Genomic DNA, 1153433 nt, shown 5'->3' with positions numbered 1-1153433 from the left:
GAAAAAGTGCCCTTTTCCGGAGGCTCTTATTCCTACTTCAAAGGAATAAGTAGGAATTCAAAGTAGGAATTCAAAGTAGGAATAAGAACCTCCGGAAAAGGGCACTTTTTCCGGAGGATCGGAACCAGTCTAGACGCTCTTTTCCGGCTTTTTTAAAAGCCGGAAAAAAGCGGCGGACATTTTTATTTAAATGCCGCGGGGGATATTTAAATCCCCCGCGGATTTCCCTACGACGACTCGTGAAATTTACATGCCCCTTCCGGAAGAGGGGCCAGTGTAGACGTAGCCCTGTTGTATACAAAACATATTTTGGAAGCTCAAAACAAAACAGTATTAAATCATGAAGGGTGCTACTTTTAAACAGAACTGTGGAAGCACACGCTTCAGCAAGTCAATTTGGTTCTTGTTCTCTCTGAGCCCATTTCTTCCAAATTCTATTTAGTTTAACTTTAGCTGTTCCCAATTACATAAGTGTCCCAATTAGCGTGTAAATTTCAAGGTCAAACTGAGGTTAAACTGTTGCTGTGGGAAATATAATAAGACACCACTATGCATTATCATATTATACCTCTTTTTTTAAATACCTGCTGAAATTCTCAGTTCAAATCTTAGCTGAAAAGAACTTTTTTCCCTTTCAAACACCTTGGAATATTTTTCCCTGTGTGTTCTATTTCTCTAATTTTATTTTTTGCCTCTGAAAAAAAACATTTTGGATGATGGTTTGAATGAAAGTCATACAAAATTAAGCTGCCATTATACACACAGAGTATAGTTTATGTTGGGTATTCAGAAGCACTCTCCAAATAATACTTCCACCTCTTGTAAACAGGTAGGTTTGGCACTTTGTTGATTAGACCTGCCCTGAGCACAAGGAGACAAGATATAAAACACAAAGCAAGAGAGCTGCATGGAGAAAGGTAATTCCATTTTGCAGTTCATTTCAATATTTGGCTTAGCTGTGTTATGATCAAACTCCAGCAATCTGAAGAGTCTCTTAGCACTGCCTTAGCACTGTGATGTCTTTAGTCTGCCTTAGCACTGTGGATGCCCTAAGATCCTTAACTCTGACACACAGAGCCCTGCATAGATATAAAATTTTTATCCATATCCACATCTATATCTGCAAAAATGAGCTGCGATATTTGCAGATTTGCAGGGCTCTAGTGATGCAGTCTAGTAGATGGGCTGCTGAAGAGCCACGAAAGTGAGCTGGCAGGAAAGTAGGCACGTTTTGAAACATACTTGGCAGGCTGAGTTCAATCAGACCACTGCCTGAGTTCCACCAGAACTTTTGCCTATATTGCATAGTCTCCATAAAACAGTTCAACTTTGACAAATCAGAAAACAAAGGAGTCCTCAGAATTTTTTTCAGAATCATCCATATTCTTTTTACATTTGTGCTACCATCAAGTGCAGCAGCAAAGCAACAGTGGATTTCCCCAAAAATGCGACCACAAGTTGCCTCTGAGAAGAGTGAGCTGAGACACCTCTCTCAACATAGGCCTTCCTCTGATAAGGTTCATTCCTCCTGCACTGCAGTCACTCAGACACATTCAGTTTGACATATGACTGAAATAATTTGGGAAGAGTGGAAAGTTGTAATCCAAGGGTGTGTCTAGACTACATGCCTCCTTCGACGGAGGCATGTAGATTAGCCAGATCGGAAGAGGGAAATGAAGCCGCGATTAAAATAATCGCGGCTTCATTTAAATTTAAATGGCTGCCCCGATCTGCCGATCAGCTGTTTGTCGGCAGATCGGGGGAGTCTGGACACGATGCCCCGACAAAGAAGCCTTTCTTCATCGACACAGGTAAACCTGGTTTCACGAGGCTTACCTGTGTCGATGAAGAAAGGCTTCTTTGTCGGGGCATCGCGTCCAGACTCCCCCGATCTGCCGACAAACAGCTGATCGGCAGATCGGGGCAGCCATTTAAATTTAAATGAAGCCGCGATTATTTTAATCGCGGCTTCATTTCCCTCTTCCGATCTGGCTAATCTACATGCCTCCGTCGAAGGAGGCATGTAGTCTAGACACACCCCAAGTGTCAGAAATGAAGCTTCCTGCTATTTATATACAAATTATGTATATTTCATTAATCACTATTATATCTAGCTGCCAAATATGAAGGAACTTATTTTCTCCTGCCATGTACCTTCTGGAGTCATTTATTCTGGTGCAGCTAGTGTGTAAAAGATTATCAAATCAGCATTTGTGTGTAAGCTTTTTTATATTAATTTTAGTCAGACAAGGGGCAATTTGGGGAGAAGCAAGACCAAGGATGATTAACATCAATATCATCCTCCTTAGATTAAATTCTTTATAGCCCCCTCAGAGTGAATGTCTTTCACTAATATGTCTCTGTCCCCACAAGGTGTTATCTATGGGAAAGTCTAAAATAGAAAAAACCTGTTTTCAGGCAATAGTGCAGCTGCACCTACACTAACACTGCTGTAGATTAGACTTCAGGCTTTCTAGTCTTTATAATGTTGTGCTGAAAATGCCTGAGCCTGGACACTAAAATCTATATAGCTGCAGTAGTGCTGGAAAATGGGTAGGAAGTTCTGCTGTGCAGGCCACCATTAGAAAAGAGAGGGAGCTTATTAGCCAGATTGCACAAATCTTCCCTTGCAGAAACAGAGACAAACAGAGGTGAGGTGCACTGTGCTTTTGAAGGGATCAAAGCACGGTTTTCATGCTGACCTTGTCCAGCAGAGCTGCAGGAGCAAGTATGCAAGCCTCATATTCAATCCTGCCAGATGCATCTTACCTGTTGGTCCCCATATTTTTGAATTTAAGGAGAGGGAAAAGCAGCACTGACACAGTCAAACCTCAGCTCATTTAAGAACTTTGAAGATAAGTGCCAGGACTTTTTACTAGATTCAATATTCAGTTGGAAATATGATGCAGAGCATCATAACATTTATATTGGATCCCAGACACTTTCTGTTGTCAACTTATGGGCATTAATAAATTATGACAGTACAACACACATTCTCCTGATTCCACTGTCTAATACTTACATTAAAACTACGGAGAAAGTGTTGGATGATGTATTGCTGCATATATCATGCTTCCTTAAGGAACATATAATTTCACAATACATTAGCTAACATGAATCACATTCAGGAAAAAAAATCAGACCAAGGACCAAAATGGTTAGTTGCCTTAGAAACACAGAGTGACAGAAGGGCACAGTTTTTCCCACTTTTGTAGGGCAAGTTAATTAATCTGTACTTACAATATCTATTTAAAAATGTGGCAGTAATTGTAATTCCATTCTTATTTACTTATCTGGTGTTATTATTATAAGGAAATTATAACAGAGTCCCATATCCCCTGATTATGCACAAAACTGGTAACTACAACTCTTCCTGCTCTCCGAAAACTACTTTTAGGCCCAGTCTATGCTACTATTTTCACCAAGGGTGCGTCTAGACTGACAAGATTTTGCACTAAAGCAGCCGCATTTGCGCAAAATCTTGCTGCCTGTCTACACTGGCCGCGAGTATTTGTGCAAGAATACTGACTTTGTACTGTAGAAAATCAGTGGTTCTTGCGCAAATATTCCAACGCTCCCGCTCAGAGATAAGCCCTCTTGCGCAAGTATTCTTGCGCAAGAGGGCCAGTGTAGACAGCCAAGTTAATTTCTTGCGCAAGAAAGCCCGATGGCTAAAATGGCCATCAGAGCTTTCTTGCGCAAGAGTGTCTATACCGGCACTGATGCTTTTGCGCAAAAGCAAATCTTTTGCGGAAAGGCACATGCCAGTATAGATGCTCTCTTTCGCAAATACTTTTAACGGAAAAACTTTTCCGTTAAAAGAATTTGCGCAAAATCATGCCAGTCTAAATGCACCCTAAGGGTGTAATCAGTTCCTAGCATACTTAATGCTGTTATGTTGGAGGGTGTTAGTGTCTGCTAGCAAGCATGTGTTATCTATGAGCCCTCCTGAAGCAGTCCTCCACTAAGGCTAAATAAGAGAGCAATTAAAAACCCCTTTGTTTACAGATAGCTGAAAAAACAGAGGCCACCACCTAAGTCACTAGCCCACAAGGGATAATAAAAAGTGTTTCCTTGGGACTAAGTGCAAATGCAGGGCTGGGACATTGATTGGTAAAGTTGTCTGTCTGTCAAAACCACACAGGAGAACACCAGGGAACTGTGAGTTTGACCCTGGAAGGAAATCAAGAGATAATTCTATGACCAAAAGAACCTAATTGGAAAATAAACTTGGATTTCTGAACAAGGAAAGTATCTCCTCTTATTGGATTCTTACTGGCTGCATCTAGACTGGCAAGTTTTTCTGCAAAAGTCAGTGTTCTTGAGCAAATACAATTACTCTCCTGTTTGGGAAAAAGCCCTCTTGTGCAAATGCTTTTGCGCAAGAGGGCCAGTGTAGACAACTGAGAACTGTTTTGCACAAAAAAACCCCGATGGCGAAAACGGGGCTTTCTTGCGCAAAACCGCGTCTATATTGGCACGGACGCTTTTCCGCAAAAAAGTGCTTTTGCACAAAAGCATCCGTGCCCATCTAGGTGTTCTTTTTCGCAAATGCTGTTAACAGAAAAACTTTTCCGTTAAAAGCATTTGCGGAAAATCATGCCAGTCTAGACGTAGCCACTGTGTTCGGGAAAACAGGACTTTGTGTACTTTCTAAATCAACAGGACTGCACCAAAGGAACACCTGACTCTCTTCATTTTCTCCTTTCAATAAAAGCAACCCAACAAGGCAACAAATATTGGCTAACTGCTCTGACTTGGGGGCAGCAATCCACAATAACCATGAGAACTAGCCATGTTTCACCTTAGATTGACAAATGGTTCAAAACTCTTTTTCCCCATTTGTACAATATAGATAGGATTTCCCCACAGTCTGTGGTCAGCCAGGCCTCATATTCAGAGCCTGTCAAGTCTATTCCCCAGTCTGGCACTCTGAGTGCAGAAGGTGGGGGCCCGCAAGGCCTATACTCTTGCCTGTATAGGCTTCTGCTTAAAAATCTCCCCTTAAAAATCTTTTCACAGATTCCTTGGCTTTGGGAGATAGGCTGCCATATCAAGTGAAAACCCCCTTCTTCTTCGACCCAAGAAGAAAGCACCTGAATTTCTTCCAGATGGGTACCCGAAAGCTCTTTTACCACAAGAGAGCTTGGGGGAGGGGGAGAGAAGAGAAAACAATCTGCAATCTCTGATATCTGACCTCTCAGGCCTAAGCATGCACACACAGACCTCCTATTACATTCCAGGACACAAGAATCAAATCATTGCCTTAAAAAGGTGGATTTTGTTTTTAACAAAACAAAAATACATACTTGGTAAAGCATACTAAGTTGCTAGGTGTTACAGAGCCACTGAGAAAATAACAGATTAAAACACAGAGAATTGTATCTTTGGGATTCAGCTTAATTCGGTATATGGGAGAGGGGAGGAACATGGACTTAGCACAGAGAAGTTTAATCAAACTACAAAACAAAACAAAGAACCTGATCACGTCTAAATAGACATTTCATTCCCTATCTACTTAGAGATTCGTGCTTTAAAATCCAGTCCATTTCCATGCCCAGTATTTCTTGTAAGCATGGTAGTTCTACCTGGTTCAATTCATCTTGCTTCAGAGGGGTATTCACAAAGGTCTGATGAATAACCACATTGGCTAGATGGCCCACTACATTCCACATCCTAATGACATAAAAAAACAAACAATGGGTACTTAAGAACAATTTGCACCTTCTCCATCAGCTTCATGTTGCATGGATATTCCAACTGACTATTTCTTTCCCTCCTTTTTTAACTTCTTTTTCTCCCATCCCCCACTCCTCGCATCCCCTATTTATTTAGAAACTGGACCTTTAATAACTCCATTCAGCTGAAGAAGTGCCCACAAAAGCTCATGATACCATCTACAAGTTTTGTTAATCTTTAAGGTGCTGCAAGTCAATTCATTTTGTTTCCCCAGCTCCTGGCTTAAAACTCACACAAAGGAAAACAGCAGGCAGGTATATCTTCTAATTTAAATTTCAACACCTTCTCCCATTGGTTCCCCTGGCTCCCTGCCAACATCCCCTCGCTACCTGAGTTTAACCCTTTAGTCAGCAAAAGCTGGCCAGCCCTCCTCATATCCATCACAGAGCCAGAGTTCACATCCACAAGACAGGAGTTAAGAGTTGCCTGGGTCAGGGTATTAGAAGATCAGATGCAGTTGATGACCTGGAACTAAGAATCACAAGTCAAGAACCTGAGTCAGGCTGGTTAGAATACCAGAGGGTCAGAGGTAGGATACAAACTAGTGATTGGGAACCACAAGGCAGATGCTGAGAGTCAATCCAGGAAAGCAGGCGCCTCTAACTACATCTATGAAATCTATTGCTCACTCTTCCTTCCTCCCAACTGTGTGCGCATTATTAGTGTGGATCTAGGATGAAAGGTTTGGGGTGCAGGAGAGAGTTCTGGGCTGGCCCAGGAGTTTGGGGTATAGAAGGCAATGAAGGATGCAAGCTCTGGGAGGGAATTTAAGTACTGAAGGGAGCTCAGTGCTGGGGTAAGGATGAGGAGTACCAGAGAAAGTTTGGGGCCCCTGCTGCCCTTACTGCAGCTCCCAGGAAGCAGCTGCTAGGTCCCTGTGGCCCCTAGGCAAACGGGCGGCCACGGAGGCTCTGTACGTGGCCTTTGCATCCATAGGCACTATCCCTGCAGCTCCCATTCATCATGGTCCCCAGCCAATCGGAGTTGCCGAGCCAGCATTGGGGGAATGAGCAGCATGTGGAGGCTCCATGGCCATCCATTCGCTTAAGTGCAGCTTCTTCCAGGAGCGATGCAGTCTCAGGACAGAGAAAGAGCCTGCCTTAACCCTGAGCCCCTACTTCACTGCTGAATAGACTTTTAATGGCCCAGTCGGCAATGCCGTTTAGGAGGCTATCAAGAACCAGCACTGCATCTGCCCTTCTGTTCCTGCTCAGAGCCGCCCCTGGAAGCCTCCTACCTGTTGTGCAGGGTAGGGGAGACAGAGGCAGGGAGCACTGATGTCACTCTAGCCCCCTTTCCTATAGCCCATCTTCACAGTGAGGAGGGCAGGGCCTCAGCAAAGCGGTGGAGCAGCGGCCAGGCCTTGGAGAAGGGGTAGGGCAGCGATATTTGGGTTTGAGGTAGATCCTGGACTGACTTAAATTCAAAAAGTGATCTTGTGCTTAAAAAGGTTGGAGACCACAGTGGTAAGGAAACACTCTGGCAGCAACCTGTGGCAGAGAATGGCTCTAGGAGTAGGGAGCTGATGGAGCCTTTCCCAGCTGTTGGAGTCCTTCTCTGAGATAGGGGAAAGGCTCTGGCAGCTTGACGCTATGCTGCTAAATACAGCAGGGTCGACAGGCGGAAGCACTGTTTGAGCGCAGAGAGAGCCATGTGCATTATATGCCTTAAGATTGTAGCATGTCTGTATCCTATTCACTTAAGCAGTGTCTCGTGGTATATACACTGGTATTTATACCCAAACTAGGGGTGTCTACAGTGTCTTTAGGGTACATACCACCATCAATATATCAGAGGGGCAGCCGTGTTAGTCCGGATCTGCAAAAGTGATAAGGAGTCCTGTGGCACCTTACAGACCAACAGATGTATTGGAGCATAAGCTTTCATGGGCAAAGACCACGAAAGCTTATGCTGCAATACATCTGTTAGTCTATAAGGTGCCACAGGACTCCTTGTCACCATCAATATAGACATAGCCAAAGATGCAGACACAAAAACATGGTTGAGATACATGTGCAAGGCAGTAAAGATGGCTCACAGAAGTCAAACTGTGTGTTTTGTTAGAAAAAAATTCACAAACTTCAACTTGTAACAATCACAGTTGTACTGTAGTGCAGAATAGGATCTTTGGGACTTGAGTATATCCCCACACCCTCTCTCTCCCTCCCTCTCTCTCTCTCTCTCACATGAAAACAGCCAAACATATTCAACTTCCAAACAGGATGTTATCAGGAGGGTTGAGTCTTTCTATATATACACACATGCTTTCAAAATAAAACTACATTAATTCGATTATGATCCCAAGTGCAGCCAGAATTCATTTAAAACAGTAAACAAAAAACCACAAAACCCTTTCTTCATTGTTTACAAAAGCATGTCATAAAGATTATAAATTTAAGTTACTGCAGATTTATTATCTTTGAGCAACTATACACAATTTAATTTTCCTCTTCATCTTTAAACTTTCATATTTCCTGTCAGCATCAACTTTTCCCAGTGCTAAAAGTCACTGTAAAACTGCATCTTTTCTGAAAGCAAGAGAAGGTGAGATCTCTTGGATAGCATATCCAAAAGATTCTATTGTGAATATGCTCTTATGAGAATACAATTCCAAAAGGTTTATTCTATAAATTAGAAGTAATTTGGGAAGCAAAAGACATAACAGAATGAAAAACATTTCCTGTAAGAGAAATATTTTTAGCTCTTTCAGAGAGAGAGAGAAAGGGACCGGCAAATAAAAACTGAAGAGAATGCTCATGACTGGTTTCTCACAAAATTACTCTAAAAAAAGAGAAAATAAACTGAAATAATCTTTCAGAGATACAAAAGGCCAGTGCTGCAAACAACTGTTTAATAAAATAATGGCTGAACACACACTGATAACTAAACATTAAAAACTAAAAATAACGTAGGAAAAGTGGCTTGAAACATTACAGCCTCTATTTTATAGCTATATTTATGCTGGTTCAGTCATTGTGACACCACCGTGGACAGGGTCCAACAAATAAGTTGCATGTTTTGGAGTTGCATGATCTTTGGGCTCAAATGAAAGATTATACCATTTTTAATTGAATTTAACTCTGCAAACATTTATTTACACCTTTGGAGTATATTCTAAATTTCTGAACAAATGTTCATCCATATGAGCTACACATTTATATCCTCATACACCACATTGACATTCAAATGTATCCCTTCATGACAGTCAAGGAAATCTGACAATGTAAAAGTTAGGAAACAATGTGGGTGAGGTAATATCTTTTATTAGACCAACTTCTGTTAGTGAAAGAGACATGTTTTCCAACTCTTTCTGCTCTGGGAAAGCTCTGTGGAGTTTGAAAGCTTGTCTCTCTCACCAAAGAGAAGTTGGTCCAATAGAAAATATTATTTCACCTCCTTTGTCTTCAGGTGGGTGATACAAAACAGAACACCTGATGAGGACTCTGATGCTTGAAGGGGAATGTAGGCTGACCATGAAGATAACACAGGGAGAACCAGAACTAGTTTGATGGTTCCCTAGTCAATTGGACTGCAGGTTCCCAGAGTTGAGGGGTGTCAGAAACAGAGCCACCACCTCGAGTGTGTGCCTAGAGAGACAGAGCTAGAATTGCAGTGTCTAAAAAATTTGCCTAGCCCCAGTAAACCAAGAACTACTGAGGATTTGTTGTTGTGTTGTACTAGATCCAAACACATCCAAAAAACATCCAGCAGGGGAAGCTCTCAGAGTTGCAATAAGACTCAAAGGCAGCATTATCTGCCCAATTATTTAACACCCCTTTCTCTCAGACATAGTGGAACATACATCTACTTTGCAGGAGATATTGTTGGAAAAGTTGAAGTCACATGAAAAATTAGTTCCTGCAGTTCCTGTATTTGTATAGACATTAACCATGGTGAAGGGGGGGGGGGGGGGGGACAGAACCACAGTAATCATTTAGAAGATATGTAATTGAAAGAAATTAACAAAAATGTATTTTTTTCAAATATCTGTGTCTTCAGTGGGATTACTAACTTGCTTAAAGTAAAGCACAGCCTTGAGTGCTTTGCTAGTTTGAAAGAGTGCTCTACACCTTGCAAAATTGAGCCTTGAATATCAGCTTCTGGTTAATAAGGGTCTTGTAATTTGAATCTCAGTTTGCCTTCTTTGCCCCTCCTTTAGTTACTGTTAAGCAGGAGGAGCATTTGGTTTCCTCTCCTCCCATCCCCTGGTTCAGCCCAAATGAATGTAACTCAGGAAGCGCAAGAATTACATTTCAAAAGAGCAGCTTTGTTCCAATCACAACACACATTCTTTACGTTCTTGGATATTACACTATATGTTAAAAGAGAAAGTAAAGAAAGTATAAAAAAAGGTGGACTTGTACTTTTTTTGCACCAAGTTTTTTATAATTAGGAGAACTGAAAAGCTTGTGACAGAAGTGTTAAAGGGTTTTGTTGTTTGTTTTACAATAAAAATTCAGGTCTGCTACACCATGGCAACTGGAGAATGATTATTATTGAGACTCTATAGGAGCCTGAATGAAAAGTAGCTGAGGAAATTCTGACCTGCAGAGGATTTCTACAGCGACAACCTAGGGACCATTACCTCTTCAGTTCTGGCTTTAGCCATCTCTCCCAGTTCTATCCTTGATGTGGCTACCAAGAGGAAGGCTGTCATGTTAACATCTTTCCAATTCTAATGCCGGATGAAAACTTTGGAGAAAGAATGCCTTTGCTACAGATTAAATAACCCATCTTTGATTTTTTCAGAATAAGGAAGCTTCAGAATATTTAAGACACAAACATACTGCTTTCAGATCTTCTTTATACATTACTAGATTTACCTCACGTTGCTTGAGTCCTTAACTCAAATAATTTTTGTTTTTCTCTGGAGTGGGACTGGAGATGAGGGGTTCAATATGCAAGCTGCCCTGGGGAAAGCCCTTTCTCACCACAGCAGCTTGGGGCCAGGTGATAAGCACTTGTCCATGGCCGCTGCAGCTATAGTGGGGCACAGACGGAGAAGGGGTGTATGTCCCCTGGCTGGGGGACAGACACACACAAACAAACTTTTACAAATATATAATAGATAGCCCTGTCCCTTTCTCCACCCCTGTCTCCCCAATGGATTTATAGGTGCCCCAGTCCCCATCTCTGGCTCTTTCCTGCCCCCCTGTGGTCATTATACAATATAACTGTCCCTGTTACCAGAGCCCTTCCTTTCCATTTGATGAGAATCACATTCCAGGCACATACCACTGTCCTGTCACAATCAAATCCTGACCTTGCTTTAAATTAGGATAAGAAGCTGCATACTGAATGTGGTGGTCCTAGCTCTTGCCCTTTAGGAGTTCTTGAACAAATAGACTCATAGACAGATGCTCAAACTCCTGAGCACTAAGCTTAAAAATACCATTCCCTAACCATCAAAGTGAGTAAAAAAATGCTGGAAAGTGAGGGGACAATTAGGGGCTGATGTCATCACTGTCAACAGAATTAAGTTTTTAGATATTAAGAGATGGATTTTCAGAGGTGCAGAGCTCCCACTAACTTCAACTGGATTTGTGGGAGTCAAGTCTTCTAAAAATCATGTCTTGAGTTATCAGCCCTTATGATTAATTATTTCACAATTTCTTGAAAACTAATGCAGTGTTGTCCTCCCGAGTGTATAGATAGGCAGTTCCAGTGCCCCTAGTTTTGTTCATAGTTTTGCCTATGTTTTTTGCTATGGTTCTTTTCAGAATCCGACAGGCATCAGGAAAACTGGCAAAAATAATACCTGTTTTCACTGTGTTGCTGCTTTAAAAAGCTCTAAACCGCAGTAGAGTACACTGGAGGTATTCATTAGGGAGGGCCATCCACAATGAGGCCTGGTCTACACTGGGAGTTTAGGTCAAACTTAGCTGGATTAGGTCAATTTTCTAAAGAATAAGTCCACCCCGCCAACTCCACTGCATCGATTAAGGGCCATTAAAAGTGGATTTCTGCACTTCTGCTTTAATGAGGAGTGACGCTAAATTTGACCATGCATGGTCAACTTTACTGTAGTGCAGACGTAGGGCTGTGAAAGCTGATGTTCTTGGCCTCTGGAAGGTGTCCCACAGTACCCCACGGTGACTGCTCTGGCCAGGATTTTCAATATTACTGTTCTCCAGGTAAATAGGAAAAGCCCCAGGAAATTTTTAATTTAATTTCCTGTGTGGCCAGTGTGGTGAGCAGACCTCAGAGCAGGCAGCACACCTGACCATAGTTTCCAGGGTCACGGATAAGCACCAACATGGAGGAGATCCTGGACCTCTGTGATGTGTGGGGAGAGGAATTTGTTCTTGCAGAACTATGAACAAGCAAAAGGAATGCAAATATATATGCCAAGAACCAAAAGCGTGGAGGAGAAAGGATATGCCAGGGATGTCCAGCAGTGCTGCATGAAAATAAAGGAACCGAGGCAGTTGTACCAGAAGACAAAAGAGGATGACAGACAGTCTGGATCATCGCTGCAAACATGCCACTTCTATGAGCATCTGCATGCGATCCTTGGGGAGAGCAGGGGGGGGAACCCGACCAGCTTCCATAGCCAGTGCTTGGATTCCTCCCAAGACACTCCTCTAGCAGCCATGGGCATCAGTTTGGATAAGGGGGAGGAAGAGAGTGTTCAACAGGTGAGCAAGCTAACCTATGTCACCAACAGCCATGACCTTTTAATAACTTTGGAGCCAATACCCTCCTCCCAGGACATCTTGCAGCTGGGCACTGATCCCAGGGATGGCTCTTCTAGTGAATTCACATTTTTCATCATGCTACAAGTGTGATCCGAGGTGGCCACTCTGCCTACACGTGTATGGAGAAGGAACAGGAATCCTCCCTGCACATCTCCATAAGCTCTCCTAGAGGAACTCTTTCATCCTTCTCACAAGGTGTCTGGGGAGGGCTGCCTTATTCCATCCTCCACAGTTGGACACCTTTGCACGCCACGCCAGCAGTAAGGGGTCTGGTGTCATTGCAGCACAAAGCTTTGCAGCATAAGGTCCACTTTTCTGGCCAGTCAAACAGCATCTGCTCCCTATCACTCTGTGTGATTCAGAGAAGACTGATATCACGCATGGCAACCTGGAAGAAGCAGGGAAAGCTATTAGCTGATGCCTCCGCAGTAAACCTCCATTTGCTCATCCCCAAGGAAGCCAGGAGCTTCTGTCCTGCCCTGCTGCCACGCCCAGGACCCCTCCAAGGTCCTGCAGGAAGGGAAAGTTGCACTCTCCCAGCAAACGGGTGGGTGCCTAACACATGGGTGCTAGGGGAGCCCATGCCCTGCTGCCACAACTGGATCCTTATCCTCCTCCCACCTGCATGGTCCTGCAGAAAGGGAAAGTTGCATTCCCCCAGAAATCAGAGGGGGTACCAAACACATGACCCTGTCACCATGCCTGGACTCTTTCCTCCCTCCCATCTGTATGGCCCTCCAGGAAGGGAATGTCGTACTCTCCTGGCAAATGGGGGTTGCTAAACACAAGGGCACTATGGGAGCCCCTGCCCAGCCTCAATGCTCAGACCTCCTGTTCCCACAAGCTCAAGCCCTAGCCTGCCCCCTACCATGCATGCCACCAAACTGAATACAGCCGCTCCCCTAAGAACCCTGAGGTATATCTGCTGCACAGTGGTCACTTAAAAGCATAACCATACCTTGTACATAACCCATCCTTATTGTATCTAGACAGAAGACTTCCCTTTTATGCCAACAGATTAGAATTTACACTGCACAGTGCATTGCCTGTAAAGTCTGCCCTTCACTTTTCATTAGAGCAGGAACAGCAGCAACCATGCTGTGCACTCCCCACAGCCTGCCAGCTGTCCAGCTGGCACAAAGCGACAGGCAAAAATGAATGAGGGATGACATGTTCAAGGATCAAACACAATCCATCCACCTGAGCAGGAAACGCATAAGCAACTGAAGAAATATGATGCACACAGAGAGTGAGGATAGGAGATCGTGCAGGGAACTGGACAAGTACCAGGCTGGAAGACCATGGAGGATGTGATGGATTGCACGGCAGCTTTCCAGGATGCCTGCGTGCCCAGGCACCCCCTTCAGCTCTTGTAGACCAACGTTCCCTCCTCACCAAGTTCCATAGCCTCCTCTCCTAAGGGCCCTAGAAGGAGAGGGGTGGGGAGTAAGGTCAAGAGCACTTAACCTCCAGGAATGCGTCCCAAAGCAAAAGGCTGTCTTTCTGACACTTGTGATCCTCTCCTCCCCAACTCCCAACATGTATTTCTTTTTCTGTTCCTGCTGCGTTCCCTAAATAAAAAATGCATGATTTCTGAACAATAGTCTCTTTATTGCTTGTATTGAAGGGTAGGGGAAGGTTACAGGCAAGCACACTGAATGCAGGGGCACCTCACTGAGAGCAACATGCATGACTCTCAAAGCTGGCCATTCATAAAACTCTTTCAAAGCCTCTCCGATTTGCACTGTCCTTCGCTTTGCTCTCCTTTCCCCCCCTGGTGTCTGAATGCTCAAGATCCCTGGTTAGGTGCTGTGCCTCAATTCCTCACCCTGCTATATAACTTACTTCTTACCTTCATAAATATTATGAGTCCACAGCAGGCTGTCGCTGAGGTCTAACCTAGTCACTAGACTGCAGAACCCTCCCTTTAAATGCCCCAAAGTACATTCCATCACCATTCTGCACTTGTTCAGCCTATAGTTCAACTGCTCCTTACTGTGATCCCAGCTGCTCGTATACAGCTTCATGAACCACAGAAGCAAGGGGTAGGCTGGATCGTCAAGGATCACTATTGGCATTTCAATGCCTGCGATGGTAATTTTCCAGTCTGGGAAGAAAGTTCCAGCTTGCAGCTTTCTGAAGAAGCAAAAGTTCCTAAAGATGTGCATGTCATGAACCTTTCCTGACCATCCCACACTGATGTCAGTGAAATAGCCCTAGTGATCCACCAGCGCTTGCAGAACCATCAAGAATTACCCCTTTGTGATTTATGTACTCTTTGGCAAGGTGGCCGGGTGCTAAGATAGGGATGTGCATTCCATCTATTGTGCCACCATAGTTAGGAAACCCCATTGTGGCAAACCCCTCCACTACGTCCTCCAAGTCTCCCAAAAGACACTGTTTGCCATTGCTTTCAAGCAGAGGAGGAAGGAGGAGATGAGTACATTATGGGAAGCTGATGTTGCATTATGATGACGTGTGCCCAGAATCACCCACTGTACATGCTCCAAAGCACAAGGGTACTGACTGCCTTCAATCACAACAGCCCCCCAATGAAAATTTCCCCACTCCAAACTGATTCCCAACTGACTGGCATTCCCAACTGACTGAATGGCTGTCTGGCATTGCAAGCTTCCACTGGGCTATTGCCACTCGCTTCTCTACTGTCAAAGCTGGTCTCATTCTGGTATTTTTGTGTTTCAGGGCAGGGGCAAGCAACTCACAAACGTCCAGGAAAGTGGCCTCACACATGCAAAAGTTCTGCAGACACTGCATAACTATGCAGTCGCACAGTCTGTGATTGTCCCATGGCACCAGAACCAGCATTCCACTCTGCTTCAGAGGTTCCAATGCTGGTGGCATTTGCCAGTTGCTCAAGTGCTTCACAGAAGAGTATGCTCATAGGCTCCCACGATTCTTCCTTGTTCCAGCAGACCCTGGATATGCTCTGGATATACTCCAGCATAAGGTGCACCATGGTTAATATTATCATCATAATGCTTTGACGCTCAATGGGATCCACAATGGGGTCCATGCTTACGCTGCTGGGATTGCAAAGAGACTGTTTACCATTGCTTTCAAGCAGGGGAGGAGGGAGGAGACGAGTGCACTATGGGAAGCTGACGACATGTACTCATTACAGGGTTATAAATAATTACCTCATGTTTACCCAGGTCATTCTACTCTAATTTGTCAACCACTTTATTTTGTCCCAGAAATGGTGTTGCATGGTAAAAGCAGCATTCTTTATTTCCCAGCCTAGGGATACATCTTTAATAAAGAACAGGTAAGAAATAATTCATAAATCCTCTATTTATTAAAACAATTTTCTGATGGGACTAGAATTGAATACCCATTACAAGAATTGCCTGTAAATAGAAGTTTACTAATTTAGTTAAAGATATAAAATGTATGTTTTAATTATTGCTAAATTTATGAGTGGGTAATTAATGCTTGCACAGCACCTTGACAATATAAAATGCTCTATTACCGCCAAGTATTAGTAGTGTACAGGAATGGTGTCCTATATCTCGGCAATCTCATTCACTTCAGTTTTCACATTCAAACTCCATGCCAACATGCTTATTAAATACATATATTATCTTTACATAAATCATATATCTACATATCAGCATACATCTGTAGCAAATGCTATGGTGAAATGAAACTCCATCATTCAAGGGTTTCACATTAGGGATGTAATAGTTTAGTTGATTAACGAGTAAGCAAAAGCTTATAGGTTAATGGTATAGACCACACACATTTCCCCCACCCCTCACCCACCAGTAATTTTTTTTAGCAGGCTGCCCAGCAACCTGGCTCAGTCCCGGCTTGGGCCAGGTCCCAGACGTACCCCACTGTGGCTCTGCATTTAAAATGCATTAGGAGGCAGGCAGCCCAGTTCGCTCCAGTTTGTGCTAGGTCCGGGAGCTCAGCGCCCCACTGGATCCCGACATGGACCAGCTTCCTATTGGCACCCCACGCTCCTGCCTCTGTATTAGAGGCAGCAATGCAGAGTGGCAGAGGGCTCCTCAGAAGTAAAGCTGGAGCACACTGGCTGCTGGCCCCAGACCTAGGGACTATAGAATAGTTGAGTAACCAGTAAGAATTCATGAGATTAATCAACTATTCAATTAACCGATATTTAACATCCCTATTTCACATAGATTCTGACACCCTCACAGAGATCTAGTAAGCCTTATGTGTCTTCTCAGGAGGGCAGACATGTATTTTCTTAAAGAAATGGGGCCTATACTTGCATTTTGAACAGCTGGAAGCTTCCTCAAACCTCTTCATTTGCACTGAAATTTCATGCATATTGTCTCAGCCTTATAAAGTGTATCATTAAACACATATGTAATCTGTTTCTCTAACAAACTGTTCTTGCCAAAATGACTTCCTCCTAATGTAGGAGATTAGTTATGAACATACTCATTAGTTTCTTTTACCTTACAAATGACAGTTATAGAGTATTCAAATTTCATGGAATCAAATTGCAACCTGTAAAATAACAGTATTAAATCCAACTGAGTTGTAAAAACTCACATGACCAGCAGCTAATGAAGGAAAATAGGATTATTTTTAAAAAGCTGGATATACACCCAACACAGTCAATCCCCCTTTCTCTTTAGCTTGTAGACTAAAGCCACATCTTCACTAATCAAAAGATTAACGCTGCCACGATAGATCTTCTGGAGTTCGATTTAGTGAGTTTGGTTAAGACTCATTCAAAATCAAACTCAGAGGGTGCTCCCGTTGACAGCCAGTACTCCTGCTTCTACAAGGAGCAAGGAATGCCAGTGGGGAAACTTGAAACAAGGTATGTCGACTCCAGCTAATTAATGTAACTGAAGTTGCATATCTTGATTCAATGTTCTCTGTTAGTGTAGACCTGGCCAAAGGAATACATCTAGTGCAATGAAGTTTCACTGTAAGTTATCTCCATCCTACAAAGAACTCCATGCAAACATCCTCCAGCCACATAAAGCCCCACTGATTTCACTACGGCTTGGTAGGGATGCAAAGATCTACCTATCTAGAACTCCATGGAGATCCATGGTCTGACTAAATCTTGGACCAGATTAAACAATTATGGAATGAAAATCACATGCACCTTAATTATCCTAGAAAGTGTTATTTCCCAGTTCAGAAATCATCATGAGAGGGCACATGCACTTCTACCCTTAACTTAGTACATGTAAAGTCCAGATTACCTTGTCCAGTGTCTCATTATTAGTGTTTTTGCTAACTGGTACTCCTATACATTTTCTTTGAGGTCTGTTTAATATAACTTCTAAATTATTTAACATGAGAACACATCTAGAAAATTCTGGATCAAAATTCTGATCAAAACTTTCAATGTTTCTATTTTCCAAACCATCTATAAAATCGCTACGCTCCTCTTCATCCAAGTGGACAGCTCTTGATCACCATACAGCACTGACAAATGTTGAGACCTTTTATGTTTACTGTTATATTCTGTTCTTATAATTATCCTCTATTCCTCTGTCGTAATAGTTTTCAGGTTCATTTTGAACCACAAATTATACCCACACATTACACATTTTACTTAAGAATTCTACATCAGTACCAGACTGATAGATGAGATTTCACTAGCTGCAATCGAAATGGTCATGTATAGTGGAAGAATGTCTCCCTATTTGCTCTGGTCTGAAATAACTCCCTTATTTTGCAATAAGCAGCAGAGCATCCACAATACCAACCCCGTTATTTCGAAATAAGGGGATGGTTATTTCAAAATCTGTACTCCTGCTTTCCTCGGGGAATAAAGCTTATTTCAAAATAGTGTTAGTGTGGTCTGCTGCTGCTGTTTCAAAATAACTACTCCCCAGAGTAATTCGAAATAACTACTCCCCCGTGTTTCCTGGGGCTCTAAGTCAAGATAGCACGTCCACATTAACGGAGCCTGCTTCTGAGTAATTTTGAGGCTCTCCTGTAGTGGGGACACTCTATTTTGATTTTCTTATTTTGGGATTTATTATTTTGAAATAATTTTCCTAATATAGACATGCCCTTAAAGAGACAAGGTGGGGAGGTAGTATTTTTTAATTAAACCAACTTCTAATGGTGACAGAGACAAGCTTTCCAGCTCACACAAAGCTCTTTTTCAAAAGTGGGAAATGTTCCTTAACTCTCCACCTTATTGTTCTTATAGAAATAGGCTACTTTCTAATTGTGGTTTGAATGCATGAAAAACTATTAACACAAATAGTTAAGGAAATATAAACTAAGTACCAAAAACAGAAGGGAGAACTTGTGCCACATCTAAAACTCAAGGGCTATGTCTACACTCGTGGCTTCTTGCATGAGTAATATGCAAATGAGGCTAAGCGTGGAATATCGCCGAGTCTCATTTGCATACCTAATGAGCCACCATTTTTTCAGAAGAGGCTCTTAAGCATGAAGAAGTGTCTACATTGCCCCTTCTTGAGCAAGAAAAACTCTCTTGCGCAATGCCATTCTTCCTGAAAAGTAATAGGTGTAACGGCTTTGCACAAGAAGGTTTTTCTTGCGCAAGAAGGGGCAGTGTAGACGCTTCTTGCGCAAGAGCCTCTTCTGAAAAAAAATGGTGACTTATTAGGTATGCAAATGAAGCCCGGCAATATTCCACACTTAGCCTCATTTGCATATTACTCGCACAAGAAGCCGCAAGTGTAGACATAGACAAGTAATTTACAGCTATACTTAATCTTCAAACCAGTTACAATCAGCTAATAACATCCTTGTCAACCAATTATGATAACTATAGCACATAAGACATCTAAACTAAATCAAGAAATATATTGTTAAACTAGATTTGTTTTGGAATGCAGTGGCTCCTTATGTGGCCCTAACACATCTATGGGTGTGTCTAAACTACATAGCTCCATCGATGGAGCCATGTAGATTAGGCTGATCGGCAAAGGGAAATGAAGCTGCGATTTAAATAATCACAGCTTCATTTAAATTTAAATGGCTGCTGAGCTGAGCCGACAAACAGCTAATTAGCTGTTTGTTGGCTCAGTGCACTAGTCTGGACACTCCCGCCGACCTGAAAGCCCTTTATCGACCTCCCCGTTATGCCTCGTAGGATGAGGTTTACCAGGGAGGTCGATAAAGAGCTTTCATGTCTGCAGGGGAGCGTCCAGACTGTCTCCATCTGCCGACAAACAGCTGATCGGCAGAGCGGGGCAGCCATTTAAATTTAAATGAAGCCGCTATTATTTAAATCGCGGCTTCATTTCCCTTTGCCGAACAAACAAATCTACATGGCTCCGTCGACGGAGCCATGTAGTTTAGACGTACTCTATGTTATCAGATAAACTGAGATCAGTGGGTGTGCACATTATCTTTGTGTCCATCTTGTTAGTAGCCATTATATATTAAAGTTTATGAGGTGTTACAGTGGGAGGGGAGAGTTGTATGTGCCCAATACAACTATATATGGAATGAAGCTTAGAGACATTAAACAAAAGTTTACCCTGCCAACAACCCAGATCAACTAAGTTTAATTCTTTAAAGAAATATCTATGAAACGGCACCTGTGGTTCTTTGAAGAGCGTAGAACAGTTAATATTCTGTGTGTATGTGCTGGATCGTTGTTTGGTTCAACTACAAACATGAACAAGAGAAATATACTAGGAACAGACTTCAAATGTTGTGACTGACCACATAGCTCAGTTCTGAAGGAACACACAGCAAGACGCATATGCGCTACCCCCCGATCTTTTCCGGACTCAGCCAAGGCTGAAAACGTCGCGTATAGCCACTCACAACTCTCCTTGAGCGCTCAAGATGCACTCACTCTATCGGCCAAACCTGTCCAGTGCCCAGCCTCACTGACAGATCAAGAAGGGAACCTGCTACAGACTCCAACCAGGGAGACCACAGTCTCCTCATTCACCCAATTCATTCCCCCTTCGACCTCTAACAGCAGCCAAAGCAGGAGCCAAATGCCCCTCTCCCCCAAATCTGAACAACGCAAACGCGGAGCTCTGGGCTAACTCAGCACCCCGTGAAGAGGGAGAGGAGCAGAGAGCTTCTCCCAATAAGAGGGAGCAGGACAGCCCCTGGGGCGAAGGGAGACCCGCCCCGCAGGACCCCCGCAGCCTGTCATCAGACAGAAGGGATCCGAGGAAGTTGGGGGTGCTCAGAAAGCCCAAGCTCATGGGGAGGGTCCCTCCTGCTGCCTCTCCGGCACAGCGGCTGGCCTGGGCGGGAAGGGGGCGTCCTACCTGGGATTTCCATACGATGTAGGCGGAGGGGTGGCTGCTGGGCGCCTGCTGACCCTTCCTCTGCTGGAGCCACTTTCGGGGGGAGGAAAAGAGGCTGTTGGGGCCGCCGCCGGGGGCGCTGAGAGCGGAGGCGGAGGGCGTGCGCGCCAGGAAGGGCAGCTCCCAGGCCGTGTTCCTCTTGCCCCGCGGGCTCGACTCGTACTCGAAGTGGAAGCTGCCCGAGGGGGACTTCTCCAGCGGGGTGCTGGGAGTGGAGAGCGAGCCGCAGAGCGCGCCGCCCCCCGGGCGCAGCAGGGCGCGGGAGGAGAAGGCGGCGAGGCACTCTGCCGAGGGGCCGCCCGCTGCCCTGGCTCGGGGCGTCCTGGCCGGGCCGTCCCCCTCCTCCCGGCTGCAGCTGCCGATGATGGCCGGGTCCAGGCTGCGGGTCTGGCGGAGCCTCCGCTTGGAGAGGCTCTTGGAGGAGGTAGCGGCCGGGGAGGAGCAGGAGAAGACGCTGTTCAAGAGGCTCTGGGCGGACATGCTGGCGGCGGGCGGGCGCCCCGGGGAATGTGTGTGCGGGGCGAGGGGGCGGGTGTCCTTCCCCTCTCCGCCGCCCCACTGGAGCGAGCGCCGACTCCGAGACTGGCAGCGGGGCGCTCAGCGGGTGCCCGCGCCGCGCCGGGCTGCTGCCGCTGTGGAGCCCGCAGGGGCTGGTCCCGGCACAGGCAGCGGGAGGCTCATGCTGGCCGCAGGGCGCCCTGGGTGCGCTGGGGCTGGGCAGCCGCTGCGGTCACTTCGCCGGGGGGCGGGGGGGAGAGGGTGAGCCGAGAAAAGGGGAGGGAAGGAGGCAGCCGCCGCGGGAGCTTTTAGCGCAGCGCTCCCGAGCCTGTCAGAGTCTCTCCCCCGCGGCAGCGAGATCTGCCCAGTCCCCTCCGTGCGCGGCGGCAGAGGAGGGTGTCCGGGGCTGCCTCCCCGCACCCCCCAGCGAACTACTGCAGGGCGGAGGGGGTTGGAGGGGGTCTCCAAAGGCGGCTGAAACTTCCCCGGGCATGTGACCGTCAGGGAAGTACGGGCATGGTCCTCCCCCAGTGAACCCTGCCCGTCTGAATAAGGGAACGAGCGGAGGTGTTCGTAATGCCCCCTCCCGCCCAGGGGGCCAGCGTCCCTATGGCACAGCTCTTGGGTTTCCTGGCCGGGCGATCTGTGCGTACAATGGAGGAGGGCTTGCGCCGCCCTGGGCTTGCTTTGCACGTGTTTTCGGGAAGAGGCGGTTTTATCCCCCGGCTTGCGATACACCTGCGGTTCTAACGCATGTGAGGAGGGATGGGGATGGCTCCCGAGAGAGGGGAGCTAACCCCAAGGCGGGGCCAGGAGTGAATTAGCAGCAGGTGCCCTGAACTTTCCACACCCTCCTGTCCGTCCCCGCCCCCCCCCCCCCCCCCAAGCTGTCCCGGCTGCCCCTGCCCCGATTGCCGGGTTGCTCTCGTGTGTGGGATTTCCACTGGCTGACCCTCTCGCTGAGTTATACTCCGCCTGGCAAACGCCCAGGCCAGTGGTTTCCCCAGAATAACGTTTGTGGCGTTGGTGTTTACCACTTATCTTCCACGGAACCTGTTGTTACTTCGGGAGGAGTAAAATGACATAAAAGGAAACGTTTCACTCCAGTGCTCTATTTGCTAGAATTTTGTTGTAGTGGAAGGTTCATTTGCTTCCAAAAGTTGTTAGCGGATATTTCAAAACTTTCCTTTTACTTAGTGGCGAAGAGTCCTGTGGTACCTTATAGACTAACCGAAGTGTTGGAGCATAAGCTTTCCTGGGCAAAGACCCACTTCGTTAGATGCGTGGTCTTTGCCCATGAAAGCTTATGCTCCAACACTTCTGTTAGTCTATAAAGTGCCACATTACTCCTTGCCGCTTTTGCAGATTCAGACTAAAAGGGCTACCCCTCTGATACTCCTTTTACCTTATTGCCTCAAATGCCGGACAGGATAAAGCCCAGTAAATCATCCATATCAAATCACTCGGCTCATTCCCACCTCTTATAAATGCTATAGAACCTAATTTTGCAATGTAAGTGACCTCTGTTCTCCTTAATTATACTTTTCCATTAGCATGCTGCCTCCTTCAGCTTGATGTTTTCAAAGAAAGCTAATGGCCTTGGAATAGCTACAATAGGCAAAGTGCCTTCTACATATCATTCTCAACTGGTGTAAATCCTCCACTTTGGAGTATGTCTACACAGCAATGTTATTTCAAAATAACTTAGTCTGAGTCTACATAGCAGTGAGTTATTTTGAAATACTGTCAAGCTGGAAGACTTCTTACTCTGACTCCTGTAACCCTCATTGTAGTAAGGGAAGTTGGAGGAAGAGTGCTCTATTTCAAAATAAGTGCTGTGGAGATGCTCCCAATTTTGAAATAAGCTATTTTGAAATAAGTTATGCAATTGACATAGCTCAATTTTCATAGCTTATTTTGAGTTAAGCCCTGCTGTGTAGATGCACCCTTTTTGTTATATTGTACCAACTAACAGCAATTCTGGGCCCCTGGGCAGAAAAGTCAATGGTACTCACACACATAAGATGCACCTGTGAAGACAGTCCTGTACCTACAGTGGCTGGTGCCCAGTGGGCTGCCAGTTGTGCTGTTGTGATAGAAATGTAGCCGTGTTAGTCTTGGGTAGTTGAAGCAAAATGCAGGACAATGTAGCACTTTAAAGACTAACAAGATGGTTTATTAGATGATGAGCTTTCGTGGGCCAGACCCACTTCCTCAGATCAAATAGTGGAAGAAAGTAGTCACAACCATATATACCAAAGGATACAATTAAAAAAAAAAGGAACAAATATGAAAAGGACAAATCACATTGCAGAACAGAAGGGGGTTGCGGGGGGGGGGGGGGGGGGGAGAAGGGGAGGAAGGAAGGTAAGTGTCTGTGAATTGCTGATATTAAAGGTAGGGAGAGTGGGATGTTTGTGAGTTAATGGTATTACAGGTGATAATTGGGGAAACTGTCTTGGTAATGGGTGAGAAAGTTCAAATTCTTGTTAAGTCCTTGTGCTGTTGTGTGTGCAATTCTGGCACAGCTGGAAAGGATTGTCAAGTGTCTAGTTCCTGCAAACCCAAAGACCTTTATTCTGCCACTTCCCTGAGGCAGTGCCCCTGCTCTGTCCTGCAAGGCCCTGCCCCTGCTCACTTCACACACACCCTTCCATCACTTGGTGTCCCTGATCCTCACTTACTTTAACCAGGCTGGGTCAGGAAGTTTGGTGCAGGCTGTGGGAGTAAATTTGGGTGTGGGGGGAGTGTAAAATGCAAACTGTGGATGGGAATTTGGGTGCAGGAGGCAGTTTGCATGTGGGAGGGAAGCCCGGGTCTGAGAGGAAGTTTGGATGCAGAGTGTAGGGGATTGGAGTGCAGGAGGGGGTGCAGTGTGTGAGCTCTGGGCTGAGACAGGGTTGAGTGTATAGGGGGGGTGAGGGTGTGTACTCTGAGAGGCAGTTTGGGGGGGGCAAGGGGTGCTTACCTTGAGTGATTCCTGAAAGTGACCAGCACATCTCTCTGGCAGTGGCTCCTGGGAGGTGGTGTTAAGGGGGTTTCTTCATATCGCTGTCTGCAGGCACCATCCCTGCAACTCCCATTGGCTACATTTCCCAGCCAATTGGAGCTGTGGAGTTGGTGCTCAGGGCTGGAGGAGCATGTGGAGACTCCCTGCAGGGGAGGTGCCAGCCTGCCTTAGACCCGCTGCACTTCCAGTGGTGACCAAAGGCCCCCAGGCCCTTTTAAATTGCCCAGGCCTCTAGGCAGTTGCCTCCTGTTTTGTTTAACCAATAAGAAAAAAGTATAGGGTGCAGACTTTGCTTCCTCTCACTGACGATGTCCAATGGAATAACACCCCTCAGAAGAAGCATTTGACAAGAGTTCACAAGGATGACGGGTAATAGCAATAAGCCTGAAAGCATTATTATAGTAATCAAAATAAAGACATACAGGCTATGTCTACATTGCTCTCTCTTGCACAAGAACATATGCAAATGAGGCGTGGTGATGAATATCGCCGCACCTCATTTGCACACTTAATGAGCTGTCATTTTTGCGCAAGGGGCTTTTGAGCAAGAGCCGTTCTGCCTGAAAATAAGCAGCAGAATGGCTCTTGTGCAATAGCCCCTTGAACAAAAATGGTGGCTCATTAAGTATGCAAATGAAGCATCGCTGTGGCTCATTTGTATACGTTCTTGCGCAAGAGAGTGCAATGTAGACATAGCGATAGATATTTTTCCACGGGTAGCAACAAAAAAAGGCCGGGTTCAATTTAACTAGGGCAGGGGTGGGCAAAAAAAGGCTTCTGTGGGCTGGATCTGGGCCACCAAACAGATGGATCCAGCCCACGGAAGCCCTGCAGCTCCCCTGCCCCCAGGCCAATTAGAGTCTGGGGATGGGAGAGCATCCAAAGCCTTCTCCGTTCTGGCCCTGCCCTGCGAGCAACACATGGCACTTAATTGGTCTGGGGATGGGGGAGTACTCAAAGCCTCCTCCCGCCCTGCCAGGAGCACGTGGCACTTTGAAGCGCCGCATGCTGCTCACGGAGGGGCTGGGGGGGGGGAGGAGGAGGGCTTCGGGGTAGGGGAGATGCGTGAAGCTTCCTTCACCCTGGCCCAGCCCTGCGAGCAGCCGGTGGCACTTCAAAGTGCCACGTGCTCTTCACAGGGCGGGAGGAGGCTTCCCACGCTCCCCCACCCTCAGGCCCTGATTGGCCTGGGGTAGGATTGCCAGATGGTTTCAACAAAAATACTGGACACACTTGACATTACATCACAATCTACATTACATCTTATTTAGAAAATACCGGACATTTATATTTTCTCAATTTGTTTCCTGAACAGAAAGCTCAAATACTGGACTGTCCGGTTCAAAACCGGACACCTGGCAACCCTAGCCTGGGAATGGGGGAGTGTGCCAAGCCTCTTCCAGGGCACCCTGGGGTGGCCCAGGGCTACTTAAAATTTTTTGGAAGTGGCCTCAGGCAAAAATCATTGCCCACCTCTGATCTAGGGTCACTCTTGACAAATAACCAAATAATTAACCCAACCCAAAAACCTGGGGAAACCAAACACTCTCTTCACAGGCAGTAACTCCACACTCCCAGGCTACGTCTAGACTGGCATGATTTTCCGCAAATGCTTTTAACTGAAAAGTTTTTCTGTTAAAAGCATTTGCGGAAAAGAGCGTCTAGATTGGAACGTACAAATCAACAATGGAAAATTAGACACCACTCTCTACAGAAAACCCACCGACTCATACAGTTACCTACATGCATCCAGCTCCCATCCAGAACACACCACACGATCCATCGTCTATAGCCACGCCCTTCGATACAACCGCATCTGCTCTAACACCATTGACAGAGACCAGAAGCTTCAGGATCTCTACCAAGCATTTATAAATCTCAACTACCCACCCAGAGAAACAAAAAAGCAAATTGAAAGAGCCAGACGAATACCTAGAAACCATCTACTTCAAGACAGACCCAAGAAAACCAACAATAGAACACCACTTGTCATCACCTACAACCCCCAACTTAAACCTGTCCAACACATCATCAATAAACTACAGCCTATATTGGAACAGGATACCATACTCAAAGAGGCTCTGGGAGACAGACCCATAGTCTCCTATAGACAACCACCTAACCTCAAGATGATTCTTACCAACCACCACAGGACATACCACACTAATACCAACCCTGGTACCTTCCCTTGCAACAAACCCCGTTGCCAGCTTTGTCCACATATTCATTCTGCTGATACCATTATTGGACCTAACCAAGTGAGTTATAAGATCAAGAACACATATTCCTGCGCATCCAGAAATATAATCTACGCTATCATGTGCCGAAAGTGTCCGTCTGCTATGTACATTGGACAAACATCTCAGACACTTCGCCAAAGGATTAATGCCCACAAAACAGATATCAGACAAGATCACAAAGAGAAAACAGTTTCTTGCCACTTTAACCAGAAAGGACACTCTCTAAATGACTTAGCCACCTGCATTCTGCTACAAAGACCTTTTACATCTGCACTTGAAAGGGAATCCTCTGAACTGTCATTCATGTTAAAATTCGACACTTACCAACAAGGACTTAACAAGTCTTTGAACTTTCTCACCCATTACCAAGACAGTTTCCCCAATTATCACCTGTAATACCATTAACTCACAAACATCCCACTCTCCCTACCTTTAATATCAGCTATTCACAGACACTTACCTTCCTTCCTCCCCCTTCCCACCCCCCCGCATTCCCCTTCTGTTCTGCAATGTGATTTGTCCTTTTCATATTTGTTCATTTTTTTTAATTGTATCCTTTGGTATATATGGTTGTGACTACTTTCTTCCACTATTTGATCTGAGGAAGTGGGTCTGGCCCACGAAAGCTCATCATCTAATAAACCATCTTGTTAGTCTTTAAAGTGCTACATTGTCCTGCATTTTGCTTCAACTACCCCAGACTAACACGGTACATTTCTATCACTATTCTAGATTGGAACGGACGCTTTTCCGCAAAAGTGCTTTTTGCGGAAAAGCGTCCATGCCAATCTGGATGTGGTTTTGTGCAAGAAAGCCCCAATCGCCATTTTCGCCATCGGGGCTTTTTTGCGCAAAACAGTTTTTAGCTGTCTACGCTGGCCCTCTTGCACAAAAACATTTCCGGAAAAGGGCTTTTGCCCGAATGGGAACATCAAAGCATTTGTGCAAGAAGCACTGATTTCAGACAGTAGAACGTCAGTGCTTTTGCGCAAAATCAAGTGGCCAGTGTAGATAGCTGGCAAGTTTTTGCACAAAAGCGGCTACTTTTGTGGAAAAACTTGCCAGTCTAGATGCAGCCCCAGTGTTTGTACAAAGAAGGACATCTTTATTAGGAGAAAGAGAACACACTCATACCCTTGGAAAAACACAGCAATATAACATATAAACATATACACACATATGGCAATAAAGAGTAAAATACACTCTTGCTTCAGCAATCCCTAACTCCCATCCCAACCACCATTGAGAATACAGGCAGTCCCCGGGTTACATGGATCCGACTTACATTGGATCCCTACTTACAAACGGGGTGAGGCAACCCTGCACTAGCTGCTTCCCCCCAGCAGACCAGGGAGATGTGGAGCAGCTTTTCTCAGCAGACACCTCAGCTTGAGAATAAAGGACTGAGGGAAGTGAGGTGTGGGAGAATAAAACTGAGCTCTGGAGAAATGTTTGGCTAGAGTTTCCCCTACAATATGTACCAGTTCCGACCTACATACAAATTCAACTTAAGAACAAACCTACAGTCCCTATCTTGTACGTAACCCGGGGACTGCCTGTATATCATCATGGATATTAACAATGTTTTGACCATATTACCACACTCATCACCAAACCCCACTCCTAGCTGGGATCAAAGAGTAGCAGAAAAGAGTTTGCATATTTCTCTCTTGTCCTAGGAAAGCTGCTTACTGGAACCATGCCTGCATATCCCAAATTAGTGATTCAGCTTTATTAAGGTACTAGAAATGGAGGACCTCATGGGAGCAAACTCAACTCTTCTGCCGTGCTCTATATTTTCTCTCAACATAGTAATCAACTGCATCACCACTTTCAGCAAGACCCCAGAAGAGGGGAGCCAAGGGCACTTATGACTTCAGGGTAGAATTCTAACTATTTGTATGTTAGCTGTTTGCTCTCTCAAGCTTCTCTGGGAGCCCACATCCTACAAAATATAAGTTCACGTATAATTATGGTAACTAGAGGAATTTTCCCTTTTCGGCAATAGAGGGAGTAGAGAGCTCTCTCCCCTCTGAAGCTTTCCGCCACTGGGAGAGACATCTGCATTCAAATTAAGGATTCTCTCTACATTGGTTTTCAAGTGCTTTGTCAATTTTTAAAAAAGTTTTAAGAACTACCTCCCCCCACTTCTCATGAGAGACTGTTTAATTATTGGGCTATGCTAGTTACTCCATATTTAACGTTGCAATTAAGGTGCTATATAAAGCTAAATGTTGCATTCTAATTAGTGATTTCAGTGAGGTCTCATGCAGGTACAAGCCAACATTTGAAATGAGCTCTCCGTTGTCACCTGGTGATGAACTGAGGTGTGGCAGGTTGACAAATTCCTGTAATATACTACAAAATCAGTGGTCTTCAAGCATTTTATGCCCATGATCACTTTTTAAATGTCAGAACAAGCCAAAATCTACCCCATCCTTCCCCCAAGACCTCACCCCTTCCTTGAAGCCCCACCCTCTCTATTCTCCTCTCCTCTCCTCTCCAGGGTTGCTATCCCCAGCCCTTATACACTCTCAGTGTATGGCTACACTGCTGCTTTTTTCAGATTCTTCTGTAAGAAGAAGTTTTCTCAACATTTGGCCTGTCTAGATTGGGCCAAATGTCAGAAAAACTCCTTCTTTCAGAAGCCCCCTTATTCCTCATGAAATGAGGAATACAGGGGCTGCCGAAAGAGTAAACATGTTTTTCCGCTAAAAAAAGCGGAAGAACAAATGAGTCCCTGGACGTGGAAGAATTTTTCTGGGATACCTCTGGTATACCGGAAAAATTCTTGTAATCTAGCCGTACCCTCACTGGGTTGAGACAGGAGGTGCAGGCTCTGGGAAAGGGTGGCAGAAGACTGAGGATGTGGGGGTGCAGGAGTTTGGGGATGTGAGAGGCTCAGGACAAGGGGTTCCAGTGTATGATAGGCTCAGATTTGGGGTCGGGGGTGGTACAGGAGTGTTATGATGCTGTGGCCAGATGGAGGCTTGGCCCCAATTGGGGGTTTGTTGGCCAGGCTTCATTTTTAAATAAAATATGTCAAACACAAAAAGTTTCAGCATTGTCTTTATTTATGAGAGTGGCAGGGAACCTGTTTTGAGTCAGGGGTCACTGACCCACAGAAAAGTTAGCTGAGGCCACACAAGTGATATGCAAAAAAAAAAAAAAAAAAACTCCTCCAACCCCCCCCTCCCAACTAATGTGGCCCCAACTGTGATGGTGGGGGCAGGGAACATGGTGCTCGGGAAGGGTGCTAGTGGCTGCTGGGGCAGGTGGCAGGGTGCTGGTCGGGGTAGGGGACAGAGTGTTGGTGGGTGGTGTAGCTGGAGACAGAGTGTTGCGGCAGGTGGCAGGCTGCCGGTGGGTGCTGGGATGGGGGACAGGGTGCAGGGTGCTGCAGCAGGGGACAGGGTGTTGGGGGGGCCAGGGAACAGGGTGTTGGTGGGAGCAGGAGACAAGGAGTCCCCGGAACACGCCTCCTCCCCGGACTCTGATTTCCCCTTCTGCCCCCCATGCAGGGGAAGGAAGCCCCTGGCACGTGCCTCCTCCTGGGTCTCCTTCTCCCCCCCCCCCCCCAGGGAAGGAAGTCCCAGTGTGCGCCTCCTCCAGGGACTCCTACACTCCCACCCTGCAGGGGAAGGAAGTCCTGGAGTATGCCTTCTCCTGGGACTCCTACCCCCTCTCCTCCCCACAAAGGAAGGAAGTCCCAGTGTGTGTCTCCTCCAGGGACTCCTACCTTCCCCCCCCCCCCCATTCAGGAAGTCTCTGGCATGTCACAGATCTGGGTTCTGGTACTGCACCAGCTGTTTGGGGGTGGGGGGAGCAGCCAGCGCATTTCCTGAAACCCCAGAAGTGGCACGCAGCTATGGGACTTCCATCCACCCTGCAGGAAGATGGAACTATCTCCATTGTTGCTGAAGGTAGCATTAGTGGGGCTTCTTGGGGGTGGGGGAAAATGGAGGCACGCTGAATGCCTCGCGATCAACTGGTTGAGTCCTCCCGGTCGACCAGTCAATCGCGATCAACGGGTTGGTGACCACAGTATTAAATGAACTTTACTAAATTAAATTTGATTGGACTGGGTTAACAGATTTGGGGTCCACTGTATTAAAATGCAGATGTGTTATAGTTTGTATTCCCAAGGGAAGGGTAAATAGAACAGCAAAGGGTGATTAAGCAAATTCATACAGATTGTAACCTCTCTGGAAAAAACTGCTTCCATGGAAATATATACAGGTGCTTGTTCGAACTGGTTTCTCCAGGGATCAACAGACAAAGCAAAGACTTTTTGGATAAATAGCTTCATTTTAAACTAGTTCATGGCCTTCTTCCGGAGGCAGCAAACAGAACTCAAAGTAGGGTTTGGAAGGACTGGGCCTGCTAGAATCCATATTAGGGTTGGAGTTAATTCAGGTAAGTTTATTGGCATGCATGTAGGCTCTTTTTATTGTTTTTATATGTTTTCTCTGTAAGGCTTTTTATCTTAAGAATAAACTAAGCTTGCATAGAAAGAGCTGTGGTGTTACTTATAACTGTAGCAATTCTCCCTGTTAACCATCTCTGAGGAGAACGCAACCAGGTGTGCTGAAGCAAGACTGTCTCTGCTGGGAAACACACAGTGAAGGCAGGGAACAGTGCAGTCTGAAAAAACCTTGATCAGAAGGGAGAGAGGTAAGGATCTCCACCAGAGAGAGGTGATAGCCAGGAGAGCTGGAAGCCTGAGAATGGGTGCCCTTACTGGACCACAAAGGGGAAATACACATTGCTTAATTTGTAATGAAAGAAGTGCTGGGTCTCAAGCAATTGTTTTACTTTTATAATTTCTGTGGCAATCCCACAGGTGCCAAAGTTATGAACTGCCAAGCTTTGAAGCGCTGGAGCTCAGACTTGGCATGCTCTTGTGATACCAGCACAAAATTCTCTTTGTTCGCACACGGTAGGAGCACCCACCCTTACCTGTTCCTAGGACTCAGGTGTAATCCGCTCAGTATAGGCAGCCACCCTCACCCTTCTATGGGCTCAGGCGTAACCTCCTCACTCTGCAGGTTTGTGGAGTCTTTTTACCAGTGAAAGAGCCTGTCATAACCATGAGAGATGGCCAGCAGCCTGGGGACTAAGGGTTAACTATGTTCCTGTACCTAGCCAGGTATCTGCTCAGCCAATAGAAATGCAGATAGGGATTTCAAACTGAGACAAAAGAATTTTGGGGTTTTCCCTCCTTTGTCTCTTGAGCCAGAGTTTGCTCTCTAGATACCAAGGGAGAAAGAAGACATGTCTCTCTCTCAAACAAAAAAAAAACCTCTTCACTATGTATAAGTTGGGTAAAGTCTAGATAAATCCGTCAGGTTTTATTGTTTTCTGGTTTGGGAATTTGGATCTGATGTCTATGCTGTTAGAAATGGTTTTTCCTCTCTTTTGCAACTAAGTCCTGAGCCCATGGGAATCCTACATGAGTATATTAATTGGTGGCTCTCACCATCTAGCCATTCCAACTATGCTTGTAACTGGGGTATTGTTTTAATAATAAAAGTTCTTTCTTTTTTTAATTAACCTGGTATTGGTTCATTTCTGTGTCCTGGAAAATCTGTGGGATCTGCATACCTCTGACGAAGGGACAGTAATCACAGACAGCAGCTTGGATTTTTTTCTCTTTTCTTTTCAAGCTCTTTTTAGAAAAGTGCTTGGGGTTGGTTTCAAGTGTCCACACCTGATTGTGAGTTCCCTCGCCCTTCTATGGGCTCAGGCCTCCTCACTCTGGGGTCTTTTTACCAGTGAAAGAGCCTTATACAGTCATATCCTACTTAATCACTTTATTAACAATCACCCAAAAAAACCCAGAATGTGCACACTAAACATATAATGCTCATCACTACTAATAAAACAGATGAACTTGTCTTGATGGCTCCTCAGGATCAGGTCCACCTGGGAGACTCCAGTTTCTGCACTGTGTCATTAGCACAGGATTGAGGTCTGGCAGCTCTGAACTTGGAGTTGATTCCCAAAGAACTTCCTTTAGGACCCTAGTTTATATAGTAAAACGTGAGTCCTGGTTAGCTATACAGTACCCAATTATTTTACTAACATTTTATTAACCAATCCTAACATACTGTAACAGAATTATCTGACCAATCATACTCACCACCTTAATTGATTTACACTTAGCAGAATTAATTATGCAGCAGATAGAAACCATTCAAAACCAGACAGAGATCATACAAACAACAGGAAAGTGGGGACCAAACATTAAAGGAATTAGGATTTCACATTCCCATTTACAGTAAACTTCTGATAATCTAGCACCTTTAGGACCCAGGGGGTGCTGGATTATCAAATATGCTGGACTATAGGAAGGGGGGGCTATGAGAGGGGTGCAGTGGGATGGGGGGGTGGCACTGCGGGGACCAACCCGGCAGCACCCAAGCTGCTCTGCCCCAGGCGTCCCCAAGTCAGCCGCTCCTGAAACTGACCAGCGGCTGACTCGGGGAAGCCCGGGGCAGAGCAGCTCCAATTGTCCGGCTGCCTGGAGCACTTCCAGGTTCCAAGTGGTGACGGACTAGCAGGAGTGCCGGACCACTGGATGCCGGACAACTGGAATTTTACTGTATTGATCTAGAGCTTTTAGTAAAGTATGAACAACAGCACAGACAATGGAGCACCAATTCATATTTGAATGCTATCTTAATATTTTAAAAATGAAAGCTCAAATAAACTCCAGCTGGAAGGTTTACTATTTGTCCTATCTTAACATGTGAAGTAATCTTGTTACTATCTCATTCAACAGTTGACCAACCACTCTGAATTTGAAGGTACTTCCTTCAAGTTTGAAAATGTATATTTAAAAAAAAGGTAATAGGATTAATTTGGATTACTAAAGCAATTGAAATGAGCAAGAAATTGAGTGGTGAAATAAGTTGAATATTATGACTTCTTTCTTTCCACTCATCACTTTCATTCTGCATCAGTTTCCATTCCCACAAATGGAATTTAACCCTGGGCCATGATGAGGACAAATATAAAAAAACACCATCCTCCTGCTTAACTAAAAGATTTATTTTCTCAAGGCCCTTTGGCTACTATAATTCTTGCCTGCACATGCCACTGGATCACAGAGTTTGCCAATTCTAAGCCATATGTGAGCTCTACTGACATAAAAATATATCTTAAACTAGTAAGTTACTATTTTTTTAAAAAAACGTGTATTACTTAGACCCTGCCAAAGCTAATATAAAAATGTATTACTCTGGCAATTTATTACTTAAAACTAACTTTGAAAAGGAGTTTCTCAAATACGAATGAGAAAAGATCTGGACTAAAGCAAGGACAAATCTCCAGAAATCTTTAAAGAGTCAGTATAAATACTATACAGACCCTACTATGTTCCCTATTGTGCTAGCAGGCTGCTCATGCAAGTTTTAGAGGAATTATTGCTCTATTCAAAACTTTAAATAAATTCTGATAAGATTAATGCTAGAGTTTGGTTAATCCACAGTTAGTAATAGATTGTTGGAGAGTTTTTTTATTTTAAGTTACTTGAGAGGAAATTAAAAACAAAATGTTTTAAAACTCATCAATTGAATTGCACCTGCTTTTAACAGCAGTAATTTTTGCTCGCAGAAGCTACAGAAAATCAATGAAAAGTCATTACAAAATTAGAATTAAATATAGATCCTTGTTCTATTTTGACTAAAACCTTGTTAAGTGAATTGGAAAGCAAAATAAAAAGGGTTGCACCTCTATTATTGCTATAGGACATATCAAAATGGGCTCAAGTATAATTTAAAATATATAGTTACATTATATTTTCCTGGGGTTTTGTTTGTTTGTTTTTTTACATTGGAAATGTCAGGTCTCAAATTAATGTTTTGACAGAAGATTGTTTGGAGGACTGCAGATTTTAAATAAAACAGCGATGTCACAATAGGCTGATACCTAAGATAGAGCTTACCTAGACCTCAGTTGAAGAAAGAAGGGTTGCTAAATCTGTGACAGAGGCCTTGTCTACATGCCAGTGTAAGTAGCAGCATATGCCAGAATAATGGTGTTTTTACCACCATGTTGTCTAACCCTGTTCAAAACTGCTACCTGACAGGGATGTGCTGTGAAAATAAGTCTGCAGAATTATGTTCCAGTTGGCAAGTAGAGGAACATAATGTCCATGCAGGGTAGTAACTGTGCTCCTCAAAGGCTCTTAACCTAAATTTTCTCTAAGTTACATGGTCACCCAACAAGCTATCAAGGGCTGCATAGGCATACAGCTGCAGAAGGGGGGGGGGAGAGTGTAGGGCTACTGCTGGAAGAGGTGCCTTTCTCCTGGCCCCAACCTTACAGCCGCCATCGTGGGAAGAGGCACCTTCCCCCCAGCTCTGGAACTGTTGCTGTGAGGAAAGGCACCTCTCCCCAGACTGCAGCATCAAGAGGGGACTGAGGAGAATCCTCTCTCTCTGGCACAACATGCACCCCAAACTGCTCATCTCCAGCATCTGTACCTTCACTCGGAGCTCTCACCACATGCTTACACTCCAATCCTCTGCCTAGCCCTCAACCTCTTCCCATCCCTTGGTCCCACCCCTATCTCAAATGACCTCCATATTAGTGCACAAAACAAAATTCATTATGGACATGACTAAAAGCATAGGGGACATTACATAAACACATAACAATGGCCATAGTGGGCCAGACCAAATGTCCATCTAGATGCCCTGGAGAGGCATAAGGATCTTGCAGGAAAAGGTTTTTTTGCGCAAAAAGTTAGTGGCTACACTGCTTCTTTTTGCACAAAAACCCCTTGCACAAAAAGAAATGGAAGAAAATATGCTAATGATATTGCAACTTATGCTAATGAGTCCCTCATTAGCATATATTCTGTAGACGTAGCCAAAGTGATCCCTCTCCTGTCATACATTTCCAGCCTCTGACAAACAGAGGCTAGAGACACCATTCCAACCCATCCTGGCTAATAGCCATTGATGGATCTAATCTCCATGAATTTGCTGGTTCTTTTTTAACCCTGTTAAAGTCCTGGTCTTCACAACATCCTCTGGCAGTGAGTTCAAATAGCGACTGTGTGTTGCGTGAAAAAAACTTCCTTTTGTTTGTTTTAAATCTGCTGCTTATTAATTTCATTTGGTGACCCCTAGTTCTTATGTTATGGGAACAAGTAAATAACTTTTCCTTATTCACTTTTTCCACACCAGTCATGATTTTATAGACCTCTATCATATCCCCTCTTTGTCTGCTCTTTTCTAAGATTAAAAGTCCTAGTCTTTTTAATCTCTTTTCATATGGGACCCATTCCAAACCCCTAATGATTTTTGTTGCCCTTTTCTGAACCTTTTCCAATGCCAATATGTCTTTTCTTGAGATGAAGCGACCACATCTGTACACAGTATTCAAGATGTGGGTGTACCATGATTTTATATAGCGGCAATAAGATGTTCTCTGTCTTATTCTCTAGCCCTTTTTTTAATGATTCCTAATATTGTTTGCTTTTTTAACTGCCGCTGCACATTGAGTGGATGTTTTCAGAGAACTATCCACAAACATTCCAAGATCTCTCTCTTGAGTAGTTACAGCTAAATTAGTCCCCATCATTTTGTATGTATAGTTGGGATAATTTTTTTTCCAATATGTATTACTTTACATTTATCAACATTAAATTAATTTGCCATTATGTTGCCCAATCGCTTAGTTTTGTGAGATCTTTTTTAAGCTCTTCACAGTCTGCTTTGGTCTTAACTTCCACTAGGAGTTATCTGATTAAATACCTTTGACCATCTAGGCTCAAATACTTTTTAGTTTTGTTAAAGACTTCACTCCTCACCTGGCTCAGCTCTCAGCAGATAAATTGCTATGGAACCCCTAAGGTCAGCAGACTTCACTCAGGGTGCATCTACACAGCAAGGCTTAGCTCAATTTGCATAGCTTATTTGAGTCAATGGCATAGCTTATTTCAAAATTGGGAGTGTCTACACAACACTTATCTTAAAATAGAGCACCCTTCCTCCAACTTTCCTTACTCCTCTTACAATAAGCCTATGTCTAGACTGGCATGATTTTCCGCAAATGCTTTTAACGGAAAAGTTTTCCGTTAAAAGCATTTGCGGAAAAGAGTGTCTAGGCTGGCACAGACGCTTTTCTGCAAAAGCACTTTTTGCGGAAAAGCGTCTGTGCGAATCTAGACGCGCTTTTACGCAAAAAAGCCCCAATCACCATTTTCGCAATCGGGACTTTTTTGTGCAAAACAAATCTGAGCTGTCTACACTGGCCCTTTTGCACAAATGCTTTTGCACAAAAGGACTTTTTCCCGAACGGGAGCAGCATAGTATTTCCGCAAGAAGCACTGATTTCTTACATGAGATTATCAGTGTTCTTGTGGAAATTCAAGCGGCCAGTGTAGACAGCTGGCAAGTTTTTCCGCAAAAGCAGTTGCTTTTGCGGAAAAACTTGCCAGTCTAGACACAGCCTGAGAGTTACAGGAGTCCTCCAGCTTGACATCATTTTAAAATAACTGCCCGGTGTGTGGATGCGGACTAAGCTATTTCAAAATAACCCTAGTTATTTCGAAATAACGTTGCTGTGTAGCCATGCCCTCAGACTAGCATCTCCTTATCTGTCAGAGCCTGGTTCATGAGGTCATTACATTTAAAAACACAAATTATTTTTAAGCAGAGAAACAAATTAATATTTAAAAGACATAAATAAGGAACTGGAAATGACTCTGGATTAGATATAGTTTTTCAGTAACTTGGTTTAATCTCCAAATCAGACACTCACAACATATTATAATATTCAGTCAAAATGGTTCAGATGGGCGGAGAATTCTAACAAGAAATGAAGTAAAAAAACCCAACCAAAGGAAACTTCAAATTACAAACTCATGGCTATGTTTCTCTCAAATGCTGTTTATTGTGAAGTGTTCTCTCAATCACTGGCAGCATGCACAGTTGTACATCACACACATGAAACTCTTTGGCTATAAAAGAATAGTCCCTACTCATGATATCATATCATAAAAGAATAGTCCCTACTCACGATCTGCCCCCTCCCTTAAAAAGGTCATCGTTGTGTGATTAGACCAAAGCAGCCTGCAACCCAGCTAAAATTGATTCTACTTTAACTAAGTTAGGCTCTCACCTATACAGGGTAAGCAACTATCTTTAACTGCAGTTTTAGTTATAACAGATTTTGCTGGAGAGGCCAAACTGCGTTTAATCAGGTTTTTAAACGATGCGCTAGCTCAGGTACATATCCAATTCACATATGCCAGGCATGTCCAAAGTCCGGCCTGCGGGCCAATTGCGGCCCGTGTTCCGGTTTAATACGGCCCCCCAGGTAATTTGGCAATATCTATCTTTTATGGCCCCCAACAAATCCATATGTATTGAGATGAATACATTGTAAAATCTCAGTTAATGTCAAATTGGTCTAAATCAATTATAAATATATTTGGACACAACATGTACACTTGGTGTTCAGCTTCCTGGATTTTTTTTTCATCTGGCCTTCAGATATGAAAGGCAGAGTGATTTAACACCTGTTTAGATTTGTCATCCATGTGATGAAATGAAAAGTATGCCGTTTGCAATAAACTTTGCATAAAATAGTTAATTTGCATTTAATTTTAATGGTTCAAAGAATGTCAGGCAAAATGGTCGGCCCTCACGCATGTTCACTTCATCAAATCTGGCCCTCTTTGAAAAAAGTTTGGACACCCCTGACATACGCACTGTCCATGTGAATACCCAATTATGTTTTAGCCCAGAATCTCAGTCCCAGTCACATCTGAACTAAACACACAGCGGGTTGGTGTACACGGGACCGCAGCTAACCTGGCCGGTTGGATGATCAGTCTGGCCACAGTTAAACTAAGTTCAGCTAGCACCTGCCTCCCGAAGCGGGCTCCTAGAATAGCCCCTCGCTGCAACAACACGCAGCCCGTGGGGAGGGGGCCGCTTACACCCCTGCAGCCCGACTGCCAGGGGGAGCTACCCGGGCAGGGGGTGGCGGCGATGTGCGTGCAGCGGGGGGGCATCCTGGGGACACCACGCTCAGGGCGGCTGCCTCGCGGCGGGAGCCGGGCGCACAGATGCCGCGAATCCCTCCGGGGGGCGGGGAGGTGGAGCCGCGGCGGGGGAATCCCGGCTGGGGCCGCAGGACGGCGCGGAGCCTCTGTCACGGGGGCGGGGCCCTTCCTTGTTCCGGGCCGCCGCCGCCGCCGCAGCAGACGCGGGAGTGCCTGGGCCTGGCCGGCTGCGGGGCCCGGCGAGCAGCGACCGGCCGGCGGCCCAGCGCGGGACCGGGGGGCTGCCTCCCGCCCCCGCCGCGCCCATGCCACGTGGGAGGCGGAGGAGCCGCCGCCGGCGCCGGCTGGGAGCCCCGGGGCCGCCCCTGGCGCAGGGGGCGCCGCTGGCCGGGCACCGAGAGGCGGGGGGCCCCCGGGAGCGGGCGGGGCCCGGGCTGCCCCGCTGGGCCCCGCGGGAGGGGGCGCTCGGCTGCGGCCAGGGGGAGCTGGGCCTAGCGGGGCTGGTGCCGGCCCTGCCCGGCAGCGCGGCGGGGCCTGCCGGCCTCTCCCACCCGTGGGCCGCCCCCACCCCGCTCCTGGCCCCGCCGGCCCCCCGGGCGCTGGGCAGCGGCCTGCCCGCCGCGCTGGGCATCTTCCGCGAGCTGGCCGGGCTGGCGCGGGAGCCGGGGCCCGGGAGCAGCCGGGCGGGGGCGGCGCCGCGGCTGAGGACCGTGTACGTGAACCCCCGCTGGCTGGAGCGGCAGGCGGCCTTGGCGGCGGCCCCGGAAGCCCTGGCCGGGCCGCAGGGCCCGGAGGCCGCGAGCGGCTCGCCGGGGCCACCGCCCGCCAGCCAGGGGGACCCCTGCCCGGAGGCAGCCAGTCCCTACGTGGGGCTGCGGAGACCCCTGGGCTACCAGCTGGCCAAGGCCACCAAGGAGCGGATCTGGAGGGGGGAGTTCATTGACCTGTTCTCCTTGCTCCACACAGAGCTGGCCCCGGAGCACGAGCCTGGCCAGGGGCTGGGGGACACGCTGGACCAGTGGGTCTCCGCCTTCCTGGTGTACGCCAGCGTGCTGTGCGAGAAGCACCCCAACAGGTGCGGGGCCATGTTCAAATACCTGGATGTCATCCGCAAATTCCACGCCACCTATGGCGGCACTTCTTGGCTGCACTATGACGAGGACTTCAGGCGGCTGGCGGCCAAGGACCCCACCATGGCTTGGGGGGATGTGGACTTGAAGCTCTGGATGAAGTGGATGGCCCCATTGAAGCCATCGTCAAACAGGCAACCGCAAGCTGCGGGTGACCAGCAGGCCCCACTGCGGTCTCAGACTTCTAGGACGGATGATAAAAGTCAGGTGTGCCGAACTTGCAACAGTGGCACATGTTCCCATGTTGCCTCTGCATTAAAGCAGAAATGTACAAAGTGCCAGGGGCATCAGTGTGCTGCCCATACATGCTGTGCATCCAAAGGGGAAGAGGAAGGAGGGGACACTGAAAAACCACGGAAAACAGAAGAGCAGCAATGCTCAGAATGTCCCTCGAGCTGAGACAGGGCCTCGCTCCTAATAGGCTATAGATTTTCAAACGGATGCAGATTATTTGGCTAAAAGTCAACTATGGATTCTTAGTTGACTGATGTGCCATGGTGTAGGGTCTAAACATAACTGCAGTAGGTTAGTCCAGAACACTTATTACAAAATGTGTTCCCTACTTTTATTAGTATTATTTTTTTGCAACATGCTCCTCCCTAGCAGAAATTAATTATTGATACTGTTACTATGTCAAGGCCCCACAACAGTCTGTTTTTTTCTCTTTTTGTAATTAATATGTTGCTTCCCACAAAATCAAAGGGTGGAATGGCTTTTCTAATTGTCTTAAACTAAAAATAAATGTTTCTATTGATAGTTACTCATATACAAAAATGTGCATGAGATCTTGCTGTTGTCGTTTTGGGTGGATTTGGCAACTGCAGCAGGGTGAAAGATAAAAGCTGGACAAGGATGCATGTCAATGCAAGTAAGAGAAATCAGAGTTTTAGTAGGCACAGTTTGCACCACTGCTAAGGAATATAGCCGTGGTCACCAACCAGTAGATCGCGATCTACCGGTAGATCTCGGAGGCTCTAAGAGTAGCTCTTGAGCCCTCTCTGAACCGCGCACCTTCGCAGTACATTTACATTAGATTTCCTCATTTGAGGAGCAGCTACTCACCGAGCAACAGCACAGGTGAGTAGCTGCGAGGAATGGTGGGAATTTTTTTTTAAAGTAACAGTATAAGGATTGGGGATAGCAAGTGATGGAGAGGAGGAGAATAGAGAGGGCGGAGCTTCAAGGAAAGGGCGGGGCGGTAGATCTTGGCTTAGTCTGTCACTTAAAAAGCGATCTTGGGTGTAAAACGGTTGGAGACCACTGGAATATAGGATTCAGGTCAAATTCAGGATTCAAATAGATTGAATTCACAAAGTGTTTTAGCCTTGTGCAAAAGTACAAAAAGAAGGCCTTGTCTACGTTAATCATTTGCCATTATTACAGTCATCAGTGTAACTGGACTAATGCAACCCCTAAGGTACACAGGCCGACTGCCTGGTGGAGGTAATTCCATTTTGAGCAGGGATGAGCTCTTTCACTAGTACACACAGCAGCCCCTGTTTATGTTATGACTTGTACCTGTCCCATTATTACTAAAAACTGCAATGAAAGCAATTCCCCATTATATAGGTCAAAGACTGAATATTGAGTTTCCTATCAAATATATGTTAGTTGAAAGGCTTGTTAATACACTGACTATTCTTACTTTTTAAAATTGTTTTGAGGACCCTAGAAGGCAAACTAATTTTTTATGCAAATGTTTGGATTCCTTGCTATTCTATAAAATATTATCTAGTGCTTGGCACAGAACTGTTAAAGGGTTGGACTGTACTAGCATGATCTGGAAATAGATAACTTTTCTGAGAGGGTTGCTAGTATTTAATCAGTCACACTGAGTTCTGTGTTTTGTACCATATCAAAACTGGTTTGTCTGAGTCAACTGCAAAAACAGTGGAAATGAGTGCCATGCAATGTGTATCAAATAACAAATACTATAATAGCTTCCAGTACAGCTATTGTGGCATTACTACATTTTGTAATAGTACTTTATGCTTACGCAATTTGTTCTGACATCTCTTTAGACTTCTGTTTTCTGAAATGTAGCAGATCAGTTTTTACTTCACTGCAGATCTTACCATGTGAGTATTCTAAATATAATGTTAGACATTTTTCATCCTGTTAGAGATTGGATTTGCAGTTTGTAATCTTAATCAGACTCTTAATTCTGTTATAGATTATTCTAACTATTAGTACTAAGTATGGAACAGCGGTTGTATTAAGCACCAGAAGGCTTGATACTCTTCCTATTGAAGACAGTTGAAAAACTCCCTTTGATTTCAGCAAGAATAGGATTCGACTCAAATTTGTGAGATGTTCTTAAGAATTGGAAAAAGCTTTCAGAATTTACTAGTGTATACAAAGGTTTTAAATGTGTGTGGAGAGGTTATTTTAAATGGCTTCATTTAAACCGTTTGTGTATTAGACTAAAAGCTTGTGGAAAACAGTTTTTATTTTAGACGTTTAATAGTGGTTAAAGCATATAGCTGCCCCTGGCATGGATGCAGTTGTATTGCATAAAAGGGCTTTTTACCAGTGTAGCTTCTCATAAATGAATAATCACTTTTATACCACTATAACTACATCCACAGTATAGCATATACTGGTGTAACTATTTCAGTATTAAAAAAATTAGCACTCCTGAAACTGTAGTATACACCAGACAGACCCAAGTAAAGGTGTGAAATCCATGGCAGGACACTGAAGGAAAGGAAGCACAAAAGTGTGGGTGGAGTTGCTTTCCTTGTAGGTGACTTGCAAAGATAAACATTTATTTTCTGTGGTATTTATTGCTCTTTTATGATGTATAAAGATGGCCTCCAAGAAATACAAATTGTGTTGTCTGTTCATGCTAAAGACTATAGAAGTAAATGCAATAGTAACATGACATTGAGGTTAAATCTTTTCCATTCTTGAATGAGAGGAGGGGAATGCAGTCTTCACACAGGGAGTTTTTCTGACAGCTGTTTGTTTGAATATTTCTTCATTGTTTTATTTCTTAAAAACAAAACAAAATTTTCAGTTTCAAGTGTTGCGACTAAACTTTCCTTTTGCAAATAAAGGTTGTGAAGAATACATCTTAAATTTCAGTCTCTTGTAATGCTGTTATTCTACATAGTTCTCTTGTCCTATAGTGTTGATCAAGATATTTCTAATGTAAAAATGAGTAGAACTTAAAAAAACTAAAACACTTGCGGCATTCTTTACTTCATAACAGTTTTTAAGGGCTACAGTGAGAAATGATATTTTGGTTTTGATAGTTGACATCAGTACAATCAACAGACAAATTCTTGCAACTTTTATGTCTAAGTTATTTTTAGGGAATTTTCTAAAATTTTGTATACTACATTCAAGGAGAAAACTAGTTGGAAGGGCAGTCCAACTAAATTGGTGAGTTATGTACTATAACTGACTGACTAAATTTTATGTGTGCGCACATTTGTTAAATACAGAATTTTTTATAGGTACCAACAGCCTGACTCCGTTGTTGTCTAAGGGGAGCTCAGGTATTCTAATGCATCCATTTCTCTGCTTTTGCTGCATTGTATGCTGTGCTAAAGAAGACATTGGAGATTGATTTTACCCAACCAACAGTTGTAGCAATGGACTACAATCAAAACAGTTTGTTGGACAGTAGCAATACTTGCAGTGCAGCATTTGGCACAGACTATCCAAAAGGGGCAGAGATTTAGGAGAGTAAATGATTGAACCGCCATTGAAAGATGTCTGAAACAACTTCCGGAATGGGAATCCTACTCTAAATCCTACATTGAAAAAAGAAGTTAAAGTGATTATTGTAATTACCAGATTGTTCACTCGCATTCAAGCAAACTATTTTGTGCTGTTCTGGGTCCTTAAAAGATCACATTTGAACATTTCAAAATCTATGTAGCACACTCATTTAGAAGTTTTTTAATATTTTGTCTTTATTAACTTTGCCATTTCATGAAAAAATCTGCCACAACATGTATTGAGTTAAAGTAATTTCCTTCATTCAATATATTGGAGGCTATTGACAATTCTTCTGTAAGATTCACACAATAGTTCCTCTTTTTCTGAGGGAAAAATGAAGCATTAGCTTCCATTGGCACCTTCAAAAAAGCTATATGATGTTCAGACATACTTCTTCACCGCACATAGAGATGACATAAGTTATTCTTCCATGCATCCCAATAGCACCCAATACACTTCCCAGTAGCATATCGAGCATTGTAAATATCAGGTTGTGAATAGTTATTGTCTGGTGTCAATGAAAGTTAGATTAAATAGATCATGATTTTATTATTTTGTTGTTTCAGTGTTCTGTTTTTCTCTTCCCCTTCACATACTAGGACATATGATCAAGGTGATAGTATTAGGTTTCAGAAAATCGACCATTATCTGCTCTATTTTCCCATTCTTGTTCATCACAACAATATTATGCACTAACTTGAAATGTTTGTAAATTCATATTTAAAATGTTTGAGACCTCATCTAAATAAATTTGTATATAAAAATGCTGTGTTTAACTTTTTGCCTTAGACTCATTTTTGTTCTTTTCTAGTGCGGCCATGTCACTTTAATTTTCCACCTGCTTTCCATGTCTTTTTACTGAGTCTTGCACTATGCCTCTTGGATCACTTGTGGGTTTGGGTTTTTTTTCTTTCTTTGTAATGGTGCAGCATAATCTTTTTATGCATGGAAACATTTTTTACTAGGATCATCTAGAGAAAATACTTTGGATTTGTAGTTGCTTGTTTATTTTGAAGTTGGCTGTGTGTGATATGTTTTACAAGGGTTTTGCTAGTGCCGTAACTGTTATGGGGCCAAATCCTCAGCTGGTGTAAATTCTCTTTCCATTTACTTAAGTAGAGCTATGATAGTTTACACTGCCTGTCAATCTGCCTCCTATTATACAGAAGTTGGTATGCCTTACAGTTGTGCTTTGATAATTCATGATGTACTTTTAAGTTTATTCTTTAAAGTCCCAAAAGTACAAGTACTCCATTTATCAGTGGCCTGCCTAGTATAGCAAAATGTGATTTGTAATTTTATAGCTCTGAGACTGAACAGGCTTGCTTTATTGACTGCATTGTCCAGATGATGAGGAAGGATGGCTTTGAACTTCATGGTTTTTTGTTCTCTACCTTCCTTTTCTTCCTGCTTGTGTTATGATTGCTGAGTGCAGGAATTTATGTTGTCTCCCACCCATAACTATTTCTGCAGTGCTGACCAGTAAAATGGTTAGCATTAATGCCATCATAAGTGGTACTCTATTTTTGTTGGAGAAGCATTGGGTAAGAAGCACTGGTGTTCCCTCCAGGGTCTGTGGAAAACACTTAGCTTTACCACCGCCTCTGAACTTAATTGCCCTCCAGTAGATTTTCCCTGAACTTTCTCAACTCAGCCCTAGACATCCTTCTGCTATCCTCAGCAGTGAGTTACTTATGGCTCACCTTGATGAGCATGATCTGGTATTCTCTGGCAGACAGGCAGATAATGACACTTATAACCATAGGAATGACTGGCTTTTTCCCCAATGAACACTGAAGTCATAGTGTCCTTATTTAGTAGTAATCCCTGTTGCGTGCATTGCACTTTTTCTTTGCCAAGTTTCACAAACATGAAGGAGTCTCTAGTTGGAAATACTTTAAAATGCTCAGAACCCTAAGGGCATGTCTAGACTACATCCCTCTTTTGAAAGAGGGATGTACATTAGATGGAAATTGCAAATGAAGCCGGGATTTGAATTTCCTGTGCTTCATTTGCATAATGGCGTCCATGTGTTCTTTTGAAAACTGGTATTTCAAAAGTAAAACTGCTGTCTAGATGTAGTTCTTTTGGGGAAAAAACCCTTTTTTGAAAGATCCTGAAAACCTCGTTTTTTGAGTACAGGATCTTTTGAGAGAGGGTTTTTTTCCCAAACGAACCGTGTCTAGATAGCAGTTTCACTTTCGAAATACCCATTTTCGAAAGAACATGTGGCCATCGTTATGCAAATGAGCATAGGAAATTCAAATCCCGGCTTCATTTACAATTTTGATCTGTGTAATTTACATCCCTCTTTTGAAAGAGGGATGTAGTCTAGACATAGCCTTAGTTTGCATTAGCTGCCTTGCTTGGAAGAATCTACACCATTAAAGAATAATGGGATTCTGAAGTAGTCAAGCAGGCCCCAGTCTATGTACTTCTTGAGCTAACTCCAGATACAGTGTTATTTCTGATTTCTAGCAAGACAGAAAACTTGTTTCTCAGATGTACTTTTCAGTGTTCTGGTTTGACATTGATGGTTATTTTCACTGTGCCCTTTGCAACACTGAAAATAGAAAAAGTGCCAGATGCAACAACTCTGACAATACCAAGCGTGTTGCCTCTTCTGTAGAATGAGATAGACAAGAATTAAGGTATCCAAAGGGATTTGCCAAATAGCTGGTGGTGTCAAATGGCTAAAAGAGTGAGGATATAGTACAGACAGTACCAATTGAATGGAGTTTCTTCACTATAAAAACACTTCGGATAATTTCACATATTCTGGGTAGAAATTAATTTTGAGCATTTGAAAAATAAAATTGACATTATCAGTCAGGTCAGGATAATGTCAAACTTCTCTTATCACCCTTTCTAGCTGATTGAGCTATATCTAGGGAAACCTCTGTTGTCCAAACACTTGACTGTAGCACAGTGATAACCTTTGAGCTCTTGTATGCAGGGGTGGGGAGAGTATCATACATGATCTGGATGTGGCTTCAACTGCTACTTTAAAGTCCTCCCCTGCCCCCTTCATACTGGAACATTTGGCTAGTTTTCTGTCAGGGCTAGCAGTTCAGGTATTGTCTGAAAAGGTGCCAAGTCAGCTTGCATATCTCTGCAGGGACTGTAGCAAGTAGTACTTTGAGATAGCTCAACTATGAGTGATGTTCTTATTGTATTTTTTCCTGTAAGATCTAGACCTTGCATGACACGACTTTGCCAGTCGGAGTAGAAAAGCATATATAAGACTACATTTTGTTCCTCCTGGCATAAGTGTTTGTAGGTTTGGACTTCACTAAAGCAAAGCCTACAAAGCATTAATCAAGTCAAATCATCCATCTTTAGTATATGGACAGATATCATGCTAATTACTGGTGGGCATTCCACATTTCTGTTTTTTTCTTCTGGAAAACATTGTTTATTGCAGAACTAAATAGTACCTTGCTGTCCTGCACACTAATGGGTATTTAGCAATGGACTTCTTAAATAATTAAAACTGAATATTGTTTAAATTGGGGTGTGTTCTATTTTTACTTTGTTTAATTAACACTTTTTCTTATTCCCAGGCACAATATTGCAGTATTAGAATTTCTAGCATAGCAGGGGAATGTTTACATCCCAACAAGAATTTGGGGAAAGGAGGAAAGAATTTAATTACAAGCAGTTGTAGCCAAAGTATGCTTTCCATTTATTTCAACCACTGTTTAATTTGATTCTCCATTTTAATTCCATGTAAAACCTCTGAAATGAAATAATCTGTGTTTAAATTTAAAAAAAGACTTCCTCTTTGTTGAGGTGAATTGTTTTAAAATAGTACTGGTGGTAGGGATGTGAACGACTAGTGGACTACCAGATAAGCAAATGCTTGTCGGATAGTCGATCCTGCCCCCCCCCCCCCCCCCGCACCTTGCTGCCTCTATCAGAAAGAGGCAGCAAAGGAGGGGAGGGGAGGAGGAAGTGGTTCAAAGCGGCAGTACCACATGGAACCTGAGGCCAGACCTTGGGATCCACCTGGTGCTGCCTCTTTGAAATTCTGCCTGCAGCCCAAGGCCAGCTGGGAAGTCTCTAGCTGGCCCCGGGCTGCATGGGCGTTTCAAGCAACAGGGCCATGTGAAGCCCAGGGTCAGCTGTGGACTCAGTCCTCAGCTGACCCCGGGCTATATTCATTGCTGCTGATTTGAAACGCCACATGCTGCCCCACGCCAGTGGGGGGCTACTTGAGTCCCTGTGCTCCCCATAGTGCTTTCGCCTTATCAACTATTTGATTAGCTGATTAATCTAAATGTAACATCCCTAATTGGTGGATAGTTCAGTCAGGATGTAGAAAATGTCATGATGAACTAACAAATGAGGTACCAAAATTCTAGAGATTAAACATAAGTAACCTGTGTAGTAACACAATTAAAAGTTGTGGTTCTGATGTTTGTTCTGGGGCAAAAATAACTGGCATTCCCACCTGCAATCCAGAGCAGTTGTACCAGCAGTTGTTCTGTTATACCAATAAAAGCAAGCAGGATCTTATGAGGGGGATAAGGCAAAAAGCCACATTTATTGTAAAGATAATAAAAAAATAAAGAAAAGATAGAAGCAAACAACGTTGTTTAACTACTTAACCCTTATACATATAAACATTCATTCATTCAGGTTCTGTGGCCAGGTACTCTGTACACAAGTGATGGTAGTGGGGAGCGAAGTCCTGATCAGATGCGCATCTGAAGCTCCTGGTGGGCTGGCAGCAGAACCTTGGACTCCGATTCCATAGTTTTTTAGTCCAGTTCTTATAGGAATTTTTTCCTATGCCAGTCTATGGAAATTGCTGCATCATGCTGATGTCTTCAGGGTGGCTGCCAGGTGCTCGTCAGTGATTTCATCGGGTGGACCTCCAGTACTTGGTTTTCTCCACTTGACACCTTTTGGTTGCACTGGCACCTGACGCCTTCTTCAGCCCTTTGTTGCTGTAGTCTCAGGCTGGCACCTCTCAGAACCATTCATTCATCATACAAGCACTCTCTCTCTTACATACATTCCCTAATTAATGTTTCCCATACAGTATTTTGTATAATAATAAAAGTTGTAGTTACAAAAGTTTCTGGGTGGTATTGCTTAAAACATTCTCTGAGTGCTGAGTAAAGTTACAATGTTTTAAAGAGAACAGGCGTCAATTATGTAACAATGCCCTTAGTCAATTACAGGGCTTGGCTCCCATAGCAGAGTTAGTGTCTTGACAATGCACTGTTACAATGTATCTCTGCAATGTCAATTTCAAGCAGCCCCTTGCACAAGCTTGAGCATGCCCTGGGACACAGGGGCGGGGGGCTGTTTCTGGCTACATAGATTATATTCTTAACAGTTCTAAGTTACATGACCTAATACATTATATTCTAAAGGGGCAATAATAAATCTAAACATTTAACAATCTTAACAAATAATAATAATTAATAATAAATCTAAACACTTTAAGTTGTGGGGAACAAATTATGGGGAGTCACTTCCATTTGGGGCATCATTTTCAATACATTAATATGTTATCCCTACAGTTCTGCAACTTGGGGTGCCTCACAGGGCTTTGTTCCTGTAACTCCTAACCTGTGCTCCTCACAAACAGCAAACCTTAATGTCTGTGTATAACCCAAGTCCTGCTTTGCTCGTTCAGAAACTAGCAGCTTGTCGGCAAACCAGCCATGCTCTTGCTTACAGCTGCCTTGGATACTATTTGCAGAGTGATCCGCAACTCACTCCTGTTTTTGATTTTCCTCAGAAAGTATATTCTGGACTATTCTAAGTTTTGTTGCCTTTCTCAGGGAATTAACATAAAAGAGTTTGCCATCTGGTGTGAAGTTACACAAACAATTCATGATGCTGGATAGTTCCAATTAAAGAATAAAGCCAGTTTAACTGTGAAGAGACAGATTTTAAGTGAGTGCAAGTAATGAGGCATTAAAGAATAAAGATGAAACACTTCTTAAGAAGCTATAGTTGCTATAAAATGAAATCCTTACCTGTTTTAATTGCTCTCCAAACTCATAGGCCACAATTTCCTACCATGGTCTAGTGCCTGTTTCTCTTGTCATATTAGGTGAAAAAGAGAGATGGTGTCACTGAGGTGGAGGGGAGCCACTGGGCCCTGCACCCCCACCTGCAATCAAATGTGACCCTCAGCCAGCAAGAGGCATAGAAGGTTTATTTGTTGACAGGGACACAGTGTAGTACAGAGATGTTAGAGGAGACAGGAGCATGCAGTACAATCCAACTGTGGGAGAAAGAGACCTGGGCTGTTCTCCCTCCTGCTCCAAGCCTCCTCTCCTCCCCCCAAGCCCATGGTGACTGACTCATCTGCCCAGGCCCAAGTATCCCGCCTGGAGTCAGCCCCACCTACTCCTTTGTTCCCCTTCCCGGGCCAAAGGTGTTACCTGTGGTCACTTAGTCCTCAGGATGTGAGAAACCGCACATGCTCCCGCAGTGAGTCATGCCCAACCTTCCTCAATCAAGCAGTGTTGCAGTGCTCATGGAAACTGAGGTGCACACACACAATTATTACAGAATAGCACAGGACAATAGAATCACATACAATACCACAAGGCAAACAGAGTGAAGACAGTCCCCACTATGTCACAGATGGATGGGAGAGATGAATGGATGGATGTTCTCCCCCCCCCCCCTCTCATTTTTATAGTCCCATCACCTTTTGAAAAGCATTTTCCTGAGTATGACCACTTGTTAAAGATTTTCCAGCTAAGAACAAGGAACCATAAAGTCTGGTTGAAGAAGGAAGTTTGCTAAGATGCAGTTTCGTATGTTCTCTGCCAAAGGATGGTCATTTGATAGGTAATTGACCAGCAGCTATGATGATACCTTTGTTTAAGACCTGCTTGACCAGTTTGCCTAACTGGGCTACATGAGTTTGAACGTGCACCACCATCATCTTGGGAGAATTCATAACTTTACATATATTGCAACGTTCATTGTAGCTTGGTATTATTGACTGGCAAATTACTAGTTTTCAAATGATACCTCACAAGATGTATATGACAAGTTAGGCCCCCTAGGGTGCCATCTGATGTCCCGAAGATACCATGGAGCCTGTCTTTTTTTTGCCAGCCTGGTTCCCTTTTACCTGGCTTTACTGGACTAGGCTCACAGCCTGTTCCAGCCAAGCACAGAGGCCAGCTGCAAAATGACACATACTGACTTGGCACAGTACCCAAATGTCCACCACCAAAATCATATGAAATTTCCCTTCTCTGTCAATGTAGACAAAGGTATGCACAACTTCCTGCACTCCCCACTCCCCCCAGGTTTGAGATTACATAAACTGGGTTATATTACAAATGAGAAATAAAATGTATTTGTTTAAGTGGTTAAAGGGGCAGCAAACTGAGCAAAGCAGATTACTAAGAAAATAAAGCAAAACACACAAATTAAGCTAGATTTGCTAAAGAAACTGAATGCAAATAATTCCTCATTCTGGTTATGTTTTAGGTAGAGTCCCTCACTGGCCCGAGATGAAACTCTAGCTTGGGTCCGGCAGTTCTTCTCCGCCCCCTTCCCTTTGAATCCTTTTGTTTCCAGGGGAGGCGGAGGTGAAGCAAACTGAAGACACAAATTGTTTTCCTCCCCTGCCTTATATAGAATTTCCATTAAGCGGGAATCCTTTGTTTGATTCCCCTTTGCCCCCAGTGGAAAAATTCAGCACTCTAAAGTGGTGTTTAGTATCCAGTGACTAGCTCACCTAATTCTGTAGCATCACAATGTCCATGAGACAGTGACAGTATGGAGGGTCCATGGGAATGCCAAGCCTTTTCACAGTCCATTGTCCTTGCTGATGGACCACTAGCCCTGTCTAGCTTTTTCATTGTAGTACATGAAGTGTTAGCACCCAAAAGTAGCATAGCTGGAATATAGACACACAGTATTTCAGTATGAAAAATAAGTGGGTTTCCCTCTCCCTTGCCTTAACTAAGCATTAGTAGCTGTGGGAACGATCACACAAACTATTCTGTATAGCTGTGAGGAGTTGAGAACATCATGCTTTGATATCTTCCTTTCCCTCTCTCAAATATAGAGGACTATACATTGTTTAAATACACTTTTTTATTATCTGAGCAAAAAGTCTGAATAATTTTCTTAATATCCAAAAAACTGTTTTTCCTGTATATGTAACAGAGAAAGGTCCCAGTGGAGTTTCCTCATATTTTGTTCCCACAGTAATATCCGAGCTAAATGCCATTTACAGTTTCTGTGCAAAAGGCAGCCTCCCTTGATGCCAGACTCTTAAGGGCATGTCTACACTAGGAAATTATTTCAAAATAAGTTATTTTGAAAGAATAACTCCAGAAATAACTATTTTGAAATAGCACGTTCAAACTATGAGGCACCATCAAAATAGCACAGAATTATTTCAAAATAGTGCATCCACACACATTGAAGCCCCTGGAAGAACTCCGGAGAGTTCACCAGGAGAGCAGCCACTTCCTGTAGCTGTTTCCAGAGGGTAGCTGAGACTCATACTTACAGGGGCTACTCTCTACAGCCACGTATCACACACAACTTCTCCACTGACTATCCCCTTGAGGGACACAGAGGACTTCTATCCCTGCCCGCTGAAGATGAGGGGGTGTGTTGCGGGAGGTGTGCATGAGCAGCAGTGGCAACTTGCTAGAGAGAGTGCTACTGGGGTCCTCACCTCTTCTTCCCCCTGGCAGATTCCCATGCAGGGGTTCGGTCTCCTCCGCATTGCCACACTTGACCAGGAGCGGAGGCTGCCTGAGTGCGGGCATGAACCTGTGCTGTGTGCAGCGCTGCTGTGTGTTTCCATGACCCCAGACTCCATAGTGGTGGCTTGCCGAGGGAAGGTGTCCCACCACAGAGGCCAGAGTAAGGCCGTCCTGTGCAGGAACCTTGTGAGAAAGAGTGAGGGGTTCCTTTGTGAGAGCATCATGAGAGTGAGGGCTCCAGCCTGGTGCTTCATGTGCACCTACGTGCACAGGTTGTTGTGCAAGCCCCAGGCCAAGAAGGCCGAGCAAGGAATATGCAACCCCTCACAACCCACTGCCTACTCCCACATATGTATAGGGAAAGTGATGGAACTGATCTGAAGTGCTTTCCCTGGGATCAGCTGAGCCTTGAGAGACATCCTGGGAGTGGGGGACCGGCTCCAGGTTTATGATGACCTCCTGGCTGGCAGGCATGATGTCCTGGCTAGCCTGTTCCTCCTTGTCGTCGTCGTCCTCCTCCACAGCCCTGCCCTCATGGAGGCTGACGCCAGGCATGTCCTGGCCAGAGTCAACAATGTGAAGGATGGAGGTGACTGGCCTCCCTCCCAGAATGGTATCCATCAGCTCATAAAAGCGGCAGATGTAGTGCTGCCCCAGAGTGGGAACTTTGCTTCCAGGCCTTTGTGTAGGCTTGCCAATGCTCCTTAATGTTCATTCGGATCTGGTCCAGGATCCTGGTGTGCCCTTTGTCCTCAAGGCTGGCAGCCGTCTGGCTGTAGACCTCGGCATTGTGCCTCTTGATGCGGAGATCCTGGATTTTGGCCTCCTTTCTCCAGCCCTCGATGAGATCTAAGATCTCTGCACCAGTCCAGGCCGGTGTTCTCTTTCTCCCCTGGCCAGAGGCATCAGAGGGTGCCGTGGGTGTGCTGGCCATCAACAGGGGTACAGACAGAGTGCTGGGGTCTGACATGGCTCCTGAAAAGCAGGGTGCTGTGTGCAAAAGGGCTGGTAGGGCTTGCCTGGTGCCACAAGCTCTTTCCCTTCTTCCTGCAGCTTTAAAGTCTACAGGAGAAGGGGCATAGTGGAGTTGCATAGAGGGGTGTGGCCAAAGTTATTTCAAAATAACAGCTGAGCATCCACACTAATGCTATTTTGAAATAACAATTTCAAAATAAGCATTATTCCTCATGACAAGCAGGAGTTATTATTTTGAAATAACAAGCCCGTTATTTCAAAATAACGTACTTGGGAGTGTGGATGCTCTGCTTGTTATTTTGAAATAAGGGGAGTTATTTTGAAATAACTTCTTAGTGTAGACCAGAGCTAAGTGGGCATAGGATGCATTGTGTGAGCCAGTTGCGTTAATAGTCTCAGGTCTTCAGTCTTAAATTATATTTGGGGCAAGTGCTTTATGTCATTCTAATATCTCAGAAAGACTTTCCACTGCCAGAAAAATGTTTATTGCATTTTAAAACAGGATATATCTTTCTAATTGTGTGTGCTCACATTGGTATTAGTTTTCTACATACTAAATATAAACCTTTCTTACCTGAAAGGTAGCAAAAGTCATCATATCCTGCTGAAACAATATAACTTCTCATTTGCCACTGTTAGATCTCATAATGCACTGTAGCTCAAAATAAATATTGAGTGCTTTTATTGTGCAGAATTTTTGTGTTAGGAAAACTCCAGCATGTTAGATTGTCATTCTAGCCAAAAAAATTAGTTGGAACTTACTGCAAATTTGAATTGGGAGAATTTTATCTGAGAATAGTCATCTCCCATGGGAAAAAAAAACAGGAAGCAATAAATTAAATAAGTAATGGAAGGGAAATCATGAGTTATCAGCAACCCAAAGTGGAAAGTGGAATGCAACTGCTTATCTTAGAATGCATGCATGCAGTAAACATACATCTCAAATCTAGAGAGAGCATACATACAATTTGTCCATTCTTTCCATCAGTTACCTTTATGACATTATCTAACTAAAACAATTAACATTTGTATTTTCAGATAGCATAAATACTTCAATAGGGTAACATACTTTGTACTATATAGCTAATGAGAGAAACTGTAGAGAATTACTTACGTGGTTAAATTCGATGGATTGCTATTTGGACAACCCCTCCCAAGTACATCTTGTACACTGACTAGTTCATTTCATTGTCCACTGGAAAATATACAAACTGTTTGATTTAATTCCTAATTTAATAAATTCACCGTTACAGTTAAATAATACATAGAGGCTGTATCTAGACTGCATCCCTTTTTCGTAAAAGGGATGCAAATTAGACATATCGCAATTGCAAATGAAGCGGGGATTTAAATCTCCCCCGCTTCATTAGCATAAAAATGGCTGCCGCTTTTTTCCGGCTCGGAGCTTTGCCGGAAAAAAGCGCCAGTCTAGACGCAGATCTTTTGGAAAATAAAGCCTTTTCCGAAGGATCCCTTATCCCTCATTTTAATGGACTCCTAAGGCTTTTAAGAGAACCAGATGATATTCAAGCTATCATGTGATCCCTTGTCTCATAGTATCAGATGGAAGGTTGATGGTGGGCAGTAATGCCAGGTTATACCCGACTAGGACAGTCACCCTGTGACAGTAACATTGAAGCATAGATGGCTTTTACACTGCAGCCCAAATTTCTGAGTATCTACAACACTTGAATGCCAGAAGTAGTTAGTGTCACATGAAATGGGAATCATGTCAACCTTCACTAACATGGATGGGCATAGTTCTCATCACTTAAATGTCTCCTTCTTATCTTGTCTTTGATAGCTTGATTGGCCCTGACCAAAAAGGTTAGAGAACTTTGGTCCAGATAAAAATTAAGTGTGGAATGGCTCAAACTACGCAACACTTACTAACTAAGGCATTGCTTTCCCTACAAACACTTAGATAAATACTTATCTTTAAACATGTGAGTAGTTCCCTTGAAGTCATAGGAATGACTTGTGTACTTAAGGTTAAGAAGTTACTTAAGTGTTTACAGAAGATGTGTGTAATCAATTTTCAATACAATACCGTCTAACTATAAAAACTAGAGTGAAGGGGCATTTGCATATCCTCTCTGAAAGCACAAGAGGCATGGAAAGATTAGCTATAGAAAGAGGGGCCACAAGTCCCTTTTACTAATAGGACTCCATAGATTCAGGCATGTCTACTCTACGTTGGCCAAACATAAGTTATGTCAGTGTACAGCTGTTGCAATTAATATATCACCTGTGTGCTTGCATGTCTAACTGATTGCACTGGTGCTTTGTGTACTCTCTAGGAGTGCTTGTGTTGATGCAAAGTGCAGTGCATCATGTGTAGGTACATCCCAATGTGCAGGGCTCACCGAACCGCGGCAAGCCCCGCTCGACAGCCGTGCTGTCCGGAGATCTGCGCATGCGCAGATCGTTCTGCGCATGCGCAGATCACCTGAACCTGGCTCGCCATGGGTGAGTAGATTGCATTATTTGTCGAGCCCTGCCAATGTGTCACACGCCACCCTTCAGCTCAATGTCTTTTCGAGAATTTTTGCAGTGTGTTGGGGCATACATAAATCTGGTGTGGGAGTGGAGAGCTGGGAGCAAGGGGTCAAAGTCTTCATTTCATAGTGCCATCTATGCATGTATGATACTCACATCTTTAAGAACACAGGACTGCTCAGAAAGCTACAAGCCAGGAGACTTTTTTTTCCTGACTTGGATGACCAATGGTGATGTTGAAATGCCAATAGCGATCCTGGGTTATGCAGCTTATCCCTTACTTCTTTTTTCTATAAAGCTGTTCACTGGCCACCTTGACAGCACTAAGGAAAAAACTAATGATCAGGTCAGCAGGTGAAGAATGACAGTTAAATATGCTATAAGCAGAGTGAATGAATGCTGGTAGTCTCCAGTCTTATGAGTAAACACCATCCCAGTGGTTATAGTTATCTGTTGTGTGCTGCCTAATATCTGTGGGGCAAAAGTTGCCAGTAGGATGGAGAGTGTAGGTAGAGAGCCTATCTGCTGAGTTATCCCACTTATCCCAGTGGGAGACAAATATGAATGTAGACACATGCACATATATGTTGACTCAGTGCAACTTATGTCAGACTAACTTTGTAGTGCAGACCAGGCCTCAATGTCATGGGATCATACTCATCCAGCTCCAATGGACACTGATTCCAAAAAAGCGGCGAGGAGTCCTGTGGCACCTTATAGACTAAGGCTATGTCCACACTCGCGGCTTCTTGTGAGAGTAATATGCAAATGAGGCTAAGCGTGGAATATTGTTGAGCCTCATTTGCATACCTAATAAGCCACCATTTTTTTCAGAAGAGGCTCTTGTACAAGAAGGAGCATCTACAGTGCTCCTTTTTGTGAAAGAAAAACCCTCTCGCACAATGCCGTTCTTCCTGAAAAGTAATAGGTGTAACGGTATTGCGCGAGAGGGTTTTTCTTGCGCAAGAAGGGGCAGTGTAGACGCTCCTTCTTGCACAAGAGCCTCTTCTGAAAAAAATGGTGGCTTATTAGGTATGCAAATGAGGCTCGACAATATTCCACGCTTAGCCTCATTTGCATATTACTCGCGCAAGAAGCTGCAAGTGTAGACATAGCGCAACAGAAGTGTTGGAGAATAAGCTTTCGTGGGCAAAGACCCACTTCGTCAGATGCATCTGACAAAGTGGGTCTTTGCCCACGAAAGCTTATGCTCCAACACTTCTGTAAGTCTATAAGGTGCCACAGGACTCCTCGCCGCTTTTGCAGATTCAGACTATCACGGTTACCCCACTGATACTTGCTTCCAAAAAGGCTCCTGCAGGTCAGTAGCATCAGAAGTGTACTTGGAGATATACAGAGGCCGCCCTATAAGAGAATATATTTTGTTGTTAAAAAAAAAAAAAAGAGACACTGTCAATCTCTTTGCTAGCAGCTCTTTCAATGTAAGAAGGCAAGTGTCAGGTTGGCATTGGCCTCTACAAAATAAAGGTTTTCTTGCAAATTATTCTCACAAGAAATCAAATATTTACAAAACAAATGTTAGCTTAGTTACAAGAACATCAGTTATTCAGAGATGGTTCCCAGAAACTGGGACTCTTACTGAAAGTTTAAATGGCATACTAAAAGCAACAAAGTGCTTTCTATGTGAGTGAATATATATACTGGGAAATGATAATGATGGCAGATGGTGCGCTCACCCCTGCTTTGTAAGTGGGTTAATTAGTATCTTATACAGTGTTTGATTATCTTTCTATACTCACTAGAAACAACTTCAAAGAAGTCACAGGGAAATGATTCAGCCACAAGTCATGCTATAAATCAGATATTTAAATTCTTCTAAAAAGTCAACACATTTTGAAGATGAGGAGAGACTCATTTTCATAACAATGGCAGAATACTTGACAGACCCTGGAAAGGCTTTGGAACAAATATTCTGCAATGAGCTAAAACTCACAGGCTACATCTACACTGCAAACTTTTTGTGCAAAAAATGGCTGTTTTTGCACAAAAACCTGCAGAGCGTCCACACCTCAAATGTGCTTTTGCGCAAGTAAATCAGCAGTAAAACTGCAGAACGGAGGGCTTTTGCCAGTGTAGGTAAACCTCCTTCTACGAGGCATAATTTCCTTTTGCACTACAACTATTGTGCAAAAAGGCAAGTATAGACGCTCCAGAGGGGTTTCTTGCACAAGAAACCCCTCTGGGAAAAAGCACAGGTGCAGTTTGGATGCTCTCTTGTGCTAAAGCATATCACTTTTGCGATGTGCTTTGAGGTGTGGATGTGCTCTTGCACAAGAAGTTTTTGCGCAAAAACTCTTGCGCAAAAGGCTTCTTGTGCAAGAAGCCTGCAGTGTAGACTTAGCCACAGTGAAGCAGGAGAGGAAAGTATCCATTGCTTATCAAGCAATCTGTGTCCAGCGCTTGTTTCTGCCACTGTCTTCATCCCTGATCTTGGAGAAATTACCTCTCATGTAATAATTCTGAGTTTTAACTTTTATCAGCAGAGAATGTTAGCACACTGTAGCCTAATCAACTGGTACTTTGTCTGCCTCAAGTTAGTGCCATCTTGGTGAACACTTTCAGAACGATCCACATTTTGTGCATCCTGTTATAATTCAAGTCATTGGGCAGCCTTCTTCATGACAAACCAAGGAATGAGACCATATTGAAAAGGAAATTGCAGTATGACCTAACAATGGTTTTGTTGCAGGAGAGGCCCTGGACGAGCTGCCAGCAACTGGCGCCCTAGGCGAAATGCGCAATCAGTGCACGTTCGGCGCCCCCACCTCCAAAGCCCTCAACGACCGTTTATCTTAGTGCCCTAGGCGACGGCCTAGTTGGCCTGTATTGGCGGGCCACCACTGTTTGGTTGTAACTATGGTAGCTAAGAAGCAGTAGAAGGAAGCTCTCCTCACTTTCCCCATTTGTAGTTGACCTGCAGGCTTCAATTTCTAGAGTTCTGAAGACCAAAGCTTCAAGCCCACAAAGCAGATAATGAAATAAATCACACTATTCCCTGTTATTTACTATGTTAAAAACAAAATTTTAAGTTCTCTTAAATCACACTATGCATATTTATCAATAAACATGTTAGTGGTGAAGTGTTTGGCTGGCCTGAGGCCCATTTTAAGTGTTTGAAATCACATCTCTGTATGTAGCTGTGAGGTATTCATTGGCTTTGGTAATTCATTGACCTGTGTGCAGACTGGTGGTATTTCTGTTCCGTTTCCACCTTTTAAATCATCACAGAAATCACGTTTGCCTCCCATTTGGCTTTCCTAGAATCTCAGCATGAGCACATCAGTCATCTTTTCAAGTATGTCCCTGCCCTGCTAATGAGTGAAGCTGTGCCAGAGTTTGTAAATATCCCTCTCCAAAGTGTGATGAAGTCAGACCTGACAACTACAATGAGTGATGGAAGTCAGGAATATTAGCCCTAGAAACTCCTTTCCCCACATGAACAGAAAAGAGGTTACTTCAGGTTAACTGGAGACACCTGAGTTCAGTTAAGGGCTGCCAGTGATTTTTAAAACCCTGTGAGAGAGAAGAGGGATGAGAAAAACTATGGTCTTGAGAAGAGGGTTCTGTTAGGCTAAGCCTATACTTTCACTTTACTTCATTGTATCATTCTCGCTGAGGAGTGTGAAAAAACAACACCACTGCCCCAAATGCAGCATGTCACAGTGCTGTAAAGCACAAATATAAATGAGCTCCCTGAGCTAACTACTCCCCTCATAGAGGTGATTTACCTACAGCTCTGGGAGAGCTCTCTCCTAGGGCTCCTCCCATGAACATTTTCACTCTATAGCACTGCCCTGATAGCGCTGCCTTGTCTGAGTTTTAATTTTAGAAGTGTAGACAAAGCCTCAGGTCAGGGGTCAGCAACCTTTCAGAAGTGGTGTGCCGAGATTTACCTTATTCACCTATATGTATGGGTCCAAGTGCTGGTGATATGTTTTTAAGTCAATAATAGTCCTATTTACAGCAGCTTCACTAATAAATAAATGAAGCTGCAGACCTTACTGGTTAGTGTGATCCTTGGCCTTGCTTTGTCTTGCTGAGTTCTCCAATCCCGGGCTTGTAGTTTGATAATTTAAGCAGCACACAAGCCTCTGAGAGTTCAGTCAGACATTCCAAATAAACTGTCCCCTGCTTCCGCCTCACCACACAAATGCCAGCACCCACCCACCCATCCCGTTTTCCTCCCACCCACTCCTGTTGAATCTGCTCCCCCCAGCCAGGTCGGGGCTGGGATAAAATCCTGCTTCCCAAAGTAGCAGGCACCAGCAATCTGCCCTATCCTAACTCCAAGCTAAAGCACAAATTATCCACGCTTCCCCCCACCTCACACCACAAACAAACTACCTCCCTGCCTCCACCTCACCCCAATGCCAGCACCCACCCCGTCTTTCCCGCACCTACCCCCTCCAGTCACACACATGCTGTCCCTGTCCCCAGCTGGAATGCTGGGCTGCCTCTGCCCCACTACCACGGCTCCATTATTTTGTGGGGCTGCTCCTTGCTGCCAAGCCAGCACACATGTGTTGCCCCAGTCCTCAGCTTGGTTGCTGGGCTGCCTCTGCCCCACTATCATGGCTCTATTACTGGGGGAGCAGCCCAAGTCCTGATCCTGGCCACCCAAGAGCAGCCCCTTCTTCCCCCCGCCCCGGTTTCAGCCCCGCTGCCGAAGCAGCAGCCCATATGGCCCAAGCCCCAGCCACTGGAGCTTGCCCAGCTGAGCCCCAACACTCCCACCACCACCACCACCAGGAGCAGCTCACCTGCTTTTAGCAGCTCACTGCTGCTTCCACCAGATCTCTTCTGTAATGGAGTTGGGTGGGCAGAAAAGGAGGAGAGCATCAACCAATGGCTGGCACAGAGCCCAGTCTGCAGCCTCTCCGCCTGACCCCCGGAGCTGGTGCTACAGCTGCGTGCCGGCACGCCAACAACCCAATCAGCAGCCTCCCCGGCTGGCCCCTGGAGCTGGTTGTGTGGCTGCACACCAACCACAAGCCTCAAGTGGCAGCATAGGCTCTCACTGTGCGAGGGAGGAGGAGCGGGGCTGAGCTCCCACCCAGCATGCCAGTAAAAATCAGCTCGCATGCTGCCTGTGGCACATGTGCCAGGGGTTGCCGACTCCTGTAGGTGGATAGCTATTCTTCTCCCTGTAAATAAACGATGAACTTTACTTCTGTTTACATGGCCCTAGGGAGGTAACAAATGTATTTCAAGGAAATGTATTTATTTTGTGTTGTGAGGTTTTGTTTGTTTGTTTGTCTGTTTGTTTTTGCTTAAGAGAACTACTTGGGCCTACCCTGAGGCCTATCTTGTACATATTTAAAAAAAGCAAAACAAAACAAAACAAATGTGAAGAATTCAAAACCATCTGTAGAGGGATTGGTTTACTTCCCCCAGCATCAGAGAGAAGAAACTCTCAGGCTGGCAAATTGTGTATTTTAATCCCTTCTTAGACCCCTAGCTTTTATTCTTTTTGTAACCCTTCTGCCAGGTAGCGCCGGCAGCAGCCGGGGCTGGGTTCAATATCTAGGGGTCCCTTTTTATCCATCTCACACACAACCGACTCGAGCACCCACAGCCACAGCATGCAGGCAGTCCATCTACCTGAGCAGTGCTGCTGCATTTTGGGGCCTCCTCTCCATCATTGGGTGCTCGGTGCCACTGCATAATGTGTTTCATGGTAAATCCACTCCTGTCTGTGAGGTATTTAGGTATTAAAAATATTCTACAGATGAGGAAATTGAGACAGATATGTGGGTTGGCTTGCTCAAGTTTGATGCAGGAACCAGACAAGTAATTAGAGGTAAAATTCTGATCTTTCTGATGTCAACAGAAGTTTTGCATTTCATCAGCCCTGGAGTTCCACCCCATATTTCTTGATACTAAAGTCTATGCTTTAAGAATTAGTAATTCTTTAACTTCTTCATTTATTTATGGGACAACTTTTAAAAGAGAAAGATCCTCTCTTAGGCCCGCCTTCCCTCCCAACATCCAATCTCTCACTGTGTAGTTTTCAAGCTCATTTTTTTCAGGAAGAATGGCTCTTGCTCAAGAGAGGGGTTTGCACAAAAAGGAGCTGTTAAATACGCAAAAGTGGCTGCTAATTCATTATGCAAATGAAGCGTGGCAATATTCCATGCCACGCTTCATTTGCATAAGCTTTTCCGCAAGAAGGCTACAGAGTAGACGTAGCCTGTGTGTGGACTACCAGGGAGGATTTCATATTTTGTTGGTAAGCAGCCATGGCAACCTGATGGAAAAAGGCTGTCTTCAAAGCAGAGACTAGTTTGAACAGTGAGAGAAAACCAGAAAAACAGTCAGCTCTACACTAGAGAGAGAATTTTAGGTACAGTTTTCTCCCATATCCACACCAAGTGCTATATCACTTCAGTTGCACTGCTCTGTGTGCACTTATGTTACAGTGCCGGCACATATATTTTGTGAAAGATAAGGCGGCTGGGAATCAGAAAGCAATGTGTCCAATTTCCATATTTGTCTGGGAAACTTCCATAATTCTGCAGAAACCAACACCTTTTTCAATTATTTTTGCTCAAGATGGAAGCTAGGATGAATGCCTTAGCATTCTTTGTTCACCAAGAAAGGCTGTAGCTTTTGAAAAATAGTCACACTATATCATGGCAATATATAATATTCAGTAAGGTAGAGGGCTTCACTACAGCAGTACCTGCAAAGAGCCAGAGGCCAAGACCAGCAAAGAGTTATTACTGCAGCAATCATGCCAACCTCAGTCTCTGGCATAGTTGGATATGTAGTCAAACACTGGAATAAATTGCCCAGGGAGGTTGTGGAATCCCCATGTCTGGAGATATTTAAGAGTGGGTTAGATAAATGTCTATCAGGGATGGTCTAGACAGTGTTTGGTCCTGCCATGGGGGCAGGAGACTGGACTCAATGATCTCTCGTGGTCCCTTCCAGTCCTAGTATTCTATGATTCTATCGGCATTTTTAAAATAATGTTCACTAGATGGCGTGCTGCTTTTGGTTCAGGATCACAACCATTATTGGATCTAACCAAGTGAGTTATAAGATCAAGATCACATATTCCTGCTCATCCAGAAATATAATTTATGCTATCATGTGCCGAAAGTGTCCATCTGCTATGTACATTAGACAAATGTCTCAGACACTTTGCCAAAGAATCAATGCCCACAAAACAGATATTAGACAGGATCACAAAGAAAAAATAGTTTCTTGCCATTTCAACCAGAAAGGACATTGTCTCAACGACTTGATTACCTGCATCCTGCTTCAAAGGCCTTTTAAGACTAAACTTGAAAGAGAATCCTCTGAACTGTCATTCATGCTTAAATTCGACACTTTACACCTAAGCTTAAACAAAGACATCAATTATCTTGCCCATTACAAAGATAGCTTCCCCAATTATCACCTCTAATATCATTAGCTCACAGACATTTACCTTCCCCCCCATCCTCTTCTGTTCTGAAATTTGATTTGTCCTTTTCATATGTGTTCATTTTTTAAATTGTATCCTTTGGTATACATATGGTTGTGACAATTTTCTTCCACTATTAGATCTGAGGAAGTGGGTCTGGCCCATGAAAGCTCATCACCTAATAAACCATCTTGTTAGTCTTTAAAGTGCTACATAGTCCTGTTTTTTGTTTCAGCTACACCAGACTAACACGGCTACATTTCTATCACTGTTAGGACCTACGTTGAGACCCAGGATGAACATTAGTACCTGCATAACTACTGACTGAGAAAGGAGACATTTCCATGACCCTGGGGTGTATTGCAACATCAAAGTACAAAGTTTGAGTGTTCGGCTTGCTTTGTGGAGCTTGAGTGGAGAATAACCAATTCTAAGGGAAACTATCACCTTGAATAATTACTAGTTTGGGACTAGGGAGCCCAACTACTTATTTTAAAAAAATCATTCTTGCATGAATATTTGTAAATAAAAACATTTTATTTGTGATATTAGATTAGGCTTGCCAGATGCTAGGTGAGGAGGATGGGGCAGGCACTGTGGGCTCCGGGGATGGGGCTAATGCTGGGGGAATCTGGAGTCACAAGGCTGGGACTAGGGGCTGGGCTAGTGCTGGGGGGGCTCTTGGGATTGGGGCTGGCACTGAGAGGGCTCTGAGGCTAAGAGGCTGGCACAAGGGTTTTGGGAACAGTGAGGCTCTGGAAACAGGTGGCTGGCACTGGGGGTCTGGTGGTGGCTCTAAGGGATGGGGGGCTGGCACTAGAGGGGTTGGGTGTAGGAGACTCTGAGGCCAGTGGCTGGCACTGGGGGATAGTGGGGAAATGGGAGAGTGGGGGTCTAGGAGTTAGGGCTGACACTGGGGGACTCTGGAGGCCAGGGCTTTTGGTGGACTGGTAACATTTTAAATAGCATATTCATTATTTGCATAATGAATATTCAAATATGCAAATAAATCGTTACCAGTCTGCCAAAAGTTTGTGAAGGGAGGTATCAAAAAGGTTGGCAACCACTGAAATAGTGTCATATTAGGCAGTTAGAAGGAGATCTTGTCCTAATGGCACCCATTATCACGAGATAAAGAAATAGATCTCAAGATGGGTAAAGACAATTGAGCTAAACAGCATTTTATCTGGCAAGAAACTGTTGAGGTTGTGGTGTCCTCATTCTATGATCATGGTCCTCATTTTCCTATTGTTTTTCTGTATGATCTCTGTCTGGTTTTTAATTGTTTGTCTGATGTTTAATTAATTTTGCAAGGTGTACATCAACTAAGGTGGTAGGGTACGATTGGTTAGGTAATTCTGGGTATGTCTACACTACCCCGCTAGTTCGAACTAGGAGGGTAATGTAGGCATACCGCACTTGCAAATGAAGCCCGGGATTTGAATTTCCTGGGCTTCATTTGCATAAGCGGGGAGCCGCCACTTTTAAAACCCCGCTGGTTCGAACCCCGTGCAGCGCGGCTACATGGGGCTCGAACTAGGTAGTTCGGACTAGGATTCCTATTCCGAACTACCGGTACACCTCGTGGAATCCTAGTCCGAACTACCTAGTTCGAGCCCCATGTAGCCGCGCTGCACGGGGTTCGAACCAGCGGGGTTTTAAAAATGGCGGCTCCCCGCTTATGCAAATGAAGCCCAGGAAATTCAAATCCCGGGCTTCATTTGCAAGTGCGGTATGCCTACATTGCCCTCCTAGTTCGAGCTAGGAGGGTAGTGTAGACATACCCTCTGTTAGGCTACGTCTACACTGGCCCCTTCTTCGGAATAGGCATGCTAATTTCAAACTTTGGAATAGGGAAATGCGTGGTGCGATCCTCCGGAATAAAGCCCTATTCCGGAGGATCTCTTATTCCTACTTGAAGTAGGGACTAGGGAGGAATAAGAGATCCACTTGAAGTAGGAATAAGAGATTCTCCGGAATAGGGCTTTATTCCGTCAGTCTGGATGCTCTTTTCCGGCTTTTCCCCATGTTTATTTAAATCCCGCGGGCTTTATTCCGGAGGATCGCACCACGCATTTCCCTATTCCAAAGTTTGAAATTAGCATGCCTATTCCGAAGAAGGGGCCAGTGTAGACGCAGCCTTACAGTATGTTATTGATCAGTAAAATTATTCTAAAATAATTAGTTCCAGTATAGCTAATTAGGACTCAAGTTTCACTATATAAAATGGGGTCCAAGTAGGAGACCAGCAAGAAAGAAAGAAAGAAAGAAAGAAAGAAAGAAAAAGAAGAAGGAGGAGGAAAGACCTAGAAGAAGACTCACCTCCAAGTCACAGCCTAAGACTAGAGCTGCCAGAACTCCTCTCAGTCCAGAGAGACTGACCTTGCCTGGTGAACGGGAAGTCTGCCTGCCTTGATCAGGACTGGTGAGCATGACATTGTATGCTTAACATGTATATTCTGCTTGCTTGGTAATTGTCAATAAATTATAAAATAAGAATATTACTGTTTAAGGCCCTTTTAGTAGCAAAAGATCCTGCACATCTGCAGGAAGTTACACCCTGAGCCCTAAGAATTGGGTAAAGGTGTGTGTCCCCACAGTGTGAGGAAGGGATAAGGCAATTTGTGCAGGTAACAGGGAGGCACTCAGGATAATAAATAACAGTGCTGAACTATTCTATTTCTGTAGAATAATTGTTTTTGCTGCACATGCACACACACACACACACGCGCGCGCACACACACTCTTTCTTTCCAAGTCTGGCATATTCAGAATCAAGCATCTGTATGCCAGACATACACAGTGGTATTTCAGCTGAATCTGCAGTACACACCACAAGCTAATTGTTTGACTTAGGGTGAATTACGAGAAGAGGTTACTGAGACAGAATGGGGGAAAAATGAGGGTAAAGAAAGTTCACAGCTCAGTTAAGAAATCATTGCGTGAACATTCTTTGCACAGCTCTTATCTCCCTCCTTCTCATGTTTCTGTGTTTTTTCCCAGATATAACATAAAAGTTGTGCCAAGTGGTAATGAGAACACTTGGTTGTAATCCCAGGCAATCATTTTTCAAGAACATTTCTTGTTTTAATTTCACTCATCATCTCATGCTTTTATATTTAAAGGTAGATTACATTGGAATATTTTTATGGCTCGGGTATTTAAATTCTTGTACATTTTGAGCAGTCTATTTAGATATAAGATTTACAAATAGAAATATGATTTAAATTGGAAGTTGTCCCTTTAAACTTCCTGGCAAGATTTTATGTGATTTATGCTAATCAATTGACTTGACTGAGTCCACAGGTCAACCTTAATAGGCATAGTCCAACTTTCTCTTTCTAGTTCACAGCTATTAATACAAATAAAATAAAAGCACAGGTAAAAAGACTGAGCTCTACAGGAATACTATTCAGCACTTTTCTTTCCACTACGCTGGTCAAAACTCTATTTTCTCTGTTTTGTTTTGTTGCCAATTTTTATTCTGTCCCATGGTCCAAGGAGGATCCCTGCTGTTTTTTGTTTAACTGGTCCATTAAATGGAACCATACCAAAGCCTTTCTGAAAATCTAGATCAACTATGTTGTATTTATTTCTCATTACTGCATTTGTCTTTAAATTCCTCCAAAAATTCATATGCATTTAAAACAAAGAGGTTAGTTAGACTGGATCTTCCGATTTAATTTGCATATTTTTCTTAATCTTTAGGCCCTGATTAAGCAAAGTATTTAAGCAGAGTTTAGTGTTAAGCAGACACTAATCTTTCAGGTTGTGCTTAAGTGCTTTGCTGAATAGGGATGGACTTAAGCACACATTGAGCTTTTAAAAATGTTATCTTAAAATGTTCTTAAATGCTTTGCTGAATTCTTGAGGCCTTATTATCTTCCAGCAAAGCAACTCTTGGAAGTCTGTTTACTTTTGGTTCTGGACATCCAACGCTCTGTTCATCTGAAGAAGTGGGTTGTGCCCACGAAAACTCATGATACCATCTACATGTTTTGTTAGTCTTTAAAGTGCTACCAGACTATTTGTTGTTTTTTAAGTTTATCCTATACAGACTAACTCGGCTACCCCTCTGATCCATTTACTGTACAATGTTCTTCTTGTAGCCACACAAATTTCCTTATTGCTTCCATACTTTAGTTGTAATTGCAAACAACTCCTTTGTAAGCAAAAACAAATGCATTGCATGGTGTTTCCTTTTTTTAAACAGGAGTAACAGTAGTATTTTTCATCTGTTTAAGACCTCACACTAGAGCAGCAGTCTCCAACCTTTTTATGCGCAAGATCACTTTTCCAATTTAAGTCAAGACCGGATCTATCTCAAACCCTAATACCTTTGTCCTACCTCCTTCCTTACCCCTATTCCAAGGCCTAACCCTGCTCATTCTGTGGAGATGGGGGTACAGAGGTGGGGAGAAGAGAACACCCTGACATCAGTGGCCCCTCTCTTCTGCCTCCCTGACCATCAAACAGAAGCCCTCTCGGGGCCAGTTCCAAGGCAGTGCCCAGGAAAAGACAACAGTGGGGGGAAAGGCAGCTGAAGTACTCTAGCTCCAAGTCAAACCAGTCAGGATCATCAGTCAGAGGCTCCAAGATCTACCAGTAGATCCCAATCTACACTGCACTAGAGCAGGGCTACTCAACTTTGGAAGCCCTGGGGGCCACAGTGATACCTTGCAGCACATGCCAAAGGCTGCAACTTAAGTGTGGTTGCATATACATGCAAATATCTATGCAAATATATACAAATAGCTTCTTTCATACTGACAGGCCTGAATACAAAGATTAAGGCAAGACTACACAACACACAGGCCCCATTTAAGTTAGTTCTGCTGGTATTAATAAAATGCAATATTTGCCCAATTTCCACTCATATGACAGCACTTTCAATCAGCAATAACAGTCCAGGAATTTAACTACTAAAATACATATCAACAGAAGACCATTATATTGACTACTTTTTTGTTTTGGCTCCCACTCGTGGGCCACATGTTGAGCCCCACGTAAACCCAAACTGCGCCTCAGGCCGCCAACAAACAGGCTGCAACCATCCCATTGGCCGCATGTTGAGTGGCCATGCACTAGAGGGTAGGCATGTAAAATCCCATTTAATCAGTTAATTGGTTAAACGTGATGTTAAACCAGATAATTGCTTAAATGAGGACAGGCGGGGGAACCACACCAGCCCAGCAGCTACAGGCAAGGGATGCTCCAGAGAGGCTGAAGTGCCTCTATCCACGATGCGCTGCTCTGGCCAAGCTAGAGCAGCCTCCAGAGGGCAGACCCACTGATTAACCATTCACATCCCTACTATAGAGGATGAAGAGATTTAACTAAATCAGTTTGCATACCCTTTTATTTAAACTGGTACACAAATTGAGTGTATATAAGACTTTAAAACTGGAATGTCAAACTCATTTGCAGAGAGTCAATGTTTAAATGTGATTCAGGTGATAGATGTAATTTCAGGACTTCATGGGTCCCTCACTCAGCAGTAAATTTCCCACTCATATCACTAAGTTTGTTCTGAAGTTAGAAAGATAATACAGTCTAAACTTTTTATATGTCTTCAATAACATTTCATTCAGCATCACTAAAACTCACTTTTAGGCCACTGCTGTTTCTGACTTTTGTTTCTTTCCTTATTTGTTAATAGTGCTATCTGTAGGGTAGTATGGGAGAATGAAGACAGACAGCGGAGGGGGGGGGGCAAAAGGAGCAGCTTGAGGAGAAAACTTCAGTTTGAAACTTTCTCTGCTCCCACCAATTGCCAAGTTCCCCTTTCAGCCACTTTTTATGGTATAAAACATGTTGTAAATTGCACTGCTGTTGGCATTTTTCTGCAATAGCAATTCCATTGAAATGGAAGGATAAAGAGGATGGGTTTCCACTCTGCAAATGTGTAAGTTTGCTGCTCTCTGTGTGAATACAGAGTATCTTCTACATGAGGTCTGCTATTCTCCACACCAATTCCTTGTCGTCTCTGGAGAGCTTGGCTTCTGCAGGAACCAGGCTGCCAGCTCTACCTCTGATTCATGTTTCCTCCAGAATCTATTTCACACTGTAGCATTCAGGGTGAATTAATGTTAAGATGCTACAGACTTTCTGTTGGCAGTAACTTGCCCCAACTTCTCTCACAGATTTGAACTGAGTTGAGGAGAAAGTGGTGGAGACTTGCCAACCCTCAACACTTCACCACACTCTGGTCTGTCCCTTTCAAAATCATAAAAATAGAATCTGATGTGCTGCAGTGGGGGGCTTTCTGTAGATATGAGGGTCAGGGAGAAGGATATTTGCCATGGAAGTGTCACTTCCATTCCAAGCTTGGATCTATGGACACAAGATCCCTTCTGCACTTATGTGATGGGGACCATATGGTGACAGCCTTTCTGATTTCAAAACCAAGTTTTTATTGACCAATTAAAAGAACTTTTTTCCCATTCACAACTAAGTGCATGCCAAGTTGCAGTGTTTAAAACCAAATTAGTTTAGGGTTAGCCAAACCAGAAAGGGAGGGATCTGAAAAAACAAACAAACTAAACAAAAACATGTTTTAATGTTTACACAATTCAGAAGAGGCCTAAAAGACTTTTGTGAAACTTTCTACAAGAAAAAGTCATGTAATCTTTTTTGGCTAAATGAAACATGCTGTCAAATCCCTTATGACAACATTTTAAGCCATTGAAAATGGGGATTTAGTATGACAATGTCATCTCAACCGTAACTCTAAAAAAAATATAAAGCATATTTCAATGGTACTGTAATCATGATTTTTGTTAGTATCCTTCGAGGCCAAAAGAACAATGGAAGTACTGATTGGGTGACCCCCCTCCCTCCCCTCAACAGCATAAAAATAAATATACAATAAAATGTTAATTTAAAAGTATCTTTGGATGGTCTTTTCTACTTTACTACTCTGGATTAAGCACCTGGTTATATGGGGTGGAGCCCAGGGTCTCAATAGAAATAAAAGAAAAAGAAAGTCTCAGGTTTAATTTCTAAGTTAAAGCTGCCCCATGATGATTTGATCATGTCTCTCTGTAGATATCTAGGTGACTTTACCAGAGAATACTTGATGCCTAAGGATTTCCGGTGCCTACAGAGTTAGGCATCCACTGACCTGTGCTTTTATAAATGTCAGTGGCACCAGGATGTTGGCAGAGCTGTCCCATCCATAGGATGGCTTGGGGCAGCCACCCCAGACCTCAAGCTTTGGGGGGCCTGGTGGTAGCCACCTTTCCTGTCCTATTGATGGGTCCCAGGGCATCCTAGGGGATTACTGGGGGGGGGGGGGGAGGCAGCAAGGGCTGGGGCCCCCTGCATTCACCGCCACAGCAGGAGCCGGAATGACCAGGCAGTCTGCTCCACTCCACCCTACTGTCTTCTCCCAGCCTTCTGTGCTTGGCTTTAACAAGAAGCTGCTGGGAGGGTGGTGGGACAGAGCACAGCAGGCTACTGGATTGTTCCCTGCTCCCACTGCAGTGATGAGTGCAGGGGAGGAGGGCAGCTCCTGCTGCAGTCCCTTCCCCCCCAGTAATCATCTGGCTCATTCTGAGGGGGAGGGAGCTTCTGTAAGGGGATGGGGCAGGGACTGGCTGGGGGCCAGAGCTTGGAGAAGGGGTGGGGTGGGGGCAGAGCAGGACTGTAGCAGAGATGGGGTAGATGCAGGGCCTGTGATGTGGAAAAGTTGTCCCAGGCCCCGTGCCCCTCTAGAAACAGCCCTGGATGTTGAACTTGGGTGCCCAAAGGAGCAATTAGATGCCTATGTCCCCCTTATGAATCCAGCTCTCAGACACTACAGTAATAGTGTCTATCTCTAATGTAGAACATTTGTATATAGCTCTTTACAAAGGGAGGTAAGTAATATTAGCCCTGATTTACAGAGAACAGAGGCACAAGGGTGAAGTGTCTTGTCTGAGGTATAGCAATTGTGAGGGTGCCCAGGACTGTAAGACATTTTGTTACCCCCCTGTCACCAGCGTGAATAAGACTCAAGATCAGCACCTCATTTAAAACTGCAATCCTGAGCTATAATTATAGTGAAAACAGGAATAAGTTTACTATCCAAGATTCAATAATTATTGAGTAAGGATAATAGAAACAAAGTGTTCAGAGGAGTAGCCGTGTTAGTCTGTAATTAAAAAAACTTTAAAAACAATGGTCCTGTGGCACCTTAGGAACTAACACAAACATACAAATAGTATCATGGAGAAGTGGATTGTGCTCATGAAAGCTCATAATACTATTTATATATTTTTTGTTAGTCTCTAAAGGTACCTCTACACTTGCCCCCTTCTTCGAAGTACAATGAGAAGTACAGTTAATTTGAAGTTCGGGGTTTTCCCTTGGAGTACCGTGTCTACACACGGCGAGTTAATTCGGGCTAGTCAATTTCCAACATGGCGACCAGACGCGACTATGCTAATCAAGCACGGGATATTTAAATCCTGCGCTTGATTTGCAACTTCGGTCGCCTTCATTTGCCTCCCTACTTCAAAGAAGGGGGCAAGTGTAGATGTACCCTCAGGTGCTACAGGAACTTTGTTGTTTTTTAAGGTTTTTTTTTAAAACAAAGAGCTTACATACAAAATCATAACATGCTTTCTAGAGACTAAACTTAGCTGAACACGCAAACCTCCAGTCAAAAGCAGTTTCTCACCCCAGATGTCTTCCTGTTGCGTTTTCAACCAAGCCTAAGTAACCTCCCATTTTCATGAATGCAAATTGTACTGCCTATTTATTTCTTAGGCTCACAATGAGGGGAAGATGGGGGGGGGGGTATTCCTTGCCCTCTACTTATAACCCCTAACATTCAGTATCTATACTAAAACAGTGCAACTTCTTTGACATGCTTTCCTGTGTACTGCTGCCCCATTGAGTTCATGTTCCTTTGATAATTTTGAATATAAATATGCAACCATTGTGTTAGCTTATATAACTTAACATCCAGCAAAGAGATGAGTGAATAAACATCTCGGCTATATCTACACTGCAAGCTTTTTGCGCAAAAACTTGTGGAGCATCTACACTGCACACACGTTCTTGCGCAAGTAAATTTACAGTAAAGCATCAGAACAGAGGGCTTCTTGCGCAAGAATTATTCTTCTTCCCAGGGGAGGAATAAGCCCTCTTGCGCAAGTGCTCTTGCACAGGAAGGCAGTGTGGATGGGCAACAGGGGTTTCTTGTGCAAGAAACCCCTCCAGCTAAAATGGCCATCAGAGCTTTCTCTTGTGCAAAAGCACATGGCAGTGTGGACCTGCCTCTGCGCAAGACCTTGTGCAAGAAGCCTGCAGTGTAGACATAACCCCGTCTGACTGAAATCCTTTTTCTTCACCTCTGCTGTCATATGGAATCTAAGAACACACTTTCAGTAAACACGCATAATTCCTTACCTACCATGCTACAGGTTTGACCTCTTTGGTCTGGCACACTTGGGACCTGACTAGTCCCGGATTAGGGTTTGCTGGATCAGGGAAGGTCATTTCTGCCCCCCCCCCCCAATCACTGGTCCCGCAGCCATGGCCTCACTGCCAGCCACTAAGTGTAGCTGCCTATGCCTAAGGCGCGCTGTCCGCAGGGGATTGTGAGGGGACCCCAGGGGAAGAGGAGGAAGGACTCATCAGCTGCAGGGGACGCTCAATGGCACTTTTTGTGCAAACCCCCCCGTCCCCGTCCCCCGCTAAGTGATTTGCCTCGCGCATGTCAATCATGCGGCTGCACCGCACGGGGGCCGCGAGGCTCAGGCACCCCCGCCCCCTCCGCATCGGGGTCCCCGGGGCGGGAGGCGGGGCTAGCTGCGGCCCCTCCCCTCCCGGCGTGGGGGGCGGGGCTTCTCTCCTCTTCGCCATGACGAACAAATGACCGCGCGGGGAATGAGATTGAAGTTCCAGCGAGGCGAGCGCGTTCTCTGCTTCGAGCCCGACCCCACCAAGGCCCAAGTGCTCTATGATGCCAAGGTCAGGCCCGGCCGCGCGCGCCGCTCCTCCCCCCGCCCCTCCCCACCGCCCGCGGGGCCCAGCCCGGCCGCGCGGGTGACGGAGAGAAAGAGGCCCCGCCCCATCCGCCCGCCGGCCGCGGTCTGGCCTAAGGGGCTCCTGCCCCGCCCACCTCAGCAACCGCCACCCCAACCCCCGCCAACCGCCTTCGGGCGGAGCTCAGCGGCTCCGACCCTCACGCGGGCCCGGGCGCCCCGTTCCCCTGGGGCCCGGCCGGCAGCGACGCCTCGCGCCCGCTCCGGGTGATGGTCCTCCCGGCTTTGTCGCCTCGCCCGGTGCGGCAGCCGCCGGGGTAGTAACCGCTGTGAGCGGGGCCGGCCCCCGGCAGGGCAAGGCTCGGCCCGGCAGCGAGCGGGCCTGGGCCGGACACGCCTCCGCCCTCGGTTCCCCCTTGTATCCCTGAGCTCTGCATAGCAGCCGCCTCCAGCCCAGAGCTCAGTGCTGCCGCCCTGCCTGCTCCCGGCCAGTGGTGCTGGGGAGCCCTCCCGGGGCACCTGAGCTTGGGGCTGCCAGTGACAGAGTGAAGGAGAAGCAGGTGGGGCGAAGGGGCTGGCTAAGGGCGCGTCCACACAGCACCCTAAACTCGAAATAAGAGACGCACTGTGCGCATCTCAACTGGAATCTCATTCGAAATAGCTTATTTTGTAATTTGGCGCATCTACCCAGTGTTAGATTTTGAAATAACCTGCTATTTCGAGCCATCCCTTATCCCGCATGCAGCTAGGTTTACCAGGATGGCAAAATAGCACGCCTGTTATTTCAAAAAAATTTTTAATATAACCGGCGGCTTGTAGATGCAGGGTAGCTATTTTGGGATACCTCAGGTATTCAGCAATAACTGCAATGTCGATGTACCCTAAGTGCTTAATTTCTTGTGCAGTAAAGGGGTTAATTTCTCAGCATTATAAGCAGGTGAAAGTAAGCTGGAGCATCCCCAGCTCAATCAAGAGCTGGCTGAACTGTGGCAAAAGCCAGCAGGAAGATGTTTAAAAAATGAGCTGGCAGGGGCCCGGGTTGCAATAGGACAGTACCTGTAAGACATTTAAGTTCATTTTACCCCCTGTTCATAACTTTTTTTTAAAGAAAGGTGTGGAGTTTTTAGAAAAAAGTGTGGAAGAAAGATGAGTTACTTTAACTTGGTCAACCAGAATTTCCAGTCCACAGAAAATCGAGGGTTTTTTTAATCCCAAATATGGATGAAGAGACTAACAATTTATTTTTCATGAAATGGAATGTTCTAAATCTGAAACATTTTGGACATGTCTCAAAAATTCTCTTTTGTGAATTAACACTTTTCATTTTGGCTTTGTTCAGTGTTAAACTGCATCTGACTTTGTTGGTACATTGCTTAATGAGAGTTGTTGTTCTGGAACTTCGTACCCATTCTCTTCTGTAGTCTTGGATTCCTAGTTGGACCACAAATCTTATGCTGCACTGAGTTGATTCAATTGGTGATGAGGTAGTCTGGCCCGTAAAAGAGAGTGGGAGCGTGACACACTTGAAATATTAGTCCCATCAAGCTTAGTTCCACAAACCAAAATATTTTTTAAATGAAACTAAAAACAGTTGAGGGGACTGAGCTCCCGGACCCGGCGTGAGCCATAACTGACCCAAGCTGCCTGCCCACCCGGCTCCTAATATGCTTTAAATGCAGAGCCGCAGCGGAAGTAGGTCTAGGACCCAGTGCGAGCTAGGACTTAGCCGGGCTGCTGGCCAGCCTGCTAAAAAAATTACTGAGAAGGGTGGGGAGAAATCGTGTGGTCTATAACAGTGTTTCTGAAAGTGTTCCGCAAGATCACTTCGAGAAACACACAAATTGGCTGCCCTGGTTTGTTTATTTACCAGCGCCACAGCCACAGCGCCTCGCTGCTCCCATTGGCTCTGTTTTGCTCTTTCGGGGAAGCGTTGTGGGCTGATAAATAAACCAACCAGGGTGGCCAGTTAATGTGTTTCTCAAAGTGGAGCACTTTCAGAAACACTGGTCTACAGAATTAACCTATAAGCTTTTGCTTATCAGTTAATTGACTACACCATCCGTGGCCAACCCATGGCTCGTGAGCCGCATGTGGCTCTTCCCCCCCCCCCCCCGGGTCTGGCTCGCGAAGTTGACCCTGAAATGGTTCCTGGCTCCCTGTGTTCACCAGGGCAGGGGAGCCATCTGGCGCGGCCATTAAAAATGGCATATTCCAGATGGCGTCAGCCATCGGGAGCCTGATGTGATGAAAAAGCCTCTAAATGTGTTTCTTAAAGGGGCAGTCCTCTTTTTTTGTTTGTTTGACAACTGTTCCCCCTCCAGCTCTTTGCTCTATATTCACAACTATTTTGGCTCTTTGCCTGTAATGGGTTGGCTGCCCCTGGACTGCACTATTAGGGTGTGTCTAGACTACATGCCTCCGTCGATGGAGGCATGTAGATTAGACAGATAGGCAAAGGGAAATGAAGCCGCGATTTTAATAATTGCGGCTTCATTTACATTTAAATGGCTGCCGCGCTGAGCCGACAAACAGCTGATCAGCTGTTTGTCGGCTCAGTGCGCTAGTCTGGATGCTCCACACCGACCTGAAAGCCTTTTATCGACCTCCCCGTTATGCCTCGTAGGACGAGGTTTACCGGGGATGTCGATAAAAAGCTTTCATTTCGACAGGGGAGTGTCCACACTAGCGTGCTGAGCTGACAAACAGATGATCAGCTGTTTGTCGGCTCAGCGCGGCAGCCATTTAAATTGAAATGAAGCCGCGATTATTAAAATCGTGGCTTCATTTCCCTTTGCCAAATAAACACATCTACATGGCTCCGTCGACGGAGCCATGTAGTTTAGACGTACCCTTACATCCTTAATGCAAACTTTGTCATCTTTGCTGTTCTTAATACTCCTTGGGCTCTGGACTGAGCGCATTTCCTACCATATGGATGCTCAGAGGCAATACGCTAGTTTTCCATTTACTCTTAAGTGTACATTCTTTTTTGCACCCCCAAACCCATTCCCTAAATACTAATTTCTATAGAAAGTTCACTGTAGTCTTTCTTATGACAGACTCATTGTTTTTGGTTTCAGATTGTTGATATTATTGTTGGAAAAGATGAGAAGGGCAGAAAAATTCCAGAATATCTGATTCATTTTAATGGTTGGAACAGAAGGTGAGAATATATGTTGCATCTTTATGTTTAAACAAGCTTTTGTATTTACACTATCTTTTCAGTTGTGTTTTGTAGACTACTAGATGGCACAGGGTAAGAAATAAGTAGGAGTTAGGGCTGTCTACACTACAAAATTAGATCAATTTTATTTAAATTGTTTTAAAATCATATTTTAATCATCTTGATTTAACGAATGCAATTTTGGATGTCCCATTAGGTGGCTGCGGTTGACCAAGCATATCCTCGCTGCCAAGGGTTGCATTGACTCAAGAAGTGATGCACTGGGGGTTCGCTATCCCACAGTCCTTCAATCAGATCAGAATTCTGGGCTAGGGTCCCAATGCCTCATGGGATGACAGCATTGTGGTGGGTGGTTATGGGAGCATGTTGTCTGCCTCCCATGTCTGTGGCTCAGAACCAGCCTTGTCCTGTGACACATTTGTCTAAGAGCCTTTATTTTCATGTCATTGCTGTGTGTCCCTGTTGTAGCCCTTATCCACCAAGCCCAGTGCAATTTTGGTATAGTTTCTTTTGCTGGTTTGGAGTATCTCTGCACAGACTCCTCCACCCCACCTCCTCACAGCAATAAGATCCACCGTCTCTTGAATGCTCCATGCTGGAAGTGTTTGAGACCCTGGGCATGCATGACTGCTTCTGTAGGAAATGAATATTTTAAATTCCTCCAGGATTTTCCTGCTCACCAGGCTGAAGAGTAGTGGAGATCAGAGTGCTCACTTGAGTGTTCGCAAGGGAGTGCTCTGGATCACCACCCAGCAGCTAGTAACTCCGAATTACAGTACACTATGTTTACACTGCCCTTAGTTCGACGTGGGCGTGTCACCTGAGGTTTTTCTCCACTTATTCAGGTGGAATATAGGGGTTTAAAAGCCTTTTAGGTAGACTGGAGTGACTTGGCAGTGCAAACACTCATTGGAAATTTGTGTAGACTAGCCCTCAGGTTTGGGGACTATGGGTAGGTTTACATTGCCACAGTAAGTCAATCTAAGGTACACAACTCCAGCTATGTGAATAATGTAGCTAGAGTCAACTTACCTTATGTAGCATTACTGTAAGTTTCTGCACCATGTGGGGGTCTATGCAAGACACTTTCCCACTGACTTAACTTACTCTTCTCATGGGGTAAATGGATTTATTGGAGAGCAATTTGCACTTGATTTGGTGGGTCTTCACAAGACCTGCTAAATTGACTGTCAGTGCATTGATCTCAGCGCCTCAATCTGAACTGTAGTGTAGATGTAGCCTTACTTAGCCCAAGTGTAGAGGAATATAGGAAATAGAAGTTGTTAGTGTTATGGGGAAGTAAGAGGCTGGGCAAAAGCCAGAGTTACGTTACCATTATATTTTGGATGCATGTGTTTTGAGCAAAGTTTTTAATGAGTGCTTTTAAAAATTGTGAACGTTTTATTAAAATGCTTTTTATATTGAAAGTACGTGAAGGACATTGATGCAGATATTTATTTAAATGATGTGTAACAGAAAAGAGAAAATATGAAGGTGGTAGGAATATGGTTATTGTATAGGGCAGTTTAAAGTTAATTAGTTGTAGCCTTGCTAAATTGCAGGAGGCCGCCTATTAACATCAAAAGGCTACTGTTAGGTTCCAGGACTTTAAGTCTGTACTTCAACCTGTTGATACACTACAGGCAGTCCCCGGGATACGTACAAGATAGGGACTGTAGGTTTGTTCTTAAGTTGAATCTGTATGTAAGTCGGAACTGATCAGTTTCAACAGCGGCTGAATCTGAACGCCAGTTCTGACTTACATACAGATTCAACTTAAGAACCCCAGGCATCCCCAAGTCAGCTGCTGCTGAAACTGATCAGCAGCTGATTCCAGGAAGCCCGGGGCAGGGGCTTCCTGTAGTCAGCCACTGGTCAGTTTCAGCAGCGGCTGACTTGGGGACACCTGGGGCAGAGCAGCTGGGGTGCTGATGGGTTGGTCCAGTGGCGCCCAGAGCGGCGCTACGGGACCAACCGGCAGCGCCCCAGCTGCTGTACCACAGGCGTCCAGAGCAAAGCAGCGGAGCACGGGGGTAGCGGGACAGCCCAGACGCGCCGTGGCTATCATGCTGCCCTCGGGCTTCGTGGCTTTGCTCTGCTTTGCTCCCCGTCCCCCTGGTCTGCAGACCAGGGGGACGGGGAGCAAAGCGGTGGAACACGCAGGCAGCGGACAGCCCAGACACGTCTGGGCTGTCCGCTGGCCACGTGCTCCGCAGCTTTGCTCTGCTCCCCGTCCCCCTGGTCTGCAGACCAGGGGGACGGGGAGCAGAGCAGAGCAAAGCGGCGGAACACGCGGCCAGTGGACAGCCCAGACACTTCTGGGCTGTCAGCTGGCCGCGTGCTCCGCGGCTTTGCTCTGTTCTGCTCTCCGTCCCCCTGGTCTGCAGACTGTCCGCTGACTGACGCGTCTGGGCTGTCCGCTGCGCGCGTGTTCCGCCGCTTTGCTTCCTCTCCCTGGTCTGCTGGAGACCAGGGAGAGGGAGGGCCCTGTTCGTAACTGCGGATCCGACGTAAGTCGGATCCGCGTAACTCGGGGACTGCCTGTATTTTCATCTTTGAGTGTAATTATAAAACATTCAAGTTATATCTGGTAATTGCTTGCCTGTTTGCTTAACTAATCATTTTTCTTTCATATTAGGTTGCGTTTTATCATTCAAAATGTGGCTTAGTGGTCCTCTTAAATTTCTGTAACTGATCTAGAAGCTTTAATAATTTAACAATCTTCTCTTTAACAATTTTATATGAAGTGGGAACACTTCAATAGAAAGATTACAGTGCCTTCATAGGAAGAAATAATTCTATAATGGAGGATTTCAGTAATTTTTATTTTGTGAATACTTTTTACATATATTTTCTGAGAGACTAATTCATTCATGTTGACATATGTTTGTGGCTCCTGTGTTTGGAAAGTTAAACTCTGTGTTGGTAAACTAAATTGCTTGATGGTAAAGGCTGGAAACATTCTAATGTTGAAAGGATATTCCTTACCATTCTCTCAGTGCTTCAAATACTTCATAACTTCTAAAGTTAAGGAGAAATGGCTTTATTTTTCTTAAAAAACAAAAAAAAACCCCAAAAAACCCAAACCCAAGGATGATGTCAAAAGATGCAAATCTGTCATAGCACCATTTAATTCCAGATTGTTCTTCTGAAGAGCATTACAATATTACTTTGTAGATAAATGTAAATCTGTTGTTTAGTATTTATTAGTAAAGTCAGTTTCTGATTTTTAACACTTTTTTTTTTTTTGGCCCCATATTTAGCTGGGATAGATGGGCAGCTGAAGATCATGTACTTCGTGATACAGACGAAAACCGCAGATTACAACGTAAATTGGCAAGAAAAGCTGTGGCTCGCATGTAAGGATTTTGTTTATCTCTACTTCTGGTGGCTTTCATTCAGATTAACTATGTATCAGTTCTTAAAGAGAAGACTTAGTGTTAAAAAAATTCATATGTACTGGAACCACATCCTTTCAAAGAAACATCGCTGAAAAGTGCTTTGGGAAGTCTTGATTCAGGGCTCTTTTTGGGAAAAGAAAGATCTATCTTCAATGCTAGCTAGCCTTTTATGGCTACAGAGAAGAACAGGGTATGTAAAAACATTGATGTGTCCACCATCAAATATAGTCCCTTGAGTAAATTAATTTTGACACCTATATAATCACAAACATTCATCATCTGTGCTTATATTTTTCTTGCTTTTGCATATAGCACTGCTGCTTATACTATGATGGCAGTAATAAACAAATGGAGTAATGACAGATTGAACATTTCACTCAAATTCTTTATTAGGAGAAGAAAGGGAAGGAAGAAGAGACGTTGTCGGTTGCCTGGTGTTGACTCTGTGTTAAAAAGCCTTCCAGCTGAGGAAAATGATGAAAGTAGTGATAATTGTGAGTTGTTTTCTGTTAGTTTGACAACACTTACATCTTTCTCTTTATGGAATTGTTAACTTACTAAACTACAGTAGCATCTCAATTTTACAAATTCCACTTTTATGATGAACTAGATATGTGACAATTTTTCCTGAGTAGATGAAAGGGTTGGACATATAATGAACATTGACATCGCTGCACATTCTTATACCTTCATTGTGTTGGCTAACACTGTAGTAATTTGAAGAACAAAAAGAAAATCATGCAAAGCATCATATTGTACCTTGTATCTACCGAGAGATTGTTTTCTTAACTCAATTCTCCATTCATAAAAAAAGCATTTTACTGTAACTGCAAATTGAACAATTTGACTTGCCACTGGGTTTGGTGTTATAAGCAGTAATTATTGGCTAGAGCGTTAATATAACATGAAATATATTTTTGTTTAAAAAATGAGCAGATATTACACCAAGAACCCTTGTCTTCTCCATATCCTAGAGGCAGACAATACTCTTTTTTGTTTCTCCTTCACTCAGCTCTTCTGGTCACTCTGGCCCAGATTTTTAAAATCTATTCAGGTGTTGTTGCTCTGTATGTAAACAGCTAATTTATGAGCTTAAATCTCATTCAGCAAGAATTTAGGCACATAGTTGTTGCAACACTGAGAACAGTAATGCCGTAAGTACCATTGATCTGTGACTAGTATTGCTCTGTCTGGCCCCAGCTTCCCTTATCATCTTTGACTGGTGGGCAAGAAACTTGATGCTTGCTCTTTTACCACTTCTGCTTGCCGTGAACTTCTAGTGGTCAATAAGCTCTTTTCCCCACCTGCGTGTTAAAGAGGTCTTTTCTTGTCTTCAGTGTGCTGGTAGTAATTTTTGGTCTTTTTCCTCTATCAATGTGTAGGCTTGTATGGCCATCCCTCAGCATCTGTGTCTGAGAGGAGCCATGCCTCCTCACTACAACTTTCCTAGGTCTGCACTAGAGCAGAGGAATTAGTAGTCTACATGGGTAGGAGACTTACCCAAAATCAGGTTATGAGAGGTTATATGAAGTGATACTGGTTTATTTAAAAGCCTTTTCTTTCAACCTTCTTAAGTTCAGTACCCTAACCTTTTGCTCACAACTAGAATGCAGTGAAAATTAAAAAGAGCTACTGGTTGTTTAAAAATGTTGTGAATTTGCATATATTAGTGATTATATTAAAATTGATCATAGGAAGCTCAAACAGAGTTTCCAAACTCCTGTATGATAAAATACTTAAAATATGCTTTCAGCATTCCTAGTTTATACTTCCAGCACACACACACGACCCCTTTCTTCTCCCCCGCCCCAAAAAAACCCACCTCTCTTGCAGCCTTGAATTAAATGTTAAAGTAAAAATTTGTTGGATATGAAACTGTGTCCAATGTAATATGCAGAATAAATTTGTGAGATATCAAATATAACTCTTTTCTCTCTCAAACAGCTATAAGTAGTTCTTCTTCTGACGACAGTGATGAAGGAACAGATGAAGAAATAAAAAGTGAAGAAAGTGACATTGAAGAGAGGACAGAAATGGTATATTCCTATGAGCTCCCTTAATTTTAATAATGCTTAATACTTTACTTGTTTCAAGCACTGGAAAAATTAAAACAGGATAAATGAATTAATTTGCTCAAAGCCATGCAGCATGTAGTCATAGGGCCATGACTAAAATTTATGATTTCTGGTTGTATTTAATAAAGTTATTGTGGTTGAGTTATTCAAAACCATATAACTTTTGTACTCCCTTAGATGGCATTAGTCTCAATCCAAAATGTGTTACCTTCGACTTGTTCCTCTCATTTTATTCCCACTCGAGTTTTGCCAGGGAACAGCACTACCCAGATTTATAGTTAGTATAAAATGTTACTAGTCTCTTCAGGGGAAGCAGATCTTAATGCCATCAGTATTTTAATGGCTTATATACACCGTTTCTTTAAAGAGAGACTGCTGACTTTTATATTAGACTAACATTTAGACCTATTTTTAAGAATCTAAGACTAGTAAAAGTATTTCTGCTGTATAAAAACTTCAGTGGAATCAGGTGCACCTGAGTTGTTTATAATCTAAGCACTGCAATAGAGATCAATTGAAAGTGAAATTAGATATAAACAAATGGAAAACCAGCCCCAATTGATGATTTTAATAATAAGCAAATTTAACATGAAAGAGGAAAAAGCAGATAGGCAAACCAGTAAAAAATAAGTGAATTTTTAAAGCAGAACTTTTAAATAAATTGCAGATATTATTGGTTAGGAACTATATTATGTGTACTGTCCATCTACATTCACTCACTATACTGTTATATGTATTTTAGCCTACATGTAGTTAAGAGTCAATTCCTGTTTCTTATAAATGTTAATATTTGATGGAGTTTTACCTCTTGCAGTAATCAATGACACTTTTATTTTTTTCTTACACTGTTTTCGGCTGTTGCAGAAAGAAGAACAAGAGATTCACACTAAAAGGGACATGGAAGAAAGAGCAATAAGCATAGAAATTCCTGAAGTCTTGAAAAAAAAGCTTGAAGAAGACTGTTATTACATTAACAGGAGGAAACGGGTATGATTAATTACATGAGGGAGAAGATAAGAAAAAATACCTGAAGGCTATCAAGTCACACTTGCATGTGGTGATTTCCATTATTTTAGCTAACTTGCTTATGTAGCGCAAAAAAAAAAAAGTTTTCTTGAAGACTATAGGGGATATCCTTAAAACTAGACAGATAAATGATTCAGCTATAATTTAAGGAACAACTTTGAAATATACGTATAAAGTTTTGCTGAGTAGAGATTAATTAATTAGGCATGGTAATGTGGGTTATTGCTTAAATCCATAACTGCATTATTTGACTGTCACCAAATTACCTTTTCAGCTAGTGAAATTGCCTTGTCAGAGAAATATAATAACTATCTTGGAGTCGTATGTGAAGCATTTTGCCATTAATGCAGCATTCTCAGCCAATGAAAGATCTCGGCACCATCAAATGACTTCACATGTCAACATGAACCTTCATTATGTCCCACCAGAGAAGAAGTAAGTAATGTTTGCCATTTGTTTAGGTGTTGAGGTTTGAATTTCAAGCCTAGATTTTAGATGATGTATTCTTTTGTGGCCATCCATAGATGGTGACTCATACTCCAATGTGAAAGTCAACACACCAGTATCAAGAAAACTTGAGAGAGGAGAAAATTACTATTATCCAGAGAGTTAATGTTGGAATTGATAGTAATAATACAGGGATATTAACTCAATACTGATGTATTCATAAATTTCTTTAAGTCCAAAGGCCAAATGGTACTTCATACAATTGCTCTAAAAGTATCTAACGGTGCAAAGAATGAGCAGTTATTCCGCCCAATACTGCAGTGGTACTTATACCTCAGCGATTTAGGAGCGAAATTAGTGATCACCATTACCCAAAAGAGTCACAACAATATGAATTCATTGCTTTATTTATTATACAGGCAGTCCCCGACTTACGCGGATCCGACTTATGTCGGATCCACAGTTACGAATGGGGCTTTTCTTGCCCCGGAGGACACGGACTGCGGGACCTCGCGGTCCCGCCGCCTGTGTACTCTGGGGCAAGAAAAGCTGCTCCGCGTCTCCCTGGTCTGCAGACCAGGAAGACGCGGAGCAAAGCCGCGGAGGGGCTCGGGCAGCGGGGCAGCCCAGGCGCGCCTGGGCTGTCCCGCTGCCGGCTTCCCCCGAGGCTTTGCATGGCCGCGGAGGGGCTGGGGCAGCCCAGGCGCGCCTGGGCTGCCCGCTGCCCCAGCCCCTCCGCGGCTTTGCAAAGCCTCGGGGGAAGCCGGCAGCGGGACAGCCCAGAAGCGCCTGGGCTGTCCCGCTTCCCAAGCCCCTCCGCGGCTTTGCTCCTCGTCTTCCTGGAGACCCTCCAGCAGACCAGGGAGACACGGAGCAAAGCCTGGGAGGATGCGGGCGGGACTGCGGCACATATCCGCGGTCCCGCCGTCGGGGTTTCTCTGGTCTGCTGGGGGGCGCAGCTAGTGCGCCCCCCAGCAGACCAGGCTTTTCTTGCCTGGGGTAGAGCAGCTGGGGCTCTGGGTTGGTCCTGCAGCGCCGCTCCTCGGCGCTACTGGACCAACCGGGAAGCACCCCAGCTGCTCTTCCCCAGGTGTCCCCAAGTCCGCTGCTGCTTAAACTGATCAGCGGCTGACTACAGGAAGGCCGAGGCAGAGTTGCTCTGCCCTGGGCTGCCTGGAATCAGCCGCTGATCAATTTCAGCAGCGGCTGACTTGGGGACACCTGGGGCAGAGCAGCTGGGGTGCTGCCCGGTTGGTCCCCGCTGCCCCGCCCCTGTGGGGAACCTACCTGGTAGCGCCCCAGCTGCTCTGTCCTAGACGTCCAGATTCAGCTGCTGTTGAAACTGATCAGCGCCTGATTCCAGGCAGCCCAGGGCAGAGCAACTCTGCCTCGGCCTTCCTGTAGTCAGCCGCTGGTCAGTTTCAGCAGCGGCTGAATCTGGAAGCCAGTTCCGACTTACATACAAATTCAACTTAAGAACAAAACTACAGTCCCTATCTTGTACGTAGCCCGGGGACTGCCTGTATATGATTCTCACAGTAAAATGACTGATCAAGTATTATTTTCTCAACTACAGTTGGTTAATTGTGTAGTAAAGGCATTCTGATTTGCTGTGAATTACATCATAAAGCGTTTTAATGTGCTGCAAATAGACATAGGAGAAACCTTAAAGAGCGGCTTGTGGATTGCAAAACTGGGCGTCACTTCAGTACAGCAACAAAATATTGAGAAGCATGTAATCGTTATATTTACTCACATGCCAAATGTAAGGGAGACTCACTCATTGTTCTCCAGTATGGTCAGATAGGGCCGTGGTCCCCAACACGGTGCCCGCGGGCACATGGTGCATGGTGAGCGCCGTTCCCGGGAACGCCGCGGATTGGCCACCCGTGCTCTGGGCGCGCGGTGCTTGGGGGGGGGGGGGCGCGCGGGGGGGCCGCGCCGGGCGCGCGGCGGGGGGGGGGGGGGCCCCGGGCGCGCGGCGCTTGGCGGGGGGGGGGGGGAGCGCCGGCCCCGGGCGCGCGGCGCTTGGTGGGGGGGGGAGAGAGCTCCGGCCCTGGCGCGTGGCTATGGGGGGGCCCCGGCCCCGGGAGCATAAGTGTCCCCACCCCCTGGCGCCCGGCGGGCGAATGGCCTCGCCCCCTGGTGCCCGGCAACCTCTAATGGTTGGGGACCACTGAGGTAGGGTCTAACAAAGAACCCTCAAATTTTTAACTCTTGTTGGTTGATGAGTATAAAAAAAGTCATAGTCATTACTATTTTAGCCCCCTAACACTTTGAGACAGTTCACACGTTTACTTCCAGTTTTAATCCAAACAAGATTCATAATCTTTCTCCTCAACACCTCTCTTGGTAGTGACCTGTTGCTTTTTTGTTGCATCTGGATTAATATAGGGCTTTACTTTTTAGTCATAGTAGTATGTGGGATGGTAAGCTCCATCCTGGTTCCTTTTTTTGACAGAGTCTTTCTTCTTTAAACCATCTGCAGTCACCCCTTTTGTTCAGAGGCCCTCTTCTTAGAGATTTCACCTTACCTTATTATTGTTTGAATCAACATCCTCTCTAGTTCATTCCTTTTGGCCTTATTGCTTTTAGGTCGATCTTCTACTTGCTAGTTAGAGCCTTTTTTACAACATATATTTCCTTAACTGAATTTAAACTAATTCTGTAATTTTGTATTTATTTTACACTTGCATTATGATAAATGATCACCCTGCCCTTCTTTCACAAACTGAGGCTTCTTATCAGGGTTTTAGTCACTCTTAAAAATTTCTGTATATATGCGGCATTTTCAGCCTTTCATGACAGGAATCTTGAGCACTAAAAAACTTCTTTTCCATTCCAAGGGCTGGTGCAAGAGACCCCCCCCTGCCTAGTAAAGTTAAACTTAGAGGTCCATGAGTTGACCTCTTGTCAGTTTATAGGCGCACGAATTCCAAAAGTGCAGGTGTATTACAAAATAGCTTTATAGGCCACCAGTTACAGGCAAGTCATTTTCTTGTATGATTAGGCTGCCAAATGCTCTTGATCTGAAGCATCACTATTCAGTGAAGATACGTGTGTATAGTGATAAAACTGTCTATTCATGCCTTTTTGTGATTAAAGCATATGATCCTTTCTGCTTAGGGGATAACACCTCTTAAAGTAGCAGTGTTCATAGATTGGCTGTCCTATTTCAGCTTAATATTGGAATGGAGTTGTTAATCCTTTAAAAGAAAATAGATTTTATTTAGTTGTGTACTATGCCATTTCAGCAGTTCATAATTGTTTAATTTCTTGCCATGTCTCAGTTTGTACCATGATAGATCAGTCACTATTTTGATAGGATAACAATATTGGTTATGTTTGCAGTATAGTTTCCCAAATCAGTGCTTATTATGAGACATCAGAAATGGGAATAGAGCAGTAGTCACCAGCCAGTAGATTGGGATCTACTGGTAGATCTTGGAGCCTCTGACAGGTGATCTTTACTGGTTTGGCTGGGAGGCTATCCCCTCCCCACAGTGCCCTGCTCCTGCTCCTGCTCAGAGCTGTCCCCTGGGAGCCTCCTGCTTGTTGTGCAGACTAGGGGAGACAGAGGCAGGGGGGCATTGATGTCACTCTGACCCCCCTCCCCGTGTACCCCATCTTCACAGGGTGGGGCCTTGGCGAAACGGGCAGAGCAGGAGTATTTGGGTTTGAGGTAGATCTTGGACTGACTTAATTTCAAAAAGTGATCTTGTGCTTAAAAAGGTTAGAGACCACTGGAATAGAGAACTTCATGTAATTTTTAATGAATTTAAACTAGTGCAGTGGTTCTCAAAATGTTTGGCCTGTGGTCCACCCCATGCATTACACACTTTTCCACAGACCACCAGTCAGCTACACATGATGACAAAATGAGTACAGGAGTGGACTGTGGATGTGAAGGTCTGCTGGCTAGGAGAGAGGGTTCAATAGTGGGGTCTGGCCAGGAAAGAGGTGCGGGAGGGAGGTTCTGGCTGGGAGGGGAGGGTACAGAAGTGGGCAGGGGGTGGGGAGGTCTGGCCAGGGGTAGGCATGAGAGGGAGGGGGGCTCTATGTCTGGGGACGGGGGGGGGGAGGGATCGCTTAACTCAAGGGGAGCAGGACTTAGTTTCTCCTTCCTCCCCGCCCAGGGTGAAGAGACTTGGTCTTTAGTCTGCCTTCCAGGGCTCATGTAACTCTTTTTGGCAGACCAGGGTTACAAGTGAAATTAAGTTTGAAAACTCTGATCTAATTTCATTAATGCATTTCTCTATTCTTAGGGAGATTTAATGGGACACTTAAATTATATGGGATCAAAATGCGGATGCATTTCTTCATGCAGCATTACTTAAATCCAGTTTCTTGCATTCCTCACTCTGGCTGGAGAGCACAGAGGGCAGACAAACCTCCCTACACTTTGTGCACATGACTTGTAGACTTCATCTTTCTTTTGCTCTTAATGTATTTAACCTTTTATTGTATTTTAGGTCCTTTGCTAAGTGTAACTCATTAGATGTCTTATCACTTTTGATTTTATTCCTACATGCTTGTGCCATTCTTTTGTATTCTCCATAGTATTCTGTACACACTTCCACTTGTAAGATTCTTTTTTAATTTTCAGGTCATTAAGGGGCTCTGAATGGAGCTGTATAGGCCTCTTACCATTTTTCTTGTCTGATCTTTACATCAGAATAGTTTGCAGTTGTGCCTTTAATATAGTCTCCTTGAGAAACTGCCAGCTATTCTGAACTCTTTGCCCCCCCCCCCTTTGGATTTTCTTTTCATGGGACCTTAACAGTCAGCTTTCTTTTTAGTCTTCTTTTTTAGTCTGCTTCTTTCTTTCCTTAGATTCACAAAATCTGTCATTTCATGGTTACTGTCATCCAGATTGCCTTCCATCTTCACATTGACTATTGACGTCTCCCTGTTGGTCAAAATCAAGTCTAAAATGGGTGCCCCCTTGGTTACTTCCTTCAGTTTCTGGAACAAAAAGTCATCGCCAGTACATTTTAGAAACTTAATGGAAATGTTTTGCTAGAATTGAAGTTCCACAATACTATCAATAGTTCTTCTATTGTTCCAGAAATGCCTCCCTCACCTCCTCTTCCTGATTTGGTGGTCTGTAGTAAGCCCCACTGTGATGTCACTATTCTTTTTAACCCTTTTATCTCTACCTAGTCTGCCACTCCTCATCTCCCAACCCTCATTCTTTCACATCCCACATTACCAGCCCCCTGTACTGAACGACCTGGGCAACATTGGGTAACTCTTCTAGTTACGATCAGTTGTGACTTAGGGACTGTACTTTCAGTTCTTGCTGTTTACTTCCCATACTATTTGCATTTCTCTCTACTCAGATGAGATGCTGAGCAGATTCTGTCACTGATTTCCCTCTAGCTGCTTTTGTGACCTTTCTTAGTTGTCCATATTCCCCCAGAATCTCTTTATTAAGATTCTTTTATACTTGTACATTTTTGTCAGATTCCCCCTTTGAACCTAGTTTATTCTCACTAGGGTTAGTGCATTAAGATGCTCTTCGCCTCAGGACCATCTGTCCTCCCAATTTAAGCCCTAATAATTGGAATGTTCAAAATGTGCCATGTTAAGCATATAAATCTTGCAGGATTGGGGTGTTAGCTTATAACTTCATTGCAGCAGTTATATTGTTGTCTTCAGTGCATGTAAAGTGTCATGTTTATTCATGACATTGTATAAGAAAACCCAGGTCTGGAAAAAATCCTTTCCTCTTCTGATTTAACTTTTATGAGAACTTCTAACATACTAAAGTAAATCACTTAAATTTAATTTTCCCTGACAGTCAGTCAACATGATTCTATAACTCAGTGGTTCCCAAACTTTTCAGCATGTCTATTGATGCCTTTTTGTGATTAAAGCATATGACCCTTTCTGCTTAGGGGCCCCCCTTTTTGATTTTTGAAAAACCCTCGCCTCTTTCCCCACCCCCCAAAATAGCAGCAAAACTTGTTGAGCAAAAAAAAGGAACTGATTGGAGCAGCAAAACTTGATGGGGGAACGGGGGAGGCTAGGTTGCCTCGCAAGCCCCCCCCCCCCCCCGAAATTTCTTCATGCCCCCCAGTTTGGGAATCCATGCTATAACTCCTCTAAACTCTGTCTCTTTGCTTAGGAAGAAAATCTAAAAGTTGAGGTAAAAATCAGTGATTTTTTTTTTTTTAACATGGTGGGGTTTTATAATAACAAACACCATACTATATAGCTTAGGGTATGTCTACACTAGCCACCCTAGTTCAAACTAGGGTGGCTAATGTAGTCATTCGAACTTGCAAATGAAGCCCGGGATTAAAATATCCCGGGCTTTATTTGCATGTTCCCGGGCGCTGCCATTTTTAAATGCCCGGTAGTTCGAACTCCCTGCCCGCGGCTACACGTGGCACTAGCTAGGTAGTTCAAATTAAAGCTCCTAATTCGAACTACCATTACTCCTCATTGCTTTGTTTTAGGAAATGCTAACTGAATTTAGTTTGTATTTTAACTTAACAACAGTTGTTAGTTTTAAACTTTAAAATTCAGGTATCGCTTTTTACCTCTGTAACAAAACATTGAATTTGGGCATGGATACTGCTTGACTATCTCTGTGGTCTGTTTTTAAAGATGTTTTCCTATAATTACATCAGGAAATCTTAACGTGCAACTTTGGACTTCATAACCTAGAATCAAATCCTCCTCTCCCTCTTTTTCAATCTTTTCTGTAGTGTAGAGTTATGTAAAGAAATGGTGGATGGACTAAGGATAACCTTTGACTTCATTCTTCCATTGATCTTGCTGTATCCCTATGAGCAAGCACAGTTCAAGAAGGTGACTTCATCCAAATTCTTTCTTCCAATCAAAGAAAATGCAGCAAATACTAATAGGTACGTTGAATAAATTATGATTTGTGTGTCTGCTCTCATGAGGCAACAAACACTTTATTTTGTTGAGCACTGGAACACAATTTTAAAGAGGGTGATAATTCTAATATGTTGATTTTTGTGTTTCAAAATTGGTTTTTATAAAGTCTTGAACTCTTTCTTCTAAGACTTGTTTTGATGGAGTTTTTTGTCCTGGTTTGGAATTTTTATTGCAAACAGAAGATTAACTTAACCTTAGAAAACAACTAATAGTCTTTTGGTACGCATGAGCTTTTGTGGGCAAAACCCACTTCTGCAGATTACATGATCTTCAGTCTTGGACTACTTGTTTTTTAAAGTTACAGACTAACATGACTACCCCTCTGAGACTTTTAATCTTGGAAAGACATTAGGGTAGAACTAAGTGATATAGAAGAAAACTGAAATCTTCAGAACAGATTAAGATTTACATTTCTGTTTAGTTGCTGTAAGGTGCTTCAGCATTTGAACAGTAAATGCTTACTAGAGTGCCCTCTGCTCGCTATGCTTGCCAAGCATTCTGCCTCTAGAGGTAAGCAACCTCTAGGGATAAGATGCTCTCCCCTGGCCACAGAGGAGGGCCAGGTCAAGGTGTGGCAGTCCTGGCATATCCCCCACCCCCTCTGGCCATTGGGCAGGGCTGGGGTAGGGCCGAGGCCAGGCCAGCCCCATGTCCCCATCAGGCAGGGCTCCCCCCTTCTGCAGCTGATACTTCAATTTGATTACCCTGCCTCCATTCCTGCACTCACCATCCTCTGTAACTGCTTCCCCTGTTCACTCCACACAGCCTATCCCTACCCCCACCTTCTTCCTCCATTCCTACACCCTCATCCTTCCCTAACCCCTCTCCTTACCCCTCTCCCACTACCCATCCCCCTGCCTCCATTCCTATATCCCCCTTAACCCCACCAATCCCTCCTTGCCACACTGACCATCCTCACATACACCCTGTCCCCTTTCCTCTCTCCCTACACACACCCTGTCCCTCCCATGAATTTGTTGAGTTGCACACTCCTCCCGCCCCAGGAGCACCACCAGACCGGGCAGCACAGCCCCAACCAGCTCAGCAGCAATCCCAGCCCGCCCCCAGTCCAGCCTTCCCGTATGGGCCTGTTGGGGCAGCTTTGCTCTATGGCAAGCCCAGGGAGCCTGCAGCGCAGAGAAGCCGCTTTGGAGAGCTGGGGAAGCGGCCACAGTGCAAGACCTGCCTGGAGAGCGCTCCTGAGCCTGGGCCTGCACAGAGCTAAACTGTGCGGTACGCACATGGGCCGGGCAGGCTGGGGGTGGGGCCCAGAGGCAGGTGGATGCTGGTCCAGGGGCATGTAGAGATGGAGCCACCATCTCCTCCCCATTTCACAGAGCTATCATGTGGTCAGGGCTCCTGGAGATGCAGGGTGAGGGGCTGACTTGACTCTGTCGTCCTGCAGGAAAAGTTTTCTTAACTATATAGAGAGATCTATGAGGAATACAAGAAGTTTTAGAAAGGAGGCTTTAGCTCTGATTTGGATAATTATTTAGCTAGATCCATGAAGATGGATTTAAAAAAAATCTGGAAATCTGTTCTCGTTGTTATGAGATTTTTCTCTTCATTTCCTAGAAACCAGGAGGAGCTATCCCCAAGCCCACCTCTGTTGAATCCACCAACTCCTCAATCCACAGACAGTCAGCCTACAACAGGGGAGCCAGCAACACCAAAGAGGCGAAAAGCTGAGCCTGAAGCATTACAGTCTCTGAGGCGTTCTACACGTCATACATCGAACTGTGACAGGTTGTCAGAAAGTAGTGCATCCCCACAACCTAAAAGACGGCATCTTGATACACCTGCTTCAATGCCTAAACTGTTTTTGCATCTGGAAAAGAGTAGGTTGTAGTTTTATAATATTACTATGGATCAAATCATCTTTTTGGGCCATGGAACAACTTAAATGGTTCCTTATTGTCAGAGCAACCTCTTGCCTCTAATTTTTTTGTTTACAAAGGGGAAATCTGTAGCTACTGGATTAGGAGGAAGAGTTTTATGAAGTAATGGAAACTGGACAGAGGATAGTTTTCATGAGAATCTGGAAAGACTTGGAAGTAGGTAGGACTAGTAGTGGACAGGTGAGATTGTGGTAAAGGGGGAACTAACTAAATGAGAGGACCCTGAATAGTAACTGGCCCGCTGCCACCCACAGGATGCGGCTGTGACACATGGCAGAGAAAAGGAGATACAGCAACATTTTGTGGGTGTAAAGAGAGAATTTTTTTAGGGAATGAAGGGAAAAGAGCTGGCTAGGATGTTCCATTTATTTAGTTGAGGGGCAAAGAACCACTGACGTACTTGTTAGAAAGTTGTTTCAATGTGATGAATTATATGTACTCTTCCCAATATAATTGCTTTATTCACAGAACAGTTATTGTTGTGAAACGTATGTTTCCCACATATTATGCAGCATCCATGGAAGGATCCTGCATTATGGTTCTCCCTCCCATCTTCCCTTAAAAAATGTATTTTTTATATATATATCCATTAAGCTTTCTGGTCAGAAATAGGAACTGTAAAATGAGTTAGAAGAAAATCTTTTTAAACTTCTCTATCGTGGTCACGAATTCCTTTTGTCCTTTTTAACAAAAAACTTCTTCTAAATTCTGCATGACTTCTAAACAAATAGTAGGCATGCCTCATTTTATGCCTCTGTGTGAGCAACAAATGTTTTTTATTTGTTCACACTAGGGATATAAAATCCCATTTAATTGGTTAACCTGTTACAATTTTTGTTTAATTGGTTAACTGATTAATGGGGTTGGGGGCTCCAGTCCAGCTGGAGTGGCTTCCCTTTCCCTGCCCGCTAGTGGGCTGGGCTGGGCTGGAGCAGCTCCCCTGCTTGTAGGCAGGGCTTGCAACAGCCCAGCCAGAGTGTCCCCCCTACTTGCAGGTAGGTGGGGAATTGATCCAGCCCCCACTGGTTAACCTTAACTGGTTAAACATTCACATCCCTACTTCACACTTGCACTAGTAGAGGTGATCTCATAGCTCATGAAACTTGATAGATGTCTTGCTTTTCTTGTAGGCCGTCCCAGGTAAATGCTCATCTCACTGATGTGTGTGGGAGCCCTCGGGACTACATATGTGAATGGTTAACCATTAAGCCTCATCCTTAATAGGTGAGGTTTACTGGTTCCAGTTAATGAGTAGGGGCTGGAGGAGCTCCCACCCACCAGCTAACTACCCCTTTAATCAGTTAACCTGATAAATATAATGTTCAACTGGTTGACCAATTAAATGGGTTTTTACATCCCTACTTGAGACCTAGTGTTCTCAAACTAGCCAAAATCTGCTGAGAATTTGGGGGAAGAAGCATTGCAGACCAATACCTGCCCATTGTTTTGACGTTTCTGCTGGCTGGCTGTAGGGTTAGGTGCTCTGAGGGTCTGGGCATGTCACAGGCAGCCACAGATGGTTGTGCACTGAGCACATGGGCATTTGGGGCCAGTTTCACTCCAGAAGAAAAGTTTTAAAAGGATTTGTCTGAAGTGGTTGAATTAAAAACCGGTTGCCTGACTTTCACATGATGAACAGCAGCTCTGAAAATCAGGCCTAATGTTTTCAGTTGAGCTTTCTGATGGTTGAGTGGCACTCACAAGATCAGCTCTTTTTAACTCGTCTGCACAAATTGTACCATTCGTGTTGTCCACAAGCATGTTCTGATTTTGTTAATTCATTTAATTCAAACCTTTAAGTGAGATTTGATCATCTGGAAAAATTACACTAAAAATGGATTCCATGTTGATGTCTGTCCCAAAGCAAAATCAGGGAACAGGATCACATAGTAATAGTTTTTCAGAATACAAAAAAATGTGGTTAAAAAAATTGAAAAGACTAATCTTCAGAGTTCTTGTATATGTTCAGTCTAAGTAGCGAGTAAATGACAAATTGTGTACTCGATACAATTTGTATCGAGTACACAGTTAGTTGATAAGGCTCCTACTACATTGAAACTGCAGAGCTGCAGCAGGGGTAGGTCTGGGACCTGGCACAAGCTGGGACTGAAGTAGTCCCGACTCGCACTGGGTCCAGACAGTTATGGCTTTCATAACTCTCCAATATCAGTTTTACAAAGACATTTGTTTTTCTAGCATAGAGCATCTTTTAAAATGTTGCAAGGGTGTTTCAGGTCTGAAGGCTGAAAAGCCAATGGGATGGCTGTGGAGGATTGGACCAGCCATGGCCTCCTCTTACTTAAACCTATCTTCCCCCATTTGGCCTACCTCTTGATAACTTTATACAAAAACTGCAGATTTTACTGATGATGCTGTTCAGATCTGAAGGGACAATGGTGCTTTTTCTTGTTTTTTGTGAGGCAGATTTGATGTGACAGGTGCTTTGGATATTATTATTTGTTCCTATGCTTAAGTTTAAAGGTTTTAGCCAAAGGCTTTGATTCTGTTTTAATAGCTGCATATGAAATTGCCCTCTTTAGCAGAATGAAATAAACACCACATTTAATGGATCTTTGTGTAAAGCATTTATCTATTTACTTTTTGAAGAAACACCAGTCCATAGTGGGTCGTCATCACCTATCACTCTGACTCCTAGTAAAGAAGGTAGTGCAGTATTTGCTGGCTTTGAAGGTAGAAGAAACAACGAATTGAATGAGGTAACATCTAGGCTGAAAGGTCAACATAATTGGTGCCATACACTGATGTTAGATTTATGTGTAAAAACTTAAGGTCCTGTAAAATTCAATGTTTTTTAGTAGAGCAGGACAGTAGCATTTCTATAATTCACAAAAAGTAGCTTCATTATATATTGGTTTATAAATTTGCTTTCCAGTCCACCCATCATCCTGAAGATGTCTTTTCTGTTCTTTGGCTAGGTTGGTTTTTTGTCTGTTGAAAATTTACTTTAAAAATTGATGTCACCTTGAAGTGTATGTGTGTATACACACAGTAAAACCTTTAAGAAAAATACTTTGAGAAATTAATGTGGCTGGTTAAATTGGAGCTTTTGTTCCGCCCCTCCTGTGGGGTCAAGAGGGTGTATCAGTCCAGCGGTGGGCTGCCTCCCCATTTGTCCATCCCCTTTAATCGATTAACTGGGTAAACATATTCTTTAACTGGCTAGCCAATTAAATGGGATTTTACGTCCCTATTCTGTAGCGCTAGTTACATAAAAATATGCACATTGTGCTGTCATTGGTTGGATAGATTAATTGACAAGCAGTCAGGAGATTTTTTTTTTCGGGGGTATGGACTAAGAGTTTAACACAGTATTGTAGTGTGTATAGTGAAGCTCCTAATTGTGTTAAAACAGCATTTTAAACTTCATAGTTAACAAAAGGAGAAATGTAAAAAAATTGAAATCTGATTATCTTCTAATCTAGATCTCTTTGTGAATTAAATCAGGCTATAGGTTATACTGTTCTGTTGTATTTAGGTGTTATCTTGGAAACTCATGCCAGAGAACTATCCCCAAAGTGATCACCCACCCCCTCCCTCGTACATCTATGGATCTCAGCATTTGTTGCGGATGTTTGGTAAGACATAATCCTTGTTTTATTACTACACTGTGTATGTTGTACATCTAAATTGATGGTTCACATTCCTGCTTGAACTTTCTTAGAAGAGTGGCCTCAGACTTCCTACTATCAAGTACATTTGGTTTATAATTTAAAACTCTTAAGTTTGATGTGCATTTACAAGGAAGCCATTTAAGAAAAATATGGTATGCCTTACACTGGTATCACACCATTGTAAAATAAGAAAAAAAAACCCGGACTATGTAGCACTTTAAAGACTAACATGATGGTTTATTAGATGCTGAGCTTTCGTGGGCCAGACCCACTTCCTCAGATGAAATAGTGGAAGAAAATTGTCACAACCATATATACCAAAGGATACAATTAAAAAAATGAACACCTATGAAAAGGACAAATCAAATTTCAGAACAGAAGGGGGCCAGAGGGAAGGTAAATGTCTGTGAGCTAATATACATTGGACAAACGTCTCAGACACTTCGCCAAAGGATCAATGCCCACAAAATAGATATTAGACAGGATCACAAAGAAAAAACAGTTCCTTGCCATTTCAACCAGAAAGGACATTGTCTCAACGACTTGATTACCTGCATCCTGCTTCAAAGGCCTTTTAAGACTACCCTTGAAAGAGAATCCTCTGAACTGTCATTCATGCTTAAATTTGACACTTTACACCTGAGTTTGAATAAAGCTTCCCCAGTTATCACCTCTAATATCATTAGCTCACAGACATTTACTCCTCCCCCCCCCCACCCCAAATCTCCCTTCTGTTCTGAAATTTGATTTGTCCTTTTCATAGGTGTTCATTTTTTTAATTGTATCCTTTGGTATATATGGTTGTGACAATTTTCTTCCACTATTTCATCTGAGGAAGTGGATCTGGCCCACGAAAGCTCATCACCTAATAAACCATCTTGTTATACTTTAAAGTGCTACATAGTCCTGTTTTTTGTTTCAGCTACACCAGACTAACACGGCTACATTTCTATCACCATTGTAAAATATATTTTTTTGTCTTTTTAACACCGTTGTCTAGTTGCAGTAAAATATTTTGAAGAAAATGCATTAGATTTTAAATACATTTTTAAAAAATTGCTCTTTATGACAGCATTTAAAATCTGTGTGCTGAAGCCAAAGAGTTCTGAACTCACTTTGCTAGCTCTGCAGCAGTTAATTATTAATATATATAATTTCCAGTGCATGTTGAGAAACAGAAGTAACACTATTAACTTCCTCATATTTCTAATGGACATTAAAGGTTCAGTGGTGGTGATTATAAATACTTTCTAGAGAGAAGAGAAGCTGCTAGGGGAAAGATTTTTATGTTCTTCATAGTTCTGTGAGTATTAAATCAAATATTGGGCAAAAGCAATTCAATTGTTTAAATTGTAGACTAAGTTTTGTTTTTCTCTGTTTATTTACAGTTAAACTTCCAGAGATACTAGGGAAGATGTGCTTTTCTGACAAAAATCTAAAAGCTTTGGTGAAGCATTTTGAACTGTTCTTGAGGTAATTTGACGACATATATTACATGTAAATGATGAGGTTCCCAGAACTTTTGTTAAAGATGTTAAAAGAAAATAACCATCTTGTATTTTAGGCCCCAAGACACATTTGCCATGGTTTATAGCTATAAAAAAATCTTGTAAACAGAATTTATTTCATCAAGATGGCATTGAAAGAAAACAAAAAACCAAAACAAACCTTTTTAATGTTACTTAAAGTAGGCACACATTGAAGTTAATATATCAGAAGTAGTTTATGAGCATATGAAACAATTGTTGCTTTGTTGACTGTTTATTGAAAACAAACAAAATACTAAGTGTTAAAGTGTAAAATTCTAGTGAGTCGTTTTTTGATCACTTTTATTTTATGAGACCTTCCAACAGTAATCAATATTTACTTACCATAATAATCACAGGATTACCATTCATCAGCAGTTGGGCATGGTTTTTCTTGGATTGAATATTATTTGACATTTAGCAGATCCAACGGGTTAGTTCATCATCAGATCGCTAAACTCAGTTACCTGTGACTGGATGACAAATTGCACATATTATGGAAATGAGAAATCTTCATTTTGTTGGATAGTAACCTTTAAGGATTATCACGAACACTTACCAGCCATAATACCCGTGTACATTTTTTTTTGCCCCATGGCAAGGATATGCAAAGCTATTTTATCCAAGTTGTAGAAAAGGAAAAAAATGCATTTCACAAATGAATAACTAGAATACATACCTCTTAGACATTAAAAAAATTATTATGCTGAAATTTCTACTCTTAATCACTAACATATCTAAATTATAGATGTTGCAGATTGTTTATAGTTTTAACATATAAAAATACATTTTCTTTTTGTCTTGTAGTGATGGCTGAGCATAGCTTAATATTTCTTTGACCTCCCCTTTCTCTCGTATTGCATAGTTTCTGCCTCTATCCCACTTAGTATATGGTCTCAGTCATCAACATTTCTAAGCACCTCATCACTGTTTTAAAAGAGAAAAATAATGTCCTTGAACGTATGCGCTTATTTGAAAAGTTTGGGCACTATATTGATATCAAATGGGTATTTTTGTCCTGTATCAAGAGCATCTTTCTATCATCCCTAGACTACTGGTAGTCTGAAACCTTGTGATTTTATATATTGATAGTGCAGTAGCCTATGTTTTTAATGCTATTTCATTGATATAGTGGATTGCTCCTGAAAATCCTTTCAATTTGCTCTCAGTCCAAGTCCCTATTAACTTGTCTTTTTATATTTTAAAGCACTAAATGGTTATGGACTTCATAAATGATGGAGCTTTTATCATATATTGAGGTTTGAACCAGCAAGCCACTGTCACAATCAAATGTTAAGTTAGAATCTTAGAAAAAGTCCTCTAACTACCTTCCTTGATTATGAAACTTTATTCTTAATACTGTTCCTTACAGTACAAGATTTTTAAAGAGAACTAATTGTTTCATGGCACTTATGAAAAAAAATTTGTCAAGTGCTTCCCAAACCATGGAGACTGATGCTTTTTTAGACCTGTCCCTTTCTTATTCTGAGTTACTATTTATATGCTTGTAGACCATCAAAAGTGTTTATTTTTTAATTTGTGGGCCCCTCTAAAGGAAAGTTTCTAAATGTAGCTCTTGATATAGGAGGCACTTATTCCTGTTTTCTGTGGATTGCTGACAATTTCTCTAAAATAGATTCTGAACATATGCTGTAGGAATATAATTTACAAAAATGAAGAGCTTCAGAATCTTAATTTTAATGGTAAAAATAACTTTTAAAAAAACTGTCAAATTAATCCTTAGCAAAGGAAAAGTTGGATCAAAAGAACATAACTCTTCAGTTTAGCTTTCTTCTCTTATCGCATATGCTGTTATTGTTCATGTTGGGAAGAAAGATGGCTAGCGAATATGCAGTAAGGAATCCGTTCTTTCCCCTGCACTTTGAGTGAAATTACTTTCCCCTTTAGGAAATGGGAGCTGAATTTGTTGGAGACAAGCAACCTATTCATATGAGCATAATTCATTGAACAGCTCTGTGAGAAGTTGCACAGTTCACTGTGCAAGCTGAAATTCTCTTCCTTTCCTTTAAATTGTGGCTGATCAAAGCATGGAGATGTAGGCTGACCATATCAATATAATAGTGTCGCTTTTTTTGCTCTTTTTAACAAGCCAGTGTAGACCAGGTGTAAGTGGTCTGCTATTATAGTGGTGGCATAAATCATGTTTAAATTTAAGAAAAGAGTGTTAAACATTGTGTGATCTATAGTGTAGACAGCGATTTAATCTCTGAATTTTAGAGACATGAGTTTAGTGTTTAAATTTATAGTTTCATTTAAGTCTTTGGGCTCTTGCAGTCTATCTTGGATTGAGAAGCTTTCTTTGATATACCACTTTTGTCTGGAAGCTTATTTTACACGACACTTACTCACTGCTTGGTGGATGTTTTAAATGAAGTACTACTCTGTATTATTTCTTAGTCAAACTTCAAATTGCTTCTGGACATGATTTATTTCATTTTTCCAGAACAAATATATTGTAGCAAGAAATATAAAAAATGTACAATATCAGTTTTTTATTAAATGAACTCCATACCCATTGTGCTCACCACAAGTCTTATAGACTGTAGTGCGCATTTTTTCATGTACTGCTGAGAAATGAATTTTGAAGACAGAATTCTTTTTGAAGATATTCAAATTAAAATCAGTGAGAGAACACTGATCCTATCCAGTCCTGAAGCAGTTCAAACCGTTTTCTATAAGAAGATAAATCTGGGTTGCCATTTATCTACTATTGCCTAATTTGCTATTTCTTGGTTGTGAGAATGAGAGTAATCTACCAATAATCCATTCCCATTTATGGTTTTATGATTCTGCACAGCTTGAGTGAAAGCGATCATGAAATGGTAGAGTTCATGATTCCAAGGAATGGTAGACAGGAAAAACAGCACAATAAAGACAATAGATTTCAAGAAGGCAGACTTTAGCAAATCCAGTGAGTTGGTAGAGAAGAGTCCATGGGAAGCAAGGGGAAAAACATTTTGAGATTTGGCAGTTTCTCAGAGACATCATTAAGGGCATGAGCAAATTGTCCCATTGCACGGGAAAGCTAGGATGTATGGTGAGAGATTACCCTGACTTAATCAGGAAATCTTCAATGTTCTAAAACTTAAAAAAAAACAACACTTTTCACAAAAAGTGGAAATGAGAGCAAATAATGAAAGGGGGGAAAAAACAAAAACCCATAAGCTTGTAGGGATGAAATTAGAAAGGCCAAGGCACAGAATGTGATTAAACTAAGCTAGAAATATGAAGGGTAACAAGAAAACGTTCTACAAATACACTAGAAGCAAGAGGAAGTCAAAAGGCGCAGGGTAGATCTGTTACTCAATGAGAGGGGCAATGGAAGTGCTAAATATGTTTTCTGTTAGTTGCCATTGGATGCTTTACATAGGGAATGCCGGTGAAAATGTGGTAGGATCTGAGGTTAAAATAGGCAAAGATGGCTTTATATCATCAGCGCCTAATGAAATACATCCTGGAATATTCAAGGATATGACTGAGAGGATATCTGAGCCATTAGCAGTTATCTTTGAAAAATCATGGAATATGTGAGAGATTCCAGAGGATTGGAAGAGGGCAAATATAGGGCCAATGTATAAAGGGTATAAAGACAACCCAGGGAATTATAGAACAGTTATCTTAATTTCAGTACCTTGGCTGGGGTGATCTAGTTTAGGGTTGGTCCTGCTTTAGGCAGGGTGTTGGACTTGATGAGCTTCTGAGATCTCTCCAGCCCTAAGATTCTATGACCTTCAATTGCGTTCTTTCAAAAGAAAATCAAAAGAACGCAGGGGTTTTTCTGACTTTGGTAAACCTCATTCTATGAGAGAGAAGCTTCAGAGGCTAGCAGAGAGAGTTTATAAAGTGCTACCAGATCTTTTGTTGTTTTTTAAGTTTATCCTGTACAGACTCACAAAACATGTAGATGGTAGTATGAGCTTTCATGGGTACAGCCCGGTCATGTGAAGAAATGGGCTGTGCCCACGAAAGCTCATCCCATTTACATGTCTTGTTCGTCTATAAAGTGCTACCAGACCATTTGTTGTTTTTTAAGTTTATTCTATGAGGAAGAACGCATTTTTCGGAAAAAGGCACGTGTGGACGCGGAAGAGGGAGTTTTTTCGAAAGAGGGCTCCAGGAAAAAGCACAGATGCCCTGGTGGCCACTCGGTCCACAGTAATCACAGCTTAAATTCACATTCTTTCCTCGTACATTCTTGATATCTGTCATTTAAGGGTACCGGTTGTTACTAGTCTTCAATGTTGTGGACCTCTTTCTCTCCTGGAAATGGCCTTTTGGTTAAATCTTTTTATTTCATGTAGACTCTTGAATAGCTGCCAGAAATAGCTAGCTATTCATCATTTCTCTTCTTTGCTACTTTTGTTCTGTTTTTCATTGGGATTTAGAGAAAAGTATGTTAAACTTTCTAAAATTATGTTCAAATAAATTTATCTTGGTGAGTCCAACATGTGGCTTTTCAGATTATAGGAAAGTGCTTTCCTACTAGTCAATAGCTTTTTCTGTAAGAAGCTAATAATCTTATTAAAACGCTCAGTAAATTCTGTAGGCTGGCTATTTCATTGCATCTCTTAACTTTATTTTAAAAAGTACTTTAAAGCAGCTTACCTCCTATGCTGCCAATCTCAGACCTTCTGAATTTTGGCAGTAAAAAAAAAATAAAAAATTCTTTTATACTTTGAATGTTTTCCAAGCAGGGTATCAGATCAGTATTTGACGAAAGTATACAGGAGTTTAATCTTTTGAGACACCTAAGAAGTCTAGATGGTTGTGATTTTCTGTTGAAAATCAAAGTCATCGTAGAAGATGTGACTTTAAGGAAAAATGTCCACTGGATTCTGCAGCCATACTATTTGTGGGAGTAGTAAGTAATTTTTGTTACTCATTGTAGTAGTGAGTTCTGGCCACTAGTCTGTGCTAATGTGCAGTTTATGTTAAGCAGTTAAGCTACTGGTAGCTTTATGAGTATGTGCTAATATGACAGATTTTAGAGACTTGGGTGATAAAATATATATATTCCACTCAACATTTTATATATTTTAAGAAAAGATGTTTCCTAATGAGCTGGGAAGATGAGGTGAGCTGAAACATTGTGAGAGAAAAGCTGGTTGAAAGTGTTATCCAACAAATGTGAATGAACTGTGGCAGGAGCCTGGTTCTGTTGTTGTTTGTCATGTTGAGCAGTGCTTTACTTTTGGTGAACAGTCCCTTCAATTTCAGTGCAAAGACTCTGATTCAAACAAGTATTCTTACTCAGGACATTAATTGATCACATACTTAAGAGCTTTTCTGAATCAGGACCTAAATGTGGCAGAATCAGAACTCAATGAAGGATTAGAATTCTAATTAAACAGAAGTCAAGGCACTGATAGATGGGATAGACCACATAGTAAAGCTTCTAAATTGACCCTCTAGAATGTGTCAGCCAAGCTGGTACCCCTCCTAGATGCTCCCATTTTATTAAAGTATCTTCTGCTTCACCCTAGGACAGTGGTTCTCAAAGTGTGGTCCTTAGATCACTAGAGGTCCGTGGTTGTCTTGCAGGTAGGCCGCAGGTTCAGGGCTTACCCCTCTCCCTCATCCCTGCAGCGGGGAGCCTACGGTGGTGCTCCAGCCTTGCGGCCTTTCCTGTGAGGTTGGAGCACCATTGCCAGCTTCTTGCTGTGGCCTCACAGAATGTATTCAGCTTGCCAGAAATTAAAGCAGCTCCATGCACTGCCACTTCTCCTCTCCCCAGCTGGGGGAATGGCAGCTCAGTAAACCACTCCCCTGGAGGCTTTCTCCACTGCTCACATTGGCCAGAATCAGTGCAACCCCTCCCACCAAGCTCCTGCACCTTGTGCAACCCCTATATTCCTCATGCAACTCTTCCCACTGAGACTGCACCCCCATCTGCTCTGCACCCTTCCTTCCTCCAGACTCTCATTCTCAGTTGTTTCCTGCACTCAAATTTCAGCCTAGACCCCTCCTCCTCAGCCCACTGTTACACCCAACCTCCTAGTCATACACTGCACACCCACTCTTACCTGCACCCATTTTGTCATCATGGATGGTTGGCTGCTGGTCCACCAAAAGTTGAATGCGATGGGCCTCAGGCCAAAAAGTTTGAGAACTGTTGCCCTAGGATCTGCCTCTTGGTGCTAGGATCAGAGAATGTCACTTATATTAGAAACTAGGAGAAATACCTGGCGTCACCTGGGGAAAATATAGTAAAAGGTGTGATGAATGAACTATGTCAATGACATAAAGATAGCATATGTTATTGGAAATACGTTTTTCTTGTATATTACTTTAAGAAATTAACATAGCTAGTATTTTTTCTGTTATCATAGGGAAAGGATCTCATAGTTGCAGTTTGTGACACGCTTAACAGAAGAGTCCAGCAAATGCCTATGATCAGGCTCTACTAAAAGCTAATTAGTGGCCCAATTGGGGCTGTGGGGAAAGCGATTTTGAGATATAACCAATCCAGTTATTTAAGTTAGGGAATCAGTAGTATCCGTGCCAAATTTGGTGTTTCTAGCTCTCACTGTTTCGGAGATCTTTCAGGACAAACTAACTAACTAACTTCTGGAAATATTTATAAGATGTGCTTTGTTTGTAGACTGTACACTTAATTGTTCTTTGATAAATTCAGAATTAGAGCTGAAGGGCTCTTATTAGCTCTGTTCTGTTTAAGTGCTTCATACCAACTCTTTTACTCAGTCCACTTACTCCAGGAACAGAGAAAAGCTTAGCCAAGCACAGTAATATTTTATCATTCAGCATTCCTTGCATTAAAATGACTATATTTGTAATAGGTTTTTAGTGTTTCCATAAAGTAAAACAAATGCACAGTTCATATGACTGACAATTTCTATGGGAGCAGGGAGTTTTTTGTTGACTCTCTAAATGGACTTTCCTAAAGGAATGCCATTGTGTGCCATGTTGCGTATTGCATAAAGTCTCTGTTTATCAGGTTGCACAGCCAATCAGATTGGCGTGTACATTGTCTAATGATCCATTAAGGTGGTGTGGTGAAGACCTAGATTACACAAACTTTCATAACTGCATAGAATTCTGGTTCTATATTAGTTTTTATTCAGCAATAAAAGTGTTCCCTCTCTTTATTCACCTTGGCAACTTACAAAATACTGTACTATAAAACCCATTTATAGTCACTATAAAATATCTTCAGTTCCTTTGATTTGTGAAAAACAGCCTTTTATTCTTTCAGGACCAGATACATAAGGAACCACCATCATTTCTCTGAATAGCAAGCTGTAATAATACAGCTGTAGCTCTGCAGAACCATTTAATATAATTTCTTAACTTCAGTTGAAGGTAATTTTCATAGAAGTCGTCAATCCTATTTATCAGCCCCCTATTTATATATGCAAGTCTTTCTTGCTTTGAGCTAGTCTGCTACGTACTGAGCAGAATCTTTTGATAGCTTTTGCAGAACCAGTGTGAAACCAGCGATATGTGCATATTATATTACATATAGAAATCTAAGATAAGAACACAAAGTGCATAGTGAAGTATTCATAAGCTAGGAAATGCCAGATTGAAGATTGCTCTTCAATTTGTCCCTTCTACACAGACTTTGTTAGTCTTGCCCAGCATCAGTCTGTGACACACTCTAGAATCCTTTCTTTAAACACAAAGGAAATCTTTTTTTCCCACCCAGCAGTCTTCTTGCTCAAATACATAATGCCAGAATTAAGATAACTTGGCTATTTTAGAGTTCTTGTAATGTAATGTAGTTTTCTATATGTAGCTTCCTAAGCAACTCCCTTCCATGCCCCAAAGTACAATTCTGCACTTGGAAACCTATTGTCTCCCCTCCCTCGCTTTATTGGCCCATCAAGAAGATTTAAATTGTCCAATACAGAGCTCTACCAGCCTCATGGTTAACTTGCTGTAATTAATATGCATGAAAATGAATGAAATTTCATAGGATGGCATAGCCCACACTGAACAAATGAGGATGAAAGAAATGTTTATTAGGTAAAATATCTGTATCTCTTTCCACTTTCATTTTTATTTTTTTATAAACATTTAAGTAGTGATCTTATTATGCAAAATCAGAAAAATAACGTTTGACAGCCTGGTCTGAATTAAATTTTAAATGCAGGTGTTGAGGAGTACACCTTTGCATGGTTGCTGTAGTGTGTTTCTGTTTAATATAAAGGACAAGTTTATGATTTTTTAACAATCAATGTATTTCTGTTTAAATTTTGATTGTCTTATGTGTAGAATCTTCTTTTTCAGTGTTCTTTGCTGCTTTATTTTGTTCTATATACAAGAGCAAAATAAATATTTAAAGGAGTGTAGTGAGAAATAAAACTGAAGAAATGTACAGGGTGGGTTTTTTTTTGGGAGGGGTACATTACATATAAAGTTGTCTGTAGTCACAGAGGTCATGACAGTCATGCTTTCTGCAACTTAACTAGATTGCTATGTCTTCTTCAGCTGTTAGCATCTGAAGTCAGGGCTGGACTCTACGCCGTGCCCTTCGACTGGGTCTGGATGGCTGGAACCTGGATGGCCAGCAGCCCCTGCACTGTGGCTGGGGGACTTGAAGCCAGGCTGTGCGCTAGGGATGTGAAGGACTAATCGACTATCCAATAAGCATTTGCAACAGGGCTAGTCAACTAGTCGCTTCCTCCCCCTTGCTGCCTCGATCAGAAAGCGGCAGTGCATGGAGAGGAGAGGGTATTTCAGCGTGTCAGCACCGCCTGGAGCCTGGGCCCAGACCCCAGGTTCCATACAGCGCTGCTGCTTTGAAATGCCACTTGCAGCCCAGGGCCAGCTGGGGTATCTCCAGATTACAATGGGGTGCTGCCGCTTTGAAATGCAGCGAGGAGCCTAACGCTGGGCACCCCGCAGTATTGCAAAACAGCAGCACCACATGGAGCCTGGGTTCAGTGGGCTGGGCTTCACGCAGCACTTTTGCTTTTGAAGCGTAGCAACAGCCCTTAGGCTGTTGCTACACTTCAGAGGTGGAGGTGCCCTATCAACTAATTGAATGGTTGATACAAAATTCATCAACTATTTGATTAGTCAATTACTTGCAGTTTAACATCCCTACTGTGCACCTCGGTCTAGCAGTTGTGCCCAGCTCCAGAATGGGGGCTTTGTACTCCCTTTGGCTGTGCTCTTCATCTGTGTTCCAGCCCTGCAGTTTCTGCCAGGCCTGCCTTGTGACTGGGGCTGCATGTCCTAGTCCTGTGGCTTCTGCCAGGGCCACGTGCTCCAGCTCATGGTGGGGGCTGCAGTAGAAGCTGTGCATTCCATTGTAGAGTCACAGAGTTGTCTGGACACCAGTTTCCCCTCCCTCTCCCTCCAGCTGTCATGCACTCTTATCCCAGTGGGGATTGCATACCCTCTCCTTCTGCTACTTCGGCCAGAGGCTGCAGCAGGGCTGGACTGCAGGTGGGGACCTGTGCCGCAGCCATGGAGTTTCCACTGGGGGCTGCTTGCCCAGAGGCTCCAGCGGGGCTGCATATCCGCCTTCATGGCTTTCCAGGGCTCCCATTGGAATTTGGCAAGGGCTGCAGCTGAGACCACGCCCCTCCCCATCCCACAGCTGCAGCCAGCTGCAGAGAGGGGCCACTGCGCCCTACGCTGTGGCTGCTGGAGCCAGGGCTCTATGCTAATCTCTTACCCTCATTCAGAAGAAAAACATCCATATTAAGTTTTGATTAAAAACAAAACAATTAGCAACAACTTTACTTCAGTTTGTTCTTTATATTTTACTGACTGACTGGAGAATCCTTACCCCTTGTATACTCATGAGGGGCATGGCTGCCAATATTTAGGAGATTTAAGGAAATTGTAGTTCTCAAAGTCAGCTAGGTTCCATGACCTTCTGCAAAGGTCCAGAACAGTGTAGCAGGTTAATTTTTCACTCATTTACATATAGAATATTTGAAACGTTTTATTTCAAATATTTTATTTTCCCTTTTGTTGCTAACAACAAAAGCAACACCTCTGGAGCCTGGCACCCTGCTTGTGTCGCCTGACCTAAAATCAAGTCCCGTGTGGGATTGGTGGGACAGTGTGTGTGAATTAAGAATCTATAAAAGGAGGGCACTGCTCCTCGCAGGAGGACAGAAAATCGGATTGTAGTTACTTTCACCAGACCTTTTGTTGTTTAAGTTTTTCAAGAGTAAGTAGATTGTTAGCTTTTTATTGGATCTCCAATAGAAGTTATCTGTGTAGAACTACATATTCAGTTTTAAATAAATAAGAATGAAAGTACACACTAGGCATGGGTAGTGTATCTTGCAGGTGAAGATGCAAAAACATTGCTGCGGTATTTCCTTTTTTGTATGCTTATTTCCTGTAACTTTTTTTCTCACTGAAATTTTCCGTATGTAGCCCATAAATATCCCAGCCTTTTTTTGTTGTTGTTGTTGTTGACGCAAACTCCTTCCATCTCCTTTAGATTTTAAAGTATGAAGGGAAAGGCTATGTTCTTCACTGTGTGTAAGACTTTAGCACCTTTTACACTTGGAAACTTGTGCATGCAGGACTGAATACATAAGCATATGGTTTGCTAAGCTTAAATGCTTTGGGAATTGCACAGCTTGTTTTTACTGTATCTTTAAACTAAGCCTTTTTATTCTTTGTCTGATTTCAATCTATTGTGTGCTTTCTTGTCAGGTTTCTCGCAGAATACCATGATGACTTCTTCCCAGAGTCTGCTTATGTAGCTGCATGTGAGGCTTACTATAGCACCAAGAATCCTCGGGCAATCTACTGAAGCTTTTAGAGAACAATAACTCCTACTGTACATAGCCCATGGTGTATTGCTACTTCACCTCATAGCAACAAAATGGAATTTGAATGTCCTTTTTCAGATAGGAAAAAGGAAGTTGCTTCCATGACTGCTGGATTTGTTAGGAGAGATGGACCACTTCTTGTTTCGGAGCTGTGCAAATATTACATTCTGAATTTCTCCAAATGCTGCTTGTAAGCTTCACTTCTAGATGTAAGAAGAAGCCCTGCACTGATTTCTAATGCATAGGACTGCATATAGTTCTTAAGAAGTGTGTGTATGGGGGGGAAGCAGGTGCATTAGCAGTGGGACATTTTCATGAAAACAAATACCTCATGCTGTCTTTCATTTTAACATGAACAGTTTTCAGCATGGAAAGTAAAACTGGCTTCACTCTCATGTAAGGAGAATGACTGTTATCCTATGGATTTCGTTTCACACACAGAACCCACACTTCATTTTGTGAAACGGTCATGGCAGGAAAGAACGCTGCATATAGAGGAAGAATTGCATAGTTATTGTATTGGCATGATCTCTGCCTCAAGCAAGTAGATTTCTGTGGCTTAATGAAAAAGGTTGCTTGCTTTTAATTTTAAAAGGTATCCGTCTTCTTCCCATGGTAGGTTGCCACAGTTACCAGTGCAGATCTCACCAGTGATTCATCTTATCCACGTTGGTAAATGATTCTTAAAGGCATTAAAGAACAGGATGTTCTTAACAGGTTCTCAGAGAGTGAGCATAGAATGTATAAAGTGACAGCAATTACTTTGACAAACTTTTTTCTTAATAAAGAAACAGTGGTTGGTAATTGAAGGTGTGATATTTGGGTAGTTGAGCTTTAAACGTGGAGGTTTGTTTGGGCTTTCATGGTATATTTTCCCTAAATATTACTATTTAGAGAATGGGGTGTGGGAGTAGATATTGTAAAATGGCACCTTTTCATGTACAATTCTGCTTTCTGTCCTTAAGCAGAGCCACATCTTAGATTTATACTGACAAATTTGATTCTCTTTAGCACTGCAAAACTCATGCTGGTATGTGAGAATGAGCTAAATTCTGCTATCCCTCTGAGTGCCTCATAATCATTTATGTATTTGTTCTTATAACACTCCTGTGAGGTAAAGAAGTGCAGTTCACCCCATTTTTCAGATGGGGAGCCTGAAATACAGAGAAGCAAGTGACTTGTCCAAAGACACAGGAAACCTGAGCAGAAAATTTAACATACGTTTCCCAAGTCCTGGACTAGCATTCCAACCACTGGCAAGTCTTCCTTCCCTGGAAGCACTTCAATTATAGAAGGTTTGCCTGTGATTCGGCTGCCAAAAAAAACCCACTTGAACTTTCAGGTCTTGCAGTTAGGTAAAACCATTGAATTACATGTAAGTCACAAATGTATTCTGAAGCTTGAAAGCTTCTTTCTCAGCCCAACAGAAGTTAGGCCAATTACATATATTACTTCCTAGTATCCTGGGACCAGCATTGCTACAATAGCACTGAATTATCAGTTAATGTCACTTGTCAAGAGTGGAAGGCATGTTAAAGCCTTTGAACTGAAAATATAGAGATGACTTGGTTTTAGTGAATGAGACACTGCAAAAAGAAGAGCTTCTACATAGTCTGAATGTCAAGGTAGCTGCACTAATCTTGGATCCATACCAAACTGAGATTTGGAGACCCTAATTTAGTGGTGCTGTTTTTGTTTTTTTTAAACTGTATTCCTTTTCCACCAAGTGTTCCAAGCTATAGTCTCCATTCCAAAACTTGTACAGTTTCTGAATCTACAGTACAAGCTGAGTAGTTCACAATCCTCTTTTAATATGGGACACTCCTAAACTTGGTACAGCATGCAAAAAATACCATTCAAATATTAACAAACATTTAACAAAACATTAAGCTTAGAATATTGTGAAATTGCATCTTTAATCCTCTGTGTCAGAGCATTGCAGTGCATATAGTAGGTCAAATCACTTTTCCCTTTCAATGCATAAGTGTAAGAGGGCAGGTTGAGAACAGAATTTAACCTTTATTGCATGGTTATGTTGAACTGTAAAAGTGACAGTGTGTGCATGCCATAATTATGTATTAATGTCTGTATTCAGTTTGCTTAGTTGAGAAGTCAAAATGATTCTTCTGACCTCCTTCATTTTAAGTTGAAATCTAAGAATCCAGACATTTCTGCATTTGCCATGAACAATACATTCTGTTGAGTTTACTTGTAAACTTATCAGTGCATATAGAAGACAATAACATAGTTTATTTTGAGAGTAGACTAATTTTTAATAATGAATTATGGATTTAATATGCTCAAGTGAGGAGAGTAGTTAGCTGAGAAGTCACATTTTTGGCAGGTCTGTGTTTCTAAACTGTAATCACAAGTTTGAAAAACTTAATCATCAAACAGCTGTAAGACTTTAGTTTAGAAGGATACTATCATTTTGAGATTTAATCCATTTTAAAAGCTTAAAAATTAGTTTCCAATATAGCAACTGCTATAGATTCACTCTACCGGGGTAGTCTTTTACAATCCATTTTCTTATTTTTGTTCTTCGGTGTGATGTGTGAAGCACCAATACAAAGGTCTTGTATAGATTAAGTAACAATGTTTTGGTTACTCTTGTTTGAAACATCACTTAGCACTTAGTGCAGATGTATTTCATTTCTTTTAAATTATGTCCTAAAGACTCCTCTACATAATCCCATGGGGAGTTAAATTAATAACTACAGCAGCATAATTATGCTAGTATAGTATATACATACCAGAATATTACCACTTAATAGTGGAAAATTTCCCAGGGTAGTCAAGCCCCAGTGCTCCTGGCTAGGATAGACCTTCAGTATCAGTATTTAATTCTGTTTTAAAGATATTTAGCTGCATCTCCATGTAATGCTGCTAAGTGGTTTTTCAAATAAAGCTGGGTTAACTTAATTAAAAAAACCCACCTTTTTTTGTAGTCTAGCTGGGGGCTGAGTGGAAACTGGAAGTGTCTGGATATAAAATGCTTTCAAATGCATAGTATAAACTAAAAGAAAAATCGAACAAACCCCATGCCATTCAATTTTATTAGTAATCCTGGTTTCTGCTTTTAACCCCTAATAGGTTTAAAACAACCCTACAAAAATGGGATCCTCTTAAAGTTGATAAACTTTTAACATCTTGCACTTTGGTTACTTCACACATTTCATGTGTTTAATCTTAGATCTGTTTTCATTTTGTTACAGTATTGATAAGTATTTTTCAGTATTGCATTTTTCTGTTCTACAGCTTGGGTCTTTGCACTGTCATCAGTTGTTGGGTGTGTCACAGAAGGGAATGTTGTAGAATTGAGCAAGTGCTGCCTTCACGTTAGTCTGTTCTGTGCAGTGATATAATTGTAACTTCTAGCTAAACACAGTTAAATAAAGCAAAGCAGAGCAAAAATGGTTAGAGTAGAAAAGGGAGAAGAAAAGCTTGTTTCTTTCTAAGCACTTTTTGATGATCATGTTTGGAATGATCTTGTAATCAAATGCCTGAGCAGAGGTTGGAAATGGTTTTTGAAGAAGTACAGCTACTTTTTAAAACATGCTTATAGTTTACCTGAAATTAACTTTTACCCTGTCCTTGGGATGGTGTTGGATGTGCAGCATTAAAAGTTGGGGGAGGGGGAAGGCAAGAAACCTAAAACTTCTATATGAAGTAGGAGCTACCAGTTAATAAAAACAAGTTTTTATATTACAGTAACACCTAGGAAATCCAATCTTGAGCAAGGATCCCATTGTGCTAGGCACTGTACATAGACAGTCTCAACCCTAAAAAGCTTACAATTTAAGTGAGTGTTCCTACTTTCAGTGCTTCAGTTGGGGCATTTATTAGGACCATAGATAAGATGGCTTTACACTTAGCCAAGTCTGAAAATTTTAGGCTCATCTTGTTTAGCTGATGCTTTTACACGTTTGAAAGGATTTCTGAAAAAATGTAATGCGCACTGTCTTCTGTTCATCTTTTAATTAGTCCAATTCAATGGTTTAATGAATTATCTCTCTACTTTCAAAGATATCAGTGTACCTCTGGCATCTACGTGACAAGTGAATGAGAGCTGCTGGATTGAGTAGTTGTTTGACCATATTAAAAATATCTATTCATAATAGAGTATACGTGAGAACTTGCCTAGTATATGCAGGAATGACTAGTCCAGGTTTTATTTGTGATACGTTGGCAGTGATGTGAGAAGAAGCTTAGGTAGCACCTATATGCATTGTGGTGGTTCAAACCAGTAGTATGAGCAATTCATAGCCACTTTTCTTACTTCTAGGTATAAAATCAGTTCTTGCATCCTATCAATCTGCTGCACCATGTCTGAGCCTGGTTGAGGTATTCATTGATTTGTGTTAACTATAACAAGGTAACCTGCATGTCGTCTTATAGAATTTTTTCATCTGGAGCAATATGTGACATGTCCTTAGTTGTCAGATTGAGGACTATTCATTAAATTACCAGATATTCCTCAAATGGGGCAGAGAGGCTTACAAGGTTTTTTATATATCTATGGTTTCTTTGAGTGGCCTTGTGGGTGCTCCACTCTAGGTGTCAGGTCCATCCCTGCGCCGCTGGTCGGAAGATTTCAGAGCCATCTTCGGCTGGTCTGCGCATGCCCCCTGCAGCGCGCGGCTTTCGCGCCTTTGATCTCGAGCGCAAACCGGACCCCCGGCCAGTTCCTCTCAACTGTTCTAGGTTGCTGGTGGAGCTTTGCGATCTCCTCAGACGCAGAACAAATCCTGTCAGAAAAATTTTTAAAATAGTTAATCTTTGTTCAGTAGTTAGTTTCCTATTAATTAATTAGTTTTGAAAGAAAAAAAAGAGACATCATTCTAGTCAATTTCTGCCAGTTCGGCAGTTTCTCTAGTCAGTTTCATCATGCCTGGGACACCGGGATTCAAACGGTGTTCCAAGTGCAAAGAGGCTATGCCAGCCTCAGATGGGCATGCAGTCTATGTCCATTGTTTGGGAGAAACTCATGTACCCCAAAATGCGCTCATTGTTTGAAATTAACCCCTCGAGCACGTAGAGACAGGGATCTCCATCTCAAGTTACTTGTGTGCGATAAGGCTCTTCAGCCTGTGCAAACTTCACCCCAGGAGCAATTACCTGCTCCAAAGAGAAGAGCGCTATCACTGGGAGTGCCTAAAACAAAAAAGAAAAAGGCTTCTCCCGCCTGCTCCCTCCCCGCCGTCCCCCTGCCGCGAGTGAGTCAGGACAAGCTGGGCACAGCAGCAGCAGGCAGTCAACCGGCATTCAAATCAGTTTCACGGTCAGTGGCAGGATCAGCTAAGCCGCGAATGGCTTCGGCTCCGTCACCAGCTTCCCCTCCTTATAGGGAGCATACGCGAGCCAGAACCCCTTCGGGGGATAAGCTGGCCGAAACACTAATGCCACCAACGATGCTGCCTGAGACGGAACCGTCCCCGCAGCAGCGGGACGAGTCAGGAGCGGCGCCAGAGTCTGCACTGCTGAGGGCACCCCCCACCCTCCACAGGAGCGAGCACCGGCTGCTCCAGAGAAGAGACAGCTGCACCAGGAGACCAGGGCTCACCATGCCGCAGAAACTGTGTCGGCAGGTACCGAGTGAGGTCATTCGCTCGGTGCCGAGAGCTGCTCAATCCTCCTAGTTATCGGCACCGAGATCACAGACAGCCTCTCTGCCGCCACTACACTCTCAGCCAGCACGTGCTGAGGGTAGCCATAGTAACTCAGCAGGAGACCTGACAGCTGCACCGGAGCCCCAGGCAGCTGTTCCTACTAAGGTAGCAAAGAAATCAGCTCCTAAAAATCATTCCATGTCACCTTCACCATGTTTCTCGCCTAAACCTTCTCCACCTGCATACCATTCAGACGGGGGGGGGGGGGGCTGTATACCTCTGCATATGGCAATTCTCATCTGCACTCCTGCTCGAGTCATTCATATAGATATGGTCGTGTATCTCCACATAGATCTCACTCTCCAACGTACTCTCCTCCCAGATCATATTGGAGCAGGCACGGGAGCAGATACTCATCAAGGAGATCATCTCCTGAATATGATTATCATGGTCACAGGAGTTCTTCTTCGAGTGGCCCCGTGGGTGCTCCACTCCAGGTGTCAGGTCCCGTCCCGGCGCCGTGAATCGGAGAGCTATCAGAGCCGTGGTCCGCCAGACCGCGCATGCGTGGCTGCCCGAGGCGGCGTTCGCGCCTTTGTGTTGTGTGCGGTCCGGCTTGCTCAGTTCCTCTCAGCCGCCCTCGGTCGCGGACGAGAGCTTCTTCTTGTCAGTTTCATTCCAACGGTTTTCTCTCAGAGTCTTCACGTTTGGTGAATAGTTCAGAAATCTTCCTTCCTTACTTTTGCGTTAAATTGACCAGTTCTTAAAAAAACAAAAACAAAAAAACCACAGTTTTTCTACAGACTTTGGACAGTTTCTGCGGCGGCCTGAGGGGGACGGGCGTAGGAGAGATTGTACGTGTCAAATTCTCTCTCCCCACTACTTCAGTATGCCGGCGTCCCCCGGTTTTAAAAAATGCTCAGTCTGCTGAGAACCCATGCCAGCATCTGATGGGCATGATTCTTGCGTCAGGTGTTTGGGTGAGATGCATGTCCCCCAGAAATGCATCCACTGCAGCAAACTGACGGCGAGGGCTCGAAAGGATCGGGACTTGCGCCTGAAGCTGATCCTTTATGGAAAGGCGCTAGAGTCTGATGCCACCCCTGCCTCCGGCACAGCAGCCCAGAAATGGCGGGCAACGTCTCCCGGGACAGCAGTTACAAAAAAGACTAAGGCGTCCCCAGCTCGATCGTTGCCAGACACCACCAAAATGAGATGCCCTGACGAGGCATCTGGGTCAGCAGCCCCAGGGCAGAAACGGGCTCCTGGACAGACGAGACCGGCACCGGCTCCAAAAACCGCGCAGAAGCCGGCATCGGCAGGAGCGCGAAAGCCGGCACCGCCAACTGCCGCCCAAGCGGCACCGGCAGCGGCGATTTTAAACCCCTCGGTGCCGAGCCGCCAAGTCTCTCAGGCGGCACCGCGGGCTGATCTGCCGGCACCGGGCTCTTCCTCGGCACCATCAACGCTGCCCCCATGTGGCGATACAGAGGCATTACAGCCACGTGTGGCACCGAGCTCTCCTCCAACAGAAGAAATTGACAAGGCTTCACTGCCTTGCAAAGCCGCAGAGAAAGAAACTTACAGGGCGCTTTCCCCATCGCCTACCTTCTCTCCAGGACCGTCTCCTTCTCCACCCAGGTACCGAAGGCACCGGGACTATAGCCTTTCTCCATCTTATCTAGTGCTTAGAGGACCTTCCCATAGGGACATGGTCTATATAGAAACAAGATGCCCCCTATCACGTTCTCGCTCCCCAAGGGGGTCATCAAGGCATAGATCACCTAGGCGATCGCCACGACGGATCTACTACATCCGCAGTTCAGGATCCTCCAGATACTCCTCACCAGCACGGTCTGACCGTTATTATGGCCGCTACCATAGGGCTGAATATGATCGCCCCCACCCTGGTCATGCTACTCTATCTTATAGGGGTTCTTCATGTACTCGTCTTATCACCCAGTGCGCAGCACTTACCAGAGCGTCCGTCTTACTACAGATGATCTTTACCATCTGCTTCAGAATACCAAAGACCTCAGTCACTCCCCACAGCCACTCCCCACAGCCCCCTCAGTATCAATCCTTTCTGACCTGGAGGAGGGTCATATTTTGGATACGGACGAGCACACGCCTGCAGCTTCCCCTGGGGATGTTAAGTCGTTCTCCCCAGATGACGTGGTGTTGTGGCGGATCCTTCACCACCGGCCGATGTCCGTGAATTTCAAGACCTCTTCAAGAGGGTGACACAGTCGCAGGAAGTGCAATTAGTGGACGTGCAGGCTAAACAACATAAGCTGCGGAAGAATTTGTGCCCTAGACATCAGTCTAGAGTGGCATTACCGCTAGACGAGGCCATTCTAGAGTTGGCTTCAGAGATCTGGAACACACTGGCTTCAGTTACCCCAGCTTGTAAAAGAGCTGAGAGAAGATATTTTGTAGCAGTAAAAGATGTGGCGTTCTTGTTCACGCACCCTCAGCCCAATTCATTGGTGGTGGAGGCAGCTTTACAGAGAGCAAAGAGCCCACAGGTCAGAAATTCAGCAGCTGACAAAGATGCAAAGAAGCTGGACATTTTTGGACAGAAGGTGTATTCATCATCCACACTTCTCCTATGTATCGCTAATTATGTGGCACTCCTGTCCAATCATAGCTTCGATAACATCACTAGATTAACGGAAATTGTTCAACAAATCTCCGAGGCCGATAGGGTTCTCTTCCGAGAGAGAATTCAAAAAGGTTATGCATGTGCCAGAGCAGGCCTGCAGATAGCCAGCGACATGGCTGACACAGAAGCATGGACGGTAGCTACAGCAGTATCCATGTGAAGAGCCTCATGGCTAACAACGGCTGCAGTACTTACAGAGCTACAATCCAAGGTGGAGGATCTCCCATTTGATAGGATTAAGCTCTTCGCGGAAAAAACAGATGACATACTCCATACAGGGAAGGACTCGCAAACAACCTTACGCACTCTCGGAATGTACGTCCCACCTTTCTGCCGCAGATGATATTTTCCGTTCCAAAAAAGTTATGACTTATAAATTCCGGAGACAGCAAAACCGTCCTTATGATCAAGGTCGTTCGAAGCAGAGGCCACAGCACAGATGTCCTCACCCGGCTAGAGTGAACAATGCCGGGATGCCCAAACAGCAGGTTTGACTTCCATGTCGAGGGTGCGCTGAACACCCCAGTTGTTGCTAGAGATGCCAAGCCCATTTTTCATCACAGACTGCAACCCTATTACCATCAATGGGTTGCTATAACATCAGACAAATGGGTATTGGAGGTGATAAGATCCAGTCTCACCATCCCATTCACATCCCTCCCTCCTACCACTCCACCATCCCCTCCCTTTTCAGGGACCCATCTCACGAGGACCTTCTGTGACCAAAGGAAAAGGGTTCACATTCTTTCCTAATGCAAAAGAAAACGGGGAATGGAGACCTATTCTGGATCTCCGCCAGTTGAATCGCTACCTTCGAAAACAACGATTCAAAATGGTGACGCTCACTACGATCATCCCAGCTCTGGACAACAACAATTGGTTTGCAGTCCTCGACCTACAAGACGCTTATTTTCATATAGCAATACATCCTATTGAAGAAGAAACGTCCCTCATGGTCACAACGGTCAGACAAGTGTTCGACTCTCTTGGACTGATTGTAAATGAGTCGAAATCGACCCTCACTCCAACACAGAACATACAGTTCATAGGGGCAGTTGTTGACTCAAGGATGGCAAGAGCTTATCTACCGAAGGACAGATTCCAGGCAATAAAGGACTTGGTCAGTCTACTCGGCAAGGGCCCAGTAGTCTCAGTACATACCTGTCTGCGTCTCCTGGGCCACATGGCTGCAGCCACATTTGTCGTTCCCCACGCTCGCCTCCACCTCAGAAACCTGCAATACTGGCTGTCAACTGTGTATGTTCTGGAACATGACATTCACAAGCAAGTTTCTCCTCTGCTCCACGTTCACATGTCTCTGCGCTGGTGGACCAAGGCATCAAACATTTTGACGGGAATGCCTTTCCAGAGACTGATTCTATCAGCACAGCTGACGTCGGACGCCTCCCTTATCGGATGGGGTGCGCACATGGGCGACGAACGCATGCAGGGTTGCTGGTCTCCTGCCGAGAGGCGTCTACATATCAACAGAGTGGAGTTGCGTGGCATGCCAGGAATATGGAAGCACTTCCTCCCTCACCTGTGAGGCAAGACAGAGTGCTTACGGACAACGTGGCGGCGATGTATTATCTAATCAGATAAGGCGGAACAAGGTCACGTTCCCTATGCACAGAAGCAGTATGGTGCTGGAACTGGTGCATAAAGAACAATATCACCATAGCAGCATCCTACTTACCTGGTATAGCCAATGTCCTTGACGACTCCCTAAGCAGACGCTTTCCCGTCGACCACGAGTGGGAGATAAGGCAGGATGTGATTCAGGACGTCTTCAGCAGATGGGGTACACCCCTGGTAGATCTGTTTGCAACAGCCTCCAACAAGAAGTGTCGCCTTTCTGTTCCAGAGCAGGGATCAGCAAGGGATCCCTAGGCAATGCACTACTATCAAAATGGAAAAAAATCACTACTGTACGTGTTTCCTCCGATAGTTCTCATTCCCAGAACACTGGAGAAGATGAGAACGGAGGCAGCAACGGTGATACTGATAGCACCAGCTTGGCCCAGACAAGCTGGGTATCCGTTCTTGCACAGGATGTTTCTACGGCCTCCATGACCTCTGCCTTTACAACAGAACCTTCTCTCTCAAGAATGGGATTCTCTTTTACATCCCAAGCTAGAAACGTTACATCTGACAGCATGGCTCCTGACCGGCTCGAATGAGATGAGAACCTTTGCTCACAGAAGGTCAAGTCCATTCTGATTCACAGTAGAAAAGATTCGACAAGACGTACTTACCTCGCTAAATGGCGCAGATATTCATCTTGGTGCCTCCAAAACAACATCCGACCACTCTCTGCTCCATTACACCAGGTCTTCGAGTACATTTCACTTGCCGACTTCGAAACTTTCGTTGGCATCCCTTCGAGTTCATCTATCAGCCATCAGTGCTTTTCATTATCCGATACAGGGTTTCTCATTGTTTTCACACCAGACCACCAAGCGATTCTTCAACGGTCTGAATAATATAAGTCCACCTCGGAGACCTCCTCCACCGTCATGGAATTTGGACTTAGTACTCGAAACGCTTATTTTTCCCCCCTTTGAACCACTGGCATCCGTAGCACTACAGATGATAACTATGAAGACTGTTTTCCTGCTTGCAGTTACGTCAGCGCGCAGTCAGTGAGCTAGGAGCGAAGATGTCGACTCCCCCAATCACATTGTTTTCAAAAGAAGCAGTGTACGATTGCACCCAGCGTTCACTCCCAAGATCTCCTCATAGTTTCACATCAACGAGCCAATTGTACTTCCTTCTTTTTACCCAAAGCCACATGCCTCAAATAAGGAGGCTATGCTTCATACGCTGGATGTTAAATGTGCCCTTGCCGTCTACATAGACAGAACCAGACAGTGGTGCCAAACAGATAAACTTTTGGTATCAACAGTGCAGCGATCCAAAGGGCAGGCGCTTTCCACTCAACGCATAGCTAAGCTTATCTCCCTCTCCATAACCATGTGTCACTCTATTCGTAACAGACCATTGCCCTCTTATCCACGGGCACATTCGACTAGGGCAGTAGCAACTTCTACGGCCTTTGCCAGGGGAGTTCCCCTAGCGGATATTTGTAGAGCCGCCATGTGGGCTTCAAGTACTTCTTTTATGACATACTATGCCATAGGGCAAAGATGGGCGTCGGACCACGCGGTGGCTTCTGCAGTCCTGTCTTCTATGGGTAATAATTAATTGACCCGGAGCACTGGTGTTCCGGTTACTGCTATACAGTCACCTAGAGTGGAGCACCCTCAGGGCCACTCGAAGAAGAACAAGAACAAGTTACTCACCCTGTGTAGTAACGGTGGTTCTTTGAGATGTGCCGCATGGGTGCTCCATGACCTGCCCTCCTCCCTGCTCCTGGTCTCTCCCTTTGATTTATCGTTTCAGGGACTAAGCGGTGAGAGGAACTGGCGGGAGGGGCCAGTCTGCGCTCGTGATCAAAGGTGCAAAAGCCGCATGCTGCAGGGTGCATGCGCAGACCGGCCGAAGATGGTTCTGAAATCTTCCGACCAGCGGCGCCGGGATAGATCCAACACCTAGAGTGGAGCACCCACAGGGCACATCTCGAAGAACCACTGTTACTACACAGGGTGAGTAACTTGTTCTTAATTGTAGTGGTACTAAAGATGCTGCTGTAGGTGAAGATTAGTGAGAACTTGGAGTATTTATAATCTTATGTTTTGTAGGCTGCTTGTCTTTAAAAAAGAAAAATCCTAACAAATTCTTTGGCTACGTTTATATCTTGTGTGGCTGAGTAGGCAGTAGTTTTTACTAATTTGTTTTTAATCTAAGTTTTATGTGGATTTTATACTTTTTATTGTGGGTAAGTGACTAATGCACAGTTATTTAGTTATTCTGATATATCTGCTGTTTTTAATCAAATTTTTTGAAATGTAGAGTTGATATAAACAACAACTAACGGCATATTTTGTATGGATTTTACTCACTGGACAGATGGATGGCATGACACATATATGCAGTATTGCCAATCCCATTTTGAAATCATGAGTCATGCCCCTAAAAGTCATAAGATTGGCTTAAAAATCATGATGTTTATCTTTTTTTTTTTTTTTTTTTTTAGTCTCTAGGGTGTAGATGGGTCAAGTTTTCAGGTTTTTCTCTAACTACCAGGGTTAGACATATTTTTTTTAAATTAGAGTTGAGATTCTCGGCTAATCACAGGCCTCCAAGAGCTGGGACCTTAGGAGAATGTCAAAGATTGACAATAAAATTGTGAGTTGTCAGTTCCTTGTTGCAGGATGTCATTAAATTCAACACACACTTCAGTTTGTCTCATGCAAACAGATGTGAGACATAACTGTTTCTAATAGTGGGGTTTTCAGGTAAGAAATAGTTGCTTATTGTACTTTATGAAATGGACTTCCTGTGCCAAAGGGATACATTTATAGTTTTATTTTTGAGCAAATATATCTTAAAGTTGCTTGCAATTAATATTAATCTCTACAGGAAAATGTCTAAGTAAACATCATATCAGCATGAAATTACACTTCTGTAGAAAGAAATTAGATGACGCTGCCCAATCCCAGATAAAGTAGTAACATTGTTAACACTTTTCCTGTCCCCCTGCTGAATATTTCAATTTCCTTTGCTTATAAGGAAACCAGATAGTTTTACTTTAATATTCTTATTGCTGAACCCAGAAGAGATAGGAACTAACTTGTTCTTTCTTTGACTTTCCAAGCACACACTTATGTTTTGTAGGTCCAACAATTCAAGAAGACTTGAGGTACTGTAGTTGTTTGTGGCTAAAGGTATTGGGCTCCTCTGTTACTTACAAAGCCCCACTAATAACAGATCCCTCCTCTGCCTTTATATGAAACTTGTTATCACAGGTGCCCATTTACATCGCCATATTATTAAACAAAAAAAACCCACAGACAACCTAACTAGATGCCTCTAACCACATCTTGCTGTGAACTTGTAAAGATTATGGCTGGTATTTCAAACTAACAGGCTTGGAGGACCATCAAATGTAAAAGGTGCCTGCTGGTAGAATTTTTTCAGGAGCTGGATGGGAAAGCTACAGGAGGAGGTGGCTAGGCTGAGGAGCATCTGTGTCCATGAGTAATTACTTGAGTATTCCTATGGAAATATCCAAGACTGAGGAAGCTATCCTGCTGCGCAGGATTGCTGTCATAACACCGGGAAGGAAATTGAGAACTGTTATGCTGCCTTTACAATGGTGAGGAATCACACTCCCCTTCCCCTCCTCCCCTGAAGTGGAGATGGGGAAGTTGTGTACCTGAAAGGCTGGGAGGCCTGCAACCATCTCTCCCAGGAGGAAACATATGGTAATGGAGGTCTTCTGAGGGGACCGAGGCACCCATCTGTCACCCTGACATGGCATCCCAGGAGGTATATTGGCTGCAAGGGGCCCTCATCCAAGATGCTGCAGAGAGATTGTTGAGTATCGTCCAGGCCTCTGACTACTACACTATGCTACTCATCCATGTGGGCACTAGTGATATTGCAAGGAATGACCCTCAGCAGATCAGAAGTGACTACAGGGCTCTAGAAGTATGGGTGAAGGCTTTTGGACTGCAGGTGGTGTCTTATTTCATCCTTCAGGTCAAGGGTTGGGTTCCAAACAAAGACAGATGCATGCTGGAGGTGAATGCCTGGTTGTGAAGATAAAGTCACAAGGAGGGCTTTGGCCACAGGATGTTTCCTATTGAGGAAGGGGAAGCGCATATTTGAATACAGACTCCCCAACCTAATGAGAAGGGCTTTCAATTGGTTTTGAAGGGGGCAGGTGACCAGATCACACAGTTAAGTCATAAACATGGAGACCTGCGCGAAGGGTCAGAATTTTGGGAAGAGATGGCTGTAATAGTAGGGATAAAGAAGAGATAAGACAAAACCAGAGAAGTGAGGAAGAATCAAAGTTGTTTATTAAATGTCTTATTTCCCATATTTCTCATATTGGTATAAAGCAAGAAGAACTAATGCTAATAAATAAACATAACTATGACATAACTGGCATCACAGGGACTTGATGGAATAGTGTGCATGACTCGAATATTGGTACAGTTTGCTCAGGAAGGGCAGAACTGGACTCTCCGGTGGCTCAGAAGTAAGGATGTTAATGTACCTTGAAATCCCCCGTAATTCCCTTTTGGGTCAGCACACCTGTTGGAAAAGAAACAGGTGACCCAGGAGTGGATGGGGTAAATGGAACTGCTTATCTTGGACATTCAACACAACATATGAGTGGCAACAAATTGGCATTAGTCATATCCTTTTATCTATTTTAGTATGTTAATTCATATGTCTATCACTACTTTCCCATAAACCTTCTTTAGTAATGTTAACTCCCATAAAATGAATATTAATAAGCAAACAACTAATATAATTATACCCACCCCAACTACTATTTACATAACTTCTAATTAAATCAACACTTTCTATACTACAAACTTTCTAAATGAGCAGGTTACTGAGATTACAAGGAATTTGACCCTGAAGATGTGATCTACAGAGCCAATGAGGATAAACAAGAGACTTAACAAAATAAAGCAACTCCATACTTATCTGTTTTCTTAGGCTACAAGAACAAAGAAAAAGAACATGTTTATACATCAGAAAGGATAATGCCGGTTTTGACTGGACTCTTCCCAAACTACAAAAAAGAAAAAGCATGTTTAAAGGGTAATGCTGTGACTGACCCCTGAACCACTAATGTAGAGCAATTTCAGACTATTAATTTTTTACATATCCCAGTATCTGTTACTCGTTTTTGATGGCCATGAATTTGAAAGGGCCCTACTTAGATATTAAAATGTATACACTTGTACTGAGGTTGAAACAGACTTGTTGAAAGTCTCTGAGTAAGGATAAAAGAAACTACACTGGCTTAAAATTATCTAAAAATTAAAAGAGGCTGACAAGTGGATACAAATTACAAAGGATGAATATAAACAAAACAAGTATAAGAGGGAAAATTAGAATAGCCAAGGCACAAAAGATCAAAGTAGCTGGAGACGTACAAGGTAACAAGACAAAATTCTACAAACAAATTAGAAACAAGGGGAAGAAGGACAAAGAAGGGCCAGTACTGAATAAAGAGGAAAAAACTGTAACAGAAAATGTAAAAATGACAGAGGCATTAAACTTCCTTGTTTCAGTTTTCAACAAGAAGGTTGGTGACAAGTGGATGCTTAACAGAGAATGCCAGTGAAAATGGGTTAGGATCAGAAGCTAAAATAGGGAAAGATTTAAAAATTACTAAGTAGTTTAAAAATTAGTAAGTTTAAAAATTACTTAAACAAGTTAGATAACTTCAGGTCACCGGAGCCTGATTAAATTCATCCTAGAATATTCAAGGAGATGACTGAGATATCTGAGCCATTAGCTATTATCTTTGAAAAGTTATGAAAGACCAGAGAGATTCCAGAGGACTGGAAAAGGACAAATATAGTCCCATCAGTAAAGAGGGAAACAAGGAATTGCAGACTGGTCAGCTTAACTTCTGTATCAGGAAAGATAATGGAGTAACCAATCTGAGAGAGAGAAATTATGTATTAAATGTTAATCTGTGAGTATGTGGAAAGGATTAAGATGGTAGTGAAAGAAAAATATCGAGACTTCTCCTTTTATCATCAGTTGGGATAAATGATACAGCCAAAGGTTCACATGGTACAAAATCTATTGAAGACTGCTGTACAACTAATAGTCATTTTTATTATTAACCATAGATAATGTCTGACTTGGGGACAGACACATGTATTTCCAGTCCTTCTGAGAGTGAAAAGGGACTCATGGCCATATTCAAAGTGCTGAAATTCACGTTGTACCAAAGATCTTGAGCCTCCCTGCCCTTTTAAAGATAGTCCCTGGCTAAGCAGTAGTTTTTAACTCTTTAGTTTAAAGTTGTTTTTGATATTGGGTTAGAACATAACAGTAAGAAGTTACTGCTGTAAAAACAGTAAGGAGTAGTCTATGCCAGCAAATGTCAAAACACCAGTTCAGCTTTCTCAGGGAGCATCTTCACTGCAGCTTGGAGAAGCCTCCCAGCCCAGATAGGGTGACTTGCTCTGACAGTGTACGGGGAGATTTTGGCAAATCCAGTCATGTGCCTGAACCACTGTTGCTTACTGCTTAAACTTTAGCAACCAAGCTAACAGGCCCAAATTAGACCTAGACTGGAACTTCCGCATGACCACAGTCAGGGAGGGAAGGGGGAGTTTGGGTGCCACAGAGAGGGCTGCTTGACCCTGCGTCCTTCCTGAGGCCCAAATCTCTAGTGAAATTGCTGAGCTATACGTTAAGAAAAACAGGAAGTTTGTCTAAATGCCCTAAGACGTATATCTATGAGGGCCCCTGAGCATTAAGTCTTTGAAAAAGAAAAAAACGCATCTGGTAAAAGTGATGATCAGAAGAAAACCTCTTGCCTACCCTTTAAAAAGTGCTTGCCTAACAAGTTTTTGAGTAACATGTTATTGTAATACCAATGGATAAATAGGGAAGGAAAGTTTGAGTTAGGGGGGACAATTTTGGGAACACTTGGAGGGATGCCTCGAGGACTCCTTGAGGACTCTTCACTTCTGGACGCATGTTCAGCCACACTGGCAGATGGAAGACTTGGCCATCAGAAGCCTGCCAGACTCAGAGAGCCACACTCAACTTCGGTAATTATTGAGGGTGAGGGTGTTTTACTAACCTGTTGCAGATGTGTGTAAGTGCTTGAGACTAAATAAAGTCTAGCTTTAAGTGAAAGCACTCTTGTGTTGTCCTGTTTGTACCATCCATCTATTGGTTGGATGACTGTGTCTCCCCTGAATTATTTCCTGACACCACTTCACAGAGTAAAAGTTACTGAGAGGTTTGGGTTGAACCCCCAGGTAACAACAGGGCTCAAGCTAAATTGCTTAAAAATAGAAGTGTGGGCATTGTGGCTTGGGCTCGGAAGTCTGGGTGAGAGCTGGGTTCAGGATACACCATTTAGGGCATGTCTACACTAGGAAATTATTTTGAAATATCTTATTTTGAAATAAGTCCTGAAATAAGTATTTCAAAATAGTGCATTCAACTACAGGGAAGCCTTGAAATTAGTCCTAGGCAGGCTCCCTAAATGTGGATGTGCTACCTCGACTTAGGGTCCCAGGAAGCACTGGGGAGTAATTACTTTAAATTTCTCTGGGGAGTAGTTATTTCAAAATAGCAGTAGTGGAGCATCCGTACTACCACTATTACAAAACAAATAAGCATTATTCCTTGTGGCAAGCACAGGAGTTATTTCAAAATAATGAACTTGGTAGTGTGGATGCTCCTCTTATTTCAAAATATGGAGAGATTTTGAAATCATTCTGTAGTGTAGAATGGCTTACGTAGCTATTTTAGAGTGTTAGCACAAATCTGCTAATCTGGGCTGTGGGGGCTTCCTCCCTGCAACAGTATAGACATGGCATTACAGGCCAAGTTAATTCGGGGCTTGTCAGCTGGAGAAGATGAAGAAATGGTGGCAGCCAAGATGAAACTGAACTAGTGAGTCAAAGGAAATGTAAATTATATCTACATGTGAGGGGAAGAGAGAGATGAAAACTTGACTGACAATGACAACAAAATTGCTGGGGGAAAGGCCCTTCGCTGTTCAGAAATGCAGTGGCCATATCTGTAAACCCCACATGTAAAAGATGAGTTCCAAGTGGAGATGACGGAGGCCTCCCTGCTGCTTCTGACAAAATGTCAGAATCACCCATTGGAACAGGATAATTTTCTGGGATGGTGAAACTGCTGCTGTTCTAACATAAATGTAGAGGGAGAGTAGGGTTTCCACTTGACATTTGGACTCCTAAGTAAAAGATAAAATTGAACCCCAAATGGTGTTTAATCTGTATTCAGTGTGAGCTGGCGAAAGCAAAGAGTGCTTCTTGTTTCATAGGCAATAATCAATTTGCAGGTCAGTAAAGAGGAGTGAATTCTAAGTCCCCTCAAACTAGTAGCTGTTTTTATTACTATGAAAATGGAGGTGAATGACTGTAAATGAAAGAATGAGTGTTTCCAAAGGGACTGGTCAAGTGTTGAGAAGGAAATAGTTCAACCTACTCTAAATAATAATTTTTCAACACAGCAGTTCTCAACTTCATTGCATCATCACTCACTGACAGCCGACGGTCAGGGCAGTGTGTGTGTGTATGCTTCCGAGAAAAGGTTTAACGTCCGTGTCTTTACTGCTAAGACCGGGGTCCCGTCGCAGAGGGTGGCCAGCAGGCAAACAGACGCCCCGTTATATAGGAAGAGCTTATTACACCTTAGATTTTAACTGCTAGAACACAAAGTTCCTTCGCAGCGGGCAGCCTGGGAAAGGCTGGAAAGGTGCCCCAACGGATCTTGTCACCTGGGAGTGACACAGATCCAAACGCCTAAGCTCTTCCTATGTCTGTCCCTTTATGACCGGCTGAGGTTCTTTTAAATTGTGCTTGGTTCTGTTACAGCAACTGAAGGAGTCAGGTTAAAGCTTAAACAGTTACAGGTTTATTAAAAGACTTATAAAAGCATATGGTTACAATGGCTATTGCTCTATTTCTTAAATGCTAACAAATACAGATTTTAAAAATGGTTACAAAGAAAATAAAGATAGAAAATAGAAATAATGGTACCAAGTGACAGCTTAATCTTTAAAGAGCTCTAAGTCTATGTATATATATACTTAAACAAAGGACCACATCCAGGTACAATTTTTACCCCTTTCTGTGCCTCGACTCCAGCATGTCAGGCCATGGCCGGTCTCTCAATTCCTAGGAAAGACGAATACGAGGTGGGCGTCCCCTCTGGAACCTCGGGAGATCAAACACCTAACCCGACCAGCAGATAGATGGTAGATTGACACTCAGAGAAAATGCGCTGCTGGACCTATCTTTATACCCTTGGGGGCCCGTATTCTCTTTATCTAAGATGCCGAATTGTACTGGTCCGTTTTGTGGTGCCAGTTCTTACAAGCAAGTTTCAAGTTAATTTACACTTGCAAGAGAGAGAACTAAATTGTGAGCACTAGACATTTTTTACTGGGCGAGAGATTCCTCCCCCCGCGGATGGATGTGTGTTCGTATCAGTATGGGTTTGAGTCAAGGGCACTCCTTGGCAGCCTCTTGGTCAGCAATTGGCGTATCTCTGTTTACAGCCATTCACGGTCACACAGCCTGGGCCTTCTGCTCTGTGTGCCCTGGATGCTCCAGGCAAGCAAAAATGGATGTTACAAGGGGGTTCCTGTCTGGCTACACTCACTTCTGAACCAAATTCCTGCGTGATCCTTAACAGGGAAAGAAGAGACCAGAGACCAAGCCCTGCCACCCTCCCAGGTGGGGGTGAAACTCCAGCTCCAGCTTCAGCCTCAGTACCATATCCCAGTAAATGTAATGCTGGCCCTGGCAACCCCATTAAAATGGAGTCCCTACCTCTTTGCAGTCCTGACCCACAATTTGAGAACCACCAGTTTGTCCATATTGCATAAAAAGATCTGAAAACCAAAACACCCTTTTGGACCTTTCTTACCTTGTCTCTATTTTAAGGCAGAATTGGGAGGGAGCTACATGTATTGCAACACCACAAGCCTTGCTAATTTCCAGAGGGTGGCAGGCATAACATAGAGGCTGGAAGTTAGGTCCAGGTTGCAAAACCATTTCCCTTTCACCAGTCTGAGAACCCTATTTTCTTGAATTTTTGGTAGCTATTTTTTTCTAACATTGAATGCCTTTTCTGCCTTTGTTGAGGAATCTAAGGGTGAAGTTGATTAGGCCAGGCCTACATTATAAAATTAGATTGACTTAGCTGTGTCACTGAGGGCCTGATAGATCCATACTGCTGACTGACATAGTTAAGCTGGTCTAGCCCTTGGTGTAGATTGATGGAAGAATTCTTCTGTCAGACTAGCTATCACCTCTTGGGGAGATGCATTAACAAAAGTGATGGGAGAACCTCTCCCTATACTGAACAGAGAGCTCTACAGCAGGCTGTGTTGTTGCTGGCAAGTAACTTGAAAGGTATGAGCACAGGAGTCATTTGGACATGAGGAAATACAGTAGCCAACCAGAATAGAAAGATGTGCAAATCCAAATATTTTGACTGTTGTGATTGTCTGGTTGGAGTAGAGAGATTTATGTACTGTATGGTTACTGAGAAATAACAGCATAAAAGTGATGCAAACTGGACACCAATAGATGAATAACTTGAACAATGTCACCTAATAGATTTGTGCAGCCATGCATTAATAATTGTATTGTACAGTGTTTCTGCGCCCTGATGGAGACCAAAATTCTATTTTAGTATAATAATAGTCTAATGGAAAGAAGATGTATGTGGTCAACCTATGATGTATAGCTTGATGTTGATATCTTAATGTCTGTTATGCTATGATAAAATATTCCTATGTTTAGAATAACTGTGGGCGGATGTGTGCCTAGAAGATTTGAGACAAAGTGAATTTATTTTTTATTTATTATGTTTATGAGCTGCAGATAAGTTACTACTTCTGTTTCAAATTTTTATAATATAGCGTGAACATTCAGGTGTTGAAATTTCTCTTTCCTACTCTGGAAACAAATTTCTGTTGGTAAAACTGTTGTGTTCATATCTACTTAATATGCAAAAGCATGCAGTTGTCATTTATAGTGAGTCAATAATCAACACAATGTCATGCTCTATCTGAGCTGTATCATTGCTTTTAATAGTTTAAAACATTTTTAGAAGACCAATTTGGGAGTTCAAAATATTTCCAGCCAGTGAGACTGAGCTCTATGACTGTAAAATACTTTAATAAGGTAATCGTGTTATAGGTACTTGGAGGCACTTGAGTTGTAGGCAACATGAGTTCATAAACAGTATGTGCCAAACTTCATTGCTTTCTTTGATTCATTTACAATTTCAGAGGTAATGGACATAAACTAGCTAGATTTCTGTACAGGTTCAATGGGTTATCAAATGGGAGTCTAATTCAAATGAAATTATATTGTTTAAATAAACATTATAATTTGGTGTTAATGCAAAATTGGCTGAAAAACAATGAACAGAGAACAATTCTCAATGGTAAAATAGCAAAATGGGGCTCAGCAGGGATCTGTATTTGGAACTAGTACTGTTAAATATCTGTATAAGTGATTTGGAATAACAAGTAAAAACTATACATTAATCAGATTCACAGATGCTGCAATATAACAAGTGATTTCAAAGCGGTTATTAGAGACAAAGTATGGACTGTGTTAATGCAACTTAAGAGAAATGTGAGACGATTTTTGAGAAAAGCAAGGTAATTTTGTAAACTAAAATAACACTAATATAAGTAGCCATGGGAGTTGATTTTTTGATATTATTTTTGCCAGCTGACAAGAATAAGTCTTCTATAGCTTTGCCTCATATCATGTAATAGGCCAAATAATTCAGCTCAAGATTTAACAGCAATCTTGCATGTCATACTCTCTTTCTCAGAAGTAGAGCTAGTTGGAAGGCAACAATTAAAGAAAGCAATTTTTGTAATTTGTTTCCATGCTGCATTGTAACAGTGAAATCTTTTCAATATTTGAACAAAACAGAATTGTGTTGAAATGTTTGTTTTCATGTTACCAGATCAGGTTTCCAATTTGTGTGGTGGTGTTTCTCTGTCTCTCTGTAAGTGACCAAGTTGTCCACCCTGTACCTCAGACCTTCCCATTGAAAATTTTGTCAAATTGATTCAGATCTGACAAAAAGAGTAAATGGAACATTCTGAATCGCTCAGTGTACAAAAGGACTTTGCACAGAACTAGAGGAGAAGGTTACTGTGCTTCCAAATTTTCTGAAAAGTGATACTGCAGATAGACAAGGAGAAATCCTCCACATTGATGTATGTGGCAGATGACAGCAATATATTGTGCACAAAGAGTAAATCAAGCTGCTAAACAAATCCATCCAAAGCTTTTGAAATTTTGATCCATGAAATAGTGTCACTTTATAAGAAACCATTTGACAAGGATGTCACATAAAAGTCATATGTGGGTCATATGGAGCTTAGCAGGCCCATGATGGAAGTTTCTATCCCTGCAGTACCCAGCTTAGCATAGCCTGGGATCCTGCAAGCCCAAACAGCAACTGGGCTTTATCAGTTTTATCACCTTGAGCTGGGAAACTGCTGAGCAGTAAACAAGTTTGACCTCGGTCTCAGCTCATAAAAGTGATAAGACTGGCATTGAGCCAGGTACATGCACACCTGGTAAACAACTGTAGTATAACTAGGGTAGGGAGTCCTGTGCTCATTGAGTCTCACCAGGGACCTACACCTCAAAGGGTGTCCTAGATCCCTCCAGCTGGAGCCACATCCACTGTGGCGTGATGTGAGGTGACCAGAACAGGACTCTCTGCAGACTGAAGAGGTGTAAGAATTTCCAAGTGCCTGTTACTTTTATGCATTGCTCTGCGTATGCTTATTGGCATATTACTTTTCAGTAACTGTGTAACCATCTGGCAGTATTAATCCTGTAATAATAGTGAGATTAATAAAAGCAACTATCCCTAATCAACTCTGTCTTGAAGCCAATCCACAACCCTTTTGGGCCCTGCCGCTGTGAGTTGACAAAGGATAACCACTGACCATTATTTGGGTAAGTCTCTTAAAATCTGTGCCTCAATCCATTTGCACAATGGGGATAATTCCTTACCTTTCTTAAGATTGTCAAGTGCTCGATCAGCATGGTGTGGGTGTGTGAGAGGAGCCATATGTATATAGTAGATAGTTCGATACTTTCCCAAATTAAATGGATAGCGCGCAGTGAAAGAACTGAAGTGCATGTACAAATGTGTGGCAAGGCTTTAAGATAAAAAGGACCCCCAACTCCACTTGACGGTTCACGCATGGAGGCCAAGAAGTGAATTAACACAGAATGAGTTAGCCTCTAAAAGTGGTTGCTTTCAGTGCAGAGCTGGGAACACATTGATGGATGAGAGAAAGGATCTTGCACATTTTGTTCTGTTTTTCACCACAATATTTTCTTTTTCACTTGCTGTTTATATTTTCTGATTTTTTGCCCCACATCTCTTGATGAATGTCATATGCAAATGAACCATGGGTGGGGAACTCACTTGTACAGCCTGGATCCTCAGGGATGGGGCAGTTCACAGGGTATACAAAACTTCTAATAATCAGGCTCTTTAGTTAACATTTCTAAATTCAAAGTTAGATGCCAACTTTAGCTTCCACCTCTCCCCTTTTTTTTTTGAAAATGTCTGCCAATATACTTAAGCTGTATGTAGTTTTGTTCATAATTGAATACACAACTCCTAATATAATGGTAGAATATTCTTTAATCAGTAGACTGTAAACAATAAAAAATGTGAAATGGAACATATTACATTTGGCATATAAATTTGTGTGGGATTGTAATTGTTCTTTGTTCTATGCAGGAATGTAGCCATGGGGGGCCTGGGTTGACTGTGGGCAGTCACGACTATCTAACTCTGAGGATGGTGTAATGCTGATAGCTGTAGTCCAAGCAATTGCTAATCATTAAACAGTAATGATTTCCTACAAATTACCACCTGTCTACCTTGCAAGATTTTGGGAATCTACCACAGAGATTCCCAAAGAGTCCCAGAGAGCAACTGGAATTAAAGAGAATTAAAAAAACCAATGCTGGATTACACATCTCCAAATTATATGGGAGAGGAAAAAGAGGCACAATACAGACTGGAAGGTAAGAGGCAAGTCAGTGAAGGGAGGAGGAGATGGTAGTACAGGAAATGAAGTATCTTGAATAAGCATTCTACAAGTCTTAATTGTAGAAATGTTCATAATAGTGAAATAATATGGGATAGTGCATTGGAGAACCCTCCAAAAAGACATGACCAGAAATGTGAATTTGAGACCTTGAAGGCCTTAATTTGGACACCTGCTCTCAAGACGTCTGCCAATTAAGGACGAAAATATTGATACAGAACTTAAGCATTGGTAGTGGGCATTTTTGTAAATTAATAAACAGATACCCCAAAATGTAAACTAAAACCTCATCCAAAATGAACACCAAGAAAACAGGTTTGTGACACTGTCCACAGCATCACTTCTGCTAAACGCTTTTGGAAATAAATCACTAGTATTTCATCTGAACTTCTTAAGAGTAGAGATCTAGATTTAGTTCAATGGCTTCATAGAATTGTCTTAAAAGTGTGGGAAATTGGTCACATCCCAGAAGATTGGCAAAGAGGCTGCATCATCACTTTTTAAAAAAATGGAGAGAGATCAACTTGCACAAATCACAGGGAATTTAAAACTGCTGTCTGTCCTAGGGTAAGTGTTTGTGACCATCCCACTTGAACCAACTGAAATATTGTCTTAACTCAAAAAGGAGAAAAGTGCAATGTGGTTTCTGCACAGGTTGATCTATAATCCATGCAATATGTGCTCCGTGGAATATTAGTGAAAAGCATAACAAAATGGAGTTAATAGACTTTGTTTATAGACTTTGCAGCTCCTTTTAACTCCATGCATCAAATAGTACCATGGATACTGCTATACCGATATGGGGTGTCTGAGGGTATGTCTACACAGCAGCGTTATTTTGGAATAACTAATGTTATTCCAAAATAACAAAGAGCGCATCTACACAGCAAGCCATTATTTTGAAATAATGTCAAGCTGGAGGATTTTTTGTAAAATGAGGGTTACAGGAGTTGGAGTAAGGGAAGTCAAAGGAAGAGTGTTCTTCCTTTGACTTCTTGATGTGTAGTCAGCTGAATTTGGCTCTTAGCACTAATTCAACTTCAGCTACGCAGTTGACACAGCTGAAGTTGCATAGCTTAATTCAGCTTTTGCCCTGCTGTATAGACACATCCTGAGATACTAGTGGAGGAAAGTATGTTTACTTGTATGTGGGTCAATGGATATATTTGGCCGCCTTTCAGCATAAGCAGGAGTACTCCAGGGATGTGTTGTTTAATACTCTATTAGCTATCTGATGAGAGCTGATTGAGGCCAAAATAGGAGGTGTGAAATTCTGAGATTTGTCTTTTAGAAGATCTTATGTAAGTATTGCTTGATTCTGGGAGGCTATTGACCAATTAGAGCTAAATGCTGAAAGAGCTGTGATAAACTGCAGAATCCGTGGGACTTAAAATCACCGGTGATGAAACAAAGAGATTCATGTCTCTCATAAAACAGAAATCAATGAGCAGCCAGCACTGCACATGGATGGTAATGACATTGAGCGGGTGAACAGTATCTACGTAGTAAATAGTCAGTAAACAACAGGAGGTTCTATAACTGAAGAAATCATGTCAGATTGGTCTTGCACTGGTGTCATTGCAGAATCTTCACATGCTTCTATTTAGGTGGTGGGATGTCTGTGTGACAACCAAGACATGAGCATTCAGCATGGTAGTGATGACAGCTGTTTATATGAAGCAGAAAGATAGCCGTTAAAAGGAGCTGAGGAGAGAAAACTAAACCGCTTTTACAGTCCGAAGTTATGGTGTATCTTTAACATTCATTGGTTTGATTTCCTCACAAATGAACGGTTTCTTAGATGCAAGTTGCAGTCCTGCATCCATTGAGAACATGACAACTGCAACGGTGGGCTCATGTCCAATGTGCGGAAGAAGGTACGCTTTGACAGAAGCCATCTGGGTCTGAAACCTGAAGGAAATAGAGAATAAGCCAACCACAAATGAAGTTGGAAGATGCAATTTTGAGGGATTTAAGAAGCCTAAATCCTCCCTTATAGACTCTTATAAAAGGAAGACTTTCAATGGATCATTCAAGGTGTTAGTCAGTTCTACATGCCAACATCTGTTCTACTCCATAGCCTCGTGAATATGCTGCTATGGCTACTATAATACTGCCAGGTACTCTTGAGCATTTCTCAGACCCTGAAATCCAGGATGGATTGACACTTTGGCACATCAGAAAGCTGTGTTCCAGCAGCTCTGCCTTGTCATTTGAACCTTCCTCTGCATGTGCCCAGTTAGGCAAGTGATGCCCTACTTCCAGCGGCACCGTTGCCAAAAAAAAAAAAGGACAGGTGTCAGTTGTGTGCAGTTGTGTTGGGTTTCTCCCAATTGGCAAGTGGTTAGATTTAATGGGCTAGACCAGGGAAGTAGGCTCAGCCTTGGGGGACAGGAATACTGCTATGTGGTGAATGCTTGGCACTTGCTTCTCAGTTTTCCTCTCCCCTGAACCTTCCTTTCTGTAGGGGCCTCACATCCCCCCTCAAAGAGTGAGCTTGTCCTGCATGCACATGGGGAGGGGAGGTGCCTCCCCACCTTCAGAACCAGGACAGCCCTTCCCCTTAGAACTCCTTCATCATTTTCCCCATTTTCCCCCACCCTGCTACAGCACTACCCTCAGAGAGAATTGACACAACCCCCCTTCTTCCCTTTAGGGTGTTGGGACAGCTCCTTTGTCTTATGGGGCCCATGGCTAATTTTGCACTCCTGTAGCTGTCTGTACCAGGGGCAGGCACCTCTTCTAGGCATAAGTTTGTCTTGCTTCTTCCCAGCCTTAGATCCAGAGAGTAGGGTGGTCTTGTGCTCAAGTGGCTAGTCTGTGCTGCAGCATCCACACAACTATTTTTAGCACACTAGTTTAAACAGGACTACTGTGAGACTGTCATTTACCAGCCACCATATGTAAAGGTCCACCCAAGTTACTATTCCTTGCTGCACCACTGATTCTATGTTGTAGGTAATATTTTACAGCACATTTTAAAAAAGAATCTAAAGTAATCACTATATTTTTGGCCTGCTACAAAAGAAATTAACATTTTTCACCCCCTCCTTCTTTAATGTATGGGTAACAGGGCTATGTACTGTGTTTCCACAAGCCTCTCAGAACAAAGCTGTTGGTTATTTTTGTTTGTTTAAATATCTAGGATTGGATGACCTGTGTTTAATATATTTTGTTAAAATTATAAAAAAGTTTGGCTGCTGATTAACTGTGGTCAATAAGGGTCTTTTAATGTAACTTCTAGTGTCTTGCTTGAATTGCAGTTTCACCTCTAGTTATAAAAGATTGCTTCTTGGACTGTCAGTTTGAGTAATTTCATGTGCTTTTTAGGCCTGCAGCTGTTAATGGACTTCAAGATCACCAGTTTGATAAATAATTCATCCTTGAGCCGTTTTTATTGCAGCTTCATTTTTCATATTTTGCTTCTCTGTAGCAATTGTATCAAATCTAAGTCTGCTTTAAATTTAATTAAATGTCTGGGTTTGGCAGGGCAACATGGTTTCCTAACCTTTAGGAATCTTACAATACAACAAAAAAGCTTAATTCATACACTTGCTGTAAAAAAAAAAATCAGATTTCTTTGAGCTGAAATGACAGGCTTTCTGTATTTTGAGACAAGCTTTAAATGACTGACTTAAAAGTTTAACTTAATTGTATGAATAAAGAAACTATAAATGTCCAATTACTTTATCAGCACTATGAAATGTACTTCACATTTTATAACTCCTTTTGCTAACTTATTGGATTCTCATCTAAAATAGCAGTTAAAATGGGATGACCAGATGAATGCTTAATCCAGTTTAGGTAATACAGTATCTGTAATTTTCAGAAGAACTACAGTATTATATTTTTTTAAATAAGCTGTAGCCTCATTTTTAGCATTGTAGTTACTGGAAGCCAGAAATCCATGTCTACAGTTCCATCAAGAGAAAAAGATATTGCAGTGTATCACGGGTAAAATCATGACCCCAGGATATAGTTTTCTCTATCCTAAATTCTAAGGGCTTCCAACTACATTTCAATGCATTTTTCAGCTGCCCCTTAAACTTTGTGCTTGTCATCTCTGCCGGAAAGCTTAGATCCTACACTGCTCACCAGTCTTGATGGACTGTCATTATGGCCTCAGGAAACAAGCACTGAATGATGGGATTAGATTGTGATGCAGAGGTGGGATGATGACCACTGGTTGCATAACTTTGATATGTGCAAAGCCACCTTTCTTCAGCTGTGTGCAGAGCTTGCCTCTGAGGTTCAAGGATACCAAAATGAGAGCTGCCCTTCCCAGGAAAAAGCCTGTAGCCATCTCATTGTGAAAGCTGATAATTTAAGACCACCACTGATCTGTCTTGAATAAGCTTGGACTTGGGAAGTCCACTGTGGGAGTTGCAGTGATGTAAGTGTTTGGACTTTAATCTCCTTCTACTACTGACCGTGACTCGTGGCTTTGTGGCAATGGGATTCCCTAAATGTGGTGAGGTAATAAGTGGTGCACACATCCCCTTTTTTGGCTCCAAACTATCTTGCAATGGACTACATTAACAGGAAGGGCTATTTTCCTATGGTATTTCGCGTGCTGGTGGATCACTAGAGTCACTTCAGTGGCATCAGCGTGGGGGGGTGTAAGCCGCCGGTCAAGGCAGTGTGTGTGTGTGTGTGTGTGTGTTTCTGAGAAAAGGTTTAACATCCGTGTCTTTACTGCTAGGACCGGGGTCCCATCGCAGAGGGTGGCCAGCAGGCCAACAGACGCCCCTTTATATAGGAAGAGCTTATTACACCTTAGATTTTAGCTGCTAGAACACAAAGTTCCTTTGCAGCGGGCAGCCTAGGAAAGGCTGATAGGTGCCCCAATGGATCTGTCACCTGGGAGTGACATAGATCCAAAAGCCCAAGCTCTTCCTATGACTGTTCCTTTATGACCAGCTGAAGCTCTTTTAAATTGTGCTTGGTTCTATTACAGCAACTGAAGGAGTCAGGTTAAAGCTTAAACAGTTACAGGTTTATTAAAGAAGCTTATAAATCATATTGTTACAATGGCTATTGCTCTATTTCTTAAATGCTAGCAAATATATGTCTTAAAAAATAGTTACAGGAAAAAGGTAAAGATAGAAAATAGAAATAATGGTACCAAGTGACAGCTTAATCTTTAAAGAGCTCTAACACTATGTGTATATATATACTTAAACAAAGGACCACATCCAGGTATAATTTTTACCCCCTTCTGTGCCTCTCGACTCCAGCATGTCAGGCCAGAGTCGGTGCCTCAATTCCTTGGAAAGACGGATACGAGGTGGGCGTCCCCTCTGGAACCTCGGGAGGTCAAACACCACACCCGACCAGCAGATAGGTGGTAGATTGACACACAAAGTAGGTGTGCTGCTGGACTCATCTTTATACCCCTGGAATTGAACTGGTCCGTTTTGTGGCGCCAGTTCTTACAAGCAAGTTTCAAGTTAATTTACACTTGTAAGAGAGGAAGATAGCTAAATTAGGAGTGCCGGATGTTCTTGTTGGGCGGGAGATTCCTTCCCCCACGGACTGCTGTGTGTTCGTATCAATATGGGTTAAGTCAAGGGCACTTTTGTGCAGCCTCTTAGTTTGACCACCCTCTTATCTCTGCTTACAGTTGTCCATGGTCACTGAGCCAGCATATCTGAACCTCCTGCTCCAAGGTTTTCAAAGATCATGCTGTTTTTCTGCTTTGTGTGCCCTGCATGCTTTCAAGCAGACAAAAATGGATGTTAAAATGGGGGTTCACGTCTGGCTACAGGGGGTCTGGAAAGATCCATGAGGCATGCATCTTTATATATAGAGAACAGCAAGCAGGGACTTTCTTTCCGGAATAGAAGATTCCAATGGGATGTGGAATTTCCCATAGTGATCCTGAGAGACCCAGCCTACTGCTTACTCCATTAGCTCATGAAGCATTCTACCAGAAACCTTGAAGCAGCAAGAAGCACTTCAACCATAGGCCCAGTAGGTGCAGAATAACCACAGAATGTTAATTTGACAAACAAAAGGTTTGCTGGTGTGGCCTTTTTGACACGCTAGACCTCAATGGGGAAAATATTGGGAACCAGCCAATAGGAACTGGGGAGGGGGAGAAGTGCCCGTGGGTAAGAGCAGTATGCAGAGCCACTTGTACACCTCCATATAGGAGATGGACCTGTTTCTTTCTGTTTCTGGGGAGTGGCATTGTTTGTGGGCCAGGACAGGCAGGAAACTTGCCTTAGCACCCCTCCCCCCACTATACCACTGGAGAGAACCCTGTGCCCAGACACTGAACACCAACCCCCTTCCCTAGCCAGCCACAAAGCTCTGCAAACCCAGAACCCTTTCCTGAATTCCAAACATCTCACCCACACCCACACCCCAAAGCCTGCACCCAACCCCTCAGCCCAAAATTCGTCCCCCACACTGAAGTCCTCTGCCTCACCCTCCCAGCCTGGAACCCCTTTCTGTACCCTCAGATGGATCCCTCACCTCCCCTCCTGCATACATCATCCTACACCCCAAGCTCCTCATCCCCATTCCCACCCCACAGCCTGCACACTGGTTAAATGATATAATTGTTAGGTTATGGCATCAACAATTTTACTTAATTGGGTCACAAGAAAAAAGTGTGAAAACCACTGGCCTATTCCCTCTGATGGGTTAGCCAACTTTACCTAAAAGTACCAATGCACTTGAGCTATGGAATTTTGTGGGTGGTGGGAGTTGAATGAGCAATGAGGAGTAACAGTTAATTCAAGGGAAGGGTTTTGGATCGGACTACCGCGTCTACATGTGGCGAGTTAATTCGGGCTACCAGCTTTTTAAAATGGTGACCGGCCGCGAATATGCTAATCAAGCACAGGATATTTAAATCCCGCGCTTCATTAGCAACTTCGGTATGCTTCATTTGCCTCCCTAGTTCGAACTAGGGGGCAAGTGTAGACATACCCTTAAAGAATAACAGCCTAATGATCTGTAGGTGTGACCAACTCATCTGAGACCAGGAGAAGATGATCTACTACAAAGAGATGTAAAAGTTTATCCAGAAGAACACAGTGAGTTGGCAGTATCTCTTGTACTAGAATGGTTTGTCATTAAAGTGCATGGGAGAATGGGATGGTGCCAAAGTGGTGTTGGTGGCATAAAAACAATACGTTTTCAATGAACTTTCATATATCCTCAAGGCACAGTGTATATTTTCTTTTTTGATGGAATTGTAGTCATGGATTTCCAGCATCCAGTAACTACAAATGTTGAACAAAAAGATAATCCCAAACAATGAAGTCATGACAAAGATGTGCTGCTAAATTTAAATCCATAAACACCTATTTATAAAAGCAAGATAAATAAGACAGGAAGAAATTGATTTGAATGATGGGAATTGGCAGACTTATTCTGTAAAGTGCCATAATGAATGAGAACTGCCACTAAAAAGAGAGAGCAATCAAGCAGATAATTTAATGCCCACTTTACTAGTCCTGGGGCCAGTGGCTTTGCTTTTCACTTTCACACAATGCTAAAATGTTTAATACCACATATTGAGTGCTTTCCCGAAATGCTATGATAGCTCCTAAGTAGTGAAAAGAACTTGTCCTGTTTGCACAACTTGGCTTACACACTTGCATCCCTGGGAAATTATTTTACACATACATAGTTTTGCAAAAAGGAAATTATGCAGGGTCAAAGTTTAGTTTAGCTACATGGGGAGCTGTATTTGCAAGAGTTCATCTATGGTTAATCTATGTGCTCTTAGCTATCTTTCTTGCAAGCAAAAGCTTCTATTTTTGCATAGTATTCTACATATTGTTACATCCTGTTGTCATTCCATTTTTATTTATATAATATTTGCACCTCGGACAATACCACACTATGAAAGATAAACTAGGAAGAAATTATCTCCTCATCATTTCAAGATCTGTCTTTGATCCTTAAATTTGTGTCTTTTGCTTTGTCATAAATTTCCAAAGCCTATTTTGCAATTAAATTCATGGCAAATCAAGAACTTCTGATGTTATTTTTAAATATTGCATTGTGCTTCCTCCTTGTGAGTGACCTACAAAATGGTTTGAAGCCCTCTTGCCTGCCTTTGTTCAGAAAAACAAACAAACAAGATGTATCACAACATTTTTATTTCCTCTGTGATCTGACCTCAAGTCTTGGGTGGTATATACATTGGCTATTTTTGTAAAATCGCCTAGTGCTGCACCATAACAGAGCAGCTGCCTTGATAGCAGGAATGTTGAACACTAATGTAGACAGGATTTGGTCATTCTTGTCACTGGCTCTACAAGTCTGGCTTTGATTAGGGTTAGTCAATACACTAATAACATATAATTCCTGTCCACAGTAGTGCACCAATCTTGCTACTGCCCAGGAAACTCTACAAGCGGTAAAGGAATGGTGGGAGCTTTCCTGGAATATACTCATGTAAAGGCAGCTTTTGAGGCCTATGCGATGGCTTGCTGGGTTCCCAGCACTGAGATACCTTGTTACCCCTACCTCCAATATTAGGGAGTTTTGCATGTGGGGGATGACAGCATTAGCCTTTCAGCCACTGAAAATCTCCTGTGGGCTATGCGAGCCCAAATCCATATGACAAATCCCAGATCCTCTACTCTCAAATAAGAATGCCTCAGTTTACCAAATGCATTTTAAACCACATGTCACTTATAGGGAAACACAAATAGATTCTTTTAAGAAGAACTAAACTAGAAATAAGAGAACTTGGTAGAAACAAATAGAAAAACTGCAGAAAACAAATTTTGGGTCCCTGCTTGGGAATAATCTCCTTTTCTAGCTAATAAAATAGCTATCCCCCACTGTCAGGGCTATTCCCCACTCTAGCACTCCAAGGTTATGCCTACACGCGCAGCTTCTTGCATGAGAAATATGCAAATGAGCAGGGCTTGACAGACCCTGGCGAGAGCTACTTGCCAGCCCCGTACCGCACATGCTCCAGACTGGCACTGTACATGCACAAAACACCAGTGAATGGGGCACACGTAGCGACCGGCTGAAATCTACCCGCCACGGATGAGTAGATTCAGTGGTTTGTCGAGCCCTGCAAATGAGGCTAAGTGTGGAATATTGCTGAGCCTCATTTGCATATCTAATAAGCTACCATTTTTTCAGAAGAGGCTTTTGCGCCAGAAGGAGCTGTCTACACTGCCCTTTCTTGTGCAAGAAAACCCTCTTGAGCAATGCTGTTATTCCTGAAAATAATTGGCGTAGTGGCATTGTGCAAGAGGTGTTTTCTTGTGCAAGAAGGGGCAGTGTAGACAGCTACTTCTGGCGCAAGAGCCTTTTCTGCAAAAATGGTGGCTCATTAGGTATGAAAATGAGGCTCGGCGATATTCCACGCTTAGCCTCATTTGCTTACTTCTCACGCAAGAAACCACGAGTGTAGACATAGCCCAAGTGCAGAAGGTAGGGGCCCACAAGAGAGCTGCAAAACCTTGCCTCTACAGGCAGTGGCTACAAAAAAACTTGCCCCCAGAATCATAATACACAGATATTGGGGAATTGATGCCACCATCAAGTGCTTTTTTTTTAATACCTAAAAACCAAGGTGAACACTTGAAATCACTCCCGGGATACCCCAAACTCTTTTGCTGCAAAAGAGCTTCAAAAACAGAAAAACAAGATGCAGTCTCCAGTAGCTGACCCTTCAGTCAGAGGTGTGCTCATACACACAGACAGACCTTCCAGGACATAAGAATCAAATAGTCAACTTTAAAATGGTGATATTTATTACAAAACAAATGAGAAACTTGCAAAAGCATACTTGGTTGCTAGATGTTACATAGCAACTAAGGAAAACAAACTAAAATACAGTCAAAATCTGTGGGAACAGTGCTTAGATGGTAATTGAGGCGGGGAGGCAGAGACTCACACAGAGCAGTTCAAACCAAACCACCAAATAAAGAAAAATTACCCTGAACACAACAGGATTCACTTTCCCTTTTATTTACTTCTAATTTTCTCTTTGTTTGGTCCGCTTCCATGCCATGAATTTATTGAAGGCATGGTAGTTCTGCCTGGGTTTACATTATTCTGTGTCTCAACTCCTGGTTTATCTCTCCCATGTAAAGAAAGCAAACAGGAGAACCTATATCCTATTTAAATTTCAACCCTCTATTTCGATTGGTTCTCCCAGCCTCCTGGCAAATGCCTTTGCTAGCCACCTGAGTTTAACCCCTTAGTCACCGGTTGCTGGACAGCGCTTCTCCTGTCCATTACACCTGCAAAGTTCAGTCTGTTTCAGGGTTGGCTTGTTTTGCAAAAACCAGAATCCAAATATTTATGAAAAGATCTCTGCTCCACAAGGGTTTCCTTGGTGAATGGATTCAGAGGGTTTCTCTTCTTTATTTACACTTCAGTAGTCTTTTGTGCTTATTTATATAGGGGGGAGGGGACCTGTCTATTTTCCTTTCTTCCCTTTAAGTGGGTTCAGTTGTTTGCAGTTGTCTTTGATGGGTTTCCATTGAGAATCTTAGTATTGTGCAAGGTTAAGCAATTGAGCCTTACATTGCATCTCACTCTGTTTAGCCAGCATTTACAACTTCCCCCCTGCCTTAGCGGGACACACAATTCCCTGATGATTAACTTTTACTCCAAGTCCATAAAACGTATTTTCAATATATACATATTATTCCTTAAATACTACCCATACGTGCATCTTACAATGATTATGCATCTTGACAAACTTTAAGTAATGTGTATTTCTCTTTAAGGATAGTATCAGAGGGGTAGCCGTGTTAGTCTGGATCCGCAAAAGCGACATGGAGTCCAGTAGTACCTTATAGACTAACAGATGTATTGGAGCATAAGCTTTCGTAGGCAAAGACCCACTTCATCAGATGCATGTAGTGAAAATTTCCAGAGGCAAGTATAAAATGCAGACCAGAATAAGGCTAGAGATAACAGAGTTAATTCAGTCAGGGAGGATGAGGCCCACTTCTAGTAGCTGATCTGGAGGTGTGAACACCAAGGCTATGTCCAGACTGCAGGCTTCTTTCGAAAGAGGCTCTTTCGAAAGCATCTTTCGAAAGAGCCTCTTTCGAAAGATCGCGTCTAGACTGCAGGCGGATCTTTCGAAAGAGCAATCCGCTTTTTCGAAAGAGAGCACCCAGCGAGTCTGGATGCTCTCTTTCGAGGAAGCCCTATTTACATTGAAGAACGCCTTCTTTCGAAAGAGGAACTTTCGAAAGAAGGCGTTCTTCCTCGTGAAACGAGGTTTACCGCCATCGAAAGAAAAGCCGCGTTTTTGAAATAATTTCGAAAGAACGCGGCTTGAGTCTGGACGCAGGGGAAGTTTTTTCGGGAAAAGGCTACTTTTCCTGAAAAAAACCCTGAGTCTGGACACAGCCCAAGAGAGGAGAAGCTGCTTTTGTAGTTGTCTAGCCATTCACAGTCTTTGTTTAATCCTAAACTGATGGTGTCAAATTTGCAGATGAACTGCAGCTCAGCAGTTTCTCTTTGAAGTCTGGTCTTGAAGTTTTTTTGCTGCAGGATGACTACCTTTAAATCTGCTACTGTGTCTCCAGGGAGATTGAAGTGTTCTCCTACAGGTTTTTGTATATTGCCATTCCTAATATCTGATTTATACATCCTATCCTTTGATGTAGTAAATTAGTTTGTTCTGAGGTTAGAGTTGTTTGTAAAGGAGCCGCGGTGTCACAGCCTGTCATTTTCTCTCACTTTGAGCAGCATTCAGGAATGTCAATCACAAGCTATTAAGATCAAAGAGCAAGAGGGAATAATTCTTTGTTTGTTTGATGGGAACAAAGGAACAGCAAATTTAAATTGTTCCTGGAAGACTGAGCAGTCTGGCTGGTAAATTACATCAATAGCTTCTCCCATCGAAAATGATGGAAAACAGATCACGTGAATTACAACGAAAGACACTAAAAGGTAGGTATGTGACAATAACTATTAAGACTTGTGTTTCATGATGGTATCTGGTAGATTCCTTTTAGGTTTAGGAAGCCTTTGTGCTATGCAAAGACACAGGAAGGCAGGGACCTGACCCTAAAAGATAGTGGACGACTGGTCTGATTGACCAGAATTCTTATGCTTCTGTAAATCTTTTTTTAGGAAGTTCAGGTCAGCAGAGTTTGAAAATGACTGTAAAATAACTGCTTTAGAAAAATGGTCTCTGAGAAAATGAGAATGGATTGTTCCTATTTTACCCTTTTCTGCCATCTTCAGCATCAAAGCCAAGTTGTATTACACAAATGATCTATTGCAGCAAAAGTAACTTTATATAGCTTGGGGAGAGAGGAGTTGGCATGCCTGGCTTTGGTGCTGGTTTAATAATGACATGTTTTTATTCATCATTAATTGTTCTGGTCTGAACAGACTTCATGTTTGGATCAAACACCTGACATTTGAGAATCTGAATATAACTTGTTGTTTTTCAATATAATTTTATTTTAAGCCCCAGATTGCTGTGAAGTAAACCTTTAGCCTTGAACAGGCTGACAATACCCCTATAGCTTCTCAGGTCTATACTATGTGCAACTAATTCTTCCCAAATCTTTTGTCGACAAATGAGAAAAAATATTGGAAGCTGAGTTTTAGAGACAGTGAAGATGTATTCCATTTTAATTGGCCTACTGTAGTCAATGATTTATCTGTGAAATCCCATTGGGACAGAAGGAAAGCTATACACATCATGAAGACTCTAACCAAGGTAAATGTTTTATCACATTAACACATGGATAATGAAAACCATAGAAAAACACACAAAGGAAATTTAATTCTATGGCTGTGAAGCTATTGAAGATTTAGTGCCATAGAACAAGTAGCTAGAAAAGAAAATTCTCAGGCATTGTCATGTACAAAGAAAGGTCAGTGCTCTAGCTTTTACTTTAAGCTTTATGAGTTACCAGTATTGTTTCTTGATTCTTTATAGTCCATATAGAAAATGATTCTTTTCTTGTCCATTCTCCTTTTAACCTTCAGCTGGGTCGGCACAAGGCCTTTCCCTTTGAAAATTGGTGCTGCACATTATATGAGTCAAATACAATCTTTTAGTTCATGAAGATGAGTTTTTCCTTCTAATTAGTTTACTAAGGCCAATATTTTCAAAAGTAATTAATGATTTGGGGGGGTCTTCAATTTTTGCAGTGCCCTAAAGGGACCTGATAAGAAAGTCAGAAAGAAAGGAAACGATGGGCATCTGAAAATCAGGTGTGGGTGAAGGGTCTAATTTTGGGCAGCCAAAAATGGAGACACTCAATCTCCATTGCTTTTTCAAAATCTTGGTTTGTACTTATGGAATTTTGTATGACTAGTGCAACCAGAGTCAAGGAGTGTATGAATTAAGCCATCTGCTGCACAGGTGTAGCTTCAAATGATGATGAAAATCCCCTGCTTAACTGTGTTCTATTCTTTGGCCTTGTTAAGATTAATAAAAAGAGAGAGAGTTGCACTGGCTGTATAATGCATTGCTACAGTAACTCCAACCTGACAGAGGTTAGACCTGGGGATGTGCAGAAATGTAAAAGCCTCAGTTTAGATAAATGCTGCACTTACACACAACAATGCTTTCAACAATAATGCTATTTGAAAATGATAGCAAACACTTAGGGAAAGACACAGGTTTATGAAGTATATGAATCATCTGTCTTTTGGAGAGCTAGCTTGCAGCTTCCTTCTGCTGATTCTGCTCTAATATACTGATTTAATTTCTTACCTCTCCTCTGAGGAGAGGGTTTAATAATCTCAGCTTTGAGAGGGCAATGTAAGTGTTTAAAATGGACACACAGGCAGTGAGCAATCAGATCAGACTGTTTCCCCATCACTGAAAGCATCCTTTGTGTTAATCTAGGGTAGCCGAACTGTCAGCCATATTGGCATCTAGAGTGGACCTGCCAAAGCAGCTAAGGCCAGGGATTTCATTTGGGGAACTTGTTGTCCAAGGGGAAAGTAGTAGGTGAATGCCTTATGGCTAATCTTGATTATTATAGTCTGGCCTCTGCCAAGGTCCTTGGCACACAATTCAGTCTGTATATGTGTGTGAAGAGACCAAAGTGTTGGATGTAATCTAACGGGTTAAAGGTCCCTTATGTGCTTCATGACTTTATGAATAGAATAACTTGTGACTGCCACAGATACTCTAATTTTTATCTGTAGATAGGGGCAGGGCCAGCCTGAGCCATTCGTGCACCCTGGGAGTGTGGAGCATGCGTTGCCCCGCCCCTGGGCACTCAGCACCCCTGGGCACCCAACGCATGCACGGCCCCACCCCCGCCTGGTCCAGCAGCCCTGTAGCTTGGGCTGGCTCTGGACAGGGGTAGTGTTGCCAAGTTGCTTTCTTAACCCAGTTGAAATTTTGTCACCTGGTTCTCTAAAGGCTAGTCAGGCTTATCTGTCCATCTATCGTTTTGTGTTGCATTTGTTTAAATTATTGTCATAATGGCTTTTCTATGAGTTTTTGTACTCTGCTTTAAATCCTGACTGGAAGTAGGTCATGTTGACTTCTCATTGACATTGAATCATTTTTAAAGACATGTTGGTTTCTTTTCCAATGATGTTGTAAAAACAGTCAATTTGATATTAAAAGTTATTTCATATTTTATTATTTACCATACACTGGTTGGACCTCTCTCTTCTGGCACCCTGGGGACCTGATTGGTCCTGAACGAGGGGATTTGCTGGACCAGGGAAGGTCCCTCCCAACATGGTCCATGTTGCCTTGCTGCCCCTCAGCTACAGCTTCAGCCTGGCCCCACTGCTGCCTGCCCAGTCATGTCTCCCCAGGCTCTGCAGCTGCCACTGGTGCCAGAGCTCTGTGGCTGTTGCTGCTGCCTCTGTCACCCCCAAACTCTGCCGCTGCTGTCCCTGAGCTCCGCTGCTGAGGCTGGTGCTCCGTGGCTGCTGCTGCTGGCCCCCTGCTACTGCTCAGCTGCAGACTCTAGAATTCCCTGCTGTGCCACCTGCCCTTCCGTGTCCCCCCATCTCCCTCGCACCGGGCTCCCAGCAGAGTTGTCAGCCCTCCCTTTTGCTCCTGTCCCATGGCCCGAGATCTTTATATCTAGGCTCTGTGGTCCAGGAACATCCATGATCCTGCCAGACCACAGATGTTGCCAGACCAGAGAGTCCCAGTTAAGGGAGGTACAACCTGTACTGTTTCTCCAAGGTAAGCAAAATGACGAGCAATGAAAATAGCTCAATTGCTTTCACTTTTTGGTTCCCAAGAATTAGCAAAATCCTGCAATGTTTGGGTAGCATATGCTATTGTGGAGGGAATAAATAAATCTTAACATTGCTGGCACTTTCATGCAGTCCTTAATTTTATTTACAATGTCAGGGCATACAAGGATGTGACCAGACAACATGATCTCTGAAAACTGGGTGACCAGGCAGCAAAATGGCAGATAAAATTAAATGTTGATAAAGACAAAGTAATGCACATTAGAAAACATAATCCCAACTCTACATATAAAATGATGGGATCTAAATGAGCTGACAAACGAGATCTTGGCATCCTGGATAGTTGGGCAGTGGCAGCCACAAAAAGCTAACAGAATGTTTGGAATCGTTAGGAAAGTGATAGTATTCAAGATCTGGGCATAATCTATGTGCAGATCTGGTTGCCTCATCTTAAAAAAGATCTATTGGAACTGGAAGTGGTTCAGAAAAGAGGTGCAATTAAGAAGGCTGAGAGATTTCAGCATGGAAAAGAAATGACTAATGGAACATGTGATAGCTGCCTATTAAATCATGACTGGTGTGGAGAAAGTAGATAAGGAAGTGCTATATTCTCCCTATCGCACACAAAGTAGGGGTCACCAAATTAAACTAATAGATAGAAAATTTAAAACAAAAGGAAGTATTTCTTCAAACAATGAACAGTCAATTTGAAGAACTCTTTGCAGGAGGATGTTGTGAAGACCAAGACTATAGCATGGTTCAGAAAGGAACTAAGGAAGTTCATTTAACCTCTGTATGCCAGAATGAGCATCTGGGAATGAGCTACTGAGGACATCTCACTTGGGCTACACCTACATTGCTGTGCTATTTTGAGATACCAAAGGTATCCCAAAATAGCCATTCCACGTCTTTTGAGCATGCCCATTATTTCAAAACATAAAGGGCTCGCTATTCCAATGTCCCTGTAAACCTCATTCCACAAGGAGTAAGGGACATTTTGGAATAGCAATTTATTTTGAAATAAGTGCTGTGTAGACAATGCCAAGTTTTGAAACAAGCTATTTCAAAATTAACTCGAAATAAATTACACAATTTGCATAGCTCAAATTGCATAGCTTATTTCGAGCTTCGGGTGCAGTGTAGATGCACCCTTAATGATTACCTGTTCTGTTCATTCCTTCTAGAACACACAGCATTAGTCGCTGTCAAAAGACAGAATACTGGGCTAGATGGCCCTTTGGTCTGACTGTCTGGTCATTCTTATGAAATTAGGGACATTTTATTATAGAAAAATTGAACGCAGCAATGATATATGTATTTGAATGACAAATAATTTTCCATAGTGACCAATGCACCAACAAATGTGCCATTGTGGCTAAACAATAAAGTAAAAGAAGCAGTTAGGGGCAAAAAGGCATCCTTTAAAAATTGGAAGATAAAACCTATTGAGGAAGATAAAAGGAAGCATAAACTCTGGCAAGCAAAGTAAAAGAAATAATTAGGAGGGCCAAAAAGCCCAACCAAAACTAACTCCACAAAGAACTCAAGACTCAAAAATTAATAGCAAAAAAAGTTAAGTATTGTCACCCCCTGGGTCCAGTCTGGGAGCCATTGGAACTACTGCACTCCTTTAACCAACCAGTTGGGCTGGCCCTCTTCTCACACTGCTTGGATAGAGACACAGCCAGCCTCACCAGGCCCTGTTATCACCCATCACAACAGTACCTAGTGCCACACCCCCAAACTGAGCTACCTCAGTATGTACCTTAGACACTCAAAGAGAGTGTAATGGAATGCACTCAGGTAGTCACAACCACCTACATACTATTGAAATGATCTTTGTATAAGATACGTCAAGTATCATTTGAAAACTCATAATTTGCTAGTCAATATTGGCCTAATAAAATATACAGCAATACTGTATATGAAGTTATAAGATTCCTCTGTATTATGTCAAGTGCATCTTCAAAAATCAAGCACCAAACTGATCAAACAGGCCCGACTTGAACAAAGGAGTGTATGGTTCCCTTCATTTGTCTTTAACAGAATCAGCAGAAAGGAGAGGAAAACAATGGAGTCTCAAACAGGTAGGAAAATACAGCTGGGAATAGCTTTCCACATAGACTCTCGTTATCCTAGTTCCCAGCTGGCAATGTTTTTTGTTCAAGAAACACCCCGAGAAACCCTACACCCGGAGTCTGCCTCTGGCTTTGAACCTAGGAAGACAGAGGAAAATAACCATTGGACTTTTGGAGTAAGGATTATGACTTGAAGATGTTCGATCAGTAGCCTTTCTGGAAATATAGAATAGAAATTTTGCTTGAATCTGATATAGTTTAAGCATTAGTAAGTGTTTTATCTTTATTTTTCTTGTAACCCTTTCTGACTTTTTGTCATTTATTACTTGTACTAACTTAAAATCTCTCTTTGTAGTTGATAAACTTGTTTTACTGATTTATATATTTTTCTGTGTTCAAGAGAAAGTGTCTTAGGTAATCTCATTTAAGAAAATAAACTGCCATCTCATTCCTTAATATATTTGCCTTGTGCAGGAGAGGGCTTGTCAGTACAGGACATTCATTTTTGGAGGAATATTTGGAGTTGGGGTTGTGTTGGGGGTCTCTCTGAAATATAACCAAGGTCGGTAGGAGCTAGGGTATGATCAGCAGGCTGAAATTACACACAGACACTTGGAATGTGGCTTGCATGCTAGAAGTGTGTCTCTGAAGAGGAGCTACTTTATCAAGGCATCATAAGGCACCCAAAGATGCAGGGCTGGGATGACACAGCTCCCCACTAGTCCCCACTTGAGCCCGCTATCTCAAATTCATGGTAAGTATTTGGCCATCTTAAGTGCCAGCTAGGGCTCAAGTAGTGTGCCTTAATTTTAAAGCAAGTCCTAGCTCTTTGAATCTGAGTATTGTCGACACTCACTTGCAGATGGATTACACATGTCAGGTATTATATTTCTAAAATGCCAAACCAATATGAATGAATCTAACTTCCCCACCTGTAAAGGGATATTGTGAGAGCTATATCTTTTGTCTAAGGTATAAGCCAGTGGCAGAGGTAGGGGTTATTTTTTAGGAGTGCTTGGATCACAGTCTTTCTGTCCAATCTACCAGAGCCACACTGCATCTTCTATGCCAGATCCTTGTACTGACAAAGCTGGCAGATTTACCTTGGCAGGAAGGGGATAAAAATGGCCTTTATCAATTCATTCTTTCTGCACTAACAAAGGAAGTTGTAGATTCCATCAACTGAATCATTCCACAAAGAAAAATTGGTCTCTTAGCTCCTGCCAGCTACTTACTAAAAATAAACTATTCATAGCTGTTTATTAAAATGCAATCATGAAATGCTGCCTTCTGTTCTGTGCTTCCACATTAATAAGCAAGATATTTACTAAATCAACTGCCTTTCTACATTGTGAGAGCTAGCTAATGAATATGAAATTCCTTTTGCAACAAAATGTGAAAGATTATACAAAATAGTGAATACATCTAGAGAATAGTAGAACGAAGCTGTTTGTACCAGCATTTTGTTAGCACAGATGTACTTGGCAATTTGTGTAAAAAAAAAAAAAAAAAAAAAAAAAAAAAAAAATCTTTATTCGTTGTCCGGTGTCTCTGAAAATGGATGCTTTAGAAATCTGCTCAAGGGCTTGCATGCATGGTAATTTCTTTTTTCTTTCTAAATATGGTATTATAGATAGTTTTGTTATGTTTATCTAAGGTAGAATTCACTGTGCATGACATGTAAATGTGTGTGTTTTAGAAATGTCTAAGTAGTTTGAGGGTCCCAACTCAAGAATGCATTCAAACGCCATCTCCAACCGACTCCTCTATTCTTCTACCTCTACACTCTGTCTTTGGAACTCTCCTTCATAAATAGAACTTTAATTAGCATCTGCACACTAACGACTTTCAGATTTATCTCCTTTGGAGATCTACCTGTGGACACGTCTCCTTCTGCTCAAATTAAAATGCCAGCTTGCCTTCTCAATATCTCCTCATGAATGTCCAACCATCAGTTACGCCGGACATCGCCAGAATGGCATTATTATTACTTCCATACTCCCTACTCTGTCACAGTGGACAATGCCACCATCCTTACTCTTATTAGCCTCATAACCTGGATCTCTCTTTTGACTCAGCTCTCTCTCCAGAGTCTCACATCCAGGCTACGTCTACATCTTGCTGCTATTCTGTGTAACCAAGACTGGCTTTTCCCTATCTACACTGCTAAATCTTTTGTCCAGGTCTCCTCTTATATTACAACTATTGCAGTCTCCTACTCTTTTTGATCTTGGCAAATAGCCCCTTTTTTATACTATTTATTTGCATTCCAAGTGCTGCAACAAAGATCATTTTCATAAATTCCAAGGCCAGAAGGCACCATTGTGATCAGCTAGTTCAGTGGCCACCAACTGGTCAATCATGATCAACTGGTCAGTCCTGGGGACTCTCCCAGTAGATTGTGATCTCCCTCTGGGACCCGAAGCCCTGCCTCCACCCTGCCTCCCTTCATAACCAGCACCCCAGACACCCTGCTCCAGCCCAGAGCCCCCTCCTACACCCAAACTCCCTAGTAGAGCTTGCACCCATCACCCCCTTCTGCCCCTCAACCACCACCCAGGCTTAGAAATGTCTCCCACCCACCCCCTGCAAACCCTTCAGCTCCAGCCCAGAGCCCACACCTACTCCCAAGCCCCAACTCCTTGCCCCAGCCCAGTTAAAGTGAGTGACGATAGCACAGAACAAGCAACTGAGAGAGGGGAGATGAAGCGAATTGGGTGAGGCTTTGAGAAAGGGGCATGGTAGATACTGGGTTGCCCTTTGTCAGAGCTGTTCCCCACTCTGGCACTCCAAGGGCAGAAGGTGGGGGCCCACAAGAGACCTTAAATACCTTGCCTTTATAGGCTTTGTGTACAAAAAGTCACAGATTCACTGACTTTGGGAGGAAGCTGCCACTATGAAGTGATTTAATCCCTTTAAAAAAAAAAGGAAAAAACACTTGAAATTCTTCACAAGGGGTACCCCAAGCTCTTTTGCCACAAGAGAGCTTGAAAAAGAAAACAAACTGGCTATGCCTACGCTCACAGCTTCTTGCGCGAGAAATATGCAAATGAGGCTAAGTGTGGGCTATCGCCAAGCCTCATTTGCATACATAATGAGCCGCCATTTTGCAGAAGAGGCTCTTGCGCCAGAAGGAGCGGTCTACACTGTCCCTTCTTGCTCAGCAAAAACCCTCTTACGCAATGCCGTTCTTCCTGAAAAGTAATCGGCCAGCTGTCGCTCCTTCTGGCGCAAGAGCCTCTTCTGCAAAATGGCGGCTCATTAGGTATGCCACGCTTAGCCTCATTTGCATATTTCTCACGCAAGAAGCTGAGAGTGTAGGCATCGCCACGATGTCCCTGATAGCTGACCTCTCAGGCAAGGCAGGCACACACACAGATGTCCTGTTACCTTCCAGGACGCAAGAATCAAATCATCACCTTAAAAATGATTTTATTAACAAAAGATAAAAGATAGACTTGATAAAGCATACTTGGTTGCTAGATGTTACAGAGAAACTGAGAAAAGAATAGATTAAAACACAGAGGAAAATGAAATCTCTGGGCTGTAGCTTTAATGTGGTGAATGGAGGAGGGAAGGCATGAATTCACACAGAGAAATTTAACCAACAACCCAAACAAAGAAAAATACCCTGATTGTGATGAAATATACATTTCCCTTATTTATTCATGCTCCCTTCATGGTCCAGTTCACTTCCATACCCCGAATACCTTGGCGGCATGGTAGTGCTGCCCTGACTCTAAATTATTCTTTCTCCCAACTTCTGGCTTAAAACTCTCCAAAGAGAAAACGCAGCAGGTATAGATTTGCAACTTAAATTTTATCACTGTATCTGATTGGTTCTTCTGGCTTCCTGCCAACAACACCTTTAGTTATGAGTTTAACCCTTTAGTCACCAAGTGCTGGTCAGCACTCCTCCTATCCATCACACCTTTAAATTCAAAAAGTGATAGAAATGTAGCTGTGTTAGTCTGGTGTAGCTGAAACAAAAAAAAGGACTATGTAGCACTTTAAAGACTAACAAGATGGTTTATTAGGTGATGAGCTTTCGTGGGCCAGACCCACTTCCTCAGATCAAATAGTGGACAATTTTCTTCCACTATTTGATCTGAGGAAGTGGGTCTGGCCCACGAAAGCTCATCACCTAATAAACCATCTTGTTAAAGTGCTACATAGTCCTGTTTTAAATTCAAAAAGTGATTTTTGGGCATAAGTTGGGAGATCACTGATCTAGTCTGACCTCTAGTCTGACCTCATGTACAACACAGGACATAGAACTTACCCCAAATAATTTCTGGAGCAGATCTTTCAGGAAATCATCCAGGAAAATGATCTTATCAGTAATAATTTTGCTTTCTTCCCTGTCCTTAATAAAAATGTTAAATGGCATGGGGCCAACACCCAGTCCCTGAGGGACCCTGCTGTAAACACACCCACTCAGTGATGATTCCCCATTTACAGTTATTTTGAGACCTATCATTTAATCTGTTTTAAATTCATGTTATGTATGCTGTTTCATTTTATAGCTCTCTAGCTTTTTAACCAAAATGTTGTGCAATATCAAGTCAAACACCTTAAAGAAGTCTAAATATATTACTATTACCTTTAGCAACCAAATTTATAATCTCATTAAAAAGATACGTTAGTTTGACAGGATTTATTTTTCATTAATTCATCTTTAGTCGCTTGAATTATATTTCTCTCTTTTAATTCTTTATTGAGTACTGTACCAACCCCTCCATTATCTTACCCAGGAATTATGTCAGGCTGACAGACTTATAATTATCAGGGTCATCCATTTGTGTGTTTGTGTGTGTGTTTTTAAATATTGACAGATCCACTTTCTTCCAGTCACCTGGAAGTTCTCCAAGACTTATTGAAAATAAATATAAATAGTCCAGATTGTACCATTTCACCCTCTCTTTGCATCCCTCCATAGGCTACACCTCCTCTGCTGCATTAATAACAAATCACTTGTTTTCACCTTCAAGCCCTTTCATGGTCTATCCCTGTTCTAGCTGTCATCTCTTATACAGTAGCGAGATACTGAGCCCATCTGCGTTCTGCATGTGATGCCAGTTTTGATTACCTGTTTAAATATTTTTCCAACAAACACCTTTGCATTTTCTCTCCTGCTGCCCCTTTTTGTCCAGCAGAAATGTCCTTTAATTATCTCCAAGGCCAACTCATTCTCCTCTCTCAAATATTTATTTTAAACTCTTCTCTTCCATGATGCCTGTAGGGGAAAAAAAATCTCAACAAGGGGTAAGCAGCTGATGTGCTGTGACTATTTCCCTCCTCCATCAAATTTATTTGTTTATATCCAGCTATTGCAAATAGTATTACACTTTGATTGTACACTCTGCAGGGCAGCCATTGTTTCTTTGTTACATGTTTGTACAGCATACAGCACAGTGGGGCCCTGGCGTCTAGTGGCTAACTCAAGACAAATAATAATTATTCCCTTTTCAGGAAAGTATTCAAACACATCCTTAACTTTAAACTTGTGTTTAATTCCCATTGAAGTCAATGGGATGTAAAGCTAAGCATGTGCTTTCTTGAATCTGGGCCATAGATTGTAGCCTCACAATCTAACAAACTAATCAGATGATGAACATCAGTACAGACATTGGGATAGCATGGATTACACAATATTATCAAGAATATTGCTATTCAAAGAGCATCGACATTTATGTGCCACTTGCTCTTGTAGTGTGATTATCCATCATAACTCTTTGCATTTCTATAGCATCTTTTATCCTCCAGTCTCTGAGTGCTTTGCAGACATAAGAGCCCATTCTATGAGAGGCTGCAAATTTTGGGCGCTGCAGAATTAAGCACCAAATAATTACTTATCGTTTATTTAAAAGACTTGGTTTGCCTGTTAACAGAGTTACATTTGAGTTGGGAACAGATTTCAGGTTTGTTCCATTTGTGAAATTTATGATCACTTTTTGTTCCTAATTTCTGAAAACAGAGGTAGGTTGGCTGGCATCCTGATACTGCCTGATTCACGTATCCCAGCACTGACATTTCATGAAACTGAAGTTCTATTTTGGAGGTGTGTTCCTTCTCATTTGTGAACAGCACTTGATACAGCTGAATGGCTGCTACAGATAGAGCAACATACTGCTAATGTCTTACTGTCACGTGATTGTTCTGCAGTAGTTCTAGGGCTATGCTAGTAGGTGCTGTGCATATGCACAGTAAAGACTGTCCTTGCCCTTTTATAAACAGACAAGATGGACAAAGAAAGCATATCTCTGTTTTATGGTTGAGGAAGTAAGACACAGAAAATGGTGTATGTCTACACTGCCCTGCTGTTTGGACTACAGGTGTATGAATAGAGCACCTCGAATGATATTAGAGGTGATAATTGGGAAAGCTATCTTTGTAATGGGTAAAATAATTAGAGTCTTTATTCAAACTTAGATGTAAAGTGTCGAATTTAAGCATGAATGACAGTTCAGAGGATTCTCATTAGCTCACAGACTTCCCTTCCCCCCCATCTCCCTTCTATTCTGAAATGTGATTTGTCCTTTTCATATGTGTTCATTTTTTTAATTGTATCCTTTGGTATATATGGCTGTGACAATTTTCTTCCACTATTTGATCTGAGGAAGTGGGTCTGGCCCACGAAAGCTCATCACCTAATAAACCATCTTGTTAGTCTTTAAAGTGCTACATAGTCCTGTTTTTTGTTTCAAGAGTTCTGGGAGAGCTTTCCCTGTGCTTTAGCCTGTTTACAGTGGTGCTTTGCAGCACTGTAATTTGCTGCACTTGGAGGGTGGTTTTTCACACCTGTGAGTGAGATCATTACAGTACAGTTAACAGGCAGTGTAGACAAGCTCAAAGGTATGCTCACACTAGTTTTCAAAGATGTTTTATTTGGGACATTGGGTATGTAGCGATTGATTTAAGTATATAGAAAGAATTGCCTTGTTGAATGTCATTCATCTTTTCCTTTTTTTAAAAAAAAAAGGTAACTATGGGCAATAAAAATGTTCTATTCTTTCCTTGGAGACAAATCAATTCCATAAACTGTATTTTAAAATGCTTGTCAATTTCTGTGATTAGCTTCTGCAATTGGAAAGCTATGCAATGCAGGGATTGGTACATATTAGGAAAATGACAGCCCGGGTTTCTTAATACACAGTTTGTGGGGGGAATATATTTTGCTTTGTATTGAAATACTTTTATCTTTCTAAGGAAGCCAATGCCAGAACTAGAATGTTTTTGGTTTAATTCTGTAAAATTCATATGTTGTTTAATTTTTCCAAAGGGAAATGCAATGTATGTTCTTTTATGTAGTGCATTAGGAATAAAGGGTACTTACAGTATGAGAGAAACCAAGAGGGAAGTTACTGGCTAAGCAGTTTACCCCCTATCCATCAACTCTTTTGTTTGTCAAACACAGTGGCTGTGTCTAGACTGGCCAGTTTTTCCGGAAAATCAGCCGCTTTTCCGGGAAAAACTTGCCAGCTGTCTACACTGGCCGCTTGAATTTCCGCAAAAGCACTGACTTCCTACAGTAAGAAATCAGTGCTTCTTGCGGAAATACTATTCTGCTCCCGTTCAGGCAAAAGTCCCTTTTGCGCAAAGCTTTTGCGCAAAAGGGCCAGTGTAGACAGCTCAGATCGGTTTTCCGCAAAAAAGCCCCGATCGTGAAAATGGCGATCGGGGCTTTTTTGTGGAGAAGTGCCTCTAGATTGGCACAGACACTTTTCCGCAAAAGCACGCCAATCTAGACGCTCTGTTCTGAAAATGCTTTTAACAGAAAAGTTTTCCGTTAAAGGCATTTCTGGAAAATCATGCCAATCTAGATGCAGCCAGTATGTTTTCAGATCAGTTCATTTGTTCTGTGCTTCAGTAATGTTATCTATCACTTTTCAGTGTCGTTCACATATTTTATGTGAATTACCTATTTACATGTGCTAACCTCACGCTGAGAAAAATCAGTTTAACAAATATTCCTTAGTTCCTTATATGAAATCTTTATCATAAGGTGAAAAATCAGTGTTACTTTAGAGGGAAAAGGACAACAGTCATCTTACTTTCATATGAAAAAAGCTCATTTTTTTCCTTTAATCTTAAAAGGTTTATGGATCTTTGATAGATAAATTAGAAGTTGAAATGTGTTTATTACCTCCTTTTTTCTTGATCATACTACCTTGATTTACTTATTTTCTCTTTTAGATCAAATTCTTCGTGAACAAATGAAGTCCTTGAAAAAAATTCTGATGTGAGCTGAAGTAACTTTGTAAAATGCTTTTTATTGAGGAGTTCTTTTACATATATTTTCTTATGATGAAGAGATGGGGGCATTGCTGCTGATTAAGAATCAGATTTTGGTCTCCTTATTTAATTTGACTAATACATTGATGGAATAGTTGTTTTGTTTTCAATAGAGCTATTCAAGAAGTAAATTATTACTCATCATGAGTGAAGGGAGCTTCATCTGTCCTTCTTAAAGACGTTTTTATGAAAACTACATTTTTGCAATGTAGGAATCCATCTTTTTCACTCCTCATTTAACTGTATACAGCATGATCATTATCTCAATAATAATAATAATGATAAACTGATGTTGTAAGCAGAGGATGATGACTTCAGCTGAGGAGTGTCAGATTAACTCTTCTGAAACTAAGCTCTTGTTTAATAAGTACAGGCAGTCCCCGAGTTATGCGGATCTTGCCTCCGGGGCGAGAAAAGCTGCCCCACGTCTCCCTGGTCTGCTGGGCGGGGGAGTCCCCCCAGCAGACCAGGGAGATGCTGAGCAAAGCCACGGAACACGTAGGCAGCGGGAAAGCCCAGATGCGCCGCGGCTGTCTTTGCTCCCCGTCTCCCGGTCTGCTGGAGACAGCAGACCAGGGAGACGGGGAGCAAAGCCTCAGAGGACGCCGACAGCGGGACAGCCATGGCGCGTCTGGGCTGTCCCGCTGCCCGTGTGCTCTGCGGCTTTGCTCCCCGTCTACCTGGTCTGCTGGTCTCCAGCAGACCACGGAGACGCGGAGCAAAGCCGCGGAGGACCCGGGCGGCGGGACTGTGGTGCGTCTCGGTCCACCGCCCGTGTCTCCCTGGTCTGCTGGGGGGGGGGGCCGCAGCTAGTGCGCCCCCCCCCCAGCAGACCAGGCTTTTCTCCGGACGCCTGTGGTAGAGCAGCTGGGGCGCTACCGGTTGGTCCCGCAGCACAACTCTGGGTGCTACTGGACCAACCCGGCAGCACCCCAGCTGCTCTGCCCCGGGCTTCCTGGAATCAGCCGCTGATCAGTTTCAGCAGCAGCTGACTTGGGGACGCCTGGGGTTCTTAAGTTGAATCTGTATGTAAGTCGGAACTGGCGTCCAGATTCAGCCTGTTGAAACTGATCTGCGGCTGATTCCAGGAAGCCCGGGGCAGAGCAACTCTGCCTCTGGCTTCCTGTAGTCAGCCGCTGGTCAGTTTCAGCAGCAGCTGAATCTGGATGCCAGTTCCGACTTACATACAGATTCAGCTTAAGAACAAACCTACAGTCCCTATCTTGTATGTAACCCGGGGACTGCCTGTATCCATATTCCCACAAAAGTGGGTGAAGAGATACAGAAAATACAACATAAACAGGACTTATAGCCTATTCACATTAATTACCACTTTGCTATACCTGAACACTTTCCAACCTACACAAAAGGGCTTGTGGCCAATCCCCACTTATTAAAGATTTAGCAGAGTATGTTCTAATGTGGTTATCTGTTACTAAGATCCCATTACTGCTACAAAATATGCAACATTACATTGGTAAACTATTATTCAACCTAAGTTGAGCAAAGTGTACTTATGAGGCATCCTGCTTAGCCACTGAAGGGTATAGTTTTGCCCCCACTATATGAAATGTGGCGCATTGCTTTCTGAGTAATCAGCTTGAGTGAGGATGACAAAGCGAGGCAGTGAATCACAGCTTCAGGAGCTGAAAATGGGACTGCCAGTCTGGCAATATTGCAAATCAGCCAGGTGCTTTAGTGTTTCTAAAATTAAAATAGTCTAGGTTTTCAAGTATGTTTTAGTGAATCTTTATGAAAAGCATTTTTTCTGCATTATTGACTCAAAGATGCTAATTTAGGGCTAGGCTGTGACTTTGCCACAAGACTTGCATGGGAGCAGCATGCTGCTGTACTATTCCATGAACTGGTTAAGAATTAGATCATGACTTGGAAACAGTATGTATCCTACTCCCCTGTTTGTTCTGGGATGAGGAAGGAGCCGAGAGAAGGTCTATAATAAATCACATAGCACAAGATTACCTCTTCCTCCTTACCAACTCACCTCCATAGGCAATTCAGAGTCCCGGCTTGATCCCCTTCTTGTTCAATTGTTTGGGGAGGGCAGGGAGTAGAGACCACACAGATACGGCTCTTTCCACAGTGTTGTGATCCATGATATAGAGAGCCCTGGAAGGGTAATAAAAGCTAACGCTTGTGAACAGTCACCTTTTAAACATCACAGTGTGCTGTCCATGGTGCTACAGCGAACGTCGTGCTAATGTTCACATGATTGATGGGTGTTCAGGCTTGGCTCTCACTTGCTATTTTGGGCACAGACTTGGTATATAAAGTCTTAATTTGTCATGCAGGTTTTAAATGCTAGATGTGGGAACTAAAATTGTCAAATATAAGTGCTGGATTCCTCCCTTCCCTCACAAATTCAAGGGAAGGGATAACTTCTCCATATTCTCACTGATGTAATTTGACCACATAACTCAGAGAGAGAAACGTAACCTCAATTCTGGTGCAGTTATGTGTTCAATTTGTTTCCAGAGCAGATAGAATCATGTATCCCTTAGTTGCTTCATTGATTTTTGCTCTACATTGTATACTCTATAGCCTGTCCCGGATCAGGAGAACAAATGTCTTCTATCAACAATGCTATTGAGAAATTCAGGTAGTAGTTCAAACTGGAGGAATGTTTTTTGTTCTTTGGAGGTGTCCTGTGAGGTTTGTAATTGAACTCATGTAAACTGTGGTTGATTTTAACTGATGAGCTAAGAGAGATGTGGGTTCTAGTCCTGGGCCTTGCTTTGTCACTGGACAAATCATCACTCCTCTGTCTTATTTCTCCCACCCTGTTTGCACTGGTCAATTAGATAGCACTCTCTGTGGGGCACAAACTGTATAGTATCTACCCCAGTAGGGCCCCAATATCGGTACTGTAATTCAAATACCAAACAAGGAGAGAACTCAAAAGGCACTGAACTTTTCTCACCAGACTAGCACAGTTAAAAAGATGTAAAAATGAAACTGTATATCACTAGCATAATGCAGATGTTCTGACCTGCACTCCTCAGTAATTCCCATAAGAACCCATAAATATGATGAGCAGGATGGGTGACTCTAAGGGACTAAGTTACAGAGACTTGAAGTGCTGAAAATATCCCTGGGCCCACTTACCTGTTCTCTGGAGTTCCCCACCACCCTGCCCTGCTGAGCCAGATCCTCTGGTTTCCCCCAGCAATGGCACAGAGTCAGGGTCATAGTCCACAGCAGAACAACACAGACACTGAGATCAGGTGCATAGCCAGCAGTTCTCCTCCACCCCTCTCATTACAGGCCTTTTGTTTCTGGGTGTTTTCATGTATCCTCTAGTGATGGGGAGGCAGTCCGTAGAGCCAGCTGAAGACACTATTCATTTACTTCTCTTACCTTACGTAGAATTTCCATATGGTGGGGAAACTTTTGTTCAGTTCCACACACCTGTGTGGAAAAGTACAACATTCAAGATGGATTCCAGCATCAGGTGACATGGGCACATCTCTTTGTAGCACACCTGTAGGGAGACAGTTCTCTTCCACTCAATTGTCTCTTGCTAATGGGCTATGCTCTTCGTGTCTGTCTTCTCCACTGTCATTCCTGATGGGTTGGCAATAGGCTTTACCCAACATGAACACAATGATAATAAATCTACAGTCGCTATTGCTAATTTCAGATACAGAAATGGTATATGCTTACAAATGGAATATACAGATTCCGTGTATTGCAAGCTTTCAAAAGATTTGTGAAATATTTTGCATAAAGCATATTCGAGTTTTGTCTTATTCCTGTCCATAAGCATATTTCCTAAAGAATATGGGGTGAAATGACCCTATGACCTATTAAATGCCAGCTGACAAAAGGCCACTGTTCTGCAACAGCAACTCCTATCAGGACTGGTAACGTTACTATCCCAGACACACTGCTTTCATAATATTTACCTTAACGGGTCATATGAGTGTCTAATGAAAGCTTAAGTCCTGCCAATCCTCCTAGTTATCAATGATATTTAAGAAGTTGTGTGTTTGCTGTGGAAACGTATTTACGATCTGTGTCCCAGGCAGGCTTAGCAAGCTGGTTTTGCCAAACAAAGGGATGTGGAATCACCTGCTATGGGTCATGTGTAAATTAAGCATTATAAAGTCAACATGAAGAGAGCCCCGTTTACACGTCAATGTCAACAGGAAAAGCAGGTTGATGTGGCGATGTGAAACAGGAGTAATAGATACATCTTGGAGCCAGACCCCGTGGAAAGAAACCTCAGAGGTCATCTTGATTCTTGGGACAAAAACTTTGGACTGGGTAATTGGGCAATGAGGTTATCCCCATGAAAACAGGATCTCAATCAATCTTCATTCAAATACTGCAAGAAAGTTCTTGGGTAATATATTGTGTTAGACAAGTTTAGCTTGTTAAGTCTTAGTCTAGCAGGAACATTTTATATTCTTTGTTTTATTTTTAAACTATTCTTATAGTTCTTGCTCACTATCTCTTAAAATCTTAACCTTCTAGTGCTTCATTGAGCATCACAGGCTGAAAAGTAAGCAGAGAAGACCTTAGAAACTAGACAGTGCTTTCTGGAAAATGATTTCCTGATCTTTTAATTAGAAAAATAACCTTATTTCCCTCCTTTTAAATAACCAGACACAATATGGACTCTTTCTTAAGTTCTCTGAAACTAAGAAAACAAGTTTTTGAAGGCTACCTGTGAATGGAAAACTCCTTAATTTACTGGTGACCTTCTAAATCCTGACTATCATCAGAAAAGCATTTCAATGCATAAAAATAATTTGAGAAACATTTCCCATTTGATTTATTTTTTAAAAGAAAACTGCACAACCAGTTTGACTAATTAAAAATGTATTTTCTTTTCTTCTTTATCTGTGAAGAAAAGATAGGAGTTCTTTCTGCATTTTGTTCCATGTTGTTGCATAATATAAAAGGTAAAGTTATTCTAATGTGTCAGGTATATGATCCCTTTTGTTTCCCCCTTTCATTCACAAATGGTACTCCTCTTTTGTTCACAAAAATAATGGAAATATAGATAAGAGTACAGATAATGAACATTGTACCAGAAGTAAATTCAAATTTATTCTTTGAAGACTGCATCCACTGGCACCAACTTTAACTTTTTTTAAATAAAAAAACTCGACAATACATAGATTTGAGTTAACTGGCATTTTTGGGGGCTCATTACCTTAGTGTTTGTCATGCTTAATATTATAAAAGTTACCTCTTGAGACAACTTTTTTGAATTTTTTTTGAAAGTGGTCTCTGACCTTGAAAGCATGTTGATGGAAGGTGTCATCAATGCAGTTTAAACAGGAGTATTTGTTTCAGCAAATCTTTCTATTGGTAAAGAGGTGGGTTCAGTCTGTTATCCTGAAGGGCTTGTTCCAGGACTGAATTGGCCTAGTTTAGTACTGGTGCTCCACTTGATAAGTTAACTCCCTTCTTTTCATGTGCTAATATACTTATGCCTACCTCTGTAATTTCCACTCCATACATCTGACAAACTGGGTCTTTGCCCAATGAAAGCTTATGCCCAAATACATCTGTTAGTCTTTAAAGTGCCAGAGGACTCCTCACTGTTTTAGCAAACTCCAAAGCAATAGAAATCATATCTAGCAAGTCATCATGTATTTCTGATTATTTAGGAGCTCTATAAAACATTATAAAAACTCACTGGTGGGCCGAGGAATATTCTATGAATGGAGAAATTGGTTTCAGCTCATTTTTCAGTGCTTCTACCCAGCATCACTTGTGTCTAAAATGAAAGCAACAAAGTTATTCTGAGGTGGCAGGTATAGAATGCCCGTTTTCCCCTTTCCTTCACAAAGCGTACAGGCAGTCCCCGGGTTACGTACAAGATAGGGACTGTAGGTTTGTTTTTAAGTTGAATCTGTATGTAAGTACTGGCGTCCAGATTCAGACACTGCTGAAACTGACCGCCAGTTCTGACTTACATACAGAATCAACTTAAGAACCCCAGGCGTCCCCAAGTCAGCTGCTGCTGAAACTGATCAGCAGCTGATTCCAGGAAGCCCGGGGCAGAGCAACTCTGCCTGGGGCTTCCTGTAGTCAGCGCTGGTCAGTTTCAGCAGAAGCTGACTTGGGGACGCCTGGGGCAGAGCAGCTGGGGTGCTACTGGACCAACCCAGCAGCACCCCATCTGCTCTGCCCCAGACGTCCTGATTCAGCCGCTGCTGAAACTGACCAGCAGCGGCTGAATCAGGACCTGGGGCAGAGCAGCTGGGGTGCTGCGGGGTTGGTCCAGTAGTGCCCACGGGCGCTGCAGGACCAATCGGCAGCGCCCCAGCTGCTCTGCCCCAGAGTCCAAAACAAAAGCCTGGTCTGCTGGGGGGGGGAGCACACTAGCTGCGCCCCCCCCCAGCAGACCAGGGACACGGGGAGCAGAGCCGCAGCGGCAGCGGGGTGCCGCGCCTCTGAGGCTTTGCCAGAGCAAAGCCTCAGAGGCGAGGGACCCCGCCACGGCTGCGGCTTCAGTCTGGGTGCCTGTGGTCTGCTGGGGACGGTCCCCAGCAGACCACAGGCACCCTGACTGAAGCCGCAGCCGCGGGGGGGGGGGTCCCGTGCCTCTGAGGCTTTGCCAGAGCAAAGCCTCAGAGGCGCGGGGAACCGCCGCTGCTGCCGCTCCAGTCTGGGTGCCTGTGGTCTGCTGGGGACGGTCCCCAGCAGACCACAGGCCCCCGGACTGAAGCCGCAGCCGCGGGGGGGTCCCGCGCCTCTGAGGCTTTGCCAGAGCAAAGCCTCAGAGGCGCGGGGAACCGCCGCTGCTGCCGCTCCAGTCTGGGTGCCTGTGGTCTGCTGGGGACCGTCCCCAGCAGACCACAGGCACCGGGTCTCAAGGGGCAGCAGCAGCGGGAACCCGCCCGGTGCCCCTGGTCTGCTGGAGACGGTCTCCAGCAGACCAGGGGCACCGGAGCAGCTTACGAACGGGGCTTTCTCGCCCCGACTTCCGGGGCGAGAAAGCTCCGTTCGTAAGTGCGGATCCGACGTAAGTCGGATCCGCGTAAGTCGGGGACTGCCTGTACTCTTTTATTTTGTTCACAAAAGATAATGGGATGAGTCAGGTTACTCTTCATTCTGACCCTGCTCTACTCGGATGTTCTGTTTTCCTCTAATAATTATTAGATGAATCACATTGTTCACACTGATTATGAAAGTGCTGCAAAGGTGAATGTTGTCCATATGCTATTGGCACCCAGGACAGTAGTTGTACCACACAATGTGCTGTCTACTCTACAATCAGGAGGTGAGTACAGCACATTAGGCCTATCCAATCTAGCTTCGATCAAGCTGGTGCACTTAAAATCTCAGCTGCAGACGCATATCCTCTCAGGCTCCCAGATGGCAGGTATCCTGTGCTCTTAGCTGTTACACTGCAGCTTCATTGTCACTTCTAATTTAGTGAACTAGCTCAAGCAAACAAGCTCAGGTGTCTCTATGTGCTGCACTAACACCTCCTGACTGCAGTGAGGACATACCCCTCAGAGGCCACATTTAGATGTTGAACAGGAAAGCTAATAGGAGTGATCCATTCAGGACTCCAGGGGCTCTTGGAGGGGATTGGCCATAGGTATTGTATTTTCTCCACTGTAATTATTTTTCATACATAATATTGCTGAAATTGCAATCAGCAGAGATGATGAGTTGTGCTTAAATAAAAAGGAGGGTTTGGCAGGGTGTCCTGTGAGAGCCCTGAAAATTTTACTGAATTCAATCTGGCCCAGTCTGAAAACAGCCTGAAGTTGCTGCTCTTGCAGCTATCCTTCAAAACCTATATTTCATCAAGCTTCTGGGAAAGAGAAGGCACATAGGTAAGAGTTGGTAGCGTTCTGGAGGATGAAGTATTTTAACGCCTCCTTCCATTGGTTAGTTTGCTATGTGGTGGGGGAGCAGAGATAAGCAATGAGCTGAAATTGTATTTACGGTGGTATGTAAGGTTTTGCATAAGGTTCGTCTAATGTGAGAGCTATTTTTTCCTTGTCAATTATTTAAAAAAGATACATCATTTATTGACAGTTGTTTTCCTTGTATCAGCACAATGTATGAAAAATACACATAGGGTCTGATCTCATAGCCATGTGGTATGTGAAATTTAATTGGAAATTCACAAAGGCTGTGTCTACACTGGCATGAATTTCTGGAACTGCTTAAAACGGAATACTATTCCGTTTTCAGTTTTTCCGGAAAAGGAGCGTCTACTTTGGCAGGCTGCTTTTCCGGAAAATCCCTTTTTCCGGAAAAGCGTTTGTGGCCAATGTCAATGTGCTTTTCTGGAAAAGAGCCCCGATCGCCATTTTCGCGATCGGGGCTTTTTTCCGGAAAAGACTACTGGGCTGTCTATACTGGCCCTTTTCCGGAACAGTGTTCTGGAATAAGGACTTAGGCCCGAGTGGGAGCAGAATAGTTTTTCCGGAATAGCGGCTGATTTTGTACAGTAGAGCATCGTTGCTTTTCCGGAAATTCAAGGGCCAGTGTAGACAGCTCGCAACTTATTCCTGAAAAGCGTCTGATTTTCCGGAATAAGTGGCCCAGTGTAGACACAGCCACAGAGTACAGCCATAGGAGAATGCCCCCCAAATTCTGGTCAATTAAAATATATGCAGATTTACAAAGAATGGGCCTCCTTCCACAAACACAGAAATATGCATGTAACTTTACTCATACAACAATTTCCATGGACTTCAGTGGGATTACTTGTGTAAGTAAAATCACACACATGTATACTTTTCCAGGATGGGATTTTGGCCTATTATTAGAGGGCTTGACTACATAATGGAAATTGATCATTACCCAAAATCATTTTCTGTATTGTTAACAATAATACTATATTTTTAAGTAAGGGGGAGATTTTTGGAAAGCTCAAAGAAAAGTTAGGCATCAACTCTTTTTTGCACCTCAGAAAAATCTCCTAAATCATCTCTCATAGATCTAGTGCTTATTTCCTGTTGCAGACAAAACCAAACTACACTAAATAAAGAATCCAATCATATACCCAATGAAGTGAATAGGAGTTTCATTATTTATCTCCAGGGGACAAGGATTGGATCCAAAGGAGCAGAATATCTGGTAAGATGAGAAATCATGTCTGTAGAGAATCAATGATTTTTTTCATATTCTTCAAACAAAATAGGCTTTATCTAAGAAGACTCTTAAGTGTGCTGTAGCATTTAAAAATAAACAGCCCTCAAATGGATAAGTTACTCTCAATTTGGCATACATGTCAGTTCAGTTCTTTCCCAAATTGTATGGTCTTATTTTAAATCCTTTCTTCAAATAAAGAAGGCCCTAAATAGGAGAGAGGTTTAAGTGCATTGAAAATGAAATGAAGTTTTTGGTTATCCTTGACTTCTTCCATTTGGAATACACACAGGCAGGCACAATTATTTGTACTTTCACCAGACTCTGGTGTTCATCAGTATGATGCAGTAGGAATTTTGGGTACACTGGAAGTGCATCATTTGCATAAGAGGTGACTGAAATAGTAGCTTGGTTACACTCCTGGCACCCTAAGAACCTGTCAGTGACCTGTTGGATAACTGACAATTTGAATAGTGTATGGAGCCTGAAATATGCTGGCAGTGTCCCCAGCCCATAGAGGACCCATGTTCACACCCAGAATTTCTTTACAGAGGGTATTTTTTTGCTCCAAACAGAGGTAAATAGTTTTCCTGCCCATCCTGGGTTATAGCTTGAACGGCTGCCCATCTTGAGCAATACCTTGCAGGGTTTTTCTTCCTGTTTACTTTTCTGTCTTGCTCTGTTCACTGAGCACTGCCACCCAAGGCTTTTCTCCCTGGAGGTTCTTTTCCCTATCTGGTTCCCACTGCCTCTGTTCATAGGGAACTCTGGCAGTCACTTCCCGGGAAATTCTTGCTTCTGTCCTGTTACCTTATTCCCATAGCATGGACACTGAGGCTAGACTGCAAGCTCCTCACGCAAGAAGCCTTTATCGGAAGAGATCTTCCACAAAAACATCTTCCGCAAGAACACATCCACATTGCAAAAGTGCATAGAAATAGCAATGTGCTTTTGTGAAAGAGCATCCAGACTGCACGGACGCTCTCTTGAAAGTAAGCTCTGATTGCTATGCACAGAATGGCCACCAGGGCACCTGTGCTTTCCTCTTTTTGCGCAAAACGTCCCTCTTCCTCATCCACACATGCCTTTTTGCCAAAGAGCTCTTTCGCAAAAAGGTGTTCTTCCTCATAGAATGAGGAATACCTATGTCAGAAAACCCCCTCTCTTCTTTTGCTTATTTTTTTGTGCAAAAATGCGCTCGAGGTGTGGACAGTCCAAGTTTTTCTGGAAAAACTCTATAGTGTAGATAGACCCTGAGAGCCCCATGTCAACCCACTCGAGCTCTTCCCAACTGCCTCTCAGATGTGATTCACCCAGGCTTCCCTCTAAAGCCCCAGGGCCTTCTTGTTTAGCCAGCTGGGTATGAGCCCTTGCTGTTTCTTGAAGGGCCACTGCAACTCTATGACAGAGCTCTTTGCTAAATTAAATAGCTAACATAAGAAAAGGTTCTGGATCAAGTTCAATTAAATAAGACAATTAGAGGTGTTTTACTCCAGATAATTTGTAAACTGGCTTTTCCACCTTGAATCTTCCAAGATAGATTTTTCAGTAGGATCTACCACTGTCAATTGGAGTACTCCATGAATGGAATGAATACGTCTTTAATGAGGAAGGAGTTTTGGGAGGCTTTGGAAAAAATAAGTCTAAATATTTTTCCCCATCTGTTCTTGCTTGATACACTAAGATTTGCTTTAATATAAATAGTATAATACTTTCATAAATAATAGAAAAGCCATAAAGTGTTTGCTGAAATACTCATATTTATTTTGACTTTCAATAGATAAAATGTCAAAGTAGATGCAATGGGCTTATTTTAGATGTGGTCTGAAGAGAGAACACCAACTGCAGACAAATTTTTTCAGGTAGAGAACTTTAGGCACCCATTTAGGCTGAAGTGGTGAAGGACAGGACTTTAGATAAGGAACAGGGCAGTGGGAAGGAGGATAAAGATGACATTGTCATTTTTACATATTCTGGAGATGAGATCAGCCCCCAGTGTAATTTTTAATAGGCCCTGGGGCTCTACTGCAGGAGTTCTTTCATAGCATACATTAACTAGAGTACAGTAGAGACTGATTGCTCCTTTACTATTTGGATTTCCCAGATGCTATGGGCCCATGTCATGGATTGGGACTCCCCCAAAAGGCAATAGTTACCCCAAGGAGTTTACAATCTAAGTTTTAAATAAATAACAGCTGGTTCTAAATAATTGATAGGCAGGTCCAGAAAACAATGAGACCTCAGTCACCATGATAGGTTTTGCAATAATTGGACTACAGCCTCTCATTCTCGTAGAGTCAGATTAAAAAGAAAAGGCTTTGCAGTGGGTCACTTTCCATCCTGGAAAGAAAGACTGATGAGACAGACCTAGGATAATTTCTGTTGTAAAACTATTTACAGAATATACATAAGGCCTGTTTATCTCGGAGAGCAGGTTACACTTTCACTGATAGTAACACCACTGAATCAAACTCTGTTGCCAAGAAGCAGACCCTGTTCTCTCCCCCATAATCTCTGCTGCCTTTCTTTTTGCACACTAGCAGGGGATAGACACTCAGTCACAGTGCCTCCTGCTGGTAGCTCTGAGAATTACCTCATCACTAGGGTGCCTCCCTCTGGCTCGCATCTCCCCATGTGCTCACTCTACATTCTAATTCTGGGGGTGGCATCACTCTCCAGGGCCACAGTGATCCTTTCAAGACAGTGCCTGCTGGCAGTCCACTCCAGTCTCTTGGCTCCCTTCCAGGGGGTGTTTAATCAGTCTCTGCACTCTGAGGTCCTCCCCTCCCCGGGAACTCCCAATTCCCCTATACCCACCTTGCCTCAGTGACCCGCTGCCTGTCTTCACCTTGCCCTTTACCTCAGGGGAAAACTGCAGTCTGAAATGGCCACTTATCATTGGCAAGGGGATGTGGACCTGCTGCCTTTTTCTACCCTAGCTGCTCCTCTGCATCCCTAGTACTCTCAGGCTTTGCTTTAGGCCCTGTAGCCTGGGAGGGAGGCAAGGCCAGAGCTCTCCAGCACTGCTCTGTGTTGGGAAGCTTCCTTAGCAACCCAGTCCTTCCTGCTCCCCAGCTAGAGCAAGTGTGTCTCCCTTCCTCTCTCTGGGAGCCCTTATTTATACAGCCCCCAGCTGGGCCTTAATTGTCAGTACCTGCCTCAGCTGCAGGCTTTGCTCTCAGACCTCTCCCTGGACTGGGTTTTACCCTTAAAGGACCAGTGCAGGGCAGGTGCCCTGTCACATGCACTCTGTTCCTTTCTCCTGCCTGTGCCCTATTCTCCCAAGAAACCATTTAATGATCTCTGACTCTTTGCTCCAAGTCACTAGCCATGGGTCACATGGACTAGGGTTGGTGTTAGCCCTTCTTTTGCACAACTGCTTGGTGATGCGAAGAAACCACAGCAAGGTTTTACTACACAAAGTGTTTCATCAGCTAGGACCCACCTACCCAACAGAAGATGCATAACCAATACAGTTTGCTTAACATCTGTCCTTTGTAGTTGTGCTGTATGGGAGAGGTGATGGGGGTGGGGGAGTGGGTGTTCTGAGGACAATCTCTTCCTCTAGAAGAACTGGAAAATTTCCATCTCCCTCCCTTTATTTGTTTATTCATGGATCTCTATTTTTCCAGGGCCTAAGAAAATGTTGTCCTTCCTCTCCCCACAGCTGGCAGTCCCGTGCCTGTTATGCATTATGGTCTCAGCAGCATCAAGTGCTTTTCATACTTCCCCCTCAATCTTGAAAGGAGATGGATTCATAGTTTACATCCTGTCTGTTTTTTTAAACAGACATACTCTGCCACAGTCAAAGGTTCTTGTGACAGGATCTGGCTATAGGGCTAGATTAGAAGGGGAGAGAGGCAGCTCTAACAAGAAGAAATGGCCCTGGCTAGTCAGGGGAAGTCTACCATATATCTATTAGGGACAGCTGATCTCACTAGAAGCTGCCACAGGGCCTTTCAAAAAGCCTTCCCTGCTGGTGGTGGGGGGGGAATGGGCAGGAAGGTGGAGACAGTAGGAAAGGAGGTTGGAGTAAGGCGGAGACTATACCAGCTAAGGAGAGAATCAGAAAAACTGAGAAGGGGAACAACAGCGGTGCCAGAGACAGCAAAGGGTGAGGTGAGGAGCTCTGACAAGGAGGATGTGTCTATACTGGCCAGTTTTTCCGGAAAATCAGCCACTTTTCTGGAAAAACTTGCCAGCTGTCTACACTGGCCGCTTGAATTTCCGCAAAAGCACTGACTTCCTACTGTAAGAAATCAGTGCTTCTTGCGGAAATACTATGCTGCTCCCATTTGGGCAAAAGTCCCTTTTGCTCAAAAGGGCCAGTGTAGACAGCTGAGATTTGTTTTCTGCAAAAAAGCCCCGATCGTGAAAATGGTGATCGGGGCTTTTTTGCGCAAAAGCGCATCTAGATTGGCCATGGACGCTTTTCCGCAAAAAGTGCTTTTGCGGAAAAGCATCCATGCCAATCTAGACGCTCTTTTCCGAAAATGCTTTTAACGGAAAACTTTTCCGTTAAAAGCATTTCCGGAAAATCATTCCAGTCTAGACGTAGCCGGAGTGTTTTGGCTCCTTTCTCCCAGGTAGCTTTGAGAGTTCACCTGGTAGATGGGGAGGATTGTTTACCCAGCTGCAGCTGATCAGTGGGTGCCTACCCCAATGCCCTTTTAGCCAAAGGACTGAAGCCAAAACCCCAGCAAGGGCAAGTGGGACCCCTTTTACTCAGTACCTAAACTGTGAGACTGTGAACTGAACAGGGGTCTGGGACTGACCCTGCCACAGCCATGTCCATATATTCAATATAAACAGATATCTTTTCTACTTTAGAAGTCATCTGGATCTGCAAATCATTGTTATTGATGTCACAGGATCTGAAGATAACTCTCCCCTGGAAAAAACCTTACTTTTCATCTTCTTTGAAAGAAGGTTAAAAGAATGTTTTGGGACTGAAAAAAAAGTGCATGCTTGTCTTTGACCAGTTTTAAAAATCTTTCTGTCCTCCACAGTGCTGAGTAAGAACTGTTAGAAGGTGCCGTTCCTTGTGTTTTCTTATAAATGGTATACCATGTATGTATTGTAAGAGGTTGGGTGTTAATGCTCATGAGCAGTGTTTCTCAACCTTTTTTATAAAGTATCCCTTTTTAAAAAAAAAAAAAAGTACCCCCAGTACCTATAGTTTTCAGACACACAATTTTTTCCCCCGCCATTGCAACATATTTGTTTAAACAACTTAATCATTGCCAGGCGGGCAATGAAATTTTTGGGTGTAAAAAGTACAAAAATAATAAAGTACTGTAAAACATAAAACAAAAATTTCAGTTGTGTTGACCACTGCTTGAGAAACACTGCTCATGGCAATGAAAGACTGATAGCCATAGCTAAGGGTAAGTAGTGTGTAGATTAACATTGTGAAATACTTTCCCCTTGGCTCTCCAGCAATCTCATTTCTACCCTGCTGTTCTAATCTTGGGATTTTTTTCTGAACAGAGGCTAGCAATCTGTTTGGTAGCCCTGTGATGTGATCAAACCCACCAGGTGCTTGGGTGAAGCCATCAAATTCACTTCACTTTTCTCAATTAAAAAACAAGGCACGTATTCTGTCATGACCATGTGATCTGCGTGTTGGTGTGTTAGCATACACAGGCATAGTGCTGTGATAGCAACACTGGTACAAGATGAATAAACCAAATAAACATTGATTTTTATTACTGGAAAAGGACACAGAGGCAGGTCCGTGGGCAGTGGGCGAATGTCCAGGTGGGGAAGGCAAGCCCCAGCCCTGCCTCTTCCACTCGAGCCCCCACCACTTCCACAATCTTCCCTCCCCCGCCTCCACACACACATAAGTGCCAAGCACTGCCCCCAGGACAGCAGCCCAGCTCCTGCCCCAAATATTCCCAAACCTCTTAGTCTCACCCATCCCGGCAGGTGGCACAAACCCACCCTCCCAGCTGACTGGTGTTTCTAGCAGCCAGAGACCTGAACAGCTGCACCACATTCCAATCTTTCCTGGCTGGCCAGAGGACCAGGCAGCTGTGTGGTAGCCCTGGCCCTCCTAGATGGCTGGAGAACCAGGTGGCAAGAACATGGGCAATTTTGAGAAGGCAATGCCTTCCCTTGCCTATATTACCTGCTGTCCATGGTCCTCTTTTGCTGTTACCAAAGCTTTTTCCTTCCTACTACAGGTAGGCTGAATAGACACAGCTGGGATATGAAAATTCCTTCCTGAGATGTGAGAGTAACCATTCAGGGTTGTGTGTGCAAACCAACACACACCCTCTCATTCCATCAGTACAGTACATGAGTATGGTTTCCTTCTAGTGTAAGCAAATCCCACAGACCAAGACAGTGCAGAAAACAATTGTTGGAAAGGTATCTCAGTGTTTAGGGCATTAGTCTGGGACTATGGAGGTTGGGGTTCAATTTTTTGTTCTATCACAGCCTTTTTGCATGAGCTTGGAAAAGTCACTTAGGCTATGTCTACACTGTGACCTAGGGCAGTGATTTCCCTGATTGTATACAGATGGTGAAAATAAATAGCAGCAGAGCTGCAGTAGTAGGCACAGCAGCAGCAGAGGCATGGTTGAATTGTGCTGAGTAAAAACCTGCCTGAAACTGGTGGGCATGTTCTCGGCACAGCTCAGCCATGTGTCTGCTCGGCCATTTATACTCATAATTAGGGCCCCGGGTATTGAGAAAACCTAAGTGTGACAGCAACCCAGGCCTGGGACACTCTTAAGAGTACCCTAGTAAGCTATGTGTCTCATGTTGGCACACTATCAGGCCAGTGTGATTACTTGTTAAAACACACACACACACACACACACACACACACACACACACACACACACACACACACACAAAAACTTTTCAATGTGAAATTCAAATAGTAAGCTTGAGTAGCCCCTGTGTTGGAGCAGAGATGCTGTGGCAGAGCTAATCACTGATCCCTACTTCTTAGCTGTCCTACCTCAGCATAAGTTTAACCTGTGGCAGGGCCTCTTAATTTACATTAATACTGTCAGGTCTCTCAAAGTCCTAACCCTATTGCAGAACTGAGGGAAGAGGAGTCTTGCTCTGTCATGAGCCGTCCTTTCCCCTGGAATTTCCCTTCATTCCCCTTACATCAGGAAATGGGGATCCATCACAGGAAATGATGGAATTGCCTCTGCCAGCTTTATGCCAGCAAAGATTTCCCCCTGTGAAGTACAAATTTTTCAGGGGTAGCCGCCAGCCAGCCTCTTTAAGTTGGTTTTGTGCCAGATAAGTGCAAAATTAATTAGCAGATTGGAAAATCCAGACCAATATATTGACAGACTGTTCAAGGGACACAGATTCTATTATTTAAAATAGCTCATCTGAATTTACGGTATTCCTTCAAATCATTCAATAATTCAGTCCGTAATCACAGAATCCCAGGCTATTTGGGCTTTTGGCCTGCTCTCGTATTCTTATTTCTGTCATTTGGTTTGTGATACTGTGAATACCTGAACTACTCTAACATTCTCCTTGAAAGAATCCTATAGACCCTCGAAATATGAGGTTATGCATATCCTGGCCTAAGTTCCCTGTAAACTGCACAGCCACGCAGCAGCCCATTAAGTGCCATGCAGGCAGGGAGAAGCACCTGTCCTCCAGCACAGGCCTGCCAGAGTTGTGCAGCTGTGGAGAGGCAGGCTCCCTTGGCCCAGCTGTGCCAGAACTACTGTGGCCATGGAGAGACATCCCTCCCTCAGCCTAGCCCCGCTGGAGCTGCCACATCCGGGAAGAGGCCTGTCTTGCCACACCCCAGCCCTACTGGAGCTACTGCACCCATGAGGAGGATCCTGTCTGATGACGAGCTTGGTGAATTAGGAGGTTGCTTGAAGACCAGAAGAGGGGGTTCAGGAAAGATTTATGGTGGTCCCCATTGAGGAGGGGTGGCTATTGTTTGATATGCCCTCTCTGGCATAGGGTGATAGGTGACAACTAGGAGTTTGTGGTCAGAGAGCGGTGATTTCTGAACTGAAGCAAGTATGAGTATTTGGTTGATACATTCCATGACGTGATCTACTTGTCTGGTGGAGTGTTCCAGTTCAGTGAAGGCAGCTTTAAGTATGTCAATGTATGTATTCTGGACTTCTTTCTTATAGCTGTGACACCCTGAGTACCTTTCCCAGACTGAGAGAAGCAGCTCAGGGTACCTTGCAAACTTGTTTCTTCTACCAGCAAAATGTGCCCAATAACAGATATTACCTCACCCACTTTGTCTCTGTAAAGAAATACACGTTTTGTTTCCTGTATGGTATAATGTTTCCACATAGTGATATCTATATACAGTTAAACTGAAGGCTGCTACTGCTGCTGCACCTTTCCTGGGTGGAGACACTTGGAAATACAATGTATACATGCCATGTGCCCTTTCCTTATTCCTGTAGTAAGAAAAGAAAAGAAAAGCAAAGAAAAGAAAAATTGATTTTCCTTATTTGGTATGAGTATTAGATTAGGGTTCTACTAACTACTTTGGAGAGTCTTCAAGGATGCTATAGAAAGGGATAAATCCTAAGCTTTAATAAACTTGGGGGAAAAGTAACATCTTGGGGCTTTTAAAATACTTTTATATATATTTACGTGATTCAATATTTTTGACACTGTCCTGGATATTTGATGGGAAGTCTACAAGCCTGACTGTCAGGCTGAATATCAATACAGAGCCTGCTTCTGTTAGAGAGAAAACCTCATATGGCTCCTCTGATAGCCATTGCCTCTGTAAATCACTCAGGGCACATGACTTCTTAAGCATATCTTGTTTCTAACTAGCAGAATGATGAAATGTGATTGGCCTCCTAGCACTTACTGCCACTCTCCTCCCAGTCTCTTACACAAACACACAATCCTTTTTCTAGCTTTTTCCCTCCTCTCCTGTTTTCGCACTGACAAAGTAAGACTAGCTTGCCCCATCATCCTTCTGAAAACAACGAAAACAAGGACTGCTTTCTTGGTAACAGAAAGAATAGTGCTACTCTTGGAAAGAACAAGTTTATTCCCGTTCTTTATCATGGAGAGGGACTTTGGTGAAGAGAGAAATGAGCAGACCCTCTGTATTTCCTGGGACATCAGCAAGGTCACATATGAAGAGGAGGAGGAGCAGTTTTGCCCGTGAGTAATAACAATTCATTCTCTAGTCTGCTTTTTTATGCTTTTCACAGGATTTACAATATACTGAAAACATGTTAGCAGATCAGAGAACCATTCCTGAGTTAAATAAGGGAACAACAAAGTGCATTTGACACTTGGCATTTAAATATGTAAGTATACTAAATGGTCAAGAGCGCAGTTAGAGGATAATCTCAGCAGAGGAGAACAATGGACCATGTATATATCTCGGACGGTCTCTTCATTTGTAAACATGCAAACTTTCCAAAGAAATGTAAAATGTTAAAAAGTAACTTAGAATGTAAGAAGATAAAGCTAGATACTACAGCTATTGAAATAGCAGATAGAACCGCTACAAGGTATATTATTTTCTGGATACAGATTTTTTTAAGGATTGAAAAATACAGATTTTTTTTTAAGGATTGGAAAGTTAATTTTTTCAAAAGATTCATGCAATCCTGCCATATAGGCTAGTTAAAAATAACTGTTTTTACTGAAATACTATATCGTTCAATATTAAACACCAAAATATGAACTTGTGTGTGTGTGTGTGTGTGAGAGAGAGAGAGAGGATGTTGACAGTATGATAACAGCCTGATGTAATGGCAAAGTCAAGTTTTTCTCATGTTTTAATCTTGATAAAATGAGCAATCTTAAACAGAATTTGAGTAGTAATTGGTTATGTCTCTTATGATCAGTATAAAAGTATTGGACTCACAACATCTTCTAAAGCTACTTGACAATACACAATCATATTCAAATGCTCTTTAAAAATCAATAAATATGCATATTAATGGATACAGCTGTTAACTAATGTAGACATCTTTCAGATAGAAAAGAGTTCACACGAAATCAAGTATTTCAAAGCTCTGCTAATGGTGCCATCTATTTTCTAGAGACATGTCCAGCCCTCCCTTACCCCTGATGGGCACTGGAGGCCTGGAACAAAGCAGAACTACGACAGCTTCACTTAGAGTAATGAGGTTTGGGGAACAAGGAACCTGTGCAAGGAATCTGCACCATCTATAGCATCTGGGACAGAGCTCAGTGGTGTCTCCCTCTGACCTAGAGGGAATAAGGGGAGCTGGTTTATCTGCTGTTATATGTATCCAGCAGCCAATGCCCACACCCTTTCAGAGGAGAAGGATACTGCAGCCCCGAGGTTTCAGTATTCACTGCAAAGCAGCACTGCAATGATTCAACCATCTTTGTGGAGGAGAAGTTTTTCATCTCCTGTCATTCAGTGCCATCCCTTGTGACAAGATTGTGTATTCAAACTGGATATTAGAACTAGAGTATACCCTTCTGCATTTATGGCTATAAGCCTCTTTATAATCCTCTGATCCTTGGTACTGGCTTGGTTCCAGTTTGCTCTTAGACCTGCTCAGAGTCCTAAATTGCACCAATTGTAAGGAATCTTTCCAGTAATCGATCACCAGAGCTTGAGCTCTTCAGCCATGTCCCTTCCTCCTACTACAGCCTGTATGCAGGGAGCCGTGAGAGATGTTGGTATGGACCTGCAGGATTCCTCTCCTCCCCGCCGCCGGAGGAATTCTCAACTGGCTGGATAAGACGTCTCTAAGGCAGCTTTTAATTGTTCAACAGGGCTCAGTGTCTGGTCTTTGGATTAAGAATACTGAGTACTGAACGCTCACAAAAAACAAACAAACACACACACAAAAAAACCCAATCAAGATCAACCCATATTGTGTGTTTAAAAAGAATTTGAGAGTATCATCACTCTTTACTATAAAAAAAAAAAAAAAAGCTGATCTCACTGAGTAAATAATTTGGGCAAATTATTATCTCTCATACTGTTATGCATATGTTTAGTCATTTACTTTAGAAGAAAAAGAAGGGAAACTTTTAACAGGAAGAAATTTTAAATTCAAACAATCATCATACCAACTTTCTGCCTCAGATTTTCTCTACACAGAGAGCAAACCACAAACCTTCACTAGATGACTTTAGATATAGGAGAAGACAGCAAAAGAAGGAGGAAAAAAATTTATAATCTCAGACAGCGTCTGACTCCATAAAATCCTCGGTCTCTACTATTTTTATCACTCAGCAGAAACACTTTGTAAATTTAGGAAATGCATTACACAGGCCCTATACTTACGTATCCAGTCAGAGACCACCCTTCCCTATAGGGTCCTCCAAAAATGTTACTAATGATCTAATGAGGTGAAGGACCTTGATAGGTTATGTAATAACCCATTGATGCCCCTGAGGCATCCAGGGGCACTAGAAGTGGGGAGACCTGCTGCCCACAGCAGACCTCCAGCCCCCCTGCACTCACTGGCAGTGGCAGGGAAAGTGGAGCAATGTGCACCAGTTCACTCTACCCCCCAGGTACATTGCTCAGGGGAGGAGTGGCAGGAAGCAGAGCGATGCAGTTGGGGCAGCAAAGCGAGCTAGGGCTGCATTGCTGTGCTTCCCCTGCCACTGCCAGTGAGTGCGGAGGCCGGACTGCCACTGCTGGTGCTGGACCCCTGACCCCACTAATCGCCTGCCCTGCATTGATTGGGACAGGGGGTTGGAGAAGAGGCAGCGAGAAGGAAGAGGAGGGACGGGGTGGGGGCAGGGAGAAGTGGAACCTGGAGTGGAAGGGCATTGTCCCAGACCTTCTCTGGGTTGCAGGAGGGTGGGGGGGGTCAAGTGGCTGGTGGTCCCCCATTTCCCATCCTGACCAGTCACCCCTGCTTGGCACCAAAGTATAAAATGTGCTGATATATATATATATTGTTGGAGTGGAGTTCTCTTTGACATGGAACTATAGTTCTGCCCATATTGAACCAACTTTATTGTGTTTTGAAGCCCACAATAGAAGAGGCCACAAAATTTGAGGTTAGAATTAGAAGGTTTTTGAGGTTAGAAGGACTATAAGTTCATTCTTCTTCTTCTTTCTTTTTCAAGTGAGCTTGTATATGGTGCACCTGAACTATTTGGGATGGAGTATTTGTCTCCCTGTTCCACAGAGTTTGCACCTTTCCAACATAAATAATGTTTTAAATATTTTTATCTTTACATTTATTCTATTGTATTTTTGAGGTGACTTTTAACAGGAATATTTCCATGACTTGGTGAGGGCACTGCTTGTTAGATGAATTCCAGTGGGACTGTGGGCTTTGCTTTTTTTCCAATTAATCTTGATTTTATTCACTTTGTACATGGATGGAAATTCAATAGCTATCTGACTTTTCTATGGTTATTTATACTTGTTAACTACTCAGATTGATTATAATTTGTTTACATGGTAAAGATGTCGTTTTTACCTCACATATATTCATAGTTTCCCATGATTATAATTAAATTAGAAAAAAAATGAAGTGCTGGAAAAAGAACAGTTTTCCATTACATGCAAAGGGAGGGGCTGTTGTGCAGAGGGATGTGAGATGAGAGTGGCCGCTGGGGGCAGCCGTACCACCAACGGAGTAGCCAGCAGGGATGGGGCTCTGCCATCTTGCCAGCCGCCAGATCAATAAGTGGGGGCCTCTCTGCCCATGAGACAGCTCCTGCCACTTTCCACTCTGGGAGGAGCCAGGAGGAAAGGAAAGGCTAAGGGGAGGTAGAGAGCCACCTCAGTGCCCCATGAGAGACCACAAAGAGTGGGGGGAGGAGAGAGCTGCTGCCGGCCTGGGGATAAGCCAGTGGGTGCTGTGTGCAGTCCCTGCTGCCGTGGGCCACCCCCAGGGATAAGCCAGTGGCCACCCCACCTGCTGCCCTGACTCTTGCCCTCTCACCCCTTGCCCTGCGCCCCTCCTCACCCCCAGCCCTCATTCTCACACCCCTCCCATGCCCCCAGTTTCCTGCCATGAGCCCCCCCCATCCCGAAAGCCCTGCCCTGATTCCTCCACACCACCATCCGCCTGCCCTGAAGAAACTGGGCAACATTAGTTAAGTCTTCTAGTAGGGAATAACTGACTAGGTGGTAGTACTGCTGAAAAGGATCTGGAGGTGACGGGGATCACAAATTAAATGAGTCAGCAATGTGATGTGATTGTAAAAATAAACTAATACCATTCTAGTATGTATTAATAGATATCAGTAGTCAGTAGAGAAGGACAGTTAAGGTATTGCTATATTGTGTCCAGTTCTGGGCATCACACTTTAGGGAAGATGTGGAAAAATTTGGAGAGCATAAAGTAAAATAAGATTTAAAAAACCTGACCTATGAGGACATGTTAAAAGAAAAGTGGGCATGTTTAATCTTGAGAAAAGACCTAGAAGTGGATCAGAAAATCTTCAAATATGTAGTGTTGTTATAAAAAGAATGGTGATCAATTGTTCTCCATCGATACTGATTTTTTTTAAGGCCGTAGCCCCCTTAAATTTTTTTGTGATCCATATTTGTCATAGTGTTGCCTTTTCTTTCCTTAAAATGTGGTTAGTTACCTTATTCATGGAGTTACTCTACAGCAAGAGAGATTTAGATTGGGTAAAGGTTGGACCTCCCTCAACCAATACCCTCGGGACGTGACGACTGGCCCAGAACAAGGGGACTTGCCGAAAGAGAGAAGGTCCTTCCCAACATGGCTCATGCTGCCCCCGGGCTAGAGATCCAGCTTGACTCCGCTGCTGCCTGCCTGGACGTGGATCCCCAGGCCAGAGCTCCAGCAGCTGTCGCTGCTGACCCTCTGCTACTACCCAGCTGCAGAAGCCAGAACTCCCTGCTGTGCCATCCACCCCTCCATGTCTTCCTCCCCCCATCACGAGGCTCCTGGTTAAAGTTTTTGCCTTTCCCCACCCCACCCACCGTTCCTGCCCTGAGGCTCAACCTCCTTATAACTGGGCTCTGTGGTCCAGGAACATCTTGACAAACCACAGTTGTTGCCAGACCATAAAGCCTCGGTTAAGGGAGATACAGCCTCTTCTGGGGAAAAAAAATGTCACGGTAAGTGTAGGTAAGCTTTGGACTAGGCTTTTGAGGGAGGTCATGCATCCCCGTCACTGGCTGTTTTTCAAGTACAGGTTGGACAAACACTTGTCAGAGATGGTCCAAGTTTACCTGATGGTGCCTCAGTGCACAGGGCTAAATTTTATGACTTCTTGAGGTCCAACCCTTTCTATGATTCTATGATTTTTTTAAGGCTGCAGCCCCCTTAAAAACATTTTGATCCATATTTGTCATAGTGTTGCCTTTTCTTTCCTTAAAATGTGGTTGGTTACCTCATGCAGACAACTTTGCTTTTGTCTGCAAAGTTGATTTTTGCTACAAGACGGTGCTTGATCTTGTGGGAGGTATTGTATGGGTGTCTTTCTGTGGCTGTGACAATTGTATTTGTTTCTTGGCATGAAACAAATATGCCAAGAAGATACAGTAATCCTTCATGCAGGAGTGTCGACTATGAAGGACCTGGTATGTTTATTCCAGAATCCATGCCTGCCAGTCTCTGGAGAGAAAGGCCCTGTGCAATGTGGTGTCCAGCACTCTCTCCTCCCCATATGTTCAATTGACTGTCTAGATGTAATCCACACACCTAGGCTATGTCTACACTCGTGGCTTCTTGCACAAGTACGGCCGTTCTTGCACAAGAATCTGCAGAGCGTCCACACTGCCCGCCCACTCTTGCGCAAGGAAATTTACAGTACGGCGTGGTAAGAGAAGGCTCCTTGCGCAAGAGCTATGCTCTTTTTTATCAGGTGTAAGCCCTCTTGCGCAGGAGCTCTTGCACAAGAGGGCAGTGTGGATGCTCAGCAGGGATTTCTTGTGCAAGAAAGCCCTATGGCTAAAATGGCCATTGGAGTTTTCTTATGCAAGAGAGTGTCCACACTGCCATGGGAGCTCTTGCGCAAAAGCACAGTGTGCACATGGCAGTGTGGACGTATTCTTGCGCAAGACTTCTTGCACAAGAACCCTTGCGCAAGATGTTCTTGAGCAAGTAGCTGCCAGTGTAGACATAGCTCCAGTGTAGTTACTGAGCAATGCAAGTGGTACCTAGACCACAGCAACAGTTAAGACCAAGAGACCTCTACAGCATGGTCTGGGAGCCAGCTGGATTTTAGCTCAGAGGGTAGAGGTTCCTATACTCAGCTCCCGAGGTTCCAGGTTCAAATCCGGTGGCAGTTACAAGAGGGGGCTCGTCCGGGACACTCTTCCTCACCTAGGGGAAGTATGTAACCCACACACCTAGGCTATGTCTACGCTGGTGGGTTCTTGTGCAACAATGGCCGTTACTGTGCAAGAATCTGCAGTGTTCACGCTGCCTGCCTGCTCTTGTGCAAGAAGATTTACAGTAGAGTGTGGTAAGAGAGGGCTTCTTGCACAAGAGGTATGCTCTTTTTTAACAGGTGTAAGCCCTCTTGCACAGGAGTTCTTGCTCAAGAGGGCAGTGTGGACACTCAGCAGGGATTTCTTGTGCAAGAAAGCACTATGGCTAAAATGACCATCAGAGCTTTCTTGTGCAAGAGAGCATCCACACAGCCATGGGCGTTCTTGCACAAAAGCACAGCTCGCACATGGCAGTGTGGATGTTTTCTTGCGCAAGACCTCTTGCACAAGAACCCTTGCATAAGATGCTGCCAGTATAGACATAGCCCCAGTGTGGTTACTGAGCAATGCAAGTGGTACCTAGACCTCAGCAACAGTTAAGATCAAGAGATCTCTACGGTATGGGCTGGGAGCCAGCTGGCTTTTAGCTCAGAGGAAGAAGGCTCCTATACTCAACTCCAGAGATCCCAGATTCAAATCCACCTAGTGGTGGTTACATAGACACTAGCTGGCTTTTTTGTGATTGATTATATACCTATGTGTAATGGGGTTGGTGCCCACCTAACACAAGTGCCTCCATCTGTCCAAGCGTGAGTTCCCACACTCTGTATGATGCCGAAAGCCCCTTCAGCAACTCAGCCCTCAGGCCAAGTCACTCTTGATGAATCTCAAACCCTTCTGGAATACACCTCTGTCAGACGACCATCCTGGTGCCCTCTGTAGAGTATCTCTTAGTTCAGTCCATTCTCTCAGTTCATTCTCCCCACCCCAATCAAGAGTGGTACATCCAGGACTTCCCCTACCGGAGACAACTCTCTTGCCCTTATCTTAAGAATTTATCTTCAAGTCTATCAGGCTCTCAGCACCTCTCCACTGGGAGCTATCCATGGTGCTGCTGCTTCTTCAGGGCTCCACTGCAACTGAATTTGAGATGGGCGTGCCATCTCAGTTTGAATTAGCATGTCTTCACTAGACCCACTAATTCAAACCCTGGCAGCCTTGATTTACTCTGTAGTGCAGACAATCCCTCAGGGAGTAATCATGTGAGAGCTGGAATCCACCGTAGGACTTGGATTCTAAGATGTATTTGGGAGTGAAAACCAAACACAAGTGAGCTAAAATATAGAAAAAGAAATAGAAGAAGAATTGGCATATACATCCGAATTGGACTTTTTGCTCTGTGGATCAGTTAGATTAAATCATAAGGGGACAATGTTGCACACAGACATGAAATTCCATTGGAGAGTAAGATGCCAATGCTCCTAGCCCCTGTCCTGACCATGGCACAGCAACTATAACCTGTATATCTTTTTAAATTAGAAGTGTTCTTGACTCTCACATGCAGTTTGAATTGCCCACTGACTTGATGGCATAGAATCATAGAATCATAGAATAATAGGACTGGAAGGGACCTCGAGAGGTCATCGAGTCCAGCCCCCCGCCCTCAAGGCAGGATCAAGCTCCGTCTACACTATCCCTGACAGATGTCTATCCAACCTGTTCTTAAATATCTCCAGAGAGGGAGATTCCACCACCTCCCTTGGCAATTTATTCCAATATTTGATGACCCTGACAGTTAGGAATTTTTTCCTAATGTCCAATCTAAACCTCCCCTGCTGCACTTTAAGCCCATTACTCCTTGTCCTGTCCTCAGAAACCAAGAGGAACAAATTTTTGCCTTCCTCCTTGTGACACCCTTTTAGATATTTGAAAACCGCTATCATGTCCCCCCTTAATCTTCTTTTTTCCAAACTAAACAAGCCCAGTTCATGAAGCCTGGCTTCATAGGTCATGTTCTCTAGACCTTTAATCATTCTTGTCGCTCTTCTCTGTACCCTTTCCAATTTCTCCACATCTTTCTTGAAATGTGGTGCCCAGAACTGGACACAGTACTCCAGCTGAGGCCTAACTAGTGCAGAGTAGAGCGGCAGAATGACTTCACGAGTTTTGCTTACAACACACCTGTTGATACAACCTAGAATCATATTTGCTTTTTTTGCAACAGCATCACACTGTTGACTCATATTCAACTTGTGGTCCACTATGACCCCTAGATCCCTTTCCGCCATGCTCCTTCCTAGACAGTCGCTTCCCATCTTGTATGTATGGAACTGATTGTTCCTTCCTAAGTGGAGCACTTTGCATTTCTCTTTATTAAACCTCATCCTGTTTACCTCTGACCATTTCTCTAACTTGCTAAGGTCATTTTGAATTATGTCCCTATCCTCCAAAGAAGTTGCAACCCCACCCAGTTTGGTATCATCTGCAAACTTAATAAGCGTACTCTCTATCCCAATATCTACATCATTGATGAAGATATTGAACAGTACGGGTCCCAAAACAGACCCTTGAGGAACTCCACTTGTTATCCCTTTCCAGCAGGATTTAGAACCGTTAACAACAACTCTCTGACTACGGTTATCCAGCCAATTATGCACCCACCTTATCGTGGCCCTCTCTAAGTTATATTTGCCTAGTTTATCAATGAGAATATCATGCGAGACCGTATCAAATGCCTTACTAAAGTCTAGGTATATAACATCCACCGCTTCTCCCTTATCCACAAGGCTTGTTATCCTATCAAAGAAAGCTATCAGATTAGTTTGGCATGACTTGTTCTTCACAAACCCATGCTGGCTATTCCCTATCACTTTATTACCTTCCAAGTGTTTGCATATGATTTCCTTAATTACCTGCTCCATTATCTTCCCTGGGACAGATGTTAAACTGACCGGTCTGTAGTTTCCTGGGTTGTTCTTATTCCCCTTTTTATAGATGGGCACAATATTTGCCCTTTTCCAGTCTTCTGGAATCTCCCCTGTCTGCCATGATTTTTCAAAGATCATAGCTAAAGGCTCAGATACCTCCTCTATCAGCTCCTTGAGTATCCTGGGATGCATTTCATCAGGACCTGGTGACTTGCTGACATCTAACTTTCCTAAGTGATTTTTAACTTGTTCTTTGTGTATCCTATCTTCTAAACTTACCCTCTCTCTGCTTGTATTCACTACGTTAGGCACACCTCCAGACTTCTCGGTGAAGACCGAAACAAAGAAGTCATTGAGCATCTCCGCCATTTCCAAGTTCCCTGTTACTGCTTCTCCCTCCTCACTAAGCAGTGGGCCTACCCTGTCCTTGGTCTTCCTCTTGCTTTTAATGTATTTATAAAAGGTCTTCTTGTTTCCCTTTATGCCTGTAGCTAGTTTGATCTCATTTTGTGCCTTTGCCTTTCTAATCTTGCCCCTGCATTCCCGTGTTGCTTGCCTATATTCCTCCTTTGTTAGTTGTCCTAGTTTCCATTTTTTATATGACTCCTTTTTTATTTTGAGATCATGCATGATTTCTCATTTCTCCCTGTTTTGTTTTGCACTCCTATGCTTGGTCACACTAGGCCACAATAAAGATGGTGAATAGTGGTAAACTCAAACTAAAACAAATGCTAAGGGTTTTGATCACTGCTGTATTCATAACTTTGCCAGATTTTCTGTATGAGTCTGTGGTTTTATGGTTTACACCTTTCCCCGACCACCTAACATACATTAAAAAGACCCTTCAGCTAAAGTGATTACATTCTGACCTTTTAAATCTTACTTTCAGAGTAAAGATTTTTATCCTGTATTACAGATAATTGCTGACTGAGCTTAATAAGATCCTCCCAGTGCGCTGAAAGTGAAGGGTCTGAGATTTCTGTAATTTGATAGATCAAGTATCTTGCCTGGTATAAGAGAGGGGGAGGGGAAGCCTGTGGTAACTGAATCTTTGCTATTTGCTGGACTTTAAAGTTTCCTACCTAGGTGCACTGGGTAACTTCTGCTCACAAGACAGGATTGATCACTTTTGATTATATCTGTGTCTATGATGTATGCTAAGAGATCAAAAGTCAAAGGCAGATTTAGGATTTTAGGGGAAGAAAGGCTGGCTGCCCATTAACTTTTTATTCAGTCAATGAGATTAGAGAAAGAATAGAAGGTGCATTAACCCCATACACCAATCTCTATGTAAAAGCCTTTTCCCAGTAGCTACACCATGCATGTCTCAGCAGGTGTTTCAAAATGTAAAATAAATTTGATGGAAACCATGGCACATTGATCTGCCTATTGCAAGTCTCTTGGAGCACTGTAAGATAATGTACTCACCACCCTATGTCACCCACTGTTTCATCCTGGAAAAGGAGTGCTCCCCTATAGTTGTGATGGGAATCCTCTTTTATAGGGATTTTTTTTCTTCCCAGACCTCTCTCAGCTGATTTTTTTAACAGGCACCCTCCCTATTCCTTAACCAAAGTGTAGATGAGGGTACTCCCTCCTGGTTTCCTCTCATCTTGCTTACCCAGTCGTAGCTCTGTGTCTCCTTACTCCATCCAGAAAAATCCATGATGGGGACATCACATCTGCATGTTCTCCATGTACAAATTGCTCCCCCACTCCAATTCCCAAAGGACAATTCTTGTCTCCAGCACCTCAGCCCCTCCCTCCCCCAATTCTCTGTCCCCCCACTTCTGTCCCCTAGCACACACAACCCAAACCCTCTGTCTTCCTACTGCACACATACCCCTCTCAAACTCTGCACCCCAGTCCCCTGCCCCAGATCACAACCCAAACCCCTGCATCCCTTCCAACACCCCAGTTCACAATGTCCTTCTTCACCTAAACTCCTTCCTAGATCCCATACTCTTTCCTGCACCCCAATCCCTTACCCCAAGATGTCTTCTGCATCCAACCTCCATTCCAGGCCCTACATCTCCTGCATTAATATCATGGAAGAGTGCGGCCTTTGACGACTTTCCAAATTCTTGGAGTAGCCCCCTATCAAAAATTATTTCCCACCTCTGTGCAAAACAATGGTGTTTTAAAAGCACGAGATTTAGTATAAACCAACAGAAGCCAGCGCATTCAGAGTTAAACCTTCAGAGATAGCAAGGTTGTGAGACATAGATTTTTAGATCCTGTCTTGTTTATTTCCTTCCTACTTTATTACAAAGGACTTCCACATTAAAATATGCTTGACAGATAATCTGCTTGTGCCGATGATTCCTGCCCCTGCCAGCCAAGGAAGGAGAACAGAGATATTAATTGATTTATTCTCTATAGAAATCCTGCCAGTATTTCTCAGAGGGCTGATAAGGGAAGCACATTCTGGAGCTTACCTTGCTGCTGCTCTGAACAGGAAGAATGTGTACCTTGGCTGTTAGTGGTTGGCTGGGCATCAGGAAAGCTCTTTTCTCCCCACACACAGAACCACACTCTAGGCTCCATTTGATTGTGGTCCTTTCTTGGTGCTTATGCAGCACGGGGAAAATTGTGACTACCGCATCTCTTCCTCTGCAGTGCCCTACTATAAAAGGATTTGTCCCTGGGACGACGCATGAGAAATAAGTAGATGAATTTAAAACACTTGTGAAGTCATGATAATGTTACTGATGCCAAGGCTGAGCCAGATCAGATGAATTACAAAAAATTGTCAGCTGTGACAAACTGATCCCAACATTTTTGAAATTCAAGAAGTCTGATTTTTTTTAATGTTTAATTTCCTTTAGTTTTGTATTTCTCAAACAGAGAGAATGAAATGGGATGATGAAGAAGAGGCAGGAAAGGAGTATCTCAGTAAATGTTAGTGCTCAGAGAAGGTGCTGTATTGAAAGCCCTTGAGAGGGAAGCTTTCTGCTAATCCACTCAACAGCAAAAGCTGCAGTGTAAGGGTGTCTCTACACAGCACCCTTACTTCACACTAAGCTACACAATTTGCGCTAAGTTACACAATATGCGCTGTCTACATAGTGCCAAATTTCAAAAGAAAGTGTTATTCTGATAAATCCCTAACCCTCATGGAACAAAGGTTACAGGGATGCCAGAATAGCAAGCCTGTTATTTCAAAATAACGGGCACTTTTAACAGTGTTGTCTTTCAAGTCATCATTGTCAAGTCCAAGTTGAGTCTCAAGTCCCTAAAGTCACTTTTGAGTCAAGTCCCAAGTCGAGTCTCAGGCCTTAATTTAAAAAATGTCAAGTCACTTTTGTACAAGCCATCAATATCAGCATTTTCGGACAATTTTTTCACTAAGTCCATTTAACAAAATTAGCAAGTCTCAAGTTGAGTCTCAAGTCACAAACAAGGAACCCGAGTCGAGTCTCAAGTTGAGTCACCTAGGTGACTTAAGTGGGATTTGAGTTCAAGTCGTGGGACTCAAGTCAACAACTCTGACATTTAAAAACATGTGTAGACCGTAGTCCCTGCACCATGCCATCAACATACCAGTCCTGTGTCAAAGGAATCACTCCAAGGAAGCAGGTGATAGTTTATTTATGCCCATTTATTTCTTTGCCCACTCTTTGCTGAGATTACTAACATGCATTCTAGTTATGATGGTGATTTTAAAAAAATGGACCTGTGGCTAGATAGACAGCTGATTTTATAGGATCTCCAACTAGCCATCACATAGTAACCACCCTTATTCAATGCCAGCCTGGACTGGATTTGTATTAACAACCTAGTGTGGAAAGGCCGTGTGTCCTGTTTCTCACCAGGCTCCTGAGCTGTTCCATTCCCAGACAATTTTTCTTTGTTCACTCCTTGGCTTCCATCGGACCCTCAATATTTGTTTTAATAATATTTTGTCTTTAATTTACATTTTGCTTCTGGCATCCATCCTTCCCATGTATTCTCTAAAAAGAATAGTAGCCAGATGAATGTTAAAAGCAAACATTTTAGCGGCACTCCCACACAGTTTTCAGAGGCTGAACTTTTGTTTCATCTATGCTGTTATACAACCCCTATTTCCATGACAAATGTACAGCCACAGGCATGGTCTATTTAGTTAAATTGTCAAGCCATATAAATGCCACATGCATTTTCCTATACTCTATAAATGTATTTTTAAAACTCTGCTCACATTAGGTCTGGATTTTGGGCACTTCAATGGATGTATTCAGCATCAAAGAGCGATTCTTGCCTGGCTTTTCATAAATAAGAATACATAGTTCAAAAACAATCACTGTATCCTTTAATGTTTTTTCCCTTTCTTTTATAATCCTCCATTATATGTGGTATTTGTTCCCTTCCACCCATCCATGCTTATTATATATCCAGAAGCTGTTTCTATTGGAATATATCAGGGACATGTCGTTCACACACCTGTGTGCGGTTGTAGGTAGAATAACAACATTTTATCAGTGGGGCTTCTGTAGTTGTGTAGCCATCAGCTTCCCTCAACTCTGCAGCACTCAATAGGGCAGTCAGGTATGCACATAGCCATTGTACAGGTGGGGTGACAGGGATGTGTCTAAAGAGAGGAAAGGAAACCTTCTGCATGATGAAGTGACAGAGTCAATAGAAGGCAGGTACTGATGACATTTGATGTCCCTAGTACCTAGAAGAAGCACCAGGCAGAGGAAGGGACAAAGAGAGCATCAAAAAAAGAAGCATTAAGGTATAGGAACCATAAGCCCATTCTTGAGACTCTAGCACTTAGAACTGATAAAAATGGGTTTGGTTTTTTTCCCCATGGAAAACTTCAACTTTTGGCAGAAATTTAAAATTCTGAAATATTTTGTCTGAAAACAAATATCTCAACTTGGAAATGCTGCCACTTCAGTAGTCCCTGGCCGTTCTGTACCTGTCAGCAATGATGTTAGCCACTTGTCACACTTGCAATTGCAGGGGACCCAAGGCCATGAGAGTATCACCCACCCCCAAGGCTTTATGAAAGTCAGGCTATGTCTAGACTGCAGAGTTTTTGCACAAAACCAGTTGGTTTTGCACAAAACTTGCGGAGCGTCCACACCTCAAGCACATTTTTGCACAAGTAAATCAACAGAATGGAGAGGGTTTTGCTCAAGAGTTATTCCTCCTTCTATGAGGAATAACCCCTTTTTGCGCAAGAACTCTTTTTGTGCAAAAAACCCCTATAGAAAAAAGCACAGGTGCCCTGGTGGCCATTCTGTGAATAGCTATCCGTGCTTTCTTTTGAGAGAAGCATCCATGCAGTCTGGACGCTCTCTTGAGCAAAAGCGCATCACTTTTTTGATGTGCTTTTGTAGTGTGGATGCTCTCTTGTGCAAGAAGTTTTTGCGGAAGGCCTCTTTCGCAAAACTTCCTACACAAGAAGCCTGTAGTGTAGACATAGCCTCAGAGTATGAAGATGAAAAGGCTTAACTCAACAATGCTTAAGGCAAAATGTATCATGTGATCTATCATTTTAAAAGTTACAATCTGAATGTGTACGTTCTATTTCTGTGCCTATATCATTCTTGTATGTGAAGTTAGAAATATGGAGTGTAGTGATCTGTAGATTGGTTTGTTTTTCCTGTAAGCCCAAACTGTGGTTTGTCCTACAAAGATATGTGACCATATATGTGGTGCTGTAATCCATCTTGAATCTGGTATTTTCCCCAGGGAAAGGGGAAGTATAAAACAAAGGATTCCTGCCTGTATGAAAGTCTGTTTAAGGAATGGAAAGCAAACAATCTTTTGTCTTCAGCTTACTTTTGAAATTGCCTCCCCTTCTTAAGAAGATACACACGAAGAAATCTGAAAACAAACAACTCTAAAGACAATAAGAGCTGTAGATCCAGGCCAGAGAAAAAGATCAACTTTGTCTTGAAAGATTTTACCTGGAATAAGGGCATCCTGGCAAACCCTCTACCAAATTTCAAGTCCTTGCTCTAGAGCCTGTTAATTAAATAGTTTCCACAAGTTTTTCAGCATTGACACAAACCCCCTAATCTTATTCTCAGAAATAGCTGCATGGTTTTAGCAGAAACTGTCAAGTAAAACTCTGAAGGCAGTTACCCTGCATGGAAAGCTTCTCCTGAGCAGTTTAAGTTCAGCAAAGTTATATACAGCTGAAAGGTGTCTTATAATGGCAAGCATTGGGCATCTAAGCTACTAGTGCTACCAGCTTTGCTTATCATAATAAAGGTCATACAGCCTGCTAGTGACAGAGCAAGAAAGACGTGTATGGAGTCCTGATTCCAAGTTTCTTATGCTGATGACTAGATTAAATGACACAGACATACTTATGTAATCTGGGGAGATGGTGTTTAAAGATACATACAAAATTAGAGATTGGCCTAAACTGAAATTTTGGATTTGAACTCCCCCACCTCACAAACTTGAGGAAATACCCACTTAGAACCAGAGCCAAACTTCATTGCTTGTGTCTTTCTTTAGTTCAATAAAAAAAAATTAGGAGGTTGATATGGGAGCATGCACTAAGCTGTATTATGCAAGACAGAACAAAACTGAAGAGAAAGTGGCAGTGAAAATAGAGCAGGGAAGCAAGAAAGCTTTTTAATATTGCCACGAGTGTAGACTTTCTGGTTAATAATCCACATCTTCACTTACCAAAAGCAGAGCTACTAGCATGTGGTGCTTTGCAGATGGTGACACTGCAGTGGCATTCCTACAGCTGTATACATAGTAAGGGGTAGACAGCTGTTCAATGTATTGTTCTGCCAGCTAGCTAGCATCTTTGGGGAATCTCCAACTTTTATTGTGCGGTGCGGGGGGTTAGGGAGGGAGGGAGAGCGAGAGAGTTTTAATTATCCTCATTTCTTCCCTGCTAAGCCTTGTTCTTTGCAGCTGAGACAGTCAATCAATTATCTTTACGTACCCTTTGCTGCCTGCTCTTATAGGCAGTCCCCAATCACGAGGGCTGCATGAATACTGGAGGGATGGGAGAGAAGCTGGGAAAATGTCACAAATATTTCATGAATTCTAATGTGCCATTTGATGAGACCATGATTTATATAAAAATCCTTTTCATTTATGTTCTCACAAACTTTTATACTCGGACAGCTTGCTTTGTCTGAATGTTTCTGGAGAATATTAGATTTACTTTGTGTACTGTCTGTCCCAAGTGTCAGCTCCTGAGTGCTGAGGCCAGACTGGTAGATCTCTGTGGCTACATCTACACTACAAGGTTTTTGCGCAAAACCAGCTGGTTTTGGGCAAAAAACCAATGGAGCGTCCACACCTCAAGCGCATTTTGTGCAAGTAAATCAGCAGAACAGAGGGCTTTTGCAGGTAGAGTTATTCCTCTCCCCACATCTCTTGTGCAAAAAGGCAGGCGTGGATGCTCCAGAGGGGTTTTTGTGCAAGAAACCCCTATCGGCAAAAGAACAGGTGCTCTGATGACCATTCTGTGAATGGCAATCAGAGCTTTCTTGTGCAAAAGTGTCCTTTCAGTGTGAACTTGTGCAAAAGCACATTGCTTTTGCGATGCACTTTGAGGTCTGGATGTGCTTTTGCACAAGACATTTTTGTGGAAGTTCTCTTCCACAAAAGGCTTCTTGTGCAGAAACCTTGCAATGTAGATGAAGCCTATGTGAGCATCCATATATGCGCACCTACATAACTAATTGAAATAAAATGGGTTTTGGAAAAGGATACCCTATGTTCTTTCTAGAAATAAGTCAGTGACTCACATTCATGTTATGAAGAACAAACATGTTAGTTCTGAAAGAATTCATCCATATTATGCTTCTTTCTATCCTGTTTTTGCCACCATTACTACCATGTGTTCTGGCATTTGGCAATCAAAGAGTAGTTCATTCATTTAAATGAAGAACATCCTTCCAGTACTGGTTGAACTTCTCTAGTCCAGCATCCTTGGGACCTGACCAGTGCCAAACCAGAGAATTTTCCGAATTATGGGAGGTCAATATTGTCTAGCAGCATTCCCAACACTTCCACTGCTTACTGGGCTGTTAGAGGACAGGTAGGGGTAAATTAGAGCTAAATAACAGCACAGAACACTGAGATCCTGGACTGGTGGCTGAAAACAAGCCTTATTAGACCATGGGAAACTAGGCCACACCCGTGATAAATGGATATCCGGTTAACTAAAATCATGTCAGGCTATGGATGTTGCCAGACCAGAGAGTTCTGGACGAGAAGTTTAACCCATATCACAATATATGGAGAGGCAGATAGGGTTTCTACAAACAGACTAACATATAATTTCAAACTCTGCCTGGGGATTTAGTAGTGTGACTCCCCATTAAATTAATGGGATTGAAATCTCATGTAAGCTTTTGAAAATGGAGAGACCTGTATTCACCTCCATACTGGGGAAAAATAAGAACTCCTAGTTTTATGCCTTGGGTGAGTGGAGGTTCAGTAAATTGGTTTCAGGGAACCTGAAGTCCCTCTGGCTCAATCCCAGAGCCCCAAGTCCAGACATATTCCACAGGACTGAAACTCCCAGCCCTGGCACTCCTGCAAGGCTCAAACCTAATACTCTAATGCAACCTGTGGGCCCAAGTCCTGAGCCCAGGTGCCTCCCTGCATGTGGCTGAAGCCCCAACAGCTCTGCATCATACCAGGAGCCTGGAGCCCTGAATGGGAGCAGTGAATATAGGGCGGGTGAATAAAGTGAGTAAAGGGAGAGGCGGGATAAAAAGCGCCCTGAAAATAGGGCGGGGCAGTGGGTTTGAGCCCCGCCCCCTTGTGAAGTGGTTATGGTAGTTATCATGTGACTTCCATAAGGGATAGAAATAATGTCTCTGTCAGCATGGCTTTGATGTAGCTGGGGCTTGATTCCCTGCTAATACATAGTACAGGACAGAGTAAGTTGGATAAAGACCACAAATACTTGCCAAGTCAAGTTTCCTAATCTTAAAATAAATCAAAGGTCTTCTGGGATACGTATAGATTTTAAGCATGGATATAGCCTTCTATTAAAATAAACATAGATCAATTCACTGCTTTCCTTGCTTTAAAATTCATTCTTTGTATGCAGTATTTAAACAAGACAAACATAGTTAATGTAAGCCTCCCAATCCTTTAATAGCACATTAGCAGTCAAGAAATTTAATTCAAGAGGACAAGACATATTGACCAAATTGGTAATAAGCTTCCAGTGTTCACATTCTTCATTCCATCTTATATGAGCCAATATCCTCATGCCTAACATATTCATGTCCAGCATACTTTGTTTTCAGAAATCTTTTATTCATGTAGCATGTAGAATTTTAGTTTAAAGAATTTTTCCTGACTTTTGCCATGATTGCTTAGCCATAGATTTAAGAACACTTTAGTACTGCTATACTTATTGGCAGCATTATATTTGAATTATTTATCTGAAGTGCTGTTTAAATCCCTCTTATTGACTTTATTTTCCCCCTGTTTAATTTGGCTATTTGTTTTTTATTTCAGAAACCTTCCATATTTGATGGTATGAAACCCCAGAGCTGAAAACTCAGTTTTGGTATTTGCATACTCAGCTACCTAATTTTCAATCGCAAATAACTGCACATGAAAACAGACACACAGTGGCTGCAAAATGTGATAGATTCAAATAATTGTCTCTAAGTTTAGAAAGCTGGAAAATGTTTATTTCTTAGATTATAAATACTAAAGCAGGAGCTGGCAACTTTTGGCATGTGGCCCATCTGGGTAATCTGGTGGTGGGTTAGGAGACAGTTTGTTTACATTGACCTTCCACAGGCACAGCTGCTATCCTTCACCTCCCGCAGCTTCCTGTGGCCACGGTTCACCGTTCCCAGCCAATGGGAGCTGTGGGAAGCGGTAGCCCACATGTTCCTGTGGCTTGCACCATTTTCTGCAGCTTCCACTGGCTGGGAGCTACAGCCACTGAGAGTGTGGAGAACTGTGCAAGCAGACAGTTGATGTAAACAAACTGCCTTGTGGCCCACCGGCAGATTACCCTGATCGGCAGTAGTGATGTAAAATCCCATTTAATTAGTTTGTTTAATCAGTTAACCAATTAAAGGGCTGTGCGGGGGGAGGGGGGGTCAGAAGGAAGGCTGCTTCAGCCAGGCTAGGCTGGAGCACACCCCACCACAGCAGGGCTGGTGCTTACCCCCTCCCATAATGGGCAAGGGCCGTACCTCACCTGTGGCAGGCCTGTGGGACTGGAACAGCCCCCTGCTCATGATGGGCAGGAAGCCACTCCAACCAGTTAACTAATTGAGAAGACTCATTCAGTTAACAATTCACAGTCCTAATGGGCAGTGTTCCAAAGGGTACTGACCCCAGTACTAAAGCATTATGTAAGTCAGAACAGCTGGTATAAACTTCTGTGTCCTTATGCTTACTATGGTCACGCTCACTGCATTTTTTTCTAAAAAAGAGTATGTCGTATAGGCATCAATGAATATTATGTACCCCCAATTCTACCTTCATTTCCAGAATAAGCAGACAGGGCATCTTGTTTCACGTAGTGTAAAATAACTAACAACTCTTCCCCAGTAATGTAGTTTCTTCTCAAGCCTTTTTCTTGGGCAAGGAGGGTAATACTTTTTTTCATGAAATAGTTATAAACTATGTATAAATATTTTCCTCAGGATTGTAAATACAAACTATACTTTGGGTTACCATCTTTGACTGATCACTACCTCAGGAAGCATCTTGCTAGCATGGTATGGATTTGGAACATGCATACATTGTTTTAAAAGCTATATGTTCAAACACTAGTACTACTTTAAATACCCTGCACCCTCTCCTTCTCCTCTCCCCTATGCCAGAATCATCTCCTGCGCCCAATCCCTTGTTCACAAGTCATAACCCGGATCCTGCACCTCAATCCCGTGTTCGCAAGTCATAACCTCCTCCTTCACCCAAACTCACTTTCAGACCGCATACCCCCTCATACACCATAGTCTCCTACCCCAAACTCCCTTCTGCACCCAAATTCTGTCCCAAGCCCCTCTCCATAGAAAAGTGTGGCCCTTTGCCACTTACCGAAATCTTCTAGTGCCCCCAGCAAAATTATTGCCCACCCCTATGTTAAACCCTTCTGTGCCTGAAGCTTTTTTTTTTTTTAAATTGAAGTAAGTAGAATCAAGAAACACATACATTGCAGGTTTTCTTCCTTTGTTGCTTGCCTTTTTTAAAAATAATCATTAGTTTGTGTTCCAAACAGCAGTATAGGTTAAAGCAATTAGGTACACCTTTAAGTTTCAGAGTCAGTTATTACACAGGAGTCTGCATTGCTGTGTAGGATCTAAGTTTTTTAAAAGCAGGTGCTTCATGGTTTCTCAGTGTTCTAATACATCCATTGGAATTCTACTGACATCACATGACATCCCCCACATGCAACAAAAGTAAAATGTAAAAAGAGAAGGACAAATAACATCATCATCATCATCATCCTGCATTGAGCTTCTACAGGTTGGACTTCCCCGGGCCAGAGCCTTCAGGACCCGAGTGGTCCTGAACCAGGAAGTTTTCTTGACCAGGGGAGGTCAAGGCTCTCCTTCCAGCCATCAGCCCTGCTTCCAGGTGCTAGTCCCAGCCACTGAGCTTCACTCCAAGTCCTGCTTGGGGCTGCACTCCCTGCCCCCAGCCCTGCTGCCTCCAGTCCTGGCGGGGCTGCACTCCCCACTGCTGGCTGGGGCTATGCCCCCAGCCTTTTGCCCCACTGCCACTGGCTTGGGCTGCACTGTTGCTGGACCAAAGAATACCAGATTTTAGAGTTTCAACCTGTATGAGCATTACAAACCTTATCACTGGAGTCTGCTCTCAAGGTGTTGCATCTCAATATTGAGGGAATCTCAGGGCAGGTCTACACTACTGCTTAAGTTGATTTAACTTACACTACTCTTGGGTGTGAAAAAGATACTCCTCTCTCCACCTCCCCTTCAGGATGTACCTAGGTTGGTATGAGACCCAGGATAGCAGTGACAAATTTCTGGGACACCTGTACCAGCCCATGGGGCCCCTCAAAGCACGAAGCTTGGTGCAGTCATCCTGATTCACCAGACCCTAGGGACAGCTCTGCCCAGCAGAGTGAGCAAGTTACAGCTGTCTAAGCACTGTCCATACTAGCAGTATGATGTGTGGGAGACACTCTCCCACTGACAGCTTCCACCTCTTGCAGAGGTAGAGTTCTTATTCTGACAGGAAATCATTGTCTCACTGGCCTAGAGCACCATCACTAGATGTGCTACAATGGTGCAGCTGCAGGAGCGCAGCTGTGCCAATGTAGCACCTCTAGTGTAGACCTGCCCTCGGTGGCCAAGCGGGATGTCTTCTTCCAGCTAGCCATAGAACATGAAACACATGTCAACCTGCTTTAAGAAACACACTCTTTGTTACAGGCTGGGGACTGAATGACTAAGTAGCAGTTCAGCAGAAAAGGACCTGGGGATTACAGTGGATGAGAAGCTGGATATGAGTCAACACTGTGCCCTTGTAGCCAAGAAGGCTAATGACATATTAGGGTGCATTAGGAGGAACATTGCCAGCAGATCCAGAGAAGTGATTATTCCCTCTTATTCTGCTCTGGTGAGGCCACATCTGGAATATTGTGTCCAGTTCTGGGCCCCCCACTATAAAAAGGATGTGGACGCATTGGAGAGGGTCCAGTGGAGGGCGACTAAAATGATTAGGGGGCTGGAGCGCATGACCTATGAGGAGAGACTGAGGGGTTTGGGTTTGTTTAGTCTGCAGAAGAGAAGAGTGAGGGGGGATTTGATAGCAGCCTTCAACTTCATGAAGGAAGGTTCTAAAGAGGCTGGAGAAAGGCTGTTCACAGTAGTGACGGATGGCAGAACAAGGAGCAATGGGCTCAAGTTACAGTGGGAGAAGTCTAGGTTGGACATTAGGAAAAACTATTTCACTAGGAGGGTGGTAAAGCACTGGAATGGGTTACCTAGGGAGGTGGTGGAATCTCCATCCCTAGAGGTGTTTAAGTCTCGGCTTGACAAAACCCTGGCTGAGCTGATTTAGTTGGGATTGGTCCTGCCTTGGGCAGGGGACTGGACTTGATGACCTGAGGTCTCTTCCAGCTCTATGATTCTATAAGTCTACTACAGATGCTCAGCTATCAGTTCCTGTTGTACCTCATCTCCATCATATGCAATAGAGGATGCAATCCAATGTCGAGGAAATAATTCCAGCATTTCTAGCATCACTGTCAGGTCCATATGATTACTGAATGGCAGACTGTGAAAGTGAAGGATCTGACTCTTAACAAATCTCTATTTTTCCAGCCAACTGACTCCTGTCTTCCCATCTTCTCAGGACCCTTAGTCTTCTGTGGCAATTTTAATTCACACCATTCCTCTTGGGAATACCCTGGTAATGTGGGTGGAATAAGACTAAAGGATTGGTTGGGCATTGACAAGTCAACCTAGAGCTTCTATAGGATCCTAAGCAGCCACGCCCTTCATGGCAAAAGGCAGACTCCGGTTTCTTCTACAGACCTCACCTTTTCTACAACTGGGCAACCACCTTTCGATGGTCATAGACATAAAATACTTTCTATGTTTCCTAGATCCGAGCATCAGCTATGCCTGATCCCAATGAGAATCCAAATTTCAACTATATATGGCCTCCAGAAAACTCTGCAGAATGGTGGGATCAGGTCCAGTTTGAACTGGAGCCTCTTGAGGGTAAAGACTTGAAATCAGATATTAGAAACAATACTAGTTCTGTCTTCCAAAGTTTCTTGTAATAAAGTTCTGGCTATTGCAAAGAAAACTACACCTCAGGTATGCCATCAACAATTATTTTCTGGACAATGATCCAGTACAACCAGACCATAGCAGGAATTTAATCCACTAAGAACAAATGGTTTTTGTCAGAAGTAGAGAACTTTTCCGCCTTCTGTATCAAACCAAGCAAGAGCAACTGAAGGAAATCATTATCAAATTGCACTTCACACAATCCAGCGACAGGGGCTGCCAAGCTATTACTAGATCATGGAGATTCTCGTCTGGGCAAGAGGGCATACCCAGTCACAGCAAACTCCACTGCATCCTTGCTAGTGGCCCAAGGCAAGGCTCCTAATCAAGGTAAAGTTTTCAATCATGGCTTCTGAGAGATGGCAGGCTCCAAGTGCAGACATGAACCTGATGGCTCCTTATAATGATCAGGAGCTTGACTTGATTATATGCCATAACAAGGGCCCAGATTTAGATAACAGCCACGATCCATTTCTCTCATTCTGGCTCAGTCAAGCAAGTCAGCAAAGCACCTCTGACTGCTTTGATTTCTGAATTGTTGTACTCAGGATTGCAGCATCTCAAAAGCTGGACGCAGAGCAAGCACTGTAGCTGTTCCCAAACCCAGGAAACTATTGAGAGACCAAAGAGCTACTGAAAATGAAAATCTCTTCCTATACTGCCTTGATATGAAAAGTGTTGGGAACCTTCCAAGCAGCAGACCCTTAAATCTTTTGGACACTTTTATTGGTCTTTGCATGGGTTTCAGCTGAATACTGCTTTGCAGCCTGGTGCGGGGGCAGCTGCCACACTCAGCTTATTGAATTCAGCTACGTGTATTATTAATGTCTGCTTGAATTATACCCCAACCTCCAGTTTGTGTGTGCCTATGCACACAGCTCTGCCACAGCTTTGACAAGATGCCTGCACTATTACATCTGCCTGGAGAGCTGTGACAGCTGAATACAAGCTATTACAATCCTGGGTGGTTGATGCCCCGTTTTCAGCCAAAAACAGCACTAGCACCCACTGGAAGGTCTGATTATATTCTGGGAGGAATCCCACTCCTGCAAACCATAGTCATGCTTTCCTGGACAAGAAGGCTACTGGCCTTTGCCACCACTAGGGAGGAGTGGAAGGATCTGTGGGATAGAGAAGCTCACAAAGTCAATTCAGGAGTCCATTGTTACACTTGATCACTGATCCTGGACTTGGCTCATCAGGTTACTCCCCTGATTTGTCCAGGGTTGTCGCAACTATGCAGCAGCTTGACCTGCGTTCTTCTCCACAGTGTGACTATGGGACAGCATCACAGATAACTCGTGGTGGAGAGTACCCAATTTGAGAGCTGGTGGGCAGTGTGCAATACCTAGTCTCCCTTGATGCAGAGGTTGTGGAGCTGGGACATTGAGCTCTGACATCTTGCCCACGTGCTCAGGGTCTAGCTGATTGCCATAAATGGGGTCTAGAAGGATTTCTACCCTGAGTCAAATTGCCAGAGATCCTGGGGGGCAGGGGAGTTCACTTTCCTTTGCAGCATGGGGCACAGGTCATCTGACAACGTAAAGGCTACGTCTACACTGGCAGCTTCTTGCACAAGAACTCTTTTGTGGAAGAGTTCTTGTGCAAAAAGTCTTCCACAAGAGTGTGTTTACACTACCATGTGCTTTTGCACAAGAGCATCCATGGCAGTGTAAACACTCTCTTGCACAAGAAAGCTCTGATGGCCATTTTAACCATAGGGGCTTCTTGCGCAAGAAATTCACATTGCCTGTCTACACTGGCCTCTTCTGGAAGAGCTCTTGCACAAGAAGGCTTCTTCCTGAGAGGGAGCGTCAGAGTTCTCGCACAAGAAGCCCTGATTTTCTACAGTACAACGTCAGTTTACTTGTTCAAGAACACATGGCCAGTGTAGACAGGCGGCATGTTTTTGCGCAAGAGTGGCCATTTTTGCACAAGAACGCGCCAGTGTAGACACAGCCAGACTACTGTATTGGAAATGGTGGATTCTCTTTAAAACATGATTTGAGCACTTCAGTCACTCAGGCAGTGGTTAGGGGTCTATTACAGAATGGGGAGAGTGAGGTTCTGTGGCCTGCCGTGTGCAGATCAGGCTGTATGATCATCATGCTCCCTTTTTATCTTTAAAGTATATGAGTCTAAGAACAGCAATTGTTACACTGGAGCAGGTTACACCAGTGTTTCTGGTACAGTAATGTGCCAATACATACACCAAAATTGGCTGAGCACTGTTATATTAGTACATGTATACAAGTAATTGGTTTAACATTTATGGCTGTTTGCCATACCATACTCTAACAGAAATGCTTGTTTGGAACAATATTGTTATATACAAGGCTACATCTGCCAGCATCTTTTTTGGGGGAGCAAATTGGATGTTTTCTTTTCCAGGAATGACTCTCCCATGGATGCTATGTCATGGAAGAATATTCAGGGTCTCCCAGTGGGATTTTAGGCTTACCCCAAAGTAAGGAGATCAGAAAACATATATGTGCTATCAACATGAATACATTTTACAGTTCCTCCATTGGAACATGGTCGTATCCCAAAGGAAGTCATTAGGTATTTTTCCCCATCTTAAATGACAGTGATATGAGTCATTCCTAAACTGTAAATTAATTTTAAAAGCTTTTCAGATCCCCAATCAGTGATGTTCTATAAACTAACAATTCAGAAGATCATCCTGACCTATGAGTCCTTTGAAAGAAGACTGTGCAGGTCAGCTGCAGAACACAGTCTCTCTCTATATTAATTGTGTGTCAGCTCAAGCATAGGCCTATGAAATAGATTTCTGGGGCCAGGTGGAACCATGTGTACTGATAAGGAAACAAAAATATAAAGCAACAAATTGTGCTGCTGTTTGAATTCATGCCTCTTTATGGAACTTGAATGTGTCCATTTTAATTATAAAATATCACTCCACATCAATGAATAGGACATGCTTCATAGCCATTTTCACATGTTCGCCCCTGCAGCACCTTTCCCTCTTTCTTTCTCTCTGCAATCGGTGCTCTGGAAACTGACACGAATGCAGTCGTTCCAGCATTGTGTTAGCTTCCTTCTTGTGCTTTCACACTCCTCTCAAATATCATCCCTGCCAGCCTATCCTCTGTCTGCCAAACTAGCATTGCTTCTAGGCTTATTTTTGTCTTTCCCTACTGCCCTGCCCCACAGCGGACCCTCAGCTGATTAAAGGAGCTATGGCTAATTGCACCAGCTGAGGATCTGCACCCTGCAATTGAACCTTCTTGTTATGAACAATCAGTTCAGCAAAGATTAGGGAAAGCAGACATGCTGCTCTAAAGAACAGGGGACTGTGTGGCTAGGGACCTAGTCCTGCCATTCTGAGATCATTTACAGCACTGTACCATTCCCTTACTGTTATTATTTTATTCATTATTTGTCTTGGGGTAGCAAGGTGTCATGGCCTGCTCTGAGGATTAGCTCCACCCAATCTGACACTATTTCTTGACTCTCGTTCACACATCCCATATCCTCCCCCTCAACTCAGGGTTGTTCCATCGCTTTTCCCCTTATGGGGTATCAAAATCCCACTGAATCATCTGTCCTCATTTGTGCCAGACTGTCTTCCAAGCCAAAGCTAGGTCCTGTACCACATTTCCAGCAGCTGGAAGGGAAAGCTAGGCCTCCTCAATACTCTAGGTTTCAGTCCTGAAACACTGTCTAACAACTCCAGTCAACTTGCTCCCAGACACTATTGCTATTTCCCTAGACTTGTTCCTACTTCTCTGTTCCATCTTCTGGCCCCAACTCCCTCCTCCTACAAACTGGTCTTCCCATGTGGTGTCCCATCTACAGCTAGGACTAAATCTCTGTTGCTCCCAAGGAAGGCTAAAAATAAAAATAAAACAAACTAACCCCTTTCACCACTCCAGAATATATTTGGGCAATTGTGCATTTGGGGATGGTGAAGAGTGGATCCTTGCTGATCCCTGCAGGTAACTAGTTGAAGCCCTGAAGCATGGGATTTGATTTTAGTCATTTTCTTAATGCAGCACTGCCTGTATTTTGAGAGCATCGAGGACAAAGGCAGCAACCCTGTTCTCCCCCAGGTACATGAAGGACAGGAGGACTCAGATTCCTGGATTAGAAGACCAAAAGGGACCATCACGACCATCCAGCATGACTCCTACTACTTCCACTTTCTCCACACACAGAAGCTCCAGAATTTCTCCCAGAAGTGCTAGATTAAAGCATGTCTTCTAGAAAAAAAAATCTAATCTCATTTTAAAGGTGCCAAATGATTGTGAGCCTACTGTGTCTGCTGCTAAACTGTTCCAAAGTTTAATTACTCTCACAGCTAGAAAATTACAGTTTATTCAAAGGTTGGACATAACTAGCTTCAGCTTCCAGACTCTGGGATTTTATTATGCCTATATCAGCAAGGATGAAACCTGCCCTCACTAACAGCTATCTTTTCCACAGCGATCACTTCCACCTTATCTACTATATATTTGAGAGAGTTTGTCTAACAGTAAGAGTTAGGAAGAGTAAGCAGCTTCCTTTTATCCTAACTTAAAGCAAAGTAAGGGTTTGGTTGTGCCAGGATAATGGGATGTATCTGGAATATGATTGTTTGCCATTTATACTGTATAATAACCACAGGGGCACAGCAAAGGGTCAGAGATGGGGACCAGGACAGTTATAACCCAACTGGGCCAGCAGAAGGCAGGGTGGAAGTAAGCTTCTCACCCGCTGGCCGGGCAGCATGGCCCCCACCATGGCCAGCCCTGAGGAGCTGCTGCCCAGACTGTGCTGTCCCCATCATGGCCAGCCCCAAGGAATCACCACCCAGCCAGCATGGCCCCTGCTGGCTCCTGCACCTTACACAACTGCAGCCTCCTCCCCGTAGTCCCTCCTTGTCCTCTAACCCTGAGTCCTGTACCCCCTGACACATACCCAGCCCTAAGCCCCTCCTCATCCCTGAACCCTGAGTCCAGCACTCCCCCCACACCCCCATTCCCCTGCCCAGAGCTGCTCCTCACCCCGAACCCTGAGTCCAGCATGTCCCCACATAACCCCCAGCTCTGAGCCCCTTCGCTCCCCCAACCCTGACTATAGCAACCCCTACACACAACAACCTCCCATCCTGAGCCCCTCCTCACCCAACCCTGACTCCTGCAGTCCCCACACCCAAGCTCCCCACAGCCTCAGGCCCCAGCCCTGGCTCCCACACTCCCAGCCCCCTGCCCTGAAGCACCCAAGCAAAGCCAGGTAAATGTAATGTTTGATAAACTGAATAAATTAAACTTCTTACACCTTCCATCATATGCCATGTTTTCCAGCCCTGGATCATTTTGGTGGTCTCCTTTGAATGTTGTCTAGCAGTTCCACTTTCATTCTTGATGCACAGACACCGGAACTAGACACTGCATTCTTGTAGCAATCCTACCAATGCTACAAAATCACAAATAGTTCCCTGGTTATACATCCCTGGATTGTATCAGCCCTTTATGCTACTGCATTGCATTGAAAGCTCCTGTTGAGATGCTTATCTACAATGCCCCCTGAGTCTTTCTCCGAGCCACTGATTTTCAAAGCATAATCTCCCATTGAGTAGATATATCTGCAGTCTTTGTTTCCAGATGTGTTACCTTGCATGTGGCTATATTAAAATGCCCTTTGTTGGATTGTGATCATGTAACCAGGTGACACAGATCACTCTGTAATGGTAATCCGCCCTGATCATTATTTAGTACACCACTAATCTTTGTGTCACCTGTAAACTTTACCAGTAAAGATTTTATATCAGTATTTAAATAGCATTGGACCAAGAACCAGTCCTTGCGCAATCTGGCTAGAAATGGCCCCATGCACTGATATTTCCCTATTAATAGCTCCATTTTGAGAACTGTCAGTGAGCTAGAGTGCGCTGTTAATTCCAGATATAGCAAGTTTATTAATCCAGATGTCATTTGATATAAAGTCAAAACCCTTGGAGAAAAATCAAAATATACTATATCAACCCACATGCCTTTAGCAACCATGTCTGTAACCTTGTCCCCCCCCCAAAAAAGAACAAGTTTGTTTGACAAGAGCTACTTCTGTCTAAACAGTGTGGTCTTTTGGTTACTGAAAGAGCTATAACATAACTATTTTTAATCACCTGAAAGCATATTCCCCTTTCCCAAGATTTCAGTTTATACACAGTAAACATTTTGAACCTGTGGAAAGAACATTCTTCTTTGGAGTACTATTAAGCTATTTTTCATCTACTAGTACTGAGAAAAATAAAGAAATGAGAAATAAAGAAAGGAAACATTTATTAGGGGATATATATTCCTTCTGTGCATTATAATGCCTGACTAAAAGAAGGAACTTAGCAAATGTTTCTTTCTTATTATGAGAAAAACACTTTAGTTTCTAATAAAATAATTGTGGTCCTAGGCCCACAAGCACTACTGGAATATCGTTTATAATTTATATAGGTGGAGGTAATTCAACCAATAAAAAAAAACTCAAAGCCTAGACACTAACATTTTTAGATAGTCTAATGAGTCTGGACTTTAATGGCAATTGATGATTAATGTTAACATTTTTACTGAAATGTCTGGGATATTACGACAAGTAATGTCCAATCAGCTGTAACTGCATTGCGGAGCTCTAATAAATCACTTTCCCTATTGGCAAGCAGAACTAACCTGGCCCTGCAAAGCTTGGGAGCTTCAGCACATCGGGGTTCGGTTGTTTTGCTCAGTTTTTGGGATGAGGAATCCTGCTGGCTAAATTGATTAAATATGGTGAGAAATAGAGGAAGAAGCCAGTGAAGAGTTGTGGGACTGATGCTAAAGTGCAAAATAGTTATTTGCTCCTGAGGTGTATCAGGTTATAGAAGGGGAGCTCAAAACAATAATCTGTTAGTGAACTTTGGTTTTAATCTTAGAGATCACACACTTTAAACACAACTTGGTGTGAAGTACTAGAATTGGCTTTAAAGAAGCTTTGGGTGAGGAGATGGAGGAAGGGCTATTAAGAATTATAATCTGCCCCTCCCCCCCCCCCCACACACACACACCATGAGTGGCAGGTATGATAGACAGGGAAAGGCAATGCCTCACCTGGCACTGCCCATGCTCCACTGGAGCCAGCCAGGCTCCCTGCCTTGCCAGAGGCTCAGCTGGCAAGGGGGCTTTCTGTAGGAATCCAGCAGGCCCAGCACGGGGAGGACGTTGCCATGCCTCCTGACTCTCGTCTCCAGTGTTCTGGGGCCAGCAGACCCTGGAGCTGCAATGCCCGCTGGAGCTCTGAAGCAGGAGCCAGCTGCAGCTGTGCCTCTCACTGGCTCCCCAAAACTCCAGGGCTAGAGCAGTCTACAGCCACACTGCTTGCTGGCTCTCCAGAGCTCCGGGGACATGCTATACCAGGGTGGGGTTCAGTGGCCCCATGAAGGGGTGTAGCTGGGCAAAGACCAGCAGTGCCCTCCGTGGGCAGGTGGGGCCTCAGACAAAAGGGATGGGACTGAGGCCTTACCTGCCCAAGCTAGCGAGTCCCCTCTCACCGGAGCTCCCCACCCACTAGCTGAATGTTTGTTATGCTCCAATCCTTCCCATACACCAAATAAAGGAAATGGCCCACAACAGTTACTGCATGGAAGAAGAGCCAATGCTAGTTATAGTCACTTAATTTGTTGTGGAGATGCTTGTCCTTCTTACAGTAGTAATGCATTTTAGGATATGTCTGCACTGCAATCCGTGGTCTGACTGCAGTGCGTGGTGAACTGCCTGAGCTAGCTGGAATAATGCTAGCAGTCAAGCAACAGCACCATGGACAGCAGCACAGGTTAGCCACTCACATGCACACCCTGGGTCCCAGGCTTGAGCTGCTGTAGCTTCACTGATACTGTTGTTTGAGCTAGCTAGTTCAAAGGTAGCTCGCGTATGTGGTCACATGCTTCAGACATACCTCTGATTCATTGTGAATGTGGGTGCACCGCTAGCAAGTAACAGGAGAGCATCTCATGGGACACAGGCAGCAACACAGGGAAAGGCAGTTCATATTGTCAAGGGATCATTCAGTGCAACCAGAATAAAAACTACCCACAGACTTGCAAGCTGAAAATTGCTGCCTTTGTTCAACAGCCTCAAGGACAATGGGTGGGATAGAGAACACCCAATGACAAGCCAAAAAGAGGGGAGGAATAGAAGGAAAATGGCTCCATCTTCTAATACTCTGGTAGGGTTGCCCACCCTTCCAGATTGGTCCAGAATCTACCAGAGTCAGGCTCAATCCAGGAGATTTTTAATAGGCCAAAAGTCTGGTTGATGGCACAGTAAGCTAAGGCAGGCTCTCTCCCTGCCCTGACTCTGTGTGACTCCTCGAAGACACCAATGTGTCCGATGTGCCCCAGGCACTGACTCCATTGGCCACTGTTCCTAACTACCTAGGAGTCAGACATGCCAGTCATTTCCAGGAACCACCCAAGATAACTGCCCAGAGCCTGCACCTCAAACCCCTCCAGCACTCCCAACCCCTTGATCCAGCCCTGATCTCCTCCTGCACCCAAACTCTCTCCCATAGCCCACGCTCCCTCTCACATTCAATCCCCCATCCTAGCCCTGAGTCCCCTCCCAATCCAAAACTCCCTCCCAGAGCCTGCACCCCAAACCTGTGCACCAGGCTTAGTCCAAAGCCCTCTTCCACACTGTGAAACCCTTGGCTCCAGCTCAGAGTCCGCCCCAGTGGCAAAGCCAGAAGGGACCCCTGGGTGGGTGGGGAATGCTGGGGAGGTGGTGGGGTTAAGCCTCAGCACCCTGACCCCATTCCCTGGCTGCAGCTCCCCACCCTCCGTTCCTGGGCTGGAGCTTTGGGTAGAGCAGGATAAGCCCTGGCGCCTCACTCCTTGGCTGTGGCACCAGAAGGGCTGGTGGGGAAGGGGGGGTGCCTAGAAGCAAAGTGGGTGGGGCACAGCCACACAGGCCCACTTGTGGCTATGTCCCTGGTCCACATGCACAACCCCCTGTCCCAGCCCAGTGAAAGTGAGTAAGAGTGGAGGAGAGCAAGCAATGGAGGAAAGAGGGGATGGAGACATCAGGGGGTGGGACCTTAGGGAAAGGGTAGGAGGGCCTCAAGGAAGGTGTGGAGAAGGGAATAGAGCAAAGGTGTTTGGGTTTGTGCAACTAGACAGTTGGCAGTCCTATACTCTGAGTAATTTAGTTAACCCCATGATGACCACTTTACTACAGCACAGGGCATGAAGAACTGAGGAGCATTCATAACAGAACTTGGCTCCTATTTCTCAGTTTAAGTGTCTGAAGTGTTTTCAGGCCTAATAATTAAGCCATGTTTTATAATTCAGCAATGAAATGCAAATTAATGCAGCTTTTTGGCGGAGACTTTAAATACACGGCAATCAGGAAACTCAAAATCCTTGGCTCCTTCCATGAATTTGCTACTAACAAGCAAGAGCAAGTCTATATTACCACTCTGCCCTGGTGCAACTGTACTGACGCAGCTGCATGACTGAAGCACATCTGGTGAAGATGCACGCAGTCAGTTGGAGGGTGTTACTTCACCAGTGCAAGCAGCAGAAGCTAAGTCAGCAGAGTGGACAGCACATAAGTCAATGTAAGCTTTATCTCTCAAGGGAATGAAGGGGGAGGGGGTATATCTTTTTCACACCCGAGGGTATGTCTACATTGCAGAGTGTTTCCAGAAAAACGGCTGTTTTTCCAAACAAACTACACTTACGTCCACCCTGCAATTGCGTTCTTTTGACAGAAAGTCGAAAGAACACAGGGGGTTGTCCCACAGCAGTAAACCTCTTTCTATGAGGAAGAAGCCTTTTTCTGAAAGAGCTCTTTCAGAAAAAGGCGTGTGTGGACAGGGAAGGGGGGGACTTTGAAAGAAGAGGCCTCCAGGAAAAAGCACAGATGCCCAGGTGGCCACTCCATCCATAGTAATCACAACTTAAATGTGAGATAGCATCCATTCAGTGTGGACACTATCTTTCAAAAAAGCAGATCGATTTTTTGATGCACTTTTGCCGTGTGAATGCTTTCTTTCAAAAGAAGTTTTTCCAGAAGATCTTTTCTGGAAAAGCTTCTTCCAAAAGAAGTCTGCAGTCTAGACATAGCCTGAGTGATGTAAGTTACATTGACTTAAGTGGTAGTGTAAGCCTGTGCAAAGGAAGTAATATATACAGTTTAACTCAATAAACCCCACACAAGACAGGTGTATTTCACTACTTCATATACAAAAATATATAAAGTCATCATAGTTCCCAAATGTAAGTTCTTATTTATAGTAGTTGTTGTAGTTATGCTGGGAGATCTAGAATCCAATAACAGCTCACAAGGATGCTTTCCTGGTGTTATGATCCCAAAGCTGAGCATGGCCCTATCTCCTGCTCTGAGTATCATGAGATTTCTTTGATAAATTTAGATTCGGAAATCCTTGTAAAATTCTGACTTTGGAGATTAAAAATGATCTTTTATATCTTTTATTGACTAAATCCAGATTTGGCACATATGACATAAGAAACTTCTGTAATACTATTTTTTTTACCCAATAAACCTAGTTCTCTACTGATAGCCCCTCCCGCCCCCGTTCTGTTAATGACAAGAAAAGCGTCTGGAGTGGAATGGGATTACTTGTTCTGCTCCATTAGTTTTGTTTTGGTCCCGGTATAATGCTGATATTGATGTGTTTTACATAAGACCATAATTATCACATTGAAAGAGACCAATGATCCATGTAGTTCAGTACCTTCTCTCTGGCACTTGATGATACAGGATATTTCTGAAGGCATTAAACACCTGTAATAGACTTAAATGTGAAAGGAGTACATCTTTACAATAACAGGTGATCTGTTTACACCCTGCATCATGAAAATAAAAAGTCTTTATATTAACTAAAATAATTTAAAACTGCATGTGCGATTCTTGTTCATATATATCAAGGACGGGCAATAATTTTTGAAGGATGGCTACTTCACAAATTTTGCAAGTGGTTGCAGAAGGGGCAGTGCCAGGAGACTTTGCGTGCTCCCCTGCCCACAGACCCTGCTTGGCCTGGGGATGGGGGGAGCGCATGAAGTCTTTGTCCCTGCCCTGCCAGGGGCACATGGGCTATGTCTAGACTGCATCCTTCTGTCGACAGAGGGATGCAACTCAAGCACGTCTAAATCGCTAATGAAGCAGGGATTTAAATATCCCAGCAGTCTAGACGTGGATCTGTAAAAATAAACCCTTTTTTGACAGATCCTATATTCCTCAAAAAACGAGGTTTACAGGATCTGTCAAAAAAGGGTTTATTTTTGACAGATCCGCGTCTAGACTGCTGGGTTTTTTTCTAAAAAGTTCCTTGTCAAAAAAAAGTGGCAGCCATGTTTATGCTAATGAAGTGCAGGATATTTAAATCCCTGCTTCATTAGCAATTTCGATGTGCCTAATCTACATCTCTCTGTCGACAAAGAGGTTTAGTCTAGACACATCCACAGTGTCTAGAGAGAGCTGCCAGCTCTTTTGAATAGCTGGTGGTTCCCTCTAGGCACCATGCACCCCTGGTAATGAGAGGAGTCTTCGCACACTCCTTTGCACACAGGACAATCAAGACCTGGAGGCGGAGGAGTGCTTGAAGTCTTTGCCCACTGCCCCCGCCCTGCCAGGGGCACATGGCGCCTAGGCAGAACCACCAGCTTGGAACAGCTGGCGGTTCCCTCTAGGCCCTATGTGTTCTTGGCAGCAGGATGAGACTTCACATGCTTCCCCCTCCCTCCCCCCCCGTTGACCAATCAGGGCCTGGGGCGGTGGAGTATGCAAAGTCTCTCGCCCCTTGCCCCTGCCCTGCCAGGGGCATGTGGTGCTTAAAGGGAACTGCCAGCTGTTTTGAACAGCTGGCAATTGGAGGAGACTTCACATGGTCCCTTGTCCCCTGGTCTTGATTGGCCTGGGGGCAGAGGAGCGGCAGGGTGGCCACAGGCTGGATCAACAAGCTTGGCGTGCCAGATCCAGACTGCAGAAGCTGTCTTGCCTACCCCTGATATATATACACATCTGCTTTTTTAAAACATAGCCCATGTCTACATATATAAATTGCACTGATTTAACTTCAATCAGATTAAAAACTGATTTGGTTAAATTGGTACACCTTGAGGTGTTTTATATAGATTTTATGTTTATTACTTTATATTGCAAGTCCTAGTCAAACCAGTACAGGTGATGTTTAAATCGGTGTAAGGATGTTCACACAGAAAATTGCTTTGGTTAAATTAAATTAGTTTAAATTCACACCTGTGAATCCCACAGTGAGCTGGACGGGGTAAAGGACAGTACGGGGTCCAGGTAGCCGAGCCCTGCAGAACATGCTCCAACTGAAGAGGGTGTTGCAAAGAGAGGAACCCAGTTCAGAAAGCAGAGGATGGGGAGGAAGACAACCCTATCTTGAAGGCACCTAACAAGAGTGCTGGAGAAGTTGCTGGGAGGGAATAAGACTATGCTGATCCTGGTAGGGACTGATGGTTTGTTTACCTTTACCTTACAGCTGAGAGCTGTAAGCTGAGAGAGGAATGCAGTAGTAGTATACAGCCCAGGGAGGGAAGCTCAGAAGGCATCTTTGGGGGCCAGATACTTTTGACCCTCCTAGGGCATGGGTTGGAGCTTAGTGGGCCCACACTCTGCCCCAAGGACAGCAGAAGCTCAAGCCACCTGTACTTCTCACTGCCTCTGAGTAGAAGAGGATTGTAACTGTAAATCTGAAACACCTATGATGATCAACAACGTCGGGTCTCCAAAGACACTTTCTGAGGGTATGTCTACACTACAATGTTAGTTCGAATTAACGGATGTTAGTTCGAACTAACATTCATAGGCACTACACTAGCACTCCGCTAGTTCGAATTTAAATCGAACTAGCGGAGCGCTTAGTTCGAACTAGGAAAACCTCATTTTACGAGGATTAAGCCTAGTTCAGTGTGTAGCCCCTTAATTTGAACTAGTGGGAGGCTAGCCCTCCCCAGGTTTCCCTGGTGGCCACTCTGGCCAACACCAGGGAAACTCGTCTGCCCCCCTCCTGGCCCCGGACCTCTTAAAGGGGCACGGGCTGGCTACGGTGCCCGTGCCAGGTGCAAGCCTGCCAGCACCCAGCCAGCAGACCCTGCACCTGGCACGGCACAGAGCCACCCACCCGATGTCCTCCAGCCCACCTCCTCTTCCCAGGACCAGGCTGGCGGCTCCTGGGAGCTGGCCCGGGACCGCAAGAGGCGGGCACCTTCCTGGGCTAGTGCAGACATCGTGGACCTCGTCCACGATCTCCGCACTAGGCAGAGGAAAGTGGCCGTCTAGGGCAGGAGAGCTGCCAGCCTGGCCACCCAGGAGCAGGTGTGCATGAAAATCAAGGGGGTCCACTGAGACCCCCGACCCTGAGCCCTGAGCTTACAATGGCCATACTGGGTCAGACCAAAGGTCCATCTAGCCCAGTAGCCTGTCTGCTGACAGCGGCCAACACTAGGGACCCTGGAGGGGATGGACCGAAGACAGTGACCAAGCCATTTGTCTCGTGCCATCCCTCTCCAGCCTTCCACAAACTTTGGGCAGAGACACCACTCCTACCCCCTGGCTAATACCACTCCATGGACCCAACCTCCATGACTTTATCTCACTTCTCTTTAAACTCTGTTCTAGTTCTAGCCTTCACAGCCTCCTGCAGCAAGGAGTTCCACAGGTTAACTATTTGCTTTGTGAACAACAACTTTCTCTTACTAGTTTGAAGCCTGCTACCCATTCCTTTCCTTTCCTTTGGTGTCCTCTAGTCCTTCTTTATGGGAACTCATGAAGAACTTTTCTGAATGCACCCTCTCCACCCAACCCCTGCTTTTAGAGACCTCTATCCTGTCCCCGCTCCATCTCCTCTTTTCTAAGCTGAACAGTCCCAGTCTCTGTAGCCTCTCTTCATATGGGACCTGTTCCCAACCCCTGATCGTGTTAGTTGCCCTCCCCTCTCCCAGCCTTTCTCTTCCCCTCTCCCACCTCCTTTTCCCAGTCTCCCCCACTTTTGTTCAATAAAGACAGAGTCAATGTTGGAAGAAATGTTATCGTTATTTTGTACATCAGGAAGGGGGGTTAGGGAAGGGTAAGTGGAAGGGGGTGAGGGAGGAATGGGGTACGAGCCCCCGATGGGGAGGACTGGGCTGGCTCTGCGGGCTTCTGGGGGTGGAAGCTCTCCTGCAGCCCCCCAATTGCCCTCTCTCCCCAGATGGCAGCCTGCGGCAAGTGCAGCCGGGCTGATGGCCGAGTGCTGTGATGTGCCTAGTGTGGGCACTCCGGGCACTCCAAGCCAGGACTGCTTTGCAAGCGGGACACCCCTGAGAACTGTCTGTCCGGGGTGGGGGTCGGGTCCCTTTAAGCGCAGCCCTCAGCTAGCCTGAGACAGCATCTCCACGCTCTAAGTCCTCCTCTGATGCCCTGCCGGCACTGCTTCCGGCCATCCTTAAGCCCTGTTCAGGGTCCACTCAATGTGGACATGCTAGTTCAAATTAGCAAAACGCTAATTCGAACTAGTTTTTAGTTCTAGACGCGTTAGTTCGAATTAGCTTAGTTCGAATTAACTAATTCGAACTAAGTTAGTTCGAACTAACTCTGTAGTGTAGACATACCCAGAGTTACCCTCCTTGGGTTGCTTCCTACCCCTGATTCCTCTCTCAGCTTACAGCCATTGCTACAATGAAAAGAAAAGATAAACAAACCATCAGCCCCAACCAGGCTCAGCATACAGCATACTGAATTTCACCTCATAGAATACAGCGAGAGTTACAGGATCACTCCCACTTCTGTGGGCTATGTTTTATTGTTAAAAACCCTGGACAATTTCAACATTTGTTTTTGAAATTAACATCCAGCCTGTGAGAACAAAGGTTACTTATGGCACCAGCTTAGCAATATACTCCGTGGAAAGTAAATGGTTTCTTCTGGGTTTTTTTTCTATAGTCTCACAGACAGGCTTCACAGCTGAGTATTACGACAAATACCATATGTTCACCTTCAGGCCACTGTTATTTGCTGGTAACTGCATTTCTTGATGTTGTAGTTATGCTGTGAAATCTAGATGTGCTATGCCATTTTCTCTCAACAGTGGGCTACCGTCAGTTTGTATTTATAGGCAATTTTCTCAAGTCAATGCCCTATGAAATGGGTAGAAATGCATGTAAATTCATTGTTCAAAACTGCAAAAAATGAGGAATGTTTGAATGTTTTAAGGCAATGACAAATAGCCAATTCATAAAATTGCCTGCTAAAAATTCAATACCTCTCTGTCATTATTCATTCATTTCAGATTATAGTGCTTATGAGGCTACTGTGCCACTAGGCAAGAATCTCATTTCAGTATGAAATGGATCACTGGAATGGACCACATATCCAACGTCATAAGAAATATAGACTATTGCCATAAAGGATGTTGCTTGATATGTTTATCCACTGGTCTCTAATATACATATGTTGTTCATGAATCGTATTTTGAGTCTGAAATGATGGAAAGTTTGCTATGGCCTTTCTTGCAATTGTCCTGTTCTAAAGTTTCAGTTTTTAAATGCTCATGCATTTCCCTCGTTAGGGTTTATTGGCTTTGATTATTATTATGTCCTCATTCGTTAATGATTATTCTTTGTGCTATGTGTTTCTGATATCTGAATACTCTAGGGCATATTATATAATAGCATATTATATTATATTATAGCAAGCCTTTGTTGCCCATGCATCAAAATTGATTCCAATAGGAGTTTAGAATTCTACAGAATGGGACCTTACACTTCCTCTTCCTCATTCTAACAGTGCAATCCACAGAGTCTTGATCCTCATGGGGAAAGATGCCACCCAGAAAGCTGATGAGAATTTCATGATTTGCATTGGCTTGCCAAAGGATGCCTTTCTTAAAGATTTGTAAGGAGTTTTATAGGTCCTTCCTACCTTTAATTTTGAACGCGTTGTATAGCCTGTGACTCCACACACACAAAGCCTGCACTTTGCTTTGGATCACTGAATTGTATGCTTAACCATATATGCCAAATGGGCTATTCACTTGCCTAGTCTCTGAAGGTAGGATTATGGTCTGGACTTTGTGCTATCATGGAGAACTTTAATTTTTTTGTCTTACCTTTCCCCACTGCCACTGACTCAGTCTTCTCTCCTGTATCAACATACTTCAGCAGCTACCGCATCCTAAAGGAGTGCTCACCTTGTTAACTTTATGGCTGAGCAAAAGAGTCTTTCTGGGGCTACCTGAGTAACAGTTCCCTGCTACCCCAGTCTGCTTGCTACCCTTGGCAAACTTCATAAGATTCTGCCAGCCTTTATTTTGTACTGCATGAATGTTAAGAGTTTTAAACCAGACTTTGTCCTTTTGGATAACTTAAGCATTATCGCCAGATATAGACACTCTTTCCTTATCCTGTGTAGTAGATAGTTATAACGTTAGTTTTCACGTCTGCTCTGCATATCCCTAGGCCTCTGATTGCTTGAAGCTAGAATTGGATCCCTCAGTAATTGCCCTGTCCCGTTCATTCCCTCTGAAGCATCTGGCACTGGCCACGGTCAGAACCTGGATACTTTGTTAGATGGACCATTAAACTGATCTGCTATAGTCAGTCTTATGCTCTAATTGCCAAGTCTGGTGCCGCCAAAGAGGTAGTATACACACTAGCTTACTTGATTCAACTAAGAATTCACCATTATGCTAAAGATGTTTATTAACAATAGAGATATTAAAATGTGTGTAATTAAGTAACTGTAACCATGAGTTTACATGCGGGCTGGCAGTTGGCTCCCAGCTCCAGCCTGCCACCCCACACTGCTATCTCTGTATCAGAGGCAGCAGCATGGGGCGGCAGGTGACTCCCCAGGAGCCAGTGTGCACTGGAAGTCAGCTTTTAAGCTAGTTCTCCGCGCATACCAGGAGCCTACGTGTAACTGTGAATGTTGACTGATCATTGGTTAACCGTGTACTCGGCTTCACTTTCACATCCCTAATTAACAAAGAGAGTCAACTGATACTGAGTAAGGGTAGTAGAAACAGATATGGTTACAAATGAAAGAAAAGTATAGCAGAAGGCAAAGAGCCTAAACATATCCTTATTAGGCTATAATCCTTGCACAGAGAAGTAACTCACTTACAGTAGCCTCTCAACATCACCAACCCCCTGGGCCAGGATCCAGCTTTCATGGACACAAAAAGCATTCCCCTTTGCTTGCTGAGTGAAGGCCTCTCACGGTTCTCTTGCCTCCCTTTTATAGTCCAGAAAACCTTCAAAATGTATTCGTTAGCAGTGTACCCCCAACGTTCTTCTCCCCTGCTGATTGCAGACATCAGGCATTCCGTGCTGCTTTTCTCATCCTTCTGTCAATTTGCATTCCTGTTGACACTATGCAAATGAAACTCGCTTTGTGTTGGCTTCTCTCACGTTCTATTTGCATCAGAGTAAGCAGGAAAATCTACACTTCTTTGTCAATGAAAACCCTGTTTCGCAATGCCGCCTGGTTTTCTTGGTTTATACGTGTTAGACCTCTGTGGGCTGGCACCCTCAGGACCTGACTGGTCCTGGATGAGGGATTTTGCCAGACTAAGGGAGGTCATTTCTGGCCCCTCTGCTGCCAGCCCCACTTCTTATCCTGCTCCTCCCTCCATGGGCTTCTTGGCTCCCCCCACAACTCATCTGAGTTGTATGCTGGCTCCTGCCCCCCCGCCTCCCACAGCCCAGCTAAGTCATGTGCTAGCTCCCAACCCCCTCCTCTCTGCAGACCAGCAGAGTTGTGCATTGCCCCCTCCTGCATTGCGCTGGGTTCCTGGCCCCCCACCCCTCGCAGCGCACTGGGACTCTCTGATCCTGGAACAGCTGAGATTCTTCCGGACCACAGATATTGCCGGACCAGAGAGTTCCAGTTTATAAAAGTGCAGTATTTTCAGTATAAATGTACAACTTTGGAATTGTTACCTGTACAGATATCAGACAATGGTTATGGATGACCAATATAAGTTTACATTCAATACCTTACATTGTTCACAGACAAATACCATTACATCAGTGTGTTTGGTGTAGTGAGTTTGTCAGGCCCGATAGGAGCTGCTGTTACATGTCAGTCAGTGAATCCTTTGCCAATTATCACTGAGCAAGGCTGAGGAGAGACTTTTCTGGGCCCTGGGGGAGCCAGCTCTGGACCCTCTGGAATGGGTGGGGACTCCAGTGGACTGGCCAGAGCTGGGGAAGTAGTGTCCCCCAGCCAGATCTTCAACGCTGTCAGGACAGCAGGGCGAATGTCACCGGGGGCTCTGGCAACGATTTAAAGGACACAGGGCTCCAGCTACTGCAACTGCCAAGTTGCAGTGGTGGCAGCAGCTGGGAGCCCTGCGGCCTGTGCAGTCTACCTTTGCCCCTCCCTCCACCCCTGTCAGCGGCCCTGGCCCTGAGGGATTCTTAGGGCCACAATTAGACATGCACACTTCCAATGGAGCATAGACCACTTTCAGCAAAGTCAAACTATATGAAAAAGTCTGTGATGTATAAGAAGGGAAAATGTGCATCATGGATGTGAAGGTCCATCTTGATTTATAGCTTTCTGGGGATCGTGTGCCTGGGGGGTAGCTGGATGAAATCCAAAATTCTGGATAATATGTCATGGAGCTGTCTGCATTTATACAGTGTGTAGAAAATCCCTGGAGTAGTTTCCATATTGCTCCATCTCACAGAAAAATGTGATGTAGGAGGTACACACTCAGCGTTGTGCTTTTAAGTATTTACAGTGGCACTATACACATTCCTGGGCAGTTGTATGTTAACATTGCCAGTAATAGAAACTGAAGTGCATCAAGCATAAACCCTTAAACAAAACTAAGGGTCACATTCTGCTACTGCTCTTCTCGCTAAATAATACCTATTCCACAAGTAATTCCATTAATTTTCAATAGGGCAAGTCATGGAGTAAATTACTGCTCAACACAAGTGAAATTGGCGGAAATCCAGCCCAAGAAATAAACTTAGGGTGAAAGCCTAGCGCTATTGAACTCTCCTGAGGCTAGGATTTCAGGCATTTATTTATATGCTGCTTGTTGCAGGTACTTGGCAGTCCTGAAAATCCTGAAATCCTGGTTTTATTGAAGTCAGTGAAAAAAATTTCCCATTGACTTCAATAGGGTCAGAATTTTTCTCTTGATGTTTTGGTCAACTGACATATTGTAAAGGAATGTGGACCTTATTCCTTAGCCTTTTCTGTTTGTGCTCTGTGCTTTGCAGCATCTTAAGCTTTACTTCCCTCCTCACCTGAGGAAAAACAGTAAAATATTTGAACGGTTTGTAATTAGGTTCATTTTGATGGTTAGCAATGTTGGAAATATCCACATTTATCTATCTAAGATATTTGTGGCTCCATTACCATAGGATCTTCACACCTGCAATATTTAATGTATTTGTTCTCAAAGCAGCTCTTTGAGGAAGAGACGTGCTGTTGTGACCCACACACATTCTGGGTGTGGTGTACTGTGCAGTGTTAGTCTATTCTACAGTACCTTATGACAAGACCCCTTAAAATTAATTGGATTCTAACCTAAATGAAACCGATAGCATTGAACATAAACTATAGCAAGTAAAATGTAAGCGGGAAGGCTAAAAAAATAATTTGATGAGTAGGTAGCCAAAAATAGAAAAACCTCTAATAAAACATTCCCTAAGTGTAGCAGAAGTACCTGTGACAGAATTAGTGGGTTTGTTGGACCATTAGAGAGTCAAGGGAACAAAAAGGGAGGCTAAAGACATTGCAGAGAAGCTAAATTATTTATTTGCATTAATTTTCGCCACAGAAGATGTTGGGAGATGGCTCATTTTCCTGCTAATAAAGATGAATCATCGTGAGACTGAAGTGTCCAAAGAAGACATACTGAAACCAATTGCTATATTAAGCAATAATAAATGAAAGAGGAAAACTCGATAATATTCACTCTAGAGTGTTTTAAATCCTTACTTCTTCCATCCCAGTATTGGAACATATCCATCCCTGATCAGGATCCAACCTCTACAGCAGGGTTTTGCAAGAACTTTGGCATGAAGTTGATGGGTTACTAACAAATCCATGCAATATTATTAAATCAATTGACTGTATAAGAGCAAATACAGGAAATCTTGTAAGAGAGGCATGGAGACATAATTATGGAAATTATAGACTAGCAAATCTTATCTCAGTACCAGGTAAATAGGCTGAAATGATGATTAAAGGGCATTATAAAATATCTACAAGAAACTTGAGCTAAGATAGGCAAAAATCAGCATGGTCTGTGCAAAGGAAAATCATGCTTCCAACCTAATAATATTTTGTTGAATGTGTCAACAAAGTAGCAGATAAAGATTTGGCCAACACAGATGAGGCTATTACGTAGTCACAGGATGAGAGTTAAATCACTGTAGAAGACTGGAAACTAGCCAACAGTTAGAAAACAAGAGGTAGAAATAAATGCTCTATTTTCATCATGGCAAAAAGGCGAACAGGGGGATGATTCAAGTATCCATAGCAAGAACAGCATTTAATACATTTATCATGGGGGGCAAAATTTACAGATGACAGAAAATTATATACATTCCTCCAAACTCAAAGCTTACCATCAAGACTCGACCTCAGCACTGTCATGTATGGTGAGGAAACAGGGGCAACCTATGCTTATCAGTAACTCTTTATATTTAAAACATGGGCATAAGTTTCTAAGCTGTGCTTGCAATGTATCTAAACCAGAGTTCTCAGGCCTCTATACTCTAGCTTATAGTACTAATACTGAACTGAATGGCTACGTCTACACTGGCCCCTTTTCCGGAAGGGGCATGTAAATTTCATGAGTCGTCGTAGGGAAATCCGCGGGGGATTTAAATATCCCCTGCGGCATTTAAATAAAAATGTCCGCCGCTTTTTTCCGGCTTTTAAAAAAGCCGGAAAAGAGCGTCTAGACTGGCCCCGATCCTCCGGAAAAAGTGCCCTTCAAAGTAGGAATAAGAGCCTCCGGAAAAGGGCACTTTTTCCGGAGGATCGGGGCCAGTCTAGACGCTCTTTTCCGGCTTTTTTAAAAGCCGGAAAAAAGCGGCGGACATTTTTATTTAAATGCCGCGGGGGATATTTAAATCCCCCGCGGATTTCCCTACGACGACTCATGAAATTTACATGCCCCTTCCGGAAAAGGGGCCAGTGTAGACGTAGCCATTCAGTTCAGTATTAGTACTATAAGCTAGAGTATAGAGGCCTGAGAACTCTGGTTTAGATACATTGCAAGCACAGCTTAGAAACTTATGCCCATGTTTTAAATATAAAGAGTTAGTGTAGCAATAGTGACTTCCTGGAATAAAAGGCAGAGCTCCCCCAATAAATTTCCTTAAAATGGGTCTCCAGACTTTGAAAAGTAGACTAGATCCTACTAACCATGTATCTCATAAGTGTTTCACAAAGATTTGCTGGTTTCATTTCCATGTTTCCCAAACTAGGAGAGCTTTGTCTTTTTGGAGATTTCAAGGCAAAGGGTCTGTGCAAGTCTAGTTCCTGAATAATTGCTTCTTCCAAATCCTAGGACAAATTCTTTCTTGGTGCAGCTTCTTAGTAGTCCATGGAGTTCTACCAGGGAAGAAGTCACACCTTTTAAATTACAACAAAGACCCATGGCAAATGTTACAATTTAACTTTAATTTTCATTACAAAGCACTTGGAGATTTTCAAACAATTAAATCAATGGCCACAGTGCACATGCAGTTTAGGGCATGAAAATGAATACTATATTAATCCAGAATACTAGAGATGTGCAAGGGGACCAAGTTACAGTTGCTACGGGAACCATAACTTTGAATTACTTTTCTTTTGTGTAGTTAAAATCTCAGCATCAATGTTGCATCTTGGTTTCTTGCTCTGAATGTAGAATGTGTTTTAACTAACATATCACTTGCCTTGTTAATGAGCATTTTGGTCTGAAAAGTGCTGTCGATATGTGTATTTGCAAACAGAAAAGAAGCTTTTAATTGTCTCTGATTTTAATAGTAAAATTTCTTTTTTTTTAACTTTCTTTCCCTTAGCAACAGTAACCTTCCCAAAATGATCTTTATTGTTAACTGTAAGAATAACAAATGGCTTACAGTCATTCAATGGCAGAAAATAAAGTAAAATATTGGTACAGATGGTGTCACCAGGTGACCAGATTCTTTTTCTTGGTTTGCAATTAAGAGGCCAATCTTGGGAAGACATGCTGTCTGATTAGTTTTTAGCTATGCAAGGTTTTGGGAGAAGCAGATCATGGGTTGAAGGAACTGTCTGAAGAGCACAAGAGTTTATTCTCTGCTTTGCTGTCTGACAGGAGTTGCTGAGGTAGTGTTGCTCTCTGGGAACCATGCACTGGGTGAGTTGAAATGTCGGAAAAAAGGAATTGCATGCATATTGTTTCAGCTCCTCAGTCCCAGGACTAGAATATGGAATAGTAGAATATTTTAATTAGATACGATGTCATTGATTTCTCCTGCATTAAAAGCTGACTTCAAAGCCTTAAGTGTGCTACTTCTCAGCAGAAGGTTGATGCTGGCTTCAGACTGAGACACTGCTGTCAGAAGAATGGGCAGCCATACAATATCCTGTGTGCAACATAATCTAGTACAGGGGGCCAAAACTCAGAAGACATTCTGCTTTTGGTTTTACTGGTTCATTGCATGACCTTGGACAAATAATTTCCACTTTGCTTCTATTTCCCTGTCTTTCTGTGTATGCATATATGTTACAGCACTGGGATTTTGAAAATGCGGGCTACCCCCTACGTTGCCTACTCATCCCTTACTCACAGCTGTAGTTCATAGTAAGATGGCTAGGGATGTGGGACTGAATGTTTATGTAGCAGCCAGGCAGTTGTGTAGGGCGATAGGAGATGGCATGTTATGGTTTCCTAGGAGTATGCTATCAGAGAGATGTAGACCCTGCTGTTGGAAATCAACAGGCACAAAATTATGTACTTTGGTCACCTTATGCATATAGAGGACAATAACCTTGAAAAAGTTATCATGGAAAGAATGGTGGAGGGTCATTGTATCAGGACTACTACTGAAGCAATGAATGGATGGTGTATAGCAGATCACCAGGAAGCCATCTTCTGACTAGAGAGGAGACTTCTGAAAATTCTTCTGAGATACCACAATATTCAGACAGGAATAAATGGATTTTACTTAGGGCACATCTACATTGCAGTGTTATTCCGAAGTAACAAGGTGAGTGTCCACACAGCAAGCCCATTATTTTGAAATTACAGGCTCCAGAATAATAAACCCTGATTTCATTAGGAATAACATCTATTTTGAAATAGTTATTTTGAAATAGGGTGTGTGGGATGGAGCAGCTGAGGTTATTTTGAAATAATTGGCTTTCAGAGTTTCTCATAGCTGCTGTGGCGTGATCGGGCCCCCGGCCCTTTCGCCTCTATTCTCCCCCGCAGTCTCGGCACCCCGAGTCTGGTGCCTCTTGCTCGGGCCCTGGGTTGTTGATTGCCCCGCCCGGGCTTTCGCTCAGCCTGGGAATGCGGGCTGGCCCCCGGCTCTCAATCCCGCTCACGGCTCTGCGACAGGGGCTGGTCCTCCGTCGGGCTCAGCCGTCGGTTCGCTGGGCGTGCGGCCGTCCGCTGGCGGCTCCGGTCCCCGGTGCCCCCGGCCAGGGGGTCTCGCTGCCCCGGGCAAGGGCTGCGTGGGTCCAGAGTCCCTCCTCCGTCCCGCTGGCTCCTCCCGCGTCTCTCTCCTGGCTGCCTGCCAAGAGAAAATGAGTGCCGGCCGCCCCCCGTCCTTCCGGCCCCTCCCCCTTTTGAGCCGGCACGCACGGGGCGTGCTGCTCACCCTGGCGTCTCTGCCCCTCCTCCTCCTGGGTCCTGCCGCCTTCCTCGCCCGCCGCGCCGGTGGCTGCGCGCCCTCTCCCCCCTCCCCGGGGGCTTTCCCCTGGGCTCCGCTCCGCCGCGCCGCTCGACGCTCCTCCGGTGGAGGGGCTGTCAGTGCGGGGAGTTTCTTCCCCGTCACTGCTCCGCTCCGCCGCGCCTCTCAGCGCTTCTCCGGGGGAGGGGCTGTCAGTGCGGGGAGTTTCTTCCCCGTCACAGCTGCCCTGGTGGCCACTCTGTCTTCTCTATAGTTTTCCTTGTCTTGCATCCTTTAAAGCTGCAGCCACAGGGAAAACAGCTTGTGGCACAAGGAAGGCCCTGACAGCCCTGTGTCACACAACAATGCCCTGCTCTGCGTTCACTGCTGCAATGGCAGACCCCCATGCTCCCACCGAACTCCCAATGGCTCCAAGTGAGCTGGCAGCCAACTCAGAAGCCCCTGCCCGGGATGGAAGAAGAGGGCCCCTTCCTGGTCTGGTGCAGAGATTCTAGATCTCATTGAGGTCTGGGGACCTCCAGGATCTCCACATCAGATGTCTATGGCTGGATAGCCACCAACCTCGGCCAGAAAAGCCATATACACACCCAGGAGCAGATATGCATGAAAATTAAAGAACATAGGCAGATGTACATGAAGGCCAGGGAGCAGCATTCCTGCTCAGGGGTGGCACCCCAGTCATGCTGCTAGTATGAGCAACTGAACTGCATCCTGGCGGGGGGGGGGGTGTCAGTCTCTTCCTCCCCCCTTGTTGTTGACTCTGTCCTGTAGATGCCCATCATGATCCTCCTGGAGGGCAGGCCCATGGATGAGAAGGAGGAAGATGAGATCAGCATGGGCATGATGTCTGCCAGCCAGGAGCTCATCCTGTCCCTGGAACTGGAACCCTCCTCCCAGGATGTCACCCAGCCAGGGAAGGCTCATCAGGTGAGTTCTATTACTATCCCTAGACACACATAGGGGAAAGTAGCTTATTTCAAAATTTGGCACTATCTACACAGCGCTTAGTTCTTAATAAATCACTATTCCGAAACACCCCTTACTCCTCATGGAATGAGGTTTACAGGGATGTTGGAACAGTGAGCCCATTATATTTCAAAATAGCAGGTGCACTCAAAAGACACAGAATAGTGTTGACATAGCCTACGTGAACATGCAGCTTATGTACCAATGTGCCTCGGTGGCTGTCTCTTATCTTTTGCTCTCTTGGGAGTCCACCTGGATTAGCACCTCTTGACTTGCATCTGCCAGATCCTTGAGAAGATTGTGGTCCCCTAAGACAACCTGAGCTGCCCTCACCTAATCTGAAAATAGGCCATAGATGCTGATCCTTCGTGCCACTCCCATGTCCCATCCTTTTCCATGTGCTCTCTTCCTTTGGTAATAACACTCTTGGCACTCATTCAGCCCACCTCATTTGAAAATCTCATGCACACCTCACTCATATCTCACTTATGCCCTGGAACAAGCACTCCTGGCTATTTTCCCACTTACAAGCGGTAGAAAACAAACCCCTCTGTGTTCAAATCAAACTTATGTTCTTGTTGGCTGTAACTAAGGTTTCATTACTGTAATATTAATGCATGCCAGAAGCTGTACTTCACTCTTTTCCAGGCAAAGATGTAGTTTTAAAGGAGAATTCAGCATGGAAGAGATTTCCAGCCATCATATGTAAAGTAAGTCAAAAGAAGCCATTTCTTTTGATGCAGCATGCTTTTCCCCTGAAGGTTTGATCAGTTAACTGGTTGCATGAATTGTTTCTCACAGTAGGAAGAGATACTAAAAACTTCTGCCTGCCAATTCATGCAGCTATATAGCGTAATCTAAAAAAGCAGGTGCAGTAACTGACAGCAATGAATACTGAAACAGATGAAAATCGTGAATAATTCAATAAAGTGAGAAAAATCACAACTGAAGTTAGTTCACAGGTTGTCCTATTCACACCTCCTATAAAGGAGAAGAATTCATTACAACTAGAACTTTTCCTATGAGTTTCCACTTAATTAGGGTAAAGCAAAGGCTGATGGTGAGATCACAAATGCCTAAGAGCAATTGTACCTTTGAAATCTTTAAATATAACATCCAGTGACTGGGAAAGAAAACCCACTAACATGACATCTCTGTCATTGAAAAGCAAATATTTGTTCTCTGAAGTATATAGTAAACTTGAGAGAAAGTGATTGCTTTGCCACAGAAGCTGAAATGCAAAACAGATGCTACTGCAAGACTAAACAGTCTGGTTAGCTCAGCAAGGGCCTGGTGCAATGACAGCTAAAGTCCAATGTAAAGAATCCCAGTAACTTCAGTGGATGACAGATCTTGCTACAGACTTGCTCTTCATGCATTTCTTGTTACTAGTGTAACCCTTCTGCTGGGTAGGCCTGGCAGTAACCAGGGCTGGGTTCAATATCTTGGGGTCCATCTCATACAGAACCGGCTCGAGCCCCCACCCAGTAACCTGGGAAATTCACACCCCTCTGGGTGCCTCTGAGAGGCACTGCTTCCCCACTCTCAAGCACAGAGTCTGAATATAGAAAGAAACATTTAATGAAACAGAGAGAGAAGTCATACGGCATTAACTTGGGAAAATACCACAAACAGAGTTCATAACCCAAACATGAGCTAAGCCCCCCCGTCCCCAGCCAAGAATCACCCGAAGTCCCAAAGTCCAACACCCCAAAAGTCTCTGTCCCTGGTCAGTGCTACCCAGAGTCCAAAAGTTCACCCGTAGGGTTTCACCTCCCAACCTGGGTAGAAATGGGGGTGGGGAGATAGATAGGGGCACCTCGAGTCACTCCGCCACGCTCCACCAGCTGTCTCGTTCCATGCCACCGGACGCGCTGCTGGTCATCTGCCGCCGCTCCTCACCTGCCGCCGCTCCTACCAGCCGCGTCACGCTGCTGGTCACCACTTCTTGCCTGCCGCCGCTCCACGCCACATCGCTGGTTGCCGCTCCTCGCCTGCCGCCACTCTGCGCCACACTGCTGGTTGCCGCTCCGTGCCTGCTGCCACTCCGCACCATGCCACTGGTCACTGCACCTCGCCACCCGCTGCTCTGCACCATGCCGCTGGTCGCCGGGCCTCGCCTGCTGCCACTCCACGCCTGCCGCCGCTCCACGCCATGCCGCTGGTCGCTGCTTCTCACCTGCCACCGCTCCACACCACTGGTTGCCACTCCTCGCTGGCTGCAATGGGTCTGGCTCCCAGCCAAACCAGTGATTTCAGCTCTTAGTGATTTCAACTCTTTAGCCACCACCTGGACTGTCAAAGGATTCCAGCTTCCACTGGACTAGCAAAAAGACTCCTTATGGAGTCTGCTTTAGGTCTGTCCTTAAAACAAAGGGGATGCATCTAGACTGGCTGTGAGTATTTGTGCAAGAACACTGACTTTGTACTGTACAAAATCAGTGGTTCTTGAGCAAATAGTCCGACGCTCCCGCTCAGGGATAAGCCCTCTTGCGCAAGTATTCTTGTGCAAGAGGGTCAGTGTAGACAGACAAGTTAATTTCTTGCACAAGAAAGCCCGATGGCTAAAATGGCCATCGGAGCTTTCTTGCGCAAGAGAGTATCTACACTGGGCACAGATGCTTTTGCGCAAAAGCAAATCTTTTGTGCAAAGGCATATGCCAGTATAGATGCTCTCTTGCACAAATACTTTTAACTGAAAAACTTTTCCGTTAAAAGTATTTGCGCAAAATCATGCCAGTCTAGACATAGCTAGGGGGAAAGGGGCAGTTTGGGCCAGTCTTACAGCTCACACCTGGCAGGTGAGAAGCAGGCTGACTCAAGCCCTTTAACCCTTCCCTCCAGCTCAGTTCACTCAACTCTGGAAGGGGAGAGGCTTGTTCCTTGGAGACTTCTTACAATGATGGTGGTGTATCTCCTGCAAGCACTGGTGGCATGTTTTACAGTTCCCACATTTAGGGGTAGCATGATTTGTGACCCCCACAATACCCCCAAATTATTTACAATACACCACATTCCATTCCAACACTGATCCTCCATCAGCCCTGGCTGAATTGGATTTACATAGCCACACCTCGTATTTCTTCCCCATCCTGGCATGAGCTGTATTAATATATCAACAGTTAACAGTTAATTATCGTGCACAGCTAAACAATTGTAGTGGGCACATTCACCCCAGGACAACTCTCTCCTTTTAGCTGGCTGATAGCAAGCAGCAGTTCAGCCCCTGCTTACACTAATAATGTTATGAAGAGGAAATATCAACTTAATAACTCAGGTTCAAGCCAATTTCCACGGGGTAGTCCTATATTAATCTTACCCCCCCCCCCCCCAAACTTTGACTGAGAAAATCAATTTGGTGGGAAAATTATTCTATTAGTTTTTAAAAGCTTGAAGGCAGTTTGTCAAATTGGTTTTGAAGTTCAGGTCATCAAAAATACCCTGATTTGAAAATGTTATTTATGTGCAATTTCTCTGTTCTTCAAGCATACAGCTACTTAATGTCCAAATCTTTCAAATAGTAAAATCTTCTTGAAAACTTATATATCAGCCATAGCTATGAAAGCAGGCTTAAAAAATTAATAGAATATTTTTGCTCTGTCTAGGCTGGGACCCGATCCTGCTCTTATTGATAGCAGGAACAATTTTTTGCTAGTGACTTCATAGTTTTCAGGATCTGGCTTTCAGGATCTATGTGTGTGCGTGCATGCATGAGAGAGAGAGAGAGAGAGCTTAGAATACTGTCTGCTGTCTGTCCTTTTCATTTTTGCCAGAGCATGCTAACATAGGTCTGTACTTGGCAGAGAGGAGATGTGCCAGTTTGACATATTAACCCAATCACCCAGACACCTTGACCTCCACCTGAAACCTGGTCAAATTCAGAAACCTAGCTTTTGGATTAGACAAGGAAAATAAATTAAAATAAAATGAGCTTGGAGCTAGCATTTTGTGCAGTAATGTCCAAAGCTTTGGAAACACCCATAGTAGCTTCAATTAGGAAATAGACAGGAGATTTTCAACGTGTCTGAGAAAAGGCTATAGGACTAAGTCCTGGTAATGTAGGTTGGTTTTCCGGGAGAGACAATCCATGATACGCTATGATGATCCAAAGAATGCTGTAACTACTTACTCAAGCCATTAGCAGAGAGATTGTCATACAGTAATTACTCTTAGCTGCACCCTGCTTAATACTGAAAGGGGGGAAATTATTAATATTGTAGAAAAAAATGTAGGCTGCTAATATAAAGCTGGCATGACTATCTTAGGCCTATATCAGGGGTCTCCAAACTTTTCAGCCCGAAGGCCGCATTAACTATCAAACAGCAGTTCGGGGGCCGACTACACACTTGAGGTCCAAATAAAAAACAATCAAAACATGGATGTTGTTTTTAATTATTTATTTAATATTATTTTATTCAGTTATTATTTAATAACACATTGATACACTACACATGAACACCTGTATTAGTGTGAATGGTGAAATTGTTTCCTGGATGCCAAAATAGCAGACATTTCTGGCTTTAGATTTGTTGTCCCTAACATCAACAGTGACCTGAGATTATCATCGGACAAGTTTGTTCTCAAATTGTTCTTCACATATTTCATTCTTGAAAATGTTTGTTCACACAGGTATGTTGTTCCAAAGATTGAAAGGTACCTTGATGCAAAAGTTTTGACATTAGGAAAGTCTTCCTTTGGCAAAAACTGGTAAAAACCCACCAGTCCTATTTTGAACTTGTCCCTAAGGAGGTCATTTGCTTGCAACTCAATGACTTCCAGCTGCAGTTCATCTGGGCAACTGGCCACATCTGCTTCAAATGGGTTTTGAAACAATCTCACTTCTTCTGCCTTTGAATCCAAGTCAGAAAACCGCTGCTGAAACTGCAGCTGGAGGTCTTTGATGATCTCGCATGCAAATGACGTGGGGAACTCAGCTGTTGCTTCAGCCATGAAGACCTTGCACTGCTGAAAGTGCGTCAAGTTGTTGGCCTGTACTTGTTCCAAAAACAAGACAAGTTTGGATCTGAAGGCCTTTAGGTGGGTGTATAGATCAGAAACTAGATTTTGCTCTCCTTGTAGTTTTAGGTTCAGAAAATTTAAATGACTAGTTATATCTGCAGCAAAAGCCAATTTCCATACCCACTCTTCATCAGACAGTAATGGCTGTGGCTTGCCTTTACTTTCCAGGAAGTCACCTATTTCCTTTCTTAACTTAAATACTCTGCTCAGAACTTTCTCACAACTTAGCCATCTTACTGCTGTGTAATATGGTAAATCTTGCGATTCTGTGTCTGTATCTTTCAACATGTCTCTGAACTGTCTATGGTTGAGCCCATGTGACCTTATTAAATTCACCATCTTCACCACAGGATTCAGTACACTGCTAATGTCCACATATTTAGCACACAAAGCTTGCTGGTGAATAATACAGTGCAGGAACATTGGTTGTATAATGTTTTTCTCATTACACATCTGCTTCACTTGTCCAACCAAGCCTTTCTTTATGCCACTCATGTTCTTTCCTCCATCAACAGTCAGGCAACTGAGGTTAGTCCAGTCCAAGTTATAATCAGCAAATGTTTTTTTCAACTCATTGAATATATCCTCTCCGGTAACAGTGCCATACATGCTATGTAGGGAAGCCAGCTCTTGTGTTATGTTCATGTCTTCATCCACACCTCTAATGAACACAAGCAGTTGAGAGGTGGAGCAGCTGTCCAGCGATTCATCCATTGCAATTGAAAAATGGCGAAACTTGCTTGCATTTTTCGCTATTTGAGTCACAATGTTTTCACCCATGTCTGCAACACGGCGGGCAATGGTATTCACACCCAAAGCTACATTTTCAAATTGTTTTGACTTTTCTGGGTAAAGTTCCTCAGCCACTTCCAACAAACATTCCTTCACTGCTTCACCATCTGTAAAGGGTTTGCCACTTTTAGCCAGGACGTAGGCAACTTTATAACTGGCCTTAGTTAAGGATTCATTTTCATTTGAGGATTTACTGAACAATGTCCTCTGAGATGTGAGTTGATTTTGTAATTTAGAATATTTTTCAGCACGGACTTTACCCTTCAACTGTACATATTTCTCCTGATGTTTGCTTTGATGATGACGGCGCAGGTTGTATTCTTTCATCACAGCCACGGTTTCGTTGCAAATCACACACAATGCTTTCTCGCCGGATTTGATGAAGAAGTATTTCAAACTCCATTCTTCTTGAAATTGCCGACACTCATCGTCTATTTTTCTTTTCCTCTTCTCGGCCATCGCTGGGCACTAAAATAAAGTGAATTCAACATGAATAAATAATGAAACTGAAAGTATCTTGCACACAATATCACTCAAAAAACCTGATTATGCGAACTAATTTTGTCGCAATAATAGCTGCAAATGACCCGAAACAATTTTTAAAAATTCTTATGATTTCTTAAGTTAAACTTACCTGAATATAGTGTGCAAATATATCCACTTATGGTAGAGAGATTGTTGCTTTTAATGTTTCCTCTTCAGAATATTCGCCTGCGAATCCGTTTCTCCCGGAAGGGGGGGGGGGCTTTTCCCCCTGCTCTCCCCTTCCTCTGCACGCTGTCCTCCCCTCCTGCTTGCCACCGCTCACTCCTTCCCCCCCCGGGCGGAAGGGGTCACCTTTTTAAAGTTCCCGCCGGGGTTCACGTTCCCCCGCACGTCGCCGGGCGGGCGTCACCACCACCGCCCATCCTGCTCCCTGATTGGCCGGCTGCCCTGTCAGTCTGGGCGGGGGAACGCCGCCCGTGCTAACCCCCGCCCCCTGCGCCGTTTGCCGCCGCGCGGCCGCTTGTCAGTGGAGCGGCCCGCTTCTCCTGCCCCGGCGCGGCGTGAGTACACGCCGCACACCCCTGACAGGGCCCCCCCGCGGCAAGAAGGGCCCGTTCGGCGGCACCCCAGGGACGGTCTCCACGGGACGGATGAGAGGGCCTCGCGGGCCGCATCCGGCCCGCGGGCCGTAGTTTGGAGACCCCTGGCCTATATTGATACACTTACTCATACTGAACAGTACCTGACTCCTAAAATACTCCCAGTGAAATCAATAAGATTGCTTTCCCTCAGTCTGAAAAAAGAGTCTCACAATCTAGCCCCCAAAGCGGCACTAAGGATAAGCAGCCAAAGCAATTATTTAAGATCTCAGACAGCTCCAGGGAGCCCTATGAGTTATTAGTATGTGGTGGTAGTTTGTATGTGGGGGGGGGGGTATTCCTACTACATGCCCCTAATGGGTTAGTACTGCACTGCTAGTCCCTAATATTTTTGTATGAACTAAACGGAAAGGAATGTGTTTAGTGGGGGGGGGGGAGGGAGGGTTAAATGAAAAAATAGAACAATCTTCATTTTGGAAAGAGTTATTGTGCAACTCTCTTTTCAGTGACTTAACACTCAGTAAGAGCTGAAATGTAACCAAGAAAATAGAACATGACAGCCTTTGGTGGTGGAGCAGCTGACACTATAAATCGTGCAGTTGAGGTAGGCAAAGGAGTCAGTCAGGCTGGAGCTCCGGTTTATGAAGGAGTTGTAGACAATCTTTGGTACTTTCAGACTGAGGCTTCTTTTGACCTTTTTTCCCAGCCACTAGCGGAAGGTTAATTAAAGAGACGTTCTCATAATGCAGTTTCCATTTCCTGATGTGCATTCTTGACTGTACTTGGCCTAAATGGTACAAGTTAGCCATTAAATGTGCAAGAGTTTGCCCATAAAGTGCACTTTCCACAAGCACAGTAGACATGCTTTGTTAAACAAATGAACTATTTCACAGACATAGAAAAGCACCTGCTTGTCACATACTGTGTAGTCAAGACTCATCCTGGGAAGCTTTCAGTAATATGGCATTGAATACTGTGCAGTAGAAAGTTCAAGGAACAGAAAAAATAGGCTTCATTAGAAGAATACAGAGTACCTTGATCATTGCAATGAAAAAGAACAGCACCAGATATCTAAATGGAATGATGATTTTTTTTTCTTGCTCAGAAAGCATTACTGGCATTTGTGTTCTATGCCATAATGTAACAGAAAAACAAGTTCTAAAAGTCTGACACTGAGGCCATGTCTACACTTATTCAGAATTGATGCTGCTGTGATTGATGCAAAAGGGTTAGATTTAGCGGGTCTGGCAAAGATCCACTAAATCAATTGCAAAGTGTTCTCCAGTCAGCCGTGGTACCCAAGAGAACGAGATGAGTAAAGTGACAGCATCTCACATTGACCCAGCATGGTCAAGATATTCACATAGGTGGAGTAGCGTCACGTAGATCAACTTACTCTGGTAGTGTAGGCAAGGTCTGAGATGCTGCCCATGAAGGCTCTTTGGATAGTGTCCTATTTCCCCTCACTTGCCTCATATCTACTCTCAATAGCCCTCTTCTCTAACTCATCTTGCCTGTGTATATTCATATGTTAATGCTTCAAAGAGCTGCTGTGCTGCCTCTGGCTTTGTTGTACTGCTTCCTTCACTAGTGTGTGTCATTGTGTATGTTTGTCATTGAATAGGCTATGACTCAGTGCTGTGGAGAGAATAGAATTGGCATGCTAATATTATGGTGCACTGAGCTAGAGCAAAGAGTTATCTTTTTAATTAAAATTCAGCACATAATGATGGTTAACGTTATTATTCATTTGCGGTTCTAATTACTTAAGCATCTCCACGGCCTTGGGTTTTTTTGGCTCTTCCGTATGTACATAGATCTTTGTGTAACTTCTAATTGTGAGGATACTGAATATTTTGAATATATGTAAGTATTTCTAAGCACAAATAAGGTAATGCTTTGCAAACCCAAAAGGAATGCAGCCTAATGGGATAGGATTTGGTTCAGTGTAGTTTTCAATCAAAGAATCTGCACTTTCATTTCAGTAGAGAATGAGAAACTGTTATTTTGGAAAAACAAGGAACGTACGTAAATGAATATTGAGAACACTCTTCTTTCCATTTATTTCTGTATTCAGATCTGGAACATCTACTTAGTGTAGCTGAATTTTGGATGATTGGACAATATCTCCCCTAATTAGCACCTTTCAAAATTAATTATTACTATTCTATTATAAAAAAAGATTAAACTTATGTAAAGTAAGTCACCAGTTTCCTTAGTTACAGTATATCTAATGGTTTTCAGTTTAAAAAAAAACTTAATTTACGATATCTGGAAATCTCTTGAATTATAGGGAGAAAGAGGATTAAAATACAAAATAATTTTATTGTGTAATCTGCTAAATATGCATTTTATTTAGTAGCTAACCCTTTACCTATTTTCCTCACCAGTCATTGTCTGACTTTTTAGGCAGCCTATGGTTTTTTCATATGTGACTAATTAAAAATAATCTGAAAATGCTAAGTTATTTCCATTTTAGTCATTTTAAAATTGAAAATCAGTTGTAAATTGTATAACAAGAGCCTTTATAACTCTTAGATAAAGTGGAAATGGTAACATGTCCCCACTTTCACACACACTCAGAATCTGATCAGTAGCTTTTCCATCTGTGCATCTTGGATCTTTAGAGATTTCCCTCCACCCTGTCATTTTGTAGTACATTTAACTACAGTTTCCTCCCACTCTGTTGATTTGAAGTACACAAAACATTCCAGTATCCACAGAAAGGTTATTACTGTAGCTCTATACAAGTTCTGTCCCTCCTCCTGTAAAACACAATTGATGTTGCTCTATGAAATACCTGACAGATATGTCGTGTGTGTCACACACCTTGTCTATTTTGAACTATAATGTCCATGATTAATCAGAGAGAAACCAGAGCATAAAACTGCAAGGGTGACCAGTCTTCCAGTTCTCTTGTTGGTCATCAGGATGTGAATGTTTTTCTTTGAATGAAGATTCTAAAGTCAATGCAATTGGTTTAGATGTAATTCCCTGAATATATAAAATATTATTTTAAATGGTGGGCAATTCATCTAAGTCACTTAAATTGACTTTAGACTCTCCATCCACATTAAAACATGTATGTCCTTACAACTGACAAGAGGACTGGTAGAGCTGGTGGAGTAATAGCAAGAACAATAGGTTATCGTTCTAATTATGGCTTTGGCATTGGTTTGCTGCATGACGCTTCATAAATCAGTTATGCCAAGATTTTGAAAGTGGGCTGTGATTTTTGGTGCCTCAGTTTGACGCACCTTGAGCCTAATTTTTCAGAGGTGCTGAGTTCCTGCAAGTCCCATTGACATGTATCATTATGGTTGAACTCTTGCCACCTGGCTTTACTCGTCTCAAGCAAGGCACCCAAAATCAGAGATTATTTTAGAAAAATTTGACTTAAACTTCTCTTTGCCACCTTTACCCATCTACAAAATGGGTATTACAGTCCTAATCTTATAGAAGTGTTTTGTGACTTTAATGTAAATGTAGCCCTCTTCAGCTTTGGAGTTACTATTAGACTATTTAAGGTAGAAACCTTTTAATGTTCTGCAACGTGAACAGCCTCAAACCATGTGCATTAAAGTTCAGTGCATTAAAGATGTGCCTGAATCACATTTTAGCTCCAGATTTGAAGTCTGAATGCGTCTAGATATGGGGTTCTGGTCTAAGCCCATTTCTGATTAAAATATTTTGAAAATCATTCACACAATTAAAAAATGGTAAAAACGCTACACTTTTCTTTGGTGAGAACTTATTCCTTGAACTAGTTTGACCAACATAGAGTTGTAAATTTATAAAACTCAAATTCCTTACGTTTGAGAGCCCCCTCCACTTCCCTTCAGAAAGTATCTCTTCTCACACAGATACTTAATATTAAATAGAGGTCTGTTTACTATTACAAATCTAATCAATGTCCTGTAGGCCCTACAGCCTTCAAATCACTTCCCAGTGCACAGAATGAAAAAGAAGTCAATCTTCAGTGGTTTCTGCTGACTGCACTGATTTGCAACCTGTGTGAAAATTTTTGGGGGTTCTTTTTAGAGCCCCGGACCAATGTTCTGCTCTTGGGGACTATAGATTCAATTCCGTGAAGCAGAGGTGAAAAACAGCATAGAGGTTTTAGGCTGGTTGTACAAAGTATAATGGACCAGAGGAAGTGCAAGCCATTTGGGACTTTGGAAGGAGGAGATGGAGAGGAAAGAGAGGATATTTTGGGTATGGAAGTGAAAGCAGCACAGGGAACAGACACGAACAGAAGATACTATCCATAGGAAATATGGCAATAAAAAGAGTGGGTTGGGAGTATCTGATGCATTAATGTTGAAAAGGCAATTATATAATTGTTTACTATGGGGACACATCTTCTTGGCCACCATCAGAGATGGGACATTGGACTAAACTGATCATTAGTTTGATCCAGTTTGACAATACATGGTGTGCATTCTTTTAGTCGTATTTTGAAATCAGACTTCTAATTCCTTCTCAGAATTCTGGCGCTTATGTAAGCCGGGGTTCTCAAACTTCCTTGCATTGTGGCTGCCATCTGATGACCAACCTACCAAGTGACCCTGGGAGAGGGCAACAGCCCCAACACCAACCACCTGGGTTGGGGCAGAGCTCAGGTTTCAGCCCCAGGTGCCAACAAATCTAATGCTGGCCCCATTGACCACTTTTGGGTCCCAATCCACAATTTGAGAACTGTTGGTTTAAGCAAATCTAACAGTTTTATCAATGTGTAAAAGGAAAATGGTAGAAGGAACAAATTGTACTGGTCTAGTAAACAGAATTGTGTTCAGTTGATTGAGCTGGTACCTTGTCACAGGCATACATGTGTCAGTGTGCCTGTAGCGCCTATGGGCCACTAGTACATGCTTTGTCAGCAATACACCTGTCCAAGCACTTTCGTTACCAAACCGAACCTATCATCTTTCTTTACAAATAACATTATGGTCTGGTAAATCAGCAAGTTGCACTCTCTGCTAGGATCTAGTATGCAGGAACTCCTGAAACCAGCAGCACTAGCAGCAAAACCAATCTTCCATTCAGCAGCACAAACAACATACATCTCAGACCCCATATGTATCTCAAACCCATGTTACTGGTGAATGAAGATACCTTAAGATAAGGGACTTAAACTAGACATCAAAAGGGCACTCAAGAGAAACTCTATTTACAGCGTGATTTTGCATCTTTAAGTAATATCCCACATTAGAGTAATCAGTGGCACTTAATTTTTTTAGAGAAAGATTTTTAGTGTAACATGGAGAAAGCAGAAAGGAGATGTTGCAAACTGATTGATTTAAAATGAATCCTGAAAAAGTTAATAACCAATTTAAATGTTACTGTAACTCTTTTCTTTTTAAGATATGATAGATATCGGACAGCTTTAATGTCCCCTTTAACTAAAATAATTTTGCCTTCAAGAGAATAGTTTCTATTAAGGTCTCTTTCACACTCCATATCTTACAGGAATCTCAGAATTTTAATTACATTGTTAAACAAGGGAGGGATAGCTCAGTGGTTTGAGCATTAGCCTGCTAAACCTCAGGTTGTGAGTTCAATCCTTGTGGAGGCAATTTGGGGCAAAAATGCATCAGGGATGGTACTTGGTCCTACTGTGAAGGCAGGGGACTGGACTCAATGACCTTTCAAGGTCCCCTCCAGTTCTAGGAGATATGCAACCTCCTTTAATTTAACAGGTAAAGTAACTGAGTAATTCCACTTAAAAGGCCTACTTTCCTTTCAAGTCAATGGTAGACTAGCCACTAGCAGATTGATTTCCAGTCACATTTTTACAACATCCTTATCACTGTAGTACCTAACACCATCCAGAAGTAAAGGTCACACGAGCGAGTCTTTTAATGGAAATAATAGTGATGAGGTTGATGGTGCTACTTCATTCATTCCAGAGTCTAGAACTGGTTCTCAAGAAGTTTTTTCACCATTGAACACTACCCTGACAATGGATGGTTCCATTGTGCTTGAGAACTGTTTTCATCCTGGAGCTTTAGGTGAGCTTTTAGATGCTCTGGATCTGCTGAAAATCTTGAAGGTAAGGATTAAGACTTTGAATATGTGTTCTATTCTATAGGAAGCCAGTATAGGGAGCAGAGGAAAGGTCTGATGTACTTGCTATAGCTCTCATTGATGAGGAGACATGCTGCAGCATTCTGTGCTAGCTGGTGTTTGCTAAGGGTTGATGGCTTCATGCCCTGTAGGTTGCTGTATGGCAAAGAGGTAACTAAGGTGTATATGGTGAAACCAGGTAACCATCCACCATTTTGGGATGACATTTCTTCCTCACAGATGACAATAATGTCTAGAAGTAACATGTGCTATTGTGGGGGGGAGGCACTCATAAATTGTGGATTGACATGACTAGTTGTTACCTACATGCATCTTCATTCAAATAAGATTGCAGTCTGGCTGCAAGTTCCTCAAAGTGTTTTCTTTTGCCAACCAGCATAATCTGTATTTTAATCAGGTTCTGATTAAATCAGCTATTCTTCATCTATGAGCTGAACTTGTCCAACTACTAAGGGCATGTTTACCATGAAGCTGGAAGGTGTAAATTCTAGCTCCATGAGACATACCCACACTAGCTCTGATCAATTTGGCACACTAAAAACAGAAGAGTTGCTGTGGTAGCAAGACTAGTGAAAAAAGCCTAGGATGGAGTTTGTACCTTCCAGCTCTAGGGTAGACATATTCTGTGGCAGATTAGTGATCATGTTGTACTATGTGAATAACTATGAGCTGCGACTATGAGTGACAATAAATAGTCACTGTGGTAGGAAAGGAGAGTAAGAATGATTCTATTACCTGGTGGCTAGAGTACACACCTAGGAAGTGGAGGTTAAATTCACGCATAGTTTCCAGTCAGCTGAAGCTGCATATTTGGCAAATAAATTATTTATCTGCAAAGTTTTGCCCACCTGTATTCATAGACTTTTGGCAGACTCTCTTTTAGTGTCCAATACATTTTCAAGTATGTCTGACCCAAACTCCAGGAAAAAAGGTTGGCTGTTTGATAGCCAACTTAAGGAGATCAGTTCCATGCAGCTTGACAAGTGATTCCATATGTGGTTACTTAGGCCTCAATCCTACAAGTTAACATGGCTGCAGCAGTTCACCTGTGCACTCAGTATCAATGGCAGGATCAGAGGCTAAATTAGCTAGCTAATTTGAAAAAATGCTTTAAAATAATGGTAGACGTAGAAAATAATAAATGACAATAAGAATGTTTTGGTAACGTATCCCAGTTAATACTCAGTACATTGATACCTTCCTCATTAAACAATCACTAATAATTAGACACTTAATTAAAATGTTAATCTTGTGTAATGGAAAAAAATAGTTGGATCTGATTGCCATCAGTAGCTGGTATTTTTCTTACCAATTTACTCACACCCAACGCAGTCACTTTTATGGTGTGCTGCATATTGTTAAAATGATCTTTCTAACTTGTATTAGTCAATGTTTCCTTTATTCAGTGCAGTATGGGCTTACTTTAAAAAAATATGCTAAAACCAGTCCTGTTCATATTGTCTTTGTAAGCAATGGTGATCACTAACAAAATCCCTCCTCACTTCTTGTGACAAGAAAGCAAAGTGAGCAATTAATGTAATGAGCAATATTATTGCTCTCATTAAAACCTGCTGCAGTGTAATTTACACAGACCTAACAAAATGTTTTTTTCATTTTTTTTTTTGGTAAATATAACATAGTGCCTTTTGTATCGCTCAAAAGGAACTACTGTTGACAAAGCTATTTTCTGCACTTGTGTGGCATTTAGTGAGTATATAGAATACACTATAGTTTGAAAAGTGCTGACTGTAAATGAGAAAAGTTTCTAAGAATCTGAACTCCTATGTACGCTTCTTTTCTTGTTCCTTGCTTTGTAATTTACAGCACCGTGTTTCTGAGACTTCCATTAAAATACCAATACTAGTAACAGGTTTTTCATTTCAGGCTAGATACAGCTGAAAAGAATATGTATATATTCTTTTCAGCTTATCTAGTATACACTTTCACCCTTGGGAGGAAGGACGGAAGGAAGACCAAAGACAAGTGTCTTTTTGTGGAAAGAATCTGAAAAAAGCCCTACTTCCTATTAGTGAAAATACTTCATTTCATCATGCTTTGCCAGACATGCAGAGTAACACCTGGAACAACATGATCTTCAGACATTTGTTAGTTTGATTAATATGGAAGAAAGTATTATTTGCTTACTTTCCTTTACATAGATATCAGTACATGTCAATAAAGAGTTGCCTGAAACTGTCATTCAAGAAGGTCATCTCTTTGGCTCTGGCTTTCAGCCTTTTCTCCCTACCATGTCCACAGAGATGTCCAGCTCCATTTTATATTTCTGTCAAACTATACTGCCCATCAAAGGACTTAATCAAAGAAAATGGTTCTGAGGATGTGGCAAGGACATATTATGAACTGAAGAGGAAGTCTGAGCACCTTGGCCTCTGATTTTGGGCCTCTTGTAAGAAAATTATCAGCCTCCAAATTCGTCCAAACTTAGGACAATTATATTATGTAATATGCAATTATTAAATAAATTAATGTTTCATTATTCATATTGTAATGTAACTAATAGGGATGTTAGGAAATGTACAGATGCCTTCATAACAGAAAGTTATTTTGACAAGACTGGAAAGGCTTTTATTAGCTGCCTATTGATCACTATATGTCATCCTTAGGATGTAGATATTTGAAGAGATTTATTCTTCCAAATACAACAGGATAAAACCTTTCATTGGAATTGGAAGCTTGGCAAATACTTTAAATGAATAATGTATGTTTGGTACTGTATATCCAGCATGTGATAACTTCAGATATACGTCCTTATCAGCTGTGTGATTTTGCTTTTAATTATCAAGGTGTCCTCATCTGAAAACAGCATTGACCTTTCCAAGTAGAACCCAGTCTTTAGGGATCCTTATAACAGTGGTTCAGATTGAGATACGCCACATGGAAACAATATTAATCATGGTACTCTAACATAGTCTCAAGACAACAAATAGAGGCCAGCCTGATATTAATATCCTTATTGATATCACTAGAGCTGTCTGAAGTAGAACTGGTTTAATTGAAAATTTGATTTTTTCCCCTGTTGAAATCATAACAAATTTAAACCGAAATTGAGGTGGGCTGTGAGAACATACTGGCTTCAGTCAGCGATATGCTCGACATCTCATTTTTAACAAACGCAGTCAGAGCTGTTTCCTAATGCCGGGCAGAAATAAGGATCTGGACTACTTCAAGGCTGGACTATTTCATTGTTCAGTATATGTGGCTAACCCTGACAGCCATTTAGAAGTTTCATCTGGTATAACATGTGACTTCCAACCTCTTAGTCTTAACTTTAAACACATGCTTAAATCATTTTCTGAACAGGAATCTTTTCTGAACTAAGGCATTGGTGTTGTGTGGTTTGATTTGTTTTAGATCCAAGGGAAACCAGGACACTCCAGAAAGACTTAACCACTTTCTTATTTCTTGCAAGCTTTAAGCAATTAATATAATTATTTAAATATTACAAGCTTTAAAAACAATTACTATACAATTTAAACCTCAAATACTGTAAATTCTAAAGCAATTAATACAGCTCAAAGCAATGCAAAAGTAATTAATAGAAGATTATTATAATACAGTAATTAAGCCTAGTTCACTTACACTTCAACCGTATGCCATCTACCGTACCAGGCAGGAGGTCGTGGTCCCTTTGATTGCCATCTGTTGGGATGCCATGCACTGGTGTGAAGGGCCTATTTACTTCTAGTTACAATGAGCAGGACCTGTGGCTCAACCCTGCTCACTGACTCCCATCAATTCTTCTTACTAAGTCTATTTTATAGCAAAGTGAGACTTGGTCATCCTAATAATATTTACCAATTGATTACATATTGCGTAAGATACCTAAAATGCCCAATACCCTTATTTGGGGTAAATCCTGCTACTCTGGATGATTCAAAAACTATGTGCATGTTTATGTTTTATGGCTGCAACTGTAATTTTTGCTGATCAGAAACAGAAGTACCAGTACAAGGTTAATTATTGTGTGTTCTTGTCGTGGTGTCACGTACCACATTTAATCTGCAAACATTCCTGCCTCTCAAAGCTTCCACCACAAGCCTTGCCTGTGTGCTTATGTGCACCAGACTTGAGATGGGCCTCGGTTTTGCTTATTAGAGATCTGCACTTTGGTCAAGTCAGACATTATCATTTATTGTCAAGGCAGGGCAGCCCAGGCTCCCCTACAATTGGTACACTGCATTCTTCTGAATGAGGGTTGCTCAAATATCCAGGTATGGTATTGGGTCATGTGTCTTCTTTTTGGATGAGAAATTTAAAAATCAAGATGCTGATTACTTGTTCAGTGGCAGGTTTGTTTTGTTTTGTTTTGTTTTGTTTTGTTTTGTTTTGTTTTAAGACTTATGGGTGATATTTGAGTAACTACATTCTGTGGCTTTAAAGTCTGCCTGTACTTTCAGTCAGATGTGATATTATGCACTCTGAAACTGCTGAGAGTTGTTAGCTGCTGTTGCTCTCCAAAGGAGGCACCTCTTTGGAACTGAGTGAAGTGATTCCTGATTGTAAAACTCTTTGGGCTGATCCAGAATGAAAGGAATTATTATTATAAAGGAAATGGACATAAAATGCTGCAGACAAAATTAAGGTGGAACTAGAACTTGGTTTGTTTTAGAGATTTTTCATTGACAATTTTATCTTGTTTGAACTTAGTGCTATAATGGATCAAAGTCATATAAACCTCTTTAAGGCCTGATCCTAGTCCCAATGATATCAATAGTAAAACTTGACTTTAATTAATGAAAGTAACATTAAGTAATGTTATGGAAAACAGTCCCATTCCTGGCATGTCCTGATTTCTTGCACAACCAAACCCTGACACTTGCTTTAAGTTAGAAGAAGAGGCAGCTGCATACAAAATTTGGTGGTTCTAGCTCTAACCGTTTAGGAGGAGTTCTTGAACAAACAGGTTCACAGACTCATAGACTCATAGAACACTAGAACTGGAAGGGACCTCAAGAGAACATCACAATCTCCCCTCATGGCAGGACCAAGCTGAACAGGTGGACAGAGAGTTAGCCAGAGAGCCAGATGCACATTTCTAAAATATAGAGACAGAGAAGAAGATTTATCTGGTGCTGCTCAAGTCCTTAACTCAAGTAATTTTTTTAAATGAAAATATACCTACTTCATTTAAATCATTGCTCTGGAGTGGGGCTGAGGATGAGGGGTTCAGTACGCAGACTGCCCTGGGGACAGAGGACTATCCCAGCCTTCTCTCACTTCAGCAGCTTGAGGCCAGGGAAAAAGTACCTTTCTACGGCCGCAGCAACTCCAGCGGGCACAGTCAGGTGAGGGTGCATGTCCCCCAGATGGGGCAGGTCCAGGTTTGTCTGCCCTTACACTTCCCAGCTGAGCGAGGAATGCAGCAAACTGCACTTTTCCTTCTCTCCCTGGTGAAGGGGAAGAGCCAGCAATGTCCCTTTATGAAATGGTGGTAGCTTCATTCCTCCTGGCCTCCCTAAAGAGCACATGGGGGAGGAGGGAAGAGTCCAGGATCAGAGCAGGCTTGCCCCCAGCCAGTCCTTTTCACCTCCCTGGTGATTCTGTCTTTTTTCTGTATGGTTTCTGAGAAGCAATCCCATTCCAGACACATCCCAAACACCAAACCCTTACTTTGGCACAACCAAACCCTTACTTTGCTTTAAGGAAACTGCATACCAAATTTGATGGCCCTTGCTCTTATCATTAGGAGGAGTTCTTGAACAAATGGACAGACACTTTCTCAAATATATAATAATATAATAACACATTTAACATATTAATGGTTCACTATATCCAAAGTGAGTTAGTGCCGAATACTTCAGAAGGAAGATGTCAACTCCATACACAGCTATGGAGTGCTGTACCACAGGGAACCCCCCCCCCCCCCCCCCCCCACGACCACATTAGTCCATGTTTGATTACATGGACTAATGTAGTTCACAGTTACAAGTTTACAGTTAGTCAAATTTTCAGTGATTTTGCTTTTTAGTTTTGCAAACCCACTTAAATAACTTTAAAGAAATATACTGTTCTCAGTTGTCTGTGTGACAAAAATCAAATGCAAAGGCTTTTGTTTTGGTTTTTACAAAATATTTCTAAAGAAACATTTGAGTTAATGGAAAGAAAAGGATATAGCTATGAATAATTATCAAGACTGTGATACAAAATCTAAACCTTCTCACAACATTCTGTAAAGAATTTTTTACAAGTAAAAAGCCCTAGCATACATATTTTAATAGTTTTTTTTATAACTTTTATAAACCTAATAGACAAATTCTTTGTGGGAAAGCTGCAATTTCATTGTATTTTCCATTCATCTTACTCTGTACTTCTACTCAGATGTTAATTCAACTTTTATAACTATTCAAACTAACACCCAAATATCCCTATACAAGAGTGGCTTACATACAGCCTTCAGGCTATATTTGGCGCAAATCCAGAATGGCTCTAAGCCTAATCTTATGATCCAGCTATTGACTTTTCTCAACTCCTTCTTCCTTCATTTCCATTATCCTTTTGTCCCCGTCCAATTTTGTCCTTTGATGCAACTGATATTTTATGCTCTGTTTTCCTGTAAACAACTTTACTAGTTATTTTAATAGTAACATGTTCAGCAACTTGCTACATTTAGACAGACTTCATTGAAGATGCACTAGCAATGAGTTTACCCCTTTGACTTGTGGTTCTATGTGGCCTGTGATCAACAGACTGGTTGTGGACTCATGTCTAAACATGTATGTAGCTAGTCTTTGAAGCTAGATGGTGTAGTTATCTTCATAGAGCTTGAAAATCCTATTTATTTTAATTGTGCTTTCTAGATGTGTAGGCTAGTGACAGACAAAAACAGATACAAACCTTTGGAAGAGAGGAAGTACTCAGCTAGGACTTAAAGGCTTAAAGGCATGTGGGAGCCAAGGGTCAGGTCCAATACATCAGCTTGATGTCTGACCAAAAGGGGGAGCTTAGTCAATGCTGAAACAATTTATATTAAAAAAAATAAATTTCCAATTATCTGAATTAAAATTAGAGTCTTATGGTAGTGAAATGTTGTATGAGGGTTAGGGATATTAACTAAATCCTTGAGACCTGAATTCAATTTGATCATATTGAATCACAGGGTGAGATAAGGCAAATGGTTTCAAATGCAAGTAAGAAATGAAACAGTCAGTTGACAAATTCTGGATTGGCAGCCACTTTACATCATTTTAATATAGTCAGCTTAATTATAGCTATTTCAGAGAAAGCTTATTCAGTCATTAGCACTCTGTTATTCAGCCCAAGTAAAGCTGTACTGCTAGTAACTGACAATAATATCTCTGGTGGTCAGCATACATTATTTGTAAGGAAAAAATTTTCTGGATATCAGAAGTCTTGCCATCTATTTTACAATGATCTTTTTATTGAGACTATCTTTAGAGGCAAACAACTTCAAATTTACTGCTTTATAGTTATAGACTCACTACAAGAAGCATCAAGAAATTCCAAATTATGTTTTGAATATGATAGAGCAAAATCTTTAGACGCAAAATTCATATTGATGTCAATATTTATCTCTGAAACTGTGCTTAGCAAAATTTGTAGAAAAAAAAGAGCGAGTATTGGGATACCTATTGGCCAAAAGCTATTGGGAGCTTGTGATGGGGTGTACCAACCCCGCACTAGCCTGGGAGGGGTTAACCAGGCCTGCTGGGCTAAGAAGGCTGCTCCCCACAGGCCTGCTGGGCATGCTCCAACTGCAGGCCCAGTATAAAACCCAGAGGAGCAGCTCAGTTGGGGCTGACCATGGGAGGGGAAGGTGCTCCTGTTGGAACTCAGGAGTGGCTGCCCCCACTGGCCTAGCAGCCACAGCCACAGCCACAGCCACAGCCACAGCTGCAGCCATCGCTGTAGTTGCAGCAACCGTGGCAAGTGGATGACCTGGAGAGCCACTAAGCGGGAGGATGCTGGGGGGGAATACTCCAGCTGGTGGGCCGGGGTAAGAAGTATCCCAGAGCAGGGAGCTGTAGGCTTCCCAGTGAAGTCGGCATATTTTGAGCAGATTCCCTGCCAAGATAGTGGTGGGAAACACCTACCACTGGCAGGGCCCTGGGCTGGGGCCTGATGGAGAGAGAGGGCCCAGCCCCTGCTACTTCCCACCTCCCATGACCCCCAGTGGGGATGCAAACCAATTGTGAGATGGACTAGGCCTCTGGGACTTAATGCCCAGACAATAGAGGCTCGAGCTGAATCCAGAACGCAGGGGAAGGCACTTTGCCTCACAGCAGGGATGGGCCACCCACCCTGTGACAGAGCTGCATTTTAAAACTCATTGAATCCTATTTCCTACCAGGAATAGACCATTAAATGTACACAGTAAGGGTATGTCTGCACAGCTGGGCAAAAGCTGAATTAAGATATGCCACTTCAACTATGACAATTGTGTAGCTGAAGCTGAAATAGCTTAATTTGGCTTTTGGTGCTGTCTATACATCAGGAAGTTGAAAGAAGAACACTCTTTCTTTGTCTTCCTTTACTCCTTGTAAAATGAGGGTTACAGGAGTTGGAGTAAAAAGTTCTCCAGCTCGACATTATTTTGAAAGAATGGCTTGCTGTGTAGATGTACATTTTGTTATTTTGAAATAATGTAAGTTATTCCAAAATTACGCTACTGTGTAGGCCAATGGTCCCCAACCTTTTGGGGCTGATGGGTGCCCAGGGATGGGGCCGCGCATGTGCCGAGCGCAGGGCTTGATTAAGGGGGCAGCTAGCCAGGCAGCTGCCCAGGGCGCCAACCTATGGAGAGTACTTGATGGCAGCTGTAAGAGGCGCCACACGCCCAGCCACGCAGCGTCCCTTAGAGCTGCCATCAGGCACCGCATGCCTGGGATTTGGGGCTGCACGGTGCCCCTTAGAGCTGAAATCAGGCGCTGCATGCTTGATTGTAGCTGTAAGGTGCGCAGCGTACCGCGTGCCCGGGACTCGGGGTGCAAGAATGGCTTAGGCCAGCCCTGGTCACTCAGCGGGTGCACATAAATGCCCCGTTGGGCACCATGGCGCCTGCGGGCACCGTGTTGGGGACCACTGGTGTAGGCATACCCTAAGAGTCCTGAAGCATAAAGCAGCTGATTATTGTGATCTGTTTTCTTAGATTGGGGGGGGGGGGGCGGTATCAGACAGGGTACTTGACATTTTAATTTTTATGACAGTGTAGGTATTAATTCTGGAATCTGACACACTTCAGTTTTGATATATTTCCAAGACAGTTGTATAAACCTGGCATTTGACATAGGAAGTTAAAGAAGAAGGCAAAATTATAATATTTTGCTTACTCCTGGTAAGTTGCATGAAGTTATAAATAGCAGAATGTGGAGGGATATTTCTCCCTCTTGTCTTCATTCATTTTTGTAAAGATTAATGATGAAGGATTTAGCAGCGCCTCATTAAGTGCCCCCCCAAAAATGACATATATGTTAACATCCCTTTGGGATCTGTGGCTTTGACTCCAAGAAATTAATTTACAACTCATTTTAATATGCTTGAGACTCCTTAATGTTTTTTCTTTCATGTACAAGACTGGTATTAGATATAAAATCGTACAAAAATGCAATAAATAAGATCAAGCTGTTCCCTACATCCTATAGTAGAGATACTGTGGGATTATTTCTTCTCTTGTTTCTTCTGACACTTTCGTTTTGCTTAAAATATACAGCAACAGGGTTTGCCAATTCGGGTATAAATACCCTCGTGATTGTATCATATAATTAAAACTGGATTTCTATTGTTTTACTACACTAATTTATAAAGATTCTACTTGAATTTGAAGAAGGAAAAACACATCTGGGTTCTATGGCTTGGTGTGAGCTACTGCAACACAAATTAGACTAAAATAATTAACATTTCTTATGCAATATCGTATTCTGCTTCATGTGAAGAGGTCACAACAATCATTCAGTGACACCTTTCCCCCAATCATTGCAGTAGCATACCTGTTTTGGTCCATTACTGAGGATATTGTTGCAATTTTTTATTAAAAGCAGGAACTCTTTTTCTGTTCCAATTTATGTGACTATAATTTAAAAACAAAACAACATAACGACTGCAACATGCAGTATACATAGGAGACATATTTTTAAATAAAACCTTGTCTTACTTTCCTAGAGTATGCAGGATCTATCTATTTACCTATCTACCTATTGAAGACACCATCACAAAACATTTATACAGTGTCCTTGACAAGATCCACAAGGGTGCTTGACAATAAAAATAATCAAAATGATCAATATTTAAGAACCGTTAAAAGCAGTCACAAACATATTTCTTTAATGTAGATCTAAATGGTGAACAGACTGGGCAGTTTAAAGTAGAGATAGAGAGTAAGTTTAACCATCGACCAACATAATTAGAAAAAGCTCTCGCTCTCAATATGGCAAGGTTTAAGTAAGACAAACTAAGTAGCCATCTGAGTCTGACCTCAGACTTCAAACACATCATAGTAAGTGTCAGGTAAATTGGCCTGTTGAAATTAAAGGTCAAATCCTCATGTCAGTGCAAGCTTGAGTAAACAGACTGAATGCAGGCAGAAATGGAGAAGTCATCTCTTTCTCAGCTTGAGGAGTACTAATGGAGCTGCACTAGGGCTACCTGTGCAACTTCCCCTGTCCTGATCCTGTTCTCCAAAAGCTCCTGCAAAATACAGCTCTAATACACAGTGGTTTTGGTCTTGGCTCCCACCGTTTGCCCTGTCCCAACTCACAGCCACCCAATGTGTTTCACCATACAGTAAAACAGCAGCACCAGGTTACTGCATTCAAGGCCTTCAGTGGTTGAGCAATCCATGGAATTTATCCTTCAGCATCTTGTAGGTTAATAAAATAATGTCTATATCCCTAAGAAATGTTACAGGAAGCTAACACAAAAATTTGGAAATGGGAGTAATACAATGAGCCAACTATAAACACTGGCACAAATTGTTGATCGAGGCTGAGCTCCATTCAGTGTTCTGGGGCAGCACTAATTCACACCAGCTGGAATTGGTCACTAAGGAACCAATCACCATTTGGAGAAATCTGGGGAGCAACGTGCAGTGGGGGAGTTGTATTGGAGCTAAGCAGTACAGGCAGTCCCCGGGTTACGTACAAGATAGGGACTGTAGGTTTGTTGTTAAGTTGAATCTGTATGTAAGTCGGAACTGGCGACCAGATTCAGCCGCTGCTGAAACTGACCAGTGGCTGACTACAGGAAGCCCGAGGCAGAGTTGCTCTGCCCCGGGCTTCCTGGAATCAGCCTCTGATCAGTTTCAACAGGCTGAATCTGGACGCCAGTTCCGACTTACATACAGATTCAACTTAAGAACCCCAGGTATCCCCAAGTCAGCTGCTGCTGAAACTGATCAGTGGCTGATTCCAGTAAGCCCAGGGCAGAGCAACTCTGCCTCGGGCTTCCTGTAGTCAGCGCTGGTCAGTTTCAGCAGCGGCTGACTTGGGGATGCCTGGGGCAGAGCAGCTGGGGTGCTCCTGGGTTGCTCCAGTAGCGCCCAGAGCAGTGCTGCTGGACCAACCGGCAACGCCCCAGCTGTTCTACGACAGGCATCCGGAGAAAAGCCTGGACTGCTGGGGGGGCGTACTAGTTGTGTCCCCCCCCCCCACAGCAGACCAGGGAGACACAGGCGGGGGACCGAGACGCACTGCGGTCCTCCGTGGCTTTGCTCTGCGTCTCCCTGGTCTGCTGGTCTGCTGGAGACCAGCAGACCAAGGAGATGGGGAGCAAAGCCCCGGAGCACGCCGGCAGCGGGACAGCCGTGGCACGTCTGGGCTGTCCGCTGCCCGCGTGCTCCCCGGCTTTGCTCCCCGTCTCCCTGGTCTGTTGGTCTCCAGCAGACCAGGGAGACGGGGAGCAAAGCCGCAGAACACGCCGGCAGCGGGACAGCCGCGGCATGTCTGGGCTGTCTGCTGCCCGCGTGCTCCACGGCTTTGCTCCCGGTGTCCCTGGTCTGCTGGAGACAGTCCCCAGCAAACCAGGGACACCCGGAGCAAAGCCGGGGAGGCAGCTTTTCTCGCCCTGGAGGTCGAGGTGGCAGGACCGCTGCGCTCTGGGCGGTCCCGCTGCCTGCAAGCTCCGGGGTGAGAAATCCCCGTTCGTAAGTGCGGATCCGACATAAGTCGGATCCGCGTAACTCGGGGACTGCCTGTACTGTGAAAATTAAACTTCGCTGGGGAATCTGGCATTTCAGAATCAAAATTGTTTCATTTTCAGCATTTTAGTATTCAGGTTTTTGTTGCAAATGGGAATTTTCTATAGAAAGCAGATTTTAAAAAAATGTGGCTAGTCAAAAACCCATTTTGGGGGGTTGAAAAACAATTTTAACTGAAAACTTGACCAGCCTACTGAGTTCCAGTTGCATAGCCAGTCAGCTGTGCAAACTTATTGAAGAGAGGGAAGATGGCCATGAGATGAAGTCAAAAGTGGGCAATAATTTTGGATGGGGGTCACCCCAAGATTCTGGCAAGTGGTCAAGGGCCATACTCTTCCATGAAATTAATGGAGGAGGTGAGGGGTCTGGGATGGAGGTTGGGTGCATAAAGGAGCTAGGGTCAGGGATTTGGGTTCAGGAGGGAGCATGGGATCTTGGAGGGACTTTGGATGAAGAAGGAGGTTGTGACCTGGGGCAGGAGATTGGGGTACAGGAAGGGATGCAGGGCTTTGGGGGAGGGGATTGGGCTGCAGGGTCTGGGAGGGGTTATAGGACTGTGACCCTGGGGTCTTGGTACTTTTCCTTTTTTATTTTACTGGCTACAAAAAAGTAGATTATAACATCTGGAGAACTGTTCTTGTTGAACTTTAACAGCTCTAATCTTAAAATAGTCATATAACTTTATTTGTTTTTGAATTAACTCCCGTTTCTTTGTATTCCGTGTAATTAGTTTGTTACGCACTAGCAATTTATGGGGTTCATTAAAGTACAATTAAAACAAGACTAAAAAGAGAAGCCAGGATAATAAGCTGTGAGAAATAATTTACTCTCTGATCCAACAAAATCTATTTTACACCTGGGAGTAATTTTTATGCTCTTGTGTTATAATTTGCATATTTACCATATCACATTGCAAACAGTTACTTCTTTTTAAAATGATCAAAAGATCTAGCCACTAATCTTTCCTGTATGCATGTGTCCAAGTTTCTGCCAAATTTCTGGCCATCAAGCACAGAAAGAATTGCAAAAATGACTTAGTTTATAAATATAAGGACTCTTGAGGCCACTACATTGCAGTTGACTTCAGTAGGAACAAGATAAGATTCATGATTAATGCATAACACGCTAATTTATTATGTATCGCTCTGGTCCTGATCCAAAGACTGTAGAAGTCAATAGAAAGATAGCCATGGGTTTTCAATGGATTTTGGATCAAACCCTCCTTGAAGAAAAAAATAATAATTCTGTGAGTGAAAAAAAAGAACATTACAATTGTATCTTTTATTACCCAGCTGTTAAAAAGTAAATCACTTCACAAATGATGTACCAGAAAGTAAGGCTATTGTTATGTATATGAATGTGTACTTCTGCTTTCATGATTATTCCTCTTTGTTTTTATTAATATAATGGAAGTGAATCTTTAGAAAGTGGTTTTGTAATTCAGTCTCTAATACTGTAGGGGCTCATCTAAACTACATCCCTCTGTCAAAAGAGGGATGTAAATTAGGCAGACCGAAAGTGCAAATGAAGTGCGGATTTAAATATCCCATGCTTCATTTGCATATTCGCGTTGGATCGCTGTTTTGAAAAAGGGTATTTCGAAAGTGAAACTGCAGTCTAGACGTGGGTCTTTAAAAAAAAAAAACTTTTTTGAAAGATCCTGTACTCATTTTTTCAGAAGTATGGGATCTTTCGAAAAAGGTTGGGGTTTTTTTTTTTCAAAAGAGCCAAATCTAGATTGCAGTTTCACCTTTGAAATACCCTTTTTCGAAACAGCGATCGGACGCGAATATGCAAATGAATCATGGCATATTTAAATCCATGGTTTATTTTCACTTTCAATCTGCCTAATTTACATCTCTCTTTCGAAAGAGGGATGTAGTCTAGACAGAGCCTAGGTAATATACTTTAACTGCTCTTTTATGTGACACTTTTGATGTTATTTAAATTATATTAAGGATCTCAGAGATGACAACTGTGCTTCTTTGCTCCCAATAATTTTGGCAATGTCTTTGCTAAAAGAAAAGTTAATATAGTGTGTAGCACTTCTAATGAACATTTGATCAAATCTGGATTATCATGCAACCTTTACAGACCACAAGCATTTAGGACCTTATTCAAAGATCATTTAAATCATACAATGCTTTTTCATTAACTTAAATGGTTTTGATGTGGCAATTACAATTATACACCTGCAGTTTTAAAAGTTTTTGCAATATTTGGATTTATCTGCACTGATATGGAGAATTTTGTAGAGGTGACAAAAATACTTTTCACTTACATGCACCCTTAACAAAAGTCTTCACAAATTACAAATAATTTATTTAGCTATAAAATATCTTTGTGATATCCAGTAGGTGAACAATATTTCCAGTTTAGAGATAAGTAAGTTAAGACTCAGAGGATCTGAGGAATCCTATATTCACACAGACCATCGTTGGCAGAGTCGAGACTAGAAACTAACAGTCCATCTGGACTAATTCTTTAAACAACATCCTTCTTGATAGTGTTATATCATCCTGGTACTGAGTTGTTTGAAGAACCCACACAGAAGGTTTTCTATCTGTATTATTTCACAGTTATCTGTCATTTTTATGCCATTACAGTAATCGAATACAGGTATATTGATATTTTGATTTATTATTCGTTTTTAAAACCTTTCCACATCAGGTGCTAAGATAGAGGAAAGAGGAAACATACAACCTTGTATTGTGTATATATAAAGCTAAATTTTGAAAAGGTCCATGATAAATGCCATTTAACTGCAGGTGTCTGCCCACATTAAAGTATGTGCTTGGAGAAATGCTGTGCAGCAAATTAAAAAAGATGATAAATAACTTAGCAAACAGTATGCACCTGCAATAGAGTTTTGTCACACTGAATAGAAATATTAACAGAAATCCCATGTACCGTTGATCATCACTTGAAGCTATGATGTTCCTAATTTATGTGAATCTCTTCAAGGAAGGCACTGACTATGAACTGGTTTAACTTGCTGACAGTAGAGAAAGAAGAGGTCTAATGAGCTTCCGGTAGAATGCAAAGAGATTTAAAGCAGACATATAACCAGGCGGAAATAAATCCCCTGTCATTTAACACTTAACAGATTGAAAGTGATAAAAATACTGGTCTGTAGAAAATTGCAAATGCTCTATAAAACAGGTTCAAATGAAATCTGAAAGGTTTTGTGACAGACCTTGTAATAGAATACACAATGTGTCTTTAAAATAAAGTCTATGCCTTCTCCCTTCCACTAAATTATTGTTTTTTTCTGAGCTCAAAGCAGAGCATCTTGGATTCACTGGAGTGCAAATCAACAATCTGATGTCAGACTAAACTAATCTATTCTTAACTTATGTGCAGAGCACAGTGAGATGAGGCAATGATATTCAAATGAGGCCAGTGGTTTACTAGAGGAATTTAATTATTTCTGGTTTGTTTTTTGCCCTAGAGGCTACTTTTTGGTGAAAGAAATTCAATATTAGTACTTGGATGACTTGCAATATACAAACAGCACTGCTGAGAGCATAGCAAAAGCTATGCTCAATTATAGCTCAGCTAAGACAGTAAGGACAATGAGGTTACATCTGTTATTCACAACCTTCAGCAAAGAAAACTAGGTTACACATAAACTAGGAATAATGAAGATGTTGAGAGTAAATACACTTATATGGCTCTTTGGAGACCTACAGCCTCGGAGTGGTGTTCTCATATAATCACTCTGGGAAAAGGTCGAAAGCTTCAATTTTCAAGAGACTAGAGTGAATTTTAAGTCATGTTGAAGGTGCCTGGATGTCCAGAAAGCAGGTGCTATAATTTTTTTTCTAAGTCAGACCCCAAAATTAAAGTTCCCCAAAATACTGGTCACTTCTGCAAATTTACTTTGAAAAATTACTCTAATGATAAGAATGCAATGGAGTCACCACAAGATTTTGGGTCTAGCTCAGTAACAGGCGGGAAAGCAAAGTAAGAATTCCTGTGACCTGTATTTTTATCCCTTTTTTTTCTTCAAGAGTCATTGCACTGATTTTTTTTTCTGCAGAACTGTTAGAGCAGGCGTGGGGGAACCTCAGGCCTGGGGGCTGGACATGGCCCTTGGCTTGCCTGGATCCAGCCCCCAAGGCTCAGGGTCCCTCCAGCACTGGGGAGCCTGAACTGTCACTCCATTCTCCCCACTGCTCCCCCCCCCCCCCTGGGGCTGGAGCATACAAAATCTTCTAGGCTGGGGCCCCCTAGGCTCTGGCGTGTGAGGGGAATATGGGGAGGGTCTTTCTCTTTCTCATTTGGGAGCTACAGTAACTTTTTTCCCATTTCTTACTTGCATGCAGCCCCCGACTGATTTTTCTGTGGGTCAGTGCCCCCCCACACTCAAAAAAGGTTCCCCACCCCTGTGTTAGAGGAAGAGAGCAAAATTAATACAAATTAGTTCTGTCCAGTAAGTTATCCCTAAGTGTGAGTAAAGGACTTGTCATGCAATAGTAGTGGACTTTCTTTATGTACACAGACTGAACTAGGTGATGAAATGGTCACAGTCCCTGCTCCAGTTCATTTCATCCCAGTACCAGTCCACCTTCACTTTGAGTCTAGACCCCATGAAAATAGAACATGCACCACACAGGGAAAACCTAGCCTAGGAGTCCTTGGGTGCTTTCATCAGTCTTTCTTTACAGTCTTAGCTTAGCTATACGTGGACATAGCTTTTGGTAACCCTCTCTAGGACAGCACATGTAGCTTCTCTGGACAAGCAGGAGACTCACCCCACTGCAATTACCCCAGCACTCCCTCGTATCCTGGGTACCAACCTAGCAACTAGCGCCTGGCAGCCCCACCCCACGCAGCCTCCTTCAGAGCCTGTGAGCAGGGACCGTGCTGAAATCAGTCTGGGGAAGGGTAGGAGGGCAGAGGGACTCAGGCAGCTGGAGGGGCCTGTGGCAGAGGGACCACTCAGTTGGGGGGAATGCGGCAACAGGAGGGACCATTGAGCCACACAGTGGGTATGTCTACACTACCACCCTAGTTCGAACTAGGGTGGTTAATGTAGGCAACCGGAGTTGCAAATGAAGCCTGGGATTTGAATTTCCCGGGCTTCATTTCCATATTGCCGGGCGCCGCCATTTTTAAATGTCCGCTAGTGCGGACTCCGTGCCCCGCGGCTACACGCGGCACGGACTAGGCAGTTCGGATTAGGCTTCCTATTCCGAACTACCGTTACTCCTTGTTCGAGTAGCGGTTGTTCGGAATAGGAAGCCTAGTCCGAACTACCTAGTCCGTGCCGCGTGTAGCCGCGGGGCACGGAGTCCACACTAGCCGACATTTAAAAATGGCGGCGCCCGGCAATATGGAAATGAAGCCCGGGAAATTCAAATCCTGGGCTTCATTTGCAACTCCGGTTGCCTACATTACCACCCTAGTTCGAACTAGGGTGGTAGTGTAGACATACCCACAGAGATGAGTGGTTTGAAGGGGAGCTCAACTGGGCTCACCTTAGGCTTTCCCTGAACCTTTAAGTCATTATATTGTCACTCAGGTGTCTGTGCCCATCAGCTCTGCATGCATGTTTCCAACTAAAGGCCCAAGCTTTACACATTTCAGTTTTTTATCAGAAGTGCTTGCCCATTCCCAGCCCACAGGAAAATAACAAACATGTATTGCATTCAGCAGTTCTCGCCCAGAAAGACTTGCATTCAGGAAGTGAGGATGCTGCTGGAAATGGTTGCTTGTTTTTCTGCTGCGTGCACTGGCGGTGTGAGGCTTTTCACTGCTGATGCAGCACCTCTGTGTTCAAGCTCCATCAGCAACATTTAACAAGGTGTAGCCTCTTTCTGTGTGAGGCTGCTATGTCACCCCAGCCCTTCACATTCACCTCCACAATGCAAGTGACTCTTCAAGCATTGTAGATGCTTCTCTGAAGCAAACTCCTCAGTAAAAAAAAATTCAGTGTCCACTGAATATGACAGATTCAGTGAATGATTTCCCTCCTCCCCCACTCTGTATCCAGAAAGCATTTGGCTTGCCAGTCACTAGGAAACTATGTGTGAGCAGTTTAACCTTGACTATAATTTGTTTCATATTGGTTGCCAGGATATCTCTGTGTCAGAGTGACAATTTAGAACTGATAGCAATCTGCAGTTGGCACATGCCTTCCTGGGTCTCAATTGTATGAATGCCTAGCGTTCACCTACAGTAAGTGTCACTTTCTATTTAGTAGATTAAGAAAGGGCTATGATACTGCTAACTGTGCTTTATCATTTGCATACATCTTATTTTAGAAGAGAGAAAAACAGTGTTTATCCAGGCTTAGGTTTTCCTCTTTGGTACATCAGCACTGCAGCTGCTAACGGCATAACTGGGATCCTAGGTATATGCTCAGCCCAAGCCCCACTTGGCCACACTGCTATTTTTGCCTTTTACCTTGAGCACAGCTACCAAGTGCATATCTACCCAAACTGGGAATTATGCTTCCTAGCTGCAGCATACACGTACCATTCTATCCATTATGCATTCCACTAATCAAAGGACAGATTCTGCTACCTTTACTCACTGTGAATAGTACCTTCCTCTGTGATTGTTCCCAGATTGGTAGAATTCAGCATGAGGACAGATAGAAGAATATGATTCCTAATATTTGAAAGAAAATTGCCATATTTCTTTTCCATTACCCACTAATCTAAAAATGCATTACCCATTACAAATGTGCAATATATCTGAAAATCAGGTTAATTATTTTTAATATTCTAATTCTTGGTTTTATTATAAGAAATTGTAAAATATGCATATTTCTAAGCATGTCAAATGCTTTACATATCTTTGCAGAGGTAAAATCTGTGGGGAGGGAAAGAGAAAGAGAGAGAGAAAGATCACAAATATCAATAACAGGAAGCTAAGCATAAGTTAAATACTAAATAAATACCATTAATACTAATCAAAGCTAACAGAGGCTTCACTGGAATAGATTTTGGGATATGCTACAAACCCCCAGAATCCAATCTGGACATAGATAGAGATCTCTTCAGTATTTTAATGAAATAAATACTAGTGGAAATTGTGTGATTATGGGAGACTTTAATTTCCCAGCAATAGATTGTAAGAGAAATGGTACCAATAATGGTAGGACCCAGATATTCCTGGATGTCATAGCTGACAGACTTCTGCATCAAATAGTCACTGAACCAACAAAAGATGATGCCATTTTACACTTAATATGGGTAGGGAGTGAGGCCCTCATGGAAGAACAGGTTGGAGAGGACACTATTGGTTTAAACAATCATGAGCTAATTCAATTTTAACTAAATGGAAAGATAAACAAAAATAGGTCTGCAACTAGGATCCTTTATTTCAAAAAGGCAAAGTTTGAAAATATGAATGGAATTGGTTAGGGAAGTGGACTGGTCCTTAATGTGAAAGAAGTTTGGAATTACCTTGTCAAAATTGCAGAAATTATCTGAAGCTTGGGAGAAAAATTCATAGGGAAGGTAGGCAGACCAAACTGCATGAAAAAGCGTCTCAAACAGATGATTAAGAAAAAGTAGAAAGTCTACAAAGAATGTAATCAGCAAGGAAAGCCACCTCTTGAAGTTTAGAAAGTATTTGGAAAAAGTGAGACCTGCCAACCAGCCCTGGATTTGCAAAGGAAATTACAAGAAATAGTAAATGTTTACTTTGCTATATACAATAAAAGACAACAAGAAAATAAGAAGTGGGACTACTAAACATTGAGACTGGTGTAGAGATAAAAAAATAATCTAGGCATAACCCAGACCTAAACAAATACTTTGACTCAATTTTTAGTAAGGGTAGTGAGGACTTAGAGGAACTGGCAGGGTGGGTAATAGAAACAAGGATCTGTAAGTAAAAATTATCAAAAATAAGATAGAGGTCAAACTCAAACAGCTTAATGGGAACAAACCATGAGGCCTGCTTAATCTCTACCCAGGAATAAAGTTTGAACAAACATCAAGTCTGGCAACATCCATGGCCTGGCAACATCTGTGACCCAGTGTGATTTTAGTTAGCTGGATGTCCACTTATTATGAATGTGGCCACGTTTCTCATGGACCCATAACCACTGGTCCTGACTCTCAGTGTTCTGTGCTGTTATTTAACTCTAATATATCCCTAAATGTCCTCTAACACCCCAGTAAGCAGTGGAAGTGTTGGTAGACAATATTGACTTCCCATGATTCAGCCAATTCTCTAGTTCATCACTGGTCAGGTCCTGAGGGTGCCGGACAGAGAGGTTCAAACTACAGTAAAGAAACCACCACATAAAATTGCAAGTCTGCTCAGAAACATTTTCCATAAGTTGGCAGTCTCCCTCCCCCCCAAAGATCCCATACTCTCTCAATTGTACGCAAGGACTTGGAACAAAAGTTGGAAGAGAAAGTAGTTAAGGGCATAAAGGTAAATGGTTATTGAGATAAAATACAACATAGTTTTGTAAAAGGTAGGTCACTTTCTTTGAGAAAATAACTGATCTTTTAGATAATGGAAATGTAGTAGATCTAATCTATCTGGATTTTAGTAAAGCATTTGATATAGTATGACATGGGAAATCATTAGCTACATTTGAGGATAGGAATTAATACAAGAATTGAAAGGTGGGTAAGGAATTGGTTAAAGAGGACACTACATACTGAAAGATGAACTGCCAGGAGGGAAGTTACTAGTGCAGTTCCTTAGGGATCAGTTTTGAAACAAATCTTATTTAATATTTTCATTATTGGTCTTGACACAAAAAGTGAGAATGTGTTAATAAAATTTATGCATGATGCAAAGTTTAGAAGTATTGCCAATATGGAGGCAGACTGAAACATCATACATTGGATGAACTTGAAAACTAGAGTATTAAAAAAGGGCAGAAATGTAATAGCACAGAGTGAAAGGTCATGAATTTAGAGACTAACACCACATTTTTTGTATATAAGCTGTGGATTTATCAGTTGGAAACAAAAGATTAGAAAGACCAGTGTGTATTGGTTGATCACAGGGTGACTATGAAAATCCTAAAATGCATCACATGAGATATTCCCTATAGAGAGAAGACAATTTTAGTACCATTGTAAATGACACTGGTGAGAGCTCATCTAGAATACTGCGTGCAATTCTAGTCTCCTATGTTTTAAGAAAGATGAATTCAAATGGAAACAGGTGCAGAAAAAGACTCCCAGGATGATCCAATGAATGGAAAACCTACCTTATGAGAGGAGACTCAAAGAGCTTGGCTTGTTTTAGCCTAACCAAAAGAAGGTTGAGGGAAGATTGCTCTGTATAAATACATCAGAGAGATAAATACCAGAGAGACAGAGGAGATAGTTAAGTGCCAATGTGAACACAAGAACAAATGGATATGAACTTGCCACCAATGAGGTTAGGCTTGAAATTAGTTGAAGGTGTCTAACTATCAGAGTGTATGTCTACACTACAAAGTTAATTCGAACTAACCGACGTTAGTTCGAATTAACTTTGATAGGCGCTACACTAGCGCTCTGCTAGTTCGAACTTAATTCGAACTAGCGGAGCGCTTAGTTCAAATTAGGTAAACCTCATTTCACGAGGACTAACGCCTAGTTCGAACTTACGAGTTCGAACTAAGGGCTGTGTAGCCCTTTAGTTCGAACTAGTGGGAGGCTAGCCCTTCCCAGCTTGCCCTGCTGGCCACTCTGGCCAACACCAGGCAAACTCTACTGCCCCCCTCCCGGCCCCGGAGACCTTATAGGGCCACGGGCTGGCTACAGTGTTTGTGCCAGTTGCAAGGCTGCCAGCACCATGCCAGCAGACCCTGCACCTGACACCCCATGAGCCAGCCACCCGATGCCCCCCAGCCCTCCCCCTCTTCCCGGGACCAGCCTGGCGGCTCCCAGGAGCCTACCCAGGGCTGCAAGAGGAGGGCGCCCGCGTGGTCTAGTGCGGAGATCGTGGACCTCATCCAGGTTTGGGGGGAAGCCTCCAATGTCCACGATCTCCGCACTAGCCACAGGAACGCGTCCGTCTATGGCTGCATAGCTGCCAGCCTGGCTGCCAGAGGCCACCACCGCAGCAGGGCGCAGGTCCGCTGCAAGATTAAGGACCTGCGGCAGTCCTACTCCCGGGCCTGCCTGCCAGGGGCCAACCCGGAGGCCTGCCCCCACTTTCTGGCTCTGGACCGCATCCTGGGGGCTCATGCCGTCCCTGCCCCCGAGAGGTGATTGACCCCGAGGGGGACCACTCCCTGACACGGAGGAGGAGGAGGAGGACACCGAGAGCCAGGAGCCTGCCAGCAGCCTGCCCAGGACCCAGGATCCCCGAGGCACCCCACTGAGCCGCTCGCCTGTGTCATCCGAGGCCGGGGAGGCCTCCACATGTGAGTACCATCATGCTCCCCTTATGTGTACGGAGGGCTGGGGTGAGAGGGAGCCCAGGGACCGTGCGCCTGGGCCTTGCCCACCACGGAGCAGCAGCTGGATGTCATGCAGGGGCCCTGGCCTTGTAGAGGCTGGGCTGAGTTTCACCCACCTGGGCCCCAGGGAGAATTGACCGCTGCTCTTGTTTCACCACAGCCGCAGCACCTGGGCCTGCAGAGCGCACCACCCCACCTGCAGCAGCCACCCGCGCCTGGGCCAGCAGGAGATCCAGGAACCAGGAGGAGTACCAGCGGCGGCACCATCACTTCCTGGATCACCAGCTCCACATCCAGGACCACTGGGTCCAGGAGGACCTGAGGCTGCGCTAGCGGAGCTTGGAGGCGCTGGAGGAGCAGGGCCGTGCCCTCAGAGGCCACCTCCAGGGCCTCCTTGACCGGTTCCCGCTTCCTCCTGCTCCTGCTCCTGCTCCCCCTGCTCCCCCTGCTCCTGCTTCCTCCCTAGCCCCCGTCCCTCCTGCCCCAACCTCCACACCCATTTCCCCCCAAGGCCCCCGCACCCGCAGTGCTTCAAGATGGGAGAGGCAGCCGGACCCCCACCTCTGAGCTTTCCATTCCCTTCCTCCCTTCCCTCCCCTTCCAGCTCCCTCCTCCCAGGTTTCCCCCTCCCCTCTCCCACCCTCACTCCTTCGTCCCCCCACCCCACTTATGTTAAATAAAATGAGAGGTTGTTTGCCAAAACAGGTGTCTTTATTTGACATTAGGAAGGGTGGTTAGGAAGGGGAAAGGGGAAGGGGGGGAGGGTGGAAGAAGGCCCCAGTGGGGCATGCAGGGAGAGGTCAGTCCTCCTCCTCCTCCACCAGGAAGCTCTCCTGCAGGGTTTCCCGGATCCGGACGGCCCCCCGCTGGGCTTCCCGGATGGCGGCGGTGCGGGGCTGAGCGTAGTGGCCAGCCATGCAGTCAGCCTCAGTCATCCAGGCTGGCAGGAAAGCCTCCCCCTTTCTCTCACACAAATTGTGCAGCACAGAACATGCCGCAACTACAGGAGGTATATTGTGCTCGGCGAGGTCCAGGCGGGTGAGGAGGCATCGAAAGCAGGCTTTCAGTTGCCCGAAGGCCCCCTCCACCACAATGCAGGCCCTGGTGAGCCTGGCATTGAAGGCCTGGCGGGAGGGATTGAGGTGCCCCTTGTAGGGCTTCATCAGCCAGGGCTGTAGGGGGTAGGCGGCATCCCCCACCAGGCAGACGGGCATGTCCACATCCCCGACCCTGATGTGGCGGTCGGAGAAGAAGGTCCCGGCCTGCAGCCTCTGGCACACGGAGGAGTTGCGGTACACCCGTGCGTCGTGTGCCTTGCTTTACCAGCCCACATTAATGTCCGTGAACTGTCCCCGGTGGTCACACACGGCCTGCAGGAGGACGGAGAAGTACCCCTTGCGGTTGACGTACCGGGAGGCCTGGTGTTCCAGGGCACGGATGGGGATGTGCGTCCCGTCGATGGCCCCCCCCACAGTTGGGAAAGCCCAGGGCGCCGAAGCCCCGGATGATGGCGTCCAGGTCAGCGAGGCGGACCACCGTGCGGAGCAGCACCCGGTTGATGGCCCTGACCACCTGCGGAGAGACACAGCAAAGCGCGAATCAGTGGGGCGCCCGGGTGGCTGGGAGTGTTCGTGCCCTGGCAGTGCCCCGCGCCCCACTCCCGGAAGCAACCCCCCCGGGCGGCGTGTAGTATGGCCGGGAGAGACCGGTGCGGGGCACTTTCACCTCCTCCCTCCCCCCCCTTTTTCCCTGGGGCGGCCCATCCCCTCCTTGCAGCCCCCTCCACCCCCGGTCCAGTGGCCGGCGAGTGCCGTACCTGCATGAGCACTGCTCCGACAGTGGAGCTCCTCATGCCGAACTGGTTCCCGACGGATCGGTAGCTGCCCAGCGTGGAGAGCTTCCAGAGGACGATGGCCACACGCTTCTGGAGGGGGATGGCGGGCCTCATGCGAGTGTCCCTTCTTTGCAGGGCAGGGGCGAGCCACTCGCAGAGCTCCAGGAAGGTGTCCCTCCTCATCCTGAAATTCTGGGTCCACTGTCGGTCTTCCCAGCGCTCCAGGACGATGCGGTCCCACCAGTCGGTGCTGGTGTCCAGACGCCAGACGCGGTGGGGTACGCCGGTGTCCGGGCGCTGCCACGGCTCCTCCACAGCCCCCAGGGCAGCCAGGCGGAGAGGCAGGGGGCTGACATGCACCAGGTGGTGCCAGGCAGCCTCCAGCCATTGCTGGCAGGCTTGCAGCAGCAAGTCCAGAAAGTGCACCAGAAGGTGCAGGGCGAGCTCTGGCTCCATGTTGCCACCTGCGGCGGCGTCCCCGAAGGGAAGCACCGACACAGACGGGCACAGAGACCAACGCTTTGCTGTCCCTCGGCGAGGTTGGCAAGCAAGCAGGAAAAGCTGAGAACCGGCTGTCCGGGGGGGGTCCCTTTAAGCATGAGCCTCAGATAACCTCAGACAGCAGCCACACAAGGCAACTACTGACCTGATGCCCTGCCAGAACCGGTTTCAGGTGCCCTTAAATGCGCCCCTGCATCCAATCAGTGTGGACACGCTAGTTCGAATTAGAAAAACGCTAATTCGAACTAGTTTTTAGGTCTAGCTGCGTTAGTTCGAATTAGCTTAGTTCGAATTAACTAATTCGAACTAAGTTAGTTCGAATTAGCGCTGTAGTGTAGACATACCCAGAGTGAAGTTCTAGAAAACATTCCAAGGAGAACAATGGGTCCAAAAAACTAATTGGCTTCAGGACTGAGCTTAATAAGTTTATGGATGCAATAGTCTGGTGAAATTGCCTGCAATGGCCCATCTGTGACTAATAGTATCAAATATCTCCAATGGCTGGAGATGGAACACTAGATGAGGATGGCTCTGAGTTACTTCAGTCAGTTCTCTCCCAGGTATCTGGCTGGTGGGTCTCACTGACATCCTTAGGGTCTAACTTACTGCCTGATTGGGGAATAGGATGGAATTTTCCCCCAAGTTACATTGCCAGAGACTTTGAGGAGTTTTCTTCTTCCTCTGAAGCATGGGGCCTAGGTCATTTGCTGGTTTGAACTAGACTAAATGATGGAGTCTCTGGAACTTTAAATAATTAAATCATGATTTGCAGAATTCAATACTTTAGCCAGAGTTACTATTATAGGCTAGTGTAGGTGGCTGAGATTCTAGAAGTCCAACTAGACGATCACAATGATCCCTTCTGGCCTAAAGTCAATGCATCTAATATTTCAGAAAGAGTCATCTAACTGCAATACTTAGGAGAAAGAAGTAATGTGGCATTAATTTGGGAAAACATCACAAAAAAGGTTCATAACCAAAATCACAAGGTAACATCCCAGCTCAAGTAGGTTGGGCAATGTCCTTTTCCTCTCAAGCTCTCAAGTCCAGCAATGTAAATGTCCCCTTCACATGCCCAACCCTTCTCTGCAACCCACTAGGGATGTAATAGTGTAGCTGGTTAACCAATTAGCCGATAAGCAAAAGCGTATAGGTTAATGCTATAGACTACACGCATTCCTCCTCCCTTGCCAGTAAATTTTTTAGCAGGCTGGCCATCAGCCCAGCTCAGTCCTGGCTTGTGCCAAGTCTGGGACTGTGACGGGGCAGCAGAGCACCACACTCCTGGTGAAGTGGCTCTTATGGGCAGCCTGAGACCTGCTGAGGAGGGGGAGTGGCGGCGTTCCACCCATCGTGCATGCGCGGAGCACGAGGCGGGTGCCTCACAGGAGCTGTGATGCCCCGCTGGGAGCGCATATGCGGAGTGCGAGGCAGGTGCCTCTATGCTGGAAGGCCGGGGGCGGCACTGGTGCGATGCAGGGCAGCCCCTAGAAAGGGCACGCCATGCAGAGGGAGGGGGAACAGCAGGTTCAGGGAGCCGGAGAGTGCTACAGGAGTCTCTAGCCCAAACGGAGCCAGTAGGTCAGAGACACCCCCCTCCTTTGGGGCAACAGGGAAGAAGGAAGTGGCCCAGGGAGGGGCTGAGTGGACACTCACAGGTTGGCGATTTTCGGGGACACACCCCGCCAACCAGGTCGGGGAAGGTTTTCCCCACCTTTAGGGCCCTGGGCTGGGACCTGGAAAGAGAGAGGGCCCAGGTCCCCCTTCCTCCAGCACCGAACTGACCAGTGGAAAGCATCTTCCTTTGAAAGGGGCATTTGGCCGGGGAGGATAGACTGAAGCCGATTGAATAGTGACTGGGGACTCCAGTGGGAGGGTAAGCCCCAGGATATTTGAGGGGCAAGATTGTTAATAAAAGGTGACCTCCTGCGAACATTTGGAGTGTCAGAGGGTGTCATTGGGGTGGGAAGGTCAGAAATGTTGGGGACGCGGCCGGGGTGCTACCTGACCGCATGACAGGGACCTACCCCTGCTGTGGCTCTGCATTTAAAGTGTATTAGGAGCCAGGTAGGCAGGCAGCCTGGCTCAGTACCAGCTCGTGCCAGGTCCGGGAGCTCAGTCCCCCCCACCCCAGACAGGGGCAGTTGCCACCCCATGTTGCTGGGGCAATAGGCAGCTGGTCCACAAGGGAAGCAGTGTGGGGTGGCAAAAGGCTCCTCGGGAGTAGAGCCAGAGCTCACGGGCTGCCAGCCCCAGCCCCGGGAACTATAGAATAGTTGAGTAAATTATACGAATTCATGAAGTTAATTGACTATTCAATTAAGTGATGTTTGACATCCCTACATCCCACTCACAGTCGCTGTCCTTGGTCAGGGCAGACCAGAGTTCAGAGGTGATCTGCAGAGTTCACCTCCCATCCTGAATGGTGGTGGAGGGGTGGGAGGCATCTCACCCTCTTTGCTGGTCACTCACCTTCCACCTGTTGGCTGCTTTCTGGCACCGCTCTACTGGCCATTTGCCACCCTTCGCTGCTCCTCACTCTTCTCCATCACCACCTTATTGGCTGCTCATCTGATCTTCTGCTGGCTTCTGGTGGATTTGGCTCTGGACCAAACATAGTGATTTCAGCTCTTGGCCCAAAGCACAGTCCAGCCACAAGAGAGTCCAGCATCCACTTAAGTAAATTTACATACAAAAGAAACTCCTTATGGAGCCTTTCTTTAACTCTATCATTGAAACAGTGGAGGGAAACAGCCTAACCAGTCTTACAGCTCATACCTGTCCCTCCCCAGCTTAATCTATAGGATTCTGGAAGATGAGCCTCTGTCCATCCAAGTGTATTTACACTGACAGTTTCTCTCCTTTGAACTGAGTTGAACATTGTCTGACTTTTCTGCATTCTCCCAGTAATGGCAAGCATTGCTGGTCATATCTTAAAATTCCTGCATTTAGTGTTAACACAGCTTGTGACCCCAAATTGGTTACAATGTGGGCAAACCATCCTCTAACAGTTGAATATGTATCAGGCCTAAGCAAACTGAGTAAACTGTATTTACATAATCACACCCAGGATTTCCTTCCCATTCCAGTTGGCTGTGATGGAAGCATTGATTCAGACCCTACTTATATCTGTATATTTTTGTTAGTCTCTAGTGCAGTGGTCAGCAACCTTTTGGAAGTGGCGTGCCAAGATTTAACTTGTTCAGTTCAGTCTACAGATCTGTGTGCTATTGATACTTTGTGAAGTCAATAATAGTCCTACTTACATTTTAGCAGCTTCATTGTTTAAATGTATTGTTCATTAATACATTAATTAATTTAACTTACCGTTTAGTGTGATCCTTGGCCTTGCTTTCCCTTGCTGAGTTCTCCAATCTCGAGCTCATAGTTTGATACTTTAAGCAGCACACAAGCCTCTGTCTCCAGTGCCACTCTGCCGGTGATGATGGCAGAAAAATGGCAACCTGAGCCCCTGCCACAGCAGCAGCCACTGCAACAGCAGCTCCCCAGCACTCCCATGCCACACCACAGCCCCAGGTCCAGTCCCAGCAGCCACCTCACAGCCTGCTCCAGGAACATCTACCAGCTGGCCCAAGCCCAGCTCCAGCTCCACCCCTTTCCCAGGGCTGAAGCTAGGATCCCAGCCATGTGGTGACTTCCCAGCTGTCCTGGGTGGCAGCCCTGGCCATCTGAGGAGCAGCTGCCAATGCAGCTACCATGCAGCCCTGGCCCTGGCTCCGGCTGCCAGAGGAACTGCTGCTGTGGTCACATGGCCATGCAGCTCCAGACCGGCTCCAGACACTGGAGGAAGCATTGCCATGGCCATGCAGTCCCACACTAGCCCCAGCCACCGGAGGAGCAGCTGCTGTGGCTACACAGTCCTGGGCTAGCCCTGGACCCCAGAGGAGCCATTGCTGTGGCTACACAGTCCTGAGCCAGCCCCAGAGGCCAGAGGAGCTTTTACCTCAGCCCCAGTGCTGCCTCCTACCACTGCCACCGGGTGCAGCACAGCCTAACCTGCTGCCAGGGAAGGGGGAGGGCACTGGCCATTCGCGCACTATGAGAGCCCCATGCAGCTCAATCTGCAGCCTCCCTGCCTGCCCCCCGGAGCTGGGGCTTCAGTCTCATGGTTGCGCATTGGCTACAAGGCTCCAGCAGCATCACAGGCTCCCTGCTGTGTCGTGGGGGAAGAGTGAGGGCTGAGCTCCTGCTGCAGACCATGCATGTGCCACTCAAAATGGGCTTGTGTGCAACTTATGGCACATGCACCATATGTTGCTGACACCTGCTCTTGGGTACATATACACAGCAGCATTATTTCAGAATAACTGTGTGACAGACTGCTGGCTAAGCCAGAGCTCTGCCACTGTAGCCTGGCTGAAGAGGATGATGGCAAACAGCTGAGCAAGCCCAGGCCTGAAGGACTATTAGATACAGCTGTGGGCTTCACGAGGAAAGGCTATTTAAGGCAGCAAGAGGGGAAGTGAGAGGAGCTAAGAGGAGGAGCCAGGAGCCAAGATGTGGCTGAGTGTGCGCCCAGACAGATGGAGGCGCTGGCTGAATTTGCTGTAAGCTTTGTAAATAGAAGGTGGTGGGAACCGACAATAAAAGGCACAGGTGACTGCCCCAGAAGGTCTCTGGATGATTTGTGGACCAGAGGGTGTCCAAGGGCAAGGGGCCTGAGTAAGGAACTTGCAACAAACTGATGTTCTTCTGAAAGAACAAAGAGCGCATCTACACTACAAGCCTTTATTTTGATATGATGGTGAGCTGGAGAACTTCTTACTCTGACTCCTGTAACCCTAGTTTCATGAGGGATAAGGGAAGTCAAAAGAAGAGTGTTCTTCCTTCGACTTCCTGCTGTGTAGACAGAGCCTAAAGCTCAGTTGAGCTATTTCAACTTAAGCTACGCAATTGATGTAGCTGAAGTTGTGTAGCTCAATTTGACTTTAGCCCTGATGTGTAGACGTACCCTAGGGAGCCACAGGATTACTCATTTTCAATGTATTGTAACATGCTACGCATCAAGCCACCGATCCATTATTTAATGTGTCTGTGTGTGAGGGTCTTCTGTGGGTTGGTTGTTTCTCTGTTTTGCTCAGATCCATTGATTGTCAATGTATCTTTTTTTAATGTAACTGCTGCTAAGAATATAAATTTTAATATGTTAAATCAGGGCTACTCAATGCAGCCCGCAGCTTGTTTGTTTGCAGCCTGCAGTGCAGTTTGATTTTACGCAGGGCTCAAAACGTGGCCCAGGGGTGGGATCCTTTGAACATGGTGAGGCATCTCCTAGGCAGGGTAAGCATTGAAAAATGCAAGTGGACAGGCTGGCTGGAACAGACGGGTACAGGGTGTCAGCATTTCTAGCCCCCCGAGTGGAGGTTCCAGGAGAGGTAGGGCATTGTGGAAAATGCTTTGTATTCATGCCCGTCAGTATGAAAGAAGCTCTTTGCATACATTTGCATATATAAACAACCACACTTAAGTTGCAGCCCTCGGCATGTGCTGTGAATATCATTTGAAGCCCTGGTGGCCACAAAGTTGAGTAGCCCTGCTTTAAATGTTTGCAGCAAGCACTGGCATTTCTGAAGGTCCCCATTTTGCTAACAGGACTACTCACAACAGTCCGCGTTATTTTCAGTAGTGTTTCCTGTATCAGAAATTGTAGCACTGACAGCATTGAAGCACTGGTTTAAGTCTGTAAGCCAATTTCCGTCTTGTATAAAGGTAGTTTAACATAATGGCACCCTTTGAGGGCGTAAAGTTTGGTATAAAAATCTAGACAGAGTGGCTGTTGTCTGAAGACATTAATATAAACTATACTTGTAGGCTACGTCTACACTGGCACCCTTTTCCGGAAATGCTTACGCCGGAACAGTTTTCCGTTATAAGTATTTCCAGAAAAAGCATGTCTACATTGGCAGGATGCTTTTACGGAAAAGCACTTTTTCCGGAAAAGCGTCCATGGCCAATGTAGACGCGCTTTTCCGGAAAAAAGCCCCAATCGTCATTTTCACGATCGGGGCTTTTTTGCGGAAAAGACTACTGTGCTGTCTACACTGGCCCTTTTCCGGAACAGTTTTTCCGGAAAAGGACTTTTGCCCGAACGGGAGCAGCATAGTTTTTCTGGAAAAACACTGACAATTTTACAGTAGATCGTCATTGCTTTTCCGGAAAAGAAAGCGGCCAGTGTAGACAGCTCGCAGCTTATTCCGGAAAAGCGACTGCTTTTCCGGAATAAGTGGCCCAGTGTAGACACAGCCGTACTGTATATCGGTTACCTTGTAATATATATACCACAAATGATAAAACATTACCAATCTGAACTGCAGCACATCCCTAAGAAATGCAGAGATCAAATACAGTTAGCAAACTGTGACTCAGTTTTGATAAGTTGCTGTACAGCAACATGCAGCCATTCGCTGTTATCCTAACTAGCTTTGGCTGTGGCAGTATTATGTTATTTTTCTAAACAGTGTTTTTCCATCAAACTGCTTAATAATTGCCCTGGCTATTGTCTGTGATCAAACTATTTCTGAAAAGAAACTACTGTCTATGGGAATGTTTGATGGCCTGTATCATCAACACTGTGAGCTAATGCTTGGTATCCTTATTAGTTTCTGAAAAGCAGTGGTGTGCTTGCTTTACAGCTCCAAAGGTCACATTGGCAATTGCCCAGCAGCCAGAGGGCTGCAAGAAATGTACACACTATTTTAATCAGGGATCACTTCTGCTATTGTTTTATTTACTGTTATGCATACACAGTTCTTTAAGTATAAACACTGTTTTACAAAATTATAGGGAATCCTTATCCTTAGATATCAGAGGGGTAGCCGTGTTAGTCTGAATCTGCAAAAGCGACGAGGAGTCCTGTGGCACCTTATAGACTAACTGAAGTGTAGGAGCATAAGCTTTCATGGGCAAAGACCCGCTTTGTCACATGCATCTGACGAAGTGGGTCTTTGCCCACGAAAGCTTATGCTCCTACACTTCAGTTAGTCTATAAGGTGCCACAGGACTCCTTATCCTTAGAAGCTTTATTGAAGGGTGGCCATTTTGAACTCTGTTGTTCTCCACAGCACACCTCCGACGGGTTTAAAGTGATAAAGTCTTACATTTTCAGATGTGGTCACTGCTCTCAGGGGTCTAATTTGAGATACATTGTGTCTGATTTGGTGCTGAGTGCCCTCATCTCCGCTAATCTACCGTGCTTTGCCCTTTTGAAAACCCTGCCCAATATTTCTTAAGTTCAGATACAAAAATCAGTTTCCACTCTTGAATAACTATCTGCTCATGATCTGCCCAAAGACACACATCAAGTCATTATAAAAGCTAGGACTAGAATTCAGGTATTGCTGTCATCCAGTCTCATATTTAGTCCATAGTGCTTCTCTGAGGTGGAATCTTTCACTCTTTTATCACTGGGACAAACCAAGTGCAAGAGGATAGCATCTGAATGGGGCTATTTGGCCTACATGTAATGAATTGTTGCTAGTGGAGGGTTGTCTCTAGGGAAAAAAAACACCCCTATTTGCATCAACACCTTTGTGGCAGTCTTAGCAGAGAACTAAATGGGGACAGAAACCGAACTACCTTCTCATGTTATGATGGTCCTTCCAGGCCATGGCATTTTGAGGAATCTTTCTCTGCTGAAGCTTTTACATGTATCCTACAAATTAAGTCTCTGGTGCTCTGTCTGGTGTTAGATTTACATTTGTAAAGAATCCACATCATTCTGGATTTGTAATTTCTCCATTTATGAGATCCTTAGAACAATAAAAATCCAGTAGGATGTCAATGTCCATGTATTTTTAATGAGTCTTCCCCATAGTGTTGTGTAGCTTTTCCCTCACCTTTCCAGCTTTTTCCTCACCTTTCCAGCAACACATATTCCTTCTTCTGGTGTGCTGCTTGCACTTGGATTTTGTGTCAATAAAGTTTCTTTGGCCTCGCCTACGATTCTTTTGTTGAATTAAGCTTTACTAGAGCTTATTTTCAACAATTGTAGCATAACGGTAATTACACTACAGCTGTCTGCAGCAATCTGGTTCCATTATTGGGATAAACGACTCAGACTTGTAGTTTAGTTGCTCATGTTCATGATTATACCACCTCGTAAAACAGCATGGTGGTAGTTCCTTTCAGGAGCATTTGACTCACTGATATATTCTGTTACCAGAATTGTTTCATTGGAATTCAGTTTTCATATGGCATCACCAGGGAATGAGTGGGCTATTCCTTCAGTTGTATTACTCTTATTGCAATATGTCTTAAACTGAATATCATTGTATCAGTTCAGTCAGGGAGGAAATAACTGCAAGTTCTAAATTTGATTTATTTATCCTAGATAATCCTCATCATGTAGGCTAAGATTTTAAAAATTGACTTGATTTTGGATCAGCATCCACTGTCTGAAATCAAGCCTCTTTATGACACTCCAGATTCCTAATAACTTTTGAAAATCTTGCTAATTCCTCACTGGTTCATACTGTGATATTCATTTCACAAAGATTCTTTGTCTTACAGTGAGGTTTGTTTTGTGCAGTCATGAAAACACTTTTCTTGGATTACAGAGGATAACATTTTATTTTATTTATATATATAAATATATATAACCATTAATCCATTCAGAAGTAGGGACATTTTAAAAAAAAAAACATAGTTCCAATATTACAACCATCAGACACCACCCGTGTATCATTAATATTAATCTGAAAGCACAATGAAAATGACGATTGCTGTTTTATCAAAAGAGGTGTGTTATACTGTGCTGCTAATGCATATTAAAACTATGTTTATTCAGGTTAATCTCAGCACACGTTCCAAGGTTAAGCTCCAAAGTAGTTTTAAAATTGTCATTAAATCATTATGGCATGGGACAGCGGTTTTCCCATTGATCCCCCTTTGTCTGTTTTATCGACATGGGATGTAATGTGTGCGTGTCACCATAGTAGAAAAGGCAGCAGTTGCTTTGATTTTTAAGTAACAAATGCAACATTAACAGTTTAGTTGTTAATCTGGTTTGGAGCACTGAACAGGGTAAATCCCAAGCAAAAGTTACTCAACAGGATTCTGAGACAGAGAGAGACAAAAGGCAAAGATTTCGAGCCCCCAGGAGTTCCAGTCCTCATTGCTGATATCTTTAATCTATTTTAAATACAATGGACATTTATGATAATCCATTGGGAATCTTTACTGTGATTCAGTGAGTAATCTAATATATTTGTACTTCATATTTTAAGTTAATGAGAATATAAATATTTAAATATGCTTACTTTGCAAGGGCAATATATTTTAAAGTATCTATACTCCTGTGCACTTAATGACAAACATATTTTGAAATTAGTTATTTAAATATTGAGAAAGGTTTGACCTTCGAATTGAAGTCATGTAAACAGAGCTTCTCCAAAATGATAGTATGGACAGACTGTCTAATTTGCTGAAAATGTTGTAGCACTGCGGAAAACTTCTGAATTTCTCTTTCTAGTGTGCACTTATAAGAAACTTGTTATAATGCTAATGTTGCTATACACTGTTTCTCTTTCTTAATATGTCTGACCCAAAAGACGTATTCATTTAATTGCTCTATCAATTATTTTGTATGCATAGTTAGGATTATGTTAGGATTATGTTTTCCACTGTGCATTACTTTGTTATGTATCAAAATTGAATTTAATCTGCCATTTTGTTGCCCAGATGTTCAGTTTTATGAGATTTCTTTGGAACTGTCATCCATCAGCTTTGGACTTAATTATCTTGAGCAATTTTGTATAATCTGCAAACTATGCCACCTCACTATTTACTTTTTTCCTAGATCATTTATGAATATATTGAACAGCACTTGTCCCAGTACAGATCCTTTCAGGACCCCATTATTTACCAGATTCCAGATGAAAACTCACCATTGTTTCCTACCTTTTAACCCACTAGTGATCCATGAAAGGACCTTTCACCTGTCCCATGACTGTTTACTTAATGTTTGTGGCCATGTTCCAGTTTGGAGCAGCTGTAAGATGACTGAGTCTGCAAATGGCTCTATGCTCCAAAGATTATTTCCCTGTAGGATTGACCTGCAGAGAATACATTCTTCTTTGCGTCTTTTTTTAATGTGTTTATTAATTACATAACCATTTAGTGCCTCAGTTAACTCATCTATAAAATACTTATTAACCCAGAGCCAATGCGATACTAACCACCCGATATATCTATGTGCCTTCACTGAGTAACTGTATGTTAACAATTTTGAGTAACCTTCTCCCACAATCTACTATACTGTTCATTGCCTCCACTTGTCAAGCCACGTCTTCAATTTAGATTGTGAACTCTTTGGGCATGGCCAAGTCTTTCTAGGTCGTCTTTGAAGTGTCTAGCATATTTTGGATATAGTAGACTGGGGTGGAGAACCTAAGGCCCGGGGGCCAAATGCACCCCCCAGCTTGCCTGGATCCGGCCCCGAGGCTTGGGGCTCCACCCCCTAGCATTAGAGAGCCCATGCTGGTGCTACAGCTCCCCCTCCCACCATCCCCACCGCAGGGCTGGAGCACACAAAATCTACTATGCTGGGCTCCTCTAGGTTCTGGTGTGCAAGGGGAATGTGGGGAGTGTCTTTCTTCTTCTTTGTCGAGGGCCACATCGGTGAGGGGTTTTTTGTTTTGTTGCTTCTCACTGGTGTGTGGCCCCCAACTGATTTTTCTATGGGTCAGCAATCCCTGACCCAAATAAGGTTCCCCACCCCTGTATTAGACAAATAAACAGCATAGGGCTAAATCATCGTTTTCTCAATTCAGACCCCTTTTCCAAGGGCAGATCTCCCCACTCTGAGATACGAGAGGGGGACTGGCCACTTCTTTCATGCTCTCTCTTTCTTTGGCTCCTTCAGAGGGCATTTAGATAAGCCAGAGCAAAAAGGAGTGACTGGCCAGGAATAGAAAGGGGAACCATTCATATCTGCCTTTGTCCCCATAGAAAAATCCTGAAATAAATAACAGAGCTGGTGGTTCCTTCCTTCTTTCAGGGTGGTGGGAGGCGGAGGAGGGGAGAGGGCAGGAAGTGCTACAGATAAAGAGATAATGTGGCTCTGGGATAATGGCCTCCCATTGATAATTGGGAATCGACTAGGTTTGGAGACTCCATGGTCTAGAACACAATGCAGGGCAAACCCTACTGCTGCAAGGGAACAATGTGATGGAAATTACAAGGAGATCCCTGCAGAAATGTATTGAGGGGTTTCATTTGCACATCACAGTGATATTAAGTGTAATTCTTGTCTAATGAATATTTTGTAAAATGGTTAGACACCCCTCCACCTCAGTTAAGCACTAGATACAATAAGTGTAGGTTATTATTGCACTTTGTCCTAAAATATGTAAGACTGGGTGAGACATGATAGTTAAATGTCTTTTTAGGTGTCATTCTTTTAGTACGCCTTTCTGAACAAAAGATACATGGGCAACACAAGGATTTGTTACAGGGGCTCTGCAGTGCAGCTGTGGCTCTGCCAGAGAGCATGCTTATCATGCAAGTTCTTCTCCAGATTTTAAATAAGCTTGCAAACCTTGCACAAGCTCAATTAAAGCCAACCAGCAATTTAAGGGAGAACCAGCACATGAGATTGGAAAGAAATACATTATTCAGAAATAATGTTATACCCTGGAGGAACATGATACTTGGTATCAGCAGTCAAGATATGGGGCAAGCCAAGGATAAAGAATAAGGAAATGAAGGCTCTTGAGAGGACAGCATGTCCTTGGGCCACTTACCAGAACTGAGTCATTAGAGATGTAGGATGAGATTTTCAAAAGCTCTCCGCACTGGCCGGCCTAACGCTGCTCTCACTAAAGCCAGTGTCGATATCAGCATCCAACTCTGCATCAGCATGTTTTTCAGGTTTTATTTTGGCACACTCTTAACTGCATGCTCAACAGGCTGACTGGGAAGCGAGCTTGCGAAAGGAGGGCTGAAGTCTGTTTCATGAGAAAAGACCACTTGTGGATTCTATGCCTTGGTGACCATTAACACCTCCCCTACTCAGTCACTGAGTGCTGAGTGGTCCGCTCCTCCCTCCTGTGGCACTGTAAAAGCACCATTCCCTCAAGTCATGCAAGGAGGACGACAAACACCAACAATGATAGACAGCGCTGATTATGCTTTGAGAGCTAGTTACTAGCCTCTCTGTGCTCTCGGAAAGGCTCTCAGAAACCAGCCAGGCTTGAAGGGAGTTAATTAGTTCTGCTGATTTTTTTTTAACTTTTGAAAAATGCAAGAAACATGTTGCCCAAATTAAACTGTGACCCATCTGACAGGCCTCACTTTGTAACATAAAGGAGGCATAGCATCCTTATAGTCCATAACACGTGAGAAATAAACAAAAGACCATATCGCTATGACTCAACTGGACATGGGCTCCATCCTTTGTTTAACATGCTCTCATTTAACTGTTTCAGGAGAAGGAAAGTGGTAAAAGACTTAATGATGTGCTGGTTAATTCCACAATTAGAAACTTGTTCCCAGAGAAGCTCACATGACTTGTTAGGGCCACGACCAAGCCTGAAATAGTGAAAAGGCACATCATGCTTACAAAGCTAGGCTGGCATTGAGCCACATCAGCAATTTTCTTGCCAGTCTTTGTTTAACTTGCATTGTGTTTACTATGATCAGGTGCCTACCTGGCAAGCTGTGATGGCAATGCAGGGGACATTTAATGCAGTTTTTGCCCCATTTAATACTGGCTTTCAAAATATGTGCTCTGTTGGCCATAAAGCCTATTTTTGCTACTAGTTAATATCTCACCTATTTAGGCTTTTATATTGTGCTCATTACCATTATGTAGAAGGCTGTGCAGAGGTTGGAATGACATTGGCTCTAGTGGGTGCAGTTAAGCTCTCCATCACAGGCCATGGATGTGGTTGCACAGCTTGCACAAGTACTAAAACTGCTCTGTTGGACAGCTCATTTAGGGGATGTTGTTGAATTTGTGACCTTCTCAAACTTGTGAATCTTAGCTGCTCAATAGGCATTCTAAACAGCAGCCATCTGGTTAGGGTCAAATAACCCACTTGTAAGTAATTTTGTCATGTTTACTGGGAGGGAAACATTCTGACTAATTGATTTTGTCACTGTACTTTTATTGAATGCGGCCACAGGCTATCAGTATTGATAATCTTCTCACACATTTTAATTCAATGTATGGTGGCTGCCCTTAAGCTGTGATCTCTGCTGTCTGCTCATCTGTTATATGTCTGTGGTAACTCAGCTTTTGAAATAATTCTTGTAGATTTCAGAAAAATAATGATCAAAAGGAAACTTGGAAAGCAGGCAGGAAGTTTAGCAAATTGTTCTACAAGGGGAAAAATGAGTAAGACAACAGCAGGTTAGAATTTGAGATTCATATTGAATTTGCTACAAGCATTAGTGAAATAGTAAAAGGCAGTTCAAATCTAGCCAAGGCTGTTGTAACTAAGTGTTGTTACCATCTGCCCATAGTTTAGTAACCTGTATAAAATGAATTGGTGATCCCAAACACAGCCCACCAAACTGCTAGATGGTAACATCATGGTGACCTTTGAACTGGTGACTCGGACGTGATCGTCTCAAAGAGGACACAAAAGGACTATTACAGTTGGTACTAATTTCGACAGGGATCAACAACTGAAAGACTCACGTTGCATAAGACACGCTATATCATACACTGCACATGTTGTGAAGGGAACCACTGTATAACAAAATATTCACATGAATACATAGTGCCAGATTTTTCTGTTTCAGATGTAACACTTACGTAGTATTATAAAAAGGAGTGTACAAACATCAGGAGTTTTTAATGAATATTACCTTTTCTTCTGTTTTTGAATACCATAATATTAAATTGATCCATTTTTTAAATTCTGCTAATAATTCTTGGTTTGTATCTGATATGTAAGCTATTCCTTACAAGTGTTTGATAATTGAAATTCAAGCTTTGTTTGGAGACATGTGGTATTGTTTCTGTTTTCTGAGTGGAGACTTCTGGTATGAACACAAATTTGAAATTAACTTTCCATAAATATTGTAGAATATTCAATTCAAATTTATATTTGCATGGACTTTCCTGCCAATAAATTGAAGTGCTAGAATATTCATAGAAAGCAAGCTCTGTGGAACAAATTCATTAAAAAATTCAATTGCTTCTAAAAAGTGCATTTTAGTATTTGTCCAGCTGTAATGATTAAAAGAAATCTGGCATTTATTTGCACATATGCTAAAGGTTATCTTTTGCATCACAATTTGCTTATGGTTTTCTCTAAGAAAGCTGTTAGCCTCTATAGCAGTAGTGACCTTCAGGCCCTTCGTCTTTCCCAGATGGACAGAAGGAGGCTAATTATCCTTGAACTGAACTTCAGGTTAAAACCTTGATAGCAATTTAGAGACACAGTACAACATTTCCCCCATTTAAACTGACCTCTGTTCAACCAACACTGGCATCTTGATAAGTTCCACTGATAGAAGCATATTATATAGCGCTCATCCATTTACATGAACCCACTTATCCACAGGCTTTGAGTTACAGCTGTGAGAAATGAGCACCGTGTGGTCCAAAAGCGTTGCTTGATTTGTGCTCTTTTATGGACTTGGACAGGTTTGCAGGTGTTTTTTTGGCAACTCTAGCTGTATTTGGACAAACCCAGGAAGAATCTTATAAATATTTCTGAAAGTCTGTCTGTCATTGCTTGGTGTTTGTTTGTCCCAAAAGATCTCTGAAAAGGTAAGAACATAAGAACGACCGTACTGGGTCAGACCAAAGGTCCATCTAGCCCAGTATCCTGTCTGCCGACAGTGGCCCGCACCAGGTGCCCCAGAGAGGGTGGACCGAAGACAATGATCAAGCGATTTGTCTCCTGCCATCCCTCTCCAGCCTCTGACAAACAGAGGCCAGGGACATCAATTCTATCCCCTGGCTAATAGCCTTTTATGGACCTAACCTGCAGGAAATTATCTAGCTTCTCTTTAAACTCTATTATAGTCCTAGCTCTCACAGCCTCCTCTGGCAAGGAGTTCCACAGGTTGACTACATGCTGTGTGAAGAAGAACTTTCTTTTATTAGTTTTAAACCTGCTACCCATTAATTTCATTGGGTGTCCTCTAGTTCTTCTATTATGGGAACTAATGAAGAACTTCTCTTTATCGGCCCTCTCCATACCACTCATGATTTTATAGACCTCTATATAAAAGCTAGAAACACCAAATTTTGCATAGATGCTGTTTCCCTAACTTAAATAACTGGATTGGTTATATCTCAAAATCAGTTCCCCCAGAGGCCTAATTGGGCCCACTGATAATTAGCTTTTAGTAGCGACCAAGCATAGGCATTTACTGGACTCTTCTGTTAGCATGTCTCTCAAACTGCAACTACGAGATCCTAGAGGATAAAGCATGTGGGCACCTGCAGCCCATGGGGGAGAGGCTGCAGTGGGGCAGAGAATCAGAAACCTCCCCTATACTAGGGCACCAGCAGGTCTCCAGGACAGACCCAAATGTGGCTGATGCTGGCTGGGGTCTAGCCTTGCTAATTGTGGCTGGGAGAAGCCTCCAGCTGTCACAGCCTCTCAACATTTTCACGTAGCCGGGCTCTGACTGACCCCCTCCTGGAAATTCAAGTTGCTTCCCTCCCCTCACACCCAAACGAGCCATCCTACTACTCACCCTCCTTTGGGCTGCGTGCGTTCTCCTGGCAGGGCTGTGTGCGTTATCAGCAAGTACCACGGGCATTATGCACTTTGTAGGATTCAGCTTACAGTACAAAGAGGAGGTGGGTAGGAGGACAAGGTTTTGAGCACCGTGGAGCCTGAGGAGGACACGGTACACTCAGAACAGCCTATTCTCATTAGAACAGGTACGTTCAGGTGCTGCATGTTCTGATCTAGATATCACTCACTGCACCTGGTCTGAAGGTCTTTCGCTTTGTCTGATCAATGCAACTGGTCCAGCTACTGCTAGTAGGAAGTCCATTCAGGTTTCCCCGTGGAGTGTAGCTACTTGGGGCTCATCTAGACTATATGGAACAGTCAAAAGAAGATATGCAAATTCCACAGGATAGTAATTAAGATGTGGCTTTTTCAGCGAACCTCTCCCCTTGTTGAAAAGCTGCGTAAACCTCCTTTGAGGAAAAGCGGCTTTTCGATGAAGGGGGAGGTTCGCCGAAAAAGCTGCATCTTAATTACTTTTACTTTCGAAAGTGCGATCGGAAGAAGATATGCAAATTCCCATGGAATTTGCATATCCTCTTTCAACCTTTCCACGTAGTCTAGATATGCCCTTGGGGAGCAGTGATTTGCTGCTGCTGCAGAGCCCAGGAGACATCCCCTCCATTTCTCAGGGTTTCTGGCAAGGAGGCTGCAGGCATTGGTTTGCATAGAGTGTTTAAGGGAAGATGGGCCTTCCTGATTTATGGGGATTGAGAAAAGAGACCATATGGGATTTGTCATTTTGTAAGCACATTGCTAGCTATGTTAATTTCTTAAAGTGACATAGCAGAGAAAAGTATTTCCAATAAAATATGCTATGTTAATGTAATTGACATAGTTCATTCATCACACCTTTTACTATATTTTCCCCAGGTGACACCGGGTATTTCTGCTAGTTTAAAATAAAACCCTGCTCTGTCTTTCAGATACCACCCTCCTTCCAAGGGTCCATCAGTTCTTCCTGATTTAACCTTAACCTTCCTGGTTAAGGTCCTTTTTACCCCCAATCATATAAGATGGCTAGCAGTACTTAGTTACTTACCCCAGTCCCAGGGCCATCTTGAGGGGGATGCAGGGTTTGGGGTAACTCCCCAACCCAGTGCCCCAGTTGTGGGGCCCAGGGCAACTCCACTCACCACAGGCCCTGCCCCTTTCCCAAGCTATGCCCCCACTCTACCCCGAACCTTCTCCCCCTCAAGCAACACAGTCCAGGGGATTCATAGAACCATAGAATACTAGAACTGGAAGAGACCTAGAGAAGTCAAGTCCACTCCCTTGCCCACACAGCAGGGCCAAGCACCATCTAGATCATCCCTGGTAGATGTCTATCTAACCTGCTCTTAAATATCTCCAGAGATGGAGATTCCACAACCTCCCTAGGCAACTTATTCCAGTGTTTAACCACCCTGACAGTTAGGAAGTTTTTCCTAATGTCCAACCTAAACCTCCCTTGCTGCAATTTAAGCCCATTGCTTCTTGTCCTTTCCTCAGAGGTTAAGGAGAATGATTTTTCTCCCTCCTCTTTGTAACACCCTTTTAGGTACTTGAAAGCTGCTATCATGTCCCCTCTTAGTCTTCTCTTTTCTAAGCTAAATAAACCCAATTATTTTAGTCTTTCCTAGTAAGTCATGTTCTCTAAACCTTTAATAATTTTTGTTGTTCTTCTCTAGACCTTCTCCAATTTCTGCAAACCTTTCTTGAAATGTGGTGCCCAGATCTGGACACAATACACTAGTTGAGGCCTAATCAGCACAGAGAAGAGAGGAAGAATTGTGTTTTGTGTCTTGCTCCAAGAATCATGTTTGCTTTTTTTGCATCTGTGTCACACTGTTGACATATTTATCTTGTGGTCCACTATGACCCCTAGATCCTTTTTTGCAGTACTCCTTCCTAGACAGTCACCTCCCATTTTGTATGTGTGAAACTGATTGTTCCTCCCTAAGTGAATTACTTTGCATTTGTCCTTATTGAACTTCATCCTGCTTACCTCAAACCATTTTTCCAGTTTGTCCAGATAATTTTGAATTATGACCCTATCCTCCAAAGCACTTGCAACCCTTCCCAGCTTGGTGTCATCTGCAAACTTTATAAATGTATTCTGTGCCATTATATAAATTGGTGATGAAGATATTGAACAGAACCAGTCCCAAAACTGATTCCCACAGAACCCCACTTATTATGCCCTTCCAGCATGATTGTAAAAAGTGATAACTACTCTGAGAGTGGTTATTCAACTACTTACGGTAGCCCCATGTACATTGTATTTCCTTAGATTATATATAAGAAGGTCATGTGAGACCATATCAGATGTTTTACTAAAGTCTAGGTATACCATGACCACCACTTCTCTCATCCACAAGGCTTATCCTATTTAAGAAAGATATCAGGTTGGTTTGACATGATTTGTTCTAGACAGATCCATGCTGTTACTTATTACCTTATTATCTTCCAGATGTTTGCAGGTGGATTCCTTAGTTATTTGCTCCATTATATTTCCTGGCACAGAAGCTAAGCTGACTGGTCTGAAGTTTCCTGGGTTGTTCCCACTTCCCTGTTTATAGATGGGCACTATATCTGCCCTTTTCCAATCTTTTGAAATCTTTCCCAACTTCCATATCTTTTCAAAGATGATAGCTAATGGCTCAGATATGTCCTCAGTCAACTCCTTGAAAGTTCTAGGATACATTTCATCAGGCCCTGGTGACTTGAAGACATCTAACTTTTCTAAGTAATTTTAACTTGCTCTTTTCCTATTTTTAACTTCTGAATCTATCCGATTTTCACTGGCTTTCACTATGTTCAGTATCCAATTGCCACGAACCTTCTTGGTGAAAACTGACACAAAGAAGTCATTAAGCACCTTTGTCATTTCCACATTTTCTGTTGTTTCTCCCTCTTCACTGAGCAATGGGCCTACCCTGTCCTTAGTCTTCCTCCTTCTAATATATTTGTAGAATGTTTTCTTGATTACAGGGCTGTGGTGAGGTGCAGTGGCAGCAGGAGTCATGCCCTACCCCTCACCACCTAGTTGGCGGGAGCCAGAGCCGCTTGGCAGTCTGATCCACCCCACCTGCTTGCAGCGTGCTACACCCCACTTCTCCATGGTGAAAGGAAGCTGAGTGCAGCAGGCCCGGAGGGAGGCTGAGAAGAGCTGAGAAGGCTGCTTGGCTACTCTGTCTCCCACTGCCTGAGTGGTAAGTGCAGAAAGGGCAACCTCTGCTGTCACCCCATGCCAGTTCCCATAATCTCCTAGGCTGTTTTGCAGATGGGAGCACCCAATTCATCCTATGGATGGGATGGCTCTGCCCAATACTACACCAGGAAAGTGCAGCTCCATCTGTGGTAGCTTGAGTCAAAGTGCTAGTGTAACAATGACAGAATTGAATCTGGGACCTCTGGAGCTTAGTGCAAGAGCCTTTACCACATGAGCTAAAAACCAGCTGGCTCTCATCTGAGGCTGTAGAGCAGACTCTTTATTCTCTTTGTAAGTGGCCTCGTTGCCCCTAGTTGGGTCAATGCACAACACCCAGAAGGTATGTGGGTTACATACTTCCCACTAACTGAGGAAGAGTGTCCAAAGCCTCTCTTCTCAATTGAAATCCCAAATGAGCTACTTGTAGCGCTGATAAATGGAATAAAATCTGGGACCACTAAGGGTGTGTCTACACAGCAAAGTTATTTCCGAATAATGGCCATTATTCTGAAATAACTATGTGAACATCTACACAGCAATTCCCTTATTTTGAAATTACAGACAGCTTATTCCAACTTCTGTAAACCTCATTTTACAAAAAATAAGGCCTATTCTGAAATAGCTATTTCAAAATAAGGTGTGTGTAGATGCTCCACTTCTGCTATTTTGAAATAGAATAGCCCTGATGAGGGGCTAAGTTATTCTTCCTGGGGCTCTAAATTGAGATAGCACGTCTACATTAGAGAAGCCTGCCTTGGAGTATTTTTGAGGCTTCCCTGCAGTGTAGACATATTATTTCGAAATAAGCTATTTTGGAATAACTCTTCTGAAATAGCTTATTCCACAATAACTATGCAGTGTAGACATACCCTTGCTAGAGTTTAGTGCGTGAGCCTCTACATCTTGAGGTAAAAACCAGGCCTTGGGGGGAGTGAAATTTTTCTTAGTGTTGTACGTACACAGATCAGAAGATATATAAGGCCAAATGGAATTGTGCTTATTTACACCTCTGAGAAGATGGCCAGTGGTGGCTTGAACTGAGCTCCAGAGAGGGGGAGTAAGATAAAATTAAATATGTTGTGTTTGATTGAAACAGTTGTTTAAAAGGAAGAAATACAAAAGGATCTTGGAGAGATTTGTTTGGCTTGTATTTGTATTTGGAAGGATGAGGAAAATGTCTTCTAGTGTATTTCAAATTTCAAGAAATCTTTTTGTGTCCGCCCCCACCCCCTCCAATGACACTTTGGCCTTAACTGTAAGGATGAGAGTCACTGCTGAAACACTCCGTATTATTTTTTTTCTTAATACATGCCGAATCTAGTGCACCACAGATTAATCATGATGACCTGTGGAGAAAAAGGACAGGAACCACTGTGATCTGCCCCACCTGTGCAGTTTCACCTGCTGTTGCAGAAATAAGTGGGATACATGTACCAGATGCTAATAGATAATCTCTGCTCAGTAATCTAGAGCAAGAGACACAACAACTACCCTGCTAAGAACCCTGCTTATATGAGACAGAAAAAAAATCCCTTAAAGGCTATTGTTTCAACCCATAAGCAAGCAGAAAAAATTACTGCAGTGCATTGTCATAATGATAATACATTATTAGTTTAACTAGTTTCTAAGTACAATTGACAAGCAAATCATTAATTTGAATAGATACATATAATATGTTGTAGTGGATAAATTGGATGCTACGAGAAATTTCGTAACCTTTTTCTGTAGAAGAGAAATGTTTTGCAATCTGGCATCAGGCATACATGCCAGAACTACGGACGTGCGGGTGTTGCTGCAACCCTTGGCTTGAAGTGGATTTCATTATTTACAGGATTTACAGTTTGGTTCAATAGCTCTTAACACTCCTCCCCCACATAAAAATGTTGCGTGTTCCAGCTCTCCTGGCACCAGGAAGAAGAGTATCATGTGTATTTTGTATCAGTTGCTCTCACATTCATACTAATCCAAAAGCCTACATTTTGAATAGGCCTGTCTTGGTTTTGGTTTGTTTTATTTATGTATTTTAAGAACAATAATTAAGGAATCAATTGATTCAAAAAGATCTATGATTTTCATTGCTATAGGGCCTGCATTTTGAATCTTGACTCAGTTGAGCTAGTCAGTGGAAGCATTTTCAAAAAAATTCTTCAGTAAGTATATCCATACAAAAGTGAATGCTACATATAAATTAATTTCCCTTTTCCCTGAGAAGCGTTTTTTTTTATTCATAAGGGTCACAAAAGGTCTCTCTCATGAAAACAATTTAGAAAATTCAAAGGTAATCCAGTTCTAGGCTTTGTGCCATCCAAATGCCTATACTCAGGAGGAAAAAAAAATCTCCTTAATCCTTTATTGTTTTTATAAGTACCTGTTTGCCAGGAGCCTTCTTTTTTTGTTTGTTTGTTCTGAAGGCACTTCATCTTATTGAAACTTTATTTTTCCCTTACTTTTAGAATGTTAATTTCTCTAAGGTCTCTATTAACAATAAAGTTTGCTTGATTAATCTCTGAGGTTTTCTTTATCCCCAGCAATGGCAGCCAAAATGTCATTCTTTATGTATCTTTTGGTCGTAGGTAAAAGTATCTGAGGGCAGTGGGTGAAGTGGCAAAATAGGCAACCTGAATACCTTCTTTAGGCATGGACTACACTAGACCAGGCAGGTTGCATTAAGGCACGCCACCCAGCTACACAAAATGGCTTTCTGGATTGGGTTTACCTTAAGCCGAGCCACTTCAGTGTCTACACTGTGGGGCTATGTCTAGACTACACTTTATTTTCCCACAGAATTTGCATATCCTCTTTCAAAAATAAAGCGTAGTTTAGATGTACCCTGGGAGGCCAACAGAAGCACACACTCCCCCCGCTTCCTTTTATTCCTTACAGAATGAGGAGTACACAACGCCAGTGCGGGCGGCCCTCAACATTTGACTACACTAGGCCCGCTAAATTGAATGCTAGAAGATCGACCTTCAGAGGGTTGATCTCATAGTATAGACATGGCCTCAGTGTGGTGAATGCTAAAGCCTTTTAGATAGGTTTACTTGCATGTTCTGAATCAGGAAGCTTTTCTACCTGGTCTTCTAATAAGATAAATTCCCAGAAATTCACTTTTTATGCAACAATGATTGTCAGGAAAGGCATGTATTAGCAGTAACCAGTGGCTGGTCACTCACCTAGCTGGTCAGTCAGTAATTGGAAACATCTGACCTGAAAATAATTTCTTCTTCAAAATTCTATTTAATTATAATTTTTATTTACTGTATGTGTTGCATCTCAAACTGTATGCTGATACTGATGCAATTTGTTTTTCTATATTGGACTTTTTGCTAGATAGTACCTGACTGGTATTGAAATAAATGAGAGAAGGTTTATTACAATTATAATATCACAATGGTTGCTTTTGTCTTTGTTTACTTGCACTGGAGGTGTTAGAGGGGGCACAATTTGTTCCATGGAATGTAATCTTAGACGAACAAAAGACATCAAATAAACTAACTGATAACAGAAAACATATCCACAAGTAGGTTTTAATCTTCCAGTTAACCCATTAGTACCAAATTCTCTCATAATCCAAGTGGATTGGGTATCGAATCTATGTATTTTGCTCATGTATGACACTTTAGATAGCTATTATTTTATCATTGCCATGCTTTAGTACTTCATTACAAGAGTGGTTATCATCACTGAAAACCCAAGGTATCTGAGGTACACAATTTTTTTCCTATTTAGAATAGGACAATACTGCTGTCTTTCAGATAGCACCATTGAATAACAGTTAATAAACACTTAGGGTATGTCTACACTTGCAGCCTATTTCAGAAGAGGGCTGCAAATGTAGGCATTCAGAATTGAAATCAAGCCCGGGATTTAAATATTCCGTGTTTGATTTGCATCTTCCCGGCCGGGCGCCATTTTTTGAAATTTACAAGCCCAGAATAACTGCCCGCGTCTACACGTGTCAGTGAAATGGGTGTTCGAAATTAAGCCCTATTTTGAACTACCTGTTAAACCTCATTGCAGGAGGAATTACAGGTAGTTCAAAATAGAGCTTTATTTTGAACCCCCGTTTCACTGCCACGTGTAGACGCAGGCAGTTATTCTGGGCTTGTAAATTTCAAAAATGGCACCCAGCCGGGAAGATGCAAATCAAGCACGGGATATTTAAATCCCGGGCTTGATTTGCAATTCCGAATGCCTACATTTGCAGCCCTATTCCAAAACAGGCTGCAAGTGTAGACATACCCTTAGCTATTAATAAGGCTTTCTTCATAACATCATCTAATTTGGTCACATCAGGATTACAAAGAGTATGGTTAATTCAGTTATATGGTGTCCACATCCAATTACAGTGAGTTAATTTGAATCTTTTAATACACTAATTGAGAAGAAAGTATAACACAAATTTACATTATGCTGTTAATATCATCTGTAAACAAACCGCTACCTTGATGTTTTAGTAACAGAGGCTGTACCAACGTGAGTGAATGATTTGAGTTTATTAATATTTGTTCACATTTTTAAAGAGATCATTTCTGGTTATATGCATCAGAACTGCTTTTTTGCTAATAGATGGTCCCACCTCCCTGATAAATGGGCAAAGGCAGTTTAGCCTTTTATGAGCCTAGTGTACAGATTTGTACAGATTTTATATGTAGATGTCTGCAGAGAGAGAGACAGAAAAAAACAGACAGAAATGTACCTGGATCTAGATATATATAAAAGTAGTGCTTATTACAATGCTGACTACTGCATTTTAGGGCTCTTTTTGTAACACAGGTAAGATTTTTCTTTCAATAGTGGAAATCAGTTTTAAAAAATTGACTAGCCATTTAGTTAATCTGAGTTGCCCATGAGTCTTGGATCCTTCTGAACCAATTACACTCAAATCATAATCCCTGCTGCTGCATATTCCACATTTTAGATTGGTGATGTACTGGAATGCCCCCAGCTGGCACTGTAAAGGTAATACTAATGCGTAAAAAAGCTTATATGCCTGTAATATATGCACAAATATTCTTATGACACTAATAGCAGTATTTTTAACCAAATCTGTACTGTAGATTGTACATGTGTTTGGGATAAAACATTAAATATATAAGATAATGTATATTATAATAGGATTGTTTTATCAAATTCTTTAAATCACGCATACTTTCTGAACATTAGTATGCTTTACTGAGGCTGTTTTAAAAATAAGACTCAATATAATAGAGGAGAGGTATAGTGTTTGTGGAGTGGGAAAAGATGGATCACCATGAACAAAAAGGTTGTGGAGGAAGGATTATATCTGTGATACAGTAACTAAAGAACTGTGGCACAGGACAAAGCAAATTACAATTTACTGGAAATAATGGTAGTGTTCAAGCTGGATTTGATGGATGGGGAATTGGTAATGGAATCAAGAGCATTTCACCTCAAGGTCACCTTTTGAATTCAACTCAGATCAGCACAAGCTGTTACCACCTGATGACTCTTGAGTGTTATGGGGTATCTGCACCCCACAAGCCCTGAGTGGGTTAATGTGTGACAGAAGAGGCCAATTAATCTTATATGCTGTACCTGGAGGGGGACCAGTGCTCGATAAGGCAGATGGAGCTGGATTATAAATCAGGAAATGAGAGAAGGAAGGAGCTGCCAGGAAGAGGTTGGCAGTCATTCCTCAGGGGGGAGTGAGAGAAGACCCAGAGGAGGCCCTGATGCAGACGACGAGAGTTTAATAAGAGGCTAAGAAGGATGAAGCAAAGGAGTCCCTGGTGTCAAACTCAGAAATAAGCCAGGGCATAGAGGCATGTTAGAGCAGGAAAACAACAACAGGAGCTGAAACTAAGCACACTTAGGGTACATCTACACTACAGCACTAATTCGAACTAACTTAGTTCAAATTAGTTAATTTGAACTAAGCTAATGCGAATTAGCGCATCTAGACTTAAACTAATTCGAATTAGCATTTTGCTAATTCGAACTAGTGCGTCCACACTGATTGGACGCTGGGTCGCATTTAAGGGCAGCTGAAACGGGTTCCAGCAGGGCATCAGGTCAGTAGTTGCTTTGTGTGGTTGCTGTCTGAGGCTATCTGAAGCTCGTGCTTAAAGGGACCCCCCTGGACAGCCAGTTCTCCGCTTTTCCGCTTGCTTGCCGAGGGACAGCAAAGCAGTTTTCTCATCGCCTGCCTGTGTTCCATTGGGGAAGCTGCCGCAGTTGGCAACATGGAGCCAGAGCTCACCCTGGGCATGCTGCTCCAGTTTTTGGACTTGCTGCTGCAAGCCTGCCAGCAATGGCTGGAGGCTGCCTGGCACCACCTGGTGCACATCAGCCCCCTGCCTCTCCCCCTGGCCTCCCCGGGGGTCGTGGAGGAGCGGCAGCAGCGCCCAGATGCCAGCGTGCTCCACCACATCTGGCGTTTGGACACCAGCAGCGACTGGTGGGACCGCATCGTCCTGGAGCACTGGGGCGATAGACAGTGGACCCAGAACTTCTGGATGAAGAAGGACACCTTCCTGGAGCTCTGCAAGTGGCTCGCCCCTGCTCTGCGGTGACAGGACACTCACATGAGGCCCGCCATCCCCCTCCAGAAGCATGAGATGAATGGTCATTTCAGTCTTCATTTGGCATATGGATACTTTTGGTGTAAAACCCACTGCTACATCTGGTATTTGTTAGTCACCTTGTTAGCAGTCTGACAGGAGGAACTTGAGAGAGAATGGGCATGAAATCAAGACTGTCACCTCAGGCACTGGAAGAAAGAGCATCAGTCCTGACTGGGGACAAGGTGGATAATAAGGGTATGTCTACACTGGCAAATGGCCATTACAATGTTCCTCAGGGCGCACTGCAGGGAAACCACTGTTGCTTGTCCATATTGTGCCCCTCGTGACAATGGAGCACATCCACATTAGCAGCTCTTGTCATGCCACACACAGCAGCGTGTTGGGGTGGCTGTTACACAGTGCAACTGGCCACAGAAAGCTTTGGGAAGGGTTTGCAATGGTGTATGGACAGTCAATGTCACATGATGTGGTTTTCCCAGTCCCATAGTTCCATGTTCATCCTATTACATTGATAGCTGCTATTCATCTGAAGTACCAGGGGACAAGAGGGAGGGAAAATGTGAGTGTGAGATTTGGAGGATGTCAATATGTAAGTTCAGACAGCAGCAGGAAACAACACGACCTGAGGCCAGGAAAGGGAAAAACACTGACATCAGCTTCTTCTCCCCACTTTCCTCCCCAGCTCTTTCCACAGCAATCTCTCTTTCTTACCCTCTCTCACACACACAGGGAGATGCCAGCCTCTGTGTTCAACAGTGTGAACATTCCACCTGAATGGTTTGTTCTGTGTCCTGGAGCAGACTGTCCAAAAGGGAGCTCTGAAAGAGGACAGGTGCATGCCTACAGGGCACCCAGACGAGTTCAAAACAATTAGCAGAGTGACCATTGGAGGGATTATGGGACACTTCTGGAGGACAGTTATAATGCCACAAACAATTGAAGTGGCACTTCAAAGAAAGCTCTATGCTCACTAAGGGTATGTCTACACTACCCCCTTAGTTCAAACTAGGGGGGTTAATGTAGTCATACAGAGTTGCAAATGAAGCCCAGGATTTGAATTTCCCGGGCTTCATTTGCATGATCCCGGCCGGCACCATTTAGGCTTCCAAACTAGCTAGTTCGTGCCGCGTGTAGCCACGCGGCATGCAGTCCGAACTAGCCGGCATTTAAAAATGGCGCCGGCTGGGATCATGCAAATAAAGCCCGGGAAATTCAAATCCTGGGTTTCATTTGCAATTCCGTATGACTACATTAACCCCCCTAGTTCGAACTAAGGGGGTAGTGTAGACATACCCTAAGTGCCTTGCTAGTGTTGACACCTCAGGAGTTACAGGGCAGAAACTCAACTCCTAGTGATGTAATTTGCTAGTGTAGACAACAGCTAAGGATCATGGGCCAGTCTCTTCATAAATAAAGAAAAAGTGAACCCTTGGATCTATGTTATAATTAAACCAAAATGCTGGCTATATAAGTGCTTTATTGGATTTGAGCCTTCAGGTGTAGTTTTCAAAAATGGTCTTAAGTCCCATTGAAAGTCAGTGGAATTTATGGTCATAAATCACTTAGGCTTATTTGAAAATATCTCTAACTTCCAACTGCTTCCTCTATTAGAGCTCTGTGCAGATAGACACGTCTACCTGCGGATGAGGATAGCCATGGATGGGCATCAGGATAGGCAGAGCTGCAGGGTTCTACTCCCAAGAGCCACGGAGGGGAGCATGGTCCTGTAGTACCTGGGAGATAGCGCTTTGCACAGGCAGCTCCTCCTGGCAGCATGGCTGCACCGCAACCAGACGTGACATCTCCTGTTTGGGTTCGGACAGCCCCACTGGGGGTGAGGGTGAAAGTGGTGCAGTTGTACTGCTGGGAGGAGGTGCCAGCACAATGGGCTTGCTCTCTGGTGAGACAGGAATCAAATGCCTCTCCATTGGCCACAGTGGCTCTTGGGAGTAGAGCCAGGGCCAACCCGAGCTATTTGTGCGCTCTGGGCTCGGGAGCGCGGCGCTGCCCCAGGAGTGTGACGCATGCGCAGCCCCGCTCCCGGGCGCACAGTGCCCCCGCCTCTGGGTGCCCAGCACATGTGCAGCCCCACCCCGGGCAGGTGGCGTATGCGGGGCCCTGCCCCTGAGCACCCAGCGCATGCGTGGCGCCACCTCAGGTGCATGGAGCATGCGCGGTGCCACCCCTGCCCGGCCCGGCAGCCCAACATGGCACCCCCTACAATGGGGCACCCCGGGTGGTCGCCCAGTTGGCCCGCCTGGGCGGCTCTGAGTAGAGCCCTCTTCTGGCTGCTGCCACTGCTACTGTGGCAGTAGTAGTGGTGAGAGGCGTAGGCCCTGTAAATCATCATTGGAGCACCGGACAGTGTGCTTCAGATGGCACTGTGGGCTAGGGGGAGGCACACCATGGTTTGGGCAGCTCTGAGGACTGGCTGCTCCAGCCCTGTCCCTTCCATCTGAGACCCTTCCCTTTCCAGGGGAGTGTGGAGCCGCTCCCCTCTCCCCCCGCTTCTCCGGCCTTGCTCTCTGATGTAATGGAAGATAATTTTTTTTAATGTTGATCCTATAGAATGTTTAGTTAGTGGACTAGAAAACATTAAAGCCTGATCTACACTACATGGGAAGGTCAAAGTGAGATACACAACTCCAGCTACAGAAATTACGTAGCTGGAGTTGATGTATCTTAAATCCCCATCCACACAGCAGGAGGTTGATGAGAGCAAACACTCCCGTCAGCATCTCTTACACCTTGTGAAGAGCAGGAGTACTGGTACCAATGGGGGCGCCCTCTGAGTTCAATCTAGTGGGTGTATACTACACCTGCTAAATGGAATCCCAGATCAACTGCAGCAGCATCAATCTTCCATGTAGAGTAGATGTGCCCTATGGAGGTCTCAGCAGAGAAAGCAGGAGAAGCTAGTAATAAAAAAGTGATGTAAATTATAGCGAAATATGCTTGGGTTCCCTTAATTCCTATTATTTAGACAGTATTGCTTAGTGGATGATGCACTGGTCTGGGAGTCTGAAGAGCAGGATTCTGTTCTCGACTCTGACAATAACCTTGGGTATATGACTTTTCTTTTCTGTACCTCCATTCGTCCTCCTGCAAAATGGGGATAATGATACTGACTTCCTTTGTAAACTTTTGGAGGTCTCTTGGTGTAAAACTCTATGCAACAGCTTAATACTATTACTATTATTATTCATAATTGCATTTACACACTACTGTGCAAGGGAAGGATAGCTCCAGAGAGAGAAAAATAATGTGATAGCAGGGAGCAAACAGGATTTGACAAATCATCTAATTAAATATTAATACAAAAATTCTTTCAGCGTTTGCTTCATTCTTTATACTAAATGATCCATATAAATGTTTATAGTCCCCCGTTTAGCTCTTAAATGTAATTATTCTTCTTTCTAAGCTTGATAATATAAATAATTATGAATTATACAGGATTAAAAATGGAAGTCTCTGAATATTAGTTTGACAATGAGTTAAGAGAGGCAATATATAAAAATTACTCCGTAAATCTAAATTATTGGCACTTATGAAAAATTATTTCCATTTGTTTTGTGGTGTTGTATAATATGTTTTATTGAAGGCCAGACTAGTGTTAACTTGTGATGGTTCTAAATGGCAATAGACGATTAGGTCATTTGCTATATAAATGGGTAGGGTCAAATCCTAGGAGCTACTAAGCTTCTCAGATTTTCACGGAAATGCAGCGTAGTCTTAAATGTGCAGCATCTACTAGGATCTTACATTTATGTTTTTGGATAAACCTCCCCTTTATTTTATTCCATTACTGGAAAAATTAACTGGAAATGATTTTTCTACTTAAGGGTTATAATAGAGGAAAAATGTATGAATATATTTCTACCACATAAGATGGTTTTGCACATAAATCTAATTCATGCCAACAATGTCATGGTGGGAAAAAGCCTCAGAGGGGTATCTTTCTTAGTTTATAACTTTATAAACAATGAATAGTACTGTGACACCTTAGGGCATGTTTACACTGCAGCCTTATTTTGAAATAACTCACATTGTTTCGAAATAACAAGGTGAGTGTCTACACAGCAAGCCCATTATTTCAAAATAATTTCAAAATCATGGGCTTCTTATTCCAAAATCAGTAACACTTTGAAATAATCAGGGCTCAACAAATCATGTGGGTGAGTAGAGGAGAAGCCGGCATAGCCGGCGCAGCGCAATCTGCGCATGCACAGCTCGCAGAACAGTACGGCTAGCAAGCAGGGCTCACCGCCACTTGGCAAGCCCTGGAAATAAGTGCCCCCTACAGCTTCTCATTGCTGTCCTGGCGGCTGCTCTGTCCACACTCATCAGAACTCTACAGTTCCCCTTCCCCTGCAGCCCTTAAAGGTGCAGCCACAGGGGAAAGGTCTTGTGGGATGACGTGAGATCTGCTAGTCCCATGCTACACAGCAGCACCCTGCTCTGCCTTCCTTGCTGCCATGGCAGAACCCAGTGCTCACACTGAGCCCACCACAGCTGCTGCCAGATCCCAAGCCCCTAAAGGGTTTGAAAGAGGAGGGCCCCATCCTGGCTGGTGCATCGATCCTGGATCTCACTGAGGTCAAAGCAAACCTCCCGGATCTCTGTACCAGGTGCAGGAATGCTGACATCTACAGCTGGATGGCCAACAGACTGGGCCAGAAGGTCCATATGTAGATGCAATAACAGGTGGCAGGCCTACACCAAGGCCAGGGGGTGCAGCTCCTGCTCAGTGGCAGCACCCCCACTCCTGCCCCTATTTCAACCAGCTCCACTGCATCCTGGGAGAGGGGAGGTCAGTCCAATCCCCCACTTGTTGTAGACTCTGGGCTCAAAATGCTTGTCGTCAGCCTCCTGGAGGGTATGGCTATGGATGAGGAGGAGGACGAGGAGGTGCAGGAGGAAGATGAGGAGATAGCCTAGACACAATGCCTGCCAACTAGGAGCTCAGTCTGGCCCTGGAGCTGGTACACCCCTCCCAAGATGTCACCCAGGAATCGGACTAAGCCAGGGAAGGCCCATCAGGTCAGGCTGGCCAGCAGTCTGACTCAGTCCTGGCTTGCACCAGGTGCAGGACCTACCCCTACTGCAGCTCTGCATTTTATGTGTATTAGTAGCTGTCAGCCAATGGTCAGGGCAGTGCGTGTGTGTGTGTGTGTGTGTGTGTGTTATACACCCGAGTCTTCAACTGCTAGGACACTAGATCCTGTCCCAGCAGGTGGCCTTAGGGGAGGCTGACGGGTGCCCCGAGAAGTTTTACGTCCGTGTCTTTGACCGCTAGGACTGGGGTCCCTTTGCAGCCGGCAGCCACCAGGCTGACAGATGCCCCAAAGTTTGCAGGGAGAGCTTATTACACCCGTGTCTTTAGCTGCTAGGACCGGAGTCCCTCTGCAGTGGGCAGCCTATGGAAGGCTGACGGATGCCCCAATGGATCTGCCCCGTGGAGGCGACACGATCCAAAACGCCCAGCTCTGCCTGTGTCTGCCCCTGTGACCGGCTGGAGTTCTTTTAAATTGTGCCTGGTTCTGTTACAGCAACTGAAGGAGTCAGGTTAAAGCTTAAACAGTTACAGGTTTATTAAAGAAGCTTATAAATCATATGGTTACAATGACTATTGCTCTATTTCTTAACTGCTACCAAATATAGATCTTAAAAATGGTTACAAAGAAAATAAAGATAGAAAATAGAAATAATAGAACCAAGTGACAGCTTAATCTTTAAAGAGCTCTAAGTTTATGTGTACACTTAAGACAAAGGATCCAGGTACAATTTTTACCCCCTTCTGTGCCTCTCGACTCCAGTGTATCAGGCCAGGGCCTGTCCCTCAATTCCTAGGAAAGACGAATACGAGGTGTGCGTCCCCGTGGAACCTCGGGAGGCCAATCACCTAACCCGACCAGCAGATAGATGGTAGATTGACACTCAGAGTAAGTGTGCTGCTGGACCCATCTTTATACCCATACGGGCCCGTATCCTCTTTCTTATCTAAGATGCCAAATTGTGTTGGTCCGTCTTTGTGACACCAGTTCTTACAAGGGAGTTTCAACTTAATTTATATTTGCAAGAGAGAGAACTAAATTGTAAGTACTGGACATTCTTTACTGGATGGGAGATTTCTCCCCCCACGGATGGCTGTGTGTTCATATCAATATAGGTGCCAGCCAAGGCAGTTCTCGCAGCCTCGAAGTCAACAATTGGCGAATCTCTGTTTACAGCCATCCAGGGTCACTGTGAGCTAGCATATCCGGGCCTCCTGTCAAGGCTTCAAAGACTATGCTGATTTTACTGCTCTGTGTGTGCCCTGTATGCTCCAGGCAAGCAAGATGGATGTTAGAGGTGGGGGTTCCTGTCTGGCTACAGGAGCCAGGTGGGCAGGCAGTCCAGATCAGTTCCAGCTCACGGAGTGTCTGGGAGCTCAGACCCCCCCTGCCACAGGACAGGGCCTGCTGCTGCCTCTGAATCAGAGGCATCAGCATGGGGTGACAGGCAACCGGTCCGTGAGGGGAGCTGGGTTTTAAACTGGCTCCCCTCACGGATCAGCTCCCACCTGCTATCCTACAGGTGGTACAGAGGCAGCAGTACAGAATGGCAGGGTGCTCCTGAGGAGTGGGGCTGGAGCGCACTGGCTGCCAGTGGGGACTATAAAATAGTCAACTAACCGATAAGAATTCATGAGGTTAATTGACTATTCAATTAACTGATATTTAATATCTCCAGTGCAGACTGATGCACACTGTAAAAAAAATCTCGGGAAGTTTCTCATTTGAAAGAGCAGTTGATATATACTGCACTGGGTGCCAAATTTGGATTTTTAAAAATTTGGATCTCTGGATTCATGGAAGTAAAAATCTTCTGGATTTCATGATTTTTAAAAGCTTTACATGTTTGCCATTTGATCATGTCACTTGTGAGTGAACATAGTAGTGGATGGTTGAAAGGACTTCACCAAGAGCCTTGACAGCTGCAAAATCCAATCTTAGGCCCCATGGCATGTGAGAGGAGAAAGGGAACAAGTACGAGCTCAACTACAAGCCATGAAGACACTTACTGAATAGGCTAAACATGTCAGATTACTAATAAATTGCACACCTGTAATGTCTTCCATCCAAGGAGCTCAAAATCTTTTGTACATATCTCTGTGAGGGAGGTGAGAATTACTGTTTTCATTTTACAGGTGGGGAAAAACAGAAGCACAAAGTATGGTTAATAATGCCTCCAATTAGTGACTGCATGGGGTATTGTGAAGATAAACTAACATTTAATACGAGTGTTGGGACTGTAAAGTGCTGTAGTGCCTGTAAATTAAGTGATTAACATAAATTGTCTCAAAGTCAGTGGCAAAGCTAAAGTAGATCACAGAGCTCCTTGCTCACATTCCTGTATTTAAGTACAACACCAAGCATCTGCTTCAAAAGATGCATCACAGAATGCAGCTGAAAAAAAGCGAAACTGTTTTTTCTTGAAAACCTTAAAAAACAACCAGTAGACTAGTAACACCGTAAAGACTAACAAAATATGTCAATGGTATCATGAGCTTTTGTGGGCACAACTTACTTCTTCAGATGACAGGAGAGTTGGAAGTCCAGATCCAAGAATAAATAAGTGGAGGAGGCGAGAAGAAAAAAAATGGAGAGGAGAAAGAAAAACGAGACAGTGAGTATATACGCTTCAGAGGGATAGCAGAGATCTGTAACAGGAAAAACTTAAATAGTCTAGTAGCAACTTAAAGAGCAAATAGTTATAGGAGGCTGATAAAAACCATTAGCTTGCGCTTGGAAAAGAAGATGACCAACACCAGATTCTACACAGACATCAAGAACCATTAGCACCTTCATTGGTTGATTGGTTGGTTAAGTCATTAAGATGTGGAAGATGATGAGTGAGCCATCAGATATCCCTGTTCATACCATTTGCATAAGGATTAAACTTGTGAATGAAGTTAAGTTCCAACCTTTCTCTGTGTATTTGGCTTGTGGAATTGGTCTGAAACAAAATGGCGACTTGGAGATCCATTCATGGGTATCCAGGAAGTCTTGCTGTTTGTTGTCTGCCTTGGGTTCTATTTTGGGTGTCTTGGACCATTAGGGTTTTTTTAAAGGTCTGACTGATATTTGCTGAAATTTGTACTCCAGTTACTGATAAAAACTGAATTAAAATGATTATTTAGAAAAATAAGTAAATAAAGCCCAGACTGGCAAACTGCCCTTAATTCCTGAGGCTCTCTGCTACCTTATTTTCAAAATGGGGGATGGGAGAGCTCAGGAGCTCTTTCCTGTCTTCTAGGGCATGTCTTCACTAGGAAATTATTTCAAAATAACTTATTTTGAAATAACTCCTGAAAAAATATTTTTTGAAATAGCATGTCTATACTATGGGGAAGCCACAAAATTAGTCCAAGACAGCTCTGTTAATGTGCATGTACTCCCTCGACTTAGAGCCCCAGGAAGCACTAGGAGTAATTAGTTTGAATTAGTCAGGGAGTAATTATTTTGAAATAGCAGCAATGGAGTGTCCACACCACCACTACTTCAAAGTAACTATTTCAAAATTAGTGTTATTCTTTGTGGAAAGCAGAAGGTTCAAAATAACCAGCCCCTTATTTCAAAATAACAAGCTTGGTAATGTGGACACTCCACTTGTTATTTCAAAATAAGGGGATATTTCGAAATAACTCCCTAGTGTAGGTCAGGGTCTAGGAAGGGCTTCATGAATTTAACCAACATGTGCAGTGAATTGCATGGAAATTTTAAATAGTATTTACAGATGAGATTTGAACTACTCATCTCTGCTTTCTCCTAGACAGTATGGGTATTTAAGAAGATGATCTCTCTCTCAAAGTGCGTCATCATGCTCATTCCAATTTGGCAAATTTGTTTTCAGATTACAATTGATTGGGCTCCCCTTGGTGTACACATCCTCCATTATGTGAGAGTGAACAGCTACAAAATAAGAGTTACAAAATGCTTTATAGACAAAGACTCCATATGTATGACTTATTTCAGGAACCGGCACATGAGGAGTTGCAGGTGCTGCCAAAGGAGAAGGCCCAGAGTGTTTTAGAAGTTTTGCAAAAGAAGCACAAAGAAAGGTGAAGCAAGTCAGTGAAAAATTGCCAAAAGTAGTGATTTCTAAGGTTTTATTATTCTCTCTGTATCCATTATTTTTTTTACACCAACCCTCATGAAAAATTCAAATATAACCCAAAATTTAGTTCTGTGCTTTGGTTTTTGCCACTTCAGTGGGATTTTTACAAAGTAAAGCTTTAAGGCTTCTTGTAAAACTGAACATTGCAACACTACCTTATCTATAGAGCTTTTACTGCACCACAATATCCCAGAGCAGACCAACTTCAGCAGTAATAAATGTACAAAGATTTTGTTGCATTATTTATTTTAACTAACATTGTTGTGGAGGCTATTGCTCCCCTGAATCTTCCACAAGAACTGTTACTCTCTTCTAGCCCACAAATAACAAGCCAAGATGTTCAAATGTGATTAGTGAATTTAGTTGTCCTAGTTTTTGGATGTCCAATGTGAGACACTTAAAAAGGGCCTGACTTTCAGAAGATGAGTACTCAGCACAGGCTCCCAAACCGCAAGTTACTTTTGAAAATCTTGGCCAGTCTATTTGTTTATCTTTGTTTCTCCTCCTCCTGATAAGAATATTCTTAATGGCTGCTTGTAAGACAGTTAGCCCAAGATCATTGATTGCTGGCATTAGGACACATGTTCTCTTAAACTTAAATGCCTTATGGAATGGAGTGGTTGAGGTTAATAGTGCAAACACTTACCTCACCTACACTGTCTCCATCAGGCTAATGGTGAGAGCTGTTCATCTCATTTGTCTGAGATGGTGAATGTAGGAGGACAATTGTATGGTTGTAGCACCTTGTCTTTTACAGACTATACCTATAATATCTAACTCTCGGAGAAAAGCTCTGTAGGAGTAGGTGTTAAAAATTATTTATGTAGGTGTTGTGATTTATAGCTCAGTGGCAGAAGAGCTCTCTTCTTTGATTTCCCTTTTCTTTCTGGTTTAAACTCCTGGAATTCCCCTTAAACACAAATTATACATCATACAAACTGGCATCTGTGTGGCCTTCTGGCTGCATAATTCACAGCCTTGTGTTCTAGTCATGTTCACCAACACAGCCCATGTCTATGCGCTGTTGACCAGCATTGTAACAGCAGCTTTCTGTACATTTTGACATATCATTCAACTCATTTCAGTGGGAAAGGGGTGCTCTGAATATCAGGTTTCAAAATTTCACTTTGACAAATTGTGCAACCATAAAAGACCCATAACCTATTTTCACATCCCTCTAAATTCCTTGATTTTTGAAAGATAGGTCCAAGCTGTGTATCCATATATTATCATAGCAGTGTGTGTGTGTATATGTGTGTCAGTGCACATATGCATATGGGTACGGAAAGGATACATAATGACATAGCATGACTTCCAGACTTTAAAACTACATCTATGCTGCAGGCTTCTTTTTGCATTGCTTTTGTGATGCACTTTTGTGCAAGAGAGCATCCACACTGTATGGACGCTCTTGCGCAAGGAAGCTCTAATGGCTGTGCTTTTTTGGATAGGCTCTTTTTGCACAAGAAACCCTTGTAGAGCGTCCGCACTTGCCTTTTTGTGCAATAGCTGTAACTCAAAAAGGAGTTATGCCTAGTAAAAGGAGGTTTATCTACACCGGCAAAAGCCCTCTGTTCTGCCATTTTACTGCCGATTTATTTGCACAAAAGTGCATTTAAGGTGTGGACGCTCTGCAGGTTTTTGCGCAAAAACGGCCATTTTTGCACAAAAAACTTGCAGTCTAGATGTAGCCTAACAGTGTAAGTTTGTGATAGAAATATAGCCGTGTTAGTCTAGGGTAGCTGAAACAAAATACAGGACTATGTAGCACTTTAAAGACTAGCAAGATGGTTTATTAGATGATGAGCTTTCGTGGGCCAGACCCACTTCCTCAGATCAAATAGTGGAAGAAAATAGTCACAACCATATATACCAAAGGATACAATTAAAAAAAAAGAACACATATGAAAAGGACAAGTTCTGAAATTTGATTTGTCCTTTTCATATGTGTTCTTTCTTTTTTTAAAAAAATTGTATCCTTTGGTATATATGGTTGTGACTATTTTCTTCCACTATTTGATCTGAGGAAGTGGGTCTGGCCCACGAAAGCTCATAATCTAATAAAACATCTTGTTAGTCTTTAAAGTGCTCCATAGTCCTGTATTTTGTTTCAGTGTAAGTTTGTGTTAGTCTTGTTACTATAGTGTCCATGAATTAGTTATGCAGGCCTTCCCAAAGCTCTGCTATAAAACTTTGATGTCACTCCATCCCATCGTGTGTTCATTATTTACTACACTTTACAGAATAATTATTTTAGCTGTGTTTCAGAAAATGTAATCAAATCTTTCAAGCTAATTCTTCACTGACCTATCTTTTGTGCAGTTATCTATATCAGTGCAAATGTTACCAGTTTAAAATGCTACCATTCAGAATGATGCAAATAACAGCGCAAGGTGCAAAGTAATAGTGAATCACTTCTTTGCATCCCTTTGTCTGCAAAGCTAAATTTAGGTTTTATAATGGAGAGATTTTGATATTTTAAAATTTGGTTTCATGACAAATCAGACAACCCACATTTTCCTAAATTTCTTGTCAATAGTAAAGCCTGAAAAAAATTGAAACACCAAGGCATGATAATTACAAAACAAAATGTGCTCTTCCTGACTTGCAGCTGCTAACAGAAATTGACAATCTTATCAGTTTCATTGCCGTAACTGTCAATTTCAATCAACAACTGCTGGGGCAGCAGGGCTTCAAGAGTTTTGTCTCAGAAGCACTCCTTCCACATGGACGGTCTCTGGGCTGAGGATACCCAGGCTAATTCAGGAATTAGCAGCATGGTGAGCCAATGGCTTTAGACTCAGACCTGGGAAACCTTATTTTAGGACATCCAAGCTCCACAGCAAGGAGTCTGGAAGCCTGGCATAGCAGGATTGAGCCAGAGATGCTGGGTTCCCTGGCTCCTAAGGAATCCATGTGGCAAGGCTGCCACAGAGTAGGGGGCTTTGGAAGTCTGGACTTAGGCTACACTGCTGCGGCTACACTGGAATCCTGGCAGGCAGGATTTGGTCAGAGACCTACTTGCAGTTTGACAAGAGTTTGTCAAACCTCACTTGCTTTTCATGAGACATTTTAGGCCCCAAACGTCTAAAAGTACCTAAAATAGTCCTTCCATATGTTATAATGTCATAATTATACCGTCTGATATAATGGAACCTACAGTTTTGTTAGTCTATAAAGTGCTACCAGACCATTTGCTTGCTGTTTTCAAAAAACACTGTGTATCATATTGGAAAATTGGGACTCACCCATTTTCAATGCAACGTAACCCTTTTTTTTTACCTGAATAGGTTGTGAGATAGATTGTTTTATCTGTCACTAATCCAGGCATATATATTGCTTATTCCAAGTCTGAGGTCAGTATACTTCAGAGAGAACAAAGTAAAATATTTTGGACAGGAGGTATTTGGGGGAAAAAAGAACCTTTAAAACAGAAGCACTTGTAAGTCACACAGGTGCCTGGAATGTTACAATAAATTATTATGGAGATGGAACAAGGGGAGAGTGTAGCTGAAATGGTCAAAGGTGCACACCTGAATAGCAATTTATCAAATAGATATTACCACTATATATGAGGTGTCTGGCTGCTCTAAGAGTGAAGTGCTGAATGAAAAAGTTCAGGGCAGTCTTGGGTTTGAACACAAATAATGTTCTGTAACTAAAGTTTTATTGCAGATATTAACTTGGCAAAAATCCTCAGACACATTTCTTTCCATGCAGTCTTACAAGCAATAAACTAAAAAAATTAAAGCAAAATACAAATTGAGCAGGGTAGAGCCTTTGTTTACCAGCGCTTACTGCCCTGGTTCCTGGTGATTACAAGTTTGATTTTTCTATACTCTAGGGGGACATCTTCACTTGTCGCACTGGAGATTGATGTTCTGGCATTTGATTTACCAAGTCTTGTATAGACCTGCTAAATTGAATGCTGAAGGCAGTTCCAGCTAGCACCTGTACTCCTTGCAGTCACAAGGAGTAAAAGAAGCCAATAGGGGTGTTTGCTCCTGTCGGCCTCCCACTGTACATATGCTGCCAAGCTTGGCTTAAGGTAAGATGACTCCAGCAACATGTATTACATAGCTGGAGCTGGGTACCTTAAGCCAAGATTCCAGGTCTAGTGTAGACCTGGCCTATGAGTCAAACCATTCCTCTTTTACATATCCTCACTCTGTGTGTGTGTGTGTGTGCTTTATTTTTTAACTTTAATGTTGATTGCCAACATTTTTTTGCAATTTAGAGAAAATCTGAAAATGTACAGTGAAGGCCATAAGCTAAACATTGAGCCATTCCCCTTTGCTTTGTGGTTTAAAATAGCCTCTATATTTTATTAATTGATAAATAATTATACATTCTCAAATTGTAATTGCATAACACAGAATGCAATAAGCTACACTGAAAGTATTGATCTGACATAGCTTAAGTCACATTGTGATCTATAAAACAAGCTAAGTATGAAGAAGAAATATTTTTTCTGCTTTCAGTATACAGGCAGTCCCTGGGTTACGTACAAGATAGGGACTGTAGGTTTGTTCTTAAGTTGAAATTGTATGTAAGTCGGAACTGGTACATATTGTAGGGGAAACTCTAGCCAAACATTTTTTTTAGTTTTGGATAGCATAGGGAAAGGTTAACTCCCCTCTAATGTTTGTTTTGCTGTCTGTTCCCCTGTTCAGAAGATTTCACATCTATTTCTGTCCCTGTGACAAACTCAGGACTAAAGGAGTAACTCATCAAATACCAAACAGCTCTGCACCATGCTTTGAGCTAATAGCTTTATTTCCACACACCACCCAGGGTTCTAGGAGGAGGGTCCTTTTTTTGCTAACACAATGAGGCCAGCACTTTGTTTGTTTTGGTGGAGTCTTTGTTTGCCCAGGGAGCCCAGCATGTATAGGGGGAGGAGGGGCGGAGAGGCTGCTTTTGTCTGCTGTTCGGCAGCCTGTTGCTCAGGGGAGGGGGCAGCCTGTTGCTGGCAGGGGGGAGGGGGGAGGCGTGCAGGATGCGAGGCGGGGGGGGGGCAGCGGGCGTGGGGAGGCACTTTTCCTCTGCCCAGCAGCTCTGCGGGACCCCAGTCGGAGTCGGCCCGAGGAGGAGGAGGATCCTAGGACCCAGGTGAGCGAGCCCCGGGAATGCTGCTGCGCATGTGCGGGAGTTGCCTCACCCCGTTCGTATCTAGGGATCCACGTAAGTCGGGGACTGCCTGTACTAGAAATGCTGAAGAGTTGTTCTGACTATACTTCCAACTCTGATTGAAAGCAAAAATATCTAAAATCATGATGCACTTGTCAAGTTTTCAGCTCTGAGAAACTCAAAGTGTTTGTATAGTCTGCAGACATTTCTGGGAATCATCTGAACTTTTCTATGCTTATTCAAACTGAATCTAAATTTGATCTTTGTGAGATTCATCTGTCACTGATGATAACACAATGAATCACAATTCAAAAGAAAAATGCCAAAGTATCCTTCTATAGATGAAATGTTGAGGGGAAATGTGTTAGCAGAATTTACCTAAGACCAAGATGTGAGCTAACAGAGAAATGAACAAATAATTTAGTACCTTTCCCATTATTCTTCTGTGCTTCTTGTTGAAAATATATCCCTTTTGTACTGTGTACAGAAAGGCAGATACTGTTCAGAACCAAACAATTGCACATGTCAGGTCAAATTATTCATAGACCAGCAATACCTCATTTCATGCTCTTTAACCCTTTTCTCTCTATCACTCTTTTGTTGTGACTCAGATATTGGCTTCATAGCCACCCTGAGAGTAACCACATAATACTCCCCTTTCAGGCTTGCCTTCTTTTTATATACATCCAGCCAAGTTCAACACCAGAACTCTCCAGCCCTCCATGGCAGATGGCATATGCTCACTGTGACCTGCTTATGTAAGAAACAGTCAAAGTAATAACAAGAGGGGGAACATTGTTTCAAGACCAAAGCAGATTACATTAATCCCAACCCCGCTGCAATGTCAATCATAATTCTTTTTTATTATTATCTGTTTAATCATTTCTAAAACTAAAATAGCTAGTCTAAATACAATTACTTTTAACCTTAGGGAACAATTCTCCATTGTGTGTGTTTGTTTCTTCCCCTGCTCCACCCATTTTCTATTTTAAATTCATATGTTCACATACAGCATAAGACTTCTTGCAAATACTTACTACTCATATTAAAATATTTTCTCTTATAGCTAGATCTGGCCTGTATGTAGCTACTCCAGATAGCTGTTACTCCAAAGTAAGGCAGAAATGTATGATTATTGCATTTTTCCATGAAGCTCTGTATTTCCACCTCGTCTCCCTTTTCAGGCTAATTAAGTGTCAACTGTCAAAAGAAAACTTTTCCCCACATACTATATAGATATAGAGAGATATTGATATACTGCAGTGTCTCAGTCATGTCTCAGATTTATTTCTTTGAACTACAGGCAGTCCCCGACTTACGCGGATCCAACTTACGTCGGATCCGCAGTTACGAACGGGGCTGCCCCAGAGTACACGGACTGCGGGACCTCGTGGTCCTGCCGCCCGTGTACTCCGGGGCTTTCTCCGCGTCTCCCTGGTCTGCAGGCCAGGAAGACGCGGAGCAAAGCCCCGGAGGGGCCCAGGGAGCGGAGCAGCCCAGGCACGCATGGGCTGCCCTGCTGCCCGAGCCCCCCCCCCCCCAGGCTTTGCAAAGCCGCGGGGAAGCCGGCAGTGGGGCAGCCCAGGTGCGCCTGGGTTGCCTCGCTGCCCTCCCCCCTCCCCCCCCCGTGGCTTTGCAAAGCCACGGGGAAGCCGGCAGCGGAGCAGTCCAGGCGCAACTGGGCTGCCCCGCTGCCCGAGCCCCCCCGCGGCTTTACAAAGCCACGGGGGGGGGGGGCTCGGGCAGCGAGGCAACCCAGGCGCACCTAGGCTGCCCCACTGCCGGCTTCCCCGAGGCTTTGCAAAGCCGCGGGTGGGGGGGGGGGGGCTCGGGCAGCGGGGCACCCCAGGCGCGCCTGGGCTGCTCCGCTGCCAGCTTCCCCGAGGCTTTGCAAAGCCGCGGGGGAAGCCGGCAGTGGGACAGCCCAGACACACCTCGGCTGTCCCGCTGCCGGCATCCTCAGAGGCTTTGCTCCCCTTCTCCCTGGTCTGCTGGTCTCCAGCAGACCAGAGAGACTGGGAGCAAAGCCGCAGAGGACCCAGGCGGCGGGACCGCGGTGCATCTCGGTCCACTGCCCGTGTCTTCCTGGTCTGCTGGGGTGGAGGGGGGAGGGGAGGCGCAGCTAGTATGCCCCTCCCCCCCCCCCAGCAGACTAGGCTTTTCTCCGGACGCCTGTGGCAGAGCAGCTGGGGCGCTGCCGGTTGGTCCTGCAGCGCCGCTCTGGGCGCTACTGGACCAACCCAGCAGCACCCCAGCTGCTCTGGTCCTGATTCAGCCGCTGCTGGTCAGTTTCAGCAGCGGCTGAATCAGGACGCATGGGGCAGAGCAGATGGGGTGCTGCTGGGTTGGTCCAGTAGCGCCGAGGAGCGGTGCTACTGGAGCAACACAGCAGCACCCCAGCTGCTCTGCCCCAGGCATCCCCAAGTCACCTGCTGCTGAAACTGACCAGCGCTGACTACAGGAAGCCCGAGGCAGAGTTGCTCTGCCCCGGGCTTCCTGGAATCAGCTGCTGATCAGTTTCAGCAGCAGCTGACTTGGGGACGCTTGGGGTTCTTAAGTTGATTCTGTATGTAAGTCAGAACTGGCGGTCAGTTTCAGCAGCGGCTGAATCTGGACGCCAGTTCCGACTTACATACAGATTCAACTTAAGAACAAACCTACAGTCCCTATCTTGTACGTAACCCGGGGACTGCCTGTACATTGTAATACAACAGGAGCAACTCTAGAGTATCACTTTCTTAAAATAAAACAAAATTCAATCACTGTTGTTGTTTACATACTACTCCCTTGACCCCAAAAACCTGAAGGGGTAAATGAGGCCAATTAAGCTATCAGTCACACTAGGTGGAAAGCCAAAGTGTATTGAGGCCTAGCTTGATGAAGACCAACAGGGGGAGGAGCTGGGATAGATAATAAAGCCAGGAGACTGGCAACAGAAAAGGGCTGCAGGGAAACAATCTTCAGTCATTATCTATAAGAAGAGAAGTGTGTTTGGGGCTATAGAGATAAACCTATGGTTGGTTACCCCTTGCAAGGAGGGAGTTTGAGCTGATACCCCGAAAGAAGGAGAGAGGGAATCCCAGAAACTGTAGGAAAAAAGCCCAGAGAAGAGGCAGCAAATTGAGGGAGAGCAGACCATATCTGAAAGGTCCCTACAGTGGAACCTGGAGTAGTGGATAGGCTACTCCAGCAGTGTTCCTTCTGGAGTGCTAGCTAGCCACAAGGCTACTAGCGACAAGGGAAGTGGCACTGTCAGAGCAGGAGAAGAACGTTGTCTGATACTGTTTGTGTGGAAGGACTTTGGATAACCCCTGGAAGAGGAAAATACATAGTAACCTGGCCAAAAAGTTGAGTCACAAAAAGGAGGCTGAAGTTCCTGGAGTGGAAGGGTTCTGCAGAACAAGAAGACCACAGGAGGAACACTGCTAGAGGAGGGACAATACCTGTAGTCAATCGCTGAAGCAACCAAGAGGAGATGCCACCTGTATGGATCCAGTCACAAAGACTAAATGTTAAGATTCTTCAATTTAAAAATTGGAATAATATCAGAGAATCATAGAATACTAGAACTAGAAGGGACCTCGAGAGATCATCGAGTCCAAACCCCTGCCCTTACAGCAGGACCAAGTACTGTCTAGATCATCCCTGACAGATGTCTATCTAACCTGCTCTTAAATATCTCATCCTGGTATGGGTGCTTTCAATAACTTTTATTAAATGAGGAGTGTCAATGGGGATTTTGATATTTTTAAAGAGGCAATTTTATTATTAATACATATAAAGATAGTCAAGTGATAAGTTCCCAATACTTAGAAAAATTTGTTGACATTTTCTGTGTCCTCTTGGCAATAGAGTCAGATAAACACTGTAAGGATTTTGTTAGAAATAGCTTTGATTCTGTGACATAGACACAATTCATCCTACAACAATAAATGATTTATGGTGTTGAAAAAGTGGCAGTAGGTTTCACCCAAGTTTCTCCATCATAGAGGCTAGGTCTATACTGCAAAGATAAGTTCGAAAAAGAAACACAATTTGCATATCTTTTTCCACTTTACTGTCGAAAGAGGCTTTTCCAAAATTTGGTGTATCTACATGGTGCCAAATTTTAGAAAAAAGTCCTTTTTTGACACATCCCTTCTTTCTCGTAAAACGAGGTTTATAGATATGGCGAAAGAGCACGTCTGCTTTTTTTAAAATTTTTCTGAAAAAGTGGACGCTTTCCTTGGACATGGCAGTGCTGCAGTCTAGAAATAGCCAGACTCTCTTGACCATCAGTGGAGTCTGGGGAAGCTCTCATCCCCAGGAACAGGTGTGACTAAAATAATGTAGCACTGTTTTTATTAAAACCCACCTTTTTACATGAATTTTCATTTTCCAGAATTCGCATTAAAATGAAAAATTTTCCTGAAAGACAGTAACCACCAGGTTTTGATAATGATGTATCACCTGATATATCTAGGAATCTCAAAATGTTTAAATAATATTAATTAATCTCATAGTACCGTACAAAGGATTAATATGTCTGTTACAGATGGAAGAACTAAAGCACAGGGAAGATACGTGATTTGCCTTCATTTGCCACATTCAATTACTGACTGAGCCTGGAATACTCCCATGTTCCAGTTGTAGCCATAAGACTACACTCCAATACCTTTATAAAAAGACATTTATGTTCTTAAAAGAAACATGGGAAATCAATGCTCTGTTACTTCATTGCACTTAGTCCCCTTATCTAAAGCAAACTAACGACTGATCTATCTTGGTTCTTGTCAAGTGCTTTTCACCACAGTATTTGAGTGCCTCCAAAAACTAGAACTAATGGAAGGCTAAGTTACCATAGTGCACTCACATCCAACACATGCACTATATATCCCCCTCCTCCTTAAAGAGTTGCTAGAACACCTTTCCTCCTGCCTTCCTTTTTTTCTTCTTTATATGTGTGTGAGGATAGGCTGACCAGATGTCCCAATTGTATAGGGAAAAGTCCTGATATTTGGGGCTTTTTCTTATATAGGAGCCTATTTCTCCACATCCCTTGTCCCAGTTTTTCACATTTTCTATCTGGTCACCCTATGTGAGAAAAAAAGGGAGACTATCTTCTCTATCGTCTTTTCCATAGAAGTAGTAGTAGCTATTGTTGCTTTTGGGGACATCTAGGCTAAAAAAAGTCTCATATTTAGTTGTGAAGGCAATGAAGTCTATATGTTCTTACCTGTCTTGAAAGGAGTTCCAAGTTTTTCAGTCAGTTGCTGAAGAATCCTTGACAATCTCCTTGTTCCTATGGTACATAACTGCTAAGGTAGGTTTTGCTTCTCTAGAGAGAAGTGCTGTTTTAGGAAACATGCCCTATAATATGCATGGGAGGTCTTAAAGATGAGGAAATCCATCTTGAAATTTGGTATTCTATGGGGAGCCAGAAACACCTGGGTGATGTGCACCTCGTGAAACACTTGGGTGATGTACACCTCGTGTTTCTCAAGAATCAGCTTCTGCATTTTGTACACATGGTTGCTCTTTTCAGGTCAGCATGCTCACTCCCAGGCATAGTGAAGAGCAGTAGCTCATCTTGGAAATCTTAAAGGCACAGACCACTGTGGTCTGGTCGTTATCCAAGAGTACAGAGCTCAGATTTTCTGCCAGTAAAGGATGAAGGAGGGCATCTGTTCCTGTGTATGTGACCAGAAAACATGAGGAATACAGAACAAAACTTCCAGGCAACAGACTGACTTGCTTAAGGTGAAAACAGAGTCCCTCAATAATGGCGGATGGTGTTTCTGTGTTCTCATGAGCATTGCTTCTGTCTTGGTTGGAGTAAGTTGCTGTCATTTGCCTTCCACCCCTGTTCTGATCTTGGTCAAAAGCTGACATTGTTGGGTAACAGTGCTATTCGCCCTGGAAGAAAACATACTTTTGGCATTTGAGAGCATGATGTTTCATGATTTCTTATCTCCTTAAATGGATGCTAAACAGGATGAGTAATGGGATAGAATCTTGAAGACCCTGACAGGCCTTGTGGCAAAGGAGAAGCTTACCACTAACACTCCCTGCCCTGGTCTACCCTAGGGAGTTATTTCAAAATAACTCCCCTTATTGTGAAATAACAAGTGGAACGTCCACACTATGAAGCCCATTATTTCAAAATAATAACCCCTGCTTTCCATGAGGAATAACGCTTATTCCAAAATAGTTATTTCTAAATAGTGGTAGTGTGGATGCTCCACTGCTGCTATTTCTAAATAACTACTTCCCAGAGTCATTCAAAGTAATTACTCCCGAGTGCTTCCTGGGGCTCTAAACTGAGATAGCGTGTCCACAGGAGGAGCTTGTCTCAGACTAATTTTGAGGCTTCCCTGTAGTGTGGGCACACTATTTTGAAATAGTTATTTAGAAATAATTTTCTAGTGTAGACATGCCCCTTGACCACTAGTCCCAGGGAAGGATCTCTTCCAGCTCAGGACTTAATCATTAACTCTTTCTGCTCTTTCCAGGCAACATAACAGAATATTTATATGATTAGTACTGAATGCTGCAGAAAAGTCTAGTAATTTGTCGATGGATAAGTGGAGGTCATCCATCAATGCAACCAATGCTTTTTCTATTACATGTTCTACCCCCTCAAGGCCATAAAGTACAAAAGATTCAGAGAAGAAAGAAGCTGGACACCAGGGAGCCAGAGAGACAAAGTCAGAGAGGGGGGGGTATGGAAGTTTATAACCACCCAAAGTAAGAGGGTGAACATTCTACATGTCTGAAGATAGATAAGGATGGGTAGGCTATAGCCACTAGAAAGAAGAGGACCTGTAAGGATTCACCACAACTAGAAATTTCTTCTCTAAACCAGATCCTCAACATGGAAACTGTGGAAAATCCCTTGGATCAGATGAATCTGAAGAAGTAATAGAGCGATGTATGGGACACACTTTTGGATGACAAGTTGGTCAAACTTTAAGAAAATCAAACTTACCCACAAAGAGTTCTCCAGTTATCCAAGGAATACATATAATCCTTTACTGGGCAGTTAATCCTCAGAAGAATAGAAAAAGCATTCTACAAGAGACAGGTGGACAACAGGACATCGTGCTGCCTTGCTGGAGCCAAGGCATGGGATGTTGCTCTTAGATTAGGGAGGCTTTTGGAGTAAATGGGTAAGGATCCATTGGTGATGGTTCATACTGGCATTAATGACGCCGTTGCGGAATATATCACAGAGAGTAGATGACTTCAGCAAACTTGGAAGCACACTGAAGAAGAATGTCCAAGCATAGGTGGCTCATGTTAGTACTCAGGAGGTGGACCACCCCTATGGGCCCTGACAAAATTCCAATAGCTAAGCGGGGTGTCTCCTCATATCCCCTCTCTGTTCTTCTGAGTGCCTCCCCTGCTATCTCTGTGGGCACTTGTTACCTGTGTGAACAAGTGATCTCCTGAGAGCCATCCAGTCCCACAAGTGAAAGAAGACAAAAGATTCTGGAAGTAAACTGCTAGGTAAGTAATTTGGTGGAAAGCTTTCATTTTGTGGAACACTGATCTATTTTATAGAGGGAGAGGTATAACTTTTAGTCACTCCATCTCAGTAGAAGCAGGAACAATCTTCCTGTGGACAGGATGACTAATGTAATCAGGAAAGCACTAAACCATTTACAAAAGGAGAAGGTAAAAAAAGGGAAGGTAGGAGAATTCAGCACACAATTGAGTTGCTGAGAACACAATTAATGAAGGCACCAAAGAACACAAAGAGAAACAATTCTTTGTGGTTTATACACCAATTCTAGGTCCCTGGGTAATAATCAGGAGCAACTGAAATTGTTCATTTATGAGCATGATTTTGATTTAGTTGGTATTACTGAAACATGATGGGATAATTCAATTGGTAAGAATATTCAAAAGGAGAGGGGGAGTATCACTCTATGTAAAAATGGCATTACTTGTTTCTGAGTCTCTAATAAGCATTCAGGATCACTTTCTTTCATGTTATCGATCAATGTTCTAATACAGGGGTGGGGAACCTTTTTTGGGTCAGGGGTCATACTTAAGTAAGAAGTAAAAAAAAATTCCCTAAAACAAAAACAAACAAAAAAACCCATAAAACAACAACAAAAACTAAAACAAAACAAAAAAACCCACAGTGATGTGGCCCCTGTGACTGAGAAGGAAAAAGACCTTCCCATCCACACCATAGCCTTGGTGGGCCTAGGCTAGTAGATTCTATGTGTTCCAGCCCAATGGAATCAGGGGGCCTGAAGCACCAGTGCAGGTTCCCCAATGCTGGGAAGGGGGGAGCCCCAAGCCTCAGGGGCCAGATCTAGGAAAGCCTCATCCAACCCACAGGCCTTAGGTTCCCCACCCCTGTTCTAATCACAGCTGATTCAAACCAGGAAGTGAGCTCCAGGACACATTAGTTCAAACCAAATGATTAAAGGTTTAGAGAACATGACCTATGAAGCCAGGCTTCATGAACTGGGCTTGTTTAGTTTGGAAAAAAGAAGATTAAGGGGGGACATGATAGCGGTTTTCAAATACCTAAAAGGGTGTCACAAGGAGGAAGGCAAAAATTTGTTCCTCTTGGTTTCTGAGGACAGGACAAGGAGTAATGGGCTTAAAGTGCAGCAGGGGAGGTTTAGATTGGACATTAGGAAAAAATTCCTAACTGTCAGGGTGGTCAAATATTGGAATAAATTGCCAAGGGAGGTGGTGGAATCTCCCTCTCTGGAGATATTTAAGAACAGGTTAGATAGACATCTGTCAGGGATGGTGTAGACAGAGCTTGATCCTGCCTTGAGGGCGGGGGGCTGGACTCGATGACCTCTCGAGGTCCCTTCCAGTCCTATTATTCTATGATTCTATGATCTCTGAAGGATATTAAACAGCAGCTACTAAAGTTAGACATTTTAAAATTAAGAGGTCTGGAAAACAGGCATCCAAGAGCTTTTAAAAAGCTAGCCGAGGACACTCTGGATCATTAATACTGACTTTCAATATGTCTTCAAGTTTGAGAAGACTGAAAGAAATCTAATGTGTCAATATTTGAAAAGGGTAGACTGGCTGACCCAGGCAATTATAGATTGCTCAGTATGACATCAATCCTGGGCAAGATAATGGTAGGCTAATATGGAACTTGATTAATAAAGAATTGAAGGTGGGTAACATAATTAACGTCAATCAACATAGGCTTATGGAGAATAGAACCTGTCTTCCTTGATATCTTTTTATGATGAAATTGCAAGTTTGGTTGATAAAGATAATACTGTTAAGGAAATATACTTAGCCTTCTGCAAGGCATTTGACTTGATACTGCCTGTCATTTTGATTAAAAAACTGCAAAGTATAAAATTGGCATGTCACATTAAATGCATTAAGAGCTAGCTAACTGGTAAATCTTAAAATGTAATTGTAAATGGGGAATCATCACTGAATGGGCATATTTCCAATGAAAAACTACAGGGATCGGTTCTTGGCCTTACTCTTTTTAACATTTTATTAATGACCTGGAATAAAAGGTAAAAAAAAATCACAGATAAGGTTAGAAGGGGACCCAAAAAATTGGGCAAGTGGTAAATGATTAAGAGAATAGGACATTGATGCAGACCAAACAAGACTGCTTGATAAGTTGGGCACAAGCAAATAATACAGATTTTTAATATGGCTAAATGTATATATCTAGGAACACATAATGTAGGCCATAGTTAACAACATGGGACTCTATCCTGCGGACAATGACTGAAACAGATTTTGGGGTTTTGGTAGATAATTAGCTGAACATGAGTGCCCAGTGGCTAAAAATGCTAATGTGATATTTAGATGAATAACTGGAGGAATCTTGCATAGCGGTAGAAATGATACTTTACCTCTCTATTTTGATTGGTACTACTGCTACTGGAATACTATGCCCAGTTCTGGGGGCCTACAATTCAGGAAAGATATTGATTAATTTTGGGAGTGTTCAGAGAAAAGCCATAAGAATGATTAGAAAACCTGCCTTATAGTCCCAGGTGCCAACATTCATTTTTCTAGGTGATGTTCCACCCTTGCTTTGCCCCGAGGCCTTCCCCCTTCCACCCTTTCCCCCAAAGTCCTGCCATCTCTCCATTTCTTCTCATCCTGCCCCCATCCCTTTCTCTTAGTATCTCCTAGCTGTTGCCAAAGAGCTGGTTGGCAGAGCCTCCTGAACAGCTGGTCACTTTTTTTTCTCTGTGGGTGCACCAACCCCAGAGAACCTATGGAATTGGCAACTGGGCTCACAGTGATTCACGCAAAGAGCTCAATTTATGTCTCTTAACAAAGAGATGATTAAAAGGTGACTTGACTAAGTAATAAATCTGGCATGAAGAACAAATATTTTTTATAATTTTATTTTATTTTATTTTATTTATTTATTTAAATATTTTTACCCCACCTTTCTATTTAAAATATTCAAGGTGACTAGGCTGCATCTAGACTGGCAAGTTTTTCCGCAAAAGCACTTGCTTTTGCGGAAAAACTTGCCAGCTGTCTACACTAGCTGCTTGAATTTCCACAAGAACACTGACTTCCTACTGTAAGAAATCAGTGCTTCTTGTGGAAATGCTGTGCTGCTCCCGTTCGGGCAAAAGCCCTCTTGTGCAAATGCTTTTGTGCAAGAGGGCCGGTGTAGACAAGGCGGTATTGTTTTGCACAAAAAAGCCCCAATGGCGAAAATAGCGATCGGGGCTTTCTTGTGCAAAACCACGTCTAGATTGGCACAGACGCTTTTCCGCAAAAAGTGCTTTTGCGAAAAGCGTCCGTGCCAATCTAGACGCTCTTTTCCACAAATGCTTTTAACGGAAAGCTTTTCCATTAAAAGCATTTGCGGAAAATCATGCCCATGTAGACGTAGGCATAGAGAGGAGGAACACACACATACAGACTGAAACATTAATAAAAGCATGAGTAAAAAGGGTGGCTTTAGCCTGATGCCGAAGCAACGCTAGCGTTGGTGCTATGCAAATATCTCGAGGAAGAGAATTCCATAGCCTGCGAGCAAAAGCTGAGAATGCCCTGTTCCACGTAGATGTTAATCTTATCTCCACATAATGGGCTCTTTCTTCTAATAGAGAAAAGCGTAACACCATCCAGTGACTAGGACATGATGCTAGACAAATTCAGGCTGGAAATAAGGCACATATTTTTAGCAGTGAGGGTAATTAACCATTGGAACAGCTTACCATGGAGCATGGGGGATTCTCCATCATTGACAAATTTTAAAACAAGATTGGATGTTTGTCTAAAAGTTCTGCTCTAGGTATTATTTGGGGGAAAATTCTATGGCCTGTGTTATGCAAGAAATCAGACTGGATGATCACAGTAGTCCCATCTAGCCATGAACTATATGAAAATAAAAGCCACAAAAAAGCCTCATTTTATATGAGTATAAATATACAGGCGTAAGAAAAGAGTACCAATCAAGACCAGTGGTCGTTTAAAGTCTGATATGATATGAATCATTTAGTGCTAGAAGCAGATGCTGCATTCCAAGTTAGGTGTGGCACAGTATAAAATATTTGATTCTAGCTCTAGCAAATGGTGAGATATCAGACTATAAACCTGATTCATCCTGATTTATAGAAAAGCTATTGTAGATATTTTTAGCAGTTTTAAAAATTTATAAATACTACTTTTTCTATCATTTCAAGGGCTGTACTTGGTAACTAAGGCAACCAGTGTTATAGAGAGAGACTTAAAAGAAATAGTTCCAATGAAAACCCTTTAAAACTCCTGCAAAAAAAAAATTAGAATAATTATTCTGCTCAAACTTTTCCAGTCATGCCCCCTTCACGGGGGGGGGGGGGGGGCAACATCCTCTCCAGGACCCTTGGCAAGGTGGGGGGTCCAGACTTCATGCTCCTGGAAGAAGCAGGGCCATGGCAGAAGGGGCGGGGTCAGGGCAGAAAGCCTGGAGCATGCCACGAGAAGTTCCAGTAGCAATTTAAAAGGCCTAGGGCTCCAGGTGCCACTGCTGCTGCAGTAGCAGTGGGGGCAGCTGGGAGCCCCAGACTCTTTGGAATTGCCAGGTCCCAGGGCAGTTGCCCCTTTTGTCCCCTCATTGGTAGGCCTGACCCTCCATAGTAGTAATAGAATCTGTCCAAGGCTCCCCCTCCTTTACTACACAACCAAGGCTTCCTCAGTGGTACAACTAGGGCTGAAGATGGAGCTGGGAGTGAGGAGGAGCTTGGGCTAGAAGCTACGTTGGTATGTGGACAGAGAGGGAATGAGAGCTGGGCTAGAGCCAGAGGCCAATGTGGAGTGACACTTCGAGTGGGGTCAGAGCTGCTCTGGGGACAGAAAGGGAATGAGGGCAGAGCTGGGCCTTGAGGCAGAGCAGTGCTGGGCTAAATGGCAGTTTGGGTTGCAATGCCATCATTATGTTGGTGATGTTCACTTCTGTTTCTTCTTCTCATCTGTGTCTAGATGAGGCTCTCAGCACTGGTTGAGATTTGGGCTGGGGCGAGGATTAGCTATGTCAAACTCTTTACAGGCAAGAGGGAGGCAATGCTGGCAGGCTGTTGGAGACTGTCTGGGAGGGATGGAAGAGTTTAGGCCTGTTTCCTTGAGCTGCTTTACAAATTTCATAATATTGTGGTCAAATTAGACTCCCAAATATTTTTTAATGATTGATCAGCTTTTGCAGCCAAATGATGGGTGTGTGTGTGTGTTTGTTTTCAGTCAGTATTTGGTGAGGAGATTGCAATGCAAAGTAAATTAGACTCTACTTACACGCATCCATGACATGGTTACCTCTAGATTGGAGCACTGCAAGATGTACAGGCAGTCCCCGACTTACGCGGATCCGACTTACGTCGGATCCGCACTTACGAACGGAGCTTTCTCGCCCCGGAAGTCGGGGCGAGAAAGCCCCATTCGTAAGCTGCTCCGGTGCCCCTGGTCTGCTGGAGACCGTCTCCAGCAGACCAGGGGCACCGGGCGGGTTCCCGCGCTTCTGAGGCTTTGCCAGAGCAAAGCCTCAGAAGCGCGGGAACCGCTGCTGCTGCCCCTTGAGACCCGGTGCCTGTGGTCTGCTGGGGACGGTCCCCAGCAGACCAGGGACACGGGGAGCATAGCCGCAGCTGCGGGGGGGTCCCGCGCCTCTGAGGCTTTGCCAGAGCAAAGCCTCAGAGGCGCGGGGAACCGCCGCTGCTGCCGCTTTGACTGAAGCGGCAGCAGCGGCGGTTCCCCGCGCCTCTTAGGCTTTGCTCTGGCAAAGCCTCAGAGGCGCGGGACCCCCCGCGGCTGCGGCTTCAGTCCGGGTGCCTGTGGTCTGCTGGGGACCGTCCCCAGCAGACCACAGGCACCCAGACTGGAGCGGCAGCAGCGGCGGGGTCCCTCACCTCTGAGGCTTTGCCAGAGCAAAGCCTCAGAGGTGCGGCACCCCGCTGCCGCTGCGGCTCTGCTCCCCGTGTCCCTGGTCTGCTGGGGGGGGGGGGCGCAGCTAGTGTGCTCCCCCCCCCCAGCAGACCAGGCTTTTGTTTTGGACTCTGGGGCAGAGCAGCTGGGGCGCTGCCGATTGGTCCTGCAGCGCCCATGGGCACTACTGGACCAACCCGGCAGCACCCCAGCTGCTCTGCCCCAGGTCCTGATTCAGCCGCTGCTGGTCAGTTTCAGCAGCGGCTGAATCAGGACGTCTGGGGCAGAGCAGATGGGGTGCTGCTGGGTTGGTCCAGTAGCACCCCAGCTGCTCTGCCCCAGGCGTCCCCAAGTCAGCTTCTGCTGAAACTGACCAGCGCTGACTACAGGAAGCCCCAGGCAGAGTTGCTCTGCCCCGGGCTTCCTGGAATCAGCTGCTGATCAGTTTCAGCAGCAGCTGACTTGGGAACGCCTGGGGTTCTTAAGTTGATTCTGTATGTAAGTCAGAACTGGCGGTCAGTTTCAGCAGTGTCTGAATCTGGACGCCAGTTCCGACTTACATACAGATTCAACTTAAGAACAAACCTACAGTCCCTATCTTGTACGTAACCCGGGGACTGCCTGTAGTTCTTGGCCATACACCCTTTGTCAACCCAAACACTTCAGCTGGTGCAGGATTTGGCTGGTTACCTACCTACTTTATTGCCATGACTCATCAGGAATATAGACTACTTGGGCGCTTTGCTATGCACCAAGTTCATTCCTAGATTAAATTGAAAGTGTTGGATTTGATCTAAAAAGCCTGTGTGAGTCTTTGCTGCCTTAAGTTTTGTATTCACTAGTCGTTTCATTTTATAGGACTCTCCAGAACTTTCCAAGTTATTATAGCTGTTAACCAAAATGTCGGAAGGGATATTAAACCTTGTATTTCTGGTGTTAAGAAAATTTCTAGTTATTAGAGATTGGGATAAGAATGGCCAATGTAGGGAGCAGATTATCTGCTTACTGTGAGTTCTTGCACCTTCTGCTGAGGCATCTGAGACTGGCCACTCTCTCAGGCTAAATGCTGGACTAGATGGTCCATGGTCTTATCTGGCAACTCCAATGTTTTTAAAGCAGGAATGGTAGGCACCAGCGGGAATGTTAGCATGGACAGGACACTAGCATTTTTACTACCAGGCATTTTAATTTTGCTCAGTGTGGATTTAGATAACACGATGGTAAAAAATCTGGTAGTTACCTGACTTTGGGCTCTGCTAAGATTTCCAACATTGTTACCACTAGTGGAGCTGTCCCATTTATAGTAATTTTGGGTGATTTTTTGCTTAAGTCTAGTGACTTTAAACCCCTTTTTTGTCTTTTACCTATTACATAATAATAATAATAATAATAATAACGTGAAGAAATCACATTGGCACAATGAGGTCCAAAAAAACATATTTACTAAATATACAGGGCAACAAGGCCAAATCACATAGGGTATGTCTACACTACCCCGCTAGTTCGAACTAGCGGGGTAATGTATGCATACCGCACTTGCTAATGAAGCCCGGGATTTGAATTTCCCGGGCTTCATTAGCATAAGCGGGGAGCCGCCATTTTTAAATCCCCGCTGCTTCGAACCCCGTGTAGCGCGGCTACACGGGGCTCGAACTAGGTAGTTCGGACTAGGGTGCCTATTCCGAACTACCGGTACACCTCGTTTCACGAGGAGTACCGGTAGTTCGGAATAGGACCCTAGTCCGAACTACCTAGTTCGAGCCCCGTGTAGCCGCGCTACACGGGGTTCGAAGCAGCGGGGATTTAAAAATGGCGGCTCCCCGCTTATGCTAATGAAGCCCGGGAAATTCAAATCCCGGGCTTCATTAGCAAGTGCGGTATGCATACATTACCCCGCTAGTTCGAACTAGCGGGGTAGTGTAGACATACCCATATACATACTCCTGTTTGGCTAATTTCTAAAACAGAATAAGTGAGCACCTCTAGAGGGCTTCTAAAGTATTTAAAATTATATTACCTAATTCCTATACAGTATGACTACCTCTCCTTTATGTCTCTCCTGACTGTAGATATCAGCTGGGAGCCCCCAGATTTACATACCATGAGGTTGATGTAAGGCTTTTAGTAAAGAGGCCCTTATTATACAGTTCACTCCTCACACTGGTCCAACAAAGGCAAAGGATCTGATTCTCATTTATACTAATGGGCTACGTCTAGACTGGCATGATTTTCCGGAAATGCTTTTAACGGAAAAGTTTTCTTTTAAAAGCATTTTCGGAACAGAGCGTCTAGATTGGCACGGACACTTTTCCGCAAAAGCACTTTCGCCATTTTCGATCGCCATTTTCGCGATCGGGGCTTTTTTGCGCAAAACAAATCTGAGCTATTTACACTGGCCCTTTTGCGCAAAAGCTTTGCGCAAAAGGACTTTTGCCCGAACGGGAGCAGCATAGTATTTCCGCAAGAAGCACTGATTTCTTACAGTAGGAAGTCAGTGCTTTTGCGGAAATTCAAGCGGCCAATGTAGACAGCTGGCAAGTTTTTCCGGAAAAGTGGCTGATTTTCTGGAAAAACTGGCTAGTCTAGACACAGCCATGGCCTTTTGGCGCACTCTGGGGGTTTGTCTACACTATGGAGAAGATTGACTCTCCAGAGGTCAAGTTTCTAGTGTTTGAATTGGTAGGTCTAGTGAATTCAAACTGAGAGGGCACCCCTATCAGTGCTAGTAGTCCTGCTCATCACAAGGAGTATGGGAAGCTGATGGGAGTATTTGCTCCTGTTGACCTCCTACTGTGTGGACTGCCCCAAAAAATAATTTAAGATACCTTGACTCAAGCTATGTAATTAACGTAGCTGGAGTTGCGTATCTTAAGTCGACTTTCACCTTTACTGTAGACCAGGCCTTGAAAGCGCAAAAGGGCCTCAAAGTGGCTGTAAATATGACATTTGTACACCCACTTTAAGGCTACTTTTATTGTGAATGAAATTGAGGATCACAGCCTATTAATCTTCAAGTAAAATGTTGAGCAAATAGGTAGCATAGGAGAGCGTGGCTGTGTATGAGTGCTACTATGCATTTGTTTGAGCAGTTTAACTGAGATTTTATTAGGCCTGTTTAATGTGGTTTCCATTTTAAATTTGCCCTTAAAGATGTGTTGTTAGTAGGGATGTCAATGAATAGTCAGCTAGATGATTGACTGATACACCCAAGCTTATTGGTTAATCTAGTCGACTACTTGCATTCCAGTGCTAGGGGGTGGGGAGCTGGCATAAAAGCTGGTTCCCCCCAGCACTGGCTCCATGGTATCACCTGCCCCCCTCCCATTGGCAGCAGTGGGGGGGGCGGGACAGGGAGGCTTCCATGAAGCACCCTCTGTTTGTGGTGGGCCCTGGCTTGCCATGGGCAGAGGCTGCTTCGTGGTAGCTGCCCCTGTCCAGGGCAGGCCAAGGCTGCCTCTGTCTATGGTGAGTTTGGGCACACGGTGGACAGAGGCTAGTCCCTGGCAGCAGCCCCTGTTCATGGGAGCTCGGACCCCCCACAGACAGAGACTGCTGCCACCCTGTATCAGAGGCAGCATTGCAGGGCATCAGGCAGCCGGTCTGCGAGGGGAGCTGGTTTTTAAACTGACTTCCCTTGCAGACCAGCTCCCTCTGGCACTCTGCACTGATGCCTCTAACACAAAGGCAGCAGCATGGAGTACCAGGGGCTCCCCGGGAGTGGGGTCAGAGCACACTGGCTGCCAGTCCTGTCCCCCGGGACTATAGAATAGTCGACTAACTGCTAAGAGTTCATGCGATTTTCTATTACCCACTATCTAATATCCCTAGTTATTATTGCATTTTATAAAATGTAAAGCACCTGAGAAATGTGAATTATTATATATTCCTATATCTAAAGTTGCTGACTTTGATTTTATTTCAAGTCATACAATATTGGGTGTTTTTTCTTTAAAACCCAAACTCCTAGAATAATGTGTTAAAAGGAAAATCTCATTTTCTTTAAATGGAAGCAAAGTTTCTAGCTTTTGTGGTTGCAGAGAGAAGCTTGACAACTTGATCTAACTGCACAGTAAAGGCTGAAAAATAAAAAAATCAAAAGCCAAAGAAAAAGAACATGGAGTGAGTATGTTTTAAAAATGTTATTATTTTATGATGATCTCGTGACATTTGGGAATCTGCTCACAATTTTCAAATCCCATCGCTGGCAAATACTTGCTGCAATGTCTTGGCACAAAACTCTGAGTTAATGCTGTCTGCCTAAATTTTGGTTTTATACTACAGTCGTTATTTGTGTAAAACTCATATTGACTTTTGTGGTTAGACTTTTAGGACAGGTCTACACTTACATGGAACTTCAAAGTAAGATATAAGATATGCAACTCCAGCAGGAGTTCCAGTAACTGGTGGGGGCACTCTTTGGGTTCAATTTAGAAAGTCTTAACTAGACTCGCTAAATGAAACTCAGAGGATTGATCACAGCAGTGGCAATCTTCTTTTTAGTGTGGACATAGCCTTAGTTTGTCAGTAGTTAAAGGTTCTTAAAGGACCCAGTTCTCCTTAATGGACCATGTACATGTACTGCTCCATAAGTAATAATGGACATAGTAACCTTAACCTTACTGAAGCTGTTATGGATCACTGTGACCTTTAATCTGAACGTTTTAAATGTAAACCTATGTCTACATTATAACAAAGCAAGATGATTTTGCCTAAATAATCCTCGACTTCATGTGATTGCAGACTCAATCCTATGGTACAGCTTATCTCCTTTTTTATTTAAATGCCATAAGAGAAAAAAGCAAAAAGCAAAATATCTCATCCCATGGAGAGTTGCAGCCAAGTTGATATAAAGCAGTCTGAATTACACACAATACCATCTGGACAGCTAGGTATACGTGTAATGTTGAGCAACTCTTGGGGGACTAAAATTCCTTTTCAGCAATATCAGATTGTATCAGATTATATTGAAAAAGGTAAGTAATATTACACATGGATGTTACAGTTGCAGTGACATGGATTCAAGTATTCAGGGTACTAGAAAAACAACCAATTGTATGAAGTTTGATTACACAAGACTTGCTTTGCATAAGGTAATTAACAACAGGGTGATCAAAGCCATTTTTTCTCCTGTCCTATTTTCACCTGAACTAGCATGACATTATGACACTCTCAACAACTAGAGAACAAATAGTTTAGGCAGGAATTAAGTGTGGTGGTAGTTATTACACTGCTGTGAATTTTAATTCATGTTCATACTGCAACAGCTGTTTGGATATTTAACAGTTTGTTTAGGGCTGTGACGGGGGGTCTACTCCAAGAACTTGGAAAGTAGTTAAGGGCTGCACTCTTCCATGATATTAATGGAGGACGTACAGGGTCTGGGATAGGTGCAGAAGGGAGCTTGGAGTAAGGGAGGGAGTTTGGATGAAGAAGGCAGTTCTGACCTGGGGCACTGGACTGGGGTGCAGGAAGTTGGATTGTGACCTAGGGCAGGGAATTAGGGTACAGGAGGAGGTGCAGGGGTTTTGGTTGTGAGTTAGGGAGGAGGGGACTGTGATCTGGGGCAGAGGATTGGGGTGCCAGGTCTAAGAGGAGATAGAGGTTCAGTAGGGGGCAGAGGATTTTGGTATGTGGAGTAGGGGGCAGGAATGAGGGGGCAGAGTGTTGGGGGAGGGGAAAGGCTGGGATGCCAGAGTCAGGCTCTGGTCAGGAGACTTACCTGCCAGCAACCCAGCACTTTCCTGAAGCAGCCTTCCTGCCTGCCCCATCCTTGCACAGGCTGCAGCCACGTGCTCTGTGAATAACTACAAGCCCCAGAGGGAACGGGGTATGGTGCTTCTTGGCTGCTTGTTATTGAAACAGACAGCTCACATTGGATAGTTTCTGGCCAAAAACTGGCCAGTGGTATGGTGCTGGGGGCAGGAGCAGCTCCTAAAGCCTTCGCCCCTCTCCTCCAGGCTCACAGATTTTAAAGCATAACCACCCAGCAGCCACGTTTCTGAGTGGCGTGTGAGTGGGGTGAGGCAAATGGAAAGCCTGCCTGGGACTCCCTGCTGCATCTGTGGGCTGGATCCGGTGGCTTGGCAGAATGAATCCAGCCCATGGGCCATATTTTGCCCAGTCCCAGTTTAGGGGAAAGGGAAGGGATAACAGACTCTTGATCCATGGATTCCCACTGATAGGTAACCAGAATAAATCCATGGTGTAGACCAATGTTTCTCAAAGTGGTCTGCGGATCCCACTCTGAGAAAGCTGCTAACTGACCACTTCAGTTTGTTTATTTACCAGCTCTGCAGTCATGGAAGCTCGTAGGCTCTCATTAGCTCAAGTTCACCTTTTGCAGCCAAGGGGAGCCATGGGGCGAACCACAGCTAATGGGAGCCACAAGGCTCTGTGGCTGCAGAGCTGGTAATAAACAAACTGGAATGGCCAGTTAGCAGGATTCTCAGAATGGATTCACGGACCAATTTGAGAAACACTGGTGAAGAGAGATTAGCTAAATCGATATCTCTGTTTGTTTTCACAGACTATTTAGCAAAGTTTGAAACCATATTTAAGCAATTTTAGCTTGTAGTAGATTGAAACTATGTTTAAAACTATATAAAGTAACACTATTCCTCGAGCAGAAATGGGGCAAAGCTATACAATTGGGTTGAGATTTGGATTTAAGGCTGCATTTTTTATTGTCACAGTTAAGGGTTGTTTGGTTTGGGTGGGCTCTTTACTAATTCCTGACTCGATTATTTTAGTTCCCATTCAGGCACCTGGATGGAGTTGTCAGACTTTTAGTAGTGCTCAGCAGCAGCTAGCTGCACAATAAGCACTTACTTAGCTTACCAGTTTGAGTTTTGGTTGGATTTTTAAAATCTCCATGGGCCCCGCAGCTTTTTATTTCCACTGCCAGTATCTTCCATTAAATAAAGTAGGCAACTCAGCAGCAATAAGAAGATGGTAAAAGTCACACGGGTTACCAACAGTGCACTGAAAGCTAACCTTTTCTAACTCATTTTTTAGAATTGCTTTGCTTTGTTTTTGTTCATCATCTAGGTTGTGCAGTAGGTTATTTGTACATCTTCAAAATGAAAATAGTTATAATGGACAAAATGTCAAAGTTAAGTTAGAAACATAGCAATTGCTTGATACTAATTAGAGGTTGGCTTAAATTGTGAAATGTAAGGGCTTATAACCTTTCCAAAAGTCAAGGTTACTTAGCATTGATACTTATATTATAACCTTGAGCTTTTTCGTTAGCCATGTAATTAGGTTATATGGACAAATACCCAAAGGATGTGTACAATTGAGGGGTTTGCCATAAGTTAGGAAAGTACAAATATATGCCACACCTAACTCTGAAAGATTAAAAACATTGAAAGATTAAAAAAACCAGCATTATACTGGTATAGTACACACTTAGATAACTGTACTAGTGTCTGCACAGAAACTGAAGAAGACATTTATAACATCTTATAACCATTTATACCTCACTCTTGGGATTGATTCAAAGCCACAGTCTCTATAATGTATTACACTCTGACCATAGAAAATAAGAGAACAGCTTCCTTTTCCCTTCCCCTTTACCCTTCTGCAGGACAAGAGAAAAATCTCATTTAGAACCATGTTCTCTGCTGCAAGCACCAATGACCTCCTTGGCAGCTTCATTGATATATTTTGGCTAATAAACTTCAAAAGAGCCCTGAACCTCAGTCATTGTTGAAAACCAGAAGTGAACAGAAAATATCAATGCTCATAGACTGTCGAGTACTGACCTCTTGGACCCTACTGAAAACTTTCTCTCTTTTAATCATTGGAATAGGCCAGAGGTAATGCAGGCAGCAGAAACTTGTTCATTGATAAGAATCTTTCTCCACCTCAGTTTTGGAAACGATGGTTTTCTTTCTGGCAGATAAGATTATATCTAGTTAAGGCCTATTAAGTGTTACTGTTCTTTCAAGAAATATAACCACTATTTTTATCACAGGTTGTACCTCCAAAATCCGTGACTCTCTAATCCAGCAACATCCATGGTCTGGCAGACCCAGAGATGCTCCTGGAGCAGAGAGCCTCAGAGCTTAAGGTCAGGGCCCAATGATGCCAGACCAGAGAGGTCCAACCTGTATTACTGTATTGCCAAGAGGCAATGGTTCTTCCCTGAAGGGATTCGGAGGCAATAAGCACACAAATTGGGTGAAGGCATAAAGATTTTACTAAGCAAATATTAAGGTAAAGTACGATGCCTAATATTAGAATAAAGTACAATGAAGCAAATCTTAAAATAAAATACAGTACTTATTAAGCCTAAGCAAACCTTAGAATAAAATGCAATGCTTATTAAGAAAGTACAATGCTTATTAAGCATAAGCAAACCTCAGAATAAAATGCAATACCTACATCTCTTCTGTTGCCGGGAACCCCCTGAAGAAGGACAGCGGACGGACCCCAGTGGCTGGTACGTAGCACCTTCTGCAGCTTCAGTTTACGCCGAGGTTCCAATGTTAGGAATATTCTCGGCCTTTATATACTGTTGGATCTACCGTAATCACACCTGTTGTTTTGAGAACCTAACAAGATCGTTGATACATTGCTTATTTTCCCAGATCCAATAATTAGCTTGTTGATACTTTGCATATTTTCCCAGGCCAAATAATTAGCATTATCAGGTGGGAAACATTCAGCATAAATAGCTATGTGATCTTCCCAAGCGCTCCTGCATTCCCATGCCAGATGGCTGACCTTGGGACATGTCCCAGAACTTGTTGAAAGTCAACAGTGCATTCCTACACTGTATCATCTTCAGCAAACAGCTAACTGTTTGAGAATAACAAAAGAATAATAAGAAGCGAAAAGCACAAATGGCTGCCTGGAGCATCCAGGCCTGTAAGAAAATGCAGGCATAAAAGGAACAATTGTGGTACTCCACCTACTTTCCTCGACTTCACAATCGTCTTCCGCATTTCTATTACAATTACATACATGTATAAGATACCCATCAATAGATGTTTGTACCAGAAGCATATAAGAACATGAGAATGGCCATACTGGGTGAGATCAAATGTCCATCTAATCTAGTGTCCTGTCTTTTGATACTGGGCAATTCCAGGTGCCCTGAAGGGAATGAACAGCACAGGTAATCATCAAGTGATCCATCCCCTGTCAACCTTTCTCAGCCTCTGACAAACAGAGGGTAGGGACACCATTCCTACTCATCCTTTGATGGACTTATCCCCATGAATTTATCTAATTAGTTTTTGAACCCTATTAAAATCCTGGTCTTCACAAAATCCTCTGGCAAGGAGTTCCACAGGTTGACTGTCCCTAACAATGATCACATAGCACATAAATTGCTAGTCTAAAAAAAGAGAGCAGGCACACGACTTAAATGTTAGGCTGTGTCTACATTGGCACGATCTTGCGCCAAAGCAGCCACTTTTGCGCAAAAACATGCTGCCTGTCTACACTGGCGGGGAGTTCTTGCACAAGAACACTGATGTTCTAATGTGTGAAATTAGTGCTTCTTGCGCAAAAACTATGATGCTCCCGCTCAGGAATAAGCCCTCTTGCACAACTGTTCTTGCGCAAGAGGCCAGTATAGACAGGCAACATGAATTTCTTGCTCAAGAAAGCCTGATAGCTAAAATGGCCATCGGAGCTTTCTTGCACAAGAGAGTGTCTAAACTGGCACGGATGTGTTATGTCGTGAGGAGTTTCACAGTATAGGAAGAAATCAGTGGAAATGCATTGAGTAGTTGCAAGTGTCCATTGTATTGCATAGCACAGAATGCACTAGCACAAGCCCAGACTAGCTGGGCTGACCCCAGTGACCTACTCAGTTACTATAACAACAAGATCTATATCTATAACCCCAATACACAACAGGATGCTCTTGCGCAAAAGCACATCTCTTGCGCAAAGGCACATGCCAGTGTAGACGCTCTCTTGCACAAATACTTTAACGCAAGAACTCTTCCATTAAAGAGTATTTGCGCAAGATCATGCCAATGTAGACGTAGCCTTAATGTTTTCTAAAAGCCTGTCTTTACTAGAAAGTGTAAAGAAAGTGATCTTACTTTGTTCTCTAACAGGTGCCAGACAGATCCTTAGGCTTTGGAGCACCTCCTTGACTCTATTTGAGCCTCCCTATGGGTGCAGTTGTTCACCTGTGTGGATTAGCATGCAGGATCACACAAAGTTCACGTAGTGTGGTGCCTTGTGGGAGAGAAATGGGGAAGAAGGACCTGCTCCCAAGTACTCCCTGCAGCTGACTCCCATGTGTGTGATCCAAGAATACTGCCAAAGGCATGGTTATGAAGTAGCTCTGAGAACTGGGGTCTGGACAATTTAAGCCCCTGAATTTTACTTAGATTAGATCTGTTAGCCAGAGCAAAGTGTGGCAGACACATGTGATATACTCTTGTCGGTCTGCCTAATGAGCTGGACAAACAAATTTGGGTAAAAAATGAAAAAGGCCATATGATAATCAGTGCCTTAATCTGCAGACTTTTGGGGCCTTGTCTGTAAGGTGAATGGGTCCTTGTCAGTATGGGGTTCCCCATGTCCCCGAGTACCCCTCCCCCGGTTTCCCTTCACCAAACCCACTCAGTCTGGTCAGTGTCTATAAGTTTATTACACTTAGGCCGCGTTACAAATGCGCCGGGGCCAATTATCTCCCGCCCCGATCCACGTCGCCTGGTATGCCGGCTCACTGGGCAGGGGAGAAGGGGGTTCGGGCCCGCCCTCGCTCCGAACCCCGGCCCAGGGCCCTAAGGTTCGGACTCAGGTCCGACCTAGCGGAAGGGGTCGGAAACCCCTAAACTCCTCCGCTCTCGGGGTCCACTCCCCGCCCTGGGCCACTTCTTCCCCCCTGTGTTCCCTACCGGGTCGTCAGAGGACCCCCGGGGTTATGTCTCACCCCAAGGCCTCCAAAGCTTGGGGTCTGCCTGACACCGACTCCCTTCTCTGTTCACCAGCCCCCCTCCCCACTGGACCGGCTCCTCTATTTAAATTGCCCGCCCGGATGACGTCCCGTCCGACGTCATCCCCCCGCGTCACTTCCGGGTCACCTGGGGGTGACGTCCCTGGTGACGTCACTACATCCGGCCCCTGGCCGCTCCGGCCTGGTCCTCCCGCCCTGCCGCCTGTTACCAGCCCTGGCGCTCCCCGCCCGAGACTCTCAGCAGCGTCCTGTGCCCGTGCCGCCCCGCCCCCGTCCTCTGAACACAGCGGAGACCACGGGGCTTCCGGAGGGGGCGGGTCCGACCCGCCACAGGGTCCTAGAACATTTATTTTCTCATGGCCTTAGTGGTTGATGTTAAACCATCTAACTCCAACCATTACTGTGGTGTGATAGGGTAAAAAAAATATTTTCCAGTTTGAACTCAGCTTATGAAATATTTCAGTGTCAGTTGTAATGGATTCACAAGAATTGTGAATACTTTTCCCAAGAAGATTGTGTTTGCCTTGATTTCCATTTGTGGTTTCAGAATCCCAACAGCGCAATCCTCCATCAGCTTTTTTATTTTTTAGTCCACATTACAGTGCTTGATTTCTTTCCAGAAGTATTGCATTAGCCCAATTGAAATTAAAATCCCCAGTGCATCTTGCCAGTGGTCACTTGAATAATCAGAAATGCCTCAAGCCACAATCCGCTGAAGACTCCTTATCATGTTACTCAGTATGCTGAACAAGTAACTACCTTACTGTATTCATTCCTGCATTCAGATTTGTAGTCCTGTCCTACATCTGAAAGAAACAACATTCTTAATGAAGAAACTGTAACATATTTCATATGCACATCATTTATGCACACTGTACAAGCCAAAACTGGACCCTGACTCACAGAACTGACTTTTCTGATGGTTTCATGGGGAAGAATAGCACCTGAAGCACAATATTATATTCCCGAGCTAAAAATAACTATCACTCTTTGTGAGACCTCATATATAATTCATATTTAGAGACTTATTCATTTGGCTATTAAGAACAAGAATGGCATTTTAGTGGATAAAAAGCTGACTTGCATTATCCTTAGAGATCTGAGCCAAAATTTTCAAATTTAAGTTCCTAAAGTTAAATTCTTAAAACCATATTTAGGCAGATAAATAGAAGTGGCCTGGCTTTTTTTTTCAAAAGTTGCTGAACATCTAAGTCTATGTCTAGACTGCAAGCCTGTTTTGAAAAAGAGCATCTAGACTACAAGCAGTACTTTCAAAAAAGCAAGCCGCTTTTTCGAAAGAGAGCACCTTTTTCAAAAGAGGGAGTCTGGATGCTCTCTTTTGAAAAAGCACAGTTTGCATTACATAGCACCTTTTTTCAAAAGAGCACTTTTGAAAAAAGGCGTGATTCCTTGTAAAATGAGGTTTTCTGTGGTCAAAAAACCTGCCGCATTCTTTTGATTTACTTTTGAAAGAACGTGGCAGCAGTCTAGATGCAGGGGAAGTTTTTTTTTAAAAAAAAGGCCACTTTTTTCGAAAGTTTCTTTCAACACAAATGGAAATATGGGTGCTCGACACTTCTGACCACCCACCCACTCTGGCCTCCCATATTTAAGTGCCTAAATATGGATTGAGGAGCCTAGCTTTAGGCATTTAGATTTGAAAACAATGGCTGTGACTTTTTAATTAATTTTGGAAAATGTGTATGTGCATATGTGTGCATGCACCTATTTTTTTAATCTTGGATCATTAATAGATTTTTTTAATATTTCCATTCCTTACTCCCTTGCCTCAGACCTCACGTATATCTCTTATTAAGTCTACAAAGAACAAAATGCTTACAACATTTCTTCTGTTGCAAGGTATTGATCTATTACAACAGTGAAAATGAATCTTGTTAGATTGACAAGTTAAAGAATTTACGAACCATAACTAAATGTGTGGTATGATGCTGGTAGGAAATGAACAATACTGAATTATTCATGGAGATTTTAAATTTTGTAATAAGCAAACTCTCCCTTTTCTAGTTACTGAGCTATTGCCCTTGTCCTCTTTCCCCTTGAGCCCTGGTCTACACTAAGACTTTATTTCAAAATAATGCTCCTAAGGTCGCATTTATAAGTAAAGCGTCCACACTACCAAGCCCATTATTTGGAAAAAATTGGCCACTTAATTCAAAATCTGCTTTTCATAGGAATAATGCTAATTTTGAAATAGTTATTTCAAAATAGCATTAGTGTAGATGTGCCGGTGCCAAGAAATAATTGGCCTATAGAGGCCTCTCACAGCTTCAGCTTTGACCACTCTGGCCACACCTGGTGTGTCCACTGCTCTCCTCCTTCTGTAGGGCTGTCGAAGTCCTGGCAAGAGGAGAAGGGCTTCTTGCACGTGGCCAGCTTTGAAAGCCCTGTGTGAGAGACCACAAACTCAAGTTTCCAACAAGCAACCCCAATGCTCCCTCAGATCCTCCGAAGGCTGCCAGTATGTCTGCTGCTCCCACGGCAGCCACTGCCCCGGAATGTAGGAGAGCTCCGGCTTGGAGAAGTACCCCTTTCTGTTGACGTAGTCTAAGGCACAGTGGTCGGGGGCCAGGATGGAGATCTGAGTGCCTTCTATGCCCTCTCCCCCACAGTTGGGGAAGCCCATGGCAGCAAAGCCACCCACAATGGGGTTGACGTTCAGCAGCAAGATGGTGCAGCAAGATGGTGTTTATAGCCTTGTCTATCTGTAGGAGCACAGCCCCAACCATGGATTTCCCCACACTGAACCGGTTTCCCACGGAGCAGTAGCCGCCCACAGAGTGATGATGATGCGCTTTTGCACGGGGATGGTGGGTAGCAGTCAATTGTCCTGTTGCCTGAGGGCAGGAGCAAGCCACTCGTAGAGCTCCAGGAAGGTGGCCTTCCACATGTGGACGTTCCAGAGCCATTGCTTGTCATCCCATCACTGCATGACCCTGTGGTCCTACCAGTCGGAACTGGTCTCCCTCCTCCAGAAGTGGCATTCCACAGTGTGCAGGGGACTGAGGATCATTTGCTGCAGCAGGAGTACCAGGACCTGGGCAAAGGGGTCCTGCTGTTCATGGTCATCATTGTCCTGAAGCAGCATGTAGGCAATCTAGATGAACTGCGTCATGAGGTGCAGCACGAGGACTGTGAGGCTGGCACTGCTTTGCAGCAGCTCCAACTCCATGTTGTAAGTTCTGTGGCATCTGCACAGGCAACCAGAGCCCATGGTGTGAATTTGGTGTCCCACGAAGGGGTGGGCAATGGGGGAGTGGCATGTGAGACGTGACTTTAGAGTGGAGCCCCTTTAAGCATGTGTCTCAGCTAGCCTCAGCAAGCAACCACAGGATGTGTCCACCCTCCTGGTGCCCTCCCCAGCGGGCTTGGGGGACTTTAAATCTGAATCAAACTCCAATTAGTGTGGATGCACTATTTCAAAATAATTCTGACCTATTTCAGTGCTGCCTTATAGTGTGGATGCGCTATTTTGAAATAGTTATTTCGGGAGTTATTATTTTGAAATATGTTATATTGAAATAATTTCCTAGTGCAGACATGCCCTTAGAGTTTTCCTCCATGTTCATGTACACAATGTTGCCAAGAAATTCCTTCTCTATCCTTGAAGTTAAACACCAGCTACTACATATGCCCTTTTAAGTACTACATCTTGAACAGAATTGTTAACAGGCATTAGTTGGTCTTTGACCCATGCAGGCTGTTAAACAATAACAAGATATGATGTTTCAATTCTGCCACACAATGTAAGTGATTTCCAATGGGGGTGGAAACAATGTCATATGACACCCAAAATTAAACCAAGTGATGCAGAATTGAGCAATCATAGATAACCTAGTATTTTTTCCCTTGGGAGTTATGAAACCAAGAAATACAGAAAAGGATATGCTCATAAATTTAAATCTTACTCTGCTTGATGAACAGCTAAACACATGGGCTGTGTCTACATTGGCACCCTTTTCCAGAAAAGGGATGCTAATGAGACCAGTCGGAATTACAAATGCCGCGGGGGATTTAAATATCCCCCGCGGCATTTGCATGAACATGGCTACCGCTTTTTTCCGGCTCGGGGTTTTGCTGGAGAAAAGCGCCAGTCTAGACGGGATCTTGCGGAAAATAGGAATAAGGGATCTTCCGGAAAAGGGTTTATTTTCCACAAGATCCCGTCTAGACTGGCGCTTTTCTCTGGAAAAACCCCGAGCCGGAAAAAAGTGGCAGCCATGTTCATGCAAATGCTGCGAGGGATATTTAAATCCCCCGCGGCATTTGCAATTCCTACTGGTCTCATTAGCATCCCTTTTCCGGAAAAGGGTGCCAATGTAGACACAGCCATGCTGTATTGTACTGCCCGATGTATGCAGGCACTTTAATAAGTGCAACAATTTTGCTGAAGTCAGAGTTTCATAATTAGATGGTAAAAAAAGCAGGTTGATTAAAACAAATGGTGCATAGAAGGTATAGATTACTGTTCTGAACTGAAAATTCATAAGCTGCACGAGTCTTACATTTAAAAAAAAAAGAGGTCACAGGTTGGAGCCAACACGTGAGATGCAGATAATGAGCAGGAACTCAGTCACAAATGATGATAAAATCTTGGAATAAATAAGATACTGTGGTGCTAAGCAGTGATGTTTATAAAAAATGGCAAGGAAGTATGAGAAATCTATGAAGCATTTGTTCTTTTTAAGATAAAATGAACTTATACTTAAGGTAGAATTAACTGTTTGTATAGTGGATATATATGAAATATTAACAGTACACAATAGAGAGAGGTGGAACAAAGAATGATTATTCGAGCCAATAGCTCTCCACGGGCATGTCTACTCAGCAGGGCTAAGGCTGAAATAGGTTACACAACTTCAGCTACGTCAATTGCATAGCTTAAGTCGAAATAGCTTATTTCATTTTTTGGCGCTGTCTACGCAGCAGGAGGTCTGAGAAAGAGCACTCTTCCTCCCACTTCCCTTACTCCTCATGAAATGAGGGTTACAGGAGTCAGAGTAAGAAGTCCTCCAGCTCACCATTATTTTGACCTTATGTTAAAATAGCTGCTTGTAGTGTAGATGCACACTATGTTATTTTGGAATAACATCAGTTATTCCAAAATAACACTGCTGTGTAGACATACCCCTATTGGCAAAGGCCCTGATTCAGAAAAGCATGTAAATACCTGCAAAACTACTTCATTATCCATGTTCAAATCCCTCCTGAAAACTTTCCTTTAATACAATGCCTACAAAAGACTAGACAACAATTAGTCTGCTGTTTAGGGATTTTGGAACAATTTGAATAGTGGGGGTGCAGAGAGTTACTGAATCAAACTGTAAATGCTGTATAAGTGGAACCTATTTCAAGCCAAAGGATGTGGCAGCAGCCCCAGCACTTTCTCAATGATTGACTGAACAAGAAGCAGGACTCAGTGGACTTCCTAAATTCAAAAATTTAATATTATTTTATTTTTAGTCACAATAAGAGAAAAATGGAAAGATGAAATAATGGACAAAGTTCCATGTATTCTGCTTGTATAAATAGTTAAGATTATTTTAAACTCATCTGCTGAAAAATGTAGCAGATACAGGCAGTCCCCGACTTACGCGGATCCGACTTATGTCGGATCCGCAGTTACGAACGTGGCTTTTCTCGCCCCGGAGGACACGGACTGCGGGACCTCGCGGTCCCGCCGCCCGTGTACTCCGGAACGAGAAAAGCTGCTCCGCATCTCCCTGGTCTGCAGACCAGGAAGACACGGAGCAAAGCCGCGGAGGGGCTCGGGCAGCCGTCCCGCAGCCCCAGCCCCTCCGCGGCTTTGCAAAGCCGCGGGGGAAGCCGGCGGCGGGACAGCCCAGCCCCTCCGCGGCTTTACAAAGCCGCGGGGGAAGCCAGCGGCGGGATAGCCCAGGCGCGCCTGGGCTGTCCCGCTGCAGGCGTGCTCCAAGGCTTTGCTCCCCGTCTCCCTGGTCTGACCCCCCGCTGCCCGCGTGCTCTGCGGCTTTGCTCCGCATCTCCAAGGTCAGCAGACCAGGGAGACGGAGCAAAGTCATGGAGAACTTGGGAGTCCCCACCCCCATCTCCCTGGTCTGCTGGGAGGGGGGTGCAGCTAGTGCCCCTCCCCCCCAGCAGACCAGGCTTTTCTTGCCTACCCCTGGGGTAGAACAGCTGGGGGCTGCCGGGTTGGTCCCGCAGCGCTGCTCCGGACCAACCCGGCAGCACCCCAGCTGCTCTGCCCCAGGAGTCCTGATTCAGCCGCTGCTGGTCAGTTTCAGCAGCGGCTGAATCAGGACGCCTGAGGCAGAGCAGCTGGGGTGCTGCTGGGTTGCTCCAGAAGCGCCGAGGAGCCGCACTACTGGAGCAATCCAGCAGCACCCCAGCTGCTCTGCCCCAGGCGTCCCCAAGTCAGCCGCTGATCAGTTTCAGCAGCAGGTGACTTGGGGACGCCTGGGTTTCTTAAGTTGAATCTGTATGTAAGTCAAAACTGGCGTCCAGATTCAGCCGCGATTGAAACTGATCAGTTTCAGCAGCGGCTGACGCCAGTTCCGACTTACATACAGATTCAACTTAAGAACAAACCTACAGTCCCTATCTTGTACGTAACCCGGGGACTGCCTGTATACTTAAAAGTAAACTACAATGGAAATTGAAGGTAATGCATACCACAGCTTCTCCAAGAGGTTCAAACAGTATCTTTGCTATGAGGCAGGAATTCACCTCATTTAAACTATCTGGGAAGTTGCATTCATTATGTAGAGAGAATAATGAATATAATGGTACAGTCACAAGTCTGATATAATTTGCTACTCATCTCCTTTGCAGCCCAACTCATATTGCACTACTGTTCACTGTTTCCAATTTAGGATTACTGTTACTCAAAAGAAAACAAACACACACAAGTATTTTGAGAGAAACAAATAAAAAGCTCATTTATAACGATAATTGCACTGCACCTTCACAATAGCATCCTTGGAAACAATGCAATGTAGATGTTAGGAAAAGGTAATATTATTCATAGCAATTTAATTTAGTTTTCATCTGCTCTTAAGTTATGGTGCAGAAGCATTACCATATGCTGTGTCTGTTATAACAATGTGCTTTATAGGATGTTGAAATGTTGAGTCTCTACTCTTTATAAATACATTTAACACAAGGACACAGATATAGCCTCTGAAATTAGGGTTTTTACAAGTCACATATAGGACATTGAACTGTAGAACAACACAAAACATTGGTACACAGTGTCATGGTTAAAATTATTATATAAACAACTTGTCTTGAAAAAAGAAGCACACAGCAATAAAATATTCTTAAAAGGGCCATATTTGTTATTCTGTATATGAAATAGAATACTGAGGAAAATGCAGTCAATGAGTGATGTCAATTTCCTGAACAATTAGAAATGTTGTCTTTGGTGGGTTATTTTTGTTAGATAAATATTATGTATGCTATGCAACTTTTGACTGTTTCTTCTCATTAAATATTTACATATACCTTTACCACAAATAACTAAAATATTAGGCGTGTATCTGTGAGTTCAGTCTGGTGACTATAGACTGTAAATGATAACACCATATACAGAATGTCTAATACTAATGCATAAGCTCCATGGGTGTTAAACAGCCTATAGGTATAGGCTGGAGCCTATAGGTATAGTAACATGCAGATTCCGCTCTGAGAAATAACTGCTGGGATTCATATTGTAGATATAGATGCAAAATGTTCTAAAATTACCTTAGTTAACAAATCATTACTATGAAGTGATACTATGTGATTTTGGTAAGGTTTTATGCTGCCCTTTGTTGTAAGTCAAAGAAGTTCCATAACTGCCAACGGATACTTAAGGAGAATTTTCAACTACTGAGAACATTGGTAAGTTTAGCTTCTGCTGGAAACTCTGTCAGCTCTGAGCTTTTTCTCAGGCTTGCAGTGAAATAACCCTGCCTGTCCTACTATAACTCATAATTTGGAATGAATTTATTCTGTCTGGCACAAGAACTTATAACTTAGGGATGAGGCTGGATCACATGGTATAAATTGTTAAACTCTTGTTAAAATATTGTCAAATCACATACAGAGGCATTGTTTGCTCTCTGTTTATGATGGAATGGATTGTTCTCTTCCATTCTGCCTTGTTTTATTGGTAGATGAAGTCTGCCCCACTCCGTATGACTGAAATCTAGTCCTCCACTCCTCATAGATCAGGCCTAGGCAAAATGTGGCCCATGGGCCAAATTTGGCCTACCATGCCACCACATCTAGCGGATGCAGCAGGGAGCCCGAGGGAGGCTCACTGCTTGCCTCACTCCACCTGCATGCTGCTCAGAAAAGTGTCTGCCGGGCCATTTCTCTTTCAAAACTTTGATCCTGGAAAGGGGAGGGGAGGAGAGAGGTTTCAGGCATTGTCCCTGCCGCAGCACAATCTGATTGGCCAGTTTCTGGCCAAAAACCAGCCAATGAGAGCTTCCTGTTTGAATAAAAGGCAGCCACGAAGCACCATTCCCATTCCCCTCAGTTCCTAGTTATTCACAGATGCACATGGTCCTGCAGCTTGTGCAGGTGGTTGGACAGACAGACAGGCAGACAGGCAGGCAGGCAGGCAGGCAGGCTGCCTGAGAAATGTGCTAGGCTGCTGGCTTGGAGTCACACAGGTAAGTCTCCTGGCCAGGCTCTGCCTCTGGTACCCCAGGCTCTCCCTTCCCCAACCATCTGCCCCCTACTCAACATACTCAAACCTTCTGCCCCCTCCTTCACCCATATCCCCTCCCAGACCCTGAACCCCAATCCCATGCCCCAGATCACAATCCCTTCCTACCCTAGATCTTAACCCAAACCCCTGCACCCCTCCTATATCCCAATCCCCTGCCCTAGGTCACAGTCCCCTCCTGCCCTAGCTCACAACCCAAACCCCTTGTACCCCAGCCGAGTGCCCCAGGTCACAATTGCCTCCTTTACCCAACCTCCATCCCAGACCCCACACTTCTTCCATTAATATCATGGAAGAGTGTGGCCTTTGACCACTTACCAAATTCTTGGAGTGGGCCTCCATCAAAAATTATTGCTCACCCCATCCTAGATCCTGGGGTCATTATAGGAGGACAAGTCCATACATGCAGAAGTCTTGTATTTCTGCACTGACTCTGGAGACCTCCTCGCCTCTTCAACCCCTTAGCCATGCAAATCTTAAAATTTGGTCTTGATTTTGTGTGTTTCAGACAGGAACACTTGGTCTGATTCCTTCTTCATGTCTCTGTGCATATCCAGAAAAGGTCTTCCATGATTTTGCTGGACTTCAGCTACCTTAACTGGACTCAAGCTCATCTGAAGAAATGGGTTTTGCCACAAAAGCTCATGATACTATATATATATTGTTGTTATTCTCTAAAGTGCCACACAGGACTACTCCTTGTTTTCTCATCTACTTCAGTTGTTCCACAGTTGTCTCCAACCACTGGTCTGGGACATTTGTTCTGCTATAGAGGTTACTACACAGGAAAGTAAAAAGACAGTAGTTAATAACCATAGCAATACTCCATCCATCCATTAATATACAGAATAATAAGGGACTAGATAAAAATGTGAATTCATTTTCAAATTCCAGTAATTTCTTGCAAAGCACTTTCACCTTGGACCAGAAATAACAAGGATATATAAGCTTCAGAGGGATAGCCTAGTTAGTCTGCAACAGCAAAAACTTAAAAAAACAACTAATAGTCTAGTAGCACCTTAAAGACTAAAAAAACATGTAGATGATATCATGAGTTTTCATGGGCAAAACCCACTTCTTACTCTCTGGTCATCTGAAGAAGTGGGTTTTGCCCATGAAAGCTCATGATACCATCTACATGTTTTGTTAGTCTTTAAGGTGCTACTAGACTTTTTGTTGTTTTTTAATTTTTTCAAGGATATATAGTTAGGGTCCACCCACAGTAATGCAGTTGAGTAGGAATATCAGATTATGGCAAGAATAGTTGTAGTGACATGGTGAGGAAGAGAAAGAAGGGGGCTGTGTGTGGTCAGTGTAAATGTACTAATAAATGTTATTTGTTGCAGTCAGTGACAAGCTTTAGACATTCCTTTGCAGACAGATCCAACAAGAGGAAGAGAGGCAATTTTTGAGACAGAGAGGGGAAAGTCTTATGAATTTGCATTATTTATTTGCATAGATGATTTCAGAGTGCCAGTTCTATGAAAAGGAAGTCTGTATGAGGGAATGGGAGTATACATTTGCCACAAAGTATGAATGAAAGACATACATTCTTTCTTATAGAGAGGTTTTTGGATTAATTGGTATTTCTATGAGATTTTTAAAAGAGTATCTGTACTTGACAATAGGCTGGCTATGCTGTGTAATTAATCCTTGAACTTGTATGGTTTGTGTCACTTCCTATAGCATAATCTGCCTAGGACTGTTTTTCATGCATTAGTTAAAAAGATAGCTAGCATGAAACTTGGTTGCAATTACATAAGAGCAGCATGTTACTTGGGTGCCTGTGGCTGGCACATAGACCAGAGATAAAATGTAAAAGTAAATGCTTTGGCCAGAGCATTTAATATGAAATTCCTTACAATACAATTATTTTAATTTATACTTTTTTATGTTATGTTTTTTCCTCCTTCTGCCTACTTATCTGCCTTTCCAGCAGAGCCTCATAGTACAAGCTGATCTGGGAATTTTAGTGGCAGCTGTGGGAAAAGACAGCCATGGGGATGTACAGGGAAACCAAATGGGGTGAGTGAGGCAAGGACTTGACAGCTGTCACTTGTTCTGAGGAAAGAAGTGAAAATAGGAACCAGGGTGAACACTTTCATCCTCTTTTGACCCTATAACATCATATAGCATATGAATTAGGGCTATTGAAATAGCTTTCCTGGCCCTAAGCCTGCAATGTCAGTCCCTATCAATACTTGTAGGAATAAGAAGCTGCATAACTGATGTAGATGGCTCCTTATCAGATGATTCCACTTCCTGACAAGCTTGTTCATCTCTCCTGTAGCATCTACCCCCTCATTCCTCAAAAACAGATCATGAGACATGGGGGGATTTCAGAGTTTCATTCTTCATCCTCTTGGTTTACCTGATTCATGGCTCTCTTTGAATCTCATCACTGTGCTGTAAAGCCACCTTTGTGTTACTCTTCAGATTGTAAATAGTCATTTGTTAATTTGGCTCTGATTCTGAAAAAAATTCATGTGAGTAGTTCCATCATCTTCACTAGGACTACTAGATACTCACACTGTGTAAAATTAAGCAAATACTTTAGCTTTGCAAGATCTGGGCCTTTGTTTGTAATGCCTTGCTCCTCAGTATTTGCCTTGTTTGATTTGAGGCATATACATTAATAATATCTTTTAAAACAGGTTTCTAACTAGATGAAATTGCATTATGTTAGTAACATTTGCCAATCAATAGACCAGAGTGATTGACAGGTACAGATTCTTCAATTATTTAAAGTTTGATATAATTCTAAATGAATGTAAGTACCATGCAGGAAACCAATAAATGTTTTGATATGCTTAGCACAAAATACTTCATTACACATTTTAAAATGTGGCGATACCACACACATGTATGGTAGATCTGCAAGAGATTTCATGCCAGTTGTTCAGTGTTCTCACAATGTAAACAGACAATCAATCATTCTTTGTTTCTGTTTTAAAAGAATAGTTTGAAACCTGATTCATGCTGAGTGTTCTTACTGCCTGTTCCTTTTTGTACTAGTACTAGTAAAAGTTTAATAAAAAAAATGGTGCCTTGTTTTTTTCCCACGGCTTTAAGAGTTTAACTATGGTGCTCTGTTGCGACTTGTGAATTTCCTGGTAGGTGTAGGGATTGACAGAAAGCTGCCTAAAAAGACTTGGACTCAATGGGGGTAAATAGCATATCAGTCTATTTAGCAATTGAAATTGTGTAGCAGAGAAAAATACAGAGGAGGAGAAAATACAGAGGAGGTGAAGTTATCAAAGCCAGGAAGCATGCCTTTATGTCAATTTTGGGTGAATTTACCAGTTTCCTGTTCAGCTCCCTTGGTAGAATCCAAGGCCTTGATCCTGTAAATGTCTTGGAGAGGCTGGGTGCCTTCACTAACCGGAAGTCACTTACAGGACCAGGGACAAAGGTTGTCTCTCTTTTATGTGGGCTTCTGGTATGCTATAACACAAGAATGAGTGGTCTCATTTTCCAAACGCTTTAACAAGGAATTTCCTAATGTAAACTAAATCCCCATGAATGAAACTGCTTTGCAGTGTCAGCATAACCCTGTTTCTTAAACTGTCATTTGTGTAGATGGTGCAAAGAGCAGAGCATAGGTGTGTGAGCAACTGGTCTTGCCCAAGTGCACTCAGTCATCTCCTAGCATCAGAACGGAAGGGCCATGTTCCTGAGCACATTTACAATTTCTGATTCCAGACTGCGTCAACAGTCCACCAAACCCAGCGTATATTCTATGCTTAGCGCTTCATGTGATGGCCAAGAAGGCCGCCAGGTCTGTCCCCTACCACAAAGGGAGAAAGGTCAATACTGTGGGAGAGGGGCGACTGGTGAGCAGGAGTCCTTTGGAGAGGCAGGAGTTTTGTGTATTGGGGGGTAGCATGTCTCCCACTTTTCTCCTGCCTGTCTCCTGGATTCTGAGCTGGGCTCCTCCTCTTCTCCCTGCCTCACCCCTCATTCCTCAGGGAATGGGCTCCTTCCACTGAAGGTTTTTCTCCTACAGTGTATGCACAACTGCGCCTCTCCCCAATAAGTAAGGGCTCCCCTTGCTGGGTGTGTGTGTCTCCTCCCTCATCTCCCCCCCCTCCATAAAGCTATGTGCTCCCCAGACTGGGGGGGGTCTCTCCTCCCTCATCTCCCCCCCATACAGCTATATGCTCTCCAGACTGGGGGGGGGGGGGTCTCCTTCCTCATCTTCTCTCCCTCCATGTAGCTCTGTGCTCCCTAGGCTAGGGGGAGGGTCTCTCCTCCCTCATCCCCCCCCTCCCTCCATGTAGCTATGTGCTCCCAGTGGGGGGGGGGGGTCTCTCTTCCCTCATCTCCCCTCCCCCCCATACAGCTATATGCTCCCCAGACTGGGGGGTGTCTCCTCCCTCCATGTAGCTCTGTGCTCCCTAGACTGGGGGGGGGGTCTCTCCTCCCTCATCCCCCCCTCCCTCCATGTAGCTATGTGCTCCCAGTGGGGGGGGTCTCTCTTCCCTCATCTCCCCCCCCCCATACAGCTATATGCTCCCCAGACTGGGGGGGTGTCTCCTCCCTCCATGTAGCTCTGTGCTCCCTAGACTGGGGGGGGGTCTCTCCTCCCTCATCTCTCCCCCCCCTGCAGCTCTGTGCTCCCCAGGCTGGGGGGAAGGGGTCTCCCAGTGCCTCCACGCGGGCTTCGGGCGCCTGCCCCGGGCTCGGTGGCGCTAGCAGCCCGCGGTGGGGCGGAGCAGGCGGCTGCCGGCTGCGGAGGGAGCCAGCGTGCGGCGCTCGCGTCTCCGGCTGCGCCCCCGCGGGAGGGGGAGACACCGGCAGCGCCGCTCCCCTCCCCCTCGCGCTGGGGCACTGCAAGCACCGGCGGGCTCCGGAGCGTCGCCGCCTCCCGGCGCGGGCCTGTGGCGGGAGCGTCTCCTCCCCAGCCGCTCGGCCCCTTCTGCTGCCCTGAGTTTCCCCGGGCGCGCGCTGCGAGATGCTGCTGCTGCACGCCCAGCTCCCGGCCGCAGGGGGGTAGCAGCTTCTGCCGCCAGGTCCGTCCTCCGCCAGGGCTGCTGCTGCTGGAGACGCGGGCACCACCTTCTCCCCGGCATGGGGCGGCTGCCGCGGGAGTGAGTGAGCGAGCGCAGGGCACAGCTCGCTGCCTGCATGGATGGATGTGTTCAGCTTTGTGAAGCTTGCAAAGCTCTCGGGGTAGGTGCTGCTCCCTTCCCTTAGCAGCCAGCCCTTGTGCGCGCCCCGCTGCGGGGCTGGCCCCTTGCTGCTGACTCCAGGGGCGAGGGGCATACACCGGGGGCGGGAGGTGGGGGGCAGAGCCTGCTCGGGGGCGCTGGCAAACCCGGCCGCCAGGGCTGCAGCTTTCCTCTTATCTGGCCCTGGTGCTGAGGTCCTGGGGTTGCGCTGGCGATGCCTTATGGGGCCACCCCTGGCACCGGCTGTGGGATCATGTAAAAAAAAATGTGTCCCAAGGCGGCTGCTGCTGCTAAGATAAAGCTGGGGCGGGGGGTTGTGGTGTTTGTTGTTAACTGGCGACCCGCGTTTCCAGCTGTTTGAAAAATGTGAATCCGGCGGGGCCCTGCCTCAGTTTCCTTTCAGGTGGCAAATAGCTGCCAGGCGAATTAGATGTAAAAAGAGGTCGACTTGGTCGTGATGGAAGAACTTCGGCTCGGTTGGACAGATAGCAGAGCCATATTTATAATAACACACACATACAGTGACAAAACGCAGCCTATTTAAGACTTCTTCACTTTTGTGCTGTGAAGTATGGTGCTCTGTTTATTGCGAGTCTTGCATAGTGTTAGCTACTCTCATGCTGTACAACATGTCAGACACAATAGGGGTGTTTTTAAAAGAGAAGCTGTGAAATTATAATCAGAATGGAAGTGCTGCCCTGTGTCATCACATAAGTGCCAGCCAGGGAATAAATGATTGCGTTTCCCCCTGCCCTTTTCTTATAAGATGTGTACACATCTGGTGTCTGTTTTTAAATATTTTTCCTTCCAGAGAATCAGAACATTTTTCTCACACTGTCAACTAAAAGTTGGCCTGTAGGTATGGAAGGAACTGCCGATAGGTAATCCTTCCGCCCAAGGCTACAGAGATGAGTTGCCCCCCATTGAAAATGTTTTTCCCATGGTTATAATGGGCTGTATTACTGAGAAATAATGTATAGTCTTACTGAGAAAAGAGTTATGGGAAACCAAATTCTTTCTCAAAGATAGAGTATAAAAAGTACATTAGTTGCAGGATTTTCCTGATTTTGGTGCAGATAATCTTCCTAAAAGATTTAGCTTTGATCAGAGTACCTTAGGAGTGTTTTGAATTCTCGTGGTTTAGTGGTTAGCACTGGCCTTGCCATTTCTGAAGCATTCACTGAAGTGGAATGCCATTGGAGGAGGGAAGAGACATGAAAAAGATAATATTTCTGTGGTGTGCACATGGAATAGTTGTCAAAATGATTGTTCTATAAAATTTTGTAAAATGATTTCTATAGCAAGCAGTGGGTGGACTGAAGTTGCAAAATCCCACAAGTGTTTGATGTTATAATCTGTGTTTATGCAAGGCCTTTGCTCTAAAATTTACTACAGTACTGTTGATCGAAATTTTATTTCTAGGGGTGCTAGTGTAGAACACCTGCTACCATTCTAAATACATCACCATCTAACTTTACTCAGAACAGATTTATCTGGCCTGAGGGTTAAAACACTGATTGTCTCCTAAACCTTGTCTACACCACCCACTCCCACTATTTCTGTCAATGGGGGCACTGCGTCAGTGGTAACAACTGTGGAAAATTATAGGGTTGTGGTTTTTTTTGTTTTGTTTTGGTATTGACATTACCCCAAGGAGTAGATAATATGGCATGTGATTTTTGTTGTTGTTTCAAGATATATTTTATTATTTTGTTCAGGACCCAAGGTTAACAAACCCTTTCTTGCAGCTAGTGTTACGTTTGAGTTCACATGAAATGGAAAGAGGGGACACTGGTTAAGGATCAGACACAGCTCAAGATAGTCTGCTTCCTATGCAAAACTTAAGTGTGCACACGCACTGCTTAGAACCCTCCTCCCCAGCATCTCCCCAGTGCTTGCCACTCCAGTCTCTGTATCTTGAGCATCTGGGTCAAAAGGTTTACATGGCAGACTCCAGCCTGGGGCTTCTGAGGCTACTGCACCCTGTTGTTGGCCCCTGTGGGATAGGAAATGTTGGTGGACTGAGCCAGGCGCTTCCCAATGGCTCTTTGTGGGTGGGTTTGCACCTGCTCCCAAGGGCTCAAGAAAGGAGCAGTTCTCCAGCTCAGTACTCCTGAACAATGAGCCACTCAACCAGAGTGGGATCCAGGCACCAGCAGGGGTGCACAGCCGATAAGGCGCCAGTTAACGAACAGCATGCTCCCCCAGAAATGAAGCCAACCACATGGGCAGGGGGGGCTAATCTCACTTGCATAGTGGGCTCCTTCCCACTGGAAAGAGTGAAGTTCTCTGCAGCCTGGCCCTGCACCTTGGTTTCTGCATTGCCAGTTCCCTGCTTGGCCCCCCATACCAGCCCATCCCCCTCCAACCCCAGCCCACATGCCCCCCAGAAACCTGTGCACTCCTTAGTCTGTCTGCCCCTCCTGCATCTTTCCATATGACCTCTACATTATTATAGGCTCACATATTATAAGATGATAGCACCTCTAGACATGGACATGGTGGTGTTGAAATAGTGGTTCTGGCTGAGGCGGAAATCAGCGCTGCCTGGGCAGCGTGGCCTGTGGGGGCCAGGCGCAGAGCAGCAGGTACAAGCTGGGTGTTGACATGGAATCAAGCAGCTTGTGCCACTGAGTGTCTGAGCTCTGGCTGTTTGCTTATCTGCAGTTGGGGTAGGCAGGAGTGGTTCCTTGGCAGCCCAGCTGGGGGACACTTTCTGCTCCTCAGAGCCCTGATGTTAACTGTTCCTCCCCAGGTCAGCTCCTGTCAGCATCATCTGCCACCACTTCTAGAGGGAACCTGGACATCTTTCACTCATCAAAATCGTTTTGCCCTTAGGCAACTGCTCAGTCTGCTATAGCGAAGGTGGCCTGTGTTAAAGATACTGCACAGAAGCGTCATTTAATCAATACACTAGGAATGATTCTTCTACCTTTTAAGGGTCAGTTTACCCTCAGATAACTCTTTCATCCCTAACTCCTACCTGTAGTCGACTAACACTGTCCCTATTGTCATTACCTGAACAAAGCTCTCCAGCATAATACTCTCTCTTCAAGCAAACCAAAGTTCTTTCTTCAACTGAATGACAAAGCTCAAACCCAGCAGCAGTTGATAAAAGGACTGTAAGTTCAGATACTGAACTGAGTTAATGCTGTGCTTTGCAATAAATCAGTTCTATGTGGAGCTACTTTTTCACTCTTATTTTCTGGTTATTAAACTACTTAATAGTGTACATAGGACTTAACTTTGCTGTTTCCTTGGTAACTGTTAGATATATCTTCCCATTTCTCTATGTAGAAGAAAGTCTTATAGAGCAACCAGTTTGCACTGTAAGTGCTATTTTTAGCTCCTCCTGTATCTTTGGATAGAAAAAAACGGTTTGGATCTGAAAACTGCCTGTTTTCTCCTAAAGGCAAAGGAGGGTTTGTTTGAAAAGTCTGGTGGAAAAACTGGAGTCAGGACACCTCATTTGGTGCAAGGGTAGTCAGGATTTTGGCCATTACTTAATGTTTGAGTTCCTGTACTTTAAAAAATGGCTTTGTTATCACTCATTCAAACTTAGCATCTAATTTTCAAGATTTATCTTGTGCATGCACTCTATATGGAGAAATTGCATTGTAATTAAGCTATTACAATAATTGTTGTCTTTGATCTTGACCCTCTTAACCTGTGGTGTCCAATCAGTTCTGAAGCACTATAGTGGCTACTGCTATAGTGAACTAGCCACACTCAGTTGGCCAAGTAGCCACATTGTTCAAGCCAGCTAGCCACACTCAACTGGCCAAATAGCCACATGTGGCTAGTGACTAGTGTGTTGGACACCATGGCTCTAAACAAACACATGGGGAAGTAATTTTATCCATGGGAATAATCCCAATAATAGTCAAGATATAGTGCTTAGTTAAACTATTGGAATTTATAATTGTAATAGTTAAGGTAAATATTTAAGGTTTGTGGTAGCTCCATTTGTGTAGGCCTCCATAGTTACAATAGGCATGGAACTGGACATAAATGCTATCTTTTCTCTAGAAATAGGCAGCCAGTTGATGTGAAATTATATGCACAATTAGTTATCATGGCCTTCAAACTTTCTATGTAATTTTTACTCGCTGGGTACTACCAATCTGTCACCCCCTTATCTTTATGCACACAGCATTCACAGCCAGTAGCGTTGGTGAGTGGAATAACCAGGTGCACACAGAAGAGTGAAAGAGGCCAACCCTAGATGCTTCATAACCAATGTGTTAATTTAGAAAATTGTGTGGTGACTGACTCATATGAAAACCATAATATTCTTCAGATATATTGATTTCTCTCTCTCTTCCTTGGTAAACAAGGGCTTGACTAAACTTGGAAACTTACCAAAATATCAATTTTCCTCACAGAATTATTTCTAAATATAGAGACTATTTAGTTAATGGATTAACGGAGATTAACAGTTGGAGTGATTTGTGATCTACGCTCTATGCATGTACAAATGTCTGCATAAATGTGGATGCATTGTCCATCTGGAGAGTGCGGTGTCTGCTCTGTACTGGGAGAATGAGAAGGAAAGATAATGAAATTGAAAGGATCGGTTTAGAGAGTGGGTGGTGTAGATAGTTTGGAGTTATGGTAGTACTAGTGAAGGGAGAATCATGGTATTACTGCATCAGATATGGAGAGTGTGATGTGAAGTGGGAAGTTCGAGTAGTGATTTGTTTGTGGAAAGTGAGAGGCAAAATATTTGTGTTAATAATAATAATAATAATAATAAGAAGAAGAAGGGAATTGCAAGAGTGGTAAGTGGTGGTTTGGAGGGTGTGTAGCTCCCATTCAAGAGCCATATTGTTATGTTTTGAAAAACTACTGGGTAATGATGAATAGGAAGCTTTTCCTGATAAGTGGCGGGGTCTAACCTATTCCCCACAATATTGAAACTTGAAACTATATTTGTGAAGCTGGCCATCCAGATATTATATGAATATGATTCAGTGCTGTGCTGTCCTTCAGAGTCTGCTGACAAATAGCTCTGGTGCCTCTATTGCTGTTCATAAATTTGCCAAGCAGCAACATAATGAGAGTAATTAGAGACCAGTCACTTACATTGGTACTGTTCATTATCCCGTGGGCAAGACTGATGGATGTAAGACTCCAGTCAGTTTCATGTAGCTTTGTTTATTAGGAAAACAGCAATGGCAGGTTTTGGAGTTAATAACAGGGAAAGAAAAACACAAAATGGAGGTGGTAGGAAAAGAGTAAGGTAGTGGAGACTTGTTCCACATCCCAGCAGCTGGGAGCTATGGGAGAAGCTGAGGAATAGGGTATGTTTACACTGCAGTAACATACCTGTGGCATGGCTTAGGCTTGCTCAGGTCAGTTGGGCTCACTGCTCTTCGGCTGTAGGCTAAATATATCAGTGTAGCTGTTTGGGCTCAGGGTGGAGTCTGAGTGCTGAAACCCTGTGATGGTGGTTTCAGAGAGGTCTCAGAGTCTAGGTACCAGCCAGCATGAACCTGAATGTCTATGCTGCAATTTTAAGCCCCTTAGCCTGAGATCCATGAGTCTGAGTCAATTGAACTGGGCTCAGGACAGTGTATGTTTTATTGCAGTATAGAATAGATGTATCCATAGATGTGTCCCTGCCCCTTACAGAAACCTGGAAGCTCTGGATAGGGGTAAAGAAACCAAGTTTCTGATCTTTCAACAGCTTTGGTGCTAGAAAGAAGAGCTTCAGATTTACAGACATCTGTCTTAAGGTTTTATACTACCACCAATCACTGTAATAGCTAGATACCCTCCCATTAAACTTGTCTGACACTAGCCAAGTCCCTGGTGGATTTCCAGGAGTCATCTTTTAAAATTCAAGCCTGCTGCATGCAGGATAGCAACCTGGCATAAATTCCAGCATTCACCCTGTGATGTGCCTAAGGCTGTGTTTAGACTACCCCTCTCTATCGACAGAGAGATGCAGATTAGGCACGTCGAAATTGCTAATGAAGCAGGGATTTAAATATCCTGCACTTCATTAGCATAAACATGGCTGCTGCTTTTTTTCAAAATGGCGTTTTTTCGAAAAAAACGGCAGTCTAGACGCGGAACTGTCGAAAAATAAATCCTTTTTCAAAAGATCCTGTAAACCTCATTTTTTGAGGAATACAGGATCTTTCACTAAAGGGTTTATTTTTCAACAGATCCGCGTCTAGACTGATGTTTTTTGCGAAAAAGCTCCATTTAAAAAAAAAGAAGAGGCGGCCATGTTTATGCTAATGAAGGGCAGGATATTTAAATCCCGCTTCATTAGCAATTTCGACGTGCCTAATTTGCATCTCTCTGTCGACAGAGAGGTGTAGTCTAGACACAGCCACACAGCCTAAGGATGCTCTTCTTTCTGTGGTTCATGGAGATCACTGGTAGAATCTCTTTTGCCTTTCACATTTACCTCTGCCTAGTTAAGTATCGGAGGGTATGTCTACACTACCACCCTAGTTCGAACTAGGGTGGTAATGTAGGCAACCGGAGTTGCAAATGAAGCCCCGGATTTGAATTTCCCGGGCCTCATTTGCATCTCGCTGGGTGCCCCGCGGCTACACGTGGCACGGACTAGGTAGTTCGGACTAGGATTCCTATTCCGAACTACCATTACTCCTCGTGAAACGTACCGTTACTCCTCGTGAAGCCTAGTCCGAACTACCTAGTCCATGCCGCGTGTAGCCGCACGGCACGGAGTCCACACTAGCGAACATTTAAAAATGGCGGCGCCCGGCTTTATGCAAATGAAGCCTGGGAAATTCAAATCCTGGGCTTCATTTGCAACTCTGGTTGCCTACATTACCACCCTAGTTCGAACCAGGGTGGTAGTGTAGACATACCCAGAGAGATAGCTGTGTTAGTCCGTATCTAAAAAAATAACGAGGAGTCCTGTGCCATCTTAGAGACTAACAGGTTTATTAGGGCATAAGCTTTTGTGGGTAAAACCCACTTCATCAGATAACTTGGAGTGGAGTTTACAGAGACATGGGTATATATAAGGACAACAAAGAAAGAGGGTATTTGTGTAAATCATTTTCCCAAGCCCTTTATGTAATTAGATTGCGTGAGGGGGTCCAAACTTGGAACCTGGTGGGCTGATAAAGCATCTGGGAAAGCTGAAATTGTACTCCAAGCAGTAGCACAGCTCCAGTTTGTGTCTCAGGGATTTCTTTATTTATAATGATTCAAAACAAAGCGAGTCAATGCAATTTCACTGCTCCTGTCTTGTCTTGTTCCTTCTCTCCGGGGCTTCATGGTTCTTACAGCCATCTGCTTCTGGCCCCCACTCACTTTAGATGTTCTTCTCCAGCTTGCAGGCTGGTGGGGAGAACCAAGTGTCATAATAATGGCTGCCCTGGGCTGCAGGCATACACCTCAAGACCCAGTGTCCTGTTACTGTCGTTTGAGGCTGAACTTGGGATGTTAAATTTAGATTAATCAACTAATCAAATAGCCAATGGAATTAGGATCAACCATTCAAATAATTGATAAGGGAGCCTCTACCTTTGAACTGTAGCAAGAGCCCTGCCAGCTCTTGCTACATTTCATAGGCGGAAGCACCAGGAGGAACAGGGGCCAGCAGGGGACTGCTTGAGTCCCCCTGCTCACCCTTTGCTCCCTGTGGCGCTTCTGCTTTTGAAATGTAGCTAGAGCCCTGCTCTCGCTGCATTTCAAAGGTGGAAGTGCTGCTAGTTCCCCGCTACTCTCCCTTCCCCTCCCCCGCCCCCGCCGCCTCTCTCTGATAGAAGCAGCAAGGGGGGCGGGGAAGCGACTAGTTGAGTCACTAGTCGACTAGTCGCTTACATCATTAGTCTGAACAGGTTTATAGTTGGCAGAGATAAGGTTGTTCTTCAGATATTTAGTGGGATATTTTATATGCATATTTAAGCAGTAAATGAAGATATCTGAATATTTATCTTACTTCTCTGGAAACCTTTTCAGTACATTTAAATGTTCAGTTTTTTTTTAAACTGTGACTTTTCTTGGCATGTTTATTTTTCAGTTTCAATGTTAATTAGCAACCTTTATTAAAAGATGAAGATTTTTATCTGTCAGTTAAATGTAGGTTATATTATCTGTTTATTTTTTCACTATTTTTATTGTAAGTACTTTTTGCAATGACTATATCTCATATCATGTGAGTTGTTTCTACTGTTTACAGAAAAATGTGTCAGTAATAAAACATATGATTATCCTTATGCTCAAGGGAGGTAATTTAAATCTGCAAAATATTGTGTTGCATTGGAGGATAATTCAAAGGCTATGAATTCATCTTTTGAGAGGACATGGCACTTTGTTCAATTAAAGATTTGGCTATATGCATCAATAAAAAGGTTTTACCTTGTGTTTTATTATCTGCTATATGATGGTGTTATATTTTATCCCGTGTCTTATATTATAAAGACGTATGTCTATAGTGGCAACATTATTATTGCCCTCATATGTGATCATAAATCTCTGGTCTTGCAAAGGCTGGTGAATTATTGAATCCTTATATTCTAGGCTGTCATGAACTTGTAGAATGGTCAATGAATAAAGGTTTAACTTTCCAAAATATGTTAAAAAATTACCTTAACACTTAGCTATATTGCTGGGGTGACCAGATGTTTTTAAAGGAATAGTTGCATATTTAAGCACCCCTAACTGTGTCCCAACTCTTTCTTAAAAATGGGCAAATTGTCCTATATTTTCTGTCCCCGCCATCAATACTAGTGGCTCCTGCTGCTGCCTGGTTCTCTGCTTGCCAGTTGCTCACCCACCCACCAATGGTGAATGTGTGTGTGTGTTTTAGGGGGGGGATGTCCAGTGACTAATGATGGGAGGAGGTGTGCAAGGCTGGGGAGGGAAGAGTGCCCAGGGCTGTCCGCTTCTCCTGCTGGTCCATCAGTGTAGCCCCCTCCTTGTACTGGCTCTTGGCCAGCAGGGCTCTGCCCCCCCCTCCCATTCCGTTTCTGGCCAACACTAGTTGCAAGCTGCAGTGGCTCTGCTGCCCAGTCATCAGCCCTTTATGTGCTCTTCCCCCCCCTGTCCTCTCCCTGCTTTGCCCCTTCACTCCCTCCAACCCTGCTGCTCTTCCCCATTAGAACACGTCTCACTCCCAGTGTTGTGTAGAGAAATAGCTTTCAGCTCACCAACAGACTGGCTGGCAGTCTTATTCCTTCTCCCACTGCCTCTGGCTGTGCCAGCATCCTGGGAGAGCCTGAGACTCTCAGGCTTAGGATACTGGCCAGGAGGAACCAAGCTCTGCATGTACCGAAGCTCCAAACAGCACTGGGCATGGGGAAGCCTTTCTGCTCCTCAGCTAAGCTCTGCCTGGGTGTGTGTGTGTGGGGGGGAGGGATGTGATTTCCAGCCTGTTCAAGCCCCAAACCTGCAGGCGCCACAGCCTTCAAACCCCCTCTCAGCCCTAAGTCCTGCTCCCAGTGAGCACAAGGCTACTCCATCCCTTAAGTACCCTTCCCTGCTGATCCACCGCTCTGGCCAGGTTGGCTGAATCCCATGTACTAGGTTGCCTGGTCCCTGGTGCACAAGGCATCCTTAAGTCTTAACCCTTCTTGTCCAGGCTATAGCCAGGGGATAGAAAGTAGCTGAGTTATATTGGTGGCCAGCAGCATCTTGGAGATGTTAGCTGCTTTTTAACAGTGTGCAGGCAGAAAGGGACAGGCTGTTTCCAGCCAGTGGGGAGAGAAAAGACGTGCTCTGAACAGACATAGGTCAGGTCATCCCCCTCCACCTCCCGCTGCTGGAAGCAACTCCAATCCCTTCTCTCCCACACTGGCCCCATTCTGATGTGAATCCTGGCAGAAATTTGGGAAGGAGGCCATGTGAACCTGGGTTGCCCCTCCCTGTGTTGCTTCGAGAAGATGCAGCGCCAGGTACAAGGAAAGATGGATTCATCATGGAAGTCCAGCCATGCATGGTGAGTGGAGAGTGTGAGAGAAGGGTAGGGGAGTCTGTGTGTGGACAAGTAGGGTGTGTGTTTCTCCCCTCCCTGTGTGAACCTGAAAGCCTCAAAGACAAGAAGGTAAATAAAAATAACGCAATTATGCAGTATTTCTTTTAATGGGAGCATGGTCAACTTGATGTTAATTTGAACATTTGTACTGCATAGTTCTGAGTGCTGTTGAACTTGCTTAAATATGAATAATGTTACCATGTGTCCTGAATTCAACATAGGGAAATATGCTCACCCTAGATAAAGTACAAGAAGATCTGAGGGTGAATTAATGCAGTGTACTTTCACTGTTTCTAAGGATTTAACAAAAATCTTATCTAGAGTTTCAATATTCAGTCATAATCATTTCATGATTTTTGTTAATCATTGTATAAGGAGTTAGAGTGATAGTTCTGAAATAGTGTTGTCACCTTTCTAATGGCTGATAAATGGACCTCTGAGGTATAACCCCTAATCCTCTTCCCTTGAGGCCCCGCCTCTGCTCTGCCTCTTCTCCTGAAGAACCTGCCCCTGTTCTCTCTCTTACCCCATATATATAAAAAACTCTTATAAAATGGTATCTGGAGACTCAAGACAAAACCTGGAAAACCAGATGGGTGGCAACCTTATCCTGAAAACAGAAATATTTTGTTTTCAGATGAAATAGAGGATGTGCAGGAGCCAAGTAAATTTCCACCTGCCTTCCGGCTAACCTGCTGTTCTAGGAGGATGAGAAGGGAGCTCAGTTTCCCTTCTCATGCAAATCTTGGCTTCTCTATTTTTAAAAAATGTACAGAGTCATGAACTGTGATATGGCTTTTGTGTAGACACTTGCAATTATCCCCAAAGAACAGGACAGACACACCATTTCATTCTTTATAGACAAACTGAAATTATGCGAGATGAACTAAGAACCCTGAGATAAACAGTTCTTCGATCACCTGAGCCAGGGGTTCCCAATCTTTTTGATACTGGGGACCAGTAAATCCATTCACAAGCTTTTGGGGGACCAGTAACATTTATTTGCATATTCATTAAGCAAATGATGAATACGCAAATGAATTGTTTCTGGTCCTCCCAAAGCCCACAGTGCCAACTTTAGCAAAGCTTTTGATACGGTCTCTCACAATATTCTTGCCAGCAAGTTAATGGAATATGGATTGGATAAATAGGCTGTAAGATGGATAGAAAGCTGGCTAGACCAGGGTTTCCCAAACTTTATATAGTTGGAACCCGTTTTTTTCAGTACCTTTTTTTGCAGCCCAAAAATATAAATGCATATAAAAAAAAGAATGAAAAATGAATACGTTTTCACTGTTTATTATTTATTCACAATAATAATAGTACATAATAATATAAATCTTGATATAAAATACTTAAGTACCTCACTTATTGTTATCTTAATTACAATTTAACCAGTAGGATTTTAACAGTTGTAAAGTTTATTTATAATTGAATGAGTTGAATATAAGTCATTTATTATGTGTGCATTTTATAGCTTTTAAATAACTAAAAGGAGAACTAATGGTAAGGGTGATTTTGCTTTGCATCACATAGCAACTTTATGTCAGGAGCAAAAGAAGAAAATTTTGTCCTCAAATCTGGTTCGACATTCAATCTATTTCTATATTTATTTTTGAAGAAAGCCATAGACGAGAAACTAGTTTCACACTTACACGTCGTGACGAAAGGCATTAAGAATTTGACCACTTTCCTCAGATAAATGTGAATATTCATTTCTACAGCTCAACCAAAAATCAATCAAGGATAGTTTATCAAAGTTCTCTTTTAAGGCAGAGTCACAGGAAAGTTCAATTAATCAATCCACTTCTGATGCATTCAATTGTAATATTTATTCATTTTCAGTGTCAACAGTAAACAGGTTCCTAATCTACATTTTACTGGCATCAGTTTGAGGAAAATATTCCTTTAAGCTTGATGTTAGCCCCAAGAGATGTTGTGGGGGTCTGAGTGGGGGAGAAGAGACAGGGACCAATACCTGGGGATCCTGTAGCTGCACGCCAAGGCCCAGGAAGTGCATGGGCTGCTCCCCTGTCCCCCAAACAGTGGTGTGGTACCTGAAACTCTGGTCCATTGCACACCTGATGCCTTCCTGCATGGGGGAAGTGAGACTCCCAGACCGTGCCAGCAACAAATGCTCAGGCAGCGTGCGCCTTGCCCCTCCGCTCCCCATGGCAGCGCACTGACCGAGCAGCTGGAGCCGGGGACTTTATTCCCCTGCTGCCTTCCTGCTTGGGGTGGAGGGGGAGTCCCGGACCGCACCAACTCCAACCGCTTGGGCAGTGCGCGCCTTGTTCCTCCGTTCCCCATGACAGCGCAGTCCCGGACTCCCACCCCCTCCCCTGCGCGCAGGAAGGCAGCAGGGGAACAGAGTCCCCAGGGTACGATGGACCTGCGTTTTAGGTATTGCTGGCTGTTGGGGCAGGGGGGAGAGAAGCCCATGCACTTTTGGGACCTGGCGTGCAGCTGCAGAACTGCCCCCCAACCCCACAGAGCCCTACCTGTCTGGCGGGTTGATCCCCCCCCCCCCCCCGGGTCTAATCGTGGCCGCTTTATCAGCTGGCTCCGGGTGTTCTGCATCGGTGTGCACGGCGCCCGGCCTTCTCCCTGGATCCTAGCACCCGCCGGATTTATCCCCGCCGCCCAGGAGCATGCTCGGCAAAGATGCCATGGCAGCAGGTTCGCTGCCAAGAATTTTTCAACAGAAAATTGGGTCATTGATTTGAGCAAAATTTTTCATGGAAAGTATCCACTTTTCTCAAATTTTCAAATTTTTGTTGGAAAGAGAAAAGAGTTTTTGACTCAAATCTTTGCTTTTTTTTTTTTTTTTAAACAAAGATTTTTTTTCCATGGAAAAAATATCCAGTTTTCCAACAGCCTCTGTTGCATATGTATGATTTTACAGTGTGTTGGTATAACATTATTTGTGATGTTTAAAAACACACCTTCCTTGTGTACAGTACACATACCTTAAAAAGGGACGTAGGGTGATTGCATCATAAAAAGTACTCTCTCTTCTTTGTAATGTTCAGTGCATTGTTGGGGTGTGCTTCTGGAAAAGAAGTAGGGAAAAGCAAGTAAGTTAATGTGCTGTTTTACAAATCTTATTTGCACCGAGTGAATCTGGATCAAGTATTCAGGAACAGCTGATTTTTATGTAAAGATTAGCTTATAGGGTTACCTTGGTGAGTCTCTGCGTGTCTATGTCTCAGGCATGGTGGAATAAGTATAGTTTGGTCAGAAACTGTTGTAATCTGTGCAACTTCTTTTAAAAACATGTTAAGGATTAGTATATTTTGTTCTTTGTTCTAAGTCATTCCCTTTGTCTTCAGATCTCCTCTGGGACTTCCTTTTTCCACAGTAACCTGTAGTAATATATACTCATTTCACTAAACTTACACATGATGGAGTACCCCCTTGATGTACCCCCTTCCTCTTTTTTCCATGTCCTCTGAGAAACTAGCTTTCTGTTTAGTATAAACAGTTTGTTTTTTTTACATTTTACCTCACTGAGGCTAAGAAGCACACATATGTGCGTGCACACGCACATTCAAGCCCACACACATGGGGAGAGGGTGAGAGCGCTTTCAAAGGATTATTGTACCTTACTTGTCCAGTGTGAAAAAGTTATGGCTTAAAAATCTCATTATTTTCAGCTTTATAATATGAACCAATGCTCTGACCCTGTAACTAATTTAAATAACAGACATTCCCTATGTTTCTGGTTATATGGGTTGTCTTGGTTATGCCTTCTAAGTATTGGCAGACTTCTAGTATCTGAACTGGCAAAGGATATTTTATGGATATTACTGCAGTTATACTTTGCATGATTACATATTTCTGAAAACACAGAAAATAAGAGACTCTTAAGGGATTGTTTTCTTATTTTGCCAGTTTCCAAGCTAGAAATAGATGTTTTGTGGCAGCATTAATTAACTTACGATAATTTATTATAATCTTTGAACAATGTGGGTTATTTAATCACTTAGAGCACGTCTACATAGCAGGGCTAAAGCTGAAATAAGATACGCAACTTGAGCTATGTCAATTGCATAGTTTAAGTTGAAATAGCTTATTTCAGCTTTTGGTGCTCTCTACACAGCAGTAAATCCAAGAAAGAGCACTCTTCCTCTGCCTTCCCTTACTCCTTGTAAAATGAGGGTTACAGGAGTCGGAGTAAGAAGTCCTCCAGCTCGACTTTATGTCAAAATAACTGCTTGTAGTGTAGACGCAAACTATGTTATTCCGGAATAATGTCAGTTATTCCAAAGTAACATTGCTGTGTAGACGTACCCTCAATCAAGAAGCATAAACATTTTGTAAACCCCAAGGAATGTTGAGGCAGACAGCTTTTCTGTTCTTTCAAATAGTAAATATTCTGAAGTGTCAAATGTTAGGCAATAAAAAGGTTGACATATTTATCGACTGCCTTTGATAAATATAAATACTGTAAAAAACACAACCCAAACAATTCCTCTGTGGTAAATATTTTTAAAAAGAACTCTTCCCTGAATTGTTATGTAATATGAATTGCTGCTTTATTTTCATTTAGTTGTATAAATACTTATAAAGAATTACTTGTCAGGAGATACAAATAAGTATATAATAAAAAATATGCCAAGCGTCTAGATGCTTATCCAATTGTCAAATTTCAGGTATGTTTAATAAAGAAGATAAGTCTCTGTGCAGTAATTATAGAGCAAAAAAGAGTAGGAAAGAGTATGCTTTGCTTCTTGCTGAGAGCTTGATACAGAAAAATTACAAGGTCAGTCTTTTGGAAGTTAATATTCTACTTTACAACTGATACCGACTATCACATGTGCTTATTACATTTTTCCACTTGGTAACTTTCTGGTCTCTGGTAGACATATATATGGCAGTTTGATGCCAAGGCTTTGTTGTAATGCAATGTTCTGAAAAGCAGTGGAGGTGGTGGTATGGATAGTTGGCAAGGATGGCAATATGAAAGTGAGAGTTGCAGATGTTTAATGAGTACAGAATCATTGCCATAGCGAATGACTCCCTTGTTCATCAAATCTGAGTATCCTGTCTCTGCTAGTGGCCATTACTTCAGAGGAAATGCAAAGATTTAATAGTGTAGTGCAGGGCTTCCCAAACTTTTTGACATGGGGACCAGTAAATCCATTCACGAGCTTTTGTAGGATTGGGAACATTCATTTGCATATTTGCATAGTCATTAAGCAAACCATGAATATTCAAATACGTTGTTTCTGGTCCTCCCAAAGCCCACAGTGCCAGATATAGCAAAGCTTTTGATATGGTCACCCACAATATTCTTGCCAGCAAATTAAGGGAATATGGATTGGATAAATGGACTGTAAGGTGGATAGAAAGCTGGCTAGAGCAGGGTTTCCCAAACTTTTTACTTTAGTTGGAACCCGTTTTTTTTTTCAGTACTGTTTTTTGCAGCCCAAAAATATAAACACATATAAAATAAGAATGAAAAATGAATAAATTTTCCGTGTTTCACCTGGCTGCATCCTCTGCCTAGCCTGGGCCAGGGCTTGGGGCACTCCAGGAGGCAGGAGCAGATTGGGGGTAGGATATCTGGCTAGGAGGGAGGGTGCAAGGAGGAGTAGGTTGCCAGGTGTCCTGTTTTGTACCGGACAGTCTGGTATTTGAGGATTCTGTCTGTGAAACAAATTGAGAAAATACCGGACATTTTATAAGTCCGGTATTTTTCTAATTAGGTAAGTTTTATTATTATTAGGTGTATCAGTCCATAGCTGCGAACTGCCTGGCTGGTAGATGTGTTCATGCTGCACGAGTGTGTCTACCAGCCAAGCAGTTCGCAACTACTCGAGGGAAGGTATGGGGAGGGGGACCAAAATGGAATCCCCGGGCCCAGACTCACTCGTATGCCTGGGTCAGTCTCACTTCCCGCCAGCCGATTCGCTCCCTCCTCCCTCCCCGCTTCTCCTCCCGATCTCCCCTGGCTAACCTTGCTACCCCTGTCCAGTCCTGCTTCCAGCAGCTGGTTCTCTCATCCTCCTCACGATCTCCCCCAGCCAACCCCTCTCCCCTGCCCTGCTGCTCCCATCTAGCCCTGCTTCTGGAGGCTGGTTCTCCTGCCTTCCTCCTCCCGATCTCCCCCAGCCAGCCTCCCCCACTCCCTGTCCAGCCCTGCTTCCACCGTCTGCCCGCCCCAATCTCCACCGGACAGCCCCACTGTCCCCAACCCTGCTTCCTGGCGGCCGGTTCCCTCCCCCCTCCCGCCCCGCCCTGCTTCCCTCCCGGCAGCCACGCTGAGGCCCGGTATTTTTTTCCAGGCCGCGGCCCATAGTTTGGGAAATGCTGGTGTAGTGTGTGAAGAGGGAAAGAGGAAGAAAGTGCCTTCCTTCCTTTTATAGATACTACGCTTACGGTTTGAAGCAAGACACTTTTCCATGCTTACTTAGCATGAATAGCTACATGTCATTAATGGTAAGTTATTCAGTTCTTTTAATAATTCATCTCCACCTCATGACCTCCTGTACTGTTGCTTTACATAGGCTATGTGTACACTGTGGGAAGTATTTCCTTTTTCATTTGTTTTAAACTCACCAGCCATTAATGTCATTGAGCTGATCTCTTGTTTTCAGATTATATTATAGTTCCCAGAAAATGAACTAATCTCTGTGTGGGATGTTGAAATGTTTCTTACACAGGAATAAATAAAACAGTGTTAGTCAATTCAGTTTTAAAAATGACTCATTCACTGACATAACCGTTGGCAGCCTAATTAAATACATGGTACCTGTCTTTATTGACTCTGGAGTTGCTCCTATTAATGTTGCATCAACCAAAACCAGCTTGTGTTTACCAAATAATATTAGTTTTAACTGAAGGAGTCTTTTCTCCCCAGCATTCTTGTTTCAGTTGTTTAAGCTTACCTACAGGTACCTCCAAATATACATTATTACCTTCTCTTCATTGCCTCCTGATTTTCTAATGCACTTGGACTTCCTTTGAGCTCTATTTTATCTGTCCTTAATTTCTTTTTCACTTGAGAAGATTTATTCTTTCAAATCGCCCATTTCAATAATGTATGTAATTGGAACAGCTGGTGAGTCAAGATTGCTCGATAATCTTGGCTATGATAGGAGTTTGTTTGGTTTATCCAAGCTTTGAAGCCATGTCCACTGGCAACCCCTTTGCATCGTAGAGAATAGTGATCCCAGCTCAGGTTCAGAGCAGGACAACAAACAAGCAGTTAGTAAAGTTGTCCATGCCCTGGTGCAGTGTGAGGCAGCAAATACCTAGTTCATAGAGCAGCCCAGGCCCTGATGTAGGGCAGGACGACAGACAACCAGTAGTTTAAGTTGGGAAACATAAACAATCAGGACTCCTCATTCTGGCGGAGATCTGACAAGTGCAGGTGGTTGGCTTGGAGTAGCAGAGGGGGGAGACTGCTACTAGGGGTTGGGTGGTGCGGGGATGTAGACCAACCTGCTCCACTGCTTCCCAGCCCAGGGCCCTAGCAGCAGCAGCAGCAGTGCAGCCTGCTGCTGGGTCAGGGGAATCCTCACTGCAACACGCTGACAGCGGCTTTGGTTCAGCCAGACTAACATCAGGTATCCTTGGGCTACTTCTCATCTCCCTCTCTGCACATATCTGGTCCTATAGCAGGCTTCTGGGGCATTGAGGGTCAACAGCTCTGGCCCAGCTACTAATTCCTGGTAGACTAGTCGACTGTCTGATAAGCATGTTTGGCAGATAGTCAACTAGTGACTCAACTAGTTGCTTCCCCCCTTGCTGCCTCTATTAGAGAGAGGCAGCATGGGGGAGGAGCAAGAGTTGGCGCTGGGGGGAGTCGGCTTAAAAGCCGGTCCTGCCCCCTCTGCATCATCTCTGGGGGATGGGGACAAGGGAGGCAGAGACTGGAGTCCGGGGGCGGGAATCAGCTGTGCTTGTGCTTTTACATGTATTAAGAGCCAGAGCTAACCCCGCTGCAGCTCTGCAGATAACCCCCCCATCAACTAATTGACGAGTCAGTGGAAATTCCATTGACAAGTTGATTAGCTGATTAAATGCCATTTAACATCCCTACAACAAATATGTATATACATGATCTGCTTTCTATGGGTATGGCTACACTGTGGTTATTTTTTCAAAAGAAGGTATGGAAATCGCACTTGCATTTGCGTATCTTCTTCCGATTCTTTTCCTGGAAGAGGTTTTTCCACTATTTGGCCCATCTACACGGAGCCAAATGTCAGAAAAATCCCCTCTTTCGAAAGCCCCTGTAAACCTCATTTTACGAGGAATGAGGTTTACAGGAGCTTTCGAAAGAGGATTTTTTTCCAACATTTGGCCCCATGTAGATGGAATGGGCCAAATATCGGAAAAACCTCTTCCGGGAAAAGAATTGGAAGGAGATATGCAAATGCGAGCGATTTTCATATCTTCTTTCGAACCCCCCAGCCCCCGCAGTGTAGCCATACCCTAAGATGACAAGCTTAGTTTGACAGTTGATTTGATTCATTTGTTGAATATGTTGCATTATAAGACTACTTGATTTTTACATACACACACCATATACCCCAGTTTATCAGACCTTCCTTTAACTGGCTCTCTGTTCACTGAGGAACCAGGACTCCACAAGTGGGCGATCTCTTCTCTTCCTGCTAGCTGGTGCTGCTGTGTCATGTTTTCCCAATTTCTGATTTATCCCTTGAGCCTTGATTATTTGAGCTGGCCGTGGTCCCAATGAGACCAAGATAAATAAGCGTCTGTTGTATATAAAAATATTGCTCTTTAAGTTAATCTCACTGTTGAATAAATAGAACATGTCATCTGTGAAGGGTCCTCGTGTTTCTTTTACTCTTGTGTACGGTCTGCATAACTTTTGACACAGTAGACACAAGTTAAGGCTTTTTTTTCATTAGGTGAATAAATGTAATAAATCACCTCCTATGGTGGGATTCTTTACATTTTGGTGTCTAGTGACTTACGTCTCATATGTGTGGTAGAAAATGCTATGAAATATGACAGATTTTTTTCAAACAATGATAATGGTGCCAGTCAACTGAATGGAAAACTCATTTGTGTAACTGTCGGTAACTGACTTGGTTTGTCGATTTCATTTAATGATTGATAAATTTACTGACCAAGAATTTCACTGTTAAATATCCTGGGAATAGTTTTCATAAGCTCTTAGTAATTTTGGGTGCCCTACTTGAGATATCATCATAAAGGGGCTTGATTTTTATTGTGGGTTTTTTTTTTTTTCAAAAAGACCTGAAAATCAGGCCCCTTAAGATAGCTCACATTAAACACCAAATCCCTAGGCAATTTTGAAAATGTTGGCCCCACATTATACATGAATTGTATGCCCTCATTTGTTACTTCAGATAATTATCAGATGTTATTTCCATTTTTGTGGCAAAGACACAACATTCCACCCTGAAAACATCTTGAAAATGTGCACCATTTTATTTATACCTCTGGTATTTAGACAGATGACTTCACTGTCTCATGTGTCCCTGTAGCAATGCTGATTGATTATAGTGACACTTTGTGGTGACAGAAGAACGGATCACCTGCAGTTTGCCCAGTTTATTTCTGAATTTATCCAGGAATCTGCTCCACTGGATAGGAACTACATAAGTATTCTGTGACTCTTCTTTCTTTCCTTCCAGCTTGAAATGCCAGCAAAGCTCTAAGAGCACTTTGTTTGGAGTGTTTTGTTTGAAGTCTCTCTGTCACTTATTTGGAAGGAATAATTTTGAACAACTCATGCACGCTGCTAGATTATCAATTAACAATAGTCACTTGGGCATCTCTGTGGAAAGCTGAATAAAAACTTCCTGTCAGTGCAGAGTGATGACCAAAACAAAGTAAATATTGCAATGTGTTACAAATGGGATAGAAACTAATTCTGAATCTGTTAAAATGCCATTATATAAATTGCTTTTATACCATCACTCTAGAATGCTGTGTTCAATCTGATCACCATATTGCCAGAAGATTTAGAAAACATAGATAGGTAACAAGTGTCAAAAACTAGAGGCATGGAAAGATTTTCATACAGTGTGAGACTGAAAAGATTAGGACTGTTCAGTTTAGAGAGGCGATAGAAAATGAATGAAATGGGGACTTCTTATTTACACATTCTAATAATGAAGAATGAGGGACAGTCAATACAATTGAAAGGAAGCATATTTAAAACTGATAGAAGGAAATAGCTTTAGGTATACCTATAACCTGTGTAACTCTTTGCCATTAGATACTAAGATAAGAGCTTAGTAGAGGTAAAAAATACATAGATCTTTGTATTGATAATGGGAATATCCATGATTAAATTGGATAGAATAAAATGCGTAAGGATATAGATCCATACATAAATCCTCATGCTTCAGGGTATAAATCAGTTCTTAATTGGAGTTAGGCAGAAACTTCCTTTGGGCAAAGATTATTTCCATCCATCATGGTTTCATTTGTGATTGGCCATGTTATATATGTTAGAAAGAGACAAAGGGGTCACAATAAAAATCCTTGAAGACATTTGCATTTTTGTTAACTACTTGATTCATTAGTTCATTATATTAATCAATGCAAGGAGTTTATAATCCAACAACTATTATCTACCTATTTAGGTTGAAGGATTTTTAATTATATATTTCTGTATACCTGAATGGTACAGCATTTTATTGTTTCATATAAACTTCAATTAAAGGTTTATAGACCGAGGTTTATAGACTGACACACTGTGATTTGTTTGTGTGTACTATCTGCCTAGACTTTGGTTACTAGTTTGGTGAAAATTAAATCGAGATTTAAAAAAATATTTGGATTTTTGTGCGGTCCTTCTTAAGTGAACAAATGGTTTAAAGTTTTGAGAATCTGAAACTGGAACTCTTAGTTGACTTTACAGAGGTTTGTCTGTTGATGGTTTAAAACAGAGAAACAAAACCTTTTGGTTAGATTTCTGCAGGATTTTTCTTACGGTAATGTACACTTGCTTTTAATTAGGGAACAGTAACAAATGGCATAACAGATGTAGTTGTTCTAAAAAATCACTCTGTCCATTCAAGGAAACGTAAATAAATTCTTGCTTCATAAACTCTTACCCATTGTTTTAGAGGAAGCTATAGATTCTTATGTCCCCTCCCTTTCCCCAGCTTTCTTAAGTGCCTAGCACTGTAATCCAATGTTGCCAGAGATGATGTATAATAGACTGGGGTAAGGATGTTAAGTAGCAGTTAATTTACTAGTCGAGTAGTCAATGGAATTTCCATCGACTAGTCTATAGGCACTTCCACATTCCTCTCGGGGGCTCTTGTCCATTTCAAAGGAGGAATGTGGGACTCCATATGCAGCCCGGGGCCAGTGGGAAGTCCCACTGACTCTGGGCTGCACGCGATGTGCCAGCTTTGAAATGTGCAAGAGTCCCCAGTGAGGGCTCTTGTGGATTTCAAAGCAGCGGCGCAGCACGGAGCCCGGACTCCCTAGCTGACCCTGGGCTCCACATGTGGCAGTGCCGCACAGCTGATCGTGGGCTCAGCTGTGTGGCGCTGCCCCTTTAAACACCACCTTGGCGTTCAAAGGGACAGCCGCCCAGGTGATCCCAACTCAGCTGTGTGTAGCTGTCCCTTTCAAACACTGAGGCGGGGAAGGGGCAGCGCTGCACAGCTGATCCCCGGCTCAGCTGTGCAGCGCTGCCCCTTTGAAGTACCCCGTGTTCCCCTCCTCCCTTTGCTGCCTCTATCTGATAAAGGCAGCGAGGGGGGCGGGCATCAACTAGTAGACTGACTAGTCAATAAGCATTTGTTTATTGGATAGTCGACTTGTCCTTAAATATCCCTAGACTGGGGCAGTTAACAGTTTCCCCAAAACAAAGCCAGACACTATATTTAGAATTTCAAATTTGATAGTGCTCCAAAGAACAGAGCTGTCATAATATTTGATAGCTTTTACCAAAATGAGTTAAGAAAGCTGCACTGCTGGAAAATACAGCTCTTAGAAAACAGACTTTGAGTGCAGCATAACATTCTAATTTGAATGCAAGCTCCTATATGGATTTGTTTTTCTTTCCTCTCTGGTTCTTTGATGCTAAAGTTGTTATAGATAAATAATCCAGGTTCATATTGCTCTAGAAGGCATTTTTAATACAAAAATCAGCCATGCAACTGGTGGATTGAAATATTATTTAATAAACCATGAATATTTAGATTTTTTTATAAACAGATTTACCCAATATGAAATTATTTTGATTTTATTGCCATTTTTGTCTGTAGAAGTAATAGTGTTTGTAATGTCAGCATGGGTTTAGGGTTTGGTGGAACAATATTAAAATTAGCATTAGTCCAGATGTAAAATATGAACTAAGACTGAGGCTGTCTACACTACTGAGCATTTCCGGGATACCAAGGAACAGTTTCTGAAAAAGCTAATAAAAGAAAGTTCTTCTTCACACAGCATGTAGTCAACCTGTGGAACTCCTTGCCAGAGGAGGCTGTGAAGGCTAGGACTATAGCAGAGTTTAAAGAGAAGCTAGATAATTTCATGGAGGTTTCCCTGGCCTCTGTCAGAGGCTGGAGAAGGATGGCAGGAGACAAATCGCTTGATCGTTGTCTTCGGTCCACCCTCTCTGGGGCAGCTGGTGCTGGTCACTGTCGGCAGACAGGATACTGGGCTAGATGGACCTTTGGTCTGATCCAGTACAGCTGTTCTTATCCCTGTAGTCCTCATTGTATGAGGAATGTTCTGAACGAGAAGGTTTTTCTGAAATTTGGCCCTGTGTAGATGGGCCAAATTTCAGAAAAGCCTCTTTTTAAAAAAACCTGGAAAAAGATATAACTTTGCAGTCTAGACATAGCCTAAATGTCCAGTTTGAAAGTACATGCAGATAGCTATTTTATACAGCGTTGAGATTAGAAATGTGACTTGCATGACTATTTGGTGCTAGGGTCTTGGAGAAGAGTTGATAGATTTCTTTCACTGCTAAAGACTGTTCAGCAGGATTTTTTTAAAGTCAGCTTATGAACCAGTATATACGGTACTCATATGCCCGTCATGGGGTGGGCACCACCAATCTGTTCCCTCATGGCCAAGGCTGCCTTTGCAATCTCCCATCCCTGGTTTTCCATCTTCAGGGCTTCTTAAAGAAACTCCACAGTTTTTCTCATTAAGTCACTGCCCTTCTTTGGGTCTGTTTTTTTTATTTACAAAGTTCCAGAAAGCAAACACAATCAAAAAGGAATTTCCATAATCACTCAGAGTCCCCCCAAATCTGTCTGAGGGCATGGCTTTTACCTCAAAGCCTGGAGTATGAGGAAAAATTTCCTTCACAGAACCTCTCTTATCAGCCTATAGGTGCTTTGCCCAAACTGATTCCCTTGCAGCTTATGCATTCTGTTCCTTTATAAGGAACTAGCTGCTTGAGGTGTCTTCCTGTGCCAGGTGTCCCTGGTTGGCTCATTTAGCAAGTGTGCTTCAGGCATCAGGTCTCTGCAGGCAGCTCCCACATTCCCTTGCTCTTTCCCCATTCCATTAAATTGCGAGTTCTTTTACTAGAAACACTTAAAACCCATCTGTCAAGTACTCTATTTAAAACCCAGCAACCAATTTACCTTCATAAAACACCATGAGAAGTGTTCTGTGGGTTATAAATATTTATTCTTCCTGCTGTTTCTTCACTTTGTCATAGAATGTTTTAAAACAAAAACTGTTAGCCACTCTGTCTGTCTGTCTAGGGTAGGCTCTGTACTGTTACTGTGTTTTTGCTAAAACGGTGGAGTCAGCACAAATTAACAAACCTTAGGGGTGAAGATGTGAGAATGATATCAAGAAGACTGATACACAATCATGGAAGTCAAGCATGTAAAGTCAGAATGGCTTGGGCTCTTAGACGCACGGGTGTGTGAAGAGTAAGAGGGAATGAGATTAGTGTTTGCCAGAGGGAAAAGGACACTAAGAAGGAATCGCAGTCAAAACCAGAAAAAGTAGTGTACAGAACAGTTCCAGTTATTTGAATTCCCTTTATCTGAAACTCCAAGCTATCTGGATTCAGAGTGCATCCTCCATGCAGCCCTATGTTAGCTAATCACTTGCTAATAACTATAATAATGATTATATCAGTTATTATAATAACAAACTTGAAACCCTGTCTCTTTCATCAACAGAAAGCGATCCAGTAAAAGGTATTACCTCACCCACCTTGTCTCTGATATCCTGGGATCAGCATGGCTACAACAACACTGCAAAAGCTAATAACTTCTCAGTAGCTTCTTTGCACCTGATAGTGTTAATCAGTAACTTTTTAACTGAATATTGGTTTTGAGATTACCTACAATTAGGGCTTATCTGCACGATGGGGGCTACAACATCATAGCAGGGATACCACAGCAATTCTGCTGTAACCCCTCAGTATGAATGTATCCTGTCATGACAGAAGAGGGTTTTCTGTTGTGGTCCCCAAAAGATTGCCTACAGCCACCAGTCCTGGCTCTCTGTGTTCCGTGCTGTTATTTAGCTCTAATTTACCCCTAGATGTCTTCTAAGAGCCCAGTAAGCAGTAGAAGTGTTGATAAGGCTGTTAGACAATATTGACCTCCAATGGTTTGGCAAATTCTCTGGTTCGGCACCAGTCATGTCTAGGAATGTAAATAACTGTTCAGATAGTTAACTGGTTAAACAACTAAAACGATAGTAGTAAATTGGTTAAGCTTTGGCCAGGACCCTACAGGCCTACCTGGCCTGCTCCAATGTGACCAAGGCGGAGGTCCTGCCAGTCCGCCCAGGCCAAGACAGAGTGGCTAGGGTCCCAGTGGGCCACTCCCGTGTGGCCAGGGCTGGGGTCCCACCAGGCCACCCCAGCGTGGGACCAGGGTCTGGTGGCCTGCATGGGCTGAGTCAGAGTGGCTGGGGCTGGGTCATTGCCTAATGACCAGGCGCAGCTGGGGCTGGAGTCTCACTTGCCTGCCTTGGTGCGGCTGAGGCCAGGGCCCTGCCTGCCTGTTACCCCCACATGGACTCAGCCAGGGCTGCTCTAGCCTGCTGCGGTTGGCTGTCCAGTAGCTTATCCGATAAGCATTCTGGTCTCTGAATGCTTATGCTTATTGGATAACTAGCAAACCAGTTAACCTTTTATTTTCCTAGTCAGGTCCCAAAGGTGTCGGACTAGTGAGGTTCAACCTGTACTTCTGTTTATCTGAACATCCAGTTGTCTGAAAATTTTGGATATCCCTCAGGCCATTTGGATAAATGGGAGTGTACTGTGCTTGGCATTTTGCTTTTGAAATGAGAGCAGGTGCCTGACTCTCACCACAAATACCTGAAATTTAGTAACCCTGGATTTAAACTTAATCTTGTTTAGCTGTGGTAATGTCATTGTGTTATTGGGTCTGCATGAGCCTAAGCATGACTCCTACTGGTGTCCATGTGCAAATTAAGAGTGACGATCCTTTAAAGTGGAACTAAAATTTACTGAAGGTTTTCAAATACAATTTGTAAATATAGTTATGTTATATTTTAGGCCATGTAGTATTTTTACTAAGACTTTCATTTGAATGAGATACCAACTTTATGGGGGGCTTATTATAAAATGATTTGATTTGTGTTCTTACATAACTTCTGTGCATTATCTTAGTACATTCACTTCTAAGGATTATAGGCAGTAATTCAGTCTATCTTCAGCAGACAGATATTCTCTAGCAAGGACACTGGTGATTAATATCTTCTTACTTTATAAATGAATCGCTCACAACTGTGCCAAGGTCTATTGGCAGACATGCAAACCATTTCCTACCCAAACTAACTAGAATTTCAACAGTGCAGTCTTCCCTTAGCAGTGTATCTAGTACTTCAGTATTTTTCTCATTCGTTTGCTCTAAGACTACACTACACTTTAGAATGATATTTTGCACAGGATGATTAATCAAAAAACAAATCCACAATCCTATTTGTCATTTGTGTGTTTTATTTTGCACTTCTTTCTTTTTGTTTGTTGAGGTAGAAAGCCATGTATATATGTCTGTAACTATTTGCTTTCTTACCCTAGATGTGCAGTTTATGATGCTATACTCGTAGGCTTAACAAGCTGATCTTGGAGACTAAAGCAGAACTGTCATTTTGAAGTTACTCAGTTGAAGACTCTTTGAAATTAATGTAGAGGCTCCAAGACTATTTTTGTGCTCTCTTTAATATTTGAGGCAATGTATTGACGTGATCCACTGATAGTGGGAGGGCAACCACAAGAAAGCTGCCTGGCAGCACTCGTAGGTGCAGAGATCTACCTGCCAACACACCAGACCCCTGATGGACATTCTTTCATTTGGGAACTGTGCCAGTCAGAAGCCTTATCTCTAGAGATAAAAGGCAAGTGACTTACTTAACCCATTGCTTATGAATAGCTTTTCCTTTCTCAGAGACCTCTTATTTCTTAATAATTTTCTAATGCTGAATTTGGAAAAGGTTTGCTTTCATTTCTGAGTCATATTAACTTCCTGATGGCGGGAAGAGATGTTACCCTAGAACTGTGATCCATGCAGGCATTGCAGTACAGTAGGAGTGACTTAGGGGAATGCTGTGGGTGTCGCACATTCTCCTGATATGGTCTATTGCACTTCTCAAAGAGTATAGAAAATTCCCATGTGCTGTCCTCTATTGTAACTGCTTTCCTATGCGTGAAGATCTCCTTCCGTCTGCTTGCTTTTGTTGCCATTCCCACCCAGAAGGAGGAGATGGCTTATGCACAATTCAGAAATACGTGTTGTTGTTGTTTTTTGTAATAGGGACTGTGACTTGAGGAAGCGTGGTGTGTCAGTGTGACAGAACAACACTTTCGGAATGCCGAAGTCCACATGTCCAAAAAAGATTGACCAACCTTATATTATTGCAACAATGCATTAATGAGGACAGACCATGGTGATAGAAGTTATGTTCAGATCCTTTGGCAGAAAATGCAACTCATGAGATGAAATGATATTGTGATGATGGGCATTCCTCACAATAGATAAAATGTGGTGTTATAAGTTTATACCAAATTATAATACTTCTGTGCCAGTAATTGGAAATTGAGTTCATTAAGGTCATAAAACACATTTTGGTTTATGAGGATTTATTGCTGTCAAGCTCAGTTGGATTAGAGAGAATGAGTGATGATCCACAGTCTGGAGGATAATATTTACTGTTGGCCGTTACTTCACATATAAGAGATGGTTAAGTGATTTTAAAATTGCTAATGTGAAATCTGTAAAGTGAGTTGTATGGGACTACTACATAAATATTCCCCAGTGGATGAGCAAATTTACCTTGCCACAGTGTTATTCACATGGTTTCTTCAGCTACTGACACTTTTTACTTACCTGCTATGTTGTTTGGGGTAGAACTGGGAAAATATAGTCATCCATACAAATCTCAAATTTCCTTCTCTGACCTGTAGCTGTTATTCATTTTTCCGCTAATATTTGGCTGAGCGAACTCTGTATTCACAAGAATGTTATCAGAAAGCAAAAAGCATTGCAAATACTCGCATATGCATAATATGAATAAATATGCACTCTCATCAGAAATGCTCTCGTAGCCTTTTAGAATGCTCCTTGCAAATTGGAATGGGGAAGAGGGAGGTTTTGGCAGATGAGCAGGAGAGGGAAAAAAAATGAAATGTTCAGAAAAGGGGCTGGAGGTGGGCTATGATAGGAGCATTGGCACAAAGATATCCTGTCAAGGATATTTCTGGTCATCTTGCTGTGGGCCTGACATGAGGTCAGGCAGGGAGGTGGGTGATGCATTGCTTGGGCACCTCTTGAATACTCTTCCAAGATGGCAAGAGAAATTTTTGTTCTGCTGCATCTTTATTATATGATATAGATTCTTATAGATTCTTATTCTGTGCCTTCCAGTCGTACATTAAGCAACAGGACTAATGTCTGTCACGTGTGTTCTCTCATCGTTTCCAAAGGACAAGAAGTGTGTGACGTGCAATTTGGGGGTGTTTTGGGGTTTTACACACATGCACTCATGCGTGCATATGTTGTTAAGGGTTTATGTTAGAGAAGGAAATCTGCCTTGCAGTGGACAAAGAAGGTGGCAAGGTTTGGGATGTTCCATATTTCCTGTGGAAGTTCATTTCACAGTCTCAGACTGACCACCAAAAGGTCTGCCTCCTGCACAGAGATGTGTTATCCTTATTTTAGAGAGTTCCATTGTGCCAGAGAAGCCAAGTTGTTGAGCACAGATTTCATCCTGGAGTTTTAGGTACTCTCTTAAGTAATCCTAGCCCAACCCAAGTTGAAGACCTTGAACTTGATTTGAAATTCTGTGGGAAGTCAGTGAAGAGAGTTGAGGACGAGTTTGATGTGCTCACTGTTGCCCATAAAAATGATTTGACATATCTGAAAAAGGAGGTGTATGTTCCGAGAAGGCCCAATTTACCGCACACAGGATCATGATAAAATGATAACGGGGAAAGCACACCAAAGCAGTGGAAGACCCCGGAACGTATGTGTGGGGGCCAGTGTAATACAAACACAAACTAGTGTTTATGTGGATTGGTGCTGAAAGCACAACAATATCTCTCTGATATTTAGTTTGTGGCGGCAGCTATCAATGTGAAAAGGTAGAAATTTGGGGTCAGGACTGAAGAAGTAATCCAGGTGGAGAAGAAACAGCAAAGAGAGTGGAAATGATGGTAGGTGGAGAAGGAGAAAATTTAAATTTATGCCTTTCAAAGAGTGCATCATTTATTCATAGCCACACCAGCAGCCCTTTAAATCTAACTACTGTAAATCACATGAAGTGCACCAAAACATACCAAGTTACTCCACTTTTTCCAAACTTTTTCTGGGAGATCATGTCCCAGAAATACTCTTTAGATTAGAAGAACAATAAGGCGAGGTACCTAGTTCATGCAAATTCTTTTACTGCCACTTTGAAAATGAAATGTTGGCAACCCTGAAGGAAGAGTAATTATGTTTTTGCTCTGGAGTTCCATTCATTGTAATTCTGGGTGACACCTCCTTTTATTCTGGAGGAAAAAAAGAAGAAATAATTAGGATGAAACAGCAAATCAAGGAAGTGAGGACTGTGCTGTGGTGATCAGATTCTTCTGTATGTCTACCTCTCGGCTGTTTCTTTGTGGATGTGATGGGAGTGCAGAGCTATTCCAGATGGATACAAATGATTAAACAGTGTGAAACAGATGGTGTGTATGTGTTCGTGTGGGACAAATGGAGATGAGACTCATTTTGCACTTAAAAGCACCCCTCAGTTTATGGGGCCTAGTTGGCCCCCAGATCTCTTCTTAAACTGTTCTTTTGAATCCAGGAATGGGTTTCTCAAGAGTAACCTGGATGGAAAGCAAGGGGACTCTGAGGAGAGAGGGGCAAGGTCCACAAGCATGAGCAAAGGCTTCAACCCTGGTAGATCAGTCCGCTTACGGGGGCTGTAAGTCAGAGATTTTACTTTAATCATGTGTATGTATATGTAAGTGCTGTATGTCTAGGTACAATATGTATGTAGTAATACATGCAGTGGATATACAGGACGGTCAATTGATCTATTTAATTATTCTGCCATGTTTTTATTATATTCTTTGTAAATTCCTTTAAACTAAGACATTTCTTGAAACTGTTCTGAAGTATTTTGTGAATACTATTGATGTGTTGTGTAAATGTCCTGGGATGCTGTCTGCACTAGAAACTTCACACGAGTTAAAAATGGTTGTCAGTTATTTCAAGGTAGCGAACATGTTTGTAAAAGCAAGTAAGGATACTCTCCAAATGTTTCTTCAAGATAAAAATGTTTGTGGTTTACCAGGAGAAACAGTTTGGCTGTGTCTACATTGGCACCCCTTTCCGGAAAAGGGATGCTAACGTAGCACTTTGGAATAGGCAAATCCGCGGGGGATTTAAATATCCCCCGCGGCATTTGCATTAACATGGCTGCCGCTTTTTTCCAGCTTGGGGAAAAGCCAGAGAAAAGCGCCAGTCTAGACGTGATTCTCCGGAAAATAAAGCCTTTTCCGGAGGATTTCTTATTTCTACTTATTTCAAGTAGGAATAAGAAATCCTCCGGAAAAGGCTTTATTTTCCGGAGAATCACGTCTAGACTGGCGCTTTTCTCCGGCTTATCTCCAAGCCGGAAAAAAGCGGCAGCCATGTTAATGCAAATGCCGCGGGGGATATTTAAATCCCCCGCGGATTTGCCTATTCCAAAGTGCTACATTAGCATCCCTTTTCCGGAAGGGATGCCAGTGTAGACACAGCCTATGGCTACGTCTACACTGGCCCCTTTTCCGGAAGGGGCATGTAAATTTCACTAGTCGTCGTAGGGAAATCCGCGGGGGATTTAAATATCCCCCGCGGCATTTAAATAAAAATGTCCGCCGCTTTTTTCCGGCTTTTAAAAAAGCCGGAAAAGAGCGTCTAGACTGGCCCCGATCCTCCGGAAAAAGTGCCCTTTTCCGGAGGCTCTTTTCAAAGTAGGAATAAGAGCCTCCGGAAAAGGGCACTTTTTCCGGAGGATCGGGGCCAGTCTAGACGCTCTTTTCCGGCTTTTTTAAAAGCCGGAAAAAAGCGGCGGACATTTTTATTTAAATGCCGCGGGGGATATTTAAATCCCCCGCGGATTTCCCTACGACGACTAGTGAAATTTACATGCCCCTTCCAGAAAAGGGGCCAGTGTAGACGTAGCCTATATGTTTATCTCCTGGCAAAAAGATTTGGGGAGTGTTCATAGACTCCTAGGATCCTAGGACTGGAAGAGACCTTAGGAGGTCGAGTCCAGCCCCATGCCCAAAGCAGGACCAGTTCATGCTAGCTTTTACAACTGTGGCATCTACTTCGAGATATTTGGTGGTCTAGTTCACACGAGCTCTTCCTGGCTCATCAAGCACTCGATCCTCCTTTTTGGAGTGCTTTTACCCTTCCCTACCTGCGTTTTTCCACCCTCCTCTTGTCACCATGACTTAACAGCACATTTTTGTGACATTCTCTATTATATCATGACATTAAGCAAGTAAACATATAACATTCGCTAGGGAGGGGGGAGTAATGAAGACAGATTTCTCATGTCCCACTGTCTCTCTCTTTGTCTACATCTACACTGCAGCACTATTTGGGATAGTAGAGGTATCCAGAAATAGCTATCCCGCATCTTAACAGCAAGCCTGTTATTTTTAAATATAACGGGCTCGCTATTCTGACTTTCTATGAGCAGTAAGGGACATTTTGGAATAGTGTAGACAGTGTCAAATTATGAAATAAGATATTTTGAAATTGACTTGAAATAAGCTACACAATTTGCATAGCTCCAATTGCATAGCTTATTTTGAGCTACCGCTGCAGTGTAGATGCACCCTTTGTGTTTTTGTTTATCTTGTGTTGAAAGCATGAAGAAGAACAAGGAATATCTATAGAAAGTCTATGGTGGTTTCAATTCCATCAGACACTCCTTAAGTGACTTTCTGTCATGTTTAATTATTTACAGAATTATAAGATTTGTTTTCCCAATGAATGAAAATAATAAAATACTGTAATTGTCTATTGTTTAGGTTCTAGTAGATCATATTAATATAATAGAGTATTAATGTTTGGTTTTGCAATTAAAATACAAATCTCACACCCTCTCACATTAGCAAATTTTCTTTAAAATTTTCTTTATGCTAAAGTGTTATAACGTCTAATAGTCTTGTTGAAAGTTACTAGCATTCAAATTTTAGCTGGGTCTTAGCAGAAATGAAAACTTTTATGGCATCATACATATCATGACATAATTTTTAACAAAATGTTATTTGCATAATGCCAACAGCAAACTTTGTATCTAATTTAAAGAAATTTGTATGGATACACAATGGAAGCCCTTATATTATTTAATACAATGAAACATTATATTATTCTTTTTTCTGTCAGTGCATCCAGGGACCATATACGTTTTGCATGGGTCTTGTAGAAAAAAGAAAATAGGAGAGAAGTTAGAAGACTGTCAGTATTTTATCTCATAAATTAATTTTGCCCATCTCCCTATATAATTCTGTGATAAAATTGAGATTCATAAAACTTAGTGCCTGATCTACTGACCTCAGTGGGCTTTGGGCTACCCCTTTAAATGGGAGAAGGTGGTAATCCTGGAAATCAAATAATGCTAGATGCAAGATTTTAAGATGTACATTATGCTGGGGGAGATGTCAGAATTAAAAATAGAGGCCTCTTCCTCCAGTAACACAAGTACTAGTAGATGGATTTTCTACTAAGCATCACCAATTATATGAAAAACATTTGCAATACGCCACAGTTCTGTTCAATTAAAACTTGAATTTGAGTTAATGGACACTGTTCCAAAGTACTACATTATGTTTGGAAATTGTCCGAAGATTTTGAACAAATAAGTCTTCTGAATTGAACAGCTTTGCAATTTAGCAGTTTCTTATTGATTATGTGCTAGTTTTTATTGCCTAATATTTGAATACAGTGTATGGATGGTAGAATTTTTCATTATACAAAGAGCCATAGAACATTTAAGCACATTTTTTAAAGATCTAACTTCCATTTAACTGTGTTTTTATCTTAATATTTTAGATTCTCAAAGTACATGCATGTAATTAAAAAACGTTGTGCTCCATTACCAGTCCCTTTTTCTTGAATCATTCAGTGATGCTCCCATGTATTGGTTTTTTCATCACTTACTTATCAAAGCCCTTGTTCATCAAGTATTTTGTCATGTGCTTGAGTGCTTCCTTGAATTGGGTCTGAAAAACTATGTGTGTAGGAATGGAGCATGACAAGTAATAGGCTGATAAGGAATCATGCAATCACACATCATCATCATTATGGCAAATTTCAAAAGGAAGAGTGGTCTCTTTGCAGATTAAGCACCACCCCGATCAACCTGGGTCCTGAAGGTGGTGTGTTTATACATTCAGTTGACATCCATCACCAGCAATACTTTTGGCCGCTTTGTGGTTGCTGGGTGCGCAGGGTAATTTTTTGGTACATTCCAATCAGAATCTGTTGGTTTTCCATTCTAATAACAGATCCATACCAAGAAAGCCATGAATTCTTAACACATGTTGATATAGGTATTTGCTGGATTCAACTTTCAATACCCTCCTTTCCAGTCTTGTCCAGCCACTTGATTCAGGGCTGCTGAGAAAGATGAGTATAAAAAATGTCAGTCTATCACTCTTCAGCATTCCTCAGTGTCTACATTTCACATTTGTACACTAGAGTTGGCATGACTACGATTATGTCGACCCACAGCTTTGTGGCAGGTTTGATGCCATGATATCTTCACAGAGGATACTGAGAGGCCCATCTGAAACATAGCAGTAGTTTCTGAAACATGTGTCTGCATCTTTTAGATACTCTCAGCAAAATCTTTGCTGCTGCTGAAGTATTTGACAGTTGTCACATTCTCAGCGATGCACCCACACAGGTTAATACTGAGCTGGTAGCAGTTTGAAGCCATCGGGTTCTGATGTTCAGAGGTGTCGTTTCATCTGGATTAATAACCAGACCCGTGCGCGCTGCTTTTTGTCTGATCACATAGGCCATCACCTGCAGCAGTTACCAGACTGAGCCAACAAGACAATATCATTGCCATATTCAAGATCTGGAAGCACAATGTTGCCTTGCTCAGTGCCACTGAGAGCTGCCTCTTCAAGTGTATCCATCAGTTGGTCAATGCCAGTATTTAACAATGATGGCGATAGAACACAGCCTTCCTGAGCTCATGCTTTCCTGTTTTCACAGGCCTGGTATCTACCATAGACTTGAATCCATGCTAAACTTCATGCATCTGAGTAACTGTACTGAACTTAGAGGAGCGCTGAACTTACGTAAATGTTTGCAGGATTGTGGCCTAAAAAGGAAAACGTTTACTGCATTAAAGTCCAAACAACTCATTAGTACTGAAGCCAATCTAGATCATGTGACCAATTTACCACAGACAGGGTTAAATACCAATAATGAAGCTAATGGCACGTGCACTGCAGTACAGTGAAGTCTGAAATGGGGGAGTATAAAGGAAAAAAGCAATTTCCCCACTGCACATAAATATTTGTTATCTCTACACAATGTCAACAAAGCCTGCCAGCAGAGATGGAAAACAGGACATTATAAGGATGGAGAAGCCAATATAGTCACATTCTTCCTCTGCTGCCCCCGTGCTTATCCCCTGGGACCAGTACTGACCTTCCCAGACTCTCCTACAGCTTAAATATACCCTCAATAATGTGAGTATGCTAGGTTCACCCGTCAGCTCTTCAGGGGCATGTGATAGTGTAACACGTAACAGAATTTTAATACAGTATTATTCTCCACTTAATCTCATATGAAATACACAGATATAAACAAAAAATAATAAATCCTACACACATTTCCCTGTTTGCGGTTTTCTTACCATTTCTTTGGGGTGGGGTCAGAATCCTCTAAGAGCATCCAGGGTCCTACCGCAACAATCCATAGCTTGTAATCATGCAGTGTCTCTCTCTCTCTCTCTCTCCTTTAGGTCAGCTTGCTTTTGAGCATGGCTGGTCCTGCAGCTAAACTGAGAATCCCCTGCAACAAAAGCAGGCTTGTTTCTTTTCCTGTCTTCTGCCTAGATCTTCCCCAGTCTCTCTCCACATGTGTTAAGTTGCTCCACAACCAACATCTGATTCTTTAGTCTTGCTGATGATATTTCTCCATTCTCCAGACCCTAGCCTCTTGCAGACTAGCTGGAGGAAATACCTCTTCCCAACTCCAGCCAGCCTTCTTAGCAAACCTATTAACTGGTCAGTGTAGTTGCTGTCAGTTGTATCTAGTCAGGGAGAAATGTGCTTAGTTGTCAGCAAAGGTGAAAGCACAGAGACATAGAAACATTCCATAATACAGCAGTTTTCACAAAGCAGTGTCGCAATGTCACTAAAAATCCATAAGTTGTACAGACAAATTTCCCAAATTATCACAGCTACTGGCTTTGCATTAGTTTCTGGGCAGAAGGGGGAACATACAGAATGACATTTTAGAATTTAGAGGAGTAAGTGGTCTAAAAAAAGCCTTAATTATAGTCTTTATATGGCTTTGGGGTGAATCATTAAAATGTTCTAATTTTTGTAGGATTCTCGTGAATCTTACCTTGAGAGTAGAAGCCCGTTCTTTTACTTTTCAAACACTTTGTTGTTGTATATTGTTCCTTATTGTTATTTATATAAATGGACATGTCTTACTAATGCTCTACTCCGACATACAAGAAAAGGGAACTCAAATGCATGAAATAGTCTTCAACGTTTATACTCCATAAAATAGATGCCAAAAATTTACTGAGGCTATTTGTGTTTTTCTACTTCAGTCTGTAAGTGTGCTCACCAGTCATGATGATTGCTGTATTTCCTCCTACAGATAAGAGGACGTGTGCACCTTTTTCTGTTGTTTTAAGGGGAAATAGATATTGCACAACACCGAAATTTCACATTTTGTTGTAACTGTTAAAATCTATAAGCCTTCCTTGTACTTTCCTGCTCATCCCAGTCTTTAGTCACAAAACATATAATTAGTTGAAGATGAAGGGTATAACTACTCAGGTTTCTATCAAAAGGTGAGTGCTACCATTTATTATGCAAGGATCCAGACAGATTCCAGTTACAGCTCTTGGGGTCTGATATGTGAACATTAATGAGGTTTTTTTTTTATTTTGGATCTTGTATGCAGTAGAGCTTGCACACTTTAATCTGCATTTGTTTAGACTCTGCCAAATTGCCTCTTCTCTTCTGTGCCAATTAATTTTTTTGTTTGTAATCTACATCCTGACTGATGTATTAAAAATCTTTAGAAAAAAAGTGCTCCATCTGTTTGTTAATGAATCAGTTTCTATAGTATGTGCATTACACCTACAGCAAGATCTTATTCATACAACTGCTATATAGTAGAGTACAGGTGTTGAAATGTGTGTCAATAAGTGAAGAAAAGAGTAAACTGCTAACTATTTTTTCAATATATTTGTTCCCTTGGTATGTTAATCTGGAGCTTTCAAATCAGAGTACATAAAGAGTTGATGAATTGATTCAGATGAACTAAATCTGATTTATTCAATTTTCTTGCACGTGTAAGCAGGGCTGAGGGACTGAGAACAGGGAGATTGCTGCTTTGGTATAGACTATACAGCCTTTTAAAATGCTCCATGGAACAACTAAGGCTGTCACTGGTTTGAGACCTGATTCTGCCGCTGTGAAATGAATAATAAATATCCTATTGACTTCAATAGCATTAGGCCTTGGGTGAATTAAGTCTGCATGAAGACTGTTAATAATAAAGCACAGTGTCTCAATTGCATATTCATATCTCAAGTACTGATGCAACATGACAGGATCAGAATGCAGGAGTTCAAAAGAGAGAGACTTTTCTTTGCAGAATTACCTCAATAACAGATTCAAAGCTCATTTTTAGCCTCAGGTTACTTGAACGTTTGCTTTGCTTCACTCATATTTCTTTTCTTCCCAGTGGCTTAAAATGACAGTGTTGTATGGTTTGTCTGCAACAAACCCATTTGCATAGGAAGCTGTGAAGTTAAAACACAGTGGTCTAGGTTAGGAACCAGTGATAGCAAGCCCTGAACAGGTGGCAAACATAGCTTTGCACAATATGACATTAATTTATATTGATGTACTTCACAATGGAATCTGGATGCTAATTAAGACTTTAATGCAAGCCCGTTCTGAGACAAAATCTCTCTTGTAAAGTATGAGAAATATGCAAAAGAATGCTAGATGATTTCCAGGCACAATTCAAGTGAGCAAAGATATTTAAATATTTTTTCTGAATATATAAAAACATTTTTCAGGAAAAATGTTATGCTTTAACTTTTGGCATTAGGTGAAATTCAGGGTCAATATAACCAAAGAGCATGATCAGGGTGAGAGGAAGAGACAAAACAGTTATCTATTTCTGTTACTGCTTGTGGTAGAGCAACACAATTGAACTTGAATGCTGAAAATTACTTTCTATTGAATTATTCAAATTTTTAGGGCGGATAATTGTAGGAATGACCATAGAAAGCTTTTAGGTAACAAAAAGGTATCCTCTTTCCACAGTAGGATTGTTTCATAGTAGAGGTGAACTAGTGCTTGCATCTGCACACCTCTGATCTTTGAAGCAATTAACAGACAAACTGCAGCTTATGCTTGTCTCTTTTCCTTATGGTTTATTTTCCAATGTTTTGTGTCCAGTCTTGATTTGACTGCCCCAATTTCTGGCACTACAGCCACTTTCCTTTGGATGCTATTATGCACTATTCTGCTTCTGTCTGATCTCTTGACAGATGTATACATACTGCACAGGTGGTGGTAAGAATGAATATCTGGAAGTGCCAGCATAAGGACATAAAACACATTTTTTTCCCATTCAGTTTGGAAAGTATAGGTAATCTGGATTAGCAGAGAAAAGATAACAGATATTCCATACAGGCGAAAGGATATAATGTAAAAGACTGAAGAGCCAGATTATGAGGGCTAATTATGAGATGACCCTACTGTTTGGCAAAAAATAATTATTCCTGAAATTAATAAAGTTTGTCAGTTTAATGTTAAGTTCTGCAAATATTACATCAGAAAAATGTTGAGCATATTTGTATTAAAACAATATTGAAACAAATAATATTGTAGACCGTTATTAGCAAGTTAAATTTTATCCAAATTTAGTATTTAAACCTCATATTGCATTCAAGCCACATTTGTTCAAATCTATAATATTCGAAGTAATACAAATGTTAAACTGTGGATTTGCTATAGCATGCATGTGAGAACTAAAACCTTAATAAAAACATGTCTTCTGAGGAATATTTTTACTCCTATTCCCATTACATACAATCAAGTGAGATAATATCAGTGGAATAGCATGTGTTGTCACAGAATAATCATCTCCTGCTGCTATACAGAAAGGCTGAAATACTTAGGGGAATTATGTGTCACGGAGAAGCCAAAATACTTATTTCCAATGGAGGAATCTTTGAACCTATGTGAATGTATTAACTACTGCTGTATTTATCTTTACAGTACTAAATGATGTACAGAGTTTAAAGCCAAAGGAGACAATTTAGGTCATTTAGTCTGACCTCTTGTATATCAGAGGTTATTACATTTTATCCAGTTATCCCTGCATTGAACCTAATAGCTTGTGTTTAAATAAAAGCATGTCCTCCAGAAAGTCATCTAGTCTTGTTACGAAAACAGACGGAGAATTCAGCACTTTCCTTGGAAGTTTGATCCAGTGGTTAATCAACTAGACTCTTAAGGCACAATTCTTATATATTTCTAATTTGAATTTGACCGGCTTAAGCTTCTAGCCATTGGTTCTTGTTATGCGCTTCTTCACTACATTCAAGAGCCCTTTAATAACTGGAATTTTCTCCCCATGAGGATGCTTACGTACTGTAAGCAAGTCACCTCTCTGTCGTCTTTTTGATAAGCTACACATATTGAAATTTTTAAATCTCTCATAGTATAACATTTTCTGCAGCTCTCAAAATGTTTTTGTGACTATTTTCTGCGCCTTCTCCACCTTTACAACATTATTTTAAAATGTTATTGCTAGAACTGTTCATAGTATTCTAGTATTAGCCTCACCAATGCTGAAATAAATTCACCTCCGACTCGCTGCTCCCTGCTGGCCTTTTCATTGTTTATCACTTTGTGAATCTTTGTGCCATCCACAAATTTTATCAGTAGTGATTTTATTATTTTTATATCGACTTTTAGATCATTGATAAAATATTGAACAGTGTCAGACCTAGGACTGATCTCTGTGGTATACCACCATAAACCCTATTCAATGATTTCCCATTGACAACTGTTTTTGTTAGCTATTTTTATCCATTTAATGAGGTTTTTTTATATCGTTTATTACTGTTTTTAAAATTAGACTGTACTGTGATACAAAAGTTTAAATATATTACATGTATGCAGGTATCTTTATCAACCAAACTTTCAATTTCATTAAAGAATAAGTCAGGCCTATCAATAAAATCTACCCTTATTAAAACCACGATGACAATGTTAATTATTAGTTGGGTTATGTACACCATATTGTTAGCTTCATGGACAGTAGCACCAAAAGTTAGTTGAGTTCATCTAATATCGTCTCTTCTATACATATCTCACTTATAATACTCTTTTTTCTCCCAGAAGTTTTGTACAGGTGGTCTTATGTTTTCTTTTTAGATAAATTATCACTTTTTGAAAAGTTTTCACTTTGAAGTTTTTAAAAATGAAAAGTGCAGCAATTATTCTGGGTAATGATGCTGATTACAGAGCTGAACAGAACTTGCAGAGAATATTTGACAAAGTATCATTTTTGGTTTTGCAGTTCTCCATCATTTTGAAACACCCCGACATTTTTGTCTTTCTGAGTAAAAACAGAAATGAATAATTTTGGGAGTAAGATTTCCAAGGAGCAAATACAGTATCTAATACAACTCAGTTGAAATGGGAGCCCTTATCACTCAATTTAGTGATAAAAATAGCTTGTTAATTGTGTGCTTCTACTCTGAAAAATATCTGAAAATGACACCATTGGAGACTGTTTGCTGTCTTTTAGTGGTTTTCAGAACAAATTTGCACAAATTATTTAAGTAAAATGTTGTTGTTTTTCTAATGGGACTAATTGCAAACTCAAGCTGAATTCAAAGCCACAGTATTGTTGGTTTATACTGTATACATCATCATCCCCATAAAAAGATCCTGCAAGACCATACTTTGCTACCCAATCTTCAGAGCAGTGGCACAGGTTTAAGGGAGAGCAAAAGGCAACACTGCAGTTGGAACTAAACCATTGTGTTTGTAGTGCATGACCAGGAATACAATCCAGTTCACACTTTCCCCATAAATGTGTTTTTTTTTCTAGAAGAGGAAAGTCAGCTAAATGAAGACATAGTAAGGGACAAAAGAAGACCATAAGGTTGGAGAATTTTCAGCAAGTGCAAAGAAAGTACAAATATTGATTAGAATTGTAGGTAGGTGTTACTGGTATTGTTAGTTAGTGAAAGGACTGTACCTAACCTGGACAGAAAACAGCATGTGAGCCGAGGCACACAATAACAATACTAGTACATGAATTCAAGGAATCTGGGTAATTAAAAGGATCTGGAATGGGAAATCAAACAGTATCTTATAGGGGTTACAGAAATATGGTGGAATAGCATCTGTGACTGAAATATGGTGGAATAGTATCTGTGACTGAAGGGTATGAACAGTTTAGGTGAGATAGGAATGAAGGTGAAGGATTCAAGGTGACATTCCATATCAATAAACAGTTAACTGTACATAAATAAGTCATCGTTTGGATGAAAGAATCTGTTTGGTTCAGTAGCACTGTGGAAGGATTGCAAAAGAGATTCTGCTAGAATAGAGATTGGAGAAAAAATGCTACTAATATTGGTAGGATTCTGGTATTCTTTCGAGAGATGACAGTTTTCTTCATGTTTGGACTAACAGAAGATGTTGCAATTTAGACTAGGTTCTGGTGAATAGTAAGGAATCATAGCTGAGCTGGTCATATGACATACTCATGGATCAAATGATCAAAACTTGATTCAGTTTAAATTAAATGGAAGGATAATGAAAACCAGGAAAGGAACTACTGCTTTTAATTTCAAAAGGCAAATTTGAGGAATTAGTTGATGAAATCAACTGTCTTGAAAAGCTTAAGGACATAAATGTAGAGGAGGCTTGGAAAATCTTCAAATCAGAGAGAAACGCTCTGAAATTTGCATTATAGGCTAGGGAAAGACTCGGACCCAGTTGGATGCACCTTTTACAAAATGTTATTTGTTAGCAGTAAGTAGCAATCCTAGAGGGGAATAAAAAAGGGATTGATCATCAAAGAAAGCGACATCTTTGATTAGAGAATACAGGAATAAAATGAGACTTGCTAAAAGTCAAGCTCAATTAGTTCTTACCAAGAAAATTAAAATAAATGCAAGGGTTTTAAAAATGGTATAATAATAATAAAAAAGAATAAGGGCCACTATGGAATGTGGATGAGAAGGAGATTAAAAATAATTTGGGGATAGGCAAAAACTAAATAAATACTTTCCCCCTGGTTTCAATAAGTATGTTGAGAGGGAACATGGGCATGAAGGCGGGATGAGTGATGGAAATGGTATATATAGAAATGGAAATTACCATATTTGAGGTGGAAGAAAAAGCATTTAATGTGCTCAGATTGGGTAGACCAGATATTTTCCATCCCAGAATACTGAAAGAACTGACATTAAATTGCTACTACAGTAGCAAGAATTTTAAATACGTTTATTCATTCTGAGGTAGTACCACAGGATTAGAGAACAACTAAAATCCTACCTGTATTTCAAGAAAGGGGAAAAATCAGATCCAGAGCATTATATCCCTGTTACCCTGTTATTACGTAAGGCTCTAGAACAAACTGTGAAGGGAAGGAGAATTCATTTAATGAAGGTACGTGGTAAACAGGATTTTATGTACAATGGGTTTATCATAGGTATATCATGTAAAACTACCTTAATTTGCTGATTTTTAAGATAAGGGAAACATTTAATATACTTGGACTTCAATAAAGTATTTGATACAGTACATGGGAAATTATTAGTTAAATTAGTTACATTAGAAGATGGGGGTTAGTGCAAGAAGTGTGAGGTGATTAAACAACTGGCTAAATGGGAGAAGGATAAAAGGTGACTTGTTAAATTGGAAGGAGATTGAGTTCCTTGAGGATTGGTCTTGGGACAAATCTGATTCAATATTCGTATTGAAGACTTGAGTCTCCTCCCCACCCCTTTCTTCTGCAGCATGTGGGTGTAGGTTACATGCCAAGATCATCTAAGTGTATCTCACTTAATCATTTCCTTGTGATCGCATGAGCTTTGGATGTTGGTCTCAGGGATGTAAAATGTTAACCAGTTAACTGGTGGAGGCTGGTGTAATTCCCGTTCTGCTGTGGGCAAAAGGCTGCTCCAACCCCAGGGGGCCCACTGCGGACAGAGGCTACTCCAGCCATCCGGAGCAGCCCCTGTCTGCGGTGGGCCTTGGTATGTTGTAGTGAGCGGCTGTGCTGGCCAGGCTGGAGCAGCTCCTGCCTGTGGTGTGGGGGGCACTCTAGCCTACTCCTCCTTTAATTGGTTAACTGGTTAAACATCACATTTAACCACTTAATCAATTAAACGGGATTTCACATCCCTAGTTGGTCTACCTCCTATTCTCTCATGGATGCCCATAACAATCTAGATTTCAATGGGCTTTAATACTTTTGTTCTAATATAGGTTTTTGGGTTTAGTGTGCCCTCTGGCTATGGGCAAACAATAGCATTTGGGGGCTTTGACTCTCTAGGTAGGGCAGAAAAAATGGAATAGTTTGCAGCCCCTGGGTGGGGCAAAGCAAAAACGTTGTCTAACAAGAGCCCTGGTAGCAAAGCCTAGTGGCAAGAGCTGGAAGGGGTATGAGAACCGAGACCTACCGTACTCCACTGGGTTATGGCATAGGGCCTTATGAAGCCAGAAAAATTTCCTGTTAAGATCTCAGGCACCAGCTTCCAATATATTCCTTGGGTCACTTCCTACCATAAGGCCTATCTTGGGCATCTCCTTGGCCAACAGTGGCTTGGCATCCCAGTCAGTCTGAACAGTTAGCGTGTTATCTGCAGCATAGTCTGGGTTCACAGTTCCAGTAGCCTGGACTGCTGCTGGTTCCTTTTCAGGATCCTGTAGCACACACTCTACCTCTTCTTCCTCCTCCTCAGCTAGCCCTGACTGAATTGGATTGTTTCCTTTTGTCTGTCTCCACCACCAGGAGCATGTGCAGCATAGGAAAGGGGCCATGGTCTATTTTACCTACAGCGATTGGTCAGGTTCAGTTGGCCTACCCTGTCACATAAAAGTCATGTGTAACACACATACCATTTAGTATTCCTAGCTCAGTGCTCCCCAAACCATGGTGTGTGCCCCCAACAAAAGCAAGGATGAATGGTGTGTTTGGGGCGGCGGGGGGCCCAGGCCAGCCCCCACAGCAGGTGAGGAGGGAACCCCAAGCTGCACTTCTCTGCCCCAAGCTGTACTGTAGATCTCTCTCTGCCCCTGGACAGCCGCCAGTCCAGATCCTAATCACGACTCCACTTGTAGACACCGACACAGACACAGCTCTAGATCCTGGGTCCAACTGTGGCCCTGCTCCCAGTTGTGGCCTCTGGCTTCCAGACCAATTAGAGCTCTGATCCTGGTTCCTGGCTAAGGCCCCATTCCCAGCCCTGGCTCCTGACTACATCTCCTGGCAGGATGGGCCCTAGATAAGGAAAGAGCACAACTGAAAAAGTTTGAGGACCACTGCCCTAGTCTCAATTGAAGTCAATGGCAGTCTTGTTTTAGAGTCATTGATAACTCAGAACCACGGGATCGTGCATGCGTATCGATCAGTATGCTACCCAGTGATGACCAGGAGAAATTACTGGTGGAGATCTGTGACAGACGACCCAATTAAACTTGGAGAACAGAATGAGTTACTCCCAACAGTACCTGTATGGGAAAAAAGCTATTGTTATGGTGAACTTCGGGAGGCAGATGCATAAGGTCACATGTAGCCACTAGTAAAACATCATCACAGTTCTAAAAGTTATATATTATAATTTTCTAACACAAAAGTACCACACCCAACATGAAATAACTGTATTTTGGTTCTCATTATGATGGGTAAATATAAATTAATTGCTTGCCTGAAAGTTTGTGGTTACTTAATGACCACTCATCATGACCTTGTTGCATTCAATATGGGTAAATGGAATAGTCCCAAGGAGTAATATATGCCCTTAGTGCTTCAAAATGGCTAACTTCACAAAGGTGAGAAAAATCACGAGGAAAACTGTCAGAGAGGAAAACATTTGATGGAAAAATATGGGAGTTGGGGAGTTTTTAAAGGAGAGTTTATTAGTTGGCCAAATAGTCAAGAATCTACAAGAAAGGAAAAGCATAACTTTGGCTAAAAACATCATAATTCAGTGGAAAGGAAAGGCAGGAATAAAATTTTAAAAAAATAAATAGAAAAAAAGGAAAATAGACAGCAATCAATCTATAAAATGAGAAATTACACATATAAAGAAAATTTAAAAAGTAAAGACATCAGTGAAAGTTTCATAGCTCTCAGGGCTAGAGACAATAAGGAGCTTTTGAAATGTTTTAGAAACAAAAGGAACTCTAGCAAAAATGTAGGTCATTCAATTAATATTTCTGTATTTGTAAAGATATAAGGTGATATGCTTGTTTCATATTACGATTATGTACTTTCCAGTATATTAGCAACTAAGGAGGAAGTTAAACATTTTAGGAATAAACATTTTAAAATTATCCAGCCCAGATACCTTTCATCCAGGAGTCTTAAAAGAGTTGGCAAAGGAGACCTCTTACCTGATTATGTTAATTATTAATAAATCTTAAGAGTATTAAGGAGATTTCAAAGGCTGGAAGAGTTCAAATATGTCAACATTCAAACAAACAGCATGACGTAGGTAACTGTAGGCCCATTTGTCTGACATTAGTCACACGCAAAATCATAAAAAAGTCACTTAATAAAGAATTAATGGATATGAGTATAATTAATAGAGCTGGCAGGGAAATAGACTATCAGCTCTTTAAAAAAGTTAGGTTTTGGAAAATATTATGTCCCAAATTGGGACAAAAATGCAACACCTTGAAATTTCTTGCTATTTATATGTCTGCAATATTTCATTTGACTATAGAAACATTTTAGAAACATGTTTTCAGTAACACTTGGAAACCCTGAAAACACTTTCTTCATGACAGTCTGCCAGTCCAGATTCCATAGAGCTAGGGAGTTTAGGACATTTAAATGAATTTATTCATTTTTCATCCCCCCCAAGGAACAGCAATTTTTAAATTTAATTAAATTGCTGCAGAATTCAGCACCCAATTTAGAAGCTGGGGGAGCTTTTGCCTCAGAATTTAACTCCAGTTTTCAGTGCATTATTACTGATTTTTGTCATTCTCCATGAATGACACTCCCCCCCCATCATGAGGGCATATAAACTTTGGGATTTCACTATCTGTCATCTGTAGTTTGTAACCTATCCTTTACATCGGCTTCCGTACCTAATGACTGTAAGGTAGCCAACGTGACACCAATATTTAAAAAGGGCTCTAGAGGCAATCCTGGCAATTACAGACCGGTAAGTCTAACTTCAGTACCGGGCAAATTAGTCGAAACAATCGTAAAGAATAAAATTGTGAAGCATGTAGAAGAACATAATTTGTTGGACAAAAGTCAGCATGGTTTCTGTAAAGGGAAATCCTGTCTTACTAATCTGTTAGAGTTCTTTGAAGGGGTTAACAAACATGCGGACAAGGGGGATCCAGTAGATATAGTATACTTGGATTTTCAGAAAGCCTTTGACAAGGTCCCTCACCAAAGGCTCTTGTGTAAATTACATGGCCATGGGATAAGAGGGAAGGTCCTTTCTTGGATTGGGAACTGGTTAAAAGACAGGAAACAAAGGGTAGGAATAAATGGTAAATTTTCAGATTGGAGAGGGGTAACTAGTGGTGTACCCCAAGGGTCAGTCCTGGGACCAATCCTTTTCAACTTATTCATAAATGATCTGGAAAAGGGGTAAGCAGTGAGGTAGTAAAGTTTGCAGATGATACCAAACTGTTTAGGATAGTCAAGACAGAAGCAGACTGTGAGGGACTCCAAGAAGATCTCACCAAACTGAGTGATTGGGCAACAAAATGGCAAATGAAATTTAATGTGGATAAGTGTAAAGTAATGCACATTGGGAAAAATAACCCCAACTATACGTACAGTATGATGGGGGCTAATTTGGCTACGACAAATCAGGAAAGAGATCTTGGAGTTATCGTGGACAGTTCTCTGAAAACTTCCACACAGAGTGCAGTGGCGGTCAAAAAGGCAAATAGGATGCTAGGAATTATTAGGAAAGGGATAGAAAATAAGACCCAGAATATCTTACTGCCCCTGTATAAAACTATGGTACGCCCACATCTTGAATACTGTGTACAGATGTGGTCTCCTCACCTCAAAAAAGTGGTTTTGGCCTTGGAAAGGGTTCAGAAAAGGGCAACTAAAATGATTAGGGGTTTGGAACGGGTCCCATATGAGGAGAGGTTAACGCGACTGGGACTTTTCAGTTTAGAGAAGAGGAGACTGAGGGGGGATATGATAGAGGTCTATAAAATCATGAGTGGTGTGGAGAGGGCTGATAAAGAAAAGTTATTTATTAGTTCCCATAATAGAAGAACTAGAGGACACCAAATGAAATTAATGGGTAGCAGGTTTAAAACTAATAAAAGAAAGAAGTTCTTCACACAGCGTGTAGTCAACCTGTGGAACTCCTTGCCAGAGGAGGCTGTGAAGGCTAGGACTATAATAGAGTTTAAAGAGAAGCTAGATAATTTCATGGAGGTTAGGTCCATAAAAGGCTATTAGCCAGGGGATAAAATGGTGTCCTTGGCCTCTGTTTGTCAGAGGCTGGAGAGGGATGGCAGGAGACAAATCGCTTGATCATTGTCTTTGGTCCACCCTCTCTGGGGCACCTGGCGTTGGCCACTGTCGGTAGACAGGATACTGGGCTAGATGGACCTTTGGTCTGACCCAGTATGGCCGTTCTTATGTTCTTATGTTCTTATCTTTGAACACTTTTTCTCTTTTCTAATCCTCTGGAGTTTTTTCCCCAAATCCTTGTTTTTCCATATAGCATCTTATTTTGTAGTCCCTATTTCTTGTGGTAAATGGCTGCCAGTCAAAGATAGTAGCAAAGGCATTACCCAACTCTTCTTTATATTTCAATTAGAAGTTATTTCAAATTATTAATGGTAATCCAATCCTGAAGAGGTTTTGGCAAGTGTAGCTTTAGAATGTGAATGTTCCTACTGACTACGTATGGGAGGAATCCCACCTAAGAACTCAACATATGCCAGAAGTATTTGAAAACAAGCAGTGTTATAATTGCTGACATTGCTAAATTATGGTAATTCTAAAAACAAACTTAGCTGGAATCAGTGCACACTTCAGAACTATTGGGAAATATGATGCTGTTGATCCCTGCGTGGAAATCTCCTTGCTTAATGTGTTAGCTGCATGCTGATCATAGCCAGTAATGGTAAAATGCCTTCATGCTTTATTCTGTTCTTTTTCCAATATGATCTCTTTGCTTGTTCTTCAGAAGGGGACTTTGAGGTTCTGTCATTATCTGTAGAATTGTTTTCTATTTTCCAACCTCAGTATCATCTGAAATACGGATACACTCTTTTTTTTTCTTTTCCCTTCTAACTTCTGAGAAAATAGTGTGATTGAAACCTTGAGTCTTAGAGATAATTCTGCACACTCCAGTTTCCTACACTTTCTTGATACTACCATTGGAACCTTGTTTTTAGACCCCATCGACCTCTAAATAAACAGAACTGAATTTTACAAGAATATTGAGTTAAAAATCCAGTTTCTCAACAGTTTATTTTTTGTGCATAATGCGTGTGTGCATCTATACTTGTATATAATATAAAATTAGTACTTTGTTCTAACACAGTCTTAACTTCCCAGGCTAATGTCCCCCCACACTTCTATTAAAAAAAACCCCACACCAGCCTGAGAGTAAGCATTTGCTTGGGAAACATAGGCTTCAGCATGTTGCTAAGGAGGTTGTTGAAGGCACTTTTTGCTAGTTACTGGGCTTCCCTGGAAGAGGAGATGATATTGTAGCAGGAAACATGAAAAAATGAACGAAGCCCAGTCCTAGTGGTTATCTTTTCCTCCTACATCCTCTCTCCTCTGCCGATGAAGTGTTTCAGGTACTGGAATTGGCTTTCCGTATTATGGGTTGTAATCAAGGCAATCCTGGTGGGCCCCATCTATCATGCAGTGGATGGGCGAAGGGGACATTGCCAATGTGCCCTGCAGGAAGTGAGGTTGAGGGAGAACCATGCTAAGGGTAAGCAATGTGCTGTTGAAAATCCCATTCTGTAATAAATAAATAAAAGTAATATGCTTCTAATGTGTTTTATTAATTCAAAATGCCATTTCTGAAATAGCCATAGTTACAGTTATATCTAACTATACACATTGAGGGCTTTGCTATCTATTGTGTCTTAATTACTTGTAGAACACATGTGCAAGAGAGAATTTTGCTTTATTTTGTTTAACCCCTGTGCCCTGCAAACTCATCCTGGGATCCGAGAGTCCAATTGTATTTTCATTTACATACATGCAGCCCACTTGCAGGCTAATAGAGTTGGACAGATATTCATGAGGACGTAATTTGGCTACAATTTTTTATTTTTGGTGATGTGCGAGGAGGTCAGAATGCATCTTGACTCTGATTCCACAGTGAGTTTGCATGACTAACATTTAGAAAAACATCACTCTCATTTTGAACCAGGCCAGTTATCTTAGTCTGTGAAACAGAATGAACCTCAAATCAACTAATGTCTTTTGAAGAGTCAGTGATAAGAATGTAGCTGCGTTTTACACATGGTGCCAGCTAGCTATAGTTCTAACATGATTTTGCTGGCCAGTGTAGGCTGTTCAGTTTGTAAGGTAGAATCCAGAATGGATTTATATAAACCCTAATTGAAGATATAGAACACTAAGCAAATACAGATTGAAAGCTAATTTTGATTTTGTTGTGCCTGTGAAAGTGTTTACTATATTGCCGAACTGTTGAGGAAAAACAATAAATTAAGCAATATTAATTGTAATTGTAATGGAAATAATTAAAAGAAATAAGATATAGATATTCTCATTTATTTCCCCAATTAAAACATAAATTGATAAAAATATATTTTTAAAAAATGTCTTCAGAATCAAAAGGCACCAAGTATATGGAAGGCTAGTTTAAAAATTAAACCAGCATTGTAAGAGATAAATTAATTGAGATATAAATCTTACCTTACATGTGTGAAACATTGTATTAAAATTGTTTCCCAATAAGCGAGAGAAGAGCCAACAGACATTTAAGAGGCAGTAAGCCATCTTAAAAAGCTGTCTCTATTGATAAACTTGATATTAACTGAAAAATTCAATTTGCAGTTACAGTTCATCTCAAGATTCATGTTAAGTTTCATTTACTATTTCTGTATAAACATATTTAGTGAGTTTTAACAGAGAATATATTATCACTTGTAAATATTTTAAGATTGCTTTTTCTTAATGTGGTGTAATGTAGTGAATCCATCCCTTCTCCAGCCTTAGGTTTTACTGAATTATTGTCGGCAATAATAGTGTAAAGGAAAAACCAAAATTCTTTCAGGTTTTCTTCTTAAAACTTTGAAAAGAGACCAAAACCATAGTCTATTGGCCAACAGCAGTCATGATTTCTGTTACGGCAGAGATATTACTTATGTTTCTTTTAACTTGGGATTCTTAAAAGTAGTATTAGATAGGAGAGCAGAATAGAAACCCAAAAGGAATACAACTCAGATTTTTTTAACAGAAAAATTAGGGTGAGTAACATATTAAATGAATTAAAATCTACTTAAATTAATGCTTTTTTAACACAGATTTATTGAGAACACTTTGAGAAAGTACCAATCATTAATGGCTGGGTAAACAATAGTAGAACCCCCATTAAACTAGTAATTAATAAGGGAATATCTCAAATGACTGTGGATGAAAATATCATAAACATTCAAGCTGTTGAAAGAGAGGTAAATGAATTAAATTATGTGTGCCGCAGTTCATATTAATTCTTTATACAATGAACTTCTATGTAAATATTTGATGGAAGGAATAAACCTGTTAATAAAAAAATGGTTTAAGTGCGTGAAGGCTATATTCATAAGAGCGCTAATGTACCCAAGACAAAGTAAAATAGAATAGACCATTTAAAACAAATGGCATGTCTGTCACAGAGCTAGCTGAGATATGCCAAACTCAGGGAGACAAGTGGATCAAAGAAAGACTAAGGAAAGGTCATCTTCCAAAGGAATTTAGATGAAGTTCTTTAGAGTGAGGTAAGTTAATGCAAGAAATAGACTCTGAAGGCAGCCATAGGCAAACTAGTGTAAAATACATGAAAGAGATGTTAAACAAATATTTGGAAGGGAGAATGATGTAGGAAACAGCTGCTCATTTACACTAGTGGACCATCTTGGATTAACTACTTGTTTATTTTCTTTGTTCTGGAGTTGTGTAAAGGTAAAATATGTTAGGACATGTCTACACGACAGCATTATTTTGAAATAACTCATGTTATTCGAAATTACAAGCTGTGTGTCCACACAGCAAGCCCATTATTTCAAAATAACAGGCTTCTTATTACTGAACAATAAACCTCATTTCACAAGGAATAACCCTTATTTCAAAACTACTATTTCAAAATAGCGGTAGTGAGGATGCTCTACTGCTGCTATTTTGAAATAGCTCCTCTCTAGGACCATTCAAAGTAATTACTTCCCAGTGCTTCCTGGGACTCTAAATTGAGGGCTAGTCCATATCAGGGGAGCCTGCCTTGGACTAGGATGTGCTATTTCAAAATACAGGTTGAACCTCTCTCATTTGGGACTCTGTGGTCTGGCAACATCTGCGGTCCGGCTGGACCATAAATGTTGCTGGACTAGAGCGCCCCGGCTGAAGAGGTTGAGAGTGAGAAGCTGATCTGGTCAGAGGCAGCCTGCAGGACCAATGACAGAAGCCAAGTCTCTCTGCAGCTGGAGCCCCGAGACTTCCTGTCTCACTCTGGCCGAAGCATCGAGCCCCCTCACCTCACCTAGAGGATCCCCAAGTGTCCCTCCCTTGGCTGGAAGAACCCTGCACTAGCCAAAGCTCTGAGACTCTTCCACTTGCCCAGAGGAGCCCCAAGCCAAATGCAGCCATACCTCTCCTCCCTCCCTAGACTCTAGGCCACAGCATCGCTTCCTGATGAACCTGAACTTTTGATATGCCCTATGTAGGTTCTGGGGTGACTGAGGAGGCAGGATCTGCTACCCAGCTTCTTGGGTTCATCAGTAATCTCTCTAGAGTCCAGGGAGATTACTGATGAATCCGGGAAATTGTACATACCCTTCTTCAGCTGCCCTGGAACCTGAATGGGGAATAATAAAGCAAATGTTGGCCTATTATACCCATTGCCCATGGCTATATAAAGCTTTATATTATAATTTTTGATTGATGCAGTCCCACGGTCATCCTACAGCTTTGCTTGTTTTGGGAGGATAAATGATTCAAAGCTTGTCTTTTTCATAAGAACAGCCATACTGGGTCAGACTAAAGGTCCATCTAGCCCAATATCCTGTCTGCCAATGGTGGCCAATACTAGATGCCCCAGAGGGAGTGAATAGAACAGGGAATCATCAAGTGATCCCTCTCCTGTCACTCATTCCCAACCTCTGACAGACACCATTCCTGCCCATCCTGGCTAATAGCCATTGATGGACCTAACCTCTACCTGAACTAACTTTAATCAACAGAAACTGGTCCAATTAAAGATATTACCTCACTCACCTTGTCTCTCTAATGTTGTGGGACCACCATGATATCGACAACAGTACATATGAAAAGTTAGATGCACTTTTAGTTAATTATCTGTGAATATCACCAACATTTGGTCAACACTCAAACTAGATTTTGCAGATAACCATAGCAACAGAAGAAAGTGAGGTACTATAGAGTGCACACAATTTATGTTCACATTATGCTGGACTTCAAAGGAAAGTGTTCTTTAGAGAAGCAAGTGGATACAAACCCCTAGATTTTTTGTGACGAGGAAAAGAATCAGAATAACTGACACTTTTGGGTTAATTTTTCATTTCATCCTTATTAGATACTAACACCAGAGGAGGGAAATCTCTCTTCTGGGAAGAGGATGATTACTTACAAAATGAATAATGAAATATGGTAGATGATGAAATGCTGGTGATTTGTTTAAGCTTACATCAAGTACAGGATTAGGATTTTATATAATGATTTTCATATTATTTCATATTTTTCCAGAACACAAGTGATTGTTGGGTTTCACTGTGAAATATGATTTTGCTTAATATACATTTGGAATAATTTGTAAATGAGAGCAAATACATTCGGAAAAGTTTTTTTAACCTTTTTCTCTTATGGTGATACTACAAATGCTGCCTTAATTGCTTGAGGAGATTAAATATATATGAATGAGTGGAAAACAATGTTTGAGTTTAAGGTTATAGAATAAAATGGAAATCTAAGTGCATACATTTTGCTTAGCAATCATTATTATGCAATATCTTTTCATTTTTATGCTATATCTTTTTCACTCTATTTATCAATGCAGTTCCTAAATTTATCTAGAAAGCTGATGGATGTTAATTGCCAAGAGATGATTATGACACAAAATTGGTAGAAAGTATGTCTTAAATGAGGGGAAAAAAAGCAAATGTTTTTAAAGGATATTTTCTGTATCTACTGAGCAAACAAACTGCCTTAACTTACAGTTTTCTATGTTCTTGAGATAATAGTATTATTATTCCCTTGTTCTGAATTATTGAGCTTGATGCGGAAATTACTGAATGAAATTTTCATCTTTTATGTTAGGCAAGAAATTAGATTAGATGAATGTAATGATTTCTTCTGGCATTATTATCCATTAATCTATATCATAGGTGAAACAATTTTTATTTCTAGGCCATGCTATTAAAAATATTAGTGATCTTGAATTATTCAAATTTTGGATGCCTAACTTGGACTCCATTTTTCAAAAATCAAGCTCCTTTATAATTACCCTGATTCTGAAAATTTTGTCTTTAACTGTTTGTTATGAAATGCCATTTCTGTAGCTGAACATTTCTGGATTTTGCAACTTTATATCTCCTAAAAGTGAGTAAACAAACACAGTAGAACCTCATAATTAGGAGCACCAGTGTCATGAAGAACACACATTTTTGAAACTGGAAATATGCAATCAGGCAGCAGCAGAGACCAAAAAATGAAGCAATTACAGTACAGTGCTGTACAAAAAAGAGAGAGGTTTTCTTCCGCATAGTAAGGTTTTAAAACTGTAATAAGTGAATGTTCAGTTTTAACATTTTGAAAGAACAACCACAGCATTTTGTTCAGAATGATGAACAACCTCATTCCAGAGGTATTTGTTAATGTGAGGTTTTACTGTATGGTGTAACACCTATACAGTGTACTTATGATTACTGTACTCTTTTTGCATTTTCTTTATTATTGCTCAGCTACGAAGGGAGAGTAATTTTTCCTTTATTTTGAAGGAATACTCTCCCTATTACTCTCTGTTTTGTTGTTTGTTGAGCAGGTGTGAAGTGGAGTAGTACATGTGTAGTAGTACATGGAGTACCATCAACTGTGCACACCAAATGCACTGCAAAGAATGAAATTGCTCAGTTCTTCTTTTGGACTCCTGTTTCTATACCATAGAACCTATTGTATGGAAATCAGTGTCAAGGGATGTTTCAGTTCTTTGGAAATTACCCATTGGGACATCCATTCCTGATGACACATTTAGAAATGATCAACTCCTCTTTAATATACTCCTAAATAACACTGCAAATTCCAGCTAAACTCGAGTGCTTATAGAACCCTTCTACCAGGTGCCTTTAACAATAGAAAGAACAGATTCAAAGGACAGCTTTCTTCTGTTTAAAATAATAATTGGTTCAGGACCCCTTCTAAGACCTTACTCGCTTTGTAGGAACTTAATATTTAAATCCCTCTTGCAGTGTTTTTTTCTCCACTTGCAAACACTCAGAAGTCCTTGAGAACATGAAATCATCAATCCTCCTTATTTGGAAAAACAAGATAAAGATCATCGATATAATAAAGTGAAATTATCAAAACCTCAGTGATGCACTACTTATTAATGAATCCAGATTGGCTCTGAAATAGAAAGAGAGTGCTGACGAGTCAGATGTTTGGTTGTTTGTGTGGGTTCCTTTTCAGTGCTGGACTGGCTGTGGGCAAATAGCCTATACAGCAGGCTCCAATTGAATTGCCCAATAATACCACAAGTTCTGGTTTAACAACGAAGGGACCAGGCCAGTTTTATTTCTGACAAAGGACAGTGTTAATGCCCTAGCTCAAGAGTTATAGGTATATTAACACATGTATCCTCATATCAGTGATGTAGCTCAAGTCAGTGGTAGGTTAAAGTGAGGAATCCCAACATTTATAGACTGAGGCAAACAGTCTGGGATATAAAACTTACATATCACCTTAGAAGTTTCACAATATGTTTGCTACTTCTCCTTTTACTTTCCTCCTAATGGAGAAAAAGAAAGAGAGCGCCAACACAATAGATTCAGGTTTACAGAAATATTTATGAATTTGTGTCAAATGGGATGAAAGTCTGATTTGATTATTAGTAAAAGTGCCTATAAGTTGCTCTTAGGGATGTCAACCTGTAGACGACTACCTGATTAACCAGTCAGCCTGGGCTGATTGGTTAATCCTGTCAGCTACACGCATCCCTCCCCGCTTGCTACTGCCTACAGAGGCGGAGCGAGGGGGGAGGCAGGAGCCTGTGCTGGGAGAAGCTGGCTTAAAAGCCGACTCCCCTAGCTCCATCTCTGCGTAGCTGCCTGCCCTCCCCGCCCCACCCACACTGCTGCCTCTTTCATCCTGGTGCAGCCTCGGTCCACGGGGAGCTTGGACCCTCCCACAGACATGAGATTGCCATGGAGCTGCCTCTGTCTGCATGGAATTCGGGACCCTGTGAACAGAAGCTCCTGGACCAGCTCCTGCCTGCCACTCCACGCTGCTACCTCTGATAGGCAGAAGTGCAGGGTGGCAGGAGACTCCCCGGGAGTGGAGCTAGGAGCACACTGGCTGCTGCCCCACCTTCAGGGATTATTGAATGGTTGTGTAACTGCTAAAATGTGATCTAATCTCCCTACTTGCTATTTAGATGTGGTAGAATAATTCAGTACAGTAATGGGTTCACTCTGACAAAGCCGATAGGAGTAAGTATACTCCTTTTTTGGCTACTCTTTCTTTAAGTTTGACTTGCATCTGATGTTATACAGAGTGTTGTTTATGCTGTCTCAAACCATGATGTTTCTGAAGAGTAATGTGTATAAATTACATAGCAAGTAGCAGAGGAAGTTGCCAGAGGGAGGAACCTATAAATTCAAAGACAGAATCTGTCAGATCTAGCTTTCAAGGGAAGAAGTTAGAGCCAAATATCAAAGATGTAGATATCTGGGATTTTGTTACAGTGCAGAAAGAAGCGAGCCGTAATGTAAGTTTAATTTCAGATCAGCAACAGCCACTCTTCTTTCAGAAGTTCCTATTGCTTCAGTAGTCTGAGGAAATAGTTTTTCAATGGCTATTTGAATTTTTCTCATTCTTTATTTGCTTTTTTTCCACAAAAATAAATGTTTTAATTCTCATTGTTAGGCCAATGTAAGTATGGCAAGGTTTTCTGTAAACGGGAAAAAATGTGTGTAATATATGAGCCAGAATAGAAGATGTTGAAGAACAGAACAACCTTTGTTGCCTACGATTTAGGGCAGTGGTCCCCAACACGGTGCCCGCAGGCACCATGGCGCCCGCAGGTGCATTTGTGTGCGCCCGTCAAGTGCTCGGGGCTGCCCTCACCCCAGGCACGTGGCGCACGGTGAGCGCCGGCCCGAGGACCGCCGCGGATTGGCCGCCTGCGCTCTGGGCACGCGGTGCTTGGGGGGGAGTGCCGGCCTCGGGCGCGCGGTGCTTGGGGGGGGGCCGCCCCCGGCCACGCGGCTATGGGAGGGGGCCCTGCCCTCTGGCGCCCGGCGGGTGAATGGCCACGCCCCCTAGGGCCCGGCAACCTTAAATGGTTGGGGACCACAGATTTAGGGCATTACTGTATTCATGGTCCTTTTGGTCAATTTCATGGTCATAGTTTTTTAAAAAATTGTAAATTTTATGAATTCATTTAGTTAAATCAGAAATTTCACAGTGTTTGTAATTTTAGGCGAGAAAAGAGTTGTGTATATGGGTGTCACAGGATTATTGGAAGGGAGGATGCTGCTGGTAGACGTGCTGTTTTGAGAGCTGTGCAACTGGAGAGTGGTAGTTTCTGGCTGGGATCCCAACTCTGAATGCAGAGTCGTCACCAGCAACAGCACAGAAGGAAGGATGGCATGATATGGGATTGCTACCCTTACTTCTGTGCTGCTGTCTGCCAACTTAGGCCCCCAACTAGTAGCTGCCACTCTCCAGCCTCCGAGCTCTGAAGGCAGTAGCGCTAGAGGTAAGGATGTCTGTCCAACCAGCTCTTAAATATCTCCATTGATGGAGATTCCACAACCCCCTAGGTAATTTATTCCAGTGTTTAACCACCCTGACAGTTGGGAAGATTTTCCTAATGTCCAACCTAAACCTCCCTTGCTGCAATTTATGCCCATACTTCTTGTCCTATCATCAGAAGCCAAGGAGAATAATTTTTTTCTCTCCTCCTTGTAATACCCTTTTAGACACTTGAAAACTGCTATCATGTCCCCTCTCAGTCTTTTCTTTTCCAAACTAAACAAGCCCAATTCTTTCAGTCTTCCCTCATAGCTCATGTTTTCTAGACTTTTAATCATTTTTGTTGTTGTTCTCTGGACATTCTCGAATTTCTTCACATCTTTTTTTGAAATGTAGTGCCCAGAAGTGGACACAGTATTCCAGCTGAGGCCTAATTAGTACAGAGTGGAGGGGAAGAATGACTTCTTGTGTCTTATAATGCTTTCCATTACATTAAACACTTGTATAACAAAAGCAGTGGTCCCCAACCATTTAAGGTTGCTGGGCGCCAGGGGGAGTGGCTGTTGGTCTGCCAGGCGCCAGAGCACGGGGCTCCTCCCATAACCGCGTGCCCGGGGGGCAGCCCCCCCAAGTGCCGCACGCCCAGGGGCTGGGGTGCGGCTGGGCCCCCCCACAACCACCACACACCCAGGGCCAGGGCCCCCCTCAAGTGCCGCGCGCCCGGGGCCAGCGCTCCCCCCATGCGACGCACGCCCAGAGCGCGGGCGGCCAATCCGCGGCGGCCCTTGGGCCGGCGCTCACCGTGTGCCACATGCCCGGGGCTCGGGCAGCCCCGAGCACTTGGTGGGCGCACACAAATGCCCCCGCGGGTGCCATGGCGCCCGCGGGCACCGTGTTGGGGACCACTGAACAAAAGGATATGTTTCTCAATCCTGAAATGGAGCCAGATGTGAATAGAAAAATAGCATGATCTTGTTCACAAATCTTTCTGGGTACGTCTACACTACCCTCCTAGTTCGAACTAGGAGGGTAATGTAGGCATACTGCACTTGCAAATGAAGCCCGGGATTGTGGAATGAGGAGTAACGGTAGTTCGGACTAGGAAGCCTAGTCCGAACTACCTAGTTCGTGCCGCGTGTAGCCGCGCGGCACAGGGTTCCAACGAGCAGGGATTTAAAAATGGCGGCGCCCAGTTTATGCAAATGAAGCCCGGGAAATTCAAATCCCGGGCTTCATTTGCAAGTGCGGTATGCCTACATTACCCCGCTAGTTCGAACTAGTGGGGTAGTGTAGACATACCCTCTCTGAGTTCAGAGTCAGATCTCCTGACTTTACTGACAAATCCAACTGAATATCTATTTTTGTAAGTTGATAAGATAGGGACGTGAAAATGTAACTGTGAACAGGTTGAACTTCTGTCAACTGGGACTCTCTGGTCAAGCAAAATCCGTGGTCCAGGAGGACCACAAATGTTACCGGTCCAGAGAGTCTTCGTGGAGGGCCCGAGGCAGGAGCCATGCGTGGGCTAGGCTGGCTATAGAGGGCCCAGCAGCCTGGAGCCCTGCTGGGGGAGCATGGCTGAGTCAGCAGCATGGTGGCCAGAATGCCAGTGGGCTGGGATGCTGTGCTGGGGCTAGGAGCCCTGGTGGCAGGGTAGTGGTCTCCTGCAGTAGGGTCAGAAGCCCCGGTGGTGGGATCATGGGCTGCTGCATCAGGGCTGGTGGGGACAGAAGCCCCGACAGCAGGGCCGGTGCTGCCATTGTAGGACTGGTGGGGCCAGAAGCTCCACAACTGAGTAGTAGTCTGTGGGAGACCCAGCGGCAGGACTTGGTCTTGCATGAGTTTAGTTAGCCAGGTGTCCACTTATCATGGGTGTGGCCAAGTTGCCCATGGCCCCATGAAGTTTGTTTACTGGCTCTCAGTGTTCTGTGCTATTATTTACCTCAGATTTACACCTAAATGTCTTTTAAGAGCCCAGTAAGCAGTGGTAGTGTTGGCAATGCTGCTAGATAATATTAACCTTCTGTAGTTCAGCAAATTCACCGATCAGGTCCTGAGGGTGTTGGACTAGAGAGGTTCAACCCATCCTTTAATTCTATTTGCCATGATGCTACCCCAAAAGTTGCTACATTTTTTATACAAGAATTATGCCTTTAAATTGAAATACTTTCAAAATATTGTTGAGTTGACCTGTGTGAATTTATAAAACACTCTTTATGGTGACTCAGTTACTTCACCTGAGAGAAAGTTTACACAGAAAGCAGACTAACTTACAGTAGTGATCAGGTGAAGAGAAGACAGCAGTAGTAATAATAGCTTGAACATTTTCAAGATCTGCTTCTTCAGAATACAGTGTCTGAAAAGTGTGCTCAGAGACAAAAACACCTGCTTTTGTTCAACTCTGTCTCTTTATGTTGGCAAGCTCACTGTTGATGCATAAAACTGGAGAAGTAAGTGTCACACTAAGTTATTTGGGGGGCTTGATGGTAGAAGGATCTGTGATCGTGAAAGAAAGAAGCTGATAGATATATGTGCACAATTTATTGACTGAGCACAAGGTCCTACTTATTATTTCATTGACTGTAAATAATGCAGAAAGGTCACACCATATTTGCTGAAAGGAGTCTGATAGACATTTCTTCATGGGACATATTTCTTCTCGTACTCAAACTAACCAATCTGGGGAAAGATGATGGCTTTTTAACCACATAAGCAATTTGCTTAAAGTTCACTTTAATAGTTGCTTTCACCATGAACACTTAGTTTCTTACAGCCTAGTTTTATTTCTCCTTCTCCTTCATTCCCCCTTGCACTACAATGAAATTATATGATGGTTCTGTGGCTCTTTTGTGCATTTGTAGCTGACCTCTGCCCATATAATTCTCTCTGGGTAAAAGCAGCATCTGTGGAATATTTTAATAGGAAGTTTTATTATGGTTTGAGGGGCAGCTTGTGTCAACCAACGGCAACAGGAGACTAGATTAAAGAAAGATTCCAAAACCCAAAAATATTACAGTTTTTAAAATTGAAGGGAAGAGGCCATCTTTTTTTTAAAATAAACTTCCATTAGCAATTTGTTCTGGTTTAACCAATTCTCTCATCTTTGATTAAAAAAAAAGACTGCTAATAACAAGACTATGAATAAGAATATTCTGAGAATGGAGTTGAGAAGGATAAAAAGACTCTAATGTGGAATCTGTTTAGAATGCAGGTGTCCCTGAGATAAAACTCATATGCTTTTTATCTGAAAATCCACCTGAATCTCCATTCATGATACTGATGTGCTTCAGCTTGTGAATACTCTGAGGGTAACTCCATCCAATAAGTTACCAATGTAATATGTGTATGCTGAACAGCTGCTGAGCTTCAAGCCAGGAAAATTGTAAGGACTTTATAGTCATGGTAATGCAATAAGGCTGTTTTGAAATAGAGAGTGCCTGATAGGTAGCATTATTAAATCAGTCATTATAATGTATGGTAGGCAAGGGATCTGTGCTACTGCTGATGTAAAGGGTTCTAATGGAATGTTACTACTTTAGGGGCTCCAAATAGCTACTTTCCTTGTGCAGTCTGCCAGTTAGACTTGCTAGTAACAGCATTTTCTTGCTGGAGGAAGCGCTGCCTCTGGGAAAAGCAGATCACTTTCGCTTTACTTGTAGTAAACAGAGGGCAGAGAATATTTCTGAGGAACTCTTGGCATATTGATTTTGTGTTTGAATTTTGTATTTCTTTTTTGTATTAAGTAAAACGATAATCACTGTGTTTCATGCAATGAAATACTGAAATGTTAACTGCAAAATATTCACCTCTGAATAGTTATTTTTGGTTTGTGCTTTAAACTCCAAAGTTGTTTGCTTTTTCCAAATGTGGTTTCCAAACAGTGTCTTATTATTTTGTTTAAAATGAAGAAAGGAAATATTTGGAATTCTTATTTCCCTTTTCCTCAGTTATGTGTATACAAAAATAGAATCCCATCAAAATTACAGTAGCATGAGAAACTATTGAAGTACATGTTTTAGCATTTCATTTAATAATGCCAGAAATTCACTAGTTCCCTTTTTACCTTTCAGACACGTTGTCATAAATAATATAACATGTAGCAAAAGGCTGTTCTTGTCTCAAAGGGTATCCTGTATACACAGGACAGACAAAATATGAGTGGGGGAAATGAGAGCACAGAAAGGTTAAGATGCCCAAAGTCACAGAATGAGTCAGCGGCACAGTTGTGATAACACAGAGCTTAAGTTCTAAGCCCTACTGTAATTTGAAGGCATTACTTCTGAATATACATACACACACATGGATGCATGCACCTCAATGACAACAACAAATCAGATTCACTGGTCTATCATCTAGAGTTGTTGACTCGAGTCCCACGATTTGAACTCGAGTCCAACTTAAGTCGCCTAGGTGACTTGACTTGAGACTTGACTCAGGTCCATTGTTTGTGACTTGAGACTCGACTTGAGACTTGCTAATTTTGTGAAATCGAGTTGGTGAAAAAATTGTCTGAAAATGCCGATATTAATGGCTTGTACAAAAGTGACTTGACATTTTTTAAATTAAGACTTGAGACTCGACTTGGGACTTGACTTGAAAGTGACTTTAGGGACTCGAGTCTTGACTTGAGACTTGAACTGTAATGACTTGAGACTCGACTTGGACTTGACAATGACGACTTGAAGACAACACTGCTATCATCGTGAATGTTAGTGGAATACAGTGATTTGAATGAGCTTTCCTGTCCATCTAGTGATGAAATGAAGGAAAAGACTTCATAAGCAGGATTGTATTTGCATAAACACATCTACTTTCCTTACTTTGGCTGTGTGGTGTTAAAATTCATTTAATTCTTGAATTGTTATTCTTACTGTATGATGAAAGGACAGCAGAACTTTACTTAATATTCCCTGTTTGAGAGATAACTATAACTGTACCTCAGTCACTGAATGTAGGGTAATGAGTGAAATCTAAATAAAAGTGAAAAGAGGGGCGGGGGGGACGGGACAGGTGTTTCCATCTGGTGGTGAGGATTCTTTAAGAATTCTAGGTACTATTTAACCATTCCCTTCTAAATGTCTTAAGAAAGACTTTAATAACCTCAGGCCAGCTGTACACTGATGGAAAAAATCGATATAAGACACACAATTCCAGTTATGACAGTTGTGGAGCTGGAGTCAAAGTACCTTAGATCATTTTTCTGGGGCAGCCCCACAGCAGGAGATTGCCAGGAGAAAGGAGTCCTGCTGACTTCCCTTGTGCCTCACAACTGCAAAGAGCTCTCAGCATTCAACCTGCTAAATTAAACATCAGAACCCTGACCCACCACAGCATTGATCTCTGCAGCAGTGAAGACAAGCCCTTAGCTAAGAGCTCTTTTCTCTTCTCAGGAGTCATTACAGTTTGAAATCCTTGTTAGGCTTTTTTAGGGGTGAGCCCTAAACGTTGTGTGAAGAAGCATACTGTACTGGCAAAAGCTGTCACCGGAAATAGCACGGGCAATGAGCTTACATGCTACTCAGTGAAATTATAAGAGCTGTGATAACTAAGAAATGGACTAGGTGGTTGTGGGACTGTGGGAGTAGATGAAAGGACACAGCAAAAGAGCAGTGGCGACATCATTCATGTTGCCTCCTGCCTCACGGCTGATGAGCTTACCTAAATGCACGCCTGGCCTCAGGGACTTCACTTACCACAAACAACAAACTGCAAGTGCGATGTTCAAGGGACTTTTGTCCATTGGACTTTCACACCACAAGGTGGGAAACTGAGGCTGCTGCCCAAGATACTGTAGGATCAGTGTCTGTTGTTTGCTACTTTTGAATAGTTGTTGCTGTGTTTTTCCAAACTAATGCTGTGTTCTCTCTTCCTTAATAGAATGTTTTCTCTGTATAGACTCAGTGCTTACCAGAAAGGATGTATTGCTGATTAGAGGTGCCCATTAGTTTTCCCAGACTTCTGGATAGAGGGTTGATCTAATTTTATTTTCCAATGTTAAGAACAATCCCTAGATATTGAATGCACTCCTTCTTGCTGATGATACCACCTGGGAGAAAGGTTACATAAGCATGGCCTTCTGTGTTCATGTTATCTGGAAATGATGCGACAGTGAGGGATCTGAGAAGATTATAAAGGATAGATACAAAAAGGACCAATTTATTGATTTCTTCCTATAGAAATCTGCACTCTCAAACTTGTCCCCCCTTCCCCGAAGCAAGTGCATGCATCTTCAGTAGGATGTGATAAAGACATTTAAAAATTCAAAATCTTTTCCTAAGAATTATGAAATTATTATACCAGGTCCACAAAACGGTAATTTTCTTATTCCTCCCAGACATGAAATCAGCCTGTAATATTCACAGTAAAAATCATAAGCAACACATAAGTCCAGAGAAAAGCAAACATATAGTACACACTTACTAAAACATCTATTTTGCCTATGCAATCTTGTAAAAAGTACGTTTCTCACTGCATATTGATTTTTTCTTGTATGTGTTTTGAAAAGGTAGGCTGTATCCTGAAGTTGTATCCTCTCCACTTCTTGTATACCCCCAATCTTTGAGGTAAGTTTGAGGGGATCTAGAAATAGTTCACTTTTGTTTCTGTGAAAGTGAATGAATGTTGTTAGTTTTAACTCCTAACCTTTTTTTACTTTCTGCTGCAGTGACGTATTTAATGTTAAGTTGCTGCCTACTAGCAGCAGGGAAGAGAAAGGAGGAAGAAACTTCTTGATTGAATAAAAAGTACATGTTTATCATACAACTGACATAAGGTTTTGCGGCGTATGTGATACTTTTTCTGAAAATCCCAGTGACCCATTCCTCATTGCCAATGACATGATGAACTATGGTGATTTACGGGCTTCACTTGCCACTGCAAGGAGAACTAAATATCAGTTTAATGATTGGCTGAAATAAAGAGCAACCTCTCAGGTTGCAGCAGTGATTGGTCTAGCTGTATAAGAGAATAGAACAATACAGATTTTTGTTTATACGTTTGTTGTTTTGAAGTACAAAACAGAGCACTCCATCTACCAATGTCAAAATAGAACCATATGAGAACAGGGAGAAATAACAGAAAAGAATTGAAAAGGAAACTTGTATTCAGAATATATCTAGTCCTCTCTGAGTACTATGCAGATGGTGACAAAGCTGCTATTTTTCAACTTCTTTGTTGGTGATTTAGAGTTGGGCTATTCTTTTAGATTGGAGGGAGGAGGGAAGCTTTTGATACTGAAATTGAAAATACGATTAATATTGTGCCTGAAGTGACATACATTACATGCTCTTCATGAAGGTTTAAATACATTAGGGGAGTAGTTAATGAAAGAACAGATGGATTTTTAATGTGAACAAAGTCATTGTCCTATGGATCTAAAAATCATTAGGAGACTATGACAGGGTTTTTGCTATTGCCTACTGAAAGTCCTGGAGCCCTGCTCCCTGACATAGGATAGGTCTAAACTACATCCCTCTGTCGAAAGAGAGATGTAAATTAGGAAAATCAAACGTGCAAATGAAGCGTGGTATATATAAATTTATTTATAATGTGCCCACCCAAAGCATGTATTCATAAAGCACATACAAAACACAAGTGAGGCATCTAAAGCTCTTTCTCCCTGGTCCACCTGCAAGATGAGCAATCATAGTCAAAGTGAGGCACTGATAGAGTGAATGCAGGTGATTTCAGAGTGAAGACTATAAAGTCATAGGTAAAACTAGTTGATTATCTCTTGTGCAGTGATTGCTTTGGCTGAAAATGGGACCTCTTATGTTTTGTGTTGGGAAAGTGTAAATTCAGAGCTGATGGGAGAGAATCCATTCTCAGGTGGAGTCAGGGCTTGTTCCCAGTGAGCATAGGAGAGTTTGAAATGCATGGAACCTATAAAAATAATTCCTTGTTTATCATTAAATTAACATAGATTTTTGCTTTTTATACAATGCAGATTCATGTGTGTTAGCATGTGTGAGCATAATTACACCCTTACCCGAAACTTAAAGAAGATACAGGACAAATGTTACCCTCCCTCCTATGGTTTAAAAACCTACCCAAAGAAATTGAATTAGGATAGCATGTACACGTTTGTATTTTTTGATGGCCAATACCTTGGTTTTGTTTTTAATTATATTTGGAGCTTGATCCTATGGCCTGATGCTTCCTGTATAGTGCATTGCTTTTAATAATCTCTCAGTGATTTAGGTAGATGAGTTCAGAGGTGGTCGTAATTTTGTTTAAAATTTTTTGCAGTGGGGAAAGGATGTTCATTGGCTTGCAAAAATATTCCTTTATTTGCTCTTTAAAGTCATCTTTTGATCTCTTAGTTGCTCTAACTTCTCTTGTATACATAATCTTATTATTTCTCATTTGCTGAACAGGCGAGTTACATTTATATTATTTATGTTATCTAAGTTTGGTCATGGAAGTTACGTTGTTACATTAATTTTGACTATTTGCTGTTATAATAGTTATTTAGAAACATACACACCCAAAAATCCATGTGTGTTGACGATAGTCTTATTTTTGCTTTATTGTCTCAGGTTTTGCCCTATGTGAGGCCTTGTATCTGTAATATATGTAATTATATTGTTGCCTTCCGCTCCTTATTATATTTTGCATGTTCTATTGATTTGTGCCACATAAGAGAAACATGTTTCATTTGTCAGATTTCCCGCCCATTGTTTGAGGCCAGAGTTGCACAAATGTTTTAACAACGTTTCCTGGGAGTATTTGTTCAAATTTCAGTGTTTTATTTTTTTAGACTAGCTTGCATCCCTTTGTGGTCCCTTTCTGTGAAAATTAAAACAATTGAATTTTACTTGCACACATGCTATTGGGTAGTGAACATTAAGCTCAATGACTCACCTATTTGTGCAAGAAGTGGCGTACTAAATGTGAGATGGGTCTCTGCTTGAAACAGGCCAGGAATAATCACCAAAAAATCCTTTACTAAAGCCGTGGCACAAGACACAGTTAAACAAGGATCTGACCCATTCTCCACAACTGTGTTTGGATGGATTCACAAGAAGGAATTACACTAATTTTTGTCATACCAATAAATCATACGATCAACAAATTCATTTAAAAATGTTGTTTTCTCCAAGGCCTTTGCGGAAGGAAAATATTTAAGTATTTCTAAAATTCCTTAACACACTTTGACTTCAGCTGCTTGAGAGATTTACAACCTCAGTGGTTTGTTGGTAGAAGAATTATACTTTTCTCTAATCAGGGAACAGGAGCAATCCACATGACTTGTGTGATTAATCACGCTTAATCAAAACAGCTAGAATTTCAAATATAATCTAACAAAAGAGATAAACTGTATGAAATCCCAGTACTGTCAACCCCAAGCACTCAAAAAGAATTACGAATCAGTCCCTTCCTTTCTCCCTCCTACTGTAAAACCTCATAACCCCCAGAAATGTATGTTTGATTAAATATGAGATTAAACAATAAATGAGAATTTTTTTATTTCCCTTCTGGTTTTTTTAGATGTGTATGGTTTTAAGTTTTCAAGCTTTTCTCCATAGTCATGAGGTCTAGGAAGTTACTTCCTTAACAAAACCAAATCAAATCCCAAATAAAAAAAATATTTTCTATGATTCTAGGGGCTGGGGCTTAGTGAAGAACACCTAATATTGCAAGGTTTGAGATAATATCATGAGGATTGACAATGTTGAAATCAGTTTGTAGAGATAAATAAACCAACTACACCTACTAAAAAACCTCACACACAATCATTCCTCCCCCACAACCAACCAACCAACAAACATGTCTCCCCCACACCCTAAAATCCTTGTGTTTGAATTTGGAATACTGTTTACTTGAATTCTTCATTTCTGCTGGTCTGTTCACAAACATTCTTCAAATATAATGCAATTTGCTCTTATCTGCCTCCTTTTATTGGCTCATCTGAGAAAGTGGGTTTTGCCCATGAAAGCTGGTGATTATCCATCCATCCATCCATCCATCCATCCATCCACCTGACTACTCGTTCCTTTTATCTGATGCATACTTAAGGCATTTAAAACTTCTTCTTAAATGAATCACCATCAAAAGCAAAATTCTAATGAACTGCAATTTAGTACAGCTTATATTTGCCCTTCCAAGAAGACAAAACATGCTACATTTTATACATATTCCTTTGTCTAGGGCTGCCAGGCATTCTCCAGAGCAACTTTGTTAGATGCCATAAAGAGCTTAGACAAAAGTAGATTCCCAGGTTCTAAGTAACGGTTCCATGCTATTTATGGCTATTTATTTAATCAATATTTTGTTTTTATTTAATTTTACTCCTTAAGATTTGCCAAGTTGCTGATTACAACTAGCGGGTAGTTTTTTCCTGCGAAAGCTGGCCAACTAGAGAAGCTCTTTTTGGCAGAAGAATTCAAGTACTTGGCTCCAGTGGTCAATGGGATGGCATTTAAATTGACTCTCTAAGGAACTGGAAGGGGAATGCCTACCTTTGCTTTCTGTCATTGCAGTGTGTCACTTCTGAGCAGCTATCCTTAGCGATCCAACTTCAAAGTTATAACAAATTTAACAGTGATTTCAGTGAAATATCATATCCAGTATTTTACGTAGCAGAGTGAGCATTTGCTTTCTTTAATCCATTCTCTTGCAGTGCCAGTATTTTCAATATTTAGGTTTTTCTTTGTAAAGTTTCCAATCGTGTGAGTTGCAAAACCCTAAACGTGCATCATAAGAATTATGTCATGTGACTGGCACAGCCAGAAAAGAGCTGTCATAAATAATGTGTATAAATTACATTTATCATCTTTCTTTAGCTGGTAAAATTTAATTTTTCAGGGTTGGATTTTTAGCTGTAGGCAGAAGTGCTAGAGAATATATTTTTTCTAGAACATCCTTTACCATTTCAGTTTACGCCTGGGAAATAGGCTGTCTGTGACTCTTTTATTATTTGTCCGTGCCCATCCCCATACCCTCTTAGAAGGGGAAATGTTCTATAAGGGCATGTAGCCCTTTCCCTTGCTAGTGTGGGAAAGTTCTCTGTAATCCAGTTTCAAATTACACAGAGGGTGCTGGTGCTATCCTGGCTTTTTCTATTTTACACCTTTTATCACTGATCAGAATTTATAGCAATTCTCCTGTTATTTCACACTAAAAGATTTACATGACGTTGCCCAGGTCCAGCTGAGGGCGGGGGTGGGGCTGTGCACCCGGGTTGCTGGCTTCTCCCCAGTTGGTGCAGAGTTGGGGGAGGCGCATACCCTGGCTTCCAGCTTCACCCCAGGGCCAGCTTGGGAACAGCTGGGAGCCCACAGAGTGTGCCCGCTAGTGCTCCCTGGGGCTGACTGATGGGCAGGGAGAGGAGCTATGCAGGCCTCCTGCAGGTGCTCCTTGGGAATGGGGCCATGCAAGCTTCCTGTCGGTGTTCCCCAGGCCCAGCCATGAGTGGAGAGAGAGAGAGGATATCTGCAGGCCAGCCCTGGGGTGAACTTGGTGGCTGGGAATAACCGCTCCCCCATTGCCCCCGACTCTGGGCCAACCCAGGGAAAAGCCATCAGCCTGGGTACATGGCCCCACCGCCACCCTGGGATAAAAGGAAGCTGCATACCATTTGAGGGTCCTAGCTCTTATCATTTAGGAGCAATTCTTGAATAAACAGACTCACAGATGCACAGACAGACAGCTGCATATTTCTAAAATACATAGATTACACACACCCTCTTTGGAAAAGTACTTGTGGTTAGTCCTAACCGGGCTATTTGCGTAGGTGTGTCTTTGAGTAGAAAGGAATATGAAGTTTTTTTTATATGATATTCACAGAGTCTGTATAGTGAGAAATGAGAGGAAGATGCTATGATCTCTTGTTTATGAAATTTTTATGTTTCAGACTAAGCCGGCAAAATCTCCTGCTTTTGTACATTTTATAAGGTTTCTTTGATGTGTTTCTGTGTTACAGGCACAGAAAATATTTCTCAGTGGGAACACTCTTTTTTGGCTTTTAAATTCTACATTATATGGCATGATGGTGGTGAGAGCAAAATTTCCCTTGACTTCAGTGGGACTAGGATTCAGCTGTAGTTGCCAGAGTGTCTGCTGATGAGCTTTTCTACCTCCCTATGCAAGAGTGGAGTATGAAGGGAGTCCCAAGACTGCTGGAAGGGGAAGGTCTAAGTTCAGCAGATCATTATGTGGAGAGATGCTAAAGGCACAAGTGTTCGGCGTTGACGGGGAATTAAGGGTGTGGATTGCTCCAAAAGTTGAAGAGAGAGTATGGAATATTTTGGAATGCAGCAAAGTAATGAGAGCCCATTTTTATATCCACAGTTCCCCCCAAATCCACAGTTCCATCCTTTCAGCTACCCATTTCTCTTTCTCCTCCTATTCTTCTACCTCCCCAATCTGTTGATAACTGTGAATGATACGTTAAATAGGGCTTCCCAAATGGCTGTTTAATCTTGTCTTCTGACTCCCTGTAGCCTTTGTAATAGGCAGCTTATCTGTGGCAGCCCGTGCATCTTTTCTCATTGCTCCCAATACTTGTCTTGCAATTTTCCCCAGGTGATTGCAGCAGCCCCTTGTACTACTTGCTGTCTTCCCACCCCCGCATTTTTCGGTAGACAGAGAAGGAGATGTGCTTCTGTGCCATGTGCAGTGTACTCTTTGAAACCTCATATAATAAGGAATCTGAATGTTCTTAGCTCCAGAACCCACAAAGATGCTGTGTAGGAAAATGACACTAATGCAACAATGCCATCCCTCAGTATTTTCAAATAACCTGTAAGAAAAATACCTCAATATATCTGCCCCCCAAAACAACACACACACACCTTTGTTGCTCAAGTAAATGCAACAGTGAAGGTAACTTCCTAGGTAACTTTTCTAAATTGCACCTATCTCGTCACTAATCTGTGCAGTAACTGAGAAGGCTGAGAGCACCGAAGATGGAACACAAGAGAAACTGTGTGTGTGGCACAAACTAATCCATAAAATAATGTAAATTCATCCTATTCACTGATGGTTGCTTGGTTTACAGGATACTCTGAGGAAAAGATTTAGGAAATACAATGGATAACATAATTGATAATATGCAGTGGCAATTAAAAGAGCAAAAAGCATGTGGGGGTCCATTAATAAAGGAGTAGAAGATATTACAGAACAGATTGTGAGAACAGGGTTCCCTCATTTGTTTTCTGTTTTGTTTGCTTAAAATATAGCTGAGATTGAAAAGATCCATGAAGGGCAATACAATAGCTACAAGAAGAAATTTAGATATGAGGTGAAAGTCGCACAAACTACGATGAGTCAGCCTTCAAAGGAAAAGCGTAATGGAGATTTATGCTAGGTGTTTAAGACTAGGAGGGATATAGTAAAAATAGATTGTTCCTCTAACGGTGACACACAACAGAACAAGGGATGCTTGATGAATTAAAAGCAGATGGATTTAAATCCAGTGATGATTTTCATAGGATGAATACATACATTGGACTAGACATCAGGATAGCAGGATTCTGTTATAAGCATGGCCACATTTCCCTTGTGTCTCTAAGCCAGGGACTCAACCTTTTTGCTTCATTTTCCCCATCTGTAATGAGCAATAGGAAATGAGCAAATATATTTGCTCCTCTTGCAGTGGGGTTCTAAGGCTCAATTAATATGTGTAAAATGCTCTGAGATGCTGTAACATAAAATGTTGTACAGATACTAGATATTAACTGTAACAGGAGTAATGAAAGCATATTGTAACTCTCTTTTGAAACTCTCAGCAATGATGTAAGCACCAAAATCTTGCCAGAAGGGAATCTGGGTTGTGGTACAAGTTTTTGAAGAAAGAAAATTAAAAATTGAGGAAAAACCCTCTTCTCTCCCTGATACTCTATACCAGTCAAGAAGTGTGGGACCTCCCAAAGCAGTTAATCATTTTGGTATGATATGATTATCATTCAGCTAGTCTCTGCAAAGCCCGTATAAGTCTCTCTTAAAGCTTTAACACAATTATTTCTTAACATTTTGCAAGATGTGGACTTAAACCCAGGAGATATTCTTCCAAATCAGTATGAAAAAGGCTTCTCTTCTTTTTGCCCAAGAAGAGCCTGATGACTAGGTTAAAAGATTCTGATGCTTCCTTTTCTTCTGCAGTGTAACTTCTCTGGGGAGTTCCCTAAGCCATCAAGGAATTTAAGAGAGGAACCATAACAGCATTCAGTACCCATTTCTAGTCCTGTATAGGAACCAGAAAGTTAGCTACCGGTCCCAAATTGTATCAACTGCCTTTAGGAACCAGGAAGCATTAGAGTATGGGATTTTCAACTATATTCATTGAACCTGTGAACTGCTTTTGAATTTAAATATAATAAGCTTTTAGACCCAAGACTAGACTAACTAGATGAAAATGTTTTATGACTGGTACCCTAGCCTCATTGTCCTCTGTCCTCACACAAGATCACCAAACCCTACAGTGCATCTTGGCTGTCGATGGATTCATTGGCTGTGTCAGTATAGAAAAAGGTTTTGAATGTCTCTTAAGGGTTGTGCACATAACAGCAAAGACAAGACTGCAAGCTTTGCTGTGTCCTTGTGAAGTACTGAATCAACTAAAGTAAAAATATATGGAGAACAATAAAGAGTAACGTTGAACTGTTTATTCAGGCAAAGTTTATTCAGTACCTATGGTATTCCAGGAACTCAGAATCTCTGTCCAGATAATCCCCTTTTCATTCTTTTTGGTCAGGATTAGTCTCTTAAGACTCTGATGATAATTTGTAAAATTGTAAATACAAAATGGTGAATATTTCACGATACTATGTGGCCCATTTGGGGGAATTGAATTGGCCATATGTTACTTTTTTCCCAAATGTAAATTTTTGTTTATCCTGAAACATTTTTATGGATGTATTTTTTTCAGTAAAAATGCAGTATCCATGGAGGATGTAGTCTTGAGACTATATGATGAGTTTGTTATTCACAGTACAGTAATTCTTAAATGATTGATGTAGGTGAAATAGCCTGAAAATAGGAGAACGTAGTTCATTATATATCTCACTGTTTTTTCCCTAGCAAGATACAATAACTGAAAACACGTGCATGAAATGAAGAATCATATAAAAAACCTTGCCCTAGCTAAGGCTTACAGTTGCAGGGCATATAGAAATCATCTCCATTTGGCCAGCTTTCAGATAATTAAATATCAGGCAGAGTAATGCAGTAAATTTGGTCAAATTGAAAAGTAAAATGAATGTAAGTGCATTACAAATAAAAGATGCAACAATATAATTCATATTTTACAATGTTGCTCTGACCAGAGCAGATAGCAATCTCTCTGAAGGTACTTATAAAGTCTGTCTGCCATGTAATCACAAAAGGTATGTCTACACTACCCCGCTAGTTCGAACTAGCGGGGTAATGTAGGCATACCGCAATTGCAAATGAAGCCCGGGATTTGAATTTCCCGGGCTTCATTTGCATAAGCGGGGTGCCGCCATTTTTAAATCCCCGCTGGTTCGAACCCCGTGCCGCGCGGCTACACGCGGCACGAACTAGGTAGTTCGAACTAGGAAGTAACGGTAGTTCAAACTAGGAAGCCTAGTTCAAACTACCTAGTTCGTGCCGCGTGTAGCCGCGTGGCACGGGGTTCGAACCAGCGGGGATTTAAAAATGGCGGCGCCCCGCTTATGCAAATGAAGCCCGGGAAATTCAAGTCCCGGGCTTCATTTGCAATTGTGGTATGCCTACATTACCCTCCCATTTCGAAATAGGAGGGTAGTGTAGACATACCCAAAGAGAGGTATAATATGTAAGTTAGAAAAGGGCCAAATTGTGGAGGGTTTTACAAATCAAACCCTCTACCATTAGCTACTCCCAGAAATTGGGATCAGTAGAAGTAATAATAATGTTTTCCCCTAAGATCATTGTTTTATAACTTGAAAATCCCAGCACTGGTGGCATTTAGTACAAGGCACAAGCTCTTAGAACAGTGGTGGGGAAAGTTTTGTGTCAGAGGCCTCCCACCCACAGAAAAATCAGTTAGGGGCCACACACGAGTGAGAAGCAACAAATGGAAACCAAACCTTCACTGACTGAGAAGGACAAAGACACTCCCCACCTTCCCCTTATACACCAGAGCCTAGGGAGGCCCAGCCTAGTAGATTTTGTGTTTTCCACCGCCTGGAGGAGGTTTGGGTGGGGGCTAGAGGACCAGTGGGGGCTCCCCAATGCTAAGGGGGGAACATGAGCTGGGGGGGCCAACTACTGGCAAGCTGGAGGCCACATCCAATTCCTGGGCTTGAGGTTTCCCACCCCGTCTTAGATTGTGGAATAGATGGCTGGAGTGCAGCTAATACAAAAATATTCATTCCATATTTTTGAGTATGCCAGGATTTACTTCTTAGTCAGAACAGATTCTGTGTAATCAGAGCAACTTGTTCCATGAGGAAAATACTACTTAGTGGGTTGGCAGTTATGTATTGTCCTAATTACAATTTCCAGACAATATTAAAATGTAGTCCCATGTCAAATCCTTTTTTTCCTCTTAAAAGAAGTTCTTCAAAAGGGAGGTGAACCAACAGACCAGGGACCTAGGTCACTTTATTCACAGAAAAGGGCAGCAGTAGTGCACGTTAGGGATGTAAAAGGTAGTCGATTAGTTGATTACCTGATAAGCCTAGGCTATTGGGTAGTCAAGTCAACTACCTGCATTCCCTCTGCCTTGCTGCTTCTATATGAGAGGGGGAGCAGGAGCCGCTGCTGGGGAGAGCCTGTTTAAAAGCCAGTTCGCCCCAGCACCATCTCCGAAGTGATGCTTGCCCTGCCTCCTGTGCTGCTACCTCTATCAGAGGCAGCATTCTGGGGTGGGGTAGGAGAGGCTGCTCTGACAGCAGCCCCTGTTCGTGGTGGGTCCCAATTCCTGAGTGCCTGCATAAATTGTATTAACTACATGATTACCCAATTACCCACCTCTTAACATCCTTAGTTAACGTTCAGCAGAGTGAGAAGAGTTTGGTCCATATGTCCCTTTAAATCCTTGTTCCTTCTATTTTGAACACACAGAGGTACTAATTACATGGTTAAAAAATCTCAGAGGGCTAGCCGTATTAGTCTGTAACTTTAAAAATGAGTAGTCCTGTGGCACCTTAGAGAGTATAAAAATATATATAGATAGTATCATGAGCTTTTGTGGGCAAAACCCACTTTTTCAGATGATCAAGTAAGAAAGAGGGTTTTGTCCATGAAAGTTCATAATACTATATATGTATTTTTGTTAGTATCTAAGATACTACCGGACTTCTCGTTAATCGTATGGTGTTTGGTTGGATTGTTTTTGTGATGTTCATATCTGCCCATTGAATACTGGTCTGAGGTCCTGTGTTTAGCTGCTACTGGTCAGCAAAGTTTATTCATGTGCACAAGTGTGTAGCATAAGTTATTAAGCCATCCATACCCCTCATCAGTTAGAAAATATTGGACATTTGTTAGTGGTGTTTGTTCCATTGGTCTGTGAAGAAGTGGTCAGTTTTCTTTTGTCCATGTAATAATAGCCAAATTCTATCCCCCAGCTTTTTTTGTGTAAGGGAACAAAGAGAAAGTAAGTTATGCACCCAAATAATCTTTCCAAGTTATCAGTGTAATAGTTAATGGACAATAACTGCTTATTTTCCTAATAATGTCAACATGGCGCTTGTTGTAAAGAAGCTAAATGTTGCTGACTTTTGGTGTTATTTTGGAAGCGATGTCTCATGGTTTTTAAGCAACCTTTATTGTTTGATCGGTTTTAGCTGAAAGTGTCCCATGAAAGCAAGTATCAGTTATTTCAAAATCTTCAAGAAACTATCTCCTTGGACCATCTGGTTTGCATGAGGTTTAATATGTTGCTTTGTTTTCCTGATGAGTGTGTTTTGTGGAGGAGTTGATTGCTCATAGTAATGCTTCCTGGTCCTTCTCCAGGTTGCTGATTGGATTGTGGAGACCTCTCCCACTCTTATTCTCATACCCGCCTACTGAATGGAAGGCTAGCTGGTTTATTTTGAATCGTCATAAGAAAGACCTCTTTTTGCCCTAAGTATGGCTCTCTGTAGCCCTCTCTCTACCTCTTGATCATATATTTACTTTGTCTATAGATGTGCCTCATCATGTATGAATAATTTCATAACACTTAAATAACAATAAGGTAAGAGTTATAATGCATCTCTTCACTTAGTTGGCACAGATGTTCCTTCTGTGATATGCTTGAGCCATATTGCTAAGCAACACTTAACTGCTACCCACTTTCTGTTTGTTTAAATATTTCTAACATTTATTGTCATCTTTTTGAGTGATGCTGTTAGCTATGTTTTTGCTGTCACATTGAGTATGGGTCATTCAGAGAAGTATGGGCATTTTAATGGCACATCCCACATGATTGGCATTGGACATAAGTTTTTTTAATGTCCAATCTGATGTAGAATTTGCTTAGAAGTCAGTTCATGTTAACACTTTGCAAAACAGATTTGGTGTTGTAGAATATGCCAGATGATTGTCCATGTCTAAAGGACAGTCATAGTTTAGCTAGGAATCTGAATGTCATAAACTCTATTTTTTCATTCGCTGAGTGGTGACTGTGAATAAGAAAATCAGTGTAAAATTGTAGAAAGCTACTTATCTCTTCTTTTTCTTTCTCTTACTCATCAACTGGGGTTGAGTTGTTATGCAAACATACACCATCTTTGTCTGCCCAAGGTGGCAATAAGGTACGCGTGCTTTTAGATGCAATCCATTTATTGAATCGTTTGCTTGGGGTTTCACATTCTCATACCATGCTGCCTTTGCCAAATTACCTTTATTGAGCCTCAGCCTCTGTCAGAACCAGCAAAGTTGTGCCGGTGCTTAATTTGTAATAAAAGCGATGCCGGGGCTCAAGTGATTAGGTGCTGGAGTCAAACAATTTTTTTACATTCATAACTGATGCGACTAACCCAGAGACTCTGGGGCCCAGTCCTGGCAAGCCCTGGCACAAATTAAACACTAGATTGTGCTTTCTGGATTTTGTCAGCCACATCACAGGCTGTGATTTCTATTCTGATATTTTCATTTTTGAAATCTGTTCATGGAAGCTGAGAACTGGGGTGGGGGGGGGGGTGAACTGGAGGATGAGCAGGGCTGAAAGGGGCTAAATATCAAATAATAATTATATATTTAATTTTAAATGATCAGAGTACTCTTCAGCTCATAAATGACACATCAGTTTTTGTCACAAGGTTTACTACAAGGGGGGAGAGTTAGCTCAGTGGTTTGAGCATTGGCCTGCTAAACCCAGGGTTGTGAGCTCAATCCTTGAGGGGGCCATTTAGGGATCTGGGGCAAATGTGTGGGGGATGGTAGTTGGTCCTGCTGTGAGGGTAGGGGACTCAACTCAATGGTCTGTCAAGGTGCCTTCCAGTTCTATGAGATAGGTATATCTCCATATGTTTGAAATCATTTAATTTTTTTTTTCTGTTTAAGATTTAGACATTGGTGTAAATTGAAAAGTTGTTTTAGCTATGCAGACTGTGACTGTTTAAAATAATTGGAAGGAGGGATGTGATAGGTTAACCAGTTACTTGGTAAACTGGTAAGCATCACCCTAAACAGGTCATGCTGATTGGTTCCAATTAACTGGTAATGGGAGGAAACTAGGGGGCAGGAGCCCCATGGACTGGGGGCTGCTCCAGTCAGGCTGGAGCATTCCCCAGCCTGGGATCCTGCTTTAGTCAGTTAACCAGTTAAATGCCAGGCAAGCGTATCCTTAAACCGGTTATCTGATTAACGGCGATTTTACATCCTTAATTAGAAGTGAGCTAAAGTCCTGCACAATGTGTTGTTTTTTTAACACTTCACTACTCACAGGTATCTTTTGATTCACTCTTTTGGGCATAATTCAAATTCAAATGTTAGTTGTAGCTAACTTAATAATTTGGGAAGAAACAGGATCTAGAGACTTCATTTTACATTGTTTCTTTTAATGATACAATAATAACATTTGTATGCATCTGATTTCCCTCATACTCTTCTGTAACAATAAAAAGATGTTTTGAAAGTAAATATTAGTCTGCTAAAGAATGAAATGTAGAGTGAAATGTAGCCAACATCCTCATTCGAAAATATTGCAATGTCTATTGTAATCCTTCCTTATGGGCAATTTAAAAATGCCCCTTTTTCTTCAACTGAGTGAAAAAAAAAATAGCCCGAAACAATGAGACACTCAGGATCAGATTCCAGTCAATTTTTTTTTCTGGATTTACAGGTCAGAACTTGGCTCTAATATGAACTCTAACTTCACAGCAGAAACTTAATTACTTCAAGAGAAATCAGCTTTGTAATGCTTGGCTTTTTATTGGTAAAATGGGTTGTTGCCTGAAAAAGGTGAAGTGTTTGAAACTAAAATTGTCAGACAGTACAGAGAATAAATATGTAAATTGTGCTGTTCTTTGAAATGATGAGAAGCTATGCCTTAATAAGTCTTCTTGTCATTTTCATCGAGTTTCATTTGCTGGAGATGCCCCCGTTTGAATATCAAAAGCCGATTTGCATTCACTTTGAATATTTTATTTTTTTCTTCTATTGCCAAACTTTAGCTTTTAGTTGGTGTCTGTTGTAGTAAGTCTCCCATGAACACTATCAAACATGTCAGAGTATACATTAATATTTACCATGTTGCAATATCTATATCCCAAAGCAAAAGATTGTTAAATAAATATTGAACATTTTGTTAATATTTTCATGTAATATTATTGTGATTGTGACATGTTCTGACTTTTCACGATACTCTTCTCTCCCCCTCTAATAATAACAACAACAACAATAATAACAATAACAACTTGAGGTTAGTTTCTGTTTGTCATAATACATGTGTTACTAGATAAACAAACTCCGAGGCATGGCATACATTAGAAAAACTACCAGTTGCTGAGAATGGGTTCAGCTGCACATGATTTAAATGGTAGATTGTTCTTGGTTTTAAATAGGGCTGGACTAACATTTTTAGTCAATTCTGTGTTTTCATCAAAATTAGGTTTTTATCAAAAGATTTTCATTGAAAAATAGAAAGCTTAAAAACCAAAATATTTCTAACAAGAACAAATGTATTTTGATGCCTGTGCAACTCTAGTGCCTCATGGGAATTATAGTTTGGCTTGTGGTCACTATTTTTTATGGGCTTAGCTTCCTAGAAGCACTACAGCTCATTTGATGCTCCATGGTCAGGGACACCAAAGATGTATTGACTCCCATCTCCAGTAGAAGAAAATGTAGAGCCTCATGGGAAGAGGGAGATGATTCTACAGAGGAGAACGGAAGCATGAGGCATCTGAACAACAGCTCCTACAAAACATTGACAGAGTTTTGAAATCAAAATATTTTCGTGATTGTCCAAAATGTTTCAATATTTGAATTTTTGTAAAAATAAACTCTGCATTTTCCACAGGAGAAACCTAGCACTTTCAGCTCTAGTTTTAACCATGGGTTTCTGACAAAGGGAAAGTGCAAACTTTGTCTTGGATGACATTTACACTGTAACCACATGCAGCTGCATCTGTTGCTGATGCATGCTGTAGATGCTTGCTTTAGGGCAGAACATGCCTGAGGCCGAAGGCTTTGTCCTGGATAGCAGATAAACTCTGATGTGGAAGGCAGACATGTTTATTAGCCTAGGATCTACTTAATTATTGAGTTAACAGGAAGTACTTCTGAACAGCTTCTGTCTTACACCAGGAATTTAAGTATATATTCACATTTTAAATAAAAAGAGAAAAAAATCAGAAAAAATGGCCTGCCCAAGTATTTGAAGTTATTTTTACCAAAAAATGAAAATTTGTAAAATTTGTTTCCTTTATCCATCTTTTTGCATGCATCTTATTCTACCTCTTCCTCTTTCATTTCCTCTTTTCTTTCTCTTCCTCTATAATCAGCCTGTGACATTCTACAGGTCATCATGCTTCCTTGTCCCAAAATAACTTCAATCTATTTTGTTTATACTGTTTCAGTCATGAATGGAAGTGACAGGTTTCAGTTGTCTCCTTGAAATCAAACAGTGTACATAAATGGCTGACAGGCTACAACTATACGGTACCCTTCTTCCACAAAAGCTTATGCAAATGAGGCATGGAGTGAATATTGCTGCGCTTCATTTGCATAATTAATTAGGGGCTGTTTTTGTGCAAAACCCCACTCTTGCTCAAGAGCCATTCTTCCTCATTTTTTCAGGAAGAACGGCTCTTGTACAAGAGGGGGTTTTTGCGCAAAAAGGAGCCGTCTACACAGCTCCTTTCTGTGCAAAAGCCTCTTGCACAAAAACGGCCCCTAATTAATTATGCAGATGAAGCGTGGCAATATTCTATTCCGTGCTGCATTTGCATAAGTTTTTGCGGAAGAAGGGTGCAGTGTAGACGTAGCCTTATTGGGACAAGAGCCCTGCTAAACTTGGCTCTGCTCCACAACCTGTTGGCCTCAATGAACTTTGGATCAGATCCCTCATGAGGATGGAAGGAAGATAGGACAGAATAGAAATGGGCGCAGGTGTGGTCTCTGTGGTACTGGTGTTTCAGCAAAGTCTTCTCTACTCCATACTGAAATTTCTAAACAAGACCTTGTTGGTGTTTTATCACTGTTGGTGACAATGTGCCATGTGGCTTGAACCTCCAAAATTGCTGCTTGAAGAATGGGGAGCTGTAAACATACCCTTTCTGTCTGCTGTATTTTGTGTTTGTGTAGGTGAAATACATACAATACTTTGGTTCTGGCAAAGATGTTATTAAACTTCATGTTATGATTTATTGAAGCATGCAGCACTGTGGTAGCCATATTGGTCCCAAGATATTAGAAAAACAAGGTGTGTGAGATTGTATCTTTTATTGGATCAATTTCTTTGGTGAGAGACACAAGCTTTTCAGGTCACTTAAGTAGAGCTTTGTGTAGGCCCAAAAAGCTTCTATTTCTCACCAACAGAGGTTGGTCCAGTTAAAGATTACTTCATCCCTCTTCTGTCTCTAATGCTTTATTGAAATAAGGAGTACCCAAGAGGAAGGCTTGGCCTAAGGGAGTCCAACAAGAGGTTACCCTACGGCAACAGCATCATAAGGGTGTTAAGAGGATTGTGTGAATTAGTTACTCTTTGGATTGCATGGGGATTAGCAAAGGGTTCAGATTTAGAGGCATAATCAAACCTCTCTGAGGATCTGTTATGTTGCAGAGCAGCTTCACCAAAGAAGGGTTAATGGCTAAGCCTTTCAGAAGGGAAACCCTTAATTCTGGCAACACAAACTCCTTCCCAGTAACAGGGACTTTGGGCTAAGGCAGGGCTGGGCAGAATAAGGGCCGCAGGCTGGACTCGGCCTGCCAAGCTTCTGGGTCTAGTCCACAGATGCAGTGGGCAACCTAAGGCAGGCTCCCTGCCTGCCTCACTCCCTCTACACGCTGGTCAGAAAAGCGGCTGTGGGGCCATTTGTCTTTGAACAGCTGTGAGCCTGGGTTGAGAGAGGGGAGAGGCTTTGCATTCTGCCTCTGCCCTGACCAAAATCACATTGACAAGTTTCTGGCCAATGGGAGCTGCCTGTTTGAAGAATAGGCAGCACGAAAAATACCCCTCTCCTTCCCCTAAGGTTCATAGCTATTCACAGACCCACATGGCCCCTGCCATGGTTTGGCAGGAAGGGAGCCTGCCTGAGAAAGGTGCTAGGCTGCTGGCCATGGTCATCCAGGTACGTCTCCTGGCCACAGCCTGCGTCTGGCACCCCAGACTCTACCTCCCCCCAACCATCTGCTCCCTCTTGCTCCCCTACCCCACATAACCCAAACCCTCTGCCCCCTCCTGCACCCATATGCCCTCCTAGACCCTGCATCCCAGGCTCCTGTCCCAGCTAACAACCCTGTCCTGCCCTAGGTCACAACCCACCAAAAATTAATGCCTGCCCTGGGCGCAGGGATTTCCACAGTGGAAAAAGTAGTCAGCAGAGGGGAATAGCCAAAGATCTGAAAGGAAAAGGGCAAAGACCAACAGGGAGAGATTAAAGCTGTTTCTGGGTGGTAACTTTCCTAAAGTTTCTGCAAGAGGAACTGGTTGTGAATGGCTGCATGTGTGCCTGTGTTGGAAGTAAATGCGGCCTGTGTGCATCTTCTGAACAAACAAATTGAAATAGAAGAGGCAGTGCTGCATCGTCACTTTCTCTCCCGATGGAAAACAGACCCATTGCAAAGCTCCAAAATCGGCTATTTCTTGGTAAAGGGCAACAGTTACTAGGGATGTAAAAAATGCCGAGATTTGTTTAACTGGTTGACCACCAGACGCAGGGGGTGGGGGCTGTTCCTATCTCACCACAGCTTTGATGGGTGAGGGCTGCTTCGGGATCACTGTCTGCCATGATTTTGCCACTGGGCTGCCATGGGGGGGGGGGGGGGGAAGGCTCCAGTTAACTGGTTAGTCGGTAAGCATGCCAGTGAGACACATGCTTACGGGTTAACCAGTTACCTGGTTAACCTTTAACATCCCTGACAGTGACAATACTGACATTTTTGTCAAGGATCTCAGTTAACAGTTCCCAGTTCTGTGCACAGTTGCTGTAATTCAGTTTTGCCAAGTGCAAAGTATACCCTGATGGATAATGAGAGCCCTTGATCAGCGTAAAAGTAAATGGGACCTCAGGTCACTCAACACCCAGGGCTGAGGGGAGGTTCCAAGTTTGGAGAGGGGTTCTTGGCTGGGTGTTGAGATTCAGGAGAGGGTACATACTCTTGGCTGGGGGTGTGGTCTTTGAGCTGGTGCTGAGGATGAAGGCTTTAGTCAGTGTTCTCAGTGCTGGGGGAGGAGGGGTTAAGGTGGGCTCGAGCTTATCTGGGTGGCTGGGAGGAATGGCCCTTTTTCCTCCATCTCCAGCGGCTTGTGCTGGGGCTGGCAAGGAGGGGCTCTTTCCCGCTCCCCCCGGCAGCTTCATGGTTTGAGGAGAGAACTCCCTGGGCAAGGCTTAATGGGAAACTGCGCTGCTGCACAGCTTAGGGGGAACTTAATGTTGGATCTCTATTTTTCCTTCTGAAAAGGTTAGCTGTCACCATTAGCCAGACAAATAGTCTTTATAGGTATTTAACTAATTTATTTACTCAGGCCATTTCCACTCTTACAAGCTTACAGAGATCTAGTTGTACTCTACACCTGTGCCACTGAGAGATAGCTTGTGCAGCTTGTGAGAGATCGCTTGTGTTATGCCAACAAGAGAGAACTCTTCCATTAACATAATAAAACCAGCTCAACGAACAGTAGTAGCTATGGCGGCGGGAAAGCATCTCCTATCTATATACCTCAGTGCACATGAGCAGTGGTACACCAGCAAAACTTAAGTCGCTATTCTTCCACACCCCTGAGCATCAAAAGTTTTGCCAACATAAGTGCTAGACGTGGCCTGAGTTATCTCTCATGCATGGACACTTGCCCTTTGGTACTTTGCATCTTTCTGTGTGCAAACATGGGATTCTGATTTCTGAAACTCTGGCCCTCTATTTAGTCTGTAGAGCCTGAAAAAATGCCAGAGACATAGCTTTTCGCACAAGCTCAGGATGTTCTGTGTAACTGACAAGTAGCAGAATGAAACGGGTCATATTTAGAGCTGAATTCTAATTTGCAACAGAACCTGCATCTGTAAAGGCAACATCTGCAGTTTCTTGCTAAATATAATTCCCTTCAAAAATATAAATATTCATTTAAACACACATTTGAAAGGATCACGTACAGAATCACAGCTGGTCCGATGCCTTCAGGAACAAAAATGTTTCGCTATTAGTTTCTGTGCATATTTTTTAGCTGATTTTTTTTAAAGTTGCCTTAATATGCAACCATTTGTGTAAATAGTGTTTCAACTGTTGCTGTCGTCAACATTTTTGCATATCATTTTTATTATACTGTGTGATTGCTGACAGCTTGTTTCTTTAGATGACTCCAGTCGGTTTTTAAACTAAGGCTTACTTGCTTAATAGACACTTTTCTTTTTCTCTTGATTGATTAGACTGTCATTTTAACTCCTTCAGTTTGTCACTAGACAGGGTTGAGGGGATGAAAAGCCTCTGATTTTCTTGTATGAGCTTTGCTGGTTTTTGTAATGCCTTTCTTTAGAGTTGATGCTGCCCTTCTTTGTTTTTACCATTGTGTGTTTCTCTCATTCTGGCTAAATACCGGATGAGTCATTTGCTCACCCCAATACATCCAAAAATAATTCAAGCCAAACATTGGGCCCAGATTGATATATTCACATTTGTGTATTATCGTTATTTGGCATTTGCTGTTCTTGTCTACACTGAACAAAATAAAAATTAAACCCTGGGAAATATAAGAATATAGAAGTCCATGAAATAAGCAACTTTAGAAGTAGCAGCTATCAACAGTACTAGATGATGACATTATATAACTTGCTAATAATGTCTACATTCTGAAAACTATTTTCCTGATGCAAGACATTTTCTGCTGTGCTGGATGGAATCCATTGAATACAATTGTCAAAAACACATACTTTCTACGAAACAAAATAAATTTACAAGTCTCCACAACAGGACATTAGAATTGGTTCCAAAAAGAAACAATTTTTTCTCAAAAGGTGACTTGCTTTTGTGTTTTTAGTCAAATCTTCAAATTTCAATAAATTTAAGAATCAAAATTTTAATTTCTTGAACTTTCTTGTTAAAATATAAAATTTTTACTGAGAGAGAATCACAAAGTGAACATTTTTTAAATATTTTGAATTTTTTAGACTTTCTTGTGCATTGGTGGCAATTGGCAATAGGTGACTGGGCAACAAAATGGCAGCTGAAATTCAATGTTGATAATTGCAAAGTAATTCATATTGGAAAACATAATCCCAAATATACACAGAAAATGATATGATTTAAGTTAACTGATACCACTCAAGAAAGAGTTATTGGAGTCACTGCAGATAGTTCTCTGAAAACATCTTCTCAATGTGCAGTGGCAGTCAAAAAAAAAAAAAATCTAACAATGTTGGAAAGTATTAGGAAAGGAATAGGCAATATCATATTGCCTTAATATAAATCAATGGTATGCCTACCTCCTGAATAGTGCCTGCAAATGTGGTCACCCCATATAAAAAAAGATACATTGGGATTGGAAAAAATATGGAAAAGGGCAACAAAAAGGAGCAGAGGCGTGGAATAGCTTCTATATGAGGAGAAGTTAATAAGACTGAGACTTTTCATCTTCAAAAACAGATGAGTAAAGGGTGATATGATAGAGGTCTATAAAATCATGAGTGGTGTGAAAAAAAGTAAATAAGAAAGTATTTATTCCTTTTCATCACACAAAAACTCGGGGTCATTAAATTTATAGTCAGCACATTTAAAACAAACAAAAGGAAGTATTTCTTCAGACAATGAACAGTAAAGCTGTGGAACTGTTTGCCAGAGGATGTTATGAAGGCCAAAAGTAAAACAGTGTTCAAAGAACTTATCAAAGAACTTGATAAGTTCATGGAGCATAGGTCCATCAATGCCAAGATGGGCAGGGATGGTATCTCTAGCTAAGCTGGGAATAGGGGACAGGGGATGGATTTCTTGATGATTTCTAATTCTGTTCATTATCTCTGAAGCATCTGGTATTGGCCACTATAAGAAGATAGAAAATTGGGCTAGATGGACCTTTGAATGACCCAGAATGGCCGCTTATATGGCACATGCTACATTTTGCCAGGGTAACTTTGAATTTTAATAATGGAAGGGTACTTATTCAGCATACTGAGCATGCCTATAAGACTTATTTTTTGGAAATGAAGTTTTACTACTTGAAGCAGTCTTGGGGCTGTCATTTATTATTTGTGAGCCTTCTCACTCATTGACTGATATCTTGTTTGCTCTGCAAAGGTAATTACTAGAGCAGTAGTTCCCAAATTGTCATGTCATGATCCTAAATCATCAGGGGGCAATTTCTTTTAGTCTCCATTCTCCATACTCAGTATGACTTCATACATATGGTGCACATCAGGTCATGCTGTGCGAAGGATGCCATTTTGCTTTCTATGCTGTCTGGAGTCCCAGCAGGAAATTCTTCATTAAAATGGGGTCATGCATGCAAAGACATTTGGAAATCTCGTGTTAGAGGATTCCTGGAATTCGTTTTATTATTTAGTGAAAATGAGATGTCTCAGAATTAAAATGATTACATTTCATGATTTTCTGTTTATTACTGAGACCTCATCTGTATTAGTCATGAAGACCTCAAGTCACTTGAAGCGCATTCTACTGTAATGTTACTTTGGTTTGATAAATAGTGTTTTGATCTAGCAAAGATAACATATTCTTTCAGCAGTCCTCCTCAAAAAAGCAGTCCTCACCTCAAAAAAGATATTTTGGCCTTGGAAAGGGTTCAGAAAAGGGCAACTAAAATGATTAGGGGTTTGGAACGGGTCCCATATGAGGAGAGGTTAAAGCGACTGGGACTTTTTAGTTTAGAAAAGAGGAGACTGAGGGGGGATATGATAGAGGTCTATAAAATCATGAGTGGTGTGGAGAGGGCAGATAAAGAAAAGTTATTTATTAGTTCCCTAAATAGAAGAACTAGAGGACACCAAATGAAATTAATGAGTAGCAGGTTTAAAACTAATAAAAGAAAGTTTTTCTTCACACAGCGTGTAGTCAACCTGTGGAACTCCTTGCCAGAGGAGGCTGTGAAGGCTAGGACTATAATAGAGTTTAAAGAGAAGCCAGATAATTTCATAGAGGTTAGGTCTATAAAAGGCTATTAGCCAGGGGATAAAATGGTGTCCTTGGCCTCTGTTTGTCAGAGGCTGGAGAGGGATGGCAGGAGACAAATCGCTTGATCATTGTCTTCGGTCTACTCTCTCTGGGGCACCTGGTGCTGGCCACTGTCGGCAGACAGGATACTGGGCTAGATGGACCTTTGGTCTGACCCAGTACGGCCGTTCTTATGTTTATGTTCTTATGTTCTCCAAGGAACAGGTCATAAAGCAGAAATAACAGATAATCTTAAGCTAGTCAGGTTTGGGGAATTAACATTATGTATGAACAAAAACATTTGGCAGATCATTCTTAATTTTAAATTTTTCAGTTGTTTTAGTTAATTATATATGTAATATACAAAAATATTTCATGACTACATTATTGGCTCATATAATTAGTGAGTTTTAGTGTTTTATATTACATTGCTACAAAAATGTAAATTGTCAGCTAAAATTGCTCTATTGAGATGTCAGCTCGACACTAACCATTAATACTGCCCTAAGGAGACATCACAATTAGACCCATGTAAATAAATGATTTTTTTAGTTCACTGGGAGTTCTGAAAAATTGAGGAGGAAAAATAAATCAGTCTGAACTGAAACCTAAACCAGTTTTTTTTCCAGAAATTTGGGTGAATTGAAAAAGTCAGAAAAATATTGGCATGGTTTGAACAAAAAGTTTCATGTAATTCAAAATGCTTGTTTTTATTTTGGGTATGATTAATAAAAACAAAGGAAATTTAATATTTGATTCACAAAAGGAAGGAGGGACTTGACCCCAGATCTTCCCCCCCCACACACACTCATAGGTGTGTGCCCTAATGATCAGTCTCTTAATTATTTTGAGGATGTGTGTGTCCTTTTGAAGCTTTTGCACTTTTTTATAAAATATCTCAATAGTCCTTCCACCAGAGAAAGGGAGATTATGGCTTTATAGGCTAGTGGACCTAGGAGGGAAGGAGGGTTTGAAGGAGGGATGTTAGATATTGAGTAATTGAATAATTGTGTAACATCAAAACTTAGCGGTATCAGAGGCAGCAGCATGGAGTGGCAAGTTAAAGCTAGTCTGTGAGGGGAGGTGGTTTAAAAACTGGCTCCCCATGTAGAGTAGCTCTCGCTTGCCACCCCATGCTGCTGCTTTTGATACTGAGTCAGCAGAGCAGCAGCTCCAGTCCTTGAGGGCGGGGGAGCAAGTTCCCTGCGAACAAAGGCTGTTCCAGCGTCTGCCTGGCCCGACCAGAATCAGCAGTGGGGGGGGGGAGGACAGGCAGCTCTGCAGAGCCAGTCCTCAGGGGGAGCTGGATTAAAAGCCAGCTCCTCCAGATCACCGTCTTCAGCCTGTCCCCCTTCACTGCCTTTGTGGGAGGCAGGAAAGAGGGGGCAAGCAGCTCCACATGAGCCAGTACACATTGGTAGCTGGCTTGAAAGCTTGCTTCCCACGTGGACAGGCAACTCCACAGGATATGGTGCTCATGGGGAGCCAGTTTAAAAGCTGGTTCCCCAAGGGGACTAGGTCCCACCTGCCTCCCCTTTGCTGCTTCTGATATAGAGGCAGCAAGGGGAGCGTGGAATGCCTGTGGTCAATAGGATTAACCGATAAGTCCAGGCTTATTGGTCAATCGTGCAGTCGACTACACATTGACCTCTCTAGTTTGAAGCTGGGGTCTCTGATACCACAGGTGAATTCCCTAATATATGAGGCACTATTCGCCAAACCACCACCCAGACCATGTTCTCCTGTTTTGTGACAGGTACCTGAATCCTCTAGTATTAAAAAAAGCCAAATGTTTCATTTTGATGTTTCCATTTTTTTAAATTTCAGCCTAAACAACTTGCTGAAATTAACATGAATTCATAAAATGATTTAGTTGACTTGAATCGGCTTATGTCGGTGGAAAAAAAATTGTTACAAAATTTTGTGCGGCTGTAGTTGAGATTCTATCTGAAATTAATCATGTATCTGGGTAGAGAGGGGAGTGGAAATGGGAGGGTATAAACTCTCATTCTGACAGTATTTGTGATTGCTGCCATTGGTACTTGCATGAACTAGGGATGCTTTTACAAGTTCACCTTGCACAGGAATTGCTAAAATCCTTAAAGATAACTTATGTTTAATACTACTAAATCATGCTCATTGCAGCTGCTGTTATAGTGAAATCACACAAAGAGGAGGAAAGGCAGTTAAGAAAGGAAATTTTGAGATTGTGGTGACAATACCATTCCATTACGTTTAGTAGAGGCGTATCTAGACTACTCTAGACTTTAGATAGAGGATATTCAAATTCCATGGGAATTTGCACATCTTTTGAGCTCACTTTCAAAAGCGGCACTTTCGAAAGTGAAAGCAATTAAGATGTGGTTTTGTCGGCAAGCCGCTTTTCCTTAAAAAATGAGGTTTACGTGGCTTGTTGACAAACGAGAGGGTTCGCCGATAAAACCACGTCTTAATTACTTTCACTTTCGAAAGTGCTGCTTTCAAAAGTGAGCTCCAAAGAAGATATGCAAATTCGAAAGTCTAGCATAGTCTAGATACGCCTTAGATGTTTATTCTTTTCAATATACTAATCCTGTGCATTTTTAATAGTAGCTTTAATTCCAGCTGACTCATACCTTATGAGTCCTCCTATTAGAGCAACTTATTAGCAATTCTATAGTTACAATATACAGGTAGTCCCCGAGTTACGCGGATCCGACTTATGTCGGATCCGCAGTTACGAACGGGGATTTTCTCGCCCCGGAGGACTCGAGCGGCGGGACGCCTGGTCCCGCCGCCCGCCTCCTCCGGGGCGAGAAAAGCTGCTCCCCGTCTCCCTGGTCTGCTGTGTGAGCCAGCAGACCAGGGAGACGGGGAACAAAGCGGCGGAGGACCTGGGGCCAGACTCGCGGACGCTTCCAGATCAGCTGGAAGCGCCGCGGGTCGGGCCGGGTCCTGCGCCGCTTTGCTCAGTGTCTCCCTGGTCTGCAGATCAGCTGATCTGGAAGCGTCTCAGCTGATCTGGAAGCGTCTCAGCTGATCTGGAAGCGGCCGCGGGTCCGGCCCCAGGTCCAGATCAGCTGGAAGCGCCGCGGGTCCGGGCCCGGGTCCTCCGCCGCTTTGCTCCGCGTCTCCCTGGTCTGCTGGGGGGGGGGGACGGACGCAGCTAGTGCCCCCCCCTTTCACCCAGCAGACCAGGGAGATGTGGAGCAAAGCCCGGGGCCTGTGGTAGAGCAGGTGGGGCGCTGCCGGTTGGTCCCGCAGCACCGCTCCTTGGCGCTACTGGACCAACCCGGCAGCACCCCAGCTGCTCAGCCCCAGGAGTCCTGATTCAGCCGCTGCTGATCAGTTTCAGCAGTGGCTGAATCAGGACGCCTGGGGCAGAGCAGCTGGGGTGCTGCTGGGTTGGTCGAGTAGCGCCGAGGAGTGGCCGCACTACTGGACCAACCCAGCAGCACCCGAGCTGCTCTACCCCAGGCGTCCCCAAGTTAGCCGCTGCTGAAACTGACCAGCGGCTGACTACAGGAAGCCCGAGGCAGAGTTGCTCTGCCCCAGGCTTCCTGGAATCAGCTCCTGATCAGTTTCAGCAGCAGCTGACTTGGGGACGCCTGGGGTTCTTAAGTTGAATCTGTATGTAAGTCAGAACTGGTGTCCAGATTCAGCGGCTGAATCTGGATGCCAGTTCTGACTTACATACAGATTCAACTTAAGAACAAACCTACAGTCAGTCCCTATCTTGTACGTAACCCGGGGACTGCCTGTACATTGTTTTCTATAGAAACTTTTTTTCCCCACTTTGTCACGACACTGGCACAAGTGATCCTTTCTAAATGAAATTTCTCATGTTTTGGTCTTGATGTGAGATGTAATTTATATTCTGCCAAGTCTTTTTGTTTAGCCACTTTTAAATAAGGGTGCTGAAAATGAAAAATGTTGTGTTTGCGGTATGTTTGCTCTTAAATAGCTTTTTCTAAAAGTTACAGAATCTGAAACTGCCTGTCATAGGTCTTTAGGAAATGTCATCTGCACAATAAATAGACACTTGCATCTAGACTGTGCAACCTGACTTGGGCTGCAGGGCTGTTTCAGTTCTATGTAGACTTTTGGCCTTAGTCTGCAGCCTGTGCTCTAGGAAGCTCTAGGCAGGGTGGGAGAGTTCCAGACCTTGGCTCCAGACTGAGCCTAAAAGTCCCATGAAACAGCCCCGCTGCTCAGGCTTTGTGAGCCAGAGTCAGCCGGCACAGGCTTTTCTTTGCTGTGTGGACGTAGGAAGTTAATCAGTTTACCTTGTTTAAACAAATATTTTTTGTTCATTATCAAGATGGATAGGTTGGGCATACAGATAAGATAATTTCATTATTATAATGATACAAAGTTAAACATAAAATGACCATTGAAAGTTTTTTACAGCGTCTACTTTGATGTTTTATCCTGTTTCTTTGGCACCAGTGTACTTTCTTATAAAAACAATTTGCGCTGCAGCTATTGGGTGGTGAGCCTAATTTTGTTGCTGTTCCTTGTGTCACCCTGCTCAACCTCTCGGTATGCCTAACTACAATGAACAGAGTTAATGTGCTCATTTATTTTCTTGCTTTTGGGGATAGTGCCATCAAATATTGCTTTTCTGGTGCATATAATTGATGTAGTTTTCCAATCTAGTATCCAATTCTGGGCTTTAAGGGTATTGAATGTAATACCTCCTTTCATATGAAGTCTTTAATAAACAATCATGGGTTTCTGAGAGTGACATAATATAACCAAGAAAATAAATGTCAAGATGTCTGTGTGTCTGTTTTAAATCATGTCTGCTGCTCTGATCTGAGAGCAGCTTTTGGCAGTATCATATCCAGGTGTGTCTAGCTTTGTTCACCTTTTCCCCCCTCTGTGTTGTATCTTATATAGCTGAAGCCAAAAGTTAGGAATAAAACCACATACAAAATGTATATGCATGTGTCTGTCTGTTATTATGCACAAGGTGAGCATGAGAGTGGGAGAACAACACTAGTGATTATTTTAACATTACAATTTAATTTCAAGATTGTTCTGCATTAAGTGGAAAGGCAAAGTGGACAAGCTAGTTAGCAATGGGATTCTTCACCTGTTATAAAAATAATGGAAGGTGTTGCATTCTGAAAAGCAAGGGAACCTATTCCTTGTGCGTAGAAAATGGGTGCTTGGCAAAGGAAGATCAGTTAAGATAAGACTGGCTCTAAATTTGTCTCTCCTGTTGATTCACTGTTGGGTGTCTGATGTACCTAACCTTAGCAAATAGAAAGGTAAAGGAAAGTTGATTTAGTGTTCTGACTGCCCTTTGACTCAAACTATAAAGCAGCCCCACAAGGGACTCACTTTTTCTGGTTATATAAAATGAGATGAAAATAAACAGAGTTCTCACTTCACCTGTTGTGGCAGGGTAACCTCACTTCTGGGTCCCAGTACCCTGCTCAGTGTGGCTACATCTACATTGAGCATTATTGCGCAAGAAGATATGCAAATGAGGCATGGCAATGAATGTCAGTGCGCCTCATTTGCATGCCTAATGAGCCACCATTTTGCGCAAGGGGCTTTTGAAGGAGCAGTCTAGACTGCTCCTTCTTGCACAAAAAACCCCTCTTGTGAAAGAGCTGTTCTGCTGCTAATTATCAGGCAGAACGGCTTTTGTGCAAGAGGGTTTTTTTGCACAAAATTGCGGCTCATTAGGTATGCAAATGAGGCACACCAATATTAATCACTGCGCCTTATTTGCAAATCTTGTGCAAGAATGTGCAATGTAGACATAGCCTCAGTGTGTGTGTGTGTGTGTGTGTGTTGTTTTTTTTCTCTTTCTGTTTCTCTCCTTTTTTCTCCTCCTCCTCTCCGCCCCGCCCCTCCCCAAGGAGAACTTCCTTTTAAAACGCTCCACAGCAGCTTCAGGTGACATCAGCTGGCCCTGATTAAATAACAGCAGCCCTATCTCCATTGCTTCTGGTTGACCAGGGCTCTTGCTGCCTTAGAGCTGCCTTTCTCTCTCTTAGTTGTAGTACTCCAGCCTGACCCTGTCACACTGTAGAGACCAGGAAAATTGGTACGGGTGCTTAAAGTTTATTCTTAACTCTCTTGTTTTCATATGTTAGAGGTCTCCTAAGAGGATCCATAATAGAAAAATAATCTTTCTTGAACATTAGCTTCTGGCATCTTGTTCTCCTGAAGGGAGGAAATGACTGTCAGCACCACTCACAGACCTAATGTCTCACTGCCTAGACCAGGCAAGATAGGAGTGGGTTTAAATCACTGCATATAACCTAACCATCCCTGTACTTCTAGAGCCTCGGTGAGAAAAATGGGTTGAAACTTTGGTGGCAAAGATGGATTTGTCCCATATCATCAAGAATCTGCCAGCACAGAGAATACCAGTTATTTTTTAATCTGAGCAAAATTGCCTAAGAAATAAATGAAAAACTCCTAAAAATGAATAACGGTCAAGTCTATGTAATCAAATGTAAACAACAACAATTCCTCAGATCCTTGGAAAAGGATCTGGGTGCCAATGCTTACATGCTAAAGTGATTGAAGTGTTAAAAATGCAGTCCTTTGATGTGAGGATGCTGTCTGCCAGTGGGGTTTATTGGTTGGTTTTTAAGTGGCTGAGAAGAAGGGATGCTAAAAGTTAACTGGGTAACTGGTAAGTATATACCTTACCAGCATGCTTACCATCTAACCAGTTAGCCAGAGCATTCCCTCCCACCCCCACCCCATGATGGCCAAGCTGGAAAGGCCACAGGGGGCCCAGAGCGGCCACCACCTCCCATGACGTGGCTATGGTGGGCCAGGGAAGCTCCCACCACCTGCAGCCAGAGTTCACTGGTTAAATATATTGTTTAACCAGTTCTCTATTCTGGGTGATTTTTACATCCCTACTAAGGTGCCCATTTCATGTCCTGCAGATTTTCTCAAAGGAGTAAGAGATGTAATCTTGGAGGAGACAGTTGTTGGATGGACTGTTGTGCCCTTTCTTTCATCCTTTGACGATTTTCTGTCTTGTGAGCATTGTTGTTCTCCTCAAAGTGATCTGTGGCTTGGTGTATGGTGTATCACAGCTATGTTCTCTTTTTGCGACAAATCCTCCCAGTTGGTTGGGTTGATGTCTCCCTGTTCATGATGTACTTTCAGTATATCTTTGAAGTGCTTCCACTGTCCTCCACCAGCCCTTCTTCCCTGACTTCACTGAGAGAAGAGTATTTGCTTTGGGAGGTGAGTGTCAGGCCTAGGTATACAGTAGCCAGCCCAGCAGAGTTGGTATTTCATGTCCTGCTGTTGTTGGCTGCAGAGAGAAAGCTGATGCTAGTGTGTTGGTCTTCCTAGCTGATCCTGAGAATTCTCCTGAGGCAGCACTGCTGGAATCACTCCAGCCACGTGAGATGTCATCTGTAGGTTACCCAGGCCTCACACCCGTAGACAAGGATGGGGACGATAACTACCTTGTAAAGAAAGATCTTGTGATCTGTTAGCAGAATCCTATGACTGAAGACTCATTTGAGTAGTCTTCCAAAGGATGTGCTGGCACAGTGGAGCATTCCATTTCTGTCTCAATGCTGGCTGTTTGGGAGAGGTGGCTGCTAAGATATCAACATTAATCCGCATTTTCCAAGGGTTCTCCACTGATGGTGATTTGTGGAGTACAAAGAGTAGTTTGTGCAGGTGAAGGCCAGTAGAGTACCTTGGTTTTCCCAGTGTTAGAGAGATCCAGGCTGTGAGAAGAATCTGCAAAAAGATTTAAGGTGCTTTGCGGGTTAGTCTCTCTGTGTGCGGGAATGACTCAGTCATCTGCATACCAGTGATGGCAGTTCTCAGAATCTTTTAGCAGACTACTAAAAAAAGATTCTGAAACCAATGAAGATTTTTCCTTTACTCTAAATTTAAATGTACACTCAACCTGCTCAGAGTCTGCAGCTTTGTATGCTAAACATATTTTAAAGCACAGTAGAAAACAGTGGTTGATAATGCAAACATTGATGCAGTTTTAACTATGTGAAGGCATCACATGCTCGGTCATGACATCAGATCCTGAGATACAGCTATACTCTTTTTAAAGAACAGGAATTTTTACATCTTGCTGATAAAGTACTGTGCACATGCCAATTATATAAAGGTGGGAAAAGAGGGCTTTGTGTGATGAAAGTGCATTAGAGAGACTTTCAAATGCTCTTGAAGCTCTCAAATCCATACACAGTAGCTTAAGGAGTAGTTCACTCATGTTTGTCATTTAAGTCTCAGAATTTTCACTCAGCTCGAAGTAGATTGCTCAATCTGATGTAAGCTCACTAGAGCATACTGAAATGGAGAAGAGAAAGTGATGGCATGGCTTAATCAAGAAGCCCTTCATAATCATCCCAGTCGCTGATTACAGGCTGAGATCTCACCACTGTCTTTGATTTTTGAACAAAAGGAATATTTCCACATTTGATCCCATCTCAAAAAATGTTTCTCAAAGAATTGAAAAATGTGCATAACGTGCCATCAATACAGCTTTTTTCCATATATAATTTTATCTTGCATATTTATTCCATACAAAATATATATATAAACATTATTAAGGTTATCCATAGTCAGGCACTCAAAATTTAGGAAATGTCAGAATACAGGTTATGTATGCAGCCTTAATTCAGCAGCCCTCTGTGTGTGCATCATGCAGTACTAGTCATCCTCCTGCTTTATGAAATTGGCTTATGAATATGCATAACTCAAAGATGCTTTCTGCAATACAGGTCATGTAACATGTCATTTTAGAAGATGTAATCTGCTGAATCTGTATATCCTATTTCTGAACATGTATCTTCCTTGTATGTTAAGTTAGAAATATTAAATGGAAAACTGTTTTATTAGTCCATATATTCTAGTAAAAGTCATCAGGGATGTGTTTGAAATGTGATGGTTTGATGATCAAGTAAATGACCTATGAATAGGGTTTTTTCCCTTTAAGCCCAAAATGGGGCCTACAAAGACATGTGACCAGGCCACCTGATGCTGGAACCCATATTGGATCTGGTACTTTCCCACTCAAGGTGAGAAAAAAATTGAAATGAGCACATAGAATTACTGCCTTGGACAAAAGAGAGATAAAGGGGAATGTGACAAGCGGGTCTCACTCCTGTGGCGCCTCCTTCTGGTCCCTGGAAATTAGCTCTTCAGCCCTGGGCTGCCCCCTTCCAGTGGGTCTCTCGCCTGCTGTTACCTGATGTTGACTCCACCCCTTGCTGTTAGGATCCACATTTCTCGCAGAATGTGGCATCCTCCCCTCTGAGTGCCCTGCCTCAGTGCCCCCATATTCTGGGGTCCTCCACACTCTGGGGTCTTCCCCTTCCGGGAACACGCTGTGCCCACCTTGCCTCTGTGATGCACTGCTGTCGTCATCTAGCCCCTACCACACGGACAAACTGCAGTCTGAAATGGCCACTCATCATTGGCAAAGGGGTGTTGACCTGCTGCCTTTGCCTATCCTGGCTGCCTCCCTGCAGCCCTAGTAGCCTCAGGCCTTGCTTTCCCAGCTCTGCCTGCCTTTCCCCAGCCTTGCTCTGTGTCAGGAAACCTGTAGCTTCCCTGGCAGCTAGGACCCCCTGCTCCTCAGATGGCACAAGAGTGAGTCCGTGAATCTTTTCTCCCCTCCAGAAGTCTTTATTTATACAGTCCTCAGCTGGGCCCTAATTGGCTAATGCCTGCCACAAATTGGCTAATACTACCAAAAGTCGTTTTGGTGGCGAAGAAAGTCCTTCTAAAGAATTTAACTGCTTTTGCTCATAAATTATGGCTGCTTTTATTTTGTGCTTTTGGGAATAGCTAAACCTACTTGATGGAACTAACATTTAGCAATTGTATTGCTATAAATTAAGATTGGTAGCCGTTCAGTGAGTATGGATAAAGTGAAGTCATGTTATTAATTATAGTAAGAAGGGATACATTTATTTAGAAGGAATTAAACATATGTTATAATCATATACGTCCCTGTTTGACATTGTTTTTAACCCAACTATTTGGAATATACTAAAAACCATAACTGAACATTCAGCAAAATCTGAGGCACTGAAATGTACTTGACAAAGTGAGATATAAGATGTGAGATCAGACACACCAAAAAATGTAAAAATTATCACTCTATAGAGAACGCTTCTTTGAAACAAGATGGTGATTAGTCTTTTATAACCCCTTGTTATAAGTAATAACTGCTGAAGAAACCTCTGTTCATAAATGAATCTTGTATTTTGTTTACCCAAAGGACTAGCATAATAGTCAGCCAATGAGTTTGTACTGTAGCAGTTTGCTATGTAATGATAGAATGTAGGAGACATAATTAAAATGAAGCCAAGACACCCTTTCCCCCATGTCTTTGCTTTCAGAACAGGATGTAAGGTCACTGAGTGAAATACGTGTGTGTGTGTGTGTGTGTGTGTGTGTGTGTGTGTGTGTGTGTGTGTGTGTGTGTGTGTGTGTGTGTGTGAGAGAGAGAGAGAGAGAGAGAGAGAGAGAGAAAACATGGCACTGAGAGCAAGAGTCACAAAGGAGAATGTATTTTGATTTTTTAAGACTTCAGGCCAAGTGAAAGTTGTTAATTGAATTAGATTTCAGAAGGAGCATGTGGAGTGTATTATAGGTTCATTGAATTTTGTTTGGGAAGCAATATTTGTAGCACAGGGGGCTATAGAGCTGGCCTGTGAGAAGCAGGCTAGTCTCAAACGTTGGTAATAGCTGTTTAAAAAAAAAAGTGAAATAAAAAATAGCGGCTTTGACTTAACCCAAAATGTAAGATGCAGATGTGTAGCATTGTTTCTTCTTGTCTTCACCCCCTAAGAAATTAAACATTCTTTTATGATTTATCCCTATATGAAGATACCTCTTTGTGCATCTGAACCATAACTTCCTGGCAGTTCTAAGTGGAGCAATAAAATGCAATTTGCATGATAAGGACCATCAGAGCTCTTGAGAACCTCACTCCTGGTTTACCTGTGTTCTAAGATAAGATGCAACTATTTATCTTTGATGTTTGCTTCAAAGTCAAGTCCTTAAGAGTTTTTCTGTACTGAACACAAATCCCATTTTTGTGCCTTAAAAATTAACAGCCTGCTTACCCTGCAAAATGTAACCAAAATGAGCAAAATTCTAAGGAAGACTCTGCAGAGTTTTTTTGTGAAGCCCTTCCCTAGAGGTGTGGCATGAACCTCTTTCTGGTGTTCGCTAATCCCATTTCCTAAAACACAAATCAAGACAAGCAAACACGTGGGCTACGTCTACATTGGCCCCTTTTCCGAAAGGGGCATGCTAATTTTACACTTTGTAATAGGGAATTTAAATAAAGATGTCCGCCGCTTTTTTCCGGCTTGTAGAAAAGCCGGAAAAGAGCGTCTAGACTGGCCCGATCCTCTGGAAAAAAGCCCTTTTCCGGAGGATCTCTTATTCCTACTTTGAAGGGCTTTTTTCCGGAGGATCGGGCCAGTCTAGACGCTCTTTTCCGGCTTTTCTACAAGCCGGAAAAAAGCAGCGGACATCTTTATTTAAATCCTGCGGGGGATATTTAAATCCCCCGCGGATTTCCCTATTACGAAGTGTAAAATTAGCATGCCCCTTTCGGAAAAGGGGCCAATGTATACGTAGCCAAAAGGAGGAGAGAAGAGAATAACAAAGATAGATAATACAACGTCTGTCACTAGTGTTCACTTTCACTTGCATCTTCACGGCTGGAGAAACTTCAGGCATGCTGGGAAATGATATCAGAGGGCATTAGTATCCATTATCACCCTATTCCAATAATCGGAGAATCCATTGGAGCTGCAGTGTCCAACACATTAACCACTAGCCACGTGTGGCTATTTGGCTGGTTGACTGTGGCTAGTTCAGAACTGGTTGGTCACCATGATAGTAGAGGTTCAGTCCACAGTTCTAGGATCTGGCAAACGACAAATGGAGGTTACACGCGCAAAGCCAGTCCTCAAGGGAGGGGGGTTGGGAGGAGCACGGGAGTATGAGGATGGTGAGCCTTCTCAATTTCACAGAGCCTGGTGATCTATAAGAAAGGCACCATTTACATCAGAAGCAGAAGATACCCACAGGGATAGCTGCCCCTCTCTTATTTCATTGATGCAACTCTGGTATTATCCATTTTACCATTAGTTAAGATTCCCTAGATATGGAGCAGCTATGGAAGGTCTATGCAGGTTGTAAATGTATTAAAACAAGACACAGTTTCTACATGGGTAAATTTAACATAGTTAGGATAATGCCACAGATAGCACATGCTTTCTTGGTGCTCTCTGTGTTTTCCTGATGTAGTCCCAGTAGTTGGGTTTTCCATTAATTGTAAGATAAGGAAACATAGCTTACTGTGGACAGCACATAAAGCTTTTGGGTGCTCTGGTCTTATGGTATGAACAGGATGGATTGATTTAAATCACCAAAAAAATCATTGATTTAAATCAAGATACCAAAAAAGCTCAGACCGACTGTGCTTAGAGGTTTGTAAACAATGAGTAGTCCTGTGGCACCTTAGGACGTGTCTACACTAGGAAATTATTTCAAAATAACTTATTTCAAAATAATAACACCCAAAATAATAACTTTAGCATGTCCACAGTACAAGGAAGCCTTGAAATTCGTCAGTGGTAGGCTCCCTTAATGTGTACTTAGTGCCCCAGGAAGCACTGGGGAGTAATTATTTGAATTAATATGGGGAGCGGCACCAGAATGAGTGGCACCAGAATGTGCACACTACCTCTATTTCGAAATGAGCATTATTCCTTGTCAAATGCAGGAGTTATTTCAAAATAATGGGATTGGTAGTGTGGATGCTCCACATGTTATTTCAAAATAAGGGAAGTTATTTTGAAAGAACTCCCTAGTATAGACCAGGGCTAAGAGACTTAGCTTTCATGGGCAAAACCCACTTCTTCAGCTCATAAAAAAGTTCATGATACTATATACATGGGGTTTTTTTTGTTAGACTCTAAGGTGTCACAGGATTTCTTGTTTTTCTTAATTTTGGAGTAAGCCACATTGAACTCACTTGCACTTCTGTTTTTGAGAAAACAAAAATAGAACAAGGTTCCCTTGGAAAAGCTGAGTTATGCTGAAGTAAATAAGGAATAGATTTATGGCATCACCATTATGGTCTGTGGCCATTATGTTCCAAAATAAGGGGTTTGTATTACGTAATGTAAAATAAGAAAAGGACACTCACGGGCAGCTGGCAACTCTAGATTTCTCTTACTGCGGTTTTCAGTACAGTATACTTGAGAGACAGATTCTAAACCTAGTTATCTAATTAAACAAGACATAAGGATTAACTAAGCTAATTTTTTTTCTCATAATATCCAGTGCAGTAAACAGGTTGGCAATTTATTTGCCAAATCGTACTTATACTAAAAGGCATTGAGTCTTGAAGAATGATGTATTACAAAGTGAATTATTTAAAGGTGCATCTATACAGCACCCTTACCTTGAAATAAGCTACGCAATTTGCACAGCTTATTTCAGTGTTGTTTCAAAATAAGGCACTATTCTGAAATGTCCCTTATCCTTTGTTCAATGAGGTTTACAGGAATGTCAGAATAGTGAGTCCATTATATTTCAGTATAATGGGCTTGCTCTCAATATGCAGAATGTAGACGTCGCCTAAGTTACTAACCAGTTGATTCATTCCACCATATCTGCATCTTCATCCATATCATTTTCTTCCAATAAGCAGTTTTCCTTATGATGTTTCATTTTTGCAACTAGACCCTGCATCATCTTTTTGCACTACGTACACTTGAAATGTTTTCCTTTTTGACTCAGGGAACAAAATTCTTCAGATTATTCCCAGACAGGGTCTCTCTTATACCCAGAAACCATGACAGTTTTTCTGTGGCACAGCATGGGGGGATATAGAAAGCTCTGTGTATGCTGAATTATGTCTTCCCTTCCTCCCCCCCCCAGTTCACTCCTCTGTTCCTTTCAATGCTGCCTTTATCCTTCCCTATATATTGTTGGTCTGTCTTTAAGACAATGACTTAACTAACTCCTCTGCCGTGGTTGGCCGAGGCCCACCAGCACATAAGCACAGAACAAAAACAATGCTATGCTGCCTGTGTCTTTCTTTGCATGCATTCCTCTTCAGTCTGCTGAGAAACAGAAATTGGAAGCCCAGAGGTTTCAAGAAGCAAGAGCAAGTAGTTAGGCTGGACAGACTAAAGCCATTAATTCACTTTTATGAGACTGTAAGTGCAGGTGTAGCATGTGTGTCATGAGATTTAATTGTACACTGTTATTTTTAAATGAAATTTTTGGTATTTTATTGATTATTTAAAAAAATGTAAAAACCTTTTTAAAATACTGATTTTTATTTTTTTTTAAACTATCAAATTTAATCCACCCTGGCACTGAATTTATATGTATTCCACAGGCTACCCTATTTTTTCCATCTGGGATGACTAAAACTGCTTGATGGCACTAACATTAGTAATTGTATCAATAAGTAAGGCCTTATCACAGCAGCAATTGATCCACCAGCTGTCGATTTACCATGTCTGCTGAGCCACAATAAATTGATCTCTGAGCACGCTCCTGTCAATGCTGGCACTCTACCAAGACAGGAGAGTAGCTGGTGTTGATGGGTGTTGAGAGTTCCCACCGGCCTTACTGCGTTCAAGACACTTCATTGAGTATGTCAACTTCCGCTATACTATTTGCATAGCTGAAATAGATCAGTGGTGCCAGCAAGTGTAGACAAGGCCTAAGTGTGTTATGTAAGTTAAAACTTATTATTTTATAGGAGTCCTCACAGTCTTACTTAGCTCAGAGAAGATCTATCACTCTTTGTTAGTGAAGTCTGTGAGTTGTGAAGCAAAGCAGGGCTTGGTGATTCAGATTAAACTTTGTTTGTGAGATTTATTGATTAGAAAGGAGTCTGCGTAATCGTTGTGGCTATCACTGGTTATATGCCATTTCCACTGGGTTTGCTTGTTTCACTTCTGTGGTCAGTGTTTTGAGAAAGACACAAAAATGAAGAAATAAAAATAAGACAGAAGAGAAAACCATTTTAAATAAATGGATTAACCTGTGATCAATAAGAACTAGGGATGTCAGGAAGTAGTTGACTCCACCACCCACCCGGCCTGCTCTATCCTTTCTCTATATTTTATATCCCAGGATGATTGTGTCCCACAGATTTTCCTCATTCTACCAGGTTTCAGTGATGCCTATTATGTCTATCTCCTCATTTAATACTAGGTACTCTAGTTCAACCATCTTATTAGTCAGACTCCTAGCATTTGTGTACAAGCACTTTAAAAATTTGCCACTGGTTATTTGTCTGCCCTTCCCTGATGCATTGGATTCCTTTGTATGCGGTTGTTTGTCAGCTCTGGCCCATGGTTTGCCCTCTCCCCTCCTCTCTTTCCATCTACAGCTTAGAGAATCTCTATCAACGGATTCTCCTCTAAGAGAAGTCTCTCTCCGATTTACATGCATCTCTGCACCAATCGGCTTTCCCCCATCTCTTAGTTTAAAAACTGCTCTATGGCCTTATTAATGTTTAGTGCCAGCAGTCTGGTTCCACCCATCCTTCCTGTATAGGCTCCCCCTCTCCCAAAAGTGTCCCCAGTTCCTAATAAATCTAAACTCCTCTTCCCTACACCATCGTCTCATCCATGCATTGAGACTCTGAAGCTCTGCCTGCCTACCTGGCCCTGCGCGTGGAACTGGAAGCATTTCCGAGAATGCCACCATAGAGGTTCTGGATTTCAGTCTCTTTCCTAGCAGCCTAAATTTGGCCTCCAGGTCATCTCTCCTACCCTTCCCTACGTCATTGGTACCTACATGTACCACGACCACCGGCTCCTCCCTAGCACTACACATAAGTCTATCTAGATGCCTCGAGAGATCCGCAACCTTCGCACCAGGCAGGCAAGTGACCATACGGTTCTCCCGGTCATCACACACCCAACTATCTATGTTTCTAACGATCGAATCACCCACTACTAACACCTGCCTCTTCCTAACTGGCATTCCCTCCCCATCAGAGGTATCCTCAGTGCGAGAGGATACCGCAACATTCTCTGGGAGGAGGGTCCCAACTACGGGATGGTTTCCTTCTGCTCCCATTAAATGCTCTGTTCCCTTGAGACTTTCATCCTCCTTAAGAACACTGGGGCTCTCAGACTGGAGGTGGGACAGTACTACAGTGTCCCAGAAAGTCTCATCAACATAGCTCTCTACCTCCCTTAGCTCCTCCAGTTCAGCCACCCTGTCCTCCAAAGACCGAACTCGGTCTCTGAGGGTCAGAAGCTCCTTGCAACGGGTGCACACATATGCCACCCGCCTACAGGGCACATAATCATACATGTTACACTCGACGCAATAAACAGGATAGCCCCCATTCTGCTGCTGGGCTTCTGTCTCCATGTTTGTAATGAATAAGTTTAAGTACAAACTGGGATTCTTTTTAAACTTCTGGAGTATAGATTATTCTAACAGTTAGGTTTTAAAGAAGGACACAAAGTCACTAGTGCCCTCTAAACTCCCTCTCCAAACTCTCCTGTTACCTGTTCCTGGTCGCGCTCTCCCTGGTCGCTGAGTCACAGGCTTATATAGCTCCTGACTGAGGCTCAGCCAATTAACAGAGACTTCTACATTTCAAACCTTTTAGAAGCTCCTTCAAACAAACAAACCAAACAAACAAACACAAGCTCAGCACACTGCAAATAACTCCCTCCCACGCACAAACACACACTCCAGACAGCCACTTACCACAAGGGGGTCCTGTTTTTACTCCTCTTTTACCTGGAGAACTCCCTCTCTAAACTCTCCTGTTACCTGTTCCTGGTGGCGGAGTGGCACTGTATGTGAAAGATAATGTAGAATCAAATGAAATAAAAACATTAAGTGAATCAACATGTTCCATAGAATCGCTATGGATAGAAATTCCATGCTCCAATAATAAGAAATTAGCAGTAGGGATATATTACCGACCACCTGACCAGGACAGCGATACTGACATAGAAATTCTGAGGGAGATTAGAGAGGCTACCAAAATAAAGAACTCTATAATAATGGGGGATTTTAATTACCCCCATATTGACTGGATACATGTCACCTCAGGAAGAGAAGCGGAGATAAAATTTCTCAATGGCTTAAATGACTGCTTCTTGGAGCAGCTGGTGCAGGAACCCACAAGGGGAGAGGCAATTCTCGATTTAGTCCTGAGTGGAGTGCAGGATCAGGTCCAGGATATAACCGTTACAGGACTGCTTGGGAATAGTGACCATAATATAATAACATTCAACATTCCTGTGGTGGGAAGAACACCTCAGCAGTCCAGCACCCTGGCATTTAATTTCAAAAAGGGGAATTACGCAAAAATGAGGAGGTTAGTTAAACAGAAATTAAAAGGCACAGTGACTAGAGCCAAATCTCTGAAAGCTGCATGGAAACTTTTTAAAGACACCATACTTAAATGTATACCCCAAATTAAAAAACATAGCAAGAGACCTAAAAGAGTCACTGTGGCTTAACCACCATGTAAAAGAAGCAGTGAGGGACAAAAAGGTATCTTTTAAGAAGTGGAAGTCCAATCCTAGTGAGATAAATAGAAAGGAACATAAACACTGTCAAATCAAGTGTAAATATGTAATAAGAAAAGCAAAAAAAGATTTTGAGGAACAGCTTGCCAAAAACTCAAAAAGAAATAACAAAATGTTTTTCAAGTACATTAGAAGCAGGAAGCATGCTAAAAAGCCTGTGGGTCCCCTAGATGATCGAGCTATAAAAGGAGCAATCAAGGACGATAAAGCCATTGCGGAGAAACTAAATGATTTCTTTGCTTCAGTCTTCACGGCTGAGGACGTTGGGGAGATTCCTGAATCTGCACCGTCCTTTGTGGGTGATGAATCTGAGGAACTGTCCCGGATTGAAGTGTCATTAGAGGAGGTTTTGGAACAAATAGAAAAATTTAATGTTAACAAATCTCCGGGACCAGATGGCATTCATCCAAGGGTTCTAAAAGAACTTAAATGGGAAATTGCTGAGCTATTATCTGTGGTTTGTAACCTATCCTTTAAATCGGCTTCCGTACCTAATGACTGGAAGGTAGCCAACGTGACACCAATATTTAAAAAGGGCTGTAGAGGCGATCCTGGCAATTACAAACCGGTAAGTCTAACTTCAGTACCGGGCAAATTAGTCGAAACAATAGTAAAGAATAAAATTGTGAAGCATGTAGAAGAACATAATTTGTTGGACAAAAGTCAGCATGGTTTCTGTAAAGGGAAATCCTGTCTTACTAATCTGTTAGAGTTCTTTGAAGGGGTTAACAAACATGCGGACAAGGGGGATCCAGTAGATATAGTATACTTGGATTTTCAGAAAGCCTTTGACAAGGTCCCTCACCAAAGGCTCTTGTGTAAATTACATGGCCATGGGATAAGAGGGAAGGTCCTTTCTTGGATTGAGAACTGGTTAAAAGACAGGAAACAAAGGGTAGGAATAAATGGTAAATTTTCAGATTGGAGAGGGGTAACTAGTGGTGTACCCCAAGGGTCAGTCCTGGGACCAATCCTTTTCAACTTATTCATAAATGATCTGGAGAAAGGGGTAAGCAGTGAGGTAGTAAAGTTTGCAGATGATAGCAAACTGTTTAGGATAGTCAAGACAGAAGCAGACTGTGAGGGACTCCAAGAAGATCTCACCAAACTGAGTGATTGGGCAACAAAATGGCAAATGAAATTTAATGTGGATAAGTGTAAAGTAATGCACATCGGGAAAAATAACCCCAACTATATGTACAGTATGATGGGGGCTAATTTGGCTACGACAAATCAGGAAAGAGATCTTGGAGTTATCATGGACAGTTCTCTGAAAACTTCCACACAGAGTGCAGTGGCGGTCAAAAAGGCAAATAGGATGCTAGGAATTATTAGGAAAGGGATAGAAAATAAGACCCAGAATATCTTACTGCCCCTGTATAAAACTATGGTACGCCCACATCTTGAATACTGTGTACAGATGTGGTCTCCTCACCTCAAAAAGATATTTTGGCCTTGGAAAGGATTCAGAAAAGGGCAACTAAAATGATTAGGGGTTTGGAACAGGTCCCATATGAGGAGAGGTTAAAGCGACTGGGACTTTTCAGCTTAGAAAAGAGGAGACTGAGGGGGGATATGATAGAGGTCTATAAAATTATGAGTGGTGTGGAGAGGGCTGATAAAGAAAAGTTATTTATTAGTTCCCATAATAGAGGAACTAGAGGACACCAAATGAAATTAATGGGTAGCAGGTTTAAAACTAATAAAAGAAAGAAGTTCTTCACACAGCGTGTTGTCAACCTGTGGAACTCCTTGCCAGAGGAGGCTGTGAAGGCTAGGACTATAATAGAGTTTAAAGAGAAGCTGGATAAATTCATGGAGGTTAGGTCCATAAAAGGTTATTAGCCAGGGGATAAAATGGTGTCCTTGGCCTCTGTTTGTCAGAGGCTGGAAAGGGATGGCAGGAGACAAATCGCTTGATCATTGTCTTCGATCCACCCTCTCTGGGGCACCTGGTGCTGGCCACTGTCAGCAGACAGGATACTGGGCTAGATGGACCTTTGGTCTGACCCAGTACGGCCGTTCTTATGTTCTAGATGATTAACCGATAAGCCTAGGCTTTTCAGTTATTTAGTCAACTACTCATATTCCCTGCCCTTGCTGCCTCTGTAACAGAGATAGCAATGGGGGGGAAGCAGGGAGTTAGTGTTGAGGGGAGACGTCTTAAAATCCTGTTCCCCCCAGCACCAACTCTGCAGTGCTGCCTCTCTCCACTTCTGTGCTGTTGCGTCTGCTGGGGGGGGGGGCAGGGAAGAAAAAGAAAAGGAGCAGCAGCCTTTGCCTACACAGGGTCCAAGCACCCCCGAGATACAGAACAGTGTCTGTCTGCAGCGAGCTTGGGCCAGCCACGGACAGAGGCTGGTCCCCAGCAACAGCCCCTGTCCGTGGGGGCGCTGAACTCGCCTCGGACAGAGGCTGGAGCAGCCAATCTGCAGGAAGCTTGGCCCTCCACAGGAAGGGGCAGCTGCCAGAGCAGCCTCAGTCCTCAGCCAGGGTGGGCCACTGCAGACAGAGGCTGCTTCGCGGCAGCGTCCCTTCCCATTCTATTCCCAGGAGCCTCTGTCCACAGAGCGCTCAGCTCCCCCCCCCCCCCACCGCAAACAGGGGTCTGTCTCAGAGGCAGCAGTGCAGAGTAGCATGCATGTGGTCCTCAACCTTGTCTTTGTTAAGCTAAATAGACCAAGCTGCAATCTAACACTGTATGGCAGTTCTTCGAATTCCTTAATCATTCTCGTTGCTCTTCTCTGCATCCTCTCCTATAAATCAAAATCCTCTTGAACTGTGGGCACCACAAGTGTACACAGTATTCTAACAGTGAGCCAAAACCAAAGAAAATAACTTCTTCGCTCCTACTCAAGATTGTCCTGTTTTGCATCAAGGATCATATTATATCCCTTTTGGCCACAGTATTGCACTGGGAGCTCTTGTTCATCTGATTATCTACCCCAATGCCTATTTTTTTTTCCAGAGTTGCTGCTTCCCAGGATAGAATCCCCCATCCCATAAGTATGGTCCGTGGAAAGTTTAAAAATAAGGATCGGGTCCACCTTAGTACTTTCCTTTTCTTTTCTTTTTCTTTTCTTTTTTCCCCTCCCCCAGGAAGGAGAGTCCATGAAATTTTAATAGATTGAAAAGGGATCCGTACATTCAAAAAGATTTGGAACCACTGGTCTATATTTTTTGACCCTGAGATGTATACTTGACATAAATCCATATTAAAATTCATATTGTTTGCTAATCCTTGCATTGTTTCCCATACCACAATTTTTGTGTTACCTGAAAACTTGGTTAGTACTGATTTAATGTTCCCTCAAGAGTATCTCACTGGCCAAAGCAGTGTCTGTTGTTGCTGTTTGCTAAAAGAGCAATTTTCCTAATGCAAATACATAACTGTTGAAAATAGGGAGTTGAATATATGTACATCATAGGGCCAAAAATGCATAATTGTAAAAATACAACTTCACTTAGGCTGTGTCTAGACTACATCCTTTTTATTGAAAAAGGGATGTAAATCAGACACTTCGAATTGCAAATGAAGTCGGGATGTAAATTTCCCATGCATCATTTGCATAATGGTCGTGGTTTTTTTTGAAATGGGGCTTTTTGATAGAAAAATGGCAGTTTAGATGGGGATCTTTCAAAAATAAAACACTTTTTAGAAAGATCCTTTAAATCTCATTTTTCAAAGTGTCTAATTTATATCCCTTTTTTGAGAAAAGGGATGTAGTCTAGACACAACCTTAGGAAGAAAAAAAAAACCAGTAACAATCAATCAAAGGAAAGTTGTGAACTAAAAAATAACGGCGAGGAATCCTGTGGCACCTTATAGACTAACTGAAGTGTTGGAGCGTAAGCTTTCGTGGGCAAAGACCCACTTCGTCAGATGCATGTAGTGGAAATTTCCAGAGGCAGGTATAAATATGCAGGCCAGAGTCAGGCTAGAGATGACAAGGTGGATCCAATCAGGGAGGATGAGGCCCACTTCTAGTAGCTGATCTGGAGGTGTGAATACCAAGAGAGGAGAAGCTGCTTTTGTAGTTAACTAGCCATTCAGAGTCTTTGTTTAATCCTGAGTTGATTGTGTCAAATTTGAGTATAAACTGTAGCTCATCAGTTTCTCTTTGAAGTCTGGTCCTGAAGTATTTTTGCTGCAAGGTGGCTACCTTTAGATCTGGAGTTGTGTGTCCAGGGAGATGGAAGTGTTCCCCTACAGGTTTTTGTATGTTGCCATTCCTAATATCTGATTTGTGTCCATTTAATCTTTTATGTAGGGAAAAAAATAAAAAACTTTTGTCAGCAAACGTTGTGCTTGCTCTTATTATAAGTAACATTAACATTTCTATAACTGAAAGAATTAAGAGAAAAATACTTCTGTTTTTCTTTTATTTACTTTAATCATTTTCAGGACTTTGTGGATAATCACTTTTCCCTTCTGCAAGCAGCCACTTTCTCAGATGTTTGTGTGGGTTTTCCCATATGGCAACATCAGGGAGTAAAACATTTGGGAGAAAACAGGAAAATGTGATTGTAAAGCCACAGAACTCAGGAAGTGGACTTAAGTATGTTTAGTATCTTGAATGTATTTTTATTTTTTTAATTGATGGAATTTTTCAGACAATTTAGATAGTCAAAGTTTCCTATTTTCTAAAATACCAGCAAATATAGATAAATATTGGAAAGTGGAAATCTTGAGTTCTCCAGAGTATTTAAGCTCCATAAAACTGAACTTTCTAAAAGCTCCTTCAGTGTGCAGCTAAGCTCCTATAATTTAGATTCTTATAGGATTGGTGACTGAAAAGTTCCATTCTAACAAAGTGGTGATTATCTGAACTGAACTGGTACCAGAATGGAAGCAGTTCAAATAATCTGAGTTGAACAGTCTTTGCAGGCACATCTTTTTGCATGTGCACAATGGATAAATACAGGTATAAATTTGGATTTGCCTGGGTAGCAATCTGTCTTGTAGTAACAAACTCTAGGTTTAACATGTTCACATAAAGGAGGAGTGGCCTTGTAGTTGAGACATTGCTTTGGGATTAAGGTATTTTGTATTAGATATCTGCAGCACAATTTTTGAGTATCTTGAAAAAAAAGTACTTAAACTCTCAGTGCCTCAATTTTTCAACAGTAAAATAAGGATAATAATGGTTTTCCTTCTGTTATTTTTTGTCATATATATTTTGATTGAGAGAACTTTAGGGTAGGGACTAAATTTGTCTATATAGCACCTTCCAGCATATATGTCCTAATTTAATTTGGGGTCTGGCAAGTCTACTAGAATACATGATAACAAAAGGGCTACGTCTACACTGGCATGAATTTCCGAAAATGCTTTTAACGGAAAAGTTTTCTGTTAAAAGCATTTTCGGAAAAGCGCGTCTAGATTGGCAGGATGCTTTTCCACAAAAGCACTTTTTGCGGAAAAGCATCCGTGGCCAATCTAGACGCGGTTTTCCGCAAAAAAGCCCCGATTGCCATTTTCGCGATCGGGGCTTTTTTTGCGGAAAACAGCACTATGCTTTTTACACTGGCCCTTTTGGGCAAAAGTCTTTCGGAAAAAGACTTTTGCCCGAACCGGAGCAGCATAGTTTTTCCAGAAAAGCACTGATGATTTTACATGAGATCGTCAGTGCTTTTCGGGAAATTCAAGTGGCCAGTGTAGACAGCTGGCAAGTTTTTCCGGAAAAGCTGCTGATTTTCCGGAAAAACTTGCTAGTCTAGATGCAGCCAAGCAGTTCAATAAAAATAATAGATGGTTAAGAAACACTTAAAATATATTTACTATACTTTCCTATAATGAGAGAAGTCTGTGTGTGTATTTGAAAAACAAAACTTTATTTTTTAAAACAGAACATGCCAAATATTCTTTTAATGCATTTTTTGCAGCTTAATCATTTTTCCGTAATGATTGTGGCATGGCAAATATTACTTGCCATCCTCTTTCCTAGCCACCTTCTCCGTTGTACAGACTGTATGAAGTGTGCGTACTAAAGCAAACTGATAACTGAGAGCAGGTTACACTGCTTTGGGGAGGTGATAAACCAGAGGGGAAAAGTTAATGTGTCTTGTAGTTAAGAACATGCTATAGATGGATTTGGGAAGACTTAGGACCAGAGGGGCTATGGAGGGGACCCTACGAGGAGTGGGTAGGCTGGTGGCAGCCGTGGGACTTTGTTCACGTAGGCTGGATGGATATTGGTATCAAAGCTCTAAGCCAGAGCAGCACGACATCAAGGCACTCAATGGTACAAGCAGGCAGTGACAGATAGGGATGTCAATGTGTAGATGACTACACAATTAATCGATAAACCTGGGCTTATCAGTTAAACATATCGACTACACGCATTCCACCTCCTTTCTGCATCTGTATGAGAGGCAGCAAGTTGGGGTGAGGTAGGAGCTAAAGCTGGCTCCCTGCAAGCAGTGGATCCTCCTGCTTTCCCCCACCCCCTACGCTACTGCCTCAGAGGGCTCATCTAGACTACGGGGAACGGTCGAAAGTAGATATGCAAATTCTGCAGGAATTTGCATATCTTCTTCCGATCACACTTTCGAAAGCAGAACTTTTTTGAGGAAGAGCGGCTTTTCGATGGGGGGTGGGAGGGTTTCACTGAAAAAAACACGTCTTAACTACTTTCACTTTTGAAAGCTCCGCTTTCGAAAGTGTGATCGGAAGAAGATATGCAAGTTCCCATGGAATTTGCATATCTTCTTTCGACCGTTCCCTGTAGTCTAGGTGAGCCCTGATAGAGAGGCAGCAGCGTGGAGGGGTTGAGGGGAGGTGGGAGACAATACTTGGGAAGTGAGCTTTTAAGCCAGCTCCCAGTGTATGCTGACTTCATGGACTGCCTCCCCCCCCTTCGCTGCCTCCTACAGAAGCAGGGGACAGGCAGGAGCTGATGCTGGGGAGAGCCTAGCCTTAAAAGCTGGCTCCCCCCAGCATTGGCTCTGTGGAGCTGCCTGCCCACCCATGCACTGCTGCCTCTGAAAGAGGCAGCAACGCTCAGGGGTTGGGCTGGGGAGGCTGCCATGGAGCAGCCTCTGTCCACATGGGCCTGGCCTCACTGCAGATAGAGGCTGCTCTGTGGAAGCATCCCCTGTTTGTGGGGGGGGGGGGGTCCAAGCTCCCTGCAGACAGGGGCTGCTGCCACCCCATGCTGCTGCCTCTGATATAGAGGGGGCTCCCCCGGAGTGGGGCTGGGAGTGTACAGGCTGCCAGACCCGAATAGTCAAGTAACCTCTGATGTGGTTACATGACTATTCAGTTACATGCTAGCTAACATCCCTAGTGACAGAACTTCTTACTTCAGTGTGATCCCCAAATATCACAATCCCATCAGCTTTGTTCTGGCATTAATAATAGATCACCCCAGTGACCATTAGTGATTCTCACGGGATGCATTTTATTAAGTTGAGAGTAATGATTATAAATCCTGAATGTGCTGAAGCCACTTCATTTCTTTCTGCTGTTCTCAACTGGAAGGTAAACAAGTTTGTCAAAATGAAAATGTCCTCAGTGTCTAATAAGGTTTTAGCTCTGAGTGAAGCTCTGCTCAGATTGACAGAGGATTGGCCTGTGATCTTCCTAGGGGACATCTTTCTTTAGAAGTCTACTGCTTTGAATTCTGACGTGATTGACAATGTAAAAGAGGAGTTATGAAGCTTCAGATCTGGGGGAAGCAAGTCAATTGAAAGGTCAGTTGAACTGAGAGTGAGTTAGGGAATAAACATGTATGTTGCTAATGCCTTTTTATAATTATGAGATAATTATTGAAGATATCAGTAAAGAATATTAAAGTCTGGTGTGATGTGCCTCTCTAGGGTGATTCATGGATTATATTATCTGACAACTCTTATAGCTAGACAGGCAGTGGAAAGAAAAGGTGCTGGTTGACATGTTTTAGAATTTGGAAGACTAAATTATGGCAAAAATGGTTTAAAATGTAGGATAGAAGTCTTGGTTAGTGCATAACATTTAAAGATCCATTTCCTTAAGGTGACTGGAAAGATATTTAGGGAGCATTGAGCACATTTGTTAGGATTGTAAGTGATATCAGAGATGACTAAATGATGCATTTGCAGTGCTACAACACAGAAGTTTTCATAAACACTATAATATTTCAAATTAGAGCAGGAAGACTGATCTAGTTATCTAGTCGACACTTTGGATAGTATGTGTTCTAGGCTAGTGCAGCATATTTTCTAGTTCATTTTTCAGTTTTGTTTTAAATGACAGACACAATGGGGCTTCATCCACTTACAAATGTGTCACTGTTTTTCATGATACTCAGAAATCTGTAAGCTTACCCTCTTGTACTACATGACACAGGCACCGGTCACATTCTGGGGAGTGACAAGGCAGGTGTTAGTAACAAAACCAAACCTAGGCAGCTGTATGTGGCCCAGCCAGCTCAGATCAGCCCTTCTCAGAGGGTCTTCCTGCAATTAAAAACCTGCAACTGGTACACGCAAGCTAACCCAGGCTGTCTACATTGGGAAGGTTTGGGGACAAAAGTGCTGTCAACATGCAAAAGATGACGAAAGTGAAAACGGGTCTTATCTGTTTTATCTGCCTCCCATTGTCGATATTTCATGGCCTCATGGCTACTCCCCTGTTGACAGAGCAAAGCAATGTGGGTCAGCATCCCACCGTGCAGTGTTGTGAGAAGGCAGAACTGAACCCTGTGCTTCTTGGGATTCCCTCCAAGTTCTCCCACACCACTGTCAGCTGCTGGGAGCAGCATCACGAGTAGCTCTGTTGTTGCCATACTTGCTGGGTAAAAACCTAGCCCCGTTTAAAAAAAAATGTGTTCAGAGCTCTCCATTCTGAGGAATGTCAAAGCAGCACAGCAATCTCTCCAGCCCTCCCCCGCTAGCAGCAGTCTGCTTGCCACTGTGTGTGTAGCAGGGCAGAACAGGAGCATTTCAGTGATTTGCTTTTTTTTGTTTGTTCGCCAAATGGAGCGTCTCACTCAGCTGTCAAATACTTCCTGGAGCTTTGAAGCGGGGAAGAGGGAGCATGCCTGCAGGGCAGCAGAAAATCCCAAAACACTAAGCAGAGCCATCAGGGCAGGAATTGTGGGATACTGGTGAAAGAGAGTTCTTTGGACAAAACGATCAACAGAGTCCACACTGGCTCTTTGTCAACAATAAAGGAAGGGGAAAAGACAAAAGTCTCTCAGGGAGAGGGTGTTTTTCCCAACAAAAGTAGCATTGTAGTGTAAATGCTCTTACTGTTTTGTCAACAAAAGGCAGTTTTTGGCAACAAAATGTGCCAGTGTAGACAAGGCCCCAGGCTCATGGGGTGCAGGCTCAGGGGCTTTATAATTGTGGTGTAGATGTTTGGGCCCACGCTGGACCCCAGTCTCTGGCCTAGGCGTGGGAACTAGCAGTGTGAGGGGTGCTGCGGCACCTCTGGGCTTCCAAACTAGCACTTGGGGTCCCTGCTGATTCCCCATGCATCGGGTCCTTGGTAACTGCCCTCCACACTGGGTGCTCTGCTGCCAGCCCTGTGTGCTGGGGTCCCAGTTAGGGCCCTGTGCACAGGGGCAGCAGAGCTCCCAGTGTGGGAGGGCAGCTGAGAACCCAGGGCCAGGAGTCCCAGCTGGTCATGCTGGGCCTTTGCTCTAAGTCTCAGCTGGGGCATGGGGTGGTCAGGGGAAAGGGAGCTCAGCACCCCCACTTTTAAAATTTTTCCCATGCTACTGGTCTCTGGGGCCATGCAAGGTGGGAGTGTCACAAAGTTAAAGTTGCAGCACAAATGTACACATTGCAATTAAATAGCCCTGCTAGCCTGAGTGCTCATAGGCCAGCCATGGGTGTCTAATTTCACTGTAGGCACACCCAGAACAAATCTGGGGCCTGTATTAGGCAGATCCAGCTCATTCCAGAAAGGGTAGGGCTAAACTCAACATGAGGAGTGGGTTGCTTAAAATAGGAGCTGGTAAAATTGGGCCTGTGGAGATGGACAAGTAGCTCTGGAAGGCTAGGCTGGAGCCCAGAAGCAGAATACTGGAAAACATGACAAATATTTGGAAAAGGAATACTGAACCAGGGGGAATTTAGGCACAGGTTGGCATGCCTTCCTTTAAAGACTTGAACTTTTGGAAGGAAGGAAAAAGGAAAAAAAAGTCAATTGTATTTGGATAACCTGGTGACATCTAATTAATTTCTCCTGATCCTTGGTGTTTTCACTGATCCAAAGTTGCAGACAGTTATCATGCTTCCTCTTTGACTATCCAAGCCATAGAGTTAACCATTCAAAATGTGTAGTGAATGTAGTAGTATTTATGATATTTGTGTTTGTAAGTATAGGAAACACTGGATTAAATATAACTTCTTCCAAATGGTACACTGCAGTTTAGGATGCTTGATATGCAGCTTTCAATCTTTACTTACAGTCAATACCATCAAAACTCTTCTCATTTTTCTTGCTGTTTTTTGCAGTTTCTCCAGTCTGTGTTTTCTCCATTTGATGGTATGAGAAACTGAGGCACAAATAGGCTAAGCTAGTTGTCTATGCCATGCAGGTTTTAGCAGAACAAAGCATAGAACCAAATACAATCTCCTGATTCAAATATTGTGCCTTAAACATGCTTTTTTCATTGCCATATAACTCTTTGGATAGCTTAGAGCAGCCTTGGCCAACCTGTGGCTTGCGAGCCGCATGTGGCTCTTGTCCCCCAAAAGTGCGGTCACAAAGCCACTCGTGCGCCCCCAACGCCCACCCCATGCTTCCCACCCCCTGCCGGCTTCCTCCTGACCCCGGCTTCCCTGTACTTAATGGGTTGGAAATGTGGGGTTTTAAAAATGACCGCTGTCTTAAAGGGGCAGCCTTCTTAAAAATAATTTTTTTTTATTTGTTGTTGTTGTTTTTTTTTTTTTTTGCTCAACAATTTGTTTTGGGTTTTTGTTTTTTGTTTTGCTTTGGCTTGACAATTCTGGTGCAGCTCTTCACATTTTTTCCACGGCTGTTTTGGCTCTCTTTGTTAAATGGGTTGGACACCCGCGGCTTGGAGTTACAACAAGTGCATTCCTTTCAGCTGCTGATTTTGTAATTCTGTCGACCCAGTGTAACTACAGGTTGTACCTCCCTTAACTGGGACTCCCTGGTCTGGCAACATCCATGGGTTGGCATGGACTATGGATGTTCCTGGCCCACAGAGCCCAGGAAGAGGAAGATCTGGCAGCAGGGCAGGAGCGCCGTAAGGGGCACCGCTGACTCACCCGGGAGCCCAGAAGGCGTGTGTGAGGCGGGAGTATGACGGATGGAATGGCAGGAAGTTCTGGCCCCAGCAGAGCTCCCTGGCCCGAGGGCTGGGGAGCTTTAGCCTGGCTGCAGCCATGGACTCTGGCCCTGGCCAGGGAGCTCCGACCCCAGCAGCAGCCAGAGAGCTCTGGCCTCATTCCCGGCTGTGGCGCTCTGGCTGCCTTCTGGATCCAGCAACCAGGGAACTCCCACCCCAGCCCCACAGCAGCCAGGGAGCTCTGGCCTGGGCCGCAGAGCTCTGGCCCTGTCCATCTGCCCCAGCCACAGAGCTCTGGCCCCAACTGTGAAGCCAGGCAGCTGAGGAGCTGTGGTGCTCCAGCCCTGGCAGCAGTGGAGCCGGGGAGAGTCCTGGGGAGAAGGAGGGATAAACGGGAGGGGGGGGCTGAGGCCCTAGCCCTATGGCAGCACGGCCATGTGGGGAAGGACTTTCCCTTGTCCAGCAGGTCCTTAGGGTGCTAGACCACGTAGGTGCAACCTGTACTGTATTGCAATCATTTCCCCTTCCCTCTTCCTGCTCCCCCCAAATGGTTATGAGATCTGTTTTCATAGTTAGATGTGACTGAGCTAGTAAAGGGATTTCTCTACATGGAACCTATATGTTTATCATATGTGAGACTTAGCATTAGTTCATTTCCCTATGTGGGCTTCACAAATACCCAATGTTACCTCCTAGACCATGTTTCTGTTCAAAGCTGATGATTAGCCCTGCCAGGGAATGCACACATCTGTTGTTGCCAACCTCACTGAGTAAAAATGTAGCCTAGAAAAATTTGTTCAGGCTGTATTGGATGTGGGTATTTGAGAAGCAGAGTGGGATGCAGGGAGTGCTCACATGCATGCCAATATTCAGACTGCTTTCACAGGCTGTTACTGTTTCTTAGCAATACTGGAGCGTAAGGTTGCATTTTAGTGGTGTGTTGACTTTGTGTGTGTATGTGTGCACATGTACATACTCCCACTGATTTCTTAGCTGTAGAGTGCTATAGAAGAAAACTGTGGAAAGTTTCCTCCACTCCTCTTTGCATTAAAGAAATCAATATATTACTACACGTTTCCATCCTTTTCTGTAACAGTAGAATAAAGGACAGGGTTTATATTCTTCTGTTCCTTAAAAGAATGTATGTGCCTTCATTTTGTCTTAGAACTATGTTCAAACCAGAATGCTCTTGTGCTTAAGATATGCATTCGCATCCGAAAGAAATAAGTTATTGGGCTAGATCTCCAATTTGTGTAAATCATCATAGCTCAGTTGAAGTAAATGAAGCAATGACAGTCTATACCAGTTAAGCTAGCCCAGTATCTGCACTTCTTGTTTTACCTAAATTATATAAAATCTAGAAAAATAATTTCTTTAATTAACATGCTCATTTTCTAGGGATGGACTAGCTGTCTTTCGGGTCTTGAACAGGAAACCTCTTAGTATGCAAAAGGCTTCTAGCTTGCTCTGACATTTAGTCAAGATAATTATCTATATTGCTCATCACCCCAGTATCTAATTGTTGATATACGTGGTGGCCACTCATTGTGAATGTCTGCTTAAGTACTGAATAGGTTTTGAAGTTGTAAGTATACAGTTTGATAATGTTCAAGATCTTGCAAATTTAGTTTGTCTTCCAAGTACAGAAATTTCACGTTTTACAGATGTATCATGTTTTTGAAAATGCAAAAGAGTCAAAAAAGTAATAAAGATAAAAGCTTGAGAAGAAAACTTTAATTAAAATATCATGTTTTGCTTTTCGGTATGAAATATACATAGCTCACATGTGAAGGAAGATGCACTGTTTCCACAATTAGCATCTGTAAAATTTGATTGCCATATACATCTGATATTGACCCTCAATTTAGATATATAAAGTTACATTAACACTTGCGAGCAGATAAGTTACTTCTTCTCTCAGGGCTGAATATTTTAGCATATTCATCTTTATTGGGTTTTACTGTAATTATTTCATTTTTTCTTTTTACTTCAACTCCATTAGATTAGCATCTTTCGGGTACTTAAATGAATGGTGCCAGGTTGTGTGATAGTATAAAATAGCACCAAATAAAAACATCTATAATGAGCTAACAATTTTGGTCTTATCTCAGTTTCATAGATAATTACAGGTATCTAAGGGTGCACTGGCAAATTTGAAAGTGACTATAACTCTAATTATGTAAAACATACAGGAGAATAGCTGGTATGAACTAAGTTTATGGTTGCCATCTTCATCTGCATGTTTCTCAATTTAAGTTTTATTTGGGATGTAGACGGTGTGGGATACGCCTCTGGGTTTTCACATGGGAACCTGATATATAGGGGTGGGGAAGAGCTTCTGGATGCCTAGCTGCACTTAGGCTAAGGGTACTCCCTACCTACAGAAGTTTTATTTATTTTAAATTGACTTTGAGAGGAGAGGTATCTGGGTTCTCAGTCCATTTTTGAAGGTCATAAGGTGGGAGGGGAAATCTTACAAGTAACTGATACTAGTATGGAGTTATATATGGTGGCCCTCTTTGAACATTCCTTTCTTTTGCTGTTGACAAATCTTTGTTAGAACTGACATACATGACCCATTGTTGATTTAAGAGGCTACCTTTCACAACATAACATTTCAAGTTGCTGTGGGTTGTTGCTCACATGACTGGCTTAAAACAACCACCCAAACTTGAAAAGAAAAGAAAACTACTTGATGTACTAATCTGTAGTTCTAGAGAGGTATTTGCTAATATGGAGAGGCTGTCATGGTTGACATGGATATTGGTAATGTGTGACTGTGTAGGGAATAGGGGCATAGCATACAAACACTGAATTTTCAGTGTTTGTGATGGATGGCAGACATGATACAGATATTCCTTGGGGCAAAGCATCGGAGTTTGTGTTGCCTGAGCTGTGATACCATTCCTAGTATGATAGTTGACGGATTTGTTATCTGCAAAATTACCATGCATGCTTTGAGCACTTATTATGTAAATAGTGCTTACCATTCACATAGACATAGCTTCATAAAATATGTCTCATTTAGTGCTTGGCTAAGTAATAAGTAAGATTTTTTTGTTTTGAGAACATCTGTTTTTTTATCCCGGTTGTGGCTCACAAGGATGGAAGCTTTTAGCTTATCTGGAAAAAAATATATTTTTTAAAATCATAAACCACAATGGTGATCCAACAAGTTTTGCCAAAAGAATTAGGTGGCATTTTGTTACTAGCTTATAGTAATATTAAAGGTGCCAAAAACATGAGCTTTTTTCTACATGTAAAATAAAAGTAGGATATTCTTGGTACATTGATTTCACTGAAACCATGAAAACAGAACATATTGGTTTTGATTGGCAGAAAATTATAATATAAATCCACATGTAGCAGCTGTGTTTAACAAACTGGATAATGAATAGAATCGCCTTTTGTTGTTATTTTGGATACTAGCTGGTACTCCTACAGTGTACAGTGTCAGTCTCCATTTAAGCCCTGACATTCAGTACCCTCACCTGCTACAAGCAATAAATAACCTCTAATGACTTGCACTTTTCTCATCTTGGATTGTGTGAATTTTAAGCCTGTGTACAACGGTACTGTCAGCACTACAGAGTGGTTAGGAACCTTTGGCCTTAAGTCAGTTGGTTATTTCCTTTGCCAGGGAGAAATGAAAGGATTCTTAGATAATTATAGATACACAAGTATTCCTACTCGACTCACAATCTGTATGGAATGTAGCTTTGAACAAAGTGCGTGCTTTGAACAAACTGCCTGCACTACCAGCCAGCATCTGCATAGAACTATCCCTTACAACTATTCAACTCCACAAAGCAGTGTGTAGCTCAGGGAGTAGAATGTGCCCTGTGGTCCTGTCAGGATGCATTCCCAGAATTCAAAGGAGTTTTAATGTTTCTCTGAGGCAAGTTCCATCACTGTGCTCTTGTTAATTGGAAATGACAGGATTCCAAGAGAGATCTTGCCCTTTGATGAGGGTAAGTGACTGTCATAGAAACCATGTGCACTTAACATTGGAAATTCAGGGCAGGGCCTTGGAGGCTGTCTTCAGATATATACATATGACTGTGCAGGCCTTGGGAGGTTGCTGAGCTTGCTCTGCAGGAGAATGACTGGTTCAGTGGAAAGCTTGATATGGCTGGGAAGCCCGTGACAAAACAAAAATATAATACCTCATGGGCTAAAAGTTGCAGCCCGGGATAGTAGGTACATACTCTCCTTTCATAAATCATGAAGTCTTTATTTAAAGATCTGTCTCCTCCTGCTGCATTTGTGGGCTTAGATTTAGATACTCAGCTTCAGGTGGTCACCGAGATTTATTACATATTCAGCCTGAAGTTTTCATAGCTTGAAAGAGGACAATTTAAACTGAAACAAAAGACTTCAGAAATGTCATTGAATAAGTATGTATTGCACCAGAACTATGAAGAGAGGGCAATCCTAATGCTCCAATTGGAATTAAAAGAATAAAATTGTCTGCCTCATAAAAATAACCTTACACGACTGGAACTGGGACATGGAAGTATTCTCACTTAATTAGTCAATTAAATATTTTAAACTCTTCCCTAATCCCTTTACAACTTTTCTTGGTCTGTCAGCAGTGGAAGTGAAGTAGCAAAATGCCTGGCACAAATAGCTCTCTCTGGATGACCAGATGTGTCACCTGAGGAGACTTTAAACTCAGATTCAGGCTATAGCACTTTTATGTCACTTTTTCTATGAATCCTCTATTTATCTCATGAAAAGAGATGGGCCAGGACTAGAGCTGGGCGAATAGTTGATTTTTAGCATTTGAGGGGTAGGCGGGAGGAAGTGCTTCAGGTTGAACTATGTGCAGAAGTTCTGCTAATTTGAAAAAAAGATAGTTTTAGGTGAAATAAAACATTTTGTTCCACCTGAAACATTTTGTTTCTGTGAGTATTTGAAGGGCTAAATTTGAGGAGAAAAAGGAGTTAGTGCCACCACTGCCTGTTTTATAAGCCTTTAAATCTCTTTATGTGGAGAAGGGATTTGAACATAGTGAATATTCTAACCACAAAGCTCTACGGTTCTCTGGGGTTGGACTGTCTCCCTTTTTCTAGCTAAAGCTATTGCAATTTGTACAAAATACTTAAGTAGTCATTGGTAGAGCCCTGCAAATCTGTGGATATCTGTTGTATATCCGCAGGTATCCGGATCTGTGGATATCCACAACTCATTTTTGTGAATAAGGATGTGGATACAAATTTTATGTCCAAGACCCTGAAAAAAATCAAGATATCTGCTTTATATCTGCTGGTATCCATACCCATTAATGTGGATGCAGATATCCTAGATTCATTTTTGCAATTGCACTTGCAGATACCAATTTTGTTTCTGTGCAAGGCTCTAGTCACTGGGCCAGAGAGGGCAAGAAAATGACTCTTTAGCTTAGTAGTTATGGCATTCATCTGGGAGGTGGCATACCCATGGTCAACTCTCTGCACCAGTGACATTATTTTATGTATCCAGAGTGGAATCAGCTTCAACAGGGGAGGTCTGTATCAGAATATTCCATAGCTCAGGAATTAGGGCATTCACCCGAGAGGGAGGAAATCCCTGTTTAAATCTGTTCTCCATATCAGATAGAGTGGAGAATTGAATGTGTATTTCCCACATCCCAACCGAATACCTCAACCTCTGCTCTAAAAATGATAAGGAAGGTAGTGGTGGCACTTCCTCTGCCAGCTATTTCATGAATGGCACCTCAGTCTTGAAAAAATACATTTGGCCATAACTATTTGTTGAATTCATATAAAATCTACAAATAGTTTTATTTGTTGAAAATTTCATTTTTTTTGACAAATTTACTATTCATTGAGAAGTTTTAGCTAGTATTTCTAATTAATATTTGCCATTTCTGCTGGGTTGATACTTTGGGCTTAGAAGGTAAAGCTGAAACTCTCCATCTAAGGATTGTGTTTTGTGCTTGGAAGAGGCATGAAGCTGATAGACACTTGCTTGATTTTTGACCCCTACGGTATATTAACTCTGTAATACCAGAAAGGGTGAAATTGGTCTGTATCTATAGTTGATTATTTTTTGCTATATATAATATATTTTTTATTATATTTCTCCTGACTTTTCTCCTCCCTTATTTTTCTAGATGATTAAGAATAAAATTTAGCCACTATTAAGAAAATCTGTTCTCCTTTGGATTTTTGTCTACATACTGGTTAAATTATATCCATTCTCCATCATAGTTGGGGAGGGATCTTCCTCTGTATTAAGGTGACTCTGAGGGTATGTCTAGACTACAGGCTTTTGTCGACAGTAGTTTTGTTGACAGATACTATTGACAAAGCTTCTGTCGATAAAGAGCATCTAGACTACATCCAGTTCTGTTGACAAAGCAAGCCGCTTTGTCGACATGACAGTGTAGACGCAAAGGACAGTGTAGATGCAATAATGCCTTCTGTCGACAGAACTCTGTCAACAAAAGGTGTTATTCCTCGTATAATGAGGTTTACAGCCATCGACAAAACTGCTGAGTTCTGTTGACGTTATGTTGACTGAACTCAGCGGCAGTGTAGAAGCAGGTATAGTTTTGTCGACAAAAGTCCACGCCCTGAGTGTGGTACCAGTTGTTGCCTTCCCCAACATGAATCTCAGGAACCCAATAGGCAAAAATAGCAGCTAGATTGGACAAAGTCAGGGAGAAAGAGAGAAACATTTTCAGTTAAAAAAAAAAGGCAAAAATTCTTTCTATCCCTGTCGAGAGTCGTTTTGCGGTGACCAGGGCCAAGCAGCTGGAGATGTTGCTTTTTGCAGAATTGAGTCTCTTGAGGGTCAAATACTGCAGACATAAATCTCGTGAAACTTTGTTGAGTTCTGCAGAGCTTTATGAAATGCATATCAGTGCAGTTTGGCCTTCACTATTTCATGTTAATTTTGAAAAGCTTAACTTCATTGTAGCTACCTTCTGAATAGATAGGATTTGTATATCCCCTTATATAGACTAGGTATATCTGTCTAAGCTATTTCTGTAGCTTTCCTCACAGTGGAATTTTATTGCTGTATGTTTAATGTGGAAATGTAAGGGTTTCTTCTTGTAGGCCATTGTTCATTAAGATGCATGTGCTGTATACGAATTCATTTGTTCAGCAGCTGAGAACTGTTTTTGAATTAAAACAAAAAAAAATGTTTATTTCTCCAGATGTTCATTTGTTTAGAAATACTGTGCTGTGTGGAACCATTAAAAAGCTAGTATGGGGATTGCAGAAAATTAAAAAGAGATGTATTACTGATGGCTTACATAATGATATCTTTCAGGACTTTTTTTGGTTACCTTCATCTTTTATAAATCAAAACTCCAATACCCAGTATCCAGTTCCAGGAATTTAAAGTTTAAAAGTTCAGGATTTGCATCTTCATGCTGATATAATTATTTAAAGATAATCCAGATTGGAGGGGGAAGGAGTACTTTTGTACTATTGAAGAGGTTACAATTCAAATTTTGCATGCAGTTTTTCATTTCACGGATATATTTTTACATTTTAGAAAGCAAAAAATGATGAGCGGAAGCAATAGTTGACAGTACAGACATTCAGTTGAGCATACGGCATACCTTGTGGTTATAGGCACTAAAAAGTGTGTTTGTTTGTATAGATAGAATGTGCAGGAAGGTCAGTCACACTAGCTCATCTTAGAGCACGCATAACATAACTGTGACTATTAGCAAATCCTAAACTATGTTTTAAATTTCTGTATAATATCTCCACTAATTTTTAAATACTGTAATAAGAATCACAGGCTTTCATCATGACAAATTATTCCTATATTTTAAAAAAATAATGCTAAATGCCTTTACTTCCACCCTCTTAAAATAGACTTGTTTAGTTACTATGATTTGAAACTCCCTGAAACTAAAGAACAATTATGACTTTTTCAACTGTCTTGTAATTTTTTTAAAAGTGACTTTATGCAGAATCAGAAACATTTTGACAAATAGTGTAAACATTAGTGATAGAAATGTATAAACATTAGTTATATACAGAGGAAGAGGGGCGTAAAGCATATGAGGTGCACTACTTTGCACACCCTTTTAGAGAGAACTTCAAGTACTTGAAGACATAAAAACAGATCAAGTGGTAGAGCATATGAAATAAATGAAGATTCGTAGTAGAGAAAGTGGTATCAAATTATGTGAATACATTCAGCAATGCACATGATGACCCTACAGTCTTTTTGTTGTAAAGAATGTGCTCAAATGCTGTTTGAACATAATAAACTACAGAATTGTACAATGTGCATATTGTGTTCATAATTTAAACAATGCATTTGTCTGATAGCTTTTTGTGGACTGATGAGGATCTTGATGGGACTAAAATACTTCAATGGAGTTTTTATTTTTATTGTCCCATCTGTGGGAAATTATCTCAGACCTGATCTACACCACAGAGTAAGGTCAAAATAAGATAAGTAACTCTAGCTACAGAGTCGGTGTATCTTAAATTGTGTTTCCACACTGCCCACGCAGCGGAAGGCTGATGGGAGCAAATGCTCCCAACGGCTTCCCTTACTCCTCATAAAAGGAGAAGAGGTGGGAGGATTACAGGAGTGGGTGGGTGAGATTCTGTGGCCTGCATTGTGCAGGGGGTCAGACTAGATGATCACAATGGTCCCTTCTGACCTTAAAGTCTATGAGAAGTACCTGACACTGACCAGAGCTACCCTCAGCATTTGATGTAAAGGTCCATACTTGATCCACTAAATTGAATGCCAGAAGATCGACCTCTGGCACATCTATCTTCTGTGTAGTATAGACATGCCTTCATTTTTGTCTGTTGAAGACCATGGGCTAGTGGAGTTAGTTTAGCTGTCTATATGCATGATGAATAGTTTGTACTTGAGAAAAAACACCATTATTTTCATCTAGTCTGATGTGCACAATATAGGCCTTGGATGGTGGTTCCTGGATCAAGCCCATAACTTCTGACAGAGCCGGTGCATTTCTTTTACAAAAGATTTATCATACTGAATTAAAGATTTCTATGCAGGGAGGGTTCATCACATCCCAGGTAACGCCTTACAATGCTTTATTATCCTTACTGTGAAACAAAAATTACACCTTATTTCTGTTCAGTTTCTTTTTTGTTCTGTGTTTGTACGGCAGCTAGCAGAATGAGGCCCTGATCCATGCCTGGGGTTCCCAGGCATTCCTATAATATCAGTAATAACAATAATAATTAAACATTTCATAATCAGGGTGCATAGCCTTCACCACCCATTTTCAGTGCTTTACATCAGCCAACAGGGATTCAGCTCACATCCTCCAAATCTGAATGTGTCACCTAGGTGGCTTGGCTCCCAGGCTTTTGTGCCCCTTTCAATTGTAAATCAGCCCTACTCCAAGCCAGGAGGAGGTTTGTGTATATATTGTAGTATTGCTGGAGCTGTGTTGGTCCCAGGATATTAGAGAAACAAGGTGGGTGAACCAATATGTTTTATTGGACCATATTTGTATGTTAAGGAAAGAGACAAACTTTTGAGCTACACAGCTCTTTTTCAGGTCTGGGAAGAGATGGTATTTGGAGTGACACATCTAAATGGAAGGTTGAACTGATAGTTTAGCATAAGTAGTTAGCACATATTCTAAGGTATCATGTGAGATGAAGTGGCCTGAAGTCATAAGACAGAAGGGGCAGGTTAGTGAGTTACAGATTGTTGTCATAAGCCATAAATCTAGTGTCCTTATTAATACTATGATTTTTAGTGTCTAGCAAAGTAATGAAATTAAGCCCCCAGGCTCATTTTTGAAGATGTTATGCAGGTTTCCTTTGTGGACGAGGACTGATCAGATATAGAATGATCCTATTGTGAAAAGTGTTCACCTATAAGGGTTTTTTTTTTCTTTTGTCACTTTCCTGCATGAGTTCATTCGAGAGCGTAGTGATTGTCTGATTCCTCCCATATGGGTATTATTGGGACGTTTAGTGCACTGGATGAGGTACTGCAAATGCTGTGAGAGGTATGTGTAAGACCCCTGGATCTGGAAAGGTGGACTGTGGGGGGAGTTGATCAGTGGAGTTATGTTGGCAGGTTTTGCATGTGTTGTGGCAGGATCTGCTGCTACTTTGAGTTTGTGGGTCCTGATCTTTGAGGAGCTTGGAGAGGTTTGTGACTGTTTTGAAGGACAGAAGAGGGGATTCAGGAAAGATTACATCCAGGATAGGATCATCATTTAGTAGGGGTTACAGTTGTTTGATGATATCCTGGATGGGTTTCAGTGTGGGGTGGTAGGTGACAACTAGAGATGGTGTGGTCAAAGATGGTTTTATTTCTCAGATTCTCTTGAGATATCTGGCTGAACCATTCTATGATATCTGCTTCTCTGGTGGAACATCCTTGTTTTGTGAATGTGGTTTTGTGTGTGTTAAAATGTATGTCCTGGACACTCTCCTATCTACCGTATATTCCGGCGTACAAGACGACCTCTGAAGTTAAAAAACATCCCCCAAAAATCGGGGGTCGTCTTGTACGCCGGATGCCCCGCCGCCGGAGCCCCTCCGCGGCTTTGAAAGCCTCGGGGGAAGCCGGCGGGGGGGCATCCCAGGCGCGCATGGGCTGCCCGCCCGCCGGAGCCCCTCCGCGGCTTTGAAAGCCTCGGGGGAAGCCGGCGGGGGGGCATCCCAGGCGCGCATGGGCTGCCCGCCCGCCGGAGCCCCTCCGCGGCTTTGAAAGCCTCGGGGGAAGCCGGCGGGGGGGCATCCCAGGCGCGCATGGGCTGCCCGCCCGCCGGAGCCCCTCCGCGGCTTTGAAAGCCTCGGGGGAAGCCGGCGGGGGGGCATCCCAGGCGCGCATGGGCTGCCCCCCCGCCGGAGCCCCGCGGAGGGGCTCCGGCGGGCGGGCAGCCCATGCGCGCCTGGGATGCCCCCCCGCCGGCTTCCCCCGAGGCTTTCAAAGCCGCGGAGGGGCTCCGGCGGGCGGGCAGCCCATGCGCGCCTGGGATGCCCCCCCGCCGGCTTCCCCCGAGGCTTTCAAAGCCGCGGAGGGGCTCCGGCGGGCGGGCAGCCCATGCGCGCCTGGGATGCCCCCCCGCCGGCTTCCCCCGAGGCTTTCAAAGCCGCGGAGGGGCTCCGGCGGGGGGGGAGCCCAGGCGCTCCTGGCGGCTTTGCTCCCGGTGCCTCTGGTCTGCTGGGGACCATCTCCAGCAGACCAGGGACACCGGGAGCAAAGGAGGCGGAAGGGCGCTGGGGTATAAGATGAAACCCTATCTTTTAATTAAAAAGATAGGGGGTCGTCTTATACGCCCAGTCGCCCTATACGCCGGAAAATACGGTATATAATTTGTCATATTAGAAGCTTGGGACAAAGTCAGGGAGAGGGATAGTTCAGTGGTTTGAGCATTGGCTTGCTAAACCCAGGGTTGTGAGTTCAATCCTTGTGGAGGCCACTAGGGGCAAAAATTTGTTGGGGATGGTACTTGGTCCTGCTGTGAAGGCAGGGGTCTGGACTCCATGACCTTTCAAGGTCCCTTCCAGCTCTAGGAGATAGGCAATCTCCATTAATTTAAAAAAAAATCCCCTAGCTGTAAAAGTATTACCATAAAATGAAGAACAAACGATAATGAAATCAGAATGAAATGTTGTTCAGTTCTAATTACAAACAAGTCTGTTACTTCTTACTTTGTCTGAGTTTATTGACTCCAGCGAAAACCACTGGATATCTGTATGTTATGTAAATGCTGATCATCAGTCTAATGTCGGTATTCTCAAAGTTCCTATAGCTCTTGGTGTTAAAGAATAGTAAAAATTAACATGTGCAATATTCAGTAATGCTAGTGTAATAGGAATTTTTATTTTAACTCAGCAAGATTGCTCTATGAAAACAACTCTCAACAAACAAATCATTCCTTTTGTCACTATGTCATCAAAGACATTTCTGTTTTTTATTCCTCATTATATTTATTAGTGTCACTAATTCATGCTTCACTATTATTTAAAAAATAAAACTATAAAAATGGTAGTCTCTCTTTTACAATAGAAATGCAACAGCAGGTGTTACAGCGAGGTTTTATGTTTTTACAAAATATCTTACGTAACTTATGCAGCACTGTAAATAATTACAGCTAAATCACAGCTGTCAACACAAATGAGCAAAGTATACTTTGTGACTAGAATCCTTACATTTCTGTGCTATGCTTGAGCCCTGCTAATGACGTATGGCAGTGTTCTCAAACTGGAGTCTCTGAAGGTATCCCAGGGAGTCTGCGGTCTCTGCTGATCAACTCCTCCCTCTCAGAGCCACCTGCACGCAAAAAGTTTGGTCGTGCAATGGGATTAAGGTAGGTTTCCTACCTGCCCTGGCCCTGTGCTGCTTCTGGAATGCTGGCCAATGGGAGCTGTGAGGGCAGTGCCTGGGGGCAAGGGCTGTTCACAGAGACCCCCTGCTGCCCTTGCCTAGGAGCCACTGCCAAGGGATGTACTTTTAGGAGTCACCTGAAGTTAGCACCACACAGCCAAACCCTGTTTCACACACCCCAGCCCAGCCCCCACACCCTGACCCCAAACTCCCAAGGAATGCACTCCATTGTCACTTCTTCCCTGTACCGTGAGCACATACGTGCATGTGGCCGGAGTGCAATTTGTGTCCATTGCTTCTTTGAAGGGAGAGGAGGAGAGAATGGGGACTAAGCAAGAGAAAATGGGTGTTGGAACAGAGAGGGAAAAGAGATTTAGGAGGAAATAGGGGAGGCAGATTGGGTAGTTCGGAAAGAACATGCAAGGGCAGATGTGGAGAAAGGAAGGAAAATGGTGTATTTGAGAACAAGGCAAGAAGGACAAATATTGCTTAGGTAGATAGAAAAACACAGGTTAAAGGGCTGAATGAGAACTGGGGTCAGGCTGAGAACGAGGAGAAACAAAGAAAAGAGGTTTGCACAGGTAGTTGGACCAGTACAAACCCCAGGCTTAGGCAAGGAACGTTGCAGTTTTGCACCTCTGGAACATACTACTGCCCAAAATTAGGGATGTGACAGTGTAAACATGTAAATTGTTAACTCATGAGCCTGGGCTCATTGGTTAAGCTTTATGGTTACATGCAGCCCCTCTCCCCACCACCTGCATTGCTACCTCATATCCGCGGCAGCAGTATTGGAGGTGGCAGGTGGGAGTCGGTGCTTGTGGGGAGTTGCCAGCTGCTCGCGTGCTGCTGCTCCTGATATATGGGAGGAGGAAGGCGGGAGACTCCCCTCTGCATGTAAATGTGTGACTGCAGACATTTGCAGCAGTTACAGATTTACCTGAATAAGTGCATTTTAACATGCCTTCCCCAAATCTGGATAAACTTCTCTAAGGCTTATCACTGCTTTCCTGAGCATCTAACAGGATTTGCACCAGAAAACCACTGATGGCTGTCCATTGCTGAAATTGGGGCCAAAGACGTAAACTGAAAGGATTTAGAAAAGAGAGAACTGGCAGAGGAAATGAAAATGAGGGAGAGGGAGAAAGAGAGAGAGAGACCACGACCACAGAAAATTGAGAAAAAATAAAACAGAAGCAACAGGAGGAAGACAAAGATTTGCAAAAGATAGCAAGGTGCTGTGGTAAAGGTTGCTTTCTTCTGTCCTGCCTGTTAGTATAATTTTTAAAAATGAATCTGAATTGAGGATAGATTGGAGGGCATAGTAGGAAAGTTGTTGGGGGATGGAAGCAGCTCAGTCCGTGTGTGGATGTGTTGATGCATCCATAATCTAGCATAGTTTCTAGAAGAGACGATTGATACCTTCCCAATCCAGCATCCATAATCTAGCATAGTTTCTAGAAGAGACGATTGATACCTTCCCAATCCAGCCTCTTGTTTCATTGCAAATGGTAAAGGATAATTAGTATGCAAATCCTTTTCATATACATTGTTCTTTAGCATGTCTTAGCCTTCAGCTGGATACTGCCCATATTACTGAAGAGTGGTTATTGTTGATGGAAAGGATAAGGGTATCTAATGGAAAAGACTATTAAACCAGTTTCCAAAGTACTTTAATATTATTCCAGGAGTCAGAGGCAAAATTTTTTTTTAATGTTTAAAAATGAAAAAAAAAAAAGATTTTTAAAATAATTAAATACTAGCAGCCATTTAGGAACTAGTTTACCATTATTTATTATCAGGGCTCGCCGAGCCACGCATGCGCAGATCGCCCAAACCCGGCTCTTCTGGGTTGTAATCTACTCGCCTATGGCGAGTAGATTACATAGTTTGTCGAGCCCTATTTATTATTATTATTATTATTATTATTTATAATTATTATTAAATTAATTAATATTAATATCATGCTCTTAGAGTATTAGTATTGCAAATGGTCTCACAGATCTTGGTGACAATTATCGCTTATCCCATGGATTGTCATGAAGGGTGGCTGAGCTAAGCAAAATGACCCACTTTTACAATAACAAAAGTGTTCCAGCACCCTTATTTCATCTTTTTTGTTTTTCAGTTCTGAGAATAAAGGCATCATATGTATTGAGTACCCCGAGGAAAATGTTTTAAAAAGGAAACAATTTTAGCACTCTACTGACTTTGTATAAAGCATCTTTGTTCTTTTTTGTTTGTTTTTTTATTTCAAGGACTATTAAAATGTGTTCATATTTATGTGGAGTTACTTACTGAACTATAATTATAAATGCAATTACTATACAGTTATTAAACAGGATATCAGCAGTTTTGAGCTTTAGAGTCATGCATTATACTTCGGAGGGCTTTGGTATTTCTCTTTTAGCATATTGGAGATTATAATTTTTGCACTAGTGAAATGATGTGGGGGATACTGCATGGTTGCAGGTGAAACCAGCTCTAGGAGTTCTAGAATGGGTCAAAGAAATGACTCCTCTCCTTTTTAATTCTTTTCAGTCTTCCCAACACCCTTTAAAATGGGTGGATTTAATTTTTTTTAAGTGCCATGGTGGGAAGGGTATGGGGAAGATCCTGTGTGGCAGAGTTTCTCCATTCAAAATATGAACAGTACTCTGTTGGTACAGAGTCAGAATAAGAACCCAGGCCAAATCTATGTCATGGAGCGCTTTTAAACCCAAACCTCAAAATGGGGATCAAGTTGGAAAACTGTTCTGCTATAAGCTCACCAAGAACTGAAATGAAATCTCTTCTGAGGTGATGGCAGCTTCTAAACTGCACTACATCATAAGGATTTGAAGAACAAATCCAGTTGTGTGAATTTTCAGTGGGCAGAATATTTCTGGCCCAGATTAGAAATGGCCACTGTACCACAATCACTGGGAAAAGTTTAATGGGCTCTTGAATGATCACAAACCTTCAGACATCTGATTTATGTTTCAGATGGAGTACGCTGTCTCCTAACATGGTGGGGTATTGGTTCCATGTGAACTCACAAGGTTTCTGATTGTAGTTACAGAATTAGCTTTGTTCAATGGGCACAGAGGAATCATAGAACACTAGATTTGGAAGGGACCTTGAAATGTCATTGAGTTCAGTCCCCTGCCCTCACAGCAGGACCTAGTACTGTCTAGACCATCCCTGATAGATGTCTATCTAAGCTGCTCTTAAATATCTCCAGAGATGGGGATTCCACAACCTCCCTAGACAACTTATTCCAGTGTTTAACCACTTTTTCCTAATGTCCAACCTAAACCTCCCTTGCTGCAGTTTAAGCCCATTGCTTCTTGTTCTATCCTCAGAGGCCAAGGAGAACAATTATTCTCCCTCCTTCTTGTGACACCCTTTTAGATACCGGAAAACTGCTATAATGTCCCTTCTCAGTCTTCTCCTTTCCAAACTAAACAAGCTCAATTATTTCAGTCTTCCTTCCTTCCTTCCTTCCTTCCTTCCTTCCTTCCTTCCTTCCTTCCTTCCTTCCTCATGTTCTCTAAACCTTTAATCATTCTTGTTGCTCTTCTCTGGACCTTCTCCAATTTCTCCACACCTTTCTTTAAATGTAGTGCCCAGAACTAGACACAATACTCCATTTGAGGCCTAATCAGCGCACAGTAGAGCGGAAGAATGACTTCTCCTGTCTTGCTCACAGCACTCCTGTTAATGAATTCCAGAATCATGTTTGCTTTTTTTGCAACAGCATCACATTGTTGGCTCATATTTAGCTTGTGGTTCACTATGACCCCTAGATCCCTTTCTGTAGTACTCCTTCCTAGAAAGTCACTTCTCATTCTGTATGTGTGAAACTGATTGTTCCTTCCTAAGTGGAGCACTTTGCATTTGTCATTATTAAACTTCATCCTATTTACCTCAGACTATTTCTTCAGTTTGTCCAGATCATTTTGAATTCTAACCCTATCCTCAAAAGCAGTTGCAACCCTTCCCAGCGTGGTATAATCTGCAAACTTAGCAAGCATACTTTCTCTGGCTATGTCTAAACTACATCGTTTTTATTGAAAAAGGGATGTAAATTAGACACTTCGAAATTGCAAATGAAGATGGAATTTAAATTTCCCACACTGCATTTGCATAATGGCGGCTGCGTTTTTTTAAACAAGGCTTTTCAAAAGTAAAATGGCCGTTTAGACGGGGATCTATTGAAAATAAAACTCAGGAGTACAGGATCTTTAGAAAAAGGGTTTTATTTTCGATCGAGCCCCATCTAAATGGCTGTTTTCCTTTTGAAAAGTCCTGTTTAAAAAAATAACGTGGCCGCCATTATACAAATGAAGCACGGGAAACTTAAATCCCGGCTTCATTTGCAATTTTGAAGTGTCTAATTTACATCCTTTTTTGTAGTTTAGACATAGCCTTAGCCAATATCTAAATCTTTGATGAAAATATTGAACAGAACCAGTCCCAAAACAGACCCTGGGGAACCCCACTTGTTATGCTCTTCCAGCAGGATTGCAGACCAGGGAGACGGGGAGCAAAGCCGCTGAGCTTGCCCGCAGCGGGACAGTACGGGTGCGCTTGGGCTGTCCCCCTGCGGGTGTGCTCCGCGGCTTTGCTCCTGTCCCCCTGGTCTGCTGGGGGGGTCCAGCAAAGCCGCTGGACCCCCCCAGCAGACCAGGGACACCAGAGCAAAGCCGCTGCCTGGGTGGCTTTGCTCATTTGCCCGGGAGCAAAGCCGCCCAGGCGGCGGCTATGCTCGGGTGTCCCTGGTCTGCTGGGGGGGTCCAGTGGCTTTGCTGGACCCCCCCCCAGCAGACCAGGGGGACAGGAGCAAAGCCGCCCAGGCGGCGGGAGTCCCTCTGCATGGGCGGCTTTGCTCCGGGGCAATCGAGCCGCCGCCTGGGCGGCTTTGCTCGGGTGTCCCTGGATTGCTGGGGGGGGCCCAGCAGCTTTGCTGGACCCCCCCCCCCCCCCAGCAGACCAGGGAGACCGGGAGAAGCTTTTCTCACCCCGGAGGACACGGGTGGCGACCCGCCGCCCGTGAGCTCCGGGGCAAGAAAAGCCCCGTTCGTAAGTGCGGATCCGACGTAAGTCAGGGACTGTCTGTATGAAGTTATTCAGATGTTAGTGAGGGATGAGCAGTGATGCATATCTTTCCTATGGCATTGCTTAGTGGGCTTCTGCCTTACATTCATTGATAACCATTACCAGAGTTGAAATGTCACTGAAGCAAAGGGTTTGATTTTCCTAAATTCAGAGTGAGCATATGTGTTGTATCCATGGTGTTGATTTAGTACTAATCAATGATGTCCATGTTGCTATAAAGAAGTAACAAAAGTATTGATTTATTATATTTACAAGTGTAGAGTAATTTTTAATTCTTTAAAATTCCTGGATAACTTTTTTTTGACATTTCAAAACACCAGAAGTCATTCTGTAGTGGTTGAGATTTATTACATTTTGATTTTTAATTTAGTGTAAACATTTAATTTGTTATAATTGTCAGAATAATTTTCTGAGTTACCTAGTATAGTATATAAAAGTGCTATTGATTGCCATGGAATTTCTGTGGAGATACACAGAATTTGACTTCTCCTTGATTATCAAAAGAGCTTTTTACCATTAATATAATTACAGTGCATACTCAAGGACTTGAAAACAGTTAGCTACTTAACTAGTATTACTTAAGAACATCTGAATAGAGCTAAGTGTGGGAAATGGTTTTCGTGTCCCATGAAAATTATGAAGTCTTTAGGAATTTGTATTTGGTATCAGTCAATTAAGTGAAAAATTAGGGCAAAAGATACACCCTGGAATAGTCAATACGATGGCTCAGGCATTAATACGGCAGACTCAGGTTCAAGATCTGGCTCTTGCTGATGTGAAGGAGGAACTTAAGCCTTCGGTAGACTTGGATCTGCAACATCCTAGGTGAGTGCTCTACCCATGGGGCAGTAGAGTCAGTAAGTGTCTTGCTGGGCCAATGAATATGTAATTGTTTATTCAAAGTGCAAGAGCTATAACAGGAAAGGTTGAGAGAGCTCCTCCCCAGAATCACCAGTAGGCTAAAAATTAGGGCACTGATGTAGGATTAAGTACCCCCTGCAAATTGGGCAGAGCAGGGAATCCAAAATGAATGTTTTAGTCCCTGGCTAGTTGGCTTGAGGAGTGTATCTCTCTCTCTCTCTCTCTCTCTCTCTTTTTCTCCTGCTTCTGACAGGCCTTTCCCATGAAAAGTTTCTGTTTTGACAAATCACATTTTCCAATGAAAAATAGCTTTGTTCAGAAATTACTGAATTCTCCTGCCAACTCGACTTGTTTAATGTAACCCCGGGGGGTAGTCCACTTTTAAGGAATTTTTACCATTCTTATGAATCTAGATTTGACCTTGTCTTTTTGTCCAATGAGAATCTGGTTCATTATCTGCATGAATTGGAGGTGAATACTCCTCATAACAAAGATTTTCTATTTTCAAAATGTATGGAGCCAGAATACTGTTCCGTAGTTTTGCTGTTTTGATTAACTTTTGATTAAAGTGTGGCACAATTACCCGATCAAAGTCACAGAAGATATTTGCAAAGGAATGGGCTGTGTGTGACTCAGTATCGTGCTATGAATTTACCCAACCTTAATATCCCCTGACAGGGCAATATTTGGTTTGCTTTAACAACCTGGGTCAAAGAGAAGCCAGCACATGCTAGCAAAATAGCATGCCCGCATTTTAATAAGTCTTCAGAACAAGAACAGATACAACAAATAGCTCATGAGGCCTTCTCCTCGGGGTCCTGGTTCCCCTTAATAGGGAAATTCTTTATTTCATATGTTCCTTAGATAATCTATTTTTGAATTTTGAGTTCGAGGGAGTGGAAGTAAAACTAAGTTAAGAGCCTTCTTCCATTTCCCCCTTTAATTATGGTATTTTTGTTTCATCCCTTCTAAAGGTCACTTTTTCGCTCCATCCCTGGTGGTTGTGGTTCTCTCCACCCCCTTACTGACTCATTGGTCTTGTAGGGATTAAGCACTCTCCCTTTGAGGTCTGTGAATGCTTTATGTTCTCCCCACTGGGTGGCTGCTATTTATAACTGGCTTCTGTAAATGAGCACTTAGTTCATAGAAAGCCACGTTAGTACCTTACTTTGAAAGTAGATAAAAGCTAACCAGTAAACTTTTTAGTGCCTGATGATAGGGTCCACGTGAACACTTAATGCATGGCAGGCATTAAGGTAGATTTATATCCCAGCTTGCTATGAACCAAGTGTTCATTTAGAGTAGACAAGCTTTGTCTTTCTCAATCTCCAGGTTGGTTACCACAGACACAAGGAACACTAGGCAGAATCTCTGTGTTTACTGGTTATGTGTTGAGAACCAAGTGTGCTTTATCTTGAACCACTTTTTTGAACCACTTCCCTATCATCCACAGGAATACGATTCCTTTTCATTGAACCAAATTTAAGTTAAAGCCCTGAATAAGGGTATCATGACAGTCCCAAAGATGCAAAGGAAATTGCAGAGAAGCTAAATGATTTCTTGCTTCATTTAAACACTGCAAAGAATGATGGGAAAATATCTCCCCTGAAGCTACGCTTTGCAGGTATTGTCTTACAGACAGAAGTATTGAAAAAAGGAGATGCAGATACCAAAGAAATTATACTTGGCTAAATACCATGTGGGCCTGGTGATTTATTGCAGAGTTCTGAAGAAACTAAAGGCCAAAATAAATGAGTTGCGTATTTTTCAGTGATAAATTACATATTATAGTTACTAGTATACCAAGGATAGGGAACAGCACACTAGGAAGTCTTACTTTGTTGAAATAACAGGAAATAGTAATAAGGAAGTAGAAACCATGGTGATAGATAAGTATGGCTTCTGTAAGGGTAAATAGCACTTCTGTAACTTGTGATTAAAAGACAGAACAACAAAGCGCATAGAGAAGATAAAGAAAATATATTTTAAACTTCCAGTTTTTTGGTCAATGAAGATTAGAAGTACACTGAGAGGTTCAAAATAATTTGTAATCATTCAGGACAAAAGGTGTAAGTGGAAAGTTAAAAAGAAAATAAAGGCTTAACTTATATTAAGAAAAGAAAAGAGAATAAGTCAAAACATGTCTCATAAATAAAACAAAAATTTGATTTGTCCTTTTCATATGTGTTCATTTTTTAAAATTGTATCCTTTGGTATATATGGTTGTGACTATTTTCTTCCACTATTTGATCTGAGGAAGTGGGTCTGGCCCACGAAAGCTCATCATCTAATAAACCATCTTGTTAGTCTTTAAAGTGCTACATAGTCCTGTATTTTGCTTCATAAATAAATGGTGCATCCTTAATTAAAGTACTTAACTGTTTTTCATCAGTTTATCTCAGGGAAGATGTAGCAAAAGTATAAATGGTTAAAAAATGGTCAGCAAAAATTATTAGTAATCTGAGTTGGGAGGTAGGAGTTACTATAGAGAACTTTCTGGGTGTCTGGCTGGTGAGTCTTGCCCACATGCTCGGGGTTTAGCTGATCGCCATATTTGGGGTCAGGAAGGAATTTTCCTCCAGGGTAGATTAGCAGAGACCCTGGAGGTTTTTTGCCTTCTTCTGTACCATGGGGTATAGATCACAGCTGGAGGATCTCTGCATCTTGGGGTCTTCAAAGTATTTGAAGGCTTCAATATCTGAGATATAAGTGAGAGGATTATTCTAGGAGGGGTGGGTGAGATTCTGTGGCCTGTACTGTGCAGGGGGTCAGACTAGATGATCATAATGGTCCCTTCTGACCTTAAAGTCTATGAGTCTATAAATAATAAAGCTATATGAGATATTTTTAATGAAATCTAAAGCTACACAATTTCACCTAATTTAGGGTTTCATTAGAAACTTGAGACTTGGCCCTAGCTTGATGATGGGTTTGCAAACATTTCTGTTGAACATGGTCTGACTTTTGGATTTGAACTATATAAAGTACATGATTTTACAGGGTGGCAGTGTGTAATCAGATACAATTAAGCAATTTCAAGTAATTTTCACTGTATGGTTTTGGATTTGATGAAACCCTTCCTCTTAGGGGAAGTGGAGAAATGAACCCTCTGAAACTGAGCACAGTGTTTGCATGTACCCCTCCTATGTGAACCTTTTGAGTTTCATGCAGCTCTATTAAATTGATAAAGATTGTTTGGAAAGCAGAAGAATAATTATGATTATTTTAAAATTGCCCAGTTCTGCAGCTTATTCTTAGTCAAATATGGTATTGACATTAGTTGAAACTAAACTGAACAGCTTTTTATGTTCATGGACATGTGCTGGGTAATATTTATCTTTTTTTTTTAAAAAGGAGAGCTTAGGCTCTCTCTCTCTCTCACTCTCACTCTCACTCACTCATATATTCCTGGAAATCATTATAAGCTACAAAATTAATGTGTGCGTGTGAGTTTTGTGATTCTGCTTAATTGGCAATGTATATCAGACTTAAAGATAATAAAATGAAATTAGAGGTATCATCTATATCTTCCTAGGTGGAACTAAATTAATAATTTGAGAGCTACAGTGACCATATGGATAACGAGTGCAATGACTTGTGTGTTTATTGTATTTGTTCTGTCTCACCTTTCCTTTTGTTTGTTTATAGTCTTTTTTTAATCTCCCCCTCTTCCCTAGCCCCAACACACACATTGAGGAACTTGCGCCAAGAGACTTATATTCAGTTTCTCTTAAAAAAAAAAAAGTCTCTTTGTCTTCTGCTTTGTGGCTAGTATTTGCATTACTTCCTGAAATGATTCATTTTTATGTTCTTGTGTATGAAATAAAACTGGAATATAAAAAAAATCCTGACAATCAAGAATGTAAAGGTATTCAGTTGAAAGGAATCAGATGTAAACAGATGCAAAAGTACTGAAAAAAGCCCAGAGCATTTTTTAACATTGTAACTGTTGAAATTAAATTGACACAGAAGGTTGATGGGTTAAATATCTTAGTGTGATCTAAAAAAATATCTAACGTTTATATGTATCCATAGTTTCAGTAGTGAGGGTGAAAATCACGAGTACTGTTCGTACTTTTCAGTCTACATAAACTGATCACCATATGGATTTCTTCTTTCCCATCACCATTGTATACATTTGCTCATTTGAGTGTGTTTATGGAGGACTTTATAGATTATTTTTGGCTCCTGCAGTCATACTCTCTGATGCAGGATGGTAAAACTAAATGAATCATTGATCTGTTCTGTTGTGGTAACTCCCAGAATCCAATAGCTGCTCAGTTTTTCCTGAGGTAAAGATTTACATTTTGGTCACTGAAGCTCTTTAGTTAAAAGCTTTCTGCTAGTTATAGACACTGTAGAAATCTTATTACAATGGGCTTGTTGTGTTTGTTGTGTAAAAAGGACCTTAAACCAACACACAGAGTAAATTATGGCACATTCATGTGTGTTTATTTTAGTTTCTTTAATGTACCTATCCATAACACTAGCCCCCTTGCCTACTAGCATAACCTACAAAGTCATGAATAAAATTTAAAATATCTGTGATTTAATATAATCTATGCTTGCTTTGAACTAATAAGTGTTTCTTTGTCCTTAATGCTCTGTGAGTTGAGGGAAGGATTAACATTAACTTCTCCATAAAAATCCTCATGGCATTAATCTTTTTCGTATTAGTCTCTCGCTAAATCCAGCTGCTCCAAATTCAGATTATTTCCCTGTTCTCATTCCAGAGATGGATTTTTCCAACGGGAAAGAGGGAAGGACTAGTATTAGGGATGTTAGAAATTGTGTAATTGAATAGTCATGTAACCGCGACAAAACTTATATGACTACTCTGTAGTCTCTAGGGGCAGGGCCAGCAACCTGTATCATCAGTCTTGGGGTGGCAGGTGGGAGTCAGTCTGCAAGGGGAGCCAGTTTAAAAACCAGCTTCCGGATTGGTTGCCTGCTGCCACGCGGCCTCTGATATAGAGGCAGCAGCATGGGGTGGCAGCAGCCCCGGTCCATGGGGGTCCGAGCTCCCCACGGACAAAGGCTGCTCTACCTCCCACGGGCCGCCTCTGTCCATGGGGAGCTTGGACCCCCCCCAGCAGACTGGGGCTGCTGCTGCAAAGCAGCCTCTGCTCATAGTGGGCCCAGGGTCACCATGGACAGAGGCTGCTGCATGGGAGGCAGAGCAGCTTCTGCTCCCGGGGAGCTCGGGCCTGCAGCAGACAGAGGCTTCTTCGCTGCAGCCTCAGTGTGAGGGATTGGGGAGGAGGCGGTACTGTGGAGCCAGTGCTGGAGGGAAGTGGCTTTTAACCTGGCTTCCTCCAGTATTGGCTCCTGCTCCCCTGCTCCTTGCTGCCTCTAATGCAGAGGCAACAAGGGGGCAAATGTGAGTAGTTGACAAGATTAACCTACAAGATTAACCTACAATCCTAGGCTTATCAGTTAATTGTATAGTCAACTTCTCGTTAACATCCCTAATTAGCACAGAAAGCAACATTTTCTACCTAAAACAAGGTCTGGAGATTTGCACAAGGAAAAAAATCCCATTGATATTAATGGAAATTCTGAATGTAGACTGAGGCCAGAATATGGCCATTAAACAGTAAAGGAAAATGATTTTTGTTAACAATGACTGTATAAGTTGTTACCGCGGTCACTCTGCTATGAAAGCTTGGTGTCCACCCAATGTATAATTTAAGAATGCCAATTAGCCTAATTTAACTAAAAGAAGATAGAGGAGCACGACTTCATAAACGTATCTATTCACTGTCTGTTGCTTTACCTTTGGAATTCAGCGCGTAAATGAAAACTTAAAACATTTAGTATGTTTTAAAACAACAGGACTATAAAGTATATATCTCAAATAAACAAAATATGTGCTATGCATAACAGCAGGGGGTTTACCAGAGTCTGTGGCGCTTGGGACGATTGATGGTTGCTGGCGACCTCGAGTCTTTGGTCCTTCCGGGCCTCAGACAAGGAACAGCCAGGAGTCCCACATTGGAAGAAGGCGCCGAAACTGGTGACCCCAATCCTTTGGCTCTTCCGAGCCTCAGGAGAGAAACTACCAGGAGTCCCATGAAGAACTGGAATAGAGAGCGATGGTCGCCTTCCACAGGTCACTCCTCTTCCTGCTCTTCGGGGAAGCCGGAGCAGACGATGGATGCTAAACCCTACACTGCTAAGCCCTAAGCTTATCCTAAAAATAAAACCCTAAACTATCTCGCGACGCACCCGCCAAACAGACTCGACGACGGCCGACGTGCGGTCACCGACGCAGCCTGACGGACAGACTCGACGACGAGAGATAACCTAACTAAAATACTAAACGAACTAAACTAAACCTAAGGTGGAGAGACTGAGACCTTCTGTCTGGTCAATCCCTTTAACTTAACCTAACACATATGCTCTCGTCAATCACGCTTGCGACAGCACGATCCAGCCACCAGGTCTCTCATACCACTACCATAGCCTATGCCTAACCCAATGCCCCGATGCAACAACAACGGGTGCGTTGCACAGGCTTTTATAGGCTACGATCATGAATATGTATAAGGACTTAGATTTAAAACGATTGGCTGGTGGAGGACGCTAATTTACATAAATTTGAAATGATTGGTCTTTCAACATATTAATACATAATTCAGGACATAACGGTATTCTTTTATGAATATTCATGTAGTCAACTGTCAGACTGATGAATATTCATTTACAGTTGGTCAGGTTTTAAAAGACAGCATTACCACAGTCAGCATGACTCAGCATTATCCTTTTATATATATATATATATATATATATATATATATATATATATATATATATATATATATATATATAAATTACTTATGTAACATATCTTAATTATGACTTATTCAATTTATCCATGTGGCTCATCAACATTAATTATACACAACTAATCAGTTATCATTACAGAGGTGCATTACAGATGTTATGCAAGCATTCATTTAAGATACAAGCCTTCATTTAATATGCATTTCTGTCCAATTCTGTCAACAAACTCTTCAGTTAAGGGTGAGTTGCCCCTGTGTATTTTATTTCTAATGCCATTTTTCAATACAAGACATAACATGGGGAAGTTTGTGCTTTCTCTTTCTTACTGTTTAAGGAAATTTGTTTCTGGGTTTTCCCCCAGTATGCACACGACTTTGCTGTTTTGCTTTTCTTTCTTTATAGTGCAAATTATGACTGTAAAATAAAAATTAGAGCAGTGAACATTAAAAATGAGAAAGGACTCCTAGCAATGTAACAATTCATCCGGTGAAGTCAAACATTTTCAGGTGATGGAAAGAAATGCTGTTGAAAACAGAGGTAAAAATACTCTTGGAGGGCACATTTTTCTATATGGCACCTTTTCTTGGGTTAAAGGCACCTGGAGTCCAGCTTCCTTCAGCCTTGAGACCAGTGCTGAAAATCCCAAGCGCTCTACCTCCCAGTACCTAATGCGTACTTTAAAGACTAACAAGATGGTTTATTAGGTGATGAGCTTTCGTGGGCCAGACACACTTCCTCAGATCAAATAGTAGAAGAAAATTGTCACAACCATATATATACCAAAGGATACAATTTAAAAAAATGAATACACATGAAAAGGACGAATCAAATTTCAGAACAGAAGGGGGACGGGGAAGGGGTGCTACACCATGGCTACATTTCTATTACTTCCTGGTGCTGCACTCTGGATTGCAGTTTAACTCTGGGGACAGCATGACTGGTATAGGAAAGAGCAGGATTTGCAAAGGACATTCTGAAACACACACTTTACTCTTAAAAAGCAGTCATGGGACTTGGAGATCTATAGGAAGACAACAAACACTTGAATACAATTCTCTCCCTCAGTGTCTTCACCACGGTTGCGAATATTTTTGGTTCTGGTTAGTATCTTTCAGAAAGCCCAATTTTCTCCTCCTCCCCTTCCCCCACTCTTTTTTTCTGAGTCTTCTAGTTCTGGCAGTACTCCTGTTGCTAGAGAAGCCGTCTCTTTCTAAAAGCTCAGCTGGAGAAAAACTACAGCCTTTCCAATCATGTATTCAGGCTGGGGAGCATTTCAGCACCTACCTTTCCTCCTAAATATGTTTCTCTGAAGAGATATTGCATTCAAAGATAAATGACCCTTCTGGCAGAAACCCCATTGTTAAAGGCAGAGAGTTAGTCATTGCTGTTTCCTTGATAGCCTTGTCATACTTTTCAAGAATAGTTTGTTCACTAGCACATAGTTAATCCAATTCACCACCATTGCTATAATCCCATATATCACAAAAACAAATAGGAATTAATACATAGATACAGATTTGTTTGGGGATTTTCATTCTGGCTTTGAGTCTTTAGGGTTCTAATTCTCATGCCATTAGCCACAAGTATAATTCCTAAAAGCATACTTTTTGAAACAGTGAAAGATGAGATGTGTTAGACTGAGGGTGGCTAAGTGTCCTGTTTTCAACTGAGAAGTCTGGTGATAGGGTTGCCAGGTGTCCAGTTTTCTACCGGACAGTCCAGTTTTTGGGGCCTCTTTCCAGTAAAAAAAATCCAGAAAATACTGGACACGTGCAATGGCACCCTCGGGACCTGACTGGCCCCGGATGAGGGATTTTGCCAGAAAAGAGGAGGTGATTTCATGCTCCTCCCCCCCTCAAACCCACCACTTACCCTCTCCCACCAGGCTTCCTGGCTCCCCGCTGCAGCCCAGCTGAGCCGTGCGCCAGGTCCCACCTTCACTTTCCCCACAGCATGCTGGGCCTCCCTGATCCTGGTAAATCTGTGGTTCCTTCCAGGCCACGGATGTTGCTGGATCAGACGGTTCTGGTTATAGAGGTGCATCAGTTCCTTTGGTGATGTATACAACTTAGCTGGCGCTCTTCTTAGTTTTCCTGTGATTTTTGCCTAATAAAGTAAGACCTGGAATGAAATTACTCTGTAATTAGTGTGTAATGTGTCCATAGAAAGATGTTATTCTCTTTCTTGGGGTTTCAAGTAATTATGCTTTTTAAAAATTCATTTTTTCTCATCACCTCAACATTTGTAGTTTTGGGTTATCCAGCTAATTTTTAACTTTCTTCTGTAACACCAAAACCTGAATGTGTTGAGTTGTCTCTGTGTCCTGTTTAAGTGAATAGCTCTTACATCCACACAGTAGGGCTGACCATATGTAGTACTTCAGCAATCTGATCCGGAGGTGTAGCTTTCACTTTTGACAAGTCTTTGGTTGTTTCTTAATGCATTTTATAAGCTTTATTCTTTTGGCTTCTTCTTTGCATGTTCCATCAGATATTAGACTCTCCCAAAAGGGGAAACTACTTGTTTTGCCACTTGACCTGAGATATGGATGTAGCCTACTTTGTGCATTACTGTGTTTACCTCTTGCCATACTTTTTGTCTTGATAATGTTGATTATCATTCCAGTATTTCTTGATGACATTGTTTACACAAATAAAAATGTTATGAAGTTCTACTCTAATTGAAGTCATATAAACTAGATTGTCAGCATATCTTACATTAATGTATACACCACTGATATGTGTGCCCTGGTTGTTGTCATCTAAGCTTACCTTCATTATATCATCTGAATGATATTGTTGCCGGCACACGGTACCCGAGGGGGGCAACAGCTGGGTTCGGTGCCCGGTGTGCGCGCTCCAATAAACACACCGGTGTGGAGAAGCAAAAAAGTTTATTTGAACGCTCAAATAGGTGCCAGGAGACTAGACATCTCAGATCAAGCACACCAACGTAAGCAGTTTTTCCTCCTTATATACCCAGGTTGTTTACTTGCAGGAAAATAGTGAACTGTAGCAAGGTTCCCATGCTGGGACGTGTTGCCAGCTTTATCCTCCTCTTTTCTCCTCTACAGACACACATCTGAATTTTTCTTCTATACCACTGATAGTAACTAGGCAACCTCAAGGTCTGTCTTGCTGTTCCCAGCTATTAGCGAGCCAGAGAAAAGTTATGCCGGGGGGGGGGAGGGGCGGAAGGGGGGTGCTTTTTGGGTGCTTGGGCTTAGAGCGGGGCCGCTTCATCGATTCTTGTGATCTTCCACTCCCCTGAGTTACCTAGGATCATGCCCAGTGACCCCAACAATATAATTATTTCATAGTTTATTCAGGTTTATGCTTTGTCTCCAGTGTATTAATTGTAGCTCTTAGAAGTCAGTACTGTGGTCTTCAAAGATACGTATCCTCTTGTCATGTTGGATTTTATCAAATGCCTTCTTAAAATCCACAAAACTGCTTTCTGCGGAAAATTTCAATATTTTGTATAAAAATGCATTAAACCTGAAATATGTTGAATCGAAATGGTGCTGCACTGCCTCATGGGAGTTGTAGCTCAACTGCTTGTACTTTACTTCTCCTCTGTAGGCTGAGTTCTATAGCTAGATTTTATCTTACACTATGCACTAGAGCCAGAGGCTGTTACAATGAATTCCTACCTCTTACAAGAAGAGAGAAATTGGTGCATCATGGGAAGTGGTGTTCAGCCATAGAGCATAAGCTCCAGAACTACATCTCCTATTTGGTACCATCGTGTTATTTTAAATATAAAGATTTCGGTTTTCAGCTGAAATATTTTGTGTTTTTATATTTTGCTAAACATCTAAATTTCTCCAGAAAATTGTGGTAAAAATAAACATTTTGTCTACATTTCTTCATGAAAAGATCACTATTTTCTGACCAGTTCTAATTTTCATGGAGTTTGAGTCAAAATGCTATGTAAGAATCACCTATACAACTGTTCAGTGTATAGTTTCCCCTGCAAGATGAAATTTGCAGGAAGGAAATAGTTTGTCTGCTATATCAGAAAGGAAAAAACCCATAAATACTAGCTGTATATCCTTTGGATGTGGTTGGGTAAGACCTGTGTCCTTTCATAATAAAAGTAAGAAATTTTTAAGTAGTCTATCTTTTAAATGCAGTACATATCTGCCCCAGAATCACGTCAGTAGTCTTGTTGTGAATAGTGTGAAAACATAATGAATTTCAAGATCAGACATGTCTGTAAAATCAAAATGATTTGCCACCATATAGGTCTCAGATTAATGTCACTGAGTTAATTTAATTCCTTTTCACTTTTTGAGTTTGCTGGGGTTGCACTCTGAATCATAAATAAGACTTAACTCAAAACAACAACATTCTTGTTTATCAGGCTTTGACCATACTTGCCAGATGTTTTTTATAATGGCTCTAATGAGTAATTTGAAGCAACTGAAATAAAATGAAAATATCTCTGAGAAAGAGAAGAGAGGATGGAGGTTCCCTTTTGACCCTTGAGCCTTCAGGCTGCTGTCAGATTTCCCTAATGGACATTCTGGTGCTGAGCAAAGGATCTCTACCATTGTGAAAAAGGATTTTGATTAAAACACAAAGAGTAGCTGATGTATCAGTTCTTTGCAGCACAGGACAATTTACTGATTTATTCTGCTTCCCACCTGCTTTCTGTTTTTAATGGGGTGCAAGTTTTGTGGGTTCAATACAGATATTGTTTGTAAATAAATCAGTCACAGTGGTAAAGAGAACAACTATATGATCACATTTAGTTGGTGTTACTTGCTATTATGTGCAAAGATGATCACTTGCCTGAAGAACTTAAAACAGAGGTTTCCCAAACCATTGGGTACAGAGTCAAAATGCTATGTAAGAATGGGAAAGATGCAGTGGTGTCTAGACCAGGCACAGGCAGTAGGACACTCCCAAAGCTGATCCTGGCCCTGGGGGAGCTGCTGCTACCACATGTGGCAGGACGGTCCTGCCATGGTCTCGGCTCTGGGGGGAGGGGCATAAGCTTTTGGCCCCAGTCTCGGGGGCTAGGCGGCTGCTGTTGTCACCAGCATCAAGAGGCCTCCGCCTCCAGGGCTGGGGTTGCTGCTAGCTCCTGGCCCTGCTGGGGCAGCCCCCTGGCAGGGGACTATTCCTGGGCACCAGTTAACTGGTTACCCGGTAAACATCCCTTACCGGTTAACCAGTTACCCATTCACATCACTAGTGTGGCACCAGCAATCAGAATACGACAAATGTCCAACAAGTGGAACCCCTGTGTTTTACTTGCTGTCATGCCATAATTGATAGGTACATTTTTTGGCTATATCAATAAAGCTCCTTTTAAAAGGAGGTTCTCACTCTCTGAATTGAATCAATTAAAAAAAATATGGGAAAAGACTGTAGTATGTGTAGTCATATAGGTCCCCCACATCTCTTGTCAGCAGAATTTGAATCCTGAACCTTCAGGATTCAATATGACCTCTGCAGCTTGATCTAAAAAGGAGTAATTGTTATCTGTTCAGTGAATGAGCAATTCGAGAGGGATTTGATGTACACTTTGCCAGTGGATTAAAAACTGTTTGCTAAACAACAATAGATGTGGGAGATTAAAAATTCTGGATCCCATGCCCATCTTTGGAATGGGAGGACCATTTATTTAGAGCAATGGTTAGAGGTAGGATAGCCAAAAAGAAATAATATGGCATAATCCGCTTGAAAGAGAAGGCATCTGAGACTTGAGACTGACGTTTTGGAGAAGGTGGGTCCTATTCCAAGTTCTGTGTGCAGTGAGCTTGTGCTCCTTCAGCCCATTAATTGCAAAATGGGGTGGGTTAATATTTGACTGTCTTTTCTGAGACTCTATGAAGTTTTGGTCAGTAATAAAAGGCTCTGCTGTGAAAAGAAATATTAATGGCAGGATTTCTGGATCCTACTTGGTGCACCTTCCCTTATGTGATAATATTTTTGGATGAGAATCTCTCTCATCTGCAGAACACTGCAGACAATAATGGCATGCGTGATCCAGCTTGCATGTGGAATTTTCAGTAAAAGCCACTACACATTAGAAGTATAATGTGTGCAGTTAATTTTTATCCTAAGGTGTGCACACAAAAATGGAAGTCAGTGGTCTTTTTTTCAAAGTTTTCAAATATCAGAATGCAGAGCCAAAATATCATGAAGTATAAATTGCTATATATACATATTTCTTTCAGTCTGTCTTATAATTTTGTATATAGTGAGGCTGGAAGTGCTGTAAAACGAGATAAAGGAGGGAGAAAAAAGAGATAGGACAAGGGTTAGAATAACATCCTTCAGTTACTTAGCAAAACATGTACACGTGATCGTTGTGGTTTGATTTTAATTAATTCATGATTTATTCAGTGAATATTTACAGATCTGGGATAGATGCACAGACCTTGGCAGCATGTCTCACATTTTGAATCACTTTCTTTCAGGAGTGAGAACTTGTTTTGCTCTTAAGCAGCCATTTTGTCTGCCAAGTTGACGTTTTCTTGCTTGGCATATTCAGAAGAAAGCCCCGAGGAAAGAATTAATGCTAAGTATCTCCTGAACCATAATGCGGCTGCTATATTATTCTGTGTATAAAACATTATACATTTGCTCATTTTCACATCTTCCAAATACAGAGCAGGAGTTTGATTTTTAGAATTAAAAATACATGTTTTATTTATGGTACAGACTACAGCTATAGAATTTTTTTTGGGGGGGGGTCATTATTATTCATGAACTTTTCATTTGAAGAAACAGATTGTACTTAATAAATTATGCCTGACTAATCCTGATCCTGATGATTAAATATGTGCCAGCTGACTTTTGGTTTTCTAGCCTTTTGTTTTAAACCAGAGGTCATACTTTCTAGAAGAAATACCTCCCTCCCAGATCCTGTAGTTGTATTTATACAATTGTGCACAATTGGGGTAGTTAATCTTTTAGACAAGGAGATTACTGGTATTTCTTTCTCTTTTGGCCCTTCACAGTTTTGCTGTCAAAAGCTCAGGAGGAGACTCTGGGTGTGAAAAGCAAAGCATAGTTCCATATTCAAAGGTAGGCCTGAAATAAGCTTTGAAGATGGACTCTCTTCACAACAAGAATACCCCACAGGAGCACATTGCTACTGTATCTTGTTAAAAGCCAGGAGCTTGTGCTGCTCCTTTTGTGTTGGAAAAGTTACAGTGTGTTGTCTCCTCCATCAGTTTTGTGTCACATAGTGATTGAAATCAGCTGCAAAGATAGCACTTCTGTTATTGCCCTTCATGGGAACAAGTGTGATGGGAATTTGGGTTCTCCCATGTGAATACCAAACACTGAAATTTAGTATACTTTTGTATGTGTTGCCTGAAAGCATAATATTACACAAATAATCCTTTTACTATTTTACTCAAGAACTTAATCAAGATACATCAAATGTTCATTAATTTTTGCATACAAGGAGACTCTGATGTAAACAAGGGCACAGACTTATTTTGAAATCTGTAACCTGTAGGTACAATTTGTTTCCTTTGAAAAATTCAGAATATTTCCATTGCATTCAGGAGGCAGTAATAGAATCCCTTTGTGGCTAATGAAATACTTGTAAATTCATATATCAGTAAATAGTATTAATTTTTCTAGCCATGTAGTTACATACTGATGTAGTTAAGCACCTTTCTATAAAGAAAAGAAATATCAGACATGAAGCTGGGTGAATCATTTCTATGAATATTTTATCTAATGAGTTTTGTCTTTCTCTCCGAGTTACCAGGGACATGCCAACATTTTTTTTTTCAAACTTGTTCGTTGTTCAGAATTGTTCAAACAATTTTTTGTTTTGGTTTAACTCTTTAACCTGCTATTCAGGATTCAAACTGTGTTCTTTGGTTGTAGGTCAAATAAATAACTTTCCTGATTTTATGAATATAATTTTTATTTCATGGTGTCAAGGGTTGACAGGCCCTTGGAGGCCCCTCGAACTCACTCTCTGGACTGATTGACCTAACAGCCACTGAGTTAATTCACAGAATGGCCCAATGGCCTTAGTCAATATACACTCCCCTGTGTTCAGGGTATTACAGCCCAGCAGCCTCAGTCAATATTAATAGGAAAAGCTCCCTTCATGTGGAAGTATTTAAGGACGGGGTAGGGGGAATCTGGGCCCTGCTTCTCCACTGGGTCTGAGCCCGGGGCTCTGTTAGGAGTGGCAAGGTCCTTTGCTTGCTCTGTGAGAAATCCTGCCGCAACATGCTAAGTACTTGGAGAGCAATTCCCCACCCTGGACTACTTACTACCCGGCTCTTACAGGAACTCCTCTCCATCTTCACCTTCTAGTCTGGAGGCACCTACTGCAGTCTCTCTCGGCTCGGCTTCCTCTCTTTGGTTTAGTTGTGCTTCCTCCCCCGGAGCTCCCACATAGGGATGTGAATGACTAGTTGACTAGTCAACTATCTGATTAGCAAATGCTTATCCGATAGTTGACACACTAGTTGACTAGTCGTTTTCCCCCATCTTGCTACCTCTATCAGAAAGAGGCAGCAAGCGGGTGGAGGGGGGGGGGCAGAAAAGAGAAAGAGGGTGTATCAAAACGGCAGTGCCGCATGCAGCCCAGGGCCAGCCGTGCGGCTGTTGCTACACTTCAAAGGTGGAGGCGCCCTTATTGACTAATCGAGTAGTTGATGCAAATTGCATTGACTATTCAATTAGCCAAGTAATCTAAATTTTACATCCCTACTCCTGCCGTACTTCCTTCCCCTGACTGGCCTGTCCAAGAGGCCTTTATAGCCATCCTCCAGTTGGAGAATGCCTCAGAGGGTTGTGCAGGTGGGGCCCTTTCAGCCAGCTAGGCCTGGTTAATTCCTTCAGCCCCAGTGCTGGGTTATACCCTGTCACACATGAATTCTGTTGCAAAAGCTTATGGGTAAACACATTTAATTTTTTTTCTAGCTTAGCACTTTCTTTTTGTAGTAAAACAGAGAGTGATCACAAAATGCATATGAACCTGCTCATTTGCATAAATGTGTTTAGTTCTTTTCTAGTCTGATTCAAAATATTTCACTGATAAAAGTACAGCCTTAAATAAAAAAGAAGCAGTATCTCACAGAAAAAGATTAGCTCTTACGAGACAGTAAAGACACATTCAATTTAATATGATTCTTCCCATGGTTTGTAAACTGTGTGTTTTGGGAAAGGAGGACTTGATCCAGTCACCACGTAATTTTCATATTGCTCATTAAAGCAAATATCATTTTCTGTGGGAGCACTTCAGTACATATCACATTTATTAATGGTTGTGCTTTTAGGATATTTTTTAAATGTGAAATTTTTATTCCCTGTTAGAATCTGTCCTTCCTTGCTTCCACAATATAGTATAGTGCTCATACTGAAAACATTGCCAGTAAATAGGGGAGCCAACAGCTTTCTCAGGCCCTTAGGCAAAGTGGTGGGGGGGCAGTACTGTGCTCCCAGAAGGTAGAAAGGGTGGGGCCAGTGGCAGCCAACTCTCTGATTGCCTGGAGTGTGGCATGCTCCCCCCCCCCCAACTTTCCATGCTACACAGAGCATGCAGTTCTATGCTTCAGCCGCAATTCATAGGTCCTGCTATTCATCCGATGTAGTATCAGCGGCAGTGGCTGGAAGTCCTGGGTCCCTTTGACTCACTGAGCCCCAGGGCAACTGCCCCTTTTGCCCCCCTTTTCGATGGGCTTGCCAATAAATCGCATTCCTAAAGGAGAGTTTCCTAAAGATAATTCTGGGGACATAATTGTGAGTGCTCCACATCTGGTAGTTGGAGCACCACTAATTCCTTTTAATCTTCACTGCTGCTGGCTCCTCTGCTGCCCTTTAGCAGTTTGGATTAAAGAAGGGCACTGGAGAGTCTGTGAATTTTAGCTTATTTCTTCCTTTTTCTTGTTTCCTCCTTTGTTTGTCTTCTTTGACGATCACTAATTAACCCCAGTTACAGTAATCCTGTTCTTGCAACTTACTGTACTTTCCCATATAGTAACTCATCCATAACACCTTCCAAACCTTTTTTTGCAGAAGTATAATTTCTTTCTCTATTAGACATAATTAATTTTGGAAGTAACCATATATCAGGTCTCCAAGGAAACTTTTGTCTATCAGTGATTTAATGTTAAATAGTGGCGTGTGCAAGATTCATTTATAATCCTGGACAGAAGCATATGAGAGATGGTGTCATTAATTTATCACTGGATGTCTGTTGTGAGCAGTAGTGGGAATTGTGTTAATAATTTTCAAATGTAAACATCATTTTTCTTGGTCCCTGGAAGGACAATATTTAGTTCACACTGTGGCTCATTACTAATGGATTATAACTGGACTTTAAAAACAATCAGTGAGATAATGTTTACGGCACATTAGGCTGTATAGAGGTCTCTGCCCTGCAGGTAGCCAAGGCCTAGTTTTGTTTTTTTTTTAAATCCAGAATAAATATGCTGTAAGCAGTACTCAATTATTGGATGGCTAGACCCTTTTCCCCCTGATTTTTTCCATGACGTCATCTATATGATTACCCATAGGCAAACTGGTGTGCTGCAATCAATTTTGTTTAGTTCATTTTGATTTGAAAGGGTCTAGTAGCTAAGTAATGAAAAATAATAGATGTCAGACACAGAATGACTTGGTCACATACGTTTTCCCATATAGTACTTGGTAATTGCTTATTTTTAGTACAACTAACATAATCTCTTATTAACTGTATATACTTCAGTTTTGGGTTTTCCTGAATCATTCATCTAGTGTTTTGCCTTGTCTTCCCCCTTCCCCCCTCAGATTCCTATTTTACTATGTTCATTCTTCTGCACCTGCTTGCTAATGGGAATATTTGTGTTCAGGCATAGGAAGCATGATTTATTATATCTGTTTATTTTAGCTTATTACTTTGCACACTAAAACATCAATACATTGCAGATAATGCATGTCCCCCTGCTGCAATCTGGACACATCACTGTATACATCAAAAATTGTTCTGTCCCTTTTGTTAGGCGGCAGCCAATAATCTGCTGGCATCACTGCCTGTTTCAAGGACTCATGGACAAATGTTTCTTCCGATCAATGGATCTTTTCTTAGTGCGGGGAATATTAAGAAAAAGGTTACCTTATGGAATTCAGTGTTCTTCTCACCCTCTTCCCTATGCTAGCATCTCCTCATAAAGGAAAGAGAGCCCTCCTCAAATCTGTTCAGTGATATTTACACTGGTGCAATCACTCCACTCTGCTCATTTTCCAATGGGCTACTTTTCTGTCCCAAAGTACTGCAGTAGTGAGTGGAGAAGACTGGAAAAACAGATCAAAGACTTTACACGGATTAACATCCGTATGAAAATTTGGAGGTTCCAAATGGAAAAGTGTTCACTCTGCCCCAACTGCCATCAGGACCTGAGGATTTCATGACATTTATTGACCTTATATCACTACATGTTACCTGTGATTTTGATTAGACCAGCAGAATGTTTGAGCATATACAATCATGGTGGTAACAGCTGCAGTAATTTGGAGTGATTTTTTTTCCTGGTTCCAGAATGGAACCACAGATATATAGTTTTAGAATCAATGTGGGGGACATACTTTAGCCTCACCATGGCCTGGCAATTCACCCCAATAATAACCTGGGAGAGAAAAAAAGTGTCACATTACCTCCACAAATCATTATTCTGAAAGTGGTGTTAGGCGTAGGAAGAGAGTCCATTTCCTCCTCTCAGCCAAGAGGACTGCAAAAACTGAAAAAGCAAGTATCTCATAAATTGTTTCCTCTGATAAAGTTGTAACAATGCCAGTCCATCTGAGGCAAGAGTAGAAGCTAATAGCTCTTCAGATTTCTTCTGAGAGGACAGGTCAATTTTTGCTTATGTTCTCAAAGAAGGGCTCCTCATTATACAGCGTTGGCTGTCAACAACATTCTTTTTGAGCTATGGAAGCTCTCGGGTTAAAAGAGCAGAGAATGACTGTCCTTTTAGGAAAGCAGAGAAGAGAAGAAAATATTTACATCAGTTTTGATCTGTTTGAAAGCTAGAATGAGCAAGCCTCAATATCTGGACTAGTGGTTACAGGAATCAGCTGATTATATGGAAATGGAGTCCTTTCCACTTAAAATGATTTTCTTATTAGCTTAAAAATATGGAAAAAAATATGAGCTAAAATAGCACCACTTCAACCATAGATGAGATGATGAATTGTTATAGGTCTTGACACTTAAATGTGAGCAAATGCATATCCCGAACAATTTTTTTCTTTAGAACATTAATGTTGTTCCAGAAAACACATAATCATATGTATGTGCTAGTCCAGGCACTTATCTATCTCATTTACTCATTTTCATAGTAGTCTTGGGCAAATGTAAATATGTTCTTCAAACCTTTGGCCTTTTTGGCTCATCTCCTAGGTCCTGAATATGTTGAATCAAATTTCTTATGCTTAAATGGAACTTTGAAGCTTTGGTGCATGGATATATTGGCCGGCCTGAATTGATTTCACTGCCAGCCCAGAGATATTAAATAGAATGGAAATTCTTTGAAAAATAGAACAGCCAGTAGTCAAAGTGCCTGCTCTCTGCTTACTTGTCATGCCAAATAACAAAAATATTGTGAAGAAGCATAACATTTGCAGTGTGATTAGTTGCATCACTTACACAGATTCTGAAAAATAAACATATTTAGATAGCGAACCATGACAAGCATTAAAAAATAGTCTGGAAGCGCGAGGAAAGTCACAATTAAGCTGAATCTTTGAGATAACTTCTCAACTATGAATACAGTTAAACAATGTAACATGCTCCTAGGAGAGTTACTGATCTCATTGCCATTAGAGATGTTCCAAACTGGATATGACACCTATGTTTGGAGGATAATTACATCAGTCCTCCATTTAGAGAAATTGACTGGCTGTTAATAGCTCTTTGGAACTCTGAATTCTAATGAATCTAGGATCTACTGCATTTGAAGCTGCATTAAAAATCTATGAGCAGTTCACTATTGTACTACTTCCTTTTAAACCCCACATTGTTTGGTTCCTTTGGTTAATGATCAGAAAGAAGTGCTGAGGATGAGATGACCTCCTGCAATTTATAGAAACAAAAAACCCAAAATCTGAAATTGATGTAGATTGTGTTATATCATCATGTTTTAGATCCTAATTTGGCAGCTGTTACTAGAACTGGGAGAATTTTTTTGACCAAAATATTTTTTAGTGAAAAATGAAGATTGGGTCTAGGGAACTTTTGAAGAATTTATAATGACTTACTAGAATAGGGGTCTGCAACTTCTGGCTCTAAAGCCAAAAATGGTTCAGTACAGAACCAAATATTGTTCTTTTGTCATTTCCCTAAGTGCATACAACTTTTTAAATTAAAATGAAATGTTAATTCAAAATTTAAAAAAACATGCAGTTACTCATGTCAAGATGGTCTTTTGTGTGTGTGTCTATTTCACATTTGTCCATTCATTGGGAGTTGTGCATGTTCTCTTTTTATTTGATTGGTCGAGAAATCTTTCCATAATCATACATGATGGGGAACTCTATAGCTCCTTAATAGGAAAAATATCAAAGAGAAAGAGAGATGATGAGCACTGAAATTTTCAAAAGGAGTGGACAGTCTTGTATGCATTTGTGGATAAGTCTGGATCTCCACACTGTCTCATTTGTAGTGCGAGGCTGTACTCAAACAAAAAAAATCAAATTTAGAACAGCATTTCATGACAAAACATGCACGAGGGTGGCATGTGAAAACAAAAAAAAAAGCCTGCAAAAAATGCGCATTGGGCAAAATAGCACTATGCAAGAGAGGAAGCCTTTCACCGATGGGGATTACATGAAGAGATGCATGCTAAACATTGGTCATGAACTATTTGACAAATTTCACAAGGACAAAATCTTACAGAAAATTCAAGACATGCCATTATCGGCAAAAACAGTTCATGACAGAGCTGTGAAAATAGCCCATGAAATCGACAAGGAGTAAATGCAGAATATGAGCAGTTACTTATTTTTCATTTGCTTTGGACAAGACAACCGACATATGTGACGTTAATCAGTTGTGTATACTGGGACGATATATTTGTGGAAAAGCTGTGCATAAAGAAATGATTGAGATGTTACCAATGAAAAATAGAACAAGGGGCGAGGACATTCTTAAAGCTGTGAATAACTTTGTAAACGAGAAAGAAGTACAGTTGGATAATCTTTTGTCCATGTGTACAGATGGTGCACATAGCATGGTTGGCAAATATAGGGGATTCCTTACTTTTTGTCAGAACAGCTGAACCTCCTCCTTTTGAACTTTCATTACATTGTGCATCAGGAGGCACTTTGTCCACAATCTTGTGGAACCAAACTTGGAAATGTAATGGAACTGGTTGTTCACATTGTCAGTTGGATTCTTGCCCAAACGTTTAATCACCATCAATTTCAGTCATTGCTCAAGAAAGTAGATTCCAAATACCCCTGTCTAATAATGCAAAGCAATGTTCACTGGTTATCTCAAGGCAAAGTTTTGTCTCCTTTGGCACCTGCATTAATAAGATTGTCAGTTTTGACATGAAGGGTATCAAACACTCTGAGACTGGGACTAGTTGCTCAGGTTTTACTATCTACATTATTGGTCATTTGAATGAGTTGAACCTTAAGCTACAAGGGCAAGAAAATACAGTGTTGACTCTGTAGCAGCAATACTGACACGGGTAGACAGCCACATTTTGAAAGATTATGAATGTTTTGTGATTTGTATCAGAGAGAGAATCCAAGTAACAGCCTTGATTTGCAGCGGCTTGCTGGGTTTGTTTCTGAGCTCCTGACGGTATTCAAATATCGTTTTGTTGATTTTTGCAAACACAGTGCTTTATTTAAGTTTATGATTCGTTCACATAAAGTGTTTGTTGAAGAACTGGATTTGACAATTATTCCAGGCATCTAAGTCAGTGATTTGGAAATGGAAATAGCAGAGTTCAAGGAATTGCATATCTGGGTGGAAAAACTCATCAAGCTGAATTCTGATTTAAAACGCTTTGGCTTGACAATGTGCAGAATTGGCAAAACTCCACAAATGGGCTGACACAAAGAAACTGGAGCACGACAATAATCTGATTCTGCAAACTTGGAAAGACCTTCCTGTCTCATACAACACCAGAATGTCAGCTTGGCCTTAACTTTCAACGTTTGGCTTCACCTATACATGTGAGCAGGCTTTCTCTCATTTGAATCACATCAAAGGTAATTTACGCCCAAGATTGACAGAAGACAGCCTGAATGCATGCATGAAGCTGAATTGGATTAGTTATGATGTAAATGCCAAAGAAATGTACAAAAAGGTGCCACAGCAGAAATCCCATTAAATAAAGTCATTAAGTATAATGTTTCATTTATGCTATTATTAATCATCATGTCAGTTATTAATACTAAGATGTATATTTTCAGTCATGCAAATGGGCATTCTTTTACCAGCTCTTGTTGACCGGTTGTTCTCAATTTTGATGTAGTTTGGCTCTTTGGTTTGAAAAGGTTACTGATCCCTGTACTACAATGAATGATTTTGGCCATCTCCTCCCTTTACCCCACAATACCTGAAAAAAAATCAAAATGTTTTGTATGACAGTTATGGTAGGCCTTAATGGATTAAATGTAAGTAGCATTGTATTAAATGAATAGTTTATGTATTATCGTGGTCTGAAAGTCTGTATGTAACCTTTCGAAGGGGGAGGTGGAATACCTAGGAGTTCAAAGAACTATACTGAAAATGTACTATAGAAGCATGCATTGTTGGAACCATAAATGTCACATGGATTTCCTGGGTAATACTTCGGTAGAGGTTAATGCAAATTTCCCCTTCTGGTTATGCAGAAAATCAGCCTCTTGAAGCTACACCCTAAAGGAAGGGTGCTTGTCTGCTGATTACTTGTTCCTGGACAGTAGGTAGATATCAAAGGACTGAGATGCAAAAAGAAAGGGCAGAATTGCCCAGCATGTGTTCTTGTTCGGAACCTGAGATGTTTATGAATGTGTAAACATAGGGAAAACCTAATAATGGGTTTTGAAGGACTGACACCAACTAAGAGCCCGAGGCTGGAGTTGTTGGCCTCTAATAAGCTTTTTAGCATTCATGTAAGTTCTTTCATTGTTTTTAATGCATCTTCTCTGTAATACTTTCATCTTGAGAATAAATGTGTTTACTGTGAAAGAGTTATGTGGTCATCTATATCCACGGTAAATACTCTGGTCACAGCCATTGGAGAGAAAGCAAATCACAAGCTCTGACCTTTTAGGCAGGCTGGCTTGCTGGGGATTTCATGGGCATGGCTAGGATCTGTGCAGCCTTAAAAATACCCGGTTAGGAAAGAGTAAAACTTGAGTCTGAGTTCCTCAAGAAACTAAAGGAAAGGGCAATACAAGTTCACCTGAAAGTGTTACATTTTGTTTTGATATTTTCAAATGAAATGTTTCAATGTTTTGTTTGAAAAGACAGTATCAAAATGTCCATCAATCTTCTTTAATAAAATTATTTTAAATTATTGAAATTTAAATGAATCATTCTAGAAAGTTTTAATTGTGTGGGTTTCAGCCTTCAAAATGTTCTTTGTGGACCTATAGCCTTACATACACACTCTCTCACACAATTGCTTCTGTTCTATAACTCCTAAACCTTAGTTGCTTAGTAGCAGCAAATTGATCAGAATCTTTTAAGTTCCGCTTTCTTGCTCTGCACACTGATCAAACTAATGAAGTGCAGCTTGGGCATTACTTACAATCTTTGATCCAGTTGGCTAATTCTGCGTTATTGGTGAGGAACAAGAGACAAAAATGGAAGGGAGAGAAACAAAAGCCTTAAGAAGCAGGAAACAATGAAACAGATTCAGATGCAACAAAAGCAAACTAGAAGGGAAATAGAGGAAACACAGGCACATCATGAGGAGAAAGTGAAGGGTGGAGACATGAAGAAAATGTAGATGCAGCTATTTAAATCTGAAATTTCAGTCATTGAAGGGATCTTGACTCAAAGGAGTCGTAGGGGGCTCACAAAGTTATTGTGAAGGGATTGAGGTACTGCTACCCTCACGTCTGTGCTGCTGTTGGCAGTGGCATTGCTTTCAAATGTGGACAGCTGGAGAGCAGTGGCTGCTAGTGGGGAGTCCAGCTCTAAAGGGAGAGCTTCCACCAGCAGCAGTGCAGGAGTAAGGATGGTCTAGAATGGCATTGCCACCCTTATTTCTGTGCTGCTGCCTGCAGAGCCACTCAACTCTAATAGAGAGGCAGCAATATGGGATGGCAGAGGGTTTCCCAGGAAGAGGGCCGGGAGTTCACTGGCTGTCACCCTACCCCTGGGGAGTATCAAATGGTTGTGTAACCACTAAGAATTCATGCAGTTACACAACTATTCAGTTACACAATATCTAGTGGAATACCATGTTTCCCCCTAAAATAACCATGTGACTTGCCTGCAACTCCCTTTTGTGTCAGGACTACCAATTTGAGAAATACTGGTCTCCCTTTTGAGGGCAAATGCACACAAAAGACCACATTTCAAGGGGGGCAACCAGATTTCACAGTCCGTGACACATTTTTTTCATGGTTGTGAATTTGGTAGAGACTCATGGTAAAGAGGAGGATCCTCAACTTGTGTAAATTGTCATAATTCCGTGAATGAGCTGAAGATTGGCCCTCAAATCACAAACATTTACTTTGTTATATCTTTGCTTTTAAATTAATTTCTAATGATATCTACCCAACTCTTTTTTAAACTTAAGAGGAAGGACAGGAAATGGGATGACTCATTGGAGTTTCCATATTCTTATGGAAAACGTACAGAGTGACCAGACAGCAAGTGTGAGAAATTAGGACAGTGACTTGTGATGATAGGCACCTATTCTAGTTGAAGCCCAAATATCAGGACTGCCCTTATAAAATCTGGCATCTGGTCTAAAAACATGTTCTATCCAATGGCAGAAACAGTTGATTTAGGTAGGAGTGTAACTTCTATTTTGTCCAGTGTTGTTTGTTGCAAGTCAATATCTTAACTAGTTTAAATATAGTCTCTGAGGAGTTGCAAAGGATTCTGTGCGAGTGAAGCACCCAAACCTCACTGAACTTCAGTAGAAGTTAGACATTTAATTCCCTTTGTTAATTTTGGAAATCCAAGCCAGGACATTTGTAAGAGACATATTCAAAACAAGGTACAGGTTGGACCTCTCTGGTCCGCCACCCTTGATACTTTTTTGCATCCATGGACTTTCTAGATGAGCTGACCAAATCTTGTTTTTTCACCCACATCAGTTTTTTCATCACTTTTGGGATATTGTAGTTCTATTATATGCCCTACTCGTAAATGTCCCCTTGAACTATAAATTTATGGCTGTTTTGTGCTGTTGCAACCCACTCTCAAGTTGATGGTAAATCTGGCCCAATATCCATATGAAATATAATCACAAGTTGACTGTGACTATGTAAATTTGGTGCCTCTACTTGCTATGTAGGAATAATTATGTAGACCTACGCCCATTGTAAGTGTATATCAGTGTTACTCCAGTTCATACATTGTATTTCTACTTTTACAGAGATTCTTGCCAAGTATTGGAGCCAGTAGGGACAATATTGGAGAAGTCTCTTCATAATTCCTTTGTGATAAGTTTCCTCAGAGCAGTGCCTAATATCAAGCACTAAGATGAGAATTGTGATTTCTTTAGGGTTGCCAACTTTCCCGACTGGACAGACTGGATGCTGTTGCTGCAAAGTGTTCAGGTTCCTATAAACTACTACGTCTGATAAATTGCTATTGCTTCTAAAGAAATAAGATTCTCTTCCCTGTTGTGTACAGTTTTTTTGTTAGTCTTCTCTGTTTTAGGCACTTATACGCCCCCATCACAGTAATATCTGAGTACCTCACAGTCTTTTAATACATTGGCCCTGTGAGGTAGGCAAGAACCACAGATGGTAACTGAGGCAAAGTGACTTGCCCAAGGTCACTCAGGAAAAGTATAATGTGTTATTCAGGCAGAATAGAGTTAAACAAAATATGATACGTTGGTTCAACTATTACATTATACAGATCAGATATTGATATTATATTGATGCTAGATATTAGGATATTTCCTTTTTATTGCACCCTACTGCCCATTAAAGTAAAAAAAAAAATAGCAACCCTGGGGCTGTTGCTACACTTCAAAGTTGAAATCACTGCAGGGAGCATAGGGCTAGCAGGGTACTCAAGCAGTCCCCCACTGGCCCCGTGCTTTACGCAGCGTTTCAAAGCGGCAGCACCGCATATGGAGCCCAGGGTCAGCTGACCCAGGCTCCACGCAGCGCTGCTGCTTTGAAATGCCGCATGCAGCCCGGGGCCAGCTAGGGACCTGCCACAGGCTGCACGTGACATTTCAAAGTGGCAGACCCTGGGCTCCATGTGGTGCTTCCATTTTGAAGCATCTCCTTTTCTTCCCCCTCCTTGCTGCTGCTTTCTGATAGAGGCAGCAAAGGGGGAGGGAAAGCAACGAGTTGATTAATGTGTCGACTATCCGTTAAATATTTGCTTGTTGGATAGTCAGCTAGTTGTTCACATCCGTAGTTCAGCTAGGGATAACATCTTACATCACAGTAAAAATGAACAGATCAAATAACAAGCTGCCCACTATTTATTTGGTATTCATTTCTGTCTGTCACCTGTTTGTGGGACAGAAAAGCCCCACTCACCATATGAAAAAAGAATGTTGTTATAAATCAACTGCTCTGATTTCAATGGGCTTCACAGCCCAATTTGATGCTATGGATTTTTGGCACAGGGAACATTAGGTTTTTTATCCATAAAGAGGAATGAATAGGTGCTTTCAGTCTGCATGACTTCTATTTCAGATTTTAAAAAAAAATGAGGAAAAACACTTTTAAAAATAAGACCAAAAAGTTAGGCTCATAAATCCACATTCAGACCATGAAGTAAGTGGCCTGCTTTCAAATGTAGGGAGCATCCAGCAATCTCTGTTGATTTGAGCAGGAGTTGTTGTTCATTGCTTTTGAAAATCAGGCCACTTACACAGGTAACCAAATATGGATTTAGAAAATGTTTGAAAATCTGAGCTCTAATATGTTTTCATGAGAGAGTACAGTTTGGTCATTTTGAACTGACTCACAGTTTTGATCCTCCATCAGACTGGTGGGTAAAATTCTTGTAATTTCCACCCACTGAATTTGGTCCAATAAAATATATTACCTCATCTTCCTGGTCAGGTTAACTTCTTGTATTTAAAGGTGCAGTACACTGGATACAAAATCATGACAATTCCTCTACATCTACATAGCTATGCATACAAGAGAAACCTGCCTTTAACCCATCCATTTAAAAGATTACAGTAACAAATAAAACAGAGAGCAAAAGATACCCTAGTGTGAATACTCTAAGGGTATGTCTACATTGCCACCCTAGTTCGAACTAGGGTGGCTAATGTAGGCATTCGAAGTTGCAAATAAAGCCCGGGATTTAAATATCCCGGGCTTCATTTGCATCTTGCTGGGCGCTGCCATTTTTAAATCCCCATTAGTGCGGACTCCGTGCCCGCGGCTACATGCGGCACGGAGTAGGTAGTTCGAATTAGGCTCTCTAGGTGTACCGGTAGTTCGAATTAGAGAGCCTAATTCGAACTACCTACTCTGTGCCGCGTGTAGCCACGGGCACGAAGTCCGCACTAATGGGGATTTAAAAATGGCGGCGCCCGGCAAGATGGAAATGAAGCCCGGGATATTTAAATCCCGAGCTTCATTTGCAACTTTGAATGCCTACATTAGCCACCCTAGTTCGAACTAGGGTGGCAGTGTAGACATACCCTAAGATTCTGAAACTGCATTATGTATGAAACTAATGTATGTAAAATTATCCCTGGTTTGAGTCTTTACAGGGTCAAAGTCCATCACATCAAAAATACTGGATGAAACCAAAAGACAAATCCCAGTTCAAGCCATAATAATAATTACATTATTACTATAATTTTCATCCCAAAAATGCTTTTACCTGCATTATCTAATTTAATCCTTCCAGCAGGAGTACTTTCACAGAGCTCAGATTCTGAGTGCACATTTTCATTACATTTTTGATGGGAATACGATTGCCCCTTCTGTGCCTTCATTCATGAAAGAAATTAGGGTCACATTCCAATGGAGATTTGACAGGACAGAAATTATAGTACTTGACCCTGTTTATACTATACTATACTATACTATACTATACTATACTATACTATACTATACTATACTATACTATACTATACTATACACTTGGTGGAATCTGATGCTACATTTTAGCAAGCTACCCTTTCTTCTTCATGTGCTCCCCATATTCTCTATACCCTGTTCTCCCTGTTCTCCCTGTTCTCTTGATCCCCTCAAAAAAAAAAAAAGAGAGGAAAAAAAGAAAAACTAAGTAGCAACAAGGTTTGAACTGAACGAGTGTGTTACATTGGCATAATGCCAGCTTGATATACTAAGCCATGAAAGGCACTGATAACTTTTACTGTAATTTTCTGGGCTGCCTTGCTACACTACATCTGTTGTGAAAGCAGAGAATCTCTCCGAACATGCATGTCCTCTCTTGAAACTCCTTATCAAGCTGAGAGAGGCGAATGCAAGTCTGAAATACCTATTTTCTGGGATGGGATGGGTCACAGCATAGAACCAGGATGGAACTAGCAGTAGCTGCAAATTTATTATTTTTGGTGTACCAAGTCGCAGAGAGCAAGTGGTAGGATGCAGCTGTTGCTGGATGTGAAGAATTCATGAAGATGCAACCCTAGAGGGTAGGTGGCAATGAAGAGAAGATATAGGAAGAAGGTGGCTCAGTGATAGGAAAATCAATAATGAGACCAAAGAATTATAATATAGAGATAAAATGAATAAAATAGTGGACTTGATTAAAGCAAGGAGATAAAAATAGATTTAAAAACAAGAGTCAAAATTTCAGGTTAGTAAATTTTGTATTTTTTTTTCTTTGACTAAAAGGAGATGTGGATGAGATGATACTGAGAGAGGATGCAGAATCTTTGTCAGTTGTGCTTCAGAATTTAGTGACTGTTCTGAGCAGGGAGCAAACCAACTCCCCAATTATTGGAACACAGGCTACCTGTTTTTGTTGTTTTAGCTAGATGACCGTAGTTTAAAAGAACATCCATTTCTTGCTTGCTGTCTTGGAACATAAACTCTCTGAGCAGGGACTGTAATTTCCTAAATGCATGGAAGTGACAACACATCGTCAGTGCTACCGTAATATAAATAATAATTTAGTGGTTGAGAACTGTAAAACTATTTATGTTCAAGGCAAGAAAAAGTAACTGTTTGCCAAGTCTATTGGTGGTTTTTTTTTTTTTTTTTTTTTATGGCTGGCTAAATATAATGGTTAATCTAAATCAAGAAGGATGACCAATCATGAAAAATGGTACAGAATAATAATTTGCAAAATCATCCTGCAGTAAGCAAATGCTTAAAATTACAATCTAGTCTTCTGTAACGGACTATTGAATCTGGGTAGTTCAGTATATTTAGTTTCTACAGTTTTTATGCAAATTACTTTCAGGGAGCTTTAGAAATTATCATGTGTGTGTGTCACATGGATTACTAATAAAGGGGATAAAGCACAATTATTTTTAGCCCAGTATTGACAATAGCATTTTGTTATATTTCTAAAGATCTTAATGTCCTGTCAGCTAGCTTGTAAAATACAAGTAGAAGATAAAGTGACACAGCAGGTCACATCACACGTGAACAGTACCGGAAAATAAATTAGATTATTAAAAAATCTTCTTAGTTGGTATATCATACAGATACAACAAAATGTGTACCCTTTATTAGAAATCCACGAGGCATCCACATGATCATTTCTATTTCTATTTTTGCATCTAACTTCTATCAAATATATGTGTGAATACAGAATATATACACCCGAGTATTCACATAATGAATGACTGTAAAAGAAGTGGAATAATTGTAGACATGATAATACATGCCAGTGAAATGTAAGCGAGCCTTGTAATGAAACCTCATTGAGGATGCAGAGAGTATGTTTCAGCATTAGGCATTCTCCTCATGTTTCATATAAATGCATCCTGTTCTCATAAGAGGCTGAACAGTGCATTTGCACCGGCTCATTCAAACTGAATGTTGGTAAAAGAAGACTCTTGAGCAAACAGAGAACAGCCTGTCATTTTTTTAAAGACAGGAGGAAGGTTAAGCTGTCTGCTGCTCATACTGCTGTTTATTGGATATTTTATCAGCTGGCCTCCATGTATACTGAAAAATCATTGGCAAGATTTTGGATTGCTGTACAGCACTGGGCTGGATGAAATTAAGCCCAGACTGTTTTACAATCAAGTTATATCTTCATAATTTTTTTCAGTTGTTTCATGCCTAAGATTGGATAGATAGCATTTTTCTGGGAGAGAAAGGAGATACGATATATCTTTCCAGGTTTTTCCATCTTTCTTTTTTTTTTTTTTTTTTAACTAAATGGTGACAGTACTGCAGCTGGAGCTGAACAAAAAAAGATAATTCCGTGCATTTGACATTTCCTAGACGGAGCAATTTTTTTAAAAAAATAAGGATTCTGCAGCTGATGTTATTGTTTCTATCACTTGATAGTTACAACAGCTTAAAAACCAATGTACCGAGCTCAGGACCTGAACTTGAACATTTTCTTCATACTGCGTTGAGTGATTACGTGGAGTCAGATACCCCATTTGGGTGAGGTACAGGCACCAACTCTCATCTCTGGGATATTTTAAGAAGAACACTAACTGATCACAGTAAAGAAAAGGTAAGACTGCAGGTTATTTTTAATTTGTCCAATATTTATCTATAGCTTTTCCATAGAAAAGGGTTGGAGTGCTAAAACATTTATATAGTCTTACAAACTGCGGGTCTTGTTTTTTTTAAGACGAAGTAAAGATATTTCTCCTCCTTTAAAAGTGCTTCTTCCTTTGTATCTAGGTGTCAGCAAATAATACCCAATAATATTTTCTTAATATGGAAGAGTACATAAAACACTGTTGTGAAGGCTATTAAAGTCTCTTAGAACTGAAGGCTTGCTTTACAGGACTGTAAAGCTGAGAGTCTTTTTTTTTTTTCCTTATGCAGAGGTGGGGATATGGATGTAGTTTGGGTGGAAAGGGAAGCATTGTTACTCCCTCAAATGGCAAGCCTCAGGCTGGCATGGAATTTGCCCTCCAACGCGCAGCCCTAAGGGCCTGACTGGAACTATCAAACTATACCTAGAAGTGGGGTGGAAAAAAAAAGTTTTGCATGGATATGAATCCAAGATAACTTTTGATGTGTGCTGTATGATGCAAGTGGTGTTCACTCACTTGGTGAGCACATTCTGCAACACTCACTGTGTGGAAGAAATATCTCTTCAGAAAAAAAGTTCATGAGTTAAAGACACCTGGTTTGTTTCACAAATGCAAATTCTGTTTTGAATAATGTTCTGAAACATTATCTTTGGTTAGTATTCATGGAAAAATACATGTATAGCAGTAGTAGTAAGCATAGCAGTAGTAGTAAGCAGTAGTAGTAAGCTTCAGCATATTTCTTTTCAAACTTTGGATCTGAGTTCTGCATAGGGGTAAGTTGAACTCACATGCATAATAAATCTCTTTCTAGATTGGTTGGACTCATTTAAAAGCTTTACAACTGTGTTGTAGGTAATAACATGCACGCTACCTCAGGGAATTGGAATGCAATAATATTGGCAGATGAACAATATAAAGCAAATGATCCTAATATCATTTTTATCACTTATCATAAACTGTGAACAAATTAACATTGATAGCAATTGACATTTTTGTATAGAGTGGTAATGTGTTTATAATTGTGGGGGGGTGGGGTGATTGTTTGCACAACGTTGGAACTACAGCAATGGCTCTGAACACTTGAATAACATGAATCACAAGATCTAGTGTAACAAAGACTGCATTGCAAATAAAAAATAAATGTTCTCACAATATGTTCTGAGTGTCTGTCTAATGGATATTCAGAATGGATGATTCTTCTGGCTGCATTTTTTGCACCAAAGCATTATGTGAACAGCATTGTTATTCAAATCATATGTGGAATGGTGTGGCCTACTGTTCCTTTTGCTGTAGGTTATTGTGAAGGATCTGCATGCCCTCTCAGATTCCAGGGAATATCCAATATAAGAGAAGGTACACGCATTCTGGCAATATAATTACAGTCCAGGGATTGTCCTAGTGCCTTCATGATGTACCCAAGGCTCTGGGCTGAAATATTTTTTTTCTTCATTTTGCATTTGGTAATATAAGAAAAAGAAACCGCATAATCCTTGACTTTTACCTCCTCCATCAGAAATGCTGAGGTAAGGGACTAACTTTCATGTGAGATGGACAACTATTTCAGATGTAATGCATAATTAAATTAGATTTTGATATTACCAAATAATATATTTTCACTAATATAGCTGTTTTAATTGCTTTTTAGAAGATGCCTGTTATCTCAATTTTGTCTTGGGAAATTAGGATCAAATCAAAACATTGTTAGTGAACATTTTATATGTGTATGTGACAAGTTAGTTTCTGGCTTTTTCTGAAATCTCAGGAATAATGTTTTTGATCACTTTAGAGCTGCATATTGTTCATTGTGTCAGGAGAGTGTTGGAAGGAGTGTTCTTCTTTATTTTGCTAAAATGAGAGTCAACGCATTTTGTTGAATATTGTCAACTATCGGAACTACAGAACTAATCTAGCCATAGTGCTTTGATGCCCTGAGGCTGCTGATTCAGTAAAAACCAAAAATAACCAGTCAATCAATACATTTATATATTACTTTGAACTTCTGTCCATTGGGTGGATTTACTAAAGAACAGATCTTATCTAGTTCTTAGTTTGGAATCAATATTATGAGAGATTTTAATTTTTTTGGTCAGCCTCTGCAGTCTCTTCCAGTACATTTTAATGTACAAACTACAGAGTGACAATCGGATGGCCCTGTAAAGGGGTCACTCTCCTGAGAGTGCCCCTTTGTGGCTGAGGTCACATCTGTAATTTTTGGCCTGTCTGTTCTCTGGGAGTGGAAATGTCCCCAAAGGATTTCAGGTCCATTGCGTGGGACCAGTCGCTTGCTGAGGCTGCTGGAGGTTGGTGGTCCTGGCCCAGGGACTCTGTAAGTAGCAGTTGCTTGATAAGAGTCTCTAGTGTCTGCTGCTACTTTGCTCCCTGGGCCGCTTCCCCAAGACACTGCTCCATCCAACTCCATCTCTCAGAGGTTGGAGGCCTGGCTCTCAGTGCACCCTGTCCTGGGTTCTGTAAAGTTCTGTGGCTAGACTTTGGTCTCTGGTCCTGGGTCTGAACCAGGTCTAAAGTTCTACATCTGGCTGGTTTGAGCTCCAGTGAGGAATTAGCAGGCCCTGGCCCAGCAGCTTCTTTTATATTAGCCTGCTGGGTCCTGATTGGAGGACCTCTCTTCTGCTCTTCTCCCTGGGGCGGGGGAGCATCAAGACCTCCAGCAGGGGGCATTGGGGCCTAGTCTACCCTATCACAGTCTCCTTTGAGCATCTTCTCTGCTATCTAGTGTGAGAGCAGTGGCAGTCATGTCCATGGTTTTCAGAACTGGGAAAGCAGCTTGTTAGCTAATGGGGTCCCAGTTTTTTAGCAGATAGGGAAAGCTGGGAAAGGTGTCTGATGTGCCAGTGTTGGAGGTTTTAGAAATGGAGTTATCTGTTATAACCTGTCTATTCACACCAGCTAGAAAGGAATTAAACTGATTCCTCAAGACATGTAAAGTCAGAACAGAGATGTTTTTGTATGGAGGGGCTCATGCTTGTATTTGAAAATAAAATCTTTGCCACTCCTGTCCATATAGGTGCTGAACCATGGATGCAGCAGCACCTCCTGACTTGAAAAGTGTTTTCCATTATATACAGAATTTACAGTTTGGTTCAAAGTCTCATAGCATCCTCAGTATAAAAATTGTTCTAGCATCCCTGGCAGTCCATGAAGTTCTGTGGATACACTTAGTTTTAGCCTTAAGTGTATGTTCAGATTTTGCTGGGTGGTCACCAGTTTTCAGTGTGTGGATAGTACCAAAAAGATTTTCCTTACTGTTTGGCAAAACAGTTGGGACCACTCCTGATTTTGTGTGTGTGCGCGCGTGCGTGCACTTGTGTATCTTTGCATGCATCTGTGCAGATAGTGGTAACATGAAGCATACTTATTGGCTGTGTCTACACTGGGCCACTTATTCCGGAAAAGCAGCCGCTTTTCCGGAATAACTTGAAAGCTGTCTACACTGGCCGCTTGCTTTTCCGGAAAAGCAATGATGATCTACTGTAAAATCATCAGTGCTTTTCCGGAAAAACTATGCTGCTCCCGTTCGGGCAAAAGTCCTTTTCCGGAAAACTGTTCCGGAAAAGGGCCAGTGTAGAAAGCACAGATTTCTTTTCCGCAAAAAAGCCCCGATTGCGAAAATGATGATCGGGGCTTTTTTGCGGAAAAGCGCGTCTACATTGGCACGGATGCTTTTCCGGGAAAAGTGCTTTTCCGGAAGAGCATCCTGCCAATGTAGACGCGCTTTTCCCAGAAATACTTATAACGGAAAACTGTTCCATTTTAAGCATTTCCGGAAAAGGGTGCCAATGTAGACATAGCCATTGAGAATGGAAGTACAGTCTGAGAGGAGGAATAGGTCTTTTACTAAAAGCAGTAGACTGTGAATCAGAAGAGATGGACGCAGTTCCTGGCTGTGCAACAGTTGTCTTACATGAATCCCTTTGTGCCTTACTCCCCAGTAATAATATTTCCCTGTTTCAATGGGGTACGGAAGATAAACTCAGAACTGTTTTACTGAGGTTATTGGAAACCTTCAATGGAGGATTGTAGACATTCCTAGAAAGATAATAGAAAAGTCCTGACCCACAGTATGTTGTAATTTATTCCTTTTTTTGGTCACTATTTAGTTTTCAGGGGGAGGAGTATTCAAATGTAATATGAGTTGTTTAAGTCATGAAATTAGCAAACAGGTAATGACAACACTATTGGGATTCTGCATTCATTTCTCTTGACCTTAACAGCTGTGACTGGTCTAGTTATGATTTGAAAATTATATAATCCACTCTACACAAAAAAGAAGGCTGTGGAAAGTGATTTTTTGCTAAATCTGATTTAGAAATGTGTTCCCATTAAGTCTCCTGAGTTCTGCTGATTTAATTGAGCTTCAGTTTTTGATGCAAGATCCATTTTATATTCAGTTGACACTTTTTGACCTAGTTATGTAGGGTTATGTGGTCTGTCCAGTCAATTGTCTTTTATCTCAAACTAGCCAGTACCAGATGCTTAACAGAATGGTGCCAGTTACTCCATAGTGGGCAATCATGGAATAACCTTAACTTAAGTTAGAACAGATCCATAGATGCTAAGGCCAAAAGGGAATATTATGATCATATAATCTAACCTCCTCCATAACACTGATGAAAGTACCTTATCCAGTAATTTCTACATCAAGACCACAATTGTGGTATAATTGGTCTATAATATAATTTCGGAAAAGAAAAATCCAATATTATTTTGACTACTACAAGTGATAGAAAATCCGAACATCCTTCCAATGGTTAATTATTCTCACTGTTAAAACATTTATTTCTGGTGTCTAGTCTAAGGGCATGTGAACAGTTTTAGGAGGAGTGCTGTGATGGTCGATAGTGAGACAGAGATTATTAGAACACATAATTTAGAAACAAATAAAAGTATTCTATTTATTGCAGACATTTTTTGTATATAAAAACAAAGGATGATAACTTCATAGCCATACAGGGCAGTTAGAACTTCAGCTCCTACTGACTTTCAAAGGGGGTTGGTTCGTTTCACTGCTATTTGTGCCTTTGAAAATCTTCCACATATCCTACTGAAATAATTTTTTCCAGTGTTCAAGACTTTCTTCCCCTCTATGTTTAAGATTACAGAGAATGTAAATGTCAGAGTTCCATAATTAGTTTTAGCTTTGGGCCTGTAGAAGAAAATCACATCATTAGTTGAAAGGCCATAAACAAATCTAAAATTAAAGAGAGTGTGTGTGCATATGTGTGTGTCTCTGTAAAAGAAAGAGTTGTCAGTATGCTAAGAGGGTCTTGATGAATTCAGTAAGTGACAGACCTGAACCAATATTTAGTAATTGCCCATGTAATTATGTTGTACAGGATCCTGTAGTTCTCTAGTATGTGGTAGATAGGTGAGGAATCTGTTCTAGAGAAAACCTCAGTAACTTAGATTATTTTATTGAACAAAGAGAAAATATGATGTTAGCAATACAACATTTAATACCAACTAAAAATAGATTTCTAACAAATGGGCACCACCGGAGGTAGGTTTTTAATAGGTAGAGAGCAAATGGAATAAATTACAGCCAGATTTGTATGGCTTTTGTTTCTTCAAAGAGCAAGCAATGCCTGGTGTAGAAGGAGTGTTGTTTACAGAAGTTTGTTGCTCTCCATGGTGCCATGAAACATTTGCAAGCTTATATTTATACTAGAAGATTTACCCAGCGTTGCTTGGGTCCTTAACTGAAATCATTTTTGTTTTTCTTCAATTAAATCATTGCTCTGGGGTATGGCTGGGGATGAGGGGTTCAGTTTGCAGGCCGCCCGGGAGAGAGAGGACAACCCCAGCCTTCTTTCACCACAGCAGTTTGGGACCAGGTGAGAAGGGCCTCTCTATTGTGGCTACAACTCGAGCGGGCACAGCTGGAGGAGGAGTGCATGGGGGACAGACAGCTGGGGGACAGACAGACAGTCAAATCCTTTGAAATATATAGTTGGGATGTGCAAGGTTAGCCAGTAAACCTGTAAGCATCACCCTAAATGGGTAATGCTTACCAGTTCTGGTTAACCGGTAACAGGTGGAGATAGAAAAACCTTCCCACCTGCTGCAGGGTGATAGCTGCTCCAGCCCCACAAGGGCCCACCTCAGAAAGGGGTTGCTCTTGTCCTGAGCAGCTTCTGACTGCAGGGAGCCCAGAGGTTTCTCCGGTGGAGGTTGGAAGCTGTGAGCTGGCAGCAGCCCTAGCCCCAGTGCTGGACTGGGTGCTGACAGCCAACCCTAGCATGGGGCTGAGGGCTGCTAGAGTGGTTTCCAGCCCAGATCCCACAATAGTTGATTAACTGGTTAAATGTTAGGTCAACCTAATGTTTAGTCAGTAAACTGATTAACCGGGAATTTACATCAATGATATATAATAGATAGCTGTCTCTTTATCTACCCCTGCCCATTGCTGACCTATTGAAGTGATAGCTGTTCTGGTCCCCATCTCTGGTCTCTTGCTTACTCCCTATGGTCATTCCCCAGTATAACTGTCCCTCCTACCGGACCCCTCATTCTATGAGAAACAGTCAAATTCCAGGCACATCCCATTGTCCTGGCACAGGTAAACTCTTACCTGGTTCTAGCTGTTACTGTTGAAGAGGAGTTTTGGAACAAATGGATTCATGGACACAGACACTCTCTCTCTATTGCTCTCAAATACACAGTAGATATTTGGATGCAAGATGAGAGGAATCCAAGAGCTGGGACTTTAAGAAAAAGACTAAGCACCAAGAAGAGAGTGGTGATAAAATTGAGAGGGTTGGCCACACCTGCAATATGGCAGAAAGTGAGCATGAAAACGTTACAGGAATACATGAAACACAGAGCTAGAATCTACATGGACCACCCTCTTTATAAACTAGAATAAAAATCTTACAAAGAATACCAAAATTTTCCTGTGGGACAAATTGGGTTGAAAAAGATTTGGTGGTTTGAAAAAACAGTACAAATAGCAGATGTCCCATATCTCTTGAAGAAAAGGAGTTCTAAACAAGGCAAATTACCTTGATCTCAGAATGTACATTTTTAATGTTTCACTTCTAACAAAGGTCTAATAGGGACAGCATTTTCTTGAAAAGTTGTTACTAAGAGCATTAAAGCTCAAGGTTTTATATCAGGAGTCTATAGAATACCAATGAAGCTAATGCAATGGAACTTCATAGGTATCCTCACCCTTGGGAATAAAGATTTAAACATAGAATTTAGCCAAACATAGTGATCTAAAGCTCTAAAAATTATACTATTTTGTGTAGAAATAACATGCTTATAGAAAGCCAGATCTTTATTATATTTTGGAGCTTTATTTTGCCAGGATTTTGACAGAATATGAAAAGGAAAGGGAAGCAATAGTAATCGACATGAATTACAAGAAGCTCCTATTTTCTTGTAATAGTCATGCTTTTCATCATGATATGATGCAGCACACAAAAAAGATGTGTTGGAAATTGTTCCTGTAATATTACAGTGGTGTTTCCTTGACATTAATGGCATTAAAACTTCATGAAATAGTTATTAGAGCTCCTTTGCTCTTAATGTTGGCTTCAGTTAATGTGACAGTAGGACCACAGTGGAGTGTATGATTTCACCTTATCAGAGTAAACATTTTAATGTAGCAATATTCAGCACGGACAGACTCAGACCAGTGGGAAAGGAAATGGGAAACAATCACCTTTAAAAAAACAGATTTAGATCTGCTTTATGGCTTTGTATCTGTCTGGCTAGGTATGTTGTTGAATTATATAAAAGTATTAATATTAACAGAAACACTTCAGTAATCTCCCCCTTGCTATACCAATGTTGAAGGCTAACTTATTATGGATCAGGTCTGACTTGAAATCCCAAGTTCAGTTTCCAAAACTGGCGTTTAGGTATGGGGCAGGAGCACTGAAATTAAACTAAGGTTCCTGTCTTGAAAACTGAATCCCCTGGTTTGTGGAGTTCCACTGATTTCACAATTTAATATTTTAACTTCTTTTTTAACATAATTATTTTGGACAGATCATAAGCCATTTGTGGCCACAATGCATAGGAGGCTACAAAAGTTTGGTCATTATGCGTAGGGGACCAGCTAATGATTTGTCTGGTGTGAACCAGTGATTTAACTTTACACAACATATCACAAAGACGTTAGCTTAACTAGGAGTTGTGGTCAAAGCTGTTGCACTCTGGGTACGGGAACAACTGATTGAGAATGTATAAACTTCATGCCTCTCAGAGCAGACTTGAAGCTGCTTTAAAATGCATTAGGATTGAAGGAATGATAGGGAAAGGGTGTAGTAACATTTATCGATTCTGTCTTAGGTCATGCATGAAACATAACTTTGTTAAATGTTGTGAGATAGGGGTTTCTGTTTATTTTTGCTAGCTGATTTCGTATGTGGAATGTTTTGGGTTACACATGGCATATAGAGTTGACGTGAGATGATGAGAAATGAAATGGCATCCCCAATTTTTTTTGAGAGTGTCTTCATGATGCCTCCAGATATTATTTTTCAAGGATGGATATTCCATGCAGTTTGTGTGTCCATTGAAGGTTTTCCCTAAAACGAACTTCAGTTCTTTGTTATAGGAATCAGTGCCATCTATTAATTGTTGTAAGAAAAATTAATAAATGTTCATCCTAAGCAGAGACAAAGGAACAAACAAATGGATGCAAGATGAAAGAAAGATGAAAGATACTTTGCTGGCAGTGAAGCTGATAATGACCTAGGTATGTGCTGAAAACTACTTCAGTTGAAAATAAGGTTTTTTGTTTGGTGTATGGTTGTTGGTTATTTATTATTAAGAAGATATTGTAATGGGACCTACATGGCACAAAATATGGTTCATTGAGTTTACTATCTAATGTATTCACTATACTGTTTTATAGCATCTCAATCTGAAGGAATAGTGAACGATTTGTCTTTTCATAATTGGTATAATTGTTTTTGGGATTAGAATAGGGAATACTAGATATACATACCAGTGCAATTATCCTGCCCTGGATAGTTTATAAAATCTCAAAGCATTTTATTAAACAATTGGTTAGAGGATTTATTTGTGTATACCAATGGTGCCATCAATAGTTTCTACAAAGTCTAGGATATCCAGCTGGTTTTAGAATTGCATTTGGTTCTCTTCACTTTGACCTACACAGCCGCCAAGGATGGGCAAGACCTTGTCTTAATTTCTCATCCAAAGGATGGAATGAGGCTGAACACTATAAAAACAACCGTTAATTATTGTGTTCCGTTCTGCACTCCCAAGGACTCTGTGACAGATTAAATTGCAGATGATAATAATAGATCCCTATAAAAGGGCTGAGGGACTTCTCAACATGCTGGAACTGAGAAATGACAAAGAGGACAAATATAAAACAAGGAAATAAGTCAATGAATCAGAAAGATCGTTTCTCTCCAGAGAGTGATAGGTTGGATAGTGGAAACCCTTATGACTCTCACAGCTATATATGGCATGCATTTAGTTTACCTGTTGGCATGTTCACATTACAAAAAATGTTGGGCTTCTTCCATTTACAAATTATACATTTACAAATGACGATTCGAACAAATTAAGACCAGCGTCTTTAAAAATGTGTTAATTGTCAGGCATGCTCTTCTGATGCAGTGAATGAGATTTAAGTTTTGGCTGTTCTGATGACTGAATAGTTAAACTGTGAACAAAACTCTTGTGTGGAGCGAAGTCATTTGTTATATTGATTAGGTATAACTCATAGCCATCCAGCAGAGCTAAAGTGCAGTTGTTGTTTACATCTCGCTGCTCGTATTTCATTCCTGTTCCGAGCCAAAGTGCTGAACCATGACAAATCTACAATGCAGAATGTTTCTTTATAAAGATTGAGCACGGTGATTTTGCAAACTGGAATAGAGGTAGTTTTTTTTTTTTAAACAAAGTGATGGGAAAAACATCAAGTTCTCCGGCCAAGCCCTCATCACGCTATGGGGTGTTATTTCCAGAACTAGACAAAGCTTGATTTCAGTTTGCCACTTCAGAAGCTTAACATTTATTGAATATTAGTAAATGGGCATTGGGCATTGACAAGTTAAGTTGAACGAGCATCTGTTGCCATTGGTGTGGGGCAATGATCAGCAACAATTGCAATTCTCCATCTGCAAATGTGGTGCATAATGCAGATATTTTCAAAGCTGAAGTGCCAAACATCTAGTCAAGATAATTAGCCACTGGAGGCCTCATTGGCAAGAAATAGGAATGCACTGATAATAGTTACAGCATGAAGCATTTATTAGTTTATGGGGCTTAAAGTGAGATCTAAAATTGGTGTCTGCCTGGAGTCTGATCATTACTTGAGAATTTGGTAGAAGAATTGCTGAAGGATGATGTAAGATGGATTTTCAATGTAGGATGGATTTTTACTAGTTGTAGTAGCTCAATCTGCCATGGATATTGTAAGGCATCTGTTTGCCAGCTACTATTCATTAAGCAATTCTAAGTGTTATTTTGAAACATTAGCACTAATTCACTTTTTGTTGGTGAGGCAAAAAAAAATTGTCTCTGTTCTAATGTATGTGAAGAAATAGTTTCTAAAGAGGGAAACAAATTAGATATTTTGAGAGGAGGGATCAATTTTCAATTCAGGAAAAAGGAGATTATAAGAAGAGGGTTGCACTACAATGGCCCATATTGTAACCAGTTTTAATAACTCTCTGATGGGTATTATAGCCATTCTTTTGAATTTCACTTTAGATATTAATATATAAATATTTATTCTGATTTGTACTTAGTTTGGTTTGCGTTTACGTGTTGTTCATAACAGAACATAGCCCAGGAAGTGCAAACTCTCATGTTTTAAGGCCAGGATGGGCAATCATTTTTAATGGGGGCCACTCGAAGATTTTGGTAAACGGTCAAGGGCCGCACTTCTTTGGAGGAGTGCAGGGTCTGGGACGGAGATTGGTAAGGGAGTGGGGTGCAGAAGAGGGTGTAAGATGTGAGAGGGAGTTTGGATTAAAGATTGGGTTGTGATCTGGGGCAGGAACTTGAAATGCAAGGTCCGGGAGGGGGCATGAGTGCAGGAGAGGACTTTGGCCTGGGGGAAGGGTATGGGAGGGGGTACAAGGTCTGGGAGGAAATTGTGGCCTGAAGGAAGTGGGGAGAAGGGGGCACAGATGTCTTGCATTGTGACCCGAGGCAGGAAGGGGTGGTAACCTGTGGCAGGGAGACTGGCTGTAGGAGGGGGCAGGCTGTGACTGGGAGGCACTTACCTAGGTGGCTTCTAGCCAGCAGCCCTGCAGAAACCTGAGGCAGGCTCTCTGCCTCTTTGGTGCAATCCCCAAGCTGGTCAAAATGGCTGGTTTCTCCATGTGGCTTTGCTTCGGCATGGGGGGAGGGAGGAGAGAAAGGGAGGGAGGGGGCTTCTCACGCAGCTCCTGCCCCCAGCAAAATTTCTCAGCTTCTCTTGGCTGGAAAATGGACAATGGGAGCTGAAGGATTTTACTAGGGGTGGGCCTTCCCTCTCCCTCTGCAGTGTCCAGAGCAGAGAGCAGCCAGCTGTTTAAAGTGGCTTTAGTTGCTCTGTGCCTACGAGTCCTGGCAAGGCATCTGCAGGCTGGATCCAGCGGCTTGGCATCTTGCCCACTCCTGTTTTGAGGGAATTGTTTGAGAAGGCTTGGGAGGGCACAGCATATTTAAAAGGTACAAAATGCAAAACGTCATTTATGGTATAAAATTATACCTTTAGATCACAAGATATTAGCATTTACATAACATTTGCTTGACAATTGAAACAAATATTTTCAAGCCCAAAGGTCATGCTCTTTAAGCTGTGATTTATCTCCCAAACAAAAATAGCCTGATTGTCATAGAGGCTGAGCCCCCAAGAGCTGATTGAAAACAGTTAGTGCCCTTGAATATTGGGCTGCTTTTACTTAAGATCCTAAATATAGGTTTAGGTACCCAGGTTTAAAAAGTTTGGCCAAAATTTTTATGTAGAAAAATGCTTCCATTGCTTTTTATGTAGAAAAATGCTGCTCTTTATTGGATGTGAGTCATGGGACATTAGGCACAAATCATTTTGTATTTTTACAAGAATTGTCTTTTTATAACCATGTCTCCCTAAGACTACAGTATGTTGAGCACAAACTGATGATTTTTTTAATATCTCTTCCTTAGCATCAAGTTCTATCTTTCTCATCAAATAAAAGTGCCACTTCAATTACTAGGAAAATTCTGTTGTCCATTTATATTTTAATCTTATACATCAGAAATTAGCTTCAGCCAATATGCTTGATGTAAACAACTTGAATTTTGTGGAAACTTGGATCTTGAACCAAACCTTCAAGCTCGAACATTTCTACTGTACATTCTCTAGCCATTATATATAATTATATGTATGCACTATAAAACAGGGCCATATGGAGTTCAGTGGACAGGATGAACTTTTTGTTTGTTTTACACATCTGAGCTGCTTTTCCCTCCTGTAGAGACATGAGGGAGAGGAGGAAAGGAGAGAGAGAGAGAGGGTATAAGAAACTGGTGTTGTATTGAAAAATGCTTCCTGCTCAAACTAAGGGATGCACAGAAGAGTTCAGGTTGTCAGGGTTACAGAGAGAGTATTATTTCCAGACTTTGAAAGCTTTGCTGCTGAGAATAAAAGGCACTATGAGTGTGAATCTGGAAATGTTTTTAAGTGTAGAGCATTTTTTTTGTTGATCAGCCAAAGAAAGTTTTAAAAGGTTTACCAGAATGCTTAGGACACTTTGTGAAGCAGGTTAAGACTCACCTTACACCTCAACACATGTATTCTGGACAGTCTGGGATATTGTCATTGTTTAGTGTCTTAAAAATGTTTTTATACTGCTTAATCCACTAAAATCCAGTCTGTTTTTTTTAAAAAAAGAATTAAAATAATTTGAAGTTTTATACTTGACCTTATCAGAGGGATAGCCGTATTAGTCTGAATCTGCAAGAACAACGAGAAGTCCTGTGGCACCTTATAGACTAACAGATTTATTGGAGCATAAGTTTTCATGGGCAAGACCCACTTCATCGGATGCACGTAGTGGAAATTCCAGAGGCAGGTATTACTAGAGTCTATTTTCTTTGTCTTTGCAAACCCACTGAAAGCAGTACAATTGTCCTAGAGTTACTGAGGGAGTAACTTGGACTGTAGAACTCTTATATTTGTTTGTTTTTTGTTTAGCTCGTAGTGATGCATGAAAATGCATCGACCATAGTATCTTTCTCGAATGCCTGGTGGAGTTGGATATCGGAGGCACTATTTTGTGATGGTTCCGGTCTTACCTATTGGGACACCTTCAGAAGGTGGAACTAGAGGGCTGCTATTTGACCCCGTGACGATTGTGCTATGGGATCCCACAAGGTTCCATCTTGTCCCCTATGCTGTTTATCTACATGAAGCCACTGGGAGGTTGTAAGGAGTTTTGGAGCCTGGTGCCATCAATATGGAGATGACACCCAACTCTGTTTCCCTGTGACATCAGAACCAGGTGTGGCAGCGACTGATTTAAACTGGTGTCTGGAGGTAGTGATGGACTGGATGAAATCAAACAAGCTGAAGCTGAATCCACATAAGACTGAGGTCTTGTGGATCATGAATGTGGCATGGTACCTGTTCTAGATGGGGTTATGCTCCCCCTGAAAGAACAGGTACGTAGCTTGGGAGTCCTTCTGGACCCTTTTTTAACATTTGAGAACCAAATTTCTTCAGTGGCCAAGAATGCTTTTCGGCAGCTTTGGCTGATCCAGCAGCTGTAACCATTCCTGAAAAAGCATGACTTGGCCACAGTGATCCATCCTCTCGTTACATCCCGACTGGATTACTGTAATGTGCTTTATGTGGGGTTGCCTCTAAAGAGCCTTCGGAAACGTCAACCAGTAAAGAATGCGTCTGCTCAAGTTTTAACTAATACTCGTTATACGGAGGACGTTATGCCAGTGCTCCGACAGTTGCACTGGATTCTAGTATGTTTCTGGGCACAATTTAAGGTCTTGATTATGACCTATAAAGCCCTAAATGGGTTGGGTCTGGGGTATCTGAAGGATCGTCTTCTCCCATATGACCCTGGCTGGGATTGAGGTCAGCTAAGGAGGCTCTGCTCAGTGTCGTGTCCCCCTCCCCCCCTGCTTATGGAGATAAGATTAACATCTATGTGAAGTAGGGCCTTCTCAGCTTTTGCTCCCAGGCTGTGGAAGTCTCCACCCCAGGATATTCGCGTGCTGTTAGCATTTTTTCAGTGTCAGGCTAAAGCCACCCTTTTCACGCGTGCTTTTATTGGTGCTTGAGTCACATTTTTACAATTTAGGAGGGAACTTCATTTCAACTTTATTGTAACTGAAAAGACTCCAGGAAGTGCCCTCTTCTCTAAAATTTTTAAACCAATTAATTTTGAAACAGGGACAAAATATAATTGTGTTGTCCTATAATCTAACATGTTTTTGTGAAAACTATAAAAGTGTTTAAGGTTGTGGCACTTGTTGCAACATTATTTTAAGATTTGAAATTCTGTTTACTACATATATGTATATTTCTCAGTTGCAATTCATTACTTATTTTCAATTTTATTGAAATATTCAGGTATTTAAAATAAAAAGTTAACAACTGATTTCTGGAGCCTATAAACTCTGTGAAGAGAGAGACCAATGTTATGAAGCTGTATGGGAGGACAGAAGGAAAAAGCCTCAGCTGTACCATAGGTTAGAAGTAAAAAAGACTTGAGTCACACTCAGTAGACAGATGGAATTAACCCCTCATGTCCTGGTATGAATTTAGAAGCTGTTGCCCTCCCCTAGCCACAGTAGAGTTCCAAGACTACCATTACAGTGTATGGTATAGAAGGAATATTTCTTCCCATAAAATAGCATGAAGTTAGCAGCCAAAATACAAAACCTAATCTCTTGGCGCTCGGAATGTATTGAGATCAGAATCAGGACCTTTAAGAGAGTTCCTTAATCTCTACAGCTACTATCTGATTATAATCAGTATATTTTTTTAACTAATCTTAAGCACATTGATGTCAAGGAGAGTTGTGTGTGTAGATTGGGGTCAGTAGAAACACCTAAATTTCAATGTAATAGGTGAATTGCTGTGGTCTGCACTTTTAAAGTTCCTGATAGCAGAAGTTTATAAAGTAAAGTTATAGGACACTAAAAGGGAAGTATTTGTCGAATTGTAGGGAAATGTAATTATTATATTCAGTCATATCTAGATATTCAGACATATCTAAGCAGAGATGGAGGAAAATAAAAGAGCATGCTTTTATTGCAGGGGGCACCTGCTTTTGGAATTACTGCATATTTTTCCTTGTGCACTATAGCTGCTAGATGGTGAACTCCCATGTTATAAACTCTAAATATAAGTTTGATAGGAAGGAAAAATCCTTCTTTCAACTCACAGAACCCACACCCCTCCAGTCCTTCTGATTTGCCATTTTACTTCCCCCTCCAATTTCATTTCTGTCATCGTTTTAGTGGATTGCTGCCTTGAGACTCACTAGGAACTAATTATTTACATCAGCTTTTGAATGGTAAGAAAGCATTACTGTCAAAATCTTCTAGGTATAAAATGGTGTCATAGCTGTGGGAGTGGTTTCACCAAATTGTAGAAGAAAACATTGTCCTCATAGCTGAAATGAGAGAGGAAAATGACAAAGTAATTGGAATTATGTACCAGGTCTGTAATGTGTTGTATACCATTGGGAAGTTAACAAGTCCGGGCTTCCACTCATAGTCTCATATTGTTCAACATAGTCATTTCTAGCCTTGACAGTCCTAAAATACTGCACTGTATAACTGATATTAGTCCCATGGTTTACAGTTTCAGATTAGATCATCTAGTCTGACCTCCTGTGTACGTGGCACTCATCCATGTCTTACTATAGCAAGTCCCAGACCTTTGCCCAGTGTAACTTGGAACCTCCTTGTACTGAAATAAAATAAAGTTTAAAGGAAGGTATATTGGGATAGCCCAAAAGAAGCAACCATCTACATCCTCTCTGATTTTCTTTATTTATTTGATTGTGGCAAATTTGAAGATGCGTGTATCCTGATTTTTCTCTGTGTTTTAATTAACAGAGCCTGGAAGCAAAACAATGACAAATATAGTATTCTAACAGGCCATGGTATCAAGAGAAAGTTGGACTTTTAATGAACATGTTTTGATTTGTCTTCTCTTGTTGAAAAAGTCTATCTATGAAATGAAAATTGCATTTACCGGAGTCAGCCAGGATCATAGATAGTATTTGGAGGAAGAAGTAAAATGAACAAGTATTTCAAGAAGATTAGTGAGACAATTTTCAAAAGAGCTTATTTTGCATCTCATCTGTTTTGGGTATTTTGTTTGTTTCATTGCTTTCGGCAGGTGGACATTGAACTATGAAAAAGATACTTCTCATTTGGGGCTCCTTGTTGGTTTTCCCATGTAAGATGAGGTCTTAAATAGGCACGTTAGATTAGATTTTGTTTATGTATCATGATGGGTGCGACAAGAATGGGTGCGATCTATTTTTCAAAGTTCTTCATTGACCATACGTAATCATAATTAGACACACATTTAAAAAAACCCTGGAAAGCACAAACATGTCTGTTACAATAAAGACTGAAGAGATTGGCCAATACTTGCCACATTCACAATTTCTGTTTCATACAATATCTATAAAAAGGCCTTCCCAGTGGCAGATACCATGTCCTATACCATGATAGGGCATTGGTTTTGTTCCAAAGAAAGTGTAATACTTACTTTGAATCACCAATACCATTCCGTTACATTTAATTTGCTATATAGGGGTCTTGCAACCAAAGTTTACTGCTTAGCTATCCTATCAGATCTTATGGAATCACCACATACAGTGATATATGAACTGGGTGGACAGAAAGCAGCTATTGTTCTGTCCAAGGATGTAAAATCTGGTTTAATCAGTTAACCAGTTCAATAGAGATACCACTTTTAATAATTTTTTAGAGAAATGTGAAAATTTCAAAGGCTTGGAAGAAATGCAACATTATGTCAATATTGACAAAAGAGAAATGGGGTGATCTGGGTAATCATAGGCTGGTTATCCTGATATTGAAAATGGGGTTGAAAATATGGAAAACAAACCAATAACAATTGTAGGTCAATAATATAAGTAATTCCAATCAGTCTGGTTTCACGGAAAATATGTCTTGACAAACCAGCTCAGATTATTCTTTGACAAAACCCAAGCTTGTGTGATAAAGGTATTAACATAATAAAATTGGCTCTTTTTTTTTTGGCTTACAACCACACAATGTTCTAATGGAAACTTAGATGGTTTCACAACTGCTTTATGAAGCACATTATGTCAGCTAAATTTGCCCTTGTTCCACCACAGACTTTGGTGACCTTGGGCAAGTCTCTCTCTGCTCCACTTACCCATTTATAAAATGAGATAATATTACTTTCCTACATTGTAGCTGTATTTCAAGGCTAAATACATTAAAGGAATGAGGTACTCAGATACTATGATGATATACCTATGATAGATGTGTCCCATATACAGAATAAAATTATATATTGAATATGTCTGCCTTCACCACAACCTTATTGACAATTTCATCACCTCCCCCAGTAATGAACCCAGTGTTAGCACTTCTCGTTTGTTCCATGTTTTATTGGATAAATTCCTTCTTATTGCTTTAAACCTATTTGGCAACAGATATCTCACTAAGTCCTGCCTTTAGAGAGATTATCAACCGTGTTTGTTCCCTTTATAATCAATTGGTATGCACCTTGCATTCACAAAGAAAATGCTTTCCTTGGTTTTCTGACTGACTAAGAAACATTTTAAACAGTCCTTGAATGAGGTTGAACCATTTCAGACTTGATTGTTGAAAGGCCAGTGTGGATGGAGCTGCCTCATAAATGTTTAAAATAGTCCTCTGACCAGTACAGGGTGTCAGGTGTGGAAGTAGTAACTCTGCTGCATAGTTACCTAACTGATGAGCATCCAACAGATGGCTAGCTGAATTCCCACTCTGACTTCCCTCCCAAATGTTGTTCTCTCTGCCTATGCACTTACCTCAGTCTCCGCTAATATCTGTCCTGCTCATAAACCTCAGGTAGTTTGCTGGCTTAAGATATATTAGGGCAGGGAGCTTTTTGAGTCATGTTAACAACAGGGCATGACTAAGAGGGATGCGTTTTTGAGAAAGGCATAGATGGAGGGAGGGCATAGATGGAGGGAGAATGACAGTGGCATGTGTGTAAAGGTGCGCATGCACACACACAAACACACACTGAATCATTTCTGATTCTTGTGTTTCAACCTAACCAATTGAAACATACATCATTTTTCTCTTTGGGTGACAAAGCCTCTAAAAGACAGTTGAGACAGTCTGCCTCGGAAGCAGAGGAGTAGTACAATAGCTGATCACATATGCAAATTAAAAGTGTTCCAGTGTGGGTGTGATATTGTCTAACAGATCATGAAGGAAAAGATAACACTGAAATAACAACATCGTCATAAAGTTCTTGGAGGCAGAGGAAAATTTAAAACCTTTATGAGATAGTCTGAGTGGTTTATCCCCATGGTATATCAGAACACGTTTGGTTTCAGGGAACCATTTGGTCTATCCAGCTAGTTAGTGCTTGTAGCCTGTCATGTTTCTTTTCTTTAAATGGCTGTGTACTAAAGCTAGTTAATTTTTTTGGATTTTGAGTTTCTGATGGGAGCAATCAATTTTCTAGTCTGGTTTATTATATTATTATATAAACCAGGTTATTTGGTGTTGTCTTGTGAGTATTTAAACTTGATCATTATATCGCTAAACAGTCCAACAAGTTAATTAAAATAGGTCTCTTGTCAGGCAACCTACAAACCATATTATAATGACACTTTAATTGGCATGAATGAGGACAGCCTACAAAGAGTCGTATTTGTGTTAGAACAATAATACTTCACATCAGTATAGCATTGTATTCTCAATGTACTTTTACAAACACATCAGTCTTAGAACAGAAAGATAGGTCACCAATTAAATCTATTTTAGAAACTGGTAAACTAAGGAACAAAAAATTACATAACTTCACATGCAGTGAGCCAGTGGTGGGAGTAGAACCTAGAAGCCCTGACTCTCATTCAGGAGCCATTAGATCAGGAGATCTTCCCACTGACAGAGAGCTTTCACAGATGTTATTCATTCTTCATCCCAGCTTTGTATTCCATCCTTCACTCTTACCGCCAAACTTCATAGGGATTGTATCAGCAGTCTGTAATTTTAGGTTTATATCTCATTTGAATAGAGAACAAAAGGCTGTTGTTAGATCTTTGGTATTTAACTTTTGATACCATCTGCAGATAAGACTCCTTTTAGTTAAAAAACAAAAACCCCAAACAAACCCAATCCCCCTGTGCTTTAAGTCACAAGACTTTCATATATCTTTCAAGGAAGGGACAGCTGTACCAAATCCAAAGGAAAAATTATAATGCAAATGGAACAGAAAAGTTTTCGTTGTAGAAATAAGTGTTTTTTAAAAATAGAAATAGTCTGGCATTGTTTAAGATAGCTCCCGGTGTATTCATTGCAGCTAATATACTATTACAAGACATGAATTATTGGCATGATTTTTGTGACAAGAGAATAAGCTGACTAGCCAAAATAATGGCTATCAACTAATGTGACCTCTGCTGGAGAGAAAAGGGTTGATTCCTCTGTAATTGTTCCTGGTAAATGAGCATATCACTAAGCCATCTATTTATTGCTGCGGCAAATGTTTCTACAATACCAGGCGATTGAAATAATCTTCACTGTTTGTCATTTATCTCTTGGTATACAACTAATTAACACAAAAATGATATTTCTGTCATAATAAGCTTTTAGATCAATCTGCTGAGGTGGCCATATCACTGATTTACAGTTTCCTCTGTATCTTCTTTTGCGGTTGCCCTTATTACATATAAACAGTTTCACATTTTTTTCCAATTGGGATCTTCCAGCTGACATAATCCATCAATATGATAAACAGCAGTGGACTGATTCCTGATGCCATTTCACACTTCAAAGGAACTTATGTATTGTTGTTGTTGCTCTGTCAGTCCCAGGATTAAAAGATATTACTTCACTCAGCTTGTCTCTTCAAAGTATAATGTCTTTCTGAAACATGCTAGGATCACTGTTTAAGTGGTCTATAGTGCCTTCACCATAGCTATTAAATCTTCAGACATTCCATGTTTCCTCAGTCCCAATGTAAGCATCCTGTTCACTATATTGTATGTCTTTTCAAGGTCTGTAAAAGTTATCTTGTTGTAACACTAGCTGCCCCTCTCTCACTTGCCAAATTACAAACATGGCATTTGTAGTTCCTTGTCCTTTTCTAAAGCTGAAGTGTTCTTCTTTGAAGTGTGGTTCCACCAGTCTCTTAATCTTAGAATGGAAGATGCATTTCAGTATCTTCATCTATGTGACAGTAGCTTTATCCCTCAATAATTTCTTCATTCGTGGATGTGTCCCTTTTAATTGGGACAAGAAAAGATCTGTACCAATTTAATTCTTACCCAAGGCTCTCACAGGTCCAAATGTCTTCATCAGGTTCCACTGCCTTTTTGATATTTATTTCCTAGACAAAATTTCTAATCTCTTTCTCAGTTATGTGAGACTCAGGCACTATGATAGGAAGACATATTTGCAACTCTACTCAAAAGATTTTGGCTTCATTTAAGAGATCCTTGAATGGGGATGTGGTCGATTGTCCGATAAGCAAATGCTTATGAGATGGTCAGCACGCTAGTCGACTAGTTGCTCGCCCTGACCCTCTGTAGCCTCTATCAGAAAGAAGCAGTAAGGGGGGAAGGTGGGACTCTACAGCTGGCCTCTGCTACAATCGGCATTTCAAAGCCGCAGCTCTGTGTGGAGCCTAGGGTCTGCCGCTTTGAAATGCCGCATGCAGCCTGGAGTCCCCAGCTGGCCCAGGTTGCACAAGGTGTTTCAAAGTGGCACTTTGAAACGTTGTGTGGAACCCGGGGCCAGCGGGGGACTGCTTTTTTGCCTTTGAAGTGTAGCAACAGCCCTAAGGTTGTTGCTACACTTCAAATTGCATTGACTATTGGATTAGCCAATTAATCTCTTGAAATATATTTTCCAATTCTCCTTCATTTGTTTGAGTATTATTAGCAGTCTGTCTTGATCATCTTTTACAAATGGTGTCTCAGTACACTTTTCCTTTGTGTCTAATTTTTGCAAAGTTATAGATGTCTTTTCCAGTCACTTCTGGGTAGTTTACAAGCTTAGTGTATAGGTTATCTAGAGTATTCTCTTTGGCCTTCTTCACAGCTCACTTCTTTGTATTTATAGGGAGTCCTGGGACTTAAAACACAATTCATTCCTCAGAATTGCATTGTAAGTTGAAACTGCTTTTCCCATAGGAATCAATGGGGTAAAGGTAGGATTGGTTCCTGAATCAAGGCTTGATACATGATTTTTACAACAATAATCCAGATTTTTGTACCAAATGAATTATAGATGACTAATGTTGCAACATGAATATATTTACTCTACACCATATTTTGTAAACAGCGTTCAAATAAATATACAAACTTACAAATGCAAAACAAGCAGCTGCTGAAAATGCTGGCAATGTGGGCTCAGAAAGCCAGAGAGAACAGCACACATGCTGAGCCTCAGCCAGTCGCTGTTTGAGCTTTCTGATTGGATAAGTCTGAGGTTGGGAATCAATCAAAAACAAGTGGCAACCCTAGTTGGCAACAGGCTACCCTGCTCCTCCAAAGCCAATCAGAAGTTATCCCTTCCATCTCCATGCTAGTATAAGAGCATAAGAACGGGAACACTGGATCATACTAAAGATCCATCAGCTCAATATCTTATCTTCTGACAGTGGCCAATACAAGGAGCCCCAGAGGGAAAGAACAGAACAGGCAATCACGTGATTCATCTCCTGTTTCCCATTCCCAGCTTCTGACAGAGGCTGGGAACACCATTCCTGCCCAGCTTGACAAATAACCATTGATGTACCTATGCTCCATGAATTTATCTAGTTCTTTGTTGAACTCTGTTAAAGTTCTGGTCTTCAAAACATTCTCTGGCAAAGGAGTTCCACAGATGGACTGTTGTGTAAGAAACACTTCCTTTAATTTGTTTTAAATCTGCCACCTATTAATTTAATTTGGAATCCCTAGTTCTTGTATTATGGGAACAATTAAATAACTTTTCCATATTTACTTTCTCCACACCAGTCATCATTTTATAAACCTCTATCATATCCCCCCCCTTAGTCATCTCTTTTCCAATCTGAAAAGTCTCAATCTTATTAATATCTTCTCATATGGCAGCCATTCCATACCCCTGATCATTTTGTTGCACTTTTCTGAACTTTTTCCAATGCCAAGATATCTTTTTTGAGATAGGATGACCACATCTGCACAAACTATTCAAGATGTGGGCATATCATGGGCTTTCACAGAGGCAATAAGTTATTCTCTGTTTCATTCTCTATTCTTTTCTTAATGAAGGAGGAGGGGATATATAGGATTACCAGAAGCACATTCTCCCTCTCCAGTCAGATGAATTTACAGTTTTAGTATTGGGTTCCAAAATTCACTCACCCCTCCCAAAAAGTATGTGGGAAAACTCTTCCTGCAGTCCAAATCATATGACTTACATGTCACTAGATCTGCTACAAAATTCAGATTTTACATGAAAAATTGAATTTTTGCTCATTTTTTCCATCAAAACCTCAACATTCAGAGGCTGTCAATAATCTTATTTATTTTAAGCTCTGATGTCCTGCCACTGATGGATTGCCAAACTATGCACCCAGAGTGCATTCTGCATCAGTGTGTGTACGCTCTTTACACTCACAAAACTAAAGAAGGACATAATACTTTTCTATCCATAGACTTTTCATCCAATGTACAATAATGTGATTAGCAATATAAACTGCACTTTCACATTCTAAATATAAATTCCTTGAGCTTGATAATTCTGTCACGGTTCAGGGCAACTGCACTTTTATTCCACCTCTATAGTCCACCAAAGGCACCCACTTTCTGGTTTCTGGCTCTCAGACATTACCTCTCTTTAAGAGACCCACATCTCTCACCTCTCTGACCATTTCTCAGGCTACAAGTTCCCTACCAACACAGAGATTTCGTCCATAAGCCAGACAACTTAAAAAATTAGCCCTGCAATTTGCTTTCTCTCCAGAGGTTAATTGCCTGCAGTTATGAGATTCCACATGGCTCTTTCTAAGGTCAAAGCATTACAAAGAAAACATTCAGAAAAATAAAAGAACCTACACACATGCTTAAAAGGGGGTGACCCCAAGTCAATCTTCAGCTTCTGGCAGGTGTTAGTTTTTTCAACCCTTCTCTAAGGATTGTTGTCCCTCTGTTGCTTGGTCAGAAGATTCTACCTACCTGCCAGATCAGAAAGAAGGGCCGGAGCCAGTTTAAACTCAGGCTGTTTAGTTTATCCCAATAGCTGTTCTTTGTTGATCTCTGAAAAGTTCCACTTGAGCCAATATATGTGAGTCTCTTTAGGTGCTGCTCTCTAAGGCTGCATCTAGACTGGCAAGTTTTTCCACAAAAGTGGCTGCTTTTGCGCAAAAATTTGCCAGCTGTCTACACTGGCCGCTTGAATTTGTGCAAGAGCACTGACGATCTAATGTAAGATTGTCAGTGTTCTTCCACAAATACTATGCTGCTCCTGTTCGGGGGAAAAAGCCCTCTTGCACAAATGATTTGCGCAAGAGAGCCAGTGTAGACAGCTAAAAACTGTTTGCGCAAAAAAGCCCCAATGGCGAAAATGGCGATCGGGGCTTTCTTGCTCAAAACCACGTCTAGGTTGGCACGGACGCTTTTCCGCAAAAAGTGCTTTTGCGCAAAAGCGTTCGTGCCAATCTAGACACTCTTTTTCCGCAAATGCTTTTAACAGAAAAACTTTTCCATTAAAAGCATTTGCGGAAAATCATGCCAGTCTAGACGTAGCCTAAAGGTGTTAGCCTGCGTGAATTTGGCTTAACACTACTTCCCCCTACTTCTTCCCCCCTCCCCACCAGTGTCATTTGTTGATCCTCCTCCTCCAGGGAATTATATAGAGTCTCTGACCCATAGTGATACATCCCAAAGATACTACAGGAACTTGCCATCTCTGTTCCAAACACCAGTGGGTACTTTTTTTGTATTTTATGCCATTGGACAAAGTCCTTGTATTCTTTCAAGGGAACTATATTCTTGAGAAAGATTGGCAGAATTTCTAAGTATTTATTTAAATATTTTTTTAATTTGGTTTGTGCTTTGAAGAGATATATTTGCATAGGTTTTTTTTTGTTTGCCAGTCAGCAAACAATATCTTAACTGTAGTAGATGATTATTTACATGCATAATGAAAGGATAATGTTTATAGCAGGGGTGGGGAAACTTTTTTGGGTCCGGGGCTGCTGACCCACAGAAAAATCAGAGAGGACTAGAGCACCAGCATGGGCTCCCCTAAGCCTCGGGGGCCAGATCCAGGTAAGCCTGGGACTGCATCCAGCCCCTGAGCCTTAGGTTCCCTACCCCGGTTTATAGAATTATCCAAGGATGTGGCTTTATAACCATTGCGGTGGTATCTTTCCCATCCCCCGACTGCAAAAACAGCATAAAAATATGCATTTCACAAGGGATAATTGAAATATGCCATCTTGGATCAAAGAGCCTGTATTGGAACAGAGGGGAAATGAACAGGGCATAATTTGTCTTACTTCACCTGCCAAAAATATTTCAATTGGAGGTTTGCTTCTCTAGAGTGTGTGTGGGGGAAGGGTTGGTAATGAAGGCTGGTTGCTTAGTAATTTAAATTAACCTATCATGGCCATGTTCACACATCAAAAAGGACAGGGATAGAAACTATTGTAAAAATCAATTCAATAAACAGTTTCTAGTAGTACAGTTTTTACCTCTAAGGATGGGTAAATAGGAGTGGAAGACATCCTATTGACTTTCTTTCTTCTTTAATTTCTGTGATTCTTTGAATTTACTACAGGTTGTACCTCCCTTCACTGGGACTCCCTGGTCTGGCATGGACCACGGATGTTGCTGGACCACAGAGCCCAGAAACAGGGAGGTCTGGCAGCAGGGCAGGTGCATGGTAAAGGGCACCGACAACCCAGCGTTTGGGGGTGGGAATAGGTGGCACAGTGGGGAATTCTGGCCCCAGCAGCAGCAAGGAAACTCTGGCCCCAATTGCGGCGCTCTGACCCCAGTCCTCTGCCCCAGCCCTGGCTGCGAGGCTCCAGCCCTGGTCATGGAGCCAGGTGGCTGCGCAGCTGTGTCCCAACTGCTCAGCTCCATCCCTGGCCACGGAATTAGATGGCTGCGGAGCTCTGCCCTGGCTGAAGTGGGGCTGGCAGCATCCTAGAGAGCACCAGTGGAGGCAGGCTGGAGCCCTAACCCGGTGGCAGCACTGTTCAGGAAGGACCTTTCTTGGTGTAAGGGGACTGTTACCCCTTACTAAAACTCTGTGGGAGTTTTTTGGTTTACCAGCTTCAGAAGGGGAAGGGTTCATGAGACTGACAGACCCCAGAGACAATGGAAAGCAGTCAACACTCCAGCTCAGCCTGACTGACAGGTTGTAAGTGGGGATTGTTCTGGCTCTCTCTGAGCAAACAGGGAGCTGAAAGAGCAGAGCCAGCTGTGTGCAGAAGAGGTCCTGCAAAGACAGAGAGCTGAGAGAGGAGTACAAGAAGAAGTCCTGCAGCGACAGAACCAGGCACAGACAGGCCAAGCAGTGCAGACCCTGTGTTGAGCAGCAGTCTGGCAGTGCTCAGAAAGCCAAAAGGAACAGAGAATCATAGAATCATAGAATAATAGGACTGGAAGGGACCTCGAGAGGTCATCGAGTCCAGCCCCCTGCCCTCAAGGCAGGATCAAGCTCCGTCTACACCATCCCTGAGAGATGTCTATCTAACCTGTTCTTAAATATCTCCAGAGAGGGAGATTCCACCACCTCCCTTGGCAATTTATTCCAATATTTGACCACCCTGACAGTTAGGAATTTTTTCCTAATGTCCAATCTAAACCTCCCCTGCTGCACTTTAAGCCCATTACTCCTTGTCCTGTCCTCAGAAACCAAGAGGAACAAATTTTCTCCTTCCTCCTTGTGACACCCTTTTAGATATTTGAAAACCGCTATCATGTCCTCCCTTAATCTTCTTTTTTCCAAACTAAACAAGCCCAGTTCATGAAGCCTGGCTTCATAGGTCATGTTCTCTAAACCTTTAATCATTCTTGTCGCTCTTCTCTGTACCCTTTCCAATTTCTCCACATCTTTCTTGAAATGTGGCGCCCAGAACTGGACACAGTACTCCAGCTGAGGCCTAACTAGTGCAGAATAGAGCGGCAGAATGACTTCACGAGTTTTGCTTACAACACACCTGTTGATACAACCTAGAATCATATTTGCTTTTTTTGCAACAGCATCACACTGTTGGCTCATATTCAACTTGTGGTCCACTATGACCCCTAGATCCCTTTCCGCCATGCTCCTTCCTAGACAGTCCCTTCCCATTTTGTATGTATGGAACTGATTGTTCCTTCCTAAGTGGAGCACTTTGCATTTCTCTTTATTAAACCTCATCCTGTTTACCTCTGACCATTTCTCTAACTTGCTAAGGTCATTTTGAATTATGTCCCTATCCTCCAAAGAAGTTGCAACCCCACCCAGTTTGGTATCATCTGCAAACTTAATAAGCGTACTCTCTATCCCAATATCTACATCATTGATGAAGATATTGAACAGTACGGGTCCCAAAACAGACCCTTGAGGAACTCCACTTGCTATCCCTTTCCAGCAGGATTTAGAACCGTTAACAACAACTCTCTGACTACGGTTATCCAGCCAATTATGCACCCACCTTATCGTGGCCCTATCTAAGTTATATTTGCCTAGTTTATCAATAAGAATATCATGCGAGACCATATCAAATGCCTTACTAAAGTCTAGGTATATGACATCCACCGCTTCTCCCTTATCCACAAGGCTCGTTATCTTATCAAAGAAAGCTATCAGATTAGTTTGGCATGACTTGTTCTTCATAAACCCATGCTGGCTATTCCCTATCACTTTATTACCTTCCAAGTGTTTGCATATGATTTCCTTAATTACCTGCTCCATTATCTTCCCTGGGACAGACGTTAAACTGACCGGTCTGTAGTTTCCTGGGTTGTTCTTATTCCCCTTTTTATAGATGGGCACAATATTTGCCCTTTTCCAGTCTTCTGGAATCTCCCCTGTCTGCCATGATTTTTCAAAGATCATAGCTAAAGGCTCAGATACCTCCTCTATCAGCTCCTTGAGAATCCTGGGATGCATTTCATCAGGACCTGGTGACTTGCTGACATCTAACTTTCCTAAGTGATTTTTAACTTGTTCTTTGTGTATCCTATCTTCTAAACTTACCCTCTCTCTGCTTGTATTCACTACGTTAGGCACTCTTCCAGACTTCTCGGTGAAGACCGAAACAAAGAAGTCATTGAGCATCTCCGCCATTTCCAAGTTTCCTGTTACTGCTTCTCCCTCCTCACTAAGCAGTGGGCCTACCCTGTCCTTGGTCTTCCTCTTGCTTTTAATGTATTTATAAAAGGTCTTCTTGTTTCCCTTTATGCCTGTAGCTAGTTTGATCTCATTTTGTGCCTTTGCCTTTCTAATCTTGCCCCTGCATTCCCGTGTTGCTTGCTTATATTCATCCTTTGTTAGTTGTCCTAGTTTCCATTTTTTATATGACTCCTTTTTTATTTTGAGATCATGCAAGATCTCCTTGTTAAGCCAAGGTGGTCTTTTGCCATATTTTCTATCTTTCCTACACAGCGGAATTGTTTGCTTTTGGGCCCTTAACAACGTCCCTTTGAAATACTTCCAACTCTCCTCAGTTGTTTTTCCCTTCAGTCTTGCTTCCCATGGGACCTTACCTAAGAAGCAACACAAGGAGCTGGAACTGGCCAAGCAGCACAGCCTGCAGCTGGATGTGGTGAGCTACTGGGACCTGCAAAGTGTGGGGAAAGGCTCTGGACTGGGAGAGGGGTCTGGCCACTTAGAGACTGAGGCTGTGTGGTCACTGCCAGTGCAAGCGTGTCCAGCCTGCAGCCCCTTGCAGCACATCCAGGGCTTCTAAGGAAGAGACTGTGGACTGTCCTTACACTCTGCAGACTGCTGTGTTGATGTCCCTGTGCTACAGAGCAGGGCTGTGTGTTCTCATTTAACCATTCTCATTGTTTCTTATTCTATTCTCTTTAATCAGTTGATGTTTAATAAATTGTATTTGCTTTGAACCTTATGAAGTGATCACTGGGCCAAGAAGGCCTGCAGTGTAAAGAGAGCACCTCGGAGTGGGGACACCCTAACTCCTGCCCCTAGTGACTACAAGGTCAGGGATTAAGCCCCAGGAAACCTGGGCCCAGCCTTGTTGGGGTTTCAAGGGCTCTGCTACTCAGGAGAGTGGAGGGGGAGCCGTCAGGATCAGGGAGCCGTGGGGTAAAGGAAGTGGGAGCGGGGACTCAGATCCTTTCGCTGGTTCATTTCACCGGGGTGTATAGAAGCCAGGAAAGTTCCCCACAATAGCGGGACCATTCCCCTGCTTACATTGGTCCAGCAAAACCACTCTTTCAGGACCTGTCAGGTCCCGAGGATACTGGACCAGCAAGGGCCAAGCTGTAGAGGTTAAATGTGTGATATTATTTACGGGAAATAACATTGATATGAGCGAGTTAATATTCTCTTTTATGGCATTGTACTTTACTTAAGACTTCTCTTCAGGTTTGGTTAGGTTCTACAGGTTGAACCTCTCTAGTCCAGCACCCTCGGGACTTGACCAGCGCCAACCAGAGAATTTGCAGTACCACAGGAGGCCAATATTGTCTAGCAGTATTGCCAATACTTGAATTGTTTACTGGGCTCTTAGAAGACATTTAGGGGATAAATTACAGCTAAATAACAGCATAGAACCCTGAGACCATAGTTCCCGCTAAGGTGCACGCCCACATGGCTGTGCACAAAAAATTCTCTGCCGGCCTTTATTTAGTTTGCAGAGCTGCACAACAGCGCTCACCTTTCTGCTGCAAGGAGAGTGGTGTGGTAGGTGGCAGCTATGTGCTGGGGCCCGCTGAGGCAGCGTGGTGGGGGGGGGAGCACTCCAGTGGCTGGCTGGGTCCATGTGGCGGGTGGCCAGGGCTGGAACCTGCCATGTGGCGAAGAGGATGGGGCCTACTCCAGGGCTAGGACCTGCCGGGTGGCTTGGGGGGGGGGAGGGTGGGTCCTACCGCGTGGTGGTGAGGACTGGGACCTGCCATGTGGCAGAGGGGGAGGGGGCAGGGCCTGCTCCAGTGGTTGGGGCTTGCTGTATGGCTGGGGGAGGAGGTGGCATCCAGGTGGTCATGGGGGGCCAAGACCTGCTCTGACATCCGGGTCCAGGTCCTGCTGCGTAGCTGGGAGGGTGGGACCTGCCAGGGCAGCTAGGGCCAGGACCTACCATGTGACTGGGGTGGGGAGCTGGGGCCTGCTCCGGCAGCTGGGGCTGGGACCTGCTGAGGGGGGTAGGACCTGCTCGGGGGAAGCCTGCTTTTGGGGCCAGTGGCCTGTTTGGTGGGCCAGAGGGCTGAGGCCAGTTTGGGGGCTGGCTCGGGAGGGCCACAGCTGCGTGGTGGGAATGGCAGGGAGTTGGGGCTTCTCTGGAGGTCAGGGCCATGTGGTGTGGAGGCTACTCCGGTGACCAGAGCCAACTCCAGGCCTTCCCCAGGGCTGAAGCTGTGTTCTGGGTGCAAATTGGCTTCCTGACTGCTTCCTAGGCTGGCTGAGTGGCAGCTGTCAAAAACTGGAGCTGGGCTGTGGTGCGGCTGCTCCTGAGGCTTGGACCCCCTGCATTTCTCTTTCTTCCTCCTGCACCTCTCTGTTCCCCCCCCAAAGGCCCCATTTCCCCCCTGCTCTCCACATGTCACTGCCCCACCCCCAGCACCTCACTCCCTGCAAACCCTGGGTGTTGGCAGCAGCTTCCTTCTGCCCCAAGTGGGAAGTCACAACCAGCCCCATGAGGAGCAGCCTGGGGCAGTTCTTGCCCTGCACACAGGCTGCCCAGGAAGAAGTGGTCCCTAGGGGTGGGGCACATATCACCTTCTTCCCAAGAGGTTGGGGGGCGCAACCTGGGAGAGTCTCTTGGGGAGCAGCACCACTGGTGGGTGCCACAGTGGCACACATCTGAACAAGCGCACGTGACCACATTGTGCTGGGTGTCACATATGAATAGTGTCAAATTAGAGCAGATCTTCTGCATTCTTTTCCCCCAGTCTCACTGTTGTATTAAATAACCTTGTCTGATCACTTGTCATTTATGTTAGGATTATTTTCTGGTTTTGTGATGTGAAAAACCTTTTATGATAACTCCTGCCATGCCTGGCTGAAGTTAAGCTGCTACATGAAATCTTGCAGAATAAGGTTTTAGTCACTAGTTAGCGATGACTTACAGAGTAGAAACTATGACACAGCAACTGTGATTGTTAATAAGACGTAAAGACTCTAGAAAGCACGTCACATAAGGTAATGAGAGCTGAAGAAAAACTTCAATGAGACTGCTTCTTTAATTCTCTTTGTAAAGGGGACTATAGGGACTATAGTTCGGGGTTGAGTTTATAAGGTTCCAGTTGTGGGTTACATTTTGGCCAGATCTACACTAAAGGAGAAAGATATTCAATTGCAGGTACATTAATTACTTAGTTGGAGTCGATGTATCTTAAATTGTGTTTTTGTGCCATCCAGACAGCAGGAGGTCAAAAGAAACAAATGCTTCCATTGGCTTCCCTTACTCCTCGTGAGGATCAGGATTACTGGGTCCGACAGGGGAGCCCTCTCAGTTCAAATTAGAGGGTCTTCACTCGACCTGTTAATTCAGACCCTGGAAGATCGACCATGGCAGCGTTGATTTTCCACATAGTGTAGACATGGCCTTTGTTTGTTTCTGTCTTTTCAGACAGAAGTTAAGGAGAGAAAAATCAATACCATAGTTTTACTCATACTACATCATGTGGTCTGAATACCACAAACATCTCCAAAAGTTTCTTTCCTTTCATGTAAAAGCTAAAAAGCCAATCAATAGAATTGACTTGAAAGCTTCTCTTTTGAATTTTTATTCGCTTTAGAATAAATAGTTCTGCATTTTACCTCAATTATGAGGGATGGATTTAGAAAATATGCTCCCAAATTATAGGCTGTTGCATCACACAAGAATGCATGTTAGTGGACAGTTGTAAATGTTATTATACTGTATTAATACTTGATGCAAAAACCCTACAAAATAAAATGCATCATTTACATTTTCATCTATAATGGGCAACAGCAAACCTACAATAACTCGTTAATGTTCATGGACCATTTAGATTATCTCCCAGTGGAATTTAATAATAGATAAAACCATCTAACAAGAGTTATGGATTTGTAGCATCTGCTTTGTGTTATGATAGTACTGTAATTTTTAATCTGTATGTTCTGAAATCTTCTTGTGTATAATAGAGGAGGAAAAACTGTTTTCTCCGTCAAGTTAACATTCCAAATTCCAAATAAGATTTTTTTGAACTTTACCAAGATGGAAAAAAAAAATTTGTTCGTACGTGATATATTTGGTGGAATATCCATGCTCACATTTTAATTTAAATTGCGCAAAACTCTTTCACTGATATGAATAATGCTAACACCATTCTAGATCCCAAGGAAACTTTAGAAATTAAAAGTGAATTTAATGTGAAAGGCTTTCACCTAAAATGAAGCCATCTGTACCCTGAGACCTATATTAGTTCTGCTATTCTTGCTGTTTCTGTGTGTCATTTTTTTATTAACTTTGTGCAATTTCAGTACCCTCCATTTCATAGTTTACATGAAAAGGAACTTCTACACAATAGATCTTTAAAAATTATTCCAAGGTGTAACTGGAATGACAGTTGCTGTTTCAATATCCCCAACAGTAATGTATTATTTAGCATATTCACACTGCACTGTATACAGCAGAACAGCTCTTTTTTCTGTGTCAGCTGTTCAGACAGGAATAACATAATTCAATATCTTTAGACTTAAAAATAATAATTTGGATTATTTATAGTCACTTTGCTTTTATAGAAGTGCTTCCAGAGGTTGAATCTCAAATTGACTTATTTTTTTTTTTTAAGATTTGTTCCTCCATCACCACCGCCCCTCATTTTTCCAGAGCAGATTAGATAAGGGTTTAATTTCCCGACTAGGTCAGTTGACAAGTATTCCCCTGAGGAAATGATGAAAACACATGTAATTCGAAGCTTGGCTGCCTCTCATAGCAATGCCTTCCAGTCTTGCATCTAGCTGGAAAAGTAATAATTTGGTCCATTGAGTAATAATCAGTAGTTAGATTGTCATATATTTTTATCTTGAGGAATCTGTGAGATTAGTCTAGAAGTGGGTTTATGTCTTTTCCTTTGTCGTCTTTCACATTTCAGGTACATGCTAACGGTACTCTTTCTGGCTGTGTCTAGACTACAGTCTTCTTGTGCAAGAAGCTTTTATTGGAAGAGATCTTCCGCAAAAACTTGTGCGAGAGCGCGTCCACACTGCAAAAGAGCATCGAAAAAGCGATGCGCTTTTTCAAAAGAGAGCATCCAGACTGCATGGATGCTCTCTCGAAAGTAAGCTCTGATTGCTATGCACAGAATGGCCACTACGGCACCTGTGCTTTGTCTTCTTTTTGCGCAAAAAAATCCCTCTTCCCGTCCACAAACACCTTTTTGTGAAAGAGCTCTTTCACAAAAAGATGTTCTTCCTCGTAGAATGAGGAATACCTTTGCTGTTCCTTCCCCTCCCCCATTCTTTCGATTTCTTTGTGCAAAAACACACTTGAGGTGTGGCTGCTCCGCAATTTTTTTTTTAAAACGGCCATTTTTCTGAAAAAACTCCGTAGTGTAGGCATAGTCTCTGGGTTTATGCAACTAAGTTCTTGAAGGCCCATCATATAGTTTCTGCTTGTCTCTTTTCTTTCAAGTTACATCTTTGCTGAATAATACTCTTTGTGCACCCAGTGTGAATTTATGTATATATGAACAGAGAATGGAGGCACTAAAAAGAGGTTTTCACAGATTTCTTCAAAGACTGACTCTCTACATCTCTAAATTATGAAACTTCTTGGCATATAAACTCATCTTGAAGCATGGTGCATTTAAAGTGTATCTCCTTTAGTGTTTAATGGGAGTAATATATTAATTTCTCTGAATAATAAAATGGTTTGTATAGTATGGAAATAAAATTGCTGAATAGTTTTCAGAAGCTATTTTCTAAATATTGTGGAGTGAAGAGTGTTTTGAGTGTTTCACTTAGACTAGTTTAGGTATGCAAATTGAAAACTACTCCTTTATTTATACATACCTATTGAATTGAGTTGTAGGTGTTGTATTAATGTCTGGTAACTGAAATATTCCGTTTCGAGGACAATTTGAGTACAAGATGCTTTGTTTCTTTTTTAGATTTTGTTAACGCTGATCTAGTCACTCAACTGAGATAGTAGATCAGGCTCTACATTATCAAAATCCTTGGCATGTCTGCTGCTGTTGCCAGTTAGTGTCAATCTTAATGGTTACTTATGGAATGTGGACATGATTTATTAGAGAACACTGCTAACACCACTCATTTCACATAGCCAAAGAATCTCAGCTAGACAACAGTGATTTGTGTCACACCAACCTGGGTTGGATTCTATCTTCAGGCTGAGGGATACTGTCAGTCTCAATATCCATGGCTAATCCCTTAATTTGACAGCATTTCTTAAAATATAGAACATCCTAAAGGAGACTTGTGTGGTAGCAGTGTTCTCTTCTGGAAAGATGAATGTCTTAGGGTATGTCTAGACTACAGGCTTTTGTCGACAGAAGCTTTGTCGACAGATACTGTCGACAAAGCTTCTGTTGACAAAGAGCATCTAGACTACATCCAGTTCTGTTGACAAAGCAAGCTGCTTTGTCGACATGAAAGTATAGACGCAAAGGACAGTGTAGATGCAATAACACCTTCTGTCAACAGAACACTGTCGACAAAAGGCGTTGTTCCTCATAGAATGAGGTTTACAGCCATTGACAAAATGCTGAGTTCTGTCGACGTTATGTTGACAGAACTCAGCAGCATTATAGACGCAGGTATAGTTTTGTTGACAAAAGTCCACTTTTGTCAACAAAACCCTGTAGTCTAGACAAACCCTTAGAGTTCCAGGATTTATTTTCTCAACTGACTCATGATTCTGTGTGTGTGTGTGTGTGTGTGTGTGTGTGTGTGTGTGTGTGTGTGTGTGTGTGAAAGAGAGAGAAAAATGTCTTCAAAGTGCTACAGGAATACTTATTGTTTTTTTTAAGTTACAGACTAACATGGCTACCCCTCTGAGACTTTTCATCACATATTAAAATTTGGCAACTGCTTACTCTTGCAAACAGCATCGTAGGCAATGAATGGAGTAAAACAGCGTATTCCTTATAACAAGAGTGGATGGTGCATACAATTATATTAATCGATTATAAATTTATCCTTGAGATTTTCTTTGAACTCATGTTCTCCTTAGATGCATTAGTGGCCTAATGTATTATGTTCCTAAACTGAAGCCATTGAGTTAAAAAACTGGCTTGTCTTCATTAGAGTGAGAGTGCTGTCTATATTGTGCTAGGCAGCAATTGTTTGCAGTTCCGTTTTCTTAGATTTACTAATCAAACCAGGATTAGTAAACAGAAAAAGTCTTAAAGGCTGGAAGTCAGAGACAATTACTGGGTGAATCAGAGATGAAAACACAAAGCCTAGAAAAAATAGATTTCCTTTAAGAATTAAAATTAGTAAAACACACGATGCATTTTATAAAAGTCTGTAATTGACATTCTAGCAAAATATTTTCCAACTCTCCCATCTCCTCTTTTTAACATATGTGCGAGTTCTAACTGAATCAGAAATTGCATTATTAGCACTTCAAACACTTTTTAAAGATAAGTAATACTGAGTGCATGTATGCATAAAATTCATGTTCATGCAGTAGGTTGATTAATATGTTGTGGCATTTCTGTAAACTTAGATAGCTAGTTAAGACATCAAGAACATATTTCAAACACTCAGCTGATTGTAAAATGGGATCATTTTCTGTCAAACAACAAGGTACTAGTCTTTTTATGGTCCAGTCTAGCTTATATATACTACCTGTCCTTAATTAATCAATGGAAAAGTTAATGGCTTCAGTGTATTAGTTCTGATCAAATCTTACGTTGCAGAACAGCTTATGAAATCACCCACCCATTATCTCAAACTGTAAAAGAATGATGGAAAAATCTATATATCATGGATTATATTCTGCTTCAGGCAGTCAGTGGCTTATTATATTATGATTTGGCAGCCATATAAAAAATTAAATACTATTTGGATTCTTGCCATGCGTATTACTTAAAAACTAAATGTATCCGTAAACCAGGCTATAGAATAGCATGATATGGATTGTTATTCTAAGCATTTTAACAATTCAATAAGAAACCTGCAGGTCAATCTAGATGTTCGGCAAAAACAGGAGAACTAGGGAATGTGTTTTAGAATGTAGTGTGATACCCCTTTTCCTCTTGCGGCCTCTTAACAAATACACACACACACGCATACAATAATTGAGATAATTATTGAACAAAAGTATTAAGCCGTAAATAATATAAAATCAAAATGATAATTACAATGTTTTACCTGGACTTTATAGAAGAGACCAATGGCGCATAGCATTTTATCTCCAAGGGTATGTCTACACTACCCCGCTAGTTCGAACTAGCGGGGTAATGTATGCATACCGAACTTGCTAATGAAGCCCGGGATTTGAATTTCCCGGGCTTCATTAGCATAAAGCCGGCGCCGCCATTTTTAAAAGCCGGCTAGTGCGAACCCCGTGCCGCGCGGCTACACGCGACACGGGCTAGATAGTTCAAACTAGCTAGCTATTCCGAACTATCTGTACGCCTCGTGGAACGAGGTGTACAGATAGTTCGGAATGGCTACGTAGTTCGAACTAGCTAGCCCGTGCCGCGTGTAGCCGCGCGGCACGGGGTTCGCACTAGCTGGCTTTTAAAAATGGCGGCGCCGGCTTTATGCTAATGAAGCCCGGGAAATTCAAATCCCGGGCTTCATTAGCAAGTTCGGTATGCATACATTTCCCCGCTAGTTCGAACTAGCGGGGTAGTGTAGACATACCATAATATATTTGTAACAGATAGAGTTTACAACTTCTGCTGGATGATTTACTGGAGATTTTAATCACATCATATAATCTTTAATTAAGCATTAATCTTTAATTTCTGGAGATTCCAGGGCAATTCTACAGGGTTGGATACTCTAGTAACACAATCAGTGTAACAGCCATGGTAGGAGAAAAAATTAGCCCTACCCTCAATTTGATGGAGTTAAAGACCTGACTAGAAGAAGGCCTTGGGGTTGTGGTCTTCAAACTTCAATCTTCACTTTACAATTCTTTTGGATCCACAGACTCAAACACTAATTGGACTAGTTCTGTCATGGCCTTGAGAACCTTAGTCAATGCACCAGAGCATTTATCTGCAGAGAAATGAGACTTTCTGTCTTCAGTACCATAATTGATAAAAATCTTTCTTCTTGTTAGATGGTGAAATCTGAAGTGCAAGGGGTCTATTCCATCCAGACTTAAACGATCTTTGACTTTTGATGCTGCATGGACATGCTGAGACATTCTGTTGGGGTGACTGTCCTATATTATGTGAGATTAAATGCAATCAGCACAGCTACTATATTTTCCCTGCCTTCTCTGTGCTTCAGACTAAACTGAGCATATTGTAAATGAAAGATGAGGCAATAAACCCTAATGAATCATCCTTACAAATCTCAGTAATGCATGCAAAGTCAGGGGTCTCATTTATGATTGAATTATGATTTGAGACAACTTTGTTATCCACAGAACATTAATTAAGCAGCATGAACTTTCCTGTAGGGTCAGTTGGGACCCTGTCAGCCTATGTTCTACAGATGGAACCCCAGAGACTCTAGAATACACCTGGACAAAGCCATTGACCTTTACTTACCATGCCCAGTACAAACGTTGGCAAATCAGTCTTCTTTTCTCCCCTTCAGACCCACTCTCTATTCCCCTGCTCTTCCAAATTCCTACTCTGAAATACTTGATGTTCTGCCCTCTTAGCCTCCATGTGGTAGCCACGAAATGGATGGAGCTGCTGTAGGTGAGTTACCCAGTAAGGACTTCCAAGTAAGTCAGGTCTTTCTGACAGATAAAAGATTCCAGAAATCCATGCATTATGTGCAAAGATGAAAGAATGCAATCAAAAATCCTTTAAAACAACCTTAAATAGAATTTCCTGTCCTCAAATGGATATTCACCATCTTACCACAGAACTGCTGCCCCTCCCCAGAGTAGGACACTTGAGTTTGGAGGCCTGGGGTAAGTGGATTCTGTGAAAATGTTGCCCTTCTGCTGCTGAGGTTAGTCAGCTCTTCCCTTAAGAACCACCCTCACCTTCACAATCTACACAATCACCCCATGGGCCAGATGCAGTTCACCGGGGTTAACCCCTGGCAGGCCTCCAGAAGCTTCAGTTACCTGTACAATCTCAGGTATGGCCACTTGCAGTTCCTGTTGGCTGCGGATCACCATTCCTATGCCATTGGGAGCTGTGAGAAGTGGTGTGGACCAGAATCTCACATTGGCCAGGAGTGGCGAATTGTGGCCAGCAGGATCTGTGAGCGGCCATACATGGCCTGACGAACCATGTCCAGCCTGCAGACTGCTTTTTGCCCACTCCTGTTCTACAATATACACCATTCCCACCATCATACACTCCATAATTACAAAATTAATGTCTTCTCCCACTAAACTTTGACTGAAATCCCTTTTCCTGTTTTTGGAAGACATGATTAATAAATACAATAATTAAACCCTCACCCCTGTCTTCTGCTGTGGGTTTGAAATGCCACAGTGGGAGTTGGCTGTGACAGTGACCACAGGCAAAAATTCTCAATAACCTATCTTCTCAGTATCACACAGTAATGTCAACTGAAGACTGAATTCAGCCATTTCCTACTGTTCTAACCCTTTGCCTCTCCCGCTGTTGCCACTGCAAGGTTTTGTTCAAGTCTGTTTCTTTGCTTGGAATAGATATAAAGAGGATGATTTGGGTAGTTCAAACAGAATGTAGTATACCCCCAGTATGATCACATGCAGGTAAGGGCAATTAAGATGGTTTTTGCTCACAGTGCTGGAAGAATACATAAGATTTTTTGAGCAACAGAATTTTCCAGGAACATATTTGTGAACTCAGCTGAAGGTTAATATAAATGTGTGGGATGCTCTAAAGATATCATTATAGGAATCACTGGAATGTGTCACAAGCGTTTCAGAGATCAGACTAGAGGAGTATAAAATGAAATTGAGCAGTTCTGTTCTGATCTGCAAATCTCAGCATAAGAAAATGCATAATTCAAATAATGATAACATCAGGGAACTGCATAAATGTACTGTATTATCAAGGTATTAAATATTAAAATAAAAAACCTAAATAAATGTAGCACCTTTACTGACACTTTCAGTTCCTTTCTCCTCCCAAAATTGATTCTTATGGAATTATACCATTTTCTTTTTTCTTATTCAAATACAACCCACTTTCCATGCAAAATTATAGACTTCTTTGGTAGGGCATTTTGCCCAGTACATTGTTCATTATTTATAGCAGAACGGGGGCAAATAAAGTATATCCAAAGAATGAAAAATAGTCTTTTATCTGAGATGGTTTGGAATATAATTGAGGTCTTAAGAATTTCATAAAAAATTAATTTCCTGAAATGTGAATCGCAGTGACTACACCCGCTAGCCAAAACCGAATATCCAATGGTATTAGTTACTATGGAATTACTTCTGTTGTTGTTGTCTGAATTTACTGATGCTTCAAAGAATGAGAATAGGTAGGGGATATATCTTGTTTTAATTTTGTTTATTTTTTATTTTGTGAAAATGTTCAAGACCAGAAAAATTCTTACATCAGCTTCAGACTACAAGTCCTTTTAGGGAAGCAATTGTTTATCGTACCTCTGCTGTTTCATCTGTACCGCACTGGTTAAAGAAGATACTTCATGTTGAGTGCATACGAGAAGAGATACAGTTGGTAATCTGCTTGAGTCAGCAGTGTGCCCTTGTATGCATATTAGGGTGCATTAAGAGGAGCATTGTCAGCAGACCTAGAAAAGTGATTATTCCCTTTTATTCGGCACTGGTGAGACCACATCTGGAGTATTGCATCCAATTTTGGGCCCTCCATTACAGAAAGGATGTGGATGCATCGGAGAAAGTCCAGCGGAGGGCAATGAAAATGATTAGGGGACTGGAGCACATGACTTACAAGGAGATGCTGAGGGATATGGGCTTATTTAGTCTACAAAAGAAGAGTGAGGGGAGATTTGACAGTAGCCTTCAACTACCTGAAGGGGGGCTCCAAAGAGGATGGGGAGAGGCTGTACTCAGTGGTAACAGATGACAAAACAAGGAGCAATGATCTCAAGTTGCAGTGCGGGAGGTCTAGGATGGATATTAGGAAAAATTATTTTACTAGGAGAATTGGGAAGCATTGGAATAGGTTACCTATGGGGATGGTGGAATCTCCATCCTTAGAAATTTTTAAATCCCAGCTTGACAGAAAGCTGGCTGGGATGATTTAGTTGGGGTTGGTCCTGCTTTGGGCAGGGGGTTGAACTCGATGACCTCCTGTGGTCTCATCTAATTCTATGAGTCTATGATTCTACTTTACCATGGTAGAGCTATGGAGAGACAAGGTGGGTGAGATAATATCTTTTATGGACCAACTTCTATTGGGGAGTGAGACCAGCTTTTGAGCCACACAGAGCTCTTCTTCAGGTCTGGTAGAGATAAGATAATGAACTTAATGGTGCATCTGAAGCATATGCATACAGAAAACAAAGGCAGAGAAAACTGGGCGGGAATATCAGTACAGAATATTAAGAGTTGTTTCAAAAACACCAGTTTTTTTCATTTCCAAATGAAACAATTTTTTGTTTGAAACTTTTCAATTTTTTTTCAATTGGAATTTTGAAACTTCTGTTTTTTCTCCCTAAGGCTATGTCTAGACTACATGCCTCTGTCGTCAGAGGCATGTAGATTAGACACATAGGCAAAGGCAAATGAAGCCGCGATTTAAATGATCGCGGCTTCATTTAAATTTACATGGCTGGCGCGCTGAGCCGACAAACAGCTGAACAGCTGTTTGTCCGCTCAGCGCGCTAGTCTGGACGCTCCCCTGCCGACATCAAAGCCCTTTGTCGGCAGCCCCGTTATTCCTCATGGGATGAGGTTTACCGGGACTGCTGACAAAGGGCTTTGATGTCGGCAGGGGAGCGTCCAGACTAGCACACTGAGCGGACAAACAGCTGATCAGCTGTTTGTCGGCTCAGTGCGCCAGCCATGTAAATTTAAATGAAGCCGCGATCATTTAAATCGCGGCTTCATTTGCCTTTGCCAAAACAACAAATCTACATGGCTCCGTCGACGGAGCCATGTAGTTTAGACGTACCCTAACAGTCTTCTATACTGAATGCAATTGAATAAATAATGATAGTGTTTGGTTCACTTTCTCATTTTTTCCCCTTTGGCTAGTGTTTGTCTTTTCAAAATTTCTTAAAGGAAAAATGGAAAAAGGAAAAGGAGAAATGGTGTTGGGTAGGAAGGACATGATTCTATAGAAGTTAGTGACAAAAAGAAAAAAAGAAGTTGGCAGAATTCTAAAAATATAAATTTCAAAATGTTCATTGGACAAATGGAATAAAAAAAACTCAGGGTTTTTGTAAAAGCATTTGGTTTTCAAGAAGACCATTTGCTGTTGGAAAAAGTTCAAATAGCCTCTTTTGACCAGTTCTGAATATTAAGTTGTGCTCTTATCTAATTAATTTTTGAGTTTATCATTTATAGTAATGATTTCTGTTTTATATTCATTTTGAAAAATAAACATGTATATAATCCACTTTCTAAAAACTCAATACATTCCCAATCATTTAAACAATTAAAGCCAAATTCTGCCATTTGATGCTTCTATGCTGCTCCCAATAATTTGAGTTTATATCTTACTATGTATTTAAGAAATGTGCATTTTTCTGTCCATCTGTGAGTTAATTTGTTAAAGAACTCCTCCTACATGGTAAAAGCTAGGACCATTTGGTATGCAGTTTCCTCTTATCATAATTTGAAACATGATAAAGATTTGGTTGTGCCAGAACAGTGAGCTGTGCCTGGAATTTGATTGTTTCTCATAAAATGGAAAAGGAGGAGTCTGGTAGAAGGGACACTTACGGGTACGTCTAGACTACATGCCTCTGGCGACAGAGGCATGTAGATTAGGCTACCCGGCATAGGAAAATGAAGCGGTGATTTAAATAATCGCCGCTTCATTTAAATTTAAATGGCTGCCATGCTGAGCCGATCAGCTGTTTGTCAGCTCAGCACGATAGTCTGGACGCTCCACGGTCGACATCAAAGGCATTTGTCGACCTCCCAGGTAAACCTTATCCCAGGAGTCATATCTGGGAGGTCGACAATGCCTTTAACGTCGACCACGGAGCGTCCATACTACCACGCTGAGTCGACAAACAGCTGATCGGCTCAGCATGGCAGCCATTTAAATTTAAATGAAGCGGCGATTATTTAAATCACCGCTTCATTTTCCTATGCCGGGTAGCCTAATCTACATGCCTCTGTTGTCAGAGGCATGTAGTCTAGATGTACCCTTATACTGTAGAATGACCACAGGGGAACAGCATTAGGACAGCAAGGGGCAGGAATGGAGAAAGGGACAGCTATTAACTATAAATTTCAGAGAGTTTGTACTGAAATCCTCATCCTACCCCAGAGCAATAATTCAGATGAAGAAAAACAAAACTTATTTGTGTTAAGGACCTGAACAAATGCTGAGTAAATCTTCTACTATGTTATAGATCAAGAGAATGTAAGGAAGAAGCCATCACATTCCCTTTGGTAAATATAAATGTAGGGCTGATAGAACAGTTTTATTATTTGTTTGTATCATCTTATAAACTAAATAGGATAGCACAGAATGCTTATAAAATGTCAAATTATGCAGCTAAATGATTACTTATGCTTTCAAATTAGCATATGTATCCTAAGAAGAGTAAACATGTAAATATATAATGTAGTTTTAACTAATCTCTGAATGAGATTTACATTTCATTTCCAGATGTTTGCATCTGTTGCTTCTTCCAGTTATCGAATCAATAATGATAGAAAAATAATCTACAGTCCAGCAATGTTTTCTTTGGAGAGAGTCTGATTGACAAACTGCTCAGTCTATTGCAAAACACTAGACAAAGTACTGTAGGCATAAGGCATAAAATATTCTACCATGATAAATAGCAGGAAACTGTCTCTAAATATAAAAGAGCCTATTATGATAAAAACCATATTGCAGTGAATATCCAAATTTATTATTCCTCCAAATAAATTCAGATGACCAGAGATCAATAATTTTTTATATTCATCTCAATAGAAGTTAGTATCTCTTTTTTATGTACTTGAAATCTGAAACATATATGGGATAAAATAAAGATATTTTGGAATTATGTGAATAGCAACATGCATTTAAAACTGATAGTCATCTACTGTTTTATTTATTTATTAACAAGTCATTATACCAATAGTATGTATATTAAAAATGCAATTTGAATTGTGTGTTTCCACTGCAAAGAAAACTCTTCATTTTAGGAATGTTTTTCTGGCTTTGTGTGCAAATTCATTTATAATGGAAGAAAAATCTAATTTACGTGCAACATCACTGTTAATATTAAGCATTATGAGCCCATTAAATGCTCTTCTTCCATTGCAGAATAATGATAACTCTTTACTTGTTTTAACACATTGGATGTGCATTCAGCTGAAGCCATTGATGCAGGGCGACTGACAAAAATACAAAATGCAATTGTGATATTAGGAAATACAGTAGACAGGCCAAGATCGAATATTCTTGAAGCTGTTCTTTTGGTTTGCTGTCCAATTTAAAAGTTGGTGGAATGTATACATTTCAAGAAGATGATCTCATCACAGAGATCTCTTGAAATTTTGTTGTACCTTTGTTGAAACAGTTTAACCGCTGAATGTAGATCTTCATCGCTTGGTTCTCTGAACTCCTAAAGGAATCCAAAAAGGGTACAAATTTGTCGCAGTGACTCAAATCGACATGTAAGATCAGATTTGATAGAGTCAATAATAACAAAAAAAATTGATTTGATGGTGCCTTTTTGCCTCAGATTGAGATGTCAGGCTGCTATTGGTGGAAAGCTTAGATGAAATGTCAATACTCTGTGCTACTGATTTGGACTCTGAAAGGATTGCATCCCATTCATCACAGATCTTTTGAATTTCTTTAAGAAGTCATTCAGTGTTATCCCTCTCAACATCTAATGTAGCATTGCATGCTTCAATTACAAGATTAGTTTTGTGGATAATTTTTATCCACATGGATGGCATTAAAATGCATTCAAATTTGCATATATACTTCTGCATTGACTTAAGCTCAGTGCAAACTTGTGCTGTGAGAGTAAGAGATTCAAGCTCACTTAAAGCTCTTCTCACAGAATCCATATGCTGTGTAACTTGTTTAATGCCATCGGTTCATGCTGACCATCTTATTGACATGTCATGAAGGGAAACAGGCACAGGCTGCTTCAGAATTTCCCACTTTCGAGGACTGCTACTGAAGAGGTTGTACAATTGCTGGATTGTTCCAATGTATATGATTGCTTCCTTGCATGATTCAGCACAATCAATGCTGACAAGATTTAGTTTGTGTTGCCACAACTGGAGGAAATACAATTTTGATTTTGCTCAAAGGACTGCTTGTACTCCGTTGTACTTCCCAGCCATATTTGGACCCATTATCATAGGGTTGAGCAATGCAGACTTGAAAATTTAATTTGAAGCCTTCCAGAATTTCTAATACATGAGCAGTAATTTCTTTTCCAGTTTTTCATGAAATTATCAAACAAAATGAATAATTCTTCTATTGAAACCTTTGACCTTCCTACAATTTTAACATGTCGAGCAACCAAGATCATCTCTTCTTTATGAAAACAGTCTGGAGTTACAAGTACTTCGCATATCATGTCTTCAAGAACTGTTGTTTGCACAAATGTCCCACACAGCTCAATAAACTCGTTTTGTATTCTGGTAGACAGATAATGGACTTGCATGCGTTTTCTGCTCTCTTGTGATTCATGAACATGCTCAACATAGCCTGATAAAAGTGGGTCATATTTGCTAAGAAGCTCAAGTATACCAAGAAAGTTTCCATTTGTAGGGTCACTGACATGTTTACTGTAACCAAACAAGGGCAATCCCCATTCAGAAAGAAAAAGAATGACAGTTTATATGTGCTTAAGGAATTTTTTCCAGTTGTCAGTTTCTGTGTTTATTTCACTCAGGAGTAAGTTTTCAATTGAACTATCAGTTAGTGCTGTTCTACTAGCTGATTTCCATGTAACATAGTTATCTTTATACAATACAGAAGTTTCATGTGCAGGCATTCTGTCTTTCAACTTCCTCTAACTTCTACTGATGCTCAAACCGGATGGATCAGACAGTACTGATGCATTTGAAGTATTACAGTTAAAAATGAAACAGGGTACACAATACAGAGGCTTTTCCATGCTCCTACAGAGCCAGTCTCTTGTGTAGATCTCTCCATTTGGAAGAGTTTTTGTCAACAGATGAACGGGTACAGCATGATTTTCAGCATCTTTTGGTTTATTACTTGCAATCTGAAAACAACTAACTTTGAGAAATGACTGCATTTGAGCAGCATTGTTCTTAAAGAAGTCCAATATCAGGTTCTGATGCCACTGTTGTTATACTATGTCCTGTGCTAGTCATAACTTAAAAAACAACAAATAGTCTTGCAGCACTTTAGAGACTAAAAAAAAAATGTAGATGATATCATGAGCTTTCATGGGCATAGCCCTCTTCTTGGGTATGTCTACACTGCATCCCTAGTTCGAACTAGGGATGCAAACGGAGACAATCGAAGTAGTTAATGAAGCGGGGATTTAAATATCCCACGCTCCATTAACATGATCTCGCCGGCGCGCTAGTTCGAATCACAGCTGATTCGAACCAGGAAGTGCGCGCCGGGACGCGTTAGTTTGGACTAAAGCTCTTAGTCCGAACTAATGTTACTCCTCAAAAAATGAGGAGTAACATTAGTTCGGACTAAGGGCTTTAGTCCGAACTAACGCGTCCCGGCGCGCACTTCCTGGTTCGAATCAGCTGTGATTCGAACTAGCGCGCCGGCGAGATCATGTTAATGGAGCGCGGGATATTTAAATCCCCGCTTCTTTAACTACTTCGATTGTTTCCGTTTGCATCCCTAGTTCGAACTAGGGATGCAGTGTAGACATACCCCTTCAGATTAAACTTATGTTAGTCATAAGTTCTTGGTCTTGCTGTGCAGCATCTCCGAGGTCCTCATTTTCTGCCGCCACAGTCTCTAAATTGAGCATAGATTCTGCATCTATCACTACTGTTGGTGTTTCTGTGTTTTGATTAATGACCTCCTCATTTTGAGGCAGTGGCATTGAAATGTCATTTGTGGATACAAAGTTTTCATCATCAAAACTGGAAGTGTCACTGTCAGTATTGTCACCATCTAATGGCTGAAGCGTCTTTTCTATAAGAAATGATGTTATTGGCTATATACTTTTAAGTGCTGCTTCACTCTATTGCTTTCACTGTCTCTTACTTGCACCATTTTCAAATTTCCACTTCATTTTTGTAAATGGATTCTTTTAAAACACAATAAATTAGTTTGCTAAAGGCTATAGCTTATACAAAATTTTAATTTTATATACTTTGCAATTAATATTATATAAAAATGGTTTAGGGGTGTTATTTATAATGACCCTTATAGCCGTATTTCAAAGTCTTGAAATTTCATCTAACATGTTCCCGTTATTAAATTCCTCTAATAACTGGTGTGTTATTATGAATATGAACACAGGGCAATTCCCATAAAGTTTATTAAACAACTAGAATTAAAACTTTATCATCACAAAAAAAAAGCCTTTAAAGGTGAATCTAAAACTGGACAAAAAGGTAGCTTATGGCTGAGCCTGATCTAGTTCTTGTATACCAAGATACATAAGAAAAAACAGGAATACAAAAATCTCTTATGCAGAGATAAACATCTAATTTAAAGGTTAAACTTGCCCTCAGACCAAGCAAAATCTCTTTACAGTAACAGAATTAATTACGACTTTCAAAACCTCTAAACTATGTAAAGACTCTAAATAGTGATTCTATGTTATGAAACACTAATCACAGAAGCTACTGCAGTCATGTGGATGAAAACTTAAATGTGACTGAAAAATTGGTGAAAGCCCAAGGTTCCACAATGATTTAAATAAAATGTCTGCAAGAATATATAGCTTCTTTTGTTGTCTCTGTTATAACTGCAAGATGTTTAATAAATGGAAATGACTTGGTAGAAAAATGTCAAAATGTGAGGCTCCTTTGTCTCCCGAGGCCTGGACCAAATGTCTCTCCTGTTTCCCCCACCCCCAGCTTTCCTTCTCCTGATGGGGCATCTGTGGAACTCTATATTGTGCTTGGTGCAATCTGATTTGGTCTTTTCCATATTTCACTTATTCTCTGTATCTTACATTTCTTATTAATGATTTGTTCTGTTTGGGTTTTTGCTTTAAATGAAAAGTTGAAACACCCCACTATTTGATTTCAGGGAATCATTTAACAAGTATCTACATACTGTGATATGTTCTATCCAGTAGCTGGCAGATTCTATCATATACTTATCTGTACAACTGTTGGATTTCATTTTTGAGAATGGACTTCAGTTGGGAAACCAATGTCAGACTATATATATATATATATATATATATATATATATATATATATATATATATATATATATATGCTGTTGCATTCATGACATGGAGAATTGCCAGGTAAAATAATAAAAAGATGTTTCAACATATCTGTTTAATTATGGATGAGCCAAGGAATCCCCCAAATTCTAAAAAGCTAGGAGATAACTTGAATTGCATGAATACTTTCAAAATTGTTTCATAAAGTTTTGTGTCATGTTTTATATCAAAAGTGATCATGTTACTAAGCCAATATCTGTCCTTCATGTAGAAAATACAAATCTTGGTTTTGGTTCTTTGTAACTAACTGTGGAACTTAATAAACCAGAGAAACATGCAGAGACTTCCAGTGTAATCATGTTATGATGAAGTGCTGTATTCAGTCTAGTGAGCAAACACAATATAACTACTGGAGGAGTTCAGTGTGGTTGATTGGTTCTATTGTTATTGTGTGCTGTAGTTATAAAAAGGTTTGTTACTCCTCTGCATACCCGGTGTGTCATACTTATTATTGCAGTCGTATTTGATTTGTGTATTTGAAAATGGAATTTTGTTCCCAGCCTCCATTATAAGTGTAGCAAGAAGTTGTCTGTGTGGCCAGCATCCCGAGAAGAAGAGTCTATAGCATTGAAAACTAATACATTCAGGAGATACTGTGTAGTAGTTGTTCATTCTTGCATATCATTATTCACACTGAGATTATAATTAATGTCACACAAAATTTTATGATTGCAGTTCTAGAGAATTGATATTCATTCCTCAGTATCTGAATACAAACACAAATTATTTGATCAAACTATATTATATAGCTATTGGTCAGTTAGGTAGCATAAGCCTCATTTAACCAAGGATGTCTTACTTGACAAAAATTTGATCCTGACATTTGGGGTATGCCTGTGTGTTAGAATGTATTTTGTTTGTTTTTTTGTTGGGATATAAGATGTAAGATCTTTTTTCGGAAGAGGAAATACCTCTACTATATGAAAATTTTGCCATTGACATCAATGGGCCCAGGATTTCAGCCATGGTACAGTAAAACTCCATTAGTCCGGCATCCAGTGCTCCAGGACTCCTGATGGTCTGGCACCATCAGGAACCTGGAAGTGCTGGGGCAGCCGGACAGGCTTCCCCCATTCAGCTGCTGCTGAATCGGGGAAGCTGGGAGCAGAGCAGCTGGGGTGCTGCCGGGTTGGTCTTGTAGCGCTGCCCCGTGGGGCTGCGGGACCAGCCCGGCAGCACCCCAGCTGCTCTTGGGGACACCTGGGGCAGAGCAGCTGGAGTGCTGCCGGGTTGGTCCTGCAGCACCAAAGGACGGCGCTGCGGGACCAACTCGGTAGGACCCCAGCTGCTCTGCTCCAGGGGTCCCCAAGTCAGCCGCTGCTGAAACAGATCAGCTGCTGATTCCAGGAAGCCCTGGGCAGAGCGTCCCCAAGAGCAGCTGGAGTGCTGCTGGGTTGATGCCGTAGCACCGCCCCTCGACGCTGCGGGACCAACCCGGCAGCACCCCAGCTGCTCTATTGCAGGCATCCCCAATTCAGCTGCTGCTGAAACTGACCAGCAGGGACGCCTGGGGCAGAGCCGGACTATCGTAAGGGGGGTGCTATGAGGGGTCTGGGGTGGCATCCTCTCCCACCCCACTCCAGACCCCTCATAGCCTCCCCTTCTGATAGTCTGGCATATCTGATAATCCGGCGCCCCCTGGATCCTAAAGGTGCCGGATTATCAGAAGTTTACTGTATTATGATAATAAGTGATTTACATCAGTCCAGGATCAACATGACAGAAGCTCCTATCTTGGAGAAACTCAGAGAAGTTAATTAAATTAGCTGAAATATTGCAAATTATTTTATGTGTGTTTTATATATCTTAAACATACATATAAAATAATCCTCAAAATCAATTCAGGTAACTGAATTAATATATAGCTAATACTCATCAAGGGTTGATGTTGCATTTGAGCTGCTCCAGTTACCACTTCTTAATCCAAACTTCCCCAGTCTGGCAACGCCTCTAGTCCATCATAATCAGGATGACCCTTTCTTGCGTGGAGCACTGCCAGACTAGGGCAGGTGGATCACAGCGTCCCAGGTTGCAGCAGGGCTGCTGGGGAGGGCTCCTGGCAGCAGGCAGTGTGGCTATTGGTTGGAGCGAGACGCTCCGGGCACAGGGCCGCTGGGGAGAGCCATTGGTGTCAGCAGAACCTCTGGGCAGAGCATGGAGTCCCCCCCTCCCAGGTGGCTGCAAAGCCGTGGAGCAAAACTGGGGCACTCGGGAGGAAAAGTGGATCCTGGTGCATTAATTTCCCCTTGTTCGGCAAATTCCCTGCTGTGGGGCTGTCACATTACTGAATTGGAGGGAAGCAGCCAGATCCTAGGTGCCTCACAAGCAAAACCCCTCCGACACCCCAGCAATATCCGTGCCCCAGATGGCCCCGGGCCTCATACACAGGTGGGGGGGTCCTAGCACCCAATCCCACCTACCCCGAACAAGTTCTGTCCGGTTCCAAGAAACCAGCTACAGATTCCTGGTCAATTTACCCTCTGGACCTTACCCACAAATCACGCTGGGCCAATCCTTTAGAATATATATCTAAAGGTTTATTATTACAATAAAGAAAAGCATGAGAGTAAGGTTATTAAAGTACAGTACGTTACATGCACCGAATCTCCCAGTTCTCGATGCAGGCTCTAGCAGAGATGTTGCAGCTGCTGGTTTAAAAGTTCTTATTGCACATCCTAAGATCAGGATGGGTTTACAGGTCTTCTGGGCTCTTTGATCCCTGCACTGCTGCCTCTGGGATGAAGTGCTGAGCTGAGAACAAAATGGCATCGACCGCATGGCCTCTTTATACCTCCTTCCTGGCCTCTTCTTGTATGCAGCAAGTCACCTGGTCAGAGGCCAATCTCTATGTTCCCTGCTGGCTGCCCTCAGGTGACAAACCCCATTCTTTGGGTGTGTCCATAGCCCATTGAAAGCCATTGTTCCACAGGGCTTCGCTACTCAGCCTGTCCATAGCCATGCTTAACCACATTCAGAGAAATATTCAGCTTCCACACAGATTACAGATTCCTACCTACACACACAGACATTATATACTCACATAAATAGCGTACATAAGATCAGCAAACAATAAGCTCCCGTTCAATACCCCACATGGCTCCCTTTTATACCAATTTCTGGGGCCAACACCCCCACCTAGGGGTGCAGCAGCGATCTGGCTGCTTCCCTACAATTCAGTAATGTGACAAGGACCAGTCAGGTCCTGAGGATGCTGAACTGGGGAGGTTCAATCTTAAAAAGTTGCAAAATTAAAACAAAACGATTTCTGCTGTCTGTCTCTAAAATTGCATTGGGAAATAGTAGTTAATGGGACGCTGCAGCAAGGCTACTAGAACTGTAGGAATAATTGATTTTTTGGTGCACTTAATTTTCCAAAAAGTCAAGTGGAAAATAAATAATAAATTGAATTTGAAAATTCTTTAAAATGTTGGTGAATCCTCAAAATGGACTGTTTTGGGTGGAACAAAATGTTTAATTCTATCCAAAATATTTTGCGTATTGGTGTTTTTAAGGTAATAGATCAGTGGTAGGCAACCAGGGGCCTATGGGAAATCTGACTGCAGGCCATGAGACGTTTTGCTGATGTTGACCATCCACAGGGAACCCTCCCCCACTTGCAGCTCCCAGAGGATGTGGTTCTCCGTTCCTGGCCAGTGGGAGCTGTGAGAAGCAGAGGTCAGCATGTTCCTTGCCTTCCCCCATACCTGTGGATTACATATATGGTCCAGTTGTGCTCTCAAGGAAGGCAAGGCCGTTGCAGAGCAGTTAAATGAATTCTTTTGCATCAGCCTTCACTTCAGAGGATGTGAGGGATATTCTCATGTCTGAGCTATTCCTTTTATGTGACAAATCAGAGAAACTGTCCCAGATTGAGATGTCAGAGCAGGGTTTAGAACAAAAAAAAAATAGAAATAAGTCACCAGGACAAGATGGAATTCACCCAAGAGTTCTGAAGGAACTCAGATATGAAATTGCAGAACTACTAATTGCAGTTTGCAACCTGATTGCTTAAAGTAACCTCTGTACCAGATGACTGGAGGATAGCTAAGATAAAATTGTCTTCTTTGTTTAAAAAAAAAAAAAAAAAAAAAAGTGATTCTGGCAGTTAGAGGCCAGCAAGTTTAGCTTCAATACCAGGAAAACTGGTTGAAACTATAGTAAAGAACAAAATGATCAAACATGTAATTGAACATGGTATGTTGGTACATGAGCGAACGCAAGTTTTGAAAAGGAAATCCTGCCTCACCAATCGATTAGAATTCTTTGAGGCTGTCACAAGCATGTGGACCAGGATGGTTCAGTCGTTGACGTGTACATGAACATTAAATTCCATTAGCAGGTATTCATTAAAATGCACAGGGAAGCAATCCCATGCTCTGGCTATCCCTATACCTCTGAGTGCCAGAAGCTGGGACTTGATGACGGGATGACTCAAAACTACCCTGTTCTGTTCATCCCTTGTGAAGCATCTGTTGTATGAGAGGCTACTAGGCTAGATGAACAATTGGTCTGCACTGTAAGACCATTTTTATGTTCACTCAGAATATAAGGTTATTTATTATCAGAGTTAGCTTTTCTTTCTTTTATAAGCATTCCGTGTTATTTAGGCATAGTCGTGTGTTTAGAAACAGTAGCATTTATATTATTTTACAGTTACGACTGTTTGCATTTATGACCAAGGCTCCTATGGAGCAGTCGTAAAGGCGGCCCCCGAGTTACGAACCCGACCCATGCTTCCGAACAGTGCAGTCGCTATGTAACTCAATTGGGTCCGAGTTACGAACAAACTGAGTTACGACAAAGTGTTTGGTCTGTAATTCATTCATAACTTGGGGAGAGGCTGTATGCAGAAAATGGGTCTCTCAAAAAATCATACCAAAAATATTCCTTTTTCCAGATTTATAAAAAAAACTCAGAATATGATAACAGTACTTCTACAGATCCTCAGTTGAAAGATTAGATACTATAAAAAGCACTATGTCCCCATTATTTGTCATTACAGCTGTTTTCCCCAAAAAGTGTTTTAATTGATAAATAGCATTTTTGCAAAACTAAAACTTTTTATAAAAATTGCCTTTACTATAAAAATGTTCTGGGTTTTGTTTGTGATTTTTTTTAAATACTTTGCTAGAAGTAAAGTATGATTTTTAAATCATTATCAAGAATGCTATTGTTTGAAAACTGGATTTCGGTAAAATGAAAAATTGCAAAAATTTCAATAAATTTTTTGGCAGTTTTTTAAACATCAGAGGAACAGAGAATTTATCTATTTCAAAGACACATTGTAGTGAGACTTTGTAATTGGGAGCTACTTAATTGTTGTTTAAATAATTTATCTTTTTTTTTATCCAGCTTTACTTGGGTTTTATAGATCCAATTTCTATACTCTCCATTTCTCAATATAAAACATTAACATTTGTCTCATAGCTCACCAAATAAATAAATTGCCCCACTAAATGGAAAACACAGGGGTTTCATACTTAAAATAATAGTAGGCTGCTAATGCTCATTTACAAGAAATCAACCTGGATGCCAAGAATTCAGTTATATTTAATCTGCAAAGCACACTGGATTTCCCAAATGTTAGTCAGATAAATGCTTAGGAGGAAAGAAAAAAAACCCCACTTGTTGCATGGTACATGTGTGTAAAATAACGTACATAAAATTACATATGTGCAGCTGATATGCAGGTGATAAATTGCATAGCAATGTGTTAAATAAACTCATCATGCACCTTTGACAACCTCATCTGTCATTTCTCCACTAATCCTTCTCATTTACATTTATTATATCATGTAGCAGCTTCAAATAGCTGCTGACTTTTAAAAATCTTCTTGTCAGTGAAATGGTGCTCCTGCCAAATTACCCTTGCCTGAGGCTCAAGGCAGGCAAGAGTGAGTTCTATGTTAGTAACCTCTCTCCGATAGGTAAAAATGCCAAGAATGGCCCATGATACCAGCTCTTCAAATCATGTCATTTTTATGAATAGAAAGCCTACTTCAGTGTTCCTTTAGATGTTTTTATGGCTCCCTCTGAATCTTGTTGAAATGCTTTAGAACTCTAAATCACGCATAAAATGGGGCAGGGGTTGTTACTTATGTGACATATATGAAGTATATTTGGTGAGTGTGAAGGTTTTGTTGGCATTCACGTGGAAAGGCATACACAGTTCACTGAAGACTATCACATGTATCAAAGTGTCTATTCCACCCTCATGCTGATAAAATCTTTATACTGCACCATACTATCATGTATGCCCCAGAAATATGTTCTGTCCATCCACCCACTTACAACTACACATCTAACAGTGTTCCATAGGTTAAGAAAATTAACTGAAGAAGTAATCTATTCTCTATACAAGTAGTTGCCTGATAAATAAGAATAATCAGTTCACAGACTCCAAAGGGATGTGGGGGCTCAATGCAGCTAAATATACTAATGCTGAATGATAACCCAGACTTTTTTGTCTTTGTTTATTTTGGGCACGCTCATATTCTTATTAGTCCTCCCCTGCCTCACCTCTGCCTCGCAAAAGAGCAGTCAGTGGTAAAAATTATAATGAGGTTCTCTATCTTCATAAAATGTATTTAATTCTAAATCTTCTGTTCTTAACAGTTCAGCTCTATTAAGGCAATGATTAGACGAATTACATCTATGAAAGGGACAGGACATCTTAAAAGGCATGATTATACTTGTATCTTCTCCTAGCATTTAGCTTACTGTCACAGATCTTGAAATTGTGGTTATAATGGATGCATTGCCCTTCCTGATCCTACCACAGCTATAGTTACTATTTTCTAACTTGTGTATGAATTCCCATAATTTAAAATAATTCATTTATACTTCTAGTCTCAGACCAAATGTTGTCTAGGAGAGGATGTTTGTGTAACTAGTAATATTTCTTGGTCTACTTCTGTACAGGCCAACAGAAAAAAGTAGATAAGCCTCACTATTTTTTGTGGCTAGGCACTGTGATATTATGAAGAGAGGCATGGTATAGGGAACCTTGTGAGAGAAAATAAAGGGAAAGGAATTAATACTCTTCCAAATGAATAGCCTTCCTTGAGAATATTGGTCCTGTTCCAACCTTTGAATGTCTGACCTTCACAAAACAAGAATCACAAATTATAGTAAGTGGGGTACATAAAATTGTATTGCAATTGTAATGAAGTACATTCACCTCCTTGTGGCTACATCTGTGGATTAGCTCCCAATGGGTCTGGTGCCCCATTCTGTTGGTTACTCATGTTGTGACCCATTTCTCTCTCTCTCTCTCTTTTCCCTTTCACAATTCAGGGTGCTTCCCCATCCTCCAGCCAGGTCACAATAGAGTCCTCTCCTTCCAGAGTACCAAAATCCTTCCAGATCAGTGTCCAGTTGGCATCTCTAACGATCTTATGCCACTTCACGGTGGCTGGTAGGGGAAGTTGAGCCCACCCGTTGCTCCCAGGCCATGGACCCCACATGGTCTACACAATCTCTGATATTGTTGCTCTTTCTTTGGGCTACTGCCTTTTCTTTTTCCCTCAGGCTCTCTTCTTCACCCTTCTGGGTAAACCCTTTCATCAAGGCCAGGATCCCCGGGTTTCTCTCTGTCCCTGGGTTTTCTCCTTTTTCCCCTCTCTAAACTCAATGGCTGTGTCTAGACTGGCTAGTTTTTCCTGAAAATCAGCTGCTTTTCCGGAAAAACTTGCCAGCTGTCTACACTGGCCGCTTGAATTTCCGGAAAAGCACTGACGATCTCATGTAAGATCGTCAGTGCTTTTTCGGAAATACTATGCTGCTCCCGTTTGGGCAAAAGTCTTTTTCCGAAAGACTTTTGCTCAAAAGGGCCAGTGTAGATAGCACAGTACTGTGGCAATCGGGGCTTTTTTGCGGAAAAGCGTGTCTAGATTGGCCACGGACGCTTTTCTGCAAAAAGTGCTTTTCCTGCCAATATAGATGCGCTTTTCCGAAAATGCTTTTAACGGAAAACTTTTCCGTTAAAAGCATTTTCGGAAAATCATGCCAGTGTAGACATAGCCAATGTGACTGCTGGCTTCTACACTGGAATCCCTTTCTTGGTTTTCTTTTCTGGTCATTCTATGGCACGGCCACCTGAGCATGTGAGTCTGAGCACCATTTACCTCAATTTTTGAATAAGCAAACATCTATATCCTTTCACCCAGTCTTGTGTATTTAAAAACAAGACAAGTAATGGTTTTTAATGCCTTCCCGATACTGTCACCAATCCTTTCAACTGTATTCTTTCACCTAAAGGTGTCTCGGTTCTTAATAAAGAATCTTTAACTCTGTGTAGTCCTCCTTACATTTATACATCAGATGCTCAATAGTTTCTTAGACATAGCATGTGTTCTGCAACCTTTCTTTGTAGTTGGTTAGTAAATAAAAAATTACCATTCAGGTCACAATCACCTGTTACCAATCTAGATATCGTCATTGATTTTATCATATCTATTATGTATATCATTATCCTCAAGTTTAGAGGATAGTTTCAAAGAATTTTTGTCCTTTTTTCTTCTGTGGACCATGTTTCTTGCTATTCCTTCTTAAATTCTCGCTTAACTAAACTTTTAAAGACCTATTTACTTAGAGCAGGGGTCTCAAACTCCTGGCCTGTGGGCTAGTCCCGACTGAAGCAATTGTGCAATCCAGCCTGGGACTCCTGGCAGCCTGGAGAGGGGGCTGTTTGTTACTGGCCCCCAAAGTCCACCCCTTCCCGCCATCTCCTCGCCCCTTCTTCCCCATGTTCCCAAGACATCCCACACCCCAAGCATGCACCTTTAGGGATCACTAATGGGAGCATCATTCATGCTTCCCCATGACAGCAGGAGCTGAGGAGGAAGCAGAGTGCACTGCTCCACTGATCTCCACTTTCCCTTGGGTGTGTGACCACTACTTTGCACGGCCCTAGCTCCCCTTCCCCTAGTGATCCTCAAAGTCATGTACTCGGAGGATGTGGTTCCATGTGGGACAATGGAGGGAAGAAGAGGGGCTTGGTGGCTGGTAATGGACAGCTGTCCCCCACCAGTCCACTACCCAGATTGCACAATCGCTCTGTCTGGGGATAGCCCGCAGTCCAGGAATTTGAGGCCCCTGGCTTAGAGGGATTTTTATATCAACCTCCTCATTTTAAAGCATTTTTTTTGCTGCTTTATCTGTCTTTTATTGCCTAGTATCCCGATATGTCCTGGAATCCTGACTATTACTATATGTATAGTATATATAGCTTATTGTACTATCTCCATAGTTAAGAAGGACGTTTCATTGATTAAGTCATTCCTGCTTTTCAGTTTCCTTTCTAATCACCTTTATAGTTCATAAAAAGTCAGCTAAGATAGAAGTCATAGTTGGACATATACATCCCTTATTCAAGTCAGAGCCAACAGTATACTCATCAATTCCTTCATCGTAATGGCCACAAAATTGGATAGTGTCATCTCTAGAGCCATCGGTATTGGTTTAGCAATGCTGGTCTCATGTGCCAGGCATACACTCATTAATCTTAGTTGTCAGACTTGACAGTTTTGTTTTTCCCTTTGTTTTATCATATAATTCCAAATCCATAATTGAGGAGATAACAATCCATCTATAATTTGATATCCCATGGCTAAAGACTTTAATTTCTTCCAGTCCTTCTTTTTCAACCAATTCGCCGCCCCCCCGGTCTTTTGACTCTGTTTATATATAGGAGTTTTTGGCCCCCTAGTGCCAACAATACTCATATGTTCCTTTCATACTCTTATTTTCACTGTTTCCATAGCCTAAAAGTTATCACCATTTCAGCCTTAAATTTATTAGCATTTTGGTGGTTGTCACTGCAGCACACACATGACAACCACCACAGGCAATTCATAGATGTGAGACTTGGACTGTCTCTAATACTTTAAATTTTGTTTTAGAAGCTGAATTAAAGGTTTTGCATCCATAATCTAAAACTGATCTTATGACTGCCCTGTGCAGCATCAACAGTGTTTTCTTATGTGCACTCAAATTGTTGTCAGCGCTAATTTAAAGCAGATTCAAACCATCTTTAATATTTAATCTTGATATTATCTGCATCAGTGGCTCACAACCTTTCCAGTCTACTGTACCCATTGCATGACTCTGATTTGTCTTGCATACCCCAAGTATCACCTCACTTAAAAATTCTTGTTTACAAAATCAGCATAAAAGTACAGAAGTGACACTATATTGCAATTGATTTATTTTATAACTATACTAGAAGATTTACCCGGCATTACGTGGGTCCTTAACTCAATTAATTTTCGGGGTTTCTTTGGAAAATAAAATGAATCTTTACATGCTTCATTTGAATCATTACTTTGGAGTGGAATGGGGATGAGCAGTTCAGTACGCAGGCTGCCCAGCAGAGAAAGGACTATCCCAGCCCTCTCTCATCATAGCAGCTTGGAGCCAGCAGAGAAGTGCTTCTCCACTGCAGCTCCAGTGAGCACAGCTGGGGGGAGAGTGCATGTCCTGGTTGGAGCAGATCTAGGTTTGTCTGCTGCCCACTGTGCTCCTGAGCCAGAGTGAGGAATGCAACAAACTGCATTTTCCCTTCACTAAGGGGAACAGCCAGGAATGTTCCCATAAGAATTGGGGAGGGGGAGCCCCTGCCCTACCTTCCCTAAAAGATGCCAGGGGAATTGGAGGCTTGGGATTGGGGCAGTCCTAGAGAGTGGCTACACCACAGCCAGCCTCTTTCACCTGCTTGGTGATCATGTCTTTTTTCTGTATGGTTTTCTGAGAATCAGTCCCATTCCAGGCACAGCCCATTGGCCTGGCACAACCAAACCCTTACCTTGCTATAAGTTATGGTAAGAGAAAGCTTGTATACCAAATTTGGTGATCTGCGCTCTTACCATTAGTTTGTCTGTCTAAGAACTATCTCAAATACAGAGTAGCTATCTGAATTGTGTTACTTACGCCTGATTTTAAGCAACTGTTTTTAGGATTGTCTGTCAGCTCTATAACTTTTGGTCTATGATAAAACTAAATGTCTTCCTGCAGAATGAAAATTGTTGAGGATCATGCAATGGGAAGGTTGAGAAAAGAGGTGATGCACAGGTGTGTCATTACTTCAGAATTAATTTGGGGTGATTAAGCAGCTAGGTAAGTCTAGCACAGGTGAGAGCAGTCATACTGCAAAACCTGCATAGCATATGTTCTTTTCAGAGCTGTACTCACTTGTGCCTGTGTATGTCACTGGGACTTCTGGGGGCATAGCTCATGATTTCTTGTGCTGTAATAAGATGACCCACTCGGTGATTCTTTCCCAGTTAATTATGAAAGAACTTGTCTGTCCTGTGCCCCCAGAGGGAATGATGGGAATGCATTGGAAGACTATCAGCACTCAAGCAGCTGTTATCTGTGTGATCACTTCAAAGCTGGCAGGGAGTTACCAGTTTGAGTGGAAGCAGTATCTGGGTTCAAGCCTATAACCCTAGCACATAGTTGAACTCAGGTTTGAGGGTTCCATGTTGCTAGAAGGATAGTCAGAGGCAACACCAGAAAGACTCTTTAAGTGGAGACACCCCCTAAAAAAACAAGAGAAGATCTGCTGTAATTCCCGTGCAGACAAAAATCCAGGACTGAAATCGTGGCCCCATGAAAGTCAAAATGAATGTTACCATTAATTTATTAGTGTTGGAGTTTGACCCGAGGTGATTTAGGGATTTGCCAGATTAAGAATGGCAGGAGCAGCACATTTAAATTGTAAATTTAGTAGTTACTGTCTTTTTCTATTTTGGCAGAATCCCAAGTCTGCTTACTATGTACAGTAAAATATACAAACTATGAACTAACTTTTGAGTGGAGACTAAGCTTGAGAAATTGTTGCCTGAAGGAATATTGTGGGGTTTTGTTTTTATTTTGCTTTGGGTTGATTGTGTGTGTGTGTGAACTTGAAGCATTGGAAAATGGGAGTCAGGATAGAATAGTCCCTGCAGCCTACAATTTTTATCTTACGATTTTATACAGTTTTATTGGGCTTACAGGTTGCCTAGTTTCCCATGAAATGCATAAACTCTAATGTGATACTTTCCATTTTTGTTAAAATGTTGGTTAAAAAAAGTTATGTGAATTTCTCAGAGGTAAACAGTCCTAATTTCTTCAAAGTACTTTCTATCTATTATTTAAGGCAATATATATAGTTACACAGCATTACAGGTCAGAAAAAAAATAGATTCTAAGGCCCGGAGGCATCTGATATCCAGTAGAGGACAGGTCCTGCAACTTCCCCAGAGTGATTTCTAGATCAGAGCTTTAAATCCAATCTTGATTTAAAAGTTGTCAGTGATGGAGAATCCATCTTAGAAATGTAGCCGTGTTAGTCTGGTGTAGCTGTAATTTTATTAGCATGTTCTTTTAAGGGGAAATAATTTTAGGCAGGGTTTATGTTGTAAGAGTTGATATTTGGCTAACAGCTGGTCAGTGACCTTTTACAAACAGTTAAAAGACTGGCCTGTTTTTATTAATAATATTTCATTTTATGCCATGCAGTTGTCATAACTTTTTTATGGCTAGTTATAAATGTACCAGGTGTGTGATTCAGCACCAGTGAAAAGCCTGTAAATTGAGACCAAAATTGCAGGGTCTAAAAATGAACTGCTGTGCGGGCTTCTTGTAGTTCTGTGAATTACCACCTTGAAGCAGAGTTAAGGGTGGCACACAGGGCACAGAGTGTCTGGTGAAACCGTGATGGATGCACTGATTGCAGCTAGGGATGTGATAGTGTAGACAACTAAATGGTTAACCAGTGAGGCTGAACTTATCGATTAATTTCATGGTTACACATGTACCAGTTCCTGCAAAGCTGCCTCCCCCCTTCCCACCCTGTTTCTTCTGTATCAGAGGCAGCAGTATGTGGGGAGGGATTCTTCCCTGACACTGGCTCCACTGCCTCCAGCCCAGCCGGGGTTGCACTCCTCATGACCCCCACTGTGCCAGCCTTGCTACTCCTGGCCAGGCTGGGACTGCACTCCCCACTGCCAGCCCGGCTTGGACTGTGCTCCTGAACCTGGCCAGCTGGGGCTCTCTGGCCCAGCAAACCAGACCATGGATGTTGCCAGACCAGAGTGTTCCAGATTTTAGAGGTTCAACCTGTACTTCTGATTTTGAAAAGGGAAAACAGCACAATTCAATGCATTGGAACAAAGTCAGTGCATAATCTGCATCTCATCTGTTAATTTGTTTTTGTATTATTCAGTGTTGCATGACATTGGGAGTTGTTACATTAACTGATTTATCGTGTTGCCAAAATGCTTCTCATCCAATTAGAAACTTTGAAAATAAAACCAGGAAGACCACTCCTCATTTTCAGTTTTGCTACAAACCTAACACTTGGACCAGATTTCTCAAAACACTTGCAAGCTTGTTAATAGTGATTGTGACAGTTTTGATGGAACTTGTGAGAAGATTTTTGTAATAATCAAGAAAGAATAGGTCATTTTTTCATGGCAGGAAGTACATTTTAAAAATCTGTCAGAAACAAAGATGCCTGCATTTTAGTTTTAAATGGCCTAATCAGAATTCCTAGGAGCTCATCTTGTAGCATGAGATCTTATTTGATTAACTTTACTGAACATTATTCTGTATATCTACTGTTGAGGACATGATGTTACTACCTGACAGGCCTAACTCATTAAGTGGACACCTCGGAATTCTAGACTGGCTATTAATTTTTCATCTGTTTATACAGTCATGAATGATTAATGCAGGTTACTGCACTGCAGTCTAAGAGTTTAAAAGGAGGTTGGGGAATAAAAAGATGGCATGCTATGCTTTCCACTGTGAAAGTATATCCCAGAGGATCAGTGAAGACTGAAAAGAGGGATCAGATGGAAAATGGAGAGTTAGTTTAAAGAAAATGCCATAACTTGTTGTAATTTGATAAAGGTAACATAAATATTTAACTCACTGTGAACATTATATTGCTATCTACTTGACAAGGAATCCCTATCAATGGCATTAAATATCATAAAAGATATTTAAGAATTTTATATTAACCATTGAGATTTTTTCAGATAAGCTACAAAAGGAAAGTTATTGTCATGAAATTGGCTATACTATGGAAAATTCCTTGAATAGTCAGTGTGTTTTCTATCCCCCTTGTATGGAAAGCACTGCCATTTTTTGAGCTGTTACGTGGACAAACATCTGTCTTTAAGTGTATTTTTTTCCTTTTGGACTCTGGGGAACCTAATCTACTCTAGTATATGCAAAGTTCGCTAGGCTGGTCCCTCTGTGGAAGAGTTTGCAATCTAAGGGCTTCCTCTTAATGACCTACTGTTTTTTGGCTCCTTCATGAGTTGTAGGGCACTTCCCCACTAGAGCTGCTTACAATCTCTAGCCTATAATAACACATAAACACTAGTTCTGCCTTCCTGTTTTTCCATTTGATATTTCCATACCCTCTTCTCCTTGTTTCCCACCCCTCCTTTTTTTCCTCCTCCCTTCTCCCATTCTCCCCTATTTATTTTGGGTCTGCACATCCTAAACTCAAAACTCCGGTCATCTGAAGAAGTGGGCTGTGTCTACAAAAATTCATGATACCATCTACATCAGCATTTCCCAAAGTGTGGTCCCCATTACCGCTCCTTAGAAAAAAAATACCGGTTCTTAGAAAAATTATTGCCCACTAACCTATTAATTTGTGTGATGGGGTAGCAGTAGCCCCCACTGCCGAGCACGGTGATGCAGCCCTCTTGGGAGAGAGTCCGCTGCCGTGGCATTTCTGCTGGGCATGCTCCTGGGCGGCAGGGCTTGATCCGGTGGGTGCTAGGACCCAGGGAGAAGGCTGGGCACCGTGCGCACCACCGCAGAATGCCTGGTGCCGGACGCAGCTGGGGGAGCCAGTGCTGGCCAATAAAATGGCCAGAATTGGGGCCGGGGGGGGGGGGGGAGGCGGCAGAACAACCTGCCAGACAGATAGGGCAAGCAACACAATTTATTTGCATATTCACCATTTGCTTAATGAATAGGCAAATAACAGATAAATGTTACCGGTCCTCCAAAAACTTGTGAATGGGTTTATTGGTCCCCAGTATCAAAAAAATTGGGAACCACTGATCTACATGTTTTGTTAGTCTATAAAGTGCTACCAGACCATTTGTTGTTTTTTAAGTTTAATATAATATGCTATATGAAAGATAATGCATGAGATTCCAATGTCTATCATACTAGCTGGTACTTGACTTCTGCAGAGAAAAGTCTGAGGGTACGTCTACACTGCACACTTGTTTTGAAATAGGCTATTCCTTAATAGTTATTCCAGAATAGTTTATTTCGAAACAGCACGTCTACACTACAGGGAAGCCTCAAAATTAGTCTGAGGCAGGCTTTCTTAATGTAGATGTGCTACCTCGATTTAGAGCCCCAGGAGGCACTGGAGAGAAATAACTTAGAATGGCCCTGGTGAGGGGCAATTCCAAAGTAGCAGCAGTGGAGCATCTACACAAGCCTTATTTTGAAATAGCTATTTCAGAATAGGCGTTATTCCTCATTGAATGAGGTTTACAGATTTTGGAATAAGCCGTCTGTTATTTCAAAATTATTTCAAACTCATGGAATGGTTGTGTAGGCGCTTGCATTGTTATTTTGAAGTAACGCTGGTTATCGCAAAATAACAGTGCAGTGTAGACCCACCCTAAGACAAAGTATAAGGTCTGGTCTGTACTTTTAAGTTTTTTTGGCATATCATACAGATGGTTATGCAGGACTGACTAAAGCTACATCAGTATAAGTACTCTTATACTAACACAACATTAGCTACAAGGGAGGCTTTTGTTGGTATGGAAATACAGGTATAACCATACTGTCAAAACATTCCTGATTTATATGAAAATGTCATGAATTTCATTGCTTCTATGCACTGCTTTGGCTTGTAATTTTTTTAGGTAGTTGAGAATATTTCTGCATTGTGCTGTTTTGCTACAGACCAGGCAGCTAAGCAAAGGTAGCTTACACCATATTTCCTCTGGTCTGTTTGGTTAACCCATTTGTTCTCTGTTTAAAAAGAGAAGAGGTAGAGTTGGTTTTGGTTCAAGCAAAGAACGGAGTTGTCAGGAGATGTTACTTGAATCTTTTCCCCACTGACTTCCTGGCTACGTCTACACTGGCCCCTTTTCCGGAAGGGGCATGTAAATTTCATGAGTCGTAGTAGGGAAATCCGCGGGCGGCATTTAAATAAAAATCCGCCGCTTTTTTCCGGCTTTTAAAAAAGCCGGAAAAGAGCGTCTACACTGGCCCCGATCCTCCGGAAAAAGCGCCCTTTTCCGGAGGCTCTACTTCAAAGGAATAAGAGCCTCCGGAAAAGGGCGCTTTTTCCGGAGGATCGGGGCCAGTGTAGACGCTCTTTTCCGGCTTTTTTAAAAGCCGGAAAAAAGCGGCGGACATTTTTATTTAAATGCCGCGGGGGATATTTAAATCCCCCGCGGATTTCCCTACTACGACTCATGAAATTTACATGCCCCTTCCGGAAAAGGGGCCAGTGTAGACGTAGCCCCTGTGCGATCTAGTTACTTAATCTCAACATGGTATAGTTTTCTGATTTTTAAAACAGGGATGGAGGATAATATTTCATAAGTGTTTTGTGAAGCTTAATTCAGTAATGTTTGTAAACTGCTTTGAAGTCCTTCAAGGAGAGTTACAAAGATCAATAATTTATTGTAATGCTCTCTGTTATTTACAAAATAATAATCCTAGTGTAAGTAAATGTCAAAGATGAGGTGTTTTTAGACAGTTATGGAGATTATTAACCTAGGTTATGGTTAACACCGAGTTAACATAAAGTTACGGTGAAGTGCTGGCTTACTCTGTGGTTTTGTAGAATGTGTTATCCTACTCAGATTTTAAATGTCTCAAATATGAATTTTGCCCAAAAGCTGATTTTCAAACTTTTGCATTGTTCATGAAAAAATAGCCAAAGCTCCCAAAGTTGGAAAAATGTTAAATTTAGTTTACCTTGCAAGTGGCTTACTGAATCAGCCTCTGGGTTAAGAAATATGGCCCCGAAGACACAGCTTTTCTAAATAATGCTCGATTGTACGTTTACAGAGAATTTTACGTTTGAAGTACAATGGATAATGCTTAAGGTAGCTATTTTAAGACTCACAAAGTTCATTAAGTGGTTCTCAGTGGAATCAAAATTTACACAGCATGAGGAATCATACATTTTTTATTGCAAGGGTCGTATATCATTGTATGCCCAGGGTTCATTTTTAGTCATCTATTAATAGCTGCTTTTTAACTAGTGTTATCAAACCTATACCTACAATGATGAGGACTCATTCTGTATTTGGAATGTGAAATCTTTATACTATGTCATTTTTCATTGTGATGTATTTTCTAACAGAATTAAATACAAGGAATCATGGTAGATTGGATGAGATTCAGAAAGAAGCCACTGCATGTGTGTTCTTGCCTTTCCTGTCTGGTAATATGTACAATTAATAGGAGGCCAGAGGTTGATGCCAGCATGATGGCTTAATATGCAAGAATAAGCATGGACACTGGGCAGAATTGGTTAGTTCAAGAATTTCAGTTTGGCTATGTTAGTACAAATGCCATTTGAATGTACTGGTTGAAAGGATTTTTCATAGTCTCAATTGTGTTTGCAAAGTGAAATAAAAATATCAGGAAGCAAATAATGCATTATTGACCTTGCACTGGTGGGGTGGAATAGAATGCTGTACAATTTTTTTTTTTAAAAGACACTACCTTGAAGATGATGGATATAGCGTATAAAAAGGAAATAAATTGGAATCTGTATAGCTGAGCTTTGAATCTCCTCACAATGCAGTATTTGCACATTCTATCTTACCTCTGGACAAATGCATTTGCTGCTTCATCCTTCATTATTGTGGTTACGTAAAAAAAGTTGTCTAGATTTTATAGCCTATGACTATAAAATTAATTTTGTTATCTCGAGAGTCTGTCTCAGTTCAGACTGCTAGAGCAGATGTATGACTCCAGTATTGAAGACTCTGTAGACAAATGATAATTATGTGGGCTGTTTAGCTGCCTCTTTCTGCTGAGAGTGCTACTGTACATGTAAGTTCTTTTTTGTTCTTAGAAAATTTAAAAAAGGCTATGACTGAAGAGGAGGGGAAAGTCGTAGAATATTTCAAATTGTTTGCCAAAGTTGTTTTTCCTGGTTTATAACTAAACAGATCATTTAGAGTTGGTTTCACTTCCACATTCTGTTGGAATGCACCCATATCTGTGATCTGAATTGATAGCCGATGCTATCTGGACATCAAGAAACACACATATTTCTTTTAATATCAGTGGAAGTATTGCAGGTGAAGATGGAAGTACATTGATTGAGCTACATCGTTGATGAATGTAACAGCATAACAGTGGCCATACTAGGATCAGAATCTAGACGAGTATCCAGAAGCCATTCTGACAGTGGCCAGCTGCTTCAGGAGCTATCATCCTGCATTTGGACAGTGTTCATAGTCTTTCATCTCTGAGAACAAAACATCCACATTAATGTAAAAAGAAACTAAAATGAAAGAGAACAGGTTGCAATAGGCTAATAGCTAGTTTTACTCTAGGACAATATGCTGGGGTGTGGAGAGGAAGGAGCGGGCAGAACATTAGCATATATGGTAGATCAACATATACAACTGAACTGTCACATGCACCTGCCATCTATAATTTTCCACTTCCAGCACTAATGAGCTCAGAATACTTTGGGGCCATGTTGAGTGCGTTTTTCTCACCTTGGTATGTTTTCTGAAGCCCAAATAGAGACTTTGTTGTTCTCTGCTGGCTAAGTTTTGAAGATTGTACAGGTAGGCAATTTACAACATTTCTGGAATAATCACTTGACAGAGGCACACACAATCACTAAGATTTTTTTAGTTAGAATCTCTATACTCAGAGTCCTCTAATGCCTCCCAGGATCTGAAGACATGCTTTATTTATTCTTTTCTCAATCAGATAAGGATCTCAGGCAGTACATGGATCCTGCATAATTATTTTATTACAATACAAATACCTCTAGAGGGGTACTGTTGAATTTACTTTATTGTTATTTTTCAGTGTAATCCTGTTTGCCATTGCACAGAAATGAATGTATTGCAACTCTTTCGTTTAATGCAGACATGATTATTGTTTGGGGATCCACTCTGATGCTGTTGCAGTGTTCCCAAACCCACTATGTCCCCACAGAGGGTCTGTTGTGGCTAAGGAAGGAGTCCCATTTGCTAAGCCTGCAAAGTTTGGTTATTCTAAATATTGCCTAGGCTTTACTTTCGTCATTCAACATGTTTTCAAGGGAACTTGATTATCTTTTTGGAAGAGATGAGGACTACATTGTTTCTTACTTCCCTTGGTTGCTGGCCATGCACAAGTGGCTCTACATTGATGTTCACCTCACTAATTAAGAACATTCTTTCTTTTGTATCTGTTGTGTGAGAGAAAGAATAAGGTTAATGGAAATTTAAACATCTTTGAAGAATATCATTGGTTTAAAACTTGGCACTGTCTGTAGATGCTGATTAACTTGGCATCAGTCATTGTCTAATTTCTAAGTGTTAGCTTTATAATTGAATCGTCAGGTGCTTCAGAAGATGAGCATAAAATAAAACAATGTGCTACTTCATTGCATTGTGCCTAAAAGTAAAGATCTTTTCCAATGTAGTGTAAGCAGTGGTGGGTTTAGAGTTAGTGGAACCAGCTTCATTTTGGGGATCCCCCCCCTTGGGAACCCAGCCAGGAAAAAGAACATTTATTCTTCCTGACCCTCCCATTTTACATTCTTTTTTTCTTCTTTCTCCTCCTATATTATAAATAATAAGAAGTAAGTGAAAATAAAGTGAAGTACCTTGATTGTTTTTGTAGTCTAGCTTGTTTTCACAGACCACTTGAAAATTGCTGAGGATCTCAGTGGGCCACGTAATGATCTTTCCAAATATTGTTTGAACCATGAGCTAACTATCGTAAAGTGCTTTGGATAAGAGCACTTTATAAAAAAAAGACATAATAATCTTTTCTCAGTCCTCGGCTACGTCTAGATTGCATCCCTTTTTCATAAAAGGGATGCAAATTAGACGTATCGCAATTGCTAATGAAGCGGGGATTTAAATCTCCCCCGCTTCATTAGCATAAAAATGGCTGCCGCTTTTTTTCGGCACGGAGCTTTGCTGGAAAAACGCGCCAGTCTAGACGCGGATCTTTCGGAAAATAAGGCCTTTTCCGAAAGATCCCTTATCCCTTATTTTAAGAGGGATAAGGGATCTTTCGGAAAAAGCTTTATTTTTCGAAAGATCCGCGTCTAGACTGGCTCTTTTTCCGGCAAAGCTCCGTGCCAAAAAAAAGTGGCAGCCATTTTTATGCTAATGAAGCGGGGGAGATTTAAATCCCCGTTTCATTAGCAATTGCGATACGTCTAATTTGCATCCCTTTTACGAAAAAGGGATGCAATCTAGACGTAGCCCTCTTAATGGAGTTCTCAGAGAACAGTTTAAGAACTTCTGATCTAGATGAAAGCTTGTATTTGCATTATGTTTACATGAAAAAATGTGTAAACTTAAATGTATAGATGACATAATGAATGGAAAAATAAAAGTTAACTTCCTCTGAAGAAACATATTCAATTTGAAAAAAAAATTCAGATAGCTTTCTGTCTACACTTTTTCTTTACAGAATCATCAGTTGAGCATCATATTTTGTAAAGAGGCACTTGCAATTGTCAATATTGTTGAACTTGTCTGATGTTCCTGACTCATTTTATTTCACAAATAATTTTAACTAGTTTAACTCAGAACAGAAAAAAAATGTTCACCAGAAGCCTTTGTGACAGGCATTGTTAAAAATATTTTCAGAATGATTTCTACATTTGGAAAGGTTGCCTGCAAACTTTCATGTACAAGTCTATATTAATCAGCTGGTGATTTCGAAGTACAGTCCTCATAATTTTCGATAACATGAATGAAATGTTTCACTTCATCTTCAAAAAGATTTGTGTCTATATCCTCTCAGTAGAATTCACTTCATTTCTTACTGTAGTGGCCTTTAGCATCTTCATCCATACTTCTGTCAAAAACCATGCAAAATAAGTCAACAGTTTTCTTTAGAGATTTACTTCTACTCTGCAATTGCACTATTATAGTATCACAAATAACACTGACAGTCTCAACGATGATTTTCTCTTTCCCTTGTAAACTGATTTCATCATTTCTGGTTTCATCGAAAAATAACTTCTTTTTTTTTTTTACGCTTCTCATCAGATATATCAGAGGAACCTATATTTTCTGGTAATGTTAGTGCTTCTGCTTCCACAAACCTACAGTCATTTTGAACTTCCATGACAAAATGTGTAACTGAGGCTAACAATTGTGTAGCATTCAATAAATTTGTATCAACTTTGTGCAGTGATTTGCTGACAGCATTCATTCTTTGAAGGAAACGGTTCCACAAAATAGTAAACACAGCAATAGAATACTTTTCAAACTTTCCTGCTAGGGATTTTGCTTCAGTTTTGCATGTGTTTTTTTTCAGAATTTGGTGTGACTATGTCTAATAAGAGTCTCTTTATAACACCATAGCTCGTTATCAAGGCCAAAACAGCATCTGCATGAGCAGACCACTTGGAGGCACAAATTCTTTTGACTACCAAATGTTTTCCATTTGCCTGCTCCAAGTGTGATTGTCATACTCCACTGATGTGTGGAAACTGAAAAAAAGCATATGTGTTTTTAACAAAGTCAAAAAAATGTAGCTTCCTTACAAGATGTGGCTGCTGCATTGCAGATTACGTTTAAGGAGTGGCTGGAACGTGGTATGAATGAAGCAGAGGGATTTGCATTGTTCAGTCCTGCCATATTTGTGGCATTATCAAAGCTCTGCCCACGACAGTTTTTGATATCCAAACCTCAATTTGCAATGATTTCCAAAACCGTTGTCTCTAGACCAGTGTTTCTCAAAGTGGTCTACAAAACCACTCTGAGACACCTGCTAACTGGCCGCTTCAGTGTGTTTATTTACCCTCTCCCCATCCACAGAGCATCATGGGTCCCATTGGCTCCATTTGCTGTTTGCAGCCAATGGGAGCTGTGGGAAGCAGCATTGGCTAGGCTGCTATTTCCTGTAGCTCCCCTTGGCTGCAAACAGCAAACCAGGGCCAGTGGGAATTGTGAGCCTCTGTGGCTGTGGATCCGGTAAATAAATATATCAGCATGGCCAGGACCATTCAGAAGTGTGGGATTTTAGTGGGACAAAATAAATAAATCACTCTACAGCTTCACCATTGCCTGTCACATACCTTAAAGTTAATTGGTCTACATGACTCTCATCCGGTGTTGAATCAACTATTGTGCAGTAGTACTTGGCATCCTTTACTTCATCACTGAATTGTTTTCTGAGCTGCTCTGCTATTACAGTAATGAATTAATTGTAGGTTTGGTGCATTAAAAAGTTGGTCTTCCCTGTGCCACAATACTGATAATTTTTCAAATGTTCATTGAGAAAATTTGAATTCACTAAGATATTCAAGGCAGGTTTAAAAATTACCTTTTTGATTTTACACCGATGACTCATCATGTCCTTTTAGCGGTCGTCCCAAAGAAAACAGCAGTTTCACCATGGCAATAACACATCTCAGCACTTTCCTCCAATAAGAAAACTCTTTCTCAAACTGAGGCAATAACACAGAATCAATTCTTCCAGATAATTGACATCTTTGAACAAATTTAAACATAGCATTAATCTGAGCTTTGGAAGTTTCACGATCAGCAATATCTCTCGCAACATTTCTCGGATTATCCAATAAAATAGATTCTGGCAATAGTGCAATGTCTTCATGATAGGTTTCTCCCCTTACTTTGAGAAAATTACCAATATTTTGTAGTTCCATTGCCACTTCAGAGTCGACTTGTTCAACTTTTGCTGTTGTAGTGGTAGCCCCACAACTCAGCAAGTGCTAAAACAATTAAGATGTTTTCTTGCCCATACTTTTTGATAAATGTCCTCTGTTCAATACCTCAAGATTTTTAAAATAAGATGACAAACTTTCTTTTTGCTTAGCTTTGTCTTTTTGCCTCGCCTTCCTTTTGCATTTTTGACTGCCAGACTTATAGTATCACTTCATTATTGCTAAAAAAAAAACGCACCTTGATATTTAGGCAGATTAAAATGGTCTGGAAGAGCAGTCCTGTAGCTACAGGTGGGCCTGGGTGGGCCATGGTCTGGACCACCCATTCCCCAATTAGGTTAACACCAGTGGCACTGGAATATTTTTAATATGGGGTGCTGAAAGCCAGCCCCTGTCTCTCCTAGGTGCAGCTCCAGACCTGGGTGTGGTCTACAAGCACAGGAATTAAGGGTCCTGGCAGGGTTGTTGACAGAATAACCAGGCCTCTGGGCAAAGTGTTGGGGGAGCAGGTCTGGATCCTCAGAGGGCAGGGCCTCAGGTGGAAGGGGGAGAGCTGAGGGCCCAACACAGGAAGAGAACCACCATGGTGGAGCTGGAGAAGACTAATAGAAGAGATGCAAAGATCTTCATGGGCCTGGAGGACCGCTTCAGGCACCCCAGTGTCTGTGCGCTGGCTGGCCCAGAGAAGTGGGCAGAGACCCACACGTGTTCCAACTGAAGATGGGGGAGGGGAGCACAGTTCCATCAGTCACCTGAGTGCCAAATGCCCACCCTAGGCTCTTCACCCCTGGCTGCTCTCCCTATCACCTGGGGGCAGTACAGTCACATAGCCAGCTGACACAGAGAAGCGACGCTTTCCCACTTCAAAGTGAAGCTTTTTCCTGCCAGCTATGCAGCTTGTGGGCTCTCCATCCCCCGGCTGCCCTCCTCCCCATCCCCTCCCGCTTCTGTGGGTAGCCAACATTCACCAGGTGGTGGCCATGCAGCACGAGCAAAGGCTGGAAGTCTCCAGAGGAGCTCTAGGTAGCCACACAGCCAGTGGCCGGAGAGAAGCAGCACTTACCCGCTTCAGAGCACAGTTTTTCTCCGGCCGGATGTGCAGCTGCCCTGTGCTCCTCTGAAGCCTTCCAGCCTGCGTTCGTGCTGCTCCCCAACTCCTGACAGCTCTCCTGAGGCTACAGCTTGCAGATGAGCTTCCCTGCTCTCCTGCCCCTTCCCCCCACAGCCCTCTCTGCAGAAGGACTCCTTCCCTCCCCCCCGGCAGAGTGGCCACCCTCTGCATGGGCCAAAGGGTGCCAGACCGTGTGCTGGACTGCCCTGTGGTGTTGGGGGGTGCCATGCCTGTGCATGGCACTTCGAGTTTCATTGTAAATGTGCCCCTGAGAGTAAAGCAAATGGAAAGAAAATACTTAGAATTCAAAAATCCAAGTCTATGCTGAAACCATATTTATTTGCCAACTACATGCATATGTATAGACAGAACACGTTTACTACAATAGTAACACTTTTTTAGTGTTTTAACCTGAAAGTTTCTGGAAAATATTTTGTTGTGTGCATGGAGTAATACCATGCACAGAACAAAAATATTGTACACAAACAATTTCTTATACATCTGAAAGCTTTTTTATTTTTAAAAGTTGCATCTGTTTAAAAAGATCAGTGTCCTCCACACAAAAATCATAAGCTGTGGCAATGCAAGGAATGTTTATTCAAAATCTGCATAACAGCATTAAGTGCTATAGAAATCTCTTAAGACAGATAGTTATCTTCCAACTTAACCTACCTTCCAGTTTGCTGACTAAGTGTGGAAATTCCAGTGGCATACCAGATTTTTTTGCCCTGCAGGGCTCTGCAACTGTTGCTGATTTTTCTTATAGTACAGATGGTTTATGACACAACTGGGTTTGTAGCAATTGCTATAATACAGAAAAGAATCTAATACAAATACTTGGTGTGATTTCAGATTAGATTTTCAAGAAACAGTCTTAATTGCTTATATACTTACAGTTGTTTAAAGAGCCATTTTCATAATAATAATAATTAAAAGAGATTGCATAATAACATAATAATAGTTTCATTGTCATGAATTTGGGATTGCTGCAGTACTCATCAAAGGTGAGGGCACAAGTGTGGGACTGGATAGCACTCCTATCATGTGCTCATAAACCTTTGTATATCACTATTCAGCATAAAGTATTCACAATTTTATGGAGTTAACATTTTGTTTGTTTTTTTGTGTCTCTCTCTCTCTCGTCATATGCACCCAGGTTTCCTTAGATACATAGGATAAAATTCTAGAAACACTGAAGTCAGTGGCAAAACTCTCATTTATTTCAGTTGGGCCAGGATCTCAAACCCTGTGCCCAACAGTATAGGACACAAAGTAATTTTTAAATAATGTTTATATGAACTTCTATAAAATACTTAAATAGCTTTCCTGAACATAATAACATTTTGATTGAAAGGTCCAATATCCAGAAACACTCACTGTGCTGTCCTGTTGAGTAACTAGAAAATTCTCCTCTCTAAACAGTTGAAAGTGTTGATCCTTAAGCTGTAGTTTATGAACAATGGGTGGTGATTTTGGGAGAGCTAGCTAGTCACATGATGCTGACTGCCTTACTTGTTTCCAGCTACTAAATTGCATTAAAAACCATTACAAATCCCCAAATGTGATTAAGTAGTGATTGTAGCTGTCACAGGGATGTTATGAGATTGTGAATGGGAAGGGAGATGGTCATGATCATGATCATGAATAGGAAGGATTGCGTCCATGTGACAGTCTTAAGATGTATATACTGTGACCAATTAAAAAAAATCCCTGGTGTAAAATCCCCATTTCTAGACTTGATGGGTTTGCATAGTGTTAGGCCTGAAACCTTTCACTGGTACGTGACTGTATATTACCCTTGCAGGGCATGTGTCCTTTTGAGGCAGGGGGACATTCCATATTTGAGGGAAAATAAAACATTTGTGTATCCTCTTCTTTAAAAGTAGCTGTATGGAACTGCCTGGAGGCTGGTAATACTAGAAATATTCCTGATGGATATGGATCTCTTCCTCTTTGCATCTCCTCCGTGCTGTAACCTGATCCTCCTCCTCCCCTTCCCTTTCCTCTTCCCTGAAGCAAAACGCTCTTCTCCATACTGTAACGTGATCCCACTCTCCACCCCCTCCCAACCTTATGCTCCCTCTGGTTACAGCCAGCATGTGTGCTGAGCAGCAGGTTTTTTAATCAGCTGGTCAGGAGCTCTTGGCATTTTGATGCTGGAGTATCAGGAGTTCCAAACAGCTGGATGCCGGACTATTGGAATTTTACTGTATGTTGTTCTAGCAACCTGTTCTAGCAATATCCTGGATGAGAAAGCGTGCGTGTGTGTTTGTGTATGCAAGATCGGTTTCTTCTGCTATTCACTGTCTTGAAAATATGTACAGTAGCTTTTATGTTTGCATCAGACTAATCTTCAGAAAGGTGATTGTATATGCTGGGGCTTGTCTGCACCACTGCTGGCCAGTAGGAGGCAGTTGCTGGTGACAACAGTACATTCCTCCTGGTTTGCAGTTGCTGCTCTCAGCCACTAGGAGTTTGGTTCAGTCCCAGTCTCAGGCTATATGTCTAGACTGCAGGCTTCTTTCAGAAGAAACTTTTCCAGAAGAGATCTTCCGAAAGAGAGCGTCCACACTGCCAAAGTGCATTGAAAAGACGATGTGCTTTTTCGAAAGATAGCATCCACACTGAATGGACGCTATCTCGCATTTAAGCTGTGATTACTATGTATGGAAAGGCCACCAGGGCACTTATGCTTTTTCCTATTTCCTCCTCTTTCGAAAGAACTCCTTCTTCCCTGTCCACACAGGCCTTTTTCCAAAAGAGCTCTTTTGGAAAAAGGCTTCTTCCTTGTAAAAAGAGGAAAAACCGCTCTATTCTTTCAATTTTTTCAAAAGAACGCAATTACAGTGTGGACGTAAGTGAAAAACAGCTGCTTTTCTGAAAAAACTCTGTAGTGTAGACATTGCCCTAGTTCCCCGCACAGCAGCACTTGGCATTGACTCCAGATTTCTGGGCTGACTATGCTTTTGTTTTTTAATCAGTTTTAATATTTAAACCTGATCTATAATAATGGTATATTTTGCCCAGGAGGCTTTTTGTATAGCTCAGAAGAGTAGCTTTAATGATTCAGAAACTCCCAATGTAATGATACCGTTCTGCTGTGTTATATGGAAGCAAGATGAAGCACAGCTGCTTGGATAAGCAGGCTGGTGTATTAAAATAAATCAGGATAAAAGTGCTAGTATAGAGACTATGAGGAAAAATAGTTTTTTCTTAATAAAATAAGTCTAAAATTGCTTGCTTGATGCCCAGCCAAAGGACATGGCACTACTATCTTTTAATTAAGATGGCACTTCATTTATTTTCATGCAACATTAAGTTAATCTGTTCCAGTTTAATCCAAACCAAAGAAAAAACGTGTACACTGTAAAGCCATAAGGCTCTTTCTATATTAATGTCTGAGGTCTGGTTATAATTTTACACAGAGTGGGGAAGGCTGCCAATTGATAACAGGTTGTCACTGAAGAGTATTCACAGTAACTGCATACTTTCATTTATCTGTGTTATTTGAAGCATAGGCATATTTCCTTCCAGTGTTCTCTTAAGTAGAAAAGTTCATTGTGCTTAGGTTGTACAAGATAGATCTAAAGTTGCCAATCAATCAATCAATAAATAAATAGGATTACATTCAGAAATATGCGTGATTTTTCTGTCAATATGTAGAATTTACATGTTGACAATGAGGAGTAACTTTTATTTTGTTGTAGTTCTGGAGTAAATCCATTGGAATATAGAAGATTTAGTTTGGCTGGCATAAGGTACAACAGAATTTGACCCATGTATTCACCTAGTTTCTGGATCTAACATAAATTAGAAGAGGATTAGTTTGCAGAGCAGAGTTTGAAATATTTGAAAAAAGGGACCTTAGAATGGGAATTGAGATTTGAGACCAAATTTTTGCATTTAGAAAACAGGATACTCTTGTTCATTCTTGGGCAAGCTTTATATGGGAGTTCAGGGAGCCAGCAATCTTAGACTGTTAAAATTCATGTAGATATAATCTGTTTTTTAAGGCACTTCCATATTTAAGTAGCTAGCTCCAGATTTTATAGTAGCTAAAGATTTTTAACCTCAGAATAGATTTTCTGTTCATTCTATCAAATTATTTACATACAAGAGAGACAAAACCCCCATAATTAATAGTTTCAATTGTTTTTTTCGCACTTGTCACATTAGAAGTTTGTTCCCATCAATGATTCAAAAGCATGTAAGCCAGGGGTCAATAATTTTTTGCCAGGGGTCAATTCTGAAATTTTTGAAGTGACCCCAGGCCACTCCAGAAGGGGCGGAGCCAGGATATTTTCCTGCTTCCCCATCCAGAGACCATGATTGGTCTGGGGGTGAGGAAAGTGCATGAAGTCTCTGTTCTCCTCCTCTCCCGGAGGTTGTCCCTAGCTGCTCATGTGTCTAGCAATGGGAGGAGCTTCGCACACTCACCCTTCTGCCCCCAGGCTAATCAGGACTTGGGGGCGGGGGAGCATGCAAAGTCTTCTCCCACCCTGCCAGAAGTGCGTGGTGCTTCTCAGCACTGTGCGCTCCCTGACAGAGTGGAGGAAACTTTGTGCACTTCCCCCCCACTCCCTAATTGGCCTGGGGTGGGGGAGTGGCAGGGCCTCTGCGGGTCAGATCAACCTGTTTGGCGGGCCGGATCTGGCCCGTGAAGGCCCTTTTGCCCACCCCAATGTAGACAGTATAAGAAGGAAGTTTGTTTTCATCCATTTCTCTGCTTTCTGCTCTAATTTGAATTATCCAAATTTTAACTCAGGGACTATATTTCTCTCCCTTTCCTCAGTACTTCCTTTCACATTTCACCTCTGACCATGCTATTAATTTTAAGGAGTAGAAAGAAAGCTTGTCCCAGAATCAGATTTTTGGATAATTGAAATTTTAACTCCAATAAAACCTTGTGTAAGGAAATATTTCATCACCTTTCTCACAACCGTATGGTTCTTATAACATCTGTAAATCATAAATGTGGGTGTTCCTCATGAGATGTCCCTCAGATGCTCTCGGTGTCTCTTTTTGATTCATCTGTCACGGGTCATCTGTAAACTATGGGGGGAAAAATCAGTGGCGAAGATTTTTTTCATAAATTTTATAGCCAAAAGAGACCATAGGGATTTTCTAGTCTGACCTCCTGTACTTCACTTGTTAATTTCTGCATCAAGCCCCTAACTTTGAGTAACAGCATTTCTTTTTGAAAAATATCTAATTTTGATTTGAAGAGCTCAGGTTAATTACCCTGTTAAAAACTGGCACCTTATTTCTAGTCTGGATTTGTCTAGAATCAACTTCCAGCTGCAGGGACTTATGTTTTTCTCTGCTAGTTTGAAGAGCCATCTGCTATCAGAACTCTCTTCCCAATGAAGGTCATGTTCAAGTCACCTCTTAACCTTCTAAATAGATTGACTCAGAGGGGTAGCCGTGTTAGTCTGTAACTTTAAAAAGATGAATAGTCCTCTGGCACCTTAAGGTATGTGTACACTACTGAGTTTTTTCGGAAAAACACCCGTTTTCCAAAAAAACTTGAGTTAACGTCCACACTTGAGTTACATCCACATGAAAGAACAGAGGGGTTTTTCCAACATTGGTAATTCTCATTCTATGAGGAAGAAACTTTTTTCCAAACAAGCTCTTTCGGAAAAAGGCGTGTGTTGATGGGGAAGAGGGAGTTCTTTTGAAAGAAGAGGAAAGAGGAAAAAGCACAGGTGCTCTGGTGGCCACTCCATACATAGTAATCACAGCTGAAATGGATGCTATCTTTCGAAAAAGCAGATGGCTTTTTCAAAATTCTTTTGCAGTGTGGACGCTCTCTTTCGGAAGAAGTTTTTCTGGAAGATTTCTTCTGGAAAAGCTTCTTCCGAAAGAAGCCTGCAAGCTAGACATAGGCTTAGAGACTAACAAAAATATATATAGTATCATGAAATATCATGAATATAGTATAATATAATCATCTGAAGAAGTGGATTTTGATCACAAAAGCTCATGATTATATATATAAGGTCTCTAAGGTGCCACGGGACTACTTGTTTTTAAATAGATTGAGCTAGAGTACATAGGGGCCATTGTGGAGGACAGTTAGTCAATGAAAACCTATCAATCTGTTCACAGTGATCAGTTGTCCCTAAAGACTGTGGGGATTGAGGGGAGAAACAACTACTAAGCACCAAATAGGTGTTCCCTCACCTCAAACTGAAGGAGGCAATGGTCAGTTCTTGGGATATAGGAAATATCTATTCCCCCAACTTCCACATCTTTTTGTGATTGATTATTATTGTCTTTTATATGAGAAAACAAACAAAAAACCCCACCCTTTTTGTATGTTTCCAAATATTGCGCACATCCCAGAATCACTGACAAACTTATACAGTTATTGAGCCCATTGAAGTTGCAAGGCTTCCCAGTACAAAACAAACTGTACTACGTAGGCATAATACATTAGGGTACGTCTAGACTACAGGCTTTTGTTGACAGTTTTGTCAACAGATACTGTAGATAAAGCTTCCGTCAACAAAGAGCATCTAGACTACAACCAATTCCGTTGACAAAGCAAGCCGCTTTGTTGACATGACAGTGTAGACTCAAAGGACAGTGTATCTGCAATAACATCTTCTGTCGACAGAACTCTGTCGACAAAAGGCGTTATTCCTCATAGAATGAGGTTTACAGCCATCGACAAAACTGCTGGTTAGGTCATCAGGCTCAATGGGTAGTGTTCAACATTTCAATATCTAGTTGGCTGCTGTTATCAAGAAGAGAGCCCAACGAGTCAGTCCTGGTGTGGGGAGGTGTTCTACATCATCATTAATGATGTGCATGATGTGATGGATTGCACCCTCAGCAAGTCAGTGGATGACACTAAACTGGGAAAGAGGTAGATACGCTGGAGGTAGGGATAGGCTTCAGAGTGATCTAGACAAATTGGAGGATTGGGACAAAAGAAATCTGATGACATTCAACAAGAACAAAGTCCTCTACTTGGGATGGAAGAATCCCAAGCACTGCTACAGGCTGGGGACTGACTGGCTAAGCGGCAGTTCTGCAGAAAAGGACCTGGGGCTTACAATAGACGAGAAGCTGGAGATGAGTCAACAGTGTGCCCTTGTAGCCAAAAGGCTAACAGCATATTAGGGTGCATTAGGAGGAGCACTGCCAGCAGATGTAGCGAAGTTACTATTCCCCTTTATTCGGCACTGGCAAGGCCACATCTGGAGTATTGTGTCAATTCTGAGCCCTCCACTACAGAAAGTGGACAAATGGAGAGAGCCCAGCAGAGGGCAATGAGAATGATTAGGGAGCTGAAGCACATGATGTATGAGCAGAAGCTGAGGAAACTGGGCTTATTTAGTCCGCAGTAGAGCGGAATGGGGAGGGTGAGATTTGATAGCAGCCTTCAACTCAACAGTGGAGCCAGGCTGTTCCCTGTGCTGGCAGATGATAGCACAAGAAGCAATGGTCTTAAGTTGCAATGAGGAAGTTGCAACGAGGAAGGTTGGGTATTAGAAAAACTATTTCACTAGGAGAATGGTGAAACTCAGAAATGAGTTACTTAGGGAGTGGAATCTCCCTGCTAAGATTTTTTTAGGGCTCAGTTCAAAAAAGCGCTATCTTGAAAGACTGAGGTAGGATTGGTCTTGTTTGAGCACGGGTTTGAACTAGATGACTTCCTGAGATCTCTTTCAACCCCATCATCTATGATTGTATTCCCAAGATTAATATTGCTCCGAGTGCATCACTTAGTCTTCTGTTAATTGAGAAAGATCATGCTTCTCATGTTTCAAAGTTGTGGTCCTTCATTCCTAGGCAGTTAGTTTATCTACATGACTGCATAGCATTCAACTAGTTTGATTTAGGTTGTACTTTAAATATGATATGATTTTCTAAAACAAGAAAATGAATCATTTATTTATTAGAAATTGTATATATTTACAAGAAGCGAAGGCCCCTCCAAAGTGTTTACCAAGACACAATATGGCTACGTCTAGACTGGCCCCTTCTCCGGAAGAGGCATGCTAATTTCTAACTTTGGAATAGGGAAATCCACGGGGGATTTAAATATCCCCCACGGGATTTAAATAAACATGGCCGCAGCTTTTTTTCTGGCTTGGGGAAAGCCGAAAAAGAGCGTCCAGACTGGCGCGATCCTCCAGAATAAAGCCCTTTTCCAGAGGATCTCTTATTCCTACTTGCCAGTGTGGACGCTCTTTTCCGGCTTTTCCCCAAGCTGGAAAAAAGCGGCGGTCATGTTTATTTAAATCCCGCGGGGGATATTTAAATCCCCTGTGGATTTCCCTATTCCAAAGTTAGAAATTAGCATGCCTCTTCCGGACCCCTCGGCCTCCCCAGCTTTGCTCCAGGTGTGCCTGGTCTGCTGAAGACGGTCCCCAGCAGACCAGGGGCATTCGAAGCAGCTTTTCTCGCCCCGGAGGTCGAGGTGGCGGGACCGCTGTGCTCTGGGCAGACCCGCTGCCTGCGAGCTCCAGGGCGAGAAAGCCCCGTTCGTAAGTGCAGATCTGACATAAGTCGGATCCGCGTAACTCGGGGACTGCCTGTATTTTAGAATGCTTGCCCACAATTGACGTAGTAAATCAAGTACCATGTGGTGAATGGGATGCCTGCCTTAAGGGGGAGAACACGGATTGGCAAGATTATCTCCAATACAGTTGCTCACAGAAGTGAAAGCGGGCCGGCAGGGGCCAGTACAGCATACTGGTAAAAACTATCTACCAGTAGCGGCTCATGAATGGCTGACTTTAAAGCGCTGCTGCAGCAGCATTTTAAGAACCCTCTTAAAATGTTACCATGGCAGTGCTTTAATCTTGCTGCCCTTTTGCTCTCCCTCCCCCACCGCCATCCCATCAGCAGGCCTAACAGCAGGGTCACTGACAAGGGGGGCAGCAAAGCTGCCTCAGGGCCTGGTGATTTTAAAGGGCCCAGAGCTCCCAGCTGCTGCTATTACAGCAGTTGTGGCAGCCGCAACTAGGGTTGCCAAATGGCTTCAACAGAAATACCAGACACACTTGACATTACATCACAATTTACATTTCATCTTATTTAGAAAATACCGGCCATTTATATTTTCTCAATTTGTTTCCCAAACAGAAAGCTCAAATACTGGACTGTTGGGTTCAAAAGTGGACACATGGCAACCCAAGCTGCGACTGTGGCTGGGAGCCCTGGGCCCTTCAAATTGCCAATGGAGCCATGGGGTGGCCATGAAGGATTGGCTGGGGGGAGTCTGGCTTCCAGCCCTACCCCTTCCACCTGAGGTCCTGTTCCTTCTAGGGTCCCTGAACTGCCTCCCTTTCCCAGGACCCCGGTGTGCTAGTAAGTCCTGGCAGTTACTTTCATCCCTGGTGATTCATATGGAATCATGTAGTGTCTTTATGTGACTGTTATGTTCTTGTCCACTTAAAAGCAAACAGTAATGAAAATGTATAGCAGGAGAACATGCTTTTGCTTCTGGTTGATTTATTTGCCTTCAGCATTTAATCTCTTAAATTCATAGCAAAGAACTAACGTGTTCTTATAATAATACTGAATGACCGGATAGTTTATATTAATCACTAGAAGTTACTAGAATGCGTTAATGAATAGCCAGAATTAAGCTGAGGATTTACTTTATCAAGGAAATCAAGGACCCAGACCTGTAAATGCTTCATATGCAGCACTCTCTAAAGGCTAGGTCTAGACTGCGGAGTTTTTGCGGAAAAAGCTACGCAAAATGCACTTTGCATTTTGCATAGCTTTTTCCGTTTTTTTTTAAGAGGCTTTTCTGCCATTTGGGCCCTCTTTCGGTGGAGCCTTTATTCCTCGTGAAACGAGGTACATAGGGCTCCCCAAAAGAGCACATTTGCTCTTCCGCAAACAAAAGGGGAAGAGCAAACGCCTTCCTTGGATGCAGCGGAGTTTTTGCGGGATATAGGAGGTATCCTGCAAAACCCCCGTAGTCTAGATGTAGCCGAAAGTCCATGTTGTTTTAAAGTATGACATATTTAAATGTTTGTAATTTTTGGGATGAAGACTGTTTAATATGGATGGATTAATGGAAAGTATGTAGCTCCATATGTTGGAGCATGAGAAATCAGAAGGCATCACGGTTACCTTTGTACTCCTTTGTATGAATGAAAATCTTAGCACAAAGAACAGCTGTCAGATTCTAAATACACCTGCACAAACAAGTGCATATTTTGCACTTCATGCACCTTTTTACTAATGCTTTTCACAAAATTATAATCTGCTAGCCTTTCATTTTCTTTATTATAATTTAATCGGAATGTAAAATCAACCTCTCCAACTATCTGTCTAATTGTTTGTATGCGCACACTCACATGCACAAAATAATTACAGAAAATATTTGTAACACTTCCTATCCGCAAACAAAAGGGGAAGAGCAAACACGTTCCTTGGATGCAGCAGAGTTTTTGCAGGATATAGGCGGTATCCTGCAAACAGCCGACCCCCTCCCCTCCTCCGCTGCCTCTCTTTAATAGAGGCAGCAAGAGGTAGGGAAACGACTAGTCACATCACTACTAGTTTATCGGATAGTCAACTAGTCGCTTACATCCCTACCTCAAATATATTTAATACTGAGACTAAAAAGTGAAAATGGAAATAATGTAGAAGAACAAAATTATACAAGGTGCAAAAAAAGAACAGATATGGTACTGTCTCTTACCAGAACACATTATGCCTTCATATTCTAGCTCTTTCCAGCTGGCGGGGTTGTAGATGGGACAAAGTCTTGGCCTTTTCCTTACCACACTTATTCACTCCATACACACTTGCATTAGGGGAGTGGTGGGCACACAACCCTTTTTTGACAGTATTTAAGATGTAGGGAAATCACTGATTAGACTGGGGAGAGAATGTCTTAGTCCTGTTAGTGGAACTATCCGGCTGCAAAGAGGTTTTTACAAATATGTTAGGAGCAAGAGATCATAGAATCATAGAACTGGAAGAGACCTCAGAAGGTCATCAAGTCCAGCCCCCTGCTCTAGGCAGGACCAATTCCAACTAAATCAACCTGGCCAGGGCTTTGTCAAGCCGACACTTAAACACCTCTAGGGATGGAGACTCCACTACTTCCCTAGGCAACCCATTCCAGTGCTTCACCACCCTCCTAGTGAAATAGTTTTTCCTAATATCCAACCTGGACCTATCCCACCACAACTTGAGACCATTGCTTCTTGTTCTGCCATCTGTCACTACTGAGAACAGCCTCTCTCCATCCTCTTTGGAACCTCCCTTCAGGAAGTTGAAGACTGCTATCAAATCCCCCCTCACTCTTTGCTTCTGCAGACTAAACAGACCCAAGTCCCTCAGCTTCTCCTCATAAGTCATATGCTCCAGCCCCCTAATCATTTTGGTTGCCCTCTGCTGGACCCTCTCCAATGTGTCCACATCCTTTATGTAGTGGGGGGCCCAGAACTGTACACAATACTCCAGATGCAGCCTCACCAAAGCTGAATAAAGGGGAATGGTGACATCTCTGGATCTGCTGGCAATGCTCCTCTTAATGCAACCTAATATGCCATTAGCCTTCTTGGCTACAAGGTCACACTGTTGACTCATATCTAGCTTCTCATCCACTGTAACCCCCAGGTCCTTTTCTGCAGAACTGCTACTTAACCGGTTGGTCCCCAGCTTGTAACTATGCTTGGGATTCTTCAGTCCCAAGTGCAGGACTCTACACTTGTCCTTGTTGAACTTCATCAAATTTCTTGTGGCCCAATCCTCCAATTTGTCTAAGTCATTCTGTACCCTATCTCTGCCCTTAAGTGTATCTACCTCTCCCCCCAGCTTAGTGTCATCCGCAAACTTGCTGAGGGTGCAATCAATCCCCTCATCCAGATCATTAATAAAGATATTGAACAAAACCAGTCCTAGAACCGAACCTTGGGGCACTCCGCTAGAAACCGACTGCCATCCTGACATCGAGCCATTGATCACTACCCATTTGGCCCGGCCTTCTAGCCATCTTTCTATCCATCTTACCGTCCATTTATCCAATCCACAATCCCTTAACTTGCTGGCAAGAATATTGTGGGAGACCGTATCAAAAGCCTTGCTAAAGTCAAGGTATATAACATCCATTGACTTCCCCATGTCCACCGAGCCAGTTACCTCATCATAGAAGCTAATCAGATTGGTCAGGCACGACTTGCCCTTTGTGAATCCATGCTGACTATTCCTAATCACTTTCCTCTCATCCAAGTGCCTCAATATGGATTCCTTAAGGATCCCTTCCATGATTTTTCCAGGAACCGAGGTAAGACTGACCGGCCTATAGTTCCCTGGATCATCCTTCTTCCCTTTTTTGAAAATGGGCACTACATTTGCCTTTTTCCAGTCATCCGGGATTTCTCCCGATCTCCATGACTTTTCAAAGATAATAGCCAAAAGCTCCACAATGACATTTGCCAACTCCCTCAGTACCCTCGGATGCACTAAGTCCGGACCCATGGATTTATTAAAGACAGAAGTGATGAGGGCAGCCTGGTGACTGACAAGAGTTAGATTTTTCTGCGATGAAAGGAAGGAAAGAGTGCATTATTTTATGCCTGCATGTGCTGCAAAGATGTTTTAGGGAAAATTTAGCAACAACTGAGATAAATAATTTCGTCCTCTAAGGTCAGTAAATATTAATGAAGCAAAAGGTGACAAAAAGCATATAAAATAAAGTAGAAACTTTATTTAAAAAAAAGAGAACACTGAAATAAGTTGGTATCCCAGAATTCTGAAAGGGAAGGTGGAGGAACTTTTATAAAATAAAAAATAAATGAACAGAAACAACAAAACCAATAGGAATTTAACATTTCCCTGGAAACTAGAAAGACAGTACAATGTTGAAGAGAAACTAAGATGATCATTTTTAGTGTCAGATTTTCAGGGTTTTTTACTTTTTTAATACCTTTCTCTTCCCATTCCTCTTCTGCCTTCTCTACATGCCAAACATCAGCCTTGCCCAAACAGCAATCATTCAGTGCCAAAATGGTGAAAATAGGAGAAAAGAGAGAAGGAGCAGAATTTTCTTTTTGAAAATTCTAAACCAAAAATACTTTTGCTGATATTTTCTTTGTTTTTCACTCATAGACACCATTGTTGCTGCTTTTTTCCCTCTGCTGTATAAATAGTAGAGGTTTCGGTATAACATGACAAATTCATTCAGAAAACTTAAGTTACCGGAAAAAATACTCCACTCCAAGATACACACGCTGGCAGCAGTGATACCAGCACACTTTAAAAAAATGGTGTTCTAACTTTAGTCTATTTTATAACTGTATAGATTTCACCACAACAGTGTAGCACCAGAGGTTGGTTGGTTTTTTGTTTTTTCTTTTTTAATTTTGACAATTCAGTCACCTTAACATTGGTTTGCAGTACAGAGTACAAATTAGGTGAGATAATGATGACATTGTAAAATTTGGGATTATTGTGTACATGATTTTATGAGTGCTTTTACAGTAGAAAAAGTAGAGAAGGTGAAATGTTAGAGGATATCAAGGCTTCTAATAAGCAGTTAGGAAAATTAAGTTCAGATAATTAGAAGAGCATTGTTAATATGATATTTTCAGGATACATTATGTTTTTAATTTCTTATTAATAGCATCTTAGATTATTAGAGACAGTTTTTAAATTTCAGTGCCTAACATGACAGTAAGCTTGTCTGCCTTTGTACAGCCAGTTAATGAGATGTATTGCATGGATGTGGCTTTGAATAAATAGATTTTATTTTTTGGAGAACATTTTTAACTTCACTTGGGAGAGAGAAAATATACACTGTGGAAGTAAGTTATGACTTATTAAAGTGTAATCATTCTTGTTCATTAGGTTAATGGTTTCAAGAGCCTGAGTTGGGTATGTTTATCTCTGCAGTGGAACTAATGAGGTCCAAACAGCCTGTTGACAGTCTGCAAATATTGATTGTCTGAACAATAATTTACAGAACCTCAGCCATCACCTGCTATGGAATTAGTCTCACACTTCATGAGATATGAATGTACACAACAATGATAATGAGCATATGCAGTACCTTCAAGCACACCACCCTAGCACATACACTTAGATCTATATGTAAAACTTATACCTAGCTTGCTATGTCATTCAGGGGTGTGAAAAATTCACATCCCTGAGAGAAATAATTAAGCCAACATAAGCCCCACAGTGGTCACTACTAGTTCAATGGCAAAATTCTTTTGTCAGCTTAGCTATCTGCTCTCAAGGGAGTGGCTTAACTACTATGATGGAAAAACTTCTTGCATTGCTGTGCTAAGTGTCTACACTACTTTGCTACAGTATAACAGCTGCAGGCCCACAGGACTACCACTGTATTGCTTATAGCGTAGACATACCCATACTAATTTTCAGATATGTGTTTTTTGGTAGTGATGCACCCATCAAAGAGAACCACATTGTGCTCTGTCACAGCTGTGCAGTGCCACTGAATTCAACAACTTCAGTGGGCTTGTGTGGGTGAAATGGAGAGCATAACTGAACTCCATGGGTGAATCCTGGCCCCTATTAAATCAATAATAAAACTCCCTTTGCCCTCAGTGAAGTCAGGATGTCACTGTGTCGTTTATAATAGTGATGGAAAATTCCAGTTCTACCAGATAGGTTCTGCGCTCTTAAGTGCTTTTGTGGGAATTGTTTACAGCTGCAGTTTGCAAATTTCATTACACCTTAACCCTTTTCTGACAACAAAAATTTCTACGTGACCCCAGGAGCGTGGAGCAAAGTCTGTGTCCACCCAACCCTCACCATCCCACGTGAGGTGGGGGCAAAGCCAAACACCAATTTCCACCACCCTGGCTCAGGCAGTTTCTGCATCCCGACACAGATAATTTGACAGACCCTGTATGTATATAAGAATAGATGTTTATTTTACCAATAATTTCTACAAGTTGCTAAAGCACCAGCCACATGTAGGCACTGTATTAATAATACATTGAATTAAAGGAAAATTAGACTACTTCTTTGAATGCTGGTCAATATGTATATTCCACACATGGGTATGCATGAGAGCCATGGAAATTCTCGCTGGCTAGTCTGGAAATTCTTAGCCAGCAGTGTCTGGTGGCTTCCACATGCTTTGTTTATCTCAGTGTCCAGGATGCTTCCCGCAATGCCCCTTAGCTGGAAACCATGAACCGCAGCCAATGGAAGCTGCGAAGCTCCGTGGCTGTGGACCCTTAGCTAAACAAAGTGTTGTGGGCCCTCCAGAGCTTACCTGAGAAGGCCCACCACACTACTTTGAAAACCACTGCCATAGATGATTTGCCATATGAATCTTACTTGGTCAGTAAGAAAACCTACTCTCGACATTTGTACACTGACCCCATGATCTCTGAGAAAAACATCAGGGGCAGGTATATAGGCCAACACCACTTCCTCCAAAAACATTTTACCACCAGTTTCTAGCCAAGTCTCTGTGCGTGTGCCAGAGAGTTTAAAGACCTTGATTTTCAACACTTTTACTGCTATGACCTCTATCCATTCCCACTCGCGCTCTGACTACTCTTGACACCTCAATTGAGAACTGTCTATCTTTATTCATGCCAGCCATGTATATTCCCTTCTTCCCCACCCCCCAGTCTTTGGAGGATATCACTCACTTTGTTACCCACAATTGGGACTCTATCATGACAGACAGGTGGGCTCTAGAAACCATACATTCTGGTTACTCTGTTGAATATCTCTCCCATTCCACTCACAAACAACCTTCCTGGTTCCTCCACAGTGACCACTCTCATAAACATACTGTTTTCTAAAAGTCAGATTCTCTTCTCCAGTGAAGGGCAAAAGAATGATACCCACCTGTGTATCAAAAGAAAGGGTTCTGTTCTCCATCCTTATTAGCTCCCCAAAAAGACAGTGGGTGGATGTCCAGTTTAGACTTTTGACAATTGAACATCTTTATTCAGAAGTCAAAATTTAGGATGGTTACAACTAGCATCAGTAAGGGAATGTGGTTTATGGCTGTGAAAATAAAGGATGCCTATTTTGATGTAGATAATAATTTATCCCACGGACAGTTTAATTGGTTCTTGATAGATCAAGAACACTACCAGAGTCTTTCCTTTTAGACTAGCAACAGCTCCCAGGGTTTTCACAAAAGTCCACTGTGGCCCTCAATTTTAGTAAGAACTTTCCTCCCCATAGAAAGATTTCAATCAATGAGCAATCTGATATCACATATTACTTGGAAACCAGAAACTACGGTCAGAATACACCTGTATCTACTAGGCCAAATGGCCTCGATGTGATGCCATTTGCCAGACTTCATTTACACTGCCTATAGGCTTGGCTCTGAGCTATCCATCCACTCCCCATACAAGGACTACATGAACGGCAGAGTGACTTTTCTCACTTGCTTCAGGGAGTGACCGGTGTCCTGACCAGCCATGCAGTCTTTTGTCTGGTGAATGGATGGAACAAAGCGAGGCCTTTAGGCAGTGAAATTGGGTCCAGAGTCACTCTAACAAAAGTTATAATCCTTGTGAGGGTCACAGTGGACTTGTGCATGCAACTGACAAGTACTGCTCAAAGATGGAACAGGAACAAAGTCACAAACTTTACCACATTGCTGGAGTGACCTATTTGGAGTCAATCATCCATGTATGAGAAGACTGGGTGGCCATGACATTGCATCTGGGCTGCCACCACGGAGAAAACAGAGACATTTCTTTGCCTGGCCATAACCCAAACCGTCTTCCTCAGACTCTGCAGATATTTCAATCATTTTTGGTTATCTCCTGTCACTGAAGAATTCAGGTTTTTTCCCTTTGCTTATTGCAAGCCCATCAAGCAGTGTTCAGTGCCTTCCTTCATGTAGTAGATAGGCATTCAATTTTTACTCACTGAACAACAAATTCCTGAAGGGCCTAGTCAGGACCTTTCTGCCCGTAATCAAGCCTACAGTTCAATAGGAAGAAATAGAGCTTACTTACCTGCGGCCAGAAATTCTTCCAGATGGGCAGTGCCTATGTGTATTCCATTATCCACCCCATTGCTTTGGATCCTGTTGGAGTCATGCTAAGAAGAGGAATTGGAGAGGTGTTGGCCTATGCTGCTTCTTATGCACTTGGTCTAGAATATAAAGAGAGGGTGCATGTGTGGGCCATTGAACACTGCTTGTGAAGAATCTCTGAACTTGGGCATATAGTGTAGGCATATACCCAACATGTGGAACACACGTAGGAACCAAGCATCTTGAAGGACTCCAATTACAATTAAGTAATCTCTGTTCTTCAAGAGTTATAGATACATTTTTATTAAATTTTCTATTTAGTTTTGATCTTAAAATCAATGGAATAGGAAATGTCTACAAATGAGCTCAAAGCATTGGTCATGAAAAAGAAAAGCAAAAATTCTAAGCAGAGCCTTTGTTTTTCAATCTTTCCACTGAATACAAGTGAACTAAAGCTAGCTGTGTCATATACCTTAATAGCAGTAGGAATTTATGAGTTTCACAGAGTAGTAGTACCTGTTAAAATAAGAGGCATTGAAAACTGCACTACTAGTAACCTTCTGGGTGTGTCTTTAACATTGAGCTGAGCATCTTGAATTTAGTCATGGTCTTTGTTGTTCAGTATACAGGCAGTCCCCGGGTTACGTACAAGATAGGGACTGTAGGTTTGTTCTTAAGTTGAATCTGTATGTAAGTTAGAACTGGCAACCAGATTCAGCAGCTGCTGAAAGTGACCAGCGGCTGACTACAGGAAGCCCGAGGCAGAGTTGCTCTGCCCCGGGCTTCCTGGAATCAGCTGCTGATCAGTTTCAACAGGCTGAATCTGGATGCCAGTTCTGACTTACATACAGATTCAACTTAAGAACCCCAGGCGTCCCCAAGTCAGCTACTGCTGAAACTGATCAGCGGCTGATTCCAGGAAGCCCGGGGCAGAGCAACTCTGCCTCGGGTTTCCTGTAGTCAGCGCTGGTCAGTTTCAGCAGCGGCTGACTTGGGGACACCTGGGGCAGAGCAGCTGGGGCTGAATCAGGACGAATGAATGGGGCTGAATCAGGACGAGCAGCGGCTGAATCAGGACGCCTGGGGCAGAGCAGCTGGGGTACTGCCTGGTTGGTCCCGTAGCGCCCACTAGCTGTGCCCTTCCCTCCCCCCCCGCCACAGCAGACCTGGGAGACGCGGGCGGCGGACTGAGACGCACCGCGGTCCCGCTGCCTGCATGCTCTGCGGCTTTGCTCCCCGTCTCCCTGGTCTGCTGGTCTCCAGCAGACCAGGGAGACGGGGAGCAAAGCCTTGGATGACGCTGGCAGTGGGACAGCCGTGGCGCGTCTTGGCTGTCCCGCTGCCCGCGTGCTCCGCGGCTTTGCTCAGCATCTCCCTGGTCTGCTGGGGGGGGGAGTTCCCCCCCCAGCTGACCAGGGAGACGCGGAGCAGCTTTTCTCGCCCCGGAGTACGCGGGAGGCGGGACCGCGGCTCATCTGCGCGTCCCGCTGCTCCCGTCCTCCGGGGCGAGAAAAACCCCGTTCGTAACTGCGGATCCGACGCAAGTCGGATCCGCGTAACTCGGGGACTGCCTGTACATAAATGGAACTGAGTTCAGGTTACAACCCACCTGTTTGGGAGAACTGATATTAAAAATCTCAGAGGGATATATGTGTTAGTCTGTAACTTTAAAAACGAATAATCCTGTGGCACCTTAGAAACTTACAAAAATATATATAGTATCATGAGTTTTACTCATGAAAACTCATGATACTATATAAGGTGCCACAGGACTTCTCATTTGTATTAAAAATGGCATTCCGATAAAATGCCAAATCTGGCTCTCATGCAGTCTTGTTGCCAGACAGACCTGAAGAAGAAGTTTATGTAAGCTCGAAAACCTGTCTGTCTCTTCAGCAGAAGCTGATCCAGTAAAAGATATTACATCACCACCTTGTGTCTCTAATAAACCTGGATGTTGACAATATAGGAAAATCAAAGAAAATGGTGCATCCATGTGAATGCACTTAAAAATACACCTCTTTGTTTCTCCTTAGGATAGCTTTCATTTTTGTTTTTAAAGCCTTTTACTTGTGGTCCCATGCATTACTATTTTGACCTCTCTGCTGGCATAAATGACTGAGCAATTGAAAATCAAAGCAACATGGTGGGATTGGTAGATATGCATGGTAGGTAGGAGCCAGGTGATTGCAGTGATAGAATGCAGCATATTAAAAGATGTGATGGGTGAAGAAACTGATTAGGAATGAAATCCGCTTATTATCCAGTGATATAACACTGCCATATTACTCATTTTCTTATTCCATTTTTGACAGTAACTCTAAATTGTTTCTCTTTGTATCCAAGGGTTGACAGAGTGGAGGAGGAAAACTAAAATTACAGCACATATTGCTAATGCATTGTAATTGCTTTAATCTCAGAGAGCTGGACCATCAGGACTTAGATAATGTACTGCTAGGATACTGATGATAGGCTTGGTGGGAGTGCTGAAGCAGAACGTATATTTCCTAAACTTTTGTCATTTATTATAAAAAATATTCTGTAACCTATTTTCCAAGGTCTAAAATGAAGTATTATTATGTGAAGACTGTCAGTTCAGGTAAATGTAACTCTACTGGTAGCTTAGCAAAGACAACACGAAGAACAAAGCAACATTCTTTACGTAAAGAGTGCACTGATTGACATGCCTGCTAGAAATGGAAATGTGCAGTTTTTAAGTTTATTGCCACAGGCTGGCTGGCCCTTTAAGGCTCAACCGTGCCTGTGACGTAGCAGCTAGCTTCCAGCCAATAAGGATGTGCCAATTTAAGGCTAATTAGTGACTCAGTCTGAGAAGGGATTAGGACAAGACTGTACAGGGTGGAGAACTCAATTTGTGGGAGGGGAGAAGAATAAAAAGAAAGCAAAACTTTTCTGTGGGAAGGAGAACGAGCATAGTTCCTTTGAGGGAGGCCCTCCGATAGGTCAGTAAAAGCATTTTATAGGAGCCCACAGGAGGTGGGAGACTTATTAGGTCAGCTGGGGTGGGAGAAGCCCAAGGTTTAAGTAGTAAAGGGAGGCTGTGTTAAACACAGGCTGCAGAGAAGCAGCCAAAGGACCTTACAGGTAGGAAGCGGCCCAGGAAAACAATAGCATGTCTGAAGGAACAGTCTTAGCTATTTAATGCAGGATCTTTGGGCTATGTTCCCCTACCAGCCCCTGAGAACAGGACATGCAACTGCATAAGCAGATGACGGCTCCTGTGAGAGAGGACCTGAGGGAGGGTCAATGAGAACACTGAATGTCACCCAAAAGAAAAGGAGTGGAAGAATTATTATTTGGACTTCACACCTTTGAGTTCTAGTTGGACCCTTTGTTATGCCACGTGTGATTGAGCTTTAAGCGAATTGGCTAATGGGCCAAACCATGGGAGGTGCAGTGAGAGGCAAACAGCCAGTAGGAGGTTCCGGAGACAAGGAAGACACTGTGGGTGATGAGTACATCACCTACATGAAAATATGCTCACTTCAACTGGATGCCGTGAGTCTTTGTCTGGCTGCAGAAACAAAGAAGGTGAAACTTTCTTAGGGAGCAGCACTCAAAGGAATGAATTGTAATGAGTGGGGAAAGAGAACACACCTGGACAGAGCCTGGTGGAAAGGACAAGGCAGGAACAGGTATGGAAAAACAATAGCCCAACAATCTGGAGAGAGGGGGGCGGATCTTTATACCATGCACCATGGTAAGAACTCTTTCTGTCTAGGGCCAACAACACCCACCCGTAGGATTAGTATAAGGCCAGGTTTGTATGTTAAGGATGGGCATTTCACTAGTCACTTGTTCCTTTGGGGGCTAGGAAGGAATCTTTCTTGCTCTTCTATCTTGGCCACATGGAGGTGCCTTCCCCACAGCTGGTAGGGAAGGAAGTTAGGCCAGATGATGAGTTTAGCAAGTGCCCTAGACAGGTAAACAAGCTATGGAAGGGGTCGTGTGGGAAGGCATTCCCTAAGAAAATTGGAGGAAGTAGGGTTGGGTAGTGTAAAGTCTGATACTGCAGGAAGGCAACTTCCTCTGCTTTTCCCTGAGTCTCCCCCGTCATACCATGGAGACTGACAGGGTCCCTTGAAAGAATCGTGTTGAGAAGAGTGAGGGCTGATGGCAGCCCTCCCAAATAAGTACAAATGATGAAGGAAGTAATGCTGAACTGAACAGAATGATTATTGCCACGTGTTCCCAGGTACGTTAAGTGAATAAAATTACAATCTAATTTAACCAGATCCATCCGTGGGCTTGGGACAACAATGTAATCCGTAGACATATCTTAGATAGATCAAGATATGTCACTGTTTCTAGTGTTTGGATACTTAGTTTCAATTTGTTCTCTGATATGAATGTATGCACAAGTAAATATTAGTAACTTAAAATGAAAGGGAAAATATCATTTTAATTTGATCTTTTTCTAAATCATAAAATTCCATGCTACTGCTGAACCCTCCACGCTACTGCTCCCCCCCTCTCTCTTTAAAGCTTTAACTAAGACCACGTTTCACCACATTAACATCAATACACTCAAAATTGTCAAAATGACCATTAGCCCACTATGTGACGCATGAGCATATCTCTGTATTTTATACAGTACTTTACACAGCTCATGTTACGGAATTCATTATGGTGCTTGGTTTAAAATGGAGGAACATATTTCAACCTTATTTGTATATGGCGTAAGGAAGATTTTACTTCTACAAAGCAAATGTCGCATATGCATTTTTAATATAATTTGCACTTTTGATCATTATTGTTTTAATATGTAATAAAAATAAATTGTCTAAATCACCAGTAAATTAAATACAGCCTGGAGCAGGGCCAATGATCAAGCAGAGGGCCATGTGGGGGAAAGTGACAGCACCCACCTCACATTGGCCCTGCTTCTCTGTTTATTATCCAAAACATACTACAGCTGTTGCTAATCAAAACAAGAAAAAACCCTAAGAAATATTATGATTTGTAAAGTAATATCTGAAAGACTGCAATGGGCTTTTTCTAGTTGTGGTTTTGACAGTCTTTGGAAACAGCGGGCTGATTTAGTGATCTGGTCTTTTAGTAACATTATCATCAAATCATATCCCATGGAAGTAGGATTAGAATCTGTCTGACAACATACCATATATTTTGACTGCCAAGATAAGGAGAGGTCAGGTAATGAAGGAAGTGGCTCCGCAGTGAGCTTTAAAAAAGCTATTAATCGTGTGCTCAGATGATTTTTTTACAGACTGTATAATTTGAAGGAAAAAATATAATTGTTCATTACTACAAAGTACTGTAAACTTAAAATGCACAATGAAGCAGTTTGCTCACAAGACTCACACATCATCCAGTGTTACCTCAAGTGTTTTATTTAATGCTTTCTCTGAGACTTATTTGGGCAAGTTGCACACTTATGAATAATTTTATCTGCCGTTATTTTTAAAGGAATCCTAAAGACCACTGGCATACACATCTAAAATTAAAGTTATCTGATGTGTATGATTTTGAATGCAATGTGAGTGATGCGTGGGGGATGTTATGGCATAACTTAGCACTGCGCTATCTTAGAATTAATTTTGCACGGTCAGGCTTAGTTAAAATTACATTGTCAACTTAAATCACGTTTTGGTCTGCAAATATTTGCCTGTGATTTTAAAACTGAAAGAAGATAAAATGATTTCTTTATTTTTTTCAGTGTATTTGTATCTTGCTTGTTTTGACAGCATTTTGTGTAAATGTGCAAATTTCCATCTCTTTCTCTCTCTCTCCTTTCCCTTCAAAGCTTTCTTCTTTATTCTTTGATAACTTTCTGGGAAACTTCTTTGGAGCTTCAGTTTTCCAGCACCAAATACCAGAGTAGCTATTGAAGGAGATTTCTTCAACTGATATTTGAGAGTGGTTTTATGCTTACGGTGAAATTTTTCCTTCTGAAAACCACCCTTGAGCTAGTGTTTGGATCAGTTGGTATAGAGAAGAATGAAAGGTCTGTAACATGAATGGACATTTTGTCTATCGTGTGTTTGGAGTCTAGGATGCTCTGAATTCGTTTTGAAGCTACTTTGTCAGGAGTTCTGCCTTTAGTTTCAGATTCATTTTTTTTAAAAGAAGAAGATCAAACAAAGCTGCTGTTTAAATTACTTCTGGCAAAAAAGTCTTTTCCTATGATGTCTTTGCTAATCTTTTTTTAGGTTTCTTTTTTTTCTGGCTGACATCATGTTCTTGGCTGACTTGATGTGACTATTCCCTCTCATGTTCAAATTCCCATGTCAGCCATTTTGTTTCTTTGCAAAAATGTCAACTTTGAAGTGTCCTTGTCTTGTTTTGTACAGTCCATCCACATTCTTTGATGCCTTCATAAACATATTTAAACCAGTAAAATGAATCACTGAAATCATCTTCTCCAGCAACCTTAATGTGACTCAATATCAGTAGGATGAAACAGTTACAGAAATCTTCAGCTTCTGTATCAGTACCTGTTTATTATGCTTTCTTAATTGTATTTGATTTACCTCCTGTCACCACTTCTGTCTGATTCTGAACAATGTCCACATAACTTCTAATCAAGCATTTACCAACCCTTATGAGTCATGACTACTGAGTTCTTATGATATTTTTTGGTTGGCTGTCCTCCAAAGGCTTGTGCTTCATGTTAGCTTTTTAACACCCAAGTCAATTTTTTTCCAATTTTTTTCTTGACTATGCTCAAGATTGTTTTAATTCTTTGATTATCTAAGTACCAAATATTCATTAAGGAGCACTTCATATTTAAAATTACAAATACTTCATTTTTTAAATTAAAAATACAAATCATTGTCCTTTGCCTTGCGTAGTTATTTATACTTGAGCAAAGTAAATGCAAAACACAATCATTCTGATTTGGTAGTGTTTTACACTCAATCTGCACTTGTATAGACGACACAGGATTCAGGGCAAAAGCACAGCAGGCCTGTTTTCCTAGTACTGTGTGTTTATGGTTTCTGAAAAACAGAAATTCTTCAAATTAATGTTTGTTTTCTTCTGGGCCTGTGCCCGGAGTGCTTTAAATAGGTTAAGAACTTATAGGGAGATTTGCGGCTTTCTCCTGTCTAGATCAGTATGATTCTCCATCAAAAGGATCTGTCTTTCATGTTCAACATAACCTCTCATTCCCTATTATGATGTAAACATAGGAAAGGAGAATCATCTCTTTGACCAAACCAACAGGAGTTTCTGGTAACCAGGCCAGATGGTTCTTAATTTGAGAAGCAGTTTTCTTTTGTGATGCTTCCTGGGAATATCCAGAAATGTCAGGCACCTCATTACCACATGCCCTTGGCATGAGGAAGCCTTGTCTGTGCCTGCGATAGGTCAGCTCCCCAAGTCCACTTGCCATGGGCAACACAAATACTCCCCTTTAGACCAACGCTGGCCCCAGTTTCTCATTCTCCATGTTAGTGATGCTAAGCAAACTCCACTCTCCAAACATCTCCTGGAGTATCCATCTCCTGTGGCATTAGACAGCTTCAGTATTCACAGGTTCCCTGCTTCCAAGGAAGAATATATCAGTTTACTCCATTCAGATGATCACTCCATTAACACACAGCTCTTAAGTATGTTTATAGGGGAAACAAAAGTTTATTTGACAAAGCAGAGAGATTCAAGAAATAGCAAAAGGAAACTGTGGGAGAAACTCTTCTTTAATACTTCTTTATATTTTATTGCTCCCCCAACCTACATATTTGTCCTCATCTCCGCCTGTACCCTTTTTCTTTCTCCCCTTCATTCTGTGATTTCTTCTGTTTCTCTACACTATTACTACATTTGTTTGCTTAGCCCACTCCTGACTATCACCTTCTCTCATTCTGTTTAGGTTGTGAACAGCAGCCTTCCAGTTAATATGCAGACACTCATCCCGTTTCTCCTTCATAAATAAACACCTACTCTGTGCTCAGTAACATCTGCAAACACTGCTTCACATTGCTTGTTCTGTTTGTGTTGTGTTCTGCTCAGATCTCACCTCCAGTGTTCACTTTGATTGCTATACATAATAAACTTACTAAACATAAAAATATATTTCCCATGCACTTTTCAAAAGAGTGCACCAATCCAGAATTTAATGAATATATAAAAAGTACCTAGAATCACAGATGGAAAGTTTTCATGCTACATAAAATATGTGTAACAGGAAACAAACTAGTTACTATACGGTTGTTGTTTATTTAAAATATGATGACAAATTTGCAGTATTATATTCCAAATGATCTAATCTGTACTGTAATAAACTGTTATTATTTTAGGATCTGTACATGTACCCTAAACATCTGTATCACAGATATATTTTGGGTTTTATTTGTCTGTTTTGAAGGGGGAATAGACATAGCTTTCCTCTTGTACATTTGGATCTTGTTTGCTCTCTAGAACTAAGCACAAGTTCATTATGGATGAGACTGCACTTTATACTAGAAAACTGGGAGGGAGGAAAAGGATTTTGCTGCATGAATAGGACAAGACCTTTTAACATTAAAAATTGCTTCTTCTAATTTTATATAATGCTATATTTTTCCTGATATAAATTACTGTTCTGCCAGCCATAGCATTTAAATATTGATGCCTCTCATTTTATGGAAAATATGAGAGAAGCTAATAGTATATACTGAGCATGAATTTTGTTTATCACCCACACAAAGGTGTTAGCCATGATATAAAATAACTTTACAAGTGCACACGTTTGCTAAAAAATGAGGCATTTTAAAAAAAAACTAGCCCCAGAAATCAATTTATCTCTGTTTACTAAGCAAGAAGGAGCCAAGCAGTCTTTACTGACGAGTCCATATTTTTTTCTAAAACATGGAATAAACTCGAGAGCCTAAGGTCAAAAAAGCCATTTAAGCAGAAAAGCAGCCCAGCCCACACCTCATTTCTTAAAAGTAGTCTCTTACTCTTTCTGCTTTCCAATGTACATAGAATAGCACATGGCTGCACCCTCCTATAGACAAGCAACTGAAACTCAAGTAAACAAGCCTTTTTAAAAAATGCAGACCCAAACCATTGTTTGCTTGTGAAGTTAGATTCAAGCATTCACAAGACTAGGCTCTGGAGGGGAAAATAATTGCTTCTGAGATTGTGCCCAGTCCTAATGGAGTCAGTGAGCCTCAAACTGAAAGCAACCACAGCAGCAACAAAGAAAATGTTTTGAGCAATTGCATTTGTGCAACTTTTGGGGTGTGTGCATGGGCCCTGGGCACAATAGCCACATGTTTTCTTTTGGGGGACCAGTTGAGGAAGTTTGAGTGCCTTCCTCAGCAGAGCACTGCTAGTGCCAGTATAAAGCACCCACCCATCGTCATACCCCTTCAGTTCCTCCATTCTGTGCATGCCTTTCATATCTGGCTGGTGAAGGGAGCTCATCAGCCAGGTGTGAGAGGCATGCAAGGAATGCAAGCACCTTCTCCTCACTCCCCTCACATCCAGGGAACAGGATGACAAGCAAGCTACATGCCAGAGTGCACAGCTGCTGCTCCCCCTCTCCCCACCTTCCCAAAATGGTGCCCAGGGCGGGGGAGGGAGGGAAGTGAGAAAATAAAGATAATATGGGTCACGTAAAAGGCAAGTGCAGATGAACAACAAAAGCAGCTGAATCCAGTGGGAAGCAGAGGTGGTGGAAAATGAGAGGGGGAATAAGAGTAGAGTTGCCAACTTTCTAATAGGATAAAACTGAATACACCTATCTCAACACTTTCCCCAAGGCCATGCCCATGCCCTTCTCTTTGTTTGAAGTCCTGCCCCCTGCTCACTCCATTTCTTCTCCTCCTATTGCTTGCTCATTTTCACTGTGCAGGGTTTTGCAGTAAGGGGATAGGAGGCATGAGGGATTTGGCTGGGGGTGCGGCCTTGATGCTGGGACAAGGGACGAGGGGTTTGAGGTGCAGAAGGGGCTTATTGAAGGGGCAAAGGATTGGAGTACAGGAGAGGGCGTGGGGTCCTGATGGTGCTTACTACAGCTCTCAGGAGGAGGCTGCCAGGTCCCTGCTGTCACCTTCCCCACAGCTCTCATTAGTCACAGTCCCGGGATAATCCTATTCAGTAGATTACAAGTTTTCCAATGATACCTTACATGAGGCATTTTGCACAAAGCATATTCCAGTTATGTCTTATACATATTCATAAACATAGTTTCATACAGCCTATGGAATGTCCCACGAATGCCTCTGGGATTTAGGGAATTGAGAACAGAGTGTTTGGGAGAGAGGGCTGTATAAAGTGGGACCAGATAACCCCGGAACAATCTACTGAGACTAGGCTCAGGAATTTTAGAATAAAATGTTGGCAAATGCTTAATTGCAAACTTGCCTTGGGAACAAATAGATAATGGTGGTGGCAATAAGCTAAAATAATTACTATTCTACCCTATAGGTTAAGGACACCCCAACATTATTAGGGTGAGAAAGGTAGATGTGAACAAGGGAGGCTAGGCATATGTATGAATATTCATGACAGTCTGTAGGCCCTAAAATAGGCCAGGCCACCATGTAAGAAGGATATAATCTAATCTAGATCTTGATCTGTATCATCAGACAGAGCAGTGACAAATCAAGACCTTTGTCTCTTACCACTGGATCCCTGAGAATCCAGGATTATGGGAACATGCAAGGAATGGTAAAATATCTGAGTTAGGTCTGTATTTTTGCTGTCTTATTATGGTGGTTTGGAACATTTGTGTACTCGTGTTAATAAAATTACTTAGATTTTTGCTTTGCCCTTTGTGTGTGATTTCATTGTGATTTTGGTTCCCAACTAAATACTAAACTTGAATACCTTAATTTGGTTGTGCCTGGTTTTAGGATTAAACCCCTACAATCCTCCAGCTCGTTATTTAATAATTAATTGGAAATCCAATAAATAATAATCCATAATTACTAAGGCACTGAGCAACAACTCCTACTGCCAGCCATCATCTCTCCAATGCAGTGACCATGTCTACAAATATGTTTGTAAGGAGCTCAGCTCAATGAGACCCTTAACCTAATTTTGGGCATCACCACAATATAAATAATGAGGAGCAGTCTGCCTGGTTTGGAAGCAAAAAGTGCCTTATTCACGGCATGACACTATTAGTAGCTCTATTGTTTGCAGTGGAATGGAATGGAACATAGAGAAGGAGAAAAATAGAAGAACAGGAAGGAGCTCAACAGAAAGACCGGAAGAGGATTACAATGAAAATAGTCTAATTATAGTGTGCCCTGAATATTTAATCCTGAAACCAGCATGGAAGTAATGGCATGTGATTAAAGTTGCATACAAGGGTTGTTATATTCAGAGGGAGGTGTAACTCCTGAAGTGCAGGTTCCAAAAAGGAGACTAGCCTGCAAGTAATGATGAGATGTCAGCTGAATGGTACAGAGCCTTTAAACTTAGCATAAGGTATTGGGAATTCATGCTGAAGGGGAGGCAGAGCCCATGAAGAGACTCACAACAGTAGTGATGTGGACAGAGCTCTGGACTCAGAGATGCATGTTGTGGCAGCACTGAGTTGGACCGCATATAGATCTTAGATTGGGTTACACATGATGACACACCTGAGTATAAGTAGTGCATTAAGGCAATCCTGGGTCCTAGGCATGCCTCTACACGTGATCTTCAGGCCCCACTGCCAAGTTCTGGCTCTGTGAATGCCATCACCATCCCTAGCATTGATCCCAACACAAGCTATCTGCTGGGATGGGGAAGCTTTGCTTCACTTGTAGAAGTGCATCTGAGAATACAAAAAATGGTGCATAGGCTGTACCAGAACCTACAATTTCATGTTTGTTCACTCTGACCCTGATCCATCAAAGCACAAAAACAAATGCAGCTTTTCTGTACCCCCATTGAAGTCTGTCTGAAGTGAGTAGGAGTCCTCCTGTGCTTACATTGGTTGGGGGGCTTTGTATGACATTTTCCCTTTGTAACTTACATCCGTTCGTCTTGCGCTCTCACTTTATCTTCTCTAGCTGTGCTTGTGCTGTGATTACTTCTGGGTGTATTTATAGAGTCACTCAGTAAATCAGCTAGAGAAACTTTGGTGTGGGGAGGGAAGAGGAGATTTGTCTTGTTAGAGTCAAGTGATTTTTCGAAGTCAACGCCAACCCTGCTCCTAAAAATGTATTTTTCTCAGTTGTTTTTTGAAAGTTTAATATAACTGGCTTCCTGTTTGACACTTTCTTTTATTGGAAGGTACATCTCATTTATCTTCTTGTATCTCGCTCACACAGTGCCAGGTCCTGACCCTTATCCAGTACTTTATGCAAACAGTAGGGGCTCTGGCATATCGGTGGATTCCTTTACAGGGTATAATTTTTCTTTTTGAATGAGAAATGGTTGGCAGTGGTACCAGAGCTGTCTCCTATAGACAAGTGCTTTGAGATCTTTTACCTTCGCCTAATAGCTGCTAGATATGGACAAAATAGGCCTTGTAAAATATTTTCTCATCAATATTTTTGTGTGTGCAGAGATAACAACCCTTTCAGCTTTCCTTGATCAGGCATCAAGATTCCGGTATCTACCCTGCGCCTGCTGGAGTCTCTCATTCTGCAATAGGGCTTTGATAGGCGGATTTGACAATGTATCTTGATATCACAGTGCTGCAGTCTTCTTTTCTTTTTCTTTTTCTTTTTCTTTTCTTTTTTAAAGCTCTCTCTTTTCAAATTAAAATAGAAAGGTTGACGGGGCTAGTGGGTCAGTGGAGGTTCTTCTGGAATGGAGGAAAACTGAATTAAGCGTTTTTATTCTTGAGGCGGGGGCAGATTAAATGGCATAGAAATAACACGGTTGGGCTGTGGAGTTAGGACAGTAGCAGATTGTATTACGAATGTAATCTCTGGCTGGTGTACTGATCAGCACTGGCACCAATTTTCAGAGGAGACCATTGTCTCTCAGTGGTATTTTGAAGTAAAAGTAATGGTACTACTAAACAAGAATAAGGAATTAAGCTATCTAGGTCAGGTATGGTAATTTAGGACCTATGCTTAAGTGATCCTGGACAGAGAGCACACTGTCAAACCAATATAATTATATAACTCCTCGGGCCTAGAATTGTCACACCTAACAGCACTGTTTCAATATTCTCCAAATATGAGTCCACTCACATGCAGATAAATTGGATATTTTGTGGATGGTGCTTTTACTTAAACTAGTTCTGCCAAGTCTCCAGCCTTCTCCTCAGTCTCACTTGCAGGTAACAGTATGTCCAATACTGATGTTAAAGCACTGACAGTGCTAATTTACTTGTGGTAAAAGGTCATTCTTAGACAAACTGCAAATCCCCTGGGACACAGTGCTTTCAGGAATGATGGAAAATTGCAGTAAGTACTTGGACAGTAGCCAAGATAATAGAATTTATGAGGAAGCCATTGTGATACCACTTATGAAATATTAGTATTACAAGCTCTTTATAATTTATTGGATGCATACATTACCATCTCACATATAATTATACCCATCTAAGCTTTGGTGCTTAAAATTAGGGACACAACTTGTTTAATCAAATAGTTGGCTTCCCCCTCTTTTTTTCTCAGAAGTGGTCAGTACCAGCAGGCTTCTAGTGAAGTGAGTTGAAGCTTCCGGAACTCAGCACTGTTGAAGAAAAAGAGCAGACCCCTTATTTAGTTAGCTTCCTATTTAGCTCTGAATTTAGGTGGCTAAATGTAGGCATCCAGGACAGAAAAAAAAAAGGTTTAAGTATATTAACTCTTTGAAGCAAAGTAAAAGGCCAACCTTTGTTAGGTCTGTCTCTTCGAATTTCTTTACAACTTTTATAACTGGTTTTCTGTAGTGAGAAACTGTGCCGCATGTGAGTCAGAAAGGCAGTTCACGAGCAATTTCAAATACACCTAACCAGTATGCACAGTGCTATATTAAACACATTTTTTCATTGGTGAAAAATACTGAATTATGAACTTTTTTGAGTGCTGCCATTGTTGTAACAATGCTCTTTCAAAGAAAATGAAGTGGCTTTTTTTTTTAAGCTTAAAATACCTTTAGAAGTAATGTGACATTCTAGGCCAAATTGTCTGTTTCCTCCCTCTCATTTAATATCTTATACTCAAATACTGACACTGAACTGCATTGTGTGTGGCAATATTTCTAACTCTGTTTAATGGATAGTGGTATGCGGATATTTATAGCATAGTGGTGAGCCTTTAGGTGTGTTGTGAAACCTGGTTATTCAAGTTCTGCAGTTTCCTGTGAGTGCACTGCTGTTACACTGTGTTGTTCAAAGGATTACTTTTAAAGAAGATTAAACTATAATCCTTCCACTATTTAGATGAAACATAAGAAATACAAAGTAAATGCTTATAAACTTAATAGTAATTAAAGATGCCGGGAGTGGAGGGAACATAAACACAGGGTTTAGTATTTTATATCATTTGTGTTTGGGGTACAAAAACTTGTTTAATTTTTTAAGTGTTCTCATTGGGAACAACATGTATGACAGCATAAAAATGTTAGAGATTACAGCATGGAAAAGAGAACAGAACTTGATTTTGAGGACCCACTAAGCCCTTTGCCTGGCTGGTAATAAAATAAAGCCGCTATTGTGCACTCCGTAGCTCTCACACACTGTCAGGTTCTGACTCTTATCAACTGGTCTATGCAGACAAGGGACTCTGCCATATAGATGGATTCCTTTGCAGATTATAATCCTTCTTGTTGAGTTACATGGTTGAGAGAAATGGTTGGCTGTGGAACTAGACTTGTCTCCTATAGGAAAGTGCTTTGAGATCTTTCACCTCCACCAAATCGTTACTGGATATGGGCAGAATAGGCCTTGTAAAATATTTTTGCTAACATTTTCACTGGCTGTAATTTTTTACTTACTGATTTGCTGTACTGAAGCTACTGTGTAAAAACTATCCTGCTAGAGTAAATGGAAAGTATTACTGATGCATACTTACTAACTTATATTAAATTGTTTTATATGGGACCTTTTTTTACATAAACTGCCTATAAAATGGACAGACCTTGTACTAAAATGTGTTACAGCTGTCACTTCTTCTTTCTTTAAGTTAACAAAATGCCAGCATCTTTTTGCATTTATTACTATGTAGTGTAGTAGATATTTTCTCATTTACGTAAGAACGGCCGTACTGGGTCAGACCAAAGGTCCATCTAGCCCAGTATCCTGCCTGCCAACAGTGGCCACCACCAGGTGCCCCAGAGAGAGTGGACCGAAGACAATGATCAAGCGATTTGTCTCCTGCCATCCCTCTCCAGCCTCTGACAGAGGCCAAGGACACCATTTTATCCCCTGGCTAATAGCCTTTTATGGACCTAACCTCCATGAAATTATCTAGTTTCTCTTTAAACTCTATTATAGTCCTAGCCTTCACAGCCTCCTCTGGCAAGGAGTTCCACAGGTTGACTACACGCTGTATGAAGAACTTTCTTTTATTAGTTTTAAACCTGCTACCCATTAATTTCATTTGGTGTCCTCTAGTTCTTCTGTTTAGGGAACTAATAAATAACTTTTCTTTATCAGCCCTCTCCATACCACTCATGATTTTATAGACCTCTATTATATCCCCCCTCAATCTCCTCTTTTCTAAACTGAAAAGTCCCAGTAGCTTTAACCTCTCCTCATATGGGACCCATTCCAAACCCCTAATCATTTTAGTTGCCCTTTTCTGAATCCTTTCCAAGGCCAAAATATCTTTTTTGAGGTGAGGAGACCACATCTGTACCCAGTATTCAAGATGGGAGCGTACCATAGTTTTATACAGGGGCAAATGATTTAATTTAAGAGATGTCTGGAGATGGGTATGTAATTCAGTGGACTTCACTGATACCCTTTAACAGTTTAGTCTTGGTGAATTTCACTCACAAGGGCTCTCTGCATTTAGTAAATGGAAAGCTCAGGTTAAAATATGTTATGCTTTGGAAACATGCAGTGGCGGCCCATCCATAGGCGTGAACTAGGCGGTCGCCTAGGGCGCTAAATTAAACGGCCATTGAGAGTCTTGGAGGTGGGGGGCGCCGATCACGCGTTTCACCTAGGGCACCAGTTGCTGGCAGCTCGTCTAGGGCCGTTCCTGGAAGCATGTGCTGAATAGATTTTGTATGTTAAAAAGTCTCAGAGGGGTAGCTGTGTGAGTCTGTAACTTTAAAACAATGAATAGTCCTGTAGCACCTTAGAGACTAACAAGATGAAGACCCACTTCATCATCTAAAAGAAATCCTCAATGCTGTCATGAAAGAGGTGGCCCGCTATTGCAAAAGCCTTGTAAACAACAGTTTCCAGCTGCTTCTATACACCATACAACAGCCAATGAACATACAACAGCCAATGAACAGCTCGGCATGTTCCTGAATAGGTACAGGTTGGATCACAACCCCAAAGTCTGTGTATCTAGGTGTTGCGCTGGGCTTTCAAAGAACACATTACCAATATCTCATTGTAAGTAAAGACAAGAAACAATCTGATCAATAAGCTAGCTGATTTTACACTGGGAGCCAATCTGCAGATGCTAAAACTCTGATCTTACCTTGAAGTATTCTGAAGCAGAATATTGCTTCCTGGTGTGGTTTAGCTCTTTTCTTTCTCTCTTTTTCTAGTAGACAATCAGCTTGATGGAATTATAAGCATCAGGAGAATGATCGATCTGGTCTGGCTACCATTCATATCCAGTATCATCTTTTCTGTATTAGGCAACAATTTGCCTTTCAGAGTCTGCTCCTAAATGTACAAATAGATGCTACATCTCCCCACTTAAAGATGTATTTAATCTACCAAGCTCAAATTCAAGGCCTGTTTAGATGATTCCCGTAAAAAACTGCAATTTCATTTCCAGGTACAGGTTGAATCTCTCCAGTCCGGCTGTCTCTGTTTCAGCAACATCTGTAGTCCAGCATGATTTTAGTTAGCTGAATGTTCACTTATCATGGGTGTGGCCAAGTTTTCCATGGTCCTGTAAAGTTTGTTTATAGCCACCAGTCTTGACTCTCAGTGTTCTGTGCTGTTGTTTAGCTCAAATTTACTCCTAAATGTCTTCTAAGAGCCCAGTGGAAGTGTTGGTAATGTTGCTAGATGATATCGATCTCCTGTGGCCTGCAAATTCTCTGGTTCGGCACTGGTCCGGTCCTAAGGGGGTTAGTCTAGAGAGGTTCAACCTGCATCATACTAGGTGGCAAGAACAAGCTTCAAACATATCCAGTACCTATCCCATGACAAATCCAATAGTTCAGCCCCTAGGTTTTGACCTTCTAGTCCATCTTTGAGTAAACCTCAGGGTATGTCTACACTGCATATGTCTACACTCCGCATTGCAGGAGGAGTAACAGTAGTTCGAATTAGGAGCTTTAATTTGAACCACCTAGCCCAGTGGTCCCCAACCTTTAGAGGCTCCCGGGCTCCCGGGGACAGGGCCACTCACGCGCCGGGCGCCCAGGGGCGGGGCCACTCACACGCCGGGCACCCAGGGGGTGGGGCTACTCATGCGCCAGGTGCCCGGGGGCGGGGCCATGCGTCCTGGGTCACTCCAGGAGCGGGGATGCCCTTGCACCCGGCGCCGGCATGTGCCCTTGGGCCCCCCGAGCGCCTTGTGCCATGGGCCCGGGGCCGGCGCCGCCGCCCGAGCCGTGTGCCTGGGGCTGGCACCGGCGCCGCGCGCCCACATGTGCCCCCGGGCTGGGGCCACCCGAGTGCCACGCACCAGGCGCCGGTGCGTGTTGCGCGCCTGGGGCTGGCGCCTGCAGTGCGCCATGCACCAGGGGCCCACAAATGCCCCGGCGGGCGCCATGGTGCCCGCGGGCACCGCGTTGGGGACCACTGACCTAGCCCGTGCTGCGTGTAGCCGCGGGCAGGTAGTTCGAACTACGGGGCATTTAAAAATGGTGGCGCCCGGGAACATGCAAATAAAGCCCAGGATATTTAAATCCCGGGCTTCATTTGAAAGTTCGAATGACTACATTAGCCACCCTAGTTTGAACTAGGGTGGCAGTATAGACATACCCTCAGTTACTTCAGAAGTGGAGTGATCAGAAGTGCTGTTAATGACTACAAGTGGGGCTTTTGTCTGTCCCCTTTACCACTGTGGACAGCTAGAAGATGTAGGCCATATATCTGAAGCGGCACCTATTGGCAAGAGCTGTCTGGTTCCCTCTTGAACTTGGACAATGCCTTTCCTACCTATTGAATGGTTAAGTCAATTAGACTAACATTCTTGACTTAACCATTTATGTAGATGTAGTCTCGCTCTATATATACATATACTGAGATAAAACTGACTCAATCTCACTTGGAAAGCTATAGCTATTCTGTACGATTTCATTTGCTAACATTTACACATTTCCATTGATTTTGTAATAGGCCTGAACCCATTTGAACTCAGGGCTTCCATACATTGGAATGAAGAATTATAAATGAAACTCAGAGGATGTAAAAGAATGGCTTGTCTAGCCAGAGGGTAAATGTGCAACACTCTATTGCTAGTTTGCTGCACATTAACTGGCTTTGTGATGTGCACTAAAAATTCCCAAGTGGATCTATAGGCACTAGGAAACGCCTAAGGTGTGGTAGCATGATCCATGTGTCTCATTGGTGTAGGGCATGCTAGTGCATCATACATTTATGTCCCAGCTTGCTGAACACTGTGTCTCTAGACAAGGCCTCAAATGGTCATTTTTTGCAAAGCTCTAGGTAATAGTGCTGGCTAGAGCTTTTAGCCTCTAAGTTAGTTAGCCTCCTGAAACAACAAAATCACAACCTTTTGAACACATGATTCCTTCCAGCTGAGACAGCAGTAGACTGTAAACAATACATTACAACGATACTTGTACTTCTGCCAGAGAGGGGGACTTCGGCAGTGGAAACTGCACTTTTTGCCTTTTGTAACTAGTTATATTGCCTCCATCACTGTAATATCTGAGCACCACACAAGCTTTAGCATATTTAGCCTCACAACATTCCTGTGAGGTAGGCAATTGCTGTCATCCCCAATTTGCAGATGGGAAACTGAGTCATAGATTGACTAAGGGACTTCCAACAGGATGTCTGTGGCCCAGCAAGAACTGAAAACTGTGTCTTGCTTCCTCTCCACTTAGCAAGGGTGCAGACTGCCCATCCCATGGTTGCTCAGGATGAAGAATCTGACGCACATGAACAGGCAGCCAAGAAATCATTTACATATAACTAGGAAAAAGGCAAGATTCCCAGCTATAAACAAATGGCTTTCCAACCTAGGTTTATTTTATGTCACAGGTCCAGGGCAAGTTGTGCTTTCGACTACTTTTAGTCCCTTCTCAGATGCATCCTTCTATTGACAGATTTGGTTTCTTGCACCTCTTTCAAGGGCGGAACTCCTTGGTCCACCCACTATTAGACTGGATAATTGGGCCATAACCTCCTTTTTTCTAACTCTGTAAACATGAGTGTAGTAGGCCCCTCCAAGAAAAATTCTCTTTGGGAATTTGAGATGAGTGGCTGATTAAAATGAAAACGGATAAAACAACACAAGTCCTGACCCCCTGATTCTCACCTACAATGCATTTTTCCTTGTACTTTCATACTTTATCCTTTCCATTGTTAGGTGAGTTCCTCTCAGCCTAGCTATTCCAACTTCTGGTCTCGGATTTGACAGATGGCTCCTGCAGCAGCCTCAGCGTCCCCGTTAGAGACTCCTCTCTAGCCATTGCTGCCCATTTAATCCCCCTTCTAGGATCTCTAGGTTGGAGTTTTCAGTACCCTCTTTGTTCCCAAATTCCAACTTGAGAAGAATAAACCTTGCTAATGTGTCTGGAACCAGGCAGGTAGATATTCCAAAGTTGATAGCTTCCCTGTTGTATCCACAAGAACCCTCAGTGTTCTCTGTCACAACCTTTTCATTGGCATTGTTTTGGTTCCTGTCTGGGTTTTGCTTTCAATATAGGCTCCTCACCTGTTCTGATCTTCCTCTGTCAATCTCCTGTGATCTTTGGGAGGGATGCAAGAATGCATGAGTCTGCATGCTAGAGAATATTATTGAAGATTCTTTTTTAAAGCATTACTTAGCTTCTTAATAAGAATACTTGATTTGTTAAACTGCTTTAATCAGGAATGGTTTCGTTGCATTTATCTGGGAGTAATGTAGCAAATTTGACATTTATCTGTTTTTTTAACATGCCTAATGTTAATTTTATTAAGATTTTCAGCATGCTCAAATATTAGAACTAAGCTCTGTTTTATTGCAAATGCCTGTGTTTAGATATGCTTATTGGAATGTTTTTCTACTCTTGAAGATATAATGCTTAGTGTGATTTGTAATGAAATTCGGGCAATCTCTAGCACTCTTGTAATTCTCTATTTTATATGTAAATTATATTTTGAAGCACTATATCTTTCCTTAATAGTGATTAAGCCTTCCAATAATGAAAAAGAGGTTAGTTTGTTTGTTTTAATGATTCATTCTTCCTTTGTGAAAGACAAACTATGTACACTGTTACAGAATTTAGCAGTTTGGAATGAATTGTTGAGTTATCCATAGAGGGCTATTTTTCACGTTTTTTAAAAAAGTGTGTGTTGGGCTACACTTCGGTCTGTATTTCTCTAGAGGGATTAGCGATATCTAAGATAGGAAGATATAAGTGTATTATTTATTAGTATCATCCGTTGTCATTATCTACTATATATTTTAGAAACTTTGTCTGAGAGTCAATATGTCTATCTTTGAGTCTCTTTGTTCAATGAACTCCTCCTAAAAGATAAGAGCTAAGACCACCTAATTGGTACGCAGCTGCGTCTTAAAATAACTTAAGCAAAGTTAGGGTTTGGATGTTCCAGGACAATGGGATGTGCCTGGAATTGGATTGTTTCTCATAACATGGAAAGGAAGGGGTCTAATAGGAGGGACAGTCATATTGTAGAATGACCACAAGGAAGCTGCAAGGAGCCGGAGGTGGGAACCATGATACATATAGCCCCATGGGGCCAACAGGGAGCAAGAGTGGAGAGAAGGACAGCTATCAAAAACTCTCTGAAATGTAGATAGCTGTACAAGCAGGCACACAAACAAAAACTCTGAAATGAAGTTTGTGTGCCTGTTTGTCCCCAAGACAGAGGACATGTACCCCTCCCCCAGCTTTGCCTGCTGCAGCTGCAGTGGCTATGGACAGGCACTTCTTACCTGGCCCCATGCTGCTGTGGTGAGAAAGGACTAGGGTAGTCTTTCTGGGGCAGCCTGCATCCTGAACTCCTCATCCTCAGCTTCACCCCAGAGGAATGATTTAAATGAAAAAAACCCAAAACTTATTTGAGTTAAGGATCCAAGCAACACCAGTAAATCTTCTAGAGATAAATATCAGACAGTGCCCCTGCTTACAATGTTTCATACAAATACCATGAGTAAAAGTTAATACCAGCATGGGCTCAATAAAGGAATTAATTATATGGGGTGAAAAAGCTAATCACTTGGGTTTTCATGGTGTTTTTTAAAAAAATATGTTTGTTATAAAATTCTAAATAAAGTCAGATCGTCTCCTCTCATGCAGGGTCTGTAGGGTCTTTGAATGGATCCTATCTATGTATCTTGTATCCTGTATCTCTTCCCATTCCACTCAGGTATCTGTGCTTCAGTTCTTGCTCTTAAGAGCCTTGACTTGGGTGTAGTGCCCATAATTCTGAGCTAGCTGAAAAAAAAAAGAATTTCAAGAAGCTATTGGAAGGAGGAGAAGTAATGGATAATAAATGGATACAATTACGAATGCATATAGAACTGATGCAGCATTCCCTTACCTAAGCATAATGAATAGTGATAGAAATGCAGCCGTGTTACCTAAGCATAATGGATTTTCTTTATTACCACATAAGAAACAAAGAATAGATTCATAGTAACAGGAGTGTGCATCACATGGGAATTGGGAATTACATACCTTCTTGTGCCATTTAGTGCATGAACATGCATAGTTTGCCACAAGGATTCTATGATTTAACCATAAGTGTTGGGAGTTTATCAGACTGAGGATTTAGCAGTGACTGTCTTTTGTCTGTCTGTTTTGTTTTCTCTTGATTGTGCTGAAAAAAATAATCATATGTGTGCGCAGATACATGCGTCTATGGACTGGGTTCAAGTTCCTTTCACAGATGGGACCTTATAAATTACTGCGAATCACATTCCTTCATAACTTATAGGAATAAGTTATGATTGAAATTAAATCTAAAAAAGTCTCCTTTCTGCAACCCAGAGACTGAGGGAATATTTCAGAGGTACTGAAGATACTCAGATGCCACAGTGATGGGTGTGGTATGCAAGTATTGAGAGATTAGACAAATCAGATGGTTTTTTCTTTGTTTTTTAAATTGTTTCTTTTTTGCTAATTTGCAGCCACAGGAACAAGTCTTCTGGTTGGCCACATCCGTCAGGAACCTGGAGCTTGAACCAGGGCCCTCCCTATGGATGGGAGATGACGACAAACAGAGATGGGAGAGACTACTTCATCAAGTAGGTTGAACAGATTTTGCATGAGCTTTTACAACCTAGCTCAGGCTCTAATTCAGTATTATAACTCTAGTACTTAGCACTCTTGCTCTGCACCTTGAGTTGGCATCAGCTTCTGTTTTACTGTGTTAATGCTCAGCTGTTCTAGCTTGTGCGCAAAGAGATGGCCTTGACCAATCTTTATTGAGCTGTGTCTCACTGTTGCATATCCTTAGTCTTTTCTGAAACAGGTTGTACCTCCAAAATCCGGGACTCTGGTCTGGCAACACCTGTGGTCCAGCAGGACCTCAGATGCTCCGGAGCACGGAGTCCGGGAGCCTAAGGGCAGGAAGGCCAGCCAGGGGGGGTGGAGGACATCAGAGTCAGCAGCCCAGTTGGGGGAAGTGCGGGACTGGGGCTGGAGCCTTCCAGCAGCCCCCAGGAGTGCAAGGCCAGGGTCAGAGCTCCACTGCTTCCCCTGGCTGTGCAGGGGTGAGCTGGGGCTGTGTTGGGCTGGGGCTGGAGTTAGGGCCATGCGGCTTCCCCCAGCTTCATGGGGATGGGACTGGAGCCCTGTGGCTTCCTCTGGCTGTGTGGGGCTGGGCTGGGGCTTCATAGGGCAGTGCCAGAGCCCTGCAGCTCCCCCCCCCCCCCAGCTACATGGGGCCCCGGGGATGGAGCCTCATGGTTTCCCCCAGCTGCACAGGGATAGGACCGGAGCCCTGTGGCTTTCCACGGCTGTTCAAGGCCCTGGGGTCAGAACCCTGTAGCTTCTCTTGACTGTGCAGGGCTAGGGCAGGGGCTGCGCAGGGCCAGGGTCAGAGCCCCAGCCCCGTGGCTGCTCCCAGCACAGGAATGGAGCCCTGCAGCAGGAGCTGGAGCTTGTGCCGCCCAGGGAGCCAGCAGTAGCTGGGCAAGCAACCCAGCCAGGTTGAGGTGGAAGGAGGAGGCAGGGTTGCCTGCTGGGGCAGCCTGCCAGCAGCCGATGACAGGTTTAGGGGCCAGTGATTGGAGACCTTCCCTGGTCCAGTAAATTCTCTTGTTCAGGACTGGTCAGGTCCCAGTGATGCTGGACCAGAGAGGTTCAATCTATATTGATAAACAACCAGATAATTGAAGGATACAATTTTCTTGTTATTTGATGTTCTGCTGAAGGCAATTTCATTGAAGAGACCCTTACAGTAAAGAATTGCAGCAAATATGATTCACAAAACCACCCTAGGTTTAAAAAATGATGCAAAAGATCAATTTTGACTGGGACTGACAAATCTGCTCTATCTCTGGCATGTGATGCCTTTTAGTTTGCCTAATAACATTCATCATACTGCTAAAGAGAAAATAAGTTCTTTGATCCTATCTGCTTTGTAATCTAATTCTTAGATTTCCGTGTGCTTGCACAGCTAAGATCCATGGCCCTTTGCCTCTGGGTTTAAAAGATTGTGATAGAAATTAAAAGGAATGATTAGATTATAAACAGCAGCGTTGTTTGCATATTTTCCCTTTAAAAATTTTCATAATTATTTTTTAACTCTGCCTTGAATTAAAATAGATTTTCCTATCTCAGTAGGTGGAGTTCTGGTTTGGATTGTAGTTTGGAACACTTTTTTGCTAAGAATAAATGGAGCAGAAATAGAAGAACCGTCATTTGGCTTTACTCTGTTCAGAGCTATTAGTCTAATTTACTTCTGCAAAGCCGAGACAAAGTGTTATTTGAGCAGTGGGATTTTCAGAGTGTTCAACACCTAGAACTGATGGTCAGAATTTCTTAAGAACTCAGCTCCTGTTTAGGCACCTAAATTAAGTGTCCAAAATTGCAAAAGGCCTCAGCACTCAGCAGTTCCTGTGGTTCTAATTTTGTTAATTGTTCATAATGGGAGCTAAGCTCCTTTCAAAATCTGGGGTAGGCTCATACCTGCGCCATACTCTTACACAGGTGAAAGAGCCAGAATGTTAACAAGGAGCTCTAAAAGCCATGAATCTAGTTAAGGGAGAATTGTCCCAGAACAAAAACTGAGGCAGACAGACTAAGAACTCATTCGTAGGCATAGGGGACATAGTGGAGGTAGGTGGCATGTGTGGGGCACAGGGCTTCAGCATATAGATTCTCAATAGTGTTGTGGCCCTGGCAACCTGGTACACAAATTTAGACAGGCTTCATGGTGTTTAACAAAGTGTATAAACAGCCCAGGATGGGAGAGTTTAGCCTACACTAGTCCAACCTTGTATTGTCAATTAGGTCTCATCCCTGGACTTGAGAGTTTTTTCCCATCCAAAATTTACTGCTATATCACATGACTGTACAGGCAGGAAGACATGTCAGTACTTTAAGTATCTTACTGTGTTTTAGTGCTTCTAGTTACTAGCCAGCAGAGATGCTTTTAAAAGTCAATGGCTGCCATTAATAATTTCTTCTGGTTTCTTACCTTTACACTCTCCCAGATGAAATTCGAGGTACTGTTGTATTTCCATTTAGAGGATTCTTTCAGAAATATTTTACAGTCATTTAGTGTTTAAGTAACTATTAGCTTTACTGAATTTGACTGCCCAGCGGTAACTAAAATTCCCAAAGATTATTTCCCATACGCACTGGGTCAGGTATATTTTTGGAAAGAATCTTTTAGTGCTGTGAATTTTTGCCATTTTTACAAAGGCCTAGTGAAGAATTTAGAAAGGATCTTCTTCATATATAGCTGTCATTTGCTTTAACAGTAGCATCCAGCTAGTGAAGATAACCATTAAGCCTGATTCCTGTGTTCTTCCACATCCAGAATGATGATAGTCTCAGAATGATGGTCTAATTATTGTGGCTCAGAACAGAGCTCTAACTTGCTATATTAAGTGCATCAGCACTCATTAATTCTGTAAATTTATAGCACATTTTCAAAGTTAATATGTGACTGGTAATTATCACGTCTGTCTGCACTTTTTGTTTGTTTTTGAATTCTGTTGTAATATGTTGAGCTCCCATGCTGTTTCACTGCCTTTCAAAATATCGCAGAAATTCTCTGATCAAAATTCTAGAACAGTCAAAAAGGCCTTTTATGATACACAACCTAGGGCCAGTATAATTTGGTATTTAGTGTGATTTACTGCTCATGAAAATAATAAATTAACACTCGGCCCTCTGTTCCTCTGGGAGCCATTAGCCTAATGACAACTAGCTATTTATTTATTTATTTTTATTTTTACAAACTGTAACTGACCAGCACCCAATCAGTATTCTAAGTGCCCTTAACTTTTTTTTAAACACTCTAAAATAAGCGAGCCCATCTATTTGCCCCATATCAACACAAATCCACATCAACAGCCGAAATTAGTCATGTTTGCATGTGACATCCCAGCCCTTCCCTACATCCATTTCCTTGTGGATCAGAGGAACAAGCTGAACATTAGCATACTTTTATAGATACAAGAAAGAAGATAGGGTTTGGCTGCCCTTAAAATGCATGGTTACACCACTGCTGTTGGCCATTTAAATACTTTAGTGGAGATGCTTCTTGTGCTGATGGGAGGGTTTCTCCTATTGCTATGATTATTTCAACAATATTATTATGTTAGCTAGGCCAACCTAGTACTATCTACACTAGGGGCTAGGTCAGTTTAACAGCCTCCGTCAGGGACCATGTCTATACTTCAAACTTAAGTTAACCTGAATTAGATAAACATACAGCCACTGCAATAATTACTGTTGATTATCCACCTTCTGTCTCTGATGGTGTTCTCACCAGTAGCACTTCCACTGACTGAATGGGGCCAAAGTGGGGGGGCTGAGACACAGGGCTTTCAGCTCTGTGCAGCTCACCTCCAAGAACCTAGTTGTCCCCAGGCTTCTTGCCACCCTAAGTGGGGAGCCAGGATGGGAGGAGGCAACTGGGCTCTAAATGGAGCCCACCAACAGCCTTGGATTTTCTTGTCAATTTCATGGCTTCAGCATGGAGCCATGAAATTGACAAGAATGTTGGCTTACAGTCATTGTAAGTAATGCAGTATCTAGAGAAACACTGTGTTACCCTAACTACATTGACATAAGCCCTACATTTCCCATGGAGGTGGAGTTGTTATGACAGTATAGTATGACACTTACATTGGTGAGAGAAATTTTGTAGTGTGTATGTAATCCACACACCTAGTGTGGTTCACTGTCCCATGCAGTGGCACCTAGACCACAGCAACAGATAAGAACATGAGAGCCCCGCTGGCTTTTAGCGTAAACAGTAGAGGCTCCTATACAAAGCTCTAGAGGTCCTCGGTTCAAATCCGCCCAGTGGGGGCTCGTCTGGGATCTTAAGTGGGTCTCTGAAACTCAGGACGTGCTTCCTCAGCTAGGGGAAGTATGTAGATCACGTCAGTGTAGATCAGGTCAGGGATGGTTACACTAATCTAATTTCCTAATATAGAGCAGGCCTTAGTTCCAAAGGCAGAGTGCCCTAGATGAGAATATCCTGCCAGCCACTCCCACTCTTTTATGCAAACCACCCTGGGGTTATATTTCACTGGCAGACACCCAATCTGTTAGAATGATTTATAAATCATTTAGTGATTTATAAATCAAAACCAACATCTTAAAATCAATTTGGAAATCACTAGACAGCGAGTGCAGGCTACTGAACACAGATTTTTAGTGTTCATTGCCACCTAAGGAAACAGCAGCCTTATTTTGGAATAACTGACATTATTCTGAATAATAAAGAGCAAGTCTACACAGCAAGCCATTATTTCGAAGTAATGTTGAGCTGGAGGACTTCTTACTCTGACTCCTGTAACCCTCATTTCATGAGGAGTAAGGGAAGTGGAAGGAAAAGTGTTCTTCCTTCAACTTCTTGCTGTGTAGACAGCTCCAAAGCTGAATTAAGCTATTTCGACTTCAGCTACACTATTGACAAAGCTGAAGTTGTGTAGCTTAATTTGACTTTTGCCCTGCTGGGTAGGCATGTCCAAAGACAGCCGCGTAGAGGGTTGGGGAGAGAGAAAATGCCTGTGCTGGATGGGACCCTCTGCTCTGAGCTCCTCCTCGTCCCCTTCCCCCCAACTCTTGCTCCTTCCCCTACTCCGAGCCTCTTGCACCCCTTCCACATCCCCAAGCAGTGTCCTGAGTGCCCTGAGTCATACACTTCATATACTGCCAGCCTCCTGCCCTGAAGGTCCCAGGCCGCGTAAGTCTACCAGTTATAAAATAAATCAATTGGAATGTAAATATTGTACTTACTGTCTAGTGTATAGAATATAGAACTGTATAAACAAGTGGTTTTCTGAATGAATTTTTGGTTTTTAATGACTTCACTAGTGCTTGTTCTGTAGACTGTTGTAGAACAAGGCATATATCTAGGTGAGTTTATGTACTCCCTGGAAAGTCTCTGTGTACCCCCAGTGGTATGCATACCCCTGGCTGAGTACCCCTACTTTACATGAGTGTAATGACAGTACATCCTACTGTATGAGACATTTTGTAACGATGAGTAAGAATAGCACTAGCTTTAAAAATGTACTCTGATCAGCATGCATCATCCCTCTGAAGCAGTAATGCATATTACATTAAATCACTATCACTACATATATATGGAACAAACAGCTACTTTCAGAGAACTAACAGCTCAAAAATCTAGTTATGAGTTTTGAACCCAGTTCAAATCCAGCAATGGTTACTTGTGAATGATGATTCTAACTCTCTGATGCCCCTGGTGGCCTGTGTGAAATGTGGTGTTGGTATCTCAGGGCACATCTACACTCCAGCCCTAGTTCAGCCTGTGGTAGGTCAATTTACAGCCACTGCAGTAACTGATGCTTCTGTTGGTGGTGCAAGTCCTCACCATGAGCACTTCCACCGACTGAAAAGCTCCCCACCAGGAGCCCAGCTGTTCCCCTCAGGTTCTCAGCTCCCGGCTGGGATTTGGAGAGGGCAGCCAGGCTTTAGCTGCCAGGCTTTCTTGTCAGTGTCATGGCTCTAACCGTCGATGTAAGTAATGCAGCGCCTACATGGACACTGCTTTGCCGCATCTATACCATAGTAAGTGCTACAGCACTTATGGAGGTGGAGTTATGATATCAGTTTAGACGGGCACTTACATTGGCAGGACCAGGCTGTAATGTACACACTGGAATCATTAGGTCGACATGAGCTGCCTTACATGGACCTGGTTGTGCAGTGTAGGCCAAGCCTCACTGATGAATGTGGTATAATGCCTGGGGGTTGGGCAAAGATAATATACTCCCTTGCCCCTTGCAGTGGTCCTTTTCGGGCTCTGGGAAGGCACAGCGATGGTGACAGCGTGCTCTTACTGAAGCTGTCCTTGTGGCATCTGTCAGTGGTCTAAGTAGAAAATGTCAGTCTTAATGGCTGTCAAACAGGCACCTCTCACTAGAACGAAATTAATTTCAGATGAAGGCAGTAATTTCCTCTCCTTCAGTTTGACCTCTGGATTCTAGGAACAAAAGAGCGTAACGGATGCTTGACAGCTATGCCCAGGGAAAAACAAAGGAGATCAGCAAGATAGCACATGTCCTGTTGTCTTTGAGGTTTATATATGCATACAGATTAATGAATTACATTACATTGGAGGAACTATAGCGATTCATATCTGCACATGGGTTCTGCATAAGCAAATGAAAGAGTACATCCATTGCCACACCAATTGCCTTTACAGGTTGGACTTCCCTGGTCCAGCACTCTTGGGACCCGACCGGTCCTCAATGAATGAATTTGTTGGACCTGGGGAGGTCTCCTGCTGCTGGCTTTCTAGTCTGCCGCTGGCTCCGCTTTCATCTCTGGGTGCGTCACCCTGTTAACGGCCCCAGCCAGGCTGCCTGCTGATGGTCCCAGCTCAGTGAGCTGCTGTGCAGCCCAGGACCAGCTCCTCTGCTAGGCTGCTGTCCCACTCCCATCCTGGCCAGGCTGCCACAGCCTTGTCCCTCTACTACACTGTCATGGCCCTGGATCTGGCTCCCCTACTAGGCTGCTGCACAGCCCTAGCTTTAGCTCCAGCTCCCTGGCGTGCACAGCTCCAGCCTCCTGCCAGGTTGCCACACGCCCTAGCTTCCCAATTCACATGCCCCCCTCGCCTCCCCCTGCTCGCCTGCCACATAACCCCATCTCCTCTGCCAGGCTGCCGCTCAACCCCAGCCCTGACTCCCCGCTGGTCCCCCTCCTTGTGTGGCTCCAGCTCCCCTGGCAGTCTGCTGCAAGACCCCCTCCCCACTGGGCTCCCAAGGGCTCCCAGCCGCCAGCTCTCCTGCTGCCTGACTCCCAGCCACCAGGGCTCTCTTGCCTGGGAACATCCCTGGTCCGACCAGACCAGAGATTCCCGGCTTAGGGAGGTGTAACTTGTAGTTGCATTACTTACGTTAAATGTCAGATGTATGTATCTGTTTAACAGCAGGACCTATTTAAACATATTGTAGTTATAAAATTAGAGGGGAAAGAAAATCTGATAGCAGCTCTATCTGAAATGAAAGGTAGTTAAGTGGTGTCAATTCAAAGGCTTTCTGGCATAAGTACTCAGCAATGGTTCTGGATCTAACAGTGCTGTGTCACCGCCTGGCTTAAAGAAGTAACAACAGACACCAGATGCATCTTTTCAATCACTTTAAAAATGGTTACAACACCCCTGATACTACAATGTGTTCATGCTTTTCACCTAAGAAGATTTCGTTCTTTCTTTCGAATATGGGACTGCAGTTGTGCATTGAACTAAAGTGGTAGCTTCTACTGCCTGTCAACACTTTGCAGAATTGACACAAAAGCCTTTAATTTAAATACTTTGAGAAGTGATTATCAGTTCACTTCCTCCTTTTTACAGAATGCAAAATGGTCATCCTGTGCCAACTTGAAAATAAACTTTCATTGAATTAGATCATTTCTGTTAGCTAAAATTCTAGTAGGAAGAACTTCACTTCGTCCTTTTTTTAAAAAAATTGTGTTCATTTGCAATAGCCTCATGATATAAATAACTCATTTTAGTAAAGGTTTCAGGGGCATTGCAATCATATCATGTTAATCCTGCATATTAATCCTAAAACACAAACCACATAATGCAGTATCAGAGGAGTAGCCATGTTAGTCTGAATCTGCAAAAGCAGTGAGGAGTCCTGTGGCACCTTATAGACTAACTGAAGTGTTGGAGCATAAGCTTTCGTGGGCAAAGACCCACTTCGTCAGATGCAGAAAAGCTTATGCTCCAACACTTCAATCAGTCTATAAGGAGCCACAGGACTCTTCGCCACTTTCACATAATGCAGGATTCTCCATTCCATATAAAATAGCTACCAGCATGTATATATAATGCCATAGCTAGTTTGTTTTCCATACATTTTTTGTACACAATATATTATGCCCCATAATTTGAAATTTTTACAATTCAATTTTAGGTGAGGTTCATTAATGGGTGTGAACTGAACACAGGGTTTCAGGAGGAAGCCATGTAAAACATGATTCTGCATTGTAAACATATATATGGAACACATTGTGCCAAACTTTTACAGATCACAAGTGGAAATGTTTGGCCTCCATTTTAATTCAGACCAGCATTTGATCACACCAGAAAACCAACATGGAGTTGGGCACCTCTTCTATGGTCTGCTCAACAAAGACCCATGATTAGAAAATCAAGATTAGAACCATAGAATCATAGGGTTGGAAGAGACCTTAGGACAGGGGTGGGTAATAATTTTTAACCGGGGGCTACTTGAGAAATTTTTGCAGTGGATCCGGGCCACTCCAGAAGGGTCAGGGCATCAAGTAGAAGGGGCGGGGCCAGGACACTTCTGTGCTTCCCCGCCCACAGACCCAGAATGGTCTGTGAGTGGGGGAACGCTTGAAGTCTTTGTGCCCATGCTCCCCGCCCCTCAAGAGAACCTCCAGCTTCTCCGAACAACGGGTGGTTCCCTCTAGATGCCTGCGTCCTTGTTGATGGGAGCAGACTTCGCCCGCTCCTACCCTTCCCCCAGGTCAATCAGGGGCTGGGGGAGCGTGTGAAGTCTTCTCCCGCCCTGCCCCCATCCTTCAAGGAGTGTACGGCACTTCTAAGTGCTGCTCACACCTGGCAGGGCAGAGGCAGGGTGGGCAGAGACTTTGCACACTTCTCCCCCACCCCCAGGTCATGATTGGCCTGGGTGCAGGGGGAGCACGAAGTCTCTTGCTTCCTGTCCTCCGGTGCGTAGTGCTTAGAGGTAACTGCCAGGGTTGACTCTAAGCGCCGTGTGCTCCCCTGACCCTAGGGGGAGAGCAGCAGGACTTCTGCAGGCTAGATCAACCTGCTTAGCAGGCCAGATGGAGCCCACAGAGGCCCTTTTGCCCACCCCTGGCTTAGGAAATTTTTGAGTCTAATCCCTGCTAACAGCAGGACCAGTCCCAACTAAATCATCCCAGTTAGGGCTTTGTCAAGTTGGGACTTAAAAACCTCAATAATAATGATTGTGTAGGATTGCACTGAGATGCTCCAGTAACATGTACTGTACTCAGTTATGTTAGTCCCAGATGAAATCTCAAAAGGATCTCAACTTGTTTAACTTGCACTATGCTCTTATTCACTGGTGTCTTCAAGGATGCACTTAGATTGCTAAGTAAGTGCATCCTAACTCTACCCCTTGATTTACACTAGATAAATATCAGTGCTGAAGGCATTTGTCTTGCTACATTGGGGCACCCCCATGGCTACATCAGTTGAAATATCCTGCAGCATACTTTGTTACTATCCTTGCCTAATGCCATTTTTCACAGGTGAGTCAGACATTTTCAAGCATAGTATTCTCCTTTACTTCTCCCAGCTGTATCTGAAGATCACAGTTCTCTTTCCTGAGAAACGTAATGTTATCCCTTTTGTGAATTTTGGCTTGTTCTTTGCTTTTATTGCCTAGCTCAGTTGTGGGATGGTAAAACTGTTGTCCAGTGTTATCTGTGCCTGTAAACAAATATCCTGTCAGTAGTTTCATGTCATTCATGAACTCGTAATGCACCAAAATGCACACAATTCATCTGTTTCTCAATATACCTTTATACCCAGGCGGACCATTTTTCTGCTAAGTGATAAGTTAGACTGTGTGTTTTATGTGAACTTTCTTCCTTTGGTGGATTTCATGTAATTATATTGCTGCTTATTGTCTTTCTGGATAGTTTCTACAACAGCAAGTTGGGTCATCTCTTCTAAAAGATTTTCCACCTTTCTTGCAACATACACTTTCAACAACTTTCCAGTAATGTCATCATGACAGCAAATAATCATTGATATTATTAATGGCATGCCGGTCATACACCCTTGTTATTAAGAACTAAAAATTCATACAGATGCAGAAGAGAGGCTCACAAGCAGACTAATCAGTTTGTCTGGATATGCCTCCGTATCAGCTGATCTTTTCACAGTATCCCTCCAAAGTTTGTTCCATCAGAAGGTTCTCAAAGATAGCTAAGGGACAGAAGAATATGGTGAAGGTCTTGTGGTTGTTACCCCACCATGTTCTTGGAAGAGCTACTGTAGTGTAAGTCACCTCTCAGGACAGTCTCAGAGAAGATTCACCATGAATGTTTGAAGCAGCAGCAGCAGCTACCTTATGTACCTATAATTATAATTTTATGTTGGCCTCCTGCGCACTGACTGATTGCAGTCCTGCAACAGTTTCTGCCAGAGAACAACCACATTGAGCTAATGCAGTAACCAGTTACAATTTGTATTTGGACAGTTTGCAAATTGGCAGAGGAGGTAGCAACGATTAATGTAGCCTTACCTTGCTTTTGGAAGCAGCCACTTTAATATTGTTGCTGCAAAGTGAGCGTAAGGGATGCAAACAGAAAACTACGGTAGGGAAATTTAACATTCCCTCCCCCCAGTTTTATATAGATTGCATATTACACATTCTGGTATAGTTTATTAAATTTCAAATAATTCGTAATTTTGGTGTTGCTTATATGTCATTCTTTCAGTTCTTACAGGCAGTTAATAACACTTGTATTTGACAAACAGGATGAATCAGATTAATTAATTATTTCACACTCTTTTTTATCATCACCGTATAGCCCCAACTCAGAGTGTGTTTACTCTTCTCTAACAATTTGAAAGAAAAAAAAAGGCTAAATTTCATCAGGAATTGATTTATGACTGGATAAATGTAACCACTTGAAAGTAGGCTACTGTATGCAAAATAAAAAATGCTACAGTAAGTCCTTCGCAAGCTTCTTCTCATCCTTTCTACGTGAACAGGGTTATTCAGTGAAACTAAAAGGCAACAAATATAACAATGAGAAAAAGTAGTAGCTTGTATTTATAACCTATGTAATTAACGTGTAACTCACTGACATAGATACAGTAGAGACCAAAATGCTTAGTAGAATTCCAAACAGGGTTAGAGATGTATTTCTCTAATGAAAAAAAGCCATGCAATTTAACTATTAATAAATATAAATCCATACATTTGAGGCAGGCAGATGTGTAATTGTGAGGTTTCTTGCACCTTCCTCTGAAGTGTGTGGTACTGAACACAATCAGAAACAGGACAGACTAGATAGACAACTCTTTGGGTATGGCATGGCAATTCCAATATTTATACCCTTTTCTTGCCACTGATATTTAAAATGAATACTGTGCTGTAGCAGGAAAGTATGCTATCTCTCAGCCTGCCTGAGAATTTGCTTTTGGTTCATAGCGTTTGCACCTGCTCCCTCAAATGATTTCTTGGGAGACAGAATTGTTCCAGTGGGAAGGGAAGTTGGAGTAAAAGACAAACAACAAGATGAGAACATAAATTAATGCTTAAAGGGCAGCTGAATAATTAGGAGGAAACAGAAAAAATTATAGAGCAACCTAAGTGTCAATGGTCTGCTTAGAAACAATGTTAGAATGTTTTTGAAAGGAAAGTGACTGTTAGATTAATCAAACATTTTACAAGAGGTGACACAAATTAACACTAGTCCATCACTCTCAGAAATGGGTGATTTATTTATAAAACACATGAGATGTGGTGAACTGAATATTGACTAGGAAAATCCTTTTTTAAGCAAATAATAAAGTGACATCGGCATTTGGGATAAGCATATTCTAACTAAACTAAAAATAAGGTCAGGGAAGACCAATGCCCTTCAGAAAGAGTTAAGTGGGAAAATAAACTAGTCTAGAAAGTAGACCTGTCCTTTTAGGTTATGAAAAGTTATATAAATATTAATGGCAGGTATTCAGCAAAAAATGTTGTTTCAGAAAAGCATATGCTGACAGCTAGGATTGTTTATCTATTTCCCTAATTTTTTTGATAGCATAGTGAAGCCATTCATTCTGGGGCCGTGGCCTCAGCGTTCAGGTTCTATTTCGCGTGTGGGCAATAATCTTAAAGAGGTCCAGCAGGCTTAGCTCCTGGCAGGCCATCAACACTTTATTTACCTGCCCAGCTGGAGATACGGCTGCTCGCAGCTCCACTTGGCTACGGATCACAGTTCCCAGAAATTGGGAGCTGTGGGAAGCGGTGCAATTGGTACATCACTTCCTGCAGTTCCCACTGGCCGGGACTGGTGATTTGCAGCCATTGGGAGCTGTAAGCAGCTGTACCTGTGGACATACATGTAAATAGAGTGGTGGCAGCCCTATAGGGGCTAACTCTGGCGAATTGTGCCCAGCCCACAGGCTGCTTATTGGCCACCCTGCTTCATTTTGTGACCTCTGTCCCACCGCCTTTTCCAAAATCGTGCTGTGATGCACATTGCTTTAGTGACTAAATTAGTGAGGGTACAGTTAAAGTATTTGTTTGCTCGGCTCTGATCTTATACATATGTTACATACTCATAAAGTGTGCCCTCTTAATGCTACAATTCAGTGTCTGCTGGAGGCTCCTGCTGGGCTGCAGGACAGTGGTGATGGCCTGGATCCGACCCGTGGGCTGCACTTTGCCCTCCCTGCTTTTATAATACAGTCCAGCCAGTACAGAAATTCATTTCTTGTATGTGTGGGATCTGAATCCATTACTTAATGTATTGTACACTTTGCAAAAAATATGGTATTTAGGATGACTTTGCAAATAGTCCTTAAAATAATTTTAAGGGCACACATATTGAGGAGAACTTGATTGTTGATAATCTACTAGAAGCAAAAATTGATAGTGGAGCCAACAAAGGAACAGATAGTGATCTATGAAAATGCAATTGTATTATACACTGTAATAGCTTGGAGCATTACTGTAGAACAGCATTGAATTTTGTTTTATTGAGGGATCCTCAGAATGCTAATGAAAGGCTACAGAACTTCAATTGTCATTTATATGTGGCCCCATTTTAAATGACCTTCTCTACAATAAAGTACTACTTAATTACATTCAAAATGTTGAATTCTCAATTGTAGTATTAAGAGGACACACTTTCTGAGTATGTTATGCATGTATGAGATGAAATATGAGCAAATAAATACTTTAACTGTACCCACGCTAATCTAGTTACTAGCAGCAATGTGACTCATTGGAACATTTTAAAAGACATTTGTCTCGCTTATGTTCACTAGGATCCTGTGCTATTCTATGAAAAATGCCTCAATTTAAAATAAACCAATTAAACTATGGGGCTGTTCAATTAAACTTTACCATGGCAACGAGGATTATGTACACAAAGTAAAAACCTGCTGACTGCCCAGAGATTATTTCCAGTTTCTTACTCTTATAACAACAGCCAATTTAAGTTAAATTTTCTGCACCAGCCTTTGTGAGATGTAAACTGAAAGAAATCAAAGTGCTTGCAATGCATCTTGGGATATCAGAGAATATTTTCCTGACAAGGGAAGTAATTAGCTGGAAATACAAATAGAAACATGGCAATCAGCTATAAAAATGTGTAGACTCATGGGATTTAATCAGAGTTCCCTTAAAACGCAGAGGTGCATTTTATTTAGAATATAGAGAGAATATAATGTAAAGGAGGCTGCCGTAATTCAGTAAATTCAACAGACCTACTGACAGCTTCTTTTTCATTTTTTTAAAAAAGGGAACTTTCAAATTTTTTTAGTGGGGAAGGAGAATTGTTGTGTGCAACCATAATATGGAATGAAGTTTTCCTTTCTAGTGTCTCTTTCCTGTGAACACACAGATGAGTAAAGTTATATACACATAGGGTGCATCTACACGGCACCCTTAGCTCAAAAATAAGCTATGCAATTTGAGCTACACAAATTGTAGTTATTTTATTTCAAGTTAATTTCACAATTTCTTATTTCAAATTTTGAAATAAAATGCTATTCCAAAATGTCCCTTAATCCTCCTGGAACGAGGTTTCCAGGGACGTCAAAATAGTGAGCCCGTTATATTTCGAAATAACAGACTTGTTTCAAAGACGCAGAATAGCTATTTTGGAATACCGGAAGTATCCCAAAATAGCGCCGCAGTGTAGTCATACCCATATTGTCTTGTTGATATAGTCTTCTTATGCTTTGATCAACACAACCTGTTCAATAATCTGTCCAATGGTATCCCGTGAACACAATCGGACTTTATATTTTTCTTTACAAAACTACATGGGCTGCTAGCATAACAGTTTGTTGATGGCATGGTAGGACAATACAATGATCTATATTTAACCACTGATATGGTAGCTGTGAGGGGGTCACTCACCACCGTAGCGGGGGTCCGTCATCTGTCTCCGGAATCAGTCCATTCCGCCCGCACAGGCCTCCGCTCACGTGGTGTTCCCCCTCTGGAATCTTCTCGTCGCGTTGCTCTCTTCGCCACACTGCCCTCCGGCAGTGCCCAAATCACTCGCTCTGAGCCCCCCTTCCGGGGGATTGATGTCTCTCCAGCAGGCCTGTCCGCAGGCCTAGCAGGCTGGCCGGCTGGCGGTCCGAGTCCCTGGCCCAGCCTAACTCTCTAGCCCTGCCCTAGCTCCAGAGAGCGTCCTGCTCCCTCGGCAGCCAGGCACACACCCTTGCCGCAGGCCTAGCAGGCTGGCCGATTGGCGGTCCGAGTCCCTGGCCCAGCCTAACTCTCTAGCCCTGCCCTAGCTCCAGAGAGCGTCCTGCTCCCTCGGCAGCCAGGCACACACCCTTGCCGCAGGCCTAGCAGGCTGGCCGATTGGCGGTCCGAGTCCCTGGCCCAGCCTAACTCTCTAGCCCTGCCCTAGCTCCAGAGAGCGTCCTGCTCCCTCGGCAGCCAGGCACACACCCTTGCCGCAGGCCTAGCAGGCTGGCCGATTGGCGGTCCGAGTCCCTGGCCCAGCCTAACTCTCTAGCCCTGCCCTAGCTCCAGAGAGCGTCCTGCTCCCTCGGCAGCCAGGCACACACTGTCTGTGCTGAAGCAGCCCTTCCCCTTTATAGCTCCCAGCTGGGCCTTAATTGGCCAACGCCGCCCAGCTGGGCTGAATTCCCCGGGCCTGCTCCAGGCCAGGGTTTGGCTCTTAAAGGGGCCAGTACAGGGCAGCTGCCCTGTTACACACCCTCCCCCTTAAATATCTCCCGGGGGGGGGTTCCCCTGCTGCCTGCCCTGTTCCCCAAATCTCAGCCGCCCCCCCATTCCTGCTATGAGGCGGGCCACCGTTCCTGGCGTGTCCATATCCCGTCCTCCTCCCGGAGTGGACCGGGACGGCCCGGGGGGGGGGGGGGGGAAAGGGGCGCAGGCCCGCCCATCTCACTGCGCCCCGGCCCAGGGACCCTAAATGCAGCCGCGTTGCTGCGATTGCCTCAGTCCGGATTTTGCTGGCCGTGAAGGCTCTCCGCCTGAGCGATCCCTGGGCCCCTTCTTCCCCCCTCCCTTTTCGGGTACCTGTAGCCTCTGAGGGCCCGTCGGGCTGTCGAGCTGTCTCAGTCATCCTAGTAGGGTCCAGGCGGCCCACTCAAGGGGTCCAGGGTTGGGTCCTGCGAGGTCCCGGCGGCGGTTCGGCCACAGCGTTCCAGCACCCATCGGGGATCGAGCTGGTCCAGCCCGTCGGGCTCGTCCTCGGGGTCCAGGGGGGCTCCTGCCGCTGGTCTGCGCCCCACCTCCATACCCCATTCTGGGGCATTTCGGTCGGCCCCCAGGAACTCAGCTGGGGGCAGCCCCGCCCGGGCCTTAGCCTCCCCAGGCAGGAGTTCGGGGTCTGCCTCCCGCTCCTCCAGTGGCTGGGCCCTGACTGCCCTCTCCCGCCGTCTTCTTAACCTCCCTGCCCCGCCCTCTGGGGTCCGGTCCCATGACGGAGTGGGATCCGCCTCTGCCCACCCGGGTGTCCTGAGGGGTTCCTCCTCCTCTGGTTCCGTGGGCGGCCAATCCGCCCGGCTACCTGCCCTCCCCCATAAGTCCCGGTCCCCCACCTCGGGGTTGGATTCTTGTTCCTCATCCAGGCGGGACAATGCGTCCGCATTGGCGTTGGCCTTGCCCGCCCTGTGGTGTATGGAAAACACATAGGGTTGAAGGGCTAAGTACCACCTCATAAGGCGGCTATTGGTGTCCCGCATAGTTTGTAGCCACTTTAGCGGGGCATGGTCTGTCAACAGGGTAAACTCACCCCCTAGCAGGTAGTACCTTAGGGCTTCAACCGCCCATTTGATCGCCAGGGCCTCTCTTTCTATCACGGAGTATTGGCGTTCTCGGGGAAACAGCTTACGGCTGATAAAAACCACCGGATGCTCTTCTCCACCAACCTCCTGGGAGAGTACGGCGCCCAGCCCAGTGGCGGAGGCGTCTGTCTGTAGACAAAAAGGTTTATCGAAGTCTGGGCTAAGCAAAACGGGCTCGCTACACAGGGCTTCTTTAAGTTGTTGAAAGGCCGAGTCACACTCTGTGTCCCACCTCACTCTCTGAGGTTTGTCCTTCGTGAGCAGAGAGGTGAGCGGCGCCGCTATGCTGGCAAATTGGGGGACAAATCGGCGGTAGTACCCCGCCAGTCCCAGAAATTGTCGGACCTTCCTTTTCGTGGTCGGGGTGGGGTAATTTCGTATGGCCTCTACCTTCCCCACCAGGGGCCGGACTAGCCCGTGCCCCAAACGATACCCCAGATAGGTGGTCTCTTGCGCGCCGATTTTACACTTTTTGGGGTTGGCCGTGAGACCCGCGTCGCGGAGCGTCCGTAGTACTGCCGCCACTTGGTTTATGTGGTCCTCCCAGTCGCGCCCGTAGATGACCACGTCATCCAGGTAAGCTGCGGCATACGCCAGATGAGGGGCAAGCAGGCGATCCATCATCCGCTGGAAGGTGGCAGGTGCCCCGTGGAGGCCGAACGGCATGCGCACAAAGTGGAAAAGCCCGGACGGGGTGGTGAAAGCTGTCTTCTCCTGGGACTCCCGATCCAGCGGGATTTGCCAATAGCCCTTCGTCAGGTCGAGGGTTGTTATGAACTTGGCTTTTCCCAGGCGCTCCAGCAGCTCATCCGTCCGTGGCATCGGGTAGGCGTCAAATTTCGATATAGCGTTTACCTTTCGAAAGTCGATGCAAAACCGAAGGCTTCCGTCCGGTTTAGGAACCAACACGATCGGGCTCCTCCACTCACTCCTGGATCGCTCGATCACTCCCAGCTCCAACATGGTGTGGACCTCTCGTTCCACGACGTCACGCATCCGTCGGGGAAGAGGTCTGTTCCCCTCCCGCACGACCTGACCGGGCGGAGTCCGGATGGTGTGCGTTATTGCTGAGGTTCGGCCCGGCCGCGAGGTAAAGGTCCTGGCGAAGGTTTCAACAAGCAGCTGGGCTACGCGCCGTTGGTTCTGCGACAGGGTGTCCGCGAGCTGGGGTGTCTCTTCCCCCTCGGCGTCAGGCACCCTAGGACCTAACCCGGGTTCCGACGGGTAGGGCGCGACCAACATGCATTCTCGCTCTCGCCAAGGTTTGAGGAGGTTCACATGATATATTTGTTTTTTTCTTCGCCGGTCCGGCTGATGAACCTCATAGGTGACTGGGCCCACTCGTCGGGATACCTCATACGGCCCCTGCCAGCGGGCCAGCAGTTTTGACTCCTCTGAGGGGAGTAACAGCAGCACCCGATCCCCGGGTTCGAACACTCTTTCCTGGGCTCCCCGGTTATACCCTCGCTCCTGCTCTCGCTGGGCTGCCTGTATGTTTTCTTGAGCCAAGGCCCCCACCTGCGTGAGTCTCTCCTGTAGTCGAAGTACGTACTGCAGAAGCCCGACCGAAGAGGAGGGGGTCCGTTCCCAGGTCTCTCTAACCAGATCGAGGACGCCCCGAGGTCGTCTGCCATACAGGAGCTCGAAGGGGGAAAATCGAGTGGAGGCCTGTGGCACCTCCCGCACTGCCATCAAGAGCAAGGGGATAAGCTGGTCCCAGTGCTTCATGTCCGCCGGAGGGAACCTTCTCAGCATCCCCTTCAGGGTGCGGTTGAACCGCTCTACCAGCCCGTCGGTTTGGGGGTGGTAGACGGAGGTCTGTAGCTTGTGAATATCCAGGAGGTCGCAGACCTGGCGCAGCAACCGGGATGTGAAGTTCGTTCCTTGGTCTGTCAGTAGTTCTCGAGGTAGCCCCACCCAGGCAAAAATCCTCACCAACTCGTTCGCGATCGTGCGGGCACGGGTGTTTCGGAGGGGGACGGCCTCAGGGAACCGGGTTGCATAGTCCATGATTGTTAAAATATACCGAAATCCAGCCGCGCTCCGCGGAAAGGGCCCCACTATGTCCAAGGCGATCCTTTCAAAGGGGGTCCCTACCACGGGCAAAGGGACGAGGGGAGCTTTCGGCACGCCGGGAGCTGCGGCGAGCTGGCAGGCTGGACACGACTGGCAGTAGTCTTTGACCTCTTTGTACACCCCGGGCCAGAAGAAGCGGGCCAAAACTCGGGCCAGGGTCTTCTCATGCCCGAGGTGCCCGGCGGCGGGAAGGTCGTGCGCCAACCTCAGCACGGCTCGTCGATGGGTCCGGGGTACCAACAACTGGGCCTCTTCTTCCTGCGTCTGCGGGTTCCGCCCGACCCGGTAGAGCCGGTCGGCTCGTAGCTCAAACCGAGGCCAGTGCGCCGCCCTCTGTGGATCCACCACCGTCCCATCAACACAAGCGAGCTGGATGTAGGCCTCCCGCAGGGTGGGATCCTCCCGCTGGTCGCGGGGAAAGTCGGTCGAGTCCAGCGCGACCGGCATGTCCTCCGGGTCCGAGCGCCCTGGGTTGGCCGGTTCAGCTGCGTCGCGCCCGGCGGGGCCCTCCCTGTCGAGCGACCCCGGCGGTCGGACTGCTTGGAGTTCCTCCCCCAGGAGTTCCACGCGGGGCTCGGTCGGTGCCGGTACGTCTGTAATGAGAGCTGTAAGACCTGGCCAATCACGACCCAGCACCATAGGGTATGGCAGGTGCGGCACCACGCCCACTCGCATCATTCGGGTGACTCCCCGTACCGTCAAGGGAAGCCGGACCTGAGGATAGATCTTCACATCCCCATGGATGCACCGCAGCTGCAGCTCCCCCTCGGCCAACGCGGTGTTAGGCAGTACCTCGGGGCGAATAAGCGTCTGGCTGCATCCCGAGTCGAGGAGGGCGAATACCGCGGGATCCCCCGCGGGTTCCCGGGTGGTCAGGGAGGGGGAGCTAGCCGGGGGAGTCGGGGCGGCCCCCATACCGGCCTGGTCCTGCTCCGCCACCTCCTGAAGAGCCGGGCAGTATTGGGCTCGAAGCTTCACTGACGGCTGTCGCCCCTTAGTCAGTCCTTCGGGCATTGCCTCCCCCTCCATGGCCCTCCCGTCCGAGCTCGCCGAGAGGGGAGGAGGGAACCCCGCAACTTCTCTCTTTTTACGGGGGGGGGGTTTTTTTTTTTCCTCTCTTTTTTTTTTTTTTTTTTTTTTTGTATTAGGGTCCACTGAGGCCCATGCAGGGCCCTTACCTCAGGGCCGGGATCGCGTATATGCCCACATTCTCCACCATCTGTGAGGGGGTCACTCACCACCGTAGCGGGGGTCCGTCATCTGTCTCCGGAATCAGTCCATTCCGCCCGCACAGGCCTCCGCTCACGTGGTGTTCCCCCTCTGGAATCTTCTCGTCGCGTTGCTCTCTTCGCCACACTGCCCTCCGGCAGTGCCCAAATCACTCGCTCTGAGCCCCCCTTCCGGGGGATTGATGTCTCTCCAGCAGGCCTGTCCGCAGGCCTAGCAGGCTGGCCGGCTGGCGGTCCGAGTCCCTGGCCCAGCCTAACTCTCTAGCCCTGCCCTAGCTCCAGAGAGCGTCCTGCTCCCTCGGCAGCCAGGCACACACCCTTGCCGCAGGCCTAGCAGGCTGGCCGATTGGCGGTCCGAGTCCCTGGCCCAGCCTAACTCTCTAGCCCTGCCCTAGCTCCAGAGAGCGTCCTGCTCCCTCGGCAGCCAGGCACACACCCTTGCCGCAGGCCTAGCAGGCTGGCCGATTGGCGGTCCGAGTCCCTGGCCCAGCCTAACTCTCTAGCCCTGCCCTGCCCTAGCTCCAGAGAGCGTCCTGCTCCCTCGGCAGCCAGGCACACACTGTCTGTGCTGAAGCAGCCCTTCCCCTTTATAGCTCCCAGCTGGGCCTTAATTGGCCAACGCCGCCCAGCTGGGCTGAATTCCCCGGGCCTGCTCCAGGCCAGGGTTTGGCTCTTAAAGGGGCCAGTACAGGGCAGCTGCCCTGTTACAGTAGCTTAGAATCATAGAATACTAGAACTGGAAGGGACCTTGAGAGATCATAAAGTCCAGTGCCCTGCCCTCACGGCAGCTTTTTTTATCTTCATAAATCACTTTTGTACACAGATGACCTGTAGTCAGTGAATTGCATAGGGTGGATGATTGAATGTCAATAACAGAAATCAAGCTACAAGTTAGATTGACTACAACATAGAGTTTTAAAATTCCTATGGTGTGGCTGTAGTAGAGACAACTAACTTTACTTTTCTCTATTGCATCTGTTCAGTGGCACAGATGTTACTGTTGGGTAGATTTATTAATCTCATTTTCTTCTGCTGGGATACATAGAACCAGCAAGGAATTTCCCATCTACTTTACTGAGAGAACTGATTGGATTCAGAATGAACTGAATTTTTTCAGAATGGCAGATCTGTGTCTGGAAGGGATGAGTGTAATGCATCTTCTAGTTTGCTTTCTTTTACAGGCAGTCCCTGAGTTACGAGGATCCGACTTATGTCGAATTCGCAGTTACGAACGGGGTTTGCTCTGCGTCTCCCTGGTCTGCTGGAGACCAGCAGACCAGGGAGACATGGATCAAAGCTGCGGAGCACACGGGCAGCGGACAGCCCAGACGCGTCACGGCTGTCCTGCTGCGGGCGTCCTCAGAGGCTTTGCTCCGGACGCCTGTGGTACAGCAGCTGGGGCGCTGCCGGTTGGTCCCGTAGCGCCGCTCTGGGCGCTACTGGACCAACCCGGCAGCACCCCAGCTGCTCTGCCCCAGGCGTCCTGATTCAGCCACTGCTGGTCAGTTTCAGCAGCGGCTGAATCAGGACGCCTGGGGCAGAGCAGCTTGGGTGCTGCTGGGTTGGTCCAGTAGTGCCGAGGAGCGGCGCTACTGGAGCAGCCCAGCAGCACCCAAGCTGCTCTGCCCCAGGTGTCCTGATTCAGCCGCTGCTGAAACTGACCAGCGCTGACTACAGGAAGCCCGAGACAGAGTTGCTCTGCCCCGGGCTTCCTGGAATCAGCCGCTGATCAGTTTCAGCAGCAGCTGACTTGGGGACGCCTGGGGTTCTTAAGTTGAATCTGTATGTAAGAACTGGCGTCCAGATTCAGCCTGTTGAAACTGATCAGCGGCTGATTCCAGGAAGCCCGGGGCAGAGCAACTCTGCCTCGGGCTTCCTGTAGTCAGCCGCTGGTCAGTTTCAGCAGCGGCTGAATCTGGATGCCAGTTCCGACTTACGTACAGATTCAACTTAAGAACAAACCTACAGTCCCTATCTTGTACGTAACCGGGGGACAGCCTGTACTAGGAAACTACAATTTCTTGCCGAAATCTTACAGACTTCTTTTGGAATATAAGCTGTTAGTTACTCTCAACTGTAGATTTCTTGATGCTCATGTATTTAAAATCATGAACTTGAAGCTCACTGCTTCTAATCTTTGTTTTAAAAAGTTTATTAAGGAGGGTGTGGTAAAGCAAATGTGTTGCTTTCTGGAGTCCTCAGCTTTTCCTGCTCCCTTTCAATTTTGCTTTGAGCTTGGACACAATACAGAACAGAACTACACTCATCACCATGCTTAAGTTTTTCCTCTTCTAGATGGATAAAGCTGAGATGTCCATGCTAAATCTCTTATTTCATTGAAGCATTAACCATCAGGTCTTTTTTGCCTCCCAGCATACATTCACTGACATAGAAGGTGCTAACCTAGTCTCGTTCTCTTCTTTTCTCTCTAAGGGTACATCTAGACTACATGCCTCTGGCGCCAGAGGCATATAGATTAGGCTGCCAGGCATAGGAAAATGAAGCGGCGATTTAAATAATCGCCGCTTCATTTAAATTTACATGGCTGCCACGCTGAGCCGATCAGCTGTTTGTCGGCTCAGCACGGTAGTCTGGACGCGCGGGTGTCGACATCAAAGGCATTTGTTGACCACCCAGGTAAACCTCATCCCAGGAGGCATACCTGGGTGGTCGACAAATGCCTTTGATGTCAACCGCGGAGCATACAGACTACCGCGCTGAGCCGACAAACAGCTGATCGGCTCAGCACGGCAGCCATGTAAATTTAAATGAAGCGGCAATTATTTAAATCGCCGCTTCATTTTCCTATGCCTGGTAGCCTAATCTACATGCCTCTGGCACCAGAGGCATGTAGTCTAGATGTACCCTAAGATCCTGATGATGCTTTTTGAGCTACATTCATCTACCCTGAGATCAGTTTCACATAGGATTACATATATGTTCTTTCTGCTACTTTTCCTATTAAATTCATGACTGAGACTGCTGGAGTCAGATTGTAAATCTATTTGGGTCAATAGATGAATGATCTGCAATCATATGTCCTGTTGTTGCAGATCCAGATTGTGATGGTTCCTCTCCTCCTCCCCCCTTTCCTCCACGCTTTATGAAATTGACTTATGGACACAAATATACATAACTTGAAGATGCTTTGGACAAAATACCTCATGTAGCCTATCAATCTAATGCCTCAATCTGCTGCATCTGTATATCCTAATTTGGTGTGTATATCACTCTTATGTGTAAAGTTAGAGATATGGGTCAGGAAATGGTTTATGGTTTTAAATGTGCAAATGAAAGCCATCAAGGATGTTTCCAGTGCTGGTACACCTCAGTGTCCAGGTGATCACCTGTAAACAGCTTCCTTTATCCTTTAAGTCAAAGCAGTGGTTGATCTTAGTAAAGCATGTGACCATTCCAACTGGTAGGGTCTGACCAGATAATTTTCAATGAAAGGGGAGAATGTAGAAACAAATAATTCCTGCCCAAAAGAAAGGCTATTTAAAATGCAAAGTTTTCAGACTCTTGATCTTTGTTTGGCATGTCACACCCGAGAGGATAACCAAAGACCTCAGGGGGGAAAGATCTTCCCGGGTACGGGGCTTGGAGGTTTAGCTGAAATATCTGGGGGAGTAATCTTTGTGTACATCCTTCTTTCACTGTTAAGAGGGCTAACCTGAATGATTTGTTTGGGATTCTGGTCCCATTTGAGGTTGCTTTCCTGGATGCCGTGCCCAAAACTGCATTCTCCTCAGATCTGAAGCGATTCAGTGTCTGATTTGCTCTTCTGTGAGGTCAGTGATCTCAGCTCTGTGCCTTGGCTAGGGAAGACCAGGTGAGCTGGCCCAGCTGGACAGGGTGGGGAGGAGTCCCACAGAACAAGAAGGTGTCAGTGGCTTTATCAGCACACCGGATAGCAACCCCAAGAGGTCTTCTGTGACCGCACCCCATCACAGATTGTATGGCATCTTTCTTAATATCCGGTTGGGCTGTGGACTTTGATGCAAGTGAGTTAGCTGATATGTAATCCAAACCAGTAAGAATTGATAGTAGGATAAAGGATCTCCAGGTTCTGATTATCCTATTCCTTAGCTTAAGGTGCATTGTCCACATTTTGCTTAGTGGTCTGCAGTTTGGAAAATGTTTCTAGATGTGAGCAGGTGCTTGTTCCCAAAAGCACTTTTTAAAATCTGTCTTGTGAAACTCTTGCAATCCTTCCTATTAGATCCAGAACCTGACTCAGTAAACCATACATCTGTGACTTCCAGTGGTGCTGGAATGCTTTTTACAGTGGGGCTACTAAAAGCCAGTGGTGCTCACACCCCTTAGTCCTGTCCATACCCATTGCCCCTATCCCCCAGAACTAGGGCCAAGAGTGGGGCCATGGCTCTGGGTAGGTGTGAGGGTGGGCAACACAGACAGGATTAAGGGGGCAAAGGCTGGTACCCCACATGTGGGGCCAGAAGCAGAGGTCCAGGTGTGGGGCTGGTGGTAGCTGGGACCTTGTGTGTGGATTACAGGTGCAGGGCTGTGAACAGAGCCCTGGATATGGGGCCTATGGCAGCGAGGACCCCACACGCAGAGCCCCAGGTGGCCCCTCATGAAGGGTTTCCAGGTGTCCTGTTTGGACCGGACAGTCCAGTATTCGAGTTTTCTGTTCGGGAAACATATATTTTCTATTACGAAAATATAAATGTCTGGTATTTTCTAAATAAGATGTAGTGTCGATTGTGATGTAATGTCAAGTGTGTCCGGTATTTTTGTTGAAACCATCTGGCAACCCTACCACATGTGGGAATGAGAACAGAGCCCTGGGTGCAGATTTGATGGCAGCTGCAGCCCTGTGTGCAGGGCTGGGAGCAGAATCCCAGGCATGGGGCCAGAAGCAGGGACTGAAGGTACAGGGCCAGGTGTGGAGCCTGGGAAGGCAGTTCCACTCACAACTGGGAGTGCTGCAGCACTCCCCATACCCATAGTTCCCATGCCTGTGGATGGTTTCTAGATTAGATTATCGCAGTGTATGAAGCCCATGAAGATCATGCTGAATGTATAGCTGGTCCAAAACACAACTGCCCACCAGCTGCAGTGGCTTCAATTCACTTCAAATGCAAATCAAGCTGCAGGTTAAATATGTGGCTTGGATCATCAATATTTGAGAAGATCTTTCTTTCTCTTTTGTTCTCTCTCCATGTGTTCATTCACAGCAGCAGAGATCTGGAGCTGGATTATATTTAGGGGTGTTTATACTACAGGACCCTTCACTCTGAAATTTGCTTCCCCCGGTGGTCTGACAGAGTTCAGATTTGTTGATTCTCACATGATGTTACAGGTCATTTCCTTTTCTACAGCATTTTGCGGAGTAATTTCTTTTGTATTTATTTAGATGAAAGACCTTTTTTTATTAAGAATCATGCTAAATATAATACATGCACCCCAAACCTACTGAGTGCATTTATAAAGGGACAAATTAATTCTAAATATTTTTTATACTAGCTTGTACAATATGTGCTGACTTGAAACAGTTCTGTCTCAGGGACATCTACTAAAGGCCAAAAAGCAAAATCGCATATTCATAGATTCATAGAGGTATGTTTAAAGTTCATTTGAAAGATGTAGGTGCTCTATCAAAGCACCAGCAGTCAGAATTGACTTCTTGCTCAGGTATCTTTTAGGTATAGAAAAGAGGTAATGGACCTAGATGTAGGCTTAAGGCAAAATTAGGAGGTCCAGGGAGTTCTATGTTAAAAAAAAAAAGTCAAAACCTCAAACCCCACACCCTGTTAGCCAGGAGGAAACTTCTTAAGAGTCAGTGTTGTACCATACACAGAGAGCAGTGTTTTATCTGTACCCTGAAAGGGTACTTTTTGTTTAAACACTCTTTTGTTTTTGTTTGTTCCTGTAAAATTCAGTTAATGCCTCAAGCTGCACAATAAAGATATTAGAGAAGAATCATCTTGATAAAACATTGTTTTGTGTTGGACCATGAGGGATAGCTGTGCCAACATACACTAACAGTACATTATAGGGGATATAGTTGTATGAATCCATTCCCAGCATCACATTAAAATGTATCCATCAGCCTCATAACACTCTAAGAAAAGAGGTTTTGTGGGTGGGGGGGGGGGGGGTGTTAAATTCAGATTGTTTAAAGTTAGCTGTTACGTGCTAAAGAACCCAAAGCATCATTTTGGCTTCCTCTAAAACACCAATTTGCCTTAGATTTTTAAAATATAAGAGAGATTTCAAAAGCATAAGAGATGTGCTAAGAAATGCATCCCATCTAGGTCTCATAAAACTCAGCTGTCTTTACCAGGGCAGTTCTACCACATCTGGCCAGAAGCACCATAGGAGATTAATTCCAGTCACAGATATCACAAAATGATTGCTGTTCAAACTTCCATATAGTAAGAGAGAGAGAGAGAAAGAGAGAGAGAGAGCTCTGTTTATTTGCACACTACAGTTAATTAAAGCAGAAGCAAGCTAATGACTGAATAATGGACTAGCTGCATCTATGGTCCAGTATCCTGAAGGGGAATCCTCTCCCTTGAACATAATATGTACTGTTACAGAGCTGCTTACTCTATCACCTGAAACGGAGTCTGTGATTTTACATAAGCTGTTGTGCCCTTGGCAATGATGTGAGGATGTTAGGGTCCAGTTAGGACAGGATAAGAATTTGCTTAGAGCTGCTTGAGGCAGGAAGTTTGTTTACCTGAATTCCCACAACAAGCAGCAATGCATATCCTGTAGGAGCCTAGGGTAGATTGGGTTTTCATCCATCCACTCCTTACGCATCAGGGTCAGTCAGCCCAGGGCAGAACTATAATACACCAACTCAAAGTGGCACTAGACTCTGCTGTAAGAAGAGATACAAAACCTGCAGATGTATCGCCACTGCTCTGATGATCAACACAACTTTCAAGATCCAGGGGTCTTGTACATGCTTATCATGTGTGTGTACTTTCTTCAGAGCATCAAATGTCCCAGTAACAACTGTGTAGGTGAAATCTGACAATTACTTGCTCTTGAATGAACTCACACAAAAATGACAAGAGAAATACACCTTATCAGCCATGAATGAACAGTTTTCACAAAGAGATCACTACATGTGTGTTCTTTTAGTACTTGTCCTCAAAGGACACTTGCACAATATCACCAGAAGGTGAGCCGCAGAACTTAAATTCATAACACTGCTAGTCACTAAAACACGGACACATCTATGCAATACAGAATGACACGGACAATACATTCCTTGTTCTTCAGTAACACCTAAAATCTACCAACTGACGCTGGGGCTCCATTTTGTTTAGTGTTGCAGAAATCATAATAAGAAATTATCCCTCCTCACTGGTATATAATTTACAATAGAAAGTCATGTGGAGTGGTAGAAGGGAAATATCTCCCTTTCACAGATGGAAAACTGAGTTACAGTAAGATTAAAGATCTAGTCCAATGCCATATATAAAGTTTGTAGCACACTCAGGAATTGAACCAAACTCTCCTGCATTCTAGTCCAGTGCTTTTAAATTACAACTTTTTCTGTCTCAGTATAGGCTGTAAATGAACTAGCATGTACAGAGAAAGAACTAATAAGATTCCTGCTGGACTAAGTATTGTGGAAAATAAATGTCCAAAAGTAAGTGGTGGGTTGTTGCAAACATTAATGGTAGAAAGATGATCCTTTTGGTCTCCTTTTCTTTTGTAAACTTGTTTTGTTACATGAACAAATTCTACCAAAAAACAGCACACTTACCTGTAATATGTGTCTGTTCATCTTTTGATTTCCCATTATTTCAGATGTGGAGGTAATTTATGACTGCTGTTTCACATTCCTTAGAAAAGATTATTTTTAAAAACATTTTATGTGGGTATTTTTGAACTATAATTTCTATTTAGCAGTCCAGACCTCATATTGAAATATATGTGCCAGAATTTAAAACTTGGGTTCCTAAAGTTTGGAACTTCAAAACATATTTGGGTTCCTGATTTTCAGACATGCCAAAACATCTGTAATCCCCAGCAGGAGAGACAGGTTCAACAGCTGTGAAAATCTAGTCCCTTTATTTTAAAACCCTAAATATGCATTTAGATGATTAACTATTCTGAGGGAGATGGATATTTAAATCCTTTACTCCCCTTTTGAAAATCCCAGACTCAAGCTTGGGAGTATTGGCCAGAATCATGTTGTGTGTGATACTGTAATATATATATTACAGTTTCACACACAACATGAAAAAATCATAGCACAATATGTTGGGTTATATATATATATATATATATATATATATATATATATATATATATATATATATATATATAAAACCAACATATTGTGCCATGTTTTTTTCTTTGAGGGAACAGATTGAGGAGACTTTAAAAAGCAAAATTAGATTTTATAATAAAGACATTTTAAATGACCTATTTTAGTATCTTTTAATGGCCTTTCATAATAATAATAATTAGTGATGATTATGCTTAAGTACCTTACAGTCATTAATGAAGTTATTGTCAGAAGTCCCTAGGAGGTATTATCCCTGGTTTACAGATGGGGAACTGAGGCACCAAAAGAAACTAAATGACTTATCCACAGTCACATAGGAAGTTTTTGGGGCCATGTGGAATTGTACATGGGTGTCTTGAATTCCATTCTCAACACCCTAAACATGGCCCAACCATCAGCATTATCTTGCTTATATAAATCCTCTATTTACAAATTCTACAATTTTCTTTAGATGATAGCAACTTAGAAACTAAGCATTTTGCTTATAGGTGGGCAATGGATTTCCAACCATTGTCAGACCGTGGAAGGCTTTACAAATACTAATGAAACAGGTAGGTCAGCATAATCATTTCTCTTTTACAGATGGCTCAATGCAATTTAGCCTGCCAATTGAAAACTGTAATAAAGACCAATGCTTTTAGCAAATTTATGCAGTAAAATGCTTAAATCAAGGCAGACTCTGAGAAAGTGATCTCGTTTCAGATACAATATAATCACTATTTTCTAAACACTGTCACAGGATGATGGATGACAACACTGTAAAAAGCTATTTTGCCCTTCATTGGGAGATAGTAGAGGAAATTTATTTCCTCATTTATTTATAAGCAGGAGCAACAACAAAAATAGTCTTTCAGAAAAAGAAGCAATATCTACAATCTTATTGAAGTGAAAGCACTAAAGTGAACAGCTAATATGAGGATGAGAAGTTCAGTGCATCATCAATATTTTATTACCAGCATCTTTGAGTTTTATATTATTGTCCAGATAAGGGCAAGGATGAATCAATTAATTTCATCAAGATATGTCAACTGTCATCTTCTGCCCACACAAGTAAAACACAAAAATTGCTGACAGCTGAAATATTCTTTTGACTGCAAGTTGCAGAATTCTGTAGTCCATATGCACCGGTAGAGTACTATAGCAAATGTATTCAGTGAGTTTTGAGCTGTAGCAGTATTTCTGAATAAGTTCTTCTACTACTGATAATGTAAAACCTTATGCTTTGTAAATGTGCAAATCTGACAATTCTACAGACTCCAGAATAACACTTTAAATTCATTTGTCATTAAAATGATGTGCGCTTCCAAAGCTTTAACCATTATGATGTCCTGTGTAGTCATGTCCTTTTTTAAAAAAACCTAAAGTTGCAGGTTGATCTTTTGAAAAATCAGTCTGAAGACAGTAATTTTCCTCAATGTTCAATAAAAATGATGTAGTGCTTGACAGCTAGAGTAAATGGTTCCTCTGAGCAAGTATGTCAACAGCTGCAAAGCAGGGACAGCTTATGCCCAAGAGTACCCAAGTGATGCTCGACTTCCAATACATTGTAAGAATGTGCAAACTGCAGTAGAATTGCCCTTGATGTGCAAGTAGGTTTCAACAAGGGAAATAGTGCCAACCCCAAAGTGATGCTCAAAAATTGGAGCTTTGGAATTGCCAAACTGGAACAATGTATTGGTTCAGTGGTTTATTAATTCTAGTGTGTGGCCTGTGACAGTCAGATGTTTCAGAGGGAACGTACAAGAAACCCCGCCATGAAAGTCTTGTTCTAACTTCAAGTATTTAGAAATTATTTTAAGAATTGAAACATAAGTATTTTAATCTTTAATCTTACCCAAACTTTTGATTTATTAATATCCAGACCCTTTTTGAAGTTTGCTAAATTCTTGACTTTAACAATATATTTTGACAGTGAGTTCCACAGTCATTGTTTGAAAAAGTATTTCTTTTATCAGTTTTGAATTTGCTGCCTTTCAGGTGTTTTGGATTTTTTTTTTTTGTTCTTATCTTATGAGACAGGTAGAACAATAGCCCCCCAGCCACCGTTTCAATCCATTAGAGAGATGTGGTGGGTGAGGTAATATTTTTTATTGGGCCAACTTAAGATATTACCTCAGCCACTGTTCTCTGTAAGCTGTGCACTTTTGTGGCTGATCAGGAGAAATTCAATGGCTGTCTACCTGATTAGCTGGGTGCCCTCAGCTATGTTTTGTTCTTCTGTTGTTCCTATTGTTTGTTTTTCACATATCCTCTGTGCACATAAAAATTTATTCCACACATGGATGGATAAAAAATGTGCACATGGATGGAAAAGAATAGAGGGAACACTGTACCTCACCTATTTTGTCCCATTTTGTCTCCCTAATATTGTGAGACTAGTAGGGCTACTATTGTGTTGCATTTTCAACACATTTCCAATTTTGTCATGTTCCTTATAGTTCATTCTCTTCTTCTCGGGGAAACTTTTCTATGAATGATATTACAATGGATTGATTTATTTGTTTACTATTTAAATTACAGCTATTTACGGTGATACACAAATTAAATCAAGAACGTTCAATATTTTGGTTTTGAGGTTACAAATGGACCATGCCACTGCATCTTTAATATTTCATTTATTACATAGCTACTTCCTTTTCCTCTTTTCCCATTTGGCTGGCGTTAAGTCACTATGCCAAAGCTCGCTCCATATCTCTTCCCATAGAGTCTAGCCACTGTTTTCTTTGCCATTTTCTTGTTCTTTTTGTATGAACTCTAGAGGCAAATGCCTACCTAACAAGATTATCTTCATCCATCCATGTCCATTTTAGCTCTGCCTTCTCTCTTGTGGCTTCTCTCTGATATCACACATCATGGTCCCACTCCTGATTCCATCCAGTGATATCATCCCTCCCACTGCCCTCCAGCATTTCATGTTTGTAGCTTCAGATCTTCTCACCTGCCTCTCTTTGGTCACCTACATTTCTGATCCACGTGGAAGAACTGGGGGTACGGGTAGCACCATAGCTGTACATTTCTTATTATAAGACCATGTTTTTAATGGTTTAATACTTAGCCAGACTTTAGCTGTGTGGGATGAAATTTTCCATGCTGTCTATCTGCCTCAGACTGATTAAGCCAAAATGGCTCAGCAGTGTCTGAGAATAAGACCTGCAAAAAAAAAAAGTGTTGTTTTGTCCATTTTATTAAAATTCTGGCAGCCTTTTAAACAGAGAAATTTGAGTGTATCCACATTTTAGAGGAGGGACTTGAAATTTGACAGAGACATGGACTTTATCTCAGGGATGTGCCTTTGGCCATTCTCTTGAAATCTGTACGCACATGCTTAGTAGATATCTCAGACTTCAGCAGGTAAAACTGACACTGAATGTGTTTAAGCATGTAGATGTGACGGGGCTGTGCCCACTCTCAGCCACTTCGCATGCTCCACCTTAGTGTAACAGAGCATCAGGACATTTCTGTGTATTGGGTGCTCCAGGTTGGGTCAGTGCCAACACCAGAACCGAGAGCACAAAGTCTCACTTTCCTCTGCTCTCAGTAACCCCTCTGCTGGCATCCAGGCTGTTTCATTTGTAAAGAGCAAAGCTGATTGGAGGTTAAATTGAATAAATGGAACTTTATTAAAGCCTGACTTTGTCCATCTGGCTAAGTTGGGTCAGGTCTAACTACTCCAATTCTCTGTTCAACAGCAGGCCTCCCAGGACCATGGGCTCTCTGACTCCAGTTCCACTGATTGTGATACATAGGCAGGGTGGAGGAGAAAGAAAAAAGAGATCTGACAAAGAGACAGGATGTGAGGGAAGAAATGAAATTCTCTGGGCAAACAGCCTGGAACAAGGAACTAGGGAGAAAACTGAAATTGGATGAGGAGCCCTGGAAAGAAGAGAGGGACTAGGTGTAAATCTGAAGAGTGGGTGGGCAAGGATAATGGGACTGGGATGGAGAATCAAGGAAGGAGGAGATAGGACGGGATGGACAGGTTGGAGGGGAGAGAGAAGAAGCGGACAAACTTCAAAAAGGGAACAGACAGAAATGTCCATCACTGCTTAGACACACTTCCCTCCAGAGCTTGAAATGGAACCCACGAATCTGAAATTTCTCCATTCCTCTGTTGTTGGCAGGTATCTGTGAAACTCACCAGGAAAGTCTCTCATTCCCTTCTAGAGCTAATCCACAGAGAGGTGACAGCCTTGTATTGCTATCAGTTATTGCATTAGCTCAAGTGACAGAGGTCTGTGTGGTGGATCTAGTGGTTCCAATCCTGATGGTGGCTTATGCAGATGGCAAAGTGATTCTATATGGTGGAATTTGGTGTGTGTGTGTGGGGGGGGGGGGGTTGTTCCTTTTTCATTTTGCTTATATGAAAATCTAGTGATTACATAGAAAGAACTATATTACAAGAATATTAGGATTGGAAAGTCAACCACTCACAAGTTAGGAAATTGCTTCAATTAGGCCCTACTGTGCATCTACATTATGCTACAGGATTTAACCATGTGAACTTGAACTGGTGATGAATCAGGGTTGGGTAATAAAAATGGTTATTTTCTGTCAGATCTCTGCCTCCTTTTTTGCAGAAGTTGGAAGATGTGTGGTGAATAACGCAGGGGATTGCAGGAAGAAGAAGGATGGACTTATGGGTAAAGCTGTTGAATGCTGCCCTGAATTGCTGGAGTTTGTCTCTACTCCAGAGTTCCTCTGTAATGTTAGACAAGCTACTTGAACCAAACTTACAATGTGTTCCTCATTTTCTGGATGCACAGTTTGAACAGACAGCCTTAAATCTGGCATTTGCTAATGTCTGAGGCCTGGTCTACACTACAGCAGAAGGTTGAATTAAGATACGCAACTGCAGCTACGTTATTTATGTAACTAAAGTCAATGTATCTTAAATTTCATTTCCGTACCATCCACACAGAGGTAGGCCAATGGGAGCAAACACTTCCGTTGGTTTCCCTTACTCCTCACAAAACGAGAAATACCAGATGCCGGCCAGAGCTGCCCTCAGTGTTTGATTTATGGGTCTATACTAGATCCGCTAAATCAAATGCCAGAAGACCCACCTCTGGAATGTCAATCTGCTGCATAGTGTAGACGTGGCTTGAGTGTTTTACTCTTCAGTCTTGATAGTCTTTTTAAGACAGCATGTGGGCTGTTTTTTAAATATTATATTAAAACAAAGGTTCTGTCTATTATCAGTGTGCTGATGCTCATCACAAGGATCGTGGCATTAAACTTCATGGCCTACCCAAATTCTGCTTTGGTTGATTATCTTTTCTATACATACTGCAGTTTCAGTTTTATACGATATTCTTATTTTCAGTCCTTAATGATTGGTTAGTCTCAGAGGGGTAGCCATGTTATTCTATATCTGCAAAAACAACGAGGAGTCCTGAGACACCTTAAAGACTAACAGATTTATTTTAGCATAAGATTTTGTGAATAAAATCCACTTCAGCAGATGCAGTTGGGTTAATATCACTGTGTGTTCTACCCCTATGTCAGTGATGGGTGAAGTAATAGAAGAGCATACAGTGTGCATTTAAATAAATTTAATAGAAATTCAAACAGCTAATTTATAATCTTAGATCTGCGCATTTGGCTCTCACTGAGGTTCATGTATAGATTGCCGGTTAGAATTTAGGTCTTTGCTTCTAAATATCTTTGGCATCTTTCTGGATAAAAGGCGTGTGTTTACCAAGGGTCATGGTAGATGCTCTGTTGCTAACAATTTGTAAATCAAAACTGGATTTTTTTTTTTAAGATATATGTTTTGTGGATTATTTTGGGGAAGTTCTGTGATGTGTTATATAGCAGAACAGACTAGATGATCACAGTGGTTCCTTCCTGCCACAGAATATATAAAAACAGGGCCGGATTAAAGGGGGGGGGGCTAGCTGGGCAGGTGCCCAGTGCGCCTCATTGTAAGTTGGAGGGGTGCCGTGCACCTAGGGGCGGAGCTATGCATGCGCCCCGCGTCTGCTGCCCGGGGAGCAAGAATGCTTTGGTCCAGCACTGTATAAAAACAATATGTTGCCATTAATAACAATTTAGTTAAGCACTACAGTTCATTTTCAAGAGTGAGTTTGTTTGTGGGTTTGTTTGTGCAAAATAAACCAATACTTCTTGATTACCTACAGATACCAAATTTTACATAAACAATCTTGCCACTTCAATTAGCTGAATGCACTACTTTTTACACCAGAATATGCTGGGTGAAAGGTTTAAAGCAGTGTTTCTCAAAGTGGTCCAAAACCCCAGCTGAGAAAGCTGCTACTGGCCCACTCTTGTTTGTTTACTTACTATCTCCACAGCCATGGAGTCTCATGACTCCCATTGGCTGCGGTTCACTGTTTGCAGCCAAGAGGAGCCGTGGGAAGCAGTGACCCGAGTCACATTGCTTCCCGTAGCTCCCCTTGGCTGCAAACAATGAACCGCAACCTACGGGAACCATGAGGCTCCGTGGCTGTGGAGCCAGTAAGTAAACAAACTGGAGCAGCTTGATGGCAGCTTTTTCAGAGTGGGTCTGTAGAACACTTTGAGAAACACTGGTTTAAATAATTAATTTTGTTTTTCATTAAAAAAAAAGTCATGACTATTATGATTAGAGTTCATAAAAATATTTGCTTACAAAATTAAAATCAAAATGCCCATATAACTGTCATTTTAGTGCAAATACAATTTTTACTGTTACAAATCATAAAATAATTCAAATTCATTACGGAAAAAGTAATGGAAGCTTTATGAGTTTGATTCAAATTTACTATGTTTGGTAATTATTCAATAAAATGAATAATGTTTGTAGTTGAAATCCTACAGAGTTGAAACTGTTCTTCTACTTCCCTTTTGCAAGCATATTAATAAAAAATTCTATTTTTCTACATATATATTATTTCTTGAACTTTCAGCAGTGCAAAATGACTTTGCCTGGTCAATGGTGGGCCTCATCTTTTAGTACTCTGCTTTCTGGACTGGGTGTAACACAATTGGTATTTTCCCCAAAATACACATTTTATTTTGGTAGATAGGGAGAAACTCTAATCCTCATTCTGAAGCATGGAACAATGTGGGTTTGTAAATTTAGTTTTTATGGTTTTACAAGCAGTTGACTCTTAGAGAATTTATGCAACTCTTTAATCAACTTAATATTTTCCCATAATTTTGTAGAATTAATCAGCATTTTAAGTTTACCTAACTCTGATAAACTTAATAATACGTACGTGTGCCTGTCCGTACCTATTATATAAAGCCTTCTTTGTCATCTTCTCACCTTTAGTCCATTTCCCCTCCTTTTCCTGACCTTTAATAAAAGCCTTGTGCTTGTTTATCTCTCTGCTTTTATTTCTTCTTGCTTTCAGTAGATCCCCTTCATCCTGCCAAAGGCACAACCATTTCACCCCTTTTATGTTCTCTCTTTTTCCTGTGCTTCCCTTATAGTGTTCTATGTGAACAATTTCTCCACTCTTTTCTTCAGATTCCACCACAAAATGTTCTTCCAGAATGCCTGTGTACTCCAGTCTCCCTGCAAGGAAGTGTTAATAAACTAGATGATCCCAGAAAAAACAACAAATGGTCTGGTAGCACTTTATAGACTAACGAAACATGTAGATGGGATCATGAGCTTTCGTGGGCACAGCCCACTTCTTCAGATGACCGGAGTTATGAGCAGGGGGTTTGAAAACTTGAAATAATAGGAGAGGGGAAGGGGAGCGGGGAGAGAAAGAAAAAGGGAGGGAGGTGGGAGACAGAGCATCATTAAGTATCTGGAGAATGGGTACTTAAACCTAAGCTGATAAAAATCAAAGTCAATGGGTAGATTCCTAAAACAGGAAGGATACCACTCATGGAGCTGTTAGCACCTTCAGTGGTTATTAAGTAGGTAGAGTCCCCACTAGCCCATATCACGATTGAGTCCATTAGCATGTGAATTGAATTTGTGGATGAACTGGGATTACATGGTTTCTCTGTGTATTTGGCTTGTAGAGCTGGTTTGTGACAAGACAGATACTTGCAGGTATGTCAGACTGTGGTTAGGCTGAAATGCTCACCAACAGGCTTCTGTATATTCCCTCTACGTAAATCCAACGTTTCCCCAACATGAACTTTATTGGTTTTGAAGCATGCACCTTATGCTAGTCTTTTATGTACTAAGTTACTGCGACTACATATCTCCTTCAGATATGTTATTCATTATTTAATAGTTCATGCCAGAGCAGTTGGTAAATAAAAGCTAAAAATTAATACAAGAAAACTTTTAACTCTCTTGTATGGCCTATGGTCATGTGATCTTGAATTCACATTGTAGAAATAGCTTTATTAAGAATGAATGACATGCACTGGCATTTAACAAATAAAGGTGTAGATTTACTGGTGGTGTAACTCCCCCTGGCTTCATTGACTTCAGTGACGCTACACTGATTTATACCAGTGGCAAATCTGGCAGGAGAGCGTTTGTTATGATATTTTACTGCTTTCCATATGAGCTGTACCACCGCAGTTGTTTAATGACCCCTAGCAATTGATTTTTCTCTTTTCTTCTCCTCCGTACTTTCATCATTTGACCAACCACTTCAGCTTTCACAATCTGTTCTCTTAATTGTATCTGAGTAATTATAGATTAAGGTTCAAAACTGTAGCTGTGACCCATAACTATAGATGTTACACTTTAATTTTGCTTTTTAATTAGAAATAATAGACAAAACCTGTTCTTGGCTTTGTGAAGTTTTCACTGGCCTTCCTCTTCTTACTCCTCTAATAAAGCAGTTATATTTGTAAGTTTGCTAATGTGAGCAGAAATCCTTTCAGTATCACATTAGAGTCCAAAGTTGGGAACATTTATGCACATGCTTAGCTATAAGCACATTAATAATCCTAGTAATTTGATGGGGTGCTTTTATGCTATTTATACTGGAAGCATGTGTAAGTATTCGCGAGATCACTGCCTCATTTTCTACATATCACATGAAAATCTCTTGCAAGTGTACGTAAGTTTCAGTTATACTAGATGCTTAATAGACTGCATAAATCATCCAGCAATTAAAATCATCGTTAATCTTGATAAAATAAGGCAGGATGCTTACATTTGAAACGTGTATTTTTTGTATCTTCTGAGTTGGTATTGAAGCTCATCTGATAAAAGGTATCTTTTGGAGTTGGAGTTAATATTTTTCCATGCAAAAAAAAGAAACAAAAACTACTTTTAGAATGAAGGCAAGACATCAGTCTGAAATTATCCAAACAAAATTATAATAGATTATTACCTAGCAACACGTGTTTTTTTAGTGACCTTTTTACTGAGCTACAGTTAAGGATTTTCAAATTTCTTCCTATGTGGAATTGCTTGCAATTTTATGTCTAATTCAAAATATAAGCTGAAATGGAGTTTTGACTAAATAAAGGTTTCATAAATTTTAAGCCCATACTTGAGAAGCATTTTTAAACAGGTTTAAAAACTAATATGTTTGAAAGTGGATTTACTTGATGCCATAATTCTCAGCTGCCCCTCTGCCAAAGGTGGATATAGAAGGACTGGCAAAGGCCCCTGTATTTAAAATTGCATGGCTGTTTTCGTGTTGAACTCCATTTCAGTTAGTCATAACTCTCCAAAACATTCAAATTTCACACTGAAATTTTCTGAACTTTTTCTCTGCCAAATTCCAAACCGTTTTTTTTTTCAGTGTTGGAGCAAACGTGACTCAACTATTTGCTTTTTGTGAGACTGATTATTGTGAAAACAAATATATTTTCCCCATAGTGTATTTTTAAAGTGTTTGTTTTTTAAACCAGAGTTAGTGCTGAAAAAGCTGGGGATGGAAAGTTGTAATATGCAAGAAAAAAATCTGTCACTGAAAAAGTCCTTTTTCTGATGAAAACTGGTTTTCATGTGACTATGCTGTCACTGTTTGAAAATTGCTGTCTGAATACACACAGACTGCTCTCTGGGTATACAAATTATATAGACGAACATAATATGAAGGTCATAAAGTGCTATAAACAAATGTGTATCTAACTTAAGTGGTGAATGAGATAGGGCTTATCTTATTACATAATGAAAGTAAGTGTTTATCTTGTAAGACACCTGATGTACACATTTGAGATGTCTGGAATCATTAAGATTACACAGATCTGCACACAAAAATAAAAAAATAACAACACTGAGGTTTCCCATACAACCTTAACTCTGCTTCCTTGTGCTTATGCATTACAACACTGTCTTTAAATCTATATTCACACATTTTTCAATCAAGTGTTATATTGTATCATAATTTTTCTTCAATTTTGCATGTTGCATGTGTGTCATGTCTTATCATTTTTTTTCTTTCATTTTATGTTTTCAACATGGGCAGGATTTTTAAAAGTGAGTACTGATTTAGGTACCAGCATGAAACACCTTAAAAGAGTCATAGTTTTCAGAGGTGGATACTTAGGGCTTTCTGCAAATGTCTCTTTTAAGACATATTAAATTAGGCATCCAAAAAAGGAAACTGATAAAAATAAGCAGATGTTTTGGAAAAGCTTGAGCTATGGTCAAATCTACTTAGAACGTATATGCAATACATTTTTTTCCTCTGAGGAATATATGTATTTGTAATTTAGTTATATAGACCTATACAATACTGTTTATTTTCAACTAGGAATATGCCCTTCCTTAGGGTGCAATTCAAGGAATTGATTGATTTATGTGCACACACACAGAAGAAACATTGTTTTTCTAAAGAGCAATTCATAAATTGAGGCATTTGATTACAAAACTAAATTTAGGTGCATACTTAGTTTGTCTGTAAATAATAAAAAAATTTCACTAATGCACTGTGTTGCTGTACTTAATTTATATTACAAAGTGTAAGAATTATATATATGTATTTTTATAGAAAAACTTACCTGGGTTGTGCATCTGGCAAAACCAGAATACCATATAGTGCCTTACATGAGGTTGTAGGAGGGGGAAAAAAGAGATACTGCAATATTTGATAAATAACATGCATTTAGGTTTTTTGTAAAAGGGGCAGACTTCACATGTTTGTGTGTAGGGTTGCCAGGTGTCTGGTATTCACCCGGACAGTCCGGTATTTTCGCCTCCTGTCCAGTAAAAAAATTCAGAGAATACCAGACACCTAAAATGTCCGGTATTTTCTGATTTTTTTTCCCCCGGCCAAGAGGCAAAACTGCCGGGCACCTGGCAATCCTACAAATACTCAGCACCCGGCCTCCCACTGAGTCCCCTCCCCTAAGCTCCCCCCGACTCCCAACACCCCCAGCCCCCATGCTTACCTGGTTCCGCAAGGCTGCCGGCACAAAATGGCTGCAGACCAAGGGGAAGCAATGCTTCCCATGGGTCTTAGTGCACAACTTCTCCCCTGTTCCTATCCCTGCACTCACTCTTAAAAGGGACCTGCAATTTTTTTTTGTGTGCTTAAGACTTGGAATCCTTTTCTTTTTTTTTTTTGGGGGGGGGGGGGGGTTCAGTATTTTTGTTTCAACCATCTGGCTACCCTAGTGTCCAGCCTTAACTTTTTCATTTCCCAAATCTGGTGTACTTAAGCATGAAATCTTCATGTTTTCTTAATATATTTTTAAAAAGTTTTAAACAGAATAATTCACAAAATATGTTTTATCTTCTTGATCATGTGTTCTCATGTATCTGCTGCAGGTTGAACCTCTCTAATCCAGCACTGTCTGGTCTGGCAACATCCATGGTTTGGCATGAATTTAGTTAGACAGATGTCCACTTATCATGGGTGAAGCCACGTTTCCCGTGGTCTCATAAAGTGTGTTTACAGCCACCAGTCCTGGCTTTCAGTGTTCTGTGCTGTTATTTAGCTCTAACTTATCCCTAAATGCCTTCTCAGATCCCAGTAGGCAGTGGAACTGTTGGTAATTCTGCTAGACAATATTGGCCTCCCATGGTCTGGTAAATTCTCTCATTTGGCACTGGTCAGGTCCTGAAAGTGCCAGACGAGAGGTTCAACCTGTAGAAAAGCTATAGGAAAAATTGTCAATGTTACCTACAAATTAGAGAGTAATTTCTAAATTCAGTTTGAAAAATATTGCTATTTTAATTACATAGTCTTTGGATTTTGCCCAGGAAAGTTGTCATTGTGAATGTTCATGTTTGCAGTTAAATGGCTGCATTATTAAATACTAGGAAATGGTGGTTTCTATATTATATAGTTATAGTGTCATGTCCTGTAACTGCATGTTCTGCATGTGGCATTGCCACTGGTTTCACTGAAAGTTCTGTGTACAGAATAATTGCAAGATCATCATAAATTTAAGTCCCCCAAGTTTCTAAGATAAGTTTCACAAATCCTCATTGTGTTAGTATGCTCTTACACTATATATTCCAAGCCCCAGATTGTTTTTAATCTCATATGGTAGAAAATTGACTTCAGAAGTATCTGGTGAATTAAAAATAAAAAGTATTTTTTGCGTAGTAAAATTCCACTTTTCCACCATATATGAATATTCACTTTTATTACTAGTCAGCTTGGGAAATAGAGGATTCTTACCTTGATAAGATCCCATTTTATACATGTCCTGTCAGGACTTGATTAAGAACACGTAAACACACTTAGAATACTGAAAAGACACTTCATATCCTATGGTGTCACTGAAGCTTACAAAATATATTTATACTACACTGTCAGCAACCCGATTGAGCTGTACTTCTTGCATTCATTTGTTACATACAGCATAGCAGCTCACCTGCTGTGATTGTTCAGTGACAGACTTCAGTGGGTACCAACAACTGGGCTGAGAAGGGTTCATATACTTATAAGAAATATTTGTTACCTCAGTTACAGAGGTAGACACTGTCAGTGAATTGGGCTTATTCTGAACCTTCATTTCCGTGCCTCTGTGTCTCAATTGGCAACCTATTGATATCATGTATTATTCTTTCAGAATTTCTTAAGTTAGAAGTACCCAGAATGAAAGCAAATTGTATTAGATCTATATTTTCCCTCCAGTGTTTAATTAGTCGCTGCCTTTGGTAAGCACGAGCAAATCAGTAGACCATTTGCACAGAAGTAAAGGAAATAGCAATCATTAACTGTTATTTATCTAAAGTGCATTGTAGGTCCTAACTAGCTGCATTAAAGAGAATCTATAAATTCACAGACTGCTGCTGTCAGGCAGGTAAACATTTAGAGAGTTTTATTTTTCTCCTCTATAGTTACGGGGTTTTATACAATGTATATGACTTACTAGTCTGTATGCTTAGTCTAACTACAACTTTGGAAGTCAAGAGCTAAGGGTATTTGAAACACTAAAATTTCCATAAACTTTCCATATCTGATATATCATGATTTTTAATATACTAGCCAAATATATAACATCAGGGTGACATGACCATAAACATCTAAAAAGTTTATCCTGCCCAGTTGAAGATACAAATACATACTAATCAGTATGTTACTCATACTGGAAGTGTATCTGGATTTCTTATCTTGATCTCAAAAAGTAACACCTTGACTACTTAGCTTAGGAGGAACATTTCAGTAAATATGTGTTAGACCTTTACGCTAACCACAGCTTCTGCCAAGTTTGTTATAGTGATGTATTTGTTATAGCAGGTAGGTTATTATACCAGTCAAGCCCATAGTATCTGAGTGACTTCCAGTAGTCCTCAAGAAACATGACTAACATCTGTCATGTGTTTGTTCTCTCATCCTCTCCTCAGGGAGAGAAGTTTTTGCAGTGTAGTGTTTTCTACTGAAATTAACATTTAAATAGCTGAGGATTTAGAGGCTAAAATGCAGCACAGAGAATGTTATTCTTGTCAGAAGAAAACTTTTCTAGGACTCAGCAGCTACAGTGTAGTTTTCACTGGTCAAAGATATGGACTTACATTTAGTCAAGAGAGTCAGCAGTAAAGTTCTCCAGAAGTCCTTGTGGATGGTAAACTTTCACATAGAAGTATCCACATGCATTCTCTCACATCCGTATGGCTAGGAGGCTGGGTCCCAACCTGGCCTCAGAAATACACATCTCCATTACTTCTCGATGAGACTACAGCTGCATAACCTGCTAGTATATTCAACTGATATAGAAGGCCACTGCGCAGTAACCTAGCCTGATGATGTGCTAACATAGACGTGATTTCTATTTATTATACAGGCTCCCTATAGAATATCACATCAAATAAAAAAGTCTTTATCTTCAACATTGCTAAAGATCTGGGCTCAGGTTACTTAAATGATGACTTTATGCTTTCGGAACAAGTCCCAAGTTCATGAGGGAACTGTCTACTGCAAGAATAAATCTTGTTTGTGAAGTAGATGGAACTTTCTCACGGGCCACCTCAGACTTCACCATTATCTGTTCCAGGTTCAAGATGCACTTCTTTAGCCTGATCGTCACAAACGTAAATCACATAGTGCTTCTTAATAAACTAACAGCTGGAGAAGGGACCTTATGTGACAGACCCCAGGTGTTTTGTTTGGTGCCTCTCTGGAAGGTGCAAAACCAGAAAGGCAATAAGCATGACTTACTTATTTATTTGTATTACCATAGAGCCTCAGACCCTAGTCTTGGTGCCAGCATCCCATTGTGCTAGGCAGTGTACAACCGAGAGCTAGAATATAATTTTATTAAGGGATCCAAGTATGCATAAAGGCACCTAATCCAGCCCTATCTGCTTTGTACAGGTTGTACAGATACCTCAATACTCTCCTGCATCCTTGGGACCTGACCAGTTCCAAACGAGAGAATTTTCCAGACTACAGAAGGTCAATATTGTCTAACAGTGTTACCAACACTTCCACTGCTTACTGGGCTGTTAGAGGACATGTGTGTGTGGGGGGGGGGGGGGGGAGGAGGGGGAATTAGAGCTAAATAACAGCACAGAACACTGAAAGCCAGGACTGGTGGCTGTAAACAAACTTTATGGGACCGTGGAAAATTAGGCCACACACATGAAAAGTGAACATCCGGCATACTAAAATAATTCCGGATGACAGATGTTTATGGACCAGAGAATTCTGGATGAGAGATGTTTTAACCTGTAGTTTCTTCTGATCAGTAAACAGTGATTTATGCCTAACCTGGCCTATTGGGAAAAAAATCATTTTTATCTTTCCAAGGAAATGGCAATCATTTTATTGCTTTGTCTTTCCAGTTTTTGTGGAAGATTTTGTTGTCCAGATTAACACTTATCACTGGTGATAACTCAGTGCTAGAGATAGATTTATCATTAATTCTGGGCATCTGTGCTCTGGAGAGGTCTGCATTCAGAATTATTAAACAGACTATATAGACAGACACTTTGCCTATACAGTATCTTGTTTGCTCATTTATATACAGAAGAATGGAGATGAATAGCTAATTTTGCTGCATAGAGTTGCCTGCTCTGAATCCCAATATGCCCTATGTTGAAACTGCAGGAGCTTGATCAAAACGTTATAGCACACGCTTCCATTGACAGGAGGGATTAATTGTTCAAACTGCCGCACCCATTTCCCCTCCTTTCCCAACCTCCAGGAAAAAAAATTTGTATTGTGATTTAGAAAGTAAATTAAATACTTCCAGCATGGCTAGCACAGCTTTAATGTCTCGTGAAGATTACACTGGCATGGTAGATTTGCCAGAAGGAGCAGAAAGGAAAGTAGTACAGAAAAGCAAAGGAAGGTGAGCACCTCAAGTAGAGCTTTTTGCTCATATGTAGCCGAATAGATCAAGCCACTCAATTTTAGTCTAAGAAGGGATTCATTTGGCTGTAACGGAATGCAAAATGCAGAGTTCTGACTGCTGTGAGAGATGAATACAGGCCAATTCTCAGGAGAGCTCTGAGACTGCAAGGATCAAAGAAACTAAGTTTTATAATTCCAAAACTTAATTTTTTTTAGTGAGGTCCTAGAATAAATCACCAGTAAAGCCCAACTAAGGTTAATTTTGCAAAGAGCTGAAAAATGACTGTGTTTGAAGTTCATGATAGATATTGGTAGCTTTATTAAAAGATTTGGTTGGGAAGGGCTTTCAGTGTCCTGAAGTGTATGAATTTTGATTATGGCCATTTGCATACTGATAGCATGGTCACCAGTGGTGAATAAACCCAGGCCCTCCACCATGAAAAACATAAGTTACGAGTATTTGAGCCTACTCTATCAGCTGCCAATGCAGGTAGCAGGCTGCTCTCCCTAATTAGGGCCATATGCTAGTCTTAATTCAGCTTTGCCTAGTAACATTTGCGTGTCTCCACTATAACAGCGTGTATCTTTTTCTTCCTGAGATGGTCAGGTTTTTTCTAATCCTCTTCTCACTCTCTCTCTCACTCTCTCATACTATTCCTTCTGTTTGGTCTTCCTCTTTGCCTTTTGCCATGATCTTTTTCCTCCTCCCTTTTTAAAGTCTGTGAAAGTTGTGTTCATTCTTATCATAGAGCTGGAAGAGACCTCAGGAGGTTACCAAGTCCAGTCCCCTGCCCAAGGCAGGACCAATCCCAACTTATCTCGTCCTGTAGTGAATACCACAGTTTGACCTTGCTGCTGAGAGTCACCTTTCCTTCTGTCAAAAGCTTTACCCTGGAGTCTGACAGTATGTGTGGAGCATAGTTGTGGTGGGGTGTTAGAACTAGGGTGTGTTGCCTTCTTGTTTGTTGCTTCCTGTTCCTATTATTTTTCTGTTTCTCAAAGCCTGCTGTGATATAGGGATGTAAGCAACTAGTTAATTACCCAATAAGCCTAGGCTTGACTCGACTAGTTCCTTCCCCCCTTGCTGTCTCTATATCAGAGGCAGCAAGGGTGGGAAGCAGGAGCCACTGCTGGAGGGGAGCCGGCTTAAAAGCTGGTTCCCCCCAGCACAGTCTCCACAGCGGGTGGGGGAGGCAGAGGCACAGCGGGGAAAATGGCATGAGCAGTCCAGACTCCCGCCTGGTCCCAAACGCTCCAGTTCTGCTTTTTAAATGTAGTAAAATTAAATGTAAATTGGACCTGCTGGCTCTTACTACATTTAAAAAGCAGAGCTGCAGCAAACCTCCTTATTGACTAATCGAGAAGTCGATGAAAATTCTATCAACTACTCTATTAGCTTCCTAACCACTATTTAACATCCCTACTGTGATATATCTGTCATTTTAAGTGTTAGAATGTTTTGTTCACACTGTTGCTGACTTAGCTTGTTCATGGTTATTATCTATCAGCGTGTCTTGCTTTGATTTCCCTGTGTTTGGGGATTGCTGTTCTTGTGAGAATAGAAGTTATCTCTGCAGAATCTCAGATCATTTCCATGGCAGGCAGAATACAAGGAGAGGTGTGATATCTGCTGAAAAAGATGGAGTGCAATCTGTGGCTAATTGTAAGTGGGGATAGAAGTAACCTTTGCCCCATCACTATCTAAATATTCAGCAGCAGCCAGAGTCGGGGAGAACTCCTTAACGGTAGACTTATTTGACACACTGAGGAAGTGTGGTGGAAGAGGTGATAATGATTGTCTGGACCTCACATTTTTTTCCTGTTCTCACCAGCCAGTCACCTCCCATCCAGATGCTGCTATGCAGCCAGGCATGGAACAGGACTTCGGGGCAGGGGCCGGAAAACAGAGGAAGGATTGGGAGACATTACTGTTATCATATGAAGTGAATGAAATGTACTGCTGGCATTTGGAACACTGATACCTCACTGTTTCTTGCAACAATATTTTTTATATGTTAGAAAAGGATATGGGAACAAGACTAGGTCTTCTGTGACTATGGTATAGTGGGGAGAGGTCATATACGGTATACGGGATTAAATTGTGGGGCTTCTCTCTCTTAATGGTGGTTTAAGCTATACTTGTCAACAGGAAGTCTTAGCTGATTTGTGGTTTAGACTTTAGAGGTGCCTGATTACATTTTCTACCAGTGTTACTACAATGCCTTTCTTTACTGCGAGGATGTATTTCTCTTTCTGATGAGTTGTCCAGATTGGTGGAAGCCAGTTTTATGTATTTTAAAGAACTGTCGCAAATGTAATGTCATTTGTTTATAGAGGTGGCTCCTATTTCGTATCTGTTCCTACTAGAAGTGTGGTAGGACAGAAACCAAACGACAGAGACTATTTTTTGTTCTGGCTGAAGTTTTACAGGCTGTTCTGGTTTCTAACTGTTGAATATTTTGAAGAGTTTGTTTGTGTATTTGTTTGTGCATACTTCGCAATTACCTACAGATACCAAATTTTGCATAAGCAATCCTGCCACATAAATTAGTTGAATGCACTACTTTTTACACTGGAATATGCTGAGTGAAAAGTTTAAATAATTATTTTTGGTTTTCATTGGAAAAACATCATGATTGTTATGATTAGAGTTCATAAAAATATTTGCTAACAAAATTAAAATAGAGTTGCCTATTCAACTGTCATTTTAGTACAAAGACAATTTTTACTGTTACAAATCACAAAATAATTCAAGTTATTTACAGAAAGAATAATGGAAGCTTTACAAGTTTTTTTATTCAAATGTACTATGTATGGTAATCATATCATAAATATAGTAGCCCAGCATCTGAGAGTCTGTAACGTCGAAATGCTGGCTGTTCCCTCTGGGGGGCGCTGTTGCCTGAAATGCTGGCTGTTCCCTCTGGGCAGTGCTGTTTCTGAAATGCTGGATGTTCCCTCCGAGCGGCCCGTGCTGCATGGAGAGTGCGGGGCCCAAATGGCCGCTTGCTCCCACGTGGCGGCCTGGCTGAGCGGCGCAGAAGTCAGCCAAGCACCACGGCAGGAGGGGAGGGGGCCGGGCAGTGATGTGAGGCATGACAGCGGGTCCAGGCCCTGCCCCCTGGCCATGAATGTCACCACCCCACCCCCCTTTGCCTCCCACCATGGCGTTCAGCTGACTTCTGCACCGCTCAGCCGGGCCACCACATGGGAGCAAGTGGCAGAAGCGGCCGTTTGGGCTCCACACTCCTCATGCAGCACGGGGAGCTTGGAGCCCAAAAGGCCATTTGGACTCTGCATTCCCCCGAGTGAAAGGCAAGAAGGGGAGGAGAGCTGAGAGAGAGCGGGGGGGAAGCAGTTGGAGGAAGAGAGAGAGAGAGAGAGGGAGACGGAGACTGAGACGGAGACGGAACAAGAGACCGGAGGCTCAGGAGAGAAGACCGACGTGGAGGAGAGACCTGAAAATCCCGTCTTATGATGGGTTAATTGGCTAGCTATTCAATAAAATGAATAATGTTTGAAGTTGAAATCCTACACATTTAAAATTGTCCTTTTGCAAGCACATTAATAAAAAAATCTATTTCATACATTTCATTTCTTGAACTTTCCTGAAATGTAATGTGTACAAAATGACTTTGCCTAGTCAACCACATTACTTTGAACTACTGTTACTATACAGAATTCAAATTCACATTTAAAAGTATTGTATGTTTCTCTAAACCAAACATTTGTTATTTTCCTAGTAGAAAAAAAAAGGACAAACATAATGATCCCTGAACTAATGATAATTACAGTGCTTTTGAAAATGAATATGATTTAAAATATTAACCATTTCCAATGCCAGTTGCTGGTGTTTATAAATGCTTGGACCTAACAATGAGCAGATTACATGTCTCTCGTTGGACAGGACTGCCTTCTTCACCAGATGTTTAATACATTTCAAAAACATAAGAAAGAGAGTTGTGGTTTGTTTAGTTCTATTTGCTTTTTGATTGCACATGTAAGTTTAAGATTTCCTGTGAAATGGTGCATTAGTCCTGAAATAAAATTTGCAGAATTGGGGAGTAGATACTGGTTTTTCTCTTTTTTTATTTATTTGTTTTTATGTGATTCATCTGGTGTGTAAAATTAGACTCCTTGACAAAAATGAGTTACTGAAATCTCTGTAGTCAATCATCATGAGTTCTTGATTTGGGCATAATGAAAACTTGATTTGCATATTGTATTAAAAAACTGATTAAATTATGAAGACTGGTTCTTTTAAGGACTAGGTTCTATGCAAACTGTAAACATATAAATATTTCGTCTGGGTAACCATACCACATTTTTTATCTGATGTGTGTGAAAACATATTCACAATCAGTCTACTGAAGAGTATATACCGCCTTCTTTTGAGATTGAAGACAACAAATTACAAGCTAAGCAGAAACATTCATGATTCTGGACAGCAGTCAGGTTTACTTACTCCTTACCAAGTAGCTGACTGTACCAGTGTTTCCTAGGAGTGCGGGTTACAGATCGCGCCCTGTGCTGATCCACAGTGCATAAGGTAGCACTTACCTAAACTGGGACTCTCTGGTCCAGGAACATCTGTGATCCAACATGACTACAGATGTTCCTGGATGAGAGAGCCCTGGAGCAGGAGGGCCAGCAGCTAGGATCCCAACGAGTCTGATAGCAGCGGGGCCGCAGCAACCAGGGCAGTGGCAATGTTGAAGCAGCCAGGAGACAGTGGAGTGCTATCAAGACTGCCTGCTGCCCAGCAGCAAGGCCAGGACCATGTCAGCCCCAGAGGGGAAATCTGGCTGGGGTTGCATCAGCCCTGTTGGCGACAGGGCTGCAGTATCCTGAGTGGCGTAGCAGCAGTCTGGACAATGGCTGCAGTGTGATGGGGGCTGCCTGCTGCCTGGAAGCAGGGCCAGGGCTGCGTACTGCCCAGTGGGCACCGGTGCTGGAGCTGGTCAGGAAGCAGCCTGGCCAGGCTGAAGGAGGCAGCAGTGAGGAGGGACTGAAGTGGGCTGAAGGGCTGGTGTCAGGGCCCCTCCCCTTCTCTGGCAAATTCCCCCATCTGGGAATGCTCACATCCTGAGGGTGCCAGACCAGGGAGAGCCAACCTGTACTGCAGTCCCTAATTAAAAAGCCTCAACTCTTCAGCTTATGCTGAAGCAGCTCATATTTTACAGTCCAGAGGTCACTGGTTCCTTGTTGTGGAGGTGAGTGTTGCAGGTCCCGCTCGGAACTGCTCAGGACAATTGTCCAGTCATTCAAGGCACTGGATGTGGTTTGATCAGGTCATAGGGTATGGCAACCCTCCAGGATTCTCCTGGACTGTCTACAAATTAATCTTTAATTTAAAATTATGTCAAACACTGAAGCCATCAAAGTTATGTCCAGCCAAAACAGGCAAACCTCTCAGATTATTATTAGATCTCTGGGTCTACACAGCTAATTAAAAATGTACCTCATGATCATTTCATATCTACCCAGAGGCTTTTGCCAGCCCCAACTTTTTTCCATCCTGGTCCCCAGCCAGCCTGTGGTTGGGACCTTACTATCTCCCCTGCCTCGAATGAGGCTAAGGTGAGCTATAAAGGAAGGGTGGTTAGCTTCTGGTCATGTCAGTCATAGGTCCATGAAACCTTTCTCTGACCCTCCGATCTGCCTTAATAAACACTTCCTTTAAATCCTTTACTGAGGGATTTATCTAGTCACTGAGTCCCTTCCCTGTGGAGCATCTGCACTGGACATCTATCTGCCCATGTTTATATAATGAGTTGCAACACATAGCCTAACTCCCTTCCTTGTTCAATGCAAAAAATACCCCCCCCCCCCCCACACACACGCACCGTCAGGAAGGTGAAAAACCCTCCACTACATCTTGGCCAATCTGGTGATGAGAGAAAAATTCTCTCTCTCTCTCTCTCACGCGCTCACACACACACACACACACGCACACACACACACACACACAGCCTTAAAGCTCCATACCTTGTCCCCCAGCAAGCCAGATAATGCTCCATCTCCTTAAGGTGTGGTGCTGTCAGATGTAATAACCGCTAGCTACAGAATAGGTTCTTTAGATCAGTGGTATAAATTGCATTTACACTTAGCATAAATGAGAATTCAGTCTCCGCCACCCCCACGACACATACACACTCATAGTCGCATTTTCAAACCTGGATAGGTTTGGCTCAACGCCAAGGTGTCCTGAGCACTCAGGCATCTGAAATATACAGGGTAGGATGAACTCTGGTGTGCCTCAAACGTCCCTACACTATCATGACTCTTAAATTTGAATTAAGAAAAATTATGGAAACAGTTTGAAAATGTCAGTGTTAATACCTTAAAATTATTCAATTAAGTTCCTTCAAACTTGGCTTGTTTATAGATCTTATGAACAACTAAAAGTCATATATGTATACTCTATGTACTGCAAACTAATGTGTGAGGTTGAATACAAATTCCAGTTTGCTCATTTATTAAAGTAAATAAAATAATATATATTAATATTATGGAAGTCTTGCTTTTCACCTTAACTGAATGTCCCAAATTCTGAGTGCTCAAACTCCTAACTTCAACACTGCTTTTTTAGCATTAGGAATTTTTGCCTGGAAAAGAACACTATTGTTTTTCAGGACAAAATAAATGCTTATTGTTATTCACTGTAAAGAGACTGGGACTTTTCAGTTTAGAAAAGAGGAGACTGAGGGGGGATATGATAGAGGTCTATAAAATCATGAGTGGTGTGGAGAGGGCTGATAAAGAAAAGTTATTTATTAGTTCCCATAATAGAAGAACTAGAGGACACCAAATGAAATTAATGGGTAGCAGATTTAAAACTAATAAAAGGAAGTTCTTCTTCACACAGCGTGTTGTCAACCTGTGGAACTCCTTGCCAGAGGAGGCGGTGAAGGCTAGGACTATAATAGAGTTTAAAGAGAAGCTGGATAAATTCATGGAGGTTAGGTCCATAAAAGGCTATTAGCCAGGGGATAAAATGGTGTCCTTGGCCTCTGTTTGTCAGAGGCTGGAGAGGGATGGCAGGAGACAAATCGCTTGATCATTGTCTTCGGTCAACCCTCTCTGGGGTACCTGGTGCTGGCCACTGTCGGTAGACAGGATACTGGGCTAGATGGACCTTTGGTCTGACCCAGTACGGCCGTTCTTATGTTCTTATGTAGAATCAAAGTAAATGAAACCAGAAAAAAAGCTTTACACACACACATTTCAATAGACATTCCAGATTTTGCACATCCTGACTTCAGTAAGTCAATGGTATATTGATCAGTTGATTTAAAAAAAAAAGTATAAATCTTATCTGAGGAAAGTGGGAAGTTCTGTGGATATGTAAATTAACTCAAAAATCAAATGCAGTAAGTGTGATAAGTTCTTACTAGTACATGAGTGTCTGTTGTTGCAGATGTGCTGAGCACCTGTAGCTAGGGATGTGAAGGACTAGTCGACTATCCGATAAATAAATGCTTATCGGATAGTTAACAAGCTTGTCGACTAGTCGCTCCCTCCCCCCCTTTTGTTGCCTCTATCCAAAAGAGGCAGCAAGCAGGGGGGAAAGGAGGGAGTACTTCAAAGTGGCAGCGCCGCGTGGAGCCTGGGGCCAGACCCCCAGGCTCTATGCAGCACTGCTGCTTTGAAACATCGCTGTGTGAGTCCAGCATCAGGCTCCTCCCAGCATTTTGAAGTGGCAGCGCCACGTGGAGCTCCCAGCTAACCACAAGCTCCACATAGCGATTTCACTTTAAAAATGTAGCAACAGCCCTAGGCCTGTTTCTACACTGCAAAGGTGGAGACACCCTATCGACTAGTCGAACAGTCAATGCAAAATGCATTGACTCTTCGATTAGTCAGTTACCTACAATTTAACGTCCCTACCTGTAGCTGCCATTGAATTCAGCTGAAGTTGTTTTAGCATTTATGAAAACCAGACTGTAAGATGCTGATAATGAAAAGGACCTATTGCTTGTGACTCCGTTGAAATCAATAGGAGTTGTCTGTGCTCAGCATTTCTCAGGAATTTCATTAGGATTTAACAAGGAATTCTGCAAGAAATGAATTGGATATCAGTAAACATAATCACTGAAAGTTCTGACATCAAGCATGCTTCTGTTACTTATATATTTTACATTTCTGTTACATATTAATAAATGTAAAATAAGTGCATTTTTATGAACATTGTTCTGCCCATTATAATGTTATGTTCATTACATTTGAGTTCCAACCTGCTGTTTTTTTAAAAAAGCATATTAAAGACTTTATATGCCTATCTCATCAAAATTAAATGCTTATTCATGTAAAACTCCTCTTTATGCTATTTTCAATGGTGAAAAGAGAAACTGATATAATAAGATATACTGAAATTATTATGTGTCCCTTAATTCAGACATTAGAGTTTTGCATAATGGTAAAGTGATTGTAATCTAAAATATTTTAAAACATTTTTGTAGTATTTAAAAAATTATAAAGGATTAGTATACAGTATTAATAGACAATATTTAAACTGAATATCTCAAAATATTCTCCCCTCTATTATTGTTGTCTTCTGTTTGCTAAAGATTCTTATACCACACTAATCACTATAGTATTTGAGTGCTGTGTGATGTGACTACACGTCTGTCATGTGTTGTTTACTCTCTCACCCTCTGTTTAGGGTGAGCATTTGTAGAATAGTGTCTTCTTTTACTAAGGCTATAGGGCCAGAGAGCAAACTGCAGTCTGAAATGGCCACTCATCATTGGGGAGGGGGTGTGAACCAGCTGCATTTGCCTACCCTGACTGCCCCTCTGCAGCCCTAATAGCCTAAGGCCTTGCTTCAGGCCCTGCAGCCTAGGAGCTTGCCTGGCCAGAGCTTCCCCAGCTCTACCTGCCTTTCCCAAGACCTGCTCTAAGTCAGGCAGCCTCTAGCTAGGTCCCTCCTACTGCCCAGCTGGAGCAAGAGTAAATCCAAGTCTATCCTTCCCTCCAAGAACCTTTACCTATACTTCCCTCAGCTAAGCCCCAATTGGCTAATACCTGCTTCAGATGCTGGTTCCACAGCTCCACCACTCCAGCCCTCTTGTGGGCTGGGTTTTAACACCTTTAAGGTCCAGTGTGAGGCAGATGCCCCATCACAATATAGTAGATAGAATCATAGAACTTGAGGGAATCTCAAGAGGTCATCAAGCCCAGCCCCCTGCACTCATGGCAGGACCAGCAACCATCTAGAGCTGTGTTTCTCAACCAGTGGTATGAGTACCCTTAGGGGTACTTGAGAGAAGTCTGGGGGGTACGTCAACACAACTGAAATTTGGAGAAAACTGAATTTTTGTTTTAAGTTTTACAGTGCTTTATTATTTTTTTACTTTTTACACCCAAAAATTTCATTGCCCATCCGGCTATGACTAGGTTGTTTAAACAAATGTGTTGCAATGGTAGGAAAAAAAATGTGTCTGAAAACTGTAGGTACTGGGGGCACTTATAATTTTTTTAAATGGGGTACTTTATAAAAAAAGGTTGAGAAACACTGATCCTGGCCAACCTGACAAGTGTTTGTCTAACCTGCTCTTAAAAATCTCCATTAATGGAGATGCCACAATCTCTTTAGGCAATTTATTCTAGTATCTTTCCTAACCTACAGAAAAGCTCTGAGTAACTTAAAACCATGTTTCTGTTACCAACAGAAGTTGTAAAAACAATGCGCAACCCTGTGACATCTTAGAGACTAACCCATTTTGTCTCTCAAAGGCATGTTAGTCACAGATTTAGAAAGGGGAAATACAAATATCTACTCTATCCAAGAAGCAGCATTAGAATTTATTATTTTTACATTTTTAATGTTGCTCCCAAAGGCTTTTTTTCTTCTAGACCCATTTGATTAAGTATGGAAAATATGTATTCATTTTGTTCTTTATTTGTTTTTATTTTGTGAATTGCTAAAACATTTTTTATTTGAATATAAAATAATTACTGAATGGTCTCTTGGCCCTCACTACTACTCACACTCTAGATTTCACTAATATTTTAATAATATATTGGCAGAAAGATATATTTAAATGGACACTGAAAAAATAAACATCACACTTCTACCTAAAAGTATTGTGCCTACTGTTGTTATTAAAGGGTAAGATTTCTGTAACTGAATGAGATATATTAGAGGAGAAACGTAGTGATTATTTACTTTCACTCTTTATTTACTTTGCACATTTGACAACCTTCGGTGTATACTGGTAGTCAGTTTCAGATTCTTAAATAGGTAGTTTCTCTATTATTTCTGTAGCTAATTCACAGAATATCAGGGAAGAGAAAATATTTTGAAATAGAGGAAGAAATGTGATTTCATGCCCGAAAAGCTGGCAAAAAGGGATGAAGTGCAGTGTCTGCACCTGCTTATAATTTTTTTTCAGTTCACTAGATTTCAAATATGACTTTGGCTTTTTATGTAGTGCTCAGAATATGATACAAATCTAAAGAACAGAAGGTGCCAAAACCTTAAACTTATAGCTTTAAAGTTGGTTCTTGTCATGATCCTTACATTATCTACATTTTGAGGATGAAATTCTGACCCCGTTGAAATTGATATTTTTTCATTGATTTCAGTGGTTTCAGTATTTCACCCAGGTTTTTTAGAATTTCCAGGCTTAGTTCTTTGTAAAGGAAAATAAATTATGGACAGTGCTAAAATTTTCTTATTAAATGGACAGTGTGTAGTTGTTCAGTGTAAATAAATAATGAGGTAGCATGTATGTTATTTTTGACAAAGTATAGAACCCTCTCAGCTCTATGTAATTAATTATAGAAAAGGGAGTAAATCAAGAAAAATTCATGACAGTGTACAGACATACCAAATTTTATGCTACAGGAATCTTTCTACGAGGGTCTTATGCAACATGAAAATAGGAGTTTATAATGAAAACATTCATGCATGCTTAACTATAGCTCATTTCCCATATCTAGATCATAAAATGATTATTTGCGGATGGTTATGTTCATAGGTCAATAGTGATAAAGGAACTAATTTTAAAATCAATTTGCTAGCCTGCTATTAACTCTTTATACAGTGTTTCACACTCACAGTCTTGGCAAAATGCATTGAAGTGCATCTCTTCTACAAAAAAGCCATCTGATCATTTAAACGTCACTGAAACCGTGGGTCTTTAAATGTTGCACAGAACTATCCGTTAAATGACATGTACCTACAGTGCCTTCAGGATGCTGGTGATACCCAGTTTTATATCTCCTCTTTTCTCTCACCTGACTGAGGTAGTGGAGTGAATGGCTCCACATCTGTGGTAAATCAGGTCTTTGGTGAGGGCTGTTGTTTTCCGAGTGAAGTTCTTAGTGTTGGTTTTAGCCTGTGATGCACTAAATGATTCAGAATCTGGTTCTCAGAGGATATGTCTACACTGCAAAATTAATTCGAAATATCAGCCATTATTTCAAATTAACTTTAATACTGTCTATACATGCAAACCGCTATTTCGAAATGAATTCTAAATAGCGGAGCACTTAATTTGAGGTTGGTAAACCTCATTCTACAAGGAGTAATGCCAAATTCAAAATAACTATTTTGAATTAAGTGCTGTGTAGACACTTAATTCAAAATAGGGGGCCTCCAGCCCTTCCCAGGGAGCCCTGGTGGCCACTCTGGGCACAACCAGGAAAACTTACTCTCTTCTTCCCCAGCCCCAGAGCCATTAAAGGGGTAGACCCTGACCACAGTGCATGTCCTAGCTCCAAGCCTGCCAGCCCACAGCCAGCAGTGGCCACTAGGGCCCCGACCCAGTGGCCCCAAAACATGAGCCAGCAAGCCACTGGCAGCCAGCCCTCCACCACTCCCCAGGAGCAGTCTGCCAGCTCCCAGGAGCCTGACGGGCTGGAGAAGGCGAGCGCCTTCCTGGTCCAGGGTGGAGATCATGGACCTTATTCAGGTTTGGGGGGAGATGCCCCCAATGTACATGATCTCTGCACTAGACAGAGGAATGCGGCTGTCTATGGCAGGGTAGCTGCCAGCCTGGCCATCAAAAGCCACATGCGAACCCAGGAGCAGATTTGCATGAAAATCAAGTTGGTCCGGCGAGACCCCCCCCAACCCTGGGTCCTGAGCTGCCTTTCCCGCTTCTTCCCCTTGCTTCCCCCTTCCAGCTCCCTCCTCCCAGGTTTCCCCCTCCCCTCTCCCACCCTCTCTCTTCCCCTCCCCCACCTCCTTTTCCCATTCTCCCCAGAGGTTCATCCCCCCTACTTTTGTTCAATAAACCCAGTTTCTATTTTTGAACATATGTGTCTTTTGTTTGACATCAGGAAGGAGGGTTAGGGAGGGGTAAGTGGAGGGACATGAGGGAGGAATGGGGCACAAGCCCCTGGTGGGGAGAACTAGGGTGGCTCTGAGGGACCCCTGATGGACCCCCTGGATGGCAGCCTGCAGCAAGTGCAGCCGGGCTGATGGCAACGACCCCACGAGATGCACCGGCATGCCCAGGGGCAGCTCTGGCTCCATGTGGCCGAGTGCTGTGGTGTCTCGAGTGCGGGCACTCAGGGCACTCCAAGACAGGACTCCTTTGCTGTCCCTCATCAAGGTAGACAACAAGAGGGGAACCCTGAGAACTGTCTGTTCGGGGTGGAGGTAGGGTCCCTTTGAGCACGGAGCTCAGTTAGCCTCAGGCAGTAGCCCCACACACTAAGTCCTAACCTGATGTCCTGCCAGCACTGGTTCCAGCCAGCCTTAACTTTGGTTCAGGGTCTACTCCATGTGGACGCGCTATTTCAAAATAGCAAAACGCTATTTCAAAATAGGTTTTGTGTGTAGATGTGTTAATTCGAATTAGCTTAATTTGAATTAACTTAACTCAAATTAACGCTGTAGTGTAGACATACCCAGAGAGCTTGACTGTTTTCTTACGTTATCTTTACAAAATTGAGATCAGCAGAGGCACTCAAGATAGGGGGTTAAAGAAGGGGCCTGCTGATGTGGTGTCTTGGTGGATTCTATGAGGAATCCTCAAATAAGGAGTTTGTTTCCCAGCTTGGTCTGCAATAGCCAAGACTGATTACCCTACTCGACTTCGAAGCCCACCACCTTCTGGACATTTGAGTACAAGGTGGATGGCGGGATGTAGAATTGGGCAAGAGGGCTTAAAGACTATAAAGTCTTTGGGGGGCAGGAACTATCTTTCTCTATGTGCAGCATCTCACAAAGTGCAGACCTGATTCCTGACTGGGCACTATTGAAATATAAATAAAAAATGCTGATGTTATAAGTAACCCCCTTTTTCCTCCCTGGGTTACTGAGGAGCAAGTCACACTCACATGGGTGCCTGGGCGCCTGATGTTTTTAAAATAAAAGGAGATCCTGAGTACCCCAGTGGTGGTGGTGTTTATTTAGGGATTCTGTATCCATCCCCTTGCTGCAGTCCCTTGCTTCTAAAGAATATACAATGGCTTTGCCTTCACCTGGCTGCCATTTAATGGTGTGCATTGGGAGCCTCCAGGAATAAAATTATCCCAGCAATAATCTGGATCTAACTCCAGGACAACAATTATAAATAACATACATCTAATTGATTAAATTAGAATGAACACACTTTTACTTAACAACTTAAAGATACAGGGTTTAACAGATTAAAAGTGAATAAACTCAATTAACAAAGTACACAGAAATAAAAGGAACTAATCTATCTGGCATTTGCACCGCCACCATTTATCCCACCCCAAAGTGTGCACTCCTTTGGATTCAGAGTCTTGGCACACTTAAAGGTCTGTAGCTGGAATGGAGACAGCCCTGTGCAGGTCCTGTGTGTTTTAATCCAAGCTGAGCAACCAGCTGCAAAATCCCTCTGCCACTGGAGCAAGCTCCCCCAAATGCCAGCAGCTCAGGTTCACTGGGCTGGCCACTCTGCCTCTCTTTGGACCCAGAGTTAGTCTATATCTCTGAGGTCCGTCCCAGGCATCACTTTCCCAAAGACCCCAGTTATTTACAGTTTCCTCCTGTGTGCACGTTTTTGTAGTCCTTCTCAGCCACAGGCACAGCCAGAGTCTCTACTCTCTAGGACAATCAGCAGCCCTTGAAGCAGCCTGCTTGATCCAAGCCCCGCAGACTCTCAGTCCCATGCTGTAGCTGCTATACAACAGCTCCTAGCCTGGACAAAGGCTCCTCCACAGCAGCCTGGCTCCTCTCCCCGAAAATGGAGAGCCCCTCTATCCCAAAATGCACAGACGAGCCGCTTCCTCCTTTTTCCTCAAGGACTCATGGGGGTTGGAGTCTCTAGGGCTAGATTGCAGCACAAAGGATCCTCCCAGAAAAAGTCAGAGGCCCCTTTAGTAAGGGGACTACATATAGTTCCATATTGTGAAATGTTATGTAACTGTTAATGCTCTCAGTATTGGGTATTTGTTATAAATATAGGTGGGTAAATAAAACTCTCACTGACCTGATTTGATCCTTCTCGCCATCATGCCTAATTTCAATGCATTTCCTGAGGGAAATGATAGTTCTGTCCTTTAGTAAGGAAGTTGCTAATCATTTTATGGAGAGAGTTGACACGGAAAAATCATTTAGCTGCTTTGTGTTAAAGGACAACAGACAATGATTTAATGAACAAGACAATTTAATGAACAAGAACATTAATGTATTTATATCCTAAGTTTAATTTTCACATGACAGCTCTATTGGGCAGCTTACCTCCTTTTAGGACAATAAGTCATTCCAGGTTATTTAAATGCTGATATCTGTGATCATTTGCCAGGGAGCAGTTGAGGCAATCCAAGTTATTAATCAGGAACAATAGTCCACTTTGAGCACAGGAGATTTCCCTTCAGTTTTTCTTCCTGCCCTCTCCAAATTAGTAAAGTAACAAGAAGGAGGAGGATGCTGAGACTCTCAGCACAGCATTTTACGAATTATGACAAAATCTTGGTAACTTCTGCAGCAGGTAAACATATTCCGTTCACGTTCTGTTGCCTCCAGATTCCTTTTATTTAACACTAAACTGCTGTTGAAAAGTCGCCAAACTATAAAGCTTGCTTTACTTCAATGCATTTACAGAGCTTCCTTGTGAAAGCATGGGGTATCATCAGAAGCCTCTCTGCACATGAGTCCCCAGAGAGAAGAATACATACATTGTGTAGGGAATAAGAGACTTCTCACTGCACTGAACCAGATTCTTTCCCTGTATGTGAGTGAGTGATATGCATAACTGCTTTCTTGCAGGTCTGTTTTACTCTTGTGCCTTAGAAAAGTCAAACCTGCAATAAAGAGGCTGAGTTCAGTGAGCTGCACGCAACAAACCTATACAGCTATTTGTGCCACATGATATCTAAGCCTATCTTTAAAACACACATATTGGATAGATTATAGCAGGGCTACTCAACTTTGGAAGCCCCGGTGGCCACAATGATGCCCAGAGCACATGCCGAGGGCCGCAATTTAAGTGCAGCTGCATATATATGCAAATAGCATCTTTCATACTGACTGGCATGAATACAAAGATTAAGGCAAGACTACACAACACGCAGGCCCCATTTAAGTCAGTCCTGCTGATATTCATAAAATTCAATATTTACCCAATTTCCACCCATATGACAGCACTTGTGGGGAGGCTCTGCTAGCTCTTGCTGCCCCCCGCCTCCCGCCGGCCGGCAGCTCCTACTCATGCGCAGGAGCAGATTTTATCAGAACCACGCTGCTCTGCTTCTGGGGAGGCCCTTCCTCCCCCCCTGCCAACAATCAGGCAGGCAGGCAGGCAGCCCGGGAAGCAGCTCAAGGACACATGGAAAGGGGCTGCATGTTGAGTAACCCTGGATTAGAGCCATTCTAATGTATGGCTGCTGCTTCTCGATACATGGTGACAGTATATATAAACACCTATATTGCTACTCGCCTGTCTTTTCAGCAAAGATATATAATGATTTTGTAAGAAAGTGGTGGATGAAATGATCAGTCTTTTCTTCGTTGTTATTAATCTCTGTCAGCAAAGTCCCTTGGAGCTCAAGTCATGGAACTGACCCCGTTGTGATAGGCTCTCTACACACAGAACAAAAAGATGGTCCCTGTCCCCCCAAAAAGTATACAGTCTCTGTACATAAATCCTCTCTACCTTTGGCTCAAGGTTTCTAGTCTGCTTGTTCCACTGACATGATCTATAAAAAAGATGGAAATAATCAGTTTAGTCATTCAATAGCCTACCTCTATATTTGCTTATCAGTTCCCTTTCTCAACATGGAAACTAAATTTAAATATTAAAACATTGAAACAAAGGAAATATATTTCTTTACATGCCAGTTTCCAGGCAGCCCATCGAGTTGCTAACACTGTCTGTTCCACACACAGCTGAGAGACCACCCTTGTGGGATTCTGCCACAGTTTGGTACTGGAGGTAAAAGAAATAGGGGGCAGCCAGTGTAGCGTTTTCCATGGAGGCTCATGGCAATGCAGCTTGCTCTTCACTGTGATCTGAAACAAACTCAAATTGTTGGTATTTAGCGCACATCTACAGGCAGTCCCCGAGTTACGCGGATCCGACTTACGAACGGGGCTTTTCTCGCCCCGCCGCCCTCGTCTTCTGGGGTGAGAAAAGCTGCTCCGCGTCTCCCTGGTCTGCTGTGGGGAGGGGGTCCCCAGCAGACCAGGGAGACGCGGAGCAAAGCCGCAGAGGACCCGGGCGGCGGGACCGCGGCGCGTCTGGGCGCTCCCGCCACCCGGGTCCTCCGTGGCTTTGCTCCGCGTCTCCCTGGTCTGCTGGGGAGGGGGGTGCAGCTAGTGCGCCCCCCCCCCCCAGCAGACCAGGCTTTCCTTGGGACTCCTGGGGAAGAGCAGCTGGGGCGCTGCCGGTTGGTCCCGCAGCGCCGCTCCTTGGTGCTACTGGACCAACCCGGCAGCACCCCAGCTGCTCTGCCCCAGGAGTGCCTGATTCAGCCGCTGCTGATCAGTTTCAGCAGCGGCTGAATCAGGACGCCTGGGGCAGAGCAGCTGGGGTGCTGCTGGGTTGCTCCAGTAGCGCCGAGGAGCGGCGCTACTGGACCAACTCAGCAGCACCCCAGCTGCTCTGCCCCAGGTGTCCCCAAGTCAGCTGCTGCTGAAACTGACCAGCGGCTGACTACAGGAAGCCCAAGGCAGAGTTGCTCTGCTCCGGGCTTCCTGGAATCGGCCGCTGATCAGTTTCAGCAGCAGCTGACTTGGGGACACCTGGGGTAGAGCACCTGGGGTGCTGCCAGGTTGGTCCCCGCAGCGCTGAGGTGCGGCGCTGCGGAGACCTACCCAGCAGCGCCCCAGTTGCTCTGTCCCAGGCGTCCAGATTCAGCTGCTGTTGAAACTGATCAGCAGCTGATTCCAGGAAGCCCGGGGCAGAGAAACTCTGCCTCGGGCTTCCTGTAGTCAGCCGCTGGTCAATTTCAGCAGCGGCTGAATCTGGATGCCAGTTCCGATTTAAGTACAAATTCGACTTAAGTACAAACCTACAGTCCCTATCTTGTACGTAACCCGGGGACTGCCTGTATTTGCAAAGTGTTTAGCAAATAGGTGGGACTGTGGCTGGGCTGAGGTTAGAATAGAGTGGTGTACCTTTTTTGGTTATTTAAGTTTTTGGATGGAAAATTCATTTGCATTTTGTGATGTGCTTACTGGGTGTTTATCTCCGTGGATTCATAAAATCATAGAACACTAGATCTGGAAGGGATCATGAGAGAGCATCACGTCCAGTCCTTGCCTTCATGGCAGGACCAAGCACTGTCTAGATCATCCCTGACAGGTGTCTATCTTACCTGCTCTTAAATATCTCCAGAGATGGAGATTCCACAATCTCCTAGGCAATTCATTCCAGTGTTTAACCACCCTGACAGTTAGGAAGTTTTTCCTAATGTCCAACCTAAACCGCCCTTGCTGCAGTTTAAGCCCATTGCTTCTTGTCCTATCCTCATAGGCCAAGGAGAACAATTTTCCCACCTCCTCAATGCAAAGTCAAGCGGATTGTCATTTTAATTCATTATTAGGGAGCCTGAAGTTGTGTAAGAGATATGATTAATCACAATTAATTGCGTGATTTAAAAAAATTAATTGTGATTGATTAAGCTGTTAAACACTAATAGAGCTCCATTTATTGACATATTTTCTACATGTTCAAATATACTGATTTCAATTACAACAGAATACCAAGTGTATAGTGCTACTTTACATTATTACAAAGAATTGCACTGTAAAAAACAAAATAAATTGTATTTTTCTATTCCCCTAATACAAGTACTGTCCTGCAATCTGTTTATCTTGAGAGTTGAACTTACAAATGTGGAATTCTGTGTAAATTATTTTAAAATGCAGTTATGTAAAACTTTAGAGCCTACACTTCCCCCGAGTCCTCCTTCTTCTTCAGCCAATCACTCAGGCAAACAAGTTTGTTTAGATTTGCAGGAGATAATGCTGCCTGCTTCTTGATTACAGTGTCACCTGAAAATGAGAACTGGCATTTGCATGGCATTATGGTAGCCAGATATTCTAAACATTTGTATGCTCTTTTAATGCTTCCATCACCATTCTAGAGCACATATGTCCATGCTGATGAACAGTTCTACTCAATAACAGTGCAAAGTAGTATGGACCGATGCTGCTTATTTTCATCATCGAAGTCATATGCCCCCAGCAGAGTCTGATTGGTTTTTTTTTGGTGGTTTGGGTTCTGTTGTGTGCTTATTGGAGTGTTGCTCTTTTAAGACTTGGAAAAGTGTGGTTTACACCAGAGGTGGGCAATAATTTTTGACTGGGGGCCACTTCAGAAAATTTTAAGTGGCCCCAGGCTATCCTGGAAGCAGTGGGGCCTCAGGCAGAAGGGGTGGGGCTAAGGCACTTCCATGCTTCCCCACCCACAGACCCTCATTGGTCTGTGGGTGGAAGAGTGCGTGAAGTCTTTGTCCACTCCCCCCTCAGAGAGAACCAACAGCTGTTCTGAACAGCTGGTGTTTCTCTCTAGGCCCCCGCAACCCTAGCGGTGAAAGAAGACTGCACACTCCCCCCCTGCCTTCAGGTCAATCAGAGCCTGGGGTGAAGGGAGCACATGAAGTCTGGCCCTGCCCTGCAAGGGAGCATCATGCTTAGAGTCACCCGCCAGCTGAGCAATTATAGCCTGGGGGCAGGGGTGTCAGCCGACGGTCAGGGCAGTGTGTATGTGCTATACACCCGAGACTTCAACTGCTGAGACCAGGGTCCCTTGCAGTTGGCAACCTGGAAGAGGTTGACGGGCGCCCCAATAAGTGTACAGGAAGAGCTTATTACACTTCAGATTTTAGCTGCTAGAATCTGTGATTCCTTCACAGCGGGCAGCCTTGGGGAAGGCTGAGAAGTGCCCCAGTGAATTCTGCCACCTGGGTGTGACACAAATCCGAACGCCCAAGCTCTTCCTATACTGTGTGTGTACTATACACCCGAGACTTTAACTGCTGAGACCAGGGTCCCTTGCAGCAGGCAACCTGGAGGAGGTTGACGGGTGCCCAATAAGTGTACAGGGAGAGCTTATTATACTTCAGATTTCAGCTGCTAGAATTCGTAATTCCTTCGCAGCAGGCAGCCTTGGGGAAGGCTGAGAAGTGCCCCAGTGAATTCTGCCACCTGGGTGTGACACAAATCCGAACGCCCAAGCTCTCCCTATATCTGTCCCTTAAGACCGGCTGAAGTTCTTTTAAATTGTGCCTGGTTCTGTTACAGCAACTGAAGGAGTCAGGTTAAAGCTTAAACAGTTACAGGTTTATTGAGGAAGCTTATAAATCATATGGTTACAATGGCTATTGCTCTATTTCTTAACTACTAGCAAAATATAGATCTTAAAAATGGTTACAAAGAAGATAAAGATAGAAAAATAGAAATAATGGTACCAAGTAACAGCTTACTCTTTCTATGTGTACACTTAAGACAGAGGACCACATCCAGGTACAATTTTTACCCCCTTCTGTGCCTCTCGACTCCAGCATGTCAGGCCAGGGCCGGTCCCTCAATTCCTAGGAAAGACGAAAATACGAGGTGGGCGTTCCCATAGAACCTCGGGAGGTCAAACACCTAACCCGACCAGCAGGTAGAGGGTAGAATGACACTCAAAAGAGAGTGTGCTGCTGTACCACCTTTATACTCATGGGGTCATGTATTTCTCTTTCTTATCTGTCATGCCAAATGGTGCTGGTCTGTTTTTTGTGAGACCAGTTCTTACAAGGGAGTTGTGAACTTAATTTACACTTGTAAGAGAGATAACTAAATTGGAAGTACTGGGCATTCTTTTCTCAGTGGGGGATTCCTCTCCCAGGGACTGTGTGTGTTCGAATCAACATGGGTGCCAGCCGGGCAGTTCTCGTAGCCTCGAGGCCAGCCTATTGCCTTAATCACTCTCTCTCTCCACATATCTATGTTTTCAGCTTCTCAGGAGCAGATGAGCTAGCATAGACTATGCTGATTTTACTGCTCCTTCTCTGCCCTGTATGCTTCAGGAACCTCAGAGAGGCAAATAAGATGGATGAGATGGGGGGTTGGTCTGTCTGGCTACAAGGGGAAGCATGCAAAGTCTTTCCTGCCCTGCCCCCGTCCTGCAAGGAGTGTGCAGCACTACTAAATGCTGCACACTCCTTGCAGGTAGGGGCAGGGTGGAAGGAGACTTCACACACTTCCACCTGCCCCCAGGCCTCGATTGGCCTGGGGGTGGGGAGAGCACAAAGTCTCTCCCTTCCTGCCCTCCAGTTTGTGGCTCTTAAAGTCAACCACCCCTGTCCCTAGGCCCTGTTTGGCCTTGGGGGTGGGGGAGCCGCAGGACCTCCATGGGCTGGATCAACCTGCTTGATGGTCCGGATCCGGGCCCTTTTACCCACCCCTGCTCTACACCTAGTCCCTCTCAGATTTTGGAAGGCACTTCAGATTCTTAACACTTGGGTTGAGCGCTGTAGCTATCTTTAGAAATTTCACAATGATATCTTCTTTGCATTTTGTCAGATCTGCACTGAAATATTTTTAAAATGAACATGTGTTGGGTCATTATAAGAGATTGTTACAACATTAAATGTGGGTAAAACACAGAGTTGGAGATGTGTCGTTCTCCCCTAAAGACTTCAGTCACAAATGTAATGCCTAATTTTTTTAACAGGCATCATCATAATGGAAACATGTCCTCTGGAATACGGGATGAAGCATGAAGGGGCATATGTATATTTAGTATCTCTAGCACATAAATATCTCCCAGTGCCTGCTACATAATTCCCATGTGAAATGAGAAAATGAGAAGCAGGCAGCATTATCTTCCATAAATGTAAACTAATGGTCTGCAACCTTTTCAAGGACAAGATCACTTTTTGAATTTCACTCAATCCAAGATCTACCTCAAACCCAAAATACCCTTGCCAAACCTCCTTCCCTACCTCTATGCCAAGGCCTGCCCCACCCCTCCTCTGAGGCCCTGCCTTGCGTGCTCTGTGGAGATGAGGTATAGAGGTGGGGGGAGGGGAACTCTCTGATATCAGTGCCCCCTTCTCTGCCTCCCCAACCATGCACAGTAAGCAGAAGGCAGGAGCAGCACAGCAGTGGTGAGAGGGGCAGCTGAAGTGCTGGAACTTGCCATATCAGTCAGGATCACCTGTCAGAGGTTCCAGGATCTACAAATAGATCCCAGTCTATTGATTGGTGTCCACTGATGGAGACAAACTTGTTTCTCTCTTGTAGTTGGCTGAACAAGAAGTAGGAGTGTGTGGATTTGTAGGCCCTAAAGCTCTACATTGTTCTGGTTTTGAGTGCAATTGTGTAACAAAAATACCTATATTGTAAGATGCACTTTCACAATAAAGAGATTTTACAACAGCACTTGTTTCAAGTTCCTTTGTTTATCATTTTATCGTGAAAATATTTGTAATCAAATAATATAATATACTTTGTATTCTGCGTGGTAACTGAAATCAATATATTTGAAAATGTAGAAGAAGGCCAAAAGATATTTCGTAAATGTCATCTGGTACTCTATTGCAAGGGTTTTTAAACTTGGGTTGTGGATCCACCAAGGAAAGTCCCTGGCAGGCCCGCAACTTTGTTTACTCTAAATCCTCAGCCATGGAGCCTTGCAGCTCCCATTGGTTGTGGTTTGCCATTTCCAGCCCAGGGGAGCTGCGGGAAGCAGCACAGACCAGGATGCCACTTCCCCTGGGCTAGAAATGGCAACTGCAGCCAATGAGATCCATGATGCTCCGTGGCTGAGGAGCTTTAGGGTAAACAAAGCATTGTGGGCCTGCTAGGGGCTTTCCCTGGTGGGTCTGCAACGTAAGTTTGAAAGCCCCTGCTCTATTGTGTGGCAGAATGATTAATTTTTACGTTAATTGTGGGAATTAATTGTGATTTATTGACAGACTAAATTATTAGTAATATAGTTACATTCTACATTCTGTTTTTATTGTGGGTGTTTTTACTTCTCCATATCCTATTTATACTAATAGAAACTACACAAATAAATCTCTGGGGTAGATAAACAGTATTTCAGTCATATGCTTAAGCTATACTGGATGTAGCAAGGTGGTCTAATGAGCGTATTCTAATATGGTGTGCCTCACATTTTCTTATTTTCACAGGCACATTCACCATGCTTCTAGGGTGCCCTCATTCTGTTTTTGCAGAGAGAGCAGCTTGTCTCTAAAAGAAGTTTGATCTCACCTGAGCTGACAGTCTCAAGTGAGGAGTTTGCATACTCTAATCAGCACATCAGAAGCCAGCACCTCATTTTAGGTTTTTCTCTTCTTGTCTTGCTTGGCTGGTTCGGTGAATTCTTCACTATGGATTGAACATATCAGTTCCGTATTCCTGCTGAGAGAGAGAGAAATGCTCAGGGGCTTCACTAAAGGCCCATTTCCACTTGATATGCGAAGCTAGGCTAGGCACAAGCAGACAGATTACTGTCATTCCACTTAGAATGAAACCAGTCAAAAGCAGGGCAAATAACAATTGCTCATTCCATTTTGGTGTGGACTCTTTCAACCCCAATTAATTTACTATGTGTTTTCAGTTCAGTAATCCTCTAGCCTTTTTCTTCCCTGTGTCTTAGGAGCTGCATTTCCACTAGGCTCAGCAGTAAGGTTCACTGATGCATGTAAAGAAGGTGGCAAGAAAAGAATGTTTCAGCTCATTTTTTAAAGGGCCCCAATTAGTTTTTTAATTGAAAGTGCTTTGCTCATGTAAACAACAAATACCTTTCAAGGAAAAACTCCAGTGTCGTTTAAATCACAGTCCAGTAAATATCAGCAGCTCCTATTTTTAGGACCTATAATAACTCTGCTTCTAAACAGAAACGATTGTTCAAACCTTTGTGAAATTGTTATTTTGTGGGTCAATCTAAACCAGGAAAATGATTTGTCAGCTCTCTATATCCACAACACTGATTGTCAAGGCCTTAGATTCTTCTCTCACTTACAGCATGCCAAATGAAGAGTAATTCCTGAAGCCCGTGATGTTAATCTGGTGTGAAACTGACATAAATGAGAGAAGAACAAGGCCAAGAAATAATATGCAGCAGCCCCATACCTGGCCAGGCGGAGCTACCAAAAACATTTTACTCTTACAGGTTGACTTAAAACCTCATTCAAACTGCTGTGTGATTATGCCCTTAATTTCAGATTATTTCTAAGGGGCCAGATGTCAGAAAATCCTGTCAGGGCAGGTCTATAGTTAAAATACTGCACTAATATAGCCATATAGCGCTTTAATGAAGAGGCTCTAAATTGATGGGACAAAGATCTGCTGGTGGCAAAGTTAATCCACTGATGTCAGAAGCAGTAAAAGTATCAGCAAGAGAAGCCTTCTTGTCAACATAGTGCTGTCTACAGCGACGCTTAAGTCCGTATAGCTATGTGGATTTTTCTATACATAACTTTGACATAGTGATACCAAAGTAATTCTGTAGTATAAGCCTGCCCTTCCAGCCACAGTGTCCAACACATTAGCCACATGTGACTATTTGGCTGGTTGATTGTGGCTAGTTCGCTATATCAGTAGCCACTGCCCAGAACTGATTGGACATCGCTGCCTTAGAGTCTGCATGTGAGAAGATGTCAGGAGGGCTGTATGTGTGTGAGAACACACAGAGCAGAGCAGAAAGAAAAAGCAAGAAAGCCAAGCAGTACTCAGTGAACATAGTGGGACCCTGGGAAAAGCTAGAGGGAGCATTTCTGGGTCTCTTGGCTAAAGAGGCTTGATTTGGGCTGTGCGCTAAGAAACTTCTCCTTTTGTTTTGGTCTCTCCTGCATTTGGAAAAGGAGGAATTTGTACATTCTTTGTAAATAAGCAAGATTGAATGAAAGAAAATACCAGACTCTATCCATTTCTATTTCCAACTGGCTCTGAATTCTAGATAGCTGTTTGAGTAAAAAAGGAGCAACATTACACACTGTTTGCCTTCAGGTCCAATTTGAGATTTTCAGGCTGATATACATAGCCTTCCATGGACAGGGCAGCACCGGTGAATCACAGGAGGAGTGACACAATACAATGGTCATCATGAAAGTGATCATTGCGATTATTTTGTTATGCTTGGCTCTCCATTCCAGGTACATATTTCATTTTAGTAAAAGCATTTTACTAAAGGAGAGAGAGAGGAGTGGATTGGTGTTTTGCCACAGTCCCACATAATTGAGTGAGAGGAGCAAATGAACAGCATTTTTCTGATACCTGTGTTCTAGATGTTGAAAAATTAGTCATCTTGTTTTCATTCTTTGTGGAAGAGTCATAATGTATGGGAGATGGCTCTCAGGATAAGTTTTTCTCTCTTCCACACACACACCTTAAACAAGTTGAGGCAACATCATTTCCTGTTTTCTGTTACTTCTTCTGCTGATATGCACAGCTCCTTCCCTCCTTTGAGAGACTCTTCTCTGCTCCCCATTCCTGTTTCTCCTTTTTCTGCTTCCTCCCTCATGGCCATTGGAAGTATATTGCCATTTCTATTATGTGTCTTGTGCCTCAGGTGCCCAGAGCCAGAGAGTCAGGCTCAAACTCTAAATCCACAGATGCCTCAAATGTCTGTGACTATCATGAGGAAAATAATAAACACTTCAGAAGACCGAGTTCTGTGACATATTGTAAACACAAAACAAAATTTAAGCAAATAGCTACTAATTTGTGGATGTACTTTAAACTCGAAGTAGGGCTTATTTTCAAATCCTGTCATGATTTGTGTCTAACAGATTGCACAACTGCTTACCTTCTGAAGGCAGCATTTAGAAGGAAGCTGTAATATATTTAATAGCCTACCATCCACGCCAGAGTGTTACCTGTCATTATAAAAATATGTTTTTAGTAGCAGAGTATATCTCCCAATACCTTCCTGAAGATGAGAGTAAAACAATTTCATTTTTCCCTTTCAGTTTGGTAGTCCTGCTGGTTCGGTTTGTTAGGATTTTGTTTCACTTTAATCTTGCTCTGGGGTATACATGGAAGTGGAGGAGGAGGAGGAGGAGTCTGGAAAATGTTTGTGCATGTCAGATTTTACTGTATCCAATTTCATGAAAAAGCTGCCAACGACGACTTCTGAAACCAGCAAAACCTTTTTTCTTTCTAATTACATTTTCACCATATGCTCATCCAGATGGTTCATATTGACATGTTCTAGGGTGTTATAAAATGACCTTACTTCGGAAGATTTAACCACTCTGAAGAAGCTTATAAATATAGAATTGACACTGACAGGAAAATGATCAGAAATTTTTGTCTTTCTAGACAGTTCTTCCAATTATCTCTTGTATCTGTAGTACTGACCACGACCCAAACTCAGACACAATTAGACAGCTTCTGTCAGACATCACCATTTCTTGCAACTGTATACACACAGGATCGGGGCTGTCTAGAAATCTAGATATTAACTCAATGAACTGATTAAAACACATCAGCTTCTGCCATTTCAGTTGTGAATTACCTTTATCTTTACAAGGGGTGTGAACTTTACTAGTTGTTCCCTCCCTGCCACCCGTCCGCTGCCTCTATCAGAAAGAGGCAGCAAGAGGGGGAAGCGGAGAGGACGCTTCAAAGCAGCAGTACCGCATGGAGTCTAAAGTGAGACCCTGGACTCCACACAGTGCTGCTGCTTTGAAACGCCACTTGCAGCCCGGGGCCAGCTGGGAGTTCCCTGATGACCGTGGACTCCATGTGGTGCTGCTGCTTTGAAACGCCATGGGGAGCACGGGAACAGCAGGGGACTGCTTGAGTTTCCCGCTGGCCCGTGCTCCCTGCAGCACATTCACCTCTGATGTGTAGCAACAGCCCTGGGGCTGTTGCAGTTCTTTAAAGGTGGAGGTGTCCTTATTGAATAATCGAATAATCGACTATTCAATTAACCAGTTAATCTAAATTTAACATCCCAAAACTTTATTGGACAGTAGAAGAGTGCATGCAGCCACCAGATTCTCTTTCAGTAGTGGTCACTTTACTGAACAGTTTATCTAAATATTTTAATATCTTTGCCATTGTTCCAGTTGCAATGAGAAAAATTAGCATGTTTGGTGTATATTGCTTAGTAGATTTAATTGTTCTCATTCTGAACAATGTTTATGGAGTCTCTGAGAATTTATATTAACTTGGAGAAAAAGCACATATGTGAAGGTACCAGAGACTGGGAAAGGGATATACACTAGGCTCAAAATGGCCACAAGTTGTTACCAAATTGAATTTTAGGTAGTGTCTGTGAAATGAGTTTGATGGTCTTATATAAGATCTCTCTTATTCCAGCTTTATTAGGAACTGGGGACATTTTTGGGAAAGGGGGAGCCTATACGGTAAATATGATCTCTATCTAAACCGAAATAGAACCAGATTACTGGCTCTTAAATTAAACAGGCCATAACACTAAGGGCTGGGGAGAAACTGACAGGTGTGGAGGACATCCCTAAGGGGAGAGTATATTAATGGAAGTTCTCTATGTCCTAGTAAGGAGAAGAGGATGGAAGATGATAAAATATGGAGAGGCTTTGATGAGAAACAGTCAGGTGAAAGAGTCTGTTAAATTACATCATGTAATGGCAGTCAGCTAAAAGTTACATGTTTTTAAAGTGCTTATATATAAATGCTAGAAGTCTAAATAATAAGATGGGTGAACTAGAGTGCTTCATATTAAATGAGATTATTACACACTAGGCATCACAGAAACTTGGAATGAGGATAATCAATGGGACACAGTAATACTGGGATACAGAATATATCAGAAAGTACAGAACAAATCTCACAGTCAGTACATTTGAAGGACACTGGTGTTTATCTAGGATTACATGTACACTGCAATCTGGAGGTGTGATTGCAACTTATGTAGATCAAAACTAGCTCAGCTGTGCTTTACCTGCTGCGATTGCACCTCTCATTGTAGCATAGACATACTTTAACTGTGAATAAACTTTACATTTTATGGCTGTCAATCTGGCAACTTTCAGATGTGGTATATTCACAAAAAGTTTAAGAAAATTAAAAGAAAAAATATAATTTATCAAAGTCTCTGTAAATTATCTATATTTTGTTTGAAAAAACATAAGATTTTGATCAATCCACCTCTGTTTCTTACAGGCCACTCAGTTTTTTAACAATTGCAACACACTCTCAAAATACTGACTTTGCTTCATCCTCAGTCTAACATTTTCCAAAGAGTGTAAGGTACCCAACTCTTTCTGAATGTCAATGAGAAAAATTATAGCCTTAATCAATAAAATACAGCCTTGATCTTTTAATTCATAAAAATGAGGTTTCTATAGTCACTGTTGAGCACTGTGGATATTCTTTAAGACTAGGACAGGAAGTCGTTCTGCTAGAAAATCTTACCTCTGTTCCAATCTAATTGCCAGTCGCTCAATATTCTGAGAGATCTGACACTTCTGCAGACTCACTCTCTCTCCTTTCAGTGATAGAAAAGGACTGCATCTGCCAAATGTCAAGGCCAAAACTATATTGATGAGTAGAAATTGAGAGTACAGATCAGTAATTTAGCATAAAATACATTATAAACCCATGAAATTTAGTGTTCAGGTAAAACTTAAAAGAATTACAAACCTGTTAAAGTGTGAAAAGGTTTACAAACAACTTTAGCTATGGGCTGTAGTGACTATAACCATGCAATAAGCATATCATTATGATTATGAAATGTCAGTAATTCTAGTCACAGAATGTATTACAATTGTTTTCTCTCTGGGTATCATCATAGAATATAGGTAATGTTGTTGGGGTATCTTAATTATGTATTTCCATGCATGAAAATTACAATATCCCTCTAATGTATTTTACCCAAAATTCCTGATATGTATTCCTAATCTGAAATCCATTTTAACTAGTTTTTGTTTGGGAATCAGGGGAAGGGGGGGGGAGTAGTTGGTTTGTTTTTAATTAAAAATTTCATTTGTGGACCTCAAAGAGAATATTATCATGTGAGATGTCTAATGAGTTGCAGATATTATTTTTAAAAATTAAATATTTATAGCAGGACTGCTAGTATACTCTGGCTATTTTATGCCACTTTGAAGCAGTGCAAATCAACTAGACCATGCTGGCCAGTTAAACTGAGTTTGCACTTCCTTTGTATCATTAGGCCAATTCAAGCAGCGGGAGTACTCCCACCTCAGGTTTCCCCCTCTCTGTCACACTTCCCTATATTCCCTTGTGCACGTGCACGTGCACGTGCACATGCACACACACCAGTATGCACCTGCATTCTTGTCTGTGTGCATGCACGCACACACACACACACACACACACCCCTCTCGGGGTTTCCTCACCATTCATGGCACATCCTTCTGGCCACACAGGAGGAATAGCCCTACTAGATACTGTCCCCTCCTCAGCAGGATATGTACTTATCTTCTTCTCAGTCTGCAGCCTCTCATGCTCTTGAAGCAGCAGCCCTCTCATACTCTCAGAACAGAGGGCCCACTGCATGGCACTCCAGTAGGTCACTGAGGCCCTCTCCTTCCAGAGAAATCACAGTCCTTCTGGACCAGCCGATGTCTTCAACACCCTAAGCCACTACCCAGTGGCTGGCTGGAGAACCCATGCCTGCCAAGCCCAGGGACTCTATGGCTTGTAACTAAGGCATGTACTGGTATCCCTTGCTGCTGTTTCCCTGGGCTTCTTCCCACATAATTGACTCTCCTCTCTTTGGGTTTGCCAGCCCACTCTCCACCCCTCTCAGAAAGTGATGGTCATCTTCTTCCCTACTGCCCTCCCTTGACCACTCACAACCGCTGGGCTTTATACGAGCTCCTCCTGCTTCTAATTAGTGGCCTCCTGATCGCCTATATCTATCCTTTACTGCTTCCTAATTGGGTTCATTTATCCTCTCAAGGCACACCACCATTCTCCTTTCTGATGAGTGGATCAGATGAAAGAATTCATTTTTGCTGATATTTTTCCTCGCTGCAGGTATATCTGCAAGACTCCTACATAAAAATCTTCTTCAGAGAAATTCCAAAGAATTGCCCTTTTTAAAAATGAGTGTAATCTCCTATTATTTCTAATGGCACTGAGGTCCGGAAAGAGGCAGGAGGCTGAGAGGAACATTATCTGGAAAACAGGAGGAGATATGCTGCCATTTTGAGAAGGGCACCAAAGGGCTGTTTGGGATTCCAGTCCCATGGTAAACAATGGAAGATTCGAATAATTCAGAAAAAAAGATATTTGTTCATGAAACTCTTTCTAAAAAAACTTTGTTTCAGCCCTGCTGAAGAAGGAGCTTTCCATAGAAAGAATAATGGAAGAAAATAAACAAAGTGTGTTGTAATCTCAGGAAATGGGAAGTGTTATCCTGTTATTTAGACCATTTGGCATAAAAGAGCTCTGAAACGGTATTAAATATATTAAACGACCCATGTTAATTAATTCCTAAACTAGTAGATTTACTTGCAAATTCTCAGGCTACCTCTACCCTACAGCCCAATCAGGCTCTGGCAATTGATGCACCAGGGGCCAGTGTAGCAGGTCTAGTAAACGCCCGTCAAATCGACCACAGATCACTCTGCAGTCGACCCCAGTACTCCACCCTGAATGAGAAGAGTAAGGTCAGTCAACGGGAAGGTGTCTCCCATCAGGAGTAGACACCACAGTAAATCTACTCAAGTTATGCAACTCCAGCTATGTGAAGATGTAACTTCAGAAAATTAAGTCTGTATTCCAAGAGTAAGAGCTCTTCATTCCCCTGGCTCTAACTTTACTGTATGGAGATGTCAGTGCACAAGCCTCTCTGCTGCTCCTCTGCCTTCAGCCTTTTCCAGAAATCTCCTACAGAGACCTCCCACAATCTCCTGATTCCCTGGCAGCTCTCAGGTGCACTTTCCAGACTTCCTGTGCACTACAGTGCCCTCTCTTAAGGCCCAGTTAGGAAATAGTTGACAAATCATAGGTGGACTGACCTCTTCCTTCATAAAAAGGAAGGAAGGAGTTTGGCAGAAAGGTATCTAGGGGGTATAGTGAACCACAAGTTGAATATGAGTCAGCAGTGTGATGCTGTTGCAAAAAAAGCAAACATGATTCTGGGATGTATTAACAGGTGTGTTGTGAGCAAGGCACGAGAAGTCATTCTTCCGCTCTACTCTGCGCTGGTTAGGCCTCAGTTGGAGTATTGTGTCCAGTTCTGGTCACCGCATTTCAAGAAAGATGTGGAGAAATTGGAGAGGGTCCAGAGAAGAGCAACAAGAATGATTAAAGGTCTAGAGAACATGACCTATGAGGGAAGGCTGAAGGAATTAGGTTTGTTTAGTTTAGAAAAGAGAAGATTGAAGGGGGACATGATAGCAGTTTTCAGGCATCTGAAAGGGTGTCATAAGGAGGAGGGAGAAAACTTGTTCATCTTGGCCTCTGAGGATAGAACAAGAAGCAATGGGCTTAAACTGCAGCAAGAGAGGTTTAGGTTGGACATTAGAAAAAAGTTCCTAACTGTCAGGGTAGTCAAACACTGGAATCAATTGCCCAGGGAGGTTGTGGAATCCCCATCTCTGGAGATATTTAAGAGTAGGTTAGATAAATGTCTATCAGGGATGGTCTAGACAGTACTTGGTCCTACCAAGAGGGCAGGGGACTGGACTCGATGACCTCTCGAGGTCCCTTCTAGTCCTAGTATTCTGTGATTCTATGAAAAAGCCAGGGCCATGTTTAACAGAAGGAGAATGTGGCCAATAGAATTGCCGGACCCCTAGTCAATGTGGGAGAGGGTGGCTGTGTTTCCTCGAAGGGGTGGGGCAGAAGGGTCAGGGCTGGGTCAGCCAGCCCTCAGAGCTGCCCAGAGTACACCACCTGGGCTGTGCCCTGAGTCTGTGCTGGGCCATTTGCAATTGCTGAGCCCCAGGGCACTTGCCACTTTTGCCCCCTGTCAGCGGGCCCTGGTGACAGAGTACACATCCTGTATGCTGAATGGTACAGGAGTTTTCTGTACAGTCATTGGTGGAAGTATGAATTGTGGTGACTTATTGGATGATATTTTGTAGGTGGATAGCCTTAAAAAATCACTAAAACAGGCCATGTGACTCAAAATCATGATTGACTGCTCCATGCTGATATTCTGTTTGTGGCTCTGGATGATAGATTTTGTGCTGCCACTGAGGGTTCTTAAGATAAGATGATGTAAAGGATGAAACCAGGCATCAAACAGTACAGCTGCTCCTTTGAACAGTTGCTGTTCCTGTTGTAAGAATTTGTTATCTGGGATGCTACAGCTGACACCATTTTCTCCTTATTCAATCCAGACTAAATGCTAGAGTACCTTGGAACCTAAATACACTAAGTTAGAAAAGAACAACAGTCCTGGAAACTAGTATTTTTCCAAGGCTCTGATACTGGCTTTCAAATCACTCACTTATTCACCATTTTGTAAATACTTCACTTTATTGATGGCTGCCTCAAATGATGAGAAGCCTGTTACCAAAATGAAGGCTATAGTCACCAGGAGAAAATTATGAGGCATAGAACTTCAGCATAGTTCAAGGAGAAATCAAACAGGGATTTCAACTGAGAGATAAAGAAAACATATGAAACCTCATGATCACTACCCAAGTGAAGTTCAAAATGGGCAATTTTCTGAAATGTCAGTATCCTTTAAAAAGGGCTTTTATTGTCTACACAGCAATAAGGGTGAAATGAGGGTTACAGGAGTCGGTGTAAGAAGTCCTCCAGCTTGACATTATTTTGAAATAATGGCTTGCACTCTGAAATAATGCTGCTGTGTAGACGTAGCCATAGAGTAGGCTGGGCAGGACAGCATGCTGGGTTTGTTTTATTTGGGGTTTTTGATGACTCACCATAATGCAAGGCTATTTCAGCTGACCCACTCTGTCTCAGATTAAGTACTATTAGCTTCAACCATTAGTGTAAAGGGGCTTGATCAAGGAAGCCTGTGAGCATAGATAGAGAGCTTCTGCAGGGAGAAACTCTAGAAAAACATAAGCTCAGGAGAAAGTTTACCCGGATGCTTGTTTTGTTGTTGCTTTTTAAGTTAATAATAAAACCTAACTCTGGGAACAAAGAACATTTGTGCTCGTGGAAATGTGTAAGTGTGTTAGGTGCGGGGTGGGAAAACCAATTTAGAGGCCTTAAACATGAAGGATGATTAGGTCACACAGCTTCTCTACAGAGTATATGATTAACAATTACACATACATCTTCTGAGGTGTTCTATGGGGAATGTAACAACCTCATTTCTTGAAGATGGGAAGATGTGAGAGACCTTTGAACCTGAATAAAACTCCACCCAATTCTCATTTCTTATGATTTTTATGATATAGGTGGTATTTGCTATTATTATAGAACATATATTCCTAAGGATACTGACTTTCAGAGTGACAATATGGATGACTTTCTTATTCCTTAAGTTTCTCTGCTCAAAAAAGGTGCTGAGCAGCATGATGTGCTCCTACCAAACATAAAGACGTCTGTTTTAGGTACATGACTTTGATTTGTTTTAATTAATTGATTTTAAGCATTTATTATGCAGAATTTGTGTGCAGTTCTCCCAGAATAAACTGAAACGTCTCTTTTTAGGGTTGATTTTACCTAGTATTGTAATAAGACAGAAATATCACCAGCTTTTCTTTTTTCTTTTCTTTTCTTTCTCCCCTGTATTAATCTTCTTGCTCTGTTGTTCCAAAAGCAAATGATTCCATGTTCTAAATATACAACTGAGTTTCACATTTGTTTCCAGGTTGCATAAGATTGCTCAAGTATATGTGAACTCTGCTGCAAATGTTTTATACTGGCAGCTGCTGGTTGATTGGGCATGCTCTCTCCTCTCACACATGTTACAGTAGAGATTTGTACACTTAATTTTCTGGAACGTAATTGTAATGTTTTTAATTAACTATAAGGTTGATTTATTTCCCTTTTCTCCCTGACAAATGGAGGATGAAAAATTCAAAATAAAAAAGCTGAAATCTTGATTTTACTCCTATTTAGAGTCAATTGGATATATACTGTCAGATGTGGGAATTGTGTGCAGATATAAGTATTGGTTAGCAAATGAGCTCTGTAATCTGAGATATTATTTTCGTTGTGTAAGAAAACCTAATACAAATATTTTAAAACATTAAGGAAGATGAGACTGTTTGTTTTTTTCAGAAAGACTATCTCAAACATTCATCCTGTCCTATAGTCAAAATGCTTGACATGTGTAGGAACAACAAAAACACAATTTAATTATCCTTTTTTTTCCCCATTCATTTCCCCCCACAGTCACATGACACCATCAGCCACATTTGAAGACCCTCGAATAGAGAGCTGCCCAATTACCCCTCCAGCTCCTCGGAAAGTGGAAATGAGGAGGGATCCTGTGCTGGGATTTGGTTTTGTGGCTGGCAGTGAAAAGCCTGTTGTTGTACGCTCAGTAACACCAGGTATGATTTTTCCCCTTGCCTGGCCCCAAAAGTAGTGCTTTGAGACTTATTAACTTCCTGTTGTACTGCTGCCAGAAAGATGGATGTGGAGAGATTTTCAGTAGGACTGCGTTGGTTTTTAATATTGTCTGCTAAAAGGTTTGATTGATTTAAAATTGCTTTTTTTAATTTAATTTAATAAATTTGAACATGCATTTACAGTGACTGGGACCAAATTCCATGGCATGTGCAAGTACTATTCATGTGTTCCAGCAGCCAAGTGAATCATGGGCTCAGGGGCTCAAGCTTTTTAATTGCAGTGTAGATGCTCAGGTTCAGGCTGGAGGTTGGGCTCTGGGACCCTGCAAGATGGGAATGTCCCAGAGCTTGGACTACAGCATAATTATACAGCTCTGCTATTGTGAGCCCCATTAGCCAGACCTCCTCCCCCTCCCTTTCTCCCCCCACACATCTGAGTCAGCTGGCACAGGCCAGACATGGATATCTAATTGCAGTGTAGACACACCTTAAATGCTGATATACAATTGGACCTCTCTGGTCCAGCACCCTTGGGGCTTGACCAGTCCCAAACAAGGGAGTTTACCATGCTAGGGGAGGTTAATGCTGGCCTCTGTACTCCCACTTCTGACCACCAGCCTCCTGGCCGCCAGACTCCCACTCTGCTGTCAGGCTCCTTTCCTGGCCACTGACCCTACTGCTGGCCCCAGCCACCAGGCTCCATACCCATCCCCGCTCAGGCTCCCTGCCACCAGACGTACAGCATGCATATCATGAGAGGTGATAGGACTGCTTCACGCCGCACTGGTTAGACTACAGCTGGAGTACAGTATCCAGTTTTGGTCACCAGTGTACAGAAAGGGTATGTCTACTTGCAGCCTATTTCAGACTAGGGCTGCAAATGTAGGCATTCGGAAATGCAGATCAAGCCTGGGATTTAAATATCCCGCACTTGATTTGCATCTTCCTGGCCGGGCACCTTTTTTTTAAAAAAAATTTACAAGCCTGGAATAACTGCCCGTATCTACATGCGGCGGTGTTCAAAATAAAGCCCTATTTCAAACTACCTGTTAAACCTCATTGCAGGAGGAATAACAGGTAGTTCAAAATAGGACTTTATTTCAAATGCCCGTTTCACTGCCGTGTGTAGACACGGGCAGTTATTCCGGGCTTGTACATTTTTCAAAAATGGTGCCCATCCGAGACGATGAAAATCAAGCGCAGGATAGTTAAATCATGAGCAAGGGCTGAAGGAACTGGCTATTTAGTTTGGCAGAGGCGATTTAAGGTGGTGAGGAGGGGCGGAGGGAGAGATATGATAGCAGTCATCAAACATCTCCATATAAAAAGATGGAGTAAAGTTGTTCTTTCTTGCCACAGAGGCCAGGACAAGAGGCAGTGGGATCAAACTGCAGCATACAGATTTAAATCTCTGAAAGAAACTTCCTAATTGTGAGAACAAATGGAACAGACTGCCTCGGGAACTTATGGAAGTTCCTTTATGAGAGGATTTCAAAAGGAGGCTGAATGGCCATCTATCTTGGATGGTTTAGACATAACAAATCCTGCATCTTGGCAGAGGGAGTCAGACTAGCTGACCCTTGCAGACCGTTCTGTAAGAGCTTGTACTTTGGAACATTATTTCTCACTGCACTCTTTCCAAACTCATACATTTGGAAGCAGCAAAAAGCCAATATCATAGTTATTAATCTTAGCTTGTTTGTACAGACTGACTCATTTCATTTAAAGAATTTTTCTTTTTTTTCTATCTGTATAGTTTCTTATAACACTCTCCTCACATAATATCTGATCATCTTCAAGTTATGTGACTAAAATACATTAGGAAGGTTCTTCTCTCATCCACTCATCCGGGGGCAAGAAAACTGAGTAGGCAGTGTAGGATTTTATTTTGGTAGGAATTTTGTTGTTGCTGGGGATTATTTTGTTTGTTTGTTTTCTTTATGGACACTGAACTTTGTTATATTAGAGTACGCAAGGGCAGAGAAATGCACATTGCATTTGGAGGGTTCCCCCCTCAAAAAAATAAATAAAAAGCTTTCCTTAGTGTAACTCTCATATTTAAAGCCCAGTTGGGGAAGCATGTTTGCATTCAGTCACCAAAGTAAGAGCAGGGACAAATACAGTGGAACCTCTGTGCATTTTTACATAGTGAAAATCCACTTATAGTGGATTCAAAAGTTAAACAAAAAGTTTCCAAACTCAATTGAAGACAGTTTCAACTAATTGTGTCAGGCAGTAAGATTTTTTTTTTTCTTTTTAAGATTTCATCTTCTGTTTTATACCATCATTACAAAGTTTAAAGACAAAACATTAGCACAAGCCTAATCCTTCATTTGAGGCTATTATGGGAAGTAAAATGGTTTTTTGTGTGTGTCCAAAGAGGAAATGTGTTATAATGGTGTACAAGTGCGACATGCATAGTCAGATATTTTAAAAGCTCTTGTGCCTCCAGAGAATACCAGGTAGGATTAATGACCAAAATCTGAAATCATTTGAGACAAATATTTTGAAGAAATAAACCCCACAAAATAGATATTTTGTAAAAAGTTTCTAGGTTTTTATTTGTTTTGCCTAGAACTAGTGATCAAACTATTGATCTGATGTAGGTCAAAGTGGTCCCAGATTTTTATATTGCACATGCACCAATACGGAAGAATGACTAGGGGGTTTCTTTCCCAGCATTTTATATGCTTTAAAGCTAAACTCTTAAGTGTCTTAAAATCCAAATGGCTAATCAGATGGTTTGAAATATGGTGTACCTCATAAGAGTGTGGGGTGGCATTAGTGATTCAAATTTGACCAAGAGATTTCCTCAATTACAGCTCTTCCCCCATCCCAACAAAAAAGATAATTTCCTTTTGCTGCCTTGTACTGTTAAACTGAGAATATTAACAAAGGGGTGAATCACAAACCTCTTGATTGCTGTGAGCTCACCCTTTAATTAACATAACTAAGGATAATTTAATTGTAAGTCCCCACCTAAGACAAAAGAAGTTCTGGCCAGGGAGGGCTGTTACCATTTGTGAATCATGGCTAGCAATTTTATTTTGGGGGCAATGTAATCAAAGTATTAGTGTGTGTGTGTGGGTGTTAGACATGTGAATGTCTAGGAGGGGAGGCATATCAGGGGATACAGAAGTGTAGGAATTGGGGGTGATGTTATGGAGTGGGAGAGAAATGGAGATGGGTGGTAGGGACGGTAAGAGTTTCAGGACTCAGGCAAGGGAGCATGGCATCCCCTTAGCTCTGCTAGTGCATTCTAACTCCCTTGCACCCCTACCTTGGCCTGTGCACTTCAACCTCTTCAGCTTTCTGAGGAGGCTGTATTATCAGCGTAAGTGCTTTAGACCTTCAAGCAGAATCGTATCTAATAGCTCCACAAAAGAGGAAGCTGTCCATGTGTTTTATGAGAGTCTACTAACCTGTGCTTATTTCTCAATTGTCTCCAGGCGGCCCCTCTGAAGGAAAACTTATACCAGGAGATCAGATCATAATGATTAATGATGAGCCAGTCAGCACTGCTCCAAGGGAGAGAGTCATCGACCTTGTCAGGTAGTTGATGTGTCCTCTGCCTTCATTCTACCAAATAAACCACAAGCCTGATGGCTTATTGCCAATACAGTCACTTGATAATGTGGCGTTCTTGCCTTCTTAGAGCAGAGAATGTGAAAAATAATGCTACTGTGCTTACAGCAAATGGCGGTGGAACTACCTATTATGGAAATGAAATTTCCTTACATAGATTGCAAGAGTTTGAATAAATGTAAAAAAAAAATATTAAAGCATCTCCAAAAGAATTGATAGTTGAAGGAAAGATTGCCTTGATGATGAAGGGTTATATCATATGCAGAGCTCGAAAAACCCACTCCTCTGGTTGCTTGAGTAAGGGGAATGTTGGAACAGATTGGTGAGTCGACTCGGACAGGGTACAGAAAAGATAGGATTTTTGGCTTCTTCCTCTATGGGTGAGTTGTGAGGGACAATTGTTGGCACAGAACAGGCCCAGTGGTTGCTGCTTTATACTGCTTTTCAGGACTGTAGTGGAATGGGACTAAAGAGAGAACAGGATAGTCCAGGATTGTGGGAGTCTCTTACCTGTGAGGTTGAGGAAGGCAGAATGAGGTGAGCCCTGTAAGTGGATCAATACATATATGTGTGTGGGCAGTAGTGCATGCTTGAGTAGATAGCATGTGAGTAGGTGTATGTGGAGTGGGTACGTGTGAAGAATGAGGGGGATTAATTATAAAAAGTACAAGACAGAGGGAGGAGGAGTGAAAGAAGTTAGGGAACAAAAGACAGTAGAAAAAGAAGGGTGAAATTTATTGTCAGGTGGAGGAAGAGAGAAGGTAAGGAGGGAACACAGAAATATGCAACGTGATGTATAATGGGGAAAAATTTGGAGTGAAGCCATAGATATAAATATAACATAACAAAACTCCCCTGGAGTAAGCCAGAGTTTGTTTTAACAAGTTTATTAAGTAGAACATTGATTGGCAATAAATATTGTACACTATGGCTGTGTCTACATTGGCATCCCTTTCCGGAAAAGGGATGCTAATGAGACACATCGCAATTGCAAATCTGCGGGGGATTTAAATATCCCCCGCGGCATTTGCATTTACATGGCTGCCGCTTTTTTCCGGCTTGGGGATAAGCCAGAGAAAAGCGCCAGTCTAGACGTGATTCTCCAGAAAATAAGCCCTTTTCCGGAGGATCTCTTATTCCTACTTGAATAAGACTCCTACTTGAAAGTAGGAATAAGAGATCCTCGGAAAAGGGCTTATTTTCCGGAGAATCAAGTCTAGACTGGCGCTTTTCTCCGGCTTATCCCCATGCCGGAAAAAAGCGGCAGCCATGTAAATGCAAATGCCGCGGGGGATATTTAAATCCCCCGCGGATTTGCAATTGCGATGTGTCTCATTAGCATCCCTTTTCCGGAAAGGGATGCCAATGTAGACACAGCCAATTGGTTTAAACTTCAGAGGAACAGCTCTTAGAGGGCACTGTGTTATGTGTGTGTTTTCACTTGAGCTAGCTGGAGTCAGGGAAAATTTCAGAATCTGATTATATACATCCTTTGGAGGGTCCTTCTCCACAAATCTGGCAACCATCAATATTGAAAACAAATTGCCTGTTATGCTTTTCTATAAGTGTCAGTTCTGAATTTCAATTTATGCATGCACACACACACACACACACACACACATATGCTGGCAGTTTGGAGGCAGGCTGAAAGTGTGGTGTAGATTATTTTAATTTCGCTGGTGGCTGAAGTGTTGGCCAGGCATCAGCTTCCCAGAGACTCGGCCATGATGTTCCTTGGGGGATTCCTTCGGATCTGGAGGAGGCTTTACTTTCTCTGGGTTGGTCCCAGTTTTCTGTTGTGTTATTGCATCTTGTCCGAGAGAGAGAGAGAGATTTTTCCTGGCCGTTCGTCAGTTGATTTATACACTTTGCAGGGTCTTTGTTTGCTTTAAAAGGTTACAGATCCTAAACTGCCTTTGATTGGGTATTCCTCATTCACACTTCACACTCATTCCATAGGCTACATACATATTCATAAGCATACATTAAGCAATATGGTTTCTAGGCAAAGTTTGGCCTCATGGCCTTGACATAACAACAAGAAGGCATAATAAAGAGCTAACATAAATCGTAACTAAGAGAGGTATAGTCAAGGGAAGGGGAAAAAGCAAAGGGGTATGGTCAGCCAGCTAGATGCCAGTGAAAAGAAGGGAGAAGAGGGAATATCCGACTGGTTACACAAAGCTTCCTTTTCAAAATTTCTTTTCCGTCCTAGCAAGGATACTCACACCAGTGACACCACCACCCTGAAAAATAAAAGAAAATAAAACATAATGGTAAACAACTCACCCAACAATTAAAAACAAAATACTTAAAGCAAAGATATACCAAAAAAATGTTAAAGTCTCTGTGCAGTCTTGTCACTGTGTATGCACACCCTGTGTCATGAGGGTAAAGGCACAGGGGTCTATGGATGCCACTTGCACTGCTGTCGGTCCATAAGTGACCTGGGTCAGTCCATCACCACAAGACAGTGTGACCTAATAGCCCGAATATGTCTAGTAGCCCTTGAGTATAGGGCCAGAGTCAGTGGCATGACCCTTGGATTCAGGCCAGGGTCTGCATAGTAGTTTTTGGGTGCAGGGCAATACCGCCTAATGGCCAGAGTCGAAGAGGTTGGGACAAGAGCCCCGGTAAGGGGCCCGAGCCCACCCAACTCCACTGCGCCCCAACCAGAGCCTTGTCAGTGGGAAGGTGATCTGCCACTCACTCTGTTGGAGTGTTCCACGTGGTTTCAGGGTCCTCTGGCTCCACTGCACCAGTCCCCCCTGAAGCTCCATGAGCTTTGGAAACTGAGTGCAGTCTTCTGAGTCTCTGGCTCCCAATGTATGTGTCCCTGGCGAGTTACCTCTGGCGTTTCTGTAGCAGGTCCTTCCTTTTGAGCATCCAGCCAAGTCTGAGCCTAGTTGCTCCCTTTTATACTAACCCAGCACTTGGAGCATGCCCAGTCTGGCTGAATGGCGGGGCTTCCTCCGCCCACCAGGTTTTAACCTCTTCTGTCCTAGTGTGGGTTATGTCACAGGTTCATTTACAGATTTTGCTATTCCTATTATTTTATGTGGAAGCACTCAGGAAAGTAATGGTTGAAAGTATAAAAATTGTAGTTTATATTCTTTTCCTGATTTTTTGGGGCTGTGTAACAACACACTAATCCGCAGTGGCATACACCCCCATCTCCTTCCCCTGGCATGAGTAATCTACAGTAACTAATAGGCAAGGTAGACTGTTTAATTAGGATGGAGGCAAATTAGTTCTAAATAGGAGAGAGGTCCCTCTGTGAAGGGGAGTTGAGCTGCTGATCCATGTATCAAAGTAGAGCTGTCTGATCATATTGCCTCCTTAGGTAGTGTCTTGGCCGATGCTGCTGTAAACAATCCTTGAAGTGTTGTTAATTCCGTCTTTTCGTAGAGCTTTCCTTATAGCTGAATTGTACCAATGCCCTCTACATATGCCTGCCTTGGGACTTTAGTCAGATGTTGTCGTCTTTGATGAGTTTCACATATGTACATCATTCCACTTATCATTTCAACGAGGACATCTGGAATGATTAGGCAAGGCATGCAGTCATCACATCATGGCAGAAGCAGTTCACTGCACCAGTACAGTAATGCATCCCTTCCATACTGTCTCTAACCCAAGGTCATTCTTGGGTCAGACATACTTATATCTTTGAAATCAGCACTTTGTCTCAGTTTGGAGCATAGACAGAGAAAATCTTGTTTTCTGACTGGTAGGCATATGTCTGCAGTCAGTGATGGGTAAGTTCATTGCCTGGAGAAGGATATGGAGATATATATATACAAGAAAAGATAGAACTGCATAACGTTGCGGGGATGGGGGAAGAAGGAGGGGGGCTACATGGCCTCATTGCATACTGCAGATCAGGTATAAGAACTGCTTAGCATTGGCTATGTGAAAGTTACTTCTATCCTACCCTGGCAGGAAGCTTATTGCAAAACCAAGAATTTGCTTTTATAGTTGTTCAGAATGGAAGAAAAAAATAAGTCTCATTTGAAAATATAGCTGTTTCATGCTAAATATTAAATAAAGCTTTTAAAATGTTTTAACACAAAAATTAAACAAATCAAACTAGCATTTTAAAATGAAATATAGGAGGGACTCAACATTGCAAACAAAACAAGTATAAAAATTGGAGTTCTTCAGCCAAAACTTGAATATTATATCAGAATATGGAGTCTGTTGACTTTCTAATTGCATGCTAATCAAATTCAAATAAATGGAATGAGGAAATTTCTTTGTGAAAACGATATTGTTATTGAAGGAAATATCAAAATGAGGATATTGATTAAATATAATTTTAAATCCAAAGAAAGAAAGATTTATACTTCAAAAAACCACTAGGAATGGTATCTGAATGGTGATGAAATTATGTAGCTGTTTTTTTCCTATTCTGTCATTAGAAAATACCACTTTCCCAACCAGCAAATTAGAAGCATTTGTTTCCTCGAAATTGCCTTAGGCTACCATTTTCCTTCAATTGCTTTCCTTTAGAGTGTTTGCTGTTAGTGCCAAAATTCTTCATTACATTTTTTCTTGCTATGTGATAGAAAACAAGTAGAAAATTACTTTGATATACTGTACACTAGCTTTATAGTAAATGATGGAGGAGATGTACTTAATATTGTGAAAGTTTGCACTGTTGCATCATTCTATCGGTTCATGAAATGTTAATATTTGATTACATGACTTTGGCAGTTCATTTTGGAACTGGTTACATTAAAACAGGCCTGTTGTATGGATGTTAACCTTCCCATAAACTGCCTAACTCTGCATTGAAGCAACATCTGGGTAGTTCAGAGATTTCTCATCGGAAACACAGTAAAGAATGTTTTTGTTTATTTGCTTTTAAGTAGTCTGAGAGTTGAGGAATCCTATTGCTAGGCGGTGAGGTCTAGAGATTAGCAAGGATATACATTATATAATAATGAATTGAGACTGTAATTTATTCTCATCCATCTCATTTTCTTTGATTCCTTCTTTACTAGTAACATTTAATTAAAGTCTAGGTCACCACTGAAACCCACAGTTGCAGAGATATTAGTGGCTCATGGTTTGCTGTTGTAACACGTAAGCTCTCATTATTTCTGGTAAATGTTCCGTGGCTTTCGTGCTGTATTCTACTCAGTTGAGCTATTTCAAGGAAGACACACAGTTTATGAGTAACCAAAGGTTGCATTTTAAAAGAGGTCACTTCAGGAGCAGGGTTGGGAAAATTAGGAAAAGGAGATGACTTGAAAAACAAATTCACTTGTAAATGTATCATTAATAACTAGGCAAGAAGAAGGCAAACTGAATATCAAATAGATAAGATTTATTTAAAGAACAGACTGTGCAATACCATAGCAGCAGCTGCTGAACTTGTTTTTATTATACAGCTAATACAAATTCTGTGACTCTTAAGTTCATCACAGGATAATTAGCCATCTCCGATACTGGAGGTTAACTTTAATTTCAATGCACTTTTTTGGGTGTTTAAAGAGATGAACTATGCCAAGCTAAACATTCTCTATGGCAGTGGTTCTCAAATTGTTCCACGGGCCTGCTTTGAGAAAGCCACTAGCGGTCACGTGCCCTTTTGTTTACCTAAAGGCTCCGTAGCCATGGAGCCTCATGGCTCCCATTGGTTCTGATTTACTGTTTCCATCAAAGGGAGCCACAGGAAGTGGCGTGGCCCCTTGGCTTCCCTTGGCTGTGACTCTTGGAATCAGCAAACTGGAGTGAATGGGAGGCATGAGGCTCTGTGGCTACGGAGCCTTTAGGTAAACAAAGCAGTGTAAGCTCACTAGCGGCTTTTTCAAAGCGGGCCCATGGAACAGTCTGAGAACCACAGTTCTACTGTATAGGAATTAATTGATGTCTAAATGTTTAAAGGCCTTAGAGGTTCTATAGTATAATATTTCTCAGGAATATTTCTTTTTATTTTATTATTTTAAAACTTTCATCAGCATAATTAAATAAGTCAAGAAATCCAATTCAGTTTTACATGGGTAGGGGAATATCTTTTATAAATCATTGGTCTCCTAATGAAAGGTGTGTCTAATATAAATATTTTGAAAATGTTAATGTTTTAGAAGTATGTATGTACATATAATTTATATACACATGCACACATTCCAAGATTTGCAAATTAAAGTCGTTTTACTTAGCAATTTGTTTTACTGATGTTTACAGTGACTGTGACCTCAGGCACCCCTGTATGCACACCCAACACACACCTGCAATAATATTTGTTCAAGATATGCCTTGTGATATATCATTTGAACACTATAATCGAAAACATAATTGTGAAATGTATGTACTAACATTATGTGTACTGACATAAACGCTCTCAAGTGTTACTAGGACATATTTAAGACCAGACAGCCTAATCTAGGTAAAGATGATAAACAGGTTTGCCATAGACAAAACAGTGAATTTTTACCTCAGCTATATATTAGCACTGAACAAAGCCAAGAAGCTACACTAGCAGAGTTCATACTAAAACTGAACTCCAGAGACAGAATTAACGTGTCTCTGGCATCCCAGGCAGATACAAGAGACTGAATCCCTAGAAGGCTGTTCTGATTTAGGACAAAGACAGTTTCTTTGGGAATATAAGAGACAGAGGGTATGTGTACACTTGCTCCCTAGTTCGGACTAGGGATGCAAGTGGAGCGTACCGAAATTGCTAATGAAGTGTGGGATTTAAATATCCCGTGCTTAATTAGCATATTCGCGGCCAGCCGCCATTTTGGATTTGGGGTATTGCGAAATAAGTTGCCCCATGTAGACACATTATTCTGAGAGAATTCTGGAAAGAAATCTGTGGATGAATTAAAAACATCTTGAAGAAAGATGATGTCCTCCTAGATGAAGTTTTAAACTGTCAGATGTGTATGTTCACTTTTATTTGCTTGTAGCTGCCTCTATCTTTATTCTATTACTTGGTATCCTTTTATCCGTGCTCTGTAATACACTTGTTTTGCTTTCACTATAAATCATCAGTGCTGAGTAAATTCCATAAAGTGTGTGCTTCTAATAAACTGACAGGTTGGAGAGGCAGAGCACCATATACTTTTCTGTGAGGGTCTTGTAAAAGGGACTGGTGCCTACAATAGGATGATTTGGGGACAAATCCAGGACTGGAAGGATGTTCAGCTTAGCCTGCATGGAGTAACTTGGTTGTGCAACGCCACGGTGAGTCTTGTCAGTTGCCCAAAATATCACAGTGACACACAAACATTCTCCCCCAAATACAATAATCTCCACCTCTGCTGAATGAAAATGAAGTTTGGCTATTAAAGGAATTGATAACAGCACTCTCACTTGAATAGCACTGTAAAAATTCTCTCCTTTTATTAAAGTAGGGCTCCCATTCCTTCCATAAATTAGTCTGGGGTTTTTTTACTGCAAAACTTACTCATGAATTTCAGTTGTGTTTTGCCAGGAGTTATTTTTCTTAATATTTTGTTGTTTTATTAACTAAAAATTATTTTCACATTAGAGGAAAGATGGGGATCTCTCTGAAATTAATTTACTGTTGTAATAACAGTATTTCAGTTTTTGCTTTATTACACAAAAAGACTAATTGCAAATCTGGAACAATTGAGGATAGTTCTATCCACTATGTGATGTCAGTCCGATTTCATGTTTAAGAGAGTAACAGAAAACCACTTCTGAAGTAACCATTGCCTTGGCAAATGAGCATATTATTCAGACTAAAGATTGGAAGGTTCTTTCCCTGTAATTTTGCAATTTATTTTTCTCTCTACTTTTACAATTAAAGAAGTTGAATATTGCATTTTAATTGCTACCATGGGATTTAAATGCAGTATGCATCTCCTTTATCCATCTACCCATCATGGGTGAACATACAGATTGCTGCCGAGTTTCACTTGGGACTACATGCACTCACTTGATGGACATAAAAACAGTTTATTTTTTCAATAACGTAAGAAAAGAAATAAAATCAAACATAGTTATATACTGCCACCTATTTCTCTAAGATATTACATATCAACCAAGACATTTGAAATTTACCTTTTCCAGTAGAGTACATATGTGTTAAGTCAGTATTCCTTTAAACCGATTCATGTGGAGTATTACTCTAGCCTAGAGTTCGTAAGTACAGTAATAAACATCTATGTCTGTATGGTTGGGTGATGATATTGTACTTACAGCTCAGCAGACAAATCCAGTAGCTCCAGATATTGCATGCTTTGTTTTGGTGTTTGATGTGAACCATCATTGTTCTGAGCTTTTTGAATTTTGGTATTGAACGTATTAGAGAACTCACAAATGAATGGATGAAGCCTATTCAAGTCCGTGAGTGTCTTGCCACTGACTTCAAAGGGACAAAGATTTTTACCCAGGGTACATAATGGGCACATTGAGTCAAGTGGACAGCGGCTAGAACTGGGAGTCAAGACACTGGGGTTTAGCTCCCGAATGACACTATGAGATAAAAGACATTGCATAAGCCTCTTAATCATGTTCGCTTCAGTCATCTGTAAAATGGGTTTACAAATTGTTACCCGCATTATTAAAGCTCTTTAAAAGCTAAAGATGGAAATAATACTTTAAAAGCTAAAAAATTATTTGTTATGATTAAAAACTAAGCTCAAATGGAAGTTCATTTTTAAAGCAGTTATGTCTGGAAAGAAATGCATACACATTCATATTTCCTACCTTTAAAGATCAGTAAGATGACCTACCCTATAAAGATTTGGGCACAAGCAGTGAACAAAGTGGAATGCAATAATCAAAATATTTAGAACATGATCCCTTTTTTCCTTTAATGTTCTAAGGTATCTTTCAAATTTATCAGGCTGGGTGTTCTATAAAACTAGCAAATTGTCAATAAATAACTTTGACCTTTTCAAAATTCCTGGGTTTGATTTGCCATCCAAATGAAATGTTATGCCTCAAGTTACATCATCATGTTATGCTACCCTTTGGAAAGAAGAATTATTGCTGATAAATTTCAGATCAGCTATTCAGTATCAAATTACTATATGGTTAGTGAGCACTATGGATAGGACAAGAAGATATGGAATGGCTATACTAAGAGCAAAGTAATTGTGCAAAATGACTTTTCTGGATAAGAACCAAAAAAATTTAAATTTTATCTTTCTGGTCTAATGGAAGCTAACTTAACATTTCCCTTCAACTTAGACAAAATTAAATCTTACTGGGAAAGTATGTAAAAATAATAAAATGCAGAAAACTAAGATTAAGGTGCTATAGAATCAATGTGGCAAAAGGTGATTTGTATTGTCTTTATCTCTGTGGCTGTGTCCAGACTCCATGCCTCCGTCGACGGAGGCATGTAGATTAGCCAGCTCGGAAGAGGGAAATGAAGCCGCGATTAAAATAATCGCGGCTTCATTTAAATTTAATGGCTGCCCCGATCTGCCGATCAGCTGTTTGTCGGCAGATCGGGAGAGTCTGGACGCGATGCCCCGACAAAGAAGCCTTTCTTCATCGACACAGGTAAGCCTCGTGAAACCAGGTTTACCTGTGTCGATGAAGAAAGGCTTCTTTGTCGGGGCATCGCGTCCAGACTCTCCCGATCTGCCGACAAACAGCTGATCGGCAGATCGGGGCAGCCATTTAAATTTAAATGAAGCCGCGATTATTTTAATCGCGGCTTCATTTCCCTCTTCCGAGCTGGCTAATCTACATGCCTCCGTCGACGGAGGCATGGAGTCTGGACACAGCCTCTTTGTTGAGCTTTGATTATAGAATTGATGTGGTACTGGGACAAAACTCCTAATTTCATAGAGTGGGTCCTGCACTTCGTTGATAGGCTGAATGTTATCTGTCCCCATCTGGGAAAAACAGCAAATCCCGCTCCAATTGCTCACATCAGTGGCTCACTATAGCTCTCTGTCTAAATTCTTTACTTCAGGGGTAAGATATAGAGTGGTTTAGCACACTCAGCATTGGCATGGTGGGGGGAATTTCTTAGGGTATGTCTACACTACAAAGTTAATTCGAACTAATGGGCGTTAGTTCGAATTAACTTTGATAGGTGCTACACTAGCACTCCGCTAGTTCGAACTTAATTCAAACTAGCGGAGCGCTTAGTTCGCACTAGGAAAAGCTCATTTTATGAGGATTAAGCCTAGTTCGAACTAGCTTGTTCGAATTAAGGGGTGTGTAGCCCCTTAATTCGAACTAGTGGGAGGCTAGCCCTCCCCAGGTTTCCCTGGTGGCCACTCTGGCCAACACCAGGGAAACTCGTCTGCCCCCCTCCCGGCCCCGGACCCCTTAAAGGGGCACGGGCTGGCTACGGTGCCCGTGCCACGTGCAAGCCTGCTAGCACCCAGCCAGCAGACCCTGCACCTGTCACGGATCGAGCCACCCACCCAATGCCCCCCAGCCCTCCCCCTCTTCCCGGGACCAGGCTGGCGGCTCCCGGGAGCTTGCCCGGGACTGCAACAGGCGGGCACCCGCCTGGGCTAGTGCAGACATCGTGGACCTCGTCCACGATCTCCGCACTAGGCACAGGAAAGTGGCCGTCTAGGACAGGAGAGCTGCCAGCCTGACCACCCAGGAGCAGGTGTGCAAGAGAATCAAGGGGGTCCACTGAGACCCCCGACCCTGAGCCCTGAGCTTACAATGGCCGTCCTGGGTCAGACCAAAGGTTCATCTAGCCCAGTAGCCTGTCTGCCAACAGCGGCCAACCCTAGGGACCCTGGAGGGGATGGACCGAAGACAGTGACCAAGCCATTTGCCTCGTGCCATCCCTCTCCAGCCTTCCACAAACCTTGGGCAGGGACACCACTCCTACCCCCTGGCTAATAGCACTCCATGGACCCAACCTCCATGACTTCATCTCACTTCCCTTTAAACTCTGTTCTAGTTCTAGCCTTCACAGCCTCCTGCAGCAAGGAGTTCCACAGGTTGACTCTTTGCTTTGTGAAGAAGAACTTTCTGTTACTAGTTTGAAGCCTGCTACCCATTCCTTTCCTTTGGTGTCCTCTAGTCCTTCTTTATGGGAACTAATGAAGAACTTTTCTGTATGCACCCTCTCCACCCAACTCCTGCTTTTAGAGACCTCTATCCTGTCCCCCCTCCGTCTCCTCTTTTCTAAGCTGAAAAGTCCCAGTCTCTTTAGCCTCTCTTCATATGGGACCTGTTCCCAACCCCTGATCATTGTAGTTGCCCTCTCCTCTCCCAGCCTCTCTCTTCCCCTCTCCCACCTCCTTTTCCCAGTCTCCCCCAGTTTTGTTCAATAAACACAGATTCCATTTTGGAAGACACGTTATCTTTATTTTGTACATCAGGAAGAGGGGCTAGGGAAGGGTAAGTGGAAGGAGGTGAGGGAGGAATGGGGCATGAGCCCCCGATGGGGAGGACTGGGCTGGCTCTGCGGGCTTCTGGGGGTGGAAGCTCTCCTGCAGCCCCCCAATTGCCCCCTCTCCCCAGATGGCAGCCTGCGGCAAGTGCAGCCGGACTGATGGCCGAGTGGTGTGATGTGCCCAGTGTGGGTACTCCGGGCAATCCAATCCAGGACTGCTTTGCAAGCGGGGCACCCCTGAGAACTGTCTGTCCGGGGTGGGGGTCGGGACCCTTTAAGCACAGCCCTCGGCTAGCCTGAGACAGCTTCTCCACGCTCTAAGTCCTCCTCTGATGCCCTGCCGGCACTGCTTCCGGCCATCCTTAAGCCCAGTTCAGGGTCCACTTAATGTGGACATGCTAGTTCGAATTAGCAAAACGCTAATTCGGACTAGTTTTTTAGTCTGGATCCGTTAGTTCGAATTAACGTTGTAGTGTAGACATACCCTTAGTCTCTAGTGGAGGCAACATACTAGATCTCTTTAACTCTGAGTCTCCCCCTCTAGCAGGGAATTACCTCCCTCAGACTCCTGGGGCACAAAGGAGCTGTTCTCCTGGCAGGACTCTCCCTGCCCCTCACCTCTGTAACTGCAGGGTTCCCTCCTGTTACCCTACATGTGCATGAGTACTTTTCACAATCACAACTAAGGACCTCTACAGTCATTTTTAGTACTTGTCCAGAAATCGTTGTAAAATTATTGTCCTGCTTTTCAGTGGAAATTATTTTTGCCAAAATGTTCTGATTAGTTCTAGCACTGAAATAATCAGCTAGAAGCCTGAGAACTGCTAAAAGGGTGTTAACCATATAAAGACAGATTTGTAAAGGTATGTTAGTGTTGATTTCAATGAGAGATGCCTACTTACCTTTTTAAAAATTTGGCCCATAATTTCAGTGGCCAAAAAAGGATGTATTGCCAGTTAATGCAAAGAATAGAAAGGAAAAAATGAATAGCAAATACAGATGCCAGATGCAGACTCTTTATAAGAGAAGTGATTTGCTGAAACCTTCTAAAGGTAATCAATGTAGGGTTTGCCAGACATCTGAGATAGAGAGGACCAGAATTCAGTTGTAAGTTCTATGATCTGTTCAAACCTGTCTTTATATAGGGAGTGATGATAGACCTGCTCCAGGAGATAATACATTCCAATAATGGACAAAACAGGGTAAGAGAAATCTAATTTGAGCTTGAGCATGTTGTTTTTCTTCGTTTCCGAAGTTAATATTCTCTAGCTATTTGACTTTCCACATATTCCAGCCTCCACTAGACAAATAAAAACAACAGGGAAAAATTTAGTCAGATTTTATTTCAGAGTATCTCCCTTGGGGATTCAGTATTCGTTCTTGTCTTCATATTAAATCTTATATAAAATAAGGATTTCAAATCTCAAACTTCAGAAATGAACCCAGACTGCAATAAACACTGACTTTTCTCCTCCCCGCAGGTAAATTTCCTGTACAGCGTGTAGCTAGTAATAGTATATGATGAAATGCAAACTGTTTTGTTCGGTTTTGTGCCTCTTTCCACAGGCTGAAGGCTCTGAACTATTTTTCTTCCATTGTTTTCACTCTTATTTTTGGTAATTCAGTTTCATTAAACCAGAATGCTGAGTGAATTCCAGGTTTGTACTGTACTGATTACAGGTCAAACAGTAAAGAACTCAAGAGAAGCTAAGGTCTTCTCATCTCCTACTGTGAGATGTTATCACTGACTTTTCAGCAAGTCTTCTAGTCAAACTTCAGTGCACAAAAAAGACATTTTTCTGGGGGGAGGGAGGGGGAGGAAATGGCATAATTGGATGTACATTCTTGTGTTTTTGTACTTCATTCACAGATATAAGAGCAGTGAGGCTAAACCCCAATACTGAAATTTTCACTCCCTCTATTCTGTTTCTATTCGATGTCCCCCCCCCCCCCCCATGCATCATTATAATATATCTGATCTTGCAGGTTAAAAAAAATTGTTTTTCCATAGATATCCTAGCTAACAAAGAACAATATTCTCTGACTTCCCAAACACAATTCATGGATGTGCAAAACAGGGAATATCAAGTAAGAGCAAGGAGGTGGTATTACTTCTGTAGTTAGCATTAGAGAGACCATTACTGGAATACTGCATACATATCTCATAAAGGAGATTGACAGTTTGGAAGGGTTTAGAAAAGGGTTATAAGAATGACTCATGATCTGAAAAACTTGTTTTATGTGAGAGATTTAAGAAGTATGTTTATTTAGTTTGCCCAGGAGAAGGTTAAGATCTTGTTAGCTCATCTAGTCCAGTCCCCTGCACTGAGACTGGACTAAGTGTTATCTAGATCAGTGGTTCTCAACCATGGACCATATGGCTCCCCAGGGGCTATGCCCTACCTCTAGGGGGCCACATGGAAAAAACGGAACATTTAGGTAAATTTTGTACCTTTTTTTCCAACTAACAGCAGCTATGAGGGGGATCACAGAGGTAAACAAGGCTCAGAAGGGGGCCATGGGCAAAAAAAGGTTGAAAAACACTGGTCTAGATCATCTCTGACTGGTGTTTGTCTGACCTGTTCTTAAAAACCTCCAGTGATGGAGATTCCACAGCCTCCCTAGGTAATTCATCCCATTGCTTAACCACCCTACAATCAGGAAGTTTTTTTCCTAGTGTATATCCTGAATCTCCCTTGCTGTAATGTAAGCCCATTGCTTCTTCTCCTATCATCTATGGTTTATCACCCTTCTCTTCATAACAATCTTTTACACACTTGAAGACTGATATCTTATACCCCATGGCTGTGTCTAGACTGGCAAGTTTTTCCGGAAAATCAGCAGCTTTTCCGGAAAAACTTGCCAGCTGTCTACACTGGCCACTTGAATTTCTGGAAACTATGCTGCTCCCGTTTGGGCAAAAGTCTTTTTCCGAAAGACTTTTGCGCAAAAGGGCCAGTGTAGACAGCATAGTACTGTTTTCTGCAAAAAAGCCCCGATCGTGAAAAAGGTGATCGGGGCTTTTTTGCAGAAAACCGCATCTAGATTGGCTATGGACGCTTTTCTGCAAAAAGTGCTTTTGCGGAAAAGCATCCTGCCAATCTAGACGCGCTTTTCCGAAAATGCTTTTAACAGAAAACTTTTCTGTTAAAAGCATTTTTGGAAATTCATGCCAGTGTAGACATAGCCCTTGAGTCTTATCTTCTCCATGCTAAAAAAAACCCCAGGTTTTTTTCTGACTGTCATTATAGTTCATATTTTCTAGACCTTTAATCATATTTGTTGCTCTTCTCTGGATGTTTTCCAGTTTGGCTGCATCTTTCCCAAATTGTGGTGTCCAGCATTGGACACAGGACTCTAGCTGAGGGCTTGCCAGTGCTGGGTAGAGTGGAAGAAGTACTTCTCATGTCTTGTTGACAACACACCTGCTAATGCATCAGAGAATGATATTTATTTTTTGAAACAGTATTTAATTGTTGATACATATTTAGCTTGATTCACTATAACTCCCAGATCTTTTTTTCAGTACTTCTTCCTAAGCAATAATTTCTCATTTTGTTATTTGTGTAATTCATTATTCCTCCTTAAGTATAGTTCCTGGCATTTGTTTCACCCTAATTATTTCAGATCATTTCTCCTTTGTTCAGATAATTTTTGAGTTTTAATACTATTATCCAAAACAATTGCAACCTCTCCCAGATTGGTTTGTTTGCTAATTTTGTAAGTGTACCCTCTATGCTGTTATCCAACTCGTTTATGAAGATATTGAATAGAACTGGGCAAAGGTCAGATTACTGAGGGTGCATCTACACAGCAGGGCTTAACTCAAAATAAACTACACAAATTAAGCTATATCAATTGCATAGTTTATTTCAAAATAGCTTATTTCAAAACTGGGAGAGTCTACATAGCACTTATTTTGAAATAGAGCACTCTTCCTCTGACTTCCCTTACTCCTTGTAAAAGAGGGTTACAGAAGTCGGAGTAAAAAGTCCTCCGGCTTGACAGTATTTTGACATTATTTTGAAATAACTGCCTGCTGTGTAGACCCGGACTAAGTTATTTCAAAATAGCGTTATTTTGAAATAATGTTGCTGGATATACCTACCCTGAGAGATCTTACTCTTTATATGCCTTTCCAGCTTGACTGCGAACCACTGATATGGTTTTCCAGCTACTTGTGCATCCATCTTACAGTAGATTAGTCTCTATAGTAGGCTATATTTCACTAGTTTGTTTATGAGAAGGGATTATAATGAATGTAGATGCTGAAATATGAGGTTAACAAGCCCAGGGACTACTCACTCACATTCCATTAACCTGGGGCTTTTACATCGTAGTGCAGACTTGACTTCAGTGAAAACTTCAGTTTTCATTTAAAAGAAAAGTATGTTTTTAGCCTTACTGATTTTAGAGAAAAGTTTTAAAACATGAACCCCCAAGACTCACACACCAGAAGGCAAATAAAAAGATCAAAAAATGATCACTTAAAAAAATACTAGTTGGAGCCAGTCTGATGATTTCTGAGGCCATACTCATCACTGTTGAATGCTTGAGTTTGCCTCTGCTGAAACAAACCTTCCACTGCAACTTAGTTGTTTCCTTCAGGGCTATGCTCTTTTAGCACATAGGGATCCTAAAGAAGAGAAAAATAACTCAAAACCCTTGGCAAGTGTAACCCACACACCTATTGTGTGTGGTTCTGCATTCCATGTAGTCACACTTAGACCACTCACAAAGAGAGAGAATGAATGAGCCCTACAGCCTCACCTGAGAGCCCATTGTCTTTATAGATCAAGTTGTAGAAGCTCATGCATGAAGGTCTAGAGGTCCTAAGTTCAGTTCTGACTGTCGATGTTACACAAGCACTGCTTGAGATTTCTCTGCTTTTCTGCAAGGTGGGGAAGCAAAGACATTCCTTTCCCTTTTATGGCATTTCCGTATAACTTCCATTTTCCTTGTAGAACCTCATCCCATGTCATCCACATGATAGGCTGGGACTAATGTAACTACTTACAAATTAGGTTGTAGGGAATGCCTTTCTATCTCATTCCATCTGCTTTCTCCTCTTGTGTTATAGATTAGAGATCATCACACCATTGTTTGTTTTTCATTTCCTTAAGCTACTTCGTGTTTAACTTTCCCTTCCTTGTATGCTAGCAAAATGTTGTTTTGGGTTTTCAGCCCTGCATAGGGAATGTTTCCTTCTCTTATTCATTAAATTGCAGATTAAATAATCATATCGCAGCCTTAGGATTTTGACATTGTCCTTTTAAGGGGAAAAATCGCATTGTGTTCTTCAGTGGGATTGCCTTCTGCCGTAGGACGTCCATCTTGGCTTTTAGCGTTAAGCCCACCAGACCTGTTTTAGCATCAGAGTTGACCTTTACATTCTGTTATGTTCGCTGTCACATTGTGTGCAACTGCTGAAGTTCTAATGTAGTTAATGAACTGAGATGAAAAGCAAATGTCAACCAGCACACCTCAGTACTATTCGTAACTGCCAAATGTATGTTTGATCACAAATATGAAAAAATAGCGTCATTGTTACCTGGCAAAGGAAGGTAAGAATCAACATCCATCTAGACCAGTTTCTGACAGTGGCCAGAACCAGCTGCCTCAGAAAAAGGATGCAAGAAGCTCTGCAGTAGTTTGGGAACAACCTGCCCCAGGGAAGGCATCTTCCACAGTCCCCTTTAGCTAGAGGTTATCTTATACCCTCAAGCATGAGTATTTATATCCCTTGTAAAATTCTTGCTTACCATTTAAAAAACAGTAACTCTGAATATTCTTGGTATCAAAAAAAAATATTCAGGTCTCTTTACTTGTGTTGTATACTGATATTTCCACCATAAACTCCAGAGGTCCTTACTTTCTTCCCTTCTCTAGTCCCTTGTGGGCTCTTATACTATCTCCTCCCATGCTGTGTATGGAAGTAAAGGGCGTCCTTGCAGAGAGTATTAAGGAGCCCCGTGAGATCTTTTTGGTACACATCCACATGCAGATCTCCCCAGCCTCATGGAGAAGGAAGGAGTCATCCATCTCCATAGCATCATCACCTCCAGCTCCACCCAAACCTTGTTATAGATCCCATGGAGATGGCTATCCAAACTGAGGTCTGCTGTGGAAAAGAAGGTTGAGACTTGATAGGTCAGGGGAAGATTGGGGAGATTGGAAGGGGGTACACTTTGTTCCCTCTCTAGCTCAGTGGAGAATCTCCAGAAAAGATACTTGTATTATTTCTTATGCTGCCTCTCACTAATTGGGGTGCCAAGGGCAATTGAAGCCCAATAAACCACACTACAAGACCCTGTTGAGGAGGGAAAGAGCCATTGTAGAGGTCTCTGGTGTCCTGTGGGTGCCCATGGATCTGTAAGCTCTGTGGGGCAAGAGAGCAAACACTGACAGCTAATGGGATGAAATGGAGAAGCTCCCTAAGGCAGTTCTTTTTGTGATTTACCTAACTAGTGGCTCCCAAGATGGTTTTTCCACAGGAGGAAATAATGGGGCTTTGGTGTCTTGTCCCAGTGGAATTGCACAGAGCTCAGACTAACACTATTAAACTCTGAGAATCACAGCCAGATAGCAACACTACTATGATGATTAAAGTAAGAACTTTCCAGTGGGAACTTTCTATATTTAGTGTACCAGAACCTCTCAGGAGAGGTAAGTGCTATTGACAACGGCAGCATGTAGTCCAGCCTAGGGAAGAGTTAGTCATTCTGTCTCATAGCATAAAGTGAGGAGCCAGAAGAGTCTCAGCTTTTAGTGGACTTTTCAGTGTGCCAATGTACTTAGTTGAAGTGCTAAGCATCTGGGTTTTTTCCTCCCCTTTCTGGTGACCTTTGAGACATTGTAAAAGCTTACTTTACCTCCCTTGAGCCTGATCTCCAGTCTTCAAAAGAGCTGCAGGGAAGACATGGCTTTGAAAATTTCCTGGCAGATGGCAGGAGAGGAGGAGGGGAGAGTTTGGCAGCTGAAAAAAACGCATCGCCTTTCCTTTTTAACATAGAATCTCTTTGAGTCCAGTTCTTCCAGGAAAACTCTTTTCCCCCATAACCTTAGTTTTACATAATTGCATGAATGTTGATGACTTACAGAACAGGAACCTATACTCTAAGACAGACCTTTGAACTTCATTGAAATAAAGGAGAGGTTTCTGGAGTGGCAAAGCAGGTTAAAATTAATATATATATTTTTAAAAAGAATAGTTTTCTGCACAAGATTTTGAAACAATTCCCAAAGTCTTGATTAAATTTACATACAAGAAGATACTCAGGGATAGTTTTCTGCTGTTCTAATTTTATTAAGCCCTCCACTATTGTGCAGTTGGTGGCATTGATTCCCATGGGAGATAAGCACATGAATACCTTGGAGGATCTGGATCTTTGATCAAAGGATGGAGAGAAAATTTTAATATCCAATAATGGCAGTCTGGCATCTTTCTCTACAGTATTTAAACAGGTTTTTAATTCATTGTTTTTAAATAAAATTCTCAGTCTAAATAAAGGACCACAAGGGGCGAAAGCTGCTCTCTGATCATACAGTAAAGATTGTTGTCCACAGGGACACTAGTGATGTCAGATTGACCTCTATGAGATTAAATGGTGACAAGTTTACTTTAAATTCTGTGTTTTAATGCTTACCCTTGTTACCTGGGGAACTGAGGTAAGCAATTGTTGTGGGAGCTAAGGCTAGTGGCAATAACTGAGCCCAAGGCCTAAAGCAGGGTGTCCAGATTCGGCCTGGTGTTACGTATCTAGTCACTGTGGGATTGGGTAATCAGGCTAGACCAATGTTTAGGGCCAAACCATATATTTTGAACAGAGGAACATACATCAACAACAACAGCATGAACTCACCCTATCCCAGAAGAAAAGAAGATAGATAAGTCTCGGATACAACAAAGGGGAATATACTTTACAGTGTCAGAGGCAGGCGGCGATTGATGCCTGCGACCTTCTACCCTGCGGCTAATGTAAAGCCTTAGGGGAGGACGGCAGGGAGTCCCTCGCTGACAGGGAAAGGTAGTCCAGTTGAACGGCCCTCCTGCGGGTGGATCTTGCCCTTCGACTTCCAGTCCAATCCAGCAGGTAAGGATAGCGGTAAATGAGTTCAAGTCCATGTGGCAGAAGGCAATAATCCTTAAGTGGGGCGTTCCCACACTCGCGAGGCTCTCTCTCTCTCTCCCACAGCTCGAACAAAATCCTTATACCCGGACCCACGAACCAAAATGGAGCGCCACGGGAAACGAACAAACACTGACAGGACTTGGGACAGCAGACAGTGACTGACAGGCTACAATACGGACAGTGGCGAACCCGAACCTTTCCTTGGTCAGGGCTTATAAGCCCTTCAAGGCGGGAAAAGGGTGGTAAGGGTGGTGTGCAGCAAATGGTGCCGTGTGCAACACTCCAGTAGGGAGGGGTGCACAGTTTCTGAGCGGTGTGCAGCTCATTTGAGTGCCCAGTGCACAGTTTGGACTGAGTGCAAACTATAGTGCAGGGTGCACATAGCAGAGGACCGTGTGCACTTAGGTTTTGGCGGGAAAAGGGTAACAAAGGGAGAAGAAGGAAAACAAGATGGAATCTAGAGAGAGACTCCATTTTGAACATAATAGCTCTAAATGTCTTTTCCCTGGCAACACCCTTTAAATTAGGAGTTCAGCATATGTCTTTTGCATTCTCAGTCTTCTGGTGCATTTCCTTCTGAGTATTGAATTTTAATGCCTGACCTTGGAGTGAAGAACTTGTTCTTACATAGGTAGATCATTGTCAGCACATCCAAATCAACAGCTAAGGCCCTGGAAACCCTTATGCTTATCATAAAATTGCAGCTAAGGTGAGGGACAGTTACTGAACCAAATGACTCTGTCAGTTTTGTGAACATTCTCAGCAAAATAACATTTAGAAGTACAAGGCCATTTAAGAATAGAATGAAATGCACTGTAGTGGGGAAGAGAGAGCAAGTTTCCAGAATACTGCACTCTAAATCATAGTTCTGTTATAGAGGAAAAGATTAAATACCTCATTTTTCATATGTAACCCCCTTTATCCTCCCCGGGTTACTGGTGCCCAGGCACACCTGTGAGTGTGACCTGCTCCCCAGTAACCCGGGGAGGAAAAAGGGGTAAGGGGACTACACATAGATTGTTTGAAGCATGTTTGCATGCTTAGGATGTTAGTAAGATTTTTTTCCCTGTCCAATTGCAGGGAAATTTTTTTCCTTGTCCAGTCTTCTTAATTGTAGAGTCCTAAAAGTGACTTAATATCTAGGTAATGTGGATTACATACTAAACTAGGGGGGAGGGTCAATTTGTATTATCAGAAACCATGGCCTTGATTTCAAGAGAGGCTTGATATTTGGCACTACATATTTTATTCAGTTTGCATTCAGCCATCAAGGAAGGAGGAGTGCTAGAAAGTAACAAGTTTAATAATGAAATGTTACCTCTCTCTCTCTCTCTCTCTGGGTATGTCTACACTACAACGTTAATTCGAACTAACTTAGTTCGAATTAGTTAATTCGAACTAAGCTAATTCGAACTAACGGATCCAGACTAAAAAACTAGTTCGAATTAGCGTTTTGCTAATTCTAACTAGCATGTCCACATTAAGTGGACCCTGAACCGAGGTTAAGGATGGCCGGAAGCAGTGCCGGCAGGGCATCAGAGGAGGACTTAGAGCGTGGAGATGCTGTCTCAGGCTAGCCGAGGGCTGTGCTTAAAGGGTCCCGACCCCCACCCCGGACAGACAGTTCTCAGGGGTGCCCCGCTTGCAAAGCAGTCCTGGCTTGGAGTGCCCTGAGTGCCGAAACTGGTCACATCACACCACTCGACCATCAGCCCGGCTGCACTTGCCGCAGGCTGCCATCTGGGGAGAGGGGGCAATTGGGGGGCTGCAGGAGAGCTTCCACCCCCAGAAGCCCGCAGAGCCAGCCCAGTCCTCCCCATCGGGGCTCATGCCCCATTCCTCCCTCACCTCCTTCCACTTACCCTTCCCTAGCCCCTCTTCTTGATGTACAAAATAAAGATAACGTGTCTTCCAAAATGGAATCTGTCTTTATTGAACAAAACTGGGGGAGACTGGGAAAAGGAAGTGGGAGAGGGGGAGAGAGGCTGGGAGAGGGGAGGGCAACTAAAATGATCAGGGGTTGGGAACAGGTCCCATATGAAGAGAGGCTAAGGAGACTGGGACTTTTCAGCTTAGAGAAGAGGAGACGGAGGGGGGACAGGATAGAGGTCTCTAAAAGCAGGAGTTGGGTGGAGAGGGTGCATACAGAAAAGTTCTTCATTAGTTCCCATAAAGAAGGACTAAAGGACACCAAAGGAAAGGAATGGGTAGCAGGCTTCAAACTAGTAACAGAAAGTTCTTCTTCACAAAGCAAAGAGTCAAACTGTGGAACTCCTTGCTGCAGAAGGCTGTGAAGGCTAGAACTAGAACAGAGTTTAAAGGGAAGAGAGATCAAGTCATGGAGGTTGGGTCCATGGAGTGCTATTAGCTAGGGGGTAGGAGTGGTGTCCCTGCCCAAGATTTGTGGAAGGCTGGAGATGGATGGCACGAGACAAATGGCTTGGTCACTGTCTTCGGTCCATCCCCTCCAGGGTCCCTAGGGTTGGCCGCTGTCGGCAGACAGGCTACTGGGCTAGATGGACCTTTGGTCTGACCCAGGACGGCCATTGTAAACTCAGGGCTCAGGGTCGGGAGTCTCAGTGGACCCCCTTGATTCTCTTGCACATCTGCTCCTGGGTGGCCACTTTCCTGTGCCTAGTGCGGAGATCATGGATGAGGTCCACGATGTCCGCACTAGCCCAGGCGGGTGCACGCCTCTTGCAGTCCCGGGCAAGCTCCCGGGAGCCGCCAGCCTGGTCCCGGGAAGAGGGGGAAGGCTGGGGGGCATCGGGTGGGTGGCTCGAGCCGTGCCAGGTGCAGGGTCTTCTGGCTGGGTGCTGGCAGGCTTGCACCTGGCACGGGCACCGTAGCCAGCCCGTGCCCCTTTAAGGGGTCCGGGGCCAGGAGGGGGGCAGACTAGTTTCCCTGGTGTTGGCCAGAGTTGCCACCAGGGAAACCTGGGGAGGGCTAGCCTCCCACTAGTTCGAATTAAGGGGCTACACACCCCTTAATTCGAACTAGCTAGTTCGAACTAGGCTTAATCCTCGTGGAATGAGGATTACCTAGTTCGAACTAAGCGCTCCGTTAGTTCGAATTAAATTCGAACTAACGGAGCGCTAGTGTAGCGCCTATGAAAGTTAGTTCGAACTAACGTCTGTTAGTTCGAACTAACTTTGTAGTGTAGACATACCCTCTCTCTCTCTCTCTCTCTCTCTGTGTGTTATATATATATATATATATATAAAGTTTTTCCTGACACATGGCAGAGTGATATCATCAGCCTACTTGAAAGTGGAGTCTCAGTATCTTGCTTACTTGCACTTCAGCCAGAACCATCTGCGAAACTGAGCACTGTCTGTAGATCCGTCTGTAACATGTAGTACATGAGTAACAGACCAATTAATAGTTTTTTCTATACAGCTTTGTTTGTTCACTTTTCTATATAATCAGTGAAAGACTAACAGGCTCACGGCCAGAAAGGGGGCAGTGTTGAGTGTAGCAAGAATGGGGTGGAACCCCCTAGTATAACTAAAAATACAATAACTGTTCTCTCTGGCTTGGCATACAATTGTGACTATTCTTTGGTTTCTGTAGAATAGGTCATCAAATATGTAGCTCTGGTTTTTTCCCTTTAATTCACAGGCTCTATCTTTCCAGACTACCATACTCTTTTCATTCCTTTTATTTATTTTGCATACCCCCAAGTTTCACCTCATTTAAAAACTATTTGCTTACTTTTTATTTTATGACTGATTTTGTATCACAGCGCATTGTTACTGAAGAATGGCTTACATTTTCATTTTATCATACAATTATAAAATAAATCAACTAGAATATAAGTATTGTACTTACATTTCATTTCAGGAGATAATATATGGAGCAGTATAAACAAGTCACTGTCTGTATGAAATGTTAGTGTAAATGGATCTTGCTAATGCTTTTCATGTAGTCTGTTGCAAAACTAGGCAAATATCAAGATGAGTTGATGTATGCTTCGAGTACGCACATCCCTGGTTGAGAACCATTGCTTTAATCTACTTATAGACAAAATCACTTGCGTTTTCCCAGTTCCATGTGGAAGATTCTAATGTGTGACTTAATTTTAATTTTAAATATGTATTGAAAAATTATGTCTAATTTTTGTTATTGAATTTTGGTCAGGCAGTGCTCCTCAAGGATGCTTTAGCTTCACACAAGGGCTTTCTTGTAGCCCATCTACAGCAGAGGTGGTCAGTAAAACAGTGGCTCACCAGGGATAGTCCCTGGTACCACTATATTTACCTGTACCTCTGAAGGTACAGTGATTACAGCACCTGTTGGCCATGGATCATGGTTCCTGGCCAAAAGGAGCTGCAAGAACATGACGTCTAAAAGCATAAAATGAGAAGTAGTGTGTTGCCCTTAAATTTACTTTTTACATGTGGGGTAAAAAGCTTTAAAAATAAGACGAGTCAGGAATATACAAAGATCTGTTTTCTCTAAATGTGACCAAAACCTAAATTTAACCAGATTTTCTATCTCCTGCATGTATGTATGTTATTATTAACTTCTCTATCCCTTCCACGCCCCCTCCCCATTTACAGTAGAGTTTGAAAGCAGAGGTTTGTTTGTGCCAGGATTACTTCACTGAGACATTATTATGGAAATTATTAGTTATAGACATGGAAATGCCTTTTCCCTGAATCAAAACTATCTCCTAGTTAAATGTTTTTCCCTGAAGGGAAGTGATTTTGTATTACATACAGTTAAGAAAAAGATGGAAAGGGGAAACTCATGATTTTGGTTGTTCTCTAAGGGCATGTCTACAGTGGGGAGTTATTTCAAAATAACTCCCCTTATTTTGAAATAATAAGGCAAACGTCCACACTACCAAGGCTAATATTTCAAAATAATGGGCTTGTTATTTCAAAATAACTCCTGCTTGTGAAGAGGAATATACTTATTTTGAAATAGTTACTTCGGGAGTTATTATTTTGAAGTGGTAGAGTAGACATAGCCTATACTGGTAGTGTAGACATAGCCTATACTGCATACTGCAGAGTTAGGATTCTCTTAACCTCATTCCCAAACTGGATCATCTCCCCTTTGCTCCATGCCCCCAAGCATTTTAATTGGAAGGTGGCCTGCCTGAGATATAATGTATAAGCAATGATTTGGGTCCATTAATCCAAGATACTACTGTCACTGCATTACCTGTTGTCTAATGAAAACATGAAAAAACAAATGTTGGCAATGCCAGTTCCTAATCTTTATCAGCATTGATATTCACTCCAAAAATAATTAATAACGATTAACATATGACTAACATGAGAGCAATTAGCATAATTCACACTGGAAGCCAAAACAACTCAATCCAAAAGAGTAGATAGAGGCTTGAAAAATGTACCTAATAGCCAGCATGAAAGAACCCTATGATGCCAGGCCCCCTGCAGTTTAAAGAAATAATATAGGTCTGTTCTCTTGCAGGTGTTGTATGCTTTATTGGATTGTGGCAGTACAAATCTGCTTTTGTTATTTCACACAGTGTGGGGAAACTAAGCAGCGGCAGGGGCAGGTGCTGGGCCGCTTCAAGGGGATGAAGAATCAGAAGCAGAGATCAAGTAGAAAGTAGGGTTGCACGGTTGCTGCATAAAGCAGCTAGAAGGTTGATTCCGTTAGTATTCAGAATCTGTTAGCGACAGTTGCTTTGCAGTTATGAAAGGGGACACAAGACCTGTTCTGGAGTGAACAATCTTTTCTGTATTTTGAGGGCTGATTGAATAATAGAAAAATAAATAACCTTTGCACATGGAATTCAGTGAATGTATCTGTTTACCAAACAGTACGTGACCAGCTACAAGAGTTGGTCAAATGTTACAAAAGGTGGTTGTCAAATAAATTATTCAGCAAATCCCTGAAAAATTCATCCAACCTGTTCTTTGAGTTTTGTTCTCTTGCTTTTTCTTATACTGTGTTTTCTCTTCCTTCCTGACTTACTGTATTTTTCATCTTTCTTCCCTCACTCCCTTGGCTTCCCAGCTGCTGTAAGGAAGGTTGGCTGCTATTCTACCTCCCTCTGCTGCCCAGCTACAGTGAACAGCACCAGAGTCTTCTACTGCTCAGAGTTTTCCCCAGGAGCACTGAGAGGCTGCGTCTAGACTGGCAAGTTTTTCCGCAAAAGCAGCTGCTTTTGCGGAAAAACTTGCCAGCTGTCTACACTGGCCGCTTGAATTTCTGCAAAAACACTGACGATCTCATGTAAGATTGTCAGTGTTCTTGCGAAATACTATGCTGCTCCTGTTCGGGCAAAAGCCCTTTTGCGCAAATGCTTTTTTTTGCGGTATTGTTTTGCGCAAAAAAGCCCTGATGGTGAAAATGGCAATCGAGGCTTTCTTGCGCAAAACCGTGTCTAGATTGGCACAGATGCTTTTCCGCAAAAAGTGCTTTTGCGGAAAAGCGTACGGGCCAATCTAGACGCTCTTTTTCGCAAATGCTTTTAACGGAAAAACTTTTCCATTAAAAGCATTTGCGGAAAATCATGCCACTCTAGACATAGCCTGAGAGTTTACCTGGGTCTTGCCTCCCTCAGGGTTCTGAATGCTGATAGACAAAGCTGGTTAGTTTTCACTCTGCTATAGCTTGCCAAAGCTCTGAGCTGCCACAGCTGCACTTAGCAACAGTAGACTTAGGAGCACAGCACTGCAGCAGTTTACACTTTATTCATTTTTGGAAGCTTATCTTCACAATTTCACAGGGTAGAACTTCCTTTACTAATGAAAGTTTAGATCCTGCAAAAGTCGGTAGCATGGACTGAGGAAAGATTCCTTGTTACTCTAAATGAGCGACTTTTGTGAAATTTGCAAACAGCTGTTGATAAATCATAGAACACTAGAACTGGAATGTGCATTTGATTTTTAGTTTACCTAAGAATTTTTTGTTCGCAAGCTTATTTTGTCTAAGATAATGTAAAACAAATTATGTACACTCCTAATAGCACATATTACCTTAGCTAGGAAAGGTTTGTTTTTCTTTCACTGCAGAGCACAATGAGCATATGATTTTAGTTAGCCAAGACATGCTTTTCAATTGCTGAAAACTAATAAAAAAAAAAATTGAACCCAGAGTGTTAAATTGAATTAACAATTTATCCTAATACATGTTGTACCTCCCTTAACCAGGACTCCTGATCCGGCAATATCTGTGATCCGGCACTGACCACGGATGTTCCTGGACCACAGAGCCCAGGAAGAGGAAGGTCTGGCAGCAGGGCAGGAGTGCAGCTGTAAGAGGCACCAGCAACTCAGCTGGGAGCCCAGAGTATGTGTGGGCGGGGAGAGGATGGATGGAATGGCAGGGAGTTCTGGTCCTGTCCCTGGCCACAGAGCTCCCACCACGTCTGGCTCCAGAGGCCGAAGAACTCCAACGCCAGCGGCAGCCAGGGAGCTTTGGCTCGGGCCATGGAGCTCTGGCCCTGTCCCTCCATCCCGGATGCAGCGCTGTGGCCCCACCCGTGGAACCAGGCAGCTGCGGAGCTTTGCCTCAGCTACGCAGGTCTGGCCATGGCACTCCGGCCCCAGCAGTAGCAGGGCCAGGGAGAGCCCCAGGGGGCAGAGGCAGCCGCAGGGGCGGGCTGGAGCCCTAGGGTGCATCTACACTGCACCTGTAGCTCAAAGTAAGCTACGCAATTTGAGTTATGCAAATTTTGTAGCTTATTTTGAGTGTGTTTCAAAATAGCTTATTTCAAAATTTGGCGCTGTCTAAACAGCACCAAATTTTGAAATAAACTGCTATTCTGAAACATCCCTTAATTCTCACAGAATGAAGTTTACAGGGATATTGGAATAAAAAGCCTGTTACTTCAAAAGCTATTTCGGGATACCAGAAGTATCCCAAAATAGTGCCACAGTGTAGACGTACCCCTAGCCCAGTGGTAGCATGGCCCCAATGGGAGGGACCTTATCTGATCTGACAAATCCCCTTGTTCAGGACCAGCCAGGTCCTGAGGGTGTTGGACCAGCAAAGTCCAACCTGTACGGATACTAAAATAATTTTTAAAAAGTAAAAAAAGTGTTGCTTGAGCATTATACACTTGAGGTACATAAGGTATCAATGTGGGATGTATCTTTCTCCTTCTCAGTCGGGGCCACATCAGTGAGGGCTTGTTTTTGTTTGCTTCTCACTTGTGTGAGACAAAACAAAACAAAACAAAACGGCCACAACTTATTTTCTGTGGGTCAGCAGCCTCCAGCCCAAAAAAGTTCCCCAGCCCTGATATAAATGAATGAGGACATGTATTAAACTGGCCAGAATCACTGCTGAGTCAGAATTTCTCCTTGGGTTCTTCTTGCTTTCTCAAATTTTTCTTGGTGTTTAAATGGAAGAAATATATGGAAATTATTTCCATGTGGAAAAGACTTCCATATACAAACGCACAAATTAAGGGGTTTGAATGCCAGGATTCTGTTCTGAAATTACTGTTCCATTTTCAAGAGCACTTAAGAAGGGTCCCCTCGTTAGCTGCTCACAAAAATCATTACAAAATCTCATTTGCCATGAGTTGTCCAGCTTCCACTGGCACGTGGATGTATGTTTTTGGCACCCACACAACCCCACACTCATGAGCAAAAGTCATTCTGAATTAGTCTCTGCAAATCAGTGCCTGCCAATGTTCTAATCTTGGAGATATAACAGAAAAAGTCAGCCAGTGACCACCTAAATGTTACTTAATGTGGAACTAAGTACATCTTGTTCTGTTGGAAGATTTGCTCTTAAAATTGTCTCTATATCTATATGTAATGATTTAAAACTTTCAATAGAAACTTGTTCACATTGGAAAGGGAATGAGAGACTCTTAGATTAGATCAAAAAGCCTCATCCTCAAAAGTACATAAGAATTAAAGTAGCATTCAGGCAGCTAAAAGAAGAAGTGGTTATTCTTTGGCTAAATATCTTTTTTTTTTTTCAACCAGAGCAATAAATATTGAACAGAGAGCACAATCTCCTGTAATAAAGCACTTGACAATATAATGTGCTTCAGAATTAAAGAAATGTATTTCATGTAAAAACATCTTTCCCTCTTTTCATTTTTCTCTCTTTCTGCTTCTGGCCTTATTACTAAAAGCTTAGATGTTTATAATATGCTTCAGATCACAGAAATGACTACATAAATGTAAGTCCAGATACTTCTATAAAACAAAACATTTCAAAGGCATTTAATGGATTCAGGTTATCTTCTAATCTTCAAGTTTACCAAAATGATTTTCAGAAAAAAAAAATTGAAAATTTCATATGAAAAGCGTATGTGAGAAGAATACCTATCCTTGAAATGCAGCATAATCCATGCATTGGTCTAACATGGTGGGGAAAATATCAATGAATGTTGGCAACAGGATCCACCCATAAGCATATGCTATAGCTGCTGGTCTCAGTGCAAGAGCCAGACAGATGGTCTAACAAGTATAAAAGGTTACAGTTGTTTGGCAGCATAATTAAAGTATGTTTACAAATGGACCTTATTTCAGATTGGCATTGCCTCTGCAATATTTAATGCATTGTGTCTAGAAATATGATCTAAAAATCACATAAGTATGCATGAAAATTTCAGTCACGGCCTCACCATTGATATTCCAAGAGGTCTTCTCTGCAGCACATGACAGCTGGCACAGTCCTATATTTGTGTGTGTTATCACATCACTGTCTCATTTCAGATTTAAAAATTATCCTTTACAGCGTCTGAACTTCCTTCTCTGTTATTGCTTTTGTAGCTATCATATGATATATATACAGCACTGTCCATTTTAACTAATATTGATTATCTCTACAGTATTTTGGAATAGAGAATGTATAAACAGTACAAAGCTGCATTTTATTACTTTATAAATATTAAATTCACCTCTCTACTTTGGCTTTTTTAGGTGTTTATGAAACCTTAATTCTCACTTGCAACATTCATAAATTATTATTGAGTGTTCGTACATCAAGATATGACTGAAACAATAAACCATTCTTATTTCCCCAGTTCTATAACAATTTGATGTATTACATTTACAAAATACCATTATACCTCTCCACACCTCTGTTGAGAAATGGGTACTCCTCCCTCCCCAAACTGTTACATAAAAAATTGTGTTACTGGCCACACTGAATCTTTGTTAAAGCATGGCTAAGATAAAACTGCTGTGTGGGAAGAGGAAACCTTACGTTAAATATGCTTGAAGTGTGATCCATAGGGTCAAATGAATCCTGACAAATTCTAAAATGCAGACCACAGGATGTAACTGCAGAATGGGAATAAAGCTAGCAATCTTCTAGATGTTACGTTGGCATTTATTTTTAATTCTGGATAAATTAGAAAATAAGACATTATAGCGTCTCTCTCCAGGATGATGTGTTTCTGCAAATACCAGTGTTTGTATTTACCATCTACTATATATTTGAGGGAGGGAGTCTGTCTGGGTATGTCTACACTTGCTCCTTAGTTCGAACTAGGGATGCAAATGTAGGCGACCAATATTGCTAATGAAGAAGGGATTTAAATATCCCCCGCTTCATTAGCATGATTTCGCCGGTGCGTTACTCCACTCAACAGCTGTTTCAAAAGTGAAAGCGCTTGCCGGGACACATTAGTTTGAACCAAACCCCTTGGTTCGAACTAACGTTACTCAAAAAATGAGGAGTAACATTAGTTCGAATCAAGGGGTTTGGTTTGAACGAACGCGTCCCGGTGCACACTTTCACTTTCGAAACAGCTGTTGAGCGGAGCAACACGCTGGCGAGATCATGCTAATGAAGCGCAGGATATTTAAATCCCCGCTTCATTAGCAATTTCGGACGCCTACATTTGCATCCCTAGTTTGAACTAGGGAGCAAGTGTAAACGTACCCTCTGTCTGTCCAAGAACTCCTCCTAAACGGTAAGAGCTAGGACCACTAAATTTGGCATAAAGCAGGGCTATTCAACACGCCACATGCAGCCCTCGGCTCATTTATTTGTGGCCCATGGGTGGGAGTCAAAACAAAAAAGTAATCAATATAATAGTCTTCTGTTGATATGCGTTTTAGTAGTTAAATTCCTAGACTGTCATTGCTCTTTAAAAGTGCTGTCATATGGGTGGAAATCGGGTAAGTACTGCATTTAATTAATATCAGCAGAACTGACTTAAATGGGGCCTGTGTGTTTTGTAGTCTTACCTTAATCTTTGTATTCATGCCCATCAGTGTGAAATAAGCTTTTTGCACGTATTTGCATATATATTTGCATGTATATGCAACCACACTTGTGGCCCTCAGCATGTGCTGTGAGTATCTTTGTGGCCCCCAGGGCTTCCAACGTTGAGTAGCCCTGGTATAGAGCTTCCTCTTATCATAACTTAAAGCAAGGTAAGGATTTGGTAGTGCCAGGAAAATGAGATGTACCTGGAATGGGATTGCTTCTCATAAAGCCATACAGAAAAAAAAACAATCACCAGGCAGGTGAAAGTGGCTGGCTGGGAATGCACTGCCCCCACCATTTGGGACTACCTCAGTGCCCCCTCTAGTGCTCTTTAGGGAGAGAGGGAAGGCTGAACCCTCCTCCCCCATGATTAATACGGAAACATTGCTGGCTGTTCCCCTTAGTTAGGGGATGAGGAAAAAGTGCACCATTTGCTGCATTCCTCTCTGGCTTGGGAGCTCAGAGAGCAGATGGAACTATACCTGCCCCAGCCAGGGGACGTGTACCCCTGCCCTGGCTGTGCCCTCTGGAGTTGCAGCAGCCAAAAAGAGATGCTTCTCATCTGGCCCCAAGCTTCTGTGGTAAGAGAGGGCTGGGGTAGTCATCTGTTCCCAGGACAGCCTGTACACTGAACCCCTTTTCCTCATCCCAATGATTCCAATGAAGCATGAACATTTTCATTTTATTTTTCAAAAAACAAAAATTACTTGAGTTAAGGACCTGAGCATCGCTGGCTAAATCTTCAAGTATTTTGTAATGAAGAAAGTGTGGCTAGGTGCATGCAAGTCAGATATCAGATCACTGTTCTGTGCGGCAAGGTCTGTGCACTGCTGCTTTAGGAAGACTGATACACCTCACTCTGAGCTTAGAATCAGGTGTGTAGAACTGGGGGAGCTGAGGAAGGGGACAACAGGGGCTGTTGCCTCCACAATAGAACTGTTTTGGGGTCTGGTCTATGTTTCCACCCCATGAGTTCTTAAGCAAGTTGTTTTGTGCGCTCAAGGGTGGGATCCAACAGCTGCTAGGGGTGCAGGCAAGAGTGGGACATGTAGTGATTGATGCACTTCCTTGTCTGAGTACCCAGGATCTGGCTGGTAAACAGGGAGGATGTAGGACAGTCAGGCTGAGTCTCAATAGCTCCCCTTGTCTCCCATACAGAGTACCACCCTGATTCCTCTTCCTATCCCAGACTCCCCCAGGCTCCCTGCTCCCAGACTCCCCCACTGCCCTGACTCCTCCCCTACCTGCACAGAGCTCCCATCCTGACACTCCGATCTCTTCCTGTTCCCCCTGACTCTCTCCATGCTTTAGAATGCTTAGATTTCAGTATGCACCTCCACCCCTCCCCACCATTCAAAGCAAGCTTCCACTTCCTCTGCTTATAGACACTTGTAATAGACCCCAGTTCAGAAAAGCACATAAGCATATCTTACATCTAAGGGTGTGTCTAGACTACAGAGTTTTGTCGACAAAAGTGGACTTTTGTCGACAAAACTATACCTGCGTCCACACTACCGCTGAGTTCTGTCGACATAACGTCGACAGAACTCAGCAGTTTTGTCGACGTATGTAAATCTCATTTTACGAGGAATAACACCTTCTGTCGACAGAGTTTCTGTCGACAGAAGGTGTTATTGAATGGAAACTGTCCTTTGCGTCCAGACTACCATGTCGACAAAAGCAGCTTGCTTTGTCGACAGAACTCAATGTAGTCTGGACGCGCTTTGTCGACAGAAGTTTTGTCGACAGTATCTGTCGACAAAACTTCTGTCGACAGAAGCCTGTAGTCTAGACGTACCCTAAGTGCCTAAGCAGCACTTTAGCCTATTGTACTTAAGTGCTGAACTGAATGGGAATGGGTAGAAAAGTGGACTCAATGCTGGGATGGTGCCTCATGGTTGAATGGGGAAGGTGGTTCTTCAGATGTTTGCTCATGTCCATTCTAGTGTTATTTTTCTTGGCTCTCATGCCCTCTGGCATTCTAGTTTAGGATGTGTTCGCTCTAGCACCCACTGGCATCTATAAGGCTCTCCTGACCCTGCCCTCCCTTGGTTTCTTCTTGCTACCCACGACACTTGCTGGAACCTCTCATTGCTTAGACAATCTCATCCCTTAGTGGGTTTTTTGTAAAATTTTAGTGTAAATTGTTTAGTAGCTTCAGTGGTTTTAGATAGGTTTGGACAACACCACTTTCATAGAGTGGAGCTGTCCTTTGTCCCAATGCAAATGCATGCCTCAGTTGCTGGAGTTTAAACCTTATGTGTCATGCAACAAGTCTATGTCTTTGAGTTGTCTCAGCTGCTTGAAAGAAGCTCATAGGAAAGACCACTGCCAAATTTGCAAGGAGTTTAGCCTCAGAGCCAGAAGGACTGCACTGCCCGCTTGAAGGTCCCTACTCGTGGAGGAAGCCTTAAGGCCGGTCTTGGAGCCACACTCGGACTCAGCATCAAGCACCTCAGTCTACCAGAGTTCCTCAGCACCAGTCATCTTTTCCAGTGCCTAAGAAGAAATACCTAAAGCACCTGGAGAAGAGCCGGTCCCCAGTGCCTAAGAACAAGGGAAATAAAGGACAAAGCTATTTTGGGCTACTTTTCATCCCTGGCCCCACACCATCAGGTGTCCACCTCACTGTGCCAGCACTCAAAGAGAAGACATCAGTGACAGCTCCAAGGTTCTCTAGCCAACCTTCTCTGGCACACAGTGGCAGGTCATCACTCTGATTTCCATTGCATGCCACCTCATCCTCAGACTGGGAGAAGGAAGTATATTCCTATTACTGAAGCAGCCAACCAGGCTGCTCCCCAGAGCACTAATTAAAAAGGGTTTTTTTTTTTTTTTACAGGAATCACAATTCAATGGAAATCAAAAATCAGTTCTTTTATGTCTCCAAGGATATTCAAACAATAATGGGAAGTAATCACTTAGTAAAAAGTCTCACAAGTTTTGGAGAATTACTTCCATATTTCCCTAACCACATTTTGCATTCTTCCACGAATGGGTGAAAATCAAATGGCCAAGTAATTTCATCAAGACATCTGAGGGAATTGCCAAAACTCATTTAAATCACAAAAGAGCCTCTACATCCTGAAACTCATTCAAAAACATGACTTGCCCAGTACCTCTTCCTTCACTCAGCCCCAACTAGATTGGTTTGGAACCCACTAGGAGCCTTAGAAACATCCGAAGGAATTCAGAGCATGAGAAAATATTGAAAAGACTAGAAATTCCCAGCATTTCTACCTTTTTTGTAACATGAGCACAATCATCTTGACAGTATTTATTCTGGTTTTATTGTAGAAAGCAGAATATTTTATGTTTGCTAGAGGAGAGTTGCTGTGCACTCTCAGTGTACGGCCTCTACAGGTATGTTGACCAAAAGGATCAGAGATTTGTGTATCTAATCTATATGTGGCCACCTATATATAACTCATTATATGTGCACACATGAAAGTATACACAAAACTTGCCTGGAAACTCTGTCCAACACCCTGTATCCATTTCTGTAGAAGACACTCTTTCTCAAAGACAATACACACAATTCAGTATGATGCAATAGCAATAGTGTGGTATGATGAATAAAGTCTTTAAAAGTTTTCAAAGGAATGGGAGCTGCGTTTTTACGTAGATCTCCCTCTTCTGTATTGCTGTTTTAAATACTATCCTCCTTACTATTTTAAAGTAATTTATAGTATCTTTGTAATTCCCTTCTTAGAGACATGCGGTAAATAACCCTCTTGTCCCAGCTATCACTGCACCTTATTGATTATACATCTAAAGTTAACTCTGCCTCAGAGCAGTTGGAACTTTGGTGATTAACAAAAGAGAGTGTACAGCATTTAAAACTTTTGCCCGGCTGAGTTATCTCAGCATTCCAGATGAAGATTTGTTGCAATTTATCTATTTTTGATCCTGTAAAACAAATGAGCAGAAAGGCTAATTAAAAGAAGAAAGCGGAACAATTAATTATTAGACAAGAGTGCTCCATTTTTTAAAAGGTCCATTTTCCGCATTGGAAATATGCTATACACCACTGCAGCCTGGTTCTCTGCTGCCTTACACCTGTGTAATCATTTATATCGATGCTAAGTGGCCAGAAAATGCTGCCATTATGAAAAGATGAAAGATTTATTCCTACCCAGATATACATGCACATCTATCAAGCTCCCCATGCTTACACACTGGTTAAAATGGGCAATGCTTGTTCTGGTGCATCAGTGGACACAATTATGCCAGAGCTGAAGACTTTCCACTTAACGCCACTTAACATATCAGCCATCCGAAGCACTAGAACTAATAATTGTCACAGAACTGTATGAAGAGAAAGGTGATCTAATAAATAACCAGGACATCACCCAGTCCATACAAGACTTTCCATATGAATGCTAATACTTTAAGCTGTATCTGGAAATGAACAGGAAGCCATTGGGGTAACTAAGAACTGGTGTTGCAATACTTGATTCAATTAACATTGCTAAGCCATTGAGTAGCCATAGTCTGCTTCTTGTTGAGGCTTCCAAATAGTTTATGATGCTACTTTTGGTCTTGTAAATGGAGCTCAAAATATCGTGAGACTTATATGAATAGTTGGCGTTTTGGGCGGTGTATTTGGTTTGGTTTTTGCAGGAGTGGTAATTTCATAGATAGTAAATCAGTGAAATTTCATATGTGGGGAATTTCAAGGACTTTCCCCACCATAATGACAATAAAGGAAAAATTAAAGAGAAATTGGTGCCCGTAAAAGTGACCGACAATAAAGGAAAAATTAAAGAGAAATTGGTGCCCGTAAAAGTGACCGACACCCCTGGAAAATGAGGGTTACTCTCTCCCCAAAATCTTTATAGCAGCAACACAAGCTTCCTTTCACTGTCAGTCAACATGTCTCAATCCTGATCGGAAGGAGCTACTTCTGTTAGCAAGAGAATATTTTGGTCTGCACACACACTCACTCCTTGGTCCCATGCTGAGACTGCCAAGAAGGGTTCCAATTAGTGCCAATTGCAGACTGTACCAGTTTTAAAGATCAGCTTTCACACTGTGCCAGACCATTAAAAGAGAGAATATTTATGTAAAAAGCAATTTGCTTTGACAGTAATTTTCTGCATTCTTTTTGTTGTTATTGAAGAATCCAAGTGTCCTTTCTCCCAGCCTCGTTCTACTTCTACTTGATCCTGCAGTGCAGTAATAATTGTATGCTTGTGTCTTTTTTGTGGCAGTGGCCATTTTAAGCATCCATTATTTCAACTATTTGAGGGGTCAAATTTGTTTGAATATGAACTCTGCAAAAACTACCAGCTTCACACACAGTCTCATTCTGCTTCTAGAAATATTCACATCTGTAATAGCAGACTTAACTCTCTGTAGGATTTTTTTTTGTAATATTTTGTAATTCAAATTGAAATACTGCTCGGAATAATTAAATGCACCACAAAGCACCTCTAGAAATTCTAGAAGATAAGTTATTGAACATCCCTAACTTCAATGGCTCATATTTTCCTGCAATTTTTTCCTAATGTCCAACCTAACCCTCCCCTGCTGCAATTTAAGCCCATTGCTTCTTGTCCTAAAAAGAAGCTCTCCTTCAAGCTGTAGTCAAACCGAAGGATCACTTTCTGAGTGCCCACTAAAGTCCTCCACTCTGCCAGATGTGTCTAGCTCCTGGACCATGGTAAAGTCCTATGTCGGGCTCCCTCAGCCTGTCTTATTGAAGCTATTTTATTGTGGATAAATAATGAAAAAGTCATTGGTCCAGAAAAAGGGCGAGAACAATTTTATACTCTGATGCTTAGGCCACTCACCTGGCAAGTGAGAGACATGGGTTCGGTCCTCTGCTCCAGAGACTCTTTGGCTATGTCTACGCTACAAGGTTTTTGCGCAAAAACATCTGGTTTGCACAAAAACTGGGGGAGCGTCCACACCTCAAGAATGTTTTTGTGCAACAAAAAATAGAGTAAATCGACAGGACGGAGGGCTTTTTTCGGTAGAGTTATTCCTCTCCCCATAAGGAATAACTCCTTTTTGCGCTACAGCTCTTGTGAAAAAAAAACATGTGTGGATGCTGCACAGGGGTTTCTTGCCCAAAAAAGAGCCTATCAGAAAAAGCACAGGTGCTCTGATGACCATTATGTTAATGGCAATCAGAGCTTTCTTGTGCAAGGGCGTCCATGCAGTATGGATGCTCTCTTGCTCAAAAGCACATTGCTTTTGCGATGCACTTTTGAGGTATGGACGTGCTTTTGTGCAAGACGTTTTTGCAGAACATTTATTTCACAAAAAGCTTCTTTCATGAAAACCCTGCAGTGTAGACAAATCTTCAAAGAAATGTCCTGGAGCCTCTGCTAGACCCTATACATTCACATTGAGCTTGGGGAATAGTCAGCCGGAAACTTTATAAAATTCCAAATACAGTAAAACCTGTGTTATCTGGCACGCTCAGGGATTAGGGCATTCTGGTTATCTAAAAATCCCGGTTATCTGAGAGTCCCATCAACCTAGGAAAACCCAATGGATAATAATAGTAAAACTCAAATTTTTAATATTGGTAGTTTTGTAGTCTGAGGCACTTGGTCTCACATTTCTATTTTGAGTTAAAGATGATTAGTACTTCTTAAATAAAAAATTGTTAAGCCAGTCATGGTAAACCAAGCCAGGCCTGTGCGCCTGAAGATGTAACAGTATTGTGGCTGGGGGCAATGCCGGTTAACAAAGTTTTCTGGTTAACAGAGTGCTGGATAACAAAGGTTTCACTGTATGTTGGACTTTTGAATTCCCTACATAGGGATAACTCGTAGAAGAACTTAGGGAATATATTACATTGATTTACTTGGATGTATATACAGTTACAACAAAAACAAACCTTTATAAGTGGAGCATAAGAAACTACAGTAGATTGATCTCAGATTTCAGATAAAAAATGTTTGTTTATTATTGCTGTCTTACTCATCGCAATAATGAATGACATCAAAATGCAAAATCACAGAGCTTTTCTTAGCTTAGTTCCTGGGAGTTAAAGAAGGCTGTATTTTGCTTTGAATATGTTTTGATATTGTTGCCAACCTATTACTTTTTGATCCTAGATTTTAACTCATGGGATGAGCACAATTAGATTTCCTGTTAAAAGGAAACATAGTGTTATGTATGGTGTCTCGTATGACAGTCATAGTTCTCAGCCCAGCCAGATCCAAATATGAAACACAGATTTTTGTGACATATGGCAAAGAGCCAGAATGCAAGATGCAACATAGAAATATCAGAAAAGGATGTGATATCACCGTTGTCATTGAATTTCCAAACAATCATTTTAAAATCTCACGATTCACACTGAATCGCTCAAAGATAAGTTTGGGCCTACACAGAAGGGCATCCCTGACTGAAATAAAATAAATAATCCTGCTATTATGTAATGCAATATCTAATTGCTGTATACAATGTTAGCACCCCTTGCTGGGGACTTGGTCTTCTTATCTCTACAGAGTGAGATGCTTAGTATGCATTTGAGTGCTGTAAAAGAGTTCATATTTTTCAATACAATGGATAACAAATAAGTTCTAGCTCTCAGTTCTTCAGAGTAAATACAAACTGTGCCCTTCCCTCCCTCTTCTTCCTTACATACTGTATTTTCTGTGATTAGGAGGCACAGAACCAACTGTTTCCTCAGTCCATATCTGAACACATGACACCACCCATACCCACTCTGCCACTGTCTCAGATTCAAATATTTCCTCGCTTGCAAGTTCAGGGACAAAGTCAATGGCTAACCCTGCTTCAGAATAAAACTTTAAAAATAATGAATAGTCTCGAAGCATCTTAGAGAGTAACAAAAACAGTATATGGTATCATGAGCTTTTGTGGATACAACCCACTTCTTCAGATGAATGGAGTTTAAGGGGTTCAGGTTCCAAATAAATAGCAGAGAAAGGGAGGGGATGAAGGGAAAAGAAAAAGGAGAAAAATGAGAAAAGAATGTCAGTTAGAGTGTCCATGCTAAATGAAGTTGACAGGGTGGATTCTAAGTACTCTTTAAGTATCTGGTGTTTGGGTTTTTTTGTCATTAGGATGTGGGATGTAGTGGGTAATCCAGTTAAGGTCTTTGTTTAAAGCTCTGTTTAGGTATCAAACTGGTAAATGAAATTAACCTCTGCAGCTTCCCTTTCAAGCTGGTTTTTGTAATTAGCTTGTGATAATATGGTAACTTTGAGATCCATTAATGAGGGCCCATGCAAGTTAAAATGTTCCCCAACAGGTTTTTGTGTGTTACATTTTTGGATATCTGATTAATCCTGTGTTGTGACTGTGTTGTAGAGACTATCCAGTTTAGCCAATATACATGGCAGAGGGGCATTGCTGGCATCGATGGCATAGATCACATTGGTGGATGTACAGTTAAGTGAGACTCCGATGTAGTTAGATCCTATGATGGTGTCACTTGTATAGATGTGTGGACAGAGTTGGCACTGGAGTTGATTGCAGGAGAGGTTTCCTAGAAGGGTATGATGGAGGTGTGTTGCGTGGTTGTTGGAAAGAATTTGTTTCCGGTTAGGGGACTGCCTCTGTGGTCTGTTGGCCTGTCCCTCAAAGCCTATGAGAGTGAGAGGTCATTTTCCAGGATAGGTTGTAGATAGTTGATAATGCGTTGGAGGGGTTTAAGTTGTGGGACGTAGGTGATGACAAGTGATGTTCTGATGGAAGCTAGAGGCATGTAGGTAAGTGTAACAGTCGGTAGGTTTCCAGTATAAGGTGGTGGAAATGTGGCTGTCGTGTAATTGTACTGTAGTGCCAAGGAAGTAGATCTCTCATGTGGACTGATGCAGGCTAAGGTTTATGGTGGGGTGGGAGTTGTTGAAATCCCTGTGGAATTCTTTGAGTCTCCTTCCCATGGGTCCATATGATGAAAATGTCCTCAATGGAGCATAAGTAGAAGACACCACCCTGCCCTCCCCAGGTAAAAGTCCTATCCCCTAGGCCACGCCAGAACCCACCCCACCTCCTTAACTTCAGGACGTCCCTTATTCCTCCTTCTATGGGGGCGGCCTGGGTGTTGGCCATCCAATCCCATCCCTCCCTGGGCAAGAGCTGAGGAAATGTTCAAGATCAGCCATTAAGATGTTGGTATATTGTGGGGTCATGTGGGTGCCCATAGCTGTTCTGCTGACTTGAAGGTATAAATTGTCCCCAAATCGGAAATAGTTGTGGGTGAGGGAAAAGTCACAGAGTTCTGTAACCAGGTGTGCAGTGTCATCATCAGGGATGGTGTTTCTGACAGCCTGTAATGCGTCATCATGTGGAATGTTGGTGTAAAGAGCTTCTATATCTATGGTGGCCAGGTTGGTGTTTTCAAGAAGATTACTGATGTTCTGTAGTTTCCTCAGGAAGTCGGTGGTATCTCAAAGGTAGCTAATAGTGCTGGTAACATAGAGTCTGAGGAAAGAGTCAATATAACCAGCTAAATAAATGAATTAAATAAATATATATGAAGTTGAAGCTGTGTGTGTGTGTGTGTGTGTGTGTGTGTGTGTGTGTGTGTGTGTGTGTATCTGAAGCAATATAACTGCTTCGGAATGTTAATGCCTCGTTATCTGAGGGAGATAATATGTAGTAATACTAATTTAATCTTTTTTAATGCTCTGTAATTTGATTCTCACACCATTGATAGTCTCTTCTTCTTAGAGCTTAAGCACTTTCAAGGAATAGGTGGAATGTACAAATATCATAATACAGGACATTGCAAAGGTCAAAGAGATGAGACACTGAGTTGCCCATTCTCATTGGAACTTATTGTAGACTATGGCCTGGTCTATGCTTACCTGGAGATTGACACTGCAAGATTGATTTTCTGAAGGTTCGATTTAGCAGGTCTAGTAAGGACCCACTAAATAGACCACTGATGGTGCCACCGTCAAACAGTATTACTTCTACCACAGCACAGCTTCACAGGTGATTAATCAGCCCATGCACGGAGCCCTGAGCCTCTGACTGGGTTTTAAGACTGAAAGATGAAAAGTGCTATATAAAAGCAAGATACTGGTATTATCGTTGTATTTATGAATGCACGTCATCTCACTGGTGATAAAACATTTACTTTCCATGCCATTATTGTGTATTTTGCATGTGCCTTATATATTATAGCAAACTATTTAAGTAATGTTTTAGGGACTTCAGAAATTTATTGTAATGCTGCCTACTTAGTGTGTATCTGTTCATTAAGCTGGATGCCTCAAAATTATTTGTCCAATTGTACAAGTCAAAGAGGGAGCCATAAAAATATCTGAAAATGGGCAGATAGATCTTGAAAATCCTAGTTTATGGTCTAGTGTCAAAGGTCATTCCAGTTCAAGTACTGGTCCTAATAGGAAGCTTGGAATTGCCCCCAATGGAGATTAGCGACATTTTTGTTATAAAAAATGTGATAGTGGCCCAGTCTGAATCTTGCCTATCTTGGACAAGTTTAATTTAAGGAAGATTCAGGAGGGAAAACATTTCTACGGCAAATTATTTTTTAAATGACAAAACTGTAAAGTTGCCCAATGGTTGGAATCTTAGAATAAGTTCCTGGGAAGATGCATTAGTGGGCTGGTGGCAAGGAAAGTGGTTAATTGGTCTTGAAATATTTTCCTTGTGTGTCTGCAATATATCACAGATTTATTGGATAAATGTAGATATCAGGTGGACACTGTATCTGTGGTGATGAGATTTCATATGGTAAATTGCATTTATTGAGTATTTTTGATTGACCAAAATTGTAAGTAGGTTTTTGACACAACTAGATAGAAGTTTATTAGTTCTAGTAGTTGATTATAAAAAAGAGTGGGATTTTCTTAATATTGGTGTTCTTTAATTTAGTAGATGTCTAAGCTAATTCCCTCTATAAACTTCCACGCTTCTAAAATTTGCTATTTTTATTTTGGAGCATCAGCACTATGATTAAAGGAATACATACTGTTTCATGAGTGAATAAATCTTACTAATAGAATTTAGCACCATGAATGCAGAATATGATTTCTGAAAATAAAAAATTCATTCATGTAATGTTCCTCCAAGCGACTATTTGGTTCTAACTAGGCTTAAATGATTTGTAGACTTTTCTGTGAAAGGATGTTTAATTTATGTGCCATATGTAGTCTTCCAAAGTTTCGCTGTCATTCAATTTTGTTATTCTTCTGCCTGAAACAGAGGATATAATAGATAAAACCAAAGCTTTCAATTCCTCTTGCTAAGGGGATAGCTGTACTGTTATAATGAAATAATGCCAATATCCTGTTTAATAGTTGATGTGAGAACTAATGAAGTTGTATCATTTTGACTATAAAATTGCAAAAATGTGTGGTCAAAGTGCACTCAGTTACACCTGTGCAGTGCCTGGAATGGGAATAGAATCCAATAGGCTGGCTAGGCTAGTCTGTTGACCAATTCTCTAAGCCGTGTTGGAACCCTGCGAGAAAATACTGACTTCACCAACCTCATTCCAAACTGATTTTCCTACCAGTCCTTGATTGTCTTCTGTATTTCCTTTTCCCATGGTTCCACTGATTTTTTTCAATGGAATTTCAATACAGTGAATTTCCAGTACAGAATGATAGTGTACAGAACAATAGTGTACAGAACTAGTGACATGGTGTTTAACCCTGCAGTTGTGATTTATTTTTGTTTTTGTTCTTCTGAACCATTCTGGGATTCCATGTAGTTGCACTTCACTTGTCCAGGCAATTAATTACATGTGAAATTAAGAAAACCTACTGAAAATTAACTCCATCTCAACAAAGAGTCAACGAACCTTTTCTTAGCAAATAAAAAAACAAGCAATCCTATGATGTAATAAATGGAGTATTGACTTGTTTTTTTTTCTTTTGGTAATTACATAAGCATTTATTTGTCCTTTGAGTTATCAGACTCACCTGAACATGCAAAATTTCCTATTGGTTCCCTCTCCAGCTTTAATAACCTTGTTATGGAATTCAGTGTGGTTCTGTAAAGTCACCTGCTCAGATATTTGTACTGCTTACTAGATTTCTTCCACTGTCTTTCCTCCAAAGAAGAGCTATAAGATTTTTAAAGAAGAATGTTTCTTTGATAATGTTGTAAATATTTTATTTGTGAGATTCTCAAAATCTTCCTTCCCTTCTCTCCTCCCCCCGATTCCCAAAGATGAATTAAGACTATTAAGGAAAGGAAGATGAAAGGAAGACTATTAAGGCCAAATTTGTCTCCATATCTGCAGGTGCTGAATAGCATGAAAAACAACTGTGTTGTATTAAACCAGAGAAAGAAATAAGTAGTTTGCAAATGATAAACAGATTTGATTAAACAAAATCTCTTCCATGCTCAGTTCAGCACACTATCATGGCCACACACAATTGTTTGATGGAGCCAATATCTCCCAGCATAAAGTGCATAATAAGGTTCAAGTCAAGTTGCTTTGCTACATTGAAAAACACTTCATTTTTCATATTCGTTGTGGCTTTGGCATATTATTCATCTCTCTAATTCTCTGCTATATGATTGCAATAAACACTTGGCCGAAGGATCACAGTTTTCTCCATTAGAAAGAAAAGCTTGTTATCTTTTAGCATATGAAAGTATGGATCTTAAGCCTGTTTTTTCTCTTACAGAAGCTGCAAAGAATCGATCCTCCTGACTGTTGTTCAACCTTACCCGGTAAGTTTCTATAGTATTTTTTTAATTAGTTTCCTAGCAACATATATGCTTTTGTCAGCCTATTTTCTGTCTGTGTCTACCTTATCTGCATAACAAAAAATATAAGTGAACTAAAGGCTGTGCCTTTGAAGATAAAACTATATACCACTGCATACATCAGTGGAACAATTTAACAGTGATTTAAATAATAATGATATGTTTTTATTTGTTCCAGGAGGATGCCTAATACTTAGGAGGCTGAGTTTCAGGACTGGTGATCTGGCAGCGCCAGAACCAGGAGGGAAGTGGAGAAGCTGTTGGGAGGGGAGAGCCCTGTCTGCATGTTGTGATGAGAGAGCTTCAGCCACTGAATGACTACACTGAATGGGTAGTCATGAGGGCTGCCATCTTGAATCCCAGAGCTCAAAATTGAGCCGCTCCATTGGCTCAGTCCGTAAGGGTCAGAGAGGATGCTGGCTTGTTATTGTTTGAGGCGGGCGTGATGGGCGTGGCTTAGTGGAGGGAGAACCTGAGAGAAAAGCAGCCAGGCAGAGCAGGAAAATGCAGGAAGCAGAAGTGCCTGTTGCCTTCCCTTGTAGTGGGGGCTCATTGCTGAATGGGAAGGAAAAAGGAGACCAGGTTGGGTCTAGGGGAGCAAAGGCTGAAAGGAGAGTGAAGCTGGGGTTTGCTCTGGGTCTGGATGACTTGAGTCTTATGAGTGTAAGGCTGAGCTGGAAAGGGAGGGGGATGGATGAGCTAGAATCTCAGTTCACTGGTACGTTGAGATTTAGTCTGTTACTATAACAGGTTTTTAGAATTTCCCTTCTCTGCAAGCTCTTTCCCTCCCCCCTGCCCAGCTTTCAATCCAGACTAATCAGACAGATTTCCCTTCCCTTATACTCTTGTAAAAGGAGAATTAGCGTAATAGTGAATGGGTTAAAGTTAAGGGTGTTAAGAGGCAGGTAACTGGCGAATCGTTGATAAGGGAAAGGTGCTCTGTCCTGGCTTGCACCGGGTCCAGGACCTACTCCTGCTGCAGCTCTGCATTTGAAGTTTAAATGCAGAAGTTTAAATACATTTAAAATGCAGAGCCACAGAGGGGGTAGCTCCCGGACCTTGCGCGAGCCAAGACTGAGCCAGGCTTCCTCAGTCTCAGCTTGCACCAGGTTCAGCAGCCCCCGTCCACAGGGGGGTCCCAGCCAAGCAAATGAGAATCCAGTCCAGGTGTTCATATGCTGTGATTCCTCAAACAAACTATGCTACCCGCAGGAAAGAGGGAGGGAAGAAAGGGCCAGGTTCCCCAAAGAACTCCATGAAGGATGCCATGCGAGTGCATGCATGTGCACACACGCACCCCTCTATCGTCCCCACTAGAATACTTAAGACAAAGTGAGCAGGAGGTTTGGCCCTGTTAAACATATGTGCAGGCCAGGCACAAGAGGGCTATTTACCTTCATTCTTTTGTTTCTTTTTAACCCAAATAATTTTACTAACACTGAGATACAGTTTTAACCTGCACATGCTACCTCATTGTAGTCAGAAGTCCCACAGATACAGCTCACTGTACATTTAGTGTTTTTTATTGCAACGTATATATATAAAGCACACACACCCATTCCCTTCCACACGTTTTTGCATAAGTCAGTGTCAGCCCTCGTTTGACTGATTTGAGTCTGCTTTAAAGTCATGTGACACAAAGGATATCTATTGTACTGCAGTTGTATTCAGAACACTGACAGTAAGGTGTTCTGTGCGGTCTTCTGGCCTGCGGTGCTTTTGCCTTTGATTGAATAATCAGGCTGTCTCCTCCGCTGAGCTACATGGCATTGATGTGAAGTTGCACCCTAAATGGTCTGTGAGAACATGACAACAAAATTATCTCAATGTCAACTTCAAGCACACAAGCAAACGAAGCAGGCTTTCATCCCATGTGACCTCAGGATATGCACAGTTCTGCCTCCAGCAGCTGGATCAGCCTGAGGGGAAGGTGACTCACATGACCTGATCATGCTTTCAGGAGACTGGGGTCCCAGCTCTTTGCTTGTGGTCCCACAAATCAGTAGGCCTATCCCAAGGTGCCTTCTTTGCCCTACAGTCACTATAATACAGAGATCTTAACTAAAAATAATTCAAGGTGGAGGAAAACCATCAGTGCTATTCAAATAGTTTCCTCTCCTTCACTGTGAAGCGCTCACCATTAGACTGGATATGGCTCAGGTTTGCTGAAGCCATCTTGTGGGTGAAAAGGGCAAGTGCTCACAGTGACCAGAGCCCAAGGGAAATAGCAAAGAAGTGGGACACACAACAAAGTTTTCTTCAAAAAAGAATAGCATATGCAGTTAATTTGTGCATGTGTTTATATTAATCCCCACCCCCACAGACTGTGCACTGGGAATTAAGGGACCTCACCATACCCCATAGCCAACAAACAATGCCTACACTCTGTTTGGGACTATGGCACGCTAGCAAGGGCCAGAACCAGGTCAGTCTACTAGTGTTCGTTCATTGCTAGATATCTTTGTACAGTAAAACTCCGGTAGTCCAGCATCTAGTGGTCCTGTACGCCTGATGGTCCGGCACCAACTGCAACCCGGAAGTGCTCCGGCAGTTGCTTCAAGTTGTTAGTATAATTGATAACTGCGGCTGGATCCACAGCCAACAGGCTGTCAATCTACCTTTCCTCTCTGTTGCCTGGAGGAGGGGGGGCAGGGGAAGGTAGGGGTCGGCGGGGAAGGGGGCGGGGGTGTGCCAAACCCTCCCTCCTGCTGCAGGGAGGCAAAGCCTGCGAGCAGCGGAAGGGGAGAGGCAGCGAGAGGCAGACAGCCGCATTCAGGACGTTCTAATCAGTTACACTTACTCCAGCTGGATCCACAGCCGACAGGCTGTCAATCTACCTTTCCTCTCTACTGCCTGGAGGTGGGGGGGGGGGGCGGTGGGAAGGGGTAGATCCGCAGGTGACAGGCTGCTGCTGAAACTCACAAGAGATCATCTCCCCTCCCTGTCCCTGCTGCTTTTACCAGTAGACTGATAGTCCAGGATCAAAAGATCCTCTCGACGCCTCTCCCCTTCCACCACTCGCAGGCTTTGCCTCCCTGCAGCAGGAGGGAGGGTTTGGCACACCCCCGTCCCCTCCCCCGCCGACCCCTACCTTCCCCTGCCCCCCCCCCCTCCAGGCAGTAGAGGGGAAAGGTAGATTGACAGCCTGTCGGCTGTGGATCCAGCCGGAGTAAGTGTAACTGATTAGAACGTCCTGAATGCGGCTGCCTGCCTCTCGCCGCCTCTCCCCTTCCTCCACTTGCAGGCTTTGCCTCCCTGCAGCAGGAGGGAGGGTTTGGCACACCCCCACCCCCTCCCCTGCTTCCCCTCCGACGAGACCCACCCCTGCCAGAGTGCCTCCTGATAGTCCGGCATTTCTGATAATCCGGCACCACCTGGGTCCCCAGGGTGCCGGATTATCGGAAGTCTACTGTACTAGTCACCTGCTCAATAGAGGTGCTGGGGTACTGCAACATTAGTGTGGCCATTCTTTCTGAGTAAAACTGGTTGGAAAATGGTCAAGATTTACTGTTGTTTATCAATTTGGTTAAAATCTCCCTCATTGACACTTCAGTTTAGGACACTTCATCATATTTGTCATTTTAGAAAATTGGTTCAGATGTGGGGATCTCACTTTCATCCTCTGCAGTGAAGACCTATGCAAAGCATTAATTTATATTCTCCACAATGGTTTTGTCATCTTTGAATGTTCCTTTAGCACCTCTATTGTCCAGACTGTTTGACAGGCTTCCTACATCTGCTTAAAAGCATTGCTGTAGTTTTTATGACTTGAGAGAGTTCTTCAGCTTCTTATTTGTTCTACCTTGTTAAATTTGTTCACCTAACTTACCAGAATTTATGCTCCTTTCTGATTTCCTCAGTAGGATTTAACTTCCATTTTCTAAAGGATGCCTTTTTGCCTCTAACCACCTCTTTTATTCTGCTGTTTAGACATGATAACATTCTTTTGTTCCTCTTACTGTTTTTATTTTTACATTTATTTTGAGTATACATTTAGTTTTGAACCTCTCTTATGGTGTCTTTAGATAGTCTCCATGAAATTTGCAGGCATTTCTCGCTTGTGACTGTTCCTTTTAGTTTCTGTTTAATAAGCTTTCTAATTTTTTACATAGTTCCTCTTTTTGAAGTTAAATGGTACTATAGACAATTTCTTTGGCATTTTTCCCTCTGCAAAGATGTTAAATTGAATTACATTATGATCATAATTTCTGAGTGATTTAGCTGCATTCACCAGATTCTGTGCACCAAATAGGACTGACTCAGGAATTACCTTTCCCCTAGCCAGCAAAATGGAAGAATGCCTCAAACTTACTTTCTCTGGTCCTCTCTTTCCAACACATTTTGTCTTATCTTTTACTCTCAGTTTCCAACTCTCATTTTCCAACCTCCTCTGTCCCTAGTTTTCCTTTCCCTCCTACCCCTTATCCTCCTCTAATTCTCTCTTTATTCCTCCTCACATGTTCTTCTTTACACCTGTTAGCTAGATCTGGATGGGCCGATGATAACTTTCAATCATGGGGCCTAATAGTCCTTCCTGAGAAGTTGCTCTGAAGAGCTGAGTGTAGTGCTGCATGCCCCCCGCCTCCCATCCACCACAGATACACTTTCTACTATATGCCTGTTGGTTGTTGAGTAAGAAATAGAGCTCCACGCATGAGAGTCAGGGGAGTAGAAGATACCTAAGGATATGTCTACACTACAGAGTTTTGTTGGAAAAATGGCCATTTTTCCAACAAAATTTGAGGAACGTCCACACTGCAATTCTACGAGGAAGAAGCCTTTTTGAGAAAGAGCTCTTGCGCAAAAAAGCATTTGTGAACAGAGAAGAGGGAGTTCTTCCGGAAGAAGAGGAAAAAGCACAGGTGCCCTGGTGTCCATTTTGTCCATAATAATCACAGCTTACGTGCAAGAGAGCATCCATTCAGTCTGGACGCTCTCTTTTGAAAAAGCAGATCACTTTTTCGATGCACATTTGCAGTGTGGATGCTCAATTTCGGAAGAAGTTTTTCCAGAAGATCTCTTCTGGAAAAATCTTCTTCCGAAAGAAGCCTGTAGTCTAGACGTAGCCTAAGTGCTCAAAGGAGGTATAACTGCAGGAGCTCATCAGAACAGTAGTGTAGATACAGAGATGAATAGGCCCGGTAGGAGGCCAGGTGATATGTCATAACATTCCACTAAATTTGGATCAAATACTTGGTTTCAGTCAAATCATCTGGGGTCATTTCAATAAACTAGCATGTCTGATAATTTGAAGATTTATCATTGTCATTGGCATGGCCAATAACAGCATTAAAAGTAGCGAAATATCATTGGTTGACTCGGATACACAGAATTGTTTTTAAAATCCCAAAGAGTTAACAAATACCAGGAATAGGATAGCTACTATATCATTGAAATTCATGTGTCAAAAATGTAACAAGTACTGTACAGGCAGTACAGCCTCCAGACAAAACTTGTCAGCCAATCTAGACCCCAGCATCATAGCTCTAGGGAGATGACACCTACTCTTGGTGCCATCTCCCTTGTGATCTCTCCTAGCTGATATCTTCCATGAGACCAGTCCATAAACTCTGAATCTAAATTGAGTCTTTTCATCCTTCAACTTACTTTGTTTCCATGTTAGTTTCTCAGAGATAGCTTGAGGCAGTGCTGTGACCCCTTAGCTATCTCACACCTTTCTGCCTGTCTCTCCCTCTGTTCGCCTTCATTTATAGCTGGGCTTGTTTTCTGTACTGGTCTGTGCTCTGGGTATGTGCTTCAATTGGCAGTTTTGGCAGCTGCTTTGGATTGCCTGTCAGCAGGAAAGAGTCTCCTGTCCCTTCTGCCTTTCTTCATCCTGAGGTTTGTAAAGCCCATTATAGGTAGGTGAGGGCAGGGTAGGATCAGAGCAAACTGATGATTTACCAGCATTAAGAGCAAGTAGAAACTACCCCCTTTCTCCTGCCTTGTCATGTGAGAGCCAGTCAGCTTTCCCCCTCACGATTTGTTGTCAGAAGAAGTAGGAAGATCAGGCTTCACTATTGGGATACCGTAGTTTTAGTACCCACACACTGGAGGAAGGAAGGAATGAGTGAGAAGCATCAGCCTCCCTCTCCCCGATACAGACACACACACGCTGCAGAGAGTGGGGGAGGAGAATTAGAAGGTACTGCCCCATCCACTCCCATTGGGGGATATGCCCTTCCCCTCTCTCCTGGAGGAAGGACGGTGTCTCCATTTTCTCCAGACATTTGAAAGCCACACCCTGGCTAACACGGAGTGCATTTTCAGAGGGGCCTGAGCCCATTCACTACAATTGCCCTGACAATTTCCAAGGCAACTTTTGAACATTTGGACCTAAATCTTTGAGAAGACCAGGTTGTCTTCTGCTCATTGCCCCTGGAAACACAAACAGACACATGTGCATATAAATCCTTCTGATCATTTACATATCATCTGATAGCTTGTGACCATGCTGAGTTTGGTCTAACAAAAAATTTTCAGCAGACTGATATAGAACTAACACAATTAGGGCATGTCTACACTAGGAAATTATAACTCATTTTGAAATAACTCCCTAAATAACTAGTTTGAAATAGCCTGTCCGCACTAAAGGGAAGTCTCAAAATTAGTCTGAGGTAGGCTCCCTTAATGTGGATGTGCTACCTTGACTTAGAGCCCCAGAAAGCACTGGGGAGTAATTACTTTGAATGACTCTGGGGAGTAGTTATTTTGAAATAAGTGGAACATCCACACTATCGCTATTTCGAAATAGCTAGTTTAAAATAAGAGTTATTCCTCATGGAAAACAGGAGTTATTATTTCAAAATAACTTCCTAGTGCTGACAAGGGCTCGCCTTGGGGAAAAGAATCGTTCTCCTCTTGAAGATTTTATTTCTAGTTGTGATCACTAGACCAGAATAAATAAAATAAAGTAAGAAAAGACTCACTGTCACATTCCTCTCATATTTTTTGCTTTAAGTAGGGGGTTGTACTTCAGATTATCCCATTTTATTAACACTTCTTAACTTATGCAATATTTTCATTTAACTGAAGATCTGGATATGAAACCTGGCATTCATTCTAGTTCCCTCTTGAGCTCTCTAAAGATTATTCAAAAGAAACTAAATAGGACCAGTGCACCATTCGTTCTCCTTCTGATAAAAGTGTATTTCAACAAAACTGAATTGCTACAGTCACCAGCAGCAATGCTCCTTTTGTCAAGCCCTGAAGTGTGTCCATTAGAAAATCAGTTCACAACCAGAGCCAATGTTTTTTTCCCTAAAGCATGTCAGAGGAAGGTTACACTCTGATAGATGTTTTACTTTGCTACATGATTCACTAGAGCTTATGTGGACTGTGAAATGTTACTTTGTTCTGTGTTTACATGTTTGTTTTGTTTTCCTTTGTATAAATTTTTGCTTTGACCAATGGATTTTGACAAGAGGTATAGGCAAACAAACCCTAGCAAACATAACATGCTACCGTCCCCAAACTGTCCTCTTCCTTAGTCAAATCTTTATTCAGGCATGGATCTTTTCTGCCTCAAGAGATACCTAGTTCAAGATCCTTGACCTTCCACCCCAGTCTTTATAGTTTCCAGACTTCTGTCTATATTACTTTTTTCCGTATTTTGTTGCAGTGAATGTGTGTGCCTTGGATTATGTTTCCCCAGGTACATTAGCTTGCAGTTTTCTAAATGAAATCTCATTTTTTATTTTATGGGTCAATGTTTCTAATCTTTTCAGATCTTTTTGTATTATTGAATAGCCTTCACTGGTTTTTGCAACTCAGGTCAATTAGTCTTATCTGAGAATATCGTGTCATATAACATTTCTAGTATATAACTTACAGTCAGAGCTGTCAGAGAAAGAGTAGACAAGCATGATCTGTGAATGTGAAGAAGGGAGACACTTGTGTTTCCTGGCTCAAGTTTGGATTCAAGGAACTTGGATGACTCTACTAATAGAATACAGAGCCACTTATTCTGGCTATGGCTACACTGGCAGCTTCTTGTGCAAGAACAGCCATTCTTGCGCAAAAACTTGCCTGCTGTCTACACTGCATGTGTGTTCTTGCGCAAGTGAATTTACAGTATAGAGTTGTAAGACAGGGCTTCTTCCATGAGGAATAATCCCTCCGGCACAAGAGGGCAGTGTAGACAGGCAACATGAATTTCTTGCGCAAGAAGCCCTTATGGTTAAAATGGCCATCAGCGCTTTCTTGCGCAAGGGAGCATCCACACTGCCATGGATGTTCTTGCACAAAAGCACATGCCAGTGTAGACGAGTTCTTGTGGAAGACTTTTTGCGCAAGAACTCTTCCGCAAAACAGTTCTTGCTCAAGAAGCTGCCAGTGTAGACATAGCCCTAGTGCACCGTTTGCATTTGGTCATATCAGCAGTTGGTAGTGATTACCCCCAATAGCTATTCATTAGCCTGCGTGAAATGAGTTTCTGGTGGCAGTCTAGTTTCTAGAACCCAGGTGTCTGTATCACAAAAAAAAAATTGAATCGGTCTTAACAAAGGCCAAGGACTAGAAGGATGTGGAGACTGAACTAAGTCCATAGTTTGTATTCTTGGGTGCAGTTCAAGGCATAGTGACAGGGAATGTTGAAATTATACATTACTGTGTTTTGTGTGTAGAAATAGAGAATTTATTCCAATACTATTAAGCCTTGTATGCACTAATTGTTTTCTCTTACACACACACGCACACACGCACCAACTGACCAACCAACCAATCCTCTGGGTCCTGAAATTCTACAGAGCTAATAAAACAACTTTTCAATTACTAGGGTTGGGATTTTTAAATATGTTCACAGTTGGCTAACTCAACTATTGAAGTCAGTGGGTGAAATCCGAGGCCCATTGACTTCATCAAGGCCAGGATTTCACCCATTTACCTCACGAGTGAGGAGAGAGGGTGGACAGAACAGGCCAATGCTGATTGCTTTTGAAAATATCACCAAGAGCCCTAAGCATGTTATTGATCTCAAATTAACGGTCTGTCCTACTGGCGCTGAAAGTGAAAACCTTTTTGTTGTTGTTGTTGTTCTTTAGGCAGAAGTAATTTGTGGTTAAAAATAAGCCAAATCATCCAGTCATAGCTCAGCCAAAACTCCTAATATGCAAAGAGAATGTTTGTTAATTAAGGACTGAACATTTGGCCATGCTTGAAATTGGTGGGGAGTGCAGTAGACAAAAATAGACTAGAGGATTCCTGAATTATGATCAGTGATAAATTATGTACGGGTTTCCAAAAGTGGGAGAATGAAGGAAATACTGGTATTATATATAAGAAATGTCTGTTTGTGTGTGTGTGTGTGTATGTGTGTGTATATATATGGGAATGGAAGAACTGGTTGGTTCCATCCAAAGAAGAGTGCAGGATGTAGCAAAAACTATCCCCAACAGGGTACACTTGAAATGTCTAAAAGGTGTGTAAAGCATATTAGAAAAGTCTGTTTGTCCATCTGTGAGTCCATTTGTTCAAGAACTCCTCCTAAATGGTAAAAGAGCATGCCTTTTAACCATGGCAGTGGTGGCAAGAATCTTAGGCATGGAGTCATGATAGCTTCTGGGGCATCACTGCCAAGTCATAGAATCATAGAACGCTAGAACTGGAAGGGACCTTGAGAGGTCATTGAGTCCAGTCCCCTCATAAAGTCCTCCACATAATGTATGTGGAATAGAGGCTGCTAACATGCAAATTCTTTATAGTTGTGCTGGTCTGTAAGTGGAAATAAAGTCCTATAATGATGCTACTGTGATTGCAAACTTTTCAAAGTCTCTATGTGTATGTCTGTACAGTGAAGCATGAAACAGTACAAAAGTTTTCCATTTGGTGTTTGAAAGAAGGGTCACTGACTGGTCACTGAGCAGAGCTCGCTCATGCAAACAAGTGTGGTTGGCAGCAATCAATAAAAAAGCCCTATGAGGAGTTCTCAGTGACTGTGTGAACACTTCATGTTGCTTCAGTCTGGATGTTGAATAAGCTGTGACCTTTCACTACATGTATCTGTAGTTGCCTAATTTTTCCATACCTCCATTTATACCATGATTTTCTTTAATTTCCATTATTCAGTTACCAATGCACAAAGCATACTGTCATATACCTGGAATACCACAAAGACGAGAAAATGAAGAGTACAGGTCACTGAAGGAGAAGTTATGCTTTGAGAATGATGTGAAATATTTTGTTTATTTCTTCCAGTCTCCTAAATCAGCATTTATCAGTGCTGCAAAAAAGGCAAGATTGAAATCCAACCCCGTCAAAGTGCGCTTCTCTGAAGAAGTCATTATTAATGGCCAGGTTTCGGTGAGTACCAAGCCATTTTAATTTGAAGGAGGAATGAGACAATTTAGGTCAATGGCACTCTAAAATTCTAAAGAGAGAAAAATCCACAGTCCACACAATTTTGGTACTGTTGTAGAAAATATAGTAGAAGTTGTGGAGAGGCACATTTCTAAGTATCTAAATAAATTAAAGCCCATTAATAAGCCTTAGAGCACATCAATAATCTTTGGCTTTTGTAAATATAAAATTTAAATTTCCAGTTCATATGGCTCATAGTCTAGACGTACCCTTAATTTAGTATAGGATGTTTTTCTTCTGTAGAGTTGGTGGGATTTTCATTATTGTTTTAATGGCAATTTTGTAACTGAAAATCACCTTTGGGAAACTCCAGTGAAGTAGTATGTCAGGAAAACAAATTAACACTAACATAAAGACCGCTTTAAAATTCAGTTGATCTACTTTGAGACTTTCTTTCCCTAACCTGCCCATAGGCAAAGTCAGGCCTCCTTCCAAAGACTCAGGTTTTTAAAGATGAACTCCTTCCTGGTTTGATTGCTTGTTTTATAAATTGCCAGAAGATGGTAATTCATTTATTTCTTCTTCTGAGTTCTTTAGGTAACATAGAGCAAACTCGTAATTTACATTTTGTTAATCAGCAATTTCACTTTGAAAATAATCACCTTCTGTTTCCCCCTTCCCCATGAATCAGTCCTTAACATTACAATCCCCTTCCCTGAGTGTCACAGTAGAGACTAACAGTATACATTATTGTGTGTGAATGCAAATACATGTACTTCTTTGCCAGTAACACATGAGAGTACTCAGCATTCTGACTCTACCACACTAGGGATGCTGTAACATAATCTGTAAATTAGCATTCTTTAGTCAAAGACATATTTCTGGGTTTCATTTTTAATTTTAAAAACTTATTTGTTTCAGTTTTAATATGTAAGTTGCACAGGGTACAATAAAGAGAAAAAAAACATTATATTCAAAGAGTCATAGCAATAACATGTAATATCAACTTTTATTCATACAGTTCAAGTAAATATGGCCAGATTCTTCAAAATAATTGTATTCTTTTAAATGTATCTGACTTATAGTTTCTAAAAATTTCTTTCTTTACCTTGACTTAGGAAATACTATTTTGAACAATAGGTTTGAGGTGTTAGGTTTCTGAATTGGCTTTACAGGCATATGTGCCACTTGCTGGTGAAAAAAGACTTTGAAGGAGCATGTACAAAAACTCCACATCCAAACTGCATAAAATATAGGTGCTCAGAATAAAGCTGGGCAAAATTTTTCAGTTGACTAGTAAATTTGCCCCCAAAAAATTGCAGTTTCAAGACAACTAAAAATTTTTACCAGCTCATGAATAGTTTTTCTCAAATAAACGGGGGGGAAGAGGGAGGAGAAGATTTTGAAGTTGAAATATTTTGTTTCTACATTACCTAAATTAACTTTTTGACATTTTGTTTTGAATCAGCATATTCTGAACAAAATCTCATTTTGAATTGACATTTTGAAATTAAGTATTGCTTTGACTTGACAGTTCATTTTGAAAATATTGTCTCAAACAACATTCATAATTTTCAGTCATCCCAAATGAAATGTTTTTGTTTCAGTGAGGAAGAAATTAAACAAATCCGTTTTTGTTTGAAATTAGCCATTTTTTCCTGAACTAAAAAATCATTAATTAATTCAATTCTAGATCAGAATCCAGATCTGGATTCATACTCTACTGTTTGGCACCAGTCCTTTCTGCTGCATGTTCCAGAAAAGAATATTGACCGATTATATCCCTGGTGCATCTTTAGGGATGTCAGGGAAAGTACAGCAAGGATCAATTGAACCATAGGAGTTTAATTTAACATCTTGAAAGATCAGCCTGTTACACAATGTAACTTTACAGTGATGTGATAAATAATCCCCAAATAGGTATTTTCCAACTGTATCTGCATAAATCACACTTCCTTGTAGAGTGTTATTGTAGGAAAAAAAAGCAGGGTGCAAAAGGACAGTTAACATTGGTAAATTTCCAGGGATTTTGTGCTGCATTTTTATCACTTGAAAACAACTAACTGAATCATTTCCACATGAAATACAGATTTCTTCTGTAAATGAGGACAGAACTTTCATTATGATAATTGTTTTTTGCAAATTGTAATCAGATTTATCAATTACAGGATCATAGTTTCAGCACAGTGGACATGCAGTCTAACAACTGGTGTGTCTGTCTGATACTGCATATCTCTGGAGTCTCCTGAGAGGTGGCATTGCTAATTCTGCTTTGGGTTTGATCCAACAGACCCATTTTCATATGTCACCAGCTTTCCTTGTTGTGTGCTGTTCTTCCCTATAAAATAAAATGTAGGCTCTTCTTGTGCATGTAAACTGGGGTTGTAATCTAATTCACTAATCTGTTTAACAGGAAACTGTTAAGGACAATTCACTTCTCTTCATGCCAAATGTATTGAAGGTATACCTTGAAAATGGGCAAACCAAATCCTTCCGTTTTGACTGCAGTACTTCAATAAAGGTAGGCTAATACACCAAGCCTCGTAACATATGCTGCCTAGACTGCCATCAAAACATTCTGTAAGGGCTCTGTAATAAAAAAGCAAAAACTCCACTAAGCCCAGAATTCACACATGAGCCTGAATCGTTGTGTTCCTTCATAGCTGGCTTCATATATGTGAGCAGTAAAGACATACAGGCACTCCTTGAATTTACAACACAGTTGGTTCCTGAAAATTGTGTCATAAGTCGAAATGTCATAACATGGAACTAGAATCTGCTCCATTACAAATTGAGTATCACAAAGTTAAAACTGACATCAGAAGTTGAAACAGTATGTCAATTTATAAACTTCGTAAGTGCCATTCATTGTAATTCAAATGTCATAAATTTGAGGACTGCCTGTAAAAAGTTTCTGCTCTGTTTTTCTGCCAATAAACACACAATGTTTTATCAGTGACGCAAAAATAGAGTTGATAATTTTAATGTGACTGCAGTAAAATTAAAATATGCATGGACATTGCTAAGGTTTGATAGTCTGCCAGATGACAGCATGATTTGTCAGCAAAGTCAAAAGGTTAGAAGATTAAGATAAATTGAGTATCATCTAGCCTGTAGTCTAGTGAAATCAGGACAGGATATTGGTGTATTGTCTCTTTTTCTTCAACGTTTTTCATAAAGAGGCTAAATCACACAGGATACGTCTACAGTAGCCCCCTAGATCGATCTAGAGAAGCTAATGAGGGCAACCAGAATTGCAAATCAAGCCCGGGATTTAAATATTCTGTGTTTGATTTGCATATTCCTGGCCGGTCGCCATTTTAGAAATTGACTAGCCCGAAGTAACTGCCGCAGCAGTGAAACAGGATTCCGGAATAAAGCCCTAAATCGAATTAAGTGGTATTCCTCGTGGAATGAGGAACAGCTGTCATGTGTTTGTTCCCTCCTGGGTGCAGTGGTTTTGTCTGGTGATGTTATTCACACATGCTGCTACATGTTTATGTTAGAGAAAGCAAAGTTGAAGAAATGCACTTTGCAGTTCTAGTGGAAGGGGTGAGGTTTGTGAGGGTCCTTAGTTCCTGTGGAAATTCCTTCTACAGCCTAAAACCAGTGCTCGTGAAAGCTCTCGTAGGATGAGTTCTCTTTGTCAGAATCACAGGTGAAGCACTATGGTGATGTGGATCATATAAGTAGATCAAGGGTAGCTTGAGGAATTTCTTCTTTTCTATTTCAGCACCTGATGTTTTCTATCCCAACTGTTTGTTCAAATTTTTCCTATTTTATTCTATCAACATGATTCTCATAGTGATTATTTCATGATGTTCAGTCAGTTTGACCTTGGTTTTCTTCAGCTGTAGTGGTAAAGACGTATTTGTACTGAAATAAAGGCAGGGAACTTTTGATTAGTTGATTGTAATGTACTAGGAGCTGAAAGAATTGGTTAGCAATTAAATATCAGGTCCTATACAGATTAAAGAAAAAATGTGGGCTGATTTTAATAATTGGATGCATGCACCTTTTATTGGCATATTCAGAATAGCAATCAGTAAACAGCACATGTCACCGTGTCATATTACTTCTCTTTAGCAAACTCTTTTCTTCAAATTACTGTTATATTGTTTGTTTTTGAGCACAAATTAGAAGTGTCAATATGAGTAGATGGAATGGGTAGGTCTTAGATTCCCTCTAAGTCAATATAGTACAGATTGGCTCTCTCTGAATCTCTCTGGACCAGAGAGCCTTAGCTCCGGATAGTAGAATCCTGGCACCCTGGGGAAGCCTTGGGGCTGCAGAGTGCCGGCGGCCCTGGGGTCGGCTGTGGCTCTCCAGAAGCCCCAGAACAGCTGAGCCCCCACACTCTGGAGAGGAGGAGCTCCACTGGCTAGAAGCAGCTGTGCTCTGGAAACCCGAAGCAGCTGAGCTCCAGTGGCCTCAAGGCTGTGGGGTCTGGCAGCCTTGGGGCAGTGAACCCCAGCAGCCCCGGGACTGGCTGTGGAGCTAGGAGCCGTGTCCCCCAGGGGCAGGGGAGTCTGGCAGAAGGGCTGACCTCCATTAGAATCATTAGAACCATAGAACTGGAAGAGACCTCAGAAGGTCATCAAGTCCAGCCCCCTGCTCTAGGCAGGATCAATTCCAACTAAATCAACCCGGCCAGGGCTTTGTCAAGCCAAGACTTAAACACCTCTAGGGATGAAGACTCTACTACTTCCCTAGGTAACCCATTCCAGTGCTTCACCACCCTCCTAGTGAAATAGTTTTTCCTAATATCCAACCTGGACCTCTCCCACCACAACTTGAGACCATTGCTCCTTGTTCTGCCATCTGTCACTACTGAGAACAGCCTCTCTCCATCCTCTTTGGAACCTCCCTTCAGGAAGTTGAAGGCTGCTATCAAATCCCCCCTCACTCTTCGCTTCTGCAGACTAAACAGACCCAAGTCCCTCAGCCTCTCCTCATAAGTCATATGTTCCAGCCCTCTAATCATTTTGGTCTGGCAAATTCCCTCCTTTGAGACCGGTGAGGTCCCCAGGGAGGTCCAACTTGTAATGATATTAACTTATTTTATTTAGTTTGATAGCTTGCAACTGATTAATGACACGGCTAATTTTTTTAAGGTTTAGGGACTCCTATTCAATCACTGACACACACACACACTACCCTTGCACCACTATGTTATAATTCCATGAAAATGGTTAATTAACCTATTAATCTGCTTAATCAACTTTTGATCTAATTTATGTTAAAGGATAGGTCGGACCTACCTGATCTAGCACCCTAGGGACCTGAGTGATCCTGAATCACCAAGTTTTTCTGGACCAGGGGAGGTCCAGGCTACCTACCCAGCTGCAAGCTCTGCTCCCAGCCAGGGCTGCACTCCCCGCCGCCTGCCTCACTGCTGCCAGCTCTGGCCAGGCACCAGCCATGCTGCCACCAACCTGAGCTGGCCCCACTGATTCCAGCTCCCCACCATGCCAGTCTGAACCGGGCTGCACTACCCACTGCCAGCCTGGCCTGGGCTGTGCTTCTGAACCTGGCCAGCCAGGGCTCTCTGGTCCAGCAATATCCGTAGTCTAACAGGACCATGCATGTTTTCAGACCAAAGTGTCCTGGATTTTAGAGGTTCAATCTGTACTTGGATTGTTATTCATCATATGCTCTCTTTAGTAAATCCTATCCATCTGCCCTGATTTATGTCTAACAGCCATTGGGATGGATGTAAATGCTTTAATCATTTCACCATTATATAGTGAATCTGCATTTTCAGTGATGATTTTATTATGTATTCCTCTCTGTCATTGTACTTACCAAAACAAAAATAATTGTTGTACAATGTTAATGATCTAGATATGCTTAATAGATCTACATAGAAAGTAAAGTGGTAATTAGGGATAGTTGAACAGGTTTGGGTGAAATAAAGATAGCATTTAGACAATTTAATATACAATTGTAATTTTAGAAACAATTACAGTTGAAATGATCACCCTTACTTTAAGATTTATGTTGATGTGAAGAGTTTTGCTAGAATCTCCGTCCACCTCGCTTTTATAATGAAAACAAAAACCCGAGTCTGGGGGTGTTGTTAAAGAGACATGTCATTATTCTGGACTTTATTTTGATCATATTAAAATATGTAAATATGGCTCCACAATGCAGAGATGTTAATGTCTTTTAACAAGAGATTTGACTGCACATTTTTTAAAAACCCTTCACTATAGGAATAAATCCATTCTCATCTATTGAAATCAGTGAGAGTTGTGTCCAATCTCACCCTGTGACATTGCTGTTTCCACTTTGACATGTTGGAGCGGTTTATGTTTTCTCTTTTGGAGGGAGATATTGCCTATTTGTAGACATATCTGCAGTATATTGTTTTAGAAGTTTGTGTTCAGTTGGTACCAAGACCCTCCATTATAGTGATTCTATATACAACACACATTTTTCATACATAGTTCTAAAAATCTAGTCCCAAAGTTTTGGGGTTAGACACAAAAAATCTGGTCCCAATGTTTTAGAGAAGCCTAAACATAAATGATATTTGTTGTTTGTATCTTGTATCCTTGTTCACAGGCATGCAAAGTGAAAATAAAACACAGCCAGTCTGACTTGGAGTGTTTAACTTCCATTTTATGCTACACAATCTACAAGGTGATGGAAAATCAGGCCCAAAGCCTTTCATGATTTTAATCACATTTCATTAAATCTTCTCTTAATTAGGATGTCATCTTAACACTCCAAGAAAAGCTTTCCATCAAGTGTATTGAACACTTTTCGCTGATGCTGGAGCAGAGGATTGAAGGAGCTGGAACCAAACTTCTCTTGCTACATGAACAAGAGACTCTTGCTCAGGTCTGTGTAATCATACATGCAAGTAGATATTAATTATATTAGATAATCTATACATTATTCATCCCTCTAATTACTTATAGAATCATAGAACTGGAAGGGACCTCAAGAGATCATCAAGTCCTCACAGCAGGACCAAGCACTGTCTAGGTCATCCCCGACAGATGACTGTCCAACCTGCTCTTGCATATCTCCAGTGATGGAGACTGCACAACCTCCCTAGGCAATTTATTCTAGTGCTTAACCACCCTGGCAGTTGAGAAGGTCTTCCTAATATTGAACCTAATCCTCCCTTGCTGCAATTTAAGCCCATTGCTTCTTGTCCTATCATCAGAGGCCAAAGAGAACAATTTTTCTTCCTCCTCCTTGTTAACATCCTTCTAGATACTTGAAAAGTGCTACCATGTCCCCCCTCAGTCTTTTTTTTTTTCTAAACTAAACAAACCCAGTTTTTTCAGTCTTCCCTCATAGGTCATGTTTTCTAGACCTTGAATCATTTTTGTTGCTCTTCTCTAGACCTTTTCCAATTTCTCCAACTGAGGCCTAATCCGTGCAGAGCAGAGTGGAAGAATGACTTCTGGTTTCTTGCTCACAACACAAGAATTAAGAAGCACTGATTGAAGCACTACCAGCTTCTACATATTATTATTGGTTATGATAGTATGACTCTCCTAGAGTGCCAGTTTGTCTAGGATTTGTTTTTTATCTAGGCATCCTATTTTGATGCTTTGATAGCTCGTTATGAAAGTATATACATTTTCATAAGTGATTATATTTATGGCTAGAAATACATTTTAAATCCTTTTTCATAGCATACACAGTACACCTCATAAATATCATTGGACAGATAAAAAGTCCCATGGCAACAGGCCAGAGACCTTTATTCAGTTTATGAAAACTTATTTACATGTGTATGATTTAGTGTTTTGCATCTCAACTGGTTAGCAAAACATTTCTGTGTAAGTTGAAGCTGTCTGCCTTATGGTCATGTCCATCCTGTTTTAGCAAAATTTTCTAAAAAGCTTAAGGATGTCCGCTCTCAAGGGTCCTATGATCATGTAATTAAATAGTGTGTGATAATGCATATTCATAAGGAGGCCTGCACTAACTTAATTCTGGTATTTCCTTACTTTTGAGTGCTTGGTTATATGACCTTAACATTCTTTTAACATGATTTTGTCTGCTGTTTATACAAAGAGTGTGAGATTTTTCAGAAACACTCAGTGCCGGCCTCACTGTATTTCCCCTTAGATATTAATGGTAAAGCTTTAATTGAAATCAATGGGAGCAAAATTAGGCTAAGGCAGGAGACTTCAGAAAATCCTATCCAGAGCTTTTATGTATACACACATAGGGTATGTCTACACTACAGTGTTATTTCGAAATAGCTTATTTCAAAATAACGCATCTACACACAAAATGCATTTCGAAATAGCATTTTGCTATTTCGAAATAGCGCGTCCACACTGAGTGGACTCTGAATCACGTTTAAGGCTGGCCGGAACCAGTTCCAGCAGGGCACCAGGTCAGAACTTATTGTGTGGGGCTGCTGCCTGAGGCTATCTGAGGTCTGTGCTTAGAGGGACACCCTCGCCCCCCTGGACAGCCAGTTCTCAGGTTTCCCTGCTTGCTTGTCTGCCTCGATGAGGGACAGCAAAGCATTCTGTCTCTGTGTGCTCTGTTTGCCCTCACTCAGGACACCACAGCACTCAGCAACATGGAGCTAGAACTGCCCCTGGGCACTCTGGTGCTTCTTTTGGATGGTTGCTGCAAGCCTGGCTGCACTTTCTGCAGGCTGCTATCTGGGAGGTCCATCGGGGGACTGTCAGTATCCAGGAGGCCCTGCGGGAGAGCTTCCACCCTGAGGAGCACTAAGAGCCTCCTTGATCTGCCCCACTGGGGGCTTGTGCCTCATTCCTCCCTCACGTCTTTCTACTTACTCCTCCCTAGTCCCCCTTCCTGATGTCAAATAAAATACACGTATTTTCATGAACACAAACTCTCTTTATTTAACAAAACAGGGGAGGAGCAAATGAAACTCTGGTGAGACTGGAGAAAGGAGGTGGGAGAGGGGAGAAGAGAGGGTGGGAAAGGGGAGGGGGAAACCTGGGAGGAGGGAGCTGGAAGGGGGAAGCAAGGGGAAGAAGAGGGAGGGGAAGCTCAGGGCTCAGGGGTGTGGGTCTCACTGGATCAACTTGATTGTCATGGAAACCTGCTCCTGGGTTGGCATGTGGCCTTTGGTGGCCAGGCTGGCAGCTATCCTGCCATAGACGGCCGCGTTCCTTCATCTAGTGCAGAGATCATGGACGCTGGGGGCATCCCCCTCCAAACCTGAATAAGGTCCATGTTCTCCACCCTGGACCAGGAAGGCACCCATCTTCTCCGGGCCCTGGGAGGCTCCTGGAAGCTGACAGACTGCTCCTGGAGAGCGGTGGAGAGCTGGCTGCCAGTGATTTGCTGGCTCATGTTTTACGGCCCCTGGGTCAGGGGCAGTGACTGCTGGCTCTGGGCTGGCAGGCTTAGAGCTGGCACAGGCACTATGGCCAGAGTCTAACTCTTTAAGGGCTCCGGGGAGGGGGAGGAGGGAGTGGAGTGTTCTTGGTTAAGGCTGGAGTGGCCACCAGGGCACCATGGGAATGCTGGAGGCCCCCTATTTCGAAATAAGTGTCTACACAGCACTTTTTTCGAAATAGCTATTTCGAATTTGGTGTTATTCCTCGTAGAATGAGATTTAGCAAATTCTAAATAAGTGTTCCACTATTTCGAATTTATTTTGAATAGCGGTTTGGCTGTGTAGACGCTAGGAAAGTTATTTCGAAATAAGGGCTGTTATTTCGAAATAACTTTGCTGTGTAGACGTACCCACACAGTTTATCTAGGTACTTGGGAAAGCAATACAGAGAAAGTGAAGGACAACTTTCAGGCTGAGAATTTTTTAAAGCAAATTAAAATATATTACAATTGCTAGAGCAAGACTGTGATTCCTTAAAAGATTTAATGCTAAGCATAGCTTCTGCCAGTCAATGAATGGAATCATATGATTATAAAGTACTGTTATCTTTCTATCTAGATTTGGTAGAATTAAATGAACCGCATTTATTATCAGTGAGCAGTCCTATGACATGTTAGAGTGTGTGTGCACTGCACCATAACTTGAAATAAGATACACAATTTGAGCTATGCAAATTGCATATCTTATTTCAATGCTGTTTTGCAATAGCTTGAAATAAAGCGCTATTCTGAAGCACCCCTTACTCCTCGTAGAATGAGGTTTACAGGGATGTTGGAATAGTGAGCCCGAAATAATGGGCTTGCTTTTAAGACATGAGATAGCTATTTCGGGATACTCCAGTATCCCGAAATAGCATTGCAGTGTAAACGTACCCTTAGAGATTTACAAATATATAGGATCGTGAGCTTTTGTGGGTAAAATCAACTTCCACAGATGAGTTAGAATGGAAATGTACTAAGCATTATTTTATGTGGTTTCCTTCATGGGAGTTCTTGAATGGGCAGAGGGTATAGCAGGCCAGAGGTACCTTTGCCTCCCCTGGCGCTGTGCTACAGCCAGATACCCAATGGTGGGGTTTGTCGAGGAAAGTTTTTGCTTTATTATGTCCCATGCAGGTTCCAGGGTGACTGAGGAGGCGGAATGTGCTATTAAGTTTTGTGGTTCATCAGTAACCTCCCTGGTCTGCAGAGAAGCTAAGTAGCAGATCTTGCCTCTTCAGCTGCCCCAGAACCTTCATGGCACATATCAAAAGTACGGCTGGGCTCAGGGCTTCAGCCTGCCTGGAGCTACTGCAGCCAAGAGGAGGGCACCTCCTTTGCATGGGCAAAGAGGGGGATCATTGCTCCAGGGATGCACCGGGCTCAGGGCGGAGTGGGCAGAAGGGACAGAACCGGGAGCTAACTTCCCCAAACAGGGGCTGTACCCAGCATCCATGAGTTCCTGTAAAATCTACAGTTGTTCATTTTACTATCATACACTTGCTCCTGACAGTATTTTATTGTAGTTTGTGGAAAATGATCACACAGTTTACTTAGTAGCTCCACTTTATGCTACCATGTAAATATTCTCAGCCTGCTATTACTTTTTTCATAAGTTTTATGCTGCTTTTCAAGCAAAGTTTATCCCCTGAAGAGGTGGATGACACATTATCATATAGTGCAAGAGTCTTGGGAGAAATCTCTTGCTCTGGAATCACATAGCTAAAAAAGTGCTTAACAATATTAGATCAAACCCCTTTAACAAACAAGGTGTTTCCTCCCTCCCTTCCCTTTACCCTCCCATTTTAGTTTCGCAAAAAATAATTTTCAATAAGATTTTCTTTCAGGTTCATGTCAACTAATGTTCTGAGAGTGGGACAAAAACACACAAACAAAACTTATTTAATCTTTTAGTTTGAGGGCTGCCAGCATCAGACTTGGAAATCACAGAGTGAAAGTGTCTTAAAGTGAAGTCACTTTTTTTTTTTCCAAGGAACAGCTTCACTTCAGAGGAGAATAAGTGCAGCCAACATTTCAATTTTCACATTGCACCAGAAGAATCCAGTTCTTTCATTCTGCTTCCATTGTTTTTACATTTAAATATGTTTGGGAAATCCCTGTTCTGATAAATATTCAGTTGCTTTGAGTCCCGCAAACATACATATTTAAAGATGGACAAAGTTCTATTTTCATTTTGCCTAAACTAATAAGGAGCTTGATCCAATGCCCTTTGTTAAGTCAATGGAAGTCTCTTAATTGACTTAGGGGAGCTCTGGATCAGATTTAAGGTGTCTAAAACTAAGGACTGCATTCCCAACCCAGTATTTCAGAGCGCTAATAATAGGACTGCACTCTTCTAGGTGACCCAGAGGCCAAGCTCCCATAAGATGAGATGTTTGTTCAGAATCAGCTTTGTCCCGAGGGATCCCATTGATCTTTTAAGACGAGATCCGGTTGCTTTTGAATACCTATATGTACAGGTGAGTGAAAAAATAACCAGTCTTAGTATAAGCTAAAAAAACATGTGGGTGGCAACTTTGAATGTTCTTTTTCATTTGTGCTTTCACAGATAAAAAAATGGACAATGGGGAAATCCTGATTTTAAAAATACATTGGTTCAATTCACCATATTCAGAAAGATATGCAGGTGTTTATTTTCCAGCAGAGACCCTCACACAAAGACCTTTTATGTGCCTGTGCTGTGGCAGCCTTCCAAAGAGTATGAGTATTCAGCTCTAGAAGGCCTGCAGCACTTCTCAGCAATCGTTTCTTGTCATTTGTTGAAAATCTCTTGGAGGTGACAGAGGATTAGAAAGATGGCGCACATGCAGCAGGGATGCAGGCAAAAAATGCTTGTATCAAAATCCACATGCCATTTGCTCTTTCCCAGCTACCAGGATTATTTGAGGTATCCAGACCTTTGTGAATACCCAACAAATCTGAGAGTCATAGCTTCCCGTCAGTCTGATGCCACCTTTCAGTGTGGGGTTAATACATAATGCCTCTGTCTTTAAAATAATCAGTGAAAGCTTTGCTTATGCTTTGTTTTTTAAGTCAACAATTTTTTAATTTGATGCTCCCTCTGTTGGTTCTCTGGCAGAGCTGTAATGATGTGGTTCAGGAGAGGTTTGGACCCGAGCTGAAATATGACATTGCTCTTCGGCTGGCTGCGTTACAAATGTACATTGCAACTGTAACCACCAGACAAACTCAGAAAATTTCCCTGAAATACGTTGAGTAAGTATAGCAAATAGCACATTCCCCAGAAACAACGGTTAGAATGTGTTTGTAGGTCTTTGCATGTTGGTCGATCCATCTGTCTGTCTGTGTATCCTGACTTCAGCTTTGTGCACTTTAAGTGCACGTTAAGTCTTGTATAGTTTGTGCCTACTTATTGAGTATGCCCTGCTTAGCAATGCGGCTTCTCTTCTGTCTGAAACACATGAAACTAGCTTTTAACCTCTCTTCCTCTGAGACTGGCGCAGACCCCAGAACACTGAGCTGAGAGCCTCATGTGATGCCTATGACTAACTTGAAGGTGATCCTTCTTCACTTTTGAGTGGACAACACGTGCAGCCCTCTCCTTCTAGAAGAATGGTAGGCACACCACAAGGCCCCTGAGGGAGAGGTGCAGTTGCCAATTTGAATTGATATTCCTTGGCTGTTGTAGACCAACAGTGTTTCCAGATACACAATTTGTGTAACATGCTGAGCTAAGCTGCCTTCTCAGTTACCCTGGTACAACCTTTGGCTCAATGTGCTCATAGTGTGTGTGATTTGAAATACAGGTCTAAAAACACTAATAAAGAACAAATAAAACTGAGCAAATAAACCCTTGCCGTTGGGCCATAAGAAACTTTCCTTACAGAAAATGTAAAATTGTACTGTGATTTATCTGTGTAAACCTGCATCTGCTCGTTTGTTGGAGGTGAGGAACTAAAGATTAAAAATGAGAAATGTCTGAGTCTCTGAAAACAGTTTGGAAAATCCCCAGTGTAGGAAGAACCTCACAGAGCAAATGTTAAAGCCTCTTATTTTTCTATGAAACAGTATGTCCTCTGAGTACAGAAAATAATCTGTTATAGCAAAACTGGCGCCTTTACCAACTTTCCCTGTGCTTTCAGGCACTCATTTGCTCAGCATCACAGCTACTATCTAGTCTTAGATAAACAGTCAACATAAGAATGTGAAATTAAAGATATGCCTTTTATTGCAGAAAAGAATGGGGATTAGAGACTTTTCTTCCATCTGCTGTGCTGCAAAGCATGAAAGAAAAGAACATAAAGAAAGCACTTTCACACCTTGTCAAAGCAAATCAAAACCTAGTTCCTCCGGGTAAAAAGGTATTTGCATCTTAATGGAAAATATATTTTAAAGACCAGAGAGGACTGCATGCACAGGAAATGTTTAAACTTAGTTCTTTGGAGAAATACCTAGCCAGTATGTTTTCAAAGATTGTTAGGCTGTATAATTTTCAGAGCCTATTACCACATTTTCAAGAATAATTAAAATAATTAATTATACCCCAGCTAAACCATCTCCTCATTTTGAGAATGGTGGAAAATTGATTATTAACCACCAAACTATGTTAAGGATTTTTTAAATTCATTTAGCACCAGCTGTTAATGGCAAATTTGTTAGAGAATTATGTTCTCTCTGCCTTATGCTCTAAGCTACATTAACCTGTGAGCCTGGCACAGACATAAGACATTTTCATGGTACTACACGATGATTTGCTCTGGCGCCGCAAGGTAAAGTGACCACAGCTGGCAAGATGTTACTGGATAAATTATCTTCCTTATTGTAATTGAATCTTCAGTGTGGTGTTAATATGCTTAGTCTTGGTATTATACCTTTGCTTCAACCAGGAAAACTGCGAGGGGAAATATCTATGGACATTTGTCTGTGGAAAACATCTATGTCATACATATGCGGCTTTAAGTATACTGTTTGTATTCTTATAGATACTGAGACACTCTGTGAATGGCAAAATACCAAAAGCTTGATCCAAAACATGTTAAACTCAACAGAAAGAACCCATTCACTTCAGTGGGTTTCAGCTCAGGCCCTAACAGATGCACATAAATCTGTGCTTATTTTAGTACTGCTAAATGTTAGGTGTTAACTGAAGGCTAAGTGCCAAATTTTTACCTGAACAAACCAGTGCGTACCCCTTTTCACTGCTGCAGCAAAAGTTGAAATGCTGTCAGCTGAATGTATTTTATCCTACCACTTTAGGTGTGTTTGAATCCATCCCTGTTAATCTGTTAATAGTGGTCTGTAGTAGCTCACGCCAGCTTCAGATTGGACAGAGATTATAGCACCGCCTCCCCGATGCAAATCTTGTCAAAATTATCTGTGCTTTTGTCACCTTCAGGTTGGACTGCTAGCACGGTTCTGCTGGGTGTTGCTCTTGAAATACATAGTGTAGCCACCTACATCTTTAGCAGGATAGGCCAACATGAATAACATGCTCTTTAGTCGCTACCAGGCCACTCTGGTGTAAATCCAGGAAGTATTATCTTCTGTATATTTGGTTTTGTCTCCATCTCACAGCATTGTGTTCCACTTAAATACTCTAGCTATCTGTCCCCAGAGCTGAATGCCTAGTGAGGGATAAAGGAAGACATTCTCAATAGAGGGCTGACCACTGAAGTCTGAATCTGGTGACTTTTAGGATACAATTCACGATCAATGTATTTATTCAAATTTTCCTCAGATGAGCGTATAATACATAGGGCATTTTATAGGTAAAAACATAGGGCTGACAGGACCTCAAGTAGTCATCAAGTCCAACCCCCTGTGCTGTGGCAGGATCCTGTAAATCCAGACCTTTTCCGATAGGTGTTTCTCCAACCTCTTTTTATAAACCTCCGTTGAGGGGATTTCATAGTTTCCTTTGGAAGCCTATTTGAGAACTTAACTACCTTACAGTTAGTACGTTTTGCCTTATATCTCATCTGTATCTGACTTACTACAGATTAAGCCATTATTTCTTGGTCCACCTTCAGAGGACATGGAGAGCAATTGATCGTTGCCTCTTTATTGTAGCCCTTAACATATTTGTAGCCTCTTACTGCTCTTCTTTTCTTAAGACTAAATATGCCTTGTTTTTTTATCTTGTCTTTTTTTGGTTGGTTGGTTGGTTGGTTGGTTGGTTGGTTGGTTGGTTGGTTGGTTTTTTTGTATTTGTGTTTCTCTCCTCTGGACTCTTTGCAATATGTCTACATTTTCCCTAGAGTGTGGTGCATAGAAATGGACACAGTGTATCACCTGATGTCTCACTAGTGCTGAGTAGAGTGGAACAGTTACCTCCCATGTCTTAGGGTACATCTAGACTGCAAAGCTATTTCAGAATTCTAGAGGTATCCTGAAATAGCTACCCCACATCAAAGGAACACACCTGCTCTTTCAAAATAATTTTCAAAATAACAGACACGCTATTTCTGCATCCCTGTAAACCTCGTTCCATGAGAAATAAGGGATGTCTCGAAACAGTGCTTTATTTCGATATTTGGTGCCGTGTAGACATGCCAAATTTTGAAAAAGCCTATTTCAAAATAAGATACACAATTTGCTTAGCTCAAATTGTGTATCGTATTTTGATTTTAGAATGTAGTCCAGACGTACCCTTATATACAACAATCCTATTATTTCACCTGAGAATGATATTAGCCTTTTTCACAGCTACATCACAATGGTATATATTTAATTTGTGAATCACAACAACCACCCGATCCTTTTCAGCAGTACTACCATCCAGCCAATTATTCCCCATTTTGAACTTCTGCACTTGATTTTTCCTTCCCAAATGAAGTACTTTGCATTTACCTTTATTGAACTTCATTGTGTTGAAATCAGACCAATTCTCCAATTGGTGAAGGTTGTTTTGAGTTCTAATTCTGTCCTCAAAAGTGCTTGCAACTCGCCCAACATTGTATCACCTGCATACTCTCCAATCCATTATCCAAATCATTCATGAAAATATTGAATAGTGCCAGACCCAGAATTGATCCCTGCAGAACTTCACTAGATATGTCTCCCCTGTTTGACAGTGAACCCATTGATAATTACTTGTAGAGTATGGTCTTTCAACAAGTTGTCCGCCTTATACTTATTTAATGTAGATTATACTTCCTTCATTTGTTTATAAGAAGTCATGTGGGCCTGTAGTATGTGCATATAATCATCCCTCCCTTTCTGGCTTGGAGGGAGGCCACACCACTTCAGTACATCACCAGGATTGCAGTCCATAGTAGGGAAGGGAGAATTAGCACAGTAGGTGCTGTGTCCAGGCTCTTGTAGCAGGGATAACTCCCAGTGCTCAAGAGGCCCTAGGTCAGTAGGTAAGGGAGCACTGGCAAGCAGTCTCTAGCACTGTCCCTTTGGCAAGGGACTGCTGGCGAGCACTGGCCATGTGGCCTTTGATGGGGAGGCTGCCACCACAGAGATAGGGTGTCAGGATAGGGGAATGCAAGCCTACGTGATTCTATTGCATCCCAGACCAGGACCCTAATGTTGGTAGTGTATCCCACCACTGGATGAGCAGTGGGATTCTTCTGCAATACACTGACTAGCTGTTAAGCCACATCATCATCAGACTATAACCCGTGGGCTACTCTCTACCTGAGTTCCAGGTCAGGCTCTTCAGGTTTGTCTGGGTTTTCAGTTGCCAGCAATCCCATCAGTTCTAGCTCCTCCTCAGTCTCAGGCATCACGTGGCCCAGCAGCACAGTTGGTGGGTGGCAGTGAACAGGGCACATCTAACTGCTTCTCTGTGTTGGCACCAACTGATCTAGGGGCTTCACCTTTTGTACTTCCTGCCCCACCACTCAACTTCCAGTAGGAGGGCTGAACCCAGCCAGACTCCACCCAGGTGGGTAGAGAGAGTGGTTCCTCTCACTCTAACATTACTAAAGTCAATATAAATCATAAATACTGTTTCCTCACGTCCACTAAGCCAGTAACCCTGTCAATGAAGGAAGGTGGATTAATTAGGCTTGATATGTTTGGACAAATCCATGCTGGCTATTCTGCATAACCTTATTATCCTCAGGTGCTTGCAAATTCATTGTTTAATGATTCTCTAGGAATTTTAAAAAATAATTGCTGACATTTCTGAGATTGCTTCAGCTAGTTCCTTAAATACCTTAGGATAAATTTTATCTGGCCCTGCTGTCTTGAATACATCTAACTTATCTAACTAATCTTTAATGTGCTCTTTTGCTATTTTGGCTTGCTTTCCTTCCTCTTTGTTATTAATATTGTGTGGTCACCATTAATCTTTTTAGTGAAGACTGACACAAAATAGGTATTAAACATCTTTGTTTTCTTGGTGTCATCAGTTATTAGCTCTTCTTCCCCACGAAGCAGAGTGCCTACACTTTCCTTTGTCTTTCTCTCACTCCTAATGAATTTAAAGAATCTCTTCATATTGCCTTTTAGGTACTTCCTAAATATTTTGTGCTTTAGCCTTTTCCATTTTGTTCTGACATGCTTGTGTTACTCTTCTATGCTCTTCCTTAGCAACTTGTCTATATGTCCACTTTTTGGGACTAAGTTGGGCTTGATTTTCTTGCAATATATATTTTTAATTCATGGATTTTGAGGATTTTGCCTGAGCAAGGGCACATTTGAGGCTTGTGATATTTGTATGAACTGAAGAGATTTTTTTCAGATAAAAATTGTACTTTAGTTGTTAATTTTTAAATTATTTTCTCCAAAAAATTAAACAACAAACAAACACAACTCTCCTGCCCCTCAAAGTTTCATTTAATCTTATTTGTAAATTTTCCTATTTTTCATGGAAATTAATTTTGGCATGTTTCTAAGTATTTCTGTTTTGCAGATTCATCTATTGTTAAGTAGAAAAGTTACTAAATTATTGTTTGTTTAAAAATCTTTTTAGCAGTAAGTTAGAAATAAAACCCTATATATCACAAGTAGCTAGCAAAATGTGCCATGTATAGCTTTCTTAGCAATTTTTAAAACATTTTTTTTAATTTACATTGGTAAACCAATTTTTAAAGAACTGCTACTGATGGTGATTATGAATAGAAATTCCAGTGTACCCTTGAAACTCTTCAATGAACAGATGTTTAATCTGAGTAGTCTAACATTTTCCTTTTACTGGAACACTTCCAATGTACTTGCAGTGCCCTGATGCAACCCATACATAAGTCCTGAGTACATCTGATCAAAATAAATAAGATTTTAATTCCGAGAACTGAAATCCTGTTCCTTCATCAGGAAGTCAAATATATAAAGATTTAGCTTCAGGCTGATGAGCACTTGTCCAGTCTCCTTAGGCTGTGTAATCATGTTTTAATTCTTGTTTCCATATGTGTTGATTTCCCCCATTGCATCTTACTCCTATAATAACATGAGAGGTTTTCTTCTCCTCAGCTCTCTGCTCTGCAAGCCAAGGTGCATTATCTCAAGTTCCTCAGTGATCTGCGATTATACGGCGGGCGTGTGTTCAAGGCAACATTAGTGGTAACTTTTTCCTTTCTTTTCCCTTTGTATTTTTCTCTAATTAATGTGCAACTACCTGACTTAAAGAAGTTCAAGTCCAAATCAAACATTCTTAAATAACACACATTCAATATGGGATCAAACCCAGAGGCACTTATATTTCACTCTTCTTGAAACTGTCTTCAGTTGTATTCTGATTGGAAACTTGGAGGCAGCATGCACTTGATGGATGATGCCATGCACATAAAAAGAAGTTACTCACCCTGTGAAGTAACAATTGTTCTTCAAGATGTGCCCCATGGGTGCTCCACTCTAGGTGTCAGGTCCCATCCCTAATTATAAAATAGTAAAGTTGATGAATAAAAAATTATGTTAAGAAATATACTCTACATCCACTCATGAAAACTGCAATGCAGTAAGTTTCCATTGAAAATAAATTGTGAAGTTATATCTTTTATTTTATCTGCTTTTACTATAAATCAAGTACAATCATGTACCTGTTGTTGGTTTTCTATTTTGGGGTTTTGTGTGTTTTTGCCTTTTCTGATGAACTGACTGACTCATGGCAAAGAAATATTGTCCAAATGAAATCTCATAAAAATGAAATTTGACAGCGGTGACGTTTTTGTTTCATTCTATTTTAGTTTTGTTATGCAACATCTGATAAATTTCTTACTCTTTTTATTTTTTTAAATTTCTTACTCTGTTTAATTTTAATTTTTTCCTTTTTATGGTACAGCAAGGAGAAAAGCGTTCAGAAGTGACTTTGTTAGTAGGGCCACGTTATGGTATCAGCCATGTGATTAACACCAAAACAAACCTGGTGGCCCTGCTAGCAGATTTCAGCCACGTTAACAGGATTGAGATGTTTACAGAAGATGAGAATACTGTTAGAGTTGAGCTCCATGTCTTAGATGTAAAAGTAAGTTGACTGTTAATTTGTACCAATTCAATATCTTAAAATAGCACAATTTTCGTTTTCCTTCTCTATTGAAGTAGTTGATAGAGTTGTGCATGATTTTGTTCTACATGTTTTCATGCTACCAATATTATGAAAATGTATTTAGAATTCTTTTAGATAAATGGCCTACAGTTGATTTCTTAGGACTATAGGCATTTCCATACCACATCAGACTAATGAGCTATCTAGTCCAGAATTCTGTTCCAGATGCTGCAGAGGAAAGTGCAAGAAACTTCACAGTGGACAGCTCTGGAATAACCTACCAACAAGGGGAATTTCTTCCTAATTCTGTAACTCTTTTGAATTCTTTTTTATTCTATCCAATGTAATTGTGGGGGCTCTCATTGTTCATATAGCTTCAGGGGATAGCCGAGTTAGTCTGTATAGGATAAACTTTAAAAACAACAAATCTTCTGGTAGCACTTTATAGACTAACAAAACATGTAGATGGTAACTCCTTGCCAGAGGAGGCTGTGAAGGCTAGGACTATAAGGCTGTGTCTAGACTGCAGGGTTTTTTCAAAAAAAAGTAGCCTTTTTTTTGAAAAAACTTCACCTGAGTCTAGACTACAGCCGCGTTCTTTCAAAATTAAATCGAAAGAACGCGGCTTTTCTTTCGACGGCGGTACTCCTCATTTCACGAGGAAGAATGCCTATTTTCGAAAGTGCTCTTTTGAAAAAAGGCGTTCTTGAATGCAAACAGGGCTTTTTCAAAAGAGAACATCCAGACTGCCTGGGTGCTCTCTTTCGAAAAAGCGGCTTGCTTTTTCGAAAGTACTGCTTGCAATCTAGACACTCTTTTTCTAAAGAGGTTTTTTCGAAAGTATCTTTCGAAAAAGCCTCTTTCGAAAGAGGCTTGCAGTCTAGACGTAGCCTAACAGAGTTTAAAGAGAAGCTAGATAATTTCATGGAGGTTAGGTCTATAGGCTATTAGCCAGGGGATAGAAATGGTGTCCCTGGCCTGTTTGTCAGAGGTTGGAGAAGGATGGCAGGAGACAAATTGCTTGATCATTGTCTTCGGTCCACCCTCTCTGGGGCACCTGGTGCTGGCCACTGTCGGCAGACAGGCTACTGGGCTAGATGGACCTTTGGTCTGACCCGGTACGGCTGTTCTTATGTTCTTATGGTATCATGAGCTTTCGTGGGCACAGCCCACTTCTTCAGATGACAGGAGTTTTGAGTTTAGGATGTGCAGACCCAAAATAAATAGGGGAGAAGGGACGTCTAATCCTCTTTTGCATCCCTCCGAGCTCTTTGCCTAAGTGGTAATGAGTGGAATTTTTGCATATTACTTAAGGGTAGATCCTCTCAGTGTAGTTTAAAGGAACTTGAAGCTTTTTGGTGGAAGCTTTCATAGACTTCCTATACAACTGTGTAGAGGATAACCAAGCTTAGAGCAGGAAATATAACCGTATGTAAAAGTTAAATACTTTTAAAGTAAGGATGCTACTCTTTCTTACACATGGAATATTTACCAAGCTCTGCTTTCAGACTTGTAATTTTTGTTGATAAGTGCCATTTCAAAATATTTAAGATAATATTGCTGCAATTTAACTGGATGGGCTGTGGCAACAGTACAAAAAAGCATTACAAGCTGAAGAGGCTCCTCTATTCTTTAGCTTCCCAGACAATAATAATATCAGAGGATCCCAGAGCGCTTTATAGCTGTTAACATCATTGCACCCCTTCAGGGTACTAGTCCTGATGGGACAACTGAGACAGAAATTAAATGATTCATTTTGTTCACACAGAAGGTTTGTGGAAACTTCGGGAATTTCCTTATCCAATTAGGTAATCAGCAGATTGTCCTTCCTCTGTTTTTAAGACCAGCTAGTTTGAAGGAGCCAGGAGATGAGAATCTAAGGAGTCTACAATACTTTATAATACTAATAGCTAATATATACATAAATTATAACGGAAAGAAGTCATCTATGGTCACTTACCAGTTCAGTGAGGGAAGAAAAACATGAATGGTTGATATGAAGAATGCGAAGGAAAATGGAACAGCCAGAATTTATGTGGACTAAGTAGCAAGAGTATCAAAATATTTATTGGACTTCCTGTCAAAAGGAGTGTGACGGGGTGTACCAGACCCACACTGGGAAAGCTGAGCCTAACAAGGCTTACTTAGCTGACAAAGTTCTGCCAAACATGCTCAGACTGCAGCCCAGGTATAAAAGCCTAGAGAGCAGTTCAGTCTGGGCTGGCTGCTGAGAAGGAAAGAGACATTGCCCAAGCCTCCTGCAGGTGAACCACCAGAGAAAATGGACCTAGAAGCCAGCCAGCGAGACACCTACACTACTGAAGGAGATTGGGAGGAACAAATCTTGGCCAAAGCTACTGCAAGTGAACCAATAGAGGGACCAGACCTGGAAACCAGCCAGTGAGACATCGGCGCTATAGAGGATTGGGAGGAAGGACTTTGGAGAGAGTCCAATGGAGTATGGTTGGAAGTAGCCCAGGGCAGGAGATTGCTTCCCAAAGAGCTCAGTGTATTGAGGTGGGATTCCCCACTGAGCGAGCAGAGGCCCAGGTCACTGCTACCAGAGTCCTGGGCAGGGACTGGTGGAGTAGGGAGGGCTCGAGTCCCCCTACTACCCATGCCTCAATCCCCCAACCCATAGGGCCTGAACCCGCTGTATAATGACTTGTGCTACCAGGCCGCACGGCCCCAGCAAGAGAGGTATTGAGCACTGACTTCTGGAGTTAAGCCCTACCGCCACAACTAGAGGGCCAGGCGTTTAGGCCCAGAGAGAAATTCCTGGACGCATGGGATTACAGTGTAATTTCAAGAGCCCTAAGGACTCAACTACTCTCCCTGGGGGTTATGAGTGGACGACCCCATGACAAGGAGAAATCTACCAAAAGTAGTGTTATGAGGGCCCATGAATGAAATATGGAAATTTTGCATATGTATCAATAACTGAAAAATCATGTGAAGCACAAGTTTCACCACCACATGGAAGTAATGACGCTGGCCAGGAACTAGGCACGGCCATAGCAATTGAAAGATGGTTTCACTACAAAGTAAAGCTGCTCAAACCTTAGGGAGAAATCCAGAATGAAGACAGCACAAATACCATGTGTCTTCCCCTTGTGATTAATTCCTCCAGGGGGTTCAAGAGGAGGGAGTGGGCCTAGCTGAGTAAGGACAGGGTAATTTACATCTGCCTGCAGCAGCACTAATAGATGTGGCCTAAGGGTCTGTTCCCCAGTCAGTGAAAGTGAATGATAATACCTCTCAGGGTTATTCTGAAGCTTAGTTAATTGCTTGTAAAGATCCTTTAATGCACTTTAAGATTCTTGAATGACAAGTTCTATAGCAGCATAAACAGCTTGGCTCAGGAAACTACAGACCAGTTAGTTTAACTTCTGTGCCAGGGAAGATAATGGAGCAAGTAATTAAGGAAATCATCTGTAAACACTTGAAAAGTGGCAAAGTGATAGGGAACAGCCAGCATGGATTTGTAAAGAACAAATCATGTCAAACCAATCTGATAGCTTTCTTTAATAGAATTACGACTCTTGTGGATAAGGGAGAAGCAGTGGATGTGGTATACCTAGACTTTAGTAAGGCGTTTGATACGGTCTCGCGTGATATTCTTATCAATAAACTAGGTAAATACAACTTAGATGAGGCTCCTATAAGGTGGGTGCATAACTGGCTGGATAACCGTACTCAGAGAGTAGTTATTAATGGTTCACAATCCTGCTGGAAAGGCATAACAAGTGGGGTTCCTCAGGGGTCTGTTTTCGGACCAGCTCTGTTCAATATCTTTATCAACGATTTAGATATTGGTATAGAAAGTACGCTTTTTAAGTTTGCAGATGATACCAAGCTGGGAGGGGTTGCGACTAATCTGGAGGAATAGGGTCAAAATTCAAAATGATCTGGACAAATTGGAGAAACGGTCTGAGGTAAATAGGATGAAGTTTAATAAAGACAAATGCAAAGTGCTCCACTTAGGAAGGAACAATCAGTTTCATACATACAGAATGGGAAGCGACTGTCTGGGAAGGAGTATGGCAGAAAGGGATCTAGGAGTTATAGGGGACCACAAGTTGAATATGAGTCAGCACTGTGATGCTGTTGCAAAGAAAGCAAACATGATTCTGGGATGCATTAACAGGTGTGTTATGAGCAAGACACGAGAAGTCATTCTTCCACTCTACTCTGCACTGGTTAGGCCTCCATTGGAGTAGTGTTCAGTTCTGGGCACCGCATTTAAAGAAAGATGTGGAGAACTTGGAGAGGGTCCAGAGAAGAGCAACGAGAACGATTAAAAGTCTAGAGAACATGACCTATGAGGGAAGGCTGAAGGAATTGGGTTTGTTTAGTTTAGAAAAGAGAAGATTGAGGGGGGACATGATAGCAGTTTTCAGATATCTAAAAGTGTGTCATAAGGAAGAGGGAGAAAACTTGTTCATCTTGGCCTCTGGGGATAGAACAAGAAGCGATGGGCTTAAACTGCAGCAAGGGAGGTTTAGGTTGGACATTAGGAAAAAGTTCCTAACTGTCAGGGTAGTCAAAGACTGGAATAAATTGCCCTGGGAGCTTATGGAATCTCCATCTCTGGAAATATTTACGAGTAGGTTAGACAAATGTCTATCGGGGATGATCTAGGCAGTACTTTGTCCTGCCATGAGGGCAGGGGACTGGACTCGATGTCCTAGTATTCTATGATTCTTTTTACTGTTAATTTTCCTTTTCAGTATTCTGTCTCCACACGTTATTCCCAAAAAATCATCAATAAAAGTTGAGTTGCTTCTAGGTTATAATAAGGGTGAACAGCAGGTCACAGTAAGACGAAAGCTTATGCTCCTACACTTCAGTTAGTCTATAAGGTGCCACAGGACTCCTCGTCGCTTTAGTAAGACTGTTGGCATTTAAAATCTCTCTGGAAATCATCTACTTCTATCGATCCGCTTAGAAAATTCAGCATCAAAAAAGGCATTTCAACAACATTTTTATATTCAGGCACACTTGCTTCTTCTCAGAACTAACTTGACAAGAGCTGATCTACTCATCTTTGGGTAATAATTTGTATTAATTTTATGTCCAAGGTTGACTGCTTTGTGGCAAGCACGTGTCATACCTAAGATGTACTTCTGAACAAAAACTCAAATTGCCCACAAGCAAAATGCTTTGTTCTAAATAATAATGATCATAATGAATAAAAATTGCCTGGATGTTTCCATCAGATCTGAAATAGCACATGTTGTGGATTATATCAGTGATGTGTGTATTGGCTTAAGATTCTACACTATAGATTTAAAAAAAAATAACCATATGCTTTATTTTGTGCTTTGTCTTAGCTATGATCACAGAACCTTGTTTTGATCAAGAGGGCAAGTACATAGCCTCCTTCAGGACCAATTATCTATTAGTTTGCAGTCTGGTCCAATAAAATCTTCCCATACATGTGGCAATCCAGGACTTTGAGTGAGCTGTAGCAATGATCACATGGACCATTGCAATGCAGCAGAGTGCTGTGCTGTAGATTCACATGCTGGCTTGCCAGGCAGTAACTTGCCATGTAGACAAACTCTACTGTGCATCATTGAGACAGGAGAAAGGTTTCATTTTAAAATATTATGAACAACTTTAACTTTTTAATAAGTTCTAGATGTTAAGTGTCTTAGAACACCTTTCAGAATTGAAATTTGTATTCATAATTATATAGACAGCAATACAAATATTAATTAAGCATCAAGTAAATGTAAAATGTCCAGTTAAATATTACCTTGCTTCAGCTCTCATCTCTCTCAACATGTTCCACCCTAAATATTGTTTTAAATCAGACCTTTCATAGTGGAGGAAAGCTCATTTATTTTTTGATTTTTCCAGTGTAGCACTTGTGTAATAATTCCTATAATGGACATTTTATAAATATACTAATTTTAATAAGTGATGTTTCAGCAAGTAAACTAATGGATAGCCTTCACCAAGACTTGTTTTTTTCTTCTTAGCCTATTACTTTGCTAATGGAATCATCCGATGCAATGAACCTTGCCTGTTTAACAGCAGGATACTATAGACTACTGGTTGATTCAAGGCGCTCAATATTTAACATGGCCAACAAGAAAAATGCAGGAAACCGAGAAACAGGTATTTATTGCATAATACATGAACAGAAGTCACATGTACAAAACGAGCCCTCAATCCTACAATTGGACCCACACAAACAAAACCCCATTGATACCAGTAGGGTCTGTGCAGGGTATGCCCATTCAGATCTGATAGCTAGTTTAGGGCCTGGAGTTGTAATATATACATTCAGCTTTACAGTATTTTAAGATTCAGCCATTGCTAGTATTAAGGGGTATGTCTACACTAGCCCCCTAGTTATATCTGGGGAGGCTAATGAGGGTGACCAAAATTGCAAATGAAGTGCGGGATTTAAATATCCCGCGCTTCATTACCATGTTCCTGGCTGGTCGCCATTTTAGAAATTGACTAACCCAAAGTAACTGCCCACGTCCTCCTGGAATGAGGCTTAACAGCTAATTCAATTTAGGGCTTTAATTTGGAATCCTGTTTCACTGCCATGTGTAGACCCTGACAGTTGCTTCGTGCTAGTCAATTTCTAAAATGGCGACCGGCCGGGAACATGCTAATGAAGCACAGGATATTTAAATCCTGCGCTTCATTTCAATTTCGGTTGCCCTCATTAGCCTCCCTAGATCGAACTAGGGGGCTAGTGTAGACATACCCAAGGGAAACATAAGATGTTTAATGTATTCCTCCTTGAGCCAGAGTGAAACACATAAATGATCAGTTATTTGCACACAGGTTCTAACATTTTACAGAACTAGAGCCTATGTGCAGAAATGTATGGTGCTGGGTTTTTTAGATAATCATATCAACCAGTCCTAGGGTGTCTTTTCATTTTGTTTTAAATTTGTTCTCTGCCCTTGTAGCATAAAATCATCTAGTTACATCAACCTAATTCTTAAATCAAGAGCTCCTTAGCATGAAGTAAAGCAGACTGTAGAAGGGACAAGTTTATGCAGCTGTCCTATATTTATAATGTTGCTTACTCAAATTTATCAAGTCACTATTATAAAATTGCATGAAGCCATTCATTTACTTAATGACTGTTGCTTTTATTTGTGCCAAATTACAGGAACTGAAAATAGAGGGAAGCATAACCTCCATGCTTCTGAGTGGAATTGTGTACCAAAAACTACCACTTTCATGGCTGAAGGGGATCACGAGGTCCAAATAACATTTGTAGACCCCAAACAGAAGACTTCAGAAATTTCTGAAATCCCCATGTGTCAAAAAGACCACAGGCATTTATACATAGAAAATACCTATAATTCAGGTGGACTCGATCAGGTGCTAACCAAACAAGATGACTCCACTGAAGTAGGAGAAAACAGAAGTTTAAACCAGCAGTCATCACTGTCGCCCTCAGGAGTGGAGTCTACCAAGAAAACACAGGACTCTCCAAGGGGAGCAAAAGTATCCTTTATATTTGGAGATCACAGCTTGGATGGTATCAGTCCCCAAACTCTTGGCTATGAAAGACTTCTGGACGATAGTCCAGAAGTATTGGACAAACAACGAGCTATTTATATTAGTAATACCAATGACATCAAAGGTCTAGAATTGTCTCCAGATGTTGAAAGCATTCAGTTTGCTACAAATTCTGTTTATGCAAGCATAAATGATGGCAAAATATTTGGAGCTGCAGAAGGGATAGAAGAGCCCTTGTTGCATGATATTTGTTATGCGGAAAATACAGATGATGCTGAAGATGAAGATGAAGTTAGCTGTGAGGAAGACATTATGGTAGGAGAAATCAGTAGGCCTGCCATTCTCAGTCTTTCTGGCTCAAGTGATGATATTATTGATTTGACATCACTTCCCCCTCCAGAAGGCGATGATAATGAAGATGACTTCTTATTGCATTCTTTAAACATGGCCATTGCTGCTCCTCCACCTGGCTTCAGGGACAGTTCAGATGAGGAAGACTCTCAGAACCAAACAACACAATATATAGAAGACAAGGAGCAAGCTAGTAATCTAGGAAATGATGACATTCCAGTGTCACTCATTGATACTGTTCCTACTAATACTGAAGGGAAGTGTGACAAGGGGCTTGATGATGCAGTAGTCTCTACTCTTCAAGCACTAGAGGCTTTGGCTGCTTCAGAGGAACAGCAGACGAATGGCAATTCAGGTTCTTTCACCATAGTTACATTTATTCATTGAGCATCGTTCCACTTCATCCATATGTACCATTTAGCCTTGGAAACATTTCATTCTAAAACATTTCATTTTACCATCATTTACACACCTCACATTCCATAGCATGTGGTGGAACTACCGTGCTGTTTCTAAATTATCTATCTTGGGAATTATGCAATAAAATCAAAGAATGCTTTATAATAAACCATTAACATCCCTTTATTTTTATATTTAACACATCCCATTTGCTTATCCATTTATTCAGGTGCCTCAGATACTTAAATTAATTGGCTCTTATTTTTTGTGGCATGCAGGTGTAGCAATCTTGCGAGCATATAGCCCTGAGTCATCTTCAGATTCTGGCAATGAAACAAACTCTTCTGAAATGACTGAAAGTTCTGAACTAACCACTGCACAAAGACAGTCAGAAAACTCCACACGTATCTTTTTGACCACTAGCGAAGGCTACCAACCCCTTGTGGAAGAACAGACAGAGTTCCCCATTGCTAAGAATCAGACTGGAGGACCACTTGCGAAATCCTCACAGTCTATAGCTGGTTGTCAAGCTGCCGAACTACAGTCAAAAGTTGTGCCTTCGAAGCAGATTCTTCATTCAGATAACATGGAAATGGAACCAGAGACCATGGAAACAAAATCTGTCACTGACTATTTTAGCAAATTGCACATGGGGTCTTTGGTATACTCTTGCACTAGTAAAAGGAAAACTAAGATGGCCGATAGTGAAGTAAAAGCGGCCTGTGATGGTAATGCTACTGTGAAAAAGCATCAGGGAGCTAAAAGAGCAGAAAGTGATGATGATCTAAAAACAAAATGTGGTACTCTTTCAGCAAGAGACAGTCAACGCATAAGCACTTTTAATGTGGAGAGAACTGCCTTTCGCCAAAGATGGTATGCTGCTGTCGACGATGAAGCAGCAGATAAACCAAGCTCAGAAATAATGAATGGGAAGACATTTCCAAGAGTTTCTAGTCTTGGTAAAACTGATACTGGCTCTAAGAATGAAGTGGATCCTGAAGTTGCAGAGGATGATACTTCTCCACTTGGCCAAGGTGAAAACTTTTTGTCTGATATGACTCATGTGTCTTCAGCCAAAGACCTAAATGACTCAGAAGATGCAGATGACCATTCTTCAAAGGTACCGGAAGCTGAGCACAGTGTGAGTAGACTCTGTGAATATCACTTGACCAAGCGCATGTCATCTTTACAAAGTGAAGGTCATTTTTCTCTGCAGAGCTCCCAGTGCTCTTCAGTGGATGCTGGATGCAGCACAGGCAGTAGCCCATGTGCTACCCCTGTTGAGTCTCCTCTTTGTACCTCTGATGTTAAGCACATAATCTCAGATTCATCCATGAAGGGCATTGGCTATCTTCCAGCAGATGAAAGAGTTGCTGTTCTTCCGAATCATGGAACAACATACAAAGAACTACATCAGCAGTCAGAAGTTGTGTGTCATAGAATGACAATGCCTGCCATTCATTCTGCAGTTAATGCTGAACCACTGTTTGGCACTTTGAGAGATGGATGTCATCGGATCCCTAAGATTAAAGAAACTACAGGTACAGCAATTACAAAGCATGTGTTTTTAAAGCCACATAATTAACAGGGTGCATCCGTAAAAACCAGGTGTGAAGGTTACATCCCCTCATCTCTGAATGCATAGTATCAAACTAGAATGGACAGGGAAATTAGATCTAAGTTGTTTCTGTTCTCACTTCTGGTTCTGCTATTTGTTTTTTGCTAAAATAACCCCCAATTAACACATTGTTAAGCAAAGAAGAGGAAGAAATGAGTCTAATTATGCATCATTTTAATTTAAAAAGCCTGCTGCATACGTTTCCTGTAGGTGCAGTATCCTAATCGCATAATTTAAGACACAATTTTAAGAACTTTTATAAAACCTTGGTTTGGGGGAGAGGTTGTTTGTTTTAATATGATTGAAAACAAATGTTTGCTTGTGAGTTAAACATTCCTCTTTAGTAACTAAAACTGAACATTGCAACAATGTGTAAGTTTATGAAAACCAAATAATGAAATCAGTGAGAAGCAAAAGTGAAATCATTTCTTTTCATTGCCTTAAAAAATGGCAGAACAGAATAAAAATGAATGGAGTTTTCCATATTCTTTCTATTTTAGTAACATAAAGGGTTTTTACCTGTCAATATCCCTTTAAATAATACATGAGAGACTTCCAGTTAGCAGAGGGGCAATGTTCCAGAAAATTCTATGGAACAATTTTCTGCTCCTTCACATTATAAGTCAGAGTGGCAATAGAGGGAGTAGGCAGTTTTTATAAATGAGAATATGTTGATAGATTTTTTTTTAAATTTCATGTTTAAAGAAACACAAAGACATATGACTATTTCTTGAAATACTATGCATGGTACTAACTGTGATGAAGATTCTAAGAAAATACAGCAAATCCATTAGAACAGTTAATCTTTTCATAAAAAATATTTCAGAAATTCATTCAATGAATATTATCGGTGTGATGCTTAATTATTCTCTCTGTTCTTCTACTACCCCTAGTGTAGCTTTCACAGAGCCTGGAAAGGAAAGACGAGGGGGCATGCCTTCAGCTTTTCCTAAACAGCCTCTGGCTGACTCCATCATGCTATCATCCAACATTCGCTCAGAATCAAAGGTGCCAAGTCAAACTCAAGACTCTTGTGACATTCCTAAAGTAAAACAGGGATGTGGGGCAGTTAGTTTACGGCCATATGACATGATGGGAGGAAGCCTCAGAATGCCACAGAGCAGGAAAGCGTTGAGACGCAGCAGCAGCCTCATTGCGGGGACCACAGGCATTGAGATGTTTCTTGAGAAGAAAAAGGCTACAGTCAGTGTGAATTGTCTAGACATTGCTGCAAGAGATGATTCCAAATCAGAAAAAAGGATGGAACTCCCACTGGGCAAAAAGTTATCCAAAAGTTCTTCTCAAAGTTCTACGAATGTCAGCACTGCTGTCAAAGACAATAAAAAGTCTTCAGTCACCAGCTTCATGCAGAAGGACTCCAAACCGTACAGAATGTTGCCCTTACGAAAGTCAGATTCCAGCACCTGGAGATGCCATAGCCCCTTTAGCTATTGTTTCCTAAGCAGAGGAAATGACAATGAGGATGATGAAGATGATGGAGCTAACAATGAGCTCTCATGCCTCTACGAACCACAGATATCGTGTGAGTTACCGGAACCAGCCAGTCAGCCTTTTTCCATTGAAAACGAGAAGAAAGCTGTTGAGTCCCCAAAAGAGATAGTAAATAGTACACATGACAAGAGCAATGCTGAAGACCAAGGTGGCCAAAGTGATATGAATCTCAGTGACGTGGCCTTTAATGCACAAATCACTAGAATAAATGTGATGAAAGAGAAAATTTATGCAATGCCTGATGGATTTCTTGTAGCGCAAAAGGATGCCAATGAGCTGCTCTCTCTGGTCCGAGCAAGTGTGGAAAAGAGGGAAGATTTACATCCAGAAACATATGACCTTAAACTTTCTCAGTACAAGCAACTGTTATCTATAGAATCGAGACAGTTGGGAAGTGCCTGCAGGAAAATGGCCATGGCTGATAAAAGCCCGGAGGAAATGCTTCTAGCTATGACTTCCAGCTTTCAAGTGCTCTGTTGCTTAACAGAAGCCTGCATGCGTTTAGTGAAAGTCATGAACTCTGAAACACAGCAGCAGGAAATTATAGCTAAAATAGATGAGGTCGTAATAAACTACATTTGTCTTCTGAAGGCTGCAGAAGCAGTGTCAGACAAGACCTCCGGTGAGCCTAGCATTAAACTCTTGGCTCGACATTCGACTACCATGGCCGCTATTGTAAGCACACTAACACGTTCTCTTAAAATGCTTTTAAACAAATAAAATACAAATGTCACTTCATAATCTACCTTTGCGAAGCCATACATAAAACCTTTTGTTTACTGTATGTGTATGAACTAATGTAACAAACTAAGCTCCCTCTATCTGTATATTTTGTTATTTTATAAAAAAATAAGTATGAGATTTAAAAAAAAACAATTCTAATATTGAACAATTCTGGAAAAGTCCTGGCCAGATCTATCCTTCTCTTTATATTTTAAATAAAATGACAAAACAAAAACAAAAAAATACAAAGAATCCCAAACAAAAGCATATTGACACTTGGCTATTTTTCATATAGTCAAATCTACAGGTATATGATGTGAGCTTTTAAAGCCTGTGATGTCAAAGGAATTCTTTCCTGTTCCCTCCAAGTTTACATTTGGAGAACATTACATCCACATTTAGAAATAAGAAATGGAATCATAATGTATATAACACAGTATTTAATGTTTTAAAATTATAATTTTTAAGCATTGGAAATAGCAAAAAGACATTTAAAATCCAACAGATAATTATAACTTACTAGAGAATATATATATAATAAATAACTCTTTTGTTCATATTGCCTGGTTACCTGATGCTTTTTTTTTCTAGGAAATGTTTCCATATTGCAAATAGAGACAATGACAGATTCAGACTGTATCTAATATATTTTATGGTAGAATGCATATTTTATGAGGACCAAATGATAACTGGGTGGAAGGTAAAGCAGAATGGTGGAAGGCATAGAAGGTGGAAAGCAGGGGTGAGGGTGCAGGATGATGATGAAAGAAACTGCGAGAAATGCATTGGTTTAATTGAAGATAGAAGAACCTAATGGCCAGGTCTAAAATCCAAATAGACTAGAAACCAAAGAAACCCATTAGGAAGTTACTATACTCACGTAGTTTTATCATAAATAAATGAATCTTGTCTATTTTATCATGTTTTGCAGTCCATATGAGATGGTTCTGGATGTATAAATATAAACACCTTCAAAATAAAATTAATCTTTTGAAAGAAAATTCCATTTTTTGCAAAAAAAAAAATCCATTGAAACTTTTTTAGCAAAGAATAAGGCATTTTGTGACAGCTTCTCTAATGAGACCTTTTCTGTAAAATATGCATTAGAGTTACAACCCAGTCAAGGTGAAAGAATTCAAAGTTTCAGCTGACTCTTAGGCTATAAAGGGGAGTTTTTTTTTAAATACCTATGAGCTTTAGGAGCCCCAGCCCTCATGAAAACATTAAATCTCTAGCTTCATTTGAAACTATTCACCTTAACTTACTGGGTTGTATCTGATGGTCATTTTTTTCATAATATTGCATGTAGCGGCTGATGTTATAATAACAAACGTAAAGGTCTTGGATTGAAAACTGAACTTGCCTATTCAACTGTAGCAAAGTTGAGGCTTCGTCTGTTGAGTAAGAGGGCCTACAACATCAGAATTGAGGCATTTGCTAAATAAAAAGGAAAGTGTGATTGCAAAACATTACCTCCGAATGTGAAGACAAGCAAGCAACATTGTCGTCTTGAGTCTGCACAGACAACTCCAGAGACTCTGCTTCAATTTATAGCTTTGTCAAACGGCAACAGAGTGAAATTAAAAAGACTGTGGTAAGCTTCACTGCTGCCATTCAGTTTTACTGCTGCTATATCACTAGGAACAGCAGTAAAATTGTCAAGATAGATCTTCATCTCCTTCGGCACTGATGGCTAAGCATATTGCGTTGAAAAGATTAAGTGAATTATTTTACTTGAGACACATTCTTCCCCTGCTTAGACACCTGTATCAAGTCTGGAGTTAAGCGTAACATTTTTAGACATGCCTATATCCCATTTTCAAGTTATTTAAATGCTTAGCAGCTGAACCCCAGTTGACTTAAAATGCAGTTTTGGCTTTTAAATGCCTGCATCACATTTGAAAACAGTCCCTTAAGTTCTTAAGTCACTTGGGTCTTTTGAACATTTTGTAGCTCTATTGAAATCATATTATGCAAGTTAGTGAAGTTATGCCAAGCGTGAATGTGGCCAGGCAGGTTTAATTTTCATTTCCAATATTATTAATTATTTCTCTTTGTACTGTGATAGCAGGTAAGCATCCCAGTCATGTACCAGATCCCCACTATTCAAGGTACAAACACAGAACAAAAAGAGTTTGCTGCTGCCCCCAAAGAGTTTGCTGCTGAGAATGTAGCAATGACATTATCCATAGTGTATAACTTACCATATAAAGCTCAGCAAGTGACACTCCACGTGCTATATCTAGTGCTTATTTTTGGATCAAAGAAAGTTAAATAATAATCCACTGTACAGCTTTGAAATCCCTGAAAAATATTTTGTGCATTTCTTTGACTTGGATAAATGGAGGCCGGGAAGAGGCAATTGCCATATTTTTAATGGACACTTTTGTTTTCCTCTAGCTGTTCTCTAGACAAAACTTTAAGATTCTCTGTCAGTGATAATTGAGTTTGGAAGCCTTTGGCAACTGAAAAGCCATTAGAACCATTTAATGATGATGTTTAGTTCCTGATTTACTCTACTGCTTCTACACAGTGGAAATAGCTGTCTACAAGAACTAATAATGGGACCACAGCGCTTCTGTTTGAAATAACCAGAATGAGCTACTTTAATAATAAACCTGGTGGCACTTTGGACTTAATCCTTAACACATACATACAGGGAACATATTTTATTGTGCAGTGTGCTATATAGATAGAACCTGTGTTCTTTCTGAGGTTCCGCATTTAGAAATCTGGAGAGTGCCAAATTCTGTCTTCACTTATTTGGGGTTGCACAGGCCTTCCAGGGCTGACATTAAGTAAAGGAGCTAAGCGCTGAATTTAGTGGTGCCTAGCTTGTGTGCGTATTTGCCTTAGCTTAATCACCCCCTATTTAGTCTATGCTGATATCTTTCCTTTGAGCCACAAAGATGTAATATCTGTTTAAGTTCTAAAGGCCACGGTAGAGACTATTTTTATTCATCCCCAAATAGTGGCTTAAGGCATCTCAGAGTTTGTGACAGTACATTTGAACTGCATATGAAATGGCTCTGTTCATGATTAGTAATGCCAGTTTCCTGTTACTATTCCAGTATAGCTCCCAAGCTAATCCAACTAGTAGCAACCACTACAAGGTATCTTTTTGCAGCGGTAGTATTGTATGTCGGGACACTGTCCATTACTCTAAAACTATCCTGAATCCCTGTCATTTATTTACAGTCCTATAGTTTTGATTCCCTGGACTCCTTTTGTTGAAGTCTTGATTAATGCCTTCATAGCTTCAGTGGTGAATTAGAAAGCAAAACGGATTTCTCATCTCAGTTCTGAACTCCATAGCCCTCAAAACTCATGAACACTGTTATATTCTTAAGATGCCTCAGATAGCTGACTGTCTCAGGATCTCCCAAATCGTTAATAACAAGTTTGCCATAATAAATAGGAACTTTTCTACATTGAGTTTGAAGTGCACTTCACATCTGAAAAGTGACTGTATAAATGGCAGCTTTTTAGTCAATAGCCCTTATTGTAATTGAGTTGCTATGTATTCAGAGTCATCTCTGTAAAAACAATTGACTTTAAATATATTCAAAATCATCTCCACTGTCTTCATGACAAACACAGCTGTATGCTACCTATGTTAATATGGTGGAACCAACAGTTACAGAAGAGATCAAAGGACTGGTTTCTGCCTCCTACACCAATAAAATTGTTAGTCATCTCTGAAGGCCAGAAGTTGCCATCAGTTATATCACTGAGGCTTCGTCTAGACTGCAAGCCTCTTTCGAAAGAGGCTTTTCTGAAAGATACTTTCGAAAAAGCTTCTTTCGAAAAAGAGCACCTAGACTGCAATCTCTTCTTTCGAAAAAGTGAGCCGCTTTTTCGAAAGAGAGCACCCAGGCAGTCGGGATGCTCTCTTTCGAAAAAGCCCTGTTTGCATTCAAGAACGCCTTTTTTCGAAAGAGCACTTTCGAAAAAAGGCATTCTTCCTCGTGAAATGAGGAGTACCACCGTCGAAAGAAAAGCCGCGTTCTTTCGATTTAATTTCGAAAGAATGCGGCTGTAGTCTAGATGCAGGTGAAGTTTTTTCGAAAAAAGGCTACTTTTTAAAAAAAAAAAAACCTGCAGTCTAGACACAGCCTGAAGGATTATGGAATTGCTGTGATGTAATGGACAGCAGAATTGGAAAACTATGGGTTTGTACAGGTGAGGTCAGTATTAGCTTTCATAGAATCATAGAATACTAGGACTGGAAGGGACCTCGAGGGGTCATCGAGTCCAGTCCCCAGCCCTCATGGCAAGACCAAATACTGTCTGGACCATCCCTAACAGTTACGAACTTTTTCCTAATATATAACCTAAACCTCCCTTGCTGCAGTTTAAGCCCATTGCTTCTTGTTCTACCCTTAGAGGCCAAGATGAACACGTTTTCTCCCTCCTCCTTATGAAACCCTTTTAGATGCCTGAAAACTGCTATCATGTCCCCCCTCAATCTTCTCTTTTCTAAACTAAACAAACCCAATTCTTTCAGCCTTCCTTCATAGGTCATGTTCTCTAGACTTTTAATCATTCTTGTTGCTCTTCTCTGGACCCTCTCCAATTTCTCCACATCTTTCTTGATACGTGGTGTCCAGAACTGGATACAATACTCCAACTGAGGCCTACCCAGTGCAGAGTAGAGCGCAAGAATGACTTCTCGTGCCTTGCTCACAACACACCTGTTAATGCATCCCAGAATCATGTTTGGTTTTTTTTGCAACAGCATCGCAGTGCTGACTCATATTCAACTTGTGGTCCACTATAACCCCTAGATCCCTTTCTGCCATACTTCTTCCTAGACAGTCGCTTCCCATTCAGCTTTGTATTAATATTTACTACAAGTTGAACTTCTCTAGTCCAGGACTCTCTAGTCCAGCAACATTCATGATGTGGCAGGACAATGGATGTTGCCAGACGAGAAAGCCCTGGCAGGGAGCATCTGACTGTGGAGTCCTGGTGGCAGAACCCCAGTTGTCCCACAGCAGATGCCCACTGGCCCTGAAGAAGCAGAGCCTGGTGCTCTGGGGCTGGCAGTGGAACCGGGAGCTCAGTGGCCAGGGACAGGAAAGCCTGACGATCTCCTGACAGACCCTGAGAAAGCCCAGAATCCGTCAGCAGGGGGCCCAGCCTCCCCTAGTCTGGCAAACTCCCTCTTTTGGGACCAGTCAGGTCCTGAGGGTTCTGGACCAGGGAGGTCCAACCTGTAATTCATGAGCCAGAGGAATGCAGTTGGTCTCTAATGCAGATAACAATAGCTAGAAAAAACATATTTTGAATGATTATTTGATAGAGAAATCACTGAGAGATGTTAAATATGAGATTCCAAAAATGCTATTTTAAAGTCACTTTTCAGAGATCAAAAAATCATTTTAAGTCCTTCTTTTACTATAGATTGCAATGTTCCTCATTGTTTTCTGTGCTTTAAGAATGTTCATTAAAAGGATAGTGTAGATAAAAGACACCATCGTAAGATTTACTTAATCCCTATATTAATGTTATCTTCTCTCAATCTTAGTTCTAGTATAATAAAGTTTGTCTGATCTCAAACCTATCCCCAGTCTGACATTTCTATCTGAAATCTAAATTAGGTTGACTTGAAGTCTGACAACCTTATATCCCCAGGCAGCACTGAGAGCTTTGACATCAGTGATTTGGTCCTCCCTCACAGTGGGTAGATTTTCAGAGTCCATGAAAGACATGTAGATATTGACAAAAGCTTCATAGGGAATCCCTGTGGTTCAATATGCAGGGTGACTGGATGAGAAGCTAGAGAATCCATTTTCAGTTTTGATCCTTTAGGCATTGTCATCCATGGAGTGAGCACATGACAACAGAGGGGTAAGCCATCCCTCTGCTGCTGCTCTGTCACATGATGTGGAGAACTACAGAATTTTCTAATCTTGCCTACCTGGGTTGTATAAACAGGGACAAGAGTTGGCCCTTAAAATGGTTGTGCTGTGAATAAACAATGCTATCCTCATATCTCCCAAAATTCTAATATCTCCTGACTTCTCAGGCATTATCCCAAGGGACAGAAGCCTTCAACCTTTTCTATCATGTTCAAAACCATTCTTGCCTCATCTGCTGCTGCTTTCTGCAGTTTGAATGGAAAATGGCATGCCATGTATACTGCCTTTTTCACATCAAGTTCACATTCAATGTAAATGGATAGTCTGAGCTTCCCACACGTCTAAATATTTGATGCTCAGTTTCTTCTGTTAGTCTGAGCCAATAACATTGTTCTGTAGCTACATGTCATACAACTACTTTTACAGCTGTCTCTTGCCCAAATAATACTTAACCATTACTGCCTGAAATGATAAATTGTGCCTGCCGAGTTATTCTAATCTCAACATTGTTTGTAAAGCATTTCTCCACATGGGACAACATTTTATTTAGACCCTTATCTACAAAGTACTTTAATCCCTTGATTTGAATTTCTTCCATACCATTAAGATAATTATGGTTAGGCTTTCATGGGTCTGCTCTATATTTTTGCAAGTTTTTATTGCTTATTTTCAATGTTATTCTCTCCTTGTTGTTAACATTTAACCCAAATAGATATTTTAAAAAATGGAGAAAAACTTCTCAACAAGAATGTTTCATGGGGTTTTAATTTCAGATATATCTCATATCCTTTTACCAGAAATATACCTATTGCAATATTTTTTCTAAATCATTCATTGCAGCATAATTGTAAAAAAAAATACCTGTTTCAAATGTACAGGCTCATGAGCGCAATCAGATTAAGACAACATTACATAAGTACAGTAAATATTAAAAGCGAGCAGTCAGCTCAACCATCTCACAAAGAAAAAGCAAACGAGAACCCCAGAGAAGGAACTTTTGAGGATCTCTTTGTGGAGAGAATTATCCCATCCTGTGGGCCCCATTCCCAAACCTGGTAGATTACTTTGGGATCTGTAGGAGACCAAAGCCATCTGTGCAGAAGCTCTCTGATCTGTCCTCTCTTGCACTCCTCTCCATGACTTAATGCAAGGATAAGATTGGCAAGTCAAGCACATCGGTTAGTCTATAAGGTGCGACAGGACTCCTCGCCGCTTTTAAAGAGCCCAGTGCAGCTCAAAAGCTTGTCTTTCTCACCAACAGAGGTTGGCCATTATATCACCCATCTTGTCTCTGTAAATCAAGCACGTGATAGAAGGGTCCAGCATTTAAATGGCTGTGATCATTTTGAAATCTAAGTACTGTAGCTTTTTATGTATGGCTTTATCTCACTGCCAATGGGGGGTAAGTTAATTTTTTTTCTCTTCTCTATTTCTGTATGAAAGACCCATCAACAGAAGGAAATAAATGTTACATCATACAGGGGAAATAAGAAAATGCACTATATATAAAGTATTGCCCAGTGAACACAACAGATAGCAACAGTAGATATTTTTCCAATCTTTTTCAGGCTCAAAAACAATTGTAACAATAATAAGTAATTTTTTAAAGGAGTTTGATTTTCAGAAGGGTTTGTCCTGTTACTAGAACTTAATTCTTCACTGAGGACTCATTTTAGACATCCAAATAAATGTTAGGATGGTTTTCTTCGCTGGCCTGGATGTGTTTCTTGTTTTGGTTCAGAGGAAAGGGAGCTACAACCTTGTTCTAAAATGCATGAAATTACACTTGAAAATTCAAAATTTTCTGGAGAGGATTTCCATTAAAAATGTTCTTGCTCTTTTACAGCCTCCCTGTTTGTGCTTGCCACTTGCTGACCTCAGCCAAGTCCCTTCGCCTTCCTGACCCTCAGTTTTCTCATCTGTGAAAATGGGGATTATGATGCTTAGAAGTTATCTACAGATGAAAAAACTAGGTGTTGTTATTAATTGGATATCTGCATACTACCTGAATGCTTTCCAATAATACACTGTTTCAACCCAATTTACAAAAAAAGGAAATCTGAAGAAATCAAATTGTATAAAAAGTTTCTGAATCCCACAGAAAGTTTGCACATGACTATACATGTAGTGTGTTGAAATTATATGATTAGTGAAACAAAAAGAATTAGGACTTCTGCTGATGTCTCGCAAATGAAAGGTTTTAGAATAAAAAACATTGGGAATATGCATATTTGATGAATCACATAAGGCCAATTAAGTTAAATTTAATTTTAATTTATTACAAATTTCTCATACATCTTCCACCTCCATTTTCACCATAGTTTTAAATGATCAGATTACCCATTCTGAAAGCATGACTAACTCCAGTAAGGGCTGGCTCTGGCAAAAATTCAAATAGGCTCTCAGTATACAACCATGTCTGCTGTTTATTTTTTATTTGCTAATATAATCCCTAGGACTATCTGAGTTTGTATTTACCAAAGTTCACAATTTTTATAAAGTTATAGGTCCTGATTTGGAACAATTTTGGGGTTAGGACTTATGAAATTCTGCTGCCAACTATATGCATTCAGAACTCAAGATTCAGGGCCATCAAATTTAAGTGATTTTAAAATAACACATATGTTAACATTTTTTATTTGCTTCTGGTTTTTGAGTTTTTTAAGGTTCATATTTTCAGTCTTTCCTCCACAGCCATGATGGCTAGAAACATACGTTTCCCCCCCTCTAATGAAAGCTGAGGTTCTCAGGTAATCACCCCATTCTCCCCAGACTTTCAGCCTGAGATTCTGGGAGTTGCTAAGGTCATGTCGGGATGCCTGCTGCAGCTTGGATCTCTGTGAAGGGGCTGATTCTCAGTCTGGCTGCCATCTATGCCCTTTACTGAGCCCATAATAAATATGGTTCAATTGACAGACATCTACCTTCCTCTTCTCTACAGATCCTCATGAGTGCCTGGTCTTGGGCAAGGATTTTAACATCAACCTGCATACATAGCACTGCCTTGGAACATAGAAGTGCTAGGCATTCTTAGGGAAGTTGTCAATCATCAATCCCTAGTCTGGCATGACCATCACTCAGGTGACTCCAACACCTTCACCATGGTACAGGAAATAGACACACAGTTGTGTCATTCCTGGTTGAAGTGCATTTACGTGTGTCAATTTCACATCGTGCAGGCCTCCATTTCTCCAGTATCAAGCCAATCATATTCTCCAACCGCCACCTCATGGCCACGATGGCCTCATTGACATCTAAGATGCCTACTGATGTTTCAGTAACAATGTATTGGAGGGTACAGGCTTTTGGGTGTACTTCTGGGAATTCTGGCTGGCCTGGCAGAGGCACACCTTTCCCATGGAACAGAGTTGGTGGGATATGGGGCAGGTATGCGCCTGGCTCTTCTACTGTGATGACTCTCAGGGAGGTAGCTAGAGGAGGAATGCATCAACAGAGCAGTTGGAGTCATAAGTCTTAGAGGTGCAGAGATGCCTGACTGTTAGCTGGGATCAATTCTTCTGCAGAGAAGGTCAGGAGAGGTAGGATAATGGCTAGGCCCTACAGTACCACTAGGCCTGACTCTCCTTCATTTGATCCAACATTCAAACCTTCAGGAGATGGATCATGGTGCCCACATTTGTACACTCAAAAGAAAAAGAGGGGTACCAAAAAGTATATCACCTGCTACTCAACTGAGGTCAGCACTCCTCACATAAACCAATGAAGATGTAGGGAAGGGCCAGGGCCTTCTACGCCAGCCTTTTTGCCCTAGATCCAATTAGCACCAAACCCTGTGGGGTCTTATGCATGAACTTCATATGGTCAGTGTGGGAGACCGGAACTGGCTAGAGCAATATTTCACATTGGCCATGTTCTTGGAAGCCCTCCCTCTGATGCCTATCAACAAATCTCCAGGCATCATTGAGCTGACAGAGGTATTCTACTGTGTATTCTTGGATGCCCTTGCCACCATTTGGGCCTAATCCTTGAGTGGAGTCCTTCCTTCAATATATAGATGGGTCATGCTTGCTCTGTTACCTAGGAAGGGGGACAACTGCAATTTAAGGAATTGGTGCCCAGTTTTGCTCCTCAACATAGACTACAAGTTCATAGCAAAAGCCAACTCACTGCAGGTGGGGTATATGCCAGTGGACATGATTCACCACTACAGTATCCCAGGCTATAACATCTTCAGTAACCTTTATCCGCTCTGGAACCTTCTTCATCTAGCATGTCTAGAAATAGTTGGTCTCTTGCCCTTCTATCCTTGGACTAGGAGAAGGCATTTGACAAGGCCGATCACAGGTATTCCATGAGTAGTCGACAGTTGTGTGGCTTCCAGTCCCACTTCACAGTGATTCTCCAGATGCTGTATGCTTCTGTGGAGAGTCTGGTCAAGCTCATCTGAGCCTTGACTGAAACTGACACCTTTAGTCCAGGGGTTGTGGACCAAGCCCTCCAAGCTCCATTATGACCAAGCCTTTTTTCTGTCTCCTCAAAAATAGAATATAGTGGGGGAGGAGTGCCCGAGAGGGAGGCACTCCTCCCCCAAACCTTGGTGGGCAACACCTGGCCCTGACGACCCACCTGACTGGAAGCAAGGAGGCAGGGCCAAATACATAAAAGGCCTGCTAAAGAGGCCAGTGCAAACCCAGTACTAGAAGGAGCCAGAAGCCTCCCCTGCACACCCAGAGAAAGAGCTGAACTCAGGAAAGGAGGAGGACAAGCCTGAGCTGCCGGGGTCCCTACTGGATTGTGACCTGGAGGGACTGCTTGCCTGGCTGGGGGTTCCAGACCAACGAAGCCCAAAAGACCTGTACCAGGCTCAGGTACCACCCGAAGGGGAGAAGGTAAGAAGCCCAGGGGTGACCGACCATCATTTGGCGGAGCCAGAAACAAGGCAGCGTGTTGTGGAGTGGATCCCTGCTGACCCAGCAGCAGACGGTTCTGCTGCTACTAAGGACCTGGGCTGGGACATGGTGGAGTGGGTGGTCCCGTGTCCCCCCTGGTACCCTACCCTTGGGAGGCAGTCTCACCACTCAGCTGTTACTCCACAGCAGCCTGTGCCTATTGGACAGCCGCCTGAGAAAGGGAAACCCAGCTGGGTACGCGTGCCAAGACTGTTGACTGTTTGCCTGCTGACACACCCTGAGCAAGGGCTTGGCTTTTGAACTGCTTATTTGCCTGCCACCACGCCCAGAGCAAGGGCCTGGCTTTTGAACTATTTGTTTATCTGCTGCCATGCCCTGAGCAAGGGCCTGGCTTTTGGAATTGTTTGTTTGCTGTCCCGTCCCGAACTGAGGCTTGGGGTTTTGATCTGTTTCCCTGTCTACCGCCCGCCCCGAGCAGGGGCCTGGGCCCTGGACCATTTATTGATCAGCCACCAGCCCTGAACAGCTAAAGGGCCTAGCTAGATCCCCGAGAGACTAAGCAAGAGGTAGTGGAGTGGACTGGCGGCCCACTGACCCTAAAGGGGAGGCACCCTTCCCCAAGTCCTACAGGCTTACAGAGAATGATGAGGTTGGTGCTAAGAAAGCTGGATGTGGGGGATGAACCTTTCAGTGTATGCCAATGATGTGCCCCTCATAGGCCAGAATTTAGGAGACTGGGCACGGGTGGAAATTTGCCCTGGTTTCTGACTACCAAGCTCCTTGCCCCAGTACACAAATTCCATCTTCATATACATGTGGTGGAGTCCGTGTTGGTATGCTGAAGGATAGTCCTGTTGGGTGTCATGAGAATTGAAGATAGCTGCAGCGGCACAGGAGCCAAGCAAACAGAGCTGTAAACGGGAGTTTGAGTAGGAGTTTGTAAAGGGAGTTTGGATTGTGGGACTTGTTTGGAGTTTGTTTTTCCTGTGGAGGGGGTGTTTTGGTTTGTTTTTGTGTTCACCGGACTAATAGGATTTTGGTGAGAAAGTAGATAAAACATAGAGGCATTAGTGGCCATGGCCCAAGTAGTAGAGAACACAAGGAGGATGATTGGATGTGGTAGCTGCGGTATGTACATGATTCTGGAGGGGGTACCTGAAAGGAGTTTTGTTTGCATGAAGTGCCGCCTGATAGAGCTGATGGAAGAAAAGATCCGAGGACTGGAGATGCAGGTGGAAACTCTGGTCGAGTTTAGAAGGGGGTTTGAGCAGATGATGGGGCAAAGGCATGATGTGGCTAACGGGGAAAGCTTAGATATGCAGATGGAAGCAGAATCAAGGGCCTCAGAGCGGGGACTGCTGGGTGAAGAAAATGGACAGTGGAAGCATGTGACTCAGAGGACCAGGCAGAGGAAAAGATGGGTCAGTGCAGGAAAAATAGAGCTCAAGAACAGGTATGTGGAGTTGGAAAATGAAGAAGGGGTACAGCAGGTAGATAATGAAGATGGAAGGGTAAAGAAGAAGAGAAGAGTGGCTAGTCCCATAGATAAAGGGGAAGACTTAATGGAGACAACACCAATAATGAGCATTAGGATTACAAGGGAAAATAGGAATGGTAAGGATTTGCAGCCAGAGGAAGCTAGAGATAGACCAGAGAATTTCACTGTCACTAGGAAAAGGCAGGTCTATGTGATTGGGGATTCCTTATTGAGAAGAATAGATAGGCCTGTAACCAAAGCTGATCCAGAGAATAGAAGGGTGTGCTGTCTGCCAGGTGCTAAGATACGAGATGTGGAACTGAGGTTGAAGAGAATTATTAAGGGAGCAGGAAGGAATCCATTGATCATCTTTCATGTAGGAACAAATGATACGGCTAGATTCTTGCTGGAACAAATTAAGGGAGACTATGCTAGGCTGGGGAGGATGCTCAAGGAAATTGAGGCTCAGGTGATCTTTAGTGGGATTCTGCCTGTTCCTAGAGAAGGGCAACTAAGATGTGACAGGATTATGATGATCAATAGATGGCTTAGGCAGTGGTGCTATAAGGAGGGCTTTGGGATGTATGGTCACTGGGAGGCATTTATGGACAGAGGACTGTTCTCTAGAGATGGACTTCACCTAAGTAGGGAGGGAAATAGACTTCTAGGATGGAGGCTGGCTCAACTTATTAAGAGAGCTTTAAACTAGGAATTTGGGGGAGATGGTTGGGAGATGCCAAAGTAATCTCTACGCCAGATTTTAACACTGAGAGGGAGGAAAACAAAGTAAGAAAGGATATAGCTGGGGGTTGGAGAATGAATGTGAGGAAGGGTGAGGTGGATACTAGTCTAATAGGTCATATTGGAGGTATAACATCTGTGCCAAATTGGGTAAAGAATGTGAATGAGGCCAAACAGCAAAAATTAAGATGTTTGTACACCAATGCGAGGAGCCTAGGTAACAAAAAGGAGGAACTAGAGCTATTGGTCCAGGAAGTGAAACCAGATATTATAGGAATAACAGAAACATGGTGGAATACTAGGCATGACTGGAGTACAGGTATTGAAGGGTATGTGCTGTTTAGGAAAGACAGAAATAAGGGTAAAGGTGGTGGAGTCGCATTGTATATCAAAGATGAGGTAGATTGTAAAGAAATAAAAAGTGATGGAATGGAGAAGACAGAGTCCGTATGGGCAAAAATCACATTGGGGAAGAAAACTATCAGATCCTCTCCTGGGATAGTGCTTGGGGTGTGTTATAGACCACCAGGATCCAATTTGGATATGGATAGAGACCTCTTTAATGTTTTTAATGAAGTAAATACTCATGGAAACTGTGTAATCATGGGAGATTTCAACTTTCCAGATATAGACTGGAGAACAAGTGCTAGTAATAATAATAGGGCTCAGATTTTCCTAGATGTGATAGCTGATGAGTTCCTTCATCAAGTAGTTGCTGAACCAACAAGGGGGGATGCTATTTTAGATTTGGTTTTGGTGAGTAGCGAGGACCTCATAGATGAAATGGTTGTAGGAGACAACCTTGGCTCGAGTGATCATGAGCTAATTCAGTTTAAATTAAATGGAAGGATAAACAAAAATAAATCTGAGACTAGGGTTTTTGTTTTGAAAAGGCCTAACTTTAGTAAATTAAGGAAATTCGTTAGGGAAGGTGATTGGACTAAAGAAATTATGGATCTTAAAGTGGAGGAGGCCTGGAATTATTTTAAGTTAAAGTTGCAGAAGCTGTCAGAAGCCTGTATCCCTAGAAAAGGGAAAAAAATTATAGGCAGGTGTGTTAGACCAAGCTGGATGAGCAAGCATCTCAGAGAGGTGATTAAGAAAAAGCAGAAAGCATATAAGGAGTGGAAAATGGGAGGGATCAGTAAAGAAAGCTACCTTATTGAGGTTAGAGCATGGAGGGATAAAGTGAGAAAGGCTAAAAGTCAGGTAGAGTTGGACCTTGCAAAGGGAATTAAAACCAATAGTAAAAGGTTTAATAGCCATAAATAGGAAAAAAACAAAAAAAGAAGTAGGACCACTAATTACTAAGGATGGAGTGGAGGTTAAGGATAATCTAGGAATAGCCCAATATTTGAACAAATACTTTGCTTCAGTCTTTAATGAGGCTAATGAAGATCTTAGGGATAATGGTAAGTTAACAAATGGGACTGAGGATAAGGAGGTAGATATTACCATATCCGAGGTGAAAGCCAAACTTGAACAGCTTAATGGGAGTAAATCGGGGGGCCCAGATGGTCTTCATCCAAGAATATTAAAGGAACTGGCACATGAACTTGCAAGTCCATTAGCAAAAATTTTTAATAAATCTCTAAACTCAGGGGTTGTACCCTTTGACTGGAGAATTGCTAATATAGTTCCGATTTATTAAGAAAGGGAAAAAAAGCGACCCGGGTAACTATAGCCCTGTTAGTTTGACATCTGTAGTATGTAAGATCCTGGAAAAAATTTTGAAGGAGAAAGTAGTTAGAGACATTGAGGCTAATGGCAATTGGGACAAATTACAACATGGTTTTACAAAAGGTAGATTGTGCCAAACCAACCTGATCTCCTTTTTTGAGAAAGTAACAGATTTTTTAGATAAAGGAAATGCAGTGGATCTAATCTACCTCGACTTTAGTAAGGCATTTGATACAGTACCACATGGGGAATTATTGGTTAAATTGGAAAAGATAGGGATTAATATGAAAGTTGAGAGGTGGATAAGCAACTGGTTAAAGGGGAGACTACAGCGGGTCATACTGAAAGGTGAACTGTCAGGTTGGAGGAAGGTTACTAGCGGAGTTCCTCAGGGATCAGTTTTGGGGCCAATTTTATTTAATCTTTTTATTGATGATCTTGGCACCAAAAGTGGAAGTGTCCTAATAAAATTTGCAGATGACACAAAGTTGGGAGCTATTGCCAATTCAGAAAAGGATCGGGATATCATACAGGAAGATCTGGATGATCTTGTAAATTGGAGTGATAGCAATAGGATGAAATTTAATAGTGAGAAGTGTAAGGTTATGCATTTAGGGATTAATAACAAGAATTTTAGTTATAAGCTGGGGACACATCAGTTGGAAGTAACGGAGGAGGAGAAGGACCTCGGAGTCCTGGTTGATTATAGAATGACTATGAGCCGCCATTGTGACATGGCCGTGAAAAAGGCTAATACGATCTTGGGATGTATTAGGCGAGGTATTTCCAGTAGGGATAAGGAGGTGTTAGTGCCATTATACAAGGCATTGGTGAGACCCCATTTGGAATACTGTGTGCAGTTCTGGTCTCCCATGTTTAAGAAGGATGAATTCAAACTGGAACAGGTACAAAGAAGGGCCACTAGGATGATCCGAGGAATGGAAAACCTATCTTATGAAAGGAGACTCAAGGAGCTTGGCTTGTTTACTTTAACCAAAAGAAGGCTGAGGGGAGACATGATTGCACTTTTTAAATATATTAGAGGGATAAATACCAGGGAGGGAGAGGAATTATTTAAGTTTAATACCAATGTGGACACAAGAACAAATGGATATAAGCTGGCTAGTAGGAGGTTTAGACTTGAGATTAGACGAAGGTTTCTAACCATTAGAGGAGTGAAGTTCTGGAACGGCCTTCCAAGGGAAGTAGTGGGGGCAAAAGATCTATCTGGTTTCAAGATTAAACTAGATGGTTTATGAAGGGGATGGTTTGATGAGATAACATGATCTTGATAACTAATTGACCATTCATTATCAGGGGGAAATAGATCAATGGAGGGATGATAGGAGTTACTATAGAGAACTTTCTGGGTGTCTGGCTGATGAGTCTTGCCCTGATGCTCAGGGTTTAGCTGATCTCTATATTTGGGGTCGGGAAGGAATTTTCCTCCAGGGTAGATTGGCAGAGGCCCTGGAGGTTTTTTGCCTTCCTCTGTAGAATGGGGTACAGATCACAGCTAGAGGATTCTCTGCATCTTGGGGTCTTCAAAGTATTTGAAGGCTTCAATATCTGAGATATAGGTGAGAGGATTATTCTAGGAGGGGTGGGTGAGATTTTGTGGCCTGCACTGTGCAGGGGGTCAGACTAGATGATCATAATGGTCCCTTCTGACCTTAAAGTCTATGAGTCTATGAATCTTCTGGAATATGATTGGAGGGACTGGGTGGTCCCCATGACACTCAGCCACTGCCAGGGTTTGCCCACCCTTTGTGTGCCCTACCACATACTTCAGGAAGTGAGGGAAGCCTTGTCATCTATGTCTTACTTTTCTCAAGTGGGTTCTGTGGGAGGATGGTCCCTGCTCACCACTCACCCTTGGATTACTGGAATTCATCATTAGGCTTTCCCCCCAAACCTTCCTAGCTGCTGCCAACACATCACCTGATGTGGCTTCATGAAATCCAACTGGTCTGGGCACAGTTCAGGGGCACACAATGTGGCTACGTCTACATTGGCCCCTTTTCCGGAAGGGGCATGCTAATTTTTCAGATCGTAATAGGGAAATCCGCGGGGGATTTAAATATCCCCCGCGGCATTTAAATAAAAATGTCCGTCGCTTTTTTCCGGCTTTTAGAAAAGCCGGAAAAGAGCGTCTACACTGGCCCCGATCCGGCCCGATCCTCCGGAAAAAAGCCCTTTTCCGGAGGATCTCTTATTCCTACTTTGAAGTAAGGCATTCCTACTTTGAAGTAGGAATAAGAGATCCTCCGGAAAAGGGCTTTTTTCTGGAGGATCGGGCCGGATCGGGGTCAGTGTAGACGCTCTTTTCCGGCTTTTCTAAAAGCCGGAAAAAAGCGGCGGACATTTTTATTTAAATACCGCGAGGGATATTTAAATCCCCCGCGGATTTCCCTATTACGATCTGAAAAATTAGCATGCCCCTTCCGGAAAAGGGGCCAATGTAGACGAGCCCTGTTTGTGTGTGCTCATGCTCCATATCTTCCACTTCCTTTGTCTCTTGTCTTCCCTTCCAATACCAAATGACAGGACATGCTTCCACCTGAGGAGGGTGGAGAACCCTGGAGGGCCAGTTGGTAACTCTTCCATGAGTCATGAGCTCAGGCACTTACCTGGAGTGGATCAGGAACTCTTGACACCTGTCCTTTCTGTGATGAGAAGAAGACATTGGCTTATATCTATGTAGGATGCAGCTCCTCTACCAATTCTTCCAGAACTGCTTACTGAGGTTCTGACTGAAGATCTCCCCACACCTTCTCATCTATGCACACCCTTCTGCAGCCCCCAGACAGTTATAAGACTTCCTCATCAATCTCCTCTTGGCGCCAACGTCATGCCAAGAAGAAGCTGGATGAGGGGGTGTTCTGAAATTGGGACTTATTTCTGGTCCCTTGTCCAATCATATCTCTGGACAAAATTCCTCTGGGAAGTATTCATTGACTCCACAGACAACAGCCTCCTTTCACTACACGATTTTAATCCACCCCCAGAGCAGGTCCAGCCTGTGGAAACAATGGGACAAGGGCCCTGTGGGAAAAACAGTATATGAACATGTAATTAAAGACTCTTTAATCATCCTTAAATCACACCTCTTATCATCCTTAAGTTTGCATAATTTAGTATGAGGTAGCCAGAGGCTTAACTAATGAGAACACTGTTGGTTTTGGTTTGGGAAATTACTGATCCCCTTCGTGCAGAAAAGAGACATTGCTTAGAACAAGAAGGAACCTTGAACCATCCTCATGGTGGCATGCAGAGGTGCAAAAGAAGTTGAAATCTCAGAACATTAATTTAGGATGCTTATATAGGATGGATATTGAAATATGGGGGCCTATCCTGTCAGAACCCTTCCAGATTTGCTAATACAGTCCATGTGTTCAATTTAGCATCTTGACTCTGATCTTTGCTTTGAAAGACTCTGATTTAGCTGTGTTTCAGATTTAGCTGAGTTTACAGGAGATGTAAAGTGAGGCTTCGGGTATTTAATCTGAGATAGATGGTGTAAAGTGGAATCTAGGAACTAATGTTGCAAGCCAGCTAGCTATTATCCATGCTAAAACAAAAGAGAAAGTAACGTGATTGTCAGTCAAACCCATCATGGAATTACAGGAGGCCCCCAACTTGCGACGCTTCCTCTGGAACCTCCTGTACATTTCTGTGCTAATCATTCTTGAATAGCATCTAGTGTAGACAGAGCTAAGGCAAAAGTATGGCATGAATCCTGAAATGTCAAATGACAATACTTTAAGGAAAATAATAGGTGCAGAGCTTGACAGGGTTGAAGCAACCCCTGAAGAAATCACAATGAATTTTGTCTATGATCAAAACAAATCAGTTGCCTTAATGAGCTGTCAGACAAGGAAAGACAAAGCCTGGGAAGTACTAGCTGACACCTGAAGCCTCTATAATGAACCTGGCCACCCAACTGAAGGGGGGAAGGATTGTTTACACCAGCAAAAGCAGATTGACCACCTTTTCCTTTCCCAAAATTAGTGCAGACAAAATGACCAAAGCCATGTTGAGAACTCAGGCAGCCCAAGTGAAGCAGCTGGATTAAATAAAGAGGGTTTTTCCATAAAAATTAAAATGTACAAATGAATGACCTCTAAAAAGTGGGGATAGGTGTCAAGCAACCAAATGCAGCTGAAGTATTTAGCTGGGAAGGACAACCATGAGATATACTATGGTAGTCAGAACTACAGCCAGAAAAAGTGACTAGACCTTGTCAAAAATTCAGGAAATCTCATAAAATTTGTTATGAAAAATTATTAGTATTTATGAGTTCCATAATTAAGCATTAAATGAAGTAGGGTGAAGTAGAGGGGCGACATGCCAGTAATTGGTGTCTTTAAGGTACACTTACCACCTACCTACCAGAGTGACTCAGAGGTTCAAAAAACATCAAGCCATAGCTATTTTTCAACCAGGAAGCATAGAGCAGGAATCTTCTGAGATCATTTGGTTTGACGAAAGTCATTCTCTTTGCACATTAGAAGGATTCTGAATCTACTAGTGAGAAATCAATTTATTTTATAGTCCAATTAGGTTGAGTATTCTAATTCTATGAGCAAATTATAATGTGACTTAGGTCTTTTATACAATAAACATCTGTCCAATAGAAAGGAAATACAAGAAGAGTGAATTTGTATTTCAAACATGTTATAGACACTTACTTTAAATTGCCTGTAATGGGTTTATTAGATATTATAAAGCAAATTCAGATGCCATTTCGTATGTAAAGGCTAACCATCCCACTAAAAGAAAATTAAATTATGTTACATTTGTACATTTGTGTGAGTTAAATCAGAGCAATATAGCAGACAAGAGCATAGTTCCTATTTGTGTCCAGGCTATCGGGAGCTTTTATCTGGCAAACTATACTTTATGAACATAAGAGGTAATGTTTCTTAAAATGTATAAAATAACTTCTAGTGAAACTAACTTTATGAAAATGCTAGAAGATTTACTCAGCATTGTTCAGGTCCTTGACTCAAATAAATTTTGTTTTTCTTCATTTAAATCATTGTTCTGTGACAGGACTGGGGATCATAGGTTCAGTATCCAGGTTGTCCCAAGGAGAGAGGACTGCCAGCCCTCTCTCACCGTAGCAGCTTGGGGCCAGGTGAGAAGCACTTGTCCATGACCATTGCAGTTCCAGCGGGCACAGCTAGGGGAGAGGTGCATGTCCCCCAGTTGGGGGACAGACACACAAACAGACAAACTCTCTGAAATATATAGTAGATAACTGTCCCTTTTTTCAACCCCGGCCCCTGCTGGCCTAGTGGAGTTATAGCTGTCCCAGTCCCCATCTCTGACCCCTTACTGCCCACCCTGTCTGTGGTCATTCTACAGTATAACTCTCCTACTAAATCCTTCCCTTTCCATTTTATGAGAAGCAATCAAATTCCAGGCACATCCAATTATCCTGGCACAAGCAACCCCTGTATATAAAAGGAATCTGCATACCAAATCAGGTGGTCTTAGACCTATCATTTAGGAGGTACAGACGGACAGAGGGACACATATTTCTAAAATATATAGTAAGATCTTTAATACAACCACCAGTTCTCTAGCTAAATCAGCATTCTCAGTGAATTCAGGTTCAGAGATTATGCCCTTGGTATTTTCTCTCTTTCACACGTTTATTTGGAACAAGAGAAACAAAATGGAGAGGGAGTGAGGGATGGAAGAAGTACACATTAATATGAAACATAAAATGATCAACAAAAAATATAAACTCAATTACCTTCACTTCCAGCTATTATAATGTTATGTACGCTTTACAAGAAGAGTGAATAAAAAAAAATCTCTAGATTTTTTTCATGAATATCTTCAACTTCCCCTTATCCCATCATCTCTGGTTGGATCTTCATCTTTATCTGTCTAAGGGAGCACTAGAATCCAGCTGCTTACCTTCTCTTTGATACAATCCGTCTATTGCTTTCTCGGCTGTAATGTGTATGTGTATATGAATACAAATAAAACAGAATGTGTCTAAAACTGTAATTTCATTTTGGCTGCGGCCCTTCTCTTCTTCCAAAAACTGTATAGCATCTGATCTCGTTAGATCTTGTCAGACTGATAGACCAAGGTTCACAGAAAGGTACAAATAGAAATAAAAACAACCTTGTGCTCTGAGTAACAAAGGGGAAATTAGTTTCCTTATCTATAGCTTTTGTTTCTCATAATGCAAACATTACCTGATCTGAACAGCTCTGCTGAATAGATTGCCGTTAGTAAACTTCCCCATTTCACAGTAAGAGAGGCAGAGCAGGCTATATCTTTGGTTATTTGTTTGTCCTTAAATTTACTCTCATGGTTCTGGACTGCTGCAGCACTGCTCACTGAATCTAAAACACTTCCAAAGATGAAACTAAATACACTTGGTATTTGGTAGAACTATTTCTAATTATGTTATAAATGACAGGGACATTAGAGTTACAGGTGGAAAATACACAAAATTATTGTGATTAAAACTTTTTAGTTATATAGAGAAGATCTATAAAGTCCAGATATCTCAGACCTGTTGCTTAGGCCTCTAAGCAATTCTTCCAACCAAAAGAATGCATAAGTGGTGAAAAGTAATATTTACTCAACACTATTTTTCTTACAATTTTAATATAGCCCACATTCTTCTTATCCTAGAAGCCTATTGTATTAAGGAGGGAGAGAATTACATCTCCAGTATCCACAGCTAACTATCAACTAGTTGTAGGACATAGTATACTGATTTGTAACTCCATATCTTTCTATTGCGCTTTATCAAATTATACACTGAATGCATATATAATAAAGATAAAATACAATTCCTGGAAAAAAAACTAAAATTAAATGTATGCACAATTTTTAATTGGACTTTCTCATGCTGAAATGATGCAAGATGTCTGATTGGCCTTAATGACACCCAGGATGGAAGGTTATGGCTACCCTAGAGAGCTTACAGCAATGCAGCACCCATGCAGCTGTAAGCTTTTTAGTGTGACTGCTCTAAGCCTATGGGAGAGATCTCTCCTGTTGACTTAACTAATCCTCTCCCAAATTAGCGGCAGCCACTATGTCAGCAGCAGAAGTTCTCATAGCAACATAGCATGTCGGTGCTTAGATCAGTATATCGTATGTGGCTCGGGGAGGTGACTTATTCACATCCCTGAGCCACATCAGTTATATTAACATGAGGTATTGTAGATCAAGCCTTGGTGTTTATAGAAACAGTCTCACAATTTGACATTCCTTAATCTGTGCTTGTGTTCCAGGTCATCAATCAGATTCCTAATGGTTTGCAGTTTTAGGTATTTTAAATTAGAATAGCCTTGTGTCAGTCAGTCAGCCCTATCTTTTCCATTATCAGCACAGTTTCAAGCAGTCTTGAATAAAAGATTTCAAACTTCTTGTCTATGCAACTATTAAAGTCTGAATACCGTTATTTATTAAGATCTGTTGTATGGGAATTCAAAGCCATATCTTTCAACGATGTTAACCAAAATGAAGATGAGGATGTGCACTGTTTATTAAAAACATGACATGCTAAATCTCTAGTAGATTATTTTTTAAATTAGACAACAAAAGCTAAGTCCCTGTGGGGTTCTCCGTCTTCCTACTAACAAAAGCAAACCAATTGCTAAAGGCACTAAAGCCTGTACAGGGAGGAAAAAAACTAGATGCAATCATCTGGACCAAATCACTAAATGCAGATGTGGATCTGAATTAACTCAAATTTCAGGACTGTCCAGAGCCACGTAGTTGTTTCTTATTCATATCAGTGTGAATGGAGATAAAAGCAAACAAATAATATATACTACCATCTCAAAATGTAGTAAAAATTTCATACAGATTTGCCATATTTGTCTTTGAAAAGATGGTGAGGGCAGACTGTGCTACAACAGATGCTTTTGAGACAAATAACTCAATTCTTTAGGTATACAGGCTGTCCTTGTTATAAGTCCAAAATATGTTCCAAAAAACTTGGGACTTATAGCGAAACAACTTAAAGCGGGAATTTTTTTTCTCCTGCAACTGACTTCCATTTGCACAAATTGGAGGGTTTTTTTATGTGTGTCAATGACTATAGTGCAGAATTGATGTATACTGGGGCGACTTATAGTGGGAACACCCTGTATATAATGCATCTGTTGGCTAAAAAAAGATGAAACATTACATGAAAAATTACAAACTAAACACATAGAACAAAAAAGTGTTCTATGCATATTCACATTAGTTAATTTTTTGAATTATCATTTGGCCCTTTGCTGAGGACTGCTTGCTATTTCTCTGACATTGGGCAGTGGCAGTGAAAGAATTGGCTGGCATAGTTGGATCAACCAATCGAAAAATATTTTTTCTGATCTGATTTTGGCAAGAGTTCAAACCTATTATATTAAATTGCAGTTGAGTCTTCCAGTGCTACAATGAAACATATGCACTTGAAGAAAGATCTTTTTCTGAGTCAAAGTCTGAGTAAGGCAATATACATGTTAGCTAAAGAACAGATATCACACTAAGACTTCTACTACATCCATTTATATTAAAATGGACTGACCTAATTTTGATGCTGACAATGTTTTTAAATGGGGAAAACTACCAGAACAAATTTCCACTGCTAAACTCTAGTTACTTGAGTAAAGTTTTCCAGGTAGCTACGGACCAGGTACATTATTAACAACTAGCCAATTAGCCCGTCATAAGATGGGATTTTCAGGTCTCTCCTCCAAGTCGGTCTTCTCTCCTGAGCCTCCGGTCTCTCGCTCCGTGTCTCTTTCTCTCTCCTCCTCCGACTGCCTCCCCCTCCTGCCTGCCCTCCTGCTTCTCTCTCTTTCTCTTTTCCTCCTCCTGCTGCATATCTCTCACTCTCTCTCTTGCTGTCCTCCGCCTCCTACATTCTCCTCTCTGTCTCCTCTGCATCCTCTGTGTCTGCTCCGCTTTCCTCTTTTGAATCCGGCACTCTTTCCTGATGTCAGAGACGAATGCTCATCCAGGCCTCACGCCCTTTGGGCGGCGCTGTTGCCTCCAGCCATGGCACTCGGGTGACTTCTGTGCTGATCAGCCGGGCTGCCGCACAGGAGCAAGCAGCACAAGCAGCTGTTTGGGGTCCGCGCTCCCCATGCAGCACAGGGGTGGGAGCAAGCGGCACAAACAGCCTCTCTCTTTCTTCTCCTCCTACTGCCTCGCCCTCTCTCTCTCTCAGCTCTCATCCGCCTTCTGCCTCTCTCTCCGTCTCTCTCTCTTTCTCTTCTCCCCTCCCGCCTCTCACTCTGTGTTTCTCTTCTCTTCCTCCTGCTGTGTCTCTCTCCCTCTCACTATCCTCTGCTTCCTCCGTTCTCTCTTCTCCGCCTCCTCCATTCTCCTCTCTGTTTCCTCTGTGTCTGCTCCACTTTCCTCCTTTTGAATCTGGCACCCTTTCTTGACGTCAGAGACGCACGCTTGTCCAGGCCCCGCCCCAAGGTTGTTCCCTCTGGGCGGCGCTGTTGCCTCCTGCTGTGGCGCTTGGCTGACTTCTGTGCTGCTGAGCCGGGCCGCCACGTGGGAACAAGCCGCACAAGCTGCCATTTGGTGACCGCGCTCCCCTGTGCTTCATGGGGAGCCATTTGGGGAGCTCCCGCGCAGCGGCCCGGCTCAGTGGTGCAGAAGTCAGCCAAGCACCACGACAGGAGGCAACAGCACTGCCCAGAGGGAACAGGTAGCGTTACAGAGTCACAGACATTGGGCTACTATATATATGATGACAGGAGTATTACTTCACATTTTCAATCTATATTGCATTTGCATGGTTAAATGTTATCCCTAGCAGTTACACAAACTTGAACATAATATGCTAGATTTATCCCTGGGGTAACTCCATTGACTTCAGTATGTACATGAATTTATGCTATAAGCTCAGAAGTTATAATTTAATGTGTTTTCCCTGCCAGCAAAACCATCTATTTAATTTGTGAAGTACCCATATCCAACCAGTTGCCTCCTCTAATCTCCTTACGATTTCTGATGGACAAGTCTGGATTCATCTGGATCCCACCTCCATCTTAGCAGGGTGTAATTTTCTTGTTCTCATCCCATATGAATTTACTTAGCAGTGCCTCCATCCCCCTCACTCCCTCTTGGCAAGGTTACCATAGCAATTTGGAAGGAAAATTCTAATCACAGGGCAACCCCCAGTCGCCAGATACCTGGAGACTCCCAAAAAGAAACACCAACCTACAAGATATTTCGCACAGTAAGGCTGTGTCTAGACTGGCAAGTTTTTCTGGAAAAACTTGCCAGCTGTCTACACTGGCCGCTTGAATTTCCGGAAAAGCACTGACGATCTCATGTAAGATCATCAGTGCTTTTCTGGAAATACTATGCTGCTCCTGTTTGGGCAAAAGTCTTTTTCCGAAAAACTTTTGCGCAAAAAGACCAGTGTAGACAGCACAGTAGTGTTTTCCGCAAAAAAGCCCCGATCGCAAAAATGGCGATTGGGGCTTTTTTGCGGAAAACCGCGTCTAGATTGGCCATGGACGCTTTTCCGCAAAAAGTGCTTTTGCGGAAAAGCATCCTGTCAATCTAGACGTGCTTTTCCGAAAATGCTTTTAACGGAAAACTTTTCCATTAAAAGCATTTTTGGAAAATCATGCCAGTGTAGACGTAGCCTAACTGTATTAAGCTGGAAGTAAATAGGACATATGAAGGTAAATCAACACTCTCAAGGCCACCATGCCCTCCCCTCACTGATGATACCCCTGAACATGTGAATCCCACTCACATGACCTGATACAGCAAGAGTTGTAGCTTTTATTATCGATTTATTGCCTGATGTTATGAGTAAGCAATATATTATATTACATATATTCGTTGTACATTAGAATTAATTTGTAGGATTATAAAAGTATGAGATTTATCAGTATTTGGAGGAACTAAGTATTAAATATATATAAGACAACCTGCAATGCAAGCTCAGACTGAGGTCTGCACGATTTTGCTTAAGCTACTTTAGGCCTTGGAGATAAGAAATGATGACATAAGTAAATGAACCAGAAATAACCAGATGCCCTAAGATTATGAGAAAAGAGGTAGCAACTAGCAGAATTGTGCAATAATCCAGAAGATTAATATTAGATCATAAAAATATGGTGAGGTACATCTGTCTCAGATATGTGTCTTAACCATGGGGGACAAGTGCTAATGAGAATAAAGGGAACTTACATGGCCTGTTACAGGGGTTGGCAACCTTTACAAATCAAAGACCCAAACCTATATCAAAATTCAGAACAAGTGGTCAAAAAGGAGCTGTATAAGAATGCCCATTTGCATGACTAAAATTATACAACTTAATATTATTGATAATTGACATGATGATTAATAATAGCAGAAATGAAACATTGTACTCACAGACTTTATTTAATGGGACTTCTGTTGCTGTATCTTTTTGCACATTTCTTTTAAGTTTACATCATAACTGGTCAAATCCAGCTTCATGCACACATTCAGGCTGTCTTCTGTCAATCTTATGGTGGGGGCTGAGGATGTGGGGGTGCAGGAGTCTGGGTTGGGGGTGTACGAGGAGTTCAGAGCAGGGGATTTGGGTGTATGATGGGCTCAGGGCATAAGGTTGGGCTGTGGGAGGGGACAGGAGTGTTATGGCAGGGGGCCTGGAGATGTGGGGGTGCAGGAGTTTGGGGATGTAGGGATATGAGGTGCTCTGGGCAGGTGTGTGTGGGGGGGGGTGCAGGAGTGTTATGACACTGCAGCCAGATGGGGGCTGGGTCCCAATTGGGGGCTTGTTGGCCAGGCTTCATTTTTAAATAAAGTAAAATATTATGTCCAACACACAAGATTTCAACACTGTCTTTATGGCAAGGGTGGGGAATCTTTTTATGGGGTGGGGACCAGTGACCCACAGAAAAATCAGTTGGGGATCACACAAGTGAGAAGCAAAAAAACCAACCCCCCCCCCAAAAAAAAACCCAACCCTCATTGATGAGGCCCCCAACTGAAACACCTCACTCCCCTGGAGCTCCAGCCCATGGCGGGGGACAGGGAGGGGGAGAAGGACAGGGAGGACTGAGGTTCAAGGCCTCAGGCTAGATTAACTTTTCTGGGGTTCCAGGGTTAGTGAATTTTGTGGGCCCCCCAGGCTCTGGGGTGGGCCAGAAATGAGGGGCTCACTGTGCAGGACAGGGCTGCCAGTGAATGGGATAGGGATGGGGGTGCAGGATCTGAGTGGGAGGCGGGGAACAGGAGGGGGTGACAGTGCAAGGTCTGGGTGGGAAGTAGGGTTCAGGAGCAGGCTGGGAGTAGGGTGTCTGGCCAGGAGAAGGGAGCAGGAGCAAAGTTAGGGTCCAGGAGCAGTGTAGCCTGATTTAAGATTGTATATGGATTCTGTGTACCATCTTTAGGGTTGACAGGTTCTTTGTCCCAGGATCAGGCCCAGTATTCAATTATTCTATGGTTGGGAACTCTGATGTGCACAGTTGCAATGCATACACTATGGCTACATCTACACTGGCAGCTTCTTGTGCAAGAACACTTTTGCGAAAGAGTTCTTGTGCAAAAACTCTTCCACAAGAGAGCGTCTACACTGGCATGTGCTTTTGCGCAAGAGATGTGTTTTTGCGCAAGAGCATCCATGGCAGTGTAGACGCTCTCTTCTGCAAGAAAGCTCTGATGGCCATTTTAACCATAGGGGCTTCTTGTGCAAGAAATTCATGTTGCCTGTCTACGCTGCCCTCTTCTGGAAGAGCTCTTGCGCAAGAGGGCTTATTCCTGGAGGGGAGAGGAATAACTCTTCCGGAAGAAGCCCTGTTTTACAACACTATACTGTAAATTTACTTCTGGAAGAACACTCGTGCAGTGTAGACAACCAGCAAATTTTGGGGGAAGAACAGCTGTTCTTCTGCAAGAAGTTGCCAGTGTAGACATAGCCTATAGGAACTCTTACATATATTTACAAATGTAGTTTATTAATACAATTAGCAGTCACAATCACTCCAATTTCATAAGATGGCTAGGGAATGTACATTCATATTTCCATACCTTATACTCTCACTATTCCTTCTAGACCAACCCAAGGTGTTAGCCATCATCTTCCTCATTACCTTTGTCTTCCCCGTCATCACCAGGGGCCATCATTTTGGTTCCTTCCATGGACTACATTTTCTTCTCCTACCACCCATAGGCTGGGATGCCACTTATATATTACCCTGACATTATGTTTGATGCATATTCGGTAAGGGATGTTTCTGTTTCTCCTTATTCGTATTTCCTCCCCATACTAATGGTGAAGTGTCTTTTTCCAATAGGTCAGTATATTATTTATTGCAACTTATTATCATATGTGTCAATTCATTATCTTCTATGGTTGTCTGTCACATGTATTATTTCTGTCCTACTTGATTATTAGGTCTGGGACCTCAACCAGTTATTTCAGGTGTTTCTAAATAATGATGTACCTGCTAAGTTAGAGGGTATTCTTGGAAGTGCCTATACCATGGAAATTTCCTGGATCTTACCACCATCTATGTAGGTGAAAGCTCAAATATGTTCAGGACCTAACTGTGCTCTCTGGGTGAAAGATCCCAGACAAAAATACTAACTTTGCCTTCGCTCAACATACAGCACATGGCCTGTAAGTCTCTTGTATTATAGCCAAACTACCAATTAAACCTACTGTAGATTCTTATAATAAACATACCATCAAAACCATAAGGAAAGAATGAGCATGTTAGTCCTATGGGCTACAGCAAGCTGGGGGCAGGGTGTCTGGCCAGGGGAGATGGTGCAGGAGTAAGTTGGAGGCAGGATGCTTGACCGGGGGAGGGGGAAGGAGCAGGCTGGGGGGGCAGGGTTTCAGCAGGGCAGTGAGTGAGGGGGCTGGGAGTGCAGGGTCTCAGCGGGGGGTGGGTAAGGAGGCTGGGCATGATGGGATGGGGGGGCACTTACTTGCTTTCACATAGCTCCAAGCACTGTAGCTCAAGCACCGCCTCCCACCCAATTCTGGCCAATGAGAACAGAGGGGAAAGCCTCCAGGAAGCATGTTCTTCTGTTGCTGTTCCCCCAGCCAGGGAAGGGGGAAAGGAAGTGGCAGCACACATAGTCACTTCCTCTCCACCAGCTGGGTCTGGCGGGGAGGCTCGGTGCTTTTTTCCCTCTTCCTCCCCCCACAGGAAGCCAGCGGGGAGCTGCGAGGTTGGAGCACCAGCACAGGCTCCCTGCTGGGGGGGGGGAAATCAATGTGGGGGCTGAGCTTATTTGTCTCTCTACTAAGCCACATTTGGCTGGTGAGCCATAGATTGCAGACCCTGGCCTATAGGGATGGGATCCCTTAAATTTCCAGGGAGGACAAACCAATAGGAGAAAAGAGGGTTAACACTTTTATGGACATGCACAGAATATAAGCATAGTAAATCACAGTAAAAAGAGGATACCTAGAATGGTAAAATTGAAATACCTCTGGGAAAATTCAGCAACACCCACTCTTCTACTGATTATCACACCATGAGAGATGCATCAGACCCTAACACTGTTGTAAGGATATGAGTATAGCTTTATTTGTAACTTAATAGGTCTATACAGAATTTCTGTACACTTAGATAATCATAACTTTAATTGTAGCTTTAATAAAACTTGTAATACAGTCTCAACTTTGTACTTGTGAATGTATGTGCGGTCAATACCCTTGGTCTTTATGTGTTCCTAGCAACTCTAACACAAATAGTAAAGATGACTTTCACTTTGTTAAGCTTGAAACTGTAGCCACCAGAGTGGAACCAACAGTGCTATAATACCATATACAAAATTCTCTTAAAATAAAATGCAAAGCTAGAGAACAAAGTTTAGTGTCCTATTGGTAGACATCATAGTGGCCTTCATAACTTAAAACATAAGAACCTAAGAATGGCCATACTGGGTCAGACCAAAGAGCCATCTAGTCCAGTGTCCTGTCTTCTGACAGAAGCCAATACCAGGTGTCCCAGAGGGAATGAACAGAACAGGTAATCATCAAGTGATCCATTCTCTGTTACCCATTCTCAGCTTCTGGCAAACAGAAGCTAGGGACACCATCCATGCCCATCCTGGCTAATAGCCACTGACAGACCTAGCTCCAAGTGATATCTTCTGTAGCAGCTACAAGCAACTTGACTGACTTGATTCAGTGTACTCAGGAAGACACACAACAGGGATAAGATGATATGTTCCTCTGAGGGTTTAATAAACACTAAGTAACGAAATCCCCAGACTCTTCCCCCTAGCTTCAGGACACAGTTCAGGAAACAGGGGTGGTCTCCCATACAACTTTTCTGACAACTGAAAAATGGTGCACTTACAACTCCATGGATGATTATCTGGTTTAATGCTGAATCCAGACTTCTCTGCAATAGCAGAGGGGTTCTCTTAGTTGGTAGGCATCCTCCTCATGCAGGCGTCAGACTGCTTCTGTTCCTGAGATTCTCCCCTCCCCCTAGGGATGCAGTGATCAAATGCAGATTACAATAAATGTACTAAAAATCCCAACTCCTAATCTCCTACTGTGAAGCTCATATACAGATACAACAGACAGGCGACCCTGAATTCACAGCATGAGTAGTGCTTGTCACACGTTGCCTGATTTATTGAGGGAGCTGAAGGGCTAACTCTCAGCCTAATTGGATAGGGAGTTTCCTCAAAAAAATTATATAAAATACCCTGAACGAGGAAAGGCACAAGATTAGATGTCACATTCTTGTACCATATATGGACTGGCTACAGAGCTTGCTTGCTCATATACACCAGATGTATTTATCATTATAGCCTTCAATGCTCCCCCGCTATGGCTGAGGTTCATTTAAATAAGGTATTGTATACACATGCCACCTAATGGCTGAACTGTATAATACAATTTAGCATTCCATTACCTGTCAACCTTTTAATTCTATAGTCCTACCATTAACAATATTATGCTGGCTTTCAAATTCTCTGTGTATCAGTCTAAGTCAAGTCTCTGGATCATACTGATTTTTTCCAACTACATAACCTGAATGCATACCAACTTGGTCAGCTGGCTGTCCATTAACTGCAACAACTGACTGAGGCAGGTTTGGAATCCCTGTCTGTTTCTATATCTGCAACTGCCATCTGTAAAGTTTGCTGTATGGATTGCTCCTTCTGAGGAAAAAAACTCTAGGGGTCCACAGTTTCTGTTGAAAGCTTCACTATCAGTCTTGATCACATATGATTTGGGTTGCTAAAATCTTTTACTTCATGACAGCTGAAGTTGTTCACCCTTTTTCTCAATCTAATTTGACTTGAACATGATCACCAGTTTCCCCATCTAGTAGGTCTTTGCTGAATGCTGTCCCTGTGAGTGCTCCATTTCAGGTGTTGCTTCATCCTGGCACTATCAACTGGAGATTTATGGTAGCAGTGTCCAAGTGGGTAGCATATGCACAGTAGTTGTCTCATGGTGCCGTTGGTGTCATAACTAGTGAATACATGACCCAAGCCCTCCAGTCCCTTCTCATCCATCTTTGGCTGAAGACAGAACTCAGGAGCAATACTTATCACTTTTCCCAAACCTTTGGAAATAATAGTTTAAAAGGTTAACCATATAGGGTATGTTTGCACTAACCCTCTAGATCAGTGGTCTCCAACCTTTTTACACCCAAGGTCACTTTTTAAGTCTCAGAACAGACGAAGATCTACCGCCCCGCCCCTTCTTTGAAGCCCCACCCTCTCTATTCTCCTGTCCATCACTTGCTATCCCCAGCCCTTATACACTCTGTTAAACAGTTTATTTTTAAATTATGCAATATATAAAATTAAAATCACATGTTTATAGTTATGAAATAAATGCTCTGTTTTTAATCCATACTATTTAAATGTCAAATGAAGCATTTACAATTATACATTTTGTTCTCTGCCATTTTGTAAATCTAAAATCAAGTATTGATAATTATATATTTTTTCTTCCAATAACAAAGTCTCAGTGTGACACCTGTGACTGAACAGTATCTGCCAATGTCTTGAAGTCTGGGTTGTAGTCTGAGATTGCTAGTTGTATACAATCCAACAGATGGGCATCTGTGATCCTGCGCTCAGCCTGGGATGCTTGCTCCAGCACAGCTGGAGCTAGACGCAGCCTCCCTGGGCTGAGTGCAGGGCAGAGGGAAGAGAAGTGGCTGCCTGGACAGCTGGCCATGGCGCTCAGCCAGGGTGCACCAAGCTCCATGTGGGCAGGCGCAGAGGAGAAGCTGCCGATCAGCTGGAGCATGGGGCAGCCTCTTTCAGCTGAAAGCCACAGTCAGCTTGCTGGGGTATTTCAGCCCTCCCAGCTCACACTATTCCTCGCAGCTACTCACCTGTGTTGTTGCTCGGTGAGTAGCTGCTCCTCAAATGAGGAAATCAAATGTAAATGTTCTGCGCAGGCGTGCAGTTCAGAGAGGGCTCAAGAGCTACTCTTAGAGCCCCTGAGATCTACCGGTAGCTCGTGATCTACTGGTTGGTGACCACGGCTGTAGATCCACCTAGGGAGGCTAATGAGGGTGACCGAAATTGCAAATGAAGCACGGGATTTAAATATCCCATGCTTGATTTGCATGTTTCCAGCCGGTCGCCATTTTAGAAATTGACTAGCCCGAAGTAACTGCCGGCGTCTACATGCGGCAGTGAAATGGGATTCCGAAATAAAGCCCTAACTCGAATTAGCTGGTAAACCTCATTACACCAGCTAATTTGAGTTAGGGCTTTATTTCGAAATCCCGTTTCACTGCCGCGTGTAGACGCCAGCAGTTACGTCAGGCTAGTCAATTTCTAAAATGGCGACCGGCCGGGAACACGCAAATCAAGCGTGGGATATTTAAATCCCGCGCTTCATTTGCAATTTTGGTCACCTAGATCGATCTAGGGGGCTAGTGTAGACATACCCATAGAGAATTATACTTAGTCTTAGTTTTGTTACCAAAAAAAGTTTAGTTTTGCTAGTTACCTTCCCTGTACTGGAGCAATTAACTGTTAAGATGCCTGGCTCCTTAGGTTTCAAGTGATGCGTCTCCTGCCTTGAGAAATACACGTTTAGGATGGGTACTTCTTATGCAGACAATGTCTCAATGAGGCAAATAGTCCACAGAAATGCACCTAATGTAGCAATGTGAAAGTGAGAGCCTGGCGTGACTGGGATCTCAGGTTAAAAATGATGAAAAAATCTTTCCAACAGACATGAAGACTGCCTCTCTGGGCACTTTTCCAGCAGGAACAGGAGGCAGAAAGATAGAGAAAGAGACATGGTCAAACCCTGCAAGGTCATGACCCCAGCTGCCGGCACATGTTCAGGTGAGCATCTATGACATTCCAGGTCTGGGTACCTTCAGCACTGCTGAGTCCTGAACAAAAAAGTTGGTGTTGAGGCACAGATGAAAACATGCCTTCTTCACAGCACCAAATTCACCCGTAAAGGACTGAGCACAAAGAGGCTCCTCAGCCATCATGCCTCTGCACCTAGCACCCATAGTGCAGAAGGTGAAAACTAAGCCAGCACTGACCTTATCAAATAAACTGACGCAGCATCTGTTGGTACTGACAAGTGTGGGACCTTCAGCACTAACAATACCAACCTCAGAATTGCCTCAGTCTCTGCTGCACCAAAAGACCTGAATGTATCATCAGAACCACATGTCTCATTACTTGGCACTGATACACTATTGAAGTGATAAACTCATTCATGGGCAGAACCCATGAACTTTCTCATCACAGAGTTCACCAGTGAAAGAATGACAACCACCCTGGGGTCATATGGAGCTGAGATACCATGGCAATCAGATGGCTTAATCATGGTGTGGACCACCATAGATATACCCACCAATGGCTTTCCCAATGCAATTGACACATTACTGAAGCCCAACTTACTGAAGCCCAAACACCAGACAACCTAGAGCTCACAGAGATGAACTGCAGTCTCACATGTGTCTCATTCACCACATCCCACTGAACTTCGGGAAGGCGGAGATGACACTGAAACAGGCACAGACCAAGAAGCTATGTTTCCGGCACACAATTCTTTCTCTTCCCTGGACATCATGCTGGCGATCATGCTGCAAATGACTTCAGGCAATTCCAGGAACTGTTTAAGTGGGTCCTCCATCTTGCTGGAGGCAGTGCAGAGTAACCAGCACAAGCTCATGCAATTTTTACTGATGTCATCTACTTCCAAGATCATTATCCCCATCAATGATGCAATCTTGGAACCAAGACAGATGCCTGGCAGACCCGGCCTCAACTCCACCAACATGCAAAAGGACATCTAGAAAGCATAATGTCCCCACAAAAGGGGCAGAGTTCCTCTTTGCACATTCACCTCCCAACTCCTTGGTCATTCGTGCACTAGACATGGCATCAATGGCACCGTGAGACATCTACTGCATGCATGTAACCCAAGTGACACCGCTACCATTCATCTCTGATCAACAGCACTGGGACGCACTGTTACCTGAAGTGGAGCTCCCACAGGGACACACATCTCAAAGAACTTCAGTCATTGCACAAGATGAGTTACCGTCTCTTCTCTGAGTGATGTCTGTTGAAAAAACGTTCATAAGTTCTTAACCTGTTTTATCTGATTTGGCTACTCTCTTCAGAGCTGTTCACTGTGATGAAACAATAGTCCTGAGTTGTCTCTCTGTTACAGGTTGTGCTGGACTATTGTTGCTATTTGTGTTAGCACTGACAGGTATGGGACCTTCAACATCGACTGATAGTAGTTACCAATAGTTACTATTGGTGTTGAACTATAACACATAAGAGAATGGATCTTCCTGCTCTAGGATTTTCTTGACTCTTTATACAGCTCTTTCAGTCTTGCCATTCAGTTTTGTATAATGATGGCTGCTAGTAATATGATAAACGATATTTTGTTAGAAATTATTTAAATTCTGCTGCAGTGAATTGTAGTCCATTGTCCATCACTAGGTGCTCTGGAATACCAAAGCAACTAAAAGCTCATTTCAGTTTCTTAGAAACACTGATACATTATGCTTTTTAAGGACATTATTTCTAACTACCTGGAAAAACAGTCCATGATGATCGCATAATGATGTCATTTGAATTTGCATAAATTTGCGTCTAATCTCTGCCAAGTTCTGTCTGGTAGAAGTGATGTTAGTAAGGGTTCTTTGTGTTGCATTGGTGTGTTACTTCTGCAGTGTTCACATGAAGATACTTTGGCCTTTTTTTCTTGCTGATGTCTGGCCACTACATTGACATTCATGGCATTTAGTTCATTCTTGATCTCTTCATGGACAAGCTTTAGGACTTTTTCCTCTCATTTTGTTTGGAATTATAATGCCAATAAGAGCTTTTAATCGTTTGACTTACTTGTCCATTTGACTCAACTGTCCACACATCACAAAGTAGTTTCTTGTCACTTTCACAGTGTCCTTTGGATACATGGGCCAGCCATCCCAAATGTAATTTAGAACTTCTGAAATTGGTGTCTGTCAAGATGGCTTTTAGTAGTTGGAGAAGTCATTTCTGACATGGGTCTGTGTGTGTCCACAGCATCCACATAAATATTTATGCAGGGAGTAGAAACAGTTTAGTTCAAGTCTGATTTGGGTTCCTCAACATTTCCTAACCCTCTGATGTAGACACTAACTTAGAATGATGGTTTGGTAACTAGTTCAACCACTCCAAACCTGTCTTCAGATACGTTTCCTGAAGACTAATGTTACACACTCTTTTGCTTGCATTATAACTCCTAGCAAACATAGGAGGAAGTAAGGGGAAGGAAGAGATGGAAAGAGGAGGGAGTTATTCAGACAGGAGAACTATCCATTCCAGAACTCCTTTTCCCTCTCTTCATGTCACTTGCAATACCATTTTAAGAAGTATAAACTCTGCTTGCCCCCCTCCACCCTCCCACAGGTTGGAGTAGAGAGAGACCCTTCCTCAGGACTTGATTATTGAACCCTGTTATTCTGAAACTGATTACCAATTTTTTGGGGGAGTGAGAGGTGGGGAAGGAATGCTGGTTCCAGCTTCGGTTCAATGTGACTGACGGATTTTCAGTTCATTTTCAAGTCTGGCTCATTTAGAAACTGTTTTTTGGGGTTCAGATTCAGGTTCCTTGCCTTTACTTCATGTTTGAACTCATGGGTAGTTGAGTATAATGCCGGGTTCCTTGAAAGAGTATACCTACTACTAGATTTATCCCAGGAACGAATTTAGCAACTGAATTAAATCACATTAACCTTAGCAATAGATGTTGGCAGCTCCGAAGTACTTGATCCATGTCTTTTCATTGATGAGAGTTACAAGCAATTTATGGTCCATTAATAGTACAAATGAATCCAGTCCACAAAGATATCTATAAACGTTTTCACATGCCTGTACACTTCCCCAATTTATGCACATCATTTTTAGGTTTCTTGTGTGAGAACAAAATGCAACTGACTTCCACTCAGAGCTATATTGTTACAACAGCATACCACATAGTCTGTAACTTATAGTGTGAGCTTGGACACATCATAGTGCAGTACTTGAAAACTAGGGCTGTTGAGCTAATTCCTTACCTTTCAGAAAGCAATTTCTTAATTTGGCCATCAAGTTAAATGCAGCTTCACTATGAAGAATTAATTCAGTGGTTTTTCATTATAGAAAGGTCTTGTAGGTATTGACCAAAATAATTTACTATCTTTTGTATACATCTCAATTCTGGTACATTAATTGCGGCATTCAATTCTCAAATTGCTTTTACTTTCTTGGGGCTATGATTGATTCTGTCTTTGTTTATTGTCTGTCTAAAAACTTGAGGTTAGGTAGGCAAAAAATTCATTTTTCCTTGTTTAGCTTCAGTACAGACTAAGGATATTAAGGACTAGTTGACTAGTCGACTATCCGATAAGCAAATGTTTATCAGATAGTCGAGTCTACTAGATGCTTCCCCACCCCCTTGCTGTCTCTAATCAGATAGGGCAAAATCTATCTGATTTCAAAGTGGCAGCGCTGCGTGGAGCCCGGGATCAGCTGGGGACTGATTCCATGGAACTTGGGATCAGTTGGAAACTCCCCAGCTGATCCTGGGCACCGTGCGGCATTTCAAAGCTTGCAGAGCCCGGGGTCAGCTGGGGAATGTATGGGCTGACCCCAGCTCCACGCGGCATTTCAAAGCATCAGCATTACATGGAGCCCGGTGTCAGGGGGGGACTCTGAATCCCCCACTGACCCCAGGCTCCATGCAGGCGCTTCTGCTTTGAAATGCACATGAGCCCCCACTAGGGACTCTTTTACATTTCAAAGCAAGAATGTGCAAGTGCCTATCAACTAGTCGAGTAGTCGATGGAAATTCCATCAACTACTCGACTAGTAAACTAATCAATATTTAACATCCTTAGTACAGACAGACTGATTAAGCTTAGAACTTCATTGAAGGGTGTGGGTTTTGTATTTTTCCATCAAAGAAGCATATATCAGAATATCATCCATGAAAACTATAACTCCATTGGTATTTAATAGCTCTGCCATCTTTCTTTAGATATTTTCAGTTCCACTCAGGGGTAGATTTACAATGAAACATAATGAAACATACCATAGCCTAGCACAGGGGCCCCCAATGACACGGGGCCATAGGGTTGGGCAGTCTAGCACTGGGTCTGGCAGTCTAGCACTGGGTCTGGCACCTCCCCTCCACACAGGGGGTGGCAAATTGGGGGGGGGGACAGTCTCTCTGCAGAGAGGGTTATGGGGGGAGCAGGAGATCAGGGAGTCTTACCTGCAGGCTGCAGCCTCAGGAGAGTTGGCAGGAAGTCATTTCCTGCTTCACTTCTCTGCACTAGATTTCTATCAAGGAAGATCCGAAAAAGGACTGATGACTCCCAATCTGTTTAGGAGTCAGAGAATTTTGCAAGTCAGCCATCTATTACATCACTGCTACAAACCTGATATACCTGCAGGGGCGGCCCATCCATATAGGCAAACTCGGCGGTCGCCTAGGGTGCCAAGTTAAATGGGGCGCCAAATAGTGGTGCAATATCATTGAGGGGTTTAGAGGTGGGGGTGCCAATTGCATGTCTAGGGCCACCCCTGTATACCTGTATGTATATCATATTGTGATGGGGCATCTGTCCTGCACTGGCCCTTTAAGGGTTAAAACCCAGCCCTGGGAGAGGACTGGAGCTGTGGGGCCAGCATAGGGATATAAGCAACTAGTCAGCTACCAATAAGCATAGTTTGCTCCGTGCTCCCTGTGGCGCTTCTGCCAGCGAGGCTCTTGCTACATGGCTGTGCTGCCCCTTTCTCCTGAATCCTCCTGCCCCTGTAATGTTGCACTGCTGTTGGCTGCCAAGTTGGTAAGTGACTGCTGCCCACGGGCGAGGGGGAGAGCGGCTGGGGGATGGAGAGCCCAGGGTGGGGGATGGGGCACGCAGGAGCTTTGAGAAGTCCATTCAGTTATTTTTTTTATAAAGGGCTCTTATCCAAAGCACTTTACAATAGTTAGTTAATGGTACTAACAATATGTGGAAAGATCATTAAGTGGTCCACCAAGACCCTCAGCAATTTTTAAGTGGTCTCTGAAAAAATTCCCTGTATGGAGTGGAAATTCATCACTGTGCCCCTGGAACAAATAATAATTGTCATCTGAAGAAGTGAGTTGTGCTCACGAAAGCTCATGATACAATGTATATATTTTTGTGGTCTCTCAGGTGCTCCGTGCTCCCTGCGGCGCTTCTGCCAGCGGGGCTCTTACTACATTTCAAAGGCAGAGGCACTCTGACTGATTGAGAGGTCAATGGAAATTCCCTTGACTATTTGATTAGTTGATTAATCTAAATTTAACATCCTTAGGCCAGCAGCTGAGGCAGGAATTAGCCAATTAGGGCCCAGCAGAGGGCACAATAAATAAAGGCTCCTAGAGAGGAGGAGCCAGTCACACTCTTGCTCTGGCTATGAAAAAGGAGGGACCTGGCTGCCAGTACTGGGTTTATTTTTTTCAAAAAGTAAAATGTTAAGACAGAATACATTCTGAACCTGCCATCATTGATGAAGTATAACATAAATGCTCCTGTTAAACAAAAAAAGGTTCTGTGTCCTCAACCTGCATATCTTGCCAACAAAATTTTGTTTGTGACTCACCATAATTGACTGAGGCCAGCACAACTTTTACTTTACAGAGCCAGAAGGGGGAGCACAAGCACAGTATATTTAGCCAAATTCTACCCTCTTCTGTCTACATCTCTCACTGAAGTCAGTATAAGTTAGACCCCTATCTTCAAAGCCAGAATTTGCTCCATTTTGTTAATGTGCAAGAAGGTCTGTCAAGCTAGCAGCAATACACTTATATTTTAGTATCTCTTTGTCATGAAGTTATAGATTACAATCAAACTTGAAGATTTTGTTTCTGATTACATTGTAACAGCTTTAATGTAATCTTTGAACCTAAAATGTTTATATTATCATGGAGTATGGTAGGTAGGTGCTATAGGTGCAAGCTGTGTGAGGCTATGTCTAGACTGCAGCCTTTTGTCAGCACAAAGTATGCTAATAAAGCGCTCATTAGCATTTGTCATACTGTCATTTGCATATTCTTTGCCAAGGCTTTTTGCACAAGAGGTTTTGCACAAAAAATGAGGTTTACAGGTTCTTGCGCAAAAGGGTTTTTTTGTGCAAAATGGACCCATCTACACTGCTTGGTTTTGCGCAAAAACCTCTTGTGCAAAAAGCCTCAGCAGAGAATATGCAAATGACAGCACGACAAATGCTAATGAGCGCTTCAATAGCATACTCTCTGCCGACAAATATCTGCAGTGTAGACGTAGCCTCTATGCTTCAAGGATGGAGCATCTGTGGAAAAAAATTAGCGGCCACAAGCAAGTCAGCGACATCTCATGATTAATGGTATCAAAGGCCCCATTGCAATCAATAGGAGCTTTGGCATTTACTTCAGTTGTGCCAGGATTTCACCCTTGACCTTTCTCTGATCTTAAGATGAGATCGTCTATCAATGTAGAAAATTCCATTTGCCAAACTATGAATTTTCAGTGCATGAATTGCAAATGTTTGTTACTTTTTAAAATAATTATTTTTCTACACAACTATTCTGCAATGTATTGTTCTGCTATGAAGATTATTTGTATGATAAATTTCAATTTATAAACTACAGCTGATTTTGCTGCAGATCTATTAAAAAGTCAATGGTAATACTAATAAAATAGTAAATACTATTTTTTCCTAATCAATATCTAACTTAAAAGTGGCAGAAGGGCTCGCTTTTCCTCAAACTTCTTTTTTTGGGGGTGTAGGGGATAATAGGAGGGTGAGGAAAAGGAAAAGACACATTTAGGCAGAGACCATGCTTGGAAAATTTCAGTTTCAGGCTGCATGTTTCAGATAGTTATGGGTTATATTAAACTAGGGATGTAAGCAATTAGTCACTTCCCCTGCCCCTTGCTGCTTCTATCGGAGAAAGGCAGCAAGGGAGGGAGCAGGATCCAGTGCTGTGGGGAGGTGGCTTACAAGCCATTTCCCTCCCCAGCACCATCTCCGTGGGGAGAAGGAGCAGAGGCACAGCAAGAAACTGGCGGCACTTCCACTTTTGAAATGTAGCAAGAGCAGCACTCTTGCTACATTTCAAAAGTAGAAGCACTGCGGTGAGCCTGGGATGAGGTGGAGACTCAAACAGTCCCCCACGAGCCCTGCACGCCCTGCCTTTGAAATGTACAAGATCTGGGAGGGCGCTTGTACATTTCAAAAGCAAGGAACTGTTTGAGTTGTCAGCAAATATTTATTATGTACAGGCAGTCCCCGGGTTACGTACAAGATAGGGACTGTAGGTTTGTTATTAAGTTGAATCTGTATGTAAGTCGAAACTGGCGTCCAGATTCAGCTGCTGCTGAAACTGATCAGTTTCAACCGCGGCTGAATCTGGACGCCAGTTCTGACTTACATACAGATTCAACTTAAGAAACCCAGGCGTCCCCAAGTCAGCTGCTGCTGAAACTGATCAGCGGCTGATTCCAGGAAGCCTGGGGCAGAGCAACTCTGCCTCGGGCTTCCTGTAGTCAGCCGCTGGTCAGTTTCAGCAGTGGCTGACTTGGGGACGCCTGGGGCAGAGCAAATGGGGTGCTGCTGGGTTGCTCCAGTAGCGCCGAAGAGCCGCGCTACTGGAGCAACCCAGCAGCATCCCATCTGCTCTGCCCCAGGCGTCCTGATTCAGCCGCTGCTGAAACTGACCAGCAGCGGCTGACTCAGGACGCCTGGGGCGGGGCAGAGCAGCTGGGGTGCTGCCGGGTTGGTCCGGAGCGGCGCTGCGGGACCAACCCGGCAGCCCCCAGCTGCTCTACCCCAGGGGTAGGCAAGAAAAGCCTGGTCTGCTGGGGGGGGCACTAGCTGCACGCCCCCCCCCAGCAGACCAGGGAGACGGGGGTGGCAGGACCGCCCAAGTCCTCCACGGCTTTGCTCCGTCTCCCTGGTCTGGTCTGCTGACCTGGGAGACGCGGAGCAAAGCCGCAGAGCACGCGGGCAGCGGAACAGTCCAGGCGCGCCGCGGCTGTCCCACTGCTGGCGTGCTCCGAGGCTTTGCTCCCCATCTCCCTGGTCTGCTGGTCAGACCAGGGAGACGGGGAGCAAAGCCGCGGAGCACGCCCGCAGGGGGACAGCTCAAGTGCGCCCGGGCTGTCCTGCTGCGGGCGTGCTCCAAGGCTTTGCTCCCCGTCTCCCTGCAGACCAGGGAGACGGGGAGCAGCTTTTCTCGCCCCGGAGGATGGGGGCGGCAGACCGCGGCGCATCTGGGCGTCCCGCTGCTCCCGTCCTCCAGGGCGAGAAAAGCCCCGTTCGTAACCGCGGATCCGACATAAGTCGGATCCGCGTAACTCGGGGACTGCCTGTACTCTAATCATAAGAGCCATGACCTTTTCCAATGAAAAACAAAAATATTTAAACCTTTCACCCAGCATATTCCAGTGTAAAAAATAGTGCATTCAACTGATTTAAGTGGCAGGATTGTTTATGCAAAATGTGGTATCTGTAGGTAATCGTGAAGTATGGCTTTATTTTGAATAAACAAATCCACAAACAAACTCTTCAAAATATATAACATATTATTAACAATGCTAGGTAAGGACTTTTATAAAAAGTATATGTAGTGGTTGTGATTACTCCTTGATTTTAATTAATAGCATTTATAAAGAGTATGGGGATCATTTATGAAAAAAGGTACTGTACCTAATGCAATATTTTTATTTATTATAAATTCTATTTAATATCTGAGGTAAAGGAAATAATAGCTACCAAATAAAAAGGGAAATAGGAAATATATTTTTGGGCTCTTCAAAGACATTTCAAAGAAAGGAAAGAAAAAATGGTGAGACATTTATTTTATTTTCTTCTAGTCTGATTTCATTTTCCAATAAACAAATTAGGAGAATGACTAAGCTCAGAAACTCTTCAACTCTTCAAAACTGATAATCAAATTAATCTGTGAATTTATTTATAAGCACATGAGGTTCTTTCTGATACTTCCCAGCTTTTGAAACTTTTGACAATGTAGTTCACATGAGAAGCATAAGACTCAATCCTGGCACTGAATCTAGTCAGGGGAGGAAAGGAACCAGAGGAACACAGAAGACATCTATCCTATAGAAACTAATTTAATCATATCCTTCAAGTCTGGGAGACTGAATCAAATCACACACAGACTTTTAATGTCAACGAGCTACTAGCTATTTGCCCTACTGAATTGCAAGGAAACATTAATGATGATAACACTTTATTAATGCCATTAGCTTAACACCTTTTAAAAAAAATCTTTAAGGTCAATAAGAATTACTGCCTGAATTGCTTGGAGGCAAATTAGATTGAAATAGTTTTCTGTGATTTATGTGTTTTTCATTAGATTTCAATCTTCTCTAAAATCTGTACAGAAGTAAAAGCTGCCCATGATCATTTATTACAATGACGAAATGTGAGACACAAAAAAGAAAAGCCATTGTCCTCTGCATTCACTGAGATACTGTACCACTGAACCTAGGGAGTATAAGCAGTATTAGTACCCATATCAGTTTGAGAAAATAATCTAATATATGGGACCTAGCTGTGCCTCTTTCTCCACCTAATCTTCGTGGAGTGGGTGGAAAGAGACTCACAGCTAGGTCTCATGTATTACATTACTTCCTAGAACTGTGGTGTTTGTTTAATGCAAGCTAATTTTCTGTAGTCACTTCCAGAAGTACCATTTTCTGGAAGCCAAGCTAAGCTTGGGAGATGACTCCTGCCCCTGAGGTTATGAGGTGTTTTCCTGAATGAACGTCCTGTGTTACTACAGGCCAGGAAAACAAATCAGGAGACAGATATAAAAAAATCATGGTGCTGATATGAAAATCATGAGCTTTATTTAATTCCCATGACTTGGAGAGGAGTGGTCTGTTTTCTAATTTTATAACTCAGGGAAATGTGCACCCTTTCTGTCTGCCTCTGGTACATGTATGTTTCATGCTAAAGCTCACATATACTTACATATAAGTCCCTTTCACTCCCTTATAGCTCACTGCAGTAAAACTCTTCATGTATTTTTTCTCTGTTTTCCTGTCACTGAAGGTACGTCTACACAGCAGCATTATTTCAGAATAATTGATGTTATTCTGAAATAACACTGTGCGCTTCCTGGCTAAAAGCCATTATTTTGAAATAATGTCGAGCTGGAAGACTTCTTACTTCAACTCCTGTAACCTTCATTTTATGAGGAATAAAGGAAGTTGAAGGAAGAATGTTCTTCCTTCAACTTCCTGCTGTGTCGACAGTGCCAAATGCCGAGTTAAGCTATTTCGACTTAAGTGATGCAATTGATGTAGCTGAAGTTTGACTTCAGCCCTGCTGTATAGATGTACCCTGAAAGAACTGACAAAGGTGAAAAACTGGTAAATCTTTCACTTTAATTAATTTCAGGTTCTTTACCATCAATCAGTGAGAAACTTGATTTAAACTATCTAGAACTTTAAAAACTGCCACAGGCTATAAAACCCAGTCAGGTGCAAAGCCTAGTGATATTTGTCATTTTGATATAAAAAAATTATCAATTTGGATTCAGAAGGGTTTAAAGACATTATTCTGGTTTGTGTGTGCTTAAATTTCACTTTAATGAAGTTCTACCTTACAAAGTGGATAATGACACTGTAAACTTTTATAGGCATTTATTTCCATGGCAAATTTACTCAGTTTTTAAGTTAATTTTAATCCTCAGTAATATGACCCCAAAAACTCACCCTGGGATGTGGCAGTCATGCAGGTCTCTTTCTAACTTCAGGATCTGCACACACAATAAAAATTCTACCAGACAAATTAAACACTGGGATAGCCGTACTCTGTGTTTAAGAGAGGTACCACTAGTATTACTGTATAATTTGGCCTGCAAAAATTGTGTTATAAGAGATGGAAGAAACCAGCCTGATCATTAGAACCCAGGGGGAGTTTGTTGGGCTACAAATCTATCTCTGTGGCTACGTCTAGATGACTTGCAAGTAGGAATAAGAGATCCTCCAGAAAAGGGCTTTATTCCGGAGGATCGCGCCAGTCTAGACGCTCTTTTCCGGCTTTTCCCCAAGCCGGATAAAAAGCGGTGGCCATGTTTATTTAAATCCCGCGGGGGATATTTAAATCCCCCGTGGATTTCCCTATTCTGACTTGCCTGCTTTGCATGCCTCTTCCGGAGAAGGGGCCAGTCTAGATGTAGCCTGTCTGTCTTTCTGTCCATCTATCCATGAATTAGTTTTTAGTCAAGAACTCCTACATGGTAAAAGCTAGGACCACCTAATTTGGTATGCAGCTTCCTTTTATCATAACTTAAAGCAAGGTCAGAGTTTGGTTGTGCCAGGAAAAATGGGATGTGCCAAAGACTGCTGGCCAGGAGGCTAGGAAGTGCAGCCCCAGACTCACAGGAAGAACTGCCGATCCGTTCCCCCGCCTCCCGTCCCCTCCAGGAGGAGCTGCCAGCATAGTGCTACCCCAGCCCCCCAGAAGGAACCACTGCTGCAGCAATGCCACCCTTGCTGCCAAGGGTGGCCCTGGTAAGCTTCTCCCAACCTCTCAGCCCCCTTCCCTGATTACTGCATACCCCCCTCTCTACCCCTGAGCTGCCCCCAAATCTTCCATTCCCTGCCCTGAACCCCCCACTCCTGTCCTGATTCCTGCACCCCTGCCCTAAGCTCCCCTATCTCCCAGCCCACTACTCTGATTCCTGCATTCCATACACCCCTGCCCTAAGACCCCCAATATCTATACTGAATCCTGCACCTCCCATCCCCTGCCCTGATTCCCACCTCCATCCTCTTATACTGAGCCCCCACACCTTCCACTCCCTACCGAGTCACCTGCCCTGAGTCCTGCACCTCCTGCCCTGAGTCATGCCACACACTTTTCAGACCCCTGCCCTGACTGCTGTACCCCCACCTCCTAACCTGAGCCCCTACAAGAACTCGGGCGGGGTAAATCTTCTAGTTAGAAATAAATCAAAATATGAAAATTATTGACACAACTATCAATAAGGATACTCAAAATGCCCTTATTACTTAGAAATATGTATTTGAATAATGACTGTAAAAGCAGCATTGTGGATTCTATGTTTGTGTCTCATTGATTCTGTATCAGCTTGGCACAATTTTCAAGTAAAATTGTCTTTTCTTCACTTCCCCTTGCTCCCTACTTGGCCCTGCAAATTCAACATGGGAAGTAAGAATCAAGATTTGTGTGTGTGTGTTTGTGCTTCATTTCAGTAATAAATCAGTCTGCAGATTACATTTTGCCCTCGATGATATTTCTGTAACCACACAGAAAATAACATAATTTGACTTGCAAAATCTTTGTTATCTAGGATAGTGTGTGTGACAGAAAAAACCTATTTTCAGTGGATTGAGTTTTCAGGGCTTGCAGATAGAAATTGTAATTTGAGTATGTGATCAGCAAGTCACTGCTGTGGATTAGAGATAAAAAAAAATTCCTGAAAACTAAGGGTGGGAGGATAGATGGGTGGGATATAGTAAATGTTTTGGTAGAGTTTTTGTTTTACTCTTTACTTCTCTCTCTGTCTCTCTCCCTAACACAATCCCTTTCTATGTGTTTTCCAATCTTTCCCACTGTCTCCTTTATTTTTCACAGTTTTATATTAGATTTTTTTTCTGGTGTCTTTTGTCTAAGCAGAATGTGAATCTCTAATACTGCTTAAGTCTGAGCTGAACTTTCAAACCCATGATGTTCATGAGGTTTAGAGTACATGGACTCTCCCTTTCTTAGAGATAGCCTGGGATTTTTATCTTCCCGAGTCCCAAATCCACAGTTGTTTTAGACTGCAGGAAGTTACAGTGCCAGAATATAATATGACAGTGTGACACAAAGGAAAATCTTTGGATCACTCCATATTACCTGGATATGAATTTTACTATATATATATAAAATTTTTGCAAAAGATAAAATAAAAAAATAGTTGCACTAGAGACTTAATATACTAAGTGACACTATCATTAGTAAGTATGACAAGAAGCTTCTCTGGGCTTCCCAACCAACTAACTTAAGCTACTGCCAACCCTAATGCTGCATTAACATTTTGTATATCTGAAATTAAACTGTGTTTTGTACACAGACTAGAGACCTGACAACAGTAATAATAGTTATTACTTTACAATATATAAAGGCAGAGAGTTATATAAACCTTTATGCAAAGGGAAAAAAAGAAACAACATGTTCCCCTCCTTTCCATGTTAGATCCATTACCTACATAAAGAGGGAGAGGAGATTGTATACCCTGTTCATACATATGCCTTCATACATAGATCTCTTCCTTCATCTGTAGAAGCTGCTCAACCATCTCTCCAGCAGCGTCCCTCACCTCTCTGGCAATCCTCAGTGGCCCTTCTGCTGGTCTAGGAGTCTGCGAATTGGAGAAAAAAGTAAACATGCTCCCTAGAAAAAAAGGGATGGGAAGGGACACATCATCCTCTCAGACCAGGACGGGGAGCAAAGCCTTGGAGCACGCCCACAGTGGGACAGCCCGGGCGCGCTTGAGCTGTCCCCCTGCGGGCATGCTCCGCGGCTTTGCTCCTCGTCTCCCTGCAGACCAGGGAGATGGGGAGCAAAGCCGCGGAGCACGCCCGCAGGGGGACAGCTCAAGCGCGCTTGGACTGTCCCGCTGCGGGCGTGCTCCGCGACTTTGCTCCCCGTCTCCCTGGTCTGACCAGCAGACCAGGGAGATGGGGAGCAAAGCCTCGGAGCACGCCAGCAGTGGGACAGCCGTGGCACGCCTGGACTGTCCCGCTGCCCGCGTGCTCTGCGGCTTTGCTCCGCGTCTCCCAGGTCAGCAGACCAGGGAGACGGAGCAAAGCCGTAGAGGACTTGGGCGTTCCCGTCACCCCCGTCTCCCTGGTCTGCTGGGGGGGGGGGGGTGCAGCTAGTGCCCCCCCCAGCAGACCAGGCTTTTCTTGCCTACCCCTGGGGCAGAGCAGCTGGGGGCTGCCGGGTTGGTCCCGCAGCGCCGCTCCGGACCAACCCGGCAGCACCCCAGCTGCTCTGCCCCAGGCGTCCTGATTCAGCCGCTGCTGGTCAGTTTCAGCAGCGGCTGAATCAGGACGCCTGGGGCAGAGCAGCTGGGGTGCTGCTGGGTTGCTCCAGTAGCACCGAGGAGCCGCGCTACTGGAGCAACCCAGCAGCACCCCAGCTGCTCTGCCCTAGGCGTCCCCAAGTCAGCCGCTGCTGAAACTGACCAGCGGCTGACTACAGGAAGCCCGAGGCAGAGTTGCTCTGCCCCAGGCTTCCTGGAATCAGCCGCTGATCAGTTTCAGCAGCAGCTGACTTGGGGACGCCTGGGTTTCTTAAGTTGAATCTGTATGTAAGTCAGAACTGGCGTCCAGATTCAGCCGCGGTTGAAACTGATCAGTTTCAGCAGCGGCTGACGCCAGTTCCGACTTACATACAGATTCAACTTAAGAACAAACCTACAGTCCCTATCTTGTACGTAACCCGGGGACTGCCTGTATAAGGAAAACTGCTTATTGGGAGAAAATGATGTAGATGAAGATGTGGACAGGGCTGAGTGGATCAACTGAATAGTAATTTAAATAATTCACTTTGCAATGCATCATTCTTTAAGTCTCTCTTCATGCCTTTAAGTATAAGTGTGACAAGTAAATTACTAAGCTGTTTGTATGTTGGATGTTGCCAGAAATAAAGGTTTAGCTTAGCTAATTCTTATATCTTATTTAATTAGATAACTAGGTTTAGAATCTCTCTCTCAAGTATACAGTACAGAAAGCTGCAGTAAGGGAAATCTATAGAGTTGCCAGTTGCCACTGAGTGTCATTTTCTTATTTTATATTACATATAATAAATTACCCTTATTTTGGAACATCATGGCCATAGATCATGATGGTGATGCCATAAATCTATTCCCTATTTTACTTCAGCATAACTCAGCTTTTCTAAAGGAACCTTATTCTATATTTGTTTTCTTTAAAAAAAAAAAAAAGTGCCAGTGAGTTCTATGGGGCTTGCTCTAAAAATACGAGCACTCGAAGCACAATCAGTCTTAACTATTTTGGTAACTTGATTTAAATAAATGATTTTTTGTGTGTGATTTAAATGGTAATTTAAATAAATGGTTTAAATCACCTTAATTTAAATCCATCCACCGTGTGGTGATTGGACAAGAAAGGTAATACAATCTGTGGGGTGTGTGATACAGAGGCACCAGTCGGAGAGGAGCCTGGTGGATGGGAGCAAGTACGTGTGGAAAGCTGGCTTTTAAGCCGGCTGCTCGCATGTTCCAGCTCCTGTGGATCCATCTGTCCCCCCTTGCTGCGCTGCTGCCTCTGTATCAGAGGTAACAATGTGGGGGGAAAGACCAGAGGCGTGGGGGGGGGGGAGGGTAGGCGGCTTATGCATGGAACGTGCAGGGAGTGGGCTTAAAAGCCTCTTCCCTGCATGTAAATGTGTAACCACTGAAACTTGCAGCAGTTACATGTTTATCTAAATAAACACATTTTAACATCATTAATGCCCGTTGAAGGTCTTATTCTGCCTAGAGTAGGCAGAGCAAGAACCACTCTTGTTGCCACAATGAATGTGCAAACCTATGGAATCAGGCATACAGAAAAGATTCTTTAGTGTCTGGTGTGCACTTTTTTAGGTTATTGATCTGTTTCAGGATATGGAGGCATTGGCACAGCTCTCCCACAGCTGGGAAACTCTTATAGCCCAAAGTCCAAAAAGTTAAAGAAGTGTGCCTTGATCTATGGACTTTTTCTGGCATGTGTGGAGCTGGATATATGCAGCTTCACCTTGGCTGCCTGGATCAGAAACCTTGAATCTCAGTTGTCAGCCAGGGACTCAGAGAATGAAAGGCTGAGATTCAAGGTGAAGGGCTTGGTAATGCAGAATAAAACCTTAATGTGACTAGTTGAGAGCCACCTCCCTCAAGCAATGAAGCCCATAGGATAAGCAGGGAGACTGGCACTGGCAGCAGGATTTGGGTCCACCTCTTGCCCCAACACTTATCAGCATTGGTGGGAAACAGAGTGATCTATCCCCAGCCCCCTCCCCCGACTCCTAGCCAGGCTGCTTCACTTCCTGCTGCCAGTGAGTACAGGTGTGTCCCTACCCCTTCGCCCAAGCAATGCAGCTGAAAGTCAGTGGAGTTGAGTAGGCTGGGTTACTCTGCAACCCACCACTGTTAGTGAGTATAGGCCCAAGCCCTGCTGCTAGTATCCTAGGCTGCCTTGGATATTGTGTGACCCATAAAGCACAGGTCCTGGAGTGGTTGCCCCAAACCATCCTATGAACAGCTCTGAATCTAACAGTGCACAAAAACATCATGGTGAAACAGTTCTTCCAATTCCCATGGTAAAATAGAGACAGATACAGCAATTTTCTGTTTTCCTCCTCAGGGACATAATTACCAGATTATCTAGTTGCAAGACCATAAGCATTTAGTTTCCAGTTCCTTTCTGCCTTTCTTCCAGGGTCCTACTCTCCAGACCACCTACCTGAGAGGGATCAGCAATCTCATGAGCTTTGCTCCAAAATATAGTCCAACAAGTCAGCCCTTTTCAGCCTCCTATCACTGGCTCTACAGCTTAAGAAGATCAGCCAACTATTCTCTCCACTGATCTCATAGACACATTCCCACGGAGGGCCTACATAGTTTTCCAGTCCCTGCAGGTTCTCTATTTCTCCCAGGCAAAACTCTCCTGATGATCTTTTTGCTTTCAATATGTGCTTTCAGGCAACTCTCTCCTGTGTTCTGTGTATGTGGCTGTGCTAGATAGGAATGCTGGCCAGACTCGGTGACTAAAGGGTTAAACTCAGATAGCTGAGGCTATGTCTACACTACGGGGTTTTTCTGGGATACCTTTGGTATCCCAGAAAATACTCCGCAGCATCCAGGGAACGCATCTGCTCTTCCGGAATCCCTGTCTTCCTCCTCCCATGAGGAAGAAGGGCTCTTCCGAAAGAGGCTTTTCTGATATTTGGCCCAGTGTAGATGGGCCAAATTTTTGAAAAGCCTCTTCCAAAAAACACTATCGGAAAAAGGTACGCAAATTGAGGAGTGCAATTTGAGTACCTTTTTCCAATATATCATGGTAGTGTAGACATAGCCTAAGGGCATTGGCAGGGGGCCAGAAAAACCAATAGGATACAGTGCTGAAATTTAAATCCTGCTGCCCTTTCTCTTTGTGTGAGTTCTAAGTTAGGAGCTGGAGGAACAAGATGAAATTATCAACCAGAATTACCATGCCTACAAGAAACATTGACACAGGAATGGACTGGGCCTTGGGGTATGGATCAGTAAGGATTGTGAGTAGAGGGAATGTATATTTAGTTGCAATCAGGTTATTTTTCTTTATTGTGCTGTTTTGTAAAACTTCTCTATGCAAAATCCATGTGCCTCCCTCCCCCATTCACTATACCCCAAGTTGTGCCCAGAAATATCATTTTTTTCTGTTGGAATCTGCTCTTTTCTTAGTTGCTCTGTAATACATAGCAACCAAGTATGCTTTATCAAGTATACCTTTTGTTTTATTAATAAAATCACCTTTTTTTAAGATGATGATTTGATACTTGTGTCCTGGAAGGTAACAGGAGGTCTGTGTGGGTGCCTGCCTACTGAAGGGCCGTCTATCTGAATTGTAGCTTGTATCCTGTGGGGGTTTTTTGTTTCTTTTTTTCAAGCTCCCTTGTGGCAAAAGAGCATGGATTACCCCTTGGGAATAAATTCAAGTGTTTCTTTCTGTTTTTTTCAGGTATTAAATCACTTGATGTTGTTAGCTACCTTGGGGAGCTTTCAAGCAGAACCCTATAGAGAGAGGTAAGGTATTTTAAGGTCTCTTGCGGGCCCTGATCATCTGCATTCGAAGTGCCAGAATGGAGAACAGTCCTGACAGTGGCCCAAGTGACTTTTAGCCCTAGCTGGGAGGCAACTAATCTGTTGCAGATGTACTGGACCTTATTCCCTTTCAAAGGAACCAGTTACCCTGTGACCGCGGGTGACATTGTCTAAGTGACAGGCTAAAAGAATGCTCTTTGCTGCTGCATTGTAAATGGATGTAAGTGGGGCAAGCCTTCATTTGTTAAGAAAAATTGATGTTGCGGTAATTAAGATGTGAGAAGATGATGAACCTGGATAAGAGATTTAGCTCTGAAGATGAATATGATTGACTGTATCTTAGATACATTATGTAGAAAAAAAATCCTCAATACTTACAAATGGCCTGAATGTGGGGATCTATAGAGACAGAAGATAGCACCCAGGCTATGGACAGTTATAGACTGGTGGTATGGTCCACAGTGACCAAGAAAGGACGTGGGGAAAGAATGAGAGCTTTGTTGTAGCCATGCTGTGCTTGAGTTGACAGCTAAAGATCCACGAGAAGATGTCACAGAAATAGGCTGAGATTTTAGTTTGGACCAAAGTAGATAGGTCTGGAGTGGAGAGACAGATTTATGAATGGTTGGCATGGAGGTGGTAGTTGGATTTGGTTTTGAGATGGGATTACTCAGCGATGAATTGTAGAGCGAGAAGAGAAGGGGACCAAGGACAGAGTCCTGTGTAACACCATAGAAAGTTGGAGGGGGGATGAAGAGCAGTTAGAGAGGTAGGAAGAGATGCAGAAGAGAACAGAGTCATGGAAGCCCAGGGAGGGCAAGACTTCAAGAAGATAAGCAAGTTTGACTGTGTTGAAGGCAGCTGGCAGATCGAGGAGGGAGTACTTTGTCTAGAAAAGGTTCATTAGAGAATTTAGCATGAATATTGTGATGGGATCACCTGTGCGTATAGCCTGGGATTGTGGGATTGCTGTGTCCCTTAAGTCTCTCCAGCCTGAGCTGTCTCTCACAATGTCTTGCTAGTGACCGACAGCAACCACTCCAGGAACTGTTATCACACAGCACTGCTACATGTGGAGCTAACACCCAGGCAGATTGCATAAATGCTCCCAGAGCCACTTGTGAATCTCTCAGAGTAAGGCACCAGCCAAATCTGCCCCCTCTTCCTCTGCTCTCAGTACTATACTTCAGGGATATACTATCTAATTTATTAATTGGTTCACCACTTCATTGATTGAAAGTGCACATAGATGAGCTTTTGTAAAACCTGAGCAAATTTGCCACACACTTCACACAAACTCACTGGTAAAGGTAAACAGTAAATGAGTTTATTGATTAAACTGATAGAATTTAAATTACTATTAGTGTTAGGAAAAAGAGTAGTTACCAAAAGAAAAGAAAATGTAAACACTCAGTCTAAAGTCTCAAGCCTATTAGACTAGGCAACAACTAGATCAAACAGTTTTTCTCACCCTGCTGGACATTGCAATCCATAGTACACAGACTTTACCCTTGAAATCTGAGTCTGTTCCCTCACCTGGAATCTTCACAGTGTTGTTGTTTGGTTTTTATACCCTCAATCCATATTCTTGAGAAACACAAGTCCAGGCATGTATGTGGCATTCGTGACTTTCCAGGTAAAGTTGAGCAATTCCCGTTGTGTGGCCATATTCAGGTGAGTTATTGCATTGTAGCTCCACTCCTGGACAATGGCCATTGACACCCCACCAAAGCTTTGTTAATCTTCTTGCTGTTGTCTCTTGGAATCTAATATCTGGCTGATTCCCCAATTTACAGCATGTTTTAGTGACAACCATACCATAAAGTCACATAATTTCATATGCATTGATGATATACATAGAGGTTACGTTTAGACTGGCATGATTTTCCGGAAATGCTTTTAACGGAAAAGTTTTCCGTTAAAAGCATTTTCGGAAAAGAGCGTCTAGATTGGCATGGATGCTTTTGCGGAAAAGCGTCCATGTCAATATAGACGCTCTTTTGCGCAAAACAAATCTCAGCTCTCTACACTGGCCCTTTTGTGCAAAAGTTTTCCACAAAAGGGACTTTTGCCCAAACGGGAGCAGCATAGTATTTCTGCAAAAAGCACTGATTTCTTACAGTAGGATGTCAGTGTTCTTGCGGAAATTCAAGTGGCCAGTGTAGACAGCTGGCAAGTTTTTCCGGGAAAGCGGCTGATTTTCCGGAAAAACTGGCCAGTCTAGACACAGCCATACAGACAGAGAAATGACTATCAGGAGATTATAACTTTTCCCTTGATACCTTACAAGGCATGCTTTATAAGTAAGATTATGATGATATAAAAATGGGAAATATAGGGGTTATAGAGTGCTCCCCCAAGGTATAGATTGTCACAAATATATTCAATGGAGTGAAAGAGCATTAACTAGAATGGAGACAGCCAGTGATTGTAGACAGTACATTCAATAAGCTTTGAGATGAAAGAGAGAATGGAGCTGGGATGGTAGTTGGAGAGTCAAGTGTGTCTGAGGATTTTTTTTAAGATGGAAAAGGGAAACCATGCTTATAATCTGATGGGAAAGAAACAGAGGAAAGTGGCAAGTTAAAGAGAAGAATTAAGAGGTGTTACCCTAGAAAAGGGGGGCTGTATTATAGTTTAGTTCAGTGGGCTCCATTTGAAAGAGACAGTTTCTTTTCTCTACATGATGGAGGTTTTCCCCGCTCAAACTGTTGATTTGCACACGGCACTACCTTGTGCACCCCTCTCAAGCAGGCTGTGCACCCGTTACTATCTGGTGCACTCAGCACCAAAAGAGGTGCACTCAGCACCAAAACCACTGCACACAGCCCCTAGGAAGCTGCACTCAATCCCTAAGTTCATTGGCATATTTTTCCTGCCTCTGGGCCAATAAGAGCCCTGAGGTATCAGGGGCTTGGGTCCTTGGATATTCCCCAGCCTTGGATTGTTTTTTGTTGTTGTTGTTGTTGCTCCTTGTACTGTTTGCCTGAAGCTTGAATACCATCTATGTAATCAGAGGCCTGGACTTTTGAACTGTGCTACCCTTGTGTGGTAAATACCCACAAGGTTTTCCTGTCTGCACTGGTCACTGGAACTGGGACTCTCTTTTCCTGTCATCTTTATTGGATTACTCACCTACTGGAGCAGACGGTGTTGTCGAAGGACAGATCAGACTGTGTCCAGAGGGAATTCCTTTCCAGATCGAGGTCCATATCGGGGTCGTCTCTTCACAGAGGACTCACTACTGTGGGATCTCCCTGCTTGTCCTCCCCAGAGGCTTACAAATAGCCCGAGGGTTGAAGGTCGCAGGCATCGATCGCCTCAGGCTTTGTATATACCTTATGTATTTAGGGAACTGTCCTATCTCCTTTCTTCGGGTTAGGGAGGGTTGGTTTGTTGAAAATTACTGTTAACTGTATATCTGTTCCATTATTTACTCAAAAATACATGGTTTGGCCCTAAATTGTGTATGCCTGATTTGTGGCTAAAGATCCACCGGTGATTAGATACGGCTCTCAGGACGGATCTCTCTTCTGTGTAGGGACTCCCTCTCCCCTTTTATATCCACTCCGTCGGCCATTTTGATTTAATTGTTTGTCCACGTCCCTAGGGCAACAGAGGTGATGAAAATAGGTATCAGGGAGATCAAGAGCATAGGTGTAAGTTCCTTTTTTGCATCACAAAAAATAGAGGCAGGGCTTTTGAGCCTAGATTGGTAGAAATTCATGCACATCTGTTTATGGGACATTTGGAGGTGTGCCAGGAATATTGTAGGGCAGGGGTGGGGAACCTAAGGCCCGGGGGCTGGATGCAGCCTCTGGCTTGCCTGGATTTGGCCCCAGAATTTGTGGCTCTGCTCCTGCATTTGGGAGCCACAGTGGGGCTCCAGCCCCCCAACACTCTGTCACACTGTGGGGCTGGAACACAGAGAATCTATTAGCCTGAGACCCCCTAGGCTCTGGGCTATGAAGGAAATTGGGGAGTGTCTTTCTCCTTCTCAGTCAGGGGACATATCAGTGAGGGTTTTTTTTTCTTTTTTGCTTTTCACTTATGCGTGGCCCCCGACCCAGAAAGGTTCTCCACCCCTGTTGTAGAGAAAGAATATCTTTCCCTATTTGAAGATCCTGAGACCCTACTTGGATTGCTCAGAAATTTCCCTTTACGTAGTCACTTTCTGTACAAAGTACTTTTTTTAATTAACTTTTCTTTTACCACAGTGAATGTTTCTTGTACAGTATTGTTTTTCCTTTGGGTACCATACATGTGTGTGGTGGATGACTAGGAAATGATTCCATCGGGATGAATGAACAAGAAAAAAAGAAAAGAGGCTGATAAATCACAAAGTTCGCTAAATTCTGAGGAAAGGGTGTTTGAAAAATGTCTCTTTTCTGTATAAATAATAAATGAATCCTGGAGTACATGATTATAGGTTTCTATGAATTGGGACCTTGAATACAAGGCTATAGCTTTATATATAAAGGTTTTGAAATCTTCATGAAAGTAATAAAGCTCCTTAGCTATGTGCCATGTTTACAAGATATTTTATACACTGAAATTCTTGACAAAGTATCTGTAGATGCATCAGGGTAGTGTCAAATGAGTAATTTAACTTAGGCAGTTAGGTGCAAATGTGACACCTATAGTAAAAACAAAAACCCGTTGAATATGCTATGAAGTTCTTAAATAGTTATGAAAAAAGGACATTGTTTCTTATTCAACTTTTGAATGGCATTTTTCTGAAATCTCAGACTAAAAGCAAGTATTATAAGCAAATGTTTATAACGCTGGTATAAAATAGGTGATTTTTTTCATTCAATTTCTCTAAAATTCAACAAAATCACCACACTTTTTGGTAATCTGAAAAGCATAAAAGAGCCTTGCAGAATCCCATTTCAGCTGTGCTAAATGGGACTCCCCTTGGATGACTATGAGAAATGCTATCAACTTCACTAGCAACTATCTCAGCTTTTAAAAAATATTTATAAAAGTTTCTTGCCCTTCAGATCACGCAGAAAACCTTTATAGTATAAGGTATGTATTACCAATGGTGCAGTTGGTTGGCTTCCTCCTGCTTTTTATTCCATTCCTTGTTGTAAAAATTGCATCAGAATGTAAACTGTTTGCCTTTAGCAATATCAATTATTACCATCTCATGATTTAACTCTAGTATCATTTCTGCATTTGATTTAAGCTTGGATTTGTATTCAATGCTGCATTCATATATTTTTTATGTTTTTATTTAGTGTTGTACTTGTATAAGAACTATTTGCCTGTTACCTAAATCATTGGCAACTTATATAATAATTATACCTTATACCAAAAATGTTAAAAACATGAGAACATAAGAAATGGCCATTCTGGGTCAGACCAAAAGTCCATCTAGCCCAGTATCCTGTCTGCCAACAGTGACCAATACTAGATGCCCCAGAGGGAGGAAACACAACAGGTAATCATCATGTGATCCCTGTCCTGTCATCCAGTGCCAGACAAACAGAGGCTAGGGACACAATTACTTCTCATCCTGGCTAATAGCCATTGATGGACCTAACCTCTATTAATCTATCTAGCTCTCTTTTTAACCCTGTTAATGTCCTAGTCTTCACAACATCCTCTAGCAAGGCGTTCCACAGGTTGATTATGTGCTGAATGAAGAAAAACTTCCTTTTGTTTGTTTTAAACCTGCTGCCTATTAATTTCATTTGGTGACCCCTAGTTCTTATTAAGGATGTTAAATTGCAGTTAATTGACTAGTCAAGTAGTCAATAGAATTTCAGCTGAGCTAAATGTAACTCCCCCTTGGATGACTATGACAAATGCTATCAACTTCACTAGCAACAATCTAAGCTTTTAAAAAATATTTATAAAAGTTTCTTGCCCTTCAGATCATGGAGAAAACCTTTACAGTGTAAGGTATGTGTTACCAATGGTGCAGTTTCGGAATTTCCATCAACTGACCCCGGGTTCTGGGGAAATGCCGCTCAGAACCCAGGGTTAGCTGAGGAGTTCCTAGCTGATCCCGGGCTCCATGCTGCTTCGGCATTTTAAAGGGGCAGCACCGCACAACTGAGCCACAGATCGGCTGTGCGGCAGCTGCCCCTTTGAAACGCCACCATGGGGTTTCAAAGCAGCAGCACCGCACAGCTGCTCCCCGGATCAGCTGTGTGTCACTGCCGCTTTGAAGTACCCCTCCCCCGCCTTTGCTTCTTTTTTCTCATAGATGCAGCAAAGGGGGAGAAATCAACTAGTCGACAGACTATCAGTTAAGCAAATCCTAATCAGATAGTGGACTAGTCCTTAACATCCTTAGTTCTTATATTGTGGGAATAAGTAAATAACTTTTCCTTATTCACTTTTTCCACATCAGTGATTTTATAGACCTTTATCATATACCCCTTAGTCTCCTCTTTTCTAAGCTGAAAAGTCCAAGTCTTTTTAATCTCTCGTCAAATGGGACCAATTCCAAACCCCTAATCATTTTTGTTGCCCTTCTCTGAACCTTTTCCAATGCCAAAATACCTTTTTTGAGATGAGGCGACCGCATCTGTACAGAATATTCAAGATGTGGGCGTACAATAGTTTTACATACAGGCAAGAAGATATTCTCTGTCTTATTCTCTATCCCTTTTTTAATGATTCCTAACATTCTATTTGATTATTATCAGCCACTACACACTGAGTGGATGTTTTCTGAGATCTATCCACAAAGACTTCAAGAACTCTCTCTTGAGTAGCTGTAGCTAAATTAGTCCCCGTCATATTGTATACAGGCAGTCCCCGGGTTACGTACAAGATAGGGACTGTAGGTTTGTTCTTAAGTTGAATCTGTATGTAAGTCGGAACTGGCGTCCAGATTCAGCCGCTGCTGAAACTGATCAGTTTCAACAGCGGCTGAATCTGGATGCCAGTTCTGACTTACATATAGATTCAACTTAAGAACCCCAGGTGTCCCCAAATCAGCCGCTGCTGAAACTGATCAGCGGCTGATTCCAGGAAGCCGGGGGCAGAGCAACTCTGCCTCGGGCTTCCTGTATTCAGCCGCTGGTCAGTTTCAGCAGCGGCTGACTTGGGGACGCCTGGGGCAGAGCAGCTGGGGTGCTGCTGGAGCACCCCAGCAGCACCCCAGCTGCTCTGCCCCAGGCGTCGTGGGCAGAAAAGCCTGGTCTGCTGGGGGGAGGGGGCACTAGCTGCGCCCTCCCCCCTCCAGCAGACCAGGGAGACACGGAGCAAAGCCACAGAGGACGCCCGCAGCAGGACAGCCCAAGCGCGCCACGGCTGTCCCGCTGCGGGCATCCTCCGAGGCTTTGCTCCCCGTCTCCCTGGTCTGACCAGCAGACCAGGGAGATGGGGAGCAGCTTTTCTCGCCCCGGAGGACGTGGGCGGTGGGATCGTGGCTCATCTGGGCGTCCCGCTGCTCCCGTCCTCCGGGGCAAGAAAAGCCCCGTTCGTAACTGCGGATCCAACATAAGTCGGATCCATGTAACTCGGGGACTGCCTGTATATAGTTGGAAGACCGATGTGGAGGAGAGACCTGAAAATCCCATCTTATGATGGGCTAATTGGCAAGCAGGACCAACCACAATGAGGCTCAATGCCTTCAGAAAAGTTCTATGGCCTTTCACCTTTGCAAAGGCTTCCTGGGAACAATCACAGCCCTGGTGTGGGCCCTGAGATCCCTACATCTTTTTCAACAGTTTTCAACAGTGAAAACGTGGAGAAAATTGAATGCAGTCTCTGACTACTTTGACATTTTGGTATCTTTCCTAGAACTGGTCACAATTTTTCTGATTAAAAAGTTTTCCTCGGGTAGTTGGCTCTCCAAGCTGCCCACTGTTCAGACTCCCAGAGCAGTCCAACTCTCTTGCTCCTAAGGATCCTTACTCTCCAGGCAACTGCCTCCCTGGATTCCATGACTTACCAAGCAGCCCACAAAACTGGTTACCTGAGGAGTTAGAATGTATGGGAATTTGGGGAATGAGCTGAAAAATAATCCATTTTGGTTCTCCTAAAATGAAATTTTTCATAATTTTTTGGTCCAGTTGACCTGATGTCCAACTCAAGCAGGGATAAACATCACCCATTTTTTTACCTGTTCTCCTTGCCTACACTAACAATTTGCAACATGCATCTCTACCAAAGGCCAAAATAGAGGGAATTCCTAATGTAGTCATGTCCTTAATGTATATCTGAATGGTGGAGGACAAGCAGCACTACTGAGACTTATTGTCTTCTGATCAAATAGAAAGGGGAAGGTTTTTTTGTTTTAATATTTCCAATTCCTTCCCTTGGTAGTTGCAACCCGAACAATGCAGTATTGTAGTAGCATGTGGCAAACTGAAATGAACTAGAAACTGACTAAAACCAGAAGATAATCCAATAAAACATATTACTTCACCATTTGAAAACAATTAAATTGCAGTGCCAGATCATGAAGACAGTAGGGCTACACTATTATAATTGTGGTGTTTCCAGTGCTTGCTCTTTTTTTCCACAAATCTTACAATATTGATCTTTACCTTTAAAAGCCTCAGTTTTGAGAGAAAAATGATTAGGTGAATATCTCTTTCATTAAAAAAAAAAGGTTTCTACCTTCAGGATTGAAAGAAAAAATTGAAAATGTGACCCCAATATATCCTACTAATTCAAAATCAAATAAAAAATACCCTAATTTTTTTTATTTTATTTTAAATCTCACAAATTATAAAGCAATTTCTTAACTATAAGAAAGGCTGACACTGAAAAGGCTTACAGTTTAAATTTTTTAAAGTTACTTATACAAGCTAATTTTTATCAGAATTCATAATGAGACAATAGAGTGACAATTTCAGACATTTCTTTGCATTTTTATTCTGAGGAAATTTGAAAGAAGAATGTTACTGCTGACATATTAGCAAAGGTTTGCAAAATGTTGGTTGACACTGCAAGTGCTGGTAAAATGGGTGAAGGGGGGGAGGGGAAGCCATAATAGAAAAACAAAAATAGCTTATAGTTTCCTAGAAATCAGATTACATCAGGATTTTGACTTCAGCTCTTGAGTTCTTAGTAGGAACTTATCTTCATTATCCTACATTACTAGAACTCTGTCTTGAACACAACAGATGTGTACAGCAGTGATAGGCAACCTGCAGCCCATAAGCAACATGTGGCCCACAGGGGCTCCACCTGTGGCCCATGGATCTCATCTACCCTCCAATCCCCATGCCCCTCTCATGCACTGGGGCATTAGAGCCCCCTACTTTCTACTCTTCCCCTTCCCTCCCAGCAACATGCAGTATCACAAATTGCCTTGTTCATGTTCTATCCCCACTATCCCTCAGAATCTGAACATCATGAAACTGCTGCTTGCTACTGTTCAAGCTGAGATCCACCAACCACAGGTGGAGCTCCATGATTTCAGTGGGTAGTAACGTTAAGCTCTTGTAGACACGTATGCAGGATAAACTGCAATATTCCATATTTATGAAATCTCAATATTAAAACTGGTCAATTTCTCCTCATAGTTGTTTGAGCAGAAAATTGATTTTTTGAGGAAAATATAATTTGCAAAAAAGTGTTTGCTTTCCCTGAGTGAGTGTGCGTGCGTGCCTGCATGTGTATGTATATGTGGAGAAAGACAGAGTGCACTTTTGGTTAACAATTGAATTTTTGATCCTGAAATGCTCACGGCTGGCTCCTACCCTGTGCCTAGCTGAGTGCTCAGGTTGTCAGCAGCAGGACTGTGGGAATCTAGCTGTCAGTGCCGCACAATGCTCCACTTCAGTCAGTGGAAAATGGAATATTGCAGTTTATCCTGCACACATGTCTAAAAGAACTTAATGTTACTACCCATTGAAATCATGGATAGTGAAATTAAGCATATGCAAGTATTTGCAGCATTAGGACCTCATTTTTAACAGATTACAATGAAGGAAACTGAAGTGTTGTTCCTGAGTCTTTATTTTGAAGGCTTTTAGCAGTGAAGAATTAAAAGTAGCAAATATAGGGGAAAGACAGTAGAAAGTAGTTTGTGAAAGGGAAGCAAAGATTCATTAGATAAAAAGATTACCAAAAAAGGTTTAAAATTGAATAAAATAGTATCAGGATTTTTTTTTCTATTGTTGTCATCAGTAATCCTCAATATTATTCCAACTGAAAGATAAGCAAGCATTTGTTTACTTTCCGCATGTGAAAGCAATTTGTGTCTATAATCAATTCCCTCTGGCAGCCTGGGCATTTCACACAGCAGCAGGGGAGCTAGAAATACTTTTTTAAAAACAGAAAATCTAACTGTAAAACCAGAAAAATTGGCAGGGGGGGGCAGGTGCAGCACCTCAAACTATTTCAAACTTACATTCTTTTTAATGAATTGTGTATGAATGCATGAAGGAGATGCTTGTGGGGGAGCGAATAAGACTCCTTGCCTCGCCCGCTGTAGCCAGGCCACAGCTCCTGTGTTCAGGGAGGGTGCCACCGTCCCCACCCAAAAACTGTGCCTACAACAGAAGGATGGAACAGGGCCCCCACTATCTCTTGCCAGGCCTGTTCATTCCTGGCATTAGGCGGCTGCGCTCCCTAAGGTGTCATCCCCTGTGGCCGGCTCACGGGGCAGTTTGGCGCCAGGCCAGAGGCGGGCTGGGCCATGGGATGGGGATGAGGTGACTTGGGCTGGTGGTTGAAATCCTGCATTCGAACCCTCCCAGCCGCCCCCTCTGCCCCATGCGAGCCTCTGAGGGGCCTCGGCCCTCCCAACAGCCTCCCCCAACCGTCCCTCTCCTTCAACCGCCACTCCACCCCCCCCCGTCACGTGCTGCCGCTCTCGCCCCGCCTCCTCCCAGCGCTCAGCCAGGGGGCGGGTCCGCGGCCGCCTGTTATTTGACCCGGCGCTCGCTCGCTCGCTCTCCCGCGCTCTCTTTGCTGCCGCCGGGAAAGCCCGGGCCCTGCCGCTGTCGCCGCCGCCTTCTCCTCCCCCCCCCCCGGCGCGGCCATGCCCAACATCGTGCTGTTCAGCGGCAGCTCGCACCAGGACCTGTCCCAGCGCGTGGCCGAGCGGCTGGGGCTGGAGCTGGGCAAGGTGGTGACCAAGAAGTTCAGCAACCAGGAGACCAGGTGACGCGCGGGGGGGGGGCGGCATCCGCGGGAGGGTTGTGGGGGGAGGGGGACAAAATGAAGCGGGGTCGCTCTCGGTGGGAGGGGCGGAGCCTGTCTTACCTGCTCCCTCCTGCGTCACTGGCCCCGCCCCCGCGCGCGGGTCTCAGGGCCGCTCCTCAGAGTGGGACCTTCCACCTCCCCGCGGGCTGCCCCCGGAACCTGAGCTCTGCCCTGGTGACAGTTCGTGGCGGCTCGTGCCGCCCCCTCCCCCAGGGAACGGGGGCGCGAGGTGGGGGGGGGGGGGAGGAGGCGCCACCCCCCTGGCGCGGGGCCGCCATGTGTTTTATTTACCCGCCCTACGCGCTTCCTGCCCGCTGAGAGGCGCGTTTCCCTGCGCTCGCCCGTGACGGGAAAGCGCGCCTGGCCAGCCTGCTGGCGGGAGCAAGGCGCGGGCGGACAAGGGGAGTCCTAGAGCTGCAGGGAGCCTTGGACAAGGCCCCTGGCCAGAGGCGCTTAGGCCAGGCCAGTGCCCTAGGGGAGGGAAGGTCCGCTCGTGGATTGGGAACTGGTTCAGCGATGGGGTTGGGCTAAATAAGGGTGGCCACCCTGCCCGTGCCCCAGCCCGACAGCGGCAGCCTTTTTAACCTGGGCAGCGTATAAGGACCAAAGTGCTGTTTTAAAGCGCTGCCGCAGCCATTCTTTAACCAAACCCGTGGTCTGCTTGGTATAATCCAGCCGGTTCCCTTTGTAAAATGATCACGGGGGGGGGGGCGGCACAGCTTGTCTCATTTCCTATAAGCAAAATCTAAGTTGTACCAAAAGAAGATGGCCCTGAGACTTACCACGGAACGTGGCAATCCTCTTTCTGGAGCATTGATTTTTGTTTGTAAGACTTGTTAAAATGTCTGTAACTGTTACTCAGTAAATGTGTGAGATCACAGAACACATTGCACAAATATCAGTGTTAACCTATTGACTCAAATTTAAAATACTCATTTTTTTCCCATGAGAGAACCTCAGACCCTTTTCACACGACACTCAGGCAAAAAAACTGTGTATCTAGATAAGCCTTGCCCTCCTGGTCAACTAACCTCTGCTCAGCTGTGGGAGCAAGTCCCACAGATAAAATACCTTAACTGTAAACTTATTGTTGCAGTTCAGTTGACAGTCTTTTTTAAAAAATGTTTGCAAATTTGCGTACACTAGGGATGTTAAATTGTGAGTAATTGACTAATCGATGCATTTTGCATTTAGTCAATAGGGAGCCACTTCAAAAGGCAAAAGGGCTGCGTGGAGCCTGCAGTCACCTGGACAGCCCAGAAGGGTGAGGGGGGAGGCAGGCAGGCAACACCAGGGAAGTGGTGCTAGGGGAACTGGCTTTTAAGCTGGCTCCCTTTAGCTTCTGCCTCCCCCTGCTTGCTGCCTCTGGAGGAGGAGGAGGAGGAGGCGGCGGCAGCAGGTCTGGTGCTCAGGGGGAGCCAACTTTTAAGCCAGCTCCTCATTTGTATTGGTCCCTGCTTGCCCCACACCCCATGCTGTTGCTTCTGATAGAGGCAGCAGCATAGGGTGAATGAACCAAGTAAGCAGGTTGCGTGAGCTGATAAGCTCAAGGAGCTGGTTTGAAAGCTGGCTTACCACATGTACTGGCTCCTCCTGCCTGTCCCCCTCATCCTTTCTTCTTCTGCCTCTCTGTCAGAGGCAGCAGCACAGGGGACGAAGGGCGCTAGATGGCTCTGGTGCTCCTGAGGAGCCAGCTTAAAAGCTGCCGACTCATGGACACTGGTTCCTCTCTACATCTGCTAAAAGAGGCAGCAAGGGGGGGAGGAATGGGTGTAGGTGAGATTAGCCAGTAAGCCCAGTTTTATCAATTAATTGTGTATGTCAACTACATGTTAAAAGCATTTATGGAAAAGAGCATCTAGATTGGCATGGACACTTTTCCACAAACGCACTTTTTGAAGAAAAGCATCCGTGCCAATCTAGATGCGGTTTTGCGCAAGAAAGCCCCGATCGCCATTTTTGCGATCGGGACTTTTTTGCGCAAAACAATACCGTGTTGTCTACACTGGCTCTCTTGCACAAAAGCATTTGTACAAGAGGGCTTTTGCCCAAAAGGGAGCAGCATAGTATTTCCGCAAGAACACTAACAATGTTACATGAGATCGTCAGTGTTCTTGCGGAAATTCAAGTGGCCAGTGTAGACAGCTGGCAAGTTTTTCCGCAAAAGCAGCTGCTTTTATGGAAAAACTTGCCAGTCTAGACGCAGCCGAGGGGAGGGGTGTGTGTGTGTGGGGGGGGGGGGGGTGTTTAAGGATGGTCTACATCCCTTAACTTCATACACTGTGAATAGTTCCACTGAAGTTATGGTAGTGTATGCAGTGAGTGACGTTTAACATGAGACATACCGCATACCTTTGCAGTATTGTGGTCTAGGAGAATGCTGGAAATTGGTTCTTGTGCCTACTTGGAACAAGTAGTTTTAGAAAACTGCATAATCTACTCCTGGAGGAATTCTGCACCATGTATTAGGGATGTAATAGTGTAGTCAATTAACCAATAAGCAAAAGCTAATAAGTTAATGCTATAGACTATGCACATTCCTCCCTCCCTCTCTTCCTCCCTCCCAGTAAATGTTTAGCAGATTGGCTGGGTCTGGGACCTACCCCCACTGTGGCTCTGCATTTAAAGTGGATTAGGCAGGCATGCAGCTTGGCTCAGGTCTGGCTCGTACTGGGTCCGGGAGTGACTCTGTACCAAAGGCAACAGCATAGGATAACAGGCAGCCAATCTGCAAGGGAAGATGGTTTTTAAATTGGCTCCTCTCACAGACCAGCTCCCACTTGGTAGTCTGCGCTGCTGCCTCTGATACAGTCAGTGCTCCCAGGAGCATAAAATATGTAAAAATTTTACATTGCCAGAGTGGTGAAAAGGAGCTGTATTGTAAATGATAGTAAGGGAGTCTTCAGCTAGGAAGATCTTTGTGCTTTCTTGCTTTTGTCCTGTGCCACAGTGGCACAATGGGGTTAGATTGCAGCTCCGTATCTGTTTTACTTGCCCATTTTAAAAAAGATGACTTTTAGGGCAAATAAAACATTTCTCAACCTGACAAAATGTCAGGATCGTCAGAACCAAGCACTTCCCAAAATAGCCAGTCAGATTCAGATGAAGTTACCAAAGAAATATTTGTTCTTTTGCATGAAGTGAACAATCTTTCCATATGGATACATCAGCTCATGCTTGAATTCCTTTCAAAACTGCTTGTGGATAGGGACAAATTATTGTGCACATGCTGCAATGTTATTCTCAATCATGATCTGTAATGATCAATCATTATGCATTTTAAAAAAAACTCCCACAAACTGAAGGTAGATGCTACTCAAGAGAAGAGCAGAAACCAAAGTCAGAAGCCCTTACAAGTATGCTGAAGCAAGAGAGAGACAACATGTGGAGGTGAGTGGAATATAGGAAAAGTTATCATACAGAAAAATAAGTAGTTTAGAAAAGCTGTAGCAATGTAGCTCTTCACCTGCTCTGAAATCTTGACCAGACAGTTATGTTTTTAAACTTTAAGTGATGACAATGAAATTAATGATTGATAATACACTACAGTATGTAACTTGCACTTTCATATTTTAAGGTAGATTATAATTTAATAATGTCTTTCTCTTAAGTGTGAGCCTTCCTGGATAGAGGCATAAGACAGATAACTAAGTATGTCTCTAAAATCATGTGATCATTTCCTATACTAGAAAAATAAATTAAAATTGAGAAATTAAGAAATAAATATAATCTGAGATGTAAAATGTTGCATGAATAGTAAACATTTGTGTTCACTTAAGTCTTAACTTCTTTTACTTTTGGTTTTGTACAGCTTGAATGAAGACAGTGCCAACATCCTCTATAACTGACTCATCACCCACTTGTGGGAGAATTTCTTGACAGCAGAGTCCAGAATGGTGATGTGGTGTCTGATAGGACATAGCTGACAGAGACCTACTTACCTGACATGTACCTCAAAGAAAGGGAAAACTTAGAACTGAAGCTTAAAGACACAGAAAATTGCTGTTATCTTTAAATGTTGTGGTGATGGGCAAGATCAGTTATAAATATCCTGTTTGCATCATTAAAACCTGATAACAGTGGGCATGTTAACTTTTTTTTTTTTTTTTTTTTTTTTTTTTTTTTTTGTGGTAATAACATTTTAGGTGTGGCAAGTTAATCAACTATAGGGATGGCTGGGATTGGCCGTGCCTTGGGCAGGGGGCTGGACTTGATGACCTCCTGAAGTCTCTTCCAGCTCTATGATTCTATGATGTGAACGAGTAGTCGATTATCCAATAAGCAAATGCTTATCAGATAGTCACCACACTAGTCGAATAGTCTCTATTCCCCTCCCCCACACACCTTGCTGCCTCGATCAGAAAGAGGCAGCAAGGTGTGGGGGAAGATGATGCGGTGCTTCAAAGTGGCAGATCCCAGGCTCTACGCGGTGCTGCCACTTTGAAATGCCACTTGCAGTCTGGGGCAAGTTGGGAGTCCCCAGTTGGCCTGGGCTGCACGCAGCATTTCAAAGTGGCAGCACTCTGAAGAGCCTGGGGTCTGCCACTTTGAGACACAGCATGAAGCCTGTCACCTGCTGGTCCTGTGTTCCCCACAGCGCTTTCGCCTTTGAAGTGGCTGTTGCTACACTTCAAAGGCAGAGGTGCCCTTATTGACTAATCAAATAGTCGATGCAAATTGCATCGACTATTCGATTAGCCAATTAATCAAAATTTTACATCCCTACTCAACTATACCACAGGCTGTAGTCAAAACTGTAAATAAGTACCCAACTGTCTAAGATAGTGTTATAATAGTTGATACTGACAATGCTAGTTACATGTAAAAGACATTTGATTGTTTTCTACACTGTTTCCAAATTCTGTGCATATCACCTGTTTGATGCCTATTGTTAAATTAAGTGGTGAATCATTTAGACTTTTTTTCCAGCTGGTTGATACATTTGTAAAGTGCTTCACAAATATGTCCTATCACTCTAGTAGTAGAAAAACCAGGTAACTCCATTAGGTGAACCAGGAACTACAAGAGGCATCTCCAGATTAAGGATGTTAAAATGTGGTTAATTGACTAGTCAATAGAATTTCCATCGACTAGTCAATATGCACTTCCACAGTCCTCCTTTGAAATGTACTAGAGCCACTGGTAGGCCTCTTGTAAGTTTCAAAGAAGGAATGTGGAACTCTGCATACAGCCTGAGCCAGCGGGGAGTCCTGCTGACTCCAGGCTGCTCACGGAGAGCCTGATTTAAAATGCACTCCTAGTCCCCCGCTGACCCTGGGCTTCATGCTATGCTGCATGCTGCTAGGAGCCCGGGGTTAGCTAGGTACTCCTCAGCTGACCCCAGGCTCCATGGCAGCTGCCCTTTCGAAACACTCAGAGACAGCGTTTTAAAGGGGCAGCTGCCTCATAGCTCATCTGTGGATCAGCTGTGAGGCAGCTGCCCCTTTGAATTGCTGCCTCCACGCGTTTCAAAGGGGCAGTGGAGCTCGTGGTCATCTGGGGACTCCACAGCTGATCCTGGGATCCACACAGCACTTCCCTGGACTCCGGGGTGAGCTGGAGAGTCCCCAGCTGAGCCCGGGCTCCATGGCTGCCCCTTTGAAATGTGGAAGCGGCATTTTGAAGGGGCAGCAGCCTCTGCACAGCTGATCATCTGATCAGCTGTGCAGCAGCTGTCCCTTTGAAATGCTGCCTTGGGGTTTCAAAGCGGCAGTGCCGCACAGTTGTGCGGTGCTGCCACTTTGAAGTCCCCTTTCTCCCCCCCCCCCCTTTGCTGCCTCTATCTGATAGAGGCAGCAAGGGGGGATATCGACTAGTCAAGACTATCGGATAAGCAAATGCTTATTGGATCGTTGACTAATCTTTAACATCCCTACTCCAAATGCCAAAGCTTTTTTTTATCCTAGCAAAGATGAAACCTGTTGAATACCTGGTTCAGCACTCTTTAGTATACATTTTCAATTCTACCAAATTCTTTAATGAAGAGCACAATAGCATCTTCCCAGCTTCTGTGCAAACTATTGAGAAAATGCCAGTTGATCCAGTTACGTATGTAGTATTGAGAGTACAGATCACTTTTGTAGCGCAACAATGTGAAAACTTCTGAGCATGAATTTGGTATTTACAAACAGGAAGCCTTGAACTGGTAAAGCATTTGACCTTCAGGAAGAATTAGAGATATATATTTAGTTCACATCTAGGGTTTCTTTCAGAAGGCATCTCAGAATTCTTCAAATTTAGGGAGGCAGAAAACTTCTCTCTCGAAAGACTTGACTGGCTAAATCCCTTTTTGAAGGAATGTTCAATGTCACCTCATTATGTTGATATCTGCCAGAGTGCTCAATATTTTCAGGCAGTACCTGGTTTTTTTTTTGTTGTTTTTTATTTTTCTGTGCTACATGAGCAGGAGGTAAAACTGTACAGGGAAAAGATTGTGCTGAAGCAATTCAAAACCAACCTATCTTTGTAAATTTCCAAGTGTTTTGGATTTCAGCAAAAGAGAATCTGGGATGTCTCCAAACTGACCTTGAATTGAATAATGTGGTCTCAAACTTTTCAGAAGCAGAGAGAAGTGTTTTCTCTATACTACTTGATCCTTTCTGCCAGAAGGAAATTATTAAACTTTTTCTGCACTATAATTTAAATAAAAATACTGGATTGTATTGAAATGGAGGATGATTAGCAAAAATACGACTCTTGAAAGTCTGAGCAATTTAAAATTACTTTCTACTTTGTTTTTTGGTCATGTAATTTAATTGAAAATACAGTATTATCACTGGAATGCAGGCTATTAGTTAGCATTTGTAACTTATGAGTTTAGAAAATGCCAAATATTTGTGACATTTTGTGTTGTAGATTAAATGTATTACCAAAATCAAATCTGGCATTATTATATTGCTTTATTTTGTCAAAGTATACAGAATTTTTCAGAACTTTTAATTTTTTGGTGCAAAATTTTCCCAGGAGTAATAATCTTAAAGCATCACAAGTTATGAATTCCAAGCAAATGGGTGAAGCTTTATTCTCCAACCAGTGATCATGGAGGCTCTGACAATTTATCTCCTCTGTCCCAGATCTTCCTCCTCTCCCTTTGTTTTCCGTTAGCAGAGGGCTTTTTAACAAAGTATCAGCTGAGCTCAGAGTACAGGGCTACGTGCTGCCAGAAGCCCCAGGCTTATTTGCTAGATGCCTCCTCACAAAGTGTGTGTTGTCTAGAACCTTTTTCTTTGAAAGGTACTTAAAAGGGCAGTGATGTGTAGAGGGGGTTAGGGTTAGCACCAGTGGGTCAGGGTGCTTCCTTTCCACAACCAGCCAGAAGAAACTGCATGGAGAGAGGACTCTTCCGCAGCCCCCGAGTCCTTGCTGCTTCACAAGGCTGCACTAACTTCATACAGGAGAGGGAAAGTGCTTGTCTTCGCAAAGAAAATCCAGTCACTTCCTGGGGTATGGAGTGTGGGATTGGGATGGTTAGGTGGACCACTATGTGCATGTGTTTGTATCATGAAGAGTTATCTGTGGGACCGTCACAACCAACATTTTTTTTATCAGAATAGCTCAACAAAATAAGCTGTATTGGCGAACAGAACATTTATCTCCGTTCCATGCCCAGCACTCGCACTCACCTGCTCTTCATCATCTCCTTCCCCAGGAGCCTGGCTCCCCATCTCCCATTCCCCACTATCCACTTTCCCTTTGTTAACTCTACTCTTCATTTAACCTTTGCCCCATCAGAACCTCAGCAGAGCTGATTTCCCTGTGGAAGGGTATGTCTACATTTGCACCCTCTTTCTAGAGAGGGATGCAAATGAAGACATTTGAAATTGCAAGTGAAGCTGGGATTAAAATATCCCGCACTTCATTTGCATATGTGCGTTATAGTGTTATTTCGAAATAACACGCTGTTAAGATGCAGTTATTTCGAGAGACAACCCTTCTCTTAAAATAACCCTTATTCCTCATACAATGAGGTTTACCAGTTATGGGTGGTGGGGATTAGTATTTGATGAGAGAGAATTGGTCCAGCTGCAATGGCAAGTGGTAGACCTGGTCAGTGAGAAGGTATTTTTCTGAGTATAGCCCTCATGGCCTCAGCAGGAGAGGGGAGGCTGCTTGCATGGATTGCCCCTGTGCATTCAGCAGGCAGTTCAGGGAAGGGGGGGGAGGGGGATTATAACAAATTGGCTAACCAACTGCCAAGGAGAGTTGGAGCTGGTGTCTGTGATCATTGAGGAAAAGGCACTGCCTCGGCTAGGAGTGCAGAGGGCGTTGGGCAACAGCCCAGACCACCCTATTACAGAGCTTGTGGCAAGCAAACTCCATCAAGCCCTGTGGTATGCCCACCCACATGAGCTTTTTCCCTTGGGCCTTCAACATGAGAGGCAGCCATTCTGCATACTAGAGGGTGCTAAGGTGGAAAATGCGAAGCCCTGCTTCCCACAGGCTTTCTGGGGTTTTCTTTATGGGCTAGAAGGTTACTCAGCACCCACACACATCTGACTCCAGCACTCTGCCCAGCCTGGAGTCCCTTCCTGCACCCAATGCCCTCCCAGAGCTTGCACCTCTCCCCACCACCTGTAGCCAAATCCTTCAGGCCCAGCCCAATGACAGTGAGCGAACATGGAGGAGAGCAAGTGATGGAGTGGGTGGGACCTCAGAGAAGGGGCAGGATAGATCCTGTGTTGCCCTGACATTTAAAAAGTGATCTTAGGCATAAAAGTTTGGAGACCACTAATCTAGTTTCCTTGTTTGTTAGTATTTTTAAAACAACCTGTAGCGAGAGAGATCCCTCAATAACATTACTCAGTGAGAATCAACAGAATCTGAGAGAGAAGATTAGGTAAACCGAGGGTATGTTTTCACAGTGGAGCATAGCTGGAAATAAGATACACAGTTTTAGCTACACCGAATTTTGAAATTTGGTGCTGTCTACACAGCACTTACTTTGAAATAAATTGCTGTTCCTTAATCCTCGTGCAATAAGGAAGCTGGAATAGCAAGCCCATTATTTCGAATGTATTTCGAAATAACGGGTATGCTGTTAAGATGTGCCGAATGCTATTTTGGGATAATGGATGTTATCCCGAAATAGCACCATTGTGTAGATGTACCCTGAGTGTTAACTGAACAGTTAAATTTGATTAAACTGTATAAAACAAACATAGCTTGTAATGGTGCGCAAAGGCATGGATCTTGCCCCTTTTTCTAAATCCTCACTAAATAGATTGTGTAAACATAAGCAGTCCAAAAATTGATTATCTGGTAATTAGGTCCTGGTACAGCTTAGGGATGTAAAAGACTAGTCGATAATCAAATGCTTATCAGATAGTCGAGTCAACGAGTTGCTTCCTCCTCTTCCCTTCCCGCTCTCCTCTCTTCCCTGCCTCTATCAGAAAAAGGCAGCAAGGGGAGAGGAAGGAGGAGAGGATACATCAAAGCGGTGGAGCCCGGGGCCAGACCCTGGGCTCCACATAGCGCTGCTGCTTGAAACCCTACATAGAGCCAACGGCCATCTGGGATGTCCCCAAGCTGCATGAGGTTTTTCCAAGCCACAGCGCCGTGTGGAGCCTAGGATAAGCTGGGGACTACCCTGCTGACCCCAGGCTCCGTGAGGCTCTGCCACTTTGAAACGCTGTTTGGAGCCTGACGCTAGGCTCCCTGTGGCATTTCAAAGTGGTAGTGCTGCATGGAGCCCAGGGTCAACGGGGGAGTCCCCAGCTGATCCTGGGCTACACTAGGCACTGCTGATTTGAAACACCATGGGGAGCATGGGGCCAGCGAGGGACTGCTCTGCTGGCTCTGTACTTCCTGCAACGCTTTCACCTTTCAAATGTATCAACAGGGCTGTTGCTACACTTCAGAGGTGAAGGTGCCCTATCAACTAATTGACTATTTGATTAATCATTCGAAATTTAACATCCCTAATACAGCTGATACGGGAAAAAAATTAATTTTATAGTAATATCTAGGCTTGTCAGAATTCAGGATTTTTAAAGTGTTTTGTTTGGATAATATCTATTTTTAAGCTTTTTTTCCCCTATTTTTCTATTTTTATTTAACAATTGTGGAATGCTATCAGGGAACCTGAAAGATTTAATGACAAACCTTGATTCAAAAAGTTAAAGCTTTATAACCGTTTTCATGCAAACTGCCAACATCACATCAAAATATACAAACTGAATATCCTTAAATTCTTAAGTTTTCAAGCATCATTTTTCTTTCTATGCGTGTCTATACATTTTGACTATTGATGGAAATTTTTATTTTGCATTTGTACATTGAAATAGACATTTGCTGATGTTTTCCCACTAAAAATCTCATACTTTCAAGTCCAAATATATCTAGAGTATCTTACAAATTCTAACTTGTTAACTTAGCATGGCTAATTTATTTCATTCATGCTGTCCTATTTCTGTGATGTTATACTTCTTTAAAATAGATGATTTTATTGAATTTTTAGAGGAACTTCATACACAGTTGGGTATAAACTGAAGACACAGACTTACACAAAGATCTGAAAAAAGATGAAAAATTTTGACTAATAATCCTTTATTAAATTTCTGTATAGTGGCTAAGGAATGAGCTGCACATCTTATCTGATTTTGTTCTACACCTCTTCAATACTGAACTTTGAGAAGGTAAACACTGAGGGTACTAACACATTGCATGACTGTCTTCAGCCAAGTGTGAGAGAATTCCATTGTAGGCAGCATACTTTTTCACTTCTGTGATACCTCTATTTAGATGATCACAAAGAGCTATCAACATCATCATTATCATCAGTTTAGGGTTGTTAAATAGTGTGTAATTGAATAGTTGTGTAATCGCATTAAATGTTCGCAGTTACACAACTATTTGATAGTCCCTGGAGGTAAGGCTGGCAACCCAGTGCACTCCTGCGAGCACCCTACCACTCCGTGCTGGGGATGTTAAAATTAGATTAATCAACTAATTGAATAGTCAATGGAATTTTCATTGCCTATTCGATTAGTCAGGGTGCTTCCGCTTTGAAATGTAGCAAGAGCCCACTGGGCTGTTGCTACATTTCAAAGGTGGAAGTGCTGCCTGGCGTTCCACCTTTGAAACGTATGAGAACTCCAGCAGGGGCTCTTGTGTGTTTCAAAGATTGAAATAGAGCCTGGGGTTAGCGGGGGACTCTCTAAGTCCCCTGCTGGCTCCAGGCTCCATGCAACACTTTGTCTCTGAAATGTATGAGCGCCCCCGCAGGGGATCTTGTGCATTTCAAATGTGGGACGTTGCCGCTGCTCCCTTTTCCCCTCTCCCCTACTTTTAAGCTGGTTCCCCCCAGCAGCCCTTCCTTCTTTTCCCTCCCTTGCTGCCTCTTTCTGATAGAGGCTGCAGGGGAGGGGAAGCGACTAGTTGCTTACATCTTTACCCCGTGCTACTGCCTCTTTCTAAGGCAGCAGCGAAGGTGGCAGGCGGAAGCCAGTCTGTGAGGGGAGCAGGTTTAAAATCCAGCTGCCTGCGCAGACCCGCTCCCGCCTGCCACTCTGTACAGAGGCTGCAGTATAGCCCCTGTCCATGGTGGCGCGGGGTCTGAGCTCCCTGCAGACAGAGGCTGCTCTGTGCCAGCAGTCTCTGTTTGATGGCTTTGAGCTCCTCGCAGACAGAGGCTGTTCCACGGCGGCAGCTTCTGTCCATGGGGAGTTCAGACCCCCATGGACACGAGATACTGCTGCGGACAGCCTCTGTCCACAGTGAGTTTCCCTCTCCCCCAAGCACTGGCTCCCATCTGACTCTACCCCCTACAATCCCCTGCTGCCTGTGTAGGGGGCAGGTGGGTCCGCAGAGCTAGCACGGGGGGAGAGCTGGGAGAGCCTTTGTCAGAGGCAGCAGCATAGGGGTGAGATGGGACTACAGGCGGATCTGGTGCTCCCGCTTCCCCCTCCCTTGCTGGCTCTGATACAGAAGTAGCAGGAGGGAGAGAATGCGTTTAGTCAACAGGATTAACCCATAAACCTAGGCTTATCGGTTAATCATGTAGTTGTCTACATGTTGATATCCCTACACCAATTTCAGCCTAATTTCAGACTGAAATCTTTGTGTGCACATTACTGTCTGTTGACAGCAAGTCAGATTTGCGAACACATGACCTATATAGTTCACACTTATGCTTCCAAAATAGGCGTATAGTTCTGAAGTGTAAAAATGCTGTCAATTCTTTATACAGGAGTGAAGGGAGCATTATTCTAAATGGGTCAGTAGACTTAAATTAAAGGTTGTAACTTGCTCCAGGACATCGATAAGCAAGAGTCATTGGTATATTGAGCAATAGAACGCAGGCAATGTGGCTCCCAGTCCTGTGCTCTAATCACTAGAATATATGCGTCTCAGAAAGCATAAGCTACAATGTTGGTCTTATGTGAGCTGTTCTGTCTTACTGAAATATTTAGTAATGACCATAAAAAAAGTTAAAATGTTATAACAATGTCGTCTTCATCTAATAAAAATGAATACACTTCATTTAACACATTTTTTCCCAACAGCATAACTATTTACAATTATTGATTATTTGTTGTAAGTGTTACAATCTTTTCTCCTCCCCCCATCCCCCACTAAACCTTCTCTGTAAATGTCATGGCAAGACCAAGCAGCATCTAGACCAGCAATGGGCAATCAGGAATGGTGAGTGGGCTGCATGAGTAGCCTTCCATCTCAATGGGTCGCAGCAACCAATGGCCAACAGGCTGCAGGTTGCCCATCACTGATCTAGACTGGCAGTTCCCAACCACCAGTCCGCAGCCCGTTGCTAGGCTTTGGACCTCTGGCTCTTGGGCTGAAGCAGCTCTGGGGGCTGGGTACACCACTCCTACCATGGCTGTTGGGAGAGGCGTGTCCTGTCCTGCCTCTCAGTCACCCAGCGCCAGGCAGGGGCAGGGTCTCTTCCCAGACATGGAAGAGTGCTTTCCTGTGTGGCAGGAGGACTGCGTGGAGCCTGGCATGGCAGCCTTAGAGCAGCAGTGCTCAGCTGGCACCTAGGAGGCAGCACAGGGCTAGGTGAAGGGGGTAGGGTTAGTGCTGAGGGAACTTTAGTAGGGGCTATAAGAAGCGGGAGGCTGGCACTGGGGGGCTCTTGGGGCAAAGCTAATACTGGGGGGCTCTGGCTGCGGGTCTGGTACTGGTGAACTCTATGAGGTGGTGGATCTAAGAGGTGGGGATGACACTGGGGAAGGCTCTGAGGGGATTGGGTGCAATAGAAACAGGAGGCTGGCATTGAGGAGTCTGGTGGGGGGTCTAAAGGGTGAGGGCTGGCACTGAGACATTTGGGATGGTGGGCTGGCACTGGGGGCAGTGAGCAGGAGGCACTGGCGGGGTTAGGTACAGTGGGTTGGGGGACTGTGGTCAGTGGCTGGCGCTGGGGGGTAGTGGAGGAGTGGGGGGGGCTCTAGAAGTTAGGACTTGCACTGGAGGGGCTTGATGGGCCAGGGCTTTGAGTGGACTGGTAACATTTTATTTGGATATTTGCATGTTCATTGTTTGCATAATAAATATGCAAATAAAATGTTGCCAGTCCACCACAAGTTTGTGAATGGGTTTGCTGGTCCCTGGTATAAAAAAGGTTGGGAATCACTGATTTAGACCATTCCTGATAGGTGTCTGTCTATCCTGCTCTTAAAAAGGTCCAGAGACAGATTCCACAATCTCCCTGTGCAATTTATTCCAGTGCTTAACCACGCTGACAAATAGGAAGTTTTTCCAAGTATCCAACCTAAACATCCCTTACTGCAATTTAAGCCCATTTCTTCTTTCCCTATCCTCAGAGATTTAGGAGAATAATTTTTCTCGCTCATTGAAACATTCTTTTAGGTACTTTAAAGCGGATGATATGTCCCCTCTTGGTCGTCTCTTTTTCAGACTAAACAAACCCAATTCTTTCAGCCTTCCCTCCCAGGTCATCTTTTCTAGACCTTTAATCATTTCTGTTGCTCTTCTTGAAACCTTTTCCGGTTTGCACTTTATAGACTAACAGATGTATTGGAGCATAAGCTTTCGTGGGCAAAGACCCACTTCGTCAGATGCATGTAGTGGAAATTTCCAGAGGCAGGTATTTATATTTGACTTACAACACTCCTGTTAATACATCCTAGTATGCTTGCACTTTTTTTGCAACAGTATCACACTGTTGACTTACATTTAACTTGTAGTCCGCTATGACCTCTAGATACCTTTCTATAGTACCTTTCCTAGACTGTCATTTTCCATTTTGTATGTGTGAAATTGATTGTTCTTCCCAGGTGAAGTACTTTGCATTTGTCATTGTTGATTTAATCCTAGTTTTTGGTTCAGTTCAGAAATTCTAAACATTAAGTCTTGAAAATTCTAAACATTGTCAAGAAAAAAATCAGTTTTGCTTTGCTATGATGGTTGTATGGAAGCTCTGAGAGCCAACTTCAGCATTTGACAGAGTTGCATGATTTCTGTTGCCTCAACAGCCTGTATATCTATCCGTGCAATATCACAAGGGTGGGCAATAATTTTAGATGGGGGGGGGGCACTTCAGAAATTTTTGAAGTGGCCCTGGGTCACCCCGGAAAGGATGGGTCCTCGGGCAGAAAGGGCGGGGCCAGGACACTTTTGTGACTCTTAAGTACTGCATGCCCCTGGCGGGGGAGGAGACTTCACACGTTACACCATCACCAGGCGCTGATTGGCCTAGCAGGGTGTCTGCAGACCAAATCAACCTGCTTGGCGGGCCAGATCCAGCCCGTGGAGGCCCTTTTGCCCACCCCTTCAGTAACATCTTGTTCCAAATGTTTTTTACATTTCCTGAATGACTGTTGCGAGATCTATCTTTCAGGGTGAAGAATGTCAGAAAAGTCACAGCCTGTATTGCCTATGACTAGGATTTCCCTCAGTGGCCTTTTTCTAGCACTCTTTCTGAATGCTGTAATTAATTCTCCTCCCTTCCATTGGCTAGATTTTTATTATCTATAAGCATAGACTTAGATGTCAATGGACAGATGGTATTATTATGCAGGAAGTACTTTTTCTAAAACAAGAATAAAGTGTTATATATTCTTTTTTTTAAAAAGGAGACACAAAGTGGTAAGCGAGGCATTATTATTAATAATAATAATAATAATAAATATTAGACCAACTTCTGTATGAGTCAAGCTTTTGAGTTTACACAGAGTTGCTCTTCAGGTCTAGGAAATAGACTTAGAATGCCATAGAAGAATATTTGTATGTGCTAATGAACAATTATATAATCCACAAATATTGCATTATTGAAACTATTGAGAGCTATTGGTTTTGTTTTTAAAAATCGCTTTCATGGACACATTTATTCTTTGATCCTATCATTATTTCTTTTGTTTAGATACTTCAAATAATTCATTGACCAAACCTTACTCTTTCAGTGTAGAGATCGGTGAAAGTGTGAGAGGGGAAGATGTGTACATCATCCAGAGTGGCTGTGGAGAAATCAATGATAACTTGATGGAACTTCTCATAATGATCAATGCTTGCAAGATTGCATCATCATCCAGAGTGACTGCAGTAATTCCATGTTTTCCATATGCGAGGCAAGATAAGAAAGACAAGGTAGGTGAGGTGAGGTGTATTGTATTATTTAATAGTACATTTCATTAACGTTGTCTTGAAAGGTCCCGGGCTGGATGGCCCATGGGCTGGATCTGGCCCCCCGCTTGCCTTGATCTGGCCCATGAGTCTTGGGGCTCCCCCTGTCCATGGTGGGGAGAGTCTGCGCCCCCTACATGCCTGGAGTATGCAAGTTCTCCACTGTAAGGGGATGTAATGGGGAGCCTGGTGCAAAAACTCCTGCATGGCTGATTTCTGACTAGCAGAGGTTGGGTGGGGGAGGAAGAGGCTCTGTATACTATTGTTCCTTCTTCCCCCAGCTGGGGGAACAGCAGCACAGGGAAGTGCTGTCCTGCAGGCTCCACCCCCGTTGCTCCCATTAGCTGGAAATCATGACCAATAGGAGCAGCCAGGGGTGTGTGTGCCTGCAAACACAGGGCAGCACAGAGCCACATGTGCAACCCCCTCCTCCCTGGAAAGTGCCTCATCCCCTCCTCCCTCTTGCATCTTCCCTGCCTCTTAAACCCCCCAGCCTGCTCCTCACCCTCTGTCCCTCCCAGACACAACACTCCCATCCCACTCCTGCACCCAGATGCTGCACCTCCAGCCCAGACCATGCATACACCCCCCATTCCTATGTCAATTTGCTCACGTGCCCACATCCACAGTGACGGTATGTCTGCAGATTCCAGGGCACATGGCGGCCTGCACATATGTCATGCCCCTCGCCAGGCTCAGGATGAGGCCCCTCCAGGTGTGGCTAGTGTCCACATATGCTGTGGCCAGACATTCACTGGAAAAGGTGGTGAGAATTCCATATCCCATCTTGCGGACTCTAGAGAAGTAGACTATGAGAGAATACATCATGTCTGGGATTCCCTTCCACCAGCAACTGCACTCAAGGGAGCTAGTAGCCAACACTTCCTTCCTTGCTATACATGTATGTCACTTCAATAAAACTGGTAGGGGGAAAAAAACTGTGACCAAAAACTAGCGGAATCGGGTAACCCTGCACGTAGACAGCAAAGGGTTGTATGTACTGTTGTAAGAAGGTGGTACCTGCAATTCTTTTGGCACTGTCTTTACCTACATCATCCTCCGAGATGCCTTTGGTTCTGGATAAACAGTCTAAGTGCCTCCTAAGACATCCTCATCAGTACCAAATATATCTACCAGGAAAGACCTGCTAGAATATATGTCCTCTATACCAATCGTGGATTGTGGCCCATAACTCGAATTCTAGAGACCACTTTGTTTCTGATTAAAACAGAGACTCCCTAGCTAGTGGTACTTCTGGGAGAATTCTGGGCCAAAATTCTGCATTTTGTGTGTCAAAATAGTGCAACATAATCACTTCAGTTTCACTTATTTAAGCTAGCTTACAGGGAAAAATCATCACAATAACTGTTCAGCGTATCCTACCTAAACACTTGAAAGTTAAGTTACAAATGCTTGGTAACCAAGACCCTGCATTCCAGTTATAATCCTGGATTTTCATTTAAATCGTATTAATTTTATTTTAGTAGTTGGTGTTCTGTAAAGTAGAATGTTCTTTAAATTGCTCAGACATTCATACAAGAAAATTATACAAGTTTGCTAATCATTGTCCTGCATGTTTTTAAATAAATAAGTAAAATAGACCCTCAGATGTAATCTAATCCTATTATGTTTTTCTGGCATGGGGGGGGGGGGGGAAAAAATAAGCTGGAAAGCACACACGCCTTCTTTGCTGAGAATTCAGTTAGGCTATGTCAAGACTACAGTACGTGGAAGTTCCAAAAGAGGATATGCAAATTCCGTGGGAATTTTCAAATCTCACTTTCGAAAGCGCTGCTGGGAGCCGTTTTTTTGCGACCTCCCCCCTTTTTTGAAAAGCTGCTCTTCCTCAAAAAATTAGGTTTACGCAGCTTTTTGAAAAAGCGGGGGGGAGTTGCCAAAAAACCGCGTCCCAACTACTTTCACTTTCAAAAGTTCCTCTTTCGGAACTTCGGCATAGTCTAGACAAGCCTTTACTGTCATTTAAAATAAAGCGACTTTACACCACTCTGGCAAGGTTAAAGGAGCCTTAATATATTAGAATAATTAAAGAATATTAACAGCCTGCCTGTTTAGCTGTTACATACTACTTGTCCTAATTTCAGTGGACACAGAGAACAATTGATTACGGACCTCTGTATAATAGCCCTTAACTTATTTGAAAACTGCAATCAGGTCCCCCTTCAGTCTTCTTTTCTCAAGGCTAAAATGCCCTATGTTTAACCTTTCCTCATAGCTAAAGGTTTCAAAATTTATAATTATTTTGCTCTCCTGTGGACAAACTGGAAAGAACCCACAGCTTATATTTGGCACCCAGAATTGTACACAGTATTCCAGGTGAAACTTCAGCAAAGCCAAATAGAGGGGATAGTTATTCACACTATGGATGTTAAATTTAGATTAATTGGGTAAGTGAATAGTCGATGCAATTTGCATTGACTATTTGATTAGTCGATAACAGCGCCTTTGCCTTTGAAGTGTAGCAACTTGCGCAAAAAGTCGTATTCCTCGTGGGGAGAGAAATAACTCCTGCACAAAGAGCCCTGTGTTCTTACGCTTTACTGTAGTTTTTCTTGCACAAGAACAGGCTTGTAGTGTGGACGCTCTGCAAGGTTTTGCTCAAAAACGGCTATTTGGGCGCAAAAACTGCAGTGTGAACGTAGCCTGAATGTCTGTCTTAGCTGGTTTAGATTTCTTTTCTCCCATCCCCTTACCTTTCCATGATTTACCTGGAAATAAGTAGAATGAGCAAACTGATTTATACAACATTCAGAAGTAATATCTATCAAGGTCTCATGGGTTTTATAGCAAGACTTGCCACTAAATGTTTAACTCAGATACATTTCTGGAAAATAAGGAATTACTCAAATAGAAAAAGACACACTTTTGCTGTTTGTAGCTTCTGTACCGATTTTGTCATTTGCCTCATTTCTTGATTCCATTTATCATCTTCTTCATTGACTTTACATAGTATTGTTATTTCTTTAGTTCTGTCTGAAATTAAGAAACAATATCAGGTTGTTACATTGCAGAAGATTTAAAGAGAAATTGCTAAATGTGTACTTAATCATGTAAGTCTCACATTTAATTTGACTAAATAGCTTTTTACAATTTTGTAAAACCTATGGCTTTTTCCTCAGAGTCGTGCTCCAATCTCTGCAAAACTTGTTGCCAATATGCTGTCAGTTGCTGGGGCTGACCACATCATCACCATGGATTTGCATGCTTCTCAGATACAGGTAATTACAAACTCTTGTTTACTGTAGCTAAAAGCTTCTCTATTGAGTTAATGTGATAGGTTAACTCTTTGCCAGACCACATTCTTTTTTCTGCTTTTCTCATAGGTGTGAGAGAGGCTATTCAAAAGGAGAATTCTGAGGCTTCAGGGAGAAGAGAAATTGTCTCAAATATTATTTAAATATACAGTTTAATGCAAAATTTAAGAGAAACAAATCTTGCTTCTGGATAGAGAGTAGGAATGTTCAATATATCGAGTAATTGACTAACTGAATAGTCAGTGCATTTTACATCCATTATTCAAATTAGTCGATAGGGCTGTTGCTACACTTGTAAGGTGAAAGTGCTGTGTGGAGCCCAGGATCAGCTGGGGAATCCCCTGCTGTCCCTGGGCTTCATGTAGCACTGCCGCTTTGAAATGCTGTATGGAGCCCAGCATCAGGCTCTTTGCAGCTTTCAAAGCAGTAGCGCCACATGGAGCTCGGGGTCAGCAGGGGAGTCCCCAGCTGATCCTGGGCTCCACTGGCGCTGCTGCTTTGAAACTCTGCATGCAACCTGGGGACACCCCAGCTGGCCCCAGGCTCCACAGGGAGCTGCCACTTTGAAGTACCCCCTCCATGCTGCCTCTTTATGATAGAGGCAGCATGCAGGGGGAGTGACTAGTTAACTAGCCTGCCAACTATCTGATAAGCATTTCACATCATTAATTCATATATATGAGTCTGTATGTGTATGAATGTACATCTAAGGAGTTTGATAGAATTGTTTAAAACTGCAAAGTGTACTAGAATCCACAGCATGTACAGTACACAGGCAGACCTTCCATTATAGTGTTTATAAAATAAATAGTCCAACTGAAGTATTTTGCTGATATAATAGGATCTTATATAGGGGATTTTAGTCTTGCATTCAATTAATACTCAGTATGTAATAGTAAGATATGAAACTTTTTTCACTTCTGTTTTGTCAATTATGTGTTAGTCAAGAGTTGATAGCTTTAGGTAGAACCAGACATGCAGGATAGTCATTGTTCAATGTCTCAACACCCCACACTATGAAGATGTCTTATTTCTTACTAGCAAATGCCTACTTTTTCCAGTCTTGATGTTTAACCAGAACCGTCAATCACAGAAAATTTAAAAGTGTGGACCAAAATCCTTTTTTACTTGTAATCAAGCCTTATTTTTTCCAGAGGTGGGAGACTATTGCATTGCAACCTTGTTCAAGAATTATAGGGGGAGGGGTGAAATGGTTCATTAGTCTGTTGATGCTAATTTGTATCTTCCCAGTCTTGAAATACCTCTGTTCATTTCCAGGAGTTATTTTTTAATTAATTTTTTACTTTAAATATAATAGATGTTGCTTTTAGCTGAAGTTCCTTTTTTTTAGATAAAGCTTTTTCTGAGAATGAATTACTTAGGTATGTACTTATGTGCTTACGGCTTCTTTCCCTCACAAAGAATTACCCTCTGGCTTTTATAGTACAGGCAGTCCCTGGGTTACATGGATCTGACTTACATTGGATCCCTACTTACAAACGGGGTGAGGCAACCCCGCACTAGCTGCTTCCCCCCAGCAGACCAGGGAGACGTGAAGCTAGCGCCCCCCCGCAGCAGACCAGGGAGACGTGGAGCGGCTTTTCTCAGCAGACACCTCAGCTTGAGAATAAAGGACTGAGAGAAGTGAGGTGTGGGAGAATAAAACTGAGCTCTGGAGAAATGTTTGGCTAGAGTTTCCCCTACAATATGTACCAGTTCCGACTTACATACAAATTCAACTTAAGAACAAACCTACAGTCCCTATCTTGTACGTAACCCGGGGACTGCCTGTATAAAGTCATTAGTGATTCTTTGCTCTCCCTTTATAAAATCCTATCTATTAACAGTCAAGTGCTACGTGTTGACCTAACTATTCCCCCATTGAAATTAGTGTGAATTTTACTACTAACTTCAGTGAGAGCAGAATTAGGCCAGTGTAAAACACTGTTTTGAAAATCCTGCCCTTCATGTTTATGTTGACCAAGTGATTGTATGTTTTCTGATGCTTTTATTCTACATACAGTGGTAGAAAGCAAACAGATGTTAAGAACTGTTGTTTTCTGTTTGTATTTAGGGTTTCTTTGATATTCCAGTGGATAACCTGTATGCAGAACCTGCAGTATTGCAATGGATTAAAGAGAACATTTTGGAATGGAGAAACTGTATCATAGTCTCACCTGATGCAGGTGGAGCAAAAAGGTAGAGTGCAAATTACAAATTGTCTGAGATCAATTATTAATATATAGTCCCTTTCACAGAAAGGAATGCTTTGCCCATACTACTTGGTTGATTTTTATTTGTTTTATCACTGAAAATAGTATGAGGCAGTGGCTATCAATGCTGATGACTCCAGTTCCATTGCAATGAAACAATAGACCATCCGATGTAGTTCATGCTTGGTTGTATCTAGGAATTTTCTGTACTCTAAAGAAAATATTTTCTCTTTCTCCCTGAATATGGCCTCATTAGCTAAGTCCCTGTGAGGAAAGAGGTTTTTCCTGCTGTTTGTTCCTTTAGTGCAGCTGCTGCACCTCTTCCTGCTTCTCTCTGGAGCTACATAAATTTCCCTTCTCTATTCAAGCATACGGCCTACCCTCACTGTACCTGCTGGAGTTTAGGTAAGAGCATACTTGAGTCATGTTTCTTTTTTAAAAAGAGTTGATACATTCCTGACTGAAAACCTATTGACTCAAGTTTAGTGATGTATAATGAGAAAAATAATCTGGAAACACTGAGCAATCTTGGGGAAAAGGGAAGAAATGTGGAGATGTTAAATTAATGGAATTATACAAGTATGGCATCCGTTATTACTTATTCAGGAGATCATCTTTTGTTTGATACTCTTTAAGTCCTTGCCAGAGGAGGTTGTGAAAACCAGGACTTTAACAGGGTTCAGGAAGGAACTAGATACATTTAAGAAGGTTGGGTGTCCATCAGTAATTATTAGCTAAAATGGATAAGAATGATATCCCTAGCCTCTGTTTGACAGAGATTGGAAACAGATGACAGGAGAGGGATCACTTGATGATTACTTGTTTCTGTTAACTCCCTCTGGGTCATTTGGCATTGGCTACTGTTGGAAGACAGGACACTGGGCAGAATTAATGTGACCTTTCCTCTGACCCAGTATGGCCGTTCTTACGTTATGTTGTTAAGTACAAATTAATGTCAAAATTCAGAAGCATGCTCTCTGTGCAGTGACAAAGTACTCCATATAGGTGGACCTCTTCTCAGATAGAGGTAGGTCGATCATTCTGGTCATAAGAAATCGCTGCCCATCCACTGGAAACTTAGTAATTGTGGCAGGGAGCGGGAGAACAATTAGGTCATCTAGTTCCTCTTATTTCCAGTGAAGGACTGCCATAAAACGGACCTTACCAAAGCCTCATGTTTGTCACGAGTTTAAATTATAAACAGCAGAAAGAGATGGGGCTCACTTGGCTATTTAATGTACATATAATCTATTTTGAAGAATGAAGTTACAAATTTCTGTAAGAAGCATTCCAAAAGATAATCTAGTAAATTAGGCAGACTTCCTTTTTGTTCCTTCTCCCCATCAGCCTAAAACAACTCAGTATTGTGGTAGAATTCACCAAGTGGCAGGAAAGCTGTCTGGCAAACTTCTTTGTATATTTTATCAAATTATTTACTTACAAGGGCTTTTTTACAAAAAAATTTGCTTGTATTTAGCATGACTTATTTTATGACATGAAGATATGCTAAGTAAATCAGATACTGCCTCTTGAATGCTTTTCCCCACTTCTTCCAGATGAAAAAACAGAGACATTTATGCATGTTACCTAACTACTTACCATTTTGTGTATGGAGGAGAAAACTGCCTATACAGGCGACCCCTGACTTACAACTGCCCGACTTATGCCCTCACCTCGCATTTACAACCGCCCTGCGCCAGCCCAGTGTGTCCTCTCAAGCCCAGCGCTGAGGACTACAGCTCCCAGGAGGCAAAGCAGGCAGTGTTTGAACTGGTGCTTCTTGCACTCTGAGGACTACAACTCACAGGAGGCAAAGTGTGAGTGGCGTTTGAACTGGCGCTCTGCCAGGCCGGGGCCTTGACCTGGGCCCTGATCAGTGCTGCTGTGGGCCTGGGACATTTGTGCACTGTGTCTCTAGTGACCTCCCTGCTCCGGCCCAGCATGGCATCTCAAACCTGGGACATTTGTGTGGCCTGTCCCTAGCGATTGCTCTTTTCCGGCCCAGCATGGCCTCTCAAGCCCGACATGCTGGGGACTACAACTCCAGGAGACAAAGCAGGCCAGGAACGGAACCTCTACGTATAACATTGTACCTATGGGAAATCACAGAATACTAGGACTGGAAGGGACCTCGAGAGGTCATCGAGTCCAGTCCCCTGCCTTCATGGTAGGACCAAATACTGTCTAGACCATCCCTGATAGACATTTATCTAACCTACTCTTAAATATCTCCAGAGATGGGGATTCCACAACCTCCCTGGGCAATTGATTCCAGTGTTTGACCACCCTGACAGTTAGGAACTTTTTCCTAATGTCCAACCTAAACCTCTCTTGCTGCAGTTTAAGCCCATTGCTTCTTGTTCTATCCTCAGAGGCCAAGGTGAACAAGTTTTCTCCCTCCTCCTTATGACACCCTTTCTGATGCCTGAAAATAGCTAGTATGTCCCCCCTCAATCTTCTCTTTTCTAAACTAAACAAACCCAATTCTTTCAGCCTTCCTTCATAGGTTATGTTCTCTAGACCTTTAATCATTCTTGTTGCTCTTCTCTGGACCCTCTCCAATTTCTCCACATCTTTCTTGAAATGCGGTGCCCAGAACTGGATACAATACTCCAACTGAGGCCTAACCAGTGCAGAATAGAGCGGAAGAATGACTTCTTATGTCTTGCTCACAACACACCTGTTAATGTATCCCAGAATCATGTTTGCTTTTTTTGCAACAGCATCACACTGCTGACTCATATTCAACTTGTGGTCCACTATACCCCCTAGATCCCTTTCTGCCGGACCTAGACAGTTGCTTTCCATTCTGTATGTGTGAAACAGATTGTTCCTTCCTAAGTGGAGCACTTTGCATTTGTCTTTATTAAACTTCATCCTGTTTACCTCAGACAATTTATCCAATTTGTCCAGGTCATTTTGAATTATGACCCTATCCTCCAGAGCAGTTGCAACCCCTCCCAACTTGGTATCAACCGCAAACTTAATAAGCGTACTTTCTATGCCAATATCTAAATTGTTGCTGAAGATATTGAAGCGAGCCAGTCCCAAAACAGACCCCTGCAGAACCCCACTTGTTATACCTTTCCAGCAGGATTGTGAACCATTAATAACTACTCTATCAATACGGTTATCCAGCCAGTTATGCACTCACCTTATAGTAGCCACATCTAGTTGTATTTGCCTAGTTTATTGATAAGAATATCATGCGAGACTGTATCAAACGCCTTACTAAAGTCTAGGTATACCACATCCACTGCTTCTCCCTTATCCAAAGGTCTCGTTATCCTGTCAAAGAAAGCTATCAGATAAACCCAAATAAGGGTTCATAGAATCATAGGACTGGAAGGGACCTCGAGAGGTCATCGAGTCCAGCCCCCCGCCCTCAAGGCAGGACCAAGCTTTGTCTACACCATCTTACAATGATTCTCCAGGAACCCATTAGGTCTTAAGTATGGTAGTCGCCTGTACAAGGTTTGCATTTAAAAGTGGATTTCTAACAATAGTTAACAGTAACACAAGTTACTGGAAGAGCAGCATGTTATATATAAGGTCTTTTATGAATATTTGAAAGGATAGAAGAGCTCCTATACAGAAGAACCCCATTTATCAGACTTTACAGGATGGGATCTGTCCAATTTATCTGGATTTCTGATTATCCAAATTGGTCCCAGTGAGTGTGGATAAATGGGGTTCTGCTGTATATAATGGAGACAAGGTGGGTGAGGTAATATCTGTTATTGCAATGGTTCCCAAGCATTTTGATACGGGGGACCGGCAAACTTTTGGCAGACCGGTAACATGTTATTTGCAAATGACGAATACGCAAATGAAACGTTCGTGATCCACCAAAAGCCGAGCCCCCAGAGAGAGTCCCAGTGCCAGTCCTAACCCTAAATCGCTCCACTACCTCCTGTTCCAGCCACTGACCCCAAAATCCCCTGCACCAACCCCCCCTGTGCCAGCCTCTCGCCCTCAAAGTACCCCATTGTCAGCCCCCCATCCCAAATGCCTCAGTGCCAGCCCTCTGCCCCGTAGCGCCCCACCACCACCACCAGACCGCCTGGTACCAGACTCTTGTTTCCAGAGCCCCACTGCACCCAACTCCCCAGAGCCTCCCCCAGTATATTATCTCCATCCCCAGTGCCAGCCCTACTCCTACAGCTCCCCCCTACTAGCTCAGCCTCGAGAGCCCCCCAGCACTAGCCCTGCCCCTAGAGACCCCAGTGCCTGCCTGGTCCCCCTCATCTAGCACTGCTTTGGTGCCCACGTTGCGATGGTTCTAGGGGCTGCAGTACCCTGCTCAGCACATCCCCTGCTGCCATGGCTGTAGGGAGAGGCGTGTCCTGCCCCGCCTTTCAGTCAACCAGTGTCGGGCAGGGGCTGGGTCTCCTCTGGCTGCCGAAGAACTAACTTCCCTGTCCAGCAGGAGGACTGTGCAGTGTGGGGCTTCCTCCCGGTCACAGCAGAGTGGTTCCCTGCACGGTGGGAGGGCCGCATGGAGCAGCTGCACGCAACCCTCCCACTGCGCAGGGAGCCACTCTTCTGCATCCTGAAGGAAACCCCACTCTGCCCAGCACTGGTTGGCTGAGAGGCAGGACAGAACACGCCTCTCCCAATGGCTGCGATGATAGTGGTGTACCCCTGCCCCCAGGGCCACCGTGGCCCAGTAGCCAGAGATGCGTGGCCTGACAGTGGGTTGCAGCCTGGCAGTTGGGAATCGCTGTGTTATTGGACCAACTGCTGAGGTGAAACGTGAAGAAGAGCTCTGTGTAAGCTTGAATGCTTGTGTTTGTCACCGACAAAAGTTAGCAATAAAGCCATTAAAAATATTTTATGCCTGAAGTTAGGCATAAAACTTTGTTGATATTTGTGCCCCTGCATTCTCAAGACTTGTGAGAATATGTGCTCCTGTGTACAGAGTTGTTATAACACTTTGACTTCTCCCTTGTGGTTAGAAAGATGGCATTTTGAGATTATATATGAAAGAGGACACCCTCTGGAAACTAAAATCTAATATTGGTGGTTCTTCTAGATGTGTGTCCCTGTGGGAGCTCCATTGTTGGTGCCGGGCTGACCCGACACCAACAATGGAGCTCCCACAGGGACACACATCTCGAAGAACTGTCATTACTGCACCAAGGTAACTTCTTCTTAAGTTGTGGTTTTAGAAAAGACCCTACTTCTGGAAGATTGATTGCCTTCAATAGGCCACTGTCTTTATTGATACATAAGTGAGACAGATTTTATTAGATAAATTGAATATTGGTGTGGGGAATACACAAAATGCTACCATCTAACCGAAAATACTTTGTAAAAAACCCCTTAATTTTAAAAAAAAACCTTTTCATATTTATTTTTTTAAAACAATCTTGTCAAAAGTTTATTTATTTTAGTGGAGATCAGTATGTCCACAAGAGGTCACTCTTACCATCCTATAAAATTGTCAGTAATTAAAAGTAGTGTGTAGTGAATATTCTGAATTACTAACCACATGCTGAACATTAGAAAACAAAACAGGTCCTCATTTACTTCAATATACAAAGGCTATAAGGTTGTTAATTAAAAAAAGCTATGGTACTATCCATTTCAGTTGAAATAGTTTTTAAACACGAAGCTTTTTAACATATTATGGCTTTTCTAATATTATTAGACAGTGCCATTTTTATAAATAGCCTCAATTCTGAATTACTTTTCTCTGTCATCTTTAACTCACCTAGTTGTGTTTAAATATTGTAACAATCTACTAGAAGCTTATGAATAGCTGGCATGTATGGTATATGCACAATACTTGCCAACAAGATACTACCAAACCTAAACTGGATTTGTCTGATGTGCAATATTTGTTCTGTAATAATAACTTTAATATTACTTTTAAAACCTCCTTTTCTTGAAGTGAACAGTCTGTATAAATAATTTAACATTTAATATTAAATGCTGGTTTTTAGCTAATGAGATATGTTTCCTACTTACATATAGCTTTTCTAGTTTGTCCTAATAAAAACATAACTTGTTCTTTCCATCCCTTTGCAAAATATGCGCTGGTCCCCCTAGAATAGGAATGGGAAAGATATGGCCTGCCAAACCATTTGATCTGGCCTGTGCCCGCCATGCTGCACTCCCAGCCCTAAGCCAATAGAGACCCAGGAGCAAGGGGAACATTCAAAGTGGCTGGTGGCTCCCTCCCCCCACCAGGGATGCATAAGAACATAAGAATGGCAATACTGGGTCAGACCAAAGTTCCATGCAGCCCAGTATCCTGTCTGCCGACAGCAGCCAATGCCAGGTACTGTAGAGGCAGTGAACCAAACAGGTAATGATCAAGCAATCTCTCTCCTGCCATCCATCTCCTGTATGATGCATAGAGGAAGCCACCAACCACTTTGAACAGCGAATGACTTTGTATACTCTTCCACCCGCAGGTACCTATTGGCCTAGGGATGGGGGAGTGTGCAAAATCTCCTCTCCCTGCCAGGGGCACATGGTGTCTAGAAAGAACTACTCAAGGGCCCCACCCTTTCTGCTGAAGTCTACCTTTTTGGAGGAGGTTGGGGGGGGGGTAGAGGTAGTCCACAACCACTACCAAAATTGGTGAAGTGGCCCCCCCCCCTGCAAAAATTATTGCCCTGCCTGCTCTAGAAAGTCTTTCTTTTGGGATGGCCATCTAAAGTTTTCAGTACCCCACAGCACACCCTTGTTGTTTCTTTTTGTAGTGCTGAAGAAATGATCAGACAACAGGCTGCTTTTCTCTTCATATCATCCAGCTATATTAAGGGAACATGTGGGTTTGTCTTTGCAAAGTCTGCTTGTAGCACTAGGCTTTAAACAGCTGTTTGCTTGGCTTATGCTCAAGCCCAGTTCTCTGGTTTACAGTGCTTTGTAGTAAACCCTTAAACATATGTCTTTATAATACAAATATGAGTAGACAATGTTAAGTCATAAATGTAATTTATTATAACTGAACTACTGACTTAAATTCTTTTTGGGTATCTGAGTGGGGAAGAAGATTGTGTGTGGGAATTAGTAACTAATCTGTATTTTTTCCAGATCAAAATGTGTTTTCTGACATATGGACTCTACACTGGGGACGGGATGAATACTCTAGGGATGAACACTCTTTTTCATCTATATAAAAACACCAGGGGATTATTAATTCTGCTGTGTGCCCCAAATATTGCTAAACATTAATTTTACCACAGACGCATGCAATTTCTTTCTCTAGTTTCTGAAAGTATATTTTAAAAACATTGTATCTTTCTTACATCTTAGGGTTACTTCAATTGCAGATAGACTGAATGTTGAATTTGCTCTGATTCACAAGGAGAGAAAGAAAGCAAATGAAGTGGACAGAATGGTATTGGTTGGTGATGTGAAAGATAGGATAGCTATTCTTGTTGATGACATGGCTGACACATGTGGCACAATATGTCATGCAGCAGACAAGTAAGTATTGTTCCAGAGTGGTGACTGTAGAGTGGGGTACTGGTTTAATCTATTGTGAATTGTCCAAATTGGTTTGTCCCCCATGCTTTCATTTGGGCTGGATCTGGATAGTGTCTGGGTCTATGGGCACACTCCGAGCCTCAGACCTCATGTTTGACTTCTTCCTTAGGAAGTGGAGTGCCATCATCTCTGGACCTCAAAATCAGTGTCTCCATTATTGCTTATACAGGCTCTCTTAGAGCTCCAGCTAGGGTGTGTTTTGAGTTTCTAGTCTGACTCCTTCAGGGACAATGTAGTAGAAAAGCAAGGAACACAGGCTTTTGTTTTGTCTACTCTTAATAGTTTAAAGTACAGCTGCTGCAGCGCTTTAAATTGAAAGTGTGGCCACAGTACAAGCGCTAAGAAAGCTCTCTCCCAGCACTCTATGTAAATGACCTCTGCCAGGGGAGTAGCTAACAGAGCTGGGAGTATAGCTTGTAGCGTTGTAGCATGGCTTAAACTGGTGCCTTACAGCACTGTAATTTGCTGCACTGAGGGGAGGAGGATGTTTTTTCACATCTCCGAGCCAGAAAGTTACAGTGCTGTAAAGTGCCAATGTAGACTTGACCTTAGCAAAGAAATTTCTTAACCACAGTGACTTTACACTTAAAGCTCATGACAGTTATAGATCTTTGCAAATAGAACTCCTTGAATATACTCTGCCCTAATCTGATTTGACTGCTTCTGGAAATCTAAGATTTGTCAGTATTTTGGGTTGGGCAGAATCCCTCATGCGTGTCCTTTTTACATTGCAGAGGATCAATGCTCCCTTCACTGACCACAACCCCACTTTGTGCTATTTTCTCCTGCCCCATGAGTTGTGCATAACTCTTCTTGTGGATCTCTAGAGAAACTATCATCCCATGGTTGTGGGCCTGAAATGAGGGACTCAGTGGCCCTATATTCCTGTGTTATGACTTTTAGTACTCTTCAATGAGGTGTCAGACATCCTCCCTGAGTGAGGCAGCTGCCTGGAATGAAGTAAAATAGGCTATTCTTGGGCATGTCCAGGTTTGTGTTTTCACAGTACCTGGTACTTCCATGCCTTTGCACAAGTCAGTGAAACTTCACATGCATAAAGCTACTTGTGCTTAAAAAGTTGCAGGAATGAGATCTCAGGCTATGAATTCAGCAAGGCTGAAAAGCTTTATTTCCTGTGTTCATAGGGCACCTAGAAGAACAGACCCCTTTTGAGGACCTTTGCTGTTAAAATATATAAAATTATCTGATATCACTTGAGATTTTGGAATCCTGTGGATAGTCCTCTGAAAACATTCCTTCAGTGTGCAGTGGCAGTCAAAAATAACTAACAGAATGTTGGGAATCATTAAGAAAAGCGATAGATAATTAGACCAAAAATATTGCCTCTCTGTAAATCCATGGTATGCTCATATCTTGAATACTATGCAAATAATTGGTTAACCCATCTCAAAAAAGATGTGTTGGCATTGGAAAAGCTGCAGAAAAGGGCAACAAAAATGGTTGTTAATTCTTCCAGATGAAGAGAGATTAATAAAATTAGGACTTCTGCTTGGAAAAGTGACAACAAAGGGGAAATATAGTAGAGGTCTATAAAATCATGACTGGTGTGGAGAAAGTAAGTAAGTGATATGTATTCTTCCTTGTACCACAAGAACTAGGGGTCACCAAATTAAATTAATAGGCAGCAGGTTTAAAATAAAGGGTAGTCTGTCTTCACCCAGCAAACAGTCAACCTGAGGAATTCTTTGCCAGAGAATGTTGTGAAGGCCACGCCTATAACAGGATAAAAAGGAATTAGATAATTTGATGGAAGATAGGTCCCATCAGTTGCTATCAGGATAGGCCGGGCTACAAAGCCATGCTCTGAAGTGTCCCTAGCCTCTGTTTGCCAGATGCAGGAAATGGGTATCAGATAGGGATGTGAAAGTTTAACTACGTAACTGGTTAAACTTAAGCCTGGGCTTATTGGTTTGTGTTATATGCAGGCTCCTGCCCTGCACCTGGTGAGACGGCTGCCACCCTGTGCTCCTGCCTCTGATACAGTGCAGAAAAGGGATAGTAGCCAGCTCCCTGGGAGCAGAGCTGTAGGCGGGAGCCAGGGCATGCTGATACAGAGGCAACAGTGCAGGGACAGCAGACGGGAGCCAGTGTGTTCCAGCTCCCAGGGAGCTGGCTGCAACCCCACACTATGGGTGAGGGTAACCATGTAACTACTGAGATTTTCAGCAGTTACATGTTTACCCAATTACCTGCTTTTTAACATCCCTAGTGACAGGTTCTGTTCATTACCTCTGAAGCACCTAGCATTGACCACTGTTTTTGAAAGATGGTTACTGGGCTAGATGGACCATTGGGCTAACCCAGTATGGCCATTCTTGTGTTCTTACAATGCAAATAATAAATGTTCATGGTGTTAAAAAAACACTTAGAAGAATTCTCAAAGAAAAATAGGAAAAACAATTTGGTTGTGTTTTGGCTATTACAAATCCTGGTCAATCTAATGTAGGAATGGGGGAACTATGGCTCTCAGGGCTCCCCCCTCCTGCAGCGGGGTGAGCAGGCACTGGCATTCCAGACACATGGGGGACTCCTCGCTGTGCCAGCCCTGTTGCTGCCAGCCTCAGCTAGGGTGGCAGTCACCAGCCCTGGCCTAGGCATTGCCAGAGCTGTGCTCCAGACCTTGGCCATCCCCTGTTCCTAGCCACAGGGGATCTTTGGTCCAGCAGCATCTGTGGTCTTGCAGGACCACCAATGTTGGCAGACCAGAGAGTCCCAGATTTTAGAAGTTCAACCCCTTCCTAAAGCAGTTACATATAAATTTCATAACACACAAATTATATTTTAAAACATTGGACTTCAAAGGTGTTACAGGTTATTAAATTAAATTTATCAGGGTATTGTGTATCTGTCATGCATCAAACTAGCAGATACTCAACTACACTATATTTTGGTACTCTACTGAAGGAATCCATATTTGAACTGGATCATAAACCAAGAGATATCTAATTTTGCTATTTCCTAAGTAACACTAGACTTACGTGCTTAAATACACATTGCAAACTTTTCTGGTTTTCTCCATGTTTTTTAGGTTAGTGTCTGCTGGAGCCACTAAAGTTTATGCTATTCTGACTCATGGAATCTTCTCGGGCCCTGCTATTTCTCGGATCAATAATGCTGCATTTGAGGCAGTTGTAGTAACTAACACAATCCCACAGGATGAGAAAATGAAACACTGTCCCAAGATTCAGGTACTGTGTTGTTTGTTTGGTGTAGCTTTTCATCTGCTTGATAAAATGCAAATCTAGAATTCAGTTCTTGATGCTAAGATCTCATGCCAGTGACATTAAAGATTTATTCACAAATTCACTGGACAATTGTCTTGTTTGTAGATCTTATTCTTAAATTACACTGAAGAATTTGACTCTCCCTTTAAAATAGTGTTGTGAAATCTAGAAAGTTTAAAAAAGAATAATATTCTGCAGCTGTCTCTGAATACCTCTGCTAATGTTGGAGAGTGAGGGGTACATTGGTGTGTCGCACTAAGTAAAGTAAAAACCCTCTTATCTGGCGTTTCACCAACTGGCAAGCTCAAAAAACCAGCAGTTCTGATTTGCACAGGAAGTCCAGCTTATAGTGTGGTTAGTGCAATGTGTGCTTTGAGAGGGTATGTCTACACTACCACCCTAGTTCGAACTAGGGTGGTTAATGTAGTCATACGAACTTGCAAATGAAGCCCGGGATTTGAATTTCCCGGGCTGCATAAAGCCGGGCGCCGCCATTTTTAAATGTCCGCTAGTGCGGACTCCGTGCCCGCGGCTACACGCGGCACGAACTAGGTAGTTCGGACTAGGCTTCCTATTCTGAACTATCTGTACACCTCGTTCCACGAGGGATGTAAAAAAATAGTCAATTAGTCAACTTCCTGATAAGCTTAGGGTTCTCGTGTAGTTGAGTCGACTATTCTCATCTCTCTTCCCCCCTCCCACCCCACCCCGCTGCCTCAAGATCAGAAGCAGCAAGTGGGGGAGCAGGAGCCCATGCTGGGGGGAGCCGCAGTGCGGGGAGAGGCAGCAGTGCTATAGCTCCTCTTTGTAAATGCAATAAGCATTTAAAAGGCCGAGCTGCAGCGGTCCAGACCCAGTGGGAGCAAGGACTGCTTCAGTCCAGGCTTGTGCTGGGTCCCGGACCTACCCCCGCTGCAGCTCTGCAGTTCAAATGTAGGAGGCTCCTACTACATTTAAACTGAAGAGACACCATGGCCCCTTATCGACTAATTGTGTATGGGATACAAATTGTATCCCATACACGATTAGTCATGTATTCGCTACTTAACATTATTCAATTGTTTACTGTATATAACTAAGAAACTAGTGCCAATTTGGTATTAACAGAAATAAGATTCTGGGTAAAAATCTGTAGTTGTTAAAATTAAACTTCAAGGAGACATTGCCATCTAGTGGCTTAAATTGTCAGCAAATTTGGATTGTATTCCTTGCATTACCACTTAATTTACATGTGGTCTTGGACTAATCATTGTGCTCAGTTTATCAGTCTTTTAAAAAGATAGTCAACAGTCCTCATAGGTTCCTCTATTTAGTTAATGTTTGTAAAGCATTTTGTATTTAGAAGAAAGATGCTGTAAATTCTAATGTAAATTCTAATGCTAGTGGAATAATAAATTACATTTTCTTAATTGCTTCTAGGTTATTGATATTTCCATGATTCTGGCCGAGGCAATCCGAAGAACACACAATGGTGAATCTGTGTCATACCTGTTCAGCCATGTTCCACTATAACTGCAAGAGATTAGTATTTTCCTATTGGTTGTATCCACCTGTCATTGTTCTTAAAGAATGCAACTCAACAATGAAATGACTCCCTCTGTAAAAAGCTTTAGATCTTGCATAATTAAAGGTTTTTTTTTTCATTTTCTAATTAATCTTTCTTCATTGTAAATGAGCAATGCAACTCCATCTTGCAAAATCTGTTACAAATAGGATTTTGGAAGCTTCAGTTCTTACCTGTGACTTATCCCTATAAGTAACTTTTTTGTTTTCTGTATTTGCCTGCAGCAAGAGGGTCAATACATTTCAAAACTTTTTTATATTTGTGGTGGCTGCCAAAAGGAGCCCAATTTTAAAATATTTCATATTTAGTTTTTATTTAATAAGAAGTTGAATGGGCAATGAGGTATTTCTTCTGCTGTGTAATATTGAACCTTGTCAAGGGCTGTTAACTAAACATTGGGAAAAGGGATCAGATGTGTATTCCCTTAAGTTAAATATTTTTATACTTTTGCTTTTTACTTTGGCAGAAATCGTGTGGTAGCTTGATGCCCACCTACTTCATATACCTCATGATTCAAAATTGCTGGGCAAGTTCACTTTTTGTGGGGTCAGCATGGATGTAGATTAGAGATTAGTTGCTTGTGTTCTCTTCCTATTAAACTGCTGCTTCAAATGTCTAATCTCTAAAGCTGGGACCACAATCTCCACTTTTCTGCCTGTGGTAGTTTATAGAATTTCTGCCTTCAAAATGTTGGCAGAATTTACAATTAAATGTGTAATTTACAAGTAAATGTGTAATTCGTAGACATCTTTTATCTATTCATTGGCTTTGCAGTTAACTTACTACAGTTTGTTGAACTTTACATCTTCAGTTTTAACCAGAAGTCTATCACATTATAGATCTTTCCAATACAATTTGAGACTTCAATAATAAAGTTGTAGGGAACTAGTGGCACATTCACAGTATTCAGTGTGTCACATTTTGGAGCATATGAAATTGCAAAATTCAAATTGTGCGTGCTCTCTTTTTGCCCCTGGAAAGTTCAATCTTTCTGTTCTATATTGCTAGCTGCAGTTTTCATTTTTCCAGTTCATAGTTCCCCTATTCTCAAGGGGCTTGGATACTTAAACCATAGAATGTATTCAGAGCATACAAGGTATTGAAGTTTGGCAAGTTAAAGTAATATTCACATATCTAGATGAAGATAGAATATCCAATTTTCCACCAGATGTAGTTTATTTTCTATTTTATTTTTCATACCTTATAAATGATTTTTGTATAATTGTTGTATTGTGGGGATCAAAAAAGTAGCCTGATTTCTGCCAGTCTTACTGTATTATGGTATTACTTTAAACATGTTTATTTTTCTCTTGCCTCTTAGGCAGCCTGATATTTTTCCATTGTCTGCCTTGTATAATTCTAAGGTTGCTTTAGTTTATGCCAGCTCTCATGTACCTTTTCAGGGATTGTTGAAAAAAGATCCACTTGTACTGTCGTTGTTAGCAAGGAGAGGAATAATGGTGGAGAATATATCCATGTCAATAATCAAAAGAAAATGCAGTTCAGGTGTCTGTCTAATGAACTTCTAGACCTAGTAATTTTCAAATTTATTTTCAAATTTTATAATGTGACAGGATCAATCTGTTACCTGCCTGTTGCATACAATGTTTTCTATAGAATTATTTAACTTCTTGTATTGTTTAAGCTAAACAGCTCTAAAATTATCACATTGCAATTAAGTCTACCCCAAAACTATGGCTGATTACCGAAGTGTGACCAATTGAAAATTTTCTTTAACTTTTCTTTTGTTAGTACATTTAGTACCATAGACAATATCTGTTGCCTTGCTATGTCAGGGCTTTGTTACAAATGAAATGGACTGTTTTGCCAATAGTATGCTGTATTCTTTATTCTTAATAAATCTTAAAACTACTTGTGTTTACGGATTGAATGTTATTTTGTTTGTGGTATTGGTTTAGTTGATAATGCAGATTTTTTTTCATTTTTTCAATCTAAGCACAGAAAAGCATGGGCCCCTTGGGGGAAAAAATAGTACAGAGTCCTATAATCAAAGACATTGTCATAAAGTATACACATATCAACTTAATTTTACACAGAAATGTTAATTTTGGTATTTTCAGACGAGAGCTTATTTAATTTTTAATAAAATATTTGAATACAGTATAGTAGTTCATAGGAGAGGGTTTTATTTTAAGAAATACAAGACTTTCTGCCACAATACACCTAAGTTTCCTCTAGGGTGTGTGCAGCTAGGGCTGGGGCCCTATGGCGACTACTGGAACTGGGGCAGTGCCGCTGGGGCAGGGGCTGTGGTGCTATTTTTAGTACCGGGTCCCTGGCTCCAGCCCCTGGTGCACAAGGCAGCCGTCCAGCCTGGGAGCAGCCTGGCAACCACCACACGGAGCTGGGACCAGGGCATGGCAGGCAGCTGCTGGTGCTAGAGATGGGCTGCAGGGTGGCTGCTCCTGGGGCCAGGGTTGGAATTGGGCTGTGGTGCAGCTGCTCTTAGGGCCTGGACCCACTGCATCCTTGTTTACTGGCTCTGAGACCCCTGCCTCCTTCAGCCCTCTGCCAGCTCCCCCTTCCCTTCTAGCTCCCTACATGTCACTTCCCCAGCACCCCACTCCCTGCAACCCTAGTTGCTGGCAGCAGCTTCTCTGCCTCTTCAGGGAGCAGCCTGGCTCCCTACCCTGCCCTGCACACAGGCTGCCCCAGGAGCAGTGCTCCCTGGAGGAGCAGGTCTCGCCTCCCCACAAGGCAGCGTGGGCCGTTGTCTGGGATCAGGGCTTGGGGTCCCAGCAAGTGGGAGCTGGGTTGGAATCTCTGTGCTGGGAGAGTCTCCTGGGAATCAGCGCCAGTGGTGGGTGCCACAGCATCATACAACTGAACAAGTGCACATGACCTCAATATTTGTGCATAAGACAAAACTCATTCTGCTCATTGATGTAAAATCTTAAAGGGAACACTGCAATACACCACATTTCCACATGGTTCGGTGACCAGATGTTCCATTTTTAACAGGATAGTCCTGTATTTAAGCCCTATGCCATGTGCCCTGTTAACTACAGGCAAATTGCCGCATATTTTCTACCTCAGCCCTGATTTCAGTACTGCCAGATCCTGCTGCTGGCCAGATCACTGCTCACCCGCTGCTCACCCATCAGTCACAAGGGGAATGGGCTTGAGAATGAGGGTGGGTGTGAAGAAAGCTGTAACACAGAGAGCTGGGGTGCTTCTGCTTGTCCATTAACATGGCCCTTGTCACGTGCTGGCTCTTTGCTAGCAGTCCTCTCCCCCTTCTCTTTCCTGTTGGCTGCACATTGGGAGGGCTCTCGGGAGCAGGAGATGACCCCAGGCAGGGAAGATGCAATTCCAGGTACTGAGTAAAGTGTGTCTGTTCCAGGAGCCTATGAGGATGGAGAGCACTGGGCAGGGAGGGTTTGATCGGTCCCTTTCCCCCTGGCCCGTATGGGTACGTAGAGTTTCCAGTTGTCATTTTTGACCAAAAAGTCCAGTGACTGGACGCTAAAAGTCCAGTTGCCATCTGTAGGGACACCGGTGCAGATGTGTCCAGGCGGGCAGGAAAGGAGGTACTGTAAGAGAATTGTGGCACAGACTGGGCAGTAGGGGGCAGCAAGTGGCTGTGCCCAACTCTTTACTCCACCCAGAGTGTGCCTGTGCTGGAATCTCTCCTGTCACCTTCTGTAGCAGGAGCAGCATTGGCAGCAGCAGCTCAGGGATGGGCAGTGAGCATGCACTACCCCACTCCTGCTGCTGTTCTTGCCCCACACACTCTCTAGGCAGTGCCCCCACATTGCATGGCTGAGTAAGTAGGGCCTTGCATGCCCCTCCCTTCCCCCCATGTACTTGCTGTCTCACTGCTCGGGTCAGTCCACAGAAGGGTGTCCCCGACCAGAAGAATTCTTGTTCTTTGAGTGGCTGCTCGTGTCCATTCGAATTAGGTGTGCCACCCCAGACCCATCATAGCCCCCCCTTCCGATAGTCCGGCTCTGCCCCAGGCGTCCCCGATTCAGCCGCTGCTGGTCAGTTTCAGTAGCGGCTGAATCAGGGACGCCTGCGGCAGAGCAGCTGGGGTGCTGCCAGGTTGGTCCCACAGCCCCGAGGGGCAGCGCTATGGGACCAACGTGGCAGCACCCCAGTTGCTCTGTCCCCGGCATCCCCGATTCACCTGCTGGTCAGTTTCAGCAGCGGCTGAATCAGGGAAGCCGGGCGCAGAGCAGCTCCAATTGTCCGGCTGCCTGGAGCACTTCCGGGTTTCCAATGGTGCCGGACCATCAGGAGTGCTGGAGCATTGGATGCCGGACCAATGGAGTTTTACTGTAATACTCTTTTGCTATTTTGTCAGTTTTCCTTGCACTCCAGCCAACCAGAAATACCCATCTCCTACCCATATTGGACTTAAGCACACCTCATTTAAACCCCAGTCAAGTCTAAACAATAGGCAAGTCAATTAGCCACACCATCCAGCTCTTGAAAAGAGACAAAGAGCTGGTATTGTCTAAATCTGTATTCTGATAGTGCCTCTCTGCATTTTAATGGAGAAGTGGAACAGTAATTCTGTAGGTCACTTTTTAATAGTGTTCTCTTCCAGTGCACTGTGAATAAAGTGTTCTCTTCCTTTTCTGGTATGTACTTCGATAAAGTTATTTTTTAGGGAAGAGGCACCAATTGTACAACACAACTGAGTGGGTTAAGCACTTATTGCCATAGGTCTCAAATTGCTGAATCTTTTTTCTTTGTAATGCCATGTTATTTAATCCTGGTTTGCAGAAGCAAGCCCTGAATTAATTATGTAGCTCAATTTAAGTGTTTGTACGTGGCAGGGGTTGAGGCGTCTGTAGTTTGATCTGACTTACTAACGTTTCCTCTTTTGTGTATTGTCTTGAATATTTTTAGCTGTTATCAGTCAGGTCCTACAAGTTTCACAGTTATCTGCCATGACTGGTGGGGGTTGTTGTTAGTTTTCTATCCATTTCTCTTTGGGGTTCACATTGTGCATCTGTCTTCTTTGGTGTAAAGCTTTATTGTATATTTGTAAAAATGGTAGCAAGATATTTTTTTCCAGGCATTTGGTGACTGCCTGTTAAATCCCCTGGGTAAGTTCCATACTTTGAAACTTGCACCCAATGTGACATTATTACAGTAAATGGGTAAATAATAGCATTATGAAATCAGAAGTCCAGAGGAGGGGGAACTCCTGGTCCCCACCCCAACAGAGGCAGGTGCCTGTGTAGATGGGCACTCCTGAAACAACTTCTAGTTGCTTAGGGGTGCCCAAAGCCCCGATGGGCAAGATGTTGAGGGGACTCGGTTCTGTGCTCCCAGAAGGGGTGGGCCTCAGCTAGAAGGGGTGGCCTGGGGCAACCAGCCCTTCACACTGTCCAGAGTATGCCACATTGCTCCCACCAGTCCTTAGAGACGCCCATAGCACACAGCACTCCAGTGGCAATTTAAATGGCCCAGGACTCCACAGTGGTGTCAGCTAAGAGCTCCTGACCCCTTTGAATTGTTGGGCTCCAGGGTAGCTGCTCCTTGTGCCCCCTCCCCCTGTGTTGGCAGGCCTGCAGTTGCTCATATTTATCAGTTCCTCTGTGACTTGTGGCACAGCATGGGCATCCAGTGTCAAAGGCGGGGGAAAGCTTTGCCTTCCCAAACTGCAAGGCATGGCCCCGCCCACACCCTGCCCCCAGAATGCCTACTGCAGGTGTTCTGGGGGAAGAGTATTGCTTCCTCCAGCGCCTACCCTCTCCGTGCTCCAGGGCCACAAAGGCTGGGAGACATGTGAGTGTGTGCCCATGCTCCCCTTCCTCGTGGTGGGGGCTGGGAGGGGGCTTGGCTCCTGTGGGGTGCGGGGCCTCAGCAGAAGGGGTGGGGGTGGGGCTTGCCTCTGCCAGCCCTACCTTCACTGTCTGCCCATGTGGCACAGCAACTAATGAGCTATAAATCAGTTAGGCCTCCTATGGATTGGTCAGCCATCTTTCATGCATGTGTGCATGTGAATATGTTTTTGTCTCTTTTCTTGGTTGTGTCCACTTCCATGGAGGGAACAAATAGTCTCATGGTAAAATGGGGGCATTTTTTCTGCTGAGCAACTTTCATTTTCACAATAGAGAAGGAACAATTGGCCAAACATGGGCGCCAATGCTCACTTTTATGATTAGTGCCATGAATTCTTTGTCAAACCCTAAGGTCTGGATTGCTCTGCATTATCTCATCTATCCACATGACATATTGCATGGAATTTAATGTGTCTACCTCAGATGGCTGAAAAGTTGTGTTGCCCTGGTGTGATAGAACCTGTGATTCCCAGATGTGCTAGCAGCCTTATTTTCAGAGGTTCTGTGCACTCCCAGTTCTCGATGAATATGACGACTCAGTGAATCATGCGATGGTTTCAGACCACTGAGCTAGCATGTATGCTCTCTGGCTTTCTAAAGGGCAATATTATTCTCTATGTTGTATGATGTTTGAAACATTTCTCACCTCACGTGGCGGAACTTTTTGTTTCGGTAATGTCACTAGACAGTTTCAGTTTACAGTGAATTGAAACTTCAATGACACATTCAATTTAGGGGGAAAAAAGTGAAATAAATTCAGCGTAACTATAGTGTGTAAAAGGAAGCTTTTTATACAGTATTTATAACTAGTGCACTAGTGGTTATATACTAAAGGGGTTATTTGCAAAGGTAATATCTTTGAAAGGCAGTGAGAGTTGGGTATTTAGCCAACATTTATGCTTTTGAAAATCTTCCCTAAATAAATAGGCAGATGGCACAAAGCACTATAACATTTTTTAAATAATCATGTAACTCTTCAAAGATAATTAGCATTGTGACACTGACGGACCAGATGCTGCCAAAGCTGTAGAACTCAGCTGAGCATGGACAGATTAATGACTGGAAACCAGTCTGGTGTGATAAAATTGTTAAAATGAGTATTGATTTATAACAATGTATTTAGACTTTATGAAAAGCTTGTAAGATGCTGAATGCCTTAATCTCACATCTAATGTCTTTATCATATGCTATAAAGTAAAATTTAAGTTTTTTGTTTTGTTTAGTAACTGTAAAAATCTTCTGCTCACCAGGAAGGACTGTCAAAATTAAATGGGCCATTGTGAGGCAGCGCAGTACAAAGATTTTTGTTAATTGCACCTTTATACCCACAAAGAGACTATGTGCAAAAGGGCTCATCCCATAGTTTGAATTCTGGAAGAAGGACATAAAAATAGCTGACAAGAAAACGTTTCACTTCCTTTGGTGTTTGGACTCTCAGGGCATTTCTACACTAGGAAATTATTTTGAAGTAACTTATTTCAAAATAAGAATGCCCCAAATAACTACTTTGAAATAAGCTTATTCTCCAAGGAAAGCAGGAGTTATTATTTCAAAATAATCAGCCCCCTATTATTTTGAAATAAGGGGCTTGGTAGTGTGGCCACTCTGCTTGTTATTTTGAAATAAGGGGTGTTACTTGGAAATAACTCCCTAGTGCACACCACGGCTACAGCTACAAAACAGAAGCAGAGATCCTCGGGAGCAATCTAAGCCTGAAAAGAAATTCAGAGCTGACAGATTATGGTTGCTAAGAATGATAGTAGTAGTCGATTATATGGTCGCCTGCTTTAGCTTTGTAATAACTCTAATTCTTTTGCACCACTTAGGCCCATCAAATAATCACTCCAACTCTGCCAGGAATCTATCTCTGTAACAAACCCCATTGCTAACTCTGTCTACACATCTACTACAGTGACACCATCATAGAACCTAACCACATCAGCTACACCATCAAAGGTTTATTCACATGCACATATGATGTGATTTGTGCTAACTATGCCCCTCTGCTATGTACATTGGACAAACTGGACTGTCTCTATGCAAAAAAAAAAATGAACACAAATCTGACATTAAGAATGACAAGACGCAAGAACTAGTGGGGGGAGGGGGCACTTTAACCTCCCTAGACACACAATTTCTGATTTGCATGTTGCCATTATCAGGGGAAAAAAACTTTAAAAACAGACTGCAGAGAGAAACTGCTGAGCTGGAATCCAAATGTGACACACTGAAATAAGTTTTAAACAGACAAATGTAATGGTTCTCGCATTACAGTAGGTAATTTCCCATTCAAGTACTCTCACCTTCTCATCACGGTTGGAGATGAGCCACATCCACTCTGATTTAATTGGCACTGACATCACATTCCCATCTCTGCATCCCTTCCTTTTCTGTTTTCTTTTTTCTTCCACATCTGAGGAACTGAGTTGCTGCTCACGAAAGCTTATGCCCTAAAAGCCTAATAAATGTGTTAATCTTTAAAGTGTCACTGGACTCCTTGTTGTGTTTTTTTTTTTAAGATAAAGTTTTCTAGTGCCCAGTTTAACAAAGAATATTAGATGTAAAGCAAAGTTTCTCAGGGTATGTGTCCAACTGCATTCCTGACCAAACTCTTCAGGTCAGGACCTCTCCCTCAGAGTCCAATGACTGTTTTCTTTGTCGTTTTGAATGAGGTGGGTTAGGGAGGGGGCCATGTGTTTGCTCCTTGGTATAGTTTCAGTCTCTCTTTCAGGGGCATTTCCAGGTGAGAATGAAGAGACAAGGGTCTGATGAAAGAAAGAGACCTCATGTTTCTTTATTAAAATGCAGCTCTTTGTCCCTGCCACCCTTTCTTGCCATAGAATGGCCACTTGACAGATGAAGGCCTAGCAGCTTTGTTGACACCTACCTGGGGCATCAGCTTTTCCTTTATCTTTGAAAAATTGTTTAGCCACTCCCCAGACTTATCTGGGAAACACACTTCTGTCACTTTATCCATAATGTTGCTACATGGATTTTACTATGATATGATCAGCACATTATACATTTTCAAATGATACCTCACAAGACAGTCATTGTACAAAGACTATTATAATCACATTATGGATTTAAAATGCGGCTATTTTACTAATTGAGTGGTTGATAGAATTTTTATTGACTACTCAATTATTTAATAGGGGAAGGCAGCTGGCTCAGTCCCGGCTTGCACTGGGACCAAACCCTGCTGCAACTCTGCAATTTAAAATGCAGTAGGAATTGGGGAGCCTGCTTCCCAGCTTCTACTGTGTTTTAAATTGCAGAGTCACATCAGGGTTTGGTCCTGCACCTGGCATGAGCTGGGCCTGAGACACGCTGCCTGCCCACCTTTTACATGCAGAGCCACCTGGAGGACACTACAGAGGTGAGTAGTTAGGGTGCTAGTCTTGAATGGGAGACAACCACAGTTTAATTCCCTGAACTGCCACAGACTTCTTGAGTGACCATGGACTCAGATTCTCAAAAGTATTTCGGCTTCTAACTCCTATTGATTTACCCCTTTAATGATGTAGGCCTTAGTCTCTCTATGCCTCAGTTCTCAATCATATGTAAGGGGACTGTTGGCCCCTTACTAAAATTCAGAGGTGGGATTGGTTGGTTAGCTGCTAGTATCAAAAGGAAGGGGAAGGGTGTTTGAGAGATCAGGATCCTGAGACTGAGAGCCCTCAGGATCAATAGGAAGAGGTCAGCGCTCCAGGTGAGCCCGATTGACAGAGTGGGCAGGCCAATGAGAGAGTGAGGAGTCTGGGGAACAGTTCTGTCCTTGGTGCTCCTTTGTTGAGCTGGGTTTTTGCCTGGGTCAGACTGAGTGGGGCTGAGTTAAGGAGACAGCATGGTGCCTGAGCTAAGCTAGGGAGGGGAGCCATGCCAGCCAGAGACTCTGAGACACAGCCCAGCATCAGATCCATGCTGGAAGTGGGGCGGCAGCCACAGAGCCAGAGGAGCCAGAGAATCAGCCCGGGAACTGGAGACAGCACAGCAGAAAGTGGAGCTGGGGATGGAGCAAGTGTCTGACCTGCAGCACAGCCAGGACCTGAGGAGTTGGCCTGGAACCTACACAGAACAGACTGTGAGCTGTCCTGACATTTCAGAGACACTGCTGGTGAGGTCTCCGTGCCACAGAGTGGAGTGCCGTGTTTTCCATAACTTTTTCCATTTTTCCTTATTCTTTTTAAAATTTGATGCCTAATAAATGGTATTTGCTTTGAACTGTATGTAACCATCAATGGGTCAGGGAAGCATTTAATGTGAAGAGAACAAGCCAGAGTAGGGACGTCCTAGCCCCTGCCCTAGCTGACCAAAACAAGGTTAGGAGGCAAGTTCCCAGGAATCCTGGGCCCAGCCTTGTTGGGGTTGCAAGGGCTCTGCCACACAGGGAAATGAAAGGGAGGGCTTGAGGTCAAGAAGGCCTGTGGTAAAGGAAGTGGGAGCAGGGAATCAGATCCTTTCACTAGCCCATTTCACTGAGGCAGTGCAGAAGACTGGAAAGTTCCTCACAATAGTGGGACCATTCCCCCACTATTGTAAAATGGTGTGAGTTTAAATTCATTAAAAGTGCTCAGATACATGATAATGGGGGCCATATTAGTATCCTAACAGAAGCTACGCTAGGTGCTTGCACTAGTGTAAGTATAAAGTCCCTCATCTTAGTTACCTTCCTTCAATGCCCCCAGCCTTAAAATATATTTCTTATACACAAAGTCTTTCAGAGTTCATCCACCAAGGCAAAAAGTTAAAAATCCAAAATAATCCCCAGATGTGAACCAGTCTATTTTGAGTGATTAATGTTAACTTTGTATTAAATTATAAGCCTCTAAGGCTAGGGAACATTGTCTACTTACAGGCAGTCCCCGAGTTACGCGGATCCGACTTATGTCGGATCTGCAGTTACGAACGGGGTTTGCTGCCCGTCTCCCTGGTCTGCTGGAGACCAGCAGACCAGGGAGATGGGAAGCAAAACCTCTAAGAACGCCGGCAGCAGGACAGCCGCGGCGTTTCTGGGCTGTCCGCTGCCCGCGAGTTCCGCGGCTTTGCTCCGCTTTGCTCCCCGTCTCCCTGGTCTGTTGGTCTCCAGCAGACCAGGGAGACGGGGAGCAAAGCTGAGGAACACGCCGGCAGTGGGACAGCCGCGCGTGTCTAGGCTGTCCGCTGCCCACGTGCTCCACGGCTTTGCTCCCCGTTTCTCTGGTCTGCTGGAGACCAACAGACCAGGCAGATGGGGAGCAAAGCGGAGCAAAGCCGCGGAGCACACCGGCAGCGGGACAGCCGCGGCGCGTCTGGGCTGTCCCGCTGCTGGCATGCTCCGCGGATTTGCTCCGCTTTGCTCCCCGTCTCCCTGGTCTGCTGGAGATCAGCAGACCAGGGAGACGGGGAGCAAAGCCGCGGAGCGTCTGGGCTGTCCCGCTGCCCCCGTGCTCCATGGCTTTTCTCCAGACGCCTGTGGTACATCAGCTGGGGCGCTGCTGGTTGGTCCCGTAGCGCCGCTCTGGGAGCTACGGGACCAACCCAGAAGCACCCAAGCTGCTCTGCCCCAGGCGTCCCCAAGTCAGCCGCTGCTGAAACTGACCAGTGCTGACTACAGGAAGCCCAAGGCAGAGTTGCTCTGCCCCGGGCTTTCTGGAATCAGCCGCTGATCAGTTTCAGCAGCAGCTGACTCGGGGACGCCTGCGGTTCTTAAGTTGAATCTGTATGTAAGAACTGGCGTCCAGATTCAGCCTGTTGAAACTGATCAGCGGCTGATTCCAGGAAGCCCGGGGCAGAGCAACTCTGCCTCGGGCTTCCTGTAGTCAGCCGCTGGTCAGTTTCAGCAGCAGCTGAATCTGGATGCCAGTTCCGACTTACATACAGATTCAACTTAAGAACAAACGTACAGTCCCTATCTTGTACGTAACCCGGGGACTGCCTGTATTATACAACTTCAGGTACATTGGTGTTCAAAAAGCGGCCCAGTCCTTGATTTTTATAGCAGAGATTTAACCCTAAATAATCATAATTAAATTTCTAGTTCTAAACTATTTTAATGTCAGGATCCCTTCTCTGTCAGTGGCGGCCCGTCAATACAGGCAACCTAGGCAGTCGCCTAGGGAGTCAAGATAAACTGCCGTTGAGGGTTTTGGAGGCAGGGGCGCTGATCGCGCGTTTCACCTAGGGCGCCAGTTGCTGGCAGCTTGTCTAGAGCCGCTCCTGCTCTCTGTTCATGTTGCTTCTAACAACATTGCCATCTTAGGAGGAGGAAGTTGAACTTCTGCTTATCTGGGTCATCTGTATAGATGTTTTTCCTTTCTAGCAACCTTCTTCTCCCTACCCAGTTAGGGTTTTTGTGTAAATTTCCCTTCTGAGGTATTCTGGAATTGTGCACCCACTGTGGTCACCTATAGCTCCTCAGCTGGGCTTCTCAGGAGATTCTTGGTGTAGAATAGCCAATCACCCCCTGAAGGTATGAGAAAGTGAGAGACTGTGTTTAAATAAAGTAGACCATTGGAAAAGGAAGTTATACGGGACCATGGGAAACTTGATAGTGAATTGCTATAAAAAATCTGTGACTTCTTCATGTGCAAATGTGGGACTCTAGGGAAAGGGGTAAATAATATAGGTAAAATCCTGTGCTATATTTATGAGGTAGTAGAGCGTGGACTGGAATAAATGAGGTCTCAAAGGTTTAATTTAAATATATAGCTTTGAGGAAGTGAGTAGCAGCAGCTGTTTCACATGTTATTGATTTCTCAAGTTTCATCTTGACTGAAGAAACAATAGTATCCTACCATTATTCTATTGTCTCAGTGAGTTATGCCATTTTGGGCTTTCTTCTGTACCTGAGTTGAAGCAGTGAGCAGCTCTTTCAAACTGTTAGGTCTCTATTTGATTTGCAGTTTTCGCCAGGGGAAAATCACCTCTAATTCTTGGAAGAACACAGAAAATGGTAGGTTCAGCTTCCATTCAAAGCATGTTCTTAGAACTCTGTGGGACGGGAACTGCAACGTGGGGTGAGAGTGGGATTTTTCAGACTGTATCCTCTTCTCTTCCCTTCCCTTCCCAGCACCAATTTCATAATTTGTCATAATGACTATAGTTGGCATTGTGTAATAACCCCAATCAGGGGACAGATAACATTTGCTCCTACTATTTATAGCAAGTTTAGTACTGTGTACTATGTTAAAAAATATCTTCCAGAATGTTTCAATCCCTTGGATTGCTATTGTCCTTCTATGCTTCAATTATAGTTTGCCTTTAAAATCTGTATGAAATTAAAATCCATTTAGAAAATATCTCCGGCACATTGTTTCTGAGTATTTGATGAATAATATAAGGCAGATGGGATTTGATAGTGTTTATGTAAGTGATAAATGGTCCTTACATTATCATGGACAACCACAAAGTCAAATTATAAAAATGCATACTATAAAATGCTGGCATTTGCTCCTAGAGTGTAGATCCCTTCATCAAATGTTAATCAGGCAGAAAGAGGCACTTTTTGTGATTCCAACAATAGCAACAAACTGGCCATGCAGAAAACAACTGCAAATACAACATGCAAATTCAACATGCCGGCTGTAGCTTCTCTTTTTAATTTCAGTTTTTCTTATTCTGAAAACTTTGACAAATTATTATTGTTAATTCCATTTTCTTTTTACAAAGAACTTGGAAAGACACTATTCTTGTTTGTATTTTAGCAGTCTGTGATGTGGACAAATAATTAAATAAAAATAATTAGGGGTGAGGCCTCAGGGCAAAGTACTAGGCAAAGTCATTTCTACATGTGAGCCCAGCATCATGGCATCATTGGTGCCAGTGTAGACCCTCACAAGTCACACTGTGTCTTAGAATTTGGTCCAGAAAGCTCTGGTGAGACATAATGTTTTTAAGTGGGATGTTAGTGAAGACAGCTTGAAGTGCAATGATTTTCATATGCTGTCATTCATAACGTAATATGTAGTGCATTAGCATTACTATCTTAATAATGATTAAATTGTTAAGATACCAAAGAGCGACACATTCAATAACTAGAATATGAAAAAAATGTATACATATGCAGAAAATAATCTCCCCCAAGATGACAAAGCCTCCCTCAACTCACATATATGCTTCTTCAAAAGTACCTATAGGGAGCCCTCAGCTTGCACAGGCTCTTGGGGTGGTGATGGGGTGGTGCCACAGTCCCAGAAGGGACAGGGTCTGAGGCAGAAAGGATGGAGGTGAGGCCAGCTAGCCCTCTGCACCATCCAGAGCACTGTGCACTCCACTCCCCATCCCCGGAGTCACACAGACCACCCAGCACAGTGCTCAGTGGCAATTTAAATGGAACTGGTCTCCAGCTGCTGCAAAATTTCTGGGCAACTGCCCTCTTTGCTACCCCTGTCAGTGGGCCTGCGCACCCACCATCAAACCCAAAATCAGCTAAGTTAAGTCACAACCCAATACATTAATCACAACACACACCCCTTCTTCTCTCAGGACTCTGAGAAGTGTCAAAGCACAGGGTTGAATAAAATGTTTATGTTGTCCACAGTGACCACAGACTCCAACAGCATTTCTGTTACAGCAAGATTTTACAAACCTGAATTTGACTTGAAAGTTCAATGTCAACAAACATACATTAGTCTTTATTGGGGAATGGGGAAGAACCGGCATCCATATGTCCTGTTTTTCTCTTCATCTTGAGATGTGATGGTACCTCTCTGGCAGCTAATCCCCTTGAAATACACCACTCCCACTCCCAGGAGACTTTGAGCTACTCACTATGGGTTCTGAAGCTTCAGGGGGTAGCTGAGTTAGTCTGTACAGGATAAACTTAAAAAACAACAAATAGTTTGGTAGCACTTTAAAGACTAACAAAACATGTATGGTATCATGAGCTTCCGTGGGCATAGCCCACTTCTTCAGAGTGTTGGATGTCCGGGACCAAAATAAATAGGGAAGGGGGGGAAGGTGGAAGAGGAAAAATAGGGAGGAGGAACAAGAAGAGGAAGTGGGTAAAAAATATGAAGGGGGAAGCCATTTGGATTGTAAGGAAACACAAATAGTCAATGGCTGTGTCTAGACTGGCCAGTTTTTCCAGAAAATCAGCCGCTTTTCCAGAAAAACTTGCCAGCTGTCTACACTGGCCGCTTGAATTTCCACAAAAGCACTGACTTCCTACCGTAAGAAATCAGTGCTTCTTGCGGAAATACTATTCTGCTCCCGTTCAGGCAAAAGTCCCTTTTGCGCAAAAGGGCCAGTGTAGACAGCTCAGATTTGTTTCCCGCAAAAAAGCCCCGATCGCGAAAATGGCGATCGGGTCTTTTTTGCGGAAAAGCCATCTAGATTGGCACGGACGCTTTTCCGCAAAAAGTGCTTTTGCGGAAAAGCGTCCGTGCCAATCTAGATGCTCTGTTCCGAAAATGCTTTCAACGGAAAAGTACCTAAGACTGGATAGTCAAAAGTGGCAGATAAAGACCATCAAATAGCAAAGAACAAAAAGTCTAGTAGTACTTAAAGACTAACAAAACATTTAGGCTATGTCTACATTCTCAGCTTCTTGCGCAAGAATCTGCAGAGCGTCCACACTGCCCGCCCGCTTTTGCGCAAGGAAATTTACAGTACGGCGTGGTAAGAGAGGGCTTCTTGTGCAAGAGCTATGCTCTTTTTTATCAGGTGTAAGCCCTCTTGCGCAGGAGCTCTTGCACAAGAAGGCAGTGTGGATGCTTCGGCAGGGATTTCTTGCACAAGAAAGCCCTATGGCTAAAATGGCCATCAGAGCTTTCTTGCTCAAGAGAGCATCCACACAACCATGGGCGCTCTTGCGCAAAAGCACAGCTTGCACATGGCAGTGTGGACGTTTTCTTGCGCAAGACTTCTTGCACAAGAACCCTTGCGCAAGATGTTCTTGCGCAAGAAGCCACCAGTGTAGACATAGCCATAGATGGCATCATGATATGCAACCCATTATGGGTTGTCATTAGACATATCTTCCCCTGTAATAGTGTTTGTGGAGAAACTCCCACACAATGAGTGACCTCTGTGGCAGACACACCCTAAAATTTTAAAGAGGCAGTACTGAGCCCGAGGCACTACTTGCTTAGCAACCCTGTGTTACAGACTGTGAGCATCTCTACTAGCTCTCATGATTGGGCATAGCCTCAAGTGTCCTGTCCATAGTTCTGGAGAAGACCCTGCTGTCTGTAGAGGAGCAGCTGTTTGTAGCTCACCCTTTTTGGTAGCAATTTTCATTATTCTAATAAATATCATTTATGCATTTACTCATCCCTTATGAAAGTTACCAATGGTTATGTTGAATTTATTAAAGGAACTCCTTAAAATGAAGTGATACATAGGATTATTGAAATTTTTCTCTTGCAACTTTTTTAAAAAATTTAATCTTGTTCAAAGTCTTTCTATTTTCTAGTTAATTTTTAAAAATTATTTCTACCCTCCCTCCATCTCCTTTTTTCTTCTTCCTTCACCATCTCCATTGTTTATTAATGAAAAATATTGAGTTGGTGTGTGGGTGATTTTTTAAAATTGCTCCTCTGCAGATTACCATTTGTCTACCCTTATTATTCCATTATTCATTGTTCTCATCTAAATCATGAGTTCTCAGCCTGGGGGTTGCAACCAATTTCTCTTACTCTGTAGCTAGATGTAAGTGTGGGAGGATTCTGGCTTGCTTTTTTAAAAATTTATTTTATATTGTCAAATGGAGTCACGGTATGGGAAAGGTTGAGCAATTAGATAACTGATCTTAACCTTATGTAAAAATAAATGAAATTTGTCTCATTGACATAAAACTCCTAGGACATTATGTAGATCAGGTAAATGACTTTTTATGTTCATACTTTTGTACTGAAGCTTTATATTGGAAAGTTGATAGAATAAATCTCCTGAAGTTCTTAAACCAACTGTTGATCTCAGAACAGAAATGCAGTGTCATATGAGCTCTGAACCATCTGTTTCTTGTTGTTGGTCTCCTTTAAATTCTTGTCAACTCCTTTGTATATATCTGGGGCTCTTTTAGGTAATAAAGAAATACAAAATGACCAGGGCAGGGGAGCAGCAGGGAAACAACTTAGTGGGCATATCATATATAATATGAAGACCTAAATAGTTAAAATGTCTGTGTTACCAATTGTGTCTGAATTAGTATACAACAGCACTTTCACAGACTTTCAGTCTAACAGGTGGCTTGTAATAACAAAAAGATGTTCACATGCTCAAACAGTAATGAAGAAACACTTGGACATACTTAGTGGCAGCTGTTTAAGCATCTGATTTTCAGTGTAATTAGCTGCTTAATTGAGCATCCACATTTACTCAAGACATTCCCTTGAGTAATCAATTATGATTCATTAAAAAGCACTATGTGTAATGTTTTGTTCTCCATTTCTTAGGCATCAAAGTAATGAGGGAGAAATTTTAATTCTTAATATTTTTTAAAATGTTCATGGAATGTATTGATCAATTAAAAAAATTCCAGATAAAAACTAGTCTCAAAATAACACAGTAAATAGGGTTATAATTGTATTGAAATTCAAGTGATTGACAACTTCAGCAGAGAATTTTACTTGAACCAAAAAACAGTGACAGAACATAAAAGAAGGAAATATCTATTGAGAAAGGTTATTTACCCATTCTTCTCCCCTTCCCCCCATACAACTATACATGAAAAGAGTAGCCAAAATCACAATGGCAGGTGTGAAAACAGAGCTCACTTTAGGAGATTCTCTGACTTGAAATGACTGTGGGTTTGGACTTTCTTATTTAGCTATGATTATTTGTTAAAGGCACACAGCCAACTTACAATTATAACTTTGCTGGATCCTTTTTAACCTATTATTTTTATAGCAACGCCTTAAATTACAGATCTGAATTTTCAAAAGTAGATAATGATTTTGTTCAATAGTATAGTATAGTATAGGTTTGATGTAAAGATTGCTGAGCACCTACCTGCTGAAAAACAGGCCCCTTTAACATGTTGCGAGTTAGATGCCCAAGTCACTAGTCGTTTTGAAAATTTGCCATTTGAGTACATGGAGACTTTAGTGTATGGCAAGCCAGGGTCTGACTACGTAGTGCACTAACCTTCTGCACACAAAGATTGTTGAGTGGATCCTGCTCACTGCTGGCCCTAGACCTGGGTGAGAAGGGCAGCTGCCCAGGGCAATGTGCTGATGGGGGTGCATATGAATAGCATCAAGTGACCTTACCTGGGGCCAGCTAGCTAAGCAGGAAGGGAAGCACCGCAGCCAGTTCAGCCAGGATTTGGGAGGACAGAGGCACTCACTGTCTCAGGTAAATCCTTTGCTCTGGTGGGAGCAGCCAAAGGGTGGGTGCCAGAGGGGCTCCCCTTTCTCCCTGGGATAGAGGGCTCCCTATAGAAGCCATGTGACTAGAGGTTGGGGCAGGCTGTGCTGGAAGAGGCTTGGAGTGGGCTGCTGAGTTTGCTGGGGATTGAAGCAGTGTGTGTGTGTGCAGCTTCTCTGTGTGTTCTGGCTGGGATTTGGAGCAGGATGTGTGTTAGTGTGGAGCAGGTTGGGGTCCACATCCTCCCTTTCTTCCCCTCTCCCCCACAGGAGCTCCATATGGGAACTGAGGGGGAGGGCTCGGCTACTAGCTGGGGAGGGGAGTATGACACTTGAGTTGTTGGGGGGGACCTTTAAATTGTGCCCCCCCTCAGCAGTTGGTCCGGTCCTCCTGATTCCCTGGCTGGCTCAGAAGTTTTGTTTACTTTTTGGGGGTTGGTGGGGGGGCTGCTGCTGCTGCTGCTCCCCCAATGTGAGACAGGTGGGTGGGTGCATAGGAGATAGTGAGTGTTACTGAAATCAGCTCTCCCATGTGCCCCCTACTAAAGGGAGAGGGAATGGGTCACAGCGGATGGTGTCTGGCTGGCTGGCTGAAACACATACCTTTCATTCAACTCGTGATCACTACCCACAACCTCAGGTTTTGTTTTGCTTTCACCACACGTTGTACTTAACAGTATGCTGAAGTTTCTCAGGGCAGAGAGCTTTGTCAAAGCTGTTTGTTGGGCACTGTGTTGTTTTTGCATCAAGATTAAGAATAAGGATATTTTCTTTGCTCCCATCTTAACCTGCAAACCTTCTTCATGCTCTGGAAGTCACTCAGGTTCCTAATGTTAGAATCTGAAGATAAGGTGTGATTGTTGTGATCTGCAATTTCAGTGAGGTCCTTAAACTCAGCAGGAACTCAGTGGGAATATATACTCTGCCCCATCCCCCTCTGTAATGCTTCACCCCTGCTGCTCTGGTTTATAAAAAGACTTGGCATTGCCAAGGTGCAGGGAGCTACTGGGCCCTGGCGAGCCAGATGTGACTCTCAGCCAGCAGGTAGATCAGAAGGTTTCTTGGTTTGCAGGGATACAGCTGTGACTAGCCCTGTTGTTAACACAGGAACCAGGAGCAGCCAGTAGAACCCATCTGGGGGAGAAGGGGCTCTGGGCCCTGTTCCTCCATCCAGCTCCGAGCCCTCTCAGGCTGTGTCTAGACTACATGCCTCTGTCGGCAGAGGCATGTAGATTAGACAGATAGGCAAAGGCAAATGAAGCCACGATTTAAATGATCGCGGCTTCATTTACATTTACATGGCTGCCGCGCTGAGCCGACAAACAGCTGATCAGCTGTTTGTCGGCTCGCGCGCTAGTCTGGACGTTCCCCTGCTGACATCAAAGCCCTTTGTTGGCAGCCCCGTTATTCCTCGTGGAATGAGGTTTACCGGGGCTGCCGACAAAGGGCTTTGATGTCGACAGGGGGAACGTCCAGACTATCGCGCTGAGCCGACAAACAGCTGATCAGCTGTTTGTCGGCTCAGCGTGGCAGCCATGTAAATGTAAATGAAGCCGCGATCATTTAAATCGCCACTTCATTTGCCTTTGCCAAAAAAACAAATCTACATGCCTCTGCCGACAGAGGCATGTAGTTTAGACGTACCCTCAGAATAAACCCACATCCTCTGCAGCCTGTTCCCTGTCTGCAGGCAGCTCTGCTTCCTCCTTTGTTGGGCTTCCTGGGCAAAAAGTGTCACCTCATCACACTCCTTCTCAGACTCAGACTGATGGGCTGCAGTCAGTCTCAGTGAGTCACACCTGCAATTCCCATCCCCCTCTAGACAGCAGAGCAGTGCCCAGGGAAACTGAAGGGCAAGTGTCCCACCCGGGTTTTTTTAACCCACTGTTTCATTCCACAGTCTGATGCCATTCAAAAACAGCAGCCTGACTTCTGTGTGTCATATCTCGGGAAAGATATTTAATCTAAAATAATCCATTCTCCATGTAGCTCTTAAAGGAAGGGCTTGGTCAAGAAGGACCGTGACAACTCCCTTTGCAAGGGGGGGGGGGGGGGAGACAATAGACCAGCACTCAAGGGAGCAAGGGACCGAGCAGTTTCCAAGGGAAATGAGGGGGCATCATGCCCAGGGTGGGGGAGGGGACAGGGGCACCAAAATGCAAGTTTGCTCAGGAAACCATTTTCCTTAAGGCCAGCCCCGATCCTGCTACCACACACTGAAAGCTCAGTAGTGTGCAGCAGTAGAACAAAGCCTTGAATGTGTGGTAAGCTGTACAAATGGCCAGTTACTGCACAGCTGGCTTGCATGCAGTGATGTGATTTGCCGCCTACTAAGTCTCTGGACCTACATGAGTATAATGTACCTTTGCATGGAAATGGAGATTAACCCAAGTGAATTCCCAGGCATTTTCATTCAATTTTATTTTCACATCACTTTTGTGTATGTTCTTTAATTATCTTTAGTGCTTTTTGAATAGAGAATTTTGGGATCCAATATTTAATAGCTAAAAGAGAAAAATAATTGTCCCTATATATTGCAGCTGTGCTAAATCCATGTGTATTTCTTTCCTTCTTTTCAGGCTTTTCTCACATGGCCCTCAAACAGATTGCACTTCCTCTTGCTCTTCCTGTTCTCCAAGCTGCTGTCTGCTAGATGGTTTCCTAAAAGTTTACCCTGTGATGTGAAAGTAGAAGCTTCAAAAAACAACGTGATAGTGGACTGCAGTGATCGTCACCTCACTGAACTCCCACACGGGATTCCTCTTAACACCACCAATCTGACTCTCACTATTAACCATATTCCAAATATTTACCCAACATCCTTTGTCCATCTTGAGAGTCTTGTGGAGATTGATTTTAGGTGCAACTGTGTGCCTGTTCGACTGGGACCAAAGGACCGTGTGTGCATCAAGCCACTGCAAGTCCAGAACAGCAGTTTTGCCACTCTCACAAAGTTAGAGTCATTGTACTTGGATGGAAACCAACTATCAGAAATACCTCGGGGCCTTCCTCCTAATCTACGCCTGCTGAGCCTTGAAGCAAACAGCATTTTTTCCATCACAAAAGAGAATTTGTCAGAACTTGGAAACATAGAAATGTTGTACCTTGGACAGAACTGCTATTACCGTAATCCATGCAATGTTTCATTTGGAATTGAAGAAGCAGCCTTCCAGGACTTAAGAAAGTTAACAGTATTGTCCCTGAAAGCCAATAATTTAACTCACATTCCACACAATTTGTCATCCAGTTTAAAGGAACTGTACCTTTACAATAATGTGATTCAAAAAGTTCAGGAGGAGGATTTAAATCACCTTTACAATTTGGAAATTCTTGATTTAAGTGGCAATTGCCCTCGTTGTTACAATGCCCCATTTCCATGTACTCCATGCCCAAATAAAGCCCCAATTTGGATCCATCACAAGGCCTTTGATGCCTTAAAACAATTAAAAACTCTGCGCCTTCACAGTAACTCCCTCCAAACTGTACCCAGTAGCTGGTTTAAGAACACCAAGAATCTCAAAATGCTTGACCTTTCTCAGAATTTCCTGGCCAAAGAAATTGGAGAAGCTCATTTTTTGAACTTTATCCCCAACCTTGTGGAGCTGGATCTGTCCTTTAATTTTGAACTTCAGGTCTATTCTTCATTTTTGAACCTGTCTAAAGCATTTTCATCTCTTACACACCTGGAAATCCTGAGGATTAAGGGTTATGTTTTCAGAGAATTAAATCAAGAACACCTAAATCCATTACTTCATCTTAGAAATTTGACAGTTTTGGACCTAGGAACTAATTTTATCAAAGTTGCTAACCTAAATATATTTAAAAAATTCCCAGCTCTAAAAATCATAGACCTCTCAGTAAATAAAATATCTCCTTCTTCAGGTGAATTCAATTATCATGGTTTTTGTTCTGTCCCCACAGCTTCAGCAGACCACTACAAAAGCCAAATGCTGCAGAACATGCATTATTTCAGATATGATGAGTATGGACGAAGCTGTAAGTCTAAAGACAAAGAGTCTGAGTCCTTCGAACCTTTTGTCAATGAGGAGTGCCTCGGTTATGGGGAAACTCTGGATTTAAGCAGAAATAACATATTCTTTATCAACCCCTTTGATTTCCTGCACCTCAATTTCCTCAAATGTCTCAACTTGTCAGGTAATGCTATTAGCCAGACTTTGAATGGAAGTGAGTTCCAACCTCTGTCTGGACTGAAATATCTTGATTTTTCTAACAACCGGATTGATTTGCTATATTCAACTGCCTTCCAGGAACTGAAACATTTGGAAATTCTAGACCTGAGTGATAACAAACATTATTTTCTGGCAGAAGGTATTACGCACATGCTTGATTTTACAAAGAATTTGACCTTTCTGAAGAAGCTGATGATGAACGGGAATGAAATTTCTACCTCTACTAACCCAGGGATGGAAAGTCATTCTCTTCAGACTTTGGAATTCAAAGGAAATCACTTAGATGTGTTATGGAGGGATGGGGATACTAGATACTTGTCATTTTTCAAGAATCTAACCAACCTAGTGCAACTGGACATTTCCTACAACTCTCTGAGTTTTTTGCCTCCTGGTGTCTTTGAAGGTATGCCTCCAAGGCTCAAGATACTCATCTTAACCAACAACAAGCTGATGTCTTTCAACTGGGGGAAACTCCACTTTTTGGAGCATTTGGAAACCTTGGATCTTAGCAACAACTTTCTGAGTACCGTCCCACGGGTGCTTTCCAATTGCTCAGCAACCCTCAACAAACTGATACTACAAAACAATAGGATCCGCCGGCTGACTAAGTACTTTCTTAGAGATGCTTTCCAGTTAAAATACTTGGACCTCAGCTCCAACAAAATCCAAATCATTAAGAAATCTAGCTTCCCAGAGAATATCATCAGCCATCTGGAGAGGTTACTTTTAAATGGCAACCCTTTCAAGTGCATTTGTGATGCTGTGTGGTTTGTTTGGTGGATCAACCAGACTGAGGTTACGATTCCTCTGCTGGCCACTGATGTGACCTGTGCAGGGCCAGGAGCACATAAAGGTAAGAGTGTGATTTTCTTGGATCTGTATACCTGCGAATTGGACTCCTCCCATGTGATCCTGTACTCCGTGTCCGCATCGGCCATCCTGTGTCTGATGGTGTTCACAGTAACAAGTCACCTCTATTTCTGGGATGTGTGGTACAGTTACCATTTCTGCACTGCCAAGTTCAGAGGCTATCGGCGTTTACATTCACCAGAAATGTGCTATGATGCTTTTATTTCCTATGATAACAAAGACCCAGCTGTAGCTGAATGGGTCTTGAAAGAATTAGTTGAAAATCTGGAACACCAAAACGATAAACAATTCAATTTGTGTTTGGAAGAAAGAGATTGGTTGCCAGGGCAGCCAGTTTTGGACAACCTTTCCCAGAGCATACAACTAAGCAGGAAAACCATATTTGTGCTGACTAACAAGTACATAACAAATGGTAACTTTAAGACCGCATTTTACATGGCCCATCAGAGGCTTATGGATGAAAAAATGGACGTGATTATCTTAATATTTCTTGAGAAAACTCTGAAGAAGTCTAGGTACCTTCGGCTGAGGAAGAGGCTGTGCAGCAGCTCTGTCTTAGAGTGGCCAACTAATCCTCGTTCCCAATGTTATTTCTGGCAATGCCTAAAAAATGCATTAGCAACAGGCAATGACATGACTTACAACAAACTGTTCCAAGAAATTGTATAGCTCTACCTCTCCCTTTAAAATCTTAGTACGATACTAAGTAAACTGTATGACACTGGGGCTGTGTCCAGACTCCATGCCTCCGTCGACGGAGGCATGTAGATTAGCCAGCTCGGAAGAGGGAAATGAAGCCGCGATTAAAATAATCGCGGCTTCATTTAAATTTAAATGGCTGCCCCGATCTGCCGATCAGCTGTTTGTCGGCAGATCGGGAGAGTCTGGACGCGATGCCCCGACAAAGAAGCCTTTCTTCATCGACACAGGTAAGCCTGGTTTCACGAGGCTTACCTGTGTCGATGAAGAAAGGCTTCTTTGTCGGGGCATCGCGTCCAGACTCTCCCGATCTGCCGACAAACAGCTGATCGGCAGATCGGGGCAGCCATTTAAATTTAAATGAAGCCGCGATTATTTTAATCGCGGCTTCATTTCCCTCTTCCGAGCTGGCTAATCTACATGCCTCCGTCGACGGAGGCATGGAGTCTGGACACAGCCTGGATCTCAAATTTTATTGAAGAAGGTTTCAAAGCATGGGAAATAACTTAAGCCTGACATTCTATAGAAAGTTTAATGTGTTAAATGTACAGTATGGTAAAGACAAGTATTTTAGACAGCCCTACATTTAACCATCAATACGTGCCAACTAGGCTGTCTCAATGACATGCACCTTACCCAACACTCATTGCAACTCACAGAGATAAGATGCACTCAAATATGGAACAGAATCATAGCTTCCAGTTGTTAGGTCAGTGGAGGCTGAGAGCATCTCCTGTAGGTCGGTTTAAATATCTCTGAGACCATTTTCTTGTGTTAGTGTAGTACATGGCCTATGAGGAGGAGGTTGGCTGATCGTAAAGCTGCTGCTGTTGGGATCATTGTTAGATGAAATCGGATTCACGTATAAAACTGTAGCTCTTCAGCTCAATGCAGCACCAGACTCTACCAGAACAAGTGCAAAACCTTTAGTGCAGTTTCACTGCTACGATGATGAATACTCCCCACAACACATGGTTCAGGGTCCAGGGCCCCACACATGCCCATTACGATATCTGGTACCTCTTCCAGGGCACTAGCTGCCCCGATAACAACTATGTGGGTGAAACCAGACAATCGTTGTGCTCTGCGGGGACTCACACTGAAAAATGATGAAAGACAAAAACACCCCGTTACTTGTGGAACATGGGAACAATCATGCTACATCCGACCTCTCCTGCCTCATTCTCAAAGGGATCCTGCACAACAGCTTCAAGAGACGAGCCTGGGAGTTTAAATTCATAACTTTGCTAGACACTAAAAGCCATGGACTGAATCAAACATTGTATTTATGGATTATTACAACAATCTATTAGCCACTAACAACCCCTTCCCTTCCTGGGGTGCCTTTTTTCCTCCTCACTTTCTTTCCCCTCTAGCTCCTGCAATGAGAGGAGGGCTGTTAACAGGGCACTTCATCTTGAATGGTCCCTTAAAATGTATGTTAACTACTTATGCTATACAGTCTATTCCATCTTGAATTTAGCAATGGCACTCTGAGTATGTTTCCCAGACTGGAAGAAGAGCTATGTCTAAGCTTAAAAGCTCCACTCTCCCACTAACAGAAGTTGGGTAAACAAACAAAAATTACCTCACCCATCTTGTCTCTCTAACTTCCTGGCACTGATATGGCTACAATACTCTATACATGTTGTATAATAAAATGTGCAGGAGATTATTCTGCCAAAGGAAGCTGTGCTTAGTGGCTTTTTCTACAACGCTGTTCCATAGCATGCCATATAAGTGAAATGGCCTCCCATTTCTGAGTACAGGAGAAGTGGGGCAGGAATTGAAGATTCTTATAACTCTACTCACTCCTGCCTCCTATTTTCACTTAACAATGGTGCTGGAGAGACAAAATGCTTTGTTTCCACTTGCTTTGGGCTAGTGGCACCTAGGCCTCTGTCTTCAGACCTGTCCTACATCACGGAGAGAATGAGAAGACATTTCTGTCTTTCTCTCCCCTATATCATTCAGATGGAGGCCACATGAATGATGTGGAGAATAAGGGTAAATAAGGATGGTGTTCCACAAATGTTGGTTAGAGTTGTGTAGGTGATTCCCAGACACAACACATGAGCAGTAATAAGCAAAAGTCAGGAGTGATGGGGTGTGGCGGTGCCCATACACATTTCTGGGTCTACTGTGCTCTGCCCTGAAAAGAGATCAGTGCTCCTCCTCTCCAGTGAATTAACTATAGAGTGAGCCAGAGCTCATTGTCTATGCATGAATCATTGCAGGAGTAACAAATAACAGCCTTCACATTGCACCATCCTCTCATGAACGCCCTCAGACTCCCACACCAAATACACAGACGCGTGGGTTAAGAGAAGACAAATGCCAGGATCTGTGCACTCCCTTCCTGCGCATTATTGGATACCCTATAATATTTGTGTATGCAATCGAATCCATGTTGTTTACTAACAGACATTCTTTACTCAACTCATATTCAATCCTCCCTCCATCTACAAATGTGGAAAGTTCCGCATTCTAAATAGTACCCCATTTCCCCATTGTACTAACAAGCCTCTTATTACATGTTGTGATTATGCCATTCAGTTACACCACAGAAGACTTTTTTTAAAGTAGGGTGTGAGGAAAGGAAATGGCTCCTATCCAACCTTAGCTGGAAAGGGGAGGTGGTTAAGAACAGAACCAGCTGTGAATAACTTAAGAAAAAAAGAAAACTAACCCACATCCTCCTTCTCTCCATTTCCATTCTTGCATCTGGAGAATTAAAGTTAGTTTATAAAAAAACAACGAATGGTCCTGCTGCACCTTAGAGACTAACAAAAAATGTAGGTAGTGTCATGAACTTTTGTGGGCACAACCCATTTCTTCAGATGAATGGAGAAAGGGGTCCAGAGGTACAAATAAATGACTTACCAACCAATTTAGATGGAGCAACAGTCCATGCTGTTCTCAGACTCCTCATGGAATTAAACGCAGACTGAGCATGGGCTTACATTTGGGTCCCATTCTGAAGGTGATCATTGCAAACACAAGATCTAAAGACTTTACAAAATGCATAAAGTACGAGATAGTAACTACCAGAAAAAAGTATCTGGACCCAAACCCTCAAAGGAATATAGATCCTAGTGCCTATGGGAGTTAAGCACCTAAATAACGTTGAGGATCTGGGCCTTGTCACTGTCCTGGTGAGTCTTAGCCCAATCTAACCCCTGCTTGTGAGGGGCAAAAAGGGAAATACATGTAATTATATGCAACAGATAGTAAATGTCCTAAATGGTTTAGATCTTGGCTACCTCAGAGAACTTCTCTAATGGAGAAGACAGTGAAGATCAGTTGAGTAGTTAAGTTAACAGCCCTCTGCCTTAGCTGTAAGCGGTCCTCAGCATGGAACTTGCTTACTCTGGTGTTCTACCAGAGCCAGATTCACAAATGGACTTAGGCACCTAAATCAATGTTTAGATGCCACTGGCATTTGCAAAACCCCAGCTTGGCTGCTGTTTGACCGTGTAGACATGTATATTAACTCCTTGCCTGAATGTTCACTGTAAAAATTCCTCAGGTACCTATATGTTTGCCTCTGACCATGCACACTGCTGCCTCTCACTAACTGATGAGATGCCAACTGTGCAGTGTAACCCACAACCCAGGGGAAGCTAGGCATTCCACCACCTAACCCACTTAGGACCCATTAAGAATTCAGGAGAAGGAAGTGTATATTTTATAACTTATTCCAGTGGTTAGAAAACTTAGTCAGGCTGTGGGAGACCCAATTCAAACTCTCTGCATCTGTGACACATGTTGCAACTGTACACATTAGTGGTGGGAAGCATTTGGTGATGAATGTCTGAATGGTTTACATAACAATGTGGGCTAGTGATGTGTGTAACTCCAACAATGCTACTGGAACTAGAAATAGGCTGGGATAATTAAGATGAATCACTTCCAGAGAGATGCCACTTTTGGGGGAGGCTGACCTATACAAATTGAAGCTGGGTTTTCCAGAGCCCAACAAAAAATAAAAAGTGTAAGTTTAACCCAGTGTTTCTTAAACTTTTTAAGACCGAGCAACACCAAACAATATTTTTTTTAATAAGGAACACCAAGATTTTTTGTAGAGCAAAACCAAACAAACAAAAAAGGTGTGTGTGTGTAGGGGGGGGGGGGGTTATTGATTCCTCCCCTTCCCAAAAAAAAGGCTTGTGGGAGGGAAGTTATTGAGGGGAAAAAAAAGTCACCTGCCCCTGTAAGGGTGGCCATTTTGAACTCTGTTGTTCTCTGTGGCAAACCTCCAACTGCCTCATGGCACATCGGAACACAGTTTAAGAAACATCGGTTTAAATTAATGTGGCGCCTTTTTTCTGACCTGGCAAATAGACAGGATTGTCTGGGCAAGTGCAGGGATGGGGCAAATCTTGCAGAAGTGTTGGAAAGACTTTGGCCTATTAGGGCTCCCCAAGATGGGTGGCAAACTTTCAGCATGTATACATGGACTTTTATTGTTTTTATGTATGGTTTCTGTGCAACCTTTTAACCATAAGAATAAATGAAGTTGCGTAGAAAGTGGCTACTGATAACTACTGGCAATACATGGGTATAGCCCTTAGAGAGAACGCAATGAACAGGTACTGGCTGTTAAGCAGACTTGCTTGCTGGGGGTATCACAGCATAAGGCCTGGTCTTCACTACATAGTTAAGTTTATGTAAGGCAGCTTACACTGTCCTAATTACATCAATGTGTGCACTACAGCCTTGTTCTGCCAATGTAAGTGCCTGGCTATACTGATATAACTCCATCTCCATGAGAGGCACAGCATTACTGTCAGTGTAGGGCGACACCGTGTCTGTGTAGTCACTGCCTTACTTGCATTGACTGCTGGTTGTCTTGTCAATTTCAGGGCTCCATAGAAGAGCTGTGAAATTGACAAGAAAGCTGGGCAGCCAGAGTCTGGCTGCCCCTGGCTGCCCACTCACAGCCGGGGCTCTGGCTTACAGTCCCTACACTGTACCTCTTCAGTCGGTGGAAGCACTCCAGGTGAGGACACACAGCACCAACAGAAGGAGGGTAGTGGGGACATGAGCCACATTGTCCTATGAGTGACCATCATTGAGCTGTCAGCAACCGAACATAAGCTGACATAACTCTGTAGGGTAGACATGCCTTAAGGCAGCTGTGTGGCCTTAATTCCTGGTTAGAAGGCAGAGAGAAGGTTCCTCACCCAGAGATGGCCTGTACATGCCAAGAGTGAGGGGGGAGGCAGAATGAAGGAAGTGACTTCAGCAGATGTTCCTGAACAATGCCCAGTCTGTTTGAGCATGATCAGGAGAAGCCAAACAAAAACTCTGGTTGGTGACCTGACCCCACATGTCACCTCTGGCTCTACCCCTTTCCCCCCTCCTTCCAGAGAGACAATGGCTGGGAACAGGATACTTTAAACGGAGGGGGGAAATCATGTGTGGTTATACTGAAACTGTGACATCAGTGCTGTCCTGTCCAAAGGATGAACAGGCCTCATGCTTTGGGGCAGCTGCCCCAACTGTCCTATAGCTGTGTCATACCTGCCTCTCCTCGTTCACTGTATGGGGTCTAACTCAGGCTTTGTGACTCCCAGTGAGTTTCATGCATGTAAGAAGAGGCATTGCAACATAATGCCTCAGCACCTTTTTGAATCTGACTCCCAGTGGCTGACTTTATTTACCTTCAGGTCACATTGCAAAGCATTCCCCCCCCCCCAAAGATAGTTAATGACGATACAGATTTTGATTCTTTGAAGTCAGTTGGCTTTAATGTGGAAGTAATGCCAACCTAATCCTATATTAACAAATCTGGAAGCCTGTTATAATATTGTGTTGACCAAGGCCCCCCACATGTTTCATAAATATGTTATTTCTGTGGAAATAGCAGAGTCAAATACTACTGCGCTCAACACTTCTTAGCCTATGGCAATATCGTGCTATCTAATGGGATGGCTTTGACAGAATTAACAATATTTTAATAGCAGTCACATAGACTGTAGGGATGTGTTCTCTATAAATTAATTACAGTGTGACTATTCTAATACTATAATAATCTTGATTAAAAATATATCTTTGGTTACAGCTGAGTAATTGTAGGACCTGTCCTTCCTTATCTGGTGCCATACTAACATGAGCAGGATTAAGCAGTAAGTTGTAGGCTGCATAAGACTTCCTCTTGTGTAGTTGGTGCAATGCTCAGAAAGCCCAGACAATCTTGCTTTTAGTTCTTCAGCAATGGAATCCCTCAGGTGATAGATACCCTCTGTTACTATAAAGCAGACATATTGCATCGCACATAGGGTGTTCCATGAGGGAACGTCACAATAGTAGCTGACAGCTAAAAACAAAAGGAGGTCAGGAGGCTGGCAGTGTGTGGGCTGCCAGCGGAACCAACTGTTAAGCAACATTGCACACCGAAAATAGAAAATGTACGTCTTGCCATGTCCTCAACATTTCCTGCCTCCATGCTTGCTGAACCTTGCTCACAACAAGACCTGTCGGGGAGTGCTCATCTGAAAAACTGGAACACCAACATCTAATTTTTCCACAAATCAATGATAATAAGGATTACTAATAGAACTTACACAGCACTTTTCACACAGGTATTGCAAAAACAGTTGCAGTGTCTCCATTTTTACAGATAGGAAAATTGACACCCAGCTCAGTTAAGTGATTCCCACAAGATCACATAGCCATCCAGTGGCAAACCTAAGAGCAGAATCCAGGTTTTCTGGCTGGTAGTCTAACAACCTAGGTACTAAACTGTGCTGGAGAGAAAACCGCTCAAGGTCAAAGGAGGGAAAAACCAAAAATTCCTTTATCCCAGTTTGAAATTCCTACCTACATTCCTATTGGCCAACTCTACCTGGCTTAGGTAAGGGACATAGTTAACCCCTTAGTCCCCAGGCTGCTGGCTAACCCTCATGATCATGACAGAGCCATTGAGCCAGAGCAAGAGCAAGAAAGAGAGCACAAGTTGAAGAATGGTGCTCTAGCTCTGTGATGTCCAACACGCTAGCCACATGTGGCTATTTGGCCAGTTGAGTGTGGCTAGTTCGCTATAGCAGTAGTCACTATAGTGGCTACTGATTCAGAACTGATTGGACACTGCAACTGTAGCTCATGATTAGAGCATTCAACTGCAAGGTGAGAGATCCTCTTGGTTCCATAACTCTTTCATTAATCATCACCGATGGAACATCTTCATCTGAGAGAACCTTCCGTGAGTCAGACATCTATCAGGAATCATCTAGACAGTGCTTGGTCCTGCCGTGAGGGCAGGGGTCTGGACTCAATGACCTCTTGTCCCTTCCAGCTCTAGTGTTCTATGATTCTATGAGAGTCTGGCATATCTCAGTGGTTTAGGAACTCACCTGAAACGTGGCAGAACCTTCTTCAAACTTTTTCTCCCCTTGAGCAGAGGTGGTATTTGAATTGGGGGAGGGAAGGTCTCCTACATCCCAGGTGAGTACTCCAACCTGGGGTAAGAAGTAGCAAAGGCAGTCTTCTTCTACCCTCTCTTCTTACCAGAAGTATAGGTGCCTACTGCCAGAAGAGGAGCCAAAGCCAGGAATCCTAAGAAAGGCTAGGCGCCTTCCTCCAGCCTGGCCTCTGCCACTGTCCTTCCATGATGGGGAAAGGGCTTTGCCATGGAGCCGCTAAGCTTAGCCATGGAGCTGCTGAGACTCCCCATTTGTTGACCAGGGATCCTAGGCACCTTACTTACAGTGCCGGTCCACAAAATTTTGGCACCTGAGGCGGGGAGCTCAAATGATGCCCCCATATGCACATATGCACCAATAGCAGACACAATTTTCTACACTCTGGGTCCTAGTGGCGACCCCCTACCATCTGGCACCTGAGGCGGCCGCCTCAGTTCGCCTCATGGCAAGGCCAGTCCTGATTACATAGGCTGTGTGGATCACAGTGATTAGTCTAGGTGCCACACAGCATCACCACACCAAAAGTTCCTTGTGACTCCAACCTTTGATTGCTTTTTCTCAGCTTTTGCCTGCCTGTGCCTTAGAGAAGCAGGCTGTGCTACGTGAAGACAGAGTTGCGATGAAGAAGCAACAACCGCAAAACTGTGATGTTTGGTTGTTGTGGTTTGCCATTTGTCCAGCGTGTAATAAAATGTGTAATAAAATCCTGCACACACAGGTGTCATATGTTGGCTCAGCTCATATAGTCTCAGTATATTTTCCTGGCACCTTGGAAAATCTAATGTCCCAAATGCCCATCTCTTTCTCCACACCTTCAAGATTAGTTAATTCTACTCATGTACAGGAGCATAAAGATGGCATCAGTATTTGCACTAACACAGACAAAGGGCACTTTGCAGAAGTGACATCGGCAGAGCTATATAGGCTTTTGACTTTTATCTGTGCCCTCCTGTCACTGGCCTGGAAACCCATAAGAATGGCAATGCAATCGGGCGGAGAGGCCTCTCTATATAACTAAGAACAAATTCTACAGTTCTTTCCTAAGCTTTATGCCCGCAACAGTCTAATCAGTCCACACACACCTCCAAACCCCAAGTCAGGTATGCTGGGGAGGAATAGCTTCTCAGAGATGGAGTCTGCCACCATTGGAATTGAGAAACTATACCAGCAGCACCCAAAGCTAATCCTATAGCTAGGGTGGGGAGCAGGAGAAGAAAACAATGGCTCCGGCAGGTCCCCCTCCAGCACCTCCAAGCCAGACACCAATAGGAGGAAGCCCCCCACCTCACCCAGTTGCATGAGGTTTCCCGTAGTTTCTATGCCAATCATGCAGGCTAACTGATGAACTCCCAGGGGCAGCTCGAGTTCCTGCAAGAACAGATGGATGTAGTTTGGCCCAAACTATCTGTATCCCTTAGAAACTGAGACACCAATATGGGGAATGTGTCCTAGCTAGGGCCTGCCCGCCATTGGCCCATAACATTCCTGGACCCTGCTGTTGGCCCTCGATGCTTGCAGTAGACCTTCTTGACAGGGACCCATCTCCCTCAGACAGCAAAGGAATTTTAGTTGGTTAGGACCACACTCCCTCAAAAAGACATTGAGTTAAGATGTTCTCATACTGTTGCTTCATTACGGGGCAAGCAACGCCTCAACTTCTGCTTTAAAAAGATCTTCAAGCATGCAAGGCAGCCTGAACACAAGTTAATGACTCTATTGTTTTCCATTGCGTTACCTTGTGACTGGTGTGTATGTCATAATAGTGGTAAGACACTGCACCTCCCTCCAGCCAGGGAACAGTAACCCTGCAGAATGCTAATGGGGGCAGGGAGGATCACAGAAGTAGCTGACTATCTGCCCTTGTTGAGGTTACCCTACACACAGGAACTATAGGGGGGACAATCAGGGCCCACTGTTATTAATTTCAGACCAATGTACACAGATACTTTTGTTGTTGAGTTCAGTATCCTAAAGCCCAAATACTGTGGAACTTTTAATACTTCTTCTGTGTTTCAGAGATGATAGCTGGCTGCAGGTTACCCATACATATCACATCATTACTGTTTTAACCTTTGAAAATGCATTCATTTCTTCTGTGTGGCAATTTCATGATGTTAATAAATAATCACAGTAGAATGACATGAATTCCTTAATGCAGACACTGTGAGCTGCAAGAAAAGCATTATTCAACATTTTGAAGAGCACCTAAAGGATTTAATAACCAGAGACATATTTTCAAAATTGACTTAGGAAACTAAGTCCCATTAAAGAAAGTCAATGGGACTTAGACATCTAAGGCACTGTGGCAATTTGAATGTGTTAAATTTACAATGTCACCCCAAATATTTTACTACTTATACAATAAACAAAAGAATTATTTCATGTACACAAAAATTATGCTTGAACTCGTTACAAGAACTTTTAGAACAGAAATGAGAGAAATATCTAATAAATTTTATCTTTATAAAAAGAGTACTAGACAGAGTGACATGTTAAAAATCTTTCTTAAAAATAAGACCAACTAATGGTATTTAAATGGTTCAAAAGAGACATGAACTGTAAGATTACAAAACTAAAAGGTAAGGAGTGAAAAAATATCATCATTTCTTGACAGAAAAGAAGTGGATCTATAACAGTTTCACAAACTAGTTTTTGTTCTCCTAAGTTATTTTGGATATTAATTATTCAACACATAAATAACTTTATTAATGTATATTAAAAATGTGTTTGTAGATTTTATTATACATTTTATATGTATTTTAAAATACTTGAACATATTTTGGGAGTCTGTGTTTAAATTATCAGTATATAATGACTCTTATGTCAAGAGAAATATTGCAAAAGTGTACCCAATACTCAGCTACATATTTGCAACTATCCAGATAGATATCAATTGGCTTTACCTCTTCCTCCATTAGAGACAGTAAAACCAACTATTACAAGAAAATAGCTATAGTTAAAGAATGTACTGATTGAAGTACATTGATAAAATAGACTGTAAGCTATTCAACAAAATTAGTAATATGTCAAAACACAAATAAATATGTAAAACTTCATATAAATGGTTGTTATCTTTGATTCACAAAATCGATGACTGTATCTTTTGCTGATAGTAACAAAATTTGGCATTTTACATAGGCACAACATTCTACAGTCATTCATTATTTACACTGGGAACACATTTAAATACAACATTGTTACTGTGATTTACAGTGATCGCAGTGAAAGAGATAGCTAAGAGTGGAGCATAAGTAAATTCAATCCATGCACTTAGTGAATATATGAAAAAAAATGTTTATACAATCTAGTCTGAGATGGACAATTGACAATATATTACACGGTAGTTCTTCAAACTCACCTGGCCAGAGCTCTGGCAATTAAATGAGAACTGTGAAGATAAATTGACACGCTCTGTGAAAACAGCACTAGTGAATAACTGTCTGACACAAAATGGAGAGTAGTTAATTTAATTCATAGACTTGACTGACTTATGGTGGGGTTTGTGCTAGGAATTTCACAGAGTAGTTAGACTGTGTTTCATGCCAATTGTAGAACAGATATCCACCATAAACACAGCTAATACTTTGAGAGTAACAAGGTATATGAATATATTGTACTAGAAGATTTACCCCATGTTGCTTGGGTCCTTAACTCAAATACGTTTTGTTTTTCTTCATTTAAATTGTTGTTCTGGGGTAGAACTGAGGATGAGAGTACCCCAGGGAAAGAGGACAACTCCAGCCCTCTTTCACTGCAGCAGGTTGGAGACAGGTGAGAAGTGTTCAGGACCATTGTAGCTGCAGTGGGGGAAGGGTGCAGGGAGCCACACAGACACAAAAACAGCCAAACTCTCTGAAATATCTAGTAGATAGCTGTTCCCTTCTCCACCCCTGCTGCCCCAATGAGGTTATAGTTATTCCAATCCTCATCCCCTGTGGTCATTCTACAGCATAACTGTCCCTCCTACCAGACCCTTCCCCTTTCCATTGTATGAGAAACAATCAAATTTCATGCACATCCCTTTGTCCTGGCATGACCAAACCCCTAATCTTGTTTTAAGATATGGTAAGAGGAAGCTGCATACCAAATTTGATGGTTCTAGCTCTTACCGTTTAGGAGTTCTTGAACAAATGGACTCATAGACATCAGATGCACAAACTCTCTCAAATATATATAGTAGATATAAGGGCTGTGTGCTTGGTACATATTAATGAGATATAATATAGAGATCTGTGGATTCAATCCAAGCACCCTCTCTCATGCAAAAAATTTTAAATATCCTATAGAACAATATTTATGCCTATTAATCTTTTGGCAGTTAATGTGTTCTTTCGCTGGTATAAAACCTTATGAGCAGGGGCAGAGGAATACCAGCCAAGCAGCGGAGCAATAGAAACCATTCATGGATTTTAGTGCCAGAAGAGATCATCTAACCTATTCTGACTTCCTTCATAACACAGACCATTGAATTTCACCCAGTAATTCCTACATAACTCTATAGCTTCTGCTGCTAGCGCTTATATTTTAGGCAGCCATCCAAACTCAATTTAAAGACTTCCAGTGATGGAGAATTCACCACATTCCTAGGAAGATTTTTTCCAATATTTAAAATCTTTTGCACGAGAGTGTCCGAACATAGCTTGAGTTTTGTAAGGTTTTCTCACAGTAATGCAGAATTTCCACATAAGTGCATTAGTGCAGCAGCTGAGATTGTACTAAATTCCACAGTCTTTATTATTCCTCACTTTGGCTATGCTACATCTTAAATCAATATAAGTTTTTGATATATAACTGATATAAGTTTATAATCAACATAAGCTCAGGAGTTTGAGTTAGGCACTGCTCTTATTTTTTAAGTTATGGGTGCCAGGGAACAGAAAATATGCCAGATTAGGAGATTAGTAAAGGTAACTCAGATACTAATCATAAAGCATCCATAGGTTGAAATTAGTTTGCTTAACCTATTTGGCAAACAATTACAAATAATGCCTACATTTGTAGAAGACATGCAAAAGGTAACTGCATTTATCAAATATATTATTTATTATAAATTGTTTTCTAATGCTACTGAAGCGCACACCTAAATTTGATTAACAGGTCTGGTAGAATTTTCATGACCGTACACAGCATTGTACACAGTTTCCATTAAAAATAAGTAGTCGTGTGGCATCTTAGAGACTAACAAAAATATATATAGTATCATAAGCTTTCATGGGCAAAACCCACAAGCTCATCTGAAGAAGTGGGTTTTGCCCAAAAATTCATGATAATATATATATATATATATATATATTTGGTTAGTCCCTAAGATGACACAGCACTACTCATTAATTTTAAAGTTACAGATTAATACAGCGATCCCTCTGAGAATTTCCATTAAAAATGCCTTCCTATATGCCTGTACAGTGTGTAGCACAATGGGTCTTCTGCCTAATTAGGGTTTTTGGGAATCACAATAATAGAAATAATAAACAATGGTCCAGGGGGCAGCTTTTGCAATCAAAATGGACACCTTTGGATGAATTGAGCTGTTGTGGAATCAAAGTTCTCAGCTTCTTGTTTAAGAAGAGTACATTACATCACTATTTGAATGACTCTTGGCCAGACAATGCTTGAACAGAGTCATGTCTGTCTCCCTTGGCTAGAGGAAGAATTGCCATAATATAGAGTCTACAGGCTGACGGATAAGTAGAGAATGCAAGTTAAGTAGCGCATAAAATGTTGCCTCCTCCAAAGAATCTCTCTTGGCAAAAAAACAAAACAACCTCCCCATCCCCCCTCCCCCACAGATAATGCTATGACAGACATTCAGATTAAACGTCAAATGAAACAAATCTTCACTTCCTAACTAAGTAATTAATTTTAATACCGCTCTCTTTTACTTCCAGGTCTTTCTTTCTCTTTTGTTGTTAGTTTTGATGTGTTATTCTCATTTTTATGTCTAATATTGTTTGGCTTTTCTACTATTGCTCTTTAGTCATACTCTTCTCTTTTATAAATTCCTGACAACTAATAATAATTTCTACATATAGTTAATTGCTACCCCGATTGTGCTTTTAAAGAATATCCCAAGTACAGTAACTAGTCTATCTTAGCAACATTCCACAACAATTGCACAGGAGAGGAATGAAGAAGAACTTCTAGTACAACTAAATGGGAAATTTATGTTGGCAGAAGGTAATTATCCAAACTGGAATTCAGCCAGGGCACAGGCACATACCCATAGTTTTGTGGACTAATTCCATGTGATGTTTATCTGACCATATCTGGTCTGCACCTTGACGCCCCTCCGCCACATCGGACACATTTCCTAATTTTTTGTTCTATTTTCTCTTGAGCTTCCTCTTTACCACCCCTCCACTTCCTGTTTTGTGGGGGGTTTGTGCAAAGAAAAGCATGTGCTCAGCATTAACACTGGAGTATTCTCTTTAATCATCATAACACTTTCCTTTGTATTTGCTTCAGAAGGTGACATATTTCATTCCAATCCCTCAGTATGAGACATTTTATCTATACTGCTTAAAAGGATGTCCTGAAGTCAGATTTTTGTGCCAGTCTACACTGTAGAAGACCACCTAGGAAAGTGCATATTCTTTTTACTGTATCAGTACTCTAGAACCATCTAATTAGTTCCTAGTGTTGAGACTTCATTTCTGCAAGTAAGTGATTAAATCCTCCTGCTGAATCTCATGGATTAGTAATTCTTTTTTAACACAAATGTATTTGACTATTAGTTTCTCTCTCGCGCTTTCTTTTTGGGAGCTTGTTGTGTCAGTGTGTGTGTGTGACAGAATAATATCTAGGCATATTTACACAGCAGTATTACATATTGTTATTTCTCAGGATATACTTTTTGTTATTTCTCAGGATATGCTTTCATCATGTTTGTAATGTAGATGATTTGTAATATAGCGTCTATCCTTTCTTAACAATACTCAACTGATATTCGACATCTCTCCTAATCACCTGCTCTGTGTGTATGTACTCAGTTACATACACTCATACTAAACCTGACATCAGGAGAAATGTAAATATAAATTGAGTATTGTATGCATGGTCGGGTGGTACTCAAGGCATTAGAAAAGGTTCAGAGAAGGGCAACTAAAATGATTAGGGGTTTGGAATGGGTCCCATATGAGGAGAGAGTAAAGAGACTGGGACTTTTCAGCTTGAAAAAGAGAAGACCAAGGGGGGATATGATAGAGCTCTATAAAATCATGAGTGGTGTGGAGAAAGTGAATAAGGAAAAGTTATTTACTTGTTCCCATAATATAAGAATGAGGGGCCACCAAATGAAACTAATGGGCAGCAGGTTTAAAACAAACAAAAAGAAGTTCTTCTTCACATAGCGCATAGCCAATCTGTGGAACTCCTTGCTTGAGGAGGTTGTGAAGGCTAGGACTAAAGCAGGGTTTAAAAGAGAACTAGATAAATTCATGGAGGTTAAGGCCATAAATGGCTATTAGCCAGTATGGGTAAGGAACGGTTTCCCTAGCCTCTGCTTGTGAGAGGGTGGATATGGATGGCAGGAGAGAGACCTCTTGATCATTACCTGTTCGATTCACTCCCTGTGGGACATCTGGCATTGGCCACTGTCGGTAGAGAGGGTACTCGGCTGGATGGATCTTTGATCTGACCTAGTTATATTCAAGGCCTTACGCATAGCCAGATTCTTCAATGCAGGGGAATTAAACTCAGATTCTGCTCCAATCCTCCAAATTTGGTTTGGACTCCTGAGAATAGACAGTGGTTCATCCTCCAAATCAGTGACTAACAAAGTGAATCTGCTGGAAATGCTGCACCATCTGCTTGAAGTATCTGGACAAGGTTTTTAAAAACATGTGTCTAAAGCTAGATGGCTAAAAAAGGGGCTTGTTTTTTCAAATGTGCTGAGTGCAGCGCCTCTCACTAAAGTTAATATCAGCTGCTAAATGATCAGCGCTTTTGAAAATCAAGCCACATTTTTATGAGTGTCAATATGGGCTTAGAAGTTTAATTTTAAGCCCCTGTTTTGGAGATTATTGCCTTTGAGCCTCTGTACTCATTTCAGGTCCCAGCTCCCTGTCAGCATGGCTCCCATGGATGTTACTAAGAACTAATTAAACACACAATAAAAACAAGTTAAATCTTAAGATTTGTCTCTCTGTGTGTGTATGTGCACCAGAGTGTACTGCATGATAGGATTTTCTAGTATATTTTTCATGTTAAAGAAAAAATGCAAAACCTCTGCCATTGCTGAAGCACCCCTTTATCTCCCTCCTGGTTAATTAATGGACCTACTTTCCTACAAGCATTTCCAAGACAGAGGAAAGCAGTTACTAAGCAAGGACCAAGGGGTCATCACAGAGAATTGCCTGAGCCTGGAGTTCTCAATACAGTGCTGAGGCTTCAAGGGCTATGTATAAATAGGGGAAATTCAGGTAGAAGTGGTGAAGTGATCTTGCCTCTGTAAACAACACTGGTAATATTGCAACTAGATTTCCCTTTTACTTGTGGTGTTGACCTTTCAAAAAGGATGAAGAAATACAAGAGAGAGTTCAGAGGAGACCACAGAAAGAATCTCAGGGTGGGAAAACAAGATTTCGGGTGTGAGGCTTCAAGAGCTCAACTTTTTCAGTTTATTGAAGAGAAGGTTGGGAGGCGGCTTGATCACTGCATCTAGGCTCCTGCCCAGGGGAAAAATATCTGATAGTGCCAGGCTTTTCAACCTTGCAGACAATATCCAAGAGCTGGAAGGTGAATTTAGACAAATTCAGCCTTGAAATAAGACGCCATTTCCGGGCTGTGAGGGTGATTAAACATTGGAAAAGTATAACAGGGTGGTGCTGAACAAGCCACCACTTGGAGTCAAGACTTACTAGATATCTTCTAACAGACTTGCTTTAAACTAGATTCTAGGATACATTCTATAGCTGGTGTGGGTAGAGGTCAGTTGTGGAAGGTGGGCCTGGATGGTCAGGTGGTCTCATCTGGCTTTGGCATCTGTGAGTTCCCTTGTGGGTAATGGGATTGCCTACACTGCCATCAATAGGCTCACCACTCTTGTAGTTCTGAATTAAGATAACGAGTCTAATCAGATCTCATGCTTCAGGGCTCCAGCTGGTTGCCTGCAGGGATCAGGAAGAATTTGTTTTCCCTGATACACAACTACAATTGTAATGTATCACTTTCCTCTGAAGCATTAGAGACCAGCCATGCTGAGAGACAGAATACTGGCTGGGGTAGACTGGTGCTGTGAGGTGCTATAGAGAATCCCCTCTCCTAGATGCCTGGCTAATGTGTCTTGCTCATGTGCTCAGGGTCCAGCTGATCATCAGATTTGGGATTTGGGAGGAATTTTCCCTCAAGTCATTGCCAGTGACTTGGATTTTTGTTTTGTTTTGCCTTCCTCTGCAGCATGAAGTGTGTGTAGCCTGTCAGGATCATATTGGTATTTCTCACCTAATTAATTCTAAGACATTGCATAAGTTGATTTCTAGAGTTTCAGAGGGGTAGCCGAGTTAGTCTGTTACAGGAAAAACTTAAAAAACAACAATAGACTAGTAGCACTTTAAAGACTAACAAAATATGTAGATGGAACCATACGCTTTCGTGGGCACAGCCCACTTCTTCAGATGATAGGAGTGTTAGAAGTTCTTGGATCTGGACTTCTAACACTCCATTGTTTTTAAAGTTTTTCTTGATTTCTAGAGTAAAGTATAACTTTAATTTGACCACTTAACACATATTAAAGACACACTGCCACGTCTTACTAGACTGGTGATGTTAACACATGCTACCTAATATGTGCTAGCTAAGACTCTTAAAATCCTCATCTAAATAAGTTTTATTATGATAGGAGACACAGTGCAATGGAGACATCACAAGAGCCAGTGGCAGGGAGTTGAGCAACCCCATCCCTGCCCACTGCACTGGCTCCCAGGCACATCACTCTGCTTTCCACCACCAGAGTGTGGGGTCGGTTCCACTCCTTTCCCTAAGCCTCTTCCCCAAGTGATGCAGCTAGGAGCTGGGGGAGAGGAGTGGGCTGGGGCCAGGTTGCTTCACTTCTTGCTGCTGCTGGTGGGTGTGGTCCTGAACCCTGCTGCCTCCCTGTCCTGCCCTGCCCTGTCCCTGCTCCTGCTCCCCAGAGGTCCTGCCTCTACAGGGGCCCCCCATAAGGAGCTGTGTACAGCACAAGAAATTGTAGGGACAGTCCCCGATGGTACAGTGGTCTGACCTCATGGAAGGGGATGGAGCAAAGATTGAGCAGGAGGGCCTGGGGTCTCTGAAAAAATTTAAATTAAAATAGGCACCCTCAAATCGCGGAAGTTTGAGAACCACTGTGCTAAAAACATATAATAAACAACTCTAAGTAGTGATTAAACAAAATCAGGGTAATGGTTATAACTGCTCAAAATCTGATAATTTCCTTCTCCCAAAAGAATTTAAAAGAAATTTCCCTCAGAAATAGTGTTTTCTGGTTTTTGTTAAAAAGTAACTTATTCCATTTTGGGCAGTGTGCAGGGTATGTAACAAAAGTAATAAAATAACTGAAATGATGTTGTTGGTAATTTTTATCATCCCAAATTACCTGTACACTATACCAGTAGTAGTTTTGTTTGTATTTTTGTTGTTTGGACACACATTTACTATGTGAAATATATGCATGTGAAAAGCACTTTTCATCGACAAGATATAACCATTAATCTGCCTGTTTCTTTTTAATTAGGTAAACATGGCTACCATGACCCAGAACCTGTTTTTCCTGCTACTCTTTATTCAACCTGAGATAGGTCTTTCCACTCATCATCAATGGGTTTCTAAGGACTTACCTTGTAAAATAAAAGCAAAACAGAACAGCTCCTCAGTTCTCCTGAATTGCAGTAAACAAAAGCTGAGAGCAGTCCCTCAGGAAATATATGCAAATGTTACTGGATTGATATTGTCTTTCAACTGGGTTGAAGAGCTTTCTAAAAAGGATTTTCACAACTTTAAGGACCTTACATTTTTTCAATTAAACTGGAATTGGCACGTTAACCCAAAAGAATCTATTTTTGATTTGTCTCCAAAAGCTTTACAAATAGCAGATGCAACTTTTTCAAACTTAAGACACTTAAAGGAATTACAACTTAATGGCAATCAGCTAACCAAAGTGCCAGCAGGGATTTCATCTAGCATAACTTCACTAAGTCTAAAGACCAATAAAATTGTTACTATTGGGAAGAATACTTTCAAAGAACTCACAAGACTGAAGGAACTATATTTGGATGAGAACTGTTATATTGGTAATGCCTGTGAAACACCTTTCATGTTGGAAGATGGGGCTTTTTCAGTCCTCACCAGTTTGACTGTTCTGTCACTTTCCTATAATAACTTGACCTGGGTGCCTCCCAAACTGCCTGTGTCCCTACAAGAACTTTATTTGAGTCATAACAAAATAAAGAATGTTGGTCGAGATGATTTTAAGAAACTAGTTCATCTAAAAGTTCTTGATTTAAGTGGCAACTGTCCAAAATGCTTCAATACACCTTTTCCATGTGAACCGTGCACTGGAAACTCTTCCATTCAAATACATCCTTTGGCTTTCCAAAATCTTAAAAAATTAAAGACTTTGGTTCTATCCAGCATGTCACTCACGAGCGTACCTGCTCTTTGGTTTCAGAACATGCCAGAGCTAGAGGTGCTGCACCTTGCATCTAACTTCTTACAGAAAGAAATTGCTACTGGAGAGTTCTTTCAGAATTTATCTTCTTTAGAGGAACTTGACCTATCTTTCAACTACCAGAAACAAACATACACAAGGTATCTAACCCTGTCACCAAACTTTTCTTTACTAGTATCTCTAAAACGATTATATATCAAAGGTTATATTTTCAAAGAATTAGATACACTGCACTTGAAACCTCTCTTTGCTCTGAGACAGCTAACTGTCCTTGACCTTGGGCTAAATTTTATTAAAAGAGTTGATTTGTCTGTTTTCCAGAATTTTTGCAACCTCACAGAAATATATTTGAAAGAAAACAAAATATTCCCACAAGCAACAGAAAAGAGTGGTTTTTTAAAACCATTTGAGAAAGAGGACAATCCTCCTATCATATATTCTGATAATATAAAGCAATCATCTTACTTCCTTAAACAGCTTTGTACCTCATATGGGAAAGCCTTGGATTTGAGTTTAAACAATATCTTCTTCATTAACCCAAATCAGTTTAAGGGCTTTGGGGATATTGCTTGTTTGAATTTGTCTTCAAATGGCCTTGGCCAAGCTTTCAATGGCACTGAATTAATCTATTTACCTAATCTCAAATATTTAGATCTCTCATTTAATAAATTGGATTTGACTAGTTACTCTGCATTTAAAGAATTACCTAACCTTGAAGTATTAGATCTTAGCTACAACAAGCACTATTTTCTAGTGACAGGTTTTGCACATCAACTACTATTTATTGAAAACCTTCCTAATTTAAAAATTTTAAATTTAAGCTGGAATGACATTTCTGCACTAACAAAATTTGAACTAAGGAGTGACTCCCTTCAAAAACTAGACTTCAAAGGAAACCGTCTTGGTCTCTTATGGAAAAATGGAGAAATGAATTACATACATTTATTTAAGCATTTAAAAAAGCTGACCCATCTTGATATCTCATACAACGGACTTCGAAATATCCTTTCTAAGGCTTTCCAAAATCTGCCTCACAGCTTAACCGAATTGTATATAAACAACAACAAACTACATACCCTCAGCTGGGAAACTCTTAGCTACTTTAAGTCTTTGAAGTTGCTTGACTTAAGTCAGAACAAATTCAAGGCTGTTGATATCCAGTACAACTATACACAGTCCCTCCAGACTCTGCTGCTACGGAATAACAAGATTTCCAGGATTGACTTTGTGTTGCCTGAGAATGTCAGCAACCACCTGTATCTGGATTTGAGTTACAACCAATTGCAGGTGTTAAATCAGTCAACTCTCTTGTCAGGAGTTATGCAACACTTGAAGGTTTTAAAATTAAAAGGGAATCCATTTGACTGCACCTGCAAGAACAGTAACTTCATAAGGTGGATTCAGAAAACCAAAACTCCAATCTCACAAGTAGGAAGAAATGTCATTTGCATGATCCCTGAGGACCAAAGACAGCATAGTGTTCTCTTGATTGACCTGCATGCTTGCATTCTGGATAGTGTAGCAGTAATATTATTTTATATATCTTTCCTCACTGTTATTAGCATTATGATGACAGCAGTTACCAAACACTTATATTATTGGGATATCTGGTATGCTTATCATTCTTGTATGGCAAAAATAAAGGGCTATAAGTCTACAGCCATAGACAAAACTCTCTATGATGCTTACATAGCCTATGACACTCAGGATACATCAGTAACTGACTGGGTAATGAATGAACTACGGTTTCATCTAGAGGAAAATGGCAACAAGCACGTTCTGCTTTGCTTGGAGGAAAGAGACTGGGAGCCGGGAAGGGCTGTCATTGACAACCTCGCACAGAGCATCCATCTCAGCAAGAAGACAGTATTTGTTCTAACTGAACGATATGTGAAAAATGGGAACTTCAAAACTGCTTTTTATATAGCTCTGCAGAGACTAATGGATGAGAATATGGATGTGATTGTCTTTATTCTACTGGAGCCGGTGTTACAGCATTCCCAGTACCTGAGGCTGAGGCAGAGGATCTGCAAGAGCTCTATTCTTGACTGGCCTAAGAATCCACATGCTGAAGGCCTATTCTGGCAAAGATTAAAAAATGTAGTGCTCACTGATAACAGCACACGAGATGATGGGGTGTACAGCATTTAGAGAGCAGTTATAACAGCTTCTTCGGTTCTCGAAAAGTAACTCATGATTTTTCAGTTCCTCAGTGTTTGAGTGCCAAATTTTAAAGGGCTTAAAAGAGTCCTAATTTTCAGAGGTCAGAAGTGTTCAGCATTTTCTGAAAATCAGATTGCTCTATAGCATCCCTTGCCAGACAACCAACATCACTGGTCACCGTTGAAATCTTAGGCTGGTTTTCTGAAAGTTTTATGGGGTGTCTTTATGGTAAGCATTAGGGTTGCCAAACATCTGGTTTTCAACTGAAAGGCCTGGTCGAAAAGGGACAGGATGGCTCCACTTGGCACTGTTTATAGTTTAGCCAGCTGCCTGGCTCCGCGCAGCTACTGGAAGAGTCTGCTAGTTCTCTGCTGCCCTTAAGCACAGGGGGCTCCACATGCCACCACTACCGCTAGTGCCAACTCAGCAGCTCCCTTTGGCTGGGAATCATGTCCAATGGGAGCCGTAGGGGCAGTGCATGCAGGTGTAAGGACAGGCCACACAGCCTCCTGGAGCTTAGGAGCCATGGTAAGCTCGGCCGGGATCCCAAACTCCCTCCTGCACTCAAACTCTTGCACCCCTCTCTCACCCTGTAGCCCAACCACTTGCCTCATCCTGAAACCCCTTCTTCCACCCTAAGCCCCTCATCTCCTGCCCCACCTTACAGCCCGAATCTGCAGCTGGAACCTTCACCTTCCCACACACACTAAAACCTGTGGCCCAGCCTAGTGAAAGTGAGTGAGGGTGGGGGAGAGTGAGTGACCAAAGGCAGGGGGTGAACTAACGGAGGGCAGGACCTCAGAGAAGGAGCAGGTCAGGGTCCAGGATAGGGCTTTTTGGTTTGTGAAATTAGATATTTGGCAACCCTAGTAAGTACTAATAACGTAATGTACCTGTTACACTTCTATATTCATCATTACTAGGTTACTAGGGGGCTGCTCTCTCTGCTTGCTACACTTGCCTACTCCCCCTCTCTGGCCGCTTTCACTTTGCTGAGAGAGCCTGTTGACACTGATGACGTGATGACGTCATTCTGTCGCCTGGCAGGAACATTCTGTCATCCAGAAGGAAAAACTTTTTTTTTCTATAGAGAGAGGGAAAGTAAAATAACACATAAAACCATGGAGACAGAATTAATAACATGTACAAACTTGCTGCATGTAAACTATATTTTTTCTTTCTATTGCTATATTTTTCTGTAGTGGAAGAATGTTTATCTTCTAGCAAGGCAATTTTTGTTCAGATATTCATTTTTTCAGTATCTTTATATTTACAGACAATGTATTTATTTGTACTTTTATTTCTTGGTGTATTTATCTAATATATAAAGGAGAATGTTTGTATGTTTGTGCGCCAATAACTTGGGCACTATAAGATTTGCCACAACCAAACTTTGCATGGGATAACCTTTTATCCAGGAGAAGGTTCGAAGGTACTTTTGGCAGTGTGGGGAGAAGCAGCTTCCTGGGGGAAGCGGCGGGGACAGTCACTCACTAAGGCCAGTGACGGAGGTGCGAGGGAAGGAGAGGTGCTCCGAGCGGCAGCTGCCCCACTCACCTCTACCAGGCCGTTCCCCTGCGCAGGCGCATCCGGGGCGGGGGAGCCCCCTCCTCCCTCCTGCCCATGATGTCACTCGGCCTGGGGCCCTCCCCTCTGGCGGTAGCTGAGGGTTGCCGAGCGGTAGGCTGGAGTTCGTGGCCGCCTCTAGGGGGTGGTTGCGGGCGCAGCAGGGTGAGCCTAGAAGGGAGGCGGTGCTGACGGTGGTGCTGGGAGTGGCCCGGGGTCCAGCGCATCTTCCTGGTCACGTGGCAGGGAGCATCTTCCTGCTCGGCATGGCCTGTGGAAGAGAGAACCGCCCCCGCATGGCCACATGGTGCAGCAGGTAGCGGGGCAAAAGTTTCAGGGCAGGCGGTGGGGTCGTTGCTCCTCATGGCACCTGCATCCCCGGGCATGAGCTAGGCTGCCCCACCCACCCTAGGTCCTGTGCTCTCCCTCTCCCTTCCGCCCCTCACACAGGGCACCCCCAGCAGGACCCCACTCCTGCCCCCAGCAACGCCTGGTAACTCAAGCTAGAAATTAATATAACATTCTCTTATTAAATTGATGTTTACATAGTAAATGCCTCAGAATGTTAACTATTTGGGGCTTGGGGCCTGCTGCATGTGTGGTGTGTTTAATTCTTTGGCAAGCATAGTATATGCTTATGATGCCATATTAATAATAACATGAGAAATATTTTATGGAGTTGATGGCTTTTTTGTATCATTATGTTATTCAGACATCTGTCACTGCATCATATTTTTTCTGTTATACTGTTAATAAAGTATCTTTTTATACAAATATATTTGAGTCATATTAATGTGTATCTGTTACATCACCTCATGTTTTAATGATAGCTTCTGTCAAAGGTTTTCTGTAAATGTGTGTAAATGGTTGACTGGGTCCAGAAATACATGTGAGGACCGGCTTGCCCCAATCCTGTCCATCAGGATTTTTCTGGTCAGCACGGGGAGGTGAAAGCAGCCTATCATAACTCACCATTAGAATGGGGTGAGACAGGTGCTACTTTGGATATTTTGAAGAGATCTGTTCATGTGCCAGTTTATCACTATCCTGACATTTTTATTTCCGAGCTATTTGAGTGTGCTGTGACTAGTGGTGAAAGTAACTTAAACTTTCTTACAGGTGCTGTCCTATTGCAACCTGGGTCCCTGCCAGCTCTTTAATTAGCTCCCTGTTGGCTTCTGCCACAGCTCAGCCAGCTCTTGCTGGAGCTGGGCACCAGGGAACACCCGCTTACTTTCACCTTTTTCTGCGACTTACCTGTTCAGACCTACATAGAAAGGGTATGTCTACACAGCAAAGTTATTTGGAAATAACAGCCCTTATTTTGAAATAACTTTCCTAGCGTCTACACAGCCAAACCACTATTTCGAAATAAATTTGAAATAGCGGAGCGCTTATTTCAAATTTGTTAAACCTCATTCTACGAGGAATAACGCCAAATTCGAAATAGCTATTTCAAAATAAGTGCTATGTAGACACTTATTTCAAAATAGGGGGCCTCCAGCCTTCCCAGGGAGCCCTAGTGGCCACTCCAGCCTCAGCTAAGAGCACTTCATTCCCTCCCCCATCCTCGGAGTCCTTAAAGGGGTAGACTCTAGCCACAGTGCCTGTGCCAGCTCCAAGCCTGACAGCCCAGAGCCAGCAATCGCTGCCCCTGACCCAGTGGCCCCAAAACATGAGCCTGCAAGCCACTGTCAGCCAGCCCTCCACCGCTCCCCAGGAGCAGTCTGCCAGCTCCCAGGAGCCTGCCAGGACCTGGAGAAGGCGGGTGCCTTCCTGGTCCAGGGTGGAGATCATAGACCTTATTCAGGTTTGGGGGGGATGCCCCCAACATCCATGATCTCCGCACTAGATGGAGGAACGCGGCCGTCTATGGCAGGATAGCTACCAGCCTGGCCACCAAAGGCCACATGTGAACCCAGAAGCAGGTTCGCATGCAAATCAAGTTGGTTTGGTGAGACCCCCACCTGTGAGCCCTGAGCTTCCCCTCCCCTTCTTCCCCTTGCTTCCCCCTTCCAGCTCCCTCCTCCCAAGTTTCCCCCTCCCCTCTCCCATCCTCTCTTCTCCCCTCTCCCACCTGCTTTCCTCAGTCTCACCAGAGTTTCATTCCCTTCCCCCCCCCCCCAGTTTTGTTAACTAAAGAGAGTTTGTGTTCATGAAAATACGTGTATTTTATTTGACATCAGGAAGGGGGTTTAGAGACAGGTGAGTGGAAGGACGTGAGGGAGGAATGAGACACAAGCTTCCAGTGGAGCAGACCAGGGAGGCTCTTAGTGCTCCTCAGGGTGGAAACTCTCCTGCAGGGCCTCCTGGATCCTGACAGCCCCCCGATGGCAGTGTGCAGAAAGTGCAGCCAGGCTCGCAGCAACGTGTCCAAGAGACGCACCAGAGTGCCCAGGAGCCGCTCTGGCTCCATGTTGCAGAGTGATGTGGTGTCCTGAGTGAGGGCAACCAGAGCATGCAGAGACAAAATGCTTTGCCGTCCCCCAGTGAGATAGACAAGCAAGTAGGGAAACCTGAGAACTGGCTGCCCAGGGGATCCCTTTAAGCACAAACCTCAGATAGCCTCAGGCAGAAGCCCCACACAGTAAGTCCTGACCTGGTGCCCTGCCGGAACTGGTTCCGACCAGCCTTAAATGCGATTCAGAGTCCACAGAGTATAGATGCACTATTTCAAAATAGCAAAATGCTATTTCGAAATGCATTTTGTGTATAGACGCGTTATTTCAAAATAAGATATTTCGAAATAACACTGTAGTATAGACATACCCAAAGTGCCAATATGTTTTTTCAAACTTTATGTCTAAAATTAGATTTCCTTCAGTCTTTTTTTGCCTTTTCAGTTTTTATAAGTTTTAAGGAATATCTTGGTTTTCCTGTAATTGTAAACACTAATAGCTAATGAGTTTATTGAAATAAAAGGACTGACATAGGGCTGGAAGGGGCTTAATTTGAGCATCTGCACCTAAACTAGTATAGTTAAGGTGTATTTGGGTGAGATAATTCAGGTGTCATTCCACTGAAGACAAGGGTGTCATGTTGGTATAAAAATGGTTTAAATAAGGGTACGTCTATGCTTGCTCCCTAGTTTGAGCTAGGGATGCAAATGAAGCCGACCAAAATTGCTAATGAAAGGGGAATTTAAATATCCCGCACTTCATTAGCAAAATCTTGCCTGCACGTTATTGCGCTCAACAGCTGATTCGAACCAGGAAGTGAGCTCCGGGACGCATTAGTTCGAATCAAACCCCTTGGTTCGAAGTAACGTTACCCCTCAATTTGACATGCTCTACAATAAATTAATTTCTACAGAAATGTAAATGTAGTTCCTTACAAAGTTATCTTTTTCTTCCTCTTTTTACTCAAGACTGCACTAACATTGTTCATACTTTTGATATAGAGAATGCCATTAACACTTCAGTTTTGACTTTTACTTTCCAATTCTCATTGCCTCTAATATTAAACTGTAAAATACCTTGTTCCTATTTCGTAGTTCTTGATTCCATTAAAAACATGAGACTTCCCTTTTCTCTCTCCTTCACTTCCCAATTCTGGAGGCTTCGTATTCTTGCTCTTCATGCAAACTTGTAAGAAGTGGGTCTCTGTGAACTCTGAAACTGTTCTGTTATTTATAGAAAAAAAGGCAGTATGCACTCTCTGCTCAATTAATCTGTACTTCCAACCTTGGATGGAGATGGAGAATTTTACATTTAATTTCTTGGAAGCAGTGAGTTTTGATATTCTGCAGGAAGGGCTTTTTTGAAGGCAGACTCGATGTTATCTTCAACGATGTGAAGTCACACTTCTGCAATTGATTTCCTTGAGTATGTATGCTTTTTTACTGCAAGAACATATTATTATCAATGTATCTCTTCCCATTAGTGAGAATTCTTCGTATCTGTAAGTAAGTAGTACAGTTAAAAGACTATTTTATTTGAACAAGTTGAGTACTTTCCATTTTTGTCATGTGTGTGTGTGTGTGTGTGTGTGTGTGTGTATGTGTGTGTGTGTTAGTAACTAGCTTATTTTTAAGGTTTTTAGAAAAAACTACTGTATGCATTATATTGAACTTAACATGTGGTTCTAATTTTTATCAATGCTAATCATTTTTGCAGCTTTATAATCTTTCATTCTTTATTGAACGGACATTGTCAAGGCTGCCAGCTCCAACATTTGATTTTCTATTCCATCATGCTACAATTTCCATCCATTTTTCTTTAAGCTGCAACACAAAGAGAGGGCAGAAATGTTGCTGATTGTAGGTGACTGGAACAGAGCACACAAGGAAAGCTAAGGAACAGTGCTCTAATCTAATTCAGAGCTCACTGAGGTCAGTGGGAAACTCTCTAATGACCTCAATAGATTTTGAATCAGACGTTAAGAGCTAGCTTTATAAAGTAGACAGACACCTAATGGGTTCTTCAAAAGCACTCAGACTCTGAACTGGAAGATGGTCACCTTGATGCTTTTGAACATTGCAGAAGGTAATCTGTATCTTTAGGTGCCTACATACTGTTAACAATCAGATCTTAACTCTTTTGCCTCAGAGTCCCTGATTGGTGGTTGCTGAATTGCTTAAACAAGGAGTTAGGTGAAATATTACTTCAATTTTAACTCTTGCAGGTAGATTGGGAAAACATTACTGGGCAAATATTTTGTGATTCAGTTATTGTTTACAACTCCTTAGTTAAAATGAGTGTTCAATTTAATAGGTGCTTTAAAATTTTATCCTATGAAATTCTCAATAAAACAGCAACACAGAAATGATTGAAAGTAAACTTTCAGAACTATTTGTATTTATGGTGAGGATTTGATGAAAACTGTTTGGATACAGAAAAACTAAGAGCTCCAAAATGACCCCCCTGTTCTTTTAAGTTTTTCATCTAATTGATTCACCTTTTGTTTTCTGAATACTCTTTGCAAGACAACAAAAGCACTCAGGGATCTGTTTTATTTTACTCTGGCTTCTGATTTAGTGATTAATACAATAGCAGTTGAACATAAGGGGGTTTCTTCGGTGTCATGATTTGTAATTTCCTACAAAACAGAAAAGAAATGTGCTAATCTGCTCTTGCTGTGACTAAATTAGCAATGCCAGAAACTGATACACACGCACATATGCACTTCCTCCCCACCCCTGCACAAATATTCTTTTAGTCTACATCAGGGTGGCCAACCTGAGCCTGAGGAAGAACCAGAATTTACCAATATACATTTCCAAAGAGCCACAGTAATACATCAGGAGCCTCCCATCAGCTCCCCTCTCCCTACCCCCAGCACCTCCCACCTGCTGTCAGCCCTACTGATCAGTGCTTGCCCTTCTTTCCTAGCACCTCCTGCCCACTGCATTCAACTGTTTTGTGGCATGCAGGAGGCTCTGAGGACAAGGGAAGAAACGAGTCTGTGGGAAGGGGTCACGTGGGGATAGGACCTCAGGCAGAGCTGAAGGTTGAGCTGTGAACACCTCCCAGTACACTAGAAAGTTGGTGCCTGTAATTCCAGGCCCAGAGTTGGCACCTATGCAAGGAGCTGCATCTTAAGCCACATACAGGCCACCCCTAGTCTAGATGAGCACTCCTTGAATTACGAAAGAGACAACGAGTCCAATCTCTTCTCTATTTATTGTAGTTTATATTCCCATGCAGCTCACCAACCTTATTACTGATCAATGCTCCAAGGCAATCTGGTCTGAGTTGTCTTCTGATTTTACAAATATATAAAAGGGAGGAAACGCACAGTCTTCACATAGTGGTAGCTACAGTTGCATCAGGACACTTCTGACCAACTGAAAATATGAAAAGTTAGGGGGAAAATCTCCTACCTTCCTTGGCACTTTTGTGTTGCCCATGGCACTGTTGATAAGACACTACCCCTCTCCATAGCTTTTCACCTCTATCTCCAGCGGCCAGATACCAAAAAGCAAAGCATACACCAGCTTACCAAACTCACTCTCAAAATGTTAACAGTAACCTCAGTGTTGTTATAGCAGAATAATTTCCTAAATGTGTGAATGTTTGAGTTGATTTGTTGACACAGGGGCATCCAAGCACCATGAAGAGTTTGTACTAGAGAGCTACTTTGGTGAAGCTGAGCTGCATACTGCTTTTGGGTCTATATTGGAGATGAATGTGAAGTCTGTATTACTAGAGATATAATTTGGGAGTGTTGGGCAACAATACTCAAATAAAAATGCTCAGTGGTACCACTGGCTAATACAGTAGCTTTAGTTTGTGGGCCCGATTTTACTCTCATTGAGCTGATAGAATGACTCTGCTTAACCTCACTGGATGTGAGACCTATGTTTCCAAGGAACATGAGTTCTCTGAGCCTTATCTAGTTCCTATTTCTGAACCAGACATAGCCACAATATAATTCAATCTACTTTGACAGTCTTTGCTCCAGAGAGGTCAGAGCAGCATAGCAGAAGTTTGGGTGAACAGTGGCTGAGCTAAATGGAAAAATGTCTCCAGTATCTGCATTATACATGGCCCAAGCCAGAGCTATTAATGCATTGATCCCCTAAATTCACTCACAACTTTAATAAATACCCAGTTAGCATGGAAAACATTTGCAAAGGCCAAGGCAATTGTACGTATTCAGATTCATAGTCTACATATGCACCGTGGACTAGGCCCTACATTCACTGAAATAACTGGGGACAAGGTCTTCAAGTTAGGCCCTAACTTCCATGGGACTAAATACCTTCGAGGTTCTGGGCCTAGGAATATTTGCAATGATGACAAAAGGCTTTGGAACCGTCTGGATCGCCCCAGTGTGTGGTGCAGAACCAGTATAGCTAGCTTCTATGGAACAACCTTGCAGCTACCCATAGAAGGACAGGACAGGACATTCTTGGAGAAAGATATAAGGCCACAGCACTGTTGTAGCAGTCTTTGGCTGGCCTATTATTCCTCGAGGTCAGAGCTGGCTGGGTGTGGTTTAGAACAATGGTTGGGCTCAGGATGCATTTTTAAACCTTGATGGCCTGTCACAACCCAGTAAATAATTTTAGTGCAATCAGACTTTCAAAATAGTTCTTACCCACACTGTATTTATACATATTATCTGCTATATATTTTAGAGTGTTTGTCTATCTGTCTGTTCAAGAACTCCTCTGAAACAGTAAGAGCTAGGACCACCAAATTCAGTATACCGCTTCCTCTTATCGTAACTTAGGCTAGACTGAACCCTTTTTTCAGAAGAAGCTTTTTTCAGAAGAGATCTTCTGGAAAAAGTCTTCCGAAATTGAACATCCACACTGCAAAAGTGCATCGAAAAAGCAATTTGCTTTTTTGAAAGAGAGTGTCTAGACTGCATGGATGTTCTCTCGCATGTAAACTGTGATTGCTATGGACAGAATGGCCACCAGGGCACTTGTGCTTTTTCCTCTTCCCTATTCTTCCAAAAGAACTCCCTCTTCCCCATCTACACACACCTTTTTGCGAAAGAGCTCTTTCAGAAAAAGGCTTCTTCCTCGTAGAATGAGGATTACCAATGCTGAAAAAACCTCTCCATTCTTTCAATTTTCTTGCAGAAGAATGTAATTGCAGTGTGGACATTCCTTAAGTTTTGTCAGAAAAATGTCCGTTTTTCCAACAAAACTCTGTAGTGTAGACATACCCTTAAAGCAACGACATGCATCTTAAAGTTTGGTTGTGCCAGGAAAATGGGATGTGTCCTGAATGGGATGGCTTCTCATAAAACCATAAGAAAAGAGACAAAATCACCAGGCAGATGAAAGGTGCTGGGTGGTGGTGTGCTGTCCAGGACTTGAACCTCACACCCGCTAGGTGCCTTTTAGGGAGGGAAGGGGGAACTGGAGTTCCTGACCCACCAATTCATACAGAAACTTTGCTGACTCTTCCCCTTTGTCAGTGAGCAAGTGGAAAGACTAACCTGGACCTGCTCCTACCAGGGAATATGCACCCCTCTCTTGGTTGTTCTCACTGGAGCTGCAGAGGCCACGGAGAGGCACTTCTTTCCTCAAGCTGCTGTGGTGAGAGAGTGCTGGTGTAGGCCTCTTTCCATGGGGAGCCCTGCTTACTGAGCCCTCATCTCTAGCCCCACCCCAGGATGATTTAAAAGAAGCGTGTACATTTTCTTTTGTTTTCTAAGAAACTACAATGAATTAAATTAAGTACCCAAGGAAAGCCGGATAAATCTTCTAGTGCAGTGGACACCAACCAGTAGATCAGGATCTACTGGTAGATCTTGGAGCCTCTGACAGGTGATCCTGACAGGTTTGCAGGGGAAGCCATCAAGTGCTGGCACTTCAGTTGCTCCTCCACCCACTATCATGCTGCCCCTGCCCTCTGCCTTAGAGCTGCCTCCCCTGGGAGCCTCCTGCTTGCTGTGCAGAGTGTGGGAGGGAGAAACGGGGTGCTGATGTCAGGGTGTCCATCCTCCCCCCATTCCTGTAGCCCATCTCCACTCAGGGAGAGGAGAATGGAGGCAGCTTGGCAATGCAAATCTCTGTCACTCTCACACACTATGGCTGCGTCTAGACTGGCATGATTTTGCGGAAATACTTTTAATGGAAAAGTTTTTCCGTTAAAAGTATTTCTGCAAAATAGCATCTAGATTGGCACGGATGCTTTTGCGCAAAATGTGCTTTTGCGCAAAAGCATCCGTGCCCAGTATAGACGCGCTTTTGCGCAAGAAAGCTCCGATGGCCATTTTAGCCATCGGGCTTCCTTGCACAAAAAATTAAGGTGCCTGTCTACACTGGCCCTCTTGAGCAAGTATTCTTGCACAAGAGGGCTTATCCCTGAGCGGGAGCATCAAAGTATTTGTGCAAGAAGCACTGAATTCTTACATTAGAACATCAGTGCTCTTGCACAAATTCAAGCCACCAATGTAGACAGCTGGCAAGTTTTTGTGCAAAAGCAGCTGCTTTTGCGCAAAATCTTGCCACTCTAGACGCACCCAGTGTGTGTGTGTTTGTGAGAATGACAGAGACACTGTCCTTCACTCTCATCTCTTGACCCAACACATATGTGTTGTTGTTACCTCTTTTACTGCTTGCAAAGTGAGTTATTTTTGGTTTTTGACAGGTTTGTGCATTTTAGAATTTTCATTTCTCTCTTATGCTTAAATTTAATTCTTTGAGTAGCGAGTTCTAAAATGCTTTACCTGTCGTAGCTGGAGTCATTATTCCAACAGTAATTACTGCTCTTGGAAGTGGCTGGCATGTCCCTGCATCCCGTGAGAAAGGCAGAGCAGGGAGTCTCTACATGCTGTCCTTGTCTGCAGACACCCTTCTGCAGCTCCCACTGATCAATAACAGGAAACCAGTTATTGGCCAGTAGAAGCTGTGTGTTCAGTGCCTGTAGGTGAAGGGCAGCACATGGCTCCACAGAACCACTGCTGTACATGCCAGCTGCTTTCAGGAGTGGTACAGGGCCAGGGCAGGAGTAAGCCTGCTTTAACCCCACTGCTTCACCTCCCGGAAGCTGTCTCAGTTAAACAGTGCCCAGCCAGAGCCTGCTTCCTGAACCCCTGTCCCAGCCCTGAATCTACTCCTGCACCAAACCTTCTGCCCCAGACATGAATCCACCTGCACCCAAACTCCTTTGTAGGGTTTGCACCCTGAACCCCCGGCTGGACCCTAATCCCCCACCCTGGGCTAAGCCCAGAGCCCTCCCACACTCTGAACCCTTTGGCCCAAGACCAGAGCCTGCATCTCTACCCCAGCCTAGGGAAAGTGAGTGAGGTTTGGGGAAAGAGGAGGGGTGGAATGAGTTGGGTGAGGCCTCAGAGAAGGGGTGGAGAGGGGACAGTGCCTCAAAGAAGGGGCAAGAAGAAAGTGGGACAATGGTATCTGGGTTTGAGGTGGTTCTTAAATTGCACTTAAATCGAAAAAGTGATCTTGTGGTTAAAAAGGTTGGAGACTACTGCTCTAGTATACCATGCCCATCTGTGTAACAAGTTCTAAATAAGGGTCACCAAGCATACCGCAGTGGTGGCTCCAGACCTGTGGGGTTGTCTGGACTCAGCTCCCTGCTCTAGGCATTGTGGCCTGCAGGGTTGCCATGCTGCTAAGGTTTGGCCCAGGCAGCACCCTGTGATCATGATGGAAGGGTGTCCAGGTCAGACCAGAGCAGCACTGCGGCCCTGTGACTCAGGTCACAACACTCAGAGTGGGAAGCCAAACCCAGCCATCCCCACAGGACCACAGCCATGAAGACCCGCTTCTCAACACCACGCCAGGACCTCCAAACAAAATCTTTGGCGCAGTCCAATGACCCAATGTTGGGTAGAGACTCATGGGTTGGGAAATCGTGGTTTAGAGCAGCGCTGCTATAGATTACATTGAAGGCAAATTGGTCCCTAGCAGTGTTCCCGCTAAGCTGTGCAGCAGCACAGCTTTACAGGGAATTAATCAGCCCCGCCCAGTCAGAGGCTCAAGGCTTGGTGCACAGAGCTGACTGACTGGGGGCGGGAGGGCTGATTAATCACTGTGAGGATGTACTGCTGCACATCTCAGAAGGAACACTGGTCCCTAGCCGCTTCCGGTATTGGGGAGTTGCAGATATACCTACCACCCCCAGTTTGTAGTCTCTGGATATCAGGTGTAGCAGGGGACTGTGGTAATTTAATTTCCAAATATTGTAATGTGTATAATAGCCGTTGGTTCAGCTTCCGATGTAAATCTATCACTGCTTCTGAAGTATGAAACAATACCTGAGATGCTTTCCTATTAACATATAGGGTTCTTGATATGGACAATGTTTATCACTACACACCAAAATCATCCAAAATAACATTCATCTCCCTCTGGACAGTTTTTAACTATGTATGGCAAAAGTTTATAAAATAAACATCTTGAATCCATGATGTACAGATCATGATATTTATGAAATACTGGGCCATGTTTTAATTATGCTATTAAAGTATATTTGTGCACTAATTAACATATGGTGAAATGGATCATACATGCTCCACTAGCTGCCACAATTGTTGTTAATGAGTCATTCCTCTAAAAACATAAAAACGGCCATACTGGGTCAGACCAAAGATCCATCTAGCCCAGTATCCTGTCTCCCAACAATTGCCAATTCCATGTGCTTCTGAGGGAATGACTAGAACAGGTAACCATCAAGTGATCCATCCTCCATTCCCATATTTTGCCAAACAGAGACTAAGGACACTGTCCTGCTCAACAGCCATTGATGCACTTATGTCGTTCTTTTTTAAACCCTGCTGTAGTCTTGGCCTTTACAACACCCTATTGTAAGGGGTTCAACAAGTTGACTGTGCGCTGTCTGAAGAAAGACTTCCTTTTGTTTGTTTTAAACATGCTGCCTATTAATTTCATTTGAAGACATTCTAGTTCTTGTGTTACAAGAAAGAGTAAATAACACTTCTATATTTACTTTCTCCATAGTACTCATGAATTTATAGACCTCTATCATGTTTCTTTAGTTGTTTCTTTTATAAGATGGAAAGTCCCACTCATTAATCTGTCCTCATTTGGATGCATCCCATACTCCTAGTAATTTTGTTGTCATTTTTGGAACCTTCTCCAGGTCCAATATAACTTTTTTGAAGGTAGGGTGACCATGGAATTGTGTAGAGGCAACATATTTTCTGTCTTATTATCTGTCCTTTTTTGATGATTCCCGACATTCTGTTTGCTTTTTTTGACTGCTGCTGCACTTTGAGTGGATGTTTTCAGAGAACTATCCACAATGTCTCCGCAATCTCTTTCTTGCATACTAACAGCTAATTTAGACCCCATCATTATATATGTATAATTATTTTTTCCATTGTGCATTATTTTGCATTTATCAACATTGAATTTCATATGCCATTTTGTTGCTCAGTCACCAGTTTGGGAGGTCCTTTTGTAATTCTTCCCAGTCAGCTTTGGATTTAACTATCTTGAACAGTTTTCTATTATCTGCAAATTTTGTCACTTCACTATTTACTTCTTATCCCATGAAAGCTTATTTTGCTTAAGAGCCTTTGGTGAAGGACTTTGTCAAAGGCTTTCTGGAAATCTAAGTACATTGCATCCACTGGATTACCTTTGTCCATGTGCTTATTGACACTCTCAAAGAATTCTGGTAGATTGGTGAGGCGTTAATTCCCTTTAAAGAAACCATGTTGTTCCCCAACAAATCATGTTCATCTATGTGTCTGGCCATTCTGTTCTTTACTGTAATTTCAACTGGTTTGCCTGGTATTGAAGTTAGACTTACCAGCATGTAATTGCCAGGATGGCCTTTGGAGCTTTTTTTTAAAATTGGTATCACATTAGCTATCTTCCAATCATTTGGTAGAGAAGCTGATTTAAACTATAGGTTATATTTTTTATACCATAGTTAGTGGTTCTACAATTTCACATTTGAGTTCCTTCAGCACTCTTCGGTGAATACTACCCGGTTCTGCTGGTTTATTACTGTTTAATTTATCAGTTTATTCCAAGAATACCTCAGTTTAGGACAATTCCCCAGATTTGTCATCTAAAAGAATGGTTCCAGTTTGGGAATCTCCCTCACATTCTCAGCTGTGAATACTGTTGCAAAGAATTCATTTAGATTTTGCACAATGGTTTTATTGTCCATCAGTGTTCCTTTATTATCTTTATCATAGAGAGGCCCTACTGCTTGTTCAGTAGGCTTTCTGCTTTTGATATACATAAAAATAGCTAGCATTTTTTTAATCTTTAGCCAGCTGTTCTTCAAATCCTTATTTTGGGCTTCCTAATTATATATTTATACTTCATTTGCAAGAGTTTATACTTCCTATTTTCTTGTATAAGATTTAGCTTCCACTTTTTGAAGGATTCCTTTTTTGCCTCTTACTGTTTTTTTTCTTTTTTAGGAAGAAATGGCTGCCATCTCATACAAACTGCTTTGCTTACTCTTCATGATCCATGTGGAGTCTGGAATCTTCTATTATCCCTGGGTTTCTAAGAAAGTACCTTGCACAGTGAATGTAGAAAACAATGGTTCCTCCATAATCTTTGACTGCAGGCATCAAAATTTAAAGGCAGTGCCACTAGAAATAAATGACAATGCTACCTGTTTGATACTTTCACATAACCATATTAAAAATGTGTCTAATGTGATCTTTCAAAAATTCAGAAATCTTAGACAGTTATACCTTAACGATAATACAATAAATCAGTCATCAGCACAGCCTCTTGGCTTGTTTTCATACTTAACCAAATTAGAGAAATTAGGTCTCAGTAACAATCATCTGCAGGAAGTACCTAAAGGTCTTCCATCTAGTATAACTTCTTTAGAGCTGAATGCCAACATGATAGTTTCTATTAAGAACACCACCTTCTCAAAACTCAAAAATCTGAAGGAACTGTTTATGGATCGGAACTGTTATTATAGCAATCCTTGTGGAAAAGCTTTTGAAATAGAGGATAAGGCTTTTGTAGGCCTCGCCAGTTTGACTGTGCTGTCACTTTCCTACAACAACCTGACCCGAGTGCCCCTCCATTTACCCTCATCACTTCGGGAACTTTATCTTGGCTTTAACAAGATAACAAGAATCTACCAGGGTGATTTTAATGGACTGGCTAATTTGCACCTTCTTGACTTAAGCAGGAATTGTCCAAGATGTTATAATGCCCCTTTTCCATGTGAACCCTGCACTATAAACTCTTCCATTCAAATACACCACTTTGCTTTCCAAAATCTTAAGAAATTAAAGACTTTGGTTCTCACCAGCACCTCACTTACTAATGTACCAGCCATCTGGTTCCAGAACAAGCCGCAGATAATGGTGCTGCATTTGGCATTTAACTATTTACAAAAGGAAATAGCGTCTGGCGAATTCTTACAGAATTTGACATCTTTAGAGGAGCTTGACTTATCTTTCAATTTTGAGCAAAAAATATACTTAAAATATCTAAACCTCTCAAAACATTTTTCTTCTCTAGTCTCTTTAAAACGATTGTATTTTAAAGGTTATGTTTTCCAAGATCTGTGTGAACAGCACTTAAAACCGCTATTTGCTCTAAAAAATCTAAATATCCTTGATCTTGGGATCAATTTTATTAAACAAATGGATCTCACTGTATTCCAGAATTTTAATCAACTCACAGAAATCTACTTAACAGATAACAGACTGTCACCTTTTGTAGGGGACAATAATTGTCATTTAGAATGGGTTGGGAAAAAGGCATTCCCAACACACTGCCATCTAATGCTAGAACGAGATGACCAGCTGAACCCTTCAGTTATGCAAAATTACCAAAAAATAGACCATTTCTTGTATTATATTCTTAAACCCCAGTGTACTTCATATGGCAAAGCACTGGATATGAGCTCAAACAGCCTCGTCTTCATTAACCCAAATCAGTTTAAAAGTTTTAAGGATATAGCATGCTTGAATTTGTCTTCAAATGGTATTAGCCAGGCTTTCAATGGCACTGAATTCAACCTAACCAAACTCAAATATTTAGACCTATCTAATAATAAATTGGATTTGGCATATGGTTTTGCATTTAGTGAAATGAAACTTCTTGAAGTGTTAGACCTGAGTCATAACAAGCATTATTTTCGCCTGGCTGGAGTTACACTTAGACTGATGTTTATTGAAAACCTTCCTCAGCTAAAGGTTTTAAACTTAAGTTGGAATGCTATTTCCACACTGACAGACAGACAGCTAAGAAGCAATTCTCTTAAAGAATTAGTATTCAAAGGAAACCGCCTTGATATTTTATGGGGTGACAAGGATAGAAGGTACATACTATTTTTTAAGCATCTTAGTAACCTAAGATACCTTGATCTTTCCCACAATAGACTTTCAGAAATTCCTATTCGTGCATTCCGGAGCTTGCCACCAAACCTAACACAGCTATTCCTAAACAACAACAGACTGCAAAAGTTTATATTTGCAAACCTCATCAGACTCAAATATTTGGAGTTTCTTGACCTGAGTCAAAATAATTTCAGAACTGTTGATATTTCACTCCAACAGTCCCTCCAGACTCTGCTTTTGAGAGGTAGCAAGATTTCCGAAATTGCCGTGGACTTGTCAGATACAAATGGCAGCCTTCTGTTCCTTGATTTGAGCCATAACAAGCTAAGTTACATGAACCAGTCAACACTGCTTCATTTACAAGGTTTAAAATATTTAAAATTAAAAGGCAACCCTTTCGACTGTACTTGCCAAAATAGTGACTTCATAAAATGGGTACAAACAAGTAATATTTATATACCACAACTAGCAACAAAAGTGAACTGTGCAATCCCTGAAGACCAGAGAAAAAAGAGCATAGTCTTTATTGACCTGCATGCTTGTACTTCAGAGGAAGTTGCTGCAATATTATTTTATATTTCATTCTTTGTTGTTATTCACATTATGCTGATAGCTGTTACGAAACATTTATTTTACTGGGATGCCTGGTACATTTACTATATTTGTGCAGCAAAATTCAAAGGCTATAAGTCTCTAACCACAGACAAAGCTCTCTACAATGCTTACATAGCGTACGATACTCAGGATGCAGCAGTAACTGACTGGGTAATAAATGAGCTACGGTTTCATCTAGAGGAAAATGGCAACAAGCACGTTCTGCTTTGCTTGGAGGAAAGAGACTGGGAGCCGGGAAGGGCTGTCATTGACAACCTCGCACAGAGCATCCATCACAGCAGGAAGACAGTATTTGTTCTAACTGAACGATATGTGAAAAATGGGAACTTCAAAACTGCTTTTTATATAGCTCTGCAGAGACTAATGGATGAGAATATGGATGTGATTGTCTTTATTCTACTGGAGCCGGTGTTACAGCATTCCCGGTACCTGAGGCTAAGGAGAAGGATCTGCAAGAGCTCTGTTCTTGACTGGCCTAAGAATCCACGTGCTGAAGGCCTGTTCTGGCAAAATCTAAAAAGTGTGGTACTAACTGGTAACAGCATGCGAGAGGATGGGGTGTACAGTATATAAAAAGGGGTTAGCACGTCGTTTTCCTGGCTGATTGAATGGGATTATTTTATGGGAAGCACTGCTCATCTCATGCAACTGTGACAGAGCTTTATGTCCTGAGCACTCTGCCATGTATATTTAAGCATGGTAGCTAATAATGCATAATATGACACTATCCAGTGAAATGAATAACCTCAGTGCTCACCAGAATTTTCTGCTTTCAATAATATTTACTGTTCACGTATAGGAAATTTATTCTTTAACATGGTGTGATCCTGGGCAACTAACTTTACCTCTGTGTACCTCTCTTTGCACTTCTGTGTGAAGGATTCATGCTCATGAAGTGCTACACGAGCCTCTGATCAAAGCCACTAGGAGCCTGATCTTGCCAACGGGAGTTTCCTCATAGCTTTTAATAGGCTCAAGATTGGGCCTTGTGTCCATTCAAAGTATTAGTATAACTGATAAAGTAATGTTGAGAATCATTTCAAATTATTCTTCTCTCTCTGTACTGGAAGCATGTGATTATTGTGAGGATTTAATCAGTTTTGTTCCTCTGATAGGGGGCCCTGTATTGCTTTAATTTCATAACTAGTTCTCAAAGTTCATAAAAACATAAGAATGGCCATACTGGGTCAGACCAAAGGTCCATCTAGCCCAGTATCCTGTCTGCCGACAGTGGCCAACGCCAGGTGCCCCAGAGGGAGTGAACAGAACAGATAATCATCACATGTTCCCTCTCCTGTCATCCATTTCCAGACAAACTGAGGCTAGGGACACCATTTCTACCCATCCTGGCTAATAGCCATTGATGGACCTAACCTCCATGAATCTATCTAGCTCTTTTTTTAACCCTGTTAGGGTATGTCTACACAGCAACGATATTTCAGGATACCAGACGTGCTATTTTGCCATCCCTGTAAACCTCATTCTATGAGGAGTAAGGGATGGCTCAAAATAGCACTTTATTTTGGAATGCGGTGCTGTGTAGACAGTGCCAAATGACAAAATAGCCTATTTTGAAATAGACAACTTACTTTACTTAAGAGTCTTTGATAAGGAACCTTGTCAAAAGCTTTCTGGAAATCTAAGTACACGATATTCACTGGATCCCCCTTGTCCACATGTTTGTTAACCCCTTCAAAGAACTCTAGCAGATCAGTAAGGCATGATTTCCCTTTACAGAAACCATGTTGACTTTCCCCCAACAGATTATGTTCATTTATGTGTCTGACAATTTTATTCTTTACTATAGTTGTAACTAATTTGCCCGGTACTGACATTAGGCTTATCGGTCTGTTATTGCCACGATCACCTCTAGAGCCCTTTTAAAATATTGGTGTCACATTAGCTATCTTCCAATTGTTAGATACGGAAGCTGATTTAAAGGAGAGGTTACAAACCACTGCTAATAGTGCTGCAATTTCATCTCTGGCTTTATCTTGGAGCTACTCCTTACATGAGACTCCCATGCTAGTCAGTGGGCCAAGTCGCAGCCAGTGTTCTTTGTAAGCTGAGCACTTGGGTGACCACCCATGAGAGATCCAAACATTTCCCAGCTGATCAGCAAAGCCCCACAGCTGGCAGCATGTGTTTCTACTGGGTTGCCACAACTGGCAGCATGTGTTTGTACCCATATGTCTGGGTGCACATAACAAAATTTATTCCACAGAGTGGGTAGAAAAATTAAAGGGAACACTGGTCCCAGCCCAAGTGAAGCTGGAGATTTGGCTCATCCTGGCCTGAATCCCCAAGAGACACAATGTTGGCACTGCCATTTCTGTGTCACCTAGAGTTTTTCCCTTTCACTGCTGCAGGTCCTGGCCAAAGTGCAGGTTGGATGCATCTGAGAGTTAGGGCAATGGGTGCCAAATGCTATTCAGTTTCAGATCCCTGCACTGTATTTATCATATTATCTTCTCTAGTTAACACAGGGCCCAGTCATGCTCCAGCTGAATAGAAAACTCCTTTTAAGTTCTACGAGACTGATCAATTTGGTGTTTTATACAATAAGGTGGCTCCAGCACAAGGTGAAACTATGGTTATGGAGGCAAGTATAGGATCACTGAGCAGCAGAGAAAGGGCTTATGCTGCCTCAACAGGTGCACAAGGAGCCTACAAAACTTCAGACTATTCTGAAGAACTCATGGTCAAGCTTTTGTTGCAACTATGCCAGTGGTTGTAAACGGAGGCATTGCTTTTTTCACGATCACCGCAGGGGAATGGAAGCGTTTTGTGGGCTGCCGTTGGTCTGGCTTGCAGCATTAGGTCTCAAGCCTCTTTCCACGACTCTTCATCAGTGACATATCAGTTGTGAACCCTGGAGACCTGGGAAGATGATGTGATGGGGCGGGGTAGAAAGCGTGTGGATCTGACATCTCAGTCAAAATTATCATGCCTGTTGATGTAGTGGCTGCATGTAAATGTTGGAATAGAATCAGAGAAAGGAGGATGGGGACAGAATTCAAAATGATCTGGACAAATTGGAGAAATGGTCTGAGATGAACAGGATGAAGTTTAATAAGGACAAATGCAAAGTGCTCCACTTAGAAAGGAAGAATCAGTTTCATACATACAGAATGGGAAGCGACAGCCTAGGAAGGAGTACGGCAGAAAGGGATCTAAGGGTTATAGTGGACCACAAGCTAAATATGAGTCAACAGTGTGACACACTTGCCAAAAAAGCAAATGTGATGGGCCTTAACAAAGATGCTAACTACCTTACCCATTACAAAGATAGCTTCCCCAATTATCACCCCTAATATCATTAGCTCATAGACACTAACCTCCCCTCCTCACCAACCCTCTGTTCTAAAATCTGATTTGTCAATTTTATACGTGTTCACTTTTTTTTTTATTGTATCCCTTTGGTATATATGGTCATGCCAATTTTCTTCCACAATTTGATCTGAGGAAGTGGGTCTGGCCCACAAAAGCTCATCACCTAATAAACCATCTAGTTAGTCTCTAAAGTGCTGCATAGTCCTGTCTTTTGTTTCAGCATGATTCTAGGAAGCATTAACAGGTGTGTTGTAAGCAAGACACGAGAAGTCATTCTTCTGCTCTACTCTGTGCTGATTAGGCCTCAGTTGGAGTATTGTGTCCAGTTCTGGGCACCATATTTCAAAAAAGATGTGGAGAAATTGCAGAAGGGCCAGAGAGCAACAAGAATGATTAAAGGTCTAGAGAACATGACCTATGAAGGAAGACTGAAAGAATTGGGCTTGTTTAGTTTGGAAAAGAAAAGAGTGAGAAGGGATATGATAGTGGTTTTCAGGTGTCTAAAAGGGTGTCACAAGGAGTAGGGAGGAAACTTGCTCTTCCTGGCCTCTGAGGATTGAACGAGAAGCAATGGGCTTAAACTGCAGCAAGGGAGGTTTAGTTTGGACATTAGGAAAAAGTTCCTAACTGTCAGGATGGTTAAACACTGGAATAAGTTGCCTACGGAGGTTGTGGAATCTCCATCTCTGGAGCTATTTAAGAGTAGGTTAGATAAATGTCTATCAGGGATGGTCTAGACAATACAGTAAAACTCCAGTGGTCTGGCATCTGATGGTCCGGTACTTCTGATGGTCCGGCACCATCAGGAACCCGGAAGTGCTCTGGGCAGCCGGACCATTGGAGCTGCTCTGCCCCCAGGTTCCCCGATTCAGCCGCTGCTAAAACTGACCAGCAGCTGAATCAGGAAGCCTAGGGCAGAGCAGCTGGGGCGCTGCCGGGTTGGTCCCATAGCGCTGCCCCTCGGGGCTGCGGGGCCCAACCCGGCAGCGCCCCAGCTGTCCCCCATTCAGCCGCTGATGAAACTGACCAGTGGCTGACTCCAGGAAGCCCGAGGCAGAGCTGCTCTGCCCCGGGCTTCCTGGAATCAGCCCCTGATCAGTTTCAGCAGTGGCTGACTTGGGGACACCTAGGTCAGAGCAGCTGGGGTGCTGCCGGGTTGGTTTTGCAGTGCCAAGGGTTGGTGCTACCAGACCAACCCGGCAGCGCCCCAGCTGCTCTGCCCCAGGCATCTGGATTCAGCCGCTGTTGAAACTGACCAGTGGCTGACTCCAGGAAGCCCGGGGCAGAGCAGCTCTGCCCCGGGCTTCCTGGAGTCAGCCGCTGATCAGTATCAGCAGCGGCTGACTTGGGGACACCTGGGGCAGAGCTGGACTATTGGAAAGGGGTGCTATGAGGGTTCTGGGGCGGCATCCCCCCTCCACCCCACCCTAGGCCCCTCATAGCCCCCTCTTCTGATAGTCCAGCAAATCCGATAATCCGGCACCCCCTGGGTACCAAAGGTGCCAGATTATCGGAAGTTTACTGTATTTGGTCCTGCAATGAAGGCAGGGGACTGGACTCAATGACCTCTCGAGGTCCCTTCCAGTCCTAGTATTCTATGATTCTATGATCTAAGTGTCAGTCTGTCACGGTTTGTTCACAACAAGTTGCCTTAAAATTCAGCTCTGCCTGTAAGTGCAACTGAGTAGGATAATGTTTCAGCAGCATCCCAGTTGATAATTAAAGCTCATCTTTCACCATGATAGGTCCTGACTTCAGTATGGGGAGGAGATGTCAAGACCTCTTAAAAATGCAGTCTAGCCCCAAGATAAAGTATGCCTCCTAGTAGGAGTTGAGCTTGAAATGACCTAAGTTAGTCTTTTGCTTATTACATAAGCTCCTTACATCACAAGTGCTCAGCCAAAGACCTTGTCACTTTGAAGTCTCTAGGATCTTTTCCTTCCCTTGATATATTGGGGGAGAAGGGACATGAAGAAGAGGGAAGAGAAGGACCTGCTGGGATCCTCAGTCATGCCAAGTTGATGGGGACACAAATCATACCTCTTCCAGCCATTCAGGTGATATCATATCAATAAGTACATTGTGGTATGTATGTCACAACTGCTTTGCAAAGCTATCTTACATGCACTCACATGCCATCTTACTATATGAAAGCTATGCTCTTCATCTGAGGATGTATTTAACTATAACATTTTCAAAGCTGCCCTTGAAGAGAACAGTAGTTTGGTCACCATCTGGTGACCTCACTGTATTGTACATCTTAGAAACTAGCCAAAGCAGCAATCTGTATAAGTTAATTGGGCCTTGCATGTTGGGTATCATTAGTAAACATGGTAAACTAGATCTCACTGTGCCTATGTGGCTTCCACCCACAAATATCATTGTGTAAAGGCCAAAAGACACAGAAAAGAATAATGCTGGTGGTATGCAGTCTGAGCAAATCTCAACTTTTCTGATGTTTCCCTCTCATTTATGATTTATCTTTTCAAATAATTTACCCACTTTCTGTACTGTGATATGGACTTTCCCTGGCTTACAAAATGTTTGTTCAGCCATGCTATTATTAGCCTTGTTTTGTCATTTCATCTTATCATCAGCATATTCTTGTGTCACATGGCTCAACAAATTATACTAACAAAATTGGTGTGGCTTCTCTTCTTCCCACATGGACTGTAGCAAACCACAAGCCAGCTTCTGTTTCTAGTGGTTGATTTGGGGAAGTTGGTCAAGAACTTCAGATACCATCTGTGCTATCTGCTCCTGTGGTGCCTATGCCTTCTGCTCCACTTCAAAAATCTTTCACTGGACTGGCAACTTTTCCAGCAGAAAAATAAAGAAAGTAAGTATTTATATTTTATAAAAGTGCATGCCTGCAAATGTGAATTTTAAAGTAATAAGCAGATTCTGATCTGCCTGACTTTTTCCCTGATTTATATCAGTGTAAACAAGATCAGAATCGGCAGCATAGAAAATCTCCAACTTACAGGAAGTTATCTGTGCTTTTGAATATTGTGCAAGAGGATATTGTATGTTAGGGAATGGTCAGCACAATTCTATTAAGTAGAAAAGAATAAAAACACTTCAATCTTTAAAAAAAGTTTGATTAGACAATTTTACATTTTGTTTAAATGTTTTACTTTTTCTGAGGCTTACCAATCAAGTTATACACATTTGCCACCTGTCATAGAGCATTCTAAAAGTTGGATGCTTTTAGTCATCATCATTTCACAATTTTTACAAAACATCAGTAAAAAAATCTTCTGGCTATGATTTCTTTAGCTTCTTTGCCTTTCTTCTTTCTGCCTCTTTCTACCTCTTCTCCCTTTTATTTTTCCTGATTATATGTTTAGCTGTTATATTATGAATCTTGCCTTTAGCATGCTAGGAGTTTCTTCCCTATCATTTTTCTATATTACTTTAATGCTCTATAAAATTAGCTAATTGTTTTCAATACCTCTAATTTTTTCTCTTAAAATTAATTTTGTCAAAAAATGTTACTCTGGAATTTTTTAATGAGCTGTTTCCCTCATTACTTCCCCTCCTTTGAGCATTAACCTAAGAAATTAAAGACATCTGAAGGATAAAACAATGTCTCTGATCCAACAGACACATCAACAAATAACTTTATCCATTGGAGTATTTCAAATGTGCTCATTAAAACTATTACTGTGTACAATTGTTACTCCTTTGCCTAAGACTTTGCAGGATCAGAACCAGCGGCACACTCCAGTCTGAGGTCTGCCTTCAAAAGCTGGCCCAATAAAAGTTATTACCTCACCCACCTTGTCGCTCTAATACACTGGGGCCAACACAGCTACAATAACACTGCAAACAGCTCAGTCTGATTTGTGCACAGCAGCTTTATAGGCATGCGCTAATATGGCTAAGGATAGCAGTGCAGGCACATGTGCTGTAGCAACACATGCTGGTACTAGGGCTCTAAGCAGACCTGTACAGCTCACACTCTCGTATCTAAAGTGATATTTTTAGTCGGGTGACTGCAACTCTGGCTAGCTGAGCTTTAATCACACCTTAGACTGCAGTGTGGACATACTTTTAATGGTAACCAGAACCTAGACTGACTTCTTACCTAAAGTTCAATTCTCTGTTTCCAAAACAAGGTTCAAATATTTTGATTTTGGGGGGCTTTTCCTGGCACCTCATTTGAGAACCGCATTTGCTGACAAGGAGCCTGTTCCCGCTTCCAATTCAGTTAATAGAAGTGCTACCACGACTTCTCTGGAAGTAGGATTAAGGGGTCAAAATGAACCTCAGCATCATAGAGCGATCATGGAGTGACTTCAAACCTACATTCCTACTGGAACAGCTAATACAAAGTAAACAAACTGTGTGGCTGTGTCTAGACTGCATCCCTTTTCCGTAAAAGGGATGCAAATTAGACACATTGCGATTGCAAAGGAAGCGGGGATTTAAATCCCCCCATGCTTCATTTGCATAAACATGGCTGCCGCTTTTTTCCGGCGCGGAGCTTTGCCGGAAAAAAGCGCCAGTCTAGATGCGGATCTTTCGGAAAATAAAGCCTTTTCCAAAAGATCCCTTATTCCTCTTAAAAATTCCTTAAAATAAGGAATAAGGGATCTTTCGAAAAAGGCTTTATTTTCCGAAAGATCCGCATCTAGACTGGCGCTTTTTTCCGGCAAAGCTCCGCGCCGGAAAAAAGCGGCAGCCATGTTTATGCAAATGAAGCATGGGGGGATTTAAATCCCCGCTTCCTTTGCAATTGCAATGTGTCTAATTTGCATCCCTTTTATGGAAAAGGGATGCAGTCTAGACACATCCTGTGTCTTTTTGTGTGAATAATATTCAGATAAAAGCCTTCACAGTCTGATCCAAAGGCCAGTGAAATCAACAGGCCTCTTTCTATTAACTACAATGACCTTTGGGTCATTCTCTAATATTTTTTATTTAACTAAACCTGAGAAAGAGAGGGTAGAAAGCAGTCAAAAAGTATTATAGAGAATTCCAAGGAAAATGCTGCCTGGAAAGATATTTTGATCAGCTTTTGTAAGCCAAAGAAGCTATTCCACATTGTTTATTCTCTGCTAGCAATAAATCATATTTCCTATTTCACAACTGGCATTGCTAGTGTTGTGTGTACTTATTCAGGGAGGCACATGATTTCTGTACAGCAACAGTAAAAGCCCAGCTAAATCCTGGACACATTGCTCAGGCAAAACCTGCTCTGACTGCAAACTGAATTACATGACTATTTTATCCCCAAAATTTTCTTAACAAATGATGCCATTGTAGTAATTGTTTTAATACATTTATTTCAGCATCTGTAATTAGGCCCTAGAAAATAATGAGGCCACAAATCACAAATCCATGTAACATGCCGTTAGGAAGGTGGCACTGAAATATTGCATCTTTAACATTGGTTGTGCATAATTTCTGTCTTCATTTCAAAGTCCTGTTTTTTAAAAAAAATGTGTGCGAGCATCGTGTCTGAAGTGGGCCCCAAATACTTTGCAGTATTTTAAAACTAGAAATGGGGGAAGGAATTGGAGGGCTTAAGGGAACTGGTATAAGGTAAGGAAGCTCGTGCCACTGAGCACTGGTTTGAATCAGCTCTGTATGCCTAACTGGTAGCCTTCGAGAGACCCAGGGGCAGGATGAGCATTTTCCAACTGGATGCCAGTGCCTTCCTGTTTGTACTCCTCCCACGCTCTTCCCTGTCCTTTTCTGTTACATGTGACTTTTGTTTTGGCAAATACTTACCCTGTTTATTTCTATGGTGCAGTTTTTAGGTCTAGCGTTTTACATGTGGCAGCAGGATGGTTAGCACCGTGAAAAAAATCCCCACAAAGAAATCTAGGTGGCAAAAAGATGGCAGGGAAAAAAGACTTGCATGTGAGGAGAGACGGGGCAAATTAGCTGAAACAATAGTAAAGAATAGAATTGTCAGACACATAGAAGAAAATAATTTGTTGAGCAAAAGTCAACCTGGTTTCTATAAAGGGAAATCGTGTCTTACTAATCTATTAGGGTATGTCTAGACTACATGGCTCCGTCGACAGAGCCATGTAGATGAGTTTAGCCATAGGAAAATGAAGCATCGATTTAAATAATCGCCACTTCATTTACATCAAAATGGCCACCGAGCTGTGCCAATCAGCTGTTGGGTGGCACAGCCTGGACGTGCCACAGTCGACAAGGGAAGCCTTTGTCGACTGCTCTGGTAACCCTCATTTCACGAGGCATACCGGAGCAGTCGACAAAGGCTTCCCTTGTTGACTGTGGCACGTCCAGATTGCCCTGTTGTGCTTTCAAACTGCTGATCGGCACAGCGTGATAGCCATTTTGATGTAAATGAAACGGCGATTATTTAAATCGCCGCTTCATTTTCCTATGTCTAGTAAACTCATCTACATGGCTCCGTCGACGGAGCCATGTAGTCTAGACATACCCTTAGAGTTCTTTGAAGTTGTCAACAAACATGTGGACAAGGGGGATTCGGTAGATATAGTGTACTTAGATTTCCAGAAAGCCATTGACAAGGTCTCTCACCAAAGGCTCTTATGTAAATTAAGTTGTCATAGGATAAGAGGGAAGAGCCTTTCATGGACTGAGAACTGGTTAAAAGACAGGAAACAAAGGGTAGGAATAAATGGTAACTTTTCAGGATGGAGAGGGGTAACTAGTGGTGTTCCCCAAGGGTCAGTCCTGGGACCAATCCTATTCAACTTATTCATAAATGATCTGGAGAAAGGGGTAAACAGTGAGGTGGCAAAGTTTGCAGATTATACTAAACCACTCAAGGTAGTTAAGACCAAAGCAGATTGTGAAGAACTTCAAAAAGATCCCACAAAACTAAGTGATTGGGCAAGAAAATTGCAAATGAAATTTAATGTGGATAAATGTAAAGTAATGCACATTGGAAAAAATAACCTCAACTATACATATAATATGATGGGGGCTAATTTAGCTACAGCAAATCAGGAAAGAGATCTTGGAGTCATCATGGACAGTTCTCTGAAGACGTCCACGCAGTGTGCAGCAGCAGTCAAAAAAGTAAACAGGATGTTAGGAATAATTAAAAAAGGGATAGAGAATAAGATGGAGAATATTGCCCTTATATAAATCCATGGTACGCCCACATCTTGAATACTGCGTACAGATGTGGTCTCCTCATCTCAAAAAAAGATATACTGGCATTAGAAAAGGTTCAGAGAAGGCAACTAAAATGATTAGGGGTTTGGAACGGGTCCCATATGAGGAGAGATTAAAGAGACTAGGACTTTTCAGCTTGGAAAAGAGGAGACTAAAATAGATAGAGGTATATAAAATCATAAGTGGTGTGGAGAAAGTGAATAAGGAAAAGTATATTCCCATAATACAAGAACTGGGAGCCACCAAATGAAACTAATGGGCAGCAGGTTTAAAATAAATAAAAGGGTGTTCTTCTTCATACATGCATAGTCACTCTGTGGAACTCCTTGCCTGAGGAGGTTGTGAAGGTTACCACTATAACAGGGTTTAAAAGAGAACTAGATACATTCATGGAGGTTAAGTCCATTAATGGCTATTAGCCAGTATGGGTAAGGAATGGTGTCCCCAGCTTCTGTTTGTCAGAGGATGGAGATGGATGGCAGGAGAGAGATGGCTTGATCATTACCTGTTTGATTCACTCCCTCTGGAACACCTGGTATTGGCTACTGTCGGCAGACAGGGTACTGGGCTGGATGGACCTTTGGTCTGACCCAATATGGCCGTTCTTATTACTGAAAACACTGGGGCTGTTTATTTTTGAATGTACCCAAGCTCCGGGGCTGGGGCAGGGCTTTCCCTGTTATTTGTGGAAGCCATTTTGATACTGGGCCCAGAAATTGAGAGCAGGAAATTGCCACTGTGCCCTCAGTGCTCCCCAGCTCCCCATTCCCTGTGATACCTAGGAAGCATGGAAGAGAAGAGGGAAGCAACCTGACATGAATGTAGAGAAGTGAGAAGAGTTGGAAGAACAGAGATAAGAGCAAGCTACAGAGAGAACAGAGGGCAAGAGGAGCAGCCTGCATAGGAAAGTAGAGGGGACAGGTGGGGGGCATACATGTGAGGGTACGGGGCAGAAGTCGGGGCTATTGGTGGGGAAAGAAGCAAAGAGGTCTACAGTCACTAGAGAATATCTTGCTCCAGAACCCAGGAGCCCAGATTCCTGTATACTAACATTCTTCTCCTGTATAGCAAATAGCTGATAAATGTACCAACGTAATAAGTTCCTTATCTGTCTCTCGCAGAGAAGATCCCAGCCTACTGATGCTGCTAGTTACTCCATTAGCTCAAGAGAGGACTGTGTAGTACATCCTAAAGATCTCACCTGTCTGATGATCCTTGTGGGTGAGAATGTGGTTTTATGAAACGCAAGATTTTGTGGGAGGGAGGAAGGGAGGCTCAGTTTGCTTTTTAGAAAAAGACTGAAAAATGCCACATTAAAAAGAACATGATGTTTCCAAAGGAAATCACTCAAAATTAGGAAATGTCATAATTAAGTTTACCCATGCAATCTTAATTCAGTTCCCCGGGCACATGCATTATGAGACAATCTTTAATTACATAAACATGCCCTATTTTATCTACAAGACACTTGCCTTATACTGTGTACAAGTTGGATGATGCTAAGATGTCATTATAATTAATTTTTATACTACAGGCAGTCCCCGAGTAACGTGGATCTGACTTATGTCGGATCCGCAGTTACGAACGGGGATTTTCTCGCCCTGGAGGACAGGAGCGGCGGGACGCCTGGTCCCGCCGCCCGCCTCCTCCGGGGCGAGAAAAGCTGCTCCCCGTCTCCCTGGTCTGCTGGACGAGCCAGCAGACCAGGGAGACGGGGAGCAAAGCGGCGGAGGACCCGAGGCCGGACCCGCGGCCGCTTCCAGATCAGCTGGAAGTGCCGCGTGTCCAGCCGGGTCCTCCGCGGCTTTGCTCAACGTCTCCCTGGTCTGCAGACCAGGGAGATGCTGAGCAAAGAGGCGGAGGACCTGGGGCCGGACCCGCGGCGCTTCCAGCTGATCTGGAAGCGCCGCGGTCCGGCCCGGGTCCTCCGCGGCTTTGCTCTGCGTCTCTCTGGTCTGCTGGGGGGGGACGCAGCTAGTGCCCCCCCAGCAGACCAGGGAGACGTGGAGCAAAGCCCGGGGCCTGTGGTAGAGCAGGTGGGGCGCTGCCGGTTGGTCCCGCAGCACCGCTCCTTGGCGCTACTGGACCAACCCGGCAGCACCCCAGCTGCTCTGCCCCAGGAGTCCTGATTCAGCCACTGCTGATCAGTTTCAGCAGTGGCTGAATCAGGACGCCTGGGGCAGAGCAGCTGAGGTGCTGCTGGGTTGGTCCAGTAGCGTCGAGGAACGGCCGTGCTACTGGACCAACCCAGCAGCACCCGAGCTGCTCTGCCCCAGGCGTCTCCAAGTTAGCTGCTGCTGAAACTGCCCAGCGGCTGACTACAGGAAGCCTGAGGCAGAGTTGCTCTGCCCCGGGCTTCCTGGAATCAGCTGCTGATCAGTTTCAGCAGCAGCTGACTTGGGGATGCCTGGGGTTCTTAAGCTGAATCTGTATGTAAGTCAGAACTGGTGTCCAGATTCAGCCGCTGTTGAAACTGATCAGTTTCAGCAGCGGCTGAATCTGGATGCCAGTTCCGACTTACATACAGATTCAACTTAAGAACAAACCTACAGTCCCTATCTTGTACGTAACCCGGGGACTGCCTGTACATATAATTTCCTAACAGCCTTGCAACTGTCTTTGTGGTTGCGATTGTAATGGGAGGGTTAAATGAAGGCAAACATTAAAAGCATAGCTACAATGTAGAAAAAAAGATTAGTGATTTGGGTCGCCTATATTTTGGGGTATTCATGCTGAGACAAGGCCTTTTTTTCAGAAACTACATGGCACTGTCCTTAAAAAGTCAGGCCCTTTAAATTTGTTTTACATTAAAGCACCAGAAATTCAGGCATCCATTCTGCAATTCTTGGCACATGAATTGATGGACTGACTTATGCTGTTTTCATAACTGCTATACACATGCTACCTATTAATTATGTATTATTATTATTATTTTATTTTATTAAAAGAATCCTCTCTTTTTTAAGGGCAACATGAATCCCACAATCCCAAATCTGATATGGCTCCTTCTTCTGGCTTATGGTACTTCAGAAACTCATGCTGAGAGCAAATATCCCAGAACCATGCCATGTGATGTCAGTGAGAATAACTCCTCCATCATTTTTGACTGCAGTGCCCGTGAATTGAGAAGTGTGCCTCCCGCAATGGATGGTAATGTAACAGAATTAAAGCTCTCAGACAACCTTATAAAGGAGGTATTTAAAAAATCTTTTCAGGGCCTGAATAATCTGATGAAAATAGATCTAAACAGGAACCAGTATTCTGAGGCAGGGGAAGAGGTTCATGATTTGTGTAAAAAAGGAATGGTCATTGAAGATGGAGCTTTTGCTAACTTAACAAAGCTACGGGAATTACTAGTTGATGAAAACTGCCTGTGTAAAATACCAGTTGGGATGCCATTGTCCTTAACCTCACTGCATTTGAGCTATAACAGCATCCTCTCTGTCTATCAGAAAAATTTTTCAGAACTCACACAATTGAAGGAACTCTATATGGACGGGAACTGTTATTATGGCAATCCCTGTGAAAAACCTTTCCTTGCAGACAACGGGGCTTTCTCAGACCTCACTATTTTGATAGTCCTGTCACTCTCCTTCAACAACCTGACCCGAGTTCCAAGCAACCTGCCTCCTTCTCTAAGGAAACTTTACCTCAGCAACAACAAGATCAAAACCATCAACCGGGATGATTTGAATGAACTGTCTAATATAGAAGTCCTTGATTTAAGTGGGAACTGTCCAAGGTGCTATAATGCCCCCTACCCATGTGAACCTTGTAGTGGGGACTCTGCCATTGAAATACATCCTCTTGCTTTCCAGGATCTGAAAAATTTACAGAACTTAAACCTCTCCAGCACCTCTCTCACTAGCATCCCTGCCAGTTGGTTTTATAACACAACACAGTTAAAGGTGCTATATCTTGAATTTAACTATTTAAAAGAGGAAATAGCTTCTGGAGAGTTTTTACTCCAGCTACCTCATTTGGAGGTGCTAGATTTATCTTTTAACTATGCCAGGAAATCATACCCCAGGTATATAAATATTTCAGACAAGTTCTCCAGCCTGGTCTCTCTTCAGCAACTTCATCTAAGAGGTTATGTGTTCAAGGAACTTAAAAGCCAACACCTTCAGCCCCTCATAAAGCTTACCAAACTGCACACCCTCAATTTTGGAGTCAACTTTATCAAGCAAATTGATCTCAGTGTGTTTCATCTCTTTGCAAATCTGACTATAATTTCTTTGTCTGACAACAGGATATCGCCTCTAGTAGAGGGCAATAATAACAGTGTCATTAGAGGAGAATCAGTCCAAAATCATGTCATTCGAAGTCGTTCCACAGATACTGAACTTGAGCCATCAGTAAATAGTATGTTACTGGCAGAAGGCAAACCCAGTAGTAGTGTGATTCCCATTTTTCATTTAATCAAACCTCAGTGTAGCATGTATGGTAAATCATTAGATCTGAGCTTAAATAGTATTTTTTTCATTGACCAACAACAATTTAAAGATTTCCATGAAATAGCCTGTTTGAATTTGTCCTCAAATGGCATTGGCCAAGCATTGAATGGCACAGAATTTATCTTTCTGCCTAATCTCAAATATTTAGATCTGTCTTTTAATAAACTTGATTTGGCTTATCGATATGCATTTTATGAATTGCCTAAACTAGAAGTACTGGACCTCAGCTACAACGTGCACTATTTTATTGTGTCAAGGATAACACACAGATTGGGATTTACTGAAAATCTTCCACATCTAAAAGTTTTAAATTTAAGTTACAATGAAATTTTTACACTCACAGAGCCCAATCTAACGAGCAGCTCCCTGAAAGAGTTAGTGTTCAAGGGAAACCGCCTCGATATTTTATGGAAAAATGGAGATAACAGATACATAAATATTTTTAAAAACATCTACAACCTGACTCATCTTGACATATCCCACAACAGACTTCATGAAATTCCTACCAAGGCATTCCTTGGCCTGCCACTAAGTCTCACTGAGCTCCACATAAACAACAATGAATTAAAGCACTTTGACTGGACAGCCCTGCAACAATTTCAGAACCTCACATTACTGGATCTCAGCTCAAATGCCTTGTCCTTTGTGACTGATAATCTTGCAAACTGCACAGCTTCTCTTCAGCGACTATTCCTTCAACACAATAAGATTTCGCAGCTTGCTGATGGATTTTTCCACAGAGCCAGCAGCCTCCTGCACCTTGATTTAAGTTACAACCAGCTGCCTTCCATAAACCAGTCAATACCTCAGTCGGAAAACTTAATTCATATACAACTTTTGGACTTACAAGGAAACCCTTTTGAGTGCACCTGTGCAACTGTTGATTTCATACACTGGATAAACTATTATATTAATATTAGTATCCCACGACTGGCAACGGATGTCATTTGTGCAACACCTGGAGATCAAAGAGGGAAGAGCATCATAAGTTTAGACTTATATGCCTGTACTTTGGATACGGTTGCAGCAATATGCTTTTCTTTATCATTCTTTATTATTTTGACTGTGATGACAACAGCTATCACGAAACACTTATTTTATTGGGATGCCTGGTATATTTACTATTTTTGGACAGCAAAACTAAAAGGATATAAATCTCTTGGCATGACCAAAGCTCTGTATGATGCTTACATCGCGTACGACACTGAGGATATAACAGTAACTGACTGGGTAATAAATGAACTACGGTTTCATCTAGAGGAAAGTGAAGACAAGCAAGTTCTGCTTTGCTTGGAGGACAGAGACTGGGAGCCAGGAAAGGCTGTCATTGACAACCTTGCACAGAGCATCCAACACAGCAGAAAGACAGTATTTGTTCTAACCGAAAGATATGTAAAAAATGGGAACTTCAAAACAGCTTTTTATATAGCTCTGCAGAGATTAATGGATGAGAATAGAGATGTGATTGTCTTTATTCTACTGGAACCAGTCTTGCAGCATTCCCGGTACCTGAGGCTAAGGAGAAGGATCTGCAAGAGCTCTGTTCTTGACTGGCCTAAGAATCCAAACGCTGAAGGCCTGTTCTGGCAAAATCTAAAAAGTGTAGTGCTAACAGAAAATTATAAAGGATTGTACACAGATTCCATTAAATGAAACAACACAGAGAAAAATGACTTCCTTGAGGCAGATACTCAGATATCTTTGTATTGAGCCAATACCAATCTTGAGTACATAATTAGAATTTGGTTAAAACAGTATCACTGGAAGTGTTGATTTTCCACTAAAGTGTCTGAGGAAGTTTGCAGGAAACAAACATTACAGTATTTTGGCCTTGATTCATGCCAGTTATAAGTTATATGGCAGGCAAGTGGAAGATCATATCCATAGATACTATGCAGTACTGATGATCTATATAAATTGTTTGTCAGTACTTGCCAGGTATCACCACTAATTACACATGTAATTAGCCATTGTGAATTGTATTTTTAACACTGTGGAGGCTCTGTAACTATCTAATTGGTCAGTAAGAATAAAGGACAGTCTTATCCTTGGCTACCTTTTAATTAAACACTTTTTATACTTCAGTACACTGATAATTAACAACAAAAGCTGGGGCTTCGAAGGGACACTTTCAAGGAGAGTAGTGGTACTTCCCTGTGTGTTTTAGCCTTCTGCTGATTTAGAATGTTTGCTTCTTAAAGATCCATTTTTTTATTTCTTCATACCTATTATACATGTGGAAATTATATACATGCTGTGACTTCCTTGCCTAACCTAGGCTATTAGCTTCTTTCTCCAAAATCAATTATCCATGCTTGTGTAACTCACACACACTCACACGTCTAGATTACAAGCTTCTTTCGAAAGAAGATTCTTTGGAAGAGATCTTCCAAAAAATCTTCTTTCGAAAGAGAGCATCCACACTTCAAAAGTGCATTGAAAAAGCAATCTGATTTTTTCAAAAGAGAGCGTCCACACTCATTGGATGCTCTCGCATAAAAGGCCACCCAGAACCGCTTCACCCAGGACATTAGGTCAGTAGTTACTTCCAGGTGCTGTTGCCTAAGGCTATCTGAGCCATTTCTCAGGTTCTGCTGCATGCTTGCCTACCTCTCTGAGGGACAGCAAAGCTTGTGCAGTGCATGCTCTGGTTGCCCAGCTTTGTTGGATGCCACAGTGTTTTTTTCTTTTTAGCTATGGAGCCAGAGCTACCCCTGGGCATGCGATGGCCCTATACTACCATGCTGTAGGTTCTGCAGCAGTTTCAGCAGCTCAGCTCCCAGCTCATCTGTGAGTTCCTCTGCCTGGATGCGGGAGCAATGACCTTGCTCCCACACCCCATGGTTGAGAGACAATTTTGGAGGCTGGACACCAGTTCTGACTGGTGGGATCCGGCTGATGATGGAGCAGAGGGAAGACCAGCAGTGGCTCAACAACTTCCACATGTGGAAGGCCATGTTCTTGGAGCTGTGTGCCTGGCTCACCCCTGCCCTCTGGAGATGCAACACCCACCTGCAGCCCACCATCCCCCAGGAAAAGAAGGTTGCAACTGCCGTATGGAAGCTCACCACCCCCAACAGCTATTGGTCGGTGAGCCACCAGTTTGGCATGGGTTAGTCCACCATCGGGGTCCTCCTCATGGAGGTAAGGTACTCTCGGGGTGCACTCCCTGCGGGAGGGGGGGTCCTGGAAAAGGGGGCCCCTTGGGAAAAGAGAGAGGGAGTGGAGGGGTGAAGAGGGTGTGGAGGGAAAGCCCGTCCCTGGTGGGGCAGTGTTGTGCTGTCCCACCCTCACACAGCCCTGCTGCTGGGAGGGCAGCCTCATAGGGGATGGCTCCTGAGGTGTTTGGGGCGGAGTGTGGGGGGTGGGGGACAAGCACCTCCCAAGGGCCAAAGCACCCCCTCTCATTCTCTGTTTTGAATGTTTCTATGTATCCTTCTGCAGGTGGTGAGGGCCATCAACTCCATCCTGCAGTGCAGGGTCATCCTCCTCAGAGACCTGGACCCAATTATGGCTGGATCTGCTGTCGTTGGCTTCCTGAACTGTGGAAGAGCGATCGATGGGACCCATATCCCGATCTGTGCACCACAGCATTGAGCCACCCAGTACATAAACAGGAAGGGATATTTCTCCATGGTGCTGCAGGTCCTGGTCGACCATTGGGGACAGCTTTTAGACATTTTTGTAGGGTGGTCGGGCCGGGCATGATACCCACATATTTAGGAACTCTAGCCTGTACCACAAGCTGGAGGCTGGAACATTCTTCCCTAGAGGAACTTTTGCGTAGGGGACGTATGGATGCCACTCTGTATCGTTAGTGCCATGGCCTACTCACTCATGCCGGGGCTTATGAAGCCCTACATTGGCCACCTGGACCACACAAGGGAACAACTCAACATGCACCTGAACTGGGCCCACATGCAGGTGGAGTGCACCTTTGGATGCCTGAAGACCAAGTTCAGGTGCCTTCTGACATGCCTCGACATGGGGGAGTGCAACAAAAACTTTGTATTTTGTTTTTCATAATAAAAGTAACTGGGGCAGAGGCGGGCTGAGAACCTGGGTGGGGGAAGGGAGGAGGGAGGCTCAGGGCTGGGTGTGGCATGTGGTGCAGCTGGAAGTGACCCCTTGGGTCCGGGGACCTCAATGAACTTGGGGTTGGGTGGGGCTTGGTACAACAGTGGGGTGGGCGGGGTGAGGAGGGGCTGCAGCGGGGTCAGGGCTGGCAGGGGGCAGAGGTGGAGGGAAGCAGGGGTGGGGAGAGCAGGAGCGGGGACAGGACCCGGGTATGCCATCACTTCCTGGATGGTGGCAAGTGTTTTCACCCTGCCACACAAGCTGGTCCCACATGCGATTGCACCACTTGGCGTCATCTTGGAACTTTTGGGTCAGGGTCTGCTGCATATCACTCAGGACGGTCATGTGCTCCCTCCAGTGCATGCGGCTCCCCTGGCTTCAGGCAGCTGCCTCTGATGGCGTGGATCGTTCCTCAGAAACAGCTGGTCTGGCTGTGTAGGAAAAGAGGGAGAGGCGGTCAGTCATCCATCCAAGCAGACACTGTCCCAGAGACCATGCCCTCCTCCGTGAGCAAGGCCCGTGAGCAAGGCTACGCGTGGCCTGCACAGCAGGCCCTGCCTCACAGGGGCCTCGAGGTTCCCAGGGGACCATACTGCCTGCTTCCTACCCTGCATGGACAAGCAGGCCAGGGAAGTGTCTGGCCACTGTGGGATCCCGTGGGTGGGAAAGGGGCCTGGAGCGGCCTGGCTCTCCCTGGGGCCAACACATACATCCGCACCTGGGAGCACTGTCCGCGGAAGCAGGTGGTGCCTTGTGCATGTGGGCATGGCCATGTGCTATCTACAACACTCCTTGGTCTGAGTGGGGTCGTGCGTGTGCCCTTGTATCCAGCTTGCTTCCAGTGGTGGCTGAAAGGGTAAGGACATCCCTCCCAGGGGTCAGACGTGTGGGGCCTTCCCCTAGCCTGTGAGCAACAGCCTGTGTTTGCTCCGGGGCTGGCTCCTGAGACCGCGTGGCGCACACTGCTGCTGCACATGCTTGCATGTGCACGGACAGCAGCACGCTGTCCAGGCCGAGCATGCCACGCGACGATCGCACCCCATCCCCTTGGCGCCCGCCTCCCCTGCCCTGTGTGTGTGACACACTGAGAGCACTCGCCTGATGATCCCTCCCTGGGGTCAGATGATGCCTGGGAGATGTCCAGGGCCTGCAGTATTGGCTCTATTGTGTGGGTGACCACGCTACCAGTGTCGTTGTCTTCCTTCTCCTGCAGCGGCTGTTGCTCCTCATCCTCCTCCTCCTCCTCCTCCAGGAGCTCCGGCCAGGTGATCATGGATATCTCCAAGCCCGAATCCACCAGTACTGATAGGGAAAGGACTTCCCTAGCCCCCCAGTATCTGGTGCAGCTCTCTATAGTATGGGCAGGAGTGGGGTCCCGCTCTGGAGCAAGAGCTGTGCTCCCTGGCCCGGGTGTACCCTTTCCGGAGCTCCTTTACCTTGCTCCGGACTTGGTCAAGGGTGTGGGGGTGGTGTCCCCTCTGGACACATAAATGCCCATAAATGTCCACATTTCTGTGGCTGGTGTGGAGATCCTTCAAGGTCTCCTCCTGCCCCCGCAGCTCCAGGCAGGTCAGGATCTCCACCCCAGATCAGGAGGGTGCCCAGCATTTGGTGCTCCTGGGTGGGTCCTGGGACCCCTGGTGCTGTTCCCTGGAAGGACAGGAGGCTCTCGGGGAGCTTCTGGCTGTGCCATGGGTCAGCAGGTCTGTGGCAGGGAGAGCTGCATGATCAGGGTGCTGCTCCAGGGTCAGCTTCCTGCCACAAGGCTTGTGCAGGGTGCCTACAGCTTTAAGAGCTTGCAGGAAACAGGAACTATAGAACTGTGATTGGTTGGGACGCAGTGTCCACCACGGCCTATGTGCTTTTTCCTGGAGGCCTCTTTTTTCGAAAGAACTCCCTCTTCTACGTCCACACACACCTGTTTCTGAAAAAGCTCTTTCGGAAAAGGAGTTCTTCCTCGTAGAATGAGGTTTACCAATGTCAGACAAACCCCTGTGTTCTTTCAAAAGAATGCAATTGCAGTGTGGACGTAGGTGAAGTTTTTTCAGAAAAATGGCCGTTTTTCCAAAAAAACCTCTGCAGTCTAGATGCACCCCTGGTGTGGTTCACTGTCCCATGCAGTGGCACCTAGACCACAGCAACAGATAAGATCAATAGCCCTCTACAGCTTAAGCTAAGAGCCAGATCAGGTTTTACAGCTCAAGCCGTAGCAGCTCCTGTACTAAGCTCTAGAGGTCCCAGGATCAAGCCCTCCTGGTGGTGGTTACACTTGGATCCCATGTAGGTGTTTTGTAGCTGCCCTTGTTATTGACATGGGGCAGTAGATTTCAAACTACACTGGTCTGGCTACTAATTGGGTGGGTTCTGTAACTCTCTGGTGTGCCTTATCACTCCTAAAATTGTGCTTTCTCTTACATCAACATTCCTGTTAATGGGTGCACATACTATCTACTATGGGGAATAAGAGAACTCTGTTAGTAGAAATCATCCCAATAAATTGTTTCATTAATAAACTTATTAATAAAAGGCTGATGTTTTCAAGTATATCTAAAGGAATTTTTTTGCCCAAATCCCATTAGAAGTCAATAAGACTTGGGGTGCCTACTTCCCGTTAAGTTACACTGAAGATCTAAACTAAACTGTCTTAACAGGTCGGGGGAAAGACATGAAGATCAGGTGACAAGAAAATCAACAAAGTTTGTACGTGTCATCAGTTAGAGATACTTAAATGGGAGAATCCAACTTACTGAACGTAAAATAGAACACAACAGAACCATACTTTTCTCAGTTATACCTGAGCAGCACCACTCAAGTCAATGATTTGAACATGTACTTTGTCCCATTAACAGAAATGAATATATTGACCAATAAAGCTTTTCAAAATCCTTGGCTGTGTCTAGACTGGTCAGTTTTTCCAGAAAATCAGCCGCTTTTCAAGAAAAACTTGCCAGCTGTCTACACTGGCTGCTTGAATTTCCACAAAAGCACTGACTTCCTACTGTAAGAAATCAGTGTTTTTTGCGGAAATACTATGCTGCTCCCATTCGGGCAAAAGTCCTTTTGCGCAAAAGGGCCAGTGTAGACAGCTCAGATTTGTTTTGCGCAAAAAAACCCCGATCGTGAAAATGGCGATCGGGGCTTTTTTGCGGAAAAGCGCGTCTAGATTGGCACGGACGCTTTTCTGCAAAAAGTGCTTTTGCAGAAAAGCGTCCGTGCCAATCTAGACGCTCTTTTCCGCAAATGATTTTAATGGAAAACTTTTCCGTTAAAAGCATTTGCGGAAAATCATGCCAGTCTAGACGTAGCCCTTTTGTCTAAATTTACTACAATTTTAAAACAAACTCAGACCTCTCAAAACATTTCATTTGGAAAATGTCAAAATCAGACACTATTGAAATGTTTGTGCCCAATAATTTTCTGAATCAGATTTGCTAAAACTGGCCTGTTTTGCAAATGGTTTTGATTGAAACAAATCAACGTTTGGGGGCGGGAGGGCAGAGAGGGAGGAAATGAAAAAATCCTGATCAGCTCTACTTTTAATTTTCTTTTTCTCATGACATCTACAGAGTGATCTTGTCACTAGTCGGTTCATACGGTGTTGATGCAAACTGGAAGCACACATGTCTGTGGTCATATCAGGTCATAGGAAGATGAGTTTTCGTTATCTAAATTTAACAAAAAGCAACTATGAAACAACACATGAACTAACTCTTCTTGATTTCAGAGAATTTCCATAGGTAGCTTTACAGTTTTACTTTCATTTCTCTGCTGTTGCAAAGCTGACAAAAATATCCAAAGTCTCCTTTCCTAATCATGCCCTCTTTCTTTTATTTCAACTAGATTTCATGACAGCATGAGAAATCAGAAGCCTAGTCTGCTAATAATAGTTGCTAGTAGAGATAGAGAGCTCTTTGTAATGTCTATCTCTGTGTATGTTTGCATAGTGTTGGGATTGGATTCAAAGTCCTTATTTTTTTTCTTTCAGAAGTCAGTTTTACTTCTGAATAGGTTGAAGAGATATCCTTTGCTTTTGTTTAACTGTTTTGTTTAGCTTTTGTTTAACTATTCAAAACAAATCTTTGAAACTGTTCAAAAGCTGCTGTAAAAGTATTCTATAACACTTCAATATGCATTTAAAAAAGTGAAATATCTGAGGAAATGATTCTGAGACCCGATATTTTTAAAAACTAATATTTACCTCACAGAAATAAATCCAAAAAGGAATGATAAGGGAACTGTTTTCCCAGGTACTTCCTGGAAATCTGATTCTCTTTCCTTTTATTTTATTTGTCACATAACAACAAATTCTCTGTTTGACAATGAAGATTAATAATTAACTTTGCTAACTTCATGTTACTTCCTCTGCTGTTCAAGGGAAAAAATGGATAGGATATTAAAGTCTACCAAAAGGCAGAAGTAATCATAAAAAGTAATTTAAATATCATAATAACTCCTATAGAATTAGATAATGTTTTCCCTATTGCATCTACAATGCACACTCCTTATGATGGTGCACTCCTTACTACACAGCTCACCTCCTCCCGATCTGCCTACATGGATGTAAATCAGTGGTGGGCAACCTGTGGCCTGTGGGCCACACATGGTTCATCAGGGTAAGCCACTGGCAGGCCACCAGACGGGTTGTTTCCCTTGCAGCTGTCAATGTGGTCACCCTCAGCTCCCATTGGCCATGGCTTCCATTGGCCACCACTTCTTGCAGCTCCCATGCACCGGGAATGGTGAGCCGCAGCCAATGGGAACTGCAGGCAATTGTACCTGTGGATGCAAGGTAAACAACCCCATCTGGTGGCCTGTTAGTGGCTTGCCTTGACAAGTTGCGTGCGGCCTGTGGGCTACAGGCTGTCCACCCCTGGTATAAATAGCACTGTAGATGGTGAGGCACTGCTCAGGCAAGTAAACTTGAAACTTGTGGGTATGCACACTGCATGATTCTCTGCTTGCCAAAGCAGTACCCCCCATGCATGGATCTCTTCCTCTCTAATCAGTGGGGGCTCGATTTCTTTTCACCCCAGGCTCATTCCCACTATCCTTTACTCCAAGATCCCAGTCCCACCCTGCCTCTTCCTGTCCCCACTCTGCCTCATCTCACCCCTTTCCACTCCTGCCCTGACTCTTCCCTACATCTTTCCATTCCCCCATCCCTGCTCCTTCCCCTTCCTCTAAGTGCCTCCTGACCCGCTGCAGAACAGCTGATGCATATTAGAGGGGAGGCAATGGCAAGGAGAGGAAGGAGTTGATCAGTGGGTCAACAGTAGACAGTAGATGCTGGGAGGAACAGGGAGGACCTGGCTGCCAGTAGGTGCGCACCTGCTAATTTTTTGGGGGGGGCGCTCAAGATCTGGAGCACCCACAGAATTGGTACCTTTGCTCCCATATCTACACTGCTATTTTTAATATCCTGTTGCCTTCCCACTTCCACAGCCTTTCCTCATCACATAGAGCTGCCCCAGGAAAAGACTTGAGCAGCGGGGAGAGCATAGGGAAAGGCTTAGAGAACTGCACCCCTCTGTCCCCCTCCACCAGTCCTTTTCTCTTCCATGGGTAGCTACACACCATAGCGCACATCTAGACTGCCCACGTCTTTCGAAAGAAGATATGCAAATTTAATGCAAATTTGCATATCTTCTTCCAATCCCATTTTCAGAAGAGTTTTTTTGAAAAAAAAAAAAGCAGTCTCAACATGGTTCTTTAAAAAAAACCCTCCCTTTTTTGAAAGAACCTGTACACCTCATTTTTTAGGAAGAAGGGTTCTTTCAGAAAAGGGTTTTTTTAAGAACCACGTCTTGACTGCTTTTTTAAAAAATAAGCTCTTCCAAAAATGGGATCAGAAGAAGATATGCAAATTTGTGCCAAATTTGCATATCTTCATTTGAAAGCCACAGGCAGTCTAGACATGCCCATATTGAGGAAGCAATGTGCTTTTCACCATGACATGTAGCTACAGTGTTGCTTAAAGTGGTTTGTGGACCCTCTCTGAGGGTACATCTACACTGCACACTTATTTCGAAATAAGCTATTTCAGAATAGTTATTCTAAAATAACGTATTTCGAAATAGCACGTCTACACTGAAGAGAAGTCTCAAAATTAGTCTGAGGCAGACTTCCCTAATGTAGACGTGCTATCTCAATTTAGAGCCCGAGGAGGCACTGGGGAGGAATAACTCAGATTGGTCCTGGTGAGGGGTTATTTCGAAATAGCAGCAGTGGAGCGTCTACATACACCTTATTTCGAAAACCTACTGGGGCACTCATTAATGGATCTCCAGGTCACCATGTTGTTTCAGGCCAATTCCACAAGCCAAACACACAGGGACGGGTTGGAACTTAACTTCATTTACAAGTTTAATTCTTATGTGAATGGAATGAACAGAGACGTTGGCTGGCTCGCACACTACCTTCCACATCCTAATGACTTAACCAACCAACCAACCAACCAACCAACCAACAGAGGTGCTAATTGTTCTTATCGACCTCTTGTAACTACTTGAACAATCTACTCACTGTCTCTTTTTCCCCCCCTTTTCTCTTTTTCCCTCCTCTCCCTTCCCTTATTTATTCTTGGATTTTGACTTCTAATACTCCAGTCATCTGAAGAAGTGGGTTGTGCCCACAAAAGCTCATGATACCATCTACACATTTTGTTTGTCTTTAAGGTGCTATAAGACTAGTTGTTGTTTTTTACGTTTTTCCTGTAACAGAGTAACTGGCTACCCCTCTGGGATATTTCAAAATAGGTGTTACTCCTCGCAGAATGAGGTTTACAGATTTCGGAATAAGCTGTCTGTAATTTCAAAATTATTTCGAAATAACAGAATGGCTGCGTAGACACTCACATTGTTATTTTGAAATAATGCTAGTTATCTCGAAATAACGGTGCAGTGTAGACCCACACTGAGAAAGCTGCTAACCGGATGCTCTGAATGTTTACTTACAGGCTCCGCAGCCTCACGACTCCCATTGGCTGCAGTTTGTCACTTGCAGCTAAGGAGAGCCACGGGAAGCTATGGCCTGCTGCTTCCCGCAGCTCCCATTGGCTGCAAACGGCAAACCAGAGGCAATGGAAGTGGCGAAGCTCCATGGCTGTAGAGCTGGTAAGTAAACAAACTGGAGCGAATGATTAGCAGCTTTCTCAGAGAGGGACCACGGACCACTTTGAGAACCACTGAGCTACACATACACCATATGCTTCTGCGCAGTGCAAACATAGCTTACTTGTTAAAGAGAAAGCACAGAGCCATACTATGTTGTTATGTATCAGAGGGGTAGCTGTGTTAGTCTGAATCTGCAAAAGCGGCGAGGAGTGCCACAGGACTCCTCGCCACTATGTTGTTATGAATGCTATATTTTCCCCTATAACAAAAAGAGGCCAGATCCTGTTGTCCTTGCTCATGTTATCTCTGGGATAGTCAACCGGTGGAAATTTCCCTAAGGACTGCATAAGAGTGGACTTATTTTGGCCTTGGAAAGGGTTCAGAAAAGGGCAACTAAAATGATCAGGGGTTTGAAACGGGTCCCATATGAAGAGAGGTTGAAGCGACTGGGACTTTGCAGTTTAGAAAAGAGGAGACTGAGGGGGGATATGGTAGAGGTCTATAAAATCATGACTGGTGTGGAGAGGATGAATAAAGAAAAGTTTTTATTAGTTCCCATAATAGAACTAGAAGACACCAAATGAAATTAATGGGTAGCAGGATTAAAACGAATAAAAGAAAGTTGTTCTTCACACAGCGTGTAGTCAACCTGTGGAACTCCTTGCCAGTGGAGGCCATGAAGGCTAGGACTATAACAGAGTTTAAAGAGAAGTTAGATAATTTCATAAGGTTAGGTCCATAGAAGGCTGTTAGCCAGGGGATAGAAATGGTGTCCCTGGCCTCTGTTTGTCAGAGGCTGGAGATAAATCGCTGATCATTGTCTTCGGTCCACCCCCTCTCGGGGACCTGGTGCTGACCACTGTTGGCAGACAGGCTAGATGGACCTATGGTCAGACCCAGTATGGCCGTTTTTATGTTCTTATATTATGTCCTCATGACTTGAGCCAGGGTAAATAAATATTATATACAAAACTATGTTCAAATTACATTATTAAGATTGTCAAATCAAGCAGCATTCCAAAAAATGCCATACTTAAGGTTTTCTGTGCAACTTTAATTTTGCCCCTTGTGCATATGCATTGTGATAGAATCTTTTGTAATAAGATCTCACACATATGTTTTCCACAATTCTCATTCCTCATCACCTTGCCCAACCCGTCCTATTATATCCCCCAAACTCCCAATCACAGATAATTTTCTCCTCGGCAGTCAAAGTTCCACCTGACTCTGTGTCCCAGTCTATTCCTTTCCCTCATCCCTGGCTTGGCTTTTCATATCTCTGTATTCCAGCTGCAGAGATATGAATACACTGCCTCAGTGCCAGCAGGGGTCATTCAGAGCACAGAAGAGATAAGCTACTTGCTCTCAAAAATGCTGCCTGGCTCTACCTGGCCTGGAGCAGCTGGGAGCAGCAATTACAGAGAAAGTCCAGCTTAGAGCTTGTAACTCTTGGAGACTGGGGCTAGGTCTACACTGCAGGCTTCTTGCGCAAGAGATCTTCCGCAAAAACTTCTTGCACAAGAGGGCGTCCACACTACAAGAGAGCGTCCAGACTGCATGGACGGTCAAGAAATCTTTGATTGCTATTCACAGAATAGCCACCAGAGCACCTGTGCTTTTTTCAATTGGCTCTTTTTGCGCAACTCCCTCTCTCCCCCACACACACCCCCGTTGCCTGTCCACACACACCTTTTTGCACAAGAACTCTTACATAAAAAGGAGTTATTCTCCTCGTAGAAAGAGGAATACCTACACCGCAAAAACCCCTGTGTTCTTTTGAGTTACCCTCAATTTACTTGCGCAAAAACACGCTTGAGGTGAGCCACCATCAAAAACCTTATAGTAAATGCAACAGGAGATAAGAATATTTACCAGCTGGAAAGAAGGAGACACAGCAGAAAACTGCAAAATAGCTGCTGGAAAGCAGCAGTTAAAGGGTAGCATCTCCTCAAAGGGTATCTAGGGAAAAGGTCCTAGAAAAGTGCAACTCCATTCTGGTGTGATTTGGCAAAACCCAGGCATTCACAGGGAAAATTGATGTTTTATGGGTCATAGTATATGAACCTGGCCCAAAGCCTATTGCTGGAAAAGGAAAGGCTCCCACGAACAAGTGGTACTAAATTGCAGAATAAATGGCCACAGTAAGGTCCCGCCATTCACTACAAAATTTAGGAGTTTTAATTTAAACAGTGTTTGTGGTGGTTGCAGCTCATGCAAGAATGTATTTATTACATATTAAATACATGAAATGTTATGTAACTATGAGATAAATGCGTGGGTACCAATACATAATTATACCTTTTTTTTCAAACATCTATCTACAAATGTATATTTTTTTTAGAATCTTTCTCTCAGAAAGTCCACCAGTAGGCCTTGAGAATGACTGGAGACAGGACTTCGTGAGTGTGTTGGAAAGGCAGGTAGATGAAAGGTTTTCTTAGCACAGTGGATACTAGTATATACTTTTAATTAGCTGGTGAGGAGATAAGGAGGGAGAGTGAAAACAGGTGAAAGTATATGGTAGAGTGGCCCATCTAGTGGCTTTATCCAGAAGTTACAAGCAGACAGTAGGGATGGAGAAGGAAGGACAGATGGAACAGATGGTTCCTGCAGGGACTGATTTAATGATGCAGGATCAGACTCTAGGTTTGGTGAATAGTCTCAGTTCTAACCTGGAAGTTCATTTTATTGGAGCACCATTTAGAAATTCTTGACACACACACGTTCAGATTTTTCACTTAATTTTCTGCTTCAGCTGCACAAAGACTGTTCACTGTACTAGTACAGCTTACCTATACACAATTCTATCTTAATACTCATGACTGCTTTTAGTGCTGTCTGATACTTGGCACAAAGTGGGAGGGGGGAAAGGAAAGAACAGTCACACTATCTTATAAAAACAAAATACCCTTTGGGGAATATACTTCCCTATTTATGGAATACTCACCAGTCTTCCCTGCACAGAGAATCTGCCCTTCCACCTCTGCGATCTTTTAAAACTGTTACGTGGCGGGGGGACAGATATCACCTCTAGAGTGCAGTGTTTCCTTTAATATGTGATCATATGAATGAACAACAGTAATAATGTAAATAGTACAGGCCCATTCCGTTCCAGAACCCTCTTCTATTTAAAATACTATTTATAAAATTATTACATTTCTCTGAAATGTGGTGCCCTTTCATCTGTGCTTGCTATTTAATGGAACTCATGTGTGAAGCTGTACATGCATTGCTTTAACAATAACTGCTGGTAGCATTATTTTTTCTGGCAGTCTATCCTAGGCCCTGATTCAGCAATGTACTTAAATGTATGTTCAACTTCAGTCACACAAATAGCCCTATACTTGGCAATAGGATTACTCAGATATGTAAGACTGAGCATGTACTTACATGCTTTCCTGGACAATAGACTAATCAATGTTTCAAATGTGTTCAAGACACTTTTCTTAATTTTTAAATTCCATTTTTTTATAATCCCAAGATTTTTAATAACCCCTTGAAGTTTTACTTATCCCAGGTGTTTTACCATTGAGATAAGCAACTTGGGATGAAATGGCTCAGTGTGTTTGATATTTGATATGTTTGAATGGAATCCTTCTGTGCTCTATATAGAAGCTGGTTTCCCACTCTCAAAACTAGAGAGAGGCAGTTGAACAACCTTGTCAGAATAAAGGGTTAAGCTCTGGGCAAGACAAAATGGGTGCATCTAGACTGGCAAGACTTTGCGCAAAAGCAACTTGCCAGCTGTCTACACTGGCCGTTTGCTTTTGCGCAAAAGCACTGACGTTCTACTGTCCGAAATCAGTGCTTCTTGTGCAAATGCTTTGACGTTCCTGTTCAGGAAAAAGCCCTCTTGCGGAAATGTTTTTGCGCAAAAGGGCCAGTGTAGACAGGCAACTAAGACGTTTTGCACAAAAGCAGGCTAAATGGAAAAAAGTCCAGGTGGACGCTGAGAGGCTCCGCAGGCAATCAGCTCTCGGACATCCTGGTAACCCAAGCCCCCTTAAAGCAGACACAGGCTGCTGAGGTCACAAGGTAGGAGCCCTTTTCCGACCTCTGGCCACAGCTCTGCCACGTGGCCCCTGCCGTCCAGCAGACACCCCCCAAGCACGATGGCAACTCCAGGTGGGGATCAGCCGCCTGCACCCCCCAGCACAGGAGGCCCCCAGGGCCAGAAAAAGAAGGGCCCTATCCTGGTCCCCAGGGGAGCTGGAAGCCCTCCTGGTCCTCTGGCAGGAGGAGGAGGCCCTGCACGACTCCTGCTCCCGGCGCCAGAATGCGGACATTTTTTCCCGCATGGCCCAGGCGCTCGCCCAGCAGGGCCATCCAGCCCGGACCCTGGAGCAAGTCCAGGCTAAAGTAAAGGAGCTGCACCTGGGCTACGTCTAGGTCAGCGAGGGCCAGGGGGCAGGAGCCGACACCTGCTCCCATAACCAATGGCTCCACACCATCCTGGGCCAGCAAGCAGCGCAGGCACCAGACGTCCCCGTGGACGGCAGCATGCGCCCCCTCGTCACCAGGACCACCGAGGCGGGGGAAGGAGACATCAGCAGTGCGTCGGAGGACGAGGCCAGCGCTGCCACCCTGCAGACCCCCTCCGGCAGCCCCAATGTCTCCCAGGCATCCTCGGGGGCCAGGGAAGGATCCACCGGTGAGTGTTACACTTTGCACTCACAAGGGCGGGGGGGGGGGGCGGGGCTAGGCACCCGGAGCGGGGAGGGGGAGAGCACATCACTCGGGCTGCATGAGCTGCACGCTGTGTAGCATTAGGCAGTAAGCAGCACGTGCAACCACGTGCAGCCTGGTGACCGAGCGGGATGTGGCCACGGCAGGCAACTGCAGGGCACGCTTGGGACCATGCTGCTCACACACATCCGGCAGGACCAGGGGGGAAGGGTGGATGCCGGCTGGAACCAGCCAGGGTCCCAGAGACTCAGGCCAGAGCCCGCACCTCCGCAAGGGTGCAGCACGGAGAACGGCACACTGTCCCATGCCTGGCTGTGAGGCACAGCCAGCTGCTCCTGGGAAAACCGCAGCATCACAGCCCTGCGAGCGTGGCCCCCGCTGAGCCCCTCGCCTGCTCCCGGTGCCTTGGCTGGCCCCTTGAGGGAAGTCCCCATTGCGGTTGCACATGGCCCTGGGCTACGTGTGTGAGGGCTAATGGGAGGGGGGGGGAAGTGCTCGGGCCGGCCCTAAGGCCCCCTGGGTTTTGCTGCAAGGATGGGACACTCCCCAGTTACCCTGGTTCCGTCCAGCAGACATCCCACACGATGGGGATCTGAGAGCCCAGACCACGTCTGCCAGATGTGCTCCCAGACACTGTGTGGGGATTCATCTCGCTCCCACACACCATTGATTAGCCCAAAGCCTCACAGCCTCCACCAGCAGGGAGTTCCACAGGTGAACACAACACAAGCGCCCTCCCACCCTCCACGGGGCCAGGACACAGACTGGTGGTTACAATACATGGAGGAGGACCCTACTCCAGGGGCGGTCCTGTATGCAAACATACAACACAGGGCATAGGGGGGTAACCGAGTGGGCCCAAGCCACACTACTGTGGTGTCACCTGGGCTCAGGGGTGGAGGGCATGAGGTGTGGGGACAGTGGCCGGGCTGCCTGACTGACCCATCCTTTCTTTTCTTCCCTGCAGGGGACCCTCTAGTCCTGCAGCAGCAGCGGCAGCAGCACCCCCAGCCGCCCGGCCACCGAGGCAGCGGCTCCGCCACTGGGACCAGCTCCTTCAGCGCCATGTGCAGGCCATTGAGTGCGTCGAGGCAGCCATCACTCGGCGCATGGAGGTGGACCTGCAGTGGCGCCAGGAAGCCTGGGGCGCCTTCCAGGCCCAGTGCGTCCGCATGACAGATTCAATAGCCACCCTCACCGCCACATTGGCCATGCCATCCATTATGGCATGGCCTTGCCCCATGCCCCCACCATCCCTCCCCTAGCACTGTCCCTGCCTCCTCTGGCAATGGCCACTCCTGCTCCTGCCCCTCCTGCCCACCTCCCCGTGCGGCCTGCCTCCTATGTGCAGGTCCGCCCCCGCAGGTGCGCTCGCAGGGGCCACCCCTCCCAGGAGTAGCTCCGCCTCTCCCCCTTGTAAATAAAAAAATACAAGTTTTTTTTCTGTTCAAAAAAGTAAGGGAAGTAAGGGGAGAGAAGGGGAAGGGGAAGGGTAGGGGATGGGAGGGAGTTGTAAAGGGAGACCGAGGCGACCCTACTATTGGGCCTGGGAGAACATGTCCGTTAGGGCCTCCCGGATGCGCACCCCATCCTGGTGCGCCTGGAAGATGGCAGCTGTGTGGGGCTGTTCATAGGCCTGGCCCTCAGCTGTCATCCATGCGGAGAGGAAGGCCTCCCCACTCCGCTCCACAAGATTGTGGACACGCAGCACGCGGCAACTACCTCCGTGGCATTCCGCTCACCCATCTCAAGAAGGGTGAGCAAACACCGGAAGCGGGCTTTTAAGCGGCCGGAGGCACACTCCATATGATTGCGGGACTGGTTGAGGCGGTCATTGAACCGGGCCTGGTTCTGGTTCGGCTGCCCTGTGTAGGGCTGCATTAGCCAGGGCAGCAGGGAGTAGGCCGCGTCCCCGATGACACATATGAGCATAGGCATAGTCAACTCCCGCTGGGGGAAGTAGGTGCCCGCCTCCAGCCTGTGAAACAGGGCAGAGTTCTGGAGGATGCGGGAGTCATGTGCCCTGCTGGACCAGCCCGCATAAACGTCCAGGAAGCGGCCACGGTGGTCCACGACGGCCTGGAGTACAATCAAGCAGTGCCCCTTCCTGTTCATAAAATGGGCCACTCGATGCTCCGGGGCCCGGACGGGGATGTGGGTTGCATCCAGGGCTCCCCCGCAATTGGGGAACCTGAGGGCAGCAAAGCCGGCCATGGTAGCATCCACATCGCATAGGCAGATGACTCTTGGGAGCAGGACATCGTTGATGGCATGGACGACCTGCAGAAGGGTGCAGAGAAACACAGGGGAACACATCACATAAGGCAGGGTGAGTGTGTGCTCCCATGGGCCCCTTCTCCATGATGCCCTCCGTGCTCTCTCTCACACACACACACACACACAGCAGGGCCCCATTGCCCCACAGCCGCCCCCCCCCCCCAAGCAGGCCTGTGCAAGGGAGGGACGGCCCAAACCCCTGGGTGACCCAGGCTGGAGTCTTGGCTGCCCCTGGGCATGGAGTGCAGCACCCTCCCCTCACCCCCATCCCCACTCCCCCTGGGACTTACCTCCATCACAATGACACCGACGGTGGATCTGCCCACCCCGAATTGGTGTGCCACCGATCGGTAGCTGTCCAGGGTGGCCAGCTTTCAGACTGTGCTGGCGACCCTCTTGTCGACGGGGCTGGGTGCCCGCAGCCGGGTGGTGGCTCTCTGGAGCACAGGGGCGAGCCAGGCACAGAGCTCCAGGAACATCCGCTTTCGCACGAGAAAGTTCCGGAGCCATTGCTGGTCGCCCCATTGCCCCAGGACCAGCTGGTCCCACCAGTCCGTACTGGTGTCCAGTCTCCACAGTGGCCTCTCCACGCTGGGGTGGGGATGCCACAGGGACGCCATGGCCTCCGTGGTGAGGGAGTCCAAAGCGATCTGCACCTCCAGGTCCTGGAACAGGAGGGCAGCACCCTGGAGCACCAGCTGCAGGCCCTCCAAAATGGCCAGAAGGGGCCAGGGCAGGCACATGGCCACCCCTGGCTCCATGGCAGAAAAAAACAAGGGAGATGAAAAAAACAAAACAGGCAAAGGCACTAAGTGGCAAAAGGCAGTGGTGACCAAAAAGGCAGAGGGCAACCACCAAAACTGCTATGGCTGTCAGTCCCTGCAAGAGGTCCCAAAGCACGCAGCAGAAGAGCAACGGCTGTGCAGGGAGATCCCTTTAAGCACGTGTCTCAAAGGAGCTCCAGCCCCCGCCCCCGCCCCCAGAAAGGGCTGGTGCCCTTTTGCCCTCTGCAAAATGGTTCCGGGCTTCTGCTTTTGCGCAAAAGTGTCCTGCCAATGTAGACGCGCTTTTGCGCAAAAGCGCATCATTATAATGATAACTCCGGGACCAAGCTAGACGCGCTTTTGCGGAAATACTTTTAACGGAAAAACTTTTCAGTTAAAAGTATTTCCGGAAAATCATGCCCGTCTAGACGTAGCCAAAGTGTTCTTATGATAAGAAAGGCAGATGAATGCAGACCAAGCTTGGGAGCGGTGCTATAAAGAGGTGGCACAGACAAGGGAAGTGAACAGAGGTGAGACTAAAAAACAAGAAGAAAACATTTGTAGATGATATGGCCAAGGTACCCTTCAATGTAGTATGTAAGCCTCTTTATATCATCATCTAGTGTGATATAATTGTTAATCATTTTTATTATGGCAGTGCCTAGGGACCAATTGAAAATGACAGGCACAAACTTCCCATTATAAACATAGCGTGGTAGATATGCCAAAAGCATAGGCAGTTAAGACAAAAATAGACTCTTGCAGGTAAGTGATGCAATCGAAATTCTGTAATTCTCAGATGGAATTACAGAAGACCTGTAGAATGAAGAAGAAAGAGACCAGGAGCAGTATATACAGGAAAGATGACGTTGCCAGCAATTTGTTTTTGTGCTACAGATATTAAATAATAAATAACATTATTATTTTTATTAATCGCATCCCAACATTGTGATTCAGCATGATGTTGCAACTTTTGTCTCTTAATAATCTGATGTGTGCTGTACTATCCAAAATAAATTCGGGACTTTCATTTTCCACATGGAGCCAAAAAAGATAAAGAAACCAATGACAGAAAAGATAGCTTTCTATAGTTTCCACGGTATTTTTTCAAATCCCTCAAAAATAAGTTTTAAAAAAGGTCTGAAGGCTCAACATTTTTACAAGGCATTCGAAACTTTGTGTAAGTTCCATAAGCTCACCTAGTTTGAATAATATTGTGTATTCATGTGTCTATACAGAAGAGGGCAAATATATGCACTCAATTGTCAAGTCTGAAAAATCAATTTATGCAGTAGGAAATTTAATGCACTGGTACAAAATTAGCCTGATTTTTACAGCAAGAAATTCCTAGAGAGCCCTGCAGTATGGATCTACTTACTTTTAAAGAAGGAGCAATATCATTTAAACTTTAGATCCTTTTAAAGCTCCAGTAGTCAGGATCTATGACATTGGACTCTGAAGTAGATGCAAAAAAGGTTTAGCATCCATTGATTCATCTATCTTCATGGGTGGTGGGGGAACCTAGATCTGGGAGAGGTAAGTCCCCAGCCCACACCCTCCACCCAAGGCCCAATGGGAGCCAAGTGCCCCTCCCCACTGTAGGGCAGGCCATCCCTCTCCAGCGGTCCCCTCCCTGCTCAGCCCAAGAGCATGTTGGGGAGAGGAGGAGGAGTGGCACGTGGCCCTGACTGGGACAGGAGGGCAGCCTTCCCGGGAGCATGGGGAGGGCAGGCCACTATCTCCAGAAGGTGGGTGGAATCCAATCTCTGGAGAGTGCACAGCAGGCTCCCCTCCCCTGTCCCTGGAGCACGGGCAGTGTCCTGCCCCAGCCTCCCCAGTCCTGGGAGGGCTCGCAGCAGAGCCCCGGTCTCTGCAGGGCCGAAGCCCAGACAGTCCTAGGAGACTGGAGGAGATGCGCTAAAGGGGGTCTGGGCTGTGGAAGGAGTGTGGGTGGGGCTGGTCCGGCAATTTGGGAAGACACTGCCTTCCCCTGCCTCTTATACTGATCTGTTACTTTGATATCCAAGAGCAAATTCCGGATCCAGGGAAAATTCTGCAATTTTACTATGGCTCCACAGGCAACAATTGCAGAATTCCCCCATGAATAAAATTCTGTGTATTTCTGAGTCTTGCCTGATGCCTATTTTAATTTGTGCACTTTGCTAACTGGCTCATTTAAAGCCAGCTCTTTTCAACAACATTAGCTAGGATGGACCAGCTTTCACGCTTCCTAGGTTATTTCATGATAGTAGAGACCAGTGTAAGTTCCACTGGGGAGAATGCATCCACCTTGAAGGAGATACAAACACCTTTGAAGAGACAGAGTCTTTCAGGGTATGTCTACACTAGCCCCCTAGTTCGAACTAGGGAGACTAATGTAGATATTCGAACTTGTAAATGAAGCCCAGGATTTAAATATCCCGGGCTTTATTTGCATCTTCCTGTCCGGTCGCCATTTTTAAATGCCGCTAGTCCAGACTAACTGCCCGCGGCTACATGCAGCAGTTAAACGGTAATTCGAATTACCTGTTACTCCTTAGTTCGAATTACCTGTTACTCCTCCTGGAATGATGGGATCAGGGTCTAATTTCCAGCAAGCCCTCATGCAACACAGCTCAGGCTCATGGAAACTTGCCTTCACTTTGTCCCGTGGAACCGCTCTGGTTTTAACAAAAGGCTCTTGTTATAGCTCTTATATGTTTGCTAATCATAACTGGTGCTTAAAGGGCCTACTCATGCACAGAACTCCTATTAATCCAGTGGTTGTTTTCTAGGCATACAGACAACGGAAGTAGGCACTACCTGAGACTGCCTGTTCTTAGTTGGAATCCTCATCAGTCAGCCAAATGGTCACAGGCATAATTTTCAAAAGCATCTTAGTGTCTTAGCCACTGAAATGCCATTTTCAAAAGTGATTTAGGCAATCAGGAGCTTGGATGAACTGTAATGGAACTTAGCTCCTAAGTGCTAAAAATGGGACTCAGGCTCCAAATCACTTTGCAAATGGCCTCCCATGTCTTTAACTGATTATATGAGGTCCTTTCTGATAAGTGGTTGTCAAAAACAAAAAAACCTTTCACCCTTCAGTGGTGAAACAGCAAGTTGCAGGAGGAAAACAGTAGCACCCTGTTCTAACTTCTTAACTATGTGGTTTTCATCATACTTTATGGTCGATTCATTAGTGCTTGGGCCTGAAAGAAAAGGAGAATCTTTCATACTTCTAAGAAAACTAGTCCCTCGTAACTCCCAGCCACAGAGAACTAAGCATGTCATACCGCTAATTTATTTGTAAATGCTCACAGGCATACTGAGATTAGTCAGTAATGATAATGGTGCAATGTGAGAGACAAAGCGGATGAAGTATCATCTTTTATTGGACCATCTTGTTACTAAAATTATTACCTCACACACTTTGTCTCTGGGGGTAAGTCTACAGAACGGTGCTCTTTCAGGATAATATCCATTATCCCGAAATAGCGTTCTGTACGTCTTAACAGCACACCCGTTATTTTGAAACACATTTGAAATAACAGGCTTCTTATTCTGGCTTCCTGTAAACGTCGTTGTATGAGGATTAAGGAAGAATCCAAAATAGTGGTTTATTTCGAAATTAGCACTCTGTAGAGAGTGCTATTTTGAAATAAGATATGCAATTTGCGTAGCTCAAATTGCATAGCTTATTTCGAGGTACGCACTAATGTGCAGATGTACCCACAGGGGTCGGGACAAACATGACTACAACACCATTGCAAACAAGTGACAGGAGATATATTCATTTTAAACTCTTTAATAGCTTGTGGGAAAGTGACCCTAAATTCACATTTACATAAAAGTCATTTTACAGCATCCCTGGGATTTGGGCAAAAGAAGTGATCAGTATTCTAGAGCAGGCTGATCAGCCTCACCTGGGACCTCATTTCTTCTCCATTAACAAAAGCTCCTTCACCTTTCATTCCTTTCCATTACACATTAATTGAAAACTCACAGCATCTTTCTTTCTCGAATGCAGTTTTGATTGCACAAGCCAAGGGCTATCTTTGATGTACCAGTCTATATAACCATATCACTTCAATCTCCTTCACTTCTCTGACTGATATAGGGTAGGAGTGAGTTGGTCAATGCCCCAGGCCCAGTTTGACACAGTACTATAGGACAAAGGCTAAAACTTAAGGAACGCTATTTTACATACTATTGTCATAATTTTTCCTTGCCCACATAAAAAGTAATGGTTTCTAATTCAAAGACAAACACTATATAAGCAAGACAGATCTAATGCAGGTTGGACCTCCCTGATCCAGCATCGTTGGGACCTGACCAGTCCTGAACAAGAGAATTTGCTGGACCAGGGGAGGTCTCCGGCCACTGGCTTCCAACCCCGTCAGTCACTATGGGCAGGTTGCCCCAACAGGCAACCCTGTCTCACCCTCCCTCCTCAACCTGGCTGGGCTGCTTGCCCAGCTACTGCTGGCTCTCTGGGTGGTACAGGCGCCGGCTCCTGCTGCAGGGCTCTGTTCATGGGAGCTGCAGGAGCATCCACAGAGTTGGGGCTCTGACTCTGTCCCCATGGAACCTCAGTCCTGGCTCTGCGCAGCTGGGGAAAGCTGCGGAGCTCCAGCTCTGGCCCTGTGCAGCCCCAGCCTGGCCCCCACAATCAGGGGAAGCCGTGAGGCTCCAAAGAACCATAGCCTTGCACTCCTGAGGGCTGCTAGAAGGCTCCAGCCTCAGTCCTGCACTGTCCCCAACTGGGTGGCCAACTCTGATGTCCCATCCAGCTGGCCTTAGGCTCCTGGACTCCCTGTTCCAGGAGCATCCAAGGTTCTGCCGGACCACAGATGTTGCCGGACCAGAGAGTCCCAGATTTTCGAAGTACACCCTGTACAATATTATTAATATTTTAAAGGGCAACTACCTGGATCATCAGAAAGATAAACTACACAAAATGAGGAGGTTAGTTAAACAGAAATTAAAAGATACAGTGTTAAAAGCAAAATCCTTGCAAGCTGCATGGAAACTTTTCCAAGACACCATAATAGAGGCTTAACTTAAATATATGCCCCAAATTAAGAAAAAATAATAAGAGAACCGAAAAAGTGCCACCAGGGCTTAACAACCAGGGCTGGCCTTACCATGAGGCAGAAGCGGCTGCCTCAGGTGCCAGACTGTGGGCAGGAGGTGCCACTAGGACCCAGAGTGTAAAAAATTGTGTCTGCTGCTGGTGCAGTGAGAGGGCATGGGGGTGTCATTTGAGCTCCCTGCCTCAGGTGCCAAAATGTTGTGGGCCGGCCCTGTTAACAACCAAGTAAAAGAACCAGTGAAAAATAAAAAGGCATTGTTTGAAAAATGTAAGTTAAATCCTAGTGAGGAAAATAGAAAGGGCCCTAAATTCTGGCAAACTATATTTTTATACTTCATTAGGAAGGCCAAAACAATTTCAAGAACAGTTAGCCAAAAACTCAAATAGTAATTGCATTTTTAACTGCATCAGGAGCAGAAAGCCTGATAAAGAAATTCCCTCCAGATCATTAGGCAGGTGGTGGGGGAGTTTGGACAGGGGAGGGGCTTGGGCTCTGGGCAGGAGCAGATGACCATTTTGCGGGACCCAGGACAGCACAATTTTGCGGAGCCCTCCTTTGCCACGGCGCATGCGGCCCGCTCGCCCTGCCCTATATCCGCCCCTGGTTCTGGGCATTCTGGGTACCACCAAAATTTCAGCAAGCCTGCTGCCTCTAGATTACCTGTAAGCTTATATGGGAAAGGCAGAAATGATGTGGCCAGGTTTGCTGCACAAGAAGCATATGTGGTGACTGTGGTGCTGTTTTTCCTTTTCTTAGAAGTGAACTGTTGACAAGCCAGATCCATCTATATAGTTTCAGTGGGTGGAAGAGATGCTGAGGTAATGCTACAGACAAGATGGTACCCTGGATTTATAGGAGCCACCACAAGGGGCTGTAGAGACCTTTGTTTTCCTCCCTCCTGTAACTTATTACCTACAGCAAGGAGTAGAGAGGTCAGTTAACGCATCTAGACCCCGTAGGCCAGTTCATCACTCTGCCCCAGTGGAGTTTCCTTGGCAGCCTTGGCCAAATGGGCACAATATGAGTCATCAAGGATCAGAGGAGAGTGTTTTTATTTGAAAGCACAAGAGTGTTCCCCCTGAGAACCTGCCCTTCCCGAGCTCCGGGTCTGGAGAGGCTTGTACCGCACACTGCCTGCCATTCCTGTGCTCCCCATGGTGCTGTGGGGGGAGGGAGCTTGACTCCAATGGAGGTGGGGTCTGAGCAGAAGGAGCAGAGATGGAGGCAGGGCTGGGGTTTTGGCTTCCCCAGCCCTACCTTCACTCACTGCCCGTTCAATTCAGAACCAAGAGGTCATGCGCTGAGGCCAGGAACTGAAAATCACATAACAGGAATCAGGCTGAGTGGGGGAACAGGGAGGGCAGGGTCAGGAGCTGAGACAGAGCTCAGAAACCAAGAGTTAGATACCAGCAATCAGGCAGAGTCAGTAGATCAAGGTGGGAGACGGGAGCTCGTAGTGCTGGATGAGCACTGAGCAGCCAAAACCGGGTGGACCCCATTAGTACAAACTACTTCTCACTTCCCCTTCTGCCTTCAGCAGAGGGAGTGGGCCAATCAAGAAGTCCAGTGCTCTACCGGTTGGGCTTCAGGAGTGCAGTCTTCCAGCTCAGCTGAGCTTCAAGGAGTCCCAGTGCTAGCTGATGCCAGCAAGTCATGGAGTGGAGGGTTGTTGAGTGATGACCCACAGGGACCATGTGGATCTAGGTTTGAGACGCAAGACTCATAGTAGTCTTAGTGTAACTGAAAGTTCTGGTCATCACATCTCATTCTCTCTGTTTATGTGTATGGCAATAAATGGAGCCAGTTAATATATCAAAAACTGAAGTGGTTCCAAGATTCATGGGAAAATATTTATGCCAAGGAAGCATGAAAAGACTGGGAGTAGCTTAGCGTGAAGATGAGTGAAAGCAGATGTGACAGAGGTATACAAAAACAATGAATGATATACAAAAGCTAATCAGGGACTTCCGTTTACCCTGTTTCGTTATACAGCAAAGGTCCATTCAATGAAATTGAAAGGCAACAAACTTACAAGTGCTAAAAGTATATTTTTATAAAACAAATAATTGAGTTGCAGAGCTCATTCCCAAAGATATAGCGGAGATGAAGAGCTTAGTAGTATTCACAAAAGAATTAAATATTTATATGACTAATGAGAGCATGCACGGTTACATTAGGATACTTTTTTATTTGAAGGAATATAAAGTCTCATGCTTCATACCATAAGTCAATAGCAAACGGATGGGGATCTCAAGTTATTTATGTGATGGCACAGGGCTTTCTGACACCTTACTGTTAACCTGGTGAAAGTGACCATTTATTTTTACTCTGATTTCTTTTTCTTCTTAACCAGGTTATAATCCATGACAGTATTTTTATCTCATTGTGGCCATTACTTAGTTTCCACAATAGAGTCTTGCCATTAGACCATCCCAATAAATTAAGTTACCCATTCTCTTTTATCCACTCTTCTACTGACTGTGATAGAAATGTAGCCGTGTTAGTCTGGGGTAGTTGAAGCAAAATGCAGGACAATGTAGCACTTTAAAGACTAACAAGATGGTTTATTAGATGATGAGCTTTCGTGGGCCAGACCCACTTCCTCAGATCAAATAGTGGAAGAAAGTAGTCACAACCATATATACCAAAGGATACAATTTAAAAAAATGAACAAATATGAAAAGGACAAATCACATTGCAGAACAGAAGGAGGATGCGGGGGGGTGGGAAGGGGGAGGAAGGAAGGTAAGTGTCTGTGAATTGCTGATATTAAAGGTAGGGAGAGTGGGATGTTTGTGAGTTAATGGTATTACAGGTGATAATTGGGGAAACTGTCTTGATAATGGGTGAGAAAGTTCTCACCCATTATCAAGACAGTTTCCCCAATTATCACCTGTAATACCATTAACTCACAAACATCCCACTCTCCCTACCTTTAATATCAGCAATTCACAGACACTTACCTTCCTTCCTCCCCCTTCCCACCCCCCCGCATCCTCCTTCTGTTCTGCAATGTGATTTGTCCTTTTCATATTTGTTCATTTTTTTAAATTGTATCCTTTGGTATATATGGTTGTGACTACTTTCTTCCACTATTTGATCTGAGGAAGTGGGTCTGGCCTACTGACTGTATTATTCTAATGGGTTGGGGGAAAGACATGATTTTATTTTCAAGAAGCTACAATGATTTATCATATATTACATGAACAGGTTTTATAACTCTGTTTTGATTACTGTTTCATCTAATGTACCTGGTCTTGAAGTAAGACTCACTGGTCTACAGTTCCCAGAATCACTCTCAATATCTTAACTTTGGAAGCAGATGCAGCACTATCTATCTATCAGTCCTCTGATACAGGAGTTGACTTATAAGGAGACTGTCTGGTTTTGTTAGCATCTCAGCTCCTTCCAAGCGTTTGTGAGTAAGATAGAGTGACTTATTGTAATTTAAATTATTGCTTTGTTCTCATGCCGCCTCCTCTTGTGACATATTAATTTCTGACAGATGGATAAAGACAGACAGATGGGGGAATACAAGGAAACAACGAGACACTTTTGGTCAGCATGATAGGTTGTGATCTCAGAACATCAAAAACCAAACTATTCTCAAGTGCTAAAAACCTGTCTAGTCTTGACAATTGACCAGACTACTATTGTAGAATATACTGTTCTGCAATAACTATCTAGATGCCTCCCCAGGGGGATGTTCTTACTATAGAATAAGAGTGCCTTTCCTTGTTTTAGCTTGATTCATAAGATAACTCAAAATATTCACTCTTTCTTCCGGAATAAGAGTATTTTCATGGGGAGTTATCCCAGAAGAGTTGTTGTAGAATAAATTATCCATATGATTCAAATAAAGTTCTTGAGAAGTGATTTAGTAAATTCTAAAGTATCAACCTGTGTAATGTGGTATCTTTTTCATGTGCAGTATCGAATTCAGAGCTACTTTCTACTTTTTGACAGGGTACACAGAACAAAGAATTTCTGGTATCCAAAAGTTCTCAAAAGACATACATTTTGGTCTTCTGAATGTATCCTTTGGAGTAAAGGATAGCAGTCACGTAGATAGTCAAGTTCAGTTGGTGAAGAAAGGCTTTTGATCAGAACACTAAAGCAATCCTCTGCCTCATATGCAGTTTTTCTTGGGATTATTAATAGTCACAGAAATTGACATAACATTCTTATCTTACTGTTCATACAATTAAGTTCCTGGACTGATTAAAATCTCATTTAATCAGCTGGATTCTGGAAAGAGCTATTTGATATTTTTAGTTGTCCCATTTTAGGGAATAAAGGAGAGAGCATTTTAGATTCCCTTATTTACATCTACCATGTCCTACACAGTTCCCAAATCGTAGCAATCCCCCTGCCACAGGAGTGTTGTATTAATGCTCATTAATGCTATTTTACACGTCAGCCAGAGGGAGGCTGTCAAGAACAGCATGAGGGTTCTTCCTCATGGGGAAAAACATGCTACTTCCTCAGTCCCTTGCAGCCTGCATGAACTTGTGACAAAACTCAGGGAGGGCTTCTTTATGCAATCCACATCAGAGGGGGTAAATTGTAGAGCGCTTTAAGGTGTTGCATTCTAACTGCTCCCTTCTTCGGACACACTCTAAATGGTTTCTTGTGTGTGTTAATCTAGTGCTGTTTCAAATGGGACTACATCAGTGTGCACTAGTTACCTTTTCAAGTGCATCAGCAGGAGCTAAACAGTTACAGTGCAGTGAATTAAGAGTGCTCTACAGTTTATACCCCTTTGGTGTGCACTGCCACATCACATAAACAAGCCCTACTTTCTCCAATTTGCAGCGACAATATTTACAGATGTGAAGCCGGCCTGAATACTGGCGTTTGGGCTCATTTTAGCAGCATGTGGCTCAGTTCATACCAATATTTTTTGACAGGAGAAAGAGCTCTTATAAATCTTCTCATTATTGAAAAGGACTAAGCACTGCATACATTTCATCCAAAAAAAAATTCTCCTTATGAAGAGAAGCCATTTAAGAGCTTCTGCATAAAAACTAAACTAAACAAAACAAACAGAGATTAAACTGTTTTAAGAGTATCAGTCCACAAGTAATGAGCTCCAGGATATGAGAAACCAACCCTGCCCTATTCCAACAATTCTGGAAAGCACAGGATAACTGGTTAAATTCAAAGTTATATTTATTTCTAAAAAGTATATTGTTTTGATAAAATTGACAAAAGTAGGCTAACAGTAGCTCTTGAATAAACATTCAATATTAGCCAAGTGTGTGAAACTCTGTGATAGGCTGGGCAAGAGCAGGGATTTGTTTTCATCAGTTCTAGTCACTGGGGCTAATTTGTCTTTCACTTAGTGCTGTTTAAATCAAGAATAACTCCAAGTCGGCATTGTTCTGCATTGCCCTGCACTTTGTGTGCTCATTGATATGAGTGCACAGAGTCTGTGAAGTATGAGGTACGTGTTATACACAAACAAATCAGGACAATAAGATTTTATACTGACTTCGCACTGGTATAAATAACTACAGGTTGCCAAAGTAAATGAGCATCAAGCCCAATGGATTAACACCAAAATAAGCAAAAGGTGACTTGAGTCTGTTACACTCAGAAGAGAATGGCTCCAAAAGGACTCCTGGTGCCCATTAAAACAATCCATTTAACTACTGCAGTATATGTCAGTTGATGCCACCTGATAACAACACCTAGCCATTACAATCTGTAATCCCTGGCCAACATTTTCAAACATTGATGTGTCAGGTTAGTTCTACAGATCCATATTTGGACACCTAAATAAGACTTAGATGCCGAAACATGAATTTAAGTGCTTGACTTTACAAACACACATTTTTAAAGCTATAGACATTATTACAGGTATTTTGGATGTTATGTGCCAATACAAATCCCAGCCTATTGGTGGCAGCAGTTTGTTGTTACTGCACAATAGTGATAGAAATTTAGCCGTGTTAGTCTAGTGTAGCTGAAACAAAATACAGGACTATGTAACACTTTAAAGATTAACAAGATGGTTTATTAGATGATGAGCTTTCGTGGGCCAGACCCACTTCCTCAGATCTGAGGAAGTGGGTCTGGCCCACGAAAGCTCATCATCTAATAAACCATCTTGTTAGTCTTTAAAGTGCTACATAGTCCTGTATTTTGTTACTGCACAGAATTTCAACTGAACAATACAATGGGCTTTAAGTATCTGGATTCAAGGGCAAAGAAACATTGAACTTTCCATTATAATTCAATCTAGACTTTTAATCCTATTTCTCATCCCAGATTCTGAGGCTCATTAGTATATGAGACTAATCAGCCAAAGAGCTAGATGGTGTAAATCCAAGTTAGGAAATGTTCCATTCAGTAAATTCTGTACGTTAATGTACAACTGACAAATAAAACAAATACAAAGTATCCTGTTCTTGCTGCTATCAGTGACAAAAGTCCCTTTGACTTCAAAATTGGAGCCTACATATTTTTATCTGTGCTACTAGGTTCAGTTATAAAAGGGCATTCTGCCTATAAACACAAATGAAGCTTTCTGAGTGGCTGGCATATTGTTACCAATTGCTCTCAATATATGTTAATTATTTTTAAATTTTTAAATGATAATTTCCTAAAAATTGCAATAAACCCCAGAAAACACTCCCAATGGCTTAATCCAATTCTGAGGTGTCACTCAACCTTTGGCCCTCATCACCCTGTAGTTCACAACAGGGCAGGGACCGGAGACATGAGATAAGCACAAGGAAATGGGCTATTTGCTTCATTTGGATATAAATGAAACTGTATCGACTAATAATATGAATAACAGAGACGGCAGGAAGCAACACCACTACAAAGGAGACGCACCAGATTGAGCTAAGGCTTGCAAATAGAGATGTTCTCCCTTAATTGCATGTAACCCTGTGAATATATGCCCAGGGAAGGATGAACCTACAGAAATGCTGAGGGTGAAATAAAACAGAAGGCCTCTCTTTCCCTTCCCCAACTTTTTGTCATCAGGAACAAGTTCCCTTCACAGTGTTTTCATGTTTAGGTTTACTTCTCTAACAGGAAGTTTTTAAAAATAAAAGTCACAAGTATTCACAATCTCTAACCTCTGGCACTGGCTCTTATTGTGCTGCATGAATAAGTAGAAACGATAGCTCTGTTTTAAAAAAGTACTTTTTGCAGAACAATGTCATTCTCTTTTCTTTTCCCCTCCCTCCTCAGTGACAAACAAACTTCAGTGCTGTTTGAAAACACTAGACTTGTACAACTTCAAAGGCACATGCCAATCTTGAGCTCATGCAAAATTTCTCCCCCACCTTAAAGAAAATTATCCATACCCTAAAAAAAAAAAAAAAAAAAGAAACCCAAACAAACACAATTGTGGCTTTGCTAAACAGTTATCCGTCCCATCAGGCATCTTTGACTGCATTCTTGCTGTAACATCATGAAAACCCTCTGGCTTGAAAGATAAACATGGGGACCTAACACATGCCAGTTCCAAGAAACAACTCTATGATCCTATTCCAAACTACACACTTTCCTAACTCCTGACTGGGGTGCCAAAGTCGAGTCCCCTCCCAGCCTGCACCTCTCCTCAAGAAATCTACTTAAAAACCTAAACTGCCCGTGGTGTTTGCTGGAGGCACGCTACAACCCCTTGGACTCTATTTATGCAAACTCCCCCTCTAGTTTACCCTATACACCCTGTTATTATGTTTGCAACTTGCTATAAAACAAATACTAATAATATCTGAAGAATCAGGATTACACCACAGGGTGAGTAAAACTAGATGGCAAATGTATGAGGCTTGGGAAGCCCATAGTACAAGAGGTGGTGCTATTTTAATCTCATTGTACTAGTTAGGACCACATATGCATGTAGATCCATATCCGCAAAGGTATTTAGATACCTAACTCCCACTGAAATCCGTCTAGAGCCTCTGGCTATTGTTTCTTTCCCTGTGTTAATTTTGGACATTCCCCTGGGGTTGGGATAAGAATAACCTTCCTGTCATTAACATATATTGGTTTGTTTAAATGTTCAATAAAAGAGGCCATGGTATTTTGGAGCCAAAGTCAGCTTTATCTTTACATAGATAGGGAACCATATTCAATGGTCACACAGAAGCCCAATCTCTCTCACTTCCCCACCCTTGCTCTATATGTTTTATGTACTCACATTTCATTTGCCTCGGAATTCTAATTGTAGTCTGTGTTGACACATACACCTGATAGGATTAGCAGTCTCAACCCAGAAGAGGCCTTGCAAGCATATTGTTAAAAAGTCTTAGAGCGGCAGCCCTGTTAGTTAGGACTGAGGTGCATTAGCAGAGAGCTGTGTGGTAAAGTCTGCACAAATCTTCATGCACTGTACCAGCAGTTCTCAAACTTGTGTCCTTGTGACCCTTTTCACATAGCAAGCCTCTAAGTGTGACCCCCCTCTTATACAATAAAAACACCTTTTTATATATTCCACACCATTATAAATGCTGAACACAAAGCGTGGTTTGGGGTGGAGGCTGACAACATGCACCCCTGAAGAGCCCTGACCCTAGTTTGAGAATCCCTGCATTAATAGCAATGCTTTCCAAAGCAGCATATTCACGCTCATAAACTGAAAGAGAAGAACCACTTAACAGGAGATCTTCCGGCTGTTTACTATTCTTTGCATACCAAAACTACACAGTTTCCAGGTACCTTTGAATCTGAGTATTTACAAACACTTCAGGCAAGAACATTTTCCAGCCAAAATCTACAAAATCTTAAATGTATGGACTAAAAAAATAATAATTAATGATAACAACAGTAAAGAAACATTGAACTTCCTCTTTCCTCCGCCCCCATGGCTTGATCTCACATTGCCTTTGCACCTCCCCTGGCACTCCTCACTTAAATTGGTATAATGAGAATCAAGCTCAATGCCTATTAAAAAGAAAACTACGCTGGACAGTTAAGGCAAGTCATTTGAATAACTCCACTTTAATAGCTATAGAGAACTGGAAATGTAGCACTCAAGCAACCTTTCTTTCCCTCTGCAGTGTGCGTGACTGCAAAATGTGAGAACTAATTTCAATCAGAAGGTGAAAACTACAGTTCAGTGTCTCCTTACCCTCCGCCCTTTGATTTAGACTGTGTGCAGTGCAGAGTGTCAACAATGGCTTGTGTTCTAAACAACTTCTTTGTATGGTTATTTGTGCATATTACATTAGGGGTTTACCTATTGCTGGCAAATGAGAGCTGCAGAGCTGGTGTCTGGGGTGAGGGCAGCATGCCAGGGGTCACAGGGATGCGCTAGCCACCTTCAGGAAAAGTGTGGAGTGAGGGCAGGCTGGAAGCAGTTATAGCTTTTCTGTGCTGCCAATAGTGGTGTTAGTGGCTGGGAGCCCTGGGTCCCTTTTAAATCTCTTAAGGGCAGCATGCTGGATCAGGAGATACCTATTGCCCCAACTTGCCTGAGTGAGTCCAGGGCAGAAACCCGTCCCTGAATATTAGTGGAGCTGGGGCCCCAGGCCCTGAATATTTATGGAGCACAGGCATCATGGATCCATATAACTCACCACCCCTAGGAAGGAAGCAAACCCAGACACAGCTGCCCTGGTGCAGAAGGAAGCCTCCGAAGCCTCCTCCCTCCATGAGAGCCTATGGAAGCCTCTGAACTCCAAGGCTATGTCTCCACTCACCGCTTCTTGTGCAAGTAATATGCAAAGGACGCTAAGTGTGGAATATTACACCTATTACTTTTCAGGAAGAACACATTCTTTTCAGGCATTGCGCAAGAGGGTTTTTCTTGCGCAAGAAGGGGCAGTGTAGACGCTCCTTCTTGCGCAAGAGCCTCTTCTGAAAAAAATGATGGCTCGTTAGGTATGCAAATGAGGCTCGGCAATATTCCACACTTAGCGTCCTTTGCATATTACTCGCACAAGAAGCCACGAGTGTAGACATAGCCCAAGAGATGAATCTCAGGCTATATCAGGAAGGTTTGGGGGCAAACGTGCTGTTGACATACAAAAAGTCAACAGAAGTAAAAACCAGTCAATATGTTTTTTCTGCTTCCCAATTTTGACATTTCATGGCCACACTGAAATGTCCCCAGTTGACAGAGCAAAGCAGCGTGGGTAAGCACCAGTGGTTCCCAACATTTTTGAGTATTTGGACCCCTTTTCAATCTATTAAAATTTCACGGACCAAGAAAAGAAAAGAAAAGAAAAGAAAGGATCCGGCCCACCACAGTGGGCCTGATTCCTTATTTTTAAACTATCCACAGATCTCCTGCTGTATTGTTGCAGACCACCAGGGGTCTGCAGACCACAGGTTGGGAACCACTGATCTAGCCCAATAAAAAGGTGATGTCGTTATTTGTGAATCCAATTAGTACTGCTTTCTATCCATCTGAAGGAGGCAACAGTGGAAGATAATGCAAAAATAGTTGTAGTTAAGAGCTTTATTCAATTATATCATAATAGCAAAATAATGGTGTCAGCAAACAGGGAGCCAACAGAGCCTTAAGAAACTGCAACATGTGAGCATCCTCTCATTTACACTTTCACTTCTCATTACCAACTCCTGGTTCTATGTAACTATTTTTGCAAACTGCAGCGAGAAAATTTTCTGACAATGAAAATCATCTGAAAATAAGGTTTCTCGTGTAAAATTCAAATCATAGACAACCAATCAATTTTTTACTTTTCTCTAAGTTTGCTTGCCCGATCATGGAAAAACTTATATGCAGATTTTGTTTTTACCCATTCACTTATTTATTGTGTCAATGAGCACTCTTTCCATTATAGCAGACTAAATGATAAGGGAATTAATCTTTGCTACTGTGTTACATAGATATTTTTCATTGCTCATTTTTACTATAATTACATCTGTGTTTTAATTAACTCAGACACAGTCTGGAGGAATTAGTACACGATTGGAAGTCTTGAATTTTAATCACTCCTCTGACTACCACTGACTGGGGCCTGATTCAACACCCATTGAAGTGACATACTCCCAAGTAGAGATACCTGCATTGATTTCAGTGGATTTCATACTGGGCCCTTGCTGCTTTGCCCAGAGCAAGTCTTTTAGTACTTCTGTTTCCCAGTCTGCAAAATGGGGGCAATATTTACCTCAAAAAGGATGTTAATATTTGTGTGACATTTTTTTTGTACAAAGCCTTGGACCTGTAAAATGATACATAAGGGCTCTGTATAATAATTAGCATTCACTATTTGTCCTGTTAAAACTAGCAATAACATGAGACAGGATTTGTACCTCACTATGTTTTTATTCAATCACTTTTTGTTACAGAAGACTAAATTAGCATGAAGCCCACTCCTGTCTAATGTATGGAAAAGTGCATGCCTTTAACACGCAAACAGCTACCAGAATACATGTCCAATAGGCATTACCTCACTTAAGATGTATTGATTTACATTTTTTTAAAAATCAGGAAAAGAAATTGATGACAAAACCTAATGAAGTCATGAAAAATTTAACAGATCACCAGTATCTGAATGAGAATTTCTAAGCCAGGTCTCCAATATATACTGTCTCCAAGATGGTCTATTGATGAATCTGCATTGTTACCTTCAAGTGCACTTTGACGTTTGCTATCCCCAGGAGTATTTTGTAGAGGATTAGTACAGGATAATCAAGCACCTTTCTCCCAGCCATAATATAGTTAGAAAGGAAGGCACTAAGGTACAAACATTCTGTAACTCCCATCACTAATAAAATATGCTCTGTAAATACATATTTACAGTCAGAAATTACTTCCGGTTTATTTCCTGTCATTACTCAAAAAGCATATTCACTTCAACGAGAGAAGAGTGTCAGGATCAGATCATAAGTGTATTACGAAAAATACTTTCTGTATTTAGATAGGAATAGACTCTAAAATATCTCAGCCTGAGTGCATGGGAGCAGGCGGGACTAGGAAGGGTGGCAAGTAGCAGCTGAAACACTAAAGCCTTATCATGGCTCAGGCATTTGGTAACTGAATCTAAATTTGGGCTAGAGAGTCAGTGGGTGTAAATTGCCACAGAAATCGATGGAGCTCACTGATCTGTTCCAGACTAAGAAGCAAAAGATGAGGCATCTATCACTGGGCTAACTACTTTTAGAAATACAAACCCAAATCTTGTCAACCAGCGGAAACTTTTTTGGGTCAGGGCCGCTGATCCACAGAAAAATCAGTTGGGGGCCACACACCAGTGAGAAGGAAAAAACATAACCAAACCCTCACTGATGTGGCCCCTGACTGAGAAGGAGAAAGACACTCCCTACGTTCCCTTCACACACCAGAGCTTAGGGGTGCCCAGGGGAGTAGATTTTGTGTGCCCCAGATCCATGGTGGGACAGCAGGCCGTGTTCCCTCTAAGCTGTGCTACTGCATAGCTTAGAGGGAACAGTGGTGAGTGGGTCTGGAGCATCAGTGCAGGCTCCCCAATGCTAGGGGGAAGTCCTGAGCCTCAGGGGCTGGATGCAGGCAAGACAGGGGCCACATCTGGTCCCCAGGCCTGAGGTTCCCCACCCCTGCTATAAACATTCACATGCCTAACTCTAAGTACATGAGTATTCCCACTGAAGTCAATGAGAGTACAATGAGATCAGTCAGGGCATATCTACACTAGGAAATTATTTCAAAAAACTAAATTTGAAATAATAACTCCCGAAATAATTATTTAGAAATAAGCTTTTCCCCCAGAAAAGCAGAAGTGCAGATTTTGAAATAACCAGCCTGTTATTTCAAAATAACAGGCTTGGTAGTGTGGATGCTCTTATTATTATTTCGAAATAAGAGGGGGAGGGCGTATTTCGAAATAACTCCCTAGTGTAGACCAGGGCTCACGTACTTATAGATAACCACCAGCATAAATGTTTGCAGGAGCTATCAATTGAAGAAGTAGGCCGCCCGCTCAGGAAATGTTTTAGAAAGATTTGCACTCAACTCTCCAGTAACATTCATTTCATTTCATGGGCGGTAGATATCAGAGGTACGGGGAGGCTAACCCTCCCCAGACAAGTATGGCCTGCCCGCATTACGTCCTTCCCCCCCCAGTCCTTCTACTGTTTCTGGAGCGCTCCCCCTTTGTGGCTGGCTGCCTGGCCTCTCCACACTCTGGAGCCAGGAAGGCTGGGGCCATATTGCCCTGCAATATCACAGTCCTATGTCAGGGGGGTTGGGGCCACATAGCCTGAACCCCCCCAATGCTCTAACACTGGGGAGGACCAGGACCTGGAACACTGGTTGTGCTGCCCAACTCCCTGGCACTCTAGGGGATGTGCTAGCCTATAGGCGCCAGCAGCCACAATGTGGGAGGGGGCTGGGCTCTGGTGAGCATGGAAGGATGGAAGAAGCTGGGAGATTGTCCTCCCCAAGCCAGCAGTTCACCCACTGCCCAGGATTTCAGTGCTTTCGAGCCATGATGGACTCCACACACTGTAGAAAAAGGTAGGCCAATAACTGGAATATTTTAACTATTCAGATTTACAAATTCAACAGTCACATAATTTGGAAGCAGTGGAATAGCCGTGTTACCCTGTACATCTTGCTCACATGTTAGCAAAGTGACTCTGTGTTTAATAAAAAAAAAATTCCAGGATCTTTTTAACACTCTTATTATGAAAAGCTATAAATAAACATCTATGTCCCAATAATGTCTCTGGAGACTTTAGTACTGTACGTTCTTTTCCGTTTCTTTTCCAAAGACTTCTTTCGGCCTTTGGTCTTGTGATCCAGACCATGGAAAAAATTTATTGACTCTTGCACAGGAGTGCCCCTCTTCGTGAACAATCTGAGTAAAATCTTGATCCCAGTGAGGTCTGTGACACACTTTCTGGGACTCTACTGGGGCCTGGACCTCTCCCTATAAAATGAAGACTCTGGATTTCATGGAGCCTGCCTGGTAATAGGGGAAGGAAAGCTATGGTTCTCCTCAGGAACTGGCAGAGATTTATTCATAATTTCTACTGTAAATTAATGTTTCTTGGGAATGTTGACTTCAAATACATGCATGCACATACACACACGTGCACACACGCATGTGCTTGCTCACACACATGCACACACATGCACATGTTGCCAGGGCATGGGGCCAATGAGCTATACAGTGGACTGCATGGGTCTTCATACAGATGTCCCAGAATCAGTGAAGATGAAACTCATTTCCACATACACAATGCAGGCCTCCACCAACCTTGCTCCTAGTATGACTGGTGACTTTGTCCCACCTGCATTCTCCAGGAGACAATGGAAGGGATCTTTGCTAGTTAAAGCTCAGAACCTGAACTGAATATTTTTCCCTTCTGTGAATTTTGCATGGATAGCTTGGCTCATTGTCCAATTCTGCAGACTAAGAGAAACAACGTTCTGTCCATCCTCTCCTCTGCCATATCCAAAAATCACCCATACATCTAGACCCTAGTGTTCTTGCAAAGGAATCAATTTCTCCTTCGGCTGTGCTGCTTGTACACTGTGCAGGGGAGCTTGAAACAGCAAGTAGTGGTCCCAGGCCTCCGCTACCTAGAGTATTGGCCTAGAGTATTGTGGAAATCCTGTTTGTATCGTCATATCTCTGTGTGCCTGCCGACTCCGATGAATCAGAATTTTAAGCACTCAGGGAGATGTATGGTTTGTGATAACCCAGCTGTACTGAAAGGAGCTAGGGGTGGAGTGGGGCAAGCCGGGGTCTCCTCAGAGCTATTGTCTGCAGAAGCAGTGAGAAAGCCTGCCTATATGATTTCTTTCTTTCAGTCGCAGCACAAACGCAAGGACAGCAGGGGGGCCTTCTGTCTGATCAAGATGAGATTTTGTAAGTGAGGAAATTTGGCTAACGTGAGCAGGAAGACACTATTGCTGAACAAAAAGAGAAGAGATCCACACGTCTGAGCAAAAAAGTGGGTATACTAGGGTTTTGGAAATGCAGCACAACATGGTCACCACAATATGGCTGCAATTTCTCTGCAAAATATAAGAAACAGCTATCACTGGACCCTCCCGAGGCCTCCAGACACACTAAGAGGAAGTCAAAAAGAACAAAGAAAAGAAGCAATTACAAACAATAAGCACTTTGTTATGCTATTTTCTGGAGCCAGTATATTGCTGCCATTGATTTTGTTAAGCAAAACTTTCCATTAATTTCAACTGAGATTTCTGCTTAATAAGGCTTGGCATAATAGGACCAGAGTTATCATCTGTTAAAAAGGTATCGTTCTAACTAGACTGATTTTAAAATGGGATTTTTTCCTCCGCTGTGGTTGGGTTACTAGCACCAAATGCAATAACCTGATGTCAGACAGTGTTTAGGGGCCAGAAGACATTGAGCCACAATAATGATTGCAAACACAAATACAAGGGGAAATTCCTTTCACCTCAACATGAAGAGGAACCATACATTGCAATTTCACCTTCCCCCCTTCCATCTTTACGTTAGGTCCACAAAGATAGAATCCCCTTGTGTTTTTTTCTTCTTCTACATATTCCCCCCCCCCTTCTTGTGGGGCGGAGGGAGGATGCCTGTTATGTCCTAGCAGCTACACAGGCCTTTCCCTGTGCTTATATGACTTTAGTATGATTCTTACCCACAGAATTCCCTAACATTCTTTTCAGGAACAGCTGTCTACAGAAATCATGCTTTCCAAAGGGGGCCTATTTGCTGACTTTTGCATTTTTAGCATGGTATAAATAATAATGATGATAATAATAATTGATAATATTTAAGGAAGTAAGGGACTGGGAGTGGAGTAAAAGGGTTAAGATGACGACGATGACATCACTAGCATTTGCATAGAAGTGAGGATATAACTGCTCAAGCAGAGCAAGCGCTTTATACAGTCCAGAGCAGCAGCTGCAAAGATCAGAGTTACGTCTGTGTACAGCGTCAGTGGTGAGGATACAATTTATATTTCAACTATGGTCTTTCCTCTCTCCTCTTTTATTAGCATGCGTTTCTCCGTGTCTGTGCTCATGAGTGTGGATTTGTATCCCGGGTCATTCTTCAACACCCTTTGCTTTTGTTGCTAAATTTCAGGCTGGAACAATCCTGTTGCTTTCAAGGGCACTCAAGAGATTTTAAGTGTGAGCTAGTGCTTCAGTCTAGTGGTGTAAAGTTGGACAGATTGAGCGCAAATGTGAAATGCGAGCCCGAGTAAAGAAAGCGGGAAGCTCCCTCGATTTCCTTTGTTCTGGCTTGACAAAAAGAAGCTGGCATCTCTTTCGTTACTAATTGATTATTTCGTATCTACGAGCCAACAACAGGCGACTTTTGTTGTTGTTCTACGTGTTCCAACCCTTCAGCTGAGAAGGGAATCTTACTACGAGCAGATGTGTGCTAAAAAAAATCTCCTACTCCCAATCCTGGGAAGGGAGAGCAAGGGGGAGGCTGTATGATTGAAACGTTTAGCTGCTGAAAACGGGGTGTGTGAGCTACACGCAAATCTTTGTTTCAGTCCAGGCAGCGCTGTATCTGCGACTGCAGTGCTGAGAAGGAGAGAGGCAGCAAACAGCAACTGGGCGGTGGTTTGGGCTTCCTCAGACTGCAGCTGCAGCAGTTCTTTGTGAGGGGAAAAGAATGCGGGACTGCATCCAAATGGGCTAAGGAGAGACAGAGCAGACAGACAGACACCAAGATGGAGGATGTGATTAGCATAGTCTAGCTGTTCTGCTTGGCACTGGCATTATTTCATATTTTCAATGGGCATCTCAAATCTTTTTTTTTTTTTTTTAAAGACAATAGCCTCCCCCATGCACCATCCTCTCTATTGTTCTCTTCAGAACAGCGTGCAAACACTGAAGAGGCTTTTTTTTTTTCTTTTTAAAGAAAGCAATCTCAACAATAGGCAATTGTTTTTGATAATGGATTAAATCTTCACTGTATTTTCTGCATTGATTTTTTTTTTTTTGTTTCCACTCCTTAATCAGCCTTGTGCAAATCTAGCTGTATCATTTCACCCCACTGTAAGGGGACAATTTTTATTTCACTGACTATAGCTCTCCTTACAAGAAAGAGGCTATTACGTGCCATTTAAAGAGAGAAGGGAGGCGGGGCAGCTGGCTGGAGATCAAGCGAGTAACGCATTTCAGAATAAAAGGTGGAGTCTTAACTGTCTTTCCCTTCCACCTACAGATTAATCTGCAAAAATGTCCGACAAACCAGATATGGCTGAAATTGAGAAGTTTGACAAGTCTAAATTGAAGAAAACAGAAACGCAAGAGAAAAACCCACTGCCTTCAAAAGAAAGTAAGTGTATATACAGTTTTAAGAGGGCAAGGCAAAAATTCTTCCCCTCTATTAAGACTGGTAGACATTATATACACATACATTATATTAAATGTATGATTACTCTGTATATAATATACATTTTATATGAACCACTGCAAGTGTAACATAGTAAATTTTACAATTATTATAATTTTCTACCAGATTATAAATCTAGCTTACCTTTTGATTTCTGTTCCATAAAAATTTAACTTTTTTTTAAAAAGTACAGTACTTTATCTTTATTTTTAAATCTTTCTTTTTTTTCCTCTTTCAGCAATTGAACAGGAGAAGCAAGCGGGTGAATCGTAATGAAATCTGCCCTTCCAAATTATGCACTGTACATTCCACAAGCATTGCCTTCTTATTTTACTTCTTTTAGCTGTTAACTTTGTAAGATGCAAAGAGGTTGGATAAAGTTTAAATGACTGTACTGCCCCTGTCACATCAAAAGAATAGAGAGAACTACTGACACTGAATGAAGGCGCTGCCTTTCCATCTATCTGCCTGTCTGGGTTTGGTCTTGGTGGCATGAAAGAGCTTGCATGTTGATGAAAGAAGAACTTGGGTGGGACTACAGTAAACTAGTAACACACGAATAAATGCAAAGCTGTACCAAGGTCCTGCGAGCTGTAAAATGCAGTTAATTGAGTGCCATTTTTTTTGTTCAAATGATTTTAATTATTGGAATGCACAATTTTTTTAATATGCAAATAAAATGTTTTAAAACCTGGATGGTATTGATGTGCTATATCTTGGACAATGGAGAGTGGCTGTGTTAATATGTGGGATGTAAGGAGACATTGTGATATTTAAAGTGTTTGGCTCTTGACGTGCTCCTTGCCATGAGCCCTACAACATTTAAAAAATATTTCTTTCATATTTATATGCATCTCAGATTACTCTCCCTTCCTCTAAATATGCTTTATTAATCTAATGATGATTTTTCAAGTCTGAGATTATCAGATTTTTTTCCTGCCTTTTAAACATTTCCTCTTGCAGAAACCATTCAGTAATAGACTGACTCTGAAAAGTATTAAAATAGCCACAATGGTAGCAACACTTCTATGTTGGCCACTTATTCTTTTGTTATGCCAAAAGTAAAGCTATTAATGATTTGTTTAACAGGGTATTTTGGGCAAATAAATTCAGAATTATAGGATTTTTGGATCTGTTCACAGCTCCACTTGGAAATGTCTTTCATATTTGTCACTTATGATGATCTGACCTAGAATCTTGTTTGTGAAAAAATATATTTTGTCACTGGAATGAAGTGGGAGCAGATGTAGTTTAAAAATAATTGGGGAGGGTGGGAAATCAATATTAATTTAAATGTTTTAAACTTCTAAATGGCAGTCATGTGCCATTTTCACAGCTTTTTACAAAGTTCATACTCATTCAGCTTTACTTGCATTTCTGGTGTCATCCTAACTTGAAAGGGAAATGAACTTCCATTAGATGAGATTCTGAACCCATTAGATTTCGTCAATTTTTTTTCTTCAGGATTTCATGATTTAGCATATAGCAGCCTGGAATGATGCGTGTGATGGGGATGGGCTGTGAAGATCACTAGTATCTTAGTGTATTTGGTATGTGAAAGACTTGGTCCTGCACTTCTTTTGATGCAGAATCAGCTGTAGCCATAGGACTCGACTGCAATGGAGACAAATTCACCCCTGGGGTAACTCCACTGGGACTCTTTCCCTGAGTAGGACGTACAGATCAGGGACCTAATCCTACAAGATGGTCTGTGTGCCTAGTCTGAACTCGAGAGACAATAGGGCACTCCCTCCCTGCAGGATAAATTCTGTTAACTGCTGTGATTTCTTACTAGCACAAATGGGCCTCCGTTCCTCTAGCTTAAAATGCTTATGAACAGAATAAAGGGTCAATTTAAGATGTGTGGCCTTAACGTCTTCTGAAGTTAAATGAAAATTGAAGACATTAAACATTTCATACAAAATTCTGAATATTTTTAAACTGGGACTCAGTGAAAAGCTGATGTTATCGATGGAAAATCATATGTTGGCTTCAAGATAATTCCACTATGTTTAGGGTGGTCCACTAGATGAAATTATCTTTGCTTGTGGTAGATTTTTTTTTTTTTTTTTTAAAGGCTTTCATTTTCTTCATGAATTGTAGCAAAGGTACAGGAAACCCGTTAATTGAGTATCTGAAAATCGTTTAGGCAATCACGTCCTAGCTTCTGATATTAATCAACCAGCACAGGAAGTAGCATATGACTAAACTGTGTTTCAGTCTGTTATATGTATGCAAGTTGTGGTGCATTAGAGTGGCGGTGAGCATTTATTTAAACTGGTTCATCTTTGCAAAGAAAACCATAGCAATTTATTTAAAAGAATTAGAGCATTAGACACAGAGGACTGACTGATCCTCGATTAGTGTAAATTACCATAATTTCATTTAATCAACAAGCTATGCTGCTTTGGACCAGCTCAGCTGGTTTAATGTCATTCATTTGTGGTACTCTGGCTGGTAACTTCACATTACCTTTTATGGCATGCATTTAGATTGATGCCTCATGAACTTGACCTATAGCTATCTGATGAATTATAATTCAAAGAGTATGAGAGAACATGTATAAGTGACTTTAGAATGGCTCAAGCAACTGGTAATTGGATATAGACCCTTTCCCTTTAGGTCACTGGTCCAAATGCACTACAGGTCAATAATGGCAGAAGTGTCACCAGCTGCTAGTGGTTTTGGGGCTTATAGTATATGATGTGTTTCCAGCCTAGTTTCCAATAGGTGATAATATCACCACTAATGTGAATTAGTCCTAAGGTGAGAGAGACAACTGAATGTATGCAAGCACCATTATTTCATGGATCAGATTTGAAGAATATTGGGCCCCATTTTCTATTACTTTGCATCTTGTGTAGCCATTTCTATCAGTGCACAGTGGCTGCAAAACATTCCTCACCCTGTGAAAAGAGAATTCTAATATGGTAGCAGCTTCACATCCACAAATCTGAGCACACAAAAGTGCAAGACGGAGAATCAGGCCTAGTGTGAGACACCTGACTCTTCTATTAACTGTACTGTGTATAGTAGATGAGTTTAGGTGTAGGCTGCACTGTCAATCTATCAACTTTCACCAGTACTAAATTTACTTAAAGTATGAGCAACAAACCCGGTTATGAAAAAGGGTCATTTGCAACAAAGCAGCACATACGGTTTTTGATCTCACAGGGGGCTGGGCTGATGGGGCTGCACAGCATAAGTCTTTATGATGTCTGATGTGTTGTCTCCCCACCCCCACCAAATTGTGGCTCAGCTTTAGAGAACTGTCTAGTTTATGAAATGTTTAGCTATGCCTTTGTTCATTTTAGACTTTTACATAAGATTTTTCACTGTCATACAAGCTACAGTATGTATTGGACAGAAAACATACATTCCCAATATCCAAAATAGCTCCTTTTGGTACTAAATTTATAGGAAAATAAAAGTTGAGCCTTTCTCTAATGCAAACATTTAGACTATTTTTGTGCAATGCTGAATGTGTGATAAAACACCACTTCCCTTAGTAACCTTTACTTCCCTAGTAACGGGGTAGAAATGAACAGTTTCTAGCTTTTAGTTTAATCATATGTAGCCAGTGAAGAAAATCTTCTTTTAAAAAAATGAAAGAACAAGTCCAAACAGTACATTAAAGTAATTGATGCATTTGATTGTGGAAACTGATAGACCAAGACATGGGAATGATGCAAAAAAATAACATAGGAGTAAGAAAGTGGACATTTTAATGGCACAGACAGTAGAATTTTCTTCAATGCAGTAAAAATAAAGCTGAAGCATATTTATTCATGCTCATTAGTACAAATATGCAAAGCAATCTTAAAAATGTGTGAGGATGACTGCTCTGACAGCATTTGATGTGCTTATTTTATACACTGCAATGCAACAGAATGGGAAATGTAATTGCAAATAAAACTGGCTATTTTGTTAATTTGTATAAAGGCAATTTTATACATCATCTCTGTGTTATTTGTACAGTGTTTGACAGATTAATTTGCCACCGTCCTTTTGATAAGATGATTTTTAGAAAGCGTTGTTAACCATCTACCTTTTTAAAGCTGTGTAACTTGTGACAAGGAAGAATCCATTTTCCTTCTGTCTCTAGGTGAAAGATTTTCAAATTAAAGGCCTGATTTCAATACTGCTGCCTTCAAGCTTTTGCAAATCATGTCAGACCCCCTAAAATCTTGAGATTTTGTTTAGAAATAATAGAGTTGGGGTTCTTTTCCTCTGCCTTCTGTTTTTCTGTGGATTACAGGCACATTTTCAAGCTTTTCTTAACCGCTAGAACTAAAACAATGGGTGGGGGAGGGGAAGGAGGAAAAACCTGCATTTCTCAAAATCTCTGGTCCACACAGAGCTGGGTCTTTAAGAAAAATGTCAAATAATGGGAGACTCACAATACAATGCTGAGAGTTGGCAACACTGATATTGACCCTGCCACCTTCATTTACATTGAGGTAGCATTTTATGGCCCAAATCAAAAGGCCTACTTATGACAGTGGGAAAAGACTGACCAAAGCAGGCTATAAATAAGTTGTAAGCAAAAAATCTCTTACACTATATGGAACCTGTTGTTCTATATTTTATAATGCCTTTAGTTTATTTTCTGATTTTTTTAAATTTGTTTACCTAGTATAGACTTGTTTCTTGTGTGAATAACGAACAACTCGTTTGCAAATGTCACCCATATACTAGCACTGTGACAAATTTGCTGTTACTCCTCTGGGATCGTATTATTTGGATGGTCACCCACTCATGACAGCCCATCCAAAAAAATTATATTGGAAATGTGTTATTCATCATTTTCCTGTTGAAAAAGTTTAATTCCTGAAGTCAGGGAGCAGAAACAGTAGCATGTGATATCACTGACCAATCACACACCAGCCATAGCAAATAGTCAACATGACAGTTCAAGAACAACCCATAACTTGAAATTTGTTTGCATAATCCTTGTTAATACTGAATACACTTGCAGAAATTAGAATCAGCTTGGATGGAAGGACTAAATTAGGACGAGCTATTATTTGCAATAAATAATTCAGACAACCCACATTTCCTGTGATGGTCTGACCCTGCAGTATTGCCAAAATCAGAAAGATGAGACAGTTACAGATGTGATATCTAAATTGAAGATATCAATGATACCCTCATTGAAGTTGTTGCCAAAATTCCCATTACTTTCAGAAAGACCAGGATTTCACCCATAAATGATTGTATAGTTTTCAAGCTGTTTTTAATAAATATAAATTCAAATTTCTATGGCAGATATGACTCTACCCCCACTGAGCTTTCATTGTCATTGGGTATTCTGTAGAAAGGGCAGAGTGCCAGACCTGTAAATCTTGCCAGATTGTAATTATCTGTCAGCACCTTACTGCAGTGGGTGGCATTTTCACTTAGGACAGCTCAACAGTTGTCTTCTCTCCACAGTCTCATTCAAAGAACAGTTTGTGTAGTTATTGGCCACCAACCAGTAAGAAGTGCATGGATGCATGTCTCTCTCTGAGACCCCTTAGCCAGGGAGTGAGAGATTGCAGAGGAGATGGTGAAAGTTACCACAAACTGGAAATTTAAGAAGTCCATAACAGAAATAGATAAATAGAGCATAAATAATACTTTTAAAAATCAAAATGTTCTTTATATTAGTTTTCACTTGATTTCTTATACTGGTGCTTATTTTATTGTACATTATGACTTTTAAAAATATTTTTAAAATATTAAGATATTGCTGCAAAATGCAACTATTAGCACTGGAATTAATTTTCAAGTCACTCTACTCATGCACAAATATATCTGGAAATAACAGTCATGTGATAATTGTGGACCCAAATTCGAAATTGTGTGATCAATTTATCATACATGTAGGACTTTCACCAGACCACTAACACAATTGATGGCACAATAGTTCTTACTTTCCACATTTCTGGACAGCTTCCTGAAGTTGCCATTTAAAACAAAATTTCCCAACTATAAGTTTTTCTTCCTTTCCTCCAAATATGACATTTCCTCTTAAAATTACAGACTCAAAGCCCAGTGTGGAACACAATCAACACTACCTTAGTGACAGGATTAATGCCTGATAGCTCTTGACCCTGCAGACATAGAAATGGGAACCGGGTACTACGGAAAAAGGAAGCATCCCCATGTCCAATAGGGATGTGAATGGGTAAACAGTTAACTCACGGCCCCACAGGGATGGGAGTCAGCAGCTGCGCAGGCTGGGGGCTGCTCTGTCTGGGCTGACCCTCCCACCCACGGGATCCCGCTTGCTTGGTTAACTGGGTAAATGTAACTGATTAAATGGGATTTTTTATCCCTAATGTCCAATGATCCCCACAAAATCTGTTTCTAGTTCTAGAGGAGCCAAACTCAAATATCGGACCTTAAATGTATGGGTGCAGAGACCATTTTTAGAGATTTTAATGGCTCCCTCTGATTTCTATACATTTGGCACCATGGAACTTGTGTAGCAGCTAGGAACCCCTCCGACTAGAAAAAGGGGGTGGTAAATATGCATTAAAAAAGGGCGGGATGCTATTTTTGTGGACCTAATTTAGCAGACGAAGTGAGAGGAAAAATAATCTCAATAACCTTTCTGACAGGCTTTCCACACCTGATCATTCCCTGGCATATGCTACAACAGGCCAAGGACGGTGCTAATTTGTGTGCATTGCTCAGAAGCAAGGCCATCCCTAGAGGAGTGCAGAACCTGGGGTATTGCCCCACCTCCATTTTCTACCACTTTTCCCAAGCCCTGTCCTGTTCTACTAGGCCCCACCTCTTCTCTACCCTTCCCACCCCCTTCCCTCCCTTGTACCTGTTCCCCAAAACACCTCCCTGAACGACGTGAGCTGGGGGATTATCTGAGGAGCCTGGTGAGGGGCAGCAGCAGGGATTGAACCCTTCCCCTGCTCTCACCACAGTCTTGGGAGTCAGAGCAACTCAGCAGCCCATCTCCCAGCCTGCTGTGCTCCACTTCACTGTGGTGGCAGGCAGCAAGGAGAGCACCCTGGTCCCAACCCACTCCACTTCCCCAAGTAATTCAGGGTTCAGGGGAGCAGATGAGACATGAAAAAGAAGCAGAAGAAAAAGGTAAAAACAGAACAAATATAAGCTGGTATCTGGCATCAGCAATGTCTCAGGCCTTGCTGCTTGGCCTGTGCCACTGAATGCAGAGGCAAACAAGAACACTGTGGAGATGATTCTTTCTTAAGAAAACCTATCCCTGAAGTAGGATAGTGCACATCATGGTGTACTGCAATCTGCTTTTCAAAAATAAGCAAAGTTATGCCTATATTCCTGTGGGCTCCTGGTGCAGACAATTGGTGCTCCATATTGTACATGGTATAGGAAGCCAGTTTCCCATGTCCGTGTCAAACTCTAGTTTGCTTTACTTCGGCCTGTGGACCATTCAGGGGTGCCTGGAGTTTGAGTGAGCCTAATCTTTTGATCATCTGCCTATAGCACAACAGATTATATTGGTATCTCCTTGCTTCCGGAGGGCCAGATGAGACCAAAGGGCAAGTTGTTCACATGGTTTCTTTAAAACCACAACAATAATAAGAAAAAAAAATCTCTTTTGGGAGGAGGAAGGGAAGCACGGAAGGGGGAACTAACTAGCTGACACTAAAAGGAGGGGAGCAAGCAAGATAGCTTTTTCCTTGTTTTTTTATGTGTGTCATTTTCAGTCTTTTCCTTGTACTGCTTCAGAAAATGTCTTGGAATATACCCACTTTCTCTTTCTTGGAAAATATCCATCACATTTGGTTAAATTAATTAGCAATGCTGTTTCAAGTATAACACTAGATAACAAAATGTTCAGGTGGCAAATTGAAGATACAGCTGTAAAATGATTGGTTCCTACCAATCCATTATGGTTGCTTTGCAACACTCCACTAATGAGAGCTGGTTTAACCAGCCATTTAAGTTAGATTTATTGCTGCTTTCCATCATAGGAACAGTGCAAAATAGTCTGCATGTGCAACTGGCCCTTCATTTTACATAACTGTAGAGATAGTGGTAGAAATGTAGCCGTGTTAGTCTGGTGCAGCTGAAACAAAAAACAGGACTGTGTAGCACTTTAAAGACTAACAAGATGGTTTAATAGGTGATGAGCTTTTGTGGGCCAGACCCACTTCCTCAGATCAAATAGTGGAAGAAAATTGTCACAACCATATATACCAAAGGATACAATTAAAAAAAATGAACACATGGGTCTGGCCCACGAAAGCTCATCACCTATTAAACCATCTTGTTAGTCTTTAAAGTGCTACACAGTTCTGTAGAGATAGTGTTATTTTAGGGAAAATACATTGTTATCTGAGGGAAAAGATTTTGTCTCATAGTGACATGGCCAGGTCTACCTACAAATCTTAGACTAAGAATATACCTGAGGCTATGAGAAGGCCTGAGGTTCTTACAAAGATATATGGCTATATGGGTATGAATAAAATGGCTCCAAATTTGTGATGATTTTTACAAGGGCAATCATTTCCCAGAGATAGCTAGGGAAGCATAAAAAGTGAGTGTAATAAGCTTCAGTAATATTATTAATTCCTTATTATTCCAACAGCATTAGGGATAAGAAGTCTGTTATGTAGAAGGCTGAATTGTTCACCCTCTGGTCTGACACATGAAAGACCAAGGTTGGGCCTGGACAGCCTAAGCCACACAAGTTATGGCTGTAAAAGCGGCTGATGCTTATTTGGACCATGAAGAGAATTAAGCTCCTGTGAAAAGGTTCACATTTGGAGTGGGGGGAGGGGGAGAGACAACAATTTTAAATTCCAGTCTGTGAAATATACAAAAATCAGCTTATCTTTGGGCTTGGCAATTTGTATGTGAGCATTAAATCAGAGAATATTGCAAAAGGAGTGAAGCTGTACAAAAAGAAAGGCTTCTCATTGAAGGGTGTCAGTGTAATTCACAGAAAATTGCAGGTGAATATACCTTTAATGAGAGAGGCTGCATTCTGCTTAGTTCTAAACGTGTACATGTACGGCACTGGCAGGCTGTTTCACTTGGTAAGAATCATCTCTGCAGTATGTGGGAGGTGTTAGTTCCATTGAGAAATGTCAGTGTAGCTCTTCGTGTCCTTGCTGCCTCTTTAAAGGTTAAAGCTAGAAACAGTAAACTTGTGCCCGGCATTTTCTGAAAGGTCTATAATTGATGGCATAGAATCATAGGGTATGTCTACACTGCATTCCTCTTTTGAGAACGACATTGCAAATGAAGCGCAGATTTGAATTTCCCATGCTTCATTTGCATAATATCGTCCGGGTGCTTTTTTCGAAATACCCTATTTCGAAAAAAGAAACGCAGTCTAGACAGGGTTATTTTGAAAAAAACCAAAACCCTTCTTTCTAAATAATCCTTACTCCTTAAAAAATGAGGTTTTAGAGTTATTTAGAAATAAGGGTGGGTTTAGACTGAGGGTTTTTTTTAAATAGGGGATTTCAAAAAAGTGCCCAGACGCCATTATGCAAATGAAGCATGGGAAATTCAAATCCGTGCTTCATTTGCAATTTCACTCAGCTGCATTTGCATTCCTCTCTCGAAAAAGGAATGCAGTGTAGACATACCCATAGAATCATAGAATACTAGAACTGGAAGGGACCTCGAGAAGTAATAGGGTCCAACCCCCAGAACTCACCATCTAGATCAGTGTTTCTGAAAGTGCTCCGTAAAATCACTTTGAGAAACACATTAACTGGCTGCCCCAGTTTGTTTATGTACTGGCGCCACAGCCACAGAGCCTTGCAGCTCCCATTGGTTCTGTTTTGTCCTTTGCAGCCAAGGGGAGCTGCGGGAAGCGGCGTGGGCCGGATCATCACTTCCCGCGGTTCCCCTTGGCTGCAAAGGACAAAACGGAGCTAATGGGAGCCGCAAGGCTCTGTGGCTGTGGCGCCAGTACATAAACAAACTGGGGCAGCCAGTTAATGTGTTTCTCAAAGTGATTTCACGGAGCACTTTCAGAAACACTGATCTAGACCATCCCTTGCTGATACGTATTTGTCTAACCTGCTCTTAAAAATCTCCAATTATGGATATTCCACAACCTCCTTAGGCAATTTGTTTTAGTGTTTAACCATCCCGACAGTTGGAAAGTTTTCCTTAATGTCCTATCTAAACCTCCCTTGCTGCAATTTAAACGCATTGCTTTTTGTCCTATCACTGTCCCCTCTCAATCTTCTCTTTTCCAAACGAAACAAGCCCAGTTCTTTCAGTCTTCCCTCATAGGTCATGTTCTCTAGACCTTTAATCATTTTTGTTGCTCTTCTCTGGACCTTCTCCAATTTGTCCAATTTGTTCATTATTCCTGAAATGTGGCACCCAGAACTGAACACAGTTCTCCAGCTGAGGCACACCCTGAGTTACAAACATCTGACTTACAAGCATCTGCACATACAAACAAAAGCTCACTGGCAGCCTCAGGGGAGCAGGCACAGGTGGTGACAACAGCACAAGTGCTGGCCGGAGGACTCAGGAGGAGAGGGGGCGGTCGCACAGGCAGTGTCTGGAGAGAAGTGGTGCTTTCAAGTGGAAACTGCTGTTTCTTTCCATCCACTGGCTGCACTGCCATTCCCTTCTCCTCCAAAGTCCTCCAGCCCCTGCTCACTGCCTCCTGGTGAGCAGGGGCTGGGTGCAGTCCAGGGATTAGGGGACAGCTGAGGGACGGGACTGGCTGAAAGAGCTGGTGCAGAGTCCATGAGGAGGGTGAAGTGTGAAGTTGGCAGTGGCTGGGGACTGCCCAGAAATCCTCTTCAAAATGTCACCTACCTCCTCATCCTCCTCTAATTAACTGCCTTTCCTCAATCACCAGCATTCAAAGTTAATGAAAAAACTATTTCTACTAATTTTCATCACAAATATACAAAAAATAGGTTTTTGTGGGCTAGCCTGGGAACCTAATTATCATTTGTAAAACAGTTTCAATAGAGAAATGCATTTCAAGTTCCAAACAACTGATTTACAAATGAACTTTTGGAACACAACCCGTCCTTAAGTTGGGGACTTCCTGTATATATTGAAAATCTGTTCTTATCATCTGTATCAAGGTATTACTCCCCAGGAAAAGTGAAACACAGTTGCCCTATCAGACAAAAGATGTTTTTTCATCTATCTTTCCGTCAGGATGTAAGTTAACATTACAAGATAACACAATGCTTGCCCATTTCCATACAAGATCAAATGTTAACCAGGAGATATGAAATCAACTGGAAAGGGCACCTAGGAAAAAACAAACCAGAGTTACCTCATTTATGAACAAGGATGATAAATTTTGGGTCCATTGCTAGAAAGCGACAAGGACACTCCTTCATCCTCGCCTAGAACATAAACAGACAGTGCGTTTATATTCATGAAAATGAGATCTTGGTTGAAAATTCTGCAGAAGACCTTGGGTAAGAAAATCTTGTTTAGACATGACACTAAACTGTAGGTAAGCTTAGTCTCTAGAAAGAATGCTGTGATTTTGTTTGATAGGTAACCATTTGTTTCAAATATCCTTTGATAGCTTCTGAATCCCTAAGCCTTTGATAATAAATGTATTGGTTTTATCACTAGAAATATATCTCAGTACCTATGAAGTAAAGCGAAGTGATGAATCTGAATTGAATTGACAAGCTGGTGTATACTGTTCTTTTGGGAACAGTGGGCCAGGTAATTCTGGGAGTGTCCTGTGGATAAGGGGCAGGATACAACACAGCCTTAGGGATTGGTGTGTGGCTGTCACTACCTGTATGGAAAGGATAAGGCCTGGAAGGTCATGCTTATATTGTCAATGGCTGTTGGTTTCAGGGAGCTGCTTCACAGCAGGCACAACCCAAACTAGACTCACAAATCTGGTTACCCCCAGGGAATGTTACCCACCAAGCACCTTCAGTGTGCTCTTGTATGGATGCGAGACCTGACATACTAAAAAATCTTCAATTCACAAGCTACAGACATTCATAAATAGATGCCTGAGGTACATCCTTCACATCAAATGGCCAGACTATGCTGGATAAAGGCTTTCTGAGAGTGTGGCCTAGCCATCCCCACTTTCTTCTCTTGATTTGAATGTCAAGTGGTTCTTGTCCTGCTCTGTTCCAAAGCTCCTCATTTGTGACAATCATCTAGCATAGTCCGTCAAGCTCTCACATGGAACCTGCATGGAAAATGCAAAAGAGGAAGATCTCGGACAACATGGAGAAGATCTACTGAGATCAAAGGACAACAACTGGAGTACTCCTGGAGTCAGCTAGAAGTTTTGTCTCAAGACACAGTGAAGTGGAGGAGACTTGTAGATGACCTATGCTCCACTCGGAGTACAAGGGTTTAAGAAGAAGAAGCACCTTCACTAACTTCAGCAACATCTTGAATCCATCACACAGTGGCACCGCAAATCTGCTCGGTTGTCTGGTGTTTCCAGATCTCTCACTCTTAGCAGTGATATGCTGTCAAGCATTTAACAAGAGGCTCCTTTCAAATATCTTCTTCCTCAGATGACAATGTACCTGTGTAACACTCCGACTGCCCCTTCCCATGCTTCCTCAGTTAAACAAAACAGGAAGACAAAAGCAGAAAAGACCCATGGAATATCAGCAAATAGGATAGAATTGGAGGCAGAATAGACTGTTCATCAGGACGAAGAGGACATTTATCTAAACAGGCATCACATAATCTTGGTTTACTGTTTACCTCAGATTCAGGGCAGCATTCTCTTGTGTTTTTTCTTGAAGGAGTTTACATATTCCTAGTTGCAACTAGCTAGTATAAGAGGGTTAATAATGCAGACAGTAACCACTGGCAACATCCTACCCACACATTTCACATCTCATGAGATTTGAAACATTTAGGCCTTTTCTGTGAGACATATCAGTAAAACTGATTCTCTGCATAGATTCTTTTCTCACATTTCATTCACCAAGGGATGCTTCAAGAAGTGTAGACCTATAAGGATATTAAAGTAGCATAGAAAGAAAGGAATTTATTACAAATTTTGGATTTACGGACCTGAAACCTATTAGTATGTAATATTGCTCTATTTGCTGATAGAGGATTGATTCCGTAGGGTATGTCTACACTGCATGCTTATTTTGGAATCAGCTATTTCGGAATAGAAACTCCGAAATTGTGGCTCTACACAGCAATTGCTGAACGAAGTAGCGCTCAGCTAGTTGAAATAGCGCATCCGCACTCATTGGATGCTGAATCACATTTCAGGCCACCCAGAAGCACTTCAGGCAGGGCATCAGGCCAGGACTCATTTCCTGGAGCTGCTGACTGAGGCTCCCTGAGGCTCATACTTAAAGGGACCCCCGCATAGTTCTGTCTCTAAAGGTCTTGGGTCAGGCAAAGGTAATATGCTTTGGGCAAGGTCACTGGTGGCCTGGACAGTGGGCCCCTTCCTGCAGGGGCACAGATGTCCCCGGGAGGGAGCCTCGCTCCCCTCATGTCCCAGGGACTAGTAGGCATAGGAAGGTGTTGGCCAAGCCAGGAGCCTGTGGGCAGGAGTGGGGTGACAGGGTGGCTCGGCTTCCCTCTGTGCCATGCGTGTGTTGGGACTAGCAGTGGTGGCATCCTGCAGGGAGAGGACTTGTATCACAGCCTGCTGGCGGATAGAGGGCGGGGAAGGTATTGCGGGGAGGTGTGTGTAAGCAACAGACCCAGCTTGCTGGGGAGGGTGCTACTGGGATCCCCTCCCATTCCTTTGCCTCCCAGCAGACTCCCCTAGCAGAGGCTCGGTGTCCTCTGCCTCACTGTGCTTACCCGGAAGCAGATGCTGCCCTGAGTGTGCGGGCCAGACCGTGTGCTGGGTGTGGCACTGCTGTGTGTGTGTGTGTGTGTCCAGAACCCCAGTGGTGGCTTGTGATGGGAGGGTGTCACGGGGTTGGAACTAAGGCAGGCCTGTGCAGGAACCCTGCATACAGGAGCACAAGGGTCCTCTATGGCAGCCTCCTGGGGCTGAGTGCTCCAAACTGACGCTTCGCATGCACCCACATGTACAGGCTGCTGTGCAAAGCCCAGGCCGAGAAGGCTGAGTGAGGAGTGTGCAGCTCCTCACTGCCTGCCGCCTCCCCTGACATGTGTCTAGGAACAGTCATGGAGCTCACCTGATGGGCCTTCCCTGGCTTTGTCTGATCCCTGGGTGACATCCCAGGGGGTGGGTAATGGCTCAAAGGACAGGATGAGAGCCTGGCTGGTGGGCATCGTTGACCCCATGGCCTGTTTCTCCTCCTACTCCTACTCGGCTGCAGCCTGCCCTCCAGGAGGGTAACAGTGGGCATCTCCTGCTCAGAGTCCACAACTGGGGGGGGGGAAGGGACTGACCTCCCCCTCCCAGGATGCAGTGGAGCTGGTTGTAATATTGGCAACTCTAGGGGTATGTCTACACTACCCCCCTAGTTCGAACTAGGGGGGTAATGTATGCATACCGAACTTGCTAATGAAGCCCGGGATTGAATTTCCCGGGCTTCATTAGCATAAAGCCGGCGCCGCCATTTTTAAAAGCCGGCTAGTGCAAACCCCGTGCCGCGCGGCTACACGCGGCACGGACTAGATAGTTCGGATTAGGCTTCCTAATCCGAACTATCTGTACGCCTCGTGGCATGGAACGAGGTGTACAGATAGTTCGGATTAGGAAGCCTAATCCGAACTATCTAGTCCGTGCCGCGTGTAGCCGCGCGGCACGGGGTTTGCACTAGCCGGCTTTTAAAAATGGCGGCGCCGGCTTTATGCTAATGAAGCCCGGGAAATTCAAATCCCGGGCTTCATTAGCAAGTTCGGTATGCATACATTACCCCCCTAGTTCGAACTAGGGGGGTAGTGTAGACATACCCTGGGATGCTTCTCTGCCTCCGAGCGGGAGCTGCACTCCCTTACTCCTTTACTTTCATCTGTACCTGGGTGCGGCCGTGTCTCCTCTGTCCCAGGCTGTCAGCCATCTGGCCGTAGCTGACAGCATTCCTGCATCGGGTGCGGAGATCCTGGAGGTTTACCTCCTCTCCCCAGATCTCAATGAGATCCAGGATCTCTGCACCCGTCCAGGTTGGAGCCCGCCTCCTCCTCCCCCAGGCAGAGGCTTGGGAGCTGCCTGCAGTTGTGCTTACAGCTGTTGGGGGCTCAAAGTTAGCGCTGGAGTCTGCCATGGCAGCAGGATTGGCAGATCTGGTCATTGCTGTGTGGCACAGTGCAAGCTGGGCCTGCTGTGTGTCACACACTTTTTCCCATGAGGTTGCACCTTTAAAGCCTGCAGAGGAAGGGGGACTATAGAGTCCTGATTAGTGTGGCCAGAGTGGCCAGCAGGGAACCTATGGAAAGCCCTGGAGGCCCCTTATTTTATAATAACCCCAACTGCGCTGGCTACCCACACCTTATTTCATTTCAAAATAGGCGTTATTCCTCATAAAATGAGGGATATGGATTTCAGAATAAGACACCCATTATTTCAAAAGTATTTCAAAATAATGGGCTTGCTGTGTAGATGCTCACTTTGTTATTTTGAAATAACGTGGCTGTGAGGATGTGGCCAGATAGATTATTTTAGCATTGTGCCTTGGAATTTCAAGCCAGGTTCTGATACAAAAAATCAATTATGTTATTATCAGTGCAGCCAGATCATATGTGAAGACTCACGTCTACAACTATTTGGCTTAAGTATTTGGCTAGGAGCTAACAAAATAGAAATGGCACCTGTGTACTTATACTAAGGCAAACACACATTTAAATCAGTAGACCAAGTGCAGAGAGAAGGCAGGTGCTTGCAATTCTCCTTAGAGTCAGAGGAAGTCAGCCCTTTTGTAGATTTGACTTGGTGCAAAAACTAGCCCAAGTAAACTGTAAACTTTGACCCTATTTTTAAGAAACCTGTAATTTCCCATGAAGAGTAGGTTGACATTTTCCCAGTGAGACACTAGTGCCTATTCATTTTTGATCACAGGGCCATACTCTATTACTCTGAATACTGCCTTAGCCACACTAGTATCCCCTTTATTTTCAATGTACCTTTTGATGTGAGATGAACATGATTAAAGGTCATAAATTGAGCCCTAAAATTATTAAGACCTAGGTTGGGACTTATACTATATACATGCAGGGAAGAGGTAGGCTCTGGTTAGGAGCTCGGATTCAGATGCTTACTTCTCTGCTTATCTTTCTCTTCCCCTCCATCACCAGAGCAGGTGGGAGAGACCCCAATACAACACAAGCCATTACAATCAAGCTGGTGGAGGGGTAGAGCACTATTGTAATTTACTGCTGGTGTAGGGAAAGCAAGAAGGGAACTGTGTTCCAGGGCAGCGGTTCCCAACCGCCGGTCCGCAGACTGGTGCTAGTCCGTGAACCGCTGGCTGCCAGGCTGTGGTCGCTGCCAGAGCTGAAGCCTGCTGTTTGCAGTGGCTCAGCTCCGGCAGCCGTGGTGGCTGATTTTGCCCACTGGTGACACTGGGGCTGAGATGGCGGCAGGAGGAGGTGGAGCAGGAAGTGCCACCCTGCCTCCTCCCTCCTCCCCTCAGGTAAGATGGCAGCGTTGCCGGGGCTCCGTACTGCCCCAGCCACTACTCACAGAGGCGTGAGACGCACTTGGGGAAGGAGGGAGCATGTGCACCGCCAACGGCCGCTCCCCCGGCCCACACGGCAGTAATGGCCGCACTCCCTAGAGGGGGGAGCCTCGCTCTGGAGAGTGTGGGGATGGGGTGGGTCAAAGGGAAGAGGTTGTTGGCATGGGCAAAAGGGGTCAGAGGTTAAAAGATCAAAGGGCATGGGCGTAGGGGTGGGGGTGAAAGGGTGTTAGGCATTGGGGAGCAAAGGGCGGGGTTGGGGCAATGCGGGTAAGTAACATTTTATTTGCATATTTGCATATTCATTATTTGGATAATAAATATACAAATAAAATGGTACCTATCCACTAACAGTTGTGATTGGGTTTGCTAGTCTGTGATATAAAAAAGGTTGGGAACCACTGCTCTAGGGAGTGCTTCTGTAACCATCCATTCTCTGATGAGGTATTTTATGCATCACCCCCAGGCTTTGCCTCAAGACACATTCTACATTAAAAAGAAGGAAAGGTGGAAAAATAAATCAATGGCTTGCTGAATACCCTAGTGCCTGACATCTTTTTTATAAATTCGTTCTTATTGATTTTCTTGCAGAGATATTGCAGTTTACAGCGGCGTTGTAGGGGAGTTATCTTTACAGGGCCTGTCCTCTGCCATGGTGCTGTTTCATGAGCAAACAGCATTATAAGAAGAAAGGAAGAAAACAGGCAATAGAAAGAAGAAAGTAATAAAAGCTTGTGTAAGCCACTGACTGTGAAGTCTGAACACCCTTACTCACATGAGCCATCCCATCAGGATTATTTGCATGAAAGGTGCCATTCAATCTGAATCTCGGTGGCAGAAGGCAATAGGACTACTTTTGTGAGTGTCTGTTCAGACGGATAAGTGTTTGCAGGTGCAGGTTCCATTCTTTTTCTTTGTGTGACTATATCATTTGATTACATGACCAACTCCCTGTTCTTTGTTCAGCAAAAAGCTGAATTATTTATAATCCATTGCGGCATTTCAGTTATAAGCATTGACTTCCTCTGTCAGATTTAATAAAGTCCCGGAAATTAACCCGTACTTGTGAAATTTCTCCATGTTAGTATATTCCTTCCAGCTTGCTTCTTTTACACAGGCAGAATATATAATATGTTTAATCCAATAATAGACTGTCAGCCATGTGCCCTTCACACAGTCCTTTGTGTTTTGCAAATAACTAGCCCATCTTCACAAATTCAATGTGCTTAATACACATTTAATCAGGTATAGACAAGAGGAATAACAGGCCCAGTTCACTCTACTTGTGCAATACTGTATTTTGGAGGGTGAGGCCAGATATCCAATACTCTTTGATCAAGCCGACATTCCCAAAGTTGATGGATGGCTAATAGTCTCCAGTGTAATTTTAAAGCATTTAGAATAGTGAGGGTGCACACGGTGCAGATTAATAATAGATACATAAATGCAAGTTGAAAATGGGTAATATGTTAATTTGTATTAGCTAACAACAATATATATTTTAATTCACATATATGACCATTTTGACAAATCAATGTTAGGTTTTAAATCACACTTCAGTTTTCACTTAACAGGTAGCAAGTGTCTGTTTTCTACACTGGTCATTATTATCTGCCATTTGGAGATTATGGGTCAGATTCTCAGCTGTTATGAACTGGGGAAGCACCAGTGATGGAGCTCAGTGGAACTATGGCAATTTATATCAGCTGTAAATCTGCCTTTGTATCTTTCCTGATGAGTACTTGCCACAACCATGCCTCCCTCCTCTCCCCTCCTCCCCCCAGACTGAAGCTGGTCTAGGAAAAAGCATTTCAGACACTCTTGATCTTCCCCATGCAGGTTCTGGGGTGGCTGAGACAGTGGTATCTGCTACTCAGTTACTTGGGTTCCTCCCTGGACTCCAGGTAGATTATTGAAGAACCCAGTAAGCGGAATAGCACATTCCATCTCCTCAGTGGCCCCAGAACTGCATGGGGAACAATAAAGTAAAAACTTCACCACCTAATTTCACAACGGAGGTCCCACAGCAGTGGCAGTGCCAGTGAAGGCCTATTATACCTGCTGCCAGGGTGTCACAGTTCTTGGGTGAATTCCTCTGACTGCTCCCGGTCTCTCTGAACACATCTCCCTCTAAGTCTCAGACCTCAAGCTGTCACTTTTCTCTTGGGATGAATCATGCGATTCACTTACCCAGTCTCATCACCACTGGGAGCATCCTGAGTATCAACTATGATTACCTCAGAAGGTCTGACTTCAGCTCAGATCTTGGAGTTCTCTTCCTGTTGGGGCATTCCCCCCTCTTCCACTCTCCACATGCATGGCTTCTATCGGGGGGGCCTGGAGCTTCCCTCTTTCCTGCCATGTGGCTTCTACTGGGAGATTGGGGGCTTGGGGCTTCCCTACTTCTTGCATCACATGGCTTCCCTCATCCTCTCTGCCCCTGCCGCTTTTGGGGGATTCACTGAGGCCAGAGCAGAGCTGCAGAGGTTGGGGCTCCTCTCTGCAGCCGGTCTGGTATGAGGGAGCTGTCACTAGCTGACTGTTGCTGGCTGAGAGGAGTATGTGAGGGAAGAGGAAAAGAAGCCCTACAGTGGACAGGAGAGAGCAACTCCAGGGAGGGGCCAGAGAGGAACCAGCAGAGGCATATCACAAGACTCATAGATAAAGCATGAAATCTAAAAGTATGAAATCTAATAGCCTGAAATCTAAACGTATTCCTTTGACACGCCTATTAGATAGGGACCATTAGAAACGTGCCCTTAGAGATCTATGAGAGGGTGTATGTGACTTTTTCTTTTTTAATAGCTGAATTAGTCTCTTCCTTCCTACAAAAACTGACAGCAGTACAAAGGCTAGAAACTGAAGTCTGCAGACCATGCTAACAAATGTTTTGACATATATTCAATACGAAAAAATTCCCACCTTATTGAATTAATTTAATATTTTTGCAGCTAGCATTAAGGCATGAAATCAGCTTTTATTAAATCAAAGTTAGCATAAAAATCAAACAGCACAAGCTAATATCAGAAAGAGTTACTATCGCAGGAGCATCATGATTTGAAGTATGATCCACACACTCACCCTCCCACCCCAGAGAGATACAGCAAGTAACTATTCAGGGAAATAATGCTGCTACCATTCTTGTAATGTATTGCTTTGATCAAATGCTTAGATGTTACTTTTTCCAACATTTAAAAAAAGGAGTGAGATAAACACTGAAATGTGATTACCCTTCCAGATTATTTACACTGCAGCCAACATACAATCTGTCATTACGGCAGTTCCAGCCTCATGTAGGCTGTAAGAGAAGGGGATAGTTCTTTCACCTCACTATGTAGAAGATGGTAAATGTGTCAAGTAGTACAAACTCACTGCCTCATCCTGAAAAGCTGCCACTCATCATCTATTGTTTGTACTGTAGGAGCCCCAGCAATGGAGTGGGACCCCATTGTACTCACTCAGAACAAAAAGACGGTCCCCGGCCCAAAGATCTTAGCCATGGAACTCCCATAGGAGTCAATGGTGTGTTCTGCTGCTTGAAGCTTGCAAGACGGACCCCTTATTTGTCTTTAGTGGTTACTGGATTTCTTCTAAAGGGTTGCTTGCTCTAGAATGCTGGAAGCATGCACCACTCCTTAGATTGACAAAAAAATATGTTATGGGGGTGCCATCATGGCATAAAACAAAATTCTTAGCCCACCGGGACTGGCACCTAAGGGACATTCTGACCACATCATCTATTGGTACTATAGTGTGATGAGAGCAATCAGATACTATGGTGATGGGCAGTGTTCCCTCTAAGCTGTGGGGCAGCACAGCTTCACAGGTGATTAATCAGCCCCACCCAGTCAGTGGGTCAGGGCTCCATGCAGAGAGCTGAATGACTGGATGGGGCAGATTAACCACCTGTGAAGCTGTGCTGCCCCGCAGATTAGAGGGAACACTGGTGATGGGCACTTTACCTATGCACGGAATAATAATTTAAAGTAATAAAATATGTTTCTCACAGACAATCAGTGTTTTTATCTTTCTATGCATACACATCACTGGGATTTCCTCTGTAGGATAGCATGTGGGGAAGTCTAGGTTGGATATTAGGAAAAACTATTTCACTAGAATAGGTTACCTAGGGAGGTGGTGGAATCTCCAATCCTAGAGGTTTTTAAGTCCTGGCTTGACAAAGCCCTGGGATGATTTAATTGTTGTTGTTTTTTCACAACCATATGATTCTATGTGTTGAAGTCTTCATCTAGAGCTTAGTTCCCATTGACTTCAATGAGCTTTGGATCTGGCCCCTATTCACCAAAGTTAAACATGGTTTTTAGCACTCATTACTGCCGTGCCATATTGGTATATTTGTTTACATTGTGCAGTAGGGAGACAATGCTAAACAAGTACAAAGTCATTGACTTGGAGGGCTAAGCATCTAAACATATGAGGTGATACAGTAATGAACAAACAATACACTGCAACAATAGGTAAACATGGAATGGGGTGTGTCCTCACTTGTAGAATGAATCATGGATTATTATCCAGTATTATTTGCTCCCAAATTACCTTGTTTAACAGGAATTCAGTATTGTTGAAGGAGTATTGCATTTGTTCCTTCTAAATCCAGTAGGAAAGGTACTTCAATAGAGAACTTCCTAAATTCAACAATCTCTTCTTGCAATCAGGTTCAAAGCCCCACTATGCTGGACAGCATACAAATATTCAGTAATTGATAATCCCCATCTGCAGTGTTTTGGGACAGAAACTAAAGGAATAAGAACGACTCTTGACATGATTCTGAGCACTAGACGTTGGCTATGGTTGGGTAGGCTGTGACTATGGTTTATATGCCTCCTTCCCATGTAATTGTTCTGTTTACCTGTTGTTTCTTATCCTATGCTTAGATTGTAAAGCTTTTTGCTGGGTACAAGATCTAGCACAATCCCTTACTAGAGCCCATTACTACAATATACATACTTTAAATAAATAATAACAAATATATCAAAATAACTGTGTTTTGGACTATTATGCAATACATTGGGTAACATTTTATATCTTATGAAAGCAAAATGTAATACAAATAAAACCTATCTGTTACCAATATCACTAGGATCCTAATACAGTTTCCACTGAAGACCACAAGAAAACTCCCATTGATAGTAGAGGCCAGAAGCAGGTTTAGAGCTAACACCTTTATAAAGACACTCTTAAAAACTGGCTATGTGGCACTACAGGGTGGGATGGAATGTGCTAAATTTGTCATTGGAAAGGTTTGTTTGGTCCCCTTAATACTTTGCACATTTTCATGGATCATGGGATGTACAAGGGCTTGATGATTAATCTCAATACTCTTTTATGTCCCTTCTAATGACGAGCAGTGAATAACAACAATACCAGCCACAAGCACATGCTCTGGATTCTCATAAGAATCTAGGAGGCACATCTCATGCAAAAACAGGAAAAGGGAAGGGAAATTCAGGCTGTGCATAAGAGGAAGGAGCTGCTCTATCAATGATAAAGGGCTTGATTGTTAGTACACAGTCTGAGTTGGTTGTGGCATGTAGCCACAGCATTCAAGGTAACTCAGGGAGCACACACAGCGGGTGTGTTGGCTGCACTGTGCTTTCAAATTGCACAGTGTCTTTCCCTATAGTGGGTAGGTCTGCCCCACAGACTCATGAGCTGCTGTGAAAGGGGAGGGGGGCACCACCATCCGCAGTGGGGTCATGAAAAGAACATTCCTTGTGTCCCTGCATTCTCCCAGCACAAAGGCTGCATCTCAGACTGGCCCCTATGCATGTATGCATGGTGAGGAGGCTGTTTGTGTCCTGCCTCTCTGTGAGCAGCCACAACTGAGTTCTAACGTTTAGCTGGTACTGCAAAAGGCCAGATTTCCTCTCTTTCTTGTGTAACCCTTCTGCCTGGAGCAGTTGGCAGCCAGAAGTGCCTAGTTCAGTATCTAGGGGGCGTTCTTTCAACAATGTAACCAAACTGGCTCGAGCCCCGACCCAGTCAAGTGGGAAAATTCCAGCCTACCCACTGGCACCTTTAGAGGCAATTCTTCCCCTCTTGCAAGCACCGAGTCGGAGATAGAAACGGTCTGTTTAATAACAGTAATCCATCCTCAACCTACGGAAACACACATAAACAAAGAACACCTGTAAGCAAGGTATCATCCCCTGAGTTCACAAGGCAGACTCTTTTCTTAAAGATCTTTAGTCCAATCCTCAACTCATAGCGTGCTTTCCCCTCACTCCAAACACCCCACTCACGGCTCTGTCCTGTCAGTGCAGAATCAGAGTTCATAGGTACATCATCATGACATCTTGCCCCGTTGAGCATGCGGCAATGCCACCTGTATGCTGCTCCTGCTGGGCGCCCTGCTAGCCACCTGCCAGCTGCTCCCTCCAGTCACCTGCTAGCTGCTCCCACAAGCCGCTCCTGCCACTGGCCCTGTGATTGATTTGACTCTGGGACAAACCTAGTGATTTCAGCTCTCTGTGATTTCACCATCTCAGTGATTTCAGCTCTTGGCCCACAGCACAGCACAGCTAGAAGATTCCAGCATCCAGTGGAATCAAATTTTAAAATAATAAAGAGACTCCTTATAAAGCATGTTTTAGTTCTATCATGGGGGAGGGGGGAGAGAAACAGGTTGAACCGGTCTTACAGCTCATGCCTGGAGGACATGCAGCCTGCTGGTTCACAGCTCTGCCCTTCCCCGCAGTTGACTTCACAGAGTTTGGCAGAGGTAGAAGCCTTGTCCATCTGAGATTCTTTACACTGACTCTTTCTTCCCTTTGAACTGAGTTAAAAACGGTCTGACTTTTCTGCATTCCCCAAAACTGCAAACACTATGGTCATATCTTACAATTCCTACATTTAGGGTTAACACAGTTTATGACCCTACAACAGCCAAATTGGTTACAATGGGCAAAACATCATTCTAACTACTGAATATCTAGCAGGCCTAAGCAAAGTGAATGAAATGTATTTATATAACCACACCCAGGATTTCTTTCCCATTCCACTTGGCTGTAATAGAAGCATTGATTCAGACCCTGCTTACCACTTGGACCAGTGTAAATCAGGATTAGCTTTACTGAATAAATATTTATACACTGATGTCAAACTACTATACATGAGAGAAGAATCATCCCTATAGATTTTTTTAATGTAGTAAATCTCAAACTGAACAATTTCTTCTTTTAGAGCAAGTTTTTGTTTCTCTTGGTCAAATTACATTGGTATATTCTCCAATAGGAGTTAGATCACCAGTCATCACCATGATGTCATGGAACATCATGTCAGTAAAATATGTGGAATCTCCTCACTCCAAACCAACAGTCTGTGGGGAAAAAATGTCCAGACATCCTGAGCTTCAAAGATTCTCTCATCAGCAGAGCAAAACTTTTTAAGTCAGTAGGGGAGAACACAAACATTGTTTTGGCAGATGACAGGATATAGCCTATCCTATAGAATGTGATTTATTTGGTTCAGAACTAATAACTGAGTAATACAGCAGCGAGAACCTGACAAACTTTTCTCCTATGAAAAGAAAAAAACTCACACTCTAACACATGTTCCATTGTCTTTGGGGGGAAAAAAGATAAATTTCCTCTTCTTGCAGACTTCCTGACACAGCACTCAGGGAACGCATAGAGTTACCTCATGGCCCAACACAATAGAATAAAGCTAAGACAATAAAGCAATTTACGTACTTACTTACATGTGCATATTCTAATTTTTTCCTCCAGATTATTTTATCAGAAGGAACAGGTGCACTGTCCAGGCTTATTCAGAACAAAATAGAACTTCTGCCAAATGTAACAATGCGAGCACTATGCTTTGTCAGGTAGTAGTATGCAAGACAGTAATATATGGAGGACAAGTGCGGAACAATAGACTCTGAAAGGCCAGGATCCTAAACTGAGGAGGTGTAAAATCTCCCTAGTATTTTTAACATTAGGTTTTTACAGGCACAGCCTTACTCTTTTTGTACTTATGAACACCTGTGCAAAATATGTTTAAAACATTGCCAGGGCCCAGATTCTAAGCTGCATCCAAACTGCACTTGATGCAGCTTAGGATGCTGTAGGGCTCTAAGCTACCTTTTCATTCAAACAATCCTAGGGCTGGCTGAAGACTGAGTCTGAGGTCTCCTCCACTTGATGTCATAGAATCATAGAACACTAGGACTGGAAGGGACCTTGAGAGGTCATCGAGTCCAGTCCCTTGCCCTCATGGCAGGACCCAGTACTATCTAGGCCATCCCTGATAGATGTCTATCCAACCTGCTCTTAAATATCTCCTGTGATGGAGATTCAACAACCTCCCTAGGCAACTTATTCCAGTGTTTAACCATCCTGACAGTTAGGAAGTTTTTCCTAATGTCCAACCTAAACTTCCCTTGCTGCAGTTTAAGTCCCATTGCTTCTTGTTCTATCCTCAGAGGCCAAAGAGAACACTTTTTCTCCCTCCTCCTTGTAATGACCTTTTAGATACCTGAAAACCACTATCATGTCCCTTCTCCTTTCCAAACTAAACATGTTCAGTTCTTTCAGTCTTCCTTCATAGCTCATGTTCTCTAGACCTTTAATCATTCTTGTTGCTCTTCTCTGGACCTTCTCCAATTTCTCCACATCTTTCTTTAAATATCAGCTACCCCTTGTCCTGGTATCACTGCGATGACAAGCAAATAAGCCCTGGTTACATTCCCTACCTCTCAGATGTGGTCTGTACTCTAGAGGCTGAGAAGCTGGGTGGTATATCCTATATGATCATTTCCTTGCACGGAGAACAGAGACGTAGCCGTGTTAGTCTGTTTCAGCAAAAACTAACAAGAACTGTGGTACTTTAAAGACTTACAATTTTATTAGGGCATATAAGCTTTCACGAGATATAAGCTTTCATGGATTGTATCTCATGAAAGCCGATGCCCTAATAAAATTATGTCTTTAAGGCGCCACCAGACTCCTTGTTTTTGCAAAGGGCAGAAATCTCAAAAGGCAGGATCCACCAGTTTTACAGCTACTTCATGCTACCAGCATAGTGAAAAGTAGCCAGTTCCAGGCCAGGATCTGGTCCCTCATATTTCACACCCACTTCATAGAGCTATGAGTAGTTATGCAAGATGCCTAGTAGTGGGTCATTTGGCCCCATGATCTGATTTTTAAATTTTATTTTATTCAGATGCTCCTCATGGAATAAGAGAAAAGCCATTTCATAAGAACCAGGTAAAGCATCTCGGATTTCAACTGGGCTAATTTTACAAAGAAAAGCATTGAGTTCTTGGTAACATATTCGTTTGTATAGAGATTTACATAGTGGTGAAACTGCTTACAAAAAAAAACCTTCTCATTAGTTAGTGGCTGAAAGGAATCCTAAGTGTTGTATATGTTTTATAATGTAAATTCACTTACTCAAATATTTATTTATATTTTCGGTTCTTTCTTAGCCACCTTTAGAGTGAGCCTTCACTGAGTATGTTTGTTTTAAGCTTGCTTTGTGTTTCAGTTTGAATTCACCTCTAGCATTCTAACTTGTCAAATAAAGTTGTTACCCATTAAACAATTGAATATTTGGTGATATTTAAAAGATATCTTTGCTTAAGATGGAAAACAGCAAATAGATATGTAAAATATTTTCATGAAGAGCATACAGACTAGAGCTTCCTGCTTCAGTATGAAAAAGTATGCATTACAGGACTCCTCTTGCCAAACGTGGTCAGGAAGTGACTCTGTTCCCCAGAGTCTGCACTTTCAAATAGCTCTTTTCAACAAGAATGGAAGAAAAGAAAGCCAAAAAAAAAAAAACCCCACTCTGGCCATTAGTTATTTTAGAGAAGGCCAAAATGCTGCAAATACACATTGTTTGTGAGGGTTAAAAAATAAAGTGCTTAAAATAGCCTGTGAAAAATATATTACCAAATCATTAAAACATTAATGATTTACCCAAGGTAAATAAAATATAGTGAAACATGAGCTCCGGATTTCCTTAGAATAGAATTTTGCTAATCTACACTTCACTAACCTGCATACCTGGGTGAAACCCCGATCTTGCAAGTCAGTGCCAAAACTCTGTAGTCTTCATTGGGCATGTGTATAGTGAAAAGCAAGCCCTGGGTTAATCAAACTCCACTTAACAGACCCTGTATTTGCTAAACTAGGACTTAAGTGCCTACACTCATTTGTAACCCCAAATCACAACCTGGAGCTCTAGTATCTACAGGTCATTATCCAAGCCCAAATTCAATAACCTATATCCCAGACTTTCTAGTGCCCTCCCAAAATGTGGTTGCTCTAGCTCTTTGTTCATGGTGCAATGTGGGAAAACTTGACTGTCCACCAAAGTTGACTGTGCAGAGGACAAAGAAAGTCAACCTGTGGGTATGTGGAATACTCTTGGAAGACTCCCAAAGCACTAGTTCAGTGGGGCTGTATCTACACTGCAAAGCAATAGGGTTTGAACAGTGAGTCCTGTCTTGACTCAGACTGAACGCTCTCCACCCACATTGGGTCCTCGGACTCTGGATCTAAGTCCTGAGTTAGTGATTGATGTAGGTAGATGGACAAGAGGTTAAGCTTGAGTCTGAGTTTGAACTCTTGGATCATGGGCTATAGGTAGAGGAGACTGTGCCTCCTCAAATAACTAGGCATGGTCCTGCCCAGACTTCATCATAAAGGACCCTGCTTCAGCTATGTGCTACTGACCTGTAGGAGCTGGGGCCATGCCACTAACCTTGCTGGTGCAGGGGAGGCTGTAGTGGCACCGCCATGCACCCTCCCCCTATCCTGGTGCTCTGGGGCTGGGAGGGGCTGCAGGCACTAGCCAGCCTAGAACAGGGGCCAGCCACCACAGTGGGGGAAATCTCTGGTTTCTGGGGAGCACAGAAGAGGTGAGTCTTTGGGAGGGAGGGCCAGGGCAAGGGACTGGCCTCTTCGGAGGCCAGCCAAAAGTTTATGTAGTGCCCAGGCCTGGGCTTATATTGCAGCCTACTCACTGGGGCTAGGATTTTTCTCCTTGAGTGTGTTCCTACAGTCCTTGCTCAGGAAAGGTGCTTAAGACCAGGGCACTTATAATTTGCACAGAAGAACTGAAGTCCCTCCTCAATGCCTCACTGAGCCTTAGCAGCAGATGCTGTAGTGAGGAATTATATTAAGACTACATTACTTTGAAAAATACTAGCATACATTTACCACAGGAAATGAGTTAAAGATACTTATGCATGTCGATACTGAGATATTTATACAAGGTTTGTGGGGTTTGACTATACCCCATATTCTGTACAAGCCTTGGCTAAAAATTGCTGCTTTTCTCTCCCTATGGCCTCCATGCACCCCTTCATATTGATGTATTACCTGACTCCATCCCTTTGTTGCATCATACCTAAAATTAGAATATAAAGGGCCCTCAGTCAGGGACAGTGGGGCAGTTCTCCAGTTGTACCTCTCTTAACCGGGACTCCCTCGTCCGGCAACACAGAGTCTAGGGGTACGTCTAGACTACGTGCCTCTGGCGACAGAGGCATGTAGATTAGGGTACCGGACATAGTAAAATGAAGCGGCGATTTAAATAATCGCCGCTTCATTTAAAGTTACATGGCTGCCGCGCTGAACTGACAAGCAGCTGATCAGCTGTTTGTCGGCTCAGCGCGATAGTCTGGACGCTCCCCTGCCGACATCAAAGGCATACCTGGGTGGTCGACAAATACCTTTGATGTCGGCAGGGGAGCGTCCAGACTATCGCGCTGAGCCGACAAACAGCTGATCAGACGCTTGTCAGCTCAGCGCGGCAGCCATGTAAATTTAAATGAAGCGGCGATTATTTAAATCGCCGCTTCATTTTACTATGTCCGGTACCCTAATCTACATGCCTCTGTCGCCAGAGGCATGTAGTCTAGATGTACCCTAGGACCACGGAATCTAGGAACAGGAAAACCTGTCAGCAGGGCAAGAGCACCATAGGGGCAATCCAGCCAGGAGCCCCGGTCTTTGTGTGTTGTGTGGGGGGGGGGGGGGAGGGCAGGCAGCACAGTGGGGAGTTCTGGCACATGCAGTTGCCATGGAGTTCCAGCCTTAGTGGTGGCCAAAGAGCTCTGGCCCCAGCCACGGAGCCAGGCAGCTACGGAGCCCTGTTCCGGCTGCAGAGCTCCGGTCAGTGTTGTCTTCATGTCATCATTGTCAAGTCCAAGTTGAGTCTCAAGTCACTACAGTTCAAGTCTCAAGTCGAGTCTTGAGTCCCTAAAGTCACTTTCGAGTCAAGTCCCAAGTTGAGTCTCAAGTCTTAATTTAAAAAATGTCAAGTCACTTTTGTACGAGCCATCAATAGCGGCATTTTCAGACAATTTTTTCACCAAGTCAATTTAACAGAATTAGCAAGTTTCAAGTAGAGTCTCAAGTCACAAACAATGAACCCGAGTCGAGTCTCAAGCCGAATCACCTAGGCGACTTAAGTCAGACTCGAGTTCAAGTCATGGGACTCAAGTCAACAACTCTGACTCCGGCCATGGTGCTTTAGCCCTGGCAGCATCAGGGCTGGTGGCATATGGAGAGCCCCACGGGGCTGAGGCAGCAGCAGGGCAGGCTGGTGTCCTAACTCGGTAGCAGCCTGTGCCAGGAGAGGAGGGGCCTCCCCTGGTCCAGCAAATCCCCTCGTTCAGGACCAGTCAGGTCCCGAAGGTGCTGGACTAGTGAGGTCAATGGAACTATGACACTTTATGCCAACAGAGCATCTGTACCCATCACTTCAGACTTGTACGATATGAGCTCATCACATATTTGGGTGCTATAAAATAATATAGACATTAATTAATGTCTATGTTAATGATGAAATAATTGCACAAATGACCACTGGCAACATAAATTAACATATATTTTGTGACCCAAGCTCCCTATTTTGTTTATTTCACATACTTGTTTTAGGGCCTGATCACTGCACCAATAGAAGTCAATGGTAAAGCCTCTGAGGACTTCAGCGATGCAGCATGCAGTCTCTATTGATTTCTGTAGCAAAATTCTTACTGACTTCATTAAGAGCAGGACCTGAATTTTACTCACTAATTTATAAAATTCAGTCATTCATACTGGACTCCTGGGCATGAGGAACATACATGAACAAGGTCCTACTGAACTGGCAAATGTCAAAGGCCCTATTTGTAATTATTTAAATAATTACAGAGCTGTCCAGTACATATTAAAGGATACTTGGGATTGCTGCAAATAATGTGTTGTGAATGTAAAAGCAGTCTGAGGCAGAGACTAGTCATTGTTCTACTCGATACTGATACCACATAAACTAACTGTCTGTGCCCACCAGATACACTGAACCATACTAAGCAGTTCTAACCCAGATCCTCTAAGATATTTTGGCTCCTAACTTCCATTGATTGAGACTTTGAGGACCCACTGTCACTATGCTCTTTCAACAGCACTAAGTTTTTAGTGCTTTGCTTCTGTATTCTAATTTTCCATGGAAGCTGGTGAACATTAATTCTCCCATGGGCAAGACGACACTGCTGAGAGACAAGCATTGTGCTCACAGTGTGGCCATTGTGCTGAGCCAGAAGAGACACTCATGTTGAACTGGGTTCAGTCAATTGTGTAGTGCACTGTGCTGTGTGTGTGTGTGTGCTCGCGTGCATGTTTGTGTGTGTGTGACAGAGAGAAATTTTGTACAAATATTGTTGCAATAGTTTAAGCTGACACCACTAAATAGACATTAGCTGCTCTGCAGGTGAAAAGCCAAAGCATTAATCCTACACCAGAATGCCGGTTTATATTTCTTTGGCTGTGGAATTGCTCACTGATCAAAGAACTTATTTAAATCCTCTAACTCAGTGATGGAATAGTATTTTAGGAATACTACTACTACATATTAGTCAGAGGATACATCAGCAAAAGAGGATAGTAAATGCACAAAAGCAATAAGCTTTACTACTTGACAATTATTTACAAGTAATAATCCATTTATAGGGCAAAGAGAGAATGACAGAAAAGAGGCACAGGCAGATGACAAGAGGAAGGCTGAGGATGGTGTATTTAGACTGTTTACAATTCAGTTTATTTCATCTAGATTCCACTTTGAGCCTTCCTGCATGTCAGGAAATAACATTAGGCAGTGTTTCTGTAAGATATGTCAGCCTGTATTGATACCATTTGAAGACATTGAAAGAAAAACCACTAAAATAAAGTCCATGTTTTATCCCATGCAACCAGAGTTCTAAACATACATATATAAGATTTGACCAAGAAAAATGAAATATTCTGTATTATTTTAATAAGGAATGATCTGAGAATTGCACCAGCAGGTAGGATGGCAGTCTTGCTATATATGTTCTTTCAATGTAGTAGCCAGCACAATGCTACTACATTCCTGATTTTTTTTATCTTTTGAAGGTACAGTGCAGAAAAGTGGTGATTGTAGTCTTAATATTGCAGTATCAGAAAAACTGACTGATGCTGTACAAATGTGTTCCCATTAATAATGGCTTGCAGGGGGAAGGAATACCTCATAACTGAACAACCTTTTCATTCAGTGAGTGGATTCCTGACCAAGTTTTCAAAAGGTAATTTACAGCTGAAATATCCTGCAAAGGAATACATAAAATACATATCCTCTTTCAGGAATACATAAAAGGTCGTAACAGTTACATTATCAATGTATTACTAGGTGATGGAGTGAGAACTAGATGAGAATGAAACTTGTTTAAAGATATGTCTTACTGTATATTTTGCACAAAGACAGTCATATCCAGAATAACTACCTACCAGCAATATGTACAACATGTTTGCATAAACAATTAGAGTACGTCTACACGGCAGTGTTATTTCGGAATAACTGATGTTATTCTGAAATAACATAGTGCATGTCTACACAGCAAGCCATTATTTCAAAATAATGTTGAGCTAGAGGACTTCTTACTCTGACTCCTATAACCCTCATTTTATGAGGAAAAAGGGAAGTTGAAGGAAGAGTGTTCTTCCTTCGAATTCCTGCTGTGTAGACAGCACCTAAAGCCAAATTAAGCTGTTTTGACTTAAGCTATGCAATTGACATAGCTCAAGTTGCGTAGCTTAATTCAACTTTAGCCCTGCTGTGTAGACATTCCCTTATAGAGCAATTCCTTTTAACACTAGTGTTTTCATGGAATTCATTTCATGGAATATTATTTATTTGTAGCTGGGTTTGCTTAGTTCTCCTTCCCCTCCTCAATGTTACCCATTAGTGTGATTAATATGTAGTGTTGGCATGGCTTCCACCATTGTGTTTTCCGCTGGGAGGAGGGGAACACCTCTGATTTGCATTTACCTCTCATGTTTCTCATGACACATTAAAAGTCTAAATTAATAATCCTCTTCAAATAATTCTTGCCCTAATTTTAGAAACGGGTAATAGTAGGATAGTTAAGAAAAAAGTATTTCAAAATACCTTGCTAAACACTGTTATTTTACATGCTCTCTAGGAGCAAGAAGGTCACAAACCCTCTGCTTTGCCAAAATACACACAACAAAGCATACAGCCAACTCTCCTGCTGTGCCAAAATTCACTCAGGAACATGTCGTTAGCAATTCCAGAAGGCAGGGATCTTGTGTAGCTTACCTGTGCTGTGGGTTGCCTTGCATAAACTTGGCTGCTGCAAAATAACGTACAGTTATAATGATCAGTAACAGCCGGTACATCTCCTACTTGGTGTTTCTAAACTTCAGGTTGGATTAATTAAGTACTGGCTGGATCCAACGGAGGAAAATAAATAACCAATTCTACTTTTTCAGCACCTGGCATTTTCTCAAAGGTGCACCATTCTTTAAGAACTGACCTGCCTCATTCTGGCATAGCTTGTGAAGTCAGATGGGATCATAGGTGAAAGCTGCAGATGCATATGGTGTGTTGTTCACTGTAAAGTGAAGCACTTATTGATATGTTAGTAAAACACTCACCACCCCTGGCCTGTTGGGAGTTCCACTTTTTGGTTCAGGGAGGAAAGCAGGAAATAAGATGTGTACATGATTAATGAAGTGAGCGTCTGTATTTAAAAAAATACCATAAAAGAGTAAGAGGAAACAAGACTATTTTTTTCTGAGGAGACAAGAGCAAAAACAGTCAGGCCTACAGGTTAAAACTTTCTTAAATGGCAGGACTGCAGATGATGCAGGATCAGAGAGTCCTGGTGGAGGGCCAGTGCCTAGGAGCCCTGCAGGCTGGCAGTGCAGCTGAGAGCCTGATGAATGGCAGTGGGGTTTGCTGGCAGGGCAGCGGGAGACCCATGCGCTGTCATGGTGCTGCCCAGTAGGGGCAGTGGGATCCCAGAGTGCAGAGGCTGCCGGGTTCTGCAGCTGGAGCCGGCACATGCAGACATGGCAGGGATGCTGAGTACTGCAGCTGGAGCCTGGCACACACAAAGGTGGCAGGGCTGCCAGATGCTGCAGCTAGAGCCCAGTGTGCACAGACGTGGCACAGATTGACAGAGCAGTGAGGACCAGTGAGAGGGGGACACCGGCTGGGAGGCTGGTAGTGGGCCAGAGCTGGAGGGAGCTGGTGGCAGGGGGCCCAGTAATAACTCCCCTCGTCTGGCAAAATCCATTATCCAGGACCAGTCAGGTCCCGAGGGTACCAGGGAGTTCCAAACTGTAGGAAATCCAAAAGAAAGACTGAACATTCTAGGAGTTGCAGAGAAGAACTGGGAAACTGTGTAGATTATGAAGCCACTGTTCAGGGCTGTTGTTGTTTTATTCATAAATTCATTCACCTGATCTGATAGTGGGTAGTTAAGACCTTTTGGTCTCCTGTACAGGCAGTCCCCGAGTTACGTACAAGATAGGGACTGTAGGTTTGTTCTTAAGTTGAATCTGTATGTAAGTCGGAACTGGCGTCCAGATTCAGCCGTTGCTGAAACTCACCGCCAGTTCTGACTTACATACAGAATCAACTTAAGAACCCCAAGCGTCCCCAAGTCAGCTGCTGCTGAAACTGATCAGCAGCTGATTCCAGGAAGCCCGGGGCAGAGCAACTCTGCCTCAGGCTTCCTGTAGTCAGCGCTGGTCAGTTTCAGCAGCGGCTAAATCAGGACGCCTGGGGCAGAGCAGCTGCGGTGCTGCTGGGTTGCTCCAGTAGCGCCGCTCCTCGGCACTACTGGACCAACCCAGCAGCACCCCATCTGCTCTGCCCCAGGCGTCCTAATTCAGCCGCTGCTGAAACTGACCAGCAGTGGCTGAATCAGGACCAGAGCAGCTGGGGTGCTGCTGGGTTGGACCAGTAGCACCCAGAGCGGCGCTGCGGGACCAACCGGCAGCACCCCAGCTGCTCTGCCACAGGCGTCTGGAGAAAAGCCTAGTCTGCTGGGGGGGGGGGCGTACTAGCTGCGCCACCCCCACCCCAGCAGACCAGGAAGACACGGGCGGCGGACCGAGACGCACTGCGGTCCCGCCGCCTGGGTCCTCCGTGGCTTTGCTCCCAGTCTCCCTGGTCTGCTGGAGACCAGCAGATCAGGGAGACGGGGAGCAAAGCCTCTGAGGACGCTGGCAGCGGGACAGCCGCGGGGCGTCTGGGCTGTCCCGCTGCCGGCTTCCCTGCAGCTTTGCAAAGCCGCGGGGGGGGGGGGCCTCGGGCAGCGGGGCAGCCCCGCTGCCCGAGCCCCTCCGCGGCTTTGCTCTGCGTCTTCCTGGTCTGCAGACCAGGGAGACGCAGAGAAAGCCCCAGAGTACACGGGCGGCAGGACCACGAGGTCCCGCAGTCCGTGTACTCTGGGGCAGCCCCGTTCGTAACTGCGGATCGAACATAAGTTGGATCTGCGTAAGTCGGGGACTGCCTGTACTCCCTTCTCTCTCTCTCTCTCTCTCTCTCCATCTTGGAAGAATTCCAGACCAGTTCAGCATATCATCAGACAAAATGCTGGTCCCATGAAGAAAACTGATCTTAAACATTGCTTCACTTGCCTGCATGTCATGTGCTACCTTTAAATATGTCCAGAAGTTATTCAGCAAAACGATCCTATTAAAAACAATTGCAGGGGATGAGTAACTGTGGATTCTACTTTAGAACACAGACGTGTTCCAAAAGCAACAGCAACCACAAAAATGATCTGAAAGATTTATTGCACCATAAATATTATTAGTGAAAGCCCTTGCCATTGCAGTACAGTACATGCCCATGTAAAAAGAATGAGACAGACATTTTTGCAATAAATTTCAGTCTTTACTGAAGCTGAAAAACATCACGTGAGCTTGCAACATAGAGTTTAGAATAGCAACACGCTGACTTTGAGAGCTAATTACTTATATGCTAATTAGAATTATCTGAGTAGATTTAGTTTAAATGATTATTTTGTTTAGCTTTACAAAGCAGAATTAATGTTGAAATCACTGGTGGTGTAAAGGGAAAAATAATAGCCAGGAAGGAAAATATATTTTGCAGTTATTTGTTGAAAGCAATCAATTTCAAAAAATAATTTCATACATCAGGGAGAGGCACACATCATGGCTACTATTGCTAAAGGTTGTTGGCATTTCCTTTAGTGGCATCTTTCACTTCAAAAAAATATTAACTCATCCATAAAGATTTATTTGTCGGCTCAAATTTTGCAGGCATGGTTTTATCTTGGGAAAGAGCCGTTATTTCTTTTAACAATTGCATTATGGGGTTCATCCTTTTTGTATGTGGTTTTCTATCTCTTTTTTCATATTGCTGCATAAGGAGAGGCTGAATTTTTTTTTTTTTTAAACAAAGTGGGCCACCCATTGAACTGATGTTTTTCACTATGGTACAAAAAAATAAGTGCTTCAGTTTCCCACGTCTGGGGTCAATTTTTTTTAATGGAATTTAAAATATTTAATGCAGACAGAAATTGGGATCCAGTTTTAGGTTTCTTTGAAACACACTTGTCTATGAACTGTCTTTTGTTTTGCGAATTTTATTTTTTAAGATACTCTTACTTAACACTAGTACTTAGAGAACTTCTCATGCATACATCCTAACGGCCAAGATTTTCAAAAGAACTGGGATTTTGTATGCTCAGCTAAAGACTACCATAACAGCCTGATTTCAGGGGTGTGGATACAAACTGGTGGAGGCCAAAAAGCTGAGGCCCCTAAAATCACTAGACTTTTTTAAAAAAACAGACAAAGTGCTTAAAAAAGGATAGAAGCACTATTAGATACATCTTATTAATGGGAAAACTGAAGCTTGGTCTACACTTAAAAATTGGATCAAGCTAGATATGTACAAAAAGGTTTATGCCCATGCAGCATAGTTAGGTCAACCTAGGTTCCTAGGTAGATGTGGCTAAATCAATGAAAGAATTCTGCAATGAACTATTGAAGTGGCAGATTATCTACAGTAACCAGAAAAACCCTTTTGTCTACACAGGGGCTGCGTCTAGACTGGCATGATTTTGCGGCAATACTTTGAACGGAAAATTTTTTCCGTTAAAAGTATTTCCGCAAAAGAGCATCTAGATTGGCACAGATGCTTTTGTGCAAAAAGTGCTTCTGCGCAAAAGCATCCATGGCCAGTCTAGACGCGGTTTTGTGCAAGAAAGCCCCAATCGCCATTTTAGCCATTGGGGCTTTTTTGCGCAAAACTGTTTTCCCCTGTCTACACTGGCCCTCTTGTGCAAATTATTTGCGCAAGAGGGCTTTTTCCCAAGCGGGAGTGTGAAAGTATTTGCGCAACAAGCACTGATTTTGTACATTACAAAGTCAGTGCTCTTGCGCAAATTCAAGTGGCCAGTGTAGACAGCTGGCAAGTTTTTGCGCAAAAGCAACTGCTTTTGCAGAAAAACTTGCCAGTCTAGACGCAGCCAGGTAGTTTCTACACCAAGATTGCTCCAGTGGCACAAATCTAGAGCTGTAGAAGTGCCACTGTCTATAGCAGCTGTCGAATAGACATAACCTAAGGGCAAAAACGTTATATGAATTGCCAAAGGTCATACAACATAGCAAATGGCAAAGATAGGAATAGAACCCTTGACTCCTTAATGCCATGCACTATCTACTACACCATTTCACCTCCCAGTTTAAATGTTATAACCCTTTGTAGTAGGATAATCTCTTATGTGCACTGTCTATTGCAATAAATAAAATAGCCAGGCTCTGCTAATATAGTTTTCTAAAGTGTTGTCTTATTACTGTAGCCAGGCAGGGACTTAGGTGTTAGGAGGTATGATTTTTGTGCTCCATGTACTGTAAGAGACAGTGTAATGAGTTAAAATGGAAAAATAGAAAGAAATTCAGAGCACTGTAGACACTTCCAGGTTAAATCTGAGTCCCCTCACATTATTATAACCCTATTATAACTCTCTTAAGAGAGTTTTAACTAAAAATTTCACTAACTTCGTTTAGTGGAAACCTTCTGTGGAGGCTGAGGGTATAGTCCCACCAAACCTCTATAAAGGATCTGATGAAGGTTGAGCCTTCCTAGCTCCTACACATACCTATTTTTCAGTTGTCCATTTAGGAAAAGTGATTGATTGGTGGGGGCTGGGGTATGTGTTGTTCCTTTGTCATTCATCTGGAAGCTTTCCTACAGCCTTGACAGTCCCATCTAACAGAAACAAAGAAATGATCACTGGATCAACAGCTCAGACTAAGACCAGCTCCCCAATAACCTTGGAAGATTGTGGTGTGCAACATTATATCCCTCTCCCATCCTCATTTTGCATCCTGCTTGCAGAGTCTGATGAAGTGATAATCAACAGGCCTTGGGCAGTGGCAAGCAGATAATTCAGGAGATACAGAGGTTGCTTCACAATGTAAGGCCTGAGGGCTACTCCAGCTGAAGTGACTACAGAATTCTCAAACAAAAGCTGGAGACTAACCACTGTGCATGGGGAGACAGTCTGCAAGCACCAGCTGTTGGAGTGAGATTAATTATTAATTTCTTCTGAGCAGCTTTTTCCAAGAATAAGACAAAAACAGCATTTGCTGAAGGCCTGCTTTATTTTTCCTTCTTTTCAATAGCCCTACACATACATGTTATATGTAAAAACTTTAAAAAAACAACAAATAGTCTAGCAGCACTTTAGAGACTAACAAAACATGCTGATGGTATCATGAGTTTTTGTGGACACACTTGGGTTGGGTTGTTGTTTTTTAATTTTTTCCAGTTACAGACTAACTCAGCTATCCCTCTGAATGTTATATGTAGTGTGCAAACCCTATAGAGATGGATGTATATATTATACTTACCACATCTATGGAGGTAGATGTCCCATGGGATAAATGAATTTAACAGGCACTTTAACCACCATACCTGCCCTCTCCCCACTAACGCCAGCATGCCACATATCTCTAAAGCTTCAGATAGCCACCCCTGCACATGTTAAAAATCAAGTAGCAGGGATAGTCCTTTTGTTCTGTGCCTTTTCACGCACATTGGCAGGTTGAGTTAATAGCTAAGGGAAAAGCTAGGACTGACCTCAACTTGCTAATGCCTGTGAAAACCACAAATTGCCTTGTCTTCATTAGGATCTTACCTCCTGTTAGCCAATTCATGTTAAGAGCACATCTTTCTTCTTAGAGAAGACAAAGGCTCAGCAGATGGGAATTCTTTAGCAGAAGTCTATTCAATATGTTATTTAAGCACATGCCTAACTTTAAGCACCTGAGTAGTGTCATTGAAGCATGCTTCAATTTGCTGCTTAAATTTAAACCTGCTTAAAAGTGCACAAGTACATTTGCTGAATCAGGGCTGGAATATTAAATGAGTTGTAAATAATATATGCCCAACCCCACTTGTCTTACTTATGTGAGTTATTGCGTTCATTTGACTGGGACTGCTCATCCAAATAAGGGGAACAGGATCTCACCCAATTTTAGCAACTAGTCAGTATCTGCAGATAATGTAATTAATGTAATTAATGACTCTGTCTTTGCTTCCGCTGTTGATGTGGCATGGGCACAAGCAATCTGTCTTCTGAGTTTTGGAAATAGTTTATCAGGATTTATTCATTCTGCTTATAAACAAACAGATTGCCTCCAAATCCTATCAAATTCTGATTAAATAGCTATACTGGAGTTAACAGGTACAGGCTATGTGATTATTGCCTGTTATAAGCCACAGTAGCAGGTATGATTTGCTAGTGAAAATTTTAATAGAAAAAAAAATCATTCTACTCATATTTAGGGGGAAGGAAAATCCCAAAATTAGTTCCTGCAGAGTTGGGAAAAGAAAGCACCTAAATGCAGTCTGCAGACCTTTGACCAATGGCTTCACTGTCTTCCTGGAGACTGATTAAGCTGTGACTTATTTTTCTGCATGCAAAATGAGGATTCCAGGAAGAAGGAGCAGGTGGTGGTCCCATTAAAGCAGCTCATGCAAAACACAAAAACAGCCTCTCCCCCCCCATAAATAAATAAGAGCAACAGCTGTAAGAGGATTTGGAACTGCAGGATAAGGAAGTTCTGAAATCTGTAGAATAGAAAGCAGTGGCTTTATTTATTCACTGTTGATTGTACTTCCTGTTGTGACCGCTGTGCAGTGTTTTATAACAGCTTGGGGACTGCAAAATTTTGTGCAATAATGAGGAACAAAGATTCTTAGTTCTCCTAGGGTATCCAGAAGCATTAATGCCTCATTTATCTAGTGCTGCCAGAAACTGCAGTAAGTCCAGAAAAGAAACAGACAGCAACACGCCATTTTGGGGGCCACTATCTTGTAGAAAGTAAGAATCTTAGTATTCAAAGTGCCCGACTCTAAGCTCAGTGACCCTAGTGTAAATCTGGTAACTGTGTTTTACCTCATTGCTGTAAGAGGCCATATCGTTTATAAAGGAAATGTCCAGTCACATCCACAATTAGCCCTGCCAAGAGGCACTGTGTGCTGCATGCCTGTTTGTCATCCGCAGAACAGGAAAGCCAGGGCAGGGGAGTGGCATAGGGAAGGGAGCTTGGGGCTACCTTTGTGCCTGTTTTAACTTAACGGTTACTCTAAATTGCACCAACCGCTCCTTATGGGACCATTCTGCCACTGCAAAACAACCTGAGAACAACACAGTCTGGCCATGGCTCCTCCTCCATCTCTTGCCTGCCTACTCCTGCTCTCCTCCTATGCTGACAGGGAGGTGAGTGCTGGTGTGGAAGGCAGACTGGCTCTATGCCATGCAGAGAAAACCCTCCTCCTCCTTCTATTCTGCTGGGGCTAATTTAAGCTCCATTTACAGACATTTTGTGCTCATAAAGCAGCATAAATGGGCCCCAGAATGAAGCACAACTGTGGCCTATACCTTTAGACATGCAGCTCAGTAAGAGATCTGAGTGAACAAGTAAATACACCTCACGGTATTTGCACATTGTTAAGTAATAACAGAGGCAGACGAGCTGAAACTATGTCTTGCAGCATTTACTAGGTAAATCCAAGTGGATTATTTGCTAGAAATACACCCACACTGCAAATACAGTGATAACTGGCAATAAAATGGAGCCTGGAAATGCGGCCAAGAAGCTGAAATAAAGGACCTGAGGGCGACAGGCAGCACCTAAGTCATGCAAATCATTCTGAATCACCAGGCTATTGGGAAGCGATACGGGATGTCTGCAGTGTATCATAAATACCTGTGGTACAAAGAGTAGTAGGGCACATTTGTAAGCTAATGCGCATTAAAGAGGTAATAGGAGATGAACACGGAATGGGGGATTTGGAGATATTAAAACATAACTTGTCATGTTTATTAATACACTTAGTGCAATGGAAAAGTTGTGTCTGAAAGGAGCATGGCTGAACCGCTTCTCTTAAGAACTAAAATTCCTAAGCAGAGAGAACAGGCCTCTGTTTCCACAGCAAAATCATGTATCGTTTCTGACATTTACACGCCACTGGTTGAAAAGGGGACCTGACAATGCCTGGTCAGATCTACTGACGGGACAACCAAAGTCTGTTTGCTGTGAGCAGGAGAAGGCAGGGAAGTGCTGAGTCATCACCTGCTTCCGCTCCTACTCAGCTGGGGCCACCTCCTTCCTTCACTGAGCAGCTCCAAAGCTGCTTCTCCCTTTGGAACATGAACAACATTAACCAAACCAAAGTACAGGCAGTCCCATTGGTAGAGCTAGCAAGCCAGTTGGAAATGGAGACCCGCTAGTGACAGCTAATCCTTCAGAATGACTCATATACAGTCTTTGGTGGATACTTTAGCTGTGCCATTTTTAAGAGTAGGGAAAATACATTATCTTTGCAAAATAGTTTATAACAGAGCTGCTGACAGAATTGCTGCACCCCTGGGGAAAAGGTGGGGAGGGGCTCTGGGCTTGAGAAAGGCAGGGCTTTGGGTGGAAGGCATAGGGCAGGATGCCTTCTCCAGCCAGCCCTTCAGCGCAGCCCGGCCCACACCACCTGGATCTCTGGTGGCAATTTAAAGGGCCCAGGGCTAAGGCTGCTGCTGCAGTAATTAGGGTTGCCAGATAGTTTCATAAAAAATACCGAACATGGCGGGGAAAAAATTGAGCAAAAAAAAGAGTCATAGCCCTTTTAAATCCCCACACACTTTCCCCACCCCCTCCAAACACGACAGGGGAAGATTGTCCCAAGCGGCCTTCTGTCCGAGAAAAACATGTCCAGTATTTTCTGGTTTTTTTAATGGAGAGAAGCCGCAAATACCGGACACCTAGCAACCCTAGCAATAATGGTAGCAGTGGCTGGGAACCCCAAGCCTTTTTAAATCACCAGGCCCTGGGACAGCTGCCCCTTTTGTCCCCCCTCCATACCTGCCAGCGGGCCTGGTTCATAGTGAATATCATGTTTGGGAATGTGGCTTGACTGACAGCTTTGAAGGTGGGAGCTATTTTTTAATTGGGAACATCGTGAGGAACTGTAGGATGAGTTGACCAATATTGTCACACTGACTTGCCTCTCTCCTGGACTAGAGGGACAGCTTCTACGATCTCTCAGTTCCTGTCTCAGTTGACACTACTAACAAATATGCCAGTTTATGTCAGCTATGGTAAAAGTTTTGAGCCTCCCAGGAAGTTGGAATTGGATTGAGATCATTTCACAGAGGCCAGTGACCAGCCCATCAGATGGTTTTCCATTGCGAAGCATAGTGAATAGCAAAGCAGGAACTGAGAAGAGAACAGGAATGTGACCCATTTTGTTCTTATCTTTACTGCTTCTGTGGTACACATTTTGGGAGAAGTGGCACAGCTCTGCTCAGTCATGTGCTAGATGCATAGGCTTAGGGACTTTCTTCTGACTTTCAGAATGTACACAAATTTCTCCTTAGTATTAAAAACAGCACTGAAAAATATAACCCACCAGCTAGGTGTAAGAGAGTATAACATGTAAAAAACAGGTCTGAACAGAGGTGCAGTCCTGAAACAACAAATAAAATGAGTGAAGTTTGCAGCTCTCTATATAACTTCTACACATGAGCATTTTCAGTTTTACATCCAGATAGGATGGTAAAATCATGGAGAAGGGGAAGGGCAATTATATTCCTGTCAGGAATATGCTAGTTTTCTTCACTTAGCTCCCCCAAACAACATTTTCCTTTGTGGGTCTGGCTGGGCGTTAGGTGGGGAAGTATGCTAAGGCCTGTAAAAAACATGTAGCAGGTACCCCTCTCTCTACACAAGAGAGGAAGCACTGAAGAAGCTGTAGCTAAGAGAGATCTCTCTGAAGCATAATATCTTTCAAGGTTACTCCTGGTGCTGAGTGCCTTATATACTATTCTGTGCTCAGGGCTGTGTCTAAATGCATGATACAGTCATTAGTAATGGTGGGAAAACCCCCTTTCTTATCTCTGAAGTTCATGATGACTAATATTTAGTTTAAGTGCACAGTTCTGAAACCTAATAAATGGTGTTAGTGTGTGTGCCAGGTATGCTTTCTGTTCTTATCATGCCAGCATATATGTAATGGGTCTTGTATGTATGAAGACAAACAAAATTCTGCATCACAGAGCACAGAATTTGGCAGAAAATACATTTATTGCAGTCCGTTTACTGAGCCAGTATTTTGTCTCTGCTGTAACATATGCTGGATGAGTCACAACTACTTAGAAACACATAGCAACAGTGCCCAACAAAAAGCCATGCGTGCCTATGCTGGCAAGCGTAGGACCAGAGAGGAAGATGGAGCCCTTCACTTCATTTCACCTGCTGAAAAATTATTGCCAGTTTAATGTCCCTGAGACATTCTGGGATGTCCCCTTAATTATTCTGGGAAGGGAAGTAGTGATAATATAGATAAATACGCTTGGTGCTTCTATAGTACTTATCCTAACTAATTAGAAATGGAAAAGACCATACAGTCCATTGCCCAGCATGTATAGGTCACAAAATCTTGAAAAAGGCCATATCAACATTAAACAGGCACATCTGTATGCTTGATTTTAGCCATATCTACCATGAATTAGAACTAAAGGAAACAAATTAAATGCTGATGAGAAAACTAGATTGAAACTCAGACTTCAGACCTTTGATTCAACAGAAGTTTTGAACAAGAATCAATATTGGCATCACGGCCTGATCCAGGTCCCAAGAGCAGACTTTCACTCTATAAAGTGTCTTGAAAGATGTTCTTTCAAACAAAATGGCTGTGTCTAGACTGGCCGCTTGAATTTCCGCAAGAACACTGACCATCTCATGTAAGAAATCAGTGCTTCTTGCGGAAATACTATGCTGCTCCCGTTCAGGCAAAAGTCCTTTTGCGCAAAAGGGCCAGTGTAGACAGCTCAGATTTGTTTGGCACAAAAAAGCCCCAATCGCAAAAATGGTGATCGGGGCTTTTTTGCACAAAAGCGCGTCTAGATTGGCCATGGATGCTTTTGTGCAAAAGCATTTGCGGAAAGTCATGCCAGTCTAGACGTAGCCCACGTGTATATCCATCGTATATCTGAAGATAAAGCTTTAGAAGAGTTAACCCCCGCAGTTCCGGCCAGCAGCGCCCTTCCCCCCATGACCAAGGGGCCCTGCACAGCCAGGTTCAGCCTGCCCCCGGCGGCCCCAGGCTGCGCGCCAGCAGCGGTAACTGGGCTGGGCTGGGCTGGGCATGTGCATCCTGCCGCCGCCAGCTCCACACGCCCTTCCCCCATGCGCTGGGTGGGAGCGCCTTCCCCCAACCCGGGGCACAATTAAACTGTCTGCCTGGGGTGCCGGAATGGCTCAGTCCGGCCCTGGTTGTATTCCCCTAGCACTGGCAGGACTGAAGGTGGCCTGGTGTCTTTTCTGCATACCACATGTACTGTTCTTGTCTTTCACATGCCTACATCCACCACCCTGCCATCCACTCTCATTATTTGTTGGTGTGATGAGAAACAAAGGATACTATACATGTTAGCATTAAAGCAATAAGAAAGAATACTGCACAGTCAATAGAAGTGAACCAGATAGCACAGGAAGTGTTTTTTATCTCTTAAGTTCTACTGTTTTATGAAGGAATATCTAAAAAATTACTGAGCACCACGCTTCACTATTTCTTGTTATGAGTCAGATGTATATCAATTTGATTTTGTACTGAGCAGCATATTTCTGCACTTATTTCAGAAAGTAAAAGTGTGCCAGGTTCTTTGTTTTTTAAAGTGATGACCCACAGCAGAATAAGAAGGAGCTCTGTTATTGAAATTGGAGAACAAGGGGCTATCGGAGCTGTTGGCACTTGAAAACTTCCTGTGATCCATTTCCTTTTCATGTATTGTTACAGAAGGAGACATGGCATAACAGATACTGCTCTGACAACTGCATTCTATGACTCAAATGTTGTGGCAAGTCTAAATAAATCTAAGGCAGTCAAAGCAGGAAGCATGTCAGGGGCATGACCAGGGCATTCCTATGCCCTGACTAATTTTGGCTGTTCTGCCAGAATTGTGCTAACAGCAGAATGTCTCAAAGGTATAAATAAGCCACCCATTACTTTATCTTACATTTCCTCAGTGTGTAAATTATACCCAGTCTGCCTCTCCTTCCACTCCCTCCCACATTGGAAAGTGGACACAATTAGGCTTTAGAGTGTAATGTATATTATGTAACAATTCTCCTCTGAACTTGGTTTCCAAATACTTCTCACTTGAGCATAACACATAAGGTAATGTCACTATTAGATTACATTAACAAGATGCTACCATTTTTTAATTTTTGATGGTAGTAGCATTGGACTTTTTGCTAGCTTGGGTGGATTTCTTTAAGGTAATTACAGGTTGGACCTCCCTGGTCCAGCACCCTTGGGACTTGACTGGTCCAAAGGAGGGAGTTTGCTGGACCAAGGGAGGTCAGCCCCCTCTGCTGTCAGACTCCAGGTTCTCCCTGGATCTGTCAGCAAATCACCAGGCTCCCTTGCCCCGGACCACTGGGCTCCTAGCTCCTTGGCCAGCCTGGGCGATGCTGGGGCTCCACTGTCCCAAAGCTGCCAGACTCCGCTGCTCCAGGGCTGCTGGGGCTCTGCTGTCCTGGGCCTCCGGAGCTCAGCTGCTCTGGGACTGGTGGAGCTCCATGGCCAGCTGCAGGCTGCTGGCACTCCACAGCCCCAAGGTTGCCCTGGGGCACCAGGACACTGTAGCCCCAAGCTGGAGCTCTCTGGTCCAGGGACTCTCTGGTCTGACAAGATCCATGATCTTGCTGGACCACGGATGTTGCCAGACCAGAGAGATCCAGACCAAAGAGGTTCAACCTGTACATTCAATGCCTGCAATTTAGCATCAGATTCACTTCCTATAATAATAAATTTAGCACAGTTGAAAAAATTACCTCCAAATCATATACTTGACCTAGCAGCCTAAATCTCATTTTTATTCTGGCACAGAAACTTTGGAAGAGTTTCCACTCTCCCCCAACCACACCTCCCTTTACCTGATTATTTCTAAAAAGGAGCACACATGGCATGTAAAATGTTTTTAATTTTTAGAAAATGCAGAAGTGTCTCTCTAGATTTTTTTTTCAAAAGTAAACTGAAAGGTCTGAAAGATCAGATCTCTTTTAAAGCAAAGCAAATGGTGCTCCCAGCTATTTCTACACCTATTATTAACAGAAGAAGGTAGAAGACGTGTAGTTTTGAGACAAACATGACTGGATATAGATGCCAAAAGAAGAGACTGCAAATGCCGTTAATCAACCCTTAGGTTGAATATGGAATCATAATTCCTCTAATAGAGTCCTAATGGTTAAAAGGACTCTGATGAATGAGTTTGCTTTAGAAGTATTTTAGATACATCCTACATATAATCATGCACTTCCAGTGGACTTGAGTACTGGGTGCCAGCCCCCGGCCATCAGTAGTTCCCTTATCCAGACAGCTGTCTCCATGGCAAGGAGAAAGTAGTTCAATAGAAGGCTGTGGGGGAAGGGAGGGTCCCTCTCTTTCATTGACAGCATTGCTTAATAACAGCTGTTAAAGGCGCAAGATACTGTCCTTATTTGTGTTAGACCCAGCCATCATAATGAATGAGCAGGCAGCAGTGATGGGATGTGATTTACTGTGGCTGACTGTAATTTATTACGTGTGTCTAGGAGAACAGAGTGCCTGGTGAGCCTAGCAGAACTAGGCAAAAGAAAATATAAAACCTGTCCAGTTTTGAGGGATCATACTCTCCTCTTACCGGGTAATTGATCTTCCTGTTTGCAACCCTAACCACCAATGAGGTGCTGTATGAAAGTGACATGCAGACTTTTTTTCTGCACTCCCCATTTCTACACTCCCCATTTCGCTCTTCCTTTATCTCTGTCTCCTTCTCCCAGCCACTCTCCTCTTTTCTCATTTTCTCCTCCTTCTCCTCTCTCTCCATGAGTTTTCCTCAAAAAAAGGATGAAGTTGTCTCCACTCTTTCTGTTCCTATCATTCGGCAGCTCTGCAGTCCTGGCCAAATGTTAGTGGTTCCTTATGGGAAACGTGGGCTTTCCACTGACTCCAGTTTCAAAAGTGGGCTAGGTATATATTACCAAATACTATTTTTCATACCATGTTTGTATTTGTACCCTTGTATCACCTTTATACTTCAGAAAACTCAAACACTAGGCAATTCAAAAGATGTAAGCCAATAAAAGCACACAAAACAAGGAAAAGTATAAATAATGTTGACCTGGTGATAGGGTATGAGTTTTACACTAAAGTAATAGACAATTTAAATACTATATCATAAACAATTAACCCCCTCTGAGTATTGAAGTTATACCAGCCTTTTCCATGTAGGGATCTTAGAGAATTTTATAAATATAACACTACAAGTATATCATGTTCCTCTGATCCAAAAAAAGTGTGTAACTTATTACTGCTGTCAACTATTACTAAAGTAGTTGGAGTTGAAGGTTGCAGATTCATTCTCTGTGGACAACGTATTCACGGAGTCATTACACAAACCATTAACTGGTCACACAACATCCCATGGGTTCTTAGCATACCCATTTCAGAGGCCATCATACTGAAGCACAGAGAGGCTAAGTGACTTATTCAAAGTTACATCGCATAGCAAGGTACATCAGAGTTGGATGTAGAAACCAAGAATACCTATTCCTTGTGCCTCTTTTTAGCTATTGGCCATATATGGAGGAGCACAAGGCAATACTAGTATTGGTCAATGTGGTAGACTGCAGTCTAACCATAGTCACGTTTTTTGTAGGCATCATGGTAAAGGAGGGATTTGGAAGACCATAATGTAGCTTTCTGGATGTGTATTTGGAGCTCCTCCCAATCATAAGGTGCAACATGGGAGAAAGGAGAAAGGTGCTCATCTGGAAATTTAACTAGTGGCTGATGGCATCATGGGCTGATCACAGTTGAGGTCAGTCTCACATGAATGGATTAGAAACATCAAGCACATAGTGTAATGTGTGTGTGTGTGTGTGTGTGTGCTGACCAACTCATGAATAGAGATCTGCAGACAATGGAGAAATTAGCTCACAGACAGTTCTTCTCCCTGAGTGTGTCTAGACTACATCCCTCTTTCGACAGAGGGATGTAAATTAGACACTTCAAAATTGCAAATGAAGCTGGGATTTGAATTTCCCACAATTCATTTGCATAATTGCATCATGGCGCTCTTTTGAAAAAGTGCTATTTTGAAAGCGAAACCACAGTCTAGACGTGGTTCTTTCGAAAATAGAAGCCTTTTTTGAAAGATCCTGAAAGATCCTGTCTTACTGGGCTTCCCCAGCCGCAGATCCTGACTGGCCTGGGGCTGGGGGAGTCAGGGCTGGCCTTACCATGAGGCGAACTGAGGAGGCCGTCTCAGGTGCCAGACTGTGCGGGACGGGGGGGCACTAGGACCCAGAATGTAGAAAATTGTGTCTGCTGCTGGTGCCGCGAGGGAGTATGGGGGCGTCATTTGAGCTCCCTGCCTCAGGTGCCAAAATGTTATGGGCTGGCCCTGGAGGGGAGAGTGAATGGAGTCTTTGCCCCTGCCCCCTCCAGAGGCTGGAGGGCTGGCAGTTCTGAAAGGCTGGCAGTTCCCTGTAGGTACCCATGCCCCTGGCAGTGGAAGGAGACATTGCGCACTACCCCCTCCCCTTACCCTCTCCCAGCCACAAGTCAATAAGGGCCTGGAGGAAGGGGAGCACATGAAGTCTTTCACTCCCTGCCTCCACTCTGCAAGGGAGCACCCTGCTTAGAGTGAGCTACCAGCTGAGCAGCAGCTGGCGGTTGACTTAAAGTGCCGAACCCCTTGCAGGGCGGGAGGAGACTTTGTGCGCTTCTCTCACCCCTAAACCCTGATTGGCCTGGGGGAAGGGGAGTGCACAAAGTCTCCTCCTGTCCTGCCCCCATCCTGCAAGGAGCTTAGAAGTGCTACATGCTCCTGGCAGGGGGGAGGAGAAGTCATGCACTCCCCCTTACCCCAATCCCTGATTGGCCTGGGAGCACAAAGTCTCTTGCTCCCTGCTCTCCGGTGCGCAGTGCTTAAAGTCAACTGCCAGGGTTGACTCTAAGTGCCATGCGCTCCCCTATCCCTAGGCCCTGACTGGCCTGTGAGGGGGAGCAGCAGAACCTCCGCGGGTCGAATCGACCTGCTTGGCAGGTCAGATGCGGCCCACAGAGTCCCTTTTGCCCTCTCCTTGGCGCTAGACCATTCAGAACTACAAAGGACAGATGCTGCATTTGGGTCACACTTTTTCTGTTTAACTGCAGATCTATATGTACCCTCAGCTATCTATATACTGGCTTAGCGATGTCCCACATTCATTTCTTTTCCCAAGCTAAAGGTATGTCTAGACTACATCCCTCTTTCGACAGAGGGATGTAAATTAGACACTTCAAAATTACAAATGAAGCTGGGATTTGAATTTCACAGGCTTTTTCAAAAAAGGCTTCTATTTTCGAAAGAACTGCGTTGAGACTGCGGTTTTGCTTTTGAAATAGCACATTTTTGAAAGAGCACCATGATGTGATTATGCAAATTAAGCACGGGAAATTCAAATCCCAGCTTCATTTGCAATTTCAAAGTGTCTAATTTACATCCCTCTGTTGAAAGAGGGATGTAGTTGTGTTTAAAACACACAGCCAGAGGAAGCATTTCCATTCACACCTATGCATGTATGGCACAGACCATGTTGCACATTTGCTTTGTCTCCCCAATCCTGTTCTTCCTGGCTTTCCCCATGCAGTATCTGAGGCAGTGAATTCCATAAGTGAATGATGACCTACATTTAAGGCAGAAGCCTCAATGCCCGCTGTCAGAGTTCATACTGTGGAGTACACTCTGGCTGCCTTCCAAATCAGAGCTTGAGAAATTTCATTTCCTGACTTCTCCCCACTGGGTAGCAGGTTGGAGGTGGAGAGTTTGGAAGGGAAGGTCACTTCAGAAAGAAGGGGTGGGAACTGTTTAGTACAGCACATTTAAGCACCGATCTGACAGTTTGAGGCTGTCCATAGCACGATTGACACAACAGTATATGAAATAAAATGAGGAAGAGACTGAAAAGCCTATGCCTGGAAGAGGTCAGACTACTCTTTAGGCATGACAGGGCTATTTTAAAATCTGGCAAACTCTTGACAGTACATGAATGATTTTACTCAAAATGTAATGTTCACCATTGCAACTTTACCCTGATCCACTTTATGTCTCAAGGTAAAAGAGTGTGAGAGGCTTGAAAATTTAATTTCTAAAGATCCAGTGGGACTCTTTGGTCCATTTTCTGTTACTGTAAACAGCATCATCCCTAGCTCTTTTGGTGCCCTACACAGCCTGAACACCTGGCCCCTGCAGGGGAAGGCTGCATTCAGGGCTGTAGGGGCAGGAGCTGTGGGTATGTCTACACTACCACCCTAGTTCGAACTAGGGTGGTTAATATAGGCAACCGAAGTTGCAAATGAAGCCCGGGATTTGAATTTCCCGGGCTTCATTTGCATATTGCCGGGCGCCGCCATTTTTAAATGTCCGCTTGTTCGGACTCCATGCCCGTGGCTACACGCGGCACGAACTAGGTAGTTCGGATTAGGCTTCCTATTCCGAACTACCGGTACACCTCGTTCCACGAGGAGTAACGGTAGTTCGGAATAGGAAGCCTAATCCAAACGACCTAGTCCGTGCCGCGTGTAGCCGCGGGCATGGAGTCCGAACAAGCGGACATTTAGAAATGGCGGCGCCCGGGAAGATGCAAATGAAGCCCGGGAAATTCAAATCCCAGGCTTCATTTGCAACTTCAGTTGCCTACATTAACCACCCTAGTTCGAACTAGGGTGGTAGTGTAGACATACCCAGAGTGTGTGTGGAGAAGGAGACCAGAGCTGAGAGGACAACAGTGGGCCCTCTCAGGTGTGCAGCTGCGCAACTGCACACAAAACATTCTGAGCCTGCCCACGTCCTTCATAAAGCCACACAGAAGCACTCACCTTCCTGCTCGACATGGAAGGTGAGTGGCGTGGCTGCTCCCATGGCCGGGGCTGCATGGTGGATGGGCATGGGGCTAGGGCCGCGTTGCAAGGCAGCTGGTCTGGCTGCCACCAAGGTTGAAACTACATTGGGAGCCAGCTGCCACCAGGGCTAAGGCCATGTGGCAGGCAGTGGCTGCCACCAGGAATTAGAGCTATGGGCTGGCAGGCAGTTGCTGCCACTGGGGATTGAGGCCATGGGGCAGGCGGGTGTCTCTCCCCAAATCCTCAAGCCATTCAGTTCCAGGCAACCGCTCAGGCTGGAGTGTGAGTCACCAGGAGGGGCTGAGAGGCAGCTTTGCCACAGCCCCATTGCATTAGACTGGGCGCTGGTTCTCTCTGGGCTGTGCCTCAGCCACCTGAGAAGAGACACGGGCCCAGTGCTGCTGAGATGCTTGTTCCCAGGGTCCAGCCCAAAACCTGTCTGAGCTCCCCAGGGCCCGGCTACAGGGCAGGACGTGGCTGTAATGGACTCTAAGGAAGCCGGAGCTGCTGCTGGGCTTCTCTCGCTACTCTCATGAGAGCCTGGTGGGGACTGCTCAGTGTTCACAGAGGGGTTGGGGCAGCTGAAGGAAGGGAGGAGCAGTGAAGGGGGTGGAGGAGGAGAAAGGGAGGCTAGCTGTGTCACAGGGCAGAAAATGAGGCAAAAGCACAGAAGATGAGGCAGGAGCATTTGGGGCTTTCTTCCATAACAATTGTCGTTAGCAACTGGTGGGTGGCCTTTTGGAATGCTGCACATGATTAGAATAAACGGTTCTGCACCATCAACGCTTTCAGATCAGACGTGTAACAAGGCTGTTCAAGCAGTGCAGTTGATGCAGCAGGCCAAAATCTGCTCTGCTTTACCACTGTACATCTTCTAGAGAATCTAGAGTAACTCACATCAATTCCATTGAGCTACCTTTGATTTACACTGGTATAGTTGACAGCACAGTCTGACCCTATCTCTTAAAGGAGGCAGAGCAAATTTCATTAGCAATTTCAACTATTGTGAGGACTCAGGGTGCTTGAGATACAGAAGGAGGGACAAAACCTATTGTTTAATCCCTGGAAGGTGAAATATAAGTTTAAATTAAGCTATTCCTCTGTATTGCAAAGTATGGATGACACATGGGAGTGACTCCCTGCCCTAGCCACCCTACCACTCCAAAAAATGGAGGATCCCAAAAAGAGAACAAAGAAAAGGGAGAGTCTTTGGCTAATCACTTTTGCTTATCAGTGAGTCAAACCATCAGAAGAAAAAAAAAACCCTGACAGTTCTAAAAGAAGATTCTGTAAATTACTCATTCCCAAAAAAGGTTTTCCTGAATAGTAAATGAGTAAGGAGGCTGTGCTAACTAGTCTTTAGGGTTTTGGTGGGGCTAGAGATAAGTCTTTAGATCAATCACAGCTTGTTTCAGACCACTGACTTTGTTTTTAATGCAAGTGTTTTACAACTGCTGAAGTGACAGAATAAAAAAATAAATGAATGTGACCTCATAATGATCCTCTTCTATGGCAAGCAATTTACTACAGTCTAATGATTGCAGAGAAATGCTATTTTTCTTTTTGCCTTGCCCCATTATGGCAGACATATTTGAAACTACTTCAGCATAAAAAGCTGCCAGGGAATGGTTAGAGCAATGTCAGGGCTGGGGAAGCATTGGCGCTTGACATTTTGCACAGCCTTGCATTCTGATCATCTTCCCCACCTCTCCAGAGGGGAGGATTTCCCACCTTATTTTACATCAGCTTCCTTTCCCACAGGGCCTTATTCCATGACTATTGCCTTAAGTGACTAAGGAGGGCTGGATGGAGTTACTTCGGGACCCCATCAGTGCACAAAGGGTCCGGGGTCACTGCAGAGTGACCTGAAGTGTTCTCTCCTCCAAGTCTAGGGAGTCTGAGACCTCCTAAAAATCGAGCCCGGGTATCTGTGGGACAAGGCAGAACAACATTAATCACAGTGGTACTTGGCACCCTTAAACACCATCTCAGTTATTTTTACCCCCATCTTTCTTTTCCTCCATGACCATGGACCACTGTCCCTTTCATCCATCACCTGGCTTATCCTTTTTTCTCTGCTCAATTCAACCTTCCTCCACAGAAGTGGATTAAAGTCTCCTGGGGCTCTGGGTCAAAGCAAGTGGGGGGGGGGGGGTCTGAGAACCAGAACCGTGGCCCCATTCCAACCCTTCGCCTGTTCTGCTCCTTCTATCCTTGGCCCCTGCCATGGTCCCGCCTGTTCTGCCACTTCCCTCACAGCCCTTGCCCGTTCCACCCTTTGCCCACAGCTCTGCCCCCATTCTGCCTATTGCCCCGCCCCTTTCTGCCCCCTTCACTTCTCCTCCCTCCCTTTCTGGCCTTGTCCCACTGTGGCTCTAAGACCTGAGAAGTTCTTTCCGCCTGCCATGGTCCCATGGCCACAGCATGGAGTGAATTCCTCCAGTCCTGCGATCATGGCAAGGAGCAAGAGTGCCTCCGGTCCCAGAGCTGCAGCTGGGGTCTGGGTGCTAGGGTTTCCCTCATGCTGCCCCACCCACCCTTTGCTTCCGCTGGGTACCAGAGGAAGGGGCATTGTGGGTTCTCCTTTCCCACCCTCCCAGAGCTGCTGCCAAGGCTCTGGGCTTCCAGATTTCTGCTAGGCTGCCCATTTTTCCAGGGCTCTAGGACACGGGTCTCATAGGCCCATTGGATAACCTGTCACCCCTACCCCCTGTTGTTTTACCCTTACACATACACTTGAATGTTCTTCTTCTCACCTTCCATACAGACACACTTGACTATACTCTCCACCTCTTCACCTCTGGAGTTGCAGTTTTCCTGAAGGATGAACAGGGCCAGAGGAGTAACCTCTGTTACAGACCTGCTACTTTCTGATAATGTTGGTGGTTACCATGCAATCTGAAGGCCATTTAGGGCATGAGCATCCAAGATTTTCCATCCCTGTCATATCTGGATCACTGCAGCAGGCAAAGACTTCAATTGCAAATATTGTGCTGCATCAGGTTTGTTAAATCTGTGCAAACAAACACACTCCCATAGAAATGCATTATCCAGCAAAGAACTCAAAGCTCTCTTGTTTAGCATGGAAAAGAGCGCTGAACTGATGAGTCATACTCAGTCTCAAAATACAGTGTGAAGCAAGATAAAAACAAATGAACAGTGCAGAGCTGCTCTCTGCATAGCTGCATTGGAACAACACCTCAACCAATCGTTGACCATAAGGGAAGGCATGTGGGGAATAAAAGGCTGCCGTTTAGTGAGAAAATAAAATGCCACTGTCCTGAAACTTTGACTATTTCCTCAATTCTTAGATTTTAAATGGATTTTGCTAGGCTCCATTTCTCCTTATAGGAATGTGGGCATGTGTTTGTGCAAGGAAGAATGAACTGCATATAGACAGGAAATGTCTCATTTTCTGAAGGAAGGGAACTGGAAGTACATTTCTCACTAATTTCTATAAACTGACCAAGCAAGTGTTAGAGCAAGCATCACATACACCGCAGCTTTAAACCTTATTTTTCTTTTATCAGATAAGCTGCTATGAAATCAGGAAATTTTCCAGTGTAACAGAGCAGTAACCCCCAAGGGGACACTCTAAGAAGCAGAGCTTGTGAGCCAGCCAGTCAGCTGCAGGAGTTGCACCAGTTTAAATCTAGGTGGGATTTTAAATCCATTTAATTAAACCAGTACAAAAAGCTGCGTGGACACTTGCAATACTCTAGTTTAGTTTGGTTGATCCAAACCAGGTTCGAGCAAAATAAAATCCTGTTTACCCAAATAAAAGTGTTCATGTAGAAATCTGCACCATACAGGAACCTTCACTAAACCAGATTATTTAAAACAGGTGCAACGTTCCACATTTGAAGGTAGTGCAAAGAGATGATTTTGGTTTCCCCATCAGTGATTCATGGGGGCAGTGAGGCATCAAAAGTTAAGGCCAGATTTTGCCACCTGTATCTTGGTTCCAGGACTACTCGTGAAAAAAGGACACTACTTAGTATGAGTATGGATGGCAAAATCTTGTTCCTGGGTCTTGTCTACACACGTAAGTATTGGTAGAGTTAAAGTGTTACCCCTTTATAAATGATTCCCCTTCCCATATGAAAATAGCCACAATGCCATTAAACACTCTTATTCTGGAATAACTGCGTCTGCATTAGGGGTTGTTCTGATATAAACATATTAGTAAAAAAAGTCACCCTCCCCAAAACTGCAATAGTTATACGGGTATAAAAATGAGTGTAGGCCAAGCCTTAGTGTTAGTCCAGCACTTGGGAAAATGAAAAGTGGTATGTCAGTACTAGCAATTATCACTGATAATGTAGCGTGTGAGTAGCAGGATCATTCCAAGAGGCTAGAATCAAAGGCAAAGGATAAGTATGAAGAAGGATGGGATATGGAACGTAAGCAGAGGATTTCATATCTTTACTACAGTACTGTTGGGCCCAGATTTTCAGACATTATTGCAGTGCCTGAATTGCATGTGCACTACACCCAATGTGCAAAGCCATTCTCTCATGCTCACTGAAAACCTTCGTCATGATGTCAGATGCATGCCCCATGTAGAACTGGAATCACTGTAATAGTTACTTCACAATACATCATTTACTGCTGCAGCTAATTTGCTTCAGGGCTTGGGGAACTGGAAGGATAAAATAATGTTGCCTGCGGCAGTTTTGAGAATTACACAACAGGAAATTCAGTGCTCAGTGACTTGACTAGTGCTATTGCATGCAACATACCCCAGAACCAATTGCTGCAATAGGAACATAAGAATGGCCATCCTGGGACAGACCAAAGGTCCGTCTACCCCAGTGTGCTGTCTGCCGACAGAGGTCAATGCCAGGTGCCCCAGAAGGAGGGAACAGAACAGGCAATCATGAAGTGGATCATCCCTGCCATCTACTCCCAGCTTTTGGCAATCAGAGGCTAGGGATACCTAACTCAAATTTTCACAACTGTTTTAAATCATGGGAAAGTATTGTAATGGACCTAAGTCCAAAAGGTGAAAGTGCAATAACAGACAGAGGCCACTTGGAAAATATGGCCTTTAGTTTCATATGGTTGGTACTAAGGATTTGTCTAATCCACATTTTGGAATGTCGGTATAGATCTGTCAGAGGATGACAGGCAGAAAGAATCCACATTTAAAAAAAACATGAGAGGAAAAGTCCTCACACTTCCAGCCCAGCTCCCTCATATGGCTCTTAGAGGCCACTTGCCATCTTATAGATTGCTATTTGTCTCCTATTCCAAGAGGCCCATTCCTCCCTCAACCACACCCTCAGTTTCCCCATCGCTTCACTCATAATTCTACCCTCCTGGAATGGGCACCAAGTCTGTATAAAGTTTGGTGGTGCCCAGAATGGGTCCGAGCACATCCTCCATAGGATGAAGCAGGACAAAACTGCCTTAAACTCAATCCCAGTGCCATGACCCCCTGCTTCAGTGGGATGCAGGGTCTAGTGAGGCCTGGGAGGTTAGAGGGGAGCCCAGCACTGGGAGCAGTGAGTGTCCTGGCCTCAGCCCACCCCACCCCACCCCACTCCACTCTGCTCCACTGGCTCCTGATGTTGTTTGAGGGAGGAGTGGGGGAGTCAGAAAGAGACATTGTGGGGGCAGGAGCTTGGGGAAGTGGCAGAATGTGGGTGGGCAGTGTGGAGTGGAGTGGGGCCAGGTTGTTCACTGCTGCCAGCAGAAGGCCCCTCTGGACTCTAGCTTCCCCTGGAGAGCAGAGCCTGAAAATATAAGCCCAAACACTGGTGGAGCTTGGCCCATGCTCCTGAGTATTGGAGGAGCACAGGCAACATGGGCCCATATCTCTCGCTGCCTATCAGGGGAGCTGGAACAATGTGTATAGTGGGGGCGCTGAGAGCCACTGAACCAAACCCTGAATTTGACGGAGACCACATCAAAGTGGGGGGGTACTGCAGCACCCCTACTTCCAGCACCTATGCTGCCTATAGCTGTTTATAGACTCATGAATGCTCAGAACTTCCCACGATCAGGCCCTTCCCCAATGACATTAGCAGAATTACATCTTGGCAGAGCTTTTCCCTCTAACTCAGTTTGGGCTTATACCATAAAATCTGGAGAGACTTTGGGAGTAAGGCATATCCCATTTGGCATAACCAGCTTTTGTTTTCCTGATTAAACAGTTTACATAACACTCTTCATATTGCTCTTCAGAGAGTTGTGTTTGCAACAGATTTCAAATCAGAACTTCCTCTCTTCTGTTTTCCCAGCTACGTTGCTGGACTCTGATAGATCCAAAGCAAAATAAATCTGAGGATAAAAAGCTCTGAGACTATTGCTATGGTTCACAAAAGTCTCTTACGATTTTGTCTGCATAGTTCACAGCAAGCATTTGCCCTGCATATTCAAGCCTCCTCACTTCCTAACAGCTTCTCAGACACTTAGGCTACGTCTACATTGCATCCCTCTTGAGCAAAAGCCTAAGCAAATGAAGCACGTATTAGCATATTACCACGCTTAATTTGCATAATTAATTAGGGGCCGTTTTTGCGGAAGAGGCTTTTGTGCAAAAAGAGCCATCTACACAGCTCCTTTTTGAGCAAACCCCTCTCTTGCGCAAGAGCCATTCTTTTTGAAAAAAATTAGGAAGATCAGCTCTTGCACAAGAAGAAGTTTTTGTGCAAAGAGGAGCTGTGTAGATGGCTCCTTTTTGCGCAAAGGCCTCTTGTGCAACAACGGCCCCTAATTAATTATTCAAATGAAGTACGGCAATATGCTAATCCGTGTTTCATTTGCATAGGCTTTTGCACAAGAGGGATGCAATGTAGACATAGCCCTAGTAAATAAAGTAATTGAATGAGGGACTGATAGATTCAAATTTCCCTTGACAGCCAGATTCTGTCCGAGTAATGCCTTTGACCTTATTTATACTAGGTACACATTAGGGACGTAATAGTGTAGCCAATTAACTGATCAACAAAAGCTTATCAGTTAGTGCTATAGACTACACACATTCCTCCCCTCCCACACCAGTACATTTTTTTTAGCAGGCTGGCTCAGTCCTGGCTTTTGCTGGGTCCAGGGCCTACCCCAGCTGTGGTTCTGCATTTAAAGTGTATTAGGAGCCAGAAGGGTAGGCAACCCGACTCAGTTCCAGCTTGTACCAGTTCTGGGAGCTCAGCCTCCCGCCCCCACTGGACAGAGACAACAGCACGGAGTGGCAGGGGCTCCTCAGGAGTGGGGCTGAAGAGCACTGGTTGCTGGCCTCACCCCCAGGATCTATAGAATAGTTGAGTAACCAATAAGAATTCGTGAGATTAATCGACTGTTCAATTAACCAATATTTAACATCCCTAGGACACAGGGCTGGATTAAGACTTTTAGAGGCACTAAGCACTGAGAAGATTATGGTGCCCCCCAAATTTAATTCAAAATAAAAACAATACTATAGCATAAAATAAAATTGTATTTTTTGAAATGAAACAAAACTGACATGTCTTCTGAAATTAAAATAGCTTCTTTCTAGATTTTCTGATTGCAAAATTCTGGATACATTCATCGAAGCTGATTTGACGAAGCACGTCCGCTTCCATACACAATAGGAAAAGTGAATCCAGTCTGTCCTGACACATTGTTGTTCTCTGAGGGTTTTATATTCTTTTCAGCTGAGAAAAAGGGCGTTCTGGAGTTCTGACTTTTCCCATAATGACAACTTTGATGCCTTTTTTGAAATATCAATTTTTTTCAAAAAAAAATCTCATTTTTTTGGGTGCCCCTGCTTTGCTGGTGCCCTAAGCATGTGCTTAGTCTGCTTATTGGATAATCCAGCTAGGACACATGCACCAACTTCACTACTCAGTGCAGTAAGTCTGCACCGGGCTCATGCTAGTGTGAGTTACTTTGGAGCTTACTGGGGTAGGTCACACCAGGGCAGGACATCTACACTGTGAGCTTGCCTTGGTGCAGATACAGTGATGCAAACAATTAACAGGGCCTTACCTCCATAAGTAAGTCAACGGAAGAGTTTGAGGAGTAAGATAGGAACAAAGAAATTGCCAGATTGAATCAGACCTGAGGTTCAGTATCCCATCTCTTACAGTGGCCTGCACGAGATGCCTCAATGGGAGGTATAAGAACCCTGCAGTAGCCAGATGGGGAGAGGGCGATAATCTATCTCCATGTTAGAGCTCACCTTGTTCTCTAATAGCTAAAGACTGACTTAAACCCTGGGTATGTCTAGACTGCATCCCTCTGTTGGCAGAGGTATGCAGATTAGGCAGGTTGACATTGCAAATGAGGCGGGGATTTAAATATCCCATGCCAAATTTGCATAAAAATGGCCACCGTTTTTGCCGACTCAGCACTTTGTTGGCAAAAAGTGGCAGTTTAGCGTGGGATCTGTTGAGAAAGAAAGCCTTCTTCAACAGATCTTATAAACCTCCTTGCAGGGGGCATAAGGGATCTGTCGAAAAAGGCTTTCTTTCTCAACAGATTCCCCCTCTAGACTGCCGCTTTTTGCCGACAAAGTGATGAGTCAGCAAAAATGGTGGCCATTTTAATGCAAATTAGGCACGGGATATTTAAATCCCCACTTCATTTGCAATGTCGACCTGCCGAATCTGCATCCCTCTGCCGACAGAGGAATGCAGTCTAGACATACCACCTCATTTAAAAGATCTCTTCCAAAAATGTTGTTAACAATAAAATCTGAATATTCTTAAGAACATAAGAATGCCTATACTGAGACAGACCAATGGTCCATTTACCCCAGTGTCCTTGTCTTCCAGCAGCAGCCAATGGCACATGCTTCAAAGGGAGTGATAGAACAATTATCAAATGATCCTTCTCCTGACATTCAAATCTAGCATCTGGCAGAAACAGGCTTAGGGACACCAGAGCATGGGGTTGTATCCCTGACCATTTTGCCCAGGTTTATATTTCAATCCTTTTTTAAAAAGGGATCAATTTTCCCCAATTTGTATCAGTCTGAGGTAATCTAGGTGGTTGGCATGGTAACATCTGACAGCAAAGGTGGAGGGGGAGTTGGACAAACTTCAGGCTTCTCTACATTCCCCTGTGATTTAGGTTAATAAAACAGTTCTAGATTAAAATACAAATGTCTGTACACTGATTAAACAGGAAATCACACAATGTTTCACCTCCCTGTGCCTCTCCCTTCCCAGAACTGGAAAAGGTGATCCATGCCAACAAGAGGTGATCCAGAAACTTCTTGCTGACTAACTCAAGACAACTCAATGCCAAACCTCGAAGGACATGAAGCCAGGCAACAATATCATAGGCCCATCACAACATTATTTTAAACTGGTCAATATATATTGTGTAAAAGAGTAAAAGCATTTGGCTGCCTCTAAAAAGCATGTTTTAAGAAAAATGTACACAATTAGCATGTTTATACTTCTAATATAAGTCTCTAAGCAGCAACATGAAACCTGTTTTCTCATTTATTTCAGAAATAAAATAGTATTTTTAGAGTAAGTAGTTTTAAACAGACAATTTAGAATACAAGTTGTGCTCTTTCAAGGTGGAGTTGGTAAAAAGCAGAGGTATTTTGGTGCTATGTGAAAAGATTGCAATAGCTCTGTTGCAGGATGTTTTTTCCTAAACATAAGTGTTGTGCCTTGTGTTTTAGTCATTTTGTACTAGAAGATTTACCCAGCATTCCTTGGGTCTTTAGCTCAATTTTTTGTTTTTTGGGAAATAAAATGAAAGTGCACATGCTTCAATTAAATCATTGCTCTGGGGTGGGGCTGGGGATGAGCAGTTCAGTACGCAGGCTGCCGTGGGGACAGAGGACTATCCCAGCCCTCTCTCATCACAGCAGCTTGGAGCCAGGAGAGAAGCACCTCTCCATGGCTGCTGCAACACAGTGGGGGAAGGGGTGCATGTCCCCTCACTGGGGCAGGTCCAGGTTCATCTGCCCCCTGTGCTCCCCAGCCAGAGTAAGGAATGCAGCAAACTGTGCACTTTTCCATAGCTCCCTGATGAAGAGGAACAGCCAGCGATGTTCCTGTATGAACTGGGTGGGGGGAGAGCTTCAGCCCATTGTCTCTTCATAAAGGGCACCTGAGGGGTAGGCGGTTCGGGGCTGAAGCAGTGGGCGGGGCACCTCCAGTCAGCTCCTTTCACCTGCCTGGTGATTCAGTCTCTTTTCTGTATGGTTTTCTGAGACACAATCCCATTCTAGTCACATCCCTTTTTTTTTTTACTGGCACAACCAAACCTTGACCTTGCTTTAAGTCAGTGGTCACCAACCAGTAGATCTTGGAGCCTCTGACAGGTGATCCTGGTTTGGCCAGGAGGCTATCAAGCACTGGCACTTCAGCTGCCCCTTCACAGCATTGTCATGCTGCCCCCCTGGGAGCCCACTGCTTGCTGTGCAGGGTGTGGGAAGGAGAAGAGGGGGGCACTGATGTCAGGGTGTTCCTCTTACCCCCATTCTATACCCTGTCTCCAAGGGGATAGAAGGAGGTTGGCAATGAAAATCTGTCACTCTCACATACGGTGTGTGTCTCTGTCATTCTCACACACACACACTGTCTTTCGCTCTCATCTCCTGACCCAACACATACGGGGGGAGGAGGGGGCTGCTGTTATTTCTTTTACTGCTTGCAAAGTGGATTAGTTTTGGTTTTTGACTGATCTGTGCATTTCATAATTTTCATTTCTCTCACTTGAATTTAATTCTTTGAGTAGTGAGTTCTAAAATTCCTGACCTGTCATGGCTGGAGTCATTATCCCTATGGTAATTGCTGCTCATGGAAGTGGCTGGCACTGGCACGTCCCTGCAGCTCCTGAAAAGGGCAGAGCAGGGGGTCTGCACATGCTGTCCTTGCCTGCAGACACTCCTGCAGCTCCCATTGATCAGTAATGGGGAACCGCGGCCAATAGAAGCTGTGGGCTCAGTGTCCGTAGATGAGAGGCAGCACATGGTGCCATGGAGCCATTGCTGTACATGCCAGCTGCTTTCAGGAGTGGTGCAGGACCAGGGCAGGAGTAAGCCACCTTAATCCCATTGCTCCTCCACCTGGAAGCCATCTCAATTAAATGGTGTCCAGCCAGAATCTGCTTCCCGAATCCCTGTCGCAGCCCTGAACCTCCTCCTGCACCAAACCTTCTTCCCCAGACACGAGTCCCCCTGCACCCAAACTTCTTCCTCGCACCCTGAACCCCCTCCTTGACCCCAATCCCACACCCTGGGCTAAGCTCTGAGCCCCTCTCACACTCTGAATCCCTTTGGCCAAAGACCAGAGCTTGCAACCCAACCCTCCACCCCAGACTGGTGAAAGTGAATGAGGTTTGGGGAGGAAGAGGGATGGAATGAGCAGGGCCTCAGAGAAGAGCTGGAGCAGGGGCAGGGGCAGGGCCTCAAAGAAGGGGCAGGAAGGAAGTGGGTCAAGGGTATTTGGGTTGGAGGTAGATCTTACATTGCACTTAAATTGACAATGTGATCTTGTGGTTAAAAAGGTTGGAGACCACTGCTTTAAGTTATGATAAGAGGAAGCTGGGGTCTTAGCTCTTACCATTTAGGAGGTGTTCTTGAACAAACAAACAGACAGACAGACAGATTCTCTCAAATATATAGTAACTATAAAGGGCTCAATCCAGAGAGCACTGAATTCCATAAACTCTTGAGTGCACTCAGCATTACTAAAGAAAAGGCCTAAAGTTTGTGTAACAGAAAGAGTTTAACTTTGCAGAAAGAGTTTATCAGAGTTTATCAGCCCTGTTGTAGCTGAACCCTGAAAAAGCAAGCCTCATTTATATTTCCAGCGTGAACCATTTTTAAGAAAGTAGAGAACTGGGCAGCGTGCTTGCACTGAACAATATTCTGGAGAAATCTCACTTGGTGCTTTCTGAATGATAGCAAGCATCTATTTGCTCTGAAGGGGCTGCAATCCTTGTTGAAATACATCTTTAAAAACAGGATGTTGTAGAATTATGATTTTTTAGCAACCTCGCCCTTCCTTGTGAACCAGACTCTGGCTACAAACCGTTTGCTTTGATATTACAAACTCAACTGTTAACAGACTGAAACTTAGATATTTCCTATTTTCCTTCAAACATGCACAGCAAGTGCTTAGAAACAACTTTTCTGAGAATGATTAACTCATCCTTGGGTGAGAGGCAAGGCATATTAGCGTCTTAAAAATATTGCAGTCAAGAGTTTGTTTATGCTTTGTTTTTATGGGGGGAGGAGAATCTTTTGCATTATGAAAATAATCTCCTACCTGCAAAAACCAGAAAGCTGTTGAGAATGGATTTACAGGAACTACATCAGAGACAACATTTGTACCTGTGTGTAAACAATGAGTAAACTCCTAGTACATTAGTACTTGGAAGAAAGGCTTCTCTGTGTAAGAGTGGCAGGATATATAATTGGTTTTAAGAAAGATTTAATCTCTTATCTAAAGAAGCCTTAATAGTAAGATGAACTGAAATTGTGCTTCTGTTTTGTTGCCTGCTACTTTTTTTATAATAGAAGTCAGGTAAGTAATGGCATGTTCCACACAGTCATCACACTGACTATCCTATGAAACCAGTCCTATGCACACTGATGTGAATCTCTTTGGCAGGCTCACCCAGAAGTGTGGAAGGAATTCCTTCCTATGGTTGCCAACTTTCTAATTGCACAACACTGAACATCCCTGCCCCGCCCCTCAACTCCCTCCCCCACTCCTTCTCTGAGGCCATGTCCCCTTCCCTTCATCATTTGCTCTTTCTCCTCTTTCATGACTTTCACCAGGCTGAAGCAGTGAGGTTGGGATGCAGGAGTGGGGTGAGGGCTCCAGCTGGAGGAGTGGGCTCTGGGGTGGGACTAGGGATGTGGGGTTTGGGGTAAAGGAGGGGCCTCCGGGCTAGGACAGGAGTTTGGAGTGTGTGGGGCGTGAGGGCTCTGGTGAGGGTGTGCCCTATAGGGTGAAGCTGGGGCTAAGAGATTTGGGGGGCAGGAGAGGGCTGAGGACTGGTGCAGGATGGTGGTGGGATGAACAATCTGGGAGGGAGTTTGGGTGCTGGAAGGGACTAGGGAAGGAGTCCTGGTGGCACTTACCGTAGCTCCTAAGAAGTGGCTCCCAGGTCACTGAAGGCCCTAGTTGCATGGTTGGTCAGGAAGGCCCTACATGCTGCCCTCATGCCTGCAAGCACCTCCCCCACAGCTCCCATTGATCACAATTTCTGGCCAGTGATAGTTGTGGAGCCAGCAGTTGGAGTAGAGGGCAGCGCATGGAGCCTCGCTGGCTGCCCATAAACCTAGGAGCCACTGGGACCTCGCAGTCACTTCTATGACCCACATGTTGATGCCCTCTTTGGGTATGTCTACACTACCCTCCTAATTCGAACTAGGGTGGTTAATGTAGGCATACCCCACTTGCAAATGAAGCCCGGGATTTGAATTTCCCGGGCTTCATTTGCATGAAGCCGGCCGGCGCCATTTTTAAATGCCGGCAGTACGAACCCCGTGCCGCGCGGCTACACTCGGCACGGAGTAGCTAGTTCGGATTAGGCTTCCTAATCCGAACTAGCTGTACTCCTCATTCCACGAGGAGTTCATTCTGGTTTATTTCCAGGGCTGGCCTTACCATGAGGCGAAATGAGGCAGCTGCCTCAGGTGCCAGACTGTGGGGGGGCAGCACTAGGACTCAGAGAATTGAGACCTTTCAAAGTTTTAGTCCAAGCGAGGGGCCATGGGGGCGTCATTTGAGCTCTCTGCCTGAGGTGCCAACATGTTGTGGGCTGGCCCTGTTTATTTCCATACATAGACAAGCCCCTGCATGCCTTCTGTATCACAAAGGGCCAGATCAAAGGACACATTGAGCATCCTCAATTCCCATTAAGTGGGGCAGGCTAAGCAGATTATAGGAGGCATTTGACACCCAGCAGAATCTGATCCATAGTGCATACAGTATGCTGATCCTGGACCATATGGCATTTACTTGAGCATATAAGTTACAATGATAGTGTACAGAGTACAGAAATACATAGCAACCTCTTGTAAGCTGCTCAGAAATACCACACATACCATTAAAGGTGACAGGCCTTTTGGACAATGTGGCCAAACTAGGCATGTTCTCCTTTGGCAAAGGACAGCTGTCTGATATATGCATCTCTGATAATACTAGCTTTGCTTCCTCTTTCATCCATTGCTTTGGATAGGAATGGATTACAGATGAAAGTCAGCCTGTCAGTCTTCATGGTAGAATTCTCTCTCAGGCTCATTGATACTATGGGTGAAATTCTGAAACTTTCATTGAATTCAGTGCGGCTGTTTCATATGCCAGTGTGCCCATATACGTCCAAGACTCTGCTCTTTATTAGCACAATAGGATTGTGAGTCTCAGAGGGGTAGCTTTGTTAGACTGTAACTAAAAAAACAACAATGAAAAAACCCCTTCTTCAGTGGGGTGTGCCCATCAGCACTCATGGAACTATCTATATTTTTTGGTTAGTCTCTAAGGTGCGACAGGACCATTCATGGTAGTTTTTTTTTAATAGGATTGTGAGTAGAGCTGGGCAAGAACTGGTTTTCCTGTCCAACAGGAATTTTAGACACCCAATAATATTTCCATTCTGAATTAAGACAAAAAAGGCAAAATCTCAAGAAATTTTCACAACATTTTGACATGAAAAACATTCCAGTTCAGATCAAAAGTTTGCATTTCTACCTTAATAAGTACCTAAGTACCCCGGGCCTCCTCCTTGCATTCTCAGCCAGTCCAGAGGACTCATACTGTCAACATCCAGTCCCAACCCTGCAGGCAGCCCTGCCGCCTCCTTTGTCTAGCTTCAACAGGTGTCACCTATTGCATCTTCCACCTAGGCTCAGGTTACATGGCAGCCTGAGCTATTGTTATGTACATGCTAAGATATGGCTGGGGGGGGGGAGGGAAGCCTCCCGCTCAATGAGAGTCACACCCAACATTCCCATCCCCAGACGGATGCCAGTGCAGTGCCCAGGGAAACTGAGGCAAAACACAGGTTTACAACAGAAAAGTACAGGACAGTAGGAATCACAAACAACATAACAAAGCAAACAGAGCGAGCACAAGCCCTACTATGTCACAACCATCAATTTGTAAACATGATAATAGAAGATAATAGGGTCATAAGAAATATTATGGATTTGTCAAGAACAAATCAAACCAAATCAACCTAATTTCCTTAGTCAGTAGGGCTACTGGCCTAAGAGATGGAAGAAAGATGGGGGATGTGATTTAATCTTGATTTTACTAAGACTTTTCATGCAGTCCCACATGACATTCTTGCAAACATACTAGGGAAATGTGGTCAAAATGAAATTAACATAAGGTGGTGCACAATTTGTAAACAGATCAAACTCAAGAGTAGTTATCAACAGTTCACAGGCAAACTGGGAGGGTGTATCTAATGGGTTTCACATGGGTCAGTACTAGTCAATATTTTCTGTAATGACTTGGATAATGGTCTGGAAGATGCTTATAAAATTTCATAGAATCATAGAACACTAGAAATGGAAGGGACCTCAGGAGATCATCAAGTCCAGTCCCCTACTCTCACGGCAGGACCAAGCATCGCCAAGATTGATAGTCTCTGATAGATGTCTATCCAACCTGCTCTTAAATTTCTTCAGTGATGGAGATTCCACAACCTTCCTAGGCAATTTATTCCAGCATTTAACCACCCTCGTCATTAGGACGTTTTTCCTAATGTCCAACCTAAACCTCCCTTGCAGCAGTTCTCAGAAATAAAGGAGAACAATTTTTCTCCCTCCTCCTCATAACACTCTTTTAGATACTTGAAAACTGCTACAAGGTCCCCTCCTAGTCTTCTCTTTTCTAAATTAAACAAGCCCAATTTTTTCAGTCTTCCTTCATAGGTCATGTTCTCTAGACCTTTAATCATTTTTGTTGCTCTTCTCTGGACCTGCTCCAATTTTTCCGCATCTTTCTTAAAATGTGGTGCCCAGAACTGGACACAATACTCCAACTGAGGCCTAATCAGTGCACAGCAGAGCGGAAGAATGACTTCTCGTGTCTCGCTCACAACACTCCTGTTAATGCATCCCAGAATCATGTTTGCTTTTTTTGCAACAGTGTCATACTGTTGACTCATATGCAGGACTGGACAAATAATGCAATCTATTCACCCGTGGCAAGTAGATTACAACCCGGAAGAGCCGGGTTCTGGCGATGTGTGCATGCGTAGATCGCCGGATAGCGCAGCTGGCGAGCAGGGCTCGCTGCAGTTTGGCGAGACCTGCTCATATGCATTACTCCTTCCTACACAGTCGCTTCCCATTCTGTGTGGGTGTGTCTAGACTATGCTGTTTTTTCAGAAAAATTTGCCTTTTTTCGAAAAAACTTCACCCACGTCAAGACTACTGCCGCATTCTTTCGACAGTAAATTGAAAGAACGTGGCAGTTTTGTCGACAGCGGTAAACCTCATTTTATGAGGAATAACGCCTTTTTTGACAGAGATCTGTTAAAAAGACGTGTATGGACGCATTTTTTTTTTTTTCAGAAAAAAACAGACCTCCAGGGAAAAGCCCTGGTGAACAGATACAACAATCGATCCTGCAGACAGTGCTGTCACGGGTAGGTGGTGGGTGTGGGTGGGGGCCCTGGGAGACCCAAGCTGCTCCAGGCCCGTGTCCTAAGTCTTGTGACCCACTGTGGTTGGACACTTCCATGGACTGAATGGCCATGGTGGAGATCTGTGTTTGGGGGGGGAGGGGGGGAGATGTTGACCTAGCCACCTGGGGCCCCTGTGAGGCTGGGTCTGCTGGCCAGGCCAGACGTGGGCTTGCAGTGAGAACATTCCCATCCCTTGTTCTAAGGACTCACTGATCACAAGCAGGGACAGTGTGTGCATTCATAAAACTGATCACTTCTCCCTCTTCTCCTCCACAGCCGGACCTGTCGGATCAGAGCGCCGTGTGACACCTGTACCTCTACCCACCCGGTCCCATGGAAGCTGCAGGCACGGGCAGGTCTACAATGACCTCATGCGGAGGCATGTAGAGGCCCTGGAACATATGGAGGACACCATTGCTGAAAAAGCACAGGAAGAGGTTCGGTGGCACAACAGATTGCTGGAGGATTTCCTCCCGCAGTGGACGGCAATGTGTGAGAGTATCCGTAAGACCCTGGGTGTCCCAGGTCCTGTCCCCATTGCTGCTCCTCCCGCTCAACCTGCTCCAGCCCCCTCTGTCCCCCCCTTCGTCCCCCTCAGCCCTGGTCTCCCCTTTCTCCCCCTCGCCCCCTGCCCCCCTCACCACCTGCTATCGCAGACCTAGCTGCAGCCCCCCACACACCCTGTCCGAGGCCCCACTCGACCCCGAGCATGGTTAGGGCCACGGACCCAAGGAGGCAGACTTTTGCAGACACCCAGGCAACACCCTGAACCCTAAACCGCCCATCCTACCTCCTTCCCTCCCTCCTCCAGGTTTACATCCTCCCTCCTCCCTATTTTTAAAAAAACTTTGCTAGTTTTACAAGAAAGTGTATTTTTAAAAACATTTTGCACACAGTTTCATTTTGTTACAAAAAGTAAATTCTTTGCACATTGTTTGATAATAAACATAACGTTTTTGATATAAAACCTGGTGTGTGTGTTTTAACTTTCCGGAGACTGGTGCAGTGATGGATGGGATGTGAGAGGAAAGGTCTTGGGGTTGGGGGCCCAGGCCAACAGGCCCCATTGGGGAGGCCCTGGGGAGGGTCATTGGGTTCCTGCTGAGACGCTCTCACGCAAAGCCTCTTGGATGCGGACTACCATCTAATGGGCTTAGCGGATGGCAGCTGTCCGGGGCTGCTCGAACCGCCTCCCCTCGACATCAGCCCATGTCCCCCACCCTGGGAGGAAGGCCTCCCCTTTGCTCTCCACCAGGTTGTTGCGTTCAGGGATATTGTGTTCCCCCATGTTGAGGTGAGTGAGCAGGCACCTAAACCTTCTCTTCAGCCGGCCAAAGGTGCATTCAACCTGCAAGCGCGCCCATGTCAGGTGCACGTTAAATGGTTCCCTGCTCGTGTTCAGATGCCCAGTGTACAGCTTCATGAGCCAGGGCATGAGGAGTATGCCGCATCAGCCACAATGCAGATTGGCATCGCCACATCCCCAAAGGCAAAGTTTTACTGCGAGAAGAACCTTCCAGCCTGCAGCCTGCGGTAAAGGTAGGAATTTTGGAAGATCCGAGCATCATGTGCCCAGCCCAACCACCCTACACAAATGTCAGTGAATTGTCCACAGTGGTCGACCAAGGCCTGAAGCACCATGGAGAAGTAGCCTTTTCTGTTGATATACCGGGCTGCTCGATGGGGCAGTGTATGGATCAGAATATGAGTTCCATTGAATGCATCTTCACAGTTTGGGAATCCCAGCCCAGCAAAGCTGCCCATGATGGTGTCCAGGTCTCCGAGGCAGACAATCCTGTTCAGCAGCTCCGAGTTGATGGCCCTCACCACCTGCAGAAATAGACGCATAGGGTATGGCTACACTACAGCGTTATTTTGAAATAGCTTATTTCGAAATAACACATCTAGACACAAAATGCATTTTGAAATAGTGCTTCCACAATGATAGAATGCTGAATTGCATTTAAGGCTGGCCAGAACCGGTTGTGGCAGGGCATCATGTCAGGAGTTAGCCTCAGGCAGCAGCCACACAAGGTATCTGACACTTGTGCTTAAAGGTACCCCCCCCCCCCCCCGCAACAGCCGGTTCTAAGGTTTCTCTGCTTGCTTGCCTACCTCGCTGAGGGACAGCAAAGCATTTTTTTCACTGCATGCTCTGGTTGCTCTCACTCAGGACATCACAGAACTCTGCAACATGGAGCCGGAGCCACCCTGGGCACTCTGGTGCTTCTCCTGGACATGTTGCTGTGAGCCTGGCAGCACGTTCTGCAGGCACTAACAGTCTCCCTGGTGTGCCCCACTGGGGCTTGTGACTCATTCCCCCCTCACGTTCTTCCACTTACCCCTCCCTAACCCCCCCTTCCTGCTGTACAATAAAAGACACGTGTTCATTACAACAAAGCCTCCTTATTGAACAAAACTGGGGTGGGGGGAGAGTGAAACTGGAAAGAAGGTGGGAGAGGGGAGGGAGAAACCTGGGAGGAGGGAGCTGGCAGGGGGAGGAAGGGGGAGGAGAGGCTCAGGGCTCAGGGTTGGGGGTCTCACCAGCCCAACTGTCTCCCAGCACTGCGGGTGCGGGGGCCTTGGCACCCCTGGGGGTGTGGGGAGGGTGGGAAGGAGGAAGAAGCAGGAGGGAGAGAAGGAGTGGGAGGAGGAGCGGTAGCTGGGGAGGCAGCAAGCTCTGCCCCAGGGTCAATGACTACCTGGGAGGCACAGACCATCCTGCCCCCCAGGATGTGGTCCACAGCATCAAAATAGGGGCAGGGGTCTGAGTCTGTCCCTGGTTGGGAGCTGCCCTCTGGCCCTGGCATAGGTCTGCTGCAGCTCCTTTATTTTCATGCAAACCTGCTCTTGGGTTCACATGTGGCCTTTGGTGGCCAGGCTGGCAGCCATCCGCCTGTAGACAGCTGTGTTCCTCCATTCAGTGTGGAGATCATGCACATTGGAGGCATCGCCCCAAACCTGAATTAGGTCCCTGATCTCCGCACTGGACCAGGCAGGTGCCTGCCTTTTCCAGCCCCTGTCAGGCTCCTGGGAGCTGGCAGACTGGTCCTGGGGAGCAGTGGAGGGCTGGCTGCCAGTGGGTGCCTGGCTTATGCTGGGGCCACTGGGTCAGGTGCAGCGATTGCTGGCTCTGGGCTGGCAGGCTTGGAGCTGGCACAGGCACTGTGGCCAGAGTCTACCCCTTTAAGAGTTCCGGGGGCAGGGGAGGGAGAGGAGTTTGCTTGGTTGTGCCCAGAGTGGCCAGCAGGGTACCCTGGGAAGGGCTGGAGGCCCTCTATTTCAAAATAAGCATCTACACAGCACTTATTTTGAAATAGCAATTTCAAAATTGGTGCTATTCCTCGTGGAATGAGGTTTACCAATTTCAAAATAAGCCCTCCACTATTTCAATTTAAGTTTGAAATAGTGGTTTGGCTGTGTAGACGCTGGTCCGCCTGGGCTGCTTCCTAACTCTGCTCTTCCTTTCATGTCCTCTGCCCCCACACTCTGCTTTTTGCTCCACTCCCTGTCTCCTTCCTGCCTTCTCTGACCTCCTCCATCTCCTGTCCCCCTCCTCTCTCCTCCGCTCTCACCCTTCACTCCTCCACCCTCCGCTGTCTTCTCGCTCACTCCTCTGTTCTCCCCTCTCCCTTCTCGCTCACTCCTCTGTTCTCCTTACTCTCCTCTGTCTCCTCTGCCTCCCTCCTCTCTTCCACTCTCCTCTGCTCCCCTTTTCAATGCGGCACTCTCTTGCGCCGGTGCCTCTCCCCCTGACATTAGGGACACACGCACAGTCTGGTCCGGCCCTACGCCCATGTGCGGCCCCACCCCCGCTTCCGGCTCCTGTCCCAGGACTCAGCTCTCCTGCACGCGACTCGGCTGAGCGGCTGCCCGGGAGCAAGCGGTGCAGACCGCTGTCAGAACGCCACACTCCCTGTGCAGCATGGGGGTTGGCGCCATTGGAGTGTGGGGCGGGTCGCCCTTGCCGCGTCACACGAGCAAACATGCCGTCCCGGACATCCTGTTCTCTGGTGGCGTGCACCTGTACGGTGGGGGTCACGTGGTGGGGGTGGCGAGTCCCTTTTTTGTCTGGCGAGTAGGGTTTTGCATAATTTGTCGAGCCCTGGATATAACAAACGGCAGAACTTAATAGTCTGTCTGAGGCAGCATGAAGCTCAGGACCTTCAACCCTTTAGCTGGTGGTAGCTTTCAGGGCAGGAACACTGAGGCGCCCTGAACTCTGGTGTTAGCATTGGTATGGCAAAAACAATTTAGTCCATCGCTTGGTCCCTGCTTTTGCAATGGACCAGCGTACAGTTTGTGGACTGCAGGCAGAGCAGTTCTGGGTGCCGTGAAGGGACTTCGCCACAGAAGGCACAGAACGATGGATGGAGCTCTGTGGTCACAATCCCAATGGTGTGGGGAGAAGCAGGTAGCTGAGTCTCATTGAGCTGAACTATTGCTACAGCTGTGGGCCAAAGCACCCTGTGGGCAGCAGCGGAGTCGGGTCTGGTCTGTCACTGGACTGGGCCTTCACCACGGTCTTCGACGATGGAACGACTCACCTCCAGGATGGTACGGGAAACTGCCAACCCAGTCTCCTCAGGAATCTGGATTTTATAGAGCCCAAGGCGGGAAAACTCTGAAAGTCTCGAGTGCAAAAGCAAGGCGTACCCAGTGCAAAGCTTTGGTGCCTTGTGCAGTTTCTGTGCCATGTGCAGCTTGGTGCTGCTGTGAGCATAACCATGTGCCGTGTGCAAAGGTGGTGTTTTGGCGGCAACAGTCTCTTGGGTTCCATTTTGAATTGTGTCTCAGTCCACAAACTCTATTTTGATTTTTACAATGTCCATACGACTAACAGTGGAGTACTTTGCATTTGTCCTTATTAAACCTCATACCATTTACCACAGACCATTTCTCTAATTTGTCCAGATCATTTTGAATTATGACCCTATCCTCCAAAGCAGTTGCAACCCCTCCCAGCTTGGTATCATCTGCAAACTTAATAAGCCTGCCAATGTCTAAATCATCAATGAAGATATTGAACAGAACTGGTCCCTGCAGAACCCCAATTGTTATGCTCTTCCAGCATGACTTCCAGCATGACTTTGCAGATGACTCCAAGCTAAGAAGGATTTCAAGCACTTTGGAAGATACAATTAAGAATCAAAGTGACCTTGACAAATCAGAGAATTGATCTTTAATTATCAAGATGGAGGTTAAGACGATTGCCAAGTACTTCACTCTGGAAGTAAAAAAAATCAAGTGCACAACTACAAAATGGCATAGAAATGACTAGGTTGTTGTACTGCTGAAAATGATCTGGAGGTTGTAGTGGATCACTTATTGAATGTGAGTCATACTATGATGCAGTTGGTAAAAATGCTAATATTCTTCTGGGTTGTATTATCAGGAACATCCTACGCATGACCTGGGGGATAATTGTTTTGCTCTACTTGGCACTGATGAGGCCTTAGGTAGAAAAATGTGTCCTATTCTAGGTGCCACACTTCAGGAAAAATGTGAACAAATTGGATAGAGTCCAAAGGAGAGTAACAAAAATGCACTGAAAAACCTGACATATGAAGAAATGGGAAAAATTGGGCATGTTTAATTGTGAGAAAAGAAGATCGAGGGGGATCCGATAACCGGCTTCAAGCATGTTAGGGGCTGTGATCAATTGTTCTTGTTGGTGGTAGGACAAGAAATAATGGGCTTAATTTGCAGGTATGGCATTTTAGGTTCAATATTATAGAGTACTTTGGTATGGTTAGTTAAGCTTTGAAATAGGTTTCCAAGAGATATTGTGGGATCCCCATCATAGGACGTTTTTAAGAACAGTTTGAACAAACACCTGTCAGAGATGAAATTGGTTTACTTGATCCTGCCTCGGTGCAGAGGCTAGGGGGTGGACTAGTTGCCCTCTGAAAGTCCCTTCCGGACCCACATTTTTTAAGATTCCATGATTCTTTGATTTTTAGTATGTATAAAAGTAAATGTTTAAACAAGATGTCATTTCAGATCAAAGGAAACTCTTTTTCTTCAACTTCTGTCAGGAAATTTGTCAAAACTGATGCTTTCACATGAAATATTTCACTTTTGATGATTTGACATTTTTAACAAAAATATTTTGTTCAAAAATTCTTGATCAGCTCTGGTTGATAAGATATAGAACTGGGTGGGGGACCTCAGGATGCGACCCCTGACTTGCCTGGATCCATCCCCTGAGGCTCAGGGCCTGCTCCCCTCCAGCACTGGGGAGCCTGCACAGGCACTCCAGCTCCCCTGCTGCCCCACCATGTGGCTGAAGAACAGAAAATCTACTAGGCTGGGCCCCCCTAGGCTCTGGCGTGGAAGAGAAATATGGGGAGAGTCTTTCGGCTTTTCAGTTAGGGGTCATGTCAGTGAGGGGTTGTGGGGTTTTTTGGGGGGGAGAAGGGGGGGTTGGCTTCTCATTTGTGTGTGGCTTCTGACTGATTTTTCTGTAGGTCAAAAAAGGTTTCCCACCTCTGGTATAGAACATACAGCTTCTCTGAGCTCTGCCTAGGCCTATACACAGTGAGAAGGTGGCTAATCCTCTCACTCTCTCTCTCTCTCAAAAAAAAAAAAAATTCCTGCAGGATGACAGAGTGACATCCCTCAACCATGCAGCCTCTTCCCTCCCTCCCCCCCCACCTCCTCTCCTCCTTTTCCCCTAGCCCCTCCCCAGTGCCCAGGAGAAGAGCTGTGGCTGCCTGGGCTCTGCTTTCCCTGAGGCTGGGGAGAGAGAGTTGGGGCTGACAGGGTCTCAGCCAATGGTTGGAGGTGGGGGGCCTGATGCTGGCGTGGCCTTGGCTGGTGGCCTCTGCTCAGTAGCCAGGGACGAGGGAGAGAGCTGGGGCTGTTTACCCCCAGAGAGAGAGAAGGGGTTGGTGAGCATAGTGAGCAGGCGGCATAGCTCCTTAGTCTCCCTTGAATGCCATTTTTCAGGATACATGCCATGCATGCTAAAATGTAAAGAGATTTTTTTGTGTAGATTTTTCATTTTAAATGTTAGGCATATGGATTATAATTTGAAAGAAATGAGTAGATATAGGCCTGAGCCATGAAGTTCAAACATCAATCCCAGATTTCAAACTGCCCAAAGTTTGGAAGTATTCGGATAGAAAAGAGAGATTAGTTGTGAACTTCAGGCCAAGCACTGGATTGTGATTTCAGTTCAAGTCCAACAGACAACAAAGCGGATAGTAGGGATGTGCAAGCCAGTTTAGTTAAAATAAGAACCTTGTTTCTGATCTGTTTGATCATTTAAAGAAGCCTAGAGGCCTCTGCAGTTCAGAAAAGTTTTCAATAAGGCTGTGTCTAGACTACATGCCTCTGTCGACGGAGGCATGTAGATTAGACAGATAGGCAAAGGGAAATGAAGCCGCGATTTAAATGATCGCCACTTCATTTAAATTTACATGGCTGCCACGCTGAGCCGACAAACAGCTGATCAGCTGTTTGTCGGCTCAGCGCGCTAGTCTGGACGCTCCCCTGCCGACATCAAAGCCCTTTGTCGGCAGCCCCGTTATTCCTCGTGGGATGAGGTTTACCGGAGCTGCCGACAAAGGGCTTTGATGTCGGCAGGGGAGCGTCCAGACTAGCGCGCTGAGCTGACAAACAGCTGATCAGCTGTTTGTCGGCTCAGCGCGGCAGCCATGTAAATTTAAATGAAGCGGCGATTATTTAAATCGCCGCTTCATTTCCCTTTTTCGAATACACAAATCTACATGCCTCTGTCGACAGAGGCATGTAGTTTAGACGTACCCTAAGTGTCCAGATTTTTGGAAGCTTAACCATTCCAAAGCTTTTGGAGGGTCACACATTGCAATTGGATACATCATACACCACTGTTATTATAACAAAAAACAGGACTATGTAGCACTTTTTTTGTTTCAGCTACACCAGACTAACACGGTTACATTTCTATCACTATTCCACTGTTATTATATGAGACGAGTCTGAAGGTCATCTGACTAGTTCAGGTCTTCTATGTAATTGCCCTTCTTAAAGTGTTATCACTTTTTAAAAATATTCTGGGGAATCTATTTTTTATAAATAATAAGTCCTAATCTTTGTCGGTCAACCGGGCCACACACACAATGAAGGGTTTTGTCAGGCAATGGCATAACACTATGACAGCATTTTGCAAAACCAGGGTTTGATTATCTTCTTCTGGCTGTCAGCTTTACACTAGTGCAGCTGCATTGGCTTCAATGTAAATTTGGAGTGACTCAAGTGGACGAATGAATCAGGGTCAGGACTTCCTACACAAGTAATCATGCACAGGCCCCCCTCAGCATCTAGCACTGCAGGCATGTTGGGAAAAGTGGAAGTGGTCAGAACATGTCAAACACATTCAACTCCAGCTGCTAGAAAAGTCCCTCGGGGCCGTAGGCAGCTTGATCCTGGGGCTCAGACTTGTGATCAGACATCCCAAGACCTGGGAGTGGCAGGGGCAGATTAACTCTTCTGGGAGCTGGGAACTATTAGATTTTCTGCCAAAACGAGGGGTTCAGAATGTGGGAGGGGCTGTGGATTGAGGTAGGGGGTTGGGTGTGGGAAGGAGTGAGGGCTCTGACAAGGGGTGCAGTCCTGAGGTGGGGCTGGAGATGAGGCATCTGGAGCGCAGGAGAGGGCTCCAAGCTGGAGCCAAAAGGTTAGGAATATGGGAGGGGGCTCAGGACAGCAGGATGAGGGGGGAATGTGGGGTCTGGGAGGGACTAGAGCATGGGATGGGCCTCAGGGCTGGGGCAGGAGTGTGGGGTGCAGGGCAGTTACCTGGGGCAGCTCCCCTTTGGTAGTGCAGGTGCCGGGTTAAGGAGAGGGCTGGTGCAGGCCAATGGGAGCTATGGGGCTGGAGCCTGCAGGTGTAACCCACACACCTAATGAGAGCCGTCCTGTCCATAGGATCGTTTGGGATGGGCTTTGGGGGGCCCCATGGCAGATGCCCAGACTGTCCCATGGACAGGACAGTCCCAGAATTGCTCATAGCCCGTGGGGCCCAGGTCAGTCTGGCAGATTACCTGGGGGGCCTGGTGCAGGAGAGCAGCAGGGCTTGGGCCCCCCGGCACTCATCATGGCGGCAGGAAGTGGAAGGACCTGCAATGGGGTGGGAAGAGGAGGGGCACGGTGGAGCAGGGGTGAGGCTCAGAAGAAGGGGTGGAGTGGGCTGAGGGCAGAGCAGGAACAGGAGGGAGTGGGGTGAGGCCTAAGGGAGAGAGGGATTGCCCCAGACCTGCACCCGCCTTAGGTGTACCCTGCACCCTGCAAGCAGGGGAAACATGCTGACAGAGCTTCTGGCATTTGCTGTTCCAGCCCAGGAGGGTTGTGTGGGGAGATTGGCAGCATGGAGCTGAGTCCCCCTGTCCTGCTAGGCAGGGCCAGAAAACAGGGGCTTTAGTTGCTGCAGCCCAGGACCCTAGGTTAAGGGGGCCCAGGACCCTAGGTTAAGGGGGCCCAGGACCCTAGGTTAAGGGGGCCCTGCAACAAGATCAGCACTTTTTGTGGGCCGGGGATCTTTTTGTGGGCCCTTAAAGCCCTTGAATTAATCTGTCCCTGGGGATGAGCAGGACAGACACCAAAATTGGCATAAAGCTACCTTTGTTCCAGTACCACACTCTGCTGGCCCAGAGACTAGGGTTGCCAGATGGTTTCACAAAAAATACCAAACAAAAAAAAACAAAAACAAAAAAACCCAGCGTGGCCCCTTTTAAGAAACACATAGAGAGGCTTTTTGGTCCTAACAGGCTGCCGGTGGCCGCCCGCCATCTTACGTCTCTGAGCGGGCCGGACAGCTCCCGGGTAAGCACTAGGGTTGCCAGGCTGCCTCGTATGGAGCCGGACAGCCCGGGATTTTTGCCTCCTGGCTAGGAAAAGATCAGAAAGTACTGGACATTTTGTGTGTCTGGTATTTTCTGAATTTTTTTTACTGGACAGGAGGCGAAAATACTGAGCTCTCCAGTTTAATACTGAACACCTGGTAACCCTACCAGAGACTCCATCCTAGACTGTTTAAACTGTTTTACGTGATTCTCTTGCTTTATAAATCTCAATACAATGTATGAAATCAATGGTCTTGATTAGAAAGGAATCAGACAAATGGGAAGAAAAGGAAAGGACAAAGGGCCATTAAAGAGAAAGTGCAACAGGGAGCAGGTGAGGTGAAGAGACTGTGAGGGGAAGATCTGGGACATGCCGCAGAATCGAGGTGTGTAAAATGTTAGAAAAAAAACTCTTCTGATTCATGGCCATGAAACTGCACAGTCTGTGAAGAGACCACGAGGTTGATTCTTAGGCTATGTCTAGATTCTGTAGAATTTTCAAAAGAGGATATGCAAATTTCATGGGAATTTGCATATCTTCCGATCTCACTTTCTCTCTCACCGCTATTCTTTAAAAATAAGGTTTATGTGTTTTTTTCGAAAAAGCTTTTTTTTCCCCAAAAAACCTGTGTCTAGACTACTTTCACTTTTGAAAGATCCTCGTTCAAAAAAAAATGTGGTTTGGATGTGCCCTTACTGGGGGATACAGAAGCAGCACCAAGGAGAATCCGATTAATAATGCATACGTACCAGTGTGTCTGAGCTTTTAATAAACAGAGACCCTAACTGAAAAACCCTGCTTGAAGCACATCTCTCAATGTGCACCTGGAGCCTAAGGCTGTGTCTACATTGGCACCCCTTTCCGGAAAAGGGATGCTAATGAGACCAGTTGGAATTGCAAATGCCACGGGGGATTTAAATACCCCCTGTGGGATTTGCATGAACATGGCTGCCGCCTTTTTCCGGCTCTGGGTTTTGCCGGAGAAAAGCGCCAGTCTAGACGGGATCTTTCGGAAAATAAGCCCTTTTCCGGAAGATCCCTTATTCCTACTTGAAAGGAATAAGGGATCTTCCGGAAAAGGGCTTATTTTCCACAAGATCCCGTCTAGACTGGCGCTTTTCTCCGGCAAAACCCCGAGCCAGAAAAGGTGGCAGCCATGTTCATGCAAATGCTACGGGGGATATTTAAATCCCCCGCGGCATTTGCAATTCCGACTGGTCTCATTAGCATCCCTTTTCCAGAAAGGGGTGCCAATGTAGACACAGCCTAAGAGTTTTGCTGAGGAGCAGAGCATTTTTCATGAAGAAACCCGAAGGAGATTTAAGGAGGACGGTGGATTGCAATCACATTTTTAAAACAGTCCACTTTAGGGAGATACTTTTGGCTTTTCTTTTTAAAAATAATCCCACAGAAAACATACCCAAAGGCTAAAATAGTCAGGATGACTTGGAGTTGTATGTGCTGTTTTAATACTGGGTTTTTATTTTTCTCCTACTCTATAAAAACAACTACTAGTCCTGTGGCACCTTAGCAACTATCAAAAATATAAAAGTATCACTAGGGGGCTGTGCTCTCTGCCTGTCACACTTGCCCAACCCCCCTCTCTCTGGCCGGGGGAAGGTGCAGGCTTGGGGTAGATGTCTGGCCAGAGGGGAGGGGGCAAGAATAGGCTGGGGGTGTGGAGTCTCTGTGGAAGGGGTAAGTGAGGGGGCTGGGGTGCAAGGTCTTGGCAGGGTGGTGAGTGAGGGGCCTCAGGGTGCAGGGTCTCAGGTTGGGGGGTATGAGTGAGCAGGATGTGGATGTGGGGTTTCATCTGAGAGGGTATGTGATGGGGCTGAAGGTGCAGGGAGGGCACATGGCTCATGGCTCCCATCCCCCCAGAGCACTGGGGAGGAGGCAAGGGGTATGTTGCGTGGCTCCAGCCCCCTTCCAGAAGAGGGGAGAGCATGCGGTTCCCACACACACACACACACCCTGAGGGGGGAGGGCCTCGTGGCTCCCAGCCCCTCCAGAGCATTAGGGAGGGGGGAGGCCTCATAGCTCTGGCCCCCCAGGTTGGGGGAAGGGAGGCTGAGCAACTCCCAGCCCCCCCAGGGAGGGGGCAGGAGGGAGGCCATGTGGCTCCTGGTTCCCTCATGAGGAGGGAGGCTCCGTGGTTCCTGCCCCACCAGAGTACTAGGGAGGGAGGGAGGTCCTGCAACTCCCACTCCACAGCACTGTGGGTGGGTAGGAGGCAGGAGGCAGGGCGGCTGAGGGCAGAGGGGGCAGCTGAACACAGAGCAGTGTGATGACCTCACTCTGTTGTCCGGCAGGAAAATTTTTTTATCTATCTATCTATCTATCTATCTATCTATCTATATGCTAGCTGGAGTGACCTGGTGTTGCTCGGGAAACCGGAGGAACAAAATGTAGAAAAACAGTAGTCCATTATCTTCTTTTGAATGGTAGAAAAGTTGCACTGATTTCTATAGGGATTAAAACATAGGTCCGCATCAAATATAGTGTGACCCCGGGTGGAGGGGAGGTTACACTCAGGAGGGGTGCCCCAGCTCGCACCTGGGGCTGCAGGTGCCGCGGGGGGCAGGGCGGGTGCCTGAGCTGTGGTGTGCGTGGGGGTCAGGGCACTGCGTGCCAGCACGAGGGGAAGGGGCAGAGGGAAAAGAGGGTCGCTTATGTAACCTCACAGGTGGGAGGGGGTGAGTCCTGGATGGCACTGGGGGCCACAGGCGGCGGGCACGGGATCTAGGGTGGGCAGGGTGGCCCATGCAGCGCAGTGGGTTATTTTTTGATTTTTACAGCTTGAGCTCAGGCCGATCGGGTCCAAAAGTACCTTAAAACCTTCTCCTGGATGAAAGGTTATCCCATGCAAAATTTGGTTGTGGTAGCTCTTATAGTGTCCAAGTTATTAGTGCACAAACTTACAAACATTCTCCTTCATATATTAGACAATGAGATGAGTTTTCATGGGAAAAACCCACTTCTCTACATGGGCTTGAGTCAGCTGCAAATCCTGACCATGTACAGGCACAGAGCTTCCACCATGAAGAAGTCTTGTAAGATGTATGAAGCAGGTAAGAATATGAGCTTGGAAGCTTGGAGACTCAAGCTAGGTCATTGTGGTGGTGTCATTGTGACTTCAGTTTATGACTTGTAATACTATGATAACTATTAGCACTTTTTCTCTCTTTGGATTAAAGCAAGTAATGACTTCAGGGAATGGATGTGAAAATGTGACATGACATATTGGAAAGAAATTCAAATGCAAGAAAATTATATATATACACAAACACACACAAAGGGGATTTTGTACAATATCAGTTTTATATTTTTAAAAAGTATTTTCAGAATGCCACCATGTAAATATATAACACAATACTGAAGGAATTGCTCATGACGTAATTCAAGGAGCTAAAAAATCACCAATTGAATTTGCTTACTTATTAATTTTGGTTTCTCAAAGTAAGTATAGGATCATGAAAGATATTCATTTAACATCTTTAAGAGTCTAATGTGCTCTGTTAGCCCATGGCATGTGGGTATAGCACAAGACAGTAGCAGTGCAAATTTCTCTGGGCCATCTAGAGGAAAGAAGCTAGTCCATTTCCAGGCAGTGTATCTGCTGAAACTGGCAGCAAAGCTGTAAGTTAGTGCCAGTTTAAAAGTAGTTACTGTCTTACCATGAACTGGACTGGATCCAATCCATTCATATTGTAGACCAGCTACCAGCTGGTAATAACTTTGGGACTACTGGCGTCTGCTGAATACAAACCAGTGTCTGAGGCCATGTCTACACTGGGATTTTAACCAGCTAGAGCAGGGGTTCTCAAAGTGTGGTCTGTGGACCACTAGTGGTCTGTGACGATCTTGCAGATGGGCCATGGGCTTGGACAGTGTTCTCTCTAAGTTGCAGGGCAGCGGAGCTTCACAGGTGATTAATCAGCCCGCCCAGTCAGAGGCTCAGGGCTCCGTGCAGCTTAGAGGGAACACTGGATTTGGGGCTCACTCCCCGCCCAGTTCTGTGGCTGCATCCCCATGAGGTTGGAGCACCAGCACCAGCTTTTCACTGTGTGGAGAGAGACTCTCAGGCCAGATACAGCTCATGGGGGCAGGAAGCAGTTCCATGCACTGCCGCTCCCCCTCCTCTGTGCTGGGTGAATGGCAGCACAGGAAACCAGTCACTTGGAGGCTTTCCCTGCTGCTCCCATTGGCTGGAATCATGGGCAATGAAGCAGAAGGGGATGGTGCATAGGAGGGATAAGGGGACGCAGAGCCAGATAAGCACCTCCAATCTCTCATGGCCAGACCCTGCACCCATGACCTGGTGCTGCACCCTCCCTCACACGGATACCCCACTCCTGTACTCTCTCTCCTTCCCAGACTCGTCAGCCTGAGCCTGCTCCTGCACCCTTTTGTCATCATGGGCGGTTGGCTTGTGATCTGCAGAAAGGTCTGTGTTGAGCATGAGCCGAAAAGTTTGAGAACCACTAGCCTAGATTAACAAAAATAGCTAAGGCTTAGAGGCCTGGTATTCCTTGGACTCTCATTTCTTGGAGGTTTGGAGGCAACACACTGAGGTTTGAACTATTGTCCCTGACAGTGTCTAGCTCAGATTACAAGTATTTTAAGGAACAATGCCTACTTTTGCCTTTTTTTAATTGTGAACAATCAGTTTTATTTTGTTTTCCTGTAAGGAAAATTGTTGTATGTTAAATAGGGACAATCTCTTGGGCCTTGTACTTGGTACATTGCTTCTAGTGGCTATACTTACTTCCAGGGCCAGCCCGAGCCCTTTTAGTGCCCTGGGCCAGGGCACGTGGCGCCACCTCCGGGCACATGGCACATGCACGGGCCTGCCTGTGGGGCACGGGCTTGCCCTCCCCAAGGGTGAGCAGGCCTGCCCCCCACGGCGTATGGTGCATGCGCGGGCCGGCCATGGCTGCTGGCGCGCAGCCCGGGGCCTGCCCCAGGGCACAAGGTACATGCGTTGCCCAGCCCGGCCCAGCCAGACGTGCAGGGCCCCGTGGCCGTGAGGGGAAGGGCGCTGCCGGTCGGCGCCACAGGGCCAGCGCTGCAGGAGCCGGGCGCGCGGCACTTGATGGCAACTGTAAGGGACGCCGCGTGCCCCTTACAGATGCCATCAGGCACTCCCCATTGGTTGGCACCCTGGGCAACTGCCCGGCTCGCCCATGCCTCTGTCCGGCCCTGCTTACTTCCATGCAAATCTCCTCTATGCTAGCCTTAATACAGTAACATGCTGGCAATAAGCCAAGATATTAACTGACTTAAGTCAGCCTAAATGGAGAAATCTAATGGCTGAAGTAGTCAAACCAGGTTATTTTTATATAAGATTAATGGTGGGGTTTTATAATTAAATTACATAAAGCTAAGAAAAAGTTTCAGTCTTCATAGATTTAAAGGCCATCATATTAAAATATCCAGTACAGGGCTATACAGCTAAGGACGTTAGTAATGTGAATAATGAAGTTTTCTCATACTTCTGATCTTTTCTGCACTAAGGCTACTTCTAGACTACTGGGTTTACACCCCTGCATCCTAGGAACACGTTTGCTCTTCTGCTTGTTTTTCATGGAAGAGCAAACGCACTCTTTCGGGGAGCCCTGTATATCTCGTTTCACAAGGCATAAGGGCTCCACCAAAAGAGAAGGCTTTTCCGCCATTTGGCCCCGTCTAAACGGGGCCAAATGGCAGAAAAGCCTCTTCCACAAAAGCGATTGGAACAAGCTATGCAAATTGCAGAGCCCAATTTGCGTAGCTTTTTCCGATAAAGCCCCATAGTCTAGTCCTAGCCTGAGATACTAGCTACATTAGCTAGTGCAGAATTGATTTACAGCAGTTCAGTGCTCTTTGGCTCAGTGCAGTTGCTCTACCTTAGTGATTCTCAAACTTTTTGGCCCATGGCCCACCCCGGTCAACACAGACCTTTCTGTGGACCACCAGCCAACCACCCATGATGACAAAATAGGTATAGGAGTGGGCTGCGGACGGGGGGTCTGTGTGTGAGGCAGGGTGCAGGAGTGGGATATCGGCGTGAGGGAGCAGGGTTGGAGTGCGGGGTGTGAGTATGAGGAAGTTGGGGGCCCGCTTACCTGGTTCTGCACTTCCCGCCTCTCCCAGGCACCGCTGCTGCTCCATTGCCCATGATTCCAGCCAATGTGAGCAGAGGGGAAAGCCTCCAGACAGCTGCTTCCCACCCCCCACGAGCTGGATGCAGCCTGGGAGACTCGCCCCCACCTCCATCCCTGCAGTGAGAAGATGGTTCTGGCACTCCAACCTCACGGGGGGGGGGGAGGGAGGGGAGCTCACAGGGCTGGAGGGGAGGTGAGCCCCAAGCCCGCAGCCCACCTGCAAGATGGTTACAGACCACTAGTGGTCTGCGGACCACGCTTTGAAAACCACTGATCTAGGCTAAAGAAAATGACTTGCTTTCTGTGTTAAGCCAGTGTAAGGCTACGTCTAGACTACAAAGAAAAGTTGGAAAAAGATACGCAAATTGCGAACCGCAATTTGTGTATCTTCTTCCGCTTTTCTGTCAAAAGAGGCTTTTCCAAAATTTGGCACGTCTACCCAGCACCAAATTTCAGAAATACCTGCTCTTTCAAGCCGTTCCTTCTTTCTCGTACAACGAGTTTTTACAAGGATGGCAAAAGAACGCATCTGCTTTTCTGATTTTTTTTGGAAAAGCAGACACATACCTTGGACGTGGCATTGCTTTTCCGGGATAACAGTGCTGCACTCTAGACATAAAAGAAGGGAAGGATCATAAGGGTATGTCTGGACTATGGGCACTACTGTGGCACAGCTACAACAACACTGCTGTAATGCGATAGTGTAGATGTTTAGTGTAGATAGTGCAATGCCGTTGTTCCTGAAAATAATAAGTGTAGTGGCACTGCGCAAAAGGGTTTTTCTTGTGCAAGAAGGGGCAGTGTAGACGCTCCTTCTGGCGCAAGAGCCTCTTCCGCAAAATGGCAGCTCATTAGATATGCAAATGAGGCTCAGCGATATTCCACACTTAGCCTCATTTGCGTATTTCTGGCCCCAAATCCCGCCAGTGTAGACATAGCCCAGGAGTCAAGTTGGCTGAACTACTGTGCCCCTGACCTGTGGACTTTTCACATTTTTGAGCAAAAGAGCTAGGTTGATCTGAATTTTAAGGGTAGTAGACCATTTCTAAAAGGAGGAGTCCACAGATATTGTTGCTGCATTCCCTTTCTTTGTAAGAAGGAACCAGGTCATATAATTGGGCAAATTTCACAGCAATTAAAATGTTTCTAGACCACTAACAGGTGAGCACTGGTGCTCCATATCAGGTAAAGACTAAAATCCAGTATGGGATGTGGCTGTTACAGATGACAAGAATAGCTAAGACTCGTTGCATGAGAGTCAGATAAGTGGAAGACTCCTCCAATTCATTCATTAGTTTGGATTCAAGGGGGTAATCATCTACAGTGTTGTCATATACTCTGGCCGTGACCCCCTAGTAGTAAGAATCCAGATATATGCATTCATGAAGTGGCATCCCCTCTGAAAGTCTTTCTAAATGGATTTGATGCATTGGCCTTCACCTCAGAGTTAAAAGTCAGTATTTTAAGATTAACAGAAAGGTGCTTGTCTGGACTAGTAACCAATAGCACATCATTTTAAACTGTTCCTTTAAATCCAAGCAGCATATTTTTATTCAGTGTGTGTTTAAACTAAATCCCAGGCTGCTAGAGCTGTGTAATTACTCTACCAGGAATTAGTGGCAATTTAAGGTCTGCTTTTAGCCAATGAGAATTTCAGATTTCTGCTTATCCCTCATTTTTTATTTACACTTAATCTTTTTAAAATATTGTACGTGCAACGTACTTTGCAGCCAATGCAAAATGCTCAAAAAGGCAGCAACATCTATACTGAGATTCTGAACAGTCTGAGCAAGGAGTTTGGTTTCTTCAGTTTTTAACACGCCACTGGGATTACCTTTTCTTCCAGTGAGAGGCAAAACTGTGCAATTGTTGCAGAATAATTTTTCCCTAGCAAGTAGACTGTTTTTAAAATTCATACACATGTGGTTCTCTTCTAGTGTCTATGAATTCCAAACTTCCAGCTGAGTGCCATTTGATAATGCAAAGGACCTGACAAGTACTTCCCAGCTGTCCCATACCAGCACTAGTGCCTCTGTTTTATAAAGCAAATGGCAATCCTGTCTGATCCTTGCTATTATCCCAAGAGGGAATATAGTGAACAAGCTTCCTGACTGATTTCTAGCTTGGTGGAGATTCAATACCAGACAGGAATTAGAGAAGGAATTGGGGAGAGTAAAAAGAAAATAAAGAGGCCTCATACTTGCACTGATTTATCTACTTCTTTAGTTTGGTGTGCAGAGTTAAGAAATCAGCCCATTCCAATTTGCTATGCATTTGCTATCAATCAACATTCTTGCCCAAGAACACTCTTATGAACAAAACTGAGCCTCCAAATGATGTGCGTGATGGGGGAGGGGAGTTCCATCTGAGGATTATTGCTACATACTTACAGAAGTAACTGCAAGTTTCAGTAGCAAATGTGTGTTCATTTATATTCATCTGGGAGTGAGCAGATGTAGTTTGTTTCCCAAAGCTGTTGTGTGCATGAGGGGAGATGCTGAGGGAACGGGGTTTCCTTCTTTACTGCTTGTGGAGGTTAAATGGATTTAGTGGAATAGAGCAGCATCAAAAATTCATCCTTTCAGCTATGAAGTGGTATTGTGGGCATGGCCTTTAAAAAGATCTGTCAGTTTTATGACAACATTATAATCTTTCCCTCCCCCCAGGACATGCCAGCCCTCATGGCTTTCAGTGAGTCACATCACCATTGTATGGAAACAGTAGAAATACTTATACATGCTTCTGCCAGTTTTCTTTGTTTTCTTGATAACAGATGTGGTTGAAACCAGTTAAAAATCAGAAACTTTATTGAGATTCCATAAACATATTTTTGTTAGTCTTTAAGGTGCTACTAGACTATTTGTTGTTTGTTTTATATTTATCAGTATCATTGTTTTGTGGACTTATGAAAAGGTGTTATTCTACCATCTAACTACTCCAATCTAGGCTACTACTGGAGGAATTTTTGCAGAGCCTTACTGATGGTCACTGAACAGTCAACATTGGCTAATAATCACAGCAGTCTGAAATAACACTTGCCCAAAGATAGATCTAAGGTCACTGGGACTTACAAACTTTTTAACAGCTTCTATGGCATACCAATGTATTGCTGATATGAACTTTGAAAAGCTTTAAATGGGGTTTTAATTAGCATTTTATTATTATTGAGGGGAGAGGGGTAAATCTTACATAAATAAAGCAACTGTTCCACTGTGTGAAAGATGTTCTTTGTTCTTTTTCAACAGAGAAAGTGCCAGGACTCCGAATGTAGTCTCCTGTATTAACATTACTGAAAGAACTCCTCGGCTGCCCAGTCATGACTATATGGAGGAGAGCCAAACTGGACACACAAAATCTCATGGAGGGACCATGTGGCAGGGAAGGACAACTAAGTGGGATATTTCCCTGCCTTTGCAGAATATCTGTGCAGCTGACAGGTTGCATAGAAGAGGAGGAGCTGGCAAGCAGCCAGATAACAGCAGCTCTACTTGGTCTGTTCCCTTTCCCTTGCATATTGAAGCTCACATAATAACCTGGGATTAGTTAATGCTGCTCAGAGCAGCATCAGCTGCTCCTCTAGGATTTATTTCCTCCCTCAGCAGGGTCACAATGCAGCCCCACAGTTAATTGGCAAAATGCCTGGCCAGGAGCTGCCTCTTGTGCAGTGGAGTTGTAGCCATGTTGGTCTCAAGATATGAGAGACACATGGTGGCTGATGTAATAGTTTTTACTGGGCCAACCTGGTCCAATACAAGCTATTACCTCACCACCCTGCCTCTCTTTTAGAGTGCTCCGGGATGAGAGTGGTGGCCCCGTTGGCACTGGGAAGAGATGAGCCATCATGCTTCTTGTTGGGTGGATCTGTGAAAACCACCTTCTTAACTACATAGAGCATTATCCTCTGCCCATTTTCACAGTCCATTCCCTGACACTCCGTGCCCTTGTTGCAAACAGGAGAAATGTAACCTTCTAGCTGCCGTTTAGGAGTACACCTGCATGGTCACTGGAATCTTGCTTCCTGCTTCAGCTAGCGTGCTAAACAAACAACAGAGTAGCACAGGTGGCCACTATATGGGGCCTGATGTGGCCCCCAGCTTGCCTCGATCTGGCCCCTGAGGCTTGGGGCTTCCCCTCAGCATTGGAGAGCCTGTGCTGGTGCTCCAGCCTCCACACGATCCCCCCGCAGCTGGAGCACACAAAAACTACTAGCCTGGCCCCACTAGGCTCTGGTGTATGAGGGGAAACAGGGAGTGTGCCATGTCAGTGAAAGCTTGGTTTTCTGTTTTTTCCTTCTCACTTATGTGCAGCCCCCGACTGACTGCTGGGGGTCAGCAGCCCTCAGCCCAAAAAAGATTTCCTCCCCCGGTACTAAAAGGATGCATGGCTTTGGGAATATGCCCTCTCTTACAAGATTTTTAATTGGAGGCAACAGTTCGTTGTGACCCAAGATGGGTTCTAGTGTTGTGTTGACCCTAGAAAAGTGCCCACCACCAGCATTTTGGGCAATATCTCTGTCATATTTTTTTTCTCTTCTCAGAAATCATTCTAAATACTGTGGTTAGCATACAGTTTTAACAGGCAGTGAAAATATCACAGGCAAGCGTTACACCAACAGGCAGAACCAAACCTGGGATCTGTGGAGCTTAGTGCATAAGCCTCTGCAGCCAGAACTAAAAGACAGCTGACACTCAGCTAAGGCTGCAGAGCACACGCATTCTTTCTCTCTGTATATGGTCTAAGTGCCACCTCATGGGACGTGAACCACACCCAGTAGGTGTGTGGGTTACACAACCATCACTCAATAGCTGAACCCCATCCGCGGGCTGCGCCATGGTCTAGATATAAAGAAAGACAAAACCGTGGAAACAATAATGCAGAGGCCCAGGGTGTCAGTAGACTGAAAATTGGATATGAGTTTGCTGTTTAAAATGACAGGGGGAAAACAAAGAACAGTGCAGTTTTGGGTTGCATTTATTGAGGCATCATAAGATTGAGCAGGGAAATGGAAGGATCTTATCTGACTTTTCTACATCATCCCAGTGCTAAGGTGCCCAAAACTGGTTAGTGCATTGCAGAAAAGGATAGAAAACTATATCTGACTTAATTATAATAGATAATTCAACATCTGATTAATATATGCTTTTTCTGTATGCAGGGGATCTCAGAACAAATTGATTCTACAGATAGTCACTGTTCATGCTGCATGATATCATCCATGTTCTCTGATTAGGTGATCTAATTAGCCACTAATATTCTTATCTGTCAGACAAATCTACCACATAAATAATAAGACCACTTTTCCATAACTGCCATTATAGCATTTTCAGTGTGATTGTTCTCAAGGATATTTATGTACACCAGGATTCACCAAGATTTTGCTTGTAATTCTTGAGTATTAACAATGATGAATGAGCATGAGGGAGTGCCTTATTAGAAGAGATTGGAGGGACTAAATATGTGCTTCTTGGCTAAGCAATGACTAAAAAAGGGCATCTGCAACTATCTGAATGATGGAAACATTAAGGGTGAGTGTAGGATATGGTGGAGGATGGGAAGAGAAGGGGAGAGTAGGCCCATACCTACTCAGAACTTGGATCTTCTAGAGCTTTCTCTAAACACAACGGCTACGTCTAGACTGGCATGATTTTCTGCAAATGCTTTTAACGGAAAAGTTTTCCGTTAAAAGCATTTGCAGAAAAGAGCGTCTAGATTGGCACGGATGCTTTTCCGCAAAAGCACAATCTAGACGCGCTTTTGCTCAAAAAAGCCCCGATCGCCATTTTAGCCATCGGGGCTTTTTTGCGCAAAACAGTTTTTACTTGTCTACACTGGCCCTCTTGTGCAAATGATTTGCGCAAGAGGGCTTTTGCCCGAACAGGAGCAGCACAGTATTTCCACAAGAAGCACTGATTTCTTACAGTAGGAAGTCAGTGTTCTTGCGGAAATTCAAGCGGCTAGTGTAGACAGCTGGCAAGTTTTTCCGCAAAAGCAACTGATTTTGCGGAAAAACTTGCCAGTCTAGACACAGCCAACTAGAGTGGGGGAAATAGCAATTCACAAGGGAGCCTATCCCTCAAGCAGGGTGGGCTGTGCAGTCTGGGCTCTGGCTGGTGACCAGGGCAAGCTGCAGCTGTCTATTCACACAGCCCTTAGGGGTGTGTGTTGTGTCATCTGCCAGTTATGGCTAAGGCTTGCAATCTAAGGCAATTTCCCCAACCTGTAAGTAGGGCAGGGCAGCCAACAATTGGGCCTCAGGCCTGCAATTAGGCAAAGCTGTAGTAGTCTATTTCCCTGGTCTATAGAGACAGTCAACAGTTAGGCCTGTGGCCTGCAGTCAGGCAAGCTGCAGTCCCAGTCCAGTCTATGGCACACAGGTTTGCAGCAAGCGCCACCTACATAGTCTATGGGGCTCAGGAAAGGAATCGCACTGAGGATCACAGGCCTCCTGGGTTCAGGAAGGGGCCACTCCAATGGGACTAGTCCTAGAGTAAGCTGATTCTAAGTGTGAATAAAGGATCAGCACCTAGCTCAGAACGGAGGAAGAGAAATTACTTGGTGTGGTACACGTCAGGGGAGACATTGGAATGAAATTTAACGAAAGAAAAAGTTAGGTTTAATATCAAGAAGATCTTCCCAACAGGGCATTCTATAATACTGGGAATAATTTTCCAATACTGGTGGTGGAAGTCTTCCCCATCTTTGGAGCATTTAAACTAGGTAAAAAAACAATAGGAAATATATTGCATGGAACAGTTGTGCTGGGAGAGAAGGTCTAGATCATACTCACAGATTAGGATCATTATGATCATCGAGTCTGACCTTGTGCACAGTGCAGGCCACAGAACCTCACCTGCCCACTCATGCATAGAGTTGCCAGATGGGTTCAACAAAAATACTGGACATATTTGACATTACATCACAATGTACATTACATCTTATTTAGAAAATACCGGACATTTATATTTTCTCAATTTGTTTCCCGAACAAGAAAGCTCAAATAGTGGACTGTTCAGTTCAAAACAGGACACCTGCTTTTTTTGTTAAAAAAAAAAAAAGGTGCCAGTACTCCAGGGGAAAAGTTATTGAGCTCTGATAGGAGGTGCTGGTAGTGCATCTGGAGGTGTCGGTACTACATGCCGGGCAGTACCGTCACAAAAAAAGCACTGCATGCAATAGACCCATAACCTTTGGCTGAGTTACTGAAGTCCTCAAATATTGATTAAAATACTTCAAGTTACAGAAAATCCACTAGTTGCATAATGAGCCTTTCCAATCACAAATCATCATGATTTTAAGAATCAAGGTTACCTCAGATAGACCCTATTAAGCTACTCGGTTCCAACGCAGTGCAGAAATTCTTAGCAGAGACCTGAACATTTCCTTGTGACTCCTCTCTTTTCTTTACAGTTTCCTCACTTGTCAAGAGGATGGGGAGTGCAGGCTGAAGTAAACCTTTGAAAAACATTTAGCTCACCTCCCTGCAAATGCACCAAGGAGCTGCCAAGGAAAAAGCATAATAACCTTTCAGCTTCAATCATTTCAGCTGAAATGATAATGCAGAGGAATGTCAACATGATTGGTAGTTTTTAGTGGAAAGAGCTCATTTCTCCTACCTCCTCCCCACCCCCTACACACACATCCTGTGCTCAAAATGTTGTATTTTTTGTGCCAGGTTTCCAAAAGCACAAAAGATTCCTCCAACTGGTATGTTTTGCCATTCCCTATCCCAGAGCTGCAAATCAAGGTGATTTCTTCCCTGTTCTTTTTCAAATGAAAGAAGCCATGCACTAGACAGCTATCTAAGGCTGGTAGAGATGAGACAGTAGAAAATCCTTTTATTTTGTGCCCATTGCTTTTAATTGAGGCTCCAACAGGGCTGGCGACTGCTTTTGCAGTCAGGCTGAGATTACCTAGTTCAGAAACAGGGGAAATAATGAATCCAAAGACAAATAGAAAAGCGTTTGTCAAAACAAATTGAGCTGCTCAGGAGCAGGAGAATTTATGTAAATGAGGTGACATAGCAGAGAAATGGCAGAAGACAGCAGGAGAACAATACATGATACTTTCAGACCCTTGATTGGAGGAACAGTGTGTCAGGGCAGGTAGGTAAATAAATATTAATCTCATATCTCCCTTTGTTGGCAAAGCAGCATTACTACACAACAGAAGATCACACTTCAGAGTAGTGGACCCAGCAAAGAAGGTTCTGGGTGATGGAGTGGGTACATACCACTGGAGCAGTAGTGATGGCTATCTTCCTGTATCCTGGCACTGCTCCTCCCCAAATCGTCTGTGATGAACAGTCTGAAGAGTTTTCCCTCTCTCTGGGCTGTGTTTGCACTCTTTAAATGCTTGTAGACTATTACCAGGGGTTCCCTTAGTCACTGTCTGGCTAACTACATAATTTTGTGCTTTTTAATCTTTCCTCCGATGTCAGTGATACCAGTCCCTTAGTCACATTGGTTACACTTTGCAGAATTCTCTCCAGGATGAAATGCTCAAACTCAGGGCCATCTGAAAGGAGAGAGGACAAAAGGGTCAGTTTGCCCCAGGACCCCCATTTGAGAGGGCTCCTGAACTGAGTGATGTTGCAACCGAGCACATGGGTCACTCAGGCTTGATCCAGCTGCCCATTTGTCACAACAGATTTTGCCCTGGCCCCTCAAACACTTCTGCCTGCTCCTGTTCAAAGTTCAATCCAATTGTTACAATATTAATTTATTGGGAAAAAAAGACAAATGTTGCAACAAAAAGTTTACAGTGTATGAGCGGACTCCAACGTTTTTAAGCATGAGATCACTTTTTGCAATCCAAGATCTACCTCAAATCCCAAAACCCTTACCCTGCCTTCTTCATGCCCCTTCTGCGAGGCCCCGCCCCTGCTCACTCCATCCTTCCTCCCTCCCCCATTCTCACTCACTTTCACGAGGCTGGGGCAGAGGGTTTGGGTGCAGGCTCTGGTCTTGGATTAAGGGATTTGGAGTGCGAGAGGGACTCTGAGCTGAGCTTGGAGCTGGTAGTTGGGGTATCAGAGGGGGTCCTAGGTGCAGGCTCTGGACGGGCATTTGGATGCAGGGGTGCTTGGGACTAGGGCAGGAGTTTGGGATGCAAGAGGGGATCATGATTGGAATAGGGTTGTGGGCTCCAGCTGAGCACTGCTTACCTCAGGTAGCTTCTGGGTGGTGGTGCAGTGGGGCTAGGGCAGGTTCACTCCTTTCCTGGCCCTGCACCACTCCCAAAAGCAGCCAGCAAACTCTCCCCTGCCCAAGTCTTATTGTGCCCCCTCTCTGCTCTGTGGAGATAGAATACAAAGCAGGAGAAGGGGGTATCCTGGCATCAGCACCCCTCTCCTCCCTCCCCTGCCCTGCACAGAAAGCAGGAGGCTCCTGAGGGGCCAGCTCCAAGGCAAAAGGCAGGAGATACACAGCAGTGGAGGGAAGGGCAGCTGAAGTGCCCGCACTTGATAGCCTCCTGGCCAAACCAGTCAGGATCACCTGTCAAAGGCTCCAAGATCTACCAGTAGATTCTGATCTACTGGTTGGTGGCCACTGGTGTATGATGAGATAACAGGTGGAAAAAAACAAATGAGAGAAGACAAGGCAATGGTGACATGACGATATGTGGTGTAATTTAAGTAGCAGTCTCAGGACACTCACTGCATATTAGACAGGGGATCTAGCAGTAAAATATTTCCCATGAATGGAACGTGATTGGGGTTTGCCAAATACTTTAGTTTGTGGGGATGGTTAAAGAATTGGAAAACAGAAGAAAACATTTAGTCTTTAACTTATGATGAAACACTGCAGTTGTGGTGTCACAAAGCATGGAAGGAAGACAAAAGAGGAACTGATAAGAGGGTTAACTGTTAAGAAAGATGATAAAATAGTCTACATAAGATATACAATATAATCCAGTCATCTAAATGACTAGTGACTAATTCTTTCACAACCTTAAATTAAAGCAAGCCTTATTATGTTAGAATGTCTAAAATGCAAAGAAGAGCAATAAGTACAATTTCATATGTGTGTCTGCAAAGTTCAGTTATTGAGAATATGCCTACTATTCTGCTTTGGCAAGGCAAGCATAGCAAAAGAATACACAAAGCTGAATGATTTAGGAGCCCAAATCCTATCTTTTACCTCAGCACCAGATTCAAACCCAAGGACAAATGTTAGTTTTACTTTGTTGTGGAAGGTCTAACTGAATAACATCAAGGACTGAATTTTATTCTATTTTTTTCTAATTAAATGCCTTGCTAGTTACATAATCTTTTTCTTTCTTGCAACTTTCCTCTTCACCTTCTTCTGAAACACATGATCGTACACTAGGCTGTCATGTATAGTGGCCATTCTGAAGTCTACTGGTATCCAGGCCACATGCTGAGTCTTTGGTCATCTTCCATCCATAGTCATTGCAAGAGTCATCTTCCTTCAACTTGTCTTCATTTGGAGAAAGTTGCATGAATCCCTTTTCAACCTTGTTTCATTTTCTTTCATGAAGTACAACTCTTTCCCAGAGGTCAGCTTTGCTCAGGTCTGGGGTTTTCTTTAGGCCCAACCTTAGGTTAACCTAAAGCTGAAAGAAAATGATGCTCAACACTGGTTTGCTTCGGCCCGTACCAGGTTGATTTTTAATTTAGCCTAACAGAAAACAGATTTACTAGTGATAAATGCTATCTCCATTTTTTGCACAAGGTGTGTATTACTTGCCTCGGACCTGGTCTACACTTAAAAATTTAGATTGACCTAGCTATGTCATCCATGGTTGTAAAAAACAAATCACAACCTTAAGGCCCATAGTTAAGCAAAACTAACCTCCATACAACAGTGACACAGCTTCAGTGCTGCAGCTGCACAGCTGAGGTGCCCATACTGTAGATGTGTCCCCTCAGACTGTTCCATGTGGAAGCTTGCAGGCCCTACTGGGATTCATCATGATTGAGTAGCTGAGCAGTAAGGAGTGAAACACTAATGTCGCTGAGAAATTAGCCCCATACCCCAAGAGGAGGGCACACTCTCTAGTGTGGTTTACGCAGATGCCATCAGAGTTCATTTTGAGTTTATGCAGCTTGATATCATAAGCTCTTTTGCTAGGAACAGCTCCCGAAATGTATTCACATAAATAGAGCTTCTAGACGTGAGACTGACCCTGTTTCATTGAGAGCTGACAGAAGATTGTTGGGTCAAGCTGCATATACAAAATGGTTCACTAGACTCAGGGGCATTTACATTGGAAGCCCCATAAAGAAACAAAATGGAACTTTCCACCACGGGTCCAAGAGACAGTTATATTATTAACTTGTTTTGCTGCATGAAAATTCAATTTTTGCTTTCCATTTATTTTCCATTTAAATTAATTTTAATTACCCTCTAAGCAGCAAGCAAAATAAAATGGCTGCGTATAGACTGGCGCTTTTGCGGAAAAACTTGCCAGCTGTCTACACTGGCCGCTTGAATTTGCGCAAGAACACTGACGATCTAATGTAAGATTGTTAGTGTTCTTGCGCAAATACTATGATGCTCCCACTCAGGGATAAGCCCCCTTGTGCAAATGCTTTTGCGCAAGAGGGCCAGTGTAGACAGGTAAAAACTGTTTTGTGCAAAAAAGCCCCGATGGTGAAAATGGCGATCGGGGCTTTCTTGCACAAAACCGTGTCTAGATTGGCATGGACACTTTTCCGCAAAAAGTGCTTTTGCGCAAAAGTGTCCATGCCAATCTAGACGCTCTTTTCTGCAAATGCTTTTAACAGAAAAACTTTTCCGTTAAAAGCATTTGTGGAAAATCATGCCAGTCTAGACACAGCCAGCATGATTTACAGCACATTTAATAACAATTCCATTGTTCATCTTCTGGCACAGCTGCCTGCAGTAGCTACGTAAATTTTAAAAATAGTGTAGGTTGAAACAGCCCTGATGTTTTCTGGAGAAAAACTGCAGCAATGATATTCTGTCGTCTAACTGTGTGGGGATCCTTATTCCTTTCCACTTCCCTTCCTATAGTTAGTCTATGAGGGTGTGTGAAATGCCCACTCATTCAAAATGAAAGATGCTTTCAATACTTTTGCTATGGAAGATGGTGAAGATGGTGCCTGCTTCTAAGCGGTTGGTATTTTGATACTGCACATGCTATGCCTTTGCCTTCAGTGAGACTTCCACATTACAGTAAAGCGGAATAATGATTATTCCTGTTTCCAAGGTGCGAAACACTGTACAAACATGTAAAAAGAGATAGTTCTTGTTCTGAAGACCTTACAGTCTTGAGACCATGTCTTCACTTCCTGGAAGATCAATGCTCTGGTGGTCGATCCACCGAAGTTCAATTTAGCAGGTCTAGTAAAAACTTGCTAAATCAAATGCTGATGGTTCTCTCATCGATGCCAGAATTCCTACTCCTCATGAGGAGTAAGGGGAGTCAACAGAAGCATTTCTCCTGTCAACATCCTGCTGTGAGGGCAGCGCCGAACCTCATCTGAAGTTAAGATATGTTGGGTCCAGCTATGTTTTTTACATAGCTGGAATTACATACCTTAAACTGACCTTCAGCTGTTGTGCACATCTGGGTTTCGATCATTTTTAGATCATTACGGAAATAGACTGAGTTTTGCTGGCTTTGCAGAGCAATCTGAATGAAGGGTGCATTATGTAAAGCTGGTTACACTTGATCCTGCCCCATTGAAATCAATAGCAGTTTTACCATTACTTCAATGGGCTCCAGCCTGTGGTACTGGCCTTTTTTTTTTTTTTTTTTAAAGTTACGTTTATGCCCTTTTCATCGCCAACACACCCATTCCCCATGATGGTATATAGATGTATGAGCATTTTTATTTTAAAATGTTTGGTTTTATATCCCTGTTTAGTGTTTCACCTTCGAAATATTAGCAACACTTATTCCTTTCTTCCGTATTTAACTGGGCAATCTTTGTCATAGGTATCAGGCATGGACTGTAAGCTGCCTCTGTCCTTCAATGAAAGAGCTGTCTGCTCTCCTCCAGAAGAAATTCCCTCATGAGCCATAATTCACCTCTCCAAACCATGGGTATGGTATTTGAACCCCTTCCTGCTAGCAGGGAAGCACAAAAAGTCTTCACACTCTAACATTAGACACTGAATACATATTATATGAAAAACAAATGAGATTAAATGAAAAACAAAATTGGATAACCATCAATGTTCCAAGTGATATAACTGTTTCCATTCAGCACTGAACAGTCGCTGCATGTACTTGATACTATATTTGGCTGATGTTCCGTATATCTGTATTTTCCTCTCCTTTTTATGTTATGGAACCTTTTCTGAATCATAAATCTATCAATCATTCCTCTCACTCCCCTCACTCCCTCCTATGGAATGATTTTATCTTGACTTGTGCTATTTTGTATCTAGCTACAATAAAGCTTTGTAGCTGTCACAATAATATAGACAGGCCTAGATAACTTGGGGTGCATCAGTTTTTGGGTGACCAGTCTGACATTCATTAAAGGGATCTGATTTGTAGAAAGTAAGTGCTTTGAAAGACGGACTCCTTTAATTAGAAACTAGACCTTTAATAACTCCATTAATCTGAAGAAGGGGGCTGTGCCCATGAAAGCTCATGATACCACCTACATGTTTTGTTAGTCTCTAAGGTGCTGCAAGACTATTCGTTGTTTTATAAGACTCTTTCATACACCTTAAAAATGGAAGTACCAAACATTTTTGAAAAATCTTAGCCTATAATTCTGGTTGCCTCTAAACTCCAACATTGGGTATGCACAGCAATACAGTTAGCACAGGCAACATACTAACCATTTCCACAATACACAACTCTCCCTCTTGCGCTTAATCTTTTCCCTTGTAAATTCTTAGTGTCTTTGAAAAAATACAGAGAAACGATAACTTCGTGATTGCCTGGAAAAACTATAGAAAATTGCCATTTCCTGTGCTCTCTTGATTTCTACATACTCCCAACTCCAGGAATGAGAGAGACAGCCAAGAAATCAAACCCAATTTTTTAAAAAAAGAATTGCAAAACCATTGTCCTAAATTTGTTCTGTGATCTAGCCTTTATTGTTTTTTTTATTGCTGTAATAACTGCCTATATTTAGCTGGTTAGAAATTGCGATTCCACCGTCTGGTTTAGATACAAGGGAACCTTTAATGACTGTGGAAATTGAACCTGATAAGAATTAGAAACTGCATGGGAAAACAGGCAGGATGTCCCTTAGGTTTATTCATGCATAAAATTGCGGATTACGAGTATTTTACACCTTCTTCTGAAGCATCTGGCATTGGCCACTATAAAGATACTTGGCTAGGTGGAAAATTGGACTGATCTTGTCCTGCAGTTCCTATGCAAGTTTGGCCACAGGAAAACCTTTTTCCTCTCTTCTGAGCCCTTGTGGATGAATGAATGAGTTTTGCTTCAAAGAAAGAATGATGCCAATAATGTCTGTTATCCTGAACTAGCATAATGGTGAACTAAACTACAGCATTAATTACTTAGACGGGAAACACCATAAAGCTTCTCCATTTGTTTGACCAGGCTGTGAAATGTGCACGAGAATCCAATTTTAATTTTCAAAGAAAACCATTTCAGAGCTACTAACTGGCACTTGTGCCTCCTTGCTCACCCGGAATCTATGAAGATATAAATAAAAATAATCATATGTGGGAATGAGGAAAGCTAACCTGAGACTACATGGTCCATTGGTTCAGTTCAGTCCCCATGGGAAACCACACCTGCAGAAAAGCTTTAGTGAAATTAAATATGCTCAGTCTCCAATGGTGAAAATATGTCATCAATATTCTTCATGATACTTTTGGTTTAACCTTCCTACCTTTACAATATAGTATTTAAAACATGGTCTTGAAGAAGGAATGGCTAACTAAATGCCCAATAAGCAGCCCTTCAAGGCAATTTTTCTTCTATGTTTAAATATATCAAACACCGAGAAGGAAGAAATTATGTAGCTAGTATAGTGATGAAATAATAATAAAATGTACTTGTGTTACTTCTAGTCCTTTGGTAATTAATATGGCAATTACATTTAACTGCTTTATATTTTTTTAAAAGAGAGATAAGATCAAGTGAGTAGTTAGGTTCTAATGCTTTATATTGAAAATTAGCAAACTCACCCTTATTCTGCTTCCACTCTTTCACCATCTGCTTTAATAGGAACAGCATTTTAGTATTTCTTTATTAAACTGGTTATATATTATTTTCTATTCAGCCTCGAATAGGGATGTAATAGTGTAGCCAATTAACCCATTAACCGATAAGCAAAAGCTTATCGGTTAATGCTATAGACTACATGCATTTCCCTCCCCACCCTTGCCAGTAAATTTTTTAGCAGGCTGGCCAGCAGCCCAGCTCAGTCCTGGCTTGTGATGGTTCTGGAACCTACCCCTGCTATATCTCTGCATTTAAAATGTATTAGGAGCTGGTCGGGCAGACCACGCCAGGTCCAGGGCCTGCAGCTCTGCATTTAAAGTGTATTAGGAGCTGGGCAGGCAGGCAGCCTAGCTCAGTTCCAGCTCGTGCCAGGTCTCATGGTGGGAGCTGGTTTTTAAACTGGCTCCCCTCGCAGACCAGCTCCTGCCTGACACCCCATGCTGCTGCCTCTGATAGAGATGCAGCAGCACAGAGTGGCAGGGGGCTCTTCTGGAGTGGGGCCGGAGCACACTGGCTGCCGGCCCCACCCCCGGGACTATAGAATAGACGACTAACCGATAAGAATTCATGAGGTTACTCGACTATCCAATGAACCGATATTTAACATCCCTAGCCTCGAAACCAGAATAAGAGTGCATAACAGCTTCTGCAGTCTGTATGTAACCCAGAGACCTACTGGGTGTGGCACTTGGACCACTTAAACAGGGGTGGGCAAGATATAGCTCGGAGGCAGGATCTGGCCCACTAAGCTGTTTCATCTGGCCCACGGCCTGCCCTCCACACCCCTGCCCCCAGGCCAATTGAGACCCAGATGGTGTGGGAAACATGCAAAGTCTCCTCCCCACAAGAGGGATCTGCCAGCTATTCAAAAGGCTGGCGATTTCCTCTAGGAGTCGCGTGCCACAGCAGGGCAGGACGGCGGGGTGGGGAGAGACCTCGTGTGCTTTCCCACCCACAGGCCATTTGGAGACTGGGGGCAGGGGAGCACGCAAAGTCTCCTCCCCTCGCCAGGGGCACATGACACCAGAAGGAACTGCCAGTTCCCTCTGGGTGCCATGTGCTCCTGGCCGGGTGGTAGGGGGAAGAGAGCTCCCATGCTCCTCCGCCCCATGGGGGAGTACACAAAGTCTCCTTCCTCCCCCACACACGGTGCCTAGAGGGAACCAGCTTTCTGGCTGAGGTCCTGCCCCTTCTGAGACTGGCCTACGACCACTATCAAAATTAGTGAAGTAGCCCTCCTATAAAAATAATTGCACAGCTCTGCACTTAAAGAAAGAGAGAATGAGTTTGCTCAACAGTCTTGGCTGAGAGCCAGTTGCTATTTAGCTCAAATTGTATAGGCTCATGCTCTCAGTTCTGAAGGTCCCAAGTTCTGTTCCACCACGTGGTTTTACATATACACATGACATTAGACGCTCCTGTGTAATGAAAAGATTGCTTCACAGTACTTCCTAGGGGACGTTTTCAAACAAGTTTACATTATAAATTAATTAATCCTCATAGCATTCTTGGAAGGTAGGTAGTATTGGCCCCTTATGCTTCTATTTTCCCCAAAGGACAAAGAGCAAACTTTTTAAAAGTATCTTAAGTGAACTAGGAGTGTAAAAACTGTTTTCAGAAGCAACTTGGGCACTTAGGAGCCCAAGTCCATTGACTTTCAATAAGACATACTTAAGCTCCTAAATCTCTTAAGTGCATTTGAAAACTTTTAACAGCATGATTAAATGACTTGTGCTAGGTCACTCAGGACTGGTCTACACCAAATCAGGCAGGCTAGCTTAAGATACGCAACTCCAGTTATGCAAAATGTGTAGCTAAAGTCAGCTTACCTTAAGCCGAACCTTAGTGGCATCCAGACTGTGGGAGGCCAATCGGAACGAATGGGGGCTTGCAGATCAAGGAGTACCGAATGCTAGCAGGGGCTGCCCTCAGCACTCTATTTACAGGTCTATAGTAGGCCTGCTAAACAGAGGTGTAGCAAGAGTGTTATGCGCTTGGGGGCAAAGGCTGAGCCCAACCCTGGGAGAGGGGGGAGTTTGTACCACATCTTCCCCTGCCTCCTCTGGTTTGGGGTCGGGCCCCCACACGCATTAACCCATCGGTGGAGATAGAGGAGGGTTGGGATGAGGGCAGAGAGGCGGGGAGGAGGCTCCAACTGCCGCTGACGGGTGGAGGAGGAGCAGGCGAACTGAGGGATGACAGGAGGAGCAGAGTGGGACTAAATTGGTGCCCTCCTAGTATGGCGCCTGGGGGCAAATCCCCTCCCCCCCGTGCCTCCCTCGCTACGTCATTTATGCTAAATCGAACACCAGAAGATCAACCTCCAGAGTGTCGATCCTCTGGTAAATATAGGTGTGTCCTCAATGATTAAGGGGAAGAGAACTCAGAATTCTGGACTTCTACCTGCCTGTTGTAATAAGTCAAATACACCCTGTCACTGGTTGGATCCGCTGGCCTCCAATTAATTCACGGAACCAGGATTCGTCCCCGATACCCTTTATTGTGTAACCACCACCCCTGTTTACCTATAATTATTCCCAGAGGTTACATGCAGTCATATACACACAACGCCTTGGCGGGGGAACTAAGGGGGCGGGGGCCACCCTTACCCCTGATGTCTGCTGGCACTGGGGGCATGAGGCACAAAAGTTCTTAATTTCTTGCTATACTCCTGGCCAGTAAAACCGCTGCAGGACTCTCTGTTGAGTTTTATTGGATCCCAGGTGCCCGGCCCAGGGATTGTCATGGGCCAGTTCCATGATTTTCCACAATTGGGATCTTTCCTCTTGTCCTTCCCGCTCTGTGATTATCCTAAATAGTCGGTCACCCCGTACCTTGAAATGTGGTCCTTGTATTGGAGTCCTGGTGTCCTCATCTCATGATTCCTCCATACTTTGGACTTGCCGCCACGCCTGCTGTAGGGTGGGATCCTCCCTTTGTTGAGTTAGGAAGTTCCCCTCGTCAGGTTCCCACTTGAGGATTGATGGTGTGCCCTCCGGATCTGCCCCCGCTCAGTACACCAGTCCTGGAACTCCTTCTCCCTGTGCCACCAAGGAGGCTTCCTGTTGGGGTCTCGGGTCCTGCCCTCCCCTGTCTTCCCCCTATTGCCGTAACAATCACCTGAACCCGGGCCAATCCCGTCCCAAGAGGACAGGCTGAATAAGTTTCGGGGTTACTGCTACTTCACATATCGCCTCCTCCCACCCATCCTTGATCCACACCCTGGCAGTGGGGTATAAACGAACATCCCCATGTATGCATCACATCCATACCCTGGGGCCCTGCGGTGGGAAGGGCTTGATTACATCTGCCCGTATTATGGTTTCTCCACACCACGAGTCTATTACCGCTTTGACTGGCTTCCCATTAACCCGGACTTCCCGTATTATCTGGGCCTGGTCTACTCCACTTCGACAAGCTCTTTTTGCTTCCTTCTGCCCAAAGGTGCAGTCCATGAGGGGGCACTCCCTCTTAAAGTGCCCTTCCTGCCCGCATGGGTAGCAGGCTCCTTTCAACGCTGTTTCTGTCATTGGACTCGGCGCCCTTCCTTCTCTGCGGGGATTGAAGTTCTCACTCTTGGCCTTTGGCTGACTCCAGATGGGCACCAATTTCCATTCCAGTAGTGACCCTTTATTTGGTCTTCGGCTTACAGTGGGGGTGTTTTCAGCCTCTCTTCCCCTGGTGTCTTATGGGATGTGCTCAGGTTCAGCATTCTCCCTCGTCCCTCTGCCCCCTCAGCTGCCACGAAATGTTCCATTAAGGTGATGGCTTCTTCTAACGATTCAGATAGATGTTGGTGGACCCTCTTCTGGTCTTCTGGAGGTGAGTTCTGGATGTACTATTCTAAAATGACCAGTTCGGCTACCTGAAATGCTGACTTGTTCTTGGGTTCCAGCCACCTCATCCCTGCTTCTTTCACCCACTGGGCCACCACTCGTGGGTGCTCAGAGGGGTCATATCGAACCTCTCAGAACCGCTGCCAATGGGTCTCTGGCATCACTCCCAGCTGGTCGAGAATTGCCTCTTTCACCTTGTAGTAACATAACGTGTCCTTAGCGGACATACCTCGGTATGCCAACTGTGCGGGGCCAGAGAGATAAGGCGCCAGAAGGGTGGCCCAGTGTTTTTGGGGCCAGTTTGTGGCCGTAGCCACCCATTCAAAAGTAACCAGAAATGCCTCCGGATCATCTTGTGGTCTCAGCTACATCAGGCAGATTGGTAATTGTGGTCCCACGTCCCCGTCTTCCTGTTCACTGAGTGGGCTGCTGTTTGTTCCACCCCGGGATCCATCCGTCCCCATCGCCGTGTCTCGAATCTCATGAACTAATTGTCTCTGCTGTTCTTGTAATTGTGCTACTATTTGTTGCAGTACTTGCGCCTGTTGCTGCTGCTGCTGCTGCTGCTTTTGGCTCTCTACCAGCCACTCCAAAAACTTGTTGGCGTCCATTACTCAACCTCGTTACACAAATTTGAAGGCAGATCACCTGACGTTTCGAGTTCTTACCTAGCCCTCCCTGCAGGGCTGGATCAATGCCCACATTCTCCACCACGTGTCACCGGTTGGGTCCTCTGGCCCCCAATTAATTCACGGAACTGGGATTCATCCCAGATACCCTTTATTGTGTAACCACCACCCCCGTTTGCCTATAAGTATTCCCACAGGTTACATGCAGTCATATACACACAACGCCTTCGTCGAGGCTGCATTTCTTACAAACGATTTGAGCCCCGGGTGGGGAAGAGGGGCACTCGGGGCCACTCTCTCTCCCAAGTCCCAATCCAGGGCCCTAAGGGCAGGAAACCATTGTCCCTACCCAGCAAATGGGGTTGCAGACCCTAAACCACCCGCTCACGGGTTCCACGGCCCTGCCCTGGGTTACTTCTTCTTCCCTCCTGTCCCCGGGGCTCTCCCGCTTGTAACAACTCACCGGCTTCTTCTTCCCCTTTCCCCCCTCCTGTCCAGCCAGCTCCCCTTTTGAAATCCCCGCTGCCCTTCCGGGGTCCATCATCACGCCGCGACCAGCATATCCCTGGCCGGCATGGCGCGTGACGTCATCGGTACGTGCCCCCCCCCCCCACGTCTCTGGCATCCTGCCAGCTGCTGCTGTCCTCTGTCCCCTGTCCCCAATTCTCCGGAGGGTGCCATCCTACTGTGAAGTGCCCAGCCGGTATCTATCCAGGGTGCTTCCTCCAGGAACCCTCAGTTGCGGCTTCCCCAAGTGCAGGGCAGTGGTGCCCCGTCATACACCCCCTCTCTAAATCACATTTGTATTTTCTGTTTTGGTGTTTGTAGACATAAAGCACACAGGGAACTGAAATCAACCACAAGACTGGTTCTCATATCTGTTTTCAGAGTTGCTAAAGCCTTTACTAATTTGTATCATTCCAGAGGGGGAAGGAGGTAAAAAAGAAGAACACATATGTGCACGTACACACACAGAAAGGGTTATGTCAGCAAAATTAGCTAATTTTAAATATTTTAAATATTTCACTCTGTACTTATCTTATTTGCTATGTATTACATAAGGCAAATGCTCCTTATCACATATGTAGATGAATTAGGAGAAAACTTCTCTAATAACAGTGAACCTAAAACTTGATAATACAGTCATTTATACTGTGCTTATCTTGACTACGACACAAAAACAGGCAAACACCTTCAAGCAATCCCCAGACTTGTAGTCTGGCATACATAAAATGTGACAGTCAATGGTGAGAAGCCAGCTGGGGACTAGATGGACAGGAGTACTGGGGAATATAAGAGGGCATAAATCTGAGGTACTTGTATAGCCACCTCTTCCCAGTTTTACAATACATCTGTTTCTTCCACAGATTTTTTGCAATTTGAACACTCTGGCAGCCCCATATTTATAACCTTTTCTGCTCTTCCCCCCCTTTTTTTTCCAATCTATTCTGCCCCCAGCTACTGTCATTTGTTAAGCTTTCAAAAACCAGTCTTTAATTTTTAAAAAGCATTTTAAATGGTTTTATATTGACAAACAGCAGCCTTAGTGCTTCTCTGGGGAATACTCCAGTGCTTTGTAAGTTGAATTTATTATTTCATAAGGGCAAAAATCTAGGGAAGAGAGGGAAGAAAAGACAAGATCATAGAATAAATTCAGAGTCTGACTCCTCTTTGCAAGCGGACAGGAAGTTCCTCTCAGGAGTCATGGCAAAAAATGTTGCAAAGAGCATGCATAAGTAGTTTAGAGATTAGAATTGTTCTTCTGGCACTTACTGGAGAGAAAAATACCCCAAAAGTACAAAATTCTTCATCCATTCAACCTCACTGTAGTGCTCCTTAGACAAAAAGGGAATACTGTCTAATACCAAAGGCCCATCTGAAAGTCCTGGAGAGCTGCCTCTGTGTTATCAAAGGCTGTAGTATTGTTCTTAAATATCTCTAGTGATGGAGATTCCACAAGCTCTCTAGGCAATGTACTCCAGTCTTTAACCACTCTGGTAGTTACAAAGTTTTTCCTAATGTCCAACCTAAACCTCCCTTACTGCAATTTAAGCTCATTGCTTCTTGTCCTATCCTCAGAGGCCAAGGAGAACAATTCCCCTCCTCCCCCCCATGCCATCCTTTTAAACACCTGAAAACCTCTTTCGTGTCCCCTCTCAGTCCTCTCTTTTCCAAACTAAACAAGCCCAATTCCTTCAGCCCAATCATTTTTGTTGCTCTTCTCTGGACCTTCTCCAATTTCTCCACATCTTTCTTGAAATGTGGTGCCCAGAACTGGACACAATACTCCAACAGAGGCCTAATCAGTGTAGAATAGAGCAGAAGAATGACTTCTCATGTCTTGCTCACAGCACTCCTGTTAATGCATCCCAGAATCATGTTTGGTTTTTTGTAACAATGTCACACTGTTGACTCATAGTTAGCTTGTTGTCCACTATGACCCATAGATCCCTTTCTGCAGTTCTCCTTCCTAGACAGTGACTTCCCATTTTGCATGTGTGAAATGGATTGTTCCTTCCTAAGTGGAGCACTTTGCATTTGTCATTATTAAACTTCATCCTATTTACCTCAGACCATTTCTCCAGTTTGTCCAGATCATTTTGAATTATGACCCTATTCTCCAAAGCACTTGCAACCCCTCCTAGCTTGGTATACTCTGCAAACATAATAATCGTACTCTCTATCCCATCATCTAAATCGTTGATGAAGATATTGAACAGAACCAGTCCCAAAACAGATCCCTGTGGAATCCCACTTTTTATGCCCTTCTAGTATGACTGTGAACCATTAATAACTACTCTCTGAGAATGGTTATCCAGCTAGTTATGTACCTACCTTACAGTAGTCCCATCTTAGTTGTATTTGCATAGTTTATTGATAAGAAAGTCATGTGAGACTGTATCAAATGCCTTACTAAAGTCTAGGTATACTATGTCTACCACTTTTCCCTTATCCACAAGACTTGTTTCTTATCAAAGAAAGCTATCAGTTTGGTTTGACATGATTTGTTCTTTACAAATCCATGCTGGCTGTTACCTATCAACTTATTATCTTCCAGATGTTTGCAGGTGAATTCCTTAATTAGCTGTTCCATTATCTGTCCTGGCACAGAAGTTAAACTGACTGGTCTGTTGTTTCCTGGATTGTTTGGCATCTAGTTGGAAGTACTCTGCCTCTAGCAGCACTGAGTGCTGGGGCAGAAATCCCACTTTTACTCACACCGTCTCTTCAGTGAGTAATTCATGATTTTGTGCACTCACGCCTTCTGTACATGCAAAATTGGGGCTTAAAGGCACCATTAGGCAGCACCTGTGACATCTATGCCTATTGTGTTTAGGATTGCCAGATGGTTGAAACAAAAACACCGAACTACCCCCCCCCCCCAAAACAAAAAAGGGAAAAAATTCTGTTGAAGGGGGAAAAAAGGGGGGGGGGGGGGAGACCAAAGTTGTTGAGCAAAAAAAAAAGACCCCAACTAAGCCAAAAAAAATTAAAATAAAACATCAGGAACAGGGGAGCGGGAACATCAGGAACATGCTTCCCCTAGGTCTTTTGGCCAGCAGCCATTTTGTGCTGGAAGCCTTGGGGGCTGAGGGTGTTAGGAGCCAGGAGGGAGGTTGGGGGCGGGAGGGAGGCCGAGCACAGACTGTTTGTAGGGTTGCCAGGTGCCCAGCATTTTTGCTTCCTGGCCGGGGAAAAATTCAGAAAATACTGGACATTTTAGGTGTCCAGTATTCTCTGAATTTTTTTTTACCGGACAGGAGCAGAAAATACCGGACTGTCCGGATGAATACCAGACACCTGGCAACCCTCTGTGTTGGCGGTTAGCTTTAGCTCATCAAATTTAAGGTTTTATGTATTAGGCTTCTTTTTAACATTTCTAAAACAACAGACCAAGTCATATTATCGAGTAAAGAAACATCTCTCTTTATATCATCTGTTTTGGATACTTATTGTATCAGTTTCAGTCTTTGTCATGGTGGATGGACGGATATTTTTGTAATACTTAAAACCCACAAGTCACTCAATTAGCTGGGAAGAATTTGATGGTGTTTCCAAGGAAAACACATCCAAGTGACAGATAGTGAGGGCTATGCAGGGTTAGTTTATTGGTTACTTAGCTCTTAGCTTTATGATTTTGAAAATCAGGGAGGCAAGACTATATTCCTGTAATATCACTTAATGCAAAGAACCTTTGACACAGGGGGTCAGATTTTCAAAAGAACTCAAGGCCAGAATTTTTAAGTGCTCAACATTCGCAGCTGAAGTCAGATTTTTAGAAGAACTCAGCATCCAGAGCTGCATTCTTCTGAAAATAGGGCTACTTATTTTGGTGTGTAAATGGAAGCCGAGCTCAACTAAGGAGCTGAGCACTTTTGAGGACTTGGCCTTCAGCAGATAGATACTCTTTGAATCTAAGACTTTAGAGTAGGCAAACATTTTTAATTCAAAGCCTTTCTAAAGCAAAAACAAAACAAAAAACTGTATATCAAATTGGAAATGTCCATGGTTCAGATTTCAACAAAACAATTCAAGTTCTTGTGGAAAATGCTCCCAAAACAAGCTGTATTGGTTCACCCCCCGCCCCCCACGCCACTAAATGAAACCCAGCAACTTTTGAAGAAAAAATAGATTTTTTAATCTCCATCACAATTTTTTCAGGGAACAAAACCTATATCCAGTGACTAGCTCTATTACACGTCATATACATTTCTTTCTTCCTCTAAAAAGAATAATGTGATCATTCCACAAATAAAGACATCCTTAAACACCCCCAAATTATCTCTTCTTTACAACTGTAGTTATTGATGCACATTGTACATGCCTCAGTACCAAGATATATTTGTTAAAAGTGTTGAAATCTCTAATATATAAGCAAAATTGTCTACTGGAATATAGGGCTGAAAAAGACCTCCTTGGACAGGAGCCTGCTTTCACAGACAAGTCTCGTTGGACTGACCCACTCACACCCAACCGTGTTCTGTTATATTAAATAAACCACTGCAATTGTGAGACAGACCATTGGTTGGCCAAGAGAGCAAGAGTGACTAAGTGTTAGACAGATATTTTTAGCTCTTTCTTGATGAAGACATTTACTGAGATGGAGGATATTTTTTTCTTCATTTGTTAAAGAAGATTTGAAGTCCTATTGGATAATACTGGAGTAAAAAGTTTTGTTTTGTCTGGAGTCCTATTGAGCAGCCTAGGAAAACTTTATCCTGATGCTTCCTTGAATCCATTGCAAATGTAAGGATTGCCTAGTTTACAGCAGTTTGCTTTACACCACATTGGATGATAAAAACAGACAAATCAGTGGAAAGAAAATCAAAGGAAAATTTGAAAGCTCAAGTGGCTCTCATTCTACTGCATTCCACAGCCAGGCAGGAGCCTCTCTGATAAATTCTCTCCCTCTGAGATGTGGTGCATGGGTATTCATTGCTGCATAATCTCGCTAGCTGTTGATCTGAAAGCAACTATAAATGTCAAGTTGTTGCAAGAAAACCCACATTGGTTTCCTGTTTCTTATGGCTGAAGATAAAGGTTGCACATAGCATCTGTTCAGTTTATTATAAAGCAATTGTTTTTAGCACTGCTAGAGATAAAGATCCATCAATATTTCTTCTAAAAGGCCCCTATTTCAAGGAGTGGATAACTTGGCTAAATAAAGAAAATCATTTGGCACAGCAGGCCCCAGCACCATGATATTAAATGCAGAGATGTGTAAAAAAAATTGGTACAATGCATGCTCTTGGCACACTAAGAAATATGCAAAAAACATGGCTAATCATAGTTACCAGAGACAGTAAAAGTGAAATTGCCATCTTTGCAAATTAAACTATAATAAAACTAAATTCAAACAAAAGATTTCAATCTACAAACACAGATCAGGGAAACAGGTGTAAGTCTGGTATTCTATTTAGCGTTGTGTGGTCATTGCAGTTCCGGGTAGCTATGACTGGGGTCTCTAAGCATTTTGCAGTTTCAAGTCCCCCAGCAAGATGTGGCCAAATCATGAAGTTTTTTTCTCCTCTCTGGAAATAATAATCCTGATTCTATTGTCATTTACACTTGTGCCAATCAGGAATAACTCCAGTAAAGTCAGTGGTGTTATATCCATATAATGTGTGAAGTTAAGACTCAATCTCAGCAACTCTTAGTAACATGGTGATGTGTTACTACCATGGGTAATCAGCTCATACTTGCTCTGCTTACTGTTCAGCTGGTGCCTCAAGGCTTGGCAGTCCATAGCCCCAGCACCTTGCTGTGTCAGTTATGAAAGTAAAAAAATTGCCCCAGCACTCCTACTCCTCTGTGGTTACATCTACACTGCAAACTACAGGTGTGATTTCCCTGCTTGTGATTTCCTTCCTTGAGCTAGCACACATATAAATAGCAGGGTAGCCATGGTAGCAAGGGTAGCAGCAGCAGAGGCCTAGCTGTGCTGTGTACAAACCTGCCTGAAACCAGTAAGTATGAGAGCGAGCATGAGAATGGTTACACAGGCAGTGTGCACATAGTCTATGTGTGACAACAGAGAGCTTCTGTAGAAATATTGGTTGCGATTTCAGTATCTCCATTCAGTGACTGAGGCAGGCACTGTCATTGGCAGCTGTGTGGTTGCTGATGCTTCCAGAAGTAAGTCTATTCAGATGAGGGTAAAAGATTATTTTCATTCCGTGAGATTATTGTAAACTCTGTTCCCAGGCTAAAATGAATCAGGGATGTCAGAGAGTTCTAGTTTACAGCTAACTTGCCTTATCATACCCTTCTCAATACCTTGCCCCCAAAGCAAAGGAAAGGCAGGATGATGACTGGCAAAATTACGCCAGTCTCAAGAAATTGCTCCTTGAACATGAGCTTCTCTTCTTGTCTGAGGGAAGCCAAATCTTGCCCTCCCTTGGTGAGGCATTAAATAGCTCAAACAACACTAGAGTCTTGATTTTATTTTACTAGCCCTGAGGAAGAGCCCATGAAATTCCACCAGAGTAGATGCTACATTTGTCCCACTTGGGCATGGATCTAGCACCATGAAAGAATCAATTTGAGTCAGATCGAGCCAGTCTTATCCATGACAGTAAAGTAAGAAACATTCAGTTCTGCTTAAGTAGATGTAGCCTTAATTTTCCCCAGGGTATTTGCTATCCAGACCAGTTCTGCTGCTGGATGCTTTAAGCACTGGCATTAACAGGTGGCAACAAAGGCTAATGATTTGTGCCTATTTGTGTATACCTTTAAAACACCTGAAACAAAATATCCCTTGTAAATTGTGCACACTGCTACACAGTCACTGCACAACCAGTGCTCCTAATACTACCACCCCAGGCCATCCTTAGGATTTATGGGGCATTATGCAATACCCTTATGCCCAACGACAGTTGGGGGGGGGCAATATTTTAGAGATGTGATTTTATAATCCTCAGCAACATACTAATGAAATATTTTAAAGCAACTTTAAAACTAAGGTCCTGCAGACTAACACAGGACATTCAGAAACTGGAGGTATATACCTGGGGTTACCAAATGTCTGCTAAATGGCTTCACTAACACATGAATGGCTCTTTCACGCGTTCATTGTTCAGCTAATAGGTCTGGCAGGCTTGTTCACTTCTAAGTTAACTGCATACTCTCCACTTGGGTTTCCAGTTGCGTGGGTTAACATTAAGAACCAGTGGGGCCCAAATTTTCAAGGGCCCTATATAGCTGCATATTCCGCATATGGGTGAGGATGGCCCTATATCAACCTTGGCCTCACTCCCACAGTCCTGGAGTTTGTTATGCCTATTTTTTGCATCCTGTTTTAACTTCCTCTGTAAGCTGACTAAGGGTACGTCTAGACTACAGGGTTTTGTCGACGGAAGTTTTGTCGACAGATACTGTCGACAAAACTTCTGTCGACATAGAGCGTCTAGACACATTCAGTTTTGTCGACAAAGCAAGCTGCTTTGTCGACAAAACCCTGTAGTCTAGATGCAACCCTACAGGCAATAACACCTTCTGTCGACAGAACTCTGTTGACAGAAGGCGTTATGCCTCGTAAAATGAGGTTTACCAGTGTCGACAAAACTGCTGAGTTCTGTCGACGTTATGTTGACAGAACTCAGCGGTAGTGTAGACGCAGGTATAGTTTTGTCGACAAAAGTCCACTTTTGTCGACAAAACTCAGTAGTCTAGACACACCCTAAGGCAGGGACAATGCTGTTGTACCACACCATGATTGGCTCTCACTTGATTGGGGCCATTTAGAAAACTAGTAAACAACAAATGAATCTTCTTTGTAACTAGATGTAGGGTGTAACAGAAGACTGAAGTGGTCAGTGATCTTCCTGGGGACTTTTCTGGCTAATTCGCTTAGGTTCAGCAGCTAGGAGGCCTGAGCTGCAGTATAGGCAGGCAGAGTTGCACTAGCTCAATTCAAGCTAAGATGCTAAAAACAGCAGTGTACAGGCTAGTTTTGTGCGGCAGGCTAGTCACTTAAGTCCAAGCCCACCAGTCCCCTCATTTGAGCTAGCCGGAAGCACCATCCATTCTACTTTGTCCATATTACAATTTTTAGCATCTAAGTGCAAATTAAGCTACCTTAAGTCCGCTCACACTGGGAATCACACTTCTCAGCTGCTGTGTGAACATACCCATAAGACCAGAGGCTTGTTATTTGTTTGGCACAATATCATGGCTGCTTACAACGCTATAGAAATGAAACTAGTAAAAAGACCCCAGTGCCACAAATTCATCTAGAGTCTAAGGAAAACTACAGGAAGAGAAGAACAAAAGGAGAAGAAAAGAGCATGAGCATTTTTGCCCCAGTCTAGCTCTCTCCCTACCATGCCCTCTGAAATATTGCCGTGCCCATCTTTACAGATAAAGCAGGTTTTAAATGGGCTTTAAAAAATCCCTTGTTTGGTAGGAAAAACTTGCGATTATTTAACTGAGTGCGGGAGTAGCTATGTCTGGTTTGGCGTGTTCAACTAAATAAGGCTTAGATTTATTATCTTCTTTCTCTTTGGAACTCATTTCCTGGTTATGCAAGAGGCTTTGATTTAATCCCATGGAGTGTGAGTGTATCTCAGATAACAAAAAAAGTGGTTGCACAAGCAGAAGAGCAAACATATATGAATATGTTACAGCCACAGTGTCCAAAATGCTAGCCACTAGCCACATGTAGCTATTTGGCCGGTTGAGTGTGGCTAGTTTGCTAGTATGCTTCAGAAATGGTTGGACACCACGGTGTTAAGATATATGTTAGATCCTGAAAGCAGCTGACAGTTTTGTTTTAGTATATTCATTGACATGGGCCCAGCACATTCAAGCCCTATGCACATTCTGTGCTTTAAATAAGCATTTCGTTTTTATTTATTATTGCTGCACTGCATTCATTTTCTCTGATGCCATTTTTTCCATTTGCAAGTTTACCAGGAAACTTACAAAAGTGAAAAAAGGAGAGCTCTGATGATGGGGTGAAGTACCTATAGTGAAAGAGCTTCCATCTCATTGTCTACCACCCACATAGCTTAGCATACCATAAAACAGCAGAAGCATCTGCCTACCAAAGTCACTAAAATCTTACACAGACCTGTATCTTTTTTGTTGTCCTACAAGACTACAGTGGAGATCAGCAGAGGGATCCAGTCCCACTGCTCAAAACATGATGAAGCTAAATCTGGCTAATGTCAAAGTTTCCCACAACAAATGTTAAAGCACAAAGAATTAGTTTAATATAACCCTTCCAGCCAATTAAAATGCAGGTTTTGCAAGAAACCCTTTCCATATTTGGCATCAGACTTTCTTCGTTCCACAAACGTAATATCATACTGACTAATCACAGGGCATATTTTGATCTCAACATTACCTCTCTTTTAATAAAGGAAGCTTCAGCATCTTTGCAGATTTGCTGAGGCTTCTGAAGTCTCATATTTAGAAAGAGAGAAGCCAGGCAAGAAGGGAGTTTTGTCTTTTTTCATTTGTTTGGTGTCCCCCTGCTCTCCAGTAAGTGTAATGTAAATGTGGAATAGGCTGCTTATTTTCTATGATTTGCATTAAAACGAGAGGGATCTACATAGATAGGCAGAAGTAGTTTGCAAGATATTAGTTAAATGCAAAACTCTTAAAGAGAAAGGACACAACTGTCACAAGACCCAGGCCTTTGCCCTAGTTGCATCAGCTGTCTTTAGAAATCTCACATTTAACCAATCCCTTGCAAACTACCTCTGCCTATTTATGTAGATCCCTCTCATTTCAATGCAAATTATCTGGAACAAGGCACTGCCTAAAAACAAAAAACAAAAAAACCCATGAGTTTTGTGTGTGTGTGTGTGTGCGTGCGCGCATGCGTGCGTGCGTGTGTGTGTGTGTGTGTGTGTGTGTGTGTAATTTCCCTCTTTCCCTGATTTCTTTCTTTCCTGAAACAAAGGGTTTCAAAAGCATCATCCTATCTGCAAGAAAACAAGAAAACTACATTTCTATCACTATTCTACTGACTAGTCAGTGTGTGCTATAAGGTTGAGGAATGAAGTAACTCTGATGCCAAATATGGGCAGAAAGGCTTTGAAAAATCTGCCTTTTAATTGGCTGGAAGACTTGTATGAAACAAATGCTTGATGTTTCAGGGAGACCTTGAAATTAAAGTTCCAGTGGTCTAGTCACAGAGGTACAGTGAACAAGGTTTTTTCATAATCCATTGCTCTAATGGCTCAGGACTTTCCCAGCCAATATTTCTTTAAAAAGCTACTGGTGAAAGTGTCAGGTTGTCCTTCCTCTGGCCCCTTCTGCCCTCAAAGGGGAGTTAATAAAATTGAGCAGGAACATATAGAAATAAAGTAACTGCCGCTCTCCCTCCCCTCCCCCCAGCCAACGCCTGCTCTCTGCTCATACAAAGTATCCGTGTGTATAAAGCCTGATTTTCCACTATACAGTAACACTTCATTGAAGGCCATGGCACCACATTAGCATAACATTGATGTAATGCAGTGAAGAGTTAAGTCACTAATTTTTCTGATGTTTTAAATGGGAGGTGCAGCAGCCACTTTGAGCCTCCCCTCACCCAGCATGCTCTCTTAACCACAGGGCTTTCATGAGAATTGTATGCTTTCAGTGTCGCATAATTTGGATTTTAGATTGGGGGGAGGGGGAGCAAAGGAACAGGGAAGGTGGGAGGGGGAGGGAAGTTGCTGCTAAAGTAAGAAACAGAAGGCTAAACAGTAGCAGTCATTTATTATTTCAGTCACCTCAACCATTCATTAGTCAGCTTCCCTTATCAGCAAACCTTTTTTTTTTTTTCACTTCCTTTTCCCCTCCTGGATGCATCTGTACATGGTCTGCACTTTCAATGCTATATTAATAGTAATTACAAGTCTTGCATGCTTCCTTTCACTAGAATGATTTTGCTTTAGTTCTTTCTCCCTTTCTTTGCTTCTGAAAGATATTTACTGCCAACAGCCTCCAGTTTCATTACTGTTGCCTCTAACATTTCTAATGGTATTTTCCCTCCCTAAACTTTCCTTTTGTAGACACATTATTATTTCTTACTTCACATATTATTTATGTGCCTTTCCTCTTGCTATCAGGCAGCAGAGTTCAATAAACATTGGTGTTAAATTGACTCAAAATAATCCTGGTGTTTCTTCTAGCATTTTATTACACACACACACACTTGCAGTATAATTTTAGTTGGATTCTTCCTGTAACCATCAAAGGCAGGAAAATGGATATCAAGATCAGGGAGATAGGTGTGAATATTTTCAGATTCCAGGCCAGGCATATTGAGCTAGTGAGCAACACTGGAGAATATTGGCTGCGTTAGTCAGCACCAACGCCCCTTCCAGTCCCATTTACAGAGCAACATTGTCATTAAATCTATGGAGCTACATTTCCACAAAAACGCAGCTGGCAACAAGGGATGGAGTAGGAGACAGGATAGCATATGACAGGAAAACAAGGTTAAAAACAAAAGGAAGGGGAAGTGTTCAGCTGGCGAATACAGGTTCCACAGGAATTTAACCATTTAATGTAATTTTTTCCTCATATCATAGTTTCAAAAAAGAAAAAAGAAGCCAGCACTTCTCACTGTACAGTTCTGTAAAGGTGTGTCTACACAGCAGGGCTTAACTCAAAAGAAGCTACGCAAACTGAGTTACGTCAATTGAAATTGGAAGCATCTACACAGCACTTATTTTGAAATAGAGCACTCTTCCTCCGACTTCCCTCACTCCTCGTACAATAAGGGTTACAGGAATTGGATTAAGAAATCATCCAACTTGACAATATTTTGACATTATTTTGAAATAACTGCCTGCTGTGTAGACATGGACTAAGTTATTTTGAAATTACACTAGTTATTTTGAAATAATATTGCTGTGTAGAAGTACCCTAACTGAATCTGGAGACTGTATACTCACATAAATAATTATTTGCATTATAATAGCACTCAGAGGTCTCAGCCAAAACAGGGGGAGTGGAGAGAGGAGCTCACTGTAAAAGATAAATCCTTCCCCAAAGAGTTTCCAATCTAAATATTCAAGGGAAACAAAAGATGGGAGAGGAAACAGATGCACAGGCAAAAGTGCTTTGCCCCAGGCTAAGCCAGGAATAGCATATAGGTTTCTGGAATCACAGCCCAGCACCCTACCTACTGGATCATGTTGTTTCTCTTTAAGAGAATATAATGAATTGTGAGTCACGGTTCTTTTGTGTTCATCCATGAAATCAACAGTGTAGTGAAGTGTTCTCAGCTCCTTTATAAGTTTTGTTTGCTGTGATGTATGTCACAACATATTGTATCCAGCAACCACTAAGACAAATCCAGAAGATCAGGAGACCTTTGTGGCTCACTTGTAGCTAGAGAAAGGGGATAAACAATTTACTCAACAAAACAGAATTTTTCAAAATAGGGCACTAACGTTGTAGCATGGGATGTACTGTATTTTATTTTTATTGAACAGCATGAACTTTCTGTTCATGTACCAGTTGTAATATCTAATTATTGTTTATACAAGCAAATAAATGGTTATTAAAATTGAAGTTCTTCCAAGAGCAGACACTGTCTGTAGCAATGTTTGATGTGTCCCAGACAATAAATTGATATTAGTGTGGAGATAGTTCACTTACTTTTAAATCTAGTTCAGGTCAAACTTAAGATATTGGTCATAGCTTGCTTTTTTTTTTTTTTTTTTTTAAGTAAAATCATACTATGCTGGGATGAACTACAGTTATAGCATGTTCAACCACTGGGACAAACTGCCAAGGAAAGTAATGGACTTTCCATCTCTGGTGTACAATTCAAGTCTGGATGCCTTTCTGGAAGATATACTTTCCTGGAAATGTAGATGTGGAAGGGGCCCTGAAAAGTCACCAAGTCTAGCCTTGATAGGTGTTTGTCCAAACCTGTTCTTTAAAACCTCCAGTGACAGGGCTTCATTTCACAACCTCCCTTCAAAGCCAAGCTTAACTACCTTATGAAGTTTTATCTAATACTCAGTGAGCAAATACCAACGTTGCTGAAACCTGCCCGTACCTCTTTGAATATCAGTTGAACATGAGAAACTTCAAATACACTTCTCTCTCACGCTAGGTCTACACTATAGGTTTTTTCAACAAAAAGCTACACAAATTGCGTAGCTTTTTCTGATTGCTTTTCTGGAAGAGGCTTTTCCATCATTTGGCCCCATCTAGATACCTCTGGTATCCCGGAAAACCCCCACAGTGTAGACGTACCCTCACTGAAGACTGGAAAGTAACTCTGTTCCCTCCACAGGAGAGCAGACTGTAACACAAATGTCCCATCACTGGGACTGATTCTGAGAATAACCAGCCACCGCAAAGCCCCACACCTTCCAGCAAATGTAGATAGGGATTGGGATGCAAATGTAGTGTACCGAAATTACTAATGAAGCGTGGGATTTAAATATCCCATGCTTAATTAGCATAATCGTGTCTGGATGCCATTTTGAAATCGCATTATTGCGAAATAAAACATCCTGTGTAGAAGTGGGAGTTCTAGGGTTGCCTTGACTGTCACTCTTCTGGTGCTCCCCCTACTCTGTCTTTCTTAAGTTTCTTTGCCCCTTTTGGGCCACAACCCCCCACCCCGCAGTCTCTGGTTCCCAAAGTTCTGGCAGTCTCCATCCCTTGGTGCCTGCACCGGGTCCCACTCGTAGGGTTGCCAGGTAGACCCTCCCCCCAAAAAAGGACACACTTGATCTTGGGCTGAGGGGGGGAGGAAGAGGGAGTGGCTGGGGGGCAGGGACTGGCCGGGAGGAAGAGGGGGGCCGGGAGGAAGAGAGGATGGGAAGCAGCTCTGGGGGGAGGGGAGCCAGCCACACTGCCCGCAACCCTGACCCCGGCCCCCCCTCCCTCCCTCTCCGGGGCCAGCCATACTGACCCCGACCCCGGCTCCCTCCCCTCCCCTCCCTTCCCCTTCCCAAGGCCAGCTACACTGCCCCCGACCCCCTCCCCCTCCCAAGGTCAGCTGTGCTGCCCCCGACCCTCTGAGGCCAGCTGCGCTGCCCCTGACCCCGGCCCCCTCCCCTCCCTGAGATCAGTCGTGCTGCCCCGACCCCTTCCCTCTCCGAGGCCAGCCATGCTGCCCCAGACCCTGACCTAGGCCCTGGCCCCGGCCCCGAGGCCAGCCACTCTACCCCAGACCCCAACCCTTCCCCTCTCCGAGGTCAGCCACTCTACCCCAGACCCCAACCCTTCCCCTCTCCGAGGCCAGCCACTCTACCCCAGACCCCAACCCTTCCCCTCTCCGAGGTCAGCCACGCTACCCCTGACCCCAGCCATCTCCCAGGCCAGCTGCGCTGCACCCGATCCCCTGCCTGGGGCATCCCCTCCACCTTCCCCCCCTGGGGTTTAAACTCACCTCACTTGATGGGGCGGCCAGGTGACATTGCTGCATCCCTACCGCCTCTTTCCATGGGATCCTAAGACCCGCCGGTTTTAGCTGTGCATGCGCGGCAAACCCAGTGCGGCGTCCGTTCCCCAGAGTGCCGAAGCAGCACTCCTTCAATCACGCCCCCTTTGAAACATTAGGGTGTGCCTGGGCACACCCGGCACACCCCGTGCACACGCCTATGCCCCACACACTGTATGTTTGCCCTGCAACCAGCCTAGCACACCCAGCGCTGCGGGGGAAGCGGGGAGGTGACGGGCAAGGAAGAAAATAGTCAGTAACAGAACCTGCCAATACTGATGGTGGAAAACAGAAAATGTGGAACCATTTGCCTGTTATTAAAAAGTCAGGATGCCTGGAGGAGGGCTTAAATATGAGACTGTTCCTTTAAAAACAGGACATCAGTTCACCCTATTTCTAGAAAACTAATCCTACCGACAGGCAAACCTGATCGTTAGAACCTAAGAGCAGGGAAATTATTTTCTGAGATGGCCTTCTGCTCTGTCCAGGTGAAATGACTGGAAGTTGAACCTAGACAAATTCAGATTAGAAATAAGTGCAAATTTTTAGCAGTGAGGGTAATTAACCATTGGAACAACTTACTAAGGGATATGTGGAATTCTCATTTTTAAGTCAAGATTGGATGTTTATCTAAAAGCTCTGCTCTAGGAATGATTTTGAGGAAGTTCTATGGTCTGTGTAATACTGGACAGGAGGTTAGATCAGCTGATCACAATGACGCCTTTTGGCTTTGGAAACCTGTAACTTTCAGAAGCATTAATTGCTTTGCTGTATTCTTTTCTAAGGCTAGTCTATATATGGTCATTGATGAAGCAATCGAGTGGATATTTGGACACAAATATTGCCCTGCTCCCCTCCAAAAATCAATACAGGCAGTCCCCTGTACTCACGTCGGATCCACAGTTACGAACGGGGCTTTTCTCGCCCCGGAGGACGGGAGCGGCGGAACTCCCAGATGCGCCGCGGTCCGCCGCCCCCGTCCTCCGGGGCGAGAAAAGCTGCTCCCCGTCTCCCTGGTCTGCAGGAAGATGGGGAGCAAAGCCTTGGAGCACGCCCGCAGCGGGACAGCCCGGGAGCGCTTGAACTGTCCCCCTGCGGGCGTGCTCCGTGGCTTTGCTCCCCGTCTCCCTGCAGACCAGGGAGACGGGGAGCAAAGCCACGGAGCACGCCCGCAGGGGGACAGCCCAAGCGCTCCCGGGTTGTCCCGCTGTGGGCGTGCTCCGTGGCTTTGCTCCCCGTCTCCCTGGTCTGCAGGGAGACGGGGAGCAAAGCCTTGGAGCACGCCTGCAGGCTTTTCTTGCCTACCCCTGGGGTTGAGCAGCTGGGGGCTGCCGGGTTGGTCCCTGTCAGCCGACGGTCAGGGCAGTGAGTCCCTTATGACCGGCTGAAGTTCTTTAAATTGTGCTTGGTTCTGTTACAGCAACTGAAGGAGTCAGGTTAAAGCTTAAACAGTTACTATTTTATTGTTACAGGGTAAACTTAGTTGTTAAATGCTACTGCTGTGTTACAGATAACACAGCCACTACAAAGGACAGGACAGAAATTACACTAATAAGTCACTTACAGGTACCATGAAACCCTTTTGGTTCTCTGAGCTCTTATTAAATGCATGCAAAATAGACACATAGCAGGTATATATTCTCACCCCTGCGTTCCAGACTTGGCGTGGCCAGCGTCTTTCTCTCAATCCCTCGGGAAGAAGTAGGGCGAGGTTGGGCGTCCCACAGACCTCGGGAGACAATCAATACCTGCCAGCAGGTATAGATGATTGGAGCTCAAATGGGGTGGGCGGCTGAACCTCTTTTTATACCCCTTGGGTCATGTAGGCTTCTTCCTGGTTTTAAGTGGCCAATTAGGAAAAATGGCTTTGAACACCAAGTTTCCCACGAAGGGTGCAAAGCATAATTTACACCTGGGAAAATGCAGACAATGGGCACCTCTGGTATGTGATGGGCGAAGATTCCTCTCTGGGACAGTGCAGGCGTGTCAATTACTGGTACTAGCCATCAGGGCGACGGGAGGCCCCGGGTCGTCAGCTAGCCCATTTACTGTCTGGTTTCTGTTTATGGTAGAGTCAGGGACAGGCAGCAAACCTGCGTTCCCAGGGCATCAAAGGCTGACTGCCTTTCTCTTGCTCTCTGGGGGTGGGGGGGAAACAAGATGGGGCTCGTGGAAAAACAAGATGGGGTTTTGTGTCTGGCTACAGTCCCGCAACGCCGCTCCAGACCAACCCGGCAGCACCCCAGCTGCTCTGCCCCAGGCGTCCTGATTCAGCCGCTGCTGGTCAGTTTCAGCAGCGGCTGAATCAGGACGCCTGGGGCAGAGCAGCTGGGGTGCTGCTGGGTTGCTCCAATAGCGCTGAGGAGCCGCGCTACTGGAGCAACCCAGCAGCACCCCAGCTGCTCTGCCCCAGGTGTCCCCAAGTCAGCCGCTGCTGAAACTGACCAGCGGCTGACTACAGGAAGCCCGAGGCAGAGTTGCTCTGCCCCAGGCTTCCTGGAATCAGCCGCTAATCAGTTTCAGCAGCAGCTGACTTGGGGACGCCTGGGTTTCTTAAGTTGAATCTGTATGTAAGTCAGAACTGGCATCCAGATTCAGCCGCTGTTGAAACTGATCAGTTTCAGCAACGGCTGACGCCAGTTCCGACTTACATACAGATTCAACTTAAGAACAAACCTACAGTCCCTATCTTGTACATAACCCGGGGACTGCCTGTATGTCAAAGAACACCACAGAGGCTGCAATATTGTAAATCAATATGTGAGTAAACTGTAGAATAAAAAAGAACAGTTTTCAAAAGTGGTATTTCTGGAAAAGGTGTAAAAACATGCTTGCTCCTCCATTGAGGAAAATATTTGTGAGATAATTATGAGCATATACTTTTGACATATTCCAACCCTTAAAAATCTGGATGCCAGGCACCAGTTGGTGTTTATTTTATGTTACTCTTATAGGGTCAAAAAGAAAGGAGATACAGCCAAACACTCACATACTGAATTAATACTTAAAGGACTGGCGAACATACCATTTTCTGAGATGGGGGAAGAGTTGTAGTCAGAAGCAATCAGTTGCAAAATGGCTACTTCATGACTGCAGCTGTTTGAATCTGCCAAAATTAATGCTGAACCCCCCCACCCCAGATCTATGCAGCTATAAGAGCATAAAGGTACCTGATAAGAGTATAGCTTATTCTCTTTCCCATATTTAAAAAAGCTACATCAGTATAAACACTTTAATACAGGTATAACTGTAGGCACACTATGGGCACTGTAACTGTAATGGTATACCTAAAGCTGAACTGTTTTCATATTTATTTTTAACTAAGATTTGTAATTTAGAGTGTTTTCCTTGGTGCATTATAATTGCCTGAATCTAGTGTAAAATGCCTAATTGTTTGTTATATGCTGATCTTTCGGCATATAACAGCTAAGCTCAAAAGTCTTCCAGGCAGCCTGTGTTCCTTCATAAACATCCTCTCCAGCAAATACAGTCTTCAAGATAGACTACGGGGAAACCAGAAGCCATGATAATATCGTGAGCTAGAAAACCAGAAGCTCTAGTATTTGTGGGCCGTGTTTCAGGAGTTCATAAGGTGTATCCAAGGAGACAAATCCTCAAGAGGAGCTATTAACAAATCTGTGGAGTGGCGAGGATATAAAATAAACAAGGTTATCTGCAATGCAATTAAACAATTATGTCATGCTTTTAGGAAATAGCTATGAATGACAATGTAAAGTCGAATGTGACAATAACTAGGGATGGTCTGCTTAGGGTTGGGGAGGGCAGTTCCTCAAGAAGCATACTATGGAGGTAAGCAACGTTTCACTGAGTCTGAGCAACTGATAATATTTCCTTGGACTCATATGCTAGTTGAATGTTTGCATTATCTGGAATTTAAATTGCGTCGAGTATAATACATTTTTGAACTGCCTCACTTGGTCAGGCAATCAATAAAAACAATGTCAATGGCAATACCTAAAATAAGGGAAAAAATATGATTAAAAGTCATTCCAAATTTGCCTAATTTTTTTACTGTTGACCTAAAAATTTAGTACTTTCGTTTGAGAAAATATCAGAGGAGATATCTTTAGGCACTGATGTCAATTTTTTTTTTAATGTTTTGATTAAAATGGCATTTGAAGCTGTTTGGTAATGTACCTGAAGGGTTTGGTAACATTTAAAAGACTGGAAATCAGTATATAAAGCCTTGATTCCAAGTACTGTCACAAACTTTCTTTGAGACCTTGGAAAACTGACTTAATCGCCTAGGTCAGTGTTTCTCAGTCAGTGGTACGAGTACCCTTAGGGGTGCTCAAGAAAAGTCTGGGAGCTATATCAACACAACTGAAATTTGGAAAAAAACTGAATTTTTGTTTTAAGTTTTACAGCGTTTTATTATTTTTGTACCTTTTACACCCAAAAATTTCATGCCAAGCTACAATTAAGTTGTTTAAACAAATGTGTTGCAACGGTAGAAAAAAATGTTGTGTGTCTGAAAACTGTAGGTACTGGGGGTACTTATAATTTTTTGTAAAGGGTACTTTATACAAAAAAAGGTTGAGAAATGCTAGCCTAGGTCCAACTCATTATCGTGCTGTTCCATGTCTAGTCACTTACACTGGCACTGAGGGAGATGTCACTAGAGCTGGTCATGTTGGGGGGCACTTTCTGTTGGGAAAACAAACAAAATATTTCATTGTGAATCAGTTGGAGTCAACTTGGAATATTTTGTTTTGATGAATTGACTGAAGTACTGTATATAGTTTTGAATCAATTCAACATTAAATTGTACTTCTCTATCATGACATGTTTCCTCATGGGAGTGACAGTTTGGGCTGTCATTCTGGCTAGACTCCCTAGAGAACTACTTGTTCCATAAAGCAATGTGGACCCTCTTTGGCCAAGTTCTGTGGTGCATCGTGGGAGACACATGATTCTCAGTTAATTGTAAGAGATGTATTCACCCAGTGACACTTAGCCCATAGGGAAGAAGGGGGCATTAGGCTCTCAAACTAAACTCCCATGAAGCAATGCACCACAACAGGGAAATGCCATTTAATATTGGACTAACTCAGAACCAGCATTTCAGATCAGTTCAATAGACCCAAAAAGAAGCATTTTGATATTTCCAAATCACAGTGTTTTGTAGAATTTTCAAAATTTTTGTCCCATGTTGGGCTTGTGCTTAGGCATCTCCCTGTCCCACCAAGAAGTTAAAGTGCTGCCCTGGTCCCAGTTAGTCCCAACCCACCGCACCCATGAGGTCTGTCAATCATGGAGAAGGGCAAATCCTTAAAAGAGAGAATCGCTGCTCAGGTTGTGACATTCAAGACCAAAACGAACTAGGGCTCAGAGCTCCCAGGAGCTGTCTACTGGGAAAATGTTTGAGAGTGCCAGTCACCTCATCCCTCTGAGGAAATAATGACAACAGCTTCTTCTTTTTGGAGCTCTGGCACAGCCTTGGTTAGTAGAAACACAAGGTCCGGGAGAACATTCACATATGCCAGGAATACAGGACATTCTGGTTCTTCTAAGAAGAGCAATGCATGTGAGGTCATGCCACAGGGGGGCCATGATCTCTATCAGCATGACCTTGCACGCATGATCCATCCATAACTGGATAACCATAGGGGTGTATGCAGTGCACTCCTAAAAATGGAATCCCACGATTGATACTGGACAAAAATCCCATCTGATTTATCTCAATACTAGATGGGGACAAGCCACCTCAAAAGAGGACTATCTGGTTCAAGACTGGATGAATAGCTTCCTAGACAAGGGTGCCCAGACCTTCCACCCATGGACTGGCCCTTTCTGTAGGTTGTGAAGGAATTTTGACTTTTTCCGCTGGACTATTTGAAAATGTCTGGAAGGGGACAGATGGTCCAAGGGGTACAGCTGAAGGACTGTACCGCCAAGTTTGGAAGCCAGACAACAGTGATGCCAGTTTTCAGAGAATGACATTCAAGACGAGAAAGGGATTCCCCAAGGGGGTACCAGAGAGCCTATCACAGGATTGAAAACAAATTCAGAAGGGAAGGAAATCCCAAATTTCGCACACATTAATTGTAACATATCAGACCAGAACTGGAGTAAGTTACTACAGAGCAATGTAAAGGAAGGCTGCTGTGCCTTGGTATCTGCATGAGAAAATTGAGAAGACAATACTTACTTACCTCAGAGGGGTAACTTTTTTGATAAAAGGCACTATATAAAGTGTAAGACATCATAGTATGTATCATCATTATTATGATTATTTGACTACATCTACACTGCACGATTATTTTGGAATAAGTTATTCTGAAATAAATACTCTGAAATAGCTTATTTCAAAATAGCATGGCTACAGTACAGGGAAGCCTGGAAATTAGTCTGAGGCAGATTCCCCTAAAGTGGACGTGCTACCTCGATTCAGAAACCTAAGAAGCACTGGGGAGTAATTACTTTGAATGGCCTGGGAGAGGAGCTATTTCAAAATAGCAGCAGTGGAGTGTACACACGACTCCTATTCCAAAATAGCTATTTTGGAAGAGGTATTATTCCTCGTGGAATGAGGTTTACAAACATCGAAATAAGCCCCCTGTTATTATGAAATTATTTTGAAATAACAGGCTATCTGTGCAGATGCTCACATAGTTAATTTCGGAATAACTAACGTTATTCTGAAATAAAGCTGCTGTGTAGATGCACCCTTTGTTTTACCATAGTGCCTAGGAGCTCTAGCCATGGAACACCTCTGTGCTAAGCTGTATGAAAACAAAATTTGCCCCTCTACCCTTTTATATTGGAGTTACTCTAGGGAGCTCACTAACACTCCAATCTAACAAAGCATTTAAGCATATGCTTAACATTAAGTATGGGAGTAGTCCCACAGAAATCAACAAAACTGCTCATCTGCTCAAAGTGCATACCTGAGTGTGTTGTTAGGTCTGGATATAAGAGGTTGTGGAATTACCTTCAACTTGGAGATAATCAAAGCTAGAGTTGACACCTGTCTGTGAAGGATAATCATGTAGTTAGTCCAATAAATGGTTACCTCCAACTTGTTATTATTTATCAGTGGGAATGTTGGGAGATCTTTATCTTATATCTCATGATAAAAGTGCCCTGTAATACTTCACACACACACACACACACACACACACACACACACACTATAAATACATAGACTTACATAGATTGAAAAAGAAAATCAAAAGGCCTGAAGACCAAACAAAATCAGTCACATTTAGACTAGAATGTGTGGAAAACTGAATTAATTTGAATATTAGTCTGATTGGATTCATGGAAGGAGCAGCGGGAGAAGATATCTATTGCATTCCTAGCCAGTTGGCTATCACAAGATGAGAGGCAAGCACCACATTTTCCCTGAGATAGAGACTGTGATTATAAATCCAGCGGAGTTATCCTAGATTACACTGGTGTGACTGATTGCAGAGTTTGGCTGTAATTAATTAAACTGTATGACACCCTTGTGAGGTTGGAATGGTAATTAATCCAGCAAGAGAAGAATCTGGTCTTAATTACCTGAAAAATGAGTTTTGTGTAGCTCAAAAGAGTTTCTCTCACACCAACAGAAGTTGGTTCAGTAAAACAGTTGTGCCCTGCCTTATTACACTGGAGAGACACAAAAACTTAAGTAGTACCTTATTAGGGTCAAACCGATTCTGTATATTTTAATAAAATTTAAAGCCAAGTGTATTGATTTATATTTCAAGTTCAGCTTGTTTTGAATGAATTTAAACAGATTGTGTGTAAAGTATTTTTTATTTACATATTTGTGTAAATTAAAATGATGTAAACACGATGACAAAATGCGAATGAATTGGCCATTGGTCTATTGTGTTGAAGCAACCTACAGGCCTCATGAAATGCTCTCGTGAGCCATGAATGGTCCGTGGGCCCTTGATTGGGCACCCCCGCAGTAAAAGATATTACCTCACCCACCTTATCTCTTTTAATTATCAAGGCATACATTTCTTTATACCCCTTTAACTTTCTAGCCACTGCCTCACCTATTCCTATTGAGTTTGTCCACAAGTAGTTCCATTGTAATAAGCAAGCCTCCCTGTAGCGTAAGATGCAAAATAACATAAGTAAATTTGGCAAAATCTGGCTTAAAGGTATCAAGGAACAGTCCCCTCCCACTTCACACACTTGGGCTACGTCTACACTGGCCCCTTTTCCGGAAGGGGCATGTAAATTTCACTAGTCGTCATAGGGAAATCCGCGGGGGATTTAAATATCCCTCGCGGCATTTAAATAAAAATGTCCGCCGCTTTTTTCCGGCTTTTAAAAAAGCCGGAAAAGAGCGTCTAGACTGGCCCCGATCCTCCGGAAAAAGTGCCCTTTTCCAGAGGCTCTTATTCCTACTTCAAAGGAATAAGAATAAGGAATAGGAATAAGACCCTCCGGAAAAGGGCACTTTTTCCGGAGGATCGGGGCCAGTCTAGACGCTCTTTTCCGGCTTTTTTAAAAGCCGGAAAAAAGCGGCGGACATTTTTATTTAAATGCCGCGGGGGATATTTAAATCCCCCGCGGATTTCCCTATGACGACTAGTGAAATTTACATGCCCCTTCCGGAAAAGGGGCCAGTGTAGACGTAGCCAAGGTGTACAGAAAGAAGGTAAACAGCTAGCTGCTGTATCCTGCCCAATTTTGAGCATGTCTCACCAAAAATTCATATTTCTTGACTATCCTCCTTTTAATACAACAATCTAGCTTACTTTTCAGTTGGTCAGCTATCCTGAGGCCCTGCTATTAACCACCAAGTTTCCCAATAATGTTTTTCATATTGAACCCATATGCTTTGGTTCCAGGCAGCTAAACATCTGTGCCTGAGACTCCCCGATCTCTTAGGCTATGTCTACGCTAGCGGCTTCTTGAGCCAGAAATATGCAAATGAGGCTGTGTGGAATATTGCCGAGCTTCATTTGTATACCTAATAAGCCGCCATTTTTACAGAAGAGGCTCTTGCGCCTGAAGGAGCTATCTACACTGCCCCTTCTTGCACAACAAAAACCTTCTTGCACAATGCCATTATGCTGATTACTTTTCAGGAAGAACGGCATTGCGCAAGAGGGTTTTTGTTGCGCAAGAAGGGGCAGTGTAGACAGTTTCTTCTGGAGCAAGAGCCTCTTCTGCAAAAATGGTGGCTCATTAGGTATGCAAATGAGGCTTGGCAATATTCCACGCTTAGCCTCATTTGCATATTTCTGGCGCAAGAAGCCGTGAGTGTACACATAGCCTCAGTGTATGTCTACATGGCGCACCTTACAACAGCACAGCTGTGCCACTGCAGCTGCACCCTTGTAAGGGACACAAGTATAGCCTCTCTTTATCCCTGGGAGAGAGAGTTCTCCTGGCAACAAGATAAAACTACCTCTAATGAGTGGAGCTCCTGCCGATGAAGCGCTATGCACATCGGCACTTTTCATGAGCAACAAATGTTTGAGTACTGAAAGTGCCAGTGTAGACATAGCCTTACACAGGCATTATGTTTCCACGTACTGCTCCCTGGGTGGTTTACCACTTCCTGTCTCAGTGAGCCTCTGTCTCTGCACAAATGTAAGCAAGCCCAAAGGTGGCTGGATGGGTGGATTTCATTCCACATTAACACCACATATTCCTTCCCCATCCAAAAATCCATTTGGAAGCACTGGGAGGAATTACAAGGAGATTCAGTCTGATAGGTTATATATTTTGTTATTTAGGAGGCTTTTTGAGCAGGACCAGGGAACAATGAGGAGCCCTGGATGTCTGATAACATGAGTGACATGGTTAATGCTTCCTTGCACTTATGATCAAAATAGGCCGTGACGTGCTTGCGTCTGGAGAGCTGGGAGTTGGCAAGGCCATAGCAGAGGGAGCTACAACAGTTTAAGCATGAAATATACATTCAGTACATCTTTTTCCCAGGAAGCGATTGGTCTTGCTTGCTGCTGTGCTCTTTGAACAGACATAATGTTCTTGACAATTTTCTGTGTATTTGATTTGTGGAGGTGGTGTATAGAGGAGACACGTCAGCCCTAAATATATTTTTTCCTACAGTCAGACTGTCTTGATAAGATGTTGTGCATGCCGGTGAGATGCCATAGTGACAGTGAGACTGCTCTTAGCACTGGCATAAGCAGTCCAGACAATACCAAGAGACAACACCGTTTATCTAAATGCTGCATGGTCCCCTGTTGCTTTAGAAGAACCATGGGAGTACAATCTACTCATGTATCTAAGGCAAATATTGTCAGTCATCCCCAGCTGCTAGCCACATGGTGCTTTGTTATATGTGATTTAACAGTACCTAGCAGAAATGATTGCTGAGATCAGCTGAATCAGTACCAGAATTTATTGACGAAGGAAAAAACATCTGCTAAAGTGAATGTGACAGTCTAACAGCAGCATTACTGCCATTTCCCCAGTTATTCCCCAGCACCAGCAGTGGCAGGATTTATTCATTCGTTTTCTCCAGCTATGGGACTATTATAGTTGTATGACTGCGAGCGCAACCAAGTCTTTCCGGCAGCATGAGAGAAACTGCTTATTTGAAAAGTGGCATCATGAGCCAATCAGAGGTGAGCACTGGTAGTTCGCTAGTGAATGAGAGCTGATGGATAGGCTGGGGATTCGGTGTGAATTTGTGTAGTGCCCAACACAATGGGGCCCTGAGCCATGACTACGGTTCCTAGGGACCATGGCGAAACAAATAACTAAGTAAATACATAGTGCTGAGTGGGTACAGGGATGCCCTTTGTCCATTCAAGAGGACACCATCCCTTAACAGTTGGGTGGTGAAGTGCAAAGTGTCTACAGTGCTAGTGGCCCCAGAGAGAATGTGGCAAGGCAGGTCTGTGTTCCTGCCCCCATTTGTATCCAGGGAGTACTAGGACAAGTGCTGATTCTGTTTGGCTGTATCTAGACTGGCAAGTTTTTCTGCAAAATCATCTGCTTTTCTGTAAAAACTTGCCAGCTGTCTACATTGGCCACTTGAATTTCCGCAAAAGCACTGATGATCTCATGTAAGATTGTCAGTGCTTTTGCAGAAATACCATGCCGCTCCCGTTCGGGCAAAAGTCTTTTTCTGAAAGACTTTTGCGCAAAAGAGCCAGTGTAGACAGCCATGGAGTCTAACCTGCAGAAAGATAGTTGAACCTTAAGATTTGTTCTCACTGAATTTATAAGAAAGAAAATGTAAGCTGTTCAAAGGAGGATTGTTTTTTTTAATCCACCCTTTTTTAAGGCCAATTTGCTTTCTATCAGATTTTACATTCCTCACGTTAAAATGATCTAGAATGCAGTAAGGAAGTTCTATTGAGTCTGAAATGTTGTACAAGTAAATTTTTATGGAAACTTTCATTTCAGTGTTCATTTTGTTTTTCAAAAAGCTGGTCAGTTTCCATTAAGGTGATGAGAATGAAAACAGAAAGTACTCATCAGAAACAGAAGCAAGTCTAGCCAGCCAACTTTGCAGAAGGTTTTCGTTTCAGATTGTAAGGGACTGGGGAGCAAAATGTGTTAGCTAAAGCCCCAGCTGGAGTTCATGTACTTACATAAATTCCTTTTCTTTCACCTTGGAGCCTGACCCTGGTTCCTGAGGCCTGGGTGAGAGATAGAAGAGTTGCCTTTTCAAGCTTATACAGCTTTTGGAAATTTTGTCTTTGCCCTCCTGCTTCTTTATTACTCATAAATCAAAGCCTCCTAAAGGGACACTGCAGCCTCCACTTTATAGGAGCCTCCTATTTAAAAGTCTCCCTCTTTTATCTTTAGAAATAAATATTCCTTAAATTAAAAGTAGATACTCAGAAATCTCCTGCACCATGCAACTGTTTCCCACTACCCACCCTGTATCATGTGACTTTAAGACTGCAGCACACAAGAGTCTCCCAGCAATATTATTTATTATTCTTGTATGGGTGTCTACCACCACCACTTACACAATTTCATCTGTGGGCAACAGAACTTCCCTTTCAATAAGTAATGTGGGTACCTGCAGAGTACCTATCCATAAAGAAGCACTCACTGTACTTCCCACCCAAACAAAGTATGGTCTCCATGTTTCAACACAGCCTGTTTTTTCAACATGTCACTATGTATACTGCAGCATATATAAACCCTGGACTGATGCAAATTGAAAAGGAAAGATGTTGACAAAAAAATTCAGCATGATTGCAATGAAAATAATAGTTTGTGAATGTTTTGCCTGAGTATCTAAAATATTTTCATGGGTAAAGAATCTCAGCTTTTGGCAAATAACTCATTAAAGTGCTGATTTTCAACTTGTTTATATGTGTTTTCTAAAAGAAAGAAAGAAAGAAAGAAAGAAAGAAAGAAAGAAAGAAAGAAAGAAAGAAAGAAAGAAAGAAAGAAAGAAAGAAAGAAAGAAAGAAAGAAAGAAAGAAAGAAAGAAAGAAAGAAAGAAAGAAAGGTGCATGATAATTTCATACACATTCTGGGGCTTAATTCCCCCAATGTCTGTGACAAAAACTCCAGAGACATCTTTATCTTTAGGCCCACCTAGGTGGTATTTTGCTAATGCTGAGTACTGCTGTCTCCAGATTGTTTTTGCAGAATTTGGATTAGGTATTTACATAATCCAACTCCTCCACAGACAGACTAGGTAACACTAGATGCTTTTTAAGGGAGCAAAACTTTCTCGCTCATCGCCTATAACTCAGTTACAACTTGACCCCTACATGTGGTTATTAGTTATTTGTATTACCATAGCACCCAATATTAATACTCCCAATCATAGACCCAAATCCCATTGTGCTAGGAGATATACAAACACAGAACAAGTTCACATCTTTACACTTCCTGTAGTATCCAATTTCAGTTCTTCATTATGTACAGATTGCTTTCAAAAATAATAGGGAAGGGAGTGCTCAGTGTGGACAAAATCTCTGGGATTTCACTTGCCTGCTGAAAAATGTCACATTCAATGCTCCTAAAATATCACTGTATGGTTTAAAAACCTTGTCTCCTCACCAAAAATCAGCATCAGTCTTCAAAGACATAGACTTTTCTGATCATTACTTTTTCTCAGCCCTAGGGCAAGGCAAGCAAGGCAAGCAAGGCAAATGCCTTGGGCCCCATGCTTTCAGGGCTCCACGTTGCTGCATATTCATCATCCACCAGCCAGGCCTGGGGCCCCGCTCCCAGCTTCCTTCCTTGGGCCTTGCAAATCCTTTGGCTGGGAATGCCTTTCCTGGACTCAAGCCCAAATACATCCTCTTAAATACTAATGTCTCTCAAACCTCACCAGCAGAGCCTCGCTGTCACAAACATACACATTGAGACAAAAAACAGGACTATGTAGCACTTTAAAGACTAACAAGATGGTTTAATAGGTGATGAACTTTCGTGGGCCAGACCCACTTCCTCAGATCAAATAGTGGAAGAAAATTGTCACAACCATATATACCAAAGGATACAAATAAAAAAATGAACACATATGAAAAGGACAAATCAAATTTCAGAACAGAGGGGGGATGAAGGGGGGGAAAGGGAAGAGGTAAATGTCTGTGAGCTAATGATATTAGAGGTGATAATTGGGGAAGCTATCTTTGTAATGGGTAAGATAATTAGCGTCTTTATTCAAATTTGAGTGTAAAGTGTCAAATTTAAGCATGAATGACAGTTCAGAGGATTCTCTTTGAAGTGAAGTCTTAAAAGGTCTTTGAAGCAGGATGCAGGTAATCAAGTTGTTGAGACAATGTCCTTTCTGGTTGAGCTGAGGAAGTGGGTCTGGCCCACGAAAGCTCATCACCTATTAAACCATCTTGTTAGTCTTTAAAGTGCTACACAGTCCTGTTTTTTGTTTCAGCTGCACCAGACTAACACGGCTACATTTCTACCACCACTCTATATACACTGAGATATTACCTTTCATTCCAGACATGCATATTTGCACTGCCTTCTAATCAGTCCAGTACTTGTAATTTCCCTTTCGGATCACAATCCAGTCTGACACGCACACATAAGCTGCACATCATTTTCTGCAACTGTGCTCAGATTTCTGATCAGTACAGCAATCCTCTTTTCACAATAAAAACCTCGATCCTTTTTACACTGTCATAAAGCTAATGGAGCCTTAAGTAACTCTTATGCTAAGGGGCTGGAAGATAGGATTACATAAAGAAATGCAACTAACTGGAATGTGTTTGGTTATAAATTAAAATAGATTGCCTTCTGCTAGAGATGATCTGTGACTGCAGAGGAGAGAGGACGGACACCGTGAGGGCAGCTGGCTTCAGCAATTTTATTGAGCATGCTCAGTCCATGTGAGCATGCTCAGTCTAAACCAGGGATCATACTTAGGAGAGCATGTGACCCCACATGCCGTGCTGCCTTGCACAGTTCCTGTGTGGATTAAGTCCCCTCCGTTGAGGCAGTAGTAAAAAAGAAGTGGGTAAACTAATCTAAACTAAACTCTGTATTTCCATATGAGAAGTGGGCACAGTCACTTATCTGTATGTGCCCTCAGCCATACTATTGTTACTGCCCTAGTTACATCCAGGATTTTAGGGCCATTTTATGTGGCATAAAGGGGCCAGAGCAGAGTGATGATCTGACCCCTAGTTTTTCCATTTTCTCCTCAGCTGATGGGTTGTTTCCTTCTAAGGTGAGTATAAAATATGTCATGCTGTTTTGGTAGATTTACAAATTGATGTAGCCAGTGACTTAATTGGGTGCTGGGAAAATTAACATTGCCCTGTGGTATACCTTTGACATTGCGCTGACTGAAAAACATAGATAAGGAAAGACAAATGTGCTGCACTGCCGGGAAAATGTTTTTTTAGCATTAATAACCAAATACAAGCTCTTCAACTGTTGCCCTAATGTTTGATGAGAGGCGCTAACTGCACCCAATGAGTAAAATCAGATAAAGGTTCCTATGCAAACAAATTGTCATCAGCAGAGTAAATGTCTACCACATGTACAGGCTTCCAGGTTGTCTGGGAACCTGAAAATTTGGCATGAATGGCCTTTGATTACGTCAACAGCTCAACTTCTGTATTTTGCTCCAGTTCATTTTTTCTGTGTTTTAGAAAGTCTTCATCAAAGTTCATAAAATAAACGGCAGTAATGCTTTGCCATTATGTAGTGCCTTTCACTGAAATCTATTCTAGGCACATCATAAAAATATGGGCCACTATCTGACACAGAGGGTTGGAAGGTTTGCAGTGATCACAGAAACAAAGAGGAATGCAGCAGGAATTCTTTGAAGTACTACTTCTTGAGTAGTTTATCTCATTTACACTGAGGCTTTATAAAATGCCCAGTGTATTACTACAAGTCCTGGTTTGTTTTATGACTCTTTTCAAAAACCGCACACATATTTTCTGTGAGGGAACTAGAGAGCTCAGGGGAATGGTAGGACAGGTAGCCCCATGAGTAACGGCCTGGCGGATAGAACAGTGACCTTTGCCCTTCCTCTCTCCAATTGCCCAGAATGTTGCTTGGCCACAGCTGAGAGGTCTAGTCCCAAGTGTATAAAGATCTAAAAAGAATGAGTAGTCCTGTGACACCTTTAATAGAGGTGTTAATAGAGATTAACAAATTCTATGTATATAGTTTCAGAGGGGTAGCTGAGTTAGTCTGTAACAGGAAAAACTTAAAAAACAACAAATAGTCTAGTAGCACCTTAAAAACTAACAAAACATGTAGATGATATCGTGAGCTTTTGTGGGCACAACCCCCTTCTTCAGATTACAGGAGTGTTGGAAGTCCAGATCCAAGATTAAATAAGAGAAGGAGAGAGGGAGGGAGAAGGGGAAAAAATGGAGGGGAGGAAGAAAAAAAGAAACAGTGAGTAGATAAGCTTCAAAGCCTTCCCCTGCCTACCATACCAAATGCCCATGGAAGTGGGGTTTGCCCACCAAAGCTCATGACTATATCTATATATAGTCTCCAAGGTGTCACAAGACTATTCATTGTTTTTAAAGTTACCCACTAACATGGCTATCTCTGAAATTTTAAAGATCTAAAGGCACTCAGCAATAGTCAATTATTACGACCACTTTCTTCCTAGGTATGAAACAGTCAAAAACAACTGTTTCCAATTGCCATGATCACTAACTACAAAACTGTTTCTCTAACTCTAGATAAAGAAAATGACTTCCAAATTACAAGTGAATATTTTCGCATTCATTATAGTTCATGTCAAAAGGATGCCGTATGAATGGGAAATATTTAATTTTAATTGTTTTTATTTGTGATATTGTTGCCTGCCATATTTGAACCATCTCTCAGTATCAGAAGAATTGCCAGCTCACTCTCACAAAATTAACATGGTCTCGTGTGAAAAGTTAACTTTCACTCTTTTTTGCTAACAATTCAATTATTATAATAGCTTTTTAAAAGACTATAATGAATACCACCAAAAAAACAATCTGAAGCCAGTCAGATTTTTGGCCTCATCAATACTGATATATTGAACGATAATGTTCATTACACTGCAGGCTTCAATATAATGTGCACAAATTTAAACTATATTGTATTTTCTTCGTTTTAACACAAAAATGGCAAGCACTGACATGAACCTTGCAAACACTTGCACATGTGCTTAATTTTACATATGGCAATAGTCTCCTTGACTTTCTATAAAACAGCTCATATGCTTATAGTTAAGTACATTGTTAAGTGGCTGCAGGATTGGGGCCTCAGAGTCAAAGTTATCCCATATGCTACATCAACTATGTCTTCCCTAAGCATGCATGTCATGCAATGTTCAAATCACAGCTCAGAATCCAACTTTTTCCATTGAACAATGCCCATGTGATGGTAATATAATAAATCAATAAACCCCACCTGCTGAATTTATTGGATGATCCTAACATTGTGGTATTCTCATTGTGGTATTCTTTTCTTCCTTTCTTATTTTTCCATGACTAATGTTTGTCTCCCACTATGTTCTCATTTTGACATCCTCAGTTTCGCTAGTAAGCTTCTTCGGGCAGATGTTGTGATTAAAATTCTCAAAAACATCTAAGAAACACAGGTCATAAGTCCCATTGCGAGTTAATAAGACTTAGGCTTTTAAGTCACTTGGGCACTTTTGGAAGTATTACTCCATGTCTTTATTTGTTCTAGGCCACATTCTTCAACTTCCATGTATTGAATAGTCCCTTAGGCCATGAGCCTACAAACATTTAGGCTTTGACTTTAAAGATATGGGTCATACTACTGACTGCTTAAAATAAGTACTGCAAGCAATTGAGGGACTTGGGACCTTACTCCATGAGCGGTAAAAATGAATTTAGTGGGTCTACATGTTGAATAAGCCACTCCTGAAAGTGTGCAAGAGAGGCAGAATTTGTTCCTATGTAAAGCTCCAGGAATCAAAGGTGCAAAATACAAATGTTAAACATTATTATTAAATGATTAAATATCATCAGTCTTGGAGTAACACCAGAAAAGAGTTGCACTAAGGAAGAATTTGTCCCAATTAATATGTAGCACTATGGAACAAGTATCTCCTATTTTCATCTGTGTTACATTAGCTAAAGTTTGCTTCCATATTATATTGTCATTATGCTGGGGAAAGGAATGAAGGATGTGAGAGTAAATGACTCCAGTGATTTGCCAAATTCTTGAGCTACTAATTTAACATGAAAATTTTTGTGTCTGAGTCCAAAAGCTTTCATTTTATTGGCTTGTGGCAGTCTGGTGAGTAAAAAGGGGGTGCTGCATAGCAAATAGAAAGAAGGGGAAATATTTTTCATTCTTTTTTTTTTCCATTTCCTTCCCCCATCTTAGGTATTTCCTTCCTTTTGCCTCATTCCTTAGATTATCAGAATATGTCTAATGAAAACATCATTTTGATGTAAGGTGGGAATAATTTATTGCAAGACTGAACAACATTGCTAATATTTGTGTGTTTCGATATTACCGTAATAAAAAGTCTGCAATGGTAAAATGGAAATATATATAGAAGGGCCAGAATATGACCCGCTGGCACAGGGGATTAAGGCATTCCTTTACAAATGAGCTATTCATATAGCAGATCACAATCAGGACAGCCCTGCATAGATACAAAATTTGTATCTGCATCTGCAAAAATGAGCTGCGGATATTTGCATCTGTGGATGTGGGTACCTGTGGATATAAAGCTGATGTCCGTAGATTTGTGGGGCTCTAACAATCACAGGAAAAGGGCTGTGTCCACAAGGCCTGTTCTTCCCATCCCGTGGAGATGGGCAAGTAAGCAGCAAGTGGCCACTTCAAAAGCTCTCCCACAATGGCTAAGTCGGTGCATAATAGGACACAACCTATTCTAAGTGCAGAATTGATGCAGATTTCTTCTTCTTCACTAGAGCAAGTGGAGAACCAGGGCCATATGGCGAGGCTATTGTGATAATACCATCAGGTGTCGGTTCCTGGGGCAGCATAACCTTTCAGTATTCCTTTCTTAGGACTTGTGACAAAGGCACAGCCTGCTCTGTAATCAATATTTTTAACAAACAAAAACAAAAAAAATATCTTTCTGCTTTTCTGAGATATAGCTTCTCTTTGCCTACTAAAGCACTGACAAAGCCAGCAGCTTCTGTGCATTACCAGAAACATGCTCCCGTTGAATGAGCCCTCCTTTCGGCAACATGAGGAGCAAGAATTTGCCTAAAAGCATTGAACTCATTTTCTCCCTCATCCTTTCTGCACATTGACAGCTCCTTGAAAACCAGAGACACACAGCCTTTCCGCTGACGATGCCCTTTCGCAGTGCTTGTAAAATGACATGCAGTTACTTACATGGTAGATTACATACCACACTCTGCAAGACAGCTAAAAATGGGGGAGGATGGGTTTGCAGTTAATTCTGAAAGGAATCCTTCATCCTGGCACCCAGCCAGCTACCAAGAGATAGCAAAGTTGTAATCGCGTTTGAGCGGGCTCTGCATGGAAAGAACACTGATTCACAAAGGACACTCCCATGAAGATTCTGGGTTTGTGAGGTAAATGCAAATAGTGTCACTTGGATACAGGTAACTGATGGGAAAACACAGATTCTGATGAATCATGAAATTGCCTAGCCTGAGCTCTTTCTGGGTAAAAATTCACGCGAGTCACTTGTAAGAAAAGAAAAAGAATCCTCTGTTTTCCACAGATGAATGTTCTTTTGTCTCCCCTCCCCCTTGTCTGTAATGCATTCCTAGGCCTCTGTTTGCCTGATGCCAGAGACTAGCCTTGCATACACCAGAGGCTCCTGCATAGAATCACTCCCGTATTAAAATGACGGGTTCTGTGTTCAAACTGAGAAGCCAGTGCCTCTACTCCTGTGACTGACTGCCCAGGCTGAGTTTGGGTGAGAGAACAGCCTGCAATGAACAACGCTCACCATCACTTTGGTGATCGGCTTTTTATATTTTTCTTCCATTTTAACAACATTTAAGCACAGGGCAGCTCTCACTAAAATGCAGCCTCTTTGGATGTGAGACGGGCCAGACATTAAGGCTACGTCTACCCTGCTTGTTTCTTGCGCAAAAGCCTATGCAAATGAAGTGTGGATTAGCATATTGCTGTGCTTCATTTGCATTATTAATTAGGAGCCATTTGTGCGCAAGAGGTTTTTGCTCAAAAAGGAGCCGTCTACACAGCGCCTTTTTGTGCAAAAACCACCTCTTGTGCAAAAGGGAAAGGAAGAGGAAATGCAAATGAGAGCGCAACCTATACAAATGAGTGCTCCATTTGCATTTCCTCTTCTGCAAGAGGCTTGTAGTATAGACGTAGCCTGGGTGTGTGGGTTACACAAGCATACTTGTTTTGCTATTTGGCTGAAATGCAGTTCATAAAATACGTAACATACAAGAGGCAAAGAGGAATGTGTGAAATGAAAAAGCTGCTGTGTTGGTACACAGGTCATCAGAAAGCTATATTCTGATCCCCTGCTCACAGTGAGTAAGTGCCTTACTCTATGGCTGTGTCTAGACTGCATCCTTTTTCCGTAAAAGGGATGCAAATTAGACCTATCGCAATTGCAAATGAAGCGGGGATTTAAATCCCCCCGCTTCATTAGCATAAAAATGGCTGCCGCTTTTTTCCAGCTTGGAGCTTTGCCGGAAAAAAGCACCAGTCTAGACTCAGATCTTTCGGAAAATAAAGCCTTTTCCGAAAGATCCCTTATCCCTTATTTTAAGAGGAATAAGGGATCTTTCAGAAAAGGCTTTATTTTCCGAAAGATCCGCGTCTAGACTGGCACTTTTTTCTGTCAAAGCTCCGAGCCGGAAAAAAGCGGCAGCCATTTTTATGCTAATGAAGCGGGGGGGATTTAAATCCCCGCTTCATTTGCAATTGCGATAGGTCTAATTTGCATCCCTTTTACGAAAAAGGGATGCAGTCTAAACACAGCCTATGAGTAGTCCCACACTGAACTCAGTGAGGCTACTAATGGAATAAGATGCTTCTGGCCCATGATATGATAGGGTTGCCAGATGGTTTAACCAAAAAATACCGAACACCTTCCCTCCCCCCCCCCCCCAAAAAAAAACCCACTGGGGAAGAATTCTGTTGAGAGAAAAAAAAGGGGGAGACCACAGTTGTTGAGATAAATAAATAAATAAATAAATACAAACATTTTAAAAAAAGCGTGGCTCCTTTAAGAAATGCTTTTTCAGCTTTTTGGCCGTAACAGGCTGCTGGCGGCTGTCCGCCATCTTGTCTTCCTGATCTGGACCAGACAGCTCCCCAGTGGAACCAGGAAAGAACCCGGGATTTTTGCCTCGTGGCCAGGAAAAAAATCAGAAAATAACGGACATTTTACATGTCCGGTATTTTCTTAACTTTTTTACCAGACAGAAGGCAAAAATACTGGACTGTCCGGATCCATATTGGACACCTGGCAACCCTAAATTGGGAATATAAACATAGAAACACTGATATATTTTTCAGAGGTTAGATTCTGCTTGCCTTGCCTACAATGGGGCCATTTACGGCTTGTCTGCACTATGGAGAAGATTGAAGATGCCGCAGTCGATCTTCCAGGTGTGAATTAGTGGGTCCAGTGAAGACCCGCTTACTCAAACTCAGAGGGTGCTCCCATCAGCACTGGTAGTCCTGCTCCTCACGAGGAGTAAGGGAAGCCAACAGGAGGCTGCCCCAAAAAGTTTATCATCCAAACTGATCAGACAGACAAAGGAAAGAGAAAGGAAGTATTATCCCATTTGACAAATGTGGCCCCAGAGGATTTCGGGGATTTCTCAAGATCGTATAGAGAGACCAGTGCCGCAGACACACAACCATCCTCTCTTTCTAAAAATATCTAATGATAAATAGTTTCATATTGTGTTTCTCTAGCTCTTCTTATCTGAGGATTCCAACGTGCATTTATAAATATTAAGCCTCATGTGAGCCCAGGTGGCAAATGTTTTTGCACCCCTCATGGTGGAAAATCCCTCTCACTTCTCCACAGATGTGGAGGGTCCCATTCACATTGTCAGTCCAGTACTTGGCTCCACTTCAGAGGGCAGAAGAGAATTCCAGGAGCCAAAGCAAGGCACACAGATGAACAGCCCTGTCCAAGCGTGAAGCAGTGTTAATATTCTTAGCACCAGCAGCAGAGATGGTTTGAGTGGAAGGCAGAATGATAGCTACTCTTATCTATGCTAATTGCAGAAATAAGAGATGGTTCAGCAGTCAAGCAGCCTATGTGGAAGGGTGCCTCAGCAGTCTTGATACGATTAGCATAAATCAGAAGAAACTATCATTGCTTCTTGCATCCTTAGCACATAATCCACAGGACATGAAGAAATAAAATGCAATGTACAAGAAAGGAGGATTTGGCTGCTCAAAAATATTAAGCCACATGATGAGTGGGTGTTAACCATTTGGTGTTATCATTCTCCCAAAATAGCCTGATGTCTTGTTTACTGACTGGTTGTTCTATCCTCACAATGTTATAAATAAGGTCGAATTGACTTGAGCCACATCCTCAGCTAATTTAAACGGGCACTGAAGTCAATTGAGCTGCCCTGGTTTACACTGGATGAGGATCTGTCTGTGACCTGGTACAGAGTCTCCAGCAGAATGGTCACTGCAGGGTTAGATCTGAGTAATGCGGCAGTCAACCTCTGTTCTGCTTAGCAGCCGGTCACCCAAAAATGAATGTGGCTAAGGCAGCTGGAGATGTGAGATCCCTGTGGATGCAGCAGGGAGCCCCAAAGCAGACTCCCCTGCTTGCCCTGCCCCCGCACGCCACTCAGAAAAGCGTCTGCGGGGGTGTTTGTGTTCCACAAAGTGTGAGCTGGGAGGGGAGGGAAGAGTGGTACCTCATGGGGTAATCCCACCCCCAGCACAATCCCTTTGGCCAGTTTCTGGCTAATGGAAGCTGCCTGTTTCAAGAACTGGCAGGGCGTAAAGCACCAATTCGCCTTCCCCTTAGGCTCTTAGGCTACGTCTAAACGGCAAGCCTCTTTCGAAAGAGGCTTTTTCAAAAGTATCTTTCGAAAAAGGCTTTTTCGAAAAAGAGCGTCTAGACTACAATCAGCACTTTTGAAAAAAGGCGTTCTTCCTCGCAAAATGAGGTTTACCGTGGCCAAAAAAACTGCCGCGTTCTTTCGATTTAATTTTGAAAGAACTCAGCGGCCGTCTAGACGCAGGGGAAGTTTTTTAGAGAAAAGGCCACTTTTTTCAAAAAAAACCCTGTAGTCTAGACACACCCTTAGTCACAGAGCACATGGTCCTGTAGCCTGTGCAAAGGTGGAGCAGGCTCCTGAGCTGCTTGCCTGGAGTCTCAGTGGTAGGTCCCCTGGCCAGAGCCTGCCTCTGGCACCCCAGCCCTTTGAATGTGTGTTTATGAGAAGAAAAAAATATCCTCAGTACTCTTGGAAATATACACTTACATGGGTATTCCCAGTGGAAGGTTTTGCATGGCGAACATGAAAGTTTTTTGTAGGCTTGGGAGTCAAAACTCGTATGATCAATCACATTACTCAAATACTGAATTACAAATGGTTATGTTAACAGTGGCAAATACTGCATGAGCAATCCAGAGGCAGAAATACGTTTGCATAAACTATTAATGAAATCATTTCAATTGCTGATTAAGGCCTGATCTACACTATGAGGTTAGGTTGAAGTTAGCTGTGTTAGGTCGATCTTATAATGAATGTTTGTGCCACTAAGTCCCTTTCGCTGACCTTACGGGCTTTTTAAAAATTGAATGCTGTACTCCACCTTGGCAAGAGAAGTAGTGCTAAGTTTGACCATTCTTGGACTCAGTGCCCCAATGTGACTGCTCTGGCCAACACTCTCAACTCTGCTGCTCTCCCAGGTACATAAGAAAAGCCCCAGGAAATGTTGAATTTAATTTCCTGTTTGGCTAGCGGGGTGAGGCCAGCAGCACACCTCAGCAGCACATCTGACCATGAATGCCACGGGTCACAAATCCGCTCCAGCTTGTGGATCTGAATGCTGGGTGGGGAGAGAACTCTGTGCAAGCAGAACTCCAAGCCTGCAGAAGAAACGCTGATATCTATGCCAAAATCACACAGAGCATGGTGAGAAAAGGAAACACCAGGGACACCCAGCAATGTCACATGAAAATAAAGAAGCTCAGGCAAGCAGAATCATAGAACCATAGAACCATAGAGCTGGAAGAGACCTCAGAAGGTCATCGAGTCCAGTCTCCTGCTCTAGGCAGGACCAATCCCAACTAAATCAACCCGGCCAGGGCTTTGTCAAGCCGAGAATTACACACCTCTAGGGATGGAGACTCCACTACTTCCTTAGGTAACCCATTCTAGTGCTTCACCACCCTCCTAGTGAAATAGTTTTTCCTAATATCCAACCTAGACCTCTCCCACCACGACTTGAGACCATTGCTCCTTGTTCTGCCATCTGTCACTACTGAGAACAGCCTCTCTCCATCCTCTTTGGAACCTCCCTTCAGGAAGTTGAAGGCTGCCATCAAATCCCCCCTCACTCTTCACTTCTGCAGACTAAACAGACCCAACTCCCTCAGCCTCTCCTCGTAGGTCATATACTCCAGCCCCCTAATCATTTTGGTTGCCCTCCGCTGGACCCTCTCCAATGCGTCCACATCCTTTTTGTAGCGAGGGGCCTAGAACTGGACACAGTATTCCAGATGTGGCCTCACCAGAGCCAAATAAAGGGGAATAATGACATCTCTGGATCTGCTGGCAATGCTCCTCTTAATGCAACCTAATATGCCATTAGCCTTCTTGGCTACAAGGGCACACAGTTGACTTATATACATATCCACTGTAACCCCCAGGTCCTTTTCTGCAGAACTACTACTTAGCTGGTTGGTCCCCAGCCTGTAACAATGCTTGGGATTCTTCCGTCCCAAGTGCAAGACTGCGCTTGTCCGTGTTGAACCTCATCAGATTTCTTGTGGCCCAATCCTCCAATTTGTCTAAGTCACTCTGGACCCTATCCCTGCCCTCAAGTATCTACCAGAAGACAGAAGACAAAGGAGACAAATTTACCCTGGCTCAGAGCCACAAACATGCCACTTCTATGAGCAGCTGCATGGGATTCTGGGGTGGGGGGATCCTATCACTGTTCTAAAACTGTTCACGGATGCCTCCCAAGCAACTTGTCAGCAGCCTCTGGCAACGAGGAGGACATTATAGATGAGGAAGCGTAGGAGAATGCTCAGCAAGCAAGCAGAGGATCTGTTCTCCCTGACAGCCAGCACCTTTCCTGAACTCTGGAGCCAATTCCCTCCCACGGGCTATTGTTGCTGGATCCTGGTGGCGGCATTTCTGGTGAGTTCACATTTGTAATCATGCTACAGCGGTTAAATGTCTGAAACACAACAACGAAACGATGAAAACTAGAAATGAACTAAAATGGTTTAGAAACCACTGCACAAGTCTTGCAGTTTGGGTGGATTCCTTACATTAAATGAAACTGATGATGAGTATCAAGCAATTCCCAGCAGTTACATTATGTCCCCCCACACTGATATTGCTTGGGGCACTTGAATGTTCAGCCGTTGAGTAGCAGACTGATATGAATTCATGTCACATACTGGAGTTCTTTGACGTCCTTGAAGGTAAAGTAGAGACATGATCTAAGTGATCTGAGTGCTGGTCCTGGGATCAAGCTTCTCTTGGAGGAGGCTAGTTCCCCATCCCGTCTGTTCTGCTCATGGCCCCACCCAAACGCCATCCCTACTCCATTCAGCCCCCTCTCTGTTTGGACCTTCCTGCCACTACTTTCTACATCCTTCTTCTCCCCTGAGAGCCCCCCTCCCCTTCCCACTTCCCTCCTCTCCTCTGCCCTTTCCTCAGGGGATTGAGGGATACAAAGAGTGGCAGGCAGGGGCAGAGCTTGCAGGGACTGGAGGAGAGGAGGGGCATGGCAGGCTGGGTGAGAGTCACTGGAGAGGGGTGGAGTAGAGGAGGGTTGTGGCAAGTGGCGGGAACCTCTAGAGAAGGGGAAGTGGAGTGAAAGGGAGGCAGCAGTGGGCAGTGTGGGTTTCAGGAAAGGGGCGGAGCAAGGAAGGGAACAGGCAGAGTTCAAGCAGGGCCACCACGGCCCAGGCAACCCATGGTGGGTTGGTGGTGCCTGCATGAGGGGAGGCTTCCTGCTGCTGCACATAGCGCTGGTTCACAAGAGACTTTGACTTGTCTCAGAGAGAGACTTTCCCTTTTTGACCAGAAGTCAACTTACGTTATCAACTTCCACGGGTCAGGAAGCAGGAGGGTATTTACAGGCAGTAAAGTGGAGGTGGAACATTAGTATTGCCCTCACTGTATCCAGAATAAAAATCATCAGAACTCATCCCTTGTATGCAAGGTCTCAAAGACCAAAGGCACACACATATTTCAAAAGTGCATTTTCTCTTTTAATTCTGTTTTATTATGTCATGCATCTCTTGAAGCCAGTGAAGGAGAAATGTGGCCATCTCAAGCTTCCTCTATCTACTTGCTTTATTCCTCACCCCAGCTACAGGGATGTAACTTTTAACACTTTCAGAATGAACGTGGCAAACCCAGAGTTTGGGATCCTGAGCTTTAGCTTTAAACTACAGGCCATTCACATAGAGAGGTCTTGCAGAGCACTCTTTTTTTCTCAGTGTTTCATTCATTATGTCGCATGCTATAAGCATAATTGTCTGCTAATGCTACCCTCACAGCTCTGCTGTTTGTACTGCATGAGTCATTCACTTCCCTACCCCAACTGAAAATAGGATTTCTTCATCCTGTGGTAGGCATGTACTTTGCCCCAAATTACCTTACTTCCTTTGAACTAAGCAGAACTGGTGAGGTTCACTTAGAGATAAAATAACGTGTGTATGATACAGGCACAGTGTTTGTGCCAGTGCTGACAAAGCTGTTTCCCCCCTCCCTATAGCCTTATAAATTACACGATTAAAACAATTTTGGACCTAGCATGCACAGCTTTCAACAGCATGGGTTTCTCTTTCTGGAAAGGAACGAGCTGGACACCCCGCTCTTAGTCAAACACATAAGAACAAATTCAAATATCGTGAAAGCTGGTCTAAATCACTAGGCTTCTTGTGGCAACAACTTCCTACTTTATATATAGATTGTTCTGTACTCTCCTCTTCTGGCAGAAAGTGCTACACCCTACCTTAGCACAATCTACATTCAAAAACTCCCTCTCAAAACCTAGGCTTCAGATGGTACAAAGTACAGGCAGTCCCCGGGTTACATACAAGATAGGGACTGTAGGTTTGTTCTTAAGTTGAATTTGTATGTAAGTCGGAACTGGCGTCCAGATTCAGCCGCTGTTGAAACTGACCAGCAGCGGCTGAATTGGACAAGCCTGGGGCGGTGCTGCTGGGTTGGTCCCGCAGCACCGCTCCTCGGCGCTACTGGACCAACCCGGCAGCACCCCAGCTGCTCTGCCCCAGGTATTCCCAAGTCAGCCGCTGCTGAAACTGACCAGCTGCTGACTACAGGAAGCCCGAGGCAGAGCTGCTCTGACTTGGGCTTCCTGGAATCAGCCGCTGATCAGTTTCAACAGCGGCTGAATCTGGACGCCTGGGACAGAGCAGCTGGGGCACTGCCAGGTTGGTCCCGCAGCCCTGAGGGGCAGCGCTACGGGACCTACCCGGTGGCACTCCAGCTGCTCTGCCCCTGGCTTCTCCGATTCAGCCGCTGGTCAGTTTCAACAGCGGCTGACCTGGGAACACCTGGGGCAGAGCACCTGGGGCGCTGCTGGGTAGGTCCCCGCAGCGCCGCACCTCGGCACTGTGGGACCAACCCAGCAGCACTCCAGCTGCTCTACCCCAGGTATCCCCAAGTCAGCCACTGCTGAAACTGATCAGTGACTGATTCCTGAAACTGATCAGCAGCTGATTCCAGGAAGCCTGGGGCAGAGCTGCTCTGCCTCGGGCTTCCTGTAGTCAGCAGCTGGTCAGTTTCAGCAGCGGCTGACTTGGGGACACCTGGGGCAGAGCAGCTGGGGTCCTGCTGGGTTGGTCCAGTAGCGCCGCACCTTGGCGCTGTGGGACCCACCCGGCAGCCCCCCAGCTGCTCTACCCCAGGCATCGGCGAGAAAAGCCTGGTCTTCTGGGGGGGGGGCGCACAATAGCTGAACCCCTCCCCCCAGCAGACCAGGGAGACGTGGGTGGCTGGACCGCCAAGAGGCGCCACGGTCCCGCCGCCCGCGTCCTCCGCGGCTTTGCTTCGCGTCTGCCTGGTCTGCTGGGGGGGCCCCCCCAGCAGACCAGGGAGATGCAGAGCGGCTTTTCTTGCCACGGAGGACGCGGGCGGCGGGACCACGGCAGATCTGGGTGGTCCCGCCACCCGCGTCCTCCGCAGCGAGAAAAGCCCCATTCGCATGTAGGGATCCGACATAAGTCGGATCCACGTAACCCGGGGACTGCCTGTATCATGTAGGTTATCCTCAGAGTCAGCCTATATTATATATGGACTTTTCTTCCTCCCCCTGCTTACAAATTAATTGCCCTTCTCTCCCATTCATCCAAATCACAAACATAAGGGTACAATGTACCCATCTATTCCGCCTAAGTAAAGGAAACTGGGGGATGCATGTGACTTTCAGCACACAGAATGATGAAAGGTCAGGTTTCTCAGTCTACTGCTTTCCAGATTTCAAGAAACTGACTTGAATTGTGTACTGATCTCTGGATCTGATAAACACTGCACCTCTGTTCTGTGGTTCTCAAGCAGGAATACATGTACTGCTGGGGTACTCAGAGGTCTTCCAGGAATCAACTCATCTAGATATTTGCCTAGTTTTATATCAGGCTATATAAAAAGCCCCAGCAAAAGTTAGTACAACGTAAAATTTCATACAAAAACTTCAGAGGGGTAGCCGAGTTAGTCTGTAACAGGAAACACTTAAAAAACAACAAATAGTCTGGTAGCACTTTAAAGGTTAACAAAACATGTAGATGGTATCATGAGCTTTCGTGGGCACAGCCCACTTCTTCAGATGACTGGCTTGTTTACACAAAACTTGTTTATACTGCTCTATATACACTGAAATGTAAGTACAATATTTATATTCCAAATCATTTATAATTATATGGTAAAATGGGAAAGTAAGCAGTTTTTCAGTAACAACATGCTGTGACACTTGTATTTTTAGATCTGATTTTGTAAGCAAGTAGTTTTTAAATGAGGTGAAATTTGGGGTTGGCAAGACAAATCAGACTCCTGAAAGGGGTACAGTAGTCTTGAAAGGTTCAGAGTCACTGCTCCTTGCAAAGTCTCTATCCTTGCACTTGCAGCCTTGGAAATTATTCTTCCAACTCCCTTGGGAGGTAACAGAAAATTAGAAGTGGGTTTATAGTATAAACTAATACAAATACTCCTGGTGCTTGCAGAGTAGAGTTGGTTGACTGTGTCCCCTGGCTATGCTCTCTGCTATTGCTTTTGGAACAGCAAGGCAGAGAGATCCTGTTTATTTGGCAGATTGAGGAGTGGTGATCTGATATCAGGCATCAAACCACACCCACTGTCAATATGTACTCCTCTGAGGTGGATGAGTATGGCTGTTAAATAAAACCGCACTTATTGAAAGATAAGACTGGAGCTTAGCATGGAGATTTGCTGAAGAATGGGGCAAACTGAAGTGTAGTCACAGAATTATGCTGCACCTCTAGCTATGTCATGGTGTTCCTGAAAGAGCGCGATCTAGTGAGCTAACCTGTAAAGGGCGTGTTGGTTTCAGAATAACCACAAGACCACTGATTCACTGATTTTTAAAAAAATAGCTATCACAGTAGTAAAAAAGAAAAAAATTTATAAGAAGAGCATATTCGGCAAGAGTATGTGGCCTGTCTAATGATATCTGCTTGATAAGACACAACAATTAAAGATTTCAAAATTATTTTTTACCCAGCTGTAACCCCACCTATTGGCTAGCCCAGTACAGGGAAACGTGGCTCACAGTCAGGTGATGTCTGTGCTACATCTTATACTGGCATAATTTATGTTGCTCCAGGGCATGAATAAACCACACACCCCGAGCAACATGTGTGTCCACAGGGAGCTTCCCCGACCAACATAGCTTCTGTCAGTTGCTTGGATGGGGGGTTTATGCCAATGTAAGAACTTTCTCCCATCGGCTTCAAGAGCATCTGCTGGTACAACTGTGCTGCTGTTGCACTGTATATATGGATATGGCTTCAGAGATTAGATGTGTGAGAGAGACGATGACTAGAAAAGAGTAGTCCAACACCTCCTCAAACCTGGTTTTTAAAAATATAGGGAGGGATTTCAAAGGAGCCCAAAGAAATCTGGTGTCCATGTATCCACAGGCGCTGACTCCATGGGTGCTCTGGGACTAGAACACGCATGGAAAAAAACAGCCAGTGTTTAGCACCCAATGGCAGCCAGCTACTCCTTCCACTCCCCAGTGCCTACTGTCCACCAGCAGCCCCATGAGGCAATGCCTCCCCCTCCCTGCCAGTGCCTACTGCCTGCCACAATCAGCTGTTTTGCACTTCCCAGGGAGCTCTGAGAGGGTGTGGGAAGAGTAGGGGATATACTCAGGGGGCAGAGTGGAAGAGGGTATGGGCTTGGGGTAAGGAGTGGGGTAAGGGGTAGAGTAAGGGTGGGGTGTGGGGTGAATGGGGGGGGTTGAACACCCCTTGGATCTGGAGGAAGCCGGCTCCTATGAAACTGCCATTCATACTTATTCTCGTAGGCGCCTTTGAAATTTCCAGCCAGAGTCTCGGAATTGGTAGAGCTCTAGGGCAGGGGTGGGAAATCTTTTTTGGGTCAGGGACCACTGACTCACAGAAAAATCAGTCAGGAGACTTACACAGGTGAGAAGCAACAACAACAAAAAAACCCTCACTGACGTGACCCCCAACCGAGAAGAAAGACACTCCCCACATTCACACCAGATCCACAGGGGCCCAAACTAGTAGATTTTGTGTGCTCCAATCCCTGCAGTGCCAGTGTGGGCTCCCTAATGCTGGGGGGGAGTGTGTCCCCAAGCCTCAGAGGTAGCATTCAGGCAAGCCGGTAGCCGCATCTGGCCCCCAGTCCTGAAGTTCCCCACTCCTGCTCTAGGGCCTAACAACTAGGGCTGGCTTAAAATTCTGCACTGATGCTTAGAAAACTGAGTTTTCTGAGAAAACAAAATCTTCCCCAGAAAGCATCTGCATTACTCAGACTGAATCTAAACAGTTTCAGCTGGAAGTTTTTGTGTTTTGGCAAAGTCTGGAAAACTTTTCCAGTTTTTCAATGGAAAGCCAACATTTTCTCTGAAAATTTCAGATCAAAATTTTCCAGTGAAAAAATAAACATTTTCTTGCCTGCTCTTCTTTGCCTACAAACCTCACAGTGTTACAGAATAGGGAATTCAAATTCAGAATCCTAACATATTTGGATCCTTTAACGACACAGTGCTACAGGCAAATGTGCAATCAAAGGCTATGTCTTCACTGAAACATAAAGATGGGTGTCAATGTGGTATAACTAAATGGCCCGGAGATCCACCCTTTGCAAAAATGGTGGGGTCTCAGAATCTGTGCTCCAGCCTGAAGCTGAACATCTATACTACATTTTAGAGCTATGCATCCCAAGCCTCACAATCCCAAGTCAGCCTAAGCTCACCCAGGCTATCTACAGCTGTGCAATGGGTCTTTTATTGCCGTGTGTAGACGTATAAGTGGTGAGGTCAACACTCCTCTCCACACACTACCCCCATGGTTCGCTTTGTTTAGCTACAACACAGTAAAACTGCAGTGCTCTTGTCTTCACAAAGATTTTACAGCTGGGTAGCTAATGTGACTTAGTTGTTCCATCCTAAAAAACACATCTTTTTTAGTTTTGGCATTGGGCTCAAAGCCTAAACCACATACCATGAAGAAATTTGTAATAAAAAAAAGACATTGAAACAGTTGTCTTCATTTTAAGTAACAATTTGGACATCCTAGACTTTCAAAAGGCATTTTAAAAAGATTCTAGTAATCTGTAAGGGCTAAATGATGTAATAAGTAGAACATTGGCACAGCACATTCCAGCCACATGATGTAACAAGAGGCCCTAACTAACTTCCACAGCTGTGGTAACTACTTACAAGAAACAAAATCGCCGACACTGCTGACCAATGGACAGAGGGATCCAGCCCCAATCACGATGTGCAACCATACCTTAAAATCGGCTTAACTTACCTGTAATATGCAACTGCTGCTCTACAGTTTTGGTTTTTTTACTTATTTGTTTTCATTCCACCAGAAAAGCAAATATTATATGTACTCTTATTTTAGTTTTGAAGCACATCTTTCTGGGAAGACTTCTCTTCTGACTTTAGTACCAATATGTGGATTTTGCAAATGTGGAAAAAGTCAGACAGAGATATTTTTGCCTGTGTTTAAAGGAGTAAGGGAATCACCTGTCTTAGAAGGTGAGTAGCCCAGCCATTTGAAATACATGTCTGCAAATAAATGCTTCTACCACTTCCTTGGCTCGCTTTATCCTCTCAGATCAAAATGTAGAGGGAGGATTTAATGATGTTTCCAGAAAGATTTTTCTTTTGTTTAAAGTGAAGTACTTAGCTTGAGCTACCTTGAGCAGCTTTTTTCACCCACATATAGACAATGGACTGAGACAGAATATTAATTGTAATTTTCACCAGAGCTAGCCACATGCAAATTATTTTCCAGTGCAGTAAAATGTCTTCCTTGACTTCTGTCAACCTTTCATCACAGGTTTCTTTCACGGAATGAATTTGCTTGAGGAGACCCATTGCTTTCCCCAGGGAATGAGAAAAAATCCTATGTAACAATATGCTTAGTTGCACTCAGAAATGGCATCAACACAATAATACTTCACTGTGGCAGTTGCTGTCTGACTAGTTTCCGAAAAACATTTTTTATCACAAGTGGGGACAGTTCTGATTTTCCAAAGTACACTTGTTGATAACTGGTTAAAAGATAGGAAACAAAGGGGAAGAATAAATTATCAGTTCTCAGAATGGAGAGAGGTAATGAGTGGTGTCCTATAGGGGTCTGTACTGGGACTAATCCTATCTAGGGGTACGTCTACACTACAGCGCTAGTTCGAACTAACTTAGTTCGAATTAGTTAATTCGAACTAAGCTAATTCGAACTAACGTGTCTAGAACTAAAAACTAGTTCGAATTAGCGTTTTGCTAATTCGAACTAGCAAGTCCACATTGAGTGGACTCTGAACAGGGCTTAAGGATGGCCGGAAGCAGTGCCGGCAGGGCATCAGAGGAGGACTTAGAGCATGGAGATGCTGTCTCAGGCTAGCCGCGGGCTGCGCTTAAAGGGACCCGACCCCCACCCCGGACACACAGTTCTAAGGGGTGCCCCGCTTGCAAAGAAGTTCTGGCTTGGAGTGCCCGGAGTGCCCACACTGGGCACATCACAGCACTCGACCATCAGCCCGGCTGCACTTGCCGCAGGCTGCCATCTGGGGAGAGGCGGCAATCGGGGGGCTGGAGAGCTTCCACCCCCAGAAGCCCGCAGAGCCAGCCCAGTCCTCCCCATCGGGGGCTCGTACCCCATTCCTCCCTCACCTCCTTCCACTTACCCTTCCCTAGCCCCCCTTCTTATTGATGTACAAAATAAAGATAACGTTTCTTCCAACATTGACTCTGTTTTTATTGAACAAAACTGGGGGAGACTGGGAAAAGGAGGTGGGAGAGGGGAAGAGAGAGACTGGGAGAGGGGAGGGCAACTAAAATGATCAGGGGTTGGGAACAGGTCCCAGATGAAGAAAGGCTACAGAGACTGGGACTGTTCAGCTTAGAAAAGAGGAGACGGAGGGGGGACAGGATAGAGGTCTCTAAAAGCAGGGGTTGGGTGGAGAGGGTGCAATCAGAAAAGTTCTTCCTGAGTTCCCATAAAGAAGGACTAGAGGACACCAAAGGAAAGGAATGGGTAGCAGGCTTGAAACTAGTAAGAGAAAGTTGTTCTTCACAAAGCAAATAGTTAACCTGTGGAACTCCTTGCTGCAGGAGGCTGTGAAGGCTACAACTAGAACAGAGTTTAAAGGGAAGTGAGATCAAGTCATGGAGGTTGGGTCCATGGAGTAGTCTTAGCCAGGAGGTAGGAGTGCTGTCCCTGCCCAAAGTTTGTGGAAGGCTGGAGAGGGATGGCACGAGACAAATGGCTTGGTCACTGTCTTCGGTCCATCCCCTCCAGGGTCCCTAGGATTGGTCGCTGTCGGCAGACAGGCTACTGGGCTAGATGGACCTTTGGTCTGACCCAGGACGGCCATTGTAAGCTCAGGGCTCAGGGTCGGGGGTCTCAGTGGACTCCCTTGATTTTCATGCACACCTGCTCCTGGGTGGCCAGGCTGGCAGCTCTCCTGCCCTAGACGGCCACTTTCCTGTGCCTAGTGTGGAGATCGTGGACGAGGTCCACGATGTCCGCACTAGCCCAGGAAGGTGCCCGCCTCTTGCGGTCCAGGGCAAGCTCCCGGGAGCCGCCAGCCTGGTCCCGGGAAGAGTGGGAGGGCTGGGGGACATCGGGTGGGTGGCTCTGTGCCGTGCCAGGTGCAGGGTCTGCTGGCTGGGTGCTGGCAGGCTTGCACCTGGCACGGGCACCGTAGCCAGCCCGTGCCCCTTTAAGGAGTCCGGGGCCGGGAGGGGGGCATAGAGTTTCCCTGGTGTTGGCCAGAGTGGCCACCAGGGAAACCTGGGGAGGGCTAGCCTCCCACTAGTTCGAATTAATGGGCTACACACCCCTTAATTCGAACTAGCTAGTTCGAACTAGGCTTAATCCTCGTAAAATGAGGTTTACCTAGTTCGAACTAAGCGCTCCGCTAGTTCAATTCAAATTCGAATTAGCGGAGCGCTAGTGTAGCGCCTATTAAAGTTAGTTCGAACTAACGTCCGTTAGTTCGAACTAACTTTGTAGTGTAGACATACCCTAGCATATTCATAAATGATCTGCAAAAAGGGATAAACAGTGTGGTGACAAAGTTTGAAGATGATAATAAACTGCTTTAAATAGTTACATCCAAAGCAGACTGTGAAAAACTTCAAAAGGATCTAATAAAAGTAGGTTATTAGACTATGAAATGGCAGATGGGTTAAAAATACAAAGTAATACATAGTGGAAAAAATAATCCCAACTATACATATAAAATGATGGGGACTAAATTAGCTGTAACCACTCAAGAGAGAAATCTTGGAGTCATTGTGGATAGTTCTTTTTAAACGATTCCTAACCTTGTGTTTGATTTTTTGACGGCTGCTGCACGTTGAGTGGATGTTTTCAAAGGGTGAGAGAATAAGACAAAGAATATCTTAGGGTATGTCTACACTACAAAGTTAATTCGAACTAACACATGTTAGTTCGAATTAACTTTGATAGGCGCTACACAGGCAAACCGCTAGTTCGAACTTAATTCGAACTAGCGGAGCGCTTAATTCGAACTAGGCAAACCTCATCTACGAGGACTAACGCCTAGTTCAAATTAACTAGTTCGAATTAAGGGCTGTGTAGCCACTTAATTTGAACTAGTGGGAGGCTAGCCCTCCTCAGATTTCCCTGGTGGCCACTCTGGACACCACCAGGGAAACTCGTCTGCCCCCCTTCCGGCCCCGGACCACTTAAAGGGGCACGGGCTGGCTACGGTGCCCGTGCCAGGTGCAAGCCTGCCAGCACCCAGCCAGCAGACCCTGCACCTGGCACGGCTCGAGCCAGCCACCCGCTGCCCCCAGCCCTCCCCCACTTCCCAGGACCAGGCTGGCGGCTCCCGGGAGCCTGCACAGGTCCGCAAGAGGTGGGCGCCCACCTGGTCTAGTGCAGACATCGTGGACCTCATCCATGACGTCCGCACTAGGCACAGGAAAGTGGCCGTCTAGGGCAGGATAGCTGCCAGCCTGGCCACCCAGGAGCAGGTTTGCATGAAAATCAGGGTGGTCCAGTGAGACCCCTGACCCTGAGCCCTGAGCTTAGAATAGCCGTACTGGGTTAGACCGAAGGTCCAACTAGCCCAGTAGCCTGTCTGCCGACAGTGGCCAACACTAGGGACCTTGGAAGGGATGGACCGAAACAATGACCAAGCCATTTGTCTCATGCCATCCATCTCCAGCCTTCCACAAACAGAGGCCAGGGACACCATTTCTACCCCCTGGATAATACCACTCCATGGACCCAACCTCCATGACTTTATCTCACTTCTCTTTAAACTCTGTTCTAGTTCTAGCCTTCACAGCCTCCTGCAGCAAGGAGTTCCACAGGTTGACTATTTGCTTTGTGAAGAAGAACTTTCTGTTATTAGTTTGAAGCCTGCTACTCATTCATTTAATTTGGTGTCCTCTAGTCCTTCTATTATGGGAACTAATGAAGAACTTTTCTTTATGCACCCTCTCCACACCACTCATGCTTTTACAGACCTCTATCATATCCCCCCTTGGTCTCCTCTTTTCTAAACTGAAAAGTCCCAGTCTCTTTAGCCTCTCTTCATATGGGACCTGTTCCAAACCCCTGATCATTTTAGTTGCCCTCCCCTCTCCCCCCCCTCTCTTCCCCTCTCCCACCTCCTTTTCCCAGTCTCCCCCAGTTTTGTTCAATAAAGAGAGTTTCTATTTTTGAACACACGTGTCCTTTATTTTGTACATCAGGAAGGGGGGATAGGTAAGTGGAAGGAGGTGAGGGAGGAATGGGGTACGAGCCCCCAATGGGGAGGACTAGGATGGCTCTTCGGGCTCCTCGGGGTGGAAGCTCTCCTGCAGCCCCCTGATTGACACCCCCCCCCCGGATGGCAGCCTGCGGCAAGTGCAGCCGGGCTGATGGCTGAGTGCTGTGATGTGCCGAGTGTGGGCACTCAGGGCACTCCAAGCCAGGACTGCTTTGGAAGCGGGGAACCCCTGAGAACTCTCTCCGGGGTGGGAGTTGGGTCCCTTTAAGCACAGCCCACGGCTAGCCTGAGACAGCAGCTCCATGCTCTAAGTCCTACTTTGATGCCCTGCCGGCACTGCTTCCGGCCATCCTTAACCTCGGTTCAGGGTCCACTCAATGTGGACATGCGAGTACGAATTAGCAAAATGCTAATTCGAACTAGTTTTTAAGTCTGGATGCACTAATTCAAATTAGCTTAGTTCGAATTAGCGCTGTAGTGTAGACATACCCTTATTGTCTCTATATAAATTCATGAATACTGTGTGCATATGTGGTTGCCTTCTCTCAAAAAAGGTAACTTGGCATTGGAAAAAGTTCAGAAACAAAAATGATAGGGAACAGCTGCCATATGAGGAGAGATTAATAAGACTGGAACTTTTCAGCTTTAAAAAGAGAAGATTAAGGGGGGATATGATAGAAGTCTATAAAATCATGGCTGTTGTGGAGAAAGTAAATAAGAAAATGTTATGTATTTGCTCCCACAACAAAAGAACTAGAGGTCACCAAATGAAATTAATAGGTAGCAGGTCCAAAACAAACAAAGGGAAATATTTCTTCACACAACACACAGTCAACTTGTGGAGATTCTTGACAGAGGATGTTGTGAATGCTACGTCTTTAACAGGGTTTAAAAAAAGAGATAGGTAAATTCATAGGCTACGTCTCGACTGGCCCCTTCTCCGGAAGAGGCATGCTAATTTCGAACTTTGGAATAGGGAAATCTGCGGGGGATTTAAATATCCCCCGCGGGATTTAAATAAACATGGCCGCCGCTTTTTTTCCAGCTTGGGGAAAAGCCAGAAAAGAGCGTCCAGACTGGCGCTATCCTCCGGAATAAAGCCCTTTCAAGTAGGAATAAGAGATCCTCCGGAATAGGGCTTTATTCCGGAGGATCGCGCCAGTCTGGACGCTCTTTTCCGGCTTTTCCCCAAGCCAGAAAAAGCGGCGGCCATGTTTATTTAAATCCCGCGGGGGATATTTAAATCCCCCGCGGATTTCCCTATTCCAAAGTTCGAAATTAGCATGCCTCTTCCGGAGAAGGGGCCAGTCTAGACGTAGCCATAGTGTCTAGGTCCATCAATGGCTATTAGCCAGGATGGGTAGGAATGGTTTCCCTAGTGTCTGTTTGTCAGAAGTTGGGAATGGGTTACAGGGGAGAGATCGCTTGATAATTACCTGTTCTGTTCACTCCCTTTGAGGCACATGACGTTGGCCGGATATTGGGCTAGATGGATATTTGGTCCAACCCACTATGGCCGTTCTCATGTTCTTATTGTAAGCTACAGCAGCAAAAGGATTTACTATACTAGTGCTTCTGCTAGCATAGCAGTGTTGGTTGTGGGATGTGATTTTCTTCACACGCCTAGCTAGCATAGTTATGCTGCCAATACTTTGTAGTGCAGACTAAGCCTCACTTTTGTATTCCTCATGTAACACAGCTTCATACTAGTATAATTGTGACCACGCTAAGGATTGTGCCAGTATAACTATACTGGTAAAAATATTGTATTCCCCCAAGCAACATAGCTACACTTGTATAAAACCTATGTGTAGAATAGGCCTAAGATCTTGTCCACAAGAGAAAGCTGAATTGGTCTAATTTGAATTGCCTTTTAAACCAATATTGTTCAATTAGTACAAACAGCTGTGTGGACATTTATTTCAGCAGATGAGTGGCTTATTTTTGGTTTAGATAAACCTATTCATAACCTACTGAAGTTTAACTTAAATAAGTTTCTCCTTCCAAAATAAGCTTCCATACAGTTTTTTTCATTGGTTTAATTAGATTGGTTTTATATCAGTGGTCTCCAACCTTTTAAAGCATGAGATTACTTTTTGAATTTAAGTGCAATCCAAGATCTACCTCAGACCCAAATACCATTGCCCCACCTCCTTCCGGCCCCTTCTCCAATGCCCTGCCCCTGCTCACTCCATCCTCCTTCCCCCATCTTCACTCACTTTTATCATGCTGGGGGTAGGGTTTTGGAGTGCAGAAGGGGTTCATGACTTGGGCTGGGGTTTGGAATGGAGACTCCAGCTGGGCACCCACAGGTGGCTTCTGGGTGGTGGTACAGGGAGCTAAGGCAGTCTCACCCCTACCCTGGCCCTGCACAACTCCCAAAAGTAGCCAGAAAACTCTCTTCATTCCTGCACCTCCCCTCCCCCGCACTGTGGAGATTGAGTACAGGGTAGAGAGAGGGGCACCCTGACATCAGCACTCCCCTTCCTCTTGTTCCCATGCCTTGCACAGCAAGCAGGAAGCTCCCAAAAGTGGGGGCGGGGGGAAGGAGCAGCTCTAAGGCAGAGGGCAGGAGCAGCAGGGAAGTGCTCAAAGGAGCAGATGAAGTGCCAGCACTTCATAGCCTCCCAGCCAAACCTCTCAGGATCACCTGTCAAAGGCTCTAAGATCTACCAGTAGATCTCGATCTACTTGTTGGTGACCAATGGTTTATATTCATGCTTTATCTTATCCTAGTGCAACTTTCTGAATTTGTGTAGCGCAAATTGCGTAGCTTATTTCGAGCTAAGGGTGCTGTGTAGACACACCAGAAAGAGTTACATTCATCTAATCAATTATTGGTTGCGAATATTTTGTCCAGACCCACAGATCACTTTGCTGTTCAGGTGTCTTGTCAGTCATAGCTCCAGAAGTGTCAATTAACTTCAGGAGATTTTCCTACTATAGCCTTTTATTTTATCCTCACCTTTAGTTTGTACTTATTGATAATGCTACTTGTCATTTAATACAGACAGGGTTATTAAGTGGATAAACTCTAACTACGCCTCCCAGTCTCCTGTGTATGTATCTCCTTTGATCTCTGAATGAAATGGGATGCACCATCACCACAGAAAACCTTCTACTTTCTCTTTGATCTGCTTCCCTGTGGCCTGATGAAGAAATGAATTCTCAAAAGCCTGGCCTTTATACTCTTTAGAGTAGACCATAGCACCGGTGTAAATCAGATTATCTCCAATTCTGTGGTGTTTGACTTACATGTAAATTATGCTGCCTTGTATTCACTGAAGACCTGGCCTATATTTTTTAGTTAGTCCAATAAACAGGCTTTGCCCGCAACTTTGAGTCTTTATTTTTTTACTGAAAAAACAACAAATGGTCTGGTAGCACTTTATAGACCAACAACACATGTAGATGGTATCATGAGCTTTCGTGGGCACAGCCCACTTTTTCAGATGACCGGATAAAAGATGACACACATACATAATAACCAGTTGTGTCCCATTTATCTAACAGGAAACAATTCCCATAAATAACTTTAGTGGGAGACAGATGTAAAATGAATATATAACCACATGTTAAAAGAGGCATGAGTGTTATTCCACAATCTCCTTATCCCATTTATTCCAGTGCTTGACTACACTGACAGAGAGCTAGGGTGCAAATTAAGCCAATTGCTTTTTGTCCTATCATCAGAGCTTAAAGAGAATATTTTTTTCTCCCTCCTCCTTGTAACACCCTTTTAGGTACTTTGAAGATGTTATATCCCTCTCAGTCTTCTCTTTTCTAGGCTAAACAAACCCAATTATTTCAATCTTCCCTCATAGCGGGTCATGTTTTCTAGAGCTTTAATCATTCTTGTTGCTCTTCTCTGGACCTTCTCCAATTTTCCCCCATCTTTCCTGAAATGTGATGCCCAGAATGAGGTACTGGGGAATGGGTTAGGGACAGGATCAGTTAAAAATTCAACACAATTGACAACTGGGAAGTTGGAATGGTTTCCCTGCCTGAGGTTATTGCTTTCTTTTTGAAGCCTCTGCCAATTTCAGGTATTACATCTATGATAAGGTGACTTATCTGAGGACTTATAAAACTTGAGCTGGGTAAAAAAAAATTTTTTAATTTAAAAAACCCAAACCTTTTGGTGAAAAGGGGCAATTAGGAGCCCCTAGTGCATTTAGCAAATATATATTTAGTTTGCCAAATTGTCTTTCTTTTTACAAAAATGATCTGAAAACTGAAACACTCTCTTTTGACATTTTGATGTGAAACACCTTCATTTTGAAATTTCCTTTTTATTTTTTTAAACTAAAATACAAAAGTATTTCAACTCTAAACTGTTGGGGTGGGAGGAAGTGTGGGAATTACCAGTGAATGGAAAAATCCTTAATTTACAAAGCGCTACATAAAAATACATCTGAAAAATTATGGTATGTGTTGGAAAAATTATGGTATGGATGTTGGAATGGACTAACGGGAGATGTTTAAAAAACAAGAAAAGAGCCCCCCCTTGCATCTAATAATAATACCTACCTTTTATTATAGCTCTTTTCATTCATAGATCTCAATGTACTTTACAAGAGAGGTCAACATAATTTTCTCCATTTTCCAGATGGGGAAACCGAGGCACAGAGTAGTGAGGTAACTTGCCCAAGATCACTCAAGTGGCAAAGCTAAAAATAAAGCTGAGGTCTCCCATGTTCCAGTGAAATGTTCCATCCAATAGAGCACACTGCCTCTCTGTTTACCGACGTTGAACAATACACTCAGTAATGTTTCAAGAACCAAAGTAAAAATATAAATTTACAGCCTGCAACTTTAATATGATTCCAAGATGGCATTGTTGTTGAAATGGATAGACTCCCCATGCTTTCCTTTCCCCACTCCTTTGTGAGCATATTCCACCCCTTGGGGCACTGGGTTTATCAGCAGCTAAGGGAGATAAGTGTTTTAGCAGCCCCTCATTAAAATACTGACTGCATGACACTGTGGGAAGAGCTTCTTACCAGCTATAAAAGCTATACCATCTGAGAGTTTTGACCAATTAAACAATTATCACTTCAAAGAGTCTACCTGTCAAAGCTATGGCCTGACTATGCTGGGCTTTGCTAGTTTATTATTCAAATTAAGTTTGTGAAAGGAATTCAGATTGGGTAATCGAGTCTTTGAAGCTAGGCAGAGACACCAGTTGAGGCTTATCATTTCAAAGAGGTTTTTACAACAACATCAACATAAATAATATTGATGACCAGATAATTCATTCCCAAACTGACTACTTGAAAAAAACAGCAAGCAGGGCTTAACTGAAACAATGCACTAGCTAGTCTATGAGCTGCTATTATATGAGTCCCTTATAACTTAAAAACAAACAAACAAAAAAACCTAGGGACATAGCATGGGTGTGGCAGAGTTTCAGGGAGCTGACAGTTTGTTGATTTATCCTGGTGGCAGCTGAAATCTGACCAGAAACTAGCTTTGCAGGAGACCCATCTGAAAACCAACAAGAAGTTAGTAGAAGACAGATGGATGCAAGGACATCCAAAGGGGCCAAAAGATTTCCTGAGGCTATGACTGCACTAGAGAGCATACAGTGTCAAAAGCATTCTAGGGGAGCTGCTCTAAGATGATGGGCAGAGCCATTTTCCCACTGACACAACATTGTCCACTCCAGCATTTAGGTCAGTGTAATACTTGTCACCCAGAGGAGCTGGCTTATTCAAACCTCTGAGCAACAAATTACACTGACGTAAGTGGCAGTACAGACAAAAGAGAAGTTATTTCTACAGCTGTATAATAAGGACTTAATTAGGTCATGCTTTTCACCTAGAAGGCCCCCAAATGCTTCATAATCTTCACCCCAGTCACTGGCCTGCAGTAGTGCTAATCCCAAGTGTTCAAATATTGAGTCAGCTGCCCCCAAATTATGGGATTAGTTCATCGCAAGAAATAATAAGAAGATGGTTTGGGGGTCTCTATTTTCTGTACAGGTCTGAGGCCTTAGGAGTTATGTTTTTAAGCTTTTTCTCTGCAACCATAAGGGCATTAAAATTAACTAATAACAATGGAAAAAATGTTTATAATTTAACTCCCAGTGCTATGCAAATTGCATAGCTTATTTCAAGGTTATTTTTCTATTCCAACAAGTCTCTTAATCCTCGTGGAATGAGGGTTACAGGGATGCCAGAATAGCGTGCCCGTTATTTCGAAATATATTTTTAAATAACGGGTGCATTTAAAGACATGGAATTGCTATTTTGAGATACTTCCGGTATCCCAAAATAGGCCCGCTGTCTAGACGTAGCCTAGGAGGGCTTCTCCCATTGATACAGCCACCACCTTTTGGGGGAAGTGGGGTGTTTGCATGGACAGGAGAAGCTCTCCCATTAGTGCAGATTATATCTTCATTGACTACTACCGTGGTGCAGCTGTGCTGTTGCAGCACTGTAACTATAGACAGGCCCGAAGCTGGACGCCTTAAGAAGAACATCAAATATCAGCAGATTTGTGAAAAAATTCTGAGATAACCACTGAGATGCTATCTTGAGAGTGACACTAGCAACTTTGCCTGAATGCACCAGTCCAGTTATGCAATTGAAACTAAGGCAGGAAATTAAGATAGGAAGAAACTGGAATGTAGCCAAGATCCCTGGATTTTTCCTCCTACTCTTATGCACACTCATAAAAAAAGCCATTGAGTCTTTTGGGTCACATACATTTACATAGTCTGTTGGCATTTTTGGTAAGTAAAATCATATTGTTTTGATATTTTTACTAGTCACATCACTCTCTTACAGCTTTTAAAACTTAGGAGTCAATGAGTCTAACACGTCTGAGCCATATCACGGAGAGGAAGAGACAGCTTTACTCCTAGGCCAAAGAGATTTGGGTACACAAATGAACTCTTTGTTGCTTTCCAGAGCCTTTGTGTCAGGGCCAGCCCGAGCCATTTTGGCGGCCCGGGCGCACAGCGCCGCCCCCGGGCACCCAGCGCATACGCGGGCCCGCCCCCCCAGGGTGCACGGGCTGTGCCTGGCTGTGCAGGGCCCTGTGGCCGTGGGGGGAAAGGCGCAGCTGGCAGGTGCAGCGGGGATGGGGGGGGCCAGCACTGCGGGAGCCAGGCACACGGCGCCTGATGGCAGCTATAAGGGATGCCGGGCGCCCCTTACAGCTGCCATCAGGCGCCCCCCCATTGGTTGGCACCCCAGGCAGCTGCCCGGCTCGCCCACCCCTTAGTCTGGCCCTGCTTTGTGTTGAGATGAGTTCTAATCCAAACCTGAGATCTGACCCCTGATTTTTGTGGCAAGGGAGGTTCAAGATCTAAACTCAACCCTGGATCTGAATTTCATTGTCTGTCTCTAACATACATTCAATTAAAACTCTAAATATGAAGAGCACCAAACTTTGGAGTAGGGCTGCTTTGGACAATGTTGCTAAACCTGCTGCTAAAGAGCATTCCTGACTGCTGGGGGGGGGGGGGGGGGGGGGGGGGAAGGGAGGGCACCAACACACCAAGGAACCATGGAATGTTTACTACTCATCCTTCAGTGCCATTTGGTGTGGTTTAAAAATTACTTCATGCTGATTGAGTATGTTGTGGTGGTAACTTAAGCCTCAAAATATACATACAAGTTCCGGACACATTCTTTACTGGTCCCCCACCTACAGGCAGGGCTGGATTACCCAATAGGCAGACTAAGCACGTGCTTAGGGCACCAGCAAAGCAGAGGCACACACACACACACACAAAGAGATTTTACGGTATGTATTGTTTTTATTTTGAACTACATGGGGGGGTGGGCACCATAATCTTTTCAGTGCTTAGGGCCTCTAAAGGTCTTAATCCGGCCCTGCCTACAGGCCTAAATCTATCTTCAGCACGGCCGATCTGTTGGAGACAGGCTGGAGAGAAAAGATCATAGGCTGGGTCCTGGGACTTGTTGGCAGGGGTCCAGCTGTGTGACTTCACAAGGATCCCCAGGAAGGTGTGAACCGCCTCTTCCTTGAGCCAAGTTTTAATCCTTCCCAACCCCCCTGATTTTTGTGACTCAAGCCTATTTTTACGGGTTGCACATCACTCGATATGAAATGCTTTGGCTGTTATTCTAAAGCTGCACAAAATACTGAAGGACAGGGGGAAAAAAAGCCACCATGAATCTTGCATAAAGGATATTGTAAAGGTATATTGAATAGTGTGGACGT

At 42.9% G+C, this 1153433-nt stretch overlaps 9 protein-coding genes, 4 long non-coding RNA genes and 1 pseudogene across 24 annotated transcripts in view; 9 read left to right on the top strand and 5 right to left on the bottom strand.

The window, feature by feature from the left end:
- The window catches only part of ARHGAP6 (Rho GTPase activating protein 6), a 478385-nt gene extending 456543 nt beyond the window's left edge, over positions 1 to 21842 (bottom strand). The window contains exon 1 of one of the 2 annotated variants that reach the window (XM_075914907.2): positions 20672 to 21842. In XM_075914907.2, the coding sequence (XP_075771022.2) occupies positions 20672 to 21190 (519 nt within the window). In that variant the 5' untranslated portion in view covers positions 21191 to 21842. The remainder of the gene's footprint in view (positions 1 to 20671) is intronic. The other variant, XM_075914901.2, reaches the window with a different exon arrangement.
- A 16680-nt stretch (positions 21843 to 38522) lies between these two features.
- LOC112545310 (uncharacterized) lies at positions 38523 to 44118 on the top strand. Its single transcript, XM_075914892.2, has 2 exons — positions 38523 to 41691; positions 43075 to 44118. Exon 1 carries the CDS (start codon positions 38789 to 38791, stop codon positions 40010 to 40012), a length of 1224 nt encoding a protein of 407 aa, XP_075771007.1. The 5' UTR covers positions 38523 to 38788; the 3' UTR covers positions 40013 to 41691; positions 43075 to 44118.
- Positions 44119 to 72762: 28644 nt separating this feature from the next.
- Positions 72763 to 108625, top strand: MSL3 (MSL complex subunit 3). Of its 2 annotated transcripts, none has more exons than XM_075914874.2 (13): positions 72763 to 72919; positions 76014 to 76096; positions 79381 to 79476; positions 79912 to 80012; positions 81463 to 81554; positions 82458 to 82580; positions 82894 to 83054; positions 89783 to 89941; positions 91554 to 91816; positions 94484 to 94593; positions 95373 to 95472; positions 96897 to 96981; positions 107703 to 108625. In XM_075914874.2, the coding sequence occupies exons 1-13, from the start codon at positions 72821 to 72823 to the stop codon at positions 107800 to 107802; spliced, it is 1572 nt and encodes a 523-aa protein (XP_075770989.2). In that variant the 5' UTR covers positions 72763 to 72820; the 3' UTR covers positions 107803 to 108625. The 2 variants fall into 2 exon arrangements, with proteins under 2 accessions (XP_075770989.2, XP_006122905.3); XM_006122843.3 differs by lacking the exon at positions 72763 to 72919 and adding an exon at positions 73061 to 73493.
- A 229733-nt stretch (positions 108626 to 338358) lies between these two features.
- On the top strand, positions 338359 to 778869 carry FRMPD4 (FERM and PDZ domain containing 4). 3 transcript variants are annotated; one of them, XM_075914867.2, is made up of 17 exons: positions 338359 to 338818; positions 611519 to 611635; positions 688957 to 689117; positions 692585 to 692687; positions 735929 to 735974; positions 746205 to 746309; positions 748720 to 748827; positions 753021 to 753152; positions 758000 to 758119; positions 758740 to 758876; positions 759856 to 759982; positions 765045 to 765134; positions 765853 to 766035; positions 772044 to 772182; positions 773201 to 774262; positions 774585 to 775847; positions 776823 to 778869. In XM_075914867.2, exons 1-17 carry the CDS (start codon positions 338778 to 338780, stop codon positions 778154 to 778156), a joined length of 5268 nt encoding a protein of 1755 aa, XP_075770982.1. In that variant the 5' UTR covers positions 338359 to 338777; the 3' UTR covers positions 778157 to 778869. The 3 variants fall into 3 exon arrangements, with proteins under 3 accessions (XP_075770982.1, XP_025040273.2, XP_075770983.1); XM_025184488.3 differs by lacking the exon at positions 338359 to 338818 and adding an exon at positions 592156 to 592861; XM_075914868.2 differs by lacking the exons at positions 338359 to 338818; positions 611519 to 611635 and adding an exon at positions 687948 to 688169.
- Positions 647052 to 664400, bottom strand: LOC142827012 (uncharacterized). Its single transcript, XR_012901352.2, has 4 exons — positions 664326 to 664400; positions 663189 to 663355; positions 648750 to 648812; positions 647052 to 647191 (listed from the first exon to the last, which is right to left on the bottom strand). It is a non-coding gene; the product is annotated as an uncharacterized LOC142827012 (long non-coding RNA).
- On the bottom strand, positions 749463 to 840425 carry LOC112545733 (uncharacterized). The gene is made up of 4 exons (XR_012898855.2): positions 840290 to 840425; positions 815519 to 815626; positions 765376 to 765445; positions 749463 to 750182 (listed from the first exon to the last, which is right to left on the bottom strand). It is a non-coding gene; the product is annotated as an uncharacterized LOC112545733 (long non-coding RNA).
- PRPS2 (phosphoribosyl pyrophosphate synthetase 2) lies at positions 839913 to 875495 on the top strand. Of its 2 annotated transcripts, none has more exons than XM_075914869.2 (7): positions 839913 to 840187; positions 855607 to 855799; positions 858964 to 859062; positions 861173 to 861297; positions 868581 to 868754; positions 871864 to 872023; positions 873479 to 875495. In XM_075914869.2, exons 1-7 carry the CDS (start codon positions 840066 to 840068, stop codon positions 873569 to 873571), a joined length of 966 nt encoding a protein of 321 aa, XP_075770984.1. In that variant the 5' UTR covers positions 839913 to 840065; the 3' UTR covers positions 873572 to 875495. The 2 variants fall into 2 exon arrangements, with proteins under 2 accessions (XP_075770984.1, XP_075770985.1); XM_075914870.2 differs by having other exon boundaries at positions 839915 to 840187; positions 855607 to 855790.
- A 10676-nt stretch (positions 875496 to 886171) lies between these two features.
- Positions 886172 to 897510, top strand: TLR7 (toll like receptor 7). Its single transcript, XM_014573459.4, has 2 exons — positions 886172 to 886376; positions 894312 to 897510. The coding sequence occupies exons 1-2, from the start codon at positions 886374 to 886376 to the stop codon at positions 897459 to 897461; spliced, it is 3153 nt and encodes a 1050-aa protein (XP_014428945.3). The 5' UTR covers positions 886172 to 886373; the 3' UTR covers positions 897462 to 897510.
- A 12752-nt stretch (positions 897511 to 910262) lies between these two features.
- Positions 910263 to 920981, top strand: LOC102456214 (toll-like receptor 8 pseudogene; annotated as a pseudogene). The gene is made up of 2 exons (XR_016348343.1): positions 910263 to 911577; positions 915630 to 920981. The product of XR_016348343.1 is annotated as a toll-like receptor 8 pseudogene (transcript).
- A 2995-nt stretch (positions 920982 to 923976) lies between these two features.
- On the top strand, positions 923977 to 939871 carry LOC102456470 (toll-like receptor 8). Of its 3 annotated transcripts, none has more exons than XM_014573452.4 (2): positions 923977 to 924115; positions 933120 to 939871. In XM_014573452.4, exon 2 carries the CDS (start codon positions 933126 to 933128, stop codon positions 936201 to 936203), a length of 3078 nt encoding a protein of 1025 aa, XP_014428938.3. In that variant the 5' UTR covers positions 923977 to 924115; positions 933120 to 933125; the 3' UTR covers positions 936204 to 939871. The 3 variants fall into 3 exon arrangements, with proteins under 3 accessions (XP_014428938.3, XP_075770970.2, XP_075770962.2); XM_075914855.2 differs by having other exon boundaries at positions 924056 to 924191; XM_075914847.2 differs by having other exon boundaries at positions 924057 to 924195.
- On the top strand, positions 923978 to 954625 carry TLR8 (toll like receptor 8). 4 transcript variants are annotated; one of them, XM_075914807.2, is made up of 5 exons: positions 923978 to 924115; positions 941640 to 941802; positions 947216 to 947311; positions 949061 to 953695; positions 953996 to 954625. In XM_075914807.2, the coding sequence occupies exons 3-4, from the start codon at positions 947303 to 947305 to the stop codon at positions 952202 to 952204; spliced, it is 3153 nt and encodes a 1050-aa protein (XP_075770922.2). In that variant the 5' UTR covers positions 923978 to 924115; positions 941640 to 941802; positions 947216 to 947302; the 3' UTR covers positions 952205 to 953695; positions 953996 to 954625. The 4 variants fall into 4 exon arrangements, with proteins under 4 accessions (XP_075770922.2, XP_006122856.3, XP_075770946.2 ...); XM_006122794.5 differs by lacking the exon at positions 923978 to 924115 and having other exon boundaries at positions 940380 to 941802; positions 947216 to 947315; XM_075914831.2 differs by lacking the exons at positions 923978 to 924115; positions 947216 to 947311 and having other exon boundaries at positions 940380 to 941802.
- Positions 954626 to 990247: 35622 nt separating this feature from the next.
- On the top strand, positions 990248 to 992506 carry TMSB4X (thymosin beta 4 X-linked). The gene is made up of 3 exons (XM_006122795.3): positions 990248 to 990402; positions 991642 to 991755; positions 992051 to 992506. The coding sequence occupies exons 2-3, from the start codon at positions 991656 to 991658 to the stop codon at positions 992083 to 992085; spliced, it is 135 nt and encodes a 44-aa protein (XP_006122857.1). The 5' UTR covers positions 990248 to 990402; positions 991642 to 991655; the 3' UTR covers positions 992086 to 992506.
- Positions 992507 to 1059572: 67066 nt separating this feature from the next.
- On the bottom strand, positions 1059573 to 1086188 carry LOC142823553 (uncharacterized). The gene is made up of 3 exons (XR_012898738.2): positions 1082919 to 1086188; positions 1081997 to 1082185; positions 1059573 to 1060544 (listed from the first exon to the last, which is right to left on the bottom strand). It is a non-coding gene; the product is annotated as an uncharacterized LOC142823553 (long non-coding RNA).
- Positions 1086189 to 1115894: 29706 nt separating this feature from the next.
- Positions 1115895 to 1128444, bottom strand: LOC112545736 (uncharacterized). Its single transcript, XR_003089282.3, has 3 exons — positions 1127953 to 1128444; positions 1120755 to 1120802; positions 1115895 to 1116203 (listed from the first exon to the last, which is right to left on the bottom strand). It is a non-coding gene; the product is annotated as an uncharacterized LOC112545736 (long non-coding RNA).
- Between the last annotated feature and the right edge of the window lie 24989 nt (positions 1128445 to 1153433).

The sequence above is a fragment of the Pelodiscus sinensis genome, chromosome 1 (assembly GCF_052426305.1).
Source record: "Pelodiscus sinensis isolate ZL-2025 chromosome 1, ASM5242630v1, whole genome shotgun sequence".
In the NCBI taxonomy this organism is placed as follows: domain Eukaryota; kingdom Metazoa; phylum Chordata; order Testudines; family Trionychidae; genus Pelodiscus; species Pelodiscus sinensis.
The sequence above is the reverse complement of the archived record's forward strand: the minus strand, read 5'-3'. Positions and strand labels throughout refer to the sequence as shown.

What these genes read in the sequence shown, in the direction of transcription:
- MSL3 (XM_075914874.2), top strand. Translation starts at nt 72,821, where the DNA reads ATGACCGCGCGGGGAATGAGATTGAAGTTCCAGCGAGGCGAGCGCGTT. An exon ending in AATGCAGCAAATACTAATAG is followed by an intron (nt 89,942 to 91,553) that starts GTACGTTGAATA and finishes TTCATTTCCTAG; the next exon opens with AAACCAGGAGGAGCTATCCC. An exon ending in GTTTTTGCATCTGGAAAAGA is followed by an intron (nt 91,817 to 94,483) that starts GTAGGTTGTAGT and finishes TACTTTTTGAAG; the next exon opens with AAACACCAGTCCATAGTGGG.
- FRMPD4 (XM_025184488.3), top strand. Translation starts at nt 592,791, where the DNA reads ATGAATTGTAATGAGTGGGGAAAGAGAACACACCTGGACAGAGCCTGG. An exon ending in AAAGGACAAGGCAGGAACAG is followed by an intron (nt 592,862 to 611,518) that starts GTATGGAAAAAC and finishes GCTAATTTGCAG; the next exon opens with CCACAGGAACAAGTCTTCTG. An exon ending in TGTTCAAGGCAACATTAGTG is followed by an intron (nt 765,135 to 765,852) that starts GTAACTTTTTCC and finishes TTTATGGTACAG; the next exon opens with CAAGGAGAAAAGCGTTCAGA.
- TMSB4X (XM_006122795.3), top strand. Translation starts at nt 991,656, where the DNA reads ATGTCCGACAAACCAGATATGGCTGAAATTGAGAAGTTTGACAAGTCT. An exon ending in CCCACTGCCTTCAAAAGAAA is followed by an intron (nt 991,756 to 992,050) that starts GTAAGTGTATAT and finishes TTCCTCTTTCAG; the next exon opens with CAATTGAACAGGAGAAGCAA.
- TLR8 (XM_075914798.2), top strand. Translation starts at nt 947,177, where the DNA reads ATGTACCAACGTAATAAGTTCCTTATCTGTCTCTCGCAGAGAAGATCC. An exon ending in TCACCTGTCTGATGATCCTT is followed by an intron (nt 947,312 to 949,060) that starts GTGGGTGAGAAT and finishes CTCTTTTTTAAG; the next exon opens with GGCAACATGAATCCCACAAT.
- LOC102456470 (XM_014573452.4), top strand. Translation starts at nt 933,126, where the DNA reads ATGGCTGCCATCTCATACAAACTGCTTTGCTTACTCTTCATGATCCAT.
- LOC112545310 (XM_075914892.2), top strand. Translation starts at nt 38,789, where the DNA reads ATGCCACGTGGGAGGCGGAGGAGCCGCCGCCGGCGCCGGCTGGGAGCC.
- PRPS2 (XM_075914869.2), top strand. Translation starts at nt 840,066, where the DNA reads ATGCCCAACATCGTGCTGTTCAGCGGCAGCTCGCACCAGGACCTGTCC. An exon ending in TTCAGCAACCAGGAGACCAG is followed by an intron (nt 840,188 to 855,606) that starts GTGACGCGCGGG and finishes TTACTCTTTCAG; the next exon opens with TGTAGAGATCGGTGAAAGTG. An exon ending in TGCATGCTTCTCAGATACAG is followed by an intron (nt 859,063 to 861,172) that starts GTAATTACAAAC and finishes GTTTGTATTTAG; the next exon opens with GGTTTCTTTGATATTCCAGT.